Below are 1,153,433 nucleotides of genomic sequence, written 5' to 3' on the forward strand. Positions count from 1 at the left end.
TGTTCTAAATGATTATTTATATGTCTATATCCAAATAACATTTCTTTTTTTTTTTTAATTTTTTTTTTCTAGTGGGTTTTGTCATACATTGATATGAATCAGCCATGGATTTACATGTATTCCCAATCCCGATCCCCCCTCCCACCTCCCTCTCCACCCGATTCCTCTGGGTCTTCCCAGTGCACCAGGCCGGAGCACTTGTCTCATGCATCCCACCTGGGCTGGTGATCTGTTTCACCATAGATAGTATACATGCTGTTCTTTTGAAATATCCCACCCTCACATTCTCCCACAAAGTTCAAAAGTCTGTTCTGTATTTCTGTGTCTCTTTTTCTGTTTTGCATATAGGGTTATCGTTATCACCTTTCTAAATTCCATATATATGTGTTAGTATGCTGTAATGTTCTTTATCTTTCTGGCTTACTTCACTCTGTATAATGGGCTCCAGCTTCATCCATCTCATTAGGACTGGTTCAAATGAATTCTTTTTAATGGCTGAGTAATATTCCATGGTGTATATGTACCACAGCTTCCTTATCCATTCACCTGCTGATGGGCATCTAGGTTGCTTCCATGTCCTGGCTATTATAAACAGTGCTGCGATGAACATTGGGGTGCACGTGTCTCTTTCAGATCTGGTTTCCTCAGTGTGTATGCCCAGAAGTGGGATTGCTGGGTCATATGGCAGTTCTATTTCCAGTTTTTTAAGAAATCTCCACACTGTTCTCCATAGTGGCTGTACTAGTTTGCATTCCCACCAACAGTGTAAGAGGGTTCCCTTTTCTCCAAATAACATTTCTTAATCAGTGTGTTAGCACTTGCAAAATGCTAAGAGAAGATCTGATTACTACTGTGAGTCATCAATTCATTCAACAAATACTCACTGAATAATTGAGCTATTTGTTGGGTGTCTATTGCATTCCGGCTGTTATTTTAAGGCAGCTGAGCTTCTCCTGGAACATTTACTCTGCTCAAGCAATCTGTACCTTTCCCCAAGCTCCGCCTCTCACCACCTCACCACCTTCCCTTGTCTACCCTGTTTCAAACCCATGCTCTATGTATGGCAAACAACACAAGTATGTATATTCATATGATTCTATTGTTTGAAAAACAGTAATTTTCTTTTGAACTACTGTGTCCTACTTCTTCATGCTTTAAATCATGATTCTCTTCTCTTTCTTTCCTCCTGTTAGTTTTTATTCAGTGAACTTGGGGACCCTTGAAAACAGACTGAAACATGCAAAGAATAATATCCAACTAACCACTTGAGGATTAAAGTTTGAGAATGGGGTCAATTTTGGTTTTTGTCTTTCCAGAGAAAGCAAAGTCCTTGTATCTCTAATGTGTTAGAAACCATTTTTCCTCTAGGGGGAAGAGAGTCATTAAACTTTCATCATCATTTTATAAAATTGGGAACATTTGCTTGAGTTATAAGAGGGATTCTTCCAGCAACAGGGAAATCTGCACTTAAATGATCTCATGCCCATAAATGAATGGGACTTAACAATAAACCATTTTTCTGAATCAACCGTAAAAGACTCTTAGAATCAAAAGTCACCATGATGAAAATGTAGACAAAATAGGCAGACTGTTTTAATGATCTTTAGGGACAGACTTAATTTCCTCCTGAGGTATTATAACATTATTAAAAAGTTAATGGGATATCAGCCATCCTTAGAAACCTTTAATCCCAAAGATTTGTATTACCCAATTAATGTCCTCATTAAAGAATTTAACATTATCCATAGACATTTAAATTGATATAGAAGTTATACTTTCCTTCTTTGGCTTTCATGTAGTTTCTTTTTAAATCTGAATAAGGATCGGAATGGAAAATTCATTATTTCTAAGTACACATTTAAAACCACTTCACAAACATGTTTTGTTTCATAAAATATTTCAGACAGTGGTCCACTTAGACCCTTAATGTGTTCCAACATAATTTTTGGAAATGCTATATATTATCTCCTTCCTAAACAGATATTTCTTATCACCCTAAATAGGATCTAAGATGACATAGTTGGGTGACCATGTTTGCCTGGGACAGTATTGGACAATTTAGTCCTGTCCTTTTCTTCATAGCAGCTCTAAAAAGCACTTGCAGGAGGTAGGTGTAGTAGAAGGAAATGACACATTTAAGCAGGATGCAGCATGCATCCTATCTTTTTCGGTTTGAAGACATTGTTAAATCGTAACTATGGAATATCTGGTCCTTCATGATCCAGTGAGTGGCAGAACAAGGCTTATCACACAGGTTTCCCTAAATCTTAATAAACACACTGAGTGGATGACAGCTATAGCATCAGGTTTCACATGCCTTAACCACCTCCACTCACTTCCTCCCACTGCTTACAACTTATTCTCCCCTTAAATATTGCTTGTCAATGCAACAACAACAAAATATGCACTGCTCAATAGCCAGTGGTGGAGTTACACTCGTAGAAGATTTGTGGTCACTCAGATTTCATTTCAGTTCACCTACTTAGCCTTGGCCAAGTTGGGGGAAGAAAACATTAAATCAGGATAATGCAACTGCTCTAGTCTAGTACTTTTTTGTCTGTGGCAGTAGATGTCCCAGGATGTACAGTTGGTCTGAGAAATTGACACAACAGAAGATTCTTTTCTAGAGACAAGAACACATGACCAGAGTATGCTCAAAGTAACCTGCCTATTTCACTTGAACCAGTGTTTTTTTTTTTTTTTAAGTGGGGTGAAAAAAGAAAGTCTAGACTTTTATCATGACCATAGTCAGAAAACCTCACAGAATGCAATAAATTCACATGATACTAAAAAAAAAACACCAATTCATCAAATATTTTAAGTTTTTTCATTTACTGACTTTTCTGATTTACTTTTAACAGCAAACTCAAGTCCAGAATGAATTATTATACTATTCAAGCAAAAACCATACATTACATTGAAATAGACAAACAATTATTACCAATAAGGAAATAAACTACTGTCACAAATAATTGCTTATTACTACCAAGTTATTCAGGGTTCTTTGGAAATCATTTTTTTGGAGACTATCTGGGCCCCAAAAGACAAAAAAAAAAAAAAAAAGTTCCCATATTATCCTTAAATATTTATATATACTAGGATTTCCCTGGTGGCTAAGTGGTAAAGAATCTGCCTGCCAATGCAGGGGACAGGAGTTCGATTCCTAGTCTGGGTTCTTTGGGAGAAGGACATGGTGACCCACTCCAGTGTTCTTGCCTAGAGAATCCCGTGGACAGAGGAGCCTGGTGGGCTGCTGCCCATGGAGTCACACAGAGTCAGCCACAACTGAAGCGACTTAGCATGCATGCAGGCATTGGAGAAGGAAATGGCAACCCACTCCAGTGTTCTTGCCTGGAGAATCCCAGGGACAGAGGAGCCTGGTGGGCTGCCGTCTATGGGGTCACACAGAATCAGTCATGACTAAAGCAACTTAGCAGCAGCAGCAGCATGTCCTTCTTTATATACTGCAAGCAATCAAGAAGAGGTACAATAAATATGTTAATCAATAGTAATCATGTTTCAGATAAATGAAAAAAACAATATTCCACAAAGACATGCTTTGAGCATAGTAAACATTTGTTGACTCTTTCTAATAAAGACTATGCCAATATTTCCTACAGCTAGTATTATCAAGTTACTTCCTAATTCTTTAGTTTGATAAAATTCAATAAAAACTAAACAACATCTTTCCCAAGTAAAATTATTTAATTGCACTTCAAGTATTTAATACATGAGAACCAAAAATATATTCTGAATCACTTTTTCTAAACTTCTGATTTTCCCTTTACAATAGCTAAAACCTTGTAGCTGAATAATTGAATCGTATCCTTCCCCCACCAAATTCATGTTTACCTAGACTCTCAGAATATGATCTTATTTGGTCATTTGCAAATAGTCTTTGCAGATGTAAATAGATAAGATGAAGTCATACCATATTAATAGATTAGATTTGTCCCAATAAGAAGGAGGCAGAGAGAATACAGGGAAAACAGCATGTCATGACAGAGGTAGATTGTGTACCGATGCATCTATAGGCTAAGGAAGGCCGAGGATTGCCAGAGGGAGAAGCCAGGAGGGAAGAACAGAACAGATTCTCCCTCAGACCCTAAAGAGGGAACCAACCTTGCAGACACCTTGATTTCCAACTTTTAGCCTCCAAAACTGTGAGAGAATAAATTTCTGTTGTTTTAAGCCACTCAGTTTGTGATAATTGGTCATGACAGCCCGAAGTTACTAATGCAGACACTGCTGCTACTGCTGCTGCTGCCAAGTCGCTTCAGTCGTGTCCGACTCTGTGCGACCCCACAGACGGCAGCCCACCCGGCTCCCCCGTCCCTGGGATTCTCCAGGCAAGAGCACTGGAGTGGGCTGCCATTTCCTTCTCCAAGGCATGAAAGTGAAAAGTGAACGTGAAGTCGCTCAGTTGTGTCTGATTCTTCGCGACCCCATGGACTGCAACCTAGAGGCTCCTCCGTCCATGGGATTTTCCAGGCGAGAGTACTGGAGTGGGGTGCCATTGCCTTCTCCATGTAGACCCTACATTACATTTTAGTATTTGCTCATGATTGGATAGAAATTTGTTGTTGCCTCAATTGTTGAGACATGAGCAAGAAAAACTTTCATAAATGTCACTATTTTTATTTCTGTTGTAAACATACATGGTCTTTATTTATCTAAAATGATCACTTTTCAAAGTGAAAGTGATGTTGTAAACATACATGGTCTTTATGTAAAATGATCACTTTTCAAAGCAGTATTTAAATATCTTATTTAAGTTTGTGAATAAGTTTAATTTCTACCAGTTAATTACTTGTTGCTATGCAGTGATTTGATCAAATACTATATTTTCACTATTAATACTAACAATAGATTGCTTCATTCCTGCCTAACAGAAAAAGTTTTGGGCTTCTCATACTGTACAATTCATTCAATAGAACCTACAGTTGAAAGCCAGTCAGACCTACCCGAGTTTTCAAAATGATGACCTTTCCTTCCTGTTTTTTATAAAGGTAATACAAGAGCTTTTGAAATAATTTCAAAAGCTACATTTAATCCATTTATTCATTAAATGTTAAATTGTTAAATAATAAATTTGCTGATTATTTTACTGAATTGACCAAAAAATTGCTCAAGTCAGTTCTAACTATATGAAGCCTTTGGTAATTATACAAAACTATTTGTTTTATTTACTCACACAAGCCTCAGAAATATTTTCAGCTTGAAATAAGGAAAAGAAAAAGTATTGATATTTAGGTTTTGCTTCTGATACCACTCTGCAACTGCATTAAATTCTGAAAATATAAGTTAAATATTCTTAAAAATAATGATAATGCTAATTGCAACCTAGAACTATAGATTTTTTTCTTATTTTAGCAATTTCTTGGCTTTCTAAGAAATACCACTTAAGAGGCTGACTACATTTCCAAGCAACAGAAGAAATACATGATTTTTCAATTGGTAGAAAAGTAATATTTACAGTTGGAATTTTTTTCAAATTTTTCATTTGAGATTTATATGCTTGAATCACTAGAAAACCTTACTTGCTGCTGGCATCACCTATAGATTTAAAGACATACAGGTACTGTATTCCTGGGGAAATAACACAGAGAAATTCACGAGCGAAGAGTGTGAGATGAAAGCATGACTAGTTCTTTATTGTAAATATAAACTACAGTTCATTAATTTTTCATTTGTAAAGTAAAGTGAAAGTGAAAGTTGCTCAGTCATGTCTGACTCTTTGCAACCCCATGGACTATCCATGGAATTCTCCAGACCAGAATACTGGAGTGGGAAGCCTTTCCCTTCTCCTGGGGATCTTCCCAACCCAAGGATCAAACCCAGGACTCCTGCATTGCAGATGGATTCTTTACCAACAGAGCTGTCAAGGAAGCATGTAAAGTAAAGGAAGTATTAAAGTGGTAGTATAATAACTGAATGATTTGCCCTTAAATTGTGAGGTGGTGACATCCTGATGCTGAAGCTGAAACTCCAATCCTTTGGCCCCCTCATGCGAAGAGCTGACTCATTGGAAAAGACCCTGATGCTGGGAGGGATTGGGGGCAGGAGGAGAAGGGAACGACGAGGATGAGATGGCTGGATGGCATCACCAACTCGATGGGCATGAGTTTGAGTAAACTCTGGGAGTTGGTGATGGACAGGAAGGCCTGGCGTGCTGCGATTCATGGGGTCGCAAAGAGTCGGACACGACTGAGCGACTGAACTGAACTAAACCGAACTGACATCCCTATTTGTCATCAAATTGTGAGCTGGTGACAATCCTAAAGGAAATCAGACCTGAATATTAATTGGAAGGACTGATGCTGAAGTTGAAGCTCCAATACTTTGTCTACCTGGTGCAAAGAACTGACTCATTGGAAAAGACCCTTATACTGGGAAAGATTGAAGGCAGGAGAAGGAAATGACAGAGGATGAGAAGGTTGGATGGCATCACCGACTCAGTGGACATGAGTTTGAGCAAGCTCTGGGAGTTGGTGAAGGACAGGGAAGACTGGTGTGTTGCAGGCCAAGGGGTAGCAAAGAGTTGGACACGACTGAGAGACTGAACTAAACTGACATCCCTATGTGCAAAAGTTTTGCTTTCTGAAAATTTTTTCTCAAAATATTAATTTCTTCCCTCTCCACACCTTTATTTCCAAATATCTGGACAAAGGCATGAATGAATAAATTTTAAAAGTGAGCAATACAAAAACAAAACTAAATGAAGAACAATTATCTAAATCAATATGGATGACAGTTAGGTGTATAACACTGAACCAAAAAAGCATCTCAAAAAACTAGGATGTGCAACCATGCTAATAAACCTCAAAATAAGTAGAACCAAACAATAACCATTTACAGATTGGTAATTCACAACAATATGATTTTTTAAAAGGCAAAATAGTGATACATGTTCAAAAAAACTGTGGACTGGAGAATATACAAAAGTAAATGCAGTCCCTCTTAATTCATCAATTCTATATATGAATGGGGCTGCTAAAAAACCTCTTCAGAAGAATTCCACGAACAGAGGAGCCTGGCAGTTTACAGTCCATATGGTTGCAAAGAGTCGGACATGACTGAAGCAACTTAAGCATGCACGCAAAAAAGACTGTATGCTCAGAGCAGACTCTCAGATATACACAAAATTAATGCTACACTGTGACGCTTTATCATATATATTTACTAATGTCTATGGCCGTCTTAAATGGCCATTGAGAATTCTATATTAAATAAGGAAACTCTCTAGAACATAGACATTATATAAAAATTTGTAGAAAAATTAGTACTGATCTCTGACCATAGGATGTTTGTTTCCCTTAACTACATAAAAACAAGAAATTATGACTTTAAGAATCCTTTCAGAAATCACTTCCTGGATTAGTTAAAATTTTGTCTTATTTGTTACTCTTATGACATCACATTAAAAAAAAATAATAATAAAAAGGCCAAGAAAGCAGACCAGTAGTCAGTGGCCAGATGATCCTCCACACTGAAAGCTGGCTCACAGAATCTTGGTTCTACCAGGCTACCAGGTAAGGAGAATAGGAGGAAGGGTGGAGAGGTGTCGGGAGCCCCACCCGTGACAAGGTCTGGGTTCAAGGAGCTGGCACAAGGCGTCCGGACCTCCGGGGGTTTCTCGGGACCGCCCCACCATCCACTCCCAGGCTTTCTTCCTTTCATCTTCTGATGCTTGGCGTTCTTCTATGTTCCCTAAAAACTAGTCTGACTCTTACCTAAAATCCCTCCTTGAAACCTTTGCATGGCAGCAACACAGTCCCTGGGGGCACATGGGTCCCAATAAACAGGCCTATCTATCCCATAAGCAAAAGTAGATAGAGTCCATTATGAGATTGAGAAGATTCCTGAGGGTGTGATCAGGAGGGAATTCATGAGACCTCTGACCCTTAGGATTACATACCAGAGCTAAATCTGCCCGGGGCTGAGCTTCCCAAGGTAAGGTTTGTAGATGGCTTTTCACAGTTGACTAGCTGCTGCCATTGAATTGGTTAAAAGTTATGTGTAGGTATTGACTGTTCTGGAAAGTTATTTATGATGTAACCCATGATTATGCACCTGGTACAATCTTATCATTCCCCCCTCTTTAAACCTCTTTAAAGGATTATTGGTTTTAGGGTATATAAGCACTGATGTAAAAGAATAAAGTAGTCTTGATCCTGCATTCAACCAAGACTCCACTTGCTTTCATTTCTTCGCCGACGCCATTCATCCGAAGGGAACCCCTGGACTCCACCGGGGCTGGACCGCGGCAGAGAGGAAGGAGCCCACAGCCAAGCTTGCCTATGAAGAGGAAGCATGGGTTAATTCAGGAGCTGAGAACAATTCAAGAGCTGAGAATGGGAAATGTCAAAAGGATTAAAACCCATATATGCCCCCACTGTGGTACGTGCATATGCACAGGTATTTATTAGTTCAGATGTCTGTCCTCAAAACCAGGAATATTTAAAGATGTGAAGCAGAAAGAGTAAAAAGCAGAAGGAAAGAATTGGAATCATGGTCTCTGTTCCACTAGCTTTGGCATTGCCAGTGTGTCTTCCTACAGGTCTGAGATAATGGAAGCCAAGACACTATGATGAAGCAGAATAGAAAAGGCTCCCAAGGGTTGTTAAAACCCACTCCAAAGCAGGGATGCAGGACAAAATTATTAACCCACTTAAGAAATCAGGTTCAGCAATCTATTGGGATAAAAGTACGACTCCTAGACTTTGCAAAGGGTCAGAATCTTTGAACTTTAATGTCAGTTTTCTAAAAAAATTCTACTCACAGCTAAAGGCAAACAAGGAGAGTAGGCTTTAGGCAAACCGGTCAGCCCTCTCTTTCTCCTTCTCCAGCCTTGAGGCACCAGCATTCTCTGGCTCTTCACCCAGCAGCATCTCAGCTCCAGATCACCAATATTCAGTGACACACATATGGTTACCTGAAATTTAGGAGGTGGATAGTCCACTCATCCAGACAGAACCCTGTGCTAAGCCACTCATGCCTCATTGAGGACATGAAGCCTTCAAGTCCTCCTGTTCAGTTAAGGACATTTCAAATATTAGTAATTTAGTTAGCAAAAAAAAAAAAAAAAAAAGAAGAAGAAAATAAGAAGGAAAAAGAACAAATGAAGAGTACCTGATATAGTTCATTCAAGCTCCAGAAAGCCTGTGAGATTTGGACACAGATGCCTCTGTCATGGACTGTCCTGTGGTGTAACCGACTGACCAAATACAGAAATCAGGCGTGTACATTCATGTTAAATTCAAGTGCATTTTCTTTCTATTTAGTTTTGGCTGGGCTGGGTCTTTGCTGCTACCCACAGGCTTTTCACTAGTTATGGAGATCAGGGATTCCTCTTTCTTCTGGTGCATGGGGCTTCTCATTGAAGTGGCTTCGCTTGTTGCAAAGAACCAGGTCTGGGCACAAAGGCTTCAGTAGTTGCCAGGTGTGGGCTCAATAGCTGTGGCACAAGAGCCTAGTTACCTGGAGGCATGTGGGATCCTCCCTAACCAGGGATTGAACAGGTGTCCCCCGCACTGGCAGGCAGACCGCCCCCAACCACTGGGCCATCAGGGAAGCCCTTCAAAAGGAGAAGCTTTCCAAATAAGGAGCCAAGATGATATCATTTTGCAGTCCTTTCCTGCCTGTTCCCTGGCAGATACAATTCATCATCTTCAGGGTCCACACTGAAGTTTCTTCCCTTTCTAAAATGTAGGCTATAAAATGCTAATTTTCCTCCCAATTCAGTTACATTCTCATTAAGCATGGTTTGTGGTTTTTCCAGCAGTCATGTATGGATGTAAGAGTTGGACTATAAAGAAAGATGATCACCGAAGAATTGATGCTTTTGAACTGTGGTGTTGGAGAAGGCTCTTGAGAGTCTCTTGGACTGCAAGGAGATCCAACCAGTCCATCCTGAAGGAGATGTGTCCTGGGTGTTCACTGGAAGGACTGATATTGAAGCTGAAACTCCAATACTTTGGCCACCTGATGTGAAGAGCTGATTCATTGGAAAAGACCCTGATGCTGGGAAAGATTGAGGGCAGAAGGAGAGGGGGCGACAGAGGATGAGATGGTTGTATAGCATCACCGACTCGATGGACATGAGTCTGGGTAAACTCCGGGAGTTGCTGATGGACAGGGAGGCCTGGCGTGCTGCGGTTCGGCACGACTGAGTGACTGAACTGGACTGAACAGTGCTCTTTAGCCACCTTAGTAATTTTGTGGCACTTCAAATAACCTATTTCTCCAGCTGCTGGAAGAAGTGGTGGGAAGGATGTGGTCATGTTTGACCCGGAAGGTGGACCGGAAATGGGTGGCTCCTCACCCTTTCAGGGTCCTCGGAGTGTACCTTCTACACATCGTTCCCACAGGAGAAGCTGGTTTCCAGGAGGCGGCTTTGAGAAAGCAATGTGGTGTTGAGACCATCTAGACTGAAAACATGACTGAACCCTGTTAAGGCCTCTGTATAAACCATTAAGTTTCTGGCAGGCGGGTACGGAGATATACTTGTCGTGTAGTCAGGGAAGACAAGCCTCCTATGTAACTTTCCTGGCTCATCAAAGCTGCCACCTGTCAATCTGGAGTGGTCTACATCTTTCTTGCGTCGCTCCCTGCCCTTCTGTGTACAGGGGCTAGTTTCAGATTTTACCATGCAGGTCGGGGGTGATTCCCAGAATTGTGAACCAACACCTGCTTTTCTCTCAAGATTAGCAATATGTTTGATAACTTTTGCAATCTAAACACTAACCTGGAGATTTCAATGTATTGTGTGTAAAGAACCCATACCCTAATTTAGTTGCGAAATTTTTATCACGATGGTGGATGTTTTCCGCCTTGTCTTGGAGAAATTTCTGGTCTTGACTTGAACATACATTAGGTTGAACAGCACATGTTAGTACATTAGGTTCTGTTGCCCAAGGTGTGGCTTAAGAGCAGGGCTGGTTGGCTGAGACAACCACCATCTACTCCCTCCACCCTGGCAGCCTGTGCCCAAAATAACAGAAGTGAGAAGCTGAACAAGTAGATGTATTGCCTTGTGATTTATTTCTTAGTATTCACTTACATTTTGCGTGATTTATATTTCTATACATATAGCATATTTTTCCATGTCTCTGAAGCTTTAGGAAGTGCCCTAGTGAACATGTGAATAAACTCTGCTTAGCCGGCCATGTCCCCAGATGCTCTGGGATGCCTTGGAAGTGACTGAATGTTGAGGAATTCAACTCAAACTGTTTGTGTGGCCATGCCCTTCCATTGAGACTGCTTGCACACCTTTTCTTTTACCTAGGATAATCATCTCATCTTTCCTCATATACTGTCGGTTTTCCATAAGGCAAATTCATAAAAGTGATTTATTGTTCATTTTAAAGTAAGGATGTGGATGGGACAGATCAACCTGGATCACCATTCAATTCTCTTTGGCCAGAACAATTGCTTTATTTATTCTTCTTCTTCCAGACCGAGTATCTCAAATTACTGAAGATGAAAGGATTCATACTGGTTTTTTAGATCCTTGGATGGTTCATATATTGAAAGCTTTGATAAGACTTAGCTACCACATTACATCATTCAAGAAAAAAGGTGATAAATTCAGGTATAGTCTTCTGGCCTCTAAACTCAGAAATAGTTTAGGGCTTCCATGTCCTGTCTCTGTCTTAGTGAGTCTTACAGGTAGAGGGAGAGAAACTTAGGCCTTGGGTTCCTCAGATGAGGACTCAGTGATCCCAACCACAGCATGACATTTTCTGTGATCATTCCCATTTTATGAGTGGGAAGTGGAAGCACACAGAAATCAAGAACCTTGTCCCAACTCCAGAAAGCTTGAGAGTGGTGCATGCTACGGTCAAATTCCCATCTGTCTTCTTGCTGCATGGCATTTACAAGCTTTAAGTACCTGGTTATATTCTCCCCAAGTGTTTTAACTATGATTCTCTCACCATGATAGCAAGATACTGAGTCATGACCAACACTGTCATGAAATATTGATAAAGTTAAGTAGAAGAGACATGGGCTTCACAAGTGGTGCTAGTGGTAAAGAACCTGTCTACCAATGCAGGAGATGCCAGAGACATGGGTTTGATCCTTGGGTTGGGAAGATCCCCTGGAGGAGGATATGGCAACCCACTCCAGTATTCTTGCCTGAAGAATCCCTTGGACAGAGAAGCCTGGCAGGCTGTGGTCCATAGGGTCAGAAAGAATCAGACACGACTGAAGCAACTTAGCATTAGGAGAGACATGAGCTGTTTCTTGAAACTTTTGTTTCATTTATCTAATATAAGCACACATATTCATGCACACTGTTCTGTGATATAAACTGTGTTTATTTCTTCCTGCGATCCTACTCAGAAATGAAACTAATTAAACTGCCAAACTCCTCTCCTTTTGGGATTTTTTGTTATTCTATAAAAATCCCAGTTTATGGGTTTGAGAAACATTGTTTTGAGGCAAAGCAATTGCATTGTAAGTGTTTTTCTCCACGAGCAAGAGATTAATCGAGCTATTCACTTGTGCAATGCCCCACCGTAATATTCTAAAATTCCTCAGTGTGAATCTGCAAAAGATAGCTAAGTCTTACTATTACAATATTTATAATTCACTTTAAAATACTTCTGCATAGACTATATGGTGAGCTTATGTATATGGATATATGCTGGTAGTACCCTAACTATGAATGTACATCTCAGAAATGGTAGATCCGCCCTTGAAAGAATCTAATCAGTGACTTCCGATCCTGCCTATACGTTAGACTCTGAGACTTTTATAAAGAATTTAATGGGTATAATATTTTGTTTTTACAATTATCATACAATAAGGTTGACATTTTCCTTTGCTGCTATTGGACAGTTTTATGTGTTATACATGTACAGATTCATATAAAGCTCTCACAATCAGAACACAGGAGATTTTCACCACCCAAAACACTCCCTTGTATGTATTACACCCCTTAGGAGTTGCACCTCCCTGCCAATCTTGGTTTGGTGAGAGATTTTTGAAAAGTACCAATGCCTAGGCTCTGCCCTCTGAGTTTCTGATTAAATTAGACGGGTAGTTATTGGAAATTTTATTTTTTTTAAGTTTCTTTGGTGGCTCAAATGTGCTTCCAGGCTGAAAAGCTGGTGCTCTCACCTGGGCCCAAGTCCAGAGGCTGCTGTTACAAGATCTTCTACTCGCTTCAGCTCAATGTGTTTAGTTAGATAGGACCATGGATATTAAAGACTTTCCTTTTTCATTGTAGAAATGAATGATGCTCAAAACGTGTGTGAGCTGGAGGCAGTCTTGCACAGGCACCTTCTCTGCCTGCAAAATAGTCTGGGCACTGGGGGAGCCCAGCATCCATTGCAGAAGGCCATGGGCTGCTTAAGGGAAGATTGTCAGGCAGGATCTGACCAGACATTTAGCCGAATTCTGTCTGTAGAGTATTACAGGATTATGAGCAAATCCTTTAAGCCTCATGCCTGTCTAGAGTGCCTAAAAGGATAGATATCTGAGACTTCCTACAAGTTTGTAGTCTGTTTCTGCTTACCTGAAAATGTTTGTTTTGCAAATTCAGTCTGAGACTTGCTTTCATTGTAATTTACCATCTAATAGAGGGTAGCTCAGATGGTAGAGAATCCACTTACATTGCTGGAAACCCCAGTTCAATCCCTGGATTGGGAAGATCTCCTGGAGAAGGGAATGGCTATCCACTCCAGTAGTCTTGGATTTTCCTGGTGGCTCAGACAATAAAGAATCCACCTGCAATGTAGGATACCTGGGTTCCATCCCTGGGTTGGGAAGATATACTTTGGGCTTCCCAGATAGCGTTAGTGGTAAAGAAGCTGCCTGCCAGTGCAGGATACATAAGAGACATGGGTTTGATCCCTGGGTGAGGAGGATTTCCTGGAGAAGGGAATGGCAACCCACTTCAGTATTCTTGCCTGGAGAATCCCATGGACAGAGGAACCTGACAAGCTATAGTCCACAGTGTCACAAAGGGTCGGACATGACTAAAGTGACTTAGCAGGCATGTACAGAGAGATATTGGGGGAAAACATAACTCTTTCCAGCTTCTAACTTATAAAGCAGTAGTTCTCAGTCTTAGCTATACGTTAGAAATATCTGGGGAAAATTTTAAATCCTGATGCCCAGACTATAACCTGGTACAAGTAATTCAGAGTCTCTGGGAGTGGGACCCAGGTTATCACTACTTTTGAAATTCCTCAGATGTGTAGTCGAGGCTGAGAACCACTGTAAAGAGGCTACTGATATCTGGCACAAATAATCTAATAATTTTGGACAAATAAATTGGCTTAAATTTTTCAGCTAATTAAGCTGAACTTCATTTTCCCTCACCTGCACATCTGGCCCTGGCAACTGGCTGGATGCTGCTACACCGTGCTGCTACCCATCACCTCCACCACTGGCCTCTCCACTTAGAGCCATAAGCACTCTTGGAAGATGTATTAGTTATCTTCAGTTGTGTAACCAGTTACTCTAAAACCTAAACAATAAACATTTATTATCTCATAGTTCGTGTGGGCTAGGCATCTAGGAATGACTTATATAGGCAGTTCTGGGTCAGGGTTTCTAATGAAGGTTACAGTCAAGTTGTAGTCTGAAGGCTCAATGGGGCCAAATGGTCCACTCTAAACTCACTCATGTGTCTGTTGGCGGGAGGCCTCAGTTCCTCACTGGTTGTTGCCCAGAAGCCTCAATTTCTTGCCACAAAGATGTAGGTCTCAACATAAGGCTGTTTGAATACCATCATGACATGGTAGCTGGCTTCCAAGAGACAGCACAAGAGGAAGAAGCTACATTGTCTTTTTGACCTAATTTCTGAGTCACACCATCACCCCTTTTAATTTTGTTAGAAGCCAGTAACTAAGTCCAGCTCACACTCAAAGGAAGGGAAATTAGACTCCACCTCTTGAAGGAAGATTATCAAAGATAATCTTTGGTGGCCAAATCTTAAAACCACCGCAGAAGATAATTGGATAGGGCCATTTTTGTTCAGTTGCCCAGTCATGTACTATTCTATGCAACCCCATAGACCACAGCATGCCAGGCCTCCCTGTCCCTCACCATCTCCCGAAGTTTGCCCAAGTTCACTTCCATTGCATTGGTGACACCATCCAGCCATCACACCCTCTGATGCCTTCCTCTCCTCTGCCCTCAGTCTTTCCCAGCATCAGGGACTCAGTCACCTGTTCACATCAGATGACCAAAGTGCTGGAACTGCAGCTTCAGCATCAGTTGTTCCAAGTATCAGGGTTGATTTCTCTTAAGATTGACTGGTGTGATCTCCTTGCTTTCCAAGGGACTTTCAGGAGTCTCCTCCAGCACCACAGTTTGAAGGCATCGATTCTTTGATGTTCTGCATTCTTTACGGTCCAGCTCTCACAACTGTACATGACCCCTAGGAAGACCATGCCCTTGACTATACTGACCTTTGTTGGCAATGTCTCTGCTTTTCAACACACTGTATAGGTTTAAGGAAACATAAAAGGTGCTTGCATTACTTTTATGGAAGAAAATGTCTATTTCCATTAGGATTCATCAGCTTAACAGCAATCAGACACCTATAGCACTTAAAAAACTCTGAGCTGAGATCACAAATTGTGTGATTTTTAATACTTTAATGGGCAGCCATGGAAACTGGTTTCCCTACCTTCAGTCTTTAAAAGGAGAAAGAAAACACCAGACCAAAGAAGTCATCTCTTCATATTCAAACCCCTGTTTTCCAATGTCTTTAAAAGACATGTACTTTCTGGGGAAAGCTGTGTATGTGTTAACAGATAAACAGAAATGACGTTTAATTTCAAGCTCCATTAGTAACATACAGGGAATAGTGAGAACAAGGTCAGCCGAGACGGCAAAGGACAAAAGTATTTCATTTCTAGTTACTTAAACAGTGTACTAATGCAGCAGCTAGGATAATGTTGAGTGCTTGCCAACTCCAAATAGAAGAAAGGATTGTAGGAAAGAACTGGAAAGCCTTGATACCTGAAGATCTTAAAATGCTCTATTTTCTGTTGAAACAATTATTTTTACAGCAAACATTTGGATCATTTAAATGAGATAGCTATCGTCTGTGGGCTGAATCTGCCTTGCTGTCTGTTTATGTAAATAAAGTTTTATTGGAACACAGCCATGTTCATTCCTTTACATATTGCCCCTGGCTGTTTTCACAGCACAGTGGCAGAGTTAAGTAATTTCAAAAGAGGTTCTATGGCCCACAGGGTCAAAAGATTTACTATTTGGCCCTTTACAGATAAAGTTTGCCAGTCCTTGATAGAGACTAAAGAAGAGAATATATAAGTATTCTTAACTTCATTACAATAATCCCAAAGTTTTTGTGATGAATTCTCTGGGCTTAAAGACAGACCCAAGAGAAAAACATGATGATCAAGAGACTGGCAAAAAGCATGGCCATTATTTATTAAAAATACTAAGGAACCACTATTCAAGCTCTGAGCTCCCTATTTTCAAGACATAAACTTCTACATGGCTAAAGTTACTTATTTCAGTTGCCGGAAGTCAAGTGCATGTCTTAACAGATACAGTAGTCATTACCATCATCCCATATGGGAATTGAAGCTGGCAGTTTGCTCCAAATCCCACAGCTAAGCAAGGGAAAGAAGCAGCTTTCAAACTTGAATTTGTGTGCTTCCAAATGTCACAATTCTCCCATCCCTTTGGTAAGAGCCTGTTCACTCTAATTCACGAGATGGCACAAGCAATACAGTAGAGAGGGTTTTTTTAAATTAAAAAAAAAAAAAAACTTGCTACATTTAGGGCAATGTGACTAAAAGTGAATGGGAGTATTTCCTCTAGTTACATAAAAAAATATATATATATAATGTGGAAGTCAGTCAACATTCTCCAGTATATAACTGATAGAAAAGAATCTTAAACTATTTCAATGGGACAAAAGGGAGAGAAAACTTGGAAAATAAAATTAAAGTCAGAACCTGGGAATCTGAGCACCGTTCTCTTTGTTTGTGACTCTCTCTCTCCCTTTTTCACCTTCCCTCTTCTCCTCCACTTCTGCCCTAATCCTCTCCCCCTTTCTGTTTTGACTTCATTTCTTCTGCTTCAGCTGGGTTTTCTCCATCTCATAAAGGAGCGTGACTTCTGGAAGCTCCAAATGAATGATTTCTGTCATCACTAGAGCAGCCAAGAGAACATTTCTCCTATCTTGCCTCAATATAGAAAGCAGAAGTAGAGAATCAGTATAGAGACAGAAGATGAAGTCCAATGATTGGTTTGGAACCTACTCTAGCAGTTACAGGGTTAAGCCTTTCTGCAGATGAAGAACAAAAGAAATGGTGTGAAGACAAAAGGGCAACCAGTGGGTAGATAGAAAGCCTACTCTACCATACCAGTTGGGCCTCCTACAATAGTTAGTGACAAGACCCAAGGAAATTCGAAGAGGATATTGCATCTGTTTTATGGCTTAGGCATGGCTGTTATAGATTGAAATTATTTAATATATTCTGATTTCAAAATGACTCTAGGTTTCACAACTTCATTCACTCGTTTCTCAAGACATTCTTTATTCTTCATGTTACAATTGATGCTTCATAGAAGACAGACATACAGTGTTACATCTTCCTTTGACCGTTATCTTTCTCAGGTCAAGTAATTGCAGTTTTTTGGTTCTTCCTCAAGACTCTATGGCTGAGACTTCTTGCTTTTTACTCCTGTTGCATTTGTTTTTGCAAAATTTAAAACAAACCTTCATAATATATGAAACTCAGAATGAGACACTGGATAAAGATCCATACAACCCTGGCTGTATGTGGAATTAACATTGCAGTCAGATTCACCTGGAAAGCCTTCCTAGCTCTGCCATTTACTTGTATGATCTTGAAATAATCAATATTCTCATTTTACAGGTAAGGATTTTGAGATTTCATTTAGTAAATATATATTGAAGTTCTTAGTGCTTGGGTTGCAACGGTGAACAAGGGAAATAAGGTCTCCACCTTCACAGAACATTTATGTCAAGGAATGCACAGACTTATTGATAGTCTATTTCCATGTTCTGTGGGAGGTATGGTGATATGAAACACAGGATGCTATAGGGGGACAGAGAAAATACATTCAACCTAGACAGGGGTGGGATGAGAGGTAGACACTTCTCAGAATTGGTATTAAGATGAGACTTAAGCAATGAGCCAGGTAAGGGAGAGGAAAGCAAACTGAATGAACAGTGTTTGGGGGGAGCAAATTTATCATGCTACAAGACAGCACAATGATTTAAAGGAACTGAGCGTTAGTTAAGTATTAGTCAGGAATCTTCAGGTGGCAAGTGACAGAAATCCATTTCCAACTAGCTCAACTGAAAAAGTATAATTTATTGGCTCATTAATCAATCTGTGGGTGGACCTGCCCAGTATCAAGGATGGCAGGATACAGGGACTAAAAAATTGTCACAGCTCTTTTCTTCCCTCCCTCTGCCTTTTGCTTGTCTTTGCAGGTTAGGTTTGTTCTCTACCTCTGTAGGCTATTTTCTCCACACAAGTGAGAAAACAGACATCAGCTGATGTGAATTTACAAATGGTAGCTTTGTTATTGGAAGGAAAGAGAGATGCTTTTTTCCATTTGCTCCAGCCTGCAAAATGTCAGTAATTGTGCAGAGTCTGAGATTCATCTTACGAGCTAACGAGTTAGCCTGCCACAGTTCCACGGATGCTGGTAGAAGACTCTAGTCTGCTCACTTAAAAACAAATATTTCTCATGGCACAGGAGGCAACATGAGCTTCCCGTTCACATCCCAGTTCACAAACCCAGTTCCTCCTTGGTCCCTGAGTGTCGTGAGGTTGATGTGGAACATCCCAGGTCAGAGGATGCAGCCACAGTGCTTGTGTTGCTCCTAAGGATCCCTGATCTTAAGAAATTCTCCATCTTATAGAAGGACTGCTAGTAAATCTGCCCATATTTCACCCTGTGGGGAGACATTCTCTTTTTTATTCCAGCCAGGAACAAACATGCCCTCTGACCCAGCGGGAGATACTGTCTCTAGCAGCTGGCTATTTGATAGGCAAATACCCTTGAAAAGATTGTTTAGGGTAAAAACTCACAAGATGTATAAAAACACTGTAGAGAATTGCCCTCCAACAAAAAAATCCCAGGGAAGGAACTGAATTGGTGTGTCATGAATCATGTGCCCATTTTGGATCAAGCACTTTGTTCCAAAATGTGGGGTAGTATTATCAGCTCTTGTCAAATCAACTTCCCACCCAAAGGCAGGAGTCAAAGTTGGTTACTAAGACATTAGTGCTTGACAAAGATGAGTCATTCTTATTATGATTCGAAATTAGAGTATAAATTACAAGGCTGAAGTGGTTAAGATGGGTTATGAACTATGTCAGTCATGTTAAGGAGTTTGGAACTTTTTCTATGTGCAATAGCAATTTATTAAATAATTTTATAATGGCATAGTGTGTTATCTTTGGAAAGATCACAATGACACAGACTTTAGGGACAGGAGAGGGTAAACAAGGAGAAAAGTTAGGGGACTATTACAGTGGTCCACGTAAAAGATAACAAGGGCCTGAACCAGGACAGTATGGATGAAAAGAAATCGGCAAATGATATATTGGTAACATCCATAGGGAGAGAAGACAGAATCAAGGACAAACATTGCTTCTGCTTTGGGAAACTTAATGAATTGAGATTCAGAGCCTAGGAAGAGAAGTAGGTTTTAGGAAGGCAAGAAGACAAAGTCAGCCTTGAAAATCATAAGGTAGGGTGGGTCACAGAAAGCCATAAAGGAGGAGATAAATTTAGAGACATGTTCAAGACATGAGAGAGAAATGGACTGGATAGAGAAGAGTCCAGGACAAAAGCTTAAGAATACTGATATGCTAGGGGCAGACAGAATAAGAGAAATCTGAGAGGGGGAAAAAAACAGGTTGGGAAAGAGTAGCCAGGATGGTTAGAAGCAAACTAGGAACAGACAGTACAAGGGAAGCCAAAAGAAAGTTCAAGAGCAGAAATTGACTTTTTTTTTTTTTTTAAATGCTATGCCACCTGCCACAGGACAATGTACCAAAGTGATGTAATGAGAACTAAAAGCAAAATAAAGAACTCAAAGCAGTTTAAACAATCTCACATGATTCAGGAAACCAAAATCCTTCAGTTGTAAGAAGGGAATTCCAGGAGCCTTAAAAGAGCACTGTGGGGATACGGGGAACCCTGTTCTCCCATTCCTCACACTAAGTAGACAGTCTGTCCATCGTTTTCCTTTATCACAGTGACTCACTGTGACCTCCCTGTCACTCTTATTCCTAGATCTAACTCAATCACTCTTAAATATCCAGTTATTCCATTTGTATTAATATTAATATAGCTTTTTTTGTGCTCCATTGTACTTGTCCTTTAAAAACGTGCCTTTCCCCCCGCTTCTTATTATGTCACTGGTACAAAATCCTTTGACAAATGGGTTGTACCAAGTCACAGATTAATTGGCAAGGTAAATATAAGTGACATTTTATTTCTGCTCATCTCATTAATGTAGATCAGCTCTGGCTGATCAGTTCTCTTCCAAACATTGGCTATAACAGCTCTGTAACTTGGTGCTATAAGAGTGGAATGGTTTGTGATTTAAAAGTTTTGTTTGCTTTTCCAGGGAAGATATAATAGTTTTTTGTTTCTTTTGTGTGTGTGCACATGACACCGACTTACATTCTTTTTTTCTCCCCTCCGGGACTAGCTCAAATAAAATAAACATTCTTAGCTCTTTCTTTAGAAAAAAGGGGAGAAAAACTCATGTGCTAATCCAAGCAGAGAAAGAGATAGCAAAATAGGAAGATTGGGAAAAGCACTTTATAATTCATTACTATACACTGTAACTCTTAAAATTTTCCCTTTTATGAAAAAGAACTGAAAAATGTTGTAAGATCAGAAACTAATAAAAAAATCACATACTTTTAGAAGGTCTACCGCTTGCTCCTTTTCATTTTATTGACTATTACCAAGTTTCAATGTGTTTCAAATAATTAAATACTGCAACTGGGACATTAAAAATACAAACTAATTTACCAAAATAATTGTATTCTGAATATTATGTACAATATCATACATTTTACATTACATAAAGGGTTTTTATACATAAAGGTAAGCTTTGATTCATGATTACTGAAAATCCAAAATATATTTGAATAAAGCATTCCTGTGCATACAAACATAACCACTCATCTGGGATAATCAAAAACCATACATGAGTGTGGTTATTAAAAATAAAATTACATTCATACAATAATAGTACAAATTGAAATCAGTTTTAATTTGAAAGTACTATTATAAAACCACACACATATGAATGAATGATATAACCTAATTCTATTTAGTTAAAAATTTTTATACTTGAGACTGAAATATGTCTCTATCCCAAGGGAAATTTCTGATTTTTAATTTTAAGGGATTTGTATAATTCATCATCATTAAACTTGTATCCACGGGTATAACGCAGACCTAATCCCAGCAAACAGAAAAGTCATGAGAGTCAATCATAACACCTTATGTACTTCACCATAGAGTTTTTGAACAATATCCTGATCAGTTGTACAGTTTGGTACTTCTTCATATTCATGCTTGCCATCAGTGATTAAGTGTTGAGGCACAGAGTTTACAGGGAAATATGTATTACTGTCAAGAATTAGATACTAAAACAAGGCTATCACTGGGTGACCACTGAAAAAAAGAAGGGGTGCTCATGTGGAAAATGCCACCCATACACACCAAATTCATTATTAAACAAAGTGTCAGTCCTTTCAAAAGGTTAATATGCTGACGTGTCATACCTTGTTTGAATCCTGAAATAGCTAAGTCCAGAATACTGCCACGTTAAGTTTTAATACTATCTCACTTTTACATTTAATTCAAGAGGAAGACCTGCGATCTTAAGTAAAATAAAACATTTCTCTAACTGATCCAACAATCCTGAAAAACAGTGTCTTTATAACAAAAATGTCTTTCTAACTATATGTCACTGTCTATGAATCTTATCCCAGAGATACATAGACAGGTGAAAATTCTATGAGAACTATACATAAGAACCTTGGAAAGGCACCAATTAGTAAATTGGCCATTCTCCTTAAAATGTGTACAGCATTTTTCAGTATTCCCTATCTTGAAATTCTGCATTTCATCAAAGGCAGACAGCAGAACACTTGGAAACTGGAAGACAGAGACGTGACAAGTTGAAACATATACAAAATCAAGGTCTTTTCCAGTATCACATAATCTGCGAAAAAATGAGATTCAGAGCCTAACATCTGCTATATCATTTTTCTTCTCATTCAGGTCTTGCTTGAATATAAAAAGAAGCTCTAACCTAGGTTATCAAAATATATTCATATAAATGTATGAGCATTTCTAATACAAAAGTTAAAAAAAGTCTAAATTTTTAATTTTTGTAATTAAATATCCTAGAGTTCAGTAGGCAGATTTATTTTTGAGCAGCTTGAAAAGAATCCGACAGCTGAGCTCTGCCTGTGAAATCGGGCATGGCTACATTTCAGCTCTTCGCCGTGACTTCTCAGCGGCAGCAGCCCCATCCTCCTCCTCCTCCTCCTCTTCCTCATAGTGCTCCTCTCGGCCTTTGGGGTGGTTGTCATCTCGAACTTCTTGCTCTTCTCCTTCATTATTTTTCTCATCGGCCTTAAAGTTAAAAGAAAAAAGAGGAAAACTAAGAAACAGGACACAGAGTTAGTGGTATAAATAATTTCCTCTTTGAAAAAAAGAACAAAACAGAAAGAAAACAAGTGAAGAAAATATTCCAATAGGCAAGAGTGCTACTGTCTTTCCTAATCTTCACACTGTCACACAATTTCCTAATTCCTAATGTTACACTCCATGGCACCTTAGATGTACCCACTGCGATCTTTCCAACTATACATAGGTGTCTCCTACTCATGTGCACAAAGGCACACATGTGCAATAGAAATATGCATATCCTACACATACATTTTCATCATTTTCACCATAGGTCTCTTCAGCATTATGCTCCAGTTCCCTTTTTTTCTCCTCAGTCAAATCTTCCTGAACCTAAAACAAACCAGAGACATCAAGTGGACACTTGGATCATTTCAAGACTTGAAGCAACATATTCTGATTTCCAAAAAGTTCATTCAAATCAGTAAAGACAAAATTAAACTAAAAATAAATCTGAAAAGACAAAGATCTGACTTGTCTATTAGCCGTGAATAAATGTGTAACAACTTACTAAAAAAATTAGTGTTATTCAGGATCTGGGACTTTAGTGTGTTGAGTTTCTGATTTGTTTGAATAAGGTTAACACTCCCAAGTATAACACCTGAAGATATTCACCTCATAAAGTTAAAAAACTCCTCTTTCCCAAAAGAGAGAACTGTGAAAGTCTGAAAGTTCTGACAGAATGTTAAGTTCTTGCAAAGACAGGAACCATGTCTTACTCAACTAACTGCCTTCAATACCTAGATGCATGCTTGGCATGCTGCAACTGCTTAATAAATATTGTTGAATAAATGAATCAATGAATGAATCAATGCAAAAAATATCTGCTCTTACAGATATTTACAAGTCACAGAAATCAAGCACCACCACCTACCTAAAGTGTAACAGTGAACAGAGGAAAACCTGTATATATACATTTCTATAATTAAGAATAAACTTTTTTGGCTAAAATATCTAGAACACAGAACATAATCATTTCAGTTTCTTCACAGAATAGTTATTAAGCTACCTCAAATCCCTGCATCTCTTTGTATTCTAACACATTTCTGTTTTAAGTAGTTCTCTTTCATGTATGCTATTACTATTATGTGTCATTGATTCTGATTATCTCAAAATGCAAATCAGAGAAAGAATCCAAATATTTTTGATCATTAAATCTCTAATTAATGACCACATCCATGAAAATAGAGGGTAATATATTTTATAACTTAACTATGACAATGGCATAAGTCTTCTTGAGTAACACAAAATTACCTAATTTGGGAGGAGGGGCAGTATATATGTGTTAAATATCCCAGAAATGGGCAAGAAAAGGAAAGTATACTGGTGTTATAATTAAGGAACAACAAATTAAGGGCTGCATCAAGATGTCTACAGCCCAGGTTCAGCAGAGTGAACTGCAACCCCCCAGACTCACTCTGGAGGGACCCTGGCCTGTGAGGAGTCTACAAAGATGAACCTTCAAAGATGCCAGCCTAAGATGCTGGCCTTCACGAGTCTTGTCTAACCAGCCCATTGTTGGCTGGACTCACAGCCCCTACACCACACTGGCCCCAAAGAAATACATTGTGGGGACAGATATGGAGTATATTTTGTATTTACGTGTCTTGGTAGAGCGAGCTATAAAGAAGACACTTCTGCCTCACCTGTAGGCTGTAGCACTGGCCAATGACATCTCTTCGGCCCTTAGCCACAGAATAACAACACTCTCCAGGACATTATAGTGAAAACAGTGAAGCACTTATTTCAGACTGTACTAAGGTCTCACTAATTGAAAATTGCTAAAGTGTCCCGGTTGATTTCAGTGAAAAGACATGTCTTCTATAGCCTTTATAATGAAAATATATTAGTGAACAGTAAATTCTGTAGTCGGGTTTGGGAGGGAACTGCCTTGAGACTGTGGTACAGTGAAAAGAATAAATCAGGGTTAGCAAATGTTTGCTATAAAGGGCCAGACAGTAAATATCCAGGCTTTCTTGCCCATCAAGTCTCTGTAGCAATTACCCAACTCTAGCGCAGCAGTGGCCTTAGACAACATGTACACAAAAAGGCAAGGCTTTTGTTCCAGTAAGGCTTCACTTATAAAATATACCCAGGCCTGTAGCCTGCCAACCCCCTAACACAGACCATGGAGTCAGACAGAGCTAGATTAAATCCTTGGCTCTGCAATTCTCCAAGCTGTATAAACAATAAGGTCATTTGTTTTTACTATGAAAAATTTCAAGCACACACAAAGACAATAATTCAATAAACTCCTTGATAGCCATCACCAAGGCTCAAAGGTTATCTCAATGTTGCCATGCCTGCATCACCTATCACTTTATTTTCTGATGAATTGTTCTTAAATATTCTAGATATCATGTAATTTCAGCCTTACCCATCTCTAAACACACTGCACTTTTCTTATATAATCATAATGCCATTATCACATCTAATAAATAATTCCATGACATCATCTAATGTCTAGTCCTTCCTTACATTTTCCCAATTGTCTTAAATATGTCTATTTACAGCTGGTTTGCTCTAATCTAAACAAAAGTCACATCCAACACCATTCCACTTCCTTCTTTTTTCTTTAATGCTATATTAAATTATTGTCCAGTAAAATGACCCAGATTCTGAATTTATTTGCTTCTTTGAGGTGTCACTTATTTCTTTAGCCTCCACATTTCTTACAAAAGGAAGTTAGCTTAAAGGCTTGAATGAATTCAGATTCAATTTGTAAAGTAAAGATTTTTCAGAGATGATGCCGCAGACTTCATATCTGGAGGCATATATGTCTATCACATCAGGAGGCACATACTGTCTGCTCTTCTTTTAGTGAAGCTAAGGTTGGTCAGTAAGCACAGACAGCTACAGCCTGAACCCTCCATGGTAAAATCCCCTGACCTCCATTAATCTGGTGATGCCATCCATTGATGACTGCTCCTAAATCAACTGTTTTAATTAGGGGTTACAAAAATGGTGACTTTCCAATTCCATCATTCCTTCCATATTTACTAATTTCTAAAAAGAAAAACTTGCCTGTATCAACTATTTAGTTACTATGCTTTAATGTAATGTGCATGTGTGTGCATGCTCAGTTATGTCCTACTCTTTGTGACCCCACCGACTGGAGCCCATCAGGCTCCACTGTCCATGGAATTTTCCAGGCAACAATACTGGAGTGGGTTGCCATTTCCTTCTACAGATCTTCCCAACCCAGGAATCAAACGCATGTCTCTTGCGTCTCCTGCACTGGCGGGCAGATTCTTTACCATCGAGCTACCTGGGAAGCCCAGTTACTATGCTTGGTATACTTAATTATGATAACTTTTAAAAGCAGACCTGGGTAGGATCTAAGCATGGTTCTAACAATAACAAGCTGTGTGACCTTTGAAAACTTATGTAACCTCTCTGAAGCTCAAATTTCTTATCTGTCAAAGAAAGGGTTAGATAAAAATCAGTGATTTTTAATTTTCTTTGTGTGTGTGTGGTATGGTGGGGGTCAAGGACCGCTTTAAGACTTTGATGAGGAAAAAAAAAAAGACTTTGATGAGAAAGTCTTTAGTAAGCAGGCACATAGATGTACATCATTTTGCATAGAAGTCTTAAGAGGTTCAGACTTCTGTAAACAGTGGATTCCTGAAACATCAGCATTAGATGCGAGCTTGTGGAAAAACTCCAATTCCTAGGTCCCACACAGATAGGAACCGAAACTCCAAAGGTAAGGTCTGATCCACGGATCTGTATGTTTTACATACTTTCCAAGGGGATTCTCACCCACAGCAAAGCCTGAGAACCACTTGAGTGACAAATGTCTCTGGCTAGAGAGAGAAATACTGTTTCATGAGTTCTTTCCTCTCTTGGAACCTACTGTAGAAAATTTAGGTTGTGGATCAACTGACAATATAAACTGAGGTAGAAACCATTGATTTAAATTACTTTTTAATTTAGGTATCATACAAATGAAAATTTTGTAATTTTTCAAATTTATGAATATACCTTTTCTAATATTCTAGTAATATATTCTTTACATTCGGGGGCAAGAGTAATTCAAACTCATCTTAAAGGCATTACTGAAATGGGACAAAATGATACGGAGTTCGTCATTTTAAAATATGCTTAGACTAATAACTGCCAAATGTTACTTTTTTACAATGTGGACACGCCAGTTATGTCTTCTACACTTGATCCTCTTTATTATCCTGCTAAACCAGATGGAAACATTTTGTTAAATATCTCCCTGCACCATTCCTTATTACTCATCCAGTTTAGTTCAGTTCAGTTGATCAGTTGTGTCCGACTCTTTGCGACCCCATGAACCGCAGCACGCCAGGCCTCCCTGTCCATCACCAACTCCCAGAGTCCACCCAAACCCATGTCCATTGAGACGGCGATGCCATCCAACCATCTCATCCTCTGTCGTCCCCTTCTCTTCCTGCCCTCAATCTTTCCCAGCATCAGGGTCTTTTCCAATGAGTCGGCGCTTCACATCAGGTGGCCAAAGTATTGGAGTTTCAACTCCAACATCAAGTCCTTCCAATGAACACCCAGGACTAATCTCCTTTAGGATGGACTGGTTGGATCTCCTTGCATTCCAAAAGACTCTCAAGGGTCTTTTCCAACACCACAGTTCAAAAGCATCAATTCTTCGGTGCTCAGCTTTCTTTATAGTCCAACTCTCACATCCATATATGACCACTGGAAAAACCATAGCCTTGACTAGACGGACCTTTGTTGACAAAGTAACTCAAATTACTCATTACTAAAATCAAATGATTTAGGCATTTTAGAAGAAGTCCCTATGTGATGTGGCAAAGTTTAATAAATAGCCAAAACAAAACAAAACAAAACAGATCTCCTGAATCTGAATGGACTTGGCTAGCTACCCCGTCTCCATATGTATTCATGCCTTTCTCTGATGCATCAAAGATCTTAGGGGGTGAGCCAGGAACTGGAAGAATGCCCTTAAATAACCAAGAAGCCTAAAATCCAAAGAGATGGATGGGACATGATCATGGAAAGACCTTCAATCTGTGATGGACACCCCTGCTTGCCGGCTAATGTTTAATAGCAGAGTTTCTGCCATCTGGACAGCTTCTTGATGTGGTGATTCCCAGGCCGACATGCCACTAAAGGCAGCCAGGAAACCCTGTACCTGTTCTTACGTGAGTGTTCAGATCAATCTGGTTTTAGTCAGATTGGGGAAACAGAGCACTTGGGTTTTTCACAGTAGTCATTTAAGCTCTCCATATTTTTAAACATTTAAATCATTTTAAAGTACACAGAGCACTTTTTGGCAATTCACAGTTTGTCTCATTTGCTCATAAGGAGATTAAAAAAATCTGTAAAGTATGCAACACGCGGATGGCTTTTCATAGGACTGTCTTATCATAGGAATGTCTTTCTAAGGATCCCAAAGCAAAAACAATCAATGCTTGTTAACAGATGTTTTTAGATCCTAGAAGGAAAACACTGTTGCACTAAGATAAGAAAAGGCAGGAAAGCGCAGATTTCCTAACATCACACTTGTTTCGGGTTCTCTACTCTCAAGGTTCAAGTCACAAGTCTGATGGGCTGTGCCTCCAAACACGTACAACCCTGGCAAGATGCGATTCCTCCCTAGAGGTAAATGTGCAGAAGGCAGGCTGATGGTGGGCTGGAAGGGAGGGGAGCCAACGGCGGCAGTGGGCCTTACATCTCAGGGGTCAGCTGGAAGACTCTGAGGCTTAAGGAAGAGAAGAGCGATGCACATTACTCTGCATTTTACAGTTTTGAGTGATCACATACACGGCACTCATAGACAACAGGCTATGTATTCTCACATACAGCATCCCTCTTTGTTTTTCTCATTTTGCTGCACTCTGCTGAGAACTTCGTCTCTACTACTAGGCCTTGACTGGTATACGGAAATTCTCCCTCCTCAAGGGAAGAACTGAGAACAATGGAAAGAAGTGGGAAAATCCAATAACTAAGCACCTAAGAACTGCCAAAAAAATAAAATGCAGCCTGAACAAGGGACGCTTAGCGGGCAGAGGGGAAAGGTACCCAGGGAAGAAGAGAGGCTAGCTGGGCTTCTGCTGAGACCTCACGTGGTAGCCACCCTAAAGGAGAAGGTGTGATGACCTGAGTCTGTCAGGGTCAGAGAATGGGGACAGAGGTGCAGAGCTGGGAGTTCTGGGCTGGGCCCTGGGGGGCCTCTGCCTGTCACCATCCTCCTTCCCTCCCACCTCTCTGCCTTTCTTTTTTATCTTTGATCCCTCTTGGATCCCACATTAACTGATAGAATACAGAAGTAAAAAAAAAAAAAAATTAATCAGTAAATACTGATTAAAATTTTATGTTCACCCTTCTGAATTTTTAAAAAGAAGCCAAGGTGAGCCTCTTCTCTTTTAATCCCTCAAAGATCCCTGGCAGCAGACATAATGAAACAAGTAATATTAGTCTAGACATCCTGTTACAAGAGAGGTCCAGAGGAATATCTTTCTCCCGCCAGATGTCTTCATGAAAGGCTGCTGGGTTCTCTAACACTCTCTTCTGATGACACGGCTCAGGGGTTTGATCAGGATGAACAGCAGGATGAGAAAAAGGGGAGAGACTAAGAGGATCAAGGCAGGTAGACTGCATGTAAAACTACAAGTATCCGTTGCCAATGGCTGCAAAGAACAACGTTCTTCTCTGTTTTCCTGGTATAAACACAAACTTCAGCATCAGCTCTGAAAAGGTGACAAATGCAGCCAGGCGAGGCAGCAGCCCCAGCGGAGGGAGCCCTGCCCGGGAGGCAGCAGCACCGGCCTCTCAGCAGGCTCTCACGTAGGTTCAGGCAGCCCCTTGTCCATCCGCTCCTGCTGCTCCCCGTAGGGCCAGACTCACACATTTGCTAAGGCCTGGTTGAGAAGCACTTCTGAACCAGGGCTTTAATTTGCTGGACCAGGTTCTGGTCTAGAGAGACACCGAGCCCGGGGCCTGGGCCTCATCCGTATCATATTCCGGTGTTCTGAGCTCCAGTGGTCCATACAGTACCAACAGCATTAATCAGTCAGCTACACAACTGTGGCACTACACACTACACGCAACTACACACTACACGCAACTACACACTACACGCAACTACACGCGGGAGATGTTCCATGAAGCTAGTTAACAGTAATGTGTTAGAGGTTTGCAATAAAAAGCAGACTAAAACGAAATGCTAAGAAATTCTACCCAAATGCATTTTAGTCAACTGAGCTCCTTACCTATTTTTCCTTTTCTTCCTTGTTAAAAGTTAAGATACTAAATTCTTAGAAGGGAAGAGGCTAAAAGTGAAAATGTTTTACATGTCTGGAGGGTGTTAAGTGTGTTCTGCCGGATACCATGGGGTGTCGCTATGAGGCAGGGGCAGTGGCCATGTCTACAGAGAAAGTCTCTGGGGTTTGTCTCAAGGGGCAGAGCTTTGTTCTTCTTTCTTGTGAGCGAAAGTGACAGGAGAAAATATTTTTACAAAGATCACATAAACCTAAGTATGCCATTCCTGGAAGGTCAAGGGTCTTCTTAATTCAAAATTTCTAGGGAAAACCAGAGAAGAGAATTCTATCACCCTGTTTTTGTTATCTTCCAAACAAATGTCTCCATGGCTATGGTCCATTTCTCCTCGAAACCATCCTTCCTTACCCAGCCTACGGCTCTCTGAACCTTTCTATGAAAGCCCATTCGGAGAGGTTTTTTCAGGTGAGTGAGACCCCACGCAGTCTGGCCTCCTGCCCTCCCCCTTCCTACCTCCTCTTCCCCTTCCTCCTGGTACTGCTCATCCACATTGTCCTCCTGCTGGTCTGGATTTCCTGCCATCTGTTGAAACAAAAGGAGAGGTTCAGGTTACTGAACACTGGAGATGCATTTTCCAGTCCTTTGGGCCAAAGAACAGGCAGGCCACCATGAACAGTGCATTTCAATGCCTCAGTGGGCAGGAAATGATGACTAGTCACTCCCAACAAGCCCAGGATGTCCATGACCCACTCCTTCTGAGTGCAAGCATTGCATATGAGGTAAACTTCCTGTCCATACAGGTCATGACTAAAACCTTTTGCATAAAACCCGGCATTTGCAGGGCTTCCCTGGTGGCTCAGATGGCCTACAATGCAGGAGACTCAGGTTTGATCCCTGGGTTGAGAAGGTCCCCTGGAGAAGGGATTGGCTACCCACTCCAGAATTCTTGCCTGGAGAATCCCATGGACAGAGGAGCCTGGTGGGCTATGGTCCATGGGGTCGCAAAGGTTCAGACATGACTGAGAGACTAACACTTTCACTTTAGTGAAATCCCCAGGTTAATACAACCCAGCAATCCCACTGCTGGGCATACACACCGAGGAAACCAAAACTGAAAGAGACACATGTACCCCAAATGTTCACTGCAGCACTGTTTGCAATAGCTAGCACATGGAAGCAGCAACCTAGATGTCCACTGGCACACGAATGGAAAAGGAAGTTGTGCTACATATACACAATGGAATATTACTCAGCTATTAAAAAGAACACATTTGAGTCCGTTCTAATGAGGTGGATGAAACTGGAGCCTATTATACAGAGTGAAGTCAGAAAGAAAAATACCAATAAAGTGTATTAATGCATATGTATGGAATTTAGAAAGATGGTAACAACGACCCTATATGTAAAGACAGCAAAAGAGACACAGATGTGTAAAGAACAGACTTTTGGACTCTGTGGGAAAAGGCAAGGGTGGGATGATTTGAGGAAATAGCATTGACACATGTATATTACCATATGTAAAACAGATGATCAGTGCAAGTTTGATGCATGAAGCAGGGCACTCAAAGCCAGTGCTCTGGGACAACCCAGAGGGATGGGGTGGGGAGGGACATGGGCAGGGGGGTTCAGGGTGGGGGGGACACATGTATACCCATGGCTGGTTCGTGTTGATGTTTGGCAAAAACCACCACAATATTGTAAAATAATTAGCCTCCAATTAAAATAAATTAATAATAATAATAAAATCCCCAGGTTAAAACCACCGTCCATCATGGCACCCACTTACCACCAAATGTTCCTCCATTTCTGCATTCTGTTGCTTTTGGTGACTTTGTTTTTGCTCTTCATTTTCATCTGGCAAGTTTTCTTCCCTCACTTGCCCGGCTTCTTCAAATTCATCCTCGCCTTGATTATTAGGGTCATCTGCTGGGTTTATATCCTCTACAGCTGCCCTCTGTAAAATTTTAATGAAAAGCAAGCACCACTTCAAAATCCAGGATCAAGTTTAATTTCATTTGAAAGGCCACAGGCTGATAGAAAATTAAATTGTCCTTTACCAGACTGCTCAGGTCTATCCTTGCCAAGACTCACAGGTACCCATCCTGCTGTCAAAAGATAAAACCTCTGCTTTGTCAGAGACGGATGCATCAGAAAGAAGTTCAAAGAGCACTTCTTTCCTGCAAGTGATTCCAAAACAGTTCTCAAAGCTCCAATGCCATAAGTCATATGAGCATAACTAGATGACAAGAAAAACAGTTGATGAAAGCCAAAGGACCACGCAGGAGAAATAATTAAAATGAGAGATTTAGATAGGCAAATGGTAACTGCTTTCACCAGTACATTGATTTTTATAGTTATTCTTTGCAAACCAGCTGATGTAAGTGAGTGAAAAGCAACTGAAGAGAGAGGAAGACCACACCAGCAGGGACCCAAGAAGAGGGCCTGTGAGGAGACAAGAGGAGGCTAATTCAAGAGCAGGCCATCACATGCTAGTGTGGATCACATTTCTTTATAAGGAACACCAATGTGAAACCGAGAGATGCTGCACTGTTAAGAGACAAAATAAGAGGGACTGGGCTTAACCCAACTTCTAGTGATATAAATATTTTGAAAATACCTCCCCCAACCCATCCTACCTCTCAAGTAGTTCTCGGTTACTGTGTTCAACGAATGCCCTTCACATTATCAACGTTAGAGTTATCTGGATGTCCCACTCATGATTGCAAAGCACCTTTCAAAATAATACACACCCTCATAAAGATTCAGATTTTTAGAGTGTGAGCTGGGCAGAAATGGTGATGCTTGGAGGAGCTTCCCTGATCACACTGGGGGCATCAACAGGACACTTCACTGAAGCAGCAAATGCTTCCCAGAGACAGGGAAATCTGAGTGAGATTTAGTCTCCAGACCACAAAATTCTACTTCAATTCACTTCAGAGCCTTGAACACGTTCAAGAATTCACTGCAGTCTCAGCTGATGTATTATCTCCACCTCCCTGGCTATACACTTCATTCAAGAACAAAATGACACTTTTCTTGGGGATATAGAGAGTGACAAATCATAACCTTCACACTAAACTCCAGTTACTCCACAATCTTGTCATATGGATTTCCTTTTGTGTGTTATCAATAAACTGTGTAGAAACAAAGGGGAAATGTAACGCGTTTTCTTCAGGGAAAGAAGTACTGAATGTCCTCTGCAAAAGTTTATAAAAATATACAGATTAGCTCTAACTCTAACCAAGTAATAAAAAAGGTTTAATAGGCACAGAAGTTAGATATTAAAAAAAAAAGGAAGATTCATTAAACCTCAGTGAAGCTGGACAAAAATATTTCCAATTTAAAAAGAAATAAAATAGGTGAGACAGAGAGACAAGCAGGCTAATAATTTCTAATTAAGGGAAGGCATGGTAGAAAGGCCAACATTTCCCTATGTGTTATCTAGAGCAAATCAACTGACAAAAGGAGAGTGAAGGATTATGCAGTCAGGTAACCACCGAGACAGACAGCATTTCCCAAACGTCAGGAACTGGAATACCCACCCTTGCCCTGTGCCGTCCATTGCTCTCAGGCTCTTGCATACTCGCTTTCCTGCTCTCTCATGGACACTCTCCTACTCCTACACACCCTCTGGCTTTCTCATATTCTCCTATTATCTACAGCTCTTGTTCTTTCCTGACAATATTTCAGGCTAGGGTTCCCTGGAGCATCCTTTGAGAACTGCTGATTGAGGAGCTGGTGGGTAGATATATCCTGCCACCTCTCCATGCAAGTTACAGGGGAAAGCTGTTTCCATCGAGGTTGCTTCAAGCAGCTGAGGAAGACTTTGGCAGCGTTTATCAAGGAAGAATATTAATCCTCCTCCTCTCAGTCCACTGGACCAACATAAACAGGGCCCAGAGGACAGCAGACTGCATTCTATAAATGTGGTGGTTGATTTGCTAGCAAAAGATGACAGGAGAGCTACAGTAAGTTGTCAAAATCATCTATGCATAAGTGCAAGGACACACTTAAAGGCAAGGCCAGGTCCCAGACCCTCTAACTGAACTGGGAGTCTTGGTCCTTTCTTGGGTAAATAAAAAGAACAGTTTTGGTTATTATATCTCTACCTGTTAATACTCTAATTTTTCTATGGCATTATGGCATCTGGGAAATGTTTTTCATCTCTCAAACCTCACACTCTTAGCTGTGTGTTTACCAAGACAGTCACTGGACTGCTGAGAGATGACACGGTCTCAGGACACACGTTCTCACCCGAGCAGACTGCTCAACGTGCTCCGTGGCGGTTGACCTCCTTTCTCTGGTTCTCTAACCGCCACATTTGCTTTGTTGTGTTTTCTTTTCCATTTTTCAGAATTACTACATACTGCTGTGCCTCTTTTTCGCTCTTCTATTTTAATTTTACTAAAGTCCCCAGAGGGCGACTCCCTGGATGTTTTCCCTGAGCAACCTTTAACCCATTCTCATCACACAAACACCCCATGGTTGACAGTCACCAGTTACCATATAATTATGGAAGCCACCTGGAGCTGGAGCCACAGTGTCAGGTAAACCTTTATGTTTCCTTCCTGTCTTGTGAGTTCCCAAGAGGCACGACCGGACGAGAGGCCACTTACATCTCCCTCGGACTCTGGGTCAGCCTCGTGGGGCGCTTGTTCTTGCAGCTCGTGTCCATTCTCTGGGTCTTCTTCCGCCTCGTCTTGGTGCTGGTTGTCTCTCTCATAGGCTAGCAAATCAAAGGAACCCATATCAGCTCCGATGAACCAGACAGGATTCTTCCCTTTCAAAGCAAAGCCAAGCCACTGGTGGGCTTTCCTACAGACCACATCACTCACTCTCCCCTCCCTCTAGGTTAGCTCAACATAAGGTACATGTCTCAGCTTTTCTGGAAGTTATATCTTTTTCCCAGTCCTTGTATCTACAGAGACAATGTGGATAACTGATATATTCTAACTCTCTAAAACAAATGTTTACAACAGAAGCTGCATTTTTCCCTATTATGCCAAAAAACAACGATAGAAACTTTCTCCATAAAATAAACCCCAATCAATTGAAAATCACTAAAATTACTGACAAAATTTCGGTAATGTCAGAGAAAACAGCAAGGTACCAAAAAAAGAAATGGATGCTACTTCAGGAAATGAAAGAAATGGTAACCCCACTTGTGAAGCTCAAAAACAAATTCAGCCGTCCTGTGTTCTCTGAGGTGGTAGTGATGATGATACCACAAACACCACATATTTATACTCACACAGTTACTTGTTACTTTTCATAAAAAATATTTCAATATACAGAATTTAGACAAGAACACACACACAGATATCAGAGGAAAGGTTAAATATATGGAGAGTATTTAGCCTGCAGAAAATAAAGATACAGGTAACTTAACATCCTGTTTCAAGTGCACCAAGGGATCCATTAAATAAAAGGGAGAACAAATGGTTCTCTAGTCTTCCTGATAATGGAACAGAAAAGCTTCAAGTGTTGCATGGGGGCACATAAGGAAAATAATTTCTTGACTATCAGAGCTATAAAATACCAGAATAGGCTATAGCGGGAGTTCAGTAATCACCTTCCATGAGATTCTTTAGGAAAGGATACACAGCTAAGTGCTAGCGTTGCCAGAGAGATGGTTATTCTCTAGTTCTGTTATCACAGTAAGTAGTATTTGTTCAGTGACATGGAGATGTGTACCACAAATGAAAGCTACTAATGACTTAATTTGAAAAACTTTCAAGGCAATAATCTATATGTCTCCAAGGTAAGAAGAAAATGTAGAGGTTTCCCAAAGCCTAATATTCCTATGACAACGTATAAGTATTAACATACAAGAAGTTTAGGGGCTTCCCAGGTGACGCAGGTAAACAATCTGCTCGCCAATGCAGGAGACACAGAAGATGCGAGTTTGATCCCTGTGTTGGGAAGATCCCCTGGAGCAGGAAATGACAACCCACTCCAGTAGTCTTGCCTGGAGAATCCCATGGACAGAGGAGCCTGGCAGGCTACACTTCATGGAGTTGCAAAGAGTCAGACACGACTGAGCATGCAAGCACGCCTTCCGTATAAGAAGAGTAAACCACTATTTCCTCTCTACTTTAGAATGTTAGAAAGCAAACAGATGAGCTTGGGTGATTTCGGCCATCAACGTGAACTTTTGGGGAGGATAAAGGAAAACCTATCAATGAGAACAAAAGACACACGGTGCACAGATCTCTGTACGTATAGGGACCCTCCACTTTCTGAAAGCTTGTTTTAGGCCACTTCGCTTTTATGAAAGATCTACATTAGTACCTGTTTTGGCTAACTGAAAGAAATTGGAAGAGGATTTTCAATTTTATGAAAACAGGTGAAAGCGAAAATAGCCATTTAGTGTTTCATTTGTAGAGAGGGAAAGCAGGTATGGAGGCGGCACCCACCTGAGCAGAGAAGCAAGAATGGCACCACCCCCCTCCTTTCCCGGGACCTACATTCAGCATCTCAACATCACACTACAGGGCTCTGAATGTGCCGGTGAGCATCTGTGCTTTGTCTCAATTCATTTTGTGTATCTATTGGCCATGTTATTTTGTGCTTTATCTCAATTTATTTTGTGTTTCCTATGGTAATTGTTTCTTCAATCTATACCATTTCAGCTTACAAATGGTTTCAAAGGAGCACTCTTCTTTCAGAGGTCAGGAGGAACCTGTACACAGGTATGCATATGTCTCTGAGTTGACATTATATATTACCAAGCAGTTTTATTAAAACATTCATCATCTAAGAAGCTCACCACCTCCTTCCTCTTCCTGGATGCCCTGGTCCTCTGCTCCCTGAACGATATCATTATCCACAGCATCGTAAGGAGCTTGCTGCCTGCAAGGAAACAAACAGTCATCAACTCTGGGACACAACTTAAGTAGCACAGTTTGACCTAAGTCATTTATCTTTAAAGAGAGCTATCAATGAATTTTTCAACATTCTTTTAAAAGCCATAAATATATTTCTTAAACTTATCCAATTAGGTTTAATAAAGATTCCAGGTACACTTTCAAAAGATACTGTATAAAAGATAAAATGCTTTTCAAAAACTACAATGAAGTCAACACAAAACCTGATAGGTTACTTTGAGATTAAACTGTTACTTTTAGGCAGAAAAAAAAATATTGATTATTTTGGAAGTTAAATATTTGGAATTTGATTTTCAGTTCTGCCTTAGCTCCCATGAGCAACAGGAGCCCCTCAAGTTCACAGGGAAGGGATGTGTGGAGCTGTCTTTAATCTGCCTGTGGACACTGGAAGCCGAGCCGCCCAGGTCGGTCAGAAGGCTACCGTGGCTGCTCGGGGCGCTGCAGCCGGCCCTCCTGGGGCCCAGCCTGCCGCTGTCGGGCCGTCTCCCTGGCGAGGAGCTGCTGCTGGTGCTGCCGCAGCAGGTGTCCCTGCAGCCGCTGCTGGTGCACGGCCGCCTGCTCCTCCCTCAGCCGCTGGGCCTCCTCCGCCCGCTGCGCCGCCAGCCTCTGCTGTTCCAGCTGCTCCTCGTATGGCGACTGGAGTCTGGTAACCGGCTTGGCTGAAGGATGCACCTGGGGAACAGTGAGCAAGAGCAGTCGGGTCCCCTGGGTCTGCCCTTCACCCGTTTCTCGGGCAGAAGGCAGGGCCGGTTTATTAATACCTCTCTGTCAGGTCAACTGTCTTGTACGTTAGGTCCAACACCACCCGCTGCCGGACTCCACTGCTATCTCCCTACTCTCTCTGAATCACCCTTGGCTTCTTTTAGCAAGAAGAAGCGTGGCTTCTTTTGACCATCCCCCGTTGTTGGCATTAATGCACATTTTTAATGTGCTTCCTCTCAAATGGAAAAGGACACAACAGAAGAAATGTTTCAGCTTTAATTAAATGTATGCTCAAAAGACTCTGGTATAAGTGGGCACTTAATAACCTCAGACTAATTGGGGCAATGTGTGAGCTGAAGTTGAGGCTAAGGCTTTTCCATGAAGAGCTGAAGACTTTGGGAAGCTAATTAACTCTAGCAATGCATACACCAATCTCAGGCTAAGCAGAGCCAAAAAAGGTAAAATTTCAGGTTAGGGTGGAGAGGCAGAATCAGTTTTCTTCAAAGAAATAAAAAATGGATGAGAAGAGAGGATTTTCACATTAAAGGAAAATCTGATCCAGGAATTCTTAAACTCTGCTTCCATTAAGCAATCTACCACTCTCTCCTCCATCCCCCAACTAACACAAGCACATACAATTCTCACCAAAGGAAAGAGGGTGCATGGTTGAGGAAATTAAACCTAGTGGGGAATTATCTTGGAGGAAAGCTTATGGACGCAAGACTGGAAGAGGCTTCTTCACCATAAGTGTGCAACAGTCTAAGAGTAAACCTACAGGCTCAGCCAAGGCTCACACCTGCTCAGCCAAGCCTCTAGCAGCTTGAAGTCTTGAAAAAAGTTTGAGAGCAAATGGAGCTTCAGAGCTGTAAATAAAAGATGACCAGCATCCATGTAGGAGCCAGGGAGCCTGTTGTCGGGTATTACTTGAGAGGCTGTGTAAGAAAAATACCTGGTTGCTTCAGTGCTGCTCTCAGTTCTCTTAAAGTATCATTTATAATAATAATGGGTGTTTTCATGAGTCTTACTCATCTGAGAGCGGTGTGCTCAGAGGAGTGAGAGGGGTGTGGAGTGAGGGGGTGTGGTGTGAGAGGGCCATGCTCATATGAAGAGGGGAATGCTCAGCTTGAGCAGACACTGGTTAAGCACACTCACCCAGTGGCACATCCTTAAGTAATAAGGTCAGCTTTTGATGACTTACTAACCACCCTGAATTTGAATGTATGAAAGCCAAGATAGGATTTAACAGTAAGCGAACAGGGAGACAAGTACCCTTGATCACAGAAAATGAGTCACTCTTGGCATCACGATGCCCACAGGCCTTGAGCACAGGCTGAGAAAGCGCAGGATGAGGTGACCATCTAGTTTCCTTGTCTGTTAAAGGGATGTGCCCAAGTCTCCCTTACTGTGCACTCTTTTCTGTTCCCTTCTTTAAAATTTTTAATTGGTGGAAAACTGCTTTACGATGTTTGGATTTCTGCTGCACAACAACATGAATCAGTTATAAGTATACACACATCCCCCCTGCTGAGCCTCCCTCCTACCCCGCCCTACTGTGCACTCTTGACAAATAAACACCTACAGCACCTTCTCTTTTCCCCAGTCATCTTTCTGGGGTAAGGGACCTATGCTACTAACGTCACAACAGAACATTTAAACAAGTACATGGAAGATTTAGTGAAATCACCCCCATTTTATTTTAGAGATTGTTACACATGGGCTTTTTCCTTGATACAGTTGACCCTTGAACAGTGCAGGGGTTAGGGGCATGGCCCCTCAGCACAGTGAGAATCTTCACGTAACTTTTAGTCAGCCCTCTGTATGTGGGGATCCTCCACAGCCTCCCTTGTGGGGGCCCTTCTGTCTCAGTTTCCCACGTGCAGATTCAACCAATCACGGATTTTCCAGTGTTTACTAGAAAAATCCTTACAGAAGTGGTCCTGCGAGGTTCATGCATCAACGCTATGTAGAGACAAAGCCACAGCCCCTGCCCCAGCCGACCGGTTGGGTAACCTCATACCTCAGCGTGAACCTCCCCTGCCGCAAGTCTGGCTTCCTTTCGTTCGCGCTGCTCCGTCCACTCCCGATCCTGCTCCTCGGGTGAGGGGTCGTGCTCCTCCTCGAGGTGCTCAGGCCGCCCGACCTGCTCCATGGCCTCCTCCTCCAGGGCCCGCCTGTGCTCCTCCTCCGCCTGTCGCTCCTCCGGCTCCCTGGGTCCCGCTTCCTGCTGCGTCAGCTCCACAGGAGCCTGAAATTCTGCCTCCTTCTGGGTGGAAGGGTAAGGCTTTGTTTCCTCTGTTCTTCCAGGGGCTGCTTCATGCTTCTGCCACACTTCACTATTTCGAGACACCTAGGTCAAGCACATCACTGGAAATGACACTCTTCTAGTTTGAAAGTAGTGACAGAATTTCTTTATTACCACGTCTACAGGGTTACAATATAAGCAAAATCCTGGAGTCTAGAAATATAGAGTCCTGCCTGAAAAGTATGGCTGCAATGGAGTCACTTAACTCTTCTCACTGTGTAATCTCACCTACAAAATAGAGATAACATAAGCAAAATTTCATCATGGGAAGCATACCGTAAGTAACCTAAAAGTAAAGCCTGTACATGATCACATCTGAACAGACTCTGCCCTCAAAAGCAGTCTAACTCCTGTTCTCTCAGAATAAAAAGGGAAAACCCTCATACTTCAAGTGACTGAATACTTATGTAATTTTCTTCTATGTAAATTTTGTCTTCAATAACTATTTGAAAAGAAAAGGATAAGATCAAATTGAGGATGAGTTAGGTTTGTTTTTTGTTACCTACTATAAAAAAGAATGCCATTACTAATGGACATCCATGTTAGCTAAAATAGTATCCATTAAGTCGGGTACAATAAAACATTTTTAATGTATTAAAAGTAATACTTCTTTGTACACCAGAGAACTTCTGTGAATATTTTATATTATTAATACAGAAAACTCTGAAGAAAAAAAAATAGATGTCTTTTTTACAGAGAACTCCTCTTCTTAAATTGGTGTACTTAAATCAGTTTTCTCTGGAAGTGTCAGAGATTTCTATATGGTCTTCATTACTTAGAAAAAAGGGGCAAAAGAAAGTAAATACAATATCAATAGGAAAATGTGTCACTGCTCTTTCTCCTGCCAGCCTTCTTTATCAGAAAAAATACTTTGTTTGGTCAGACTGTCCCATACTTGAAATGTGAAGCTTTCATCTTAGATTAGCAGAAACATAACTGAGAAACTGGACTGTATAAATAAATAAACCAAGGGAAAATGTATTTTCTCAGACACTTGAGGACAGCTTTTGGAGGTACACATTTTACCAAGTCCTCGCATAGCTGGCAAGTGTGAACTGATACTGCCCTGGCTTTATAGTCAGGCTAGCAAAGTAATGCTCAAAACTCTCCAAGCCAGGCTTCAACAGTACATGAACTGTGAACTTCCAGATGTTCAAGCTGGTTTTAGAAAAGGCAGAAGAACCAGAGATCAAACTGCCAACATCCGTTGGATCATCGAAAAAGCAAGTGAGTTCCAGAAAAACATCTACTTCTGTTTTATTGACTATGCCAAAGCCTTTGACTGTGTGGATCACAACAAACTGTGGAAAATTCTTAAAGAGATGGGTATACCAGACCACCTGACCTGCCTCCTGAGAAATCTGTATGCAGGTCAAGAAGCAACAGTTAGAACTGGACAAGAAACAACAGACTGGTTCCAAATCGGGAAAGGACTACGCCAAGGCTGTATACTGTCACCCTGCTTATTTAATTTATATGCAGAGTACATCATGAGAAATGCTGGATTGGATGAAGCACAAGCTGGAATCAAGACTGCTGGGAGAAATATCAATAACCTCAGATGTGCAGATGACACTACACTTATGGCAGAAAGCGAAGAACTACAGAGCCTCTTGATGAAAGTGAAAGAGGACAGTGAAAAAGTTGGCTTAAAACTCAACATTCAGAAAACCAAGACCATGGGATCCGGTCCCATCACTTCATGGCAAACAGACGGGGAAACAATGGGAACAGTGACAGAGGTGATTTTTGGGGGGTTTCAAAAATCATTGCAGATGGTGACTGAAGCCATGAAATTAAAAGACGCTTGCTCCTTGGAAGAAAAGTTATGACCAACCTAGACAGCATATTAAAAAGCAGAGACATTACTTTGCCAATAAAGGTCCATCTAGTCAAAGCTATGATTTTTCCAGTAGTCATGTATGGATGTGAGAGTTGGACTATAAAGAAAGCTGAGTGCCAAAGAATTGATGCTTTTGAACTATGGTGTTGGAGAAGACTCTTAAGAGTCCCTTGGACAGCAAGGAGATCCAACCAGTCCATCCTAAAGGAAATCAGTCCTTAATATTCATTGGAAGGATGATGCTGAAGTTGAAACTCCAATATTTTGGCCACCTGATGTGAAGAACTAACTCACTGGAAAAGACCCTGATGCTGGAAAAGACTGAAGGTGGGAGAAGAAGGGGACAACAGAGGATGAGATGGTTGGATGGCATCACCAGCTCAATGGACAAGAGTTTGAGTAAGCTCTGGTAGTTGGTGATGGACAGGGAAGACTGGCATGCTGCAGTCCATGGGGTCGCAAAGGGTTGGACACGACTGAGCGACTGAACTGAACTGGCTTTATAGTGGTAAAGAACCTGCCTGCCAATGCAGGAGAATCAAGAGATACAGGTTCGATCCCTGGGTTGGGAAGATCTCCCGGGGAAGGAAATGGCAACCCACTCCAGTATTCTTGCCTGGAGAATCCCATGGGCAGAGGAGCCTGGCAAGGTACAGTCCATGGGGTTGCAAAGGGTCAGACATGACTGAGGCAACTTAGGAAGCACGCTGGCTGGCTTTATAGGAAATATTTCTCTGAAGGACTCTAAGTACTTTGAAACACCTGTCATTTACCTCCACAACATCCCTGTGAGAAAGGTTAGGGCAAATAATTATTACCTCTGTTTCACAGATAGAAAAACTAAAATGTCAGAGTCATTAAAAGATTAATCCAGTTGAACTTGGACAGAGAGTAGAACCAGTTCCCACACCAGGGCGCTGACTGTGTTTTCTGAAGTTCAGAGCAACATAAGACCCAGACAAAGAACAAGTATCCAGGACACAGAACCTGTCTGTGAAGGAATGCTTTGCTCAGATTGAAGATTCAAGTGAAGTTCACTTATACCAACTTAATTATTCCCATAAGATGGTAAGAAGATGAGTTGGAGAAAGTCTTCTCAAACATTCATTGTTTAAAGTGTCTTTGTCAGGGGAAAGATCTGATTACAAAAACAACTTGGTAAGAATTAATCATATGGGTGACATCATTTGGGATGCTCCACTTGGGAGATATTCTTAAACAACAAGACTTAATTTTATAAAGAACGGGAATACAAAAGAGTGGATTCTGTGACTAGCACTTACTCTCTTGCAGTTTCATGAAGGTCTTAAAATGCAAACTTTGACGTATGCTGTATGGCCTAGTACAGTATCAAGTTCAAATATATTATCAGCTTTAGTACTTGAGTGGGCTGATTATCATATAGTATCCTCACAATCATTTAACCTTCTTACTCTACACTAACCCCCCCAAAAGAAACCTTAAAATACTCAGACATGATAGCTCTTTTCAACCAAATAGACCCATATGAAGAAAGATAAAACTAGTTTAGAGTTTGTCGGAAAACAAGACAGCAGTTCTCAAAGTGTACCTCACCAGACCAGCTGAAACTGAAATGCAGATCCTCAGGCTTCATCCCAAGTTAGCTGAACTGTAACCTGTAGGCTTGTTGTTGCTCAGTCAGGTCTGACTCTGTGACCCCATGGACTGTAGCCCACAGGCTCCTCTGTCCATGGGATTCTCCAGGCCAGAATACTGTAGTGGGTTGCCATTTCCTCTTCCAGGAGATCTTCTCAACCCAGGGATTGGACCCGAGTCTCCTGCTTTGGCAGGTGGATTCTTTACCGCTGAGCCACCTGGGAAGCCCAACCGGTGGGCTGAAAACAGCTCTTCCTGTTTTAACAGCCCTAATGGGGAACTCTTGATAAGTGCTAAAATTTGAGAATCAGTGTTCTGCAGGAAGAGCTGACCCTATTTAGAGCAGGTCACCCGAGAACAGCTTGACAGGGAAAATGACTCGACCACAGACCAGTTCCCAACTCTTACCTCCCGAGGCTCTCCAGGTGACTTGCCCCTTGCTGTGAGGTCACCCTGTGGAGGACGTGCCGCCTGGGTCATATTTTGCTGTTCTGTTTGTTCTGGTTTTCGAAAGCTTGGAATCCTATTGAGTGTATCTTTCAGTTGTTTATATTCGGCAACTTGAGTCTGCATTGCAAATTGCACAATTGGATGCAAATTGCACAATTTGAGGAGGGAAAGGGATATCATTCATAGATGGTTCAGTGGAGGACTAGACAAAAATATACCTAAATGCGAGAGAGGAAAAATATGCAGACTGTTTCCATGCATTAGCTATACTTACTTGGACATGCTCAACCATTTTTAATCACATGCAAATTAGAATTAGAGTTAAAGGGAACAGAGAAAAAAATATCTAAGACAGATGTTAGTTTCCCATGCTACATTAAACTAAGTCAGAATTTTTATAAATAACTCTCTAGTATAAATATCATTATTAAAAGACAGCTATGCAATCAGTTTTATGACATTAAAATCTATTTTAAAATTCCACATTTAAATAAATTAAGTGCAGATATCTTTTACTAGTATGGTCTGAGTAACACCTTTCAGCAGAAAGAACCATATGCTTCAAATAAGTAACTGATCATATATGTAAAATCACTCAGGCCACCCTCTTTCCCAGTCAATCTGTGGTCACATAAGGTCCCTTCCTCTCCAAAAAGCTCCCTGTATTGTGCTCTGCAGTTTTGGAAAACAGTAGCATAGGCATGAAAGGAGGCTGAGTTTTTATTCTTATTCTTCGATTCTGAATATTCTTTTCTTCTAAAATGACAAAGGCACTATTGCAGGTATAGGACGAGAATATAGTCATTTGTGTGTTATCTGTGTGTATATGTGGTAGGGTGTGTGTGTGTGTGATACTTTAAATACCAGAAGCTATAAAGATGGAAAAAATAAATATGTTAAGAAAACCACTAGACTGCTTACACTTAGCTTATCATATGCACCAGCACTGTTATCCTAAAACAGAAGTGCTATATGTGTAAACACACATTTACATAAGCACATACAAAGAACCCAGAAATCTCTTCCGAACTAGCTTCCCAGGCAGGGCGCCCCCCTCACTGTGCCCAGCAGAGCAGAGAGAGGAGGCTGGTGCGTCTTGCTCCCTTGGCCCCAGTTGTGCACCTGCATAATATTCTCCCACCCGCTTCCTGTCTTTTTCTAATTCACACAGAGAAGTCTGCCTGCTGAATCTGTCTCAGGGGCGTGCTTCTTTATCATTTGTACAAACGTGTGCCATATGGCTAACAGTGGCCCTTACCCAGAAACCTATCGAAACATTTGCAAACCAGCTTTGGAGGTTAAAGGGAAAAAAAATGACATCTACACAGTGATGCTTTTAATAAGACAAATATTCTACCCTTTCTTCTTTCTCCTCCTCCTACATATATAACCTTCGAAGGAAGAAATACTATGGTCCTCAAATATGAGCATGCATGAATAATCATGTTAAATTATGGAATGACCATGTTAAAAATGCAGGCTCCTGGATGCCCACCCTAGAAATCAGTATTCAGTAGGTGTGGGGCAAGGCCCACGTAACTGTAATAGGGGGAATCTCCACAAATCCCAGCTTCAAGGTGGTTCTGGGCACTGATATTGGGCCAGCTTCTCTACTCCTTTTGACCTTATTTTATTTAGTTACAAAAAATATACAGTTATTATATAACTCAGTAGGTTGTGAATATTAAATAAAATTCTGTATATAAAGTTATTATGATAATCCCTGACAAATTCTAAGCTCTCAAATTCCACTCAGTTCCTGCTGTCTCCCCCCTTAATTACATTTAAAAATCAGATTGGCAAGACAGAATCTCATAAGATGATTTACATGAAAAACATATACGCCTGAAATAGCAGTTGTTTTCTAAGCAGATCTGGGGAAAGTTTCAACTGGGGAGTAAAAGAACAGGAGAAACTTGACGACCTCATCCAAAAGAACCAAAAAGATATTCAAAGAAATAAAAAAATACATGTATATTAAATTTAAAAATTTGTTTTCTATTACAAAATCTTGCAAGTAATATTCCCCAGTGAGCTTACAACAGAATTTGGTTTTGGTCATTAAGTGAAGTACTTTACTCACATTTTTCTGAATTTTCAAGTCACGGCTTAATTTAATATTTATGGTTATTATAGTACCTAGAGTATTCAAATTGGTCTGTCATATTTTTTAGTTTGAAAAGTAGCCTCATGTAACAAAGCTTGGCAGAAATTTTATAAAGAAGATTTTGAATGTAATAATACCCTCTAAAGCCAATTTAATTGATAAACATGTAAAAAATTACCATACAGCTACAGTTTTGTAGGGGGATAATCAATGACTGCCTTGAAAAGGGGTCCCACAGACCCAGATGTTACAGTCTCTGAAACAGATCAGGGCCTGGCATATAATTCTTTTAAAAATTTTATAAAGACAAAAAATAATGCACAGTCTCCTGGTAAGAACAAATAGTTGGTTTTCCTTTGCTCTTTTCTTTTAATTCTTCTAAGAGAAGAGAAGTGAAGACGTGATTCAGAATATACAGTGACTAAACTAGCCACTCCTATCTGCTTCAGTGATAAAGCTGTAAAACAGTCAGTGTGACATTACTTCACTAAGCTCTCTAACACCTGCATTTGTTCATTTAATACATTATCTATGGAGGGCCTGCTTTGTGCCAGGACTGTTGTAGGCTTTGAACAAATGAAACTTACAACTCTGTTTTCCTTCTCTATTTACCTGAGATTTCTTATTTCCTGTAATTTGACCTAACAACACATAAGCCTAGGCCCAAAAGGAGTGTACGCAGGCATAAAGCTGGGAGCAACGGAAGGAGGAGTAAAATATAGTTCATAATAATTTATTTAGGTAATTAGCATATAAAATCCTTTAGATAGTATAGCAAGTCTACATAGATCTATATCGTGGCAAAAAAACCATAAATGTGGGATGAATTCTCTGACTTAGACAAGTATTGGACTGCTGCATGTAGGAGTTGGTGGAGGGTAGAAAAAGTTCTATGAACCACACTCCCACTGCAGGGGGAAAAAAAGAAAAGATCAAAGCTTTACTTAATATTCTCTTGATCGAGCTTTGAAAGCATGCATGATCTTCAGGATCAGGAAAGCTCTGTCCTAAGGAGCTCAGTGAAGACTGGCCTTTAAGAGACTGCATGCACAGAGGAATCAGAAATGTTAGGCAGACTTAGGAACCCAGAGCGGCTGCTACCCTCCTAACCTGTGCGGCAGCTAGTGCACTCTTGTGGTCTTCCAGAGTCACTACAAGTTGCTCATGCTCGGAGAGTAAATTCTTATGCTGTTGCTACACAAAAAAGAAGTTTACAGGTTGAGTTTTGACATTCTGGGACAAACTCCTCTTGGGCAGATAGTGGTATGGCCACCCAAACGTTGCTCACTTGCTGGCTTGTTGTTGTAGCATTTGATAAGTTCAAAAATCTTTGCAGAGGGAAGACCATGGTTAAGGTGGTAATCCACAGTCTAAAATGTGCTACCCAAAAATCGTCAGCACTTACAAGGAAATCAAAACAGGAAGAAAGATACCTTTAGTTATTAATAAACCTTTACAAATAAAAAGCTTAAGATTCAACCACGTAGCAAAAGAATCATTCCAGTGCTAATGCAAATGCTGAGATTTCCAGATCATTCTTTAGCTTACAATGCACAAGAAGTAATGGGCAGGTTCACTTTCTGCAAAAAGCCCAAAATAACAGTGTGGATTGTAAAGCGGGTCAAATAGTGAATGACTTTTAAAGTCGCTACAAAGTAAAGCAGGCAAACACAAAACAATCAAATGCTGGGTTTTTAGGTTGTTGTTGCTTTTTTTTTTTACCTTGACATCTTGCAGCTGTGTGTGCATGTCCTGATGCGCTCTCCTCAGCTGCCTGTTCTCTTCTCTCAGATTGTACACGGTTTCTATTTGAGAAAAAGGAAAATCATGCATAAAGCCCTGGGCCTTTCAGGCTCTTGATTCTCTTATTTTCCTACCTAAAGCCTCATGTAACTTTTTCAAAGATCGTTTTGAACTTTGACAGTACAATACTCCAAATCAACAAAACTTAGCACCATTTTGGGATGTGGCACAGATTCAGTTGGACAATCCAACACAATATGACTCAGTGGTTTAAATACGGTTAAACAAGCTATCTGGCATAGAAGTTAAGGGCTTTTAATTACTCCCGAGCTAAAAATGAAATATTTCTGTTAATAAGCAAACCCTTAGGAATGAAATGTAATAGGTAGGGGTCATCTGAGATTTTAGTCTCACCAGAAATTAAAAACAAAGCTATCAAAAAGCACAAACGGCATCTCTCATAGCCATGAGTAATTTCCACAGTTCTCAACTCAAGAAACAAATAAGAGACAGACACCCCATCTGCTCAAAAATTCTAAATGTATTTTCTGTCTCCCACAATTGGGTTCTTGACTGGTCTAAATTCTTCCTCCAATAGCTACTGGACAATTCTTTCCACAGTTACAATGTGAGACTGCAGTGATCATAGTGAAGTCTTAAAACCTCCCCAGCCACAAGCCCTACAATTCAGGGAACAGCCTCTTGGTAATTTCCCCACATTTTCTGTATCTGGGCATTATTTGTTATGAACTGGTAGCCCCTGGGCCGACACACAGACTTTTTTTTTTGGCCCCTGCAAGTGTTAGCCGACAGTCAGTGTCTTCCACATTCGAAGAGTTGTCACCAAGTAAAAATCAAGAAGCTGGGTCTCATAAGATTCTGGCAACATCAGGCCAATTCTCAGGAGAAGTTGAATGGCAGCTGGGTGATCATATGATTCATTTTCCAATGGGAGATATGGTCGACAGTGAAAGGGGTGCTGCTTTAGAATGACGCTGGGACAGCAGCAGATGTGGACCTGCATGGTGCTGGGCAAACTGTCCCCAGAGCGGCAGCCACTCCCTGCAGGCAGAACTGTCCTGGCTCCAGGGTGGCCCTCAGCACTGCAGGAAGCTGCCGGTCACCACGCCGCCGCATATTCTCTGCCCGCTTTCACTCTGTTAAGAGTCCCTGCTTGATCCCTGGGCCCTGGCTTTATGACTACGTTTGGGAAGAGATCAAGAAGCGGGTGAGAATGTTGTTAGTGGTTAGGCTGTCCACCTATCTGTATCAGCAGATTTTCTCAAACGTCAAAACGGGACACCAGCGGCAATCCAAGAGCCCCAAGTGTGTCCCAGGCTGGACAGGCCTTCAGTCTACACACGCACACATGCAGCTGAAATACAGGGCTGCCTTCTAAAGGAATTCAGTTCATAACCTTAAGGACAGTGTCTCCTGTGCCTCTGTGGTGTGACCCTAAGTTACTTAACTTTTGCAGGCCTCAATTTCTTCATTTGTTGAACTGGGTTAAATGTAATGCCTACCTGCCAGGTTGTTATGAGGCTTAAATAAGATACCTGCAGGAAGAGTTTCACCCAGTACTGACACATGGTAAACGCTTGCTGAGTGTCAGCTCTTATTATAACCATGATGATGAGAGGAATCATCTAAGCTTACATGGTGTCCACTCATCGTTATCCATATTCTAAATTCTAAACTCCCTCCTCGTGTCATATTCATCTACCAAGGATCACTCTGACTACACACGTCATGGTTTGCCATGACAGACCCTCGTCTATCACAATTTACTGTCAGGGACCACGATCAAACAAAACTGCTGATGTGAAAAAATCACTTATCAAGTGTCATCAAAGGCACTGTCATATTAAGTTGCTTAAAATTTCTATAAGAGATGTCTTCCAAATATTAACTGGTACCAAAAATACTGCTCACTCTCACTCTCCGTGTTTCTGTCTCTGTCTCTCTCTCACCCTCCAAGATACTGGGAGATTCTCTCTTCTGATGACAAGAGCCCCAGAACTGACTGTACTTCTCCTTTTGTTCTGGATCCCAGGATGCTCACACCAGCCATCAGGCTTGAATTGTCCAAGTGTGCAGAACTCACATACAAGTGTCCTCCTATTTTCCACGGTTCTGATTTCTTGATAAAATTTTACTACACATGGACTGAGTTTCAAAGAAAGGTGTAAATATAGAGTAGACATAAGAAAACATGCCTTTTAAGCCTCTCACTAAAATTAAATGAACTAAGTTATGTGAAGTATGCCAAGGTCAGGCACCTAGAAAATACTTACAATGAATTCCTATTATTTTGGAATACTGAGAGACAAAGCATAGCAAAAGAAAAGCGCAGAAAGTCCAAAGGACCTATATCACACAGCAGATTTCTATGACGACGTTTTACATAAAACCAGGAAATTGTTTGGCACAGTACAATTAACTAGATTATAGAAGACCTTACTGTGATTTCATTTTTATGTGAGCACCATGTACCTTTTTAAACCAAATCTCATACTTCAAACTTGTTCAGGACCTGAATAGGTGATTGTAGGATATGCTGTTGCCCTTTTTCAGAACTCATATGTACTCAGAAGTGATGTATTTCATTTCATATTACTATGAAAATACTTGATGCTGATATTTATGGTGGTTAGCATATATTGAAGGTTTACCATGTACCAGTAACTGTATTAGGTGCTTTGCATAATTTAATCCTCATACCAACTCTATAAAGTTACCACTTTTTATGAATATCCCACTTTTACAGATGAGGACAATTAAGTCTGTGGTGATTTCTACAACTTGCCAATGGTCATAAAACTAGTCATTGATTCACCAGGGCAGTCAGACTTCAGAGCCTGAGCTTTTTGAAGTGACTATTAGTGATCAGCAGAGTCTTTGTGCCCCAGTGGAGATCTGGAAACCTATCCCTGTGACTGGGGAGCACTAGGGGCATTCTGTGGGTGGGGTCAGAGATACTAAATGTCTGACAATGCACAAAAAGAACTGTCTTGCCCAACAAGGCCAGTATGTCCCATTGAGAAACACTAAGTATTCTTTACTGTTTCCCTAAACACACCCGGAGATCAGTGTGAAATATCATAAAGAAGTAGCTGATAAAATACCACATGTAATATAAATCAATCACCAAGCAAACAAAAGTCTATTGTTCCATTCAAACATTAAAGTGAGCATTCATTTCCATGCACACTGGCTCATTAGGTTTCCAAATACCTTTTAGCTTAGAAAGCTCTTGTTCTTTCTCCTGCTGCAGCTGCAGGTATCTCTGCTTGTGGTCATTAAATGTCCTACTGAAGTCTTCTCCTTGTCGGCGGTGTTCTTCTTCCAAGTCGCTGTGTTGCTTCTTTAGCTCCTCGTGTTGACTCTGCAAAGATGAAAACTTGAGCAGGGATATACATTTGTACCTGAGCAGGACCCTATGGGGCTTTCCTGGGACAGGCCTACCCTGTATCCTTTGATTTAGCTCCTCTCTGAAGTACCTAGATACAGTATTTGATGCCCATTTCCTGAGGTGTTTTGTAGATGTGAAACCATCCCCCCCCCACCCCCACCCAGCCCCCGCCTTCCCAATGGAAGATGTTAACTGCTTGATGGCCATGAGCATACAGCCTCAGGCCTCCTGGAGCCTAAGGACTGATAATGCTAACTCCCGTGACACTACCCTGCTACCTCACCGTCAACCAATCAGACTTGTGCACAAGCTGATCACAGACCCCGCAACTCACCTCCCTCACTTGGCTTTTAAAAATGCTTTGCCAAACCCTTGGGGGAGCTTGGAGGCTTTTTTGGGCATGAACTACCAATCTCTTGCATGGCTCTGCAATAAACCTTGCTCTGGTCCAAACTCTGATGGTTTGGTTTGTTTGGCCTCACTGTGCATTGGGCACAGAGAATTTGCACTAACACATTCTCTAAATCAGTCTCTCTCTCGATTGCAAAGCCTTTCTCTTGTGAGAAAGTAAGCACAGACGAAGTAGGCTTTGTTTTCCTGACTGCTTTAAATTTGTGCAGCTCTCTTCCTTTTCCTTTACATTTCAAATGAATAGTTTGGGATCGTGGCCAAAAATAATTTTCTCCTTAATTTTTAACATTAATGTGAACAACAAGAAGTTGGAAGTTTGTAAGAGTGATGGAAAAGGAAGGGATCTGGGGAAATTCCCAGGGACTCAAGTTACTGCGGAAACGAGGTAAAGCTAATGGAAAAATTACCCCTCCATGGAGCCTCTAGACTGCCTTTCAATCTGATGTTTCCCCAGCAACATTTTTTATTTCCCTTCTTTGATTATCAGCCTTTCTGGTAACCCAGTTTAAAGAAGAGGGCAAAAAAAGACTTTTTTCCTTTTGGGGGAAGTAAAAAAAAAATCGATTATTTCTAGAAATGATTATTACTTACACTATTCTAGATTACAATACTGTAATCACAATCTAGATAAATTCTATAGTCTCCAAATGCTTAACGTGAATGAGTGGTCTGCTTTAACTCACGTATTGCTTTCCTGATAATAGTAAAGATTCCGGTTTCAATAAAAGGCAAATACCCTACTGATACAGGAGGAAAGACAACACCAAACAAAGAGCTGGGCACTGGGTGTTGGAGACAACGGCACGGATTTCCTGCTGTGTGGTTGGCATTATAGCCGCTGCTCATCTCTTCTGGCCTGACACAAACAGTGCACCTCTCTCTTTTCTTCAGTCTTCCTGACACACAACAGTGAGTTTTTTCCAAGAACCAAGGGAAGAATATCTTTAAATATAAATTGTGTTCCTGTGGTAGGTGGGCCACTTATGACACATTAGTAACAGGAAGACAGCATTCTAATACTTCTACTGACTCCACTGTGTCTGAGATTAAAAAAAAAAAAATTCAAGAAAAACCACTCTGAGAAATTAGATAAAAAACAAACGAAAATCCTTAAAGGATAAAGAACAAACTCAAAAATTAAGTGACCAGAGGCCCTGATTTACAAGAAAATGAATAATGAATTAAATATGTCCTTTGTAATCAGGTGATAAACATAATGGAGCATTACAATTATATATCACCTTTAGCCAAAAATGACCTTATTATACCATATCACGGTACAAATCAATTTTCTGTAAACTTTCCTTAATCACATAAGTTACTTAGTTAACCCCTTCATTCATTCATGAAGAACACCTCTAAATTACTCACCTTCAGCATCTGATGTTGGACATTCAATGCGCTGTACCTGCTATTAGAATCTTGCTGTAAATTGAAAAGCAAATAATTAACAAAAAGATAACACATTTGGCTCTTTTGTTAAACAGAACTTAAAGCTCTTAATGAAAGGTTTTCACTTGTTCACCTAAGTAAAAATGAATTCTAAGCTGGATCCGGGATGCTTCTGAGGTCCTGTCTTTACTTCATAGCAGAAATGAAGTTTTACATTCCTCCAAGTTTGCTAGACTTTAATGATGAAAAAGCAGGGCATGGAATTATAAAACAGCAGTTTGAAAGGGCCCTTGAAGGTGATTTACTTCCACTCTCACATTCAGAAGAAGAACTGAGGCCAGACGCACAGAAAGCTTGTCCTGAGACACAGCATCGCATACGGCTGGTACCTGGTGCTCCAAGGAGAACAGGAGAGAGACCAGCAGAGACCAGCCTCACAAGCTTAGAATGGGTTCCAGAAAGGGAGAGAAAAGGCACTTTTCTTCCTTGAGTTTCCACCGGTAAGAACTTCTACACACATTGTGTGTGTGTGTGTGTGTGTGTGTATCCTCAGTCATGTCTGACTCTGATCCCAGTGACTACAGCCCTCCAGCCTCCTCGGTCCGTGGAATTTTTCGGGCAACAGCACTGGAGTGGGTTGCCATTTCTTCCTCCAGGAGATCCTCCCGACCCAGGGATTGAATCCAGGTCTCTTGCATCTCCCGTATTGCAGGCGGATTCTCTACTACAGCGCCAGCTCACAGAGAGAAGGAGAAAGGCTAAGGAACAGGCCTAGCGCAAATGTCTCCTTTAGGGGCAGAGCCAGCACAGGACCCTGAGCCGTAGCGTCCAGCTGAACTCTGTGCCCCAGCAGGGTGCTCTCACGTGCCGGTGGAGCATCTTCACCTTCGGAGCTCACACCGGTCCAGTCCGGGGCCGCCCCAGCGGGGTCAGTGTACAAAGCGCACTGCCAGTTTCCTCTCCCCAGGCTGCCGTGTTTCTCTCTTACGCGCCTGCCTCTTAATTTCCACCATCGGCAGGAGAGGCATAGCTTCATCTATTTCTTTCTTTCATGTTCTTGCAACTTCTAAAATGGACCGCATTTTTGCTTTAACACTTCATTTTTATCACTTTACCACTTTATTTTAATTTGTAATATATTACATAACAAAATGCACAACAGAACACACACAATCTTGACTAGGTCTTAAAAATGCAAGTAAGAGTGAAAAGCCAGTAACCTCTTAGCTATTCAAGGAACCGACTCATCTCAGTTTTAATACCCCACAACACCAATGCTTTCTTCAACCAATACTTACACATTTTTCTTACAGTAAGAGAAAAAAGTGTTTTTCCCTAGTTAATTTGGACTTAAAAACTTTTTTAAAATGTCAATATCATTTATTTATCCATTCATTTTACAGATGTTTTTGAACATTTGAACATGTGAACTCTAGGCCAGGTATTGTGTTAGACATCACACAGTAATGTCTCTGCAAGTGACAGTAACATGGTACAAAGGAAAATCAAACTAAATATCACATTCTATAGAAAAGAGAGACTACGTATGAATAAACAAATGAATCTCTTTATTGTGGAATATTAAGGATATTTTCAATTTATCACTATCGCCAATAATGTGATAAGCAAAGGAAGGTAGGTTTTAAAGGAACAATTTTTAAGGTCTTCCTCTCAGAATTTTTTTGGGAAGGAAGGAAGGAAAGGATGGAGGGAGATGTATTTCAGTCCTAATGATCAACAGAGTAAAATGTTTGGAGACTTTATTTCCCCCTCGATCAAGTTTTGTGAAATAAATTAAGGGAGAAAAAAAAACAACTTACCCTTCCCTTATTCAGTGTCTCTTGTGCTTCTAATTTATAAACTAGAAAATCTAGAAAATATAAAATGAAGAATATAATTACATTAATTAACTCTATTAGTATAAGTTAATTCATTGTGGCACTTTTAGACATCTAAAAACACAAAGGCACATTTTACTCAGACTTAAAAAATCTATTTGATGACATACTTTATTTTGTCTTTTAATGCTTTAAAAGTTTTCCTCCATACCTTAAAGCTGTGAATCTTGTATCAACAAAATACACACTATAGCCAACTGACTAAAAGTGCATTTAGAGTGTGGACTTGGTGATGAACTCTCCTTGAAGTGAAGGAGGAAAAAAACAGAACCATGCAGTGCACCTGAGGACAGAGATGATTTACTGCCAGCCACTAGATGGCACAGTAAAGTCATGCAGGACCTCAAGCCAAGGAAACCATCTTTAATGCGCTTAAGGCTTTATTATCCACTAGGTGGCTCTACAAAATCACTCTGCGTCTGAAGACCAGGAAAATCCCAATCCCATCAAAGCATTTTAATAATCTTAACACTTCTCAGTAAAACTTTCCAGCTCACACTGTCCTCCTCTGTTCTCCCTCCTTCTACCCCGTACCAAAGTAATAACAAAACACCGCTTCAATCTAATGTTTAACCAAAAAGATCAATAAGTGAAAATAAGAATGCAAGTAACTCCAAACCACAAGCTATACCAAGTCCATGCTTTATAGAAAAATTCTGATAAAAACCAACAGCACTGACTTTTATTTAACACCTGTGCTAAATGTTAATTTTTCAGAACAAGCCAATCGGCTATGCCAATAAAGTCTTTAGCACAAGAGGAAAAATAGGTCTATAACTTAAAAGATGTCATGCAATGAGATTGAAATTGATTATGCTATAAATGCATATATACATATATATATGTATACATAAAGCTTGTCATATTCTGGACTGCATGGTATTACTTTCCCAGATGTCTGTTGACAGATGTTAATAACATATACAATATTCAAATGAAAAACTGTGTGCTATTTCTGAAGTAATACATAGAACTAATATACGAATGACCTCAAAGAGGCACAAACTAAATGAAAAATTCTAAATCCAATCTTGAGCAGGAATTATTTTGTTGCACAATGTACAGCAGATTGCTTGACTGACTTCGGGTGATTTGAAAAATTTCTAAGCCAAAAAACAGTAAAGTACATGATACTTCAAAGAAGAGCATAAGAAATGTCAAACACAAATTACATTATTTATTTACCTTCCTTTGCTTTCTTATGTTCAAGTCTTTCCTTTTGCAAGGATTTCTCCAATCTTGATCTGTGTTCATACACAACTGGGAAAAAAAAAAGTTAAAACCTATCTTCAATAAATTAGAAATTCTAAAGTAAAATCAACATCAATTTTCAAAACAGGAAGAAGATAGTTTAGAGTCCTTTCACAATCAAAATTAAAATGCATGCCTCTAACCTGGGTAAAAGATGGAAACAATAATAGACGTAATACTCAGCTGACTCCTGTATGGTCTGCCCCTCTGTAGAAACAACACTGTGGAAGAGGCTTCCACCCTCTTGGCCAGTTCCTTGTTCTCCTGCTTCTGGAATGTGGGTCTCTGTGGGGTTCCCTGTCTCCTGCTGGACTAGCATGTCCACTCTCTACACTTCAGCCACCATCTGCACGGCATTCACCCCCAGGCGGGTCCAGCTCCCACCTCACTCTCAGGCACTAGGAGAATATTTACACCCAGAGATCCCGTAAGTGCTGCCAAGTCAGCATGAGCTGACAGTGAATTAGAGCTGCCTGACACGGGTTCCATCCCTGGGTTGGGAAAATCCCCTGGAGGAGGAAATGGCACCCGCTCCAGGATTCTTGTCTGGAAAATTCCAGGGGCGGAGGAGCCTGGTGGGCCACAGACCACTGCGTCACTGCATTGGACAGGACTTAGCACAGCCCAGCGGCTGAGTGAGCTGAGCAGAGGGTGGGTGTGGGAACCTCAGCGGCATTAAGGTTTGCTGAAAAGGAGCTGTATTCCCCATGTCAGAGAAAATACAGGCGAGAGAGCCACAGAGACGGAGGAGACAGACTGTCCCCACTGGAGAGCCTGTGACCTGCGCCATGCCTGCATGATCAGCTGTGTCTGACTCTTTGCGACTCCGTGGACTGGAGTCTGCCAGGCTCTTCTGTCAGCGGAATTTTCCAGGCAAGAAAACTGGAGTGGGTTGCCATTTGCTATTCCAGGGGATCGTCCCGACCCGGGCTTGGAAGTGCATCTCTGGTTGGGCAAGTGGACTCTTTACCACTGAGGCACCCGGGAAGCCACAGGATTGACATCTGCCATGGCGGGAAGCCCAAGGCAAGCTGATGTCGGGACCTTCCTGCACTTGACCAAGCCCACCTCCCCCGTCTATTCTGAAGAAGTGGGAGGTGCCTGGTGACGGGAGCGGGGAGTGCCGATGCCTTAGAGGGAAAACAGGGAGAAGCCCCTGGGTACTCCCTCCCTCACTACAGGGTTCACATCGCCAGGAAAAAGGAGCTGCAAGAGCGAGAGAAGCTTTACCTTTAATGAAAAAAAAAAAAAAGTATTATTACACTGGACTAGACCATATATTACTAAACCAAGACTGTATTTATGGATAAAAGTCATTGAGAAAAAAAAATATTTTTAATCTGAGAGAAGCTGAGAAGTAGTGAAGTCTGTCTTAGATTTCATGCAGGGACAGAAGACTCAAGCCCACAGAATAGTAGTGGGAACAGGGGAGAGGAGGAGAGGATAAAGCTAGTTTCTGATGTGCCCTTCAATCCTGTTTGCTCAGCATTATGGTCACAGATGACCTCACTCCCTGGCAAGCTCAGCCAAGCTTGCCACTGGGTTCTTTTTACCACCTCCAGCTCCTCACAGCTACCTAAGACACAATTCAATCGTCAATCACTGACTGACCCTTCAGGGTGTCAGTTCAGTTCAGTCACTCAGTCATGTCCGACTCTTTGTGACCCCAGGAACCACAGCACACCAGGCTTCCCTGTCCATCGCCAAATCCCGGAGTTTACTCAAACTCATGTCCATTGAGTCGGTGATGCCATCCAACCATCTCATCCTCTGTCGTCCCCTTCTCCCGCCTTCAATCTTTCCCAGTATCAGGGTCTTTTCCAATGAGTCAGTTCTTCGCATCATGTGGCCAAAGTATTGGAGCTTCAGCTTCAGCATCAGTCCTTTCATTGAATATTCAGGACTGATTTCTTTAGGACTGACTGGTCGTAAAGAGTCCAAGGGACTCTCAAGAGTCTTCTCCAACACCACAGTCCAAAAGCATCAATTCTTTGGTGCTCAGTTTTCTTTATAGTCCAACTCTCACATCCATACATGACTACGGGAAAAACCACAGCTTTGACTAGATGGACCTTTGTTGGCAAAGTATGTACAACTGCCCCAAACTGCTGGCTACCCAAAGTTGCCACGGTCACAGCAATCCCTCCCTGACCCTCCTCCCCACCTTTCCCCACTGCCTGCCCCCACCCCCTGCCAGGCACCAGCTATGGCTGTCCTTCTTCCAATATGGGCATCATCTCCAAGGTCCATCCCCTTCTCTCAACACTGCACCTCTCATCTTGCCTCCCATGTAAAGCTGCCATTGCCAGGGCTCCATCTACGACTCCCACAGCCCCTGCTCCTCTGCTTACACCTCAGTCCACGACTGCTAAGATGCCTGCCACCACCCAGACTGGCCTAGCATTGTCTCCTTTGGCCTGCCCCAAACTCATCTTCCGTCTCGTCTCAGCCTCCCAACAGTCATCCAAACAACGAGCTGCCCTGTTCCCTTTCTCCACTTGGGTCCCTATTCTCTTCACCAGATGATCCTTCCCCCTCCTCCAGTGCTGTGATTATAAAGGGATCTCATCCAACTCCACTTTACTCAGCACCGTAATATGAGTAGAAACGCAAAGTGAATAGATATGGGCCTTGGCCTCAAGAAGCTCTAGTCTAACACAGGAGAATAGATTCAGTAATTTTAAATAATCAGAGCTAACTGCATTTGGCATAATAAAACTATATTTAAGCCCAGTGAAAGAGAGGGGTGAGCTCTGGAAGGAAGAGGAATGAGGGAAGACTCTTGGCTGGCTTTGAGAGCGAAGAACAATTTGGTAGGTGGGAGCACAGGAGAAAGGCACTCCTGGAGGACATCACAGGGGCAAAGGTGCAGAGGTGATGAAACTGGACCAAAGGTAGTTGTTTTCCAAAAAGCTGGTTCCAAGTCCACTGCTGAGAAATTACATTGTTTTTCAAACATATACGTGTATAGTACATATGTGTCTTGGCCAATTTCTAAAAGTCTATTAAAACCAAGAGTTTCCTTGGATTGGTACTAATGCTACCGTCTTGAATGACATTTGGAACAAGGCAGGGAAAACAAAGATTAGTGCTGCGGAACCTCACCAAGCCAAGCCCAGAACTCTGTGCTCACAGTCTGAAATTTTCAGTCAGGTGGGGGAAGCCTACAGGGAAACATAAATTACAATGTTGTCATGATATACACAGGTGAGAACAGGATGCCATGAGAACATCTAAGCTCCCAACTGGTAGGAAAAGCACTCCCTTATCTCCAATCCACTGGCCAAAGTCCCCATGGTCTGGGTGGTGGCTCACAGGAACACAAACATGCCAGGTAACAGGGCTTAAATACACCTTTATTATGCTAAATGGGTGCACTAACTGGACATATCATGGACAATTTCAGCAAGCATGTGCATCACTTTCAAAGAAGGGTGAACAGACAATGTAGCCAAGATCTTGCTCTAAAGGAAGTGAAGTGGCAGCAGGGGTCCTGAGTCTAGGGGCTCCTGAATGGAGGTCAGGACCTCTAGGGGGAGACAATCCAGGCTAGCAACACCCAAGATAGAAACAAAAAACCCAGCAGCAGCAGCAGAGTCAAGAAAACATATGTGAGGGAACTGTTAATCACCATCCCCAGACACCTCAGACTCTAAATATTAACTACTACCATGGGAAGGTAAGGATGGGGCGAAACGCTGCATTTACAAATTGTAATCCTGTGAAATTCTTCTTGGCAATAAAATACAGCAGCAATCACTCAACAGGATGTGGTACTGAGTCATCATGTAATGCTTTTCTTTGGTTTAAGAAGCAGAAAACACACCTGCATCTGCAGAAACGCATCTTCATTGGGGTAGAGGGTCCACTAGGTCACACCTAGTGGAGAGGGAGTTGGTGGATGGGGTGAGGAGAGCTGGGAGATGGGGAAGAGATGGTTCTGCGCTTTACTCTCCTCCCTCCAATTCAGTCAGAAGGATAACATGCAAACAGCTGGTACAAAGTATCCATCGACCAAACTTAATCACACAGCTGTCGGACAATTATGTGCAGAATGGGAATTTACACATTTGACATATTAATAGCAGCTTGTCTCAACAGCTAGAAGATTCTAGGATACATGAAAGTTAGAAACTTTGATAAATAACCTGAAGAGATGCTATACAATGTCCACAAAGAGGTGAATATATCTGTGGATTACAGTCCACAATCAAAGGTCTTGGGAAATCTGAGGTATGATCATGAACGCATAAAATGGCATCGTTCATAGCACAACCTAAGGCAAGAAAAATGTGTTTTTGCAAATTGCAGCAGAAAAAAAGATGTGGTAAACAGGAATAGAGGGTATGTGTAGAAACCATGATGTAATTGTACTATTAATATTAACTTACTCAGAACTGGTCAAGCCATTATTAAAGTGCCAGCTTCTAGTCCTGATATATAACCTAAGAATTCAGAAAACGGTTTGAGGGTTACAGAATATCACTGAGGAGGAAGATGAGAGAATGGAACAGCAGTGACTGACAGAAGGTTGGAGAAGTGCTCAGAAAAAGGAAAACAAACTGAAAAGGAGCATTACAGGCTGAGAAAACCATGTCAGGTAAAGGAAAGTGAGAGTAAAAATTAACCCTTAAAATCGGAAAATCTAGTAGAGAGAAAAGAGGCAGGTGGTAACGTAATGATCAAAAGCACACACTCTGGTGTCTGGGTTCAAGTTCATGATCCAGTCCTTACAGGGCAAGATGCTGAACTGCTCCGCATTTCCGTTTCCTTATATGGCACACGGGAACAATAACTGTGCCCATCCCTTTGGGTGGATGTCAGGGCTAAACGAGTTAATTTACATCAACCGCTTCAAGCAAGTGCTAGAAAACACTAAAATATTTTTTCATCTGTCTGTGATGGCTTAAAAGTGCCAGAAAATGAGTCAGGTGAATCCCTGAGCTCTTTCAACCCTACAATTAAAGTCTAATAATAACAAAGCAATTATACATACACACACATACACATATGTATTGAGAGAGAGACTTGAAACAGCAATAAATTAGTGGTCTCAGTTTCTTGTTACTTAAAAAAAAAATTCCCTTAAAAAGGGGGAGAGGGTTGTGAATAAACTTTGTAATAGTTTAGTAAAACCTATAAGCCTATTTTTAATAAAACTTGAAGGACAGCAAAACAGACCAGATGGAATCTTTGTGTTCTTACAGTTCTTCTAGAAAATGTCCCTATCAATTAAACACATACATATGCCACACTACCTTTAATTCTTTAACACACATTCTTAAGGCTTTTGGAGCTGCTGATTTATCTAGGTAGATACTGTTTTGCTTAGAAGGAGGATTGCTAATCAATCCTTGTCACTTATCTCTATTTTTCTATTTACACTCTGAAGTCAAAGGCATCAGTCAAGATGAAATCATACTGTTATAACTTCTGCAGCAAAAAACATGTATACAATGAATATGCTCAAAGCACCAAACAGGTTCCAGGAAAAATAAGTTTAAAAATAATGGTTCAATCTTGGCATTCAGGATCGTTAATGCAGACCAACACTGCAAATGGGACAGGATGTGAATCATAAGAACTCCTAAGAAAAAGATGAAAACCCACAATACTCATCATCTCCCCTGCTTACTGACAAGGAGTTTAATATTTTCCATGCAGTCAAGAATGGAAAGAGTTTTTCTACCTCTCTCAACACACTCAAGAGTTTTAAAACATGCCAGCTTCCTACAGCAATTTTCCATTTTAACTGACTTCCATTTGAAAGGCAGAGAAATTAGCTGTCCTCTGTCTATGGGATTTCCCAGGCAAGAATACTGGAGTGGGTTGCCATTTCCTTCTCCAGGGGATTTTCCTGACCCCAGGATCGAACCCACATCTCCTGTGTCTCCTACATTGGAGGTGGATTCGTTACCTCTGAGCCACCTGGGAAGCCCTTGTGTATCCACTTAAGGGTAAAACATAACATCTATAACATTTCAGGGTAAACTGCTTCCATTCAGAATTAGAAAGCAACACTTCAAAATTAAACAGAAAACACTGCTAAGCGTTTTAATACCTTAAGACAAGAAAGGGCAATGTTTCTTTGGAATTTCTGTGAAATCTTGTTCAGTCCTGATGATAACACAAAATTTTATCTTTATTTAAAAAAAAAAAAAACAAACACAAACAACTGAGTCTTGGGAGGACAGGCACACCGTTCAACTTGTGAAAACACTGATTTGTGAGCGTCTTTATCATTTTACAGGTGATAAAAGTTAAAATGAACAAGTCTGTGCTTTGATAATTGTGGCTGAAGATCTTTAGAATAGCAAGACAAATGACATAAAAGGAAAATCAACTGAAATCATCATAGTTCTCAGAACACAATACTTTTGAGGTTTTATTTTATTTTGGATTTTTAGGCCTAAAATCATTGTTATATATCTTTAAAAACAGTTTTGATTGTGGTTCTAATTAGTCAGAAGTGGGGTAGAATCCCCCAACTTGCCCACTCACCTCCTCTGCTGAACAAGTTAGTAACTAACACAAAGTAAACATCATCTTTTTTCCTTCTTTCCTTCCCTCTTTCATAATTTCATTTCATACGAAGTCTGAGAAAGAATACCAAATATCTCCCTAGAAAACCACCCACATAAAGCAAGTAAAAAGACAAAAGAAGGGGGACAGTTATCACCGTTTTGAGGATCACGTGAGATATCCCCTCCAGCACCCGTAAGGCTCTTCTTCAGCGTCTCCGCCCCGATCTTTCCTCAAGGATCCTCAAGCTCTGCCCCCTCCTCATGACTCCACTGGGACCTCTAACCCCTCAACAGTTAAGTCCAGCTTTGGCTTCCCACCCCTGGTCTTACTTCTGGTCTTACTTCTTCCAATACAAGTCCACATTTCTAGTCTGCTCGAAAGTGCATGTGTGAACTGAATTATTAAAGAACCCTGTCCTACGGTTAGCTCCCTTTGCCAAATGACATCTTTGTGTTGCAGGCCTGGGGGCAGCACGTTCCAGTGGCTTCCGGTCATGCCTTGAATGAAGCCCAAAGCCTCACGAGGCTTCACCCCATCGTCCATCCTCTGCTCCAGCCACAGCGGCCTCCTCATTATTCCCTGAACACACCAGCGAGCTTTCACCTCCGCATCTCACACCGCCTCTTTCTGGTGCCCCCACTGCTCCTTCTCTGCGTGACTATCTCCCTCACCTCCCTCTGATCTTCACTGAAAAGATAGCTTCTCATCAACAACGTTCCTGGACAACCTATCTAAGTGTGCAACTTGCTTCTCACCCTCAAGGCTTCCAGGCTCCTCCCCCACTTCATTTTTCTCCTTACTCTTTAACTCTTTCTACGTTATTTTTTGCTTTATTTATTGCCTTGCCATCTCACCAGAATACAAGTTCAGACAGGACAAAAATGCCTGGTTTGATTTATCCCTGTTACAGTGAATTACAGGCACTGAATAGGTAATGAATGAACAAATGAATGACTAAATGAATGAACTATATATGTCATAAAGGCTGGGATTGGCTGATTCCCTTTCCTTCTCTTCTATATCCCCAACCCTTACTACCATTTCAGTTCCAAGCCCCCATCTCCTAATATCTAGCAGGATTCAATAATACTTGTGAAATGATTGAATGCATTTAGAAGATAGGTCATTCTCTTCCTCATTTGCCTGCTATCCTTTAAGTCCCAGTATTTTTAACTGAATTTCCGTATTTTTAGGCTCACTGGTACTCACACATCCCAGAGAACAGACAGATAACAGAATAGATTAAATATACATTTATCTGTTGATGTATAGGCTCATAAGATTAGCATTAGTTAAATCACAGCCCTGAAATACAGATGCTTTCAGAAAGCCAAGAGGAAAAAAGGACAGTCTGATTAGGTATTTTTCTACTGCATGGCAATTGCTGTACTTTTTTTTTAACTGCACAATAAACTTCCTATAATAGTCCACAAAAGTGTCTATTTTTAAGTTTGCTAATGCATACAGTTTGTGAGGTTGTTTAAATGGAAATTTTAACCATGATTTGAATTGGTGTTTTACTGTCTTTCCTATTTTGGATAAAACTACACCCAGGCTTTCCCTCATGACACTATCTAATTGAGATTTGCCTTTTTTCAAACATGTATTGTATTAGCTGATTTAAGATACATGTCTTCACACAAGTCTTCTCCATGGCATTCTTTCAAGTGGTGAGCTACTAATAATCATTCTTATTATTAGAGGAAACCTACTCACTCCTCCTGAAATAATAATTCTCTTAGATGCTCAGAGCTATCATAGCCCAGAAGTACTCCTTGGGAGACACTAAAGTATAAGATTTACTCTTATAAAAAGCCTCTAATCAATAAATTTGGATTAGGAGAGGAGGTTAAGACAGGTAAAACAGTAAGAAGACAATTAGAGACAACCAAAGGCTAGACGTCCCTTGTGGCTCAGACAGTAAGGAGCCTGACCGCAATGCCGGATACCCGGGTTCAGTCCCTGTGTTGGAAAGATCCCCTGGAGAAGGAAATGGTAACCCACTCCAGTATTCTTGCCTGGAAAATTCCATGGATGGAGAAGCCTGGCAGGCTACAGTCTATGGGATCACAAAGAGTCAGACACAACTGAGAGGCTTCACTTTCTTTCTAAAGGCTAGGTGAGCCAGCATGACAGAATAACCTGCTGAGCCAGCAGATTTTACACCTAATCTCTTTGTAAGCTAAAAGAAAAATTATCCTCCTGTCCCATGAAAAATTTAAAAGTTACATTCTTGAAGGCCTAAATAAGTACATATGAGTATATATTGGCTTCTCTAGTGGCTCAGAAAGTAAAGAATCCACCGGCAATGCAGGAGACCCAGGTTTGATCCCTGGGTCTGGAATATCCCCTGGAGAAGGAAATGGCAACCCACTCCAGTGTTCTTGCCTGGAGAATTCCATGGACAGAGGAACCTGGTGGGCTACATGGGATTGCAAAACAGTCGGATATGACTGAGCAAATAACACTTCACATGCATATATATTAAAAACTTATGAACTCAGAGTAACAAGTTATTCTAAAATCAGATGAATAAAAATAGACCCTCTAAAGAAATATTCGTATCTAGAAATCGGATTTCAGATGGACTGCATCACAACACTTCAGGAAATAATGCATGACAGAGATGATTAGGTTTCTGGTATCCCAAAATTGATGTAAAGGCATATAAGAATGCTCTTTGGATGGGCTAAAATATGCAAAAGCACACTGGTTTTATAATGAACCTAAGAATTTATGCATAAACTTTCAAAATCTATGTGCTTGGACCAAACATGAAAGACATTATTTGATTTTCTTAAGTTATCTAGCTTCTTCATGGAAACCTGCCGCTATGGACACTTCAAGTAATGCCAACAGAGAGAAAATCCAGTACTCAAGTATCAACCCCCTTGTATAAACCTGTATCTAGTAGCACACCCACAACTCGGAAAGGGTGAGCTGGGCTGCAACTGGCTTCTTCAGATTAATGCAGCAGTACATAAGCACCCCCCAAATCATCCAAACTCCCAGTGTCAAGTCTTCACTTCAAAATGTGAAAGTCTGCAACATTTCTTGGAAAAGTCTTCATGAAAATCTGGCTTATTAAGAGATACTATGTAAAACTTCTTATCTATTGCATCCTGACTATTTCATTCAACAAATCAAACAAATATTCACTTGAGCATTTACTACTTTGGGAATATATCCTGAGCACAGTGGTAGAAAATATTGTATTTTCTACCATTTTTTTCCTACCATTCTCTCTGCTCATATTCTGCAGAGATAAAAATGATGACATAGTCAATGGTACATAAGAAGTTAGTGAATGCCACGGGAAGAAATAGAAAGGGTAAAAGAGGCTGGAGATGTGGGAAGAATAGATCAAGGTTCATTTTTTTTTTTTTTTCCTCCAAGTTTCACTTTCAAATAGGGTGGTCAAGATAGGCTTTATAGAGAAGAAACCAAGACTTGAAAAAAAGTGGATTTGGTACTCTAGACTCCTCAGGGCAAGTGTTTCAGATATAAGGAACTGGAAGTGCAAAAGTCCTACAAAGAAAGCGTAGCTAAGAAAATTAGGGAGGCTAGAATAGCTGAGACAGAGTGAGCCTAGAAGGTTAAAGGGTGAAGGTGGGGGAGGGGGCACATGGCAATGGGTCTTACAGAACCTTGTCAAGACTTGGCTTTTACTCTGAGAGAAATGGGGAGCCAGTGGAGAATTTTGGGCAGTAACGTGTGATGTTTACTTAGTTTTTAAAATAATGATCACTCTGACCACATGCATGCAAGATGCAAGTGGGAAAGCTAGTTAGTAGCAGGCTTCTGCAGTCATCCAGGCCCAAGTGTAATGGTAGAACAGGATGATGCAGAAGCCTCAGACAAGTCTGCATTTAAACTGAAGGTAACACCAGTGCCTGTAATCAGCTGAGATGGGGAAGGTCACCATGGACTAGGGTTATGAGGAAGACCAGGAGTAAGACTTTATTGACTACAGAGTGATGTACTTGGCCTGCAGGGGTCAATCTAGATTCCCAGAGGCAACATTTGTGTGGATGTTTCCTTCCAAGGAGGAAGGATGTTTCTTTTCTAAAGGAGAGCAGCAGAGAGAGACAGAAGACAGAGAACATGTGAAAGCACTGGGGCAAACACAGAAACAATCTGTTTGTAGTATTCCTCAGACTTCCCTGAAAGTAAGAAGAACCTGTAGTGCTTGTTCATCACACAGATTCCTGGGGCCCAACTAAAGTCTACTGAGTCAGAATTTCCTGGGAAGAGTCTTGATAATCCCAGGTGGCTTGGAAGATAAACAACGTGCCTGCCAATACAGGAGTTGCAGGAGACGTAGGTTCCATCACTGGGTCAGGAAGATCCCCTGGGAAAGGAAATGGCAGCCCACTCCAATATTCTTGCCTGGAGAATTCCATGGACAGAGGAGCCTTGTGGGCTACCGTCCACAGGCTCGCAAAGAGTCGGACATGACTAAAGCAACTGAGCATGCATGTGCAGTCTATGGTGAGAGAAGGCAGGACCAGTTCTCCCTTGCTTGTGGCAGCAGGAGATGAGCAGGTGGTTCCTGGAAGAGGGCAAGAGAGCACATTTTTGGGTGCTGGTAACATTCTGATTCCTGGTCTGATTCCACACTGTCTGCTTTGGGAAAATTCACTGAGCTATATATTTATAATTCATGTACTTTTCTGAATGTATACTTATCTAAGATCATGGACTTATTATTTCAATTGTTGTTGTTTAGTCGCTCAGTTGTGTCCAACTCTTTTGCAACCCCATGTACTGTAGCCCATCAGACTCCTGTATCCATGGGATTCTCCAGGCAAGAGTACTGGAGTGGGTTGTTATTTCCTTCTCCAGGGGATCTTCCTGACTCAGGGATCAAATCCGTGGTTCTTATGTCTCCTGCATTGGCAGGCGGGTTCTTTACCACTGAGCCACCAGGGAAGTCCTATTTTGAGTTACATGTTATAAGTTAAATTAATAGTGAAATAGAAAACAGACAGACAGACCACTTTTCCCGCTCTATCTGTGTCACCCCAGCAGTGTGATTCAAATTCTTCACAGGCATGTCTGGCATCTGTGTCTGCATTACCCCAGGTCAGCATTTCAGTCCTCTGACAGTTTTCTAGAGCATACTCATCTTCACTAGAAGTACAGCATTTGTGAAATTTTCCATCTGATGCTGTCACCAGAAAAGTCCTAAGTCACAGATATCTGGTAAAAATTAGGATAGCTGACATCTCCATTTGTCTTGTAGGTGCAGATTTATGCTTCCAGTAGCCCTAGTTCCCTGAACATGTTAGGGGTGAGGGTTTTCTGTTTTGTTTTCGCTGGTTGGGGGTAGTAAAAAGGCTTACGTATAAAGACATTTTACATTTATAATTGTGAGATCACATTCCTGGGAATAAATACCCACACTATCTTTAATGCTGCCACATCCTTAAAAAAAAAAAGATTTTGTCAGGCGCCCTCCGAAAATATCTGGCCGCATTAAACAAGGTCATTTTGGGCCAATGCATCTTCCTCACACAGTGCTCTGCTGTTTAAAATAAAGCAATTGGGAAAGCACCCAAAATTAGCAGAGGCTTTGTACTCACACCAGTACAACAAGATCCCCTCTTTTCTGAGGAGTAATCTTGCAGTGTAAAGGGAATTTCACTTTATAATATTCAAGCACATGCAGTAATCACTGACAGGGAATGAATGCACAGAAGCAAAATATATTTAAGAAATAAATGCAAAATGCCTGAGTGACTGACTCAAAGTGCATTATAAGAGTGGATCCAAGAATGATGCAAAGATGTCTGCCTTATGCTCCTGTGCAAAAGGAGGGTCCAAGACCAAGGAAGACAGCAGGGGTTGTAGGAGGCGGACAGGGTATCATGCATCTCATGGTGGACATGTTTAATGCCTGATGTGGACACCAGAATAGTACCAAGAAGTTTTAATAACCAAGGAAACACTCAAGTGGCTGATAGCCAGAAGGTCAATGGTGGGAACACTTACATCACTATCACAAGTCTAAGAAGACACAGCAAAAGGACCCCTAGAAGGGAAACCCCCAACCAACCCTCCACAGTCACCTCTTACTTTTCCTGACAGTTTTTGTTCCACAACAAGCTGCTCATCCCAATTACCACTGAGGGAACTTAAGAAGATAAGACACTGTGGGGACAAGATCAACACTAGATGTCTAAAACCTGCTTCACCAGTTTTACTGGAATTCTTAGTGATAACCTGCATTCTTTTTCCATTTTTTGACATTTTAAGCTGTCCTCTGAGATACGAATATAATTAGATATAATTTCTTTTCTTTTCTTATATTTGCTATAGAGCAATGAATATTTTCCTGATGGTTTGCTAGGAAGATCATATGCAACTCTAAATAAGAATATCTACTGTACTGAGGGCAACCCACTCCAATATTCTTGTCTGGAGGACCCCATGGACAGAGGAGCCTGGCGGGGCTGCAAAGGGTTGGACACGACTGAGCGACTAACATACACACACAAACACAGTGCTAAGATCCTGGGCACTGTCTGATGTGCCGTGAGGGTAAGAGTTTAATCTCTGCTCACTGCACAGCACATAAAAGCCCTTCAGTAGAAGGATAAGTTCACTGGTTGAGACCCCCACAGGTCAAATAAAAACATCCTCTTTTCGGCCTTTAAGAAAGGGTATAGGACATATCAGGACATCTGGATTTCAGCGTGATAGCAGGAGACTTTTGATCGTGATGTAACATGAGGAGGATACAGAGGGGTTTGTGAAATTCTGGTGAGCAGGCCTTGAAATACTTCTATTATACCAGACTCCATCACGTAAAGGTAGTCACCTTCATGACACCTGACATGTGAGATCACTGTCCACCTTCACCGTGGTCCCCAGAGGCTTCTGCAGGCCATCTGGATGCCCCATGCCTATCCTCCCACAGGGGCCTAAGCAAATCTCTATCCATGGGCTTATTGTAATACTTTATGTATGGATTTGTCATTCCTACTACTTTGTAGAATTACTCATGAGAGAATCAAATCTGTGCACTGTTAACCTAGCCTTGAGTCTGGGTACCTGCTGATGGTTTATGAAATGACTGAATAAAGAGAATTAGCAGGTGATGCTTACAATGCACCCTTCATATCAATTATTTCATAAAATTTACTTACAACACATGTAACTGGTTACATACTAAGATAGATTTCTGAGAGTCCAGCTAAACTTGATACAGTTGACTTATACCAATATAAACACAGAAATTCATCAGCAACCTCTAAAATTTTTCTGTGAGAGGTAGAGACAATATATCTAATATCTATATTGTTTAAATTAACAAAGTACAAGGGGATTTTTGAAAGCACAGTAAAATCAACTGACAGTCCAGATCTGTCAGTAGAAAAAGTGGATGCTAAAAGAAAAAAACTTTGATGATACCAACATTCTAATTAAAGTGAGACTTCCAGTTTCTCTTTTCAACCCATTTCAGTTAGTAGGCATATTAAATCCACTGAAAATTACTTAAGTAGGCCTGATATGAATTAACCTGGAAGAATTTAAAAAGAGAAAGAAGGAAAAAAAGGGACAAATGGACAGAGGAAGAGAAACAGGTGGAGCCAAGAGACAATTTAATGAGAAATATTTCAAGTAATTTAGGGAAAATAACACTGGCCTGAGCCAAGATTCCTGAGCCCCATGCTACCATACACTAATCAGTTCTGTTGTCACATTTAAGAATCTTCACATTTTGAATTCTGTTTCCTGAGCAATAAAATGAAGTAGTTGGACATTTGAGTCACCAAGGTCCTTCCAATGCTAAAATTCTCAATACACATATTTAAAGCAAAGGGGGCATCAACAGTACATTAATCGTTTCAAATTGAACTTGAATATTTTTGGTAAAATAAATGTGAATATGAGAGGAAAGATTCAATTTAGCAGAATGCTGGGAATGGCTCTGATTTTTCAGGGAATGGTTTTTGACAAAAATAACACTATTTTGGATTTATCTGTCACTTACGATTTTCATTGAGTTGGAAACTATATGTATAAACGAAGACCCTGTGTCACACTTAAAGTGTCCTATAGGTATGACTCTAAAAAACCATAAGCACATTATCCTTCTCTGATACTGAATGAATTTTGATACTGAAAGAATAATAAAAGCAGTAAAGTGCATACACTTTACAAGTTACAACTTCCACTGTAAACAGGTCTAAGGAGCATGCTTGCCTCTTTTTTTCTCTGCCTGATAAATGTTTCAGTTTGCCGTCTTCATGACTTTTCCCCATACCAGGGACTAATACCCAAGCATAGTTGGTGAAAATCCTGGACACAGAGGTGGGAAAATGCAAATGTCAAGTTTTTTCAGAGTAGGCAGACGTCTGCGTCTGTCTACTTGAGCATATCCGCACGCAACATTCCATAGTGGAGCAGGTCAAAGGCTACAAGTCCAGAGATTTGGGTTTAATTTTTAATCTGAAAAGTATTTATCTAATGTCATACATTTCATCACTGGTAAAATAAACCTGGCTTAGAAACTGATTTCTCAGGCTTCCTCCAGCTCTAAAATTCTCTGCTTCTCTGATGTGACTTAACAGGCAAGGACACAGAATCAGTACCGTGGGATGACCTGAATAAATGTTTAAGATCTTACAGCAGAAAAGTGATGCTTAGAAAGAATGCCGGCCTGACTAGAATAGGGGGGCCCAAAGGGGCTATAAAAGACGAGAGGAGGGGCAACATCTTTTTTGGCTGAAGGGCTTAAGTCCCTTTTCTTCTGCAAAGTATCTGAAAATGATTAAAATTATTTTGACAGCTGCAAGTAATTGGGAGGTGGGTGAAAACAGGAAGTTCGGGCAAAGAATAACCTCAATAGTTCCAGGTTCTAACAATTCAATATTTATAGTAATTTGGACATGAGTAGTTGACATTTATTATTATACTACAGCTTGATTTTCAAATGTAGAATAAAACTAATTATAACCATAGCTTAAAACAAGATTCGTTAGCATACTAGACACCTCACCTCTGATGTGATGCTATTTCCCTATTGACAAAGTGTAAATCAGAATTTCTCTGAAAGAGTAAAGAGTTATTCCACTAAAGATCCCAGTTCTATTCTTTATTACCTTGTAGATAAAACTGCCACTAAGAGGTTAAATACATTTGCAGATGAGTATTCATCTATTCAAGGGAAAAAGTGTCCTTTATTTATTTATTTATTTTTACTTCTGTTTATTTATTTATTTTTTTCATTTATTTTTATTAGTTGGAAGCTAATTACTTTACAATATTGTAGAGGTTTCTGCCATACATTGACATGAATCAGCCATCGATTTACATGTGTTCCCCATCCCGATCTCCCCTCCCACCTCCCTCCCCATCCTTTAAAACCCACTTTGGTAGCAATCATCATAGACTATGCTTTTATATCCCTTTATAATTTATATACAAAGAGGTTTTTACTCCCAATTCACAAGTAATTTGTGGTGGAACAAGGTGCTAATTAGAAACTACTCCTATTTATTCATTAGAGGATCCAGTGACCTTTCTTGAGCCATTAGCTCATCTTACACGTATAGTACTGAAAAGGTATTTACTTAAGAAGCTTTAAACTTTTTAGTCAATTAGTGTGGTCTATGTTCCACTACTCTAAATTTCTGTAGAGATACTTCATAAGAAAAAAAATTCATTTATTATGGTAACTTTGTGGTTGTCAATCAAGAGACTGTGAGAAAGGAAATTATTGTCTTTAAATTTACCTTTAAGTTGTTGATACAACATACCTGCCACCCTGCCATAAAGCTGTATGAATCTAAATATGTAGATAAAAGAAATGGTTTTATTAATTATTGCTGAATATGAATTATCACAGGAGAACTGAGACAAATTTTAGTTAATATTCATGCTTGGTTCTTTCATCTTTGCTTTAGAATCCTGGGAACTCAGTAAGTAAATTTTTAACATTTTAAGGAACTCACTTTTGAGTTCTACTTTTAACGAAGATAATTTTGTGCTACTTTGTTACTTACTCCATGATAAAATAAAAACTACAGTACTTATAAGTATCCCATCCCTTCAACACTACAAATTTATGAATTAGGAACTGCAGTCTGATTCAAAACAATAAACTTAGAAATATACATTAGATGGTTACTTAAATAAATAGCAGTATATGTAAGAAAATAAAAAACAGCACTAGTTATTATAGTTTTTCTTCTGAGGTTGACACACACATGCACACACACACGACATAAAAAGAACCAAAAAAAAAAAAAAAAAAGCCTGAAAAACAAACAAATAAAACCCTCTGATCTAAACATAGCTGCCAATGTAATGTCAACTTAGTAAACCATCCTTGTACTAAATGCATGAGAGAAAACAACACAGGCATTGAGGGGGAAAAAAAAGGCCAGGACTCATTTTAAAACATTCTTATAAAGCAGAAAGGAAAATTCTACACTATCAATTTACAAAACATACATGATATCTATTCTGAGGTGTACAAAGGAAGCATTACCTTGTCTTTCGGAATTTCACGAATTTGAAAAGAACACAGATGAAATCTAACCAGAATATATTAATATTTTCTGGTCTGGTGTTTCACTAGGAATATACAGAAGTAATTTTATAATTTCTTAACTTCATAGCTAAGGAATAAAAGTTGTTATAAGCTTAATTTATCATTCTGAGTTACAACCTAGAGGAGTGGGGTGGGGAGGGAAGTGGGAGAGGTTCAAAAGGAAGGGGATATATGTATACTTGTGGCTGATTCATGTTGAGGTTTGACAGAAAACAACAAAATTCTGTAAAGCAATTATCCTTCAGTTAAAAAAGAGAGAGAGAAAAAAGAAATTAACCTATGTAAGATAAAGCAAATACTGATAATTCATGAATGCATTTATCAGTTAGGCTTACATTCCTTATTGCAGTGGAAAATCCTGAAAGCAAATCAACAAAAATTACTGTGATTAAAATTTTTCTTTCAATACTCCAAGTCAGAAAATAAAGTGAAAATAAAAATCTCTTTCAATTTGACATCTGAATGGTTCTATTTTTCAGAGAAACTTTTCCCCTAAATTCTGAAAGCAGGTACATGATTCACTACTTTGTATATTTATATATCAGTTTCTTGCAAGATTAAAAAAACTTTTAAAAATAATCTGTTATTTTTTTCTGTTTCCCCAATAAGATACTGCAATGTTGATTAAGTGAATGGCAGATTTTTTTAAGCCATAAGGGAAGCTTCATTTCTATTCTTCTCATCCATTTTAAAATGATTTCTCTAAAACTTAAAATGGAAATACAAATAAAGTAAAACATCAACTTAAACAGGTCTAAAACAACTTAAATTAGTCAAAAAAAAAAAAAAAACCTATACATGCACTTGCCTTTAATTCTATAAAAAGACTAGATGCTAAAATTTTAGAGCTAGCCCTGGTTGTTATTATGAGCGACTTTTTGTCTCTTGGAATTTTTCTGCACTTTTCAAATTTCTACACGAACATAAACTACTCTTAAATTTATATCATAATAATTATGTTGATGCTTATTTTACCATAAATGGAGTTTGTTTTTTTTTTTTTTTACTTATCTTCTAAAATAAAGGGAGAGATCAAAATCTATTGACAAGTTCATTGCCATGCCCAACGGACAGTATACAGTTAGCCGAATCTTCTGCATATCTAATCTACATTTCTAGTACTAGAGGAGACTATTGTTTCTAATGATGACCATTCTTAGCACTTAAGTAAAGCAATTAGTACAGTTTGGAATGTCTTTCAATAATATAACAGGAAACCAAAAGTAATTTACCTGATTTCTTTTACCAGAAAAACACTTGGCATACAGTTTTCATTATCATCTCAAATTCAACAGAATGGTTTAAATATACAGACCAGAAAACATATGGGTGGAGAAAGTGATACTTTTCCTATTTAACACTGACAACTAAGTGTATCAGAATATGCCATTTCCTGACTATTTCACTTAACTGAGTTTTACTGCTTTAATGTTTACAATCGCTGAGTAAAATGAATTAACGATTGAAGCAGGAGCCTTTCAAAGATCATTCCAAAATATGCTTTGTGAGAGAAATAAAAATGCCTGTTAAAAAAAAATCATGTCTTTTAATACGCTAAACTTACTCTCCCTAACGGAGATTTTAAAAGGGTGTCATTAGAGCTTTATATCCTATTTTTATTTTCTAAGTTGGTGTTATATAAAAACTTTGATGTAATGTAGCTAGTTTTCAAATATGAAGCCTTTGTATAGAAAGATGAAGTTACTTCAGTTCAGTTCAGTCGCTCAGTCGTGTCTGACTCTTTGTGACCCCATGAACCGCAGCATGCCAGGCCTCCCTGTCCATCACCAACTCCCAGAGTCCACCCAAACTCATGTCCACTGAGTCGGTGATGCCATCCAACGAGCTCATCCCCTGTCGTCCCCTTCTTCTCCTGCCCTCAATCTTTAGCTGAATCAAACGAGTCAGCTCTTCGCATCAGGTGGCCAAAGTATTGGAGTTTCAGCTTCAACATCAGTCCTCCCAATGAACACCCAGGACTGATCTCCTTTAGGATGGACTGGTTGGATCTCCTTGCAGTCCAAGGGACTCTCAAGAGTCTTCTCCAACACCACAGTTCAAAAGCATCAATTCTTCGGCTCTCAGCTTTATGGTCCAATTCTCATATCCATACATGACTATTGGAAAAACCATAGCTACTAACTCACCATTAATAAGGCAAATATTTTAATTTGTTTTTCTTTGTGTGTATTTTGTGTATGTGCTCAGTCATCTCCAACTCTTTGAGACCCCATGGACTATAGGTTGCCAGGCTCCTTTGTTAGCCTTCAAAGGAATATTCCAGACAAGAATACTGGAGCGGGTTGCCATGCCCTCCTCCAGGGGATCTTCTAGGCCCAGGGATTGAACTCATGTCTTTTGCACCTTGCACTGCTGGTAGATTCTTTACCACTGCACCATCTGGGAATTTGTTTTTCTAGAAGTTGTAAATGCTCAACTAATTAAAACGGAGGTAGAGTTGACTATCTTTTTCAAAATGTCTACTATGTATTAGACATAGAACTGATGTTTTCATTAGACTCATTAACTTCAGAGAGCAAGTATAATCTCTACTTGAATAGGCAATGAAACAGGCTGAGTGGCTAGGTAACCATTCAAAGCTTATCCAAGTGTTTAATTATGGAGTTCAAATTTGAACCCCAGGCTACAATCACTTCAAATTTGGGAAAAGTGAATAGTTTCCTCATCTTCTTAAGTTTGCTGTTCACACTGTATCTCTGACCTAATCATCTATCTCATTAAATACAGATTCACAGAATCTCTAAAGACTGTTATAAAAGCCAAAAAGAATTTTTTGGGGGGCACTCTGCAAGGCTTGTAAGATGCAGGATCTTAGTTACCTGACCAGGGATTGAACTTGTGCCTCCTACAGTGGAAGCGAGGCATCCTGATCATTGGACTGCCAGGAAATCCTCCCAAATGAATTATTTTTAATACTCTCATCATCCAATGATATAATTAATCAAACAATGGCCTAATTTTCAACTCATGGAAACCACCTTCATTTTCATTAGGGTTATTAAAGAAGTAATTTTAAAAGAAAAACAATTTCTATGGCCTGCCTAGACAGAGTCATACAGCTTTATAACTTAAAAGGGAAAGCCTATTTACTCAATGTAACATCTTTCTGATGAAAGAGTAAAATATTCTGAAAAAAACAGAAGTTAGGGAGTTCCCCTGACTTCTTTGCTTTTAATAAGTTCGCTCCTCTTAATGAGTGGAGGTTTCTTTCCCTAAATTATTAAATCTACTTTTAAGACCAGTCCTTTAAAATAAAAGAGTCAACAGTGAAATAACAGCATTTTCTCCATCGTATAGGCCAGGAGCTGGCAGTACGGACTCCAGGTGGACCCAGAGATTGGTACCCGGGGTACATCTGCCACACACTGCTTCCAGCAGCCTCCTGCATCAGCAGAAGGATGATGCCCAGTGGCACAGACTTAAGCATGACCTAATGAAGCCTTCTAGTTCATGTCATCAGAGGTTCCCAACACCCTGGCACACCTAGAGGAGATGGGAGTTGTGCTAAAGTGGAAAGAAAACTGAATTTAAAGTGGGCAGATCTTCATTCAGATTCCTTCTCTCATATACTATTTTTGTCATTCTGAACACAAAACCTTTCTGAACCTTATCCTTTTATTCCATAAAGTAAGTAATACAGCCTATTTCCATGTAGGGCACAAAATCGATACTCAATGAATTTTAGTTGAATTTAAAACAAGGGCAGAATCTTGGCATGACTCTCAAGGCATGAATGATGAATAAACACAAAAAGTGCAACAGTCCGAAGAGAGCAACAGGAGTGAAGAAGCCGGCATGGTGAGAAGTTCCCAAGGGGTCAGTGGGAATCACCCATGAGGAAAACAAGGAACTACAGCAGCAGGAAGAGACCTAAACTGAAATGAGATTCTCCAGGGGGACATCAGACAATCCAGCAGGCATGGAGATGACCCGTTTTGCTTGATGACTAGAAGGGAATGCTGATTTCATTGATTTTGCTACTGAATGAGTCACAAGGGTGGGTAACCCAAGAAAATATGTGAGGGAGTGGAAAATATGTAAGTAATTACATGGATGTTGTAAAACTTAAATTAAAAAATTCCTCGCTCTGAATGTTTTGTTAACTCTGAGTATGCACAGGGATTGATACATCTCCCCCAAGAAACCCCCACGGCCTTCTTCTTCTCAAGGGCTAAGCTGCCCCTGAATTCCACTGTTATAAATCCCAGGCAAGGAGTGAAATACCATGTAGCAGTTAATACCTGCTTCAGAGGATCAAATCTCTAAAGGATACCTAGAAAGTAAGTTTAATATTACAGTCAATCTTGGACTGTGCATTTTCCATCGGGCCAAGTTACTGGTATCAGTCTGCCATGAAACTCAATCTTGGATTGCTCCCCAACTGTGCTGACAATCTTAGGAAGGAAAGGAATCTGCAGGATTGGTCTTCCAAGTCCAGCCTGACACCACTGGGGATAAACTAGGATATCCTTGTCCAAGTGTCACACATATGGATGCTGCTCACTGAAGCATCTGTCTCCAGGCACAGGTGATACAGTGTGAAGCCCAGTCCACCTGGTGAGGATAACTGGGGAAGGAAGAAAGGGCAGAAGGAAATTCATGCCAGGTAACATTCTAGGTCTTCACCATATTTACTCTTTACATCAATACTGTCAGATGTATTTTTAAATACGGCTCAGAAAGATTCAACAACTTGTTTAAGGATATAAAACTAAAATTTGGCAGACTCATGAGTCAGTCTGACTTCAAAGCCAACTATGATACATTGATCACAAACACAAAGTTCAACAGCAGACCTAAGTAAAACAACATCTAGTAAATAGGAGAAGTTGTTAAAACACAGGTGAGTATGAGGAAGATGAAAATCATGAGCCAGAGAGAGCTAAATTAAAAATAAATCCTCCCTTAAAACGTAATTACTCAAAAAAAAAATGTAATTACTCGAAAACTCTTTTTGGAGTCTCATTTATTCTTATTATACATAATTCTGGGGCTTCCCTGGTAGCTCAGCTGGTAAAGAATCCACCTGCAATGCAGGAGATCCCAGTTCGATTCCTGGACTGGGAAGATCCAGTGGAGAAAAGACAGGCTACCCACTCCAGTACTCTTGGGCTTCCTTGGCAGCTCAGCTGGTACATAATCTATCTGGAAAGCAGGAGACCCTGGTTCAATAACTGGGTCGGGAAGATCCCCTGGAGAAGGGAACGGCTACCCACTTCAGTATTCTGGCCTGGAGAATTCCATGAACTGTACAGTCCATGGGGTCTCAGAGTCGGACATGACTGAGCAACTTTCACTTTCACATACACAATTCTATCTAGTGCGGTAATTGGGCATTCAAGCCACAGCAAAATTAGATGAAGCAACTTTAAGGAGACGGAGCCAGAAGGACTACCCTAATAAACTGGTAACACTGAAGAATACTATGAACATAATTTTTACTCAGAGAACTAATTCCCAAGGTACACTGATTAAAGGCTGAAGTACGGGCAACTGTCTATATGTGATGACAACCATATATTATGAAATAAAATTCCTGTATTTTTAGTCAGTTCAGCAAGGTGATCTTTAACAATATGCTTCCTCTTGAGTCAACTGCAGCCCAGCCAACTCTCTGGGTCCAGCAATTCGTGACCCTCAGGAAAAGTGTGGAACAGTTAATGGTTACATGTGTTTCTTACTTGAAAGTGGTAAGTTTGGGGATAATTTGTTATGGAGCAATACACAGTTAACACAGCTGCCTTTGTAGGAGTTGGCATCAAAGCTGAGGCCTGAATTAAAAAAGCCAGTCAATGATGAAGAGATTCTCAGGGAAGAAGCAACCAGATAGAGGGAATAGCAGGTTTAAAGACTCTGAGAAGGCTGTGAGCTTGGAGGGTCACTGCAACAGCTAAAAGGCCCATGTGGTCAGAAACTTGTTGGCGCAACTAAGTGGTAACAGAAAAGTTCCTCTACTGTGGGAGGTAAGGGTGGAAGCAAGAAAACCAGGTAGAAGCCTACTGCAATCAGCCCAATCAAGAGAGGACAGTGAATCAGACTAGGATTGTTAGAAATAGAAACTAGTACCGATTAGTAAGAGACAGGATGTGTATTTTGAAAGTAGGGTCAACACAACGGAAAAAAAATAATCCATGTAGTCTACACCATGCCAGTAGGTTTTTTGAGTGACCTGGATAATGCCAGAACAGACCTAGAAAGAGGGAAAATTAGATATAATCGAATGAGACACAATTCAAAGTTCAAGACATAATTCTGGGTATGATAGTTAAAAACTGTAATTTCTTGCAGTTAAAATGTGATGGGGCCTGGTAAGACTCTTCTCTTTACAAAATGATTACTCAGAAATGTTCTTTTTGGTGTCTGTTCCAACTGATGCCAATCAGATTTTTTTTTCAGTACTTAAGCAATCAATTAGCAGAGCTAAAAAAAAATAAATACAAAAAGAGATGAAGGAAAACTAAAGCCAGATTTTCTTTCCACATCAACATATTTCCAAAGGAACAAAGTTAATAACAAGAAGTATTTCTTTAAGTAAGTTAAAGAATAAATACAAGGTAACTGGCCAATTATTCACTGGTTTCATAGAGTATTAGTTTCACTAACTGGTGCTTAACAAGAATCTACATGTTCCTACTCTGAAAACTTTCTGAGCAGGCATTGTTCACCAAAAGTACAGAAATAAACTTGTTGGAAAAAAACCCTGCCTCTTCTTACTGCTTCTTCTAGTGTAAGCACAAAAAGCATGTCAGGACGACTCACAGGAAATTAACTATTTCCAAATTAAGGCCATTACTGTGTACTGAGGGACCAGCCTTCAACTTCCCTTTTTTAGCAAAACATTCTGATATTCTCAAGCTGAAACATGAGGAATCAAGCTTTAAAGAGTAAAAATATAAATAAATTGCTACTAGGATTATGTAACTAAAGACCAGTATCATTCTTAAGTGATTAGACATACACACACACATACATACAATCATACACAATCTCACATTAAATGGAAGGAATTAGTAAATATGGAGGGCTTCCCTGGTGGTCCAGTGGTTAAGAGTCCGCCTGGCAGAGCAGAGGACATTAGTTCAATCCCTGGTCTGCAGATCCCACATGCTGTGGAGCAACTAAGCCCATGCGCTACAACTGCAGGGCCCGCGCTCCAGAGCCCCAAAGCCACAACTACTGCGCCCATGTGCCTCAACTGCCGCAACAAGAGGAGCCGGGGCAGTGAGAAGTCCACATGCTGGGACTGGAGGAGTCCCGACTCCCTGGAGAGAAGCCTGCACAGCAAGGAAGACCCGGCCCAGCCAAAAATAACTAACTCAATAGAAGATCATTTAAAAATTAAAAAGAAATAGGCAACTTGAAAAAGGAGGGTATTTTGAAGAAATGCTTAAAATTACATACATCTATTAAAATATAGAAAGAAAAACAGAAAGACTGACAAAAAGGCCATCTATTTCTCTCCATTTTCCATAGTTTTCCCCCAAAGCCTTGGGTATAAAAAGATATAGTTGCCACAGTAGGTGCTAGAACCTTCAAATAAATACTAGTGGCATAATTTTTCATTTAATTTTTTTAAAGAAAAGAATCCCCGCGAATATGCAATGAATTTTTTTTAAAGCCAAGCATTTGAATATCTACAAGAAGTCTACAAAAAATTTTAAATGTCCAAACTTATCCATGGGTCCATGTTCTAAATTGTTCTGGCTTTTTAAAAAATCCTTTTTAACTAGTATGTAAGATTGAATCCTATATCTTATCACATCTGCTTCTGCTGCTAAAATCACCATATTAAAAGTTGAAATATTCAGCAGAGAAGTTCTACTAATTCTATGCCACTGAAAAAGCAGTCATAAAAACCTAACAGGTAAACCTTCAGATTTAAAGGATACTTCATTTACATCCTATCTCTTAATGGCAGCACCTATAAAAGTATATCCTCTGAGAAAGCCTGTGGACAGCAGGTGCTTCAGAAAAGTTTGTTAACTGAAGAAAAAAGGAACATATTTACCTATTGCCTTTTGTTTATAATTTCTGCTACATGTCTTTTCATTATGAACTCATACCTTTTGCCTAGAAAACCAAATATGATTAAAACTATGTTTTTTGTTGTTGTTTGGCTGCTATGTCTGACTTTTTATGTTAATCAATGTTAATTTTTGAAAAAGTCTATGTCAAATCACCATAAAATGTTTCTTCAAATGAAAGAAGCTTTCTTCTTTTATCTCACACTGTACCAATTTTGAAATTGACTTTGATAGATGGGGTCATCACTCCAAATTTTTTAACCTTCATTACTGTAATTATATACCCACACCCTGCCAACCACATAGTAGTACTTACTGTTGTGGGCAGAGTGTCCTCCCGCCCCACAATCCATCCGTGTTGGGACTGACCATGCGTCTTGCTTGACCAATGAGGTGACAAAAAGACAGTGAGCCAATTCCAAGTTTGTCTACCCCTTAGGTCCAGATAAATCAGGCCAGGTCAAGTCCAGGCCACAATGTTGAAATCACAGACAAGCAGTAAGCATGAATATGTCTGTTCTTTTAAGTAACAGACTTTTAAACTGTTACAAAACAAAAAATACTAATGTTCAGTATATTTATATGGCTACTCATGTAACATTAGTTGCATCAAATCACACCTCTTTGGATTACCTATCCTAAATTAATAACAGTAATTTTCCTTGACTATCTTCTGTTTCAGAAAACAGAATCAGAAATCCTTTTAATTAAAAAAAAAAATGAAAGAATATGTCATGGAAAGACATTTGTTCTATGTAGTCTAATTTTTAGAAATAAACTATAATATATTGAATGGGCTATATTTTAAGAAACCCAAGTTATAATTTTTTAACCTCAGATGTCTCTACTAAGCAATTCTCTAAGTGAACTGAAAGTATCTCCCTAAGCACCTGATAAGATTCCAGAACTAACCATATGGTTTTTTGAGCAGTTACTGAATAGCTTCCGTTTGAAACTTCACAGGTGTGAACTAAGTAGTGTTGGGGACGGGAGACAGTATAAATCACTAAAAATCTGGAATTAAAGAAGAGTTTAGTACATACAAGCTTATTACTTTTGAATACTAATACTTCTAGGGCCTGCCTGAATCACAAGATAGGAAATATCTGTTAATTCTGTGGCTAGGAGGATATACTCCACAGTGATTTAGAAATCTATTCTTTTAAAAAACTAGGGTAGATTTTGGTTAGCATAAATATCTTATTAATTTTTTTCTATCATAATTTGCACAAAGACAAACTAGAGCACAGCACATGTTCTATTAAAGACAAATTATAAAAGTAACATTAATGAAAGTTCATGAATCAATTCCAAGAATATCATTGCCTTTTTAGCCATTTATATATAATAAAGCAAACTCTAGTGTGAAAACTGTGTGCTAATAAATTGCTGAGTATGTCACTACAAGTAATTCTTATTTTCATTTTTGTTCACTTAAGCTAGCATCTCAGCATTTAAAAATGACATTATTCTAGTTTAGAAATATTCTTAAGGCTAGTTCAACCACCCATCAGATATCTGAGTTAACTCTGTAACACTCCTCTCAAATGCTTAGCTATCCTCTGGACACTTCAGTGAGAGGCAATGTTCCCAAATCAGGCGATTTTGAACGTGTTTCAGGACATTAGCAAAAAGGAGGAATCGGGCCTGATGTAATTTTAAGTTTTTAAATAAATTAATTACTTTAAAATGACCCTTTTACATAGTACAAATTATCAGAAGAGCACAAATGATGGTGAACAGAGAAAAAATAAGCCAGCTCACATCTGGACAGATCCCTAGGCAGCTTAACTTTGTCCCTGGTGGAACAATGACACCAACACTTGCATTTTGAATGTTGTTTTAGTTGCTTTTATTTTTGGTCATATTTTTTAATTTGTAGTGGTAATAGTCCAGTGCATACAGACAGGATGCATAAGGATATTAAATTAGCACTAGTAGAGGGGAAATAATAAAATAACAACTTGGCAAATGCACTCAAAATAGACCTTAAGCTATAGTCACTGAGGACATCAAGCAGTTGCTAGCTCTTAAAAAAAAAAGTCAAAAGGAACTAAAGCATACAGAGCAGCAGACCTATTACTCAAATGCTTATCAATCATAGAATGGATAAAAGATGATACTTATAAGATGGCATACTAAAAGAAGTGGACAATCTATAACTACATGTATTAGCTTAGAGGAATCTCACAATGTTAAGAAAAAGAACTGTTTGATTCATTTGTTTGATTTCATTGATGTACAGTATAAAAACAGGCAAAATCAATTCATAGCAATTATCCTTAGGGAGTGAGGAACAGTTCATGACTGCAAGGGGCTCAAGGAAACTTCTGGGATCTGATGTTTTTTGATCAAGTTGCTGGTTATACAATGAGATACAACATGCAACTAATTTTAGACTAATATACATTTGTGACAAAATCAAATACAGTGTTATTTTGAAGTGTTAAAATTATTTTCTTAAATAATTCAGAGACAACTAATGGTCAGTATCACTTAAAATTAGAAAATAATTTTAGCCTTTATATATTATGAACATTAACTGTATAATCTTTAAAATTACCTTTATTATATGACCACTATAACACACAAAGCTAAATTTTTATTTGCATAAAGTCACCTCTGTATCATGTGCCATGCAAGAATGAGGAAAAATAAACTCCTAGAGGAGCTTGTGAGATTGTCTGGTACAATGAAAAGGTTTTGAGACTTAGAAGAAAATTTGGGCAACACTTTATAAAGTATTGATAATAAAGAAAATATATGGTTATAACTGGGGATATCAGCAGACATATTCCAGATTTTCCACCAACAAGCTGTGTGACCTCTGTCAGGTCAACACCATCCAACAGAAATACACCATGAACCACATTTGCAATTTTTAGATTTCTGCAGCCACATTTTAAAAAGTACAAAGTATATGTGCATTGCAATAATATCTAATAATTATTAATATCTAATAACCCAATAATATCTAACATGACCCAAGAGTTAACTGAAATATGGTACCACCAAAATGACAAAGCTGTGCTTAACTGAAAAATATTTCACAGTGCTTCAAATTTTAAGTTTAAATAAATTAAAATATGAAATTCCACTCAGTCACACACTAGCTGCACTTTCAGTGCTTTTTCCACACAGCACCAGTGGCTACCACACAGGATGGCACAGTTGTCAAGTCATTTGATCTCTCTGAGGCTTGCCTTTTCCATTGATAAACTAAATAAGTTATGCGAGAGGAAGAATTTCAGTCGAAATTTTTGCCAACCAAAGCCCGCGTGCCCCACTCAAAGCGCAAGCCACACAAGAATGCAGCCCAGGGTCAAGAGATCCTAGGAATTTTCAAACAGCCTGAAATTTAGATGTTTACATAAAGGATCTCTCTTTTTCCACGCAGACAACTACCTTGAAATTTTTCCGGGCACTGTGTGGGCCAAACCAAAACATATCCATATGTTTCTCTTTGCAACCTAGTTTCTACAAACATTTTTTCCTGCTTTTCCAATCTGTGACTTATTTAGGAGTGATTTGGCTTCTACATCTGGAAGCTAAAAAACACAGCTGGAGAACCAGTTGAGCGGAGAACTTCAAAGCCCCCCTGTGAAGTCAAGGTGAAGGTACAGAGCCTGTGATGAAAGTTCCAATAGCAGGATCTGGATGTGGGCTTACCCGTCTATACCTCAGGTTGCGGAGGAGTCTGAGAAAGAACCATCCAAAGGTAAGGGACTACTCAAGCCCCTAATTTTGGACCAAGGACAATGTGCCAGAGAGAGACGAGAAGTGTGGTGCAGCCCAGTTCACCGCGGGGACTATCACTCTTATTACCCTGGGATCCAATCCTGTGGAGCCTGCCTCCATCCTCCAGGGCACTTGTGATGCAAAAAGGAGCAAGGGAAACATGCCCCTGACGGTGAGTGGAAAGCTGCAGAGTGGAGCAGGACGCGGGGGCATGAGCAGCCAGCAGTACCTTCCGTGGACCCAGAGATGGGAAGTGATGGCGGATGGCAGGTGGGCCCCAAGGAGACAAGTTCTCAAGCCGAGCTGAGTCACCATCTGGGGATATTCTTAATTCTTAGGAGGAAAGTCAGAAACTCTCTTCTGTGAATAGATACTGTCAAACCTCCTTCTATCAAGAGTTCTGGGGTGATGTAGCTTCGGAAATTGAGGATTAGGAAAAGCCCTGAATTAGGATTCAAGTAATTTTAGCATTACTCCCAAGTGTGTCACTGTCTTGCTGTGCGGTTTCTGTTTCCCCAAATTTGAAATGAAAATAATTGTTGCATATTGCTTTAAATATCATGAATATAAAGCCATCTGAAAAGCCTAAATTTCTCACGTGATAACAAGACATTCTTTTGTTATTTACTAAGCAATTACTAACAGGTTTTGCAGGTGGCTCAGTGGTAAAGAATCTTCCTGCCAATTCAGAAGATGCAGGTTCGATCCCTGAGTCAGGAAGATCCCCTGGAGAAGGAAATGGCAACCCACTCCAATATTCTTGCTTGGGAAATCCCATGGACAGAGGAGCCTGATAGGCTACAGTTCCTGGGGTCATGAAAAGAGTTGGACACAACATAAAGACCTAACAGCAACAAGCAATTACTAGCAGATTCTAGGAATGCAATTTATGAAATGTCATTTAAATCTCTAATCAGGATTCTTACACTTAAGGGGGATGGTGGAGATTTGGGCTTTAGAGGAACAGCATTGAGCACTGACAACCCCATTACAAACAGGGCCACTTTCCAGAGGCCACTTTTCATAAGGTAGAACCAGAGGAGGTCAAATTCCAAGATGGACTTAAAAAAACCTCAGAAGGAGGAATTTGCCCTAAAGCAGTGGTTCTTAACCTTTTTCAGGTCACTGATGCTCTGAGGATCTGATAAAAGTTATGACTTCTGTCTTGGAAAAAGGCACATATACAAAATTGACATAAATTTTCAGAAAGTTCATGGACCTCTCACTGATCCCAAATTGAAAATGCCATCCTTGAGGAAGAGAGGGTCACAGACAAGACACACAGCATGGTCTTAGAACTGAGTTGTCGCCTGGTAGGAGGCAGTTTTGAGATCAGCTGGAGGCCTACCATAAAAACAAAGCAGTCTTTAAAAGCTCAGCCTCTGCTCAAAGTATTGCTACTGTGGGACCCTCATATGAAGACTTCTTAGAAGCTAAAACAGGGTCTCACATGTATTCATAAATACCATCATTCTAGCTAACTGAGTTAGTAGCTACTGCTTCCTTGGGTGGTATCAACAGAAAAGAGCATCCTCTGGCTTAGTTCATATGGACCCTACCCAACCTGACTAGCAAAAGGTAAATAAGAAAAACACAACATGCAGACCATAAGTCTCCCTAAGAACTACACTGTACCCTATAGAACACATAGGGAATTTTCTACGTGTTCAGACAGAGAATGGAGACCATATGCCTCAAGGGACTTCAATCTATGAGGGTATCACTAAGACATGAGGCCCACAGCAACCTAGCCTAACAGTGAGGATCATGGCAGCAATCTGGCACCCAGATAGACAGCAGTGGGGGCAGAAAGATGATCACTGATCACTAGATATTCAACAGCAACTTCTCACTTACAAGAATGGAAACTCCCCTTGATTTTTAAGTGAAGTTTGGCTTCAAACATGTGGACAAAGTATTCTCTATCCACTTCCTGATGATCCCACCTCTTAAAGAAATCTGTTTAGGAAAGTACAATGGAAGTAAAATGGAAAACAGAAATATGCAACTCAAGTACCTCTAATTACTAAAGTATGTTTGGAAGAGTGAGGCCAGAGTATGAATTTGAAATTGCAATTGTTCAGAACATTTAATGATGTTTTCATAATATGCCTATATGCTCTATTTTTTAATTTTATCAATAGCACAAAAGAATATCTCATGTATTACAATATTTAAAACTTGACTTCCAAAATAGGAATGAATGAACAAGCTGAAATTACTATTCATGCAACTAAAGCTCTTTCTTTAAATCAAAGATACCTATCTTTCTAAAACCAGCTGAACTCCATTAAAAATATGTATCTTCCGACTATCAAATAATAAGGTCTTCACAAGGGCTGCAGGCTATATAAAGTCAGAAGGAACATTCAGAAGCAAGTGAAAATACTATGTGGACAAACACATTCTACTGCATTCCTAGCTACTAACCAATGAAATACAATCATTCGCAGGAATGTGAAATTTTCACAAATTGTCAGTGGATTTTGAAACTCCCCCTTGTACTACAAGAAGATCCAACCAGTCCATCCTAAAGGAGATCAGTCCAGTGTTCACTGGAAGGACTGATGCTGAAGCTGAAACTCCAATACTTTGGCCACCTCATGCGAAGAGTTGACTCACTGGAAAAGACCCTGATGCTGGGAGGGATTGGGGGCAGGAGGAGGAGGGAATGACAAAGGATGAGATGGCTGGATGGCATCACTGACTCGAGGGACATGAGTTTGAGTAATCTCTGGGAGTTGGTGATGGACAGGGAGGCCTGGCGTGCTGCAATTCATGGGGTCACAGAGTTGAACACGACTGAGTGACTGAACTGAACTGAACTGAAGGACAGGATGGCTTCAACTTTGGGATTTCCCCTAACAGCCTCCTAGTTAGGTTTACACTTCAGAGAGTTACCTGGAAATCTCTTTTAATTTGAATTCTTCCTGGTCAGATAGTTTAAAGACCAGATAATTTCCCTCTGAGATGCCATGATTTCAAATGTCATTTTTTACTATGTCAAATTAAATGGTAAATCACATTTTAATATACAGTAAAACATTTTTTTACAAAATTACAATTACACTGGATAATCCAAGAATATAATTTAGAACAGTACCTGGTATATAGCAAGTACTCAAAAATGACTTAGGTAAGGATATTTCTAACAATGACAATGACATTCTTAACTAAGACGGCCCCAGACGATTCTTGCATTCTGTTATTCTTACCCTTGAGCACAGGCTAAACTTGGTGATTCAACAGTAATAAATAGAATAGGGCAGTAAGTCGTGAGTTATACCTTCAAGATTAGGTTATTAAAATACTTTCATGTTCATCTTGGGTTCATACAAACTCTCTCCCTGGCTGTTGCTCTTCAATCTCTTGCCCTGAGGGAAGCCAGCTATTCTGCTCAAAGTTCCAGGTTGGAACTATGGAAATTCCTATGGAAAGCCCTGGAAGAGTGAGACTAAAATTGGATGTTCTGAGGCCTGCCAGTAATGACATTAGTGAATTCTGAGGCAGATTCTCCAGTCCTGGTCAAATTTTGAGATAACTACAACCCTGATTCTCTGGTGGCTCAGACGGTAAAGAATCCACCTGCAATGCGCAAGACGTGGGTTTGATCCCAGGGTGGGGAAGATCCCCTGGATGAGGGCATGGCAAACCACTGCAGTATGCTTGTCTGGAAAATTCCATGGACAGAGAAGCCTGGTGAGCTACGGTCCAAGCGATGGTAAAGAGGCGGACGTGACTGAGTGTCTAAGCACAGCACAGTACACGCAACCCTGATCAGAAGTTTGACTCCAACATCCTGAGGGAGCTTGAATCACTCAGCTAAGTCAATTCCTTTCCAGCAAAAACTGTGAGAGTATTTGTTGTTCAAAATCAATTCAGTCCGGGGGTAATTTGCTATTCAGCAGGATAACTAATCCAGACTTTGGAAGCAGAGTGCTGCCATGAGAAAAATCTAAACGGTGGTAGTGGCTATGGAGCTGTGTAGTGGGCCTACGGAGAGCATGAGTAAGGTGTAAAAACTATCTTGAACACATTGTTTACAGAACTTTGGACTTTGAAGACATTTCTAATAAGGGCATGAATGAAAGTGAAGAAAATCTTATCGGAAACTAGAAATTACGTTGTGGCAGAAGGTTTAACAATACTGACACTGAACATGTAGTTACGTGACCTGCAGAGTTGTACAGTTAGATGAGATGTTTAAAAAGTGCCAAATGAACTGTGTGATTTAGCTGAGGAGATTTCCCAGCAAAGTACTGAAGAGGCTACCTGGTTTCTTCTTGCTGTTTAGGGAAACCTGTGAGAAGATAAATTGGGGGAGGGATCACTAAACAAAAAAGACAAGACTTGAAGGTTTTTAAAGATTCTCAGTAACGCTAAAATCAAGAAATAGTTTCCAACCAAAGATCATTTCTAGGGAGCTGTCTGAAAAAAAAGTGTGAAGTGAGATCAAGGTTGTAGCTTCTGAAATCCTTCTGGTAAGCCCTGGGAAATGTGGCATGTCAGAGTATTATTCAATCAGGCTATAAGTTCTCCTACAACTTTTAAGGGTGTGACTCACAGGTCCTCTTAAATGTGAATTTCCTTAATCAAGTTCACCTAACACAAGTTCTCCCAACAGCGTTTTGCTAAGTTAAAAGGCATTGTCTCTCCCTTATTTCTGCAGAAACCCAAGGAAGAGAAGGGTCATCTCTAAGATGGGTGTGCTTTTTGACTAACAAGAGTAAACCTCAATAAGCTTCACAGGAGACCAACAAAAGTTTTGAGAGGATTTTATCAGGAGAAACATTGCCAGTTTTGGCTGGAAGGAATGGAGAAACACCATAAATCCCCAACTTTCTACAGACAAGAAATAGGCTGAGGAAACTCAGCTGTAAACACATACCACCCTTCATGAAAATAGTCCATAGGGTAGAATCAAGAACCATGAAGGATTATTCCCAGGCCTGAACCTAGCTGAGGAACATTTGCCTAACTTGGACTTCAGAATTTTCATGGACCAGCAACTCCTACATACCTTGTACTTTGTGTTTTTTGAATAAGAATATGTTGGTATCTTAGGCCTGATCCACTGTTGTATGTTGCTTGAGTTGAGGTTTAGTTTCACAGATCCATCAATGAAGAGGAATTGAACTTGAGAAGTTATACTTGAGGAACTACTTCCAAGGAGTCGTACCCACACCCAGATAAAACTTAGATGACTTCTGGATTTTGAGCTGACACCTATAAGGAGGATTTTTTTTTTTCATTTTCTAATAAAAGTGATGTTTGACATCAGTACAATTTGTTTTTCAGAAACAAATCTTTATAAAGGGTATAAAATCCTTTTTAAATTCCCTCTAAATATTTGTTATTAGGTTGAGAGGTCAAAGCAGTAGGAAGTATAGATTTATAATACTAAATCTCACTAATGTAAAGCTTAATAAACTGTTCTACACTAATCAAACTAAATAACCAATTTATCAACTTCCCATTTTTAATCTATATTTAGAATATTTTATAGTATCATAGCTATTGTCTAGAGCATATAAGCAATGTCAAAGTTCTCTTACATAGCTTGAATTGTAGATTCTTTTTGTTTTTTGAAAAATTCCATTTAAAAAGAGGCTTTAAATGTGATGTGAAATAGGAAATGAAATGTTTGACTCTCCTAAAATGATATTTTTCTTAAATTCACTTATTCTCAAAGGAAAGGAAATGGTGTCATTCAAATGTTCTAAAATGCCTCATCCTTCAGAGTGACAGCACATCTCTCTATTTATTACCTATCATATTATGACATTTTATATATGAGAAATAGCTAAAGCAGTATTTTTTAAAATGTCACACTGTTATAACGAGCAGTTTATTTCATGCCTGCATCCCTCCAGGCTCTGAGCCTATTTAGTGAGGCTTATTAGCGTAGGGCAATGGCTGGCATGTCCTCTGGAAAAGCACCCATAAGCCAATAAAAACAAAGAACACAAGTGTGCCATTCAGAACTACAGAGCATTGTTTAAAAATAGCAACACCCATTTCAGCTCAAACTGCAGTGAGGGTGCTGCTGGTCTCCAGGGGCTGCTGGGTGCAGTGAGGAATGCTATGTGGTTCTGGAAGTCAGTGGATGTGGACTCTGGGCTCAGCTTGAGACACATACTTAGTGACTCATCCTCTTCCAAACTGTTTTCTTAACTGTAAAATTCAGTGTCGGTATCACGGAGTGATTTGATCTGTTCCTAAACTTTGGAGATGCAGGTACTCCTGAGTTCTTTTTTCATGCATGCAAAACCTGTACACCTACTATGAGATGCCAAATGTTCACTTTTCCCCCTATAATAAACTTCTAAAAGGGAAACTTTACATTACTACCTTGTAAATGAAAAATCTGACTTACATGGCATCAATGGGCGGTAATTGTAAAATTTAAATGCAATAAAACAACAAAACAATTATTAAAGTCTAGCTATCAGGCTGTTGGTTGCCTGAAGTCTGCTCTCTTTAAGAAAAACAAATGAGCAGTTATATTCACAAGAGAGATTCTAGAATCAAACTGAGAGTTCCTCCTTGACTTGTCAAGAAAACACTGAAAGGGAATTAAAAAAAAACAGCCGTTTCTCATGTGATTCTATGTTATTTCAAGCAGCATGTGCAGACCACCTAAAATCAACTCAAGAATCAACTAAAATCATGTTCTGTAACTGCACCAAATGCCCTATACTCTGGAAATGCTGCATCACATAATTAGACTTGTTACTTCTGATTCTAAATTTTATCTTAAATCCTCACATGACCCACCTAACCCACTTTCTCCAAACCATTAATATTATCATGAGACACTAAAATAATTTTGAGGGCAATGTAGTACTGTGGAAAGAACCCAGGCTACAAAGTCACATTAGGGTTCCAAATTCAGATTCATTAGATTCGACCTTGGCACTGGAAAGTTAATTAACCCCTCTGAGCCTCAGATTGCTCCTTCACACCACAGTGCTGGGTTCAGTGTTCAAGTGAGAAAATGCAAGTATCGTGCTTAGCGCAGCCCCTGAATGTAGGAGACAAGAAATGGTATGTACTTCACATAATTTAATTCTTTCGAGGAAATTTCCAAATTTCTGTCAAAATAAATTCACTTTAGTGGCTTGAAAACCAAATACAGTTGGCCATTTTTATTTTAAAGTACAGTTATATTATGCGTAACTTTCACTTCCAAACAAAGCTACAAAACCCACAAACCACTGACGGGCAAGAGTAGCAAAAACATTTTGTCCTCAGTGATAAAATAAGAACACTTAGTTGTCAAAATGAAAAACAGCAACACTTAGTTGCTACCATGTACAGCATGCTCAGGTCCTTTCTTACCAAAAAAGGGTCAATACAGTAGAAAAGACAGAGTGAGAGCCTCTTAAATCAAATAAAAGTTTCAGCCAAGTCGAGCATATGGCTCCAAAAAGAGCCACATTTAGACCACAGCTAATAACTGCTACCTTCTAGATGCAATACGGTGGGCAAATGAAATGAAAAGCAGCCAATGCTAACACTACCACAGCAAGTCCTGGTTTCCTAGTAAATGTCACAGTGACACACTCTGGGATTCGTGCCAGTCACATTCAATGTATTATTTCTAGTCCATGCAAGTGTGCAAAGCAGACATTGCTATCCTCAGGGCACTATGAAGGAACCAAAGTTCACAGAGGTTACCTGTGTGCTCAAGGTCACTCCACTGGTAAACACCGGAGTTGTATTCAAACAATATCTGATGCCAAACCCACACCCCCTTCACGAGTCCCTATTTTTTTCTTTTTAGGACACGGAGGTTTGGGCAGGAATCTTCTCCAATGTTCTGAAATGTCATAAACTGATGTGAGTCCCCCTCCCTCTCTTTCTCTCTTCCATCTTCTGGTTCCTCTCAAATCCTCTGCACTTTGGTACTCTCAGCTTCAGTCTTCATTCTCAAACTCCAATTCACTCATTCCTTAAAGTCTCTAAAACCTAGTCATATGTCCTCGCTCTTGGTGAGGCAAGAGGGAATTTTAAAAGCTCAAGGTAAGGTTTCCAATCTACGTGGATGTAGTCAACTGTACAAGGTACTTGAGACTTAAAAGACTCACTCACCCCTTATACATGGAATCTAAAAAGAAACGATACAAATGAACTTACTTATAAAACAGAAAGAGACTCACAGAGAACAAACTTAACTGCTGCCGGTGGTGCATGGGGTTGCAGGGGGAAGGAATGGGGGGAAGAGATAGATAGGGAGTTTCCAAAGGTCATGTACGCAGTGCTGTGTTTAAAATGGATAATTAGCAAGGACCTACGGTAGAGCACATGGAACTCTGCTCAATGTTACCTGGACGCCTGGACAGGAGGGGAATTAAGGGGAGAACGATACATGTGTGTGTGTGGCTGAGGCCCTTTGTTGTTCACCGGAAGCTGTAACACTGTTAATCGGATGCTTTGCTGGTGTTGTTCAGTCGCTCAGTCCTGTCTGACTCTGCCACCCCACGGACTGCAGCACGCTAGGCATTAGCTTTACCCCAATATAAAATAAAAAGTTATGGCAAAACAAAAGGCTCACAGATAATGGGCGATTCTCTTCCCTGGTCAACCAATATCGGCGAGTTCCATTACCGGGATGACTAAGGCAGGTATAATATGCATAACCAAACATATTTGTGCATGTCACACATATTTAACAGAGGTCTTAACTGAGTCATATTTTCCAAAGTTTTATCTTTTATTCAGGGAATGAATTTTAAAGCAGGATTTTATATACAAATAAAACTGAACTTAAAAAGTTGTCATTTCTGTTCCATTTTTTAAATAGAACAGAATTAAACAAAAACAGGCTGATAAATTTCACCTTTTAACTGCAAGATGTATGTACTTCAGTGAAAAAGTCCATTTCATAGACAATATCTGTTTGTTGTTTAGTCGCCAAGTTGTGTCTGACTCTCTTGCGACCCCATAGACTGTAGCCCACCAGGCTCCTCTGTCCATGGGATTTCCCAGGCAAGAATACTGGAGTGGGTTGCCATTTCCTACTCCAGGGGATCTTCCTGACTGAGGGATGGAACCCACGTCTCCTGCATCAGCAGGCAGATTCTTTACCACTGCACCGCCACCTGGGAAGGGGAATCCAAGATCACCAGCTGCTTTAAAAAAGAAAAATATAGCAAGACATCAAATCCAAGCACTCTGACTCCTCAGCCCACATCCACTACACTCCACTGCCCACCTTACATAACCATATTCATCAGCAGAGAGCCATTATCACATAGGCATAGACCTACTATTTACTGAGTACCTATCATGCCAAGCACCTGGCATTGGAGATTAAAGAACCACCACCATAACAAAAAAATCTGGCCCTCAGCTGAAGGACACTTTTTATTCTTTAAAGCAGATTCAGGGGAGGTCGGAAAAAAGTACCCAGAAACAGTATGCTTTCATGCTCAGGTAAATGGGTCATCCCACGTCTCAGGGGAACACCATGCAAAGGAGAACTAACTTAAATAACCATGTCAGCCTTAAGCACCAAGCCTGTTTATTTTAAATAACTGTCATACACTGATCTGGAATAGGAGCATAGAAGACAACATATGAACCTTTTCTTGATGGTTTCTGGTCATCACTGGGAAGACCAAGAGCACTGCAATAATGTAACAGTGTTTTAAGAACTAGGGACTGTTACTTAAAAATTTTTTTTTTTAGTTACATCCCTCTCCCAGATCTTACTGCACAAGGTTACTCCTATCTCTGGCTAGCACGCCCTCTCCTAATCTGACATAATATACAGTTATTTGGCTTCTGTTTGCCGGTCTCTTCAGTGTCTAATTTCCGCCCTGACACAGACGGGTGGAGGTGGTCTCTTGTTTAAGTTCTCTTGTTCAGTCTCGCTCCTTTCGAAGACGCTGGGCTGCTTTTCTGGGCACCTGATGTCTTCTGCTAGCGGTCAGAAGTTGTTTTGTGAAGTTTGCTCAGCGTTCAAATGTTCTTTCGATGAATTTGTATTGGAGAAAGTGGTCTCCCCGCCCTATTCCTCCGCCATCTTAGCTCCTCCCCGCCCCATAATATACAGTTAATTAGTAACCAGAAGTTACTACTTGAAGTCTAACTTTAAATTGTCAGGGAGGGTCCCTTCTCCAGAGTAAAGTACTTGGATTTACTATTTTCTTTGATGTGCATTTAGGTACAACAAAAAAGGAGCTAATTATAAAAACAAATTCTGTGAATTTCAAAATTTTACCCATGGCAACCGTGGAAAGAAAAAGAGGTCAAATCTCTCAAACAGAAACCGTAATGATAACAAAAGCTAATCGTGAATGAGCGGTACCTACTATGTGCTAGGAGCTTCATACTGTTGTTTAGTCACTAAGTCGTGTCTGACTCTTTTGTAACTCTATGGACTGTAGCCCACCAGGCTCCTCGGTCCATGGAATTTCCCAGGCAAGGATACTGGAGTGGGTTGCCATTTGTTCCTCCAAGGGATCTTCCCGACCCAGGGATCTAAACTGCATTGGCAGGTGGATTCTTTACCGCTGAGCCACCAGGAAAGCCCAGAAGCTTCATAGGTATTAATTATTTTATCCTCATAGTATTTTATGAAATAGGCCATTCTAATCTCCATGATATAAATAAGAAAAATGAGGCCCAAGATCACACAAAAAGTTGCAGGGCTAGAATTTGAATCACATGCTTGGGTTAAAAGAAAAAAAAAAGTCAAATGTCTTTTCAGCCAAGCCAGTGAAGTCAATGTGTGGATCAGCTCAGTCTTCAGACTACAGAGGTGTGGTTTTCAACCTTGGCTGCACACTGCAATCACCTGGGGAGATTGCCAGAAGGGTTCCATCCCCACAGATTGTGACTTAATAGGCCTGGGAGCTGCCGGGTGATTTTAATGGGCAGTCAAAGTTAAGACACTCTTTATAGACACAGAAAATGGTGGGTGGCCCGAAAGTGTTTTTTCCTTAATTTTTAAGCTAGCCTAACACTGAGCTAATCAAAGGTTGTTACTACTGCCTCTGCCACCAGAGGTAACCTCTGCCCTACTCCTCAATATAATTAAGGAATATTATGGGTGGAAGACAGTGAGGCTAGGCTGGCAGACACAGACATTTGTTTTTAGTGGAGGGGGCATTGCAAGTCTTGAACTTTCACCATATCATCCCCACCATTTTCTATTTATGAGACTGTTTTTACTCCAAAATGCACTTGGAGTTAGGTTTAATCTACTTTTAGAATAATGTCTAGTGTACAACCCATTATTAAACTGAAGATGACCCAAATATGTTCATTTAGCAAATGACACCTTCAGATTACATGACCAATCTAAAAGTTTTTCAACCAGCATTTTTTTTTTTTTTTTGGCCACTCATAATTAACTGATTTTAATCCAAGCCAGGTCAAGAGATCTCACATAGCTAAACAAGTCTGAAGATCTTACATAGCTAAACAAGTCTAATGTCCTAAAAACAAATCTCTGCTGGTCGTACATAGCACTGCCGAGTAAAATGTCATTTGTCATTGGAAAAGGGAAGAAAAGCTGCCTGACATCAGGAAATCTTCATTAAATGGCCTGCAGATGTGAAATTCAAAATAAAATGCCACAGAAGTGTGGAAAAAAAAAAAAAACTTTAAAGAAACTAATCTGAGTGGGAAATAATTCTTCACACACAATCATATTGCAATGGCTGCAGCACCACAATTCAAAAGGAAAAAGCAAAAGAGTAAATTAAGAAATGGACTGTAAGGTCACTCATTCAAACTGGCTACAACATTTTTTTTTCTTCTCCTGCAGCAAAGCAAATGCTATGCACTATAATGGTCTTGGATACCAAGTACTACCCCTCTCCCCCACTACCACCACCAAAAGAAGGCAAATAAAAGGAGAAAAGACACTGAGCCTGATCTTCTAAATAGAATACTGCAAATAAAGGCCACGACTCAGAAATCAGGACCTCCTCAGTCAATGAGTTCCAGTGCTGGGAATTGAGGCATATGTGGCGCTTGGGTTAAATATTTCACTGTTGTTATGTGGGCTGTTTCAAAAAAGCGGACAGGGAAATGAAATCTGAGAAAGCAAACAAAAGTGCTTGGAACTAGTTTTCTTACCACAGTTAATTTTTGTTTGTTGAGTGAATAAATGAATACACTGACCCTCCCTGAGGGTCAGGTATCATGCACTGCTGAGGGTGTTTTGGTGAACATGATAGCACCTGCTCGCTTGAGTCTCCTGAACTAGAAGAACAAGGCACCAACCTTGTACCACCCACCATATACACCCTTCCTATCATGAATGTGAAAACGCAGTCCTGCCATTGTACTCCTAAATGGCAAATATTGCCCTGGATCTAACTGCACTGAACTTCACCAGGAAACACTAGTGTCTTCTAAGGAAATAAATAAATACCCATGCTTTGCAAACCAACAGTAATTCATGGGTAAATTTCAACACATTTTACAGAAAAAAAACTTTTTAACCTAAGGCTGAATCAAAACAGATTTTCCTTTTGAAACAAACCCAGCTCACATATTTTCATTGCCTGTGGTGACATAGCTTTAGTAAGCTAAAAATACTTCCTTTACTTCTAAACTGGGAAAAACAAATAAGACCAAGAAGAAGCTGTGGATCTTTTTTTATTATTATTTTTTTTTCACTAGAGAGAACATTCAAAATAGCTAAGTCTTGAAAAGGCATCTGTTTTACATTTGTATAAATACACACTGACAGAAACCAGCCATACAGCCTGTATCTTCCTCGTAATGTGAAATAAGCTCTATTTGCATTATCAGCAAAGACTGTCAACATTTCACTACTCACAGCCTTTACCATTATTACTTGTTCTGGTTAGGGAGAGGGCTGCATGAGTGTTGAAAACTAACCGGGAGTACAAGAAAAAGCCTTCGAAAAATATTTACAGGATGACGCTGCTCTTAACAAGGCCACCTGGTTCTGAATTTGCAGTCACGCATCATTTATGTGCCTGAAATTTACATTAAATGGGATTCTAAAATAGAAGAATAGGAGCTTAAGTCATTATGCAGGTCTTGCTCACATTGGGCGTGCTGTGTATTTGGCAAAGTGAAAAACCAGGTTTCTCCTCTTGCGCTTCTCAAGGCTAACTGTAACATTGAGACACACACACCTGCACCCACCCACCCCACTCTGGGACAAACTAAAAGTTAATTAGGAAAACAATTCAACCTTTTTAAAATTTTTTTCCAAAAACATACCTGCAGGATGGCGAACAGTAGTGTGGACTTCCCCCAACACATTGAACATCTCTAAAGTCACACTACCGAGTTAGCAAAAATAAGATACTAAGCAAGTATCTTTCAAATAGGGCATTAGTTCGGACCACTGACTCAGGCTTAATTTCCTTGGGGGAAAAACAGCGGAGTTTGAGAAGCCTCGGCCAATCTGCCCATTTCTTAGGCTACTGACAAAGTCATCTGAAAAGCAAATACCTAGAAACCAGAAAACCAAGCTCCTCCGGATGCGCTGGCAGAGCGGAGGCAGGGATCCTGGTTTGTCTGCCTAGGTGGCAGCTGGGCCTTCTGACAATTGACAAGTGCTCGGGTCATAGACTCAGAGTGCACCCGCCCATCCCATCGCCCAGTGGGACCCGGGTTGTGCTGCCAATTTCAAATGTAACCGCCGGAGGAGGCCGGAGGATGGGGAGGTGTCATCTCCTCTGACACTCCGGGGTCCGCAGGGACTCGCTTCTGCTGTCCCTGAAGGTCAGAGGTGGCGGCGCCCGCAGGGCCAACGGCTCGCCAAAGCCACTTTTCCAGCCAGGGCTGGAGGCGCGGGTCAAACTTGGCCACTGGCCGCGCGCATCCCGTTAACCGTACCTTGTAACTGGGCGGAAAGGGACTCCTGGTGCTGCTGGTACTTGAGCGCCACCGCCTCGGCTTTCCGCAGCTGCGTCTGCAGCTCGTAGTAGAGCATCGCGCCATAGAGAAAGCCGAACACCACGGTTAGCAGCAGCAGCGTCTGGAAGATCCGCTTCTGCTTTCGGGAGCACATCCCGTTTCCCATAGTCCCGCCGGGGCCCCGCGCCGCGGCCGTCCGCGCCGCCGCCGTGCCTTCCTCCTCTCGGCCCGAGCAAGCGCCTCAACAGCGGCCGCCGAAGGAGGTGGCCGGACGCAGCATGAGGAGGAGACGCGAGACACAAAAGCCGGGCCGGAGGGGAAGTGGCGCCCGCTCAGCCCCCGCGCGCCGCGGGGCGCGCAGCCATCGACGCCGCCGAGGCAGCCGCCGCCGCCGCCAAACTTTTGCTAGGCTGACTCTCCGCGAGTGCCCGGGCCCGGGAGGGGGCCCTCCGCATACTTTCCGGCGGGCTGTCCTCGCGCCGGTCCCCAGACGCCGCCTGCCTCTCTCCTTCCTCCCCACTTTGTGGCCCGGCTGCCCCCGGCGGCGCTCGGAGTCCCGCCCCGGCCGCTCCCCGCCCCCTCGCGGTGGCTCCCACTGCGCGACTTTGTGGCCACCAAAAGGAGGGGGTGCGCGCCCAACAAAGGGAGCCGGACTCCAGGCAGCCTCTCGGCGCGCGGCCCGCGGGGGTGAGTAGCTGGGTGGGCGACCGGCTGCCCCGGCCGAGTTTGGGGGGACCGTGGGCCGGTGTCACTGACGGGGCTGCCGAACCTCGGCGGCCGCCGCCTCCCACCCAACTTACGTGTCACCCACGGCCCCGCTATTTTGGCCAACGGGATTCCGGGAGGAAGTCCCACTCGGGCTCCCCGCTCATTGGGCCGGTCGGAGCCGCCGCTCCCTCCCTTCGGGGAGGCAGTCCCGGGCTCGATTGGACGCCCGCTTTGTCCGTCCGACCCCTGAGCCGCGCCCTCCCTCGAGCTCCTGGTTGAGCCGAAGGGCTCCTCGGGCAGCCTGGCCGCCTGGCGCCGGGTTACGCCCACGTGGAGTGGGGGTGATGGGAAGAGGCCGTGGATCCAGCCGCAGGGAGGTTGGGGTGCGCGAGAGGCGAGTCCCGGCTGGCGCCTGGGAGAGAGACGGGGTGTGTGTGTGAGTGTGTGTGCGCGCGCGCGTGGAAGCGTATCTGTGATCCTATGCTTGGAAAGCACGTGGGGGAGGAATACGGTGTATGAAGTGGGCGAGAGTGAATGGGAACAACCGTGTACTCTGCCCAGAGCACCTTTCCTTCTTTCCCTGTCCAGTGGGCAGATACGGCAGACACACGCCGCTAAATGACCACAGTTTTCTTGTGAACCAGAGATGCCTTGCCTACTGAGTCTTGCCCCATCCCGTGTCCTAGCGCGTCCCCACAGGTCACTGGTCTGGTCACTGGTCCCCACTGGTCACTGGTCCCCACAGATCACTGGTCTGGAGACTTATGAGCACGCTACGGTGGTAGACTTACCGCTCCACAGCTTGTCTTTGGCAGAAGGGAAAGAAATGATCTCATGTTTTTCTTCTGGCTGCGAACAGAATAATTTAAAAACAAATCTTAGAGGCTGAAATGAGTATGCATTCATGTTGTCATATGTATTGGTTTTATTAGTGGCAAAAAATACATCAGTTACACTGCTAAGTTGCATTTTAAAGACCAGTAAGATTCCCTATGTAACAAAACAAGTAAAACAAACATAATAACTACAAACCTCTTCAGAGAAAATCCATAGCACATTTGTTCTAAGTTCTTGAAGGGAAAGAAAATTGAGTTTATGCATAACTGATAATTTTGGTTTTGCTCTTGACCTAAATTCTAAAAAAGTAAATTATTTCTCAAATGCCTTAGTAGTGTAATTTATCACATACTGCATAATTTTTGAGATACTTTAACCAGATTTTAGTCACCACGGTCAATAATAGCCAGTGAGTCCTCAAAATGAGAGTACATCTGTTTAGCCACAACTACTGCTTAAGGACAGCCTCCGTGCAGAAATTTTTTAGGTGGGCTCTGATGTTAAAAGCCATAAAATAAACCGAATTTACAATCTAGCTAGTCTGAGGGCTTCCCTGGTGGCTCAGATGGTAAATAATCTGCCTGCAATGCAGGAGAACCGGCTTTGATCCCTGGGTCAGAAAGATCCCCTGCAGGAGGGCATGGCAACCCACTCCAGGACTCTTACCTGGAGAATCCCATAGACAGAGGAGCCTGGTGGGCTGCAGTCCATAGGGTCGCACAGAGTCAGACACCACTGAAGCGGCTAAGCAGCAGCAGCCTGTGATGTTAATACTATGGTAAAACTCATTGTGCCTGACTTGTGCTTTTCCCTAATAAATGATAACTTATATTATTTCTTTAAATGCTTTTAGTTATAAATATACTATCTTACCTATGACAGCCAGGTTAAATATTTGCTTCACATATTGGTAAATAAAGCAAAGCTTATCAAAGTACTATGACAGCTCTAGAACCTTCTAGAAAGCTAGGAGCACAACAGGATCATAATCCAGGTCAGAACCCTGTCCTTTCCATCTCTTTCTCCTATAGAAGCCATGTTCTCATTCTTTTTAAACAAGTTATATTAGCAGATTATATCTGGTCCATTAGAGTGAGAACCTAATTTAAAGAGAAAAAGATCTAAAGTTTCAGTGTTTTGTCCTGTCATGCAAATATTAAGTAGGCTTACTTGTTTTTGAATCTACCATGTTTAAATCTACAGTGTTTAAATTTCATTCTTTCAGTGTGACTCTTGAGACTGAAAACTGAGACTGGATAATTGCTGCGACCTTGTCAGAATTCCTCATAACTAAAAATATCTTACCATTGTCAGTGTGCAATTTGTTAAACAAACTCTTCCTCCAAAAAACTACCTAAACTGCTCTGGAAGAAATTAAGTTTTATAGCAACAATCCTGACCCATACATGAATAGATAATTATCCTAGCCACAAAAGAAAAAGAAACTGTATAGACAGTTGAAAAATTATTGCTCATATATTACACAGTATGCAATATTTGGTTGGTTTTCAAAATCTTTGGAAAATTCCTCTGCTTCCAGAATATATGATTACTCATTTTAAACCTCTGATTTCTTCCCAGAGTCTTATTTCTGACTGCAAAGGTATTCTTTGCCTAAAGCTGCTGGCTGACTCTACAGAATATAATAAATGTAAGTCATAAAACACAACTCAATATTTTAGTCATAAAATTTGAAAGAGAACAAAAATTATTACCTGAACTTATCCATTATTTCAAATTCAAGAAGGTTATGTAGAAGTACATAAAATCACTAATGGCAGTGTCTTTATAGTATTACTTTTCCAAGGTGAAGTGTGCTGCTAGTTTCTAGAAAATATCAGCGTAGAGCTTTTCAAAGGCCAATATTGGGGAAGCTATTCAAGGCCTATAAATTGAATTTACATAACTCTGCCTTTAGGTAGAGCTATTCATATTGGTCTTGCTAGATGTGTTGTAAGTTCTATTTTGTTTCTGTTTCTTTAGCATTTAAAAATGGTATTATATAATTATATTTCTATATGCCGTTATATTTAACATTTTGAATAATTTCAAAATTGTAAATCTAGGGGAATTTCACCAAGTTAATGTCTTATTCCTAAAAGTGGAAAAAATTCAAGAGATTCAAGATCTTATATTTGAGAAGGTCTAAGGCAACATTCGGGCTTCCCTGGTAGCTCAGCTGGTAAAGAATCCACCTGCAATGTGGGAGACCTGGGTTCGATCCCTGGGTTGGGAAGACCCCCTGGAGGAGGGCATGGCAGCCCACTCCAGTTTTCTTGCCTGGAGAATCCCCACTGACATGGGAGCCTGGCAGACTACAGTCCATAGGGTCACAAAGAGTTGGATGTGACTTGGGACAGACAGATGGAAGCAACATTTGGGAACCTTAGTATTCTCTCCAGTAAATTTATCATTTTTATAAAGTTTGTTACTTTTCAAAATAGGGAAAGGTAAGAAAATTATAGTTGAAGCATATAGCTAATTTATAAAAATTGTTGTTGTTTAGTTGCTAGACAAAACAAGACTGTTTTGCAACCCCATGGACTGTAGCCTGCCAGGTTCCTCTGTACATGGGATTTCCCAGACAAGAATACTGGAGTTGGTTGCTATGTCCTCCTCCAGGAGATCTTCCCCATCCAGGGATTGAATCTGCATCTCCTGCATTGGCAGGCAAATTCTATACCACTGAGCCGCTAGGGAAGCCCAAGTTTTAAAAGTTGCTGACTTTAAATTAATAATGGTCAGGATCCTAGAGTAAATTTTTTATTTAAACCTCTTTACAAATTGAGAAATCCTCACCTCAATCTCAATAAAGTGGCTATAGACACAAATTCCCAAAGAAAGGCAATGCCAAAGAATGCTCAAACTACTGCACAATTGCACTCATCTCACACGCTAGTAAAGTGATGCTTAAAATTCTCCAAGCCAGGCTTCAGCAATACATGAACTGTGAACTTCCAGATGTTCAAGCTGGTTTTAGAAAAGGCAGAGGAATGAGAGATCAAATTGCTAACATCCACTGGATCATCAAAAAAGCAAGAGAGTTCCAGTAAAACATGTATTTCTGCTTTATTGATTATGCCAAAGCCTTTGACTGTGTGGATCACAATAAACTGTGGGAAATTCTGAAAGAGATGGGACTACCAGACCACCTGATCTGCCTCTTGAGAAATCTGTATGCAGGTCAAGAAGCAACAGTTAGAACTGGACATGGAACAACAGACTGGTTCCAAATAGGAAAAGGAGTACGTCAAGGTTGTATATTGTCACCCTGCTTATTTAAGTTTTATGCAGAAGTACATCATGAGAAACACTGGGCTGGAGGAACCTGGAATCAAGATTGCTGGGAGAAATACCAATAACCTCAGATGTGCAGATGACACCACCCTATGGCAGAAAGTGAAGAAGAGCTAAAGAGCCTCTTGATGAAAGTGAAAGAGGAGAGTGAAAAGGTTGGCTTAAAGCTCAACATTCAGAAAACTAAGATCATGGCATTTGGTCCCATCACTTCATGGCAAATAGATGGGGAAACAGTGGAAACTGTGGCTGACTTTATTTTTCCAGGCTCCAAAATCACTGCAGATGGTGATTGCAGCCATGAAATTAAAAGACACTTACTCCTTGGAAGGAAAGTTATGACCAACCTAGACAGCATATTAAAAAGCAGAGACATTACTTTGCCAACAAAGGTCCATCTAGTCAAGGCTATGGTTTTTCCAGTGGTCATGTATGAATGTGAGAGTTGGACTATAAAGAAAGCTGAGCGCCAAAGAATTGATGCTTTTGAACTGTGGTGTTGGAGAAGACTCTTGAGAGTCCCTTGGACTGCAAGGAGATCCAACCAGTCCATCCTAAAGGGGATCAGTCCTGGGTGTTCATTGGAAGGACTGATGTTGAACCTGAAACTCCAATACTTTGGCCACCTGATGTGAAGAGCTGACTCATTGGAAAAGACCCTGATGCTGGGAAAGATTGAGGGCAGGAGGAGAAGGGGATGACAGAGGATAAGATGGCTGGATGGCATCACCGACTTAATGGACTTGGGTTTGGGTGGACTCCGGGAGTTGGTGATGGACAGGGAGGCCTGGCATGCTGCGGTTCATGGGGTCACAAAGAGTTGGACACAACTGAATGACTGGACTGAACTGAACTGAACTGAATAAAGTTCACATACGACATGTCCATAGTTAACATCATACTGACAAGTGAAAAGCTTTCAGCTCTAAAACCAGAAATAAGAAAAGGGTGCCTACTCTTGCCACTTTTACTCAGCACAATATTGGAAGTCCTAGTCATAGTCATCAGGTAGAAAAAGGAAATAAAAGGCATTTATATTGGAAAGGAAGATGTAAAACTGACACTATTTGCAGATGATACTGTTTTCTATGTAGAAAACTCTGAAGATTACACCAAAAAAAAAAAAAAGATAGCTTTTAGAAATAATAAACAAATCCAGCTAAGTTATGGGATACAAAATCAGAATACAAATATTGGTTATATGTATATACTAGAATGAGTGATCAGAGAGGGAAGTTAAGAAAACAATATCATTTGCAATTGCATTGAATACCTACAAATAAATTTAACCAAAAAGATAAAAGGCCTGTAAGTGAAATCTATAAGACTTGGATGAAAGAAATTGAATGCGACACTTAAATTGAAAGATATCCTGTACTCATGGATTTGGAAAAGATTAACATGTTAAAATATCCATATTACTCAAAGCAATCTACAGATTCATTGCAATCCCTATCAAAACTCCATGGCATTTTCACAGATATAGAACAATTCTAAAATCTGTGTAGACTATAAAAGCTCCAAGATATCCAAAGCAATTTTGAGAAAGAACAAAGCTGGAAACATCATACTCCCTCCTTTCAAACTTTATTACAAAGCCATAGGAATCAAAACAGTATGGTATTGGCATAGAAACAGATACATAGATCAATGAACAGAATAGACACCTCAGACATAAACCCGTGCATATATGATCAGTTAATTTGTGACAAAGGAGCAAAGAATATACAATGGGAAAAGAACATGCTCTTAAATAAATGGTGCTGGGAAAACTGGACAACCACATGCAAAAGTATGAAGCTAGATCACTGTCTTACACCACATACAAAAATTAGGTCAAAATGGGTTAAATATTTGAATGTAAGACCTGAAACCATAAGACCGGGATTTAGAAAAGGCAGAGGAACCAGGGGTCAAATTGCCAACATCCACTGGATCATAGAAAAATCAAGGAAATTCAAGGAAAACATCTACTTCTGCTTAATTGACTCAGCCAAAGCCTTGGCTGCATGGATCACAACACACTGTGGAAAATTCTTAAAGACATGGGAATACCAGACCACCTTACCTCCTGAGAAACCTGTATGCAGGTCAAGAAGCAACAGTTACAGATGGACATGGAACAATGAACTTGTTCAAAACTGAGAAAGGAGTATGTCACGGCTGTATATTGTCACCCTGCTTATTTAACATGATGCAGATTAGATAATGCAAAATGCCAGACTGGATGAAGCGCAAGCTGGAATCAAGATTGCCAGGAGAAATATAAATAACCTCAGACATGCAGATTACACCACCCTTATGGCAGAAAGCGAAGAAGAACTAAAAAGCCTCTTGATGAAGGTGAAAAAGGAGAGTGAAAAAGCTGGCTTAAAACTCAACATTCAAAAAACTAAGATCATGGCATCCGGTCCCATCACTTCATGGCAAACAGATGGGAAAAAATGGAAACAGTGACAGACTTTATTTTCGTGGGCTCCAAAATCACTGCAGATGGTAACTGCAGCCATGAAATGAAAAGACGCTTGCTCTTGGAAGAAAAGCTGTGACAAACCTAGACACCGTATTAAAAAGCAGAGACATCACTTTGCTGACAAAGGTCCGTCTAGTCACAGCTATGGTTTTTCCAGTAGTCATGTACGTATGTGATAGTTGGACTGTAAAGAAGGCTGAGCGCCAAAGAATTAATACTTTCAAACTGTGGTGTTGGAGAAGACTCTTGAGAGTCCCTTGGACAGCAAGGAGCTCTAACCCTGTCAATCCTAAAGGAGATCAACCCTGAATATTCACTGAAAGGACTGATACTGAAGCTGCAATACTTTGGCCACTTGATGCAAAGAACCAGCTCATTGGAAAAGACCCCGATGCTGGGAGATACTGAGGGCAGGAGGAGAAGAGGGTGACAGAGGATGAGATGGTTAGATGGCACCATTGAGTCAATGGACATGAGTTTGAGCAAACTCCTGAGACAGTGAAGAATAGGAGAGTCTGGCGTGCTGTAGTCCAAGGGGTCGCAGAGAGTTGGACATGAGTGAATGACTGAACAACAGCAATGAGAAGCAAGGAGAGCATAAGCAAAACAAATAAGTGGAACTACATCCAACTAAGTTTCCTCCCAGTAAAAGAGACCATCAACAAAATGAAAAGGCAGCCTATGGAATGGGAGAAGATGTTTGCCAGTCATATATATGATTAAAGGTTAACACTGAAAATATATAAGGAACTCATACAGACCAATAGCAAAATAAAATCCAATTAAAAGTGGACAAAAGACCAGAATAGACACTTTTCCAAAGACATACGGATGGCCAACAGGCACATGAAAAGATGCTCAACATCACTAATCATCAGGGAGATGCACATCAAAACCACAATAAGATACTACCTCATACTTGTTAGAATGGCTTTATCAAAAAGACAAAAAATAACAAACACTGGTGAGGATGTGGAGGAAAGGGACCCTTGTGCACTTTTGGTGGGAATGTAAATTGGTGTAGCCAGTATGCAAAACAGTATGGAGGTTTCTCAAAAAATTAAAAATAGAACTACGATGTAATCTAGCAATTCTATTCATGGGTATTTGTCCTAAGGAAATAAAAACATTAACTCAAAAAGATATCTGCAACCTCCCTGTCATTACAGTATTATTTATAATAATCTAAGTTTCTGCTGATAGATGAATGGATAAAGATGTGGTATCATATATAATGAGGCTTCCCTTGTGGTTCAGATGGTAAAGAATCTGTTGCAATGCAGGAGAACTAGGTTTGATCCCTGGGTCAAGGAGATAGTATATATAATGGGTCATATATAATGGAATACTACTCAGCTAAAAAAAAAGAAAGAAACCTTGCCATTTGTGACAACATTGATGGACCTTAAGGATATTATGCTACATAAACCAAAGTATCGATCATTTCACTTACATGTGGACTCTAAAAAATATAACAAATGAACAAACAAAATAAAAGAAAACCAACCTCATAGAGAATAGATTGGTAGTTGCTAGAGAGGAAGTCGGTGGTGGGTGGGAGAAATGAGTGAAGAGGGTAAAGAGGTACAAATGACCAGTTATAAAGTAAGTCATGAAGATGTAGTGTCGAGCATAATGACTGTATTCAATATTGTAATATTTATTTGAAAGTTGCTAAGGATATAACCTAATTGGGCTTCCCTAGTGGCTCAGACGGTAAAGCGTCTGCCTACAATGCGGGAGACCCAGGTTCGATCCCTGGGTCAGGAAGATCCCCTGGAGAAGGAAATGGCAACCCATTCCAGTACTCTTGCCTAGAAAAATCCCATGGACGGAGGAGCCTGGTAGGCTACAGTCCATGGGGTCGCAAAGAGTCGGACACGACTGAGCAACTTTACTTTCACTTAAGGATCTAATCTTAAACATTCTCATCACAAGAAAAGAAACTAATTTTGTATGGTGATGGGTGATAACTAAACTTATTGCAGTGAGCATTTCACAGTCCACATAAATATAAAATCGTAATGTTGTACTCTTTAACCTAATATATTATATGTCAGTTAAACCTCAATTTTTACATGAAAATTAGCATCTTTATTAATTAAAAAATCAATAAAATTAAAAGTCAAACAAAAATGAAGTAGCACTAATAATAACTGCTGAAAAAAAGTTTCATTAACAACTCTTTCATTTAGCACAACTATTTCCATTTTTGTGTATTACCATCTATTTCTTTCTCATCTACAGTTATATTTAATTAAAACTATAAAATAGCATATTATTTTGTATAATGCTTTTTAATTACCACTACCTTTATAATATCTTATTTTTTTATATTGTCTTAAATCATATTTTCAAATGTCTTCCTTTTCACTGAGGTGACTCTAGTGGTAAACACTTGCCTGCCAGTGCAGGAGACATAAGAAACACAGATTCAATCTCTGGGTGAGGAAGATCCCCTGGAGGAAGGCATGGCACCTACTCCAGTATTTTTGCCTGGAGAATTCCATGGACAGAGGAGCCTTGTGAGCTACAGTCCACAAGGTCTCAAAGAGTCAGACACAACTGAAGCGACTTAGCACACACGCACACAATACCTACTTAGCCGGTCTCCTATATTTGGCCATTTGTATGGTTTTTAAATAATTAATAGTGAATATTTTTATTTGGTTTTTGTTTGTTTTCATATCTACCAAATTATATTTTTTAAGGATACATTCCCAGGAATGCCATTTCTGAAACTGTGCACGCAGCTTCGTGGGTCTGAGTAGTTCTACCAGTTTGGATTTGCACTAGCAGAAGCTTTCATTCAACATCGCATAACTTGAGAAAATATGCTGGTTAAGTTTCTGTTTGTGTGATTTATTTGTTATTGTAGTGCAAATGGTAAGTAAATTTAGACTTACAAGATAAGGAAGAGTTGGATTAAAGGAATGCCATAAAAAATCAGTATTTGCCTGGAAATTTTATTATGATGATGAGAATTCCCTGTTGAAGGCATAAGAGAAACATTCATGGACTAAGGACAGAATGATAGTCACAAACAAGTATAGCTAAAATGTGAATAGCAAAAAGACCAAAACAAAACAATAAAGCCAGTTTCAATTAATATCAGTTTTCATTTTGGTAAACACAGTGTCAATCTTAGATGGAGAATGATGCCTGGAAGCCAAAGATGACTCCTTCTTCAGCAAGAGTATTATGGTTTCAAAAGGAAAGGTTTTTTCCCACAGACAAGGAAACTCAATTTTTTAAAATGCAAAAAAAGGTAACAAATTCTTTCTCAACATGCCTGTTACTTTCCTTTCCTTTTCCTCGGGTAATTACTTAAAGGAAAGCAAATTGGATATATTTATTAATAGAAAGATGTTAAAGAATGAATATTAACTCATCCAGTTCAGTTCAGTTCAGTTACTCAGTCATGTCCGACTCTTCGCGACCCCATGTACTGCAGCACGCCAGGCTTCCCCGTCCATTACCAACTCCTGGAGCTTACTCAAACTCATGTCCATGGAGTTGGTGATGCCATCCAACCATCTCATCCTCTGTCATCCTCTTCTCTTGCCTTCAGTCTTTCCCAGCTTCAGGGTCTTTTCCAATCTGTCAGTTCTTCACATCAGCTGGCCAAAGTATTGGAGTTTCGGTTTCAGCATCAGTTCTTCCAATGAATATTCAGGATTGATGTCCTTTAAGATGGACTGGTTTGATCTCCTTGCAGTCCAAGGGACTCTCAAGAGTCTTCTCCAACACCACAGTTCAAAAGCGTCAATTCTTCTGCACTCAGCTTTCTTTATGGTACAACTCTCACATCCATACATGACTACTTTAAAAACCATAGCTTTGACTAGATGGACCTTTGTTGGCAAAGTAATATCTCTGCTTTTTAATATGCTGTCTAGGTTGGTCATAGCTTTTCTTCCAAGGAGTAAGTGTCTTTTAATTTCATGGCCACAGTCACCATCCACAATGATTTTGGAGCCCCCCCAAAATATTAACTCATTATTCCTCCCAAAGATTTTGTGGGGAAATGTGTTAAAATGCTGAACTCTGAAGGCATAGTTCTCACCAGCCTAATGAAAAGAGGAGTGGTCTTTGTGGATTGAAGAGTCTGACTTTTCACTCTTCAGTTTCTGATTTTCCTGCCCAATTGGAAAGGAGTGTTGGAACTTTTAAAAGTGACTCAGAATACCTAGTGCTTGGTACAATATATCTGTAAGTCACAAATTATCTATAAGGTCAAGGGTGAGTCTGTAGCCATTCATTCTCTCATTTGTCAAATGGAAGAAGTTATCATATCTGTCCTGCCTATCTCAGAAGAAATTGCTTCTGAGAGATGAAACCCCCAGGATTCAAGAGACTAGCAAAACTTCAGACTTAATTTAGATAAAATTGAAAGCTACAGTGGTCCTTGTCATTATTCACCCAAATTTGTGTACATTTCTGGAAAACTACAGTTGATTTTTAAAAATTAGCTTTAAGCTCTTCCATGATGGCTTAGTCAGTAAAGAATCAGCATTCAGGCAGGAGACTGCCTGCAATGCAGGAGATGTGGGTTCGATCCCTGAGTCAGGAAGATCCCCTGGAGTAGGAAATGGCAACCAACTCCGTTATTCTTGCCCAGAAAATCCCGTGGACAGAGGAGCCTGGTGGACTACAGTCCACGAAGTTGCAAAAGATGCGGGCATGATTTAGCAACTGAACCACCACCCAACTAAAACTGATAATTTTACAGTTATAATTATCAATTGAGCTGCTTTTGATTGCTGGGAAGGGGCAAATTATGACCTCAAAGCAGAGGAATTTTCTTGTAATACACTACTATCAACCAGATTTCTAATTCTTGGGTTGTAATTTGTGGACTAATATTTTCATTATGCTTTAAATCACAACATATTTTGAAGTAGTTACTGCATATAAGGTACAATGCAGTGAGGGCAGCAGAAAGTGGAGATTTGATGATGAATGAACCTTGGACCCTCTGTGAAGAACTTACCAGTGTGGCGCTTATTTGTTTAAAGTCTAAACTGAAGCTCTGGTTAGAAATTTAATTTTCTCAGGGAGACAGCAGAGCAAGGAAAGAAGAGGTCTCGTAATGTAGTCAAGATCCTTCTGATGAATGCTTCTTAGACAATGCGGTTGGAACAGGTTAATCAGTCAGTTCTAACTGGGAAAAATAAGTGATACATAAACATCTTAAAACATAAATATACTTTCCTTTAATCATCTCTGAATGTGGGACCAAGGTCTTTGCTTTGTGTGTGGATCTGTTGGTTGGAGCTCAGCTTTGTCATTTAAGCCATAGAGCATCATTCAGATTCCAGTTTTATCTTTATTGAGTGGTGTAAGAACTTAAAGACACCTACATGATAAGGTCACTAGATGTAAAACATATCTAGATTTAAAAAGATATTTTTCTTGGCCTTGTTTTCCACTTGACCATAATTTTTCTTTAAGCTACCAACCATTATGAAGCTTTTCCAAACCACTCATATTAATTTTCATAGAAAAAACTCTTTTTTTACTCTCATATCTTGTTAGTTTACATAACATTTGATTAAATTACATAATAAAAATAACAAATGCAATTGCATAAACAGTTTTTAGAACAAACAATTTGCCTCTACTGAGGGTAGAGGTTGTTAGGTATACACAGATGACTTGGAAATTATTTTTCTTGTGCCAAAAGCTTTCAGCCCTGATGTGTGGTGGGGAAGGAACCCATTTACAGAGAGGGGAAGAGCCTTCCCTGATCCTGTGAATTCCTTATCTGGAGTTGAGGGTTTCTACTGTACAATCAAATGCTCCTGCGATAAATGGAGGAATCGGTGATTAAGAACAAGGTTTGTGAGAGAAAAAACAATGGAAACAAAGGTGTTGGGGAAGAGAGTGCTTTGAAGAGAGATGGAAGTGTTACAGAGAGGACAAGTTAAGATAAAGCCTAAGTAAGACCATAAAGTTAACTGATTAGGGGTAGGGTGGAAGATTGCAGGATTTAGGAAATAAGCTGGTTGCTGTTATTCCGTTGTTAGGGCATGGTCCGACTCTTTGATACCCTCATGGACTGTGGAATGCAGGCTTCCCTGTCCTTCACAATCTCCCGGAATTTGCTCAAACTCATGTCCAGTGAATTAGGGATGCCATCCAACTGTCTCATTCTCTGTCCTCCCCTTCTCCTCCTGCCTTCAATTCTTCCCAGCATCAGGTTCTTTTCCAGTGAATTGGCTCTACACATCACATGGCCAAATTATTGGAGCTTCAGCTTCAGCATCAGTCCTTCCAATGAATAGATTGGTAATAGATAATTAAGGGAAGAGGTTTGGTAAGAGTGAACCCTGCTTTTGTTTATGTTAGGCTGAGAAAGAAGATTGGGTGGAGTTTGAGGTCTGAGAAACTAGGTTGAGAAAAAGTTTGGTTTTAGAGTTTGGGATTTTGTTTTAGATTAGCATACACTTAAACAGTTTTGGAAAGGAGCTAGTAGAGAGGGGTAAGTTAAGGATGTAAAGTGCTGCATTTAAGTATATTGGAATATATGGAACATTATTTCATAAGGAAGTGCCCTATTATTGATTATATTCCATTTAGAGACTCAATAAATTATTGAAAGAATGGTCTTAAGAGTTATGAAAGAAGAAAATTTAAAACATTGTCTGGCTAATAGAAAAAGAAATTTGCTTGAGGACCTAAGATAATGTGTGCTTGTGTTAATTCACTTGGATTCAATGTGTATACCCTAAAAAACGGGCATGACTATCTGATAATATCTCAAGTAGAGAAAGTGTTAGAAATATCTATTTAAGAAAAGAAACTAACTCTACTTTGAAAAGAGTAATTGGTCCACTTAAAACCACTTATGTATCACGATTAGATACAGTGTTTACTAAGAAGCTTATGACATATGCAGATATCTCATAATGTTAAATGGAAAAGGTAAAAGCTAAAATCACATAAACAGTATGATTGAAACCATGTTAAAATACTTATAGAAAAGATAATTTATTATATCTTGCTACTTTTAAGTGATTAAATGAAGTTAGGGGTGATGGGAGGGAAGGCATATATTTTTACTTACTCCTGAGAACCTGTTTATTCTCTTCAGGATAATGATGCTTTCTACTCATTTGTAGTCTTTAATGTTATGAAGCACATCCCCTGACCATCAGGTCTGCTTTTCTATAAGGAGTAAGTTGATATCACAACATGCAAAAAGAGGACAAACCCCCAGCATTAGGCTGCCAGTCCACTCGTTTCCCCTCCTCCCGACACTGACAGTCAGTGAAATGCACTTTCTCACTGAGGGACTTCCAATGGGACTTGAGTATCCATCTCAACATTTGCCTCTGCAATCATGTCTAGCACTCTGCCTGGGACATAGTAAACACTGCATACATTTTTATCGAGTGAGTGAATCAACTTGGCATATGAGGTGGAATCTATTTTCAATCTCTGCCATATGTCAAAGTAAATAACAGAGGGAGTCACAAGATAAATGTTAAAGAGAGACATTGGAAAGAGAAAAAATTGGAGAAAAAAGTAAGAGAAATTTATCTGATTTTAAATGTAGGACAACTTTCTAAGTAGGAAAACATTAGAAGAAATCACAAAGGAAAACAAATAGATTGCATTACTTGAAAATCAAATTGCATTTTAAACAATATTAAAAAACTTAAAGTCAAGCACAGAATATTTGCATTAGATTAATTATTCAATAGATTAAATTATTAGATTAACTAGATTGCATTAGTAACACAGATTTAATAGTTTTAAGTTGTATAATTGTATGTATGTTGTTTGAAAAATTTTAGGATAATTTAAAATTTCAAAATTTATAAGCAGAAGATAAACAGCCAGTAAATATGTAAGAAAATTTTTAATCTCATCAAAGAAAATAATTGTAATCTCATAACAAATAAGATAAGCAAGTTTTAAAAAATATTTACAGTAAGATCGGCTTAATGTGGTAAAAGTATTTTTAACAGCAATGCAGATCAAGCACTGTAAAATGTGTCTTCATGTCTTTTGATTTAGTAATTTCCTTTCTCGGAATCTATCTGTAGAAAGCAGTTTAGAACTCATGAGAACATTTTTGAATGCAAAGATAATCATTGCAAAGCTAATTATGGTAGAGACAAATAGAAACAACATAAACACTGCACTATTGGGAAATGGTTAAATTATGGTATCAGTTCAGTCGCTCAGTCGTGTCCAACTCTTTGCGACCCCATGAATTGCAGCACACCAGGCCTCCTTGTCCATCACCAACTCCTGGAGTTTACTCAAACTCATGCCCATCGAGTCGGTGATGCCATACAACCATCTCATCCTCTGTCGTCCCCTTCTCCTCCTGCCCTCAATCCCTCCCAGCATCAGGGTCTTTTCCAATGAGTCAGCTCTTCACATGAGGTGGCCAAAGTATTGGAGTTTCAGCTTCAGCATCAGTCCTTCCAATGAACACCCAGGACTGATCCCCTTTAGGATGGACTGGTTGGATCTCCTTGCAGTCCAAGGGACTCTCAAGAGTCTTCTCCAACACCACAGTTCAAAAGCATCAATTCTTTGGCGCTCAGCTTTCTTTGTAGTCCAACTCTCATATTCATACATGACCACTGGAAAAACCACAGCCTTGACTAGATGGACCTTTGTTGGCAAAGTAATGTCTCTCCTTTTTAATATGCTGTCTAGGTTGGTCATAACTTTCTTTCCAAGGAGTAAGCGTCTTTTAATTTCATGGCTGCAATCACCATCTGCAGTGATTTTGGAGCCTGGAAAAATAAAGTCTGACACTATTTCCACTGTTTCCCCATCTATTTGCCATGAAGTGATGGGACCAGATGCCATGATCTTAGTTTTCTGAATGTTGAGCTTTAAGCCAGCCTTTTCACTCTCCTCTTTCACTTTCATCAAGAGGCTTTTTAGTTCTTCTTCACTTTCTGCCATAGGGTGGTGTCATCTGCATATCTGAGGTTATTGGTATTTCTCCCAGCAATCTTGATTCCAGCTTGTGCTTCTTCCAGCCCAGCATTTCAAATTATGGTATAAATGCTATATAAAAATATTAACCAGCCACTAAAACTGGTTGTCTAACTTGGAATCCTCAGAAAGGAACCTTGAAAAAAGGATTTGTGTGAAAACATTGTTTAGAAGAATTCCTGTGAAAAATCAGTATAATTGCAGGAATGATGTCTAACCTGTAGCCCCATAGGAAGTTACTTTGGCTTGATCTGCTTTATTCAGACTACCAAATGTTAATCTCATCCAGAAACATCCTCACTGACACACCCAGAAATAGTATTTAATTGAATATCTGTGAATCCTGTGGTCCAATTGTGTTGACACATAAAATTAATCATCACATGGAGTATGAAGAAGAAAAGAATCAAAGACAATTATCTGTGTTCTACCTTAGATCTTTGTGTGGACAATGGGTCCATGATTTCTGAAGCGAGTAAGGAAAGAACAGACTCGAGGTACCCAAGGGAAGTTCAGTATTGGACATGTTTTTGGAGCGTTTGTGGGGCATGTGTGTGTGTGATCAGTCGTGTTTGACTCTTGTGAACTTGTGGACTGTAGCCTGCCAGGCTTCTCTGTCCTTGGAATTCTCCAGGGAAGAATACTGGAGTGGGTTGCCATTTCCTCCTCCAGGGGATCTTCCCGACCCTGGGAGCAAACCCACATCTTCTACATGGCAGGTGGATTCTTTACCTGCTGAGCCATCAGGGAAGTCCCAATCTGTGGGGCATTCGATTGTAAATATACCACTTTGGGTTTAGATTGGAGATATTGAATTGACAGCTGTCTGTATATAAGTTTTAGAAGGAGAGAATGAAATTCCCCAGAGAAAGTGTGTTGAGGATGAAGGATGGAATCCTGAAGGACTATAGACATACAGGGACAGGAGAAGTCAAAGACACAGAGGTGAGATAACAGAATGAGATCAGGAACCCAAGGCAGGAGTTTCAAGAATAATGAAGAGGGAAACTATTATCTGCTGCCAAGAAGTCAAATGTGGAAAATACTGAAAAAATGACCAGCAGAAATAATAGATTTGTGTTAGCTCCAGAGAGAAAAACTTGAAGAGGTGGGATGGATTGAGAAGTGCGAATGCAAAGGAGACAAGAGACGTAAAACACACTTAATGCTGCCAGCAGCTTAGATTGATGGAAAGTGAAGAGATGACCCAGAATGGAAGTAGGTTAAAGAATGTTTTTCTAAAATTCTGAAGAGAAGGTCAGGGATGGGAAGAGGAAAGACAGGAAACATGGTCTCTGAAGAAAAATGAGATCCAGAAAGAAATAAGATCCAAAATATATGAAATGTTAGATATTAAAAAAAGTTTGATATTAGAGATTCTGGTATTTCTGGTCCAAATAAACACCTGGAAGTTTGTCATTATAATATTACATTGCATTCTATCATAGGTTATGAATAAACATTTCTGTATTTTAGATGTTACCTTTCTATATAAGCTTAAGACTGCTTAATTTCATGATTTCAGAAAGCATCTATACTCAAAGGGAGTAATATATTTGACATTACTCTGTAAACTCTAAAGAACTGTGTAACTTCCAGCAGTGAAGTCATTGGGAGCAATTTAAAAGAAATATAATTTCTGTCCTTTATTCTCCACCTAAATAATAACAATATGTCCCAGGGCATATGTTTCCTTTGTAAAAGATTCGCAAAAATCCCACTTTCTTGCCTTTCTTTCTTGTTACCAGTTTTGTTTTGTTTTGTTTTTTCCTTTCAAAATACCTCCCAAATACCTCCATTACTTTCTATCCTATGGTCCAGTTTTTTTCTGAACTGTTCTAATGATCTTTTCATAGTTCTCTCTTTTGCTAGTTTCTGCCCCCTTGAATCGATCCTTGACCCGTAGCCTAAGTTTAATTTTCCTCAAACACTGGTTGCAACTTCACTATTCTAGTCAAAATCATTCAGTGGCTTCTGAACCTGCTTCCCTGAATTAATCACAGAATAAAGTCTGTATCCCTTAGCCTCAAGCACTCCATAGTCTGCTCTCCACTTTTCTCTTCAACCTTCTAATTTCTTCCTAGTACCTACGTACCTTCTACCCCTTTCAAACTGATGTGCTTTGTTTCTTGAAGTCATCTAGATGGACCATATATCTTTATAAGGATCATGTATTTCCCAGCTTTTGGAAGCACCGTTCACACTGCAACGTGATTGGTGCCCACTAGCGTTAAAGCACGTATAGCTTACAATGTGCATAAATGGAATTGATGGCCTCTATTTCACAGGAGAAATATTAACCCAACTTCTGAACTTCAGTTATATCATGACCTGCCACTGGATTTCCCTCTTTCTTCTTCTTCAAACCTACATGGAGAGAAATTACAACTGATCAAATTCAAATTTTCTATCAGTTAACTTCTCTGTAACCATCTTACTTTATCCTCAAAATGAACTCTCCATTATAAATGGGCTGCTGTCTATGATCAGGTCTCTACAAATAAAATGCCCACCTCTGAGCGATTTCATTCTCTTTCCTTCCACCCTCATTCTTCCCACCATCTTCCAACAATTCAAACACAATCTACCTTTCATTAAACAAAACAACTTGCACCATCTCTGTAAACCTTCAATGATTATTCTACTCCGCAATCCTTTCTTTTCTGAGTTAGTGCTAAGATTATAACACGTGCTGCAGTATTTAACACTTGGTTAATATCACAGCTTATTTTCATTTGTCATGCATCAAATTTTGTCAGTCACCAACTAGACTATGATTCTTTAGTGGTCTTAATTTTGGCTTTTGTAGCATTTATATGCCTTGAGCATAGAATACAATCATGTAATATTTCTTGATTTGATATTTTCACTAAAATTTAAAAATTATAAAGCTAACCCTTATGTTAGTCTGTAAAATTCTTAAAACGTTAATCTATAATATGTAGTGTGATTTTGTAGGTATTTTTTATTGTCCAATACATTTCTTTTGTCCTTGAGTTCCATTAGGAAATTAGGCTTTTATTTCTCTATCTGCTGTGACTTTATGAAACCCAAGAAGAGTCAATGGTTTTCTTTTCTGGAGTTTGTGACACAAGGCTGCTGGTGCCTTTCTTTACCTCCATGGGGAAAATATATCCTTAAATAATGAAGACAAAGAAATATAAAAGAGTGAAGAGATTCATAGAGGGAACTATAACGATATTCTTTGAGACAATAAATCCCTTTATAGTTGAAGTCAACTGAATCCCTGGGTTGGCCATTTATGTGAATCAATAAATTCCTCTTTTAGGAACTAAGCCTTTTTAAATTGAGTGGGTTTCTGGTGTTTTGTAAGTGAGAGACATGACTCATATATTTGTAATATCATTCTATCATCTTGGATTTTGTATATGAATGGCACTCTGTTAGGTATTGTGAGTGATAATCATTTGGGCAGAGAACTCATATTCTGCCCTTAAGTAACTTTACAATCTAGTAAGAAAAGTAAGATGTATACAGCTAATAATACAGCACAATACATGATGGATGACACATGGGAAGCACAAAAGACTACAGAATCAGATAAAGGACTAAAACCTTTTGTTAGAAAGAATCGCAGAAGATTCATGGAGCGGGTAGCTTTAGGAATAGTCCAAAAATGGTACAAGGCTTTCTCAAAGAATTATAAAATGTCTAATAATATGGGTGGATAGACTTTGAACAGTGAGGATTAGAAACTGAATTGGAAAGACAAATTGAGGCCAAAGAGTGGATAAACTTAATAATGCTAAAATATGGGCTCCATTAGGAAAAAGGGAACTATGCCAAGATTTTGAAGAGGATCAAAGTATTGCAAAATACAGCTACTATTAAATCAAAGAAAATATAAGCTAGTATATAATGCAGAAACTTGGGAAAGGAAGTGTATGAATTATATTTGATCCATAACATTTATAAATCTCTTTTTTTTAAATAATGTTTTCTTTAAAATGTTTATCAACATCTGTCAACAAAACTTATTTCTAGCAAACTATATCCAAGTAGGTGAAGGGGTTTGAATTGGTATCTTTCTTATAGATATTTAAATCATTTAGACTATCTGTATTCTTCAGACATTTTCCCTTTGCCCAAATCGTAGAAAAATCATCACTATGACTGAATTTGAATTATTTTTTGGTATTTGATAGCATGTTTATAACCTTTAGTTATCCATTTAATTCAAGGATGGTGATGATTATGTTTATCTGAACTAGCCATAGACTTGAGGGTAGAGTGCATTCTTTGGGTTGTATTACACAAGGTGTTTTTAGAATGGATGATCTTATTCCTTTGTCCTTTATTCACTTATACTTGGCACTCAGAAGACTAGTTTCTGCATTGCATGCAAATGCTCAAAGAGGAGCTTAGAGAAGTTCTCTTTTCACCAAATTGTGGGCAGAAAATGACATACTGTGCAGTACAAGCCAAGTAAGGAAGCAAATTTCCCACAGAATCACGAGACAGCCCCATCTGTAACTCTGGTTGTAGCTGTGGTCTCATGCCAAGTCTTTGCTCTGGAGGAGTTAAATAGGACTCTTTCCCAGAACTTCTGAGAATAGTCATGTCAGTTGAAGGCTTTGGTGCCAAGGATATGATAACCACTGGCCTGGACTCACAGAAGTCCTTCCTACCTTGCCCAGTTCACTTAGGAGAGGCCATGTTGCTCTTTGACAAGTGTATCAGTCACTTAGTCATGTCCGACTCTTTGCGACCCCATGAGCTGTAGCCCACCAGGCTCCTCTGTCCACAGAATTTTCCAGGCAAGAGTACTGGAGTGGGTTGCCATTACCTTCTCCGGGGGATCTTCCCGACCCAGGGATCGAACCCGGCCTCCTACATTGCAGACAGACTCTTTACCATCTGAGCCACCAGGGAAGCCCTACTCTTTGACAAAGCAGTGTCTTAATCTGGAAGGAAGACCAGGACCCACTTGGATAACCCTGAGATTATAGCAACAAATTAAAATATGTCGTATTTACTCTACTGGTAGAATCATGAAGGCTTCTTATGCATTTTAGAAAGATTTCCACTTAAAATATGCTGAAATAGGAAAATTTTGTATAGAAATGATGGTTGTGTGTTATCTGAGAAAAAACAGCTGGACTTATTTTCTCCTCTTGGTGACTGACCAGATACAAATCACCAGATAGGCATTTCTATACTGAATTTGTCTTGTAAACTGAAAAGCTAAACCAATTTCAATATAATCTGTCAGGGAGCAATTATGTCATTTTAAGGTGAGGCAATAAATAATCAATTTTACATACTTCTGATTCTGATATTCTGTTGTTACTGACCAGAGACTGGTTTATTTGTTGTTGTTTAGTTGCTAAATCAAGTCTGACTTCTTGCAACACCATAGACTCTAGCCCTCAGGCTCAACTGCCCATGGGATTCTCCAGGCAAGGATACTGGAGTGGGTTGCCATTTCCTTCTCCAGGGTATATTCTCTACTTAGGGATGGAACCCACATCTCCTGCATTGGCAGATGGGTTCTTTCTCACCCAGCCACCTGGAACATCCATTGGCCAGTTTACCTAGGAATAAATTGGGGTACTGAGATGAAGCAGTAGAAAGTGTGACATTTTAGAGACAAGGACCTGAGAGAGAATGCTATTTCTCAGGGTGGCCCTTAAGGGAATGGTGCTTTATTGTTGCAAGCTTGCCTAAAGGGCTTCTTCTTTTTGTTTATTTCTTTTAGCTCCCATGAAATCATCTGTATTAGTGTTAATAAATTACTCTTTGCTTAACCACTTCATGTAAGAGCCTATTTTCCCCATAGCCTGGAACAATGCCACCACTACCACAAGATTAAACAGGCATGAAAGATTGAGGAGTGCCTTGGTGAAGCAACATTCTGCTTTATTTTCTTTGCTCTTCAGATAATGACTCTGGGGAAGGAAGAGAAACTCCAGAACTACTTTGTTCTCTTCAAAGCCTGAGCCTCAGGAGAAAAAGTAAAAAGACAAGACACGTTTCAGGCTGAGGGGCCTCAAAACAGGTCGGCTCTGGGCCTTTATTTATTATATTGATGATACTGAGTTCAAAAATTACTTACTTTTTCAAAAACAGATATGGGTAGTGGATAGAAAAAAAAAAGTCAGTGGTAGCAGGTAAATCAAACTTTAGTTTGTTCATATATATTTTCTGTTGTATTTACCCTTGAGGAGTGCAGAATTTTAGTGCAGATGAGGAAAAAAAAAAGCAGATGAAAATCCTCTAGATCCTTATCATGTAATCAAGTGAATAAAGAGCATATCTTTATAATTATTGGACATACACAGATGAGTAAAGAATTGCTGAGATTTACTTTTAGTTGATGTGCTAATTTTCAGTTAAAAAACAAACATGAGGACTTCCCTGGTGGTGGAGTGGTTAAGAGTCTGTGATTCCACTGCAGAGGGCATGGATTTAATCCCTGGTCGGGGAACTAAGATCCCAGCAAAAACAAACAGAAACCCTTGGGCTGTCAGTAAGTACACTGTGGAGAGGAGCCTAACCATGGGCTCTTCAGGTTTTGGCTTGCCCACCTCCAACCATCTGCACTTTCTGTGACCTTGAATAACCAATTTCACCTTTCCTGCTCTTGGATACATACCTGCTATTATGAACTAAAAATTTGCATCCCCTTAAATTCACATGTCACGGCCCTGACCAACCTAATGACTGTATCTGGAGACAGGGGCCGTGAGGACGCTCGCTGAGGTCATCAGGCTGAGGTCCTGATCCAATAGTGTTGGTGCCCTTATAAGAGGGGAAGGCACACCAGAGTCTTCTCTCTCTGCCCTGCAAGGACAGAGTGACAAGGCAGCCTCTTTTAACCAGATGTGGGCTTTCACCAGAACTGAACTGCCAGTACCTTGGTCTTGGACTTCCCAGTTTCCAGGACCATGAGAAATGTTTGTTGTTTAAGCCACTAGTTTATGGTAGTTTGTTACAGCAGCCTGAAATGACTAAGACAACTGTAACATAAGAAAAATGAGGTAGATATACATTTTCAATGCCAACATTATATAACTGAAGTTAGGAGTTTGAAATAATAATGCGAGGTCATATTTTGCTTCTAGTTGAATACACACACACATACGTATATATATATGAATATATATATACACAAATGGGCTTCCCTGATGGCTCAGACTGTAAAAGAATATGCCTGCAATGGAGGAGACTTGGGTTCGATCCCTGGGTTGAGAAGACCCCCTGGGGAAGGGAATGGCTACCCATGCCAGTATTCTTGCCTGGAGAATTCCATGGACAGAGGAGCCCGGCGGGCTCCAGTCCACGAGGTCGAAGAGTCAGACACAACTGAGCACACACACAGAGGGAAGCGGAGGGTTGTTTAAACACATGTAGGCAGTCTTCACTTTGTACAGTAGCACAGGGCCATAAAAATGACTAATATACGTATACCTATAGGGGGCTTCCCTGATGGTTCAGCAGGTTAAGAATCCACCTGCAATGCAAGAGACACAGGAGACTTGAGTTCAATCCCTGGGTTGGGAAGATCCCCTGCAGAAGGAAATGGCAACCCACTCCAGTATTCTTGCCTGCAAAATCCCATGGACAGAGGAATTTAGTGGGCTACAGTCCAGCTAAGCATGCATGCATATATATGAACTGAAAAAAAGTGTTAGTTGCTCAGCCGTGTGTGACTCTTGTGGACCTGTGCACTATAGCCTGCCAGGTTTCTGAGTCCCTGGAATTCTCCAGGCAAGAATACTGGCATGGGTAGCCATTCCCTTCTCCAGGGGATCTTCCCTGCCCATGGATCGAACCCAGGTCTTCTGCATTGCAGGCAGATTCTTTACCCTCTGAGCCACCAGGGAAGCCCCTGGGCAATTAATAAATACTGAGATAGTTTCAGATAAATATAACTGAAATGGTATTCATACTGCTGTATTTTCCTCATAATTTTTTGATACTCATTAGACATACGAGCCTTGTTAGCTAGAATTCCCTTAGAGTCCTTGAAACAACTTTCCTCTTGCTGATTAGGTAGTTTGTTTGGACTTACTGCTGGCAAGGCTTGGAGCTATGGTCACTTTTCTTTGAATCTTGAATGGATGAAAGAAATCCAATATGCACTTTTTAAAGGAAATTTATACCATGAGTTAACATGAAAAACTGTTTGTTGTAATATTAAAAACCTTTCTATCTGATATTAAATACTTAATACTCTTAATGAAACCTATAATGTATTATAGAACTTAATCTGACTTAATCAAAGCCTTGTAATAGCAGAATTAACTCTTTTATCATCAAAAATATTTTTAAAAAGCAGCTCCAAACCCATCTTGAAATAGGTAGGAATATAAGTTTTGTGTATTTACTGAAACATATTATTGGTATTTCAGCATTTGTTCTTGTGTCATTTTTTTTTAACTTTGTAGAGGGAAAAGTGATGGGTGAATTATTGATCTTTGAACCGGAAAGCCCAAGAGTTGGGCCAGATTGAGCTGGTCAGTGTATATATCCAGACCCTCGGCTCTGTGACTCTTTCTGCGTGCCAATATCATCTTTATAGAGAGGATGAACCTTTGTGTTGGGAATTTTAATATAGAGTAGCTCCATGACTGGTTTCTGAAATATGACTCTATGTCACTTCATAAAGTTTTAATAAGACAGTACTTGTGTTTGGATGGAAAACTCTTGGCTGCTCTCTTTATGACAGTGCGAGAGTCAAGTGTTCTGGATGCCAAGGGAGGGCTCTTTCCAGTAGCTGGCTGGTTCCGACAGAAATCAGACGATGATCCCTGACAGGTTTACTGAGGAGACACTTTGCACCTTCATCATGCAGGTACCAGTGACTTGAACTTTCAAATATTCACCGGCATGTCTTCAGAAATGGTTGATGTAAGACAGTTTATCTTCTTCTGTTCTACCTTTTCCCAACATAACACCAATAACTACTTTACCTTCCTGTCATTGATATACTAATGTTATTTCCCATATGTATACCACCTAATGAGGAACCTCAAACACCCGTTTTATCTCATTTTTTGGAAGAAAAGGGAACAATTATCAACATTTCACTTAATTACAATACGCGATAGGTGGGCTTTAGCTGAATTCCATGAGGAGCATGACTAGGTCTGTTTTGTTGAATGACTGATGAGTGAATTCACACATTTCTCATATTCTTCGACTCCCCCTTATGATCTCCAGCAGTTTCTCCCACCAGTCCTCTGAAAGCCCACCAACACATTTTTTTTTCCTTTTCCTAATATTTACCAGCTTGACTGGAGGAACCAGCTTGACCAGAGATACCCATTCCATTCTCCTTAATCCATTTGATTCTATTTGTAATAATACCTTTGTTTATATTTAAAGTATAGATTATAAAGCACAATCACATACTTCTCACCGAATCCTCATAACCACCTCCAAGATTAGTTTATGTGGTCAGACTATGCCCTCCCTTGGCACCTGCCTTATCTTTGCAGGATTCAGTAATTTGCTATTTAATATCTATCTGTGTGCCTTGCACAGTGCTTAGCAGTCTCTGTTCCATCAATACTTGCCAAAGGAAGGGATGACTTGAATGAATGAAAATTTCTGTCCTTATTTTATTGTTGAGAAAACCGAGAATCCTAACAGCTGAGTAACTTGCCTAAATTCAGAGTTCACAATGGGCTGAGACAGGGCTCAAACTCTTCTGGACTTCAAGCCCTTCCCTTTCCCAACCCAGCTGCTAGACTGTGGAGAAAACACCAAGACAAATTTTTCATACAAATAGAATCAATAGAAGCCAAATAGGAAGTATGATTGTGTATTAGTCTCCTAGGGCTGAGGAAACAAAGGACCGCAAACTGGGTGGCTTGAAAAACAATATAAATTTATTTTTTCACAGAGCTCGAGGCCATAAGTCAAAATCAATGTGTCAGCAGGTTTGGGTTTTTTTGGGGCCCAGGGAAGATCTTTTCTCAGGCTCTCTCCTCACTTCTAGTGGTCCCTTGGTTTGCACCTCTATCCCTCCTGTCGCTGCTTCTGTCTTTATGTGGCTTTATCTGCATCTAGTATCCTATGTTCTTCTTATAAGGATGGGTTTTGAGCCCACTGTAATCCAGTATGAACTCATCTTAACTTATATCTTAAGTTAAGAGATAGTCTCATCTGCAGAGACCCCATTTCCAATTTAGCTCACATATCCAGGTACCAGACTTCACTGGTGTCTCAGATGGTAAGGAATCCATCTGCAATGCAGGAGACCAGGGTTAGATCCCTGGATCAGGAAGATCCCTTGGAGAATGGAGTGGCAACCCATTCCAGTATTCTTGCCTGGAGAATCCCATGGACAGAGGACCCTGGCACCCTACAGTCCATAGAGTTGCAAAGAGTAGGACACGACTGAGCAACTAAACTTGCATGCACCTAGGTACGAGGGCTTAGGACTTCAGCCTGTCTTACGCGAGAACACAATTCAAACCACAAATGATAATTTTTTTTAAAAGGGAGTAATATGTGAATAATTTAAATAGGGTTGAATTATTTCCACAAGTAAACTTACCATAAGACTAAGGTTATAACTTTATTATATCCCTTGGCACAACATTTCCTCGGGTGTGTTTTCTAACACTAGTCTGCAGAATATTAGGAAGTACTGCTTAGGGGAAAAGGGGGCTTTTATTATTGAATAGTTTTAAGAAACTGTAGGTCAAATAAAGTTAAATCACCTTACAGGCTATTTGCAGGACTCCTCGGAAACTTTAATATGCCAGAGTGTATCATAAAGACGTAGTATATGCTTCTTAAACTCATATAATGACAGACCATTTTTTAACTTGAGTGCTGTCCTAGGGAACACCCTTTCTGAGACCTTGATTTCATATATAACATTATGTTGTAACTATCTGTTTACAAATTTTTCTCAGTAGGTTATAAGCTTCTGAAAGGCAGAATCCATATTTCACTAATCTTTGAATCCTCAGAACATGCTTAGCATCTGACAGCTATAGGGCCATGTGGTTGTACAGGATACAAATAAACGATGCTTCTCAGACTGATATGACCCAACCACACCAGACGTGTAAAGTGGTGTTCATCAGTTAGGATTTCTTTCAGCCATGTCACAAGTCCTGGCCATTCTTCCCTGACAATTAAAAAGGTTACTTTTTTTCTCAGATAATAGGAAATTTGGGAGGAGGCAGTTGAGAATTGATGCACAGCTCTGCTCAAAAGAAATCATCAAGGACACAGATCTGCCTTGTTTCAATCTTCAGTAACAGGAGGTCTTTTCTCAAGGTTACAGAATGGCTGCTTCATAGCCAGCCTCCACTTCTGGGCTTCAGGCAGGAAGAGAAAGTCCATTCTCTCTCACTCTTTATCTCTCTCTCTCTCTTTCCTTCCTTCCTTCCTTCCTTTTGTATCATTCTTGTTCCTTCTCCCTCCTTCCCTCCCACACCCCTTTCTTTCCCTTTTTTTCCCCTTTAACATTTAAGAAAACAGTAGCTTTCCCAGAAACCACACCAAGAATTTCAGCCTATATTTTATTGTCCAGAAGCCTGCCACACAGTCTCCGCCTAGATTCAAGGGAGTCTAAGTAGGTGTACTGATAGGTTCATTATCAAGGCCCACCTGGCTCCCCAAAATGGGATCCCATTGGCAAAGAAGAATGAGAAAAAGGCTTTTCAGCAGCAGGCTCTCGAATCCCATGCCATATAGGTTTGTTTGTCACTGTTGTTGTTAACAGTACTGGAGTTGTGATTGGTGCTGACCTATTTATAGAAAAAAATGTTTTTAAAAAATTTAAATATTTTTGTATTTTAAATTCCATGAAGAAGAAATGTGTTTCAGTAATCACTGAAACTGCTAGGTTATGTAACCTCCTAGTAATAAACTGTCTTGATGGGGGAGAAAAATGTGTTGGAGAGTGTCCCAGGAATTCTGGACCCAGAATAGTAGGCTAATTGAGTGCTTATGCAATCACTGGATAAATTCACAATACAAGTGAACAAGAAATTAAATATATAACCTCAAAATATTTCATTGATTCATTGCCTTGGGAAACCAGTGTTAACTTACTTCATCTTATTGATCCAGCATGATAAATAGAGCATTTTAATGGGGACTTGGATTCCATAATGATTTAGTTTCCAACATCTGTAGAAATTTTAGATCAGCCAGCCAAACAACTACCAATCTTTTTTAAATTTTTAAAGTTTTTAATTGGTAGATAATTGCTTTACTGTGTCGTGTTGGTTTCTGCAGTACCTCAGCATGAATCAGCTGTAAGGATATATGTATTCCCGCCCTCGTGAGCCTCCCTCCCAATCTTGAGCCATGGTGGTATGAAGTTTGCTTTACAAAATTGGTGTCCTTTCCCTCTTAGATACAGCCATACTCAATTAAAATCATGCAATGTTAGCTAAGTAACAGGGCAGCAACCAAGACTGAAATTGTGGAGAAAAATTCTGAAGCGTGTCTGAATAATAGGAAGCAGGAACTCAGAAATAGAAACTGCTTTCTGCTGTGATCACACCAGTGCAGCTGTTAGAGATTCTCCAATTGATCTGGGGAGTGCAGGAGACACAAATTAAAAATAAATAACTGTAGCAGCATTGCCGTGACTTTTTCTGTCACATTTAATTAATTGGAAGTTTGGGACAACTTAGGACTTTGCTATAGCTGCATTATTTGTCTTTCTATTCTTGGGCTTCCTGTTCCTATTTAGAAGGTAGCTCTCCTTCAGGTTTTTACAATTTTAACATCAACACAATTAATCGAGGAACCACTCATGATTAAACAAGTTGCTCTAGTACCTCTGACTTCTAAAACATGAGTCAAGTGGGACTGACCTAACTCTCCCTCAGATGACAGCTCATAAAATCCTATTTTTAGGGAGAGAATGCAGAAGCTTTTAGACCATATCTCCCAAAGATTATGGGATTGCAAAAATATTACCCGCCCCTCCCCCAAATCATTAAGACCAGATTTGGAGACTTAGTCAAACCTCAGCCCCAAACTCTGTGGCCAAATTTCCTGATAGGCACGTGGTACATTTTCACTGCATTTCACTTCCTTCAGGTTCTAAATGAAGCCTTATGTATCGGGCGGAGGACATGCTGGGCCTTGGGCTCCCAGATAGCGTCTCCGGGTCCTTTTCTTCATTTCTTTTTGTCTGAGGGCCTTTGCACAGGCTGTTCTTTTTATTCCATCTTGTTCTTTTTTTTTTTAATTGGAAAGTATAATCGCTTTACAATGTTGCTTTCTGCTTACAACAGGGTGAATCAACTACAAGTATACGCGTGTCCTCTCCCTCTTCAATCTCCCTCCCTCACGCTGCCTCTGCCATCCCACCCTAAGTCATCACGGAGCACTGAATTTAGCTCCCTGGGCTATAAAGCAGCTTCCCACTAGCTATCTATTTTACATATGGTAATGTATTTGCCTAGAATATTATTCTCTTTTCCCAGAGTTCCTTTTGTCCTACATTCCTTTCAGGTCTTCTTCTAAATTTCATTGGCATACTAAGTGAGTTTTCCTCAGTTATGAGCTCCTCAGTACATTTCTACCTTACATATCACATGTAAATTATTAATAATTATGTTATCACATATTATTAATTGTGCTATGTTATTAATAATAATTATTAAAAATTTACCTGGCTACCACCTTGTTTTATTTCTTGTGAAGTGAAGAACTAAAAGTGAAGAAGAACTAAAGAGCCTCTTGATGAAAGTGAAAGAGAAGAGTGAAAAATTTGGCTTAAAGCTCACACTCATAAAACTAAGATCATGGCATCCAGTCCCATCACTTCATGGCAAATAGATGGGGAAACAGTGGAAACAGTGTCAGACTTCATTTTTTTGGGCTCCAAAATCACTGCAAATGGTGACTGCAGCCATGAAATTAGAAGACACTTATTCCTTGGAAGAAAAGTTATGACCAACCTAGACAGCATATTAAAAAGCAGACACATTACTTTGCCAACAAAAGTCCATCTAGTCAAGGTTATGGTTTTTTCAGTAGCCATGTATGGATGTGAGAGTTGGACTATAAAGAAAGCTGAGCGCCGAAGAATTGATGCTTTTGAACTGCAGTGTTGGAGAAGACTTGAGAGTCCCTTGGACTGCAAGGAGATCCAACCAGTCCATCCAAAAGGAAATCAGTCCTGAATATTCTTTGGAAAGACTGATGTTGAAGCTGAACTCCAATCCTTTGGCCATCTGATGCGAAGAACTGACTCATTTGAAAAGACCCTGATGCTGGGAAAGATGGAAGGCCGGAGGAGGAGGGGGCGACAGAGGATGAGATGGTTGGATGGCATCACCGACTCAATGGACATGAGTTTGAGTAAACTCTGGGAGTTGGTGATGGACAGAGAGGGCTGGCATACTGCAGTCCATGGGGTCGCAAAGAGTTGGACATGTCTGAGCGACTGAACTGAACTGTTTTATTCCCTGAGTGCAATGTAATAGAAGCAGGTCTGAGAGATATAGGAGAGAAATAGAGAACTATGGATCTGACGCAGCATTGGTTTCCCATTTCTATTACTATTTTAACCCTTATAACAGTGTATTATAATAACCTCTGTACCTGATGTTTGGTTTTTTTCCCTATTGGATTGTTTGTGCCCCAGTCCAGAATGCTTGCTCTCCCAGGCAGACGTTTACTGGCGTTGGCTATTCCCATACCCCAGGAGCGGACAATCTGGGGTCTAGTCAGCTACTCATGGGAAGTAATTAAATTTTCAAGCCGTCATAAGCCAAATACCAAACAAATCAGCAGACACAATAGACCTGTATTGTCCATTCTGGTGGCTTCTAGCCACAAATGAGATGGATGGAGGAGCAATTTATTTTGATAATCATTTTAGTTCCTGGAAAGGGTACCACATTAGAATAATGACATAGCATAAAGTTTGTAAGTAGAAATTTAAATGCTGCATAGTTTATAAAGCATGTCATAATGAAATTCTGCATACTGGCTAAAGCAATGCCTCAAAAATGCTAAAGATACAGATGCAGAATTAAAACTAGTGGGCTAAAATTTTATAACAGGATGTGGAAGAAAAGTAAGACATGGTATTAGTGAAAGGTTACTATTTTTAGGACTTGCTTGGGGCATAGTCACGTCTCAACAATACTTAGAAGTTTGTAAAATATTATTAACTTCTAAATCTTGTACTATGTAAATTAATTGCTTGTTCAAAAATAAAACTAAGACTAGGGAAGAAAAGAAAAATGGTAATATTAATATGTTTTATTTTTAACTTTTTTTTTTTTTTAACTTTTGATTTACTAATACATCTTTTTAAGTTGTTATGTAAACATTATATATTCTTAGAAAATGATTTTTGAGATTATAAACATACTTTTTAAAATATATATTGTGAAGGTTGGCTTTAGGAAGCAATGATAGAAATAAGTAGCATATATGATGATGGAGATTACTACACATTTGTAATTGTGAAGATTTTGCTGAGAGAACAGTTATAGAACCACTTTCCAGGTAACTGCTTTCTTGAAGTCCTTCCATGATTATGCAGCAATTCTGATTTTTGTCATCATTGTTCCATAATTAAGACATTGTGGTTTTTCAAGAGTTTTTCCCTGATACATCCGATGTGCAGAATGTTTTTATTATTCTTTACCCTCAAAACAACTTCCGACCCAAGTATTTTTCATTATTGTGCTCGCTTCGGCAGCACATATACTAAAATTCAAACGATACAGAGAAGATTAGCATGGCCCCTGCACAAGGATGACACGCAAATTCGTGAAGTGTTCCATATTTTTGCTGTGAAAACCCAACTCCAACCCTCATAACCCCCAGTGGTCCACCATGGGGATGGCAGCAATAAAATATTTTGCCACAAAAAAAATGTATTTTTCATTATAAAAGAATTTAACATTTTAGAAATCTCTCCATGACTGAAATGCCTGTTTTTTTAATGAACTATGCCTGTTTTTTTTAATGAACATAATGGATGTGCAGGTTCCAGTCAATATTTCACTTTAAAGTTTGGTGAATTTTTAATGCATTCAATGAATGCTACTGATTGCATTAATGCAGTCCATTTACAAAATAGCTGCATTTTATAGTCAATATATCAATATTAGTTACCAGACAAGTCCTCCAAATCCTCCAAATGAGAAAGTTGAGATTTCTTTTGTAATATTGCAAGAACACATTTCACTCAAGAATCATAACTTCAAATAATTTTTAAAATATACCTTTTTTTTGTTTCCAGTTTATACAGAAAAATTGGTTGATTTCTTACAAATTGTAAGTTGAATGGGAAGTTTCCTTTACTAAGGCTGAGAATTGATTTATGGGAAAGTATTAAATCTCTTATATTTGCATCTGTGTACTTGAAACTTGGCTCTTCACTTATTTGGCTCTTGATGTGACATGGGATTTTATGAAGGAATATATTTGTCATGCCAAATCCCCCTTTTCTAATGACAACATGCATGGGGCAAGAAATCATATGCAAATTGCTTTTGTATCACTCTGGAGTGTGCAGGTTTGTGAGCACTAAAATAATTATTTCTTAATAATATATTTCAAACGAAAACTCAAAAGAGTGGATACATCTTCCAAAATATTATGTGTTGCAGTAAATTATGGTTTATTTGCCATTCTATCAACCTGGCATTTCTCTTAATAAAGACATTTGTGTTTTGGCAATAGCAGGTTAAGTTGCGCTAATTTGTGTTTATTATTGTGACCCTGAAAATGTGTAAGATTTTTAAATACCCTCTGACTTATCAAAGAAAGATTAAACTATATTTCCAAGTCACTCCAGTTTCCAGAAAATTGTAATTCTTTGAATATATTTATTCTCTATATAATAATAGGCAAACCTCTATTTATCAGAATACTTTACCCCTAGTATATATTATTAAAAGAAACCCTTGAATTAGCTGTCATTTTCCATATCAAGTACTTCTTTACAGCATGTTGCATTTCTTGACATACTAATTATTATAAAATATGACTAACTTATTTTCCTTTTATCCATATATTCTGTGGAAAACAAAGTTAAAGTGAAAAGATTTAAATAGTTTTCTATTTAGGAGAACTCCAAGTGATGAGGTGTTGTCAAGTTATTAGATCCCCTTAACAGTATCATTATTAGTACCTTTCTTCTAACCCAGGAGCTTATAATTGCATAAGAGATCATTGGACTTTTCTAAGTATGAGAAATAAACTCTGAAAACCTTAACTAAGGCTACGTTTTTTTTCAGTGTAGTTAAAACCAAAAGGAACATGTTAGTTTCAGCATTAAAAGTGGGTAATATAATCAGCAAATGGATATAAATCAGGATATTTAAAGGACCTTGTCCCATAGTAAGATAGAAATTAAACTACTTGGCCAGGTTCTCTATTCTGTTGAACTTAAAAATCAGTAAATAGGCAGAACTTTAGGTTAACACTAAATTCTTGAGATTTTTTTTTTCATTTATTTTTATTAGTTGGAGGTTAATTACTTTACAATATTGTAGTGGGTTTTGTCATACATTGACATGAATCAGCCATGGAGTTACATGTCTAAATTCTTGAGAGTTTTAAACCAACCGTCCTTCAGTATCAAGACCCTGCATTCACCTTCCCGACTGGGTTGGCCTCCTTCACTTAACAAGCACTCAGAGGCCTAGTGGAATTTACACTGATCAAACAATGCTGGCAACCAGACAGCTCAGTTTCAGTACAAGGAGAAGCCAGGAGCAGAACCCAAGTTACTGGTGAGTCTCGTACTTTGCACCACTCAGCAGGGCAGACAGTCTTCTCCAGTTACACCTTGAAGCAAAAGAAAGGACGGTGCTTACCCTCTTGCACCTGTCTGTAATCCAGGGAAAATGTAAATTGAGCTGATAGGACTGGTAACAAGCCTGAATAACTTGTTTGGGACCCAGGATTTACTCTTTCAGTAAAACTACTAAAGGATCTTTGCCTTCCTAGAGGATTCTTTGTATCTTTGCCACAATTTCAGCTATTTTACGTATTAATTCCTACTTCACGTTGTCCTGGCTTGTAATTTATTGTTGTTGTTGTTGTTTAGTTGCTAGATCGTGTCTAACTCTTTTGCATGCGACTCCACGGACTGTAGCCTACCAGGCCTCTCTGTCCGTGGGATCTCCCAGGCAAGAATATGGAGTGGGTTGCCACTTCCTTCTCCATGGGATTCTCCTGGACCAGGGATCGAACCTGTGTATCCTGCTTAGCCAGGTGGATTCTTTACCACTGAGCCATCAGGGCAGCCCTGTGATTTACTGTAAGACCTTAAACTGGATTTAAATTTAAGAAGCTCAGATCTGAAGATTATTTCAAAGTTTGTTTCAGGAGGAAGACTGGCTAGAGTTGTAGAGCGTCCACTAGCAGTAGATTCCCATTCCAGCTCTGCCAAATGTAGGTCTGGCAGGATTAACCCTCTTAACCCAAGTCCCTCATCGCTAAAATGAGGCTCATAACACCTTCCACGGAGAATGTTACTGGATGTTTAAAACTCAGATATACCTGAAGCCCTTGGCACATAGGAAGGACTCAGTAATTGATTGTTCTGAACCTCTTTCTTCCTTTTCTCATTTCCCTTTTAAGATGACACAAGCCTACTAGTAATGTCAGATTTTCTGCTTTTCTGTAGCTCTTTATTTTTGTCCCTCTGATTCTTCTTTTCCTCCTTCTCTAAGACTGAGCCCTATGCTTTTTATTAAATTATATTTTAGCATTAGGAAATGAGCTTTGCATCTTATTATTAACAGAAAAAATATGTGTGTGTGTGTAAGCATGTGTGCTGATATTTATGCTGTACAGTGTCAGTTCATATATTCTGGCCAGAATTTCTTTATATCATGGATCTTAATCCCTGCATTTTATCTTTTCTGAAATGGTAAAATGTTGCAGTGGGGCAGTAATGGAGTAAAAGGGCAGGGAATGATACTGGAAAATGACAAGTTAAATTTTCTTCTCTCTTCTGGTCCTGTCTTGGTGTGTTGATGTATTTACTTTCTCAATGGAAGGAAAGGAGAATATTTTCCCTCTACCATTTTCAAGATAAAATCAAGGCTCCTGAGCCTGTAAACTGATCACTGCTGAAACAAGCAAACTGACAAGGAGTGAAACTGTAGAGTTCACATATGTTGTGTTTACTATGTGGGAAACACCATGATATGGATGGCATGAATTATCTCATTAATTTCACAAAAACTCTCTCATTATCTCTCTGTTACAGATGAGGAAGTTGAAGTCTAAATGGGTTAAGATAACTCCTCTCATGGAAGTGTCTGGGCCAGGATCTGAACCCAGACAGTCTGGTACTGAGAAGAACCTAATCTGCCTTCTAACGTATGATGTGGACTCACCACCGAGGGCTACAATCAGTGTCCATGTCCTAAAATTGTGCTACTCACCAGATCTGCCAACATGACCTGGGAGCTTATGAAAAATCTTAACTTCACCTCAGACCTACCAAATTTTAATTTGCATTTTAAGAAGATCCCCAGGTAAGTAGCATACATATTAAAGTTTTGGCTACACACGACTAATGCATTATTTCTAGGATCATGTAAATATTTTTTGTGTGATGCAAGAAGAAAAAAATCAGGATTTTAGATCTCAAAGGGATTAAGATTTAGAGACAATGTAGTTCAACCTCTTGGTTTCATAAACATTGAAAATGTTACATGGTGGTTAAATATGTGTTTAAAAATAAATAAATGTTTAAGAATTCAATAAAAATTTATTGAGGGTCTGTCACCTGCCAGACTATATGCCAAGTGGGATGGAGATACAAAGACACATAAATTACATACCCCAGGAGACCAGTGGAAGGCACAAAGAGCATGGAATTTATAGGTGCTATGATATACAGTGTGTGTAATGAAGCACTGAGGAACAAAGAGGTTGAGATAGGGATCAAGATAGACATTTTTTTTAAAGCTCTGACATTCAATATATTTAATTTTATAAATTTAATTAGTTTTTGGCTGCACTGGGTCTTTGTTGCAGTGCATGGGCTTTCTCTAGTTGTGGTGCATGGGTTCTCATTGCAGTGGCTTCTCTTGTTGCACAATACAGGCTCTAGAGCATGGGCTTAGCAGTTGTAGTATATGGGTTTAGTTGCCCCATGGCATGTGGGATCTTCCCAAACCAGGGATCAAATCCATGTCCCCTGCATTGGCAGGGGGATTCTTAACCACTGGACCACCAAGTAAGTCCAAGAAAGACATTATTGCAGACGTAGTGTTGGAGCTGAGTCTTGAAAGATCAATGGGTATTCACCAAAGGCATTGGAATTTGAGCCTTTTAATTTGCACCTGGGCCAATGAACATCATAGTCAGAGAATGGAGATATTCAGAGGAGTGGATGTCAAACTTGGCTTCATATAGAATCAGCTGGAGAACTTCCAGAATGCCTATTCTTGGGTCTACCTCCAAAGTTACTGATTTAGTTAGTCTGGGAGAAGATCTGGACATTTGTTTGTTTATGTTCTTCATGTGAATTTCCACACAAGACGATTATAATTCTTTTGTGCCTGGTTTCCATCTTTGTTTACTATCTGGATCTTCTGACCATTTCACCTGGTTCCTGACCCAGCTCTCTGCCCTGCGCTTGAGAACCACTCTAGTCATGAATTATGACTTGTTACCTCTTGGGTCCTGAACTAAGTATGACAGTAAATGCCATATTTGTGTAACCCTCGTGAACATGGAGTGCTCCTTCTGTGAATCCCTACATGTTGAGGCTAAAGCCAGCTCACACTCAGAGAAGTTAGCATTAGAGCTGCCCAAGAACAGCCCCACCTGATCTCTAGCCAGTCTGTAGCCCTATGCACAGTATAGAAGTTCATAATTCTCTCCCCTGAAGCAAACAAAGCTTCAAAAGTTTTTCTTTTACAGTTCTTAAAATTGAGGTAGCATTGGTTTAAGTGTTATATAACTTTCAAATGTACAATATGGTAATTAGACTTCTGTATACACTACAGTGTGCTCACCACCAAAAGCTTAGTTTCTATCCCAATATAGTTGATTCTCTTTACCCTTTTCACTCTACCTCATCATACCCCGGAGAAGGCAATGGCACCCCACTCCAGTACTCTTGCCTGGAAAATCCCATGGATGGAGGAGCCTGGTAGGCTGCAGTCCATGCGGTCTCGAAGCGTTGGACACGACTGAGTGACTTCACTTTCACTTTTCACTTTCATGCATTGGAGAAGGAAATGGCAACCCACTCCAGTGTTCTTGCCTGGAGAATCCCAGGGACTGGGGAGCCTGGTGGGCTGCCGTCTATGGGGTCACACAGCGTCAGACACGACTGAAGCGGCTTAGCAGCAGCAGCAGCATCATACCCCTTCCTCTCTGGTAACCACTATATTTTCTCTGTGTCTGTGTACTTATTTTTGTTTTATTTGTTCATTTATTTATTTTTATATTCCACATATAAGTGAATTATACTGTGTTTGTCTTTCTCCATCTGACTTTATCACAATACCCTCAAGGTTCATCCACATTGCTAGAAAAGGCAGGATTTTATCTTTTTTATGCCTAAGTAGCAAGGAGATCAAACAAGTCAATCCTAAAGGAAATCAGTCCTGAATATTCATTGGAATATGCTGACGCTTCAGCTTTGGCCACCTGATGCAAAGAAATGACTCATTGGAAAAGACCCTGATGCTGGGAAAGATTGAAGGCAGGAGGAGAAAGGAACGGCAGAGGGTGAGATGGTTGGATGGCATCGGCAACTCGATGGACATGAGTTTGAGCAAGCTCCAGGAGTTGGTGATGGACAGGGAAGCCTGGCATGCTGCAGTCTATAGGGTCGCAATGAGTCAGAAATGACTGGGCAACTGAACTGAGCATTCCATTTGTGTGTATGTGTGTGTGTACATCTGTCTGTCTATAACATCTTCTTTATCCATTCAACTGATCGACACTTAGGTTGTTTCCATATTTTGTTTATTGTAAACAACACTGCAATGAACATGGGAATGCATATATCTTTTCAAGTTAGTGTTTTCTTATTATTTGAATGCATCCCCAAAGGTGGACTACCTGGGTCATATGGTAATTGTGGTCTTAATTTTTTGAGAAATCTCCATAGTGTTTTCCATAGTGGCTTCACCAATTTACATTCCCACCAACAGTGTATTCAGGCATGCTTCTTTCCAGATCTTTGCTGACACTTGTTATTTCTTGATTTTTTTCATAATAGCTATTCTAATGGGTGTGAGGATTTTGATTTTTATTTCCCTAATAATTAGTGATGATGAACATCTTTCCATGTGCCTGTTGTCTTGTTTGGAAAAATGGCTAATCAGATCCTCTGTACATTTTTTGTTGTTTGCTACTGAGTTGAGTTCTTTGTATATTTTGGATATCAACACCTTATCAGATATGTGATTTGCAAAAATCTTCCATTTGGTAGGTTGTCTTTTTGTTTTGTTGATGTCTTCCTTTGCTGTGCAGAAGCTTTTTATTTTAATGGAGTTCCTTTTGTTTATTTTTTATTTTATTTCCCTTGCCTGAGGAGACATATCCAGGAAGATATTGCTAAAACCAGTGTGAGCATATGCTATGTTTTACTCTAGGAATTTTGTGGTTTCATGTTTTACTTTGAAGTTTTTAATCCATGTTGAGTTAATTTTTGTGTATTACATGATTGGGGTCTTTTTTTGTTCTTTTGCATGTGGATGTCCAGTTTTTCCAACACTATTTATTGAAGAGACTGTCCTTTTGCTCCATGAAATATTCTCTGTAAATCTATTAAGTTCATCTGGTATACTGAGAATATATCTCATTTAAAGCCACTGTTTCCTTGTTGACTTTCTGTCTGGATGATCTATCCATTGGTAGAACTGGGGTGTTAAATCCCTCTTGATTATTGTGTTGCTCTCAATTTCTCCCTTTTGGTCTATTAATAATTGCTTTATATATTTTGGTGCTCTCGTGTTTGTCTGCAGAGCTGAGATGAGTCTCCTAGAGGCAGCATATTGGTAAATTCAATCAATTTATATTTAGAGTGATTGTCGGTAAATGAGAACTTAGTTCTGTCATTTTGGCCTTTGTTTTCTGGGTGCTCTATAACTCCGTTTTTTCTTGTTCCTTGTGTTTCTGAATGCTTTTTCTAGTTTGGTGGTTTTCTCTGATATTTTTCTCAGTTTCCTCTTTTCACATTTGTATCTCTGCTCTAGACTCACGTTTTATGGTTACCATGAGTTTTGTACAAAACATCTCACAGATAAAATAGTCCTTTTCCTGAAGATAGCATCACATCTTCATTTGGTAGCTGACTTCTGTTTTTCTAACTCTTCCCCACTTAAGTTTCTGTTGTCTCAAATTATCCTTTTTTTTACTATCGTGAGTTCATTACCAAATTAAAGTAGTTATTTTTACTGCCTCTGTTCCTTTATCTTTTATACTGTAATTATGTGTTAACAATTTATTCTGATACAGAGTTGCAATTTCCTTATTCTGTATAGTTAACACCTTACTCATAGTTTTGTGTACTTTTACCTTTTCATTTCAGGTACAAGAGCTCCTTTCAACATTTCTTGTAAAGCAGGTTTAGTGTTGAAATTACCTAGGTTTTGTTTGTCTGAGAGAGCATTTATTTCTCCTTCGTATCTGAAGGTTAACTGCTGGATAGAGTATTCTTAGCTGACAGTTTTTATCTTTCAATATTTAGATATGTCATTGCACTCTCTCCTGGCAGGTAGAGTCTCTGCTGAGAAATCTGCTAATGGCTTAATGGGATTCCTTTATAGGTTCCTTCTCTTTTCTGCATCTCCTGCCCCATAGCTGAAAGGTCTGTATTGATGACTTCTAATAGCATTAATAGAGTATGTCTTGGAGGAGGTTTTGTTTTGCATTCGGAAAATTAGATAGTCTCTTAGCTTCATGGACTTTGATATCTAATTCCTTTCCCAGATTTGGGGAGTCTTTAAATATAATTTTTTAAATAAACTCTGCTCCCTTCTCCCTCTTTTCTCCTTCTGGGATTCCCAATTATCCTTCTCTTGCCTTTCATAATGGAGTGGGAAAGTTCTCATAGAATTTCTTCAGTTTTGAGACTCAGTTTTCTCTCCTCTTCTACCTGAATCATTTCTATATTTATATCTTTGAGCTCACCAATTGTCTTCTCTATGGTTTATTCTATTCCCAATGCTTTCTAATGCATTATTCATCTCATACATTGGGTTCTTCAGCTCTAGAAACTCTGTTTTTTTCATTTTTAGAGTTCACTCTGGTAAAGTGTTCCTTCTCTTCATTAACTTTATTCCTGAGCTCACTGAGCTGAACTGCCTTTCTTAGTTTCTTGTGACTCACTGAGTTTCTTCATTATTGTTATTTTGAATTTTCTTCCAGTCAGATTGTAGTATTCCATGATTTTAAGTTTGACTTCTGAAGAACTGTCAGTTTCCTTTTGTGATACCTAGTTACCATGGTTTTTCATAGGGCTTGATTCGTTTTCCCAGTGCTACATTTGAAGCAGCGAGCACCTTTCTTATTTAGATAAAGCTTTTTACATTTTGATTTTAACAACTCAACTCGTTGGTAATTAAAGCCTTTCTTTGGTTTTTCAGCAGGTGGCATTATAGCACAAGGTTTTGGTTTCTCTCTTATCAGGGCAGCCTCTGGCTACATTAGAGAATGGACACTTTGCCACCCTCCACTGCCTCTTTCAGAGGTGTCACTGGGGCCCTCCTTGCCACTGCCTGTGCCTCTGAAGGGGGCTCACTGGTGCCTCGATGCTGCCAATGTGGAGTTGCCCTTCAGTACACCAGGAGGGCAGACGCTCCCGCTGCACCCAGGGTCATCTAGATGGCGGGCACTGATGCCATGGCAAGGGGAAGGGCGGGGTGGGCGAAGAGCCAGGGTTACTAGCACCTCTACCACACCTTGGAGTTGTGGGGTTTGAGGGTACCGCCAGTGGTGGCAGGGATGGGGGGCTGGAGTCAAGAGTGCTGCCACAGCTGGAGGAACCGGGGCCATGGGTCCTGCTGCTTCCATGCCCAGCTCCCTGTGCTCACAGATTCTGATGTGACCCAGAGGCCTGGTTAGTGGGTACTGCGTCCCCTGCTGCCCTGGGGCTCTCTGCGGCTGTAGGCTCAGCCACTGCAGCGAGAGTCCAGGACTGTGGACTGGCTTTGCCTGCACTGCCCCCCAGTTCTGCCTCCTCTGTGCGTTCCAGTCCACCCACCTTCAGACACACAGATGTGCGGCTCTCTCTGCTGTCCTGGTGGATGGGGCAAGGAACCTCTGGTGAATTGCAGATCTTTTAGGGTTGTAGATTGAAAAGGAGAGACAGAAAGAGCTGTTCATGCCCCCATGATGCTGACTGCCATCAGTCTCTGGATGGATTGGATCAGTCTGATATCCAGACTAATGACACCTGGATTCAGTGACTACGTTGTGTGTTAGTTACTCAGTTGTGTCTGACTCTTTGAGACCCCCATGGACTGTACCCCACCACTCTCCTCTGTCCATGGGATTCTCTGGGCAATAATACTGGAGTGGATAGGCATTCCTTTCTCCAGGGGATCTTTCCAACCGAGGGACTGAACCCACATTTCCTGTGTCTCCTGAATTGTAGGCAGATTCTCTACCCAATGAGCCTTTGGGGAAGCTCAGATTCAGTGAGGGAGGGAGGATTCAAAAATATTTGTAGATGAGACAAAAGTTGGACACATTTTAATGATACACTATGAACCAAGTACAAAACAGAGTGCATTTTCCCAAAGCATGACCCAAATGGGCCACCAATATCACAAGTACTTGGGGAAGCTAAGCACGATTCGGTTCTGGCTCCTTCCCTAATCCTATTGGATAAGAAACTCTGGAGATAGGTCCCAGAAGGCAAATGTTTAACACTCACCAGATGTAATTCTGATGTGCATCAGCTGAGAGAATGACTGAATAAGTCTGTTATTTGATATGAAATCATTTTAGTAATCTGGAAAGTTTATGTTTTTCATTATCTTCACTGACTTTTCTTTCAATTGTATCCAAAAAAAATGTGTCATAAGCAGTCAACAGAACACTATAAATAATCATAGAATAGGAAGTACATTTCAAATATTTGAACAGACAAATATGTTGCTTATTTTTGTATTGGGACAATTTAAAGAGGCATGGTATGGTGAAGCTGCTGAAGAGTTAAGGAGTATTCATCTTTTTAATGTCTGGAGCACATATTTGTTGATGTGATTTCATTTTATTTATTTATTTTTTAGTAGCGATTCCTATTTTTACTTTAAAAATAAAAACAAAAAACTAAGTACACATTGGGAATTGAACTACTACATTTTTTTCTTTCACCCATGTTTTCCGGCCAGTAATGTCCTATCCAACACTATAATAAGACAATGTACTGAATCTAAGCAGATGACCAGTAAAGCTGTTTGCTATCTCCTACTCGCGCTAAGCTAGACCATGGAACACTATCTTGGTAGGGTTATTTTGACAGCCAAGAAGGAAGTGCAGAGCCCCTACCCCAAACCTAAGGAGCTGATTTACACAGAAAGGGTTTTAAGCAAACCTGCACAAACGTGAACATGCTCTAAGAAAAGGATATATTTTAGGCTACTTCCAGCATACATTCACTGGCACCCAGTAAAATGGACCAAGGTAGAAAGCATTTTAGCTCCCATAGCACTAACAGCTAAATAATACACACAGCATATAATACTTTGATCTTGAAGTGGGTAATCATGGAAGTTCCAAGATTGTATCCACTAGGTTAGCCTGAGTATTCATCTATAAAAATATTTTTTCAAAAACGCATAAACGAGGGTTATGAAAACAATGGGACTACATCTGGACCTGTAGAAGACAGTGATAAAAAGACTGCACATGTAAGACTAGGAATTGATTTTCACATGTAGCTTTTAGGTAAAGGAAATCTCTAAGTTGATTCCTACTAGCTGTGATGGTAGGATTTTCAGAAATCTTGAGATGGGCAGCTAGCTGCAGTTAACTCCTAGATAAATACTCCCAGTCAAAACCCCCACTGAGGCTGTAGGACTCAAACTGTGATCAGCTGTGGGTGCATGAAAAGCCTCCTGGGACATGTAAGGCCTGCTGGGCCAAGAGAGTTGATGATGGTAAATTTTCCCAACACGGACACCCTGACATGAATGCTGGGGACAGGCATCCCAGGTAGAATGCTGGACTCGGGTTTGCTGCAGGAGCCAGACTCCAAAGCCTGAGAGAGGGGTCTACTCGGGGAGGAGTACTAGGGTTACCAAAACCAAGAATGTCTCGTCCCAGAAAGGTCAGGTAATTGTCTTCTGACCCATCAATACTTAACATTAATGAAGAACTGCAGAAAAGTCAGTCTCCCCAAGATGTATTCTTCTGACATCATTAGCCAAAGCCTCTCCCAGTCTATTGAGCTGGTGACGTCCAGGAAGAGCCCGGAGCCTGAAGGTGAGACCTAGGGCCGCAGATTGTTCTGGGAGGCTGGCACAGAAGATGATTTGCACAGTGACGTCACCACTAAACCACTGCTCAAGTCCAGTCCCCGGCCTTCTTTTTCTGCTCGGTAGTCCAGAAACATTTCTTTAAAAGCCAGAAAATCCGTAAATGTGAGTAGCATGTCAAAAATGTCACCGGCCACTTCATCTTTATGGTGCTGTAAAGTTGTAGTGAAAGCCGCCATGTTAAATCCAGGAATCCGCTCCAACAGCTGTTCTTCTATATACTTTTCTACCAAAGAAATATATTCATTAAAAATAGGTGTGTAGGTAAGCTTATTCTCTTCCGTGTCTTCAAACTCCTGGTAGTACTTGTCCATGAAATTCCTCTGTAATAACTGGAACTCATCATCCATGATAATGTCCTCTAAATATCCAACCACAGCATCAAATTCTGCATCAGAGGCAGAAGAGAAGGACAGCGCGAAGCTCTCTTCCTCTAGGGCGTCCATCGCCGCCGCCGCCGCATCCACCGCGCGTCAGAGAGCGGACCCGTTGGCCTTCTACCCTTGCCTGCGGCCCGGGCGCAGCCTCTGCTCTGCACCGCAGAGCTCCAACCGGCATCCGGGAGGCCTCGCCGCCGAGGCCGCGGCCGGCTCATGGCCCAGGCGGGAGGCGCCTGCGTGCGACGCCCCGGCCTCAGGCTCCCCGGCTGCGGCCACACGCCGTCCGAGCCTCCCAGCCCTGCCAGGCCTAGCTCGTGATTTCATTTTAAAGCAGTGATTTTGCTAAGAGTGCCCAATGGAATTGGCAATAGGGAGAGAAAGTGGCACAGTGCCCAGGAATCATTAATGTTAAAGGCTCCAAAGGTGCTGCTAATGGACAGTACTGGTGAGAAGTTCTGCTTTAAATGCAGAGATATGTAGAGTGTGTTAAAAAATGTCCTCCCCTGCACTCTTGTAAGGTTGGGGAGCAGTTCGTGAAATTAGACAACTTGGTTGGAGTCAAGTGAATTGAGGAAAAGTTCTCCTGCTACCAATAGTTTTTCTCTTGCTTGGTTTCTGCCATTCTCTCTTCATTTTTTGCTGTTTAAACTTGGACTCTGTTATACCTACTCTGGTGGGCTTCCGTGATGGCTCAGCAGGTAAAGAATCGGCCTGTAATGCAGGAGACACAGGAGACAGTGTTCGATCCCTGGGTCAGGAAGATCCCCTGAAGTAGGAAAATGGCAACCCACTCCAGTATTCTTGCCTGGAAAATCCCATGGACAGAGGAGCCTGGTGGGCTACACTCCATGGGGTCTCAAAGAGTAAAGCATGCCTGACTGACTCAGCACAACCACACAGCTCAATACCTACTCTGGATTATTGCCAAAACCTTCTAACTGATCTCTTGGTATTCATTCTCTTTCTTCTCTTTGCTGCCAGAATCCTCTTCCTCAATTAGATCTGTTTCACTTTTGAGCTTAAAATCTTGCAATGAGTTAGTTTCTCACTGCCTACAGAGTCAAGTCCAAAGTCCCACCCACCCCAGCTAAGACACCCTGGCTCCTGCCAACCATTCCCCTCCTTGACCTGAGTCACTCTTTTTATGCCATTTACAACCATACTTTCCCACATTGATTGTAGTTCACAGAGCCATTTGTGGACTTTCCTCTCTATTTCTTCCTCATAAGCAAGAGATAAAGCAGTGTAACAAATCAAACCTCTTGAAAATACACATTTCTGGCCAAGGCCTTATAGGCCAGAAATGTAATATTTTCACTTCCAACACCCCAAATTACATGACTACTCTTGGGGGAAAGAACACATTATCTCAATCCCAAGGATTTTCACCTCCGTCCATGCAGTTTCTCCTGGGAAATCCTCTTATCTTTATATGAGCTGCTGGCATCTTAATGACAGGCCTTTTGGCGACAGGGAATTTTCTGGGACACCCTGGCACTCAGATCCCTTTCCCATTATCCAGGATGTTCTATGTCCCACATATCAGCTGAGGGAAAGATGAAGCTCTTGAGACAAAGGAAAAGGGCTCTTACATGGTGTGAGTTATAAAAAGGAACCTAGAAGAGTGGAATATAACCTTATTCAGTCTTGCAGCAGTTCTTACCCCAGGCTCCTGATTCTGCCTAGATTGGGAGTTTAGCATACTTGGAATAGTCAATTAGAAGACAGAGGAACTATACCATTCTCAGTCCTGTTTGCTAAAGATATACCTGGTTTAAATATTAATGAGACACAAGACTAATAATTCTGCTCAATTCCTTTTCTTCAAAAAAATCCCCAGATGTCTGCAAATGCTTAGATGCTTGCTTTCCAAAAAGACTCTTAGATGCTTCAGGGCAAATATTCTTTCTATGTTTCAAATAAAAATTCTCTCATAAGGTTCCTTAACTTAAAAAATTATATGGTAAGCTTTAGGAGTTTGGTGTGTTTCTAAGACACAGAGAGACAGGCCAAGAGCAGAATATGATTTGAAAACAATTGTAAAATAGTGCTTCCAAGAACAGCCTGTCTTTTCTTCCTCAGTCCTTCCCTTCCTCTTTTCCCTTCCTTTCTTTTTTCTCTCATTTACTTCCTTTTTCTCCTGCACTTCTCCCTTTTCATTTTTTTCCCTTTCTCTTTCTCTCTCTTTTGTTTTTCCTTCCATTCATTTATTGGACAGTACAATAGGCCAGATTGTATGAGAGATAGAGATATTAAAAAAAAAAAACCCACTACTGCCTTTATTGACCACACAACCTAGTGTTGGGAGAAACATATAGGTATGCAATTAACAAGGATGTTTGGGGTTGCTGACTTCTTTTAAAGGAAGGAAGGCTTTTTCTCCAATTGAATGACATACTTATTCATTCATAGTACTAGATTATTTTCGTGGTACTTAGAACTGTAATTTCTTGTTGCTATAGCACAAGGACCGAGTTGAAGAGTGGTCATAAATAGGTCTGAAAGGGAAGCAAGAGCAGATAATAGTATTATAGTTCATAATAAAGGATTTGGCATTCGTCCTGAAGTCTGTGAGAGGTCGCTACTAAAGGACTTCAAGCAAAGAAATGAGATAATCATAGCATTTAGGGAAAAAAAGTTATCTGGTGATAGTGAGGAGAATAGCTAATAGTATACTAATAGTAGTGTGGAGAGGGTAGGGCATTAGGTGGAGGTAAGGAGATCTTTAAGGAGGGTGTTGCTGTCATCTAGACAGTGATAAAGTCATTACCAAGTTGAGCCTTTAAAGAAGATATGAGGTTTTAACTCACAGAAGAAATGTGGGTGAGTGGCAGAAAGAGAGGAGTTCTGGAAGTCACCCAGGTCTTAAACACAGTGTCATTAACACAGGTTCAAGTCACAGGAGGAAAAGACCTAATGCTGGGGTTGAGGGAGCATGATTTGGGGTTCAATTTTGAACATGTTGAATTTGAAGCATCTAACTGGATATATGACATATATTTAGGGGGTAAATGGCTTGGAAACTCAGAAGAGAGGTGGATAAAAAATGTAACTTTGGAAGTTGGTGGTCAACAGGTGGTGGTTGAGACCATGGGGTGGGTACAATCATTCAAGAATTGGGCAGTGTAGGGGAGAGAATAGGGAAGAGGGAAAAGTCCAGAACCTTGGGAACACCAATGCTTAAGGAAATAAGAGATGGATGTTGGGGAGATTGAGATTAAATGACCTGGGAAGTAGAAAGAGAAATTTAGTAAGTGATCTCAACAGGAGCCAAGGAAGAAAACTTTCAAGAAAAGATGATGCTAGCATTGAATATTGTAGAGAATTCAAGAATAAAGGGCCCAGAGAACATTCACTGAATTAAGCAACAGGTTTTCATCGGGGACCTCAGTGTGAAAGGTTTCCGTAGATTAGGGTAAGGGGTGGAACACGAAGTTTGTGGAGGAGAGAAGGGGTGGGGACCTTGGAAAGCTGGGCCAAAGCTAATGAGGGCAACAGCCTGGTGACACTGGAAAACCTAAGCTGAGGGCAGAAAGACTGAACCAGGGTCCTTGATGGGATGAGGGCAGCCTTCAGTGGAGTCCCAGGAACTGAAGGGAGCACAGCTCTGTCACTGCTGAGCCCCAGGAACAGACAGAAGGGGCTGGCTGTGCGCTCAGGTGGGCTGCAGTCTGGGAGCACAGGCTCTGGAGACTGACCTCATGGTCTCTTCTTCTGCGACCCAACTCCAACACTGGAGAAAGAGGAGAAGCAGGAAAATACAACCTGGTCCTCTCTTTCTGTTCATGTCACTGTACTCCTCACATCGAACCCCCTGTCCTCCCCTCAACCACCCGCCTAGCCAATCCCACTAACAATACTCAAAGAAGAAAGCTCACTTGTGGAGGAGGATTCATATTGAATTCTCCTCTGGGGTGCCTTTTTATTAGTTTGTGTTACTGGGTTAAAAATTTTTTTTAATGTCTTATTTTATTATTTTTGGAGGGGTTGGAAAGATTGAGCCTGTCTATCTACAAAAAAAGAAAAAAGCCCAAAGAGAGAAGATGAAGATTCTGGAGAGAAACAAGCTCTGGAGAGGTGAGAGGTGTTGGACACAGATCACTAGTGAAGACAGGGAGAGCCCTTTCTGCCAAGTAGGAGGTCAGGCAAGAGAGACGCCGAGAGGCAAAGTCAGGCATTTGACTTCCTGTCTACTGGCCTCGGGTTATCCCATTACCCAGACTCATCTGGGGCCTGGGTTCATGGCTGAGCTGAAGCACGATGGCTAAATTCAGGAAGCAGATTCTGGAGCAGTCAGTTATGTGAGTCAGTTTTCAGAAGAGATTTTTTGTTTGGTGAAATGTTGAAGAAGAAACTTTATTAGCCTTAAGAGGCTGAGGTCCTGAGAGGACAGATGAAAGCCAGGGTTAGCTTTTTAAAAATTTTTATTGGGGAAAATCCCATGGACAGAGGAGCCTGGTGGATTACAGTCCATGGAGCCGCAGAGATTGGATATGACTGAACGACTAACACGTACATACACATAGTTGATTTACAGTGTTGTGTAGGTCTAGGTGTACAGCAAAGTGAATCAGTTATACATATACATATATCCACTCTTTTTTAGATTCTCTTCCCTCATAGGCCATTATAGAACATTGAGTCGAGTGGGTTCTTATTAGTTATCTATTTTATGTATGTGTGTGCATGCTTAGTCGCTATAGTCATATCCAACTCTGTATGACCCAGTGGACTGTAGTCCTCCAGGCTCCTCTGTCCATGGGATTCTTTAGGCGAGAATACTGGAGTGGGTTGCCATGCCCTCCTCCAGGGGATCTTCCCAACCCAGAGATCAAGCACCCGTCTTCTGCACTGCAGACTGATTTTATACTGCTGAGCCACCGGGGAAGCCCATTTTATTTATAGTAGTGTGTTTATCTCAGTCCCAATCTCCTGATTTATCCCCCCCCCTTTTATCTCCAAGTAAACATGTTTATTTTCTATATCCATAACTCTATTTCTGTTTGGCAAATAAGTTCATTAAGCAAGGGTTATTTTAATGCAGGTTACTGTTTTCATGAAGAAAGAGGCTAGGCCATCCCCAGGGAGAAGTGAGGTGTGGGCCTTGAGGAAAGGAAGGAAGTTAATGGGGAAGAAGGCACAGCTATGTCTAGGGCTATTGAAAGACTGCTGAAAAGTGTGGAGGACCTGGCTGGGGATAGCGAGAAGAGTTCTTAGGGCTGTTGTTTATCTGATTTTCTTCAATGTTTAGTAGCTTAATGGGGCTGGTGTCTCAGACGGTAAAGAATCTGCCTGCAATGCAAGAGACCCAGGTTCAATCACTGGGTAGGGAAGATCCCCTGGAGAAGGGAATGGCTACCCACTCCTGTATTCTTGCCTGGAGAATTCCATGGACAGGGAAGCCTGGCAGACTACAGTCCATGGGATCCCGAAGAGTTGGATATGACTGAGCGACTAATGCTTTCACTTTTCACTTAGTAGCTTAAACAGGAGAATGTAAAAAGCAGACAGCCAGTTTAATCCAGGGTTAAAATAATGTCCAAAAAGAAAGGAAAGGTACAAGTTTAAAGATTCCCAGAAAGATTGGTAGAGGAAGGGCATCTAGAATTCCCACAGGCTGAACAGGAGAACTCAGGTGGTTGGAGAAGCAGAAAGCCCCTGTTCTGTTAAAGGTTATTGAGGCTGGTGTGGCCTGGGGGAAATCTTTGTTACACATTTGTAAGGCAGCCTACAATCATATTAGCATTTTTGGCAACCACATCATACCTTGGGCTTATGTTGAACTCACTGTCGACCAAAATCCCTAAATCTTTCACACGTGCTGCTCTTAAATCCTGTTTCCGCCATGTTGTACTTGTGAAATTAATTACTGTTTGGGGCCTAAATGTAGGGCTTTACATTTATGGTTATTAAATTTCATCTTGTTAGGTTTAGGCCATTGTGCCAACTCTCAGAGAGTATTGGATATCTTGACTCAAGTTTTCACACATTTCCCCCATAACTTGCAATGAGACAGAATCCAGAGGAATTCCTTATGCACATTCAAAAGTGACAGATTTACCCTATGTCTTGTTTTTTAGTTCACTTCTTTGTTTTGTCTAAAAGGAACTTGGTCATATTTCTTTCTAACATCATAATTCGCCAAAGTGTGCCGGTTAGGGTGTTTGTGCCTGCAAGGGTGGAACTCTGAATTAGCCTGGAATAAACAATAAGGACATTTATTTGTGCACAGAGGTAGGGAGGGCTCCAGGCATGACACAACCAGAGCTCAGACTGTTCTGCTGTTTGGAGTTTACCTTCTCTGTGTCTTGTCCCCAGGCCAATTTCCTTTGTGGATATAAGCTGGCTGCCAACAGCAGTGGGGATAGCATGCTTCCTTGTTTGTGTCCAAGAAGGAGGGTGGGAAGGGGAGAAAGTGTGAATAGAAGACTATTCTTTCAGTTTGACTAGGACAACCTCCTATATCACCTTTACAGTGACCAGCAATCCTGATGTGCTTGTAAGTGAGGGGATTCCAGGATGTGGACTTTCAGTGCTAAAACCAGGAAAGTCCTGAGCAAGCGGGGACCACTGGTCACCCGGGCACCTACACCTAGACCAGTGACCTCTACCAGGATGAAACCTGACTTTGACTGGCTTAACCCAGTCAAAGCCCTTAGCAAAGGGCTTTCCTCATGGCTCACTTGGTAAAGAATTCACCTACAATGCTGGAGACCCGAGTTCAATCCCTGGGTAGGGAAGATCCCCTAGAGAAGGAAATGGCAACCCACTCCAGTATTCTTGCCTGGAGAATCCCATGGATAGTGGAACCCAGTGAGCTACAGTCCACGGGGTTGCCAGCAGTCAGATGCCACTTAGTGGCCAAACCACCACTGGAATTGGCAAAGGGATGGGAACACATGGTTGGTTTGCACACATGTTTCTGAAGTGTGACTCTGGTCTATCGGATTCCACTTGGTGCAGATTCCCTGGCACCAAACTCACTGATTCAGAATCTCTCAGCATGGAAATGGGAAATTGATTTTTATCAAGCACTGCAGACAATGCCCTACACAGCAGTGCTTAGAGAAGCACTGGTTTAGACTTGATAGTACTCACCCCTGAAGCTTGGGTCAACACCCAAAATGGCAAGGCTGCTATACAATGGCCAGGGCTGGGGAGGATGTTGGGGAGTCACAGCCCCCCATGCACCTACTCTAGCTCCCTGGTTTTTTGGTCAAGTAATCCTGTCTTCTAGAAGCGAAGGAAGATGCTTTGGAATTCCTTGTTCTTAATGAAATCATGCTTCTTCCTGGTAATACCCAAGGGCATTAATAAGACTCCCTTCAGTAAGTGTTCACAAACCATGCTTGAGAAGCACTCTTGCTTTTTTCTTGGAATGAGTATAAAACTCTCAAGTAGCCAGCTTGCAGAATCCATGACTTAAAAAAAAATTTTTTTTTGATAGAATAGTGTTTCCTTGTATTTAGTTCCTATGGAAGTGGCATACATTTGAAGTTAAGCAGCATACATAAGAGATTGAGCTCTGGTCAGGAAAAGAAGCAGAGAATCTAAGCCTTTCATTTGCATATATTGATTTTGCATATATTTCTTAACTTCCTGAAGCTTATTATCTGCAAAATAAAATAAGTATAGAACTTACCTCACTGGGCTGTTAAATTAAATGAGATAATGTTTATAAAGTTTGAGGACAGTGCTTGTCTCAAGTAGTCAGTAAATTTTGATAATTAATATCCTGCCTCCTCATTCTTTCATTATTTGAGATATTCTGAGGACTAAGTAAGGCCAGGCACAGAACTTGTCACTAAAGATCACAAAAATGAGGATCAGTTTCTGCTAGCAGGGAATTCACAGTATTGGCATTATAATATAATGACACTGTAGTAGATTTACATACTGGATATCAGGAGAAAACAGAGGAAGGAATGCTCAGTTTAGAGGATGACCTGGGTCTTGAAGAATGATCAAGAGTTCTGGATGAATATGGGAAAAGGAGGAGAGAGGAATTCCAGATAAAGGATATAGCATGAGCATTAATAACAGCAGAAAACATGAAAGAGTAGAGCCCCTTTGTGAATGTAAGTGATTTTGAAAGTTGAAATGCAGCATTCATGCTGAAATGCTGTGCTGAAATGCACACTCGCAAAGCAGGAGGCCCGGGTTCAATCCCTGGTCAAGGAACTAGATCCCACATGCCACAGCTAAACATCTTGAATGCTGCAACTAAGACCCTGTGCAGCCAAATAAATAAGAAGAAATGCAGCATTCTGGTCACAAGCAGTGGTAGATGATATATAAGAGGAAAGGGCTGATTCAGGGCTTTGGGCTTCTTTTCTACACATGGAACAGTGTTTTAAACAAAGGAGTTAATCGCATGATTACCCTTGTGTTTTAGAAAAATCAATCTAGGGACAGTGGATGAGGAATTGGAGGATGGTGAGACAGGGAAATTTCAGAGCTTGCAACATTACGCCTAGTGAGAATTGATAAATGTTAAAACAAGAGAAAGATATTAGGAATGGAGTGGAAGGATGCAAACAAGAAAGTTAGGGTAGATACAAATGACAGGACTGAGTGATTGATTAGGCATCAGGTGGGGAAAAGGAAGATTTGAGGGAAATTCCTGTTTCTGTCTTGCTGAATGGTGATGTCATTGTCCAGACAGGACTACAGGGGGCGCTGCTGGTGGTGGTAGAGTCAAGCTTTGAACCTATTGAATTTTAGTTCCACGGAAGACCTCCGGCTGGAGATGCGCTAGATTGTCCGTGTCTGGGGAGTACATTCTGGGCTGGAGAGATGGCTGGGGAGTCAGCAGGGAATGGCCTTCAGGCACTGGTATCTGTGGGTGACAAAAATTGCCTGGGATAATGTCTCAGCAAAGTGTGTGGATTATTAGAAAGAGGGCGAGGACCCTCAGAGACTAGCAGATTCCACAAAGCTCGTAGATGATTCGGCGATATAACCTGTATGTTCTACCAGGGTCCAAGCTAGAAGATTTAAACATGTTTAAGCTCTATATTTTTCACTCTCCTCTTTCCAACATTTCTTGCTGATCTGTCTCAGTTCAGTTCAGTTCAGTTCAGTCGCTCAGTCGTGTCCGATTCTTTGCATGAACCGCAGCACGCCAGGCCTCCCTATCCATCACCAACTCCCAGAGTCCACCCAAACCCAGCTGATGGGTCTAGTCCTTCATTTATTCCCCTTCAAGTAACTGAGATTTTTCTGTCATTTCCACCCCCCCCCCCCCCAGACGGTAAAAATATGATTATGTTCTAAATTTTTAAATTGCATTTTGTTTTCTAGTTAAGACTGTCTAGTTTCTTTGGAATATCGTAAGCTGTTTTCTTATGTTCCTGTCCAAAATTCAAACAATTCTAAATAGAAAACTTAAGAAAAACTAAGTTAAAATATAATGTTACTTCTGATGAAGAAATGGGGATGAGGAGACTAAAAGTGACACAGCTCTGAGAAATATATGCAGAAGAGAGAAAAATACTATAAAATCTAAGTCCAAGAACATTTTTAAGAAAGTGAAATGGATGTGTTTACTGCAGCTGCCCTTGTATTTAAATGAGCTTAAGGTAAATTCTTCAGTCTTTTCCCTCAGCAGTTAGAGAAGCAGTCTGGGAAAAATTAGAGAGGAAACCCTAGTCATTTTGCATGAGAAGAAAATGTATAGGAGTCTAGTGAAGTGAAAGACCTCTGCCAGCTGCAAACTAGAAACCTTTCCTGTAGCAATCCAGGAAGTAAAGAATGCCAGCTGATGGACGCCACCTAGTGGGAGACAAGAATTTGGAGAAAATGAACTACCAGAGGATTTCAGAACTTGAAGGTGATTTAAAGTGACCAATATAAGATTTATTCACCCTTTCAATAAAAATTCATTGAGGATCTGCTCTGTACCAGGCACATAAATAAGTTCTAGGCATTATATAGTAATGATTTGCAGTTGCATCCACAAACCCAGAGGTCCAAGAGTTCCAACTTTATTTTTCTGTAACATAATTACTATCTATATTAAACCTCCACTTCATCGGTGATGAAAACTTCAGCCTCAGTCACTTTAGTATCCCAACACCTTCTGCCCTGGTTGGGTCTGAGCTCTGAGGTCTAGTTGCAGTGGGGCCTCTGCAATGCTGTCTATCCAGTCTTCTTCTGAGATGGTTTTACTTCTGTGTGTTGTTTGGACATTGACCCTTATAAGTAAGTCACTGCTGAAATATCTGCTCTTGTTTCTGTGTGTAGGCTTTAGACCAGTTAGGGGGAACTGATAGTTAACAAAATTGGTATCTCCTCATTTACTTAGGGATTCTTTAATTTCTACTAGCAATGTTTTGTAATTTTCAGCGTGTATGTTTTGCACATTATTAGTAAATTTATTTAAGCATTTTATATTTTTGATGTGATTGAAACTTTTTAAAATTTCAATGTCAAATTTTTCTTGTTAGTATATAGATTATAATTGATTTATTTATTGACCTTGTGTCCTATAACCTTGTCAAACATGTATTCTAGCAGTTTTTTCTAGATGGCTTAAGAGTTGCTACATAGACAATCACGGTGCCCATGAATAATGACAGTTTTACTTCTTCCTTTCCACTTTATAGGCCATCTAGTTCTTTTTCTTACTTTATAATACAGCCTCAGACTTTTGAGTATAATGTTGAATGTAAGGGTAGAGTGAATATCCTTGCCTTGTTCCCTATCTTAGGGGAAAAAATATTCAATCTTTCACCATTGAATATTATGTTAGATTAAGAAAGTTCCCTTTGGTTCTTAGTTTGGTGAGAATTTTAAATCAGAAATAGGCTTATACTTTATAAATGCTTTTCCTGTTTCTATTACAATGATCATAAGATTTTTATTTTTGGTTTCTTGATATTGTACACCCCTGGGAAAGATGCCAGATGTCAAGCTATTTTTTTCTATTTATATATATGGGCTTCCCATGTGGCTCAGACAGTAAAGAATCCATTCAGACAGAGGAACTGGTGGGCTACAGTCTATGGGGTTGCAAAGAGTTGGACGTGACTGAAAGACTGACACTTTCATGTCTTCATAAATTGCTAAATTCCATTTGTTAATATTTTGGTGCAGATTTTTGCATCTTCATGAAGGATATGGGTGTATAATGTTTTTAATTGTATGTTTATTAAGTTTTAAGATTGGGATAATGCAGACCTTATGAAATGAGTTGAGAAGTGTTTCCACCTCTTTTGTTTTCTGAGAGTTTGTGTAGAACTGGTATTATCTATTTCTTAAATATTAGGTAGAATTCATCTGTGAAGGAATCTGAGACTGGAGGGTTTGTTGTGGGGTGAGATAGGGGTAGGGAGAAGGATAGGAGAAGGAAGACAGACTTTTAAATTATTACTTTAATATTCATTATCTATTGTGTAGAAACTGTTGATTAACATCATCAGGCCCATTAAATTTTTTCAGATTGAGTTCCTTAACAGTAGTATAGTAATTTCAGATTTTAAGTAATTTACTTTGGTCCACTTTTTTTTTCCTAATGTCTCATATTTATAGCCTTCCAAATGCTACCACACTCAGTTTTGCCTTCAGATGAGTTCATTTTTCCTGTAATTGAGAAACCATTAAGGTCTAAGAAGAAGTTTCCCTTGCCAGTTGACTTTTCTTTCCATGATGGTATTGATAGTTAGAATTCATCACTTTTCATTTTACCCAATGGGCATTTGAAGTATCTTATTGCAGCAGCATGATAAGAGCGTATGAGACTTATCAGTTACGGAAAATTAATTTAATTTCTTGGTAAGTTGAATGCTGCACCTTTTCTGCTCACTCTTCTTTCACTGTTGACCCCTTGCTAATTTTGACCCCGTCTTTCACCGTTTTGCGTTTTCTGCCCTTTTTAAGTAAAACTTGGAATCTAGGCTGTTTCAAGATTTAGTCGCCTTGGATAAGAAGCTACTTAAAGAATAAATGCCTTTGAATCACTGAGACTTCTGTTTTCCACCGTAATCTTGAGACTGGCTTTTTAAGTATACTTTTTCATTACCATCTCCTTCTCACCTTCCCCGCTCATATTTGTAAATACCTAAACAAAGGTCCGTCTAGTCAAGGCTATGGTTTTTCCAATAGTCATGTATGGATGCGAGAGTTGGACTATAAAGAAAGCTGAGCACCAAAGACTTGATGCTTTTAAACTGTGGTGTTGGAGAAGACTCTTGAGACCCTTGGACTGCAAGGAGGTCCAACCAGTCCATCCTGAAGGAGTGTTCATTGGAAGGACTGATGTTGAACCTGAAACTCCAATACTTAGGCAACCTGATGCGAAGAGCTGACTCATTTGAAAAGACCCTGATGCTGGGAAAGATTGAGGGCAGAGGAGATGGGCATGACAAGGATGAGATGGCTGGATGGCATCACTGACTTGATGGACATGAGTTTGGGTAAACCCTGGGAGTTGGTGATGGACAGGGAAGCCTAGTGTGCTGTGGTCCATGAGGTCACAAAGAGTCGGACATGACTGAGCAACTGAACTGAACTGAAACAACTCCAGGTAAAGTTGGAAATGATGGACCTAATGCCAAAGACAGAAAATTAAAGTAAGCCATGATCATTTGTTTAGAAGTGAAATTAAACATAATGAAAAAAAATTAAGACCTTAACATTTTCGGAAGTTCATATCAGAATCCTTACATTAAAATATCCACCCACCAAGTCATACTTCTTTAATTAATTCTATCTTCTTCAGCTCAGCATTCAAGACTCATAAAAGCAATATATTATTAAGATATATCATTCTGGTTTTGTTTTATTACAAGTGTTGCAACATTTCTCTCCTCCAGCTTGAATCATAAATCTGCAGTCTCTGCACTTTATTATGGACTAAATAAGTACTGTAGGCTGACTTAGGAAATTAACCTCTAATGTAGCAATTTTTTCCATGAGAAATTACATTTGAAATAATAATCTGTCTTCATGCAACGGGCTTCCTTGGTGGCTCTGTAGTAAAGAACCCACCTGCCAGTGCAGGAGATGCAGGTCGATCCCTGGGTCAGGAAGATGCCCTGGAGAAGGACACGGCAACCACAAGGAGTCAGACATGACTTAGTGACTGAAGAGAACAACCAGTATTCTTGCCTGGGGAATTCTACAGACAGAAGAGCCTGATGAGCTGCAGCCCATTGGGTTTCAAAAGAGTAAGACACAACTCCCGACTAAGCAACAACAACAGCAACTTCATTCAAAATCAGATTTCTTAAGAATCTAGGATACATTTTTTAACACTCAGTTCAGTTCAGTTGCTCAGTCGTGTCCGACTCTTTGCGACCCCACGGACTGCAGCATGCCAGGCTTCCCTGTCCATCACCAACAACCAGAGCTTACTCAAACTCATGTCCATTGATGATAGACATGAGTGACACCATCCAACCATCTCATCCTCTGTTGTCCCCTTCTCCTCCTGCCTTCAATCTTTCCCTGCATCAGGGTCTTTTCCAACGTCAGTTATTCTCATCAGGTGGCCAAAGAGCTGGAGTTTCAGCTTCAGCATCAGTCCTTCCAATGAACACTTAGGACTGATTTCCTTGAGGATGGACTGGTTGGATCTTTTTGCAGTCCAGGGGACTCTTAAGAGTCTTCTCCAACACCATAGTTCAAAACCATCAATTTTTTGGCCACCTCATGTGAAGAGTTAACTCACTGGAAAAGACCCTGGTGCTGGGAGGGATTGGGGGCAGGAGGAGAAGGGGATGACAGAGGATGAGATGGCTGGATGGCATCACCGACTCGATGGGCGTGAGTTTGAGTAAACTCCGGGAGTTGGTGATGGACAGGGAGGCCTGGCGTGCTGCGATTCATGGGGTCACAAAGAGTCAGACACGACTGAGCGACTGAACTGAAGGTCAATAGTATGATGTGTCTATCAGAAAAACTAAACATGACCTATAGCTACATGAGTAAAGTGTTTAGAATAAGAGAGGTGACAGTCTTGTCCTACTCTGTGCTAATCACACCATGCCTTAAGCCTTGTGTTCAGTTCTCCATATAAGATTTTAGAGGGGCTGGGGTCTAGGTTTGGGATTAAAGTCTATTTTTAAAAATATATTTCCTTGAAGAAACAGACAAAGGATTAATCTCAAAAATATACAAGCAACTCCTGCAGCTCAATTCCAGAAAAATAAATGACCCAATCAAAAAATGGGCCAGAGAACTAAACAGACATTTCTCCAAAGAAGACATACAGATGGCTAACAAACACATGAAAAGATGCTCAACATCACTCATTATTAGAGAAGTGCAAATCAAAACCACAATGAGGTACCATTACACACCAGTCAGGATGGCTGCTATCCAAAAGTCTACAAGCAATAAATGCTGGAGAGGCTGTGGAGAAAAGGGAACCCTCTTACACTGTTGGTGGGAATGCAAACTAGTACAGCCACTATGGAGAACAGTGTGGAGATTCCTTAAAAAACTGGAAATAGAACTGCCATATGACCCAGCAATACCACTTCTGGGCATACACACTGAGGAAACCAGATTTGAAAGAGACACGTGCACCCCAATGTTCATCGCAGCACTGTTTATAATAGCCAGGACATGGAAGCAACCTAGATGCCCATCAGCAGATGAATGGATAAGGAAGCTGTGGTACATATACACCATGGAATTTTACTCAGCCGTCAAAAAGAATTCATTTGAACCAGTCCTAATGAGATGGATGAAACTGGAGCCCCTTATACAGAGTGAAGTAAGCCAGAAAGATAAAGAACATTACAGCATACTAACACATAAATATGGAATTTAGAAAGATGGTAACGATAACCCTATATGCAAAACAGAAAAAGAGACACAGAAATACAGAACAGACTTTTGAACTCTGTGGGAGAAGGTGAGGGTGGGATGTTTCAAAAGAACAGCATGTATACTATCTATGGTGAAACAGATCACCAGCCCAGGTGGGATGCATGAGACAAGTGGTTGGGCCCGGTGCACTGGGAAGACCCAGGGGAATCGGGTGGAGAGGGAGATGGGAGGGGGGATCGGGATGGGGAATAAGTGTAAATCTATGGCTGATTCATATCAATGTATGACAAAACCCAGTGCAATGTTGTGAAGTAATTAGCCTCCAACTAATAAAAAAATTAAAAAAAAAATATATTTCTTTAAACTGTTGAGACTTTTCTACCCCAGTAAAATAATTTTAAAGTCAGGGTAAATTAAGAATATTTTATGTGGGGAAGGGAAGTTTAGTGAGGTGAAAGTTGCTCAGTCGTGTCCGACTCTTTGTGACCCCATGGACTATACAGTCCATGGAATTCTCTAGGCCAGTGTACCAGGGTGGGTAGCCTTTCCCTTCTCCAGGGGATCTTCCCAACCCAGGGATCAAACCCAGGTTCCTTGCACTGCAGACAGATTCTTTGCCAGCTGAGCCACAAGGGAAGCCCAAGAATACTGGAGTGGATAGCCCATCCCTTCTCCAGCGGATCTTCCTGACCCTGGCATCCAACCAGGGTCTCCTGTATTGCAGGTGGATTGTTTACCAACTGAGCTATCAGGGAAGCCCAGAGAAGTTTAGAGGGATGTGCTAAATAGCCCCTTAAGTATTTGAATATGTACCATCTGGACAAGTTGTTCATTTGGATACAGGTAATAGACATTAGGAGAGGATAGAGGATTTCACAAGATCTAAGGAAGATCTGAACAACAGGCTTCTATGAGGTGGGCATCAGGGAAGCTTTGGTGTTTAAGCTTGAGGCTCCTTTCTCTGGGTGCCACCACTGATGTGTCTCAGCGCCAGCATTCCAGTCTCTGCTAAATTCTCTAGAGAGAGAATCTGACCATCCAATTGTATCAGGTCCACTCTTGGAACAACAATGTTTGGTCAGTTAGTAAAATGGGCTTTAGATTTAGGTTCCTAGAAATCAGAATGAAGTATCATATTCACAGCTAGAACTGCCTCCTTTACTTTCTCTTTTTGCTTTCTCTGAAGTCCAAGTAGATAGAAACATTTTTAAAGAAGGTTTATTGACATTCCGGTTTTTTCTTTCAGTATAATGCCCTAAATCCATTATCTGACAGTTGCTGTTAATCTGTCCTTAAGACTGAGAAGGAGGAAGTGTACTTTATTGAGAGATTGTCTTTCCTCTGAAATTAATGATTAATGTGATGCACCTTAAAAGTTAGAAGACTGTATTTTAAAATCCTGTGTAAGGGATAACTGTTAGGAAGTGGATTTATTTTAGGTCTGGGCCTATAGGGGCTTTCCTAATGGCTCAGCAGTAAGGAATCTGCCTGCCAATGCAGGGGACATGGGTTCAATCCCTGAGTCGAAAAGATCCCTTGTAGAAGGAAGTGGCAACCCATTCCAGTGTTCTTGCCTGGAGAATCCCATGGACAGAGGAACCTGGTGGGCTACAGTCCATGGGGTCACAAAGAGTCAGATACAACTTTGCGACTAAACAACAACTGGGCCTGTAGAGGCAGTCCCGTTTTAGACTAATACTTTAGGAAGATATTGAATATATAGTGTTTTATTTGTACAAGAGATGAGCTTGGGGTAACTGAGACTTACAGTGTAATATAACTGTTAATCCACTGGTATGGAAAAAAAATAAATATACATTTCATGGCAAAAATATCAATTTGTATAAGCATTTTAATCGATACCAGTAGCTTTTAATAACCTAAAGCAGTTGCTTTTTTAAAAAAATTCACTGAGCCAGGGAATTTTTTTTAAATCTCTTAGATACTGTAATATTGTGACTCAGGGGTTGGCGAAATTTTTCTTAAAGATCAGACAGCATTTTCGTCTTTGCAGGCCACACTGTCTCTGTTGCAACGACTCGGTCCTGCTATTGTAACCCACAGACAGCTATAGACAATAGAGACACCAGTCAGCACAGCTGTGCTCCAGTGAAACTTTATTTACAAAACCAAGTGGCAGATGGGATTTGGCGGAAGGACTACAGTTTGCCACCCCTGTTGCAACTAATTATACAGTCGTATTTGTTTTGGCTGTTAGGAAGCTCAGACCCAACTTCGCAGTCTGCTTCCAGCATGGACCACACTGCCTGCAGGCTGTACATCAACCCATTCATGTCATCTTTCCTTTATGCCAGTGCCCTTGGCCACCTTTTAAATATTCTGTTTATTGTTTACATCTCAAACCACCACATGAATTCATTTTTGAAATAAGATTCATCTAATTGAGCTAGATTTACCATAGCATTTAATTGGAAATTGATTTTGTATTACTGTAGATATAATTCTCAATTCATAAGGTGTAAGTTTGTCAAGCAAATACCAAAGTGGAAGTTTGGTAGATTCAGACATCTGTATCTACCATGTGCTACCGTAGCTGACTTTTATTATATCTCTTTTTAGGTAATATTCAAAGTTCTTAAGTTGTACTGATGTTTTCTGATTCATCTTCATCTTGAATATTGGGGAAATGATATCTTTTTCTCTTTATTGTCTTTTGTGCTATATTCATAGGACTTAGAATTAAAAACACACAAAGATAAAAATCACAATCCAGACTCCCCCCAAAATTTAGTTGTTCTGACAGGTCTTTACCCCAGAGTCTTGGAATGTCATTTCACATGCCAACGTTTAGATGTGCTTCAATTTGAAAAAGATGTCTTCTATTTAAATTGAAATAAATGTCTCACAAACCAATCATTCATACTCAACTTTCATAATTTTTGTCATGTTTTATAAAACTTTTTTCACTTAACCTAATAAATGTAAAACGAAATTCTGTATTACCAAGATAAAAGGAAAGTCATTATCTTTGGTCATAGATAGGGTAGTTAAAATTATTAATGTATCATATTTTATGTGATCTAATTTTATGTTTCATATCAGCAGTAAGTGCTATATTTTTGGAAACACTAGTTTTAAATAATTTTGCCTCCTGCTCCTCTGCTGATCCTAGCCTAATCCAGCAATCAATCAGTTTATCAATCAGAAACTTGGAATTCACTCCCCACAGTTTATCTCCTACCCCTGCCCAGTCACTAGCCTTGTTAATTTCTTGGGGCCCAGGATCTAATAAAAACTGGCTCCCCTTAAAAATCTGTACTTGTTAAAGCTATGGGGTACAAATCTGTCCTGCACGTCCTACATCCTTCTTGTCAGCATCCACCCAAAGACTGTAGAAAACCCAAAGCCACAGACTGCACATGACAAACCCATGGGTTTCCTTCTTAAAGAGAGAAATGACAGTTTTAGACCTGATTATCTTTTCTTTGGTACAGTGATTTCTAGAAATCAGACTTTTCCCCCCTTAACTCACTTTATGCAATTTCTGGAAAGGATGTTGGACTTTTAGCTTTAATGTATTCAGAACTAATCCGAAAATAGAATTTGGAGTAAAAGATGGTCCTGCTCTTCATTTCCACATTAAAAAGGACACACTGCATTTTTCACAAAAATATGTTATATAAGATTATATCATAGTTGACACTTAGTATCATGTCTTTCTTTATGATGTGAAATGAATTTTAAATAGACCAAAATATTGTTTGTACTATGGATGCATTGATTTAATGCTCTATTACATTTAGCATTTGTGATAATTACTAAAAATGTTTGAAAAAGTTAAATCTCAATTTCATCAAACCAACAAGTGCCCCCAGCTCTTCACCTTCTGCTTGGCAGGGAGGACTTTATGGAAAAGCACAAAAATTTGACCTCCTTAGTCTGACACAGAAGTTGTCCTTCTAAATTTGAGAGCTGTCCAGTTGGCAGTGTGACATTGACAGGCTTAATCCCTCCAACTAGCTGCCATTTCTACAACTAAGAAAGATTGCAGCGGGTCACACTGTCCATCTGTCATCCTTTCCAATGAGTAAAATTATTTTAGATTTAATTTAAAAACCCATCACTGTTCCCCTAAACTAGTGGTAAGCTTGCTTCGTGTACTTTTGTAAGGTACATTTCTGTCCTTTTACTGAAGACCTACTAAAGCCTTTGAGGAACTGCCTTATCTGGGTATGATGTTTCACCTATACCCAGCAGGGAGCAGAAATGCAGTCAGAGAGCAAATGTCTGTCCTAAAATTAGTAGTTTAAATTGTTTGTCAATGTCAGCCTCATTATTGTAATAATTCATACCTACTGCTTTTCATCTGTGTCAGATATCACACAATTATGTATCATTCTAACAACAGTCTAGCACATTGAGTAATTATACTCATGTTTCTGATGGAAAAACTGAGGCTAACAAGTATCAAAGCAAAGCTGTGCTTCACGTTGAGTTCCAATTGGCATCATCCCTAACATTTCTATTTTACCCCATAATCTTCCCTTTTTATTCTGCATGCTTTCTAAGTCTGGAGTCTACATGATTACCAACTTTAGAATGCCTGAAATTTAATCTTTATTTAGGTTTTGAATCAAGAACGCTAAAGCTACTAATCAGAGGTACTGATTGGCATGAGATGATCAGGTCAACAACTTTGAAATCATATAATGTGATTAAAAACAACTTTAAAAAAACTTTGTTTAACCTATCCATTCTGATTGAGGGGATTCATTGGCCTTGAGCTGTATCCCCCCCATCTCTACCCACAAATCCATACACAAAGCTGTTGCAAATAAAGTTTCTGCATTCTCTACTTTCCAGGGCTTTCTAGAACATGGGACTTGGCTTGCCTATATAAACCATGATTCTAACAAGCTCTCTCTCTACTAAATTCTGTGTCCTTGACTGTTCTTAACTGGATTTGTGAATAGATGGCGACTTAGCTTAATTCCTTGCCCTTCAGGACATCTTTTCCAGGCTCCTTCCTCTTAATCAGTGTCCAGTCCTGGTCGCTCCTGTCACTCTTTGCATCAGGGCAGAGGCGATTAACTAGTGGCAAGCAGACCACACTTCCCCTCACATGTGTTTGGTTTATCTCATCCAGTGTTGTTGGTCATTGTTTTTTGGTATTGCAACCACATTTAAAATGCAGTGATTTCAGGAGCCAGACACAAAAGATCACATGCTGTATGCTTTCATTTATATGAAATATCCAGCATAGATAAACCCATAGAAATTGAAAGCAAATTGGTGGTTTTTAGTGGCTGGAAGGAGGAGAGTGGGGCGTGATTGCCTAATGGGTATGATGTTTTATTTCAGAATGAAGAAAGTGTTTCAGAACTAGATAGAGGTAGTGGCTGCATAACACTAGGAAAGTACTAAAAGTATTAACATAAGTTACTTTTCTACTATGTGAATTTCACATATATGAGTGAGTGGAGTGATTTCAGATTTTCTACCTTTGTTGGGAACCTGTCCTCCCATTCTCACTATGTAGCTGTCAGTGCTGAGCAAACTCTAGTCCTTTAGGTGAGAAGAGGTGCTTTGGGGATCACATTGCCAGACCCTGAATTGTTGACTTGAGTCTGAGACTAAAGAATCAGGACCAAAATTCTACATGCCCTAGCTGTTGACTATACTGTAGCAGACAGCTGTTTCTCTGCACACTCCATCAAAAGCCAGATAATGAAATATTTGCTGAGAGATCTGCACCATTCAAGAATAAAGGAGGGGTTAGTGGCAAAGTGAGGAAATAGATTTCCTTTGTGGAAAAGGATATTCTTTTGTATATCAATACTGAACCAAGGTCAAATGGGAACTTCACTCCTTTAGTCACTTCTGTGGGCATTGGTACAGGTGATTACTGCCTCTGAGGGACCAGTTCAGTAATCAAAGCACAGCAGTGGAGGTGGAGCAGGAGAGAAAAGGAATCAAATGAAATAGAGACCTATAATGACAAAGAGGAAAAGCATAAAACAAACAGAATCCATTCTCCCCTAGTACCCCTGATACCCTGATGGTGGCAATAAGACAGTTACTGGTTCTCTCCTTTAAGGAACATCATGAAATAATGTCTGAAATTAATTGAAAATAATCAGTTTGGATACTTTTACTCCTCTAAAGTTTTTTTTTTTTTTTCCCCCACTAGGAAGCCTGTGTAGTAAATAATTTAACCTTGCTCAAAAAGAGTTCTAGTCTTTGACCTTAGCTTCTGGGAGGTAATCACTAAGCCTTTGGAACTACAGGGCTGAAAAAAGTGTCTTTATTTCTACCAGATAGTCTAACACTATGATACATAACGGGGATTGGCTAAACCCAGATAGGCTTAGGATGGGACTGGCCGCACTAGAAAACCCAGCAATGTTATCTAGGATTATTTTGGGTCAGACAAGCACATGAGCAGTGAAGCCATCAATCGCGCCTATGCAATGGATCCCCAGTAAAATCTCTGGACGCTGAGGCCTGGCTGAATTTCGCTTGTTGGCATCATTCCATGTGTTTTTGTCAGATATCAATGCTGGGAAAGCACTGTGTCCTGACTCTGTGGGGAGAGGACAGTGAGAGCCCCATGTTTGGTATTATCCTGGACTACACCCCATGTGCTTCTTCTGTTGACTGATTTTCATCTGTTTTCTTTCCCTGTAAAAACTATAACTGTGAGTATAACAGTTTCCAGTGAGTTCTGAGAATCCATCTAGACATTGTCAAAATTGAGAGTGGCTCTGGGATCCCTACAAACGTTAGTGTCAGAAATGTTAGTGTCGTATATTCTGAGTGCCTTCTAATTTTACAGTTGTCTAAGCTCTTCCCAGTTCTACTCTTGATTCTAATACACAGGCGTATCATACCTTGATTACTTAAATAGTAGAATTCATGGGGACAGGGACAGGTTTTATCTACTTCTGTAGTGTTTTAAATTTTCATAAGTATGCATTATTTACAATAAAAAAACATTAAAAACGTTTAACAGTCTCATCATTTCAGCATTACTCCTTTATCAAGCAGCAAATATGGTGGAGAAGGAAAATGGTTTATAAAGATAACAGAAATAGTGAAGCTGGAAATCAATCACAGAAATACGTAATTAAGGTGAAATTATGCACTATACATTATAATTTATTTTAATCCTTGGCAATATTTTAAAGCAGTATGTTGAATTGGGCATATAATGTGTCTGATTCTGAATAGCAATTAGGTCATTTAAACTATAATTAGAATTTTAAAAGAAATCATCATAATTTCTCTAAATATGCACACTGAGTCATAATATTGCTTTATGGAAACCACATCAGAAAACCATTTAAATAAAGCTTGGAAAGTTTTATGAGTATGTCTGTGTATATATTGGACAAAATAGAGATTTTCAGTCTGAAAAAAAAAAACTCCTCTCTAAATGCCAAAGTTGGGACTAAAATAAAATAAGTATTTAGAAATAGGATTGGGAGATAGTAGAGTTTAAGAAGCACAGAACATATTAAAATAAAATAAAATGCAGTAAACTAAGCATCTGGTGATTTATCTCTCCCCGCTGCCCCTTCATCTTGGGAGGTGGAGTAAAATAGGGCCCTGCACTTAGGCTCAAGTTAGAACTGTTTCATAAGGTCAAAGACAAAACTGTGTCAGAGACAAGATGTGCAAAGGCTGTTGACTCATAAACTGGGCAAGGGAATCCATCTGTCATCACTGTCAGCAGGAGTTATAAGGTGGTAGAGAGGAGAATACATTTCTAGAGTAAAGAGAGGAAACACAGTCTCTGATTGGCAAGCATCCTCTTATGGTGGGATTTTTGGAAGTGAGGGGCACTTGCTGCTTGGATTCCAGGCATACTCATAATCCTTTTGTTGGCTTCAGAGGGCAAGTGAGCCATCCAGGGACATTTCTAAAGAGGAAGATGTGCTTAGTGTTAGAGGTCGAAGGGGGATCTGTAGCTGACTGTTTCCTGGAAGAAGTGAGGCTCCACGGGATCCTCTTTTTGAAGTCAAACTACCATAAGGCTAGATATCATGGGGAAAGTTTCTCGATGAAGACAGGGTTGGGCAGCTGTGCACTATTATTCCAGGGAGAATCATGCATTCTTTCTTCCTTTCTTCCGTTTTTTCTTCTGTGCCACCTTCCTCATCCACTGTGCATCCATTATTTGACTTCCTTCTGATTCTTAAACATAAGACACTGATTTCTGTGCTGGAGCCTTTGGTCTCTTTTCTCTGCCTGGAATGTTCTCCTGGTCACCTGGCTCAATCTTTCTGCTACTCAGACCTTACCTAATTACCCCTTTTAAGTCAACCATTTAAAGGAAGGGAAGAGAAAGAATCTATATGTAGATGTGCCTATGCATGTATAGTGATATTATAGAAGCTATATGAGGATCCAACAGTGGTTCTGAGAAGGAGCAGTGAGAACATTTAAGAATATGAAGGAGGAGATTGGAAGGGGAGATTCACCATGTACCTTTTTATATATTCTGATTTTTAACTATTTTGTAAAGCTGAAACTCTGTCCACTAAATATGAACTCCCCATTCCCACCTCCCCCCAGTCCCTGGCAACCACCATTCCCTTTCAGTCTCTATGAATTTGTACATGAGGTATATAGAATATATATTTTATTATAATTATATATAATTTATATTACATATAAATATAAAAATATATATTATTCTATATATTCTATCTATATTCTACAAGTATTTTATACCTTGTGTTTTTATAGCACTTTTCAGCCTTTTCCTAGTTATTATTTGTTTATTGTTTATTGTCACCTCTATCGTGTTTTAGGTTCCATGAAAGAAGGGTCGTTACTTCTCTAATTCATCCCTGTGTCCTCAAAGTTGAGAGCAATGCCTAGAACACAGTAGCAGGTGAGTTGATCAATGTAAGTGGTCCATCAATGGGAAGTCTTCCTGGGGGAGGGATTCTCTATACCACTTTGCTGGAAGAGGTTTGAACCTGGCAAACATTTACCATGTCATCAGCTGCCTTGGGTATGGGGTGGGCTTGGATTTGCTCTGTAATGAATGAATTTCTGACTTTTGTGCTGTGATGATGAAGTTACCAAAACAAGTCCCCATTTTGTATAATTAGGAAAAATGACCACTATAAGACAGTTCGGGGAAAACTCTTATGCTGCAGAGTCAAGTGGAATTTCTTAGCTGGCAAAGAACTGGTCCTCTTTATCTTCTCTCTTGTCTTGGAGCAAATTGTTCTATAGCCATCAGATAAGTACCAGCTTACCCTCTGCTTAGTAGAATCTTGGCTGTGATCTTGTTAGAGTGCCAGTCTTCCTTTCTTTCTGGGGTAGATTAGGCCAGACAGGACGATCAGCAACATTTTCTTAAAGAACCAGATACTAAATATTTTAGACTTTGTGTCCATATGACTTCTGTCCTAACTACTCAACACAGCTGTTACAGTGCAGAATCACCCAAGACAATAGATAATATGTAAAGGAATGAGCATGACTGTGTTCCAATAACACTTTTTTACGGATTGCTGCAATTTTAATTTTCATGTGCCATGAAACATTATTCGCTTTAGATTTTTTCTAGCCATTTAATCAAAATCATTCTTAGCTTGTCAGTTCAGTTCAGTCATTCAGTCATGTCCGGCTCTTTGTGACCCCATGGACTACAGCACTGCAGGCTCCCCTGCCCATCACCAACAACTGGAGCTTACTCAAACTCATGTCTGTTGAGTCGGTGATGCCATTCAACATCTCATCGTCTATTGTCCCCTTCTTCTGCCTTCAATGTTTCCCAGCATCAGGGTCATTTCCAATGATTCAGTTCTTCACATCAGGTGGTCAAAGTATTGGAGTTTCAGCATCATCCTCAGGCCTTCCAATCAATATTCAGGGCTGATTTCCTTTAGGATTGACTGGTTGGATCCCCTTGCAGTCCAAGGGACTCTCAAGAGTCTTCTCCAGCACCACAGCTCAAAAGCATCAATTCTTCGGTGCTCAGCTTTCTTTATAGTTCAACTCTCATATCCATACATGACTACTGGAAAAACCAATCTTTGACTAGATGGACCTTTGTTGGCAAAGTAAGGTCTCTGCTTTTTAACATGCTGTCTAGGTTTGTCATAGCTTTTCTTCCAAGGAGGAAGTGTCTTTTAATTTCATGGCTGCAGTCACCATCTGCAGTCATTTTGGAGCCCAAAAGTATAAAGTCTCTCACTGTTTCCACTGTTTCTCCATCTATTTGCCATGAAGTGATGGAACTGAATGCCATGATCTTAGTTTTCTGAATGTTGAATTTTAAGCCAACCTTTTCCTTCTCCTCTTTCACTTTCATTAAGAGGCTCTTTTGTTCTTCTTTGCTTTCTGTCATAAGGGTGGTGTCATCTGCGTATGTGAGGTTATTGATATTTCTCCCAGCAATCTTGATTCCAGCTTGTGCTTCATTCAGCCCAGCATTTCGCATGATGTATTCTGCATATAAGTTAAATAAACAGGGTGACAATATGCAGCCTTAAAGTACTCCTTTCCCGATTTGGAACCAGTCTGTTGTTCCATTTCCAGTTGTTACTGTTGCTTCTTGATCTGCATACAGATTTCTCAGGAGGCAGGTCAGGTGGTCTGGTATTCCCATCTCTTGAAGAATTTTCCACAGTTTGTTGTGATCCACACAGTCAAAGGCTTTGGCATAGTCAATAAAGCAGAGGTAGATGTTTTTCCGAAACTCTCTTGCTTTTTCAATGATCCAGTGGATATTGGAAGTTTGATCTCTGGTTCCTCTGCCTTTTCTAAATCCAGCTTGAATATCTGGAAGTTCACGGTTCATGTACTGCTGAAGCCTGGCTTGGAGAATTTTGAGCATTACTTTGCTAGCCTGTGAGATGAGTGCAATTGTGTGGTAGTTTGAAGATTCTTTGGCATTGTCTTTCTTTGACATTGGAATGAAAACTGACCTTTTCCAGTCCTGTGGCCACTGCTGAGTTTTCCAAATTTGCTGGCATATTGAGTGCAACACTTTCTCAGCATCATCATTTAGGATTTGAAATAGCTCGGCTGGAATTCCATCACCTCCACTAGCTTTGTTCATAGTGATGCTTCCTAAGGCCCACTTGACTTTTCATTCCAGGATGTCTGGCTTAGGTGACTGATCACACCACTGTGGTTATCTGGTTCATGAAGATCTTTTTTGTACAGTTGTTCTGTGTATTCTCGCCACCTCTTCTTAATATCTTCTGCTTCTGTTAGGTCCATGCCATTTCTGTCCTTTATTGTGCCCATCTTTACCTGAAATGTTCCCTTGGTATCTCTAATTTTCTTGAAGAGATCTCTAGTCTTTCCCATTCTATTGTTTTCCTCTATTTCTTTGCATTGATCACTGAGAAAGGCTTTCTTATCTCTCCTTGCTATTCTTTGGAACTCTGCTTTCAGATGCTTATATCTTTCATTTTCTCCTTTGCCTTTAGCTTCTCTTCTTTTCTCAACTATTTGTAACGGCTCCTGAGACAATTGTTTTGCCTTCTTGCATTTCTTATTCTTGGGGATGGTCTTGATCCCTGCCTCCTATACAATGTCACAAACTCCGGTCCATAGTTTTTCAGGCAGTCTTTGTCAGATCTAATCCCTTGAATCTATTTGTCACTTCCAATGTATAAACGTAAGGGATTTGATTTAGGTCATAACTGAATGGTCTAGTGGTTTTTGCTCCTTTCTCCAATTTAAATCTGAATTTGGCAATAAGGAGTTCATGATCTGAGCCACAGTCAGCTCCTGGTCTTGTTTTTGCTGACTGTATAGTGCTTCTCCATCTTTGCCTGCAAAGCATATAATCCATTTGATTTTGGTATTGACCATCTGGTGATGTCCATGTGTAGAGTCTTCTCTTGTGTTGTTGGAAGAGGATGTCTGCTATGGCCAGTGTGTTCTCTTGCCAAAACTCTGTTAGCCTTTGACCTGCTTCATTTTGTACTGCAAGGCCAAATTTGCCTGTTATTCCAGGTATCTATTGATTTCCTGCTTTTGCATTCCAGTCTCCTATAATGAAAAGGACATTTTTGGGGGGTGTTATTTCTAGAAGATCTTGTAGTTCTTCATAGAACCATCCAATTTCAACTTTTCAGCATTACTGATTGGGGCATAGACTTGGATTACTGTGATATTGAATGGTTTGCTTTGGAAATGAACAGAGATCATTATGTCATTTTTAGATTGCATCCAAGTACTGCATTTCAGACTCTTGATGACTCTGAGGGCTACTCCATTTCTTCTAAGGGATCTTGCCCACAGTAGTAGATATAATGGTCATCTGAGTTAAATTCACCATTTCAGTCCATTTTAGTTCACTGATTCCTAAAATATCAATGTCCACTCTTGCCATCTTCTGTTTGACCACTTCCAATTTGCCTTGATTCATGGACCTAACATTCCAGGCTCCTATGTAATATTGCTGTTTATAGCATCAAACTTTGCTTCCCTCACCAGTTACCTCCACAAGTGGGTGTTGTTTTTGCTTTGGCTCCCTCTCTTCATTCTTTCTGGAATTATTTCTCCACTGATCTCCAGTAGCATATTGGGCACCCACCAACCTGGGGAGTTTATCTTTCAGTGTCCTATCTTTTTGCCTTTTCATACTGTTCTTAGCTTGTAAGCTATATAAAAATAGGCAGTGAGCTCAATTTGTCTCATGGGCAGGAACTTACCCACCTTTTTGAGGGAAGGATTACCTGTGAAATATAAAACGTAATTCTCAGATAGTCCAGGGTGCACAGAATACAATGTATAGATGCTCACATTTCTTTCAGACCAGATATTCTTGAAACCAACAGGAAGAAAACAATTTTGTTAACTCACAGCAATGACCACTATGTATATAAACACACAGGTACACTATAATATCCCGAGAGGAGGAAATGGCAACCCACTCCAGTGTTCCTGCCTGGAAAATTCCATGGACTGAGGAGGCTGGTGGGCTACAGTCCATGGGGTCGCAGAGAGTTGGACCCAATTGAGTTACTGAGCAAGCAGCACTGAAACAGGCTACTGCAAGGTGATGTCTTTAACTTCATCCCTGAAAGAAATTATTCTAGCTTTAGTATTAGATACTAACTATGAAGCCTATCTCGGGCAAAGTTGAATAAGCTATTGCACCTTTGTGCACAAAGAGTTTGTGCACATATATAAATTCTCATTGTTGCCCTTTTTGTTCTTTATATTTAACCACCCAGCTTAAGGAGTAAATCTACAAATTCTATGAGAGTTTCTATGTATATGCCACAAGAGTGTAAAGATGGGAGAGCCAAGGCACAGGTTGGTTAAGAAAGTTTCATAAAGTCACACAGCCACCACATGCAGAACCTGAGTCAGACCCTGGCAGGTGACCCTAGACCTTGCTCATTTCACCACTTTGCTATTTTTTAAATCATTACACCTTTAAATTTTCATGCTAATAATAGTCTTTCTCTCCAGGGGAATTGTTCCCTCTACAAAAAAAGAGTGAGAGTTTAAAAATATTTCACCTCCTTCAGTAAACAAACTGTGATACATAAACTTTCAGGTTTTAAGTAGTCTATAATATTCTCATCAGCCTGAGAAAATGAGTCCTAACAAAGATCTATGCAGAGTAACCACCTGGGTTCTACACACAGACCCAAGATAGCATTTTTAGATGGAGGGTTAGGATTTTTTTTTAAATGTAGGATAAAAATTCATTCTTCCATAGAACTACTCACTTTGCCAGTTTCCATTATATTATAGAACATATATAAAATTTCAAATTAGTGCTAGTAAAATATCTCTGATGGAAATGTTTGAATCTAAATATAAAAAGCAAATGTCCATGTTATTTTTAAGTACTAATTGTAGAATATAATGCAGGAGCTGTTATCTCATGAAGAAGGATGGTGGTCAAAGACCTATTCCAGAATGCTGATAGAGGGGCTGGCAGGTAAGCTCCTTTGGTAATTTTAGTGATTTTCTCTCCATCAAACATAACTGGGCAACTATATCCTAAAGAAATGAGACCCTGTGGTTTCTTCTTTTCCAGTGGTTATTATAATCTCATCGTTTATCACTGCCATTGATAAGTTTTTAAGAAGGTGTTGTAGATTAGCCTTGAGTAGTAAGGATAAAATTAGAAAATGCATCTTTTTGATGAGGCAGCTATTGAGTGTGCTCTCTTCTTATATTTAAAATTACATCCTATATCCTCAGTTGCTTCTATGCCAAATAATAAATATCTTGAACTTATACTGTATTATGTAATTTATGAAGCATTTTTACATATTTGAACTAAGTTTATACAGAAAACACTGATGCATGTTTTTGCTCCTTTGTATGGATAAGGGATTTGAGAAAGATTAGGTGAGCTTGCTAGGATAATTTTATTCCTATTCTCTCATTTTTAAGAAATGGATCATTTTATTACCCACAGTCTTATAAGAGGACATTGTAGAGAAATGAAACTATTATGAGTATTCCATAATTCTTCCTGGTAAATGGGTAAAGATATTTAACTCTGGGAGGGATAGCAGAAAGAAATATTGATGTTTGTCCTCTGGCTTCTCTCTCTTAATAATATTAGCCTATTGAGTTCTTACTCTAGGGTAGGCTTTCTAAAAAAACGTTTAATTAGCACACTTAATCATCACAATACCCTCAGTGGTGGGTATATAATACAGATGTGGAAACTGAAGGGTAGAGGTATTAATTTATCCCAGATGCTGCGTCTAGTACAGTAAGTCCCCTACATACAAACGAGTTCTGTTCTGAGAGGGCATTTATAAATCCAATTTGTTTTTACGTCCAACAAAGTTAGCCTAGATACCAAACTAAGACCAGTGCTATATAGTATTGTCCTATAATAGTTTTATAATACTTTCACACAAATAATATGTGAAAAACAAACATACACACACACACAAAAATTTTTTTTAATGTTATAGATCCCCTGGAGAAGGGAATGGCTACCCATTCCAGTATTCTTGCCTGGGAAATTCCATGGGCAGAAGACCCTGGAGGGCTACAGTCCAAGGAGTTGCAAAGAGCTGGACACGAACTAAGAGTTTCACTTCCACCTTGAGAAGTACAGTAGTACAGTACAAGAGCTGGAATACACGGGCTGGCATTACGTGGACGGGCAAGAAGAGATAGCGGCTAGAGGAGGGAAGAGGAGGAGGGAGATGGTAAGGCTGAAAGATCGTCAGCAATAAAGACAGAGGGCAATGCTGCAATTTCAGGCATGCCTGATGGTGATGAGAACTCACACGCTCATCTCTAAAGTTTGCAACTTTAAGGTTCATATGTAGGGGACTAATTGTAACTTGTTAAACGGGATTCCATGAGGCTATCTGATCCTAAAACTTGAGCTTTTTTATATTCTCCACTAATTCTTTAGAATACTAATGCTATATTCTGTATTTTCCTTAACTATACCTTTTTATGGCCCTTGTAGGGAGCCAAGTTTCCTATATCTTATATAAAAACTGAATAATTTGAAAAAATCTTAGTTTGACTTTTCGCTATTTCAAAAAAAATTTTTTTAATAATATTGTATGTTGTGGAGGTTAGAAAGCTAAAGCTATGAAAAGGCAACTATCAGAGGTGTCTGCTTTCTAGCATTTATTTTGGAATGTAGGAGGGAACTTCAGAGACACACTAGAGAAAAGCTTAGGTAGCTATGAGAGATAATCTTGAAAAAGTGGGTGGGTTCTCATCAATAAAATCCTAGTGGAAGTTTTCATAAATAAAGGGCAGGCTTAGGACTTCTCTGCTGGTCCAGTGGCTAAGACTCTGTGCTCCGAATGCAGGGGACTTGGGTTCGATGCCTGGTCAGGGAACTAGATCCTGCATACATGCATGCATGAATGCTGAGTCGCTTCAGTCATGTCCAACTCTTTACATCCCTATGGATTGTAGCCCACCAGGCTCCTCTGTTCATGGGATTCTCCAGGCAAGATACTGGAATGGGTTGCCATAACTTCCTCCAGGGGATCTTCTCAACTCAGGGATCAAACCTGTATCTCTTATGTCTCCTGCATTGACAGGTGGGTTCTTTACCACTAGCACCACCTGGGAAGCCCAGATCCCACGTGCCACAATGAAGATCAAAGATCTCACATGCTGCAACCAAGACCCAGTGCAGCCAAATTCAAAAAAGAGAGAGAGAGAGTCAGGTTTAAGATAAGGTTAGCCTACTACCATGGTATCTTAACATTATGGGGCCACATGTTCCCTTAAGATTTTAACTGCAGCCCCACACCTTAAAAAACATGACTCCTGAGTGAGGCTTCCAACAACAGGGAGAGTTCTGGTCAACTTTACCCAATTTGAAATATAGCAGAGGTAGGTCTCAAGCCCAAGTCCTTTAAACATACATTTGAAAGCAAAACATTATTGGCACTTTCATGGAGAAAGGACCAACTCCAGGCAAATCACAAGAGGCACACTTACAGATTGTCACCTCTTGGCAGCCTCACTTCCCTGGACCCCAAGCACTCATTACCTGCAAACTTCCTTGGTGAGTAAGGGGCTTTTATTCCTACCCCTTCCTGAGCAAGGCAGTGTCCCCAGCCACACCTCCATCCTCTGCCCTTCAAAGAACTTCCCCTTCATCTAGTTCAGCAAGTGGCACACGACCATTGACGACTCATGCATGGAAGTTATGAAGGACGGACAGCTGGTGTCTCTGGCCCAACAGTGTTTTCATGCAAAGGAAGAATTCTGGTGTTTCATTAGTGATAACCTTCCCACAGGAAAGACTTCTGGATGGTGGAATTTCAGCAGTGATATATGGCTGAGAGTGAGAAACGGAGTAGAGAGGAGGGAGAAATTATTTTCAGGAGGAAGTCCAGCCTAGAGTTGTCAGAACTGAGTTTGAGTCCAAGCTGCATGGTGTCCGTAGACTGTGTTTTTATTCTTGTTCAATTGCTTAGTCGTGTTGGATTCTTTTGCGTCCCCGTGGACTATAGCCTGCCAGGCTCCTCTGTCCATGGGGTTTCCCAGGCAAGAGCATTGGAGTGGGTTTGCCATTTCCTCTTCCAGGTAATCTACCTGACCCAAGGGTTGAAGCCACCTCTCCTGCATTGGCAGGTGGATTCTTTACCATTGAACCACGAGGGAAGTTCTTTAGACTGTGTGCATGTGTGCGTGTTAAGTCACTTTAGTAGTGTCTGACTCTTTGCAACCCTGTAGATTGCAGCCCGTGAGGCTTCCTCTGTCCATGGAATTCTCCAGGCAAGAATGCTGGAGTGGGTGGCCATGCCCTCCTCCAGGGGATCTTTCTCATCCAGGGACAGAACCTATACCTCATGTCTCCTGAACTGACAGGCAGGTTCTTTACCACTGTGCCACCTGGGAAGTCCTTAGACTGTGTGATTGTGTTCAGATTATTTAACTTCTCTAATTCCTAGCTTCTTTAATCAGTAAAATGGAGCTAATAATGAAATTGTGGTTATGGAAACCATGTAATTTCTTGTGTGTAGAGCACCGTGTTGGTTATATGAGAATTGCTCTATAGATAATGATTATGTTTTGGGATTTGGAGCTAGAACTGGGGCTGGTTCAAGTGCATAAGTAAACAGAGGCAAATATAAACAGACAGATAGCTTGCAATGGTTAGTTAGCAAATGGTGTCTAACCAAAAATAGGCATATCCAATTCCTCACATCTACCTGCAGATGATTTTGTTCATAAGCTTTCCTGGTGCTGTCTTATGTGGCACAGTGATCCTCGTGTGTGTGGGGGGAGGGGGGTTGCCACGTAACGACAATCATGTAATGATGATAAGTAACTGTTCCATGTCTTTCTGGCATGTGTATTTCAAACGTTGATTTTAACATAAGAGTTATCACCAACACTGATTTTTACCATCGATCAGGCTATGGTTTGAGATGAGAGATTCTAGTCAATAAGTGTTCTACATAATCTCTATGCCAGAGATTCTCAAAATTTACTGTGGCTTAGAATAACTAGAAAGGTTCAGGTTAAGAATTCTGTTTCACGGGCCTCTCCCCCAGAGGACCGGATGCAGAACATTGAGGATGGAGCTTCGGCAGCTGTACCTTTAATAAGCACTCCCAGGTGACCTGGTGCAAGTGGTAAGAGAGGCCTGTTTCAAGAAGTTGTTTTCTATTACTTTTTTTCAAGTCTGGAGAGAAACAACTGTTTATCTGGCCCTGAGTTTCCCATTGTTCCCCAGCCTCATTCTCCTTTCACTCTCAGTTTATGAATTTGATGGCCCAGCTTAGATTTGCATGAGATTTTGATTTGAAAGAACAGCCTACTTGCCAGGAATCTCCTGAGACTACTGTCCAAACTTTAAAATACTTAGAGAACCTGCATTTGAATCTCAACAGAGACACTTTTCTCCCCATTCTGAAGCTTAAAGTATCCTTACACATACATAATTCTAAATCACTCTTCTCTCAGTAAGACATTTTGTAACTGTTATTTTCAAAAATTTGGACTTCATTTTCCTTTCTTTTTTTTCTCTGAAATCCTTCGTAATTCTTGTTCTTGACTTAAGACAAAATGAAAGATGGGCCATGTATGCTAAAGTACATAATTAGATGATGCTAATTAAGTATCGATACTTTAAAATGATTACAGGGAAGCACCTTATGCATGCTTCCAGCCTCGGCCAAGAGTATAGCTTCAGGCTAACTTTGGGAGTGATGGAGTTGTCTTCCCTGACCCAAAGTGCTTTTTTTGACATCAATCCTCCGAATCTTGCATTCCAGATTTCATTTCTTCCCTCAAGCTAGTATAAGAACAAAGCATCTTCCTATCCCTTAATCAAAAGCCATAATGCTGTGAGTCTTCCCTGGGCCTCCCCAGAGTGCTTTAAAGACACCAATGGAGGCCTTGGTTCAGGGATCCATTGTGAATTGAATCATAAGTTAAAAACAACGATGATGTTTTTAACTCACATTTAAGTTACTCTGGGACTAGGAACAAGTCACTTCACCTTTTTGAGCTTTGATCCCAGGAGTCCTTGTGAGGCTTGATGAGGTAATATTTAAAACATAGGCAAAATGTTTAGCACTTGCTAGACAATCAATGCATGCCAGCTATTATTATTACCTACCCCTGTAGATGCCAAACCCAGCTGGTCAGCCAGCACAACTACTGTGGTAGGTAAAAGATCTGGGTTTTAAAACAGCGAGTGAGATCTGAAAATGTAACCAGTCTAGTATTTGTTCTTTAAGGCCTCATATGATTTAATCCTTGAAGTATGTTTGTCCTGTGGAAAAAGCAAAAAAGGAAGAAGGAAGGTGGTTTGGAGAGCTGGCAATGTGCTGCTCGGCTGAGCTAGACTGGTAGCAAAAGCCAGCATTAGAGAGAATTCTTGGAGAGGCAGCCTGTAATTAACTGTGAGGGCAATGGATGCTCTGAAATAGCCTCCAGTCATAGAGCTGTCCTTGTTTTCCACATTTCCTTGCTTTTCTCTTTTTGGGTTCCTATGTGCACACACTGAATTACTTGGGAAATGTAACCAAAGAGGGTAAGCCCTTCTTTTATTGACAAGTCAGGAGCATCCTTACCCAGAGGAAATGTGGGGTTATGGAATTTACCCAGATAATGCTTCAGAATCCTTTGTTACTTTGTCTGGGTTTGAGCTGTATAGATGGAGCATCTGGGATAAAGTGACAGCTTTCTAAAGACTCCCTTTGAAATAATGTTTTAGGGCCCAGAGAACTAATTATTTAGCTATCAATCAAATGTGTCTTTCTCACTTGTATACTTTGTATTTCCAAAGGGTGGGAGTTGGCAAACTTACTGACTCATGTGAGTCTAGATACAGTAAATGTTTCTAGAACACATTCTTGCCTGCGTTTAGGCATGGATGATTGGGGATGATTGCTGAGTCGCTCAGCCCTGTCTGACTCTTTGCGAACCCATGGACTGTAACCCTCCAGGCTCCTCTTGTCCATGGGATTTTCCAAGTAAGAACACTGGAGTGGGCAGCCATTCTCTTCTCCAAGGGCTCCTCCCAACCCAGAGATAGAAGCAGGCTCTCCTACATCGCAGGAGGATTCTTTTACCGCTTAGCCGTCAGGTAAGCCCTTTAGGCATGGAAATGACACACGGTCACTCAGTTGTGTTCTATTCTTTGTGACCCTATGGACTCGCCAGCCTCCTCTGTCCATGGAATTCTCCAGGCAAGAATCCTGGAGTGAGTAGCCATTCCCTTTTCCAGGGGATCGTCCCAATCCAGGGACATAACTGGGGTCTCCTTCATTGCAGGTTCTTTACCAGCTAAGCTGCCAGGGAAGCCCTTTAGGGATGGATGCCGACCTTCAATATATTTGTACTAATCTACTTGGACACTTGATTCAGTAAATATTTTCTGAGGATCTACTTTGTATACTGCCAAATGCTAAGTATAGCCACTGTATTTCTCTGGGAGCAGGTGGGCATTTCATACAACAAAGTCAAGTGTACAAGAAGGCAAGTAAACTTTCTCTACTACAGAGATATAGCAGATAGGTCAAATTTTGAGAATTTTCCCCCGCTCTTGCCCTGAGTCTTTTCGCTGTATCATCCAGAAAGGCAGGGAGTATGTGCTGCTTCATCTCTTCCTGGGAGAATTATGACACATTCCAAAGAAGTCACAGCAAACCTTCCTGGATTTTGTTTCTAAATGCTTAAGCCAAGGTTAAACGAGTCCAAACACTTAGATGGGTCTGAAAAATAAATCGATGGGAGGTGTGAGCTGGACGGGTCTGAGATGAGCTAGAGGGCATGTGGTTTGGATAAAGTGGCTACTGCACAGCCCCAGCTTTTGTTCTGTGGGATGTGAGCCCAGAGAAGCCAGACGTCCAATTTTTTAAAGGAAATCCAGCTTTTGATATGAAGGACTTCTGGCCATAGCCTCCTTGGGAGGAGAGAATTAGATGAAGAGATAAGTTCTCCAAGACTAAAAAGGGATTTTCCTGTCTTCAGAAAAGAAGGTAATTTTGTGGGCTCCAAAGAAATAGAGATCTTTGCCCATGGCCTTATGGTAGCGCCTGTGTGGGTTGATGGGTGAAAGGTGACTTCCTGGTGCCCTAGGGAAGTGGGATCCCAGACCCTGAGATTTCCAGGGACGCTCCCCCACCACCAGATTTCAGTCAGCCAATAAAATGAGCTTCAGTGTAGAATCCTGTTTTAAGCAAAGTCAAGAAACTATGGATATAAAAATATAGAATGTTTAATTGCTTGCATAAGATAGTACAATATCGAGGCACTTCCAGCAGAGTGCTTGACCGTAATCTGGTTTCAGTTACTGAATTCACACCATGAATCTCAAATTTACTTGCTGTGCATCGTGAGGAAACACGTAAACTCTCAGTGCGTCAGTTTCTTCATTTTTTAAAATGGGAATGATACTTAATAATACTAAGCCTGCTTTCTTTTTCTTTTATCAAGTCATTAATTCAGGCTGTGTTGGTCCCAGGATATAAAATGGTGAGAATTAAAGTAAATAATATATGTGTATCTGGTCTGATAAGCAACCAGGACTCATGAAATACACTTAGAAATCATTTTTATTTGAACTTCCCATTGGCCTTTTAAAATTTATTCAGATGGGAAGTCCATTTGCTGCTGCTGGTTGAAAACACCACCTGTTGGATGAATTTTTTACTTTGTTTTAGACATTAAGACATTTTTCAGATTTCAGAGTTGCAAACATGACCTTCATTCTGAAAATGGTTCAGTTCCACACACCAGTAACTCTAAATTTGAGTTAAAGTTCAATCTTCTCTCTTTCACCTGAAAGATGGGAAGGGAAGGCTGGAAAGCCCTCGTGTATTTGGTGGGCTGTAAGATGGCATTGTGCACATGGGGCCCGTCAGTTACATATGGATGACTCCTTGGCCGCTGTATATGTCCTTCGGGGCCTCCACTGAGAACCTACCAACACAACAGTGCCTTGTCCTCTAGCTGGCCACTTCCTTCCTCACTCCCTCAGCCCCCATTTTCTTTGTCTTTCTTCCTCTGAAGGTCCACAGAACAGCCTCTATTGCCTTCTGTGGTATTTCCCCAGACCATCCTCTGGGGAATAATAGCTTTTATTTTTTTTTTTTTTTTGGGATAGCTTTTAAAACAGGCTCCATCCTGGCACATGGTAAGTGTTTTTAAAAATGTCTTTATTGTCACTACAGTTGGAAATAACAGGTTTGAGAGGATTGTATAAAAAGGCCGATTTACCTAGTTCAGATGAGGCACCTTGTACTGCAGATACATTTTATGTTTTTCTCTAAATGAAAATTTAGCAATTGGATGCTTCCCCCATACCTTTTGTAAGTATCATACATGAGTTTACAAAGTCTGAGTGGGCCAACATTGGGTTCATTAACTAAATCTACGAGGATTTTTCTGAAAGGAGCATGGAAGGCTTCCTGAAGGAAGTGGCATTTGAATAAGGCCTTGGAAGGTGAGGAGGGTTTCGCCGTGATAGGCCCAGATGGCAGGGAGGAGGAGTGGGAAAGCAGAGGCAAAAGAAATTGTCTGGAGGTTGATTATGGGTGAAGATCAAAGCTGCTGTCAGCTGAGGATTTCCTCAGTGCTTCATTTGGACTGCTTCACTTATTCTTCTCAAGTCTGTGAGCAGATGCTGGGAGTATCCCCCTCTAATGCTTAAGGAGGTTAAACCTTAGAGAGGTGAAGGTAGTGGCCTGAGGTCTCCTAGCTGGGGAGGGCAGGAGATGGGATTGGTTCTGCTCTCTGACCTGGGCAGGGCTGCCCCTCACTGCTGCATTAAGCAGGACCCTTAGTTGTTAGGGGTTTGGGGTGGCATTCACAATACACACTGGATCATACAGAAGTTTCAGGATGGTCTGCTTAAGAAAAACATTAATTTTATATATAAATCTTTGATAAACTTAAAGCTTTTCACTGTATAATAACTTTTAAATAATTTCCTGACATTCCTTTTTTCTTGTTCCCTTCCTCCCTCCCTCTCTTCTTTTTTTCTTCTTTTTTTTTTAAATTAAGTTATTCATCCAAGGACTGTGTTGGCCCCAGGATATATAAAGGTGAACCAAAATATGTGCAGTCTCTGCCCTCATGGGAGTTATATTCTTTGTTGCGGGGAGGCAGGGAGCTAGATGTTCAAATAGTTTCTAGATAAAAATTGCAAGTGTGACTTTTACTTTTGCTGTTGTTGTTTGGTCATTAAGTTGTGTCCAACTCCTTGTGACCCCATGGACTGTAGCCCACCAGTCTCTTCTGTCCATGGATTCTCCAGGCAAGAATATTGGAGTGGTTAGTCATTTCCTTCTCCAGGGGATCTTCCCGACCCAGGGATAGAACTTGTGTCTTTTGAATTGCAGGCAGATTTTGTATTGTCTGAGTCACCAATGAATGGAAATTAGAGAGCCGTTAGAGCTTAAGGTGGGGGCTTTGGTTTGAAAGGCCAGGAGAGAATTAGTAACTTTGAATGGAGTTCTGAAAGATAAATGAGAGTTAACTAGAGGAATCAGGAAGAGAGACGTGCCCAAGCAGCAGGAGCAGCATATACAGAAGTCCTGTAGTAGCAAGAAAAATGGGCCGAAAAGAAGATCTGAGTGGCCAGAGCTGAGCACAGTGAAGAGGGAGATTGGGAAGGTGGGGGCCTAGTCATGCAGAGTCGCTGTGCCTGCTAGAGCCTGATCTTTATCCCAAAGGCAAGGGCTTCTGGCTTTGAAAATGAAGCATTTTAAGCAGAGGATGCACCATGATCAGATTTCATTTTAAAAATACAGGAATATTACTCAGTCATTAAAAAGAATACATTTGAATCAGTTCTAATGAGGTGGATGAAACTGGAGCCCATTATACAGAGTGAAGTAAGCCAGAAAGAAAAACACCAATACAGTATACTAACACATATATATGGAATTAGAAAGATGGTAATGATAACCCTATATGCAAGACAGCAAAAGAGACACAGATGTCTAGAACAGTCTTTTGCACTCTGTGGGAGAAGGAGAGGGTGGGATGATTTGAGAGAATAGCATTGAAATGTGTATATTACCATATGTGAAAGAGATCGCCAGCCCAGGTTCAATGCATGGGACAAGTGCTCAGGGCTGGTGCACTGGGATGACCCAGAGGGATGGGGTGGGGAGGGAGGTTTGGGGGGGGCTCAGGATAGGGAACACATGCACACCCATGGCTTATTCACGTCAATGAAAACCACTACAATATTGTAAAGTAATTAGCCTCCAATTAAAATAAATACATTTGAAAAAAAGTCTACGAAAAGAAAAAAATAAAATAAAAATACAGCCCCAACTGCCCTGTAGAGGGTGGGTCAGAAATGAGAGAAGTGGAAGGAGGTAGAAGTAGATGTAGTTGAAAGTAGTGGAGCCAACCAGGCTTAAACCAGAGATGGAGGGAAGTGGGTGGATTTGAGAGATGTTCAAGGCATGAAGTCAACAGGACTTTTGAACTGTCTGCATATGAGGGGTGAGAAACAGGGACAGCATCAAGGAAACTGTGTTTCTGACTTGGAAAATGGATAGTTTGCCATTATTGAAAAAGGAAGACGAGGAATAATTTTGTTTTGCTTTGTTAAGGATTGGGTTGAAAGTGGCAGAGAAGATCAGGAATTTTAAGTTAAAGCACCTTTAGGATCGTGAAGATTTTTGGTAATGGAGTTTTAGCTTTGACTTGCAACTTATCCTGCCAGCACCCTATTTCTAAATCCTGGCTCAGTTCCCTTCCTGTGGGAAAAAAGGGTTCATCACAGACTGACAGTCAAGGGCTGCTGCCCGGCCTGCACTGCACATGCCCTGAAAGTGAAAGTGTTCGTCCTTTGGTTGTGTCCGACTCTTTGTGAGCCCACAAACTGTAACCTGCCAGCCTCCTCTGTCCATGGAATTCTTCAAGCAAGAATACTGCAACAGGTAGCCATGCCCTCCCCCAGGGGGTCTTCCCGACCCAGGGACTGAATCTGGGTCTCCCTCATTATAGGCATATTCTTTACTCTCTGAACCACTAGGGATATGCCCTACAGCCCCTCAGATTCAACCTCTCCCTCCTGCGATCCCAGAGCCAGCCCAGCTGCCAAGAGTAGACCTCAGATGGCTCAGGTGCTCCAGGCTTGAGACCTCAACTCCGGCCACAATGTGCGACCCTTCCCGATGCTGATTAGGGTTGTCCAGGCGCTCCAACCTCGCTTCAGCTCTTGCTGGTTTGGGTTCATCATCACTGGCTCCCCTCTGCTTCCACACAGACTGCCGCCTCCTCACCACCTCCTTGCCAGCAGTTCTCAGCATGTCCTATGGAGAACTCCATAGTATATCACTAGTAGGGATTAATTCCCCACTTCTTCTGCTCCTTCCTTCTGTCATTCCTCAGAAATTTACCAGGTTCTTAACAGAGGCTGCCAACCTGAAAAGTATCCACCAGATGGCACCAGAACACTGTATTCCAAGAGTTCAGGCCTCGCTGCACCTTCGAGAAAACCCAGAGGTTTTCTGTGAGATGAGAAGGTACAGTCTCAGGAGCCAGTTCAACAGAGGTTAATATTCACTCTCCAACTTCCCAGAGTATTTAATTTGGGGCTCTATCAGAGAGAGAGAGAGAGAAATAGAATCTTTCTCACATTCTTTATTTTTATTTTCCCCTCTTTAGACTCCGGAGTAAAGGCTATGACGGACATTACAAAATGAGGTTCATGAATATTTTCAGGGACCCTGTCATTTTCACTTGGGTTTGCTTCACTGTCCTTTTCTCAATGTTAAAAGCTCTGCTTGTTACAGAACCGCATGTCAATATTAGAAATACAATCATTCCCTCTTATGTAAGTAATAATTAGGATTAATTGAAGACAAATGTATGCATCCATCATCCTAATTAAACAGATGATTAAAAATAACCATTTTCTCTAATTTTAGTGTAATTTTTCTTCAGTTTCAAAATTTAATTATCATTGATGACAGAAAAAACAGTATGAGTGACCATTTAAATTATTAAAACAGTTAATGAAATTAATATGCTGATAAATCTTGGTATGATCTTCTAACTGTGGGATAGTTTTATCTTTAATCAACATAATAGTTACATTGCAGATGACACAGCTTAGGAAACTTTGAGGATTCTTTCTTAGTTTTAGTAATATTTCAATGGCTTTAAAAATGCCATGCCTTTATAAATTAGTATTTTGTATTGTGTGATCAATTGTCTATTGTGCAAAATTTAGTCAAATGTTCATGTGAGGAAAGTTCTGTAAGGATTTGTTCTTTCAAATTTGGAGATCTGGGTACTAAGTGATTAATGACTTTGCCAGGGTGATGGGAAATAGATAAAGGAACAAAGATATTAACATCCACTATTTTGACTCTTCTTTGGAGGAGGAAGAAATGATCTGTGTGTAAATGCACAGCATGAAATGGATTTTAAAAACGAAAGCAGGTTAAAAAGTAATTTGATGTTAGCTCAGTTTTGTGCATGGAGAAGGAAATGGCAACCCACTCCAGTATTCTTGCCTGGAAAATCTCAGGGACGGGGGAGCCTGGTGGGCTACCGTCTATGGGGTCACACAGAGTCGGACACGACTGAAGTGACTTAGCAGCAGCAGCAGTTTTGTGCATATATGTTTATACTATTTTGCATGTATACTCTTTTGTAAAATTTGGCCAGCAACATGCACATACACACACCTAGAGTACATCCGTGTTCCTTGTTTCTCAAAGGCGTGCATGCATGGGGGTGGTGCTGTTTTTTTACACTGCACAGGACAGAATGTGTCTTGCTCTAGAGCTTGGATGAATGTTTGGCCACTTCCCTACCCTAGGGAGTCATCTGAACTTCCACAGTTCCCAAAGTGCTTTGGGATCACTTAGGCTAAAAGATGCAATTTATTGTGAAGCTATCTTATTTTATTCCCAAGGGAATTTCATCATTTTTGTATTTGTGAAAACTGTCGATGCATCTTTCTCAAAATGCAATTATCTAAAAGAAGCAAACCAACACAGGGTAGACCCCTTGTCTTCAAAGTCATTTTATTAAGAGTAAATTAGACGGGAAAAATGATAGTCTGAAATGCATTTTCAATGGACTGCTGTCAGCCTTGCTACCTGTCAAACAGAGAGGCCTGAAGTTTCACAGTGACATATGGATTAGCCCAGTCTTCCCCGCAGCGCGAAAACAAAAGACAATTGGTGATGCATGGGGCAAGCTCATCTTAAAACAGAGATATCAACAAAGGAATATGACAGCAGGAAAAGACAGAGTGTAGTCTGCTGTCCACATTTGCAAAGAGATTCTGTCTGAATCTATAACTTCAATACACTATGAGACAGAAAAAAGAAAATACGCATTAAGGGTAATTGTTCATCGGGTTCTTTGCTTTAGCAAATGCTGAATTTCATTCTCAGAAGGGAGGAAGAAGTGGGAACAATGGAAAAAATAGCTGCAGTTGTAGAGTCATTAAGAAGAACCATATGGAATTAGAATTATTTGATTTTTTAAAATCATCCATCTTAGAGACTTTAAATGAATGTTCAAAATCCTCATCCACTAATCAATTGAAAAAAGAAAGGCTGAAGTCACAAAAGATCCTCAAGAGCAAAAAACTCTTTTCCTAGTTAGAGCTTTAAACTAGCCTAGTGAGGTCATTTAGTTCAGGGTTTGTTTGGGAAAGAAGTGCATATCAAAGTTAAAGAAAACCATACAGATCTGTTTAGGTCTGGGAAAATACAGTATGGATTTTTTTTTTCAAACGCTTCATGTGCACAACTACACAGAACACTTGTCTGACCAGTAACTTTCAATTAAATAAAAATAAAAGTTCCTCTCATGACCATTTTAATCCATACATCCTAAGGGACTCAACAAACAAGTGTAATAACACGATGCAAAAGTCAGTGAAGGAAAATGATGTATTGAATTATAGAAACTGCTGATTTTCTAAGTTTGGGATTAGATGCTAAAAAAACAAAGATAGTTTTATAGTCACATAGTGCCCACCAGAGACCAGTGTAGAGCTCAGAAGGAAAAGTTCAGGAAAGGGCAATGCTGGGATATCCTGAAGTAGTTTGCCTATGGGTGGGGGATCAGTGATGAGTGATATTTTGTCAAAATCATCACTTGTGTGGAACAGGGCTGGCTCTGCAAATAGTAACAGGAAGCTGCCCGCAGAGGGTCACTCAAGATGGGGCCTGAAAGGCTCGTCAGGATGCCCTGAAACACCTGTGATTAGTCATGTGTTAAGTGTTCGTGGATATTTTACACAAATAGAGGATGGAGTAGTATTTTCTAATTAATATATTAGAGAGCTTTAGAATATCCATGTCCTTCCCAGAAAAATGCAGGGTCCTGAAGGTTTGAAAAATGGAGCAGATGAGTTTTGGGTATTGTCCTGGGCTGAGCCAGAGGACACATATACAAAATGTTACAAGAGGGAGGGACATATGTGTATCTATGGCTGATTCATGTTGATACATGGCAGACATCAACATGTCTGAGGTTATTAGGAATCAGTAGAGAAGTGGGAAAGAAATTAGGGACATCAATGGAAGCATTTCCAAAATTCATAGTCTTGCTTTTAAGTGGAGTTCTTCCCAGGGAACTTAGCTTACTGATATTTGCTTTAGTACTATAAGGTTAAACCTGTGTAGGAAAATTACATAGGGAGAAAAAAGGCTCCAATACTTTGGCCACCTGAAGCGAAGAGCTCTCATTGGAAAAGACCCTGATGCTGGGAAAGATTGAAGACAGGAGGAGAATGGGACAACAGAGGATAAGATGGTAGGATGGCATCACCAACTCAATGGGCATGAGTTTGAGCAAGCTCTGGGAGTTGATGATGGACAGGGAAGCCTGGTGTGCTGCAGTTCATGGGGTTGCAGAGAGTTGGACATGACTTAGCGACTGAACAACAAAAATAGACATATTTGTTGTACATTTTGCAATATTTTTAAACATGTGTCTTCATGTAATGTCCCTTTGTTTTCTCTATTGATTCTATCTCTTGTCAATAAATGTCTCTTTTTTTCCACAAACCCACAGGGATCAGCTTTGATTTCTCATTTTTGAAGTCTAAACTCACACCCCTGAAGTCACAGTGTGTCCTCTTTTTCATAATTGCTGTTGATTTTGTTGCTATTAGAGTTGTTCTTGTTGTTGTACCAGTGTGGCTACACTATTATCTCAGCATTAACACACTGTGTCAGATAAAATAATTTTCAACTACATAAAATGGATCATAATCAATTATCCGAGTAAGGGTTTGTTTTTCTCTCATAGAAAATAGAGAAGGATCAGCCATCTAGGACTGTCACAGTGGCTCTTGTTGACATCAGAGTCTAGATGCTTTCTCTCTCTCTGCTCCTCCACTTTTGGCTGATGACTTTGAGCCACGAGGGTCACCTCATGAATCCCAGATATTTGATCTCTAGCCTTCTCTGAGCAGTACAAGTGGAAGGAGAATAAAGCCACATGGAGAAACGGTGATGTCTTTATCAGGAAAGCAAAATTCTTCCAGGTATTCCCAGGCATCTGCTTATATTTTGTTCACCTGCACTTTGCCTGATGACCATCCCTATCTTGAGAATGCTTGGAAATACAGCTTTTAAAGCTGGGTAGGAAACCAGTCAGAGAAGGCAATGGCAACCCACTCCAGTACTCTTGCCTGGACAATCCCATGGGCAGAGGAGCCTGGTGGGCTGCAGTCCATGGGGTCACGATGAGTCGGACACGACTGAGCGACTTCACTTTCACTTTTCACTTTCATGCATTGGAGAAGGAAATGGCAACCCACTCCAGTGTTCTTGCCTGGAGAATCCCAGGGACGGCAGAGCTTGGTGGGCTGCCGTCTATATGGGGTCGCACAGAGTCGAACATGACTGAAGCGACTTAGCAGCAGCAGCAGGAAACCAGTGCTCTATTTGTATGGAAGAAGGAAAGACTAGATATTGGGCTGTGATCAGCAGACTCTACTGTATATTGACTTCTCCACAGAATTTGTAGTATGTGTAGAGTGGAATAGGAAAATGCATTTCTAAAAAGATCCTATACTTAACCACTTAAAGTATAAAGAAAGCAACTTGGAGGGAAATATAGAGCAGTGGATTGATACTTGAAAATTCTAACTAGGAATGTTGAAGAGGTTGATGTTTGGCCCAGGTGCACCAAGAAAGCTATTTTTTATTTTAAAAGGGTTTGAGGTTGACTTGTGCAGAATACGGGAAGAGGAGCAGGAAAGAACACTAGCAGGAAGGAAAAGAAAAACGTAACCATGACTTGTTCCTTCATAATGTTTGAAAACCAAAGATAGGCAGGTGAATTTCACCTGTCTGCATCTCACACGGGGCTGTAATGACAAATAAAGGCAGGCAGAACAGACCAGTTCTGGCTTCCTGACTCTTTGCTGTTTGGGTGACTCAGTTACTTAGCCTCTAATCCCGAATGTCTGTGCAACTGAGACATTGACTATTCCTATCCCACTGATGTGCAAGATTACTTGTTATAATGTTCAACCCGTAACAATCCATCAAAATATGTTAAATATAGTCATCATTCATCTTATGATGATAGACCTGGAAATTATTTCACTAATTCTGGTTCAGTCTTCACATAGCTGTTCTGTGTGATCTTGGACAAATCATTTAACTCTGGGCCCAGGTTTTTATATTTCAGTAAAATGAATGTAGTAATATCAACCTCATGCACTGGTTGTTTCAAGCAAATAACAGACTTATCTAAAAATTCTTTAAATAGAGAATCTTTATATCCAAATGTGAAATATTATTAGTGTTAATATATTGTCTGTACCTTTTCCCCCTTTCCTATTTGTTAGGCTTTCCTCTTGGCTCAGTGGTAAAGAAATTGCCTGCAATGCAGGGGGACTTCCCAGGTGGTGCTAGTGATAAAGAACCTGCCTGCCAATGAAGGAGACACAAGAGACTCAGGGTTCAATCCCTGGGTTGGGAAGATCCCCTGGAGGAGGGCATGGCAACCTACTCCAGTATTCTTGCCTGGAGAATCCCATGGACAGAGGAGCCTTGTGGGCTTCAGTCCATGGGGTCTTCGCAAAGAGTCAGACATGATTTAAGGACTAAACAACAACAGCAACAACTTACTTTCTTAGATGAAATTGATACAGGGTAGAGCAGATAATATATATTTGAGCTATTTCTAAAAATTAGAGTTGACAAATATGTCCACTCCATCAATCTATAGCCACAAGTGCTCAAATACTTATCTATAAGAAACTGAACCGTGGTCTAAAATATTCCTTGTGATTTTTAGCTCAGATGGAAAGACTGTTTTCAAGCTGTGTGTGCCAGAGACTAATGTACTACTCTGACTTGTTACAAGTTCTAACTGCTTCCTTTCCTCATTGAAAAGTATTAAAAGTGCCTACTGTTACGATAAACAATTCCCATCTAAAATGGTCTTGGCTTGGCAAGTCCCCAGAGATGATGGCTGCAGATGATCTGCCTCTGGTGGCGGGAATTGTCACTGACATCCTCAATCCCCTGCCTCAGCCCTGGGGGCAATTCCATATGCACTTGGCCTTAACAGCACCACGGCTCCCACAGACGTTGTCAGCTTTAGTCGCTTTAAGTGGTCTTGGTAAATAGTAAAGAAATGGTTTCAGTGGGATATTCCTAATTTTAGAGCTTAGGTAGATTCCAACACACGCTTTTTATGCCTCCTACATAATTTTCTATTTGTGCAATATATTGAATTTCTATTCCAATTTTCCATAATTTTACTTAAGGGACACTTAGTACTTGATAGCAGGTTTTTCCAAATTCATGCATCAGAACTTTTGTTTTTCACCATTAATTCTGAAACTTTAAAAGAGAGGGTGAGTAATGGCTGGCATTTTTCTTTTTTTATGTGTTAGAAAGAAAGGTTCTTTACATCTGGCTTTAGCTCTCTTTTAGTTTATCCCTGTTTTCAGATCTTTTTTCTTATTCTACATATAGACAAGATCAGTGTCCTTCAAGATGCCAGCCAGCAATTAGGAAAAGCATGTGGGTGCTATTGTCTTATGTGGAGCCTATGGTTTGACCTTTGCATTCTTTTATTTTTTGAATGCACCTAGCAGCACGTGGGATCTTAGTTCCCAGATCAGGGATCAAACCTTCACCCCCTGCATTGGAAGTATGGAGTCTTGTGACTATGGTTTGGATCTCATTCTCAAGGACACAGGACTAGGGGACTCAATTGATAGGATGCTGAGGAAGGGGTTTACAATCAAGAAACCAACCAGGGATTTTTTTTCTTTTTACAAATAAGAAATCCAATACACTCATTTATAATATAAAATACTTCTTACCACCAGAATATTTATGACTAACCATCACTGGTATTAGCAGGTTCACCCCTAACTCATAGGGCCTGAGGAAAGAGTATAAATCATGACTCATACCATCTAAATATTTACAAATTACGTTAACATATGATTAATTAAAATGTGTATTGTCTTCCTACCTTGACGAATAAACCTTCATTATAATCTAGAAGGCCAGGTTAGGATTAGAATTCTCCACTTTCCTTGTGGGGAGGAGATAGCGTCATGGCTCCCAGCCTCCGTACCTGTGCCCTTTAGCTCATCTCAGCTTCACCTGTGCTTCTCACTCATCTCTTTTCAGCCCTAGTTCTTTGCATGTCCTGCCAAGCATCTCACATCCATGTTGTGAGTACCTCAGTCTATACAAGCACAAGTTCAATCCATCCCACAAGCAGCCAGTCACCCACTGGCCATTCACCTGCCTGCCTTTGGAAGGAGAAAGCCAGGATAGACTCTTGAGGCAAACCTGGAGCCAGTTGGGCAGAACCCCTACAGTCCTGGGCACTCAGAACATGATGCGACGGCCAGCCTAGCTGCCCTGAGTAGACTTAAGCCGTCTCAGGTGGTCTAGGCTGGTGACCTCGACCCAGACCACAACGTGGGGTCCCTCCTGACGCTGATTAGTGATGTTCATCTGCTCTGTTTTTGCTTCCGTTCCTGCTAGCTTGGTTTCATCACCACTCACTTCTCCAATACCCCCACCGTCTTGACGACTGCTTTCCTCCACCTCCTTATCAGTAAATCCCACACTCTCCTTGCCCCCTCCCCACCCCCAGAAAGCTTTAGATACACTGTCAGATCCTTGTTTCCAGAAAGGGCAAACACTGATTACATTTAATCAAGTAAATTTCAGCTCTACAATATCTTTTTTTATAATTTTATTTATTTTTTGGCTGTGCTGAGTCTTCGCTGCTGCTCACACTTTTTTCTAGCTGCAGAAGAGCAGGGGCTACTCTCTAATTACTGTGCTTGAGCTTTTCATTATGGTGGCTTCTCTTGTTGTGGACCACAAACTCCAGAGTGTGCAGTCTTCAGTGGTAGCGTGGGCTCAGTAGTTGTGGCTCCGAGGCTCCAGAGCACAGGCTTAATAATTGTGGTGAATGGACTTAGTTGCTTCGCAGCATGTGGGATCTTCCCAGATCAGAGATCAAACCCGTATCTCCTGCTTTGGCAGGCAGATTCTTTACCACTGAGCCACCAAGGAAGTCCAGGGCTGCAATCTTGATGTTCCCTTGAGTTACTTTGCCTGCATTTGGGATGGATCTCTTAACTCAGTCATCCATTCTTAGGCATTTCCTGGGTTTATATACCTATCATGGATCTCGTCTATTGGATGAACTTCCTTAAGCGTTATGAAAAATCATCAAGAAATATTTCACTGTATATAAAGATGCTCTTAATATAAATTTCATTCCCACATTCTTTTTTTTATGAAGTTCCTTTCTTTTTTAAAAAATTAATTTAATTGGAGGCTAATTACTTTACAACATTGTGATGGTTTTTGCCATATATTGACGTGATCAGCCACAGGTGTACATGTGTGCCCCTGTCCCAAACCCTGCTCCCACTTCCCTCACCATCCCATCCCTCTCGGTTGTCCCAGTGCACCAGTTTTGAGTGCCCTGTTCATGCATCAAATTTGGACTTGTCATCTATTTCACATATGGTAATATACATGTTTCAATGCTATTCTCTCAAATCATTCCACCCTCATCTTCTCCCACAGAATCAAAAAGTCTATTCTTTACATCTGTGTCTCTTTTGCTGTCTTGTATATAGGGTCATTGTTACCATCTTTCTAAATTCCATATATATGCATTAATATACTGTATTGGTATTTTTCTTTCTGACCTACTTCATTCTGTATAATAGGCTCCAGTTTCATCCACCTCCTTAGAAGTGACTCAAATGTGTTCTTTTTAAGAGCTGAATAAAATTCCATTGTGTATATGTACCACAACTTTCTTATCCATTCGTCTGCTGATGGACATCTAGGTTGTTTCCATGTCCTAACTATTGCAAACAGCTCTGCAATGAACACTGGGGTACATGTGTCTCTTTCAGTTCTGGTTTCCTCAGTGTGTATGCCTAGCAGCATCCCCACATTCTTTAAAAAAAATTTTTTTAATAAAGTATAGTTGGTTTGCAATGTTGTGTTAGTTGGTGGTGAATAGCAAAGTGATGCAATTATACTTGTATATATTATTTTTTGTAGTCTCTCCCATTATGATATATTGCAGGATATTGAAAATAGTTCCCTGTGCTATACAGTAGGAACCTGCTGTTTATCTAATTTATACATCATAGCTTGTATCTGCTAATCCTAAACTCCTAATTTATGCCCCCCAAATTATTAAGACTTAGTATAAATTCCTCCACATTATTATTAAATAACCACTTCAAATTCCTCACAAGAATCAGTGGTTCTCAAACCCAAGGAAATATGAGTCATCTGGAGGGCTTGTGAACCCCACATTGTAGGCTAGGGAAGTATGTATATACGTATGAGAATTTGCATTTGTAACAAGTTTCCAGGTGGTGCTGCTGCTACTGGTCCAGGGGATACACGTTGGAAACCACTGCTTTCCATGCGTGCTGCTCATTTCCTCTCCTCTCATTCACTCTTCAGTACAGCACAATCCATCTTCCAACCTGGCCATCTAATGAAGTTGCTCTGACCAGTGTTCTCCTAGGGCTAAATCCAATGGCTAATGGTAAAGTCTAACAGACATTTTTCTTTCTTTCTTTCTTCCTTTCTCTCTTTCTCTCTTTCTTTTTGGTCAAGTGCCATATAGAATCTCAGTTCCATGACCAGAGTTTGAAGCCACATGCCCTGTATGGAAAGCTTGGAGTCTTAACCAGTGTACCACCAGGGAAGTCCCTAAAGGACACTCCTCATGTCCAGTAGGTTCTCAGGAAATTTCTGATGCATCCAATGTGATTTACCCCTACTTCCACATTCCTTCTTTTGAGTTTTATTTCATACAACTTTCTGGTCCTTTTACATGTCTGAAGGCTGTGTTTTCTTGTTTTGCTCTCCACCTGGAAGGCCTCTACATACTATTCTTTCTAGACTGGGGCCCAGTGACACTTCCTCAAAGAAGTGGTTCCTTTTCTTGTTCCAGAAACATGGATAACCCTTCCTTTTTCTTTCTCATTCCACTCTGTGTGCTGTGTGCTAAGTCGCTTCAGTTTGCAGTCCCATGGACCATAAACCTCATGGCCCCTCTATCCGTGGTATTCTCTAGGCAAGAATACTAGAGTGGGTTACCACACCCTCCTCCAAGGCATCTTCCCAACCTAGGGATCAAACCCGTGTCTCTTAGGTCTCCTGCATTGGCAGGCAGGTTCTTCATCACTAGCGCCACCTGGGAAGCCCTTCCCCTTCCATTCTCCTTATGTTTGTATCATTCTTTTTGTGACGCCTGTAATGGTATGTATTTATTAATCTCCTGGAAAAATTTTGACCAAGTTTTGTATTAAGTACTGCTATACAGTAGATGTAAAGACTTGCTCTGATTCCTGGTAATCCTGTAGGTACCAGAGCTCATTTGCATTCTTGGGGATGGAGCAAAGGTATGAGAAGCACGTAGGAAGGGTGAAAGCTAAGTCTCTGGATTGGGACAGTGTCAACTGCTGTGTTTTCCCTTGACAAAGGTTTGGCTGCCCAGGAAGGGAAATCCTTCCCAGATGCGGTGGCCAGTGGCAGGAACTGCCAGCATTATCTTGGGAGCATGCAGTGTTTTGCAGGCCTGGGAGTCTGAGGATGAAAATTCAGTCCCCATTCATCTCCCCAATGCCTGAACAGTGCCACACTTGCCCTTTGCTGAAAATAGATTTCAGTTTGCCTGGCTTTAGTGGATTTGGCCCTCTCTCTCCCCTTCCTCATTAAACTCCCTGCCCTCATACTCTCCCCTTTCATCTCTCCTCCCTGAAAGAGAAGGAGAATCTTTATCTTTTAAGCAAATGTTTTATCCATTATAAGAGCTCACTGTGTCCTCAAGGCTTAAGTCTTGGGAAGCAAAGTCAGAAAGAAGGAAGACTTTTTTTCCCCCGTCTTTGCTTTTTTCACCCAATTATGTCACTCTCCTGGGTAATATGCCCAGCACAGAGCGGGTGCTTCTCTGTAGGATGATGTGAGGGTGAGAAGTACTCTATTGCAAAAAGAAAATATGCTGGTTATAATGTCAAACCATAGCCTATAATTCAGTTCATAGGGCTGCCAGAAACTTGACTATAGCCATCCTGTGGCCAGGAACTCTGTGCTATTCATCTTTGTAGCTACCTTGCCTATTACACCTGTGATGCCTGTTGTGTTTACTAGGCAATCGGGGAGTATCATCATTTTACACAAAATGATAGCCTGTTGCTACCATCTTTAGAGGAATGTCAAAGAATGAACAGTTAACCCCTAATATCCATGCACCCTTGGAGCATTAGGTCCGCAGCTCTGAAAAGAACCTCTTGAGTGATCATCCCCTCCTTCATCCAAGACTGTGTTTCTCCATCTAATCCAGGGTCAGTCACAGCAATAAGAAAGCCAGCAGCAGCCACATATGTGCAAGTCAAGCTTCTCTCCATCTGTTTCCTCCTTAGGGAAAATCTAATGCTAAAATGACTTTCTAAGGGGCGGAAGCACAGCTGTTGTCACCACTATCTCTACAGAGTCACGGGATAAAAAAACCCGCTTCCTCTCCCCCAAAGCTCTGGTGTCTTTTGGACCCGCTTTGAATGGCAGAGATGATTCACTTCGCTGCTGGGACACTGGTGCCAACAACACCTCCCTCACTGCTCTGGCCTCCACCCCATTTATCTCTGGCCCTGAGAGCCAGGCAGGCTGGGCTATTTCTATCTCAGGCATCTGTGTTTCTGATCAGCTCGTGCGTTCGGCCAATCTAAGCGAGAGGAGAAACTGAAACTACTTCCCATTTGTCTGAAGTAGTCCTTTCGTTTGGGCGTGGGACAGAAAAGCGGGTGCTGATGCTGGAGATATGTGAGTCAGAGGTCAGAGATTCGGGTGGGGAAACCGTTGCTTCTGTGAGAGTCCCGGTGGAATCCAGAAAACGTAGGTTATGGAGGAAAACTTTGGACTAATCTGGCAAAGTCTTCATATTTCTTTTGCTAAACGTGAAGCTATGTCTAGATGAAATCACTTTTTATTTCTCCAGCCCTGAAAATAAGATTATCGCCTGGCCAAGAGACCTCAGGTTTTTTACTCTAGTTTACTCATCTATGTGGAGGTCCTGATTTTCCAGAGAAGCTCTAACTTTAAAATTTTATATGAACAACTCCTAGATACTTTTATTTCTTTCATATAATATCATTTTTTCAAGAAGGAGCACTTAATTCTAATTTAGGTAGTTTGAAGGACCTGACATTAGTATGATTTCAGTGCTCCCTACATGATTCTGTTGTATAGCCAAGGCTGAGAATCACTGATGGGGAATCCATGAGAGAGTCTCACTGTAAAATGTAATTTGATGAGTCAAAGATTTACTAATAAGTTACTGATATAATCTGAGTGTTTTCTTGCTCCAGATTATAATAGTATAGAGTTGGCATTTTTAAATTCGATAATTTGTTTTCTGTAGAGAAATATATTGGAACTGGAATATAGGGCTAAGTGGATTGTTTTCTTTGTGACTTAACAGTAACACTGTGAGCGCTTACATTTTATAGTCCTTTACATCTTATCAAGAGTTTTATATTGATACAACCTCATTTTATTTTGGAAACAGTTTCACTAGGTCAGTGTTTTGGCATTCATAATGAGATGAGAGATATTTCGGGAATGCTTCAGGAGGAATATTATCAGAAAAGGAGCTTTTCTCTTTGCCCCCAGTCCATACTATGGTCCCAGCAAAAGGTCAAAGTCGGGAATGTGAAATAGAAAAGCACTTGACAAGCCAGAAGATACGTAAAGCCTGCCTTTTTCAGCCCATGTTGGAAAGGGAAGAGGGAAAGGACAAGAAATGAGGGGAAGCGATTGGTCAGACTGGGTTGAAATGTCTTCCTTTCTCTGGATTGAAAACCCAGCGGGGCATCTGGGAGTGTGGCCTCCATTTCAAGAGGAAATCTGAAAGCAGAGCTGCACTCTGTTCTCCCCCTGAAACTCAGGGGTAGAGAGAAATTAGAAGCAGGTATGTTGTTCCGAGCGCCACATGACATGCAAAGGTACAGATGTTCTCTTGGCCCGTACAGGAAAGTGGAAAGTTGAGAGCCACTGACTTGCTCTGATACCAAGAGGTGGAGAGTGTAGACAAGACTCGGGGCGCTCTGAATCAGTGATGATGAGAGCAGGCCAAGTCCTCAGGGGAGGCAACTCCATAGCTACTCTAGTTCTCCCTTAAATTCATGGACATTGCTCCAGACTCGGTTATCTGGGGCTTCCCAGGTGGCACTAGGAGTAAAGAACCCACCTGCCAATGCAGGAGATGTAAGAAGTGTGGGTTTTGTCCCTAGGTGGGAAGATTCCCTGGAGGAGGGCGTGGAAATCCACTCCAGTATCCTTGTCTGGAGAATCCCATGAGCAGAGGAGCCTGGGGGGCTACTGTGTATAGGGTCACAAAGAGTCGGACATGACTGAGCGACTTAGCACGCATCTGTCTGGGTTATCTAACTGCTTCTAATTTGTCAACGTTACCTGCCAGTGTCTCTTCTGTATGGGCACTGGTCTAGAGTAAGTGGTAGCTAAATGATTTAAGTGGATGATTCACATCGAGAGGGGTGGATTAGAAAGACCATGTGGTCAGATAAACCTCATTCAGTTCCAACACTTTCTAGTTTCTTCTTCTTAAACAAGCCACTTACCACTTCTCAGCTGAGACTTCTTCTCTCACCGTCAGACATATCTAGCTCTTACAGTGATATGAAAATTAACTACATAACTCTACTCATTAATTTTGACCTCTTTGGGTCATTGTAGAACATGGCCTGGTCTATAGTGAGCACAAAAAAGCAACTGTCTAATGAATTGAATGAATGGCTCAGTTCAGTTCAGTTCAGTCGCTCAGTCGTGTCCTACTCTTGCAACCCCATGAACTGCAGCACGCAGGCCTCCCTGTCCATCACCAAATCCCAGAGTTTACTCAAACTCACATCCATCGAGTTGGTGATGCCATCCAACCATCCCATCTTCTGTCGTCCCCTTCTCCTCCTGCCCACAATCTTTCCCAGCATCAGGGTCTTTTCCAGTGAGTCAGCTCTTCACATCATGTGGCCAAAGTATTGGAGTTTCAGCTTCAGCATCAGTCCTTCCAATGAACACCCAGGACTGAACTCCTTTAGGATGGTCTGGTTGGATCTGCTTGCAGTCCAAGGGACTCTCAAGAGTCTTTTCCAACACCATAGTTCAAAAGCGTCATTTCTTTGGCGCTCAGCTTTCCTTATAGTCCAACTCTCACATCCATACATGGCTACTGGAAAAACCATAGCCTTGACTAGATGGACCTTTGTTGACAAAGTAATGTCTTGCTTTTTAATATGCTATCTAGGTTGGTCATAACTTTTCTTCCAAGGAGTAAGGGTCTTTTAATTTCACGGCTGCAGTCACCATCTAAAGTGATTTTGGAGCCCTAAAATATAAAGTCTGCCCCTGTTTCCACTGTTTCCCCATCTATTTGCCATGAAGTGATGGGACCAGATGCCATGATCTTAGTTTTCTGAATGTTGAGCTTTAAGCCAACTTTTTCACTCTCCTCTTTCACTTTCATCAAGAGGCTCTTTAGTTCTTCTTCACTTTCTGCCATAAGGGTGGTGTCATCTGCATATCTGAGGTTGTTGATATTTCTCCTGGCAATCTTGATTCCAGCTTGTGCTTTCCAGCCCAGCATTTCTCATGATGTACTCTGCATATAAGTTAAATAAGCAGGGTGACAATATACAGCCTTGATGTACTCCTTTTCCTATTTGGAACCAGTCTGTTGTTCCATATCCAGTTCTAACTGTTGCTTCCTGACCTGCATACAGGTTTCTCAAGAGGCAGGTCAGGTGGTCTGGTATTCCCATCTCTTTCAGAATTTTCCACAGTTTATTGTGATCCACACAGTCAAAGGCTTTGGCATAGTCAATAAAGCAGAAATGGATGTTTTTCTGGAACTCTCTTGCTTTTTCAATGATCCAGCAGATGTTGGCAATTTGGTCTCTGGCTCAGCTAGGAGACTTTTAGCTACAAGTGGTAGAAAACCCAACTCAAATGCTCTTCAAAATGAATAAACATATAGAATAACATAACTGAGAAACTTGGCAATGATTAGTTAATGGTTGAATTGATAGCCCTCGGTTTTTTAATCAAAAAAAATTTTTTTGTATAAGTCTCTGAGTTCCTGCCACGCTGACTTCTTTATAACTGTACTAAGATGGCTACAAGAGTCCTAGGCAAAGAAATTTAAGAGAAAATGAGGACATTTTTGGTACTGACTTTGGAGTGAGGAAATGTCTTTCCCAGAACTCCCATCAAAATTCTCTTCTTGTCTCATTTGACCAAATTGTAACACATGCTTATTTTTGAGCCAAATTCTCAATTAGTGAGATACACCAACTATTCACAGTCTAGGTTCCTATGCCCTTCACTTCAGGAGCAAAGGGATTATCCTTAGAATAATCAGCCTCTGAAGCTAGCAGAGGGGCACCTGGATTATGCTTGGGAAGGGTGGGTACTTGAACCCAAATTAAGGTACTTTTTGGAAGGAGAAAATGGATGCTCATAAGACAATCAACCACTAATATTAACCACAATATGTAAGCACCAGCCACCATATTTGACATGTTGTGGGCTCTCAATTAAGGCTGCTTCCATTCCTCTTATATGCAGGACTTAAAGAAAGTACAAGGACCCAAAGAACATGAACAAGTATTTAGTGGTGGACAGTAAGTAGGGATTGCAAGAGGATGTAGGGTATATCTATTAGAATTCCAGAAACAAATACATAATACACTCAGATGAGGCAACTGGAGAGAATTTTATAAAAGGGCTACTTACAAAAAAGCAAAGGGAACCCACCAGGGATAGAAAGGCACTGCAGTGTAACAAGGAGGGGTGTGTAAGTACCCCTAGGACTGCAGGGGCAGTGGAGGAAACAGTTACTAAACCAGAACAGAGTAGCCGTCAGTTGGTCTCAATAGAAGGGGTCAGAGTGGGAGATGGGAGGGGATTTTTCCCATTGGGGGACATTTGGCAATGTCTGGAAACATTTTAGATAGTCTTAACTTGTGAGATGTTATTGACATCTAGCAGGTAAAGGCCAGGGATGCTGTTAAACAGGTCCATGCAATGAAGTATTATCCTGCCCAAAATGTCAATAGTGTCAAGACTGAGAAACCCTATACCAGAGAAAGCGCTGTGAAAACAGAGGGCTGCTGCAAGTCTGGCCTTTGCATGTAACTCCAAGCAACCAGAGACAGGGAGCAAGACGGGGCAAGAGATACCCTCCCTGCCTCCCGCTGGCCCATATTCCAGGGGCTCCCACTGAGTTGTTATTCAGTTGCTGAGTCATATCCGACTCTTTGTGACCCCATGGACCCCGCTTAGCAGTCTCATTTTTGTAGTTCAGTGATTGTTTAACTAGTTTTGGTGGCCTTTGAAAGTCCATCCAATGATAAAGACAGAATGTGGAGGAGGAGCCAAGATGGCGGAGGAGTAGGACGGGGAGACCACTTTCTCTCCTACAAATTCATCAAAAGAATAGCTGAATGCAGAGCAAACCTCACAAAACAACTTCTGATCGCTAGCTGAGGTCATCAGGCGCCCAGAAAAGCAGACCATTGTCTTCGAAAGGAGGTAGGACAAAATATAAAAGATAAAAAGTGAGACAAAAGAGCTAAGGACGGAGACCCGTCCCGGGAAGGGAGTCTTAGGCGGCCTTGCTTGGGCTAGGGTCCGGGCCTGAGGGCCCTGAGGACAATCGGAGGGAACTTCTGTGAGGTGCCAACTTGAACTGTGGGAGACCAAAAGAGAGAAAATTAACCGGCCCGAACACACTGCCGGCCGTTCGCAGAACAAAGGGACGGAGAAAGTCCCAAGAAGAGGTCGCAGGCTGCGGACCCGCCCAGCCCCGCCGGAGGCAGGAGGCAGGGGGGAGGGGAAGGTCGCAGCGAGACATAGGGCGCAGGCACCCGACCGGCGCGGGCGGGGACTGGGGCTGGGGACGCAGAGGGCGGAAGGCGCGCGCACCCGACTGGCGTCAGCGGAAACTGAGACTGGGTCCGCGGAAGGGAGTGAGTGCGCCACACCTGGGGATAGTGCGCCCATCAAGCCCCTCGCTGCCTGGACCGCTCTGACGGGGAAGGCACAGAGAGCAGGCGCAGCTTTTCCTTCCGCGCTTTTGTGTAACACCCGAGGGCTGGAACCTAGCGCAGCGCGGAGCGCGCTCCATATAGAACAGCCGGGAGCCTGAGCAGCGCAGACGGAGAAAGCAGCGTCAGCCCCTCCCGGCAGCGCCAGCCCGCCCCCGCAGGGCCAGCCCCTCCCCGCAGCGTCAGCCCCGCCCCGCAGCGCCAGCCCCTCCCCGCAGCGTCAGCCCCTCCCAGCAGCGCAACGGAACTAGCTAACTGAATAAGAGTCCACCTCCGCCCGCCTGTGTCAGGGCGGAAATGAGGCTCTGAAGAGACCGGCAAACAGAAGCCAAATAAACAAAGGGAACCGCTTCAGAAGGGACTGGTGCAACAGATTAAAATCCCTGTAGAAAACACCGACCTCACCGGAAGGGCCCTGTAGATATCGAGAAGTGTAAGCTGGAACGAGGAGCTATCTGAAACTGAGCCGAACCCACACTGACTGCAGCAGCTCCAGAGAAACTCCTAGATATATTTTTACTTTTTTTTTTCTAAGTAAGGAAAAAAAAAAAAAATTTTTTTTTCTTTTTATATTTTTTCTTTTTTATTTTTTCTCTTTTATTTTCCTTTAAAATTCCCTATTACTCCCCCATTACTCCTTAACTTTTATTTACATAGATTTTTACGATTTTTTTAATTAGGGGAAAAAAAAAATTTTTTTTTTTCTTTCTTTTTTTTTTTTGGTTTTTTTTTCTTTTTCTTTTTTTTTTCTTTTTTCTTCCTTTTTTTCCTTTCCGTTTTCTCTTTACTTTCTATTTTTCTTCTTCTCTTATTTCTTTTAAAGTCCTCTAGTACTCCTCTACTACTCTTCATTTTCATTTTCACTACACTATAAACTTACCAAAAAAAAAAAAAAAAGAAGCCCTATCTTTAAACCGAAGATTATTCTCTCCCAATCTTGACTCTCTGTTTTCTACCTCAGAACACCTCTATTTCCTCCTTTCCCCTTCTCTTCCCAATCCAATTCTGTGAATCCTTGTAGGTGTCTGAGATACGGAGAACACTCTGGGAACAGACAGCTGCGTAGATCTGTCTCTCTCCTCTTGAGTCCCCCTTTTTCTCCTCCTGCTCATCTCTATCTCCCTCCTCCCTTTTCTCCTGTTCATGTAACTCTGTGAACCTCTCTGGGTGTCCCTAACAGGGGAGAATCTTTTCGCCATTAACCTAGAAGTTTTATTATCAGTGCTGTATAGTTGGAGAAGTCCTGAGACTACAGGAAGAATAAAACTGAAATCCAGAGGCAGGAGACTTAAGCCCAAAACCTGAGAACACCAGAAAACTCCTAACTACATGGAACTTTAGGTAATAAGTGACCGTCCAAAAGCCTCCATACCTACACTGAAACCAACCACCACCCAAGAGCCAGTAAGTTTTAGAGCAAGACATACCACGCAAATTCTCCAGCAACACAGGAACATAGCCCCGAATGTCAACATACAGGCTGCCCAAGGTGACACCTAACACATAGACCCATCTCAAAACTCATTACTGGGCACTCCATTGCTCTCCAAAAAGAAGAAATCAAGTTCCACGCACCAGTACACTGACGCAAGCTTCCCTAACCAGGAAACCTTGACAAGCCAATCGTCTAACCCCACCCACTGGGTAAATCCTCCACAATAAAAAGGAACCACAGACCTCCAGAATACAGAAAGTCCACTCCAGACACAGCAATCTAAACAAGATGAAAAGGCAAAGAAATACCCAACAGGTAAAGGAGCATGAAAAATGCCCACCAAGTCAAACAAAAGAGGAGGAGATAGGGAATCTACCTGAAAAAGAATTTAGAATAATGATAATAAAAATGATCCAAAATCTTGAAAACAAAATGGAGTTACAGATAAATAGCCTGGAGACAAAGATTGAAAAGATACAAGAATTGTTTAATAAAGACCTAGAAGAAATAAAAAAGAGTCAATTAAAAATGAACAATGCAATGAATGAGATCAAAAACACTTTGGAGGGAACCAAGAGTAGAATAACAGAGGCAGAAGATAGGATAAGTGAGGTAGAAGATAAAATGGTGGAAATAAATGAAGCAGAGAGGAAAAAAGAAAAAAGGATCAAAAGAAATGAGGACAACCTCAGGGACCTCTGGGACACTGTGAAACGCCCCAACATTCGAATCATAGGAGTCCCAGAAGAAGAAGACAAAAAGAAAGGCCATGAGAAAATACTCGAGGAGATAATAGCTGAAAACTTCCCTAAAATGGGGAAGGAAATAGCCACTCAAGTCCAAGAAACCCAGAGAGTCCCAAACAGGATAAACCCAAGGCGAGACACCCCAAGACACATATTAATCAAACTAACAAAGATCAAACACAAAGAACAAATATTAAAAGCAGCAAGGGAAAAACAACAAATAACACACAAAGGGATTCCCATAAGGATAACAGCTGACCTATCAATAGAAACCCTCCAGGCCAGAAGGGAATGGCAGGACGTCCTGAAAGTAATGAAAGAGAATAACCTACAACCTAGATTACTGTATCCAGCAAGGATCTCATTCAGATATGAAGGAGAACTCAAAAGCTTTACAGATAAGCAAAAGCTGAGAGAATTCAGCACCACCAAACCAGCTCTTCAACAAATGCTAAAGGATCTTCTCTAGACAGGAAATGCAGAAAGGTTGTATAAACGTGAACCCAAAACAACAAAGTAAATGGCAACGGGACCACACCTATCAATAATTACCTTAAATGTAAATGGGTTGAATGCCCCAACCAAAAGACAAAGATTGGCTGAATGGATACAAAAACAAGACCCCCATATATGCTGTCTACAAGAGACCCACCTCAAAACAAGAGACACATACAGACTAAAAGTGAAGGGCTGGAAAAAAATATTTCATGCAAATGGAGACCAAAAGAAAGCAGGAGTCGCAATACTCATATCAGATAAAATAGACTTTCAAATAAAAGCTGTGAAAAGAGACAAAGAAGGACACTACATAATGATCAAAGGATCGATCCAAGAAGAAGATATAACAATTATAAATATATATGCACCCAACATAGGAGCACCGCAATATGTACGGCAAACACTAACGAGTATGAAAGAGGAAATTAATAGTAACACAATAATAGTGGGAGACTTTAATACCCCACTCACAACTATGGATAGATCAACTAAACAGAAAATTAACAAGGAAACACAAACTTTAAATGACACAATGGACCAGCTAGACCTAATTGATATCTATAGGACATTTCACCCCAAAACAAGCAACTTCACCTTTTTCTCAAGTGCACACGGAACCTTCTCCAGAATAGATCACATCCTGGGCCATAAATCTAGTCTTGGAAAATTAAAAAAAATTGAAATCATTCCAGTCATCTTTTCTGACCACAGTGCAGTAAGATTAGATCTCAATTACAGGAAAAAAAATGTTAAAAATTCAAACACATGGAGGCTAAATAACACGCTTCTGAATAACCAACAAATCATAGAAGAAATCAAAAAAGAAATCAAAATATGTATAGAAATGAATGAAAATGAAAACACAACAACCCAAAACCTATGGGACACTGTAAAAGCAGTGCTAAGGGGAAGGTTCATAGCATTACAGGCTTACATCAAGAAACAAGAAAAAAGCCAAATAAATAACCTAACTCTACACCTAAAGCAATTAGAGAAGGAAGAAATGAAGAACCCCAGGGTTAGCAGAAGGAAAGAAATCTTAAAAATTAAGGCAGAAATAAATGCAATAGAAACTAAAGAGACCATAGCAAAAATCAACAAAGCTAAAAGCTGGTTTTTTGAAAAAATAAACAAAATTGACAAACCATTAGCAAGACTCATTAAGAAACAAAGAGAGAAGAACCAAATTAACAAAATTAGAAATGAAAATGGAGAGATCACAACAGACAACACTGAAATACAAAGGATCATAAGAGACTACTACCAGCAGCTCTATGCCAATAAAATGGACAACTTGGATGAAATGGACAAATTCTTAGAAAAGTATAACTTTCCAAAACTGAACCAGGAAGAAATAGAAGATCTTAACAGACCCATCACAGGCAAGGAAATCGAAACTGTAATCAAAAATCTTCCAGCAAACAAAAGCCCAGGACCAGATGGCTTCACAGCTGAATTCTACCAAAAATTTAGAGAAGAGCTAACACCTACCTTACTCAAACTCTTCCAGAAAATTGCAGAAGAAGGTAAACTTCCAAACTCATTCTATGAGGCCACCATCACCCTAATTCCAAAACCTGACAAAGATGCCACAAAAAAAGAAAACTACAGGCCAATATCACTGATGAACATAGATGCAAAAATCCTTAACAAAATTCTAGCAAACAGAATCCAACAACATATTAAAAAAATCATACACCACGACCAAGTGGGCTTTATCCCAGGAATGCAAGGATTCTTCAATATCCGCAAATCAATCAATGTAATACACCACATTAACAAATTGAAAGATAAAAACCATATGATTATCTCAATAGATGCAGAGAAAGCCTTTGACAAAATTCAACACTCATTTATGATTAAAACTCTCCAAAAAGCAGGAATAGAAGGAACATACCTCAACATAATAAAAGCTATATATGACAAACCCACAGCAAGCATCACCCTCAATGGTGAAAAATTGAAAGCATTTCCCCTGAAATCAGGAACAAGACAAGGGTGCCCACTCTCACCACTACTGTTCAACATAGTGTTGGAAGTTTTGGCCACAGCAATCAGAGCAGAAAAAGAAGTAAAAGGAATCCAGATAGGAAAAGAAGAAGTGAAACTCTCACTGTTTGCAGATGACATGATCCTCTATATAGAAAACCCTAAAGACTCTACCAGAAAATTACTAGAGCTAATCAATGAATATAGTAAAGTTGCAGGATATAAAATTAACACAGAGAAATCCCTTGCATTCCTATATACTAACAATGAAAAAACAGAAAGAGAAATTAAGGAAACAATACCATTCACCATTGCAACAAAAAGAATAAAATACTTAGGAGTATATCTACCTAAAGAAACAAAAGACCTATACATAGAAAACTATAAAACACTGGTGAAAGAAATCAAAGAGGACACAAACAGATGGAGAAACATACCATGCTCATGGATTGGAAGAATCAATATTGTCAAAATGGCTATTCTACCCAAAGCAATCTATAGATTCAATGCAATCCCTATCAAGCTACCAACGGTATTTTTCACAGAACTAGAACAAATAATTTCACAATTTGTATGGAAATACAGAAAACCTCGAATAGCCAAAGTAATCTTGAAAAAGAAGAATGGAACTGGAGGAATCAACCTGCCTGACTTCAGACTCTACTACAAAGCCACAGTCATCAAGACAGTGTGGTACTGGCACAAAGACAGAAATATAGACCAATGGAACAGAATAGAAAGCCCAGAGATAAATCCACGAACCTATGGACACCTTATCTTTGACAAAGGAGGCAAGGATATACAATGGAAAAAAGACAACCTCTTTAACAAGTGGTGCTGGGAAAACTGGTCAACCACTTGCAAAAGAATGAAACTAGAACACTTTCTAACACCATACACAAAAATAAACTCAAAATGGATTAAAGATCTAAATGTAAGACCAGAAACTATAAAACTCCTAGAGGAGAACATAGGCAAAACACTCTCCGACATAAATCACAGCAAGATCCTCTATGACCCACCTCCCAGAATATTGGAAATAAAAGCAAAACTAAACAAATGGGATCTAATGAAACTTAAAAGCTTTTGCACTACAAAAGAAACTATAAGTAAGGTGAAAAGACAGCCGTCAGATTGGGAGAAAATAATAGCAAATGAAGCAACAGACAAAGGATTAATCTCAAAAGTATACAAGCAACTCCTGCAGCTCAATTCCAGAAAAATAAATGACCCAATCAAAAAATGGGCCAGAGAACTAAACAGACATTTCTCCAAAGAAGACATACAGATGGCTAACAAACACATGAAAAGGTGCTCAACATCACTCATTATTAGAGAAATGCAAATCAAAACCACAATGAGGTACCATTACACACCAGTCAGGATGGCTGCTATCCAAAAGTCTACAAGCAATAAATGCTGGAGAGGCTGTGGAGAAAAGGGAACCCTCTTACACTGTTGGTGGGAATGCAAACTAGTACAGCCACTATGGAGAACAGTGTGGAGATTCCTTAAAAAACTGGAAATAGAACTGCCATATGACCCAGCAATACCACTTCTGGGCATACACACTGAGGAAACCAGATCTGAAAGAGACACATGCACCCCAATGTTCATCGCAGCACTGTTTATAATAGCCAGGACATGGAAGCAACCTAGATGCCCATCAGCAGATGAATGGATAAGGAAGCTGTGGTACATATACACCATGGAATTTTACTCAGCCGTCAAAAAGAATTCATTTGAACCAGTCCTAATGAGATGGATGAAACTGGAACCCCTTATACAGAGTGAAGTAAGCCAGAAAGATAAAGAACATTACAGCATACTAACACATAAATATGGAATTTAGAAAGATGGTAACGATAACCCTATATGCAAAACAGAAAAAGAGACACAGAAATACAGAACAGTCTTTTGAACTCTGTGGGAGAATGTGAGGGTGGGATGTTTCAAAAGAACAGCATGTATACTATCTATGGTGAAACAGATCCCCAGCCCAGGTGGGATGCATGAGACAAGTGCTCCGGCCTGGTGCACTGGGAAGACCCAGAGGAATCGGGTGGAGAGGGAGATGGGAGGGGGGATCGGGATGGGGAATAAGTGTAAATCTATGTAAATCTATCAATGAAAAATAAAAAAAAAAAAATTAAAAAAAAAAAAAAAGACAGAATGTAGTATATCATCATCATCATATGACTTTTCTTTAGTTTTATATAGGGATTAATGATTTACTTTCATTTCATTAAGAAAACAGTCATTTGAGACTGTCCTATGTAAATAAATGAAAGATTTACCCTTCACTGATTTTTGCCACTTTGGCCTCTGATCGGTATGTTTGAGAATTAGATGTGGGTGTTTTTTTTCTTATTATACAGGCTTTTTTCCCTTTAAGTAAATATGGAGCAAATTTTGTGTAGTTTATTGTAGTTATTACCTGAGCTTGTTATTTATCAATAATTAGTTAGAAAAAGTAAAAATGGAAAATATGGATGTTCACTCCTTTCTTACTTCTGGCATTTTTGAAGGTGTTTGCTCTGTTTTCTGGGGCTTCCCAGGTGACTCAGTGGTAAAGAATCTGCTGCGATGCAGGAGATTCAGGTTTGATCCCTGGGTGAGAAAGAAAGATCCCTTGGAGAAGGAAATGGCAACTCATTCCAGTATTCTTGCCTGGGATATCCCATGGACAGAGAAACCTGGCAGGCTACAGTCCACGGAGTCGCAAAGAGTCAGGCATGACAGCGATTAAACAATGATAACCACAGACTGTACTGTCTGAGACATTCCACTGCAGGGTGTTTCAGTTGGAGGATAACTTAAAAGCAGGTGCTCTGAAATTTAAAGTAACTCAAGACTTTGTGGCCCTTGCCTAAATAGAATGATCATCAGGACTGCGGCCATGGAGACATTCAAGGTTCTTTTAAGGGAGATTCAAAATAAAAGCAAACTTATGAGTGAAGTAAGAAGCCTAATTTGTGCTTCTGAACATTAGCTTCTTGTTTGCTTCTTTCTAGAATTTTTGCTATTAGATATATTTATTTACAGCTAAATGAATGAAGTCATGTAGCATATTGTAAACAAATATGGACATATTTATCAAATTGTATCTGTGAAATGTCTTGGAGATTTGTAATTATTTTATCTTAAAATTCAAACCCAGACAACTGCTCAGTTCACACAGTTCTAATAAGCTGGTAGCAGCAATGAACAGAAGGTACAGTCTGGGAGACCCTGATAACTCAGTTAGGAGGCCCCCCCCATACCTACAGTGATAGAAATGACACATGCAGCCAGCCCCGTGGAAGTAAAAAAAAAAAATACACTGACAGATGCATCCTGGACCTAGAAATACGTGTGTAGAAATACAAATCTGGAAGATTTGTAGCAAATTGTTTTTTTTTGTGCTCCACCTGAATTTCTGTGTGAAGCTATGGTAGTTTTGAGGATTTTTTAAAAACTAAATGAATAACAAGGTATTAACTATAGATCATGAAAACATCAAGGAAGTATGCAGAGAAGTTCTTTTAGCCTGCTGTTTATCCCTCAGCTGAAAGAGCATGGTCTCTGTTTTGTTTTTCACATGCCAATGAATTGAAATTAAGATCTGAATATCAAAAAGAAATTAGAATTTCAGGACATAAACCAGAACTACTAAAATCCTGAGAGAGAAAAAAGTGTTCTTTTAAAAGTTTATTACTGTCCCTCTGTTTTCAACCTCCCCGTGGTCTGGCAGCAGAATCCTTCAGAAAGTATCGATAGTTGCATGTAAGCATCAAACATAATGAGCCACAATTTTTTCCTAAAGAGAATATATTCAAAATGTTTTCAAAACTTCTTTAAGAAGGGAGGTAGATAGTGAACACCTTGAAGGCCTTAAAGTGAGAATCCAGAGAGGGAAAACCTCCTGCAGGAAGGCCACGTGAGTCACCAGAGAGATCTGGTAAGAGGATATTTCATTGTGGACGTAGACACCCAAAATTTACCCCCACTCCCTCATGCTTTTGCAATGGAAACATTCCTTTGAACCGCCAGGAAATAACCTTGACTTTATCTTCAGTGCTTTCCAATGAAGTAACATACCAATGACACCCACGGATACCCCCTCACTCCCCTGCCACACCAGGCCAACACCTCTTGTCACACTCCACATAACATTCCCATGTCTTCTATATATGCCTATGTCTAGGCATATATAGAAGATATATATACAAGTAATGCACTATACACAATATTTGTTGAGTGGGGATATTACTCTATATTCCAAGTTGTCTGAGGCTATTCCCTGTGGTGAATGTGCTGGTAACTTTCTGCTATTATACATCTGTTTGTCCAGTCACCTCTTAGCACGTCTTCTAGCTCCCAAGGCACACACAATCACAGCTTATCTCTTAATCACACATTGTAGCTCAACACAATTTTATCTCTGGGACTACATACTGTAGCAGATGTATCTTCCATTATGCCTTTGCCCTTTTTACTCATCTTCCTGGACTGGGAATCCTAAAAGTGGCAGTCTTGGTAAGCATGGTAACGAATCACAGGGTCCTAAAACACAGCTGCTGTCCTTCCAGACCATATAAAAGTGCTTGCTATAAACGTGATGGACTGCCTAAGTTTTTGGTTCATCTCCTGTGGCACAGTCCACCCTGTGTTCAGAGTCTATCTGATTCTCTGTGCGGCTCTGTGGAATTGGGAGCTTAGGGAACCAGCACATACATACTGATATGTCTGCTATTGCTTTTGCTGTGAGTAATAACAGTCTTTGACGAAGAGTCTTGCGTCCAGCAACAACAGGACTGCAGAATGCTACCTAGCGACTCGTTTAGTTACTTCATTCAGTGTCCAACTGCTTTCAGCCTCCCTCCACTCTGTCAAACTTATTTAAGTGGTGTAAAATCTCCAGAGTTGTGAGCCCATACATCTACCCAAATATATAGGCATTCTCTTCCGCCCTTTCCTCCCCCCGGCTTCCTACCAGTTATATCTATCTATCAATATCCATCCCTACCTAATTATCTGTTATATACCATTTTTTTCATTTATTCCACAAATATTTACCGAGTGCCTCCTTTGTTTCAGGCACTGTTGCACCTTCTGTAAATTCAGCCGCAAATACAACAAGCTACAGTCTCTCATCATTGAATCTTTATCTTCATCTTTATTTGAAAAAAATATTAAAAATAGATTTCAAGGAATACATACAAATAGCACAATCCTTAATAGATACAGGTAAAAAAGAGATGAAAATGAAAGAGAAAGAGGGTAAAGACTAAAACAGTGCTGAGGGGTGAGATTAATACAAAAGACTAAACATACTTGTTTTTGCTCTAAATTTGGCTGTGAGGTTTATGCTGAAATTTTCTAAGTTCTCTGGCTATGGGAACGTTTCCAGGAACAGTTACATCTTTCAGGAAGGCCCAATGGTCAGGCACATAGTTATCTTCCCTCTGAGATGGCCTCAGAGTTGAAAAATGTTCTGCTATTCTGTGGGACCATCTAATCACGGGGACCATGGGTAGAAATCACACAGTAAGAGCTCATCTGAGCCACGCTCATTTCCTGGACTTAGGCCCTTCATTCATGTGCTGTGTTCTGCTTAGTTGCTCAGTCCTGTCCGACTCTTTGCAACCCCATGGACTATAGCCCACCAGGCTCCTCTGTCCAAGGGATTCTCCAGGGAAGAATACTGGAGTGGGTTGCCATGCCCTCCTCCAGGGGATCTTCCCAACCCAGGAATTGAACTGCGGTCTCCTGCATTGCAGGTGGATTCTTAAATTGATCTATTGTACTCTATAGCTTGTGTGTCTTCACTATTGTGCTGTTATATATGTTATAATATACAAATGCAGAGACATATGAAGGTGAAAAGTGATTATGACCCTGAGAGATAAAAAATGGGGCTTTGGATAGGTTCCTGTATGTGTAAAATTTCATAATAATTCCTTCACTTGTCCTTCATGGTACCCAAATTCTAGCATTTCAGTTCCTTAAGATGTTTACTTGTTCTTTAAGACATCCTTCATATATTAGACTCTTGCATTAAGGATTGCTCAGCATGTTACTTGTTAATAAAGGACATCTACTTTTGTTTTAATGCTTATTTAAAAAGAAATTGGGATTTAGTGCTTGTCGGCACTAATGGAATCAATGGTACTTTAATATGTGTTAATGGTACTTCAGTTCCCTTAACAGCAGAAAACAGTGAGGTTATTAACCAAACACACTGTTGTTCCAAATGAAAGAGAAAGTGTATAGAATCTAGAAAAGGCAAAGATGGCACAAGATTAAGCTAGTATGAGGCCATTTGAACCTAAATGAAATCTATACAGCTTTCTTCTTTGATGTGTTTTAGTCCAAAGAATAGACAAAATTGTAATGGCAGGTGTTGGCGAGGCTCTCATGCATTTTATTAAATTCGAAGGTAAAAGAACTTGCTTAATGCTTCTCCTTATGAAATTTCAGTGAGATGCTAACTGTCAACTGCTAGCTTTAGGAAAGAGTTTTTCCTCCCTATTGATGTAAATATCTTTAAAAGAACGTGTGAATAACAGGGCAATAAGGAAAAATGTATTCTAAAAGAGCAGAGAAGTGCGCTGCACTGGATTAGACTTTAGCTCTTCATATTAAACTCAACAAAATAAGAAGGCAGATTAATGGTTGAGGCCTTATCTTGTATACCTTGCTTTTAAACCTTCAAGGCTCCCTTTACCTTGCACCTGTATCAAGATACCTCTTTTAGTGTTCATTTCTGGATGCATATATTACATCTGATGGCAGATTTTATAATTTAGACACTACATGTTGTTAAGTCAAAGGCTAAAAATATTGTTTTAAGAAAGGACATGATTACCTTCCAAAAGAAAGAGCTACTTTCTCAATTGCTATCTACATCAAATGATCCTGAATATTTCCTGACATGGCTAATCCTTAGCTTTTTTTAAAAGTCTGGTGGAAATTTCTTGCTGTTAAAAGATTAGTCAAGCATTTTGAATTAGTAGAGAATATTGAAATATTTTGCGTAGTTATTGGAAAATATCTATTCTGTTCATCTTTCCTTAACATTTGTAGTATTCTTCTTTGGGATAGACTATAATAGACTTAAATCCCTGGCTCAAAGAAAAAGTCACTTGAATTCTCATACAATTGATTTTTAAACTTTTACTTAATAGTTTATGGACTCTAAAAGGATCATCTTGGAAATAAAACCTTTCTCTAGTCTTGTATAGACTGGATAATTTTTGGCATTTTTGGAAACTGAAAGGATGTCTAATGATTAAATGTTTGAAATACAAAATTAGAAATCAGGAAACATAAGGTATTATCTCAGTTCTACACACTGTGGTGTCAGATACTGTGCATTGCTGAGTTGTTACAAAACCCAATAAGACAATTTTAAGAAAGTGCTTTGTGCTTTTTGGAAGAAAGGTTTTATATCAATATAAAGCATTAATACAAGTCACTTGAAGTGCCGTTGCCTGAAATCTGGGTGTCAATACAGTATTCTCTCTATTGCTAGTGTCTAGTTATATAAAACACTCTAGGATTACACTGTCAATTTAATATCCATGCAGCGTTTTTGTTAATGCACACTCTAAAAGGGGATGCTAAACAATGAGATCAATGAACTATTAGAAATCACTCTGCATGTGGGCAACATTTCTTCCTGTATCATCCTTCCTGGTTTTCTAAAGAAGTATTTTCCTACCTTGAATTTCAACAGGTTATATTTACATTCATATCACAGAGACAATTGTAGTGTTTAATACTTTTTTCTCTTTTTAAGAACAATGGAAAACAAAAATCAGTGGCTTTGAATATTTCACAAAAGGTGCCAATTATTTATTCCCTTGTGAAGCTGTACCAGACTGCTGGACACAAGTCAAATGAATTAAGTCAATAATGCCACAGCCTCATATCCAGAAAGATTGGACTTCTTAGAAGGCAGGTTTATATATTAACATGATTTCTGCCAAAAGACTGGAGCTATTTTCAAGTTTTAAGAAAATGTGTTTCAGGTAGCATTCCTAGCATTTTAACATGGGGCCATTTTCTTCTGTGTTTTCCTCAGGGTGATTAGTTATCATCCTACAAAATGAGAATTCAGGGCACATGTCAAACTTTCAAGGAGGGACACTGGGAGGTGATAATGCCCACAGATAAATTGGAAAGATACCATAGGTATTAGCCTGTGTAAATGCTGCTTTCAATTTGTGTAGCAGCCACTGTAGCACTTTCAGAATAAGATAATGAATTAAATGTAATTCTTGGCTGTCCCCTGAAGTCCTAACAAGGACCAAATAGCTGGATCCAAACTGATTTGAAACCTATCCTGGAACCATTCCATAGACGCCTGACTTTCATTCTATAATTGGGCCAAGACAAGCTTTAATATAGCTTAATTTCTACCCTTGAAAGCACTGACAAGAATGGCTCTTGAATTATAGCAAAATCTCTTGTGTTTTCTTGTTCTGTGAAGGACTCAACAAATGCCAAGACTTGTCCTTGGTTCTCATTTCTTAAGTGGGACTGTGTTTATATTTTAACCTAAAGAGGCACTGCTATTAGCTGACTGTTCCCCCTTTTTTTTTAATCTGTTAACCAACATAATAACGACAGTAGAAATCAGCTCATTTGTTAAATAGTTCTCTAGGTTGGCCTTAAGAAAATGTTGGTTTTAACTAAAACATTTCAGTCATTCAACATGACCTCACCTGATACGGTCTGGTATTTTGAAAGGTATGAATAAGACATTTCTCCTCTTAAGGAGCTCAAAATAAACTTAGATGGAGGAAGTGGACAGTAAAACTGAAACACTTGGATATTAATATTAAAAAAAACTCAGATTTTATCATATGAAACTCATTTTAAGTGGACAGAAAATGCTGCAGCTTTTTTTTCTTTTCTGTGTGACCTTCCAATATTAGCTATTGCTCAGAATATATTGGAAAGGGGTTTGCAAGGAGGAAAAATTCTGAGGTTAAGAAGGGCTTAGCTTCTTTGGACTATGCAAGCTGATATTTTCTAAATTCAATTTGTATTTTAATTCATGCTTTGCAGGGCTTTTCCAAAATTGGTTCAACCAACCAGTAAATCAAAAAAGATTCATTAAAGCTTTTCACTGCAAGGCACTGTTTATAAAGAAGTAAGTAGATAGCATCATTTAGGTCTGAATGCCCTGCGGAGAGAGCCAGCCCACCCAAGGTTTTCTAGAAGAAGAGGCAGAGGGACTCAGAGCTTCCTCTTCTACAACCAAGAGGTCAGAGCAACTCCACTTCCTTGAGGACACTCAGGTGACTGCTTTACTGTTTTTGAAGCTCTCGCTGACCAAGAGACCACAATCTTAAATTTCTGTATCTGATGTCTTGCCTCCAGTTTGCAATTCACCCTCTTGACTGTCTCTATAACCAGACTCCAGGTTCTACCCAACTCTGTTTTGTCAACCTGTTTTCAGGGTTATTCCCAGGCTTTTGTGGGATTTCCAGTTTTTAGTCTGTGAGGGAGTTTCCCTCACATTGTACTCCAGACGTGTTTGCTTCAAACCCTCCATGTTTGACACTCTTCCTAGTACCAGGTGGACTTTTTTAAATTATTTTTTATTGAAGGATAATTAATTGCTTTATAGAATTTTGCTGTTTTCTGTTAAACCTCAACATGAATCAGCCACAGGTATACATATGTCCCCTGCCTTTTGAACCTCCCTCCCATCTCCCTCCCCATCCCACCCCATAGGTTGATACAGAGGCCCCTGTTTGAGTTTCCAGAGCCTTACAGCAAATTCCCTTTGGCTATCTATTTTACGTATGGCAATGTAAGTTTCTTTGTTACTCTGACTTTTGAGACTTGCAGACATCAGACCCAGAAGCATGGTTGCTAATTAAGAGGTGAATCTCTCTTTTGAGCACTGATGCGGAGAGGTTGGGCGTCCCCCGTGGCTCACCAGTAAAAGAATCTGTCTGCAGTGCAGGAGACCCAAGAGATGCGGGCTCTGTCCCTGGGAGGGGAAGATCTCCTGGAGGAGGAAATGCAACCCACTCCAGTGTTCTTGCCTGGAAAATCCCAAGGACAGAGGAGCCTGGTGGGCTATAGTCCATAGTGTCTTAAAGAGTCAGGTACAACTGAGTGTACACACACATGCACACACACACACGCACACACACACGCACACGCACACACATGCACACATATTGAGGGGTTGGCTGAGCTGCCACCAACCACTGTATAGAGGTCAGGGTCCTGGATCCTTTTGGAAGGGAAGGGAAGTTGTGGCTCCTCCTCATTTGCCAGAGGGCCTGGCATGTTCTTATTTGTGTGGCTTCTGCAGAATTACTATAAATCAGATGGCATTCTTTCTGCTAAGGCTCTTACAACCAAATACTTAAGACAGTATAAAACCAGAGCTTTTCTGGATTTAAAGAAATGGGGTCATTTTAAGAAGAAGGAAAATTCTTGCCTCTGGAAAAACAAAGTGAAAAAAAAAGCAATGAGATCTGGACAGTAGTAAGTTATTTTATTCAACGAGAGAGAAGACAAAAAATTCTTATGTACTTAATAACTTCCTATAAGTGGAATTTTATTTATTTATTTTTGCACTTAGTCTCTGCTTGTGGTTTGGAACCTTTCATTACAAAATATTAAATAAAATGTTTCCTATTAAAAAAAGAATGTCTTTGCATTAACAAAAGGTTTGCTGTGGAAAATAACTTGACAAGAGATGGAGTCCGGCCAACAGCAGAGTTGGTTGGGAAAACCTGGGGTCAAGCATCCGACTGGCATATAGTCCTGAGAGCAGGACAATAAATAGGAATTCACACAAGGAAGCACCAACAGTCCCAGAGGGAGATTCGGGATACTAAAGTCGAGGGCTTCAGCCGAATTAATAATCAAGTGGGAATTCAGGTGTCATGAAAAAGAACAGGGCTTTCAGGCAAGGTGGCTCTTAACAGATTTCTCATTATTAGCCAGCTTTCACTGGTCCAATCTAGTTTGTAAACAGATAAACCAGTGGTGTCTTCAGGGTAGCTGAGGCTTCGGACACAATCTCTGTGACAAAATTTCATTATGCGAGGATACGAAGAGAAATATGCACATAAAAACTAGTCAAATAAGTCCATACATCTAAAAGACATTCTGTGTTGGTAATCTATGCTTCACATGTTTGAGAAAGCCTCCCTTCAACAAGAAAAAAAAAATTGTTTAAAACTGGATATTCATTCCAAAGGATGACGATCCTATATCTTTTGTGCTTCCCTCTTACATTACCGGAGAAGGCAATGGCACCCCACTCCAGTACTCTTGCCTGGAAAATCCCATGGACAGAGGAGCCTGGTGGGCTGCAGTACATGGGGGGTCCCTAAGAGTCGGACATGACTTCACTTTCACTTTTCACTTTCATGCATTGGAGAAAGAAATGGCAACCCACTCCAGTGTTCTTGCCTGGAGAATCCCAGGGACAGGGGAGCCTGGTGGGCTGCCGTCTATGCTGTCGCAAAGAGTCGGACACGACTGAAGCGACTTAGCAGCAGCAGCAGCAGCTTACATTACCTATCAAACAGCAGATAAGGTCATGTGCAAAGGTTTGGGGAGAGTCCCCAGTGAGGGATACTGTGAAGACAAATGGTTAATGTCTGCTCTCCCAGCTGCTCAGTTAATTACTGTAATAGAAAACATCTTGAGGGAAAACACTGCATACAGTTATTAGCAATTAACCCACAACTCTAAAAATCACAATTCTTACTAATAATAGAACATTGCCCAGCCAGCCTAATTAGAATCTCTACACAAGAGTCTTGTATCTTCAGAAAATATAAAATCTTGTAGGTTACTACTATTTAAAATGCAAATAGGAAATTGGGGTGATGAAGATGACATTGAGAAATGCAGAATGGAGTAGAATAGATAGAAATGGAGGGTGCATGATTTATGTGGTGACAAGCTAATTTCAAGACAGGCAAATGACTCAGATATATTAGCCAAAAGAACTCCCCTCTGAGTATTTACTACAGTTACAGGGCCTGGTGGTAATAATGGTTGATGGTGGTGGTCGTTGTTCCATCCCTCAGTTGTGTCTGACTCTTTGTGACCCCATGAACAGTAGCATGTCAGGTTTCCCTGTCCTTCATTATCTCCTCGAGTTTGCTCACACTCATGTCCATTGAGTCAGTGATGCCATCCAACCATCGCATCCTCTGTCGTCCCCTTCTCCTCCTGTCCTCAATCTTTTCCAGCATCAGGGTCAAAGTCCTCAGTCATGTCTGACTCTTTGAGACTCCATGGACTGTAGCCTACCAGGCTCCTCTCCACAGGATTCTTCAGGCAAGAATATTGGAGTGGATTGCTGTGTCCTCCTCCAGGGGTAAAGAAGGTAAGATAAAATAATGCAGGGCAGGAGAAGTCCATGAACAAAAGTAGATAGATGTGGCATTGCTTTGTTTTTCTTTGAATCATGAATGTTTCTTAGACATAGCAGGTCATGAAGCTCCAATGCTTTTTCTCCCATTTGGATATGTTTCATCTATTATTCCCCCTTATTATTGACCTTGCTCAATGCTTACCACTCTTCTTGCCTTTCTAGAACACACTACATTTATTCTTGTCTCAAAATCTTAAAACCTGCTATCACTTCTGTCTGGAATATTGGTCCCTCGGATTTGATATGACTATCTCCTTCTAAGAATTCACATATATACTTAGAAAAGGTCTGATCAATAGCCTGTTTCTTCTTTCTCTTTTTGTTCTGTAACATTCTCCTATTTTTCCTAACACACATCTCAATCTGATAGAGTAGCCAATAATTTCTTTTTTTTAAGATTTATTTATTTATTTATTTTTTGCTGTGGTAAGTCTTTGTTGCTGCACGTGGGCTTTTGCTTGGGCTTTTCATTGTGGTGGCTTCTCTTGTTGCAGAGCACAGGCTGTAGGTGTGAGGGTTTCCCAGCATGCGGGCCCAGTATTTGTGGGTCCCAGGCTCTGGAAGCCTCAATAGTTGTGGCTAACAAGCTTAGTTGCTCCGAGAAATGTGGGCTCTTCCTGGACCAGGGATTGAACTGGTGTCCCTTGCATTGCAAGGCAATTCTTAACCACTGGACCACCAGAGAAGCCCCTATTATTTCATAATTTATCACATTAGGCTGTATTTATTGACTTCCTTCCTGTTTTGGATCTGTTATACCCGATTCCCCCAAAGCTTCCTTTCCACTATGACTTCTGTAGCTGTTTCACAAATCTGCGTCAGTATTTGCATTATTTTACATATGGCATATTGCTTGCAACGACACCAAATTACAAAGGTCCATATAGTCAAAGCTATGGTTTTTCCAGTAGTCATGTATGGATGTGAGAGCTGGACAACAAAAAGAGCTGAGCGCTGAAGAATTGATGCCTTCAAACTGCAGTGTTGGAGAAGACTCTTGAGAGTCCCTTGGACTGCAAGGAGATCAAACTGGTTAATCCTAAAAGAAATCAACCCTGAATACTCATTGGAAGGACTGCTGCTAAAGCTGAAGTTCCAATACTTTGGACATCTAATGCGAAGAGCCAACTCATTGGAAAAGACCCTGATGCTGGGAAAGATTGAAGGCAGGAGGAGAAGGGGACAACAGAGGATGAGATGGCTGGATGGCATGACCAACTCAATGGACATGAGTTTGAGGAAAGTCCAGGGGATGGTGAAGGACAGGGAAGCCTGGTGCTGCAGTCCATGGAGTTAGTTCAAAGAGTTGGACATGACTGAGCAACTAAACAACAAGACACCAAATTATGTCTTAAGTTATTTACTTTCCTCAATAAACTTTTTTTTTCCATTTAATAATTTTTCTCATGTTTTTTTCTCACTTATCAGTAGATCTTTTTTTTCCTCAAGGGCTCTAATGCCTAGAAATAATTTCTATAACTCCCAAACACATTAAATGACCTTCTTTTCATCTCCCACAGATTTTTTCCTAGACTCTCTACTTCCAGACTATAGGATGTTTCTTAATTCTGGTTCACAGTTTGAGTTGTAAAACTTCCCTTTGTCACTTTCATGGAAATACTCTTTACCATACTTTCTGGTTTCTATATTTTTCTCTCTCAGTTCATGTCATTTTCCTGGACTGTATACTCCACTAGCTTCCTATGAAAGTATATGTGAGTGGTTAGTTTTTTTGATATTTTGTGTGTCTGAAAGTTCTTTCTCTTAAACTTGATTGACAGTTTAGTTGAGTATAGAATTCTACATTGAAAACTTTCCCTCAAAACTTTGAAGTTGGGCTTCTCTGGTGGTTCAGTGGTTAAGAACCCACCTGCCAAAGCAGGGGACCCGGGTTCAATCCCTACTCAGGGAAGATCCCACATGCCACAAAGCAAGGAAGCCTGTGTGTCACAACTATTGAGCCTGTGCTCTGGAGCCCATGTGCCACAACTACTGAAGCCCACACATCTAGAGCCTCTTTGTGACTTCTATCTACCAATGTGGTTAATAACCGTGCATCAGGCTTCTGTCTTCCAAACTCTACTTGAAAGAGTTGATCATTTGTCTCCTCTCTCATTCATATTGGAGGATAACATCTTACAACATTCTTGACTCTTCATTTAGTAAAGTGTGGGGAAGAAAAAGGTATAAAACAGCGTGATCAATTTACTGTATTAAACGGAAATGCTTTTTTTCAGGACACAGCATCTCTTTTTTAAACTGGTTGCTATATTTATCTAAAACATGGGTTCTCAAACTTTACTGTGCATCAGAGTCATTTGAAGGGCTTGTTAAATTGCTGTGCCTGACGTCCAGACTGGTTGTTTCAGTTGTTAGGGGATAGTCTGAGAATTGTTTTCGACAGAGTCCCAAACAATGCTGATGCTGCTGACTTGGGAACCACACTTTGACAAATACCAATTTACATGCATGGACTTTCACTTTAATTAACTCTGGTTCTAGTCTTTCCTATGCAGAGGTATGTGCATGCCGAACTCCTATTCATCCTTTATCACCTACTCCATATACACCCTCTGGAAGGTTTTTCAGACCACATAGAAAACATACCAGAGAAGGCAGTGGCACCCCACTCCAGTACTCTTGCCTGGAAAATCCCATGGACGGAGGAGCCTGGTAGGCTGCGGTCCATGGGGTCGCTAAGAGTCGGACACGACTGAGCGACTTCCCTTTCACTTTTCACTTTCATACATTGGAGAAGGAAATGGCAACCCACTCCAGTGTTCTTGCCTGGAGAATCCCAGGGATGTGGGAGCCTGGTGGGCTGCCGTCTATGGGGTTGCACAGAGTCGGACACGACTGAAGAGACTTAGCAGCAGCAGCAGAGGACATACCCTGCCTTCATCCTCTATATTTTATTTCTACATGTTATACTAATCACATTGGACAAGTCATATGTCTGACTTCCATAGAAAAGAGTAAAGTCTTTGTGCATGTAGCTCCTGTCTTATTATTTATTTACATTCTTCTTCCTCCTCCTCCACTTTCTCCTCTCACCTACTTCCCAGCCTCATCCTCTTACTCTTTCCCCTGCTCCTCCTTCTTCTTCATTTTTATTCCTGGACTTATTGCCTCACATATAGAGACATGATGAACTGGAGTTATGTTACCATATGTAGTCAATACATAGGACATAAGTTCAAAATAATTGGTCTCAGAAATTGGGAATGTCTTAATTCATTCATCAGCGTGTCATGTAACTGATGGCAGGCACGCTCTTGAAGTCAGACATGTAGATTACAGCAGATCAGCTACTTTACTCAAAGTAGCTGATCTATGAACTCTTCATTACCTGGTCCTAAGGATGATAAGGAGCTTACCTCAGAAGGAAATCAATGGACTGGTTACTTCATTGGTAAAGTCTTGCCATTAAAAAATGTCAGCTGAACTAAGTGGTGTGCTCCGTGATGTCGTCTGCTTTCATTCTGGAAAAAACTTCTCGTCTAGTCAGCGACCAGTATGAAACACGCTGCAGCTTGGCACTGGTCAGCAAACTACATTGGAAAAATCTGGGATATAATTCACATGTCATAAAATTTGTACTTTTAATAAGTGTACAACTCAGTGCTTTTTTGTATTTTCACAAAGTTACGCAACCATCACCACGACCTCATTTCAGAGTGTTTTAATTATCTCACAAAGAAACCCTATACCCCTCAACTCCCCATTTCCCACTTTCCCCCAGCTCCTCTTAACCACTAATTTACTTTCTGTTTCTATGGATTTGTTTGTTCTGTACTTTTGTGGAATCTTCTATGATTCCATAGAAATGGAATCATAAATAAATATGTGGGCTTTTGTATCTGTTTTCTTTCACTTAGCATAAGGTTTTTAAAGTTCATCCATATTTTAGCATGTATCAATACTTCATTCCTTTTTATGACTGAGTAATATTACAATGTACTGACATGGCACATTTTGTTTATCTGTTCATCAATTAATGGTCATTTGGATTCTTTCCCTTTTGGGGCTTTTTATAAATAACACCATTACAAATATTCTTGTACAAGTTTTTGTGTGGACATGTGTTTTTCATCCTTGTGCAGTGTCATTGCTGGGTCCAACTCTTTGCGACCCCATGGACTATAGCCCACCAGGCTCCTCTGTCCATGGAATTCTCCAGGCAAGATTACTGGAGTGGGTTGTCAGGCCCTCCCCCATGGGATCTTCCTGACCCAGGGATCAAACTTGCATCTCCTGTGTTTCCTGCATTGGCAGGCGAGTTCTTTACCATTAGTGTCAGCTAGGAAGCCAGGGTCATGTGGTTACTCTATGTTGAATGTTTGGAGGAACTATCAAACTATTTCCAAAGTGGCTTCATGATTTTACATTCCTACCAATAACGGGGTTTTAGTTTGTGGTGTGGGTTTTAGTTTCTTCACATCATTGTCAACCCTTCTTTGATTGTAACCATCTTAATAGGAGTGATGTTGTACCTCATTGTGGTTTTGAATTGCATTTCCCTAGTGGCTCATGATGCCGAGCATCTTTTTCACTGTGCTTAGTAGATATTTATGTATCTTCTTTGACAAATGTCTGTACAAATCATTTTTCCATTTTTATTGTTGAGTGGTATTACTTATAAATATTGGACACTAGTCCCTTATCAGACATGTGATTTGCAAATATTTTTTTCTCATTCTGTGAGTTGTCTTTTCACTTCATTGATAGTGTGCTGACTGCACTTTGGATATCATCGTGACATCACTGAATCTGCCTGACTCTTAAGCTACAAAAAACACATAGTCAAGGGACTTCCCTGATGCTTTAGTGCCTAAACTCTGCGCTCCCAATGCAGGGAGCCTCAGTTCGATCCCTAATCAGGGGTCTAGATCACAAGTGCTGCAAAAAAAAGATCATACAACCAAAAACAAACAAACACAAGACACACACACACACTGAAAGCTACAGAAAAGATTCCACATGCAAGTGTGTACTGTGTTTGTATGAAAATGGAGGATAACGAACTTTTAAATACACTAGCTTGGGGCTGGTGATTTGGACTCTCAGCTACAAGTAGGGCTTATTCTTCCAAACAGCTGATGCTTTATATCTTCTTCAGGTGGGTTTTAAATGGATAGGACTAAGACCATATTTGGAGAAGGCAATGGCATCCCACTTTAGTACTCTTGCCTGGAAAATCCCATGGACGGAGGAGCCTGGTAGGCTGTGGTCCATGGGGTCGCTAAGAGTTGGACACGACTGAGAGACTTCACTTTCACTTTGCACTTTCATGCATTGGAGAAAGAAATGGCAACCCACTCCAGTGTTCCTTCCTGGAGAATCCCGGGGACGGGGGAGCCTGGTGGGCTGATGTCTATGGGGTTGCACAGAGTCGGACACGACTGAAACCACTTAGCAGCAGAAGCAGCAGCAGCAAGACCATATTAGGTATGATAATTTTTCCTTAAGTGGATATTTTTCCTTATTTACACTGAGGTTCATTAGTTATTACTTTGCTCACTTATTCACTCTTGTGAAATCCCCCTCTTTTATCCATATTGAGTTGGAAAGGGATGGTAAATTCTATACTATCAATACTTGATTTTGATCTTTCCTGAGTAAGAATGCTTCATTTATAAAAGGTAAGCTAGTGGCACAGTATGAGTAGCTTATTGCAGTTGGAGCCAAAATAATTGGGTCCACTATGAAGCACACATCAGGCTGTGTTGCTCCATCTGTGCATCTTTAGGATCAGATATGTTCAACATTCTTAGCACTAGCTGTGCTTACAACTAACTGTTGAAGAAGCATTGATAGTGGCTTTGTTAGGATTTGATCAGTTGCCCAAGACATTCAGACATAAAAAATAAGAATTCAGAATAAAATTTACCAGGGAAGGAATTTTGGTGTCCACTTTTTCTTCTTTAGAGAAAAACAAAAAAGTGGAAAAGTGGGCCTTATGCAAATAATAGCAAGGAACCTCTCTATGTACAAAAATTGCTTTAATTCACCCCCAAATAGTCAAAGCCATCTTTAAAAAGAATAAAGATGGAGGCTTCACATTTCCTGATTTTAAAACATATTGCATAGCAACAGTGATGAAGATGATATGGTTCTGGCAAAAAACAAACAAACAAACAAACAAAAAAAAACAGATACACAAACAAATAGAATAAGATAGAGAGAACCTAGATATAAACTTTTGCATAAGTAGCCAAGCAATTTTGACAAGGATGTCACAGCTGCATAATGGGGAAAGGGCAGTCTCTTCAACAAATGCTGCTGGGAAAACTGAACATCCATATGCAAAAGACTGAAGCTGAACATTTAACCTTACATCATATACAAAAATTCATTCAAAATGGATTAAAGATCTAAACATAAGACCTAAAACTATAAAAGTCCATGAAGAAAACAAAGGAGAAAAGCTTTAGGACATTAGATTTGGCAGTGATTTCTTGGGCATGATACCAACAGCACAGGCAACAAAAGTAGAAATAGATAAATGGGACTACATCAAGATTAAGAACATCTGTGCATCAAAGGAAACAATCTACAGAGTGAAAGGCAACCTGTGGGATGAGAGGACATCTTTGCAAGTCATGTAACTAAGAAGAGGTAACTAGCTGAAATAAATAAGGAACTTCTACAATTCAACAGCAAAAGCCAAATTGCTAGATCAAAAAATGGACAAAGGAGTTAATAGACAATTCCTTAAAGAAGGTATACAAATGGCCAACAAACACATGAAAAAATGCTGAGCATCATTAATTGTAAGAGAAATGGAATAAAACTTCTAATGAGGTGTCATCTCACACCCATTAGCGTAGTGACTATCAAAAGAATAGAAAATAACAAGTATTTAGAAGGATGTAGAGAAATTGGAACTCTTGTGCACTGTTGGTGAAAGTATAAAATGTATAGAAATTATGTATAACAGTATAGTTTCCCTCAAAATAAAAAAATTATCATATAATTCAGCAATCCCACTTCTGAGTATGTAGCTGGAAAGATTTAAAGCAGGTGCTTGTAGAGATATTTATACAACTATGTTCATGGCAACATTATTTATAATAACCAAGAGGTAGAAGCAACCCAAACGTCCATCAACATATAAACAAAATGTTGTATATACATACAATGGAATATTATGCAGCCTTATAAAGAAGGAAATTTGTCACATGCTACAGCATGGATGAACCCTGAAGACATTATACTAAATGAAATAAGCCAGTCATAAAAGATATGATTCTACTCATGAAGTGTCTACAGTAGTCAACATCATAGAGACAAGTATAAAGTTGTTTGGCAACTTCTAAGCAGAGAGAGGAAGGGGGAAATAATGTTTAATGGGAATAGAGTTTCAGTTTTGCAAGATGAAAAAGTTTTAGTGATATTGCATAAAAATGTGAATATACTTAACACTACTGAACTTTATATTTAAAAATGATTGACAGTAAATTTAATGTTACATGCTTTAAAAAACACACACACTCATGAATTAGCTGTGCAAAGCATGGTTTCCAAAAAAGTACAACTTAAATGTGTCTTCTAATTGTGTCCTATCTCATAAATATACATAATTCTGGAGTTGGTAATTCTATTCTAACTTACATCAAACTGGTCAAATCTTAATGGCCAATGCGTAGCACAGTACTAAGAAATTATGTATTAATCACTAGACAGAGATCTTAGGATTTTTATGCTAAATTTATCACTTTCCTAAAAAAGGGAGCTATTGGTATGTAGCGACAAAATTAGTGGCAGATGAAACCAAAGCAAGAATGATCATTTACATCTTGGTGTGACAATCCCAGTTGGTTCCTGGGTGAGTTTCATTCTATTTTGCCTGACGTCAACGTTTCATTGTACATGGCTCATTAGTGCTTGTAGGCATTTCTGTAATGGCAATTTATTACACTTTTAGGTGACAGAATCTGTCCTTCGAAGAATTGCTTTCTGACTTCCTCTTCTTTCAGCCCACAACACCTGCCAGATGAAGTGGCCTGCTCTCTTTTCCTGTCCCCATACAGACACTGGAAGTTTCTGTGTGCAGGAGAGCAGGGCTGAAGAGCTTTGGCAGGAAGGTTTTTTGCATCAGCCTGCCTGTCGAATTGCATGGATCAACAATTTCTCAATTAGAAGAAGATAGACGAGAAGATAAAGTATGCAGTGACTGTAAGGCTTCAAGCAGCAGCTGAGGAAGATTTTGGAACATCTGGTTGGAATCTATTTCTTTTTAGGTAAGCATTCCTTTTTACAACCAGCATACATAAAGCATGAAATTGGCTTACTCCGCCTCCTCCTAACAAGGGAGAAGCTAGTTATATTTATTACTCCTTTGATGCAGCTCTGGGGAGAGTGGGGTAGCATGTGGCATTCCCACTGGAGGTCCCCTCAAATCCTTTGGACTCTTCTCAGAGAACATTTGTCTGCTTGATAAATCCATTTTTTAAGAACCTATTCAGGTTGACAATGTTAAAGACCATTCACAAAAATAAAACCCAGTTCATGATGTTTCTGTTTTTTCCTCCATGAACTTTATGTCTGAATAAGGGGTGACATCAACACAAAACTTCTCTCTCTTAATTAAAAAAAAATGATGCTGTGTGTGTGCCTCATTCTCTTGCTTTGTTTATTTTAAAATTTCTTTCACTTGGACAATAAATGCTGAATGAATTGTTTGTATCTGGCTTCATTTTGTTTATTCATGGCATCCCAAACCACCAATCTGCTTTGCTCTTTTACTATGTATGACTGTAACAACAGGTTTCATAATTCACCCTCTTTTTACAGAATAAAATAACCAACTAATCAAACCGAATCACGAATTATTTTTAACTTGTATGAATAGACTGCAAAAGGAGAGCTGGGTTCAATTTAGGGCTTCCTAGTTCATGGAAAGTTTTAAATCCTTTTGCTGGAAGAGTATATTTCATTTAATGATAATTGCTTACATGGCAACATGCTATATTGTTATCCATGCTAAAATAATTTGAAATCAATTTCACTTTATGAAATATGCACTAATCACATTTAGCATCCCATCCAAAGTGCTTTAAATGTTCATCTATAATAAACATGGCTTTAAATTAAGGTGCATAAAAGGAAACTTTCGTAATTTGGGATTTTCAATTTACTGATTCACTTCCCCCTTACCCAAACTAAACATGACCTTTACTAAACATCCACACAATCAGATAATTTACATATATCTCTGTATTTCCCCATTATTCTTTAGCTCTTAAAATAGTTCTGGGTTTCAGCTGTGGCTTACATAAAATTTAGCCTTGTAATAAAAGAGGTCTGTTATTTATGCAAGGCCTTCTGTAACATAAAGAAAGAAAATGATTAGAAACTTTTTTCACTCCAGGAGGGAATGAGATTAGTTGAAGATAGAGCCCTGCAGTGTAAAAACTTGTCCAGAAGCAAAGAAAGGCTTTGCAAATCACAGACATTTCAGGGCACAGTTAATCTATACTGTCATCTGTAGTTGTGCTATCCATTTTCATTAAAACAATTAAGATCACACTGTATTGAAATAACTTGAACTCTTTGGGTTTCATCTAAAGACAAACTAGAAATTGAATCGATTGAAAGAATTAATCTTTTCACCTCCACTTACATCGAGAAGGGAAGAAGACAGTCTCACCTTCTGTAGTTAGTACACACAGTTCAGGAGTCACCATTACTGTGAATTGCGTTTCCTTTTCTTTCTTTCTGCTCTCACCCTGACCTGCTCGCCTTGGGTCATTTCACTGATCATTAGCACCTCACTAGAAGAGGGACAGGAAGAAGAAGAGGTGAAATTACACATTCAGCTTTGTTAGTTGGTAACAAAGATGACAAAGAGGTTTAGGAGAAGATAAGACTTAGAGTTAAAAACAGATGTTAAAATTACCAGTGTGTTTCAGCGACCCATGCTGGGCAGCCATTATCAGAACTAATTAAGAGTTAGCCAAGTGACGATGCATTTGTACAACAGATGTCAGCACTTTCCCTAAGTCTGCTCTGTGATTGGAAAAGGTTTGATTCATACATAACTAGTATTTAGGAACAAAAAAGAAAGCACGAATCCCTGTTTTATAAAGTAAAGGGATTCCAATAAAGACTTCTATTGTGCAAATTGTCCCAAAATTCTGTTTGTTAAAGGCACCTGTCAAAGATACAGAAATCATCTAGTTGCATATTTATGATTTTTCACTTTAAGTTAAAATTCAATAAAAGAAGTAAAAAAAAAAAATGAATATATCTAAGAGAAACAGAAAAGTCTGCAGGATAGTGTTAATTCCAATGCCACAAGTCAAGGAGGGCAAAGTCATAGAATGTGAAATAACTCAGGAGTAGAATGGTTCTATCCCACCCTCATTTTTTTTCTTTCTTTTCATAGAAACCCCAGAAGCTTGCTCCTCGGTCTCTCCTGTGTATGCCCAATTGCTTCTTTAGTTGCGGAAAAAGCAGAAGGAAAGAAGGGAGAACAAAGGCTCAGAAAACTGAATTGAAGAGCCAGATGGTTAACTCAACTATGAAGGGCAAAGGGAAGCCCCAAACACCATTTGTGGGAGGATCTTTTTCGGACTCACAGGACCGAGGAAATCAGGTGGTACCACTTTAAATGTTTGACTATGAATGAGTCATCGGAGAGCCACTTTTGGTTAAGTTTAGGGATCAGAGAAATAAGTTCTCTCGCTGCAGATTGATCCGATTCCTGCAGTGCTAACTGCAGATTGTGGCTTCGGAGCCGGGCTGCCCTTGTTGGAGGGCACATTGCACCATAGATTTTTATTTTCTAGAAACAGACTCCAGAGGTTTGTGGCCTTCCAGACAGCAGCTGGCGCCGGGCAGAGGCATCGCTTCGGGCCGGAGCTACTGGCGACCGCGCGGCGCTTGGCTGTGCGTCCCAGGCAGGCGGGCCAGCACCGCAGCCGGGGCCTCCGGTTCCGAGCAGACGCTGTGCCCTTCTGGAAGGGCTCTGGGGGCTCGCAATGGACTGCTCCTCAGCAAATCTGGGGGAAGAGGAGCTGGTTTGAGGGAAAGGTGGGAGTAGGTTTGGAAAAGGGTTGGCTTCTCCTTATAACTCTGGTGCCTGAAGGGGTGAGATAGATGGGGACCAAATAAAAGGAAGGGAGATGATCCCATTTGGAGTGACGAGGATTTTTGGATGAGCCGACGGTGTCCTGCAACTGTCAATTTGGCAGGAGATTTGACTCAATCAACTGCTGTTCGGTTCCCACTTCAAACACATCTCCTCCCTCCCCCCCCAACCCCCACCCCTAGCCTGTGTTCTGACAGACTCCAGAGACTCGGGTTCCGAGCGGAGCGAGAAAGAATCAAAAGTCAGCTTTCCTTTAGTCTCTGCTGGTGGCAGATTACATCTGGCTTGGTTCTGAGCAGGTTGGTTTGGGAGGGGTTCGAACCGCTTCGCGTCTTTGGCGAGGTTTGGGTGTGTGTCTTGGGTGTGTAGGTAGGAAGAGGTAGGGAGCGGGGTTAGGCGAGATGATTAAGCAGACCCCCCCTAAATCTCGTTTTAACTGCGCCCCCAGCGTCCTGCCGCGCTCCGCGCCTCCTCCGGGCGGCACGGGGTGGAGAGGAGGAGGAGGGCGCGGGGCGCAGGGCCGCCCAGCAGCTAGTCTAGCCAAGGTGGCAGCGGGACTGTCTCTTTAAGCGCTCCGGAGGGGCCGGGCCCCGAGAGCAGCGAGCGCGTTTCCATGGCACCGAGGCAGCGGGGGCTGCGGGGCCGCTGGGCTCGCAGGTTTCCAGTCGCTCCCGTCCGAGCAAGGGCGCCTATCTCTGCGGCCCGAGCGCCACCCAGGCGTTCCGCCCGCGCGCTCCTCGTCGTCGGCGATGCCTAGTGGGGCCGAGCTGCTGCCGCGCCCTCCGCAGGGAGACGCATCTCGCCGGCCCCGCGAGCCCCGCACACCAACTTCTGCCCCGCGAGCTCAACTTCTGCACGGGGCTTGGACTTGCGGAGCCGGAGTGGCGCGCGGCGCGCAGCCGGGGTGGCGGCTGGAGCCGCTCCGCCCCGCGGAGATGACCTGGCGACTGTGGCTCTGGTGCTTCTGCGCTTGGGTGGCCGCCGGCTGGCCGCCAGGCAGCGCCCTTCAGCTCCGGCCAGGCATGTAAGTGTAGCCCGCGCGCTCCGGGATGTGTGGGGAGAGTCGGCCCCGCGTGCCTCCGCCCACTCCTAACCTGCTGCGGCCGCAGTGGCTAGAGCAGTTCCCTCCGGTTAGGGGTGGAGGGCGCGAGTGGCGGGCAGGCGCCGGCCGAGGTCCGAGAGCTGTCCCAGGCCGAGCGCGGCGGGAACGCTGTCCCCTGCGCGTCCTCGGGGCAGAGACCCGGCCCCGGGCGCTTCCCACCTGACTTACTTTCTCAGCGCCAGACAGGATTTCTCCCTAGGGGTGTGTGTGTTTGTGTGTGAAAGAGAATTTCCTTTTTGGAAGAATAATTGGCTAATAACAAGTTCCACTTTTTGAATGGGTTTTGAACGAAATCCTGTTGAACAGCGAGTTACTTGACATGTCCTTCCTAGAGACCAGAGTTTATGTAATAGCTAGTCTTTTTTTTTTTTTTTTCTAAGAAGTATCTCCGAGTCCGAAGGAGTGGATTATTCCACAGGTTTGTTGAGAGGCGAACCCTTTGATGGCGAATGACTTTCGCCAAAATGAGGAGCTGGGGAGGCCAGTGTGTTAAGGGCTGAGTGAGCAGCCAACTTAGATGCTTGCGGGGTTAGGAGAGAACGAAAGAGTAGGAACGTGATTATAACGCATCCTCCTCTGCGGGTGGGGCATGGTTTCATTTCCAGAACAAAAGTGAAGGAGGCAGGAGATGCTCATTCTTGGTCACTGTGGCAAGTGTTGCCGGAAGCTCAGCGCAGGTGTGAATCTTAACCAATTGCCCTATCGCCCAGACTGGCTGGAGAAGTTTGCCTCGGAATTCTGTCTTCTCAGGGGGGTGGATCATCATCAACTGTCTGAGAGAGAAGCCAAATCTAACTCTGCTTTTCCTTTCTACTCTTAAGCGGTTATGAATACACCTTTAATGTCTTTGCTACTTCTTTGCTTCATCTTTGATTTTCTGAAATGTGAATGCTTTATAGTGGAAAAATGATGAGTACACAAGGCCATCTGTACCTTCCTGGGTCTTGACTTTTTCTTGTCAGAAAGGTACTATTTTTGGATTCACTTTACATTTCCATATTTCATCCTTCTCCTGTGAGATTCGATTTGCTACCTGGTTACTGCGAATGTCACTAACTATAAATCTTGAGACATGACCAGTGTGCAGTGGCGTCGAAGAACAACTCCTTGTCTACATAGTTTGTAAATACATTTTGGCAGAAATGCAAGAAATTTCTGGGTAGGTGATTTCTCTTACATTGAGAAGATGGGTCTTGTTTATTTGAATAGGCATTTCCTCTCCAGTTTATTTCAGAAAACACATCTTACTTTGGGTAGCTTGTGCATACATAAGCCTCCACTTTTTTGATACTGATTTTTTAGCTAGCTGGCTGGCTAGCCGTTCTCTTACTTTTAGAAGTGCTGTTATTAAAGTGGACCCTGGCTGACTTATTAGGTAGCTACTGGTGCACATGAGGCAGAATAACCCCTTTTGGGGGGCACTGAAAAACAGAGATACCACATCACTTTTTATATTGCTTAGATATTTTACCTCATGTTTCAGTATTGGTACTTTTGTTGAAAAGGCTGGAAGGATGACATTGCATTTTTTTTTAAAGGACACTGCTACTGCAGCTCATTCATTTATCAGGTGAGATGAGATCAGATATTAAAACCAATATAAATTCTTGGGTGTTTAATAGAGATGCTCTGTCTGGGAGTTATTGAGATCACTCTGATGACTCTTAGTACTTTCTGAAATCTGGATGGGAAAAATCCAATCAAGTTTGTATTTAGTCCTCCCTGGTATTAGAGTTAATGGTTTCTTCAGCAGGAACCATGTTGGGATTTAGTGCTAGTTTTCTGCAGATGCCTTTGCAATTGTTGTAGGCATGTGGAATACAGCCACGCAAAGCACTTGGCTTCCACACACCTGTCCATCTATTAAATTAAAGAGAATTCTTCCTGAGATTTTTATTGACCTCTGAGGTCCATTTTCAGTGAGAGCAGGCTTCTAATGAGATGAGGGCCACTAATGAGAAGGCATCATCCTACCGACTGGCACTTATAGGTCATTAACACAGGTAAAAGTTTTGTGTAGCTGATCTTGTCCTTGAGCAGATTTTGGAGCTGGAATGACAACTGAAAAGAAGAAATGACTGTGCAGCTAAATAATGGTCAGCCTAAGTGTAATGAATCGTATTTATGGTATATTCTTCCAGGGGTAAGCTCATTTTCAAAGGAAATTCTATCAATGAAACAAAAGATGCCATATGGGTCCTCCAACTCTAATGATAATCGATCTTGCTGATGACCTTGTCATCACTTTTAGGAAACCTTTGGTTTCCTAAGGTTAGACAGATTTATAAAATCATTATTCCACAAAGAGTGGCTGTATACCTACTATGTGACCTGACTTTGGAAATCACAGGTAATGAATACTGAATCTTTTTTGAATTCTTAGTTAGATGTCAGGCAAATTTCTAACTACGTATATTATTTCATTTTAGCCTGGAAATAGCCCTACAAGTAAGGCAGTGTTATCGTCTCCATTTATGATGAAGAAAGAGACATAGTAAGGTTAAATTCACACTCCAAGAATTCATGAGATTTGGATACAGGTAGTTTGAATTCCAGTGCTGGAGTTCTTAACAAATATGATCCCTTTTAGAACACCCAAGCCCAGCCTGTGTTTCTAAGAAGTTCTTTGTAATCACTGCCTGGGGTTCTCAATGGGAATGCAGCTGGTATTTTCTGCCTAGTGGGAACCTGTGGGGCTTTTTTGACTGTTGTAAAAGCTGTAGGGTTCTATTGGCATTTGGGCTTGGTATGGAGGTGGGTTGGTGTGCTTTATCCCGCAGTGGGTAAGATTGTTCCTCACAAGGAAGATCTGATCTCTCTCTTCCTCACCGAGACTCTTCATAAGAAATTCTCCTGCTCTGTTACAGCTGTAGACACTCAAGTATTAAAACAATGGGCTCGGCTTAAACTGGGAATTGTGGAATAGGGAAAGCTAGCCTTGGCAAGTACATTATGAATTGGAGAGTTGTAACTGATGATGGCATTTTGATAAAGGGATATTGAAGCGTTTACTTATGTTAATGGTACTCTGCAAATGTTTTCTCAAGGATTAAATAGACGGAAATAAACTCTACTCCAGATCTTAGAGACATCAAAGGAAAATGACTGGCTGTAATACACTCTATTAAAATTTATCCTTTGTAATACTGTCTTGTAAACACTTGCATAACTATTGTATACAACATGACGGAAGTAGTGAACATGGGTGTGTTGCAGATAGATACCATTCAGGCAGAGTGTGTATAAAGCCAGATCTGCCTATAAAGGCAGATCTGTCTATAAAGGCAGATCCAGTAGCTGAAGCTCCAGGGACTTGAGGTACTGGGCATTCTCTGACACGTAGTGGGGATTTTAGAAAGGTATGGCCACTTTGTGACTCAGTAGTTTCCTAAACTATTTCATCATGCGATCCCATGGACTGTAGCCTGCCAGGTTCCTCTGTCCATGGAGTTTTCCAGGTGGAAATACTGGAGTGGATAGCCAGTCCCTCCTCCAGAGGATCAGGACAGCTCACATTCATTCCCTAATGTAGGTCTCCAATGCAGGTTGATGTAGAAATCCGAAATGTGCCTGATAACAATACAGCTTACCCACCCAAATGCCACCCCCAACACATATGTGTAGAACTGTTTCCCCTCAGCCTGCTGTAGATGATATAGAAACTTGTGGTCATCGTGGCAGAGATTTAGCTTTTTGAACAATCAATACATTTAGAAGTAGAAAAAGGGAAGAAGATATAATAATCCAGAATTGTGAAGGGGAATTGACAGAGGTGTCTTGTGAAACACACACCATGTTGGTATTTGTATTATTTGCTCTAGTTCTGTTTTTGTTTTTGTTTTTTTTTCCACTTCTGATAAAGCCTGAAATTGAGCCAATTAGAGATGTCTGAGGCTATGAACAGAGCAGGCCACTTTTAAATTCACAAATAATTTAAGCACGGCCTGTGGTCTGTCATTTACTCAGTGTAAATTAATTAAAAAATACTTTTCTTTTTTGTTGAGATCAGTCACACTAAGTGAGCATACCATAAAGTGGAGAAGACTACGTGCACCCTCCGTGGGCAAGGCATTATTTCTAGCAGTTTGTGTTTATTGTTTTAAGAATAATCCTCTGAGGTTGGGAATACTGTCATCTCTATTTTTCAGATGAGGACACTGAGACAGAGGGAGAGATTAAGTAACTTGCTGTGGTTTCATAGCTGAGAAGTGGTGGGATGGGCTTTGAACCCATTCTAACTCCAGAGCCTTCTTCCTGTTCACTGTTACCTATGATGGTCCGTCTCCCCTTGACCTTTGCTTCCTAGGCTTCCTTGGCTTTCAAATTACTATCCTCCCAGGCCCTCCTGCTTATTTTCAGCAGTAGCTTACTCTTTCTCCTATTGCCCAAGTGGACCTGAACCTCACCTCTGCCGGGTAATTTTAGGAGCCAACTTCAACCCATACTTTGTTGATGACATTGACATTGCATTATTTAATATGTAATGTTTTGACAGACTCTCTGTCCTCATCAGGGAATCCTCAACTTCTTGTCCTCAGTATTTTTTCTGTTTCTTTACTTCTTTCTTGGGTATCTTGTAGGAATAACTTTCCAGCTTTTTCAAGGTAATTCCTTCCCTACATGTTCCACATCCTACCATGAACAGTGGTAGGTATTAGTCATCTCTTTTCTTTCTTTTATTGCCAACTCTTTCCTTTCTGCTATTTTCGCCTCTCCTCCCCTATGTGTTCATGTCTTCCTGCCTACATCTCCCCCTGTTCTGTGTTTCTGATATGTGTCTAATGTGGATCTGTTTTGACCTTGCTGCTTCTCTCCTTCACCTTTAATTTCTCAAGAACAGTTCCTTGATGCATATCAATGATTTTATCATTGATCATTTAACCAACCCACTGCAATCTGGCCTCCTCTGCTAAAATTCCTTCTCAAGATGCTGCCTTCTTTCCAGAACTCACCCTACTCCCATTTTTCTACTGGCTACTCCTGTTTCCCACTTCACTTCTTCACTTGTGCATTTCCTTTGTACACTGAGTTTCATCTGGAGTTCTCCCGCACTAGCTGCTGCTTTCTCTCCCCTTCTATCTTTAATCCCCTTTCCACTCTATATATTTCCCCTGCTTTATCTATTTCTTTCCTTGGCTTCTAGCATGTGTTCTATTCTGGTGAAACTTAGATCTGTACATTTAGCCCCATTCTCTTCAGAGCTACAGGGTTGCATTTCAAATAATAGATTTATTATCACTGTGGGGTCAAGACTCAAAATGTCCTTAGATCGTCTCTAGTTATCTTTGTGTCCCTAACATTTTCTCCCTCCAAAGTACTTGCCTCATCTTTTTTCCCTTCATATTTGAACTCAGATCTGTCCCTTTTCTCCTAGTTTATCTTGTAGTTACATTATGAGCTTTAGGTAAGATGATCATGAACAAACCTTTGTATATGATGATTGGATAACTAGAAATGAATATTTATATTCCTCTCAGGTGTCAAATTTTAGAAACATGAGCAATGAAATCTCTTGAATTAGTTCTCTTTCCCATTGCCAACACTCAAGCCCAGCCATGCTATTTTTACTCCTAGATTGTTATGGTAGTCTCTTGGTTGGTCTTCCGCTTCATATTCTCTGGATCCTCTTTATTTTTATTATATATTCAATTTCATCAAAGTTTGTTTTTATTATATATACAATTTCATCAAACAAAGACCTATTAACATCATTTCCTTTTGTTAAAAACTAAGATTGTCCATGGAGTAAGGTTCAAGCATCAGAATATTATTCTTAAATAGCACTTATTAAATGCCATGAACAGTATAAGTACTTTCCATATTTTAACTCATTTCATCCTCACAAAAACCCTATCAGAATATTAGTATCCACATTTTACAATGAGGCAATTGAGATCTAGAGAAGTTATGATTTTCTGAGAAATTGCATATAAGGCTATGGAGCTCAGGAGAATTTATGTAGTTAACAATTTTGAAAGCTAGGCTATGAACCCGGACTGTTTGACTGTAGAATCTGTGCTTTTAACTATTGCACTCTATTCAAGATTTTATCTTTCTGGTATTATTCAATTTCTTAAACTTTTATAGGACAATTTAAAAAATTTCCTTTAGTTCTTTTCTCCTCATCAAGAACTCTGATGAGGTGTTCTTGTGTCAGATTTTACTCTGCCTGCAGGGTAACAGGTTAGTCTGCCAGAGTTGACAGATGCTGACAGAAGACATGAGACTCCTGGATGAGAGACAAAGGACTTTACTGATCAGTCAGGCCACAGCAGGTAATGCCAGCTTCAAGTTTGCATCAGTCGCCCCCCACCAGTTCCTTGAGGCAACGAGGAGTGGCCCAAATGGATACTGTGTACACAGTGGTTTTATATCACAGATGAGGAACCCAGGCCTTATAAAAATCTCCCATACTGTAAGGGGGATGTTAGCAGCCTTGCTCAACATTTGGCCTCAGAGGGAGATACCATCTTTTTTATCCTGCTCAGGAAACAACTCTGCCCTCAGCCCTGGCAGGACATATCCTCTAAATCTTCCAAGGCTGTTGCTACACAAAAATCCTTCTAGGACAAAAGCCCTGAAAGCTTCTTCACAAGGTATGTAGAAATAAGTCTCAACACCTCTAACATTTTCTTTCCCCATTTCACCAGCATGGGCTTTGCTAAAGCTTAAATCTAGTTTTGTTCTCTTGTTAAATCCAGCACTTGTGTTTCCATTTCTTTTTCAATGGGTGGGAAGACTCTGGAACTAGATGAACACAGAGGTTTAATGAACGGACTCAAGGGGCTATGTTCAAATCCCAAGTATCTGTCTTCTCTCCACTGAAGCTGAAATTAAATCACTAACACAGAAACAGATCACCAGCCCAGGTTGGATGCATGAGACAAGTGCTCGGGCCTGGTGCACTGGGAAGACCCAGAGGGATCAGGTGGAGAGGGAGGTGGGAGGGGGGATCGGGATGGGGAATATATGTAAATCCATGGCTGATTCATGTCAATGTATGACAAAAACCACTACAATATTGTAAAGTAATTAGCCTCCAACTAATAAAAATAAATGGAAAAAAAAATCACTAACCCAGCTGCTTAATATGTAGCTGATATCTTGTTATTTCCATTTAACAAATGTTTATTCATTGTCCAGTGTTTTGCTCGGCTTTGGGGATACAAAGAGGATAAGTTGATTCTCTGTCATTGAGCAGCTCATAGACCTGGAGGGAGATCAATGAACAGATCAGAACCTATCAAAAAAAAGAAGTTGTCAGAGATGGAACATATAACCTAGCTGGAGGGAAGAAAGAATCCAGGGCTTTAGTTGTGGGTTTTCAAGAGTGTATTTTTCTTAAGCTAATTCACTGAGTAAAGGTTAGATGGATGATAAAAGTGGAGGTGGGGTTCTAGTTGATGAGAAGAGCATGTGCAAGAAGAAGGAGGTCTTTTCTCATTTAGGAAAAACCATAAATCATTTTCTTAATGGTATGTCTGGAGGGGAGAATATGAAAGGAGCCACAGTAGAAGAGGAGTTCAGGGCGATTAAGAGGTACTGACCCAGTGTGGGTCTTACAATCTGGAGGTGAGAGCTTTGAACTTCACGACACCCGTGAGGAACCCAGAAGAGAGTGACTGAAAGCAGAGGAGGAACCTAGTCAGATTTGTGTTTATTGAATGAAGAATGGGCTGCAGAGGGAAGAGGCCAGAGGTGGGGAGCCCAAGGAGGAGATTCCTTCAGTAGTAGGAGAAGTGGAGTGAGTCTTAAAAACAACGAACGTAGTGGTGGCGATGAAAGGAAGGGTAGGCTTCAAAGGAGTTGGTGCATATGTGGTGGAGAGGGAGTGAGAGAGAGAGAAGGAGACAGCTGGGTAATAGAGAAAATCAGAAACACAGGGAAGGGGGGGAAGAGGGGGAGCTCCGCTGGGACCCTGTCGGCGCTTAACGCATCTCTGGGCTCTCAGATGGGGACCTTCTGGGGAAGCTCCACAGGAGTGTCTGAGGCCAGGAGATTGGTCTGGGCTAGATCTATATTGGGGTATTGAAGTGAGTGTCTGAGGCCAGGAGATTGGTCTGGGCTAGATCTATATTGGGGTATTGAAGTGTCAGGAGACAAGTATGTATAAAAAGTGAGAAAAGATTACTGAAGAAGGAAACCTGGGGTACTTTAGTATATGAGAGGAGGGCTTCCCAGGTGGCATTGGTGATAAAGAACTTGCCTGCCAATGCAGGTAGATGTAAGAGACCCGGGTTCAATCCTGGGGTTGGGAAGATCCCCTGGAGGAGGGCATGGCAACCCACTCCAGTATTCTTGCCTGGAGAATCCCATCGATGGAGGAGCCTGGCGGGCTGCAGTCCTTAGGGTCACACAGAGTTGGACACGACTGAAGCGACTTAGCAGGTACACACACGAGGAGGACAGATGAAAAGGACCCAAGGAAGAGATTAAGAATCTGCCTGAGAAGAAGAAAAGAGGGAGGGAGTGTAAATGCCATGAAAGGCATCAGGGACTTTAAATAAAAGAGGAGTATGGAAAGTGGAGGGTGTTGCTACTGAAAAGTAATTGACTTAGAGTTACCCCAACAAACGCAATGGAAGAACCTTGTTTTAGTTGAGAAAACTCTGGTAGCCATCACTCTTGGTCGTGGTGACGAGAAGTGTAGACTCCTGGAGAGCAGCTGGAGGTGTCTGAGTTCCTATCGGACTCAGTTTATCATCACTGCCCCCGCCCCCCATGCCCTTGCAGGGTCCCCACTTGCTCTCTACACTTGACTCTCCGTGAACTTCCTGCCTCCTTGTCTCTGCCAGGTCAATCTCTTAAGACCCAGCACAAAAGTCATCTGTTTCACAGAGAAGTTCTGGGTCCCTCACACAGGATTAGTTGACTGTCTGTCCCAGCAATCTGAACTGACATTTGAATTTTCATAGGTATGCAAAGATCTCTAGTTTTTTTTAATTTTTATTTTAAAGAAATCTATTTGAAAACCATGTGATAATGATGAGAACATGTTTGGAATTAGTAAAGGCTTTCCCAGCCAACTGTTTGTAAAGTCAGCTCCTGGTATATAAATTATGTGGCTTGTCAACTGGTGATGAGGGAAATGTTTTTTGTCACTCTTCAGTAGACAGTTTTCAGTGGTGGTAAGTGTTCTCCTCACTGATATGGTTAATTAAGAATTGACAGTAATTCTGAGCTTTAGCGACTTTGACTCTCTGAGAGAAGAGGCAGTCCCAGGAGACTTGAGGTTTGGTTTCTCTGAATTATTAAGAAAACCATTTTTCTGGTTTAGCATAGTAGATTCTGATCAGTATCAGGAGAAAGGCAATCTAATTTTGATTTTTTTTTTCCTGGAGCTCAAGGCACTAATCTTCATTTGCAATACTTCCAAATTTTTGTTACACTGTAAAGGGTTTGATTTATAGACAAGTGTGTGATAATAGAATAACAGTCACATTGTATTACTTTTTTATTTATTGTGGAGTTTAAACAAATTTTGTCTATCCCAGCTTACAAAGTCCCAAAGATAAGAAAACTCTTCTCAGCGTGAATAAACTGGGAATGTATCTTGACATCAAAAATTTATTTTCTAATGCCTTTCACGGTTTGTTCATGCTGAGAACCACTTCTTATCTTTTGAACTTTTGAACTCTTTCTGTATTGGGATGAGCAAAAATGAGCACGGGTTTCCTTTCAATGTACTAAAATACCACATGTAAAATAAAACAAGTAGAAACTCAAGACACAGTGATACACACTGGCCAATTATGTGATAACAGAATAGCATTTGTACTGAGCTTTAGGCATGTTATATGCAATATGAAATGAATTTTGAAACAGGAAACACAACAGGCAGCAGCTATTAAAAGGTATGCCTTACATCTCTTGTTAAGCACATCTTGCTTAAATTCAACTGACAGTAACAAGTTAGGGCCAGGAAACGACTCAGTCAGCATTCCCTTTCATAAATCTATTTACAGTAGAAACCCCAGTAACATTTTAATTGTTTCACAGCTAAACTTGCTCAAAGTGCCACTTTTAAAAGGGCTCAGTTTCATTAAAATTTAAGGGACCAGAGAGTTCATAGTTTACTCTAATGACCTAGCAATGGTTGTAAAAGTTCTAAATATATTTTTTGGCTCACTGTACAACTGAGGGATTCTTTGTAGTGGTCACATATGCTCTCAGTAAGTTGTTGTATCTCCCCATTTCAATCCCACCAGAAAACTCTCTCTGCTTCTCCCCCATCTGAATCCCAGGGTCTCTCTCCTAAAGTCCCGTTGAGCACCTTCTGTCCATTTTTATAGTTGCTCATGTTAATTCTGTAGCTAGATTTTAACTGCGTTGTGGGCAAAGTGTGAGCCCAATAATTGTTTGTTGAATTTAAACTAGTCACAGATAATCAACCTTCAACCCATGTTTCTGTGTCCCCTCTATTGCTCCCTTGATAAAAATGTACCCCAAACTTATATTATTTGTAAGCATTGGGAGTTCTTGTCCTGGCTGTGCTACAGATTAGCTCAGTGAGACTGGTAACCTCTCTGGTCTCTAGTTTCTCATGTATCTGTGACAACAAATGTTCCAAGAGATACACGTTCTTCAAGGATTAATCAGCCTTAAAATATATCCCTAATCTGATTTGTTATATACAATTATTTAACATTGGTCACTTAAATGTAGGGAAATGTCTGCTTAAGACATTATTTTTGCTCTTTGGCTTTGTTCTGTGTTAAGCCCTCCTTGACAAGATGTGTTGGTAGATTGTGTTGTTGTTATTTAGTTACTCAGTCGTGTCCCACTCCTTGTGACCCCATGGACTGTAACCCTCCAGGCTCTTCTGGAATTGTCCAGGTAAGAATACTGGAGTGGGTAGCCATTTCCTTCTCCACTTGGTAGTTTAAAAGATCCTTTTTCTCTAAAGACTGTTTCTGGCTATAATAATGAAACACGCTCATTTCTTACAGAGATAAAATAATTTTATTTTCTAAGGGAAAACTGAGATGGAGAGATATAAAGTCTTATATCAAAATGATCCAGCAGCTTTATACCATCAAAGTGCATTAAAAACGAGGAAGATCCAAGATCATCTCACTATAAATTATTATTTGGGGTGCTCAGGATCTGTTCTTAATCCTGGGATTTGGCAGTGATATTAGGGTACAGATTATACAAAAGCAGCAGTGAGAGGGAGCATGGTTCTTGTATTCTTTTTACCGTGTAATTTTTGTGTGTTTATAGACCTATGTTTGTGTGATTGTCAGTTTCTGGATGTGTCTCCTGCGGGCTTTGCCCACACTGTTTGTTCAGTTTCCAAGCACTCTTTTTTGCCTTCGAAAAATAGTTTCAGACTCATTGCCAGAAGATTGGGGTTAGTGGTAGTAAATAATGACCAGAGTAGATTTTAAGAAATCTTATGTCAATGTGGTGCTTTTGCAGGCCTGATCTGCACTAGTAACTCTTGAAATTCTTTTGCTTTGGAAGGTACATGCTTCAGAGTCACCAATTCTTTTGCGTCTTATAGTTTTCATAAAAAGCATTTCTATTTCAAGTAGCATTTTGTCTCCATGATATCAGCACATAAGCTGCCCTTTTTATTTCTTAAATTACCCATCTTAAATTTACACACTGGACTGATCTGACTGTGTGTGTTCAAATCAAAAATAGTTTTATAATCCCTTATTCTTAATTTTGAAATCCCAAAAGCTGTAAAATACTGGCAGGTACTTTTCATTGTTGCTATTTGTCACAAATTAATTTGGTGGGAAAATCTACACTGAGCTGATGTGAGTCTAATTATAGACTTTATTTTATTCAATATGAAAATCCTTCAGTTTCTTTAAGTAAATGTTAATGGATTTGGTTAGGGTGTGACTCTAGATACTTCTGGGCACATATGTGCCATGTTGTCTTTCTAAAATCTGAAAAATTCTGAACTCCAAAGCAGTTGGGCCCCAAAGAATTCTAACCTGTATGGGTAAATAAGATATTTAAAGAACATGTTGATTTTCACAGAGTAATTTAAATTTTTAGACATTTGTTTTTTAAAATTTTTAGACCATTCTTTTATAAAATGAGGAATTGCCTTTTAGCAAAGAAATACCCACCTATTTTTGTTTGTTTAAATTCTGGATGTTGGTTTGTGTAAAGAAGGAAATTTCAGCTTCTTGTGTCCATCAAAATAAAATAAGACCATTATCAATATTAATGGATGTTTTTATATAAAATCCCAACATTTTATAATATACCTTGTCAAAAGTAAAAAAAAAAATAGCAGATTTTATCATTTAAAAATGTTCTCATTTTAATAATCACCCACTCCAGTATTCTTGCCTCGAGAATCCCATGGACAGAGGAGCCTGGTGGACTGCTGTCCATGGGGTCGCACAGAGTTGGACATGACTGAAGCGACTTAGCTTTCATGCATCCATTGGAGAGGAAAATGGCAACCCACTCCGGAGTTCTTGCCTGGAGAATCCCAGGGACAGAGGAGCCTGGTGGGCTGGCGTCCATGGGGTCGCATAGAGTCAGACACTACTGAGTGACTTAGCAGCAGCATTTTAATAATCGGGAAATAGAGATTAGATAGTCCCTTAAGGGTAATGGGTGAAAATGAGTTCTGTTGTCCTTCTCTTAAGCCCATTGCTTCTGTATGAAAGGAGCAGAATCAGTGCTCTTCATTGAGCAGGATCTTCATGCCAGGCAACGTGGTAAGGGTTTCCTTTATTGTTTCATTTTATTTCATCTGATCAACAAACACTGTGCAGTTACACTAGGCCTCTAATGTTGAAAAATCATTATTTAGGGATTGCGATAAGGCCAAAAACCCTCTCATTTCTAAAATTTAGATATTTTATTCATTTCAATTTCATTCTCTGTGCAGAAAGGATAAAACTTCTTTGGTCCTACTCTTGGTTACTTTTTCTAATGTCTAATTCCAGAGGGTAAACTGGTCTTTTGAAGGGTAAGGCAGTCTGGTTAGGTTCAGTCTGAGGGACCCCCTACTACCAGATTAATATTAATAGAAGTGGACTTTCAAGTCTTTTGCTCCCCCCTGCTTCACAAACTTTCCTGTCTCACTGTTTTCATATATTTTATTTTGTTTTGTGAAGTCCTTATTTTGACTCCAACAAGCCGTTACAGTTTTCAGATTGCATCTGTGATAGCTCCATATCTGTTTAGAGTCTGGTAAGCTATTAGTTTCCAAAAAGAATCAGTCAAAATTCCTAACTCACCTTGCTGTAGTCCTTGCATTTCATGTTAAACATGCTTATGATATTCTCTTTCGTATGTGGAATCCTCATGACCACATGTTGCATTATTAATGGCCTCCCCAAGGCTTAGCTTCTTGCTGTGACTACTTCAATTATCTCAGGGTTTAAGTTCTTCATCAGGTAGCATAGGTGGGGCATTTATGTTTCTGACATGACTCTCTAGCATAGCAGGAAAGAGTCCTGTTCTGAAGAAAGTAAGAATTCTCTTAAGGTGGGGTGGAGTCCCTTGGTACGGCATTCTGGTCCCCATGGAGACAGACACTTCAAGAGAGCCGAATGACCCAGAATCAAAAGTTAATTTTAACGGACCTTAGAAGCCCAAGCAAGGCACTTTGATATCTGACAGCCTGGGCAAGAATTGAACATGAAGAAGTAAATTGTCTCACAAAGGAGGAGGGTTACACATGGGTAGGACTGCAGGTGATGCTTCCTGTCTCTGTTCAGTGTGGCAACAAGAGATAGTATGGCTTTTGACCTACAGACAAATTAAATGCCACCTGTCAAAAAAGTGAGCTTTATGGCTGAGGCTTTGCAGTTTTGAGAGATGGAAAACATTTGTGAGGAAGCAGCTACTAAGGGAAAGTCTGAATTAAAATGAATTATTGCTTGAAGGAAAGATAAATGCCTATTCTGATCGAACCTGAGGCTAGCAGTGAATCTATTACATGAACATATCATCACTGTCTGTTTCATTGGGTACTTCATTTGCCCATGAAATAAAACTTATTTTCTCTTGAAAACCATCTTTAAAATTTCTGTGTGTTTGCAAAAAAATTGGAAATGGCCTCAATGTCCAACAGTGAGGAAACAGTACGTAAATTATGGTATATCCTTACGATGGAACATTTATGCCGCTATTAAAAATGATGTTTACAAAGAATTTTAATGCTCTGTAAAATGCTTATATTATAATAAGTTGAAAAGGAAGCAGGATACAAATGTCTGTAACAGCATGGTTTTATATAGAAATGAATAAATATAAAGGCAATAAGCACAAAAGGAGGGAAATGCATCAAAATGTTTTAATAGTGTTTATCTCTTGGTGGTGAATTATGGATAATTGTTAATCCCCTCAACTATAGTTCTCAGTTTTTGCCAACTTTTCTATAATGAACATCTATTACTTTTTTATTTGGATAGATGCTTTAAAAAAATTCAACTTGCTTTGGAAATAGTTTTCTGATCTGGCATATATCACTGGCCAGAGCCACTTGAAGACAACTTCGTAAGACTATTGTACCATTGAATTATTTCTGATAAGAACTTTTATGGTTCATTTGTATTTTTCATTAAAAACATGGCATTGTGTGCTCTCTATTTGGGTTGCTATGATTTATTCCAGTGATGGTCCAAAAAAAGACTAAAAAAGATACAGGCAAATGTCCTCTGCTTAAGAGCAGGGGGGAATAGGTAGCTTTACCACATGGGCTCCAATCTTGTAATCTGGTTTATAGTTAACAGACATAAGCATATTTAGAAACAAGTAGGCCATAAACATGGCTTCTTCAGATCTAGAGTTAGTGACTCAGAGTTAGAGTCTTACATTTAATTTACTGACTCTAAATTGCTAAATTACGGTAACAAATGTATGACCTTTGCTCCTACTCCAAAGGGTGAGATTAACCTGCCTTGGCTTTTAGGTGACTCTTATCTCTGTAACCAGTTGATACAGGTAGAAATATTTTGCTTACCTAGAACTCAATTTTCTGTCAGCCTTTCTACCTGTAAAATCACTGAGAATCAGAGGTAAATAATAATAGCAACATGAATGACAATGTTAAGTGTTAGTCGCTCAGTCGTGTCTGACTCTTGTGGTCCCGTGGACTGTAGCCCGCCAGGCTTCTCTGTCCATGGGATGTCCCAGGCAAGAACACTGGAGTGGGCAGCCATTCCCTTCTCCAGGGGATCTTCCCAACCCAGGGATCGAAGTGGGGTCTCCAGCATTGCAGGCAGATTCTTTACAGTCTGAACCACCAGGAACCCAATATAGATTAGCTATTAATAATATTAATAATAATAGCTAATCTATATTGTATAATTAATAATAATAATATTAATAATAATAGCTAATCTATATTGTATACTTGCTATGTCTTAAACATGTGGGTTCTTTACCTCATCATCTCATTTAATCTTTACAAAAATGGTGCAACTGTATGGCTCTCCCAAGTTACAGTATAGAAAACTGAGGCTCAAAAAAGTTGAGTAGCTCATCCGAGGTCACATAGCTAGTTGTTCTGGAGCTGGAAGCTGAACTATATTCCAAAGCCCAACATACACTTAACTGTTATAGTATATAGAAAGTGCAAATGGATGTCACAGAATCTCTATTAAGAAAATGCTGGATTTTAAAACTTCAAGTTCCCAAGAAATGAGCACTCTATTTTTCAACATATTTGAAAAGAAAGAAAAGGGGACTTCTAGAAGTCAGAATCTATAGCAAGAAAAGAACATACAGTTTTAGACTGATAGGAGGACCTGAAAAAACTATATTCTCAAAATCTCTGAAAGCATTATATTCTGGATTGGTCAGATAAGGCGTCATGCTTACTTTATTGTGTACTGCTAAGTCACTTCATTCGTGTATGACTCTGTGCGACCCCATCCCTGGGATTCTCCAGGCAAGAACACTGGAGTGGGTTGCCATTTCCTTCTCCAATGCATAAAAGTGAAAAGTGAAAGTGAAGTCGCTCAGTCATGTCTGACTCTTCGAGACCCCAGGGACTGCAGCCTACCAGGCTCCTCCGTCCATGGGATTTTCCAGGCAAGAATACTGGAGTGGGGTGCCATTGCCTTCTCCGACTTTATTGTGTAGCATTGAGTAAATATGGAACTTGATCATGATAGATTTATTTTGTCAATAGCATGTTAAGTTCAATATAGTCCTAATTTTATTTACAAATCTCTAGTTTTATTATATAATATATACATTTTATTGTGGAAAGATTAGAATATCCAGATGTGGTAACAAAATAAACGCACAACCAGAGACTTCCATTGTTAACATTTTGAAAGAGTTACACAATATAAATACAAATATAAATACTGATGTAAATATGTATGTTTATGTTTTAACAAAATACTTTTTAATATTGCCTTCACTTATTATCTTGTGAGCATTTTTTAAAATGTTCTTTGATTATGAAAGTAGAGAGGTGTCTAATACATTTGAGAATGATTTTCTTCCAGAAAGAATTTAAAAATAAACCCACAAAACATGTATTTAATGCTTTAAGGAAAAATGAATATTAATCCAGAAAACTATTTCATGTGAATCAGTTCATTTCTTAATTATGCTATATCAATGAAGCACTGATGTACTTGAGTTATCTTCAGGCTACAGAGCCCTCATTGTTCTCCTCTATTTAGATTAAACCTTTTAAAGTAATCTTTTTTTCAGTAGAGAAAAAAGGATCAATAATGAGAGTGATAATTTAAGAGTGTTTTGAAAGGAAGAGTATATATTCCCTGGCTGGAGCTGATGTGATTTAAAGCCATCTGCTTCTTTCACTTGAAATGCATTCAGCTTTGTATTCATCAACCTACTTAATTCAGGGGGAGGGGCAGGGCCAACTTTCAAAAGCTGTGTTTTCATTTGCTATTTCCTTTGACAAAGATTTATTGAGCATCTGCTTTGTTTGGGTCCTATGTTAGATGCTTATTTAATGCAAAGAGGTATAGGATATGTCCTCTGTACTCAGAGAAGCCCAATCTGATGATGAAAAAACCCCCAAAAGATTATTAGTGTTTCGTATAATAGGTGCAGAGAGAGAAGTGAGCTTAGAGGGCTGTAGTAAGACATGGGCAAGGTCCTTTGGCCATAGAGATGCCTGCAGAGAGAAGTGGTTTGAGAGTAAGAAGATAGGTGAGTGGTGAGGGGAAGGAGTGTGATGAAGTATGTTTCAGATAGAGGGGCTGCCATGTATAAAAGGTTTTGGGGATTAGAGAACAAACAGGCTGTGTTTAGGGTCATGGAGATTAGACTCTAAGGTGGAACAAAGCTTGAGACATGATCATTATCTATCAAAGAGGCATTGTATGCTGTGCTGAGCAGTTGGAATTTTATCCTGAAGGAAAGAGTCTTTGAAGATATTGTCAGTGGAGCCTTGAGAAGAACAGCTGTGGTTCTGAGAAATCACTCCGGCAGTTGTATGAAGAAGCTCTCCGTGGTGGTGATAGGAAATGATCAGAATCTGAACTAAGGTGGAAAAGTAGTTGAACTGATGAACTTACTGATTGTTGGAGGCGGGAGGCAAGGGAGTGGGTGGGAAATAGGATGATGTCATCGTTTCCAGGCTAAGTCATTGGGTACACTTCTGCAAGGGAAGAGTGAGCAGAATGAAGCAGATTGAGAGGACAGGTTGAAGGTGATGAGTCTGTTTAGAATGTGCTCAGCGGGCAGCTGGATGTGTACCGTCTTGAGATGAGAGGAAGCTGTGGACTAGAACGCTGGGAATACCAGCATGAAACCAGGGAACAGAGCAGAATCACTCAGGAAGTATGTGTGGATTCAGAGGGGTCGTTGAGGACCACCATCATTGAAAGAATCAGCAGAGAATAAGGGTGTATTCTCTGCTGTCTGGGTCCCAATCCTAGTTCTGCCAGTTACCAGGGAAAGTTACCTAATCTATGTCCTTTAGTTTCCTCATCCATAATGTGGAGATGACACATATTTCGGTTATGGGTAGTTGTGAATCATAAAGTGAGTTTATATATTAAAGTACATGTAGTAGGACTGGCTTGTAGTTTAAGAAAATGATAGATGTAGCTTTACTCTATAATGCTTAAGAGAAATTTGGTCAAAAAAAAAAAAAAAGAATGAGTGAAGAATACAGAATAGGTACTGTCGAAAGGGTAAAGAAGGACATCCATGGGTGGGGGAATCATAAAAATGAAGGTGAGCCAGAAAGAAGATGAGGTGAGAAGGAAGATGAGCTTCCCAGGTGGCGCTGGTGGTAAAGAACTGCCTACAAATGCAGGAGACATAAGAGATGTGTTGGGAAGATATCTGGGTTGGGAAGACTCCTTGGAGGAGGGCACAGCAACCCACTCCAGTATTTTTGCCTGGAGGAGCCTGGAGGGCTACAGCCCATGGGATCACAAACTGAATGCGGACACGACTGAAGTGACTTAGCATGCACGCAGAAGGAAGATGAGTTGTATTAATGTTGCAGGAAAGACAAGTCACATAAGAGCTAGAAAGTGTTCTTTGTGTTTTGTTCCAAGAGTTTATTGGTGGCTTTGGTGGGTTGGGGCCCAGATCCTGATCCTGAACAGAGGGTAAGAGTGGAGTGAGCAAGTGGAGACCATTTTTCTAAGAGGCTTGATTGAAGCCAAAGAGTTAGAATGGTGATCGAGGGGAGATGGAGAGTTGAGTGAATATTTGTGGTTGCTTTAAAGTATGGGTGAAAATGGTAGTTGCTCAGTAATGTCCAACTCTTTGCAACCCAATAGACTCTATGTAGCCCAACAGGCTCTTCTATCCATGGAATTCTCCAGGTAAGAATACTGGATTGGATAGCCATTCCCTTCTGCAGGGGATCTTCCCAACCCAGGGATGGAACCAGGGTCTCCTGCATTGCAAGCAGATTCTTTGCCATCTGAACCACTAGGGAAGCATGGGTGAATCTGAAGCATTTTAATATTTGTTAAGAAAGAACTAGGACAGGGGAGAGGATGGAGGGTTGGATTAAAGTAACCCCTCATTAATTCATCAGATTTCCCTCAGCATTTTCTGTGTCTGGCATGGGCCATAAGCTGAGTATTCTCTCAAGGAGGTATGGTCTGAAGCTGTGGATGAGGAGAGAGGCCAGGACTCTAACATCCTGTGTTCGGGCTGATGATGAAGTACGGCATTGAGAGGGACTCTGCTTCTGCATGGCTGAGGCCCTCTCCTGAGAGTATTTGTCTGGGTTAGAGGTGCTGGAATCACTGGGTGAATGGTAAGGGATGGTGTTGGCTTGAAGTATATGAGATCATCTCAGTAGTTTCTTCAGCAGGTCAGACCACCAGGCAGGAGCATCCTGAGATGGGGGAAATCGCCTCCAAGCTTGGCTACTTTGCACTACACCGTTCACTGGAATACTTCCTTTTTCAAAGGCACAGCAGGGTATTGGAAAGAACATGAATCTAGGTAACAGAGAAGGTATTAGTTTCATTCATTCATTCAAAACTCTATCGAGCACCTCCTGTGTGTCAGATGATAATTGATGGGCTAGAATTACAATGCGGTCAGGAGAGCTGGAGTGCTTGCCCCACAAAAGCTTTCATTCCAGTGAAGGAGACCAGCAATGAAACAAGTGATCAGGCTCCTCCAGGGAGAGCAGAGGCCCATAGTTCTCTGCAGAGAGGTCAGGGCATCTTCCCGAGGAAGTGCTGGCTGGACTGAGCTGGAAGATAGGTTGGGATTAGCCAGGTGAAGGGCACAAGGGGAGAGCTTTCTAAGTAGAGGAACCAGCATGCATGGAGATGATGGATTTATGAAAGAGTCTGGTACTTTCTAAAATGGGAGAGAAGTTTGCTTAGGCTAGAATATGCTCTCCCTCCAATAAGTTAAGTGATATTGGCAACAATGACACCGATCTTCTATCTCCTGCATTCTAAAGGCATAAATGGGAGAAGGATGCTCCAGGAGGCTGCTGTTCTCAGAAAGTACTGAGATTCCCTAGTGGCTCAGATGGTAAAGAATCTGCTTGCAATGTGGGAGACGTGGGTCTGGAAGTTTCCCTGGAGGAGGGCATGACAACCCACTCCAATATTCTTGGAAAATTCCATGGACAGAGGAGTCTGTTGGGCTATAGTCCATGGGGTTGCCAAGAGGGGACAGGACTGAGAGACTAACACTTTCACTTTCAGAGATAAAACAAGATTTGTGGGAAAGGTCCCAGAGGACCATGTGTAGGATGGACTAGAGCCCAGGGAAGGCAGGGGGGAAACCAGAATTAGGGTGGTCTGTTGGGAAGGTACCTGTTGATGAGACTACTGGGCTGGATATGTAAGTGGAGAAAGGAGTGGACTGGAAGAAGAAATCAGTTTGCTAAAGAACAGGAGGTGCTGGGATGAGCAATTCCTTGGAAATTTCTGGAGGGCGGCTCATTTGAGAAGGATCATGGTGTTGCAGTGGAAATGAACTGCATTTTCAAAGGAATAAATTTTAGAGAATCGAGCAGAGGACGGAATCTGGGAAATCAGTGAAGAGACACAAAAGGGTACAGCATTGGAATGAACTCAGTTTGTGTCAAGGAATTTTAGAAGGGAGTGTTTTAAAATAATTAGATTGAATTTCAACATTCCTTTGATGAATGCTCTTTTAAACCTGGTGAATTGGAGGAAATTTTAAGCTTAACAATAAAGAACTCCCAAGTGGTGTTTGCAGCCGGCAAAAGCAAACGGGACAGACAAGTCCTAGACGCTGCTCTAGCAACTTTAGACCTGGGTTTTTTTTGGGTTTTTTTTAGACCTGGGTTTGTCTGTTTCATTTTTATTGCCAGTTGGTGACTACTAGTTAAAATTTTCAATAGTCTGTTTAGGGAGTAACATAGCAGGAGATACTCACATTCCTTAGTAGAGTTGTTTCGGAGCAAATCCAGAGACACTGGAATTTTGTATGAAGGTTTTCTAGCAATTATTTGCAGTGAAGTGTGTGGAAATAGAGCTGTGTTGATGTGCGTTTGCATTCTGAAAGAGATGAAGGATACTGTGAAAATGCACTGCGCTGCGTTTGTTAGGAAATAGGATTGCCAGGAGCAGCATGGGCAAGTCTGGTCCAAGTTCACCGGGGATCCAGCGGGCGCTGACAGGAGGCGGGCGCACGCGGGTCGATAGGCAATCACCGAGCCGCGGGGAGGCTCCCTGGCGGTCAGCCAGGCGGCACCGCTCCGCGACGCGCGCTCCTTGGAATTCACAGATCTGCTTAGCGTGCGGATAGACGTCTGCCTGCTTTAGCATTAACACTGAAGAGGGAAGAAACGTGAGACCTTTAAAACAATGCCATCTTGGGTTGCTATGATTTGGCTCTGGTTTCATTTTTCTCACTGGTCAAAGAATGTTGTTTCCAGCCAGGAAAGCCTTCCTGTGTGTCCTTCAGAAGACTGATTTATGGTTTCTGTAGGAACTGGATAATCAGAATTTGAAAATTAATATATTTTAGCTCCCTGGACACTGCAACACTGTGTGTGTGTGTGTGTGTATGTGTGTGTGTATGCATGTGTGTGTATGCGTGTGTGTGTGTGCGCGTGCGTGTCCCCACGCGCAAGCAAGCGCAGGCCTCTTCCATTTGGAGAAGGAAGGAATAGAATCTTTTGCATCTGTTATTATTAAGTGATGTGCACCTTTGTTGATGTGAATTGTGAAGTGTGTCGTGTAACATTTCATTCACTCATTCATTCACAGTTACTGTATGTCTCCACTATATCATTCCCATAGGGACAAAGAAACTAAAATGCAGAGTCAGGAGGAAATTACTTTGATGTGATTATAACTCTATTCAGAGTTTACTTTTTCACCTCTTTCAGTGAAAAATGAAATATATATATGCATATGTACATAACATACAACATTTTATGGGGACTTTTGATAATTTGATTAGATCTGATTTTACTTTCCTCCCCTCTGGAATATTATATGCTGGTATATGATATTTGAGGGTTGGGGGGAATACCAACTTCCCTGAGGTTCTCTTAAAAGCAGTTCAAGACCCCCTTTGCTTCCAGAATTCAATCAGTGGTCACCTTTCCTAGGATGAGGACATTTTGCATTTCTTTACTGCTCTTCCTGCCCTTTCTACCAAGGGACATTGTGTCCAGCAGCCTCAGGGAACTCTGGCTCCCATTTCTTTGATTGGGAGTATTCCTCCTTCCAGTTGTCCCTTCATTCCACATCGCTTCTTCTGTCACCCTTGATCTTGGTTTTCACTTGAGCAGGAGTATCTTCTTACATCCTCTCCTAGGGATGTGAGGTCACCAAACTCTACTGAACACACACTCCCATTTTACAGTATTTTTTATGCTTTTAGACTGTGGGACTGTCATAGGGTTATTTCTTTGTAGTGATTACTGTGTTTTGCCTTAGGTCTTGGCCAGTAGTCATCCTTGATTCTTCAGAAGTTGGCTCCTACAGTTTAATTTTTAGAACCTTGAATAACTCATGCTTCATTAAATTATTTGTCTTTCAGAGTATTTAGACATTAGTTTTTGACTCCTGTCTTGCACCCCATATCCAAACCCATGAATTTTACCTTCCAAATAGACCTCCTGTTTTTTGGATGACAAAGCTCAACTTCAGTATGGTAACATAGATTTCCCAAGGCCGTACAATCTGAAGGTTAGAAGTAAGACTAGTTCTGTCTAGTCTTTTTCTTTTTCTCCTAAAACCATCTTCTTTTAGTGTTTTAAAACTCTCCAAGCTGTTTCTATGCTGTTCCCCAGAGAGTGAGTTCTGACGTCGGTCTGCTCAGAGAACGTTATGGGGTGAGATGGAAGTGTCACTTTATAGCGTTGCAGAAGCATCTCAATATGGAACTTGCCTGTTCTGGTCTGTTCATTTTTCTCCTGGTGTATAATTACAGACAGTTCAAAAACGAAACCGAACTACAGAGCATAGGGATATATAATAAGCTGGTAAAACTAGAAAGATATACAAGGAAGTAATTAGCATAAAGTCAGGAAAACTGTTACTCTAGAGAGAGGGGAAGGGCTTATGAAATGGAATGAGGGGTGGGGGGTGGTTCTAGGGTGATATCAGTGACCTGGGTGGTGAGTACACACGCTTGGTTTAGAATGGTTCATTAGGCTCTGTAGGTACTTTGCCCTCACTTGTCTCTCTGTGCATAATTGTTTATCACAAAATAACATATCACTGTGTATTTTATCCCTTTGCCTTTGAGAAGAAATGAAATGAGGGAGGGATGTAGGTGTGAGGTTTGATTGTGTGAGAAAAGGTGCTGCTTAAAAATCTGAGGTCAAAATTTAAAACCTGTGAAGAGAGAGAAAGGGAGAAAAAAGTGGCTGTGTTTAGTCTGAAAGCCCAAGCTACAGCTGTCACTTTGCCTCCTTTGGTGGAGGAGTGTTTGATATTGCTGTTTAGTCACTAACTTGTGTTGGGCTCTTTGTGACCCCATGGGGCCGCCTGTCCATGGGATTCTCCAGGCAAGAATACTGGAGTGGGTTGCCATTTCCTCCTCCAGGGGATCTTCCTGACCCAGGGATCAAACCCATGTCCCCTGCATTGCAGGAGGACTCATCACTGAGCCACCAGCGGTGCCCAGAGGAGTGTTTAACTTTATACAAATGTCTGTTGTGTCTTTTCTGGTAGTGCCAGGGCAGGTGGCAATGTGTGTTTTTAGGAGACTTAAGCACGAAGACCTTTCGCGTTTATGGGGTAGAGATTGTTTATATTCCCCTAATTATTTCTAATCATTAAATATTCTGAAATAGTGTGACAAGGCCTTTATGAATGGGAACATTAAAGACTCATTCTTTAAGGGTTTTCTTTGTGCAGCCTCTGAGACCTCTAGGTGAAGTTCAAGTGTTTTGTTCTCCAGGCACCTGTAGTACTTGCTTGCATACTTATTCATTATCAGATTTGGGGGTAAATATACTTTTATGTAGATATCTCCTCCATCAGATGGGAAAATGTCCTGAAGGTGGAGTTTTTATCTTATCTCTCTGTGCCTGGTGCTTTTGAAATGTTTAAGGAAAACAAATCCATAGAAAGAATCCACAGTTCAACCTATAAATCCTTATAAAGCATCCACCATGGGCTGAAACTGGTGTTTCTTAATCTCTGTCTAATAAAGCAGGAGTTGGGGACAAAAGAAAATTGTGTTATGTTTGTGAACCATCCACACTGGGCTGGACAGTGACAAGATGTAGGAACAATTGATTTCTAAAGTGGAAATGCTGTTGACATTAGGAGAAAATCAAAGAAACAAGGTTCATAATTAGAATAAATAAATGCGTTGCTTTATAATTGACCGAATGCTTTCACAAATGTTATTTGTTATCACAAAATTCAGTGAGATAGAGAGATATAATCCTGTTTTACAGACAAGGAATCTTCAAAGAGTTAGATAACTGTGAGCTTGACCAAGTCTACAGATAAATTATGGAGTCCACACAGAAACTCCCGATTCCAAATCCTGGACATCTTCCACCATACCATGTTCTTTCCAGAACAGGAGATTTTTGTGTCAGTAAGTATGTAGGACTCTGACTTAAGTACTCCATTCATGATATTGCAAAAGGAGTTATATATTGTTTTTTCATATTTTCTTCTTCCAAAATGCTTTCATATATGGTTTAATAAGACTCGAATGCATGTTAAATCACATTTTATATTTTATCCTTCTTTCATCTGTTAAATGGAATTATACCTCTCCATCTCACTGAGTAACTTGAAGTGCTTTAAAGTAGATAATCTTAGGCAAAATCCAGATGGGCATACAGTTTTATAAATTCAGAAATTGATTTTATGTTCCTTAAAAGGATTTCTCTTGCATGTCATGAACTTTCAAAGGTTTGTGGTTAAGCCCAGAGTAACACACTACCAATGTTATTTGCCTGAGAAGCTGTTAGTATGAGATTTATATATGTGACAGGAGGTAGATGTAATCCTTGCGTTTAACTACTAGTAATATGAAGGAGCAGATGTTAATATGAGAGTGACAGCTTCCTTAAAAATACCAAGTGAACTTTTGACTTAAAGTTAATCCAGCAGGGACCACACAGAATAGATGGGAGGTCGTGTTTCACACCCGCATACTTAAACATCCAAGTTTGATTTCTCCAGCATTACCAATTACACTGATTATAGTTTTTATTTTTCTTTGCACTTCAATTTGAGTTTCCAGACAATCCAAAGTATTCAGATGATCGATCTGTGTATATGTGCTGATTAATTGCATTTATTACAAACCACAATGGAAAAAGTTGCCATAAAGACCTCAATTAAATAATATACAAGCTGCCATGGACAAACATCTCATAGTTGAATTTTGGCAGAATACTCTGAACTGCAGTTTTTTACTTTATATTGATTGGGTAGCCTTGTGATTTTGCAGATAGGGGCTGTAAATAGCTCTCTAGAGAAACTCAACCCATACTGTGTATGTACAAGTATGTTTATCTGTGAAGCTAGGGTGAGAATGCTGGGAAAGTTCATGAATTAACTATTGATCTGGAATCTGGAATTCACTCAAGAGAGTTTTGAGGAACATAGGAGCCTCTGTAAGGATAGCAAAATGACGTAAGTTGAAGCTGGTTATAAATCATAATAATTGGCAATATTAGTGTAATCAGACCCTCTAGTAAGAGCAGAACAAGGTTTCTACTTCTTTTTCTTGTTAAAGAACAATGTTTATACCCTTTGTTGAATTAGTGCTCTTTACAGAGAGTCTCTTTTCATCTTGACGGTCCATCACTTCATGACAAATGGGTGGGGAAACAATGGAAACAGTGATAGACTTTATTTTCTTGGGCTCCAAAATCACTGCAGGTGGTGACTGCAGTCATGAAATTAAAAGACGCTTGTTCCTTGGAAGAAAAGCTATGACAAACCTAGACAGCATATTAAAAAGCAGAGACATTACTTTGCTGACAAAGGTCCATCTAGTCAAAGCTATGGTTTTTCCAGTAGTCATGTATGGATGTGAGAGTTGGACCATAAAGAAGGTTGAGTGCCGAAGAATTGATGCTTTTGAACTGTGGTGTTGGAGAAGACTTTTGCAAGTCCCCTGGATTGTGAGGACATCAAACCAGTCAATCCTAAAGGAAATCAACTCTGACTATTCATTGGAAGGACTGATACTGAAGCTGAAACTCCAATATTTGGGCCACCTGATGCCAAGAGCTGACTCTTTGGAAAAGACCCTGATGCTGGGAAAGATTGAAGGCAGGATGAGAAGAGGATGACAGAGGATGAGATGGTTGAATGATATCACCAACTCAATGGGCATGAATTTGAGCAAGCTCTGGGAGATGGTGAAGGACACGGAAGCCTGGCATGCTGCAGTCTGTGGGGTTGCAGAGAGTCAGACATGACTGAGTGACTGAACAACAATTTCTTTTCTAAATGAGTAACCCAAACTATGGGGAAACTGTGTCAGCATGAAGATAGTCTAACTACTTTGTTTATATTAATAGAAAGGAGAAGCTGAAAGAAGCCTATAGGACATGATGCATCCACTTGACAGAATTTGGGAGGCACTGAAAGTTATGTTTATGAGGTCTTAGCAACATGGAGACTGCCCTCATATAATGCTAGGTGAAAATTTATTTTACACACATTGTAGATAATAACTATTGTATATTTTTACACAGACACACACACATATGAAAATAGACTTCTAGAAAATAGTAGTCACTTGATGATTCTTATTATCAGTACTTTGCAGATTAGTCCTGCTAAGTAACTTGTCAGGGTCACACGGTGAGAGAGGCTGGACCTGAACCCAGCGTTGCCTGCCTCCCAAGACCACGCTTTAACATTATAGTCAGCTTGTAACACTGCTTCTTTGACATGTAAAATATACATACCAGTTTTAAGGAAAATTAATGAGAAATCCAGAATGGTCCCATACACATGTTTTTCTTTGACTTAACTTGTTCAACTTTAATTTTATTTCTACCTTTGTTTTTTCCCCTGTACTCATTCATTTTTATCTTTTGTTTCCTATTCTTTTCTCCTTCTCCATGTTTTTGTAGAAGAGGAAAAGGTCTCCCTTGACTCTCTTAGGTTCCTTGACTGGGTCTGAAGATAAGATGAACAATGGTTAATAGGACTAAAGCATACACATTTATTTAATATCAGTTTTCCATGATATAGGAGCCTTCATAGGGAAATAAAGAACCTCCAAAATGGTAAACCCAGGTGTTTTTATGGAAAGTTTGATGAAGAGTGGATAGTTGTAGAAAGGTATAAGTCAGAAGAGGATATAAGTGTGAAAAAAATGTGGAAACTTAGGTTGCTTCCTTCAGGTTCTTCTCAAGGTCTCTCCAACTTGGCATGTTGGTATCTTAGATGTTCCTTTTCCCTCCAGATATAGGGAGGATACTCTCACAGGAGAGTCTTAAGACTTGCTTTAGGGAAGAAGGGCAAATGGGAGGCTAAGGTCAGAGAACGTTCTTGCTTCTACTGTTTTCTCACACTTCAGTTTAAAATATTCAATATGCCAAGATGCTATATTTTGGGACAATGTGTCCTGAACTTTCACTTCTCAACCAGCAAGAGCCATATTTCTGGTAAGACCATGGTTTGGTGAATAACTGAATCTCTGCCTCACCCAATCTCCCTTCCCCTCTTCCTCTGTTCCTGACTCGTCTTCTCCATATGTTGGCCATTTCCTCTTGGATGCCTCCCACCTATCTTAGTTTATTCCTTCTCTTCCATTGGAAGTAGCCAAGTAAATTTCCACACCCTCTTTTTGGGGGTAGAGGGTGACACTCATTTAGCATCGTATATTTTAAATCTGAGCAACTAGAAATTTCTATTCCTGCTCTTTAATTCTCATTTTAGGAGCTCCCTTTCTTGGAGGTAATTATTTTGTGGAGCAAATGTTAACTGCTTCTAGAGAATTCATACTATTGATAATTTGGCCCTTTAAATGTTTTAAACAGGAAGACTATTTTCCCTGGCCTCCCAAGGGTAGTGGGTAGAGGTGGAAGATGCTGGTGGTTATCTCGTGTTTTTAATTAACATGTTTGTTTTTCGGGTGTCTTTTCTTCTCTGACATTTCTCCCTCTGGACTCAGCAAGTTTTTGAATCGTTGGTTCTCCTGCCATGAGAACATCCTCTGAGAGAGGCCCTAGAGAAGTTAAGAGACCCTGGAGATCTCAAGAGATGTTAATTAGTAGGAGTAAATAAGTGGCTTGTTTATTTGTATGCGCATTTTAATGCTGTCCTTTCCTTTTTTAAATTAAGAAGTGGAAAATGTGCTTGTGCTTAAATGTAGTGTAAAGTTTCCCATATTCCTTTGGGTGTTGGTGTATTTTCCCTGGTTGCAGAAAATATTTTCAGGAAGAGTTTTATCTCTTGAGAATGGCCTTCCCCCATTTTATTGCCTTTTATTATCACCCCTACCCTTGCATAAAAATATCATATGAGTTGTAGCAATATTAATATTTTATCATCTGCTACAAAACTAGACGGCATATTAAAAAACAGAGACATAACTTTGCTGACAAAGGTCCATATAGTCAAAGTTATGGTTTTTTCAGTAGTCATGTATGAATAGGGTTTCCCTGGTGGCTCAGATGGTAAAGAATCTGCCTGCAATGCAGAAGACCTGGGCTATGCCTGGGTCAGGAAGATTCCCTGGAGAAGGAAATGGCAACCCACTCCAGTATTCTTGCCTAGAAAATCCCATGAACAGAGGAGTCTGTTGGGCTACAGTCCCTGGGGCTGCAGAATTGGACATGACTGAATGATTGACATACTGTCCCATACATGAGTGTGAGAGTTGGACCATAAAGAATGCTGAGCACTGAAGAATCGGTACTTTTGAATTGTCTGAAAAAGACTGAAAAGTCTGAAAAAGACTCTTGAGAGCCCCTTGGACAGCAAGGACATCAAACCAATTAATCATAAAGGAAATAAACCCTGAGTGTTCCTTGAAAGGAATTTGCTAAAGTTGAAGCTCCAATACTTTGGCCATTGATGCAAAGAGCTGACTCATTGGAAAGTGCCTGATGCTGGGAAAGATTGAAGACAAGAGGAGAAGAAGGCAGCAGAGGATGAGATGGTTAGATACTATAACTGACTCAATGGACATGGATTTGAGCAAACTGAGAGAGAGCGAAGGGCAGGGAAACTTGGCGTGCTGCAGTCCAAGGGGTTGCAAAGAGTCAGACACGACTAAGCAACGGAACAGCAACTGTAACCACGTGTGTGTGCATGCGTGGTCAGTTGCTCAGTAGTGTCTGATTGTTTGTGACCCCATGGACTGCCCATTGAATTTTCCAAGCAAGAATACTGAAGTGGGTTGCCATTTCTTCCTCCATGGGATCTTCCTAACTCAGGGATCAAATCTGAATCCCTTAAATTTCTGCATTGACCAGCAGATTCTTTCCACTACACCATCTGGGAAGCCCTATATTAACCATACTTACTTATTTTAAAAAATTACACAAGACTAGAGCTGAAGAAACAGAAGCTTGGAAATTGCCCATGCTTTGCATAAAACTCTTTTCATCCAAAAGTTAAAAAAAAAAAGTTGCAATGACTGAGTAAGAAGGAACCTTTAGAATGTCTTCCCCATTCTTATCTTTAGGCAACCTCACCCTTAAGACAGCTCAAGAAAATGAAGTGCTGTCCTGTTTTGGAAGCTATTAAAATTATTTTCAGAACTTCTTCCTGGTATCCTCTTCTAAAATATAATAAGTCAAGCTATTGGAACTTTCTTATTAATACTTTACTTAATCTCTTACAGCAGAAATCAGATTTGTTATTTTATATCCTATTCAAGAGATGCAACATGAAATAGTGGTCAAGAGCATGAATTCTAGAATTAGACCACCTGGGTTCAAATCGTGGCTTGGCCACTTAGAGCTGTGTGACGTTGGGTAATACAGTTTATTTCACTTAAAACTGGGTATGACAATTTCGTGAAGTATTATATACAAGATACTTAGAACAGTGCCTGGTACACAATAAGCACTAAATGGTCGTTATTAGATTAGGCTTACCTTTAAAAGAGGACAGTGGTCTTCAAACTAGAAAGGGTAGAACAATAGTTGAAAGGGAATTGAGTCTCAAGATGTCAGGAGATAGTAAGAAAGTCCTAGTTTGAGGTTTTTAATCCTAGACTAATTATACTCGAGATTCTTAAGATAATGTGTGTAGGTTATAATAGGACCATTTTTGGTAATTATCTTGGAAGCTTGGAGATATATTTGAAGACAGATAGGAAATAAATTATATTTTCAAAAGCCATCCAACAAAACCTAATGATAATGTTGTGGCCATGATGGACTTGATTATAATCTGTTAGTTGAATTTGCAGATTTGTACTCATATAATTACAGTGTTAATGAATGGCTCATGAACATTTTTTATCCCTTCAAGAATTTGAAGGAGTTTATGATTAAAATACAAATAACGGAAGAAGTAAAATGTAAATAAAAGTAGAAAATTGACGCAATGGCACAGCAGAGCCCAAGCGTGGGACCTGAGATCTAACTTTGTATGTTACCCCTGAAGTTCACACTCAGCTTTGAGGTTCTTGGCAGCCAAGATGACAAGGAGACATGATCAGTTGTTTCACTGTCATTATCCCAAACTAGAAAGTAAGTAGGTTCCTCCGGGGAGTTTTTCCTAGTAGTGATTTTTAGAAGAGATTTATCACATAAATAATGAGCATAAATAATAAGCACTGATTTAATAGGCAATTCCCTCAATAATATTTTTTGAAGCAACTGGGCTTTTTAAAGCAACTTTAGGAAAAAAGTCTAAAAGTTGTTATTAAGTGTCATTTCAACAAAGGCAGTATTTTGAAAGGCTAAACTAATTTTGTTGACATATGTGAACGTCACATGGTCTGAGATGATCCAAAGTTTGGTTTCAAGTTTGACTGTAAATCCTTGACAGTGTTTCTCAGGGCTCTTCTCTCAGCCAAACTTTGAGAGGAGCTGGATAATAGGTTCTAATTCAGAAAGGAACAGGGATAGGAATATTTTCAGTTGGGAGTTTTAGCAAGATCAGTATGCTTTAGAAATAAGCTAGGAAGCTGGTAAAATAAGTCTCCTAGAAGGAAAACCATAATTTATTTCTCCACCAACATGAATCTCTGAGCTCATTATAGAGCTGCTGGGGCACTGGGTTGGATGAGGGAGTGAAGGAAGAGAAAGACTTGAGAGGAAAGATGAAACAATACAGCTTTACTTATTTTTTTACATTGTTTAAAATGCTTCCCTGGTGGCTCAGCTGGTAAAGAATCCACCTGCAGTGCAGGAGACCTGGGTTTGATCCCTGGGTTGGGAAGATCCCCTGGAGAAGGGCAAGGCTACCCACTCCAGTATACTGGCCTGGAGAACTCCATGGACTCTATAGCCCATGGGATCACAAAGAGTCGGACATGACTGAGCAACTTTCAATTCACTTCACTTCATACACTGTTTATGTATAAAAATATTTTTTACATTGTGTCTGCAAAAGACTATGTGACAAATCATAAAAGAAATGATTTTGTTTAAAAATTTGGAAAGCTACTATCATATCGCATGGCCATAGTGGTATTGGTCTATCAGTGCTCAGCCACTCGATTGTGTTTGACTTTTTGTGACCCCAACTGCCAGGTTCCTCTGTCCATGGAATTTTCCAGGCAAGAATTCTGGAGTGAGTTGCCATTTCCTACTGTAGGGGATCTGCCCAATCCAGGGATTTAACCCATGTCTCTCGAGTCTCCTGCATCAGCAGGTAGGTTCTTTACCACTAGCACTGCAAGTTGGCAGTAAAAAAATCCAAAATAAATTCCCTTGGATTTGTTTAAGAAGAACTTTTCTGAAGATCTAGCCAAATGACTAGTTGCATAGAGTACCTCCTGGAAGGAGTGGAGAAAGGGGGAACAAACAAATAAATTCCAATAGCCTTTTGAATATATTTTTCTGCAGATACTGATTTTAGTCAGAATGATTAATAATAATCTATGATCTATTAATTTTAACTTTGGCTAGAAGACAGAACAAAGTATATATTTCTAGACCAACCTAGGATTCTAGATTCCTAGATAAAGGATAATGAAAATAAAACCATGTATCAATATACAGGATCATAATTATTTTTCTAATTTCTATGGAAATAGAGACTGTATGCAACGTACCTGATTATTTACAACAGTGTGTGTCTGATGGTGAAAGCAAAGTGTGATACTGTAAAGAACAGTATTGTGTGGGAACCTGAAATGTTAGGTCCATGAATCAACATAAATTGGCAGTGGTTTACAGGAGATGGCAAGAGTGAACATTGATGTTTTAAAAATCAGTGAGCTAAAATGGATGGGAATGGGCTAATTTAATTCAGATGACCAATATGCCTGCTACTTAGGCAAGAATCCCTTAGAAGAAACGAAGTTGCCCTCATAGTCAACAAAAGAGTCTGAAATGCAGCACTCGGGTGCAACAGGATGATCTGGGTTCGTTTCCAAGGCAAACCATTCAGTATCACAGTAATCCAAGTCTATGCCCCAACCACTAATGCTGAAGAAGCTGAAGTTGAATGGTTCTATGAAGATTTACAAGAACTTCTAGAGCTAAGATAAAAAAGAGATGTCCATTTCATCATAGGGGACTGGAACACTAAAGTAGCAAGTCAAGAGATACCTGGAGTAACAGGCAAATTTGGCATTGGAGTACAAAATGAAGCAGGGCAAAGGCTAACAGAGTTTTGCCAAGAGAACACACTGGTCATAGCAAACATGCTCTTTCGACAATGTAAGAGACGACTCTACACAAGGATATCACCAGATAGTCAATACCAAAGTCAGATTGATTATATTTCTCACAGCCAAAGATGGAGAAGTTCTATACAGTCAGCAGAAACAAACCAGGAGCTGAACATGGCTAAGATCATGAGCTGCTTTTTGCAAAGTTCGGACTTAAATTGAAGAAAGTAGGGAAAACCACTAGATGATTCAGGTATGATCTAAATCAAATCTCTCACAATTATACAGTGAAAGTTATAATTATGCAGTGGAAGTAACATATAGATTCAAGGGATTAGATTCAAGAGGTTAGACAGAGTGCCTGAAGAACAGAGTGCCTATGGACAGAGGTTCATAACACTGTACAGGAAGTGGTAATCAAAACCATTCCCAAGGGGAAGAAAATGCAAACAGGCAAAATGGTTGTCTAAGGAGGCCTTCCAAATAGCCGAGAAAAGAAGAGGTGCGAAAGGCAAAGGAGAAAAGGAAAGCTAAACATATCTGAATGCAGAGTTCTGAAGAATAGCAAGGAGAGATAAGAAAGACTTCCTCAGTGATCAGTGCAAAGAAATAGAGGAAAACAATAGAATGGGAAAGACTAAAGATCTCTTCAAGAAAATTAGAGATACCAAGAGAACATTTCTTGCAAAGACGGGCACAATAAAGACAGAAATTATATGGACCTAACAGAAGCAGATGATATTAAGAAGAGGTGGTAAGAATACATAGAACAACTATACAAAAAAGATCTGCATGACCTGTATAACCACAGTGGTGGATCCCTCACCTAGAGCCGGACATCCTGGAGTGTAAAGTCAAGTAGGCCTCAGGAAACATCACCAGAAACAAAGCTAGTGGAGATGATGGAATTCTGGCTGAGTTATTTCAAATCCTAAAAGATGATGCTATGAAAGTGCTGCATTCAATATGCCAGCAAATTTGGAAAACTTAGCAGTGGCCACAGGACTGGAAAAGGTCAGTTTTCATCCAATCCCAAAGAAAGGCAGTGCCAGAGAATGATCAAACTACCCCAAAATTGCACTCATTTCACATTCTAGCAAATTAATACTCAAAATCCTTCAAGCTAGGCTTTGACAGATGTACAAGCTGGGTTTAGAAAAGGCAGAGTCACCAGAGATTAAATTGCCGACTTCTTTTGGATCATAGATAAAGCAAAAGAACTCCAGAAAACACCTACTTCTGCTTCATTGAATACACTAAAGCCTTTGACTATGTGGATCACAACAAACTGTGGAAAGTCCTTAAAGAGATGGGAATACCAGACCACCTTACCTGCCTCCTCAGAAATCTGTATGCAGGTCCAGAAGTAGCAGTTAGAACCGGACATGAAACAATGGACTGGTTCAAAATTGGGAAAGGAGTGTGTGAAGGCTGTATATTGTCACCCTGCTTATTTAACTTATATGCAGAATACATCATGTGAAATGCTGGGCTAGATGAATCACAAACTGGAATCAAGGTTGCTGGAGAAATATCAATAACCTCAGATATGCAGATGTTACCACTGTAATGGCAGAAGGTGAAGAGAAAATAAAGAGTCTCTTGATGAAGGCAAAAGAGGAGAGCGAAAAAGCTGGCTTAAAACTCAACATTCTAAAGGCAAAGATCATGGCATTCGGTCCCATCACTTCATGGCAAATAGATGGGGAAAATAATGGAAACAGTGACAGACTTCATTCCCTTGGGCTCCAAAATCACTGCTGATGGTGACTGCAGCCCTCAAATTAAAAGATGCTTGCTCCTTGGAAGAAATACAATGACAAACCTAGACAGTGTATTAAAAAGCAGAGCCATTAGTTTGCCTACAATGGTCCATGTAGTCAAAGCTATGGTTTTTTTCCATTAGTCATGTATGAATGTGAGAATTGGACCATAAAGAAGGCTGAGTGCCAAAGAACTGATGCCCTTAAACTGTAGTGTTGGAGAAGACTCTTGAGAGTCCCTTGGACTGCAAGGAGATCAAAGCAGTCAATCCTAAAGGAAATCAATGCTGAATATTCATGGAAGGACTGATGTAGAAACTGAAACTCCAGTACTTTGACCCCCTGATGTGAAGAGCCAACTCATTGGAAAAGACCCTGATTCTGGGAAGGATTGAAGGCAGGAGGAGAAGGGGATGACAGAGGATGAGATGGTTGGATGATATCACCGACTCAATGGACATGAGTTTCAGCAAGCTCCGGGAGATGGTGAAGGACAGGGAAGCCCGGCATGCTGCAGTCCATGGGGTTGGAAAGGGTCAGACACAACTGAGCTACTGAACAACAACCCAAAATTTACCACAAACTTAAGACACTAAAACACATCACCAGTGCTCCACACACCAATAGAGATTATTCATTCTACTTTGGAAACTCTTATTCTTGAATGTAAAAAGATGCAGGTTTTGACTGAGTGTCAATAACTGGGTGTCCTTACTGATGTCATTCAGCTTACAGGACAGTTCAAGGTGAATAAAGGCTATGAGATAGACAGATGTAGATAAACAGAGATGAGTCCTCTCTCTCCCACCCTCTCCTCTGTACTTGGCGTAGAGCTTTAGCACATCTTTAGACAGAAGAGTCGTTGTATATATTAGATTTTTTTACCCCTCCTCAAACCTTTATATCCCTAATCCTGCAAATTCTGTTAAGATAGGGTCATCATTAATATATGATGTAAACCAGAACCCCTTTGAATATGGAAGTGTTAATGACAAGCAAAAACGGAAGGACCTTTTCTGAACAAGTTCCATATATAGTGTCCCAAAGTCTAGGTATAAATAGGTGTCAGAATCCTAGTGCGTGAAGGCTTAAGAAGGTATAGAAATATGTTTGATTAAAATGAACAAAACATTCACTACTTACTAGAGGGAATATATAAAAACATAAATAAATCACCTGTAAACATACTCCACAGAGATTGCAAGTGTTAATATTTAAGTGAATGACTTTCTACCTAGAATCTTCATACAGAGTGAAAAACACATATCTTTGTTTCTTTTTTAAAAAATCAGGATCCTATTTAATCAGTGCTTTGTATCTGTTACTTTACCTTAACTTCAACCACCAGCATTTCCCCAAGTCAAATATTATTTAAAATATATGTTTTAGGGTTGCTAGCTATTTTATCTTGTAGTTGTACCTATAGCATGTTAATCTCTCCCTATCATTGGGTATTTTGAGATATTTCTGATTTTTTTACGATTATAAAATATGATGAATATCTTTATACTTCATCATTTGAGTGGAAGTCTCATAATTTCATGAGAATATATTTCTGAAAGTGGAATTCTTGAGTCAAATTTTTTGGAACTCTTGATATATGTGTATATATAAATTAACTTATCTTTTAGTCAGTCTATCTGTCTAGTTCATATTGTTGTCCTGCAAACCTTAAAATGCTAGCAGTAATATATTCAGTTCAGTTCAGTTCAGTTCAGTCACTCAGTCGTGTCCGACTCTTTGTGACCCCAGTAATATATTAGGTTGCCCCAAATGGTTGACTTTTTTCTTATAAAACATCTGTAAAACCAGTGCTTAAAATGGAAAAAAAAATTATCAGTAACTAAAATGGAAAAAAAAAATGTGTGTGTCTGTATGTTTCCCTAGACATCTCATAAATTGCTATGCAGCGAGTAAGTAGGAAATAATTACTTCATTGAGACGCCCTTTGCTTTATTAGCTTTGGAGAAATCATGAGATCCTTTATTTTTATCTCTTAATGTTTTTATGACATGACAAGCAGTTTGTCTGCAGTTGGTTATGAAAATATAAAAATGTGTAGACATTTCTTACATGTCTGAGTAGCTTGAAAAATGAAGGGGGATTAGGCTGCTAAATAAGTGTTCAGTTGATACTTTAGCCTCTGAGTGATGTGGTGCAGTAAGTGAGTGGTGGTGTGGCCATCAGGGCTTCTAACTTGAATGGACATTCCCGATGAGCTAGTGGACATTTTGGTGCATGTGAGCAACATTAACCTGGAGTGTGCCCTCTTTGCTTAGTTGCAGAAGCTAGGTTATTTTTTCAGAAGCTTAAGTCTATCAGACTGGCCTTGTTCTTTACTGGGAAGATGGATAAACAATGACAGGGCTCGTCCTTGACTGCTATTGTGATCTAGGCACATACCTGAATAGAACATGTAGTCCGTTCTAACAGACCTCAGGAGCTGGACGCCGATCTTGACTGCCTGTGAGAGTTTTTATTGGTTTGTTTGTTTTCTAAGTTTATGGGTGTCATTAGCAAAGTCTCTTCTTACTCCATTCCAAATGATCTATTGGGAACAATTCCAGCTCTGGCTAACTTTTCCTTGTTTCTCAATTTGAGGGAAGAGAGTTGAATGAGCCACTGTTCCAAAAGGATCTTTATGTAACCATGTCATGTTCGAGGGAATAAGATGAGAAACCTTCTAAACCTGGTTGTAGGTCTTCCATGGTGCTCTTTAGAAACTTCTCAGGGTGCATCCTCTGACTTTCTCCCCATCTTATGAGGACACTTCATGAGGCTGATACAGTGTCAAGGTTGTCTGGGACAGAATCTTAGGTGAGTGAGACTTAGTAGAGTGTGGTTGGTATATCTCATGAGAACACAGTGTTAATCTTTAAATGTGCTACTAATACATGTAAATCCTCTTAGCTAATAAACTCTTTAGGATTTTTCCATTTCTTCATTAAGATCACATATATCCTAAGGAGAGTTGGCTATGTTGTGTGCCTTGTTGTGTGGTGGTTGGATTAGTGACCACAATCCACCAAGTTTAAATCTTTCATAGACTTTTGAAATAAGAGCCATCACCTTAGATAGGGTAACTGTGCAGATCAGGATTAAAGAGGACAAAATATGACATATTCACTCCTTCTAACAAATAAATGATATAAAAGACAATATTGTCCAGGAGAAAACCAAAATAATATCAAAATATTTCTTGGGACATACTTTGAGCTCCCCCTCTGCCTATTATACAGAGGATTACTGCATTTTGTGCCTACCAAGATTAGAAAAGGAAGAGAAAGTGTCTTTAAACTGCAGAATACGGTGTAAGAGATTTAGATTGGATGCAAGGGATGATATTCTAGTAGGATAGTTAAACATTGGAAAGAGTTACACACGAGACATTGAAGGCCTAACAGTGGGGCAGAGGAGTTGCTGGCACACCTGACCCCTGAATGCATCATGGTAAAGAGTGTTTGAGAGCAGTCAGCAAAGTTATGTGAAAGAAGTACATATGTTACGGTTACAAAGAATTTTTGGAACTTGTTAGAAAGTAAGAGGAAGAGCAAAGAATCACTCCTAGGCTAAAAGAGCATCATCTCAGGGGCGGTGAATAGTGAGGGTGCTCTTGCACATCAGAATATAAAAGAGGCACAGAAGGAAGTGTCTAGACAAGCAAAACACACTGTAGAAAAAGGATCAAGAAAAAGGGAGAGGAATTAAAAAGCTAGCTTGCTGTATTTACAGGAAACCGTTATGTGCTTGTAGAAATGTTTTGGTTTGGTGTCTAGAAAATATGTATAAAATGTAAATATCTCTTTATTTGTTTGACTTACTTTCTTTGAAGAATATTAATTAGTGATAGATTCTGAATGGACTGGGATATTTATGTGTCTTCAAAGAGAAGGATAAAATTAACGGTCTCCTAGAATCAATTTTTAAATTATGATTTCTTCATCATTATTATGATTTTTGGTGCTGAGTGTGCTATGAGGTTACAAGTGCTTGTGGCTATCATTAAACAAATATTTACTAAGCAAACTACTGAGGAGAACAGCATGGGATACAAAAATGTGGTGCATCTTTCAAAAGGAGCTTGCAAGATCCTCAGGTAGATTTGACCACAGCAGATGCCATAAGGGCCCCCAGGAGGTGCAAGGCATTTTCATAAGAGCCAAGAGCCAGCAGCAGTGAGTTTAGGCTCCAGGAGAACATACAAGGCTCTTCTGGGGGGGTGGCACTGGGGCTGAGCCTTTGAGACGAGATGGAGTTTTTGACTGATGGAGACGTGTGGGCAGAGGGAGGCAGGCATTCTAGGAGCAGAGAGCAGTGGGCAGTAGTACAGAGAAGTTGTATGCCTAATGTGTTGTGTTTTCTGGAAGCCAACAAGGCTTTTGAGGAGGAAAGAGTACCATAACCTTGAAGGAGAGATAAGACAAGAAGGCCAGTTAGCCAACTACTGAGTTAGTTTAGGCAAAGGAATAATTGCTTGCGCTAGGTAAGGAAATGAAAATGAGAATCCTGTGGGAGAATCTGTGAGAAAGACCTAAGGAGTGCAAAGAGAACCAAAGGTGGGAGGAGGCTTGGTGGGATATTGAGGCCACTGATAACTGGAGAGAAGGAAAGGATATTGACAAGCAAGTCCTTGAAATCAAAACTTGCTTCTCTTCTGGTTGCTTTCTTTTCTTCCTTTCCATCCTTCATTCCATACCTTTGCATGAAGCTTCTGCTTTGTGTCTGGCCCTGCTCACTGTAATGAAGGGAGATAAAAAGATGCTAAATACATCCCTTTGCCTTTTCATTGCTTGCCGTCTAGTTTGGGGAATAGGATCTATGCATACTTAGGAAATAATGAGCACCCAGTTAAAGATAATATAACTACTGTGTGAGTGCAAAAGAGGAAAATGGTGGGTTGAGGTCTCTGTTCTGGAGAAGCTAAGCTTAGACACAAATATGCAAAGTATGCTCTATTTCAGTTGCTCATCAGGTAATAAATGGGGTCAAGCTCATCGGTTCCAGTTCCAGTTTACTGTGAACAGGTTTCTCTTTCAGGTACCCTTGAAGATGCTTGTATGTCTCCATGTGTTGTCACCTTTATATTCAGAGATCAGAGGAATATTAAATAAGTTTATGACAAGCTATTCCTACCCTCTTGTTATTTATGGAGATTTCTCTCCCCCAGGAATTACTTTGCAGATGCTTCATTTTGAAAGCTTTTCTGTATTTCAAAAATATTTGTTGACTGAATGAACAGAATGACTTTTTAAATTAATTTAACCCCAACTTTCAAATAATAGCACTCCTAGATGAAGTAAAGCCTTCAAATCATTTCAGGGTTGGATTTATCATGCTCAAATCTTCACGTAGGATTCCAGCTTTGGATTTCACATCTGAAAGCTGTGAACTAGAATTCTTAAATACCACACATCCATCCCCTATCTTTAAAGGACCTGTGACTTCACTAGAAACTCTGAGAATTAATTTTATCCCCAAATTTTAAAAGAATTCAAAATGGTCTAGTTATTTTGCACTTCCCTCTTAATAGCACCCAGGGATAAATACCGGTGTCTTTTGTTGCCATCTGTTTTCTAGTTTCTCAGTCTATTTTTGTGTCCCTTGTCTATTCTGTTAAAAATTCTTTTCTATTTATAAAAAAGTACATGTAGTTGGCAATATGAGATTTCTTTTGCATCTTTGTGTATTTGATGAGACAAACTACTAGATCATTTTGGAAGACATAGTGATTTGTGAAATTTGAATGTGAAAAACCAGTAGCAAAGAGAAGAAAAGCAGTGGGGGTATTTGCCAGATGGGAGATGCCTCACTGCTCTTTCGAAGGCCAGGAGAGCCACTTGTTAGGAAAAGGCTCCCTGAATCTAAGCTTTGATATTCACTTGGGGAAACTGCAGACTTCAGAACAGGTACTGTCTCTAGGAGGAGCAGATAGTGATCCCTGTGGGGCACTGGAAGGCCTTTTTCCCCCACTCTTTTCTCCTCTTTCGGGTCTCTGTTCTCTAATTAAAATTGGTGTTTTGGAAAAAGAGAACATGAATTCTGAATACAGTAATAAATTATATCCTTGCCTCGGATGGAATTAAAATGACTGCAGACTTGAAATTTCCCTGCCTCTGAAAACTTAATTTGATATTTTCTGTTACACACCAAGTAGTGATTTGCAGAGGCACAGACTGTAAGATTAATTGAGGCAGCCATCTCTTCTGGCGCATCTAATCTTACATCTAATTATCTGATCATCTGAATCGCAAATACAGTAGTTAAAGGGTGTCTGCTTAAAGGGCAGCCACAAAATGTAAATATTAAAAAGGAGAGCTGTCTGGTTTTCAGGAAGCAGACATGGAGATTTATAATAGCCATTATGTTATTCGCGGCATTAGGTCAGCGGGTCACATAAAAATGTGGTTACGTTGTTCTCTCACTAAAATGTGAAGACTATTCTGACGTCTGTGCCCAGTTTGTTTTGACAATTAACCTCCATTAGTATTCTAGACCACATAAGAGCAAAACTCTTAAAAGGCTCTCTTTTTCATGAATGTACTGTCAAATTGACTTCATCATTTAAATAGGACTCTAGTCACAGTAAATGATGAGTTGATATTTATACAAAGCGTAACCTTAATTAAAATATTATGAGCAATTAAACCCAGTGTTCACGGAATTATTGTACATTTATGTGTAATAGAGTAAAAACATTGCAAGGGACTGTTAAGCTTTTTGTGTGAATCTAATTAACTTTGACAGGCTCTGGGCTTTTCTCCCCCTTATTTTTAGAAGTGTTGGAGAATAAATGGTCTTGCATCTGGAAAACTTCAAACAGTTTTGATCAGCAATTCAGATCTGATTTAAAATGTACGTATCGAGACGCTGTTTTAAATACAGACTTGATAGACGTGCAGGGCTCCACTTCTTGTGGCAGGAAGGCAGATGTGGAAGGCAGAACAGCTGCGGACTGGTGCCGCCAGCGGGTATTGTTTTTGTCACAATTTAATGTCAGGCCAGTAAGGCTGTGAGTAGGTCTTTGTATATTAGGCTCTGGTTAATGAAAAGGTGAACTCGAAGGGCTGATTCCCTGGAGGGCGATTAGGAGGGAGATGGTTCTCCTCGCTTTTATGCTTCTGTAGCCCTGAGGGAACAGAGGAACCAGGAGCAAATCCAAGTTCCCAGGGAGCCAAGGGACTTCCTATTTTGTAAGTGAGGGAAAGACGCCTTCCTGCAAACAGTGAATTAGAACATTGAGGATAATGCAGTTTTTGTTCTCCTGTTGATTCTCTAAAATCCCACTAAGGATCCCACTAAAAAACTAGGAATTTCCATGTGGTTCAAGGTAATCACAGTAACCATGGTCATATTTTATTCAGCACCAGTTGTGTAGCAACTGATTGGCAAACATTATTTTTATTTTTAAAATTTTATTGAAGTATGGTTGATTTACACTTTGCACAGCAAAGTGATTCAGTTATACATATATATGCATATTCTTTCATATTTGTTTCCATTATGGTTTATCATGGGATATTGAATATAGTTCCCTGTGCTGTATAGTAGGACCTTATTATTTATCCATCCTATGTCTAATAGTTTACATCTACTCATCCCAAACTTCCAATTCTTCCTTCCCCCACCCCTCTCCCCCTTGACAGTCACAAGTCTTACAAACATTAGGTGATTTAACCTTTACCCATTTCTTTGAAGATACTCTTTCCAATTTCCTGATGCAGAAACTGAGACCCAGGGCATGTGTCATCCTTGTAAAGGCACATAACTGCAAAGTGTTAGTGCTATTAAAAGGCAAGATTAAAGTATACATACCTGGTCACTGAATATTGAAATAGATAAGAGTTATGTGAAAAATGTAACACAGCAATTATATTTAATATGAACCTATTTAGGAGCCTCCCTGGTGGCTCAGTGGTAAAAAAATCTGCCTGCCAATGCAGGAGACATGGGTTCGATCCCCGATCCAGAAAGATCCCACATGCGGCAGAGCAGCTAAGCCCGTGCACCATGACTATTGAAACTGTGCTCTAGAGCCTGGGAACCACAACTACTGAAGCGGGTGCACCCTAGAGCCGGTGCTCAGCAACAAGAGAAGCAGCCTCAGTGAGAAGCCCGTACTCTGCAATTACAGAGTAGCTCCCACTCTCTGCCACTAGAGAAAAGCCTGAGCAGCAGTGAAACTCTAGCATAGCCAAAAATAAATTTAAAAAATTATTTAAAAAATATGGACCTCTTTATGTAAAAAATACAGAAGAAACTATGTGTAGATGTATGCACACGCACACAGAGATGTGTATATTAATGCAGATAAGAAGTATCACAATTGAACACACTAGATGGCTGACAGTGGTTATTTGAAGTGGCTGAGAAGGGGGAGGAACAAATAGAACAATTTTTTTTTCAAGTTTTTTCATTAGTTTCTTGCATTGTTATAATCTTTAATTCATATATCACTTGGGTAATTCAAACTTAAAGATCTAGAAAGGATTTCTGCTGCCAAAGTGAACATTTGAAAATGAGAATGTTAAGAAAATGGTCACAGGTCTGATTTCAACCAGGGCTATCTAACCCCAACATTTGTGTTTCTTCTAAACTAACATGACTTTTACAAATTGACTAATGTTGGGGGTGGGGTGGGAATCCCATGAAAGGGTATAGTGGGTCTCCTGACCTCCCTTTGGTCCTCAGAAAGCCCTGCTTATCCACACCTGATTTAAGGATACATCAGAATTCCATCCTTAATCTATTTTAGCCAAGGAATATATATTGAGTCCCTCTGATGCATCAGTTGCACCGTAAAACCCAGAGGAGGCTACAGAGATGAGTAAGTCACTGACTCTGCCCTTAAGGTGTTTGAAGCATCATGAACTGACACACTCATATCCAAAAGCTTTGTGTCACATGGTGTGGTGACAGTGAGAGAAACAATGTGTCTCGGGGCATTTAGGAGGGGACAATTATAAGGCTAAGTCTCATGTGATAATTTATTAGGTACCTGGGTGGATGTCATTGGAAAAGACCCTGAAGCTGGGAAAGACTGAAGGCAAAAGGAGAAGGGGGTGATCGAGAATGAGATAGTTAGATAGAATCATCTACTCAGTGGACATGAATTTGAATAAACTCCAGGAAATACTGAAGATCAGGGAAGCCTGGCATGCTATACAGTCCAGGAGGTCACAAAGAGTTGGGCACAACTTAGTGATTGAATAACAACAAAGCATCTTGGAGCTGGGTGTGATGGAAGATGCTAATAGATGGCCTCTGTCCTCAAAGACTATGTAATGTTGTAGGAAAGAATATTTTAACATGAGAAAATAATCAGTTCAGTTGCTCAGTTGTGTTCAACTCTTTGCGACCCCATGGACCGCAGTACACCAGGCTTCCCTGTCCATCACCAACTCCTGGAGGTTACTGAAACTCATGTCCATAAAGTTGGTGATGCCATCCAACCATCTCATCTTGTGTCATCCGCTTCTTCTCCTGCCTTTAATCTTTCCCAGCATTAGGGTCTTTTCCAGTGAGTCAGTTCTTTGCATCAGGTAGTCAAAGTATTGGAGTTTCAGCTTCAGCAACAGTCCTTCCAATGAATATTCAGGACTGATTTCCTTTAGGATGAGCTGGTTGGATCTCCTTGCAGTCCAAGGCGCTCTCAAAAGTCTTCTTCAACACCACAGTTCAAAAGCATCATTTCTTTGGCACTCAGCTTTCTTCATAGTCCAACTCTCACATTCATACATGACTACTGGAAAAACCATAGCCTTGACTAGACAGACCATTGTTTGAAAACTAATGTATCTGGTTTTTAATATGCTGTCTAGGTTGGTCATAACCTCTTTTTCCAAGGAGCAAGCCTCTTTTAATTTCATGGGTGCAGTCACCATCTGCAGTGATTTTGGAGCCCCCCAAAATAAAGTCTGTCACTGTTTCCACTGTTTCCCCATCTATTTGCCATGAAGTGATGGGACCGGATGTCATGATCTTAGTTTTCTGAATGTTGAGTTTTAAGCCAACTTTTTCACTCTGCTCTTTAACTTTCATCAAGAGACTCTTTAAGAAAAGCCAGGAATAGTATGTAATTGACTACTTTGTAATGTAAGTTAGGCCTAAATGAAGTAAGAATTCAGGAAAGCAGGTGATCACTCTAAGTAACAACTGTAGAAGAGGGTTTTATAAGGAAATAAAGTATAGCACTAGTATTTTTTTCTGCAAGTACCAGTATTTAGCAATTGCTTGATGAAAGAGTAATAGCCAGGGATACTAGTCTGCATGCTGAAATTGGCCTTTGAGTGGAGTCTCTCTTCATTCTCTAACTCTTGTTTAAAAAAAGACTGCATAACAATTCAATCCATTCACAGCCCATGAATTTAATTTATTTATATATATATATATATATATATACACATACATATACATACATATATATATATATACATGCACACATGCTGGGGTAGGAAATGACAACCTGCTTCATATTTGTGCCTGGAGAATCCCTATGTATAGAGGAGCCTGGTGGGTACTGTCCATGGGATCGCAAAGAGTTTGGACATGAGTGAGCGACTGAGCACACGCATACCCACATACATGCCTGCATTTATGTGCTGTTTCATATAAATCAGGATCACAGTTGTTTCCCTTTCTCTCTTCTCCCTCCTTCCCTCATTCCTTTGCTCTCTCCACCCTTCTTCCTTCTCCTTCCCTCCCTTTTTTCCTTTTTCTTCTGCTGGTATTTCTAACATATTCGGCATAGAATCAGGCACACTTGGTTAAAAAAAAGGGAGAGAGAGAGATATCTGCCCTAGAAAACAGGAGACTGGAAGTGCAGAGGAGCTGGTTGTTTAGGGAGCTTCAACAGACATTAAACCTTTGTTCTGGATCCTTCCGGTAGCACTGTGATCATGTCTATAAAGTTCCTAGCACAGCGCTAGCACATTCTAGATGCTTAGTAAGCCTTAGCTCTCTTCTCAGCCCACTTCTCCCACCTTTCTACAAGCCTTCCTCCCCAAATTCAGTCTGGGGAGAAGAGAGAAAAACCCAGGTGGGAGGGGCTGTAAAAAATAAGACCGAGAGTTGCATATTAGGAAGGGTTTTGATGTCAATAGTCAGTTCCTGCCATTGTCTCAATATTAGAGTGATTGGGTCAATTATTACTGAGCAGCTCTGGACTTCTTAGGGGCTTCCCTGGTAGCTCAGCAGCAAAGAATTTGCCTGCCAAAGCAGGAGATGCAGGTTCAATCCCTGGGTCAGGAAGGATCCCCTAGAGGAGGAAATGGCAACCTACTTCATTATTCTTGCCTAGAAAATCCCACGGACAGAGGGCCTGTGGGGTCACAAAGAGACATGACTGGGTGGCTGAGCACACACGTCCGGACTTCTTAGAGTGAAGATAACAATGTAAGTGTGTTAAAAATGCATATGCATCTAGAGCAAGCCACAGATGCTGTTAAGTAATTGGGTTGGTTATTTTTGAAAGATATTTCTATCATATTAACTTTTTTCTATTTTTTTGTTTTTAATCTTTCTGAAACAGATAAAAATCTTTCACAGTCAGTATGATTCATACTTCTTTAATTAAAGATTGAACTTAAGACTCAACCAATCCAAGCATTTTTTTAAATGATAGTTTTTCAAATTATATAAGTATGCACTCTCCCCAAAGAGAATCTGTAAAATAAATAAAGTATAAAAAACAAACAAACAAAAAGACATATTCCTACAAGCTGGAGAAAACTATTATTGGTTCCAAGTTCTTCTAGTCTTTTTGATGCTTATTTATAATATAGGTAAGGCTTACCTCGTGGCTCATGATAAAGAATCTGCCCGCCAAGCAGGAGACGCAGCTTCAGAACCCTGAGTTGGGAACATCCCATGGAGAAGGCAATGACAACCCACTCCAGTGTTCTTGCCTGGGAAATCCCATGGACAGAAGAAGCTGGCAGGCTACAGTCTGTGGGTCTCAAAAGAGGTAGACATGATTTAGCAACTAGGCAACAACAACAAATAAAACAACAAATAATAATATAGGTATTGCATGTATTTGGTTGCTATTATACTTTTAAAATTTGGCTGCAGAATTTTTTAGTGTGATTCAGTTTAAGATCATTTCTCATTTTCACAATAGTCCTGAGCAGGTCATAGAGAAGAGGCCTGTCATTGAAACTGATTGGGCTCCATGCCAAGCCTACTCTTTGCTCTAATGTCACGCCTTAGAGTGTGGACGGCTAGGGAGTGGCCTCGGAGGGCCTTCTGCTCTGTGCCTGGGGAGGGTAGGCAGACTGTGAGGGCAGTTGCTCAGTCTGGGGATGGAACGTGGCACCTGGGACGCACACAGGTACTTGGAGGGCTGACTGGACAAGGTCAGAAACAGGAAACACGAGCTGATTAGCACATGTCCTGGGATTGGTGTTCAAGTAGAATGACAAGTTAGGAGCTATAGGACCTGAAGTTGGTGAATTTGTGTGGTTGGCACAGAGATGGAAGCAGAGGAGACATTCTAAGAGCATCATCTTTGGACAGACAGAAGACTTCTATATTCAGCAGTCTTTTCTGGGTCCTCTCTGAGTATTAAAGTGACTGAGTACATTGATGCCACACAATGGTGGCTCAAAACTCAGGGGTATGAATAGTTAGGGTGTCAACATGTTTGAAAAAGAGACAAGGTATTTACCCAGATCTTTCACTTATATATATGTTTATTTAGGAGAGTTTTGAAGCATCTTGTGGACATTGTGGGGGAAGGGAATGTTAATCTCCCTTCCTCAAATACCACTTAGTACCCTTACTGATTATTTCTTTGGAGCTCAAGAACTACCTTTAGCTCAGGAGAACTCTTGAATCCTTGTTTGAAAAAGATGTTTTTCATCTGAACAGACTAGGGATTTCTTGCAAAGTCCCTAGGTCCATGGTGGTCTAGAAAATCATATCCATCTATGTTGGGGGACTGATAGCAGATATTCCTAGATTTAATAAATATTTATTAAGCAACAACAATATATCAGAAGCTATTCAGAACACTGTGGATATAAGAGCTAATAGAAGTGGTCCTTATACCCAGGAGACAATATACAGAGAGGTAGATTTGTAAGGAGATTGATATAAGCCTTGGACTTACTTAGAGGTGGGTGTATGCTTTTTGTCCAGTCATGGGAGTTCAGTAGTGAATCCTAATGAATGATTATTGAATGGTTACATATTGTGTTTGTTGTTGCTGTCCAGTTGCTAACTTGTGTCTGACTCCACGACTCCATGAACTGCAGCGTACCAGGCTTCCCTGTCCTTCACTCTCGCTCTGAGTTTGCTCAAACTTATGTCCATTGAGTCAGTGATGCCATCCAAATATGCAATAAAAGCTGGCTTAAAACTCAACATTCAAAAAATGAAGATCATGGCATCCGGCCTCATTTCTTCATGGCAAATAGATGGGGAAAAAGTGGAAACTGTTGGATTTCATTTACTTGGGTTCCAAAATCACTGCAAACAGTGACTACAGCCATGAAATTAAAAGACGCTTGCTTTTTGGGAGAAAGGCTACGACAAACCTAGACAGTGTGTTAAAAAGCAGAGACATCACTTTGCCAGCAAAGGTCTACATAATAAAAGCTATGTTTTTTCCAGTAGTCATGTACAGATGTGAGAGCTGGACCATAAAGAAGACTTGAGCGCTGAAAATTGATGCCTTCAAACTGTGTTGTTGGAGAAGATTCTTGAGAGTCCTTTGGACATCAAGGAGATCAAACCAATCCTAAAGGGAATCAACCCTGAATATTCACTGGAAGAACTGATGCTGAAGCTCCAATACTTTGGCCACCTGGTGTGAAGAACTGACTCATTGGAAAAGACCCTGATGCTGGGAAAGACTGAAGGCAGAAGGAGAAGGGGGGAACAGAGGATGAGATGGTTGGATGGCATTGCATATACATATGGCATTTACCTACTGACTGTCACCTTTCATCAGAAGCAGAGCTTTGCACATAACTTCAGTTATGCAGAGCTTCTCATGCTATTACTTGTGTTTTGAAACCTGAGCAAATGCATGACTGTCATTTTTTCCCCTACTGTTTCTACAGTGTGATTTCTTTGGCCTGGTCCTCTTCATATACTGCTTTCTCCTCAATTCTACATTTTATTTCATTTATAAACAGTAAACCAGGAACGTGGGATGTTGTCAGTTTTATTATTTCTCTAACGATCTTTAGAGGCAGGTTTCAGTATTACAGTGGCAATTCCAGAGACTCTGAGGTGGGATAGATTCTCTGAGCCATGATTTTCCACTTTTGGTATTTGTCAGACTCCTGAGATGGTCAGATCTGTGTCACAGCTAGAGAATCTTTGGGTATGTGGAGCTACAACTGAGATTGTTGCTGAGTGTGTGTCAATAAAACATATATTTCATGACTGCAAATTGCATGACACTGTGAATCAGTCACTCTAGACAATTGGATCTGGCTTTTGACCTTTTTAGAGTAAAATAAAAATGTTTAGTTGATGGAAGTTAGCTAGTTTTCTTATGACCATAGGGAAAGTATGTGTGCTACTGATGGGGTTGATCTTTGGTAGGTCTGTAGGGTTGCAATTCTTAAGCTGTAGCGTCATACAAATCACATGGAGGGCTGGTTAAGACATAGAGTGCAGGGCTCCACCTTTCTAACTCATTATGTGGAGAAGAGGGCCATGGATGCAGAGTACATCATGCAAAATGCCAGGCTGGATGAAGCACAAGCTGGAATCAAGATTGCTGGGAGAAATATCAATAACCTCAGATATGCAGATGACACCACCCTTATGGCAGAAAGTGGAGAAGAACTAAAGAGCCTCTTGATGAAAGTGAAAGAAGATAGTGAAAAGTTGGCTTAAAACTCAACATTCAGAAAACTAAGATCATGGCATCCGGTCCCATCACTTCATGGCAAATAGATGGGGAAACAGTGGAAACAGTGACAGACTTTATTTTGGGGGGCTCCAAAATCACTGCAGATGGTGACTGCAGCCATGAAATTAACAAAATGCTTGCTCCTTGGAAGGAAAGCTATGACCAACCTAGACAGCATATTAAAAAGCAGAGACATTACTTTGCCAACAAAGGTCCATCTAGTCAAAGCTATGGTTTTTCCAGTTAGTCATGTATGGATGTGATAGTTGGACTATGAAGAAAGCTGAGTGCCGAAGAGTTGATGCTTTTGAACTGCGGTGTTGGAGAAGCCTTTTGAGATTCCCTTGGACTGCAGGGAGATCAAACCAGCCAATCTTTAAGGAAATCAGTTCTAAATACTCATTGGAAGGACTGATGCTGAAGCTCCAATACTTTGGCCACCGTATGCAAAGAGCTGATTCATTGGAAAAGACCTAATGCTGGGAAAATTGAAGGCAGGACAAGAAAGGGATGACAGAAGATAGGATGGTTGGATGGCATCACTGACTCGATGGACATGAGTTTGCACAAGCTCCGGGAGTTGGTGATGGACAGTGAAGCCTGACGTGCTGCAGTCCATGGGGTCACAAAAAATTGGACTTAACTGAGCAACTGAACTGAACAGAACTGAACTGCGCAAGTCCCAGGTATTGCTGCTGCTGGTCCAGAGACCACGTGTTGAGAACCTCTAATCTAGGAGATTCCCTTACTGTGTGAAGCTATGATTACTTTTTAAAAATATAAATGGGGGGAAAAAAAAACTATAGCAGATCAGGTTCTTTTTTGGAACAGTCGTGATTCTGTGGAAGATCAGAAAATCTGCTGTGTTCAAGCCTTTTTGGGAAGGGAGGCAATATCTTCCCTCATAACTTATTGAAATAGTGTTTTAGTGGAAAAAATCTATTATAAAACCTTTACCTGAAACTTTGCTCATCTTTGTCTTAGACTTTTTGACCTTAGAAAGGTGACATCATTTATAATTAAAGGTCATTACCAGTCTTTTCTTTTTCCTCCCCTCCCACATCTTCAGTCTAAGCAATATATTGCTCTAGTACCCTAATACTGACCTTAATTTAATTGTTATAAACAAAAGGATGTTGAATAGTAAGACCAATTATCTTTGATTGGAGAAGGCTGAACTCTTTCAACCTGTTCAAGAAAGATTGTACGGAAGACATCCAAGTTCCTGAAAGGAAGTTTATCTGACCCAGACATGACAGGCAGAAGTGATTTCAATTTAGCTTGCCTCTTTCAAGTAAGGCTTTATAGCAGAGATTTATTTGGATGCACTTCAGTGCTATTTGTGTTTTCTAGTTAGCGAATGAATATCCAATGTAACACCTAGCCTGTGAAATAGTTGTGTAACTTTTCCTTGGATATCAGGGGTACATTTCAATTTTTATGTAGCCTGAGACTTATAAAATCCAGGAGGCCTTCTTAAAGAGTACACATATATCTTATATTTTCAAATTTTACAAAAACTTACACCAAAATGAAAATACTGGTTTAACTTCTTCCAGAGCTGGTAGCGTTTCAGGCTAATGAAGGACCCTGAAGTTTAAATTTCATTAGTTTCAAGGACAGTTCACTTCAGACTGTATTACAGGGCCCTGACACAATTGATAATACATTGTGGATGCTTAAGGAAATTTTGTGGAGTGAATTCATGAATTCTTCATCACAGTATCTTCAAAGCAGTGTGATTGCCATTATTTTTGAGGTATTGATGTCACTATCTATGACTTGATGTTGAAGATATATTAGCACTTTGTTGTTGTTTAGTCACTGTGTCCAACTCTTTTGGACCCCATGGACTGTAGGCTTCTCTTGTCCAGGCAAGAATACTGGAGTGGGTTGCTGTTTGCACTAGATTTTTTTTTTTTTTTTTAAGAGATAAAGAAAACAGAGAATCTAAATCAATCAGTGTTTTTCTATGTAGAATCAATAGCATATTCATAAGGGACGTCCCATCTTAAGCTGAAGAGATTAGCAGTGAAGACAAAACAGTCGTGATGAATGGCTTAGGCCAGGGAGGATGTCGGCTGGATAGACCTGATAAATAGAACTTAAGGCTGGTCAGCTTGGAATTCTCAAGATGCTATTGCTTTGTCTTCTGATTTTTAGAGGAGACAGAGTGAAGTTTTAAATGGTGGAGAGTTTGCTGTGGTGAAGTCCATAATTTCTGGTTGATTTTAGTGGAGATTTGGCTACTGCAGTGGGCTTGGCAGGCCAGGTGCAGGTGAGGCTGGACTGGCAGGAGGACAAGTGGTCCTGGAGTGTGGCCAGGACTGCTTGTCTTCTTTGCTCTCGAGGATGTCTCATCAGGTGAAGATTTATAAGTGTTTCTGCTTTGAGATGGAAGTAAAAAAATAAGTGGAGTGTATAGTTGCAGCTTTCTCTTCATTAAGGTCAATAGGGTGGCTTAGGTCTTTGCAGAGGTTTTGAAAGGAAATATAGTAAAAGTAGAAGATTAAGGAATTAGCAAAACAATTTAAAGATAGTCGCACCCATTGACAAGGTTTTCCTTAATGACTGGATTTGGAGTTGTAAGGAGATCATTTAAAAGGAAGGAGGATGGAATTACTGGTCCATTATATTCCTGATCGATATTGACCACCCATTCCTTTTAAATAGTTTATGCATAATAGCTCATAGATTGCCCAGGGAAAGCAAAGTATTGTTTATAATTGCTATTTGAATATTTTATGTAAAAGTTAATCTTCTGAAGACTCGAAGAAATCATTGTAGATTAAAATAAGAAATAAAGATTTGCATTTATAAGAAATTAATGATAGTTCTGAAATTGAAGAACCATTTAGTGCTGGGGGAAATAAATACAAATTGTAACATCTATCTGATGGAGTTTTGTTTAGATTGCTTCTGGTGATAAACCATCTATAATAATATAAATCAAGGACTGGTGTTTGCCATAAATTTGCAATGTTTAGCATAATTTTCTTTTGCATTTCATACTAAAGTGACACCAAGAAATATGAGATTAATAGTTATTAAGTGAAAATGACTTTCATGTCTGTAGTCATTTTTAGAAACAGTTACATGTAATTCATTTAGGGAGCAGAGAAAATTAATTTGTGGCTGTGGTGGGATATAGCACATTAAAACAAAGAGGAAAGTGCCATATAGTAATACACTTTTGGAACATAAGGGTAGATTCATTTTTAACTCCTCCTCTTGATTTCTCAGTAACTTCTTAATACCTTATGATGCCCTTCAGGTCACCACACTTTTGTTTGGTGAGACCAGAACATTGTATGAATAGCTTAAGGAACAGGAAAGTTGATACAAGTTCTCAAATTATGTCATAATATTGGAGAGCACAGGCTTAACCATACCCAGAGGGAATAGAGGGTCAGAAGGCAGCAGTAGCAGCATGGTGCCTTTTATTAATTTTAATTAGTGTTTTCATTAGAAAGTGTTATATTAGATTCTGATTTTTTTAAAAATTACACATTATCTACTTTCATTTGTTTCACAGAACTACATATTGACAATGCCGTTGAAGATCAAGTCTATAAGTTTTTTTTTTTTCCTAAATCTAGCCTCAGATTTTATGAGCTTAAAAATTACATATGTACTGTGCTAAGTGGCTTCAGTCCTGTCCAACTTTTGAGACCCTTTGGACTGTAGCCAGCTAGGCACCTATGCCCATGAGATTCTCCAGGTGAGAATACTGGAGTGGGTTGCCATGCCCTCCTCCAGGGGATCTTCCTGACCTTAGGATTGAACCTGCATCTTTAATGTCTCCTACATTGGCAGGCAGGTTCTTTACTGCTAACACCACCTGAGAAACCACATATAAATGCATTATATGAATATAAATAGATTATGGAGAAGAGAGAATATAGAAAGCATTTTCCATCCAAAAAACTTGAGTGAGTGAAAGAGAAAAAGAGTAAATACAAAAATGTAAGAATATGAAAGAGTAAAGACAGTTGTTTAAAATGCTTTATATGTGTTCACTCATTTATATTATCTTGAGTACTGGAACCCTTTTTAGGCAATGCGATGCATTTACTCTTTCAGGTTCTACTTACTAAATTCTGTGTCTGTGTCCATCTTGGAACTAGATTGGAAGCATAATATTTTAGTGGAATGTGGAGAATAGAGATCATATTTAATTTTATAAAAAATAGGTCAAATCTGATTGATATGATGTTGTAAGTTCATATTTTGAGCACCCTCTGCTTAAAGTATATACCAAAGCTAGATAAAATATTTTAAAAACATAATAATAAAAAATGTAATGTGAAAATTTAATATTTGATCTCTAGGTGGACCAGAGAGGGGACAGAAATGCCAAGCAGTGGTGAATTGAAGTCCATTGTGGGCTTTCTAATATCTAGGGCTAAAAGCAGGTAGAGAGAGCTTAGGGACTGGAGGGATTGAAGGAAAGTAAAGTGAAAGTGAAAGTCGCTCAGTCATGTCCGACTTCTTTGCAACCCCATCGACTATATGGTCCATGGAATTCTCCAGGCCAGAATACTGGAGTGGGTAGCCTTTTCCTTCTCCAGGGGATCTTCCCAACACAGGGATTGAACTCAGGTCTCCCGCGTTGCAGACAGATTATTTGCCAGCTGAGCCACAAGGGAAGGAGAGTAAGAGAGCTACAAGGCCAGAATCAGAAAGCAACATGAAATTAGGAGCCATCCCTTCCTGACTGTCCCCTCCTCCCAACTGCTGCTGGGGACACTGACTTCCTGGAGGCTGTGTGTCTAGCCCTCGGAGGACAAAATCAGCCCGTGACCAGGATTTGAGCCAGGCCACCTGCTGCCTTGGTTTATGGCTCTCTAGAAGGCCCAACCATATCATGGGGCAGTCACTCTGAACTAACAGGATAAGACACCTGACTGGACTGAGTGCCCAGGACGACAGGTGGGGGGAGCTACAGTCCAACCAGGGCTACTGGTGTTGAAGACATATCAGTGTGCTGGGCAGAGAAGACAAGGGCACCCCACTCCAGTACTCTTGCCTGGAAAATCCCATGGACGGAGGAGCCTGGTAGGCTGCAGTCCATGGGGTCACTAAGAGTCGGACACGACTGAAGTGACTTAGCAGTAGCAGCAGTGTGCTGGGGTATATGGGGTATATGGGACTGTTTTTATTTTTTTCCAATTATTACTTTCAATTATGTTGTTTCCTCCTTTCCCATCCTTACAAGTAACTAGCAGACTCCAAAGTTTTCCAGTTACTTTCATGTATTACTATTAATTTAATCCAGCTCAGTGTAAAACTCAAATCTTCAAAATCTGCCTTCCTCTTTCTGCCATTACAAACTAGAACTGTAGCTCTGGGAACTTGAAGTAATCAAGAGCAGAGGCTGTTTGTGGTCTGGCTCCAAGGCATGCTGGTTTTTCCCTTCCCCCAACAGCTCCGTCTCCTGGTTTGGGAAGGCTAGGGAGAAAGAGTCAAGGGGGCTGATTTCCTGCTAGTCATGAAGGTGATGCCTGGTGTTACACTTGGATTTAGTGTGGTTCTGTCTGAAGTTGGAGCGCTCTATTTTAGGTGCCCTGTATTCTTGGAGAAAGTAATCATCTTCAACCCAGACTGTTCAAGAATCATTGCAGAGAGGGGCTACCTAATTTCCCTTTGGGTCCTCCCAATGGTCCACATGTCCAACAGCTTCTTTGCTGGGTGTGTGATCGCTTGACTCAGTAGCCACATGAAGCCTGATGACTTCTTTCCCCCCTCTCATCTCAGTCTCTTTGCATGAAATCAAAGTGACCTTCCAGCTTTGTGAAGGATTGTGATGGGGTGGGATATCTGCAGCTTGGTACTTGCAAGCCCTACTTTTTGAAATACTTTGCAGAGTCTCCCAGCTTTGGATCTCGCATCTATGGACCAGAGTCAGGCTGTTATTTACATAAGACTCCTTAGCACCAATTACTTCCAAAAATGCACTTACCAATGTAAAGAAAACTATTAAAATAGTAGAAAATATAATTTAGAACTAGGTCACATAGATTGTGGAGAACAGAGAATACAGAAAATATTTTCCATCCAACAACCATAAAGCAAGAGAGAAAAAGAGTAAATACAAATTGCTGGTATATAGAAGTCACAGAATGAAATAGTAAAAAATAAGTACCTTTGTAATAAAAATATATTAACTATATTTACCGTACCTATTAAAAGACAGAAACTAACAAATTGTTTTTTTAAAGGCAGCTAAAGTTGTAAAAGAATGCACAGCATGTTTTAAAATAAAGTAACAGAATAAGTTATGCCTAAAAAATGCAAACCAAATGAAATTTAGTATGCAAATGTTAACATCAGGCAATCAGATTTTAAGGTAAAACAAAACAATGAAAAACACATTATCATGGGTTAGAAGTCACAATGCTTAGTCGCTCAGTTGTGTCTGACTCTGCAACCCCATGGACTATAGCCCACCAGGCTTCTCTGTCCATGGGCATTCTCCAGGCAAGAATACTGGAGTGGGTTGCCATGCCCTTCTCCAGGGGATCTTCCCCACCCAGGGATTAAACCCAGGTCTCCTTCATTGTAAGCAGATTCTTTACCATCTAAGTCCCCAGGGAAGCCACAGTGTATAATGAAAAGGAATAATACACTGAGTATATCCAATACAGTTGACACCCAAACAACACAGATTTGAACTGCACAGGTCCATTTATTTGTAGATTTTTTTCAAGAATAACTACTGTGGTGTTGCAGAATATACGGTTGGTTGAATCCAGGGATGCAGAGGAACTGGCTATACTGAGTTGAGGGCTGTTTGGATTTTTGACTGCATGTAGGGTTGTTGCTCCTAACATGCATATTGTTCAGGGTCAATTGTCATCATCAACTTATGAACCCTTAACAACATAGCCTCAAAATATTTTAAGAACCAAACTGTCAAAATTACAAAGAATAATGTTCAAGGTAACTAATGAAAGATTTCAATATGCATCTTTCATGGTCCAAAACCAGGCAAAGTATTTACTAAGTATAGAGATTTCATCAATAAAATGCACAAGCTTGAATGTGTGTAGTATGTGTACATATGTACATATCTATGTCCTTATTAACAAAGAATGCATATTATTGAGTATACATGTAATACATGTTCAGAAAACTTTTAAACACAACTACAGAAGAATGGTAGATATTTTCATATTCATAGATTTTGAAGGATCACCATCAGCTGGATGATAATCTTTGACATCTGTATGATTTAATTAGATATCAACAGTAGTCAGTTCTTCCATGTATCAGGTGGGAAAAAATCTATTCTCTATCAACTTAGGTTTGGAGGTTTGGGGACCTGCAAATTAATTGACAACAGACAGATTAACAGGAGAAGAGTTCATTATTCATGCATGCAGTAGTCCTCTGTAGGGAGTAGAGCACAGAACAGCTAGGGGTAAAGGTTTATATACCAAGTTAATAAGTGGGGAGGAGGGGCTTAAGGCTTCAAAGATGTAAGGCTCTGATGACATTTGTTTACACAAGTTTTTTTGGAATGTCCTGATGCCCAAGGTTAGTTGCATTCCTGATCACTCAGGAGTAAAGGCTGTGGGGTTTGTGGCAGATGTCTCTTTAAATCTTTGCTTTAGACAGATAGGGAAAGCTCATATAAGATTACTTTTTGCATCTGTAGCTCAGATGCATTCACTTTGAAGTAATCTTTGTTATCATCATTTTAGTGGGTTGTTGATTGCTTCATTTCTCCCTTGTGAAATTTCTTGGAGAGAAGCTGGGTTGATGGCTGAGGAGAGAAGACTCAGGTTAGAAGTTATGAAGTAAGAGATCTGTTGTTGTTGTTCAGTCACTAAGTCGCGTCCAGCTCTTTGTGACCCCATGGGCTGCAGCACACTAGGCTTCCCTGTCCTTCACTATCTGAGTTTGCTCAAACTCATATCCATTGAGTCAGTGATGCCATCCAACCAACTCATCCTCTGTCACCCCTTTCTCCTCTTGCCTTCAATACTTCCCAGCGTCAGGGGCTTTTCCAAAGAGCTGGCTTTTCATATCAGGTGGACAAAGTATTGGAGCTTCAGTTTCGGCATCAGTCCTTCCCAATGAATATTCAGGGTTGATTTCTTTTAGGATTTACTGGTTTGTAGAAGGAGAGAAATGCATAGATTACAATGAGAAAATGAAAGAAAATCAAAGATGATATCTAAAACAAACTATAAATCCAGTTTCTGAGTCTATGAGGCAGCTAGTCAATAAGATTATAAATATTAGGTTTGAAGTACTTTTAGGTAGTGGAGGGAGGATGTCAATGGCAATCCGACGGATTTCCTGGCTTGAAGCTTGAATGTCTTTGGTGATGGCATAGGTGGCAGTGTGACAGTCATTGTTATTTCTTGAAGCAGAGCATGAGAGAATGAAAGTGTTTTGGTGAACTTCCTAAGCAGTCCCTACAGCAGAGCTCCAGCCACAAAGGTTGCCCATACATGATCTGTTGTAGTGATGGGTCCTTTGAAGTTATGTCACGTCATTCAGCTTCGGCTTACAGGGATTCTTTGGATCCTGTGGGAAGAGCACAGCTGTCTAGAATTGTCTGGGTTAGTCAGGCTTTGGTGGTGGTTGGTGGTGTAGTCACTAAATCAAGTCCAATTCTTTTGTGACCCCATGAACTGTAGCCTGCCAGGCTCCTCTGTCCATGGGATTACCCAGGCAAGAATAGTGAAGTGGGTTTCCATTTCCTTCTCCAGGGGATCTTCCCAACCCAGGGATCAAACCTGGGTCTCCTGCATTGCAGACAATCTCCTGTATTCCAGGCAGTCTCCTATATCGCAGGTGGTCTCCTGCATTGCAGGCGGATTCTTTACCGGCAAAGCCACTAGGGGAGGTCCTTATTTCTCAGTTTCCAGTCAGGAGGATGGGAGAAAAACTGGAAACGTTAACTAGGAGAGGTATAGCTAGATATTAAAGGGAACTAGAAGAATCCAGAATTTGGAAAGGATCGAAAGAATGTCCAAGTTAGCAGGATCCAGTCCAATTGACCGATAGTAAAACTTCAAAGACAACGAACAGGACTATAATATCATACAACTATAATATAACACACAAGGGTGGGTTATAGCTTTCCATTGAAACATAAAATTTTTCTCTGTAATAATCTCAGTCAGAAATGATAAAAGTAAGATTAGTCTTGGTTACAAAATGAGTCTGATCTTATTACATTTGGCCAGATTAATTACATAAGTGCTCCAAGAATGGTAATTGACCACATAGGCCTTTTTAGAATTTACTTTGCTGGAACTTTTATAAGGAATCTCACATTGGGCTTTAAAAGTCTCTCAAGGCTAGGAAACCAAGACAGAAATTTGTCACTAGACTTGATTTGCATTATATACGTGAGTAAATTCATCTGTTCTCAAGGTCCCCGTAATTCCAAGGCCTGTGAGGAAGTGAACTTCCTGATTTACCTATATGGCTGGGAATACTCTAAGCCAGGTGACAGGCCAGTTTTTCCAACAGGGCTTTCGAACTGTGGTTCCATAAAGTCAGACTTATTAATACAGACTGTCTGGACATATGTGACTCTATGAATCTTTTTAAAATGTGAAACTCTAGTCAAAGCCTTGATTTTATAACCTGTGTTTCCAATTATGCTTTGTTACAAGGAGGACAGATTCTTATCAAATTTGTGCAAGTAACTATATTGCCATGAAACTAAGAATACCTAATGACAGTTTCTACAGTCTGGAAGGATCAGACAGAGAGAAAAAGATAAATGTTTCATTTTTGTTTACAAAAGTATAATTTAAAAATTTGTAAGGTATAGCTGGCTTAAGAGAAAAGAGAAGGATGTTCTTTAAATCCAGAAGAAATATTCCAAACAAAAGCTATAATCATCCTTTCTGAGTTCATTTCAGTTCAGTTCAGTTCAGTCACTCAGTTGTGTCCGACTCTTTGCAACCCCATGAACTGCAGCACACCAGGCCTCCCTGTCCATCACCAACTCCAAGAGTCCACCCATTGCGTCAGTGATGCCATCCAACCATCTCATCTTCTGTCGTCCCCTTCTCCTCCTGCCCTCAGTCTTTCCCAGCATCAGGGTCTTTACCAATGAGTCAGCTCTTTGCATCAAGTGGCCAAAGTATTGGAGTTTCAGCTTCAACATCAGTGTGATGTTGATCAGTGAACACCCAGGACTGATCTCCTTTAGGATGGACTGGTTGGATCTCCTTGCAGTCCAAGGGACTCTTAAGAGTCTTCTCCAACACCACAGTTCAAAAGCATCAATTCCTCGGCACTCAGCTTTCTTTATAGTCCAACTCTCACATCCATACACGACCACTGGAAAAACCATAGCCTTGACTAGATGGACCTTTGTTGGCAAAGTAATGCTCTGCTTTTTAATATGCTGTCTAGGTTGGTCATAACTTTCCTTCCAAGAAGTAAGTGTCTTTTAATTTCATGGCTGCAATCACCATCTGCAGTGATTTTGGAGCCCAGAAAAATAAAGTCAGCCACTGTTTCCACTGTTTCGCCATCTATTTGCCATGAAGTAATGGGACCAGATACCATGATCTTTGTTTTCTGAATGTTGAGCTTTAAGCCAACTTTTTCACTCTCCTCTTTCACTTTCATCGAGAGGTTCTTTAGTTCTTCCTCACTTTCTGCCATAAGGGTGGTGTCATCTGCATATCTGAGGTTATTGATATTTCTCCCAGCAATCTTGATTCCAGCTTGTGCTTCCTCCAGCCCAGCGTTTCTCATGATGTACTCTGCATATAAGTTAAATAAGCAGGGTGACAGTATACAGCCTTAACGTACTCCTTTTCCTATTTGGAACCAGTCTGTTGTTCCATATCCAGTTCTAACTGTTGCTTCCTGACCTGCATACAGGTTTCTCAAGAGGCAGGTCAGGTGGTCTGGTATTCCCATCTCTTGAAAACTTTTCCACAGTTTATTGTGATCCACACAGTCAAAGGTTTTGGCATAGTCAATAAAGCAGAAATAGATGTTTTTCTGGAACTCTTTTGCTTTTTTGATGATCCAGCAGATGTTGGCAATTTGATCTCTGGTTCCTCTGCCTTTTTTAAAACCAGCTTGAATATCTGGAAGTTCACTGTTCACATATTGCTGAGTTCATTTAGTCCTATGTAATTCTTGTGCTTGATCTTGGATTAACAGTTTTATGAACTTATCAACTTTTCCACTAGAGTTCTAGAAATTGTGACTTAGTTCAGTGATATGATCTCATAGTTATTTAAGCAAAACTATTAAAGCCTGAATCCCAGGATACCTGGCATAGTCCTTTTCATGAGTCTTTAAGAAAATTCCTTTTGTTAAACACTCTAGCCTATAGCTGATTGCAAGAGCTTTCAGGAAAGCATCAAAGTAAAACAATAACTATGTCTGAAAACGATTTAAAATAACTGAGGTTAAAAAGATCTGTTGAGAATTTATTGTAAAATTAATGCAGTTGGCAGAGAAACTTGGTTGTTTCCTCGACATACAATATTTTAAAATAAAAACTGGAAATTGATAACATTTACTGTTGTTTTCTAATATCTGGCTAAATATTACTAGGACATATCATGGGCAGTGAGGGCACTGATAAATCTCTAGGAAATTCATACAGTTTCTGAATACTTATATTAATACTATTTGCTTATACAAATATAACCTAAGGAAGGTTAAGTGTCTCTTATTTGACAATACTTTTCATGCAATTCAACATACCTAATTAATTTTTAACATCTCTTGTTTTACAAGGTGGAAGAGCAAACCCTTTGATATTATCTGGGTCCCTCTGGGACATTTCAAAGTCAGTTCAAGATCAAGATTTTATTTAGGAGTTGATTTTAAGAAAGTAAAATATCCAAATTAAAAAATGTCAAAAGGTTTGAACACTTGATTAATAATAGGATCATAGGGCACTGTTTAGCAATACTTAACCTATTCAACAAAGTGACAAAGAAAGATTGTAAAAATAATGATAGGAAGTTACATGATTATAAGATAGAGCTTAGCCCTTTCAATAGTGAAAAGACTTGGTTCTTTTAAGCAGTCAGGAATACAATGAAGACAACATAGGAAATTATTCTGAAAAGACACAGAATCTTTGTTTTCTAGGCGAAAAAGGGTACTTAAATAATCAAGAAAAACTTTGTACAATTCCTTATTAAGAGCAGACCAGTAGCCCAATGCAAAAACTAGAGTCTGGCTTTATTAGAGAGAAAAAAACCAAGCTCTTGTTTTGCATTCAGGTACTGTTAATAATAAATCTCATATTAGAAATGTATAAGTAAACCCGTTCAACTGTAGGCAGATTTGACCATTCAACATAAAATTCCTTTTCTACAAACCTTGTACAACTTCCTGTACCGTTCAGATTTTGTCCTATTCTTTTCTTCTTTATGGTTGTGGAACAACTGATCATCTTACTTTTAGGACAATATTACTCTCCTTTTTCTTTTAACAATAATGTGTCTTACATTCCTTGCATACTTTTCATAGAAAGTTGTTTTCTGTTTCTCTATTATTTCTATTGATATTTTTATTAAACTTTATTTTCATTATTAGCAACTGTTGTAGATTGAATTAGTAACTGTTACGCACCTTCCCTCCCTCAGATTCACATGTTGAAGTTCTAACTCCCAACGTGAGTGTATCTGAAGATAGGATTTTTAGAGAAGTTACGAAGGTTAAATGAGGTTATAAGTGTAGTGTGTTAGTTGCTCAGTCGTGTCTGACTTTTTGTGACCCCATGGCCTGTGGCCGGCCAGGCTCCTTTGTCCATGGAATTCTCTAGACAAGAATGCTGGAGTAGATTGCCATTCCCTTCTCCAGGGGATCTTCTCGATCCAGGGGTTTCCCACATTGCAGGCAGGTTCTTTACCATCTGAGCCACGAGGGAAGCCCCTAGGATATAAGAGTGGGGCCCTAATCTGATAGAACTAGTGTCCTTAGAAGAAGAGGAAGAGACACCAAAGTCTTCTCTCTGTGTATACAGGGTAAAGTCTGTGTAAGGACATTGGAATAAGGCAGCTGTCTAAGCAAGGATGAGGGTTTTTATGAGAAACTAACCTTGCTGGGACCTTGATCTTGGATTTCTAGCCTCCAAAACTGCAACAAAATAGATGTCTGCCTTTTAAGATACCCACTTTGTGGACTTTTGTTATGACAGCCTGAACTAACTAATATAGAAGACTTTGTTTTATGAAGACATCTAGGAAGTAGACAGTTGTGAATTGTCTGTCATATACCAGCATTTTGTAGCAGATTAGTAAAATTTATGAATATACCATCTCACAATTTTAAATCTGTCTGCTTCTTTATAGTGTAATTTCTCAGTATGGTAAAAGATTATGCTTATAGATTCATATCTTAGGCTTCTTTAAGAGGCCTGTGAAAATAAAAAGGCAAAATTACATAGAATTTATCTGATGCTAATAATGGATGTGTCAGCATTTTATCTTATTTAGAATTGATTTGTCTATTTAATAAATATCTGTTACTTATAACTTTAAGGCTATAAAGCAAAAATATTTTAGACATTATTTTTAGGTATACATGTTATACATCATTATTATAATAAAATTTCAAAATCTTGACTCAATTTGATTAAAATGAAATTCATTATACTTATAATTTTAAATATCTAGTAGATACTTAAAGCTAAAGTCACTTCAGTCATGTCCAACTCTTTGAGACCCTATGGACCATAGCCAACTGGTCTTCTTTGTCCATGGGATTCTCCAGGCAAGAATACTGGAGTGGGTTGCCATGCCTTCCTCTGGGGGATCTTCCGGATGTTTCTTACATCTCCTGCATTGACAGGCAGGTTCTTTACCAGTAGTGCCACCTGGGAAGCCTCTCCTAGTAGGTATAATATTAGCTTACTTGACTAGTAAATGTGGTAAGATAAAATTCATGCTTATATTATAGTTAATGCTGATAACTCAGAAGACAAACTCATTTTTATTAAACTGATAATAATATTATACCAATCTTATTTACCAAAGATTTATCCAAATCACATGAATTTGACAAATATTTGGGATAATCTTTATACTTCTGGGAGTTTTAGAAATATTTTACTTATAAGAGAGCTTATTTTTCTCTAAGTCAGTTATAATAGAACTCTTTTAAGGGATTTTACAGATTGATAATATCATCCAGAGGTAGGATATCACCTGTACATAACATAAAACAAGCATAACTATAGAAACAGATGCAAATCGAGATCTTATGGTTTTCATTCTAAAATTTTAGCTGTGAGTCAGGCATGGTACAGTCATGCAAAATGCACTAATTTAGACAAGAGTTGGGTTCTTGTCTTTGACCTACTTTATGTTTTATTCTAATTACATTTCTGGCAGATGGGACCAATTGTTAACTGCTCAATATGAGAGCAGAATCTTTCTACTGATATTTTTTTTTGTTTTTTTTTTTTTGCCTTGATCGATCTACAATATAATCTCATGGAGGTTGTAAACTAGAATTTGGACAAAGGATTGAGGAGATATCAAGAAGCTGTGTGGGTGTTTCCAGATTCTTCTAACTGGATAAAATAACCAGTCTGTTTCCAGTTGGCCCCCTTTCCTCCCACTTTCAGCTTCAGACTGTTGCTTTTGAGATTCCTTGAGTTCCTTAAGAATCCCTGTGCGGGGGAAGTAAATAAAGTAAAGTAAAGTAAAGTCACTCAGTTGTGTCTGACACTTTGGGACCCCATGGACTGTAGCCTACAAGGCTCCTCTGTCCATGGGATTTTCCAGGCAAGAGTACTGGAGTGGGTTGCCATTTCCTTCTCCAGGGGATCTTCCCGACCCAGGGATCGAACCTGGGTCTCCAGCATTGCAGACAGGCACTTTACCATCTGAGCCACCAGGGAAGATGGGGGGAGAAGGGGCCAAAATTAGTTTGAATGACTTCTGCCCTTTAATTTTGTTTAGCAGGTATTTTAGACTAGCTCTGATGCTTTTTGTGTTCTTTCCATTTCATCTTCTATAGGTAGTAATAGGACATTTGCTTAGAAAGAAAACCCTCCAAAAATTTTTTTAAATATAAAAGGTTTTCAGAAAAAGTCCATCATCTGGCTATTGACAATTAAGATCCACATAGGTATACCTATCCCAAATGTGACCCCAAGCAAGAAGCTCTTTTGTGGCTTAGGCACATTCATATGTGAACACAACAGGTGTCTTTGAAGAGGGCACAAGAGATGCATCCTCTATAATTCAAGATAACTCTCAACCAGAGGAAATGAAGGAAACCAAGTTGCCACTGGTGCTAAGAATGTTTAGTCCCAGTCCTCCCACAAAAGTGAGGCACATCTAATCACAGACCTTCAACTCTGTGATGCTAGATGGTGATACAGAGATGGGAAGTCTCAGTGCTATGAAGGCATTGGGAAGGAGGTGACAAGGGTCCTTATGAGTTAAGACCCTTAAGGATTTAGGCTTAGAAAACCTCCCTGAGAGTCAGCAGTGATTGGCAGGAAGTTTTGCTAGTGTACCTCATGTCTCAGTTCTCTCTTTGGTTCCAAGTCAACCTCTTAGGACACAAAATTGAGATAGAAGGAAAGACTTACCTGGTTTTATTGGGTGACTCACAGCAAATTTGTCCAAGCAGATACTGCTCCAGTGAGAGCTGCAAACTCACCAGTCTATGAGGTTGGCTCAAACAGGCTTATGGAACCTTTATCTGTGTTCTTTGCTGTGACTGTCCTTCTTAGGACAAGCAACACTTTGAGATGTGCACGTGTCCGTGCTAAATCACTTCAGTTGTGTCCGACTCTTTGTGATGCTATGGACTGTAGCCTGCCAGGCTCCTCTGTCCATGGGATTTTCCAGGCAAGAATACTGGAGTGGATTGCCATGTCCTTCTCCAGGGGATCTTCCCAACCCAGGGATCGAACCAGCTTCTCTTATGTCTCCTGCATTGGCAGGCAGATTCTTTACCACTAGCGTCACCTGAGAAGTCCCACACTTTAAGACAACAACACAAAAGGCAGTGACAAAAGACCCTTGGAAGATCCAAACCAAGAGTCACAATACCCAGAGAACAAATCTGTGTGTGTGTCTGTGTGCATGCGCCCATGTGCATGCACTCTCGGTTGTGTCTAACTCTGTTGTGACCCCATGGACTGTGGCCCTCTAGGCTTCTCTGTCCATGGGATTTCCCAGGCAAAAATACTGGAGTGGGTTTCCAGTATTCCATTTCCTTCTCCAGGGGATCTTCCCAACCCAGGGGTTGTACCTGCATCTTTTGCATCTTCTGCATTGCAGGTGGATTCTTTACTAGCTGAGCCACCAGGGAAGCAAAAGAACAAGAGTAATCCTAACCAAAACATTTTCTCTTGTGAATCTAAATTTGGAAAATTCCTTTCTAAAAAGATGAGAAACTCTTGTCACTTTTGCTCCCAAGAGTTCAACTGCAGAATCCAAAGTGACCAAGGATTTCTAATCATTCAATCCTTGTTGCAAAACTGTTGGGAGGAAAATCTTTTCCTTTATCATCTGGGCTTTGAACATTAATATCCTAGAAGATTAGCAGGAGAAAAATTCATTATTCCTGTATGCAAGAGTACACTATAGGGAGTAGCTCCTTGAACAACTTGGGATGCATACTAGTAAGGATTTACTTAGTAGCTTATTAAGGCGGTTTAGGGCTTCAGATGGAGAAGGGAATGGGAGCCCACTCCAGTGTTCTTGCCTGGAGAATCCCAGGGACAGAGGAGCCTGGTGGGCTGCTGTCTATGGGGTTGCACAGAGTCGGACACGACTGAAGCGCCTTAGCAGCAGCAGCAGGGCTTCAAAGGATGGAAGGTTCTGATGAAGTTTGTTTATACAGATTGGCTTTGAAATGTCCCACTGCCCAAGATCAGTTGACCTCCTGATTGGAGACTTCCCTGGAGTGGTGGTGAGGAGGTTGGGAGGGGTACTTGGGGCAGGCGATTCTGGTATATCTCAACTTTAGTCAGTTAGAAGTTCAGGAAAGATTTCTTTCTGGACCTGTAGGTCAGGTATTTTTACTTTGATGTAATCTTTATGCCATTCTGACAGGTTGTTGGTCCTTTCACAGGGAATCCCAGAGAGGTTCGGCATTAAGCATTTAGAGTGGAGGTAAGCAGTGCACAGGGGACGATGTGTGGGGATGGAGGCAGAGAGTTGTTTGAAAGACTGAATGTAAATTCAGTCTGGTGGACCTGATGGAATTCCCAGGTTCCTTTCTCCAAACTGTAGAGCTGTATAAATACCATGCTCTACTCCCACTCACGAGGGAAAGAGAGAGAAAGGGAGAGACTGGAATCTCTCCAGTGAAGAAGACAAAGCAGAGAAGCTTCACTAGGGGTGCAGACTCGTACTGCCTAAGGGTGGAGATGGGGTAAGAACAGCAGGAATCCCTTCTGCTTTCTGGTCCTGAAGCAGAGCCATAGGCTGTCTGCTTCCATGGCAGGAAATTGGAGCTACTTTTCTGAAAAATGGAATGGCCCTAGAAAATCAGATTTCCATATAGGGACATCCATTAGGTTCACCCCTAATCATCTAACAGTGAGCTCACCAATTGTAAGCCCTTTCTATCACACAGAACTCCCAATCAGCTTCTAGTTCTTCATGCTTAAAATGTAGTCAAGCACTGATAACTGCTATTTGAAGAAGAGAGGTGGACTATAAGGAAAACTGAGCGCCAAAGAATTGATGCTTTTGAACTATGGTGTTGGAGAAGACTCTTGAGAGTCCCTTGGACTGCAAGGAGATCCAACTAGTCAATCTTAAAGGAAATCAGTCCTGAATATTCATTGGAAGGACTGATGCTGAAACTGAAACTCCAGTACTTTGGCCATCTGATACAAAGAATTGACTCATTGGAAAAAACCCTAATGCTGGGAAAGATTGATGTTGGGAGGAAAAGGGGATGATAGAGGATGAGATGGTTGTATGGCATCACCGATGCAATGAACATGAGTTTGAGTAAGCTCTAGGAGTTGGCGATGGACAGGGAAGCCTGGTGTTCTGCAGTCCATGGGGTTGCAAAGAGTCGGACATAACTGAGTGACTGAACTGAACTGAAAACACAGGAGAGACTAAAAAAATCCTGAACTGAAACAACTCAGGGAAAAACAAATATTTCATAGGGAGATATAAGAAAAAGATTAATCTTTAATTCAGTTGTTTCTATAGGGCAACTGACATCAGAGTTGTTTATAGTCACAAACTATTAGAAACAACTGTATATCTATTAATAGGATGTTGGCTGAATTATTTCTCCTATATTATTCTAAGTTCATACTCTACAAAAAAAGGATTAAAGTAATGCTACAAATTTCAAAAAGGAAAAATATTCATACCATGTTATTTGCTAAGTTAAAACTATTTTTTACATAATTAAAAAAATAGTAAATTATGATTCCATTTATACGAAAATATGTTTGTATGCTCCCAGAAAGAATTGGATATGAATCTGTCATTTTACTAGCAGTGGTTACATCTGGTAGCATGTTCAGGGACAAACTTAACTTTCTGTATTTGTTCATTGTTCAGGCTTGTATACAGTTAGCGTTTATGACTTTTGTCCTTAAGAAAGGAGCATAATTTTTTCAAATTGAAATATACTCAGAACACCTGCAGGATAACCAAGTGACTGATTTTTTTTAGAAAAATTATTTGTTTATTTATTTTGTTGCACTAGGAGGTCTTTGTTGCTGTGAGGACTTTCTCTAATTGCAGCAAGTGAGGGCACTTTATCACTGCTGTGCAAGGGCTTCTCGTGGAGGTGGCTTCTTTTGCTGCAGACCACAGGCTCTATACTCTTGGGCTTCAGTAGTTGCAGCACACAGGCTTAGAAGTTGTGACTTTTGGGCTTAGTTGCTCCATGACATGTGGAATCTTCCTAGACCAGGGATCGAACCCGTGTCCCCTTGCACTGGCAGGAGAATTTTTATCCACTGCTCCACCAGGAAAGTCCCAAGTGACTGATTTTATTTAATCACATCTTTAGGGGCATCAGGAAATGATGTTGCTTTACCAAACATTCTCTACTATGAGTTAACCTAAAATAAAATTTCATCTCAACCAAAGGTATGTTGCTCTCTAGCTGTGACATGTGAAACTATATATAACATGAAGTTCTGAAGTCACACTGATGTTTCTTATGATGTTAGAGAGGTTATTTGGTGACGACCTGAATTACATATAATTTTCTAGAGACTTTAGACTAATACATTTTCTTTGTGATGCATAAAGTTTGTGCTATGCCTTTTCTTGTTCACTGGTGCTGCTAGGTTTGGGTCTTCTGAAGGTACAGAGTTTCCTTGGGGGCTTCTTTGTAGGAATCAGGAAAACCTCAAGGAAGGTTTGGTAGATTACTGGGACTTGTGGGTCATTTGCTGGATTGGGCTGACTTGTTACTTGTAGTGCCCAAGAGCAGATATAACCTAAGTCATTATCAAAGAGGGGACCTGGGTGTCAGAGAGAATCACAGATCCATCTCCAGATCCTGTCTGTAGTAAAAAAGAGACCAAAAATCAAAATTCTAAAACTCTCTGTGGCTTCCAGTGCCCTGAGAATAAAATCAGAACCCCTCAGCCTGAAAGGTCCCATTTGCGCTACCGAACATCTCATCAATTGAGTCAATTTGGCCTCCTTTCAGATCTCTGGAGGCCAAGTGTTTCCCCCTTTTAGAGTCACAGTTCATTCTCCTTCTTTCTGCCTGAATGGCATCCCCTGGTTGTCCTGGTGTCTCTTCACCCTTTCAGGCCACAATGTCACCTCTTCAGTGAGACCTTTCCTAATCAATGAGTCTTAGTAAGAATTCCCTTCTCTTTTTCAGTCCCCTGATTGTTTCCATCTTAGCAGTCCACCGTTTGTATTTTTTAAGGGTTTTTATTTACTCTCCTTTCTACTTAGATGGTCAGTGCAGAGGGACCGTGGACTTTCTTTCATTCGTACCGCCTGCAGCTGAAAGTGTCCGCGCAGCACCCTTGTCCCTCTCCTTTATCACTGCATACCTGCCATGCCTCCAATGCCAGTATTTGCATTTCTTTGTCTGAAGACTTGGCTTCTGGAAGCAGACTCTGCCTACCTGGGCTTCTGCCTGAAATGCTGGAGAAGATGTAGCTCTCAACCAAGCGCTGATAGGAATTTAGTGTATGAATACCCAGGCTCCTTCCTGCCTTGGGGAGCTCAGCAGCTAGTGTTGCCTGGCTTGACAATATATCTTTCTTTCTTGGCTAACTCTCCTTCCTTGTCTCATTTCATCACTTCCTCACTGGTGTTTTCTTCACTTTCCAAAGAAACTACTTATACTGAAATCCTTGGTGGTGGGCGGTGGGGGTTGGGTGGTGGAAGGGGGGAGGTTGGGGTAGGGCAATGCTTCTGTAGGGCACATGTAGGCTGCAGCATTTGTTGAATGGATGAGTGACTAGCTGGGTCGGGGGCTGGATGAATGGAATAATAGATTTAAAAAATAGGTTATAAAATAGAGTTCAAGACTGTATGAGGTGTAAAATTTCAAATTATGGACAGATTAAGTAAATGTTTGGTGAACTCATTCTAACGGGGCTAGTCTGCTCCCCTCAAACACATAAGTCCACATAAAGGTGAAGATATAGGACAATCTAATATGACATTCAAAATGATTTCTTTATTTACTTATTTCTGATTGTTCTGGGTATTCCTTGGTGTGCAGGCTTTTTTTCTGTAGGTGTGGCGAGCGAGGACTGCACTTTAGTTGTGGTGGGTGGACTTATTGCGGTGACTCCTCTTGTTTTGGAGCATGTGCTCTAAGGCACTTGGGCTTCAGCAATTGCAGCACATGGCCTCAATAGTTGTAGTTCCCAGGCTTGAGCGTGGGCTCAATAGTTGTGGTGCTTGGGCTTAGTTGCTCCACGGTATATGGGATCTTCCTGGAAAGGGATCGGATGTGTGTCTATTGCATTGGCAGACAGATTCTTTACCACTGAGCCACCAGGGAAGGCCTAACATGGCATTTTTAAAAGCTAAGGTTTTCTTTAGTCCCACTGCCCAATTCTTGAGGATTTTATGGATGCTTCATTTATGTGTAGTTTTTACATTTATAAAATGTTTTATTACAGTATTTACCTAAAGCACTAAGATGTGCTATACAAACTCATAAATAACATTCAACACAAATTTTATTTCATTTAGGTAATGTTAACAGTCCCCAAAATCACCTTTCAAAAGTATATCTGGAAGTGAGAATTGGACTGTAAGTGAAACCAGAAGGTGAGATTTAGTCAGAGCCCCGGAATGAAGTGATTACAAAAAGGGGCTGCAGCTGTGGAGGGTGAGGTAACTGATTTTAGTGCAGGCAGTATATTAGGTATTGTTATCAGCGTTATCACTAGACAGGTTCACAGAGCTGTTTAGAGACGCAGACTGGAGTCCTGAATCGGGAACCATTTCTATTTTCAGCAGATTATGAGTATGTAGAGTTGGCTAGACTATGAGTTTCATGACTCATAAAAAAGAACATCAAAGCCTGACCCTCAGGAGGTTCATGTATGGTGTACTGGTGATTTGAGTGCAGGAGAAGTATGAGTGTTTGGTCAGATGGCTGTTATAATTAGTATTGTTTTCAAAAGCCAAGCAATTGTTATGCACTAGTAAATCATTCATCACTAAGTGAAGCATGCCTCAAATTACAAAAGAATTTAATTCTGGCCCTCTAGGTGATGAGTGTTATCTATGTGCTGTGCTCAGTCACCTCTGTCATGTCGGACTCCTTGTGACCCCATGGACTGCTGTCCTCCAGGCTCCTCTGTCCATGGGATTCTCCAGGCAAGAATACTGGAGTGGGTTGCCATGCCCTCCTCCAGGGGATCTTCCTGACTCAGGGATTGAACCCGCGTCTCTTATGTCTCCTGCATTGGCAGGCGGGTTCTTTACCACTAGTGCCACTTAGGAAGCCCTGAGTTTTATCTATCCCCAGACATTTAAAAATTAAAGATAATATGTCTGAAATCTTATATGTTTGTATAAGCTTTCTATAAGGAAATGTTGATATAATTGTGCTGGTTGAAAAGTATTTGCTTTAAAGAAGTATTGGGTTCCCCAAAAGTGTCGCTTGGGTTTTTCCCATACTATCTTATAGTAAAACCTGACTTTTTGGCCAACCCAATGTTATGGGTGAAACTTAATTAACTAAGCATGCCGATGGAAAATAGTGCTCAAGAATAATTTCCAGGAAAAATTTAACTCCTTTTGTTGAATCAGCCTGTTTTTTTCTTCATGGATATTGAGAATCCTGGACTTGTGTTTCTTTATACATTTTGGCTACCAAAGAGCTTAGAACTTAATTTTCAGCTCAGTTTTCTCAAGTACATGGGAACTTAGGACTTTCACATTTGTCTTCTAAATTTCTCCTTGTTTTTTAAAATCTATTCTGATTTTTCTTTTTCTTGAGTCTGTTTTTTTTTTTTTTTTTCTACTTCGCCTGTATTTTTCTTTCTCACTTTATGTAAGTCACCACAAGCTTTTTGTGGAAAATGAAGGAACAAATGATTCATGAATAAAACATAAAGATGTAATCTATTTTTATTGCATTACTATTCTTTTTTTTTTCTCAAGGCCAAATGTTTGCGAAGAAGAGCAGCTGACTGTGGTGGGACTACGACAGCCGTGTGTCCAAGCATTCACGCACACCATCAAGATCTGGAAACAGCGTTGCACCAGCCCACAGTGGTGTGTGGGTTATGAAAGAAGGTAAAGGTGTTCCGCTATTTTGTCTTTGTTTCTAAAAGTCAAAGCCAAAGCCTCAACTGCATCTAAAGATTGCATCCAATAAATTTTAGAAAATAATTATATAAATAAACCAGCATAAGATATGCCCATGAGGAACTTTAAGGTTATATATTTTCCTTCAGAAACAGAATATATTATTACTTTAGTTCAAGCCTCATTTATGTGTGAGGTATTTAGGTTAGATGCCATTAATTTTACTTTTTGACAGGATAGACACTGAAAGCCGTGGACCAGAAGGCTGAGAGAAACAAGAAATATTGTGTTAGTTTGCTAAATTCAGTGTAACTTGGATCCAAGGCAGGTACGATTTTGAACTACCATCTGACCTGCCCCTGGTTCTCTTGTAACACTTTGAAACCTAGAACTTCTTTAACTTCATTATGGTCTTTGAATTAGGATTAACTCGGCTGCCTGGGAGAGGAGAGGAAAAGCCGGTATGTGTTTTTTCTATGCGTGAAGACTTCATAGGGACTTTTTAAAGTAGATTTATAAAATATCTAAGCATTTCTTAGGTAGTTGCTAAGGGGTTCAAGTTTTACGTAAATGAATCAATTTTGTCTGAATTCAGGAAACAAAGTTAAAAAATATAACTTTAGATTAATGAATTTATTATTACTAATATCACTAGTGTTGCTTAAAGAAAATTGATGGCATGTGTAAATAAGGGCATTTGCCACTGTACATAAATGGCAGAACACTGGTAGCATAAGACTAGATTTAATAAGACTAAATCATTTATAATTGTGGATATTTACATATACATTGTGTGTGAATAGTGGTTTTTATTTTTTTGGTCTATACTCAGGACCTTTAAATTAATTTAAATCAGAAAAAGCTTCTGGCTTTTACTAGCTGTATGACACTGAAAAAGTTTCTACTTTTTCTGTTCTGTAGTCTGTAAAGTTAGAAAAATAATACTGTACATGGATATTACAAGGGTTAACTAAAAACGTATTTAACACATGTGTCACGATGCTTGGTACACAGTAGATATTTGAGTACCCGCTTTTGAAAATGGCTTTTCGGTTAGATATGTGGCATCCCTTCCATGAAGTTATCTTCCCTGGGGGCTCAGACGGTAAAGAATCTGCCTGCAATGCAAGAGACCTGGGTTTGATCCCTGGGGTGGGAAGATCCTCTGAAGAAGGGAATGGCTACCAACGCCAATATTCTTGCCTATAGTATTCCATGGACAGAGGAGCCTGGCAGGCTACAGTTCATCAGGTCAAAAGGAGTCAGACAGGGCTGAGTGACTAAAACTTTCACTTTTTTTTCACTTCCATGAGGTTTAACTCTTGTTGATATTAGTCCAAACCGAAGAAAATCTGCTACCACATAGACATTCAGATTTGGGAAAGCAAACATGAATAAATAAAACATGTTTTATGTTTATTTTCAAGAGCTTAATAGTTTTATGCATTCCTTTATTCAGCAAGTATTTATGAAACTGAGTTTGGAGTTGTGGCATGCCAAACTAACATCCCTTTTGTTTGTATGTAAGTAAACAAATGTATACTTATATCCCTATAAGAGAGATGCACCTCCAAAAATATTAGGGGACACTTTAAGATGGTGAATAATCAAGTGTCATAAAAAGAAAGAAAGAAAGAAAGTAAAGTAAAGTGTCTGCCTGCAGTGCAGGAGACCTGGGTTCGATCCCTGGGTCGGGAAGTTCCCCTGAAGAAGGGAATGACAACCCACTCTAGTATTCTTGCCTGGAAAATCCCATGGTCAGAGGAGCCTGATAGGTTACAGTCCATGGGGTCACAAAGAGTCGGATACGACTAAGTGACTTTACTTTCTTTCTTTCTATTCTTTCTTCAAGATGGTGAATAGTCAAGTATTATAAAAATGATGACATTAAATCCTATTTTCAAGAGAGGAGAAGGAACACTGTACATTGACATGATGCAAAAAGAGAAATTGGAGGAAGTGAAACTTGAAATTGGCTTTGAATATGAAGGGGATTGGGCTTCCTTAGTGGCTCAGTGGCAAAGAATCCATCTAAAATGCAGGAGACATGGGTTCGATCCTTGGGTTGGGAAGATCCCCTTAAGGAGAGTGTGGCAACCCACTCTAGTATTCTTGCCAGGAAAATCCCATGGACAGAGGAGCCTGGCGGGCTACAGCCCATGGGGCTGCAAAGAGTCAGACGTGAGTGAAGCAAATGAGCACACAGGTGCATGAAGGTGATTTGGGCTGGGGATATGAGGATAGGTAAGTGAGAGGAAGACAAGATAATACTTTGGGGATAAAGAATAAATAAGACATCAATTTGATAGGAAGGAAGTTATCTGGGTTAGTGATATTATGGTTCAGTTAGTTCAGTTCAGTGGCCCAATCATGATCGACTCTTTGCGACCCCAAGGACTGTAGCATGCCAGGCCTCCCTGTCCATCACCAATTGTGGTATAATGGTCTATTAAGAGGTCAGCAGAAATAGTGTAGTGTTTTGTTCATTATTTTGTTCATTGTTCAATCTTTTGTTCATTATTGCCCTCCCCCCCACCAGGAGACTTTGTAAACTTTTTCTTTTTATTTTAGTAATTGTCCCCCTTCCCAGTGAAGGTTCAATATCACAGATATGCTTGTTTCTGTTCTATGCTCACGTGGAGGACCACAGACCATTGTATTACTAAGATTTTTCTCACCCCTCCTACCCAAGAACCAATTGTCCCCTGCTTGTGGGTGATGTCACCACTGGTCAGAATGCACACTATCATGGGACCCATGATGTGGGGACTTCACTGTCAAATTGAAAGCATGTGACTTATTATCCTTCTGGATTTCATTATTCTCTTCATAGTCGTGGGTTCCATTTTTGATAGCTTCAGTAACCCTTAGGGTAGTTTATACCACAGGACTTGTAGCCCCTCTTAGTTTTCAATAACCTGTATCTACATTGAATCTTGGGTATGTATTTAGTGAGGTGTGTGTGTGTGCATGTATAATGCATACAAATTATGTGTGTGTGTGTGTGTGTGTGTGTGTGTGTATGTATAAATGTCAGGATTTGGATTGCAGGGAGAATTTGGTAGTGGGTTTAAGGTGACAGCTCTGGCCTTAAGACGAAGCATTACCTTAAGAGGAAAATAGGATCAGTCTCGTTCTTATTCCTTAGGACCCGATACTACACCATCTACAGACAGGCATACAGCCTGGAGCAGCAAACCGTCTACAAGTGCTGCCCTGGTTGCAGCCGGTGGGACAAGGAGCCTGGCTGCCTATGCTGTAAGTTATAATTCTTCCTGTCTAACTCTCTGTCGCTAGAAGTAATGGTCTCACTCTGTTTTGGGCTTCAATCATATCATGCCTGTCAAGCTTTAGGCATCTTTAGACTCACCACAGATTCAGAGCATCTCTTTGGACTGAAGATGCAGACATGGCATGTACAGAAATGTGCAGAAAGCCTTTCTGTTAAGCGTTGCTAACGATAGGTCAGAACTCAGGACCCACAGAACTGCTGCTTTATATTCTGTCTCTTTATGTAAAAGGCAGTTTATTTAAAGCCAGACAGGTTACACCTAGTAAGCTTCCATCTCCCTTTGCTGTTTGCCCCTTTCCCATATCATCAAATTTGTAATCCATGGCTGATTCAAAAGTCCAGAGGGAAATCTAAATGGGATTTCTTGACTTGTACTTGTCATGATTAATTGCAGAACTAGGGAGGCAGTTTACTTTTTAAGATGAGGTATGCAGTCCTTTCACAAACCTCTGGTGAGAGTATTCCAGGACCTTTGGTATCTATCTGACAGCCCTTGAGCAGTGAAACTAGTAGCGTTATATAGTTCATTCACACTAGAGAAATGAATCTGTTTAGTAACTCCGTTACCTATGTGTTTATGGTTATTGCCAAGTCACTTAAAATGCTTCAGTGTGTTGCAATCAATGCAGACCACAGCACAACCATTCATCTCTTCTGTTATCCTGCACTTTTGGGAGTTTGTCGGCATCCTGCTCCCTTCCCCAGCATGCTTTCTGCTCTTGAACGATTTTGGTGAAGTTGCCTCAGGCTTCCCATATTAAGCAGGCTTAGGGTTGAGGGGTCCACTGGGGGTCATTGTATTTGCATGCAGTGCTAGGACACTGAAGATGAGTAGCTTAAGCTCAGTAAATATATCTGCCCACATGTCATCTCAACTATATTAGAGACTCCTGGAAATTAATGACTGTGAGATGAATTCTTTATCTTGTGTGGCACCTAGCACAGTCCTTTGCCTCTGGTAAGTATTTGTATTTCTTGCTTGTGTTTTAGATTTGCTTGGGTTACACAGCCATCTTCATGGAGTTCCTTTAGACTAGTGCTACTCTTTTTTTTTTCCTTTAGTTTTTATTGGAGTGGAGTTGATTTATAATGCTGTGTTAGTTTTAGGTATACAGCAAACTGAATTAGTTATACATATACATATATCCACTCTTTAAAAAATTTGTTTCCCATAAAGGCCATTACTACTCAAACTTGAATCTGAATACAAATAAGCTAGTACCTTGTTAAGGTATGGATTCTGTTTCAGTAGGTCTGGGGTGGGGCATTTCTAGGAGCTTCAAAGTGATACAGATGTTACCATGTATAGACTTCTACAAGGCTTCAGAAGGCAATGGCCTTAATTGGTAATGAAAAAACTGTTTTCGATGGAGAGGCTATGGAGGGGCTGGTAGAAATATCTAGATGGTGTCTATATTAGCAACTTGATGCTTACACTGAAGATTTTCTTTCCTTCCCTATACTCTGTTCTCTCCGGCCTTCTTGTCTACCTTTCTTTTAGCTGTCCCTGAAGTGGGGACTTGTGTCCATGGGAAGAGATGCTCAGAGGGTGAAGTCCAGCGGTGCCAGTGTTTGGAGGGTTTTCAGGGACCCCACTGTCAATATGGTGAGTTGCCAACAAGACCATTTTATTATGATTTGGAGCTGTCTGCCTTGCTTTTAGGGGCCAGCCAATTTTGTCTATTCAAACTAATGGCAGGGTTATCCCTCTGGGGATTGGTGAGCATTTGAAATCAGCCACTAAGCAAAAACCTACAACCTACAGTGTACTCAGCATTGAAAATTATGCTCTGCAGTTTAGTTTTAATTATTCACTATAAGAGTTCAAAGGGTAGCACTAAGTACAAAATAGTCTATTTTGTAAAGGAAATGGCAGCTTAATAAGAAAACCTCTTTCTGACTTCAGATGTTAAATCTTTAATGGAGTCATGGTTTGAAAGTACTGGTACAGTATTCTGTGAGATTTATGTGATTTGTGAATGAAAAAAGTGAGGATTAAGACAAATTCAGCATGATGTGATATTTACTATTTTTAAATCCTTTGTTTTGTTAAAAAAAAAAAAAAAGCACAAAAAACCTGACACTTGCATGATTCTCAATGTGTCAAAACTTGGTAACCTAGTTTTCAAGGTTGGAGCATAATCAACTGTCAATTTTGGACATGTGTGTTTAAGATGTTTCTTGGGCAGGAAATTCTCAAAATGGCCAATGATGTGTCTTTTACTGCATCTGCTATGAGATTGGATGCTTTCAGAAGGATTTGTTTTGACTTGATCATCTGATTCTAGTCTCTGGAGGATGTGAATGCATCTGCATTTATCTTTTCAAGGCAGGGAAAACAAAACCAAACCTATCATATAGAAGTTAAAGAAATAGGTATAAAAAGTGAACAAAAATGTTGTCTTCATTATCTTCTGCTGATACGTTTGCCTTCTCTTATCCATTACTTGAATCTTTGTCATTGAAGTTGGAAGGTTGCTGAGAGCTTGTCACTCATATTCATTTGTCTCCTCTGCCCTTGGCATAAGGTTCCGGCTCACATTTTTTCCTGGGCACCTCAAAGCTATTCTGCTTGTAAATTAATCTTGATATTCTTCTCTAGGTTGTTTCCTTATTCTTTAAAATTGCAAATTAAAATAAAGCTGATTTTCTATCCCAATTGATTCTTTGACTATGGAACACTGATTTCAAATCAGAGGTCTGAGCTCTGGAGAGTGTCTTCAGTAATTTCCATTAATTTCAAGATGGTAACAGAAACTATACATTGTTCCATGAGACCAAATTATTTGCCTGTAAACACTTTGCTTGAACTGTCTGTGCCACACTGGTTTCCTCATCTTGATCATTATCTGTGATGGGCAATTACACATGTCATTGATTCATTAAAAAATTTAAAAATCAATTATTACTTTATTAATTCATGTGTTTTGGTAGACTAAATTTTGCAAAACATCAAGTCCCTGAGGAGAAAGGTAATCAAAGGGACATATGGCAATGATAATAGCCTCAAAATTACACCTGGATTAATTTATTCTTTATTTTTCTACATTAGTACTTGAATATTTTGATTATTCCAATTTCTTAACAACTTTTATTTACCAAAGTAATTATAATGCCTTTTGAAATTCAGATATCTAGATTTTGTATTCTTTTGTTTGGAGTTGGTGATAGTACTGGATAATTTTAAACACATGCAGAATAAGTATATATTTTCACAAGTTTGTTTTTATACAGAAAGTTTCGGAAGTCATGAGGAAAGGTGGACCACACAAAATACCATTTAGGATTCTGCATTGCTCTTTTAAGTACTGTTGTCCAAGTGTGTTTACCTATAGATTTTGACAGTGTTTCATCTCTCACTGTAGAACTCCTGTTGAATGTAAAAAGAAAAATTGATGAACCCCAAGGGATATATATCCTGAAGTAGAAGTTCAGGAATCTCCTACATGATTTCACATTTCATCCAGCAAAATGAGATATCATAAAGTATAGAAATTTAGGAGTTTGATGGAGGAATTTTGAAGACTTTCTAGGAAATCAAATATTTGGTGAGACAAGTGGAGAATACAATTAAGAATACAGTTAGTACATTAGATGAATCTTGAGAGTAGATTAAAAATGAAAATTAGAAAAGATTGTTTTAAGAAGAGTGTAATTGATAAGATATATATATATATATTCTCTCAATCAGGTGGATTTTAGTTTGGAAGTATTGCTTGAAGCCAATCTCTTGTCCAGTGGCTGGATTTGAGTTCTGAATTATGAGTATATAAACCTTGGTCTGATAGGCATTACTCTCTCTCCCTCTAGATATATTATATATATCAAAATGAAAATTAATTTGATGTTTTTCAAATTATATAAATAGTGATTCAAATGATAAAAATAATTCAAATTTAAAATGTTTTAATTATTAAAAATTAGAAGTTTATACAATATAAGAAAGTAAAAATGTATAGTCCTGTTGCCCTCAGAAAATCATGTGGTTATCCTTTTATGTGTATTTAATCATATTCATATAACATATGGAATTTTACATAGATGAGATTGTCTCTCATATAATGGTTTTATCACAAATGCCCCCCTTTTTTTCTTAATTACTTTTTCTTCTTTGCTCTTCTCATCCAGTATTCTCTCTCCTCCCTAGTAACAATCTTCTCAATACTCTTTTCTATATTTCTCTGCACATATGGAAACATATACAAACAGTTGCATAACATTCCATGGTATTGATATGCCGTAAAATTTCAACCACCCATGTATATTGATGGGCGTTCATTTTGTTTCCAGCTTTTTGACACAACATCAGTGCTGCAATAGTATGATGCTTTTAATTCTGTGAAACAGATTCCCAGCAGTGGGATTGTTGGATTCAATGAATATGTGTTTTTTTTAAATTATAATGTACTTAAGGATCAAAATATTCATTTAAATTATTTGTGAAATGTTTTGTGGGCCATGGCAATGACTTTATAAGCTTATTTGGTTGGGATGGATTAAAACCTAGATGAGTGCTAATTATTTACTTATTTTTTGATATGGTAACAAATGGAGAATCACTTGCATCTTCATCTAAAACAAGATGTCTGATAAAATATCTAGGATCAGAGTTATTGTAAACATGAATTGCTCTCAGTATAGGATAAAGTAAAGTTGACTTTACTTGATATGTATGGGAAAAATAAGTCAATAAAATGAGCCAGATGGGCCTTTTAAAAATGGAGAAAAGAATCTAGTCCAGAGAGAGAAGGGACATGCTAATAACTGAGAGAAATGCTTGAAGTTGATAATGATTCTAAAATTGCTGATCTACTTAACTCATTTGAAAAATCTGCCTTTAATAAGGAAAAATGAAGAAAATGAATTTGGACAATTAGGAAGTAATGAAGAGCTTTCTAAAATAGCTATTGATTAAAGGAATCAAAGGGAATACTTTGAAGATTTGAACACATGCAAATCAAGCTAGATAGCTAGTGGTTAAATTTTCTCTTTTTTAATTCTATGGATCCAGGCAAAACAACTTGGAGCTTCATTAACTGATTAATATCACACACAGAGTCACTCCTTTTATTCCTCATCACTTATCCCATCTTCCCTTTCCCTGGTTAGAGGTCAAGTTAAATTATAATGTGCCTAATAGTGAGATGCTCAGAGATCTTCTTATTTCTTTCATTTATATATTCATTCATTCATTCTTCTAGCCAGTCTTTCAGTTAGTAGTTATTAATGTCTCACGCCTAGTCTGTGTGCTAAGTGCTGCAGATTCCAAAACAAATGTGGTATCCTTAGTGTGATGGGAAGTAGAGACCAGGAAATCAGTGATTCTAATATAGCTTGTGAATGCTATGACAGAGGATAGTTCTGTCCTAAAGAAAACAAGAGAGGGTTGCTCAAGGTGATGCTCAGAAATAGAGGAAGTTTTATGAAAAGATTTGAAAACACAAAGTACAACTTATTCTTAAAGAGGGACAGAACAATAATATGAAATTTGGCATAGGAGATAGAATATTTCCCAGATATATTAAAAACAGAGCAAGCTCAAGGGATAATAATAATAATACAAGTATTTCTCTTGGCTTCAAGAAGAGCAGCACATGGGACATGGCAAAAACAGCTTTTCTTATGTCCAGGGCAGCAGTTCCTTAGCTTTTCTCTGTCCAGTCAAACTAGCTTTTCCAGAACCTCATACAGAGGTGGTTACTGATTCTTCAAGGACTTTGCCTTCCCGAAAACCAATCCCTGAGCAGGCAGTCCTTTAGGCAGAGTTTCTTGAACATACAACTCTACTGTTGGTACTTTATTCCTATACCAGAGTCCCCAGGCCTCTCATTTTCTTCGAAGTGTGATGTTTAGGCACTTTAAAAATAGAATGTTGCTGGAATGCTGTCTGTTGACATGGAAAACCGAGGAGTTCTGGGCTGAAGGTTGGGTCTCACCAGTGACCATTTGCAATATCTCGGAGAAGACATTTTATAGCCCTACAGCTCATTGTCATCATTTGTAAAATAATGAGCTCTGATTTTCCTGTGCACCTTCCGTGTGCCAAGCACAGTTCTAAACAATTTGTATGGATCAAATTATTAATCCTTATAACAAGTCTATGAACACTCTTGTTTGTCCATATTTGTACCCAACTGAAGCATACAAACCTGTCCGAGGTCAGACAGCTGGGAAGGAGGGCACCTGGAATCCATGTTCTAGTCCTGTTACCTTTAAGTCATGGTCCCTTTGTGATACTTGGCATAATCATGTCTCTGCCAGGTTGTTATTTGTGGTTCACATGAGATAATGCGTGTGATCTGTAAGTTGGCAGGCATTATCCAGGCAATGCTTCTTATTTTATTGGAATATAATTGCTTTACAATGTTGTCTTAGTTTTTGGTGTATAGTGAAGTGACTCAGCCATATGCATATGTATATCCCCTCCTTCTTGGTCCTCCCTCCCACCCACCCCCCCATCCCCCCATCCCTATCCCTCTAGGTCATCACAGAGCACCAAGCTGAGCTTCCTGTGGTTTATAGCAGGTTTCCAAAGGGCTATCTGTTTTATAGACGGTAATGTATATATGTTTATCATAATCTCCCAATTTGTCCTGTTCTTTCCTTCCCCCGCTGCATCCACATGTCTTCTCCCTATGTCTGCATCTCTGTTCCTGTCTTGTTAATAGGTTCATCTGTATTATTTTTCTAGATTCCACATATATGTGTTAATATATGGTAATTAATGCATTACTTTTTTATATTGATTGTAGATTCCCTGAAAATCTGTAGGGGAAATGCACTAAGTGAAGGGGAAAAAGCACCTGTGGTTGCTTTCCTTCCCATTCTGTGGGAAATCTGAGCAAACTTTGGGTGTTGGGTCACAGGTATGATTTTCAGCCAACCAGTGGGTTCCAATCATGGAGCCCAGTGAACTCTGTGCTGGATATATCTCTTCTATGCAGATAGGAGCTCAGAACAAAGAATCTCCTTAAAGTGGCTTGTCCCCACGAGCATTTTTAATTTGAGAAGTGGTGCCGGTTGAATTGTGTCACCCTAAATTTGTATGTTGAAATTCTCATCCCCAGTAGCTCATAATGTGACCTTATTTAAAAATATGATTGTTATAGGTTTAATTAGTTAAGATGTGATTGTATGAAAGTAAGGTGGACCCCTAATCCAATATATACTGATTAAAAGGGGAAATTTGGACATACAGGTATGCACACAGAGAGAATACCATGGGAAGATGAGGGCAGAAATCAGGGTGAGGCATTAATAATCCAAAGAATGCCAAGGATTGCTAGCCAACCACAAGAAGCTAGAAGAGAGTCATGGAAAGGATTTTTCCACCCAGCACTCAAATAGAAGCAACCCTGCTGACACTTTGATCTCAGGCTTCCAGCCTCTAGAACTGAGAGACAATACATTTCTGTTGTTTAAACTGCTCAGTTTGTGGTACTTTGTTACAGCAGCCCTGGTGATCTAATCTAGAAAGTTTAGAAAACATTTTCCATCTCCACAGCTTCATTTCAGCGGTAGGCCTACTGAAACAATGAAAATGGGGAAAAAGTGGCAGGGGGTTTATAAAGAGCAAATCATGCTAAGAAAACTTGATGGCTTATTTTAATTGAATTATAAAATTAGTGGGGGAAGAAGATTTAATTGGGAAAAAATGCAAAATCATTAATTGAACATGCCTATTAATCTGCAGTCCTAAATGAGCATTATTAGGAGATAGTCTGAGATGAAACACAGGTTATATTATGGAGATAAATTAATAGGCATTCTTAACATGAGCTGACAGTGTAAAATTCAGTATTATTTTGTTCACCACATAAAGATGCACTGAGTTAGAGCCTTAAACCCTCGGCAGGGTTCTAGCAAGTCCCTGTCAAGGCGATTGCATTCTGCTTTACATAGCTTGACAGAAGGATATGGCAGTATTGACAAGGATTGAGGCAAGTATAGGAAAGGGACAGCTAGACCGTTTATGAGGAAAGTAAAGCAATAACTGTTTGACAACTTCCTGTGAGCATAATAAAGGGACATCTTATTAGGAATCCACACAGAAGGTTTACTACCCTGACATTGATTTAAAAATAGAAGCTTTGACAGTGCTTTTGCTAAAATAGCCTTCCAGGTATGCTTTGCATGGCCGAGTGTTAGCAACCAGAAGGTAGATGCATTTAAAAAAAAGACTCCATGAGAATTGCCTAATATTGCAAGAATGGCAGCCTTAGAAGGGGATGACCTAGCACTATCCAGGGTTATTTGATTCTATAGGATATCCTTAGTGATGGGCTAGAAAAATTTGAAGATGGATAGTAATGACTATAAGAGCTAACACAGAAATCATGCTTTCTACATGGTAGGTGCTGTCCTCAATGCTTTATGCATGTCAGCTCATTAATTACTCACAACAATTTTCTAAGGTAGTTCCCGTTTTGCAATAGCACACTGAAAGTGAGGAGAAATTAACTTACTTGAGGTCATGTGTGTAATAAATGCTAGAGCTAGGGTGTGAACTCAAGCAGTCTGGCTCCTGAGTCTGTTTTGAGTCACTATGTGATGTTGTTTCTTTAAAATATAATAGATCTCTTGTTTATGAGAAATAATATTTATATCATTTCCCTGAAAGGGACATAAAGGATTTATACTTTATTTTTAGTGTTTAAACCTGTTCAGTATGCTGAGAAAACAATATTCCTGCAAGAAGTTTGAGCTAAATGACTTTTTTTCACTTAAAGTTTTGCTTGCTGTACATGTATTGAGGGATTTTTAGAACCTGTGTAAGAAATACATAGCTTTGCTATTGAAAAGGCTGCATTCTCGTTACAGAGATAGGAAGACAAATCATTATAATGTGATGAAGGGTGTTCTCAGAAATACACTAAAAGAAATCCAGGGACTAAGTCATAGTGGGGAGCAGGACTTGGGGGGTTATGGCAAGTAAGATGTGTATTAACTCCATGTCACTCATTCTTGCGCAGTGAATAGTTTGGGTTTCAACTCCTTGGATATGTAATGCCATTGAAGATTTTAAGATGGGCATTTTATGTGTAGATGTGTGTTTCAAAGATATAGCCATAATACAATGGAAAGAGGCTGAAAATCCAAATGAAAAGAAATGTTATGTCATTCAAATGGCCAAATCTTGCATGCACTCATTTGTCATTCTTTTTTGTTGCTTGCTGGGGCTTTCCTCATAGCTCAGTTGGTAAAGAATCCACCTGCAGTGCAGGAAACCCTGGTTTGATTCCTGTTTCTGGAAGATCCCCTGGAGAAGGGATAAGCTACCTCCTCCAGTGTTCTTGGGCTTCCCTTGTGGCTCAGCTAGTAAAGAATCCGCCTGCAATGCGGGAGGCCTGGGTATGATCCCTGGGTTGGGAAGATCCCCTGGAGAAGGTAAAGGCTACCCACTCCAGTATTCTGGCCTGGAGAATTCCATGGGCTATACATACAGTCCATGGGGTTGCAAACAGTTGGACACAACTGAGCGACTTTCACTTTCACTCACTTTCATTGCTTGCTGCCAAAAGGTTTTGTTGCTGTTATTGTTTTTAAAATACCAGACTTCTCTTATTTTATCAGGTACATAATTTAAAATGTCCCTTTTAGTTTTTTGTTTATATAAAGTCCCATTTTTCTCTTAAGAATTTTGATAAGAGTAATTTGAAAGAGGAAATCCTGGATTAAAAAATACATGACAAAAAACAATACCGTTCGGTATTTCTTGAAATAGTATAACTGGAATTTTTGCTTGCTATTTGAATTTTAAGTATATGCCTGTGTGTGTGAAGGGTAAAATTTTACTCAAAGTTATTTATATCTGGGCAAAGTGAGCTGGGCATACACCAGTGGCATCACCACCAGTGATGGCCATTGGGACAGGTCAGTTGGTCTAGACAGTGCAGCTTCATTTCTTAGTCATTTTTGAAACCATAAGTTCCTTAATCTACTGTAAAATGAATGGAATGGAATGGAACTTTTCACACTTCTCTTTTAGAATTTAGGATGGTCAGTGTTAGAAACTACCAGTATGATAGTCAAGCACAAAAATACCCTAGAGTGATTAGGGTGTTTTATGTTGAGAAAAGAAAAAATGAAATTTCTTTACAAGATTCTCTGCTCTCAGGCTAGTCCAGTAACACTGCCTGGATAGTAGGAGTGAGAGATGGAAGGAAGCATCTGGTGGGTCTGTTACCTCAGTGATGTTCACCAGACAGAATGGTCCTGGGGACCCAGTTAACCTGGTTGTGGGCGTTTTCGGGACTTATTTAAAGATACATTTCCTGAAAGAGGCAAAGTAGAAGACCGGAGGAAATATAGTCAGAAGTCAAATTCTATGTAAGATAAAAGGTAAAGAGTAGTGATAATCAAGAGAATTGAGAGACTAGATGACCCTGAAGCTACAAATTTGGCTGCACAGATTTGGCTGTTTTCTCAACCTGGAGCACCTCGTGCAGGTTCCTCTACTTCCTGGCCAAGCTAGTATAAAGCTGGGTGTGCGGGATGTAATGCCTTATGTTTTTCAAAATCTGCTTGCCAGTGCGGGAGACACAGGAGGCTTGAGTTCGATCCCTGGTGGGGGGCGGGAAGATCCTTTGGAGTAGGAAATGGCAACCTACTCTAGTAGTCTTGCTTGAAAAATTCTGTGGACAGAGGAGCCTGATGGGCTACAGTCCATGGGGTCACAAAGAATCAGACATGACTGAGTGACCAAGCACACACGCACATGTATTTTTTAAACCTGAATAATATGAATTTCTTAAATGAATATTTCTTAAAATTTATTCTCTGGATCACTATTTCCACTGGATTTTAAGAAGTGTTGTAGGAAATGAAGTTTTTATGTTTAATAAGTTTAGGAAATTCTATGTCAAATAACCTCATATTGTGTTCATTCTTGTAGGATTTTTAGAGCGTGTGTGTGTGTGTGTGTGTGTGCGTGCACGTACGCATGCGCTCAGTTGTGTTCGACTCTTTGTGACCCCATAAACTGTAGCCCACCAGGCTTTTCTGTCCATGGAATTTTTCAGGCAAGAATACCGGAGTGGGTTGCCGTTTCCTCTTTCAGGGGATCTTCCCGATCCAGGGATGAAACACACATCTCCTGTGTCTCCTGCATTGGCAAGTGAATTCTTTACCACTGCATCACCTGCCCTGTGCTGCGCTTGGTCACTTAGTCATGTCTGACTCTGCAACCCCAGGGCATCAGGATTTTAATGAACTGCCATCTTTTTATCCTGAAAAAGCAACTGGAACAACTATTTAAAATTTGGAGTCATCCTATGTCTTATTTTAATAGAAGAATTTATATATACATTTATATAGATGGGCTTCCCCCCTGACTTAGCAGTAAAGAATCTGCCTGCAATACAGGACACAGGAAATGCAGGATGGATCACAGCACAGGTGATGGAGTGGTAAAGAATTCATTTGCCAATGCAGGAGACATAGGAGACGTGGGTTCCATACCTGGGTCGGGAAGATCCCCTGGAAGAGGGTATGGCAACCCACTCCAGTATCCTTGCCTAGAAAATTCCGTGGACAAAGGAGCATGGCTGGCTACAGTCCCTGAGGTCGCAAAGAGTGGGACATGATGGTAGCTACTGAGCATGCATGCACTCACACATTATCAAAAATTGGAAATAAAAAGTTAAAAGCTATGTTTTCCAATCTACTCAACTGATAATAACGTATTTATATAATAGTTAAGAAAATGTACATTTAACACAAGCTTTCCCATATGTTATCTCGTTTAAGCCTCAAACTACTCTTTGAGGGAGTTCATATTATTCCCAAATTAGAATTGAGGTAACAGGAACTCAGGAGGCTTTGTTGAGGTGCCCTAATCACAGAGTGTTAGTAGCTGAGCCAGGTTTTTACCCAGATCTTTAACTCCAGTGTTTATGGTATTCTATATAGTTGCCTGAGGATAAGCAAGTAAGCAAGACTTGCCATGAGTCTTTTTTTGTTTTTTGAACCATACTATGAGCTCTGCTGAATTAACAAATAGAGGAGGCAAAGTGGGGTTGGGAATTCTTTCTCATCTTTTTCCATCAGGCCCTCATGGAGTTTTCATGATTTATATATTAATATTTCTCTTTTTTTCCCTTCATCTGTCAGAATTTAGTTCCATTGTTTCTCCTAAAAACAACTTCAGACTCCTGTCTAACATGCAATCAGCCCTCCATATCTGTGGGTTTTGCATCCACAGGTACAGAGGGCCAATTGGACCAAGTCATTTTATAAGTAACTTAAGTACCCATGGATTTTGGTAACTTTGGTGGAGTCCTGGAACCAATGCCCAGTAGAGATATGACTAGAGTACCTTAACATAAGTGGTAACAGAATTCTGGAAGTCAGAAGGTAAGGTGATCTTGTTAGTTAGGGGAGCTTTGAAGAATACATCTATATGTATTGTGTAGGCTACTGTTCATGCTCTTTTCATTCTGAGGTGCAGAACTAACTTAGATCTTGGTGGCAATCTACTCCTTCAATATTGCCATCAAGTGAAAGAACTCCTGCAATGTTTGTTCTAAGCCATAATGCCAAGGCCTGGGTTTTTGACAAGCATCTAAAGGTCAGTTTTCATTTCAATCCAAAAGAAAGGCAATGCCAAAGAATACTCAGACTAACACAAAATCGCTCTCATCTCACACACTAGTAAAGTAATGCTTAAAATTCTCCAAGCCAGGCTTCAGCAATACATGAACTGTTATGAACTTCCAGATGTTCAAGCTGATTTTAGAAAAGGCAGAGGAACCAGAGATCAAATTGCCAATATCCACTGGGTCATTGAAAAAGCAAGAGAGTTCCAGAAAAACATCTACTTCTCCTTTATTAACTATGCCAAAGCCTTTGACTGTGTGGATCACAATAAACTGTGGAAAATTCTAAAAGAGATGGGCATATCAGACCACCTGACCTGCCTCTTGAGAAACCTGTATGCAGGTCAGGAAGCAACAGTTAGAACTGGACTTGGAACAACAGACTGGTTCCAAATAGGAAAAGGAGTACGTCAAGGCTGTATACCGTCACCCTGCTTATTTAACTTATATGCAGAGTATATCATGAGCAACGCTGGGCTGGAGGAAGCACAAGCTGGAATCAAGATTGCTGGGAGAAATATCAATAACCTCAGATATACAGATGACACCACCCTTATGGCAGAAAGTAAAGAAGAACTAAAGAGCCTCTTGATGAAAGTGAAAGAGGAGAGTGAAAAGTTGGCTTAAAGCTCAACATTCAGAAAACAAAGATCATGGCATCCGGTTCCATCACTTCATGGCAAATAGATAGGGAAACAGTGGAAACAGTGGCTGACTATTTTTCTGGGCTCCAAAATCACTGCAGATGGTGATTGCAGCCATGAAATTAAAGGACGCTTACTTATTGGAAAGAAAATTATGACCAATCTAGACAGCATATTAAAATGCAGAGACATTACTTTGCCAACAGAGGTCTGTCTAGTCAAGGCTATGGTTTTTCCAGTAGTTATGTATGGATATGAGAGTTGGACACTAAAGAAAGCTGAGCACTGTATAATTGATGCTTTTGAACTGTGGTGTTGGAGAAGACTCTTGAGAGTCCCTTGGACCGTAAGGAGATCCAACCAGTCCATCCTAAAGGAGATCAGTCCTAGGTGTTCATTGGAAGGACTGATGCTGAAGTTGAAACTCCAATACTTTGGCCACTTCATGCGAAGAGTTGATGCACTGGAAAAGACCCTGATGTGGGGAGGGATTGGGGGCAGGAGGAGAAGGGGATGACAGAGGATGAGATGGCTGGATGGCATCACTGACTCGATGGACATGGGTTTGAGTAAACTCTGGGAGTTGGTGATGGGCAGGGAAGCCTGGCATGCTGCAGTCCATGGGATGGCAAAGAGTCGGACACGACTGAGCAACTGAACTGAACTGACTGAACTGAATCTCTGTTGTATTACATACATCTATCTTGAACCTCAGAAAGCCCAAGGGCATAGTTATAATGAGTATATTTACCATTGAAATAAATGACCCAAATCAAAGGCTTATGAGAGAAGATGAGTAGTAAATGGTTTAACCTTATGCAGAAAGACTTCTGCCCTTTGACCTTAGCTTCTGAAAGGTCATCTCTAACCTCTTGTAATATCATTTTCTTATAGGAGCATTTCATTTCCCTGGGTGCCTTAGGTCACTGGGTTGTCTGACAATAGAACTATCCCTGAATATCACTGGAGGGCTGGACACATGTAGATAGTCTTAGGTTGCCACTGGAGAAAGACCACCCACATGATCTAGGGTAAGGGCTCTGGGTCACTTTTAGAGAGGCTGGAGACTGAAATCTAACAAGTGGGCAATTAGTAAGTAATTCAACAGGCCTATATGATGGACTCTTAATAAAAACTCTGGACATAGAGCTCAACTGGGCTTCCCTGACTGGCAGCCGTCCATGGGTATTGTTACCCACTGATGTTAGGAAGTTAATGCCTTCTAACTCTCTGTGGAGGGGATGATGGAAGGTCTACTTTTGATACTTCCTGCCTTCACCCTATGTACTTCTTTCCTTGGCTGATTTTAATACAGTAGCTTTTAGTGATTTCTGTGAGTCCTTCTAACAAATAACTGAATGTTGAGAGTGATTTCGTGAACCCTCTGAACTTGAAGTTGATGTCAGGAATGGGGATGATTCTTGTGGGGATTGCTCCCTCTAACTTCTCAGTTGGACTAAACTTTCTCAGAAGTGGAGTCTCTTCTCCCTTTTCTTCTCCTTCAAGAATGAAATGCGTTGAGTCTCTCCTCTTCCTAGCGTGTGAGGTGCACAGGGAAGATTATATAGCACTTGGTGGCTGCTCACTTGTGCAGCATGATATTGGATGAGGGTTTTCCTCATCACTGATGGAGAACAATAGTGTCTGGACTGCTTATGTGGGTTGGAAGTAATGGTTTAATCCATCCATTTATTGAATCAGATGGTAAACCACAGAAGGCAAGTGCAAAAATAACATTTTTATAATCTGTTAGTTCTGAACAACGCAGGAGACTGAGGGATGCGGAGGAGTAGGAGAATACAGTAGAAGAGACCTGAAGTTTTAAGAACCTGCCAGCATTTTTAATGAACATTTGTTTAAGTCATTGTAATGGTTTAAAATGGCTTTAAAACTATCTGCTGAAGAATATTTAACAACTGGAGTTTAGTTATGTAACTTAAAAAAGAACTATTTTTTTTTCATTCTGGCAGGAGATGATATGTTTTGTTCTGTTGTGAGTTCCAGTGACCCCTGCTTAGCTTTCATTTATCACAAATAATCTTCTCCAGGATACTGCAATTGCTACATTGTTGAGTTGCTTATATTACAGCTAACCTTGGTGAAGGGTCAAAATAAATCTGTGAATTAAGTAAGAATACATTATAGCTGGCTGAAGAGCGTGTCAGGAATACCTGAAGAGAAAACAGAAACTATTTTTTCCCTACAGGCTGTGTACGACTTGATGTGACTCTTTTTCTGTCTGCTCAGAGTTTAATAGAGAAATCCTCTTCCTCATTTCAGCCCTAATGTGAGTAAGTGTCCATCACGGACAGAGCACTGTCCTAGAATAGGGAAAGCGCGTGGTTGCTGGGCTTGGCTTACTCACGTATATGGAGGAGGCGATTCTCAGAGCATCCTCACTAACCCAGAAATAAAAATACACAATGAGAAGCTCAAATGCCTTGACTACATAAATGTATAGTTGGCAGTGAGTTGGAGGAGGTCTGAATATCAGATAACCTCAATGGTAACCTCATTGTTCACTTAGAGCATTATCGATAAATACTGATGGCAGCTATAGAGGAAGCCATGTTATAGAAGAATACTGGAAGAGTGAGCAAGATGGAAATTAGACTTGAAAAGAAGCAAATCAAGGGACTTATATAGGAGGATATGGGAATTGACTAATATACTAATGTACTAATATATATTAGCATTAGTATAATATATACTATTATACTAATATATACTAATTTAGGGAATATATAATTGATGAGATGGTCAATACCAAATTAAGATTGATTATATTCTTTGCAGCCAAAGATGGAGAAGCTCTATACAGTCAGCAAAAACAAGACTGGGAGCTGACTGTGATTCAGATCATGAACTCCTTATTGCCAAATTCAGAGTTAAGTTGAAGAAAGTAGGGAAAACCACTAGACCATTCAGGTATGACCTAAATCAAATCCCTCATGATTATACAGTAGAAGTGACAAATAGATTCAAGGGTTTAGATTTGATAGACAGAGTGCCTGATGAACTATGGACAGACGTTTGTGACATTGTACAGGAGGCAGGAATCAAGACCATCCCCAAGAAAAAGAAATGCAAAAAGGCCAAATGGTTGTCTGAGGAGGCCTTATAAATAGCTGTGAAAAGAAGTGAAAGGCAAAGGAGAAAAGGAAAGAGATACCCAACTGAATGCAGAGTTCCAAAGAATAGCAAGGAGAGATAAGAGAGCTTTCCTCAGTGGTTGATACAAAGAAATAGAGGAAAATAATAGAATGGGAAAGATTAGAGATCTCTTCAAGAAAATTAGAGATACTAAGGGAATATTTCATGCAAGATGGGCACAATAAAGGACAGAAACTATATGGACCTAACAGAAACAGACAGTGTTAAGAAGAGGTGGCAAAAATACACAGAAGAACTACAAAAAAATATCTTCATGACCCAGATAACCACGATGGTGTAATCACTCCAGAATTCCTGGAATGCAAAGTCAAGTGGGCCTTAAGAAGCATCACTATAATTTCCAGTTGAGCTATTTCAAATCCTAAAAGATGATTCTGTGAAAGTGCTGCAGTCAATATGTCAGCAAATTTGGAAAACCCAGCAGTGGCCACAGGACTGGAAAAGGTCAGTTTTCATTCCCATTGCTAAGAAAGGCAATGCCAAAGAATGCTCAAACTACTGCACAATTGCACTTATCTCACATGCTAACAAAGTAATGCTCAAAATTATCCAAGCCAGCCTTCAGCAGTATGTGAACCATGCACTTCCAGATGTTCAAGCTGGATTTAGAAAAGGCAGAGGAACCAGAGATCAAATTGCCAACATCTGCTGGATCATTGAAAAAGCAAGACAGTTCCAGAAAAACATCTACTTCTGCTTTTATGACTGTGCCAAAACCTTTGACTGTGTGTATCACAACAAACTGTGGAAAATTCTGATAGAGATGGGAATATCAGATCACCTGACCTGCCTCCTGAGAAATCTGTATGCAGATCAGGAAGCAATAGTTAGTAGTGAACATGGAACAACAGACTGGTTCCAAATCGGGGAAGGAGTACGTCAAGGGTGTGTATTGTCACCCTTCTTATTTAACTTATATGCAGAGTACATCATGAGAAACATTGGACTGGATGGAACAAAAGCTGGGTTCAAGATTGCCGGGATAAATATCAATAATCTCAGATATAAAGATGACACCACACTTATGCCAAAAAGCAAAGAACTAAAGAGCCTCTTGATGAAAGAGGAGAGTGAAAAAGTTGGCTTAAAACTCAACATTCACAAAACAAAGATCATGGCATCCAGTTCTGTCACTTCATGGCAAATAGATGGGGAAACAATGGAAACAGTGGCTGACTTTATTTTTTTGAGCTCCAAAATCACTGCAGATGGTGACTGCAGCCATGAAATTAAAAGGTGCATACTCCTTGGAAGAAAAGTTATGACCAATCTAGACTGTGTATTAAAAAACAGACATTACTTTGCCAGCAAAGGTCCATCTAGTCAAAGCTATGGTTTTTCCAGTAGTCATGTATGGATGTGAGAGCTGGACTATAAAGAAAGCTGAAGGCCAAAGAATTGATGCTTTTGAACTGTGGTGTTGGAGAAGACTCTTGAGAGTCCCTTGGACTGCAAGGAGATCCAACCAGTCCATCCTAAAGGAAATCAGTCCTAAATATTCATTGGAAGGATTGATGCTGAAGCTGAAACTCTAATACTTTGGCCACGTGATGTGAAGAACTGACTCATTGGAAAAGACCCTGATGCTGGGAAAGATTGGATGCGGGAGGAAAAGGGGTTGACAGAGGATAAGATGGTTGGATGGCATCACCAATTCAATGTACATGAGTCTGAGTAGGCTCCGAGATTTGCTGATGGACAGGGAAGCCTGGCATGGTGCAGTCCATGGGTCGCAAAGTTCGGACATGACTGAGCGACTGAACTGAACTGAAGGAATATAAAAGTTAATATACTAAGCATATCTTGAAAAATGTGTTCAAAGTTTCTTCTTTTTCAAGTTTTTTTCCTCATTTAGATAGCCCTACATTATGGCAATGGCACAATTAAAGAGGGAGAAAATGTGTTTTCTATGAGTGTCCGTTGAAAACTATTTTTTCAAGACAGGCAGTGATTAAAAATGTATAATTACAGCAGGGCAAATACTGTCCTTGAGAGGTTTTTTCATAACCAACTTACAAGTAGGAAAAGTTAGGTAATAAGAAAATTAAAGCTGATCAAATATAATAGTTTAATAAACAGGAAGTGATAGCTGATATTTTGCATGATTCAAAGTCATTTTTTGTACTGAAAAGGAATGAAGAAGTCTCATGAATCACTGACATAGTACCTAACAGGTGTTCTGCTACTGTGTTGAATATTTACATATTTATTCATTCAGCAAATCATTATGCTAGATATGTAGCTAAATCTTTTGTCCACAAGAGTTAAATACTCTTAGAGTTGAGAAATTTTCTTAGTGGTTAAGAGAAATGGTTCATTGCCTTTGGAAACTTTAAGCATAAACTAGTAGTCAATATTATCTTGCCTTCTTAAACATTTTGAAATCCCTCTGAAATGTATGTAACCTTGTGCTCTGTGCTCAGATGCTCAGTCATGTCTGGCTCTTTGTGAATCCCTGGACTGTAGCCTGCCAAGTCTTCTCTGTCCCTGGGATTCTCCTGGCAAGTATGGTGGAGTGGGTTACCGTTTCTTCCTCCAGGGGAATCTTCCCAACCCAAGAAGCAAACTATAATCATATATGACCTTAAGGTAATAATATTTGTCAGAGAATAAGAACAGTCTTCAACTATTCTGGATCAATTGTATTTTACTGTGATAAAATGGTAAAGATTATATTCAAGAAAAATAATGTCACAGTAGCAACTTGAGTTTCCCAGGTGGCGCTAGCATTAAGAACCCTTCTGCAAGTTCAGGAGACATAAGAGATATGGGTTTGATCCCTGGGTCAGAAAGATCCTCTGGAGGAGGGCATGGCAACCCACTTTAGTATTCTTGCCTGGAGAATCCCATGGACATAGGAGCCTGGTGGGCTACAGTCCATAGCGTGGCAAAGAGTTGGACATGACTGAAGTGACTTAGCTCACATGCACAACAACCAAACAGCCTTTCAAAAATCAGGAAAGTTGGTCCGCATCATACCCAAAGGTATACTGTGACTATGCTCAAAAATTTCCCCCTTTGTTTAAAAAGGTATTGTCTGATTTCCTTACTCTGTTGTGTAAAAATATAGTACATACTGTTCTATGGACAGAGGAGCCTGGCAGACTAGAGTCCATGCGGTTGCAAAGAGTAGGATACAGCAGAACGAATAACACTGCACTTTCATCCTGGCCCTGAGTCCTGGAAGAAGTAATCACAGTAGACAGAAAATAGACTTTCAGGAGATTTCTTTGTAACTTTAAGCTATGTTATGATCCTTCTGGCTTCAATTTATCTCTGTTGTGAAATGTTGCCCGTGAGAACCAGCTTGGGATCAGTAGGTGAGATTAAATATTGTGATTCTAAACAGCTTTTTATGTTAAAGACAGTTTTTTTAATGTGGTTATTGAGAGAACGTGTGTGTACTATTTATTGAAGTACACAACATTTTTGCTAAGCAAAAAGAAAATGCGTGAAATCCAATTGCAGAGGCTTAATTGAAGTGGCTACTTCAGTTTATTTATTTTTGGGCATGTCATTGAGTCCTACTTAATTTTTTTAGTAAAATGGAAGAACTTTCTTCCTAGGGAGGTAGTAAGTTTCCTCTCGTTGAAGCTGTACACCTAGATTATGAATGATCATGTGGTATGACTGGCATAGAGAAGACTGCAAAGTTAGAGGAAAAAAATGACCTTTCAGTTCACTTCAAAGTCCAAGATTCTATGATCTTTACATGGTGATTTTGACACCAGGATTGAGTCTTCGCCACTTTATGTCTGGTCCCCAGCAAGGAGCCTGAAACGAACTGAGCTTTAAATGTGCTTTTTGAATGATTGAATTAATAGATTAGTAAGAATTTTATTTAGCTTGTTGTGTAGCTGTAACTTTGAGGCTGCAAAGTGAGGCTTAGAGATGGTTTCTTTTCCTTTGAGTCACTATGTCAGCCTTTGGGTCCTTGTCTCAGGATGAACAGTGCTACCAGGCTGTGGCTGTCTCATCAGCCCCACTGGGCTTGTCTTAGCTTAGTCTCACTTTCATGACCCAATCAATAACGTTATCATTTGAGAAATAAACATTTTATTCAAATAAAACATTCCTATCCACCAATCACTAACACTGACGTATGTTTTTAAAGATGTAAAAACTCTGGAACAAAACTGAGGTAAATATAAATATTTAGCTTGAAATTAAATGCTGTTATTTAATTTTAGAAGCAACTAAACACTACCTAATCTCACTCCTCTGTCCTCCCAGGGATTAAGTAGCCAATTCATTCCACAATTACTTTGGAGTTAACAATCTTCCCAGCTGCATTCATGGCTCCACAGCGCTTTGGGGCTACAGAGCAACTTGGGCATCAAAGCTTTTATTTCAGTCTTTGATCCTTTTCTTCAGGTTAGACCTTTTTCTGCCTGCTTGCAATTTCTCAAAGAGAAGGCATTAATAATTTGCCATCGGAAGACTTCCAATTTCATTCTCTTGTTTCTTTGTCTACTCTGCAACTTTTTTTTTTTCTCCTCATAAGGAGAAACAGTCTTTTTTGACACTATGTGCTTGGCTTACCTAACATGGAGGAGGATTACAGAGGCATTCCTATGATTCTCTGTATTAGCATTCTCAGTCCATTTGACCAGTTTCTCTTGCCTTATTCCTAATCCTGTAGCCAGCAGTTGTGAAGTTACTATGCATTGAATTAATATTCCATTTTAACAACTCTTGCAGGATTACTGTAGTTGCCATGGATAATTTTAAGCTCAAGTCTTAAAAAAAAATCAGGTCTTCCTTTTATCTGTAAACATTTAAGTAGAATAAGACTAACTTTTAATATGTAGATTGAGTGGATTACTAAACGAAAATTCTGGATGATTCCTCTCCCTCTGTAGAAACTCAGTATATATTTGTTATTGAATCAGTGAGAGTGAGAATCTTAGGTACTTTCAGTATTTCTCTTTACTGATTTTAGTGTGAGACTGTTGGGTTAAAGGAAGAGAATATGCATTTACGGTTTATGTTTCTTTTTATATTTCTCTAGAGGTGATCTTGGTACTTAGATGAAATTGTAATGGACATTTGAAAATGAAATCTTTTTCCAAATTGGCTTATTTCAAACTGAAACTAGTTGGATGCAAATCTGCCTATCTAATCTTCTTAGTATAAATTTGCCTTTGATGTTGTGGTTTCATAGTCTAGATCTGCCTCTTTCTCATTATGTCTTCTGGCACGCTGGTATTTGGGGAGACATTTTCATTTCTTGTGCTAGCTTGATTAGGGGTGAGTGGAGGGAGGGGGAGAAGGGACTGGTCTACCAGATGCCCCTGCCTGATTGTTGTTCACAAATGCCTGCATGCATTGAATGTGCATGCCTATATCCGTAGGCATAAGCCTTTGGAAAGCATCTCTGCCCATGCCACCCTAGTGGCATTCTTTATCTTCAGTTCTGCCCCTTTAGGGGCTTCTCTTCAAAGAGGCATAAGTACAATACATTCACTAGTTACTGCTGGCAATTTAAATTCATCCCACATTGCTGTAATTATTTTTCAAAATTTCTATTTATTGTTATATTTGCTGACAGTTTTCAGGTTAAAATGTGAATGTTGAAGACAGATGATAATTATTTAGATTCTGCTAAGACACCAGTTTAAAATAGCAGAAAACTTCAAGCCTTGCTACATGCTTTATCATAAAATGTGACTTTTCCAATATTGCAAATATACTTTTCTATTTCAGAATAAGAAAGAAACAGGCATATTTTGAAGGCAAAACATTTGAAATGAAAAGAATGAAACTGAGAGAGATTTAGTTGAAAAAGTCAGAGATGTGAGGGGGGAAGATTCTGCCAGTTTTATTTGTAGGTCTTCAAAGGTGTTTCTTCAGGCTGGTTGCAGTTGCAAGAGGATTGATTAATCACGCTGAGTGGCTTTATATTTTCTGTATTGAAATGGATGGGTTGAGGCATAAGCACATGATCAGATATAAAAAGGCCAGTCCACTACTGGAGTTCATTTTATTTATTTTTTAATTGGAAAATAGTTACTGTGTAGTATTGTGATGATTTTTGCCATACATCAACATGAATCAGCCATAGGTGTACATGCGTTTCTTGAAGAGAACCCCTCTCCCACCGTCCTTTTCATCCCATCCCTCTAGGTTGTCACGGAGCACCAGCTTTGGGTTCACTGTGTCATACATCAAACTCCCACTGTCTATCTGTTTTATGAAATGTTAATGTATATGTTTCAATGCTATTCTCTCAAATCATCCCTCCCTTTCTTCCCCCACTGTGTCCAAAAGTCTGTTCTTTGTCTCCTTTGTTGCCCTACATGTAGGATCATTGATACTATCTTTCTAGATTCCATATATATGCATTAATATACAGTATTTGCCTTTCTCTTTCTGACTTCACTCTGTATAATAGGCTCTAGGTTCATCCATGTCATTAGAAATATCTCAAATGTGTTTCTTTTTATAGCTGAGTCGTATCCCACTGTGTATATGCACCACAACTTCCTTATCCATTCATGTCAATGGACATCTAAGTTGCTTCCATGTCTTAGCTTAGAGTTCATTTTAATCTGAAACTCTAGGTGACCTCCAATTTCACAAATAAAAATTAAAATATACTTGGTGTTTACTGTGTGCCATACAATAGTATAAGTATTTTAGAATAGAGTAGTTTGCATTTTTCTCCTAATCAAAAGGGAAGAAGAGACAGGCTACTTACTCCCCATAGCGGCTCTATGCAAGAAACATTTTATTATCTATTTCAGAGCTGAGTTTCTATTTCAGAGCTGAGAAGATGGAGGCAAAGAGAAATGAAATAAATTGCTTGAGATCAGTGTATGTGTAGGTGATGGGGCTCAAACAAAGAGCCCATGATCTTAACATTATTCTGCTTCTTACTCTTAGACTGAATGCTCCTGTGAATTCATGTTTGTGGTTGATACCCTCCTGTTTCTGGTCTCACAAAGCTCTTGTCATCTATCCTGTTAGAGATCCCATAGTTTAAGTGGGCAATGCAAATTCTCTTGCCTCTGGCTTTTAACATGACTCCTGGGCAAAAGGAATATCTTCTATAGATTTGAAAAGATGTTCGAGGGTTTTTATCACATTATAAATCCTAGTTAGTGCCATTTATCAGAAGTCATTTTATTACTCAAGAGTGCACTTGTCACAGATTTACATGTTTTATGGAGCCTATTTAAAATTGAGGATCTTCTGTCCCTTTTCACTATTTCTTAAAAGAAGACAGCAAAATGGTGATTGAAAAATCATCAGCTGGCTAAGTTCCGGTTGTAATAGTCCGTCTTGAAGATGCACTCACAAGTTTCTGAAACTTGTGCAGCTGTTCATTCAAAGATGCAGGGAGATAGACAGTGTACGAAATAGCAAACAAAGGCCCTGCAGCCTGCCGGAGAATTGGGATTTCATTGTGTGTGTCAAAAGTAAATGAATTCAAGAATAACCACTTGAAAAGGAATTCTCCCTTAATGTCTTTGGTGCAAAAATGTGCTCAGATTGTACTGGCTCTGAAGAGTGAGACTCAAAGAGGTAAATTACTTTCTAGCTACTAGCTTTCAATTGCTACTGGCTCAAAGTGCTAGCTAACCTTGTAAAAGTGGAGCAGAGAAGAGAGTAGTTTGCATTTTTCTCCTAATCAAAATGGAAGAGACAGGCTGAGTGAGATCCCATAGTGGCACCAAGATTTCTGATGGCAGAAGTTTATAAATAGGCATAAACATCCCATTGCAAGCCTCAACAAGAACCACTTAAATGTCCTGTATACATTTTTCAAGCAATTTTTCTTTGGAATAAAAGGTCTAGGAAATGGTTTTGAGGTGTGAAAACTGATGTTTATAGAGAGTAAACTGTTTCCTTTGAAGGCTTTTCAAGTATGTATTCAGCAACTGTGTAATTATGTAAATTTTCCTGGGACAGTTACAGCAGTTAGAAACCAGTACTAATGAAATGATGGGTCATGGGTTTAACTGTGGTCTGGGCCAGTATGCATCAAGTGGAGAAAGCCTTTAGTACAGCCCAGAAAGCATCTCTGAGGCTGCCCTGCGATCTCTTGGAACTGAGGACTTATTAAAATCAAACTCCTTTTCCAGGAAACCTATCCCACCCTTCACCCCCAAACTGCATGATAGTTGCATCCTTTGTATCCTAATGGGTAGAACTGAATAAAATATATGTTCAGGAAGAGAGGAAGCTGTGCTTAGAAGCTGAACACAGTGGAATGCACCTGGCATAAACAATGCTGGACATCTTTATAATGTGGTTTCGTTTGAATTAGTTTAGGAAATCTGCTCACAAAATCACTCCCAAGTATTGCACACTTCTTGAATTGCTTCTGCCTTGTCCTCAGCTGTAAAATAGAGCTACTAATACCTAGTTTCAGGGTTGTTGAAGGATTAAATAAGATAATATGTGACAGCACCCACTTCAGTGGCAGGTAGTAAGTACCCAATAAATGGTGCCTATTATTAGTTTCAGAAATCTCCAACAAATGTCAGTGTTAACTAGATACCACAAACACCACTTTGAAGCATTGATATGGATTAATGAAAACAAGAATCGCTATTTATTTACAGAACATCAATACCTGGATTTTATGGGTCTCAGGAATTTAACATGTCCTTCCTTAGTGGTTCAGTGGTAAAGAACACGCGTGGCAATGCAGGAGATGGGAATTCGGCCCCAGGATTGGGAAGATCCTCTGGAGAAGGAAATGGCAACCCACTCTAGTATTCTTGCCTGAGAAATTCCGTTGACAGAGAATCCTGGCAGATTACAGGCCACGAGGTCACAAAAAAGTTGGACACAACTTATGACCAAATAGCAACAGCAACAATTTGTATGGTAGCAGGTAACAAGGCTTTAGTAAAGAATTCTTTGACTCTTAGTATAATCTGTTTCATTCTGAATGTTGCGGAGCAAAGAAGTAGGCACATAAAACATGGAACACTTATATGAAAATATGTTAGTAAGTTAGAAAACATTCAGAGATAAACACCAGTAAATATTCAAGTGCATTGCAGGAGCTCTTGGGCAGATTGAGTGAAGGAGAGGGCAACCAGTGCAGGTTGGATAGACCAGAAAGGTGATACATTTTCTTTATCACTTGGTTTTGTTTGTGCTTGGAGAGGTGATGGGTGATTAGAGCAGTCCAAAAGAGCATATGTTTAGAACTAAGCCTTAGCTCCATTTCTGTTATAAAATCTTTGTGTTTTCCTTGAGAAAGTGACTCGATTTCCTGGGCATGATTTATCCTCCTTCGTACAAAGAAGAAATTAAGCTTGACTTCTGAGGTTTCTTTCTGTTCTCACGTTCTGTGGAGTCTACGGATCTGAGAGAGGCAGGCAGTAGTACTGGCAATTTGCTGTGTCCGAATCAGCAACCTTCATGCCCTTCTCGTGTTGTTGAGACTCTACCTGAGTAAGCCTAAATGGTGGTGTCATTGTGGTGATGATCATGATAAGCGGTTGAGTTTCCAAATTGCAAAACCAGGGCTGAGAAACTAGGTGCTTAACAGTACTGAGAAAATCTGGAGCTTCAGTTGGATAAGATATGGTGTTTAGTTGGTTCCCTAAGGGGAAAAAAGGTAGCTTTGTTGACTTGCTGGAAAGCACTAGGAATGACAGAAACTGAGGAGAGAGGAGGAAGCGATGGAAGGAGACTGGTGGATAGTGGCCCCAAAAGAGGAGTAGGAGTAGGGAGCCAAGTGTGTGGAGGAAGCAGAGCTGGTCGGGAAAGGGCAGAGCTGGGCTCTCTTCACTTCCTCCTTCTTCTCCCAATGTGTTAGTCTCTCAAGTCGTGTCCGACTCTTTGCAAATCCATGGGCTGTAGCCTGCCAGGCTTCTCCATGCATGGGATTTTCCAGGCAAGAACACTGGAGTGGTTGCCATTCCCTTCTCCAGGGGATCTTCCTGACCCAGAGATCAAATCCAGGTCTCCCGCATTGCAGTCAGACTCTTTGAGGCACCAGGAAAGCCCCTTCCTCTCCCAATAGCAGATGTTATTACCACTTACAGGATTCTTTCCCACTGAGTCCACATTTGGCTTCAGGATCATTCTGAACACACAGTTCCACAAAGTCACTGTCAACAGGATGAGCACATTACAAAGAAATTGCCTTTTGGGATCAGGGAATGAGTTCAAGTTTATAAGTTGTCAGTTTTTTTAGGCATTAGTCCAGTTTTTCTATGACATTCACTCCAGTTTCACCAACTCATGGTTATTTTTCTGTTCTCTCAAATCCTATAGCACTTCCTGTCTGCCTGTTATTTGGCACTTACTGCCTTCTGTGGTCTGTAATCTATTTGTGGTCTGAGTCTTGTCCTTCCAACTGGATATAAACTCTTTAAGCCTGAGATCATGTCTTCCACGTCTTTTCTCTCCTCACAGTATATACTTGACACTTGAAAGTTCATGGTTTATTTGTGACTGTATCTTTGCTGAAAGTGATGTAACTAATTTTGGTAAAGTCTGTGTAAATAGTTGAAGTAAAAGTTTTAGCACCAAAATGAAATGATCTACAATGTGTATTTCATTGACTGTTCTGAACAACAGACACATCACTACAGAATGCTAAGAACAGGCTAATCAACAAAGACACATGCTAATTTGTGAAATGTTCAGTCATTTACTAGTTTTCAGAAGGAGTACATTTGAGTGCTGGCAGTTAGTGACAGATGAGACTTGATCTCAGATTGTTGAAATCCCAAATAAAGATGTGCTCTGATTTCCTTCTCTGATGCTGAAATTTTCCAGTTGCTGAATTTGATGGAGAAAACTGTCCCCACAATATCATGGCATTTTAAAAACTCATTTTTAAATGACAGAGTGTTTTCCTTATTAGTGCAGAAGAGACATTAATAACTCATTCACTGGACACATAATATTTTCCAGCCATTGTTTAAAATATTTTGCATATAAACTGTGTATTTAGTCTTTGCAATGTCTATAGAAAGTAAATACTCTATCAGTTCTTAAGCCTGAAACACAGAGTGGTTATGTAACTTATTAATAGTTGAAGTAAAAGTCAGCGATTAGTAAGGTCACACGGCTAGTAAATAGAAAAAAGCCTGGATTCAAAGGCAGCCTGTCCCCAGAGTCCAGGCTCCTCAATGACATAGTCTCTCCAGGTGAGTACAAGCCTCTGAGGGCTTGTCTTTGATTGGTTTCATTAGCTAATCGACATCAGCTAATGTTCTCTGCGCCTCTCAGTGTGGTGAACAGAAGATAACAGTGAATAAGTGAATTACTATCTGGAAGGTGAACATCCATATAAAGACTGCTTCATCTTTTAATTTGGGGCCTAGAGTGAAGTGGTTAGAACGGTGTCCTTTAAATTAGACGGTATGAATTTTTAGTGTGTTCTGAGATTTTCTTTTAGTGACTTGGGAAGAGTTATTTATACTCTTGACCTTAATTTCTTCATCTATAAAATGGAAAAAGAGTTCATACCTGATAAGATTATTGAATAATTAAATGAAAGGATCTATATAAATTGCTTGATATAGTTCCTGACTATAGCAAGCACCCAGTAAATGCTACTGTCATCATCGTTATTATCATCATCTCATTGCCATCATCACTGATTTGGCAGAAAGGTAACTGGACTGCAGCATCTGGCAGCCAGCCACATTCTTTGTTTGCCTTTATGTGAAAGGGACCAGTCTGTCTTAGAGTCCGTATAAATAAAGCAGCTGTTGTTGCACTTATGCTTTAAACATATTCCTTAGTACAGAAAAATTTTACTTCCTCACTAATAATGTCAAATACTAATTAAAAGGATTATATTAAGTGCATTTGGGGTACTCTTATGGTGCCATCACAAATTAAAAATCAGATGAATTTGAAATATCTGAACTGTGGCAGATTATTAAGTCAGTTGAAACCTCTTTCTTTTGCATGGTTCGTTCAGATGATGTGAAAGCACTTCGATATCATTTTAGTGGGTACGTTTCAGTGTTTGACAAGTTGACTTTTTGCGTTGTGAACTGTCTTGTTTACATATTCCAGAGTTGATTTTTCATGAGTGGTAAATGGTTGGTTAACATGAGAGCTTGCAAGTGAAATCTGAAACTACACCTATGGATTGAACGTAATGTGTGTTAGATCAAATGGTTAGACACAAGTAAGTAATGTATTAGCACCAGTTCTGTATCTTCATGATCCATCTGCATTCCTTTGCATGAGTAGTGTTCATAGTAGTTTTAATTCATAGTATTCTTTAGCTCTGAGTTTTGTTTAATCTGAGAAGGCTAGTGAAGTTAATTATGTTGTCTAGAAATGGAAAAAGAAACCCACCAACAACCACTAAGATTGCTGCTAATGTTGATATGATTGAATTCATAGTAGAGGCAGCTGGATTTAATTATCAGCTTGCAGTGTTGTGGTTTCAGCAGCAATTGCTGAGGAATGGATAATGCAAGTAGCCTTCAAAGCCACTTACATTAGAGATAAAAACCTTGTCATTCAGGCAGACAGCTGACTGAACAAGTATTAAAATGAACAAAGATTTCCCAAGGGAGGTTGCAGACTAAGGTTTGGTTTTGTCTCCTTGGCTTCGATTCAAATATGTCAGAGACACAGGATCTTATTCTTTCTAACTTAAAATGTTAGCCATTCTTTAGCACGAGAGGTGAATTGGGGGAGAGGTAGAGGGTGGGGGCACTGTGGCAATTACCAAAATTCTTAGTTAGGTAATGATTCCATCTCTTATTCGGCTCATTTATGGGAGAAAGGTAGAAAAGAATCCTTAGGTTCTAATTATCTTAGTAGCACTGTCTAAGTACCAACTTAAATTCTGTCACAAATGTGACAGAGCTGGCTAAGAGCAACGGTGGCTAGTGGCAGCAGAAATCCAATATTTTCCCTCTAAATCAGGGTTTTTCAATGGCAGCACTATTGACATTTTGGGGCCAGATAATTCTTTGTTGTGGGAGACTGTCCTGTGCCTTGCAGATGTTTAGCAGCATCCCTGGTTCCTATGCAAAGAATGCCATCAGCTGCCTCCCCCAATTGTCGAGACCAAAATGTCTGCAAATATTGCCAAAAGTGCCCTGGAGAGCAAAACCACCCCCATTATGAATCACTACCATACATCTATGAGAGGGATATGGGTAAATTACTTTTGGACGGTATTACAAGTTTTTACACACACAAACATACCCACATCCCAGATCTATACATTAGCTCTGTTTGCTTTTATAAGTAATATCCTTACAATACTCTCGACAGAGCTTTCAGAAGCATAATGTCTATCAACATAAATTCTATAGCTGGTGTTGCTTCTCTGCACAGCAGTCCTTCATTCTCTCAGAAGCAGCCCTTTAGCTACATAAGATATGAAACAGCAGGATGCAATAAGGAACAAATGAATCTTTAATGAATAGTTTTTAATAGAAGTCACATTGTTTTAATAATAGGGATGATAACATGTTATTAGTGCTGGCAATTAATTAAGGAATCCTTGCCAAGATAATTGGTAATCATTTTCTTAATTTCTTTCTGTGATTCAATAAATACATTTTTTTTTAAGTGTGATAACATTAGCTGACTGAATCACAGTTCCCTTTGCATTGTAGCTTAGTTACCAGATTGAGGTTCAAAAATATTGAGGGAGTTTGTCCTGCATTGTGTGGATGAATAAATCAAAAGAATGATTGCAATAAAATGATTGCTTGTTTTTTAAAAGTATGATTTAAAGGAAAGGCCCTCTTAAGCCCCACATGGATGTTTTTTGTTTGCTTTTGGTCAGATGTGTAATCCCTATTTATTTCAAAGTCCTTACCTAAGGAACATAGGTCCGGGGCAGTTTGAATGCAGGAGAAAGAACCCAGAAATCTGAGCAGTGATCTTGCTTTTCTTACCTGTCTGATCTTTAGCATTCTGGGGTTTGCTCTTCCTGTTTTCCTCGGTCTAAAGGAAGATAACTCCTCTTGCCTCAGCCAGCTGGTCCATAAATCTTGTTAGAATTAATTAGAAAATTCATATGAAGTGTTTTGAAAGCCTGGAAGAAAGGTACTCTCTCTAACACCAGATATTGCTTGGGTTTTTTCTTCCTCTTCCACTCTCTTCCAGGCGGCTCTGCTTCCCTGTCTATTTTCATCCATCCTTTTTGCTGCTGGGGGTTGATGAAACTGTTACTCACACTCTTTCCCAACTTGCGTTCAAGGAACAGTATTAGATTCATTTTGTTGAGAGATTTAAACCCTACCTTGTCTGACAGACTTTGAATTCACCTCTTAAATGCATTCCTACAGGCCCCAGTCAGAGGATCAACAAAGTTGAAAATACCAACTTTATTTTTTAGTCACCTTGAATAAAAATGATGCCATTTATTCTTTAACAAGTTTGAAATATTCTCTTACAAACACTATCAGTTCCGATGTACTTCAGTGATGGGAATAGTATCTGTGTTATTTTTTGTGTGGAAAACTTATTTCTAACAGTTTCCTTTTTTTGTTTTTTTTTTTTTGTAAATCTAATTGCTTTTGGTTCACCAGGAATTCATGGGCAATTGCTTTTCTCACTATTACAGATATATTGCAAGTGGAGCTTTTATATTCAGGGTTGCTGACCTGAATCTCTTTTCCTTCTCAGTAATCTTGTGCTGTTTCCAAGTTTAGGAAAACTGACAGAGTTTGAAAAGACAATATGCATCAGTCAGACTAGGGGCGCTACTGTTGCATCCTTTACACATAATTGTCAAAAAATCCTATTAATACCCAAGTGTGGGCCAATGCATGAAAATCTGATTGAAACATTGCAGAGATGATTCAGAGACAAACAGGAACCTTCATTTCCGACCCCAATTTACTGCTGTCCCACACAGATTTCATGTTCTCCATTTCTGAAGAAATTATCTATATCAGACATGTAGACTCATGATCCAGAGGTTATAGGAAACGTCACTTTATATTAAAAAAGGGCCCACCTCATACCTGGCTTTGTGCTTTACTCCTTGCATTAATAATGATGTCTTTCCAGCTTTAATTCTGCTTCTCAGTCCTGGGGGACACATATTTTAATTTTTTATTGGTTGTGGTACATTTTCAGCAGATTCATAGGAAGGCCTTCCCATATGCTTCCTGACCCATTCAAGCTGCGGAAAGATGTAAATGCTTCCGTGTATGTGTGTGTGTTTGTGTGCTTGTGTATGTGTTTGATGAGAAAGAAGGAAGTGGTAAAACTTGATTTCACCTGCAGGAGCACCTTTGTGTCCCTATTTAAAATGGATACGAATCAGAATTTTTTATGCGCTTAGTCATTTTTTTCCTCCTAGTGGACCTCAGCCTTTAAAATTTGATAGCAAATAGATTAGGAAGATGAAAATAATAAAGAAGTCAGCTTATCCATGATTCAATCAATATGGTAATCCACTGAAGTTCTAAAATTTATAAGGTCAAACTTTAGTAAAAATTTATGGTTCCTTATGTAGTCAGCTGGTTTCCACCATTTATCTGATGGCCTGGACTGATAGCATTTGAAAGGTAGGCTACTGTGCATGCATAGGCATAGAGTCTTAGTTTTTAACTCCCTAAAATCTTTATGTGCAACAATTTTTACATTTAAGTGCTTAAGACTAAAAATATATCTAGAGTTTTGAAAAAAAAAAAACCTCTAAAAACATAGACATTTGGAAAAAGTAGAACATAACATATGTGTAACAACTTGCCCTTTGAAATGACTGGGCTTTTCAAATAAGTAATTGTAAGGCCTGACTCTTTAGGTGAAAACTGCTTTGTTGATTAACAGCCCGACAGACTGAGATCCTCCAAGGAGGCCATCTTGAATTCAGGTGTAAATTACTTGGTAGAGCAGAACTCAAGCCCAGAATATGTGGTACAAGTATTTACATCTGAATTCTAGTATTTATTCCTCTCCCAGGCTACAATGTGTTCTGGAAAAGGGTATCTGTGCTTGCTTCTTTGCCTCAAGGTATCACATTACTGGATGATAACATGTTAGAATTGTCCAAAAGGGTTTTTGTGAGCAGATTTGAGTCATATTTTCTACTGCAGTGTTAACGATCTTTTTTTAAAAAATCTAAGTGTTACTTTTCATGTCTATAACTGGAGGAGTTAACTAAAAATGTTTGTATCATTGAAGTTAGTGGTATCTTCCCTTCTCAGACATCCTAAAACTTATCTGTGCCATGTGTTTTGATATTCAATGCAGGACTTTATTTATTGAGCACTGGCCCTTAATTTTATTCTTAAGTCATTTTAACTGAAGTTTGCTTCCTCTTAATAGCGTGGGAATGATAGTATGCCTGTAATAATTTCTTTAAAGATAGGGAACGTATGGTATTTAGAATATTCTTGGGCATCAAAATTTTCAAAACTGCAATAGTCTTCATTGACCATTTCCCCTACACTTGGTTTTATAGAAAGGGCTGGTCATGACCCAAAGTAAGCTCCCCATCTTCCTCCTGAATTTGACTACTCCCAGGGGCTTCCTCTTTTCCTTGATGGTGACAACTTTCAGTGGCTCTGGCCAAACATATGGATGCCTACCTTGACTTATCTCTTTCACATCTCCTGCCCGATCTTTGAAAAATATCCTTTTGATTCTATGTTCAACTTATGTCCAGAACCCATCACTTTTCTCCACCTGCACTGCTACTACCCTCCTCTAAACTGCAGTCATCTTGTGCTTTGATTACTGTAGTGGCTTCCTCCCTGGCTCCCTGCTTCCACCTTTGCTCTCCTTTCTCTTCTTACAAAGAAACTGGACTGTTCCTGGTGAAAGCATAGCCAGAGCCTTCGACTCCTTTGATCAAACTCTGCACTGCCGACCCCCATCCCCCCGCCACTGCTCTGCTACATGTGAGGCTCTCCGTGATCTGCCCCCACCACCCTATTCTCTCTCTGAACTCTCCTCTCCTCTGACTTCCCTTCCCTCGCCCCTTTCCGACCACACTGGCCTCATTGCTGTGCTTCGCAGAAGCCAGGCATGTTCCTGCCTCAGGCTGAGCAGTGGTTCTTGCTTCCACCTCCATGGCTCCTACATTCTTAGATGCTGCATGACGGGCTCCCCCATTTAATGTCTCCTTGCCGTTAGGTTATCTTGACAATCTTAAAAATCACACCTGCTTCTTGGCACTCTCTGTCCTCCTTATTCGGCTCAATTGTTTTCTCTCTGTCACTTGCCACTGACTAGCAGACTATATATATACAGTTTGCTGATTTTAGAGTTTCTGTCATCACTTAGCTAGAATGCTGACTAGATGAAGGCAGGGGTTTTTGTTGGCTTTTTTCAATGTCATGGGGGCTTCCCTGGTGTCTCAGATGGTAAAGAATTGTCTGCAATGCAGGAGACCCAAGTTCGATCCCTAGGTTAGGAAGATCCCCTGGAGAAGTGAATGGCAACCCCCTCCAGTATTCTTGCCTGGAGAATCCTTTGGATGATGGCGCCTAGAGGGCTATAGTCCATGGTGTCACAAAGAGTCACACTCTCAGCCTGAATAGTACTTGGCACATAGCATGTAATCATAGTATGCATTGCATATAAAAATAATCATCACTCTATTTACTCACTGCTCACTGTGGATAAGTTTTCATTTTCATCCTTTAACTTAAGTCTGCTCTGTGTACCTAGGACCATTTGAACAAGAAGAGTTCGATCTTGACTTGCTTTGAACAGATAGAGTAAAAGAGGAGACATTCGGACAGTAGGAAGAGAGTTTGCAAGACAAGAAGCGAGAGAGCGGAGTGTGAAGATTTGGGCACGAAGGACTGTTACAATGTAGGGCAGCAATGGGAGGGTGACAGCAGACAGATTGTAAAGCACATGTATGTTGGGCCAACATACCTAAGTTTATCCCAGAGGCAGCAGTGACTCATTAAAAGATTACACAGGGATTGACTTGCTCAGGTTAGCATTTTGGGAAAGAAAAATCACTGCAGTATACATTCCTTTGAAAACCTGCTAAATCTTCAAATGTATAGATGAAAACAGAGAACAATTTTCCTCACAACATAATTATCATGAAACAGTACCCTGGGAAGGTTTATAACTTAAATAAATTTGGATCAAAGTCACAGACACAACTACATTTGCACATCTGAGCATGAACAAGGGCTTGTGTGACCTATGTGAAATGAACGCCTTTGGACCTTATCACAGTTTTAGGAATTTTAAGAACTGATGTGATGTGCCTGTGTTACCATCACAACAGGCTGGTTATTACTGCACTTCATTATCGTTGAACATGCTTTGATATTATTTGCAGCTAAAGGGCAAACGATAACTTTCTTTTTAATTAGCAGTGTTTTCAATTACTTTTCATTCTACATCTGTAAAGAAAAACTGGCTAAAAGTTTTCAGTATGAAATCCTCTTGCTTTGTGAAAACAAAGACTTTTCTTAGTGGCAGAAAAATAGCCCCTGGAGGAAGAAATTTTATTTTTGGAGGAAGTGTTGGAGGATGGTATTTTAGAGATAATATGTTGGTTGCCAACCATGATTGCATTTTTTTCCAGGTAAAGAGAGCCTCTACCCGGTGGACAGTCTCTGGAAACGGCCACATGTTCAATTAAAATGTTTTAACAAATTTAGTGAGAGTCGAGTAGTTTTTCATCTTTATCTCAACTTCCAGCACATCAAAAGAATTTAGCTTTAATTGCCTCTTATAGGAATTAATCTGTATGGCAGCCTATCTCTAAATAGCCAGAAAGGCCATGCCCAAATGTGAAGCCAATCTTCTCTCCACACTCGCAAGTGCCCCAAAGAGATTTGCTCACATGTAAACAGACCCCCGTTGGGTTCCTATTAGTAGTGCTAATAGTAACTTATTTCAAGTTGAGAATTTTAGAAATTCTAATAACTTTTTGTCAGTTAGGATTCTTGGTTCCAAGCAAGAGAAACTGGCTGGTATTTTAAACCCCAAAGGATTTCCCTGGATGGCTGGTCTGAGAGGAGAAGGCACACAAATTGATGCGGGAGGAGCAGAGTCTCAGAGGGAAAATTTGCAGAAGCCAAGGAGTTCCGGGGAAAGCAGGAAATACAGTCAGTGAGTGGAAGGTCTGTTTTGTGCATGATTCAACTGCTAGAAGCAAGTGCCTGATAGGCTACCAGGGAATGGGCGATGGAAAACTCTACCTTCTTAGAGAAAGGCCACAGTACAAAGTAGGTTCTACTGCTGAGACTATGACAAATGGGTTGTTCTTGTTGCTTGGTTGCTGAGTGGTGTCCAACTCTTTGTGACCCCTTGGACTGTAGTCCACCAGGCTCCTCTGTCCCTGGGATTTCCCAAACAAGAATACTGCAGTGGGTTGCCATTTCCTTCTCCAGCAGATATTCCTGACCGAGAGAACAAACCTGCATTTCCTGCACTGGCAGGTGGATTCTTTCCCACTGAGCTACCAAGGAAGCCCATGACAAATGGATAGTTTATGTTAAAAAGAGACCACAGTGTCCATCAGATATTGGGGACTGGGATGAAGAGGTTGAAATCTATCAAAATGACCTATATGTGCTACTTTTGGCTTTTTATTGTTTGTTGCTTTTTATTTATGTATTTATTTATTTTTGCTTTTTTTTTGCCTTTTTTTTTTTTTTTAAGTGATTGATACGGTGAGGGGTGAGGAGGGCATGGCAACCTACTCCAATATTACTGCATAGAGAATCCCCATGGACAGAGGTGCCTGGTGGGCTACAGTCCATGGGGTCACAAAGAGTTGGAAACCACTGAACATCTAAGCACAGCACAGCACATGTGAGGGGTAAGGGTTCTTCCCTTTGTCAGTTGGTTTAAAATATCCATATACCTGTCCATATAGCATTTAGTTGTTTTTTTTTTTTCTTGTGGAAAAAGAGTTGTGGGTTAGAATGAAAAATGAAGATACAGACTAAATTAACTGTCTGCCTATAGTAACTCAGGATTATCTGTAGCACTACACACAAAATTGTTGTTTTGAATTATTCCTGAATGGCTCTACTTTTTCTTTGCCCACTGCTCCTAAATTACTAATGAAAAGGAAACTGGGAACACAAAAAAGTCTTTGTTTTTCTTAGTCAAATCAGATTGGGATCAAAGGGAAACATTGATTAAAATATAGGCAGGTGTATACATATGTATACAAATATATGTAGATATTTATATATTTTGTTTAACTTCTTTAATGAGATACAGGCCTGATGTCTTTAAACACTGAGTGTGTATTAATTAAGAACAAATAAATTATTTTATATAACCAAGAATGATTATCAAAATCAGGAAATTAACATGGATATGGTATTACAATCTGTAGATCTCATTCATTTTTCCAATGGCTAGATGTCCAACTGGCCAGATGTCCTTTATAGCATAAGGGAGTCTCTGATTCTATGTTCTGTTATCATATCTCTTTGGTCTTTGTAATATGGAATGCTCCTTCATTAATTTGAAAAGAAAATGTTTCTTTATATTTTAAGATTGATATTTTTGAACAATATAGGCCATCACATTGTAGAATACCCCTCATTTTGGCTTTCTCTTGTAGATTTCTTTATTAGTGAATTTAGGTTACTTTGGGCAGGAGATTTGCAAAGTGATCTGTTCTCAGTACATCATCTCAGAAGGTTCATGAGGTCACTGCCCATTTCCGAATGTTAACTTTGACCAGTTGCTTCAGGTGGTGTCTGTCAAGTGTCACCACTATAAAGTCACTATATTGTTCCTTTGTGATTAGTAAGTATTTGGTTTGGAAGTATTTTGAAGCAATGGAAATAATCCATTGCTTCTCAAACTTTTGTCTACTGTTTTTAGCTTCTATGGATAATTCTTGCCAAATACTGATTTTTTTAATTTGATTGTTCCTTATTGGGCTTCCCTGGTAGCTAAGATGGTACGGCATCTGCCTACAATGTGGGAGACCCGGGTTCGATCCCTGGGTCGGGAAGATCCCCTGGAGAAGGAAATAGCAACCCTCTCCAGTATTCATGCCTCGAAAATCCCATGGACCGAGGAGCCTGGTGGGCTACAGTCCATGAGGTCGCAAAGAGTGGGACATGACTGAGTGAATTCTCTTCTTCTACATTTATTAGTTTTACTTTTATTGTAAGGAAGAACTTTTTTGGGGGGTTTGCATAAGTAAGGTGGACTAACTGATATTTATTGTGTTATATAATCCTTTACTCTCATTTATTTATTTTGATGCTCAAAATCTCCCAGAGTAAAGAATCCACCTGCAATGCAGGAAACGTGGGTTCGATTCCTGGGTTGGGAAGATCCTCTGGAGAAGGAAATGGCAACATACTCCAGTACTCTTGCCTGGAGAATCCCTTGGACAGAGGAGCCTGGTGGGCTACAGTCCATGGAGTCGCAGAGTCGGATACAACTGAGCGACTGACACACACACTCTCACAGCTCTTTTTTTTTTTTTTTTCATTTATTTTTATTAGTTGGAGGCTAATTATTTTACACTATTGTAGTGGTTTTTGCCATACATTGACGTGAATCAGTCATGGATTTACATGTATTCCCCATCGCGATCCCCCCTCCCACCTCCCTCTCCACCCGACCCCTCTGGGTCTTCCCAGTGCACCAGGTCCGAGCACTTGTCTCATGCCTCCAACCTGGGCTGGTGATCTGTTTCACCCTTGATAATATACATGTTTCGATGCTGTTCTCTCGAAACATCCCACCCTCGCCTTCTCCCACAGAGTCCAAAAGTCTGTTCTGTACATCCGTGTCTCTTTTTCTGTTTTGCATATAGGGTTATCGTTACCATCTTTCCAAATTCCATATATATGCATTAGTGTACTGTATTGGACTTTATCTTTCTGGCTTACTTCACTCTGTATAATGGGCTCCAGTTTCATCCATCTCATTAGAACTGATTCAAATGAATTCTTTTTAATGGCTGAATAATATTCCATGGTGTATATGTACCACAGCTTCCTTATCCATTTGTCTGCTGATGGACATTTAGGTTGCTTCCATGTCCTGGCTATTATAAACAGTGCTGCGATGAACATTGGGGTGCACGTGTCTCTTTCAGATCTGGTTTCCTCAGTGTGTATGCCCAAGAGTGGGATTGCTGGGTCATATGGCAGTTCTATTTCCAGTTTTTTAAGAAATCTCCACACTTCTCTCCATAGCAGCTGTACTAGTTTGCATTCCCACCAACAGTGTAAGAGGGTTCCCTTTTCTCCACACCCTCTCCAGCATTTATTGCTTGTAGACTTTTGGATAGCAGCCATCCTGACTGGTGTGTAATGGTACCTCCTTGTGGTTTTGATTTGCATTTCTCTGATAATGAGTGATGTTGAGCATCTTTTCATGTGTTTGTTAGCCATCTGTATGTCTTCTTTGGAGAAATGTCTGTTTAGTTCTTTGGCCCATTTTTTGATTGGGTCACTTATTTTTCTGGAATTGAGCTGCAGGAGTTGCTTGTATATTTTTGAGATTGATCCTTTGTCTGTTGCTTCATTTGCTATTATTTTCTCCCAATCTGAGGGCTGTCTTTTCACCTTGCTTATCGTTTCCTTGTTGTGCAAAAGCTTTTAAGTTTAATTAGGTCCCATTTGTTTATTTTTGCTTTTATTTCCAATATCCTGGGAGGTGGGTCATAGAGGATCTTGCTGTGATTTATGTCAGAGAGTGTTTTGCCTATGTTGTCCTCTAGGAGTTTTATAGTTTCTGGTCTTACATTTAGATCTTTAATTCATTTTGAGTTTATTTTTGTGTATGGTGTTAGAAAGTGTTCTAATTTCATTCTTTTACAAGTGGTTGACCAGTTTTCCCAGCACCACTTGTTAAAGAGGTTGTCTTTTTTCCGTTGTATATCCTTGCCTCCTTTGTCGAAGATAAGGTGTCCATAGGTTCGTGGATTTATCTCTGGGCTTTCTATTCTGTTCCATTGATCTATATTTCTGTCTTTGTGCCAGTACCATATTGTCTTGATGACTGTGGCTTTGTAGTAGAGCCTGAAGTCAGGCAGGTTGATTCCTCCAGTTCCATTCTTCTTTCTCAAGATTACTTTGGCTATTCGAGGTTTTTTGTATTTCCATACAAATTGTGAAATTCTTCTAGTTCTGTGAAAAATACTGTTGGTAGCTTGATAGGGATTGCATTGAATCTATAGATTGCTTTGGGTAGTATAGTCATTTTGACAATATTGATTCTTCCAATCCATGAACACAGTATATTTCTCCATCTGTTTGTGTTCTCTTGAATTCTTTCATCAGTGTTTTATAGTTTTCTATGTATAGGTCTTTTGTTTCTTTAGGTAGATATACTCCTAAGTATTTTATTCTTTTTGTTGCAATGGTGAATGGTATTGTTTCCTTAATTTCTCTTTCTGTTTTCTCATTGTTAGTGTATAGGAATGCAAGGGATTTCTCTGTGTTAATTTTATATCCTGCAACTTTACTATATTCGTTGATTAGCTCTAGTAATTTTCTGGTAGAGTCTTTAGGGTTTTCTATGTAGAGGATCATGTCATCTGCAAACAGTGAGAGTTTCACTTCTTCTTTTCCTATCTGGATTCCTTTTACTTCTTTTTCTGCTCTGATTGCTGTGGCCAACACTTCCAACACTATGTTGAATAGTAGTGGTGAGAGTGGGCACCCTTGTCTTGTTCCTGATTTTAGGGGAAATGCTTTCAATTTTTCACCATTGAGGGTAATGCTTGCTGTGGGTTTGTCATATATAGCTTTTATTATGTTGAGGTATGTTCCTTCTGTTCCTGCTTTCTGAAGAGTTTTAATCATAAATGGGTGTTGAATTTTGTCAAAGGCTTTTTCTGCATCTATTGAGATAATCATATGGTTTTTATCTTTCAATTTGTTAATGTGATCACACAGCTCTTTTAAAATGACTCTGATGGGTGTCTATCTTTGCCTCTTTCAGGTAGGAAGACATTGTGTTTGAATTTCACAGTACTTTGTACAATGTAGATGCTTTATAACAATTATATTGAATTTGCCAATAATTCATGCATTGTTTCCTCTAAAATTCTCAGTCTTAACATTTGGTAAAATTACCCTTTTGTAAAATAAACTTTCTAGGAAACCAACTCAGGAGAATATATAAAACTGTGTTGTTATTATTCTCACCCTGAGTATATTGTGGCTTGAATGACATTTGTATTGTTTTAATTTTATCTACATTATATTTGATTTTCTTGTTAATAGTGTATTTACATATATTCTTCATTTTACATAATGTAAGATCATTTGCAAAGTTTAGAGTAAGTATGCAAGTGGATCCCTTGTCTAAAATGACTTTCAGACAAAGTGATTTGTGTGTTATTTTTCCATTTGCCATCCTAAGGGATAATGGGAAATTTGGGGATGGATAATGACAACAAACATTTTCCTCCGTGATTAACTTCTGCCCTGCCAGACATTCCTTTGAAAATGGTTTAAAACCTAATTTCCCATATTCATTTCATAGCCTAAAGTTTTCAAAATTAGTCATCGTTGACCTCTTATTTCCTTTATAAAAAATAAGAAGTTGTAAAAGGGACAAAATACCAAATACAAAAAGTATTTTCAAGGGAGTCTTCAGCTTCATCCAGACTTAGTGAAATCTCTTGATAAAGCAATTTTAACTCATCTGGCATTAATAGAGTGCTCATTATGTGCAGGCATTGTGCCCAGATCTTAATAAGTTACTGTCCATCTTCAAAAAGCTCATAGTAAAGAGAGATACATAAGCAAAAAATCTGAAAATGAGGCAATAAGGGCGATATCTACAATGTTCTGAGATTAAGAGAGAGGTGTTCACTTTGCCCAGAGAGAACTGGTTACCTTGATACTTTTAAAAATAAGTGCAAATCAATGTGTCCAAGAAAGGAGAGATTTTTCTCCATACCTTTTTGAGTGGTTGAAGATTTGATAATTTATGTTAAAAGAGGCTATAGTTTATTTGAACAAATGTTCTGATATTTTAAATCATAACAGAGACTGTTATATAACCAGTGCTCTGAGTATGTGAACTTGTTCAGTCTGAAATATTTGTTCTTGTATAATAAGGTGACATAACAGTCATGTAAGTGAATGGAAGTAGTAAAGGAAAGCTATCCAAAAGATTATAAAGACCTTTGAATACTTTTATATGCCATAATTGGAAGATTATGAATTTTTCATATTGAAGACTTGAAAAATACTGAGCCTGGTGGCTATGGCTCCCTTCAGATGGGCTAGGATAAACTTCATGAGTGTATGAAATCCTTTAAATTATAAGCCGCTTTTTTTGTGAATTCACATTTATGTATATTTTTCTCTCATAGGGTCTATAGCTTTTATTAGATTCTCAGTGACTTCCTTGAATCCCTCTAAATTAAGAAGCATTTGTGAAGTGGTGTGTTGAATGTAGAATTAGACCACAATTATAGCCCTAGATTAGCTGTTCTCCATGCAATCTTAGACCAATAATTTAATGTTTCTAATCTTCAGTTTCTTCTTTTCTAAAATAAGAGTTTTAATTAATGTCAAGCCTCCTCAATAGACATATCTCAATCAACAAGGTTCTTAAAAAATTTTGCAATCTAGGTAGATGCAGGTGAGGGTTTTTAGCCATTGCAGTATTGGCCCTCACAGTATATAATATAGGTTGATGCAAAGGTAATTGTGGTTTCAGACCATGAATTTTAAATCATTATAACTGGGTTCCAACACATTTTTATTGATCAAAATAGGAACCATTACAATCAGCATATTTTTGCCAACAAGAAATACGTTTTGTTCATTTCTGTAGCATCAAAATCCATACTTCAGGATTCAACAAACTCTTGGAAAGCATTTTCTGCCTCCTACTGGTTGTGGAAGCATTTTCCCTGCAAAAAGTTGTCAAGATGCTTGAAGAAGTGCTAATCGGTTGGCGAGAGGTCAAGTGAATAATAGCAGATGAGGCAAAACTCCATAGCCCAATTCATTCAACTTCTGAAGCATTGGTTATGTAACATGCAGTCAGGCATTGTCATGGAACAAATTGGGCTCTTTCTGTTGCTTGTTGCAGACATTGGAGTTTTCAGTGCATCTCATCGATTTGCTGAGCATTACTTCTCAAATGTAATGGTTTTGCTGGGATTCAGAAAGCTGTAGTGGATTAGATGGGCAGCAGACCACCAAACATTGACCATGACCTTTTTTTGGGTGCAAGTTTGACTTTGGGAAGTGCTTTGGAGCTTCTTCTTGGTCCAACCACTGAGCTAGTCATTGCCGGTTGTTTTATACAGTCCACTTTTCATCGCATATCACAATCTGATTGAGAAATGGTTCGTTGTTGTGTAGAATAAGAGAAGATGACACTTCAAAATGATGATTTTTTTGATTTTTGGTCAGTTCAAGAGGCACCCACTTATCAAGCTTTTTCACCTTTCCAATTTGCTTCAAATGCTGAATGACCATAGTATGGTCAATGTTGAGTTCTTCAGCAACTTCTCATGTAGCTGTGAGAGAATCAATTTCAATGATCCTTTCAACTGGTCATTGTCAATTTACGGTGGCGCTAGCAACTACACTCCTCATCTTCAAGGCTCTTGTCTGCTTTGCAAAACTCCTTTCACCACCACTGCACTGTTCGTTCATTAGGAGCTCCTGGGCCAAATGCATTGTTGATGTTGCAAGTTGTCTTCACTGCTTTATGACCCATTTTGAACTCAAATAAGAAAATCACTTAAATTTGTTTTTTGTCTAACATCATTTCCCTAGTCTAAAATAAATGTAAAATAAACAGCAAGTAATAAGTTATTAGCAAAAAACATAAAGCAAGAAGTGCACATTAAAATGATGTATAACATAAATGCATTTGGGCTTACCAGGTGGTACTAGTTGTAAAGAACCTGTCTGCCAGTTCAGGAGACACAGGAGGCACAAGTTTGATCCCTTGGTTGGGAAGATCCCCTGGAGAAGGGCATGGCAACCCACTCCAATATTCTTGCCTGGAGAACCTCACGGACAGAAGAGCTTTGCAGGCTATAGTCAATAGGGTCACAAAGAGTAGGATACAACTGAAGTGACTTAGCATGCATAACCACATTTATAGAGTTCAACAATGCAAAATCACAATTAGTACTACTTTTGCACCAACCTAGTATTTAGAAATTTGAATCTTGATTTTCAGGTTCCCTTGAAAAATTCAAAGATCTGTTGGATTAACGCTCACACTGTGGCCCAGCAGTTAGTTGGAGATCAGTGCTAACATATTTGGACAGATGCATGAACTCAGGTCTGCCACGGTATTCATCCTGCTCTGCAGTCTCACACCAGCCTGCTCCACTCATTTATATTGATTTCCTGCCCTTGGAAGCATTTTATATGGTGTCCTCACAATATACTCTTTAGCTGGTGAAGGAGAACAGATTATAGAGAGGTGGCCAGTGTCAGGCCAGCATACCTCCTTGTGCCTTTACTGAGAGAATTCTGAAGTTCTCTGTGTTCCAAGGTATGTCCTGATTATGGAGGAAGACTTACTACTTTTTAACCTGCTTGGGGAAGATGCTAGAGACTGCTCATGAACTTTACTGCTCATATTGTATGACACTGTCAAGCATTTGCCATCCACCAGCATTTGAAGATGGGCTTCCCAGGTGATGCTAGTCATAAAAAATCCACCTGCCAATGCAGAAGACACAACAGATGCAGGCTCAATCCCTGGGTCAGGAAGATCCCTTGAAGAAGGGAATGGCAACCCTCTCCAGTATTCTTGCCTGGAGAATTCCATAGACAGAGGAGCCGGCGGGCTACAGTCCACGGGGCTGCAAAGAGTTGGACATGACTGAGCACACACACACAAACATTTTAAGATATTATTCTTGGTCAGTTTTAATAGATCCCAGATTAGGCCAGAGAGAGAGTCTGAAAAAGTTGGAAAGGATATGATAAATTTACTTATGCCCTGATTGTTCCCACATAAGATGAAACCTGAAGTAATTGTGCATTTTAAATAACTTCATTTGGGAAGGTCATGTACACATTGCTTTATTCAAAATGGATAACCAACAAGGACCTATTTTATAGCATATGGAACTCTATTCAATGTTATGTGGCAGCCTGGATGGGAGGGAGGTTTGGGGGAGAATGGATACATGTGTATGTATGACTGAGTCCCTTTTACCTGTTAATCAGCTATGTGTGTGTGCATGCAAAATCACTTCAGTCATGTCCGACTCTTTGTGACCGTATGGACTGTAGATTGCCAGGCTCTTCTGTCCATGGGATTTTCCAGGCAAGAACACCGAAGTGGGTTGCCATTTCCTTCTCCAGGGGATCTTCCCAACTCAGGGATTGAACCTGTGTCTCTTATATCTCCTGCATTGCAGGCAGATTCTTTACCACTGAGCCACGGGAAGCTGCAATCAGATATATCTCAATACAAAATGGAAAGTTTAAATTTTGAAAAAAAACAAGCCTCATTGACCAGATCAGGGACCCACACACTTCTGTAAAGGGCCAGAGAGTAAACACTTCTGGATTTGTAGGCCATACAGTCTCTGTTGTAAGCACATAAACCACTTTAGATAATACATACATATATAAATGAATGATCATGGCTGTGTTCTAATAAAACTTTATTTACAGAAATAGGCAGATTTGGCCCAGTTGTAGTTTGCCAGCCCCTGGCCTAGGTGCTTATTAGGATATGGAGTCTAGTCTTCAGAGGGGTTTAAAAATCTTGGAAAGTAATCACAAAGATTAAGACAGAATGCTAATACAGGGTGTATTAGAAAAGAAGACCCACAGGAAAAGTGATCTGGGATTGCTTAACTTCACCGAGAGGAGGCAGCTGGATGACATAATTTATGTTTGACAAAAGTAAATGAGAGTGGTTACATTTGAGAGTGAATTATTAAGGCAGTTTGTGGACTCTCCCTGAAAGGTTGTGAAAATAGTGTACATTTTCATCTTTCTGAGATGGCTTTCTATAGAAATATGGACAAGGATAATCTGTAGTCATTGGGAGATGAACAACTTGGAATGTAGAACTCTCTTTGCAAATAAAGTTGAAACAGGATTGGACAGAAGCAGACCAACAATTCAGAATTCTGTTATATATATCAGTACTTGATGCATTTGTATTCTTAGGCGAGGAATTAGAAAAACATAAGTTTCCGGGGAACACGGTTGATTAACATCTATAAAACTATTACCAGTGTGTCTAATGATTGTAAAGTGCTACATAAGTTTTAAATATCAGATATAATATCTATGTAACAGATTTATTCTTAAATTCTTTTGAAATCTCTAGAGTACATTTACCTATTCTATTAAGTTACCTGTGCAGAAACTTGTGATTTTGTGAAGGGGGAAATCAAAGATATGCACCTATATTTCATTTCTTATTTGGTCACATTATGTGTCACTAACTTAAGACAGTAATTGCAATAAATTTAATTGGTTTCAGGTTACTATCTCACTTATGTCAAATAGATTCATAGGAAAATATGATGACAGTGTTGGCACGGACTTTGGAGGATGTCTAGTTCAAACTGTTCATATTTAAAACAGGGAAACTATAAGCCTGTCTTGGGTTTCTCTGCACCTGAGAGAGAACTAAAATTTCAAATATATTGCTTATTCCTAAAAGCTAATTCAATTTGGCATTTTTTGGGGCCAAAATGTTTTTTAATCATAAGACAGTAATGTCAAGTTTCACAGATCTACTTAGCAAAAGAAATATATCATTGTATACAACCTGTTTAAGTTTAAATGCCCAGTTCTCTAACAGGACTGTGCTGTGGTCATTCTGGCAAGTTCTTCTTTTATTTTTTTAATGGATGTTTTGCATTATGAGAATCTATGCTATCCATCCCAATAATAGAATAAAATAAGGTCTGATAGGAGAAACTACTATCCCATGTGATGTGTTAAAGATTCATTCTATCCTGCTACAGTCTTATTGAGGAGGAGGAATAATCCTTGGCAGATGTGATCAATGTGTTATACATAGTAGGTGGTAAATAAAATTTAGTAGAGAAGACTGCTTCCTTGTCAGTAGGGATTAAATTGAGCATAATTGCAAATTGAAATTTTCTTTGAGAATCTGTGTCTTTCAGATATTATATAATGAAAAAAGATGTGAGGTATTTCTTTTTTTAGTAGAGTACATCACAAAATAGGTATAATTAACTTATCATGGCAGTTATGTGCTATCATTGCTTCTGTGTGTGATTAAAGTTGCCCCCTTTAAAGCAGTGCATCAGAGAGGTTTTGACACTTACATTCAGTATTCCACATTTAGTCAAAAAGTTTTGAGAATGCTTTAATTGAATTTACTATATCAGTTGGTTACAACTGTTTATGTTTTTGTGAGAGAAATCATCAGTGTGTGAGAAAAATCATCCTCATTATATTAGTCAGTATCCCAGTGTGACAAACAGAAGTTTTCTTCTCTAGTTTAATCACTTGGAGTGAACCGATTTGACCCTGAATGATGCTGGCTGTTTCTGAAAGTTAATTCCACTTTTATGAAGTTTGTGGCCATTGATGTCAAAGAAATGTGTTGTAGTCACTGAATACAATTCCAAAAGAGGAGTTCCCGAAACTCTGTTCTGCAATAACATCCGAGTGGGAGGGGACTCATCTCCTTAAGATGAATTTTGTCTGGTAAATATTTACTTTTCAAAACTTGAGATGTAATTTGCACACAGTAAAATGCACAGATAGTAAATATGAAGTTGAATGAGTTTTAAAAATGGCACGCCCCTGTGTAATCCACACCCCTCTCAAAGTGTGGAACAGTCCCATCACCAGAGGTCTTTCCTGCACCTTTCCTTCAGTCTCTGAATTGAACCTCACCACAACACAGGCAATGACTGTTTTGATATCTTTTATCATAGTCTTGTTATGCTGTCCCAGAACTTCACCTAGATGGCATCATTAAATCCTCCCTCTAAGGCTCCTGGTTCTTTCCCTCACTTTCAAGGTTCATCCATGATGCTGCATGTCTTGGCAGTTTGTTCCTCTTAATTGCTGATTAAGAATGCTTTTGTTATGACTGCTTGTTTTATCATATAAGTTAAAACTATATGGGAAGACTAGACTATCTTCTTAGAATTTAGAGAACAAGGTGGTCACATTTAAGTATTTTCTTCTTCATGTAGACCAGTTCTAGTATAGTATATCTGTTATACAAAGTATTTCTCTCTAAATAGTTGAATAATGAAGGAATAATTTAGTAATGAATAATGAATTTAATAATGAATAGTGATTTAATAGTTTAATAATGTCAATCACAAGGACAACTAATAGGTCACATGTTTTGCTATAAATATTTTTGGAAAAATTGTACCGGAGCCTTAGTGTTTTTATTAATTAATTAATTAATTTTAATTGGAGGCTAATTACTTTACAATATTGTGGTGGTTTTTGCCATACATTGATATGAATCAGCCATGGGTGTACATGTGGCCCCTGGTCCCGAACCTCTCTCCCACCTCCCCCCGCATCCCATCCCTCAGGGTAATCCCAGTACACCGGCTTTGAGTCCCCTGTTTCATGCATCAAACTTGGACTGGTCATCTATTTCATATATGGTAATATACATGTTTCAATGCTATTCTCTCAAATCATCCCACCCTTACCTTCTCGCACAGAGTCCAAAAGTCTGTTCTTTATAGCTGTGTCTCTTTTGCTGTCTTGTATATAGCCTTAGTGTTTTTAAGTGATACCTATCTAATACTTACTAATTTAATTAAATGAATTCCTGTCAGGACCACACTGTGTGCCAGACATAATACTATATGAATTTTCTCACGTGTTTTGAAATTGTATGTAAAACCGCTAGAAGAAATGAAGCATCAGTAAGTGATCTAAGCCTATATACTTGTTTATAATCGATGATCATCAACTTTAGTACAAGTCTGTTACTTTGTTAGCTGATGAAAATGAAAAAAGAAATTGCTTGAGAAGATCCAAGATTTATTAGAAAGGTATGTTGTTGTTTAGTGGCTAAGTTGTGTCTGACTCTTTTGCAACTCTGTGGACTGACTCTTCTGTCCATGGGAGTGCCCAGGCAAGAATACTAGAGTGGGTTGCCATTTCCTTCTTTAGGGGATCTTCCCCATCCAGGGATTGAACTTGTGTCTTCTGCGTTGGCCCATGGATTTTTTAACACTGAGCCACCTAGAAAGGTATAGGTACTAAGAAAAGTGAGTACCTATACACCATTTTCAAAAAAATCATTTGTCCTGATGGCTTTCTTTGTTGCTTGCTATTGAAAAATGGACTCCATGGGGTTGAAGCATCATGGAAAATTTAATTAAGTTTTAATTAAATGTTTTCCATGGTTTTGCATAACGGAGATAATATCAAATCTAATTCCTGTAAACTCTAACATGAATCTGGGTAATCAACACAGGAAACTCTAAGGATCCACGTTGTTTTGTATTATATCTATTAAGAGTATTTTAAAAGGATGGTCTTACAATGTCTCTAAATGTGTTTATTAGAATCACTGAACTCAGAACTCTCCAGGGGAGAAATTTTTTAATTATTACTTCAAATTTCATTGGTTTACTGTAATGGCAATTTAATGATTTTAATGTCTCTGAAATTAGTGTGTTTTGGTGTTTCCTAATTAAAAAAATCTTACATAAGTGCTTTTTCTGATTTTTGAAAGTTAAAGGGGTATAGAATCTAAAATGTTGCATCACTTTCAAATGCGTGAACAGGATGTGTGCATGCATGCTCTGTCGCTTCAGTCTTATTTGACTCTGCAACCCTGGGGACTGTAGCCTGCCAGACTCCTCTGTCCATGGGATTCTCCAGGCGAGAATACTGGAGTGGGTTGCCATGCCTGGGGATCTTTCTCACCTAGGGCTCCAACCCATGTCTCCTCTGGCTTCTGCATTGCAGGCGGATTCTATACCACTGAGCCACTGGGAAGCCGTGAACAGGATCAGTTCAGTTCAGTTCAGTTGCTCAGTCATGTCTGACTCTTTGCGACCCCATGGACTGCAGCACGCCAGGCCTCCCTGTCCATCACCAACTCCCGGAGTTTACTCAAACCCATGTCCATTGAGTCGGTGATGTCATCCAACCATCTCATCTTCTGTTGTCCCCTTCTTCTCCCACCTTCAGTCTTTCACAGCGTCAGGGTCTTTTCAAATGAGTCAGTTCTTCACATCAGGTGGCCAAAGTATTGGAGTTTCAGCTTCAGCATCAGTCCTTCCAATGAATATTCAGGACTGATTTCCTTTAGGATAGATTGGTTGGATCTCCTTGCAGTCCAAGGGACTCTCAAGAGTCTTCTCCAACACCACAGTTCAAAAGCATCAATTCTTTGGCCCTCAGCTTTCTTTATAGTCCAGCTCTCACATCCATGCATGACTACTGGAGAAAACCATAGCTTTGACTAGATGGACTTCTTTTGGCATAGTAATGTCTCTGCTTTTTAATATGCTGTCTAGTTTGGTCATAGCTTTTCTATGAACAGGCTAGAAGTTGCCTAAATTCTTTTTTGCTCTGTAATTGAAGGTCATGATGTATCAAGACAATAGGGGTGTTGTAAGGCTTATTTGAGATATTACCTCAGTATTTCATTGTCATACACACTAGAACTCATACTTTTTAGGCCTTATGTCCAAATAAAGTTATAGGGATAATTACTAAAATGAATTAATAGAGCTGAACATTTAAAATATGGCACAGTTTTGTTACTTTTCCATCTTTCATATATTATAAGCTTTAAACAAATGAAAGTACCTCATGCCTCTTGACATTTGGGAAACTCTAGTTTAAAAAATCTATAACATGTAATATAATCCAATTGACCAAACATATATTGAGTTTTCACTTGTTCCCGAGGGCTGTATTAAGTACTAAGAATACAAAGATGGATGATTCAAGATTCCTCACTTCCTTTTCTCTATTCAGTTTTTTTTTTTCCTGTGCTTCCTTTAGCTTTTCATTCAATCTGTATTTTTATCCCTAATGTAAAGGCCTACATTTTAACTGTAAATGAATAGGGTCAGACTAGGTGGTTTCTAAAATCTCTTCCATTTCTTTATTTCTATGTCTTTTAAATCTACTCTCTGAATACCAACATGGATCTTCACAAATATTGAAGCAAACTTTGTTGAGAAGTGCAGAAAACTTGAAATTATTTTATATCCAAACTAAAGAAACTAGGCTTTGGAGTCAGACAGGCCTAGATAAAAATCTTTACCACTTGAGTAAGCTACTGAATCTCCTTGAATTTATCTCTGTGGTGTAATCCCTAAAATAGGGATACAAATGCTATTTACCCTATAATGTGTTATAAAGATAAAATGAGATAATGCATGTAAGGCACTGAAACAGATGTGTTCAGAGTTTAATATGCTCAAATAAATATTCATCTTTATTATTCAGGCCATATAAATATAGATAATTTACTTATTTGGAAAAATATTTGTAAATAGTCCCAAATTAAATAAAATGTACTTGTCTTTGTTTTACAAGAACTTGGTGATGATGACAAACTAAATTTATTTTCTGTCTGTTTCAGCCGAGCTTTGAGATTCTTTGTTGGCTCTGTTGACAGAGGAAAATGGTTCAGTAGAAATATCTCATAATCTGGCTTGCTCATTGCTCAGCACAGTACTGAACTCAGCAGCTCTGCCATGTGTTTGCTGAATGAAGGAATGAATAATTGGCTAGAGGAGTGAATGAAAAGTATTCCATAAGATCAGCTGTCCTTTATACACTGGGGAAAAAAAAACAACAAATATCTTATTTGTGACAACATCAGTGAATAGTTGAGTAGGAACTAGAATCCAAATTTGCCCACTTGTTGACATCTTCCGTAATTCCTTAAGCTTCTGTTTCTCACAGTGACCCAAATTCATGGACATGTTGCATTATGGTGACTTCATAAATCATGAGATAAAAATCACATTTTTGACTTATCTACAGCAAGAATCTAAAGTGCTGAGTGGGGCAGTTAGCATCAGTTTTTCTGTTTTATTTTCAGAAAATGTGAGACTAGGAAAAAAATAGATGACCTGGGATTACAAACCAATTTTTAGTATCCAGAAAATGTGACTCTGTTCCAGAGGAGCTGACTCTCACCCAGAGTTTTAATGTTATTTCATCTATTGAAAGTCAGTGACGGACTGGTGACTTTGAGTTGGACTCTTCAACGGTGCCCTGTGGCTCTTTGGCATTCCCCTGGGCCTGTTATGATTATGGAACCCCATTAAGAAGATTCCCTTTGAGATCTTGAGATAAAGACCCTGAATGTGTATCATTAAGAGTGTAATATTAGGCCAGAGTCATGCTTCCTTTTATCTATCTTTGATCTTAATGATCTGAGTTTGGGCCAGAATGGAGTTATGCTCTTAGAACAGCTGCTGGAGTATGAAAGAGCATTTTTGAGAGAGATAGAGATTGAGGAATATGAATTGAAATCAGGACTAGTAAAGTCATTCAGCAGCCTCGTATAAAGGAGCATTTTGAAATCTAGTGTGGCAATGCACCAGTACTTGTGGGCCAGGTGTTTTTAATTAAACATATCTTAAGGTATTAAAAATTTGAAATTCATGCATCCTTCACACTTTTCCCTGCATATTTTATGTGTGGAGTTAGATAGAAGGCAAAAATATAAGAAGGAACTAAAGAAACTGCCAGTAGGAAAATCAGTTGAAATAATTCAGAGGCTTCTACCATTTTTAAAGAACAAATTTGGTTTGCTCATAAAGCCCCAAGTAGGATGAGAAATGTTTAATAACTCTTGGAATTTGGTAGTAGAAGAAAAGTGATGAATTTACAGACCTTAAGCTCGGTTGCTTGGATTGTCACATTTTGCTATCTAAAAGAGGAAAAGATTTCTTCCAGCTGCAAAATTGTGGGTTAAAAGAAATGTCACACTAAGGTTTTTTTTTTTTTTCTTATTTAAATGAATATCCATATGCTCTGAATGTTATCAGATTTTCAGGCTTTAGAAACTGAAGGCTTTTTATTCATAGGACAGGCTTTGCAGGAACTACTATAGTGCAAATTCATCCCCAAAACTCTCCTAATGCACATAAATTTCTCTTTGGAAATATCAGCTCTTGGGTAGCAAGAATAATTTCATTATGGCCTTCCTCGCTTTTGGCTTTTATCTGAAAGATCCAGAAAGTGCAGAGGTTATAATGTATCACTTCAGTGACAGGAACACTTGTCCCTTAGGATTGACATTTCAGGAGCTTCTTCATGTGTTACAGAGCCACCTGCAGAGAGTGTTTGAAAGTCACTGGATAGCTGACTTCACCCACAGGGAAAGTGACAGGGACCTGGAGTAGATAGAGGCTTTTCAGTGGAAACCTTTAGGCATAATTAGATTATTCTAGCAGGTAGTGGATTCATGTCAATCTAGCCATCTCCAGAGGATGGTGGGGGCTACCAGCACCACATGACAGCTTTTACTGGCCGGTTGCACTGAAGTGAGTCACCTTCAGGGACCTTTGAACTGAGCTTAGGGGATGGGGTAGGAATGCAGCAGGCTCAAGAGACTTTTTAAAGATTCACTCTTCATCTGAGTTGACCCTAAGGATTCAGAGAGAACCTGGGATAGTGGAGATAATTCTAGGGTCCCCTGAAATGAGAGCCATCTATAAAAAACTGATATGACATATAGTAAGATGTTTCTATGATACTGTTATATATTATTCATAAAATAAGCCTAAAATATGGGCTGATATGTAGTAAAATACACATAAAATATTGGCATTGAAACATGGTTGATAGTGTTTCTCATGGTTAATTTTATGTGTCAGTTTGGACTTACGGATGTTCCAGATAGTTGGTGAAACGTTACTTCTAAGTGTGTTATTGATATTGGGTTTGAAAGAGATTAGCATTTGAATCAACTAACTGAGTAGAGAATATCTCCCTCACCTGTGTAGGCAGGCATCATCCGATGCATTGAGGGCCTGCCTGAATAGGAAAAAAAAAAAAAACTGAGGACCAGTGAATTTTCTCTTTTTGCTTGAGCTGGTACATCCATCTTTTCCTGCCTTCAGAGGACATGGACATTCCTGATTCTTGGGCCTTTGAATTTGGAATGGGATTTACGCCACTGGATCATCTGGTTCTTGGGTTCGTTGTTGTTGGACTGAATTAGACTTGAAAGACACGAAAATGGCTCTTTTTCTATTTAGTAAAGAGAGTGTGGATAGTCCATGATGTGAACTGCTCACAGAGATAGATAAAATATCTACATTGGTTACTCCTAACCAACCACTTATAAGAAGAGACAAGTGATTTTTATATTGATACTTTTGAACATTATTGAAAAACTTAGAAATATCATGAAATTGTTGATTGCTTCTAATGTCTCTGGACAAAGTGGTGAAAGAAAAGAATGAGCTCAGAAATTCAAATTCCCAGCTCAAGCACTAGTGGCATAGATGTGACCTAAGAGCTTCTAGGTGTGCCTTGAAGGGAGAACCTTATCTCCTATAGCTGTAGGGCTGAACCTTATCCTGTGGATGACTAAATGATAACACAAGTTGAACTTTCAGCCTCAAAAGGTGTCACTGTTAAAGTGAGGGTATTGATTGGAAAAAATGGTATTCTGTAGGTTGAGAAGAGTATGTATGGGAAGATCCTGATTAAGCTGGCTCAGACTGTAAAGAATCTGCTACAGTGTGGGAGACCTGGGTTTGATCCCTGAGTTGGGAAGATCCTCTGGAGGAGGGCATGGCAACCCACTCTAGTATTCTTGCCTGGAGAAGCTTCATGGACAAAGGGGGCTGGTGGGCTATAATCCATGGTGTCTCAAAGAATCGGACATGATTGAGTGACTAATACACACACACACGCACACACACACACACACACACACACACACACATATACATTGACCCCTTAAATTCTGATGAGTCTTTTTTGTTTTAGAAGTTGCCTCTTTCATCCACTGTGCTGCTTTCCTACTCCCAGGAGAAGAGATCTCTTTGCTGAGATCTGAATGAAGGGATTAGTCCTGCCTAGTCTAAGGACACTGTACTCACCTCCTCTAAAGCAGTTGCCTTGTAAAACAATGCTAATTTTACTCAGGATCCACTCTTCCATGCTTCTAGACCTATATTTAGACTTGAAAAGTAAGGAACAAAGGGTGACCTATAAAAAAGTGTGCCACACTCTCCAAAAGAACCACGTGTTTTCTAATTTATACAATCAGAAATCCAAGGCAGGTATGTGGGAGTGAATGCTAAAGATGTAGCTTATGGGAGGAAGGTACATGAATTTGTATCGGGCTCCCTGAGCAGTTTCAGGAAAGGCTTTAACAGTTTGGTTGGTTGGACCAAAAAATGGCCCACTGGGAACAAGTAAAAACATGTTCAAATTTGAGAGGAGTGCCCCAGCATCCTTGAAGAACCCTGTGTTTACTCTTCTCTGTAGGTTAGACCTTACAGTGAGAACTACAGCCACTCAATTCGAAAGCAAAATGCAATGAGAGTTAATTGGATCCCAAGGAGATGGAGGCCAAGTGGCAGCAAGGTAGATGCTGGTTACCATAATGGACAGCAGATACATTGATAAATGCCTAACAAACAGAGAATATATTTGAGGTATTTAAGTGTCTATTTAAAGCCAATCCTATATTTTGAGGAAGACTTGACATGAAGTCTTAATGAATTTGAAATACCTCAGTAGACTATGGAAGAATTCATTTAAGAATGTCAAATTTTATATCTAATAAGCCATGTCCTAATGTCTAAAAAAATTCAGCCTGGTGTGTCAAAGTGAATTTCACATTCAGAGATGTACAAGTGACTGTTTCATTATTTCAGCAGAACCTGGTGTGGGTGAGACGTTGCAAAATACCAACGGTGAGGAAATCTGGTTCTTTCAAGTCCGTGATTTTGGCTGAGGCTCCAGAGTTTCCCAGTGGTGTCTGTTATAAAGCAACATACAGGAGTTGGCAGCAAGTTAGAGATAACGACTTCCATCCCAAAGACTGTCCAAGCTGCATGTTAAATTTTCCCCATCTGTCACCAGTCTCTGCTGTCCCATGTCAGAGTCAGCTTTGGAACTGGTGACATTGGAGGTACTTGTTATGCCTGTCAAAACAAGACCCAGGGGTCTTATTGTTATGACAGTTTGGATAAACTGGAACAGTAATTACCATTCGTATGGCCTTCCTGTGGTGTTCTCCTGTTTCATGCTCCCATCTCCCCTTACATGGGTCCCAGTGTACATGGCACTGATTAGTAGAATCAGCAAGAGATGGTACCACAGATGCTTTTTTAGGATATTATGTTATGTGAAAGCCAAAGAATGCTAGTACCTAACATTTGATTGGACTATATTTGTTGCTTATTAACCAAGTTAGGTAAGGATAAGTAATATAGGGCTATAACTATATTTCCAGATAAACTATGGTTTGAAACATTTAACTTTTATGAGTATATAATTGACAATGTCATATTAAAACATATCCATTTACATACAACAATATGGATAAAGATCAGAAACATTGTTGGATAAAAGAACCATATAAATGTAAGTAGTTGCAGTATGATTCCATTTACAGAAAGTTCATGTACAGGCAAAACTATTGTATGATCTAAGAAATCAGGTTAGTGGTGACTCTGAAAGTAGGGCAGAATGGGTCTTTGGAGATGCCAGTGATGTTCCCTTTTCTTGATCTCAGTTATAGTTACATGTTTCATTAGAATTTATCAAGTTATATATTAACAGTACTTTATATACTTTTATGTTTGAATATCATTCTTCAATTTGAAAAGTGAAAAAGGAATTACCTTCTAAAGTAATATAAGTTATTATTTTTAAAAAGTTCACAAAACCATATAGCAAGAGAATTATTTTTCAACATCATTTCACTTTATTGTCAGTGATGATAAAAGTCACTTATGGAGTATATCTCCTATGCTAGAATAGCTCTAAGTGTTTGAAGTAGGTTGCTTATTTAATGACTTCACCAGCTTTTGAGGTGCTTATTATCCCAGTTATTTGGTGTGCTAAGGAGGAATTGAGACTTGGAGAAATCAAGCAGCTTGCTCAAGGTCTTATAGCAGGTTGGTCATGTGTGAATTTGAATTCCGCTCTGTCAAAGGGGGAGGAGCTTCCAACTCACCATCACACTTCGGCACGGAAACAAGTTGTTGATTTCAAACTCTGGACTTAATTTTCATGTTGGGGACAGGTAGTTTTCTTTATGGATTTAACTTTCATTTCCCATGGTAATGAATGGTTGTCATTACTAGCATATTTTGCACTCAATCTGTACTTGGAATTTATAGAACTCAGACAGCATCAAATAAAAGCAGCAAATTGCTTTAACCCAAAAGTTTAGAAAAGCTAAAGAGTTAGTACTATTTCGCAGGCAAATCGAACAGGTAAACTTGGACATATTTATTTTTTATTTTAGGAACTTGCTTCTTAGTGTTGGCCTTTGTGCTTCTAAGCTTATGGTTGAGAGAAAGAAAAAGTGAGAGATGGTCAGATAAAAAGCTCTGAATTTAAGAACAGTGGTTTTTTATTTACTAGGGCAATATTGGATGATGGGATTTTGGAAAACTGGGTAGTCTAAGGAATCATGTTTATTTCTCATTAGAAAGTTGATTTCATCCCTTGGGCCACACATGGTACTGGTGTAGGGAAAGAGTGAGGGGAAAACGGGTATTAGGAAGGTAGACCAATGCCTTGAGAGAGGAAGGCATTAACTTTCCTACAAGTCAGAATTAGGTAGATGTTTTAGTTCTAAGCTGCTGTAACAGAAATGTCATTGACTTAAATAACAAGCATTTATTGTCCAGTTCTGTAGGCTGGGAAGTCTAAAATCAAGGTTCTGGCACACACATAGAAGTAGAACATTAATATTATATAGTTATAAAAGCACTATCACATCTAATTTTACCCTCATGATTCTGAGAGATTGGAATCATTTGTATGTCAGTATTATGGTTACAAATGTGAGGCTCAAGGAACCTAAGTGCCACAAACACATATCAGGGGTAAGCAACAGAGTGAGAAAATGGAGGAGGAGGAGCACTTAATCATGACTAGATAAATTCAGTCCATATCAGTTCAGTTGCTCAGTTGTGTCCAACTCTTTGCAACCCCATGGACTGCAGCATCCCAGTCTTTCCTGTCCATCACCAACTCCTAGAGTGTGCTCATACTCATGTCCATCGAGTTGGTGATGGCATTTGCCATCCAAACATCTCATCTGCCGTCCCCTTCTCCTCCTACCTTTAATCTTTCCCAGCATCAGGGTCTTTTCAAAGGAGTCAGTTCTTCTCATCAGGTGGCCACAGTATTGGAGTTTCAGCTTTATCATCAGTCCTTCCAATGAATATTCAGTACTGATTTCATTTAGGATTGACTAGGTTGATCTTACAGGCCAAGGGACTCTCAAGAGTCTTCTCCAACACTGCAGTTCAAAAGTATCAATTATTCAGTGCTTAGCTTTCTTTATAGTCCAACTCTCACATCCATACATGATTACTGGAAAAACCATAGCTTTGACTAGACAGACTTTTGTCAGCAAAGTAATGTCTCTGCTTTTTAATACACTGTCTAGGCAAGAAAATAAAGTCTGTCACTGTTTCCATTGTTTCCCCATCTATTTGCCATGAAGTGATGGAACCGGATACCATGATCTTCGTTTTTTGAATGTTGAGTTTTAAGCCAGCTTTTTCACTCTCCTCTGTCACTTTCATCGAGGCTCTTTAGTTCTTCTTCACTTTCTGCCATAAGGATGGTGTCATCTGCATATCTGAGGTTATTTATTTTTCTCCCGGCAATCTTGATTCCAGCTTGTGCTTCATCCCGTCCAGCATTTCACATGATGTACTCTGCATATAAGTTAAATAAACAGGGTGACAATATACAGCCTTGACATACTCCTTCCCCAGTCTGGAACCAATCTGTTGGTCCATGTCCAGTTCTAACTGTTGCTTCCTGACCTGCATACAGATTTCTCAAGAGGCAGGTCAGGTGGTCTGGTATTCCCATCTCTTTAAGAATTTTAAGAATCTAGATAAATTGGGAAGGCTTTCATGAAGGAAATGTATGAATTAGCATTTGAGGAGTAAAGTGAGGTTTAAGCCCAAGATAGTAAGGGGAGGACATTGTTGGTTTGATGAGCTGTGGAAACCAGAATCTCAAATGTATAGAAACAAGGCTCTTTTGGTCTTGTGGTCTGCCATCCCCAGTGGGTGGAGATTGGATTGTAGAGTCATTTTAGTTTAGCCACCTTTAAAATTATTTTGTAGAGAAAACTTCGAGTGCATCCCCAGAGAGTTTAGTAAAATCAAGAATTACTTAAAGTAGTATTCAGGACGCTACTGGAGTCATTGAGTTTATTAAGATATATGCGATTGCCGGGAGAAATATCAATAACCTCAGGTATGCAGATGATACCACCCTTATGGCAGAAAGTGAAGAAGAACTAAAGAGACTCTTAATGAAATTGAAAGAGGAGAATGAAAAAGTTGGCTTAAAGCTCAACATTCAGAAAACCAAGATCATGGCATCCGGTCCCATCACTTCACGGCAAATAGATAGGGAAACAGTGGAAACAGTGGCTGATTTTATTTTTCTGGGCTCCAAAATCACTGTGGATGGTGATTGCAGCCATGAAATTAAAAGACACTTGCTCCTTGAAAGGAAAGTTACGACCAACCTAGACAGCATATTGAAAAGAAGAGACATTACATTGTCAACAAAGGTCTGTCTAGTCAAGGCTATGGTTTTTCCAGTGGTCATGTATGGATGTGAGTGTTGGTCTATAAAGAAAGCTGAGTGCCGAGGAATTGATGCTTTTGAACTGTGGTGGTGGAGAAGACTCTTGAGAGTCCCTTGGACTGCAAGAAGATCCCACCATCCTAAAGGTAATCAGTCTTGAATATTCATTGGAAGGACTGATGTTGAAGCTGAAACTCCAATACTTGGGCTACCCGATGTGAAGAGCTGACTCATTTGAAATGACCCTGATGCTGGGAAAGATTGAGGGCAGGAGGAGAAGGGGACGACAGAAGATGAGATGGTTGGTTGGCATCACCGACTCAATGGACATGGGTTTGGGTGAACTCTGGGAGTTGGTGATGGGCAGGGAGGCCTGGCATGCTGCGGTTCATCGGGCCGCAAAGAGCCAACATGATTGAGCGACTGAACTGAACTGATGCATATTTGTTTTGCTTTGGAGAGTTTTTGCCTGGCACTTTTACATCAAAATTTATTATAGCAAAGTTTACCCATGACCCTTTTTTGTAACGAAGTTTGAAAGCTTCCTGTAGTCACTTTACTGAATTCAGGGACCTACAAGGTAGCAGATGTAATTGATAAGTCCTCTCCTACTTATTAGTAGGGCAGATGGTTCCCCAGGACTACTGAGAGATGTTCTTAGTAATAATAATTACAATTAAACATTTCTGCTTTATTAAGATGCGCTTCTAAGGGAAAGTCTTTCATTTGAAAAGATAAAGAACTTCTAGCATATCCTGTTCACCAGAATCTGAAGTTCTTTTATGATCATGTCATCAGGTCCTGGCTCTGTAGGTTTAGGCGAAGGAATGACCCTCGTTTGTGTTTGGAAGCACTGGTATTATGGCTGGGTACCAGAAGTGAAGAGGAGGAAGATAAGAGACCAGATAATGAATTATTATACTAGTTCAAAGGGGTCTTGTGCTAGGATGAAATAGAATCAGCAAATAGGGGGACTGGAGAGGATTCCAACTGTGACTGTTTCCCATCGAGGCCCAGATTCTCCTTGCTTTACCTCACTTTTTCTTTGGCTTCCATCACAACGGCTTCTTAGGGATCTTGTCAGAGAATAATCATCATAGCTCTGTTTACTCGTTGTTTTGAGAAACTATAGTTCTTTATAAATTTATGAAGATTATAGAAAAAGTAAATGTGGCACTTTGCATTTTATTAAATTATTTTTATCTTAATAGATAAATTACGAAACAGAATAATTCAAAGCCTTGTCTTTATAACTATCTGAGGTAAATACATACTCCTATGACTTTATGTCTTCATAACTTGCATACCTAGCACATTTGACACTAGAGTACACTGGTATTTTTTAACACTCTCTTTGATATATAACAAGATTATTTTCAGTAAGAATTATGGGTTAATCAGTAATATAGTTATTTTCCTATTTGTACTTTAAACAATTAAATTATAATATATTTTAACTTTAATGCAGACATTATCAAGTAGTTCACAAATGAAAATATTAAACCTTATTGTTTATACTGTTTCCCTGTTTTAAGCACAAAAATTCCAAGTCATTGCCTAGAAGGACAGAATTAAAGTTTTTCTTTTTTTCTAATTGCAGAGACTGATATTTTGATTACCAATTAAATATAGAGATATATAATACCACATATACTGGAGAAATGAATTGCATCTGAAGGAGGCTCAAATGATTCTGAACTTTTATAAAATCACTTGACTGTGTGTAGCTTGGGCTTCCCACATGGCGCTAATGGTAAAGATTCCACCTGCCAATGCAGGAGACATGAGACGTGGGTTCGATCCCTGGGTTGAGAAGATCCCCTGGAGAAGGAAATGGCAACCCACTCCAGTACTCTTGCCTGAAGAACCCCATGGACAGAGGAGCCTAGCAGGCTACAGTCCTTAGGATCTCGGAGTCTGACACGACTGAAGTGACTTAGCATGCACACATAGATATATAGTTTAGCCCTTATCTATTAGGGCTTAGTTGTATGCTTGTAAGTTTTCCAAATTTCTGTGTGGAATCCAATGTTTATGAAAGAATCCATAACAAAAGTATGTGACTTTGAAACTTGCATATATCATTCAAAATCAACCATAAACATGCATTGTTTAGAAATTAGACTAATGAAATAATTTTTTCAGTGTATTTTTGTCACTGAGAGTTTTTAAATTGTAGATGCATGGGGATAACAAGAAAAAAAAACTGAACTTGTTAAAATTTTTACAGTAACTACAGTTAGTGTACCCCCTAATTATCTGTGCCCAGGGTAAGCTGCTTCCCATCCCTCACCCTGTATGCTGCTGCTTTGACTGGTATTTTTCTCCTTCGGAAATGACTGCTTTCCCGCTCATCCTGCCTCCTGCCATACACCTCATTGCCCTTCCCATCTCAGTCAGACACCACCTCCATTAACTGATTCCCGCAAGTGAATGCTATTAATATATCTCCTTCCTTTGAACTCACAGTATACTATTATCATTATTCTGTAGACCACCTTGTAATGTTAATTTTGTGAATATTGTCATGGAAAGTAGAGCCTTACTTCACTTATTATTTGTTATTACCTAGCATTAAACACTTTTTCATTTAGTCAACCAGTCCTCAGACACATCTTATTGATTAAATACAAAGGAAATTATTACAGTAACCAGACCACATTTTGTTTTATTTTATGATTTTTACATATACTACTTCTTTTTATTTCCATAAGTATTTTGAACATACTTGTTTACAAATCATTTTCAGATATTAGTTTTGTGTTTGGCATTCTTCCAAAATGAATTATTTCAAGATGTCTAGAATGTCAGCTGTCTTTTGTGGCATTTGCCTCATATGGTATGAAATTTTTGTTTGCTGGCTCATTTGGAGTAGAAATTTTATTGATGTTGCTGTTGGTTTATTTTTAATGCCCTTCTCTCTGGGCTTATATACCTTCCCTCCTGGTTTTTGCCATTACCTGTTTCTAGCTCCCTGGAGCTCTCTGTCCATAACTAGGTCACATATTGGCATGTCTGGTCTCCAGTTCTGCAGAGTTATTGGTGTTACAAGTCTTGTTTCTGAGTCTGAGAAGGCTTGAACCCGGGTCGAAGTGGGAAGGAGTCTTGGCTCCCACTCATTTTCCTGAATAGAGTCTCAGCTCCTGGCCATGTTCACCGTTTTGTTGAAACTCCTTTCTCACAGGTCAGGGAAATTAAACCCAACTTCAGGTTTCGTAGCCAGAGTCTGGCCCTGGTCTGCTGACAGAAGAGGAGTGCTTTGGGCTCCTGTTAGTACCCCTCCCCATTTTGCAATATCTTAATTTTACCCAGAAACCTATTAGGTTACTTTTACTCTTTGTGTTTCTATTCCAAGATGTTTACCTTGTTCCTCACTCCAGTTTTGTGTTTCTCAATACTAAATATATAGTATATAACATAAAATTATCAACTTGTGTGTGTTTCTTTAATTACTATGGGTTCAAAGCAGAGGTAGTGAGTGTTTATACCTGAACTCACTATTTTGTCTTAATAAAAAGTCAGAGACTTTAATTTAAATGAGATTAAACTTCTGACTCATCATATGGTGATCCTTCTTTTATTACAAATTACAAAGATTTCATTTTGATTTAGTTCCTTCCCAGTGGTTTTCATTTGATTTTTAAAAAGATTCTCTGATAAAGAAGAAGGTTTTGTTTTTTTTTTTGGTGTGGGGCAGGGCAATTTATTGACTCCAAAAGGCCATCTGAGCAGCCGAGTCAGAATCATTAAATGTACCTTCCACTCAGCCTTCTCCTTTATTACAGGTGATGAGTGTGGGTTAACTAAGCTTTTCAGTCTGCCCATATTTGTTTTTCTTTTTACCCTTCATTCAATAGTAGAATTAATGATAACTTAAGTAAAAAAATAAATGAAAAGGCATGTGAACATCTAGAGTAAAATCACTTAATAAAATGTCAGTAGCAGCCAAGTGAAGAGGTTATGCTATTGTACATTCATTTTCTGTGTTACTGTGAGTGAGATGAAAATCAGACTCTTTCATTCAGCTTTGGTGAGCCTTCAGGTGCCAGATCTCTGAAGCTGATAGAATATAAAGTGCAATATTTTTCCATTCATGGAGATGGAACAATGTTTTACTTTTAAGATTAGGTTTTCTTTCATCCTTCTTTTGCTAAGTATTTGCAATCACACATAAGAATATTTTTATAGGGAATCAAAACATTGAAAACAATTTCAGGGATAATTTTCCACATTATTATAGAAGCCTTTCCTTTATTAAAATACTTAAAATTAAGCTTCCCCAGTGCATTTACTTGTTTTTAAATAATTCCTTCTTTAAACAAAAAAAATATTTTACTTTACAGAAGATAATCATTTTGGTAGAATTGTTCTAAAATGCATGATGTAAATGTTACCTTCTGTACTGGGCACAGAAGTGCCAGTGTTCTTTCCAAAACTCATGTTCTGCTAGAACCTGTGAATGAGACTTTATTTGGAAATGGATCTTTGTAGATGTAATTAAGTTAAGGTGAGTTCATATTGTATTATGGTGGGCTACGATAATGGGAGAATATGATGTCCTTATGAGAAGAGAGAAATCTGGGCACCCACACCCAGAAAGAAGAACAACATGTAAAGACAGACAGAAGTTGGAGTGATGTATCTATAAGCTTAGAAATGCCAAGAATTGCCAGCAGTCACTGGAAGCTAGGAGAGGAGAGGTATGGAATAGATTTTCCCTCACACCTCTAGAAGGAATTAACCCTCCTAATATCTTGATTTTGAACTTCTGTCTTCAAAAATGTGGGAGTGTAAACTATTGTTTTAAGCCACCCAGTTTGTGGCACTTTTGTTCTAGAAACCCTAGGAAACTAATACATCTTTTTACATAGCATATTTTACTGAGCATAATGCAACTTTTATCTATGGGATAAACAGTGTGAGTTTGTTTTAATGCCATGAGTGTTCCAAGGGACCTTTGAAGTGTCCTGGATTTACCTTGCCCCTCAAAGAATGTAGATAGGCAATTTTGATATTCTTGCTGGTCTTTGTGACTTGTGGTCGTTGGCTATTATATTTATATATATAACTTGCCTTTTCCTCTTCCTCTCTGTGTCTATATAACTGTCATACTTTAAGAAGGATTTAAGATTTCCAGGAGAAAATCCAACCCATCTGTACATACGATTCTAAGTTTATCAGCTCAATTCTAAGAGTTCATAATTTCCCAAATTATATTTGGTCATAAATACACTCTGGAGAAACCCTGGTGGTTCGTGGTAAAGAGTCTGCATGCAATGCAGGAGATGCAGGAGGACCTGCATTGGATCCCTGGGTTGGGAAGATCCTCTGGCAACCCACTTCAGTATTCTTACCAGGAAAATCCCAGGGACAGAAAAGCATGGTGGAATCAGTCCGTAGGGTTGCAAAGAGTTGGATACAACTGAAGCGACTGAGCACAGACGATCTCAAGTTTCTGCAGAAATCACTTTGAGGAACACTGTCTTAAAGGGAAAAATTTCTGTTCCTTCATAAAAAGTTTCACTTAAGCCTAGAGCTGACGTGTTCTTTGTGGGCCTTCAGCTCTGTGACCTTATTTTGAATATTTGAGGTTACTGAAAACTGGAATGTCAAGAGACATGAGGAGTTGTTCTAATTTTTTCTTAGCAATAATCAATCTTCCTAAAGTACCAGTTATTTAGATAGGAGTTGATTTTCTGTTTGTTTGGTTTGGCGGGGGGCATTTATTTTCCTGTCATAATCTAGGTGCTAAGAAAGATTAAGTGAATCTCTATTTGGAAAATTCTGCATAAAGTTGAAATTGAAGACAGGCAAACAACACTGCAGTTGAACTAGTTTTTTTTTTTTTTTTTTTTTTTTCCCATGTCTGTATATTCAGTCTCTCACATCTTCCATGTTGTTCTAACTTTGAGGCTGCCTTTGAGTTAGTGGTGGTTTATTCGCTAAGTCGTATCTGACTCTTGCGACCCCATGGACTGTACCCTGCCAGGCTCCTCTGTCCATGGGATTCTCCAGGCAAGAATACTGGAATGGGTTGCCATTTCCTTCTCCAGGGGATCTTCCCAAACCAGGGATCGAACCCAGGTCAACTGCATTGCCGGCAGATTCTTTACCAGCTGAGCTACTGGGGAAAACCTATGTGGCATCCTATCTATATCTAATTATTTAAATTCAGTAACTTAACAGGGTTGCTGAAGGAATGTTGTTGCCAGCCTTGTGAGGAATCAATAACATGCCATATATGTGTTCAGTCAATCAGTCTAATGAAATATCCTCATGTGCCAGGTATTGTTCTAGATGATAGTGGTCCAGGATCCTAAAGAAGCACACATCCTATTGAAGAGAGACCAACAATGAACTGTACGTGGGTAATATTTCCAGTCGGTTAGTTGGCAATAAGTGTGATGGAGAAAACTCAAATAAGCCAGAGGGTAGGATTATGGGTTAGGGCAGGTGAAAGTGTGCATTTGGGATGATGGTGGTCAGAAACGGTATCACAGAGAGGGTGGAATTTGATACAAACATCCAAGAAGGTCAGGAGAGCATTCTAGGCTAAAGAAATAACCAAAGCAGGGCCCAGAGCCAGGAAGATGTCTGAGGTCAGCACCAGCGGGGGCCAGTGTGTGAGAGCAGAGGGGACAGGACATAAGTAGGAGGGTGTGAGATCGGAGAAGGGTGGTGGTAGGCATTGCATGGAGGTCTTCTAGATCATTATAAAATATTCAGCTTCTCTGTTGAGTGGGATGGGAAGTCATTGGAGAAATTTGAGCAGAGAAATAACATGATCTAGCTTACATTTTTTTTAGGTTATATAAGAGTTTATTTTTATTTTGTATACAATTTTAAATGTTACATTCTGTTTATGGACTATATTCCTGATGTTTTACAATACATCCTTGAGCCTATCTTAAACCCAATAGTTTGTACTTCTCACTTGCCCACTCCTAGATTGCATCTCCCCTACCATTGCTAACAACTAGTTTGTTCTCTATATCTGAACTTGCTTATTTTTTTTGTTATATTCTCTAGATTATTGTATTTTCAGATTCCACATATAAGTAATAGCATACAGTATTTATCTTTCTCTGTCTGGTTTATTTCACTTAGCATAATGCCGTCCAAACTTATCCATGTTGCTTCAAATGGCAAAATTTCATTCTTTTATATGGCTTAGTAATATTCTATTGTGTACACACACACACACACACACACACACACACAGACACCACATCTTCTTTATCCATTAATCTGTTGATGGAACTTAGATTGCCTCCCTACCTTGGCAAGCCTAAATAATATTACTATGAACATTGGAGTGCACACCTGTCAGAATGACTATCATTAAAAAAGCACAAATAAGATATGTTGGCAAGAATGTAGAGAAAAGGGAACCCTCATACTGTTGTTGGGAATGTGAACTGGTGCAGCCATTGTGTAAAAGAGTGTGGAGATTTCTGAAAAAACTAAAAATCAAATTTCTGTATAACCTAGCAGTTCTACTACTAGGTATAAGAACAAAAACAACTGATAGATGCATTCTGATCTAGCTTATATTTTACATCATGCTTTTAGGAGCATGGTGACTGTAGGGCTGTTGGCACCCAGGCCCATATATCAGCTCTCATAAAGACATTTTGAAATAGACTGAGGTAGTTTCTTACAGAGGGGAACTCATACTTTGAGTATGTCATAGAATGGATGTTGATCCACCTCCTCTATGACATAGGAGGCAGATGTCATAGAACTATAGGAATAAATTAAAATGTTTCATTTTCTTAGAGATATCAAAGTAGTCACACTAGTAGGAAAATGTTTTTAGAAAATCTGACTTGAAAGTTTGTATATTTTCTTTAGCTCTCCGGCAAGGACTGATCAGGCTAATATGTGTTTTTATGAGTTCTGAATTCATCATTTGTTTTGTTGCATTTAATACCACAAGAATAAAGAAAATCTTGTCATAAAAAGCCTTCAGTTATGGAGATTCTAGGTGAAGTTAAAACTCAAGATATAAGCTTCTCAACCTTCAGTGTGTTTGAGTATGCCATTGTTAAATAGAATTTTGAAAACTGGTTAGCATATAGTATTTGTCTTTTTCTCTGACTTCACTTACTGTGATAATCTCTAGGTCCATTCATGTTGCTGCAAATGGCATTATTTCATTCTTCTTTATGGCTGAGTAGTATTCCATTGTATATGTGCACCGTATCTCCTTTATCTATTCCTCTGTCGGTGGACATTTAGGTTGCTTCTACTTCTTGGCTATTGGATATAGTGCTACACTGAACACTGGGGAGGGAGCATGTGTATTTTTGAATTATGATTTTCTCTGAATATATGCTCAAGAGTGGGTTTGCTGGGTTATATGGTAGTTCTGTATTTAGTTTTTTAAAGAACATCCATACTATTCTCCATCGTGGTTATACTAATTTACATTCACATGATGTCATTTAAGTGGAATCTAAAAAAATGATCTAAATGAGCTTATTTACAAAACAGACTCACAGACATAGAAAACAAACTTATGGCTTCCAGAGGGGAAAAGTGGGATGGGAGGGATAAATAGGATTTTCAGATTAACGTATACACACTACTATATATAAAGTAGATAATCAGCAAGGACCTACTATTTAACACAGGGAACTCTACTCAATATTCTGTAATAACCTATTCAGAAAAATAATCTGAAAATTGATGGATATTTGTATATGTACAACCGAATCACTTTGCTATACACCTGAAACTAGTACAATGTTGGAAATAAATTATACTCAAATTAAATTGAATTAAATTTAAATATAAAGCAGTAAAACATAAAGAAAACTGATTAGTAAACCAGTTATATCTTTGGATAACCAAATGGTTGACAAGAATGATGATCTTGATATAGAACTATGTCAGTTAATAAAGAAGAACAAGAGTCAAAATATGAACCATCCATTGATGAGCCAACCCCTCATAAAATGTACTCCCACTCAGATATCCCTTCCTGCAGATGTCTTCTTCTTCCATACCATTCTATCACCCTCTTTTCTAGTCAGTATATCTCATATTGGTAGATGTGGCTGTACTGAGCTGTAAAAGGTAAATCATTTCTAGGTGAAAATAGTCATCATTCAAAAAGATATGAGATTTCATGAAGTCCACAAAAACAGTTCTGCAGAACTCCTTAAACCACCCTCAAAATTATTAACAAACAGGGGTCTGGCAGAGTTATACTGGTTATCATTTGAAGGAGGAAAAAATCACTGTGGATGATCATAGGTGGTGCTCTTAAAGTCAAAGTGTTGAAATGACAAAAATTAATAAAAATAATAATACTTATCCACTATTAATGTATACTATATACTGAGGGCTATTCCAAGTGCTTAACATATAGTCTTAGTTAGGCTATTAGTTTGGATAAGTGTGGCACAGGGTCACACTAACCCTTTTTTAGATAAGCTAGAAATTTTTCTTAGCCTGAACTGGTATAGTGGTTCTGCTCAGCAAAATTCTGGAGACCTGGTTCCTTCCATGCCATTTCTCTATTTCCTTAGAGTTTTTAATGCCATGGGTGTAATCCTAGAAATCTCACTCTGTACATTTCTCCTAGTCACAGTTTTCTTCCCTTTCCCTTGTGGCTCAGCTGGTAAAGAATCCACCTGCAGTGTGGGAGACCTGGGTTCGACCCCTGGGTTGGGAAGATCCCATGGAGAAGGGAAAGGCTACCCAGTCCAGTATTCTGGCCTGGGGAATTCCATGGACTCTATAGTCCATGGAGTCGCAAAGAGTCCCACACAACTGAGTGACTGTCACTTTCACTTTCAAGTGTCCACACTAGAAGTTCATGTATCACCTTTGCTTTTATACACTGTTGAGTACTTAATCCCTTGGCCACCTCTGGATACAAGGATGGAGGCAAAGTGTAATATTTATGTTTGCTGGCCAGATGCCCAGGTGACCACTGGAAGGCTCTGCCCCTCTGGGGTTATTTTATTCCATCCTTGCAATAATTCTATGAAGTAGGTGCAATGGACAGAGGAGTCTGGCAGCCCATGGGGTCTCAAAGAGTCAGACTAGACCGAGTGAGCGCACACACACACAGGTGCCATTACCATTACTGTATTATAGATGAGGTTACTTTGGCATGGAAAGGCTTGACAGTTTCTCAAGTCAGGGAATTAAGTGTTTTTGAAAATATGACCCTTGTTATGATTTTGCTGTGAACATCAAAAGAAATGTTAGTGGTTCTCAAAGAACCACCTTTTTCTTTTTCTTTAAATAACACTTTTGTAAAATGCAAGAAAAATACCACCAATCACTGTAAAAGATTCTGAATTTCTACTCTCAATCCTGTATATATCTTGCTGTAGACCAGGAAAAGTAAGAGGTGATGAATTGGCACCAGTCCTCAATTTGTGTAGCCTTAAATTAGGTTCTATAGTTTAACAATCAATGTAACTGGAGAAAGTAACAGTGTTCGCTCACCCTTGACACATTTGATCTGGTCATTATTTGCTTTAAATAATAGTGCACAGTTGCAATTCCATATATGTATATATCTATGTATATGTATGTATGTATGTAAATACATATATATTTATGTTTCTTACTGTAAAGAAGTATAAAGCTTTAGAAACTCATTTTATTTGTAATTATCCTGAGACCTTTTCATGTGCATTCACAAATTGACTCATAAGCTTTGTCAGTCATGAGAGTTAAGGAAGTTAATTTTGAAAAAGAATTTGGTTATACTTACAATGAAAGACATATGTCAATAAACCTATCAAATAAACGCAGGAAAAATTTAAGAAATCACATGCAGGAGGAGTAGCAAATATAGTTATCATCTAGGCTAGTTGAAGACTTTTCACATCATGTATAAATTCTGCTCAATTGGTCAAGTACACCCAGAAAAAATATTGAGAAAGATTTTCAGCCCAAGTGGGTTCAGCTGTGAAAGCCTGTCATGGTTGATTAATGATGTCTGGAAGAGGAGCAGGTGGGATGGCAGGCATGCCATGTATTTTCCTCCATCAACTCATACTGGTTCTGAGTTTCCAGCAGCAACGGAAAAGCATTCTACATAGTGGGTTATATTCATTATTTAATGAAAAAGAAATGTTCATATTCGTTAAGAGAAAGGACCTTTTCCTTGTTCTTACTTCTAAAATAATTTTGTTTTTCTAGATGGAAAGGCTATTGAAAAGTATGAAAGGTATCCTAAACAATGATGTAATGATTTTTTTTTCCAGTAGGTGTACAGGTATATGCCTTTTACAAATATATCAACTCTTGATAATCCAAGAGCATATCAGAAAAAAGAAGCTTGTCTTATTTTTTATGAGAATATCTGCAAATATTGTACTGTACTTATAAAAAGCAGCAAGGAAGGCTACGATCATTTTCTGAAAGGTTAAACGATCAATCTGTTGGACCCTGTCTTCTCTCTATATAAAGTTATAGGTTTATATCTCTAAAAAAAAAGCTTTTCCCTTTTCCTCTGTGGCCAACAAATGACATGCCATTGCACTGAAGAGGAAGGAGTTCAGTAATGAGGAATGGATTGGACACGTCTGGGAGATGAGACAGCCCTGTTACGAACTTCCAGCTGTATCCGATGTCCTAACATTGGTTTTGACAACCTGTGACAATGGCAGAAGCAGCATGGAGATGATTTTTAACAATGCACAGAGGCAGTAGATATAATTGTATACCCTGAGTGTCTTTCTGCTTTCTTCTCTAGGCACCTTTCCCACTTCTCTCCCCTTCTTTCCTTCTTCCACTTACCCATTTCTGTTACTTTGTTCCAAGTCCAGTGTTTTCTACTCAGTTCTTCCATTCCTGGCCTTCCCAAAGGATTAAATTATTGAATTTAATAGGAGACATTAAAGATCATCTCTAACCTAGTTATTAAGTTGACAGGACTGACTTTAAGTTGATAATTGTTTAAGGTATTACCTCTTACTAATAAAACCTAATATTGATTCTCTTTAGAGTTTTCTCTAATATTGCAATGCCTCAAGCTCCAACTAACATCTTATTTGATTTTCTTTAATCAAAATTAAAAACCCATCAGTGCTGTCCACACAGTAAGTAATACAATATTATAAATAACTCTCCTAATGGGTAAGTGACTTTTAAAGTACTTAAAAATGTTAATTGGAGAGACTTCCACTTCTGGTTAAGATAGAGTGGCGGTAACAAATGAGATCTCTGAGAACAATGAAGTTTAATGTAAAATCAGTAACAGAAAGATATTGGAGAAATCCACCCCCCCAAACACTTGAAAAGCAATTGTAACACATTTTTAGGTAATCTAAAGGTTAAAGGAGAAATCAAAAGGGGAAATAAGAAGTAATTTGAACTGAATGTAAATAAGGATACAACACGGGCTTCGCAGGTGGCGCTGGTGGTAAAACAGCCACATGCCAGTGTGGGGTACAGAAGAGATGCTAGTTTGATCCCTGTGTTGGGAAGATCCCTTGGAGGAGGGCATGGCAACCCACTCCTGTATTTTTGCCTGGAGAATCCCATGGACGGAGGAGCCTGACAGGCTACAATCCATGGGGTCGCAAAGAGTCAGACAGGACTGAAACGACTTAGCAGCGCACACACATGAGTATACAACATGAGTAGAATTTGAGGGATGCTGTTATGGCAGTACTTAGGGGTAGAGGGTTAGCCCTCAGTGCCTACATTGACATGAAAAAAGGTCTCCAATCAATGACCTTAGCATCCAACTTAAGAAGCTAAAAAAAAAAAAAAAAATCACAAATTAAACTCCAAGTGAGCAGGGGAAAAGAAACACTAATGGTCAGAGAAGGAATCAATGAAATAGAAAAACAATAAGGGAAGTCAGTGAAACCAAAAAGGAAAAAAGAGTGAAGATGTAATTACCAATAGCAAAAATGAGAGAGGTAACATAACCACAAAAGTTACACATATTAAAAAAACAGGAATGGCATATTCTGAATAATTTTATGTTAGTATATTCAACAACTTAAATATAATGGGCATGTTACATTTGATCTTCATTGAAAGACCAAAGCTCAATCAAGAAGAAACAAATAAGCTACAGAGCTCTTTATGTATAAAGAAATTGTATTTGTAGTTCATAGCTTCCAGCAAAGAAAACTCTAGCCCCATAGAGCTTCTCTGGTAAATTCTGCCAAAGATTTAAAGAGGAAGTGATGCCAATTCTTCACAAATCATTTCATAAAACTTGAAAGACTACTTCCTGGCTCATTCTTTGTGGCTGGCATTGCCCAAATATCAAAACCAGACAAGGACATTCAAAGAAAAAAATACTTGAAAGAGTAATATCTTCATAAACATTGATACAAAAATTCTAAATAAAAATTTTAGAAAATCTAGATGCTTGCTCCTTAGAAGGAAAGTTATGACTAAACTAGACAGCATATTAAAAAGCAGAGACATTACTTTGCCAACAAAGGTCCATCTGGTCAAGGCTATGGTTTTTCCAGTGGTCATGTTTGGATGTGAGAGTTGGACTATAAAGAAAGCTGAGCACAGAAGAATTGATGCTTTTGAACTGTGGTGTTGGAGAAGACTCTTGAGAGTCTCTTGGACTGCAGGGAGATCCAACCAGTCCATCCTAAAGGAGATCAGGTCTGGGTGTTCATTGGAAGGACTGATGCTGAAGCTGAAACTCCAATACTTTGGCCACCTCATGCGAAGAGTTGACTCATTGGAAAAGACCCTGATGCTGGGAGGGATTTGGGGCAGGAGGAGAAGGGGATGACAGAGGATGAGATGGTTGGATGGCATCACCGGCACAATGGACATGAGTTTGGGTGGACTCTGGGAGTTGGTGATGGACAGGGAGGCCTGGTGTGCTGCTGTTCATGAGGTCACAAAGAGTTGGACACGACTAAGTAGCTGAACTGAACTGAACTGAATCTAACAGTAAATTAAAAAGGTAATCTAAAATGCCAAATAGGATTGTAATATAATGCAGCTCACCACATGGATAAGTTTTTTAAAAGTCATCATTTATAAAGATATACTGAAAGCATTCAACAAATCCAAGATTCCTTTTAATAAAACTCTGAGCAAAGTAAGAATAGAAAAAAAAAATACCTTAACTTTGTAAATGACATCTACAAAAAGCCTCCTACAGCTAATGTTATAATTAATGGTAAAAAACAAAAACAAAACCAAAAACTGAATGTTTTCCTGGAAAGTGAGTAACAAGAGAGGACTGTTCACCTCACCACTTTTGTTCAATATTATAGAGGTTGTAGCTAGCAAAATCAGGCAAGAAAAAGTATCTTGATTGGAAAAGAAGTAAAACTTTATTTGCAGATGGTTTTATTATATAAGTAGAACATTTGATAAAAATCAGTGGAAAACAATACTAAAAGTAAAATATGAGCTTCATAAGCTTGCAGGAAATTAACCCTGAATATTCATTGGCAGGACTGATGCTGAAGCTGAGGTTCCAATACTTTGGCCACCTGATGTGAAGAGCCAAATCATTGGAAAAGACCCTGATGCTGGGAAAGATTGAAGGCAGGAGGAGAAAGGGGTGACAGAGGATGACATAGTTAGATAGCATCACCGTCTCAATGGACATGAGTTTGAACAAACTCTGGGAGATAGAGAAGCACATGGAAGCCTGGTGTGCTGCAGTCCATGGGGTCACAGATCATCAAATATGACTTAGGAATGGAACAACAACAATGAAGTGCTATGCTTTTTCTACCTCAGTGTCTTGAAACCTTTGCTTATCTGATTATCTATAATAATAGAGACAGGATTGTGTTAGCACAAAGATTGCCTAATACATCAATGAAACAGAAGAAAGAACTCAAAAATGGCCTACACAAAGACAAAGCTGCAAAACCAATCCAGTGGATAAGGGATAAATCTTTTCCTTCTCCCAAAAAGGTGCTGGAAGTATTGGATATGCATAGGCAGTCCAAAAAGAACAGAAAGGAAAAGTAATTAATTGAAAAAGGATTATAGACCTCTATGTAAGGCAAAACCTATAACACTTCTTGAAAGAATCATAGGAGAAAATCTTTGTGATCTTGGGTTAGGCGGAGATTTCCAGATATGATACCAAAAGCACAATTGTTAAAAAGAATTGATAAATTAGACTTCACCACAATGAGAAACTTTAGCTATTGGAAAGACACTATGAAGATAAGAAAAGTCACAAAATGGGAGAATATTTTTACAAAGCATATACCGAATTAAAGGCTATGTATCCTGGAATCTGTTCATGGGGTTTTCATGGCAGGAATGCTGGAATGGTTTGCCATCCCTCCCTCCCTTGGACCATGTGTTGTCAGAGCTGTCCCCTATGACCCTTCTGTCTTGGGTGTCCCTACTCATAGGTTCATTGAGTTACTCAAGCCCCTTTGGCCTGACAAAATTGTGATTCATGAAGGGATCAAGAAGACTCTTGAGAGCCTATTGGACAGCAGCGAGATCAAAACAGTCCATCCTAAAGGAAACCAACCCTCAATATTCACTGGAAGGATTGATACTGAAGCTGAAACTCCATACATTGGCCACCTGATGTGAAGAGCCTACTCATTGGAAAAGACCCTGATACTGGGAAAGATTGAAGGCAGAAGGAGAAGGTGGCAACAGAGTATGAGGTGGTTTAGATAGCATCACTGACTCCATGGACATGAATTTGAGCAAACTCCAGGAGATAGTGAAGGACAGGGAAGCCTAGCATGCTGCAGTTCATGGGGTTGCAGAGTTGAACATGACTTAGTGATTGAACAATAAAGTCCTGAGCACGTAAAGGACTCTCAAACAACAATAAGAAAACCTAATTTTAAAATTTGGCAAAAGATTTAAATAGAGACATCATGAAAGATGATATACAGATGGCAAATAAGCACATGAAAAGATGTCCAACATTATAAGTCATTCAAGAATTTCAAATTAAAACCACAAGGAAATATCACTACACACCTACTAGAATGTCTACAATTAAAAAAGCTGACAATGTTGGCAAGAGTGTGGAGGAACTGGAACTTTCATATGCTGTGAATGGAAATGTAAAATCATATAACCATTTTGCAAAGAATTTGGCAGTTTCTTAAAAATTTAAGCACACATCTGTTCTGTCACCCAGCCATTCTCCTGGACAGTTACCCAAGAGAAACGAAAGCATATGTTCATACAAAGATTTACACATTAATGTTAATGGCAGCTTTATTTATATTAGGCACAACTGGAGAAAACCTTTAAGCTTATCAATAGATGAGTGGACAAACTGGAATATATTCATACAATGCAACAGGACTCAGAAGTATAAAGGAATGAACTATTGATACACAACACAGATGAATCACAAAATAATTATGCTGAATGAAAGAAGCCAGGAAAAAAGAGAACATACTGCATGATTTCATTATGTAGAATGCAAATTGATATTTAATCACAGGAAGTAGATCAGTTTTTGCCTGGTAGGGCTAATAGGGTGGGAGAGCAAAGCTAAATGGATAAATTACAAAGAAGCAGTATGAAACTGTTGAGGGTAATGACTGTGTTCATTTTGCTGATATTGATGGAGATTTCAGAGGCATATACATATGTCAAAACTTATCAAATTGCATACTTTACATGCAGTTTGTTGCATATCTGTTATACGTCAGTAACACTGGTTAAAATGCTAATTGTAAGGGCTTTCCGCTATCTTTTGCCAGCTCTCTTAGGGAATATCTTTCCAAGCAGACAGTTTTAGCTTTGAATAAAATGAATAAAGATGCATAATTGGTGTTGCTTAGTACCAAGCAGCCCTACTCTGTTGAATTATTTTTCATTTTTAGATGTGACTCTGTAATACAGTTTTTGTAATAAAAACTCTGCAAATTTCAGTTTCTAATCCCCATGCACGAGACCTTAATGTCCTCACCAACCACTTTGCTAGGTGCTTTGTCATTCCAGCTATGCTTGAACAGGGAACTCACTCCTTAACAAGAGTATATAATAGCTTTGGACAGTTCTTGCTCTTAGAAACTTCTTGGGTATTTTGACAAGTTTCTACTTATATTTTGATTGATTGGGAGGAAAATACAAATTGTCAAAGAAAATCTTTGATATTTGAAAGCCCAAATCTGAGAATGAGATAAATCTTCTTAAAACCATCAGTGCAATATGCTGCAATGATCGGCTAATGGTGTCCCTCTTTAACTGACAACAAATAGAGAGGTTTGGTGTGGAGAGTGTCAGGGGAATGGCCCAGCCAGTCTGGTGACGGGTTCCCGACTCTCACACTTGCTTAATTCAAAGCAGACTTGTTTTGATCTGTTTTAATACCCTGCTTTTGTGCAAGTTTTTTTTTTTTTTTCTCTTTTTAAATAACTGGAGTGGTGAAAAGACCTTGTTCTTTGAGCAGAGAAAAATGAATTTATGTCTTTCTCACACATTACCTGGATATTTTACACATTAGTCATGTCAGTAAGCCAGGTTAGGTGAAATAATCAGCTGTTAGAATTGAGAGTTATTACATCAACATTGTTTCTATATTAGTTTACTTTGGCTTGAAACATCTATTTCTGCTTTATTGACTATGCCAAAGCCTTTAACTGTGTGGATCACAATAAACTGTGGAAAATTCTGAAAAAGATGGGAATACCAGACCACCTGACCTGCCTCTTGAGAAACTTGTATGCAGGTCAGGAAGCAACAGTTAGAACTGGACATGGAACAACAGACTGGTTCCAAATAGGAAAAGGAGTATGTCAAGGCTGTATATTGTCACCCTGCTTATTTAACTTATATGCAGAGTACATCATGAGAAACGCTGGGCTGGAGGAAGCACAAGCTGGAATCAAGATTGCCGGGAGAAATATCAATAACCTCAGATATGCAGATGATACCACTCTTATGGCAGAAAGTGATGAAGAACTAAAGAGCCTCTTGATGAAAGAGGAGAGTGAAAAAGCTGGTTTAAAACTCAACATTCAGAAAACTAAGATCATGGCATCTGGTCCCATCACTTCATGGCAACTAGATGGGGAAACAGTGGAAACGGTGGCTGACTAATTATCTGGGCTCCAAAATCACTGCAGAAGGTGATTGCAGCCATGAAATTAAAAGACACTTACTCCTTGGAAGGAAAGTTATGACCAACCAGGATAGCATATTAAAAAGCAGAGACAAAAAAAAAAAAAAAAAAGAGCAGAGACATTACTTTGCCAACAAAGGTCCATCTAGTCAAGGCTATGGTTTTTCCAGTGGTCATGTATGGATGTGAGAGTTGGACTATAAAGAAAGCTGAGTGCTGAAGAATAAATGCTTTTGAACTGTGGTGTTGGAGAAGACTCTTGAGAGTCCTTTGGACTGCAGGGAGATCCAACCAGTCCATCCTAAAGGAGATCAGTCCTGGGTGTTCATTGGAAGGACTGATGTTGAGGCTGAAACTCCAATACTTTGGCCACTTGTGAAGAGCTGACTCATTGGAAAAGACCCTGATGCTGGGAGGGATTTGGGGCAGGAGGAGAAGGGGACAACAGAGGATGAGATGGTTGGATGGCATCACCGATACAATGGACATGGGTTTGGGTGGACTCTGGGAGTTGGTGATGGACAGGAAGGCCTGGTGTGCTGCAGTTCATGGGACTACAAAGAGTTGGACACGACTGAGTGACTGAACTGAGCTTACTTTGGCCGCCATGACAAAACACCACCATTGGATGGCTTCAACAACAGAAAATTATTGACTCCTATTTCTGGATGTGAGAAATTGAAGATCGGGTGTCAACAAGTTTGGTTTCTTCTGAAATTTCTCTCCTTGGCTTGCAGATGGCCATCCTTTCATGTATCTGCATGTAGTTATTCCACAGTTTGCATATTGTCTGTGTCCTAATTTCCTCTTCTTGTAAGGACACTGGCCATACTGACTTAAGGACCACCATGTATCCTTGTTTTACCTTAATTATCCCTTTATAGTTCCTATCTTCAAATATAGTCACATTTTAAGGTATTGGGAATTAAGACTTCAACATATAAATTTGGGGAGGCAACACAATTTATTCCATAGCAATTTAATTTCTTATAAAATGAAGACTTGCTTTTCAAGATTCTTTTCAACAATGATAAGCTAATCCATATAAAGCAATAGTAAAGCATTGGGCACATTTTAGCTACTTAGTAGATGATGGTGATGATTGTAATTGTGAAATAAATGTATAAATTTGGGCTTATATAGAGAAAATATTACTTAGACCATTGATATCCTGATCGTAAAATGTACTGAGAGGTAAAAGGAATCTATAAAGACATCATGGAAAATGTTATTCAGGTTACAGTGCATGTTTATTGTTATTTTTAGCAGGCTGAATTCAATGACAATGGCACGACTCAACTTTTAACACAGCTCTTTGCTCAGCTGAAGAGGAACAATAGCACACAGTGCTCTAGAGCACTCCAATTAAGATGCCCAGTGAGGGGCACGGGGTGTGCAGAATGCGTAGAGAGGATGGGTGGTAACTGGCACAGCCTTCAGTTTCATTCATGTTTACCTCCATTCCAGAGGAGAAATGAGAATCTGCTCAACTGCATTTTAAGCTGGGGTCATAGGAACAGTTATTTTTGTTTCTTTCCCTAGTGAGAAATTTAAGAAGTTGGAAATTCAAATACATTTGTGAAATGCAAATAGTTTTATTTATTAATGGCCACTAATGGTCTGTAATCATCACAGCTGACTATGTAAATAAATCATTTATGAGAAGAGTTTGCATAGTTGAATTCACAAATTTTCTAAGTGTTTTCCCTTCATATAGGTTTAGCCATATCTGATCTTGAATTGAGTTAAGGGACCAAGCTTCAAAAGAATACAATTTGAGGAAGCAGAGGAGTATCTTGTAATTACAAAACATCATGATACTCTTTAAAATTCTATATGTTACTCATAATTTCTAAGCTCAATGGTCTGTGCTGTTATATTAATTAACTCTCAAAATTCTAATAGCTGAGCAGATCACTTGATTTTGCTTGCCTACACTACTTTATGTTAATTAATGAAAACCATAAATTCAGAGCCTTTGCAAATTGTGCTGCTTCATTGCATTTAGTGCTCTTGTAATTCCTACTCTTAATTAAATAATGAGCCTCCAGAGCACATTCCTAGCTGTGAGTTACACTATGTTGTGGATATAGCTGGAATTCCCACTAGCCAGTCAGGCTAGTATGTCTTTTCTAACAGGTAGAAGAGTTTATTTTTCAGCTTCAGTGCCTGATGTGGGGAGAGACATATTATGGCAAAATCCACCTTTGTTTTGAACAGGTTGCCAGGATTGGGTTTTCATTTGCTCTTTCCTGTTGAGGCCACCCATACTGGACAGAGCAATTAGGGTATGTGTGCTCTCTTCTTTCTTTGAAGACACCACTTTTGTAATTCATTCAGGAGTCAACAAATATGAATTGTGCAAACAAGTAGTGCCCCTGGGGGGTGGGTGGATACAGCAGTGAATTAGGCTGTTCCTTTGAGAAAACAGTTACATCTCCATTTACATCAGTTCCAAATTCTGAACCTTTTCAATGGGAAAAGGTGTACAGTATTTTGAGAGTCTCTGCATACAAAGAAATTTGAAAAACACCATATTCATAAGAAGTTGTCATAGTAAAAATACATAATAGGGGAAGAATAATTTAAACTGTAAGATCTTACAACTAATGACAGGCTTGGGTTTTGTCTATGTTTATGGCATTACTTCCCTCATTTCCTAAATACATTTCCTGACTAGTTTGTCATATTTTACTTTTTTACTTGCAGGATCTTTCATTTTTTATGTGGTTTAGCACAGAGTGAGATAAGGCATATTTTGTTCTTTTTATGGCATAAGTTATTCAGCTTTACTGTTAGGAACTAAACATCAATTACAGTTTATTTTTAATGAGTGACCGAATCATTTTTCATATGTAAGTTTTACTGCAGAATAGAAGCTAGTGATCCATCCACCAGTGATAAGATAACTCAAGGACCAAAATAACCAAAAATAGCAGGAGTTACTAAATGACTGCACTTGCAAGTCAGAAATACTTAATTTAACTGACACAGCTAATTCTTGATTGTTCATGAACCATGTTTCAAATTGGTGGATTATCCAATACTCTTTCTTTCTTTTTGACCCCTGCCCTCAGCCATTTAATTCATTTGTGGCAAAGAAAGTGAAATAGTTGATTATACTACTTGTCCCAATTTAAGAAAATCCGTTGATAATCTTGATTAAAAATTGTGTGTTATAAAATACTGATTACAAAGGATTCAAAATTATGTGCAATAAACTTTAGTTATGTCAATATTTCATTGACTCCTAACACAGTGCTACTTAAAAATGTGGTTCACACACTGTTAAACATGCATTAGAAGAATTTGAGAGAAGCATTTAGAAGTGTTAATAGCAATTTTCCTTTTTCAAATACTCACATGCATGTTGTTGTTCAGTCGCTCAGTTGTGTCCAAATCTTGGCGACCCCATGGACTGCAGCACCAGGCTCCCCTGTCCTTCACCACCTCCTGGACTTTGCTCAAACTCATGTCCATTGAGTCAGTGATGCCATCCAACCATTTCTTCCTCTGTTGCCTTCTTCTCCTGCCCTCCTTGTTTCCCAACATCAGGGTCTTTTCCAGTGAGTCAGTTATTCACATTAGGTGGCCAAAGTATCAGAGCTTCAGCTTCAGCATCAGTCCCTCCAGTGAATAGTCAGGGTTGATTTTCTTTAGGATTGACTCGGGTTTGATCTCTTTTTTGTCCAAGGGACTCTTAAGGGTCTTCTCCAGCACCACAGTTCAAAAGCAAGTGGACTCATATTGAACAGCTTAGAGCTATATAAGGATTGTGCGTGCCTGCTCAGTCCTGTCTGACTCTTAACGACCCTATGGACTGTAGCCTGCCAGGTTCCTCTGTGCATGGGATTCTCCAGGCAAGAAAACTGGAGTGGATTGCCATTTCCTCCTCCAGGTAGTTTGCCAAGTACTGATGTAAGTTGACCTTGATTGATAAATGCTCCACCAATTTTAAGATGTATGTCAACTTTAGAGATGTTAAAATGTGAGGAAACTGGTATCTTGGAATTGTTGATGTGGTAGCTTTCCATTATTAATTTATGCCTTTATTTCTCCATAGGGAATTTCCTTTTGGGGGTATAGCCTAATGGTGATTATTTCATATTTTTTGCAGTAATTCAGTGGTTTTATGATGTAGTAGAAAGTGAGTTCCCTTTGACTGCATTTCTTTAATTTATGACCCTGGACAAGGTTCACATTCCTTACTGATTAAGAGGAATAAGAAATACATCTCAAGGTTGTTCAGATTGTTTTATCTCAACTTGACTCATGGAAGAGGGTGGTCAAACATATTTTCTTTCATTTATAATTTTAAAAATATGTGTACACATAAATAATTTTGAATATAAATTAATAGTTTCAAAATGTAGCTATATTTTAAATATTTATTATACAAAAAATTAGACTATATGAATACTGTGGTCAAGTTTTAAAAATGAAGTCAAGAATTATCTCTCTCAGTTTTGATTCTTTTGACTCCCATTATAAGTGATAGCTCACTGAATAAATATTGTAAATAAATTGTTTGATTATTCTCTTAATCTTAGCTAATTTTAAATTTATTCATGAGTTGAACCAAAAAGCTTGAAATACATCTTCTACATAAATAATATTTTGTAACTCTATATTTTACATTTTTAAAAATAATTGTATGATCCCAATTTCTTATTTATTTTTTAGAGTCTTATTTTAAAAATTTCAATGCTAACTGTTAGCTAATGAAGATTTCTTAGGAGTGTGCAGTATTTTCTCCAAAAGAATATAACACTAACAAATTTTCCATAAGAAAATAAAGCTATCTAAATAATCTTTACCATCACACTTTATAAGCATCCCATGTTTAGATAGCTGTTATTTTGAACTCTCTGATTTTATCATCAGAATTGTATGCTAACATCTGAGTTAGTTAAATGACTAGAGTCATATTATATTTACCTTATGCTAGATAGGTATTAATGGTTTACTGTCTCAAATTGAAATATTGGAATAATGGAACTGATTCCTTCTAGATTGTTAAGAAACTTGAACTTATATTTGGAAATGAAACAAACTGCAGAAAGTAGACTTTCTTATTTACCTTAATCTTTATTCAAGTTTTTAACTAGCATATATTTTGGTAGCATATTCTGATGTACAAAGTATTCTCCATATATTTTAAATACTTTTCCAGTTATAGAAAAATGTATTTATTTTGGAAAAGTATAAAACAAAATTATTATTATTATTTTATGTTGAATGTGACATTTATGTATTTTCCCAGTTTTATTAAAAAATGATTATGTAATAACTATTAGTGTCCACTGATAGCTACTGTTAACATTATGGTGTGTTTTCTTTTGGGATTAAGAAAAAAATTTTTTTACCTTAAAAGATAATATTTTATCCTTTAAAAATAATATTATATATTTCTTCAGTGTGATGAAAGTCTCTTAATAAATATCATCCATCATCCAAATATTTTAACATTTAGAAAACCATACACCTTTTATTGAATATTTAGGTTCGTTTCAATTTTTAAGCACTATAAATAATGTTCTGCTCACATCTTTAGGTATGCGTCATGTGGCCTCTTTTGATCATCACAACAACTCTGTGGGGTAGGCAAGGACTGGTCTATAATTTTTTTTACCATTGCTGCCAGGGAATTGAGAGGTCAAAATTCAGACTCACTGAATATCTCACAAATAGAAACTTTAGGTGCAAGTTGATAAACCCAGATGTTTAATGTTTAAATAATTGCTTGTTCTCTTAAAATGCCTTCTCTTTGAAAGGGTTTAAAATAGAGGTGGTGCCCATAAAATATCTATAACAGCTGTGTAGCTGCTGCTTCTGCATAGGATTGGTGGCCATGTCATGAATTATGTGGCATTGTTTAGATGAGGTCTCAGTGTTGATGGAGATTGTGACCTGTTGAAGGATGAGATGTCATGTATCATAAAATTAATAAATATATAGAATAGAATCTTTGACAGAATAATGATGTCTCTGTACCACCAGGGAAAATAAAAGGGGGTTCTGTTTAATCCACCCAGGTCAGATGAAATCTGGTAATTAAGAAGTGAACAGATGTGTGGGCAAAGCTAACCTCATACATGATTAACCAGAAGCATAGAAAATATATGACTCAAGAATTGATAAGTGTACAGATTTAACAGTTTATATTCCACATAAGCATTTCACATTAAGCTACAAAATTATAACTCAGAGCATATATCTTTTAGAAAAATCAAACATATTTTACCCCTTGTTAGGCTAGCATTGTTATTTTCCCTAATGCTCAGTAAAAGGTATACTGGTGCTATTTCCCCATAATGGTATGGATTTCATCCTGTCATCTGGTGCTCTTTAATTTTTACTGGTGCTCTTTAATTGAATCATGGGAGTTATTTGTGTTTCACACAAAGAAAGTTGGCACATGTCATGGGCTATGGACAAGCAGGTAGGGCTATAAAGAGTGTACATTTAGCCCTGAGCAAAAAGGTAACTGGCTCATTGGGACCTTTCACTTCTCAAAATGCTGAGGGCAGCTGAGAAGATAACCATACAGAGAAGAATGATTTACAGTATTTATTGATGAGAAGTGCTGGTGTGCAGTTGGGTCCTACCTTGACTCTCACATGAAGAAGCTACATCAGAATACAGGTTCACATAAGCATCTCCTTGAGCCCATCCTTGCTTGGCCCCTGCTGTGAGGTGAGCGCTCTTTGCTTTTTTTGCTCTCTAAAATAAGAATTCTGACTTGATTTTTCATATCTCCAATTCTCCATAATAATGTTGTTCTTCAAAGGTATTTCAAGGCAGATTTCACACTTAACTATCTGGCCAAGTCACAGACATAGTGATTTGAAGCAATGTACATTTTTTTTGTACTTTTATGAGTTGTTAATACACTTAAAATTTTCTGAGCCTCAATTTCCTTTCTGCACAATGGGAAAACTAAATCTATTTAGAAGAGTTGTGAAAATCAACTATGATCATATGGCTAAAGTATAGTGAATACTCAGTATTCTTAGCTCTTGTTATTTATACCAAAGTAATCAAAATAATAACAGAAAGAATATAGGTTTTCGTATTAGTTAAATTCGTTTGGAAGTTTTATTTTTGCCTTACTAGCTATATGACCTTGGGCAAATACTTAGTCACTATGCTCAAATATTATATTACTTGAGGTTTCACTTGAGTTCTTTAGATAACAGAGAAATTGGGCACACATATTTTGGAGAATGCTTACAGTTTCAGAACGCTAATGAAATTATTTAGGAGCAAATTGAGAATAATTTTATAGTAGCTATTGGTTTGGGGGAAATACATGGTTGAATTTGGTTGTCAATATTTTGTGATGAAGGAATGTATCATGAATGGTTGACATTCACTGTTGCAATAATAATTTAAGCCCATATAATGAATCAGTTCAAATCACTGAGCATATTTACGAAGCTGTACACATAATTGACATTTTAATTCCCCCGAATATCTTATCTCATTATCCACACTGCTTAGGAAAATATATTAAAATAGGCTCTGGCAACCTGGAAACTTAAGCTCTTTTAGACCTTAAAAGGACATTGCCTTTCTACTAGTGACCAAGTGGGTTTTCGTTAACTTTTGAAATGAAATTAGAGAAAGCTGCACATGTTTTTATGATTACACTCACTAACCAGAGCTTTGAAATAATGGGGGTTGGAATTTGGACTGAGTGGGTAAGATTTGGAAGTGGGCAGTTTTGTTAAGAAATGTCAATTTGTTCTAGTAGAAATTAAACATTTTCCAGGGCAATAAACTGGTAATTTTACCAATGTCTTTCCCTCCCATGTTCATCCCATTCATAAATCTACTTCTGCTCCTATTTTTCATAGTTGAAGTGCCTTCAGATTCTGAGGTTTTATTTCCTTTGCTTGGTATTTCTTATTTTCTATGTTACTTCTTTTTCTGAAGATTATTTTCAAAAGAAAAAACTGAATGTTCAGCAACGTGATCAATTGTCAAATACGAAGAAAATATTCAAGTTATGAGGAAAATGTGAGCAGTTCCTGAATTTCCATTAAAATTCCCATTAGGACATAGTGGGGAAAAAAAGCCAATTTGGAACAGTGAAAGCCAAGATTTATAGTCAGTCTATTGCCAGAATATGGGAACAATTTGTGATAATTACTAAAGTGAAAAAATAAACAGATTTCACTTGGATAGGGCTCTTTGCAATTCACAAAATTGTTGAGATATGTAAATCTAGCTATTCACTAGTAAAAATTTTGGAAAGATAAATAGAAATTACTGTTTTGAAAAATTTAATCACTTTAAATGCCAGTTGAAATGACCTAAAATCAAGATGTTAAAAATGAGGAAATCTTTTCTTTTTTTTTAGGACTTAAATTTGAGTTAGGGTTTCATTAAAAGCTTAATTCTAAAAAAAAAAGATTTTTAAAATGATAACAAAGTTCAGTGGAAAAGCTGAAGTATTTTAGAAGTGCTGTGGACAATGTAAACATAACAATTTAATTGAAACTAGATTAAACCAAGAGATTATATTAACTAAGACCTGAATGGAGAGAGTAGAGGATTAAAGAGAGGTAAACATGTCTTCAATTCCTTATCTTGTGTGGTGAAGTGTGTAAAACTACACGTCTTTAGATTACTGGAAATTTGGGATCTATCAGTTCAGTTCAGTTCAGTCGGTCAGTTGTGTCCGACTCTTTGCAACCCCAGGGACTGCAGCACACCAGGCCTCCCTGTCCATCACCAACTCCCAGAGTTTGCTCAAACTCAGGTTCATTGAATTGGTGATGCCATTCAACCATCTCATCCTCTGTCATCCCCTTCTCCTCCTGCCTTCAGTCTTTCTCAGCATCAGGATCTTTTCCAGTGAGTCAGCTCTTCACATCAGGTGGCCAAAGTATTGGAGTTTCAGCTTCAGCATCAGTCCTTCCAGTGAATATTCAGGACTGATTTCCTTTAGGATGGACTGGTTGGATCTCCTTGCAGTCGAAGGGACTCCCAAGAGTCTTCTCCAACACCACAGTTCAAAAGCATCAATTCTTCATTGTTTAAGTATAAACACTATAGTATAAGTATAAATAAAGATAATCATCAGTGGAGTTACATAAATATTTAGTCCAATTCACAGGTTACTGGAGAATATAAAATGTATTACGAGTTGTAAATAAAAGTAAGCATTTAGAAACAGCATATGACTATAAAATGGAAGTTTAAATACAATAGTTAAAATATGAGACTTGCCCATTTGGTTAAAAACTAAACTGTGATGCTTTCCTACTTGTCCAAGGAAAGAGAATTTTAAAGAGAAACAATAGTTAGGGTAATATCCTAATAAATACAAACAGAAAGAGAATGGAGGTGGTTAAATTAATTTCTAACAAATTTATTTTCCAAGAAGACTTTATTTCTTTTTGGTTTAGAGAAAAATTACAATCTCTGTGAAGCTATGTTTACTAGTGTTTTATTTTTTAGTTTTTACATGTAAGTTTTATCATGGTGTTTGTATTCTTCTGTCTGACTTATTTCACTTAGTGTAATACCTTCCGGGTCCATTAATTTTGCTGCAAATGGCAGAATTTCATTCTTTTTTATGATTAATATTCTATGTATATTGTGTGTGTGTTTAGATATATGTATATTGTGTGTGTGTGTGTAGATATATACATATATTGATCTATAGATCTATATGGATTTCTATATAGATCTATATATCTGTCCATATCTACCTGTCTATATATCTCACATCTTCTTTAGCCATTGATGGACATTTAGATTGCTTCTGTATCTTCACAATTGTAAATAATGCTGCTATGGACATTGGGGTGCATGTATCTTTTCAAATTAGTGTTTTTGTGTCTTCTCAGGAGTGGAATTACTGGGTCATATGGTAGTTCTATTTTTAGGTTTTTGAGAAAATTCCATACTCTTTTCCACAGTAGCTACACCAGTTTACATTCCTACCAATAGTATTCCCTTTTCTTTACATCATTGCCAGCATTTGTTATTTGTGTTTTTTGGATGATAGCCATTCTGATAGGTGTGAGATAATACCTCATTGTGATCTTGATTTGCATTTCCCTGATGATTAGCAGTGTTGTACATCTTTTCATGTGCCTTTTGGCCATTTGCATGTCATCTTTGCAAAAGATGTCTCTTTAGATCTTCTGCCTAATGGGTTGTTTCTTTCTTTTGATGTTTTTTTGAGAAAACAGCAATTCTTCAATACTAGAAAGCTATATCCTAGGTAAGGAAAATGGGAACTAGAAGTATTTTAATTTAAACTATGTAGCCAAAACTGAATGTAAGGGAACTATCTTAGCTTTAGATCTTTTAATTATTAAATAGGAATTAATAATATAATTAATTAAGGATTAAAATCACAAATTTAGAAACAGTAAAACAAAGTAAGCCGAAAGAAATTAAGTACAAAATAATGAAACTCAAGGCAGATATCAACGAATTATTGAAAAGGAAAGTAAAACATTCAAAAACTTGTTCTTTAGAAAATAACAATACATTCAGAAACTTATTCTATTAAAAATCAGGAAGTAGCATACCTATTTCTATTAGCGGGAGCATACATATATTGTAAATGTAAAATTTTTTCAGTAATAACATATTAAACTCCAAGCTTAATACTTGAAAACATAAATGAAGCATTTCTGAAAACTTACCAATTATCAAAGTTTACTCTAGCAGAAGTCAAAGATTAAATGGACCAATAATCTTAACAAATTGTACAAATAACAGGTTATTCCTCCACAAAAGTTTCTAGAATCAGATGATTTTACCTTAGTTCTGGCAACATCCTTGTGCGTATCACTGCAGAACATGGAACATTTAGAATACTGAACATTGCATTTTAGGAAATCAGCATTAATTTTGATTATTGAAAATGATAAATTCAGTACAAAAAAAGTACGGATGTGACTCAGAAAAATTGAACAGGGAGAGTGGCAGACATATTATTAATTTTATGTTGAACCATCTTCATTCCATCTCTTTCCTTGCGAATAGAATCCTTATTTTCAGTGTGCTGTGATTTTTCCAACCCAAGGTGATTAATTATGATTGGTCTAACTCTAAACTAAAGATGACAATTATGTTCCTCTTTGCCAGCAGTTCACTTTCCCAGCCCTCCTTAGAGCATGAGTATGGCTGACTGATTCAGTTCTAGCTAATGGAACTTAAGAGGACTTTTGCTGGTGAGCATCTGGAATAGCTAGATTAATGTCCTAATAGTAGGATCAAATGGAAGGGGAAGGCTTGTTAGTGTTGTCTGGAATGGCAGCAGACATTTTGCAAACATGAGGTGTCTAGTGTGAAAAACAAATACCTTTGACTGTTGTTAAAGATGGTAGAGGAGAGAAGGATATAAAACTTAGATCACTGATGACATAATTGACCTACTGAAGTGGCTTCAAGTCACCTCTGTTTTTCCTATTAACTGAGTTAGCATATATATACACAGGCACATGCTCACACACACACACAGACACACACCACATGCCACTTGTCACTGTGGTAAGTATTTTTGTTCTTACAGCTGCAAGTGTTCATCTGAAATAAAGGCCAAAATCCAAGCTAAAATACTGACAAAGAAAATTAAAACAATAATTCTTGCAAAGAATCATTCATTATACTTTAATAAAATGATTGAAAACTGAAAAGTTATTTTAAGACACAATTATGGTCCAATATTAGGAACTCTATTAAGGTTATAGCACATCACTAAATCTGATGATGCTACAGAAACTAACACCCATTACCAATTTTTAAAAATGTAAATAAATTTGAAATAAATGTGATAAGTTTCAAGAGTAAGATTCTACATCCATTAGATATAATTGGGGCAAGTTCAGGGTGCTCAGTATCATTATTATAATTTAAATACTGTTCTGTAGTTTCTAGTCAATGGTATGTGCTGAAATAGAAATACAATTATAAATTTTGAAAAGGAAAATAGTACTGTTATCTGAAACATGATCATGTTTCAAATGACCATGTTATTTGAACATGATCATGTTCCTATAAATCCAAAGAAAATGCACTGAATTGATAAGGATGCTCATGGAAGTGTCCCAGGAGAAATAGATATTGTCTCATCTGAGGGGATTAATAGAGTATACACAGATCCCATAGAACATAGTGATGATAACACTGAAACATCTAACATTGAAGTTAATCCAGAGACAAAAGCTGTAATGAGCATCTATTTCTCTCTGGGGGAGTGATTCAGTCACTATGAAGGTCTGTTGAGCTATGTTGTAAGGCTATTTTATCATCTTCCATCAAGAGTCAGATGAAATATCCTTAAGAACATTTATCATCCTTCATCCTGATTTCATTTGCACCTATGCAACATTCTGATGAATTATTTGACTTCTCATATATCTTGGTCCTGGAAAGGTATGAACGTGTGTGTCCTGTGAATAAAGTCTTTGAGTATTTTCATTACTGATAAAGGTTTAGTTCCGAAAATACACTAAAAAATTGGAATTCTAGTTAACCCCAATAGAACAGGAAAGATATAATTTGTTCAATAAATGGCATCTTGAAAATTGGTTCTCTGGAGAAAAGTCAAGATAGTCTATTCACCTTTGTATGTATACATGTCAACATGAATTCTATATGAATTAAGTGGAAAATTTTAAGAGAAATAGATAAATAAAAAGAATTTTTTTTTAATCTAGAAAGAGTATATACATGAAGGCTTAACTTATATCCCAGGTTAAGGAAGAATCTTCCAATTGGGAAATGATGTCAAGTGTGATGAGACCTTTCCTAGATTAGTATTCAATAGATAATATTCACCAGAAATATATTTGAAATTGAAATACCCTAAAGTAGTCCAGTAGGCCCACTTATTTGAGGGAGGAATGTCTCCTCTTGTGAAGCCAAAAAAAATGATAAAATTCCCAGGATGGTTTCTGCACTGCCTGGCCCTCTTGGAGCCAGGAAATCTGGAGGATTTCTGAGATCTTCCAAGGACTTATAAGAACTTTTTACAAGCAGTGGGATTCTTTGGCTGCTGCTTTTAAGTTCTGTAATCAATTTTTTTTTTTATCTAGGATTTAAGTTAGACAAACATCCCCTTTTCCTGTCCATGACTGTCCCCTCGTCTCTTCACAGTCAGAAAAGAATAACAGGAGGAGAGGGGATAAGAAAGTTGAATCTCCTGGGTGTGACTGGTGATCCTGCCCGAGTAAGCTAGCTGGAAGACCCACAAAGAGGCTTTGTGAAAGACCACTGCCCTGTCATCTAAGCTTAGCCTGAGAGACAGGTCTGAATGAAATTCTGTCCATATTTAATGTCACAAAAGCAAGCCTTCCCTGTCCTCTTCTGGCATTCCAGATGCCATGTTGGGTACCTAGAATTGGTATTCCAGATCTATTGAATGGTTCAGAAGCATCCTTCAGCACTTAATGTGTAAAATGCATCTTCAGGTATAGGAAAGGCATTTTAACGGTACATGCCTGCATGCTAAATTGTTTCATTCTCATCCGACTCTTTGAGATCCTATGGACCATAGCCCACCAGGCGTCTCTGTTTATGGGATTCTGCAGGGAAGAATACTAGAGTGGATTGCCATGCCCTCCTCCAGGGGAGCATCCTGACCTAGGGATCGAACCCTTGTTCCAGGTATCTCCTGAAATGGCAGGCGGCTTCTTTACCACTACCACAACCTGGGAAGTCCATTTTAACGGTATCAGCATGTAATTATGAAAGTGTAGGGTGTCTGAAAATTGTCCATATCTTTATCCACTTTAGACTAAAAATCAGCAAACATGATTGAAAGTGTTATGGTATTTCAATTATATTTGCTGCTTTTTAGTTTTTAGAATCAATCTATAGGCAAAACACTAAATATAGAGGATAATATAATGCAAATATTATAAAACTTGACAATATAGTAATAATAATAATGTAGTAAATTTTATAAAATGAAGGATGAAAGGGGAAAGTAATGAAGATAAATCATATTTTTAGATTATAATAAATTATATATATGTATAAAATAAATCAAGAGACCTAGAAGAATGGAAAATAATAAGAGTTTACAAAGATTGGCAGGAAGTTTGGGTGTTTTGAACCTCTCATTTTTCATATGGGTGGTGATAAATACTGTCTAAAATTAAGGGTTTGAGGGCATTAAGATTTTAATAGTAGTCGCCTAAAAACTATAAATACTGATAATAGTGATTATCTCTAGTAAGTAGGACTTGGAAAAAAAAAAGAAAATAGAGAAAAAAAAATCTTTCATTTTTTTCCTTCTATACTATTTGGGTTTTTTAACCGTATGTAAGTGTATGTATGTGCTGCGCTGTGTCCAGTCATGTCCAACTCTTTGTGACCCCATGGACTGTAGCCCACCAGGCTCCTCTGTCCATGGCGTGCTCCAGGCAAGAATACTGGAGTGGATTGCATGTCCTTCTGCAGGGAATCTTCCTGACCCAGGAATCAAACCCACATCTCTTATGTCTCCTGCATCGGCAGGTGGGGGTCTTTACCATTAGTGCCACCTGGGAAGCCTCAAGTATATGTATGTATGTGTGTGTGTATATATATGTATATATATATATTTTTTTTTTAAAGAAAAAGATGGATGTCGTGCCTCTTGGATTTTTGTTATCTATGACTCTTACTTATTACTCTTTTTATCCATTTCTTTGCTCTTCATTCTTTGACATGTTCTTACTTAACTTTTATCCTATAGACTAATCCCTTATTTTAAGTTGTTTTTTTTGTATTCTATAATTATACCAACTGTTTTAAAACCCTGATCACAACACACCAATAAATCACAAGTCTTTCTGACAAAATAAATAGAATTATCATACATGAAACAATGGCTGGATGTAACATATACATACATATAAACAATGTGTCATAATGGTAAATGTATTTATTGGTCAAGAAAGCTTTAAAACCACTGATTTAGCGTGCAATTAATTAGTTGTGCTAAAGAATTTTCAAATCTTACCTTGTTTGCCCTTGAATAGCTTCCTAATCATGCAAAATTCTTCTTTTTTTTCTTTTTTTTAGTTCTACCAGGTTATTGCTACCAACCCATCTCCCTCCACCCTTGTGCACACATGCTCAGTCATGTAACCCCATGGACTGCAGCCCGCCAGGCTCCTCTGTCCATGGACTTTTCCAGGCAAGAATACTGGAGTGGGTTGCCCAAAATTCTTCTTAAACTATGGATGTATATAATATCCTCTTGTATCTCTCTGAAGACACTAATATTTTTTAAGAAGTATTTTCTCTCCAATTTGATTCAGTTTTATCCCAGATTTACTAGTTTATTTCTTTGTTTTGCTTCCTTATTTCCATGCTTTTAATATTCCTCTAATATTTGATGACCCTTGTTTGACTGTTTGGATTTCGGAATAAAGAACTAATTTAATTAGTAGAGTTAGCTTGCATGGGATTATTATGCAGTTTTATAGGTCTTTGTTCCCAACAGCCCTCGAGTGTGAGATTCTCATTTAAAACTCTCAAAGCGCAGTCTGGGTGATACCCTTGTGGTCCAGTGGTTAGGACTCAATGCTTTCACTGCCAGGGCCCCAGGTTCAGCCCCTGTTCAGGAAACTAAGGTCCTGCAAGCCATGTGGCGTGCCAAAATAATAAAATAATATAAAAATGAAAGCGCTGTCTGACAGGAGCTACCATGCAAGTGTTGTTGGGCAGCGTGTACTGTCCTGTGACATTCTCCATTGTCAAGAGAGTTACTTTGGGAGAAGCAGTCTTAGCGAATCTTATTTCTGAGTCAGTATATTCTTTCTTGCTGTATGTTATAGAGCTCTGACATGACCTTAAGCCATGTTCTTTCTCTCAGATGTTGACACCCACATGCAGAACCATCCTCTGGGAGATGACCCATTTTCTTCGGAGAAAGGTTCTCTGGGTGTAGTCCTGAGGGAAAGGACACTAGCCTCTGTCTGCAAAGGAACAGAAAGGGCTTTCTGGTTCCTTCTCTTAAATAAATACAAGAAATGCTTTAATTAGTCTACTCCTATCATGCATCCTAGCTCCTTTCTGTTTTTGTACTCACTGACTTTGAACTCGACAGAGCTCCCTTGAGGAGAATCCTGCTAACAGTAGTGTTTTATGCTGTGGTTTTCTCTTCTCTGTACATCCTATAATCAGATTGTACCTGATTTTTATGTTTCAGGAATTTCTCAAATATATGGAGTAAATTGACACCCCTTTCTTCCATTTTCAAAAACAACCTATTGAATGAAGAAGCAGGTATAAGAAAACAACTGTCTTCTATTAAGTCAGAACAGTCAAGATATTTACAAAATATCAATATAAACATGATATTATTCTTACATTTTTGGACAATATATTTGTTTTTTTTTTTTTTACATGTGTCATAATATGTAATGGGCTTATTATTTTTATATTTAAATAAAGACTAAATAGTGTTTTTTAAACCTCAAGTTAAATTTCTAGAATGGTGAATATTGGACTTCCCAGGTGGCAGAGTGTTAATGAATCCGCCTGACGGTGCAAGAGATGCAGGAGACGTGGGTTCAATTCCTGGATCGGAACGATCCCCTGGAGTAGAAGCTGGTGACTTGCTCCAGTATTCTTGCCTGGAAAATTCCATGAACAGAGGAACCTGGCGGGCTACGGTTCATGGGGTCTCAAAGAGTCAGTCTCAGCAACTGAGCACACATATATCCATAGAATGAAACTCTTTGGGTTCTTTAATATTTAAAATGTAAAGAAGTATTCAATATATCCACAGCTTCTTTTGACTTGTAACATTGTATAATATTATGTGACTTTCCCAAAACAGCATGCTACTAAAGGGCAGAGACAGGCCTTGAACTAATATCTGATTGCTCCAAAGTTCTTCTTCTTAAACATTTCTGCATTCAGTTTGAGAACTAATGGTTCTTTTTTCAGATGTCTGTCAATATCTCATCCTGAATAATTGCTTGCTTGATTGTCACTTTCATCAGTCTGGCATCCAGCAGGTTCTGGGAAGTGATGGAATGTGTTTATGAATAGAACTTTTGAAGAATCTTGTATACATTTCTGAAATATCCTTGACATCCCCAGCAGTTGTCAACCATTTTTTCTTTGGATAGGGCTGACTTTCGGTTATCACACCTGTGCCTATTCAAGCTTTCAGACTCTCTACAAACTTTTCTTTTTTTTTCATTTCTTTGTCTCTTCCAGGTTTGAATGCTCTGAGTTCTTAGCATATTGTTATCACAGTTGTTGTTAATGACTGCTATTGTAGGTTACAAGTAAAACAGATATTGTTAAGTGGCTTCTATAATTTGCTTCCAATCACTGTTATAATATATCTCATGCAATATTAACAATTGGGATTGAAATTTCAATATTCCTATACAGCATTCATTTGACAGTTCAGTCTCCAGTGTAATAGCTCTCCCTTACGCATAGTTTCAGTTTTCATTTAAGAATATGCCAAATTATAGTACCCACCAATATGGCCTCCTTCCCAAGCCATGAATTATTCAGCTCTGCAGCTACTGCTGGCTCTCCTGGGAATTTATTGTCTGTAGCTTCTCCATCCCAGGTGGATCGCTTGCTTTCTTCCTGCCAAACCCTTCTCTCTGCCTAGACTCTGACTCAGTTCTCTCTTTGTGGCCCCCAGAACTCTGCCAGCTTTTTAGAGCATTTGTAATAATAAGAAAATGGCACCCCTTCCTCCAGGCACATATGATCCTGAAACGGAGACCCATGAACCCCTCATGCCATCTGCCAGGTCACTGTGGCAACCACACTCCTTGAGTCTGAACCCCTCTGGGAGGTCATACTGGGAAATCGGTGAAGTTTAATGACACTGACACTGATTTTTGAACATCATCATTTCAAAAGCCTTATGGGTGGTCTCCCACTTTCTATGCAAGAACACAAACTGTACTTTAATTTTCCAAAGAAAATGTATATCTGGTCTCTGTAGAAAAAGATGTGATACTTCAGTACAGAATAACTGTGTATTTTAAGCATTCAATCCCTTTGACTTTAGTCTCAAATTGCCTGCTTTCCAGAATGTTACAAAACAGTCTAGATATCATTTTGTCAGTTTATAGATACTGTGGAGCTTAAATGGAATGAATGTCCTCGGGGGTTAACCATCACTTGTGTCCTCTCTGTCCTGTTTTTCTGCTGATGCATTGCTTGTTTCTCAGCATCAGCCGTTGCTTGCTCAGACCCTTCCCAATTGGTTATGCCGATCCTGACAGTTTCTTCTATCCTTCTGGCCTCCTGATCTTGGATTTCTCCACCTGGCAAATTTATGTGGAGATTTCTGTTGGCAACCTTACCCTCATGCAGAAGGTCTGATGTCTTTCCCTCAGAAATACTTCCTGGTAGGCAGCCTGCTATCAGGATAGCGCCTATATGTGAATGTAGAGGTGCCAAATCTCTATTCTTCTGGATTCTCAAGCCTGGGTAAAGTCAGACTTCCAAGTAGCCATATATTTGGACCTCATGTAAATGGTTTTACTCTGCTTTAACATAATGCTTTTGACTTCACTGAGAGTTAGATTAAGATATGTTCACATGAAGAAGATTCTTAGAGCTTTTATTGATATCATGCGGGGTCTTCCCTATAGCTCAAATGGTAAAGAATCTGCCTGCAACACAGTTTGATACCTGGGTCGGGAAGATCCTCTGGAGAAGAGAATGGCAATCCACTCCAGTATTCTTGCCTGGAGAATTCCATGAGCCTGGTGGGCTACATTCCATGGGATCGCAAAGAGTCGGACACGACTGAGTGACTACCACTCCCACTACTGTGAGAACACCTGACCCATTGTAATTATTATTATTTTTTTGGTCATCTTTCTATAAACATCCATATGATAAGTTAATCTTAACATATTTTGCTGGGTGAGGTATGTCTTCCATAATGAAATGGTACTTGCAAATTATTATGTAATTAATGGCAACTAATCTGTCATATACCATGTTTTGCATTGTCTTCTAAGAAGCATAGAGCTGTATGTTAGTATCATTTTTCTGTACGTGTATTTAGCTTAGGTTTATTGATACTCACCTTTATGTTTTATGTTTATGAGATTCCTTAATTCAAGCTGATGACTTACTCTTACAATTTTATGCTTTGCCTCATTCCTAAAGTCACCTAAAAGCACAGAAATATTAAAAAAAAATCAGAACAGGAGCTATGCAACAAAAAGAGAATATAGTTATAGAGACCCTACAGGGTTCAGAGAAATTAAAGGAAATTAGAGATACTAAAATAAGCTAATTTTATCTGGGCCAGTAATAATCAGTATGACTGCAGATCATCTTGTCGGCGACACATGAAGTGTTTCCACCAGCCTGACTTCCCCCTCAGTGTCACTACAGGCCTCTTGTCTGGACTCTTGAGGAGTACGCTAAGATGGTGGCTTTCCCTTGAAGTCTTTTCCTTCTGCCCTAACCTGCTTGGCCATTAGAGGGAATGTCACAGAAGGAAGTGGTAGGAAACAGCTCTTGCAAAGTCACAGGCCTAGTGGAGATTGCTGAGGCATCAGAGTGTATCAGTTCAGTTCAGTCGCTCAGTCGTGTCTGACTCTTAGCGACCCCATGGACTGCACACGCCAGGCCTCCCTGTCCATTGTAAACTCCCGGAGTGTATAAAGATGTATATACAGTCACCAGCATCCGTATGAGGATATTCTCATTCATTATTTAAATCTCTTTCTAAAAGTATCTCAAAAAAAGCTGTATATGATGGTTCGTGGAAGGGATTAGATCTTGTCAGTACTAACTGTCTTATTGCGTAGGGAGTTTATAGACTGCACTTATTTTCTCTCTGCCGTATTTTAATTCACCTGTATGAATCACTTTACAGTTGTAGAAGAAACTACTCCTTTTTCTCTTTTCCTCTTCCACCACATCTTATAAAGGCCCAGGGACTTTATCTGAGGCCACAGCTCTTAGGTAATTTGTCCTGTGATCTTTATGCCACAGCTTATATGATTTTTTTAGAAGTTGATTGTTATTTTCTGTGAAGTAAAATGGGGGAAATTTTTTTTTTTTTTCGAACATTAAACTTTTCCTTTTGTACTGGGGTATAGCAGATTAACAAGATTGAGGTAGTTTCAGGTTAGCAGCAAAGGGCCTCAGCCATACATACACATGTATCCATTCTGGGGGAAATTTATTTATAAAATATAAAAACCAGGGTGCATAAGAGTTAAGTGTGTATCAGAGCTTCCTAGCAAGGAGAGCAGAGTGAGAAGTCACAGCTGTGAGCGATGAGCCTGCCGCTTACCTCTGGGGACAAGTGGTACAGGCTTCTGGCCTGTTTCTTGATGTTTCTGTGGACTGATTTGTAACCTTGGTAGTCACAGTGTGGGAGGGGGAGGGAAGAGGCGAGCTAAGTAAAGAACCATCTAATACATACTCCCTTTCTCTTCCTAGAGGACATTTTATGATCTTTAATGTATTTCTACAAAGGGAAATAAAATTTTTAGCAATTCACATAGAAGTTCAGAGAATCACCATATGCAATGTTAGCTTTTAAATCTCATATATATGCATGTATATGGAGAGATGTACGTTTTTCTTTTTCTCCATCCTCACATCCTTCCTGACGAAACTCAGGTTTGTATTTTTAAGTATTCTCTGCTTGGTTGTGGCTGCTGCCATTTTCAGAAAACTTTTCACTAAATACTTTTTTCAAAATTTGTCACTTGGAAAAGTGTTCCCCCTGGCCCCCACCAGGGTTATGTAAGGTGGAGGTCTACACAATTATTATCTGCTCTCAGCAAAACTGAATAGCTGGGAGGGAATAATTCTACACTCCCTGGTGCCAAAAGCCACTTCTGAACATATTGCAATATATACTGGATTCATTTTAAAGTGGTTGTACCTAAACAAATCACAACCTTTGGGGGATAGGGTAATAGTATATTAAGACTGTGTATAGTCTATGACTAGTCAGTATATTAAAATCTGTCAGAAAAGGTCATCATTGACTATGGGTTAATATCTGCAGCCAGCCAGTACCTTGAATAGTGCCAATATGTGTTGGCCCTTATCTTTCCCAGGGTTCAAGTCAGGAAATGAGATCTGAAACTTTAGCTGAAGGGGTGTGAGCCAGATTGCCAAACTTCTTAGTGGAGAGAAGTTTCTGGGTTTTTTTGTTTGCTTGTTTTTTGTTGTTGTTTAATGATTCTGAGTATTTTAGAGTTGAAGAGTTGAGGTATATGTAGGATTTTAGTCTTTGGCCTTTTGGATCCAGGGAGAGAAAGGATATACCCTTTTCCTCTCACCCTACCCCCAACCAATTACCTTTGGAGAGGTATCAGCTGTGTTTTGCTAATGAGCATTGCCGGAGGATGTTCTGGAAGCTCACTGAACACAGAGACTTGTGAGCCTCCTCACAGTGGAATTAGGCAACCTGTCAGTCTGTTTATACATGTGCTGGTGTTTTCTTTGCAAGGCATACAAACCAATTAGAGTGTGGCTCTCTTACAACATTTCTGAGGAGGTGGATACTTCTTTTCATGTTTGGCGTGGGCATCTGTTGTATTGGGGAGAGTGAGATCAAGAACTGTACGATCAATTTCAGGAGGAAAATTAGGATGAAGGGGAGAACCAAGTTTGTTTTAGTAGATTTAGTAGAGGATTTAGTAGAGAAAATGATCTGAGTTCCATATATCTGTACAGTTTGAAAGTTCAAAAGAGTGAGGACAGACATGTTTCCTTGACCGCCTTTCATTAAGTGCCTGTTGTTTTGATAATTAGTTCATTATAGAGGAGAGATGTGAATGGTGACCTCTGTCCAGTCTGGCTCATGAAAAACAAATGGACTGATTTCCTCTGGGCAGTGTGATCAATTACCAGTAATGAAGCTGAAATGAATGATCCTGATATGCCTTTGTGCATTTTATTTTGCAAGGAAATCAGTATCTTATGCAGCTTGGGAGATGGCTCCGACTTTATATTAGCAATGTAGTGTTCAGCCTTCCTACCCTCTCCTCCCCAAATCAAGACTTACTGTCAGATAAATTCAACTAGTGCCTTAAGGAGAAATCAAGTGAATATGGGGCAAAGATGCAGAGTTACATTTCGACGGTTTCCCACTATGTGAATAGCAGTCATCTATAGAATAGGTAACCATCAGCAATTTTATTTTAATTCTTTGCTATATGGAACCTCAGGGAGGAAATGTTCTTGTGTAGAGGTGAAAAGTTCTTTTTTTTTCTAAATGGTAAAATGATTGAAAATTGTGGCTATCATTACTTGTAGTTTTACTATTTGCACTTATAATAAAGTGATGGCGATGCTATTTAGAAGTTGATGCTGAGGATCTATAAATGTCTATTATAAAAGCTAATATTTAGCATCCACATTCTAGAATTACTGCCAGTGAATCCCACTGAAAAACTGTTAAGGATCTCTAACAATGGATGGTGTCTGGGTATTGTCATCTCATTCTTTTTCTCTCCTGGCTGTAAATATTGGAGCTAGTAATTGTAACTCTATAAGAGATGTGGGACTAATGAGATGAATTTTAATCTCCCTCTTGTTTTGTGTGTCCTGTTTGCTGCTTGGACCAAAGTCTAATTTTAAAATATACATATGTTCTTTGTTATAGCAGTGATGCAAAAATAAGAGGTCTATAAAGACTTAAACTCATTATTTGCTTCTAATAGTTGGAGAAAGAAAATTTGGGGGTCTTTCAGTTCCTGGTCCATATTACTGCAGGATGAGGAAGTAATACATGCATTGATTTAAATCCTTATTTATAAGAAAAGCTTATTAAAATTGTGAGTTTCCATGTAGCAGCCCTTAGTGTTTTAAAGGAGAAAGAACTGATTAACTGTCATCAGTAGACCTAGTCTGAGTCTTTGTGGTCCTGTCACTTATTAGCTATGTGATCATGAGAGAGTTGTCTAACTTGTGGAATAGAGTCTCCTGATGTATTCCATAACATTTTTGTGTTAAATAATCTTTACTATCACTTCTAATTCTAATATTCTATGCTTTAGTGACCATTAAATGTAATCATTTGTTAATATGTTCAGTAGACAATATTTAGAGTCACCTGGGTATGAGAACTTTACTACGTAGTACTATCTGTGGTGGTGTTTAGTCACTAAGTCGTGTCCGACTCTTGTGACCCCATGGACTGTAGCCCGCCAGGCTCCTGTCCATGGGATTTCCCAGGCAAGAATACTGTCGTGGGTTGCCATTTTCTTCTCCAGGGGATCTTCCTGACCCGTGGATCGAACTTGGGTCTCCCGCATTGCAGGAGGATTCTTTGCTGACTGAGCCACTAGGGAAGTCCGTAGTACTATCTACTAGTACTGATTAAGAAGGTTATAAATAAATAGCAATATACTCTCCCTTTCAGAAGCTTATAGCCTAGAGGAGAAGACAGACAAGCAGTGTGTGGCAGATACTGGTAAGACCTATCTGCTTGTCTACTTCTGAGATAAGTATTTAAGGAGGTTTCTTAGCCTGTGGACCTCACACATCTTTGGGGAAGACAGATGAAAAGACTTAGGGTCTGACCCTCTGGCTGTAGGATTCTTCTTGATAGGAGTTTTCAAAAAAAGGCAAGGAGCTCATCCTGGGATAAAATAGATGCCTGCTCTTTATCTTAAAAAGCATGTCAATTTTTAGAATTGGCAGATATTTTGGTGTGTGACTCTGGATGCTGCCCCTCAAAATGTCCTCTAACCTAGCTCTGAAGAGATAAGCTCAGTTTATCAAAAGAGAGAGAGAGAGAACTGGGAAAAAAAAAAAAAGCATCAGCAGTGGAAGAGCTGCTGCACTGGTGGAAAGGGAGAGTTTCCTTTTCTGTGAGGGCAGCATTAATGAATACAGAAGTGGCATGATGGGATTACTAGCTATGAAGACAACACCCCACAAATGAGATCAAGGCCAGTGAAGCTTCTGTGGGAGCCCTCGGGTACTATACCAGCTGAGATAAAACAAAAAATTTAAATTTAATGATCTTAAAGTTTTTAATGTGTGTCACAGCCCATTTAAGAGGGCCAAAACATCCTTTGCTCCGTCCTTCCCAAGGATTCAACTTGCCTACCATGTATAAAATTTACCACTACTGCCTATTTTTTAATCAGAAATAAATGTCATTAAATGTAGGATATGTCATTATTTTAGGTATCACCAAAAAAGCAAAATATGCCAAGTAAACTAAGGTTTAGTTATCACTTTATTTTCTATGTACTGAAAGAGCTCTTTAGAAGGCATGTGCCAGGTAAGTTTTCTGATTCAGCTTTACTGAACTGAAAGAAGAGTCTCTGGCTTCCCCAATGGTTTAGCAGGTAAAGAATCTGCCTGCAATGCAGTAGACACTGGGTTTTGATACTTGGGTCAGGAAGATCCCCTGGAGAAGGAAATGGCAATCCACTCCTGGACAAAAGAGCCTGGTGGGTTCAGTCCAGGGGGTCCCAAAGACTCTAACACTACAAGCGTTCACACACATTAGCTGGCAGATTCAAAACCCAGCAATGGTGTGGAGAAATCTACCCATTCCTGCAGTGTGTTTGCTTGGCATACAACTCCCAAGTTTATAGTCCAGCGGTTCAGAAAGGGAAGGATAGAAAAAGGAACAGCTCTAATCTCACAGGGGAAAATAGGAGGAAAGTAGTATTAGAGCAATTTGCAGTTGTCCCCAAAGGCTACCTTGATTTCAGAGATATTAAAATGTTTAGAAAACTGCATTTTTGAATAGAGAAAATAGGATATATGTGTGTGTGGTGTAGTAAGTTGGAGCTATGCAATGTCACCAAGTAGAAGTCTAAAAGGCAGCTAGACCCCAGAGAAAAGTGAAAATTGATAGAATGGCTCATTCCTCTCTGTAAATGAAAGAGGGAAGAGAAAAGGACACCAAAGATAAGGACTGATTATTTTCTCCACTGAGGACAAGCTTCCTGGACTGATGTTCAAACATTTATGGAGCCTAATAGTGGGTCTTCCTGGTGGCTCAAATGTTAAGAATCTACCTGCAGTGCAGAACACCCAGGTTTGAACCCTGGGTCAGGAAGATACCCTGGAGAAGGAAATGGCAACTCACTCCATTATTTCTGCCTGGTGAATTCCATGGACAGAAGAACCTGGTAGGCTGTAGCCCATGGGGTCGCAGAGTCAGACATGAGTGAGCAACTAACAGCTTACAAAGAGAAAAGAGTAGTGGTCAAGGATCTGACTTTGAAAATCATTTGGTGGTTTAAAAGACCACTGCTGTGCCTAAGAGCCACCTGCAGCTATTGAGAAAAGAGACATAGGATCTGAGTGGTGTGGCAGATGAAGGACCTAAGTTAAAGGAATTATTATTATTTGTGCTTTTGTTGGAATTCGTGTACTTTATAGCTTTATCTCAGATTTTCCTGGGCTTTAGAATCATGGATGATATGATAGAAAAAGATGATAATGTATATTCCTCTCATGCCCTCCATTCCCCTTTGAATAAACCTTTTGTGTGCTTTTAAACTAGGTGGGCAATTGGGAAAAAAGCTATTAACAAACATTTTTTTTGCATAGAAATATATTTCTTGCTAGACATTTTTAGATTTCACATTGTAGAGGCAAGCTCAGTACCTCAAAATACTTCTCATTATTCACTGCATCCAGGCACTGCTGGGCTGCCCAATTGCAAACATCATTCCAATATGCAATGCTCCTTAGCTTTGAAGGCTACCAAAGCACATTCAGTCTTTTCTGAAAAAATAACAGAAGATACATTCATGTGTTAAATTTGCTTGGTAATACATTCAGAAGGAAGAAAACATACAATGACATTGTTAATTGGGTGATACAAATGTTTGTGATAATGAGCACATTGTGCAGAGTATCTAAGGTGGATGGTTGTGTGGTGTGGATGAAAGCATGTCAGCTGGCTTCCAGCCTACTGGTGAAAGGTTTGGACCCATTTGTGTTGGGTAATTTTATGGTGGATTTAAGAGAATTTGTTTTTCTTCAAGAAGGAAATGGTGCATGCAGTATTCCATATGTAATTCCTTGAGTAAGAGATAATTGCATTGCATATTAACCAACTATTTGCATTTAATTAGCAACAGTTTCTGCTACTGTAATTTTTCTTTTAAGTAAATGTTTGGAAATGTGTTTGTCTTATTTAGTAACTTTTAAAATATGTTGCCATACCTCAGTGCTTGTCAAAGTTTATCTAAATGTTCTACTGAAGGAAAGCATTTTTCAATTACTCAGCATCGTAGGCTTCAGTTTCCTCATCTGCCCTGGGTAATGTGTAGTGGTCTTACCAGCAAAGTCATGCAATTGCAGTTATGTATGTGGTGTCATGGGGCTTCCCTGGTGGCTCAGACGGTAAAGAATCTGCCTGCAATGCAGGAGACCCGGGTTCAATCCCTGGGTCAGGAAGATCTCCTGGAGAAGGGAATGGCAACCCCCTCCAGAATTCTTGCCTAGAGAATCCCATGGCCAGAGGAGCCTGGCAGGCTACAATCCATGGGGTCAAGAGTCAGACATGACTGAGTGACTGGTACTTTCACTTTCACAGATGGTGTTGTAGAACATGTCTTAGAGTTGCAATCGGTGACAAGTTTGTTTTCCTTTTAGGAGTAATGTGTGGGAATAGGTTCTAAAGCAGGACCTCTCAAAGCCAGGTGCTTAGACTACTTGCCTCAGACTCACCTAGGATGCTGGCTGAAAATGCAGATTTCCTTGGTGTTATGGACCAAATTGTGTTCCTGTGCTCCTACCCCATTCATACATTAAAGCTCTTCTCCTCATTGTGACTGTATTTGACAGTAGGGCCTTTAGAAGATAATGTTACGTGAAGCCATAGGGTGCAGTCCAAATCTGGTAGAATTGGTGGCCTTATATGAAGAGAAAGAGAGAGATCTCTTGTTCCACATGCACCAAGGAAAGGCCAAGTAAGGACTAGCCAAAAGGGGGCCATCTGGAAGTCAGAAAGAGAACTCTCACCAGAAACCAAATCAGTGGGCATCTTGATTTTGCACTTGCTACCTCCAGAACTGTAAGACAATAAACTTCTGTTGTTTAAGCCATCCAGTCTATGGTATTTTGTTATAGCAGCCTGAGCTGACTATGACACTTGGTTCTACCCCACTTTTACTGGATTCAAAACACAAGGAATGAGAAGCCCCCACACTGGACACATGGGGACAGCAATACATGGTGAGCATATAGAAGAGGACAGATGGTGTTATAGCAATGGGATGGCAGGGGTTGGAGAGTAGGAACCGTGGAAGTATTTGGTCTCCAGATTTAAATGTCTAAGTGTCCAAGACCTCAGGCACAGTCAGGGACCTGAAGGTCAGCTATGGTCTCTGTTTAGACAGCCAGTCAAGTGTTTAGATGGCATATGGAAGATGCTAATGACCTCTAGAAGAAGCCAGCCACACCCTGAGCCAACCTTACTTTCTAGGAAGTAAGAGATGAGATATGACACCACAGAATCTGATGGATCTCAGAACTTTGACTTCTCCCCTGCAGAGCCATAGGATCTGTGAGAGCCATCTGAACTTGCTAAGGGGTAAGAGACTGGATTTCATATTGCAGTTGTCTCCGAAGGTGATATTTTATCCTCTCTCTAGGTTCTTGGCATGTTTTATACTTTATTTCTTTACTTTTTTGGTCTCACCACAGGGCATGTGGGATCTTAGTTCCCTGACCTGGGATCTAATCCACACCCCTTGCATTTGAAGTGCAGAGTCTTAACCACTGGACCACCAGGAAAGTCTCCCATAGAACTTTTATGTTGTCCCTGATGCAGTCCTCTCAGACAGTGTTTCATTTTCCAGGCTTTGTTTCCATTACTATCTATGTTATCATCCTCTTTCACAGAACTCTGGGCTTGTGCCTGTGTGCACACACTCACACTTGTAGTGAACTTGTCTTGGCCCAGCCCTGAGTTAGGGAATTGATAAAGTCATCCTTGCAAATACATTAATGGATTTGCATATCATGACTTTTCAGGTAACTTATTTATATTTTGATAGAGAGCCTTTAGAAGGCAAAGCCTCAAAACAACATGTCTCAAAACACCAACTACTGACAAAAATTTCAGGCCCTTTCCTTCTCACATTATCATGTAGGGAGCTGTCTTGTTGACTTAAATCCAGAAACAAGCAATCTGAAGTTATAAATGAAACAGAACCAAACTAATTCTGGTCAAAGTCATAAAAAGTAATGAAAGAGACCCACTACCCCCTGGTCCAACACACTTGCACCTGGATAATGTTCCTTCCTGTTCCTATTTATTCAAGGATCATGCTTTACCAAAATTCAGCCTTTGTCTCTCTCTCTATCCCCTTAGTCCGCTTTCTTTGCCTATTTCCACTTAAACTTATTCCTATCTTTCCCCACATAAGACCTAAGACCCTTCCCTCTCCTCTGTGCTTTTGAGCAAATTGTTAAGAAAAATGAGGCTATACGATCACTGTGCCTATGTTTTCTCACTCATTTGTTAATCTGCCCTCTGCTTACACTGTCACCCTTTACACAGCTCCAACTGAGGTCATTAAACGTGTCTTTTTCTTTTAACTTAACGCGTCCTAATGTTTAGACCTTGAGCAATATTGCCCGCTGCTAAACCTTCCCACCTTATCTAAAACACCACCACCCACACAAACACCCACAGCAATTGTGTGTCCACCACATCCAAAAGAGAGAAATTCCAAATTATCACTGTAACAACTCTTAAGAATATGTTTTTGATCCCCAATCCCTTATTCCCCTGAGCCCAAATATGAGGATCGGAAACTACTGATACGAGTGGTAGGGAAATGAATCTCAGATAGAAGGAAGAATCTTAATCCCCTCCCCATTCATTGCCTTTGCATATTTCCAGGTCTCAAACTCCAACAAGAAAACAGCAGTTTTCTTAAGGTAGAATTTCTCAACTTCAACATTATTGAAATTTTAGGACAGAGAATTCTTTATTGTGGGGGCTAACCTGTGCATTGATCCCATAACATCAGGACTGGCATCTACTCAGTTGATGCTAGTAGTACCCACATTACCCAGTTGTGACAGCTGAAAATGTCTCCAGACAGTGCCAAATATTCCCTGAGGGCAGAATACCCTTCCCCTTTCATACTTATCTCCTAGCTGAGAACTGCTACCAGGGGAAATGAAATTTGGAGAATCAATGACTGCACTATAGATTACCGAAGTGAACTCTCCTGGTAACTAAAGAAGACAGGAAAAGTTATAGGATCTGCCAAAACTTCACACGGTGGTAGGGAAGCAAAGTTTGAAAAGATCCGTGCAAAAAAGAGTTTTTGTAAGGACTGTCCCCCTCCTCTTGTCATCTTTTGCATAAAATTGTTATACTTATTTCCTTATATAAAGAGTAAATATATGAATATATATTCTAATCTGCCCCAGATAGTTTTGTCCTAGCTTAATTATTAACAGAACCTCCTTTCATTCTCACAAGTGTCCCATTTTGGATGAAAATGACATGGTCATATATTATTTTCTCAGCTACACTAAAGGCATCAAGAGGGAAGCTAATTCTTTGTTGTATGCTGATGGATCCCTATGGTACTGTCATTGTGGCTAATTTTATGTGTCAACTTGACTGAGTCAAGGGATGCCCAGATTAAACTTTGGAGTGTGTCTGTGAGGACATTTCTGGGTAAAATTAGCATTTGAATCTGTTTACTCAAAGTAGTTTCATTTCCCTGGTGTGGGTGGGGGATCATCTGATCCATTGTCAAACCTACAGTGAAAATAAAGCTCAATTATGTTATGTACTCCATCAGCAGGATTGGCCTGGTCCTTAAGAAACTGCATCACTGGTGGCTCAGACAGTAAAGAATCTGCCTGCAATGCGGGAGCTGTGGGTTTCATTCCTGTGGGAATATCACCTGGAGAAGGGAATGGCTACCCACTCCAGTATTCTTGCCTGGAGAATCCCATCAACAGGGGAGCCTGATGGGCTATAGTCCGTGGGGTCGCAGAGTCAGACACGACTGAGTGACTAATGCTAAGAAAATGAGGCAAGCATGTGTACAAGGAGTTTCATGCTCTAAGTGATAGTGCAGTTTAGAAGTCCTTTCTAGAGGATACTGGGGTTTTCTAGCTACGTTTCAGCCAGATCACCTTGCCCATGTTCAGTGAAGAGAGTAAACTGGTTATACCCACAACTAAATGCATTTCACTGCCATTGCTTTACAAGCCTAATTATATTTTGAAAAGATAATCACTATTCATACTTTTTTTCATTATAGGTAGGTCAGTCCATGTGATTTTTTTCCCTAAGGGAAATCAATGAGTCTAGAATTTAGATTGTGAAGGATATTTCTTATCTAATAGTACAGCGCCAAAGAGATTTGCCTTAAATAATTTTTCTAGATTAATAAACTTGTGCCCTCATCTTTACTCTGTCATTCATCGTTGCTTGGCATGTACTGGCTCACTCATCCATAACACTTTCAAATCTTTTACACTTTACTTTCTCATTTTCAAGCTCCTATTTTGGAGTTACTTGCTGAAGAAATTGAAGAGCTCTTCATTTAAGAACAAATCAGGAATGATATGTAATATGACTGGTAAAATCTTCAACATGGCCTTTAATAAGAACTAGATGCCATAATTGGGATGCCCTTATCATCTCTTTGAGGAAAAGTTTAACATCCTAAGATTATAGCAAATACATGTCTGTAATAATACCCTGAAAAATGCCTTAACACCTCTTGAATTATTGATATGTTTCCTTCCAAAATAATGGTGAACTTCTGGAATCATTTATGATTCAAGTAGATTGAAAATGAAATAATATTACTTTTCTGCTCTATATGGAAGCTTTTGATTGTATTCTTTTCAATCATATTATAATATCTGTGAGTCGGGTATTAGTAGCCTCATTGTATGTTTGAGTAAACTGTGATTCTTGAGAATTTAGGATTTATATACAGGTCTCCTTGACTCTGAGCCTTTGCATCTTTCAGCATTTCATTGGGAATCTTTCAGCCAACATTAGAAAGTAAAAGAACAAATAATGTAACATATTTATTGCATTTAATGTGGAGAAATCCTTGTGGAAATTCTCAGACATATTGCTTCACCAAGCCTCTATATCTTTCATTTTTTTTAATCTGCAGATTGAAGATAGCAAGAGTAACTACCTTATAGGATTGTTAAGAGAGTGTGTATTTGTAGTAAATGAATTTACAGATCTTAACAATGTCTGCACACAGCAAGTGTTCAGCCTTTTTTTTAAGAGCAGAGCAAGAATGCATTTGATACACCTATGAATTATTTTTAATATATATAGGAAATCATTTAGGGACATTAGTCATTCTTCTAAAATTATGTCATGGTTAAGGATTTAACAACAATCCATTACTTTTGCAGCGATATGCTAGCTATCACAGAGAATGTACGGGAGCATCCTGTCTGCCTGTGAGCCTCTTAAGTCCTGGTTATGAAGATAAAATATACACACAAGATAGAGAACATGGAGTTGTGAGATTCCACCTGGAAGAACATCAGGAGTTTGGTGGAGAGAGAAACTGTAGACCCTAAACTGAGATGGGGTTGATGTGGTTAGTTGGTTCCTTAAGAAGTGTAGACTATGGAGAAGGAGAGAGAGTTGGGGGTGGGATGGTGGGGTGGGGGGCGGTTAGGGAGATGGGAAGAGCAAGGCCCTTTGGGGAGGAGCAGCCAGACTGAGCCAATGACTTCGCCTTATTGGAAGAAAAGAGGAAAGAAGGAAAAAAAAAAGAGGAAAGAAGGTTCCCACCCTCCCCAAGTGGCTATTCTGTTGAGTGTTTTGTCATTTTCCTTACAGAAATCTTGAGAACTAAATTTGTAAACTAGGCCTAACTGGAAATATCTGTTTTTCTGCCTTCCATTCGGCAAGCCTTACTGCAGTGAAGGAAATGGGGAGCCTGTGGGAGCCTAAACAATGAATAGACTCCTACTGTGGATTTTCTCCACAGAAATTAACACATACAAAAATGCAAAGACTGTGCTATTCTGAAACATTTTATATTTACATGTGAAATAAATTGTTTGAAAATGTTACTCGATTATTTATATGCATTTCTAAGTAGCCCACCTACCCTTTGACCTTTGCTTTCACCAAACAGGTGGGGAATTAAATTGATTTGACCCCTTTGTTGCTTGACTCCAATACTTACCTATCACTCATATTACCTATCACTTGTGTCTTATAATGCCTATTGCAATGGATGGAAGATTACTTTTCTTTATATAAACTTCTGGAGAGATTTTTAATAACTTTTAAGCCTTTGTGCTTACATTCATCTTATCTATGGTTTCAACTGTCCTTTCATATTATCTTTTAACAGCATTATTGAGATATAATTCATATACCATCCAATTCACTCATTTAAAGTGAACAATTCAGTGAGTTTTAGTATCATCATAGAATTGTGAAACCATTATCACAATCAATTTTAGAATATTTTCATCATGTTGGAAAGAAACCCTGCACTTTTCAGCTATCATTCCCCCAGCCCTGGGCTATGAAGAAACTGCTTTCTATAGGCTTGCACATTCTGGGCATGTCATAGAACTGGAATCATGTAGTAAGTAGCTGGCTTCTTTCACTTGGCATGATGGTTTTAAGTTCATCCAGAGTTATAACCTGTATCATTACTTCATATCTTTACTATTTCATTGTTTTGAAACACCACATTTTACTTATCCTTTTGTCAGTTCAGTTGAGTTGGTTCAACTTCTTGGCTGTTGTGAATAATGCTGCTATGAACATTGATGTGCAATTTTGTGTGTGTGTGAGGCTATGTTTTTATGTTTCTTGAATATATTTCTAGGAATGGGAATGGCTGAATCTTATGGTAACTCTGTGATCAGCCCTTTCGTGCCTTTTTGAGTCAAGATGGCCTCACAACATACCTGTATCCAGGCATGCTAGACACAAGTACCTGCCCTCAGATGCTCTTGTTTTGCTTGACTTCATGGTAGGCTCTGCTCTTCTTGCATTCATGTTCTCCTTTATGTCTCCTCACAAATCCAGTGCTTAAAATACCACCCAGTTTTTCATCTCTAACCCAGACTGCTTCTCTGAACTCTGAATCTCCATATCCATACGTTCAATACCAGACCTTTCTGAATATTCTATAGGGACTTCTAATCAATCTTTTGTTATCCTCCCTTCCAGGATGCTCTTCCTCATGTATATTCTAAGTAGGGAATGACATATCCTAATAAGAAGTCCAGTAGTCATGCTAGCCTCAGTCTTTCCCTTACACTATCCATCACCAAGCCCTATTAATTCAGTCTTCTAAACATTGTGAGTCTATCCTCTCTTACCCTCTCTGTCTTTGCTTTGGTTTAAGCTCTCAAGTCTTATCCATGAAGCAGCCTCTTAACATATCACTCTGTGGTTCATCCCCTTCCTCCTCTCTTTGTTCTTCCTGAGGCTTCCAGAGCAGTTGCTCTGAAACCAAATCTAATCATATCACTCCTCTGCTAACATCTCTCAATGTTCCCCCATAGTCTACAGAATAAAATACAAGCTATGGGGCCCGGTGCACCAAACCTTCCATGAAGTGATAGTCACTCAGTCGTGTCTGATTGTTTGTGACCCCATGGAGTGTAGCCCACCAGGCTCCTCTTTCCATGGAATTCTCCAGGCAAGAATAATGGAGTGGGTTGCCATTGCCTTCTCCAGGGGATCTTCCCAGCTCAGGGATTGAACCTGGGTATCCCCACATTACAGGCAGACTCTTCACCATCTAAGCCACAGGGAAGCCAAACCTTTCATAACCTGGTCCTAATAATCTCTTCAGCTTCTTTGATTAGGCCCAGGCTGTGTCCAGACACAGCAAAATCTCTCCGGGACCACACATGATCTGCACGTATTTTCACCTTTATGTCTTCATATCGGTTTCCTCTACCTAGACTGTCCTGGCCATAAGCCTCTTTATGGTCTGACAAAATTCCACGACAGTGTTTTGTAGAGGAAGCAGGTAATCATGTATCATAAAGATAATAGTGTTTTTTTGTGCCTTAGGACATCTTGAGCCTTTAACAAGAAATTTCCATAATCTCAGTTTGCTTTGGTTTGGTTCTCAGAGCATCTTGTACCTTCTTTCATCATAGGTATTATTGGGCTGTATTATAAATATATCCCTTCACTAAGCTGACTTTCTTAATTCACTGATAGTTCTTTGAGATATAAAGCCACATGTGTGTTATCTTTGTCATCTCAATACTCAGTACAATAATAGGTACTGAATAATATGTTGAATGAATTCATGAATTCTATGTGGTCCAAATATTCCAAGAACCCCCAGATCTTATATGTTTCAAATTCCCTGCCTGTGTTTCATTTGACCCAACTGCTTCCATGCCTAGAGCAGTGACAGTATTAAGTACCGCTGGGCAGTACCGGTGGTCCTCGATGGCCTTTTCTTATGCCTGCTTTTCTGCCATTGGCTTAACTTGCTTTTCTTTCTGGTTTTCATAGTTATTCTTGCTCTTTCACCTCCTTTTAGCAAGGATGGCTGCTTAGACTGATCTCCAAAGGCCGTGGGACTTGAACTCACTCTCTGACTGGTACGGGCTCTGTGTGTGCCTAGTCTTCATGTTGTGATCTTATTATTCTGTGTCACCCTTCAGGTGATGCTCTTTGCAAATGAACATAAAGAAAAACCAAACATTTACCTGTGCAATGACTCTTGCTTGACAGCCAAAGAAAAGCCCAGACAGTTTTATAAGCTTTCTGTAAATTTCTTTTGATTCTTCCTTTAAACAGCTGAATTTATTAGTTAGACTTTTAAAAAAGAAGGGGAGTGAAATGATGCAGAAATTTAAGCTCTGTGTACTTCTTACCCCCACACATAGTTGTAGAATTACTTCTTTTTTTTTTTTTTTTTTTAATTTTTTTTATTAGTTGGAGGCTAATTGCTTCACAACATTTCAGTGGGTTTTGTCATACATTGATATGAATCAGCCATAGATTTACACTTATTCCCCATCCCGATCCCCCCTCCCATCTCCCTCTCCACCCGATTCCTCTGGGTCTTCCCAGTGCACCAGGCCGGAGCACTTGTCTCATGCATCCCACCTGGGCTGGTGATCTGTTTCACCATAGATAGTATACATGCTGTTCTTTTGAAACATCCCACCCTCACCTTCTCCCACAGAGTTCAAAAGTCTGTTCTGTATTTCTGTGTCTCTTTTTCTGTTTTGCATATAGGGTTATCGTTACCATCTTTCTAAATTCCATATATATGTGTTAGTATGCTGTAATGTTCTTTATCTTTCTGGCTTACTTCACTCTGTATAAGGGGTTCCAGTTTCATCCATCTCATTAGGACTGGTTCAAATGAATTCTTTTTGACGGCTGAGTAAAATTCCATGGTGTATATGTACCACAGCTTCCTTATCCATTCATCTGCTGATGGGCATCTAGGTTGCTTCCATGTCCTGGCTATTATAAACAGTGCTGCGATGAACATTGGGGTGCATGTGTCTCTTTCAGATCTGGTTTCCTCAGTGTGTATGCCCAGAAGTGGTATTGCTGGGTCATATGGCAGTTCTATTTCCAGTTTTTTAAGGAATCTCCACACTGTTTTCCATAGTGGCTGTACTAGTTTGCATTCCCACCAACAGTGTAAGAGGGTTCCCTTTTCTCCACAGCCTCTCCAGCATTTATTGCTTGTAGACTTTTGGATAGCAGCCATCCTGACTGGTGTGTAATGGTACCTCAGTATTTCACATTTTATGTATATACAGCAAGAGCCTCTTCTGCCTTTCACTCTTCCATTCCACATTCAAAAGGATGGCCCTATTAATTCTTCTTCCAACCTGCAAATACATTCATTTTAATGAGAGGAATGGTAAATCCAATGGGAGGTACTGAAATAAAAGCTATTTTTCTTCTTAGAATTACTTCTTTAAATATTTGCTTCACTGAAGAAAAATAGCTTTTATTTCAGAACCTCCCATTGGATTTACCATTCCTCTCATTAAAATGAATGTATTTGCAGGTTGGAAGAAGAATTAATAGGGCCATCCTTTTGAATGTGGAATGGAAGAGTGAAAGGCAGAAGAGGCTCTTGCTGTATATACATAAAATGTGAAATACTGTATAAAAATAGAGCAAACATTTAGTTTAAAAAATGTATTACTAGGCTCTTAATCTAACAAACCTATCTCAATGGTTTTTTGGTCATTTGAGTTTTGATCGGTAGCTTTACAGTTTCTTATATTTGGATATTGATTAGCATGAAGTATTAGAATAAAACAAGAAATATTTTAGCTTTTTTATATTTCACACAGTGTTCCAAATGGAAAAAATAAGCAATTACATTGATGCCTGTGTAATTCAGTGTTTATCATCAAAAAGCTTTATCTCTATGCTTTTTACCTCTGAAAAGTTTATGGTTTAAAGACATTTGTAAAGATTTCATACAACAAATAGAAAATCTATTTCATAAAGCAAAGAGAGATAACTGTGGTATTGTAAGGATTGGAAGTAGTTACTCCACAGAATTGTTTTCAGTTTTAAATACAGTATTTTTGAAGAAAGATGAATAGGTTTTCAAGCCTACCAATTCTCCAAGACATTGCCAATAATGTCCAGTCTGGTAGGCATGAAAGCAAAAGACAAAGTAGTAACTTTCATAATGAGACTTTGTTCATTCAGGAGATAGATGGGATTCACAAATGGATACAGAAGACATCTGCATTAAGTGCAATATGCTGAATGACTAGTTTGTAATTTCCTTCAGATGTTTCTTTTCTGAACCTTCGAGGTAATTCTCAACTCTGAAAATTCCCACAGGCTGTTTCAGAATTGTCTCCCTCATGTCTTGTAAATATGTTTATTGAGATTATCACCCAGATCGTCTTAAATTTACAAAAATCAAACAGAATCAGTTTTTTAAAATCTGTTGGAAAAAATCCAACATTCCTCTAAGTTCTGTTTATGTACATCCTCATCCTGAAAAAAGCGACATCTGGTAGAAGATACAGTTCAGAAGCCCGGGTTTATTGTTGAGACCTGTGACCCATTCTTTATTGGTTACCACGACGTGGAAACAACAGCAACAAGCATTCCCCAAACCGGCAGGATTGAGGAAGGGTGAGGGGCAAAGAAGCATCTTCTGCTGTTACTTTTGTTGATGACTGTCAAGTCAAAATCTGTAAATACAACTCGGGGTGTAGAAAGAGTCAACACAGACTTGTCTTTTATAGTGTAACATATGAATACAGAACGCACTGGGAAGGATGTTTTATGAGGAAGGAGCTTTTTGATGGAAGGCATCCCTTAAACTTTATGCTTCACTGTGTAGAAAGAGATAAACTGAAAGACCAAGTCATTTTCCAAGTTAAGAGCAGAGATTTATTGAAATGACACATTTTTTTTTTCCTTTGCACTGGAGTTCACACCATAAGACAAGGCTTTTGGAGTGTTGGGTTAGAACTTTTCAAGTATACTGACAATAGAGATGTTTTGTTTAGCTTCTGAGTAGATTTTCTTTCTTTTTATGTGTTAGTGTTAAGTAGTATTTCCTATCCATTTTATCAAAAAGTAAGGCTGTCAGTAACTCAGTTCCTACTACCAGTGGCGTAAGCCTGATGTTGGAATATTGACTTAGATGAAACAACAACATCAATTCTGACTCTTACTGTTGAAAATGATGATAAAGGTGCATATTGGGCCTTGTAAGCAGTATACCATGAAATTTAAAGGAAATTGAAAGTTACCTCACTCCCTTCTTACATGGCCAATATTTCACAGCAGTCTGAATCTTGATATTCCCAATATGTGTATACTTACTTATTTGTTTGCTTATTTATTTAACAAACATTTATATGCTCTTACTGTTATCTAGTCTTAAGAGAACCCGATGGGATAGATACTCTTATTATTCTTAATTTGCAGATGAGAAAATGGAGACAAAGTAGGGAAACATTTTTCTTCCAAGACCACACACTGTAAGTATCCAGATTCAGGAAGTCTGACTCCAGAACCTGTACCTCCAGTTTCTAAGCTTCAGTTTCTCTAAGCTGAGTGTTTGTGTGTGTTTTTGCTCAGTCGCTCACTAGTGTCCAACTCTTTGCAGCCCCTTGGATTGTAGCCCAGCAGGCTCCTATGTCCATCAAATTTTCCTGGCAAGAATACTGGAGTAGATTGCCATTTCCTACTCCAGGGGATTTTCCCAACTCAGGGATCGAACTTGCGTCTCTGGCATCACCTGCGTTGACAGGTGGATTCTTTACCACTGTGCCACCTTGGAAACCAAACTAAGTGTTTATACATGTGATTTTTAATGATGAAAATGCCATAGTGAAGAGGGAGAATATATTGATAACCATAAACATACAACTCTGAACGATGCAGAAGTCTTGTAGAGAGCTGACTGGCTTTCCTAGAGGGGAATTGAGACCTAGACATTTATTAGAGGGAGGAAGGAAGCAGGGAAGAAGGGGAAGAAAGGTTTAAAACCCCAGGGTGGGAGTGGAGTGTGCAGACTTCAGAAAGTTTCTAGGACACTCTAGGAAAGAGAATTGTGGAAAGTAAGATGGGTGCCCACATGGGCTGCTGAACAGATGTGAACCAGGTCCAACCACTCTAATCAACCTGTTGTTTTTTCCTACTTTGTTTCCTTCTGATTATTTTTGTTGTTCTTCTCTCCCTCATCCTCTCCTTTTCTCTTCTCCTCCTCCCTCTCCTCTCGTGGCCTTCCCCATCCTTCTACACTAATTAACACTGGGACCATACATTCTATTAGCCTGTACGATTTTTTTGTTCACAGAACCCAAAGGACTTGTGCACTTGTATGAGTGTGCTCAGTATGATCTGTGGCCAGTAGGTAAATTCTGACCTGCATTGGTGTGTGGATCCCTGTTCATTGACATCATATTATATTTGTGTTTTTAATTGAGTTAGTGGCTTTATCAGTCAGGAGAAGCTATTTATGGCAAACACAGGAGCACACATGTGCTCACACACATACACACACATCTCAGCAGTTTAAAATAACAATTTTCTCTCTCACTCATGTGACATGTATATCATGACAATTGTACTGAATTATCTTCACTCTGGACCTACTTTGATGAAGGAGTCATTATCTGAAATACTAATAGTTGCCAGAGTAGGAAGAAAAGAGCTTTGGAAGGTCTTACATCCACAATTAAAATCTGGTTTACAAGTAACCAAACAGAACTACTTACATGGTGCCATCCAGGAGAAGCTACGCAGTCCAGTTCTACTGTGTGCTTAGAATCTCATGACTCCTACAGTTATGGACATTTAGAATTCAGAGGGTTCACATAATGATTGGAAATTTTAAGAATCAGAATTTGACAACATAGCTCCCCAGTCCCTGCTAGGAAGTAGCTGGTCAGAGCTGAAGTAGCAGATATTCCCTTGGTATGTTTTATGGCAAATCTCCCGTTTACCAAATCACTGTAACCTTCCTGATCAGGTGCCTGTTTGTGCGTGCATGTGTGTGTTAATCGCTAAATCGTGTGCAACTCTTGTGACACCATGGACTGTAGCCCGCCGGGCTCCTCTGTCCCTGGGATTTCGCAGGCAAGAAACTGGAGTGGGTTGCCATTCCTTGCTCTAGAGGATCTTCCTGACACAGGGATCAATCTTGTGTCTCTTATGTCTCCTGCATTGCAGGCAAATTCTTTACCCACTGACCCATCTAGGACATTATTCACTATATATGTCTTTTGCAGATATGAAGTAACAGCATTCATCTTTGAAAAGAACAATAGCTCAGGTGGAATCCAAAATAAAGTATGTGTGTGAGGTCATGTTTTTTCCCTCCTATTGTCTTAAATGTTTTAGAAGAGCTTATTTTCTTTATAAAAGTTCTCCAGGGAAGTTAATTTACATTCATATACATTTTCAGCTTTATGGTAATAGGGAAAGAGTTGAAGTTAGTTGATGTTTACTTGCTAGATAAAACAGTTATTAATGTACACAGGCAGAATGTGAAATTTTGTTAAAAACATTGGTCAACCTAATGTGTTTGAAGTTTAGCTGAATCATTTTTGGGATTTTTGAATGCATAGTTGAAAGTAAGGTTAAGAGATTTTCCAAGGGGCACTGAAGTCAAACCATAAACTTTGTTTACCATTTCATAAACTTTGTTTACCATTTCATATCAGAAGGTGATAATTCTAAATGATCTGCATTTTAGGAACTGGTTCCAAGAGACTAAAACATTGGTATGTCACTTACCACTAGAAGTGAGAGGACCTCTACATATTGCAGAGAAAAACTGCTTTTTTTTAAATTTTTCACTATTAAATTGGGATGAAATATGCTATTTTACTCTGTATATGAAGTATCACACTTTAAAACATATTAAAATTTCGTTGACTCAATACATATTGCCAAATCATATGAATGGCTATGGGCAGCTCAATGAATAATTTTGAGGAATGACAACTCAATGTGTTATTCTTTTCAAATGAAAGCTGTAAAAACTCACTCTGCCTGGTCTACTTTTAGAAGTTAATATAAGTTCAATCTATTTTCGTATTTCAATTGTACCTGAATTTAAAATGCCAGGTTTCATCCATCTCTTATGGTAACTCTTATGTCTAACCATTTCCCAAAATATTTTCTAAAGTACATATGAAAGCCTACTGGAAAAAAATATTATGGTATATGGGCTCTTGTTCAGGTTAATCAAAGTATGGGTAGTTAAAATGACTCTCTTTAAAAGAAGGTTATTAACATTTTGAGTGAAGCTACATCTCATAGTAAAGTGTGGTAGGGTTCATTTTGCTTTTTCTAAAGGGTAGCGTTGAAGTTACAGCATATTCAGGGAAAAACAGGGATCCACAGTTTCTGGAAGAAAGGGAACTTTGAAATTTTTCTCCTGTGGTTTCCCTGGTGGCTCAGATGATAAAGAATCTGCCTGCAATGTGGGAGATCTGGGTTCAATCCCTGGGTTGGGAAGATCCCTGGAGGAGGGCATGGCAACCCACCCCAGTATTCTTGCCTGGAGAATCCTCATGGACTGAGGAGTGTGGCGGGCTACAGTCCATGGGGTCACAAAGAGTCAGACACAGCTGAGGGACTAAGTACAGCACAAGGCAAAAGAAATAAAAACTAAAATAAAGAAATAGGAACTATTTTACACAGCAAAGGAAACCATTAACAAAATGAAAAGACAACCTGTGGAATGGGAGAATATATTTGCAGATGATAAGACTGACAAGGAGTTAATATCCAGAATATATAAACAGCTCATACAACTCAGTATTAAAAAGAACACACAACCCCAACAAAAAAATGGGCAGAAGATCCGAATAGACCTTTTTCTAATGACATACAGATGGCCAACAGGCTCGTGAAAGGATGCAAGAGATATCACATCGCATGTGTCAGAATGGCTATTATCAAAAATTATACAAATAATAAGTGTTGACAAGGATATAAAGAAAACAGAATCCCTTTATACTGTTGGTGGTAATGTAAACTAGGGCAGCCACTATAGAAAACAGTGTGGAGGTTCCTCAAAATCTAAAAAAAGAACACACACACACACACACACACACACACACACACACAATGGAATATTACTCAGTACATAAAAAAGAATGAAATTCAAATAGATGAATCTAGAAAATATTATGCTTAGTGAAATAAATCAAAGACAAATACTGTGCCTTATCACTTATATGTTGGATCTGAAAAATAACACAAGCTAATGTGTATAGAAAAACTGAAACAGACTAGGGACATAGAAAACAAACTAGTGGTTACCAGAGGGAAAAGGGAGGAAGAAGGACAAGATAGGGGTATTGGATTCATAGATACAAATTACTGTGTATAAAATAGAACATATTACATAGCATAAGGAATTAGAGCCATTATCTTATAATAACTTTTAATGAAGTACAATCTGTACAAAAAATGAATCACTATGCTTTATTAGTGATTTATGCTTTTTAGTTTTACCTGAAACTAATATACTATTGTAAATCAACTATACTTCAATTAAAAAAATAATGAAGTATGGCATAAAGGCAAAAAGAAAGTGGGTTATTATGAATAAAAAAGAGCAATTGCTCACCTGTATTATTCTGGAAAGAGGAGCCTGGCAGGCTACAGTCCATGGGGTTGCAAAGAGTCGGACATGACTGAGCGACTAAGCACATCAGTCAAGAAATTATTATACAAGGAATTTATGAACTCTGTACCAGGAACTGGGGATAAAGACCAAATACATACTTTTCATTTCATCACAACACCACAGTTTTTAATACTTACCATCTTTGCATATTAAGGATAGTTTTATCACAATATGGAGAAATCCCTAAGCAACTGTTTGTTTCCCGTTGTTTTCCCCACATGTTTATTATGATCCATTATACGTTATCTTAATTTTTTTTTTGCCAGGTACTTGTCTTCTTCTTCATTGAATTTTAATTTCAGGATTTCAATCTGTAGAATTTCTTGTTATGTATATTCTTACCAGTTTTGTGAAGTTCACATAATCACTTGGTAGGAGAGAGATTACTTACTTAAAACATGATCTGAAAAATATTGTATCTTTCCTTTTTTTCGCTTTTCTGTTACTTTTCCTATGAAATATTCCTCTGAATATTTTCCTGAATTTTGAAACTTTTGTAAATTTCCTAAGTGTTATACATGACTATTTTAATATCCTGTACAATGGTGTTCATTTTCTCCCAAATTATTATTTGGAAAGAATATTATTATTTAATAATAATATTCAATTATTTCCTCAATTCAACCACTGAGTCAAAATAGTGTAGTGAGAGGTACTTCTTATTGCTTTATCAACTCCCTGAGATATTGTCAGCTAGACAAGTAAAATGCTCTACTGTTAGCTGGATGAGAACATCAAGCTAGGTGGAAAGCTTTTTTTTTTACTTGGAGCCACATCTGAGTTCATCGCATCACTCATTAGGGAAGCACTGTGGACACGAATTCCAGGTTATCCAACTGCCTGTAACAGTGCCATGTCTGATACATCGTTGCTCAATAAATTCTTGTTGGATAGTGTAATGAATCACTGACTCAAGCCCAGTCTTCAGTGTATTGAGACCTCTTCTGTTTCTTTCCTTATCTTTACCCGCATGTTTTCTCCCTCAGGTATGTAGATTTCAGTGCCTATCTTCTGCATGTCATGCAATAGTCCATTTAGGATGCCACTTCTTGTTGAGTTGTGAGTTCTAGCCAGTGCATTAGGGCAATCAATGAGTTTGTTCACTAATGTCTTGCATCTTCAACTTAATTTATTGATTATTCATATTAGCTAAACTTTCATTTTCCATTTCTTTAGTTTTAAGGATTGTATTTGACCATCTTTCCAGTTATTTGTAACCGAGAATGGATGAGTTCCAAGGTATTCTTTTCAGACTGTGTGTGCTACCTTCATAACATCCAGTTGTATAGTTTATTTGAGCATTTTATTACTCCTCTGCCTCATTGCAGTGTAAGAGATTCTACGGAATGCCTACTTTATGATCTCATGTCTTTGAATTTTATGTAGCTTTTACAATAAGAAACACAGTAGAATTACCATAGGGGTTCACATATTTAAAAGATGCTTTCCAGCATGTAAAAGTGACAGTGTATGTTCATTGCACAAGAAGTTAAAACATGTGTGTTGCAGATTTGAGCAAAGACCTTTCACCTCAGACTCAGATTATCTGATTATTAAAACACACTCACTTCTCAAATCCTCAGTTCTCTTATAATGTCATGACCTTTAACTGGAAGAAGAGATGCAAATACCACTTGTTCTCAAAAATACTTAAGCCATTAAAGGAGCATTTTAGATTTCTGTAGGCTTTTCCACTTATTCTCAGAGGATTACCTGAATTGATGAGCATCTGATGGGTTTCATGCACTTGGGGAAGGAAGAGAACAAACCTCTCTATTAGTCAAATCTGTAATAATATGTGGTGCTGTCCCTGAATTAGCAGCCATTCACTAAATCATCACCCACAGTTCTTTTCATCCACTGGCACCTTAAAGTTTTGTGGCATACAGAATATTGGGGCTGAAACAAAAAGGTCAGTGGCCACCTTAGAAAAAGGCCTAAGTCTTATACCTGTAATGTAACTTTAGAACTCCAGGGATATAAAGTTGCGGCTTTCAACCTTGGCCATACATTTGTAGCTAAGTCTTGTCTGACTCTTTTGCAACCCCAGGGACTGCAGCCCACCAGGCTCCTCTGTCCTTGGGATTTCCCAGGCAAGAATAGTAGAAGGGGTTGCCATTTCCTTTTCCAGGGGATCCTTCCAAACAAGGATCAAGCCTGGGTCTCCTGCATTACAGGCAGATTCTTTACCCCTGAGCCACCAGGAAAGACCTAGACGTACATGGAGAGCTCTAAAAACATGCTGGTGCCTGGATCTATTTCCAGATATTCTCGAGTGAAAATTTGGGACATCCCTGGTGGCATGCTGCGATTCATGGGGTTGCAAAGAGTCGGACACGACTGAGCGACTGAACTGAACCGGTGGCTCAAGTTGGTGAAGAATCCACCTGCAATGAAGGAGACCCAGGTTAGATCTGGTGGCAACCCACTCCATTATTCTCGCCTGAGAAATCCCCTGGATAGAGGAGCCTGGTGGGCTACAGTCCATGGGCTCGTGAGAGTTGGATATGACTTGGTTGGTGGCGACAAAACCACCTGGGGATCTTGTTAAGCTTGCAGACTCCCTCTCAAGAGGTCTTTCCGTGGGAGCCTAAGAGTCTGCATTCCTAACAAGCTGACATAGGAAGTGGATGCTGCTAGTTCATGGACCATACTGTGAGTTTTAGGCCTTAAAATTTCTCTTTCTTTTCCTTCCGTGTAATATTTTCCCACCATTCAGAAGTTTGATGCCAGTTTAACCTTATACCACTTTCCTAGAATTTTTTTCTTCCCTACTTTGTGGGTTACTCATGAGTTTTTCTAAGAATGTGTTCTTTTCTAATAAACCAGGGCACTGAGAGGCATTTCTCAAACCTTGTGCTTTTTTCTTTTTTTTTTTTCTAGTAGGGAGGCCAACTTGCATTTATAGTGCACATAATTGGTGAATGCCTTAGGCAGGAAGATAAATATAACTCTGGTCACTGAAAGGTTTCCTTCAGTGGCCCTATCTCCCAGGTCTAGCATTGAAAAAAAAACTGCCTTTTATGGCTCCCCTGGGACTCCTTTTTGTTAACTTCTTGGAAAAACTGCATCCAAGTGAACCAGGCAACCTTCTTCCCCTGCAGCTAACCTCTCCTTAATTGCTTGTTGTTGATAATTAACGCTAATTTACCCCTACTCTCTTGAACTTGGAAAGCAATGTTCCAATATTCAATGTTCTGTTATAAAATTCATAGCCTTTTCTGTCTCTCTTGTTCCCTCTAAGTTAGATTGAATGGTGGTTCTCCAATTGTATTTTGGATAGGTATCACCATCCACCAAAAAATTTGTACTGCTGATTAATAATCATGATTTCTTGTTCCATTTTCAAAGATTCTTGTTTGGTAGATCTGAAGTAGGCCCAGGTATTTATGTCTTTATTAAGTGGCCACTAGGATGATTTTTGAGACCCAGCCTTTGAGAAATAGTATTCTTGACCTGATTTCTCAAGCTTTAATGTGTATTCAAATCACCTGGGGTTCTTGTTACAACCATACAATTCTGGTTTAGCAGTTTGGGGGTGGGATATTTTTAAAAAGACTTCAGGTCCTAGGAGTCACAATATTTTGACTAATAAGGTTTTAGATCATATAGTTCATACTATACTATTCACATATATACGTATACACCACCTTTAATGTAATATAATGTATGTTTAAAATCTTAGGTGTATGGTTGAAACATGAACTTCTTAAGGGAAAAAAATCTCAAATCATAGAATGCCAAACTTAGAAGAGAACTTGTAGAGAACTGAACTAGAGATCTTTTGCCCAATCCAGACATTCAGTTCAGTTCAGCTCAGTCATGTCTGACTCTGCAACCCCATGGACCACGGCACACCAGGCTTCTGTGTCCATCCCTAACTCCTGGAATTCACTCAGCCTCATGTCCACTGAGTCTGTGATGCCATCCAACCATCTCATCCTCTGTCATCCCCTTCTCCTCCTGCTTTCAATCTTTCCCAGCATCAGGTCTTTTCTAAGAAGTCTTCGCATCAGGTGGCCAAAGTATTGGAGCTTCAGCTTCAGCATCAGTCCTTCCAAAGAATATGCAGGACTGATTTCCTTTAGGATTGACTGGATTGATCTCCTTGCAAGTCCAAGGGACTCTCCAGACCTTCAGTTCCTTTTAGAGGGAACATAGTGGCCATACATGGAGAAGAAAATGGCAACCCACTCCAGTACTCTTGCCTGGAAAATCCCATGGATGGAGGAGCCTGGTAGGCTGCAGTCCATGGGGTCACAAAGAGTTGGACATGACTGAGCAACTTCACTTTCACTTTTCACTTCCATGCATGGAGGAGGAAATGGCAACCCACTCCAGTGTTCTTGCCTGGAGAATCCCAGGGACGGGGGAGCCTGGTGGGTGCCGTCTATGGGGTCACACAGAGTCGGACATGACTGAAGCGACTTGGCAGCAGTAGCAGCAGCAGTGGTCATACAATGCTGTTTATTGCTTAAATTAAATCTGCATCAGAGTGCTGATTTTGAAGTTTTTTGTTTTTTTTTTTTTTGGCTTCTATCTGTTATATAAAAAGGTCCTAGTTTTGCTTTGGCATTAAAACATCAAAATTAAAAAAAAAAATTGTCCTGGATTCATTGTTGATGGATATAAGGTTAGTCTTTGCCTTTTTCTTGCTTTAGTGGCTTTAACGTAAGACTAATCCATCTAAAGCATCAATAAAGTGGCATTTCTCATATTGAAAGGAAGCCTTGGCTTTTCAAAACATCCTTTGCAAGCAAGATAAAATTCTTTTCCATTATCTCCTGTGAAATTTATTAGAGTGAAGAAAAATAAAAGACTTTTATTTGATAGGAAAACTGAATATAAAAGCCTGGTATGAACTGAGCAGAAATTTTAGAGCTGAACATAGATGAATTTATGCCCTAGACAACTATATTTTAGCATCTCTGAACTGATTTTTCTTTTTTTATATATATATATATATTTTAATTAATTAATTTATTTTTTCAGTGGGTTTTGTCATACATTGACATGAATCAGCAATAGATTTTTCCATCTGTGAAATGGACATAATAATATCTATCCCATGGATGAAGGAGCCTGGTAAGCTGCAGTCCATGGGGTCGCTAAGAGTTGGACATGACTGAGCAACTTCACTTTCACTTTTCGCTTTGATGCATTGGAGAAGGAAATGGCAACCCACTCCAGTGTTCTTGCCTGGAAAATCCCAAGGATGGGGAGCCTGGTGGGTTGCCGTCTCTGGGGTCACACAGAGTCAGACACGACTGAAGCGACTTAGCAGCAGCAGTAGAACTATATAGAATTAGAAAAAGTAATAAAAATATCTGTAACATAATTCATAATAAAGAGCAATCATTATCTTTCTTCCTAGATTTGTTTTTATACATATTATTGCTACTATAAATTCTCATTATTTTCACATATTTTCTCTGAGTCAAACATATAATTTTAATCTATTTAGGCTACCTAAGTCCTAGAAATTTTACACAGATGACTTAAAAGACATAAATATAGGTGAAGGACTGTGGTAAAGGCATTCAAAATTACATATTATTATAGGACCTCTTAAATAAAAGCCAGGTCAGATATTCAGAATACAGTTTATGAGAGGAACAAGGTGATTAATTTGTACTGAATTTAAAAATTGAAGGTCATTAGCTTTTTAGAAGCTGATAATTTGCTAGGATAAATCGTCTCTCTGTAACATTTGCCATAAACTGTATACTGTCTTTCTTTTCGAGGACATTTTTCGGAAATGGAATACCACTTGTTTGTAGTGGAGAATTTTCTTATTTTTCTTGTGTCCTTGGAAACATAATTCCCTTATGTCCATTTTTTTTTTTTTAAGTCAGAAATTCTCAGCTAGGGAAGAGTTTGCTCCCCTGACTCCCAAAAGAGACATCTGGCAATGTCTGGAGACATTTTTTGCTGCTGTGACTGGTGGGGGCTGCTGTTGGCCTCTAATGGGCCGAGGCCTGAGATTCTTTCAACATTGTACAGTGTGCAGGGCAGGCTCCCCACAGTAAAGAATTATTGACTCAAAAGGACAGTAATGCTGCGATTGAAACCCTGTTTTAGTCTATGGATTGATTAAAGTAAATGATACAATGTTCAAAATCTGTGGGTCAAACCATGCTTTCTCAATGGGGGCCTCATGGTTTTCAAGGGACCAAAAACTGGTCCTTGGTGTGCAAAAAAAAATGTTTAGATATTACCATGGATTAGGCCCTCCAAAAGTCAATCCTACTCAATAAAATAAAAATATGTATACACACACACACACATATATATATATACATATATACAGTATATCTGTGATGTTAAAATTTCATAGGTATGTGGATGGTCTATGTCAGGAAAAAAAAAGTCTAAATAGGCTCCTTGTGCGTGGTTGCTAAGTCTCTTCATTTGTGTCCAACTCTTTGCAACCCCATGGACTCTAACCTGCCAGGATTCTCTGTCTATGGGATTTCCCAAGCAAGAATACTAGAGGGGATTGCCATGCCCTCCTCCAGTGGATCTCCCTGACCCAGGGATTGAACACACGTCTCTTATGTCTCCCGAATTGTCAGATAGGTTCTTTACCATCAGTGCCATTTGGGAAGCCCAGGCTCGTTAGAGGGTGGTATTGAAAAAAGGTTGACAAGAGTGCTCGAACAAATGACCCTGGACAGGTCATTTCAGTTCTTTGTGCCTTAGTTCCCCATGTGCACTTAGCTCATAGGGTTGTTTTGATGGTTAAAGCAACATTAAGCATCATTTATTTATTGAGTACCCATCATGTGTTAATTATTGCCAACATAAGGAGAGGGTCTCTGCTGCTGCTGCTAAGTCGCTTCAGTCGTGTCCGACTCTCTGTGACCCCATAGACGGCAGCCCACCAGGTTCCCCCGTCCCTGGGATTCTCCAGGCAAGAACACTGGAACGGGTTGCCATTTCCTTCTCCAATGCGTGAAAGTGAAAAGTGGAAGTGAAGTCGCTCAGTCGTGTCCAACTCTTCGCGACCGCATGGACTGCAGCCTACCAGGCTCCTCCATCCATGGGATTTTCCAGGCGAGAGTACTGGAGTGGGGTGCCATTGCCTTCTCTGAGAGAGTGTCATACTGAGTAAAGTAAGTCACACAGAGAAGGAGAAATATTGTATGACATCCCTTATATGTGGAATCTAAAAAGAAATGATAACAAATGAACTTCAAAACAGGAATAGACTCACAGACTTCGAAAATAAGCTTATGGTTGCTAGGGGGAAGGATTGGGGGAAGGAATAGTTGCGGAGTTTGGGATGGGCATGTGCACACTGCTGTATTTTAAATGCTGTATTTAAAAACCAACAAGCACCTATTGAATAGCACGTGGAACTCTGCTGAAGGTTATATGGCAGCCTGGATGGGAGGAGGGTTTGAAGGAGAATGGATACATGTATATGTGTATAGCCAAGTCCCTCCTCTGTTCTCCTGAAACTGCCACAACATTGTTAATTGACTATACCCCAATACAAAATAAAAAGTTCAAAACAAAAAAAAAAATCTATACCAAAAATATATAAGGAGAGTGTCTAGGCTGACACAACAAGAGAGAGAAATATTGCTATCTCTGTAGAGATGAAGAAACCGAGCCATATTGAAGGATCCAAACCAAGCAAATAGAGAGGACAACATATGATTTTGTATCTGACTTCGACGCCTCTCTCTTACTCACTCTATAGCAGGTGTAATTGCAATGTTGCAAGTAATAAAATAAGCATATGTCTCGGATTTTCTCTAGGGAAGTAAACATTATGGTTAATACTCGTGGCTTTTAAAAATTTTACCCAGCTTCAGGAAACATGTCCCTGCTTCTTTTTGAGGTTTACCTTCCATCTCACTTCTTGATTCAGCATTTCCCTTTTCCACTGGGACCTAGAACAACTACCAGCATTTTTTTTTCTTTCTCTGTCTGTTGCCTGCATTTTTCACTCTGTCACTTTACTGGCTCAATTTCTACTGCCTGTAACTTGCTCACGTCTTTTGAATCTTAAACCCTTCTTCAAACCCATAACCCACTGAGAATGCCACCTTGTTCTGCTCCCCCCTTTTCCAGGCATCCTCTTTACAAGGTCTGTTTTTACTTCCTTTGCCTCTCTTTGCTCTTCAACATCCCCAATTTACGCTTCCACTCCTAATCGCCAGATCTCGCTGGACTTGACCTGTTTCTGGGATTGACACTGTGGACACTCTCTTTTCCATGAAGCTCCCTGCTCTCTCAGTTCCTGGGACATGCTTCTCTCTTGGTATTTCTCCTACTTTTCTGACCATTCCTTGCCAGCCGTTTGTGTGTATACGGAAGGGATGGTGGTCCTTAGGACTTGGCCTTGACCATCTTCTCTCCTCACACTGCTCCATCTCTCACAGCTCGCCTTGTGTCCCATCTCTTAAAATCTCCAGCCAGGTAACACTGATGAGCTCCCAATCCATGTAGCAATATCCTGCTCCTCACTGACCATCTCCACAGGGGTCTCCAGGCTCCCCAGATGCATCTTCTCTGACGTTAGACTTCTCCTCCTCCTTTTGCACATTTATTTCTCTCCTGGTCATTCTTATCTTGGTGTTGACATCTCCACTGAAGCGGTTACCCGGGATAACACGTGTACCAGGTGTGTTCTACACATGGCAGTCACTAAATAAACTGTAGTTATTATGAATTTAATCCTCACACAGTGCTGTGACGTGACTACTATTGCCATTTTAGCTATGCGAAATTAAGGCACTTGGTGGCCTGCCTAGGATCACTTTTACTTTCTGCATTTTTCTAACAACAGCCAATTAGTCAGCAAGATCTTTTCATCCACTGCTTTTCCCCATTTCTGGCTGGCTGTGGTCAAGTTCATTTCATTTCTTACTTATAATAATAACCTGCAAGGACTATTTCTTTCCCCTTTGACCTTTCATTTTCTTCATCACACTTATTGCTTGACATACTAATTATTCTGCTTATTTTCAGCCTCTCTCACTCACTACAATATCAATGTCATGACTTTGTCAGGACTTTTTGTTTTTGCTGTATCTTCAGATTTAGAATAGTGCTCTTCCTACAGTAGGTTCTTAAATACATTACTTGAATGAATAAATGAGTAAATCAGTGGATGGTATTAATATTATTACTATTTATTGCAGGTTCACGAATGGTAGAGAATCAGATCCTTTTTGACTTCATACACCAAGTTCATTGGTTCGTAAACTGTGTTCCTTGACCACATTTAAGGGTTTCTACCAACATTCTTCTGGAATTTAGGTGTCCTGGCTTTAGAGTTACAGTAGCTCCAATTTTATTTGTTGTACAATTTAATCTGTGGTAGTGGTTTCACTGCTAAAAGGCTTTGAAACCCACAGGCCTACTGTGATTCTTAACACATTTCGAAAGTCAATCAGTAAATATTTGCTGGGTGAATAAATAAGCTAGAAATGAAACTGCCAGAAATGCTATCATCAACACATAGAATAATAGAGAGCTGACATGTTCTCCAATATCTTATGCATAATGAAATATCCCCAGTAGCATCAACCTATTTTATTCATCCTTACAAAGCTAATTTAGATTTAAAAATTTTTTAAATATATATTTTAAAACATTTTCCTAATACACCATAATGGCTTTTCTGCTTTTGTGGCACGACTTTTATTGTTTTCTTGATGTTATTAAGTAGTCAATGAATACCAGTGCTAGATATGTTAATGGCACTAGTTTAACTACCATTAGCTAGTAAGATTACCATTAAAAAGGTAACATAATTGCTTTACTATTAGCAAAGTAAAAGAAGATGATGACTCAGCGTTCCCCACATCTTACTGAAATATTTCTCACTAAAAATATTCTACATCTTCAAAATGTCTGATAATATTTGATTTGGATGGGATTAATTTTTTATTTGTACTTAATGACCCCTTTGAAAAAATTACCTATTAACACTTGACTGACATATATATCTAACGCAAATAATCTCATTTGGTTTGACAGAATTAATAATGGTCATAATGAAGTCAAATTTTCAATTTATTTTTCCTATTTAAGTTAGTTTAATATAACATCTAAATGGTAACATATAAATAGTATGGCCATAACAGGGTCAAAAGCAATTCCACATTTTAACACAGAGTGTACTCCTAGTATTTGTGACTAGAATAATTCCTATTCTTCAGGATCTTTCCACTACAATAATTTCCAAAAAGGTTTTGATTCTCCCAGGTGGCATCTTTTCCTTTTTCTGAGGAAGGAAGAAAGAAAAGGGCGTGGTGGTCATATCAGTGGGGATTTGAGAGAGATGTTGAGAATACGCAGATATCAGGACAATCTGATATGAGTATGTTATATAAAATATTGGAATGCACATATTTATTTGTTCTTGAAAGTGTTAGTCGCTCAGTAGTGCCCGACTCTTTGGGACCCCATGGAGTGTAGCCCACGAGGCTCCTGTCCATGGAATTCTCCAGGCAAGAATACTGGAGTGGGTAACCATTCCCTTCTGCAGGGGATCCTCCCAACCCAGGGATTGAATCTGGGTCTCCTGCGTTGCTGGCAGATTCTTTACTTTCTGAGCCACTAGGGAAGCCTCAGCCTGTTACAACAATTTACCATAAACTTGGTGGCCTAAAAAAACAAACAAACAAACAGAAATTTATTTTCTCATAGTTCTGGAGGTCTGAAGTCTGATATTAAGGTGTTAGTAGGGCCACGCTCCCTCTAGAGTCTCTGGAGAGAATCTCTCCTAGCCTCTTCCAGGTCTGGTGGTTCTCCTTTTCTTTGTAGCTGCCTCGCTCCAGTCTTTTGCCTACATTCACATGGCTTTTCCCTTTTTGTTCACGCTTTCTTCCCTTCTGTCTCTTGTAAGGACACTTGTCATTTGATTTAGGGCCTACTCTGGAACTCGAGGATGATCCCATCTCATCCTTTTTCCAAGTTAGGTCACATTGACAGATTCTGGATGGAGATGTCTTAGGGGAAGGATGAATTCGCTCACTACAACATACAAAGTCATGTTCGAGTATAAGCCACAATACAAACTGTGTTCTATAAATGAGAGGTGGTCTGAGGGCTATTTACATTGTCATAGGGTGAATAATAGAGAGTTGGTATGGAAATGAATAAACATAAAATGCTGATTATTTTGCAATTCATGTTTTGTCTCCAGGACGTTGATTCTCAAAATGAAATGTTCATGTGAAGTCACCCTGGGTCTCCTATTAAAAATAAAGACATTTTAGGCTTCATTTCCAGAGAATTGGGTTTAATAAATCTGGTGTGGGACTCAGGAATCTGCATTTGGATAGACAGAGAGGGGGAAAGATAATCTAAGTTTTGTAGGACCAGGGGAAAAAAAAATTCTAGATTTTGTAGGACTAGGACTTAATGCACATTTGAAAGGGCTCTTCTGAAAGAAAATAACACAAACTTATAAAATTAGACACAGTGTCGCAATAAATATTCCAGGAAGTTAAGCTTGACCAGCAGCTTTTTGGGAAATTTGCCCCAGCAGATACCACAAGAATCTAGTATATCATCTCTGGAGCACACTTTGTAGAATACTGTTTAAGAATACTCCTCCTACCTATTTTTTCTTGCTGTTAAACATCATCTCTTGTGGAAATACAGTGCTTTTACAAATGGAACTTCCCTTTGCAATCTTATCCTAAAGTTAATTATTTAGCAGAGGCCTTCATGTTATTAAGAATCTGCCTGCAATGCAGGGGATGCTGGTTTGATCCCTGGGTTGGGAAGATTCCCCTGGAGGAAGAGATGGCTACCCACTCCATGATTCTTGCCTGGAGAATCCCATGGACAGAGGAGTCTGGTGGGCTACAGTCTATGGGGTCACAACTAGCTAGATATGACTGAGCACAGTAGGATCAAATCTGCAGTAGCTTAATGTTATTAGAATTATGACTGTATCAGGAGATGAATTGATCCCTGGCATTAAATGTAAGACTTGTGAGCGTCAAAACTTCCTCTGACATAGTCTTCTTGCTACTATTAGTATTCCATACTTATAGCTTATTTTCTGGAAGCACCATTGGATAGAGAAAGGGGCATGTGTTAAAATCCAGGGTATTCTTTGAGACCCTTCATGCATGAAATGAGTATCTCACCAGATTGATCCAAGGATTAAGCAAAATCATATATGAGTGCCTGACACAGGGGCTGCACAGATTCTTGGTAAATATTTCCTTCCTCACTTTATGCTTTTTCTTTTCCCCCTCCTCTTGTCTCCCCACGTTCTCTAAAGTAGCTTTACCCCTCAGTTACTAAAGAACTTCTAAAGAAAGAAACTATAAAGTTTACTGTGGAACTTTGCATTTTAGTTATTATGCATTTCACTCATAAGCAGATCAATGACATTCTGTCACTTTTCCTGTATGATAGAAAAATTGGGTTCATAATAATAATTGTCATATTAAAGGTTTTTCTTTGGGGCTATCTCTACATAAGTCTTTGCCATCAGTACTCCATACTTGTTATTGTATTCAGTTCCCACAAAAAACCTATAACGTAAACACAACTGTCTCCCATTTTGATGATGGGAAAACTGAGGCTTACAAAACTTTATGTAATGTTTCCAAGAAGTTATACAATGAGGAAGTGACAAAACAAGGGAACTGCACTAGTCTGACCTGAAGGCCACCTCTTGGCTGTAATTCTATGATAGCATTTCATAGACCTGAATCAACTTATTTATAATAACTGATTTATTTTACTTAATGACAAACTTCTGTGTTTATTACCTGCTAGTGGTAATAGAATGATTCTTGCTTTATTTAAAATACTGGTACAGAGATATTGTAGTTGTGGGTACTTTAATCCAGGAAATTACTGAGAGTACAATTCTCAGTGATTGGGTAGAAATGCTTTTAATTTCCATCTTCTCTTGGCAGTTATACTTTTTAAAATAAAATTCTTTGCTGTACATTTCAGTTTTACTAATGTGATTATGTGGTCTAACATCAAAAGGGTTCACTGCTTAATGACCAGGAACCAAGCATGTCAGGATGCAGGAGTTGGAAATGGTTTTAAATAAATCAATTTCAAGTGAATTAATCTTTGAAAACAGTGCTTGAGCATTTTCCATATGAAAGTTATTTCCATTATGACTTCATAGAGCCATTCAAAGTGTCTTTTTGATGTTTATTGTCTTTACGGTACCGAGAGTAGCTACATTGCGTTATAATAACATGGTTTATTTCTGTCTCTAAATTATCTACGGATGAGACTGGATTTATATAGCTGTGTATATTTGCTCAGCGTCTCTTCAATATCATTCTAGAATCACTCATATATCGCCTTTGGTTGTATATGTATCTTTGTGAAAATGACAGCAAGCACTGAATCAGAGTGATATGCCATTTACAGTGTGGTGTTTTATGTATTGTCACTACAATGGCATGCTCTCAGGCAGCTTGTGTACTTAAGATTTACTAGTCATTTGTCTGCTTCCAAGTAGTCATCAGTGATGATACTGTATATTAAAGTTGCTAAACAAATTATGTTTTTGTTCCTAAAACTTCAGTGATTCAAGCTGTATCAGCATCTTCCTTTTCTTCCTTCCTCTCTTTTCTTCCTCCCTTCTTTCTTCCCTTTATTTCTTTCTTGCTTCCCCCCCGCCCTTTCCAGAAAGCAATGTATCTTTTATAATTTGTTGGGTAGCTTCATGGAGAAGTTGAAATTATTTTTCTTAGAAATCCCCTTTCTTCCAGTTTTTTGCCTTTGCATTCATATTATCTCTGTGGCCCAACTTAATATTTTAAGTCTCAAAGCAATTCACATGTTTCCAGCATTTTCTTCACTGGTATTATTAAACTTAGATTTTATCTTTCTCCATTCAATCACTAAATCAATAAGATCAAAATCTCAGTTATAGATGTGATATACCTTTAAGAATAAACTTTTAAACACTAAGTGTATATAAAAAAGAAAAAATGAAGCCAGGAAAAAATGTTGCTAAAAAAACCTAATACTCTCCACAAACTAATAAAAAATTATCTTAATTTCCATTAAAAAACCACATGGAATTCTCACACATATTTTAGATAAACATTAAAGCAACCACTTATTAAAATGATACTTAAACATTTTTTTTTAGTAGTCTTAGGTGATTTTAGGTAAGTTGCAACATTTTAGTTTTTCTATTTTTTTGTGTGTGTTTACTTAGAGAGTTTTTTCTCTGTCTTCCCAAATGAGAAATCTATTGCTTATTATTAAATTCAAAGTAAGAATTGAAAAAAAAAAGTAAGAATTGTGCCACTATGATAGTGCTTTATGTAGAACAATACAGGGAATGATAACCACAGGCAGAATTGGAGAAGCCTATACAATATTTGTAATTTGTGCTCATGACATATAACTTCTAATTCTGATAGTTCCAGGTAGGTAAATACAGAGAATGTAATTAATATCCTTGAATTTCTTCTTCTTTGTTTATTTCTGCTTCCTTCTTTCTTCCTATCCTAAATATAGTTTTGAGTTAGAAATGAAAATACATACAGATATCGAAAACAAACTATGCTTACATAATGGGGAACATGGAGGGAAGGGGTAAGTCAGGAACTTGGGATTAACAAACACACTATTATATATAAAGCAGATAACCAACAAGGACTTACTGTATAGTACATGGAATGTGACTCAATACTCTGTGATAACCTATATAGGAAACAAAATCTGAAAAAGAATGAATGTGTGTATAAGTTTAACTGAATCATTTTATTGTGCACCTGAAACTAACACAACATTGTAAATCACCTATTTTTGTTCAGTCAGTTGCTCAGTCGTGTCTGACTCTTTGCGACCCAATGGATTGCAGCATAACAGGCTTTCCTATCCTTTGCTATCTCCTGGAGTTTGCTCAAACCCATGTACATTGAGTCAGTAATGCCATCCAGTCATCTCATCTTCTGTCAACCCCTTCTCTTCGTGCCCTCAACCTTTCCCAGCATCAGGGTCTTTTCCAGTGAGTCAGCTCTTCACATCAGGTGGTCAAAGTATTGGAGCTTCAGCTTCAGCATCAGTCCTTCCAGTGAGTATTCAGGGTTGATCTCTTTAGGATTGACTGGTTTGATCTCCTACTCCAAGGGACTCTGAAGAGTCTTCTTCAGCCAATTATACTCCAATAAATTTTTTTTAAAAAATAAAAATTTTAAAAATAAAAAAGAAGAAATGAAAATACAGAAGTGATTGAGTACTCTAGGGTGCCTTTCAGATGTAAACTTCTGGTACCTGTGAAGAACTTTGTCATATAATTCAGTCTCATTTGAATTGTATAGGCCTTGAATCATCAAATTTGAAGGAATTTGGCAGTTACTCAGTCCTCCATCTGCCTCCAATAAAAGCTGCTATTATTAAGTCATCCCAGTGAGATGGGAATCTGTGCTTTCTTTTAGGCTTTGAGAGAAAATGATTCAGTAATCTCTTTTATAACTTATTTCAGTGTTTAATAACTGAAACTGTCAAAAAAGATTTTTTCATCATTAGCTTAAATTCTTTTTATTGTCATTTAAACCCAAGAATCAGATGAACAGCCTTCTAGAATTAATCTACAAGTATAACATCAAAGGACACCATAATCATAATCCAAGATGTTTTGCATCAGCCATGCCATCCTAATTCTAAAAGTCCAGAACTGGGACTCTTATTAATAGTGATTAAGTTTTAGGGTTTAATACTCCTAATACTTATAAGAACAAAATATGTTGGATGTGTCTCTGAATACCTGTTAACTCTGTTAAAGCCCTATTCAGAATGCTATTTATTAATGATGTACATATTGTTACCCTTTCTGTTTACTATGGGTGAAATTGTGAGTCCCCAGTCTAGATCTATTTCCTCTGATCAACTTTCTGAGCCCTTTGATACAGGTTCATTCTTGTCTCCTTTTATTCCATCCCAATTCTGCAACTCCAAGCCCATCAGTTATAGGCCTTGGTCCTCCAGCTTCTGTCTCACTTTTGCATATTGCTGTTGGTCTCTGCTGCCAGTCCTGGAGAACCTGTAGTTAATGACCTCAATCCTTGGCTACTTTCATTGCTGCTGCTACACTTAATGCCACCTGGTCAGTAGGTGCCAGAAACCTGAATAGCGCTGGACCTGATCCTGGGACAAGAAGCAGAACCAGAAATGAATACACTATCTAGATATTTTGCTTATATGTATTATCCAAAATAGATTCTATTGTTTTAAAGAAAAACTATCACATGTTAGAGTTTACTCGAGAAGGAAAAGGCTTTATGTGTTTGATTTTAAAGTTCATCCTATAGTATTACACATTGATTGGAATGGTTGAGTTTCCGTCAAGTGAGAAAAACCCAATTCAGAATCACTCAGGCAGAGGTGTAGATTGTATCAGCCTACGTAATCAAGTGATAGGATGGAGAACACACACACACCTGGCACTAGGAATATCAAGATCAGAGAAACCAAATGACGCCAGAATTTGCTCCATCTCCCTTTTTTTCTTTTTTTGCTGAGCAATCTCTTTCCTCCAGACACATTTCCTACAAGGGGCAGGTCTAGTGCTTCACAATTCATAGTTTTGCCACTCCTTGTGTCATCTTAGAAGTCTTTCCTTAGCTAGAGTGTAGAAAATTCTGATTTTTAGCAAGTGATATTTGGTGATGTTAAGCAGGAGTGTATCTTGATCTGTTTACATCTGAGAAGAATCACCTTGGCTGCTCTGTTGGATGGGTGGAGGAAAGAGGATGGGAAAAGAGGGAAGCCAGATAGGAAGTTTTATTACTGTAATTCTGGTGAGAAATAATGGTGACTTGAGATAAGATAGTTAGAAATGATGAGAGTGGTTCAACTGGGATGTATTTGGGAGGATAACTAAGAGGTCAGAATGATGGCTTAGTAGTAAGATATGAGGAATCAAAGAGTTACAGGGTAACACCTGTATGCTGGGCCTAAACAATTAGATAGATGATGATATCATTAATGAGAAAGAAAGCACTGTGAGGAGCATGAATGGGAACAACACTAGATGTATGCTTAATAAATATTCTGGTGGAGGTTCAAGTGATCAGTTGGTTATCCAGTTCTGGAGCTCAAATAAGAGACCAAGAATGGAGATACAATTATTGAAAAGGAGTTATGTGATTAACATCATATGAGGATAGCATAATTCTTTACCTATAAAATCTAACAGAATCATCATGAAAATTCACAGAAGTGGAATAAGGGAATTTAAGACTATGGTAAAACAAAAATAATTATATTTTAAAATATACTACTAATAATCAATAATCATGATAAAGTGTTTATTCTAAATTGTATGAAAAATCCAGTTACTGCCCTTATATGTAATATGTGGCATGTGTCTTTCAATAAATATTTGTAGATTTCTTTTTCATAGATTCAAACAAATGGAGAAATACTATGTCTTTATATCCAAAGACAGAATGCAATAATCATTCTATCCAATTTAAATTGATACTCAATTTTGCCTTTTAGCAGACTCAGAATGAGGCAGAACAGTTGGTGAGAACAACTTTATCAAATATAAGACCTCACTCCTCTCTGCACATAAATGATTGGACTTGTCATGGACCCATATAAAATCAATAATGTACTTACTGTCAAAGTGTTAGTCGTTCAGTCCTTTGCAACCCCATGGAATGTAGGCCACCAGGCTTTTTGTCCTTGGACTTCTCCAGGCAAGAATACTTGACAAGAAGCCATTCCCTTCTCTGGGATATCTTCCCGACCCAGGGATCGAACCTGGGTCTCCTGCATTGCAAGCAGATTCTTTACTACTTTTAGTGTGTGATTTTGACTAATATAGAAACTATTCCAGTTACATGGAAGGAGAAGAAAGTTGGTCTTAATATGGAGCTTGGGTTCATGCAAGAAGGCTAGAATCACTGGAAAACCAATCTGAGGGAAGAAGAGTCACAAGAAATCCAATAAATGGCTCTGAGGGGAAACTCAGGACAATTCAGCAGAAACAGAAATAAGGTGTGCTCCATGCTCTCAGGGGGTAAGAAGTTGCTTCAATGCCAAGTTCCCCTTTCAGACAGTGTTGTTGTTCAGTCACCCAGTGTGTCTGACTCTTTGTGACCCCATGGACTGCAGCACGCCAGGCCTTCCTGTCCCTCACCATCTCCCAGGGTTTGTCCAAGTTCATGCTCATTGCATTGGTGATCCGTCCAGCTGTCTCACTGTCAGACACCCTCTTCTCCTTCAGCCTTCAGTCTTTCCTAGCATCAGGGACTTTTCCAATGACTCGTCTGTTCACCTCAGATGACCAAAATACTGGAGCTTCAACTTCAACATCAGTCTTTTCAGTGAATATTCAGGGTTGATCTCCCTTAAGGTTGACTGGTTTGATCTCCTTGCTGTCCAAGGGACTTTCAGGCATCTTCTCCAGCACCACAGTTTGAAGGCATCAATTCTTTGGCGCTCTGCCTTCTTTATGGTCCAGCTCGTACAACTGTTCATGACCACAGGGAAGACCATAGTCTTGACTGTAGGGACCTTTGTTGGCAGAGTAATGTCTCTGCTTTTCAACATCCTGTCTAGGTTTGCATCGCTTTCCTTCCAAGAAGCAGTCTTCTTCTGATTTCATGTCTGCAGTCACCGTCTGCACTGATTTTGGAGCACAAGAGGAAATCTGTCACTACTTCTGCCTTTTCCCCTTCTATTTGCCATGCAGTACATGGGGGCCAGATGCCATGATCTTAGCTTTTTTTTTTAATATTTAGTCTTAACTGGCTCTTTTAACTCTCCTCCTTCACCCTCATCAAGAGGCTCTTTAGTCCCTTCTCCCTTTCTGCTATTAGAGTGTTATCATCCGCATATCTGAGGTTGTTGATATTTCTCCCGCGTATCTTGATTCTAGCTTGTCACTCATCCAGCATGACATTTCTCATGATGTGCTCAGTGTATAAGTTAAACAGACATCCTTGTCGTACTCCTTTCTTGATCTTGAGCCAATCATTTGTTCCATACAGGGTTCCAACTGTTGTTTTTTCATCCACACACAGGTTTCTCAGGAGACGGGTAAGATGGTTTGGTATTCTCATCTGTCGAAGAGCCTTCCACAGTTTGTCATGATCTACACAGTCAAAGGTTTTAGTAGTCGATGAAATGGAGATGGTTGTTTTTCTTAAATTCCCTTGCTTTTTCTATAATCCAGCCATTGTTGGCAGTCTGATCCCTAGTTCCTCTTCCTTTTCTAAACCCAGCTTGAACATCTGGCAAGTATATTGGGATGGTTTGCCATTCCCTCCTCCAGTGGACCACATTTTGTCAGAACTCTCTGCTATGACACATCCATCTTGGGTGGCCCTGCATGGCATGGCTAATAATTTCATTGAATTATGACAGCTCCTTTACCACAACAAGGCAGTTATCCTTGAAGGGGCAGACAGTGTTATAGACAGCCAAATTTCTGTTTCATCTCCTTGGATATCAATATTTCCTGTCCTGGATATAGACTTGGGATAATATCCCTCCTCTCTTTAGGCAGAATCAATAATTCTGATTCCGGTAAGAAAACTCACAGCTGCAGAAAAATATTCATATACAAAGATGTGCATAGCTCCATTATTTAATAGCAAATAAAAAAGAACTTAAATCCTCAATACATAGAAATGGTTAGTTTGTAGTATTCACACAGAGGAATATTATACAACCAGTAGAACAATGAGAGTTTAGTGATATATACAGATGCTCATATGTTATAAGCAAAAGCGGAATACAAAACTAGAAGTAGATATGTGACACATTTACATATGGCATCAGCCTCACCAGCCTAAAATGTGATTGTATATTATTTGTATATATCAACCAACTGGTCAGCAAGCAAGCCCTTACACTATCTCTGAGAGCTTCTTGTGATCAGATCTATTCATGCTCTTTAACAGGTCCTTCTCTGGCCTTTGTTCACATCTTTGTGGCTTGACCTTGCTGCTTAATGGATGTTGTGAGATCTCTTCAGGGGCTTGCTGCCATCTCATGACTACTGTGGCCAGCACCGGGGCTCCAGTCTTGAAGTGGGGCTCTTCTCTTCCTAACACCCCACAGGACAGTGCCTCCAGATGTAGGTGAAGGCATCAGACTCTCAAGAGTCTTCTCCAGCGCCACACCTATGAAGTGATGGAGGGCCAATCAGGAAGGCACATCCTACCTGCCAGAATTGACTCTCCCAATTTCTTTGTGACTGCATGTTTGCCTGAGAATACACTATGTCCTAAAGATAAATTTGATCATAGGGTAAACCTAATGTGGATTTAGGAGACAAGATATTTTCTAACTTTGCAAAGGTACAATCCTGCCAGTAGAACTAACTTTTAACTCTACCAAGAACCCTCATCCCCTCAATCTGATGTAGGTTTCCTAACGGCAATGGAAAGGCACCAACCAAATCCCTGATTAACTAAAAGGCTTGCAAAACAGACCCTTTCAAAATGAAAATTCCCTTAAGTTTTCCCTTACAGGAAATGTCTCTTTTCTACCATAGAATTCATGAATTGCCTACAATTTCTGATTTATTATTCAAAATAAAATAAGTTACAGTCTGGTCACTTGTGTACTGTGATTATATCTAGGAAGGAAAGTGATAACAAACCAGTGAAAGTAGAAAGTGTTAGTCTCTCAGTCATGTCTGACTCTTGTGACCCCATGGATTGTAACCCACCAGACTCCTCTGTCCATGGGGATTCTCCAGGCATGAATGCTGGAGTTGGTAGCCATTCCCATGTCCAGAGGATCTTCCCGGCTCAGGGATCAAACTCAGGTCTCCTGCATTGCAGGCAGATTCTTTACAGTCTGAGACACTAGACAGCATATTAGAAAGTGGAAACATCACTTTGCCAGTGAAGGTCTGTATAGTCAAAACTATGGTTTTTCCTGTAGTCATGTATGGATGTGAGAGTAGGACCGTAAAGAAGACTGAGTGCTGAGGAACTGATGCTTTTGCATTGTAGTGTTGGAGAAGACTCTTGAGAGTCTCTTGGACAGCAAGGAGATCAAATCAGTCCATCCTAAAGGAGATCAACCCTGAATATTCATTGGAAGGACTGATGCTGAAGCTGAAGCTCCTATACTTTGGCCACCTGATGCTAAGAACTCACTCATTGGAAAAGGGCCTGATGCTGGGAAAGATTGAAGGGAAAAGTAGAAGGGAGCAGCAGAGAATGAGTTGGTTAAATAGCATCACTGACTCAATGGACGTGAATTAGAAAAAATTTTGGAAGATAGTGAAGGAGAGGGGAGCCTGGTGTGCTGCTGTCTGTAGGGTCACAAAGAGTTGGACGTGACTTAGTGACTGAACAACAATGTGATTATACTTCTTAAAATGTCCTGTGTTGAACAAGTATTAGGAAAAAATAATTTTAAGAAGTCTATGTTGGAATGTACTTTTCACTGCTGTAAATATTTAATAGTTATTTGCCCGATTAACTTATTAATGACTTGAACACCAATAATTTGATAGTTTTAATTTTAATAAAAATTTCTAATTCTGAAGAAAACCGCATGCTTCTATTTGTAAAGTTATGATTATATCTGTAAGAATTATATCTGTCAGAATTTATAGCAGTTAAGAAAAGAGTTGAAAAATTCTAGAAAGTAGCAAGCATGATAAGATCTCTCCCCCTATTAGCTTAGAAGATGATTAACTCTCTGTTAATTTTGGTGTGTATATATGTTTTGATGATGGAGAAGAGCTTTATCCAAATGAAGTTAATTACTTGAACTGTCAAATGTACTATTTTAAAGTACAAACTCATGGATAATTCCAGAGAAGGCAATGGCACCCCACTCCAGTACTCTTGCCTGGAAAATCCCACGGATGGAGGAGCCTAGTAGGCTGCAGTCCATGGGGTCGCTAGGAGTTGGATATGACTGAGCGACTTCACTTCCACTTTTCACTTTCATGCATTGGAGAAGGAAATGGCAACCCACTCCAATGTTCTTGCCTGGAGAATCCCAGGGACGGGGAAGCCTGGTAGGATGCCGTCTATGGGGTCGCAGAGTTGGACACGACTGAAGCGATTTAGCAGCAGCAGCAGCATGGATAATTCTATGGCATGGGCTCTGAGGTCATCGCAAGTTTCCAGTATTAATGAGATTATTATATTATGTTATTGTTTGTGATACCATTTTATGTACTGAGTTTAAGTAACCATCTAAGCTCTAATTCTTCAGCCAATTAATTGTATACGCCAGCAGAATTCAAATTGAATTTATTTCAAACCCAGTTCCCTTTGATTGTGGTGAAAGGTGGCAAGAAACTTTAATTCAATTTTAAGTGCAAAAATACTTAAATTGAGCTTATTAATGGAATCTTGTGATTGAAAATGCCAGGAGGTCAGTTAAGTAGTTTTAGACGATTTATGTGAGTTAAAACATATCTCCAAGTAATGTAATAAATTTTCACTATCTAGGACTAAAAACATTGTTGAATTAACTGTCTATCCTTTAAATTAGTCTGAATTATATGATTTCTTAGATTTTATGAAAACCACTATACATTTTTGAAAGCACAATTTCTTAATATAGATTTGATGAAAAAATCTTTATCATCCCTTTTTCTGAACTCATAAAAAACTCTTTGGAGATACTTTATTTCAATTTTCATTTCTTTTACTAATGTGATGTTTCTTTGCTAAACGTTATGGAATGTATATAATCCACATAGTTTTGGATGTTGAGATTAAATTCAAATGGGTATCTTTTAGCTACAGTGAAATAGCTTTTTCATAAATGCTATAAATACAGTGGTTACAATCACATCTGGGACAGTGTGATCCTCCAATTCATTTGAGGTATTTTGAAACAATGTACGTAGCACTGTTGCTCTTGGATTCTTACCTCCTTCCATCAGTTGAAATGTCAGCTTTTTAATCATTTCTTAATTTCACTTTCTCACTTTCTTTTTCAGTATGTAACTTATTCATTCTTTTTACTGACCTTGATAAATGGTTCTCTTTGTAATAAGAACAAAGTAACTGTGCCCTGTAACTTGATAATTATCAGGAAAGGAGATCAAAGAAGGAATAGCTAATTTCATGTCTTCTTCTTTCTCTAAATCTTCTGTGCTCTTTGATGTCACTCCTTATGAGCCAGAAAAGAAAGACTACCTTAAGTGTGGGGGTACAGGTCAGTAAACATAGCTCCTGAACTCAGACAAAGGCCATCTTTTAGAATACGATTTGAGTTTTCCTTTAATTATACTTAAACAGGTTAACTGCATTTTTTTTTCTATCAAGCAAATAGCAAACAGGTCAAATTGAAATTGTTTCCATTGAAATTCACATAATCTTTGTACTTCAATATTGAATTTGCCTATGCTAATTAGCCAAGGACAACTCCACTTCTTACAGAATAAATAGATGAGTCCAAAAACTATAATCCTTGTCTGCAATTTATGATTATCTCTGCATAGAGAGTTAGCAAAAGGAGTAAGTTTGTTGTCTTGGATTTTTTTTTTCCCTAGGTACATTCTTATGTGTTAGGTAGCTATCATTTCTGCTGGATAGTTTCTGTTAATTAAAGTTTATAATCCCAGAAAATGAAGCCTGGTGCATTCATGGCTTGAGTCATTACTGCCTTCTCTAAGTTTTGCCTAATGAAGTTGACTGCCTCTGAAAGGCTTCATGACTTAGTGTTCAGAGAGACTGTCCATCTAAACAGCGTGAAGCATAGAGACACCTTTTCCACCTCCTGGTGAAAGACAACATTCTCTTCTTCTGCTTAGAAATGATATGTAGAAATGAAATTATATATCTAACATTTTATGACTCACCATTTCTCCTTCAGAGTTACTGTTTTTCCTGTTTCTAGTCTAATATCTCATGTTCAACAGTGAAGCGGGTAACCCTAGTGTTTGGCTCTAATGAGTGGTTTCTGAAAAGCCTCATCATTCATCAAATTTATTTTTAAATTATGGTTCCCAAGGCTATTCACAAGTATACGTTAAAACCATTTCTTATTGTAAAGATTAATTGTGGTAATTTCATTGTCTGGAGATTAGATAGAGACCTTCAAAAACTCCTTTTGATGAAATAAGTAATAAAATATAGAAACAGCTCTGTGGTTTAATATTTATGTGTCTGTGCTAAAGTTTTTACATGAATTTGAAAACTTTTAATAGATATTTTCAGAGTGAAAATATGCCAACACTTTCGGCACCCTTCTAAGTCCCTCTTGTCTTCAGTCTTACTGGCTGTGTCCAATAAAGTTCTATATCTCCTGAAGGACCGCTGTGATTTACTGGCTTAATGAAGCAAGTTGGAAGAAGTTTTGTGCAGCACCTTTGCTGTGCTGTGTGTGCTTTATAAAGTTGCAAAGTATATTCCAATTTTAAATAAATTTTCAATGATGGATTTATTTCTAGCATGGGTGAAACTGGACCTGAGGGAACAGTTGCATAAGTACCTTAAACACACACACACATCAGCTCCATCACCTCTGTTAGATCACGTTAACTGCTCCAAGGAGAGACTACTTCAAGCAGCGATGAACAAAGTATTAATTTCCTCTTTTGGAAATTTGCCAGAATCATCGTCAGCATATTTGTTTGGGGAATGGGTTAAGAGTTTCATGATTAGCGTTTTCTTATACAGAAGGTTTCTAAAAAACAGATCCATTCCCTATTATGCAGATTTTCTCAGTATGCAATTTTCACAGCTAGACCGTTGGTGTTGGATGCTGAAGAATTCTGATTTTCCTCACTAAGGTCAATGTCTAAAGGAAAAACTTAGAAATATACTTTTTGATTTGGAGAAAGGCAATAAGGAGAAAATAATATCCAAATCTGTTTGGTGTTATAGGAGAGGTAAAGCTGGCAAATGTCCCTCCAGCAAGCATGAGTAGCAGTAAATCTTTTCCTCTCATGTTTGTGATTTTGATTTTTAAAATACTGATTTCCAAGCTCTCTTTTGTAGCTTAAAGGATACATTTTAAAGATACTTTATTTCATTATTTTCTAAATTTATTTTCTTAATATATATTATCATATCCTGGTCCTGTTAAGAGCTAAGTGTCAGAAAATATGTCTCTGAAAAAGTGAGTAAGTCTCTAAGATAACCTGTTGTTGTTGCTTAGTTGCTAAGACATGTCTGACTCTTTTTTTGTGACTCCATGGACTGCAGCCCACCAGGCTTCCTTGTTCATGGGATGTCCCCGGCAGAAATACTAGAGTGGGTTGCCATTCCCTTCTCCAGGGAATCTTCCTGACTCAAGAATCTAACCCATGTCTCCTGCATTGCAGGTAGATTCTTTACCCCTGAGCCACTGAGGAAGCCTCAAGATAACCTCTTAAGTCATGGGAACAAGTTGACTAATGGAATAAAGTAACAATTGGATTATCACACAAAGTCTAAAATAAAAAAAAAAAAAAGATAATCTCTTAAGTTTATGAAGATACTTGAATGATCTGGCTAGAGAAAAACTCGAAGTGTATTGTTAAAGTATAACTTTTTAAAAAGATAAAATCACAGTTCTTATACAAAGATAAACTGAGCATATGTCAGAGATTTTATTTGACTCAGTGAGTAAACCAATAAGAAGCTACAACTAGATCAAAGGAGAATTTACAGAAACATATATCTGAGCAATAAAGAAAGCAAAAATGAATGTACAAGAAGATGCAAAAGTGCTCTGTCCATGAGGCAATAATGAATTGCATTTCACAGGTCTCATTTTTCATTTGCATTTCTACAGAGAGGAATGAACTGCAATATTTTCAGTAATTTACAGGGTTATCAAATATCTCCAGAACAATGAAAGGCAGAAGTTACCAAGAAAGATGCACCAAACAGGGCATTCAGCAGTCTTTTTGCCTTTTTAAAGCCTTTCCCAACTTTTCCTGAAAGTAATAAAGCTGTTGACATGTCATCTTCCCATGAGCTCGCTCATTAGGTGAAAGTCATGCATTTTTTTCCGTTAATTTTTATGAGAAAATATCTGGCAAAAGTAGTTCAAGTAGATTCAAACCAATAATTTTGGGGCAGCTATTAAGAACTATGATTCTTAAAATGAGTAGAGTACACTTGCTGCAACCAGAGGCCATTTAACCTACTGAGATCAGCAAGGTCTGACACGTTATGTACTCTGTGTAAATTATAAAGTGCGGGTGAATGTTGGTGGAAGTGTTAACTTGGGTGGATCAGAGAGGGTAGCCTTTAATGATATTAAACTTTTGACTTCACTGCACTCGAAAGGGATCTTCGGGTAACAAATGATCTTTTATCATCCATATCTGATTTTCCTCATGTGTAACTACTGCAATTGAGGAGAGACTTTTCCTTTGTGAAGGTAGTCGAGTGTGTTGTGTTGTACCTCAACTATACACACAAATTTAATGCAAAGAGTCTCCAAGTGGAGAATTTCTAGATCCAAGATACTATCCTTACTCTGAAGATGTAGGAAAAAAATGTAGTGAATGAAAAAAAAAATGTTTTAAAGGTCAAAAATGGAAAGCGGGAAACTCAGTTTGAAGAATATTGTGCCCAAACTGGGATCTTACAAGTATGGGCATGTCTGAAAACCAGTGGATGAGGCTGTCAGTGAACCTGATGAATATAATAGAGCAAGAATTGAGGGGAATTAAAAATCATAAGCCTTGTATCTTCTCACAAGAGAGGGAAATTTGAGTGCATCCTGAGAGAGTTTAGTAAAATTCAATAATTACATAAAGTAGTTTTTAGCATGCTACTGTAGTCATTGGGTTCATGAGGATATATGCATATTCATCTTGCTTTTGCTGGCACATTCATATCAAAATTTATTATAGCAAACTTTAACCATGCTCTTTTTTTGTAACAAAGTTTGAAAGCTTCCTATAGTCACTTTACTGAGCTCAGGGACTTACAAAATAGCAAATATAATAGTTGAGTCCTGTCCTGCTCATTAGTAGGACGGATGATTCCCCAGGACTACTGAGAGATGTTCTTAGTAATAATAATTACAATAAAAAATCACTGCTGTACTAAGATGTGCTTCTGAGGGAAAGTCTTTCATTTTAAAAGATAAAGAGCTTCTAACATGTCCTATTCACCAGAATCTAAATTATCTAATGCATGCTGCTAGAGTGTCCTAAACACAAATACTTGGGATCTCTTTCCCTAACTGGCATGCAATAAATTACCAAAATGAATAAAATAGAGGTAGTTAAGAAATAAATTTTGACTCCTTCTAAACTAATGACATCAATAAATTTTTATTTATGTAAAATAAAATTGTACATACTCATTATTATACTCTTCCTCTTTATAAAACTCTGCTGCTGTCATCCCTAAGTTGTTGGCTAAGTATTGCAGAGGCAGTTTGGTCCAGCATGGAGATTGATTTCTATTTCTCAGACTGTCATTTCCTAACTTTACAATGTTCTTCTTGACTGGACAGAATACAAGTTCTAGATAAAGGTTTTTGTTTTTGTTTTAAATAAACTTTGCATTTTCTAATACAAAAGAGAACACCAGATTAAAGATAAACATTTTTGCAAACAGATTTCCTGGAAATTTCAGTATGTTTGAGCACTGAAGATATGGCTATAGAATTAATAGACTGAGTTAAAAATTGTCACCTGTTAGGAGATCAGTCCTGGGTGTTCATTGGAAGGACTGATGCTGAAACTCCAATACTTTGGCCACCTCATGTGAACAGTTGACTCATTGGAAAAGACCCTGATGCTGGGAGGGATTCGGGGCAGGAGGAGAAGGGGACGACAGAGGATGAGATGGCTGGATGGCATCACTGACTCGATGGGCATGAGTTTGAGTAAACTCCAGGAGTTGGTGATGGACCTGGAGGCCTGGTGTGCTGCGATTCATGGGGTCGCAAAGAGTCAGACACGACTGAGTGACTGAACTGAACTGAAAAAGATAGTTAATAAGAATCGATTAAATATGTATGAGATTTGAATCTGCAGATGTATTGTAACCTAAAAAAGAGAACTTTGCACATATGTTGCTGATGGACTTTAAGGAATTATAGGAAATAGAGATATTTTCTACACCTCAGGAAAAAAGATGATGATATCCTCAGTTTTTAACTAAAATATCACCAATATAAGATTCTTCTTTCCTCTTGAGGTAATGTTAAAATAAGTGTTCTGGTTGATTGATAATATAGAAAATGAAATAATTTACTTTCAATTTGGGAAGAGAATCCTCTCTAGTGAATATATGTGGCAAATAGAAAAGTCTCTGTAGCATAAAAGTGATTTGATACTCGATTTGGAGTTGGTGGATGCGGTCTTGCTACTTGATAACCATTTATCCTTAGGAATATTGTGAAACGCTATCCTCCATCCTCATATTTGAAGTGAAGTCAGTGATACCACCATAGGATAGTTAGGGATAAATTAAATACAACCTGACTTCATTTCTAGCATATAAGAAGCATCCAGTAAGTATTTATTGGCATTACCTCTTTCTAAAATCTGGCTGGAATGACCCATGAAACAATTCAGTTTGTTTGCTCTGATACTGTGAGAGCCATCCTTGTCTGTTTCACCAGAGCATAGAGGTACCACTTCCTATCATATTACTAACAGAGGCATATGCTAGCATTCCTGGATGATGCTAATATATCTGGGTAAAATAGTGAAAGCTACAAAGATGTGTAATTTGAAAAAAGCCTCTCAATTGATTCTGCTATGATTCTTTCTAATTGGAGAGTTGGCATAATTACACATTTTTTTCTGAAGTACATCGATGACAAGAAGAGGGCCTGTGAATGAATTGCACAATTTGTCTGACTCCAGAAATATACAGAGTGTAATTGTCACATTATTATTGTGGATTATAAATTAATCGCTCATCATTTTCAGGTGAGCTAGTAAGATTCAAGCCAGTAGACTTGAGGATCAGAGCATCAAGGTGGTGTGGCCAGGGAACTGATTTTTTCTTTCACTTATTTTAATCTACTTTTTTGCCCAGAAATGGACTATACTTTTCCCTTGAAATCTGTGCTGTCCAATCGACCAGCCAACTCAAACCAGAGACAGTCTTAGTCATAGTTTTAAAAACAAGTGACATCCCATCAGTGGAGTGAGAAGTCCTTTTCTCAAAGACTACTTACTGGTTTTAACAAAAGGGGAAAAAGTTTAGTAATAGAGATTGGACTTCTAAGTATGTTGTTTTTCTTGGGCACATTGTATATGCTGAAAAGTTAATGCTGTTTTTAAAGTTAATTCATGATAATTGAACTGAAGTGCTGGGAAAGTGCTGTTAGAGAGTCTATTTATGAACCTCATGCCCTCTTTGTCAATTCAGTAAAAGCTCTGCTCCGGGAAAGAAAGGAGAGTGAGCTGACTGATGGTGTGCACTTAGTCATATGTGCCTCCTTCTCCCCGAAAGTATCTGTTTTTCTAAGTGCTGTTTTTCTTTTAATCCCTCCACCTCATTGAGTCAGCAGGCCTGCTAGCCCCATTATCACTCTACTTTGAAGTCCAGGAAGGGCTGCTAAAATGTATTTTGGTAGCGATTCACTGCAAATCACTTTTGTTGCTCTGAGGTGTAGATCAGAGTGGACAAGATAAATGAGGAGAGGGGGAATGTGTGGGGACCAGTGAATTAAATAAACTATTGTTTGGATGATCACATTGACAGGTATTTTAAGTAAATACAATTCGCAGTCTTTGTTGGGCTGTGGGATATTGTTTTCTCCTGAGTGCTGCTAGGGGGCGAAGCCTTCGTAGGAAGCGTTACACTTTTCCCCAGCGATTTCATTTTATAATGAATGGCTAAAACTTGGTAACAACTTTTATCTTCAACCATAGCAGGTTAATTGACCTATGGCTATATTCAAACACTGGGATACCAAGAGAGCATTAAAATGGTCATTGCGGGTAATATTTAATTACATGGAATACTATCCCTGATAAGTTACATGAAAACAAAGAGTAAAAGACCATACAATATTTTTTGATCCTTTAAAAAAATATTTATGTGAAAGAAAAGAGACAACTACAATATGCAGATAATAGTAACAGTAAGTTTTTGGTGATGAGATTTGACATTTCCTTCCTTGCTTTCCTCATTACCTTCAACAAGTATGAATTATAAGAAATTATAATAAAGTTATGAGAAAATTATAAACAAATAACTTTTAAAAAGGGTATGTATATGTCAAAGAAATCATGCTTGTAAGCAAGAAGAAATTAGAAAGCAGGAAAGGCTGATTACAGTATATTTCTAATTAATTACCCAGCTGTACTATTACACTTTTCCTAAGAATTGAGCCTTCCAGAAGCCCCTTTGCAAATAAAATGCTTTTAAAGGAGAAACATATATTGACCAAGAACATGTAATTGTGAAAGAAATGTAGAAACAGTATCAATGTCTAAAGTCAAAAATAATTGAATCCACAGTTGCTTCACATCCTGGAAACAAAATCAGGTGGCAGTTCTTTAGAGGTGATAAATTAGAGTACGTTATTGTGTGTAAAACTGTTTTAAAAGATTTGTAATACAAAATATTTATAATAAAAATTGTTTCATGAACCAACAATATCATGCAAGCAAAGACAACTTCAGCTTGCAGGGGAATTGGCTGAGGTGCTCACAGCACCGCAGTTTAAAAATGGGTAGTCTGGGAGTTGGGCTGGAGGTGATGGAAAGAACAAGGAGTCAGGATGGCTTTCTGTTCACTTCGTTGGATTGTGTGACTTCTTTGCACTTTGAGCTTCTAATCTGAAAATTGGAGAAAATAATAATAAATAACTATTAAAGTTGTTAAATAAAAAGCATTTTTAAGGTGCCTAGGGAAATGCTTGCCAGAAAGCAGTGATTCAATGAATATTAGCTCTATACTTGAATTTGGAGTCTCCCTTGGTGATTCAAATTTAATTATTGAAAAGGCTAATGGCTTCAAAAGTAGCCATTTTAGAGAGTGAATTCACAGCGGGGAGAAAAAACTCAAGCAGCTATTCTTTCACAGAACTCCAAGAACAGGTCTTGGGCTAATTTATTCAATTTAGTACCAAATGGCCATGGAACAGCAATTTTTTAAATTTCTATCATTTGTTTGGGTTCATATTTGACTTTGATAAGTTCACAAGTGCAGAGATACTTTCAGCTTGAGAACAAGTTGAATTTTCATCCTAGAAACCTCATATCCGGCAGGTTGATTGGCAGCCATTCTAAGGGAGAGATCAAAGCAGAATAACAAGTCGGTGACAATTAAAGACTGAACTGTTGAGTAAGGAAGTTAGATTGGAATTTCATCATTGTGAAATCTATTTGACTTCCATCATCCTTACAGCGTATTAAACCTAGACAGTGTGTTAAAAAGCAGAGACATCACTTTGCTAACCAAGGTCCATACAGTCAAAGCTATGGTTTTTCCAGTAGTTGTGTATGGATGTGAGTGTTGGACCATAAAGAAGACTGAACTTTGAAGAATTGATACTTTCAAATTGTGGTGCTGGAGAAGACTCTTTGAGAGTCCCTGTGGCCATCTGATGTGAAGAGCTGACTCATTGGAAAAGACCCTCATGCTGGGAAAGACTGAAGGCAAAAGGAAGAGTGGGCAGCAGAGGATGAGATGTTTAGATATACTCAGTGGACATGGATTTGAGCCAACTCCGGGAGATCGTGAAGGACAGGGAAGCCTGAAGTGCTGCAGTCCATGGGGTCGCAAAGTGTTGGACATGACTTACTGACTGAACAACGACAACAAAAATTCTTACGTCGAAAAAAGAAGTCATGTCTAACTTTTCAAAAGAATAATTTTTGTAGGGGAAAGGAAATGCTAAAACAACTTTATGAAATTACATCCTCTGAAGTGTTGTATAAAACAGTACTCTCTATGACATGTAATTTGCCTTTAAACAATTCAGAAGAGTCTGAATGGTTTGTTACCCGAGTCTTTATCTAAAAAATTCAGTGGTAGGGCAGTATCTGTACCTGGTGAAGTCTCTGGTGGAACATCTCTTCAGCTAAGACTTGGAGGTGAAAGCTTTTTCTGGGGTCACAGTGATACCACAGTTAAATTCAGCTTGTAAAAGCAGAGACTTACTGGTTTTCTATCTTACATCTTTGAGTCTGTTTTGTTTTAAAATCATTGCAGCCTAGATTTATTTTACCTGTTTTCAAGTCGCAATAATTCTGAAATAATCATTTCACCAATCACAACACAAAATATTCTCTAAGACTTTCACCCTACTCTATAAAACAAAGCAATTCTATGATCATAAAAAGCTTTAAACATCTGAACTGGGTCTGGGAAAGAGTACTGCATAATATCTTTTCAGACTTGTAAAGCACAGAGAAATGGATAGTATTTGACATATGGAGTTGTTCATTTTGCAGAACACTTGCTGTCAGATGTTCTTAAATAACAGGATGAGGAACACATGCTTAATTAGCTCAATTGTCTGTGGATAACCGTGGTGATGCTCAACTTTCTTTTCAGTTTCAAGTTTATGATGCTTTGGAAATTCTGTCTGAAATTTGCTCTAGCATATAATGCTTGTACATTGTGCTTTAATAAAATTATCCAGCCCTAATGAAGTCCTGCTGTAGTCCATCAAAATATTTCTACTCAGCAATAATATTATCACATAAAGCTACAACCATACCTTAAACTTACAATTTTATGGGCTATGTTTTGAAGATATAATATTCCACAAATTTTATTCAACTGTGAACACATTTTCCCATTACCTTTTATTTTTAAAAATTACAACCTTTGCCTTTAATATTAGATCTAATAATATTAATATCTCTTTTGGTCATCTAGTCATTGAATGGCTGTTTTAGGTGTCATGAAATCAAATGCTTATGATATCAACAGTAGGAAGAAGAAATAATTGTGGGGAATTGGTGTAGCGGCAGGGGTATCGTGTGTGCATAAGTATCAGTTCCCTATTGCTGCTGTAACAAATTGCCACAAACTTGGTGACTTGAACACGAATTTATTTTCTTACAGTTCTAGATATGAGAAATCTGAATTGGGTCTCACTGAGCTAAAGTCAAGGTGTTGGCAGTGATATGGAGGCTCTGGGGGAGAGTTTTTTCCTTGCCTTTTCTGTCTTATGTATGCTGCCTGCATTTCTTGGGTCCTGGCTGCCTTCCGTCCACAAAGTCACCAGTGGCCAGTCAAGCCGTTGTCACCCTGTACCACTCTGACCCTGATTCTTTTTCTTTTCTTTCCCAAATTTAAAGAACACTTATGCTTATGTTGGGTCCACCTGGATAATCCAAGATAATTTACTTTAACATCCGTTTATTAACAACCTTAATTCCATATTCCTTGATTCCTGCTTTCTATAGAATATATTCACAGGTACTGGAGATCAGGGCATTGATATTTGTGGGGTCGGGGCTTCCCTGGTGGCTAGTGGTGAAGAATCTGTCATTGCAGAAGACTGGGCTTGGAAGATCCCCTGGAGGAGATAATGGTAACCCATTCCAGTATTCTTGCCTGGAAAATCCCACAGACAGGGAAGCCTGGTGGGCTATAGTCCATGGGGTCACAAAAGAGTCAGACATTACTGAGTGACTAAACAATAGCAAATTGGTAAGGTGGCAATTATTCTGTCCAACATGGAATGTATTTCCATTTTAAAATAAGCTTCAAAGTGATGTTTCAAATCAAAGTGATCTGGATATTTAAATGTTTAAAACTAATTATAGCTTTTTAAAACTATACCATATATGGGATCTCCGTAGGACCATTTAAGTCTACAGGCTGTCTGTTTACAACCACTTGTCTATCGCATGTCTGACTCTATGCAAAGCATCATGCCTTTTTTACTTATGGTTTTTCAGTTAATTGAGGAAGAAGATGGTTCAGCAGCTAAAAAATCCACCTGCAATGCAGGGGACATGGGAGATGCAGGTTTGATCCCTGGGTCAGGAAGATCCCATGGAGAAGGAAATTTAAACCACTACAGCACTGTTGGCTGGAACATCCCATGAACAGAGGAATCTGGCAGGCTACAGTTCATGGGGTTGCAAGAGTCGAATACAACTTAGCAAGTAAGCACAAAAACATTTAAGCGTTCTGTACAACAGGATATGAACAACACGGCATGAGGAACATTATGTAGGGGGTGCTTAGGGGATGATCAGTGTAGGGTAAAATAAGCTAGTTCTTGGAAAAAAAAATAATGATCTGTATTGATGAAGGAAATTTCAAAGATGTTACGGTTAGACAGAGTTAGCCTCTAAGCAGCAGGCATAGGCAAGAACAGGGTGTGTATTGATAGACACATTTAGAATCTGATCTTGCTGGGGTAGGAGGGATCAGTTTGGGGCAGATCAAATGATGGGGTGACACAGGTAATACACAGCTTCAAGGCTTTCTTTGGAGTTTGGCTTTATTTTGATATACATTAAGTTGTTTTGGATTCTTGGGCCAAAGAAACAGGTAGATATAACACTGGCTAAGAGCATTATTTTAAGAGTTAAAATAACAGAAATGAAAGCATAAAGACCAAAAAGATGACTCTTTCAGTTATCCAGGTGTGCAATAATGAGAAATCTATACTGAGGTGCTTGATGTGGATTGAAAAACATCTAAAAGCCATTTCAGAGAAAGGATCAGCAGGGTTAGTGAATGACTGGCTTGGAGGAACTAATGAGATAAAGGTAATGATAAGATTTAAATTCCAGGACCAGGAGGATGATGGAATCATGGGCTGAGATACATAGATTTAGGTAATTAAAAACATTGGATTAGATGGCTTTTTTTTCCTCATGGGAAAAGAACATGGGGCCAAGGACCAGGCTTTAAGTCCTGCCTATATTAGAGCAGTAGAGAAAAGATGAGGGAATAGAGGAAGGAGGGAAAGCAGAACCATCATAATACAGTGCCTGGACAATCAGGGAGGGGGGAGTTTTAGGATAAGAAAAAAAAAAGTATTCTGTGATAACAAATACAGTTTTGCTGTGTTTTGTTTTGTTTTTCCAACTTGAGAACTGTTAGAGAAGGTGAGGGCAAGATAAAACTTGTTCAAGAGTTGGCAATGGAATTTGAGGTAGAGATGGATTGCTCATTAAGAGTGAAAAGAGATGTTCCTAGATTTGTTCATCTTGAAATGGTTACAAGATAGAAAAAGGTCATGGAAGAACAGAGAGTGATGTTCCTGACGAGGTAGGTGTGATAGACACCTTTGAAGTATGTGCCACTTGACAGCATCTTTCAGATGTGCTCTCCTGCCTTTAGGGTGAGCCTGGGACATCCTGTCTAGTCTGTGACCTCACCCTATTGGCTGAAATATATTTTCAGAGAGAAGGAATGGGCACCTGACTCAACCTAGGTCAATCATAATCTCTTTTTCTCAAAATTTCTCAGGGAGACTGAGAAACGTGTCATTTATTTCTATGGATGATCGGAAATGTGGACATGTAAACATAGGTTCTGAATGTATTATTTATTTAACTATGTACATGTACATCAAGCAGGCAGAATCAGTCCAGTGATGAGAGAGAGAGAAAGAGAGGGGGGAGCAGGCAGTCAGGGAGAAAAATGCTAACACTATGTTCCTGCTGGTTTTCTTTTCTCTACTTTGAAAATCTGAAGTTTTCCCCCTACCTCTGCATTTCTGTGTTTAATTGTTATCTTTCCCACACATTCTCTCCTTGGCTTAGAATCAGTTCAGTTCAGTTGCTCAGTCGTGTCCAACTCTTTGCCACCCCATGAACTGCAACACGCCAGGCCTCCCTGTCCATCACCAACTCCAGCGTTTACTCTAGCTCATGTCCATTGAGTCCGTGGTGCCATCCAACCATCTCATCCTCTGTCATCCTCTTCTCCTCCTGCCTTCAATCTTTCACAGAATCTGGGTCTCTTCTAATTAGTCAGTTCTTCGAATCAGGTGGCCAAAGTATTGGAGTTTCAGCTTCAGTATCAGTCTTCCAATGAATATTCAGGACTGATTTCCTTTGGGATAGATTGATTGGATCTCCTTGGAGTCCAAGGGACTCTCAAGAGTCTTCTCCAACACCACAGTTCAAAAGCATCAAATCTTCGGTGCTCAACTGTCTCTATAGTCCAACTCTCAAATCCACACACAACTACTGGAAAAACCATAGCTTTGACAAGGCGGACCTTTCTTGGCAAAGTAATGTCTCTGCTTTTTAATAGGCTGTCTAGGTTGGTCATAACTTTTCTTCTAAGGAGCAAACGTCTTTTAAATTCATGGCTGCAGTCACCATTTGTAGTGATTTTAGAGTCCCCCCAAAATAAAGTCTCTCACTGTTTCCCCAACTATTTGCCATGAAGTGATGGGACCAGATGCCATGATCTTAGTTTTCTGAATGTTGAGCTTTAAGCCAACTTTTATACTCTCCTGTTTCACTTTCATCAAGAGACTCTTTAGTTCTTCTTCACTTTGTGCCATAAGGGTGGTATCATCTGCATATCTGAGGTTATTGATATTTCTCCCAGCAATCTTGATTCCAGCTTGTGCTTCATCCAGCTCAGCATTTCTTATGATGTACTCTGCACATACATTAAATAAGCAGAGTGACAATATGCAGCCTTGACATACTCCTTTCCCTATTTGGAACCAGTCTGTTGTTCCAAGTCCAGTTCTAACTGTTGCCTACTGACCTGCATACAGATTTCTCAAGAGGTAGGTCAGGTGGTCTGGTATCCCCATCTCTTGAAGACTTTTCCACAGTTGATTGTGATCCACACAGTCAAAGGCTTTGGCATAGTCAATAAAGCAGAATAGGTGTTTTCCTTGTACTGTCTTGCTTTTTTGATGATCCAGCAGATGTTGGCAATTTGATCTCTGATTCCTCTGCCTTTTCTAAATCCAGCTTGAACATCTGGAAGTTCATGGTTCACATACTGTTGAAGCCTGGGTTGGAGAATTTTGAGCATTAGTTTACTAGTGTGTGAGATTAGTGCAATTGTGCGGTAGTTTGAGCCTTCTTTGGCATTGCCTTTCTTTGTGATTAGAATGAAAACTGACCTCTTCCAGTCCTGTGGCCACTGCTGAGTTTTTCAAATTTGCTGGCATATTGAGTGCAGCACTTTCATAGCATCATCTTTCAGGATTTGCCATAGCTCCACTGGAATTCCGTCACCTCCATGAGCTTTGTTCATAGTGATGCTTCCTAAGGCCCACTTGACTTCACATTCCAGAATGTCTGGCTCTAGGTGAGTGATCACACCGTCGTGATTATCTGGGTCATGAAGATCTTTTCTGTATAGTTCTTCTGTGTATTCTTGCCACCACTACTTAATATCTTCTGCTCCTGTTAGGTCCATACCTTTCTGTCCTTTATTGTGCCCATCTTTGCATGAAATGTTCCCTTGGTATCTCTAATTTTCTTGAAGAGCTCTCTAGTCTTTTTCATGCTATTGTTTTCCTCTATTTCTTTGCACTGGTCACTGAGGAAGGCTTTCTTATCTCTCCTTGCTATTTTTTGGAACTCTGCATTCAAATGGGTATATCTTTCCTTTTCTCCTTTATCTTTCACTTCTCTTCTTTTCTTAGCTCTTTGTAAGGCCTCCTCAGACAACCATTTTGCCTTTTTGCATTTCTTTTCCTTGGGGATGGTCTTGATCCTTGCCTCCTATACAATGTCATGAACCTCTATCCATAGTCTTCAGGCACTCTATCAGATTTAAGCCCTTGAATCTGTTTCTCATTTCCACTGTATACTCGTAAGGGATTTGATTTAGGTCACACCTGAATGGTCTAGTGGTTTTCCCTACTTTCTTCAATTTAAGTCTGAATTTGGCAATAAGGAGTTCATGATCTGAGCCACAGTCAGCTCCCGGTCTTGTTTTTGCTGACTGTATAGAGCTTCTCCATCTTTGGCCGCAAAGAATATAATCAATGTGATTTCGGTGTTGACCATCTGGTGATGTCCATGTGTAGAGTCTTCTCTTGTGTTGTTGGAAGAGGGTGTTTGCTATGACCAGTGCATTCTCTTGGCAAAACTCTATTAGCCTTTGCCCCGCTTCATTCCGTACTCCAAGGCCAAATCTGCCTGTGACTCCAGGTGTTTCTTGACCTCCTACTTTTGCCTCCCAGTCCCCTGTAATGAAAAGAACATCTTTTTTGGGTGTTAGCTCTGGAAGTTCTTGTAGGTCTTTATAGAACCATTCAACTTCAGCTTCTTCAGCATTACTATTTGGGGCATAAACTTGGATGCCCCAAGTCTTAGAATAGGTTTAGAATAGATGAGGGAATTCTGATACTTTTAACCAAAAGAGCCATGAATAAGACACTGGCTTAGATGGTGAAGAATAAGACACTAGGAAAGGTTAAATCTAGAACATTGACATTTTGAGAACAGTTCTTCCTCAAGTAATAGGGAAGTGGAGAGTTGGTACAATGAAAGATCTGGGAAACCAAAAAACCACAAAAGGTACTTTGGAAGCTTGCATTCTTTACCCTACAATTAGTTCAAGCCTGACTTTAAAAATACTTCCGAGAAGTCTTCTCTAAGTCACTATCCTAGTTAAGGTGCCCTTTCCATATATTATTGCCCACAAGAATGTCCCCATTACAGCATTTCTTATACTGTATTTAAGTTGCATCTGGTCCCATCCCTTCATGGCAAGTAGAAGGGGAAATGTGGAAGCAGTGACATTTTTCCTCTTCTTGGGCTCTTAAATCACTGTGGATGGTAATGACTGCAGCCATGAAATTAGAAGACAATTGCTTATTGGCAGGAAAGCTATGACAAACCTAGCCTGTGTGTTAAAAGGCAAAGATGCCACTTTGCTGACAAAGATCTGTATAGTTAAGGCAATGGTCTCTCCGGTAGTCATGTATGGATGTGCGAGCTGGACAATATAGCAAAGTGCCAAAGAATTGATGCTTTTGAACTGTGGTGCTGGAGAAGGTTCTTGAGAGTCCCTTGGACAGAAAAAAGATCAAAGTAGTCAGTCTTAAAGGAAATCAACCCTGAATACTCTTTGGAAGGACTGATGCTAAAGCTCCAATCCTTCAACCACCTGATGCAAAGAGCTGATTCATTGGAAAAGACCCAACTCATTGGAAAACAGACTGATGCTGGGAAAGTTTGAAGACAGAAGAAGAGGGTGACAGAGGATGAGATGGTTGAATGGCATCACCAATTCAATGGAGATTAACTTAGGCAAACTCTGGGAGATGGTGAGGGACAGGGAAGCCTGGTGTGCTGCAGTCCATGGGGTCATGAAGAGTTAGACACGACCTGGTCACTGAACAACAATAGTTGTGGGTGCACTTGTCTATACCAACCTCCAGACTTTAAGCTCCATGAAGTCAGGGGCCATGTACATTTGTTAAGAATATTTCATGCCATCCCAGTAGAGACCAATACTTTTCCATTTTGCACTATTGAAACAGCTCTTCCCTAAAATGTTTAGAATAGAAATTTAGAGTTGAATCATGCACTATCATGAGAACATGCTTGAAGATGGTAAACATGTTAATTTATTATTACAATTATGAAGTATTTAAGCTAATTTAATTAGAGTTTTTTTTAAAGTTGCTGATTTGTTTTGAAAGTAATGGTAATAAATAAATTTCAAGATGTTATTACTTGATGATTTTTAGGGGTCTAGATCTTCTAAATACTAATATAGAGGGAAAGGAAAAGACAGAAGGCTCCTGATGATTTGTTTTAGCAGAAAATCTGTTAAGGTATAGAATGTGTAGTAAGAGGGAATGTGAATAAAAACACAAATCAAAAAAGGTAATAACCAGCTATTTCATTTTAAATAGTTGGGCACTTCACTGGTCAGTACTAGTAGCATCCAGCTTTTGCAAGCTTTGGATCAAGAATCCCTCCTTTTCAAGCAGGTCTTCATGTTCATTGCTCACTCCTCAAATGATTTCAAAGTAGAAGAAATTGACATGTAGCTCTTTTTCACATTAAGGCCAGAGACCTTTAATATTAAGGAGAAAGTATAATAGTGGTGTGACTATGGACATAGTTTGAATCTTGCATGGATTATTTTGGCTTTTTAAGGTATAAACAAAGTGGTAAGCTTAACCGTTATTTTCAGGACTCGATCATTATAGACTCATGCCATAGGTCACAGACAAATTTACCATCCCCTAAGAACTAATTTTAGCAGAGTTGACTCGTGTGTTTGACAACAGTTTTGAAGATGCAGAGTCCTTGGTTCTAGAAATAAGAACCCATTTATTCATTCATCTCCACAGCCTGCCTTTACCCTGCACTAGAAAGCAGCTGATGTATAAGGCAGAAGCCTTCCTTGTCTCTGCTGCATGTCAGGGCTGGCAGGTATTAGATTGTCAGTCCATCTGGGTCTTCCTGTACACACTCGAACTATCTGAATCAATTTTTTTTCCCTCATTGAAACCCATTCCATCATCTTCTGAACATATTGATCTTCAGTCATGCACATACTCATCACACTCTTCGTGGTGTTTCTGCCTGCAGGCCTCTCCTTCTCATTATTTCTATATTGGTCACTCTGTCCTTACAGCTGATGCCAATCACACTTCTTACAAGTGCATTTCAAAGGCGTTGAACCTCTGGTGTTTCACTCACAGGAAAATAACACTGAATCTCTCCTTTGTACCTGCAGTGTCGATTCACTTAGCTGATTTCATTTGAGCACTAGTCCAAAATTTCAAGAACTTTTGTAAAAGTAAATGCACTTTCAACCGCTCCCCATGTTCCCTTTTCACCTGATATGCAAGTGAAAAGAGAAGGATTTCATTTTAAGGCACACAGAACAATTGTACCATGGGGGAAAGAAAGGATCAAAATTAATCATGACCTGCAGTCATAGTACCTTTGGCTGTGATCATCTCAGATCTCTTATCTGAGAGGGGCCCAGCTGGTTGCATCTTTTAAATAGAGGACCCTGTGGGAGAGCCATGCGGTGGTTCGAAGTACTTCTCATGGTTCTGTTTGTAACACTGCATTCGGGCACTCTTGCATCTCTGCCTTTCTCAAGAAGCTTATGTATGCTCGCTGAATTTCTAGTAGAAGTTTTCACAAGACTGTTATTCATCTGTTGTGGTCAGTGTGTATTGATCCTACATTACCAATTAGATAGTCTGTATTGATTCTGCATTACCTTTAAATGATTTGGTCCAATTAGATGCAATAAAAATAACAAAAATAGTATTAGTTAAACCTGATTGAGATGTTAAGAAATGCCAGCTGCTGTGCAGCCTGCTTCATCTCGTTAAATTCTCAGTAATTTAAATTACCTCCTAGCCACAGACTACAGGTGAGGAAGCTGTGAATTAGAAACATTAACATCCAATTTCATCAATTTTGAGATATGTTGTTTTAGTCCATTCATGTCGCTAGGCTTGTGTAAATGATAAATATTTATTTCTCATAGTTCTGGAGGCTGGAAGTCCATTGTGAGGGTCTAGCATGGTCAGGTCATGGTGAAGGCTCTCTTCTGCCCTGCAGACTGCTGACTTCTGTGTCCTCCTGTGGCAGAAGGGGTTATGGAGATCTGTCAGGCCCCCTTTTATAAGGACACTAACCCCATTTATGATGGCAGAGCCTCCCAAAAGTCCCACCTCCTTAAACCATCAGCAGGTGCATTAGGTTTTCGAGTATGAATTTTGATGGGACACAAACATTCAGACCACAGCATACATTTTCCCATCTCTCAAATTGGACTGTCTTACTATTAATATATTTTATGAAGGTAAGTGGCAGTTCTGTTTTGTTTTACTGAGTGGCACATAAACTACCTGTATATCTTACTTACATTCACTGGTGGTTTTAGTTTCACAAAATATGGCACCTTGTCCAAAGCCATCCAGTTAATACATTTTAAGGCAGACCGGAAACTCCATGCAATATTCTCAAATGTTACACTTCCAATAAAGGAAGACTTGGAATGAGGTGGAGGCATGCCAGCTGATTAGAAGTGGCCTGTTCTTAATGAAGTTGTGACATTTTTTTCCCATGGCAAGAGTTGACACTGATAAAGGATTTGTAAAGACTTTTATTATTCTGGCTCTGGTTTTTAGGGAAAGCAATTAGGCAGGTTAAAGGAAGCTATCTTAGTGTCACTGGATAGAGAAAATAACCTTGGAAACTTCTTTCAGTTTTCCAAATTCCAATTCTGATACTTGCTATGAGGATTCAGGGGAAGACCTTTGAGTCTCTTTGATTTTTTTTTGAGTCATATATTCTCTGAAGCTTTCCATCCTCTCTTCTGTGGTCCTGAATATACAGGTTATCCTCCCAGGATCCATAAGCCAATTAATCAAAGACAAGGGCAAACATCTCTTTGCTTAGGAACTGATAGTTTTCTGTTACACATTAGGAAATGTGTCTCAGAAGGCATGTATCTTTCTTTACTGCTGTTCACGTTGAGGAGTGAGAGAGTGAGAAAGGCAATAAATGGTCTCTCTTCCTTCTAAGTGTTTCAGCATTCTTTGTATGGCTCCTCATGTTCCCCTGCCTCCCGTTTTAGTAGCACTTCAGAATGTCTCCCAGTCTGTTTTAGAGACAGCTTATTGGCTGTGATACTGAGAAACATGTAACTTATGTTTCTTAACTTTTTTCCTACTGTATTTTCCTTTCCAAAATAAGACCACAAATGGCAACCATTTTAAAAGTGGGAACTTGTCAAGAGAATTTGAAAAAAAAATCATCCAATCCCCAACTTCTGTGATACAATGTTAATGAAATATTTTGGTGTGCTGAAACCTTAATTTAACACTGCCCTGGTAAGTGAGACTGTCTCGTAATGAGTATCTTCAAGTCACAGAAAGCCTTGAAACATTTCCAAAGATGATCGGAGTTCTATAATACAAAATTTTATCCTGTAATAAGTCATATAAAGACTTTCAAATATTTAAGACATTCTCTCATCAAAGATCAACCTCACTTTAGTGGTTATATCAAATTTCTTATTGACCTTTGATCATGGTAAATGCTTATCTTGGGGATCTTTATGTAACTGGGTCATTTGTGATAAGATGGGTGTTCTTAAAACCAGAAATTAGATGCCAAATTCCAACTCTAATAACAGCTTTTTAAATCACAAGATTCTTTTTTTTAATGACTTGTGGGTTATTTTACCTTCTAAAACCATTATTTCAGCCTGTTCACTTATTCTTTGCCTGGAGATCACTTCTTTTTATTCAGCCTGCAAAAAGTTAAAGTTCAAAATCCCACCTGAAATAAGTTGGGGAGTTTCCAAATAGAAGTTATTTCTCTTTCATCTTTCTCCCACCTGGCTTGTAATTTCTCATGTGTTGTCTGCCATCCAATTAATGCACATCAGTTTTGTTTGTCACCTCTGTTGAGAAATGTGGTTGAGTAATTAGTCCAATTTTATGTTACTATCTAACACATCACACATACGTAATTGAAACAAAATGCTGCAGATAGACTTGTCTGGTTCTGTGCTGCAGTAATTTCTCGCACAGTATTGCTATAAGCACCACTTCTTCAGAAACAAAAATAACTAGGTCTAGGTACATAATTTGTGGAGGTAAGTGCTCCCCCCCCCCAAAAAAAAAGGCACCTGGTCCCATCTGGAGGTGAGGAAGTCAGTCTTTTCCCCTCAGTCTAGTGGCCAGGTGACTTCCAAAGGATTGCACCCTCTAGCACTAGATACTGGATTAGGGGTGGATAAGAGGTGGGTCACGAGGTGGGTAAGAGGTTCTTGCCAAGTGGACCATTGAGTACATCCTGGAGCTGGCAGGCTACCTGAGTGCTGGGGTCAACCTGACCTGCCTCCCTGCACTACAACTCAGGCCCCCAATCGGGGGCCAACCTGATCAATTACCCCCTCACCCCAGAGAGAGAGAGAGAGCAATAGCAGCCCACAGTGGAGCAGAGACTGGTCTGGGAGAAAGAGACTGAGAACCCTTTCAGGGGATGCAGGACACTATGTGAATTAAAGTTCCAAACTCTAGTGCCGCTCCATTGGCCCATTGAATTTCACTTACGAAGCACAAACTCAAACGTAAAGTGAGTAAGAATTTTAAGATGAGGGAACTTCCCTGGTGGTCCAGTGGCTGAGACTCCACACTCTTAATGCGCAGGGCCAGGGTTCGATCCTTGGTCAGGGAACTGGATCCCACATGCTGCAATTAAGACCTGGCACGGCCAAATCAGTAAATGTTTTTAGAAGAAAGAATTTCAAGATGGTGACCACAGAGCACTTCAGCCATGTGCAAAACTATACTGGATGCAAACCCTTGAAACCTTCTCTGAAAGATAATTGCTTCTGCTGTGAACTACTTACTTCAATTACTGTATTGTTTGTTTAATGTTATAAATATTTATTCACAAGCATTTCTCCCCACTAGATTATTCACTGATGAGCAGTCTGGTGGAAGAAATGGTATCATTCTTGGAGTTCTCCTATTATATTTATAGCTGCCATATTGCATATAATAGGTTTATTAATTAGACAAGCAAAGCAAACAAAAAATACATGACCCAAATGCTACCTAAATCCTCCTATCTTCTAGATTATTTAATTCAGGAATAGGGTAATTAGGTATACAATTTGCTAATATCTGCTTGAGTATTATATCCCTTTTCAGGTTTGAGGGCCCAGAGAGACTAGAAAAAGGTTGCTTATTTTCCTTTGAGGGTTGTACCATGCTATTAGTCCGTAGCTTTCCATCCTGGCTGCAGATTACAATCACCTGGATATCATTTTATAAACACTGATGCATGGACCCTTCACTCTAAGATTCTTATTTAATTGACTAGGAGATGAGAGCTGTTCCTTAGAGCTTTTCAAAAGCTCGCAGAATGAAAGGAGAATGTGGGCAGGGTTAATCCTGGTTGTGGGTTGGGGCTGTCAACCAGAGCCTCTGTATCAGGCCCTCAGTAGGACTTGACCTTCTCCCAGCCTAGCATCTGGGTTCAGAGGAAGAGTCTCCCAGGAGCAAATGTTGGGAGACCCAGGTAGAAACTTTAAGGCTTTCTCTACTCCAGTCCCCAAAATCCCAAAGCATCACTTCTGTCACATGCTACTCATTAAACAAGTCACTAAGGCCAAGGCAGATACTAGAGGAGAGGGATTAGACTCTGCTTCTTACTGGTGGAGTGTCAGGATTACATTTGAGACAAGCATGTGGAATGAAGATTATCACTGCAGTTATCTTTGGGCTTCCCTGATAGTTCAGTTGGTAAAGAATCCGCCTGCAATGCAAGAGACCTCGATTCAATTCCTGGGTCGGGAACATCCACTGGAGGAGGGATAGGCTACACACTCCAGTATTCTGGCCTGGAGAATTCTATGGGCTGTATAGTCCATGGTGTCACAAAGAGTTGGATGTGACTGAGTGACTTTCACTTCACTATCTTTGGTCATACAATCTGCTGCAGAAGTCGTGCACCCTTAAAAGTCATTTTAGGCAGGACTGCAATATTAACAACATCAAGGAACTAGCCCCTTTGTTCTCCATTTCTTTTTCAGTTCACGAGCTAGGCCTTCCTTGAAGAGTTATCAGCCAGTGATTCCCAAGTTTGTAAAAATTCTATGTGTTTTAAAAGATATTTGTGATGGTGAAAGTACATTGTTGAATTTTTAAAAATTAAACCCATGATAGATAGCAAAATTCCTTTATACTACTACACTACTACATTTTTCTTCCCAGTTTTACTTCATAAATGGCAGTGTATAAAATCTAGGACTTGGACAATCAATCTGAATTTCCAATTTTATACCTGTGTATTCAAAAATCCAGAATACTGAAAAGCCAAAATTGTCAACCTTCACCTTGGCACTACCTCCGATACCTACCACTTTGATTAAGAGGCTTATTAATCCTTTGTCCAACTTGACTGACCCCAACCACCAAGCTTATGTGGTAACAGGTGTTCATCCATACCTGCCTTGCTCTAGGTCTTTCCTGAACATGGTCATGTTCTGGAACTTCATGGGAGAAGACATTTAAGTTCAGTTTGTAGAATCATGATGGTATTGTTTTAATGTTATGAATGTTCAACCAAAGTTAGAAAACAGTAACATAAAGTTTCCTCATTTGGCATATTTATAATATCTGTTGAGTCACCTAAACCCATTTAGGCAACCTAAACTCAGTGTACAGTACACATAATATAAAGATACTTTATGTGACTCTAAGGAGCATTCATCTTTGCTGAGAGCACACTCAGCCGCACTAAATGCAGGCTACAGAAACATCTGTGCATTTGTTTTTATCCTAGGTAAATTTATGCTTATGTCATATTTTCTTTCCAAGAACATTGAGCTATAATTAGTAGCAGCTTCCTTGGAATAGATCACTAGGCCAGTTTTAAAGTATAAATTGCTACATTCATTTTATGGGCCAAGATTTAACTGTAGCAGAGAATCATGAAATTGGACTGCAGGCAGTCAGAGTTACTGGTACCATTCAAAGACATCAGTCTGTTACTGTCATTTTAGGCTTTTTTTTTTTTTTTTTTTTTTAATTCTAATCGAAGGCCTCCTTGTATACTTCCACAAGGAAGAACTTGTTAGGAATGTAGAGTTGTCCCATTCATGGGCTTCCCTGGTGCCTCAGTCAGTCAAGAATCCACCTGCAATGCAGGAGACCAGGGTTCAATTCCTGGGTCAGGGAAGATCCTCTGGAGAAGGGAATGGCAATCCACTCCAGTATTCTTGCCTGGAGAAGTCCATGGACAGAAAGCCTGGTGGGCTGCAGTCCATGGGTTGCAATGAGTCGGACACAACTGAACTAACACTAAAGTCTGAGAAGCACCGATGTTGACAGTTCAGTCCAAATTCATAAGACAAGGCTCAACATAATAGTTACTACCTACATCTCCAGCTCCTTCTTCTGCATTTTTCCTCATGGTATACACTCCACTTGAATCATTTCCAGCTAGGAAGATGAGCCTTTTAAAGTTATGGATATTCTATCATTTTTGAGCTACAAAATAACAAATTCTTTTCATAGCATATTTAGGTTCAACCTATGTACAGTTCCTTGTATAAGGGTTGATACATCATGATTCCTCACCTTTGGGCATCTTGAACAACTGCTGCAAATACCCCTTTTCCCACTTGGTGAATCATCATTCATTCTTTTTTTTTTAATTTTTAATCTTTATTAGAGTATAATTGCTTTCCAATATTGTGTTATCTTCTGCTGTACAGTGAAATGAGTCAGTTGTATATATATATAGCCTCTTTTTTGGATTTCCTTCCCATTTAGGTCACCGCAGGGTACTGAGTACAGGTCCTTCTGCTTACAGTAGGTTCTCATTAGTTATGTTTTATACCTGGGTCTCCTGCATTATATGTGAATTCTTTACCCCTGTGCCACCATTTTATACATAGCAGTATATATGTGTCAATCCCAAACCCCTAATTCATCCCCTCTCTTCTCCCACTTCATATCCATGTTTGTTCTCTACATCTGTGTCTCTATTTCTGCTTTGCAAATAAGTTCATCTGTACCATTTTTCTAGACTCCACATATACTGTATGATATTTGTTTTTCTCTTTGTGACTTACTTCAGTCTGTATTACAGTCTCTAGATCCACCCATGTCTCGGAAAATGGCCCAATTTCATACCTTTCCATTGTGTATATGTACCACATCTTCTTTATTCATTCCTCTGTTGATAGACATTTAGATGGCTTCCGTGACCTGGCTATTGTAAATAGTGCTGCAGTGAACATGGGGTGTATGAACCTTTTTGAATATGCTCTTCTCCAGGTATATGCCCAGGAATTAGATTGCTGGGTCATATGGTAATTCCAATCCTTCTATAAAGTTTGACTTACATCTGCACATCCGAGGTGCTTGTAGGTTTTTTCTGCTTGTTGTCCACTGCAGTGCCTAGAATATATAGGGTAATATTAAATTAATATTTGTTAAATGAATGAGTGAATAAGTGAAAGAATATTTCACATGTCTTCAAGCTATCTTCACCATTACTACTGATAATGGAGGCTTTTATTATAATTTCCTTTGTAACATGCGTGCATGCTCAGTCTCTTGATCATGTCTGACTCTTTTGTGACTCCATAGACTGTAGCTTGCCAGGCTCCTCTGTCCATGGGATTTCCCAGCTAAGAATACTGGAATGGGTTGCCATTTCCTCTTCCAGGAGATCTTCCAAAACCAGGGGTCAAACTTGCGTCTCTTATGGCTCCTGAATGGGCAGGTGGCTTCCTTACCACCGAGCCACCTTTTCTTGTAAATCTAATATCAAAAGAAAACAGTAGAAGTATATTTTCCAACTCTAAATATGTGTTTTATAAGTGTTCTTTGCATCATATAAAGTATATGTCCCTAAATAGTTGTAACTAATTACAGTCTTAGTCAAACAAATTATGCCTTTAAGGGAAATGCTCATCTTTCTAAGATTTGAACCCTACAGAATATTCTTTTTATAAGTGTTGACTCTTAAGATGGTAATAGTCACCCCTAATTTACCAATTTTATAACTAGGTTTATTGCTACTGCTACTGATATGGGAGAGGATTGGCAGGGCACGTCTGATTTTATGCCAGAAGAAATAGGAAAATTAGAGAACATCTTTATATATCAAGTTTTTTGGATTTTTTCCCCCATGATATGACAAAGAACACAGCTTGGATTAGTTTCAGCTTGGCTAGAGAATACACACTACACATATGCTCTTTGACTTTGGCAGTGATATCTTGTGATTTAAGGATTTTCCTTTTGGTTGGCAGGTTTTTCTTCAGATGAATGTATCTTTGATGAAAATGAGATCTTAATGAAACCTTAATTCAGATACTGTAAAATCACACACATATTCTCTGTATTAAAAAAAAAAAGAAATCCTGAATAGAAATTTTCACTTTATACCACACACTAAGAGATACATTTCCCCAGATTGCCCAGTTCTGATTACCCATTTTGGTAAAAAAAAAAAACATTTCTTTATTATTTTCCTGCTTGCAAAAATGTCTATTATAAAAATATAAATTCTTTGGTGATACATTAGAAAGTTCAGATCTGTGGTAATAATCACTATTAAAATTTTAGCATATGATCTTCCAGATTTCTTTCTTTGTAGGTACTACTACATATGTTCTAATCCGAAGGAGCATGAACCACTGGATCTAAAATGTATTGCAAAGAACCTCTGTGTTTCTGGCCCACAGCCATGAAGTATTTTTGATCCAGTGGTTCATCCTATCTATGAGCCTTACTTAACTGGGGGCAAGGGATATACTTCTTCCCTTTTGTGTTTTGCGTGTATGTCAACGTTATAAATAGTTTTTTAACATATACTTTCAGCAGTAAAATGTTAGAAATTAATTTAGTGTTAAATGGGGTGATCACTTCAGATGTTCATTTAACTCTATATCTTTCCCTGGCGTGTGTGAAGTTTATTTCTTCTTTTTCATGAGCAATTGATTAGTTGGATTTTGTGAAAGTTAATTGTTAAATATTTCTTTTTCTTGGCAACTGGAAAGCATTACTAAACTGAGAGCACTAATTTTAGGTTTAATTCTAGAATTCTTTGAACTATATTGTTTCTAAAGGGAAAATTGGAAAAAAAAAAATAATGGTTTCTTACTAGTGAGTTTTGTTAGGTGAGAAATTATCAGCCCTTTGTGATTCTCATATTTTGAATTTCATTCTTTTTATTTGAAAATAGCTTATGTCTATTCAAATGTTAGTGTTTTCTAATTTTTTAAGAGTTTGAGTTTACTTGCTTAAATTGTCATCATTGTTTAGAAGTTACCACAAGTGAAATCACCAATTTCCATTTTATTTTCCACGATATGTGTGACTCACAGAAAATCTACTTAAACCATTTACACATGGGCACACACAGACATTTATTCACTTACAGATATTGGAAACATATTTCAAGTTCAGAGTCAAGGCCTAAAAATTTCAGTTGATTAAACTTAATGAGGATAAGGCATTTGAGATACTTAAATAGACAATGCTATTCATAGTTCCAGTGATTACATGATAATTATAAAAAAGTGGACCCAAAGACCTTTACTCTGTGAAATTCTCTAAAGAAGGAAAAAAAATCAAGTTATTATACTAATATGATATTTTTGTTCTTTAGGATGACTCCTAAAAGGGACTTTTCATAATAATTACCTTGGAAAACTTTTTAAATGTGATTCGCCAATAGCTGTGGGCTACGTTTAAGGCTTAGATCATGGTCAGGAATAAAGTCACTCTGCTCAGCAAGAATATTACCTTGGTAACTGAAATCTGAGAAGACATATACTAAGTATTTTTATTTCATTTCTCTGGTGAGGGAGAGATTCTTTGTGTTTTTTTTTTTCTCCTATCTTTTTAATAAGCTGAAATGGAAATATTTTCCCCTCTGCTTAGGATTGTATGGTCTAAATTCAGAAATGTAAAAGATAAAATTCACCTGTGCCTTGGGAGCTTGAGTTTTGGCAAAACTGGATTCCGGGTTTTTTTCTCTGTAGATGGTACTGTATATGTTCTAATCCAAAGAAGCATGAACCTCTGGATCTAAAATGTATTACAAAGAACTTATGTGTTTATGGCCCACAGCCATGAAGCATTTTGAAAAATGAAATATATTCTTTTTTTGTTGGGGGCACTTTCATATGTAACTTTTAGTCTTTAATTGTCTTAAATATTTGCACAACTTATGAAAATGGGAAGAAAATATCTTTATTAAGCTGACTACTTTGTAACAGTCTAGCCCACCTTTGTTATGTTCTATTGGGTTGGCCAAAAGTTTTGTCCAGGTTTATTCCATAAGATTTTTTCATTTCCCAAACCCAAATGAACTTTTTGGCCAACCCAGTACTTGTTTTTGAAATGTCACAGCTGTGATCACCCTCTTGCTCAAGAGTGTCAGTGGTCCCTTGGCATTCTCAAATTATCTGGAGATCAGAGATGAAAGCAACACACAGTGGTTTACTGATGTCTACCATGAAAAAAGGCATGGTTTGTGAATTCATGCATGCATGCTAAGTCGCTTCAGTCGTGTCCGACTTTGTGTGACCCCAAGGACAGCAGCATGGATATACCAGGCTCCTCTGTCCACGGGATTCTCACCACATATAGCAAGCACTGTATTAGAGGTGGTTCTTGCCCCTATGGGCAGAATTTCAAATTTGAGAATTAGGGTTTATGAGGGAAAATAATGACAGGGTGGAGCTAGAGGGAAATGGGGTATTTTACTAGAGGGAATGGGGAGTGGTTACAGGTGTTAATGAACTTTTTTTGTTTTTTGTTTTTTTGACTGTACTGGCTCTCCATCGTGGTGTGTGGGCTTCTCCAGTTGTGAAGGGCTTCTCACCTTGGCTTAGTTGCTACGTGGCATGTTATATCTTAGTTCCTCAATCAGAGATTGAACTCGCAGCCCTTGACTTGGAAGGCAGATTCTTAACCACTGGACCATCAGGAAAAGTCCTGGCTCTCTAGGGAAGTTCCTAGAGAAGAGCATTTTGAGTAGACGTTGCCATAGATTGGGGTCCTGGGAAGTAAACTCTTGAGATTTGAGGTCAAGAGGTTGATTTGAAGATGACACAATGAAGGATGAGGGGAGCAGAACCTCGGGCACAGGTTGAACTGTGATGCAGTTGCAGTGGAGGCTTAGATTCCAATGGAGGGCTCTGGAGCTGAGGAGGTTCTTCTGAGTTGTCCCTGCTTTGAAGCAAGGGGGGCTGGCTTGGCCTTTCTACCGTATCCACCACACCCAAATACCTTCCCAGGCATTGGGTATGGGGATGATCTCAAGAGAGATCATCTCGGGCAAGATTGCTCTTCTCAAATGAGATTAATGCCTGGTTAGAAACTCATTCACTCCCACCAACACAGGCAAACACCTCAGTTCTAAAGAGGAATCAAAGCAGCACACTAGAGCATCCACTATAATGTAAGTAATACCTGAAGAAGGAGAAAGCCAAAATAAAATGGAGGAGAAGTGCTTTCTAGACAGATAAAGCATCATGGGCAAAGACCTCCAATTGGGAAAAAGCTCCAGTTATTGAAGTAACTAAGAGTGTCAGTGGGACAACTGCTATTACTGTATGGAGAATGGGCTTTGTAGGAATATGAATGAAAGTCAAGGCATTGTTAATGGTTCAAGGAAAATAAAATGATGACTTAGATATGATGGTAATAGATATGAAGAAAGCATATATTTTCAAATTATATTTCAAAGTAGACTGAATAGAACTGGGTGATGGATTGGGTGGTGGTGGAGTGAGTGAGAGGAAGGAACAAGAATATTTTCCACATTTCCTGCTTGTGCTGCTAAGTGAATGGTGTTGTCATTTACTAAGATGGAGAATATTGGAAAAGGAACAGGTTTCAGAAGCCTATTATAAAAGAGTGACTTGATTAAGTTCATATAAATCAAAATACAAATAAATCACACTTCTTTTGGGACACTGCAACCCTATGGCTCTCCTCACCACTGAAACAGTTCCTAAAAAACAGTAGAGTCATTATTGGGAACTACCAGAGAAGCAGCGTGGCAAAGTCGAGTTTGTATCAATTCAGAAATGCCTGTATGCTGTTGTTACACGATGACAACAGCAAAATTCCAGCTGGTTCTGGATACACTATACGGATGTCTTGGCACAGAGCATGTCACTTTAGATAGCCGTTCTGCAAAACATTGCTATGCATCCAATCACTCATTCAATTGTATTTTGTTTTTTGTACTTATTATATGCCAGATACTCTCCTAATGTGCTGGAATATAGTTCTGAACATGGCAGAAAAGCTCCCTGCCTTCTCAGGAAGCTTACTATCTCAACAAGGGAAAAACGATAATAAACTACTGTATATTATCTAGGGTGAGACAGATCACCAGCCCAGGTTGGGTGCATGAGACAAGTGCTCGGGCCTGGTACACTGGGAAGACCCAGAGGGATCAGGTGGAGAGGGAGATGGAAAGGGGGATCGGGATGGGGAATACATGTAAATCCATGGCTGATTCATTTCAGTGTATGACAAAAACCACTACAATATTGTAAAGTAATTAGCCTCCAACTAATAAAAATAAATGAAAAAAAAAAAAAAAACTACTGGGCAACAAACTAAATAAAATCATTTCAGTTAGTGATTAATAGATAAAAATAAAAAGGGCAGTGTGATGGTGAGTGCTCAGTGTGATGGGGGTGTGCAGCATTTAAGAGGAGAGACACAGCTTTTTTCACAAGGTGACAGGAGAGTTGAAAACTGAACAGGAAGAAGGAGGCATTATGTGAGCATCTGGCAGAAATTTTAGGGTGAAGGGATGAGAAAATTCAGCTACCCCATGTAGTAACAAGCTGGGTGTGTTTGAGAAGCAGAAGGAGGACCAGTTTTTGCTCAAGCCCAGTAAATGACATGGTGACTAGTAGGACATGAAGTGAGAGAAATAACTTGGGGAGTGTTTGGGAAGCCATGGAAAGGATGTTGTCATTCAAAGAGCATTGGAAAGGCACTGAGAAGTTTAAGTAGCTCAGTGAGCTGATCTGATGGTTGTTTTCAAAAATCACAGGCTGGTGGAAGAATAGATTTTAAAGGGGAAATGGGTAGAGCAGCAAGAAGCTCTTTAGAAGGACTTGGCAGTTGGTGGAAGCAACATGAGTGTGACTCAGACTAAGGTGGTGGTAGTAGAGATGGAGAGAGGAACAATTTGAAACATACTTGGGAAGCAAATCCAGTGGATATGGCTCCTAGCTAGAATCTGGAGATAAGGGAAGAGGTCAGTCCTCAACTTTTAACTTGATCAGCGAGGAAGCTTGTAGAGTACAATAGGGAATGGGGGTCAGTGAAAAGAACCGTTTTGTGCAAAGAAGCCAGATGTTCTTATATAGTGATGTTGGAGATGCTATTGGGCTTTGTCTGGAGTTGAAGGAAAGAAGTTTGAGAAAAAGTTATAAATCTAGCAGCCTTCAATGGATGTTTCTGTTGTTCAGTCACTAAATCATGTCCAGTTCTTTGTGACCCCATGAACTGCAGCATGCCAAGCTTCCCGTCCTTCACTATCTTCCAGAATTTGCTCAGATTGATGTCCTTTAAGCTGGAGATGCTATCTAACCATCTTATCCTCTGTCACCTCCTCTCCTTTTGCCTCCAGTCTTTGCCAGCATCAAGGTCTTTTCCAATCAGCTGGCTCTTCAGTGGGTAAGTACTAACTAATACTGCAGGACTGACTGGCATCATCTCCAGAGAGAGAATAAAGGAAGAAGGAACATGGCTGAAGACCAAGGCTGGGCTGCCTGTCTTCCAGAGGTCTGGCAGAAGAAAAGAATCCTGGAAAGGCCCTTTGGTGTAGGTGTGTCAAAGAGTGACATTTCATTAAGTAATGAGCTCAGTGGAAAATGAGAAGAGTGCACTGTCACAGAAACCTATAAAAAAGAAAATTTCAATCAAGAGAAGATAGTCAAAGGTATTGGTATAGGCTCCTACCAAACGATATGGGCTGCTAAAAAACAACACTGGTCAGCTTGGTACAAGCAGTTCAGTGGAGGAGAGGGAATTGAAACCTGATTGCAGAAGAGTGAATGGGAGACAATGAAATGCAAATACCAGTAGACCACTGTTTTGATAAATTTTACTGAAAAAAATGGAACAGGGAAAGGTGGTGGTCAAGAAGGAAGGAATGAGGAGACCAGAAATGAGTTTGCTGAGAAAGAAACAGTGCAATTTGTGTGCTCATGGAATATTCCAATTGAAAGTGAATAAATGAAGATGCAGAAGAGAGGCAAATAATTGCTAGAATGATGTTCCCAAGAGGTGTGTCGGGTGGAGAAAGTGAAAGAAAGTGAAGTTGCTCAGTTGTGTCCGACTCTTTGCGACCCCATGGACTGGGGTCCTCCACCCATGGGATTTTCCAGGCAAGAGTACTGGAGTGGGTTGCCATTTCCTTTTCCAGAGGATCTTCCCCACCCAGGGATTGAACCTGGGTCTCCGGGATTGTAGGCAGACACTTTACTATCTAATCCACCAGGGAAGTTGGGTGGAGAACTAAGGCTCAAATGAAGAGAGCAGACCTCCATCTGAGCAGGGCCAGGATGTGTCTTCCAGAGAAGGAATGGAAAGAGTGCAGGTACAGATGCAGAGAGATCGCTGCGTTTAGTGATGAGAAGATGAATGTGTTGGTGGTCTGTTGCATCCATGCTTTCTCCCCGTGAACTATGAGGTTCTGAGAGTGGCAACAGTGACGGCAGAGGCTGGTGTGTTGTAAGTGGAGATCAGAGGAATACCCAGATGATAAATCTTGTGTGCCTTTTGGAAGAAAGATTGTCACCAATTAACCATGTAGTGAAGTGTTAGTCCCTCAGTTGTGCCCGACTATTTGCAACCCCATGGACTGCAGCCCATCAGGCTCCTCTATCCATGGGATTTTTCAGGCAAGAATGCTGGAGTGGGTAGCCATTTCCTTCTCCAGGGGACCTTCCTGACCCAAGGATCCACCCTGGCTCTCCTGCACTGCAGGCAGATTCTTTACCAACTGAGCTATGAGGGAAGCCCCAATTAACCATATTTTATAGAAAATGCAGAGTGACAACAATCTGTAAGACTGCTTAACACTAATTATAAAGAGTAAGCAACACTAACCATAGTAGTGACGTTCCCTCAAGTTTGACTGATGCATTTCCATTGCTCCTAAGGAGACGTACTTTTTCTAATTACTGAAAATTACAGACACATTCACTTAAGTTTTTTTTTTCTTTCCTGCCAGATGGCATGTGGAATCTTCCTTGAACAGGGTGGGATTAAACCCATGATCCCTGCATTGGCAGTGCAAAGTTTTAATCACTTGATCGCTAGGGAAGTCCACATTCACTTAAGTTTAGTAAGTTTCACCTTATTGAAACCAAGAGAATATTTTTTCTTTAGGGAAGAGGGTTTTCAATTTAATGTGCCTTCTACTTCTCCATGGGCTTCCCTGGTGACTCAGATGGTACAGAATCTGCCTGCCCATGCAGGAAATTCCAGTTTGATCCCAGGGTTGGGAAGATCCCCTGGAGAAGGAAACAGCAACCCATTGCAGTATTTTTGCTTGGGAAATCCCATGCACAGAGGAGCCTGGTAGTCTACAGTCCATGGAGTCTCGAAAGAGGCAGACCCAACTTAGTGACTAAGAACAACAACAGTTCAGTTCAGTTCAGTCACTCAGTCATGTCCAAAAAATAAAGTCTGACACAGTTTCCACTGTTTCCACGTCTATCTCGCATGAAGTGATGGGACCAGATACCATGATCTTAGTTTTCTGAATGCTGAGCTTTAAGCCAACTTTTTCACTCTTCTCTTTCACTTTCATCAAGAGGCTTTTTAGTTCCTCTTCACTTTCTGCCATAAGGGTGGTGTCATCTGCATATCTGAGGTTATTGATATTTCTCCCGGCCATCTTGATTCCAACTTGCGCTTCCTCCAGCCCAGCATTTCTCATGATGTACTCTGCATATAAGTTAAATAAGCAGGGTGACAATATACAGCCTTGACGTACTCCTTTTCCTATTTGGAACCAGTCTGCTGTTCCAAGTCCAGTTCTAACTGTTGCTCCCTGACCTGCATATAGGTTTCCCAAGAGGCAGGTCAGGCAGTCTGGTATTCCCATCTCTTTCAGAATTTTCCACAGTTGATTGTGATCCACACAGTCAAAGGCTTTGGCATAGTCAATAAAGCAGAAGTAGGTGTTTTTCTGGAATTCTCTTGCATTTTTGATGATCCAGTGAATGTTGGTTCCTCTGCCTTTTCCAAAACCAGCTTGAACATCTGGAAGTTCACGGTTCATGTATTGCTAAAGCCTGGCTTGGAGAATTTTGAGCATTACTTTACTAGCGTGAGATGAGTGCTCTTGTGTGGTAGTTTGAGCCTTCTTTGGCATTGCCTTTCTTTGGGATTGGAATGAAAACTGACCTTTTCTAGTCCTGTGGCCACTGCTGAGTTTTCCAAATTTGCTGGCATAATGAGTGCAGCACTTTCACAGCATCATTTTTCAGGATTTGAAATAGCTCAACTGGAATTCCATCACCTCCTCTAGCTTGTTCGTAGTGATGCTTTCTAAGGCCCACTTGACTTCACATTCCAGGATGTCTGGCTCTAGGTGAACAACATATTTCTCCATGAATAAGGAATGAGCACTCTTTTCAGAGCCTGTGAAAGATCACTATTAAAGTACATATTTTAGAGCAGTAAAGTTCACATAGTATGATCTTCCTTGCTTCCTCAAAGTCCTTTTTCTCTTTCAGCTTCATGTGAAGATCACAAGGGTGGGAGGGAGGGTGCAACTTGCCAGTAGAAATGCTTTATTATTGTTATTATTTTTTCATTTGTTTATTTGTTTGGCTCATCGGGTCTTAGTTGTGGCACATAGGATCTCTGTTGCATCATGCAGGATCTTTTGTTGTGGTGCATGTGCTCAGTAGTTGCCCCACAGCCTGGGGGATTTTAGTTCCCTGACAGATATCGAATCTGCATCTCCTGCACTGCATGGCAGATTCTTAACCACAAGACTACCAGGGAAGTCCCCATAGAAGTACTTTTGAGAGCAGATTTTATCATGTATGATATTCATTCCTATTGTAGAACCTAGTCTGTCATTGGAAAGACAGGTGATTCCAATGTTACGGTTATTTTGAGCTTAGTTGACGCACATTTCTGGATACCTCTGACAAGTAGGAAGGAAAGTCAGTTCTAGCTGAAGATATTCTTCTATTCTGTTTTTACTGATGCTGGTTGTTTATTTAATATTAATAGCTGATAGACAGGAAACAAAACCTGGGTTTTGAGATAAAGGGGGAAAAAAAACTTGCCAAAACTTTCTACCATCCACAAATCTGTATATGTATGTATATATGTTGTTTGCTTGTGTGTGTTTCCTGTGTTCCTTGACATTGGTGGTGGTTTTGTTTTTTTGTTTCTGGTTTTTTGGTTTGTTTTTTTTTGCATTTGTTAAATTACAGGAAAATAACTTGAAGAATTAATATATCATTTTATCCAATGCAAAGACGAAAATGGAGAATGGGGGTATCATTGAAATTAGATATTGTGGAAGTACAGATTTGGAATACCTCAGTACTTTTTATGTAAGTTCTAAACTATTTTTTGAAAGTTTGGTTATGATTTACCAGGTGGTAGTAATGGAAGTTTAAAGTCTAATTTTGCAAAACTCTGAAATGTAACCTCTGGAGAACAACAGAGGCAAACATCTGAAAAGTTGAAACAGTACCTGGGTACAGAGAGTAAAGCAAATATGACCATAAATTTTAAAGATTTGTAGGCCGGAGCCAATTTGTAAAACATTTCTGAGTCTTCAGTGATCTTATTAAAATGCAGAGTCACACACAGTGTGCTGTAATGATATGCATTTAGCACCAACTTTGTATGCCTCCAAGTTTGTTATTCTCAGCTGCAAAAGGATTTAAAATATAAAATTCTATTTAATAGTTATTTTGTGCCTGGGTATTAGAATGTTTGTTAACACTTGCTCATCATACTCTTTGTATGTATATACACATGTTTATATGTATGCACACTCTTTGGAGGCATGCTGCACTGTAAGTCTAGGAAATAAATATGTACCTATCATTAATGTATAGCTTCCAGTGTTTATTTATGATACATGATATTTTTCTTTGCTCTTTTAGAATGATTGATTTTTGTCTCTTTGTAGCTTTTGTGGTTCGATTGAGTGATGATTTTCTCTCTCAGAGGTATCAGTAGAAACACTTCTAACTGCCCGAGGCAGTCATATGCCACAGCTGGGACCATATTTAAGCTACGTCCCCACGTAAGTGCATAATTTTGTCACCTGGTGATAAACCGGGACGAGCTACAAAAGGAAAATTTGCAAAAATAGTCCTATTTTCACTGCGCTAATGCGGCAGCTCTGTCAGTTAGGCCTTTCAAGGTAGATGAAAACATTTGTTTGCAAATTGAACAGCCTAGCAAATTTCATCAAGACTCAGCAAAACTCAGAATGCTGCTTCCTACAGATGCAGCCACTTTCTATGGGGTATGGATGAACAGACACTATCTGTGATATTTAGTGGCTCCCAAGGTATTGAAAAGCTTTTAAGTCAAGGAAAACCAACACTCTTAACTAAGAGATGGTCAAAGAAGATAACACATGAAATGAAAATAATGAAAAATATGAAATAATTTTTCAGAAAGATATATACTGAGAAAAAAGGTGGGAGAGATGATTAGTTGGAATGGGTAGATCTTTTTTAAGTATTTTCTACTTTTTAATGTTAAATTATTTTTAGCTGTGCGGATCTTTGCCGCTTGTGGGCTCTCTCCAGTTGCATGGAGCGGGGTGCCCTTTCGTTGTGGTGCACAGGCTTCTCATTATGGTGCGTTCTCTTGTTGCACAGGCTTTAGGGCATGGGCTGGAGTAGTTGCAGCTCATGGACCCACAAGACTTACGGGATCTTCCAGGACCACAGATTGAACCAATGTCCTCTGTATTGGCAGGCGGATTCTCAACCACTGGACTACCGAGGAAGTCCAAAACTGATAAATCTTCTCATTTTAGTTTTCAAGGTTTAGCTGTGATTTCTTTGTTGCTAAACAAAAAAGCTTCTCAATGAAGTGACAGGGATATTTGTTGTCTGAATTACTATGTTGTCAATAGTTTAAACCCAGGATGATGATTTAGTAAAACAAAAGTTTGTTATTACTTAGTTGTGTCTGACTCTTTGTGACCCCGTGGGCTATAGCCCACCAGGCTCCTCTGTCCATGGAATTTTACAGGCAAGAATACTGGTGTGGGTAGCCATGCTTTTCTCCAGGGGATTTTCCCAACCCAGGGTTCAAACGTGGGTCTCCCACATTGCAGGCAGATTCTTTACCAACTGAGCCACCTGGGAAGCCCAAACAAATAAACAAAACTCCCCTAGCCATTTGCTTAAAGTGACATTTTGGGATTTACCTAAAGAAAATCTATTTTTAAAATTTTATGCTTTTGAAATTACTGCCTATTTCTTACAATCACCTCAAAATTCATATCTGTTCCAAAGAGAAGAAATAGGAAAATAGTCACAGTCATGCTGTACCAAACCACCATCGACTGTGATCTGCTCCCTGGCTTTCCCAACACCGTCTTCTCCCAGGGTACCTGAGTCCCGCTTCCAGACCTTTCCTGACCTTTGGCTCCCTATTCAACCTTTCCAATTTGGGATCCATTTCTTAAACTCTCTACTTTCTGCTTACTAATTTTTGCTTCTGTGGCAAAATGAAACCCTTCTCTGGTGAACATTTGTCTCCTTACAAAAAAAAAAGAAAAATGCAGTTCAAGGTATCAGTGGACTTGTTGATCCCTACAGGAGCTGGTGAAATGATTTGCTGGTCTTTCTCCCCTCTGTCCTCACCAAATTACACTGGGTTGAAATCTGCAACTTTTGCTTGTGCAACTTGACCCTACATCTCTCTGCAGAGAATTGAACTGTCAGACTTTGAAATAACAGCATAATTTAGGTGATGAGGTTTTTTTTATTTATTTTTTTCTTCTAAGAGGATCATACTGAAGAAAAGACTATATAGTGAAACAAACCCAAAATTCTAATAGATGAGTAAGAGTAGTGCTTCTTTCAAGACAGCATTTAGAAATAAAGTGAATAGTTCCTGTCATACATTTGAGGTAAAAGTTTCTCTCAAGAACACTAGTGGACAGCAAGATAATTAAGCTTTGGGGGGGAGCAGAAGATTAAGAGAGAGAGAGAGAGTTGCTTTGATTCTGGGTAAATAGTGAAAGTAATTTCTCAGAACATTTTTTAAACTATGGTTATTTTCATTAGATAACAAAATAAGACACTGGATTGGAGTTCAATGAATAGCATTACTTATAGGAAATGTTAATTTTTACTCAGAGTTCAGGAAAAAAGACCAGACATAATAGTCAGCTTGCTATAAATGTCTTCCAGATTTTCTCAGGGCCCCACTGGGGGTGTATAATGTACAACTATGAACTAGCAGGGTCAGTCTCAGCTGGTGGTTGAGGTAATTTGTGCAGCTGAGTCAGCTGTTTACCAGGCTAAAAATAGACCAGAGAAGTCAGTTTTAAGGGACAAAGGACTCAATGGTAGTTCATAGGCATTCAAGGTAAAGTCAGATCTTCAGTTATTCAGAAAGAGCCAATAAATAGTTCAAAGAATGCCAAGTTTGAACAGCAGATTCAACCCAGGCACAAGCTAAGCATTTGGGGCTCTCTGCTCAGTTACATCAAAGAGAAGTTGAGCAAAGTTTTCAGAATTTGGGTTTCTTGGAGCACAAAACTAATTCAATGATGGAAACCGTATTTAATAAAAATAATACAAAATTATGAATACAAAGGGCTTCCCAAGTGGCACAGTGGTAAAATTATCTACTTGCCAGTGAAGCAGATGCAAGAGACATGGTTTCAATTCATGGGTTGGGAAGATGCTCTTGGGTGGAAAACGGCAACCTGCTCCGGTATTCTTGACCGGGAAATTCCACGGACAGTGAAGCCTGGCAGGCTACATGGGATTGCAGAAGGTTGGACTGAGCAACCGAGCATAAATACAAAATTAGACCCAGGTCCTTAGAAGGGGTTAATGGAAATGAGGAAGCTTGAAGCTTAACTTTGAGAAACTGCATATTAAGTTTGTCTCTTGAGTGTAGAGATGGTGTCCCTCTCAGCTTTAAGAAAAGGCAAGTCATTCCAGAGAGAGAAGGGGCTGCTGTAGGAACAGGCAAGAAATTAAGTCATGTTCAATCAGCTGTTCTTAGCCAGGACTGAATGTTGGCATCCTCTGGGGGATTTTGAAATAAAACCTGCTTGGGCTCCAGATTTCCACCCAGAAAGTCTGGGTTGGTGCTCAGTCATTGGTATTATTTAGCCCCTCATCTCCATTTAGTTCTAAAATGCAGTCAAGATGGAAATCTACTGAGAATTCATAATGATGGTGGTAAAGATGATCTTGTTGCTATCACCAATGGAACATCTGCTTTGTGTGAGAAGGTACAGTATCAAACACCTGGCAGGCATTATCTTCTTAGTATCCATGATTCTCCAGAGTTATATGTGTTATCAGCATTCTAACATGGAAGATTCTAGACTGAAGGACGTGTCTTGGGTCATACAGTAAGGTGAGATCTAAATGCAGGAGCCAGGATCTAAACTCTAGTCTGGCCAGTTTTCTGGCTCTGTTTATTGCTCTGTATTTCTACCTTTTAGACAATAGCATCTTTGAAGGGGTCAGAGAAAGCTTAAGACCCCATAGACTGAGCCAAGGAGCCAACTGACTACCAGTTGGGATAATTATAAGGACTGCCCACCTATCAAAGAAGTTCTTGGAAGCCTAGAAATTCCCAGCACATTCATGCGATAGTTCAGTTCGGTTCAGTCGTTCAGTTACGTCTGACTCATTGCGATCCCATGAACTGCAGCATGCCAGGCCTCCCTGTCCATCACCAACTCCCAGAATTTACCCAAACTCATATCCATTGAGTCAATGATGCCATCCAACCATCTCATCCTCTGTCGCCCCCTTCTCCTTCTGCCCTCAATCTTTCCCAGCATCAGGGTCTTTTCAGATGAGTCAGTTCTTCATATTAGGTGGCCAAAGTATTGGAGTTGCAGCTTCAGCCTCAGTCCTTCCAGTGAACACCTAGTACTGATCTCCTTTAGGATGGACTGGTTGGATCTCCTTGCAGTCCAAGGGACTCTCAAGAGTCTTCTTCAATACCACAGTTCAAAAGCATCAATTCATGGGATAGAGGTGACTATTAATGTTTCTCTATCTCAAAGAAACAATACGGAGGCTGAAGTTATGTATTATTTTTATCCTTCTTAGTCTCCCAACTCCAACAATGAGGGTTAAATTCACCATCAGGAACACAGGAACAGCAGCACAACAAGCCTTTCTCACTCCTTTTCTCTTCATTCACTGTGTCCCTTTTGTTGCTCACAGAGGATTCCTTGCTTCCTGGCTAGGTTTCGTTGCTCCTGTCTCTGGATTCCTTTTTTATTTTTATTTTATTTGTTTGCCTTAATACTTTTCATGCCCCTCCTCTCCTCTCTCTGCATCAACTGTAGGCTAATACATTGTGTTTGTGTCAGTCACTCAATCATGTCTAACTCTTTGTGACACTTTGGACAGGCTCCGCTATCCATGGCATTTTTCAAGCTAGAATACTAGGGTGGGTTGCCATTTCCTCCTCCAGGGGATCTTCCCAACCCAGGGATTGAACCCGTGTCTCCTGCATTTCCTGCATTGCAGGCAGATTCTTTACCTGTTGAGCCACTGGGGAAGCATGAGTATACACCTAACTTCCATTCCAATTCCTGACTTAAACCTATGAACTCTTTTATTCAGCTACTCAAATGAAGGGCCTATGGCTGCTCTCAAATTCTTATAGCACTTAATTTTAGAATTACCTTCTCCTATTTTCATGATTCCTTTTCTCTTGATATGTGGACATTCCATATCCTAGGAACTGAATGAGTGCATAACGGACCAGAGGCAATTTGAAAAGCATCTTGCCTGTGCTCAAAATCACCTGTAGCTACTAACCACCAAGGTGTGTTCTGAGAGCAGGTGTATGCACTGTATTTTCCCCATCTAGCTGCTGGTGGCTCCACAATCAGCCAGGATCCCCACTGGCCAATAAAATTCATGATGTCCATCCAAGCTTCCTAACTTTTCCAGGCATGGGAGAATTTCCATAGCGGTGGTTACTTGGTGACTTACTCTGGGTCTTTTACTCCAAGTATATATAGGCAGGAGAAAGCAGAGGAGGGAGTGTGGGAGCTAGAGCAGAGACTCGGATTTAAGTGTGGCCCTTCTGCTTTCTAGTTATGGAGTCTTGGGCAGGTTAGCTGGTCTGTCATCTCCTGTATAAAATGGAACTAGAATGCCTATCAGATGTAATTGTTAACTGTGGTAATGTGAAAAAATTCTTTTGAAATATGATTGATACATGGGGCTATCTAATGTATTTTCAAATCTTATTTTAAAATAAAGCGCTTCCCTTTATCAAGAAAGATATCTGCTATTATACATTTTTCACAGAAATCCCCTTTCCTAGGATATAATTTTTAATAAGTTTAGTGACCCTGGTTATACTTCTCTTGTGTGATTCCAATAAGCTGTCAGAAAAAAGCAATGCCCATTTTTTGAGGGATGAGGTATAGAGTTAGAGATTCCAGATATTACTAAATTTTGTCATTCCTTGTCTGTTGATTTGAGGTCCGTAGTCAACTCTAATACGTAAATCAAGAGAAAGCATTAGAAATATTTCAGGCTCTCCTATCTTGTTAGTGTAGCTGTGTATCATGTCTTCAGTCAGTATTGATTTATGCATGGTACCGAATTTTCCTTTTCTGTACTGAAAATGTGCTCTTTTTTCTCTTTCAGGTAATTGACTAGATTAAATGATAAAATATTTTATGATGTATATGTAGCAGAAATTAAAATATAGAATACTTCATATCAGATATATATATTTTAGGAAAAGGCAAAAGGGAAAGTAATATATATATATATATATATATAATATTCATTCATTCATTAGATCAGTGAACTGTTACGAAGCTCCTACTGTGTGCCAGGAACTGTTCTAGGTGCTAGAGATATAACTAAGAACAAACCAAACAGAAACCCCTGCTATCATTTAACATAAATTCCACAAACAATTAAGAAATAGAGCATGGAGATTTGGATTTTTTTCCTTGTTTATACTGCATATTAGTATGACCAGTTAGCATGTATTTGTTCTTCTGTTTTATATCATGCATTCACTTCATAATTTAAATCTAATTAAATAGTCTTAGTAAGTTAGTGAAAGCATCCTTGTATTTAATCTGTTCTCTGTGTGAGAAAAGACCGGCTTGGCAGTAGCCTACGTTCTCACAACAAAGCTAGCATTAGAGTTGACCATGGATTTCACCTCCTGTGACTTACAGTGACTTCCACTTTCTGTTGCTTCTATAGTTCTTATTTTAATATTCTTTCTTCTCCTATGATTTAATAGTTATGCCGTTGCGAGAAAGAAAGAATAATAGAGATCTGTTTTCTTCTTGCTTTGCCACACTGCAAGTGCAAGAAGTGCAGTTATATCCATCCCAATTGATGGATGTAGGGAAATGTAAGCATTTTAGAAGGGGAATAAAACAAAATTAGTTGTATTAATCAAACAGTCTTACACATTTGGCAGTAGTTTACATTTGAGGTGGATTTATTTTTAATTTTGTTTCTGGCTTTTTTAGTGATCCAGAGACCACAAGAATGTTGTGTTAACTACACAGGCAATTTAAGTTAGGTTTCAACTTAGGTTTTTTTTTTTTTTTCTGCTCTTGTTAGATTTACTATTAGCATAATGTAGCTATTCCTTGTATGTAGTCTCAGTGGTCTCCTTTATTGTTAGTTAACATTCAATGGCTTGCCCAATGGCTCAGCCGGTAAAGAATCCACCTGTAATGTGGGAGACACAGGAGATGTGGGTTCAGCCCTTGAGTCGGGAAGATTCCCTAGAGGAGAAAATGGCAACACACTCCAGTATTCTTGCCTGGAAAATTCCATGGACAGAGGAACCTGGCGGGGCTACAGCCCGTGGGGTTGCAAAAAGTTGGACACCAGAAAAAATTAGGGTTAGGGTTAGGGTTAGGGCTAGGGCTAGACTAAGCACATGGCACTACCACTACTAACACTGAGTGAGTATCTACAGGTGGATGGATGCCTCCCCCAGAAAGTGACAGGGGTTATGATAATCTAGATTGTCTTTGGACCTGGCTTTGGGAACAAGAACCATCTGGTAAGCAATCTACATTAAAGCCTTTTTTGCCTAATAATCCTTAATCAGCTATTTTATAGATGCATTATTGTGGAGAATTTGTGGGTTGGAGGGAAGCACATTTTTATCTGTAGGGCAACAGTGTTTGGCTTCATTATTAGGAGCAATTGATGAGCCGCTAAAACATTCTTTTGCATTGATTGTGCATAACTAAATGCTGATAGTCTGATATTAATAGACTATATTAATATTCTTGTCTCCTCGCAACAGAGAAAATGGTCCATTTCTTCACTCTCTAAGAAATATTCTTTAAGAAGGAGAGCAAAAATATCAGTGTGAGGCATCCAGAAACAAAAATTCATAGTCAACAGCTGAAAAAAATGAGTTGAGTGTTAGCATACACACACACATTCGCTGCAGCCTTCTTCAGGTTACCCCATTTAGTGCCCTAAGAGCCAGTAGCCATTCTACAAAATGTATGGAATGGAGCCGAAAGGTCAAAGACATTCAGACCTTGGGGTTCTCTCCCTCTCTGAGCGTTGGCTTTCAACGTGAATGATGGAACCAGTCAAGTCACAGTGAAGTGAATGCACTGTCAGGAAGGGACATTATACAGGTTTGTTTTATTCATTTATCTTTTAAGTGTACAAATGGTACAAGAATATGATAATGAATTTTTAAAAAGAAAAATTTAAGACATAATTCTACCTTACTATTTTTTTTTACCTGATTTGTATCAATTGGTCTCACTGGCCATAAGCAAAATTTAGTGTAGAGATATTGTGATCACTCACCTAAAGCCAGACATCCTGAAATGTGAAGTCAAGTGGGCCTTAGGAAGTATCACTATAAACAAAGCTAGTGGAGGTGATGGAATTCCAGTTGAATTATTTCAAATCCTAAAATATGATGCTGTGAAAGTGCTACACTCAATATGTCAGCAAATTTGAAAAACTCAACAGTGGCCACAGGACTGGAAAAGGTCAGTTTTCATTCCAATCCCAAAGAAAGGCAATGCCAAAGAAGGCTCAAACTTCCGCACAATTGCACTCATCTCACACGCTAGTAAAGTAATACTCAAAATTCTCCAAGCCAGGCTTCAGCAATATGTGAACCATGAACTTCTAGATGTTCAAGCTGGTTTTAGAAAAGGCAGAGGAACCAGAGATCAAATTGCCAACATTCGCTGGATCATCAAAAAAGCAAGAGAGTTCCAGAAAATCATCTATTTCTGCTTTATTGACTATGCCAAAGCCTTTGACTGTGTGGATCACAATCAACTGTGGAAAATTCTGAAAGAGATGGGCATACCAGACCACCTGAGCTGCCTCTTGAGAAACCTGTATGCAGGTCAGGAAGCAACAGTTAGAACTGGACTTGGAACAGCAGGCTGGTTCCAAATAGGAAAAGGAGTACATCAAGGCTGTATATTGTCACCCTGCTTATTTAACTTATATGCAGAGTACATTATGAGAAATGCTGGGCTGGATGGAGCACAAGCTGGAATCAAGATTGGTGGGAGAAATATCAATAACCTCAGATATGCAGATGACACCACCCTTATGGCAGAAAGTGAAGAGGAACTAAAAAGCCTCTTGATGAAAGTGAAAGAGGAGAGTGAAAAAGTTGGCTTACAGCTCAACATTCAGAAAACTAAGATCATGGCATCTGATCTTAGTTTTGCCATCAACTTTTGGCAAATACATGGGAAAACAGTGAAAACAGTGTCAGACTTTATTTTTGGGGGCTCCAAAATCACTGCAGATGGTGATTGCAGCCATGAAACTAAAAGATGCTTACTCCTTAGAAGGAAAGTTATGACCAAACTAGATAGCATATTAAAAAGCAGAGACATTACTTTGTCAACAAAGGTCTGTCTATTCAAGACTATGGTTTTTCCAGTGGTCATGTATGGATATGAGAGTTGGACTGTAAAGAAAGCTGAGCACCGAACAATTGATGCTTTTGAACTGTGGTGTTGAAGAAGACTCTTGAGAGTCCCTTGGACTGCAAGGAGATCCAACCAGTCCATCCTAAAGGAGGTCAGTCCTGGGTGTTCATTGGAAGGACTGATGTTGAAGCTGAAACTCCAATATTTTGGCCACCTAATGCAAAGAGCTGACTCATTGAAAAGACCGTGATGTTGGGAAAGATTGAAGGCAGGAGGAGAAGCAACAGAGGATGAGGGGGTTGGATGGCATCACCGACTCAATGGACAGGAGTTTGGGTGAACTCCGGGGGTTGGTGATGGACAGGGAGGCCTGGCGTGCAGTGGTTCATGGGATTGCAAAGAGTCGGACACGACTGAGTGACTGACCTGAACTGAACTGTTCACCTTTGGAAACTTTTTATCCTGTTATTTAAATTATTTTTGTTGTCCAGTGAACGTGACTTGTTAAAATTTCAGAGTATTTATAAGGACATTAAAGTTGCATGATAGTTGCACCAGTTTAGCACCTCTCATTGCCTTCAGTGACTATCAAAGTACCGGGCACAGAGTGGGTGCTCATGCACGTTCGTTAAGTGACTGAAACCATAACCTGTTCAAACTTTCCTTTCCAAGATTCTCTCCCTACTTCCACCTCAGCCTTCCAAACTGTGCTTTTTCCCCTGCACTTAGATATAATTTACATACCATAAAATTCACCATTTTAAAGTATGCAATTCAGCAATTTTTAGTAAATTCAGAGTTGTGGAACCATCATCACTGTATAATTCAAGAATATTTTTTTTCTCCCCTAAAAGAAACCCCTACCCATTCATAGCCATTCCCCATTCTTCCCTCCCTCTAGCTCCTGTCAACCGTTAATCTAGTTTCTGTGTTTTTGGATTTGCCTATTGAGGACACTTCAGATAAATGGAATCATACAATATGTAGGTGTTTTCCCTCTGTCCCTGCCCCCGACTTCTTTCATTTAGGGTAGGGTTTTCAAGTTTTATCCATATTTTAGCTTTTATCAGTATTTCATGCCTTTTTATGGCTGAATAATTCCATTGTAAGTGTACACCACATTTTGTTTATTCATTTATCAGTTAATGGACATTTTATCCATTCATCAGTGATGGTCATTTGGGGTTTTCCACTTTTTGGCTATTATGAATAATGCTGCTATGAAAATATGTGTATAAATTTTCTTGAGAACATATGTTTTTATTTTTCTCAGGAAGATGCCTAGTTGTGGAATTGCTGGGTCATATGATAACTGCATTTAAGTTTCGAAGGAACTGATCTTCCATACCAGTTGCATCATTTTTCATTCCCGTCAGCAATGTATGAAGTGCTCATATCGCCACATTCACATCAAATGTTTTCTCCATTTAAAAAAAAATTATAACCGTCATAGTTGGTATGAGGTGATATCTTGTAGTTTTGATTTACATTTTCTACCAACTAATGATGTTGAGCATCTTTTCATATACTTATTGGCCATTTGTATTTCTTATTTGGAGAAGTGTCTGTTCAAATTATTTGTCTATCTTAAAAACTGAGTTGTTTGTCTTTTTGCTGTTGAGCTGTAAATGTTCTTTATATGTTCGAGATACTATACCCTCATTGGTTGTATGATTTGCAAATATTTTCTCCCATTCTGTAGGCTGTCTTTCCCACTTTCTTTCTGAGTGGATGCATGAAAGGTTTTACCCGTGATGAGTTCCAGTTTGTTTATTTATTTATTTGGTGGCTTATGCTTTTGGTGTCAGGTCCAAAGAACCACTACCTTGTCTGAGGTCATGAAGAGTTACACCTATGTTTTCCACCAAGAGTTTTATAGTTTTAGCTCTTATATTTAGTTCTTTAATTCATTTTGAATTAATTTTTACATATGGCATTCGGTAGGGGTCTGGGTTCATTTTTTTTGCATGTAGAAATGCAGTTGTTCTACTACTATGCTTTTCTAGTACCTTCAAGGCTTTTCTCTCTGTGTCTGCTAAAATCATTTCTCCAAGTGTGGTTCTTCATTATTTAAAACAGTAATGTGGATAATTAAGTTGTTTGATTGTAATGGTTACATAGTTATTTTAGGAAAAATAAATTTTCATTTTTATGCCCAACTTTATTGTAAAAACATAATTATTTGTGTGTATTGTAAAACATAATTATTTCAGTTTATTGTAAAAACATAATTGTTTCAGTAAAAGTAATATTGATTTAAGGAAAAATACTAAGAATACCATCATATGGAAGTTACTTAGGTTGACAAATATAATGACAGTAAGGTAGGGTTAAGAAAAGTATGGAAAATACTCTCTCATAGGTTGTAATGGACTAATCTTTAGATATTAAAAGTTAATGTATTGCAGGAGGGGAATGAGCTGTTAAATCTTTTTAATTACTAAGAGCCACAAGTTTGGCACTCAGTGAGTGCTCACAAAGAGTGATACAGGCACTTCTGCATATGTTATTGGGGTTTTCCTAGTGGCTCAGATAATAAAGAATAGACCTGCGATGCAGGAGACCGAGGTTTGATCCCTGGGTCAGGAAGACCACCTGGAGGAGTAAATGGCTACCCACGCCATATTCTTGCCTGGAGAATTCTATGGACAGAGGAGCCTGGTGAGGCTACAGTCCATGGGGTTTCAAAGAGTCAGACACAACTGAGAGACTTTCACTTTCACATATTATTACTGCTTTTAATTTGTACTCAGTTAACTCTCCTGACATCAAAATGGCCAGGAAAGAGCAAAGCCAGATTGTGAATCCAGGTCTCTCTCTTCCCTCTAAGCCTTTGCTGTGTCCTCTGTATCAGGCTTCCTTTCACTTGGGACACATGACTGATCACACTGCTTACGGTATTGAGGCCATGTGAGCACGTGAGGTCAGGCCGAGGAATGACTTGTGAGGTTCTCAGTCATCTCTTAGCACCCTTGAGATAGGTATTTGAGCAGGTTCTCCCCTTCCTCTTTCCCCATTTTCTCTTTTCTTTTCCTTTTCCTGTTTTCTCTTCTGAGAACCTTGGTAAATGAGAGGTAACCACATACATGAACGAATGTTCATGTATGTGGTTACCTCTCTTATACCAAGGTTCACATTTGAAATAGGGCTGCATCAATGAAAGATTATACATTCATTGTTTTCATGAGTTATTACAATACATAGGTAATCTCACGTTCTGACACTTCGTTTTAGTTTTGTAAAGTTAATTTTGAATCTGTTTATTCTTTTTATTCTTGCTTTCTTTTCCCTCATTTTCCTCCTTCCTTCCTTTCATCCTTCTATCAACAGCACTAAGAAATCTGAAATATACAGAAAAAGGCCAACTTCTTTGTTATTTCTCATTATCCTGAGAGACAGTGAGAAGATACATTGGCTTTTGAGTTTAAATCCTAGAATACTCCACTAATTGTTAAATCTTTCTGAACTTTTTCCTCATAAAATAGAAGCCATAACATCTACCTCATAGGATTATTCTGAAAATTAAATGAAATATATTTATAGTATCTAGTCATATAGGGAGTTACCCAATAAATGTAACCATTATTCATTTTTTTGCAAATTATGTTATCATTAATGTTCTTAACCGAAAAATTTTGGCAAAAATTAGAGTGCTTAAAAATCTATACATGATGGAAAACACTGGTGTTCTATTGATTGCTAAGTGGCTCCTTGTACAGATAGTTTGAGACTCTTGGATGTGATGGAAAGATGTGACTGGTATTCTGAATGTGCAGATATTAGAAGTGTGCTTATGACTCTCAAAAAAAAAGGCTATTTTGTCCTTTTATTATCAAACATGATATTAAGTATATTTGTTGGCAACACCAACATATTCTTAATAACCAGAGATATATGAGCTAAAATATAAGTGAAGAGTCATGATCCTTGGCTAATCCATTTCCAAAAATACCCTGCTGAATTGTACACACTGTCTTTATATTAAGTAATATACACTAGAGGATCTGTAATTTATGTTTCTGTAGAAGAATTCTACAACACTTTGCAAACCATGATACTCTGAGCAACATTGTAGGTATTATTTTGTCACTAGAACCTGACTTGCTGTGTCCTGTTAGGATGATGTAGGCTTTCCTAACAGCTCAGTTGGTAAAGAATCCACCTGCAATGCAGGAGGACCTGGTTTGATTCCTGGGCCGGGAAGATCCCCTGGAGAAGGGAGAGGCTACCCACTCCAGTATTCTTGAGCTTCCCTTGTGGCTCAGCTGGTAAAGAATCCACCTGCAATGCGGGAGACCTGGGTTCGATCTCTGGGATGGGAAGATCCTCTGGAGAAGGGAAAGGCTACCCATGCCAGTATTCCAGTATTCTGGCCTAGAGAATTGCATGGACTGTGTAGTCCATGGTGTCGTAAAGAGTCGGACACGGCTGAGCAACTTTCACTTTCATTAGGGTGATGTAAAATACACTGGTGTAATTTTCAAGCATTTTGGTCTAGTCTGGCACACAGTGAGTTACTACATTTTTTATTTTGCTAGCTAGCACATACGCATTCTTATCAACAACAACAAAAAAAGGTTCATCTTTACCATGTGCAATGTTCTGTGTTTTCTGATCTATTCTATTTAACTAATGTCACTAAATTGGCATCACAAGCCACTAAAATGTTGCTACCTGCAGTTTGATAAACATTTCATTTTAAGATGTAACCACTTCACTTTTGAATCCCTTCCAGAATCAAACCAAGGAATTGTTTGAAACACCTAGAAAAACCTTACAAATATTTATGAACTTTTAAAGTATTTTCCATTTTGTGCCTGATCACTCTCTTTGGTAACAGACCCCTCCTCCTTTCACATTGGTTAAAGGTACTTTATTTAAAATAAGAGAACAAAAGCACTCAAATGCACTGTAGAATTGGATTGTATTCCCTTTAAGTACAATAAAAGATAATTCCACTGAATCTATATTATGCTCTTTCATTTTTGCCTTCATGATTTCTATTAATTTTCCTGCACTTGATAAGGTTTGCATTTCATATGAAGTTCGTCTTAACAAAAGATTTGTATTGAATGTCATGTTTTAAATGTAAAAACAGAGTATATTATCACAATGAAAAGGAAGCATGTCGAATAAAAGAGCAGACGGACAGGGCCTGATTGATGTTCGGAAGTTATTTTTGCTGTGAACTCCCGTCAGCCCAGAAATCATAAAACAGAAAGGAGGCTTGGTTCAGCTCACACGCCCTTAGGGGATGTATGGAAAAGGATTTAAAATTCTGATAGAGTAACTTCAAAAATGTAGCAGCTGAAATAATTTATTTCACTACAGAACAACCAACTGAACTTTTACATTGAAATTATTCTTTTTGAACTTGCACGTGGTGGCAGGGAAGCTCAGTGGTCTCTGCATCTCTGTGTGAAGGGTACCTGCCTTCCTGTTCCCGAACCAAAGAGCAGCGCCTTCTCTGGGTTCTCCTGCCCTTTCCCCCTGATCATTCCCAGGCTAGAGGGCAAAAACAACCAAAAGTCCATGCTTTCAAATAAAGGTGGTGAGGGGAGGTAAAGAGGAGGAGGTTGAGGCTAATGGAAAAGTTTTTCTTTTCTTCCTTAGGAAAAATTTCCAAAGGTTGGTTTTGGGCATTGTGTGAAAGGAGTAGAGAAAAATATTGGGGCATTTTCCCCTGTAATGACTGCTACATCCAGTTGGCTGGAATTGTAGCATTTGATCTGGGTGGACCTCCAGATGATCTTAGACGAGGAAAGAGAAAAGTAATGTGCCAGGCAAGGGCCACTGCTACTTGTTGATACATGGCATTCCTTTTCATTCTCTGTGCTCTTTATCAAGCCACACCTGGGCAGCTCCATGCATCTCTTTGTTCTGAGAAACATTGAGATGATGACCACCAAGGAAAAAGCAACTCTGTCACTTCTAGAAAATGTTTCCCAACCTGACCCCATCTATGATGGTTGCATGTTTCATCTGGTGTACCAGAATATACAGAATAATGACAGTGATGACGCCAATAAACTGTAAATGAACTTCTATTGTATTAAAAGCACCAATACATTTGATAAAGAGTAGATTTCTATGTGTATGTATGAGGATATGTAACCTATCATGTATTCAATCTACAAAAAATTTCCCCGTAAGATTTGCCAAACTCTTTGTCATCATTCTACTTACCTACGTGGTCTGAAACTCACACGCTGAAAACCACTGCTGTAAAATTTTAAAGATCACAATCAATCAGGTGAGGCAAATGCAGCTCAAAGGAATCCCTGAATTAATCATTTAAATGGTCAGACACAAAACAATAAAATAAAAAGAGAATGAATAAAAAATGTATTTATAATTTGCCTTTATTGATATCCTTAGATACAAATAGGGAAAGCCCAAAAGGATAGAAAGTTGTATGCTTATTTTTAGATAAACATTTCCCTGGGATATACAGATTTTATTTTTTCAGATGAAATCTCTCTATCCTGCTGCTATGAATAGTGTTTGAAATTTTAATAATTTCCTATGCTGATTACCTAAATATGTGGTTTATTATTAAAAATTGCTGATGCAGATAACTGGGACCAAAATAAACTAAAAAAGACACAATGACAGTAACAATATCAATAAAACCAAGCTTTCACATACACTTCCAGCAAATATGAAAGAATTAAAATTATAGAGTACATTTTCAATTTATGTTATTGAATTTTTAATTTGAAGAAGAAATATTTTCATTCTAAAACAAACATTTTATGGTCAGATATAGAACTTGAAACCTGGAAAATTTTGCTTTGAGGTAGATGTTAATATTGAATCACTTCATGATTTATAGTTAATGAGCATTTTTCTAATGTTGAATAGAGATAGTTAACTGGAAAGCGATCTCTAGTTAATAAGCTTTTACAATTAAGACTAATTTTTGTCCCCCATCGAGGAATAGCTGGATTGCATTCTATGCTAATGAAACTGTTTTTCAGTGAAGCATACAGTGATTTTCATAATTCTAGTCCTGGCTAGGATGTTGGGAAAATAGTGCATAGCAAAAATAATTAAAATGGGATTTAAGGCCATATTTTGGAAAGTTTCTATTTTTCAAGATTGTTGTTTATGAGTGCTTTACTTCTGAAGTCTCAAAAATTTCAGACCTGAGAGTAAATTTGGTGTTGAGGAACGTGTGAACTTTGATTCAAATTCCAGCTTTGTTACTATTGGATCAGTGATCTTAATTGATTTGCCTAATAATGTGATGTATAACTTGCAGGGTTGTTAGGAAGTTGTATATCGTATCTAAAGTACTTGCCATGCTATATTCAATAAGTCTTAGTTGCTATTATTATAATCACTACTATTATTACCACTCTCATTCACAAAATGGTTATTATTCCTATGTTATTTAGCAGTTGAGCCTTTTGCCAAAAGTAAACTCCTTTCTAATGAAGGCATCAGGTTAAATATATCCAATACAAAATAAACAAATGGACTTTGAATACATTGTTGTGATCCATGGATGATTATGAAATGCTGAATCTAGTAAGCTGTCTCAATCTCTCTAATAAGACAGAAGGGACGAAGTTTCTAGAGGGACCCAGATTCTCACAGCGTGAGTTGTTTGGTTGCCTCTAGGACGTGCCCTCTTTAAAGTGAATATTGCTGCTCTCCTCATCGTATTTTTGTTGTTTAGTTGCTAGGTTGTGTCTGACTCTTTTGCCCCCCCAAGGACTGTAGCCTGCCAGGATCCTCTGTCCATGGGATTTCCCAGGCAAGAGTACTGGAGTGGGTGGCCATTTCCTCCTCCAGGAGATTTGCCTGCTGCAGGGATCGAACCCAAGTCTCCTGTATTGGCAGGCAGTTTCTCTACCACCGAGCCACCACGGAAGCCCCTTGGCAATTGCATACAGGGTTGTAAAATATCAGTACTTTCCTCTGAATGCCCCTGCATCCCAGCCAGGACTTCTCTCTGAATCTTGTCCAGACTACAGTATTGATTTATCCAAGCACATTTCAACCTACAATATCCTTTCTGCTCGAAAGGTAAAGTGTGTACTCTACTAAGGAAATAGCAGGGTGGATGAGAGCTTTGTTTGGAAAGAACAAGAAGGAGAGGTGCAGGGCACAGGTAACTTGGATGTGGTTGTTGTCGGTCTCTCCACAAGGTGGCACTCATTCTCCCTTCTTTATTTTATTTTATTTTTTTTTCAATTGACAAAAATAAATTTGTCACTTAATTTCCACTGTCACAGAACACATATTGTTGGTTTATGTATCATATGTAGCTGGTTTCAAGTGGTTTAAAAACATCCTATCATATTTCTTACTTAGTAGTAATAAGTATAATTTTACCTCCTCTAAGGCTCTCTCTGGGTTTCCCTGGTGGCTCAGTCAGTAAAGAATCTGCCTGCAGTGCGGGCAACCCAGGTCCCTGGGTTGGGAAGATCCCCTGGAGGAGGGCATGGCAACCCACTGCAGTGTTCTTGCCTGGAGAATCCCCATGGACCGAGGAGCCTGGTGGGTCCATGGGGTTGAGAAGAGTTGGACATGACTGAGTGGCTAAGCACAGCGCAGCCAGGCCCTATTTGGATGTGAATACACTCACTACTAACACTTAGAAAGACGTGCTTATCCCCAGTCCCACTTCCAGATGTAACAAAACTGATATTAACCTCCTAATTTTTTTTCCCTAAAATCTCTGTAGAGTATAAACTATGCAAAATACATCTGAAAAACCAAAAGGCACAAACTTCCAAGTTATAAGTACTAGAGTTGTAATGTACAATGTGATAAATATAATGAATACTAGTGAATGTTATATGTCAAAGTTGTTTAGAGAGTGAATCCTAAAAGTTTTCATCTCAAGGAAAATTTTTTTCCTGTTTATTTAGTTTTGTACCTATATAAGAAGATGGATGTTCACTGGACTAAACAATCACTAAGTGTAATAATCGTTTCATTTTATTTGACAACCATTTCATGATGTATGTAAGTCAAATCATTATGCTGTATATCTTAAGCTTATATAGTGCTGTATGTCAGTCATCTCTCAATAAAACTGGGATAAAAAAGTAAAACACAGTTGAAGACTAAAAAGAATCAGAATAACCTAACCCCCCCCTTTTGTTTTCATTATCATTTTATATTTTAAGTGGACACACCTTTCCATTTGAAAGAAAATCTCTGATACCTCTATCTGGACATGTGTCAGAAGCATATTTACCACTAAAGAGCCTTGGGTCTCCTTATTCTTTTTAGTGATGGGAAAAGTTACCACTATAAACTTGTCACTTCAAGTTAACTTCACTGGAGTCTGTGCAATCATTCAGTTTTCCTTAAAGCAGGAAAAACACTGATTCATTAGATAATTTTTAAGATCAAATACAAAGTAATACATGTTATTTCTTCAAGCATTAAAGTTATGCTATCAGTTTCCTTAAAAATAGATTTTAAATGATAGAGGCTAAGTAAATAAACAAAAGGGGATTTAATGGACGATTTCATGCCTCTGTCTTTAGCATTTGCATCAGATTTTCTTTCAGAAGATTTAGAAGGCATGGACTATATGTGGGCAAAATGATAGCTTACTTGATTTTTAACGTGGTGATAATGAGCCCCTACTGAGAAACCCTTATTCTTACCGAGTTCAGAGTGTCTAAATTTCTTTTGGAGGGTAGACTTTAGGGTTGTTTATGGTGACTGTAAGACAGATCGCTGAAGGTTAGAGTCAATTCTTTCCTGCCTTGATCATAACAACTATTATTATGGAGTCTTTGCTTCATCTTATAGGACACTAACCCTGTTGGGAAGCTGATATTGCAGAATGCTTGCCCTCACATAGCCAAAGTTACACTTTGAGAGGAGGCATAAACATCCTGAGACGGTTCTAAGAAGAAAAAAATATTCCAGAGAGGAAACTAAAGCATATCAGAATGTTTAACGGAAAACAAAGCTAAAGCTTCAGTAACTTTAGTAAAAAAAAACTCCTCTAACTTGTTACATGGGCTAAATATTAAACTAAGCCCTTCCTAGTTACTAGCTCATTCATGCTCCCAGTGTTCCTAGTATGACAAAAATCGTTATCCTGCTAATTAACAGAAAGGATGGCTGAGAATCAGAAAGGATTTGGATGTAAGATTTTTATTCCAAAGTCTGAGACTAATCAATATACATCCTTGGCTCACTGACATGTGTGTGTGTGTGCTCAGTCATGTCTGACTCTTTGTGACCCCTGCCAGGCTCCTCTGTCCATGAAATTTTCCTAGCAAAATTACTGGAATAGGATGCCATTTCCTCTTCCAAGGGATCTTCCTGACCTAGGGATCGAACCCACATCTCTTGTGTCTCCTGCATTGGCAGGCAAATTCTTTACCACTATGCCACCTGGGAAGCCACTGGCTTAGAGGAGCATAGAATGGTAGAATTTGATTACTGGCATTAAACCTAAGTAATATTTTTATTTAAGTGTAGTTCAGTTAGTTGTTCCACCCTTTCAAATTATAAGGGAAAATATGCTTCCCAGGTGGTGCTAGTGGGCCTTGTGGATCTGAATGAAAGATATTCAAGAAACAAAGGGTCATAACCACTTTCCTAGTTATGTGGGTCAATCTTCAGAACATAAGGAACTGCACAAGTATCTCCTTTGAGAGATTTTTATTATGAGTGTAAACACCTTTATGTGAAATACATTTCATATGTATTGAACTCAATCAGCATCATTCCTCATTCACTTCTCACCTCCGTCAGTATAAAGCCCTAAAACTTTCAGTAGTTGGCATGCCCCAATATGATCATTTTTCTCATTAATCACTTTTTAACATTCTCACCAAACTAGGCACATCATCTTCTTTCATTTGTTGTACCGGTGTGGAAGTCTCTTGCTTTCGTTTATCTAGCTATTCATATACTGTGGGAGAGGTAGGTTTTTCTCCATGCTTTTTGCTATTTTTGAGTGAGCATGTACTGTTTCTTTTGGCTGAAGTGGAGGGGGGAAGGAGAGTTTAAAGAGATACATGTAAATTTCTTTGAAATAAAGTGGAATTATTATTATTGTTGTTCAGTTGCTAAGTTGTACCCAAATCTTTGCGATCCCATGAATTGCAGCAGAATTCCCTGTCCTTCTCTATCTCTTGGAGTTTGCATAAACTCATGTCCATTGAGTTGGTGGTGGCCATCCAACCATCTCATCCTCTGTCCCACCCTTCTCCTCCTGCCCTCAATCTTTCCCAGCATCAGGGTCTTTTCCAATGAGTTGGCTCTTCATATCAGGTGGCCAAAGTATTGGAGCTTCAGCTTCAGCATCAGTCCTTCCAGTGAATATTCAGGTCTGATGTCCTTTAGCATTGACAGGTTTGATCTCCTTGCTGTCCATGGGACTCTCAAGTCTTCTCCAACACCACAGTTCATAAGTATCAATTCTTCAGCACTCTGTCTTCTTAGTATCAGTATAGAATTTCAAAAATTTATGGAGACTCTAGAAATCCAGGTTTTAGAGGAGATCTCACAACTTTTCAGCATTGACAAAACATTGGAAGTCTTTTTGAAAACTGTGAGGAAAAATACATTGCTGGTCTGATCCAGCCATAGACTGGTCTCGGTGACCCTGAAGTATACATTCAAATTTCCTAAAGACCCACGTTGAGAGTTGTTATTCACTTTGAGAGTTGTTGGTCAGTTGCTAAATCGTGTCTGACTCTGTGTGACCCACGGACTATAGCATGCCAGGCACCTCTGTCCTCCACTATCTCCTGGAGTTTGCTCAAATTCATGTTCATTGAGTTGGTGCTGCTACCTATTTCATCCTCTGTTGCTCCTTTCTCTTTTTGCCTTCATCTCCACTGAACGTTAGTATTTTTTAATTTTATTTGCCATCTCAGTAGTTATGCAAAAAATGTGCCTGCATACTCAGTTGTGTCTGACTCTTTGCAACATTGGACTGTAGCCCACCAGACTCCTCTGTCCATGAAATTTTTCTGTTTAGAATACTGGAGTGGGTTGCCGTTTCCTCCTCTAGGGACTTTTCCTGACCCAGGGATTGAATCCCCATCTCCTGCATTGGCAGGTGGATTCTTTGCCACTGAGCTACCTGGGAAGCAGAATTATGCAAAGATACCTTTTAGTTATTATTTTTACTTGTTTGTATGGCTGTGTTTTAACCCCCCTTATGATAGTTCTCTACCTCACTATTCTTGTGAACTTTTGTGTAGCCCCTTTATTTGTGAGGCACTGCCTGGGTACTGATTTGGTATTTATTGTTTGTTTTTGTTTTATTTTTGAGCACAATGTGACAAGTGGAATCTTAGTTCCCTGATAAGGGACCAAACCCGGGCCCTCTGCAGTGATAGCATGGAGTCCCAACCACTGGGAAGCCCCTGAGTACTGATTTGTATAACAGGTCAATTCTTTATACACACAGAAATGTGTGTGTGTGTGTGTGTGTGTGTGAGTGTGTGGGTGTGTATGAAAATATGTTTTAATCAGATATCAGTATATTTATTACATGACCTCATTATGTTGCTTTATTCTTTTATGTGTTGCAGATCAGATACTTTAGTTTTATATATCTGTGCTCATCTATCTTGCCTCTGATGAGATTCTAATAGATTCCATTTTTTCAGTGTTAAGAATTTATCTCTTCTTGATAGCTGAAGAGGAACTGTATTTGTTTTTTTTCCCCCTAGTTTTCAATAAAATGTTCAACTCTGACTCATCTGGAATTAATACACTGTGTAGTATGAGAAATGACGCTAAGATTTTTTTTTTCTATGCCGATATCACATTGGCCCAATACTATTTACTAAACAGTAATTTCTTTCTCTATTGTTGGAGATTATTATAATCATTTGAATTATATCAATCTTGAATTTTATCATCTTGGTTCTATTCCATCAGTCTGTTTTTTGAACTATTTTTTAATATATAATTATTGCTTTGTGATTTTAATCTCTAATAGAATAAAACATGCAGAGATATATTAAATTATTTTATTCTTTGGAAAAAAATGATCCATTCACATCTCCTGTTTCCTTCTTCCAAGAAAAAGAAAGAAGTTATATTAACTTCTAAAACTAACTAAAATGGTCAAGGAGAATTAAATGTTATGAGTTGGGAATGAATGACAGATTATTTAGGATAACACAGTATGCCAGTGAGTTTTATCAGCTAGCTGATGCAATGGTGTGATTGACAGTTTTCACTGAATCATTTTATGTATCTATGAAATTAGGAAATGAAATCTGTGGTCTCTGAGTTCTTTAGAATGCTAGAAATCCTATGACTTTTTTTTTCTAAAATACTGTGATCATTTCAACACCTCCAGTGTCTGACAACATATAGGCTTTGTGATGGGAAGACAAGCTGAGACATTGTCTCCTGTAGGAAACCATCCCTAACTGCTACCACAACCCCCATACCCAAGTCTCCTGCAGCCTCTCCCCCTCTACACCGCCTTGGTACCCTGCAGGTATTCCTGCACATACCCTGGAACAACACAGTAGAAGAAAAATAATTTCTTAAATGAATTCAGTCCATGCAAGGCCTGTGGAGTGACCTTCACTGTTATGATATTTTCCCCTATGGGTGGAAGCAAGACTAATTTTCCAGACCTGAAAAGTTGGAGGTTCAGGCATCACAGGAATCTGCCTGAGTTGCTTTCAGGAGGCAGCTTCATCCTGGCTCTGGCTCAGATGTTCAAGATCGGAGTGAAAGCTAAAATGAGACCTGAAGTACCTGATAACCACAGTGACAGGATGAACATATGTGGATGCTTTAATCTCTCTTCTTAGTCCAGGAGGAACAGCAGGACCTGTATATACATACAGAGTTAGAAACTTAGAATATTTTGGGTCTCTCTCCCAAAAAAGCTATAAAAATGCTCTAAAGTTTCGAACTTGAAGCTGTTGCATCTTTGCACTGTAATTTATTGTCCGCTGCCAGTGATAAACTGGTTATTCCTATTACAAGAGCATGTGGCACTGAGACTCTGTAAACTGTATTTATCTAGACAATGATAATATATAACGCTGCAAATAGAAAGGAAATTTTCCCATCTAGCATGTTTTCTGATTACATCTTAAAGAAGACCATTTTGGTCAATATATCTAAAGAGAAGGTGGGGATATTTTACAACTGTAAACTATCCTTGCATAGCAGAGATGTAGTCCATTAATTCTCAGAGCTCCAGGCAAGGCTGACAATTCATAAGTGGTAAATCCGGAGAGTTATGAAGATATTAAATCTCACATCTGGTGAGAAAATGTGTTATTTCACTGGGTTGATTGATGGACACTTTCCCGTTACAGTGCAATTTGGGAAATCGCACTGTTAATTGCTTGGGTTTTAGCAAAGCTCTGTAGTTCAATTCCAATTACTTTAGTTTTGAAAAACAGAACAGCTGGGTGGTGAAATTGCCTGGAGCTGTCACCAAGGGAGGGCACAAGCCAGCCACCCGACCTCTGCCATCCCTGCCTTGGATTTTCTACAGAACTGTTAGGTAGTGAAATCGCAGGCTCCTGGTATTGTGAGATCTCCTTGCCCTGAGCTTTCTTTGGGCTCAGAAGCAAGTCTGTTTGCTTACCGCTCAGGTGATCACTACCCCATCATCTGGAGCCCTCCTGTGATTACTTATTTGCCTCCCTCTTCACAGGAGAGAGATGAGAAAAGTTAAATTTCATCACTTCCTGGTCCCTTACTGCAGGGTGATCACTTCCTTGCCTTAGAGACAAGCGAGGCTTTAAAATTCCTCCTCAGAGTTTTCTTTTGCTGTTATGTTGACCTTTCAAGTCCCTGTCTATGGGGCAAATTACATGTCTCCACACACTATCTCTTTGTCTCTGGCTAAATATAGAATGAACAGCTCCAGTCGTGGTTTGGAAGTGACCTGGTACCCGCAGTTAACTGTAATCAAATTGGGTGATTCAGCCCCCACTCCCTGCATCTCCCAGGCTCACTGATGGAGCCAGATGTGTTTCAGATGCTTTCTTAGGTTAATATGGGCTCCAGGAGGCTCTGCCTGACTTGGTACAGCTATGAATATATAAGAAGCTTTCTTCAGTAGCTTCAGGATTTAAGAGCCATAATGAAATCAGGGCAAGGCAACTCTGACAAAATCTTGGTGAGGACAAAAGTTGGGGGTTTCCAGGGGAAATATTTGTGAAGAGAGAGGAAGCTTAGTTATGTAGATGGGAGATTTAGAGAAAATATCTTGCTTTCCAGAATCTCTTCTTACTTTTCAAAATCTATTTTGATATTGTAAATTCAACAAAAATTTTAATGCCCTGTTGACACTCTTGAGCTATGTGTTCAGTGTATTTTGACAAGTTAAGCTGAGGGGCAAGGGCTGCAGAGAAGGGATCTACCCCTCTGGAAGCTGTCCTGAGCAAGGGACTGCCCCCAAGCCTACATAATATTAATATTGGTGAATCAAGTACCTGCCCAAACTACTATTAATCTCGGGGGAATCCTTTTTGGGAGCTTTACTCCTCCTCCCTCCCTCGGAAGCATGCAACATGACTATATATCTCTGTGGTTTGTGCCTTGTTCTAACAAAGTTATTAGTATGCATGCTCAGTCACTCAGTTGTGTCCCACTCTTTGCAACCCCATGGACTGTAACCTACCAGGCTCCTCTGTCCATGGGATTTCCAAGGCAAGAATACTGGAGTGGGTTGCTATTTCCTACTCCAGGGGATCTTCCTGACTTGCATCTCTTGCATCTCCTGCATGGATAGGTGGCTTCTTTACCACTGTGCCACCTGGGTTAACAACCCCCTGTACTCTCAAAAGAGTCTAGAATAAGATAATAGATTATATAGTCACCACACTCATTATTGTATGTGTTTTGAACCACAAACACCTTTAACCTGAGCGTAAATCTTATAAGTGAAATTTTCCCAGTCTCCCTAGATTGTCCTGTCCTGCTCTGAACCTTTGTAGACAGATTCCCCAGGGAGTGGCCCATCCCTCAATCAAGCCCTGTATAAAATCCAAAGGGCATGAAAATTTATGTCTGGTGGAACCCTTAAATTAAAAAAAAAAAAACTCTCCTCTGCAAATTAAAGGGATTAAGTACTTTCAAAAACCAAGACTTAATGGTGTTCATCAACATTCATTGTTGTCAGTTGTCATTAATTTTTATTTTGTATTTTGCATCAATGGCAAATCTGTCACTTCTGGCATCTTGATATATTACCTTTCTAAGCTGTTGAATTACTGCCTCTGTTTTCTTTTACACTTAACAGGCCCATTCCTTTCACTCTTCTCTCGTAGGTCCTCTTCTCACCTTCTCATCTCCGGGTGTCTCACCTGTTGTCTTTCCATACTAGCTTCTGGATCATTTTTTTTCTGAAGACTGGGCAGGGCTTTTGATCGAAGTGTGTCTGGAGGTGAACAGAGGTAAGATTGTTTATGTGCACCTTTTCAAGAGAACCCAAGCCCTGCCAACCATTCTCTTCCTTTCCAAAACTGTGTCCTAATGTGCATTTTATCAGTGGAGACTTAACTCTTCAATATACCCCTCCAAAGCCATTTCTTGACAGTATGGATTTTATCACCTTCTTTAAATGTATGTACTGTATATTTTTCTTCATTGAGATTAATTTACAGTCAGCCTTCAATATCCATTGTTTATGGATCTGTGGGTTCAACCAACCATAAAAAAAAAAACAAAAAAACATATATTTCCAAAAAGCAAAACTTGAATTTGCTGCACTGGCAAATATTTACATTTGTATCAGGTATTATAAGTAATCTAGATGATTCAAAGTAGACCAAAGGATATACAGAGAATACATGCTGATACTATGCAATTTTTTCCAAACTTTAAACTTTTTATTTTGTATTGGGGATTAGTCAGTTAATAATGTTGTAGTAGTTTCATGGGAACAGTGAAGGGACTCAGCCATACATATATATATGAATCCGTTCTCCCCCAAACCCCTTCCTCTCCAGGCTGGCACATAACATTGAGCAGACTTCCATGTGTTTTATAGTAGGTCCTTGCTGATTATCCATTTTAAATATGGCAGTGTTTACATGACCTTACCAGAGTCCCTAACTGATTCTTCCCCTCAGCAACCATAAGTTTGTTTTCTAAGTCTGTGAGTCTCTCTCTGTTTTGTAAGTTCATTTCTCTAATTTCTTTTTTGATTCCACATATAAGAGATGTAATACAATATTTCTCCTTCTCTGACTTACTTCACTCAGTATGGCACTCTCTAGGTCCATCCATGTTGCTACAAATTCTCAGCCATTAATAAAAGTGAAAATATGCCATTTTATATAAGACACTTGACATCCACAGATTTTGGCATCTGTAGGGGAATTGAAACCAATTCCCCTACAGATACTGAGAGACAACTTGTGTAATACTCCTAATAACAGAAGTCATTTATTTAGGTTCCAGTTTGTACTGTCAACCAAATTAAGAATGTGGGAGGCTGCAAAAGAGAGAATAGTTTACTTGGGGTTTTAAGAAGTGAAGCTTGAGAGACCCAGATTTCACTAAGCTGAAAGTTTGTTCTGAAGAAAGCAAAGAGTCAGAGTCTTGTAAAGACAGAAAGCCACTAGGTTATTAAAAATTGCCTGGTGAGAATTTTTATTAACTCTGAAGCTAGTCAGAAAATATTTGTCCTTAAGGAGTCATGAGTTAGTTTAGGGCAAGGGTCAGATAAGTGTCTTGAATTTCTGACAGGTGTTCTGGATGATTTCATCAGGTCAGTAGGCTGAGAGAGTGCGTATGTCACACTTCCTTAATGGCCTCCTGGCTCCATTTAAGAGAGCGCTCTTAGCAATGGCAACTCCATTTTGATTTTCCTTTCACAGTACTCGATCTTCCAGAAAGTCCTCAATATTCCATTGTATTTCATTCTCTTCCTTTCCAAAACTGTTATTGCACAGAAAATTAGATATTTTTTATTTTTAGTAGTTCATTCAGTAGTAGTTTGTAATCATTTCCCATGTGTGATTTCTGTCTCCCTGGCCATATTTAAACCATACTGGGTAGTGGAAACCATGTCTTCATGCACTTTTCAGACCTCTCACGGAACTGAGGTGAATATCAAGTGCATGTAAAAAATTGCATTGTTTATTTAGCTTGACAGGTCCTTGACCAAAGATATCAGTACCATTTTTTGATAAAGGAACTGTTTCAGTCAGGGCTCTTTGATTGGAAGCATCAGAAACCACTTCTTAACTAAAAGCGAGAATGTTGCTGGGGGCTTCCTAGGTGGCTCAGTGATAAAGAATCTGCCCGCTAATCCAGGAAATGCAGGTTCAGTCCCTGGGTTGGGAAGATCCCCTGGAGTAGAAAATGGCAACTCACTTCAGTGTTGTGGCCTAGAAAATTCCATGTTGACGTGCTATAGTCCATGGGTCTGCAAAGAGTCAGACACGACTGAGTACACACATACACACACACACACACACACACACACACACACACACACACAGAGTGAAAGATTATGAGGGTTGCCCAGAAAATTGAAGGAACAACAGGAAACCCAATCTTAGAATCAGTTGGACCTACAGCAGCCCTGAGATTACACATAATTGTTATTAATAAGAAAATTCTTTGTTCTTTGTGTTGTTTGGTTCAAGATTTAAGTTCTAGAACTGAACTCAGGTCTTGTATTCACTTTTGAACAAGGGAAGGTGAGCATCTGGATCAGGGTTACCTTCATGACTGGGACCAGTGAGTGAATAGTCTTCAAGTAGCCCTACCTCTAAGCCCTCCTTTTTCCTCTATGCTGCTTCAGACTCCACACATCTAAAGGTACAGAGATAGTATCACCAATCCATGAGTGTTCTTGGATCCATGTCACTGTCTTTTGTTTTGCATTTCTTACCCAAGCAAACATGCGTATAGCTTGACTACTCTTTCATGCATTTACTTATAGATCATCCTATGGCTTTCTCCATTTAGAAGTTTCATTGTAAGATTTTATATCTCTGTGGCATCTACTGGATTTTTATGCAAGTTAAGGGAATAAATGACAAGGCAAAGTTGCTAGATTTGATAGAATTCTATTAACAAGGGGAATTTATGCATGATTTGGAAACTCTGAGTTATAACAATTTTATTATACACTCCCTTCAGTCATATGTTCAAAGTAATGTGCTGTCATATTAGACTTACCAGCTAAATTTTTTAAATGGAATGTCTTAAAATATGTGAAGTTGTTAAAAAATTATTTTTCTATGTTTTTCATATTACTTCTAGATAACATTAACCTCCTCATTCTTAAAAGTTAGAAATTTTCTACAGAGAGCTAATTTATAGAATATATATAGTCAAAGGTAGCCTCTTGGCAAACATTAAAGAGAAGGTGTCATAGACTCTGAAATTACTATGTCCTAAATAGTAACATTTTTTTTCTTTGCACAATCAAGATATTGCATTATATATAAAAAAATCACTTTTTAAAAGTTGTGTCATCATATTATGATGAATGCAATTAGTAGTTTATTAATTAACATTGAATATTTTATTGTAAAATTGTCAATTTATCATTAATAATTAAAATAAATTCTGTATTTTAAATCATGATTAAATTATAGCATGATGCCTCTTTTTTTCCTTTATGGTAGAACTTGTCTGATTTTTTAAAAAGAAAGTATATAGGAAAAAAAGCCTGATACTAGCTCTTGTTTGTAGTGTAATTACATTTTGAAGTACTTTTATATGCATTGCTTAATATTTTGGTCATATCTGTGATATGGGAATGACAAGTGATTTAGGGTGGGGGCTTTGAGTCACATGGTGTCAGTCAACATGGAGATGGAAGTCAACCACGTGAATAATCAATTAATTTTACTACATAATGGAGCCCAATAAAATCTCTGAACACTGAGACTTGGGTGAACTTCCTGTGTTGACAACACTATGCATATTGTCACCCACCACTGTCAGGAGAGGAACACAGAGAGAAAATAATGGGAGCCCCATGTTTGATCCTTGCCTGTACTCCACCCCATCTGCTTCCCGCCTCGGCTGGTGTTCCTCTGTTTCCTTCTCTGTCATAAGCTGTAACTATGAGGATAGCTTCTTTCAGGAAGTTCTGAGAGCCCTTTTGGAGGATTATTGAGCCTGTGGGTGGTTTTGTAATACCCCAAACGTGCAGTTAGTGTCAGAAGTGAGGGCACATTTGGAGACTGTGCCCTCTAATTTTGCATTTGCCTGAACTCCCAGGAAATTGGTCTGAACTCTCACAATAATGAACTGATCTGTTGGATTTTTTGAATCACTATAGTACTGAAATCCTAAAGATACTCATTTTCCTGTTCTATCCTATCATGCAGTTATTTTATAAAAGAAACTAATTATGGATTCAATTTGGCATATTTATGCCAGACTTCACTCCTAGATTAATTATTTTCCACATTTATTAAGATAAATGTATTTGTTTAAAGAAACTAGTCAACTGAGGCTATGATACTGAAAATTTTCTTTCTAAAAATTGTCTTATCAGAAGAACTTTTTAAAAAGCTAAAGAGAAAGAAGGAAAGGAAAGAACTAAAAAGAAAAGAAGTTCACACATAAGGTAAAAGCTCAGACAGTACAAAGATTTCAATCTATGGGAAATTAATCTCCTGCCTTCTTCATCTGATAGAATCTTTAAAATTTCTTCAAACAAGAATCGGTTCTCCCCCTTTTAGTTCTTACATTTATGTATTTATTGATGTTAAAGTATCCCTTTCAGATCATCTGAGGTCCTGAAGGTTTTATTGTGTGTGAAATTTCAAGCCACATTCTCACTCACAATTTCTCAGTATTCTTTCTGTCTCCTTATCAGTAATTAGCAGGCCCCACTTCATTTTGTTTCTAATCTCTATTTACATTGCTTCTTTGTCATCCTTCTTTTATGCCTGCTAGCTACCATTTCTTTAGCCTTTTTGATTTGGTTCCTCTTTTTAAAAATATTTGTTCTATTATTACCATATCAGTTCCGCTACTGGTTAGTTGTTGAATGCCTACTGTATGTGAGACACCACTTAATATTTTGAACCATATTTTGGAAAAATCCAAGTCTTAGGTAAGCCTTTTTATTGTGCTTTCCATTCTGGTGTTAGAGTTGGTGTATGTGTGTGTTGCCAGGCATCAGCAATGAATTGTGTGATCATATCAACAAATATTATCACATTTTAGCTAAAGGAACTGAGTAAATTAAATGACAGCTAGTTTAAGGCAAAGCAGGAATCAAATTATAGATCTCTGGACTTCAGTGTACAGCATTATAATTGTATTTCCTTTTCTTACTACATGTTTTTGGTTCAGAAAAATCCCAGACTCAAAATTTTCAAACTGGAGACATACAGGACAACTTCACATACATTACAAGTCTTACTGTAATTTCTTGTACCAAGGTATGTGTTCAAGAAACAAAGGGATACATTTCTCTCAATAGTTAGATTACCAAGCAGCTTCCTTAGGAATGGTTGAAACTTCTTTTCAATGTTGCTAATTCATCTCCAACTTGCTCTAAGCAAATTGCTAGTTGACAGAATTGAAAGCTTACCCTAAAACAAATAGGAAAGATTCATACCTGAACTTGTTTAAATCTGGATAACTAGGACTACAGTATGCATTCATGATGACAGTGAAATATGTGGTTTCTTGCAGAAGACATAGTGGGCAAACAAGCTCTCTTTGTTAACACAGTGTGTTATTTTAGTCATATTCTGTTCCTTTTTATTTTTAAATGATAAATCCAAACCTAAGAAGGCATATAACTTGTTTTCAATGCTGGACATGCTAGTTCTCCCCAGATTGCAGATTGCACTCCTTTTCAAAGATTTCCATGGAAGTCATCTTCATGGCAGAGGGAAGTGGCTTCTAGTTATTGGGTAGAGCACCTTTTCTGAGCAAAAGTGCTTTGAAGTAATAGCCTTTTCTTTGTTTTAATTTAAAAATTATGTTTACATCTCTTATTCTTTAGCAAAATAACAATCAAAATTGTCACACTAGAGGTGGGTACCATATTTATTTTGTAATTTAGGATATGAGTGTCACATGGTAGTCCAACTTTAACTCAGGTAAATTTATACTGCATTTTAAGAAGCACTGAGATGGAATATGTGAATTTTGGAGGCCATAGGTTTCTGGTTGTAGATGTTCCCAGCGTTTTTTGCATATTAATATAGATTGAGAGTCAGAAAGAAAGTATTTCTTTCTGAAGTACCTTTTTCTGTAAAATCTTTTTCACATACACACTTACTGGCATCTTATGGAATGAGTGTTCTAAGGAACACAGCTTGAGAAAGACTTGTGTTACCTCTCCATTTTATTATGTAAATGTAGTTTTTCTTAAAACAGTTTTTGTTATTTAAAAAGTTAGATACTAAAATACTAAGTCTATTATAACATCAAAAGTGATCTATTTTGTTATTTCTTTTAGAGCTTGTCTGCTATTTGAATAAAGGCTTTTTACAAAATCTTCTCAGTGTATGAAAATAATGCCATTAGGTCAGTAGCCTAGAAATCAGATTAACTTGTAGCCTAGATTATGACACTTATCTGCTCTGGGATTCCAACTTTTCTAGTCATATATAACCTCTTGTCACCTCAATTGCTTGTTTAAATTTTTAAAATTTAAAATTAAAAAAGGTGTTATACCTGTCCTATCACAGTACATTTTATAATGAATTAGTTAAATTTACTGTGTAAACTAGAAAGTATAACAATGTAGGACATATCAATATAACTACCATTTTTATATAGCTAATCACATTCTGCTTAACCTTTTGTAAATGTTGGATACAGTTAGTGGAGACATAGGAACATTGCTGAAAACCATGTGAAATACAGTGAAAAAAGTGAAAGTGTAAGTCACTCAGTCGTGTCCAACTCTTGGCAACCTCGTGAACAGTAGCCTGCCAGGCTCTTCTGTCCATGGAATTCTCCAGGCAAGAATACTGGAGTAGATTGCCATTTTCTTCTTCAAGGGAGCTTCCTGACCCAGGGTTCGTTCGATCTCGGGTTTCCTACATTGCAGGGGGATTCTTTACTGTCTGAGCCACCAGGAAAGCCAATGATTATCATCAAATGTGAGTTTCTTTTAGCAGTTTTTCCATCATCTTTTGCAGAGAATGTTCTATATGTTTACATGGGTTATATACCTGTAATTTGTTTCCTCTTATTTCCTCTCAGCTTTCACAGCTACCATTCCCATGGGAGGCTTCCTTTTTCTTGTAATTTATTTTTAAATGATATGGCAAAACTGTTTTAGTTTAATGCATTTTTTCCCTAAAGTTCCCTGTAAGTGGCATTTATGAGCAATTTCAGATTTATTTTGTTATAATGGCATTTAAAAAAGATTATCCTTAGGCCTTTATGATAGTTTTAGAATAAATCTAGCTAAAAAAATGATCTTTGTTGTGAAAAAGAAAGCTCCTAAATGTCTTTAAACATAGTCCGTCATTCAGGGACCTTCCGTCTGGAGACAAGTTTGTCTGAGTAAATTGAACAACAGTAATTCATGGCCTTTATTCAGTATTGTGTATTTTCAAAGCAATTTGCAATCATCAATTCATTTAACCACCCAGCAATGCCAGCATTGAGAAACAAATGTAGTCTGACAACCACCTGGGCTTGTGTTAGCATCCCAAATTGCCTCTGTGCTCACATTATCCAGCCTCAGTTCACTTTAGTCGCTCAGTTGTGTCCAACTCTCTGCGACCCCATGGACCGCAGCACGCCAGGCCTCCCTGTCCATCACAAACTCCCAGAGTTTACTCAAACTCATGTCCATCAAGTCGGTGATGCCATCCAACCATCCCATCCTCTGTCATCCTCTTCTCTTACCACCTTCAATCTTTACCAGCATCAGGGTCTTTTCAAATGAGTCAGCTCTTCGCATTAGATGGCCAAAGTATTGGAGTTTCAGCTTCAGCATCAGTCCTTCCAATGAACACACAGGACTGATTTCCTTTAGGATGGACTGATTGGATCTCCTTGCAGTCGAAGGGACTCTCAAGAGTCTTCTCCAACACCACAGTTCAAAAGCATCAGTTCTTCAGCGCTTAACTTTCTTTATAGTACAACTCTCACATCCATTGGAGAAGGCAGTGGCAACCCACTCGAGTACTCTTGCCTGGAAAATCCCATGGACGGAGGAGCCTGGTGGGCTGCAGTCCATGGGGTTGCAAAGAGTCGGACACAACTGAGCAACTTCACTTTCACTTTTCACTTTCATGCATTGGAGAAGGAGATGGCAACCCACTCCAGTGTTCTTGCCTGGAGAATCCCTGGGACAGCGGAGCCTGGTAGGCTGCCGTCTATGGGGTCGCACAGAGCCGGACACGACTGAAGTGACTTAGCAGCAGAAGCAGCTCACATCCATACATGACCACTGGAAAAACCATAGCCTGAACTAGATGGAAATTTGTTGGCAAAGTAATGTCTCTGCTTTTTAATATACTGTCTAGGTTGGTCATAACTTTTCTTCCAAGGAGTAAGCGTCTTTTAATTTCATGGCCAAAGTCACCATCTTCAGTGATTTTGGAGCCCCCCAAAACAAAATCTGCCACTGTTTCCACTGTTTCTCCATCTATTTCCCATGAAGTGGTGGGACCAGATGCCATGATCTTAGTTTTCTGAATGTTGAGCTTTAAGCCAACTTTTTCACTCTCCTCTTTCACTTTCATCAAGAGGCTCTTTAGTTCTTCTTCACTTTGTGCCATAAGGGTGGTGTCATCTGCATATCTGAGGTTATTGATATTGATATTTGTCCAGCATAGCTTTGATTAAAAATCACCCTTGGGACAAATAAAACACTAAATGTAAGCTACTCCCATCTACTTCTTTGTCCTTTATTGGCTTGTAAGTATAATAATCTATTGCCATTTCAGTGGGAGCCGTCTGCATATTGGGGAGTACTCCTTAGAGATGGTTTGCTTGTGTTAATATGATGACAGGCTGTTGTGGGAAGATCCTCTCAGGGAACATTTTTTACTCACCCTCTGAGGTCCACCTCAGATGTTATTTTATAATGGAAATGTTCCATGAAACTTCTCCTTCTGTTTTCCTGTGATTTAATTAGTGTCTCCCTCCTGTGTTCTCACAGAATTTTATACATATTTCTGTTACAGCTCTTGCCACAATTTTGGTGTAGCTTCAAGTCTAGACTGAGAATATTTCTATGGCCCGTACAATGTCTTAAATCCAGCCTTATTCCTTTGCACAGTGTCTGGAATATGTGGAAACCCAAGCATCTTTAAATCCCATTTTAGAACTCAGCTTCTCCGGGTGGCTTTCACCAAGTCATCTACCCTTTACTCTAGTTAATGTGAAGAATAGAAGCAGGGTATCCAGAGCAGTTGTGTCTAGTGCTGTCTCCCTGAAGGCATTATTGTTTTGGCCACTTTCTCATGATGAAGTATGATTTTTTTGAAGCTTATAGGAGGAAGCAAACAGGGTGTATAAAAGTGCCAGGGTCAGAAGCAGCATAGTAGCCTGGACTGTGAATCATCTTAATGACGTGCTCATCATATGTCATCATTCTCTTCATCATCATCACTGCCACTGCCATCATACAGTTACCATTTATTGAACACTTTCTGAGTTCATGGTCCAGTCTTAGGTGTCTTATAGACTTCTTTATCTCACATGATAATCATAATGGCCATGCAATGTAGGAATTATCATCATACTCAGGCCAAAAAAATTAATAAAAAAAAAACATCAGAAGCCAGATTCAGAGAGATTAAGAAACACTCCCAAGATTGTGTAGCTAGTAAGTGAGGTAGCCAGGATTTGAACCTCATGGCGTGAGGGTTGTATCTTTGTTGCTCACTATCATTTGGATATGTTCTCAGGCCTGCTTGCGTCTTGGAATACTTGCTGATTGTATTGCTTCTCTTTTCCCCTTTGTCCATGAACATGCAAGTGGTGAACAATCCAGAGACTATATTCAGTGATGCTTTTCAGTTCTATCATTCTGTTCAGAATTCACTGTTCAGAAAGGCCTCCTATAGAAGGACTTGCCATTCACTGCAAATGGAGCTCTGATCACAGGAGGAATGAGGACAGGAGCTGAGACCATTATTCTGTATTCTAAGATGTCAAAAGCCGACCAGAACAGCTTTCATGTTTTCATTCTTGCTTTGAGGCCTCCACCTTGAAGGCTGCCTTTTTTCTCAGGTCTCCCAAATGGGTTTTATTCTCAAAATTATAAAAGCCAATGCTATTAGTGCATGCTCTTGCTGTTTAAGGAAGCAAAAACTTTTCAAATCTTGAGTACAATTACTTACGGGGTGTTTAATTTAAAACAAGGCAGATTGAGCTCTATTGCTTGAGGTTAAAGATGTGACATGTTCCTTCTAGTGCTTTGGACCATGTAGAGGCTCATTGCAGAGTCAGCTGGAACTATTTGAGAGTTGCCTGACACAATACAGAGTCACTTGCAATTTACATCAATCAAAGAAATCAATGAAATTTGCAAAGCTTTGTGCCTCTCTGAAGGCTTAGGGGTTGCTTACAATTCCAGCAGAGAGCTGCTTACTGTATTGAAGGGTTCCATTCTGTCTCCCATCCCTAACACACTATGTCATAAAATTAATTCAAAGGACATTAAGTTAATATGAACAGGATAAGAAGTGTGTGATGTGAGGTTAGGTGGATAGGTGTGTAGAAGTGTCTATGTCTTTTGTGTGTGTGTGTGGAACATGTCTTTAGAGTTTTAGAAAACAAATGGTTGTTATCATCTCTTCCTTTTCCTTTTTCTTTCTTTTGTAATTTTATTCCCATAAGTTGCTTATAGTTCCTTGAGTAAATTTTTGTTCTTTGGCAAACAAGCATATTTATTTGTAAATTAATCTTATCTGATTCATCTTATGTATAGTTTGTTAAAAATTTACCATTAAAGGTTATATTCTTCATCTTGTCCTAAACATTTTTCTCAGATTTTAAAAATCTAGGTTTGAAGTCATTGGATAATGGCAAGGTATGAAATTTTGGAAGCATTAAAATTTGTGAGCATCCAGAATAGGAGGAAAATAATATAGAGCATTGAATTTGTAGCCTTGTCACATTAATGGATAGAGAACTAGTAATTGGTATTAAAATGTGCTTTGAAGTGTTAACGTGAACATTGTCATTATGATTAGGTTAACAAAGGCTACCCTAAATAAAACAAAAATACAGTGGCTTTCAAAAATATATATGGTCTAGATATGAAATTGCAGAAATAGTAACACAAGTTATAAAGGTCTTGCCTGGTAAGAGTGAAAGAGTTGAGTGTCTTTCAGGTAAAGGCAAGTGGAGGGAGAGAAATGTAACTTTCTCAATTGGAGTAAGAAAATAATTTTCTAATACATCAGGGAACATTTAATAGGACAGTTGGATTTCAGAAACAATTTTTAAAAGGCCATAATGATAAATTACAAAAAAACAGAAGATATGGGAGGTATATTTATCATAATGATTAGGTTTGTGAAAGTCTCTCAAGTAGCCAGCTTAGAGTTTGAGTTTGAGTTATTTGAGACCTAATGAGAAAAAATAGGATTGTGGGATAATGGTTAAGAGTAATCTACCAAATGCTTTTATATAAATATTTTATGTACATTAAGGTAGAGATATTATGGCAGCACACTAAATATGCATCATATCGATGCAATGTATAGGCCTTAAAATTAGTAAAGTTTTTTTTACTGTATTTCAGAATTTCCATCTACCATTTCCGTTCCCATGTGCTCAATTATTCAGTTGTGTCCAACCCCGTGCAACCCTGTGGACTGTAGCCCACCAGGCTCCTCTGTCCATGGGATTACCCAGGCAAGATACTGTAGTGGGTTGCCATTTTCTACTCCAGATGATCTTCCTGACCCAGGGACTGAACCCTCTTCTCTTGCATCTCCTGCGTTGGCAGGCAGATTCTTTACTACTGAGCCACCTATGAAGCCCTTCCTTTCCCATAGTAAATATTTTATTCTATTTTTTTATTATTTGTATATTTAGGGGATTTTCAAATTTTTTTCCATTATGAAGAGCATGACATTAAGTAATCTTTCATTGTTGTGTGACATAGTAAATATTTTAATATCTTATGTCTTAAGAAACTGCTTGTAAATATCCTATGCTTTTTCAGTTATGAGGTTATGGCTCCTCCAGGCACCCTTTCAACATTTAATGGGTTCTGATTGAATCACTGGGAGTTGCTGACTCTTTGTCCCAGAATCTATGGGTCTTCCCTTCCCTCCCTTCCCCTCCCTTCTCCTCTCCTCTCTTCTCCCTCTTTCTCTCCCTCTCTATCTCTATGTCTCTCCATCTCTGTCTCTTTCTCTCTGGGAAATATGTATATTTCTAAGACTTCATGGAGGTGGAGTCAGAGAAGAAAACCTCTTACTCTAATTTTCCTTATTTTCTTTTTTTTAAATGAGTGTCCATAGCTCTCATCCTAATCATCCTCACTTGTCAAGTCAGGGAATGTATGCATATTTGAACTATTTTTTCATAATTACTGACCAAATGTTTAAGAGTATATTCACAATACAGTACTTGAACTTAGAATAAAGAACTGGTTGACAACAGAGTTGTTAGGGAACTGTAAACCAAAACCTGATGTCAACCAGTTCTTTATTCTAAGTTCAAGTACTGTATTGTGAATATACTCTTAAACATTTGGTCAGTAATTATGAAATTTTAAAAATTTCCTGAGATTGTTCCCATTGTTAGAGTTCCCTAATTCTGATTCTCTTGCTTCCCTTCTTCTTACTGCATTCTCTATCCACACTCACTTGTTTTCATAAAGCAATATGGAATTTTGTGGCCAATTTGTGCGCACCAAATGCCATGACTCCTTTGAGAAGACATTCCTAAAAGAGTCCTAGAATTGGTGAAGCCCCTAGCTTCATCTAAAGCTGTGGTGTCCTGCATTCCAGAGGGGTCCAGTTCAATGCTTAGGTTTTTGGTTCATAGTTCTACAGAGCTCGCGGATGGTGAAGGTCTTTTCAAGCTTTTAAAGAGTTTATGTTCATAGGGGCACTGAATTTTATTCCCGCCCCCCCCCCCCCCCGCCCTGTCTTAGATTTTCAGCTGCAACTCAAACGAAAAGAGAGATTAACAAAAGAAAAGAGTTTATTAATGCAAGCAGCGCATATCACACAGGAGAAAAAAAATATTATACAGAGAAGCTCAAAGTGCTGATTTAAAACTCTGGTTCATATACCATTTTCAACAAAGGATAATACATCTATGAAGAAACAACAGAACAAAGGAAAGTGGCTTTAGGCTCTCAAGGGTGGTGAACTGTGGGAACATAAATATATAGGTGGCAACTTACCGAATTTGGGTTGTTTACTGATTCTTCTGCTGTCATCTCTAGATTGGATAGGAGTCTGTCGAGTAAAAGGAGAATTTATATCCTGCCTTTAGGCAGAGCTGGGGGAGGGTAGAGAGCTGTTCCTACTTTTGCTGCCTCTTAATTGCCTTCAGCTCAAAATAATTTTTATGTCAAAGAGGCATGTTTTGGGGTGGCATATTTTTGTTTCCTTCATGTGCATGAATGGAGCCCCTATTTCACAATGGTTTGGAATAATACACACCTGATCTCTTTGAAGCTATTAGGGATTAAGGCTCCAGGAACAGATGATATCAGCAGTAATTTAAATTTGGAGAAAAATGTTGACCCTTCCCTGAGTCTTCTCCACACTTGGACTTTTAACAGCGTTGATATTTGCACACTTTGTGTCACAGCATGCTGCCCAACCCCCCCACCCCAACCCCTGCCAACCCTGCCTGCAGATTTTCTTTTTGTTCATATTCAAGATTAGCAACACTGAGAGTCAGGCTTCTTGACTCTAGTCCCAGCAGAATGTTAATTAGCTTTGAGGTTTGTACAAAGGCACTTCAATTCTCCTGGCTTTTGTTCCCACAAATGTAAAATGACTTCTTCTTCATGACCTTTAAGAGAATTTACAGCTTAAAGGTCTTTAATTCCTTGTACATCTGGTCTTCAGGTATATCTTACAATCTCCATTAGGTCATGGCTCTATATCTGACATATCTAGAATCGTGCTGGTTATAATTTATGTATTCAAGAAATTGAATTCATTCAAAGTACATAAGATATTAAGGAATACATTCCTATTGTAAGTTAAGGACTATCATATTTCTTTGTTCTCAGTGATATGTTTTGTTGGTATATGGAATTGGGTTAACTCTGAAATTGTTTTTGTTGAGGCGAGCCTTCTTTAGACTTAGATCCACTAAGAGTAGTGGATCACCGTGAATTTGTACTATTTCCTATTCAGCAGCAGAGAAAATGTAAACCCCTCCTCCCATACACTCCCACCCAAAACCCTCCTAAACAAATTTAGTTATAACTCATAGATAATCTATGGAGGATGATCCATTGCTCGCCTGAGAAATGTAACTTATTTCACTAGATTAGGGATGATCTCAATGAAGCATCATTTTCTGGTGAAAATGGCAAATGGAAGTAGATTTCCAGTTAAGGGATTTTCATTGGCGGTAGTTTTTCTTTCTTTTACTTTTTAAAATTTTATGTTATTTTTGGCCACACCTCACATCTTGTAAGGGCTTCCCTGGTGGCTCAGCTGGTAAGGAATCTGCCTGCAATGTGGGAGACCTGGGTTCGATCCCTGGGTTGGGAAGATCCCCTGGAGAAGGGAATAGCTATCCACTCCAGTATTCTGGCCTGGAGAATTCTATGGACTATGTATAGTGGGGTTGCAGAGTCGGATAAGACTGAACAACTTGCACATTCACAGCATGTGGATGGAACTTCCTAAACCAGGGATTGAACTCATGCCCCCTGCAGAGGAAACACAGACCACCAGGGAACCACTGGACCACCAGGGAAGCCCCTTTTACTTATATTTTAACCAAGAGCTCCTGAACTTTGTTAGCTGGAAACACATATCCAACAGTTACAGTTAGATATGTAAGAATATTATTAAGAGTACATTTTCAGTAGAGGAAGTCTCCAGAAAGTGTTACTGCTAATCTTCTGAGCCATTAGTGGCATTCATATGATAAAATGTTAATGTTTCCTTCTAATTTAAGTGCATTTCTGAACATACCTCAAAGCCAAGCCATGCTGGGTTGAAATGAGGAATGTGATTGGATTTGATTTTAATAGAACATAACATTGATGGAATTGAGATTGACCTCATTATGATGCTCAATTCCATACTAGATCTTTGCTTTAGGCATTAAAGAGCATATGGTAATAACTTTTCTTTTTTTTTTTTTAAAGCTTTGCTGTTAAAGATTTAGTAGAAAGATTATCTGAAATACTTTTTATCAAATATCTTATTTAAATAAGAGGAATTCTTTAAAGCATTAGCATTAAAAATTCACAGAATGCATGAAATTAAATATAGAAAAATCTATTAGGTTATCTTCTCTCTCCCAGAAAAGGGTTACTTCAGAGGAAAATGAAAAATAATAACTGAAATAATTATAATATCAACATTATAGATGAGAGAGTAAAGGATGGATTGGATTGGTTAGGGAAATCAACTAAAATAAATATTTTATTCTTTAAGAAGTCTTTTACCCCATTTTTATATATTAAGTTTACATGTCTGAAACATTAACAGTTGAATCATCGATTCTTTTTGTTGTTTTTAAATCTGGTGGCTCAGAAGGCAAAGAATTCACCTGCAATGCAGGAGACCCTGGTTCAATAGAGAAGATCCCCTGGAGGAGAGCATGGCAACCCACTCCAGGATTCTTGCCTGGAGCATCCCCATGGGCAGAGGAGCCCGGTGGACTACAGTCCATAGGGTCTGGACGGTAAGTGTAGGACATGACTGAGTGACTTTCACTCACTCACTCACTCACAAGTGATTCTGAGGCATTTCATTACAAATAAGCAACCAAAATAAAAATTTAATTGAAAATCCTGCTTGCAGTTAATATGCTCTGCCTTTTTTGTTTCTGGATTCTCAGCACAGAATCCTGTTTAAACACCACATGATATATTTATTTTGTTATATAATATACACAAAGATTGAAATGACTTGAAGTATTAGAAATTATTAACAGACTTATAAATGGAACTGTTTCTAACTTTATTTTTAAAAACTAGTGAGCACTCATCCTACTGAAAATAAGATAGGTGGGTGCAGGGATGGAAATACTTGACTTTTTTTCCTCCATTCATCTTAGCTTCATTAGCTAGGCCCTGTACATTGAACTGACAAAAGACAGATTATCAAAAGAAACACAGAGTTTATTAATGTGTGCATCCTTTGTAGACACAGATCACAGTGGTGAGTAACTCAAAAGGGAAGTTAGAACCTGGGCTTATATAGCATCTTAATAAAAGAACAGCAAATTTGTAGAGAAGTGACAAGACAACAGAAAAGCTCTTTGAGTTTCCAGGGGTGGCAAGTTGTTAAAATGAAAATATATGGGGAAAGTAATTGTAGATAAGAGGCAGTTAGCAAGACTTATTTGTGTAGACTCTTAGTGCCATCTTTTCTGCAGGAATCAGGGTGTTATCTCTGATCCAGGAAGTAGGGGACCCAGACACGTTCACAAAAGGAGTTCACATATTTATGTTCTGCTTTCAGGCAGATGGATGGGTGGGCAGAGACCTTATCTTATGTCTGCTTTTTCTCAATTGCCTTCTGCTCAAAATAATCCTTTTGCCAGAGCAATATATTTGGGGGTGGTATACTCTGAACTCCTTCACAGTTATGCAGCAAACTTTACATTTAGAGCATTTACACTTAGAGCATCACTGATGCTTTCAATTTTGATGACCTCTTTTGAATGACTGAGTACCTTTTAAGAAGATGTTTAAATTTTTAGATACCCCCTACCCTGATCCTGCTTCTCTCCTACTGGGTATGCTTGTGGTGAGGGTATATCTAATTAGTAACAGTGTGGCTGGTCTGGTTTGCTCATGAGGCAGGCACCAATGGGATATGACTTGTCCCATCTGGACATTTGAGTGGAATGTTGACACCGTCGTTGGAATCTGTAGCCCAGCCAAGCGTCACTCACCATGATGTTCTATGTTCTGTAGCCTTTTCACAGTTCTTGTTTTCAAGTTTGATCCTACAGGTCTCGGTAGAATTGATGCTAAGGGCCAGGTAGTCTTGGCTCTGGAGAGAGAAAATATGATTGAGCTAAATGAAATATTAGATAGTTTTAGACTTACTTCATGCCGGTAAACTTACAGGTCCTAGTAAGTAGGCCAGGGACCTGGCCGTGTTTGCTCTACCCATCTCCTCAGACCTGCCCTCCTCTCTGTACTGCCTGCCAGCCGCTCTGGCCTCCTTTCTGTTACTCCAGCTTGTCAGACTCCTGAGACGCTGGTCTCTTACCCTCGAAAGCTCTCTGTTGGATAGTACCTTTCTATCCTTCCTTATCTCTGCACAGATGTTGCCTCCTCAGTGGTTTGTGTCTTTTATTTACAGTGTCCCTAGTGCCTAGAATATTGTCTGGTGTATGTCATAATTTATATGAAATGAATGAAAGTTGAATGGATAAAATAATATAATTTAGTCTTTATAATAGCTTGTTGAAGTATACATTGCTATTCTCAATTTATAATGGGAAAACTGAGGCTTATTAAGGTTCAGTGACTTGTCTGAATAGTAAATACCATAGTAGTAAATACCATACTAGTATGAGGCAGGGATAAAATTCTCATTCAGGTCTATATGGATGCAAAGCCCATCTTTGGACACTAAACTACACTGTCTGCTTCCATAGAGCAAATTTTGTCTCTTATTTCTCCTAGCTTGATCTGTATGCTAACAAGCTCATGTATTATTTTTTCTCTAGAAAGACATATACCCAGAATAAGCATATAATGCATATAATTTGAAGTAGATTTCTCTCCTTACATTTTTTGTGAGAGCATAACTGTATCTGCATATTCCTTTTCTTAAAGCCTCATACAAGGAGTGGTTGAATTGTGCTCTTCACAGTAAAGTCGAAAATGTCATATCTACCCAGGTAAGGAGATAATTTTCATAAATAATTCAAAGAGATGGAAACATTTTTAAGCAATAACAACTTCCTGCAACTCTTAAAAATGTGAAATTTCATATGATATTTGGCTTTTTTAAGCTCAAGTTCAATTGAAAATGTTGTCATGGTGTAATATTTCATTTTATTGAATGAAAATTTCAAGTTGAAAAATAGAGTTACGAAGAAATAACCAAAGGCTGTCCTGATAAATTAACAAATTAATGTGAGTTTATTTGGTTTGGGATAGAACTCCAAGTCCTCTTCCTGACCATGATTGTACACACTGCTTCTTGCTTTCTTGGCCACCAACACAGCAGATGATAGATAACTCCATTGAAAAGGATTTTTTTTTTCCCATTTTCCTTATAATGAAGGCATTTGTGCTTCTCCTTGATACAGATACTTTGGAGTACTTCTGGTTGAATACCTTTTATTTTATGGATGAGAGATGGAAAAATAAAAAGATTTTTTTTTCTATCAAATTTCCAACCTATACATGTTTTGCTTCAACGACTTGTACAATGGCCGGTAGAAAACCTGAGCAGTTGCCAGGTAGCATGTTTCTGTAGATCAATCCACAAAGGACAGGAAAGAGAGCATTCTGAGGGGTAGAGATTGGAAAATGAAGCCAAATCAGCGAAACAAAGCAAAACAAAAAGCCTGAGGCAAATTAATCATGACAAACCCTGTATAAAATCTGGAGAACAAATTGCTGTACCTTGAGCCTTCAATAAACAAAATCATTTGAATTTTACTAGAATGGAAGATTTAAATGCAAACTGATTCTAGTTGTAAAATAAAGTGTCTCAAATATAAGGAGAGATTCATTTTGAGAGAAATTGATAGTATTAATTGAATACTGTGTTATTTTTTAGTTTAAAAGAGAACATTTACTGAAACATTGTTACTGTAAAGACCAGAAAAGTGACAGAATTTTTTTCTTTCTTGGAAAACAACTTTGTTTTCCCTTATTTAAGTGACTATAATTCCACTAAAATAAAATACTCATGTTTGATAATATTGTATGATAATATTTTGGACCATTATGTAATTTTGGATTATTATATAATAATTATTATTTTATTTTTGATATAGAAACTTTGACAATTTTTAATGCAAAGCTGTTATGTTGATGAAGAGAAATTTTATCTATTAAAAGCAACCTAATTCTTACTTTTTACCATCATCTATTTCAATTTGTTAGAATGTTTTCTATTTAAGTGATCCAGATTTATTAGTTATCACTTACTCTGGTAACCATCTGAATTGACTACAAGGTAAAAAGCTTTAGATTTTTTTTTTATGTTGCTTTTATAACATAACATAATTATGTTGGTTAAAAACAGAATGCTAAATTCTTAGTGAAATGCTCAAGACTCAAAAACTTGTCCTTGTGACATTTTGTTTCTTTTTCTCACTGGTGGAAACAGATCACAATAATTTGAGATTCTCTGTTGAGTGAGAGACATAGATGCAGTGGTACATAGAACAAAACTGGTTCATGATAATGACATGCATGTCAAATAGGTCACATTAGGAGGCAGGATTTGCTGAATACGTATTTAAGTATTGCGGCTACTACCTCTTATAATAATATATGAAAACTGAAAGAAAACACTGTTCTTTTTAAAGGTATAGGCAGGAGACTGAAGATTTGGGGAGTGTGGCTTGCTCTTTGCTTGTTTTAGTAAATGGCATGGACAAAGGAAGAGAGAAGACAGGTTGGGAAATGAGTAGTTGGCTTTGAATTTCTGTGCCTGGGCTTAAGACACATGTGGCCTCTGAATAGGAATCCAAAGAATGACAGAGAGAATTCTTCTCTCATAATAACTGTGCACTAGTTTTCCTAACAATAGAATGGGACTGTACCAGAAGGTAGAATTCCTTATTTCCGGGCAATGTTGAAACCACTGAACAACTTTTTAGTCAGAGAACTGTAAAGAGGGTTCAAACATATGTAATAGAACTAGACAGTTATTAACTGTTCTTATAATCTGAGCTTTTATTATTTAGTTAATTCTTCTGTATTAAAACAAGGGTATAATAAAACACTTGACCAGTTAACCTAGGTCACAGGATATAAATAATAATTTCAATCTTTTGAAAAGAATACTCCAATACACAGAATTTAATATTTACAGAATTAAAAAAGAAACCTGTGTTTTATATAACTCATCATTTCAAACAGAAATTTTCAGAATACTATTTCGTGTTACGTGCACTAGGGGATTGTGATATTTTGAGTTAGCTCTATTAGGAGGACAAAAGTAAGGAGGAAAAATCTAGAACAATGGAGTAGAGTGAGAAGAGGACTCGATCTACCAGATGAGAGAAATGGCAAAGGAGGAAGGTGAATTTTCAGATGCTGGTAAAACTATATGCAGAAAAGTGAAGTAAGCTATGTTAGGTCAAAATTCCAGCTCTCTAGACCACATGTAAACTTACATGACAATTGTCATAACAGTTCAAGTTCAACACGTATTTTTCCAGTCTTTTAAGCCAATGTATTATGCATTTGCTTCCCCGGTAGCTCAGTAATAAAGAAAAAAAGAATCTGCTTATGTAGGAGACACAAGTTTGATCTCTGGGTCAGAAAGATCTTCTGGAAAAGGAAATGGCAACCCACTCTAGTATTCTTGCCTGAGAAATCCCACGGACAGACGAACCTGTTGGGCTACAGTCCATTGGGTCACAAAAGAGTCATACATGACTTAGCAACTAAACAACAGCATTTATGCATTTAACCGTGTGGGACAATACTCTTGATTTTATAATAAAAAATTAATAGAATATTTGAATTATAACCAAGTTTTCTGAGATATAGTCTATAAAATTGGAGGATCTTTGTTTCATGTTGCAGGATTTAATTGTCATTCCTTAATTCTAATTAACGAGTTACCTGAGTCAACATAGTCTAATTTAATTAAATACAATTAAATAAAATTCAAATAAAATAAAATATAAGCTGTCTACCATAATATATCATTTAATTTTCATTTTCAAATACTTTTGAGGAAAAGCAAGTTGTCAAATGGAATATGCTATAGTTTGAGAAACCCTCCTTATAATGGCTGAAATCAAAACCTTTGACACATGAGGTAAGGTTCTGAAATGACACATTTTCCATTGCCTTCAGAAAATAGTTCACATTGTCATGGGTCCTTAGAACTGTCCCCCTTTACTCTTCAGCTTTGGGTATGTCTCTATTCTTAATGAATTCTATAGGTCATGTGACATCTAAAAAAAAAAGAGAGAGAGAGAAAGTGATAGTCACTCAGTCATGTCTGACTCTTTGTGACCCCATGAACTGTAGCCTGCCAGGCTCCTCTGTCCATGGGTTTTTCCAGGCAGGAATACTGGAGTGGTTAACCATTTCTTTCTCCAGGGGATCTTCCTGACCCAGGGTTCAAACCTGGGTTGCCTGCACTGCAGGCAGATTCTTTACTGTCTGACACCAGGAAAGCTCCAATAATACTGGAGTGGGTAGCCATTCCATTCTCCAGGCGGTCATCCCTACCCAGGAATCCAGTCTGGGTGGGTCTCCCGCATTTCAGGAAGATTCTTTACCATTTAAGCCACCAGGGACGACATCTAAAGACCTTTCCAAACTCATGTGCTACTATTCTATTCTATGTTTCTTTTCTTGAGGATCTGCATCAATCTTTTTTTTTTAAATGTATTAGAATTTACTTTTTTCTATGTTAACAGTGATTTAGAAAATAGTTATCAAAAGGATGAGCTCTTATGTAAAATCTTTAACATTGGGCCAGTTTTTTGTTTGTTGGTTGTATATTTTGTTAAACATAACCAGCCACCTTGGAAATGTACATTATCAATTAGTTTTGCTGAACATAGCTGGGGTCCTTAGGGGAAAGAATGTGACTAGAACAGCATATCTATCATCATTCCAAGGGAATCCATTCTAAACACATCCCCTGGGGCCCAAGTGACTTCTGTAGGCAGAGGAAGCTCTCTCATTCAGTAAGATAAGAACCAGTAGTTGGTTGGGTTAACGATCGTATTGGTTAGAATGTGGAATTGAAAGTCAGTGATATATACAACCTATTGTATTTATTTTAATCTAAGACATAGAAAGTCTTGGCTATGGTTTTTCCAGTGATCATGTATGGATGTGAGAGTTGGACTATAAAGAAAGCTGAGCACCGAAGAATTGATGCTTTTGAACTGTGGTGTTGGAGAAGGCTCCTGAGAGTCCCTTGGACTGCAAGGAGATACAACCAGTCCATCCTAAAGGAGACTAGTCCTGGGTGTTCGTTGGAAGGACTGATGCTGAGGCTGAAACTCCAATACTTTGGCCACCTCATGCAAAGAGTTGACTCATTGGAAAAGACCCTGATGCTGGGAGGGATTGGGGGCAGGAGGAGAAGGGGACAGCAGAGGATGAGATGGCTAGATGGCATCACCGACTCGATGCACATGAGTTTGGGTGAACTCCGGGAGTTGGTGATGGACAGGGTGGCCTGGCATGCTGTGATTCGTGGGGTTGCAAAGAGTCGGACACGACTGAGTGACTGAACTGAACTGAAGACATAGAAATGTATTTTTAGTCATGAAAAACTAAGACTTTTCTTTGAATATGAGGTCTCTTTTGTTTCTTTTGTGTCATATATTTTACTATAAGCCACGTTCATTTTGTATCCTCTCTATATCCAATTTCATTTTCTTGAAAAAGGAGTAGGAATGTAAAGATATTTGTAAAAGTTATCTGTGAAAAATCCTTCTAGGTTTTTATGATTTTTTTTCATACCTAATTCAACAGTTTTTTCAACTTTAGCAAGTCCTCTCAAAACTTTCAGCTAGTTCCAATTTAACACTCAGATTTAATTGACTTTTATAGTATTTAATCAAATGTATGTAATTATAAATGTATTCTAAAAGAAGAACATAAAAGCTCCTTGTGAAGATGTCTCCGCCCCATTTTGCATACCAGAAAAGGGGTAACAGCCTTATCACTGGAGGCAAGATGGCACCAAGAAAGAATTTAAACAAACAAAGCTTACTAACCAGCCCTTATCCACCACTAGTTTCCCCATATATTTACTTTCCTTCAATTGGTCAGACTTCTCTAGTGGCTCAGTGGTAAGCAATCCGCCTGCCAATGCAGGAGATGAGGGTTCAATCCTTAGGTTGGGAAGATCCCCTAGAGAAGGAAATGGCAGCCCACTCTAGTATTCTTGCCTGGGAAATCCCACGGACAGAGGAGCCTGGTGGGCTACAGTCCATGTGTCCCAAAAGAGTCAGACACAACTTCGTAGCAAAACAACAACATATTGGCCACCTTTAAAGTCTAAATCCCTTTTTCTTTTTTTGTCACTTCCCTGTAAAAGTTTTGCTCTTTGTTTAGTTCTTTGGCCCATTTTTGAATTGGGTCATTTATTTTTCTGGAATTGAGCTTCAGGAGTTGCTTGTATATATTTGAGATTAATCCTTTGTCTGTTTCTTCATTTGCTATTATTTTCTCCCAATCTGAGGGCTGTCTTTTCACCTTACTTATAGTTTCCTTTGTAGTGCAAAAGCTTTTAAGTTTCATTAGGTCCCATTTGTTTAGTTTTGCTTTTATTTCCAATATTCTGGGAGGTGGGTCATAGAGGATCTTGCTGTGATTTATGTCGGAGAGTGTTTTGCCTATGTTCTCCTCTAGGAGTTTTAACAGACATTTCTCCAAAGAAGACATACAGATGGCTAACAAACACATGAAAAGATGCTCAACATCACTCATTATTAGAGAAATGCAAATCAAAACCACAATGAGGTACCATTACACGCCAGTCAGGATGGCTGCTATCCAAAAGTCTACAAGCAATAAATGCTGGAGAGGGTGTGGAGAAAAGGGAACCCTCTTACACTGTTGGTGGGAATGCAAGCTAGTACAGCCGCTATGGAAAACAGTGTGGAGATTTCTTAAAAAACTGGAAATAGAACTGCCATATGACCCAGCAATCCCACTTCTGGGCATACACACTGAGGAAACCAGATCTGAAAGAGACACATGCACCCCAATGTTCATCGCAGCACTGTTTATAATAGCCAGGACATGGAAGCAACCTAGATGCCCATCAGCAGATGAATGGATAAGGAAGCTGTGGTACATATACACCATGGAATATTACTCAGCCGTTAAAAAGAATTCATTTGAACCAGTCCTAATGAGATGGATGAAGCTGGAGCCCCTTATACAGAGTGAAGTAAGCCAGAAAGATAAAGAACATTACAGCATACTAATGCATATATATGGAATTTAGAAAGATGGTAACGATAACCCTATATGCAAAACAGAAAAAGAGACACAGAAATACAGAACAGACTATTGAACTCTGTGGGAGAATGTGAGGGTGGGATATTTCAAAAGAACAGCATGTATACTATCTATGGTGAAACAGATCCCCAGCCCAGGTGGGATGCATGAGACAAGTGCTTGGGCCTGGTGCACTGGGAAGACCCAGAGGAATCGGGTGGAGAGGGAGGTGGGAGGGGGAATCGGGATGGGGAATAAGTGTAAATCTATGGCTGATTCATATCAATGTATGACAAAACCCACTGAAATGTTGTGAAGTAATTAGCCTCCAACTAATAAAAAAATTAAAAAAAAAAAAAAAAAGTTTTGCTCTTTGTGAAGATGCCATATAAGCCCAAATTCTAATCGCCTCTTTGATTTACTCATCACTGAATTCTTCCATGTGTATGTGCAATGTACATATTAATAAATTCTGTGTGTTTTTCTCTTTTTTAGTCTGTCTTTTGTCAGATTATTTTACAGCCCCAACTACTTAATTAAGAAGTTAGAGGAGGTTTGTTCCTTCCTTCCATAGGCAAACAGTTCAAATGGTAGTTGAAGAAGCTAATGGTGAAAGAGTAGTTGCTAGCTTGAGTGTACAGCATGCCATGTAGATCAGTCATACGTCAAGGAGAAAACAGCTAGTGAGCGTTAGTCTGACAAGTCACACAAATGGAGCTCAGTTGAGAGAGCTTCTAGTGTTTTAGTTTCTTTGATTACAAACTGCTCAAATGAAGTGTCTGCATCTTATGCATCTTCCTATTTCCTGTTTATCCAGCCCAGTGACTGGCATATAATAAACATACACATTTGTTTCTTCATTTGAGTTCATATATTTTGACAACACACAATCATCCCAATGGAAAACTATTTCCTCCGCAGGTGTGAGTGGTGGTTGTATTTTGTTTTGTTCAAAGTGAGCTCACGCTCACTGAGCAATAAGGCAATATTAACATCCTGTTTGTGTTTCATTTTGATTGCCATTTGGTCAGCTTGAGCCTGAGAAAATTTATGCGCAGTTGTTTAAGAGGGTCAATTTGTGCTGAAAGCTTTGGAATTATCTTAGAGCCATCTTGAAGCCACTGCAAATTGCAATTGCAGTCATAGAAATATTAGAAAGCAAATGAATCAAGTGACATTTGGTATGCAATGTCAAAACATGTTTGGATTTCTCCCTGGAAAACAGTCATTGAAAAGAGCTGGTCATTAGTGGATTACAGGATTTTACTAGATGCTAGCTTTCTATAAAAATGTGTTTGTATTTTGTGAAAGTTGTACACATTCATAGTTTTAAAAGTCAAAGAGTAATGAAAGACCAATTTCTTTTTTATTTTTTTAGGCTACTACTAAACCATTACTCTCATTCCTCCATCTCTATGCCTAGACTGGGCCTAATTTCAGCGCTTTCATAACTATTTCTTCTCATATGTAATTCTGTATCTCTAAATAATATGACAATATTTCTATTTTCTGATATTTTATTCTAATTGTCTGTCTCCTTACTATAGAAAATGAGGCTTCAGCTTTCTTACTTCTCCACTTCTTGCTATATACATTTTTTTTTCTGTTTCATTATCCCAAAACTTACCTCATGTGTTTTCTTCAACCAATATTCTGTTATATAAATAGTTATATAAATATTGATCATAGATAAGCCATGTAGTGTACTATTTAGTGTATTATGATGACTACATTTTTTTTTCTGAGTTTTTTTGTGGAACCAGAGATTGCTTCATTTTTCTCATTTATTTATTTTTCTCTGTTAGTTCATTCACTCAGTTGTGTCTGACTCTTTGCAACCCCATGGACTGCAGCATGCCAGGCTTGCCCCTCTCCATCACCAACTCCTGGAGCTTGCTTAAACTCATGTCCATTGAGTCAGTGATGCCATCCAACTGTAGTCCTCTGTCATCCCCTTTGTCGTCCCCTTCTTTTCCTGCCTTCAATCTTTCCCAGCATCAGGGTCTTTTCCAGTGAGTCAGTTCTTCACATCAAATGGCCAAGCTGATGCTTCAGCTTCAGCATCAGTCCCTCCAATGAATATTTAGGGCTGATTTCCTTTAGGGTTGACTGGTTTGATCTCCTTGGTGTCCAAGGAACTCTCAGGAGTCTTCTCCAACACCACAGTTGCTTTTTTTCTGTGTTGTTTTCTCCAACACCACAGTTTTTCTCTGTAACTAACAGTAATTCAATGCAAACTTTCTAAGAAAACTTAAAAAGAAAGTGATGTTGCTCAGTCATGTCTGACTCTTTGTGACTGTACTGTGACAGACCCATGGACTGTACCTGCCCAGCTCCTCTGTCCATGGGATTTTCCAGGCAAGAATACTGGAGTGGGTTGCCATTTCCTTCTACAGGGGATCTTCCCAACTTAGGGATCAAACATAGGTCTCCTGCATTGCGGGATGATTCCTTACCACCTGAGCCATAGGCATCCTTCAATAATATGGTCAAACATAGAAAGAAATCTACCAGTCCTGTTTCATTTCTTCTTCTTCTTCTTTTTTTTTTTAAAGAAACAGATCTTTTACCCACCCAGTGGCTCCATTGGAGTTGATTTTCCATAAGGTTGTAGCTTAGGACAGTTTTTGCTTAGGACTTCTCTGTCATTTGGAGGAAAAAATAGCAACCCACTCCAGTATTCGTGCCTGGGAAATCCCATGAACAGTGGAACCTGGCAGGCTACAGTCCATGGGGTCTCAAGAGCTGAACAGGACTGATCGACTAACACTCTTACTTTCACTTTACTTGTCATTGCTCTGGGAATTTCCTCTGCCTTTCTCTTGTATTGGGTCCCTTGTTTTCTGAATCTGGTTAGCTAGTTATTTCTTATGGAGACTACTTTCCAGTACCTACTTGAGAAAAACTGATTGAAGGGTGAATTCCAGGAAATTTTCATTGTCTCAAAAAGTCTTTCCGTACCCCCCACAAGAAATTGATCATATCACCAGTTATAGGATTCTAGGTTTTAAAAAAAATTGCCCCTTAGAATTTTATAAAGTAATGCCCCATTCTATTCTCTATCTTCCAGTTTGATAAGCATTATAGCCTCTGTTGTATCTGATTGGTTATTTTTAAAAGCTTTTCCAACTTTTTTCTTTTTACCTGATGTTCTGAAATCTCACAATCTCTCACTTGATACAAGTCTTTTTCATTCCTTTGTGCTCTGCATTTGGCTGACTCTTTTAAACCAGAAATGTATGCTTTCTGTATGGGATAATTGCAGTCTTATTTTTAGGGGGGTCATTTCTGATCCTCTGTTTTCTCTTTCCGGAACCCTAAGTCATCAGATACTGATCTCCTGGATTGATTCTCTAATGAATATAAGTTTTGGATTCCATCCATTTGTTTTATTTTTACATTCCTGAGTGATTTCTTCAACTTTTTAATGGATTTTTTGGATAGTCATTTAATTTGTAAGCATTCTTTGTTGTTTTCTAAGTGCTCTTGTTTATAGTTTCCTAATCAAATATATAAGCACAGTATCTGCAACATCTTTTCTTCTTTTATGTCTGCTGCTGCTGCTGCTGCTAAGTCACTTCAGTCGTGTCCGATTCTGTGCCACCCTATAGATGGCAGCCCACCAGGCTCCCCCGTCCCTGGGATTCTCCAGGCAAGAACACTGGAGTTGGTTGCCATTTCCTTCTCCAATGCATGAAAGTGAAAAGTGAAAGTGAAGTCGCTCAGTTGTGTCTGACTCTTCACAACCCCATGGACTGCAGCCCACCAGGCTCCTCCGTCCATGGGATTTCCCAGGCAAGAGAACTGGAGTGGGATGCCATTGCCTTATGTCTAAAGATACACAAATACATTCACACTCACAAATACACATTTATTTAGTTTTTTCTTCTTGCAGTTTGTTTACAAGGTTTTTTGTTGTTTTGAATCCAAGCTTCAGTACCAGCAGTACAGAAAAGGCTGTTGAGAAATGTGTGTGTGTGTGTGTGTGTAAATGGAGCCTTCTTTGGGTAAATGGCCAAGAACCAGATTTTTTTTTTTTTTTTTTTTGAGGACCTTCAAATGTCACTTAGAATCTCAGGATCTTTTGATTGGACCACTTGGTTTCCCCAGGAAAAAAAAAATTCTTTGATTTCATTCAATATGGACAAGCATTTTTAACCTTTGTTTTCAGTATAATGGGCTTCCCTCGTGGCTCAGTAGGTAAAGATTCTGCAATGCAGGAGACCAGGGTGGATTTCCTGTGTGGAGAAGATCCTATTTCACCCCCACTCTCAGAATCTTGCCTGAAGTGCACTTCCTGTCTTCTGTGAGGATGTAGAAAGAGTAATTAACTAGTCTTCTGTGTAGGCCATGGGATCTGAGACTCTGCATATGCTTTTATGGACTTAAGCAAACAATCTTGCTTTCAGTCCTTCCCTGAACCCTGGACTTCCAAGTTCCTGATAACTAATTCCTAAACCTAGTAGGGATTGTTCATCTGAGCTTGGTTTCATTTTGTTGGTAAATTTACTTCCCCTTCCCAGGCAGTGAAGTCTGTTTGGCTTACTGGGTAACCTGACTTCCACTCACTTTCTTTATTCCAAAATTTGCTGCCATCTCTTATCTGATGATGTCCCATCTCCTGTTGTCTATGTGCTTCTGTATTTATACTTGATTCCTTTATTTTCATTTTAGTGAGATTTAGGGAAAGAATGGGATAAAGATTTTGAGAGTTTTTTTTCTCTCACTAGTAAGAAGAAACTGTTCAATATTTGCTTTTAAAATGCTAAATACATTATATATTGATAGTAACTGCTGTTAATTCATTTATCAGTTCTGACCACCGGTTAATAGTATTTTAACTCTGGCTATTAACTTTCCCAAATTATATACTCCTAAAACCATTTATCATTTATTTTTATAACTTTTTATAACTTGAAAAATAAGCAGTCTAAGAGCTGCCATAAAGTGAAAACAGTTAATTTGCACAGTGTTTCTTTTGAACGTTAGTTTAGATTATATTCTTAAGTTTATTTTATCTTATTCTATAATAAGATGTTTTAATGCATATATGATTTCCTATCATTCTCACAAGTATTTGCCTTTAATACTTTGTTTTCTTTATTTGATTTACCTTATGAAATATTCCCTTTGACAGAGATTATTACTTATTTTCTGAGTCAATGAGATTTCATACATGTAAATATTATAACTTAGTTATATGGTCTAAACACTTCTGCATACATGCTTGAATCATTTCTCTGCTAACATAATTTTCAATTGAAATATATTACTCTCTTTTGAAGATAAAATGTATTAAGGGGTGCTTTTTTAAAATAATGTCTGAATTATGAATCTGTGCTTATAAGTTTATGATGCCTTCAAATAGGCCACATTGTCAGTGGAAAAATTACGGTACAAGTTAGGTTTTATACTGTGAATAAAATGAAAATAGGTTAGGTAAGAATACATTAAAAATGATAGTTAAATAAGATGGCACTGAATTGTGTTTGTGTTCAAATTGAAACAAAAAACAGTATTTACCCAGCATTCCCTGAACCAACCATTCCAGATGAAGTTTTTATTGAACTTGGCGAACAAATGATGACAATCATATTCTTAAGTAGAATAAATTGCCAGAAAAAAGAACAGCTCCATCTCAATGACCAATTTTGCTATTCTTTTTAACTAGTCAGATTTTGGCTTTAGCTAAGTTTACTTGATGATTTAATTGTTGCTTGTGTTAAACAGGATATTTATTCTGTACTGTATAGGATGCATAAATTAAGGATTTTCATTGCTATACCTCCATTGAGCTAATTCAAGACAAAACTTACTTGAAGAATCCTGACTTCAGGACCAGACAGTACAAAATCAAAGGCAGTGTGATAAACTAAGTAATAGTCCCTAAATCTGCATCCTAATCCCTTGACCCTGTGCATATGTTACCTTTTATCATAGAAGGGACTTTGTAAATGTTATTAAATTAGAGGTCTGGAGATAGGAAATGTATTCTGGATTATCGAGATGAGCTCACTGGTGCAATCACAAATGTCCTTACAAAGTGGAGGCAGACAGGAAGATGAGACTACAGAAGAGGGAACGGTGTTGTTATGATGAAGATGAGACTACAGAAGAGGAAAAGGTGATGTGATGGTGAAAGCAAAGAGATGTGAAGATGCTATGCTGCTGGCTTTGAAGATGGAGGAAAGGGCCATGAGCTAAGGAAAGCAAGGAGTGCTACTCTTGAAGCTGGAGAGGGCCAGGCGAAGGATTCACTCCTCAAGTTCCAAAGCCTTAACTTTAGCTCCATGAAATTGATTTCAGACTGCTACCCTATAGAACTGCAGAAGAATAACTTTGTATTATTTAAGTGTAATCTGTTGCAGCAGTGATTGGGAGACTAATACAGCTCCTTACTCCCCAAATTACTGCAAAACAGTATAAAACCAAAAATAGAAAAAAAGCCGCAAGGTCACATTTCCCTTCAGTCAGAACCTAGATCTCTATTGAAGAAAGATTCCAATTGAAAAATTGCAAAATGGTCCACTACCACTGTTTTTGTAGAAAGGTTTCCGAGGTTTTCCATTAGGTGGAATATTTAGGGAAATGGTTTATTAAAGTTATCTGAGGTAGCCAATCTTGGACATATCCTTAGGTTCAGCAGCAGAACAATTTTGTTTTAATCCCTCCTGGAATTTTCCTTTTTATACCTGTTCTCTAGGGAGAAATGAAGTGAATTATATAATTTAGTAATTATAGAGGAACTTCAGGCTAATTTGTTGCCTAATTTTTTAAGAGATGACTATAGCAGGGCTTTTTTTCCCCCCTACAAGTAATGATGGAAGAAAATGAGAACCAAATGTATGATTTTATGGAAAGTAATGGAGAGAGATTGAATTGCAAAACACTTTATGAAGAATAAACTTTGAAAATGTTACTTATAAATTGCATACAGTATACATACATGAAAGCAAGCACAGTAATCAGTTCTTTTGAATATTACATAAATTTCCATATCAGTTATCTCTTGTAATGTAACAAATCACCCCAAAACTTACTAGCCCCAAACTGTAACTATTTCTTTGCTCATGATTCCGCAGTTTGGGTATAACTCAATTAGTAGGTGTTTTTTGCTGCTCCTGAGGAGAATCCTGCCTGTGTTCACCCTTGCAGCTGGAGAAACTTAACAACTCAGCTGAGGTGGAGGAGTCCAAAAGAATCTCATTTACAGGCCTGGCAGCTGATGCTGGCTATTGGCTGTGGCATGGGCTTCCCAAGTGGTATAGTAGTAAAGAATCTGTCTGCCAGTGCAGGAGACACAAGAGATGTGGTTTGATCCCTGGGTTGGGAAGATCCCCTGGAGAAGGAAATGGCAACCCACTCTAGTATTCTTGCCTGGGTAAATCCCATGGACAGGGGAACCTGGCGGACTACAGTCCATGGTTCGTAAAGAGTCACAAATGACTGAGCATGCACGCATGCACGCATTGGCTGTGGCCCCCTGGTTCTCCTCTACATGGCCTCTTATGAGCTGATGAGCTAGACTAGATTTCTTCATTGGAAACACTTCAAGAGGACAAAAACAGGAGCTGCAGTTCTCTTGAGCCTTAACCTGAGAAGTCACACAATGGTACCATCACATTCTCTTGGTAAAAACAAATCACGAAGGGTAGAAAAATAGTGTTCACTTCTGAATGGACAGAGGGTAAAGTGACTCTGCAAAGAATGTGGATATCATATAGTATGGTTCATTAGGAAATACTACTATAATCATTTACCGCACATCCTAAAACACATAATCACCACTTTTTATTTTTACCCAGACAAGGTGGGTCCTTATTTTTGTCTTTTCCCCTTTAATCAGTGATGAATAATGGTAAGAAATAGTAGGTATGGGAGAAAGGACTGTGGTAATTTGGTTGGGAAGAGCAAATTCATTGAATACTTGAGGGCATATCTAATGGGCATTTTTCCCTTGCTTTTTTTCACCACTTTTGTTCAGATATGTTCTTTGAATATAGAAATACTCTTCTATTAATATTTGTATACAAAAAATGTTGTGAGGTTTTTTAAATTAGTCTTTAGAAATTTATTGAAAATCAGTCCTCTGGTCGCTGGTTCTATGTGTTTGTGAAGGGAATGTGGTTAAATCTACAGTGTGGGGAGGTGGGCTGTGAAAATAGATGATAGGAATACCAGAAAATGCTGTAGGGCAGCAGTTCTCAACCCAGCTGCACCGTAGATCACCTGGGTAGCTTATAAAAACCTCGCTGCTCAAGTCCTATCCCAACTCAATTACATCAGAATTTCCAGGTATCCATATTCTGTGGAAGTTCCCTAGGAGAGTCTGACATGCAGCCAGGAGTTAGGACCACTCACTGCTATAAGGGTCAGAGATTTGGAAGAGTGGTTTGAAGCAATGAGGTTTGGGGATATAGGATAGAAAAGTTGGATTGGACAGGAGCCTACAGTCAGAGCTGATAAATTGACAGTGCCTCAAGGTGCAAAAATTATTAACCTTCCTGTTTCATTGTATAGGAGAGAAAGTGTCCTAATTTTCTGATGGGAAACCTGATTTTTTAATATATTTTTACAAGGCAAAATAACATCAATGACAGTACATTATTTTGGGTTAATGTAAGTAATTGAAATTTCATAGTGGAAGTGGCTAGAGATAAAATAATGGTCAAATAATCTTCATATACCTAATGCATTTTTATGTTCTCTGTTTAAAAGAACAGAATTCATAACTAGAGATTTGTAATTTGCACCTTCATTCCCCAATGACATTATTCTTCACTCACTTGTAACTAGAATCAAAAGTATATAATAGTTTAAAAGTCTGAGGCTTTTCAGAGGAGCAAGGGATAGCTTCTTTTAATAATTCTTAAATATATTACCCTCAGGAAATGGGGAAAAAAAGATCTGAAAATAGTATGCAAATCGTTTGTCCAGGTGTACTGTAATATATGGGAGAGAACTGTTAGCCAGTTGGGGAATTTATAAGGCTCTAGAGTAATCTAGTTTGAATAGAAATGTGCTCCTATATTGATGTCACTGCAGTTTTGCTTGTTACTAGCAAAGCTCCTTTCTCACTAACATTTTCCATAGTGAACACAGTGCTTGTTTCTGAGCTATTCACAATGAACTGAAATAATCGGACTATTCATTTGCCGACCTTTAAAAGTGGCTGATTAAAAACAGTGTCTGGATGGCTCAACCCTGTCATCCCAAATCAAGACTTGATTGTGAGTGGGGACTGTAATCTAATACTATACCTGAAGTGAAAGATTAATGTCTTAGACTGGGTGAAACCATCAAGTAGGTAATATTTTTTTTCCATAAAAAGTAATTACTGGTGGAGTAAAAAATACATTCAGGCATTCAAAGATTTAAGGTGACATGAAATCTTTGGAGTTAGAGTTATAAAAGTTGATTTATATCAAAGGATCCAGAAAAATGATTCAATGAAGCCATCTTTGTATATTGAGACTGTTTACTTCAACACAAGTCTTTAGGATAGAAAAATCAGCATGGAGATGAAAAATTCCATCTAAGGAAAACACTCGATGTTAAGGCTGAGGATTAAAAATAAAATACAATAAAATTACCCCTTTGATCCTGAAGCTAAATCTAAAGTAATCTGCAGCAAAAGACCTTTTGTGTTTAAGGATTCCCTGTTCTTTGAGGTGGGGTGTGTGCTGTGTTTAATAAAGATTATGTGACTGATTACTCTTCACATACTGACAGCCCCCTGTGGTGTCTTTTATGTGTGTCTAGGGGGGTTATATTAAAGCTCTGTTTTTCTGTATAGTGGCCACCTGTTCTTACAAAAGGTTGTATCAGACTTTCTTGGAAATAATATTGGACTCCAAAGCCTAATGCAGGCTGATGAGACTGGTCTGCATGTGAGCTATGCAGTATCGTGAATAGCAAAAAGTAGGGAGAATGGAGGCCCAGGTAAAGGAAGATACCTGCTCGGCTGTTATATTTATCAAGGATTATACTGAAACCCAATTCTGATTATGGACAGTGTGATTTCTTGAAGTAAAGATGATGAATAAACTAGAACAAGGAAGAACCTTCATTTTTCTGTAATGTGTATGCATAAATGAGCTTTACAAATTTACTTTATTTCTCTAATTGATTTCATGGAAAAATCTTATTGTGTAAATATGGGGAAAGCAATTTTTACAGCAAGCCCTAGCATAAAATAAATGATTACTAGAGGTGCTCAAAGTAATTATATAACATGAAAATCAATATAAAACTATATTACAGTATTTATTTTACTTATGAATCTATGTGTGTATGGTTGAGAATGATTGCAATCTTGCTATAAACTAAGCTTTCAAGATAACAAAAACATGAATATCTCCTATGGTGATGTCAACTGCAGTTAAAAACTGAGACTTAATAAAATAATATAAAAAATTTTATGTGTTAAAATACATCTAATAAGATAATAAAACTTCCTATGGCCTACACAAAAGTTGGCATATTCTTTCTCTCAGTTTTTTTTCCCTTTGTGTTTAGTTGCTCAGTCGTGTTGGACTCATTGAGACCCCATGGACTGTAGCCTGCCAGGATCCCTTGTCCATGGGGATTCTCCAGGCAAGAATATTGGTGTAGGTTGCCATGCCCTCTTCTAGGGGGCATGTTCTTCCTCTCAATTTTTTTTTCCTTTACTGTCTCCTTAAATTGAAAGTACCCATTTTTCTCTCCTCCAGTCATTACTTTGCCTCTGCATGTTGTCCTTGGGCTGTTCTGACCATTCTTTTGGTTTTCAAGTCTAGGATTCTCAAATTTTATTTCAAATTTATCATATTTAAAATCAAATTCTTTATCTACCCCCGTTAAATCTCATTATGTTTTCTTGCTTACTCTCAATAAATAGCATCGCAATCCACATGTTCAGGTAGACTGGAACTGCAGGTGTCATCATATATTCTGTCTTTACCCAGTCTTCAAGCTCTATTGATGCTCAATGTTCTTTTCCCGTTCTCTCCCACAAGTCTAAATTTAGGACCTCCTCATTTTTACCTGAACATTGTAACGACTCTCTTAGTAGTCTCTAGTATCCAACCAGTTACTGGTAAAACATCCAGATTCTCTAGCATTGCCTTCAGGGCCATTCATAGAATAGCCCTTGCAAGCCTAATCTTTCATTGATTTTGTACGATTCACTGCAAGCCTCTCTCTCTCTTATTTGTTCTCTGGTTTTAATGAATTTCTAGGAGCTCCTGAGTCATTCATGTCTCTTGCTTTGTACACCTTTCTTCCTCCTCTTGGAAGGCCCTTTCTATTTTAATCGTAGTCTTGGTAAACCCCTTTTCATTTTTTGTAGCATCACTTTTCTTCTTCATATCATGCATTAGTGGTAGTCCCATCAATTTATTATGTGACCTGTGCCCTTTGAGCAAGTGTTAGCTTGACATTAAACTTTCTGCAAAGAAGTTGATGTTGTTAAAATGCCACTTTCAAACTAAAGCATAGTACTTTGAGAAGTACAGTCCAGTGACCCTAGAAAGAACTAGAAACTGTTAGCAATGTGCTCTCTCTCTTGAGCCTGGTTTACTTGCGAGGCATGGTGTCTACGTCAGGGGCTGAGTTCATGTGGGTGTGTTGGGGGTTGTGGAGAGGTGATCACGGTGGAAGGGGAAGGGGAAGACCCAGACAGGATGGGTCCTTGCTTTTCTGGAAGCCAGAAAGGTAAAAGCCAAAGAGGTGGTATACGACAGAGTCTTTAGGGAGCACTAAAGGTCAAAGCTAAGACACAAAATGATGGCAGTCAGGCTTAAAGGTTGGTGCCAGGCTTGACACAATGAGACAAAGTTGAATGGGGAGTCAGGTAAAAATGGAACTGAGGGAGGATATAGAGCAAGGTGGTTTCTAAGCCACTGTCAGGATCAGGCATGGAATATTGTTTGACTGTCATTGTTTTTGGAGGGTACATGGAAGCACATACCTTGCTTCTTGGGTGCCTTGGACAGACACAGGCCACTGATTTGAGCAAACCACTCCTGCCCAGTTTCTAAATTCATAATGAAGGCTAACAGCTCCTGCTTTGTGGTCTCTAAATGATTGAACTTGGATTTGGACTAGAGATTTATTTCTCAGGTATTTTTCAGCTCTTTGTTGTTGTCATTCAGTCACCAAGTCATGTCCAACTCTCTGCCACCCCTTGAACTGCAGCATGCCAGGCCTCCCTGTCCCTCACCATCTCCCAGAGTTTGCCCAAGTTCATGTCCATTGAATTGGTGATGCCAGCCAACCATCTCATCCTCTATTGCTTCCTTCTCCTGCACTCAATCTTTCCCAGTATCAGGGTCTTTTCTGAGCTATAAATCTTGATTTATTTTTATTTGATTATCTTATGTGGACCATAATTGCATTTTGCTAATTTAGAGGTAAGTGTCATATCAGCCTGGTTTTTTTCTCTGTTACTTCATTTCTATTTTCCTTTTTATATTGAAAGATTATGATACGTTTGTAACATTCTAAATTAACAGAAATTACTCATCTTTAGAATTTCTTGAAGTTATATGCTCTACATCTTGTAAATCAAATTAGTTAGATGAAGTTCTAGATTTATGAAGAAAATTTAGTGGATTTATGTATTGGCAATATATCTTAGGTTTTTTTTTTATATCTTTTGCTTTTGGTACCTCATACAAATATACTTAACATTAGAAGAACTATATAGAAGCGCATACTTTGTAAACACAATGTGATGATTGAGAAAATTAGACATTTAAGTCTAGAATTGATTGGAGTAAAGTACAATGAATAAGACCATGCAGTTGAATTTCCCAAATGATAGAAAATAGGTAGTAAAGAAATATATACAAAATAAACTTCAAGGTTGTTGGATGTCTACCTGTCACTGCAAATGACAGTACAGATAATCTTAATGGAAAATTCCTCTGGGCCATTTTTAGCAGCTATTCTGTAAAATGTTATTTATCCAGTGATTTTTATGGTATCTTCTCTTGCTTTATTACTCTACCTCCTTCTGCTGACTCTTCTGACATCAGACCTCTGTAAGATCTGCCAGAGAAGCTCTCCTGGCCTAAGAAATCAAGCGTGGGTGAGACCTGGTGCAGAACAGGAAGGCGACCCATACTTGGTTTCAGAGGCTGTGAGAATACCTACAGTCTAGAGAGAAAGGCTTTTATGTTAATGCAAGTCTTTTAGAGAACAAAGACTTCCAAATTAATCTTGCCTTATTACAGATAGAAACAACTAAAACACAGATCTAATTCATAACCTTTCTATAATTCCATGCCAATGGAATTTCTCAGAACTTTCTAAAGGATAGGAACCAGGTTGACAGATAATGATTTGACACCAGTGCTAATGATTTTTGTATGTGTGAAGCAGATAAAGCCTTTATTAGAGGCAAACTGTGTGTGAAAGAACACAGGGGTGAATTCAGAGTGAGTTGCATGGAATGGAAGTGATTTAGGTCACTTATGTGGGGCAGTCATCTGCATTGTCTATGGCCAGTCATATTGCTCATGCCCATATTTGGTCTGACTCAGGGCACTCCTCGATATATATATGCATCTTGCAGCCAGGATGGATTCCACTGCAAGGGTTTCTGGGAAGTTAGCAGGACATATTATGGGCTGGTGACCCCTTCCTCCTTTGACTCATAAGGATCTTCTCTGCTCATGAGTGAGTGTGGTCATTCTTGACCACACGAATAAGAAAAACTGTACCTCACTTTGAGTTGCTTACGTTATTGTTTTTAAACATTATCTAAAGAAAATACAGGGCTTCCCTGGTGGCTCAGTGGTAAAGAATCCACCTGCCAATGCAGGAGACGCAGGTTCAATCCATGGGTTGGGAAGATCCCCTGGAGAAGGAAATGGCAAACCACTCTAGTATTCTTACCTAAGAAATCCCATGGACAGAGGAGCCCAAAGGACTGTAGTCCATGGGGGTCACAAAAGAGTTGGACACGAAGGAGTGACCTCCTCCAAGAGGGCTTATGCCATACCAAGGTCTGCTGCACTCAGAACCTCTGCCCCTGCGGCAGTCCATTGCTCACCCGTACCTCTGCAGGAGACACTCAGACACGGTTCTGTCTCAGTCTCTGTGGGGTCTCTGGGCCCTGGTGTACAGAAGGTTTGTCTGAACATCTCTGGCGGGTATGGGGTTTGATTCTAAACACAATTTCACCCCTCCTACCATCTTGCTGGGGCTTCTTCTTTGCCGTTGGACGTGGGATATCTCCTCAGAGTTGCTCCAGCGCCTACTGAAGGAGCAGCTAAACAACAACAACAAAACAATATAACCCTTAGAATCTGCACCTGAATGGTGTTCTCACATCAACTTTCCTCCCCTCCCCTTCATGTACTTCTCTGCCTTGGTCATGAAAGAGACATAATTTTGAGAAATTCTGCTAATGATTTTTAAAACATTGTGTGAATATGTAAGCTCCTTACTCCTTAAGTACATACCTCCTATTCCCTGACCCAGCTGTGGTTGTCAGTTGTCCATGGTTTTGTGGTAGCTCTTTAAGGGCTAGGAGAGATGGATGGAGATGCATGGACAGAGTAGGATTTTGCGGGGGTCCCATTTACACTTTGGCATCTACCCACCCTTTCTCTAACTGCATATTTTTCACACACCCAGCCCCACTCACAGCTGCTTGCCTATAGGGCCAAAAATCTTTAGTTAGTGATCTGCCAGAATTCTACTTTTCTATGTAGGAGATTGGAGTAATTTCAAATAACCCATCTGGTGGGATGAAGAGAAGTAAAGAAACTGAGGTAAATAAAATATGTATTGTTAAATTCTTGGTTGCATGCATTGTATCTTGACTGATAATTTATTTGTAGACTGTGTCTGTTGAGCTGGTATCTGTTAATTTTTATTTGTTTGTTTTATACTCTTTAATGTTGCTGAAAGGTTGGACTGGGCATGGTAGTATGGATATGCATTATCATCTCCTAGGCCAGAGGAACCAGTTCAAAATTGCTTTTTATTTTCTCAGTCAGAATTCTGAAGACCTGAATCCTTGGCATAAAAATTTAAACTGGAAAGGCAAGTTCTGCCAAGTATATATTACATACCTCCTGGCCATGGATTTTGGTAGGCTTCCTTAGAGAAATATGAAACTTGTTTTCAATAAAGACTTATTCTGTATTTCCTTAATTGAATTTCACATTTGTACATTTTTATTTATAAGCGGTATTACTCTATCCCATTTAGGATAGTTTAATTTATAAATATGCAAAATTAATAAAGGACGCATCGCCATTTTGTTGAGTTCTGATACTTAAAGCAAATTCTTTGCTTAGACTTTTCCTTTGTTCTGAAATGAATTAAGAGAAACTCAGTTTCTTTTAAACTGTTATTTCAGTTAAAGAACTTCTCTTGGATGATCTAGAGAAGTGTTGTCCAGTGGATTTTGCTGCGGTGATGGAAGTGACCTACCATATTAGAAGTTTAATATGATAACCAATAGCCCAAGGATACAGGAAATATGGCTAGTGCTATTGAAGAACTAAATTCTTTATATAGCTTCGTATGGCTAGTGGATCCTGTATTGGACAGCAGAGTTCTAGAGTACTTTAATCATTTAGACAATTTCTTCTAGGTTAAAAATTCACCAAATGCATAATTTATCAGTTATTTTATGAATTTCATAGGTTTTGATTAATAACTTAGCCTTATATGCTGTATCTTAGAATGGTTTTAATTCATTACCATGTCCTTATACAATAAACTGTCCATGAAATAGTGATATAAAGCAGTTTTCCAAGTTTTAAACTAATTCTGTTGATGCTACTTTATTTTTAATAAAAACACTCATTAGATTTCTACTGAAAACTAAAAGCTGGACAGTTACCAAACAGTGACCACACAGTAATTGAGTATTAGTCTTTGGCCAGTATTGCATAAAACCTCCATAAGTTTCAAAAAATGATTTGATGTGATTCCTCTCCTCAACGATCTTATAGTCTTGCTAAAAAGATAAAACTGGCAGGCATGAAATAATTAAAAGTCAATCAGTGCTAAACTTAATTATGTGAAATAGGAGTGAAGAAGAGGGTGAGATTGCTGTAAGCATAGCAGCCAGTCTCTGCACTTTAAAGTCTAAAGGATCCTTAGAAATCATGTATTCTCAATTGCAGACATGATGCAATTGTATTCCAGTGGGCTTACTTGTTTAAGATATCACAACCAGCTAAACACGTGCCCAGAACGTGGGTGAAGGCTCTCTTGTCCCTCAGTCTATTACTCTTTCCACATTGCCTTTAAGACTGCCTCCTAGAGGAGATTCTTTAAACACTTCATTAAAAAGAAATTGGAAGTCAAGCAATTATAAAACAAATTCCATTTCAAATACCCGGTTTCCTCAAGCAGAGTGTCTTCCAAACTCAATTGTTCTCTTAACACATTCATAAGTTTTGCCATATCCTTTTACCACCTGTACTATTATTTATAAATACTTCTTTTATTTTAATTTAAAATTTATTACAAGGAAAATGGAAAGCCAGTATCATTTATCATAAATAAATGGTAACTGGGAAATAAATACAGGAAAAATAAAAGCTGAGCTGTGGTATATAATTCCTAGGCAGACACTTCACCTAAGCCACAGGAAGGTTTTCTTATTAAGAATATTAGTAAGTGCTGGAAAACCTTAGAAGCAGTAATCTTCCATTACTATCAAAAGTAATCCTTTTCTTCCCTTTCAGTTTTAAAACTGGAATTTATAAGGTCTTACTGCTGAATCTAATGCCTCATGGCTCTTTAAAACTATGTTACAAAGGACTGAGCCATGGATCTTCAGTTCTCTATCACAAATACACATGTTGACATAAATTTGTGTAACTGTGTTGGTTGGTGATATGGGGTTAATTTTGCTTGCAGTTGCAAATTATATAATTGTGTAAGTTTCCTGATTATTTTCCTTATTGAAATGAAGATTGTTTGATCTATCGGATGATGTTTTTGTGTTGCTATTTTTTACAGGGAAAGTAATAATTGTATAATTAACTAATCTTTTAAAAATATTAAGTAATGGAATTTAGATAGGTTATCTCTCCATCTACAATCATACAATCCTATTTTTTATTAAGTGAAAACAACTTTTATGGTTGATGGTGGAGCTGTCAGGAGTCACAGGTAACTGTGATTTATGGAAATGGTTTATTAGGTAGAAAGATGACATGCATGATTTCTTTAAAAGGTGGAAAGGGCTTTCAAAACATAGTTTTAAAAATCTAAAAAACATGACCCTCATTCAGATATCAAGTAAGGATACCCCATGTATGTTTGTTCACAGTTTTGTCCAACTCTGTGCGACCCTATGGATTATAGCTCACCAGACACCTCTGTCCATGGGCTTCCCCAGGCAATAATACTGGAGTGGGTTGCCATGCCCTCCTCCAGTGGATCTTCCCAATCCAGGGATCAAACCTGTGTCTCTTGTGTCTCATGCATTGGCAGTTAGGTTCTTTACCACTAGTGCCACCTGGAAAGCCCCAAGAGTTCGCTATAGTTTGTTAAACTCATCCATGAGAGAATCCTTGGGATGGCTGAAGTGGTTTCAGGAACATTTCAAGAAGTGAGATTATATAGTTACTTGGGAAAGGTGATAAACTAAGTTTGCTAAATTAGAGAAAAGACCAACAGGGCAATAAAATCATAAACTTTGATTCTATCTTTTTTACCAGAGAGAAATTATTTGTATCTCTATCAGACAAAAACCAAACAGAAAGTCCACAAGTACTTTGGCTGACCTGGTACACTGTAATATATAGTGAATCAAATCAAGGTGCCTTTCTCAAGTGCAGTAGTTGTTGAGAATCGAGGTGATTTTGCTCCCAGGGGATATTTGGCAAAGTCTGGAGATGTTTTTGTTCTTGGCAATCTGGAGGGTGCTAGTGGCATCCCATGAGTGGAGTCCAGGGATGCTGCTAAATATCCTACAATACACAAAAAGTCTTCCCTGCCCCCTTTTATGCCCCCAGTGAAGGATCATCCAGTCTAGAGTCTCAGTGGTGTTCCAGTTGAGAAATTCTGCCCTAGGAAATTAAATAACCTTTGTTAGCCCTGTTATTGTTCCAATATGACATTGAAAGAACCCATAGTCATATCCTTTTGCCTTCTTTCCAAGTTTGGGGTAATTTTTCTCAAGTTTTGGATAACTTTCTCGTGCAAAGAGACTTTCCATGAGGTACAAGGGTTTTTAAAGGACACAATTTCTATTTTCTGAACACACCTAGAGAAAGCAGACATTGTGAGCTAAGCTCGAGGTCTCCTTTTTTTATATTGTCTTTCTCTTTCATTCTGTGGTTGCTTTTGTACATTTTAATTTTTTAATCTAAAAATAAGTGGTGAAGAAATGTTAAAACATAAATCATCTGTCACTATGACCATTTTAATGAAGGCTTCATTCCATTTTCTACAGGATATTTTTCTCAACTGACTGTATCTTTTCCTGATTGACACTTATGATTCTTGAAAAGGAAGTAAAAGCTGATGCACAATAATAGGAAAGAAGAGATATTAGTCAAGCAGAGATTTCCCATGTTTCTTCCGACTAAATTTCCTCTCTGGTTGGGAAGTTAAGGAAAGCTGACACATTCTCTATAAGGAAATATGGAGTTGATGCCATCATACCCTAGTCTTTTTAATAGGTTAGTGGATTGAACCAAGAGTCAGAAATCAAGGGTAGTCTTCTCTAACATCTAATTTACATCTAACATCTAAAATACATCTAATTTAGTGAAAAACTAAAAGCAGTGAGAACATTAATTCATAATCTATTATGATAATCCAGCAGCAACTGCTCTCATTTTTTGTGTATTAGTTCAAGCTTTTATCTGGTACAGCCTTATGATTTTTTTTCTTTTTAACCTTATGTGATTTAGCTCACCGTAAGCTTTTTGGACCAGGCACATGTGTAGAGAGATGAGGGGGAAGACTTGCTTCTGCACTAAAGAAATTCTGAGACTAGTACCTAAAGTTGTAGCGTGTGATTTTATAGACTAGTTTTTCACTTCATATTAGACTTTCAGCATTTTTTTTCATGTTACCATATTGTCTTCCTGATTATCATTTTAAAAGATTTTTTAATATGAATCATTTTTTAAAGTCTTTATTGAATTTGTTACAATATTGCTTCTGTATTATATTTTGTTTCTTTGGTTGTGAGACACGTGTGATCTTTGCTTCCTGACCAGTTATTGAACACAGATCCCCCTGCATTGGAAGGCAAAGTCTTAATCTTTGTTCCGTAATCAGGAACATCCCTCTTGATTATCATTTCGATATATAAAGGAGTAAGTTTATCCTCCAAGTCATCTAGCAAAGTATCTGCTAGTTGGTGGATGCTCAGAAAATGTTCCTTTATTTCTGCTCAAATACTCGAATTTCTGTACTGGACAGAAGTTTGGGTGTAGAAACATTTTTTTTTTAATGGGAAAAAACCCGAGACCTTGTTAATTTAACCAAAGCAAAATATCCAGCTCTGTACTTGAGCTTAAAAAATTGGATTCAACCCCTGTTGCTGCCCCTTATTGACTGTGTGGCATTAGATAAGTCACTTTACTTCTTAGGGGAATTTTTCTGTATATTTAGGGGAGGGAGTTGCACTAGATAATAGGAATGTTTAAGAGTTAACATTATTTTTGCTTCTATCCAGGATCTCACATTAACAGAATTGAGATAAAGATCTGCGGTTTCTTAAAGAAAATCCATCTAACAATGTTAATCTTAATTTATCAAATAAGCTCACTTTATGAAGAATGCCAGAGTGCTACAAAATTATACACAGAAACACAAAAACTAGCATTTTAGGAACACACCATGTATTAAGGATGTCTTTAAATATTTCATGTGGATTTTCACTATCTTCAATTATGCTCTCGGGTAGGTGTCATGCTTCTAAATGAAACTCAAGGAAATTAAGCATCTAGTATCCTTTCTAGTATATCATGCCAGTGTCAAGAATATGAATGTGTTCACTGAAAAGTAAGTAGCAGTATTTCTCCTTCTTTAACGTTCTAGAAGGACCTTTTGAGAATGGTTTTGTGGACCACAGCTGTTGAAAAAGCTCTTCAGGGAAGGAGGAAATAACTTCTTTCTGATCTCATGTGATTTGTTCCTGTAACAAGGAGACCATGAAAAGCATTGTCCTCATTCTTGAGGAAATGTCAAACCTTGAGGACAGATAGCTCCTTAAACTATGAGCCTAGTGCTGCAGTGGAAGGCACTCCAGAGTTGAGATCAATATTCTGTGATTTTGCTCTTGCTAATGACTTGGTGTGTGAGTTATCTAATTTGCAGGAGGCCATCTCTAAAAGTGAGGGATCTATACCTGATGATCTCCAAGATGTTCAACTTGTCTTCTACCTCTCCTTGGGCATCCGTTTTATTTATCTCTTTGCTGTTTTGTGTCTGAGAAGGGAGTATGGGATCTACACTTCTGTTGGCAAGCATTCAATGAATCATCTGTTTAGTAACTTCAATCATCCAGTCTTATCTGATTGCCTGCAAGTATACTAAGTCACTTCAGTTGTGTCCTACTCTTTGTGACCCTATGGACTCTAGCCCACCAGTCTCCTGGTCCATGGAATTTTCCAGACAAGAATACTGGAGTGGGTTGCCATGCCCTCCTTCAGGGGATCTTCCAGACCTAGTGATGGAACCCACATCTCTTATGTCTCCTGCATTGGCAGGTGGGTTCTTTACTACTAGCACCACCTGGAAAGCCCCCTTACATGATTCTACAAGTCCTAAATCTTTTTAGATTTTTGTCTGGCAGCTCACTCCTTTCAGTGACCACTTTTTGCTTCCACTTCTGTTTTTTCTTTGCTCAAAAGAATTTCCAGAATTGTAATGAGAGCTCTAATCAAGAGATGGCCCCTTCCTCATTCTCTTTGTGTGTGTGTGTGTTAAGTTTTATTATCATTATACCTTTTCAGTTATTGCAGTGTCATTTCTAGACAGAAAGGAAATTAGTATATGTAGGGATATACTATATTATAGCCTTGGGAAAGTAAGTAGAGAGTGGAGATTATTTATAAATTGGAGTGAAAGGCAAATGATGCTACTAGAATGTTCCAAAGGAAATTGAGGGACCAAAGTTGTTCGGTCACTAAGTTATTTCTTATTCTTGGCAACCCCATAGACTGCAGCATGCCAGGCTCCTCTGTCCTCTACTATCTCCTGGAATTTGCTGAAATTCACATCAATTGATTCATGTCCATTCACGTCCAGTGATGCTATTTAACCATCTCATCCTCTCCCACCTCCTTCTCCTATAGCCTTAAATCTTTCCCAGCATCAGAGTGTTTTCCAATGAGTCAGCTCTTCATATCAGGTGGCCAAGTATTGGAGCTTCAGCTTTAGTGTCAGTCCGTCCAATGAATATTTAGAGTTGATTTTGTTTAGGATTGACAGATTTAATTTCCTTTCCTTCCAAGGGACTCTCAGAAATCTTCTCCAGCACCACAAATTGAAAGCATCAATTCTTTCGTGCAAAGCCTTCTTTGTGGTCCAACTCTCACATCTGTACCTGACTACTGGAAAAACCATAGCTTTGACTATATGGACCTTTGTCGGCAAAGTGATATCACTGCTTTTCAATACTCTGTCTAGGTTTATTATAGCTTTCCTTCCAAGGAATAAGTGACCCATAGATGACTAGAAAGGCCTCAAGAGGGAAAGGGGGAGGTGTGATGAATCACAAGAAAATTATAGATTTTTTCTTGTGCTGGAAGAGCTTAATGAAAGGTAAAGTCATTTATTAACTCAGATATTTACTGATGACCTGTTATATGTAAACTCTTCCCTGGGTGCTAATTCCATGAGGACCAGTAGGTACAGCTTCTGTCTTCTATTTACTTGTGAAATTGAGGTAGAGCCAGAGGCTTAGATAAACAAAATAGAAATGCAACACAGTTAGTATTAATGAGAAGATATCACAATTTAGAAGTAACTAATTGCCCAAACTGAAAGGGAAAATTCCATAACACATATTCTGGTTAATATTTTATAGAGTGAAAGCTAATTACTTTTAAACTAATCAGGGGTTTGAACAATATTCATCAAAGAGTGGTTCCTATGATATGTATATAAACTAATCAGGGGGTTGAAAAATAGTTATTAGAGAGTGGTTTCTATGATACATCCAATCTATGATTAATATGTGACACATAATTCCGAGAGTCATGTTTTTAGTATCTAATCATAAGGCATATGAAATGTGGAGTGTTAGAAGGGAGAGTTAATTACAGTTGGGATTCATTCTTATTTTGGAAAATACAAAAGCAAAAGTCAATATTGCATCATTATGCACCAGGCATAACAGTTCAAGGCATGTACAGTGCTCTGTAGCGAGATATACCTTAATGCAAAGATAATGCCTTGCAGGGTTATGGGTGATTGGCTCAGGTTTCTTTTGGTATAGAGGAGACCGTGGTTCTCCAAAGTGGGTAGGTGCTCCTGAAGTGTTCCCAGAGATCATAACAACTTCTATCCAGGCTTTGAAATAATGAGGACTATAGAATTTAGGTGGGATCTCCTGAGAGGGAGAGATAACCAAATAAAGCAAACTGTTGTTACTAACCTTGGGATTTCTCTATGGCTTCCATTATCTACTCCAACAATTCCTCTTATCTTGTAGCAGGAGAGGGTCCCCAGAAGGCCAAATCCATGTCTCCTGCTCTCTGTAAACCCCTTCCAGTGATCAGGAGAATGAGGCTATGAAATGGGAAACATTTACTCCCAGGCACTGCCTTTATTCATTTTTAATAAAGAATTGTTACCAGCACAAGTCATGCTGTTATTAATTTCAAATTAAAACTCAGACTATATATGACCTCTTTAAATCTGCTATTTTCCAATTCATTTATTTGGCTGTAATTATGACTGATTGCTCAATTCTTACTGGAATAGCTAGGGTGCAGTTTAATTTTAGTTGAGGTCTTTACAATAATAACCAGGGAATCTTTCCCACATATCTGTATAAGATATTTAATTTTATGTATAGAATTAAAATAACAGACTTGGGCACCTGATGTATTATTTCTCTTTACTATATTGTGGAAAATAATTTGTCTGTTTATTCTGTGGCTGTACCTTAGCAGCTCCAGAAATTTGAATTTTGTTGTATTTAAAGAAAAAATAATGAAACCTATCAGGAATATGTTTATTCATGTCAGTGCTTAATTTATTAATATTATATGTGTATGTATGCACATACTCACATATACATACACACAGTAACATATATAAATATGTCCAGAGGTTGGAAGCAAAGTATTCCTTGATTTAAAAAAATAATAATTAAAAAAAAATTAAAAAAACATAAAAAAATTAAAAAGTAATTTTTTTTTAATGCCATATCAAGGTCTGGGATATTCCCAGTCTGAAAAATAAGTCCTTCCCCTTTTATTGCATATTGAAACTAGAAAAGAAACTTCATTGATTGCTTTTATTATGTTAAAAGCCTCACCCTTTCTGTCTGACATTGTGTTCTATTTAAGCTCATCCTTTATCAACTGACAAAAATCCATTTTAAATATTGTTTGGAAGCCAGATTTCTGATACTCTCCACTGCTACTAGACTTTATTTGTGTGTGTGTGATGTACTGCACAAAATTGTCTATTGATACGAAGCAGGCTGTGGAACGATTTTTCAGCTTTGATCACTAGAATGAATCGGTTTTTAACAAGCCCTCGGTATGGCAGCAGCGGCTGATGTCGCGTGTCTAACAGCTTCATTGAAGGTTCCATTTGATTTGCTGTTGCTAAGTACTCCCTTGCAGTGAACTTGTCTGTGAAGACTTCCTCAACCAACTGAAGCTCTTTTATTAGGTTAGAAACTGCTGTTACATGTTATTTACTGATTAAAAAATAATTATCGGCAGTCTACATTACATGGAATCATCAATTTGCCATTAGTGCTACTTGGTAGAAGCTTTGAAAATGGGAATGAAACTCAAAACTAGCTTCCTAGTTTTGAACATGCTAATTAAAAGAAAAAGGTATTTGTTTGTTCACTCTGAATATACAAGCTTATTGGCAGAATCTTGTGGTGTGACTTTCCCTTAGTGCTTACTATGCATTGTGATCAGCTTAAGTTCACTGTTGTCTTCACAGAAGAGCCATGGAGTTGGAATCCAGCATTCTAACATCACTGGAGACGTGACATCATAAACCGCTGGTTATTTATGTCCCAGTTGTGATATAACGTGGGCCAGTATGCTAAGTTGGACAATTAAAATGATCACTGGCGCCCTGGCAATATGGCTTTTCAGATATGTTCTCAGATTGTCAGTTCCTTTCCCTTTAGTCTTTATTTGATTTCTAATGGTCAGTTAATAAACCAAACTGGGTAAAATGTCAATAAAGACAGAAATGCTTCTTTTTAAAAGGAATTCTCATTAATGTTGCTGCAAGTTTTATTCACCAAAGTACATTACCCTACTTTTTCTTTTAAGTTCTATTAAGGAGTTGGGTGTTTTTTTTTTTTTTTAATCAGGAGTTTATGAGTAGGTGAAGTGGGTCCCCAGTGGCCCAGCAGTAAAGAAGCCATGTGCAATGCAGGAGGAGATGCAGATTTGATCCCTGGGTGGGGAAGATCCCCTGGATGAGACATGGTAACCCACTCCAGTATCCTCTCCTGGAGAATCCCACGGACAGAAGAGCCTGCTTGGCTACAGTCCATAGGGTCGCAAACAGTTGGACATGACTGAAGTGTCTGAGCATGCACATATATATGTGAAGTATGAACTCTCTAGAGTATAGAAAAGGTCGTTTCTCTAAGAAAGTTTTTAGCCTCATGTCAGGTATTTAGGCATTGTGCTTTTCTTGTTGGATTCCACTAAGAATATAATGTCCTTTAAATATATTGACAGCATGACCCAGAACACTCATCATTTCCTCTTTCCATTTAAAAATATAGTTTTGCTCTTTTCATTAATCTTCAGATTTTCATCTTGACCAAAGATTGACAATTTCAAGAGTATTTTTGACAGCTGTGACTGTTAGGAATACAACAGAATCCATGATTAAATGGATAAGTGCAGGAAAACCAACCTGACATGGCAAAGAGAAAAGTTATATTTCTTGTTTTAGAAATAAATATGTCAAGCTAAAATAATTTCATTTGTCCTTAGCCCACTTTCCTGAGAAGTTGTCAGCCACTTTAAAGCCATGAAAGAATTCAGATCAGAGAGGGAGCAGATATTTTGCAGTTTCACAGCATAATCATGTCACAGAGCAGCACAAAAATTCACTCTCCTATTAAAGTGGTTTAAGTTACAGAATCACAGTAAAACTGAGGTTTTTTTTTTTTTTTTTTTACAGGCAAACAAAATATGATGGGGAACCAGATAATGGCAACATTGCTTATAAATTCATATTGACCATTTTCCTTCTTGTCTTTGCCCTTACTTTTTGTTTTGTGGGTTAGATTGACCAGAATGGGCTCCAAATTGTCCTTCTTTTTTTTTTTTCCTGTTCAATGTGTGATGAAGCACCAAGGGTGTTAGGTATACAGAATGCCAGTTGTCAATATTTTTCTTGTCAGCTCTCATTTTGCTCGCTATTAATAAGATTGATCAAAAGAAACAATTCATTGCGCTTCTGTGTTTATTCTGTTTTCTTGTGTGGTCTCTGAGTATCTGAATTCTTTTAGGAACACATTCACATTTCATTCTTGAACATGTAAATATAGAGCACAGTTTAGGGGCAGAGGAGACATGGAGTGGACTGTTTGCTTTTATTTGTCTGTTTGTTCTTCAAGTTATCCAGGTATAAAGAGCCCTCCACTATTTGGCTCAAGCCTGCCTTTTGTGAATGAAACACCCCAGACCCAGAACCATAAATGTATAATAATTACCCGTGCAGTTAGTATACAAGACCTCTTGGTCCTCTCTTATTTATTCACCAAATCAGATACTTAATGATTTACTGCTTACCATTTTTGTCACACTTCAGAATAAAATCAGGCACTCCCTCTAAGTCTTTTCATTTTTTTTCGATCTTCTCTGGAAAAGGAAAAGCACTTTGTCTCTGTGGCCACATGTTTGAAGACCATCTTCTTTTGAAATGTTTTTTTCAGAAAATACCCAAAGTTTCCATCACTTTTCTAAAATGGCAATTCTATCTTCCTCTCTGAAAACATGTTAGAATAAAAGATTCCTGACAGCTGATTAGGAAAGTGACATATATTTTACTTCCTTTCAGATGAAGCCTTCTAAAAACTATTTACTTACCAGGGGCAGTGACAGCCTGTCTGGCAAAAATAATTGATATCCTTTCTGCTTATTGTAGGAAGGGAACAATGAAACAAGAAAGACCTTTCTCATACCTTCTGAGAGGAAGAAACTGGAAGAAATTGATTGTCATTAAATTAAGGTTTTCTTTTGGATACTCTGGCCACTGACACATTCTTGAAAAATTGTAGCAACTCTTTGCCTCGCTGGTGTTAATAATTAGGCTTGGTGTGCTGTTTTCAAATATTTCTTCTAGGGAAGCATGGATATTCTGTCTTTGATGAAGGGTAAAGATATTTTAAAATTACCAGGTTTATAGTTCACTATATATCCTTGAAATATCATCCCAGATAAATATAGTGCAACTTTAGTAATTCAGATTAACATATACAAAAATATTTTCTAAATTAAAGCTCATTTGCTTTTGAATGAAATTTGAAATTGGTTCTAGTAGTTATAAGCTAGGTAATCATAAGGAAGACTATTGTACTTTTTGAAATTTTGACTTTTGAGGCATATAAAATAGGCTGTAGTACACTTTATTGACTATGCCAAAGCCTTCAACTGTGTGGATCACAATAAACTGGAAAATTCTGAAAAAGATGGGAATACCAGTCCACCTGACCTGCCTCTTGAGAAACCTGTATGCAGGTCAGGAAGCAACAGTTAGAACTGGACATGGAACAACAGACCGGTTCCCAATAGGAAAAGGAGTATGTCAAGGCTGTATATTGTCACCCTGCTTATTTAACTTATATGCAGAGTACATCATATGAAACGCTGGGCTGGAAGAAGCACAAGCTGGAATCAAGATTGCTGGGAGAAATATTAGTAACCTCAGATATGCAGATGACACCACCCTTAGGGCAGAAAGTGAAGAGGAACTAAAAAGCCCTTTGATGAAAGTGAAAGAGGAGAGTGAAAAAGTTGGCTTAAAGCTTAACATTCAGAAAACTAAGACCATGGCATGTGGTCCCATCACCTCATGGGAAATAGATGGGGAGACAGTGGAAACAGTGTCAGACTTTATTTTGGGGGGCTCCAAAATCACTGCAGATGGTGATTGCAGCCATGAAATTAAAAGACGCTTACTCCTTGGAAGGAAAGTTATGACCAACCTAGACAGCATATTAAAAAGCAGAGACATTACTTTGCCAACAAAGGTCCGTCTGGTCAAGGCTATGGTTTTCCCAGTGGTCATGTATGGATGTGAGAGTTGGACTGTGAAGAAAGTTGAAAAATTGATGCTTTTGAACTGTGGTGTTGCAGAAGACTCTTGAGAGTCCCTTGGACTGCAAGGAGATCCAACCAGTCCATCCTAAAGGAGATCAGTCCTGGGTGTTCATTGGACGGACTGATGTTGAAGCTGAAACTCCAATCTTTTGGCCACCTCATGCGGAGTTGACTCTTTGGAAAAGACCCTGATGCTGGGAGGGGTTGGGGGCAGGAGGAGAAAGGTACGACAGAGGATGAGATGGTTGGATGGCATCACCGACTCGATGGTCATGGGTTTGAGTAAACTCCGGGAGTTGGTGATGGACAGGGAGGCCTGGTGTGCTGCGGTTCATGGGGTCTCAGAGTCGGACACGACTGAGTGACTTAACTGACTGACTGACATACTGACTCAGTTTACAGAGTTATTTGTTGTGAGGCTTATCCACAGTCATGTAAATATTTTTAATTATTATAAGATACCTTTAAAGAGATATGGTTTTGGCACTTCTCTGTACAAAGAGAAAAAACTTAATGCATGTGTGTGTGTGTATATATATATGTATATATATACATATATATATATTCTGAGAGAAGGTCTGTCTTGTCTGCCTTAAGAAACCAATAAAATCTGATTTTTTTCAAAGAGTCACAGCCAAGTCAAAAATGGTCCTTTAAGCACCACAAGCATTTTCACAGGTATATTTACAACATTAACTTCTTAAAAATTTTGTTGTAAATACCTTTTTCTTAACACTTCAACCTAGTCTAAATCAAACCATCACCTGCAGAGATATTCATATATATGTTTTCTTGTTTTTCAAAATGCAGTAATGGATCAATGGCGCTTGCTTTAAAGCTGGGCAGCAAGTGGTTTATTCACTATTCTAGAAACTTTGATAAATCTATGACAATTCTAGGGAGCAGACACTGAGCTACTCGGCCACATTTCATATTTTACAGGCACTGTGAAGTATCTTTGTTTCTGTATTAATGCCTTCTGTGTACATAAATCCTTCTATGGCAGATGCCATCTGGTCAGCATATGATTGTGGGGCAGCTGTAGAAGTCATGCTTTGTTGACCTAATAGAAGCTCTGTCTTCAGAGAAGTAGAAAATTGGTTGTTTCTGTGGGTTATAAAGTTCCAAACCATTGCTTGCCACCTGAGAGCATTAATTTCATTTTATTGCTTGTTTCCATAGTTAAGGAGTGGCTTGTCGGAGGGCTAACTGTCCCTGTCTCTTCTGCAAGCCATTAGGTAATAAATTGGATATCATATGTAATTTTTCAGGTTTTTTTTTTTAATATAATGAAAGATACTATGTTAGATTCTGTGCCCTCAAATGCTCTTTAACCTCATATAATCTTACCTTTTCCAACCTGTGAAAACTGCAAAAACTCTTCAGTTTTCAGGAAAAACTCACTAGGTTTGTTTTCTCCTTTTAAGAATGTTTGACTTTGGAGAATCCCATGTAGGGTTGTTGACTTGATTAGATGTACATTTTATTAAATCTGCCCTTGAGACCTTTAACTCCTAAATAGCTGTTCAAATTTTAATGAATTCTAAGAAATCAGGAATTTTGCTTAAACTTTATATTGCCAAGCTAATAACTTTTGATGGACATCCATTATAATCTTGAAGTTTAACATTGTAAACCATAAACACATTAATTGAAACATCAAATATGAATGTAAAATGTTTCTTAAGACATATGTTAAAACATGTTATATTTTCCAGCATGTTATGACCTGTAAACACATTCAGTTATATTATTTCACTTATTTTTTGATTATTATTTGTCTAAGTATGGAAATTGAACTATTTGTTTCATCTGTGGATTGAGCAGATTGAAGTGAGAAGATTGATTTGATCAATGAAAGGTCATATGACTAGTCATTGGCAAAAGAAAAACAACTAGACCATCAGTTCAGTTCAGTTCAGTCACTCAGTTGTGTCCGACTCTTTGCGACCCCATGAATTGCAGCACGCCAGGCCTCCCTGTCCATCACCAACTCCCAGAATTTACTCAAACTCATGTCCATCGAGTCGGTGATGCCATCCAGCCATCTCATCCTCTGTCGTCCCCTTCTCCTCCTGCCCCCAATCCCTCCCAGCATCAGGGTCTTTTCCAATGAGTCAACTTGTGACATGAAACTAGACCATAGATGTAGTTAAATAGCATCTCTGCTATAATATACTGAAAGTACTATATAATTCCTCTTATCAGAAAGGTATTTTATGTAACATGTCAAGTTTACTATCTCAATAATTATGGCTATTTACTGTTTTCTTATAACAGGAATGAATCATGATGCTGAAGAACTTTACATAATACTATCTGTCCAGTTTACCCACTGTCAAAATTTCAGATTTAGAATCTGCCCTATTGCAGATACAGGCATTCTGGATTACCTCATGAAAAAAGAAAATGTGAATGAGAAGTTTTTCTTAAACAACAGCAAAAATGACAGATTTCGACTGAAATGTTAAGATGACTGTATACAAAACAATGCTATTTTATGACAAATCAGAGCAAATTCCAAAGCATCCGCCATATTACCAGTTGCAATTCACTGCATTATTTTTTTTCTTCCTTAGAACAATGTAATTTCTGATTGCAGATTCTCAAATAACTGAAACAGCCACAGAGTTTTCAATCAAAATTTCACCAACTTTTTGTATCCCATTTGTTTTGGTTGAAACTCAAAGAAGAGAAACTGTGTTCCCAGTAGAAAAGCCACAAGGAAGGCTTTTTGTAGAAGCCAAAGTTAAAATGTTGCCAACAGGCAGATGGAACCCAAGTCTGAATGAGGAAATCCCAAGCCCGGCCTCTTGCTGTGGCTTTAATATAGCCTACTTGTGTCCTGATTTCCTGTCTTTATTACTGGGGTTCCAGTTATTTATGGATTGAATTCCCATATAGTTATCTTGCTGTTATTGTAAAATGCCACATGATATTTTGTGCTAAGTCAATAAATGACTTGTGCCACCACTGTATTTACTCTGGGTTTGTAATCTCTGTGCTTTTACCCTTTTTCTGATATTTTCCAAGCTTCTCCCTGCAAATCAGGGGCCATAGAGCAGCACTTCCTTTAAGCAATTGACAGTCTGCTGCTGCTGCAGGCCTAACCACCAATTCACACCGCAGGGGACTGTCCACCCCAGGAAGAGATTTGTTCTCAGTTGTCTGACACTTTGGTTACTTTAAAAATTACTCCCAGGATTTAGACTTCTTGCAGGTAATTCTTAGAGAAACATGAAAAAAATATTGGTTGCTTGACGCTTAAATGAAAAATAAGGAGAAGCAATAACGCAGAATCATTTGAATTGGAGAAATAGAGGTGATTCAAGAGGTCATGGGATAAAATTTCTAATTCAGAAGCTTTCAAACTCTTTTGAACAAGATCCACAAAGAAATACAATTTACAGTGTGACCTCTTATATTCATCTCTAGACTTGAAACCAAAAGTTTTACAAAATAGTACTTATCTTTATTTCATAGGATTGTCAAAGTGTAATATTTTTAAAGTTAAAGATATAATTTTCCTACAAAAAATAAAATGAAACCCTAACCCCTAATTTTATATATATATATATATATATATATATATATATATATATTTCATTCAGCTTATTACTTATTGAGGAAACCAATACGATGTTGAGATTGGTTAAAAGATTATTTGAGGAGCTGGGTATTTATAGACAATAAGATATTGAAATGGCTAAGTTAGATATAAAACTAGCCAATGTGCTATAGTATAATCAACTCTAACTTTAAGAGGTATCTTTTCTACTGGACAGAAATTATTAGTGTAGCTACTGTACAAAACCTACAAGTTAATGTATACTTTCACTGAATCTGGGACTTTACATTAGTAGCAGCGTCAAAGTTTATTCCTTTAGGTAATACTTGTTTGGACCTCTCAAACAATACCCTCATATAATGTTGAAAAGCATAGTGCCCAAATATTTTACTCATTTCTTCTAAATTTGACTAATGTTTCTTAATAGGATATACTCTGATATTTTTATTAAGTTCTATTTTATTTTTAAAAGGTGATATATCTCCCTAAATTATTTTTATCTGCCATAAGTAGTTCATGACTTGGTTTAAATACTACTGCACCAGTGTACAAATAGGATACCCCTAAGCACTTTCAGAAAGAGGCAAGTTTTTTACTTTGTCTTATAAATAAAAATCAAAAGGGAGGAGGAAGGAAGAGGAAGGAGCCTCAGCCAGCTGTCTTCAGGGACCTCAGCATTCTATAAAGTGGTATGATTGTTTATAAAAGTCATAATTCTTTTCTCTCACAAAGCACACATTTTGCTTAGGTTGCAACTTAGACTCTTTTCCTCCTGATTAGAGTAGAATTTTGCACGGTTCATATAGCTTTGGGAGAAGGTGAATTAGTTATCTGGAAAAAACTACCTCAATTCACAGAGACAGTTCAGAAAGCTGAGGTGACTGGCTGCATCACACAGAAGTTTCATGGGGAAGCCCAGCAGGTAGCCACAGAACAGAGGATAGTCCCTGGACTCAGAAGGGTGTGGGTGACAGTCACCACATAGAGGGTCTCAAGCAAAGCTCTGTTCTTCCTAATCTGAACTGCCTTATCTCTAGTGTAAGGAGAGAACTGTAATGAAATTACATGAGGGACTACATGTAAATTTATTTGTAAAACTAAGAAGCACTCTGAAAATGTAAAGTCCAGTCACTGTACCCAGTATACATTTTCCCATCCTTGTTTACCTTCTGACATATAAGATATAATTGTTGACCTACTTGCACATATTTCCCAGTAATCGAGGCACTTCCCAGGTGGCGCTAGTGGTAAAAGACCCACCTGCCAATGCAGGAGACATGAGACTCGAGTTTGATCCCTGGGTTGGGAAGAGACCCTGGAGGAAGGCATGGCAACCTACTCTGGTATTCTTGCCTGGAGAATCCCATGGACGGAGGAGCCTGGAGGGCTGCAGCCCATAGGGTCGCAAAGAGGCAGACGCGACTGAAGCGACTTAGCATGCTTGCACGCTCCAGTGATTGAGATAATGGGTACAATGTTCCCTAAGTCTAGTGAATTTTGTAAGTGCTTTCTCTCTTCTACACATAGTTCTATGTTAAAATATGTAAAGTTATGCTAGTTATTATTGCTAGTAGATCATCTCTGTAAAATGCTCTCAAAATTTCAAATTAAAGAGCACCACTCTGATTAAATAGGGTGTCCCAGGTGGTGCAGTGGTAAAGAACCTCTTGCTAATGCAGGAGACAAGGGTTCAATCCCTGGGTTGGGACATCAAGCCACTCTAATATCCTTGCCTGGGAAGTTCCATGGAAGGAGGGGCCTAGTGGCTATAGCCCATGATGTTACAAAGAGTTGGACACAACTGAGCACTCACATTCTGATAAAATGTACTGTAAGACTTTCCACCTATAGAGGCTTCTAATTATGCTTCCCATGCATTAAAAAAAATGCATCTAGAAAAACTGATAAATGGCGAACATCTACTTCCCTGCTGATTTTAACAAAATTTCTTTATAGTAGAACATTTAGCAGTTTAATTCTGAGCTCTCTCAGGAATAGTCTGTAAAATGTTTTGCTTAGGTCTCTTTTTAAGCACTGAATTCTCAGCTTAAATAAAAGGTACATTGAGCCTTTGCCATAAGCAAAGTTAAGTCATTAAATCACAAGAGGTGAGCTTGAAGATGACACGAAGACAGAAGAAATAAATGCAATCAAAACATGCTGAATGTGGTGTTCTCTCTCATTCTTAGACAATAATTGCTGAGATGGAAATGAGACAGCTTTACTGAAAAGGCTACTCTCTTGATTCCTAAGAGATGTGTCTTAAAATAGCCTATAAATATTAGGAAATGTATTTCAGATGTATTTATGTCTTTTGCAAAATACTTCAGACAGTTGAAGTAATGGGTCTCCTGAGTTTTTTCTTTTTCAGTGCTTTCTCCCCCCTTCACCTCCTCCCCTGATTCTTCTGATTACATGAGAGAAAAGAGAAGGTTTCACTTAGGCATGAATTTGTCTATTGTACTTGCTGCATCAACACTGGGAAGGTGCTATCCCCCTGTTGTACAATTGAAAAGGCAGGCTCCAGATGGATCATCTTGGGACCACTGCAAGCAACAGAGTGGTACCCAGACATGTGGAGAATGATTCTGAGAAACAGCACCAGTGGAGCCTAGGTTGGCAAAATGGGGGACATTTATTCATACCTTTGCAGCATGACTCCAACAGGTTTCTATGCCGTCATAATGGCAAGAAATTTCCTTTGGTTTCTCCATTATGTGACTTAAATCACCACTTTGCACACCATTTCCTGTTGCTAACTTTTAGGATCTAATATTCTTTTTTTACTAAGGATGCTGGAGGAATACTAGTTACTTCATTTATACCTGACAACACTTCCTTTTATTCCTACTAAGATATTCTGACCCTCTGTTATTGACCCCTTCTTAAGCATATACTTCTGTTCTTGTTTTACCCTACGCTTCATCCACAGTACACACCACATACTTTCTTGCCCATGCAAAGGGAAGACATTTAATGTAGAGAAGGTCATCAGCTTGGAATCAGTTTAATCTGTGCTTGAATCTGGGCACTTACCAGCCACACAGCCTTGTAGAGAAGGGAACATACTTTCTCTTACTTTCTGTTCTAGGTTTTTATGTTCAGTATCTGGGACAATGCAAATTAAACTGACAAAAGGCACATTAGTAGGATAAATGGTTTGTTACATAATACACATATGGCACCTTCACAGAAAAAGACTGAAGACCCAAAAGAAGTGGCTGGAATCTGGGGCTTATATACCATTATAACAAAGAACAATAAACTTGAGAAAAGTGACAAGAAAAAGGAAAAGAGGTTTAGGCTTTGGGGACAGCAAACTGTGGGAAAGTAAATATACAAGAACACTAATGGAAGAGAAGAATTTTCTGTAAGGTTTTTTATGATACCCTGGGTGCCCATCTCTGGGCTGATGAAAAGTCCAGTGTATGTGAATAAGGGGAGGGCAGAGTGGAGAGCTATGTTTAAGTCTGTTGCTTCTCAATTGCCTTCAACTCAAAATAATCCTTCCACTAAACTGGTGTATTTTAGGATGCTGTATTCTGATTCCCTTCAACCTTATCAAGGTTACTCACTCACTTCTTGGAACCTCAGCAGCATATACTCTGTAGAAGAGAGTGAAACCTCCTGTGATTGTTGGGGGATAAATGCCTCTTACTCAAAGCTTTCATAGGGCACTGCCCCCATTTTAAAGCTTCTGAGAAAATGCTTCTCTGCTCCTAATGTTCCTGGATTTTGCTGTTCAGTTTCCTTTGTCTTTTTTCTCTCTCCCTCTCTTTTCAATTAACTTATCATCGTACAGTTGGGCAATCTTACTTAGAGGTTGAAGGTAGCAGAGAGAAGCTGAATAGGGATAAAATCAAGTGGTAGGAGATGAAGAAATTTTAAATGTTTGTTGTTTTTGTCCTGCATAATAAACCCATAGAAACCACATAATATCCTTGACTATAATACCCCCATTTTACCCTGCATTTCCTATATCCACGAACAGTGAATTTCTCTCAAGTTTCTGAAGACCCAGTCTGTTGTTTCATGTCCAGTTCTAACCGTTGCTTCCTGACCTCCATACAGATTTCTCAGGAGGCAGGTCAGGTGGTCTGGTATTCCCATATCTTTAAGAATTTTCCACAGCTTGTTGTGATCCACATAGTCAAAGTCTTTGGCGTAGTCAATAAAGCAGAAGTAAATGTTTTCTGGAAGTCTATTGCTTTATCGATGATCCAACAGGTGTTGGCAATTTGATCTCTGGTTCCTCTGCCTTTTCTAAATCCGGCTGGGACATCTGGAAGTTCACAGTTCACATACTGTTGAAGCCTGGCTTGGAGAATTTTGAACATTACTTTGCTAGAGTGTGAGATGAGTGCAATTGTGCGGTAGTTTGAGCATTCTTTGGGGTTGGAATGAAAACTGACCTTTTCCAGTCCTGTGGCCACTGCTGACTTTTCTAAATTTGCTGGCATATTGAGTGCAGCACTTTCACAGCATCATCTTTTAGGATTTGAAATAGCTCAAGTAGAATTCCATCACCTCCACTAGCTTTGTTCATAGTGATGCTTCCTAAGGCCCACTTGACTTCACGTTCCAGGATGTCTGGCTCTAGGTGAGTGACCATAGCATTGTGATTATCTGGGTTGTGAAAATCTTTTTTGTATAGTTCTGTGTGTTCTTGCCACCTCTTCTTAATATCTTCTGCTTCTGTTAGGTCCCTACGATTTCTGTCCTTTATTGTGCCTATCTTTGCATGAAATGTTCCCTTGATATCTCTAATTTTCTTGAAGTGATCTCTAGTCTTTCCCATTCTATTGTTTTCATCTATTTATTTGCATTGATCACTGAGGAAGACTTTCTTATCTCTTTGCTATTCTTTGGAACTCTTCACTCAGATGGGTATATCTTTCATTTTCTCCTTTGCCTTTCACTTCTCTTCTTTTCACAGCTATTTGTAAGGCCTCCTCAGACAACCATTTGGCCTTTTTACATTTCTTTTTCTTGGCTATGGTCTTGATCCCTGCCTCCTGTACAATGTCATGAACCTCTGTCTATCAGATCTAATCCTTTGAATCTATTTCTCACTTCCACTGTATAATCGTGAGGGTTTTGATTTCGGTCGTACCTGAATGGTCTAGTGGTTTTCCCTACTTTCTTCAATTTAAGTCTGAATTTGCCAATAAGGATGTCATGATTTGAGCCACAGTCAGCTCCCAGTCTTGTTTTTGCTGACTGTATAGAGCTTCTGCACCTTTGGCTGCAAAGAATATAATCAATCTGATTTTGGTATTGACCATCTGGTGACGTCCATGTGTAGAGTCTTTCCTAGTGTTGTTGGAAGAGGGTGTTTGCTATGACCAGTGCATTAGCCTTTGCCCTGCTTCATTCTATATTCCCAGGCCAAATTTGCCTGTTACTCCAGGTATCTGTTTACTTCCTATTTTTGCATTCTAGTCCCCTATAATGAAAAGGAAATCTTTTTTTGGGTGTTAGTTCTAGAAGGTCTTGTAGGTCTTCATAGAAGCATTCAACTTCAGCTTCTTCAGCGTTACTGGTCATGGCATAGACTTGGATTACTGTGATACTGAATGGTTTGCCTTGGAAACGAAAAGAGTTCATTCTGTCTCTTTTGAGATTGCATCCAAGTACTGCATTTCAGACTCTTTGTTGACTATGATGTCTGCTCCATTTCTTCTTAAGTATTCTTGCCCACAGTAGTAGATATAATGGTCATCTGAGTTAAATTCACCCATTCCACTCCATTTCAGTTCACTAATTCCTAAAATGTTGATGTTCACTCTTGCCATCTCCTGTTGGACCACTTCCAATTTACTTGATTCAAGGACCTCACATTCCAGGTTCCTATGTGATATTGCTCTTTTCAACATAAGATTTTACTTCTGTTACCAGTCATATCCACAACTTGGCTTTACTTTTGCTTTGGCTCTGTCTCTTCATTCTTTCTGGAGTTATTTCTCCACCAATCTCCAGTAGCATATTGGGCACTTACTGACCTGGGGAGTCCATCTTTCAGTCCTATCTTTTTGCCTTTTCATACTGTTCATGGGGTTCTCAAGGAAAGAATACTTAAGTGGTTTGCCATTCCCATCTCCAGTGGACCACGTTTAATCAGAACTCTCCACCATGACCCGTCCATCTTGGGTGGCCCTACATGGCATGGCTCACAGTTTCATTGAGTTAGACAAGGCTGTGGTCCATGAGATCAGATTCCAAATAGGGAAAGGAGTACGTCAAGTCTGTATATTGTTACCCTGCTTATTTAACTTATATGCAGAGTACATCATGAGAAACCCTTGGCTGGATGAAGCACAAGCTGGAAGCAAGATTGCCAGGAGAAATATCAATAACCTCAGATATGCAGATGACACCACCCTATGGCAGAAAGTGAAGATGAACTAAAGAGCCTCTTGATGAAAATGAAAGAGGAGATTGAAAAAGCTGGCTTAAAACTCAGCATTCAAAAACTAAGATCTTGGCATCTAGTCCCATCACTTCATGGCAAATAGATGAGGAAACAGTGGAAACAGTGACAGACTTTATTTTTGGGGGCTCCAAAATTACTGCAGATGGTGACCACAGCCATGAAATTAAAAGGCGCTTGCTCCTTGGAAGAAAAGTTTTAACCAACCTAGAGAGCATATTAAAAAGCAGAGACTGCTTTGCCAACAAAGGTCCATCTAGTCAAAGCTATGGTTTTTCCAGTAATCATGTATGGATGGGATGTGAGAGTTGGACTATAAAGTTGAGCGCCGAAGAATTGATGCTTTTGAACTGTGGTGTTGGAGAAGACTTTGAGAGTCCCTTGGACAGCAAGAAGATCTAACCAGTCCATCCTACAGGAAATCAGTCCTGAATATTCATTGGAAGGACTGATGCTGAAGCTGAAACTCCAATACTTTGGCTCCCTGATGCAAAGAACTGATTCATTCGAAAAGACCCTGAAGCTGGGAAAGATGGAAGGTGGGAGGAGAAGGGGACAATAGAGGATGAGATGGTTGGATGGAATCACCAACTCAATGGACATGAGTTTGAGTAAATTCTGGGAGTCGGTGATGGACAGGGAGGCCTGGCATGCTGCAGTCCATGGAGTCACAAAGAGTCGGAAATGACTCAGCGACTGAACTGAGCTGAACTGAAGACACAACCTAGATTTTTCTCTCTGTTGCATTTACTGAAGCATGAGAGGTGGAAGTAATTTTTCTTACTCTAAACTTTCCTAGAGATTTCTTTTTAAATGTTATTCAGTTCAGTTCAGTCATTCGGTGATGTCCGACTCTTCGCGACCCCATGGACTGCAGACTGCCAAGCTTCCCTGTCCATCATCAATGCCTGGAGCTTGCGCAAATTCATGTCCATCAAGTCGGTGATGCCATCCAACTATCTCTTCCTCTGTCATCCCCTTCTCCTCCTAACTTCAATCTTTCCCAGAACCAGGGTCTTTTCCAATGACTCAGTTCTTAGCATCAGGTGGCTAAAGTATTAGAGCTTCAGCTTCAACATCAGTCCTTCCAATTAATATTCACTTCTGATTTCCTTTAGGATGGACTGATTGGATCTCCCTGCAGTCCAAGGGACTCTCAAGAGTCTTCTCCAACACCACAGTTCAAAAGCATCAGTTCTTCGACACTCAGCTTTCTTTATGGTCAAACTCTCACATCCATACATGACTACTGGAAAAACCATAGCTTTGACTAGATGGACCTTTGTCATTAAAATAATTTCTCTGCTTTTGAACATGCTGTCTTTTTTTTGTCATAGCTTTTCTTCCAAGAAGCTAGCATCTTTTAATCTCATGGCTGCAGTGACCATCTGCAGTGGTTTTGGAGCCCAAGAAAATAAAGTCTGTCACTGTTTCCATTGTTTTTAATTTTATTTTTTTGTTGTTGTTGTTAATTTTATTGCCTGATTACTTTCCATACTTTAGTATATAGGCATGTCTTAAGTTTCTGCTTAACTGACCCATAGAATGACCTCTCCCCCAATGTTTCACAACATGAGAATTAGATAAATGATTGCACTTGAATAGTTGAATTTAGGTCTAGATTTAGAAATGTTGGATTTAACCAAGCCTTATTGATGGGCATCATCCTGATACTATTACTGTCTTGCCATCACTGAGTGTTGTAGAAGGAAAAAAAAAAACTCTAAAAGGTTAATTCCTTCTTTGGGCCTATGTTTACTCTCTCCTTGCCACATGGGTTGTCCATTGTGCCAACAATTCAGCAGTGTGAAAAATAATCATTTTTCTTAGATTTTTTTCATGGATTCACTGCTTGGTAACAATTCTGATCACTGCTGATTTAGGCAGAATTCAAAACAGGAACCTTACAATGAAAGCTACTCTACCATTAGTAAATATGTGAGAGCCCTCATCTTCCAGTATGAAAGTTTCAAATAAACGTCTTTTTTATTCCCTTCGTATTTCACATACACTGTGTTTCAAGTGAGAGCAGACCACACCCAAATCTAACCTTTTCTTGAGTTTTAGAAATTGAGTAAGAAGACAGTAACTGATTTCATTTCAACTGAATTTCCCATAGGAGGGCCAAGGAGAGTCTTGGATCATGTTTCATGTCATTTGATGAGAATGAATCCATGATAATCTATGGTTTAAAGCAAGATAAATTTCCCCATTATGGCAACGAAGTCTTGTGTTAAAATATAATACTTTACTACAGGTCACTGCTTTATTTCTTTAAGACTTTTGGTGAATTGCCTTTTGTAAAACATTAAGAACACATTTGTACATTCTACTTGTTTAATGACCAAAAAGCACAGTGTGCCAGATATTCCAGGAAAAGAAAGTTATTCTTGGTGAGAAAATGACTATATATATACTTGAAATTAAACTATCATTCAGTTATCTAGAAGATTAGCCAATAAATCCCTCTATGTTCCTATAACTGGCTCCATTTGCAAATTGAAATTTTGCAAACAAAACTCATTTACTACTTTCTTGATACCACTGACTTTGTATAATTAAATTCATATGTATGCTTCAAGGGAAAAAAATGGAAAACATGTCTTTCTTTTACCATCTATCTGTGTTACCATAAATTTATATTCATTGTGATTTTTCTTTTATGGGAAGGTAAAGCATGAATGATTTTCCTTGTAACATAAAAAATTCTGATTTAATTGTTTTTAATAGTTGATTCTGGTTTCTGACTTCAATTGTGTTCTTCTTGACAAGCACCTATTTCCTGATCCCCCAGCCACCCCGCTTCCCATCCTGTAGCTTGACAGGAAGACATTAAAAGACTGATGTAAAACTGCCTTATGCCTCTGGTGCTCTGCATTTTGTCCTAAGAATTACTCAATAATTATTTTGTTGAATAAGAGCTCAATTTCCCCTTTTATGTAAGACTTGGTGTGTGGTGGATGGCAGTAGTTTGCAGGTGGTAGCCTATGCGTGGGGCTAGTGAAATAGTGCACTGAACATCTGTGAAGGGCAAGGCGCAGGGATAGAGGGATGGATGCCTTTCCATCTGTGCCTCTGATCTGGAAGCTTCCAGAACATTATCTAGCCATCCAGGATCACTAGATCTGTGGGATCCATGAGGTTAGATACTAACCTTTCCTTTGTTCTTGTCCTCATATAGCTCATGAATCTGACAGGATACCTGGCGTAGGGGCATAGAAAAATTCTATTAATAAGCTCACTGTTAATACAAGCAGAAGTAACATTCTGTAGATGCAAAGTGGAATTAAATGAATCTCTTTTTAATCTCTAAGATACCATAAGTTCTTTCAGAGTGTTTTGAAAGATGATTCTTTTTTGATAGAAGACATGTTCATAGAGGAAAAAAAAAGACATTAAGGCTATCTGAATGATTACAATAGAACCAAATAGCAACGTTGTCCATTTATATATTTTAAATCTGAAGTGGCATGACAGCAGCTAACGCTGTGCAGTAAATATTTGGCGATGCACATGCAGAACTTTTACAATTTCTGTTTGGGGAGCAAAAGAAGGATTTCTAATCAGCACAGCACCCTTTAAAATAATTCAATTGATGCCTGTGTGTTTAGGGAGAAAAGAAATGAGGAACATGAATAGATTTCCTGAGAGAGTTAGAGCGAGCAGTGATTAAGCTTAGAACATAAAATTACCATTTATGATTAGTTCAGTTCAATTAATTCCATCCATCTATCCATCCCTTAATTCATTTATTCAATCAACCGGCATTTATTGAAAAACCTATTTTGTGTCAGGCTCTGTGCAAAGCCCTGGGGATTGAGGACTCAAAGACACCATCCAAGAATTATTAGTCTGGTGGTGAAGTCAGAGATGTCATTGCAATACCTGAGGGTAGCATAGAATTTCTGCTAGGGAGTGACCGGAGTGGGGAGGCTTGGGGGCAGAGAGCACCTAGGGCAGGCAGGTGGTGAGCTGTAAGTCACAGATGAGGTGAGAACCACGTGGAAGGCAGGATGATTATCTACCTAACAGTGACCAGAACATAGTCCCCACCAAAACAGAAAGTATTTCCTGCCCTCAGAGAGCTTAAAATTCTTATTTCTCTTAATTTTTAATGCATATACTTATAGGCAGTCATCTTTGGAGATATTTTTAGCCCTGAATGGCTTCAGCAAAGTTTCTCATAAAAAAACACTGGGTATGTGATCCTAGGTTTCCACTTGCTTGTTTGTCCCAAGATTTCTGGGTTTACGTACCACCATTCCCCTCCACCAAAGAATTCCATCATGATTATGATATTTATTCACTGCTGTATTCGAAAGTCACCCAGGAATACAGCAAGAAAATCCAACCAATTAATGTTAAGTTCGGTGACTGGGGCGTATTCATACATTTTTGAAATGGTGTAATCCTGTTTGTCCTAAGAAAATTCTTGCATTCCTGTCTTAGTTAAATCTCTCAAACCAAGCAGTTTTCTGCAGGATATAATCCATTCATTCGGGTGTGAAAGGACGAAACCTATTTACATATTCACAACCCTGATAGCTATGTCTGGGATAAAATAAATTTATTTCTGAGTTGTCTGGGTTCTGCAGTTATTGCCATTATAATACTATCATATATTCAGGCTTTCTCCTAGAAGGCTCATTTAGGGCAGTTTTGAAAAATACTGGAAATTCAAAAATAGATTGTAAGCTCTTGGGGCAAATACCACACCATGTTTTGATTTCAGTTTTCTTTACTGCTCTGACAGTGCTGTGTATGTGTAAAGCTGCTTAGAAGTATGTAAATAGAAATAAAATGATTAGCTGAACTAGGATAAAGAATAGGAACTTTTATAAAAGGACATTTATTAGCAAAAATAACCAGATTGTAGAAAGTACAGCCATTGGGAGAAAATGTTCTGTATTGTATAGCTTTAGTTGTACTTTCTTGGCCTCATCACAATGGGGATAATATTTGGTTGAAGTTATACAAATGACTTTCCGTGGAAGAGGCTACAAGCACATCAGTAATTCAGTACACGGCAAGTAGAGTAATTACAGATCTGAGTTAGCTGTTCAGACACTTGTAGTGGGGGGTGGAGCTGATGACAGTTACTAAGGAAGGGGAGATACCAAGGATCACAGTTCAGAGAGGGATTAAAACAGTCATGGCTGAGGTTAGTGTGTTTGAGGGGACTCTCCGCTGGACACTGCCACTCAGAGGAAAAGTAGTGAAAACTAGTTCTGGGAATTTCTTTAAAAGTTAAAAAAAAAAAAAAAAAACACGTGACAATATTAAAGGCAAAGCATAGAGATACCCATGCTGATGAGAAGAAAGATAAGAAAACAGTAGGAGGTCGCCTGTAGAGCATTGGACTGTTTTTAAGATCTGAAATGCAAAAAGCAATTACCGGCTGGATAGAACAAGGGCAGATCAGCAAGGACAAGAGGAAGGAAACAGCAGAAGCCTGGGGGGTGGTCAGAGAGGCCGGGACACAAAATGAGTTCCAATTAGAGCAGGTCAGCGAGGAGGAGAAGGAACCTGCCTTTCATAACACATTTGAAACAAGGGCAAGGCCGAAGGAAGTACTGACTCCCCAGTTAATAAGGAGAGGAAACAACACATGAGAAGCCTTAGGTTTTATATATATTTATTTTTAGATTATGAGCAAGAAAATAAACATCTACACTAAGAGACTGAACATAGCCCAGAATTAGAGGCTCACAGGTAGGCATTACAGGATTGATCAAGCAATTGAAATTTTTCTCATTTTAGCTAAATACAGTAGATTATCTATGATAATCAGTGAGATGGATGACAGTATTCTTTCTGAAGAGTACATTTTTAACTGAGTCGTTTAAGCTCAGACAGAATTCTGCAAATCAGAGTTTTGAGAGACCTTTTGGGAAAACTCACCCATTATTATCAACGAGCTAGAGATAAAAACCATTGTAACTGACTTTAAATGTTGGAGATGCTGGGAATTATGTACCTTTTAACCAAATTTCTTTCCATTCTTAGAAAGAAACTGGACCATTTATTCCCAAGTCAAGTGTTCATGTCTTAATTAGTAATAAATTTAGGGTTTTCATTAGAAAATTAGATGAACTAACTAAATATCTTTTTAAAATATTACTGAGCATCTACTGAGCATTAAATAGGAAATGTGTCTGTATTTAACTTTATATTATTTTCAGTTAATACAATAGAAAGGATAAAGTAAATGACAATGTTTTATATCTAGAAATATGAGAATATGTAAAAATGATATGAGTAGATGGTCCCTAGTCCCTTCATAATTAACATTATTTTATTAAAAATTGATTAAGCCTATCCTATTGACATGTAATCAGTTTTTTGAACAGCTGATCTCAGTAGGACAGTAATATGAAATGTTTTTGTTTTTCCAGTCTTCTCCTTTAAACACCCATCTGTGTCTCCTTTTGTAACTTTTATTTTGTAGAGGTAGAAGACTGTGGTGATTAATAGGGAAGACCTGAACTGCCTGGTTCTGACATATGTTAGTTGTGTGACTACAGAAAAGTTGCTTAACTTTTAATGCATCTGTTTCCACATCTATAAAATGGGAGTAATAATAATTGTATTGGAAAATATTTCCCTCTTACCCTTTTATGTTCTGGCTGGTTTAAGAATTAAATTGACATGAGATTTATTAATAGGAGAAAATCAATATTTTAATTATACACATACAGGGGTCCCATAAGAAAAATGACACCCCAGGATAAGTCTGGCAATTGAGGCTTATAGGCTATCTGAAAGGAGAAGGGGTAGGGGTTTTAGACCTCAAAGGGGAAGAAAGCAATTTATAGGAAAATGGGAAAAAAACAAATGTTTGGTCAACAAATGTTTATTATGATGCAGAGATAATGGGATGCAGAGATGACTGATCAAGCAGGCCCTGCTGAGTACCTGTCTGACTCCTTATAGTTATGGTTGGCTCTGGAGATGGCTCCCTTCCTGCGATAAGTTGTTTCATCACTAAGTCATGTCTTACTCTTTATAACCTCACGGACTGCAGCAGCATGCCAGGCTCCCCGCCCTTCACTATCTCCCAGAGCCTGCTCAAACTCATGTCCATTGAGTCAGTGATGCTATCTAACCATCTCATCCTCTGTCATCCCCTTCTCCTCCTGCCTTCAATCTTTCCCAGCACCAGGGGCTTTTCCTGGGATAAGCCCCTATCTAAATCCTACAAAGCTATTCAGGGGAAGGTAGTAAAAGCTCTTACTGAGATTTTTCTTTTTCAAGAGCAACCAGCCTAAAATAATCCTCATGCGGAAGAGACATGTTTTGAGGTGGCAAATTTAGCTTCCTTACAATTAAAATAATGATTTAAGAGATTGTTGTGACGGTTCACTGGATTACCCTATTTAAATCACAGTGCCTAATATATTAAACTTTTGAAAAGTATTCAGTTCAGTTCAGTTGCTCAGTTGTGTCCGACTCTTTGTGACCTCATGGACTGCAGCACAACAGGCCTCCCTGTCCATCACCAGCGCCCGGAGTTTACTCAAACTCATTTCCATTGAGTCAGTGATACCATCCAACCATCTCATCCTCTGTCATCCCCTTCTCCTCCTGCCTTCAATCTTTCCCAGCTTCAGGGTCTTTTCAGATGAGTCAGTTCTTCGCATCAGGTGGCCAAAGTATTGGAGTTTCAGCTTCAGTATAAGTCCTTCCAATGAATATTCAGAAAGTATTAGCTATAGTATTATCTCAGTGAAAGCCGATCTTTTCTAGTCATGTTGGGTAATCGAAAGCTCATCTAAGATTTTTAAAAATTCTACAGGGAGGCCTGGCGTGCTGCGATTCCTGGGGTCGCAAAGAGTCAGACACAACTGAGCAACTGAACTGAACTGAACTGAATCCCATCTCTTCTCTTCTAGGTTTGACTCTAGATTTCAGGAAACTACTTTAAAGAACAAGGCAAGATCTCTTTCTTCTTTTAGGTTTTAACTCTTCTGGTAGTGAGACAGGTATTAGAGTTCTTGGGATGAAGGCAAGAAGAATTCCCATGAGAAAGCCAGACTTGGGGTTCCCACCACATACAGGGGATTGACATAGTAGGTAATGGTGGGAAAAGCAGGAACTGTATGGCAAGAGCCCTTCACCTGACTTTCTCAAGGGGCATGCAAGTATTCTTGGGGGAAGTTGCAATGGGAATTCCCCAAAGCCTGGTTCCTTGATGGAGATTATAGCTTCTGTTCACGTCTTTGACTCTGTATCACTCTTGCTTGCCCTATTTCCTCTTAACTGGTGAACTCTATTGCTGGGGTTCCCTCAGCAGGTAGCCCACAGACTTGGGAAGGCATTGATTATGCAGCCAGGGTGCTGTTTTTTTCGAGTTCTCTCGGCAATCATAACATTGCTGAGCCAAGTGGCAGGAAGACAGGCTACTCCATCCACCATCAGCCTTCTGCTTATAAAGGTTGAGAACAAATGGGTAGCAAAGAGAATGTGTGAACCTCTTAAGAAGCCCCAATTGTTGGTGGTTCTTCTCAGAACACAAGATGTTCAATAGATATTTGGTCTTAGTTTGGGGGCTAGTCACCAGTTCCAGGGAATCAGGAAAAAATCTGTCAACTTGTCACAGATTCAATAGTTAAAAGCCAAGTTTACTGATTATAGTCTTTTTAGCTTTAGAAATTCTCTTTATTTCATTCCCTTCTACTGTTGCCCAAGAACACCATTCCTTCTTTGGGTACCATATATCTGATTTATCACTTTTCACCTTTGAGTCTTGTATGAAACTAATTTTTAACGAGTTCTTGGGAATTCCCATTAAGAACATGTGATGCAGAATGACTTATGTGGATAATTTCAAGACTAGTCTATTACAGTTTTCCCAACCTACATGTATATGATTTAAGTCCATTAAATATGCTTTATTTTTTAAAAAAGATGTTTATTTATTAGATTTATATGCAGAAAGGATAAGATGGAGATGGTTCCATTCATTAATTCCCTATTCCTGCACTCTTGGCCCCAGGTCTCCTCTTACATATCTGAGTACATTGGATGAGTGTGGTTGATTATGATGCAAATAGATCCACTTATATCACTGGTTGGCTCTTTTCACCCATTTTTTGCATCTCTAAGAGAAAGATGGGACAAGCAGTAGGTAAGGAGCTATCATTATATTAATGGCAGAAATGTGTCATCAACTGCAGCTTCAGGACACAGACTCTGTGTAATTCTCATCCCAGGACTTCTTTGGTTCTGTATAAGTCAACTTTTTCCCTGGTCCCTCTCCCCTATTATTATTACCCTTGAAAAAGTTTGTTTTATCCTTCGTTTACTTCCTTTATCCCAAAATTCATGGGAGGAAGGGATAGCTGATACTGAGTCTTATTTGGCAAGTTACGTTTAATGATTCAGATCTTTAAAAATATAGCCTCAGCTCGTAACTTGATTTTTTTTAAACAAGAGGGGAAATACCCATGAAGAAAAGTTTCGAATACAGACTGAAACTTCTTCAACTTTTGTATTCTAACTATCAAGTTTCAGTAATAAAAGAAAAATTTAAGAAGTCTTTTCAACAAGACACTGCCATTTCTCTGGGTACTTCCTGTATTAATTCATTATAGCAACTTTTCCTTTGATATTGTATGGTAGTCCCTTCTCAATTTAAGGCTGGTTTAAGAAAATTGGGAAACAACCTTTTAATCCAGGAGGACCAATTTCATTAAAGATCTTATTACATGTTGGTGATCCAACCTTGCCCTCTTAAGTATAGCTCAGAGATGACATTGTGAAACTGCTCCTGTCATTAAAAGTCAGGCCTAATATAACTTTCAGAGGCACAAAAGTTCAGAGTCATGTCAGAAGACTCCAAATTAAGAATTGAAATTCTTGGTTTCTACCAGTTTAGAAAACCACTCAGTCTTCCTGGACCTCAGCCCCAAATGAAGTTGGGAGTAGTTTGAATAAACCAGAGAGATAAAGAAAGAACAGCTCTTTTCATTACTACTACTTCAGTTGAGGTCTCAACTCAAAATTAGTCTTGTATTTTGTCATTTGTGTTTCCAAATAATTTTTACAATGCTCTAATAATATTACTATTTACTAAGAATTTATTATGTGCTAGGCACTGTGTTAAGTACTTCATATGCATTAACTCAGTTAATCCTCACAACCTTCTGAGGTAAATCATATTCTGTAACTGAAAAAAAATTAGAGAAAATAGTCATCTTCCCCAAAGTCTGAAAGTTTATGATGTGAGAATCCAGATCTTTTTTGGCTTCAAGGTTCACATTTTTAAACAGACTACAAATGTTGCTATTAACATTATTTGGACTGTGTTCCTTATTTCTTTATCAATTAAATCACTTATTAGCGTGGGACATGCATGCATGCTAAGTCACTTCAATCATGTCTGACTCTCTGTGACCCTATGGATTGTAGCCCACCAGGCTCTTCTGTCCATGCGGATTCTCTAGGTAAGAATACTGGAGTGGGTTATCATGACCTTCTCCAGGAGATCTTCCTGACCCAGGGATCAAACTCTCATCTCTTATGACTCCTGCATTGCAAGCGGGTTCTTTACCACTAGCGCCACCTGAGAAGCCCCAGGATGGGACAGGATGAGGCTGAAAATTTTACTGACGGGGTTACAGATCTATGGTGCAAAGACTCAGATTCTCACATAGAACAAGTTATCCACCTCATGGATGATGTTGTTTAATTTATTCAGATTACATTGTTCCGTTCTGTTTTTACTCAGTTTTGTTGCTTCAATTCTGTTGGCATTTTCTCTTTTTCTGCTCTTAATGTTCTGTTTATGTTTATCCCTTGTAGTTTATTCAGTTGCCAAGTTTTGTGAAGTATCTGAGGCAGTGTTGTTAACAAGCAATTTTAAATTACTACCTGAAAAGGGTACTTATCTATTGTTCCTGGGGCAATAGACGATGAAAAGAAAATTCTTAGAAAAATGCCAATTTATCTTTTAGAGAAATTGTTTAGACTTTTTATTAACCAGGAATAAGTGTAGATGCTACTGTTGGTAATAAGTGGTACCATTCACAATGATCCTACCATGTGCCAAGTGGCTCACGTGAAATATTCTATCAAAGTTGCTGTTACCCTAGGGCTTCTCTTTTTCCTGGGTTGTGTGTGCTATGCTTAGTTGCTCAGTCATGTCTGACTCTTTGCAAACCCCTGGACTGTAGCCTTCCAGGGTCTTCTGTCCTTGGGATTCTCCAGTTCAGAATACTGGAGTGGGTTGCCGTTCCCTTCTCTAGTCGATCTTCCCTACCCAAGGGTTGTGTTCTTGTTTGTGAGACAGCAGCAGCTTCACTGCAGTAGATGAAGTGGGGAGTAGTTTCAATAAACCAGAGAGATAAAGAACAGGAAAAAAAGAATTCCTTTTGTGAACACACACTCAGCCAATTAGAGAAATCTTTTTCTAGCCCCCACCAAATACCTAAAGGAACCTGAAATCTTGAGGTCATACAGACTAAGTTTGGGCTAAGCCAGATCTGCTAATGCCTAGGTTTCTGAAGTGAGTGAGTGAGTGAAAGTTGCTCAGCCGTGTTCAGCTCTTTACGACCCCGTGGACTGTCCATGGAATTCTCCAGGCCAGCGTGCTGGAGTGGGTAGCCTTTTCCTTCTCCAGGGGATCTTCCTGACCCAGGAGTTGAACCGGAGTCTCCCACCTTGCAGGCGGGTTCTTTACCAGCTGAGCCAGAAGGAAGGCCCAGGTTTTTGAAAGCTGCCTTCAACGGGTCCTGCCATCATTTTCTCAAATAGATTCAGATTTGAGGGAGATTACTTTGTTTCATTTTTATTTTTAATTGAAGGATGATTGCTTTACAATATTGTGTTCATTTCTGCAGTATAACAAAGTCAGTCAGCTATAAGTATACATGTATCCACTTTTTCTTGAGCTTCCCTCCTGTCCCCGATCTCACACCTCTAGGTCATCACAGAGCAAGAAGTTGAGCTCTTAAGATTCTTGTGTGTCTGTTAGTCAACTGCATAGGCTGTGTGCACCATCTTTTCTTAAGACATGATTTTAGAGTATGTTTATAGATCAGAATGAGATCAGGTTCTATAAAAAGATAGGGATATTCAGTGAGAAGTGTATTTGAGAAATATGTGGTTTAACAAAGTTAAACAATTGTCTTTCTGATGGATATTACAGAACTTTGAATATGCTATTGTGTAAAGCAAATCTCTAAGAGAATAGTGAGATTGTACTTTCCTTATATTTGACCCTCAAACTTTCTTCAGGAAGCAGCAATGGAGAGGAATGTTTCTAGGAATGCTCTATGGAAAAGAAATAAAATTGTAGAAAATGATATTTGAAAGGTTCCCACCTGCTTGGGTACCAGATGTCATATTCCCTTTGCCAGCAGAAATTCTTAATAAATATCCCCCACCTATTTCTGATGGAGTGTCATTGTTACAACAATTTTAGAAAGAATTTGACAGTGCCTACTGAAAACCATTAAAGTGTTCATATCCTTGACCCAGTCATAAAACCCACATTGGAAAATATATCCAAAATTAGAAATCTAAAGCAGAGTACAACTTAAATACCTAAGATAAATAAAAAAAATTTTACTGGATTAAATGTGAATGATATAATCATGAAAACAATGATTATAAAACTACAACAATATGAAAATCCTTAGGTCAATATTAGTCAAAAATTGTTGTATACAGTGTTGCTCAGTCCTGTCTGACTCTTTGCAACCCCATGGACTATACAGTCCATGGAATTCTCTAGGACAGAATGCTGGAGTGGGTAGCCTCTCCCTGCTCCAGGGGATCTTCCCAACCCAGGGGTCGAACCCAGGTCTCCTGCACTGCAGGCAGATTCTTTACCAGCTGAGTTTTCAGGGAAGCCCCTTGCTTATAAGATCTCTCATTTTTCAAATGAAAATTAAGGTATGATTTATTAAGGTACTTTAAATGTACATTTTCACTTTGTTCACATGAAACTTGATTAAAGAGTTCATTTTTCAGTGACCTTGACTGTATTTTGTAAATCTGAAATCTCCTTGGGGAATGCTTCAAGGATAAAATAAGTTCAATGGAATCTACCTCTAGAGAAATCATTTGTAAGATACTCAGGTATGGTGTAGAATATGTTCAACTTTAAAGAACTGAGAGATGCTTATACAGTTAGCAGTTTGTCTCCCATTGCAAGTGGTTTAGGGGAAGGCACACAGCACTGGTAAAATGGTTTAAGAATGCCTCCAAGTACCCAGGCTCTTTTAACTTTCCCACTTCAGCATCTATAGAATGCTCACTTATATTTCATTTCATTCATGGTTTCAAGATGGCTTTTGCATCTCCAGGCATCTCATCTACATTCTAGTCCCAAAGATGGTGCATAAAGTGGGGTGGGTCAGTGCTTACATTAGGAAATGCAACTAGAAATCCTGTACAGACTTCTATTTACATCCCATAAGCTGCCACTGTGTCACATGGCCACCACCAAAATCATGAAAGCTTTTGGACATCTGTAGAAAACAAATCCCATGAAAAGAGGAGTCTTGGGCCTGCAAACGAGTTGGATATGATTTAGTGGACAGAAGACAAAAGCAACATGACAGGGGATAGATGTTGAATCATCTTGTCTCCAGAAATTAAATTGTCCACACATCTCTCTAGAAGATTCCTTAGAACTAAAAATTATCACAAACATTTTTTTCCCAAGCAATATTAGATGTTTCAAAGGTCAAGCACTAAAAGTTATGAACTTTGCTTCCATGCATCAATTATATTGCCGAGTTCTTACTGGAATCATTACCATGTGAGGAGGCAACCAGAATAAATGAACTGCAGCCAGCTCTAACAGGGTGCACTAATACTAAGTAAACCAGAAGTAAAGGATAAAGAAATATTCAGTTCAGTTCAGTCTTTCAGTCATGTCCGACTCTTTGCAACCCCATGGACTGCAGCACTCCAGGACTCCCTGTCCATCACCAACTCTCAGAATTAACTCAAACTCATGTCCATTGAGTTGGTGATGCCATTCAACCATCCCATTCTATGTCATTTCCTTCTCCCACCTTCAATCTTTACCAGCATCAGGGTCCTTTCAAATGAGTCAGTTCTCCACATCAGGTGGTCAAAGTATTGGAATTTCAGCTTCAACATCAGTCCTTCCAATGAATATTCAGGAGTGATTTCCTTTAGAATGGACTGGTTGGATCTCCTTGCAGTTCAAGGGACTCTCAAGAGTCTTTTCCAACACCAGAATTCAAAAGCATCAATTCTTTGGCTCTCCTATTTATTTGGCCCCTGTTATTTCTGCTTTATTGGCTATGCCAAAGCCTTAGACTGTGTGTATCACAGTAAACTGTGGAAAATTCTGAAAATGATGGGAATACCTGACCACCTGACCTGTCTCTTGAGAAACCTGTATGCGGGTCAAGAAGCAACAGTTAGAACTGGACTTGGAACAACAGACTGGTTCCAAATAGGAAAAGGAGTATGTCAAGGCTATATATTGTCACCCTGCTTATTTAACTTATATGCAGAATAAGTGCATCATGAGAAAAGCTGGGCTGGATGAAGCACAAGCTGGAATCAAGATTGCCAGGAGAAATATCAATAACCTCAGATATGCAGATGACACCACCCTTATGGCAGAAAGTGAAGAACTAACAAGCCTCTTGATGAAAGTGAAAGAGGAGAGTGAAAAAGCTGGCTTAAAGCTCAACATTCAGAAAACTAAGATCATGGCATCTGGTCCCATCACTTCATGGCAAATAGATGGGGAAACAGTGGAAGCAGTGTCAGACTATTTTTTGGGGCTCCAAAATCACTGCAGAAGGTGACTGCAGCCATGAAATTAAAAGATGCTTACTCCTTGGAAGTAAAGTTATGATCAACCTAGACAGCATATTAAAAAGCAGAGACATTACTTTGCCAACAAAGGTCCGTCTAGTCAAGGCTATGGTTTTTCCAGTGGTCATGTATGGATGTGACCATACATACAAAGCTGAGCACCGAAGAATTGATGCTTTTGAACTGTGGTGTTGGAGAAGAATCTTGAGAGTCCCTTGGACTGCAAGGAGATCCAGCCAGTCCATCCTAAAGGAGATCAGTCCTGGGTGTTCATTGGAAGGACTGATGCTGAAGCTGAAACTCCAGGACTTTGGCCACCTGATGTGAAGAGCTGACTCATTTGAAAAGACTCTGATGCTGGTAAAGACTGAAGGCGGGAGGAGAAGGGGATGACAAAGGATGAGATGGTTGAATGGCATCACCGACTGAATGGACATGAGTTTGGGTAGGCTCTGGGAGTTGGTGATGGACAGGGAGTCCTGGAGTGCTGCAGTCCATGGGGTTGCAAAGAGTCGAACACAGCTGAGTGACTGAACTGAACTGATTTACCTGGGGCCAAACTATGGTGGAGGTAATGAATTAATGGTGACCTCCTTCAAAAGATCCCATGCATGTACTGCTACACTCAGAGCCCCCAATCCTACAGCAGGCCCATGCCTCCGCTGGAGACTCCTGGACACTCCCGGGCAAGTCTGGGTCAATCTCTTGTGAAGTCACTGCTCCTAACTCCTGGGTCTGGTGTGCACAGGTTGTGTTTGTGCCCTTCAGGAGTCTATTGCCCAGTCCTGTCTAAGTTCTGGCAGCACTGTGGTGGGGTTAATGGTCACCGCTTCCAAGAGGGCTTATGCCACACCCAAGTCTGCTGCTTCCAGAGCCCTGCGCCTGTGGCAGTCCGCTGCTGATCTGTACCTGCACCGGGGACACTCACACACAGTTCTGTCTGGGTCTCCGGGGGGCCTCTGGGTCCTGGTGTGCACCAGGCTTGTTTGAGCCCTCTGAGCATCTCTGGCAGGAATGGAGTTTGATTCTAAATGTGAATTCGTCCCTCCTACTGTCTTGCTAAAATTCTATAGAAAATTCAAGTAATGAGGTAGTCTGGGTTCATTTAAGATAGACTTAATTTCCTTCTTGATATAGTAGAGAACAGTGAATAATGAGCATAAAGATGGCCTCTGAGTTCTCAAAAAGAGGGATATTATATTGAGTATGTTTTTCTGATAAAGAAGAGAGGCCAGAGAGATTTATCGTCTATGTGTTCACAGTTGAAAGTCTAATGTTAAGTAAAGAAGCAAACTCCGATAGTCTATCTAAAATACTTTGTTAACTAGTAAATGGTTTCTAAGAGTTAGATTTCGAGAGTCTCTACTTAAAAAAAAGAGAGAGAGAGAGAGAAAATTAACCTAGCAAAGGTATTAGGGGAAAAAAATCTATTTTAATGATTAACATCATTTCATCTAGAAGATCATTATAGTACTTCAGAAAGGATTAACACAGTCTAAGAATTAAGTCATATTTAAATTTAGAAAAAGTTAAACTTTATTTTTAAACAATCATGCTTTTAATTTTTTCCCTCATTTTGGTCCAAATGAGCATAAAACTTGGTTACAGACCAGCACCAGTCCACAGATGGTGTTTAGGGACTCCTGACACATTTTGAAGGATTTGACATCCTTGAGACTTGCTTGTTTTTGTGTCTTCTACGTGCAAATATGCAATTCACAATTTTTTGGTGGCTGTTGTGTTTTACTGGCTCACTGTCAGTCACATGCATGGTGTGAATTGTTGTGTGTGGCAAATTATTCTCCTTCCATTGTCTAAAGTAACTGTCTGGTTTTCAGGACAAGTCTGGAATGGCAAACACTGTCTGTGTGTCATCCCAGTTCCCAGCCTATGCCCATGATAAACCTACTCTTCAAGGTAATTTTTATTGCTGAGACCAGAAATGGTACCAGATCCTATCTCATCACAATATGTAGGAAGTCATATTCAACCCACTGGAGCTGACAGATAAAATTCTCTTGTCCTTCTTTAGTTAGGTATTATCTCAGAAGACCTTTGCTAAAATATGGCTGGTTATGTGAAAGGGGAGACGTACTGATACATCGGTTCAGTTTAACCTGCAGTTTACATGGCCGAAAGAGGAGTACTAAGGAAGTAAAAGTACAAATCAATTATGTTTTAAAGGCAGTGGGAAGAAACCTCAGAGAGGTGGGGAGGGCACTGTCCAGTGTGTTGGTTTGAGGTCACACAGGTCCCTTCCTCAAACACTTCCAGTGGGTTCTCATATGCTTTTTATTCAGTCTGGATTTCCAACAAATGCTCTAAACCATAAACTCTAGCAAACCTGTCAGTAATCCCAGAACAATGATCTATTTGCTGCTCTGGGCTTTGATGTGACTGTTCTTAAGGCTACCTGTTTAAGTAGCCCAGGTACTTATAGATAAGTAGAACTAATGATATATATTGTAGAAATTTGGAAATGCTAGCCATGTCTTAAACATTAACTCTTCCAAGTGTTCTTTCCAGAAATCTTCTTATTTTTTTTTCTACCTCCCCAAAAAGATAGGAGATTCATTTACTGAAGAAGTATAAAAAAATAGATTGTATAGTAACTTTTTCTATGCTTCTACAAGGAACATTCTCAGGATTAGGAGAAACCACTGTTAAATAGAACAACTGGGAAGTATTTAAACTGTTATAGGATAGTCTAAAGGCCTTCCCAGGTGGCATTAGTGGTTAAGAACCCACCTGCCAATGCAGGAGACATAAGAGACATGGGTTTGATCCATGGGCCAAGAGGATGTCCTGGAGGAGGGCATGGCACCCCATTCAAGTTCAAGTATTCTTGCCTTGGAGAATCCCATGGACAGAGAAGCCGGGTGAGCTATAGTCCATAGGGTCACAAAGAGTCAGACATGACTGAAGTGATTTAGCACACACACACAGGAAATCTAAAATATTATTTGTTGAATCATAATTTTGCTTTTAAAATTAATAATTAAAAATATAAAGTGATATAGGGACATGAAAAATAATCACCCATGATACCACAACATAATACATATCTTTGGCATTTTGGTATATTTTTTTCCAAATGTTTTTTTTAATTAAAGCATTATAGAGCAATTATTAAAACATAGACTGGTCATAACCTGGAAAATATTCATGGAATACTATTATATTTAGCATTGCTAAAATATATTTGCAATTCATTCATGAATTCTCAAGCCAAGTACACTGTGCTAGCCAACCATGGGAACAGTTATTTGTTTTCACTTAATGAGGTTTTATGTTTATATACTTGTATATATGTGGCTTCATCATTTGATATTCATTTCAACATGAATGTATTCAAATTTACACAATATTGTTAGCTAGTTATGTTATTTTTTCAATAAATGAAGGCATATGCATTTCTAATAGCATCTGATTAATATTAATGTATATCTTTACAGAAGCTTGGGTAACCATTGTACTAATACCTGGAAAAGCAAACACTCCTTTATTGTACCTCATCTTCTTTTTCAAATAGTCATATTTTGTAAGTTAAGACATAATGTTTCATCATTGTATTAATTTGCTTTGTTTGGTTTCTAGTGATGATTTTTTTTTTTATTGTTGGGAATTGCCAGCTTTTATGAGTTGCCTCTATAGAATTTTAAAAACATCTACTTAGTGATTTTCTTATCAACAATTATGTTCTTATTAGTCAGGATGGTAATCTGTTATTTTGTCCTGTTTTTAAACACTATTTTCTTTTATTCAATCTATGCTTTTATAGCGTGCAAAAGTTTAAAACACAATTTCTTGAGTAGAAAGTCATTGATTAATTTCCTCGTGATTTTTCTAGCTGCTGATTGTAAAACTCTTTCTCTCTTCAAAGATTCAATGAATATCCAATTCCAGTTTTTTAATAGTTTGTTTTAGAAAATATTTAACTCTAATCCACCCGAATCTATTTTGGTAAATGGTGTGAGGTGAGGCTATAAATGGATTTTCCCCAAGATTGCTTATCATTTATTCAAACACAAATGATTGAATAATTTACCATTCCCTGGTGATTTGTGATGCTTTATCTATGATTCACATTTTAGTGAGAATACAACTATCTCTGGTCTAAAGAATTATTTTAAGTTTAAAATTTTAAAGTCAAACACTTTTTAAAAAAAAATGCAAAATATTGTGATATTCATTTCTAATGCAAGATGCACATGGAAGACACTTTGAAATAGCTCTCTGATGAGAGAACACTGAAATCATTATTATAGTATCCAGTGCAGAGTGTGCTTGCAGTATTTCCTTTGCAGACAGAACTTTCAGAGCAGCATACAAATGACAAGTTAGTCTCAGTTGTGTCTGATTTTTCTCAGTAGCACTAAGCCGAGTCTTATCATAAGCATGAATAGGCAGAAATATTTAGCTAGGAGGATGTTAATAGGAGTATTCTAAATAGTGAAAACTAGAAATAGACTAAACTCCATTAATAGGAAACTTTCTGTGTAAATCATGAAACTGCCTTACAATTATTAAAACATTATAGAATGGTCATAACCTGGAAGATATTCATGGAAATTATTATACTAATAAAATAAAGTAGTTCATAAAAGAGAAAGTGCAATGTGATCACATATTGGTAAAACAACATGCATATAGTATTACAGCAATATATTATTTTCTTTGTTCTACAGAGAGAAAATAGTAGAAAGATATCCAACATGATGTTAGTGAAGATTACCTAGTTATCTCCACGTGGATATGTCATATATCTATATAAACACACAAGGATTAAGCAGCTGTCTGCACGGGTCCTTTCTTTGATTATCTCTGATTTTTACTATAACTAGACAATTGATTTTAGATGAAATTATTCTAAGGAGGTTGCCTCCACAGCATAAAAATAAAAATGGCACATTTCACTTTCTTAGGATACTAGGTTTTTTATCAGATAGGAAAATGAAACCCTGGAAACAAATGCTACTATCTTATCATTCTTTGGCTATACTATTATCAAAGTTCAGTAATAAATTTTCAAGGAAGCCCCCAGCATCCTTTCAAACACATCCCAAAACATCATGCCATTGATTTCTAAACTCAGCAGAAGAGAATGGAGAGGTTCCTCCCAATAAATAAAACCCCAGGGTAAATTGAAGGATCCATGCAAAATTCTTTCGTTGCTACTTTTACCTTCTTACATACATTATGGCCACTGTCTGAGGAGTTATATGAATGACTGGTGGTGACAAGACCAAACCACATAACATAATTGGTTTGTCATCCTTTGAAAATTCTATCCTCAGAAAAACTTATTCTGAGAATGATTTTGCTATTTTGGTCCTTAATTGGTTTGCTAACCAATAGGGACACTGATAGTATTCTTTTGTGCCAGACAAAATTCTGTGTAATGCTCGCAAAGCAAAATATTTTAAAAGAGTAGATTAACAGTGCAAGAAAAGACTAATTAGACTTTGGAGTTCTCTATAAACACTAAATTTTCCTAGGTAGTGACCCTTGTGAGCATGAGGAGGAGAATGCATATTTTATTTAGGCCATGTAAGAAATCTTCCTGCTCAGAAGACTGCTTTTACCTACTGGCTAATATAGGGCATGACTAAGAAGTAGTCAGGGAAATCCCACAAGCCACATGGGAAAATCAGTTTCATCACGTTATAGCCACATCTTGTATTTCCTTTATTCCATGCTGTGCCAGTCTCAGAAAGAGCCACTGGTGCTGGAAACAGTAATTGGAGCTTTGCAGTCAGTAATAAATAGTGAGATTAATATTCCCTTTGGTTAACATTATAGATACCGGTAGAAGGATGGGAAGGCATAGTTTTTTGTGAAGTGTATGGAAGGCTAGTATGAAAGGAAGGGTGGTTGCAGTGAAGAGGGAATGGGAAAACCAATACAATTCATTTTAAGTGTTGGATTTATGTAAAGATGGCAGGAAAAGTTATTTAGTAACCTGTATAACACAGGAAATTTACAAATTCAGAGCACATGCCAGAGCTACCAGGGTTCTCAAGGACCCCTGCTTTAATAATTTATTATCTGGACTGAGAGAAAGAAGTCTGAGAGGTCCCGGGGACTGGGGGGGCCGTCCAGTGGGTGGAGTCACTCAGTGATTTCACGACAGAGACTGTTTTCTAACTAGTGTGGAAATACATCAGTATTTGAACCATCAGTGTGCATATCAGTGATTGAATTCTTTCATGATGTTTTATTTGGGGAGTTTGTCCAGGATTTCAGATTGCAAAGCATTATTCTGAGCTTAAAAGTGTAACATTTTTGATTCTAAGAGATTTCTTCTAAGCATTTTCTGCTATCTCTTCCCTTTGAATCGCAGAATCCTGGTTTGTTTCTTTTTTTTTTTTTTTGGCCGACCTTGGTTGGTCATGCTTCTCAGCTCAAGTCCTAAGAGGGTCAATTACTACTGGTCTGGTAAAACCATCAGCAAGATCATTTCCTGTGCGGCTTTTGATGGAAACAGCTGTCAAGGCACTGACCTTGTTCTAGGATTGGAGGAGATGCCTTCCCCTGAATCCCTCCTCTGGGGCTGATCCCTTGTACCCGTGGTCATCTATCAGCGCTTCTCTTTCATTCAGTCAGCTGCACTGATAGCCATGCTGAGCCGCAGCATCTAGCCTGACTTGGAACAAACATGACTCATCATAGGCATCTTTCTAAATGATCGCTTGGAGGTGTCAAAACACACATTTGTCCAGTAGACAGAAAAAAAACCCACTGGCCCAGGGAAGATACATTTGTCATTCCTGAAACCCATTAATGGTTTGACTTTACATTTGTGTTTTAACATATCTCCTCTTCAGAATTTGGATTGCCATCTCAATTCTTTGTCACTTTTGGGAGAAGAGAAAATTTGCTTCTGAGCATCAGTTGTTTCCCATGGACTTTTGTCTAATTTAATCTTAAATAACTTGCTCTAAAAAATAAGTTTTCTCTTTGTCAAATTTAAATCTGAATCCCCCTATGTCATTTTAATGACTTTTTGTAGTTAAAAAAAGTATTTTGATTAAATGGAAAGATTCTTCTGTTTTTAAATCTTTTTTAGCGTGCTAATCTTATATTAAGTCCCTACAAGTTTTCTAGGAGAAAGAAGTAAGAGAAACAATCCCTGGCTGAGATAATTTATGAACTGATGATTTCACTAAAAGAAAATACAAATACAAAAGTGGAGACAGTGATAAATTCTCCTGAAATTAGTATAGGGAAATGCAAATTATCATAAGAAAAATCATAGGAGAAATGCTTCTGATACAAGTCTTTTAAATTCAGTTTTTAGTTCTCCTACAAGTACCTTCCTGAAATTTAAAACTCTTAAAATAAGCAAAGAATAGGAATCATTTTCTAAAACCTTTCATAAATGTGACATTGATTCATTTATATACAGCCCATTAGTGTAGGGTTTCATCTCTTCATCTATCATTTCACTTATCTCCTGATTTCTCCAGGGCATTTGATAAATGAAAGACCATTTACATTTGGTGCATTAATGACCTTGGTAAATTTTGAAAATGTACCTCCATATTATATGTACATATATTTTTCAAAGTGACCTATCAGTTCTTTGTGCGTACCAAAGGACAGAGTGGCATAGTGCATCTTCATTACTTGGAGATAACTTTAAAATGAAATTCTGAAAATATAGGGGTTTATGTTGTTATATAAGTACATAACAATAAGTAATTGTGTAGGGGTTAAAAGTTACCTATAGGCAAAAGAGGCAGAAGAGCATTGTTCAAGATAAATATGACCCTTTTGGGGTTTTCTTCCATATTAGAGTCCATTCTCCAAAACTTTGCACAGACATGGTTACAGAGCATATTTTTGTTTGTCTATTTTGGTGTTGATTTTTTTTTGTCATTATAATTTTCTTACTATGATGAATTGAAACAGAAATTTCTTTCTAAAATCTTTTGTTTGCTTATCCCAAAATGTACAACAACCCAAGGCAACACACACACACACTATATATATATATCCTTTATGTAAGAGTAAAGTGAAGTAAAAGTCACTCAGTCATGTCTGACTCTTTGTGACCCCATGGACTATACAGTCCATGGAATTCTCCAGGCCATAATACTGGAGTGGGTAGCCTTTCCCTTCTCCAGGGAATTTTCCCAACCCAGGGATCAAACCCAGGTCTCTTGCATTGCAGGTGGATTCTTTACCAGCCGAGCCACAAGGGAAGCTATCTATCTGTATCCATATTGACATCTACTATATATTTATTACCCTATTTTTACCTTATTTATAGTTGTTTCTTTCTTGGCAGAGGGGATACTGGGGTGATAGAAGAACATACCAGTGTACTTTGCTATTACTCTAGCACTGGAATGTACTTTAAAAAAAAAAATCATTGCTTTATAGACCTCAGTGGTTGAATTTTTAGAGGGTAAGGATATATTTTGTTTATCTGTATATCTTCTGGTTCCTAGTACAGTGCTTATCACATATGAGGCATTTAGTACTTTTTGACAAGTGAATGAATGAGTGAATGAAAGCTTTGTTTTCCTTGAGGTTACCAGAGCTATTTCCAAATCCCATAACAAATATCCAGCACATAGATAGTAAAGAAAAGGAGCCTCTGTCAGTGAGTCACATAAGAGACTAAAGGTCAAAGAGAAAATTGGACGTCTTGACTTTTATATGGAAAATTTCATCTCTGTGCAGTGACTCAGATCTACCCTCTCTTTTTGAGTAGCTCACCTGAGCACCAACCAAATGATTAAAATGAGACTTGGGTTCTTGTTTAGGAAGTTTCAGAAATTTCAAGTGGTCTATGAGGAGTTACCACCATATCCCCAACTGTCCTGTCTAGCTCCTGGCACTTAAGAAGCAAACCGAGGCCCACAGAGGAGAGGAGAATTGCTCAAAATCCCATGCTTTGTAAGGGCCAGAGGTGGGCTTTGAATCTAGTTCTTCTGACCCAGGTCCCAGCATTCTTTCTGCTGCACCTCTACTGGTTGGCTGAACGACTGACCTGACTACTTGGGATGGACAGCATCAATCTTGCATGTGAAGCTATAGAGAAGTGACGGCCATGGTCATGACCAAGATCATCCACAGTGGTGGGCCTGGCCCTGAGGAAGAGAAACCTGCAATTTAAGACCAAGGACTTCATCTGGACAAGAATACACTCATCTCATGATGACCAGTGCCACTTGGGAAAGTGACGTCTGGACCATCTTCCTAAGATCACTTGCTCTAGACTGGAGCAAGCATTTCCTACCAGATGTATCAGTTGAAATCTTGGTCCAAGGGGTCAGTCTTGCAGAAACTGAGATATAGATACCAGAAGAGAACCATAAACACCATATGTCAAAGTCCAGGAAAGTAAAGCCATGTCAAGCATTCAGAACCAAGCTTTTAAGCCCATTAGATGCAGGTGGTGGTAGTGGTGGCGGTGTTCAGTTGTGTCTGACTCTTTGTGACGCCATGGATAGCCCACCAGGCTCCTCTGTCCATGGGACTTTCCAGGCAAGAATACCAGGGTGGGTTGCCATTTCCTACTCCAGGGAGTTGGGATCATAGTAAAGTAGGTTGTTGGTGAGCAAGGAGGAGGGAAGGGGCTGAGTCCTGGATAGTTGCCTCTAATTCCAGCCTGTGATAGAGTCTCAATTTGATGAGCTTGCCGATGTGGTCTGTGCAATGATCAAGCAGAGGTGATAAAAGAATTCAAAGCTGTTCCTCTACTGATGTGCATCCTCAGCCCTTCAAAATGCACTTTGGACTTTCTCCCCTGTTTCTTTAACACTACGTCTCTAATATACCTAACATAACTTTCATATTTATGAAACATAACTTTCATATTTATTGTCAGAAAAAACAATACAGTGCTTGGGAATCAGCCAAAGAGATTACATGTGTCCATTCTCTCCCTGGAGTATTGGGCATGCCTAAGGGGCCCTATGGGTATTATCTATTTGTATAGGAATGTGCATATTTTCTTGTCTTTCTGTTGACTGGATAATTTTACAACTCTAAAGGTGTAGAAGTTGTAGAAAACTGATAGTCATGCAAATGATTTTTCTCCACAGTGAAGGTATTTTGTCCCATAAATAAACATTTGTTAACTGCCCTATGAAAAACATGACCCAAATGATGTTATTATCCTTTATAATAAATTAACCAGTTTGTCACTTACTAGTAAGTTAGTTGCCCATTGCCTATTGCCTGATTGTCCATTGCTATGTGTGTATATGTATATCACTGTTTTTTTTCATTAACAAGCAAGTTGAATATGATGAAATCTTTACCATATATATTCTATATGTGCAGGAGAGTCATACTTTTAAAATTAAAATGGAAAATTATTTTTTATTCACTAATATCCTTATTATTAATATCTCTACCATGCTGAGCACTTGGTATCATTGAACTTTCTTATTACCTGGCTCTCCCTTATAAAATCATTTGCTAAGTTAAATATACTTTACTTCAATTGACATTCTCACTATCAGTGAGCCACTTTAAGTCCCAACTATTTTGTGCTTAGGCTGATCCAAACTGACCATCCAAATTTGTCTCCTCCACTGTCACAATCTAAACACAAAAAAAGCCAAATCTTTTCATCTATCTCAGGTCTTTGGGACAGGCTCAGCTTACAAAGCTTGTTTGGCTTGCTGTTGACTATAAAATCATGTCCCCAAACTTCATCTCCTTGACAAGAGAGATCCAAGGTATCACCTTAGCCCTATATTCAGTGGCCCCTTATATCAGTCTGCTTGGGTTGCCATAACAAAGCAACAAAGATCGGATGACATGTTGTTTTTCCGTCACTCAGTCACGTCTGACTCTTTGTGACCCCATGGGCTGCAGCACACCAGGATTTCCTGTCCTTCACCATCTCCTGGAGCTTGCTCAAACTAATGTCCATTGAGTCACTGATGCCATCCAACCGTCTCATCCTCTGTCATCCCCCTTCTCCTCCTGCCTTCAAGCTTTCCCAGCATCAGGGTCTTTTCTAATGAGTCAGCTCTTTACATCAGAGGGGCAAAATCATGGAGCTTCAGCTTTAGCATCAGTCCTTCCAGTGAATATTCAGGATTGATTTCTTTTAGGATTGGCTGGTTTGATCTCCTTGCAGTTCAAGGGACCCTCAAGAGTCTCCACACCACAGTTCAAAAGCACAAATTCTTCAGTGCTCAGCCTTCTCTATGGCCCAACACTCACATCTATACATGACTACTGGAAAAACCATAACTTTTACTATATGGACCTTTGCCAGTAATGTCTGTCTCTGCTTTTTAATATACTGTCTAGGTCTATATCAATAACCTCAGATATGCAGATGACACCACCCTTATGGCAGAAAGTGAAGAACTAAAGAGCCTCTTGATGAAAGTGAAAGAGGAGAGTGAAAAAGCTGGCTTAAAACTCAGCATTCAAAAAATGAAGATCATGGCATACAGTTCCATCACTTCATGGCAAATAGATGGGGAAACAGTGGAAACAGTGAGAGACTTTATTTTCTTGGGCTTCAAAATCATTGGAGATGGTGATTGCAGTCATGAAATTAAACAGCACTTACTCCTTGGAAGGAAAGTTATGACCAACCTAGATAGCATATTAAAAAGCAGAGACATTACTTTGCCGACAAAGGTCCATTTAGTCAAAGCTTTGGTTTTTCCAGTAGCCATGTATGGATGTGAGAGTTGGACTATAAAGAAAGCTGAGCACCGAAGAACTGATGCTTTTGAACTGTGTTGTTGAAGAAGACTCTTGAGAGTCCCTCAACGCAAGTCCCTCCAATACAAGGAGATTCAACCAGTGAATCCTAAAGGAAATAAATCCTGAGTATTCATTGGAAGGACTGATGATGAAGGTGAAACTCCAATACTGTTGCCACCTGATGCAAAGAACTGACTCATTTGAAAAGACCCTGATGCTGGGACAGATTGAAGGTGGGAGGAGAAGGGGACAATAGAAGATGAGATGGCTGGATGGCAGATGGCATCACTGACTCACTGGACATGAGTTTAAGCAAGCTCCAGGAGTTGGTGATGAACAGGGAACACTGGCATGCTGCAGTCCATGGGGTCACAAAGAGTTGGACACAACTAAGCAACTGAACTGAACTGGACTGAATTTATCTAGTCATGATTAACTGCTCCTCCTCCTTCATTTTCTCACTCTGTTGCTTACTCCTGAAATGTATTTGTGCTGCTTAGGTTCCTTGAGCCTCACATTTGCAATCCATAATATTGACATGCCAATGATACCAGTTTCTCAGAATCATGAGCATAAAATGAGGTATGATAGTGCTGGGATGCCCTGATGCTAGGAAAGATTGAAGGCAGGAGGAGAAGGGAATGACAGAGGATGAGATGGTTGGATGGCATCAGTGACTCAATGGACATGGTTTGGGTAGACTCTGGGAGTTGGTGATGGACAGGGAGGCCTGAGCGTGCTGCAGTCCATGGAGTCACAAAGAGTTGGACACCACTGAGGAACTGAACTGAACTGAACTGAGGTCAGTCATAGCTTTCCTTCCAAGGAGCAAGCGTCTTTTAATTTCATGGCTGCAGTCTCCATCTACAGCAATTTTGGAGCCCAAGAAAATCAAATCTGTCACTGTTTCCATTGTGTCCCCATCTATTTGCCATGAAGTGATGGGACCAGATGCCATGATCTTAGATTTTTGAATGTTGAGTCTTAAGTCAACATTTTCACTGTCCTCTTTCATCTTCATCAAGAGGCTCTTTAGTTCCACCTGCTTTCTGCCATAAGGGTGGTGTCATCTGCATATCTGTGGTTACTGATATTTCTCTGGGAAATCTTGATTCCAGCTTGTGCTTCATCCAGTGCAGCACTTTGCATGATGTACTCTGCATATAAGTTAAATAAGCAGGGTGACAATATACAGCCTTGACACACTCCTTTCCCAATTTTGGCCCAGTCTGTTGTTCCATGTCCAGTTCTAACTTGCTTCTTGATCTGCATACAGGTTTCTCAGGAGGCAGGTAAGGTGGTCTGGTATTCCCATCTCTTTAAGAATTTTCCACAGTTTCTGGTGGTCCACACAGTCAAAGGCTTTAGCGTAGTCAATGATGGCTTAAACAATAGCCATTTTAATTCCTCAGAATTCTAGAGAAATTCTAAGATAAAACTGTTGGCAGGGCCTATTTCCTCTGAGAGCTTCTCTCCTTGGCTTGTAGGTGGCCATTTATCCCTGTGTCTTCACATGGTCTTTTCCCTGTGCATGTCTGTGTCCTAATCTTTTTTAAAGACACCTGTCATATTGAATTAGGACTCATCCATATGAACTTATTTGACCTTAATTACCTCCTTAACGACCCTGTTTCCAAACACAGGCACATTCTGAAGCATTAGGAGTTAAGACTTCAACATATGAATTCAGAAGGAACACAGTTCAGGCCATAGCACACCGGTAGGAGGGAGGAAAATGAATGTTTGTTGAATGCCTATCAAGAGTTAAGCACCATGATTTATGCATTCACATAAGTTAACAAATGGTTGACTTGGTGTTTTCCTGAACCTATCCCAACCCAATTTCTACTTGTAGTATATCACCTCATCTAAAATTTCTCTCACTAGAAGAATCCTGGTTTCCTTCTATCAAATATCATATCTCTTTACTTTGAAATCCCCATGGTGCTTAATTTTCCCCTTTTACAGTACTTTCAAATTCTACCTGGTTTTATGATCACTTTGTACTTGTGTTTTTAAAACATAGATTATTAATTTTTAAAGGCAAGGCTATCATTTACTCTTTTAGGACTCCCTTGAGGTATATGACCTTTTATCTAGAATATAGATATTTGCTAAATTAGGAAATCAAAGGAAAGAGAAGAAAGTTTATGAAAGAGAGAAAAGGCATAGTGGTTAATTTTTTTTTAAAGGGAAGAGATTATTGGAGGAGGATGAGGGAAGAGAAGAGAAAGAAGCCCTAGAGAGATGTTAGATAATAGCCAAAATTATAAGACTTTTACGTTAGAGGCCAGTAGTATACCACTTTTGGAACCTATAGTTTCTAATACTTTATATTTTAATTAATGTTTTCTTAGTAAATTATATTCTATTTAAGTAGTTTCATGCCTTTGAGTGATGGAGAACATTGTGTTTCGTGGATCACAGTGACTTTAATATTGATCCCCATTCCCACTGTATCACATTGGCTTGAAGATCTGATTTCAGCTAATTTGTCTTTCACAATCAGCTGGGGTGTGATTTGCGAGGACAACTTATTGTGTTGCAGCAAATACACTTTGCAATGCAGCCAATCTGGTCTGGTTTGTGAAGCATGAAAAGATTTTAGGTCTCAGCTAATGTGCATTACACATGTCACATTCCACAACTAGGCCTAAGACTTGTGAGGGTGTGATCCATAACTCCATCTACTGACACCAGACTGTGATATTTATTGCTGTGAAAATTCCCATGACAAATTTGTTTCTGTGGCACATTTACCATTATAAATTGACATGGAGCCGTGGATGTGATGGCTTCAGATGTAGCAACCCCAGCACTTTATTGTTTTTTTTTCAAGTCTTAGACTTGGGCTGCTGTGAAATTTTTAGAAGTTCCTGTTTCCCTGGGTTATTTTAAAAATAACCAGCAAATCATGCTTTTAATAGAGTATATTATTATTCAAAACTTTGCTAAAGTTTCATCTGATTTCTAAATTTAACAGTATGCTCTTATCTCTAAATTTTGTCACTATCCACTTAACATGTATTTTTTTCATTATTGAAATATTCCAGACACTTCCTTGTGAAAGAAATCAGGACTAAATGTAACAGTCTGTATAGGGACTTTTGTGAGGTGGGGTTCAGTTCAGTTCAGTTCAGCCGCTCAGTTGTGTCTGACTCCTTGTGACCCCATGGACTGCAGCACGCCAGGCCTCCCTGTCCATCACAGACTCCTGCAGGTTACTCAAATTCATGTCCATTGAGTCAGTGATACCATCCAACCATTTCATCCTCTGTCGTCCCCTTCTCCCGCCTTCAATCTTTCCCAGCATCCAGGTCTTTTCAAATGAGTCAATTCTTCTCATCAGGTGGCCAAAGTATTGGAGTTTCAGCTTCAGCATCAGTCCTTCCAATGAATATTCAGGACTGATTTCCTTTAGAATTCACTGGTTGGATCACCTTGCAGTTCAAGGGACACAAGAGTCTTCTCCAATGCCACAGTTCAAAAGCATCAGTTCTTTGGTGCTCAGCTTTCTTTATAGTCCAACTCTCACATCCATACATGACCACTGGAAAAGCCATAGTTTTGACCAGACAGACCTTTGTTGACAAAGTAATATCTCTGCTTTTTAATATGCTGTCTAGGTTGGTTATAACTTTTCTTCCAAGGAGCAAGCTTCTTTTAATTTCATGGCTGAGTCACCATCTGCAGTGATTTTGGAGCCCAGAAAAATAAAGTCAGTCACTGTTTCCATTGTGTCCCCATCTACTTCCTGTGAAGTGATGGGACCAGATGCCATGATCTTAGATTTTTGAATGTTGAGCTTTAAGCCAGCTTTTTCACTCTCCTCTTTCACTTTCATCAAGAGGCTCTTTAGTTCATCTTTGCTTTCTGCCATAAGGGTAGTGTCATCTGCATATCTGATGTTATTGATATTTCTCCCAGCAATCTTGATTCCAGCTTCTGCTTCATCCAGTCCAGCATTTCTCATGATGTACTCTGCATATGAGTTAAATAAGCAGGGTGACAATATACATCCTTGATGTACTACTTTCCCGATTTGGAATCAGTCTGTTGTTCCATGGAGGGGATAAATATGACTTCCCATTAAAGGGAACCTTCTAAGTTGAGAATTGTAGAGTTGGATTTGTGGCTGCAGTTTGTCTGGGGGCCCTCTACTGTTTCTGAGGGACCCAAGAATGAATGAGACGTTGAGCTGGCTTACAGGAAGTTGACAGTCACCTGAAGAAAGACACAAATAACCATAGAGAAGTCAGCAACCTTTTCTCAGGAGTGATTTTACCCTTCAGTGACGTATTGCCAATTTAAATGGGGATCTCCCTCAGGAGTTAGATGTATACATATAAATCAATCCTGAATATTCATTGGAAGGACTGATGCTAAAGCTGATACTCCAATACTTTGACCACCTGATGTGTAGAGCTGACTCATTGGAAAACACCCTGCTGCTGAGAAAGATTGAGAGCCAGAAGAGAAGAGGGGGACAGAGGAGGAGATGGTTGGATGGCATCATTGACTCAATGGACATGAGTTTGAGCAAACACCAGGAGATAGTGAAGGACAGGGAAACCTGGTGTGCTACAGTCCATGAGGTCACAAAGAGTCAGACATGTCAGCCACTGAACAACAGCAAGAACACTGGACTGGAAATATAGATGTGAGAGTCATAATGTGATAGTTGTTGAAATCAAAAGGCTGGTAAGATTACCCAGCAACAGTGTGTGGATGATCAGGATACTGGATAAGGGACGCCTGCATTTAAAAGGAGACACAGAAGGACTCACAAAGTCTACTGAGAAAAATATTAATATAGTATTTAGTGACTATGCCAAAGTCTTCGACTGTGTGGATCACAATAAACTGTGGAAAATCCTGAAAGAGATGGGAATACCAGACCACCTGACCTGCCTCTTGAGAAACCTGTATGCAGGACAGGAAGCAACAGTTAGAACTGGACATGTAACAACAGACTGGTTCCCAATAGGAAAAGGAGTACGTCAAGGCAGTATATTGTCACCCTGCTTATTTAACTTATATGCAGAGTACATCATGAGAAACGCTGGGCTGGAAGAAGCACAAGCTGGAATCAAGATTGCCGGGAGAAATATCAATAACCTCAGGTATGCAGATGACACCACCCTTATGGCAGAAAGTGAAGAAGAACTAAAAAGCCTCTTGATGAAAGTGAAGGAGAGTGAAAAAGTTGGCTTAAAGCTTAACATTCAGAAAACTAAGATCATGGCATCTGGTCCCATCACTTCATGGCAAATAGATGGGGAAACAGTGGAAGCAGTGTCAGACTTTATTTTTGGGGGCTCCAAAATCACTGCAGAAGGTGATTGCAGCCATAAAATTAAAAGACGCTTACTCCTTGGAAGGAAAGTTATGACCAACCTAGATAGCATATTAAAAAGCAGAGACATTACTTTGCCAACAAAGGTCCATCTAGCCAAGGCTATGGTTTTTCCAGTGGTCATGTATGGATGTGAGAGTTGGATTGTGAAGAAAGCTGAGCGCCGAAAAATTGATGCTTTTGAACTGTGGTGTTGGAGAAGACTCTTGAGAGTCCCTTGGACTGCAAGGAGATCCAACCAGTCCATCCTAAATGAGATCAGTCCTGGGTGTTCATTGGAAGGACTGATGCTGAAGCTGAAACTCTAGTACTTTGGCCACCTCATGCGAAGAGTTGACTCTTTGGAAAAGACCCTGATGCTGGGAGGGATAGGGGGCAGGAGGAGAAGGGGACGACAGAGGATGAGATGGTTGGATGGCATCACCGACTCAATGGGCATGAGTTTGAGTAAACTCTGGGAGCTGGTGATGGACAGGGAGGCCTGGTGTGCTGTGGTTCATGGGGTCGCAAAGAGTCGGACACGACTGAGCGACTGAACTGAACTGAACAGAACGTTAGTAAATATTTTTAAGGAGTCCATACTATGTGCAAAATGTTGTACTAAGCACTTTACTTATATTAGTCTGTAACTAACCTATTATTGCCAACTCTTTTGAACAGTGGTTGAAGGAGGCATCAACAATATCAAACTTTCAATACAATGAGGACTAAAGGTGTCCATAGACTAACAACTGGGAAGTCACTGGAAGTCTTCAGGATAGCAGCTTCTGTAGAGGGATGAATCTGGAAGCTAGAGTCCAGGGGATAGAGAAGCCAGAGGTTGGTATGGAAGTGTTGGTATGGAGATAAAGGAGTTTGCATTAAAAGGATAAGAAAGAAAGGACAATGTTTTAATAGAGACAAAAGGGAAGGTATTTTGTTTAGCATGGAAGAAGGTTAAGAGTTGCAGATATTGGTTATAGACCTTCAGGAGAGAGATGAAAATTCCTTACAGACAGGAAGAGAGCTGGCAAATTTTACAAGAAAAGACAGGGTAAGAGGCTTGAGAGGCATTGCCTGGGGCCAAGCTGAAATAGGATACCACTGTCGCCAATCCATCAGTCCCTTTGAGCCCCTTTTTGGAATTTCTTCCCTCTTACCCAGTTTGGGTTTACCTGAGCTATTCTTATAGGAGGACTTCCGAGTGTTTTATCTTCACTTACCAGGACACCATGCTACAAAACCATATCACATGAATAATATACGATTGTCTACCTTTCTGTACCTGCAAAGCTGGGAGATCAGGGCCAGGAGGAAAAACACTCACTTTGGGACTATTGCCTATCCTGAGAGATGAGGGATTCCCAAATGAATGTTGCATAATTTACTTATTTTTTGTGGTCATCTTACTTTATAGCATGTTAATGTATATTGGATATTTCTTTCCATTAATACAGTGCTAATATGGAATAGTTTTCCTTCCCTAAATATTTTCCCATTTCTGCATCACTGTCTGACCAAAAATGTGTTTTCTGTACTATTTCTAGTCTTTATCATTTATTTAACCACAGATTTTGAGTATCAGCAATGTACTAGGTCCTAGTTTGTAAGATACATATAATATGGTTAAGACACTTGAATAGCTCACAGTCTATAAGAAAAACAGATAAGTAAATAGCCATCTAGAAAAGAAAGAAATCAGTGCTTGAATAGATGTAATATATAAAATGATTATGCAAGCCGATGCAGTGAGTAACTATACCTCCTCCGTCATGAAAGAAGTCTTCTACTCAAATACTGAATTACTTACATTTTTTAAAAATGGGCTGTCAGGAATAGAAACAGCCCCCTCTCTTTGGTTGATGGATTCCTCCCCCCCACCCCCTTTCTTTCCCTCTTTTCTCTCCTTGGCTTTTACCCTGCCAATTCTCTGCACGGGCTCCTTTTATATTCTGAAATCCCACTTAAGGGACTTTCTCACTGATTATAATGACATAGGTCTGTTTTCACAGCTGCAATCTTAAAGTTTCTTAATAATGCCATGTTTTAAACATTATTCTGAAATGCTAGAAGGTTTGAAGGTACTCAAAAAGTAAACAGTCGGCTCATATGAAAGGAAGAGAACAGTTGTAATATAAAACTTTCAACAATTTGTATAAAATCATTGGCACTTCATTGAAAATCTCAAGCTCTTGAGACAACAAAATTTTCCCCCAAGGGGAACTAATTCACTAGACATGTGTGTACATTAGAACCAGATGAAGGTGACGCAGTAAATTTGGAAAGACAATTCCTGAACTTATTAGAAGCTGGAGACCAAGCATTTGTATTTCTATTGGCTTCTTTGGGCTTGCTAAGAATAATTTTCCCAGCAGAGCAGATTTTGGGAATTTGCATTTATGTTCATGGTCACCTTTGACATCTGAGACCCTGAGGACTTGACATCACATACTATTATTATTATAAGCAGAGGTCCCAAGCTGTTCAGCTCAAATTACTACTTCGGTGTTAACAAGAATGGTGCCACGTGGTGAGCATATGACGTTTGTGAAAGTAAATGAGGCTTTAACAATGTTTGACTCTCAAAAGAAATTCTACTAGCAGATATCTTATATTGAAACCCTGTGCATGTTCTTATTCAACTATCATGAACAATGGTTAAAGACTCAAGGTTGTTACTTGAGGATAAATCATTTGGGTGGATATATTCACCATAGAGCACAAGAGACATTTTTCCTATGTTTATCCTCTTAAAAATGTATGTATTTCACTTCAGGGCTCAATAGATCTTTCAGATGGTATCTTAATAGAGCTTCCTCAGCACAGAAGTGATTTATTTCTTTCAATGAAAGATTTACTTAAATCTACTTTTTGGGCATTTAGCATTATAACTGAGTGTAGAATTCCCTTACTTTGGACAGACTAAAAAAACTCCCAAGACTAATTAGGCCATTTGAATGGTGAGTAATGCTATTTCCCTATGCATTTGCTTTGTGAGTTAAGATGATGAAGATTTAATCTTCTTTTTTATGGTCTCTTTTGTCTGCGAAACTAAAGATCCACTTTTATAAAAGATTTTCCTTTGTTGTGTTTTAGAAAGGGATTTGACACCTGAATGGTAGTGGTAATGAAATTCTCTGTGGGTTAGGCTTCAAGAAAGAAATATTAACATGAAACTAATGAAGTATTAACAAATAAATTGAGTTCATAATGGTAGCCATTTCCCTATGTTATATGTGATAACAGTAGACGTAGGTACCAGTAGTTTGGAGCTTTGCATCTGATCAATGCCATCAATGCATTTCAAAAAAAAAAAAAAGGTGATTGGGGAAAACTATAAGAAATATTTTTTATCAGAATGAGATTATGAATACTTCAACTGTCACAACGTTTTTTTTTTCCCTTCAAGCAATTTATTTTCTTTTGTAAGGATTAAAGTTCTAATACATTATAACCTGAAACTTGACGTTAAATATAAATACAACTGAAATCAAATAAAGAATATTACGTCCCTTCTCATATCCTATATATTCTCATTCTTTACAGGGAATGACTGCAGCCTACAAGGTGTCAGGTTAATCTTGTTTAAATTGGGCCCTCAACTTCTGTCCACAAACTGATGGAGGATCATGTGAGGCAACGGAGCAGTATAGTTCTGATGTAGTGATAGAGGGTGAGTAATTGATAGTATCAGAGCAAGAGAATGATAATATGCAAATGCCTTTTAAGGGCAATTAGTTTGGAAACCAAGAGTAAAATGGAAATGACAGATTGCAAAGATGGAGACAAAGGGACAGTGTTTGTATCATAGGGAGAACCTGGCATCATGTCAGAATCCTTTTTACCTGGTCAGGCTCAAGGCAAATTACAGTGGAGGAGGCCGTTGGGCTCACAATCAGAAGGCTCTTGGTGACTTAAGAATGTATTTTTATAGAAAATTATAGAAACAGCTGTCAGCTTAAAAAGAATTTGATGAAGTTTCTGGAGATATAAAGAGATGTAATGAGTATAGAGAATGAAGGCTGAAAGAGGAAGTAGAAAAAAATGAAAAGCAACCAGAGAAAGAAGCAACGTTATTTCTAATTTTTTAAATCCATGAGCAATTTATTACAATACAAGAGTGATGCACAATGAACATGAGTGTGTCTATAGTGAAATTGGTGATGGTGGGGAGGAATTCATGTGGCAGAGGGTACAGATCCTAAAAAATCAATTCCTCACCCAAGTGGTCCCCAAACCTGGGGAACTGACTATTATATGTTTGGGCATATCTTGTATTGGAGGTCCCAGCACATGTTTCAATTTCCTGATGATAAATTTTGTGAATAAGTCTACTTTTCAAGGGACAGATGTTTCAAGAGAGCCCATAAAAGAGGTAAACTGGGAGATTCCTTGGTTTCTCTTTCTAAAAGCAGGAGGGAGACAGTTATTTATCAACAACAAACTAAAAGCATGAAGGGAAAATAGAAAGTTCATTAATATTTTCATGAGTCAAGTTTTATGGTTATCACTGTCCCCAGCTGGAAGGGGATTCATAGGATCGGAAGGGAGCAGAGTGGAGGGAGGAGATGGAAGGGAAGGATAGTTACAGTGTGTCTGAGAAAGTGAACTAATTTGCCTACCTATCAGGAGGTGATTTTTATACCAAGAGTTTCTCTGCAATTAAAATGCTTTAGATGCTTCATTTCAAAGACATACAGGTTGACCAGCAGTTGAAAGAATTGCAAGTTGTTGGATAATGATCTCAATCTAGCGCCCTCCCTTCACCCAAACAGAACTCTTCAACCACCAGCAGTAATTACTGGGATTTTAGCCCCAGACGGTATGTCATGATCAATAGCAGGTTTGTCATTTGGGAGATGGGGTTGTAGGGGAAAGGTGAGAGTCACTTCTTACTTCCCAGGCTCCAGAAAAAAGCAAGTCTCTTCTCCCATCCTTGGTCTGCTACACTAGTGGTGTGTGTGCCTGTTTGTAAGTGTTTATTCTAGGTCATTTGTTCCTTTTTATAAAAGTAATTTAAATTGGGATCTATGATGTGCCAAACTGTAGTTGATTCTGTTTTTGAGACACTCTGGTCCTTAAATAAAATGAACTAAACCCAGTGTCTATTTTTTTTTTTCCTTTTATCTAAGATCTTTTATTGAAATTCTTCTCTGTTTTAGATGTCAAAATAGAATTTAGCTCATAAACAGCTTAGAGAGTTTATTTTCCTGATCATTTCTACTTATGAAAAATGTAATAATTGAAAGACATGTAACCATCACAAATCAAAATTGATGCTTAAACACAAAAGATATGTTTGCCAAATTGCTGCTTCTCCCTGGTGCTCCTTTAGGGACATATGGTTATGGTAAATGGAAATTAGGTCTTACTATATGCATGCTTTTCTTCTTTGAAATTCACTGTTTTCTTTCAAATTTGAACATTCCAGATATTTTTTTTCTGGTCTTCAGGGCTAGGCTCTAACCTCTGATTGTCCTGACTCCAACCCCCTGACTTCTCGGCAGTCCTGTTACTGCGGCAGTTTAATGTTTTATTTTCCTCATTTGGAAGATTTGTTTTCATCGTTGTGGTTCCTATTGTCTTTGCCTCTGCACTGTTACTTTTGGCCAAAATACCCAGAAAATCTCTTAGCAGTTCACTGTAACCTTGGCTTGAAACAACAGGATCAGAGAAGTATTTTGCCTTACACTGAATGGGGGACAATTAACCAAGAATCACAGGGTCAGAGAAATCAGACAGATGTTGATAAAGATAAAAAAGAAGACCAATTTGGATAACATTGAAAGAATATATACTTACAGAGCACAAAAATCTGACTGCATTTAAAATGTCATTACACTGAGTGTTTGAAGACCTATTGGGCTTCCATCCTAACATCTCTGCTTACCAGCTAGGTGACCACAGGCACTTAACGTCAGTGGATTTCATTTTCCCTCTTGGAATATCTGGATCATAGCAGCCTGCCAGGATTACGATAATGCAAGTGTGAATCCTTATGCAAACAGTGCTTTGAATACCATTTATTCTTAAAGCCTTATTATGCTGGAACTGTGGAAGAGAACTAAAGCTAGCTAGAGAGGGGTCATAGGGAATCTGATTTTCTTTCTTTCTTTAGAGTTTGGCTTTGGCAGGGGTAGCTTTAGAATTTACCCTTAATTTGGCTTGAAATCTAGGTGCTATTTTTTAAGCTGAGTGACAGTTTCCACTTACTGCTTTTATTAGCTTGACCTTGCTTTTCAATCCAAGTACTCACTTATCCTTCACTCTCTAAATAGCAGATTCTTTCAGAAAGCAGGGTCTCATTTTCTCTTACCTTGGAAATGGCCATGGTGTTATTTTTGCCCTTGGTTGTCTTCTAAGCTGAGTACAGAAACTCTGTCCAATCCATTCTCCTGGTGACCTCATGTTCTTCCTGCTTGGGAGCATTCCTCCCCAGCAAGCTGTCCTCTTCAGCCCTCTCACACTGTCAAGGCGCTGAAACGATGGTTCATGAAAAGCTCTCGAATTACTGAGAAGCTGTTCTTCACATTTAATGGTTCTAAAGGTGGCGTAGAAGGTTTTGTGCCATTTCTCTTTTATCTGATGCCATATTCCTGTAGCTGAAGGTGAGAATGCTGGAAGGCATTATGAAAAAACAGAGCTTTCATTCTCACCCTCATATTTAAACATCCAGAGGATACCAGTAAAGTGGGTAATTGCAGATTATTAGAAAAGACTGTTACACATTTCAGTTGCCATCACAGCACAGCAATTTACGTCAGCTCTTAAATTGTAAAGCTTCTTTATCCCTGTGTTGATTTATCAGCCAACAAAAGCATGCATTTGCTATGACAGTTAAATTCTTCATAGAAGTTTGTGTTCCATTAAGCCCTTTATCTAGGGCCCATCCTGGTACCTATGATTTTAAGAAGTCAAAACAGGTGGCTTGAAGATTTTTCACTTTGGTGTAAGTGTTGTCAGAATTCATTCTTTTTTTTTTTTAACTGTAACTGATGTATGAAGAGTTCATTCATTCTTAATGTTATTTCTGGAACTTTATTGTTTCCTCCTCTGTGAATAGTACTTGTAGCTGGTTGTCTGATGAACCAGTTTTCTCTGAGTCCCTGAGCTGACCAGTGTCCTCCATAACCAGCAGCTTTTTCTTGGCACCTTCTCCTTGATAACTCTCCTCTCACCCCACTCTCTCTCTACCATATGCTGGTCCAGTGATCTCCAAGTGACTGACTTGGCTTACTTAGTTTCAATTGCCTCCCACTCCAACCAGGTTTCCCCAGGAGGCTGTTGGGAATAGGTTCTATTTTGCTTGGTTCAGTTTTGTCATCAAAGAGAAACTTTCCTACTGTTAAAGTTGCAGGATGATGGATTCTTGAATATCTTAAGCAGAATTACCATATCGGTGAATAAATTTGCATTGTATCAGATTGAGTCTAGAAAAATGATAATATATACATGTTAAAGAAACTACACAAAGTACTAATGTATAAGATGTGTGTGTGTCTGTGTAACCTTCTAATGACTCATATTATTTCTCTATTTTATTGTAGTTCAGTGGAGTATCGAGGGAAAGCACAGATACATTGTTGTAATAATAAATTATATAGTTTAATCCAACATCACCAGTGATAACTCAGATACCTTATACAAATGTATTTCAAGCACAGCTTTTTTCATGTTTGCTCCTAATTCCAGCAAAAACACCTAATTATAGCACACCATTAGTAAAAAAAAAAAAAAAAAAGATTTGCTTGGGGAAAAGGTTTTATAAGTAATCAGTGCAAAGCAGAAATCTCTTGCTGGGAATAATGTGGGCCAGCCAAGGTTTCTGTGAGGGTTTTAAAATTTTTTTTTTTTTTTTGCTTTTGGTTCGGTACTGCCTGGGTGACCTCTTTTCATCCATCACTTACTCAGGAAATCAGAAGATGGCAAGCTGCAAGACAGACCCTCATTCAAGATAAACCCTGTGACCTCTTAACAGGTTACTGAATCTTCTGTGGGAGTTCAGCTGGCCAAGGGACTTCTTATATTTTTTGGATTCATTCATGAACCAGCAGGCTTCCTGGTGGCTCAGACAGTAAAGAATCTGCCTGCAGTATAGGAGACTTGGGTTCGATTCCTGGATCAGGAAGATCCCCTGGAGGAGGAAATGGCAACCCACTCCAGTAATCTTGCCTGGACAAGAATCTTGTCCTCTTCTGTGGACAGTGGAGCTGGTGTGCTATAGACCATGGGGTCGCAAAGAGTCAGACACAACTGAGTGACTGACACCTTCACTTCATGAACCAGCAAAGCTTTGGCTGATGTCACAGAACCTGAGAGTGTAAGTTCTATTCCTGGCTTCATCTTTAGGCATGGATGCTATATTCTGTTTTCTTTAGAAACTCAAATGAGGTGCCATATCTTTAAATTCAAATATATCAGATAAAACAGAGCCTATTTTTTCTCTATGAGCATATGTGTATCTCCTATTAACCCTAATGAGCTAGAGACATTCTGTAAAGAACAGCCTCATAAGGCAATAGCACTGAGTGTTTACTGAAAAAGAAATAGGTTTTCTGTGGCAGAGGAGGTGGAAAAAGAACAAGAAAAAAGGACCTTCATGTATTAAATGGTTTAAAGATACAGTATATAAAAAAGAGATGCTTTTATTCCTTTTGTATTTCCAAGAACAGTTCTGCCTGCAAATCCGCAAAATGGTACAGATACTAAAACATCACATTTGCCTACTGTGATTAAATTTCACTAATTACACAACCACACTTGATATGTGGGCCTGATGCATCACCTCTTTTTTTTTCTTTTGTAATCATTGTTATATCCGTGCTCTATAATCAACGTTCATCACAGCTAATTAGAGTTTCTTTGTCTGTTGTTTCTGAGATCTGACATTCCTAGGGTTCAACTGCAAGATTCATTTTTAAACATTTCTGAGCTCTGTAGGAAAAAAATGAAAATTCTAGAGCAGTATTATTCACAAATGGCTTTTTGAAATTTTAATGTATTATGAGTTTTTTATTTTATTGGATTTAAATGATTACTCTTTGTTCAGGAGACCAAGTCCTGCATGATTTTGCATGACTATTCTATGGCTTACAAGTACATTCTTGTTGGTAAAGGCACTGGCAGTCTTCCTCATTACTCAAGATCTTGTAGATTTCTATATGATACCTGAGGACAGACATTTTTGCTGTATTTGTTTGACATTAATGTTGATTTCTCTTCTAAAATGAATAGAATGCTGCAGATTTATATCGCTTATAGGCTTATGTTCATTCTCAAATGTTTTCTTTCAGCAAATGTTTTTAATTATAGACACTTTAAATTACAGCGATAAGAAAGCTAGTTGAATTTTAGCTAGTCTATTACGACCAATTTCATCTAATTTCTAGATGTTGGAGCCCAAAGCTTTCAACTCACTCCTCTGTTTTCTCATCTGTAAATCGCACCATCTCCTAAAGCCCCTTATTAAGGCAATTGTAACCTTTAAAGCTTTGATGGGAGGGTAAACCCAAGTGGAAGTCAGACACTCATTACCTGTGTACATCCTACCTTCTTTATATTGTGTTACCCTACGTTGTTTTCACCATCTTTTAAAATCTACATTTTCATTGCGGCTGTTTGAGCCCATAATTTGGTCTAAGTCAATCCCTGATAAACAAACCTGTGTTTCTGAGCAACCATTTTGTTTCCTGCTCCCGAGAAGTTCAGCGTACACTGCAGGATCTTGGCCTGTGAACATAGAATTACAATACAATCTGAAAAAGTAGATTAGAAAAGAAGCAATTTGAAGTCATAGTAAGTTTGAAGAGAGAATGAAAAGTCACTGTGAATAGTAGGAAAGCTCCACAGAAGAAGTGATACTTAAATTGAAACCTGAAGATACTAATGATGATAAAATCTAAATTTTAAATTAAAAATAAAATATATGAAAATGACATCTTGCACTGTTGTGAGTGCCTAAACTAACTCCTTTAAACCTCAAGAATATTGTGAAGGGCCATATATTATACTTATTTTATAGATAAGGAAACTGAGGCACAGAAAAGTTAGCTAACTTTCCCAAGCTCACTGAGGCAGATTTTATTTTCCATAGATGCTATATTTTCCAAAGATGTTATTTCCCAGCAATGCCTCCTTTTCCACATGTTCTTGTTGAACTTTGCCATCTCCATATGAAAAGAGGAGGTCTAATTCCTCTGCTTGAATCTGCACGGGTTTGGGACTCTGATGAAACTAACAGAATGTGACAGAAGTGACAGTGAGTGACCTCCAAGGCTAGGTCCTGTAGATACAGCACCCACCTTGATCACTGGAACACTTGCAGTGGAGCTCTGAGCTGAAATGCTGCCAGTCTGGCTGTCCGAGACCAGCATGCTTTGAGGAAGTCCAAAGTAGCCTGAGTGAGAGGCCTCCTGGGCAATGTTGAGATTACAAAGAGAGAGTGAGGTGTGCCTGGCTAGTCCCAGCAGCTCCATTCCCCTCGTCCTTTCCCTCCAGCTGCTATCTGACTACAACTGCATGGGTGGAGCCAGAACGACCTCGCCAAGCCTGGCCCAAATCTGTGACCCACTGAAAATGAGACAATAAAATAACTGCTGTTTTTAAACTACCAGGTTTTGACGTTTTTTGTTATGCAGCAACGCTCTCGGGAACAGTCATACAGTGGACAAGTAATAGACCCGGGAACTGGACCCCCTCTGACTGCAGAGCCTCTCTTACTCCTTAGCCAGAAAGTAAAGTTCAAGAAGATCTATGCACATTCCTTCAGGATTAAGGGGATTCCCAGGTGGCACAGTGGTAAAGAATCTGCCTGCCAGAGCAGAAGATGCAAGAGACATGGGTTCAATCCCTGGGGTCAGGAAGATCCCCTGGAGGAGGGCATGGCAACTCACTCCAGTATTGCCTGGAAAATTCCATGGACTGAGGAACCGGGGGGGACACAGTCTGTGGGTTGCAGAGTCAGACATGACTGAGCATGCAACAGTCACACTCAGGTTTAAATAAAGCCTTCATGTTACATGTACTGCAAAAATTTCTCTTTACAAATCATTATTTCTGAGAGAACAGAAAATGTTTTTGCATAGTGAACTTTTCCTTTTATGACTGAAAATTAAATGACAGAAGAATATGAAATGTTTAATGGGATTATAAACATATCAACTGTCCTCATTGTAAAAGCTGACTGTCCAATGATTGGTAGATATATGTTGCATCATCTAAGTGATGATTTCTAACTATAGTAAAATGACATGGCAGTTTAGATAGAGGGGGAAACAGTGATTTTTTTTTTTTTTAATGAGGCAATAATTTCTGAATAGGCAGCTTGAAGTAGAAAAAACTGAAACTGCTTTGGAGCCAGAAAACTTAGATTTTAGTGAGCTTAAATTTCAATCTTGCCTTTAGTTTATTTAAAGCAACTTGTTGAATCACATCTGCCAGACTAGCCAGTAAGCTTACTTAGTATGGAAATGAGGCTTATCTTAAAAAAAAGAAAAAGAAAAATGAATGGGTTTGATCCTTGGATCCTCCAGGCCCAGCATGAAGAAGCCGTTGAGTAAATACTGAGTGAGGAAATGATTGTACAATAGAGTATTGTTAGCCTTCATCATCATGCTGTGTTAGATCTCCAAAAACCATTCATCTTATATGACTAAAACTTTTTACTTTGACCAGTATCGCCTCATTTCCCACTCCTCTCTTCTCCAGGTGACCACCTCTCTACTCTGCTTCCATGGTTTCATTATTTTCAATCTCATATTAAAGTGAGGTTATGTAGTGTTTGTCTTTCTGTCCCTGGCTAATTTCACTTAGCATGATGTTCTCCAGATTCATCCATGTGTTGCAAATGGCAGGGTTCCCTTATTTTTAAGGCTGAATAGTATTCCATTCTGCATATATACCATATTTTCTTTATCTATTAGACTGGTGTCCCCAACTCCTGGGCCATGGAAAAATTGTCTTCCAGGAAACCTGTCCCTGGTGCCAAAAAGCCTGGGGACCGTTGATGAACATTTATTTAGATGGCTTTCATGTCTTGGCTATTGTGAAAAACGCTGCAAAGAACTTAGAACTGCAGATATCTCAGGATTCATATTTCACAACCTTCAGATATACATCCAGAAGTAGGGTTACTGGATCATCTGATGATTCTATTTTTTTAATTTTTTGAAGAACCTCAGTGTTGTTTTTCATGATGGTTAGACCTATTTACACTCCCCCTAGTAGTGCATCAGGGTGACTTTCTTGCCACATCCTCACCAACACTTGTTACTTGTTTTGTTTTTGATATTTGCTGTTCTAACAAGTGTGAGGTGACATGTCATTGTGATTTTTGTTTTCATTTACCTGATGATTAGTGATGTTGAGTACATTTTCAACACTTGTTCGTTATTTCTATGCTTTCTTTTGAGAAATTTCTATTTAGTTCCTTTGCCCATTTTTTTAATTTATATATTTGGTTTTTTTTTGCCATTGAGTTGTATGAGTTCCTTATATAGTAATTCACACACACACACACACACAATGGCAATTATATAGAAGTAAAGAATATGTTTTTTTATGTTGACTGTGGTGATTGATCTTTGCACAATGTATGTATATACATCAAAACATCAAATTATATACATTAAATATGTACAATTTGTATTTGCAAAAGATAGCTCAATAAATTATTAGGAAAAAGGTGTAACTAAAACTCATAGACTATCAGTTGCCTTATTTCTAGAATATAAGTCAGCAGTTTTGTTTGCAATGCAGAAATTATCAGCATTTGTCATACCTTGGACTGGGAAATTTTCTAGGTCATAGAGGGACGTGTACTTCATAAATAAATAAATAGTTCCATTTAAAATTTGTCTTCTTGACACGCTGGAGGATGGATCAATGTTATAGAGAAACAAACATTATTAGCACTAATGTGACATCTGTTTCTCCTGTTGTCCTATAATGATGCATGAATGAAAGAGGATTTGAGAATCTGGCTAAAAGATAGATTTAGACTATCTCATTTTATTTTAGGTGACAGAGGCTCATGTGATTTCTTAATACTCTACTGGGATAGAAGTTTCTCAACGATGCCTACCTTAATTTAGGACGTTGTATAGTACTGTCATTAAAAATAAGGCCTACTCTACTTCCCTGGTTTGTGAAGTTTAGATGTAGCCCAGAATATGAGAATATGATGTAAATATACAAATGTTAGTTTTGTGAAACAATATATAATTGGCAATTATAATTATTAACTGTGACTAATTTGTGTTGTTGATAGAGTAAGGGAAATATAGACCAAAAGAGCAAATTCGTTTTAGTTCCTCATCTGATTTTTGTTAGCTGTGTTGTAGACTTGTCATAACTTTTTGTCTTCCTGGATAAGAGCTAACAGTTCAGGAAGACTGTGTTTTGTACAGACTTTCAGCTTTCCAACATATCACACTGTGAAGCTGTTTTTTTGCAGCCACTTGATAAAAGTTATACATAAATTACACAGGGAATTTGAATGAAAGGCAACTGCCCTTGGTGGTGGTGCTGGTTTAGTCACTGAGTCGTGTCCAACTCTTTTATGACCCCACGGGCCGTAGCCCACCAGACTCCTCTGTCCATGGGATGTTCCAGGCAAGAATACTGGAGTGGGTGGCCATTTCCTTCTCCGGGGATCTTCCCAACCAGGGATTGAACCTTGGTCTCCCACATTGTAGACAGACTCCTTACCTGTCTGAGCCTGCAGGGAAGCAATGTTATTGTTGTTTCAATAGAAAATTTTTAGTTAAAACTGCTTTGTAAATACACCCAAATATTTCAAACATACCTAATTATTAACAGACAGGACTATAATTGGGCTTCCCTGATGGCTTAGCAGGTAAAGAATCCACCTGTAATGCAGAAGACATAGGAGACCTGGGTTCAATCCCTGGGGATCCACTGGAGAAGAAAATGGCAACCTGCTCCAGTGTTCTTGCTTGGAAAATTCCAAGGACAGAGGAGTCTGGTGGGCTACAGTGCGTGGGGTTATCAAGAGTCGGACACGACTGAGCGACTAAGCACACACGAGGACTGCAATAAGAAGGTAGGAATTTTAGGATTGTTATTTAACATCAGCAGAACACTGATTTTAATATTTTTTCACATTTTGAACAATTCTTGAAAAATAAATATATCTCTAGAAATGTAAGATGTGCTATAATATAATGGCCTTTTTTCAATGTCTCTGGTTTCATTTATTTAAAGTAGCCATTGTTTAATGTAAGTTTTTCCTATAAAATCTAATTTTCCATTTGCAGCCTCATGGACGGACCTAGAGAATGTTAAGCTTAGTGAAATAAGTTAGGCAAAGAAAGACAAACACTATATGATATCACTTATAAGTGGAATCTGAAAAGTAATACAAACAAATTTATATACACAATAGAAACTGACTCACAGACAGAGAATACAAATTTATGGTGACCAAATGGGGAAGAGGAAGAGAGGGGGACAAATTAAAAGTTTGAGATTAGCAAATACAATCTACTATACATAGACTAGATAAGCAACAGAGATTTACTAGATAGCACCGAGGATTATGCCCAAAATCTTATAATAACCTATAATGGAATATACTTTGCAAAAAGAAAAATCACTATGTTGTACATCTGAAAATGGCATAATATTGTAAATCAAAAGGCTTCCCATGTGGCACTACCTGCCAATGCAGGAGATGCAAGAGATGTGGGTTTGATCCCCGGGTCAGGAAGCTCCCCTGGAGAAGAAATAGCAACCCACTGCAGTATTCTTGCCTGGGAAACCCCCTGGACAGAGGAGCCTGGCAGGCTATAGTCCATGGGGTTGCAAAGAGTCCTCAGAGCAGGCAACCCATTCCAGTTTTCTTGCCTGGGAAATCCTATGGACAGAGGAGCCTAGCAGGCTACAGTCCATGGAGTCAGATAGAGTTGGACAGGACTTAGCAACTAAATAACAACAAAATAAATAAACTATATTTCAATAGAAAAATCAAATTAATTTTTTCACAATTCCTCTTGCTATACAAATTTCTGATGAATCTTTTAAAAAAGTTTTTTAGTAGAAATATGAAAGAAAAACAAAGCAATTATATATAGTACATGAGTGCATTTATATTGGGCTTCAAAATTTGCAAAGCATTTTTGTAGATGTTATCATAGTTATATTTGTCAACATTTTTATGAATTGTCATCATATTCTTTTTCAAATGAATAAGAGACAGCTCACAAATGTGAAGTGAATTGCATGGTTTCTCACAGAAGAGTTAGAACCTGGATTCAAACTTAGAGCCTCAGAGGCTGAATGAAGTTCAGTGCATGTTGCCTTCTAGCTGTGATTGTTTCTTCCTTTTTGTCTAGGGGTCACGTAAGGAGTGAGGTCACTGGACTATAGGACTGATCCTCCTCTGTGGTAGTCTGACAAATTCCCACATTCCTCCTTTCTTTCCACTGCTAATAATGAATAGTAGAAGAAGGAGCTTCGCTGGGCCTTAGGAAACTCGTGAAGGTCAAGACTTTTGTTTGAGGTTCTCAGTTTGTTCCTTAGTGACTAAGAATAGAACAAGGTGCTGAAGTCTTGAACTTGAGCCACAGATGCACTATTTTAAGGAAAGTCCTAGAATTAAAATCGTACATACTAGTTATTCCATTGGCAATGTCAAAATTATTCAGAACACACATATTGTTAATATAATTCATTCATAATTCTGTAATCTCAAAATGAGATCGTAAAGACCCAGTACATTGTTTAAATGCATTTCCCAATTATATCTGGGCATGTATGAATTTTCCAGAAATGTTGATTACTGTCATATCTTAACCTATACAGAATTACATTAAGTCTGGGACCTAAAGAGAAATTGACTAATTTGCTGGAAAAGCTAATTGTAGTAAGGAGCTTAGGTCTTCACTCCAGCAGGTCTATTGATTTGAAAATGACTATGATATGTAAGATATGTCTGACTTTTTGGGTAATTTTCATAAAAGGGTCCTGTAAGAACAAAAATGTGCATGATAAATTGGACCAAATACATTTGGTTTAGAGAAAGATGTGAGTAAAAATTGAAACACTTCTGATTCTGCCTCTTTGTTCTGTGGCCGACTCTGTTCAGCACTTGCTAGTTCTTGAAAGCAATATAAGCAATCACTAAAACCCAATAACTATTGACTAAATAGATCACGTGGTTTTCAAAACAGAAGCATGTTTTAGGAGAATGGCCAAATATAAAAAAGCCAGATTCACAAATTTGTTTAAATATAGAAATTAATAGCTTATTTGTATATGTAATTTAACAGATCTTTTTGTGTGTTTGCAATTCTATTTTTTTCCTACAACCAGAAATGCAATACTGCTCTTGCAAACATCATATTTAATTCTTGAAGAGACTGCAGTATGTCATTACAGATGGATTGATAGCCTTGATGATATCATTGAACTTTTGTCATGCCTAACCTGGAAGACATGCTATATGTCAGAGAATTTTTGTCATTCATCTTGCTTTTGAAAGGCCAAATTTATTTGCAACCTTGAATGACATTGGACACATGAAACAGTCTGAAATCTATCATGCAGTGAGTATTTTATAAAACTGCAATTTTAAGTCCTTAAGTATTGACTTGGTTTTCAGAACCATCTTCAAATCCAATGACTTTCAAGTTTTTACTTATGAACACTGGTTTTTCAGTTGGTAAAAGTTTTATATTTTCATATATATTTTTTCTGAGTATTTGAGGTCACCAAATGTGCATCCTGCTTTCTTTTACTTTTTAAAGAAAGGTGAAAAAATAATACAGTTGGAAATGCGTGTTTATATTTTTTTATTTACTGATGTCAATATGTAACTGACCAGTGAACAGATACTAGTAATGAAGCTTATCTTTTGGTTGGATTATTTAGGCAATTAAAAAAAAAACAAAACCCTCAAATTTTGTATAAATACAACAGGATTTTATGAAAGTAGTGTTATAGGAAGAAGAGCAAAATTGTTTTTAAGATTTCTGTCTGTAGAGCAAGAAATATGATATATGTTACTATAAATTTATAATTCCATCCACATTAAGACTGAATTCATGTTCAATACAAATTAACCAAGAATAATCGAGTGCTTTCTGTAAATCACACTTAACTTTTCAAGTATAAATAAATAATAATAGCTAATGTTTAGTTAATAATAAAAGCTACTATTTAAAGAGCTTATTTTAAGCTAGAAACTGTGTTATTTTAAATGTTTCATATCAGTTGATCCTCAAAATAGTCTTATCTTAATAAAATACCTTTCCCGCTTACTGTACAGATAACAAAATTAAGAACTATGAATAGAAAGTGAAAGTGTTAATCGCTCAGTCATGTGTGATTCTTTGAACCCTATGGACTGTAGCCTTCTAGGGTCCTCTGTCCATGAAATTCTCCAGGCAAGAACACTGGAGTGGGTTGTCATTTCCTTCTCCAGGGGATCTTCCTCACCCAGGGATTGAACCCAAGTCTATCTTATTGCTGGCAGATTCTTTACCATCTGAGACATCAGAGCCCAAAAACTGTAAGGTTAGCCTCAAATATCTGATAAAGGAGTTTACTTTTGTGCTCACCTGTGCCCTGGCAGATCCAGACTTAAGCTTGATAATAAGAGCCATTGCTTTTTAAAGTGTGGCCTGCCCAGAGAACTCACCTGCTAGTTATATTTGCTTGTCCTTGAAGGGTTCCCAATAGGAAAAGGAGTACATCAAGGCTGTGTATTGTCACCCTGCTTATTTAACTTATATGAAGAATACATCATGAGAAACGCTGGGCTGGAGGAAGCACAAGCTGGAATTAAGATTGCTGGGAGAAATATCATTAATCTCAGATATGCAGATGACGCCACCCTTATGGCAGAAAGTGAAGAGGAACTAAAAAGCCTCTTGATGAAAGTGAAATGGGAGAGTGAAAAAGTTGGCTTAAAGCTTAACATTCAGAAAACTAAGATCATGGCATCTGGTCCCATCACTTCATGGGAAATAGATGGGAAGACAGTGGAAACAGTGTCAGACTTTTATTTTTTGGGCTCCTAAATCACTGCAGAAGGTGATTGCAGCCATAAAATTAAAAGACGCTTACTCCTTGGAAGGAAAGTGATGACCAACCTAGATAGCATATTAAAAAGCAGAGACATTACTTTGCCAACAAAGGTCCATCTCTAGTCAAGGCTATGGTTTTCCCAGTGGTTATGTATGGATGTGAGAGTTGGACTGTGAAGAAAGCTGAGCGCCGAAAAATTGATGCTTTTCACCTGTGGTGTTGGAGAAGACTCTTGAGAGTCCCTTAGACTGCAAGGAGATCCAACCAGTCCATCCTAAAAGAGATCAGTCCTGGGTGTTCATTGGAAGGACTGATGCTGAAGCTGAAACTCCAATACTTTGGCCACCTCATGTGAAGAGTTGACTCATTGGAAAAGGCCCTGATGCTGGGAGGGATTGGGGGCCGGAGGAGAAGGGGATGACAGAGGATGAGATGGTTGGATGGCATCACCGACTTGATGGACATGGGTTTGAGTAAACTCCGGGAGTTGATGATGGACAGGGAGGCCTGGTGTGCTGCGATCCATGGGGTTGCAAAGAGTCGGACACGACTGAGTGACTGAACTGAACTGAACTGAAAGGGTTTCTACTTTAGCCCTGGTAGGAGGTTCTTGGTATAAACAGTGTGACACCCTCTCCTTTTATCAACTCTTCAGTACCTAAACATGGGTCTACTTTTTAGGAGGATAGTGATCTCTTGTATAACTTCCACAGAGCATATTCTAAAACATTATCTTTATCATTTGAATGTGAAGATTACTCCAGAAATCAGAAGCATTCACATGCTTTGTTGCCTTCTCAAGTAGGGACCATCCAACTCATTGGTTGCTACAGCCTTGGCCACAGGAAATGGATTAAATAGAATGCCAACATTCTATATCATTGAGCACGTTGAGCTCTTTACAAAGCAGCTTAACAAGCAAAATTGTAAGGCTCATTCATCTTCTTTTTAATAGCACACTACATATTCTAAAATTCAAGTAAAAACACTAAAAATGATATAATTGTGCACCATAGCAGAGAGTATATAAAAAAGGAAAGGAAGGTGGTAGGAACCTTTCAGCCTTAACTTAAAAAATATATATATATATATATATATATATGTATATATATATATGTATATATATATAGCATTTATTGTGCTGTTTTTCTGAAAGTATGTTCATTGCAAAAAAGTTGGGAAACACTAAAGTATATAGCAATAAAACAAAGCAAAAACCATCTGCAATCACTTCAATCAAAGATAAGCACTTTAGCATACTTGAGTATGTCCTTGCATTTTAAAAAATGTATTGACAGATAAGTAGATATGTGGGATGGCCATTATATATGTATATGTAAATATACACACTCCTTGTGTGTCATAACATTTACAGAGATAGATATTCTCCTGGAACATGATTGTTGTATAGTGGTCCTTGATTCATATGTGTCATAATATACTTATTACTGTTCATATTTAATTTTTATTTTTCCTACTCTGGCATTGAAAAATAAGGAATCATTATAGGCGCTTTTGACTGTCTCCTTAAGATATATTCTGGAAAGAATTGCTGGGTGGAAAACTATATGCATGTATACAGATTTTTGTGGACCCTTGAATCTCAGAAACTATTTCTCAGTTTGTGCTCTTACTAGCAAAGAATGTATGGTGTATTCCTTTATCACACCCTTATAATTTTACACATTAGCATTTATTTTAATCTTTGTAAATCTAATAGAGAAGGAACAGTATTAATTTTATTTTAATTTTAATTTATTTGATTATTAATAGAGTTCAAAAACATTTGACATTTATTAGACATCTGTATTTCTGATTTTTTTCAGTTTATTTCATTGTACCATATTCCTGTTTGGAATAGTTCACCTTTTCCTTTTGATTTATACTAGCTTTTTAATATATTAATGATTTCTGCCCTTTTGCCTTTTATGTGTCAATGTTGTCTTCATTTCTTGTTTGTCTTTTAATTTTGGTCTCAGAATGATAGACTTTAAAGTTTATGTAGGGCTATCAGCTGCTTTCTTTTATTTTTTTTTAATACTGCTATTATTTTAGTTCCAAAAAATAAAACATATTTGTAAAATATCATTAGCTGTTTTTTGTGCTACTAAAATTCTTCCTGAGAAGAAGGTATTTTAAGCCCTTTTAATGTTATTTTTACATACTAATTATTTTTACCAACCAAATTTCTAATTGTCTTTTATTTCTTTAACTCTTGCTCATGTGTAAACTCTATCTTATCAATCTGATTATGAGTTTTCTGAATGGTAAATTCAGTTTGACATTTGTAAATAGACATATGTGGAAAGGGATTCTTCCATGATATTTATTATTTTAATATATCACAGTCAAGACTGGCTATCTTTACTGACAGTTTTCTCTCATATTATCTCCTAGAGATACATTTATTTATGTTCTTTAGGAGTAAAAAGCCTTGTCTTCAACTCTCCCATGATCAGATGTCACAGTCTAGGAAAAGAATTTTCAAATTTTTTAGTAGCCAAACAACCAATTTATTTAAACACATTTTAAGTTGAGAGCTACCCAATATAAAAGTAGTACAAGCAAGTCAATCCACTTAATGAATTAGAGAAGTTATGCTACAGCGTTCCTTCTCCTTGTCCTCCTGTCCATTCCTATCCAGGCCTTCCCTGACAGAGATCTGTGAATCTTTAAGGATTTGAAGCCATGTCTTCAGACCAGGAAGGGTCAAGTCAGATGCCTTTAGAGCCAGTTAAATAAAATAAGTGAATGAGATAAACAAGTGAGAAGGGATAGGTTGTGGGAAAGACTGTGATGAACTAGAAAACACACAGAAAATATAAATGTGGTCCAAAAGCATAGATTATTTTTCAAAGCCCTCTTTGGGGTATGCAAACCAGCACTACTTTTCTTTTAAAAATTCTAGATTTATTTCAGGTAAAAATCTGGCAGAGGCGATTTGGACCATATTGATTCAGCTTTCAATTGAAGTAATTTTGTCATAATATGCTATTCTAGGTTAGGTCTTGGGCTTCCCTGCTAACTCAGTTGGTAAAGAATCTGCCTGCAATGCAGGAGACCCTGACTCGATCCTTGGATCGGGAAGATCCCCTAGAGAAGGTAATGGCAACCCACTCCAGTATTTTTGCCTGAAGAACTCCATAGACAGAGGAGCCTGGTAGGCTACAGTCCATGGGGTTGCAAAGAGTTGGATGCAACTGAATGACTAACATTCACTCACAGGTTAGGCCTTATCTTTCAGTACAGGTCAATATTAGTCAAAATTGTTGTAGAAAATGTTGCTCAGTCATGTCTGACTCTTTGCAACCCCAGGGACTATACAGTCCATGGAATTCTCCAGGGCAGAATACTGGAGTGGGTAGTCTTTCCCTTCTCCAGGAGATCTTCCCAACCCAGGGATCAAACCCAGATCTCCTGCCATGCAGTTGGATTCTTTACCAGCTGAGCCACAAGGGAAGCCCAAAAATATTGGAGTGGGTACCCTATCCCTTCTCCAGGGAATCTTCCTGACCCAGGAATCAAATTGGGGTCTCCTTCACTGCAGGTGGATTCTTCACCAACCAAGCTATCAGGGAAGCTTGTTATGTCAAATTATTTAATTTTTAATCTTTCCAAGCTTTCCTCATAAGAATATATAGCTTTTATAGTTGTAACTAAAACACAGAAACAATTTGTAATCTATTTCAATATAATAGTTCTCCATGTTGATTTATTCCCATCACAATTATGATTTGTAATGACTGCACTGAAGTGATACATGTAATTTACTTATTTCCATACTGATGAACATTTCAGTTGTAATAAATGCTTTGTTAAATATATATATGACTTTCAGTTTTCTTTTTAATGACCATAGCTTTTTTGAATAAGCACAATTTTAATGATCTCATCAGTTCATTATGAGGTCTGTGTGATGTTAAGTATGGAAAGATGCTAACAGAACTGAATTCCATTGGAATATATTTTTGGACAAATTCTTAAATGTGAAATCACAGGACTCTTCATACTTGACCTATCCCAACATATCTCCTTTTATTTTTCCAGCAAACTAAGTTTAGAGAATAATACGTAAACTTGTACCCAGATATTTTTTAGGAAATCAGCTTTCACTGTTCTTTCTCTCTATGATATTTTGCAAGGCTCTGGACTTATTTTTAGAGTCTTGTATTCTTTGTTAATCATAAATTCCTGGCTTATTGACTGATTCATGTAAGAAAAATAAACAAGCACATAATGCCTCAGTTAATGGAGTTTTCTTTTGTTTGATGCAAGGAAAAGTAAGGGGGATCAAGAAATGGTGTAAACAGGTATTCTTTTACTGGCTACAGTGGTCTATATGGTAACAGGTCAATTCTCTAGCTGAGAACAAATAGAAAAGTGGTATGTAATATTAAAAAAAAATGACTCATCTGAAGACATTGGAGAATATCATGGCAGCCAGGAAGGCCAGTGAGATGAGGTTTCCCCTTGAGGGACTGATTAGTGACATAGTAGGACATTCCAAAAGATGAGAAGAAAATTGTTGCTAATAGGAAGAAAGGCAGAAAGAAGAGTCATCAGCCTCACTAGGTTGGGAAGATGTAAATTGGAATTCAGACCTATCATGGAATCCAAAGTTTGAGAGCTCAAAATTCTGGAGATAAGGTATCCCAGAGTTGAGTAAGACTGTGAATCTACAGCAAAGAAGTAATCAGGAAAAAAGAAAACATACTATACAACTTATGAATTGGAGATAAAGTATTGGGGATGGTTAAAAGAATGTTAAAAGATATAGGACTAGCAGATGTAGGGAAAAGTCACTATGTCCAGGAATGAAGGAGAATGCCCCAGAAAGGAGCAAACTTAGAAACAGTCTCCCAGTTTTCACATCAGGTTGAAATTTACATCTAATTTGAGAGGTTGTAGTTGTTGCCCAATGGGTGGTATGGAAGTTTGGTGAGATGCTGCTGACCAGGGATGGCAGGCAGAAACCTGCCCACTGGAATGGCAGTGAGACTCAATGGAAAGCTGATGGAGCACTGGTGAGACTTGCTGAAGGGTATGGACCACAGGAAAAATAGCTGCTTGCTGATGCATGAGTTTCCCAATGAGAGGGAAGTAGCCTTCTGGCAGCTGCAGTGTACATGCCTTTGAAACAGAAAACACTGGAGTCAAACTTGTGTCTCTCCCTCTTATGGCATTCCTACAGTACCCTTCACTAAGGCTTACCATTGTGCCACCTAGTAAAGTAAAAATATTTACAGGATCCAGCTTCAATATCATAAAGCAAGTCAAAAAAGAGTGGATTTGTAAAAATGAGCAAATTGTGGATGAAATGAAAAATTTCACCTAAGAAGTGGAATCTACAAAATAATCAACTATATAGTTTAGAAATGAAAAAGATAATAACTTTAATGGAGAATGCAGTAGGTGGAACTAAAGGTATATTATGAACAGTTGTTTATAGAGTTAATGACTAAATGACAGGTCAGTAGAACATATCTAGATGGAAGCAAATAAAGAAGAAACACAGTAGAACAAAACACAAAATATCATAAGAAAAGTGACATAAAAATCAAAAGTCTCACAGAGAAGTGTTATGCAGTGCTAAAAAGAAGAGAGAGAAAATGGGCAAAATTGTGAGAATAATTTCTGTAAAACTTAAAGACATCAAACTATAAAATTGTGATGTGCCTTAAATTCCAAGGAGGAAAGTTATAAAAAAATGAACCACCACACATTAAAGCGTATCATAGTAAAACATCAGAAACAGGACAAAAAGAAAATCTTAAAAGTAGGCAGAGAAAAATAGTCACACTACATGCAAAAGGAAATTTAAATGATAATGAAATGTCACTTTCAAAATGCTTAAAGACAATGACTGTCAATCTATGATTCTATTTCACTGAAGATACTTTTAAATTAAAATGTGATAAATGGGAGGAATAGGCAAATCTGCGCAGAAGAGTTTCAAATAACTTACAGATATACCTCACCCTGAAGGAGGAGGAAGGATAACTGCACTCCTTAAATGTTAGCTGTGCTTAATGACCTCATTCCAGCGAATACCGGTACAGAAAGGAAGAAGGATGAGAGGAAACTTACAGTGGAAAAATCTGACAAACACTGTCAGCCTGGGTATCAAGGTTGACATCAACAGGGCTACGTCAGGTGTTGATAATGTGTACTCTTGATACGATCATGAAAATGGCACTTCACCACTGTGGTCTTCCTCCTCAAAACACATCATCCCCGTCAAACAATAAGATAAACATCATAAAAACCCAAAATGAGAGACATTCTGTAAGCTACCTGGCAGTACTCCTCAGAACTGTCAAGGTCATCAAAGGCAAGGAAAATCTGAGAAACTGTTAAAACCAACAAGAACCTAAGGGAACATGACAATTACATGTAATATGTTACCCTGGAAGGGATCCTCGATTGAAAAAGGAAATTAGGTTAAAAACTAAGAAAGACTAAATGAAGTATGGATTTTATTTAATAATGTACCAATATTGGCTCATTAATTAAAACAAGTGAGCCATACTAATATAGATATGTATACTAATGGAATATGAAATAAATGGGGTATATGGGAACTATCTTTGCAATTTTCCTGTAAATCTGAAAATGTTCTAATTTTTTTAAGTTTATTTAAAAATTAAGTGAAAAAATGTCATTTCCTAACAAAATCTGAAAAAATAGCATTGCCAGCAAATACATATGAAGAGAAACACTGAAAGCAGTTTTCAGACAGAGGGAACATTATTCCAAAAAGAAGCATAGAAGTAAAAGAAGCAATGATAAATATCAGAAAAGGCAAATATGTGGATAAATCTAAATTACTATTGACTATGTAAAATAACAACAATAAATCCTTATGCCTTCTAAATATCTGAAATTCAAACACATAATAAAAATAATATAAAAAGATGGAAAAGCATAAAGATGTTAAAGTATAAGTTTCTAGGATTGTCAGGGAAGTGATTAAAATACTAATTTATATTAGACTTTAATAATAGATATTGTAATATCCACAGTAACCGCTAAAAGGATAATAAAGTAATATTTAACTGACAACCTAATAAAGAGTGCATGTAAAACACTAAAAATAATAAGTTTATTTTTTTGATAATAAGTTTCAAAGAATATAGAGAGTAAAAGTATTATACAATATATGGAAATTTAGAAAAATAAGAAAATAAATGGTAAATTTAATCCAAATATGTGAGTAATTACATTAAAGGTCAATGATATAGTTTAAAGATATTAGTTATTTAGAATAACACATGCAAAGATACATGAATATAATTTCTCAATTTAGCAAATATACAAAAATTTAAAAGTAAAATTTAGAAAATAAAATGTTTTTGGACAAGACCAAGTATCTGGGACCTTTTGGTGTGAATCAGATGTCTTATGGACAAGATGTCTAATGGAGTTTTTGTACAAGACCAAATATCAAGAATTTTTTGGCATGAACAAATTGTCTTAGGCATGTCTTAGACAAGACCATATTTTCTAATACCTCAATTTTAATAAAAAAATGTAGCTGGAGCTAAAGAGGAACATTTTATAATAGCAAAGCTTTAATCTGTTGGAAGATGTGGCAGTTCTAAACTTGTTTGCCACTCATAATAGGGCTTCAAAATAAATAAACCAAAAATTGCAGTCAGAAAAGGACAAAGGTAAAATCAGGGAGAATTCACTATGCCTCTCACTAACTGATATATTAACAAACATTAAAAATTCATAAGGCTACAAAGATATGAGATGCATGATTAATAAACTTGATCTGATTATACATTTTTCCTAAATATATAAGTATCATACTTATTTGAAATATCTGAATCTGCCTGCAGTGCGGGAGACCTGGATTTGATCCCTGGGTTTGGAAGACCCCCTGGAGAAGGGAGTGGCACCTCCCTCCAGTATTCTTGCCTGGAAAATTCCGTAAACAAAGGAGCCCAGTGAGGTATAGTCTATGGGGTCGCAAAGAGTCAGACATGACTGAGCAACTAACACACACACACGTAATTATATGTTCATATATACGTACAGAAAACATAGCACCTGGCAACTGTAGGATATACTTTATTTTCAAGTAAATATAGATTTTTTTTAAACCAAAATTGACCATATGCTAGAATATAAATCAAGACTTAACATCTTGAAGAACTGAAGTCATGAAGAACATATTCTCTGTACACAGGAGAATTAATCTATCATTTCATAATAACAAGATGATTGGAAGTTCCTCGAATGTTTGAAAATCCCCCAAATATACCTAAAATGACCCAAACAAAAATGTTGATTTAGATTAGGAAGTATTTTGAGTTGAATGATAATTAAGTCATAACACAGCAAAGCCTGTGGGATGCAGATAATCCTTATTTTTAGGAAAATATATAGCCTTAAATTAACATATCAAGGTGATACACTGTCTCCAAGAAGGCTACCATCAATTTCTTTTTTCGCTGGACACACCTACAAAGCCCATATTGTGAGAAGAAAGTCACCAGCCAAGGTGGGATGCATGAGACAAGTGCTCGGGCCTGATGCACTGGGAAGACCCAGAGGAATCGGGTGGAGAGGGAGGTGGGAGGGGGGATCGGGATGGGGAATACGTGTAAATCTATGGCTGATTCATATCAATGTATGACAAAACCCACTGAAATGTTGTGAAGTAATTAGCCTCCAACTAATAAAAAAGAAAAAAGAAAAAAAAATAGCAAAATATAAAAAAAAAAAAAAAGAAAGAAAGTCTTCCATCTCCTGGAATCTCAGCTCACCTGTGCGTACATTATCCAATAGATGTCTAAGAAGGGACGCTATGTGACTTTCAAAGCTAGGTCATTAGAAGCCTTACAGCCTCTGTTTGGATCTCTTAGAATTGTCTCTCTGGGTAATGATAACCACCATGTATTGGTAAAATGTCTCTATCCTGAGACCACCAGGCAATGAGAAGTTCAAAGTTAGGCATGTGGAAGTAAAGAGAGATGCCTGAGCAGTCTCTCATATGTTCCAATCGTGTGCATGCTCAGTTGCTTCAGATGTGTCCAACTCTTTGCGATTCTGTGGACTGTAGCCTGCCAGGCTCCTCTGTCCATGGGATTCTCCAGGAAAGAGTACTGGAATGGGTTGCCATGTTCTCCTCCAAGGGATCCTCCCAATCCAGGGATCAAACCAGCATCTCCTGCATTGCAGGGAGTTCTTTACCACTAGAGCCACTGGGAAGCCCATGTTCCCAGCCCTCTCCACCCAAATCCCAATATCTGCATGAATAAACCTGTGTGCAAATCTAACCCAAGCTGTCACCTACTGCTAGCGTATGTGAAAACCCAAATAAGGACCAGCCAGGTGACTCTTCAATCCCCAGAGGTATGAACGATAATAGTAAATTGCCTCTTTAAATCACTTAGTTTAAAGGTGGTTTGTTTTATACTTATAGGTTGTCAGAAATATTTTTAAAGAAGAAAAAGCCAAAACTCAGTTAACTTAATTTCATAATCAAGAACTTAGAAGCAAAGCACTGAAAGAAATCAATCCAGCCAAAAGTTTGTCCTTGGAAAATATGAAGATATTGGGTTGGCCAAATTATTCGTTCAGGCTTTTCCAACTAGATAGATAGATAGACAAAAATCTGATGAAGAGAGAAGACACACATTATTTATTTCAAGAATAGGAAAAGGACCTTGCTACAAACTGAACAGGTGTTAAAAAGATGGTATGAGAATGTTATGAATAAATTAACAGTAGTAAATTTGAACATTTATGTGAAATGGACAAATTCCTCCAAACATAATTTGTCTAACGTGTTTAAATGAAAATATTTTTATTCTTATTTATTTTAAAAGTGGAATCAATAATTAAAAGTCTACACACACATACACACATACAGAAACCCAATCCCAGGCCCAGACAGCATTATAACTGAATTCTTCCAAACATTTAAGTAAAAGAAAAACCTTAAAATTTTTCAGATAATAGAAAAAAGTGGAAAAATTGCCTATTTATGATACAAATACTCAGGAACTAGAATAGAAAGGAACTTTCCTAATCTGATAAAAGTAATCTATTAAAAAAAACACCCTACAGTACACAGTATTCCTTACAGTGAAATGTTAAAAGGTATCTTTATAATTTCAGAAGCCAGACAAGGATAAACACTGCTACAATTTCTCTTTATCATTCTATGTGATCTACTAGTTAAAGAATCAGTATTTTAAGAATTGAACAAGAGTTTATCCGAATGGCCAATAACATGAAAAAGGTGCTTAACCTAATTAATCATCTGGAAAATGCAAATTAAAATCACAATGTGATGCTATTGTATACTCTCCAGAAGAGCTAAAATGAGAAACAAAACAAAACAGAATATCACAAGCACTAGAAAGGATGAGTAGCATCTGGTCTCCAACACACCACTGATGGGAGTGTAAATTAGAATCACCTCTTTAGAAGACTATTTGGCTGTACTACTAAAGCAGGATCTAACACAGCTTTTCACCCAGCAATTCCAATCCTAGATATATTATCCAACAGAAATGTATATGTAGGTCTATCAAAGGCATGTGTGAGGATGTTCATAGAAACACTCTTTACAATAACCCAAAATAAGAAAATAGGTAAATTCCCATTAACTATGAAATGGGTAAATAAAAAATATGGTATATTCATATATGTGAATGATATACAGGAATAAAAATGAACAGACTACAAGTACAGTTTCATAATCTTAAGCAGAATACTGGACAAAAGAAGACAGACACAAAAATATGCACAGTATGATCAGTTATGTAGAACTCAGAAAGACAAAACTAACCTACAGTGTTAAAGATTAGGGTGGTTGTTACCTTCGGCTAGGCAGAACTCTCTGGGTGTTAGCAATGGTTTGTTTCTTGGGGTTGCATTGCTATATTTTATGTTTCAAGACTTATCAAACTGATGCAGGAAGGGGGACCCCTTCCAGGGCCCGAAAGTGGGCTCTTGTCTTAAACTCAGAAGTGAATTGTCTGAGGAGACACATGTGCTGACAAAGCAAAAGATTTTACTGGGAAGGGGCACCCGATGGAGAGCAGAAGGGTAGGGGAACCCAGGAGGACTGCTCTGCCACTGGCTTACAGGTTCTATGGTGATGGGATTAGTTTCCCGGCTGTCTTTAGCCAATCATTCTGACTCAGAATCCTTCCTGAGTGATGTGGTGCACACATCACTCAGCCAAGATGGATACCAGCAAGAAGGATTCTGGGAGGTGGTCGGACACGTGGTGTCTCCTTTTGACCTTTTCCCGAACTCTTCCAGTTGGTGGTGGCTTATTAGTTCCATGTTCCTTACCAGGATCTCCTGTTGTAAAACAACTCATGCAAATGGTTAGTAGGGACCTGGCCAGTGTGGGCGGTTTCAGTCAGTGTGCTTCCCCTAACAAAACTTAAGACATGTTTACTTTTGTATGTGTATGGCACACTTCAATGAAAATTTACCTAAAAACTAATAAAATGTATTTCTACAGCTGCAGAGCCAGGCCTCAGGCAAATCAGTTTTATCCAGTTAAGGTGCACCAAGCCCCACTCTGCATCATTTTTTTTTTTTTTAGTTATCAGTGCTCTGCAGTCTTGATTCTACCATTGTGGAGACTCATCTCCCTTTTGGCAGTGCTTCTACTTTGTCAGCTACTTTGGGTGGTCCTGACTTAACTCATTGCCCACCCCCGTCTCTCTCTTCCAGCCACAATTACCTCATAAAACAAATAACCATTGTCAGCAAGTCAGCGTAAAGAAGCGGCTACTTTGAGCAGAACAGGCCACTCACTATCAAACCTACAGATAATTTGGAATGCTTATCAACTGGAAGCTGGTTGGGGTGTACATAAAATCAAGCCCTATCTGTAAGGATGCTTCCTGACCACAAGTTAAGAAGTAAGCTGTGGACATACCCAGCACATGGACACAACTACATCACACTTCTGTTTAGTCCTCCACCCCAGCTGGATTTGAGCCATTGGAAATCATGAAATTACCCTTTTACCTTCCCCTACACTGTCTAGTGCATGCCAAAGATGTAGTGGTTCAGTTCATTTCAGTTCAGTTCAGTCGCTCAGTCGTGTCTGATTCTTTGCGACCCCATGAGCCAGAGCACGCCAGGTCTCCCTGTCCATCACCAACTCCTGGAGCCTACCCAAACTCATGTCCATTGAGTCAGTGATGCCATCCAACCATCTCTTCCTCCATCATCCCCTTCTTCTCCTGCCCTCAGTCTTTCCCATTATCAGGGTCTTTTCAAATATGTCAGCTCTTTGCATCAGGTGGCCAAAGTATTGGAGTTTCAGCTTCAGCATCAGTCCTTCCAATGAACACCCAGGTCTGATCTCCTTTAGGATGGACTGGTTGGATCTCCTTGCAATCCAAGGGACTCTCAAGAGTTTTCTCCAACACCACAGTTCAAAAGCATCAATTTTTTGGCACTCAACTTTCTTCACAGTCCAACTCTCATATCCATACATGACTACTGGAAAAACCATAGCCTTGACTAGACGGACATTTGTTGGCAAAGTAATGTCCCTGCTTTTTAATATGCTATCTAGGTTGGTCATCACTTTCCTTCCAAGGAGTAAGCGTTTTTTAATTTCATGGCTGCAACCATCTCCAGTGATTCTGGAGCCCAGAAAAATTAAGTCAGCCACTGTTTCCACTGTTTCCCCATCTATTTGCCATGAAGTGATGGGCCCAGATGTCATGATCTTAGTTTTCTGAATGTTGAGATTTAAGCCAAGTTTTTCACTCTCCTCTTTCACTTTCATCAAGAGGCTCCTTGGTTCTTCTTCACTTTCTGCCATATGGGTGGTGTCATCTGCATATCTGTGGTTATTGATATTTCTCCCAGCAATCTTGATTCCAGCTTGTGCTTCAATAATTATTCATCTGAGAAGACTGCAACCAAACATTTAGTGGATAAATAAGTGACCTTGTGTTCTAACTTGCTAGTTCCTCTTCTCAATCTCATCCTGAAATGATGACTCGAATGTGAAATTTCTTGATCTGCACCATAAGCCTCCAAACTCCCTAAACTTAGACAAGCCCTTAGGACACTGTTCAAAAGTACATCAAATACCAAAGATTATGACCTGTCTTTTTCTTTACACCAAAACTGGAGTGTGTTGGCTAAAACTGGAGTGTGTTAATTAAAATAAGGTATAATTTTATCTCATCTGAGGTCAAACAGTGATGTCATGCTGTGATGGTATATTTTTAGGAGAGCCACTGAAGTCTCTTTGTGTGTCTAGCTATAGGAAGCTAATTTCTGTTTGCATATTCAATTGCAGATATAAATGAATGTAGCGCTGACAATGGTGGCTGTCAGGACCAGTGCTGTAATACAATTGGCAGTTATTACTGCAAGTGTCAAGCTGGCCAGAAGCTGGAGGAAGATGGCAGAGGATGTAGAGGTAACAGTTGGGACTGTCTGCTTCCTGATAAGAGAGAACATCTATGTAATGCAAAAGAGGGGGATGTCTTTGATCCAGAGCCAGTTGAAATGCCTGTGCTGAATGTTGTCAAGAGCACAGATCTTCCTCTCATGTCTAGATTACAAAATTGTAACCCTAAGAACACTTCAAGTAGCTTATTATAAGAAACATATGATTATACGCTGGTTTGGTTGTGTCATGTTCTGATTATGGAATTTCAATCGTTCATTGAAATCCCTGGGTAAAGTACATATTTGTGAAAGCATTTTGTTTAATTCTAAAGTGAAAATGGTGCTTATCATAAAATACTCGTGTGTTGTTACAATGGAAATAAAGAGACGCAAAAGCAACCACAGGACCAGTATTTTTGATATAGAATTAGCTTTTTCCCCACAAACTTCCATTTTCTGACTCCTTTTAAAATTAATTCCCTCCTTCCTTTATTTATTAATTCATCATTTTGTTCATTTGACAGTCATTGAGTTGCTGCTCCGTATCAGGCATTATTCCATGCTCTAGGGATATAAAAATTAATGAGAAATAAATTCTGCCCTGAAGGAGCTCACTGATTAGAGGCAAAGATTGAAACATAAGCTGAAAACTTTACAGAATAGTGTTTTAAGACATTATAGAATGAGGTTAAGTGCATTGGATTCAAAGAGACCTGGATTTTAGTTTCAACTCTGTCACTTACAATTTCTGTAACCTTGGGCATGTTATTTAATCTTGCTAAGACTCTTTCCTCATCTGTAAAATTTAGGATAATGGTAGCTCCTAAAACCACAGAAGTTGCTGAGGGAATTAAATAAGATAATGCATCTAAAGCACTTAGCATAGTGAGTGGCTATAGTAGGTATTCAAACGATAACTATGAATTGTACCCTAATTTATGACCACATTGTTTCCCAGATTGGGAAAGTAATTGGGACCAGAGATCACGTCCATGTCTTCTTCTCAAAAAGAAGAGATACCCAAAATATAATAATCTCTTGTACCATGCTTTTTAACTGTCCTTTCTGACTTTTTCCCTATCTATTTTTACCATTTAAATGCTTGAGCATTTAATGTATTCAGCCTTTTTCTTTGGATCACATAGAAATGCATTTATTTGGTTTCCCCATTGACCTTACAAAATCAAACTCAATTTTTCCCCTGACAATGTCAGTTCCTAATGGGACGTGTATGAGTAAGTTAATGGGCGAAAACAAGAGAAGAGTCATCCCACTGAAGGTGTCTGGGACTGGGGCTGTGGGTTTGTTGGGACTGCCAAGACAAGTTAAGTTGTGGATGTGAGTAGGTTGGAGAATTTCTCAGATTCTCAGGAAGCAGTGCAGCTCACTCTCTTCTGGACCATCTCTGGCACATAGCGACAGGATGGGCTGCAAGTAGACAACCGTATGTTTGAGGGTGACTACATCTGGAACTTCCTGAGACAAGTTTCATTCCAGACATGGTCCTCTGCCTGTAAGGGTGTGCATTTATAAAGGCACGTCCTAAATTCAACCAGGTCCTCTTTCATTCAAGTGAGATCATCTTTATTTCTGATGAGGCTGATATGATGTTTTCAGTATGGATTCAATATCAGAGAACCAGAGGGGTCAAGCACCTCATGGTGTCCAAATGATAGGTAGGCTAATGCCCACTGAAGTTAGCATGATCTGCCTGATGAGAATATTATTTTCACAACCCTCTCCACTTCCTGACAAGCAGTGAACTCTTTGTTTCTTTTTGGCTGAGTATTATTATTATCAACATGATCATTATTATGATACATTTGAAATGCCAGTAGAGCAATTAGCTGTTACGTTTGACAATTATTGTTGTTATTTTTTTTTCTGTTTTTTTAATTGCTTTTTTTTTTAATTTAAAATTTTTTTTTTCCAGTGGGTTTTGTCATACATTGATATGAATCAGCCATGGATTTACATGTATTCCCAATCCCGATCCCCCCTCCCACCTCCCTCTCCACCCGATTCCTCTGGGTCTTCCCAGTGCACCAGGCCGGAGCACTTGTCTCATGCATCCCACCTGGGCTGGTGATCTGTTTCACCATAGATAGTATACATGCTGTTCTTTTGAAATATCCCACCCTCACATTCTCCCGCAAAGTTCAAAAGTCTGTTCTGTATTTCTGTGTCTCTTTTTCTGTTTTGCATATAGGGTTATCGTTATCACCTTTCTAAATTCCATATATATGTGTTAGTATGCTGTAATGTTCTTTATCTTTCTGGCTTACTTCACTCTGTATAATGGGTTCCAGTTTCATCCATCTCATTAGGACTGGTTCAAATGAATTCTTTTTAATGGCTGAGTAATATTCCACGGTGTATATGTACCACAGCTTCCTTATCCATTCATCTGCTGATGGGCATCTAGGTTGCTTCCATGTCCTGGCTATTATAAACAGTGCTGCGATGAACATTGGGGTGCACGTGTCTCTTTCAGATCTAGTTTCCTCAGTGTGTATGCCCAGAGGTGGGATTGCTGGGTCATATGGCAGTTCTATTTCCAGTTTTTTAAGAAATATCCACACTGTTTTCCATAGCGGCTGTACTAGTTTGCATTCCCACCAACAGTGTAAGAGGGTTCCCTTTTCTCCACACCCTCTCCAGCATTTATTGCTTGTAGACTTTTGGATAGCAGCCATCCTGACTGGCGTGTAATGGTACCTCATTGTGGTTTTGATTTGCATTTCTCTAATAATGAGTGATGTTGAGCATCTTTTCATGTGTTTGTTAGCCATCTGTATGTCTTCTTTGGAGAAATGTCTGTTTAGTTCTTTGGCCCATTTTTTGATTGGGTCATTTATTTTTCTGGAATTGAGCTGCAGGAGTTGCTTGTATATTTTTAGATTAATCCTTTGTCTGTTTCTTCATTTGCTATTATTTTCTCCCAATCTGAGGGCTGTCTTTTCACCTTACTTATAGTTTCCTTTGTAGTGCAAAAGCTTTTAAGTTTCCTTAGGTCCCATTTGTTTAGTTTTGCTTTTATTTCCAATATTCTGGGAGGTGGGTCATAGAGGATCTTGCTGTGATTTATGTCGGAGAGTGTTTTGCCTATGTTCTCCTCTAGGAGTTTTATAGTTTCTGGTCTTACATTTAGATCTTTAATCCATTTTGAGTTTATTTTTGTGTATGGTGTTAGAAAGTGTTCTAGTTTCATTCTTTTACAAGTGGTTGACCAGTTTTCCCAGCACCACTTGTTAAAGAGGTTGTCTTTTTTCCATTGTATATCCTTGCCTCCTTTGTCAAAGATAAGGTGTCCATAGGTTCGTGGATTTATCTCTGGGCTTTCTATTCTGTTCCATTGATCTATATTTCTGTCTTTGTGCCAGTACCATATTGTCTTGATGACTGTGGCTTTGTAGTAGAGTCTGAAGTCAGGCAGGTTGATTCCTCCAGTTCCATTCTTCTTTCTCAAGATTATTTTGGCTATTCGAGGTTTTTTGTATTTCCATACAAATTGTGAAATTCTTTGGTCTAGTTCTGTGAAAAATACCGTTGGTAGCTTGATAGGGATTGCATTGAATCTATAGACTGCTTTGGGTAGAATAGCCATTTTGACAATATTGATTCTTCCAATCCATGAACACGGTATGTTTCTCCATCTGTTTGTGTCCTCTTTGATTTCTTTCATCAGTGTTTTATAGTTTTCTATGTATAGGTCCTTTGTTTCTTTAGGTAGATATACTCCTAAGTATTTTATTCTTTTTGTTGCAATGGTGAATGGTATTGTTTCCTTAATTTCTCTTTCTGTTTTTTCATTGTTAGTATATAGGAATGCAAGGGATTTCTGTGTGTTAATTTTATATCCTGCAACTTTACTATATTCATTGATTAGCTCTAGTAATTTTCTGGTAGAGTCTTTAGGGTTTTCTATATAGAGGATCATGTCATCTGCAAACAGTGAGAGTTTTACTTCTTCTTTTCCTATCTGGATTCCTTTTACTTCTTTTTCTGCTCTGATTGCTGTGGCCAGAACTTCCAACACTATGTTGAATAGTAGTGGTGAGAGTGGGCACCCTTGTCTTGTTCCTGATTTCAGGGGAAATGCCTTCAATTTTTCACCATTGAGGGTGATGCTTGCTGTGGGTTTGTCATATATGGCTTTTATTATGTTGAGGTATGTTCCTTCTATTCCTGCTTTTTGGAGAGTTTTAATCATAAATGAGTGTTGAATTTTGTCAAAGGCTTTCTCTGCATCTATTGAGATAATCATATGGTTTTTATCTTTCAATTGGTTAATGTGGTGTATTACATTGATTGATTTGCGGATATTAAAGAATCCTTGTATTCCTGGGATAAAGCCCACTTGGTCATGGTGTATGATTTTTTTAATATGTTGTTGGATTCTGTTTGCTAGAATTTTGTTAAGGATTTTTGCATCTATGTTCATCAGTGATATTGGCCTGTAGTTTTCTTTTTTTGTGGCATCTTTGTCTGGTTTTGGAATTAGGGTGATGGTGGCCTCATAGAATGAGTTTGGAAGCTTACCTTCATCTGCAATTTTCTGGAAGAGTTTGAGTAAGATAGGTGTTAGCTCTTCTCTAAATTTTTGGTAGAATTCAGCTGTGAAGCCATCTGGTCCTGGGCTTTTGTTTGCTGGAAGATTTCTGATTACAGTTTCGATTTCCTTGCTTGTGATGGGTCTGTTAAGATCTTCTATTTCTTCCTGGTTCAGTTTTGGAAAGTTATACTTTTCTAAGAATTTGTCCATTTCATCCAAGTTGTCCATTTTATTGGCATAGAGCTGCTGGTAGTAGTCTCTTATGATCCTTTGTATTTCAGTGTTGTCTGTTGTGATCTCTCCATTTTCATTTCTAATTTTGTTAATTTGGTTTTTCTCTCTTTGTTTCTTAATGAGTCTTGCTAATGGTTTGTCAATTTTGTTTATTTTTTCAAAAAACCAGCTTTTAGCTTTGTTGATTTTTGCTATGGTCTCTTTAGTTTCTTTTGCATTTATTTCTGCCCTGATTTTTAAGATTTCTTTCCTTCTGCTAACTCTGGGGTTCTTCATTTCTTCCTTCTCTAATTGCTTTAGGTGTAGAGTTAGGTTATTTATTTGGTTTTTTTCTTGTTTCTTGATGTAAGCCTGTAATGCTATGAACCTTCCCCTTAGCACTGCTTTTGCAGTGTCCCATAGGTTTTGGGTTGTTGTGTTTTCATTTTCATTCATTTCTATACATATTTTGATTTCTTTTTTGATTTCTTCTATGATTTGTTGGTTATTCAGAAGCGTGTTATTTAGCCTCCATATGTTTGAAGTTTTAACAATTTTTTTCCTGTAATTGAGATCTAATCTTACTGCACTGTGGTCAGAAAAGATGACTGGAATGATTTCAATTTTTTTGAATTTTCCAAGACCAGATTTATGGCCCAGGATGTGATCTATTCTGGAGAATGTTCCGTGTGCACTTGAGAAAAAGGTGAAGTTGATTGTTTTGGGGTGAAATGTCCTATAGATATCAATTAGGTCTAGTTGGTCCATTGTGTCATTTAAGGTTTGTGTTTCCTTGTTAATTTTCTGTTTAGTTGATCTATCCATAGTTGTGAGTGGGATATTAAAGTCTCCCACTATTATTGTGTTACTATTAATTTCCTCTTTCATACTCGTTAGCGTTTGCCGTACATATTGCGGTGCTCGTATGTTGGGTGCATATATATTTATAATTGTTATATCTTCTTCTTTGATTGATCCTTTGATCATTATGTAGTGTCCTTCTTTGTCTCTTTTCACATCCTTTATTTGAAAGTCTATTTTATCTGATATGAGTATTGCGACTCCTGCTTTCTTTTGGTCTCCGTTTGCATGAAATATTTTTTTCCAGCCCTTCACTTTCAGTCTGTATGTGTCTCTTGTTTTGAGGTGGGTCTCTTGTAGACAGCATATATAGGGGTCTTGTTTTTGTATCCATTCAGCCAATCTTTGTCTTTTGGTTGGGGCATTCAACCCATTTACATTTAGGGTAATTATTGATAGGTGTGGTCCCGTTGCCATTTACTTTGTTGTTTTGGGTTCATGTTTATACAACCTTTCTACATTTCCTGTCTAGAGAAGATCCTTTAGCATTTGTTGAAGAGCTGGTTTGGTGGTGCTGAATTCGCTCAGCTTTTGCTTATCTGTAAAGCTTTTGAATTCTCCTTCATATCTGAATGAGATCCTTGCTGGATACAGTAATCTAGGTTGTAGGTTATTCTCTTTCATTACTTTCAGTACGTCCTGCCATTCCCTTCTGGCCTGGAGGGTTTCTATTGATAGATCAGCTGTTATCCTTATGGGAATCCCTTTGTGTGTTATTTGTTGTTTTTCCCTTGCTGCTTTTAATATTTGTTCTTTGTGTTTGATCTTTGTTAATTTGATTAATATGTGTCTTGGGGTGTTTCGCCTTGGGTTTATCCTGTTTGGGACTCTCTGGGTTTCTTGGGCTTGGGTGGCTATTTCCTTCCCCATTTTAGGGAAGTTTTCAGCTATTATCTCCTCGAGTATTTTCTCATGGCCTTTCTTTTTGTCTTCTTCTTCTGGAACTCCTATGATTCGAATGTTGGGGCGTTTCACAGTGTCCCAGAGGTCCCTGAGGTTGTCCTCATTTCTTTTGATCCTTTTTTCTTTTTTCCTCTCTGCTTCATTTATTTCCACCATTTTATCTTCTACCTCACTTATCCTATCTTCTGCCTCCGTTATTCTACTCTTGGTTCCCTCCAAAGTGTTTTTGATCTCATTCATTGCATTATTCATTTTTAATTGACTCTTTTTTATTTCTTCTAGGTCTTTATTAAACAGTTCTTGAATCTTTTCAATCTTTGTTTCCAGGCTATTTATCTGTAACTCCATTTTGTTTTCAAGATTTTGGATCATTTTTATTATCATTATTCTAAATTCTTTTTCAGGTAGATTCCCTATCTCCTCCTCTTTTGTTTGACTTGGTGGGCATTTTTCATGTTCCTTTACCTGTTGGGTATTTCTTTGCCTTTTCATCTTGTTTAGATTGCTGTATCTGGAGTGGGCTTTCTGTATTCTGGAGGTCTGTGGTTCCTTTTTATTGTGGAGGATTAACCCAGTGGGTGGGGTTAGACGATTGGCTTGTCAAGATTTCCTGGTTAGGGGAGCTTGCATCAGTGTTCTGGTGCATGGAACTTGATTTCTTCTCTTTGGAGAGCAATGGAGTGCCCAGTAATGAGTTTTGAGATGGGTCTATGTGTTAGGTGTGACCTTGGGCAGCCTGTATGTTGATGTTCAGGACTATGTTCCTGCGTTGCTGGAGAATTTGCGTGGTATGTCTTGCTCTAAAACTTATTGGCTCTTGGGTGGTGGTTGGTTTCAGTGTAGGTATGGAGGCTTTTGGACGGTCACTTATTACTTAAAGTTCCATGTAGTCAGGAGTTTTCTGGTGTTCTCAGGTTTTGGGCTTAAGTCTCCTGCCTCTGGATTTCAGTTTTATTCTTCCTGTAGTCTCAGGACTTCTCCAACTATACAGCCCTGATAAGAAAACTTCTAGGTTAATGGCTAAAAGATTCTCCCCCGTTAGGGACACCCAGAGAGGTTCAGAGAGTTACATGAAGAAGAGGAGAGGGAGGAGGGAGATAGAGATGAACAGGAGGAGAAAAAGGGGGACTCAAGAGGAGAGAGACAGATCTACGCAGCTGTCTGTTCCCAGAGTGTTCTCCGTAGCCCAGTCACCTACAAGGATTCACAGAATTGGATTGGGAAGAGAAGGGGAAAGGAGGAAATAGAGGTGTTCTGAGGTAGAAAACAGAGAGTCAAGATTGGGAGAGAATAATCTTCGGTTTAAAAATAGGGCTTCTCTTCTTTTTTTTTTTTTTTTGGTAAGGTTATAGTGTATTGAAAATGAAAATTAAGGAGTAGTAGAGGAGTACTAGAGGACTTTAAAAGAAATAAGAGAAAAAGAAAAATAGAAAATAGAAGAGAAAAAGTAAAGAAAAAAAAGAAAAAAAAAGAAAGAAAAAGAAGAAAAAAAAATTTTTTTTTCCCCCTAATTAAAAAATCGTAAAAGTCTGTGGAAATGAAAGTTAAGGAGTAATGGGGGAGTAATAGGGGATTTTAAAGGAAAATAAAAGAGAAGAAAGAAAAAAGAAAAAAAGAAAAAAAAGAAAAAAAAGAAAAAAGAGAAAAAAGTAAAATTATATCTAGGAGCTTCTCTGGAGCTGTTGCGGTCAGTGTGGGTTCGGCTCAGTTTCAGATAGCTCCTCGTTCCAGCTTACGCTTCTCGATATCTACAGGCCCCTCCGGTGTAGTCAGCGTTTCCTAGAGGGATTTTAATCTGTTGCACCAGTCCCTTCTGAAGCGGTTCCCTTTGTTTATTTGGCTTCTGTTTGCCGGTCTCTTCAGAGCCTCATTTCCGCCCTGACACAGGCGGGCGGAGGTGGACTCTTATTCAGGTAGCTAGTTCCGTCGCTCTGCGGGGCAGGGAGGGGCTTGCGCTGCAGGGAGAGGCTGGCGCTGTGGGGACAGGCTTGCGCCACGGGGACAGGCTGGCGCTGCCGGGAGGGGCTGATGCTGCTTTCTCCGTCTGCGCTGCTCAGGCTCCCGGCTGCTCTATATGGAGCGCGCCCCGCGCTGCGCGAGGTTCCAGCCCTCCGGTGTTCCACAAAAGCGCGGAAGGAAAAGCTGCGCCTGCTCTCTGTGCCTTCCCCGTCAGAGCGGTCCAGGCAGCCAGGGGCTTGGTGGGCGCACTCTACCCAGGTGTGGCGCGCCCACTCCCTTCCGCGGACCCAGTCTCAGTTTCCGCTGGCGCCAGTCGGGTGCGCGCGCCTTCCGCCCTCCGCGTCCCCAGCCCCAGTCCCCGCCCGCGCCGGTCGGGTGCCTGCGGCCTGTGTCTCGCCGCGACCTTCCCCTCCCCCCTGCCTCCTGCCTCCGGCGGGGCTGGGCCGGTCCGCAGCCTGCGAGCTCCTCTCTGGACCCTCTCGGTCTCTTTGTTCTGCGAACGGCTGGCAGTGTGTTCGGGCCGGTTAATTTACTCTCTCTCTTTTGGTCTCCCACAGTTCAAGTTGGCAACTCACAGAAGTTCCCTCCGATTGTCCTCAGGGCACTCAGGCCCGGACCCTACCCCAAGCAATGCCGCCTAAGAGCTCCCGGGACGGATCTCCGTCCTTAGCTCTTTTGTCTCACTTTTTATCTTTTATATTTTGTCCTACCTCCTTTCGAAGACAATGGGCTGCTTTTCTGGGCGCCTGATGACCTCAGCTAGTGATCCGAAGTTGTTTTGCGAAGTTTGCTCTGTGTTCAGTTATTCTTTTGATGAATTTGTAGGAGAGAAAGTGGTCTCCCCGTCCTACTCCTATTTTTATAGCAACTATTAGTCTGGTAAGGCATGTTAAACTTTATATTCACTAATTTATTTATATGCAATTATATCATGTTTTAATTGAAATTAGTCACTCTTCATATACATAACATTTAGAGAAGTGATTTCCATGCTTTCATATAACTGATGTTCATTTCTGCACAGTATATAAGAGTAACGTGGGTTATTTGTGAGAATTAAGAGTTTGACACTGAATTAACACTGACTTCCTATTTACTGAGATGTAGCACTGGGGTTGATGGTGTGGGATGGAGCAACTTGCCAATAAAGAACTGCCTCTCTCAGTCCCATACTTCCTAGCATCTTTTCTTATTCATGTCTTTGAATGACCATTTGATATATATAGTGATGTTAATGATTCATTATGGTGGATTTTTGAACATGCAATGATCTCAGATTTGTTTATATATGTAATTTAATAAAAATAATAGAGGTTGTTTTGAAATTAAATCTATCCTAAAACCATTGCAAATGGGCATTTCATTTATGTGAGGGCACTAATGAGTCATTCATATGTATTTACTTGATGTTAACAGTAAAGGTTGGTTGGTTTCAAAGGCTATTGTGTTGAATGCTGAAGATACAGAGTTAAACAATCATTTAAAGAGACTGTTTCTTTGCATTTATATAAATTGTATTTAACTATTTGAATTGCTTTTTAAAATACAGATCAGAATTTTAGCAGACATTTATTGTAGCATTAAAATACATCTAGAGTCTACCCTTTCAATGGAATTGAAGCATTTATAAATGGCTAATCTTATTCCTTAACCTTTTCTCTAAAGAGCTATAAACTTGTGAAGTCTTCTGATTAGCTCAGGTACATGAGTATCCCCTTCTTTCAAGCATAGCAGTGAACCTAAAACACAGTTTCTAACTCATCCTGCAGGTAGATTATTATAATGTGTAAATTAAATGTACAAATAACTGCATGCCACTGAACACTGTGAGAATATATATATATAATTTTTATATATATAAAGGACATAAATTTTTCTTCTTTAACTTGTTAATGTCGGGTAAGATATTTAAGGCTTTTCAAAAATGTGACCATCTTTGCATTTCAGGAAAAAATTGATTTTGTCATTTTATTTGCTATTAAATCCAATTTGCTATAATTTTATCATATTTGCATCTATAACCATGAGTGAAATAGGCCAGTAGTTTGTGTTTCTCATTTGCTTTTATGACAGTGGTTCTCAAATGGAGGAATTTTGTCCCCCAGAGACATTTGGCAATGTCTGAAGACATTGATTTTCACAACTGAGGGGAGGGAGTACTATTGGCATCTATTGGGTTGAGGCCAGGATACTGCTAAATGTCTTATTCTGTTACTCTGATTGTACATATGCTGGACCTTATTCTATCTCACATACTGCTTTCATATGTTCTATTTTCTTTTCTCTCTTTACGGCATATGCTCAGTCTTATTGAATTTCAAATATCAACAATTTAACTTTATATCTTTAGAAGTCTCATTTTTCTCAAATAAGTAAGTTCCTTTATGTTGTATGTTCAATTTTTATACCTGTATCCTTTTGATATTTTGCACACAGATATTCTATATTCTGTGTCTGATGCTAATTTCTATGGTCCTTGTGTGGGAATCTAAAACTATTGCTTCTTATTTCCAGGCTACAAGTTAGACTCTCTTTTCTTTCATGCTGCCTATGCTTCTCATATAAAACTTCTCACAGAGCACTGTATTTGTTTAAACATTTAGACTATCTAGAATTACTTACAAGATCAGGACTATCTCCTAGGTAAGAGCCATGTCTTATCACTTTTTCATAACTACATCACAGGTGTCTAGTGCCTACCAGAATTCCATAAATGCTTACTGAATAAATGAATAGATGAAAGAGTACATGTCGAACCAGTCGGAAATGCATACAGACATAGTCAGTACACCTCTTATTTGTTTCCTTATGTATAACTTTTAATCATGCTGGGTTTGTCATTTAGAGTCTGACTAGTTAAACCATTTGGTTATTAGTAGGTCTGTGTAAATATTTGCTGATAACAGATCCGTTTCATTTGAAAGGGCAAATCACATTTTTACTTTTAGAGGGCAAATCAAAATCTTAGCTTGAAAATCCTGGCATTTATCCATGTGAAATATCTAAATTATTGGCATGGCAACATAACTAGTGTGACTCAGCATGGTAGTACCATGGAGTCAAGGGCTTTTTCTAAATTAATGGTAACTAACATTGCTGTACATTGTAATCAGTGAACTGACAAAGATAATGAATACTGAGTGGACTGTTTGGATATAGCTTTCCATTTGGAAGAAATAAATGAACCTAAAGGTATATTGTTTAATGAATTGACAGTCAAAATATTTTAAAGTAATTTGATAATATTTTAGCCAACTTTTTTCTGAAAAACATTAGAAATAGTATGAATAAACAATGTATCTCAGCAAGCTGTTATTATATATGGAACTATAGAATTTTTGACTAAAACAAAAGTTTTTATAGGTGGAATCCCAAGGAAATTAAATGATTTGAACACTCTCAACATGCTAATTGATAGACGAAGTGATACTGGAAACCAAGCTTTCGTATTTCCCCTCTGTGAGATTGATAGACAGTATGAACTGCATACAGAGCAGATTAATCAGAACCATGGAGTCTAATTGCTACAGAGGCCCAGAAACCCTCAGCTCATAGAGGCTACAATCTACAGAGGAAAGAAATTAAAACCTGAAGAAACTGATTTCCTCCAATTCCCAGATGGTTTATTTACTGAGCTAAGACCAAAATCAAGCTCTCCTTTTTCCAATTGCCATTCTTCCAATTATGGTCAATAAGCACTTATTGGTTCAGCATCGTGTTGGGGGTAATCTTAAGAGTACTAAATTAATGCAAAATTTGGTTTCTTTCATCATAGTGTTTCAGTATCATTAAGCATCGAGATATGGCCCGTGCTGACTCAGTGGGTAAAGAATCTGCCTGCAATGCAAGAGACACTGGAAATGCAGGAGATGCAGGTTTGATCCCTGGGTTGGGAAGATCCCCTGAAGAAGGAAATGGCAACCCACTCCAGGATTCTTGCCTGGAGAAGAGCCTGGTGGGCTATAGTCCAAAGGGTCACAAAGAGTCGGACACGACTGAGGGACTAAGGACACACGCACGAGTAATTACGCTATATGCTCTGAGAGCTCACCCAGGTCTGCTCCTTATCTCCAACCAGCACCAAATCTAAACGATCTGCTTGTTTATCCTGATACTAGACATCTCTGATCAGGGAGGTTCTGCACATCCTTTTCACAGTTTTGATAAGCCTGTCTATCAAGAAAGCTTTTCTTATGTGTAATCTATATTCCTCCTGCTGAAGTTTAAGCCTAAATTTTATTTTCTTCTTAGCTCAGAAAGACTTAACAAATCAGAACCGTCCCCCCCGATATTAATTCTTCACACACTGACAGAGCATTTCTGTGCCCTCCTCAATTTACTAAAAGCATTGTACCAAATACTGGAAGCTGTTGGCACTTGAAGAAAAAATACTGCCTATCTATCTTTCCACCCCTGTATGTATCTGTCCATCTATCTACATATGTAATACACACATCTTAGTTTTTGAGTTCATAAAATTCACTAGAAGAAATAATTATTAAGGATTTATTTACTTTTCTGTGTTGCTTCTTTTAATAGTCATTTATAAAGGTCCTCTTGAACTTCTGCTGGTATTAGGGAGCATATACAGATACAAAGGTGGTAAAGAATCCACCTGCAATGAGGGAGACCTGGGTTCGACCCCTGGGTTGGGAAGATCCCCTGGAGGAGGGCATGGCAAGCCACTCCAGTATTCTAGCCTGGAGAATCGCCATGGACAGAGCCTGGTGGGCTACAGTCCATGGGTTTGCAAAAAGTCAGACATGACTGAGCGACTAAGCACAGCACAGCACAAAAATAGTAATACTAGCTGCCTGACCTCCTTGCGCTGACAAGTCTGGTGGCGGGGCGGGGGGGGCGGAGTGGGGGGGTGGGGAGAGATATAAATATAAAATGAAGAACAACTTGAGAAAATTCCCATACAGCGTATCCTCATATATTAAAAATTTGTCTGTTTTGAATTTATCAACACATTTATAATATGGAATTCATTATTTTGAAAAAAACTATGAATCACTTAAAATTCTTGGGATTTATCATATTTGAAACATAAAACTATACAAATATCTTTCCTTTCATCCATTCATCCATCTAACAAATTATGTGTCTGGCCCATATACTGTGGACCATGTTGAACAAAACACACACTTTGGGTTTGAATATTTAATCTGACATTCACTAACTATGAGATTTAGGGGAAGTTACTTAATATCCACAGGCTGTCCCTTCTTCATCTATCAAACCAGAATAACAATATTTAACCTGATGTGAACTGAGAGATTAAATGAGATGTTGTAGGCAAACAACTTGGTTGGTGATAAGGCTCCTTTCCCCTACTTCATGACCATAAGAAGAGGGATGTTATCACTTCTGAGATCACTCATTCCCTTCTTCCCAGGGAAGGAGTTACTTCCCTCTCCGGGGAGTTTGGAGAAAGGAATATAGAATTCAGTCTACCTTCCTGTCTCCTCTTTAGGATCTGCAAAAGACCTTCAGGAAATGGCCATGCTGGTCTTCTCTGATGCATGTTTAAGTAGGTCAGGACCCCCAGATCGGGAAGACATAAGTTTTCCAGTTACACTTGTAACCAGCTCTGAGCATTTGCCTAATTCTGCATACATCTTTAGGAAACTTCTAAATCCTTTTCTCCAGGTTCCACTTTAACAAAAATCAAGTTGCTATTTTGTCTACCTCTACCTATTTTGGATTAAATCGCAATTAATTCAAAAGTCAAGCAGGGAGTACCCATTTGTTAACGTATCTTTTTATATACTAACACCTTGCATTAGCCTAATACATAATAGGTGCTCAATTTTTTTTTCATTTTTCCCTCATTTTAAAAAAATTTCCTCCTATGCTATATGTTGCTGAATATAAAAATATGTATGAGGCGGTTATCTTTCTCTCACCAAGGAGCTTCCAGGTCAATAAAGGAGATGAGTATAAGATAGCAGGAGTAGCTATGTGCAGGCACAAGGAAAATGCTATGGGAATTAGCCAGGGAATGAGATAACCCACTGTTGAATCATAGCAGGAGTAACTATGTACCGGCACAAGGAAATGCTATGGGAATTAGCCAGAGAATGAGATAACCCACTGTTGAATCATAGCAGGAGTAACTATGTGCCGGCACAAGGAAATATTATGGGAATTAGCCAGAGAATGAGATAACCCACTGTTGAATCAAAATGCCACAGGGAACAGTGAAAGTGAAAGTCGCTCAGTCAGCTCCAACTCTTTGTGACCCCATGGACTTAGTCCATGGGATTCTCCAGGCCAGAATACTGGAGTGAATACCGTTTCCCTTCTCCAGGGGATCTTTCCAACCCTGGGATTGAACCCAGGTCTCCCACATTGCAGGCCTATTCTTTACCAGCTGAGTTACAAGGGAAGCCCAAGAATACTGGAATGGGTAGCCTCTCCCTTCTCCAGTGGATCAGGGAACAGGGACAGGCACGAATCATTCAGTCCTGGGACTGAACCACATTCCTTCCACTTCTTTAATTTCCTTAAAAAAAATTCCTATCGGAGTACTACTTCGTACTACTTGTCCTGCTGTCTCTCTTCCTTCTTGTTTGACACTGGGAGGCATCTGAGATTTGAACAGCAAAGCTGCCTCTGCCACAGCACAATCATTCTTTGTAGAAGCTCTGGATGTTTTCTTAAGTATCTGCGTCTCTTCATCTAGAGAGAAAGCACATATAATTCAAATCTGAAACTCTGCTATGAAAATGGAAATCCACTTTATCTCTTTTGAAGTTAATCTTTTAACTAAAGCCCATCATTTCTCCCTTAGTAATTCAGAGTAATCATTTCAACACCTCAGCTTTCAGCTAATACCTATTACAGTCAAAAGTGTATTTGGAAGTGAAACAAGCTAGAAGAAACCGTAACTGATATAGATTCTCCAAGATGAGCTGGCTCACTACCCAAATTTCATTAGAGGTGCAGATCTATGGCGTGGTTCTTATAATAGGTGGGGCTTCCCTGGTGGCTCAGATGGTAAAGAGTCTGCCTGCAATGTGGGATACCTGGGTTTGATCCCTGAGTCAGGAAGATCCCCTAGAGAAGGAAATGGCAACCCCTCTAAATATTCCTGCCTGGAAAATCACGTGGATGGAAGAGCCTGGTGAGCTACAGTCCATGGTGTCACAGAGGTGGACATGATTGAACAACTAACATTTTCTTTCCTATAGGTGATGCCAAAGGAGGGACACTGGAAGAAAAGAAGTCCCCAAAGTATGAGGCTGATAAGCAAGACATTGCTTACAGGGTCTTCTTGTTGGTAATATGCCAGGACAAAAAACCTATGGCAAACCTACTGTCTCAATAGCTCCTGACACTTGCAAAAATGATGAAACAGAACAGCCAATCAGGTCAAATGTCTGTATGGGAGTGTCTGGGAATGGTGGGCAGCAAGGGCCTTCCAGAATTTGGCTCATGTTCCTTAAATTTTACTGTTTATCAGGAAACATAATATAAATGTATTATTCTTAAGAATAAAAGCTTTTAGTTTCATTCACAATTATTTTGAGTTTCTCTATTTGATACTCTTTAAAATGAGCTGATCTTTCTGAAAAAAATATATTGTTACATTTTTCATTTTTTTTCTAAGAAAAAAATCCCCAACTGAAGCACCCTGCCTGAATTCAGATTTTTGTTTTCCCTCTCTCTAATATTTTTTGCAATATGGAATCACACCCTCCAAAAGATGAATAGGATCCTGTATTCTAAACAGTGGTCTTTTTAGACCTGTGAAATGTGGAGGTTTGGTTCCTACCTTTCAAGACCCATATTATTTTCTGTTACTGTCATAAATAGTAATGGATAACTAATTCTTAAGATTTTCTTGCTCAAAGAAATTCTTCATTGATTTCTAAAACATGGAAGCATCAATTTCTAAATAATGGAAGGAATCATTAAGGGGAACCCTGAATATATGTGTGTTTAATTTTTAATCAGGAAATAAGCCAGTTAAAATTGATAGCTAGTTTGCTATTGGCTTTCATGTGTCTATTTTCAGTGACCTTCTAAAGGTCAGAATTTCCTCACTATAGGACCTCATAGAGAGAATTGAAACCACTCATTTCTGAAAAAAAATGTATACTTTAATTCATAAATTCAAATTAAGCTTATTATTATTAATCTAGTTCTTCATTTATTCATAGACCTAGTATACACTTCCTTGAATACAGGTAATATCAATATAAAAAGACATCACTCATTTCATTTATTGTGGATACACTTGATGGTAATTCCACATGCATCACCAGTAAAAACCAAGCACGTGAAAGATGCATATTTATTTGCGCTTTTACTTTATATCTTCTATACAAGTGTTTCACTGGTAACAGTATATGCCTAAGAATAGGAAATACTGTAAACAGGCAGTGTGCCATACTATTACAAACATCAACATTCATGTATTTTACCATTCCCCACAGGTAGCAGATATATTTAAAAGATTCATATCTGAGAATTTTTCTAGTTCTCAGTATTACCTTTGTTAAAAGGGGTTTGGTGAACCTCTGGCATTATATATGAAAGCTTATGGTTCTGTGATTGTTCTTCTGAATACTCAGGATAATTGATCATCAATTGTTATTTGCAGTCTGTCTTGCGGACTGAGAAAGGCAGCTAGATTTTTCTAAAACCTATTGATAACTCTCCAATAGTAGACAATCTGACAATGCTGAGTGGTCCTGCTTGTGATAGGAGACCTTCATTCCCTAGCACACACCTGTGATGGGGAAAGGAATTAGCCTTGGTTGGTTCAAATTTGTCACTGGGTCCTGCTGCTGACCACCATTTCTGAGTTGGGGTGGAGAACCACAGAATCCAGCTTCCTATGACTCTCCTGTCTGTGTGGGTATAAAAGGTCAGGAGCAGGAAGGAGGAGAAATGAGAGTAATCCTTGAAAGGAGTGCATTTTATATGTATATTTATTCTGTAATTAGGGCTTCCCTGGTGGTCCAGCAGTGAAGCACCCACTTGCAATGCAGGAGATTGTATGAATACAGAGTCGACCCCAGGGTCAGGAAGATCTCCTGGAGATGGAAATGGCAACCCACTCCACTATTCCTGCCTGGGAAATCTCATGGACCGAAGAGTCTGGTGGGCTACAGTCCAAAAAGTCGCAGAGTCAGACATGACTGAGTGACTAAACATCCACCACCATCATGCTGTAATTAAGTACCTGCTTCTTAGTTATAAATTTCTCTAACAAGCTTACAGATATGGGGCACTTCAAGTCTTACAGTCTTCCCAGCAATAGCACAAACACTTCAGCAGAGTTCTAAAAAAAAAAAATCTTTTCTCTGCTTCATGTATATTTAATATATTTTGAGCATGACCAAAATGACCCTTGCTAATTAATCAAAAAATGTTGACAAACTAAGAAAAAAAGGTGATTATAAATTGCTTTTCACTCACGAGAAAATAAGCTGGTTTAAAAACAATTTGTTACGTATATTTGAACAAGGTAACTATCATCTTTTGCATTTAAATCAGTGATCATAAAAGATGGCATGACTGTAAAATTCAAGGGACCAAAAGACCTGAACAAGTCATCTATTTGTTTTTATATGATTTCTACTGTTTTAAATAATCATCACATTTTGGAGGCTTGACTGAGTACTGAAAACATTAAAACCACAGCTGAGAAAATTAGGTTAATTATAATTCATTAGACGTTGTCCTTATTAAAAGTGAGCTGATTTAATCCCTATTAAAAGCCTTAAGGCATGAGAAAGCAAAATAGCTATGTAAAAGTCTAGTGTTCTCAAGGATGAGAAGATACTACAGTTCAGTAAGACCTGAAATGCGTATAGGAATCACTCTGCGTGCTTAGTTGCTCAGTCGTGTCCAACTCTCCAACTTCATAGACTATGGCTCGCCAGGTTCCTCTGTTCATGGGATTCTCCAGGCAAGAATACTGGAGTGGGTAGCCATTCCCTTCTCCAGCAGATCTTTCTGACCCAGGGATTGAACCCAGGTCTCCTTCATTGCTGGCAAATTCTTTACCATCTGAGCCACCAGGAATCACTTTAGATCTTGCTAAAATGCAGATTCTCTTTCAGCAGGTGTGAGATCAGCCTAATAATCTGCATTTCTAACAGGGTCTCAGGGCAAGTGATTCTGTCATCATAGACCACCCTGAGAAGAAAGCCTTTTGTTAGCTTTTCTTTCAGTTCACTTGTTAAATAATTGTTGCTGCTGCTAACTGCTAAGTCACTTCAGTTGCTAATTAAAATAGGCCATAGGAAGGGTTACCAAATGGTGTGATACCTGCTCTTCTCAATATTTTAAAAACTTCTCTTTTTTCTTATTATTGCTAACAATGATGACATTTGTTTCACATAGAAAGATAAAAGGTGATAATAGTGATATATTTGTATAGCACTTTATACAGTATAATAAACTTTTCTTAAAAGCCAATTTTATTGAAATGTAATTCACATACCTTCTAATTAATCTTTTGGAAATGTACCATTCATAGTGTCTAATACATTGAAATATATATACAGTTATTACCACAGTTGATATTAGAACATTCCTATCACCTTAAAAAGAAAACCTGTAGCATTTAGTATCACGTTCCTATCTCTCCTTTATTCCCCTCTAAACCTAAGCACCCACAAACCTACTTTCTGTCTCTATAGATTTCTCAATTCTGGACTTTTATGTGAATCTAATCATATAATATGTGGCTTTTTGTGACTGGCTTCTTTCATACAAATTATGTGTCAGAATGTCCTTTTTGAGGCTAAATGATATTCTATTTTATGGAATAATATTCCATTCATTTTTACCACATTTTTAAAATCCATTTGTCATCTGATGGACATATGAGTTGTCTCCACCTTTGGGCTATTATGAATACTACTACTATCAATATTGATGTGCAAGCTTTTGCATGTACATATTTTCATTTCTCTTGGGTATATACATAGGAATGGGACTACAGGTTATATGGTAAGTCTGTGTATAATTTTTCTGAAGCTTTTAATGTATTTATTTTTCTTTTAGATAAGACTTAGAAATATATGTACTTTTATGGGTATGCATATGGATAGATAGACATCAAACAATTGTCTTCATGAAAAGAGGTCCATGGTCAAATAATTTTGAGGAACACTGATACCAATACTCCCTTAAGGAAAATCAGGCAAAGGAGGAATCATTTAACTTTGTTTAACCCAGGTTTCCCAAACATGTTGGGAAAACATGTTTGGAAGTCTTTAAAAGTAAAATACTTATATCTCAAGGATGTAGTATTTTATAGAATGCATTTTGAGAAATTGTTTAATTCCATGATATAGATTGGGTTTTCCTGGTGGCTCGGATGGTAAAGAATCTGCCTGCAATGCAGAAGACCTAGGATTGATACCTAGGTTGGGAAATGCCCTGAAGAAAGGAACGGCAACCCACTCCAGTGTTCTTGCCTGGAGAATCCCATGGACTGAAGAGTCCATGGGATCCATGGACTGAGGAGTCCTTGGGATTCAGTGCATGAGTGGCAAAGAGTGGGTCACGACTGAGTGACTAACACTTTCACTTTCATGATATAGATTAATTGTTCTTCCAGATATAGAACTGTTGGATGGGGCAGAGTATATTCAGGGAACTCAAGAATGACTCCTTCAGCTAAAGAGCAAATGGCTTCAGTTCAAGAACTATTCTATAGGTACGTGGGAAGAAGTATGTTTTTCAATGGGAGATATTTGAATAGAACAATAAGGGTATGAAACTGTGATTTCTGAAAGTTATTCTGGCCAAAATATATAGGATGAAATGGAAAGACAAGTGTACATGGAAATGGTAGGAAGATCACTGAAATCCGAGTACCAAACTCTTTGTAAATAAGGTGTTAAGTAATACAGAATAAATTATTGATAGCAGAAATGCCACTTGCAATATAATAGAAAAAATATTGAACAGAGATATCACATATAAACCAGATTTATTAGCATATCTGTATAAAAATGTATACTATAGTAAGAAATTTTCAGTCCTTTTCCCTCCCTCATATCTTATTTGAAAATCAGTGCTTGATTTCTGTGTATGACCTGCCATGTGTTTTGATATTGCCATCTGGCAGAGCCTGCTTATCATCTTCATTATGGACCTAGTATTTCTTTATGCTGATTCCTAATTTTCTTCATTAAATCCTAAGTTAAGCCAATTTCAAATTAATGAGAAATAAGATTAAAGATGAAAACTACCTCTGAATGTTATTATTAATTATGTTGTTGGGGCACACTATTTAGCACTGCTCAAATCTGGTTGTAAATAAGTGCTCTCTTTGAAGAGTTGACCTGCCTTTACTTTTGTTCCTTTTAGTTTAGTCACTGTTTTCCTTTGTCATTGGAGTTGGAATTGCCAGATGGTTTGCAAAGAGTGAGCAACAACATTTTTTTTAAAGACTCTTTATATACAAACAAGTTAGCAAACAAACAAAAAAGAATGTTAACTCAAATTAAAAAAAAGTTCTTAAGAAACAAAAACACAGGCATAATATGAGTGTAAATTGTATCATCTTATTTATAACAGGAAATGTATAACAAATATGGGTCATAGTTCTTAAATTAGCAGAAAAATGGATCTCTAGGATAGCTACACGTCGTGAGTGTAACATACACAGCATTGCAGACAGCCTTCCGGCCAGCATTTTTTTCTTTAGCTATAGCTATGTACGTTTCCATTCATTTTCACAAGTGGTGCTCTCCAGTATCAGTAGAGATTTTCCCTTGTTGCCCACATGAATAATTGAAGATCGCTGATGTGGACATTAGGAAACCACTTTGGTGACCACTTCATATCCCCCTACTCAGAATATATACCTTCCCTTCTATGGGCTTCCATTTCCTCATCTGTAAAACACTTTCACGTCACTTCAATCCCATTTGTTAGATTTCTGTGACACATTATAATATGGTTCCTATATCAGTCCAGGTCCAATTACAAGAGACAGAAAACAGAAATTTGAACATGAGGAGTTTAATACAAAGAATTGTTAACCATAACAGGAGATCAGCGTGAAGAGGACCTGGTCAGTAAGAAAGGGTCCAATTAGGAGAGAAAGACACCAAACAGTAATTTAACATGAGAAGGTTAATACAAAAAATTATTAACAGAAGGTTGGAGTACAAAGAATTTGGTCACTGAGAAATAATAGAGAACTTTAAAGGATAAAGGATTACAGCTACTACCCCAGAGCTAAAAAGTAGAATACCTGTGGAAGAAACTCCCCAAGACTGAGATCCAGACATTGTTGGAGAGGGTGTGTTCCTGGCTCCCTGGATGGCAGAGAGGCCACTGCTGTAGAACCTGCTGGAAATATGACCTTTGGAACTTGCCTGAAGAAAGGAAAAACTGCTAGAGGAAACTGTTCATGAAGAGGTGTCTCTTCTCTACACTGTCACCCAAAGTGTGTGTCAGGGGAAGTGCTGGGTGTTGGGGACTGCTGACCACCGGTCAGGGCAGGAGCTGGAGCCGAAGAAGCTGCCCGCATTGGCAGAGCTGTGGACGAATGCAGCGTCCTAGTGCTAGAGGAGCTGCCTGCGCTGCAGAAGTGTGATGCTGGGCAAACAGCCTTCAGTACAAAACCGAGCGATAGGAGAGCCTGCACCCTGCAAAAGCCAGATGCTGGTGAAGACTTAGAAATATATGTATTATATTAGGGTTAGGGTTAGGGTTAGGGTTAGGGTTAGCGTTAGGTGCTAAGGACGCCAGGCGGTGGAGAGGCTGCATCTCGAGAGGGAGCTGCCCCCAGGAAGGAGTAAACCCTTCTTTACAATCTCTCTCCAGTGCCCTCTACTGGCCAAGCTTAACATCCTGTCTGCTCAGGAAAGAAAACCATTTAAAAGGCCCAGATCCATTTTCACAGAGAGGACAAAAAGTACATTTGGAGCTGGGGAGTAATGAATCAACAACCAGCACAATTCCAACTATGCTCATCCTACACCATACAGGTGCTATAAATACATGTCACTCCCCTGAAGGCAAAGATGCTTCCCCTGCCCATTGACAGCTTGATCATGTGACTTGCTGGTGCCAATTGTGTTTGAGTGGAAATGATACAATGCTGGCTCTGAGCAAGGTTTTAATGTGACTGTGCAGTTCAGCAAGGCCTCTTGCATCATTGCCCTCTGCCCTATAGAAACTGAGTCCCCGCACAGAGGATACTCTTTTTTAAAAAATTAATTTTATTTCATATAGTTGCTTTACAATGTTGTGTTAGTTTCTACTGTATGGCAGAATGAGTCGGCCATACATATACATATATTCCCTCCCTCTTGGGCTTCCTTCCCAGGTCACTGGAGTGTTAAGCAGGGCTTCCTGAGCTATACAGTATGTTCTCATTCGTTGCCTATTTTGTTGTTACTGTTGTTCAGTCGCTAAGTTGTGTCTGACTCTTTGTGACCCCATGAATGGCAGCACACCAGGCTTTCCTGTCCTTCACTATCTCCTGGAGTTTGCTCAGACTCATCTCTATTGAGTCCATGATGTCATCGAACCATTTCATCCTCTGCCACCCGCTTCTCCTCTTGCGCTCCATCTTTCCAAGCCTCAGGGTCTTTTCCAATGAGTCAGCTCTTCCCATTTATTTTGTACATAGTATCCATAGTGTATATGTATCTATCCCAATCTCCCAATTCCTCCCAGCATGTAAATAGAATCTAGAAAACTGGTATTGATGATTTTTATTTACAAAGCAGAGGCTATTCTTTCATCTGGGTCCCAGGGTAAGGTCCCAGAGCTGAGTGGAACCACGGCCAACCTATAGACCACTAAAAGAAGAAAAGGTCTGGTTACATGCCTGAGATTTTGCTTGTTTTTTTATTACCCCCAAAAAGGTGACTAATACAGTCTCCTTGCTTGACAAACAACTCTGATTTTGGCTTGGCTAATTATTATCATGCTGCATAAAATATAGTTCAAATCATTATGTTATTTTCTGATTTTACATATTTACCTGCCTTAAGAAAATAGCATGAAGAGATAAGACCTGTCCTTGGATTGAAGGAAATCCATCCCAGCAGTGTCAACCTGAGAGAAGTCTCCAGAGGCTTGCTAGCTGGTATTTTCCAGATGACACTTTCTTGGGTGTAACTCCCTGGTGGAAGAGTAGAAGTGGAAAGGTTACAGTTAACTGTTGCGTTAATAAAAAAGGCTCCTCTGCACTGCTCTCACACTTGTCTTTTTGCCAGTGTTGATGATCAGCTGTCAAGATTTTCATTTACTTCATTTTGCCTTATCTTAATCAAATGTCTGCAAATCAATTGGGATACTGGCTTGTGGTTTATCTTTGGATAACTTGCCGTTCTTAACTAGACTTTATAGACTTCCATACAACTTTTTGTTAAGGAAGGGGTTTTTTGACAAACGATGTTGTAAAACTTATTCTTCAGTTCAGTTCAGTTCAGTCGCTCATTCGTGTCCGACTCTTTGCAACCCCATGGACTGCAGCAGGCTAGGCCTCCCTGTCCATCACCAACTCCCGGAATTTACTCAAACTCATGTCCATTGAGTCGGTGATGCCATCCAACCATCTCATCCTCTGTCATCCCCTTTTCCTCCCATCTTCAATCTTTCCCAGAATAAGGGTCTTTTCAAATGAGTCAGTTCTTCACATCAGGTGGCCAAAGCATTGGAGTTTCAGCTTTAAAATTGGCTTGAACATATTCTAAATCATAGTAGGGCATTAAGTTTCATTTTTCTCAGATGTCTTAAAGATAATGTGAAAACATTTTCTAGTATTTTTATTTTTGAGCAAGCTTGCCTATTAACTATCTATAAATGGATGTTGTATACATGCTCAGTCACTTCAGTCATGTCCAATTGTTTGTAACACTATGAACTGAAGCCCTCCAGGATCTTCTGTCCATGAGATTCTCCAGGCAAGAATGCTGGAGTGGGTTGCCATGCCCTCCTCCAGAGGATCTTCCTGACTCAGGGATTGAACCCCTGTCTCCTGCGTCTCCTGCATTTGCAGGTGGATTCTTTACCCACTGAGCCACCTGGGAAGTCCATAAATGGTCATCTCATTCTTAATCTTAAGCATGATGAAAGAGTATGTGTAATCCTTGGATATGCTTGCAAGAAATATTTGGAGGAATATCATATCTGCCAGGCTGGAGAGATTTGACTTTCTATGGAAATGTTTGGTAAGGTAAATCTTGCTTTGTCTTACATCGTCTGCTATGTGATTTAAATTCTTTGCCTACTAATCACAAATCTCCAGATCTGGGAAATAGAGTTCCCTAGAACAGGCTATATATTTTTTATTGCCATCTCGAATCAAACTGATGTCATTTATCATGAGAGGACTAATAAAAGTCACATTCTATATTGAAACATCCCTGTATTTTATGGACCCATCTGATAGACCCTTAATAAAGTTTTAAAACAATCCATAATAGATTTTGCAAAAAGCTCAAATCCACCAGCATTCTCATTAACAGCCCAATTTGAAGCTCTACTTTAGGCATGATTATCTGCCAAATGTTAGTGGGGTTGTTTAATATTAAAAGACTAGCTGAAGGGACAGAAGGCTCAATTATTTTTTAAAAATCCAGTTAAATTGCTATTTAGAGTAATTTAACAAACAAAATTGAATTTTGTTCTGATTTTCAAAGTAAAGATGTGTATTCATCTCCTCAAATATGTAGTTCATTGAAAATGCCAACTAAGTGATTCTGCATGAGAAGAAATAGTTGATTAAAAGAAAAAGATCCCATAGCTTGTTAAAACATAAATGTATTACAAATGACACCATGCTCACTCAATGTTTACCCAGTTAACTATATGTTATAAAATAAAAAGACCAGAGTTTTTGCCCCACGTAATATTCACAGAAAGGACCAACAATGAGCAAATTCAACACATGCAATTGTCTTTTTATTGACTACTCTATCTGGGGAGGCTATCCTTTGGGGCTCAGACCTGTTTACCAAATATTCACTTAGCAAGACTTTCCTACCTTAGTAAAAGATATTAGCAGATTAAAACATGAGATAATCATCAAAAAGAATAACAGTTATCTTTGTTGCAATGAAATGTGTGCAGAACACATTTCATTGTATTAATCCTTGTGTATATGTATGCAAGTGTATGTGTGTGTTTAGGTATTGGAAACATGTGAATTAATTTGCAGCAAATTATTAGGAATATGGCTTCATGATCTGAGAGAGGAGGCGAGGACAGTAGAAAAGGAAGAAGTTTTATTTTCAATTGTTTCTCCTCTATACTATTTATTATTTTTTACCTTGAGCTTATAATATTTTTAATGAAAATAAAGCCTTTTTCAAAATGGCACTATTAAGTTTCCTTAAATTTCACTGTTTTACATCCAGTAAAAATATTCAGAGAAAAACTGAGAAAATATACATTATTAAATTCAAAACACAGAAGCAAATTTTTATTATTATTATTAACTACAATGAAAGGAAATCCAAACCATAATTACTAGATGATTAGGACTCATAGAGGATTTAACAACAAAAATACAGAAAGAGACTTAATACACCTACTACCAGTTATCCTTCTCTGCTACACATATTAGTGGAACTTTAGCTAATATTCATTCTTTATTGTACAACTTAGACATTAGACACCATTTTTGTATACTTTTGGCATTAAGCTCAGCCACATATTCAGCTATTAGTATGTTGGTTGAGCCATTGAAGTCATTTTGGATCAGGTATTAAGATTTGGAATTATAGAATTAGAATAAACAATAATTTACTTTTTTTCATAAATCTTAGTTTTTAAATCACAAATGTCTAACTCTTGAATCTATTTATTTTAGAGTTCTGATCATTTATCCAAACTAATTTTAAATTCCCAAAGAATTATTAGGCCAGATGTAGGACAAAGTTACAAACATATCATATTTGAAATCATTTCTCTTCCAGCTTTCATTGGCTGTCCTCATTGTTTCATCCCTAATGACTACCTTATCCTGGATGAGACAAGAGGATGAAATGAGATAAATTAACATCCTGGGCTCTTGGGTACAATTCTGTCGATGGCAGTTTTACCTGCCCTGCAGAGACAATCTAGTTTCCTTGGAAGTATTACTTCTCTTACTTTAGAAAGTGCTACCCTGCCTTACTATGAAAGGCAACAATTACCTAACTTTTTTTTCACTTTGATGTATCTGTTTGCTTTTTTGGATATTGCGTCTGGGCTATTATTGTAACTTAAAATTCCAAACACTAGCTTAGACAATATCTCTATATGCCAAGCAGCACCTGGACTTTTCAAGTTAGACTGTATATGACTCACTCCCACTTATGTTCATGGCGTTCTCTATGACCAAATCTGCAATATCCCTTTTTAAAATTTTGTTGCTCAGTTAGTGCTAATTTTAATTTGCTATTTTCAATATGAAGGGAGTTAGAAACACTCTCTTTCAGGTTAATGACACCCTTTCAGGATGATTTGGGGATTTATTTTTATATCAAGATCATTACTCTTTTTCTAAAGCTAGAGGAAAATAATTTAGGATCATTTTGGAATATCCATCAGATGATTTGTAATTTGGAACTACTTCAAGCATTCTTTTTTTTTACACAAATGAAGACATTACCCAAATTTTCTATGAATATCCTGATTTAATGAGCTTATTCACTTTAATGAAAGCAATTTATTAAGGGCATTTGTTGTTCAGTTGCTAAGTTGTAACCAGCTCTTTGTGACCCCTGGACAGCAGCAGACCAGGCTTCCCTGTCCTTCACTATCTAAGTTTACTCAAACTCATGTCTGCTGAGTTGGTGATGTCATCCAACCATTTCATCCTCTGTCACCCCTTTCTCCTCCTGCCCTCAATCTTTCCCAGCATCAGGGTCTTTTCCAATGAATTAACTCTACGTATCAGGTGACCAAAGTACTGAAGCTTCAGCTTCAGCATCAAGGGCATTACTAAATGTTTATTTATTTGTAACATTTATTATTTAAATAAATTTTATATGAAAAATATATATTTTAGTTAAAGTGTACCAAATCTTGGTTCAGGAAATATAATCCATATTTTCCCTCTCTCTGGCAGACAGGCAATATGAAATATAATTATAATAAATTAATTTTGGACATTTAATGGCATTAAAAGCCTCTCTTTTTACTGTCTTTTAATGAGAGAATGGCAACCCATTCCAGGATTCTTGCCTGGAGAATTCCATGGACAGAGGAGCCTGGTGGGCTACAGTCCATGGGTTGAAAAGAGTCGGATATGACTGAGTGACTAACATACACACAGTTAGATGGTGGGTTAAGATTCCACAGGGAGCCACTGGAAGTTTCTTGAGGATCAAAATCTCTTCTCATCCTGGCTGAGTTTTGGTGCACTGGTTGGCAATTGTGTACTCCACTTAAATATCAATAGAGAGAATCCTATGGCTAATGACTGGATGGGACTTCAAGGACAGTTGCAATGATCCCAGGAGTGGCCCTGTAGGTAGCTGCCATAGACAGTGGGCCAGGTGAGAGTTGGAGTTATAGTAAGATAATCATTACATTTATTGCCAGAACTAGGAAAACTCGGAGAATAAAGGGAGGGATACCTACATAATTAAAATTCTATAAGTATTGAAACATAAAAAAATCATGACATGCCATAAGATAAATATATGTGATTTATAGCATATAATAAATTAAAGCACAAGAGTAGCAAGGACATTCATACTACTCTCTCTAAGCTCTGTGTGGCAAGAATTTTCAGCCTCCCATGAACGAGCCTATAATTTCCCAGGTTTTCCACTGACCCTGCCATCTGAGGGCTTGCTAGAGCAAAAAGACTATTGGAGTCAACCTTCTATAGATTTTAGAGAACAGTGTGACGTAGTTGATATGTGGGTTACACCTGTAACTCCTGGAATTGTTGGAAGTATTAAGTTGAATGGGATAATATGTGGGAAATGCCTATTGTCCTTCCAATCTGAGTGCCCCCAAAAATGTCAGCATCTTTTTCCTTCTTTTTAAACCACTCACCAAACACTCACACAACATTTACACAAATTCACTTCACCTTATCTTTATTATAGCTAGTGGTTCCCATGTTTGTCTTTCTAGACTCAAAGGTCCTTGAATACAGATCTTTTCTCACACATCCTTTTATCTACCCAGGGCCCAGCACGTTGTTGGATCACGGAAAATAAATGTTGGCTAATTGATGTTTCTGATGCTCCCCGAAGAAGAGCCTACTTTTCTAGCCATCCCACTTTAAAAAGGAGAAATAATATATAGTAGAGGATGGCAATTCACTGGGTTTTTGAGCTTGAGGGCACTAAGTGTTAAAGGCAGTTGACTGTCTTTGTTCAGATGGACACTGGCAGCTTCTCATCTATAATTTGGTTTCCTGAGTACATCTACTCTCCAGGCACCCAATTCACTGTGAAGAACAGGCTTGGTTTTTCAGCTGCTAGTATAGCCATTAATAGGAATTCATTTGAACCTCTGTGTCCTTGCTCTCCCAGCCCCTCCACGTGAACCAACACATTCAGACTCTGAGTGGACCGTGCTCAGGTCAGAACATGAAGCAGAAAGATCAGGGCCAGGCTTTCTGAGCCCAGCCTACTCACCCCAGTCTCCAGGATATTCCTACCAGGCACATGTACACCCTTTCCCAAGTGGAAATAACAGTGCTGTGGCATGCTTTTACTCTTCAAAAGGATCACTAGTCTATGCCAAGTTTCATTTTTGTTTTCAGATTTTTTTTTTTGCCCTAAATATCTATAGTAGTGTAGATAAACACATTGTTGAGTAACACTTTGTAATTCATATAATCTGCTATCTAGGTAGAAGGCATTATTATTGCCATTACCAGTTGGGAGGAAAATGGGGCTTAGAAAGATTAAAAGATTTGCCTGTGATCAGTAAATGGTAGAGTCAGTCTTTTTTGTTTCTCTAAATCTGCTTCTCTTTCCACAGTGCCACCTGCATCTCTGTACTTAATGTGCAAAGATATTTATAATCCCTCTAATGAAAAATGTAAGTTGAAAATGTGAAAGCTAATATCCAGCAAATGCTTCCTTTAATAAATATAATAAGAATTTAGTGAGAAGATGTTCCATTGCTTTACTTTATGCAATTATAGTCTATTTTTTATGAGTGTGACCTAGATCCCAGGTTTATGAGCGTTTTTAAATGCAGGTTCCAAACTAAGTTCAAGTCTATTTAAAATTTTCTAGGCTGCTTTGATTTGTTTCTGGGTCACGACTGCTGTTTACAGACATTCTGAATCTGGGATCATTGGAAGATTTTATTAATGAATCCTTCTCAAGCTGTTGATCAGTGAAATAGCACAAATGCATATGAATGTTTGTCTCTGGGTTGCAAAGCGTGTCATAATTCCTAGCGTCCCAGAAGACCTGAGAGGTTTGGTGCCACCCATGCCGTCTCTTAGGGAGCCTGATTTAATGTTGTATATTTCTTTCTCCAGACATGTGGGTGAAAGCTTGCCAGTGAGAGCAGGTAAGGGAACCAATGGACCTAGAATAGCAGATTAGAAAAATTTTACTGTTAGTTAAAGACAGACAGAAATAAGAATAGATTTTGATTATTGACTTTTTTCACCTTACCTGCTCCTTTGACTGTGTATAGAGAGGCCTCTTGACTTTTGCTCTGAAGAGGAATAGTACCTTTTTTTCTTTATTTCTTCAAGCTCCCTCTCATTTCTTTCCTTCCTAAAATTTACTTTTCCTTTGTGAAATAGTCTTAAATCTGTGGATAAGGATATACTTTGTTATATCTCTTTTTCTTAAAGTATCCTTCGCTATTATACAAAGGATATATGTTTCTCACAGAATACTTAGAAAATAGACATTTACAGAAAAGATTTTTTGGTGAATTTTCATATTAAATGTCATCTTCTAATAATTAATCTTCTAATTCTAATGTCAACGTCTAATACAGAGACTTAGTATTGATAAGTAGACAATATTTTTAAAAATTAAGAATAGACAAACTTAAAGAAAATAAGACAAACTTTTCCACATTAAAGACAAAAGACACCAATTCACACATGTGTAAATGGGTGTGGATGGAGTTGGCTAACTTCAGACTTTGCAAGTTCCAAGTCTGGAAACAGGCAAGATAATAGGAACTGGACTTAGAGACTGAATAAAACAAATAGTGATGTTATTAGTTTGTTAGGGATACCTTACAAAATTACCACCAGCTGAGTGGTTTAAACAACAAATTTATTGTGTTAAGTTCTGATGGTAGCACTTTGAAATTTAAAATGTCAGCAGAGCCATGCTGCAGGCATTAGAGGAGGCCTCTCTCCTAATTGTCATACCTTGTTGGCAATATACAGTGTATGTCAGCTTGTACAAAAGAAGCATCATACTCATCTCTGCCTTCATCATCACATGGCATTCCTTTTGGAAAGTTTGCAAGTATCGGGTTAGAGGCCAGTCCTTCTCCAGTATGATCTCATCTTAACTAATCACATCTGCAGCAACCCTATTGCCAAGTAAGATCACATTCTGGGGTACTGGGGCGTTAGGGAGAAATACAATTCAACCTACAAAATAGGATACCAAGGTCACTCTCCTGGCAGGAAACCAAGAGCCAGGAAAGGATTTCCCTACCTTTGGAAGGAGGCTGACTCTAGCTCCTTGTTCTAATTTGCATACCTCAGATGTGGAGTAATCAAAACTAGACCATCTGCTTGTTCAGAAACTGTCTATGGTAGCCCCATTCCAGGAATGTTATTGTTTAGTTGCTGAGTCATGCCTGACTCTTTGAGATCCCACAGACTTTAGTCCACCAGGCTCCTCTGTCCATAGGGTTTCCTAGGCAAGGATACTGGAGTGGGTTACTGTTTCCTTCTCCAGGGGATCTTCTTGACTCAGGGACTGAACCCAAGTCTCCTGCATCTCCTGCATCAGCAGGCCGGTTCTTTCACACTGAGCCCCACGATGCATGTGCGCTAACGTAACACCTGTTCTCGAGAGTCTAGGTGCTGCTGCTGCTGCTGCTAAGTCACTTCAGTCGTGTCCGATTCTGTGCGACCCCATGGACGGCAGCCCACCAGGCTCCCCCATCCCTGGGATTCTCCAGGCAAGAACACTGGAGTGGGTTGCCATTTCTTTCTCCACTCCATGAAAGAGAAGTCGCTCAGTCGTGTCCGACTCTTAGCGACCCCATGGACTGCAGCCCACCAGGCTCCTCTGTCCATGGGATTTTCCAGGCGAGAGTACTGGAGTGGGCTGCCATTGCCTTCTTCAGTCTAGGTGCAGGTAACCCCAAATCCGAGAGAAGAATCTCTACAATTTTTAGAATTTTAGTTTATGACCCCTTTTTCAGATTCACATCTGCCACTTTCCTTTCCTTCCAGCAAAGGAAGTAAAATGCTTTCACACAAATTAAAGTTATCAACCAAAATTCTAAATCCCATAGGGAAGACAAAAAACAAGGGAAAGAGCTAAGAAAGCTCAACAGTTAGTCAAGGAATTTAGTTTCTTTGGGCTTCCTTCATAGCTCAGTTGGTAAAGAATCTGCCTGCAATGCAGGAGACCTGGGTTCAATTCCTGGGTGAGGAAGAGCCCCTTTAATCAAGAAAAAATAACAAACCAATTATAAATGAGTTTTAAATAAGTATGTTCAAGATCATCAAACAGAAAGAAAAAGGAATACTTAAAAGGAACAGTGCAACAAAAAATGGCAGATGTGAATCTGAAAAAGGGTCATAAACTAAAATTCATAAAAATTGTGGATGTGCCTGTGTGTGTGGTATTTGTGTGTCTTAAGAATTGAATTAGTTCTGAAAATTTCATTTAGCATATAGTCAAATGATACAAAGAGATAAAAACATGAAAGAAGAGTTAAGATATATAGATTTATATTGAGGAGTTATAATATATGTATATTAGGGGTCTCATAAATAAGAAGTGAAGTGAAATGAAGTCACTCAGTCGTGTCCGACTCTTTGTGATCCCGTGGACTATAGCCTACCAGGTTCCTCCATCCATGGGATTTTTCCAGGCAAGAATACTGGAGTGGGTTGCCATTTCCTTCTCCAGGAGATCTTCCCAACCCAGGGATTGAACCTGGGGCCTCCTACATTGTAGGCAGACGCTTTACCGTCTGAGCCACCAGGGAAGTTCCATAAATAAGAAACAAGGGGAAAATGGCAGAGAAGTAATTTTTAAGGAGATAATGGTTGAAAGGTGTTTTTTTCCAGAACTAGGCATATACACATATATAGTTATCTCCAGTTTGGAGATGAACACTTAAGTATTGTGGAAGTAATTTAAATTCATACCTCTCTATGTTTTAGTGAAACTTCAAAACATCATGAATAAAGAGAAAATTCTAAAAAACAGCAAGATAGAAATGACAAATAGCCTAAAATGACAGATGATTTGTCACAGGAGAATCTAGAAAAAAATGGAGCAAGATCTTCAAAATAGTGGAGAGTATACAGTCAATCTTCATTATTTGTGAGTTCACCAACTAACTAAAATTTATTTGTAACACCCAAATCAATACTCCCAGTGCTTTCCCAGTCATTCAAGGACATACACAGAGGAGCTAAAAATTTGAGTCACCCAATGCATATGTTCCCACCTGAAGTCAAACAAAATAACTTTCTGCCTTCTTGCTTTAGCTTTCAACCTGTAAACTTGTAAAATGTGTGTGGTTTTTTTTTTTTACAGTCTGTTTAATGGCACATTTTTTTCTTGTATTGGTGCTTTTAGCTGATGGTTTTGGTGTTCAAAATAGTCCAAAAATACATATTAAATATGATGTCTTAAAACAGAAACACATATAAAAAACAGTTTTATGTATTGATTAGTTGGTGAAAATGTTGTGACCAGAGGCTTGCAGAAAGCTAACAATATTCCCCTTTGGAAATATAATTAAATCTCCCCCAGGAGTTAAAATCGAAAGAATCAAGTATATTCTTCATACACTTGAGCAGGGCATCACATTCTTAGCAAGAAACTAAAAAAATAGTCACTTTGCACATGGACATTCTATAAGTTTGGTTGTATCACCTAATGTTTAAATAATTTGGGATTTAGATTTATTTCCCACATTGTCATATATGTAGCAAAGAGCCCACCTATAAGAACATCTCCTTTTTACATTAACCTAGGGTAGGCATCACCTTTCTTGGGTTTAATTGCTGTTAAGAGAGTTTAATATACTTTAAATTTTAAAGAAATTACCTTAATAAAAAGCACTTCATGTATTCCTTTTGGACTGTATATGCCTCCGTTGGCATTTTTCAACTTCCAGCGGTGTTAAGATTTCTGCAAAACCCAGAGAGAGAGCCCTTGGTTAGTTGTTGACAAGAAGCAGCTGTTTTCCATGGGAGATCAATCATTATTTTTTGTATTTCTTATTTAATAACCTTATTTTCAATGTGTCATGTCCTGCTGAGGGGAAGTTCAGGGGACCTGTCATGTAACATAACTGGACACAGCTTGAGTTTTGAAGCCACAGACCTTCAACTGAAAAATGAAGTCCAACATTTTATTCTCTAATGATTTTGCTATAATAATAATAATAATAATGAATGTTACAGAGACAAACAGAATGTAGATTGAACTCTTTTGGATGGAAATTTGTGTTAAGTGGGAATAGAACAGACTTCAGGAAGTTTTCTAAGTTCCCTTTGTTACTTTAAGCTTTTTTTGTTTTTGTTGCTTCTGGTTTTCTGCAGGATAATACTTTCACCTTTAGCAACACCCGCTAGAGCCTCAGTGATCTCTACCTTATCAAAGACAGAGTAAGGAAAGGCAATGATTCCTCTGATTTAATTCCTAGTATTACTGGAAGTAAACTCTCCCAGAGAATTTTATTTAATTTTTATCAGTTTGTCTTTGGCTAAAGGGATTTCAGACATTCTGAAGTAGGAGAGAGAGAATTTGGGTAAATCCTCCTGAAACCCCTTAATAATAATGAAAATAATAATAGAAGCTAACACTTGTTGACTTCTCACTAGGTACCAGGCACCGTGCTATTGACAACTTTTATCCTCAAGACATACCCATGGGTTAGGCACTGTTACAAAGATCCATTTTTACAGACAATAAAAGCTTGTGTGAGTGCTCCGTCGTTTCTGACTCTTTGCAACCCCATGGACTGTGGCCCACCAGGCTCCTCTGTCCATGTGATTCTCCAGGCAAGAATACTGGAGTGGGTTGCCATTGTGTTCTCCACGGGATCTTTCCAACCCAGGGATCAAACCCCAGTCTCCCGCGTGGCAGGGAGATTTCTTTACTGACTGAGCCACCAGGGAAGCCTGATAAAAGCTTCGTGGCCTTGAATTACCAACAGCCTCAGCATCTCTTGGAAACTTGTTAGAAATGCATATTCTCAGGCCCCACCCAGACCTAAAAAAAACCAGAAACTGGGGAGTTAAAACAGCAACTATTTTAGCAATTCCTCTGGGCACATCAGATATCCTAAAGTTGGAGAACCACTGCCCTAAATGGTGCCTTTCCAGTGAAACTTCTCAGGAGGGTGTTTTTCGCTTGTGCTGACGTAGCAGAGGCTGTCTGTGCTGTGTTTGTATCTGTGTTCTAGTGCCTAAAAGTGTGCCTGAGTCATGAGAGGTGTTCAGTCAATACACACTTTATAGTTGCCGATCGATCTGTAATGATCCATCCTAGGTAGTTCTAAGTGGGGGACGAGATGATTCACTAATTCACAAGTCCACTTTATCCAGATGTATTTTCTCTTCTCACAGGTAGAAAAATCTGTAATTCCTTTCAAGCAAACATCAGGACTACCGAGACACCGGGGTCAGTGTGCGATGATGGGGTTTTCACGTGTGAATTGGGGCATTCTCCTTAAGACCTCAGGGCCTGAGCTGTGCGGTGCACGTAATTCACTGTGTTTGTGTTTGGACAGAGTGGGGATCAGGAGGGTAAGGGAGAGGCTTCTCCTGTACTCTAGCTATCCAAGGAGTCACAAATAAAAGCAGCCAGGCAGATGAGTTGTGAACACACAAATAATCATTAAAGCTTGAAATACTAATTTAGAGCAATAAGAGAAGCCATATTATAAAGCAGACCATAATTAATACAGTAATTTATGCAGATAGTCGTTGGAAATGTATACTCTGATATTGTGTCTAGAGCACTCAAGTATGAATCAGCAAACCAGGGAGGCTGTTTACCATGTGCTCACCACATGCTAATGGATGAGACATTCAAGCTCCCCACACCTCATTTCATCTGTAAAATGGCCTGTGTGCTAAGTCACTTCAGTCGTGTCTGACTCTTTGTGATCCCATGGACTGCAGCCCGCCAGGTTCCTCTGTCCATGGGATTCTCTAGGCAAGAATACTAGAGTGGGTTGCCATGCCCTTCTCCAGGGGATCTTCCCAATTCAGTGATTGAACCCACATCTCTTATAGGTCTTCTGCATGGGCAGGTGGTTCTTTACCACTAACACCAGCTGGAAAGCCCATAAAATGCCCTGTGTTAAGTCATTTCAGTCATGTCCAACTCTCTGCAACCCTATGGACTGTAGCCCATGAGGCTTCTCTGCCCATGGGATTCTCCAGGCAAGAATACTGGAGTGGGTGTAAAATGTCCTAGTTACCTCATAATTTTATTAAGAGAATCAAAAAGCATAGTGCCTAGGTCTTTCCACTGTAGCATATATTCCTAAAAGCATTCATAGCCATAAAAATAATTCAACTTTAAAAATAAGAAGGGCACAGTACTAAAAACAAATGCAACTTTATAACTTGAGCTCTGTCTAAAACAACCAAGCTCATAAAAATACTACTGTAGTTTTAAAGACCAATTAAATACCAAAAAACAAAATCCTGCAATAAGTATAGGAAGTTACCTTAAAAAACAGAAACAGTAGTTTGATGAAAAAGGAATGTGAAGGTGCTGGAGCCTTTGAATTATGAGAACAGATCAAAGTATACCACATGCATAGGTATGCGATTCCAAGAGTAAGTAGGTAGATAACCCTACATGGATTTAAGAGGAATTTAAGAGGAAGAATATAAAATGAATGGGCATTGCTTATTGCACCACAGTCTACCACCACACTTTCTATATTTCAGTTGTGTAGTATATATTGAGTTCCTGGAACTTGGGGGAACAAAGTGCTATAAAATATCTGAGCCAATCACATTAAATTGACCCAGTTCCCTTATATGCCAATATCTTATCAGCTAATTCTTCTTCCAAGAATACTTGTAACTAAACAGGCTGTATTTTAAAGTATTGTAAAGCACATAATACAAGGAGGCTATTTTTATTAGCATTATTATGTCTAGGTTTATGAGGGCCCAACATAACCAAAATCATCAGTGCAATCAATTCTTCTATGAATTTTTCATTGAATCTTAGACAACATGCAAATGGGAGTGTGCTGAATGACTTAAGGACTATTAGTCAAATGAACTATTTGTGATCTTTGAATTCTATTCTGAGTGATTGGGATATATCTTTAGATTAAAGAAATCAGCTGTTATACCACTGTTTATACAAATTCTACAGTGATACCAAGATAATCTTAATGTCTCCAAGAATTAGTCATTTTGAATAACCCAGCTTTCTAGAGGTATTTTTATGTTTATGCACAAAATCTTATTAATTTTATGGAAACTTTTCTAAACTAAAATTAGAGGAAGTGAAAATAATACACTGCAACAGTAATTTCAGGACTGCATTTCTTGTTCCCATGGCCCCAGAAGTCAAGAAAGTAATAAAGGACTTCTCCATCCATTCCTTTATCTTGTCTGCTTTCCCCCGGCTTCAGGGTGGGTCAGGTAGATACCCTGGTCCCAGAGTTTGGACACATTCACCTCATAAAGTGGTTCCCATGCTGTGCCTTTTGAAAGACTAGAAACCTGAAGGCAATGTTACTGGACTCTAGAATGTGGAGAGAATACAGGGCAATATAAAAAGGAAGAAGAGGCAGAGGCAGCCTGAAGAAGAGGGAAGAAATTGCTAAGCACTTGGGGCTTAGCACATTGGGGACATGGGCACGTTGGTGTCTCCCATGGGAGGCAGCATCATGCCCCACGGCTGCAGAGTGCCAGGCGCTTAACAGTGTCACCAGAAAGTGGCCTCTTAGTGTGGAGACTAAGCAAAAGGGCCCATCCTATTCCCATGCTTGGCACAGGGGTAACAGCGAAATGCTGCCTGCAGGGGCCTTTGAGAACCCCGTGTGGGAGTGATCATTCTGGACTAAAGAGCAGGACCATTTCCTGGCACTTGTGTAAATCTAAGGAAGAGGAGACTTTCCCCAACCAAAGGACCCAGAAAGAATTTCCTGTCTGATGGAGATTAGTACACATTATATTTGGTTTAGCAAAGAAAGTAAAACTGACATGCATTATCTTTTGTGGTGTGGATATATAGTGAATGGCTTCTCTGGTGGCTCAGAGGGTAAAGCGTCTGCCTGCAATGCGGGAGACCCGGGTTTGAGAAAATGATTATGAGACTGTTCAGTCAAAAAAAGCAAAATACAGATTTATGCAGAAGAATTTGAAATCTATTTTGGAAAGAAAATAGAGCAGATATAACTAGAACCTCAAGCAAGATTGAAATGAACTTGAGAAACTCTGATTAGCTAAAACCTTGGGTTTTGCCAGGTTGAAGTCCAGTTGATTGGCATGAGATGGGAGAACTTTGCTTAGAAGAAAAAGAGGGGGAAGGTGGTAGAGAGAAAATTTCCTGCCAGAATACCTTGAGGATGCAAAGAAATGGAAGCATGACTTGGGGTTCACCCTAAGATTCACTGTCTGATAGGTACATGTTCACAGAGGTTGAAAAATAATGCAGAAATTACAGTTGACACAGATGTAGCTGTTCTCAGTGAATTTGAGGTTCTTGCCTCATTGTGAAAAAATCTGGAAATGAAGTGATAGGTAAGAAGTGGATTTATTTAAAGAGAAACACACTCCACAGACAGAGCATGGGCCATGTCTGAATGTGAAAGAGCTCTGAAATATGGTGTGGTTAGTTCTTATGGGCTGGGTAATTTCACAGGCTAATGAGTAAGAGGATTACTCCAATTATTTTAGGGAAGGGGCAGAGATTTCTAGGAATAGGGCCACAGTGCACTTTTTGACCTTTTATGGTTGGCCTCAAATCTGTCAGGGCACTGCTGGGTGTGTCATTTAGCATGCTAATGTATTACAATGAGCTATAATAAGGCCATGAAGTTCTTTTAAATGTTGTGCCCTGCCCCCTCCCCTCCTGTTTTGTAGATAGATATATTGTTGTTGTTGTTTAGTCACTCAGTCATGTCCAACTCTTTGGGACCCCATGGACTACAGCACACCTTCCCATCTCCTGGAGCTGGCTCAAACTCATGCCCATTGAGTCGATGATGCCATCCAACCATCTCATCCTCTGTCATCCCCTTCTCCTCCCACCTTCAATCTTTCCCAGCATCAGGGTTTCTTCAAATGAGTCAGTTCTTCACATCAAATGGCCAAAGCATTGGAGTTTCAGCTTCAGCTTTAGTCCTTCCAATGAATATTTAGGACTGATTTCCTTTAGAATGGACTGATTTTATCTCCTTGCGGTCCAAGGAATTCTCAAGAGTCTTCTCCATCCCGACAGTTCAAAAGCATCAGTTCTTCAGTGTTCAGCCATTTTATGGTCCAACTCTCACATCCATACATGACTACTGGAAAAACCATAGCTATGACTATATGGACCTTTGTCAGCAAAGTAATATCTCTGCTTTTTAATATGCTGTTTAGGTTGGTCATAGCTTTTCTTCCAAGGAGCAAGTATCTTTTAATTTCATGGCTGTAGTCACCATCTGCAGTCATTTTGCAGCCCAAGAAAATAAAGTCTGTCACTGTTTCCATTGTGTCCCCATCTACTTTTTGTCGTGAAATGATGGGACCAGACGCCATGATCTTAGATTTTTGAAAGTTGAGTTTTAAGCCAGCTTTTTCACTCTCCTCTTTCACTTTCATCAAGAGGCTCTTTAGTTCCTCTTTGCTTTCTTCCATAAGGGTGGTGTCATCTGAATATCTGAGATTATTGTTATTTCTCCTGGAAATCTTGATTCTGGCTTGTGCTTCATCCAGCCTGGCATTTTGCATGATATACTCTGCATATAAGTTAAATAAGCAGGGTGACAATATATAGCCTTGATGTACTCCTTTTCCAGTTTTGAACCAGTCAGTTGTTCCATCTCTGATTCTAACTGTTGCTTCTTGACCTGCATACAGGTTTCTCAGGAGGTAGGTAAGGTACCTGTGATTGACTGTCTCCTGCAGATGCATGGGTCAGCAGTGGCCTGCCATGGGGACAGGAACTCTGGCTGCAGCAGACCTGGGAGGTGCAGCATGTGGCATAAGTTCTCTTGGAGGAAGTCACCATTAGCCCCACCATAGAGCTGCTTAGCAGATCCTCAGACTGGAGAACAATTATACCAAAGAAGTTCTCACACTGTTGCAGAACTTCTAGGACCCACAACAGATTTCCCAACCTGGTGACCTGGCAAAAGGACTGAGAACCCCCAGAGAGTTTGACTTTGAAGGCCAGTGGGATTTAATTACAGAACTTCCACAGGACTGGGGAAACAGACTCTTGGAGGGTACAAATAAAACCTTGTGTGCACCAGGTCCCAGGAGAAAGGAACAGTGACCCAACAAGAGACTGAGCCAGACTTGCCTGTGAGTGTCCAGGAGTCTCTGGTGCAGGCATGGGTTGACAGTCAGGAGCACTGAATCCAACAGTCCTGGGAGCCATGGCATGTTGCCAGAAGTCCTTCTGAAGGAGGTCACCGTTACCACCATTACCCCTACAGAGAAGGGACAGCCCTTCCCATCAGTAGAAAATTGAACTAAAGATTTACTGAGCATGGCCCTGCCCCTAGAGCAAGACCCAGATTCCCCCAAGCCAGTCCCTCCCATCAGGAAGTTTGCATAAGCCTCTTATCCTTATACATCAGAGAGCAGACAGAACCCCAATTACAGAAAACTAACCAAACTGATCACATGGATCACAGCCTTGCCTAACTCAATGTAACTATGAGCCATGCTGTGTAGGGCTATCCAAGACAGATGGGCCATGGTGGAGATTTCTGATGAAACATGGCCCACTGGAGAAGGGAATGGTAACTACTTCAGCATTCTTGCCTTGAGAACCCTATGAACATTATGAAAAAACAAAAAGATAGATATATGGGAGCTGACAAAGAAATTCATATAGATAGAAATATAGATACAAGTTAGATATGTGAGGCTAGAAATAAATACACTAACAAGTTAATATACACTATCCTTATAGTGGCTTTATGGGATATTTAATTTCCTTTTTGTCAGGGGAGTGTGTAAGTTCCTCAGTTCTGTCTCATTGCAGCAAAGATTTGATAAGGTGGACCAGTGTTACAGCTTTGTTACAGCTCAGTTTTATTTGGCAAAAAAAAAAAGGATAGTAAACCCTCAAGGCATGAGGACAGGCCAACCCCAAAGTAGAAGCCTCAACCTCAATCCTCTTGGCTTCCTCCTTTTATGCATTTGTCTCCTCCCCCACCTTGAGCCTGCTCTATGCAAACTGGCCTGGCCAAGAAGGAGGTGTGTTTGTTTCACCAAAAGTTCTCACTCGCGGGTCCATGGATTTTCTTTTGTTCCATTTTCATGGGCTTTTCTTTTTGTCTTTTAGCCACTGCCATTTTGGACTCCTTTTTCCTATTCTAACCGCCTAACATTTTCAAAAATTCTTTTCTGTAATACCCACCTTGTCAACAACGGTCATTGTTACTTTTAGAATCATAAACATATTTTTGGACTTCCCTGTAACTCAGACGGTAAAGAATCTGCCTGTAACACAGGGAGACCTGGGTTCAATCCCTGTGTCAGGATTATCCTCTGGAGAAAGGAATGGCAACCCACTCCAGTATTCTTGCCTGGAAAATCCCATGGACCGAGGACCTTGGCAGGTTACAGTCCATGCAATCACAAAGAGTTGGATACAACTGAGTGACTAACACTACTACTAGTAAACGTGTTTTTTAAAAATTTATGCATGAGATAAGTGTAGGGAGAGAAAAAATTCTTTCTTTACCTTTTTAGGTTCTTCTGGCTGGTCTAAGAATTAAAATGATGTGAGACAAAAAGAAAAAATCAAATTTAATTATGTACATACAAGGAGTTCCATAAGAATATGAGGCCCAAGGACAAATTAGGCAATTAAGGCTCTATGCCATCTGAGAAAGGGAAAAGGAGGTAGGGGTTGGAGACTTCAGAGAGGATGAAGGCAATAGACATGAAGATGGAAAAGCAAGTGTTTGCTAAAAAATGTTGGCTGGACCATGCAGAGACAATAGGATATAGAATGGACTTTGGTCTCCAGGCTCTGCTGACTTATCCCTACCACCCAAGCCCGTATGTTTTTGTAGGTATCTCTGGTGATGGCACTTTTCCTATAACAGGCCCTTTATTTAAATTCTTTTAGGATTTAAGTTGCTTAAGTCTTTTCTGACTCTTTGTGACCCTATGGACTGTAGTCCACCAGGCTCCTCTGTCCATGGGATTCTCCAGGCAAGAATACTGGAGTGGGTTGCCATGCCCTCCTCCAGGGGATCTTCCTGGACCAGGAGTTAAACCAAGGTCTCCTGCATTGCAGGTGGATTCTTTACCAACTGAGCTACCAGGGAAGCTCACAGCTGGCTAATACACAGTGACACATGTATTAGATGAATTTCAGGTTATACAACTTTTGTGCTGTACCAAAAGCCTACGTTATTCATATGTCTCCTTTTATTATCAAAATGCACATATGTATGGGGCTTCCCTGGTGGCCCAGGCAGTAAAGAAGCTGCCAGCAATCCAGGAGACCCAGGTTCTATCCCTGGATCAGGAGGATCCCCTGGAGAAGGGAATGGCAACCCACTCCAGTATTTTTGCCTGGAGTATGCTTTGGACAGAGGAGCCTGATTGGCTACAACCTATGGGGTCACAAAGAGTTGGACAGGACCCAGTGACTAACACTTTCACTTTTCATAGAGACCACTTAAAGGTACAAGATAGCAAATAACCTCTAGACAACTTCTCATGAGTAGTTTCTTTAGATTTCATCCTGGAATCCAGCCATTAATGTTGGTTTTCTTCACCTTATTCTCTCATTAATTGACATAGTTTTTGTCAGCTACAAATTGGCACTTGCCATTAACACTTGCCATCTACCTCTACAAAGGATTAAATTATGTGCTGCTGCAGCTGCTGACTTTTCAACATCCCCTGAAAGGATTTCAGGGTTGAGAGTAGAAATGAAGCACTTTGTGTTCTGGGAAAAACTGGCAAAACAGGTCTTCAGAAAGTTAGGTATCTTCAGGAGCCAGTTTTATGAGCCCAATTCTTGCATCTCCTTGTATCTAGAAAAGCACTAAAACCCTTCATGGTGACAACTGTTCCTTGTGACTAGTAGTAGCCTTCATGAGACGAGCAGAAACCTTCTGCAAAAAAAAAAAAAATATGTGCTTGATTGCATGTACTCATCTTTCACCAAAATTACATATATACTGACCTTCTCCCCTGCCTCTTTGGGGCAGTTTGTCAGAGCTATCTGAAATGCTGTCTTTTGGGCTAGAGTCCTCGTTTTGGTCCCAGTAAAAATTAACTCACAACTCTTGTTGTGCATTTTTTTAAGTTGTCAGTTTAAAAGGGTAAGTAAATTTTAGACTGAATACTACCAAAAACATCTGAAAGAGAACCATCCAATAATTTGTCAACTGGAGTTGTCTGTGTCTTTCATATTATGCGTGAGAGAATAGTAGAGGAGGAGGAAAGTGAATTAACTCCCTCTGCTGTTCCTTACCATTTCAGAAAATGAGTATAGAAAATGACTCATTATCTCCATCCCTTAGGGATGTTGTCAGGGTTTTTAATAAAGTATTCTAAGAGATTTGTATAAGATGCTAATGAGCATGCTAAAGTCTATTCACTGTATTGCAAACTAATTTGCTTCTCCCTTCCTGTGTTTAGAAATGTTTTTAAGACCAGTTGCTACCTTACTCCTGTATTTGCCCATGTTAATTAAAAAATAATTACGTTTAAGGTATTGAACATTGTAAGTTTGGTATGAAAGAGTAAACAATAGCTTTTTAATATTCAAGTTGCTTCTAATCAAAAGAAAAGCTTTCAAAAATTGATGATAGAAAGATTCAGCATATTACTTTTGAGATGACATTCTGATAATATGTGATTTAAATTAGAAAGATGTGCATTCACTTTCTGTGAAGATATTCATGAGAATATTAGACATACATTTTGATGTAAGAATATTTAAAAGTAATCTAAGGTATTTTTCTGGGCTCAAAATATATTACTGAATAATTAAATTTGTCAAGCCCTATTATTAGATTTTTAATAAAGGAAAGAAAATGACACTAAATATTAAAATTTACCTTCAAATAATATATTTTTAAAATAAATCTTTAATATCCTTGTTATATAATTTTTATACTTTTACCAAAGTTATTACTTTTATTTCAAGCATTTTTTGAGGGGATCTTGAATGTATCATGTTCAGAGTTGATTACAATTATAGTTAAACTTTTATAGTGGATGATTCACATAAAGCACTTAGATATTTTTTAGTAAGTCAAAATAATGGCAATTCCATTAAGGAAGAAAATGTAATCCTTTCTCCTTGGAATGTAATTAATAACTAAAAATGGAGGAAATATATCTTTCCCTTATATGGCTTTAAAATCAGTTTTTAAAATTATGTCTTTAGTTAAAAGTGAATTTACAGCTCATAATTTTTTTGGATTTATTCTTCAAAAAAGTTTTTTCTTAGGGAAGTTTTGATAAACTACTTTTTAAGTTTCTTGATAGTGAGGAATAAGTGTTTATATTTTGTGTCTTCCACAAAATTTCTTACAGTATGATTACTATCAATTATCTATTGATTCATTTAACCAGAAATTTATCTGCCATTATTATTTCCAAAAAGGTATTTCAAAGTAAAATCTACAGTTTGGAGTGTTTCTTAACACTGTGTATTAAAAATACTTTTTTTCTAGATAGTGTTTTGTGTATTTCTTTGTTGAAAATTTGTCCTTCTTTGGCTGTGTTTTATCATTTTCAGTTATAATACTGACAGTTGTCCAGGATCCTAAACACAGACTTCCACCAGTGATGACAATGACACTTATTTTCAAGTATCAATAATTTTATTTGCATTTAATAGCAATAAAATTGCACTTTTGTCTCTCTTTATTATAAACATATTTTGCTTTCACTTTGTGAGAGCCATACTCACAGAAGAAATTCAATAATTTTTCCCCAAAGATTCCTTCTTAAAAATTAATGATAAAATGTTACATGTTCAGAATTAGTATAAAAATGATTTCCAACATTCATATTTTACCATATTTTTGAAATGTTTCTTCTAGTGAATTGTTTTTTTTTCCAAATTTTATTTTTTGCCTGATTTTTAACTAAACTGTCACAAGATAGGTCCCCGGGAAGCAGACTCTGAGATGGACATTAATGTGCATGAATTTTATTAGAAGCTACCCTAAAGATCAATAAATGTGGAAATCATGGAATGGTAACAGGAAGGGGCAGAAAGAAGAAAATGGTATGTTATGTGATGCAGTCACACAAAAATTTTAGCGGAACTCATGGGAAGTTCTGAAACTAGGATGACCCTTCAGAATTGTGCTGACTTCAAGGCCTGGGTTTTCTACTCTGCAAGCACTAGTCATTGGATTTAGGCTGCTCCCACAAAGAGATGTACTCTTGGATAAACAGGCTGTCTTCATTAGAGGAAGTTCCTGAAGAGGGGTGGCAGCTGAAGGCTAGATATTTGCAGCACTCCTGGCCACTAATGTGTAAGTCCTTCACTCATAAAGAGTGATCTGAGTGGCATATCCTAGCATCCAATACACTAGTCACCAGCATGAGTGGAGCTGGACATGTTCACTGCATCTCCATCAGGCTGTTTTGAGCTGAGGCACTCTCACAACCCTGGCACAAGAAGTCAGACCACCTGACCTGCCTCTTAAGAAATCTGTATGCAGGTCAGGAAGCAACAGTTAGAACTGGACATGGAACAACAGACTGGTTCCAAATCAGGAAAGGACTACGTCAAGGCTGTACATAGTCACCCTGCTTATTTAACTTATATGCGGAGTACATCATGAAAAATGCTGGACTGGATGAAGCACAAGCTGGAATTAAGATTGCCTGGAGAAATATCAATAACCACAGATATGCAGATGACACCACTCTTATGGCAGAAAGCGAAGAACTAAAGAGCCTTTTGATGAACGTGAAGGAGGAGAATTAAAAAGTTGGCTTAAAGTTCAACATTCAGAAAACTAAGATCTTGGCATCCGGTCCCATCACTTCATGGCAAATAGATGGGGAAAGAGTGGAAACTGGAAACAGTGGCTGACTTTATTTTTCTGGGCTCCAAAATCACTGCAGATGGTGACTGCAGCCATGAAATTAAAAGACGCTTGCTCCTTGGAAGAAAAGTTATGACCAACCTAGACAGCATATGAAAAAGCAGAGATATTACTCTTCCAACAAAGGTCTGTCTAGTCAAAGCTATAGTTTTTCCAGTAGTCATGTATGGTTGTGAGAGTTGGACTATAAAGAAAGCTGAGTGCTGAAGAATTGATGTTTTTGAACTGTGGTGTTGGAGAAGACTCTTGAAAGTCCCTTGGACTGCAGGGAGATTCAACCAGTCCATTCTAAAGGAAATGAGTCCTGAATATTCATTGGGAGGACTGATGTTGAAGCTGAAATTCCAATACTTTGGTCACCTGATGCGAAGAACTGACTCATTTGAAAAGACCCTGATGCTAGGAGGGATTAGGGGCAGGAGGAGAAGGGAATGACAGAGGATGAGATGGTTGGATGGCATCACCAACTGAATGGACATGAGTTTAAGTAAACTCTGGAAGTTGGTAATGGACAGGGAGGCCTGGTGTGCTGCAGTCTATGGGGTTGCAAAGAGTCAGACACAACTGAGTGACTAAAGTGAACTCTCACAACCCTGGCACAAGAAATCACTGAGCAGATGCCGCTTTCTTTTCCTACCTCTTTGCTTCCCTGACATTTTAGCTTTCTTTGCATATTTAGAAGACCAACCAGTGATGTGCTTTGATTTCTCAGCTTTTGTGTATTAAAAATCAGCATGAAGACTGCAGATAGATTTAACTGACAATGAGTTTGTTTTATTGTTCCCTACATGTAGTTCCCCTCAACATATTCAGTAGATCTTAATATAGTGTCTCTTTTGACCTTGTTTAATTTGAATGGACACTTTTAATTAAAGCTGGCAAAATTTCTAAATGTGCCATATGGTTTGCATAAAAGATTAAGAATAGAAGGAAGGGTAATTATTATCTGTGGAATAGCTAAAAGAATGTTCCACACCAACTATCAAATGTGATTCAGATGTAAAAGACAAACTGAAAGAACAGTAATCGGTTTTGAATTACATGTAATGGTTCTTTTCTGGTCTTTATATTTTCTATAGAATTCATACAACAATAGCTAGACATCCGCTAAAATCGCATGTCCCTTATAGTGGTCAGCTGTGATTTATTTCTGTCATGCATTTGTAGCAGTTATGTGTGAAAGAAGAGCACCTTGAAAGAAGAGCATTTGTTCTAGAATTATATCAAAAGTTTGAAGAATCTTAAATATAGCATACATATTGATGCTCTTTCAGAAATTTTAAGTTCAGAAATTTTGAAATGTGTGATTTGGCTTGTTAAGTGAGCCATCTTAAGTTACCGAGGAAGTTTAAAGAAACCCTAGGCAAGGTTTAGTGGTAGTGATGATATAAAATATAGAATATGTAATGCATTCACTCTCTGATAAATAGAGATTAGTAGCCAGGTGCCATTGCTGATTTCTGTTATCAGTTTTGGAGACAAAATGCATGTAATTTTTAAAATATGGGAGTGATTCATTCTGATTATAACATGTATAAATAAAGAGAAAGTGCAGTTCTGTTTGGTAACTGTGCTTGCTTTTCTCTTTAGATGACACCACTTTATCACTGGAAACAGTGCTATGTGCATCCTTAGTGGTCTTCTAAGCATTGCAAAAACATACATATATATGCATCTGCATGAAAATATCTATGTATATTCATAGATTATAAACATTTGCATAAATGTATATGCATATGTAACACCTTCGTATCATGCCATATATATTGTTCAGGAACTTTATCTCTCTCCTCTTTCTCTTACTTAACTTTATGACATCAGCATATTTTCATGCCAGCCCACTTATTTATTGTTTTTTTTTATTTTTAATTGGAGGATAATTGCTTTACAATATTTTGTTGGTTTCTTCTGTACAACAGTGTGAATCAGCTGTAAGTATACATATATCTCCTCTCCTGAGCCTCTCTCCCGCCCTGCCCATCCCACCCCTCTAGGTCATCACAGAGCGCAGAGCTGAGCTCCTGGGGTTGTTCAGCAGCTTCCCACGAGCGATCTGCTTTACGCAGGGTGTTGATACATGTCAGTGATTCTCTCTGTTGGCCCCACCCACTCCTTACCCCTGCAGTGACCACAGATCTGTTCTCTGTGACTGTATCTCTATTCCCATTTAAATATAACTTTTGATTTTTAAAAAATTGTTGCATAGTATTCCATAGGGTTGCTTTAGCAGTTTTTTAACCAGTTTAAAGCATGGAGATAATCATTTGTTGAAGCTATTTTTATCTGTTTTATTACAGTGAGTTTATTTTATTAAATAGGTGGATAATTTTATTTCCTTCTAAGATCAGCGCAATATGCTTTTTTCCACTTTTGATGGTTAAATTTTGCAAAACTTTAAATATTGCATTGTTATTTAGATATTAATACTAATTATAAAATAGACCTATTTTATTTTAGAAATGCTTTTAAATCTTTCTTTTTCATATATTTCTTTTCTCTGAAGCAGCCTCTTCTGTACTTTTCTTTTTTTCTTTCTGAGACTGTAAGTTCCTCTCTGACATTGTGTAATGTGTAATAATAAATACCAGGTTCTTCAAAAACAGGTGCAATCTTAAAAATTAAAGCCTAGCTTTAAATAAAGTTTGTATTTGGGGTTAAACTTCCCAGTTTTGAGACATGCATTATAAAAACCTGACCTACTGGAGCACATTCTTCCAATTTCTAATCAATGTCCATTCAACCAGAGCAATAACTGCTTCATAAGCTAAATTAGAGTGCCTTCTTACCGCTGATAATTCCTGGTACAGCCTCTTGAGCATCAAGTGCGAATTTCAAGAGAATCCATCCCTAGACAAATTCAGCCTTATCAGCCTGAATCCAGACAGCTTTTGCTTCCCTTTGAATGTAACTAGCCTGTACTTTTCCATCTCTTTCATTTGTGCTGCCTTTGTGAATCCACAAAAATCATGTTCAGAACACTGGGGGAAGAAAGAGCATGGGGGCCAGAACGCATGTTTTCTTTACTAATGTACTTCAGCCCCTACAGGTTTCTCTTCCTGGTTCAATTCTCAGTGAGAATCTCATCTATGTCTTTTGCCCACAGTCAGAAAGTCTTAAATGATAAACCTGGAAATGTTTTTTCTTGTACTGTCACACCAGGTGCTAATAGAGTTCTCCCTTTTAAAATCAGATCCACTCTCTAAAATGAATGACTTAAATCAAAGTCCATACTGTGACATTTGTTGGAATATTCCTAACATTATCAACTGTATCATTGGCATTGGTGACTCTTTTGGATTGAAGACAATTTGATAAACAAGTTGTCTTATTAGATCTCTTTAATGTTAAACAAGGTATCTTTTTTTCAATGTGAGTACGTTTGTTTATATTCATGTATATTATCATTCACTTATTAATAAATCTCTCTCAGGCTATCTATTATGCCCAAGATATTATACTAAGGGCTAGGGGTCGTTTATTTCAGACCACATGAGAATAGTTGTAGGCAGCATAGTATGAAGGAGAAAGAGCACTGGATTCAGCATCAGAAACTGGGGGGTTTGAATCCTGGCTTTGATATTTAAATATCAGTGCTGTCAGATTTTGGCCAAAGTACTTAACCTACAATTTTTTTGATGTGATAGCAGAAGTACAGTTCTGCCAATGCATCTAATTTACATGGCTAAACTGAACATTTCATGTCTCAGTCAAAAGTATCTGCATTTGAATTACCTTATTGATTTTGAGATTCCTGAAGGACTTCTTAAATAAAAGAGTACAGACTCTGAAGAAATCTCTTTTAGGAAAAAAGCAGCATTAATCCCAATGGAGAATTACAGTTTCTACTCTGAAAAGCATGCATTACTTGTAGGTCAGAAAATGGAATATTCCAACTTCAGATGTGTTCAGATCTTTATTGGACATTCTGTTAACTTCCTTTTGGTGAGCAATAGGATGGAGAATAGAAAATACCCAGAACTGGGAAGAAGTCTTCAGGAAAGTGAGAGAGAAGCATTAAAGTGCCAGGACAACAAATCCAAGGGAGGAGTGAGAACCAAGCCTGGAGGTGGTCAGTACTATTGACATCTATAGAAAAGTCCAGAGTACTAGGTCCTTGTTTTCAGGCATACTGCAAGGCAGGTGATATCATTCTAATTCAGAATATTTGAATTCTGATTTACCCATATGCTCATTCTGAATTTAATCATTTCCCCACTGACAAATATCTTCTGGGTGTGGAAACCCAAATAGCCCTTTTGAGCTTGCAAAGCTGACACCCAGGCCTGGAGGGCTCCAAGGGGGTGCCTAGAGGTCCCATCCCAGGCACTAGCCATCTGACATAGGTTGTCACATCTATATGTTGCCCCAAGATATGCCTGGGACACTCTGAGGCTGCTTATTCTAGCATCAACACAGTGCTTTTCCTTGAAGGATTTCTTTCCTTTGACAAAGTTGATATTGACTAATATTAACATATAATGATAAATTGTTAACGCTGCTTGTTTGATGTATAGCCTCCTAGGTATCTTCATATTCCTTTTAAAAAAGCAAAAACAAAAATAGAGTTTTCTTTTATGTACAATTCTTGCTTTTTCATATACGATAGAAATCTTTCCATGTCAGAATATATAGCTCTACATCATGTTTTAAAATATACATAAAATACAAAAGAAAGGCAACAAATTACTAGGTCCATGGCTGTAAAGCCATCTCGGGTAACCTTTGATTAGGCAGTTTTAGCAATATGATGAGTGATAGCTAAACTGCCAGAGGATGTCAGTGAAGTAGAGACAGTAATTGGAGCCAACTTCAACTGGCTTTTAGAGTTGGAGAAGCAGCAGAATGGTTAAGAGAGAGGTTAGAAAATTGAAAACACAGGGGAAAACAACTGATGACAAGGGAGTGAGGAAGAGGTAAGCTCAACAGAACAGTTGATGTTATGAAGCCTAAAGGATGGAAATGGAATCCAGTTGAAGGCATCATGTAGAGAAACTGATTTTAGAACCCATAAAAAGAAGAGAAAGAGAAGTGGAAACAGGAGGCATTTTGTGACAGAAAGACAAAAGTCAAAGAGATTCCCATCAACTAGCTCAGGTTTCACAATAAGATCAAAAAGGTGCAGCTCTTGGAACCTGAGAAATGTGTGCAGGGCGACCTACATAAGTCCCAGGGTCCAGAGCAAAAATGAGAATGTGTAGTTTTTGTTCAAAAAGTAAGAAAAAAATATTATAGGTACTGAAATGTAAGGCTTTTATTTTTTTAAAAAATAATGTCTCATCCCATTAGGATGTTTTTTATTTACTGTTGTGCTTCTGGGCACGAGATACTTGGGGAAATGCAGATACTCACACAAGCCTATTGTCCTTCTGTGTAGCTCAGCATGTGTGCGCCTGGGAACTCACACAGTGGCCTGGCTGGGGGCCAGAAAGCCAACCTCTCCATCCTGCTTGCTTACAGCCCTACCCAATGTGGATGGGCAAACCTCGTGTCTGTGCTTGGACGTGCTCAGTATTGGATCAGAGCTGAGTGGGAGGCTCAACCCTGCAAAGTCACCCTACAGGTGTGCTCTGCGGCTGTCAGCCTGAACTGTGGCCAGCTGCTGCTAAAATGCACCAAAGGGTCATGGAAACTGTTCACCAAACCCTTAACCCTCTCCCAACCCATGGTCAGGCCTTTACTGAGTGGGGAGGGGAGCAGAGAGGAGCACTGGTCACTAGGTATGGGGGGGTGGGGTGGAGGCGGGAAGGGCAGCCTGGTAGAAGTATTCCAAAGAGAAAGTGAGTTCATAGAGATGAAAAGACATGAGCTGAGGTTCCAGGTCACTGGATTCTGCCTTATTGTCTCATATGCCTTCAGTTACAAAACACAAACACCAACATTAATAATATTAGATATTTCCAGATGGTGAACACGGAACATTAAACCCTAAATATTGGACCCTTCTGAGCCCAACGCCCTTTGCCATTACAGTTATCACACGCCCGTGTGTGTGCATGCACAAGTGCCTGTGTGTGGGTCATATTAAAAGCTTAGAATTCAATGAAGCATCAGCATAAGCCAAATTGTTTATGAGAGTTCCTTCATCAATGCTGTCCTTCGTTGTTGTCTTTGGACGAAAAGCAGAGTAAATAGATGATATAGCCTTATTATGATTTTTGTGGACCTAAGGCATTTTTCCCTTAATGGACCCTTTCAGTCTTAGAAAAATGTATATTTTATGATTACAATGATATAAATATTCTACCTTAAAATACTTTTTCAACCTAAAAGGTTACACTAGTAAAAAATTTATGTGGTCATCGGAAAGCATTATGGGTTCTAGGCACTGTGTCTAATGGATAAGTTGGTCCCTCCTGGATGGTGGTTGTCATTCAGAACTGGCATAGTAGGTGTGGGATAAGATCTGGGAAAGGATTCTGGAGAGCCAGTGGGGACAGTGTGAAATCCTGGCTGGGTGGAGAGGAGTATGGGAAGTCTCTAGAGAATGAGGAATTGCTGGATGAGGGCCTGGAGTCACAGAGAAATGAGAGGTAAAGAGTCACTAGGAATATATCAAAAAGTAAATGAAAGTTTGGAGTCAGAGTGGGAAATAATCTAGGTCCTAGGGTGTTGAAACATTCAAAAAGTATAAAGATTCAAAGCTTTGGTCTAGATAAAGACCAGTTGGGGCCACAGAATGTTTTATCTTTATATTTTCAGTTTCAGTTTAGTTATGCAATCCTGTTCGACTCTGTGACTCCATGGACTGCAAAACACAGGCTTCCTTTTCCATCACCAACTCCCAGAGGTTACTCAAACTCATGTCCATTGAGTCGGTGATGCCATCCAACCATCCCATCCTCTGTCGTCCCCTTCTCCTCCCATCTTCCATCTTCCCCAGCATCAGGGTCTTTTCCAATGAGTCAGTTCTTCACATTAGGTAGCCAAAGTACTGGAGTTTCAGCTTCAGCATCAGTCCTTCCAATAAATATTTAGGACTGATTTCCTTTAGAATGGACTGGTTGGATCTCCTTGCAGTCTAAGGGACTTGCAAGAGTCTTCTCCAACACCACAGTTCAAGGGCATCAATTCTTTGGTGCTCAGCTTTCTTCATAGTCCAACTCTCACAACCATACGTGAGTACCAGAAAAACCGTAGCCTTGACTAGACGGACCTTTGTTGGCAAAGTAATGTCTCTGCTTTATAATATGCTGTCTAGGTTGGTCATAACTTCCCTTCCAAGGAGCAAGCGCTATTTAATTTCATGGCCACAGTCACCATCTGCAGTGATTTTGGAGCCCCCCAAAATAAAGTCTGTCACTGTTTCCATTGTTTCCCCATCTATTTGCCATGAAGTGATGGGACCAGAGGCCATGATTTTAGTTTTCTGAATGTTGAGTTTATCTTTATGTTTAACTTTACTCATTTAAATTTGCTCACAATATATTAAGTCATCAGTAGGACTTCCCTGGTGGTTCAGTGGTTAAGAATCCACCTGCCAATGTAAGGGACACAAGGTTTGATCCCTGGTCCAGGAAGATTCCACATGCTGCTGGGCAGCTAATTCCATGCACCACCACTACTGAGTCTTCACTCCAGAGCCTGTGCTGCACAGCTAGAGAAGCCACCCCAATGAGAAACCCAGTCACTGTAACAAAGAGGAGCCCTGCTTGCTGCTAGAGAAAGCCTGCACAGAGCAAGGAAGACCCAGAACAACCAAAATAGATAAATATATATGTTTTAAGTTATCAGTAAGTATTCCCTAAGAAGTCAATTCTGCGGGAAAGAAATCTTTTCAGATGATTTTTAATTTTAAAAAGGAAAATCACTAAATTATGCTTTCCCAGTCCCAGTTTACTTGGCTTTGATTAAATAAAGAAATAAGGGAAGGGAATATTGTTTTTCTCCATTTGGCACTTTTAAATAACATCACCAATTTTTGTGACTAGGAACTTCAGGGTTTGAATCCAGCACATTTCTACTTAATTTACAAGCGCTAATGTTTCTGAGATAAATTTAAGCAATATAACATCAGATTATATATGAGCTATTTTATAATAATAGAAATCACTTTTAACTACAGGTTAAGTGACTACATTAAAAGGGAATACAATTATTTTAATGGATTTCTAATTAAATGCTTAAATCCTGGATAGTCTAGAGGTGCACTTTAAATTAAATTGATCTTTCTTGGAAGTTTGGTTGAAAGCTGTTGGCAAAGGAGAAAAACACTGAAAAAAAAAGATTATATTTTTAGTGTGTAATACCTTATGATAAATGGTACTTGTTTAGGTAAACATCAGAAAAGGAAAGGGACAGAGAAAGAACCAGACAATGTAATTTAATAATGGGTGTAAAACGTAAATGCATATTTTTCCAAAAGAATAATAACCTATAAGCAAATATAAAATGTTTACTCTCAATATAGTGCAAATTAAAGAAGGGGACCAATTTTACTAAAAGTAAAGTAGCAAAATGTCACATTATTTTATTTGTACAATTGTGTTTATAATTTTTTGTTTTAAAATAACTTTGATGAAAAACTACATAATTATTGATTTTTATCTTCCAAATATTTCGTATGTGGTAATATTACATAAGGGCTTCCTTGGTGGCTTAGATGGTAAAGAAACTGCCTGCCAGATGAATGGATAAGGAAGCTGTGGTACATATACACCATGGAATATTACTCAGCCGTTAAAAAGAATTCGTTTGAATCAGTTCTAATGAGATGGATGAAACTGGAACCCATTATACAGAGTGAAGTAAGCCAGAAAGATAAAGAACATTACAGCATACTAACACATATATATGGAATTTAGAAAGATGGTAACAATAACCCTATATGCAAAACAGAAAGAGAGACACAGAAGTACAGAACAGACTTTTGAACTCTGTGGGAGAAGGTGAGGGTGGGATGTTTCGAAAGAACAGCATGTATATTATCTATGGTGAAACAGATCACCAGCCCAGGTGGGATGCATGAGACAAGTGCTCAGGCCTGGTGCACTGGGAAGACCCAGAGGAATCGGGTGGAGAGGGAGGTGGGAGGGGGGATCGGGATGGGGAATACGTGTAATTCTATGGCTGATTCATGTCAATGTATGACAAAACCCACTGAAATGTTGTGAAGTAATTAGCCTCCAACTAATAAAAAAAAAAAAAAAGAAAGAAAGAAACTGCCTGCCATGCAGGAGACCTGGGTTCGATCCTTGGCTTGGGAAAACCCCCTGGGAAAGGGAATGGCAGCCTACTCCAGTTTCTGGCCTGGAGAATTCCTTAAACAAAGGAGCCTGGAGAGTTACAGTCCATGGGGTAGCAAAGAGTCAGACACTACTGAGCAAGAAACACACACAGACACACAAGGTTACATAAATACAAGAGGACCACAGGAAGGAGAAGAAAGAAAGAGTAGGAAGTAAGAAAAAGGATAAAACAGTGTGTTCTCTGCAACTGAAACTTTGTAATCGGCGTATGAATGGCCATTTGTTAAAAATGTTGAAGGGATTCCTATGGTGTAAGAGTTGGGACTTGTTTATCTTTTAAGGTTCTTTTTAATTCTACAATTAGGTAAATAAGTTATTTCTAGCATTTTAATTCAAAAATTTTCCTAGAAAAGAAATAAAGGTAACAGAAGTGGCACACAATTTACATTCATGAAAATATAATGCTAACTCGAGATTTTGTAATATAAAGAGAAACTCAAGCATCATACAGAAAAAGTAGTGCTTCTTTCCTCTGTTGCCTGTGCAAAACTCACTGGTGACTATTTCATCTGGGTCACATGCCCTTCCTTAATCTAACCATGCAGTTGCTCCTGCTGTTATTTAGTCCTTAAGTCACTTGTGACTCTTTGTGAACCCATGCGCTGTAGCCTGCCAGGCTCCTCTGTCCACGGGATTTCCCAGGCAAAAATACTGGAGTGGGCACCATTTCCATCTCTAGGGGATCTTCCCAACCTAGGGACAAAACCTGCATCTCCTGCTTGGGAGGAAGCTTCTTTACCACTGAGCCACTGGGAAGCCCAACCATGTGGCTCAGAAGGTGAAATTCTCAGGTTGTCCCAGCTGGGGTCCTGTTCCGGTCCTGTAGTTTGATGGTGGTCATGGGGACAGATGGGTACCAACAGCCTTCATGTTACCCCAGTCCACAAGAAAGAAGCTCTGTTTCAGGGGAAAGAAAAGAAAAATGTTGCATTGAGATAAAATCATGACTCAGTTCAGTTGCTCAGTAGTGTCCAACTCTTTGCGACCCCATGAACTTCAGCACACCAGGCCTCCCTGTCCATCACCAACTCCATGTCTATTAAGTCAGTGATGCCATCCAACCATCTCATCCTCTGTCGTCCCCTTCTCCTCCTGCCCTCAATCTTTCCCAGTATCAGGGTCTTTTCCAATGAGCCTGCTCTTCGCGTCAGGTGGCCAAAGTATTGGAGTTTCAGCTTCAGCATCAGTCCCTCTAATGAACATCCAGGATTGATCTCCTTTTGGATGGACTGGTTGGATCTCCTTGTAGTCCAAGGGACTCTCAAGAGTCTTCTCTAACACCACAGTTCAAAAGCATCAATTCTTCTGCCCTCAGCTTTCCTTATAGTCCAACTGTCATGTTTATACATGACTACTGGAAAAACCATAGCCTTGACTAGACAGACCTTTGTTGGCAAAGTAATGTCTCTGCATTTTAATATGCTGTCTAGGTTGGTCATAACTTTCCTTCCAAGGAGTAAGCGTCTTTTAATCTCATGGCTGCAATCACCATCCGCAGTGATTTTGGAGCTCAGAAAAATAAAGTCAGCCACTGTTTCCACTGTTTCCCCATCTATTTGCCATGAAGTGATGGGCCCGGATGCCATGATCTTACTTTTCTGAATGTTGAGCTTTAAGCCAACTTTTCACTCTCCTCTTTCACTTTCATCAAGAGGCTCTGTAGTTCTCCTTCACTTTCTGCCATAAGAGTGGTGTCATCTGCATATCTGAGGTTATTGATATTTCTCAGGGCAATCTTGATTCCAGCTTGTGCTCCATCCAACCCAGCATTTCTCATGATGTACTCTGCATATAAGTTAAATAAGCAGGGTGACAAGATACAGCCTTGAGGTACTCCTTTTCCTATTTGGAACCAGTCTGTTGTTCCATGTCCAGTTCTAACTGTTGCTTCTTGACCTGCATACAGGTTTCTCAAGAGGCAGGTCAGGTAGTCTGGTATTCCCATCTCTTTCAGAATTTTCCACAGTTTATTGTGATCCACACAGTCAAAGGGTTTGGCATAGTCAATAAAGCAGAAATAGATGATTTCCTGGAACTCTCTTGCTTTTTCGATGATCCAGCAGATGTTGGCAATTTGATCTCTGGTTCCTCTGCCTTTTCTAAAACCAGCTTGAACATCTGGAAGTTCATGGTTCAAGTATTGCTGAAGCTTGGCTTGGAGAATTTTGAGTATTATTTTACTAATGTGTGAGATGAGTGCAATTGTGCGGTAGTTTGAGCATTCTTTGACATTGCCTTTCTTCGGGATTGGAATGAAAACGGACCTTTTCCAGTCCTGTGGCCACTGCTGAGTTTTCCATATTTGCTGGCATATTGAGTGCAGCACTTTCACAGCATCATCTTTCAAGATATAAATAGCTCAATTGGAATTCCATCACATCCACTAGCTTTGTTTATAGTGATGCTTTCTAAGGCCCACTTGACTTCGTATTCCAGGATGTCTGGCTCTAGGTGAGTGATCACACCATCGTGATTATCTGGATCATGAAGATCTTTTTTGTATAGCTCTTCTGTGTATTCTTGCCACATCTTCTTAATATCTTCTGCTTCTGTTAGGTCCCTACTATTTCTGTCCTTTATTGAGCCCATCTTTGCATGAAATGTTCCCTTGATATCTCTAATTTTCTTGAAGAGATCTCTAGTCTTTCCCATTCTGTTGTTTTCCTCTATTTTTTTGCAATGATTGCTGGGGACGGCTTTCTTATCTCTCCTTGCTGCTCTTTGGAACTCTGCATTCTAATGGGTATATCTTTCCTTTTCCCCTTTGCTTTCACTTTCCTTCTTTTCACAGCTATTTGTAAGGCCTCCTCAGACAGCCATTTTTCTTTTTTTGCATTTCTTTTTCTTGGGGATGGTCTTGATTCCTGTCTCCTGTACAATGTCACCAACCTCCATCCATAGTTCATCAGGCACTCTGTCTGTCAGATCTAGTCCCTTAAATCTGTTTCTCACTTCCACTGTATAGTCATAATGGATTTGATTTAGGTCATACCTGAATGGTCTAGTGGTTTTCTCTACTTTCTTCAATTTCAGTCTGAATTTGGAAATAAGGAGTTCATGATCTGATCCACAGTCAGCTCCCAGTCTTGTTTTTGCTGACTATATAGAGCTTCTCCATCTTTGGCTGCAAAGAATATAATCAATCCAATTTCGGTGTCGACCATCTGGTGATGTCCATGTGTAGAGTCTTCTCTTGTGTTGTTGGAAGAGGGTGTTTGCTATGACCAGTGCATTCTCTTGGCAGAACTCTATTAGCCTTTGCCCTGCTTCATTCTGTACTCCAAGGCCAAATTTGCTTGTTACTCTAGGTGTTTCTTGACTTCCTACTTTTGTATTCCAGTCCCCTATAATGAAAAAGACATCTTTTTTGGGTGTTAGTTCTAGAAGGTCTTGAAGGTCTTCATAGAAATGTTCAACTTCAGCTTCTTCAGCGTTACTGGTTGGGGCATGGACTTGGATTACCGTGATATTGAATGGTTTGCCTTGGAAACGAACAGAGATCATTCTGTCATTTTTGAGATTGCATCCAAGTACTGCATTTCGGACTCTTTGTTGACTAAAATCACGACTAGAACCCTCCAAAGTCATAATGTCAGCTCAGCACAGTTTCTATCAGACTCCCATTCATGGATCGTGAGGTTTCTGTATATTAAAACATAGCCAGTTCCCCTTAGCTAGTTTGACCTTTGGGCTTGGGGTGTAGAAATGAAGTCGACTAAAAGGGGATAGGGTTTAATCAGAGATAATGGAAGGGAGAGAGGTGAGCTCTTTTCTGAGTCTTAATTCCCAGCTTCTGAATCCTCTTTCCAGTCTATCAGCTGCCCTGGGATCTAGAGCTATTTAAGGCCCCACGGCAGGCACTCTCCTAGTGTCTGTGCTGGCTGCCTCAACTTTTGCCTCCTTCACTCACTACCATTAAGAGATCTTACTCTTTCCTTGAGTCTAATATGTGAGGATAAATGTAATCAAAATCCACTCTAGGAGGAGAATCCAGCCTCACATTCACTTTCCCAGAAAAGTTTTCCCATTCACTCATATAGTTACTGGGAGAGAAAAGGTTCCCCATCTATCATTTCTCTGTGTATCTATCAGTTGATCAATCAATCAGTCAACACTCTATTAATGGAACCCCAGTGTGTATTCTGTCCTGTATCCCAACACTTAGGAAAAGATGCACCTCTCAAGCAGTGATTTCTACAGTATTCAGAGCCAGGTGCCCCCCACTCTCCATTTGTGACCCTTAGAGTTAGATATTCCAAGGTCTTTGAACAATTTCTAGACCAACCCAGTTATCTCAATCAAGCAGGCAGTCAACCAACCATTTTTCATTACCCACCTTTGATTTCCAAGCCCTGCATTAGCCCTCCTTTCTCCCACGGCCCCTGTTCTAACTCTCTAGATGTGTCTCCATTCACCATTCATTTAGGAAACTTAAATAGCATCTAAATGCTAGAGTTATGTTAGACCTCCAAGGAAAAAAGGAGAAGCAGAACCAGTCACTGACCAAAAGATGAAAATCTCTCAGAGGATCATACCTTTCATTATAGAGAGTGAATCTGGAGTTTGGCTAAATGTTTCTGTTTTTTCTAACTGAGTGCCCAGGATGAATGCCTTATCCATTTCTGGAAATAATATCCTTAGGTCTCAGCCTATAGTGAGTTTGGCTGTTTCTTGAAAACTGGAAGAGAATCAATGTATTTGGACTGTGGGTTGAAGTGTTATAGAGAAAGGTAACTAAGCAAAATGATCCATTGATAGATGAATTTTTGTTTAGCTCTGTTTTACTGGCTCACTCACCTTTCTTTGCCACTTGTGCTTGACATTATAAAGTACAGAAATGATTTTGCATATCATTAAGTGTATGTCAAGTTCATGTTTTCAGTAGGCTCTGTGTATGTGCTTTATTTTCGTTGTTTACAGCCCCTCACAGAGAAACTATGATAACAATATTGTATCACTATATACCAGAGGCTTGTCACACGTGGTCTTCAGGGATGATATTGGTTTTGTTATAGATGAAGCAGCAATATAATAGATCCCAGAAATCCTGGCCTTGAAAGCTCTGTTTTCAATAAGAAGAAAGAATAGATTATTCTGGACTCTGGAAAACCTTTTGTAAAAAATATCCATCCCCAAAGGCTAACTTGCTATCCACATTTTATTATGTGGCAGAAAGACTTTATAATTTACAAATATACCAGATTGTTTTCAGTCTTCATTTGATTTGATTTTCAGCAGCATTGATTTTGTTGTTCATTCCCTTTTAAAAAGACATTCCTCCTTGGGTACCAGGATTCCACACTGTCTGCTCCTTTCCACCTTCTTGATTCTCCTTTCTCAGTCTCTTTGCTGAGCCTTCTTCCTCTGCAGTTTTATCTACCCATTACTTATCTGTTCATTTACTCACTTTCATCTGTGGAATCTTCGTTTCCTGACCAGGGATTGAACCAGTGACCCCTGCAGAGGAAGCGTAGAATCTTAACCACTGGACCACAAGGGAAGTCCAGTTTTTTCCCTCCTTTTCAGCAAATATTTATTGTGCATACTATATGACAAACACTGCCTTAAATACTAGAAATATAGCAACAAGCATAACATATACCATTTCTGTCCTCAGGGAGCTAACAATATAGTAAAATTGTTGGTTCCCTGGATTAGGTATTTGTGCTCTCACTGCTCATTAAAATCTCATGAGGGCCCACACGCATGATATCTTTTCCTTCTTCCTTCCTGAGCTAACACAAAGGATCAGCTTATCAAATCAGGCCCAGGAAGATAAGGGATCTATCCTGTACTGTGCTTTACTAATCATTTCAAGACTACAAGCAATCATCAGGCATAAGAAGAAACAAGGAGAAAACAGTAACATCTCTGCTGCTGCTCAGATGGACTTGCTCACTGTAACCCAGAGTAACAGGTGATTGTGTGCGTGTGATTTCGTTTCTGTGTACTATTACGAAGTGTGCAGGGTCTCAGATTCTATAATACCCTACTATACACTAACCAGTTAGCCTGTAACTGTTTCATAGATGGTGGCACAAGACATGAGGCTCCAGGGTCAGAAACAAAGGGCTTTATTACTCCTGGCAGAGCCAGTAGCCAGAGCTTTATATGTCTGTGTCAATTCCCCGTGTCCCCCCAGATCCCAGAGCAGTGGCACAAAGGGCTCATTATGGATGCCTACACATCAGCTGGCTGCATTAAACAAGGGGAACACTGAGCTTGGGGAATCCACCACTTTTAGAGTTAGTGGAAACAAGCCGCTTTGTTTTCTCAGGGGAGATGTTAGCTTTTCTCTCTGTGCAAACAGAGCCCTGAAAAATGGCTTGGGTAAAGAATGATCTGACATAAAATATGTAAGGACGTTCAGTGCCCAGGGTGGATTGCTTCTCCCAGGATATACTTTCTCATAGACTGAACTAATATGATTTGAGATTCTCAATAATTTGAGAAATCCCTGTCATATCTTTAAGTCAACCCTCTCTATTAGTTCCTCCTCATCAATATTTAAATTACTGCAAATCTGGTCCACCTTAAAAGCTCTCTCCCTCTACTATGCTCTGCAGTCCAAATACAGCCTCCTTTTCTTAATAGTCAAAATTATTGCAATCTGTGTCTTAACTTTCTGTCTCCCTTTCTTTGTCTCCCACTTTTTCTTCAACCCAACACATTGCAACCTGGGATCAATCTGCTGCTGCTGCTGCTGCTAAGTCACTTCAGTCTTGTCCGACTCTGTGCAACCCCATAGACGGCAGCCCACCAGGCTTCCCCTTCCCTGGGATTCTCCAGGCAAGAACACTGGAGTGGTTTGCCGTTTCCTTCTCCAATGCATGAAAGTGAAAAGTGAAAGTGAAGTCGCTCAGTCATGTCTGACTCTTAGCAACCGCATGGACTGCAGCCCACCAGGCTGCTCCCTCCATGGGATTTTCCAGACAAGAGTACTGGAGTGGGGTGCCATTGCCTTCTCCAGGGATCAATCTAGTACTCTATTAAAACAGCCTTCTAGGTCTCAGCTTCCTCCTCTGTAGGTAGGAGTAATATTAGTATTTATTTCTTAGGGCTGTCTTAAGTATTAAATATATTAATGTGGGCAGTTTAGAGCAGTGCCTGGTACATTGTTCGTGTTCGGTAATTGTCAGGTGGATTATTTTTATAGGTATCCTCATCCTCATCACTTTGATCAGTGAAATTCTTGTTGTTAAATCCAGTGGACACTTTCCAGTTCCTATTTGAAATCCCTGTGTTGTCCACATTTTCCTTCTTGAAACCCCCCTCCCTCAGCCAGACTTTCTTTCCTCCTACTTCTCTGGATGGCCATCTTGGTCAGATTTGTGTGTTCTGTCCTAAATGTGGATACTTCTCAGAGTCCTCTATGAACCTTCTTTATCTTCTTTATCTACTTACTTTTGCTTATTGATATTATCCCTACTCTTGTGCTCTGAGTTACTATCTATATGGAGATGCTCAATACTCAGTACCTTTTCATTTACTTTTTTAACAGGTATTTTTATAACATCTTCTATAGTGCCAAACACTGGGATAAGTATTGTGAGGAAAACCGGCAGAATTTCACTCTCATGGAAATTAGTCTTGAACAGGGAACACAGATATAAAACAAATAATCACACATATGACTCAGCAGCTATATTCTTTTAGTATCAAATGTTCCTCCTTCTATGCTATTTTAATGAATGTGATGAATGCCACAAATATCCATCCAGTTGTTCACTTCACCTCAAGTCTTTGCTGTTCATCATGCATGCATGCTAAGTCGCTTCAGTTGTGTTTAACTCTTTGCAACACCATACACTGTAGCCTGCCAGGTTCCTCTGTCCACAGGATCCTCCAGGCAAGAATACTGGAGTGGGTTGCTACACTAATAAACAAATCATTTTGATTTTCTCTTCTCTTTTATATCTGCCCATGTTTCTCTATTTCCACTGCTACTAGCTTAGATCAAGTCCTCATCATCTTTTAGCTGGATTTTGGCAATTGTTGTTACTTGATCTCCCTGCCTTCACTCTCCCACTTGCCTATCCTTTGCCCTGCTGGTGCCCATGGTCTATAAAGTAGACCCCTGATTCCTTAGTATGGCTGAAAAGATCCTCAATAATCCGGCCCTAGCCACATCTTTAGCATAATCTCTCTCTCTCTCTCTTTTTTTTTTTTTTTTTTTGCATTAATCCTTATTCTCAACAGACCAAATCAGAAAAATCTCTCAGAACAATTGTGAGGAAACCATGCAAGATGGCATCTTCAACCTTGTAGACACTACCAGATATATCACAGCCTTGCACAGGCAGTTTGATAAACTCTTAATATTTGTAATAAAATTGAACCAAAATTGTGACAAATCCCCAAATTCATTAGAATCTTAACAGAGTATAATTGCTCCAGTAGTGTTAAGAGGAAGAACTACATCACTTTTTCCAATCTTTGATGAAACATAGATTAAAACGTTTTACTGATTGGAGGACAATAAATCTTTTTGGAAAGTGTGTGCTGAGTTTGGGCTGCATTTGGTGACTTCCTCCTGCAAACCCACTTTACGTATGCATGCATCAGTTAGGATGACTTATTTTACAAGCAATAGGATCATGTGATTTAAAATGCCTAAACAATAAAAGGGAGGGTATTGAATCACTTAACTGAGAACACCGGAGGTGGGAAGGCTTCAGGCATAGTTCAATTAGGACTCCAACTCCTATACTCCTATTAGTCCTTCAGTTCTGTCCTGTTTGTTGGCTTTACCTTTAATGTAGCTTCATTCATGGGAGTAAAATGGCTACTGTAAAATGGCTCATATATACACATTACAATTTCCAGAGCAACAGGGTCTCTATGTTTCAGGTTCCAGACCTATATGTTGAGCTTCATGGTGACTGGATCACATCTGAAGGAATTCATTCATTCCTGAGACAGTCATATGCTAATAAAGACATTACCTGGTCCAATCACTGTGACCTATGGAGGTAAATTTATGCCAAGGAAAATCCACCTCAAATTTGAGAGAGGAATGGTATTCATCAGTCCCATGTAATCTACATGGTTTCTGTAAAATGACAGGGATAAATTTCCCCAAAGGAAAACCTCATAGCTATTGAGTATTAGTGAAGAGGAAAAATGGATGAATCCTAAGCAGTCAAGCAGTGAATATTCACTATAGACACAGTTTAAGTTTGTTCATTAACAAACAAAAATTATTCTGTGCCTTGGATTTTTTTTTAAAGAAACTTGTGAAGGGTCAAAAACAAACCAATAGTCTATTACAGGGGTGAAGAGAAGGCAAGCGGAACACAGCCCATTCCTAAGAAAATCCATTAATGAATATGAGTGAATAAGAAGACTAAATGATGTGGAGGGCTCTCAAACCACACATTCATTCATTCACTTATCATTTATGGAGTATAAACTGTATGCCAGAATATGCTTAATATAACAGGATCCTTGACCTTAAGAAGTTCATTCCATCAGGAACTACAAAATTAAAATGCAGGTGAAAAGTCAGCAGTATTGCATATCAGAGCAAAAGTAGAATAGTAAAACATAGTGAAAATAAAACCACATGTAAAATCTAGTGGAGTCTTCAACACATCCTTTAATATTCCCTCCAAACCTAACACTTCTATAATGCAATCTTTAATATAAAGCAACCCAGGAACACTTATTTCCAATCAAAAGATTTCTGAGAACAGTACATTAAAAAGCAAATGGAAGAATAATTTCTCTTACTCTGGCTGCACACTCTAAAAAAACAATATGAAATAATCCTGAATTGTTTAGGAAAAAAAATGGATCATTGTTGTTTCAGGGAGCTTTTATGTGCAAAATACATTGGATAATGATGTGAATTATTTTAAGCTATTATATTCTGTGACCATCTGGGGAAATAATTTGGGGGATAAATACAGCAGAAGTATTAAGAGAAAGGACACTAAAAAGGAAAAACAGCAGACAGAGTTGATTCTTTCTGACATTTTTTACAGTATAAAAATCATCATCCTTGGTCCATATCTCAATGATAATGCTGAAAAAATTCTAATCATTTTATCATTATTCCCAGCAGTGTCCTGGAGCTCCATTTCTAAGGGCAGGGCTTTCTGTAAGCATCTAACATGAAGATATAACAGAGAAATTTTGGAGAAATGGTTTCTTCACATGGAGTATACTTGATAATAACATTTTAATGTAATATTGACATTTCTAGTTTTTAACTCTGTTGGGCAGAATCTTGATAGAAAAGAAAATCACTTGTGACAGCTTCAGCATGAGTGTCTAATATCTTGGCAATTTAACCCAGTTTTATCCTATATCAGAGGTACTTCATCAGAAAAGAACTAAAATATCCCTCGTGTTTTACAGAAGAAAGTCATTCCTCATAAGAGATAATGCTAAAGTTGTCTTAAAGCTATTAACTATTACTGAGAGAATATTGTGGGAAATATTAGTGGTTTATTTTCAGATGATTTTAGCATATAATTTAATGTATGTGTGTATGTATATAAGGCTTCCCTGGTGGCTCAGTGGTCAAGAATCTGTGGGCAATGCAGCAGATGCGAGAGACATGGGTTCAATCCCTGGGTCAGAAAGATCCCCTGGAGGAGGAAATGGCAACCTACTTTATATTCTTGCCTGGAGAATCCCATGGACAGAGGAGCCTGGTGGGCTACAGTTTATGGGGTCATAAAAAGTAAGACACAACTTAGCAACTAAACAACAACAGTGTATATATGTATACATTTGTGTGGGCTTCTCTGGTGGCTCAGAGGTTAAAGCGTCTGCCCTCAATGCGGGAGACCCGGGTTCGATCTCTGGGTCAGGGAGATCCCCTGGAGAAGGAAATGGTAACCCACTCCAGTATTCTTGCCAGGAGAATCCCATGGACGGAGGAGCCTGGTAGGCTACAGTCCACAGGGTCGCAAACAGTCGGACACGACTGAGCGACTTCGCTTATATACACACTATTTTGGTCGGAGTATTGATTTGTTTATTTGAACTGAATTGGTATGCTTTAGTCAAGCAGCTGAGAAGTTGAGTCAAATCATGACATCTATGATCCATATGACATTTACAGTTGAACAGAGGACTGTCTGCAGACTCATTACTCAGAGTATGGCCCCCAGACCAGCAGCTTCAGAATAGACTTGAATCTATTAGAAATGCAAAAATCCAGCCCCTTGGCTCTTTGCATTCTAACAAGATCACTAGGCAACTAAAGCAGAAACAACATCAGGGGATCTCAACTCTGGCTCTACATAAGAATCACTGAAGTTTGTTTTTTTTTTTTTAATGATAAGTAACTTTTATTAAACATTTGCTATAGGTTTTTTTTTATAATCTTCTATACTGAAGTTTACTTGATATACAATATTACATAAGTTACAGATATTCAATATTCATAATTTTTAAAGATAACACTCCATTTGTAATTATGAAATATAGGTTATATTCCCTGTGTTGTACAATATATCCTTATAGCTGATTTTATCCAAAATGTTTGACTCTCAAGTCTTACCCCAGACCAGTTAAGTTAGATTTTTTAAAGGCAAGACCAAGGCATGGATAGTTCTAAATGCTCACCAAATTATTCTAATGCACCCAGATTTGCAAACTGTAGGTCATGCAATGCCCAAGCAATTCGTAAATTCAGTGTATTGTGAAAGGACAAAAAGGAAGGAAGTCAAGCCAATTGCTCTGCATTTGGTACCACTTTATAAATGATTGATTTTTTTAACTTTTAATAAGTCTGCTTAGATTGGGAGAAAATAATAGCAAACGAAGAAACAGACAAAGGATTAATCTCAAAAATATACAAGCAACTCCTGCAGCTCAATTCCAGAAAAATAAATGACCCAATCAAAAAATGGGCCAAAGAACTAAACAGACATTTCTCCAAAGAAGACATACAGATGGCTAACAAACACATGAAAAGATGCTCAACATCACTCATTATTAGGGAAATGCAAATCAAAACCACAATGAGGTACCATTACACGCCAGTCAGGATGGCTGCTATCCAAAAGTCTACAAGCAATAAATGCTGGAGAGGGTGTGGAGAAAAGGGAACCCTCTTACACTGTTGGTGGGAATGCAAACTAGTACAGCCGCTATGGAAAACAGTGTGGAGATTTCTTAAAAAACTGGAAATAGAACTGCCATATGACCCAGCAATCCCACTTCTGGGCATACACACTGAGGAAACCAGATCTGAAAGAGACACGTGCACCCCAGTGTTCATCGCAGCACTGTTTATAATAGCCAGGACATGGAAGCAACCTAGATGCCCATCAGCAGATGAATGGATAAGGAAGCTGTGGTACATATACACCATGGAATATTACTCAGCCATTAAAAAGAATTCATTTGAACCAGTCCTAATGAGATGGATGAAGCTGGAGCCCATTATACAGAGTGAAGTAAGCCAGAAAGATAAAGAACATTACAGCATACTAACACATATATATGGAATTTAGAAAGGTGATAACGATGACCCTATATGCAAAACAGAAAAAGAGACACAGAAATACAGAACAGACTTTTGAACTTTGTGGGAGAATGTGAGGGTGGGATATTTCAAAAGAACAGCATGTATACTATCTATGGTGAAACAGATCACCAGCCCAGGTGGGATGCATGAGACAAGTGCTCCGGCCTGGTGCACTGGGAAGACCCAGAGGAATCGGGTGGAGAGGGAGGTGGGAGGGGGGATCGGGATTGGGAATACATGTAAATCCATGGCTGATTCAAATCAATGTATGACAAAACCCACTGGAAAAAAAAAAAAAATAAGTCTGCTTAGCTACTGTGTGAACACAGCCTATTATGTCTCCACCTGTCCACAAGTGTATTGTATTGCAAATCAAGAAAAGGAACATGTTGCTATCTCAATTAATTAAAAAAAGAGTCTAGATTTGTTTTTCAACTTTGCTTTCTTTTGCCAACCTTCTTCTCCAACCTGACAAGTCTGAATACTAAATCTCAGACCCTGAATGTTTAAACAACTGCACCTTTGGATCATGTGTGCATGCTCAATCTCTCAGTCATGTCCAACTCTTTGCAATTCCATGGACTGTCGCCTATGAGGCTCCTCTGTCCATGGAATTCTTCAGGTATTACTGATCCTTTTCTCCATGAACTCAATTCTCAGTTTATATCTCAACCATCCCCTTATCACTGCAACCCAAATGCATTTTCCCTTCCCTGAATCCCCATGTTGCTCAGGACCTCTATCATGTGCTCTGATTTTATGGATTTTTAAAAATATTTTATTTATTTATCTGTGCCAGTTAGTTGTGGCACAAGGGACCTTCAATCTTCATTGGCGCATGTGGGATCTTTAGTTGTGGCATGGGAACTCTTATTTGTGGCATGTGGGATCTAATTCTCTAGGCCCCTGCATTGAGAACAGAGTCTTAGCCACTGGACCATCAGGGAAGTCCTTCACTTTATGGTTTTGTCTTGTTGGTTCAAGTTAGTGGAATACAATTGACTGATTCCTACATGCAATCTCAAGTATGAGCAATCTATTCCAAAATCATATATATATGAATAAGAAAGAAAAACATAAACCATAGTGTCAGGGGAGAGTAATCTCTTCGGTCTGTCTTGTAATCTCTTCGGTCTGTCTTACCACAACAAAAATTTGAAGCGACGGACATTAAAGCCCTTGGTGCGTCACAGCTCTCAAACAGTCCGTGTTATAGTTCTCGGCTCTCAGACAGACCATGTTATAGCTCTCGGACATATCAGTTTTATTTAGAAAATAAAGGAAAATACATCCTTGAGGCGTGAAGGCATGTCGACCCAAAAGATGCGAAGAGGAGAGAGGGAGAGAGAATGAGCATGCACTTGGGAGAGAGAGAGAGAGAGACCCCTGGCTCTTTGGCTCCTCTTTTTATATGTTTTTTCCTCCCCACCCCCCCCACCCCCAGGCCTGCCCTATGTAAATTGGGCTAGCCAGGAATGCTCTTTGTTCTACCTGAGGTCCTCACTCCAGTCCTCAGACCTTCCTTTGTTCTGTTTTCGCAGGCCTTCCCCTTCCTTGTCTTTTAGCCACTGCCATTCTGGACTCCTTTTCCCTATTCAAACGTGTGGTAGTCGTTGTTCTTCCATCTTACAGATGAGAAACCTGAGTCTCAAAGAGGCAAGGTTGACAGGCTAATAAGCTTTGACACTAATATACTTTTCCCAAGGCTCTCTGACCCAATGTCCAGAGGAAGTTTGATTTGCTTTTCTTTGAATGTTATGTATATTCTAATATATTATGGAACTATGGAATTATAGTTCTGGGGGCAGATTCAGAATATGAACACACTAAAACATAGTGAAAGAGGAGTCATCTTTAAAATCAATGTCCACTCTAATCTTTGGGGTGAGCCCAGTGATTTTTTTTTTTTTTATTGTACACTTACTTGGTTCCTTTTGGCAGAAAATTACTGAAGCTTGAGCAGGAAGTGAGGTGGTCTTATTATGCTTCTTTCTTTAAAATTCCTTTTTAATATGCACGTAATACCTGAAAACCTTTCTTGTGAAAAAGAAAAAAACAGAACATTATAGATGTGGATAAACTTTCTTGTCCAACACGCTTATCCTGTACCTCACCCAATCTACATGCCTTCCTTCCCTCAGCAGTTATCATTTTATCTGTGCACACTTTTAAAGACATTTTAATTTATAATACTTATGTATGTGGAGAAGGAAATGGCAACCGGCTTCAGTTTTCTTGCCTGTAGAATCCCATGGACAGAGGAGCCTGGCAGGCTACAGCCCATGAGGTTGCAAACAGCTGGACACTACTGAGTACACATACACACATGCATATATAAATATATAGATATATATGATATATTATGAAAATTTTTGATGATTGCAAGTGCTGAAGTGTTGATCGTTACATTGGGAGGACATATGAATCTTGAGAATTAAGAGTTTTATTTGTATGTTTAAAATCAGAGGAAGGAGATCTAATTCAGCGGCTGACAGAACTAAGATTCAAAATTATATCTCAGCCTTGTGGAATAATACCCTAAAGCTAGAAAGAATAAAGATTTAGCTAGCATAAATATTAAAGCCCTGCACAAAGTATGAGTAACAAATGGAGAATTCTGATTTGATGTTGGTTTATATGGAAAAACAGTGTTTTGATGATCACAGACTCAAAATTTAATAAAAATTCTAATACTATGAAAATTCCAAGTTCTTATCTCTAAAATAAGATTCCTTTAAAAAAAATATCAGAAATTAACCCAGAATATCTAATTTTAGAAGGAAAATACACTAAACTAGTAATGTTTAAATGTGGGACTCATTTTGTGATTTATATTTTTCTTCTTTTTCATAAAAACATGCCAAGTAGAGGAAATTCTTTTTCTTCCCTCAGTACAAATGCCCTAATTTTTACCACAGTACAAAATATCCATTAGGATTTCAAGGTCCTATGATAAGACACTGCAATAGTGTTCCTCCCCAATATTGATGTCTTGAATAAAGGTCTCGCCCTGTGGAATTAAGTCTCACTCAATGTAAAGCTAATTATCTATTATGATTACATATTTTAGTGAAGAGTATTCATACTCCATTTTCTTGGCTGGAATGGAACTGGAGGCAGGGGACTCAGGGACATTATCTGCATGAGACACGCACATATTAAATCTTGACCACTGCCTGATTTTTGCTTTGACATGTCACAAAAAAGATTCTCCAAACAAGAAAATTCAGACGCTCTTATATCACTGATTATCTGAAAAACTTGACCTATGTTTGTGGTTGTCTTCTTGTGATTTTAGATATGTAAGTACTGACATAGGTTCTGAGAGAGAAATTGATGTTCCTTTCCAAAGGAAGACAAATACTATCTTCATTTATCATAAATTTGACTGATCCAAATACATTGGTGCCCATGAGTCTTGACCTCTTTGTATTTATTTTAAATTAATATCACTTCATGCATAATCATACTAAGTATTTCAAAAAATGAAACCTTGAGTGATAAGGAAGAAGCTGAGTCAATGGAGCAAATGTATTGATGTGGTTTTAAGAACTTACAAATCATGGCTTTATTTGAATTTATCTAGCTCTGCCCTAATGTCCACCGTAGCACATAAGAAGGAGAGTCAAGGTCTTAACTTTATTACTGACTTTTTTCAGCAGCATCAGACCAATAATATGTGTTTATCTACTCGCCTGTACTGCTCCAGATAGAGTAGCTCATTGTAATTCTCCCCTCCAGGTTTCCTTCCCTAAGGACATATCTATATCTCGGATCTGTCTAATTAATCAGGATGTGAAGAATAGAAAATTGTGAAACAGTCCCTATGCTCATCGTGGCTAGGCTTTAAAAAGCTCAATAAAGTTTCTGTCTACATTTTCTTGTTTATACTGTGGAGTAAAATGGATCAAACAGGCAAAGATTTGTGGCAACAGAGATGGTGCCTTTGCGCAATAAAACACATACTGTGTATCAAACAAATGTTGTACCACTTCTATGAAGCTGACATTGGAATGACATTGTAATCCTGGCCATCTGTCTTCCTCCTCTAGATGTCGATGAATGTGCGGTGTTGAATGGAGGCTGCCAGCAGCGCTGTATTAACACTCTGGGCACCTTCCACTGTGAATGTGATACGGGATACAGACTCCATGCTGATGAACGCACCTGCATAAGTGAGTAAATATTAGAACCAGCTTGAAGTCGTTTTCAGTGAAAATCGACCTGCTCTTGTAGGGGCAGGAAGAAAAGGTTTTTCTGTTGTAAAAATACCTATAGAAGCTGACAGTGTTCAAGTACAATTCTCTCTCTTAGAATAAAAAGAAGAGATATCTTGCTATTAAAAGACTAAAAAGATGGGGAAGGAAATAGAGAAATTAACATTCACAAGCAAAACTTGAATTTCCAAACATGTGGCTATTTCCATAGGGCATCTTTTCTGCCACATGTAGTAAAGTATGAATTTGTTAGTTGTTGCTTTTATACCAGTTCAGCACAGACTCTCAATGAAGAGAGGAGGCTATAACAGTCACTAGCTGCAATGTCCACTCATTTCAAACCAGATTCAGAATTGGACTTGTGGTTATAATAGCAAAAATTATAACAGATTGTGTACCAGGGAGCTTATGGTTGCTCAAGAATAGTTAAAACTACACACATTAAATCTGAGGTTACTGTATACTTATCATGTATCTGAATGTTCTTAGATATCAGTTTGGGGTGGTAGAATTATTATTTTAAGTCTTGGTATGTTTCTCAAATTTATAAATTTGCTAAAATGACTTTGTACACAGGAAAAAAAGTGGAATAACTTTTAAAACACCATGCTTCCTGTATGATTTATAAATTGTTTTTAACTGAAGTGTTTTTTTATTGAATGATGATCCTCAGATGGCATCAAGCACATTTTGATTTCATCTCCAGGTCCCTTTAAAAATATCTATTACATTGAAAGAGTAGCATGTTATACAACAGCATTTAATTGCTGGTTTAATTGGTATAGGGCTTGTTAGCTTGCCCATTTACTCAAAATTATTAGCATTTCATGAATATTATATAATTATGAAGTTTCAAAGAGAAAACAGCCAGTTTTGCTTAACTTCATAGTATATACTCTCTCTTTTTTGTAACATATTTTATATGAAATGAGAGAAAACCAGAGGAAACAGGTAAAGATATCCTAGTCATAGATCTGATTTTGATATGAGAGAATAGAGGTTTGGGGAGCAAAAAAGGACTTTTCCAAAGTTGAGTGGTCATTTGGTAGAAGCCATATCATAGAAGCCAGGGAACTCAGTATCGTGATAACTGTCTACAGCAAGCACCCTAGTGGGACAGCAGCTCACGTATATTTATTCAGTCCCTGAACTACCTTCTTCTTTGCAACTTGACTGCTGGTTGCAATAGGATCCCTTTCCCATCTCCATCTCCAGCCCCAACCTGTAAGGACATCAGCTGTTGCATCCTTAAACTGCTGCTCTAACTTCTCTCAGGCACAAAATGTTTCGGAACAGGATTGCCAATACATGCAGATGTGGCATTTATAGGTAAAGGTTGACTTGGTGAATTTTTGTGTCTGCTATAAAAATACTTTGCAAAGTAATACATTATGTAAATCTATGATATCTGATTTTTGCACTAAGGCAAAATAAACACTCTAGTACCCAACTAAAGTACCTTTTCGGGTGTAATTAATTTTCTAAACTCTAGCAGTTATTATCTATTTCTTAGTAAAATCATTAAGCTCTTTCCTTGTTCCTCACCATCATTGCTCTGGAAGTTTTCAATTTTTGTTTCAGTGAAATCAGGTCAAAAGTAGACTTGGATAAGAATATTATGGTTTATCTTTTCTGTTTCTGTTCCTTAAAAGTCAATTTCTATTGTACAAATACATGGATACTATGGCAAGAGGGTAGTCCTCATCTCTGGAGGAGGGCATGGCAACCCACTCCAGTATTCTTGCCTGGAAAATCCCATGGACAGAGGCGCTGGTGGGCTACAGTCCCTGGGGTCGCACAGAGTTGGACGTGATGGAAGTGACAGAGCAGTAGCAATAGGGTATTTGCAGCTCCACAGACTGATCCTTTTTTGTGCAGAATTTCAACACAGTGTACAAATTAAAAACTAAATTAATGAGAAATATGGGTTTCATGGTTTCATCATTTTAAAGCTTTTCACCCATTGGGTATCATTCTACAGAAGGACTGGATTGAGAGCCCAGAAAGTGACCTTTATGGAAATTTTCATGCCTCTCTCCTATGAATATATTGAAATTTTGGTTTCAAAGAATCGTCCTAAAAATCTCAGTTGACACAACTACAGCATTCTTGTTAAAATGAACTCAAGAAGAATTTAAGCACTTTGTAGTTAAATACTCATAACATGAGCCGGAGGATAAGAACTGTTTGTTTTCTTATTTGTTTTGAAAGAAAGAATGTTCTACAGAGAACTGAGTCTTACATTGGTTCCTATTTTGAGTAATATTGTAGGAAGGATCAGATATTTTAAAACACAAGGAAATCAAATTAGCTCACATCCCCTTTGGGATTTTTTTACCTGGCAGAAAACTGAGAATGGTAGCTGATACTTACCAGGATATTATTGTAGACAGAAATTCATCATGACCTGTGGCAGAGTCACAGAGGAGAAGGTGAGGTTATGGAATTTTATGGTTCCACTACTTAGAGTACCGGAAATTAGGTGTCTTCATTTCTCCCCTCCTCCCTACCTTCTTTCTCTTCCTTTACCCCGTTCTGCCCATCAGTCAGAGGCTTAGGTTAGTGTGAGCTTTTGAGCCTCTGGTGTTTTTTGCACTTTCTCTTAATCACAGCTACAGCAAATTTCTTGTACTCCAAACCCTTGCAGAGTTTAAGATGACTTCATTTCAAGAAAGCATGCTGTCTCTAAGGGCTGTGCACTTGTGGTGACATATGGCCAGCAGTTACTGGTCAGCCTCTGCCAGATAAAGTTATACAGAGTGTCGTTAAGAGAGGGGGTCCATAACATCCAGCTACAATGTACAGGCCACTTGCTCCCCATGTAGTACTGCCTGGACTGCTGATAAAATATGATCCCAATAAAACTGGAATCTTGGCCTCAGTGACCCTCAGTTTGAGTACCTGAATTTGTTTGCAAATTTTTGCAGTGCATGTCATTTTTCTGGTGGTAAGGGCTTATTATTTTCATCAGATTTTTAAAGATATCTATAATACTTCAGAATATCTCCCGTATACTTCTGCCTTAAGATGGTGCTTCTTTAAAAGGTGTATATGTAGGAAGATTCCATGATACTGTTGTATAATGATATAACATTGACAGTCACACAGCTCTGTCAATGTGAGGCAAAGCTTGTCAATGACCACTTCTCCTTATAACTTCCTTTATAATGGAATTCTGGCCCAGAAGTCTAGGTCCATGACCTTGGACAGCACAGTTACACCTGGTTGATGAAGGGTCCAGACCCAGCATGGGAAAGCAGTCAAAATAAAATTTTGGCTTTGCTATCAGTATTTGCAATCAGATTTGCTTTGCTATCAGTATTCTCCATTAACACAGATATTACCAAATAATTCATATACTTTTAAATTTCCCTTTACTTGGAAACCAACAGCTTAAAAAATAGAAACTAGATTTAGCAACCACCTGAAAAACAGAAATATTCATATTTGTCCACTATTGACTCTCATCTATGGACTAGAAACAGTGGCACAGTGGACTCCAAGTTGTCGTGTGTCCTTTAGCAAGTCACTTAATCGCTCTTCATCCTGTATTCCTCATGTGGTAAATGTAGAAATTGGACAAAATGACAAAGTTACTGCCTCTCTAAACTATTTTAATATTATGGAGTTCCCAAAACTACTAACTTATTACAAATCATCTGTTAACCTGTATTTGTTAAATTCCATTGGATTCTGTGGAATAATTATTTTATAGATATTTTATTTATATTTTATAAATATAAATATATTTATATTTAAAATATAAATATTTTATTTGAAAAGTATTTAAAGAACTTAGACTTTAGGAAGTCCCACATATGAACAGTGTGTGAGAATTTTATATCCAGTTTAATTAAAATATAAAATGAGAATTTTATATCCAGTTTAACTTAAATGTTCTTAATAAAAACAATAATTATATTCTGGTGTTTTTTTGAAAATACTATTTTCTACATCATAGAATCATATTTTGGAGGAATTCAAGGACTAATCCAGCCTAGTCTACTTTAGAGATAAAAGGTCAGCGATCCAAAGAAATGAAGTAAATTTTGCTCTGAAAATAAAGGAAATTAACTTTCAGGAAAATCTGGCTAACTTCACTTATTATTAAATGCTTTAAAATAATTTCTGATAAATATTTTAAAAGACTAAGAAAAAATATAAAAGTGCTATGAAATGAAATTCTTACATTCTGTTTTAGTGGAGCTCAGGGTTAAAATAATGTATTTTCGTGACAGCTATTGATGAAAGAAATCCACCTTATATTATCACCCTGTACGTACAAATTTATCACTTCTCTCTTATATTTCTATCATATACTGCAGTAAACCTGACTACGCTCAGTTCTGCAAGTAAGTTATGCCCTTTTCTGCTTCCACACCTTACCTTACTCAACTTAGACTCGAGCCCCCAAGTCGCCACCTGTCAGAACCCTACTTACCAAGCTCCATGTTCAGTGTCGATTGGCCTGTTAAGCCTTCTCAGGTGACCCCAGCCAAAAGCATTCCTTCTTTTTCTGCTAATACCATATAATTTAGCGTTGCCTTAATGACACATTATACCATATAGTTTTATATGTGTGCAGTTGGGCTTCAGACCAAATGAAAGACACTAATGACCTTCTAATTATCAGCTTTCACAGGAGTCTTTTCCATGCCTGTTTCAATGGCCTCTGACACTGTTAACCACTCACTTTTCTAAATCTTCCTCTTGACTCCTTGACAGCACAGTTTTCACCTTTGACTGCTGCTTCTCTGTACTTACATTCTCGTTACCTCGTCTGACTTTTGATTATCTTCTTTCATCAGTATGGGCTGAACTATGTTCCTCTAATGCACGTTTTAAAGCCCCAAGTTTCAGCGTGATGGTGTTTGGAGGTAGAGCCTTTGGAAAGAAATTAGGTTTAGATGAGCTCATGCACGTGGAAGATCTCATGATGGGACTGGTGCTTGAATAAGAAGAGACACCAGAGAGATTGGGCTCCCCACCGTACCAGGATCTGACTGAATAGCAGCCATCTGAAGCCAGGAAGAGAGCACTTACCAGAAACCAAACCGTACTAGAACCTTGACTTTGAACTTTCCAGCCTCCAAAACTGTGAGAAAATTAATTAGGCCACCCAGGTTTGGGTATTTGTTACAGAAGCCCAAGCAGACTAATGTACTTCTCTTTTCTCCTTTATTCCCCCTTCTCTAGTCTATCTCCATTTAATTCTACCTTTAGACAAAAGTCGATACTTATAAAATATCTGACAAGTATTAGTTAAATGTTAGCTATTATCAAGCTGCTGCTGCGAAGTCACTTCAGTCGTGTCTGACTCTGTGCGACCCCATAGATGGCAGCCCACCAGGCTCCTCAGTCCCTGGGATTCTCCAGGCAAGAATACTGGAGTGGGTTGCGTTTCAAACTTCTCCAGGCTATTATCATAATAGAATGTAAAAAAATATAAGGACTTTACTCAGATGGATTTGCTTGTTGGGGAAAAAATTCAAACTTGCAGTATTTCTAGCTTTTGGACCCTGGACAAAAAATACATTATATTTGATAGCTTTGCAGATTTTCTCATTGTTGACAGGCAGACTTTAGTAGATATGACTAAAAATATGTAAGGATAATGTAGACTAAACTCCTTTTACTGCCAGTGGATATTTTTTAGCAGTCAGGGGCTAGGTACCAAAATAATTTAGTTACCCAAATTTTCTGTATTTAGCTGTGTAATTTGCATTTAAAGTAACTTGTAAAATTTTGGCTATAATTTGTTGTACCTCACAAAGTCTTTGTCTTTCTATTTTTTGTAACAACCTTGTTAAAAATGCTCAGCTCAAATCTCCATTCATAATCATGTCCTTCTTCTGCTATATTTGTTGAAATTAGCCTTCTCAGAGGGGTGAAATAATTAAATGATTGAAAGTTTTAATGCTTGCATAGTTCTCTTACCTCTCTTTCATGCCTTCAGCACATGGGTTTATTAACATGTGTACTCACACATAAGCAAATGGAATCACTGGTGTCTGCACAGAGAAACCTCAGATAAACATTTTAATTATTTTAGTCTTTAACACAAAAATTCTTTATTTCCACTTGCTGGAAATGGTCAGGAACTGTTTTTGTTCAATGGTTCCTTTTTGTTCTCACAAAATGAGTTGGGGGAAAAGAAGAAGTAAGGTTACCTGGAGGCTGTAAACCAAAGGTATTTCTGTGTGTTGAAATGTGAAACATAGAATCAGAGGTCATATTTTAATTCTAAATAAACAGAAGTTAGATGTCACGAAGAGGGTAGATGTACAGCCTGGAAGCTTGATTAAACAGATATTCTTAGTAAAATTTTGAGCTTGAATGAATTTTCTTTCATCGGATTTTTATGTTTCACATTTTAAGATAATACTAACTTTAGTATTCTTGCCTAGAGAATCCCGTGGACAGAGGGGCCTGGTGGGCTACTGTCCATAGGGTCGCACAGAGTCGGACACGACTGAAGCGACTTAGCATCCATGCATGCGTTTGGAAAAGGAAATGGCAGCCCACTCCAGTGTTCTTGCCTGGACAATCCCATGGACAGAAGAGCCTGGTGGGCTGCCATCTATGGGGTCTCAGAGTCGGGCACGACTAAAGCGACTTAGCAGCAGCAGCAGCAACCACCTTAGAAAAGGATTGAAAACACAATTAGATGTGGTGGTCTTCACATAATAGATTCTTTTGTTTTTGATCTCAGTGTTCTGATCCATGATGTCTAGGTTGTATTTGATAAAAGGAGTGGAAGATTCTTTCTAGGGAATGCAAAGAGATTTCCCTCAAATTGGAGATGAAAGAAGTTAAAGACTTTCATTGAAACTACCTTTCAATTAATTGCATTATTTATGAAGACAAATTAGAAACAGAATTCATTTCGTATGACAGCTGATGTCTTGAACAGGGCTATGTCAGGTTAAAAAAAAAAATTGTTTAGTTTGTCAGGTGGATGGCATTTCTCAGTCATTATCAAATTCATCGCCCTCGCAATATTAATCACTTTTGTGTGCTAGGTGATAAATTTAATTCTCCAAAGTTGAATTTAGGGAACACGTCTCTTCTGCCCTCCTTGTCCCCATCTGTGGCCTTGAAAAAAAATCATGAACTTTCCAAGTGTTTATCCATTTTGTTGTTGATTAACCCAATTCAAAACCTTTTCCCAAATTCAGTGGATTTTAGGAATGCATTTAGAAATCTTTCCTTTTCTACAGTTTTTCTATAGTCTTCAGACTTGGGAAGGAAAGACTGGCAGTTTTAGGTAGAGACAGACTGAGGTCTGAATTCTACTTCATCATATAACACTTGCATGATCTGTGAGCTCTACTCCATATTGTCAAAAAGAGTCAGACATGACTGAGGCAGCTTAGCACGATCTTGGCCTGGTTTTTTAACCTCTCATCTTTAGAGTCCATATCATCTTTATCTCTTTCCTCATCTATCTATGTCTATACCTAATAAGACCAGTATAATAACTCACAAAAATCAACATTATACATTGTACAAGGGCATAAACCTTATAAAGAGGGATGTATTAAATACACTAGGATGGGGGATGGGGGAGACTAATAGTGTATTCTGGGGTTAAAAATGAAACAAGAGCGGCCCTTCCAAGGAATGAGGAGTGATAAGAATTTTCCTTGAACTGGGCAGTATGATAAAATCTACCTTCTGTATCCAAAATTAAAACAAGACAATGTGATAAAATGTTAGCACAGTGGTCTTCATGCTTTCCGGTTGCCTTTTCTTTTCTTCTTTCTCTCTATTTGGAAAGTATATTCACAGATCTTCCTTCTTAAGCATCAATAGGAATTTTTTATAGTTATGTTTGTAAAATACTTTTAACAGTAAGATTTTCATAACATATATTGTATCAAATAAAACAACAAAACCCTACTTTTAAGCACTAAATAGTCTTGTTTTCTTATGTTCCCTAAATAATTTCATAGTGCATTACAGGATACCCATACATACAAGGGTATGGGATGAATGAAAATATGAAGAGATTAAAACAGCACCTGGCACATAGTCAAAGTTCAGTAAACGATGGCTTGAATCAGCAGTTTATAATCATTATTTATCTATTTTTATTATTTTCCCACAATCAGAGCACCCATTCAAAACACAAAGATGCTAAAAATGGGAGATTCTGTGTTGTGTGCAACTAAAAGTACAGCAACTTCTCTCTAAATTGTTTATGAAAATAGAGAACAGAATTTAGGATTTTGAGAAAAATAATGCTAATCTGAAAACAGCATTTCATGGTGGGAAAGGTATCAATGTTTCAGGATAGCAATAGTAACTTTACCACCTAGTTATCCCATATAAGACATGTGTGACTTTGGACTTTCACTTAACTGTTCAGTTATTCCATTTCTCCACATGTAGGGATTGGTGAGGAAAAATTACAGCACAGGTAAAATCCTTAGTGCAGTGCCTGACACAGAGCAAATAATCAGTGAAAATTCTATCATGATATTGATATTAGTTCTATACTTGCAGTTGGCTGTGTGAAAGTCACTCAGTCATGTCCGACTTTTTGCAATCCCATGGACTATACAGCCCATGGAACTATCCAGGCCAGATACTGGAGTGGCTAGTTGTCCCCTTCTCCAGCGGATCTTTCTGACCCAGGGATCAAACTCAGGTCTCCCACATTGCAGGTGGATTCTTCACTGGGTGAGCCACCAGACTAAATAAAATTCTGAAGAGTCAGACACTATAGTTATCATTATAAGCTTACTTTGGTGATCAGATGGCTTCCTTTGGGCATCTTGGTTGCTAGCCTTTTAAAGCAAACATACATTGATTCTTTTTTCTTTTTGTTTTACTGGAATATGATTGCTTTACAATGTCGTGTTAGTGTCTGCTATACAATGAAGTAAGTCAACCATATGCATACACATATCCTCTACCTCTTGGACCACACTTCCACCCCACCCCTATTCCTTCAACAACTCCCTGTTTCACTTTTCTTTCTTTCTTTTTTGCATTTTGGAGTTTTAAAGCAATATTCAAAACTATATTTTCATTGTATGGTAAAATATTCTCATTTATCACTGGGTTGAAGATTTATATCTCCCTGTTTCCAAAAGCACTGGAGGCAGTAAGCTTTAGGCAGCTTATGCATTTTCACAGGGTCCAAAGTGCAAAATGATATGAAACAGAAAATAGGACTGCCTCCATCTAAAAGAAGCGGAAGGATTAAGTGCTTGCAAATACCAGATATGAGTGTAACACTTAAATCCAAATCTAGTAAACTAGTACAGCGTTCTAGTGACTGACAAGAGCCACATGGTTTAAACCAGGTGTGCATTTTTAACAACAATAATCATAGAGGCATTTTTTTAAAAATTCAGTAATTTCAAAATCTCTTAAGGTATGCATTCCTTTCATTTTGCAGAGAAAACAGAAATTTTCAGCTAAGAGCCCACCCAACTTTTACTCCCATCTAGAACTTTTGGTATTATTAGTAACTCTCAACACTGTCTGCTTTGCTCTTCAACTGAGAAGGAAAGCACTCTGATGTTATTTCAAGCTAACCCCATCCTGCCCCACCTTAGAACCTTGCTCAAAATTTTGAAGGTGAATGGGAGGAAAAGACTACTGTTGTTCAGTAACTAAGTTGTGTCCAACTCTTTGTGACCCCGTGAACAGCAGCACGCCAGGCTTCCCTCTCCTTCACTGTCTCTTGGAGTTTGCTCAAACTTGTCTATTGAGTCAGTGATGCCATCCAATCATCTCATCCTCTGTTGCCTCCTTCTCTTCCTACCCTCAATCTTTCCCATCATCAGTGTTCTTTCCAATGAGTCAGCTCTTCACATCAGGTGGCTAAAATATTGGAGCTTCATTTTTACTATCAGTCCCTCCAGTGACCATTCAGGGTTGATTTCCTTTCGGACTGACTGGTTTGATCTCCTTGTTGTCTAAGGGTCAGAGTCTTCTCCAGCACCACAGTTTGAGAGCATCAGTTCTTGGGCACTCGGCCTTCTTTATTTGAAAGAGTTTATGGAGTCATCACAGAAGTGGAAGGGAGCTGGGAGAGAGTTGTGTCTTGTAATCCACAGAGGAGAGAATGTCAGGAAGGAAGGAGAGGTTGTTACATTCAAGGTTTAAGTAAAACAACTGAAAAGTGTTCCTTGAAACTCTCAATGGATAACGTATGGATAACCCTGGCAAAACTAGCTTTAGAGGGAAGTTTTATTTTAAGATAGATAGAAAGATGTTGAAGATAGAAGAGAAAGAAGGGCATATTAAGATCAAGGTTCTTTATCCTAAAACAGATCTCCTCCCTAAAACTGCTTTTGCCAGGCTTGTTTATACATTGTCCACTGATAATTTCAAGAAATACTTTTCAAGCATTCTGTGTAACATCCTGAAAGTAATGACTGCTCCTTCTTTTCTTCCTGACTTTCTCTCCTCCTCTTATTGTAGGAAACAGCTTTCTCTTGGTTCTCTTCCATCTCTGTGATGACTCCCTAATCTTTCTCATACAATCTTTCCCCTCTGTTGAACTCCAAAATTTTTTTAGATCTTCAGAATTCTGGTTTTGGCCATTTCTTTACTCCCTCCTCTGCGATCATATCCACTGGCAAAACTTCACCAACTCTAATTAGCTATATATGGATGAGGTCCACATCAATATTACTCAGTCAGATCACTCTCCTTGTTCTCTGAACCCAGAGATCCGGCTACTGCTTGAAGCCCTTATTGAGGATCTGAGGCTCTCATTGAGGGAGTCTCAAGCATTGGAAACTTAGTGGACCTAAAATTAAATGTATCTTCTTTTACCCTCCACCTCCCAAATTTCTTCTTCTCTGAGTACTAAGGACAGCTCAGGTCACCCTTTTTCCAGGGCAGTCTAGTGTATCTGAAGTTACTCATGACTCCTCCTCTCTCTTCCTCCTCACATCAAGCTCTCCAGTAAAACCAATGGGCAGTTTCTCCTCAACACCCCCCAAAGAGCCGGCTTCACTGTGACTACTTTCATTCATGTCCTCATTATTTCTTACAGAAAGGTTTACTGTAATTGCTTCTTTCCTGATATCATTCTTCATAAATGACCCCTTCAATCAATTATCTAAACTAATGCCAGAGATATCTTTTGAAACTGTAACTTAAAAATTATTTTACCATCCTTAAAACCTTTGTTTCTCTATAGCTTTTAGAATTAACCCAAATTTTTTACTATGGTTTACAACGTGCTTCAGGGTCTGACTCTTTGTTACTTCTGTCTTACTTGCCATATTGTGACTCTGCGTTTCATACTCCAGGCTCAGAGACACTGAAAATTTGTAGTATGTAAAGCATGCCAGAAGTTTCCACATTCCTACATCTTGGTCTTAGTGTTCCATCTGTCAGACACTCCCTGTTTCTGCCCGTACTTTTTTCCAGGTTTGAGTGCAAGTCAACACTTTCCCCTTTCTCATTTGTTTTGTCTCTAACTCTCCTCACCTAACTTCTGTCTTTCAAGGCAAAGGTTAGAATCACCTTCTCTAAGGAGACTTTCCAGATCTGTTCTCATACTTAGAATCCACATTTGTCACCTGTTTTATAAGACTTATAGATACCTTCAATGGTGGGACACAATATAAAGACACTCAGACAAGAAGAACCTTTATTATTTACAGCTCCAAATAGAAACTCCCTGGTGGCGCACATGGTAAAGCATCTGCCTGCAATGCGGGAGTCCTGGGTTCGATCCCTGGATTAGGATGATCCCCTTGGGAAGGAAGTGGCAACTCACTCTAGTACTGTTGCCTGGAAAATTCCATGGATGGAGGTGCCTGGTAGGCTATAGTCAATGGGATTGCAAAGAGTCATACACGACTGAGCAACTTCACTTCATCATCATCTCCTGCATTGCCGGCAAATTCTTTACCATCTGAGCCACCAGGGAAGCCCTATATGTGGCAACTGGGGCAGGTGGTCAGGCTAAACTCACAGTCTTCCTGGGGTTTAGGTATTTTGAATAACTCCACTAGCCCCCAGGAAGTCTGTGAGTCTAGGGACCTCTAGCAGTTGACTGTGTGTATATCTTAGCTCTGGAATGTTTCATAAGGGAAATAGTTGGGGTGGGGGCTTAGTCTGTGAAGGGGAAGATGGTTTTGAGCCATGACTTCAAGACAGCATTTGTGAAATATTACATCATACACCTCATAGAGTCAAGGACAACTCTCTAATAGAGCCTCTCACAGTGGATTATAAAGGTTTATTGTCTATCTCTCCCACTAGCATGTGACTGAAGGGTTAATTGCAGAGACTTTTTAGCCTATATTCCTAATGTAGCTTTCTCTACCCCATTTCATAACATGGTTCTTAGTTTGCTGCAGTGGTTATTTTTTGTACCTTTCCCCTTCCTTTTAAACCATAGCTTTGGTGGTTCTATTATAGGTATGTTTAGACCATACACAGCCACAAATTATCTGTGGAAGTAAATTGAATATAAATGGACTAAAGCTAACTAAATCCAAGCCTAGATTTATCACCAGGCTTCTTGTAAAAGCATCATGGACAGAATTTTAAATCCCAGATTTAGTAAAGAGATGAACCTGCCATTCAGTGGGATGGTCTGCCTATTGGTTCTCTGAAATCCCAGGTCTTGCTGTCAATGACAGAGCATGTGAGGAGATCAAAGACTGGCCTTCACACAAGAGTGGGCAGAGTACCTAGGGCTTTGTAGACCTAGACCTTGATGCAGAGCAGCCAGTTCATAAAGACAGCATATGTGTATGATTATACATGGGAGTCAGGGGCATAGCTCTGGTAAGAATCCAGGGTGTCTTTTCCAATCATATCCTTTTCATAGGACAAGGAATAAGACACAAAACCTAAGGGAAAGGGCTGGGGCACTATTTGGAAGTCACACTGTGTATGGAATCTTCAGGAAATACATACATATTCTGAGAATTTGAGTTCTGAAGGCAAGTGGAGGTGTGCCTATAAGCTTAGGCACAGAGTATGGTTCAAGTTTGAGCCAAAGAAGGAGATAGACAGGAAAGGAATCGAACTCTGACACAGAAAACTTTTCAGAGATCATCTCTTTAGTAGTCATAAGACAAGAATATAACCATTGACCTAACTAACAATCAAAATCACATGACTTCTGCCCCTGCGGGCTTGCTGGTTGAGTAGATTAAGGCTACTGGGATGTGGGGCATCCTCAGGGAAAGGCAAGTCTCCTCAAGCTTAGTCCTCTGGGTTGACATTCATCCAGAGACTGAGCAAGCCTAGTTTTTCTTCAGACACATTAATTCATTGAGACATCAAATTATAATCTAAGTAATTACAATTTGGGAGTAATTTGGGCTGTGTCCATTAGTAATACTAATGACCATGATTTTTAAAATTTTATCTCTAAACCTCACAACAACCTTAAGAGGCAGATATTATTACTCTCATTTTAAAGATAATGAAACCCAGGTTCACAGAGGTTAACACAGCCTTGGAATCACAGCCTTTGGTTTACAGCCCTGTGGAGGACTGGTCTGAAATCATTAAGCCCCATGAGGAAGTAGGCTGCAGTATGCTTTATACTTTTTGAAGGGGAAAAGAAGTTGAGTACATCTGCCATGTAACCTTTGCTAAGCTTCTCTCTTCTGGGCTATGTGATATGGTAATTTAGTCCTATTTCATCCCAAGTTTGGGAATTTAAGAAGATTCTCTGTGTTCCCTCATGAAAATAAAAATTGGCTCCTTCTGTAGACTCCCACACTGGTTGGTCTGGGCTGTGGTGGGCTGGCCTTCTGTCTGGGCAAGAACACAAGTCAAACTCTTAAGAGTTCACAACAGAATGTCAACCTTGCCTCCCCAGGGTCTGGTGTCTAAATCTTTTTTTTTTTTTTTTAATTTTTTTATTAGTTGGAGGCTAATTACTTCACAACATTTCAGTGGGTTTTGTCATACATTGATATGAATCAGCCATAGATTTACACTTATTCCCCATCCCGATGGCTCTCACTTCAACTGAAAATGTAGGGATGCTGCTCTACAGGCCTGTGTTAGAGGATTTTGACTGTGAACTGAATGGGAGCCAACATTCATCCAAATCTCCCTTAAGACATCTGATATACAGAGTGCATAGTGGGAAGATCATAAGCCTTGGCACCAAACAGCTCTAAGTTAGAATCCCAGCTTTGCACCTAACAAGCTGTGTGAACGTGGGCCTGTTTTTACATGATAACAATGGCTAATATTCATAGAGTGTGTGTTATCTATTGGGGCACAGTGTTATGTTTATATTCACTGTTTCATTTACACTTTGTAAAACACTGTGGGCTGGGTACTCTTGTTATTACTCTTTTAGCAATGTAAAGAATGAGGTTTAGAATGTTTAAGCAACTTGAGGAAGGACACTTAGCTTGTAAGGGGTAGATATGGGACATGCCTTTTAGAAAGAGCTGATCAATTGAATCCAGTTCTGAAAACAAACATCTGTTCAAAAGGAAGGTGTTTGGATGATTGGACTTATTGTTAAAGCATTTTAAGGAAAGAAAAGACACCAATTAAAACTTAGAGGGTTCATAATGTAATGCTATGTGGAAAATGGGTTAGCCATATATAAATCAAGGAGAACAAGTCAAGCTTATTGCCTTATGGCTGGTGAGTGATCCTGGCCCTTTGGACTGTCACATTTAAGAAACTCAGAAGCTACAGGATTTTTACCTATGTATATTGAGCCATATGAATTTTTAAAAGAAATCTATCAAGACAAAAAATTATTCTGATGACTCTTTTTTAAAGACTTTTTAAAGCTTTTGTTTTTCCACTTTTATTTTATGTTGGAGTTTTTATTTGATGGGTTTCCTTACTGTATGGTGGCTCATACAGTAAAGAATCTGCCTACAATGCAGGAGACCTGGGTTCAATCCCTGGGCCAGGAAGATCCCCTGGAGGAGGAAATGGCAACCCACTCCAGTATTCTTGCCTGGAAAATCCCATGGACAGAGGACCCTGGTGGGCTGTAGTCCATGGAGTTGTGAGAATCAGACATGACTAAGCAACTAACACACACACACACACACACACACACACACAGTTGATTTACAATGTTGTATTAATTTCAGGTGTACTGCAAAGGGATTTAGTTATACATATACATATATCTATTCTTTCTCAGATTCTTTTCCCTGATAATATAGGTTAACACAGGGTATTAGCTATATGAATTTTATTTTACAAAAAAAGTCATATAAACCATATACAAATTTGTAGTTTGATTTTTCAGAGTTTTAAAATTAGTTTTATCAAAATCAGTTTAGCCATTTGTATATTCATTCTAAGAACATAAGATTTGCATCAAATTCTAAAGTGTTGATGTATTATTTAATAACAAACCTAATGACTTGTAAGAGTAAAAAGAAAGGGATTCCAAGGTTTGTTATTGTCTGACATTGTTTAAATTTTGATTTGAAGGTTTTGTATTGTATGGTTTCACATGTACTAGAAGCCTTTACTATGTTGATCCCTACCGAATGAAATTCACAGATTATGAACCAATAGCAATAAGAGTGCTTTTGCCTGTTACTTTGCCATAATCTCGGTGCTCACATTCATTTATTTGAGAAGTGAATATAGTATATGGCTCAAACTTTTAGTAATTGCAGTAGAATGGTTGGATTGATTTTTCTGCCTCTAATATTTTCTCTGTTGTATGTTGGAAAAATATTTACAATTTCAAGTTTCTCCTGAATTCAAGGGAAAAGAATGCAAATTTTATTACTTTATCAAACTGACTAATTAGTCCTCTTTGTCTAGAGGGAATGCTCTGATTCCTGCAACTCACATTTTTAAAATTTCTTAAGTTTGAAAACAGTTTAGTTTCAACCTGGCCTTATTTCCAAAAGAAAATAATTCAACAATATTATGCATTTCTCATTATAACTTTTAAGAGACCCTGTAGTATAAGAACTACACTATTTCATCTCTTAGTATTTCCATGAGGCTAGTGATAGTTTTACTAAGTGCCATATCACAAAAGTATCAGAACAATGGATTAAAACCAGAAAGAAAAAATTGTGTATTAGTCCTTGAAGCCGCACTCTGAGTGTCAAAATAGACTGTCTTGGTTTTTCAAACAGTTGATTAAACACAGTACAAGGAATTTAAATTTGTATGGAATCATCGAAATAGAAAATATAAGATGTGGAAGAATAGGCTTCCTTCATTCCAATGACTGGCATATTTGCTAACCCCTCTCCTTGTAGAAAGCATAAATTAATAAGTGCTGAATCTCAAATTCAGTAGGATACATCCTACCTTGGAAGCAAGAATTATGAGAACAAGAATAATTGATCTTCCACGTGACCCATTAAAACAGGTCTCATTTAATGCAATACTGTTTAAAACTGTCTCTTTCAAGTAGGCTAACCTGAATGTAGGCCCCCTTTTTTGCACTTTACAGCAACACTGAGCAATTCCCTCAACCATCCCGATCAGAGGACCTTGAACTGAGAGCACATGTTTAATGATGCCTGGACTAGCTATTGATTAAACACTGACAATGTTCAGAGGAATTGAGAATCAAAAAGCCTCCCCATGGCCAACTCTGCCATGCTCACTTCTTAATAGATGGCAAAGGAGGATTCTAAATGAGATCTGCTGCCCTGCACATCCTCAGAACTCCACAGGCAGTGGGATTAATTTCTGCTTCGCAGTCCTTTGGAACTACCATGTCTAAAATGTCCAAAATGAATACAGATATCCATCCTTTTTTATTTCCTTATTCCTCCTTTTTAAGAAAAATTTTTCTCTTATGAATTTAATGCATAGAGTGATACTGCTTTAAATGTGGAATGATGAAAGTTCCCCATTAATTAAAACATAAAGAATCAGACAAATCCTGGGACTGTAATTTAAGTTGAACAACTCCATAAATCAAGCAAGCAAACAAACAGAGAGGTTAAAAGAAAATAAAGAATAAGAGTAAGTAAAAAGGAGAAAAATGATCTGAAGCCAGAACTAATAGTCACACTGCCATTGCTCTGTTAAATTGGTTAGTATCCAGAGGCTTAGATTATTTTTAGGATATTCTTTTGTCTGGGTAGGAGATTGTGACCCAGAACTGTGAAGTGAGGCTGTTTCTACACTTTAAAAAATGTGATTTTCAATGATGGAACCACCCAACTGTTTTACCTTCAACAAACATTGATGGAACCCCTAAAGGGTGTCAGGCACATGGCTTGATGCATCCCTTTTAAAGTTATTTAATCCCCCCAATGATGCTGTGAAATACACATTATAATCATTTTAAAGATGTGAAAACTGAAGCTTGGAGGAATTAAATAAATCTCCTATTATCAAGCAATCAGTAAATAGACAAGACTTAAGTCACACTGCTAGAAACGGTTAGAGCAAGGATTTAAATACAGATATTTTGAATAATATTCTGTTGAGCTCAATACCATATAATACCATCTTTAGTTGAATAATATACATTTAATGAAAGATTCTGTGGGAACCTCAGATTGTTTTTATTGTTTTATTTTTCTTTTCTGACTTCCTAAGGATTACATACCTTGGGTCGGAGAAGGCAATGGCACCCCACTCCAGAACTCTTGCCTGGAAAATCCCATGGATGGAGGAGCCTGGTAGGCTGCAGTCCATGGGGTCTCTAGGAGTTGGATACGACTGAGCGATTTCACGTTCACTTTTCACTTTCACGCATTGGAGAAGGAAATGGCAACCCACTCCAGTGTTCTTGCCTGGAGAATCCCAGGGACGGGGGAGCCTGGTGGGCTGCCGTCTATGGGGTCGCTCAGAGTCGGACACGACTGAAGCGACTTAGCAGCAGCAGCAGCAGCACATACCTTGGGTAAAAAATTTTTGGAAGTAAAAAAATATGAATAGGGAGAGAATAAAGGGAATCAGAAACCCTCTCACTCGGAAACAGTTCTTGTTATTTGGACTTCTTTCATTTCAGTTTTTTCTCTTCTTTATTGAGACCATGTCACCTTTTGCTATCTACTCCTATAAGACCACACATACACACACATACACACATGCAACCTTAATGTATAATAAGCTGAAACTATTTGTAACTGACTTTGAGGCAAATACCTTTTGACATTTACAGAAATATATATATATCATGGAATTTTTTTCTTTTCTAAGTAATACTGACATTACAGTATATTTGCATATATTATCTGGATATTTTTAATTATTACTGTTTTCTAGGCAAGATTTAAAGCAGGAGGATTAAGGTAAAAGAAGTTAAAAGAAAGCATATTTTAAAACATTCTTGAAATCTCTTGTCAAAATGTTTTCAAAATTTTAATATGATTTCTTGATCCATTACCACTATGATAGTTCCTGTCTTATTCTTACTAGCATCACATTTTATTGTCCCTTTTAGTGTTCACTAATTTGATAAGTAAATCATGTGTGTTTTTTGCTTCCTTCATTTAGTTCAGATTCTAAAAGTATATGTGTAATTTGTGTCTTTTATCAGTTTTTTTTATGGTGCTTTTTCTAATTTTAATTTTTTGTGAATTTTTTCCTATATATATATACATATATATATATGTATATATAGCGCTTTATAGAGCAAATATAATCATTGTCTGTTATACTTGTTACAAATATGTTTTCATAATTTTTCTGAGCATAAAAGCAATATATGTGTATCACAACTTAGAATATGTATGTATAAGAAAAAAATGGAAAACAGTAAAAAGTCAATATCATTATTCAGAATTTACCATTGTCAACATTTTTGTTATACTGCTGGAAATTTGGGTATTGAGTCCTAGAAAGCTAATTGGAATAGACTAGAAACAAATCTAATGGAGATTCCATGTACTTCAGCAGTTTTGCTGTCTATCTATCTACCTATAATCTATCATCCCTATTGATCATCTATCTACTTCTCTAGTATCAATCAATTATCTAGGTAGTCTTAAGAGCTTTTGAACTAGTACTGCCTGTCCTCCTTTCTCAGCAGGTGAGATTCTCTTAATAAGTGTAACATAAGGGAAAGCCAGAACTCCGAGGGAATGATTCATCAGAGGGTTCCAGCTCTCTGCATTCCCTAATTCTAACAATACCATGCTTCATCGGCACTGACATATCTGCTACATGACTGTGAGAACCTTCTCAGGGCCTCAGAGCTAGTGCAGAAGAAATTCTTTGCAGAGGATATATGCCAAACACTGAGGTTTTCTAGCCGGTATAACCAAGCAACTGTTCGGAGAAAAACTTCTGACCTTTCATATGGTTTTATTCAGGAAGGGTCTGTGACCACATTAATTCAATATATATTTAAAGTTTGGGACATTAGTGGATAATCACCTCCATGATATTGTGCAAAAATGCACAATTTTAAGAGCCTAAAAGCATTGATCTTAAAGAGGAAATTTTGAAGAGAACAATTAGACAAGCATAATCATCAATCTTCAAAAGGAACTATTAAGATGATACAGAATTCCCAGTTTTTTACTATAGATTTGGAAACCAGTTTCTTAAGAGAGCCATGTAAGCCTTGAGGAGACAGTTCTCCTCAGTTTGCCAAATTCAACCTTTTTCTACAACACAGAAAAATGACCAAGTGGAAGATTCTTGAATGTGAGTTAACATACACTTCTTTTTCTTTCCCAACAGAAATGCAATCATACTTTATATAACTTTCAGCAACTCTTTTAAAATTTAATATGTACCCTCTTCCATATTATTATATATCTGATAAAATCTTTTTAATGACTGATACTCCTTTTTCTGTTAAATAATTTCTTTAATGATTTACCTGTTTGTAGACTTTTTTTGTGTTTTCTGTCTCTGCTGCTATAGTGAACACAGTAACTGCTAAGCACATTTATGCCAAATCTTTGAATGTCTCCAGAATTATTTCCTTAGTATGAATCAAGATACCAAAAATGATGACCTCAGAAATGATGTTTATTGTTGACTTGTCCTCCAGAAACCAAGTTAATTTTCTATCAGTCATATTTTAGGAAAACCTGCCCTTTTTCATTATGCCCAAATAAGACCTATACGATATATTTTATTTCATCATTTCCCAGGTGTGATTGGTGTCATTGCTTGGGTTCCCTAAAAACAGACTCCAAGATTTTTGTGCAAAAAATTTATTAGGAACAACACAAGTGAGGGGTAAGGTTAGCAAGATAGGACAGAGGGAGAAATTGAAGTACGATGCAACTTCAACAAGGGTTCTACTGACCTGTCAAGAGAATTTGAGAGCTGGGGTGTCCCTTCAAAATTGTCCAGTCTTGAGGCAAAGCAAATGGGACTCAGTAGCCTATAACAACCTGCAGCCTGACCTGGGAGGGGCATGACCTTAAATGAGGAGTTTCCCCTCAGCTGAGGGCTCCTCTTCTGGAGAAGAACTTGGTTGTGAGCTGTGTGCTGCCATGTCCAGCAGTTGAGGGATGATTGTGGTTGAAGTGAGTGACGTTGCCAGAGCTGCTACTGCACACCACGCCTTGTGCCACTCAGATCTACTAGCTTTGTATAATGACTAGTCCTCTCGGCTTATGGTTGCTGTCTTTTTCAGGAAAATTGGCAAGAGTAAAGTTAGTGAAATGAGCTATAGTCCCTGCCACTGAAGCTGGTCTTGAGGTTGAAATTGATGCTTAACATCCTTCTCATTGCAGGTCTAGATTTTTCTCACCCTCCTTCTTTTACCAAGTATCATAGGTAGAGAACTCTGGGAAACAAGACTTTGAGATGTGCATATAGGGCATTTATTGAAGAGAGCTCTTGGGGACAACGCATGTGAGAGATGAGGGAAGCAGAATTGTGTAAGTGGAGGAATGAATTGAGATGCAATTACAACCAGCCTCAGGCAATTTTCTGGAAATGTCAGAGCTAGAGTAGCTTTTCAGATTGGCCCCAGCTTTGCACAAGGCAGCAGGACTTTGTACTCTAACACTGGGCTAGTCATTTGGGGAAGGCGGCTAGAGCAGGACGTGTGACCTTGGGCAGGGTGTCTCTCTTCATCTATTGACCCTTCTCGAAAGGGATACAGATGAAATCTGTCTGTTGCCAATACCCCTAGGAGATGAAGTAATGAGAATTTCAGTCCCAAAATGGAATCTGGGCAACACACTATGGTATCCATTATAGTAATTTAAAATGGCATCCCATTATTATTGTAATTTATTAATATATTATTTTCTGTGTATTAATATACATTTTTAAAATGTCTTGCATATTTCTTTCTTCCATTTTTCTATGGAGGTAATATATCATTGATTTGGTTTTTTTGGTCACATATGTTGTAAATATTTTGTTTTTCAGTATAGTCATGGTTAAATTTTATATAGCACAAAATGTTTATGTTTTGTTTTTGCATTTGTTTCTTCCATTTAAGTTTTAAGAGTCTTCTATCTAGCTTACAAATAAATATAGATAATTTTATCTAGTGATTTTATAGTTTTATTTTGTTAGATTTGAATGTTTAATCCATTTGGAATTTACTTTGGTGTATGATGTAAAGCAAGGACTTAAGTTATATGTGTTTTCCAGATAATTCAATATTATCCCAGCATCATTTTTGAATGATCTTTCTCTTCTTTAATGATTTTTGGCTATCTTTGTGAAATATTAAGTACATTAAGTGCTTTTATGTACCAAGTTTTGTCTATCAGATATGATTTTGAATCAATCAACTTTTTTATACTAATATCAGAAACATATTGCCTAAATTATTAGTTTTTTAGTATGGCTTACTACTTAGTTGAACCAAACTACCAGAGGGAAAAAGTTATTGACACAAGAGTAGATGATTATGATTATCTTAAATGCTAAAATGTCTACTTTTTTCAGCTTCTATGAACATATCTGTATTTCTTCACTTCTGACCTTTGGTCTATGCATTTTGCCATTTGACAAATATTAAATGCATTAAGAAAATGTCACACTCTTGTGTTCTTCTATTTTTTCCCCTCTGCTTTTCCTTTACAGTTTTTGAAAATCTTAGCTGCATGTTTCTTTTCAAATTTCTTGCATTTTTCTGTTACACATGATACAACTTAAATATTCATCAAGTGTTGGATGATAAGATCATCATTTTCTTTCTGTGTCAACTCCTTGGCCCTCACGTCTAGAACACTTTACAATGTGGTAAGCAGATATTTTGGAACTTCCCTGGTGGCTCAGACTGTCAAGAATCTGCCTGCAATGCAGGAGACAAGGGTTTGATCCTTGGGTCGGGAAGATCCCCGGGAGAAAGGAATTGCAACCCACTCCAGTATCCTTGCCTGGAGAATTCCATGGACAGAGGAGCCTGGCAGGCTACAGTCCATGGGATTGCAGAGTCAGACATGACTGAGTGACTAACACTTTCACTTTACTTTCAGGCAGATATTTTTAACAGTGTTATGTTGAAATACACTGAAATAACATATAGATGTGTGCTATACTTTCCTTTTATTTTTCTAAAGGGATGCCATTCATGAAACTTTGAATTTTAAAGCTGGATTTACTTTCAGGGAAGTTCTAGAGACTAAATTTGAGGGCCTCCAAACTTAACTGAAAATTTTGGAACTCACAGGATGGAAAAGCTATGTAGTCATTGTTTTTGTTCATTTATTTTTATTAATTCCACACATGTACTGAGTTAAGGACTGCCTACATAATAGGCAAGGGTGAGTACAAAACTGAAAAGTGGGATACCTTGTTCAAAAAGTATTAAGAATTTCAAGATGATGATGGCAAAGCATTCAGCCAAGTATGAGACCCTTTTGAAGCCACCCAGGCTTTTAACACTCAACAGAGCTGGATATGACAGAACATAACCCATACGTTGTTCTGAGCAGTGGCATTAGTGTTGGGAAGAAACTGACATTGTGGTTACTGCCCTCATGGAACTCACAGATGCAGTGAAGTTGAAAGCAGAAGAATGTTAATTGATTTCCTTGAGTAGTTCTCTAGTATCTTCTTTAATTCATAATCAGTTTTAGAAAACTGATGACTTTACACTCCTTCCCAGTCCCCAACATAGTTTTTCAACTGCCAGGTCCTTGGATATAATTTTGCAGGGTCTGTTAAATGACCACTGTGTGCAAGACACCCTACTATGAGCTAGGTGAAGATAAAATAAAATTAGAAACTTATTTTCATCATTAAAAAAAGTCATTTCCAGTAAGGCAGTATAAAAGCCCTTTGTAGAGCATTTTTTCATATTTCCAGTGGACATGCTTGTACTATGAATTGTAGCAGCAGCTGGAAATTTTCTTCTCATTACTCTGACTCCCTGAAAAGATATTGTCCTCCAAATGCGAGAAACTCTGTCACTAAGGAAGAAATACATCTTATTAGAATGAAAATGTTGTAGATAATGATTGTATCGTTTCTCATGAGTTTGGGACTAATATATATGTGATGGTTTTCTTTGGGGGAGGGGGATCATATCAAAATGTATTAGCCAAAGAACCTCAGGAGTAGGTAGGAAATAGACAGAAATGGATTTTCTTTAGCAATTGATTCCTCAGTGTGCTAGTTATGCCCAGACAAGCAAAGGATATTTTGACATCTGTTTTACTTTGTTTCTTGCCTCTTCCAGCATTCAAGCTGTCAGCTCTTGCTCTGTTAACAATGGGGGCTATGAGCTGTGGTGTATTCAGATCACTGATGAACACTACTGGCCCTGGAGCCTTTCACACCACCAGCTGAAATGAGATGGCAGATACTATGAGAGGAAGTCACAGTGAATACATATTACCTGCTGCAAAGGAGCAACGTGTTGAGAGCAGTAAAACTTTTTCCAGCCTTCTGTACTATTTTGCAAGATTGTGTGTTTGAAACAATCATTTTCCCCCCTACAATCGACTTCACACGTTGCTTTCCATAAACAGCTGTTGCCTTTTTTGTCTCTGAAACCCTTTGTGTCCTTAGCTTCACATTCACTCACGTTTAAGGCAGGGCAGCCAGAGACAGCAATATGGTTCATGGTGATGAAATGTGACAGCATTCAAGAATTTAAAGTGATGTTAAGTATCCCACTGAGTTTAGAAGAATCACAAACAAAGATATCTAGAAAATGTGGAGATGTACAAACTAAGCAAGATGGGTGAGGGCTTTTATTCTCTGCTGCATATTTTGTTACTTATACATCAAGAAGAAATGGTCTGCAGACTCCATTGAAAAAGCTGTATGTATCCACAATAATGTTTTTGATAAAAAACACGTCTTGCTTTTATTAATATATTTATTTAATTAAAATTCCCTGAAGAGACTCTGGATGCTAGCTTCAATTTTTTTCAGTTCAGGAGGCAGGGAGGGTCAAGGGGAGGCGTTAGCCCTCCTCCCCAAATTTTTATCCATTTTCCAATTGTACCCAAAAATGATAAATATTTTTTAATATGAGCAATATATGTTTTCTCAATCCTAAGGGAAATGTAAATAAACCGTCTTTTCAACTTTTCATATTTTTATTAACCTCTAGCATAACATCTAAATATAAATGGCATGTTTCCGTTTATGAAAATGCAGCTTTAAGACTGCATACTCTTCCAAAAGTGAGAAGTGAAAGTTACTCTGTCCTGTCTGACTGTGACTCCATGGACTATACAGTCCATGGAATTCTCCAGGCCAGAATGCTGGAATGGGTAGCCTTTCCTTTCTCCAGGGGATCTTCCCAACCCAGGAATGAAATCCAGGTCTCCTGCATTGCAGGCAGATTCTTTACCAGCTGAACCACCAGGGAAGCCCTTATCTTCCAGACTGGGTGTTTTTTCCGAAGATCCTTCTGTCTTGAAGTTCTGGAATCACTGCTTATTCCCTAAATGGTTCTAGCTTTTTTTTTTTTTTCAAATTAGGTGTGTTTTTTTTTTTTTTTTTTTCTTAACTATCTCAATGTTTTCTCCCCTTCTGGTCTCCTAGATCAGGTTCTTGCCAGAACTGATATCTTTGGTGTGGGAGGATATGGGTAACCACCTAAACCCAATAAGTCAAAGAGGGACCTTTTTTTAACTTGCCACAAGTAGGACTGGTTTTGCAACAAGACTATTATTAGAGTCACCTATAACAAAAAATAAAGGTTACCTAAATAATCACAATAAACTGTGGAAAATTCTGAAAAACATAGGAATACCAGACCACCTGACCTGCCTATTGAGAAACCTGTATGCAGGTCAGGAAGCAACAGTTAGAACTGGACATGGAACAACAGATTGGTTCCAAATCAGGAAAGGAGTACATCAAGGCTGTATATTGTTACCCTACTTATTTAACTAATATGCAGAGTACATCATGAGAAATGCTGGGCTGGAAGAAGCACAAGCTGGAATCAAGATTGCCGGGAAAAATATCAGTAACCTCAGATATGCAGATGACACCACTCTTATGGTAGAAAGTGAAGGAGAACTAAAGAGCCTCTTGATGAAAGTGAAAGAGAAGAGTGAAAAAGTTGGCTTAAAGCTCAGCTTTCAGAAACTAAGATCATGGCATCAGGTCCCATCACTTCATGGCAAATAGATGGGGAGACAGTGGAAACAGTGTCAGACTTTATTTTTTTGGGCTCCAAAATCACTGCAGATGGTGATTGCAGCCATGAAATTAAAAGACACTTACTCCTTGGAAGGAAAGTTATGACCAACCTAGACAGCATATTAAAAAGCAGAGACATTACTTCGTCAGCAAATGTCCATCTAGTCAAGACTTTGGTTTTTCCAGTGGTCATTGTTATGGATGTGAGAGTTGGACTGTGAAGAAAGCTGAGTGCAGAAGAATTGATGCTTTTGAACTGTGGTATTAGAGAAGACTCTTGAGAGTCCCTTGGATTGCAAGGAGATCCAACCAGTCCATCTTAAAGGAGATCAGTCCTGAATGTTCATTGGAAGAACTGATGTTGAAGCTGAAACTCCAATACTTTGGCCACCTGATGCAAAGAGCTGACTCATTTGAAAAGACCCTAATGCTGGGAAAGATCGCGGGCAGGAGGAGAAGGGGACGACAGATGATAAGATGGTTGGATGGCATCACTGACTCAATGGACACGGGTTTGGGCGGACTCCGGGAGTTGGTGATAGACAGGGAGGCCTGGCGTGCTGCAGTTCATAGGGTCTCAAAGAGTTAGACACGCCTGAGCAGCTGAACTGACTGAGATAATGCCAAAACCAGTATTTGTCCTGGGTTTTTTCCTAAGATCTCTTTGAACCATGTTTTCTTTCTTTCTCCCTCTTGCTCACCATCCTGGGCTTCCACTCTAGTTCTTCTAGCAACATTTGTATGACTATATTGAACTTGTTTCCTTCTGATTATTCTCTTTGGATTTCTGTGTGACAACACACTTAACTTTCTCTTGACCCTTAGCTGAAATGTTTAGGTAGGTTCTGGTGATATCTTTTTTATAATTTCATGTCTCTTAAAAGGGTGATGGATTTGATACTTCATTGAAATGAGCTTTGAACTGTAGATAACTCTTACAGAAAATTTCACTTTACAGAATTAAAATATTTGTGCTCAGCTGCTTGAACTTTTTTTCTTTTTGTGTATTTAGTTCCTTGCAGTCTTATCACACGTATGAATTTGTGGGTGGGCTTCCCAGGTGGCTCAGTGGCAAAGAATCTGCCTGCCAAGCAGAGGACATGGGTTTGATCCCCGGGTTGGGAAAATCCCCTGGAGAAGGAAATGGCGACAGACTCCAGTATTCTTGCCATAGACAGAGGAGCCTGTCTGGCTGCAGTCCATGGGGTTGCAAAAAGAGTTGGATGTGACTGACAGACTGACTAAACGACAGTAAGTCTCCTAGTCAACATATCTCCAACCTGAAGACCAAGCTCTCCTTATTAACCTAACTGGGGATTTAGTGCTGTATCACTGCTTCTCTGTCACAGGCATCTTACTATCAAAGATATGAGCTCCCTTCAGTCTATATACTCTAGGGCTTCTTTAGAAATCTTTCTTAGACCACTTTAAATTATAGAAAAGAATGACAGCGTTTAATGAACTCTAGATTTTATTTTCTTAAGACTAGAGGGCAATTGGGATCAATTTTACAATACCACAAGGTGGGTCAGTTCAATTCAGTTCAGTTCAATCGCTCAGTCGTGTCTGACTCTTTGCGACCCCGTGAATCACAGCACGCCAGGCCTCCCTGTCCATCACTAACTCCCAGAGTTTACTCAAACTCATGTCCATCGAGTCGGTGACGCCATCCAGCCATCTCATCCTCTGTCGTCCCCTCCTCCTCCTGCCCCCAATCCCTCCCAGCATCAGGGTATTTTCCAGTGAGTCAACTCTTCACATGAGGTGGCCAAAGTACTGGAGTTTCAGCTTCAGCATCAGTCCTTCCAATGAACACCCAGGACTGATCTCCTTCAGGATGGACTGGTTGGATCTCTTTGCAGTCCAAGGGACTCTCAAGAGCCTTCTCCAACACCACAGTTCAAAAGCATCAATTTTTCGGTGCTCAGCTTTCTTTATAGTCCAACTCTCACATCCATACATGACCACTGGAAAAGCCATAGCCTTGACTAGACGGACCTTTGTTGGCAAAGTAATGTCTCTGCTTTGTAATATGCTGTCTAGGTTGGTTATAACTTTTCTTCCAAGGATTAAGTATCTTTTAATTTCATGGCTGCAATCACCATCTGCAGTGATTTTGGAGCCCCCAAAAATAAAGTCTGACACTGCTTCCACTGTTTCCCCATCTATTTCCCATGAAGTGATGGGACCAGATGCCATGATCTTAGTTTTCTGAATGTTGAGCTTTAAGCCAACTTTTTCGCTCTCTTCCTTCACTTTCAAGAGGCTTTTTAGTTCCTCTCCACTTTCTGCCATAAGGGTGATGTCATCTGCATATCTGAGGTTATTGATATTTTTCCCAGCAATCTTGATTCCAGGTTGTGCTTCTTCCAGCCCTGCGTTTCTCATGATGTACTCTGCATATAAGTTAAATAAGCAGGGTGACAATATACAGCCTTGACTTACTCCTTTTCCTATTTGGAACCAGTCTGTTGGTCCATGTCCAGTTTTAACTGTTGCTTCCTGACCTGCATAAAGTTTTCTCAAGAGGTCGGTCAGGTGGTCTGGCATTCCCATCTCTTTCAGAATTTTCCCACAAGGTGGTAGGGTAAGGCAAAGATACCCATTATACCTTGAAAGAAAAGACCCTACCAATTACATATATATATATTTAATTATTTATTTGGCTATGCCAGGTCTTAGTTGTGGGACGTGAGATCTTTGATCTTTGTTGTGGCAATGTGGGATCTTTATTTGTGGCATGTGAACTCTTAGGTGCAGTATGTGGGATCTAGTTCCCTGATTAGAGATGAAACCCAGGCCCCCTGCATTGGGAGCACAGAGTCTTAGCCACTGGACCACCAGCGAAGTTTTCTACCTTATTTTAACACCATTGACAAAAAGTGATCTTTGTAGTTGAAATTGCGCATGTTTTATTTCAGCAACTGTGCACATTTTAAGTTGTGAATTATTCTGCTGAGTAGTTCAGTGTAATCAAAGGAAAGCGGCAGAGGCCATTTTGCTGGGCACCAACAGAGATGGGTCTGAATTTACAAGTGCCAAGTTCATGGTCTTATGCTGCTAATGTTCAGCATCTATAAAATCAACAGTTTGCCAGCAATGAATAAGTAACAATTGGCGATTTTGGATAGAAGTGGGAAGAAGAAAATGAACATATTAAGGTTTCTTGCTTTTAAAATTATGTGGGTGAACTAAAACTTGATATATGTGTAGACAAACTTCCCAGGACAGTTGTTTTGTTATACTTGGGATAAAATCAGGATACAGAGTCATTTTCTTCTGACACACTTAGTAGGAAATTCCACTAGTCCTCTGAAAATACTGCCTTCCAGCAGCTGACATTAGCAATTACTGTGAATAATTAAGTTCTTTGTTGACATAAGCAGATTCTCTGCCTACAGTCATCTAATCCTAATCCAGCAAAAGATGGGAAGACTCTTCTTTATTTGTTCAACAAACATTTATGAATCTTTTCTTTTTTTGTTGTTTGGCAGTGAGCATGAGAGTGATATTTCTGTCCCTAGGAAGGTGACTATTAATTTGATTGAAAAGCTAGTTCAGCAGTAAACTGAAATTTGGTAGTAGGACCTCTTTTCCTTGAACTCATGGAATACCCAATAATAGGGGACAGGGAAGTGGGGCCTTTTTCCAAGCACTGACTTAGACTGTCTCAGCATAGTTTAATTACTTTATTTCAAGTTAATGTTTGGGACTTTGCTGTCACACATATTTTTTTTCCTACAAAAAACTATTGGGATTATTTAAACATTCTTCTGTTTCCAGTTACGAAGTAATGTGGTTGGAATTCTTGGATTTAATCACATTGTACCATTTTTAATAAAAGCTCAAAATCATGTGATTATGCCAAAGGAGTTGACTTTAGAAAATGTTAAAGCCTATGGGATGATTCACAGTTCAGCTAAATTTTTATCAAGAACCCACAAATAGTGATATGTCAGTCAGAAGGACATTTGCAGTGCTCAAGGACACAGGACTGTGATTTTGCTGATAACACGTCACTGTCCAAGGCAATAAAGAGAAAGCAACAAGAATGTAATATTATGTATGCGTGCATGCTAAGTCGCTTCATTCCTGTCCAACTCTTTGAGACCCTATGGATTATAGCCCACCAGATTCCTCTGTCCATGCATTCTTCAGGCAAGAATACTGGAGTGGGTTGCATGCCCTCCTCCAGGGGATCTTCCTGACCCAGTGACCAAAACCACATCTCCTATGGCTCTTGCAGGTGGATTCTTTACTGCTGAGCCACGAGGTGGGTATTATGTATATATACATATTCATATATGTATATATATATAATATATATGTGCATATGTATATGTGTGTATATATATGTATATATATATAATGAAATCTTATATGTTTAGTGATTTTACCAAACAATTTGGCATCATAAAAGGAGTACCAAAAAAAAAAAAAAATCAAAGTTAAAGAAGGTACATTAGGGAAACCAACACTGAAGGTATAGAAACACCATTTGAAATGATCAAAGGTCCTTCCAGTTTTGTGTCTTACCATGGGTGTGGATAGTCTCAGACCCTGAAATAACACCTAAAACTGAACTGAAAATGAAAATAACCCCAAAGAAAACATAAAGAGGTTAATGAATTTAATCAGGGCTTTACATATTTAACTCAAGGTGAGGCCAGTTTATTTCCAGATCATTAGAAACAATTATTTTCTACTTCAGTGATAGTGACCTTGAGGTTGAAATTGCACATTTTTTGTTTTCAGCAGACATTGACTTTTTGGTCCTACTGTCATCAACCTCGAATTCTGTTACTTTATATTAAATACACTAAGTCCCCTTCACACCTCTCCTCTCCCTGTGGTCTTTTTGGTGTCTTTAACATCTCTTGCCTCAGGATCTATTGACATACTGAAAGCAGCAACTTCTCCTGAAGTCCTCTTAACTGTAATGGATCAATATATGCCATGCAATTTATTTTATTTTTATTGCTTTACACTTTCTATTATAAAAGCAATACATGTTCATTGAAGGAAATCTGGAAAAAATGGATAATAAAACAACACAAAAGAAAAATAGTAGAAACCATCTATACCACCATACAAAAGTAACAGTTTTTATGTATTGGTATATATCTTTTCAAGCATTTTATTTGCATAAATAAATGACATAAGATTGTACAGTGTCTTCCTTTATATATTTTGCCTTATTAAAATATTTAATACATTATTTTATGTAACATATTTAATTACAAAAGTTTAAAGTTTAATTTTTACATATAATATTTAATGATTGCTTTATAATAATTACTTCGAATTACTTTTGAGTCAGACACCACTGCAAAGAACATTTATGTGGATTATCTCATTTAAACAACAACTGTATAAATTAGGCACTTTACAAAAAACAGAATGGAGCACAGTAGAGGTTGGGTATTTGGCCTGAGATTTCATAGCATGAAAGTGGCAGAAACAGGATTTGAACCTAGGAACTGGCACTCTGGAACCCAAGATTTTTCCAGCTGACTGTATTATGCATAGCATATCCTTGTTTTTATAATTGCACTCCAATAATCCTGATGTGGAATAAATAGATTTGCACTTTTTATTTTAAAGAAGATAAGCAAAAAATATTCTTAAAGATAAATCTTTGCTCCCAATATGATAATTTCCTTAAGATAAGTTCCACTGATTAAAATTGTAGGGTTCAGATGTTATTTGCACATTTCATGGCATCACATTTTCATGCAAACCTAAATCTTAAGGTAGCTCAGCCTGACACACATAGACTGAAAACTGGAAGCAATAAAGCACTAAATTCAAATCCTTTTTTTGATTTCTAGCAAATCACATCACCTCTGGGTATCTTGTTGGGAAACAAGCCTAATAATTCTGTTCTGATCGTAGAGTTATAAAATATGTTTACGTCTAAAAGGTAATTCATATGAATTCAAATCTGGCAAAATCTTTAAGACACAAGTACCATGCATATATTATAGGCTTTCAGTAAGGGCTTGATGATTGATTAGTCCAGATCTGGAAAGTGTCCTGTGCTTCCTATTTTTATGATATTTGCTCTAAAGAAATGTTTGCCTGAATCCTTTGAATTACAGAGATCATCTAGAAGCTGAATAAATGATTATTGGAGCATTGAGTTTAAACGGTCTTAGTTGACCTATTTTACGTTTTGCAAATACATCAAGGAATTATATCTACCATTGCTTTAATAGAATTTCCAAGTGTGCCTGTTTGCAATATTAGTATGTCTGGAAATGCCTTTATACATGGAAATTATTGATGGCAGATATTAAGTTACAGCAGCACTTTGGAAACGATTTGAACTTTTTGTATTTTAACATTTTCCAAACCAAAAATTAAATGAAAAGGCTGGCATCTGTATATATATTTGAACATTTGACTTTCCTTGAAAAATGTGTATCCCAAATTGTAAACCAGTATTCCCAAATCCTTCCTGCATCATTAAGAGGAAAATTCTTGTGAAATAATGTCTACATTTAGGAAAAGCAAATTAATGAAGATCTATTTTCATTGTCTTCTCACTTTTAAAATGATCCAATGTAATTGAATTCTCTTCAAATTACTCATATACATCTCATACCTCAACCACTCACCCAAAAGTGTCCCCACTTAAAAAGTTGCTCACAACTCTGGGGTTAAGTTCTTCCTAGCCAGCACTCCAACTGGGTCCTTGGGGGTGGGTGCTACACACATATTCGAGTTCAAATAACTGATCCCCAATTTCCACAGCTGTCTTTGCTCTCAACTTCCTGCCTTCCTATATTTATACACCATCATTGTGGATTAGGTTCTCAAACCTATTTTTTCTCTTCGATAACATCTGGAAAGAATCAGTGTGACCTAGTGGTTTAAAAGACTATGGGATCAGCTAGATCTGGCTGAAAATCCCAGGTCTCTCATTCATTGTGAAGATGAGCTGTTAATTTAAACTCATTAGTATTTCTTCATCTGTGATCTGGGCATAATAATCATATATATGTCATAACGTTATGAATAAAGGTTAAATAAGTAATGCGTGTAAGGCTTAGTAAGTTTCCTGGCTCACAGAAGTTATTGCTAGAGCCCTAACGCAGAGAGGAGTACATTTTCAGCTGCAGGGTGACATAACAGTTTCTTGATAGAGTCAAGACTGAAATTCAGTTTTTGATGACACCAAGTCTTGCTCTCAAACCTCATGTACTCTGTTCAGTGTAGTCTTCCCGGGTCTCACTTTTCCAGTTCCCAGTCCTTGCTTATTGAATTTTAAGAATCAATTTCTGTAGATTCTCAAAATTTTCTTTAATGCCATTTCTCCCATCTCCCAGGAACAAAAGTTCCATTCCCCCTGTGGCTGTTCTCTATATTTATCACTATTATCCATCTTTAAATCTGTCATCTCATCACTTATCTTCTGGGTACACCACCCTTTATGACCTTGTCTTTGTAAGCATCTCATCTGTATAGCTATCACAAGATACTCCAGACCTCTTCTCCTCCAGTATAGTGTAGGAGTTAAGAAACAAGTTTCTGAATCCAGCCTCCTGAGCTTGAAGCCCCCTTTTCCCCTTCAAATCCCACTTCTGTAACTTTTTAGCTTTGAGAACTTGAATACAATTTCTGCCTCAGTTTCTTTGTCTATAAAATGGGTATTTAAATTGTACTTACTTCTTTGAGTTCTTATGAAGATTAAAGGAATGAGTGCACATAAAGCACTTATCATAGTTCCTGGAATATATTAAGCATATATTAATTTTAACAATTATTAATCCACAATTATAGTAATTATTATTATTTGTTGAAGATTTCCAAATGTAGCATAGTTCAGAGTTATTATCCCTTCAGGTCACCTCCTTGTTTTCTGATACCATTCAGTAAAGACTTTTCCTTATCTGACTTTCAAGTTATTGTACTTACATTCATGCTGTATTGAATGAATACAAGTGAAGTGCCTAAAACAGTACTTAGTACAAGTGAAGCACTCATAACTTTCTTTTGACTGTTACCCTTCAGCAGCTGACCCAGCTTACACTTGACTTCCTTTTTGAAAGTCTCTTTCCTTAGATTTTGAGACCCTGTTCTTACCTGGTCTGGTTCTTTTGCTAATAATTGATCTTCTCTTTCTACATCCTTCCCCATTTGTACATACTTGTTCATCTCCCCACATAGTAGAAGTTCTTATTTATCTTTCTCTCCTAAGATCTTTTACTTACTAGGAATTTGGTAAATCATTCTTGATTTTATTACTTGTCGTGATTCCTTTAACTCCCTACATTAAGATTTTTTTTTTATTTCCTCTACTCCAGTCAGTGGTAGCTATTCACAAGCCTGAACACACTCTGGATTTCATATCACTCACAGTTGTTTTACTTCAAATATATCAAATTCCAAACTCTCTTTCTGATGGTAGCTTGTTATTCCTTTGTCCATTTCCTTCCTCTTCTTACTGTATTATCACTTATAATGCCTAACATTTGAGCATTACTCCAGATACTGTATTAGTTGTTTTACATACCTCATTTCACTTCCTATTTAGCAACAATATCATGAAATAGTCATTATTATGCTTGTTTTTACATATACAGGGCTTAAAGCTCCTAGAAGTCAAATGACTGTCCCAAGGTCACAGTACTAGTGGCCCTAGCAGAGTCAGGTTACAAATTCATGCCTCTTTGATCTTTTTCATATGCCATTTAGAAAGTTTAACTTGTTAAATGTCAACATGAATATTATAGACAATAATTATAGTAATTCTGTGGAGGAACAGAATTTTTAATAATATAATTAACTTTAAAAAGTGGTTGTTTCGTGCCCATTGGTTTTCTCATTGCATCCACCAGTGCTCCATAAAGTGATAGTCTCCAAAGTGCCTCAGAGAATGTGGCATTTGACTACCAGACCTCTTGTCAGAACAGGCTGCAATTGCGTTAGAAATTGGCTCTCCAGCTGGGCTGGACTGCAGTTAGGAAACACGGTCGTCAATGGTGAGCTGCCACTGCTGGGATGTGAAGAGACATGAATGTTAAGCAATAGTATCCACAATTTGCAACCCAGGAACTGCCAAATTGACAGCTAGACTAAACTATAGCAGCCTCGGATGATGTGACTAGTTTCTCTGGTCGGTCAATACAAAGTCTTATATTGCCCTTTGATGAATACAATATCCCTGTCCCATAAACCAGGATGCTGTCTATTATGAAGCTCAGTTAGAGTCTTAGCCAGCATTTCATGTCTGAGCGCCCTTGTAAGCCTCATAATGGCCTGAACTCTAGTTGGATGGGATTAGCCTTTCAAGTGAACATGCAGTTCATTAAGCATGTAGAAGCTCCAATAGCAGCTGCACTTCTCGCCATGAACTAAATAGATTTCTTGCATTTTATCTAGGACTAGATGAAAGGGATCTGTAATGCTGTGCTAGAAATAAATCTTGACTCTCTGAGCGACTTTAACAGATAGGGTGAGTGTAGGAATTGAATAATATTAGTAATGAACAAGACTTAAAAAGAAAATCTAAAGGTTTGGGGGGTTTTCTGTCTCTTTTTCAAGAGCATGGACCAAATGATTGTTTTATCTCATTTTTGCTTTGAGGATTTTTTTTTTTCTTTCAGGCTTGGGATAATAATGTGGTATTTCACCAGATAAAAAATCTGCTTATCTTCTTCGCCATTCTCTCACATGTTGCTATGCCGGGCGTTTCCTTCCTGGAAGGGACATTTCCAACTTCCCATTATAGACCAGGAACTGGAGTTGGAACTGAAGAGTTCTTTGATACAAAAGTCAAAGGTCCCTGCCCTCCAGAATATCATGGGAATATCATGGTCTGGTAGGGGAGGCAAATGCATGAAGAGTTCACAGCTGTGCAAAACATAGTCTAGGAGCCCCAGGAAACAGAAGTAAACCAGACCGAAGGGCTAAAAAAAACGTTTTTAAGAGAAAATGATATCTAACGTCAATTTGGAAAGAAGAGTAGGAATTACTCCAGAGAACAGTGTCAAGGTTACAGAAATCCTCCACATAGAATTACTTCACATATAGAGAATCACATATTTAAAACACCAACAGTTAGGGATGCTATTGGGATTATAGGGTGGAGATTTTATTAACATATATATCCAATTAATTTTCATTAGGAATATACTTCTTGGACCAGAACATACTCCCTGGTAAAATGCCAATACACCTGCATATATGAAAATGTGCATTATTTAACCACATGGGTACTTTGTTAAACACAGACATCTTCACCTTACAAATAGAATCTTTGCTTTTCAGGCATCTTTGAAAGTCAAGAAATGGGAATCTAGACAGAGGAAATCAAAAGACTCTGACTAGTGAATACCTTTAGCAAATGCTTTGTGGCTTATGGAGAGATTACTAACATGAACGTTACTAACATGTGCTTTTGAGAATGTCATTTAGAGAAAGTGTTACCTGAGAGTATTGAGAGGTCTTAAAAATAAGAACAAAAGTAGCCAGATCTTTTCCATGGCATCTTTACTTCTTCTGTCCTTAATTTTTAAAAAACTGGTGACTGAAAACTTGTGGAAGTGTAATAGAACATCTTTAAGAGAGAAAAAAATTTCTGGTATTGAGCTTGAAATCTGCGTCACTGATTATAATTTAGCTTCTTCAGTGTACATTTGTATATTTTCTGTAAGAAGCTTTTCTTAAAAAGTTTGAGGTGTAAATTGGCTCATGTATTTTGCAAGATAGGTATGAGTTTAATTTTTACAAATAAGTCAGGAATTTCTCTGTGGCTGTTTATCCCATACAGTCTTTGGAAAGTAGAGGTATATGACAAAGGTTCATTTGAAATCAATATTATAATCATAGCCGATTTTTAAATCATATTTTAATGTCATATTTGTTAAAAATCTACATAAGGTTTTAAACTGTACTGGAATACATAAAATAAGATAATTGCTTTTTTTTTTACTTAAGCATTTTCCAAAATTTTGACTAATAATCAAACCCTTAAAATGATTTCCAGCCAGAATTTGAGCTGTTCAAGATAAATTGCAATGTATTATTTTAAACTGCTCTTAAACTAACATATTTAGTGAAATCCATGCCAACTCATACATCCAAATTACCTTCTTATTTATGTTCTTCAAGTTACACAGAAAGTAAAAAGGAAACAGCAATTTCTTTGGAATTTGAAATGCCTTAACTGTGCATAAGAATGCAAGATACTGAGAGATTTTAAAATTGCAAAGTCAGTGAAAGATTTTATCCTATGTGGCTTCACGGCTACCATTTTGTAATGTATTTTCTTAATAAAATACACATATTTTAACCATCTCAATAAAGAGAAAATGATTATTAAAGCAAGATTCAGAAGACCTGGAAATTTTACTATTGACCCTGCCACTTATCCACTTAAACTCTTCAGTGCCTTCCTACTGACCTTAGTTAATTCCCGAATCTTTCCTGTGAACTGCATGTGCAGCCACAGGCTTCCTTATGGCAGCTGTGACAAACCTAGACAGTGTATTAAAAGCAGAGAAATAACTTTGCCAACCAAGGTCTGTATAGTCACAGCTTTGGTTTTCCAGTAGTCATGTATGAATGTGAGACTTGGACTATAAAAATGGCTGAGCACTGAAGAACTGGTGCTTCTGAATTGTGGTTCTGGAGAAGACTCTTGAAAGTCCCTTGAACTGCAAGGAGATCATCAAACCAGTCAGTCCTAAAGGAAATCCACCCTGAATATTCATTGGAAGGACTGATGCAGAAGCTGAAACTCCAATACTTTGGTCACCTGATGTGAAGAGCCAACTCATTGGAAAAGATCCTGATGCTGGGCAAGACTGAGATCAGGAGGAGAAGGGGGTGACAGAGAATGAAATGGTTGAATAGCATCACCTACTCATTGGACATGAGTTTGAGCCAACTCCAAGACATAGTGAAGGACAGGGAAGTCTGGCACACTGCAGTCCATGGGGTCACGAAGAGTTGAACACTACTTAAGGACGGAACAATGACAATAACATGCTATGCCTTCCCTACCTCAGTGTTTGAGACCTCTGCCCCAAATTCTCTTTTCGGGTCAAGGCTCTCCTCTTAAGCTACTGTCTCTCACAGCATCCTATTTATTTCCTTCACAGCACTCGCAATAATCTGTGATGATTTTTCTTACTGATTTACTCATACACTCTCTACCTCACCCAGCAGAATGAACAGTCCAGGAGGGCAAGAGCATGGTCCTATTTCCTTGAATGCATCTAGAGTCTACCATCGTGTATCTGTTGTGTCCTTCAATTTTCCAGCAACTGACAGACCTATACTTGAAACCAAATTTCTGATAACTGTATCCTCTTTCCAACAAACCACAGTTTATGCAATGCCTTCTATATAGATTCTCAATGTATGAGGATACCAAGGTATAAAGTCAAGTCCTTGCCTTCAAAGAATTGTTATATAATATATTCAAAGATATAGAATGTGTCCTGTAACTGGGTAATTGCAGATGTTTTGCCTTTTTAATTTCACTGTCCATGTGTTCATTAATAGCATATGTTAATGCAATTTATCATTATCTGCGTACCTTGTATGCTGCTACCTTGCTGAACTCACTGTTTAGTTCTGAGAGTTTGTAGATTCCTTAGTATTTTCACGCATGATTTTAAAATCATGTAATATGCAAATAGGAATAGTTTATTTCTTTCTATCTGATCTATGATCCTTTTATTTCCTCTTCTTGCCTGATTGCGTGAGCTATGGTAGCACTATGTTGCATCTGGCAATGAGAGTAAGCATTTCTGTGTTGTTCCTAATGTCTGGGGGGAATAATTCAGTATGATTAAGCATAATGTTAGTTATAGGTTTCTTGTATATGCTTATTGGTTTCTTGTATATGCTTTTTATTAGGTTGAGAAAGTTCTCACTGCTCCCATTTTCTTTTTGTCATGAATATTGTGTTCAGTTCAGTTCAGTTGCTCAGTCGTGTCTGACTCCTTGCGACTCCATGAATCGCAGCCTCCCTGTCCATCACCAAATCCCAGAGTCTACCCAAACCTGTGTCCATCGAGTGGGTGATGCCATCCAGCCATCTCATCCTCTGTCGTCCCCTTCTCCTCCTGTCTCCAATCCCTCCCAAATCAGAGTCTTTTCCAATGAGTCAACTCTTCGCATGAGATGGCCAAAGTACTGGAGTTTCAGCTTCAACATCAGTCCTTCCAATGAACACCCAGGGCTGATCTCATTTAGGATGGACTGGTTGGATCTCCTAGAAGTCCAAGGGACTCTCAAGAGCCTTCTCCAACACCTCAGTTCAAAAGCATCAATTCTTCGGTGCTCAGCTTTCTTCACAGTCCAACTCTCACATCCATACATGACCACTGGAAAAACCATAGCCTTGACTAGACGGACCTTTGTTGGCAAAGTAAGGTCTCTGCTTTTTAATATGCTGTCTAGGTTGGTCATCACTTTCCTTCCAAGGAGTAAGTGTCTTTTAATTTCATGGCTGCAATCACCATCTGCAGTGATTTTGAAGCCCAAATAAATAAAGTCTGACACTGCTTCCACTGTTTCCCCATCTATTTCCCATGAAGTGATGGGACCAGATGCCATGATCTTAGTTTTCTGAATGTTGAGCTTTAAGCCAACCTTTTCACTCTCCTCCTTCACTTTCATCAAGAGGCTTTTTAGTTCCTCTTCACTTTCTGCCATATGGGTGGTGTCATCTGCATATCTGAGGTTACTGATATTTCTCCCGGCAATCTTGATTCCAACTTGTGCTTCTTCCAGCCCAGCATTTCATATGATATACTCTGCATATAAGTTAAATAAGTAGGGTGACAATATACAGCCTTGAGGTACTCCTTTTCCTATTTGGAACCAGTCTGTTGTTCCATATCCATTTCTAACTGTTGCTTCCTGACCTGCATAAAGGTTTCTCAAGAGACAGGTCAGGTGGTCTGGTATTCCCATCTCTTTCAGAATTTTCCACAATTTACTGTATTCCATATAGTCAAAGGCTTTGACATAGTCAATAAAGCAGAAATAGATTTTTTTTTTCTGTAACTCTCTTGCTTTCTGGATGATCCAGTGGATGGAAACTACCACACAATTGCACTCATCCCACATGCTAGTAAAGTAATGCTTAAAATTCTCCAAGCCAGGCTTCAGCAATACGTGAACCGTGAACTTCCAGATGTTCAGCTGGTTTTAGAAAAGGCAGAGGAACCAGAGATCAAATTGCCAATATCCGCTGGATCATTGAAAAAGCAAGAGAATTCCAGAAAAAAAGCCTCTTGAAGAAAGTGAAAGAGGAGAGTGAAAAGGTTGGCTTAAAGCTCAACATTCAGAAAACTACGATCATGGCATCTGGTCCCATCACTTCATGGGAAATAGATGGGGAAACAGTGGAAATAGTGTCAGACTTTGTTTTTTGGGACTCCAAAATCACTGCATATGGTGATTGCAGCCATGAAATTAAAAGATGCTTACTCCTTGGAAGGAAAGTTATGACCAACCTAGATAGCATATTAAAAAGTAGAGACATTACTTTGCCAACAAAGGTCCGTCTAGCCAAGGCTATGGTTTTTGCAGTGGTCATGTATGGATGTGAGAGTTGAACTGTGAAGAAAACTGAGCACCGAACAATTGATGCTTTTGAACTGTGGTGTTGGAGAAGACTCTTGAGAGTCCCTTGGACTTCTAGGAGATCCAACCAGCCCATCCTAATGCTGAAGCTGAAACTCCAGTACTTTGGCCACCTCATGCAAAGAGTTGACTCATTGGAAAAGACCCTGATGCTGGGAGGGGCTGGGGGCAGGAGGAGAAGGGGATGACAGAGGATGAGAAGGCTGGATGGCATCACCGACTCAATGGACATGAGTTTGCAGTAAACCCCGGGAGTTGGTGATGGACAGGGAGGCCTGGTGTGCTGCGATTCATGAGGTCGAAAAGAGTCGGACAGGACTGAGAGACTGAACTGAACTGAGCGGATGATGGCAATTTGATCTCTAGTTCCTCTGCCTTTTCTAAAACCACCTTGAACATCTGGAAGTTCATGGTTCATGTATTGCCAGAGCCTGGCTTGGAGAATTATGAGCATTTCTTTACTAGCATGTGAGACAAGTGCAATTGTGTGGTAGTTTGAGCATTCTTTGGCATTGCCTTTCTTTGGAATTGGAATGAAAACTGACCTTTTCCAGTCCTGTGGCCACTGCTGAGTTTTCCATATTTGCTGGCATATTGAGAGCAGCACTTTCACAGCATCATCTTTCAGGATTTTAAATAGCTCAACTGGAATTCCATCACCTCCACTAGCTTTGTTCGTAGTGATGCTTTCTAAGGCCCACTTGACTTCCCATCCCAGGATGTCTGGATCTAGGTGAGTGACCACACCATCGTGATTATCTGGGTCGTGAAGATCTTTTTTGTACAGTTCTTCTATGTATTTTTGCCACCTCTTCTTAATATCTTCTGCTTCTGTTAGGTCCATACCATTTCTGTCCTTTATAGAGCCCAACTTTGCATGAAATGTTCCCTTGGTGTCTCTAATTTTCTTGAAGAGATCTCTAGTCTGTCCCATTCTGTTGTTTTCCTCTATTTCTTTGCATTGATCACCGAGGAAGCCTTTTTTTAAATCTCTCCTTTCTACTCTTTGGAACTCTGCCTTCAGATGGGAATATCTTTCCTTTCCCCCTTTGCCTTTCGCTTCTCTTCTTTTCACAGCTATTTGTAAGGCCTCTTCAGACAGTCATTTTGCTTTTTTGCATTTCTTTTCCATGGGGATGGTCTTAATCCCTATATCCTGTACAGTGTCACGAACCTCCATCCATAGTTCATCAGGCACTCTGTCTATCAGATCTAGTCCCTTAAACCTATTTCTCACTTCCACTGTATAAGGGATTTGATTTAGTCATACCTGAATGGTCTAGTGGTTTTCCCTATTGAATTATGTCAAATTTTTTACATTAATTAATATGATCATGTGAATTTCTTTATTCTGTAAATATGAAGAATTACATTGATTTTAAATATTTGCACCAGCTGTTTATGCTGCAATAAACCCTCCTTGGTCTGTGTAATTTGTGTGTATATATTGCTGGATTCTATTTGCTAAAATTTTGTGAAGGATTTTTTGCATCTGTATTGATGAGTGATATTGGTCTATAGTATTTTCTTTTTCTTTTTTAGAAATAGAAAGTCTTTGCTGGGCTTTGGTGTCAGAATAATACTAGCTTCATAAAATAGATAAGTTAAAAAGTATTTCTTCTATTTTCTAGAAGAAATTTTAGAATTGATGTTAGTTCTTCCTTAAAAGTTTGGTAGGATTATTCAGTGAAATTATCTAGGCTGGAAAATTTCTCTTTGGGGAATGTTTAAATTATGAATTAATTTTTTTCAGATTTATAGAGCTTTATACATTCTCTGTTTCATGTGATTGAATTGTGATTGTTTGCATTTCTTTTAAGGAATTAGCCCATTTCATCCAAGTTGTCAAATTCAGCAGAGTTGTTTGTAGTAGTGTCTTACTATACTTTTGATGTCATCAGGGTTTATAGTAATATCCTGTTTCATTCCGAACAGTGGTAATTTGTATTTTTACTTTCTTTGTCAGTCACCATCGTCAACTTTGTTGATCTAAGAACCAACTCTTTGTTTCAATAATATTATCTATTTTTTTGTTTTTAATTTTTTTGCTTTCTGACCTCATTTTTACAGTTTCTTCATTCTACTTGATTTGGATTTATTTTGCTCTTCTTATTCTGAGTTCTTGAAGTGGAAGCTTAGATTATTGATTTGAGATCATTTCCAGTGGATTTAGTACCACAAATCTCTCCCTCTCTCTCCCTCTCAGCATTGTTTTAACTGTGTCCTCAAATTTTTGGTATTGAATTTTTATTTTTATTCAACTTGACGATTTTTATTTTCCATTGAGATTTTTTACAGCCTATGGATCACAAATAAAATATCTTTTGTCTAGTGTTCTGGAGGCACTTGACAAGAATGTATATCCTGCTGTTGTTGAATGTAGTGTTTTGTAAGTGTCAACTGGGTCTTATGGGTTGGTAGTGGCTTTTCTTGATGATTTTCTTTCTGGTTGTTCTGTTCTTAATAGGTGAAAGGGTAGAGATAAAGACTACAACCAAAATTGTGAATTTGTTAATTTCTCCTTCATTTCTATCAGCTTTTGCTCTCCACATTTTGCAGTATTATTGTTTGGTGCATATGTGTGCCTATACATGCATGTACAGTCATGTCTAACATTTTGGGACCCCGTGGACTGTAGCCAACCAGGCCCCCCTGTCCATGGAACCTTTGAGGGAAGAATACTGGAATGGTTTGGCATTTCTTCCTCCAGGGGATCTTCCCAATTCAGGGATCGAACCTTTGTCTCTTGCATCTCCTGCATTGGCAGGCAGATTCTTTACCACTCTGCCACCCAGGAATCCCTACATTTAGGATTGTTATGTCTTCTTGGTGAATTGGCCCTTTTTAGTATTTTTTTATTATTATATAATGTGTCTGTCTCTGGTAATTTTCTTTGCACTGAAATCTACTTTACCTGATATTAATGGTGCCATTCCTGCTTTCTTTTGATCAGTGTTTGTATGATATGCATTTTTCCATCCTTTTACTTTTTACCAGCCTATATCATTATTTTCAGAGTGAGTTTCATGTAGACAGCATATAGTTAGGTCATGTTTTCTAAGTCATTCTTCAAAACTGGGCCTTTTAATTGGTGTAGTAAGTCGTTTACATGAATGTAGTCATGTAATGACACAACTTGTTTGACATTTTTTTTTCTGTTTATTATTTCTGTTTTATTAAATTTTTCCGAGTATTTTCATGTCTTCCTATACACTACTATAACACTTTTTTAGAATTCCATTTCCCTTTATTCATAAGTTTTTTTTTCTCTTCAGCTTTTATTTTTATTTTCTTGTTGTTGTTGGTCAACTAATATTTTATTTTATTTTATTATTTTTTTTCCAGTGGGTTTTGTCATACATTGATATGAATCAGCCATAGATTTACACGTATTCCCCTGAATGTATATCTTTACCTAGTTTTTTCCTGGTTGTCAGGTATTATATTGTGTATAACTATTTACCAGTAGTATCATTTTTACCAGTTCAAGTGAAGTATGACACCTTAACTACTTTCTCTCTGCTCTTTTCCATTCCTATATAATTGTTTAACTATTCTATGTACATTTAGAACCATGTTAGACAATGTTATGTTTTATTCAGTTATTAAGTATAATTTAGGAGATTCATGAGGGAAAGTAAAGTTTATTGTATTTATATATGTTTCTGTATATATCATATATATAATGCATATATAATATTTTGTATATATATGTATATATCCATATTTTTCCTAGTCTTACTCTTTCTTTCTTATGCTGTTGTTCTTTCTTTTTTTCTTGGTGCTCCACTATTCCTTTCTTTAAAAAGCATTTCCTTTCTATTTAGAAAAAAAATGACATAATTTTAGAATAGTCTGCTAGAGATAAATTCTCTTAGTTTTCCATCATGTGGGAATGTCTTGGTTTCTCCTTCATTCCTGCAGGGTAATTTTGCTCTGTATAGGATTCTGAGTTGTTTTCATCAGTTGAAAAGTGTTGTCCCAAAATATATAAGAGGAGAGAATAATCCCAAGCTCATTCCATGAAGCCAGTATTACTCTGATACCAAAATCACAAATTTCACAAAAAAAGACCAGACTAAAATCTTGTTTGCTTGTAGATGTAAAAATCCTCAGCAAAATACTAGTAAACCAAATCCAACAACACATAAAAGGAACTATACACTATGATCAAATCAGATTTATCTCAGGAAATCAAGATGGGTTCAACATCTAAAAATTATGTATTTTAAAATATACCATATTAAAACCAACCTTATCATCTCAATAGATGCAGGTTGAAAAAAAAAAAAAAAACTTGACAAAATTTAATTCCCTTTCATGATAAAAGAATTCACCAAACTAGAAATAGAAGAGAACTTCCTCAACCAATAAATGGACTCTATGAGAAACACACAGCTAATATTTACTTAATAGTGAAATGCTGAAAGCTTCCCCCCTCTAATCAGGAATGAGGCAAGGATATCTGTTCATACCACTTCTATTCAGCATTGTACTGGACATTATAGCCAAAGCAAAAAAGCATGAAAATAGAAGGCATCCAGATTAGGAAAGAAGTAAAATATCTTTCTTTGCAATGACAGGATCTTGAAACAGAAATTTTTAAGGAACACACCTTAAAAAATAAAAGCTATTAGAATAATAAGGAAATCCAGCTAAGTTACATGGTAAAAGATCAAAATGTAAAATATCAATTGGATTTCTATACACTTGCAACTAAAATATCTGGAAGTAAAATTAACAAATGATTCTAGTTACCATAGCATTGAATACGATAAAATACATAGGAACATATTTAACAAAAGAAGTGCAAAAATTATGTAATGAAAACTATAAAACATTGGTAAAATAAGTTAGATCCTAAAATAAATGGAAAAACATCTCGTGTTCATGGATCAGATAACCCAATATTGTTCAAATGACAATATTCCCCCAAATTGATCTACAGATTTAATTCAGTCTCCCCCTACATAAAAGCAAGAAGCAGAACAATGTGTGTTGTATCTGTGATAGATAGATGGAAGATGTTTGTATCACTTATATTTTCATAAAATCTGAAATGGTTTGCAAGAAAGTAATGAAAGCATGTAAGCATTTATGTATGATAGTGGTTGCATGAAACTGGGTAAATGTGGGGACAAGGTAGCTTTATTCATTGTTTTTTTTTTAATATTCTGTGCATTATTTTAAAAAAGGAAAGGGGAGCATGCAAGAGTAGAAATTCCCACCCCAGCAGCTTATAATGTAGACAAGGCTGTTTCTCATATTTAGACCAGGATCACTTAACTCGTGAATTCAACAAATAAGCTCTGTGTGGAGGTAATCTGGATAGGATGTGTGGCTTTACATTACTTTGGACTTCCAAAGAATATGACTGAGACTAAGAAAAGAGCAAGTAAGAGGAGGAGGTCAGAAGGAGGTCACTGACTAATTTCACTGGGATGTGAACGTCTTTATTCCATCTCCATGGTAGCTGTAGCTAAGACTCTTCCATTTTACTCCAGTTGGCCTTTTCTTCACACCGTGGTTGCTTATTCCAAGGCAGAGGAAATCGAGAGGAGGTGAAAGGTTTATATGAGGATAACTGCTGTGCAAATGAATAAAATAAGTGGGGAGAGAAGGAGAAAAAAATGCAAAGGTGTGTGGAGGATTTCCTGCTCACTCTACTTAACTTTGGGAACAAGAGCACAGAGGATAAACTTTTAAAAAGAGTAAAATTAGCCAGTTCCTTGACCTTGATTCACGTTTAGATTTGTTCAGATTTTGGAGTTCAGATCAGAAAATGGGGAACGTTTTGTTGGATGAGTGTCATCTGAAAGTGGGAAAGACTTTCCAAAGGGCTTATCACCCTAACGTGAGAAGCCCTCTGGTCCAGTTCTCTTGTATCTTTCTCTACACTTCTGCTCTGCACATTTTTCTACAGTTAATGAATTGCAAACTATCACTGCTTAATTGCTTCTAGAGATGGACCCCTGCACGGGTGGGAATGGATGTGCCCACATCTGTCAGAGCGAGAATGGCATGGCCAGGTGTGCCTGTCACCCAGGGTACCAACTGTCTGAAGACAAAAAGGCCTGTGCAGGTAAGAAGTTGAAGCTGATGGATTAATTGGGTAATTGTTTGCAATTTTGTGGTAATTCAGTTTTGAATAGTCAGAACAGCTAGGAGAAAGGTGTTTTCATTTATGCTTAAAAAGAAACATATTCTTATTTGATCATTCTGAAAGGTATTTTTTGTGATACTATTCAATACAAAAGCTCAGTGCAATTTTTAGTTACAAAAAATAATCTGGTGTACTTTCAGAATTAATTCTTTTTGTTTTCTGTTTTTCATTCTGAAGTGAATTTCAAAATTAATATTTCAAAACCTTCCATAATTGCACAGGGAGTTTTTTATTATAGGCTACAGAAGGTGGGGCTAACCTTTGAAAATCAAGTATGTGCAAATGAGTGTTCTCAGAAGTTTGGAATAATTAAAACCAAAGAGAAAGAAACTCTAGAAATACAAGGTTACATATTTCCATTTCCTAGACATAGCAAAACAGACATACTTCAATTCAAAGATGAAAGTGATAAATTACTTCATGACCAGAACTGATAAATGAAGTCATTCCTGTGGGACTGTCTTTGTTTTAAGAACTTCTGAGAAATCACAGAATCCTTCATTTTTTATCACGACATTTCCATGAAATGAAAAACAGTTTATTGGGGTTAATTAAGAAAATACAAAATGTTTTCCTGACTAATGTGACTGATAAATGCTTTGAGAAATTGAAAAAAAATTATACATAACGATTAGTGTTGTTAGTTTTTTTTTTTTTTTCCTTGAAGCCAAAAATAAGATAAAACTTTCTGTGGATTGTTAAACATACTTTTCTGACAGAGAACATTTCTGCCTTGGTCCTCTGTTTACGTAGAACCTACCTTGCTCTGTATGTGGCACGAACTAGGATCTTATTAAATACCTGTGGAAAATTGAGAAATATATATAGCCATAATTTATAGAATATCTTTTTCAAATTTTTATTTTGATATCTGGTGCGTTATTCCTAAAAAGACTGTCCCCAAAGTTACTGCTTACTTAGAGTTTTGTAATACCTTAGAAAGATGAGCATTTCTCTTAAATTAAGAGTTCTGATAGGAGTGACATGCAGGACAATATAAGGGGGAAGTTCTATTTGGGAAAATGATGATGAAACCTATCCATTTAAGGCAGGGGTGGAGTAAGGGGAGCATAAACTACCTGGGCCACAAAATGATGTTATACTGAATAGACTTGTTTATTGGTATCGAGAAAGAGAGGGCACCAGGTTTTAAATGGCACTGTGACAATCATATGTGGAACATGTACTATGGATTGCTAGTTAAGAAGACTCCAAATCTGCATTGTGTGGGGCCACTTGTACTGTCTTAAGAGATACCAATTTTGGTTAAGAATGTGATATATATTCACAATGACAAATTAAAGTGTTCTATCTGTATTGTTAGAGGATAGAAAAGGTCTATTTTTGTTTGTTTTCTCTTTCTTCAAATTAATAGATAGCAATGGTTTCTCATGGGGCTTCCCAGGTGGCTCAGCGGTACAGAATATCCACGTGCCAATGCAGGCCATGTGGGTTCAGTCCCTGGTTGAGAAGATCCCTTAGAGAAGGAAATGGCAACCTACTCCAGTATTCTTGCCTGGCAAATCCCATGGACAGAGGAGCCTGGCAGACTATAGTCCATGAGATCACAAAGAGTTGGACACAACTGAGCGACTAAACAACAATAAGAAGTAGGTTCTAATAGAAAAAAGTGTTTAAGAACATGAGTGAGACCTGCCGCAGAGTTCTTGTCATTTTACGTTGGTTTATTTGCAAATATGGAGCCTGTGTGATATTTTACTGTTATGTTTGTTGGCATTGTTGTTAGGGGTTGAAGGGGAGGGGATGCTTTCGTTCATGTTTATAGTTTGTAAATAAGTCTTAATTCCACCTTCAAAGACACAGCTCCTGTGCATCTCTTTCTGCAGACATAAACGAGTGTGCTGAAAGGCTTGCTCCCTGCAGCCATCGTTGTGTGAACACAGTGGGATCCTTCACTTGTGCCTGCCACCCTGGTTTTGAGCTGGGAGCTGATGGAAAACAGTGTTACAGTAAGTGACAGTGATCACAGCCCAGGAATGTGTGGCATTTTACAAGTATTAAGCAAGAGTAATAAAAGGATTGTGCTGAATAACTTGCCAAAGTAAGAGCTCCTTAGAATGTTTTCCACTGGAATAGGGTGGGAGTGGGAGCTTAGAAGGCCAACCCCCTCATTTCAATTCGATGAAATAGGAGCCCAGAGTCCACAGAATGTGGTCAGCATCATGATCCTCTTTGTAGACCACAAGGACTAAGTCTCAGGTCTTCTGGATTGGGGCTCTCTTGGACCCATGGGTCTCCTTTGTGAGGAGTCTGTCATCCATCACCACCTCTGTCCTGCAATATTTATTGGACACTAATAACTCCAGTGCAAAACTCAGGGAAAAGGAGCCAGAAAGAACAAAAGAACCAGCAGGGTGAGGGGCAGCCCTAGATGGTAGTACCACGTGTGGTTTCTGATCTCAGCTCCAACGGTGCCCTTCCCAGTTCTCTCCTATCAGGGCCAAAGCCCAAAGTTCAATGATACAAAATTAGTCAGTGACTGAACTAGGACTTGAACTAGTGTCTCTAAGCTCCAAATATATTATCCTTTTAACTTTGTTATGTGTTTGTATACATCATACATCTCTTGATCAGCTTTGATCATGAAGAAGAATAAAGATAGTGACAAACAGAATAAATCAGCTAGTGTTCTTATCTAAGCTCTCTCATGAAGAGACAGTCTTAAGGTCACTAACTTCTTCATTCTCCTCCACTGCATAAAGCTCTACATTTATTTAATGCCTGGGTTGCCAATATGGCCATAAGCTCTGTTGGTTTGTTTCTACTGCTTAAAGACAGGGCAGTTTTGCTGCAGTGATATTTATCTTTTAAAGAGCAAACTAAATAAAATGGAAGGGAAGAATTAACTAGTTAGGATATAACTTTTTCCAAAGTGAGTCTTTCTCTTGGTGCCCCAAGGAGTTCTTTCAGGCAGAGAGAAATGTCGAGGGGTTTTTCTATACTATTAATATTTTGGCTTTTTAATGTGGTCAGAGGTTTAGGAGATAAGGACATTTTACAGATGCCTGAAATAAAAACTCCTGCAATCAGACTGGTGCATTCTCAGTTATCATGAAAGAAGGGGCCATTATTGCTAATGAATCGTGAGGTTCAAGCTTTCGTAGAATTTACTTGGGAAAGCAATTTGCCCTAGAGTTGAATTCATTTGGTTGAATGTATATTTACATTTATTTCCCTTATGTGAATATTTGGCTAAGTTCTTTGTGTGGCTCTCACCAGACCTCAATATTTACTAACTGACATACTAAACTTTCTTGGTGAAAATGAATGTTTCAAAACTTGTAGGTGGAGTAAGTGTTTTCAGAACGTGGTCATATTTAACAATAAATTATGTGTTCTTCATATAGCAGCCTATTTTAGGCAAATATTGTTTTAAATTTTTCCTAAGACAATGATATTTTGTACCTATGTCATTTCTTTTCAGAAGTTCTCAAAATACTGAATAGCACAAATGTTGAATCCTCAATGTGCTCTGTGAATGAACTATCACTATCTTGTGGTTAGAAATTTAAAACTTCCAGATCCAGCATGGTTAAATAAAACTTTCTACAACTACCAGGAAATATATAATGAAAACTTAAATTCCATATACATTTAATGCATATTTAATATATTGAGCAAATAATGATTGTTTGCTATGAGAAACCACAAGGATCAGTTTTTAAACTTTTTAAAGCATATTTTTAAGAACTATAGTTTAACTGTATCATCCATATCAAAAACATTTACTCCTGGTGGTAAGTTATAGGTGAGTATGAACTTGTTTTAGCCTCATATAGGTTTTGTGAGGTTATAATAATGCCATTTATATTTAAAGTAAATTATCTCCAGCAATCTTAGAGCCGCATTGATCACAGGAGAAAAACAAGAATCAGAGCCAAAATTTGAAATATGTCTCCCTAAAGAGTATATGTTAACATATTGTGAAAAATATCAGTTCCCTTAATTATTTCAATCTTTCCTTTAGCTTTCTCATTTAGCTCAGCCCTAAACTAGCTGTTTCTAAACCCAAAGGCATTCTTATTTTCAACAATAAATTGATTAGCATAATCCTTCTTTTGTTTATTCAGTCATTCAAAACCTATTTTTGAACATCTGTTATGAGCTGGGTGATACAAGATGATGAAGGCACAGAGCGATGAGCACAAAGGCAGGGATATGTCCTGGCTGCTCTGGGATATGTAAGGCTGCTGCCTACCCTAGACAGGATGCTGGGATCCGGGAGTATGATTTCTGTACTGTAACCATACAAGAAAAATAGCAGATACCTCAGCAGTGTGAATGGTAATATAGGTTCTCAAAGAATGCCACAATCCTGAGTGCCTTTGTTCTGTTCTTGCCCATCTTTCTCCTTTCAAAGGATTCAGGAGGTAAAAATGAAAGGAAATGAACCAAGGTAGTCACTCTCATTAGTGGTGTGTCCAAGCAACACAAGTGAAGAACAATAGAGACCAATGGTGAAAATAGCAGAGTATCTAATTCTGTATTTTTCACAATGATTCAAAGCATGCTTTTATTTTTCACTTTCTCACTTAGAAAATGATTGATTATAATACCTGTGTGCTCAGGAAAGTTGGCATCTGTATATTGAGGTGGATGTCCCCTCTAATGCCCCAAATTAGTGGCATGTACCACAATCAGCAAATTGGTGTTTGCATTAATAGGATGTTTATATACAAAATGACTCTTATATACATCATAGCTATAAACATGATGCGAGTTACATATAATCAGCTAACTCACAGGTTTTGTGTTCATACTTTTGTCCCATTATTTTGTTCCATACAGTTTTAACAGTGCTCACAGCCTAGGAAAGGGGCACATATTAACATACCATTAGTTTGAGAACAGATATGTCAACTGGCAAACTATTTGCTTTCTGATCATTGATTCAGTACACACACACACACACACACACACACACACATATATATTTACACTCTGAAAATACCAAAAATTGCCATAGGGAAGTATCCTTTAAGATGTGTTTTAATAACCACTGGTGGACTCATTACCTTTCTGTATTACCTTGTCATTTTAATATTATTTATAGGTTTATTATTATTTTGATATGATATAAATATGTACAGGGCTTCCCTGGTGGCTTAGATGGTAAATAATCCACCTGCAATGCAGGAGACCAGGTTCAACCCCTGGGTTGGGAAGATCCCCTGAAGAAGGGAATGGCTACCCAGTATTCTTGCCTGGAGAATTCCGTGGACAGCAGAGCCTTAGAGGGCTCAGTCCATGGGGTCACGAAGAGTTGAACATGATTGAACAACTCACACTTCACTTCAGTGTCAGATATGTACAATGCTTAATAGTTCTCAAACTTTTATATGCTCAGAGTGTTTACAAATTTCCAATAAAGTTTGTCCTCTTCCCAACAGAGAGAGAGTGTACCCATTATTGCCATGTATTCATATTTCTCTGTTGTTATGCTAATAATCCTCCCTTTGCTTGTTTTGGAAAGGGGTTGAATTGGAAATTGTCAATAGCTGTGAAAAGAACAATGGTGGTTGTTCCCATCACTGTGAACATGCAGTTGGTGGGCCCCGATGCTCCTGTAACCATGGATACCGGCTCGATTCAGATGAGAAAACATGCATAGGTAATGTATGGTGGATGCTATCTTCCTTCAGAGGTTGCCCTGGATTCATCTAGCCCTTTCTTCTCTAATACTTGGTGCTGTAATGTAGCCACAAATCTCAAACTACAAGTAAATTGAACAGTGTCTTTGGCTACTGGATAATGTAAAAGAAATATTTATTTACTAAGATATCATAGTGTTTCAAGAAACTTACTTTGAAGTTAAAGGAGATTTAAAACTTATTAGTGATATATGTGACTTAACAGTTTTATTTCTGGAAAATATTCCAAGGCTTATCTAACCATCTAATGTAATTTGTAATTCAAAAACCAAATGCTGCCATCCTAATTCTTTCCACCTCAAGCAGAAGCTAATCATGTTCATTGGTTCTCAACTTGGTGTTAATTTGGGTACATGTTCAACTTTGACATGGCAGGTAGCTACATTCCAAAAGCAAACTTTAGAAGATATTATTCTTTGGAAAACCCAGCTCAAAGCCATCGGAAAGGACAACTTTTTCAACATATTATTAAATCATATCACAGGAGACAATGAGAAGAATAAATTCCACCCCAGCTTGCTTCATAGTGAAATGTTTAATCTAGAACTTCTGAGAAAAAGGAATATCTACCAAAAATTGGGAGAGTGAGCATCTTTAGTGTTCCTACTCCTGCAAGAAATTTCCCCAACATCACTCTATCCCTCTTTCTCAGCCTCCCTATTGTTAGAAGCAGCTATTATGCCTCAGACTTTCCTGGAATACTGTTGCATTTTTTAAAAAGCTCTTGAATGAAAGAGCATGTTTTCCTTTATTTACATAACAGACTTCCCAAGGTGAAGTTTCCTACAAATCTTACAGACCTCAGCCCGGCCAGGTATCCGCACATAGTAGTCACTCAGCAATACGTTGGGGCTTCCCAGGTCATACAGTGGTAAAGAATCCTCTTGCCAATGCCGGAGGCGCAGGAGACTCGGGTTTGATCCCTGAGTTAGGAAGATGCCCTGGAAAAGGAAATGTCAACTCACTTTGCTATTCTTGCCTAGAAAATTCCATGGATAGAGGAGCCTGACGGGCTACAGTCCATGGGGTCGCAAAGAGTCAGACAGAACTGAACTACTGAACATGAACATCAAACTAAACTACTATGTGCCCTGGGTCTGAGAGCACCTACAAGCCTTTAAAACAACTTGTCATCATTTGAGAATTAGGATACCCTATTTGCATGTTTTCTTTTGTGATATTTTATATCACCTTTCTTAAAAATTATGATATGAGTACCCAAACAAACAAACAAACAAACAAACTTTGACCATCTCATGCTGCTCAGTGTGGTTCAAAATAAATTGAAGTACCATAAGTGAAGAGGTGAATTTCAAAAACCTAAGTTGTTTGGATTTTTTTAGTTTGGCACTAATGTGACAGTGAACTTTAAGGGATTTTAAAGTATTTGGGTTTCATAAATTTTTAAACCAAAACAATATCTTTGCTTGTTATTTCTTAATCCAACATTACCTTCTGCATTTTTCTCAGAATCTACAGTGGTTAGCTTAATGAAGCCAGTTGCTTGCCTTGCACCTTCTTATGTAATGAAAAATATGCTTACAGATTTCTACCTTGCTAACATTTGGATGTCTGGAAAAAATTAAGAATTTCTTTTCTTTTTTCCCTCCTCCCTTCTTCCCTCCCTCCCTTCCTTCTTATCCTTTCCTTTTGACTATTTGGTAAGGGAAACTGGAATTTTGTTAAGTCTTTTGTTTGCAGCTTATAATTTGATATCTTTCCTGATTCTTTGAAAAGTACAGTTTGGTAAAGTTCATATTTACAGCCAGAAAAAATTGCATCTGCCAGGGTCAAAATATAGAAAATTGCATATTTATGAGATTTCAGCAGTCAACATGACGACGTTGTTTAGTTGATGGCTCAAGTTTATTTCATTTTCAATAAATAACACTCATTCCTAAAAACCAAATATTCTCTAGAGTAAAGGCAATGATTTGTTTGGAGTGTGCATATACATAGTCTGCCTACTTGCCTGAGAACAGATTATGGCCATGAATGCTTTGTAAAAACACTCATGCATGAGAGAAATAATTTTCTTTTTAGCTTATTTTAGAATCAACTTCTTCTTACATGAGAACATATAAATAAATGTGAAGATAAGTCATCTAGTCTGCAAATGGTCAGTCTTGCCCAAATGCAAGCATTTATTAAGGATAAAACCTAGTGATGTGTTAACACAGTTTGAAAGACAGCTACACAAAAAACACAAGTGTCTCACCAACAATAAGTTCACTAAATTTAACAATTGGTAGTTATCAGAAAAAAAATTATTCTACTCTTTGGTGCTTTATCCAGTGACTATGTGTGGAAGACAGATACAGAAGATCAGGTTCTTTCAAGGTTTACTTTTGATGCTTTTCTGAAGTCATAGTTGAAATGTTTAATTGTTTTACTTGCTATGATTGATTCTGTATTTTTGATCAGGGGTAAATTTAAAATTTTTAAATTTACAGGTGAATTTCTCTGCAGTGTTGTAATATTTGGTATATTGGCCAATGTAGGAAAAATATGATCATCAGAGAGGCAGAGGAATTAAAAATAAGATCTTACCAAAAAAAGATCTGAGAAGGAATCAAGAAATTTAGGAAAACAGTGATACAGGTTTGAAGGGACAGGGCATTTTAAGAAAGGATGCATGGGATTTCTAATGAGTTCTATACATGAGACAAAAAATAGCCCCAGAGGAATGGTAAAAGAAGAAGAATCCAAAATGGATCATAAAATGATAGATTGAAGAACTCATTTTTCCAATTAATGTGATGTGATTGTGCTTCTTACTAGATAGAATAAGGAATTATGAGATGTATGTATTTAGAGGCTCTGGTGGTATATAAGAAGACTTTTTAAAAAAATCTTGAAATAAGAAACCACTCCTCCCCACAAAACTTAAAAAGTAATATTTTAACCCCAGTGTTCATTGCAGCAACTATTTACAATAGCTAGGACCTGGAAGCAACCTAGATGTCCATCAACAGATGAATGGATAAGGAAGTTGTGGTACATATCACACAATGGAATATTACTCAGCTATAAAAACGGAGTGTATTTGAGTCAGTTCTAATGAGGTGGATGAACTAGAGCCTATTACACAGAGTGAAGTAAGTTAGAAAGAGAAAGATAAATATTGTATATTAATGCATATATATGGAATCTAGAAAGGTGGTATGATGTTCCTACATGCAGCACAGCAAAGGAGACACAGAGATAAAGAATAGACTTTTGAACACAGTCGGGGAAGGAGAGGGTGGGAATATTTGAGAGAATAGCATTGAAACATATACATTAATACATTACCATATGTAAAATAGATAGCCAGTGGAAATTCAGTTTATGAAACAGGGAATGCAAAGCCCATGGTCTGTGATAAACTAGAGGGATAGGGTGGGGAGGGAGGTGGGAGAGGGGTTCAAGAAGGAGGGGACATATGTGTACCTAATGTGAATTCAGGTTGATGTATGGCAAAAACCATCCAATATTGTAAAGTAATTATCCTCTAATTAAAAAAAATAGATAAAAAAGATTTTAAAAGCAATGTTTTAGATAAAAAAACTGAAGTTTTAAATTTTTTGCCTTCTATATCCATGCTATGTAATCCAAAAGACAATGGAAGTTTTAATGTAAGGGAAAAAAATATAATCTAGAACTTTGTGAGTAGCACTGCTTGTGACATTTTGTAGGAGAAAGAATGTTTTGTGTCCAAATGACCTCCATTTAGATATTTTATGGTGACCCCTAACCATGGTTAATTGATTGCATTTTCTTTCCTTTCTCTTGTCTGCCTTTTCTTACATTGATACCCTTTCCAAGGTTAATTGAGACACTGATCTTTTATATATGTTCGCGTAGTTATGGAGCAAAGGGATTTTTGTAAACTCAGCACTGACAGGCCACCCAACTTAACAGCTCAACAAAGCAGGTAGAATTGAAGGCCTATAGCCACAAACCCTGACCACACAATTTCCAGATGTCTAGCAGTGGGCGATGAGTCTGTTCTACCCCTTAGCCAAATATATTACAAATGATTATCTCAAAACTTAGGATAAATAGATTATCCTTTGCTGAAAGGTTTCAGTTTGACCTATTCTGATTAATTTTTATTTTCTCTAGGGCAAATAAAGGAAGATACATGGCAGATTGTAGAATTCTAGAAGGACAGTGCCGAAGGAGACTTAAAGATCATAATTTAGAAAACTGTCTATCTGATAGGACACTCCAGGGTAATAGTGTCACCGATTATAGTAAAAACTCATCCCCATCAATGTATCATCGAAAAGTTCAAGCAAATGCCCTGAAATATTCTGTAATTTAACACATAATGTTTAAGATGCTTGTCTGTGCTCTCTTTGAATTGCCTTTAACCACTTGTCTTCCCAGTCCTGTGAATTCTTTTCCTTGGGAGCATTCTTTCATCCAAAGCTCTTAGAAGAACACACGCATAGGGGCCTAAGACTGCCTCCTTTTTGTAGCCATTATTCACTCAATGGAATATTTTAGCTCTGCTTCTCAAGCTGTTTTTTTTTTTTTAATTGTTGTTCTTCAGGTTCTGTGTGTATTCAGCCAGATTGCTGTTTAAACAGGAAAAATAGCAGAGAGCTCTTTCCCTGTGCTTTTAAATGCATTTGGAGATTATTTACATGCTTTTCAAATAAATGCTAGGCATAGGAGAAGCATGTCAGAAACATTGATCCAAATGCAAGCCTCATTCTTTTTGTGTTATCATTTATTCAGTGTCTGTAGCCTGAGAAATAGAAAATAATTAGTAAAATGGTTTTAATTTAGAAGTGGAGCTTATCAGCATCTCTATAGGTGAATTAAATTCCTATCTCTTAAATAACAAAAATATCCTTTCGCCCCTTTAGACCTTGATGAGTGTGACACTGGAGAAGCCTGCTGTGCCCAGTTCTGTATCAACTATTCAGGAGGCTATGAATGCAGTTGTCGGGAAGGCTTTCAGATCAGTTCTGATGGTTGTGGATGTGATGGTAAATTCCTGAGCTCTAACATGAAATCCGTGATGTGATGGGGCAATCAATGGAGGAATATCTGAGGCAGAGGGTTAGGGTGAGAAAGGCTTTCACCTTAAAGAAACTTGGATCTCTGTGGTCCAGCCACATACTATTGTATGAACTTTGGTGACACTAAGTGCTCTGAGCCTCAAATCCTCATCAGTAAAGTGAAGACAGTTATGGGGTTACTGGATAAATTAAGAAGCCTAATCAATGTAAAGGGCCTGCTACTGTGATTGACATCAAGAAATCACTCAGCTAAAAGTAGCTATTATTATTATTATTATATTCATTGGTTCATAATCCCTTTTACCTAACTTAATACACATAGGCAAGTGAAAGATTCCAGCAAGCCATAGCATAATGCTATAGGAGTTGCTTTTGGTAATCTTGACTGGAAACTGAGTTGATTATTGAAAGTCATTTTAATTAGACAAGAGCAGCAAAAGGATTGCCAGTTTGAGCCATAGTATCAGATTCCTTTATATATCTGATGTTAATCTAGCTAATGCACGCTTCAAGATGAGTTATTCTATAATTTTCTAACTGATTTGTTGCTTACCTTTTAGAGGATTTCTAGCTGACAGATAAATTTTTATAATATCATGAAAGTGAAAGTGAAGTGAAAGTGTTAGTCACTCAGTGGTATCTGACTCTTTGCAACCCCATGTATGTAGCCCACCAGGCTCCTCTGTCCATGGAATTCTCCAGGCAGGAATACTGGGGTAGGTTGCCACTCCCTTCTCCAGGGAATCTTCGTGACCCTGGCATTGAACCCAAGTCTCCAGCATTGCAGGCAAATTTTTTAGCATCCGAGCCATCAGGAAGGCCCCTATCATAGAGGAGTTTGAACTTAGTAAATTCACATTTTTGTGAAGGGCTCATATAAGTCATTGCTAAAAATTACTTTACCAAGTTTACCCTAAATATATAATCTTTAAATTTTTATTTGTGGTCATTATTACCATTATTTTGAACCATATTTTTCTTGAAATCAAAGATGAGAATATTGTTATCTATTTCAATAACAGTCAAATTCCATAAGAAGACTTTAATGCCCCAGAGAAAATAGTGTTTCTTGGATTAAAGAAGCAAATTCTTAAATTCTGTTGAGGATGCTAGGTATGTTTCTTCACGTAGATGCCAAACTCCCCAGCCCTGCAGTGTCGATAACAACAAAGAACATACAACTATGATATCTATATATTCTAAACACAGTAGAACATATTACTACTTACGCCTCCCATCCAATTAACAGGGCCAAAAAAAAATTGAATTTCATGTACCATCTGCTGTTAAACAGAGTGAGCCAAGAGATGATTATATGGCGAGAATATACATACTTGGGTACACACATCCAAATGGAAAAGGTGTCTACAATCTGAGGCCAGCCTAGAAACTCAGTTTCCTAAATGACCTTTTAGAATCATGAACACATTGACCAAAGCCTGGGCTTGGAGGTGAATTTAACACCAGTAAGTTGTATGAGATCTAAACCTAGGATTCTTCCATCTCTAAAATTCTCCACAAATCATGTACAAAATTATGCATTGAGTAAATGCTTTGCCATAGATGTTGAATAATTCAAGAGTGAATGAACATTCTGCTAAATGATACACAGCCTGAGACTATGTAAGTTTGAAATTCTTCATCAAAATCTTATGAATGAGATCTCAGAAAGACATTGTCTATGCATATGGATAAACGATGGTAAACTTGGAAATGAATAAAAGGAAAATAATTGGCAGGATATTCTTGAGGAAGAATTTGGGGTCAGGGAGATCCCCTGGAGTAGGAAATGGCAACCCACTCCAGTATTCTTGCCTGGGAAATCCCACGGACAGAGGAGCCTGGAGGGCTACAGTCTGTGGGGTCGCAAAGAGTCAGACACGTCTGAGCACACCGCACGCAGACACACACATGTTCTGCGTAGCAGTACTTTGTCATTGGTTAATAGAGGTGACAAATATGCCCATGAGTTCATAATGTCTATTTTATCTCCACACCGAAGAGCAGACATTGTTTGAATTTTCCTAGATGTGGATGAGTGTCTGGATGTCAGTATCATCTGTGACCAACTGTGCATCAATTCTGTTGGAACCTATGAGTGTTCTTGTGAGGAAGGCTACCAAATTGGAAGCGATGGGAAAACTTGCATCTGTAAGTCTCTGTGAAGAATTCTTTCAAATCTCTTCTAAATGACTTCAGCCCTTGTCTTATTCTTCAGGAGCACGGAGACCATATATTCTTGAAATCAACCTGTCCTCCCCTTTCTCTCTTCACAGACTAAGATCTTTTCTTTTCCCCTTTTATTCTCCCTGTGGCCGTTTCCACTCTGTGCTTGCTGTGTCTCACCTTCATTTACAATAGACTGTTTGAAATGGTCTTCTCAAAGACTTTTACCTTTCAGCTGCCCCCTGCCTTGGCTATCTAGTTCAAACTCTTCTCATTTCTCTCGTCAACCCTTGCTCAGTTCTCCCTTCTTTTAACCAGCATGTGGAATCCAAGCATTTCTCTGTGTGGTCTTAGCTTTAGATGATGAACTAGAGGAAGAAGAAGAATTAGACATTGTGAGGTTTCCGGGTCTTCTATTCAAGAGCCCACCTCAACTGCTTCCTTATGTGGCCACCTCTCTGCCTCTCTCCCATGAAGATGAAGACAATGAGGAGGAGAGACAAGATATTCCAGGAGAACTGACTGATTTGCACAGTGTTGGTGGGTAAATGAACATGTTTCATTATAATCACCTCTTCCCTCTATTTTTAGATAATTCACAGAATTTCTTTTATAGACAATTTTGTTATCAATATTTAATGCCAAATAAAAGTGTTTTAATGTGATATTGACAAGATACATGGGACCAAAATTACTTCTTCACAGCTCCCTATCAAATCCATCATCTGTTATCTTTCTTCCTTTTGCCAATAAAGGGTTGCTATGTATATATGAATGGACAAGGTGGTGCGGGGTGATGGAAATTTGATACAGTGAAATGGAGTTGAAAAATATATTTGAATTAGCATTGTGGAGACAAGAATTGGGGCCTTTTAATTCTAACAGTTTAAACTCAACTAGAAGTCATTTTTGTATAGTTAAAATTTACTTCAAATAGCCTGAAAATCTAGATCCTTTTTAAATTTTAAAATGCAGAGAACCAATGGTTCAATATGCTCAAATGGACCAAGAAAAAATATCTTTACAAATGTGCACAGTTTTTCTTATATATCCACTCAACAGAACTCAAGCATCAAATCACTTCTGATCAAAATAAATTAGCATAACTTCTTTCAAAAGTAACAGTTTGCAGCCAGCCTGCTGCTGCTTTTTCTTTTCTTTGTAAGACAGAACTGCTCTTTTTGTTCTTCCTGTATTCCTCGTATTTTAAGAGCATCAAAGCTTAATGATTGCCTTAGAATGCTTCCAGTAAAATGAAGATTTGTTTATATGTGATGGTCAAACATAACATCAGTAATTGCATCTACATAAAGATAGAAGTGCTTTAATGTTTCTTAATCAAGCTTCTGATACTTGGGCTACTCTGTATCTGAACTGAAATAGTTCAGGGCTACCAGGGCAGTTAGGACTTGAGGGCCAAGGTCTAGAGAGAAGAGACATTCAGACAAGTGAGATGGACAGTCTGTGCTACATTTCGCCTTGAGCCATTTGCTAACGCATGGGCAGTGCAGACAGAGAAGCCAGGAAATCTACAGATAGCTGCTAAGAGGGTGAGGAGCTAACCACAGTTACCAGCAGTTTTGTGGTGCTAGGAGGCAGACTGAAATTCAGAATCTGCCAAGGTAGAGAAACCTCGCTAAACGTGACAGGCTTTCAACTGGGACATCTGAAAGACCCCATTGTGAAATGGGCAAAACTTAAAAACTAGTGAACCCACAATATGACCGAGTTTCATAAACATTATATTGAATGAAAGAATCTTGATATCAAAGAGTGCATACTTACGATTCTATTCATACAAAGTTCAAAAATAAGGGGAAATATTCCATGGCAGTATAAATCACAATGGTGCTTAATTTGTAAGGCTAATGATTAAGAGTCATCAAATCACCTTTGATTTTTTTGTGATGCTGGTGATAATCTTTATCTTCATCTGGGAGGCTTTTACATGGGGTTGTTGACAATGTGGGGGAAAAGTCTGAAGGGTACATTTGAGTTTTGTGCATTTCTTTACCTGTATATTAAATCTCAGTAAAAAGGCTTACTTGGAAAAAAAAGAAAAAAAATTGTATAAAAAAGCCTAGAAGAAAACACACACACACACACACACACACACACACACACACACACACACACTAAAGTGCCGGGAACATTATTTCTGTGTTCAGAAATCAATGGTAATTTCTTTTCTTTCTTTCTTTTTTTTTTTTTTTATACTTTCTTAAAGATCCTAAGTATTTTTTAGGGATTACATTCCAAGGTCTGTTTTAAAAGGTATCTCTTTGCTTTATTATTTTTTTCTGTACTCTTTAGAAAATGTGCTCAAGGAGCATGTTTATTTGTTGGGGTAAATAAAGGGTTTCATCTCCATTTTCAGTGATGTAGATAGTACATGTAGGGTTCACTAAAACGGCGTCTCATTCCAGTTTGTTTAGATCACACCTTTGGACAGGACTGCAGTTTGAGCTGTGAGGACTGCATGAATGGAGGCCGATGCCAGGAAGGAAAGAGTGGGTGTTCCTGTCCCAATGGCTGGGGAGGCATTCTTTGTAATGAAAGTAAGTAATACTTTGGAGCATTGGTGGAGGGTGATGAATTCTCCTTTTACTGCTGGTGAAATACTGGTGATGAGTTCTTTACATGTGTTCTCCCCAAAATGTTTTAACAAGATTAATGGTTGATATGGATGGGAAACCAATTTATTCGTTGTGCACAAAGAATGTCTATGAAGCACTGAGGTTTCAAACTGAACATGTGATTAAAATGGGAAATTTTGTGTTCCCTGGGAAACTTGATGTGCTATCTCTTGTTTATCCGTTGAACATGAAAGTTAATAAAGGATCCTAATATCCTCAGCCTGTAAAAATCCCTCCATTTAAATAAATCATTAGGCCCTGGCAAGCTACTCCCTGTGAAGAAAAAAAAGAGTAAAATGATTTGTGTTATGAAGTATAGTTAATGGAGCTGCTTGGCTGTTGCCTCTTTTTGTTTGTGTTTTCTTATCTTTTTCTTTAAAACTTACGTAAGTATAGGCAATGACAATTTTAAGATTTTTATATAAGCCTCTCATGAGTTAATGTCAGTGATTTGTACAATAATACCTCCAATAAATGTTTTCCTTTATATTTTAAAGGGAGGTATATTTGCAGGTGCTATAACTGCCACGTAATAAAACTCAAATTTATTGACTACCTTTATTTCCTTTTTCTCTTTTTAAATTTCTCTTATAAATTTTTAATAAAAGAGTTTTCTTTGTGAATGGCTTGGAAGATGGTATGAGCAGATTTTTCTTTTGAAGCCCCTGAATATGGGAAGAAAGAGCACAAATATTGTTTCTACTATGAAATATAAAAGAAGCAAAACCTGGATTATAACATAGTGAAGTGGTTTCCCCAGAATTACTAGTTAGACTGCTGAGGACTTTCCTCAAGCATCACTCTGATCTTGTCTCCCTGCTGCCCAAACAGCTTCAGAAGTGTCCCATTTCCTGATACATAAAGCTTACGCTTCTAATCTAGTCACTGACAACCATCTATTCTCAGGCCCTCATAAATCCTTCTCTCTTTTTATCCACAGATCTGACCAGCTTATTATTTCCAGCAAACTAAACTACTCACTACTTAATGCTTTCTACTTTTCAGCTTTGTGCCTTTTGCTAAACTGCCATCTTTGTCCATTGCCATTTATGGCATGAAGCTTTATTTGATGACCCTAGTCTAACAGCCATTTATATTTCTAGTGGGTTTAAAGCCTCTCTCTCTCCTCTTTGTCTATTTGTCTGTCTGTCTGTGTCCATCAGATTCAAGTTAGCTATGCTCCTCTTCTATTTCCCTTGCTAGCTTGGGAGCTTATTTACATGTTTCCAAATTGGAGGCTCCAGTGCATGAATGAATGAAGCTTTGTATTGAGACTCCAGCCATACTGATCGGCCACTTGGTATAGTCAACTATATAAAATGGATCAAATAAATTTGGGACTTCCCAGGTGGCTCAGTGGTGAAGAATCTGCCTGCCACTGCAGGAGACACAGACTTGATTCCTGAGTTGGGAAGATCCCCTGGAGAAAAGAATGGCAACCCACTCCAATTTTCTTGCCTGGGAAATCCCACGGACAGAGACTGGCAGGCTACATACAGTTTATAAGATTGAAAAGAGTCGATACCACTGAGCGACTAAGCACACACACACAAATCAATCTTGTTGCATGACTATTAGGAAGTAAATGTTAATACCCCTTATTGTAAATTTTGTTGGTAAATATGTGTCTTCCACACCCTTGATCCATAACATGTTAGCATGAGAAATAAAAGTAGAAATCTATTGCAAATCCATGAGAATAAAATATGTCTGACACAAAATTAATATACAAATGTTGAAAATGAACTTCCTGATAAAATGAAAATAACACAACCCCTTCTTTGGTTTTGGAAAAACTTGAGATTCTTTAAGTGTTCACATGGTCCTATAAAGGGTAGTCTGGCCCTGAAAGCAGAAATTTATATCTTCTTTCATTTTTTTTCTATAAAAATTAAAACAGAGCAATCCAAATTGGAAAGAAAAAAAATCATGATCACTAAATCTTTAACAAAAAGGGAAAGTGAGGATATTTTCTTAAAAATCCCTGTAAACTATAAAAATGGAAATGACCAATCATTCATCACTAATATTTCTAAGAGTACCAGCTCTTCTTATGTAGCAAGAGACATACAAAAAATTCTTCAGGGATCTGGAAAGTTAGTTTTCCCATTGGTTAGATCTTCTAACCCAGTATCTTTAGTGGTCTATAATGAAAATGTCTACTCGGATGTTTTAGGAATTTCTCCAAGTAGTTACAAAGGAAACAACTGAAAAATTACTACATATTAATTTTAACAGCACACTTTAGGACTCCATTTCTTTTAAAGAGATTTCACATTGACAATCTTCTTTGTTATTGTGAGGGATCTCTCCAGTAGAAAGAGAAGACTAAAGTATTTTCATATAACAAATGAATGGACTATGTATTACATGGAAGGGAAGATTCATGACTTTTTCCAAATCATCCAGCTATGGTTTGGGACATGTTTGGTTTCAAGTTTTCTTCTCTAGATAAATGCTCTCTTTGATGTTAATGAAATATTTAGCAAATCCATGATCCCCTGGATTAAGAAAGGGCAACCCACTCCAGTATTCTTGCCTGAAAAATTCCTTGGAGAGAGGAGCCTAGCCCTGGGGTTGCAAAGAGTCAGACATGACTGAACACTCACATGCATGCACACACTCTGTGATACCATATTCTTTTTGTGGGAGAGAAGACCCTGATGCTGGGAGGGATTGGGGGCAGGAGGAGAAGGGGACGACAGAGGATGAGATGGCTGGATGGCATCACCGACTCGATGGACATGTGTTTGAGTAAAATCCGGGAGTTTGTGATGGACAGGGAGGCCTGGTGTGCTGCAATTCATGGGGTCGCAGAGTCGGACACGACTGAGTGACTGAACTGAACTGAACTGAAGCAAGTGATGGTGTTGGTGTGCTGATGAAGATGCCTTGCTGTAACCCAGATACTGTGCAAGCTACTTAAACTTCCTTAGCTTCATTTTCCAGATGTATATATATTTAAAATGTGTAGTCTTTAGTTGCTATAAAAATTCAAAGACTTACTACATGTAAATTAGTAATGCAGGTCTCAACCATGTCTGTTGCCAGTTTATTTCTTTATTACTCCTTTTTTTCCCCTTTCCTGTTCCTTTCCTTGTCATAGTAACCACAGGCTTGGAAGCAAAGAAAAAAGTGAGTTAGAAATCAAGTTTCCATATTAGCATCTGGAATGGTGTAGGGGGGGTGGATAGAGGAGGTAATAAAAATGTAGTTTTATAGTATTTAGCCAATGATGATAAAATGTCAATTTAAATGGCTACTGAAATGATCTCAACAGCTGTACTTACTCAAGCTTAAAATCATAGGCATTTTCCACACCGTGTTTATTTTTAATGGAATACTAAGCACTTCCCCCCAAAACAGCAAACCAAAGAAAACAATTGCTTGTCTTCGTCAGTCTTGGATGGTGCAGAATACCTTGGAATCCTCAAGATAGTCTTAGTTACATTCATTTCTGGTTAAAAACACATGGCTCTTCTTTCCTACATTTTCTTCCTATTTTTCAAAATGGAAGATGCAATTTGTTTCTCATTAGGGTTAGTGACATCTATACAACAAAAATGTTTATGTAGTTCTGAAAAATGTGAGGGTAAGAGTTTAAGGAGCAAGGTAAATTTTGCATGTAAACCTTGTTAGCAGTTCTCTGGTCAGCATCATTTTAACTACCTGTACCAGTAATTCCCCCAGGAATGATGAACAGGCCAGAGATGACTCCTGCGTCTGCAAGTTACAGAGATTTTAATTACCGAGAATCAATTCTAATAGACAATCTTTTTCCCCTCTCTATTTGTGTCACAATGACAGTATTACACTGCATATTCACCTTCATGTTTTCTTCATAGCTCATTCCCCAGAGACCAGTGTGAGAGAGTATGATGACATCTGTGATTGTCAGAATGGAGGCACCTGTTACCCTCTGACTGGGCGATGCAAGTGCCCCCCAGGGGTTCATGGGAAAACCTGTGGAGACGGTAGGAATGTCTGGTCCTGTGAGACAACTCTTTAAGTTCTTGAGGTTTCTAATAAGAAATAGAATAAAAGCTGAGTCTGTATTTTTCAAGGTGGGCTTTTCTGAAGACATAAAGGGCTGTGTGTGTGTGTGTGTGTGTGTGTGTGTGTGTACACAAGAGCACACAATTGCTTTGACTGATAAATGCATAACAGAACAAAATAAGTGGTACTTAAATCTCCAGCTGTGATCCAAGCAGGATGAATCCTGATACAGATAAAGCCTTGTCTCATCCACTGAGCAAAACGTTGAGTTTGTGTGTGCAGGTTTGCACACAGGGGCTGGGGTGAATTGATTTGCTCTGCATACTAAAAGAAAGAAGAAAATGAAGCTCTTTGGACAAATCAGGGAGGATGTGAGATAAAAACCAGAAAAAGAAAGGAGAGGAGAGAGAGAGGAGAAATGATGCACGAAAAACTTACGAAATACCCATCCAATGAGTGCTGTGTGTGGATTTTTCATAGAAACCAATCAAGAAACCACATTTTCTACATGGGCTGATAAAACACACAAAAAGAAACTGCTTGTACAGTCCCAGGAGCTGAAAGCAGAGAGTCATGAAGATGTCAGTCTTCAGGGATTGCCAGAAATCATGGAGAGTTTATTAGATTTCACAGATTGTAGAACTGGGGAGATAGAAAAACCAAGTTTGCTCTCTGAGAGGTGCAGGAAGGCTCATGCTCACACCCTAGTTATTTATCCACCAATTTTTATTCATTTATTCAAATATATGTATTAAGTGTTGCAAGACACTGTGCCAGGCTTTATGATATGTTAAGAAAACAAAAATGAAACAGACCCTGGCCCTTCCTCATGGAACTTATAGTCTTGTTCAAAGCAGATATAGGTTACACATGTTGGTAGGTATTTCAGGTTAAATCTTGCCGTGTGCTTGGAGGTTGAACCATGAGGGCCATGCAGACTGTGTGAGCAGGAACGACTTGTAGAGAAGTGACCCTTAAGCAGAAGCGTTCAAAATGAGGAAACATCGAGCCAGGCAAGAGAGAAGGAAGAGCGCTGCAGACTCAGGGGGCCACGTGTGACCCGACTCACAAGGGAGAAAGAATGGGGTGATTTAGGGGTGCCTGAGAGGGATCTGCTGATGGAGCCGAAGTCAGGGAGATACTAGTGCAACATAAGGTCAGCCAGCGCAGGGGCTCATTTCTTCTTACATTTGGAGTTACATTACTGACAGCAATGGCAAGTCATTGTAGAATTTGGGGCAAATGATATAAAATCATAGGGGTAGTTTTTAAAAGATCTCTTTAGTCTCTTGATTAATCAGATTAGAAACATCTTACCTTTTGCAGTCTCCTTATCTTACGTAACAATAGCTCTAGTGAGGTTTGCATGTGGGCAAATATTCACTTTGTTTGTCTTTCTACCCTCCAGGATGCCCAAAAGGATTCTTTGGGAAGAATTGCAAGAGGAAATGTAACTGTGCCAACAATGGCCATTGCCACAGGGTATATGGAGCCTGTGTGTGCGAGCCAGGGCGCTATGGGAGGTTTTGTCATTTGAGTAAGTCTGAGGCACTAAATTTTCTCTGTGTGTGAAGCAAGAAAACTCAGAAAATTACTGAAAATATTTAATGTCAACTTAAAGAAACATCCAGCATCAGAGTTGTGAACTTAAGTTTTAATCAAGGTCTTGCTGAAGACTAGAGCCCAGGAGACAGCCACTCAGTTCCCAGGAAACTGCTCCAAGGAAGTAAGGGAGAAGCCAATTTATTTACATATATTTGTATCCTCCCTTGAGCTTGCCAGGTGGCTCAGTGGGTAAAGAATCTACCTGCAATGCAGGAGATGCAGGAGACACGAGTTCCATCCCCGAGTTGGGGAGATTCCCTGGAGGAGGGCATGGCAATCCACTCCAGTATTCTTGCCTGGAGAATCCCATGGACAAAGGAACCTGGTGGACTATAGTCCATTGGGTCACAAAGAATCAGACATGACAAGTGCTGAGTGCACATGTGCACACTAGCTGCCCATACTCATCTCATTTAATTTTAGGGTTGACTTAATTGGTACCACACCTGTTGTGTGATATTATACATTATTATTTATTTATGTAAAGTAAAATGCCTTATATATTATTAAGGAGGAAGTGCAATAATATGAAATACCCTGTATATTTTTAGTGTTATCACCAAGTTATATAAATCCATCTTCTGTAAATATTTTAAGGTAATTAAAAAAAAAATAAGACTCTACTAAAAAAATGTATGTTGTTGCTCAGTTGCTAAGTCATGTCTGACTGTGTGTGTGTATATATATATATGTATATATAAACATGTTGATAAAAGAATCTGGCTTTTTGAAATTCTTCCTAAGATATGCATCTAACCATCTAAGGGCATGTTTTTCCAAAGCACAGAGTGCCTCATCGTGTTTTTCATCCTGAATTTCTCAGAGTTTACTGTTCATAAGCAGCTTCAATGGGTTAGGACTTAACTCTTGTGGAACAAAATGGTGAGCAGCACATCTTTGTTCTGTATTTACATCAGACAAAGGAAGAAAGTAAAAAGCATAGTGTATTTTATACAGTCATATTATATACATATCACAATTTTTGTTTTAGTCTTTATTTAGCCTCCTTACATTATAGAATCTATATTTTGATGAGTGAAAAAAAAATATTCTGAAGTCTTTTTCCTAGTTAGTGTTTACCTTACTTATTGAGAGGAAGATGTTAATAGTTCATTTAAGTGGACATTCCACACTTTACGGAAATTAAACATCAAAAATCCAATACACTGAGTTCTAGTGCAAAAGAAAATTCCCTAAAATGTCTAAATCATGCTGTTCAGTTTTTATTTGTGACCAGCAATCACATACTGCCAAAGATGCAAGAAAACACAATCACCAGGAAGTGTTTCAGCTCATCAGTAACTTCTAAGCTCTCTCCTACTGGGACAGCTCTGGGTGCCCACCTTAACATCCCACCTTGAAACTGTGCAAGTCCTTGTGAACCTGAAACCCGTCTGCACCTCACTCTCCCACCTATTCCATAGTCACACCTTTGAAAATCCTTCCTGAGTGAACCTCAGTAATACCATGACCTGTGTAAAATATCAGAGACCTTTTAGAGTCCTACATTGTATTTTTAGTTGAATGTCCATGGACCTTATCTATTTTAGAAAAGGCATACCCCTTAAAAACAGAACAAGTAGTGAATTCTCCAATAAGAGAGCCAGTGAAGGCTTCATTGAAAAACAAGTCTAGGTCCAAAGCTCCAAAATTTTGACCACCCAATGGGAAGAGCTGACTCATTGGAAAAGACCCTAATGCTGGGAAAGATTGAGGGCAGGAGGAGAAGAGGGCAGCAGAGGATGAGATGGTTAAATAGCATCACTGACTCAATGGATATGAATTTGAGCAAACTCCAGGAGATAGTGGAGGACAGAGGAGCCTGGTATGCTACAGTCCATGAGGTCACAAAGAGTCAGATATGATAGCAGTGAACAGCAACAGCATGAGAAAAGGTATGCACAAGGAACAGAGAACCAAAGAGGAGAAGACATGGGCAAATGAGAACAATGCAGGTGCTGACGGTGTATCCCAAAGCATTGGATACCTCCTAGAACAAACCTAGAAACAAAGATAGCATAATTTCTGTTATTGTTCCAAGGTAAGAGGATTCACCACATTTTAAAGTAATAATTCTTTAATTTTTCATAAGCTAATATCAGATATTTTGGTGAAAAACATTAAAATCATAACTCATCTGCTCAAAAATTTAAAAAGCAGATGGTGGTGGTGGCAATGGTGGTTAGCATTTGGAATGTGATCCTCTTTAGAAAACACATACACATTCCAGGTCTTCAGGACTCTTACTGCTCAGACTTGAGGCTTCATTTATTAATGCCATTTGCCTGGCCCTAAGAGGCTTGAATTTGCAATCCTACGTTAGTTTTCTAGTCCTGTCACAGTGAAGTACCACGAATTGAGTGTTTTAAACGACAGAAATGTATTGCCTCCTAGTTCTGGAGGCTGGAAGTCTGGGATCAAGGTGCTGGCGGGCCACATACATTCCTCTGCAGGCACCAGGGGAGGAACCGCACCAGGCCTCTCTCCCCTAGCTTCCTGTCCCGAACTCCAGTATTCTCATGGCATTCTCCCTCTGTGAGTGCCCCCTGTCCAAATTTCTCCTATTGATAAGGACAGGAGTCATATCAGACTATAAGTCCAGCCCACTTCAGTATGACCTCATCTTAATGAATTATGTCAGCAGCAGCACAATTTCAAATATGACCTCACCTTAACTAATTATATCAGCAAAGACATAATTTCCAAATGTGGTCACATTCTGAGGTACTAGAAGGAAGTACTTAAACATGTGCATTTTTGGAGGACATGTTTCAATGCATGGCAAACCCTGAGAAAATGCTAGATTGCCAACAAAAAATTTCTTCTTCCACTTTTTCCTTTTTTTCATTCCCCAGTACTATGTTCTTAATATACTCAATTGTCACATTTAAGTATTCCATGGTATGAGTTGTCCACTGAACCCCTGTTCTGCAAGCTGAACCAGAAAGAGTAGGGCCTGGAAACCAATCTAGGAAAATGAGCACTGGAGAGTGGCAAGAAGTCCACATCAAGGAAGACAATAGCTCTGAAAGCTGCTAGGGGTTGGGGAGTCTAGGAAAAAACTCAACACTTAGAAGATGCAGGAAGGATGAGGAAGTATCATCCAAATAGGATACTATTAACAGTGAAAAGGGGCCCTGTTGATAATTCTGTTCTGCTTTAGGGGGTAACTCTGTCCCTGGTAACTGAGACAAAGACCACCCTCCATAGTGGATTGTAACCACCACTTCAGATTACCTCTGCTAATAATAGCACAAATTAGCAGATGCTCATAATTTCCATCTATCAAGAAAGTCAAGTGGTTTTTTTTGTTCTTACCAAGCAATTTTCCACAGCAAAGCCTATACAGGTATATAATATAATTTGAGCCTGGAGGGCACTTGAAAGATCTTTTATTTGAGTCCCTTAGACTCCTCTAATGTGGGAGAAAAAAATTGTCAGTTATATTTTGGAAAGGAAATTGAAGCACTATAACTCCTCAAAAAGATAACTAAGATAATTTTACGTTTTCCTGAATGCAAAGGTGGGACTTTCTCAAATTAGAATTCCTGTGCTGACTAGCATAACTAAAACTCAACAGCACGGGGAAAATGATGAAGGAAAGGGAGGCACCATTTGCCAAAGATGTGGCCAAGATAATGGTGCTGTCAGGATGAAGGTTTTGGGTCATCTACATGATGTAGAATTATTGCAGATTACCATATAATGAAAGGGAATGAAAACAGTGGCGAGCCTTCCCGTCAATGCTTGTCTATCTATCATTGCCAAGCTGTGAAAGGATGGATATGGGGCCTGGCAGGCGTCAGCAGCCTTTGGAGAATATAAACTACAGGCACCAATGGAGCACATTGAGAAGCAATTTCTCTCCCAGAAACACCAAAGCCTTTTAAGTAGTTCAGGCTTCACTGTTCACATCCAGTTGCCAAAAAGCACATGAATTGCTTGATTTGAAAGACATTTGTTTCCCTATTTTTTTGGCAGCCAGGATGATCCCCTTGTTTTTCCCATAATCAGGCCCCACAGAACTACATGCCTGTGCACTCACAATGTAAAAGGAACAAAGCATGGATTTCAGGTGACCGCTTTGCCTCAATCTGCTTGCAGACTGTCCCAAGGGGGTCTACAGAGCTGGCTGCTCTTCAGAATGTCAGTGCGTGGAGGAGAACACCCTGGAATGCAGTGCCAGAAATGGCAGTTGCACCTGCAAATCTGGTTACCAAGGCAACAGATGCCAGAGAGGTACAATCGGATGATAAATTTTCTTTCTTCTCTAATAACAATGCTCAGCTTTGGTTTAGCACCCTCCGATCATTAATTAGTTACTCCACCCTACCCAGGTCCTTGGGAAATCAGTAAACTTTATCAATCCCCTATTTGCAGGTGAGGAAACTGAGACAGGGGGGCAATAAAGCCATTTAACCTTGTCTTCTTAGCCTGTGATGTTAGCTGTCCCCTTGCTGGCTTGAGCAAGGGACGAAAGATCACATTGCAGAGAATCTTATCCTAAGAAGATGAGAGCTGGCCAATCACTTCTTTGAGCTGAGTTAATCAAGTAAGGGCTGCTAACTTTCAGAGTGAAAGAATCATCTTCTTTACATCTAAAGCTGGACAGCTCAAACAAATGCAGTGGAAACCATAGAAGCATTTTGAAAATTTTAAACATGATTATTAGTGTGCTCCTTTCTGAAATCTCTGTGAATAATTTCTTTGTAAATCTATAAATACGAAAGTTTGTATGCAGCATAATTCCAATGATAAGTAACATGTATAGATACATGCATGTGTAGGTGCATGTAAAATTTGGAAAAAGGTATTCCAAGATGTTAGTAACAGCTCTCTCTGGATTGTGGACTCAGGGAATGCTTCTCCTAAGGCATCTGCGTGGCTGTCTCATTTTCTCAAAATGGATTGTGTTACTTTTTTAGTGAATCTTGTCAGTACCATGCCACTCAAAATTGCAACCTGCAAGTCTCCTTGAACTTTTGTATTTTTCCAAAGTGCTTACCATCATCTAACATACCATATTTTCTAATTATTATTATGTCTAATGTTTATTGCCTGCACACTTCCTACTGGAAGCTGAGTCCCAACAAGGGAAGGGTAGCTATTTATTTATTTTTTACCAAAGTATCTCCAGACGACTAAAACAATCAGGGCATATAGAGGTTGCTCAATAATTACTATATTTTCTTAAATAAATATATAAACATGATTCAATAATTTTTATTCTTTTTCTCTTTATTCTCTTTATTCTTTTTCTCATATTATACATTATGAATTAAGCAGTTCTTACTATTTTATTTAAGGGAAATTATCACAGTGTTTATTTCCTTTTAGCACATATTAGGTCTGAACATATAAGTACGGTTATCACAACTAATGGCAAGTGTACTTTTTGCCTGTGAAGTGACCCAAAACAACCTTGTTTAAAATCAGGAGGCAATGATAGATTTGAATGGAAACCGTCATACTATTGGGTTCACTTACAGAGGCTGGGCCTGGGGTGGAAGGTTGTCCTTGACTCTTGTATATTACACGTTGCTGTTACATTATCATCTTCACAGGGTCTGCAGGGTTTGTCCAAGCTGACTGAAAGGGAATAAGGGTCTTCCGGGTTGACCTGTGGCTGTGGACCTGGTTGTGGAACTAGAGTACGTAAACAAGATTTTGTAGAGATTAGGGCTTTTTATGCAGCTGGAGGGACTTTCTAGGTAATGAGGAAGAGAACCCGAGGGAACAGAAGGCTGACATTATACAAATGCATTGAACATGGTATAAGAGTGGGTCCCATTCCAATACCTAAACCTCCTTCTGCTTCAACTGATTTTATGAGTCAGCCCCTCATTCATTTCCCTACTAAAGAAGTTGTACCCTAGAAGTCAACACATGGGAGACAATATCATATATACACACCTGGGTAAATTTAATTTATTCTGATAACATTTTCTCAAAGCAACTGCTGAATATACTATATTGGAAAATGCTTTTGAGATTCCCACTGTGAAGGAAAATGAGTTGAAAGTATATGTAAATCAGCAAAATAGAGAGGTCACCATAGTCTCAGGAAAACATATTATTTTTTAATCAGATAACTTTGTCCAATTCTGATATTTTTGTCTAACCACAAAATGAAATTATGACTCAGACTGGAGCGGGTGAACAGGATCACCATGATTGGCAGCTAAAATGAAGGCAAGAAAAGCTCTCCAAATGTTGTTCATGATGAAAATCAGGCCTGTTGTTCTTCTTTCTCTTTTTTCAAAGAGTGAAGTAGCCCAAGTGCTCCTAGAGCCAGGCGTATCTTTAAAAATCTTGACTCCAGACCTGTGTCTAGATTGCAGATGAATGGTTAATTAAAGACTAAAATTGTTTCAATGGCACTAATGAACAGTGCTCTCCATAATCAGCACCGGGCCTTATTTAGCCCATCACTGATGACTTTTAAGAGCAGTAGAGCTGGTTTCTACACTAATCTGTGAAATAGCGAAAAAGAGAGAGAGGAAAAAAAAATCAGCGTCTTTGCCTTGCTTTGATTAGTTTGTAGCCTGGGGTATTTTGGACCCCAGGTGCAAACAGACTTGACTATGGAGGACTCTGGCCCAGCAAGTCTCTTGTGTCTCTCTAAGGAGGCCTGTTAAGCCTTTGTGTCACCATTAAAAGGACCGATTTTTCTTAGACTAGTTCCATATTGATGAAATTTTGAACTCTGATGGAACCCTAAGAGCTGGTTAATTGACATGAAAAGTGCTGAGTACTAGTAGTATCATCACAGAAGTTGGGTGTAGTGACTGAGAGCACCAATTTCAAAAGCCAGTTCTGATTCCAATACTGACATTGCTACTTATTAACCGTGACCCAGAATAAGTCACTTAACCTCTCCAAGTCTTAGTTTCTTATGTAAGTGGAGATAAAGTTGCTATGTCATATAGGGATTTTTATGAAAATGTCAGCTAATTTATGTAAAATGCTTGGCACAGAAGAAGTGATCAATAGAAGCCAAGAATGGTATGAACATCCTAAAATAATTAATAATTCTGTTATTCAGAAGCTCTGCCCAAGACTTGAAGATACTTGATAGCCAAATTTGGTTTTATGTAACTTTCTATAATTATCACATGTTTAAGAAAGTCTCACTGTTTTCCCTGTGTTAAAAGCATGCTTTCCACCAGGTTTCAAATTCCAGTGGTTTCAATGGAGACTGAAACCTCTAACTGAGCCCTCAGTGGTCCCTGCAGTATCAGCCATCCTTTTCTAGTTCAAGAACATTCAACAAAGCAGCACAAGTCTCTCTGTCTCCCCCTTATACATTGCACAGTCTTATAAAATACAGAAATTACAAACCTCTGGAATGATTATTCTGGCTTAGAAAATAAGCAAAGACTGGGAAAAGAGGGTTCAGGTGGAACAAATCCCAAGCACTCCACCTTCCAAGCTCCCTTTATAAATTATATCTCATTTCAGATCATGTTCTGTGCAACTGCCTCCAAAAATATACATCAAAATTGCTTCCATTGTTACAGTCTGAGAAACCACGTTTTCAGCAAAAAGCCAGCCTCTGTATGTGTGTTTCCAAAGTGACAAGATATGGCCTCAAGTTGATTTCTTCATGGAATATTTTGGAAGTGTGATAAATCCTTAGGAGCTACTCTGAATGCTTCTTTCTTTGCAGCTCAGTCACACACACACACACACATACACACACACACACACACACACACACACACACACACATTTTCCTACTCATTTAGGCAACAGCAGAAATCTGGGACCACCTTGAGATTTATTACAAGGTGGTAATAAATAGCTCCTTTCTTTCTTTCTTGTTTTATTTTACAAGCCTGCCCTGATGGCCTCTGGGGACCAGCATGCCAGTTCTTCTGTGGACCCTGTGAGAATGGAGGTCAGTGCAACAAAGAAACTGGAAACTGTGACTGTCTTCCTGGTTACATGGGAAAAGCCTGTACCCTATGTAAGTTATTAACCTAGACTAGATGACCAGCAAAGTTATTAAAGTTGCTAGCTTTATAAATGCTTTTTCAAAACTGCTCTGTGAGCTACAGTGTAAGAGTGTATGTTCTAATTATCTATTATATTGAAAAACCTCAATATTTGGTACCAAATCCTGCCAACAACAACTTTGATTGTTTGGACTGATAAGATGATTCTCCCTCTTGTCTCACCTGCAGTCACTAGTGGCTGCTTCTAGCTAGTAGATCAGCTGGGAGCAGGGATATCCAGCCTTTCCTGTACATAGCATTTACACAAGGTTACCTTTGTCGTTGTTCAGTTGCTAAATCATGTCTGACTCTTTGCGAGCCCGTGGACTACAGCCTGCCAGGCCTTCTTCTCCCTCACTATCTCTTGGAGTTTGCCCAAGTTCATATCCATTGAGTCAGTGATGCCATTCAACTATCCCATCCTCTGTCGCCCCCTTCTCCTGCCCTCAATCTTTCCTAGCATTAGGGTCTTTTCCAATAAGTCACCTCTTCGCATCAGGTGGCCCAAGTATTGGAGCTTCAGCTTCAGCATAAGTCCTTCCATTGAGGATTCAGGGTTGATTCCCTTTAAGATTGACTGGTTTGATCTCCTTGCTGTCTAAGTGACTCTCAAGAGTCTTCTCCAACAGCACAGTTCAAAGGCATCAATTCTTTAGCCCTCAGTCTTCTTTGTGGTCCAACTTTCACATCTGTACATGACGGCTGGAGATTAGCTTGGGCTTCCTCAAAGCATCACAGCCTTAAGACAGCAATCTAAGAAAGAGCATCTAAAAGTGGAAAAGCGGAAACTACAATGTCTTCAAAAGCCTACCCTTGGAAGCCACACATAGTTACTTCTGTCACTTTCTGTTAGTTAAAGTAAGTCATAAGGACAGCCAGATTCAAGGGGAGGAGAAAGAGATTCTGCCTCCTGATGAGAGGAGTAGCAAAATCTCATTGCAAAAGACCTGCAAGCTAGGAGATATTTGGAACCCATCTATCATAACATACTATTTAAAGTTATACTGAAAGGCACTTTAAAAATCTGCTAGACTGTATTTCTCATTCTTGTCAGAGTGGGAACAGATTAGAGACTGATAAAAAGTGATTAGTCAAACTGAATCTGCTTCAAAGAGTGTGTAGAACTACTACTTTGCTATCTCCTTTTCTGCTTGTAATTCTTACATAACCTCTGTTAACCCTGCCTGTATTGCCTTTTCTACTTCATCCACCATGAAACAGTTACTTGAAAACTTGAGAAAGGCTGTGGGCTGGATGGTAACGACGGTATTTTTATGTTACTATTTCAAATGTTTCTGATCAAGGTTAACAAAAGTCTAGTGTTTGGATTGTCTATGATGTTATGAGATGTGAACATTGATCTGAATTAGCTGCTAGTGCTTAGAATTTTCTATAAACAAACAAGCAAATAAAACCGGAAACTTAAATGTAAATATAAAGTGTAACATTAGGGTAGTATTTAGCACTTAGCTAATCATCTGATCATTTGGGAAAATGCATGACTGCCCCCAAGGATAACCCTCAAGCAAGAGTGATAGAACAAGGTTGTTGCCTGATGATTTTTCTAGATATAACTAGATCATTTGTACTTTAGGACTGTCATTCTGGCACTGTTGACAGCCTTTCAAAAGGTATAAATTTTGCTAGTGCAGCAGTTGGCTATCCCTAACCTACTTGTTTCCTTTAAAAAAGCTTAAAGGTAATAATTTACATATTCAAAAGGTAGTAGCTTGCTATTTCCAAAGTGAAGTGACATTTTCTCTTGTCTAACTCAATTTTAATGAAATAATTATTAAACAGATAGTGATATATCTGTTTCAATTGTTAGGTGATATAAATAGACTACTTAGAAACAAGGAGAGAGAAAGATAAACTGTTCATTCTTTAAAATATTAATTTTAATTGTTATGTTGCAACTATCTTCCAGTCAAAGATTTCAAAACCAAGGAGAATATATTATGAAAGTCCCAAGAGATTTTTAGGTGACAATTCTAACTTTATTGGCAATCTGATATATGAGATAATAAATTGATTTGGATAGGCAAAAATGTTCCCCAACTTCTAGACCAGTTCAATTTTAATGTTATATGCTATTATCTGATTTTACAGGCACAGATAGAAACACAAATTATATAATAATCCTAATAGGATATTTAGGAAAATGAATGGAAACAAAGCATAAGACTCATTAAAAATGCTTCATGTACTCCACAAGAAATGTGTGTGGCATTTTAAAAAGGGGTTTATGTTTGAAAAAACACATATATATTTTTATATATACTCTGAAAATGGTGCTTACGGAATTTTAAAACTTAGTTATTCTGCATAATGAACTGTAAAAATACTTGTAGGCTATACAAGGTAATATGTTTTAAAGGTAGGAGAGACAAAAAGCATTTCTAAAGATATTGACTTTATATAAATTCCAATTATTAGAAGTTATAAATACAAATACTTGGGCAAAATAATTCCATTTTAAAAGAGTTGCTTTCACTGTGTGAGAAAACTATCTGAATTATGGTAGACAATACATTTTCTTTCTTCTTGCTAGCCAGTATCAGGGTTAGTGACAGTTATGGTTGAATAGACACTCACACCCTCTTGATGAGAGCGTACCATCTCTGTGAAGGTTTAGTCTCATATATCAGGCCTGTTACCAAATAATCTCAGAAGTGATCCCAGCTTTTTCTTTATCCCAGTATTATTTCTACTAGCTAAAGTACAAAATAAAAGTAACCTAAGTAGCCACGCAGAGCAAGAATGAGTAAACAAATCCTATAACACATCAGTGGACTATTCTGAGGCCATTAAGAGTCATGCTTTGGATGAATGTGTAACGTTGGAAGAATTGACATTAAATATACATTAAAAGTTGTATATAGAGAATGCTCCAAATTTGTAAAAAACCTGTACACATGTATGTGTGTGGGAAATTGTAGTAGAAAGGACAGCAGATGTTAGTAATGGCCATCTCTAAGGACTATTAGTGAATATTTTTCTCCTTTTTACATTTCTGTCTTTCCCATATGTACTTCTTAACTATTTTTCTCCTTTACAAGGGAGAAAATGTATCATCTTCAGACCAGTCACACACTAAACACGTAAGATAGTTGTCTATTCTTAAAGTATCATCTGGTGGTCTTGCTCCTGCTGCTGCTGCTAAGTCACTTCAGTCGTGTCCGACTCTGTGCGACCCCATAGATGGCAGCCCACAAGGCTCCCCCATCCCTGGGATTCTCCAGGCAAGGACACTGGAGTGGGTTGCCATTTCCTGTCCCCATATAGTGAAGATGTGTGTTCTTCAGTCCAATTGATCTTGTTGCTCTTTAAGATTGTTTTCTCCTGTTTCAGATGAGGTGGGTATTGAGCATAACTTGACAATACCACTAAAATGCTTTTAAAAAATTAGTAAATGTTTCCTCTGGACACTTCACTTCCCTTTTTTCAGAAATCCCATTTTCTTTCCCTCGGTCATTGTTATTACTTCTCTAAATTCTGCCATGATTTCTTATGAGTGTTTACAAAACAGACCCCTTCACTATGAAGAAGAGAAAATTAGAAGAGGATAAGGGAGAAGATACTGAAAGGAAGATGTGTATGTGTGTGTGTGTGTGCGCCGTCCTGGTTGTGTCCAACTCTTTGCAGCTCCATGGACTGTAGCCCGCCAACTCCTCTGTCCGTGGAATTTTTTAGGCAAGAATACTTTTGTGGGTTGCCATTTCCTACTCCAAGGGATCTTCCCAAACCAGGGATCGATCTGCATCTCTTTCATCTCCTGCATTGGCATCACTGTGCCACCTGGAAAGCCCCAGGTAGGGAGATACCAATTCCAAATACAACTTTTAAATGTTATATGATCAAACAAGTTTTATCAAATATGATCAAATATCATGAAATGATGATTCATCATGAGATGATGATGGTCAAAATCATTAAGTGCCATGAAAACCCTAATAAAGACAGGTGTGAACCTTCTGTAAACAAATTGATAAATGTTTAACTACTGATTCTCTAAAATATAAAAACCCTGTTTTGGTTCATTTGACAATTTCCTGTGTAATATTCCCACCAAGGTGATTTTAAGCAACCAATGTGATGTCAACTGTCTCAGAAAATTCCCCAAAATTTAACAGGTTGCATATTAACCATTGGCTTTCCAAGCTGGTATTAACAGCTCCAGTGTACCAGTGGCTGGCAAATAATTGTAGTCTGAAAATTCTTAGAAGTCTGAAAATGAAAGTGAAAGTTGCTCAGTCATGTCCGACTCTTTGCGACCCCATGGACTTTATAGTCCATGGAGTTCTCCAGGCAAGAATACTGGGGGGGTAGGTAGCCTTTTCCTTCTCCAGGGGATCTTCCTAACCCAGGGATCGAACCCAGGTCTCCTGCATTGCATGCAGATTCTTTACCAGCTGAACCACAAGGGAAGCCCAAGAATACTGGAGTGGGTAGCCTCTCCCTTCTCCAGTGAATCTTCCCGACCCAGGAATCGAGCCGCAGTCTCCTGCATTGCAGGCGGATTCTTTACCAACTGAGCTATCAGGAAAACCCTAGAAATCTGAATGATTTCTTAATCTTTACTTTCTGTTTTAATATTAAGAATTCGTAACTTTTCAGGTGTTGATTTTTCCTGTTTCTAAGCAGGTGACTAAGTTGACATTTGGGTTGAATTAAATTAACCAGCAAATAGCTTCAACCAACAAAAATTTTGCTATCAAGCTAGTCTATTTTATTTTTGGAACAAATATTATTTAGCTTAATAGATTTGAGATTCAAAAAATAGACCAAAAATCATTGCATTGCTTTATGTGTAGATTCATACCCCTTATCCTTTTTCTCTCAGTTCATGTAACTGGAGTATTAACTCAGATCATGAGGAAACAAGTGGCCCCTCCAACAACCTCTAAGCTGTTTCCAACTTCCTGTAACATACCTACCCTAAACTAGGGCTAGCATCTCCTTTTTGACATACTGTTATATAAGAAAAAGATGATTATCTAAGGTAGAAAAAAGAACACTTGTAAAGTAAAATAAGATAAAACAAACAAAAAACTATTAGAACAGTTTTGAGTGTTAAGCATCACCAGGCCCAAAGAGGTGAGGTGCGATAATATACTTCCAACCTCTCCAAAGCAATCCTCAATTTGATTTTTAAAGTTGCTATAAAATAAATTGTATTTAAATAATACATCTCCCATCCTTCCCAGCAGTGAGATGCATATCCTTTACCAAGCTGCTTCTCGGCAGGCGGTCCAGCCTGATGAAGTATCAGCAAAATGTCAGCTCCCACAGAGAGGTGGGACCAGAGGCGACACTAAAGCAGTGACAGGCCTTTCAAAAAGCTATTGTGCAAATTCAGTTTTAAAATAGGGATGTGGCTGAGGGCTGATGGGCATGTCATTACCAATGCGCTCATCTCCGCATCGTCTATGGGAACGGAAGAGAGTCACAGTGCAGTGAGAGAAGAGCTTTACAGTGAAGAGTGGCAGGTCCCAGGGCTGCTCTTTCCCCTGCTTTCATCAACTTCCATAATGTCTCAGATCTTTTTAAAAACATTCGACCTCTTGTAACTTTATAACCCTAAACAAATTACTGTTGCCTTACAAAATTCCATAAAGAGTTTTAAGCCCATCATAATGTGGCTGTTCTCACCTGTATCCCACATACCCTTATCATTCCCCCAAGCACCTGTGCTTTTAAACATGGTGCTGTTACTCATTGTTCTTCCCCCAAATAATTTTTTTTCTTCCTTCATTTTTGTTGCCTGATAAAGTATTTCAGGGATTTTTATTTTTCAGTGTATGTAAACAAACAAACAAAACCACTAAATCCCTTCATTGCCCTATGTAGCATTGCCCATCACAGTGTATTATAATTGTCTGTTTATACATGATTACAATGATCATTCATTTTTTGTATTCCCCAGCTCTTGGTTTACAAGGGATGCTCATTAAAAATTTTCTAGACTCAATTAAAGAACATTCTTGAAACTTAGTAGAACAGTTTGGAATTAAAGTTTCATAGAAATAATCCATCGAGTCAAAAAAAGACGTGAGAAACAAAGTTTATGGAACTGAAAAAAATATTCACTAGCCTAAATAAACCAGATTGAATTGTTAGAACTTTAAAGATAACAGCAGGGGTGCAAGGAGAAGGAAAGCTTTTGCCCAGCACCATAGCTTTGTTGGTGCCCCATTTCTGAAAGAACTTTTCAGAAGAAGATTTTTGCAAAGATTTTAATGAATAACAACACCAGACACCGATGAAGTTTTTTGTGGTTCTTTGCTTCTTCTCAAGATGCTAGATTTATGCTTTTCTGTACTCACCTCCAATGTATGCAATCATTTCTTCTGAATATAACAGAGCCACATTAGAATAGTGAATAAATGTCTGTGGCATTTAGTTTTTATAAACAAAAGGGGTTTAACTAGATAATATACAATATATGATATCCATGTAATAATATATAATGCAATATGTAGTAAGTAACACTATACAATAGCTATAGGTATATGCTGTATAATAAATTGATAAATAAATAAGTGATAATAAATAAATAAGTGATAATAAATTGCTAAAAGCTCATGCTAGTCAAGTGCTATTTGTGTGTTCACTGTATACGTCTTTTTCGTCAATGTGTGTGTGTGTGTGTGTGTGTGTGTGTGTATGTGTATGCTCAGACATGTCTGACTCCCTGTGACCCATGGACTGTAGCCTGCGAGGCTCCTCTGGCTATGAAATTTTCCAGGCAAGAGTACTGGAGCCAGTTGCCATTTCCTACTCCAGGGAATCTTCCCAACCCAGGGATCAAACTTGCATTTCCTGTGTCTTCTACATTAGCAGGGAGATTCTTTACCACTGATCTACCTGGGAAGCAATAGCCCCATTTTATGAATGAGGAAGCTAACTCTAGGAAGAATTAAGTAACTTGTCAGGAGTTATGTAATTAGTAACTGAGAACTAGATAAACAATAAAGTTCATGCAAATGCTAGATATAAGCTGAGACTATAGTTATTGATGTTAAATAGTGTAGCTGCCTGCTTGTAAAAATTTAAAGAAAATAGAGGAAAATGATGAAAAACTTAAGAAGTCAGGAAGTTTCATTAAGGTTGTCCTTTATTTTTTCTTTTTGACCTCATATATGTAGGTTGACAGACATAGCCAAGAGCATTGTTGAAATGTCAAGTGCCATAGGAGCCTATGCTCAATTTAACAATGGAGGGAGGATGTTTTTTGTTTGTCTGTATGCAGCTTGTCCAACTTATTTCCACAACCTAAGCTGCCTGCTCTACCACATCAGTAATGATAGTTCTCAGCAGGACCTTGATACCAGCCGGTGTATCTGCCTGTCCAACTGGACTGAGCCTGCCGACAGAAGCTGTAAATCAGAAGCAGATTATAAGTCCTATTCATCATCTAACATAAATAATGACCCAAAGAATTTTCTTTGCATTTTGCACTTGCTGAGTGGTCTCAGTGTTTTGTGTTTTTGTAGATCTAAACTCTAAACAGTGTTTAAAATTCTCTTTGTGTGTTGGTAAATATAGCTGACTAGTTGCCTACTGTAATCCATGATTACTCTTGCTGCTTGCTTCCAGAGCCCTAAATTGAATATCTGGCAGAGCACAAAATAAATTCTTATTTCTACACAGTGAGTCATCAAAAAGTTCTACTTTCCAGTACACACACCTTTCATATATATAGATACACAGACCCTTTGTGTGTTATTAGTTTTGTTTATGGTCCACTGTGTTTTGGAATTTTTTATCTACTATGACTGAATATTTAGTTTTACTTGTTGAACGTGTATTCACTCTAGTGCTATAATTTTTTAGTGTTTAAATATAAGGGCCAGTATGACATGAAGAATACTTTATGTTCTAATTTGTTTTGAAGTATGACTGTGTCCAGATGCAATTATTTCCTTCATAAGCAAACATCTTGTAAGTCCTGACCTTTTATCTTCTCCACTTGCAATAGATATGTACTTATTTTGCCTTAGTTTTCCCATCCATAAAGTGGGACTAATAAAAGACCCAACTCACTAGATTCTTATGAGGATTAAATAGGTTAATACATATCATACCTTGGGAAGGCCATTTAGCACATAGCTACACTTGGTAAATTATAAGCTAAAACCCTCTCTCCTTATAGGAAATTTCTACCAACCTTTAAAAATTAATCTGTAGCACTTGTTATATACCTTCAAAGTGACCAAACAAGTACAAATCACAAAACTAGATTCACACTTCTTTAAGAAGACCTGAATAAGTTGTCTAGCACACAGACAGAAAATCGCATGGACAGAGCAATCTGGCTGGTCCACAGGGTCACAAAGAGTCGGACACAACTGAACTGACTTAGCATGAACTTACAGTGACTTGAGATCTCTCCTGCAAATCTGAGAAAACAGTAAAAAATGTCCACTTTGTAGCCTGCTGTCTTGTCAATATTTTTTTAATCCTCATGATAATGTTGTGAGGTAGGGACTATTTACTAACCCCTTTTCTAGGTAAGTGAAGCACAGAGAAAGTCATTTGGCTAAGGCCACAGGATTAGTTAGTGAGGGTGTTAAGACTGGAACTCAAGTAGCAAGTTTTAGTGAATTGATATGGAAAATGAAGATTTGAAGTTTGAAAATTATTTGGTGTATATAGTTTGAGATATGCTGAACGAGACATTCGTGAACAGTTACTTGTTGGAAAGTCAGATCTTAAAAACTCAAAGGAGAAATCAGAGCTAGCAGGTAGAGGTGAGAACCATCAACATAGATGATTTAGGTGAGATAACTAAGGAGAAGACGCTAAAGGAGAAAGCCAAGAAGACTATGAGAGAAACTTGCTAAATCCCCTACATTCAGGGGATCTAGAGAAAGGGAAACCGACAAGTGAGATAAAGAACTACTTAGAGCAGATGTTGCGAACTGGCAGCCTTAGAGCTGAATTTGACTTGCAGATGTGTTTTGAATGGCAGGCAAATTCCATTTTAAAATATGTGATTCAATATTTTAAAAAATCAGATGTAGGAACTCTGGACACATCTTCCTGTATGGGAACAAACAGTTACATTTGATCAGTTCACACCGCTTTATTGGAGGGCAAGCTCTCTCCTGTTGGTCCTGGGCCTACAACTCTGTGGGCGTTAACCCACAGGGATTCTACCCACTTTTTTCTGGGGAAAGGGCCTGTGTTTGTGACTCTGGCTTTAAAAAGATGGAAAAGAAATAGAATGACCTAGATATAATTCCAGAGAAAGATGACTTTCAAGAAGAAAAGGATAATCACTAACATATACGTTTGAAAAGGAAAAGGAAAAAAAAATAGAAGGCAACCTCAGGATTTGTGATTTAGGATTTGGTAATTTTTGAAAAAAAAAAAAAAAACATGAAATATCAATTTAATTTAGGATTAAAATTGAATGGTAAACGAGTAAATTAAAATAGCATCCCAGGAAGCTTGACAATGATGGAAACAAAATGTTTGGCCCATTTTGTTCTCTGTCAACAAAATGTTTAACATTGTCTTACCTCTTCAAGGATACATAATCCCTTCTGACCATCAGCATACATCATTTTCTGTTGATGGCTCTTATTCATTCTTGGTCCCTCTCACTCCTGAAGGTCAAAAGTCAGGTCCAGTGTAGTCATGATGAAAAGATTCAGAATCCCTGAGAATTATTAATGTTGAAATGAAATCAAATACCCAGAAATTTGCTCTCATGTGAAGCATGCAAAGAGTATATTAAAATGATTGTGCTGATATATATTTGGAAAAATATGTAACTTTTAAAACTCATTGAATTTTTCTATTGTCAAGTTTTAACTTCTCCCTCTACCTTCCTTACACACACGCACACACACACACAATATTTATATATACTGAGACACAATTTTTTCACATTTTAACATCTCTAAAATTAGGGAGTATCTTATAAACTGATAGCACAACAATATATAATTATATTGTAACTTTCTAACATAGTCTATTGTCTAGGTACACGTTGAAGGCAAGTGTCTGTTACTATATTATGAATAATTTCCATCTTCTGGGCCCAAAAGGAGATAGAACATAGAGGGAAAAATCAAATGAAATCTGTGTATTAATGTTCACAGTTTGAAGTGACTCAATTGTAAATGCTTGATGGATCATAATAGCTCTTTCCAAGTTGGAATAAAAAACTGCCTTTTGGCTTCAGAAACAATAGTGATGCACAGGCTGGGAGATGTCTGATTTTTTTTTTTTTTTCTGTATTAAAAATGATAGGCCCAAGAAACTAGGGAAAAGAAATTGTCCTATTTTAAGATACTGTTGATCTCACTGGATTCTTGTGCCATCATTAATCAGTGATCTGAGTGTAGAGAAGAAAGGGAAGGAAGCTTGCAGACCATGGAATGTGTCTCACTTCAGCACAGCAGCAAGGAGCTCAGATTTCCTGGGCAAGTCTACCTTCCTCAGAGGCTCCACATAACTCCTGTTTTGCAAGCTCAGTCTGAACCTTTGTAGTTCTTGAAGAGGAAGTTCTGTAGTATCACTGAAATTGCCTTTGTATTCCCACAAGGATAAAGTGTGTTGGCTATTACTAGCAAATTATGTTTCCTTATATTATAGAATTGTGAAATATCTCCATTTCAACTCTGTGTTGCTAAATTTACATTTAAACTTAAGAGAATGCAAAGGGATAGTGCTAGCCATACCCATATATAGTGTACATAGAAGTGTGCATTTTTGCAGAGAATGTCTATAATTTAAACTATGTGGTCCAGCAGTCTGATGTATTTTAATAATCATATCATCATAAAAGTTGTTTAGCACTTTATGCTTTACAAAAGATTTTCATCTCTATCATCTTGTTCAAAATTGGAAAATTATCTAAGGAGAAACAATGGTGTCTACCTTAATACTACAGTTCTGTTGAAATGGTGAAGATGCGAATTCTAGTTATATTTAGCATCTTAAATTATTATTGCTATCAATCTTGAAATATGTGTTCTTTGTGGTATCTAATATGAAGTCTTAAGATTCAACTGTCTTAAATCTTATGTTCTCTTTTCTCTCCTATTTTAGCTTTTTGAAAATGAAAAATAAGACTATTCTGGTTGAAAATATATGAAAAGACTAGAGGACAAATAGTTTTAAGAGTGCAAATGTTTGCAAAGGCCAGCCTGTGTAAAGTAGCACATTCCACATACTTAGTATTCAAATACATTATCCACCTGACAAGATAGTAAAATATCCTACTCATCTGTTCAGGACTAATTTTTTAAATTTTAATAATTTTATTAGTCTCTAGCAAGGCCTTTTAAAACTTTGCAAAGAATATTAATAACTCATTAAAGATTAACTATGTGTCAGCTTTGAGGTCAAAGAGTTGGAGTGGTTTTTAGTTATCTGAATTAAAATGCATCTGCTCTGAAAAGGACACATAGTGTAAGATTCTCTGCTTTCTTCATCAATCTAAAGTTCTTATTTGTTAAAACATGTACACACAGTTGTTAAACAAGGGTCTTTTACAATTAAAAAGCAGAGACATTACTTTGCCAACAAAGGTCCATCTAGTCAAGGCTATGGTTTTTCCAGTGGTCATGTATGGATATGAGAGTTGGACTGTGAGGAAAGCTGAGCGCCGAAAAATTGATGCTTTTGAACTGTGGTGTTGGAGGAGACTCTTGAGAGTCCCTCGGACTGCAAGGAGATCCAACCAGTCCATCCTAAAGGAGATCAGTCCTGGGTGTTCATTGGAAGGACTGATGTTGAAGCTGAAACTCCAATACTTTGTCCACCTCATGCGAAGAGTTGACTCTTTGGAAAAGACCCTGATGCTGGGAGGGATTGGGGACAGGAGGAGAATGGGACGACAGAGGATGAGATGGCTGGATGTCATCACCGACTCGATGGGCATGAGTTTGAGTAGACTCCGGGAGTTGGTGATGGACAGAGAGGCCTGGCGTGCTGCAATTCATGGGGTCACAAGGAGTCAGAGACGACTGAGCGACTGAACTGAACTGAACTGAAATGACAAAATGATGGCCATATGCATACTAGTCTAGAAGTTTGGTACAGAGGGGTGTCTTCAAAGACCAGTTACCTCAGGAAGCTTGTGTGACTTAGAATGCTAACTGGAGGACCAGTCACAGATATGCTAGTTATGATGACGGCTTCCTCACGATCTAAAATCTGCATCTTATTTTCATGGAGTGGAACCATAGAATTTAATAGAGCAAGAGTTTGAGAATAAGATGATCAATGAAAAATAGATATCTAAATGGAGAATAGAGGAATTCTGAGACATGAATAGAAAAGGGAGATGGAGAAGAGAAGAAAGTTCTTAGAGGATTCTGTGTTGTTACAACTTTGATGTCTTCATAGAGTCAGCAAAAAATGAAAGAAGCGAAAGACAGCAAAAAAAAAAAGCATTAAAATTGTTCTAATCAAAAATATTTATTTAAATCATTCATATATTTAGAATATGACTCCTGATGAATCAGTTTTTTTTTTCATTTCCCCTATTTTTCAAATTGGAATAACAATAATACCTTTGATGTGAGATGCTGAGTGGACCAAGGTTATTATAAAAAATCAGCTACACAGCCTTCACATTTAGATCTTCAATACTTAGTAACTCGTATCATGATAGTTAATTTTTGAAGTATCCAGATATTGCTTTCCAAGAACTTTAAATTTTTTTAAAAAAAGATAATCTGATGAACTGTGCTATGTTATTTAGCATGATTGTATATATTTCTATAGTCATTTTCACCACCAATTTGGAGGAAATGATAGCTTCTCCGACTTTCAAAGATTGCATTTCTCTCATTGTGTATGCCTGTAAGTCCATCCCCAAAGCTTCCTGGTTTCCTTTCTTCATAAAAAAAATACTTTGGGAAAATTATATTCCTTCTTGGACTTCTATAACTTAAATGAGAGACTCTGCCAGTCAGCACCACCAGTTTTCCCTTATTCTTGGCATACAGACATGAACTGGTTTCCAAGGCAAAGCATTCAATAATCTGTATGCAAAGTAGTATTTTTACATAGCTCTGAATGTCATATCCAAATGTAAAACTGCCTGTTGCCTCAAGTGTGAAATTCACTCTCATTTAAATTTTGTGTTTCTTTGCAGCTAGTGATGCTGGTATTTGCAGACTGGGCCATGAAACACATGTGATGGTGGTTAAAAGTAGTAATAACTGTGACCTGTCCCCTGTTGCTTCTGTCTTCATGAGGAGGGTTTTATGTGGCAGCTATCCTGGGCCAAAGTAGGAAATCTGCAAGAGTCAAGGGAATAGCAATGTTTATTTTATTTTATTTTTTTTTGCCTTGATGTTATTTTACAATCTCTTCCAAGTTGTAGATCTTTCAATATGTTGTGATCACCAGTGTTTTTAGAGAGCCCATGTTTAAATTTTTATGGTTTCTTTTATCATTTGAATTTAAAATATGTAATAGATTGGATACTGGGTTTAGTTTCAGATGTCTTTGCCTGGGAACAGTCTGCTCAGTAATTAGAGTTTGGTTTTTAGGAAGAAAGAATATTAGGATGTTTGTCTCTGTTCACTTACAGAGGAGCACCCTGGGGCCAACATCCCACTTGGTACCTGTTCGCGATGATTTAAAGACACTAGTCATTTTCTGAATTCATTTCATCCGAGCTTTTGAGGTTGATTTCAGTTCAAAGTGCCAACTGAGGATGAAAAGGTTGCTAGAGAGTTTGCCTATTCATGATACAACTCTCTTTTCATCTGGGTCCCCAGTTACCCCATTCCAGGATCACTTTTAATCTTCCCACTGCTTTTCACTACTGGCTGCAGCTCCTCTGAACTACCATTTCTAATGCAAAGGGTCAATGACAAGAGAATAGTGTCTCTCTGGTTAGAGCCAGACCTCCCATTTAGGTAAAGCACTTTACCACAAATCGGGGTTTTTTAAGCCATTAATTGTAGTAATTCTATGAGTTACTTTGACCTGTACCTCACATGAGATAGCGAACATGATAATAGTGGGTATAATCTAGGATCAAAAAAGGGATGCAAGAAACAGTTTTTCTTTAGAGAGGGAATTTCTTCATGATAATGCTAGGCAAGATTATGTACTTACTGCTGTATGATACATTGCCTTATAATTCAATGACAGAAAACAGTAACTATTCATTATTTCGTTAGAGTCCAAGGATAGACTGGGCAGTCATGCTCTCAGACAACGCCAGACTCAGCTGGACTCTCTTATGAGTCAGTGGGTAGCTGGCAGGGCGGCCGTTTCTGGCTGGTGCAAGCTGGCCTCTTAGGTCTAATCTCACAATTGGCACACCATCACTTCTGCTGTAGTCCACTGGCCAAAGCAAATAACAAGGCCAGCCAAGGTCCAAGAGATGGGGAAGAAAACTTTACCTCTTGAAGGGAGAAACTGAAAGTCACATTGCCAAGGGCAGGGGTTCAGGGATGGGAGGAGAATTGGGGATGATTTTTCTGATCGGTCGGCCACCATTCCTTTTGCAGATTATGAGGGGCAGTGTTGAGAACCCCTCATATACTGCATCTCACCCACTCTTTTATGCATGATAATCTCCATCAGTCAAAAGTGAGATGTGAGGTGTTGAATTCTCTCTAGCCTTCAGTGAAGTTAGTATTTGAGAAAAATAACTAGGTAGCTCCATATTGCTGTTTCTCACTGGTTAATACATTTCTGTTCTGTTTGGTTTAATACAGATATAACTTCTGTAATGGAATTTTGATTTTGTTCTGAAAGTGTTTCATCTTCTTTCTTTCATGTATGTATATATGTGTGTGTTTACATATATATGTGTGTGTGTGTGCATTAATGGCCTTATATATATGTATATTTGTACATATATGTGTTTTTATATATATCTGTAAGTACACACACACACACACACACACTTTTGCTATTCCACTTCTGCCAGCTTGCTAGCATCCTTGCTAGTCTTTGGCCCTTTGAAATACTACCTTGACTACTGATTTCCCTAAAGTTCACTGCCCAGAAGGGGAGGTGTTACCTGCTTCAACAGGGCAAATAGTTACTCTGTATAGAGGGAAGATGTTAATAATCCTGTTTATATATCCCTTCATATGATAGTTCTAATCAAAAATCCATAAGGCTCAGAAATGGGGGCTTGAAATCTGGCCCATAATTTTGCACCTAGGGTAGCTGCATTTATAATCTTTCAGCTGTAGTATCATCATCCCCATTAAGAATTTAATGAGCACCAACAGGCCTAGCTAATGTACAAAGCACAGAGGTAGCCATATCCCCCTCCCAGTAAGCTGTTGCTTGATTACAGAGTTACTGGTGTGCATGAGGACCCGGGACCTCCCTGTTTTCACTTATTTCGTAAATCTAGACACAGACCTCACTTTGGGGCTCATATTATTAAGAGGAGACTACAGAGGAAAAATAAACCCCGTTTGGTAAAGTAAATGGTATGCCTGCTTCTGTAGCTACCCGTCGTTTATTACTGCTGTCTGTTATTTCCAGCAGTACTTATAACAGTGATCATAAGGGACCTTTAAAGACTTGCTGATGCCTCTTGGGCAGTTTCACAATAATACAGTTTATAAATAATTCTGCCTACATATCTTATATATTCAGGATACTTCTTGCCTTGCTTTGTTTGTTATATTTGCATAAAAACAGGTTATTTGGATATCTGTCCTCTGAGAGCTGTTGTTTTTTCTTCCCTCCAAGTCAGAATCACATGTTCTCTCAGCTGCAGTCACATCCACAACCAAGTGGAGATTTGTGAACTGTAGTGAGGGACGCAAACTAGGAAGAGAGAAGCTTCTAAGAAACCCTGTGATCTTGCTAGAAATTGCTTTGTTTGCTTTATAAACATTTTTGTAGGCGTTTTTATCCGAGGATTCAGTTGTCACTTGGGCTACAGTTTAAGTGTGTATATGAGAGGTGGTGTTCATATGAGAGTGACATTTTATTGTACATCACATATGTGTATTTTATACATGTCATCCCTGTGCAAAAGAAGTTATATGTTAGAATCAGCAAAGCATATGTGATTCTTTTTAGTTCATATCATCTTTATTCTCCAAAGGGATTTAAAATACAAGCTTTTACATTCAAGCTTTAATTTTGTCTACCTTCATTTTGAGAGAAGTTAGAAAAAAGTATCAAATACTGTGTGTGTGGTTAAAACCAACCATGGTTTCTATTTGGAATTTAGAAATGTATGTACCAAGGTTTGCAAAAACACCTGTACAGTTTTATTTTGGATTTTACAAAGTGTTTCACTGGAACATCTGTTAAAAATACAAATTAATGGCTCTTTCTTAGTCCTGCTGAATCAGACTCTCTGGGAATAGAGACAAAGTATCTCCATTTCTAAGTCAATCCCTTAGATATTTCTTATGAATATTAAAGTTTGAGAAACACTGCTAACTTTATCCCAGAATTAAATTTAATTATTAGAAAACTATATACTGGGAACCTTATTAATTCAATTCCCTAGAGAATTTTCTTCATGTTGCAATGATTCACTATTTTGTGCTTGATTTTTTATCAAGAATCAGTATAAGAAATGACAACACGTAAAGTGATTCTGTACTTTTAAGAAACTAGCATCAGACAGTTGTTCAGTGTGTTCTTCAAAGACCCTCATCCAGAAATTTACATGATACATCCTCCTTTAACCCAACTAACCTGTGTAATTATAACATACATATAGAAAAGTGAATGAATCATAAGCTTTCAGGGTGGTACATTTTTCAAAATGAATACATCCATGTCACCAATATTCAGATTATGAAATATAATATTGTCAAAATTCATAGAAGCCCCCTTATGCCTCATAGAAGAATAAGTATACTGACTTCTATTACTATAGATTCACTTTGCCAGCTGGCTTTTGATCTTTATGCAAATTAAATAATGATGTATATACTCTTTTGAGTATCTGGTTTCTATTATAAACATATTTGTGAGATTCATCTGTAATGTTGGATATAGCTGTAGTTTGCTCATTCTTATTGCTATTCAGTGTTTCATTTGATAAGTGATCCATAATTTTTGGTTTTATTATTGATGATGGATATATTAGTTATCTATTTCTGCATATAAATTATTCCTAATTGGCAACAAACTTGCACCTTAAAAGAGCAAACATTATCTTACACTGCTTCTGAGAATCAGGAGCCTGGGAGTGATGCCACTGGGGGATTTTGACTCAGAGTCTCTTAGGAGATTTTGTTTAAGCTGTCAGCCAAGTTCAGTCTTTGAAGAATTGACTAAGGCAAACTGCTCCCAAGTTCACTTATGTGTCCACTGGCAAAAGGCTTCAGTTCCTCATCATATAGATTTCTTCATAGCATTTCTTCTGATACGGTGGCTGGCTTTCCCAAGAGAGTGATAGGGGAGGAGGAGGGGACAGGAAAATCCAGGAGAGAAGCTGCGGTCTTTGGTAACTGAATCTCAGAAGTGACAAACCATCACTTCTGCCAAACGCTATGGTTACACAGATGGTTTCCGTGTGAGAGTGGACTACAAAAGAATGTGGACCCCAGGAGGCAGGAACACTGCAGAACATCTCAGAGGCCAGCTACTGCAGTGGTTATCAGAATAGTTTTCCATTTTTGGCTAAAAGGAATAGTATTGCTTTGAACATTCCTTTCATATATTTTATCAGTCTATACCGAGTATAAATACCTAGTAGTGGAATTCCTACATCAGACAGATACCAAGAAAAAGTTTTCCAAAGTGCTTGCCAAACTATTCTTTTATAAGCAATACCCTACTTGCTCCACCCTTGATAACTCTTGATATTGTGTGTATTTTTCATTTTAGCAATTCTAGGGGTGTGTTTAATGGTATCTCATTAAGATTTTAATTTAAACCCCCCTGATAATTAATGATATTTATTCTTTTTTCATATACATATTGTGATTTGGAGTTTTTCTTTTGTGAATCCCTATTCTCTGTTATTGGATAAGGAAATGGCAACCCACTCCAGTGTTCTTGCCTGGAGAATCCCAGGGACTGGTGGGTTGCCGTCTATGGGGTCGTACAGAGTCGGACACGACTGAAGCGACTTAGCAGCAGCAGCAGCATTCTCTGTTATGGCTGGTTTTTAAGTTGGGTACCTACATTTATTATTGGTCTGTAGAAGTGCTTTCTATTCTGTACAGTCCTTCATAATCACATATATTACAAATATCTTCTCCTACTTTGTGGTTGCATACAGTTTCACTCTGTTAATACTTGTTTACTTCAATGAGCAGAGGTTCTTAATTTTAACATGGTTGAAATTTTCATCACTTTTTTCTTTTTTCTTTGTGTTTAACTTTTGGAGACTTGTTTAATAATACTTTGCCTACTCAAGCTCTTGCATATATTTGCTTATATTTCTCCTAAAAGCTTTGCTGTCTTATCTTTCAAATTTAAATCTACAGTCCATCTAGCAATATATAAAAAATAATATTTCTTGCTCAAGAGGGTTTGTAAAAAGTATTCAAAGGTAGTTTTACAATTGATAATCATCTCTATAGTGCACCATTGTATTAGGGAAAAATAGGACACAATTGTATATGTTAATAGATGCAGAAAAGCATGTAAAAATTCATCACTCATTATAATGTAACATATACACATATTCATACATATATTCACAGACACAGTCTTAGAAAATGAGAAAAAGAACTTCTTAAGACTGATTTTTTAAAAAAATCTATAAAAATGAATACAGCAAGCATACTTTGTGGTAAAAGGCTAAAACTATCCTAAGATTAGAAATACAAGACAAAGATGCTGCTGTCCCCTCTTCTTTACAGTATTGCACTTGAGGTCTCATCCATTGTAATAAGGCAAGAAAAAGATGTACTGGAAAGAAAGACTTAAAACTGCCATTGTTCCTGCATGATATGATTATGTGCTTAGGACACCTCATCAAAGAAACTGCATACTGTTGGAACTAATAAGTAACTTTATGAAGGTCACCTGGATATTTTATCAATGAAGAGACTAATTGTATTTCTGTATCCAAAAAACAAACAAATAGAAAATGAATATTTTAAAAGAATCAGTTTCTAATTGCATTAGAGAATATCAAATGTGAAAAATAAAGTATGTGCAAGCTATATAATGCCTCTAACTTAAAACTACAAAATATCATTGAAATAAATTTTAAAAGAACTAAATAATGGATGCATATACTCTGGCCATGGACTGGAAGATTCAACCCAAAGTGATTGATAGTGTTAACTCAATCAGAATCAAAATCCCTCCAGTTATTTTTGGAATTGAGAAGCTGGATCTAAAATTTATTTGGGAAAGTAAAGATCTAAGAAGAACCAAGACAATCTTGAAGAATAGAAATAGAATTAGAGAACTTTCATTACTAGTTATAGGTACAGTAATTAAGATAAAATAGTATTGGTTTAGATATAGATGAATAGACCAATGAATGAAGCACAAGCTGGAATCAAGATTGCCAGGAGAAATATCAATAGCCTCAGATATGTAGATGATACCACCCCTATGGCAGAAAGCAAAGAACTAAAGAGCTTCTTGATGAAAGTGAAATAGAAGAGTGAAAAAGTTGGCTTAAAACTCAACATTCAGACAACTAAGATCATGGTATCCAGTCCCATCACTTCATGGCAAATAGATGGGGAAACAGTGGAAACAGTGCCAGACTTTATTTTTCTGGGCTCCAAAGTCACTGCAGATGGTGACTGCAGCCATGAAATTAAAAGATGCTTGCTCCTTGGAAGAAAAGTTATAACCAATCTAGACAGCATATTAAAAAGCAGAGACATTACTTTGCCAACAAAGATCCATCTAGTCAAGGCTATGGTTTTTCCAGTAGTCATGTATGGATGTGAGAGTAGGACTCTAAAGAAAACTGAGCGCCAAAGAATTGATTCTTCTGAACTGTGGTATTATCTTGAGAGTCCCTTGGACTGCAAGGAGATCCAACCAGTCCATCCTAAAGGAAATCAGTCCTGAATATTCATTGAAAGGACTGATGCTGAAGCTGAAACTCCAATATTTTGGCCACCTGCTGTGAAGAACTGACTCATTGGAAAAGACCCTGATGCTGGGAAAGATTGAAGGCAGGAGGAGAAGGGGACAACAGATGAGATGTTTGGATGGCATCACCATCTCAATGGACATGAGTTTGAGTAAACTCTAGGAGTTGGTGATGGACAGAGAAGCCTGGCATGCTGCAGTCCATGGGGTTGCAAAGAGTTGGACACGACTGAGCAACTGAACTGAACTGAACTGGTAGACCAATGGAACATAATAAGTCCAGAAAAATAACCCTGCCATACAGAATTAATTGATGATGATAAAAATCACCCCACAGTGCAGTTGGCATGTACTGGCCTTTTCAGTAAATAGCATTGGGTCCCTTGAATATTTGTACTGGAGTAGGTAACCATTCCCTTCTCCAGGGGATCTTTCTGACCCAGGGATCGAACCTGAGTCTCCTGTATTGCAGGCAGATTCTTTGTTGTCTGAGCCACCAGAGAAACCCTTTGAATATTCCTATAGGAAGTTTTTAAAAAAAGACTCTTCACTCCTACCTCACACCAAACACACAAGCCAAAACATAATTTTAAAATTAAAAAGATATCTTTTATTTTAAAAATAGTATTTTTTAATCAGAGAACTATATTTTTATTTGCTTATTTGTTTTTACTATCTAAAAACTCATGGATAAAGTATGTCTGATTACAATAATTTTCTGTAAAAATTTTGTCCTTTTTATTGCATGGTCCTTTTTCTTTCATCCTTGCTTCAGTGATTCTATTTTATGGGTCTTTCCTTTTTGTGCAAGTTATTTTAAATCCTTTTTTTGAAATAGGGTATAAATAATGAATAAGTCAATCAATGAGGCAAGTTAAACTTCTTTTGAAATTTTGAAGCCTGATTGAATTGTCAAAAAGAATGATAGCTCATATAGTACTCCTAATAATTTCACTTTGATAAAATTATAACTGTCCAACATCATATTGCCAATATGTATTATGCATATAAATATTACATGGAATGTTCTTTAAATGTTAACATATGTGTCAGAATTAAAAATATGTAGCATTCACATGGAGAAAGAGTTTGCTTTTTATAAACCACCTATAATAAATGCTTGTACCAAAAAATAGATAATTTGTTCCTCTTTAACCATCACAGTGGAGGAGTGAAGTGGGGAGAAGAAATAGCTGTTTTGAAAGTAGGAAGTGTAACGACTGATAAATCTTTCCACCTCTGTTAATGATTAAGAACACAGACTTCAGAGTTACTGAACCAGCCTGAATAAGAATCCCAGCACTGCCAGTTAGTAACTGTGTAATCCATAGACAAGTTACTTTTCTTAAGCTTCAATTTCTATCCAGAGTGGGGATAATAATACCTACCACATACAAGCTTGGCTCTGTATGGCTGAATGTATGCATGAGGCCGATTGTTTTGCAGAGTGTAATTTTTCAAATCTTAATATCTATCCTACTTTAAGTGGATGATCTTGATTTGAGATTCTGGAAGAGAATAAATTGGACACCAATGCAAGACAAGCTAGCTGAATATGGAATAGCTCAACCAGGAGAGCAGGTTAAAAACCCAGATGACATGGGGCAAATAAGAAATTCTGAACACTGCAGACCATCAATTGCAGTGAGGCCCTGGGGAGTTGTAACCTCTGAAACTGTGGATGCTGTTGCTATACTGTGAAGCACAACAGCCCTGGTGGGCTCTCTGAGCTCCCATTCCACCTGACACATGTGGCAATAAAGTGCGGCACGTGGTACCCACATCAGAGCAATAGCTCCATCCTCAAAATAATATTTTAATGACTTCTGTCTGCATTTGGGGAGATGATTTTAGACCTTGGGTTTCCTCTTTTTGTAGGTTAATACACCTTCCCCTTCAGATCCTTGCATCTGGGGAAATCTCTTCCACAGTGTATTTCCCAGAGTATTTTATCTAATTTGGAATGCCCTGAGGGAACCTTTGATCCACACTGTAAGGGCAGCATCCAAAACCAGAATCAGGGTGTCCATGGTTGGTTGGGAAAGTCTGCATGTGTTCAGGAGGATGGATAAGGACAGTTCGTGAAAAGGTATTGTTCCCTTCTTTCTCATTTCTGTCTGGTTGCTACTGTTTTTTAAGTCCTATCATCTTTGGCAAAGACAGACCTCTGTCATCAAACTAGAACTGAACCCTGTGTGCTTGGGAAGTTTGTAGGGTCTTTTTTCCCATCTGCTGACACGCATATCTACTGATATTTGCAATGGTCTTATTTAAATATTTTAATTGCTCAGCTGACCTGAGCACTGTATCAAGATGCAAATAAAGGAACATTTTTATATTTAATATTAAATCAGCCTTTCCTCTTCTCACCTCCCCGTACCAGAGACCTACCATTTCTACTGACAGTACAGAATATTTTGCGACAGGACAGAAATTGAAACAATGGAACTTAGGTTGTAGATTATAAAGTACAGATTACTACCCAACCAGCCAAATTAAAATGCACCAAAGACTTAATGCCATCTTAACATATCACCATAGAAAGCAAAGCTCTGAGTAGATGCTTTAGTAAACAAATCTAGAAAAAGTTCCATTTTACTTGCTTGGAAGAAGTTTATAGGCATGCAAATATCTAAAATTAAGCAATGCTAGAGAAAAAATAAATTCACTTTTCAAAAATGATTAAAGTCTAGAAACGAATTTGCTATCACACAGTAATTTGCTAAGCTGAAGCAGGAGTTATTTTGGATTGAATTTGTTACATAGCTCATGCATGAAATGATCTGTTGCTTGTTCTTGTGAAGCTGTTGCCACACTGAAACAGCAGAGGGGGAAAAAGCTGTATTCTGTCTGAGGCATTGTAAAAATATTGAAAGCTCTGACTGAGGGTTTTTGTCGAGGTATCCGACTACAACTTGTCACTTACACTTTATGGGCCAATAGCTGTTAAGCCAAAATCGCAGATGCTTAGCTTTCAGAATTATTTATTAATGTAGGCTTGGGTTCAAAAACCCAATTCAGGCACCTTGAGACAGTCACTCATGTGATTACACTGCCATCGTGTGGTTTCAACGATTCCTTTCAATTTTAAAAAACATCCAAAGAAATGGTCTCTTACTTGCAAAAGAGAAATTATAATAATCCAAGTACAGTCTCTTGTTTGTTTGTTCTGTCATAATACCATATAGTCCATAGATGACCATGGGTAGTAGAAAATAGGGGGATAATAACATAGAGATGGCAGAATGGGTATGATTCTAATAACTCTTCAAAATTTGCCAAGGATTCAGCTTCTCCCTAGTGAATGCCATCAAGACGTTTGTTAAGATATGCCCCAAAATGCTGTTTATTGACCTTTTCTGCACAAATCTGGCATTTACAGCATCCAGAAACCATCTGAAAAATTTCTCTGTAGATATCTGTAGGCAAATGCATCTCAGACTGAGGTCCCCGAAACAGTAGCATCAGCGTCCCTGGAGAACTTGGTGGAAATTCAGATTCTTCAGTGCCATCCTATACCAAATCAGAAACTCCAGAGGTGGAGCCCAGAACTCTGCGTTTTTGACAACCTCTCCAGGTGATTCTTAAGCTTGCTAAGGTTTGAGAACCACTGCCATAGAGAATGGTACCTGTCCTGCAGTAGATTAACACGTTTCCCTAGATAGAGCTAACTTTAGGACAGCCTGCCCCTGGTCCTCTGAAAAATTCTGAAGGAAAATGGAAGAGAAGGGCCCCAGGACTTCCTATGAATGTGTTTGCCCAGCACCCCAAGGCTCCCCTGGAAAGGAAGATGCAGAGCATCTCTGTGAGGTCCTCATTCTCATCAGCTGGTATGTCAATTCTTTACCCGACGAAGATGCTGTACGGCTGGTGTATCAACTCTTTATCTGATGAAGATGCTGTAGTCAATCAGGCACAAATCCTTCAGTCTTTGGGGATTATTGGAGATACTGGAGCAGCAGTCTGAGTGAATATTGTAAATATCCACTTTTTCAGACATTAAAAATACAGTTTTAAGATGAGTTATTAAAAACATGAAAGTACCCCAGGCTCTAAGAAATACTACGGGATATTAGGATGGCATGAAGATTCCCTGAGCTGTCAGAGCAGCTTCTCAACTCCACTGGCTGTGGCCATTTGGAAGGTTGGCCCTGGGCTGCCAGGATTTCTGACAGTTTCAAGAAGGACCAAAAGTCATAATTTTTATGTGAAATATTCCATTTTTTTAAGTGTGTTCCACTTTGAGTGCATGTCTAGTTTAAAAAGTGGAACCATATTTAGCTTTTTTATTCAGTCTACTGACCTTTCAGATTGTGACCTCTGAAATGCACAGGTAAGGAAAACTGTGGATGTCAATTTCAACACACATTTGAGACCACCCTCATATCTTGTACTTAAGTGATCTGTGTCCATGTCTTTTCATCTTTATAAGTGTAAATGCATACATACGAAGCCTGGAAATCCAGTGTCTCAACACATGAGGGAAATATTCTATGCAGCAAGGAAGTAGCTTCAAAGTGAAAAAAGATGATTAATCTGAAAGATGCCTAAATTTAAAAATTACACGCTTTGGAAGAAAATATAAATAAATGATATTTCTACTAATTTGAAGTATGCTTTTACAACATTTTAAAATGTTATAAATTTCACAGCATACATAGAATAAAAATAATGAAGATATACAAATTATTTGGAGGGTGACTTATTCTTAGAAATATATAAAGTGCTTCAAATATATAAAGCTCATCAATAAATTTAGGTACTCATTTGGAGAAAAAAAATCAGGTCTTAAGGTTCAGCAGTAAAGAGTCTGCCTGCAATGCAGGAGAGCAGGCTTTACCTTGGGTCAGGAAGATCCTCTGGAGAAGGAAATGGCAACCCACACCAGTATTCTTGCATGGAGAATCCCATGGACAGAGGAGCCTGGTGCGTTTCAGTCCATGGAGTCACAAGAGACTCGGACATGACTAAGCTACTAAACCACCAACTACCATCATATACACGTGTGTACACACATATGTTATTCCTAGCGCTGAAAGAAATCCTTTATGAATAGCTGCTGAATTAATAGAAGTTTAGACATTGGTTCCGGTATTATCAAGTGAATTTGCTTTACCAGGAATGCTCTCTTCTGGCCTGATCCTCACTGTGGTCACTAGATCCAAGATTCAGAGAATGCTGCCTTATTTATTTCACTACTGTTGTAGGTTCCAACTTTAGATAGACTCTGTTTTTCTCTCTAGTTTCTTTCCAAAAATAGTAAAATTCCAGTGACTCCATCACTGACAGTATCTTTTAGATTGTCTGATAGGAGAGATCATTCTGGAGTAGGTTGGTTACAATATTCACTCTGAGCTGAAGATCATTCTTGTTGCTGGAGGCCAATGCCTGGATATATCCCTACCGTTCTGTGTAAAAATAGACTCTCTTGGGGAGCTAGTTCTTCAGGTGTACTGGTGAATTTAATGATTTCCTCACTGAAGCCTCTGGCCCAGTACTGTACCATCATGCCTAGGATTCTGGCATGGACTCCTTTGCTTCTTTAAAGGAATTTTGGGTTTCAAGGGTACCTCACTAAAATGCACATCTTGGGAGGGAGGAAAACATGATGTTTGGGAATATTTCACTGGAACTGGAGGGAAACATGAGTATGTTAGAGGTTCTACATGGTTCCTGACCAGGAGAGGCACATAGATCAGAAAGCAAAACAATCACATCTCACAATATGTGTTAAAAAAAATGCTCGGGACTCACTGAGAAAACAAACAAACAAACAACTCTGTCCCAAAGGATCTAGAATGGTTGCACAAGTAGTTAATATTTACACTGGGTTTCACAAGATGAATAGGCACATACCTAGTGAAGGAGGAAGAGATACAATGTGAAGAAATGCTGGTCATTTCTTGTGACTGGAGTGTTTGTCAGCCATCAGATCTTTGAAATACAGCACAGGGTCCCTATAATGAATCCAACAGTTTATTTTTTCATGCAGGAATAAATGAGTGGAAGAATGGTTATTATGTTTGTAGGACAGTGTGAGTAATGGAGAAATAAGGTAGGACTAGAAAGATTGGTTAGAGACAGAGACCATGAAGGAATCACTGAGGAAGCTAAATTTTACTCTGTAGGTTTTTAGTATCATTTTTTTTTCTGTCAAGATCCATTTGCATCATGATACGTTGAAGTACTTTTTATAATAATGCAGATTCCTGGCTCTTAGATCAACTGAATCAGATCTCTTGGAGATTGAGGCAAGAAATCTTTTGCACTCTCTGAAAGCTACTGCTAGAAACAAGGTACAATTCTTAAAACATTATTTTTCAACTATTTTGGTTGTTCATCATCCTAAGACAGTCTGTCAAAAGCTATAGAAACTCTTCTCTGAAAAAATATATATGCACATTCATTTTTACTAATAATTTTATAGAGATTATGAAACCCCTGAGATTAACTCATGGGTTCAAGTTAATAACCCCTGAAACCAGGCTGGCTAACAGCTAATTTAGAGAAAGTCAGATAAGAAGCACTATTACTAATGAGAAAAGGTTTTTAGATGCAGTTGAAGAATACAGACAAATCACTTCTTCTCAAAAATTTTGTCTAAGACTAACCTGATTTCTTTCTGACCATGTTGACTATAAAAGAGACATATTCACATTTATTTTTTTTCCAATTATTTTTTATTAGTTGGAGGCTAATTACTTTACAATATTGTAGTGGTTTTTGCCATACACTGACATGTATCAGCTATGGATTTACATGTGTTCCCCATCCTGAACCCCCCTCCCACCTGCCTCCCCATCCCATCCCTCTGGGTCATGCCAGTGCACCAGCCCTGAGCACCCTGTCTCATGTATCGAACCTGGACTGGTGATCTGTTTCACGCTTGATAATATACATGTTTCGATGCTGTTCTCTCAGATCATCCCACCCTCGCCTTCTCCCATAGAGTCCAAAAGTCTGTTCTATACATCTATGTCTTAAAAGAGACATATTCACATTTAAAAGGAGAAGAATTTATGCTGGGAGCCAGGAAGTTTCTTGGTCATTTTCATCCCAAGTAAAGCATTTGATGAAAAATTGGAATGTTTCAAAAGAAAGAAAAAGCATTTATTGGGCATTTAAAAGCTGACATGTTGTTTTGCCCTGTTTCAAATAGCAAATGAAGTTGTTGGCATTCTAGAAAGTACATGAGCTAACTGTTTATATATTTAAAGCCTCACATATTCAGATTGTATCTAAAAATCTTGGTCTCTTTGTGATAATCTAGCATTTGGGAACCGTAGTGCGTTTCTATTTCCTCCAAAATTGAGAGAGATATCTGCAGATAGCCGCAATAGACCAACTAAAATGGTCTATTGCTGGAGATATGTCACATGGAACAAGATAAAGTCTATGAAAGCAGCCTTTTAGAAAAGTCATGGCTGAACTCTAATGACCTAGATTATTTAATGCAAACATTGTGTGCAATTTTGGGGATTTAGGGCAGCCCTCCCTCTAGTCAACTAAAACAATCCGACTTATGTAAAACCAACCCCAAAACAGTTCAGAGCCACAACTTGCTATTCTATGTACCTGGAGCAGAATCACTGAACTTCATCCAAACTTGGAGCAGAGTCAAAGACAGGTGAGGGAGAGAGTGTGGTAGGATATGCAGAAAGGATTTATAAAAGGGGAGCCTTCTACAGAGTTAAGGAGTTAATAATGCATTCAGTTAACAAAATGTAATATTATTCTGCAAGTTTCTAATGTCTTGATTAACAAAGACCATCATCGGGGGGGGGGGGGGGGGGGTGGTTTCTCCCCCTGCAACTTGTTTTGCCACTGAACACTCTTTTGGAAGTTAGTTTGTATTTGTTGTATGTTGACTGAGTCCATTTCTTTTAAGTACTGAAAAGGCTACTGGTGGGTGAACATGCTACAGTTGCATTCTTCATTTTCCTAAAGAGGACAAAGACATTGTTTCTGATTGTTTGCCATTACCATCAGTGCTTCAAGAACACCTCAGTGTGTGTCTCCTTGTGACATACATTGATGTTTCTTTAGGGTTTGTACTAAGTGTGGATTTGTTGGGTCACAGGATATTCTATATGCAACTTTGTTTAATAATGTCAAACTGCTCTCCACTGTAGGGGTACTAGTTATGTGAGAGCTGCAGCTGTGTTTCTTTAATGTCTAACTTGTGTCAGACTTTTAAAGGAGATATTATTTTTATTTGCATTTCTCTGATTACTGGTGAGGTTTGGCATTTTTTGATACATTGCCTCTCAAGAGTCTTGTGAATTGTCCATAATGTCCTATGTCCGTGTTTCTATGGGCCAAGCACTGATCTAGCCTCCTGAGATATACCCGTGAACAAAAATAAAAAGAGCATTGCCCCCTTAGACCTTACATCCTAGCAGGAAGAAATAGACAATAAACAATAAACAAATGCACTTATTTTAAGGGCATTTTGTTGCAGGATAAGGTGAAAGTACTACTGGAAAAAGACAAAATAAAACAAGTAAAGCAGATTAGGAGTGCTGGGTAAGCAAGACAGTTCAGAGTGGTAAAGAGCGGTCAAGAGAGACCTCAGGGGGAAGGCAAGATTTGAGTTCGTTGAGAGAGTTAAAAAACAGTAAGAAACTAGTGTATCAAGAATGGAGAGGCAAATGGGAAAAAAAAAACAAAACAAAACTATAGAGATGAAATCAGAAAAGTAGAAGGAAGGGATTGCTCTATCAGACCTGTGGACCATTGAAAGACTTTGGCTTTTAGTTGAATAAAATGAGGGATCCACTGAAAGGCTTTGCTCAGACGAGTGACGTGACCTGGCTTGTTATAAAAGCAGCACTCACATTAAATTTTCAAATGCTTACATGCACCAGTTTCTACATAATGAGGAACTTGGCTAAATCTTTCTTCCTATGGGAACAATTCGATTAAAGATCAACTAAGACTGGGAAAGGTTGAAATGGATTACTTCTTGCGCTTGGATGAACAACTAAGGTTTAGGACTTGGATAAGCAGCAGCTGAGTTCTAACTGTGGCTTTACACTTTTCCTTCTGGCAGCTCTGGGCTGTTGCGTTTGACCTGGATGCTTTATAGCTTATGCATTGGTCACTCAGGGGTAAAGTTGCTTATTGCTGTTGTTAACAACCCTATGCCAGACCCTGGGACGGCTGTTGTTAAGCATTATCTCTGATACCTGGCAGGACAACGTATTGTCATCCTCACTGTCATCTCTGCAGAGCTAGACTAGAGGTCAGATCTATTCAATCCCAAGTCCCTTATTTTTTTGTAGCCCTATGGTGTGTGGCAGGGAAGTTATAGGATCTCTGTTAGCTAGATGGCAATGTGTATTGAAACAAAATGGCATTGAATAATACATAAGGCGACAGTAAGGCTTTTTAAAGAAATAATCATTTTAACATATATGACTTCTGAAGTATTCAGCTTCTATCTTCTTTGAAGCTGGTATATTTAAAAAAAGGGGGGGCTAGTTTTCTCTTTTCCTGTTTGTTTCGATATGCAAAATGAAATGAATTTATGGGATGAATTTTAGATCTCCGGGAAGGTTTATCCTAGTGCTTCAGGAAAGTAGATGTTTCAATCTAATATGCTAATATATTATCAAAACTCAGCATAAGTGACTAGTTCAAAGTGTCCAAATCGATTTAAATTTTTGAAAGAAAAATAGTCTCTGCCCCAGTGGATTGTGAACAACAAACAATGTCTTATTTTCTTCTACCTGAGTAAGAATACTCCCTAGACTGGCAAGTCTGCTCTGCTTTTTCTGTATTTCTGTATATATTCTGTATATTCTGTATTTCTGTAAGTCTGTATTTCTGAGTTTGTGTGCTTCATGTGATGGAACACCCATAGTCCCAGCCCCCCAAAGGGTGGCATCCATTTCAAATGAAGGCAGCCATTTATGTCTGCAATTCAGGATTGTTCAAAGGCAGCCTTAGTCAAGGATGCTTATGTTATTTTTTCCATAACCATGCAAAGGCCAAGTATGAGTACTCTTTTTTTGAACCTAGAAATCTATGGTAATACATATTGCCTTTAGGTTTGTTTTATTTTTAAACAAACTTCAGAAGAGACAGGTCAGAATAAATAATTTTGAAGTTAGATGGTAATAAATTGCTAGGCATATCCTCTTTTCCTGCAAATAAATGCTCATGTCTGAAATAGGGAACATTGGATAGATGTGAAGTCAACTAGCCAGTCATTAAATAGTGACATGAAACGGTACTGCTCACTGCCAGGTTTACCTTCCAGCTTTGTCTGGAAGCGTTCTTTCAAGTTCACCTCAGTTGGGTGGACTTGGAATCTGAAGATTGAGATGGTATGCATGTGTGTGACTGTGTCCAGTTGGAATAACATTTTCTTCTTGCAGCTCATTTTTTATAATAATAAAAAAAGACCACACAAAACAAAGTTCGTTTAAAATTGCATCAGATTATCTATGTTGGAAAATCTACCCCTTTAAATTCATATAGTAAAAAAAAAAAAAAAAAAAAGAAGTTAGAAGTTCAAAATAATATCCCAGTGTATTTCCCCTCAGGATAGTCACAGCTTAAGAAAGAAAAACAATTAGCAACCTTCATTACTTGTGGAGAAAAATATGTCTCTTCAGGAAAGTTGGGTCTATTTGCTAGGCTGTCCTAACCAAATTTCCCTTTTTCACATGGGAAATTTAACTGGAAATATCAGTGGCCTGTTCTTGCTTGATAACATTTCTGCATAAGCATTTCATTTAAAAGGCAAGGTTCCTATGCAAAGTAGTCTGATAAAGACTTTCTTTGCAAGGGCAAAAACACTAGTTTACTTGTTCAAAATGATAGAATTAAGACCAGAGTTCATACCATGAACTTATCCCCTGACACTCCCTCCCCCTTTGGCTTGATGAAAGCGTGCTCATGTGAACTGAGTTCTGAAACCAAATCCGCCGCTGAACACACTCAGCATTTGGTGCCCGATTTGTACTGTGACATTCAAGCTTCGGCCATGGCTGTTGCAATGTAAATAGGAAATTCTAAATGTGATTTGAATTGCCCTTTGGGGAGTTTTACACTGAGAGACGGTACCTTTCCAAGGTAGCCAGTACTTAATATGGAGCAAGCCCAGTGGTGGGGTTGGAGAGACTGTTCCGCTTCAGAGCACAAGTTGACAGGAAGCTATGCATGCCTTCAACTGGACCGAAGGAATTTGGCGGTTGACGTAGCCATACAGAGTTTGAAATACTTTCTCTTGTTAGAAATGTTTTAGATTAGTCCGTGAAAATAAGCACCTTCATCATTCACATACAGTGATTCAGTTTTGAGGGAACAGCTACCCACATAGATCCTGGTTCAGAGACTGGCATAAGCAATGACTGGTTTTTAATTAGCAATAAAGCTCTTTGTAATTATTAGAAGTCAACCTTTTTCTGTAATTGAAACATCTATGCTAGCAAATATGCTTTCACAATAAACAGAAGTGCTCAGACCTTTCCCATGAAATGCAACTGTGTGGATACTGCTGTGCCACACATTGAAAATGCATCATCAATTCAAACTTTATTAGGATGCTTCTAAGACTTTTAAAGCAAGCATTACATTCAAGTCCACTGAATTTTATATATATTTTTTGATATTACCTGATATAAAATTCTGGTTGAGTCTACCCATAAATAAATTCGCGTGTTGCCTTTTCTTCAGAATGTGGAATTAAGTGAACAGAAGTTCTTAGCTAAAATTCTCCACTAGAGGGCCATAGCTCCCTCCTTCCTTGTGCATCTGGGATGGGGCTCAAAAAACCAAAAGTAAATGTTTTTATATTATTATTTTCTCCTCAAGCTCATTTTTTTAATATATGTATATATATTATACATTACATATATGTTATATGCACATAAAGCAATAAGCTTTATGTGTATTATATACATACATATATAAAACAATAAGCTTGAGGGAAAAATAATGAGCTTGAGGGGAAAATAATAACATAAGAATATATTTAAATATATGACAAGTAAAAATATTTTTAAAAAATAATGGCACAGAAGTATGTACAGTGAAAGCTCCCTGTCAATTTAAAATTCTCCCCTCCCAACCCACTGTGCAATTTTTTTAAACATAAATGATATTGCACCAAATATTAATTTTATTCTTGCTTGTCTGTTTTATTTGCTAAACTATGTATTGTATGCATCTTTTCCGGTCAGCTCACACGGATATACCTTTTCTTCAGCATGATTTCAGAATACTCTATTATATGCCCCCGAAATGATTTGTTTAACAAATCCTCTGTAGAAGGATATTTAGATTGTTTTCAGGATTTTGGTATTTAAAAATGCTGCAGTGAACATTCTTTCATTTATTTCTTTGCATGGATGTGAGAGTTTCTCTGTGAGTTAAATTTCCTAGCTATATAATAGCAAGGCTTATTTATTTATTTATTTATTTTACATTTATTTTTATTAGTTGGAGGCTAATTACTTTACAATATTGTATTTATTTAAAACTTGAATAATTATTGCAAAGTATGTCAATCTCCAGGCTTCTCAGATGATAGAGAACCTGCCTGCGAATGCAGGAGACATAAGAAACGTAAGTTCGATCCCTGAGTAGGGAAGATCCCCTGGAGGAGGGCATGGAAACCCACTCCAGTATTCTTGCCTGGAGAATCCCATGATCAGAGGAGCCTGGTGGACTACAGTCCATGGAGTCTCAAAGAGTCGCAGATGACTGAAGCAACTTAGCACAAGTACATGTCAAGCTCCGAAAAAAAAAACAACAACAAGGTGTTCTTCAGTGATTTAAACTCATACTATGTGTGAAAGTACCTTTTAGCCCTAACCCTAGCAAACACTGGGTATGTCAAACTTTATAATCTTTGCCAATTTATTAAAGGAAAAATGACACCTTGGTCTAGGTCCATGATAACTAACGTCAATAAATAAATTAAATTTAAAATAGAAAAGATTAGAAGATGGAAGTAGGATGACCAGTTGTTAATGGTTCCAGAAAAAAAAAAAAGATCATTGGACAAACCGACCTGACTTCCATAAACCAGTGGTACTAAAACCAGTGCTAGGTCTAAATAAATATTTAAAATTTTCCACATACTTTATATAACTTAAAATTATAATTTTTTCAAATGATAAAAAAGAAAGTGGGTGGATATTATTATTTTTAACATTCAAATGAGAATGAAACTTTAACAGTGTTCTTTTTGCTTCATCACTATTATGATTTCCAGCATAAAGAACTTTAATAATGAATCTTGAATCTTAAAGTGAATCTTACTTCACCTGCTAAGCCTGTTTCTCCCTTTCTCCTTATAGACCGCCTATCACAATTTACCCATTCTTTTCTCTCCATTCTAAATTATAGCACCCACCCTTTCCTCTTGGTTTTTAGCAAAGAACAAAATGCCAAGAATTGAAATGCCAAATACTTTTTCCCTAACAAATATTTTTGTTACTAGGTTAAATATACACCCAAGTAGTAGGTTAAAAATAATTACAACAGAAGTTGGCTAGTTTGTTGTACCAGTTTTGTTCATTTTGCTCTGACAGAAGCCAGTTCCTTTCATGGTAGCTATATATGTCCTAACTGACCCAAAAAATATCTCATGTAGAGACAAGCCCACCTTGGAAAATTGCAAAGCAGGCAAGGCTTGTTCACTTCCCTCCTCCTCCTTCAAACCCGCCATATTGCCCCTACATTGTACCTCCTTCCACCCTCCGCCTAGCTGTGTTTAGCTTTATCTGAGTAATCTACACTGGAAGGGAGATATCTGAACTTCGGTATTAGTTGACTATGTCTTCTAGGGTGTGGAGAGTATATATAAATGAAGAACAGTCAGAGACTCAAAGGAGAACTTTTCTTAAGAGGATAGTTTGGAATAGAGAGCAGGAGATGTGTTTTCAAGCATAGAGAATGTCCTATGTGGTTTCTATGCCAGCTTCTATGGAGCTTCTCTAGGTCTGTGTAAACGTGAAATTCCAGATGTAAAAAAAATATAATGGCAAAGAACCAATAGATATACCGGGGCATCATTATTTCTTTCACTCTTTTCTATATGTACGTGTGTGTGTGTGTGTTCAGTTTGGTTTTGGGTACCCATATCCTCAGCCTTTATAATAGAAGGCTTTAAACCACATTCCAGCCTTCCTGGGTATGGGAATTTTGCTGGACTCTAGTCAGTGCTAATTGAGAAAATAAACCCTCTCCTTCCTGCCCCCTGCTCTAACCAGATAGGAATCTGTGTGACTTATCTCAATAATTTCTCATTTTGAGGTCTCTGGATTTTTAGGCTGTTCTATGTAAGTTCCATTTTTAGGAATTAATATATTTTAAATAAGGAAGATGAAATGAGGAGGAATTGTAATTATTGGCTGCCAATTTATGAGCTTGGAAAATATGGCTTTGCTAGAAAAGAAAAATACATATGAATAAGGAAAAATGAGTTCGCTACATACATAGATATGGTTTTTGTTTGTGAGAAATGAGTTATGTATATGGAGTGAATTCCTGAGTATGAATGTTATTGTAAAAAATAATAATTTAATAAAAATTCATTTATACAAACCAGAAAAGAAAGAGATTTGTGTAGATAAACTTGAATTTATTTTTGCCTTGTGCTGTAACTTTCTATGTTGAAAATGTGATTTGAGATTATAAAGCTCCAGCTAAGCAGTAATTTCTTATCAACTGTGTAAAATAACCTTTGGACTGAATATTTTTAAATTGTTGTTATATTCGCTATAACAGATAATGTGCATAAAATTCTCCATGCTCTGTGTTAGACAAGTAATGAATAATTTGACAGAGGGTCAAATGCTTTTCAGTATGATTGGGGAATCTATTTTAAAAATATTAAAAAGTTTTCCAGTAGTTGAAAAGTTTTTGTCCAGACGCCTAAAAACATAGTTGCTTCATTTGACCAGCACTGGAATAGTGCACGAAAACCAGACCTATATTTTTAAAAAGAAAGGAAGGGAAGTAAAGAAGGAAGAAAAGAAGAAGGGAAGGAAAAAAAAAAAAAGAAGAAGGAGGGAAGGGAGAAAAGGTTGATTTGTATCTTTCCATTTCCAACGTGTCCAGATGGACTTTTGGGGGTTGAATTGTCCCCAGCTGTGTGATACTATCAGTCCATCTCTGGGATATCCTCCTCTCTGCCTGGCTGGTTTGGAGCCAAAGGCCACAATGGACGTGGACTGAACAGTTCTATCCCACACCTTACACTTGGGGCCAGTGTGCGTGCACCATTTTTTGTCCAACAGATTCCCGTAGTTTAAAATAATTCAAATTCTGGTTAATGAGCATATACCCAAATGTGGCCATTTCTTACACTCCATTCTAGTGTTGATTTGTAACTACGTTAAAAACATTATCCTTAAGTTGCTATTAATATTTTGGGAAAGACACTGTATTATTTCCAATCAATGATGACATAAGCTCAACTCCATTGTATGAACACAGGTCATCAGCTCAATTAATTCAAAAAGGAGAAAAAAAAAAGACCAGTGAGTGTAGGCAAAATAACCAGAATAATTTAACTCTTCTTCAACTAGCAATTTGGACAGTAGGTTGATGAGGTCACACAGAAAGAGGTACATGAAGGCATTAGTATCCTTAGGTGTGCATGTGTCTTGCTGGTATCCTTAGGTGCACATGGGTGTCTCTTTCTATTAAGTTGCATTCTCCAGAGACCAAAAAAAACAAAAAAAAGCAAAGATGATCATATGTTTCTAAGTAACTGGCTTGTGCCGATGTTTAAAATCTTCAGCTGTCACAAGAGCTTACACACTGGCAGACTATCAAAATGAGAAATATCTCTTGTGTTTCTGGGATAGATCACCTTTTGTTGGAAATGCTAAATTTACAGAGCATTTTGGGATGAACTGCTGAAGCTTATTTGCTGTTTGTGTGGCAAAGTGCAGTTTTTCTAGAGCAATTTTCAAAAAGATTTTGTTTGGAAAAAAATCAGTACTTTTATGGAGATATCAAGACTAATAATACTGATTGTCTCACATTTCTGGACAGGTAGAGTTCTGTCTCCTCCCAGATCTGAAGCAGAAAGTAAATAAGAACTATGAATGAGTGAGTGTTAGTCACTCAGTTGTGTCCAACTCTTTGTGACCCCGTCGGCCGTAGCCCACCAGACTCCTCTGTCCATGGAATTCTCCAGGCAAGAATACTGGACTGGGTAGCCTTTCCCTTCTCTAGGGGATCTTCCCAACCCAGGAATCAAACTCAGGTCTCCTGCACTGCATGCAGATTCTTTACTGTCTGAGCTACCAGGGAAGACAAATAAGAGCTCTAACTTTCTAAAATATTAGGATCAATATTATCTCTTGCCAATATTTTGTATTTTCCAACATTTAATTTTCATTTATCTTGGTTTCAAGCTAACCTTGAAGGTTGAATTTTATAAGTATTTTTTAAAATCATAGACACAGTTTAGTTTTTACTTAGTTAAAACTCCCTGGAAAAAGTAGAACTGGAGTCATATACCAAAAACAATAATGATTTGTTATTATTTAAACTTCCAAGTCTTTCTTTTCCTCAATTGTGGATCCATTGCCTCAATTCAGTTCAACCAACATTGTATAAAATTGCAGTTTAACTCATGACATGATGAGATTTAACATGCTCGTAAAATTCTTCCTTGATGATCATGTTTGGCCTGGCCTTAGCTCTCCCATAACCTCACTACACCTCTCTCACTTACCAAAATTTGTCTTCTCTGGAACAAATATATTTTCCCCTGTCTCCTCATAACAGCCTTTTCATTCTCTCTCCTCTACCCATATCTAAAAATCCTGCAAGTATGCTGATTAAGAATATAATTTGATTTGGTTGTAGCAAAAAAAAAATAATAATAATAATGATAATAATAGTGAAGGCATTATACACATCTCTGGATAGTTTGTCTTTTTTCTCACTCCAACTCTTAGAAAAACTTCAGTCCCAAGAACTGTGCAGTTAGCAAGCTCTCAGCATGACCCTACTTATTCATCAAACTATTTGAAATCATGGCAAAGTTTGTTCCTCCATATTTTATTAAACTCAATTAAGTAATGGGATCTTTTGTCATCAACTTCATCTTCCATGGAAAACCCACTGCACTTTACAGTTCATGAGATGCCAGCCATTCATTTCTTTGTGGTGTTGAAGGTAATTTGATTTATGTCTTGCTCTAGTTAAGATGCCCATGTCTTCCAGCATTTTTGACTTGGAGTTAGAGGCTGAGGTCAAGTTAACAATGGTAATCTGTCTCTCTGTAAGCAAACAATGAATCACCATTTGGGTTTTAAGACTATGGTAAGATTTGACTTGGCAGCTTGGTTCAAAGGTTGTCAGCAAAATGTATGAAAGTGGCCTGCATCTGGAACCTCTGATCATTGATGTCAAGGATTTCCTAACAAGGCCACCAATATAGTTGTGAATAATTGGTAAGAAGTAGGAGTGGTTAAAGAAGCATTAGTTCTATGCCCTATTTGGACTGGATTGATTTGATCTAGACTTAATAATATTAAAAGCTCTTCTAGCCATTCCCAGGGCACAAATGAAAATGCTTTCAAATTATTAAGAAAGAATGTGACTTATTCAGGACAACATGTAAGGCAAAACTACATGAAGTAGTTCATTTCAGTCCCTTACTTTGGGCCAAGTAAACTGCCTTTAGAAAGGGAAAGAGCTTCATAAGAGTTGCAGTATTTTATTACTAACTGAATTGGAGTTTGTTTTAGAAAGTTGGCAGGTAAAGCAGCTGAAGTTGAGAGGAATAATTTGTAAAAGTTAGGGGCCAATTTCTTTCAAGTATCTTGTTCTTAAGGAATTTGCACAAGGTGATGACTTTGCTATGAAGAAAACTCTGAGATCTAGTCAATTTTGAGTTTTTTGTAAATAAATTCAATGCCTGCTACATAGTAAGCATTGAATTAATATTTGCCAGTGAAATGAATGTAGCTTTAGTGCTTATTTATGAGCGAATATTTATATGGCTTTAAAATATCAGCATTAAGAAAAGGCATTTGTTTTCAAAAGCCATGGCCTAAAAGCAATGATTTTTATGATTTGAACTGACAAGAATCTACTTAACGCTGCTACAGTTATTTGATCTTATTGCATTGTGCAAAATAACACTAACAGGTTCTTTTGTGTTTCTGTCTTTGATGCTTTATTTCTCTGTACTGATAAAGGGGGGATAATATTCAAGATAGACATCTGTTTGCCAGGTGAGAATTTGAGCTGATCTCTAATACAGAAGTTTCATTAGTATATGTGGATATCACTTGTTGACTTTCATTGACCTTAATACTGATATGAAGAAAATTTTCATTAAGGATTCATTTTGCATGAATACCAAAAATTAACACTCTAGGATAATAGTCAAAAAACAATTGCCTTCTTCTGGTAGCAAATCTGCAAAAAGAAAATAATTACTATTAACTATGCTGTTCCTGGGTTCTATAAACTTATCGTGAGTATGTACTGAAAGGAGTATTAACACACTGGAGTAGAAGCAGAAACACTTGGCTTTTGGGGATTTTAGGGTTCCTTGCCAAGTATGTAAGCATCTCCTATACCTGGTCTGCCCCCTTTGTCTAACCTCCATACTGCACATGATCCAATCTGTGAATTCTAAGCAGATAATACTGAATGTTTCCCTCTTCAAGGTAGAATTCTTGCATCTAGTATGATTGTTGCTACCCACTAAAACAGAAGATTGGACCTGGGTGTCCTTCTTTCTAGATTCTACTCCTATCCCTTAAGTTTTATGGATCTTGGGGAAAGCAGTCATTGGTTTCATAGCCTCTCAAGCTTAATATGTAATTATTTCATAGCCAAGCAGAAAATTATGGAATCTAATCTTATTTATCAGTTTCTATGGTTGTGAATATAGCATAGCTAACTTATTGTACACTCATACTAAAGTAGAATGTATCAGATTTCCATCACTGTAGATGTTTTTCTGAACATTTTCATAATAAAAGTTTTCTGAAAAATAAAACTAAATAGAATTATGGAAATGACAAAAAAACAACATGATCCTCAGAGAGGTGACTTTCCCAGGGTAACATGGGTAAGAATTGATAACTCACAAATCTCCATCCAGGTCTCCTCTCTCTATATTACCCTGGTTCTGTGAAATGAGGTGAGAACATGGATCTCAAGTCCTTTCTTGAAAAGTGAAAGTGAAATTTGCTCAGTCGTGTCCAATTCTTTGTGACACTATGGACTATACAGTTCATGGAATTCTCCAGGCCGGAATACTGGAGTGGGTAGCCTTTTGCTTCCCAGGGGAGAAGTTTGCTTCCCAACCCAGGGATCATACCCAGGACTCCCGCATTGCAGGCAGATTCTTTACCAGCTGAGCTGCAAGGGAAGCCCTCCAGTCCTTTCTTAAGGGCCCATAAACCAATAGGGTACTGTTCCTACCCCCACCCCCCACCCCCCGCCATTAGTGCAATAACTCCTGGGAAGAAGTATAAAGTCATGCCTAAGAAAGTGATACTGAGTCACCAATGCTAACTCAGACTGTGCATACTTTGAGCAAACAACTTTACATTAGTTTCCTTAGTTTTGCTGTAAAATAAAAATAATAACCATTCCCTTGCAGAGTTGTTCAGGTTATAAAATGAAATAATACAGGGAGAGAGTTTAGAACAGATCTGATGCACTGTAGGTACTCAGAGAATGTCAGCTCTTTAGTCAGGAGCCTTTCTTCAGTTCTCCAGTTCATTAATTGCCTATAACCTACTCTCTGGTCGTTCTTACCTTCTTTTATTTCTATAAACTGTTCCCTTCTCTCTGCTTGAATTCTTATATTCTGAACATCTGCTGGGGGTAAAAGTCTCCTAACCGCAATTTTAACCATGCTACTTAATTCACCTTTTAGTAGCTGAATAAAACATAAGATTGAAAAATAGGCTTGCATAAATTAACCCTTGGTTTTCAGAATGGATATATTTCTCCTGGGCCTTCTCAGATAGTGCTGGTCCTAAAGAACCACCTGCCAATGCAAGAGATGTAAGAGACTTGGTTCCATCCCTGAGTCGGGAGGATCCTCTAGAGAAGGATGTGGCAACCCACTCCAGTATTCTTGTCTAGACAATCCCATGGACAGAGGAGCCTGATGGGCTACAATCCAGAGGGTTGCAAAGACGTGACTGAAGTGACTTAGCACACACATACAGATGTCTATTTCTCCTGTGGGTATTAATATGATCCATCTACATTAAATTGAAATGGCAAAGTTCTCGAAATTTATGTATTGTTTGACTTTTATCTGGAGCACTGACAAGGAGGAAATATTATTAACAGACATTTATTAGTACTGTCCACACATGTGGAGGATGGCAATCACCAGGTTCCACAAAAAGGCGACAACCGTCATGAAGGCCCCAGTGAGATACCATGCTGACCATGGCATAGAAGGTTCCATTGCAAAAAGGAACATTGTCACTTTGACTTCAACACTAAAACACTGAACATTTCCTTAATGATTATGTCATGTATGAGCATATACTCAGAAAACAAGTCTTAAAATGCCAGGTGGAACTTGCTTTCATCACCTATGTGAGCCCCAGGTCTTAGCCTCATTTCCCTTTTCTGTTCCACATGCTATTTTCCAGTTCTGAGCCACTGGATTATCCACACTCTGTAGCTCTTACAATGACCTTGCCCTCTCAGCCTTTCCGCTCCAACTAGTGCGTTAATTGCCAAGGTAAACTGAAAAGGCCTGTTATCGGAAAATGTAAGGATGGCTGCTTGCTGATTCAGATTTGCTTATTTGCTATGAACTTCTGCAATCAATATCTTAAAATTTTCTAGCCTGTTTGCAACTCAAATATAAGTGTATTGAGCCATTTTGGAAGAGAGATGCCATATGGCAAAGACAAGCAAACATATAACAACAAACAATGAGAGAACTACTTAGGAACCAAGAGCATTTCCTCTGATCTCTTATACAATTTGTCATCTGCTCCTATTTATTCCACCTCAAAGAAAGTCTCTTGGAACAACCCCTTATCTCCATCCTTATCCAGATCTCCAGTTCAGGTTTTTATCTAAGAGCCTACAGTGGCCACCACAATGGGCTCGCATCCTCCAATCCAATATGCACACTGTCCTCAGTCTGACCATGATGTTTCTATGGCAACTTGCAAGCACCAGATCAAGGCTTCAGTGTGATATTAAAAATGCCTCACTTCTAAGGACCAGCACAACTCTTCAACATCATTCTTGCTCCTAAACCCTGCCCTGTAACCATGAAGTAATGTGTCTATCACTTTCAATAAAAGACTTTACTCATTCATTCTCTTCCTTCTGACAGATGAATTTCTACTCTTCTAGACCCAGTTCTAACGCTGTCTTTCTGAGGACACCTTGATTCCCACCTGATAGGATTAACTATTCATTTCTTTTAGATTCCTTAGCCTTTCTTACATGTCTGTATGTAGCACTTGTCAGAATGTTCTATGTCAATTTTTCACATGTCTTCTTGAATCAGTTCTCTTGGATTCTCCAAAACAGATACTAGGCTTATTCAATTTTATATCATCAGTGCCAAGCACAGGACCTTGTGAGTAATGTAAATGTTGAATAAATATTTAATAAGGAAATGAATGTATACACATACCAGCTAGGGAGCCAGAGTTCTGTTTTTGTGTAGGATCAGCCTTGCACACAGTCATGCATATAGGACTAGAGAAGTATCCCTTCCTTCTTTTTTGTTTCCTTCAACAAATATTTATTGAGCAACTTCTGTGTTCTAGGTTATATGAGAGGCATCAGGCATATTAAAAATAATAAAACATTGCCTCTTCCCTGGAGATGCTTTCAATTTTAATATGAAGGAAAAGCAATAAATTAGTAATATGATTTGGGTACCAATTTCTTAACAGTCACCCCTTGTATGTTTACTACTGAACCACGAACATGTCTTCTTCTCTCTGAGGGCCAGCATTTGAGATAAGCCTTTAGTTGCACATGGTCACCTCCATCTTATGCCCTGACACCTTAGGATGTGCAGAAGGTCTCGGGAGAAACTTCTTGAAGTGTCTCAGTAGCTCAGAGAATGGTATCTGATGCAGAGAATGACAAGGTCATTGATCCAAGGGTCAGGACCCCTGGGTTCAAGTTTTAGCTCTGCCGTTAATTGGCTATGACCTTGGGCAAATGACTCACTCTATTTGGATGTCTTGTCTGTAAATTGAACGTGTTGTTTTATACTCTAGATCAATAGCTCTCAACCCGGAGTTCATCATGGGATTTTAAAAATATATCTCTTCAGTCCATACCAAAGAATCATGAGTTAGAATTAAATCTCCCAAGGCCAGGCTGTGTATATTTAGCAATTTAAAAAAAAAAAAACAAACTTGCGGGTAATTTGGAGAGTCTCTGACTGAGCTATATCTGCTCTCGATAATATCTTGATATCTGAGGTCCCTGGGCCTCTGTCTGGTGGGTCCCCACCCTGACTGAGACATGGAGACTCTAGGCCACTCCGGTCTTTCTCCCTTAATAGGCTGTGAGAACCAGGAACATTGTTTCAAGAAACAATCAGATCAGTAGCTGACATCATAGGTCTTCCTGAAAGAGAGGAAAGAGATGCAGAACATAGATAAGACAAAAAAAAAAAAAAATCCCCAGATACTTGTGGGATGCTAGTAATCACAACTGGCACCGTGGGTCTCTCTGCAGCTTCTTGAACTTTAAGATGGACTCAGCCATTCTGATGCCCTCATCCCCATATATTTATCCTCTGACTGAGGCACAAAGATCTGAGTGAGCTAATGCATCAAGCCATGAAAAATGAACAATTAAAACAATGAAGTTGTCAGTTCTTTTACCAGATTGCAAATAAATAACCTGCCTGTCAGCCTGGCTGTTCTGCTGGACCATTAGTTTAATACAAAGACATTCTGAGAAACGGGTGGGTGACAGCTGATCTATCACCAGGCCTTTGATAAGGACTTGAGCAAAATATGCTGTCATAAACCACTTAAGGTCAATCCCAAATTGTAAGAAGCGAAGTATAAGATGAAATTTGCATATACCTCTCTGACCATCATGAAAGCTATACACTTCTTTTTTTTTTTTTTTTCTTAACCAGTGAGAGGGTAGGTACTTGTTTTGATAGTCTAAAGCATCTTTCTGCTTATGCTTATTTAGCTTGTCAGGAACTCTGTGCTGGTGTAGATGGCCTTGGAGTTTGTAACTGTCACAGTGATCTTGGGACTACACAATGTATCTCCTTGCTAGGCTGGACAGGGTCTTCCCATGAGAAATTACTTTGTGCCGTGACAAATGCTAAGACAGTCATAAATTTCCAGACAAAAAGTCAATTCAGTGCATTTTCTTCTGTGTATGGTTTGAATTCTGTGTGCCATCTCAGAAAACATTTGCCAGCCAGATATATCACTCATGGAAAATAATTGTGAATATATAAGGCAGTAGACAAGAAAATTAAATAAAGACAAATTCATTACATTCTCTAGTTAAGATCTCATTCATCTTTAAATTTTAGTGGAAAAAGTAAAGATATGAATGACCTCTCAGGAGTCACTTTGAAGAAGATAACCCTTATTTCCTAGAAGCAAAAAGCACTATTAGAAAGTTTACCCATCGTAAAATTAGGTGAGAAGCAGTGTTCATGAGGTTTTCAGGGTTAATCAACTTGTCTAATTGACTTTGTTTCAACTTGAATTTAGCAAAATGACTCCTCAGTTTTTACTAAAAGTCATTCAAATGCCTGAGAATGCAATAAATCAAAAATGCAATATTACCCCTTTCAAAATCTTCACTGGGTATTTATCTCTATTCAAGTCATATATCCATGATAAAAGTGATATAAATTCTACATAAATCAAAAGATAGTAACTGTCAATTCAGTCTTATTTTGGAGTACATTCACTGATTAATTCGAAAGGTGAAATCTCGCTTTAATTGTGTGGTTCAGTCACTAAGTTGTGTCCGCCTCTTTGCGACCCATGGACTGCAGCACTCCAGGCTTCCCTGTCCTTCACTATCACCCGGAGTTTGCTCAAACTCACGTCCATTGAGTCAGTAATGCCATCCAACCATCTCATCCTCTGTCGCCCCCTTCTCCTTTTCCCTTCAATCTTTCCCAGCACCAGGGTCTTTTCCAATGAGTTGGCCCTTTGCAACAGGTGGACAAATTTTTGGAACTTCAGCTTTAATATAGAAAAACAACTTAAATCTAGAGAAGCCACCCACAGAGGTTTTGTGGTTCAGAAAGATTTAAACTAGAAAGCAGCATGGATTATACTACTTCAAACTGGTCTGACCAGTTCTTCCAGGGGCCTGAATGGCTAACTAGTAAACAAGGTGAATAAGAAATTGTCAATATAAAACTCTCCAGGCTGATTTCCATACCTACTAAGTTAAAGCACAACTTGGTCTATTTTCCAACTTTGTAATCTCTTCAATGTTATATAAAATTAGCACCCTTCTCACTTCCTAAGAAAAATCCCTGAGAGAATGGAAAAAAAGCTCAGAGCTCATCCTAAGGCCATCTTAGTTTTGTTCCGATTTTTTCACTTAGTAACCTTACCATTTGTGCAAGTGGTTTAATGTCTGCTTATCTTACGAGGTGTACAGTAGCACCTGCTTAAAGGAAATCTTACACATATTAATAAAAGCAAACACTGTTCTACAGATACGAGAACCCCTAAAGTTATTTTCTTAAAACAGAAAAACAATATTATACATGAAGCCCTAAGAACACAAGCATTTCATGATGTGGAGACATCCACTGTGACGTGCATTTAGTCTTTCACTTCTCTCAGTTTTAGCCCTTGAGAAGTCTCTTCTTGAGTCTTACTGTAGGTGTATCTGGGCCCTCAAGCTGCTTCCCAGGTTCTTGCTGGGCTGACCTTCTCTCAAGAATCCCAAGTCATTCTCAAGGTGACATTCATTACAACATGTCCTTTGGTTCCAGTAAGTAAAAATTTTTTTAAATAACTGATGATAGTTTTTCCATATTTTTATATTACATAGTTCTTTTTTTTGGGGGGGGGGGATGTTATGCAGTCATTTAATTTTTTTTTTTTTCTGATCTGCTTTTTATTTTTTATTTTTTTTTATTTTTTTTATTAGTTGGAGGCTAATTACTTCACAACATTTCAGTGGGTTAGGGCTACATAGTTCTTTAAAAATTTGTATTATGTTGATTTCTATAACGACTTGTGCATCAAGCTATTATTAGTAACATAACTATTTAATAACATGATCCCTAAGGATAAATCAGAAGCTACTTAAAATACTTGGGAATATAGAGATTGTGATAGGCTTATGATAGGCTCTCAAAGATGTCCTAGTTTCTGCAATCTGTTAACATGTTATCTTACATGGCAAATGGGACTTTGCAGAAGTGATTAAGTTAAGGATTGGAGATGGAGAGATTTTTCTGGATTACCTGATAGACCTAATATAATCAAAAAGGTTCTTATAAGAGGGAAACAGGACTTCCCTGAGGGTGTAGCAGCTAATTCTCTGTGCTCCCAATGCAGGGGACTGCGTTCGATCCCTGGTCGGGGAACTACATCCCACATGCTGCAACTAAAGATCTGGCATGCTGCAACTAAGACCCAGCAGAGCCAAATAAATACATACATATATATATATGTATATATATATATATTTTTTTTTTTTTTTTTAAAGAGGGGAAACAATAAAAATAAGCAGCTAAGCTGCTGACTTAGAAGATTTGAGAAAGTGGCCACAAGCCAAGGAATATAGGTGGGTTCTAGGAACTAGAAGAGGCAAAGAAATAGATCCTATCTTTAAGTGTTCAGAAAAAATGCAGCCCTGCCAACATCCTGATTTAGACTTCTAATGTGCAGAACTGTGAGAGAATAAGTTTGTTTTTAAAAGCCACTAAATTTGTGACAGTTTGTTACAACAGGCATAGGAAACCAATAGAGAAACATTTATAACAATATAAGCCTTACCATTGTCTAACATACACACACAGGTACCATTGCCCACACACTATTTGGGAATTATATCAGTAACTCATGGGCTTCCTTTGTGGCTCAGCTGGTAAAGAATCTGCCTGTAATACAGGAGACCTGGGTTCGATCCCTGTGTTGGGAAGATCCCCTGGAGAAGGGAAAGGCTACCCACTGCAGTATTCTGGCTGGGAGATTTAATGGACTGTATAGTACGTGGGGTCGCAAAGAGTTGGACACAACTGATTGGCATTCACACATCAGTAACTCATACATACTTGGATCTTTCCCTTTGGAAATTTTTTCTCCTCCCTGTTCTTCTTTTCCCTCACCTTTCCCTTCCCACTACATATACTCTTTCTAGTGTTTCAGATCTGTGAAATGGTAATCTCCTCACAGAGAACATTTGAAACAAAACACATCCCATCCCCTCTCTGCCAGTCTAAATTAGGGTCCCTGATGTCATTCTTTCTCATAACACCCTACCCCCTTACAACATTTTAAAATTAGACATTTATTCGAGTGATTATTTTATTGTTTTCCTCTTTCTTCTATTGCAAGTTTGAAGGTACAAGTACCATGTTTGATTTTGCTCACTGTTGTGAACCTAGCACAACTTGGATACCTACTGGTATCCAGGAAATATCTCTTGGCTGAATGAGAATGTTCCAGAATTCTGTGAGTTCAGTTTCGTAAGATGGAGTGAAAGCATGCCTCATAATGCATTCTATCAGGGATCATGAGGCAACAAACTAATACACCACCTTCTCCTTCAGAGGACAAGGAGCAGGTTTTGCTTTAACTTTGATTTCCTCAGAAGTCCTCGTCAAAGTCATTCAGCCAGATGACAATTGATAGATGTTTTTCATGATGCATATATAATCTAAGAAATACTATAGTACTTCTCAAAAGTTCTCTTTAATAACATTCAAAATGTTTTTGCTGCTTTTATTTCGATTTGCACTTTATTGGTTTTCAATATGGGGTTTCCCAGGTGGTGCTAGTGGTAAAGAACCTGCCTGCCAATGCAGGAGATGTCAGAGATGTGAGTTTGATCCCAAAATGTAAATTCCTTCAAAGACACTTAAACATCCATTTAAGAACTGACTTTGAGAACTTCAAGAGATCAATTTTCCCTGAGTAATTATTTATATCTTCTGCAATTTTGATTCCACTGGAGTTCAAGAATCAAAGCTAAGGATTTGCTTGAACTCTTCTTGGGATGGAGAAGTGATTAACATTTGTGAACATTTTTGTCAAGCTTCAAAATGCAGAACAATTAAGGAGGATGTGGATAAATTTTATTTATATGTATTTCAGAGACTTCATGCCATGTGATTTCAATGTTCTTTAGAAAAATATCAATCTTTCTTTTTAATTTTTTAATTGGAAGAACATTGCTTTACAATATTGTGTTGGTTTCTGCCATACAACAATACAAACCAGTCCTGATTATAGTGGTTTATGAGAACCAGTATCACCTCCTGGGGATATATATCACCTCCTTCTTGAGCCTCCCTCCCCTCCCTTCCTCCCACCCCTCTAGGTCATTATCGCAGAGCGTCAGGCTGGGCTCCCTGCATTACACGGTAACTTCTTACCAGCTGCCTGTTTCACCTGTGGTAGTGTATATATGTAGGTGCTACTTCCTTCATTCATCCCACTCTCTCCTTCTCCAACTGTATCCACAAGTCTGTTTTCTATATCTGCATCTCCATTCCATCCCTGAAAATAGGTTCACCAATACCATATATATGCATTAATATAGAACATTTGTTTAGAAAAACATTGGTCTTTAAATATTAGATACTTTTCCCATATTATTCTGAATGTGTCTATGGGTTTTGCCCATATATAGCATCTCTGTTAAATAGTTGATTCTGATTTTAAGTATAAGGGTTTCAATGGAAAGGAAACAGATTTTATGAAATACAAAGAGATTCCCCTATGTTACTATGTCTACTCAGTTATTCCTCATGACAATCTGTGAGATTGCTCTCATTTATCCCACTGTACTGAAGAGGAAATTGAGGGTCCTATTGACTATGCCAAAGCCTTTGACTATGTGGATCACAACAAAGTGTGGAAAATTCTTCAAGAGATGGGAATACCAGACCATATTACCTGCCTCCTGAGAAATCTGTATGCAGGTCAAGAAGCAACAGTTAGAACTGGACATGGAACAACAGACTGGTTCCAAATCGGGAAAGGAGGATGTCAAGGCTGCATATTATCACTCTGCTTATTTAACTTATATGCAGAGTACATTATGTGAAATGCCAGGCTGGATGAAGCACAAACTGGAATCAAGATTGCCAGGAGAATTATCAATAACCTCAGATATGCAGATGACACCACCCTTATGGCAGAAAGTGAAGAAAAACTAAAGAGCCTCTTGATGAAAGTGAAAGAGGAGAGTGAAAAACTTGGCTTAAAACTCAACATTCAAAATATGAAGACCATGGCATTGGGTCCCATCACTCCATGGCAAATAGATGAGGAAACAATGGAAACAGTGAGAGATTTTGTTTTTGGGGGCTCCACAATCACTACAGATAGTGACTGCTGTCATGAATTTAAAAGACACTTGCTCCTTGGAAGAAAAGCTATGACCAACCTAGACAGCAAACTAAAAAGCAGAGTCATTATTTTGCCAACAAAGGTTCATCTAGTCAAAGCTATGGTTTTTCCAGTAGTCATTTATGGATGTGAGAATTGGACTACGAAGAAAGCTAAGCACCGAAGAATTAATGCTTTTGAACTGTGGTGTTGGAGAAGACTCTTGAGAGCCCCTTGGACTGCAAGGAGATCCAACCAGTCCATCCTAAAGGAAATGAATATTTCCTGAATATTCATTGGAAGAACTGATGCTGAAACTGAAACTCCAATAACTTGGCCACCTGATGCAAAGAACTGACTCATTGGAAAAGACCCAGATGCTGGGAAAGATGGAAGGCAGGAGGAGAAGGGGACGACAAAGGATGAGATGTTTGGATGGCATCACTGACTCAAAGGACATGAGTTTGAGTAAGCTCCAGGCATTGGTGATGGACAGGGAAGCCTGGAGTGCTAAGGTCCATGGGGTTGCAGAGTCGGACACAACTGAGCAACTGAACTGAAGTGAACTGTGGTCTTAAACAATTGTTTAAAGCCAGAGGTAACGTCCATAGTGGTGCTGAGCCTCCCTGACCCAAAGTTCATGCCACTTCCTCTAGACCACACAACCTTCAATGGATCTTGCAGACCAGCACAGTAATCATAAGGCCCCTCTCTATCAAAGCAAATCATTCAGAATATTGCTTCTCTCAAAGCCCCAAGCCAGTGGGCCCCATACCTCAAGACAGGAAATGGCTAAATAGATGGGGAAATTGGAACTTATTACACAAACACTTCTGTGTTCAGCATGGCCACTTTGACTCCTTAATGTTGTTATTCTCTTCAGAGCACAGAATTTTGTGGCCACATTTGCTGTGGCCCTGTCAAGCTTTATGCTTAGCAATGCCATGGCAAAAACAGGTCTTCCCAGTGATGGGAAGAATTTGTAGAACCGCAGCTCATGGTTTCTGAATTTATCAGAAGGCTTTAAAGACACACATTTGATTTTTCTGATTGTGAGCATTTCATTAGGGAGTATCTTTCATCACATTACAGTGAAATGGGGCTGATGCTTTTATGTATTTACTGACAGCGATGTAAAGAAAGTAAGAATATCACAAAGATCCACTTCCAGCCACCTCTGAAATGCCATGACCAGTTCTTGCTTCACCACTCATTAAGAAGTAAAGTTAATCAACTTCTCAACCAGCAAAACCAGATGTGCTCTTTGGCATACCTAGCAAGTTCAGGATAAGTGCCTTACTGATACATATATATGACTAATCAGTGATTCTTAGAGAAAAAGGATGTTTAGATCAATAGCAGACTATATAAACAGTTGTTCACATGCTGAGTCAGAGTCCACCTAATTCTCTTACTTGTACATATCCCAGTCAAGAAGAGAGGAAAAAATTCTCTTTTTTCAATTAATCACCCATATTTCATTAGTCTATGTTTTTAATACTAAGCAAGCAACCAAGGGCCCTTAAAGTTAGAGTATCTAGTTTGTCTACCATTGCTGTCATTTCTACTTAAAAAGAAAACTGGAAAATGAAATGATCTTAAGGATCGTGGATGCAGAGAAAACAAATAACTCCACAGGCGCACAGAGCAGCCAGTGAAACAGAGGGATACCATGAACAAGGCAGCTAATAACTTCTCCAGTGCTAGGGTTTTCTAAAAGGTTTGTTCTTTCATGATGCCCCACCCCTGAGGTGATAAAAGGTTGATCCAGAAATTGTTATGCAACTTTAGGTGCACCAACCTAAATTATATGATTTTTGTTTTTCACTGAATTTGTTTGAATTGTCATCAGATACAACCATGAAGTTCAAAATGTCTGCTTGACTCCAACTTGTAAGCTGAGAAATTGAGAAATATCTAGAAAACCTTTCTCTTTTCCTAAAAAAAATGGCATGATATTATTTAGAAGTTGGGAAGGAAATCTTTTACTGCTTGGGCTGTAAAAAAAGAAAAAAACTCAAAACCAGCAGAGTAGCTGACAAGTGACACAAATACAGTACATACTAATGCACAGAGAGAAACAACCTTGAGAATTTAAACTGGCTGCACCAAAAAAACAAAAAAAATCTTTATCCAGATATGTGGTCCCTCATGAATTATACTATTATTTTAGTTGATTTTACCTGACATCACCCTATGAGTTTCTTTAGTGACAAGAAAATTGCAGCCGGCCCTTGACAGTCGGTCACAAATTGACTGAACAAAACAAAATCAAACACTGAAGTAATCCCCAAGTAAATTTAATGAAACCTAAATCCCAATGGGTAGCACACTTCTGTAGGCAATGGTCTTATTTAATAAATTTTTCCCTGCTTTCACTTTTAGAGCTATATATACACAGACAAATTTAATTCATTGGGTTTACATTTCCTCTTTCCCTTAGTTTGTCCACCAGGCACATACGGGAAGGACTGTAAACAGGTATGTCAGTGTTCAGCTGAGAATGAGGAGTGTCACCCAGTCACAGGGAGATGTACCTGTCTGCCTGGCTACCATGGAAACCGCTGTCATCTCCGTAAGTGTGTTCTGTGCGTTAGTTGTAATTTATTGAAGAGACACTACTGGTGTGGGTCATCACTCGGAATGCTAAAGGGCAAATGTTAATTCAAGGTTCTAATTCATTGTAAATCCTCTGGGAGTTTTTATTAGAATGGTTGAAAACATACTTTCCTGTGTAACTCATTCTCCCATTTGTCTTTCCTATTCAAAATATCCCCAAGAAAAAGATAAGAATTAAAGAGAAAGAAAGAAGAAAATATGAACCAATTATTATAAATCGAGAAATAGCAAATGGCAACATATTTGGAGTGATTCAGAAAGTTAGTTCCACAATCTGCTTTTAGGAACGATCAAGTTAAATAAATTGTTATTCTGGAATGAACACAATGACTTGCTTAAATGACAAAATGCCAGTTGGCTCATTGTTGTATAATAAAAAAGAATAGTCCCTTGACCAAACACCTTATATTCATTTGTTAGGACATTTTAACATAGAAATGGTTATAGGAGAACACATGATAAAAACTCCCAAGGAACATGTTAAAATGTTCAGTCAGCTACTTAATTTTTAAGCTCGTAATTATTTATAATGTACTTTTTATAGGTTTAAGGATAAAATGATTTGGCTTTGGTTTCATTTTTCCCCCAACTTGGCCCTTGCTACTCTCTTTTCTCCCCAGTCATTCCTATAACAGGTTTTTTTTTTTCCCCTACTTTCCTTTCCTAATTCTGCAAGTATATGGATGAGTTTTGGATCTGCCCCAAAAAACACCAGTCATAAAACATAGACTCATGGTCAAGCTATTGGTTCCCATTTTCCACAAGCCATAGAATATATATTTTGAATATCAATTCTCACATTTGTCCTAATTTTAAACATTACCAACTAAAAACACAATTACGCATGTACATATGGTTTAATACACCCATAGAACCCATAACCATTGCATTATTCAAACTTACAATGAAAAACTAAAGCATTAAATTAATAAAATTTTAATTATTTTTTCGGTCATGGCAAATCTCAAGCAATGGAAGAAAGGAGTTATTTTCTCACATCTGATACTGTCACATTTCTCAGGAAGAATTTCTTCTTGATATCAAGGATATTTCATCCGAATAAATCAAAATTAAGTTACATAAAGCTGGTCGTACTTCCATTTCAGAAAGCCAGCTACCTTGGGTTGAAAGAAGAGAGCTCTGCCTTGAAAAAGCCAGGTTGAGGCCAGAAGTCACTCCCTGACTGGTCCGATGGGCTCAGTTCCAGGCAACACGTGGTTGGAAGTTGCTGCAAAGATTCCTTGGCAATATGCACTGTAATTACAGGACGACAAAAGAGAGGTTCAAGAAAATATCCGAAAAAGGTGTAGCTGGCTCAAAAGCAAACATTCCAGCAGCCAAAAACAACCGGGCTTTCATCTTCCCAGGTTTGGAGTGGAAAATCAACATTTTCTCTCAGTAGAGGTCAGAGGAAACAGACAAACTTGGAGTAGGAATCTCACCTCTTTTCCTTAATTTATACTGGGTGGTTTAGTCCCAGTCTATGGATAGCAAGCAAGGAGGAAAACAAACAAACTTCTTGATAGATGTAAACTCATCTTCCTCTGTATTTTATGACCAACATGAAATTGTTAAATGATTACAGATCCTGGAAATCTTTTGTTTCTCCAACCTGCAGTATGATTTATTAGAAGTCTCTCTGAGCGAACTGAAGGCATTGGAATCCTCTAGAACCATAGACCACTCTGTTGACAGTATCCATAAGAAGACCCATAACACTTGGTTTAGGATGCTTTGAGAAACATGGGCCACAGGATAGCTCACCTGTGCCAAGAGGAAGATGTCAAGACATGAGTGGAAGCTCGGCTTGAATGGTCTTGCTCATAGCAATGACTATTCAGAGGCCAAATCTTAGTATCTGTTTTTAAGAATAAAAGAAAACTGTGTAAAAATGACTGGTGCATATGTGAATACACTGGTCAAATACTACTAGGAAAACAGACTGACAAACAGATTCATGCTTTTCATTTGCTTTGGAGCTAAGTGTCTCAAGATACAGTCACAAACTTGCTTGTTCTAACTTCCTAATTAAACTTCCCAAATGTCACTCACTTCATCATGGTATACAGTAACCTTTAATATTTAAGCAAATCAGAACAGTGAATTCATTTCCAAGCTTCTTCTTAGTTAATCTCCTTCATGTAGAGGGGGTGGTGCAAGGATAGGGGAAAATATTAATAATCATCTTCTAATGGAAAATAATGGCTTACAGGTGGCATAGTGGTAAAGAAATCTCCTGCCAGGGCAGGAGATGCAAGAGATGCGGGTTTGACCCCTGGGTTGGGAAGACCCCCTGGAAGAAGAAATGGCAATTCACTACAATGTTCTTGCCTGCTGAATCCCATGGACATAGGAGCCTGGTAGACTGCAGTCCATGTGGTCTCAGAAAGTCAGACACGCCTGAGTACATGTGCACACACACACACACACACACACACACACACACAATGGAAAATAACCAAATATCCCTTGTTCAAGAAACAAAATTTCCTGGGAAAAATAATTGGGAAGAATAGAACAAAGGCCAAGAAATGATCAAAGTGGAATTTTAGGAAATGAGAGAGGGGAGACCAAACACCCCAACAAGCCAAATGAAATCATTATCTCCTGGGCGCATGTTTCCTTGTTAAATTTAGTGAACATCTGAGCAAGAGATGTGTGCATGATTCTAGAAGTTAGACTTTCACATAGACACAGAATTATGTGAGAAAGTAGAGCTGTCGGTAAAATAACTTATTCTTGGGGAAAAAAAGTCATGGGTACTTTTGTGAACACATATCATACTCTTAATATAAATTTAATGAGTTGCAGGATTAAGAGGTTAGTGCATATACTGTCTTTCAACAGATGTTATGCTCATTAGAAGGTTAATTTCATCATATTCAGTGTCCCGATTTTGAAAGGATAATTAAGTTGAAGGCTTATTTTCTTTCTGTATACCAAGAAGAAACAGCAAGAGATGATGTTTTCAAATGCAAAACCACCATTCAGACAGTTTGTAATGAGTATATGTCAGAGAGAAATTGTTTTCCAAGTCACTTCAATTCAAATGAAAGTGATCTTAAAATATAGATCTTTACATATATCAGTTATATAAATTCATCAGATAATAGCATCTAACTCTTCTTTCCTTTTAACTGATGCTCATTCTTTTATACCCATTATTATATATACAGTTGAACGTTTTCTACATTAATTAATATGTAAATTTCACTTTATGGGGTGTTTTCTTTTCCCTATTTGAACAAAAACCCATGTCACTTTTCACTTCCTACTCATGGGATTGCAGAATTTTTTTATATTAGTCAATTCTTAATTTAACCTACTTTTTAGAAGCATCATGCCAGCAGTACCCACCACACTTCATTGTTTCCAACTATACCTTTATCTTTCTTTGTGTTTTTTCTCCACTATCAAGCAACCAAACATTTGTTTTAAGCATCATATAATAATGATAAAAGCTATTAAAAATTACATTCTGTAAGACTGACCCAGATAGACATGAAAGCATTTTATATTTTGGTGAATAAGAGGAGATGGAGACTCTTTACACCACTAGTTCTGTTTTTAGATACACTCTATTGAATTTTAGTAAGGGAGAAAAATAACTTCTTAGGAGGACTAAAGAATGCTGTATACCAAAGAAGTATCCATTAACTATGAGAACTGGCATCCCTTGGAAGGAAGAAACAATAGAAGAGACTGTGAAGTGCCTTCGTCATTTTTCATAGAAAGGAAAAAAGTAACACAACAGCTGCAACAGAGAAGTAACCTTTAATAAGAATGATCTTAGCTGTTTGCCGTTCATTCTCCATCTTGAAGGATTTTATTAATGTTTTAAAACTGAAAGAGAAGGGGAGAAGGGAACTGAAAGAGGGAGGGAGAAGCCGGGGCTCAAGATGAGACAGTGGATTCTAGGACAGGATATAGATAGGGATTATAAACAATCTGAGTCTCAATAAAAACCATTCTTTGGTGTCTAAAACCTGCTACATGTGCAACACTCAAAAGTGTTCTTTACCGCCGATTCTTACATAGAAATACAGGATAAAATGGAAGGAAGCCAGTGTCATTCAGTCTCTAGTTTAGTCATTTTTAGAACTGTGCTTCCAAGTGAAAACGTTGTGCAAGAGGAAGGACCTCTGGCAAATATGAAACCTTTGCACTCAGGTTAAGCAGATAGGGAAAGGGTTTTGCCATAGGCCCACCAATGATCTTGCCACTGTGAAAGAAAATAATGGCTACCATTAACTTGGGAGCTGTCTGAGATTGGTGATATGCTAGGTGCCCTACTTGTTCACACAACAAGCCTGTGATTCTGTTATCATCCTCGTTGGGAGCAACGAACTAGGAGCTCAAAGGAAGGACTTCTCAATAACATTAGCAAGTGGAAGATACAGGGTTCAAATCTCAGTCTTTTCAAAATGTTCTACATCTTTTTATTTTAGAAATATGACAGGAAAAAGGAAACTTGTCTTTACCAGGTAACATAATTTTGTGCAATAACATTTTTAAGTAACTATACTCTACTTCCTGATCTTCAAATAATTATTTAGCCAGATGGACCTGAGGTCTCTTGAAACTAAAACTTCTGTGATTTTAAGGCTTTAAAGTACCAGACGTTTCATAGAGCAGGACAGCCACATATTTGGGAGTGCTTCAAAGTCAGTTAAGTGCTTGAATTCCTGCTACATTTTCTCTACTAGTTACTTATCCTATTTCTACTTAAACTCCTACAGAGATGGGTAACTCACTGCCTCATGGTAAAAGCTTATTCCAATCCTGGACAGCTCTTTCAAAGAGTATTTCCTTATTGAGATAATATCTCCCTTCTTCCTTTTCCATAAGACTTCCTTTTCACATGTGAAGATAGTTATACTCTGAGGTCTATTTTCTCCTGGCTAAATACCCCCAATCTTTCAATCATTGCAGAGATAATATGGTTTTCAGGTCACTCTTTGCCCTGTTCAGTCTCCTTTTGTCTTGAAATCTGGCCATTTATCTACCTCTTACACAAGTATCATCATGGTCAGCCAAGATCCATGGATATGAGTAGAAAACTGAGACACTAATAGCAAATGAAGATGCTTCCTCCATGCTTTCTGCCATTTTGAATTCTTATGTGTATTAAACCCAGATCATTCCAGATCAGACAAACTATACTTAGACATTAACTGAAAGAATGACTTTTTCTAGGCAGGAATAAAACAACCTTCTTTGGTGAACTGTCTTTTTTTCTGAGCATACTCTAAAAGTGGGTAGATTTTCCAGGAAGTTCAAGGTTAAGTTTCTTATATCTTATTAATGAACAGCCTCAGGAACTCTATGTCCCCATCTGTACTTCTAAGGCATCTATCCATATCCATTTGTATCCTCAGATAAGTCCATCCCTTGAATCAGTATCTTGAAGGTGATAAGAATACCAAAGAACAGTAATTGGAATGTTGAGTTAACCACATGACTATGGGCATGAAGTTGAGCACTGATAGCTTCAAGTTACAATACCACATATGGTTTTGTTCTCTTTCATCAGGATGTCCAAAAGGCACTTATGGTCCTTATTGTCGAAGGAAGTGTAAGTGCCTGAACGGTGGCAGCTGTGACACCATGATTGGCACCTGTGGCTGCCTTCCTGGCTTCATCGGGGCTGACTGCAGTCAAAGTAAGTCACTCTATCTACTATGAATTTGATATGCTAAAGCAGAGTTTTAAAGAACTGCACAGAGTACATATTTTTGCATTTATTTTACATAATGATTTACTGCAGTAACAGGAGTAAATTCTAGGTTGAAGAGTACTTCTGGCAGGAATTTGATTGAGAGCTGAAGGCAGTGAAGGCAGCCAGGAAGCCTTCTGGTCACAACCTCTCTTGCCCCAGCAACGCTGGACTCAAGTCTGGATAAGAAAATGTGTTTGGCAAGATCAGAGCAGACTGGAGATTCCTATGTACACAATGTCAGATTCATTGTCCAAATTTCCACAATTTCATTTATCCTCAGCAATTTTCTAGCTCAAAATTAAGTAGTTTCCCCTTACCTAAAAGTAATCATTTCCTGAAAATCCAAAGATCTTAAATAACTACCTATCATACAAACTCTGGGAGATGGTGAAGGACAGGGAAGCCTGGCATGCTGCAGTCTGTAAGGCTGCCAAGAGTCGGACATGATTGAGCAATGAACAGCAACATCATACAAGTAACTACTGACATAAAATTTAAGGGACCAGATATGAATTAAAGATGCCATACAGAGCACTGGCTTAGACATTGTGGGAATATCCTTAGCAAACACATTTTGCTTTTATCAAATCTGTTAGTTTCCAACTATTTAGACAGTTCACAAGATGATGATGGTCTTTAGGGAGGATGGAGGAGGCAATGAGTTGGAGGGGGCATGGTGGGGAGGTGATCCTGGCAATGTCCTGGTATTCCTTAACCTAGTTCTGTTGAGGAGGATGTTTGCTTGGTGATCTTTTATTGATCTGTCCACTATTATTATATTTTTTTGTGCACTATTCTGTATCTTCCCTGGTGGATGTCCCAAGTGGCTCAGTGGTAAAGAATCTGCCTGCAATGCAGGAGACCTGGGTTTGATCCCTGGGTCAGGAAGATCCTCTAGAGGAGGGAATGGCAACCCAATCCAGTTCTTTCCTGGAGAATCCCATGGACAGAAAAGCCTGGTAGCCTACGGGCTACAGTCCATAGGGTCACAAAGAGTCAGATATGACTGAAACAACTTCACATGCATTCTTTATCTTTTGCTTAACAAAAGAGTAAAGACTTTTTTTTTCAACTTTTCATTGTATATTGGAGGATCGCCTATTAACAGTGTTGTGATAATTTCAGCTGGACAGCAAAGGGATTCAGCCATACATATACAGGCATCTATTCTCCCCCAAACTCCCTCCTATCCAGGCTGCCACATAAGAATAAAGATCTTAAAGATTGAAGGACTGTAATTGTGAACTTGAGATTCTTTTATTTGGAAGAATGATAATGAAGTTTGTGATCAGGCAGAGTTATGGTTGTATGGTAAAGACATCCAGAATGCTTATCTTCCTCCAGCAGGTAGTTGCGCTGTTTTCTTCGTATAAGGGTAACCGTAATTACTCTGCTTCAGTATCCTGCTGTTCTGAGAATAAAAGATGAATAAGTCAAATTCCTGGCTCCAAGTGGCAGAAAATTGAAACCTAATGGATACTGCCTCTGAGGCCTCAATGGCCAAGTTATCTTTGAGTGAAAGCCAGCCCATAAACATCTCCCAATGAAGGTTCTAACTGGCTCCTTTGTGTTTGTTCTTCAAAGAAAATTGTTGGAGAAATTTCCTTAGGCCAGAGAATCTTCAAAAGTCATGGTTTCCTTGAATGTTGGGAGGAGTTTTGTCTGCAGAAAGCCACGATCTTGTACTTGAGCAATTTTCCTTCTCTGCTTTGACAGCTATCGAGGTCAGAGCCAAGTTTTCTGTCACCTCTTACAAGTTCAAAGAATTATGATATTTGTTTATGTATACACACTTCCCTGGTGACTAAGTAAAGAATCCACCTGCAATGTGAGAGACCTGGGTCTGATCCCTGGGTTGGAAAGATCCCCTGGAGGAGGGCATGGCAACCTACTTGCAGTTTACTTGCCTGTAGAATCCCCATGGACAGAGGAGCCTGGCAGGATACAGTCCATGGGGTCTCAAAGAGTCGGTCATGACTGGGCAACTCAGTCATGTGCAACTCAGCACACAATGTATACACTATCATAGTATTTTCCCTTTGATTGAACCTCACAGATATTTATTTTATCTTTGTTTTATCTCTATTTTGGTAAGCATCTCACTGAACTGGTAGAATGAGATTGCAGCAAAACAAAGAAGCAAGAAAATTAATAAATGTGTTAATTTATGAATGGATTAATTTTAAATTTTATTAATGCAATTAATTTAATAGATATAATCTATTGAAGGTAATTTAACATATTTGTTTTGATAAATGCACAATAAATTTAGAAATTAATCAATACATAAATAAATATTTGGGGATGTGAGCATAAGGCACAGAAGTGTAAGCTAAATTTTCCGAGTGCACTTTAAGAGGAAGCATCCCTCATAGCTCAGTTGGTAAAGAATCACCAGCAATGCAGGAGACCCCAGTTCAATTTCTGGGTCGGGAAGATCTGCTGGAGAAGGGATAGGCTACCCACTCCGGTATTCTTGGGCTTCCCTTGTGACTCAGCTGGTAAAGAATCTGCCTTCTATGCAGGAGACCTGGGTTCAACCCCTGGGTTGGAACGATCTACCCACTCCAGTATTCTGGTCTGGAGAATTCCATGGACTGTATAGTCCATGGGGTTGCAAAGAGTTGGAAATAACTGAGTGAACTTCACTTTCACTTTTGTACTCAAGATGAGTACATACACACACAGCCTAAGACAGCCACGCAGCGAAGCAAGACTGAGCCTGTTAAGTGTCATTCATATCACATACATACATAAATGTCTGACAGTAGATATTTGGATGGAATTCCTGATATCAACTAAAATTGCACTGCTACTGCTAAGTCACTTCAGTCGTGTCGAACTCTGTGCGACCCCGTCCCTGGGATTCTCCAGGCAAGAACACTGGAGTGGGTTGCCATTTCCTTCTCCAATTCGTGAAAATGGAAAGTGAAAGTGAAGTCGCAAAGTCGTATCCGACTCTTTGCGACCCCATGGACTGCAGCCGACCAGGCTCCTCCGTCCATGGGATTTTCTAGGCAAGAGTACTGGAGTGGGGTGCCACTGCCTTCTCCGAAATTGCACTAAGTAAGCAACAATTTGAACAAGTCTTTTTTTTTCCCCCCATAGTAACCTTTTAAATTGAAAACCGAGGGCAAGTCGGGGAAACCTATTTGATTAAAAGAAAAGGTTACGTATCTACACGTTCTTACAAATCTTGACTGGCGAAATGCTTTATTAAGGAAAATCTGGTTTCCTTTTGCACTGCTTTGTTTTTCTCCTTTCTACAGCTTGTCCCGAAGGTTACTATGGGCAGGACTGTGTCCAGCGGTGTTCCTGTGTCTCAGGACAGTGTGACCCAGTGACTGGAAGGTGCCAGTGTCCACCTGGCCAGATGGGAGCCAGGTGTCAGCAAGGTAACAATGCCTGCAGGGTCACCTTGTTCATCCAGGAACTAATTAAGCTAAATTCTAAAGGCAGATGCAGTGCCAGGGCTTAGAATTAAGTGGGAATTGTTTACGATGCTTTAAAATGTGGCTTTAATCATGTGGAAGTACACACTCCTGTAGGGTTATAAAGGAAATAGTTTACTGGGGGAGTAAACAAAAAAATGAACACAAACACAGAATAATTTATGCATATTCTTAACGAGGAGCAAATTTTTAAATAACTAGTTTTTGTAAAACTACCTCGAATTGTGTGTTGGAGGTGTCCAATGACAACAACTGAAGAGTTTTATGTCATCAGTTTTCAAGAGGGCCACTGAAAGCTGTAAGAAAAATGAGAGAAGGAAAAAAGACATGATCTTGGTTTAAAACTGTCAAACTTTCTTTGTCCTAGATAAGATTATCATAATAACAGAAGTGTTCAATGAAAATACATACATAGAGGATGCCGGCCCCTACGGCTCTCAGTTGCAGCCAACAGAAGAGCTGCTTCTCAATGACAGACACAGAGGAGCAAATCTAAAGATCCTTTGTTGAAACACAAAAGTTGGGTGTGTGGGCAGGCTGCAGGAGCTTTCTTGAACCCAAGTGGATGTCACAAAGGTGCAGGAAGATTGAATAAAATGAGGAAGTGCACAGATATATTATCATTTCAAGTCTTCACTAGAGAAGAGGGAACTGTAAGCAATCTTGCAGCTAAAGGGAGGCTAAACTCACCGCACAAATACATGACCCACATCCCATGACTTTGTGTCATATTCTGGGCTAAGGAGGCATCCTAATAACCAAAATCATTTTTCTAGCCTCTAATCCAAACCGCATGCATGCTAAGTTGCTTTGGTCGTATTCGACTCTGCCACTCCATGGACTGTAGCCCACCAGGCTCCTCTGTCCATGGGATTCTCCAGGCAAGAATACTGGAGTGGCTTGCCATTTCATTCTCCAGGGGATTTTCTCAACTCAGGGAAACAACCCACATCTCCTGAAATTTGAAGTGGCTTCTTTTCCACTAGTGCCACCTGGGAAGCCCCAGTCCATACTATGCCCATCCCCCCATAAAAATTGCAGGTGCACAAAAGCTAATCTGATTTTTTTAAAAAACTGGTGAACATGAAAACCTTTCCTCATCTTAGAACCAAAATATGAAACCATTCAAAGATTTTTTTAGTGAAATTTCTGTAAGAAGGAGAAAAGGAATCGGAAAACAAAAAGCAGATGAACATGGAGCAGAAGAGTTTTGTTATGGAGCCCATGAAAATATTAACTGAATTTATTCCAAGCATCCGAAGGACATAATGAAAAAGTGTTCCCTATAAATTGTGAGTGCAATGCAGAGATACGTGGGTTCATGGAATAAATGAAAAGACAACAAAGGGAAATGAAAAAATAAGCTGGCAGAGCTCAGAAAGAAGTAGAAGTGAAAATTAAACCTCACATCATATAAATGTAGACCACATTGAACTCAGGTAATGAGAGAATGAAATCTGCTGATGCGATAGCCATGTACATGGAGAAAATACCTGAGGAAAGTGAAAACAATGAAATAGAAGAAAATAGATATATAAATAGAAAAGAAAATATTCAAATATAATCAAGATTTTCTTCCCCCTCTGAAATGAAAGAAGATCTGTTGCTACAGATTGAATGAATACATTCTATCCCTAGAAATACTAGAATCTTTGTTGATTCTAGGCTTGATCATATGTGAGAGGAAATTCTATTGAGGATATAAGAAAAAATATGAGATCTAATATGAAGAGATAGGGAAAAAAAGTCGGCCTGATACCTCACAGCAATATTTATGGCTAGTTTATGGCTATCAAAACCTACAAAGTTCTAGGGAAAATATGTGATTCAAGTATTTTATACACAAACTTTTATCCAAGAATAACATGATGGGAAATAAACTATAATTTTTAATCATCAAAAATTGCTGGCAATATAGTAACCATAAAATATTTTGAAGAAACTACTAGAAGATAAATTTAAGCAACCAAGTAATACATAGAAAATCTCTGGTAAAAAGGACGTTTGCCGCTGCTGCTAAGTCACGTCAGTCATGTCCGACTCTGTGCGACACCATAGATGGCAGCCCACCAGGCTCCTGTCCCTGGGATTCTCCAGGGAAGAACACTGGAGTGGGTTGCCATTTCATTCTCCAATGCATGAAAGTGAAAAGTGAAAATGAAGTCGCTCGGTCATGTCCGACTCTTCGTGACCCCATGGACTGTAGCCTACCAGGTTCCTCCATCCATGGGATTTCCCAAGGAAGAGTACTGGAGTGGGTTGCCATTGCCTTCTCCAAAAAAGACGTTTAGTGGGTGTTAAATCCATTTTAATTAAGGCTAAGTTTAAAACAAATGTGGCAATTATGGTGACATGGAATATGATAAATATGTAGATATTTTACATGATAAAAAATGCCGAGATTGTAACATAAAGAGCATAAGCTCTATCCTTTAAGCTCCACTGGGGTATATAAGGCACCCCTCAACTGCACCAGGATGGGGTGAGAGAAGTCCTGGGGGGCAGATGCTTTGCCACCTTGGCAGTGACAGTGGAAACCGTGTGGAAAGCGGAAGCTTGCACCCACCAGGCGATGAGGAAACCACGCCCTTCCAAGCTAAGATGGAGTCAGAGGGGGTCTAGTGGGCAGTCAGGACTTTCACAAACACCAAGCAGCAATGAGGCCACTCCAGGCAAGTCAGTGAAGAGTGAGTAGGAAGCCATAAAGAGACACTTCTACCCATAAAGCCATTAAGAGTCTCTCAGGTAGGATGTCAGCCTAGTGGAGGCCTCAACTCTTGCCATGGCCCAGCAGGCATGAGGCACATTTACCCTTGCTCCCCTTGGTGGCTGTGTGGGGAACTTGGGCTTCAGCCTCTTAACAGATGAACCTCTTTCCTTGTCAGTGGAGTATCATAGGAGACTTGCTCAAACAGAAGATTTAAAGGAGATCCAGAGTCTCAAAATGTCAGGTTCATTAAAAAATTATTCATTATACCAACAACCAGGAAAATTTCAACTTGAATAAGAAAAAATAATCGAAAGGCACCAACTCTTGAATGACACTGACATCAAAATTATTTGATACGAATTTTAAAGAAGCCATCATAAAAATGATTCACTGACCAACAAAAAAAAAAAAAGTTTTTTTTTTTTCTGATAGAAACGTTCAACAAAGAATAAGAGACATAAAGAAGAACCAAGTGGAAATTTTAGAACTGGAAAATACAAAAACCAAAACTGTAAAAATCTCAGTTTGGAAAGGACAGAGGAACACATTAGTGAACTCAGAGATAGATCATAGAAATGACCCAATTTCGACAGCAGATAAGGAAATGACAACAACCAAATAATAAGAACAGAGCCTTGGGGAATCTGTAGGAGGGAAAAAACAAATAAATAAATAAATAAAACTCAGCCTTTCATGTCATCAGAGTCCCAGAGGAGAGGAGAAAGTAAGCAGGACTGAAGGAGTCAAAAGAACCATGACTGAAGATGTCCGAAACATGACAAAAAGTTTAAACCTACAGAATAAAAAAATCTGTGTGAATGCCAAACAGGATAAACCAAAAGAAATCCACAAAAGACATAACAACGTCAAACTTCTGAAAACTGAAAAAAAAACAAATTTTGAAAATAGCAAGAGAAAAATAACACCTACCTTACCTTCAAAAAAAAAAAAAAGACTAGAATAAAATCAAGGTAAATAAATAGGTACAGACAGCAAGTACTTTTGAGCAAAAGTAAAGCGGTAGTTATGATGTAACTGAGCAGGACCCCAAGGGGCCTTCCCAGGGAAGGCCTTCCCCCATATTCTCTGCTTTAGCTCCTCTCTGAAATACCTAGATAACAGTATTTGGTGCCCATTTCCTGAGTTGTTTTGCAGATGTTAAAAAAAAAAAAAAGAAAAACTCCCCCTCTCCAACAAATGGAGACAACAAACTACCTACTGACCTTGAGCACTCAGCTCCAGGCCTGCTGGAGTCTAAGAACTGATAATGTTAATCCCTTTGACAACACCCTCCTCCCTCACAATCAGCCAGTCATAGAGTTGTGCACCAGCTGATCACAGACCCTGGAACCCCTCTCCTCACCTGGCTTTTAAAAACCCTTTGCTGCAACCCTGTGAGGAGCTGGGGCTTTTTAGAGCATGGGCCACCTTGCGGGCCCTGCAATAATCCTTTCTTTGGTCCAAACTCTGATGCTTCAGTTTGTTTGACCTTCCTGTGTGTTGGTCACATGAACTTGCATTAACAATGACATCAATATCACTGTTAACTTTTATAGTTAATAAGTGATTTTTATGTATGTTAACAGGGAGTAAGATCTATGATAAGAGAAAAAAGAACATGATGTACGGCTTAAGAGTTTTGTTTACTCACTAGGTAGTATCTGACTGGCTCTTTTGCAACCCCATGAACTGTATAGCCCACCAGGCTCCTCTGTCCATGAGATTCTGCAGGCAAGAACACTGGAGTGAGTTGCCATTCCCTTCTCCAGGGGATCTTCCCAAGCCTGGGATCATTGCAGGCAGATTCTTTACCACTGAGCCACCAGAGAAGCCCCTTGAAAGTATTAGGTGGATTGAAATTTTGAATCAAGTGGTCAGGGTAAGTCTCTTTGAAGTGAAGCCTATACGGGAAAAAGCAAGTACCAGTAATGTTTTTTAGAAGGGAGACTGAAAGATAGAGCTGAGGGATGGAACACTTTTCTCCATAATATACCTTGATATACTGCTTGAAATATTCATTGTGTAATTACAATAACTTTTCTAAAGTTATTCACACAATTCTGTGTGAATATTGTTTAGGACTTAGAACAATGGAAAGAAACATTTCTAAGCACTCCTCACTTTTCTGATTGTTTTTTTTTGTCCAAAGTCCTATCTTAAAGTCCCATCTTTTAACTGATTCACCAGTTTCAGGAGTACATTTCAGCATTCAGATTGGAAGATGAATAGGCCTCCTGGGTGATGAAATTGTTTTGGAAGGGTGAAAGGGACACAAATAAAGTTAATCTTAGTAGTATAAGACATGGTGTCTTGATTCTGCTTAATTGCCTTAAAGGCAAAAACCAAAAATACATACGATGATGTTTCAAACATTAATTGTACAACCATATCTGTTTTTTTTTTTTTTTAATAAAATTAAAATGCTTCTCTCGTTTGATACTGCGGAGAAGGCAATGGCAACCCATCCAGTACTCTTGCCTGGTAAATCCCATGGACGGAGGAGCCTGGTTGGCTGCAGTCCATGGGGTCTCGAAGAGTCGGACACGACTGAGCGACTTCACTTTCACTTTTCACTTTCATGCATTGGAGAAGGAAATGGCAACCTACTCCAGTGTTCTTGCCTGGAGAATCCCAGGGATGGTGGAGCCTGGTGGGCTGCCGTCTATGGGGTCGCACAGAGTCGGACATGACTGAAGCGACTTAGCAGCAGCAGCAGCATTTGATACTGAAGTTAAGTGCACCTATTCATTTAAATAAAGGCGAGAGAGAGAATGTCATACAAATCAAAGTATGCGCTCTGTTGTTTATTAGCCAAACACAAGAGCAAGTTGGTTTTCCCAGGTGGCACAGTGGTTAAAAAAAATCTGCCTGCCAATGCAGGAGACACAGAGACATGGCTTTGATCCCTGGGTCAGGTCAGTCCCCTGGAATAAGAAATGGCAACCTGCTCCAGTATTCTTGCCTGGAAAATTCCATGGACAGATGAGCCTGGCAGGCTACCATCCATGGGTCACAAAAAGTCAGACACGACTGAGCACGCATGCAGTTAGAGCAAGTTAAAACTTTTTTAGCCCTCTAACATCTCTTCTGCTAGCTAAAATAGCAAGAGAGTCAGAAGTTCTAGATTTGAATCTTGGGTCTTATCTTTTGGCTGCTTAAGCGTGAGCAAGACTTTAAGTTTCTCAGCTGCAGTTTTCTCAAGTGTAAAATAAGAATACTGTTACCCACATCAGAGAAATATGTTAAAGCATTAAATGAGATAATTCATGTGGAAAATATCATTATGTAAAGCTACTATAAACTAGAGGGTATAAATGGTAGGCCTTTGGCCAAATCTAGCCACAAATGTGTTTGAATTGGCTGACATAGTTTTGGCTTCCACAGTGCTATAAAACAATTTTAATTAGTTGCCAACTTTCAAATATTAGATGATTTCATATAAAATATGGATTTTGAGTTTTCCTGAAAAAAAAAAAGCATATTCATTGGCTATGTTGGGCCCATGTTCTTCATGGCAAAGCGAAATAAATGTGAGTAATGGTTACTCTCCCACTGGTGGCACTTCCCATCATTCAATTATTTTCCCTCTGACAATGAAGGCTCAATTTCCCTTACGTCTGGTTAGCTTCACTCATGTGTATCTTAACTCCTCTTGCCAGTACATTTTTTTTGTGTCACCTACCACTTTGTATTGAAGTGCTTTTCACATTTCAGCACAGAGACATTAAGCAGCAAATGACTAATGCATCTTTATCAACTATGGGATTAAATACATAAAATCTCCCATCACTAATCTAAGATTGATCTCTGTTTTTCATAGAACATCTCCAGTTCCTAAAGTATACCAGGCATATAGTTATGAGCTCAATAAATATTTATGGAGTGAATGAAAATTTGAATGAATGACATTGATGTGCTTACTACCTGAAGGATATATCTGAGCAGTTGTTTGTTTTAATTTGAGTATTTTCAAAAATGATTTTGCTATATGGATTTGATTAGTCTACCTGAAGCAGAGAAAAATATTTACTTGCATGACATTTTTACTTAGTTTGATTTTTTGAATTTTTACTGCAGTATGTCCTCCAACAAAATATGGCCCAAATTGTGAACTAAAATGCACCTGTAAAAATGGTGGCCTTTGCAATCCTGTAGATGGAAGCTGTACCTGTCCCCTTGGATGGACAGGAGATTATTGTGAAAAAGGTAAGTTGATTACTACCTTCTTTTATTCAATAAAATCTACAGCATACTGCCATTCATTGATAAAATATGGTAGAAACCTGTGAAGGGGCTATTTTCCAATACATTTATGCAAGTTGCTTATAGTTTATGATTGCATTTCTAATAAAAATAGTGTTATGTTAATACCAATTGATTTTGTTACCTTGTTACCGGAATAAGTAATTGAAATAGTATTAATGTGAAAGAGCTCCTGTGAGACCTAAATCCCACTCCCCCTCCAGCCAATTTCTGAGGTGGGCAGGGCACAGGATGCGGGGCCCTGGGCAGACCCAGCTCACATCAGGAGTGGGCCCAGCTTCAGAGCGTGAAGAGGAGTACTCTGGGACCAGAGGTCTTGAAGCTGCACATCATCAGGAGAAATTTAATCATGTGCCACCATAAATGTACTTTTATTTAGAAGTGATAATCATGTGCTGCTCCACATTAGAAAAATTGATAATGAGTGGATAGAAATAAATACCGATAGATGTTCTAATGTTTGCTTTTCAAACCACAGTGGATTATTTTGTACAGCACTGGAAAGCATGCACTTAATTAGAGCACACTCTTTTGAGAAGATAGTGTTGTGTTTTTCAGAGCATTGAGAAAGGGTAGTGAGACACAGCATGGACGAGAACACTGTTCTTGGGGCCTAACACTGGGGCTCCCTGAGTGAAAAATAATCCACAGAGAATTTATACTGAGTTGATTCCAACTATGGGATCCCCGGCTCCTTAGACCTGGGACCCTGACGTACTCTCATAATGGGTGTAATTACCCACCACCTTTCACCACTCATTTGCCTGTCATGAAACTCGGCATCACAGCACAAGTGAAAGTATCTTGCAGTGGGATTGCATGGGCCCTAATGCTAATTCCTGCTCTGCTGATACCTTGCTCTGGGCCATAAGGACATTCACAGCATCTCCCCAATAGTTTCCCATCTGAAAGTGAGGATGATGACCCTGAAATGACAGCCCATTTAAAACCAACATTCAAGGGAGACCAATTTTCATGGAATTTTTAAAACCATGGATCTCCTCCCTTAATTCAAGGGAGATAGCTCCTATCAACATTGTGATACTCAGGACTCCAAAAGCAGAATAATAACATTTTGTGTAGAATAGACGTGCTCTTGATTTTATTTTTGATTTTAAGTTAGATAACTCTCAAGCATTTGGGGATGTGAGATATTTTAAGTTCTGATTCTATCATTTAAACCTTTTATTATGGAACATTTCAAACATATACAAGAGTTACTGAGTCATGGGATAATTACAAATGTAACTTTGCAACATATGGACAAATTATCTTTCATGTGAGATTATAACCACATTTCTTCCTCATAAACAATATATGGTTATCAAAGGAGTATATTATGCAATTTGGTGAGAACTATTATATTAGTGGCGTTTTCATTTTCATTTTTATTATTATGAATAATGTTTAGCATCCTCTCTAATGGCTAAGGAATTTTGCATTTCTTTTTCTATAAATTGTCTACTTATGTTGTAAATAGTTGTCATTTCAATGTGCCCAGGGGAGGAAGTGAGCTCAGAGTCTATGTGTTTCACAGTCTTGGCCACTCTCATCACTGCAAGGCTTTTTCTCCAACAAGATTATTGGGCTTCTTACATAACAGCTGACATTTTAAAGCAGAAGTTGTCAGGTCTTCCTAAGACATAGAAATGATCTATCATCATTTTTACCACATTCTCATGGGTACAGTCAGTTATGGATTCAGCCCACATTCCACAAGAGGATTGACGATGCAAGAGTATGAATCCCAGGTGATGTGCTTTATTAAGAGCATCTTTGAATGATAGATTCTGCATTATTCAAGAGGATTTTGTTTTCTTTTTTTGTTATAAAATTATCTTTTCTCTATTTTGTAAAATGTTGAATCTTAATTAGGGATGGACTCCCCATTCTCAGGTTTTAGAAGAATTCAGCCATGTTTTCTTTTAGGACTTGTATGACACCATTTTTGACATTCAATTCTCTGATCAATTAAAAATATTTTTCTTAGTGTATCATCTGAGGAGTAGATTCATTTCCCCCTTATGTGGCTGTTCAGTTATCACACAAGTCTATCTCTCCCACTGATTTGAGATGTAGGCTTCATTGACAACTAAACATTAATATGCAGTTAGATATAGTTCTTGATGTTCCATTCTGTTGATCTGTTTATGTGAAAATGCAATAGTGTTTTTATTAGGAAATCTTTATTATATGTATTTGATATTGACAGAGCTAGCCATCCTTCATTACTTTCCTTTTTTGGGGATTTCCTGGTGCTTTTCTTGTTAATTTGTCCTTCCAAATGAAATTTATAACCAAATCATCCAGATGCAGGAAAAAAAAAATCAGTTTTTTTTCCACTGTTTTATTGTCCTCTGGGAGAATTATTGTTTTAGGGAGAATTAGCATATTTCTGATATTAACTCATCTTATCCAAGAACAAACATGGTCTATCTTTCCATTTGTGTAAGCTTTTTGTTCCCCAATAAAGTAAAACACTGGATTTTAATATTCATATTATGACATAGCTATTAATTTTTTAATTTAGTCATCATTTTACTGAATTTTAAATGACTTTATAATTCAAACATTTCTTCTGCATTTGTTAAATTAGTAATATGATTTTTTTCTTTAGGCTGATAAGTATGATGGATTTATCAAATAATTTTTAATATTGCATAACTATATTCTTAGAATAAACATTAGTTGTGATATATTACTTTATAATATGCTATTGGCTTCTGTGTACTTTTTATGAATTTGGCATCAAAATCATAAGTAAAATTGAAGTATAGTTTTTTATGCATTTTTGGGGGGGTTTTGGAAGTGATGTTATACTCACATAATAAAATCTATTTGGAATTTTCCTTCCTTTTCAATACTATAGAATATATATAAGTAATAAGGTGATGATCTGAACTGTAAAGGTTTATAGGATTTACCTGTGAAGCTCAGGAGTGGTGATTTTTTTTGTTTGTTTTAATTGGAGCTGTTTTCTATTTTCTCTATTGTTTTTCTGTTATAACTAGCCTAAGGTTTTCTGCTTCAAATTAGGAAAATGTTGGTAAGTTGTCTTCTGTAACTTTTCTGTTTCATTTAGGTTTGTGTATTTATTTGTCTTATACTTTTTATATCGATTCCTTTTGATGATCATTGCACATTTTTTTTAAAAAGTGTGTGTATTTGTACTTTTCCTCTTTTATTTTGATCACATTGGCTAATGATTTGTCTTTTTCATTAATTGTACTGTTTATTTCTGTCTTCAAATTCATTACAGGTTCAATTGTCTTAACTAGAGTCATTTCTTTGGTGGTTTCTTTTTCAGAATGTTTTCCTGGTTACTATGGTCCAGGCTGCCGTTTTAATTGCACGTGTCAGAACAATGGAGTTTGCAGTAGGTTTTCTGGAAGATGTGAATGCCTCCCTGGTTACTACGGAAGAGACTGTGAACATGGTAAGCAGAGAAAATGAGTGGGCATGTTATGATGCTGATAAGTTTTAAAAAATATTTTTAAATCATAAAATAATACATTCACATTATATCAAACTAGATAAACTGTTAATATTTTAATGTTTATTCTTGCAATATATTTCATAGCTCTAATTTAAGTTCTAGGTGTTGAGAACTATCATGATGATGAAGTAATTGAACTTCTTTATTCGTTTTAGAATAGCTGTTTAAAAAAATGTCTGTGGTTCTATGATTATCTACAGTAGACACAGGCAGACACATGCAGTGGGGTCAGCTGTTGGTCTTTTTGAATATACTGATATTTCTTTATATCATTTCTTCATTTGGACTCTATATTTTTTTTTTAATTTTTTTATTAGTTGGAGGCTAATTACTTCACAACATTTCAGTGGGTTTTGTCATACATTGATATGAATCAGCCATAGATTTACACTTATTCCCCATCCCGATCCCCCCTCCCATCTCCCTCTCCACCCGATTCCTCTGGGTCTTCCCAGTGCACCAGGCCGGAGCACTTGTCTCATGCATCCCACCTGGGCTGGTGATCTGTTTCACCATAGATAGTATACATGCTGTTCTTTTGAAACATCCCACCCTCACCTTCTCCCACAGAGTTCAAAAGTCTGTTCTGTATTTCTGTGTCTCTTTTTCTGTTTTGCATATAGGGTTATCGTTACCATCTTTCTAAATTCCATATTTATGTGTTAGTATGCTGTAATGTTCTTTATCTTTCTGGCTTACTTCACTCTGTATAAGGGGCTCCAGTTTCATCCATCTCATTAGGACTGGTTCAAATGAATTCTTTTTGACGGCTGAGTAAAATTCCATGGTGTATATGTACCACAGCTTCCTTATCCATTCATCTGCTGATGGGCATCTAGGTTGCTTCCATGTCCTGGCTATTATAAACAGTGCTGCGATGAACATTGGGGTGCACGTGTCTCTTTCAAATCTGGTTTCCTCAGTGTGTATGCCCAGAAGTGGTATTGCTGGGTCATATGGCAGTTCTATTTCCAGTTTTTTAAGGAATCTCCACACTGTTTTCCATAGTGGCTGTACTAGTTTGCATTCCCACCAACAGTGTAAGAGGGTTCCCTTTTCTCCACAGCCTCTCCAGCATTTATTGCTTGTAGACTTTTGGATAGCAGCCATCCTGACTGGTGTGTAATGGTACCTCATTGTGGTTTTGATTTGCATTTCTCTAATAATGAGTGATGTTGAGCACCTTTTCATGTGTTTGTTAGCCATCTGTATGTCTTCTTTGGAGAAATGTCTGTTTAGTTCTCTGGCCCATTTTTTGATTGGGTCATTTATTTTTCTGGAATTGAGCTGCAGGAGTTGCTTGTATATTTTTGAGATTAATCCTTTGTCTGTTTCTTCATTTGCTATTATTTTCTCCCAATCTGACGGCTGTCTTTTCACCTTACTTATAGTTTCTTTTGTAGTGCAAAAGCTTTTAAGTTTCATTAGATCCCATTTGTTTAGTTTTGCTTTTATTTCCAATATTCTGGGAGGTGGGTCATAGAGGATCTTGCTGTGATTTATGTCGGAGAGTGTTTTGCCTATGTTCTCCTCTAGGAGTTTTATAGTTTCTGGTCTTACATTTAGATCTTTAATCCATTTTGAGTTTATTTTTGTGTATGGTGTTAGAAAGTGTTCTAGTTTCATTCTTTTGCAAGTGGTTGACCAGTTTTCCCAGCACCACTTGTTAAAGAGGCTGTCTTTTTTCCATTGTATATCCTTGCCTCCTTTGTCAAAGATAAGGTGTCCATAGGTTCGTGGATTTATCTCTGGGCTTTCTATTCTGTTCCATTGGTCTATATTTCTGTCTTTGTGCCAGTACCACACTGTCTTGATGACTGTGGCTTTGTAGTAGAGTCTGAAGTCAGGCAGGTTGATTCCTCCAGTTCCATTCTTCTTTTTCAAGATTACTTTGGCTATTCGAGGTTTTTTGTATTTCCATACAAATTGTGAAATTCTTTGGTCTAGTTCTGTGAAAAATACCGTTGGTAGCTTGATAGGGATTGCATTGAATCTATAGATTGCTTTGGGTAGAATAGCCATTTTGACAATATTGATTCTTCCAATCCATGAACACGGTATGTTTCTCCATCTGTTTGTGTCCTCTTTGATTTCTTTCATCAGTGTTTTATAGTTTTCTATGTATAGGTCTTTTGTTTCTTTAGGTAGATATACTCCTAAGTATTTTATTCTTTTTGTTGCAATGGTGAATGGTATTGTTTCCTTAATTTCTCTTTCTGTTTTTTCATTGTTAGTATATAGGAATGCAAGGGATTTCTGTGTGTTAATTTTATATCCTGCAACTTTACTATATTCATTGATTAGTTCTAGTAATTTTCTGGTAGAGTCTTTAGGGTTTTCTATATAGAGGATCATGTCATCTGCAAACAGTGAGAGTTTCACTTCTTCTTTTCCTATCTGGATTCCTTTTACTTCTTTTTCTGCTCTGATTGCTGTGGCCAAAACTTCCAACACTATGTTGAACAGTAGTGGTGAGAGTGGGCACCCTTGTCTTGTTCCTGATTTCAGGGGAAATGCTTTCAATTTTTCACCATTGAGGGTGATGCTTGCTGTGGGTTTGTCATATATAGCTTTTATTATGTTGAGGTATGTTCCTTCTATTCCTGCTTTTTGGAGAGTTTTAATCATAAATGAGTGTTGAATTTTGTCAAAGGCTTTCTCTGCATCTATTGAGATAATCATATGGTTTTTGTCTTTCAATTTGTTAATGTGGTGTATTACATTGATTGATTTGCGGATATTGAAGAATCCTTGCATTCCTGGGATAAAGCCCACTTGGTCGTGGTGTATGATTTTTTTAATATGTTGTTGGATTCTGTTTGCTAGAATTTTGTTAAGGATTTTTGCATCTATGTTCATCAGTGATATTGGCCTGTAGTTTTCTTTTTTTGTGGCATCTTTGTCAGGTTTTGGAATTAGGGTGATGGTGGCCTCATAGAATGAGTTTGGAAGTTTACCTTCTTCTGCAATTTTCTGGAAGAGTTTGAGTAAGGTAGGTGTTAGCTCTTCTCTAAATTTTTGGTAGAATTCAGCTGTGAAGCCATCTGGTCCTGGGCTTTTGTTTGCTGGAAGATTTTTGATTACAGTTTCGATTTCCTTGCCTGTGATGGGTCTGTTAAGATCTTCTATTTCTTCCTGGTTCAGTTTTGGAAAGTTATACTTTTCTAAGAATTTGTCCATTTCATCCAAGTTGTCCATTTTATTGGCATAGAGCTGCTGGTAGTAGTCTCTTATGATCCTTTGTATTTCAGTGTTGTCTGTTGTGATCTCTCCATTTTCATTTCTAATTTTGTTAATTTGGTTCTTCTCTGTTTCTTAATGAGTCTTGCTAATGGTTTGTCAATTTTGTTTATTTTTTCAAAAAACCAGCTTTTAGCTTTGTTGATTTTTGCTATGGTTTCTTTAGTTTCTATTGCATTTATTTCTGCCTTAATTTTTAAGATTTCTTTCCTTCTGCTAACCCTGGGGTTCTTCATTTCTTCCTTCTCTAATTGCTTTAGGTGTAGAGTTAGGTTATTTATTTGGCTTTTTTCTTGTTTCTTGATGTAAGCCTGTAATGCTATGAACCTTCCCCTTAGCACTGCTTTTACAGTGTCCCATAGGTTTTGGGTTGTTGTGTTTTCATTTTCATTCATTTCTATACATATTTTGATTTCTTTTTTGATTTCTTCTATGATTTGTTGGTTATTCAGAAGCGTGTTATTTAGCCTCCAGGTGTTTGAATTTTTAACAATTTTTTTCCTGTAATTGAGATCTAATCTTACTGCACTGTGGTCAGAAAAGATGACTGGAATGATTTCAATTTTTTTGAATTTTCCAAGACTAGATTTATGGCCCAGGATGTGATCTATTCTGGAGAATGTTCCGTGTGCACTTGAGAAAAAGGTGAAGTTGCTTGTTTTGGGGTGAAATGTCCTATAGATATCAATTAGGTCTAGCTGGTCCATTGTGTCATTTAAAGTTTGTGTTTCCTTGTTAATTTTCTGTTTAGTTGATCTATCCATAGTTGTGAGTGGGGCATTAAAGTCTCCCACTATTATTGTGTTACTATTAATTTCCTCTTTCATACTCGTTAGTGTTTGCCGTACATATTGCGGTGCTCCTATGTTGGGTGCATATATATTTATAATTGTTATATCTTCTTCTTGGATTGATCCTTTGATCATTATGTAGTGTCCTTCTTTGTCTCTTTTCACAGCTTTTATTTGAAAGTCTATTTTATCTGATATGAGTATTGCGACTCCTGCTTTCTTTTGGTCTCCATTTGCATGAAATATTTTTTTCCAGCCCTTCACTTTTAGTCTGTATGTGTCTCTTGTTTTGAGGTGGGTCTCTTGTAGACAGCATATATGGGGGTCTTGTTTTTGTATCCATTCAGCCAATCTTTGTCTTTTGGTTGGGGCATTCAACCCATTTACATTTAAGGTAATTATTGATAGGTGTGGTCCCGTTGCCATTTACTTTGTTGTTTTGGGTTCACGTTTATACAACCTTTCTGCATTTCCTGTCTAGAGAAGATCCTTTAGCATTTGTTGAAGAGCTGGTTTGGTGGTGCTGAATTCTCTCAGCTTTTGCTTATCTGTAAAGCTTTTGAGTTCTCCTTCATATCTGAATGAGATCCTTGCTGGATACAGTAATCTAGGTTGTAGGTTATTCTCTTTCATTACTTTCAGTACGTCCTGCCATTCCCTTCTGGCCTGGAGGGTTTCTATTGATAGGTCAGCTGTTATCCTTATGGGAATCCCTTTGTGTGTTATTTGTTGTTTTTCCCTTGCTGCTTTTAATATTTGTTCTTTGTGTTTGATCTTTGTTAGTTTGATTAATATGTGTCTTGGGGTGTTTCGCCTTGGGTTTATCCTGTTTGGGACTCTCTGGGTTTCTTGGACTTGAGTGGCTATTTCCTTCCCCATTTTAGGGAAGTTTTCAGCTATTATCTCCTCGAGTATTTTCTCATGGCCTTTCTTTTTGTCTTCTTCTTCTGGAACTCCTATGATTCGAATGTTGGGGCGTTTCACAGTGTCCCAGAGGTCCCTGAGGTTGTCCTCATTTCTTTTGATCCTTTTTTCTTTTTTCCTCTCTGCTTCATTTATTTCCACCATTTTATCTTCTACCTCACTTATCCTATCTTCTGCCTCCGTTATTCTACTCTTGGTTCCCTCCAAAGTGTTTTTGATCTCATTCATTGCATTGTTCATTTTTAATTGACTCTTTTTTATTTCTTCTAGGTCTTTATTAAACAATTCTTGTATCTTTTCAATCTTTGTCTCCAGGCTATTTATCTGTAACTCCATTTTGTTTTCAAGATTTTGGATCATTTTTATTATCATTATTCTAAATTCTTTTTCAGGTAGATTCCCTATCTCCTCCTCTTTTGTTTGACTTGGTGGGCATTTTTCATGTTCCTTTACCTGTTGGGTATTTCTTTGCCTTTTCATCTTGTTTAGATTGCTGTGTCTGGAGTGGACTTTCTGTATTCTGGAGGTCTGTGGTTCCTTTTTATTGTGGAGGATTTACCCAGTGGGTGGGGTTAGACGATTGGCTTGTCAAGGTTTCCCGGTTAGGGAAGCTTGCGTCAGTGTACTGGTGCGTGGAACTTGATTTCTTCTTTTTGGAGAGCAATGGAGCGCCCAGTAATGAGTTTTGAGATGGGTCTATGTGTTAGGTGTCACCTTGGGCAGCCTGTATGTTGACATTCGGGGCTATGTTCCTGTGTTGCTGGAGAATTTGCGTGGTATGTCTTGCTCTAAAACTTACTGGCTCTTGGGTGGTGGTTGGTTTCAGTGCAGGTGTGGAGGCTTTTGGACGGTCACTTATTGCTTAAAGTTCCATGTAGTCAGGAGTTTTCTGGTGTTCTCAGGTTTGGGCTTAAGTTTCCTGCCTCTGGATTTCAGTTTTATTCTTCCTGTAGTCTCAGGACTTCTCCAACTATACAGCACTGATAATAAAACTTCTAGGTTAATGGCGAAAAGAGTCTCCCCTGTTAGGGACACCCAGAGAGGTTCACAGAGTTACATGAACAGGAGAAAAGGGAGGAGGGAGATAGAGATGAGCAGGAGGAGAAAAAGGGGGACTCAAGAGGAGAGAGACAGATCTACGCAGCTGTCTGTTCCCAGAGTGTTCTCCGTATCTCAGACACCTACAAGGATTCACAGAATTGGATTGGGAAGAGAAGGGGAAAGGAGGAAATAGAGGTGTTCTGAGGTAGAAAACAGAGAGTCAAGATTGGGAGAGAATAATCTTTGGTTTAAAGATAGGGCTTCTCTTTTTTTTTTTTTTTTGGTAAGGTTATAGTGTAGTGAAAATGAAAATGAAGAGTAGTAGAGGAGTACTAGAGGACTTTAAAAGAAATAAGAGAAAAAGAAAAATAGAAAATAAAAGAGAAAATGGAAAGGAAAAAAAAGAAGAAAAAAGAAAAAAAAGAAAAAGAAAAAAAGAAAAAAAAACAAAAAAAAAAAAAAAGAAAGAAAGAAAAAAAAAAATTTTTTTCCCCCTAATTAAAAAAATCGTAAAAATCTATGTAAATGAAAGTTAAGGAGTAATGGGGGAGTAATAGGGAATTTTAAAGGAAAATAAAAGAGAAAAAATAAAAAAGAAAAAATATAAAAAGAAAAAAAAATTTTTTTTTTTTTTTCCTTACTTAGAAAAAAAAAAGTAAAAATATATCTAGGAGTTTCTCTGGAGCTGCTGCGGTCAGTGTGGGTTCGGCTCAGTTTCAGATAGCTCCTCGTTCCAGCTTACACTTCTCGATATCTACAGGGCCCTTCCGGTGAAGTCGGTGTTTTCTACAGGGATTTTAATCTGTTGCACCAGTCCCTTCTGAAGCGGTTCCCTTTGTTTATTTGGCTTCTGTTTGCCGGTCTCTTCAGAGCCTCATTTCTGCCCTGACACAGGCGGGCAGAGGTGGGCTCTTATTCAGTTAGCTAGTTCCGTTGCGCTGCTGGGAGGGGCTGACGCTGCGGGGATGGGCTGGCGCTGCGGGGCGGGGCTGACGCTGCGGGGAGGGGCTGGCCCTGCGGGGGCGGGCTGGCGCTGCCGGGAGGGGCTGACGCTGCTTTCTCCGTCTGCGCTGCTCAGGCTCCCGGCTGTTCTATATGGAGCGCGCCCCGCGCTGCGCTAGGTTCCAGCCCTCGGGTGTTACTCAAAAGCGCGGAAGGAAAAGCTGCGCCTGCTCTCTGTGCCTTCCCCGTCAGAGCGGTCCAGGCAGCGAGGGGCTTGATGGGCGCACTATCCCCAGGTGTGGCACACTCACTCCCTTCCGCGGACCCAGTCTCAGTTTCCGCTGACGCCAGTCGGGTGCGCGCGCCTTCCGCCCTCTGTGTCCCCAGCCCCAGTCCCCGCCCGCGCCGGTCGGGTGCCTGCGCCCTGTGTCTCGCCGCGACCTTCCCCTCCCCCTTGCCTCCTGCCTCTGGCGGGGCTGGGCGGGTCCGCAGCCTGCGACCTCTTCTTGGGACTTTCTCCGTCCCTTTTTTCTGCGAACGGCCGGCAGTGTGTTCCGGCCGGTTAATTTTCTCTCTTTTGGTCTCCCACAGTTCAAGTTGGCACCTCACAGAAGCTCCCTCCGATTGTCCTCAGGGCACTCAGGCCCGGACCCTAGCCCAAGCAAGGCCGCCTAAGACTCCCTTCCCAGGACGGGTCTCCGTCCTTAGCTCTTTTGTCTCACTTTTTATCTTTTATATTTTGTCCTACCTCCTTTCGAAGACAATGGTCTGCTTTTCTGGGCGCCTGATGACCTCAGCTAGCGATCAGAAGTTGTTTTGTGAGGTTTGCTCTGCATTCAGTTATTCTTTTGATGAATTTGTAGGAGAGAAAGTGGTCTCCCCGTCCTACTCCTCCGCCATCTTGGCTCCTCCTCCCGGACTCTATATTTTCAACTAAACTAGGAAAAGGGAGAATTCTGCCATAATTTGTCTTTGACATCAGAGAACCCTGATGGACAATACAGCTAAGAGATTAAGATGTGAGAGCTTAGTCTCTAGAATAGTTGTATATGGCCTGCCTCTGCCATATAAAATATGTATAAACAAAATTTTTATAAGTTTCAGTTTTTATCATATGTAAAATGAAGATAATAATAAACTCACCTTAAAAGGTCATCATTAGGATTAAATAAGAAGATACTTGGAAGCATTTAGCACTGAGGCATGTTGTAAAAGGCTTCACAGGTGGCACTAGTGGGCAATTACCCACCTGCCAATGCAGGAGACATAAGAGATGTAGGTTTGATTCCTGGGTCGGGATGATCCCATGGAGGAGGGCATGGCAACCCACTTCAGTATTCTTTCCTGGAGAATCCCACGGACAGAGGAGACTAGTGGGTTACAGTCCATAGGGTTGCAAAGAGTTGGACATGCTGAAGCTACTTAGCATGCACGTATGCATGCATGTTGTAAAAGCTGATGAACATTAATTACTTACAAATCAAGTCTTTTTTAAAGCCTCTGTAGTTGGTGGCTCAGATGGTAAAGAATCCACCTTCAATGCAGGAGACCTGGATTGGATCCCTGGCTTGGGAAGATTCCCTGGAGAAGGAAATGGCAGCCCATTCCAATATTCTTGCCTGGAGAATCCCCATAGACAGAGGAGCCTGGCAGACTACAGTCTGTGGGGTCACAAAGACTCAGACACAGCTGAGCGACTAAACACAGCACAGTGATATTAACAATATTTAAAATTGTTTCCACTTGTTTCAACCTGTCTTTAGGCTCTAGAAAACATATTTCACAGAAACAAATTCTAGTAAGCCTTTCTAGGTTTAGAATTATTGCCAGCACTCTGATATTTCTTGGGTTAGGGTGTATGAAAGTAAACAACATGTAGTTTTTGTTTGTTTTGTTTTCAATATTGGAATAAGGGATACAGAAGAGGGGAAAAAAGTTTCTATTCAAAGCCCACAAATTTCATCCTGCTTACAGTAGGGTACCAAGGAAGATTTTGAGCAGACAGGGGACATCCCTCTGGTGAAAGAAATCTATAAAATGGATACATTATTAACTATTAGGAAAAGTAGCCATTGACTGTGTCCACACAGGAAGCTATCGTGATGATCTAGGATTTCAAAAATCTATTCTGGGATCAAAATGTAAATCGATGAACAGAAAAGTATGTTGGAAGAACAATTGACTGCTTTTTGGCAATTGACTTGGACATACAGATGAGGAAGATGTAGGAATCAAAGATAACTCTAAAGTTCTAAGCCAAAGGACATGAAAGAATGATAATATTATTTAGACAAAAGGAAAAGTTGAGCAAACCAACATTTATGAGCTCAGTTTTTTTATATAATTAAAATAGGGGAGATAAAGGAGGCTTCCCTGGTAGCTCAGCTAGTAAAAAAAAAAAATCTGCCTGCAATGCAGGAAACTCCAGTTTGATTCCTGGGTCAGGAATATCCTTTGGAGAGGAGATAGGCTACCCATTCCAGTATTCCTGGGCGTCTCTGGTGGCTTAATCGGTAAAGAATTAAAGAATCTGCCTGCAATGCAGGAGACCTGGGGGATCTCTGGGTTGGGAGGATCCCCTGGAGGAGGGTATGGCAACCCATTCCAGTATTCTCGCCTGGAGAATACCCATGGACAGAGGAGATTTGATTTTTTTATGTATTGTCAACAACAATTATATAAGATCAAATAGAAGAAAACTTGTACTATATCTTCCTTTATTATTCATTTTTTAAGAGTTAAAATGAGATTAGAAGATGGAAGACTGTATATCATACAAAATAATTCATTCCTCATCTCTTTGGTTTTACCTTCTTTTTCTGCTCTCTGATGTGAGTTTTTTCCTAATGTTGAATATGTCCTGAGTAACTCCATTTATGCTGAAGTGTCACACACTTGAAGACTAGGCAAATCCAACTCTAGGTGCCTGGGAAGGGGGGTTGGGAGACACAAAGAGAGGAAGAAAGTGTGAAGAGCAAGAGTGAGAGGGAGAGAGAGAGGGGATAATTGAAGGGAAAGGAAATTGCATACCCCTTCTGTTCCCACTGGTGAGTAATGAGTATAGCCATAGACAAAACTCAAGTAATAAATGAGAATCCTTTGCTTGCTGTCAAAATTAGCTCTCACATACCTCCTTCAGGGTGAGCATCTCCCTGGGCAGAGGACAATTTTAGCATTCCAAGGAATGCATTTGTTTGGACACATGGTATCTAAACCAATTACTTCTGATGTTCAGCCACAAAAATACCTCCAACCATGGAGGAAAAACAGATTATATTGGACTTGCTAAGAAACAGTTCTACATTGTACTTCTATGGGCTAGCTAAAGAAATTTTTTAAAGATTAAGTTTCACTGACTTTAAAACATGATTTCTTCATAAGATGTTAACTTAACTCCATACATATACATCATATTCTCTTTTATTTACTTTCTTCCTCTTTTTCCTCCCCTGTTTTCTTTCTATCCCTTTCCATTATCTATCCCCAGGACTTCAAATACCAAGAGCTATATGAATCACCTTCCACAGATAGTCTCTTATTTATTTAAAAAATTTTAAATTCTCGCTAAAGTTAGCCTGGATCTGAAGTTAGAAAACATTGTTATTTTAGGTGTTTAGGTTATTAGAGGGTTTTGATGAAGTCTTTGTCAGACTATAACGCATTACAGCAAATCAACTTTATCTACTTGAAGATATCTTACATTTTCTTGTGGACTTTTCTAGACTAGTGGTTGAGAATGGCACTGATATATTCACAAATCTGCATGACGAACATACTGTCACTTTGCTTCTCCATGTAATTTTTCCTTGCTTTCCAGTTCTGGGCCTCTTGTCTCTTTCTTTGGTCCCGGGAAAGAGATTACCTAGAGTATATCCTTTAATTTTTACCTTATTTATTCTTAAAGCCAAAACAGTGTTTTGACATTTCCATTTTCTAGCATGCCTTCCTGGATTTTATGGTTTGGATTGTGCTCACATCTGTGACTGCAAAAATGGAGCCAATTGTGATGTAGCCAGTGGACAGTGCCTTTGCCCCGCAGGTTTCCATGGCAACCAGTGTGAAAAAGGTATAGCCAGGGTGTTTCTAAGCATTGATGTGGGAATTCTGAGTGACTGTGAGATCTTTCCATCTGGTGGGAAACATGTAAACCTGAATCTCAAACATGGAATAATCACCTGAGCTTCTGATGTGGACACTAAAGTGACAAGAATTCACTCTTACAAGCAGTAAAATAAGTCCTGATCTTATTGCTGATTGGTCCAAATTTTTACTCTCCCCTAAATGAAACTATTTAGGATCTCAAAACACCACTAAAGCAGTTAGTCTTCAATGGAAAAGGATTCTGCTTTGAATGAGAAATATTTCATTAAATACTTTGAAAAGGATGACATGCATTGGGTTCAGTGGTACTGAAACAGATTCAAGGGCTTTATGAAAATATTAAAGATGTGAACTAGGCATTCATCAGCAGAATAACAGCCATGAATGCGGATGAAGATATATAGGTGAGAAAGTGGGCTACTCAGTTTGAAATAAAATATTCTTAAGCCCTGGTCCAAATTAAGCCATGGTCAAATATAATTAAGCCCTGGTCAATTCAAAACAATACAGAACCACATAGTTTTCAATAAATAATCCCAAGTTTCATTTTAGTTTATGTTATGTTTGCTCTTGTGCATATAGTTACAGCAACCCCAATAATTATAAAGATAATATAATGATAGTGGTCATTTGACTTTATCTGAATCAAAGTTCTTGCCTTAAAAAAGGAACTATATATTAGTTCCATATCCTATTCTCATAGGTCACTAGAACTGTACATATAGTATCTCTTGTCCATCCTTTATTCACTTATTCATTTATTATGTAACAATTTGAAAAAATGTACACATATTATGTGCTTGCTATTTAAAGACTGGGAATATAGTGAAGCTTACCATCTTCTGGAGAAATAGTAAATAAATAAATAGCATTATAAGGAATACTAAAAGAATGGTTCCCTGGTGGCTCAGTGGTAAAGAATCTGCCTGCCAATGCAAAGAAATGCAAAAAAAAAAAAAAAAGGAGGTTTGAGGCTATGTATTTCTAACATCATTTCCAGCACTAATCTGTGATTCTGTAATCTAGAATTTCAATCATGATGTAAAAGCCTCAGTAACCTTCCAGGTCAGGCTTCTCTGGTGGCTCAGTGGTAAAGAATTTGTCTGCTAATGTAGGAGACACAGGTTTAATCCCTGGGTTGGGAAGATCCCCGAATGAGGAAATGGCAACCTACTCTAGGGTTCTTGCCTGGAAAACCCCGTTGACAGAGGAGACTGGTGGGCTATATAGTTCAGGGGGTCGGAGAGTCAGACACGACTTAGTGACTGAACACATAATAAATACAACAACCTTCTACGCTACAGGAGAGTGCTAGTCACCTAACATCCATCTCCCCCACCCCACCTTGCTGCTGAGAAATAGCAATAAAAACGACTTGCTTTGAATGCCATGCCCTGCCCTAAACTTTGCTTATATTTATTTCATCTGCATCACAACCCCGTGAAATCATTGATGTTCTTATTCCCATTTGACAGATGAGGAAGCGGAGGCACAGAAAGTACAAAGTGGCAGAGCCAAGATCTGAACCCGGGTACTCTGGCTTCAGGCCTTGGGTGATGCTATTGGAAGATGATACTGTATATGTAAACATCTGTATCTAGTCCAGAATAAGGAATCTCCAGTGGCTCATTAAGAGTCTTGTATTCCTTCCAACCCCTCCTTCTTCCCTTCTGTGCAGAATTACAAAGGCCAAGAGGTTTTGAGTATTCACTAGGAATCCTTTGGATCTTCAAACTCAGGAGCTTACTGATATTGACATTTCTTCCCTGAAAATCTGCTTCATTTGTATCTTTAATCCTTGTGTTTCACTGCATTACAAGTTTCTTGAGAGTCGAATCCATGTTTACTTATCTTTTATCAAAAACATTTAGAATTAGGTCTAGCACATGATAGCCTCAGCAAAATTTTTTTTAATTCATTCTCGCTTCCTTTCTCCATTTTCTGAATGGAGTCATGATAGACAGAAGCACCTGAACTTGGTCACATCTAAACTAAATTCATCAGAATAAACACCTACATGACATCATGATGAAGCCACAGGACAGAGTCTCCAATGAAATGCTCACAAAAGGCAGTGCTCTTAGCATTTGTGGTTTCATCTAAATCCTCAAGAAAATCATTAATGTATATTGAATGCATATTATCAGCCAGGCATTTTCATTTATACTAGATGCCTTTACTATTATCACCATGCCCGTTTTCTAGGTGAGGAAGCTGGGATCTGAAGGTTAAGTAAGTTGCCCAAGGTTAATAGGTGGTAAATGGGAGCTTAGGGATTTGAAACAAGCAGTCTGGATCTAGAGTTAGACTTTTAACATCCCCACTAGATACTGCCTCTCAAGGAAAAGAAAGGGATAGGAACTGCTTTCAGTTGTCTATCTGCCTTGTCCACTAACCAGAGTGATTGCTGTTTAATTTAATTTAATTTAAAATTCACCTCCACAGTCATATGTGACATTTTAAGTGCTCAGTGGCCATATGACTAGTGGCTACAGTATCGAATAACTTGGTATAGAACATTTTCATCATTTCAGAAAGTTCTATCCAACAACATTTAGCAATGACTTAAAACTAGCCACTAAACCGGGAGAGCTGATGGACAAGCTGCAAATTAAAACCTTACTGTATGGAGTTTCTATAGACTGAATTTGCTGTCACATAGTCTCTTTCATCCACAAGTAAATTGCCACGTGACAGTGGATGCTTTGTATTAACTTGTTAATTCTAGGTGGGCACCTCAAGGCCTCTCTCGTTGTGAGCTCTTTGGGGTACCTATGGCCTACACAGACGTACTGTGGGCTCTTTTATTTGCATTTTTATTTTCAATTAGGCACAGTTCATCTGCGATATTAACTGTGAACAGCTGTGTCTATGCAGGCACTATAAAGATAAAAGACCTCATTTTAATTTGAACTCTGGTAAAGAACCTATTAAACAGCCATAATATTAATTCGTAAAAGAATGTAGCAGCTTTTTATTGGATTACTTCCCCACCCCCTTGGTAAATTAACATTTGCAGACATTCAAACAGATGTCTTAAATACACATCGTTATTAACATGAAAATGTGGTATTTTTGTAAATTAAAATCAGATTCTGAACAGCTCAGGAGAGATCCTGACTCATAACTCTTTTTCAAACTAAGAAAACTAGGTCTTAAGACCAAACTAAGTAATCCTTCCACACACTAGGCAGCGGTGGGTGTGTTAGGTTAAATTCAAAATGACACAGCTTTGTTTGTTCATAAAGTTTGATCATTAAAAAAAAAAAAAGATTCATTTCAGAGTATTATTTGCATCACCTCCCGAGTTCCTTCTGCCTACCTGTTGTTCCTTGATTTAGGAAGAGATTGAATTTGTTTGCTCATGTTGAAACTCTGTCAAAAGATTAATTGTAAAATTGACATATGTTTTCCTTTATCTCGTATTTTAAATGCAACTAGTTAATTAAGATGAGAGCTATGCCTCTCATGCCTAAATCTATCTCCATTATCCAAGAAAGAAAATTAAAATAAACATGCACTGCTTGTGGAATATTAAGGGTGAATCTCTAACCCAGCAAAAAGAATTTTGAGACCCGAAAGACATGTTTAACAAAATTTTGCTCACAGACTCAGAATCTACTCTAGGTGTCTGTATCTTTATATTTATATTGCTATCTCTAATTTTTTCTACCTTCCAGCTTTCCACTTTCTGATTTGGGCTTTCTTTTCCATGTGCTTAATACCTGGTGTCTTTCTACATGGTAGTGCAGAATAAAGAATGAGCACTTGAGAATTTAGAAATTCACCTCTGTCGTTTTCCAGGGGTCTAACATTTGAGAAGTTCCCTTAAGACATTCAAACCTTTGTTCATCTCTTTCCAGAATGAGAGAGCTTACCTCACTACCTTTCCTACCTCACAGGTGTTTGTTAGAGCCAATTAAGATATATTAGGAACCCATTTTGAAAAATGGCATAGAGCTAGATGAATGTTATTATTGCAAAGTTAAGTTTCTCTGGTCCTTAAACGTTGGTAAATTGAGTTATTTCCCAGTCTTGCCTGACTGCCTAAGAAATGTGAAACCATTTTCTGTTTCCATGGGTTGGGCTTGGCTTTCTTCCCAAGCTCACAATCCTTCAGAAACAGAACCTGTTAATTCTCTGCTAAGTCTCTGCTGGATATCAGACTAAGACAAAATACACAGGTTGGGGTGTGATTTTGGAAGGGGGATTTTTTTTTAGTCCATGTGTTGTTATTTTGATAAAGCTAACACCTTTTAATTCCTTTTCTTCATTTCTCTCCTGATTGTGATCACAATGCAATTCAAGTTAAAGATAGTTATAACCCTTTAGTACATAGAGCAGGATCCTCCGTGAGATCTATAATCCTTTCAACATATGTTAAGAGACGAAAGAGTTGAATTTAAAGTCATTTCATTTTCAGCAACATAAGCACAAGTAATTGTGTTTTCAACCTAAAGGCAAATTTCATATATTGTGTTCTCTGGGTAAGTGTTGCCTTTTTCTGACCTCAAGACAACGAATCCATTTTCCTCCTGTCCCTCACAAAGCGCTACTATAAGCTGTATCGAATAATCTAATTTTGAGAAGGCATTTTGAAAATATCAGTTGCTGTCCCGTCTTCTCATCTGTTTGATTTTGTCACTGACTTTCTTAGCACTCTTCAGCCTCCTCCTGTTTCCCATTAAAGTCCTTACTTTCTTATATAACATTCTTAGCATGGGAAAAAGATATCAATGGTTAACCAGAATTCTTTACAAGCCTATCATTATCTTATTGAATTCCAAGAAATAGTAGTAAAAAGACTGATTGAAACGCATATTTGAATTGGTTTTATTTTTGTTTTTTCCCCTCACAGAATGCAGGTCAGGCCAGTATGGACCCAACTGCTCTCTGAAGTGCCAGTGTGTCCACACAGCTCACTGTGACCCTCTTAATGGGCGCTGCAATTGCCCGCCAAAGAGAATGGGTCCAACCTGTGAGGAAAATGGTTTGGATGATCCTCAGTAACCAAATGCTAACAGCTTTTCAGTGGATGAATAGAATTTTGCTGAGGTTCACCCATGGTTCATCATCTTAACTTTGGCAGAGAAATGTACTTACTCAACCATCTTCGGCCCAGCCTCGCCTGTTGTGAGGTGAAAGACAGGACGTCTCAACTTTATGGCCTCCAAGCACAAGTTCCATTCTCTAGCCTACCCTTCCCAACTTCCTTTCGCTGAAGAACATGCCCAAGAAAAAGAGAATGTTTTTTCAAGGTCCCAAATCATAGTAACATTTTGGACTAATAAATGAAACTCTTTTTTTATATGCACAGGAGGTATTTAAATTTGGAAGTAAGAACTGCTTTTCAGTTCAGGTTGGACTGCACTGAAATATTCACACCTATTCACTGAAGACCTCAGTGACCATTAAGTAGCTGGATCCTCTTTAGAAATGTCTAAAATTTCATCTATTTATTCTCGGTATCCTGCTTCACAGCTAAGTCAGCTTCAGATTGTTAATGTATTGTATTTCAAACATGACTTTTGGTGTGGGAGGCTATTAAGACTTTAGCCACATAAAGATCAGGGTAAAAGTATGACGTGCAGACTTAACAATGAATCATCAAAATGTTTAGTGGTGTTCTCCTCATCACTGGTCAGCAGACAGGAAGGAAAAGTGAATACAACTGATCAAGGCAAGTGCTTAGCCTGCTCCACAGATTTCCCATATGGAGCAGGACCTGATTGGAAGTAAGCTTTTAATCCACACTGTAGTCTTGACCCAAGCTGTTCATCATTTAGGTTGGTTCTATAACATGTGTAAGCATGAGCCATGTGATGAGCCCCAGAGAGACACATCAATAAATATGATTATATTCTTGCTCTCAGCTGGTGTATAAGTGTTTAAAATTTCAGATGACTGCTTAATTCACTTTAAATAACAATAATTTTCTTGATTAGAAATGTTGTCACTCATGTTATCTAATAGGATAAACAGAGAATACTGAAATTACTTGACTATATATTAGACTTAAAACAATATGTACACAAAATAGTATTTAAAGCTCTTAAATAAAATTTTAAATAAAATATTTAAAACTTTTAAATAAAATCTTGAGAAAGATTTGACAGGGATTTATGAAAAATGCTTGGTGTTATCAATTCACTAGTTTCTGATCTTTACTTAACATTTATCTTCCTATATCTCAGCACAGTTGACAGAAATATATCATGTCTACAATAGACAGCCATGTCAAATTTACTGTTATTAAATAATATGAAAGTATGATTAGATAACATCCTCAAGGATTGCTTCTAAATTTGCTTTGGTCTTAAAAGAGCTACAAGCAACTTATCCTTTTTTAGTTTCCATCTATAGTATTTGAAATTAAAGTTTTATGTTTACGATTAAAGTCATTTTAACTATTTTTATCCAGTCAATTGAAAACGATGCCTTATTCTGAATATTTGGCCATTTTCCTTACCTTTTATTTTTAAAATTCCTCTCAGCTATCCTCATCTTACCTGCAAAGAGTATAAGCAGCCTTCTTTCTCACACTGCCATCTACCACTGAACTCCCTTCATTTCAAGACTTAAAAAAACAGTGACTGCAAATAGGGGAGAAAAGCAAGATACCAGGTTTCTCTTTTTTATTAGAGATTTTATCACTTAGTAAGACAGAAAACAATTTGGCAGGAAAAAAGAAAAATAAGAGATTTCTTTAGGTTGAGTTTTTTCTTATGTATTACTTGAAAGATAAAGTGAAAGTCTCTCAGTCTGACCCTTTGTGACCCCATGGACTATACAGTCCATGGAATTCTCCAGGCCAGAATACTGGAATGGGTAGCCTTTCCCTTCTCCAGGGGATCTTCCCAACCCAGGGACTGAACTCAGGTCTCCCGCATTGCAGACAGATTCTTTACCAGCTGAGTCACAAGGGAAGCCCTCTGTATTGCTTAAGTCTTTATAAATGAGAAGCCATATATAAAATGTCAAGCACAATTCTTGGCAAATGGCAGATAGTCCATATATGATCTCTTTTCATCTCCTTTTCCACCCCAAGCTCTAAAGCTAATTAGAAGAGTAGGAAAGCAGAGTCATTGCATGAATCACTAGTCACACAGTCATGTGACCCTTTAGACAAACTGAGTCTGACTTTCATAGCTCTACCATTCAACAGGAATCAATGCAAGTTACCATAGCCCCTTTTCTTTACAAAATTTTTATAGATTTCCCTTTCATATCAAAAAAGAAAATAGAAAAATATTTAAAATCCAGAAGGTTTCCATTTTACTTTTAGTCACCTTGAAAAATCTTAAGTAGGACCCTACAAAAGTTAATAGTCATGTGGTAAGTCATCTGTTCTAAAAATATTCCAGTTTTTTCTCTTTGAGGACACTAACAGATGTCTAAAAATCATTTAGGCAATGACATTTCATTCATGGACCAGCATATAATAAACGTTAATCTTAATTTAACAGATGGAAAAGTATAAGATAGAATTTCCTTGTAAAATCATGTAACAGAATTTAAAAACTCATTTTTAAATCACTGGCATGTTAAAATGCTTTAAATCAAGAAGATAGTATACAATGACCCACATTTCTGAATACATATAGCATACTTTTTACTTCTGTAAGGGTTTACCTGAGCTTTCTACTTGTCAACAGCTACTGAAGTATAGTGAAGTATAATTTGGCTACCAAGAAATAATTTGCACAAAAGTTTTAAATTCAACTATTGTTTAAAGTGAAGCATGATTTAATAGACATGTCTTTTTTAAACTAAAGTTCAATGTCAAATTAGAATCATTGTCATTGGGTAGAAATACTTTTTATTATTCCTTCTACTTTTCCTCCCTATATAATCTGCTCTTTGAATGTGGAAATGCTGACCCCAAAAGAAATTCATCCACCCATAATACCCCTTTTCAAAGGTGCCTATGTTGTTATGTTTCAGTCTCTCATTTGAAATACAAGAGCAGAGTGGGGATTACTATGCTTTTCTGCAATAATATAGCTCAAGTTTAAAGAAAAGTGAGCAGATGTATGGAAGTGTGCTGGCTAATTTGGAGTTTTAATCTAAAAAGCCTGGGATATACCATTTCAGTTTAACACCTAACTTTCCCCTTGCTCTTTCTAACTTCTACATTCATTTATTGAGTTTTCCAGATGAGACAGCTATTTGACACAGGTTAAATTATTTTTAGAGAACTTGGAAATCATTCCAAGAGTTAGTGGCAAGAATGGCATTTCCTTTGTTAGAAATAGCAAAGAGGGTTTGGCTTCTCCTGGGCCTCTTTCACCTTGCTTTCTCCAAGACCTGGTAATACAGATGTAGCAAGAATTTAAAAAAGCATTTTGATGAAGTGAACAAATAATAGCAACTGTCTACACTCTAGGAGTTATGTACTCAATTCAGTTGAAATAACTTTTCATGGTTCTATAACAGAAAAAAAATCAAAGTAGCTGAGTTTTTAAAATAGATTTCAAAGTGACTCCAAAATTTTGACTCTTTTGCTAATCATGAGGGAACTATGTCCTACTTTCTCTGCTTCTGTTTTAGTTTTCCTAAATTAAAAACACAAAAAACAATAATTAAGGTCTAGGAAATCTGTTTAAAAGCAGTAGATATATCTTTTCTATACTTTTACAAATACTGACACACTCTTTCATCTCTAAAAGTTTTGTCAGAATTATAGAAAACACTATTTAATAATTCTTATTTTGATATTTATGTGCAAATAGCTTAAATTTTGATGAAAATTAATTCAAATGTCAAATATTAACATTTTGATTTATATTCTTCCACTGGATATCTTAAAAATATGTAAAGTTTCATAATGCCTCTACTTGAAAAGACTAAGACTGTCTATGAAATATAACTTTATTGCTCAGACCTCATGAGAAAAGTTCAACAGTGGTCCAGAAGATAAAAAGATTGATGTGAAGAAGTGGATGGTAAGTGCTTAAGTGTTGACAATATTGGTCTCTTGAAATGGAGAACTTTGGTTTGTAAATAAAATTCCATACATAAGACTTGGATGAATTTGGTAGCTAAGTTTAGCATACATTTGATGAATAATGGAACCTGTAACTGATTAGATATATAAGCCATTGGTAAAATTTGAAATCATTTATTGACTGAAAAATGGCCTTTATTAGTGTTGCTTTTTAACTATTACCTAAAAAGCAATTTTCTGTATTTTTAACTTTTGTCTGAATTTATTAATACACTGAGAGATATTAATATTTATTGTTTACAACACTGGAAAGCATGAAAGCATGAAAAAATAGTGGTGAACAAGATGGATGTGTTCCCTGCTGTCGTAAACTTACAGTCTAGTATAAGATATTAGCTAAGGAGAGTAATGTTTTTAAACATTCTTAGCTTTGCAGTGAGTTTTAGAGTTCATTAATCCTTTCCTAAGTCTATTTCTCAAAAATTTGTTAATGCTCCTATATTAACACACACTTTGATAAATCAAATGTATCCTACCTAACTTTAAAAAATCCACACACAAGATTTACTCTTAATGCCACTACTAGAAATGAAATATTTTTTAAAAACTTGTGAAATACGATATTACATTTATAGAAAAACCTATTATTTTTTTCTAATGTAAAAAGGAAGTCCACTTTCAAATCTATTCTTGTAGCTCTAATGGCATGGAGATTTAGGTAGTGGAAGTAGAGAGAAAAAAGAAAATAGTTCTCTTATTCTGAAACCAACATGTTCTTTCACCATCCACTATTGCCTTCTCTCTTGGTCAAGATAAGTGTTTCCCAGTGAGAGAGGAGAATTTTCAGACATTTTTAAGAATCTGATTTTATAATAAGGTGTAATTCTCTCAAGTATTAAAAAAAAATCTTGCTATTTTAATGATGTCTGAAAATTAGATTATTTCTTTTTTCAGTTGTCGTAAAAGACATATAACGTAAAATTTACCATCTTACCAATTTTTAAGTATCTAGTTCAGTGGTATTAAGAACATTCACATTGTTATGCTACAATCACCAAGGATTATTTCTTTTTTAATAGGAAGAACTTCTTGATTCCAGTTGAATAATATGTAGAGTCCTCAGTATAAATTGTCTACTTGAATGTTTAATCATATATTGCCTGCACTTGTGAAGTTTTTCATATGTTTGTGAATGCTTTGATTCTTTGAAAATATGCTTTCTATAATAGTTTCTTCCTATTTGCTAGATGTTTCTGAAAACAAAGCCATTTTTCTCGTTTAAGCAATTATGCTTTTCTTAAAGATCATGCAATAAGAAAAGCGGTCATTGTTTGCTAGGTGTATCACAGTTGTGGCTTATCCATTTTTTCATGTTTCTAAGCGTACTGAAGAAAAATCCAAAAATAAGCACACTCATTGCTCTATGAACTATTGATCCAACTTGTAATTCTGTTTACAAAAACCCTCATGGATTTCCTGTTTGTACTCTTTTCTTCCATATCTCCACCCAGGACTCCACTCTGGCCTTGAGTCAGTCACAGTATCAAGGCCATAGTACGGAGGCTCTCAAAGCCTTGTTGTCTCAAGCAGGAAGTATTCCATGAAATTAGAAAAGAATAGTGTTTAATTAGAAGAGGGGAGAAGGAGAGGAGAATTATGGGAGTATTATAGTCAGAACACTAACGACTTGAAAACTCTGGGTTAAACATGGATTAAATAATACACTTCACTGAAATACTTGTTTGGGACGCTAATATGGATTTGTGAATTTCAAATAGGAAGACACAGTATGCAAAGAATTCCAAATTATTTAACTAGGTAGGTTTTTTTTTAGGAGAATTTTGAAAAACAAGTGTCCCAAGAAACATTTTTTTGTGAAAAATGGGAGTAAACGTATACTTGAGTCCTCAAAAACATACTTGGACTGGATATCCTGATCACACCTTTTTACGGTGCTTCTAGTAATTGCCTGAGAGGATTCTAAGCAAGACCTATATTAATTTATAGTTTCCCACAAATTTGCCCTGAGTCAGTAAGTTTTTCTCAAAATGGAACTTTGAAAGGCAAAGTAAAATGTTGAAACTCTCAAGAGATCTGCTTTTCTTTTTGTCTAATATGAGAAATTGAGTAAATATTTTTTTAAACATTAAGGAAAATTAGGAAGTTGTGAAATAGATTATATTCTTGTTGTTTTCTTTAATTTTTTTTTTTTACTGAAGGATAATTGCTTTACAAAATTTTCTGTTTTCTGTCAAACCTCAACATGAATCAGCCATAGGTATACAAATATATTCTTTTTAAATGAAATATTATAAAAGGCATACAGAAATGTGTGTTAGAAAAATGAAAGACTAAAGTTTTGCTAACATCTGGGCATTTTATAGTAGTTTTATATACCATATTTTGAACAACCCATGGGGATTATTTAAATGCATTAAAAATTCCAAAGCAAGAATGTTTAATAGCACACTGGAATGAATATAATTTCTTTTTGAGAATTGCTAAATGGTTGCAAAGTTGTTGTCACATAATTGAAGTATGTGGAATCTGGTGATACTAGATTTATTATGATCTACTATTTACTAATGATTGTTATATCACTTATTAAATGTTTAACATAAATTATCCCTAGTTCTACACACACACACACACACGCCTATTTATGTTGATAGTGGTTCAAATTTGTGGAGAATTTCCTTTTGGATTATATATTTTAGACATTTTCTGTTAAAACTCCATTAAAAATTCCAAATTATTAAAAATAAATGTATAAGCTGTAGTATTCAGAAATATCATCTTCCTTACTTTTAAACACTTCCAATTCTGTGTGACATATATAAATTAATAATTAATAAATTGCAATCCCCTATGAGTAATGATTCATATCGTATCAGGCTAAACTACATTCTCCATTGGTTATTTGAGATACAGTAACCTAGCTATATTGTGTGTTAGGTAGCCAAACAAAACAAGTGAGGGACACTTACAGAACAGAGAATTCTATACACTTGGAATCATAGAAGCACAGAATTGGAAAAGACCTTAAAGGGGCTCCTCTAGTCTTTTTTATTTTTTTTCAGGAATGAAACCAAGAATCACAGAATGCAGACTTTTTCATCTCTTATCTCGTGTCTTATGTCTTTCATCTTTTGCCTTTTGATTCTGCCTTTTCCAAGACATATGAAAAATTCTTCTGGCTTAGGAGGGTCACTGACCTTTGCTTTACAGAAATCCCTTTGAATTCTGGCTTTCGTGTCATAGACCTTCCAAACTTTCAGTGGCACCACTTAGTAGTTATGCTTACTCTATCTGGGAAGAGTACTTTTATAGAGCTATAAAGAACTGAAGCCTAAGAGAAGTTTTGGGTCCTATAGTGATTTCATTGCCTTCTGAATCTTAAACATCTTTATATCTTCTTTGGCATATATTATTCAAATATTCTGTGTGTTATAAAACAGTTTCAGTTCAGTTCAGTTCACTTCAGTTGCTCAGTCAAGTCTGACTCTTTGATACTCCATGGACTGCAGCAAGCCAGGCTTCCCTGTCCATCACCAACTCCCAGAGCTTGCTCAAACTCATGTCCACTGAGTCGATGAGGCCATCCAACCATCTCATCCTCTGTTGTCCCCTTCTCCTCCTGCCTTCAATCTTTCACAGCATCAGGGTCTTTTCCAATGAGTCAGTTCTTCGCATCAGGTGGCCAACCTATTGGAGTTTCAGCTTCAGCATCAATCCTTCCAATGAACACCCAGGACTGATCTCCTTTAGGATGGACTGGTTGGATCTCCTTGCAGTACAAGGGACTCTCAAGAGTCTTCTCCAACACCACAGTTCAAAAGCATCAATTTTTTGGCACTCAGCTTTCTTCACAGTCCAACTCTCACATCCATACATGATTACTGGAAAAACCATAGCAAAAAGATAGGACACTGAAAGGCAAAAAGATAGGACACTGAAAGATGCACTCCCCAGGATGGTAGGTGCCCAATATGCTACTGGAGAAGAGTGGAGAAATAACTCCAGAAAGAATGAAGAGACAAAGCCAAAGAGAAAACAACGCCCAGTTGTGGATGTGACTGGTGATGGAAGTGAAGTCTGACGCTGTAAAGAGCAGTACTAGGAGTGTTAGGTCCATGAATCAAGGTAAATTGGAAGTGGTCAAACAGGAGATGATGGCAAGAGTGAACATTGACATTTTAGGAATCACTGAACTAAAATGGACTGGAATGGGTGGATTTAAATCAGATGACCATTATATCTACTACTGTGGGCAAGAATCCCTTAGAAGAAATGGAGTATTCCTCATAGTCAGCAAAAGAGTCCAAAATGCAGTACTTGGGTGCAGTCTCAAAAATGATAGAATGATCTCTGTTTGTTTCCAAGGCAAACCATTCAGTTATGACAGTAATCCAAGCCTATGCTCCAACCACTAATGCCAAGGAAGCTGAAGTTGAACAGTTCTATGAAGACCTACAAGACCTTCTAGAACTAACACCCCAAAAAGATATCCTTGTCATCATAGAGGACTGGAATGCAAAAATAGGAAGTCAAGAGATACCTGGAGTTACAGGCAAGTTTGGCCTTGGAGTATAAAATGAAGCAGGGCCAAAACTAACAGAGTTTTGCCAAGAGAATGCACTAGTCATAGCAAACACCCTCTTCCAACAACACAAGAGATAACTCTACACATGGACATCACCAGATGGTCAATACTGATATCAGATCGGTTATATTCTTTGTGGCTGAAGATGAAGAAGCTCTACACAGTCAGCAAAAACAAGACCGGGAGCTGACTGTGGCTCAGATCATGAACTCCTTGTTGCCAAATTCAGGCATAAATTGAAAATGTAGGGAAAATCAGTAGACCATTTGGGTATGACCTAAGTCAAATCCCTTTTGATTATACAGTGGAAGTGACAAATAGAACCAAGGGCTTAGATCTGAAAGAGTGCTGAAGAACTATGGATGGAGGTTTGTGACATTGTACAGGAGGCAGGGATCAAGACCATCCCCAAGAAAAAGAAATGCAAAAAGGCAAAATGGTTGTCTGTGGAGTCCTTACAAATAGCTGAGAAAAGAAGAGAAGCAAAAGGCAAAGGAGAGAAGGGAAGATATACCCATTTGAATGCAGAGTTCCAAAGAATAGCAAGGAGAGAAATGAAAGCCTTCCTCAGTGATCAATGGAAAGAAATAGGGGAAAACAACAGAATGGGAGAGACTAGAGATCTCTTCAAAAAAAGTTAGAGATACCAAGGGAATATTTCATGCAAAAAACAGTTTAGCCTACAAATAACAAGTATAATTTCCCATAGCTATCAATTTATTAAATGAAAAGCCCAATTCCTATATTCAAATCACACAGACATTTAAGTTTAAATATGTAATTCTTTTAAGTTTATGTAAGTACCAAAGAAAACTCTGAGAACCACTATTAGTAATACCTCCATTTGTAGCCATAAGGAAAAGTATCTTCTTTCCATTAGTGTGAGAGCACTTGAAATGGAAACCCTGGTGATAACAATGGATCTACTCTACATATTTTTAACTAGCCAATTGTACCACCTATATTATACCTACTCAACAAAGATATATTCAAGTAAATTTAGAGTAATTAAATTAAAATGAATATGTATATACTTCTAAAGCAATTGTCATCAAATTTGATCAGGAAACATGTGAATATCATGATGATCATGACAGAATATAAATTATTAAGATATTTGATCATATTACATGGCTTGGAATCAGTATTTCTTGGAGAAATCATAACTTTATTATAGATATGTGTGTGCTAAGTTGCTTCAGTCATATCCAACTCTTTGCGATCCTACAGACTGTAGCCCTCCAATTTCCTCTGTTCATGGGATTCTCCAGGCAAGAAAACTGGAGTGAGTTGTCTTGCCCTCCTCCAGGGTATCTTCCCAACCCAGGGAATCAAACCTGCGTCTCTTACATCTCCTGCATTGACAGGCAAGTTCTTTACCACTAGCACCATCTGGGAAGTGTGATACAAAAATCACAGACATGAATATATATGACCATATTTATTAACCATACAATAAGTCACAGTCACCTTTCTATGGACTTCTATTAATACATATTTTATGATAATTCCCATGTCAGAATCAGTTATCAGTTTTTTAAAGGAAAACTTTTATTGGTGAATATAATAAAAAATCTAAGTTAAAAAATTTAATCAAATGTGAACTGGAAGAAAGATTGACTATATTCAATTAACCAGTGGAACTGTTTTTCAAATTTTCAGCCCACCATTGTATAATTTGAGCGCCATTGTTCCAAAGTCTGTCTTACGGTTTGTTGATCAATAATTTAAATAATAGATAAAGATGGTGACTGTATTTCAACCTATAAATATATGATTTTTAAAAATAGAGAACATAAAACTTTCCTCAGTAATGTGCTTTTTAAAAACAAACTTATGTATTATGAAAATGGTGCTTATTTTAAATGAATGTTTTTATGATATATTTTCTCTGCAATAATGTATGTGTTAAGAGTCATAAACATAAATGAAATATTAATTTTGGAAAGAGTCATTTAAACTTGAGAAATCAATAACTAGCAATAAAAAAAGTTAAATAAGTCTGACATTTGTTAGATCCCTATCAATCGATTTCACAATGTCAATCCATTGACTGACACTGTGTTTTCTCCACTCTGATTGTCTGAAAGTGTTTGTTATGACAAATTAATCATTTTAAGAGGCTTTTCTTCCCCCTTAATCTCTTTGTTTTGTTGTGACTTTTATAGATTTTTTTTTCTCTTGGATATTATATCCTGATTTCTTTTTTTTTTCTCTTCTTTGTAAACAATAAGAATATTTTATCTTTTCCAACTCACAGAGTTAGTGCCAAATTATTTGTTCATGAGGGAATATTCTTAAACACTGAAGTATTATATGTATGTTATTATTAACCTTTTACTTATTATTTAATCAAGAAAAATGCAGTGAATCAACTGGCTCAGTGTATAGATAAAATGGTTTCTACAGATGTTTCTTCTCAAACTGATTGTGGGTGTTTTTCTTTGGATAATAATAATAATTATATAATTGGTTAATGACATTTATCAAGTTCTTAATATACACCAGACACCACAGTAAGCATTTTCAAACATTTTACTTAATCTTCACAATAGTTATTTGGTAGATATGAGTTTGCATCTGATTTCTCTTTTAATTAATAACAGTTCAGAAAGTTGAGAACTAAAGGAATCTAACCACTTGTTGAGGTCATAGGGCTCATAAGTAGAAGAGCTCAGGCTTGCCTGATTCTGGGGGCCAAACTCTTGTCTATATTATGCATGTGATTCTAAAGCACTACCATATAGGATGAAATCTATAGCTGAAAATGTTGATAAAGTAATAAAATCTGTGAGAGTAGGTTCATACTCCAGATTCCAATCAAGACACATGATTTAGTCACATTTTCAACCACTGTCATTTTTGGCATGTAAAAATATGTGTGTGTATGATTTTTTTTTGACATGTGTATAGGCAATGATTAAGCAAATGGTATCTCTGAGTGACCTTAACTTTCAACAAAGAACAATCACACTAATTTAACTGTACCTTGTTCTCTCCCAATTCTCAACCAGATTCTTAAAAATAGAAGGAGAAAAAAAAATCCCTAGGGTGATTTAACTTAGGCACTGCATATTTTGTTTCTTCTTGTTGTTTAGTTGCTAAGTTGTGTCTGACTCATTGTGACCCCATAAACTGTAGCCCTCCAGGCTCTTCTGTCCATGGGGTCTGCCAGGGAAGAATACTGGAGTGGGTTGCCATTTCCTTCTCCAGGAGGTCTTCCCAAATCAGGGATCAAACCCAAGTCTCCCGCCTTAGCAGGAAGATTCTTTACCACTGAGCCACCAGGGAAGCTCATTTTGGCTCTTAAGTGACAACTGTATTTCCTAATATCTCTTGGCCCTGTTTATCTGTCCACTTAACTTCAGACCTTACAGGCATTCTTTGCTGGAAAGAGGAATCAGGTTTTCTTTTCACAATTGTGGGAATGTAATCCTCCATTTCTTAAGATTGATAGGGATAGAACTTAACATTTCTTATTTTCAAACTTTTGATGATGGCTTTTTGCACCAAGAAATCCATCACCTCTACCATCCCCTTCCAACTTATGTATCTGTATCCTAGCTCTCCCCTTGAACTCATCACACCTTATGCCTTTCTCTCTGCTTGAAATACTCTTTATTCTCTGCATGGTGAAGTTATTCCTCAAAGTCTCATTCAAAGACTCTAACTTAGTCCTAATCTACCCCCCACCCACCCAATAGTATAAAGAAGTTTTCTTTTCAGGCTTCTACAGCACAGAAGCTGGCATGTACTAGGAGGGAAACAATGATTTATGGAATTGTCAACTGCATTAAAAATGAATTAGAGACTGATCTACCTGTCAGGGGGCCTCTTCTCTCTTACAAAATTTAGAGCTCCTTGTTTAAATTTCAAACACTCATTCCCCTTGTGGCTATAATTGGCTTGGACAAGCAATAGCCAAATGAACATATGTGGACAGTAGATGCCAAATAATGCAATTTTATTGAAATATTCATGTGGCTTTTTTGTTGGCGGGAGAGAATACTGCTATCTCACCATAAAGACTTAGTTCGAAAAATGCAACATAAGGAAAAAACCAGACCCCATCTGCCAGGCAAAATAGCTATAAAGTGGAGAAATCAGGTTTTTAATGAATCCTTTGAGAGTAACTTGAGTTATTTTTTAATGTAAGAGCAAATAAACTCTTGAGCAGAGCTGCATAACCATGTAGTATTCTTTTAATTTATAGCTAGGCCAAATCCAAATCCTGGTTTTAGCTAAATTAGAATTTTCCCAGAAGAGAGAATGATTAGACAATACAAGTGGGCTTATGTTGGCTTTCTAAAATCTGGCTCACTGTCTAAGGGGACTAGAATTCCATCCTCAATTCAAGGCAAGTAAACATTTCTCCACATATTCACGAAACTCACTGTGCAACTTGGCTGGAGTTCTTTGTTTTCTTTAGCACATATCCACAAAAACAAGAGTGTTGGTCTTCCATATTCCACTCTGAATGAGTGTGGGATAAGATAAAACACCTGTTCTTTCTTCTTTCTTGGCCAACATTGTCTGTCTCCATTTTCAGACTTCTGTTTTGATGAATGCTTTTTTCCTACTAATAGACCCATTTGAAATATAACTCATTCCATGGATTTTAATGATTAACAAAGAAAAAATCTTTAACAATAAGGTACTACTGTATAGCAACAGAAAGCTATATTCACTCTCCTGTGATAAACCATAATGGAAAAGAATATGAAAAACGATGTGTATACATACACATGTGGTTTCCCCAGTAACTCAGCAGTAAAGAATCTGCCTGCAATGCAAGAGACTTGCAGGAGACATGGGTTTGATTCCTGGGTCGGGAAGATACCCTGGAGGAGGAACTGGCAACCCGGTCCAGTATTCTTGCCTAAAAATCCCAAGGACAGAGGAGCCTGGCAGGATACAGTCCCTGAGTTCGCAGAGTCAGACAAGACGGGGTGACTAAACAAAAACAAAAACAGACAAACATCCATATGTGTATGCACAACTGAATCACTTTGCTGTGCTGTTGAAATTAATACAACATTGTAAATCAGCTATACTTCAATGAAATCAATTTTAAAAAGTAAAGATTGATTGAATTGATAAAAATTCTTTGTAATGTACATTATGTAAAGCAAGACATTGTAAATGATCAGGAGTTTTTAGTGTTTGTCACTCTCAAGAATGCACTCTTGAGGGGGATTCTTCTCCTTAATATTTCATGCATGGAGAACTCTGCAGAAACTTCACTTTGAATCTTAGGAATCAAGTGGAGGTAAAAGTCAAAATCGCCCAGAATTGTAAATATACATGTATATATGTTCTATTATGTTTACTGGAAGATAGATGGTTACTGGTTTAGAATTTCTAATACCATTTGACTAGTTCCTAAATAAATAGTGTTACTGGGAGATATTGGTTACTGGTTTGGAATTTCTAATACTATTTGGCTCTTTCTTAAATGAATAGTGTTGCAAGGGTATTTGTATTTGCTTCCTATTTGAGGCCGACAATAAGTGAAGATATCACACTCAGTGGGGATCACACAATGGGCATCCTGGGAGCTAAGGGACTGGGATGTCTGGGAAGTTTGACAAGAGAATGTCTTGTGCCATTTTTGAGTAACACGGTGTGGAAGTTGATGACATAGAGAAAGGGATGGATAAAATGGGTCATGTCCGAATGTGTGATCAGATGAGTGATAGAAATCTGAGCCCAATCTTATTCTTTCTGATCTGTCTTAAGTCCCTGTAAACCCCAAGCCAAGGGACCCTGCCCTAACATTATGGTGCAAAACACATTACAGTGAATTAGACAAGTCACTATATACTGCCACTTCTATTTTTAAAATGGAGACTTTATAACAAGGAATTTACTGCTCTCTTATCATTGTTCTCAAGGGCAATATGCCCCTGTGACTCCTAGCACAAGTCAGCATTTTCTGTCAATATGGGAGGGAAGTGGGAATAGGGTGGGGAAAAGTGAGGGAAAGAAAAATCAAGATCTGAGGTCTAGAGTATTGGGCAAACATGTTAGCAATGTTTAAAATAATAGAATCCAAGAGTTGAAAATATCTTAAAAACCCCACAGTCTGAGTTCTCACTCGGCAAAGCAATAATTTTTATAATCATGTCTGATATCCACCCTATCTCTTCTTAAATGCCTTCAGTAATTCTTGAATATCAATCTGTTCCCTGGTTATTAGAAATGTCTTTCTTAAATTAAGACAGGCGATAAACTCCATAGAACTTCTAGTCTTTGGAAAATGTCTTGTTACTCCTCTGCTTGACAGTTTTTCAAAGAGTTGAAGCCACCTTTAATGTTACTTTATTCTTTTTTTTTTTCTCCAAGGGAAAAAGCATCAGTGCTTTAACTGCTCCTGATATCCTTTACTAACCTCTTCTGAATGTGTCCCAGATTAACAGTGAGTCATTTCTATAATTGCCAAAGCTGTAGCTGATGTTTAAAATAGATTATAGATTACTATACAAAACATAACAGTTTATTTCTGTTTAATTAATAATGTTGATTGTGTCAAATCACCTATAATCTCACCCCTAAGATAATCACTGTTTACATTATCATATGCTTCTTTTCATCTTGATATATTTTATATCATTTCTGTAGAATGCATTATAGACATAACTTTGAGCCCTTCTTTATTTCTAATGTTATGTTTGAACAACTTCCTACCTTCTTAACAATCTTTGTGAAGATGCCTGCAGTAATTCCTCTTAAATCTAGTATTCTAAATTCTACCCTGATAATATCTTCTTCTTGACCCCTTCACCCTAAGTATCTGCAGAAATTCTTTTTGAAGCACTTAGTCAACATCAAGACTATGGCTATAAAGACTTGAAGCACTTGGCAGGTAATCATTGACAACAAAACACTTCAGGTATAATAGAAAACCAGTGCTTTTTTTTTTTTAATTTAGAAAGTTGGTTTGAACTGAGAACACTTCTCTCTCTTTTGTTGACCAAGTCTTCCTTATTGAAAAGATACTTCTGAAGCTGATAAAGAAATTTACACTCCCTATTCACAAGGTTTAATCTCTGTATTCTCATGATGACACACCGGGGGCCATTAGCCGAGGAGACTCTCTCCTGATGACAGAGGTGGATTCCCAGTGAAAGGCACCAAGTGAAGGTAAGCAGCGCAAGGCTTTGTAACCATAGTTACTTTCAGTCTAAGATTATAAACGTATTGTTTCCATCATGAAAGATGCATTAACATTCCTTTTTGTCCAGTCTTAGAAACCTTGTTATCATGGCCAACTTGTTTACTTACTTATCTCTTAAAGGATGGCTAGGCTTAATTAACACTTAAACATTAACCTTGAAGATATGTCCTGGGAGGGCCAGAGACGGGGCATAGAACTCGTTGAAAATGCGATGGAGTAATCTCAAAGAAATGCTGAAGTTCGGAGAGAAGCAAAAGCTTTATCTTATGAGCCCCTTCCAGAATTTGCTCCTGCCAACCAGGAAAATTCTGGAAGTCACTACTGATGTCATTAGGCATGCACCTAAATTAAACGAAAGGTAGATGGGGGCACTTTGGAAAGAAATCTTTAAAAAACAAAATTGCTATATACTTAGCAGCTAATCATCTTGTTGTAGCAGATGTTTTCTTATAAATGGTACATATATATATTTCCAGTAAACCATTGGAATGAGTCACATATTCATAACAATGAAGTAAAATGCTCTTTAATGACTAGGCTGTCACCACATTTAGGAAAATTGCTTCTTCAGTTATTTTATTTTCCCCTTTTGTAGCACACATCTTGAAAACCACACAGTTCTATCATTTGCATGAGAAATTGGCTATTATAAACCACTATATTGATTATGGAAGTATTGAAGCATTGCTATTTCCATGAGGGTTTTCAAAGAATTACCAATCTGAGTCATCTCTAATTATTTATGGTAAATTTCCAGGGTTAGGAGTTTTCAACTGGCTTCTCAGAAATATTATAAACACTAGTGTAGCCTTCTTTGAGATCTCCAAAATTTCTGTCTTATAAAGCAAGGAGAAACTTAACTTTCAATCAAAACAGGACTGTATTAGTTAATATGATAATCCTCCCCAACATGACTTTCCATGTTTACCTAAATTGCATGCATTGTGCAGAATTTAACCTTAACATGGTTTTCTCAAAGAAACCTTCTGTTTCACTGCACTGAATTCATCAATCCACCACCCCATTCCCTGATCACAATTTGCACCCTCATAGTACCCTAAATTTCTTCATGTAACTTCAGTTCAGTCGTTCAGTTGTGTCCGACTTTTTGCGACCCCTTGAATCACAGCACGCCAGGTCTCCCTGTCCATCACCAACTCCCAGAGTTTACTCAAACCCATGTCCATCAAGTCGGTGATGCCACCCAGCCATCTCATCCTCTGTCGTCCCCTTCTCCTCCTGCCCTCAATCCCTCCCAGCATCAGGGTCTTTTCCAATGAGTCAGCTCTTCACATGAGGTGGCCAAAGTACTAGAGTTTCAGCTTCAGCATCAGTCCTTCCAATGAACACCCAGGACTGATCTCCTTTAGGATGAACTGGTTGGATCTCCTTGCAGTCCAAGGGACTCTCAAGAGTCTTCTCCAACACCACAGTTCAAAAGCATCAATTTTTTGGCACTCAGCTTTCTTCACAGTCCAACTCTCACATCCATACATGACCACTGGAAAAGCCATAGCCTTAACCAGATGGACCTTTGTTGGCAAAGCAATGTCTCTGCTTTTTAATATGCTGTCTAGGTTGGCCATAACTTTCCTTCCAAGGAGTAAGCATCTTTTAATGTTATGGCTACAATCACCATCTGCAGTGATTTTGCATGTAACTTAGTACATTTTTAATCCTTACTCAGTACCTGTTTTCTCCACCAAGTTTAAAACTACACCAAAACAGAAACCTTATCTATGCTTTCTCAGTGTTGGTTTCTTAGAACCGAACATAACTGCCTTGTACATGGCTGGTCCTTCATCAATATTTGTTGAATTAACAAAATTAAGGCACTAAATATGCTCAGAGTTTTGTTTTTTTTTTTTTTTAACTTTTTTTTTTTCATTTATTTGTATTAGTTGGAGGCTAATTACAATATTGTAGTGGTTTTGTAAGAGTTTTTTTTTAATTTATTTTTTAATTGGAGGAAAATTGGTTTACCATGTTGTATTGGTTTCTGTGTTGGTACAACAATGCAAATCAGTCATAATTACACATGTATCACCCTGCTCTTGAGCTTCCCTCCCCTCCCTCTGTCCCACTGCTGTAGGTCATCACAGGGCACCTAGCTGGGCTCCCTGTGTTATATAGCAGCTTCTCACCAGCTATCTATTCTAAATATGGTAATGTATATGTTTCATTGCTACTCTCTCAGTTGCCCCACCCTCTCATTCCCCCATTGTCTCCACGAGTCTGTTCTCTATGAGTCTTTTTTGCTGCACTGCAAATAGATTCACCAGTACACATTTCTAGCATCCATATATATGTGTTAACGTATGATATTTGTTTTTCATTTTCTGACTTACTTCACTCTACTCAGAATTTTTGAAGCAAGAGCTTTTCCATAATACCACATTACTAATTCAGATGTCTAGTACATCTGAATTGAGGCATGCCCATGGTTAGTGACAGAGTTTGCCATTTTGGAGGAAGTATCTTTTTTCCCCTTCTCACTCTATTCCCTATTCTACTTTAAGAGGAGGATAAACCAATGAAAGGGCCGTGTTGGGTCATGAGCAAAGATGTGAAACCCTCGATGTGGTGATAAAAGAGGCAAAGGCATCTTGTATTCTACTATTAATAGTAAATTTTCTTTGTAATTGAGAATGAACTTTCAAACTCTTGATAATTGAGAATACATGCTCTAGTGGAGAGAAATTGAGACTGTATGATCAAAGGAAACCTTTAAAAAGTGTGTATTATTTCTAATTATCTGGATCAGAATTTTTGCTTTATTATACATCAAATACTAACACTGTTTTGTTTTCTTTGTTTTAAAGGGAAGTTATATTGTATAGTAAAAATTTTTAATTATCCTCTTTGTAGAGTCTCTTGATTTTCAGGGTATTGAAATAGTATTACAGTTAACTACAATCCAGTCTGAGAAGAAGAGGCAAATCTCTTGTGCAGAAGAGTTTAGAAAAAATTATGTAGATACTCTACCCCAAAGGAAGTGGGGTATAACTTGCCGTTGGTTAAGTATAGGCTTTTCATAGTGACTTCTTCCCAAAGAATATAATGCAAAAGGCCGGGGGCAGGAGTTAAATTAACAATGGAGAAATCTGACCAATATTCCCTCAGGGTGAACATCAGGGATATGTCACATTGGTAGTCTGTACCCTTGTTATGTGATGAAAATGACACCTTACTTCTGTGGTCTTCCTCCCTAAAAGGCAACATCACAGCCTAACCAGGAGAAAAATATCAGTCAGTGTACACAAAATAGCTAACCAGTAATACTCAAATGATTAAAGTCATAAAAAACAAGGAAAGTCAGAAATTGTCACAACCAAGAGGAACACAAGGAAATATGATAACAAAATGTCACATGGTATCCTGGATGGGAAAAGACACTTGGTAAGAACTAGGAAATCTGAGTAAAGTGTGTGCTTTAGTTAATAATAGTGTATGTATATCAGTTCATTACTTGTGACAAAGGAAGGAAAGTTAAAGTAACTCAGTTATGTCTGACTCTTTGTGACCCCATGGACTATACAATCCGTGGAATTCTCCAGGCCAGAATACTGGAGTGGGTAGCCGTTCCCTTCTCCAGGGGATTTTCCCAACCCAGGGATCGAACCCAGGTCTCCTGCATTGCAGGCAGATTCTTTATCAGCTGAGCCACAAGGGAAGCCCTGACCAGGAATCAAATCCATGCCCCCTTCCTTGGAAGTGGGAGTCTTTTTTTTTTTTTTTTTGGAAGTGGGAGTCTTAACCACTGGACCACCAAGGGAGTCCCCTAGAAAGTTTTTTTTTTTTTTTAATGGTGACTTTTCAAACCTTAAAAATTTTACTAGATTAAAATTTATGTGGTCACAAGTTGAACTCTATTTATAAAAGTTGTTCTAAAAAGAATAGGGACCACATTAGTTTTCTAGGGCTGCTATAAGAAAGTACTACAAACTATGTGGCTTAAACAATAAAATTGTTTCATACTTCTTCCCTGGTGGCTCAGACAGTAAAGCATCTACCCACAATGCAGGAGACCTGGGTTCAATCCCAAGTTCAGGAAGATCCCCTGGAGAAGGAAATGACAACCCACTCCAGTACTCTTGCCTGGAAAATCCCATTGATGGAGGAGCCTGGTAGGCTACAGTCCATGGGGTTGCAAAGAGTCAGACATGACTGAGCGACTTCATTTCTGGTAGATAGAAATCTGAGATCAAGATGTCAGCAGGTTTGGTTCTTTCTGAGGACTGTGAAGAAGAACCCGTTCCACACCTCCTGTTTGGCTTCTGATGATTTACTGACCATCTTCAGCATCCTTACCTTGTAGACGCATCTCCTAGATCTCTGTTATCATATCCACATAGTATTCTCCTTGTGCATGTCTGCTCCTGTCCAAATTTTTGGTTTATAAGTACACTAGTCATATTGGATTGGCTTCCCAGGTGGTGCCAGTGGTAAAGAACCCAATGCAGGAGACATAAAAGACACGAGTTAGATCCCTGATTCAAGAAGATCCCCTGGAATAGGGCATGACAGTCACTCCAGTATTCTTGCCTGGAGAATCCCCATGGACAGAGGAGCTTGGTGGGCTACAATTCATAGTGTGCAAAGAGCCAGATCCAACTGAAGCAATGTAGCACTTATTGGATTAGGGTCCACCCTAATGACTTCATCTTAACTTAATCATCTCCAAAGACCGTATTCTCAAATTAAAGTGAAGTCACTAAGTCATGTCTGACTCTAAGACCCCATGGACTGTAGCCTGCCAGGCTGCTTCATCCATGGAGTTTTCCAGGCAAGGATACTGGAGTGGGTTGCTATTTCCTTCTCCAGGGGATCTTCCTGACCCAGGGGTCTAACCTGGGTCTACCGCACTACAAGCAGACTCTTTACCATCTACATTCTGGTTAATAGATGTCTGTACAGGGTCCATTCTCAAATTAGGTCACTTTCACAGGTACCTCCAGTAATACATTGGAATACAGTTCCAGGAATATAGTTCAACCCATAACAAACACAATCTTTGAACTCTAAGTGTCTGTTCATCCAGGAAGTCACCTTATTCACTGGATGACCATGAGAGTGGTAGGGTAACAATGATACTAAAGTTTTCTTGTAAGCCTGTACCTGCTACTTACTGAAAGTGATTCTGGAATTATCTATCTACTGCCTCTTTTATAGGGCCAATCATATTCAGAGTTTCCTACATTTGCGTTGACACAATCATAGCTAAATCTAGAGATGTAACTTTTAGCTACTTCTTAAATTGATAAGCATTTTTAAGCTCAAATGAGTGTGAAAACATTGGACTTGGAGTGCATATTTCTCTCTTCTTGTCCCCATGCCGTCTTCCATCTTCCCAACTTTCAATCATGTTCAATAGTTGAAGTGTTCGAATATGATTACAAAGCACAGAAACTGATCAATGAAAGATTTTTTCAAAACATAGTTTCAAGAAATCTGCTCAGCCCAGTCAAACCTTTTGAAGATAATATGTAGGTAGTCAGGAGTACTGTCAATGGAGTTAATTATATATAGACTCCTCAACCAACCAGACTTATAAACCCACTTACGTGGGCATTTATCCCATTCTTCTTCTGACCTGTTACAGTGGATATACTCCTCTTACTTCTTTTAAGACTAGTTTCTCCACTTAAGCCTCAAGTCACATCACTTCAAAGAGCCACAAAATAAATAATATAAACAAGGAAAGTATGTATTTTAGGTAGCATGTTGGGTAGTAATAATTGTTAAGGAGAAAAACAGCATGGAAAGGCAATATGAAATGTTAAACTTTGAAATTCCTAGATAAGGTGTCCAGGGATTGTCTTTTTTTTACTTTTTAAAAATAATTTTTTTTAATATTGAAATGATGAAGACAGAGTTAAGAACTAAAAGAAATGAGAAATTTAGACATGTTGCTACCTGCAGGGAGACAACCAATAATGTTCCAGGAAGAAGGAATCGCTAATGTGAAAACACTAAGCAGGCAGTTTGCCTGGCATGTTCGAGGACAAGGTAGCTGGAACAGAGAGAATGAAGGGCAGAATACGAAGAGATGAAATCACAGAGTTATCAAGGAACCAGATCATTTAGGAGTCTGTTCAACATAGTATTTTTGTTTTTACTCTGAGTGATGTGGAAATCCATTGAACTGCTTTTGAAAAGAGGACTAATAGGAAAATAATTATGTTTTCCTGGGTAGATATAATTTATGGAGAACTAGGAGTAGAAGAGAAGAGAGACTAGTGAGGAGCTATTACCTTAATCCAGGCAAGAGAAGATGGTGTCCAGGATGTCAAGAGGAGAGGGCATGCTAAATTGTTTCAGTCGTGTCTGACTCTTTGTGACCCTACGGACTGTGGCCTGACAGGCTCCTCTCTCCATGAGATTCTCCAGGCAAGAATACTGGAATGAGTCGCCATTCTCCTCCAGGATCTTCCCAACTCAAGGACCAAACTCATGTCTCTTAAAGTCTCCTTCATTGGCAGGAGGTTCTTTACCACTAGTACCACCTGGGAAGCCAAGAGTAGAGCTGGTAGGTGCTAATTTTTGATATAATTTCATGCAGAACAAAGAAAATTTTCTGATTCAATGGTTGTGGAGAAAGAGAATGGGTGATGCAATGGATGTGGAGAATGGATGTGTAAGAAAGAGAAGAGAAAAAAAAATTTATGAAAGAATCAAATTACTCTTTGAGATGAGAAGGACAACAGAAAGAGCTAGAATTTTATTGGGGAGGGGCAAGCATCAGGGGTCAGTTAAGTTTGAGATAGCTATTAGATTTTTAGGGGGAAATGTCATGTAGGGTTTTCCAGACTTGAGTCCAAAATTCGTGGGGAAGGTTAGGTTGGGGACATAGTGTTTTGAGCCATCAAGATATAGATGGTATTTCAAGCCATGAGAATGGATGAGATGACCTAGGCAATGAGTGAGGGAAGAAAAGAGAAGTGGTCCAAGGACTCAGCCCTGGATGTGCCAGCATCTCTTAATTTTCATTCTTCCTCTGATGTTCCTCTTGTATATTTTCTGCAGACTAATCTCTTTTGTAAGTAACCATTAGTGGTTGGTATTGCTCTACTGAGTGTCAAACTTAAAAATTTACAGTAATTAAGAGATCATGATATTGGCTTATAAAGGTATAATGAACAGAATCAAGATTCCCATCAACAGACAGATGTGTATATGGACATGTGATTTATAACTACATTGGTACTATAAGAGTTGAGATGTATGGTGTTTTCAATAAACGATACTGGGAAAACTGACTATGCATAGAAAAATTTTAAAAAACTTGACCTTATTTCATATTATACACAAGCATCAAGTCCATATGTATTATTGGCTTAAATATTAAAGGTAAAACAATAAAGCATCTAAAAGACAATTTGTGTAATATATTCATAATCTTGTTTTAGGTAAAAACTTAAATGAGAAACAAAAGCACTAACCATTAAGAAAGGATAGATAAATGAGGCTATATATTAAAACTGAATATTTCTGTTCATCAAAATATACAAGATCGTTAAAAACAAATCACCAAGAGAAGAAATATGCTTTCAACACGTATTACTGATATAAAACTTTTTTTCCAGATTATATAAAGTACTCCTACCTAGGAGTAAGAGACAAGCAGACAACCCAATAGAAAAAAAAAGACCAAGAGAGCTAAAAAGGCAGTATACACAAACACACTGTGTTAGCAAATATCTAGTAAACATATGGAGTATCTGAAAAGATAGTCAGAGTCATATAGAAACCATGAAAATGCACATTAAGAGAACCTAAAGAATGTCCAAATTTTAAAATGTTGATAATGATAAATATTAGGGAGCAATGGGAATTCTCACACACTAGTACTTTGTGATAAAGTACTACAACTACTTTGGAAAAATGCATCTTCTAAAGCTGGTCATATTTTGAAAGTGAAAGTGTTAGCGGCTCAGTTGTGTCTGAACTCTTTGTGACCCCATGGACTGTAGCTTACCAGGCTCCACTATCCATGGAATTCTTCAGGCAAGAATACTGGAGTGAATTGCCATTCCCTTCTACAGGGGATCTTCCCGACCCAGGGATTCAACCCAGGTTTCCCACAAAGCAGGAAGATTCTTTATTGTCTGAACCACCAGGCCAACCATATTTCATGACCCCATAATGTTACTCTTTAATATACACTCAAGATAATACCAAATATGCACAAAATTATTCATAATAGCATCATTTAAAATAGACAAATCTGGAAAAATGTCCTTTGACAAATAAATATTAATGCACATAGTATATATATATATGTATATATATATATATAAAACTCAATTTAAATAAACTTTAAAAACAGGAAAACCTGAAGTGCTTAACAATACAGACTTTGATGGTATTAAGAAAAGCAAGGAAATCATTAGACTAGAATTCAAAGCATTGGTAATTTTGAGGGGGAGGGAGATAGTGGGCACAAAGAGGCCTCCTGGGAACTGACAATATTTTATTTTGTGGTCATGATGATAATTACATGGCTATTTGCTTTGTGATGATAACTGAACACTCAGAAGGAAAAATAGGATGGAATTCAGTTCAGTTGCTCACTTGTGTCCCACTCTTTGCAACCCCATGGACTGCAGCGCACCAAGCTTCCCTGTCCACCACCAACTCCTGGAGCTTACTCAAACTCATATCCATTGAGTCAGTGATGCCATCCAACCATCTCATCCTCTGTCGTCCTCTTCTCTTCCTGCATTCAATCTTTGCCAGCATCAGGGTCTTTTCCAATGAGTCAGTTCTTCGCATCAGATGGCCAAGCTATTGGAGTTTCAGCTTCAGCATCAGTCCTTCCAATGAATAATCAGGACTGATTTCATTTAGGATGGACTGATTGGATCTCCTTGCAGTCCAAGGGACTCTCAATAGTCTTTTCCAACACCACAGTTCAAAAGCATCAATTCTGTGGTGCTCAATTTTCTTTATAGTCCAACTCTCACATCCATAAATGACTAGTGGAAAAACCATAGCTTTGACTAGATGGACCTTTGTTGGCAAAGTAATGTGTCTGCTTTTTAATATGCTGTCTAGGTTGGTCATAACTTTTCTTCCAAGGACCAAGCATCTTTTAATTCATGGCTGCAGTCACCATCTGCAGTGATTTTGGAGCCCCCCAAAATAAAGTCTGTCACTGTTTCCATTGTTTCCCCATCTATTTGCCATGAAGTGATGGGACCAGATGCCATGATCTTAGTTTTCTGAATGTTGAGTTTTAAGCCACCTTTTTCACCCTCCTCTTTCGCTTTCATCAAGAGGCTCTTTAGTTCTTCACTTTCTGCCGTAAGTGTGGTGTCATCTGTATATCTGAGGTTATTGATATTTCTCCCGGCAATCTTGATTCCAGCTTGTGCTTCTTCCAGCCCAGCATTTCTCATGATGTACTCTGCATATAAGTTAAATAAGCAGGGTGACAGTATGCAGCCTTGAAGTACTCCTTTCCCGATTTGGACCCAGTCTGTTGTTCCATGTCTGGTTCTAACTGTTTCTTCTATACCTGCATACAGATTTCTCAGGAGGCAGGACAGGTGGTCTGGTATTCTCATCTCTTTAAGGATTTTCCAGTTTTTTTGTGATCCACACAGTCAAGGAGTTTGGCATAGTCAATAAAGCAGAAATAGATGTTTTTCTGGAACTCTCTTGCTTTTTGATGATCCAATGGATGTTGGCAATTTGATCTCTGTTTCCTCTGCCTTTTCTAAATCCAGCTTGAACATCTGGAAGTTCATGGTACCAGACTGAATTAGGAAACTAAAAGATCAATTACAAATTGTTGTTATAGCTCTTTTGTTAAAAAAAAAAAAGTCCTGCCTACTGTAGTACTATGTTGTTTGCTTCTTTTAATTTTGTGCTTGCTTGTGTCAGCTCTAGCAATTGGTAGGGCACTGTAAAAGAAAACAAAAGAGGGACACAGAGCAGCATGATCATATCAGACCAAGAAGAAGAGTTTGTGATCAGGGAGAGCAAAACTTTTCTCACTTGACAATCTGATTGATGGATACTCTGACTGATCTTAGAACACTCATAAGCCAAATAATAAAGTTTTGTAATCAATTATTAATATCCACCCTCTTAGTCCATACAGGCTGCTATAACAAAACACTGGTGGCTAATAACAACAGAAATTCATTTTTCAGAGTTTTGGAAATTTGAAAGTCAAAATCAAGGAATCAGCGTGATCGCCTTCTGATGAGAACACGCTTCCTGGTTCATAACCATCGCCTTCTCTCTAGGTCCTCATATGCTGAAAGGAGCTAGAGAGCTCTGTGGGGCTCTACTTCCGTTCTTGGGGGCTCCACACTCATGACCTATTTACCTTCCAAATGCCCCACCTCCTAAAACCATTACTTTGAACTTTTGGATTTTAACGTTGGCTAAATTTTTGGACTGTACCATCTACTATGGTAGATTTTTGCCATATTTTCCTAAATTATACAATTCTAAAGAAACAAATTAGCTCCAAATCCTACTAAAAGATAAATTTGAGGAGCTAAAGATCCAGTTAAAGCTGAGATTAAATAGAAGTTCCAAATACTGTGATATAAATTTAGCCTGCATTTTACCATCTAAATAAAAAGAGATTGTATGTATTTTCAGTTTGTGTGTGTGTTTGTACACATAAAGAATGGAGTTGGGTGGGATGTGAGGTGGAGAATAACTTCTAACAGGAAATCATGAAATATCTTCTCAGCAGAGAAGAGTTTATATAAAATTAGCTTGAAGCACAAAGATTTCTCTTAGTATAATCTTTTATATTTGTATTTTTTAAATTAATTAATTTATTTATTTCCATTTATTTTTATTATATTTGTATTTTTAAAGTGCTATTGACTTAAAATAAATATTTGAAAATACTTGGGAAAAATACTGGAAGTAGTACCAACTTGAAACCAGCGCCTTGGTTTCTAATTTCAGTGATTTCACTAGTTAATTGTGTGAAGAAATTAATTTCCTTCTCTGGACCTCTGCTTCTTTAACCCTGTCAAGTGAGCAGTTAATACAACATGGTCTCTGCTTCCAGCTCTAATAGTCTATAGTTCTATGATGTAGACCACTTGATTAAGTGCTAAAACCGTGAGCATTAATCTCAGGGCTTTGTGACACAAAGTATCTTGCTTAGCCTTTCTGAGCCTCATTTTCTCATCTGTAAAATGGGGGTGATTGTATCTACATCATTTGATTGTGAAAGTTAAAAACAGATGAAATTGTTAGTTACTCAACCTGATGCCTAGACCTTAATGAGCTTCCCAAAAGAGTAAATTGTAATTAGGGCTAAAATCATCTGCATAAAACCATCTCACCTACTTCAGACTCCAGGAATTCCCCCTTCTTCTGAACTCAGAACATTAGTGTCTAGGTCAACCATTTGGTAACTCATCCATCATGTGACATCTCTTCCAGTTAGGTTTTAAATATTACCTAAATATTATATTACAATGCTAGTAATGATAATAGTGGTCATTACCTGTCACTGACAATGTGCTGGGCATTGTGCTTGGTAATTGCGTATAAACCTCACAGCAGCAACGTGAAGTAGGCATTTCCTTGCTTGAGAGTTAGAACTAGGTCATATTTCATTAAATACAACACCCCATAACACCAAGCGCAGCACCTTGAACATGGGAGATTCTCATTACATATATTTTTGATTGACTGAAATGTGGCAGTGGGTCCTCTGCATCTCCCTCTAATGTATGTAGTTATTTGATTTATAAGAAATTCCTTTCCCTGGCTGTGGTCAGCTCTTGAATTTATGTTTGACGAGAAAACCATAGAGTTTGGCAACTCTGCAGTGATAGGTGATGTGTGATTCATTTGGGGAAGAATAGACATTTTCTACTCAGACTTTGAATTCCTGGGTCTGATGGTTAGTTAATCATGTTTATAGGAATGCATGACTGAGCAGACAGATTCAAAGGAAGGAGACTTTAATCTAAATGACTCCATTGTGTGTTCCCAGATATCATCTTGTCGCCCATTGGTAATATTTTCTATACCCACTGCTCGAATGTATGAGATGAATACAGTCTGGTGTTTGTTCATCTGAAGAGAAATTCTGTAATACAGGAAGCAGGGCCCAAGCTGGAAGTGATGGGTACCTAAAATCAAGAACATCATCACACTCCCAGGCAGCCAGGAAATTTCCCCAGTAAGTCACCTCTGTCTGTATCCCGAGGAAGCTGCCTGGGTTGGCACAGAATGGGAGACATGGAAAGACGCCCTTCTCAAAAGAAGCTCTAAGGAAGGAATTAGATATGGTCCTGGAAGCTTCTCAACAACAGAGGTAGCAGGGTGGGAGCTGGTGGAAGTCACAGAGAGTCATCATTCCAGCTGCTGCTCACAACCCTTGCTCCCAGGAGGCCGGCACAGCAGTTCCTCCTCAATAATTACTCTTGGCTTCCTTAAAATACCCCCAGGTTCTCAGGGGATGTTTTTCTTCACCATCCCCATGAAGTCACTAGAGTCTGGGCAGTAGTGGGGGCAGGGAGGAGCACGGTAGGTGCTGAACAATCCCAGTTTCACTGGTGGGAGAGATGGCCCTGTAAATCCTTTCAAAGAGGGCCCACCACGTCCTTCAGAAAGAAGAGGCAGCCCGGGGCATGAATGTGATTATTGTAAAGCAGCAAAATGTGTGACTCGTGAGGATTCTGTTAAATCCAGCAAAAGTGAATGCTACAGTTAACCCATATCTCTGGGGAGTGCTAACCCTGAAGCAGACTTGTTAATTAAGGCTTCTGAGGGGCACAGCAAAGGCAGGGGTGGGGGGAACTTTTTCAGTTTCAGAGACAGAGCTCCATTCTAATCTGCTTCTCTTCATTGGGGCAACTCTTGTATCTTTTTCTCTTTTTTTTTGTAAACCAAACAGTTTGAATTGATTGCTCACCAGATCCCTGTCATGCCGAGTATTTTCAATTCAGAGAGAAAAAAAAGTTTTTAAAATGAATCAGTAGGTGGAGCTCTTTCTTTCTATTTATTTCTCAATCCAAGTTCCCATTTTTAGCAAGGGACACAGAACTTTTGAATAAAACAAATAGGCATTTTAAAAATGAAAACACATATACGATGTGCTTTCCTAATTGAAAGGGTATATTGTGAAATCATTACTGTCACAGAACATTTGCGTTGCATGCGAATGCTTAAGCAAAGAAAATATATAAACCTAAAATGACTTTAGCAATTTGAAAGTGATAGTGGACATCTGTGTTCAATAACCTTTTGCTGGTAACTGGTGTTTAATATTTCATGTCAAATCAAGAAGAGTGATAGAAGGTTTGCGAACACAGAGATGGCTGGCATTTTTGCAGCACAGCCTGCCCTTTGTCATATTCACCATAAAGAAACCTGCTGTAGTGAGGGTTGAAACTGCACCAGAGTGACTCCTTTTTTGGAACTTATATAAACGTCCAAAATACATGGGGCTCTATTTTCCTTTAGAATGATGTCTATAAGAAAAAAAGGTTAAAGGACTTCCAAAGTTTATTATTTATTTAAGAGAAATAGGGGTGTGTGTGTTGGGGATGGGGGGGTTCTTGGAAGAAATTACAGAAGAATAAATCATCTAGAACAAATCTTACCTTTGTGTTTTCATCAGTCCCGATTCTTTCCTAGTTGGTGTGCAGTGATGTTTAGGAGCTTGGTTGCCAATAGAAACATACATTCCTAAGGCTCACAGTGAAGTATGTCTAGATAGTATTTTAATGTTTATGTAGTTGGGCAGGATGGGGGTGAGAAGTGGAGAGTAGGGAGCAAGAACTTTTAACTTTATAGCTTCCTCTTCCACATCATCTTAGGCATGCAATCTTGATTCTAAATGTGCATTTGTCTTAGCAACAAATATAATAAAGGAAGGAGCAATGGGATAGCATTATTCTTTGAACAGACTACAGTATTAGCACTTAGTCCTGAAAATGGTCACATTGACCTGGTAGTCATGTCAAGTCAAGCTGACCTCAACATCTTCTATTCAATTCTCAGGAGGCTGGACCCTGGAAACTGCTTTAAGTAGTGCATAATAAAAAGTCAAATAAGAAGGCTCATAGAGTTTGAGGTAATCTAGATATCTAGGAAGTTTATAGTTTATATTCATGTTGAAATAACAGAACTATATATCTAAGCAAGGACATGTTCCCCTTCCTTCCCCTAAAAATAATGTGGCTTTAGAATGACCAGATCCTTGGCACATATATGCTCTTCTTCATTCTCAAAAAACTAATTCCAGGAGCATAAGAACAAGATGTGGTAAGAATCTGAAAAACTGGAGTAACTGACCTGTGTGCTTAAATTCATCTAACTATGGTGCAAGAATAGAAATAGGATTAAGCAAGTTAATTAATTTTTATGGAAAAATGACCACCAAAATCTGTTAGAACTAATAAATGAATTTGTAATGTTGCAAAATACAAAATCAATATATAAAAAAAAGTTGTGATTCTATACCTTAAAAATGAACTATCAGAAATCAAAATCAAGAAAATGATCCATTTATAATTACATCAAAGAAAATAAAACACCTTAGAGTAAATTCAACTAAGAGTATAAAATGATATGTACAGTGAAGACTACAAGACATTGATAGAATAAATGGAAGAAGACACAAATAAAATATATTCTGTGCTCACAGACTAGAAGAATTAATATTGTTCAAATGTTCATTCTACCCAAAATAATCCAGAGTCAGTTAAATCTCTATTGAAATTCCAGTGGCACTCAAAGATAGAGAACAAACAATTCTAAAATGTGTATGGAAGCACAAAAAATAATGAATTGTCAAAACAATCTAGAGAAAGAAAAACAAAGCTGGAAGTACCACACTTCCTGATTTCAAGTGTATTACAAAGCTATAATGATTAAACAATATGGTATTGGCATAGAATTAGACATATATATCAATGGAACAGAATAGTGAGCCCAGAAATAATCCTACATATTTATGGTCAATAACAAAGCAGCTAAGAATATACAAAAAGGAAACAATCGACTCTCCGTTAAATGGTGTTGGGAACACTAGACAGACATGCAGAAGAATGAAATTGGACCCCTATCTTACCCCCACAGACAGAAATCAACTCAAAGTGGATTAGAGACCTGAAACCATAAGATTTCTAGAAGAGAAAGATGTTTTTTTGTATTTGGCACCAAAAGCAAAGGCAACAAAACCAAAATTAAAGATGTTGGACTACATCAAACTAAAAAGCTCTTGCGTATCAAAAGAAACCATCAATAGAATTAAAAGGGAACCTATGGATGGGAGAAAATATTTGAAAATAATTTAACCAATGAGGGATTAATATATCTTAAAAAAATTTTTTTATGGGCATATATTTGATTTACAATGTTGAGTTAGTATCAATTGTGCAACAAAGGAATCAGCTACTCCCCTATAGGCCATTGCAGAGTATTGAATAGAGTTCCCTGTGTGCTACAGTAGGTTCTTTTCTTATAATTATATCTTATTAAAGAATGAGGCAGGTCTAAGGATATTTTTGGAAAATTTCAACAACACAGGAGAAAACAGAGTAGATATTACAAAAGTGTAGGATCATGCTCAGTGATAGATAGAGTCTAATGACAAACTAAGCTAGTTGTACACTCAGAAATATATTTCTGCAGGCAAAAAGTAAGTAACTGGACATAATAAATCTCATGGAGAAGATAAAGTAAATATCTTTGTTTCGAAGTGGTATTAGCCAATAATATGATATTTTGCATTTCACTTTGTTTTGCAAAATTGCAATCAACCTCTCACTTGATCGTGATGAATCTCATGAAGATTAAGGAACTACAAGCATCTTCCTTGTTGGAGACACAGGGAAAAGGGTGGCTGAACAAAAAATTGTGCCCAAGATTGCAGGGAACCTTGGTGAATTTATTTGTTCAAAAAGCTAAGCATATGGATAGGGCTGGTGGCAGGGCCTCAAAGGCTGCGGCCTAATAGCCTCTTTTGTCTCTTAAGGCCGGAAGCCACAGTTGTTCACCAAACTTGGGCATGCAGTGTGCAGCGTGCAAGGGACCACGCTGATCTCACTGGCAGATGTTAAAATGATAGAAAAATGCAGATAACATACATGGGAAAGTAAAGCCTTCTCTTTCTACAGCTGCCAGGGTGATCTGCCTTGGGGCTTAGTCTGTTTCCCATATATTCCTTAAGTAAAATCCCAGCCATCATGGCTTGTTAAAAGGGTGAAAGAAGAAAGATGTCATCACTCAACTCTTTCCCATGTAGGGTATGTTTATTAGTCATCAGTCTTATATATCACCATTCAATGGAAAGGTCCACATTTACAGTAACCATGTGCCCCTTCATTTTCTCCAAGCTGCAACGAAGTCTGGATAATTTAAATGCCTCTATAAGCATCCGTTTGTGAGCTATTGTAGCCTCTTGCCAAGTTACTGTGGCATTGAAGTCAGGGGAATGAACAGAGCTTTACAGAACAGCTAGAGAAAATGATCTTTCCAGCAACATATCAAAATGCCCCCATTTGCCTTTTCATCATAAATGAAGATCCAAGGCTCAGTCACAGAATACCATCATTCAGAAAACTAATTCTCATTTTATCGATATTAGGAGCCTGCTTTTGGTACCTAGGGCTTCCCTAGGTATTCAGTTGGTAAAGAATCCGCCTGCAACGCAGGAGACCTGGGCTTGATCCCTGGGTTGGGAAGATCCCCTGGAGAAGGGAATGGCTACCCACCCCAGTATTCTGGCCTGGAGAAATCCATGGACTGTATAATCCATGGGGTTGCAAAGAAACGGACATGACTGAGCAACTTTCACTTTGGTATCTAATTACAAATGAGCATCATTGACTGAATGTAAAAGAGCTGTGCTTCTCAATGGCTAATTCCTAGTACCTATTTTATTAATAATCACTTGTATTCTCTTCAATTTTAGGCATTAACTGTCCTTTAAATCGAAATGAAATGTATCCTTGGCAACTTCTGACTCAAGCATTTGGTTCCCCATAAATCCTGGAAATGACACAGTATGCACTTTGCCTCTGGTGCACCTCTTCAAAAACCAGAGTTATGCAAGGAGGGACACTTGAGAACCAGGGAGCCCTATTCCACAGAACCTCCCCAAGTTCTGGAAAGCAGTGGCATGTTGAAAATGACAGGGACAAAGCTGCTTAATCACATGGAATCAAGTGTGTGTGTGTGTGTGTGTGTGTGTGTGTGTGTGTTGTGTGTGTGTTGTGTGTGTTTAAAGGCCAAAAAAGGAACTAAGCAGAGTTTCACTTCTTAGCAGTCTTAAGCAATAATTTCCTGGAGTCCAATATTCTCCTTCTTTGTTTACTGTTTCATGATAATCCATGATTTTCAATTCTGATTTTATTAGAAGCATGTTTCCCACCTTATTGACCCCACCCAATTTTCAACCAATTATGGAACTATAAACTTTTCTTCTCCGAAACGTTTCTTCTCACCCAATTGAAAAGCAAGTTTATTCTAGATTTTCTCTTTTTCCTGACTCTCCCTCTTCATCCTACCACAAACACATACTTGATCAGCCCATTGCAATGAAATCAGAATGAAATGTGTACCTGGCTACTTCTGACTCAAGCATTTGGTTCCTCAGAGTTGCAATTGCCAGAGTTCCTTCATGTTGGATCCTTTTAATGATCCCATCAAATAGACAAGGAAGGGATTATTCCTCAATTTAGAGAGAAGGAAACAGGCAGAAATGTTAAGAATTGGCCCTTGCTGGAGTATTCCATGGGCATTAGAAGTCAATAGTCCTCATTCCTAGTCAGTCCATAATAATAATCAAAGTTACTGTATATTGAACAAAGTACCAGGAATTGCGGTCAGTGCTTTACATTCTTTCTCTCTCTGAATCCTAACAAGACACTGTAATGAAGATGTTAGAACTCTCATTTGAAGCATGAAGGAGCAGATTTCAGATCAGAGGGTAAACCTAAGTCTGCCTAATTCACAAAATGCTGGAGTGGGCACTATGACCTGGAGTCCCCCCACACTTCTGGTCTGCTAGCTAATGCATGGACTGTAACATCAGAAGTAACATTGCTGACTTTCTCTGATGAATAGTATTTTTTATTTCCCTGAATTCTTATAAACATGATGGGAAAAATAAGAGCTGATAGTGCATTTTACTAACAAAGACAAGAGTCTGGCAATGCCACCCACATATTGAGAAGAGATAAATAAGGACACAAGACCCAGTTTGGAGGATGAGTCAATTGGCATATGATTCCTCAGTAAGTAGAGATTTTTGTTCTGTATTCTGTTCCCCTTGCTTCTATCACCAGTCACATCCACAACTGGGTATTGTTTTTGGCTTGGCTCCATCCCTTCATTCTTCCTGGAGTTATTTCTCCACTGATCTCTAGTAGCATATTGGGCACCTACTGACCTGGGGAGTGCCTCTTTCAGTATCCTATCATTTTGCCTTTTCATACTGTTCATGGGGTTCTCAAGGCAAGAATACTGAAGTGGTTTGCCATTCCCTTCTCCAGTGGACCACATTCTGTCAGATGTCAATATTGCATAGGAACCTGGAATGTTAGGTCCATGAATCAAGGCAAATTGGAAGTGGTCAAACAGGAGATGACAAGAGTGAATGTCGACTTTCTAGGAATCAGCGAACTAAAATGGACTGGAATGGGTGAATTCAACTCAGGTGACCATTATATCTACTACTGTGGGCAGGAATCACTTAGAAGAAATGGAGTAGCCATCATAGTCAAAAAAAGAGTCCAAAGTGCAGTACTTGGATGCAATCTCAAAAATGACAGAATGATCTCATGTTCGTTTCCAAGGCAAACCATTCAATATCATGGTAATCCAAGTCTATGCCCCAACCAGTAACACTGAAGAAGCTGAAGTTGAATGGTTTTATGAAGACCTACAAGACCTTTTAGAACTAACACCCAAAAAAGATGTCCTTTTCATTATAGGGGACTGCAATGCAAAAGTAGGAAGTCAAGAAACACCTGGAATAACAGGCAAATTTGGCCTTGGAGTACAGAATGAAGCAGGGCAAAGGCTAGTAGAGTTTTGCCAAGAAAATGCACTGGTCATAGCAAACACCCTCTTCAACAACACAAGAGAAAACTCTACACATGGACATCACCAGATGATCAACACCAAAATCAGATTGATTATATTCTTTGCAGCCAAAGATGGAGAACCTCTATACAGTCAGCAAAAACAAGACCAGGAGCTGACTGTGGCTCAGGTCATGAACTTCTTATTGCCACATTAAGACTGAAGTTGAAGAAAGTAGGGAAAACCATTAGACCATTCAGGTATGACCTAAATCAAATTCCTTATGACTATACAGTGGAAGTGAGAAATAGATTTAAGTGACTAGATCTGACAGACAGAGTGCCTGATGAACTATGGATGGAGGTTCGTGACATTGTACAGGAGACAGTGATCAAGACCATCCCCAAGGAAAAGAAATGCAAAAAGGCAAAATGGTTGTCTGAGGAGGCCTTACAAATAGCTGTGAAAAGAAGAGAAGCAAAAAACAAAGGAGAAACGGAAAGATATTCCCATTTGAATGCAGAGTTCCAAAGAACAGCAAGGAGAGATAAGAAAGCCTTCCTCAGCAATCAGTGCAAAGAAATAGAGGAAAACAACAAAATGGGAAAGACTAGAGATCTCTTCAAGATAATTAGAGATACCAAGGGAATATTTCATGCAAAGATAGGTTTGATAAAGGACAGAAATGGTATGGACCTAACAGAAGCAGAAGATATTAAGAAGAGGTGGCAAGAATACACAGAAGAACTGTACAAAAAAGATCTTCACAACCCAGATAATCATGATGGTGTGATCACTCACCTAGAGCCAGACATCCTGGAATGTGAAGTCAGGTGGGGCTTAGAAAGCATCACTATGAACAAAGCTAGTGGAGGTTTCACTATAGATAATTCACCAGCCCAGGTTGGATGCATGAGACAAGTGCTCGGGCCTGGTGCACTGGGAAGACCCAGAGGGATCGGGTGGAGAGGGAGGTGGGAGGGGGGATTGGGATGGGGAATATATGTAAATCCATGGCTGATTCATGTCAATGTATGACAAAACCCACTACAATATTGTAAAGTAATTAGCCTCCAACTAATAAAAATAAATGAAAAAAAAAAAAAAGCTAGTGGAGGTGATGGAATTCCAGTTGAGCTATTTCAAATCCTGAAAGATGATGCTGTGAAAGTGCTGCACTCAATATGCCAGCAAATATGGAAAACTCAGCAATGGCCACGGGACTGGAAAAGGTCAGTTTTCATTCAAAGCCCTAAGAAAGGCAATCCTAAAGAATGCTCAAACTACTGCAAAATTGCACTCACCTCACACGCTAGTAAAGTAATGCTCAAAATTCTCCAAGTCAGGCTTTAGCAATACGTGAACCGTGAACTTCCAGATGTTCAAGCTGGTTTTAGAAAAGGCAGAGGAACCAGAGATCAAATTGCCAACACCCTCTGGATCATCAAAAAAGCAAGAGAGTTCCAGAAAAACATCTATTTCTGCTTTATTGACTATGCCAAAGCCTTTGACTGTGTGGATCACAATAAACTGTGGAAAATTCTTCAAGAGATGGGAATACCAGACCACTTGACCTGCCTCTTGAGCAACCTATATGCAGGTCAGGAAGCAACAGTTAGAACTGGACATGGAACAACAGACTGATTCCAAATTGGGACAGGAGTAAGTCAAGGCTGTATATTGTCACCCTGCTTATTTAACTTATATGCAGAGTACATCATGAGAAATGCCGGGCTGGAAGAAGCACAAGCTAGAATCAAGATTGCTGGGAGAAATATCAATAACCTCAGATATGCAGATGACACCACCCATATGGCAGAAAGTGAAGAGGAACTAAAAAGCCTCTTGATGAAAGTGAAAGAGGAGAGTGAAAAAGTTGGCTTAAAGCTCAACATTCAGAAAACTAAGATCATGGCATCTGGTCCCATCACTTCATGAGAAATAGATGGGGAAACAGTGGGAACAGTGGCTGACTTTATTTTGGGGGGCTCCAAAATCACTGCAGATGGTAACTGCAGCCATTAAATTAAAGACGAATACTCCTTGGATGGAAAGTTATGACCAACCTAGACAGTATATTAAAAAGCAGAGACATTACTTTGCCAACAAAGGTCCTTCTCTTCAAGGCAATGATTTTTCCAGTGGTCATGTATGGATGTGAGAGTTGGACTATAAAGAAAGCTGAGTGCTGAAGAATTGATGCTTTTGAACTGTGGTATTGGAAAAGACTCTTGAGAGTCCCTTGGACTGCAAGGAGATCCAACCAGTCCATCCTAAAGGAGATCAGTCTTGGGTGTTCATTGGAAGGACTGATGTTGAAGCTGAAATTGGAAGGACTATGTTGAAGCTGAAATTCCAATACTTTGGTCACCTGATATGAAGCGCTGACTCATTGGAAAAGACCCTGATGCTGTGAAAGATTGAAGGCAGGAGGAAAAGGGGACGACAGAGGATGAGGTGGTTGGATAGCATCACTGACTCGATGTACATGAGTTTTGGTAAACTCTGGCAGTTGGTGATGGACAGGGAGGCCTGTCTTGTTGTGGTCCATGGGGTCGCAATGATTCGGACACCACTGAGTGACTGAACTGAACTGAACTGAACCACAGGCAATTGTTGAAAGGTTTGCTTCACAGAGAACACCGCTGCCCCTACTTGAGTGGAAGAAGAGCATCATCTCATTTTCTCTACCAATGCAAAGAGCACAGCTTCAGAGAAAGCAGGATGTCTTCCATAATGTGCTTTGCCATTCCTTTTGTTACTTAAACATAAAATGATTTAAAAATTTTGATTAATTCAGAGGTGAAAATTTTGATCAGAAGGCAAGGCACCTTTAAAGTAAAGATGACTGTATTTTTAACAGGGCAATATGTCTGAGAAAGTAGGAAAAGATCCTAGTGTGTATGTGCATGCATGTGTGTGTATGTATAACCATTTCATCGAAGTATAGTTGAGATGCAAAAGTTGAACATGTTTAAGGCACATCACTTAATGAGTATAAGAATAAGGATAAATCATCATCACCGTCTAGGCCATAGGCATATTCATCACTCCTGAAGTTTCATCTTGGCCCTGAATTATTATTATTTTGTATGGTGTGCTAAAAACTCAACATAAAATCCATCTTCTTGGACAATTTTAAATAAGGCTATGGTCTGAATGTTTGTGCCTCTCCAAAATTCATGTTAAAATCTGAATGCTCAATGAGATAGTATTAGGAGGTTGGGCCTTTGGAAGATAGTTAGGTCTTGAGGGTAAAGCCTTCATTAATAAGATTAGTGCTCTTATAAAAGAGCTCCTTAGCCACTTCTACTATGTGAGGACATAGCAAAAGTCACTGTTTATAAACCAGGAAGAGGGTCCTCAAAAGAATGCCACCAGGCTGAAGACTCGATGTTGGACAAAGCATCCAAACAGAGAAGTGTACGTTTTTATTTGTTACTGAATCTGTAGTATTTTGTTATAACAGTACAAACAGACTAAGATCAGTATTTGCAGTAGCTTTAGGCACTGTATAATCGATCATCAGAACTTGTTTATCTTATATAGCTGAAACTTTGTACCCTTTGACAATTCTTTCCTCATATCCCTTCCCACAGCCCCTGGTGACAAAATTCAACTCTCTGCTTCTGTGTTCTTGACTATTTTACATTCTATACAGAAATGGAATTATACAGTATTTGCTTTTCTGTGTCTGCCTTACCGCACTTAGCATAATATCCTCCAGGTTCATCCATGCTTTTGAAAATGGCAGAATTTCCTACTTTTTCAAGACTGAATAGTATTCTATTCTATGTATATGACACATTTTTTAATCCAGTCATCAATCAATGGACATTTGTTTTTATAACTTGGCTATTATGAATATTGCTGAAATGAATTTTTAAATTTTTATTGAGGTATACTTGATTTACAATGTTGTGTTAGTTTTAGGTGTTTTCTACGTCTGTGACTCTACTTTGGTTTTGTAAATAAGTTTGTTTGTACTCTTTTTTTTAGATTCCACATATAAGTGATATCATATATTTATTTGTCTCTCTGTGTCTGACTTCACTCAGTATGACAATTGCCAAGGCCATCCATGTTGCTGTAAATGGCATTATTTTGTTCTTTTTATGGTTCAGTAATACTCCATCGTATGAGAAATATTTTATAGTTTTTAAAATACAGACTATGTTTTACCCACATGTTATTGTTTACTACTAAGAACTTAATATCTTAGATGCTATTGTAAATATTATTTAATTTCAGTTTTTATTTGTTTCTTAGAATGTATATAGAAATATAATTTAATTTTTGTTTGGTACGCATATTAAAAAGCAGAGACATTACTTTACCAACAAAGGTCTGTCTAGTCAAAGCTATGGTTTTTCTAGTAGTCATGTATGGATGTGAGAGTTGGACTATAAAGAAAGCCAGGTGCTGAAGAAGTGATGCTTTTGAATTGTGGTGTTGAAGACTCTTGAGAATCCATTGGACTGCAAGGAGATCCAACCAGTCCATCCTAAAGGAGATCAGTCCTGAATATTCATTAGAAGGACTGATGCTGAAGCTGTAACTCTAATACTTTAGCCACCTGATGCAAAGAACTGACTCTTTGGAAAAGACCCTGATGCTGGGAAAGATTGAGGGCAGGAGGAGAAGGGGATGACAGAGGATGAGATGGTTGGGTGGCATCACTGACGCAATGGACATGAGTTTGAGTAGGCTCTGGCAGTTGGTGATGGACAGGGAGGCCTGGCGTGCTGCAGTCCATCGGATCACAAAGAGTCAGACGTGACTGAGGGACTGAACTGAACTTATATCCTATGTAAGCATTGCTAAACTTTCTTACTAGCTCAAGTAGCAATTTTGTGGATTCCTTATGCATTTCTAGGTTTATGAATATGCCAAAAAGCATTTTGGATTTTTCTTTCAAATTTTTTGTCTTTCTCTCTTTCTCTTTTTTGCCTAACTTAACTGCCTGGAACTTTTAGTACAATGTTACATTGAGATTGTTCTGAATCTTAGGTGAAAATAGGTTGAAACCTTCCTTCAAGATGTATGATGTTGATGTAGATTTTTCTTAGATTTCTTTATCAGGTTGATAAATTTTTATCTATTCCTAATTTGGGTAATTTTAATCACGAATGGCTGTGGGATTTTTATCAAATGCTTTTTTCTGCACCTATTTTGTCGATCATATGATTTTTCTCTTTTTTTCTGTTGATATAATGAATTGCACTGATAGCTGTTCAAATGGTAAACCAAACTTGCATTACTGCAATAAACCTTATCATGATATATTGGCAATTTTAAAATTATTAAACTTTATTTCCTAAAACTTTGTTAAACATCTTTGTGTTGGTGTTTATAAAGGTTATTGGTGAGAAATTTTATTGAAAAGTCTTATTTTGGGCATAAATTTACTAGTGAAGCTATCTGGGTGTGGAATTTTTTTTTTTTTTGAGCATATATGTTTTTAATAACAAATTCTATTTCTTTCATCGGAGAAGGCAATGGCACCCCCACTCCAGTACTCTCGCCTGGAAAATCCCATGGACGGAGGAGCCTGGTGGGCTGCAGTCCATGGGGTCACTAAGAGTGGGACATGACTGAGCAACTTCACTTTCACTTTTCATTTTCATGCATTGGAGAAGGAAATAGCAACCCACTCCAGTGTTCTTGCCTGGAGAATCCCAGGGACGGGGGAGCCTGGTGGGCTGCCGTCTATGGGGTCACACAGAGTCAGACACGACTGAAGCGACTTAGCAGCAGCATTTCTTTCATAGATATGGAACTATCCATATATTTCATTTCTTTTTGAATCAGTTTTGGCAATTTGTGTTTTAAAAGGATTTGTCCATTTCATTGAAGTTGTCAAATTCATGACCCCAAAGTTGTTCATAATATTCATTACCCATTTATCCTTTTTTATTCTGTTAATGATGTCACCAGTTTCAATTATGTTAGTAATTGGGGTATCCTTTTCCTTTTCCCTTGATCATTCTAATTTTATCAGTTCTATAAAATATTTATCAAGTTTTCAAAAAATTCAGACTTTGATCTAACTGCTATTGTATTTTGTTTTCTATTTCATTTATTTTTATTCTTACCTATAATGATAATTTATTCTGTTGAATTTAATTTACTTATTATATTTTCAAAGTAGGCACTTGAACAATTGATTTTGAAGTTTTTTATTCTCTTTATAGCAGATTTTAAACTATAGTTTTCCCTCTAATGTTAGGTTTAGCTGAATTCTACAAATTTTGATTTGTTTTTTCATTTTTACTTAGTTCAAAATGCTTTCCAGTTTCACTTATGATTTATTTTTGACTCATGTGATGTGTAGAAGTGGTTTTTTTAAAATAAATATTTGTACTTTATCCATATATTTTTTCTGTTAGTTATTTCTAGTTTAATATCTTGGTGGACACTGAACCATTCATCTAAATAAATCTATAAGAGTATAGCCAGATTGTGGCTAATTGGTAATAATATTTTAAAATACAGTCAGATACTTGAGACAACAAAAACTCTTTTTCAAAAGCATTCAATGAGTATTAGTTCCTGCACTAGACAAAGTTCTCCAGCGAAACAGAACCAATAAGATATGTAGATATAGACATACAAAAAATTTATTTTAAGAAATTGATTCACATCATTATGGAGGCTAGCAACTGCAAAATCTGTATGATGCGCCAGCAGGTTGGAGATGCAGAAAGGAAGCAATACTACAGATTAAGTACAAAGTCCATCAGGCTGGAGACCTAGAAAGAAGCCAATGTTGTAGTTAAGTTCTAGGGCCAACTGTCACAGTCTCCCTGGCTACCATCCTAGTACAAACCACCATCATCTCTTGCCTGGAATTCAAATGTGACTTCCAAACAGATCTTTCTGAATACTCTTTCCCCTCAAATGCATTCTTCATGGCGTATAAGTGATCTTTCAAAAGCACGACAGTTCACACAACTCCCCTCCTTAAACGTCTTCAATGATCTCCCATTGCTCTTAGGATAAAACTCAAAATTCTTGAAATGGCCCACAATGCTTTGCGTGATCCAACTCCTTTCTATCTTCATGTCTTGTCCTCATCTTGCTAATTCACTCTCTCTTATCTTTGACCTTCTCTTTACCACTTTCTTTCCCATCTCAGAGTTTTTTGCACACTTACAAATATACTGGGTATTTTCCATATCCTTTCTTTACTCACCTAGAGTCTTCTCTTTTTCTCTCTCCTCTTACCTGCCCACATCACTAACCTTTCAGGTAAAATTTTGCTTTATCCCATGGTCTTCTATTTCCATCTCATGTGACACAGCTCCTTCCAACATAGTGCGCAGATCACTTTAATTATGCAGCTATAGTTATCACTTATACACTTATCTTATTACATGTGTCATGTTTCTCTCCATGACCAGAATGTAAGCTCCATGAAGTTAGATACTGTGTTTGATTTTCATTTTTATATCTTCATGTCCCTACGCAATACCTGACTATAAGATGAATGCAAAACAAGTCAGAATGTGAAAAATACTACAAGGGAGATACAAAAGATTTTGAGGAATCAAGTGATATAATCTGCTTTATTAGAAATGATGGCATCACTTTAAGCCCATCTCCTGCTATTCTTGGAACTAAGGATTACAAGAAAGATCTTATGTTTTCTATTACCTGTGAAAAGGAATACGTGCAGGCAGTGTTTGCTATTACCTGGCTTTTCCCACTCTTTTCCTGTTTCCTTAGCATTCTTCTTTCACTCAGGTTGCTCCCATTTTTCCTGTTATATAGGAAAATGGCCTCATGAAAGTACATTTCCACTCCCTGAATATTTGCATTAAAAAAAAAATCCTAGAAGAATTTCTACAGTGTGATGGAATTCTGACATTATCAGCAAGAGCAGGTAAACATTTTGATACCCCTCCAGCTCATGCTTCATGTGCACACAAATAATGCAGATTCTAGAATGTTGATAGTAAGCTCTCTACTTCTCATTCTTGGAATCTTTTTGAATTAGTCATGATAGGCTGAGAAATCCAAATTTTAGTGACTTAGGATTAATAAAAGTTTATTCTCGGGCTTACAATAACCTAACGTAGTGTTTTGGGTTGAGTGACTCTTCTGGCTGTCCTTTTTCCAAGGAGAAACTCCTTTTCTCATAACTTTGCCCTTCTCTGGGTGCTTAGGGTCCTTCAGATTCAGCCTACAGAAGGCAAGGAACAGATGCAAAGAGAATACTGGCTCCTTTGTCAGATTAAATAGGCCAATTCTGAAAATGGCTGGGAGGGTGCAAGGGTGGCTGGGAACTGTAGTCTTGCTGTGCCCAGAGAAGAAAGATAAATAGTTGGATAAACAAATAGTAATCTCTGTACATCTTTCACTCCAAGGTAAAAGATTAGTCCAAATATTAATCCACCAACTAGACAGTCCCAATTCAGTTCAGTTCAGTCGCTCAGTCATGTCCAACTCTTTGTGATCCCATGAACTGCAGCATGCGAGGCCTCCCTGTCCATCACCAAGTGCCAGACTCCACCCAAACCCATGTCCATCAAGTCGGTGATGCATCCAACCATCTCATCCCCTGTCAGCCCCTTCTCCTCCTGCCCTCAATCTTTCCCAGCATCAGGTCTTTTCCAATGAGTCAGTTCTTCGCATCAGCTGGCCAAAGTATTGGAGTTTCAGCTTCAACATCAGTCCTTCCAATGAACACCCAGGACTGATCTCCTTTAGGATGGACTGGTTGGATCTCCTTGCAGTCCAAGGGACTCTCAAGAGTCTTCTTCAACACCACAGTTCAAAAGCATCAGTTCTTCGGTGCTCAGCCTTCTTTATAGTCCAACTCTCACATCCATACATGACTATTGGAAAAACCATAGCCTTGACTAGATGAACCTTTGTTGACAAAGTAGTCTCTGCTTTTTATTATGCTGTCTAGGTTGGTTGTAACTTTCCTTCTGAGGAGTAAGTGTCTTTTAATTTCATGGCTGCAGTTACCATCTGCAGTGATATTGGAGCCCAGAAAATTAAAGTCTGACACTGTTTCCACTGTTTTCCCATCTATTTCCCATGAAGTGATGGGACTGGATGCCATGATCTTAGTTTTCTGAATGTTGTGCTTTAAGCCAACTTTTTCACTCTCCTCTTTCACTTTTATCAAGAGGCTCTTTAGTTCTTCACTTTCTGCCATAAGGGTGGTGTCATCTGCATATCTGAGGTTATTGATATTTCTCCCAGCAATCTTGATTCCAGCTTGTGTTTCCTCTAGCCCAGCATTTCTCATGATGTACTCTGCATACAGGCTTCCCTTGTGGCTCAGATGGTAAAGTGTCTGCCTGCAATGTGGGAGACCCGGGTTCAATCCCTGGGTTGGGAAGATCCCCTGGAAAGGAAATGGCAACCCACTCCAGTACTCTTGCCTGGAAAATTCCATGGACTGAGGAGCCTGGTAGGCTATAGTCTATGGGGTCGCAAAGAGTCGGACACAACTGAGTCACTTCACTTTCACTTTTCACTCTGCATATAAGTTAAAAAAGCAGGGTGACAATATACAGCCTTGACATACTCCTTTTCTTATTTGGAATTAGTCTGTTGTTCCATGTCCAGTTCTAACTGTTGCTTCCTGACGTACATACAGGTTTCTGAAGAGGCAAGTCAGGTGGCCTGATATTTCCATCTCCTTCAGAATTTTCCACAGTTTATTGTGATCCACACAGTCAAAGGCTTTGGCATAGTCAATAAAGCAGAAATAGATGTTTTTTCTGGAACTCTCTTTCCTTTTCAATGATCCAACAGATGTTGGCAATTTGATCTCTGGTTCCTTTGCCTTTTCTAAACCCAGCTTGAACATCTGGAAGTTCACGGCTCATGTATTGCTAAAGCCTGGCTTGGAGAATTTTGAGCATTACTTTACTAGCGTGTGAGGTGAGTGCAATTGTGCAGTAGTTTGAGCATTCTTTGGCATTGCCTTTCTTTAGGATGGAAATGAAAACTGACCTTTTCCAGTCCTGTGGCCACTGCTGAGTTTTCCAAATTTGCTGACATATTGAGTGCAGCACTTTCACAGCATCATCTTTCAGGATTTGAAATAGCTCAACTGGAATTCCATCACCTCCACTAGCTTTGTCTGTAATGATGCTTCCTAAGGCCCACTTGACTTCACATTCCAAGATGTCTGGTTCTAGGTGAACTGTACAAAAAAGATCTTCACGACCCAGATAATTATGATGGTGTTATCACTCACACTCACATAGAAAGTCCCAAAATTCACATCTATATTCTTATATTTCCCTCACTCCAGGCTCAGGAATCTGTAATGTTTACACTTCTTCCTGATTAGCTATGAGCATTTTAATTAAAATTTACATTAAATGTTTTGTTATTGTTATTGCTGTTTTGTTATGAGGAAAGGTGTTCCTTGCATTAAACGAAAATTATTTGGAGCACCGTTGGAACTGTATTTTACTATTCCCATTTATCATTTATCCCATTTGTCATATCATTTATTATTTATCCCACTTATCTCATCTATCCCATTAAAATAAAACTATATTGTATTATTCTCAGTCCCGAGATTCTAACTATGCTGGAGTTTTCAAATAACATTTGAAGAAAATTGAACAGAAAGCATTCTATTTTTAGAGTTATTTTTCCTGATGTACCTTGCTTTGGTAAGATTTACATAGCTATCAATTCCATAGATGATAAGTACTTCACTTAGAGAAAAATAAAACTTCTATAAAAGGTTTAGCTTTCTGTGACTTCCTAAAATCCCCCATTTTTAGTGGAGTATAATAAATAAGAAGAAAGTATAGGAAGATTCAGTGAAGACAGAAATAAAAAGGTAAAAATATTTTATAGCCATTGTATATATCATCAATCTTGCCATTTCTTCCCAATTTAAAAACTTTTTGTGCTATTATGTCAATCTTTTCTGATAATTCAAAAAATAACATAGTTTATATATGAATACACCCAAAGCAAATCCAGTGTAGCAAAAAGTTCTGCCTCATATGCAGAAATAATTATCATTTGGCTACCCACTGCAGTATTCTTACCTGGAGAATTTCATGGACAGAGGAACCTGGTGGGCTACATTCCATGGGGTCACAAATAGTCAGACACAATTGATAGACTAATACTTTCTTCTTTTTTTTTTTCACTGACAAATATCCACAAGAATATCCCCAAATATCCACAAATATCCTTTGGGGTTAGGTTATTCAGTTTTCTCAGTAATTTTTGTACTACTGGGCTCATCCAATTATTATTTAATCAGCCAATCATTATCATTTTAAGGATGAATTCGAAAAATTTCAAGTATAAAATATTCTAGAGAATTTTAATTCCTGAAAAATACAATCGTAGCTAAACTAGACTTAGTGCTTAATACTTTACATTTTTTTGTTTGTTTTTTTAATTTTCCATCCACAAAAAATTCCTTCCCTTGGCCTGCAACATTGTTGATTTATCACTTTTTTTAAAAAGTAGGCGAACTGAAATCATAGATAAGTTTAAAATTACACTGGTTGCATTGGATATAAATATTGAATGTACCAAGAAATGTCAATTTTCCAGATATCCTTTGTTTCTCTCCTCAGATCATAAGCATAAAGATTATTTCTCAAATCTCTTGCAAAAATGGATTTCTATGACATGGTTTCAACAGTTTCATCTTGATATTTTTTAACAGAACATTTTATAGTAACTGCTTTTTAAAGCAGAGAAAAACAGTTAGAAAAAAGCAGTGTGGAATCTAAGAAGATTTGCTTCTCCTGATCTAAGAATTATTTTAGAATCCTGGTACTAAAGTATTCTAAATACTATGCTCTATTTCTGTTATATGGATCTTCCTAGTATCACATTGGATTATACTCATCCATAATTCCCAATTAACTGTTAGTAAGTTCAGAGCAGGGAGAGAAGGTTAATTGTTGCATCCCCAGAATCTTGGACAGCGGCCTAACACACAGCAGACAATTGATCAACGTGTGCTGCTGTGCTGTGCCTAGTCGCTTAGCCGTGTCTGACTCTTTGCTAAAACATAGACTGCTAGGCTCCTCTGTCCATGGGGATTCTTCAGGCAAGAATACTGGAGTGGGCTGCTACGACCTCCTCCAGGGGATCTTCCCAACCCAGGAATCGAACCCAAGTCTCCCTCGCTGCAGGCGGATTCTTTATGTCTGAGTCACCAGGGGAGCATGAGTGGCAGTGACAAATGTGTAGTGAATAAAAAATTGATTGATTTCTATTCTATAAAACAAAGTGGTATGATTCAAAATCTGGTAAATTGTGTCAAATATCTCACATTCTTATTTCTGGGCTACCTCCACCCCCTAAATGTCCAGTTCTCAAATTCCACTGCAAAATGTCATGACATGGCCCCTGGTATAGCACATGTGTGATGCATGGTAAATGTTCAGTAATAACAGTTTACTGAATGACTGAATGAGCAAATGATAATGCTGAGTTTTTTTTTAAAATGTAAGAAATTATGAAAATTTGTGAATAGAATTTAAATATTGAACTGAAAAACGCAGGATGAATGTCATATGAATGGAATTCTACATAGTGATGAAACTAATAAAAAAAGATACTGGATATTGGTAAAAGTATTTTTAACCAATTTCATGATGCACTGAGTTCTACTTTTGAAAATCACAAATCAAATATTTTGACATCATTAAGAAAAATGTAATGCCTTTAACAATGTAACTATTTCATTATATAGCATAGTGTTCACTTATTATTTATTTATGATAAATAATCACTCTAAAATTATGGAACATTATTATTCATAATATTACTCCCATCATTTATTAAGTGTTTACTACATTCCATACATTTCATATGCAATATCATTAAAACAGCCTCTTATTGCATGTCAATTTCTTCTGAGAATTTGTCTCAGATATTTTTATAAAACTTTTCAAAATTCTATATTTCCAAGACTGTAAATTTTAAGAGGACAGGAAATAAATACATTCTGTCTATTACTGCACACCCAACATTTAGTACAGAACAGTCACATATTAGCTCAAACATGAATTTATCCAATAAATAAATGAACAAATAAATAAATTAGTGTTTCATGGTGGATATTACTACATTTGTCTTACTTATAGAAATAATTTTGACTTACAGGCTATAAGGAGCTTGCTCAAGGTCAAGTAATTGTGAGCCAGAACTTGAGGCCATGTTTCTAAGAATTCAAATCAATGGTACTACATATTACGTTTTCTAGTTCATAGTGTTCATACTTCTTGTCTTATTCTGTTCAGGATGCTTAACAAACTACCATAGACTGGGTGGTTTAAACAGAAGCATTTATTTTGCAGAGTGGAAGGTGGCAAGTCCAGGGTCAGTGTGCTAGCAGATTTAGTGCCAGTGAGGGCCCACTCCCTAACTGATAGATAAGTATCTTCTCACTATGCCTCACATGGCAGAAGAGGGCAGGAGAGCTCTCTGGGGCCTTTTTTAAAAGGCCTTAATCCCATTCATGAGGGCCCAACTTTTCTGAACTAAGTACCTCCAAAGGCCCCACATCTTATTTCCATCACTTTGGGGCATAAGATATTAACATATAAACATAAGGGGGTACACAAACATACATTCCATATTACTCCAAAACAAATGATAATATAATGTGTGTTATTGGTCTATAGTGGAGTCTTAGACTAATAATGTCCCTAAAGAAGCAACACAGACCATTTGATACATTCTTTAAGACATTTCTGGTTGAAAAGTAGGAATTAATACATTGTTCAGCTTTAGATTTTAAGTTAAATATGATATATAAGGGTTGCAAGGTCCAATGTAGTGCAGAAAAACAGAAACACAATAAAAAAATAAAAACAATCACAGAAATTTCAACCTCAATCAATTTTTAAAAGCCTTTAAGAAAGGAAAAAAGGATAAAAATCTGAATATAAAAATTTTATCAGCCAATGTCAATAATCATAATTTTGATTTGTCAGGAAGAAGATTCTTTACATTGGACTAAGGAAATAAAGCTATATGTAGATTATAAGAGATAATCTTAATGCACAAAGATAGAAAAGGTGATAGCAAAAGATTTGAAATTATATACCAGGCAAATGCTAGCTAAGAGAATGCTGCCAAGTAATGTGATATCAGTAAAAATAGACTTTAAAACAAAAAGTTGTACTAGATTACATGGTGCAACATGGATAAACCTTGAAAAAATTAAGCTAACTAAAATAAGCCAGCCAAAAAGAGCAAATATTGTATAATTCTACTTGTGGGAAAATATCATCACAGAATAGACTTTATATATTTAGAGTCCCTTGGACTGCAAGGAGATCCAACCAGTCAATCCTAAAGGAAATCAACCTTGAATATTCATTGGAAGGACTGATGCTGAAGCTGAAGCTCCAATACTTCGGCCACCTGATGCAAAGAACTGACTCCTTGGAAAAGACCCTGATGCTGGGAAAGATTGAAGGCAGGAGGAGAAGGGGATGACAGAGGCTGAGATGGTTGGATGGCATCACCAACTCAATGGATGTGAGTTTGAGCAAGCTCTGGGAGTTAGTGATGGATAGGGAAGCCTGGTGTGCTGCAATCCATGGGGTCACAAAGAGTCGGCCACAACTGAGTGACTGCACTGAACTGATAGAAGAGACACATTCATAGAAACAAAAAGTAGAATAGAGGTTACCAGGGGTTGGGCATATTAAGGGATTCGTTGTTCAGTTGCTCAGTTGCGTCTGACTCTGTGACTCCATGGACTGCAGCACCCCAGGCTTCTCTGTCCTTCACTATCTCCCAGAGCTTGCTCAAACTCATGTCCATTGAGTTGATGTCATTCAACCATCTCATCCTCTGTTGCCCCCATCTCCTCCTTCCTTCAGTCTTTCCCAGCATCAGGGTCTTTTCCAGTGAGTCAGCTCTTCGCATCAGGTGGCCAAAGTAATGGAGCTTAAGCTTCAGCATCAGTCCTTCCAATGAATATTTAGGGTTGAACTCCTTTAGGATTGACTTGTTTGATCTTCTTGCTGTCCAAGGGACTCTCAAGAGTCTTCTCCAGCACCACATTTTGAAAGCATCAATTTTTCAGCCCTCAGCCTTCTTTATGATACAACTTTCACATCCATACATGACTACTGGAAAAACCATAGCTTTGAGTAGACAGACCTTTGTCGACAAAGTAATGTCTCTGCTTTTTAATATGCTTTTAATAGGTTGGTCATAACTTTTCTTCCAAAGAGCAAGCATCTTTTAATTTCGTGACTGCAGTCACCATCTGCAGTGATTTTGGAGCCCCCAAAGAAAACAAAGTCTCTCACTGTTTCCATTGTTTCCGCATCATTTTGCCATGAAGTGATAGGACTTGATGCCATGATCTTAGTTTTTTGAATGTTGAGTTTTAAGCCAGTTTCTTCACTCTTCTCCTTCACCTCCATCAAGAAGCTCTTTAGTTCCTCTTCACTTTCTGCCATTAGGGTGGTGGCATCTATATCTGAGGTTATTGCTATTTCTCCCCATAATCTTGATTCCAGCTTGTGCTTCATCCAGCCTGGCATTTGGCCTCATGTACTCTGTATAGAGGGCTTCCCTGATGGCTCAGAGGGTAAAGAATCTGCCTGCAATGCAGAAGACCCAGGTTCGATCCCTGGGTTGGGAAGATCCCCTGGAGAAGGGAATGGCGATGCACTCTGGGATAAGAATACCTGAAGTATCCCATGGACAGAGAAGCCTTTCAGGATACAGTTCATGAGGTCCGGTCACACTGAGCGACCACACACACACACACACACACACACACACACACACACACACACATACACACTGCATAGAAGTTAAATAAGCAGGGTGACAATATATAGCCTTGACATGCTCCTTTCCCAATTTTGAATCAGTCCATTGTTCCTCCTCTGGTTCTAACTGTTGCTTCTTGACCTGCATAAGGTTTCTCAGGAGGCAGGTAAGGTGGCCTGAATTTCCCATCTCTTTAAGAATTTCCCACAGCTTGTTGTGATACACACAGTCAAAGGCTTTAGTGTAGTCAACGAAACAGAAGTAGATGTTTTTCTGGATGAGGGGTTGGGAGTTACTATTTGGTGGGTACACAGCTTGCTTGGATTGATTAAAAAAAATTCTGGAAATGGATAGTTGTGATGGTAGCAAAACATTGTGAATGTCTAATGTCATTGAATTGGACATTTAAAAGTGATTTAAATGGTTTTTCCAAGTAAATGTAATAAAAGATTTTTAATAGCTCTACCAGTTATAGAGAGGATCATTAGCTAATACTAGTTATTCAGCTCATATTAGAAAGATACTGATTGAATGAACCTAATAAAATGACTTCAAAATACATAGAAAAAAAATGAGTAGGCTTCCAAGTAAAATGATAAATCTATTTCAATAATGGGAATTTTAATATATCTTTAATTATTGATTGGTCAAAGCTGAAAAGAATTAATATAGACACAAAGGAGTTTTAGAAAGTTTGATGTAGTAGAAATATTTATTACAATAGTTCCTAAATTATAACATATACATTCTTCTTAAGCACACTTAAAATAGTTACAAAATTGATTGCATTTATATTAGACTCTTAGGCAATCCTCAACCATCCTAATTTGTCCTCAGTAAGAAAATTAAAAAAAATTAAAGACATCAAAAAGGAATAACACCAAAAGGATCTGAGTTGTTGAGGATAATATGAGCATATAGTGCAAGTTAGAATACTAAATTAAAATGCAATAATCACTTGCATCATTATGAAACAGTAACACAGATCAGAAAATAAATATTTCCATGGATATCATTTGTAATAGCAATAAAATATATAATCTATCAGAGGAAATCAAACAAAAGGTGTGCAGGACTTAATAATATTTTAATACTTTATCCAAATAATTTTACCGAGACCTAAATCAATGAAGAGATATTTTCTATGTAAATATAGTCATTTTTATAGAGATATCAAATGTCTCCAAATTAATCTGTAGCTTTAATGCCATTCTAATTAAAATTCTAGCAGAGTTTTATATTTATTTTAAAATCAGATTCTAATATTTACAGAAGAGAAAAGAACCAAGATTTATTAAGACATTCATGGAGGAGAAAAATAAAGAGGGATGATTTTTTCTACCAGATATTAAGAATTAAGATAAAGTCAGAGTAAATAAGAAAGTGTGGGATTGGCACACAGATAGATATGTTGACCCATAGGACAGAATGCTGGTTCAGGCACAGAATCCAGGCTAAGGCACAGAGTACTGTTGCTCAGTCGTGTCCAACTATTTGTGACCCCATGTGGCATGCCAGGCTCCTCTGTCCATGAGATTTTCCAGGCAGGAATACTGGAATGGATTGTCATTTCCTCCTGCAGGGGATATTTCCAACCCGGGGATCAAACCCACATTTCTTGCATCTCCTGCATTGACAGGTGGATTCTTTACCACTGAGTTACCTGCGAAGCCCCATGCACAGAATAGACCTTGATAAATACAGGGATGGCATCTCAGATAGCTGGGGAGCTGAAAGACTATTCAATAATTGTGGTTTTATAAAGAAAAGTCATATTTAAAAAATTAAATTTGCCCCTTCTTCTCACCATATTAAAAATAATTGCTAAAGGAATTAAAGATGTCTATATGAAGGTAAAATTAAAGGAAATGTGAGATTAACATGTACATACTGCTATATTTAAAATGGATATCTAACAAGATCCTATGTACAGCATAGGAACTCTTCATACTATGTGGCAGCCTGGATGGGAGGGGATTTTAGGGGAGAATGATTGCCTTGTATAAATATGGCTGAGTCCTTCTGCTGTTCACTTGCAACTACTACATTGTTAACTAGGGATCCTTCAATATAAAGTAAAAAGTGAAAAAAAAAAAGAAACTGTAAGAGAGGTCCCTCCAAAATTAGAATAAAGAAAACTTCCCTAAATGATGCAAAAAAAAGCATTAACCACAGAAGTTTAATGACTATGATTACATTAAATTAACAACTTTTGGATCTTAAAGGAAAGTGAAAATAAAGCCACAAGTTCTGGGAAGATATTTGCAATATACACACAACCACCAAAAGACTATTGTAGCAAATATTTTTTAAAAACTCATAAGTCAATCATATTTACAATTATTCTACATAAAACTGAGCAAAAGATATGAAAGCGAGTTTCACAAAAGAGGAAACATTTCGTCAAGCAAAATTATGGAAAAAGTCCAATCTTATTTATACTAAGGGGAATAAAAATTAAGATGCAATGAGATAGATACCATTTTACTCACTCAGTTGGCAGAAACCTAGAATTTGACAGCACAAAAATTGGAGAAGATATGGGAACTCCTAGTCATTGCTGGTCCAGGATTAGTTCTTTTCACTTAAACCATTGTATCTCATCTGTTTCCTGCCAGGACTGTCTAATATACACATTCTTATGTTCTAGTTTTTAGGCTCATGGTTATTGGGTACATGTGTTGTTAGGTCTCATAACATATTTGCTATTACATTGTATAATGCATATATTTTGCTATTTTTTTACACTTATTAAAAGGAAAAATGTAAATTTAAAAATAATTTATTATCAACACAGTAAGTCAATAAAAAATTTGTAAATTGCATTTGTGATTTACTTCTAGTTCAAAGACATCTAATTGAACAGAGGTTTTTATTTATACTAATCACACTTAAAAATGAAATTTTAGAAGTGCTTGAATTCCTGCATTTATATGAAAGAGGTTTCTGAAATTTCCCTATTTTTGAAATTTAGCTGAGGTTTTAGTCCTCCGAAATAGTGACTATCATCAAGAAGAACACATTTCATAAATTTCAAAATTATTTATTCTTCTTTACAGTTCAAAAAATTGCTTTTAAATACATTTGACTCTTACAGAAAGCTTGGGTGTCAGATGGATAAGGCACTTATTAGAAGGACTATTTAAATAAGGAGAAACTAAGTCTTTAAGATGGTAAATTACCTACACATGTCCACACATTGGCTAGTTGCATAGATTATACTTGACTCTTCACTTTTGTCTATTCTCTCCCTTACACCATTTTACCTGAAAAGATAATAATAAGCTTGTAAGTCTGTGAAATGTTTCACCACTTTGAAAATGCCTTCCACATCACGTCATCTGTTTTGATTCTCACATTCACCCTTGAGTTTCTTTAGCATATTTCTTCCTTCTCATAAAATACATAGAGCATAATTGAAACCAAACATAGTATTAGCCATGAAAATATAATATCTTTCTGTTAAAAAATTTATTAGATAATCAAATCAAAGTAACAGTAAAATAATCTTGCTTTTGTTTCATAAACCACAGCTATATTTACTGATTTGTTTGAGAAATAGCTAAGATTAATTAGTTTGGAATTTCTTGGTTTTTGTTTTAAAGTAAGTGCATGAACGAAAGAATGAATGAATGGTCATATCATCCAAACAGCTTCTGCTTTTCTGGACTTTGTGAAGAGAGCCAGAAATGTGCTCCTCCCTCTAGAAATGTACTTATTTTACATTTAACAAAGTACAAAGGAACTCTTTCAGGAAGTATATCTTTAAATATTAATTTAAATACATTGAGTATTGTGCAAATGAATAATGTAGGATTATTAAGCAGGATTATTTATTTTCAATCTTATTGATAAGCATCCTACTTAAATTCTTTTGCTCTTTCCTTAATGCCCATGTGGTCCTGCCAGCGAATGGCAGTCTGGTTACAGGCAAACTACATTTCACATCCCATCAACCCCACCTGCTCACACTTGGCAGGGTTTGACTTGAGTTGCTGCTCATTAGAGGCTCTGGCAGAGAGAAAGAGTGGGTAGAAGCAGCAATGAAACCCGTGCCTGAAAAGTGAAGCTGAGGTTTAGGTTTTATGTGGGATTTTATTTGGTGAGTGGTTACACTGCTTTTCATTATACCAGATAACAGGTTGCTGGCAGCATATTTAAGAGATATGGAACTTTTAAGGGGCTGAACATGAAATTAAAGCTTGATGAAATGAAGTCTAATCGGTGCCCCATAGTCATGCGTGTGCCAGGAAACGTACACGCTGGTGCTTTAATTGTAATCAGCCATTCCTTTAAAACAGCTACAATCTCCACTTTGCTGCACATGGAGAATCTAGGAAACAATGCCATTAAGAGTTTATATGCCATCTTATGCTCCACTTTCTTCGTAACATTACATCAGTTTTACAGGCATTTTCTGCTCCATTTACCAAACTGGCTCTAGTCAATGAAGTTTTGCATTATAAGCCCCCAGGGAAGAAAATAATGCAAGAGTTTTACTGTCCATATTAATGCTATTTAATATATTACTCAAACAAGTACTTAAGACCAACAGTTCTGATTACACAACTTTGGTTTAAAGTGGCTTCCAAACTGACTTCTTAACTGGCAACTTCTCAACTGCTCTTGTCTTCCCAAACTTCTCTTTGGCCAATAAGAGGGTCCAGGGAGTACAGCCTGAGATGCCACAGACTGGATGGTTTTCAATGTTATAATCTTCATTGTGTAAAAAGAAAGAGAAAAATGATGTCCAGCCTGTTTGTTTTGCTTTGTTTTTCCAAAAGTTGTGTGTTTGAATGTTGCTTCAACTGGAACTAATCCTCACCTACCTCTTGGGAGGATAATGTCTCTGAAAAATGGTTTAACATTCTAAAAATGATGTGAGTCCAAAAGTTAAAGTTTGAAGTAGGAGTGAACAGTGAGGTAGAACAGCATTCTGTCTCTTTTTTGGAGGATTTGGAGTTCACTCTCCTCCTTTTGAGTAGGAGAAAACAGATCTGTCTTTTCTCTGTTTGGATAAGGAAGGGAGAGGGCTTAAAGAAGAGAAACACGTTCAGTACCAGCTGTTTCCTAACTCAAGTCTTGCATAAATTCTTTCTTGGGCTAGACATACTAGAACAAAACCTTAAAGAGAATGGAAAATGGAGAGTGAATCAGTGAAACCAATTTTATTATTCTAAATGCAAAATTTTTAGAGAAAAAAAAGAAAAACGAAGGGATAAGTTAATCACAGGTCAATCCAGAACATGTGATAAGTATGTAGGTTTCTAATAATAGCTCTGAGCTCTACTACAGTGGGAGAAACTCCAAGGCATCTCTGCGTGATAAACAGTAGTTACTAATTCTTTTCATAAGGGTATTTATCATATTTAAGCAATTATTACCAGATAGGTGAACCAAGTAATGTGGTTGTTGTTTTCAGTCGCCAAGTTGTGTCCAATTCTTTGCGACCCCACGGACTGCAGCACACTTGGTTCCTCTGTCCTCTACAGTCTCCCAGAGTTTGCTCAAATTCATGTATCAAATAACACCTTCTCAAAATTGAGAAACTTTTATTTTTGGAGAATTGTGTCTTTAACATATAGCCTTAATATAGTCTTATTAATAATAATATCAGGGTGTTCATATCAAAACAATATCTAGACTTAATATTTAGAGATTTTTTGCCAAGTTTAAGATCTCATTAGGAAGATTTAACTCATAAACATATGGCTAAATAAATTCACAGAGCATGTTTGGGATGTGTGTGTTTAAGCTCAGCAAAAATTTAATTATTTCAGTATAAAAATTTGAGTAAAACATAAAGAATAATGTGTCAAATGGAAATTAAAAGTAATGCTTCAGTATGGTTGCATACTTTATTCATTTTCACCATTGACATGTCTACGTAAAGCTGATATGTGGGACCTCCAGGTAAGCTAGAATTCTATCTTCCCTTGACCTACCCATTGTTTTGTGAGAAAATATTTACTACATAAGCTTTTTTCCACCCTGTCTTATCCAGATGCTCTCTTCACAGAAATTTTTCATTTCTTTCACTAGCATCATTTTTTTGATTTGCTCAAACAAAACACCATTTCCCTATATTCTACTGCAGGTTCTGTACTGTTGCCTGGATTTTTCATCCTTCCAAACTACCCTCAACTCTGCCATATGAAAAGTCATGGACCTTGGTATTCAGCAGACCTGGGCCCAAGCACCATTTCTATCTCTTGCTAGTGTGTATCCTTTTAAACTTAATATTATGAGCATCATTTTCCTCCTCTAGACAATGAAACAGTTTTGTAGGTTAGTATAAGAACTAGAGGAACTGTGCAATGACAATGTTGAACTTTTGAAAACTCTTTAAAAATTTTTTTTTATTGACACATAGTTGATTTACAATGCTGTGTCAGTTTCAGGTGTACAACAAAGTGAATCAGTTATACATTTACATGTATCTACTATTTTTTTAGATTCTTTTCTCCTATAGGTCATTACAAAGTAGTGAGTAGAGGTAAAATAAGGAAATAAAGGAAGCTAGAATATAAATGAATGAAAAGCCATCCCTGTCCCTTCCAAATAGAGCTGGTGTGTGCTCAGCCTAGGACTGTGGGGATCCGCCAGTGGTCCATGAGAGCAGTGAGTCTTCTTGCAGAAAGGAGTACTTGGCCGGGGTTTCTCTTTCCCAGTGACTAAGTCATCTGGGCAAGGGAAGCGAAGCCTGAAATGTTCGGGATTGCTGTGAGGGGAAGTCAGCCCGACAGGCTGAGTTGCCTTTCTTGTCCTTGGCATTGTAACAGTGCACGGTCTTCTGTTGTTCCTGGAACCACTCGAGCATATAATGAATGGAGTACCAGTGATTGGAAACGGTCGGCCCTCGATGATATTTCCGCAAGTTGTTTTCTTTCTACAACTTGGTAATGGATTTTTCTAACTTTAACAGGATGGTTGAAGTGTCTCATGATTTTATGTGCTGTTGCCCCCTCTGGAGCCAACTCTGTCCAGTTATCATGTCATTTTTTTTTTAACACTGAAAATCAACCCCTCTCCAAAACTGTAAATGTTTTCCTTGGAAGGTTACATGATCCTAAGCAAACAAACAAAATGAAGAGCCATTCTGGTTCTTCTGGAGACATTGGAACTCTGTTTTTAATGAGTTAAGTTTTTGAATCTACAGATTAGGTTCACTGAATTCTGCAGAGGTCAGGGGAGACTAAGGAACGTTTGACAGTCTGGGCAGGAGGGAAATGGAGCTCTGTGGGGCTGGCCCTTTGCTGTGAACTGAGGCCTGGTGGGCCAGTTAAATGAAAGGTAAGACAGATGGCTAAGTTGTGAGTACTAAGTAATGAAGACAGACTAGTCAGATATACCTGGGTTAAAATCCCAGCTCCACTACTGACTAGATAGATGACCTTAGACAAAATTCTTAAAATTCATTAGCTTCAATTTTTTTTTCATTAGCTTCAAATTTTATATCCTTTGTGGAACTGTGAGTATTAATACATATTGAGTACTTATTATATGCTGGGCACTGTTCTAAGCATTTTGTTTGTAGCATTCTATTTAATAATTTTTATAATAATCCTATAAGGTATAAAGCAAATATTACTATTTGAATTGTAAGGATAAGAAAACTAAGAGAAAGCACTCTTAGCTGAAGCTAACAAAGTTGGTAATGACAAAGTTAGAATTTTAATCTATGCAATTGGACGCCAAAGCCTATATTTTTAACCACTATGGTATAACTAAGTCACTTGACATATTTCCTGGCATATAATTAACATTTAATAAATGGGAGAATCCAACATATACTTATAGATTATGTTTATATTTCAATATGTGTTGTGTTTTAGTTGCTCAGTCGTGTCCAACTCTTTGCAACCCCATGGACTGTATCCCAACAGGTTCCTCTGTCCCTGGGATTCCCTAGGCAAAAACACTGGAATAGGTTGCCATTCCCTTCTCCAGATATTTCAATATATGTCATATGTATTCAAGATTTGCTTTTGGAACTTTTAATGAGAATTAGTAAACTGTGCTTAAGATTTTTAAAATAAGTGTTGAGAATTGCTACTGGAGCTTTAGAGTTGGCAGCTACACTGGTTACTGATTTAGGAAGTTCTAGGACCTCCTCACCACTGAGGGTAAACTCAGGGGTGATTAGAGATTCTCTAGAGTCAGTTTCAACTTTGGAGAGGAACCTCTTTCTCCTTCATTGTTAATTTATTTATAAATTAATAAATTTATTAATATATTATTTCCTTAGAAAGAGAAAATTAAATGAAGCCATTTTTTCATTTTTATTTTATCATTTTTAGCTTTCTATTAATTGATATGATCTTATGATTCTTTTCCCTAATTTTTTTTTAATTCTTATTTTCTTAGCTAATCCACTGATTGTCATTTCATCAGTTGAATTTCTCTGCTGTAGACACCATCTCATTGGAAAAGACACTGATGCTGGGAAAGATAGGGGATGGGAGAGGAGAAAGGAGCGACAGAAGATGAGTTGGTTGGATGACATCACTGAATCAATGGATATGAGTTTGAGCAAACTCCAAGAGATTGTGAAAGACAGGGAAGCCTGGCATGCTGCAGTCCACAGGACTGCAAAGAGTCAGACGCGACTTAGCAACTGAAGAGCAAAAGATGCCATGAAGACAACATTCTAACTCAATGGCCACACACGGGAAGGCAGAGTTCCTTCTTCCATTACTGTTAACACACTGTGCCTTAACGCTTTATGGAAAGCCCCAGCTCTAGTTCATCTTGAATATAAAACCACAGAATTAACCACAAGGCCTACTTCATAGCTTCCAGAAGCCCCATCCAGATTATTCTTCATACCTCCAAGCATGCAAAAACAAGGAAAGCCCAAAAATCCAAACTAAAAACCTTTAAATTTATAGAATTTAAAGTATTGAATCAACCAGCCTAATCTTCGTATTTCCATTCAAGTTAAAGTAATTTTTTTTTTCTTTTGAGCTCCTTAAAGTGTTCTTGATTTCCCACATTATCTCCTACCATGGACACTTTTCTCTAGCTCCACTGATGTCCTTCTTTCCAGTTTTTACCTTATTTTCCCAGCCACGTGGATTCTGTTTCCACAGTCACGCATCTTGTATGTGTCCTCCCCACTGATGGTCCTTCATCAGTCTACCAGCAAATTTATGTTATACACAAATATTTTTGCTGACAAACTTTACCCTGTGATAATTCTTTGTATTCTAAGTGTGAAACAAATTTTCAGTAAATTATTGATTATATACAGATAGAGGGCTTATGAATTCTTTGCTAAGCATGTATGTAGATACACACCATATACCACATGAGTTAAGACATCTGTCTGGTGACAGGTCCCATCCTTGTTACTCAGCTTGTATCACAATCTTACATGGGTTGAAAAGCCGCTTTACAAGTATACTCTACACATTTTGTATGTGCCTGTTTAGCATCTTATACTACATTGTTTTGAGGAAGAAAACTTGATTTTTTTAAATTTTCCTACTTAATTCTGTCATTTAGTCTCCTGTGGAGTTCCTACTCAACTGTTTTCTGAGATAATCAAAGCATGTCAATTGTTCTTTTCTCCTAATTCAGTCAAATTTCTTAACACCCCTCATGATTGCTTAAATTTTTAAAATTCTGATTTATTCTTCTATATTTCTTCACTAATGTCTGTGTATGTGACCCATTTCAGGATTCTTAATTTTTAAAATAACTTTGCTTTACTCTAAATGCTTAATAAACCAACCAACCAACAAATAAGTAAATAAAAATAAATAGACCAGATCAACAAATTAAAAAGGGCCTTCAGGTAGGGAAAGTCCAATACCACTTTGATATTCTTGAATGAATTCACATGAGAAATCTAGATCCATGTGCTACATAAACTGAGCTTAGCAACCAAGTCTGACATACCGGCCATTTCACCAGACTCTTAAAAGCTGTTATTTTTGACTGAAGAAAGAAATTTGCATTGATTACCTAAACAGACTGACATTCATCTGAGAGAACATGATCAATCTACAGCAAGCGCACTAGCCAACTAGCACATTCATTGGAAAATAGCTTCAGCTTAGAGTAAAATTAATATGTTCTTTCCTTTTATTCTGCGTGGGCAATAGCAACTTTTTGGTTTTGCTTAAGTATTATCTATTCCAGCTTATACATTGTTTACTTTTCCTAATGTAATAATAACACCATGGCACAAATGCATTCTTTCCATGTGAGATAATTATATGAATTAAGTTAGTCCAATACTTACACCTAGCTTGAGTTCAAAACAGTTTTTTTTTTTTTTAATGTTTTGATTATAAGCAAGTAAATGAGCATATGTCCAATTACATTTTGGGTGCAATAGCTTTAGCCACCACATTTTGGCATTTTATTTTATTAGCGAAAAGTTCACATATGGTTTCCATGTCTCCAAGCTGTCTTTAAGGATACAAGAGTTGTATAACCTAACATTGTTTTCTTTCCTTTTTGCTCCCAGCCCCCTCTGCATTTTTCACATATGCTCCCTTATAGAGGTACCTCTCATAGTTTTAAAGATTATATGTGCAAATTGTGAAAATCTGAAAAGTTTCCTGGTGCTTTGAAGAGACGATGAAAGGAATGCTTCTAGCCCTAAGATTTTTACCTAAAAAAGGAAAAAAAAACAACATTTAATGAATACCAAAATGTTTACTATAGAAACAGCAGTATTAGTATGCAAATATAGCAAGTTTACAATGATTTTTTAGTTGCTTCCTTCTCATGGCCTGGTGCCATGCTAGAGTCCTCAGAGTCCCTTTCCTCTTTAGAACCCTCCCCGGCAGCTTTGGAATCAAGGAAGGGGGGAAGTTAAGTGAACATCTTAAAGACTGAAATGTATAAGACCCAGCCGTTCTGGTGAAGGACACAGGATAAGGGAGCACAAAGAAACATATTCAGCTCTTTTTACTTTCAGCGTTCTGCCCTATATCTGTGTTACTGACACAGTTAATGGTTTGGAAAACTGCAAAACTTGCATAGTTTGGTCAAGAGTTAAAGACAACCTTTCTAAACAACTAAAACTTGGTTATTTTTTAGGTTTGTTACTCTAGAATTTTAAGAGCCTTGGGGTAAATCCAATCTATTTCAGTAACCTTGCTTATATATTGAAAATGTCATATCCAAATTATAAAGAAAGTGGGAATTTTGAATATATTGTTGATTTACAAAGACTTCTGAAACTTCATACAGACATAGTGTTAATATTAGACACTCTTCACATTGTATATATGTTTGATTAAAAAATAAAAACACTAAGACTTTGAAATAGTCCACGTTGTTAAATTTGTGCTAAGCATGCTATAATAGTAGAAAGGAACTCTGCTTTCAAAGATTTACTTAAAAAGCTGTTTGTAGGCAATCCTTGAGAACTAGGATGTGGAATATTTTGTCTCTTTTCTCTTGAGGAAGAAATCTGATGGGTGTCCCATGTAGCTGATATGATGAAAAGTGTTTGAGCTTCACAGACCAGCCAACATCTACCTGTCCAGCTGATTTTATTCTCTTACCCCTCTGGGCAAAATATGTCTTTTTAGGTGATAGAAAATCTTTGTTTCTTTGTGAGAAGTGTTAATAGATCACGGAAGAAAGCCAACTGCTTTCCAAATGGCTTTAGTCTTTTATCTATAAAAAAATCATTAACCATCCAAAGGAGACATGTAGAGATATTTTTTTTCCAGTTATAATATATTGCACTTGAGCTGTGGAACATATACCAATAGTGTTATTTAGAATTTGGACATATTATGAATGTTGAAGTGCAAATACCTTCTTATGCCTTTAAGTTCACTTTTCAAATATGTCTCTCACTTATATTAACTACCTCCTTTCTATATTTTGACTCATTTGGACTTTGGGGGGAAGTCAGTTTTAGCAACCAATAGCCAAAGAAAGTAGTTGTTATTTGTTGTTTAGTCTCTAAGTCATGTCCAGCTCTTTTGCTACCCCTTGGACCGTAGCCCACCAGGCTCCTCTGTCCATGGTGTTTCCTAGGAAAGAATATTGGTGTGGGTTGCCATTTCTTCCTTGAGGGGTTCTTCCTGATGTTGGGATCAAACCCACATCTCCAGCATTGGCAGCCAGGTTCTTTACCACTGAACTACCAGGGAAGATCTTAAAGTGAGTGTTACAAATTTATAGTTGAGTCAGAAGTTTCAATTTCCTTTAAATTTGGCAGAAATGTATTCAAGACTGATTGTTCACTTACAGTGTACAGACCTAACGTTAATAGGATTTAACCTAGAGAATACATATCTGTTTTACAGAATCAAGTTTAGTGCTTTAAGTGCTCATATCACATGATATGAAGCTTGTAGAAATTAGGATGCTTTCAGACTGTGGTGTAAGACCTAATATACACTATTGTTTTCTGTTAGAGATCACCTGTCACTGTATTATTTCTAAACAGGCTAATCTTTATATTATTATCCATTTTAATGCTATTTAGAGAGAATGTACAGAGTCTTATACGAATGTTCTCGGGAATAGTAATTATTTTAATGGTAATAGAAATAGTAGGTGCCATTGATGAAACATCTCCTCTGTGCCTGGTACTAAGTTAAATGCACTACATATATTATATAGTTTAATGCTCCAATAATAATCTTATCCCCATGTTGTACACCAGAAAAAAAGAAGCTTAAACAAATTACAAGTAATTTTCTCTAAGTTTTACTACCTGGAAGTGACAAAACTGAAACTTATCCCAAATCTTTCCCTGTGAAAGGGTTAAAAAAATTTTTTAATGGTACAAATGTATGGTAGAAATTACCCTTTTAAAACTAGAGCATTTGATTAAGAATATTATGTAAATTGGGAAAGTTTAAGAGTTTCACTAAAAAGCATTTTGAAGAGAAAAATAATTTTTATTTAATATTTTTGTAATAAACAATATAGGCATGAGGTGTAAAATGCCAGCTAGAAAAGACTATACAGTAAAAAAACATATCTTTACTCTGATTTATAATCCTGTTTCCCTCCTAAGAGGAAACTAAAGCCACCTGTTTCTTATTCTTCCTCATAGAGATACCCATCACATATATAAGCATGGGCATGTAGGCAAGCATGTGCATGCACACACACACACGCGCACACACATGCACACACACACACACACACACACACATACACATTCTTCCTTACCCAACCCCTAATCCTTCCTTCCTTATAATGGAAGCTCATTCTGTTCTGGGGGAAAATGTGCCTTGCTAACATACCATATTTCCAAGATACCTTACCATTTGAACAGTTATTCAATATGGTTCTGGCCAAAGAGAGGAAAACAGAAATCGATAGTTGGGGCTTGGAGAAATTTTCTTTGGAAGGCTGCAGAACGTACAGTTTCACTTCTCTCTGCCTGAAATATCAGTAAGATGTTGGAAAGGGAACAACCATCTTGTAATAAGTAGGTGGTAAGCCACACGAGGAGAATTAGTGAGAGAAAGAAAGAAGCAGCCTGGATCTTTGTTGGTACAATGGTGTCGTTGTGGTAGCACCAGACTGCTTTTCTTCGTTAGAAAATTGAATTTCTAATTTATGCTTCATTCTTTTAGCAACAGTATAATATTCTACTTTGTGGATGTAATGTGATTTCTCATCTGCTATTAAATTCCAATTAGGTTGTTCTCATGTTCCTGTTAAAGACAATTTTGTAATGAATATCCAAATACATGCCATTCTGTGCATGAGCGCACATATCTGTGCAGTAAATTTCTAGAAGCAGAGTTGCTTGGTCAAAAATGTGCATGTTTAGGAAGTTTAGGTGCTGTCAAATTGCTTGTCATAGAAATCATTGCAGTTAATTGACATTAGTTTATGAAAAAGCAGGTTTCCCCACATTCTTATTAATGTAATATAAAATTTTAGATTTTGTGTTCCAAATTGAAAAGTAAAAAAAAAGATCCATATGTAGTTTTAATTTAAATTTCTATTGTTATAAATAAGGGTGAAAAACTTCATATATTTTCATTTATTTCCCTTTTCCACAGACTTTGTGATTCCTCATTCCAATTTGTTTGCGTTCATTTTTACTGAACTATTCAAAGGAAATTTTAAATACTAGAAAAATTATTTCTTTATTCTTATATAATTAATACATTCCTAGCTCTCAATTTGTATTTAATGTTTTATGTTTTTTATCCATGCAGATTCTTTTACACCTCATTGAATTTATTAAGGCAATTGAATTTAATTTACATAACTGAAAAGGCCTTCTTCACTTAGATTATAGAAACATCCTTCTATGAATTTCACAATTTGATCCAGTTTATAATTCATTTTGATTTAGCTTATGAAGTAGAGTTCAACATCAGTTTCTTCCAGATGTTTACTCAGTTGTTCTATTACTCAGTTGTAACTATTGAATAAACCCTTTCTCCTTACTAATTGGTAGTGCCACTTTTATCATGTACTAGATGCCTATCCATATCTGAGTCTATTTATGGCCATTTTGATCTATTCCATTAATCAATCTGTCTAGTCCTATGTCAGTATCAGTTCAGTTCAGTTCAGTTGGTCAGTCGTGTCTGACTCTTTGTGATCCCATGAATTGCAACACGCCAGGCCTACGTGTCCAAAACAAACTCCCGGAGTTTGCTCAAACTCATGCCCATTGAGTTGGTGATGCCATCCAGCCATCTCATCCTCTGTCGTCCCCTTCTCCTCCTGCCCCCAATCCCTCCAGCATTAGGGTCTTTTCCAATGAGTCAACTCTTTGCATGAGGTGGCCAAAGTATTGGAGCTTCAGCTTCAGCATCAGTCCTTCCAATGAACACCCAGGACTGATCTCCTTTAGGATGGACTGGTTGGATCTCCTTGCAGTCCAAGGGACTCTCAAGAGTCTTCTCCAACACCACAGTTCAAAAGCACCAATTTTCGGTGCTCAGCTTTCTTCACAGTCCAACTCTCACATCCATACATGATCACTGGAAAAACCATAGCCTTGACCAGATGGACCTCTGTTGGCAAAGTAATGTCTCTGCTTTTTAATATGCTATCTAGGCTGGTCATAACTTTCCTTCCAAGGAGTAAGCGTCTTTTAATTTCATGGCTGCAATCACCATCTGCAGTGATTTTGGAGCCTTAAAAAAGAAAGTCTGACACTGCTTCCACTGTTTCCCCATCTATTTCCCATGAAGTGATAGGACCAGATGCCATGATCTTAGTTTTCTGAATGTTGAGCTTTAAGCCAACTTTTTCACTCTCCTCTTTCACTTTCATCAAGAGGCTTTTTAGTTCCTCTTCACTTTCTGCCATATGGGTGGTGTCATCTGCATATCTGAGGTTATTGATATTTCTCCCAGCAATCTTGATTCCAGCTTGTGCTTCTTCCAGCCCAGCGTTTCTCATGATGTACTCTGCATATAAGTTAAAAGAGCAGGGTGACAATATACAGCCTTGACGTACTCCTTTTCCTATTTGGAACCAGTCTGTTGGTCCATGTCCAGTTCTAACTGTTGCTTCCTGACCTGCATACAGGTTTCTCAAGAGGTGGGTCAGGTGGTCTGGTATTCCCATCTCTTGAAGAATTTTCTACAGTTTATTGTGATCCACACAATCAAAGGCTCTGGCATAGTCAATAAAGCAGAAATACTTTTTCTGGAACTCTCTTGCTTTTTTGATGATCCAGTGGATATTGGCAATTTGATCTCTGGTTCCTCTGCCTTTTCTAAACCCGGCTTGAACATCTGGAAGTTCACAGTTCACGTATTGCTAAAGCCTGGCTTGGAGAATTTTGAGCATTACTTTACTAGTGTGTGAGATGAGTGCAATTGTGCGGTACTTTGAGCATTCTTTGGGATTGCCTTTCTTTGAGATTAGAATGAAAACTGACCTTTTCCAGTCCCAAATTTCCAGTTTTCCAAATTTTCTGGCATATTGAGTGCAGCACTTTCACAGCATCATCTTTCAGGACTTGAAATAGCTCAACTGGAATTCCATCACCACCACTAGCTTTGTTTGCAGTGATGCTTTCTAAGTCCCACCTGACTTCACATTCCAGGATGTCTGGCTCTAGGTGAGTGATCACACCATCGTGATAATCTGGGTCGTGACGATCTTTTTTGTACAGTTCTTCTGTGTATTCTTGCCGCCTCTTCTTAATATCTTCTGCTTCTGTTAGGTCCATACCATTTCTGTCCTTTATTGAGCCCATTTTTGCATGAAATGTTCCCTTGATATCTCTAATTTTCTTGAAGAGATCTCTAGTCTTTCCCATTCTGTTGTTTTCCTCTATTTCTTTGCATTGATAGCTGAGGAAGGCTTTCTTATCTCTCCTGGCTATTCTTTGGAACTCTGCATTCAAATGGGAATATCTTTCCGTTTCTCCTTTGCTTTTCACTTCTCTTCATTTCACAGCTATTTGTAAGGCCTCCTCAGACAACCATTTTGCCTTTTTGCATTTCTTTTCCATGGGGGATGGGTCAGTATGACACAGCTTTAATTACTATACCTTTTTAATATGGTTCTACATGGGGCTTAGCTCCTCATTATTTTCATGTTTCAATATTGTTCTTTCTCTTCTTGCTTGTCTATTTTTCCACACAAACTTTAAAAACAATATGTCTGCTTCTGAAAAAGATTCTCTTCTTATGAATTGAACGTTAAATATATAGATTAATTAAGCAAAAATCTCTGAGATGTTGCATCTTGCTATCCAAAAATGTTATGCACATTTTCATTTATTTTAATCTTATTTTCTCAGTAACATCTTATGATTTTCTTCTTATAGATCATATGCATTTTCTGTTCATTTATTCTTCTGTTTTTCACTTTTCATTGTTATTATTGCTGTCAAAGTGGTGTCCATTTTAATTCTTAGTTTGCCATTGTTTTATACTTGATTTCAGAAGCTTAACATTTCCCTTAAAAACCTATCAAGTGCATTTCTTGCTTGTGAAGTTTTTAATTCATTTCCTTGAATTTTCTAGGTAAATAGTGGTGATTTTTTTTCCTTTCCAATTTTTAAGCTTATTATTGCTTCCTTTTGTCCAATTGCAAATACTAAATATAAGTTCAAATTCAAATTAGAGCTCTATTTTAACTACAAAAAAATTAATATACTCTCCCAACTTGGCTCCCTACCCCATCCACAATGCTATTAAATTTACTCTGTTATAGCCTTCTCTTGGAATACCTTAACAATCCATAGAAAATGTATGTTAGCTACAACTACGTTTTGGTAGAAAATAAGGCTGTAGAGAAATGTAAAAATGTTGATTTAGTTAAAAATTATATTGAAAGCCAATGGAATTTCTAAATAATGAAAATATTTACAAGCCTTAGCTAACAATTCCATCTTAAATAATAATTGCACCAATAAAATTCAATATAAAGAACAACGGTCCCCTGGATTTTAATGCAAAAAAAAATCTATTTGAAAAATTCCTCACCTTAATCAAAATGTTGTTGTTGTTCAGTTGCTGAGTTGGGTCCAACTCTTTGTGACCCCATGGATTGCAGCACACCAGGTTTCCCTGTCCTTCATTTTCTCCTGGAGTTTGCTCAAGCTCATATCCATTGAGTCGGTGATGCTATCTTAACCATCTCATCCTCTGCCACCCCCTTCTCCTTTTGCCTTCAATCTTTTCCAGCATCACACTCTTTTCACTGAGTCAACTCTTCACATCAAGTGGCCAGAGTATTGGAGCTTCAGCATCAGTCCTTCCAATGAATATTTAGGGTTGAATTTAGGGTTGATTTCCTTTTGTATTGACTGATGTCATCTCCTTGCTGTTGAAGGGACTCTCTAGAGTCTTCTCTAGGACTACAATTTGAAAGCTTCAATTCTTCAGCACTCAACCTTAATTATGGTCCAATTCTCACATCCATATATGACTACTGGAAAAATCGTAGCTTTGACTATATGAACATTTGTCAGCAAAGTGATATTTCTACTTTTTAAAAAATCTGGCTAGGTTTTTGTCATAACTTTCCTTCCAAGCAGCAAACAACTTTTAATTTCATTGCTGCAGTCACCATCTGCAGTGATTTCTGAGCCCAAGAAAATAAAATCTGTACTGCTTCCACATTTTCCCCTTCTATTTGGCATGAAATGATAGAACCAGATGCCATGATCTTAGTTTTTCGAGATCACTCAACTTAAAATGTTGAGTTTTAACCCAGTTTTTTCACTATCCTCTTTCACCCTCATCAAGAGGCTCTTTAGTTCCTCTTCACATTCTACCATTAGAGTGGTCTCATCTGCATATCTGAGGTTGTTGATATTTCTCCTGACAATCTTGATTCCAGCTTGTGATTCATCCAGCCCAGCATTTCACATGATGTACTCTGCATATAAGTTAAATAAGCAGGCTGACAATATACAGCCTTGAAGTACTCCTTTCCCAATTTGGAACCAGTCTGTTGTTCCATATCTAGTTCTAACTGTTAATTCTTGACATCATACAGGTTTCACAGGAGAGAGATAAGATGGTATGGTATTCTCATCTCTTTAAGAATTTTCCACAGTTTGCTGTTATCCACAGTCAAAGACTTTTGCATAGTCAATGAAGCAGAAGTAGATATTTTTCTGGAATTCCCTTGCTTTCTCTATGATCCAACAAATGTTGGCAATTTGATCTCCGGTTCCTCTGCCTTTTCTAAATCCATCTTGCACATCTGGAAGTTCTTGGAGCCTGACTTGAAGGATTTTGAGACTTACCCTGCTAGCACGCGAGATGAGTGCAATTGTATGGTAGTCAGAACATTCTTTGGCATTGCCCTTCTTTGAGTTTGGAGTGAAAACTCAAATTTCCCAGTTCCATGGCCATTGCTGAGTTTTCCAAATTTGCTGATATGTTGAGTGCAGCACTTTAACGTCATCATCTTTTAGGATTTGAAATAGCTCAGCTGGAATCCCATCACTGCAACTAGCTTTGTTGGTAGTAATTCTTCCTAAAGCCCACTTGACTCCACACTCCAGGATATCTGGAAAAACGGATGTGTTCATATATATGATAGAGCTTTATAAATGTATTCAGTATTATTTTATTGGAATCAAATTGCAATTATTTCATGTGGAATGCTTTACATCTAAGTAACTGAAAACTTTAAGATGACTCAATTAACTCTTTAAAATTAGTGAACTTTGGATAGAATTATCATATATTTAAGCTTTCTTCATTATGTGTTATATTTCACATTTGATTTTCAAGATAAACAAACAAGTAGCTAAAAGGAACCGGTCATGTAAGAAAAACAAAATATGTAAAATAATGAATTCAATAAAATCAGATGATAAAGTCGGTTTACTAAGATGAATAGTTTACCTATTGCAAATTTTGATCACAAAACTAATTTCACAGCAAATTCTTTCCTTAAAAAAATAAAAGAAAGCAACATGTCATGGCCAATAACTGCTGAAAAACTGTGGAGACTGGCACTTCCAAATGCTTGGCAGATTATTAAGCCAATTTTTATTGAGTCCACTCTAGCTGTTGGAGGGTCTGTGATTCCCAACTGTTTCACATCAGAGAATGAAAACAAGTAGGGCCCAGCCAAGACCACATTGGTGACTGCCAGCCCCTTTATATGCCAAACATGAAAGCAGCAAGTCCAGATGCTTTGATCCTTGCATTTTTGGATTCAGCCCAAAATTATAGGAAAAAAAAAAGCACAACTCATGTTAGGACAACATACATTATAACTAGAAATCAATCAATAGCACTGTGACCTTCAAACTCAGTAAATGTTTGGAGTAGGTTTCAGAGCATGTAATCTAAATTGGGGATTGGAAGTTGGAACTGGTCCTAAACTAACAGAAAAAAAAATGTATATTTTTAAAATATAGAGATTAAAGGAAGCAACAGATGAAGTTTTAATTTATACGTGTGTGTGTGTGCATATGTATATATTCATGAAGAATGTATTCTAATTTAAAAGACTCGTGATGGTAAGAAAAGAAAGCCATGACCACAATGAAAACCTCTTTCTCTGCATATAATTAAAAGAGAAACCAAACTGTGGCAGGAAAATATATTGGAAGGAAATTATGAGCTTTCTCCCAATTTAGGGTAAAAGAATAAAGAGATAATTTAAGAGGTGAGTCACTTGGTTGCTAGGACACTGTCCTGACTCGCAGCAGTACTTGGGTCTGCCAACTTGGGAAACAATTGGCTCTGGTCTTGGCAGAGTGGTGGCCCTGAATTCCCCAACACAGGTATACTGAAAAACTGGCAGTGCAGAGCTGAGCTAAAGACTTGATGGCCAATCTGAATTTGGGCACAAGTGAAACTGCAGCTTCAATCCTAGTATTTTAATCACTGCCTATGGCCAGGGTAGTTACTTGAAAAAAAAAAAATCTGGGACAGAAGAAATAACAGTTAAAAGTAGCTTAGTTTGAGGGGGAAGGGTCTGGCACCAAGAAGTAATTAAAAGTAATCTTGCATCCTTTATATTATTTTGTTTTTTAAATTCACAACAATGATTTGACTGTTTTGTCACAATTTCTGTCTAGACTACATTGTGTTAAACCCCACCGTTTTGTATTATAAAGCTTTTGAATCATGCCTGGCTCCAAATAGGCTATTCTAACACAAAAGCTGATATATAGTAACACTGATAACGTTCAAAAACCTATCATTACAATTTCTCTCTCTCTTTTTTTTTAAAGTACATTTTCTTTTCTCAGTCAGAAAAGTAAATTAGTGGTGGTGATAATACTTTGCAGTCTCTACCGACATGTCAGAAAGGCAATGTACAGATAGTCTAACATTTTCAAAACCTTCCAGGAACTGGAGAAGCCAGTTCCTGGAAGATCTGGTCTCAGTCTGCAAAAACAACTTTTTTTTCCCCCTGCAATATGAATTTAGTCAAAATTCCTCACAGCCTCTCCAAGAGAGCTGGGTCAGGAAAGACGATGAGGCTATCAGTTTGACTATGTTATCCACATATTTTCTGAATGTCTACATGTATGCTCAGGCATAAGGCAGGGCTGTTAGTGGAAGGTATAAGATAAGAGTAAGTTGAAGCACAAGATCAGAAGGTGGCATGTTTTTAAATGAACTCATTTACCCAAGTCTAGGAACAGCTTGATTTATAACAGAAATAGTGATATAATGCCATGGAACCCATCTTTTGCATTGAGATTTTTAGTTGTTGTTGGTCATCTCTTACATAGATTAATACTCATATCTTTACACATGTTTTCTATTCTATTAGTAGAATTCTTTTCCTTGAAGCAAATATTAGCTAGATCTATGCCTAACAGAAGCAGAAGAAATTAAAAAGAGGTGGCAAGAATACACAGAAGAACTATACAAAAAAGATCGTCACGACCCAGATTATCACAATGGTGTGATCACTCACCTAGAGCCAGACATCCTGGAATGTGAAGTCAGGTGGGGCTTAGAAAGCATCACTGCGAACAAAGCTAGTGGTGGTGATGGAATTCCAGTTGAGCTATTTCAAATCCTGAAAGATGATGCTGTGAAAGTGCTGCACTCAATATGCCAGAAAATTTGGAAAACTCAGCGGTGGCCACAGGACTGGAAAAGGTCAGTTTTCATTCCAATCCCAAAGAAAGGCAATGCCAAAGAATGCTCCAACTACCTACCGCACAATTGCACTCATCTCACAAGCTAGTAAAGTAATGCTCAAAATTCTCCAAGTCAGGCTTTAGCAATACGTGAACCATGAACTTCCAGATGTTCAAGCTGGGTTTAGAAAAGGCAGAGGAACCAGAGATCAAATTGCCAATATCCACTGGATCATTAAAAAAGCAAGAGAGTTCCAGAAAAATATCTATTTCTGCTTTATTGACTATGCCAGAGCCTTTGACTGTGTGGATCACAATAAACTGTAGAAAATTCTTCAAGAGATGGGAATACCAGACCACCTGACCCACCTCTTGAGAAACCTGTATGCAGGTCAGGAAGCAACAGTTAGAACTGGACATGGACCAACAGACTGGTTCCAAATAGGAAAAGGAGTACGTCAAGGCTGTATATTGTCACCCTGCTCTTTTAACTTATATGCAGAGTACATCATGAGAAACGCTGGGCTGGAAGAAGCACAAGCTGGAATCAAGATTGCTGGGAGAAATATCAATAACCTCAGATATGCAGATGACACCACCCATATGGCAGAAAGTGAAGAGGAACTAAAAAGCCTCTTGATGAAAGCGAAAGAGGAGAGTGAAAAAGTTGGCTTAAAGCTCAACATTCAGAAAACTAAGATCATGGCATCTGGTCCTATCACTTCATGGGAAATAGATGGGGAAACAGTGGAAGCAGTGTCAGACTTTCTTTTTTAAGGCTCCAAAATCACTGCAGATGGTGATTGCAGCCATGAAATTAAAAGACGCTTACTCCTTGGAAGGAAAGTTATGACCAACCTAGACAGCATATTAAAAAGCAGAGACACTACTTTGCCAACAGAGGTCCATCTGGTCAAGGCTATGGTTTTTCCAGTGATCATGTATGGATGTGAGAGTTGGACTGTGATGAAAGCTGAGTGCCGAAAAATTGGTGCTTTTGAACTGTGGTGTTGGAGAAGACTCTTGAGAGTCCCTTGGACTGCAAGGAGATCCAACCAGTCCATCCTAAAGGAGATCAGTCCTGGTTATTCATTGGAAGGACTGATGCTGAAGCTGAAGCTCCAATACTTTGGCCACCTCATGTGAAGAGTTGACTCATTGGAAAAGACCCTGATGCTGGGAGGGATTGGGGACAGGAGGAGAAGTGGACAGCAGAGGATGAGATGGCTGGGTGGCATCACCAACTTGATGGACATGAGTCTGAGTAAACTCTGGGAGTTGGTGATGGACAGGGAGGCCTGGCGTGCTTGGATTCATGGGGTCGCAAAGAGTCAGACACGACTGAGCGACTGAACTAACTATGCCTAAATAGCTATATAAATACTAAGTTGAAAAAAGTATATGACTATTCATTTATCCATTCATTCTTTGTTGAGCCTTTGTTCTTGTGAAAGGCTTTGTTGGAGGCCGAAAGGAATTTTTAAAGTGGAAAACAGTATGCTACAGTAGAAGAGCCACCAATTTGGAGTAGCAATGTTTAATTCTATCCTGGCTTCTTCATTTAGCAAGGACAGGACCTTGAAGAAATCACTTATTCTCTTTGTATTTCAGTTTCATCATTTTAAAAATTGAAATAAGGCCACTACTTGGCTCTACTCTGGCATTTAAAGATTAAGGAAGAAAATATTAGAAGGATGACAATCTTTAATAAACTGTAAATGTGAGGCCAATGTCAGTATTATAATGATAGGAATTTTTCCTGTTCCAAAGACACTTTCCACCCATTTCTGGAGGCAAGCTATCTTTACAACAAATGGTTTTGGTAGCTATAAAAGAAGTATTTGATTAATCACAATGAGTGGTTAAAAAAATTACTGCTTTAATTATTAAACCCACAAAAGACATCAAGAGGACTAGGATGGTGAGTAGAGTCTTCAAGATTTGAGACGACCTCAATAGATGGGTACAATTGCACTTGGCCAATTAAAAGCGAAAACAGATGTAGTTGGGGAATTCAGAAAACCACAATATGAAATTACAAATATACAACAAATATCCACTTAGTTGATCATTTATCCACTCAAAAGTATTTGTTTATAGGAAAAGAAAGATTTGGCTGAAATTCTTTTTGGAGAAGATGGGAGACAAAATGTAAAGTTTTCACTTCATTCTGATATGTTATGAATAATTGCAAAAGCTGGGGTTAACGGTGTCATATTAGAGATAGAAAAAGTAAAAGATGTATATCCCAAAGGAGAAAATATAGGGGAGGCTAACAAGGAATCTCTGTTCCAATTTCTCTAGCCCACGCTTGCCAAGTGGGGAAGTGACACTCAGGCCAAAATTTAGTGATGTATTTTTGGAACAAGTCTTGGCTTAGTCTAGGGTTTGGAATAATGATGGAGGGGTATTTTGGATGGTGTATCTGGTCTACTTTGTGCTGGCACCTCTGATTTTGTTCCGAAGCTAGGTGAGCCACTCTGTCTTGTCAGAATGCAGGCAACTCTGGATGTCAGGCAGATGGCCAGGAACACCAAGAAAGGCCTGAAAGAGGGTCAGAGGTGGAGGAGGGAATAAAGGAGAGCTCAGTCAGTCCCATTCCCAGCTGGAGTACATACAAGAAGTGCTGGCAGAATATGCCTTAGATCTGTAGTCCAACAAAGAGTTTGAATAAAGGACAGTGGGTTGCATCCAGAGACTGGTTTGGCCATGAACTTCCCAGACAGGTTGATTGAGGCAACAAGAGGTGACAGACAGGAGAAAGAAACATGATGCAAAAAATCAGAAACACAGAAAAGGAGTCACAGAATGAAACCTATCTGGAGATCCATGATAATCTGTTTTCCCAACTCTGCCTTGGTATCTCCTCATTTTTTTTTACCCCCTTTCTTTCTTTGCCTGCAATTTCTCTGGCAAAACACTTTTTCTTCTCCCCCAACCTTTTGCTTTCTTTTCTGATTTCTGTTTTTAGCAGCCAATTCTGTGAACACAATGTCAAGTTCAGGGTTATATATCAGGATTTCTTATGAACTACATTTAGAGAATTTTTTCAACTAAGCCAATGGTATATGTTTAAGAGTTAATATCAGGCAGTTTCATCTTCTGATAATGGTGAACTAGCTTCTTGCAGATAAACTGTCCCACCAAAAATAAGAAGAAATGGACAATGCACAGACACATATATAGACATAATCATCTCTATCTCTCTTTCTCTTTGGATAGATAGATAGATAATTTTTGTGCTTAGAAATTGGGAACTATTAAGGCAATAAGAATAACAAAAGTCAAAATTTCCAAAATAAAAGATGTTCAGAGAGGTAGAAAGTTGAGCCTGATGTCCTGGACCATTTTTTCCTACTATATAGTGATGCACAAGCAAAGGCTAAAAGGCCGAGAGGGTGAACAAATCTTTTGAAAGAACTGGGTAGCAAAAAAATGAAGTTTTGACCTCACCAACAAGGAGTCCGACCAAAGACCCCAAGCTTTCAGTGGAGAAACCCCAAAGAGTCACACTCTAAGTATAGGGGCAAAACTGAAATTAGACTGAATTTAGCAAAAGCTAAAGTTACCTTGAGCTTCCCAGGTGGTGCTTGTGGTAAAGAACCCACCTGTGAATGCAGGAGACAAAAAGAGATGCAGGTTCAATCCATGGACTGGGAAGATCCCCTGGAGGAGGGCATGGCAACCCACTCCAGCATTCTTGACTGGAGAATCCCGTAGACAGAGGAGCCTGGTGGGCTACATCCATAGGATTACAAGGAGTTGGACGCAACGGAAGCAAATTATCATGGCATGAAGTTCATCTGATAGTTTAAAATTAGATATCCCTATCTTAACTACCTACAAGATTATATGACCCCAGGGAATTCTTGGGAGGTCCAACGGCTAAGACTTCAGACTTTCACTGCTGAGGGCATGGGTTCAGTCCCTGGTTAGGGAACTAAGATCCTGCAAGCCATCCAGCACAGCCAGAAAAGAAAAAGAAAAAAAAAAGTTATACGACCCCAAAGCAAAACAAAACAAAACAAAACTCGACAGAAAAACAAGGAAAAAAACTTCAGAGAAATCCAGATGTAGTAGTTAATAGACACAGGCTTATAAAATAACCATAATTAATATATTTAAGAAAAAAGAGAATAAGATTTTAACATAGCATTGAAAGTAAAAAATAATAAAATGTAAATTATAGAAATAAAATATAATAACTGAATTAGAAACATAACAGATGTGGTTAGTATCAACCTAGATATAGCTAAGGAGGAGATGATGAACTGGAAGACACATCAGAAAAAAAAAATTATATCTACACTGAAGCTTGAAGAGAAAAAAAGACACACACACACACACAAAATTGCAAAAATACACAACCCAAAAATAACATATAAAATATCAGATCAGGGGTGTTGAGTAAGTGCTAGTGGAAGCAGACCATAGTTGAAAGAAAAAAAGAGAGAGAATTATAAAAATCTGAGGAAAATGTCATTAAGCAGAGTCAAAAGTATTGTGAACTCCAAATGGAATACATATAGAGAAAACACCACTTAGGCCATTCCAGTGAAACTTCAAACCAAAATAAAGAGAATATCTTAAAATGATCCAAAGAAAATAGACATAGTTCCTCAAATTAGCAACAATAAGAATGATATCCAATGATGAAGGTCAGAAACCAAAGGAATGATCTTTTAAAAGTGATAAAAACAATCTCACCACTGAGAATTTTATAAGCTGTGAATATATTTTTTTAAAAATGTAAAATAATGACATTTTATGATAACCAAAACCTAAGATAATGTATCCTCAACAGATTCACACTTATGGGAATATTAGAGGAAGTTACTTCAGCAAAGGGAAAATGATCCTAGAGGAAAGCTTGGAAATGTGGGAAGGAGTAAGGAATAAGCCTTGGAAATGTAAATCTGAGACTCAATCTAAATAAATATCCAGTGGTTAAAACAATAAGGATTATGCCCTATCAAACTGAACACATATGTAGAATTAAAATATTTGACAACATTAACAACACACAAAAGTCATGATAGTGATAAATGAAGTAAAAGCATTCGCATGTCCTTGCATTGCTTGAGAAATGTGAAAATATAAATTAAATTATAAAAATCAAGAACAATTTTTAATGTCTAGGGTAACCAACAAAAGAATAGAAAAATCCATAATTAACAAGCTAATAAAACAGGAATTAATGCCAGAAAAAAAGAGGAAAAGGAAAGTAAAAATGTAGGAGCAAATAGAAAACAGTACTCAGATGGTAGATTTAAAATCAATATATAAGAAATAACATTAAAGTTCAGTGGATAAATATTATAGTAAAATATAGATACTATCAAGTTGGATTTTTAAGAAAAGCAACAACAAAATCATATGCTATTTATGAGGCACACTTTAAATATAAAATACTTGAAAAATTAAATTATGGGAAAGTTGCATCTTGCAAACCATAAACTGAAGAAATCTGTTATAGCTATACTAGTATCAGACAAAGTAGACTTTAATACAGAAATTATTACTAGATCTAAAATAAGATTTTCTTAGTGTTCAAAATTCTAAATTTCTACTTAGCAAAAGCAAAATTGGTAGAAATAGAAGGAACTATTTTAAAAGTACACAATTACTTTAATATACTTCACTTGAAAGCTGATAAAAACAAACAGAAATCAGTGAGGATACAAAAAAACTGACTTGATTAACAAACTTAACTTAAATGCTATCATAAAATGCCACACTTAACATCAGCAGAATGTATATTCTTTACAAAAGCCCTTGAAACATTGGACATATGCTGAAACATAAAGCAAATATTAGTCAATGTGAAGACTGAAATTATTAAAAATATGTTATCTGACCACCTTAGGCTGAAGCTACAAACCAATCATTCAAAATATTTTCAAGTACCCAAATGTTTGAAAATTAGTAATATACTTCTACATAATCTGTGAGTCAAAGAAATCACAATGAAAATTAGAAAATATATCAACTGAATGTTAATAAACACATAATATCAATACTTATGAAACACATCAGCTAAAGTTATGCCTAGAAATATATAATCTTGAGTGTATGTATTAGGAAAAAAAAGAAAGATTAAAAATAAACTGTCTAAATATCATCTCTAAATGATTGTAGCAAAATATGAAACCCAAAGAAGGTAGAAGAAAAGAAGTCATAATGTGACGGCAGAATTAATGAAACAGAAAGCAAACATGCAAGGAAAAATTCAATAAAAAAGCAGTTTAATTATTTTCAAAAACTGATAGGATTAACAATTAAGATTAACAATTGATTAATAATTAATTAATAATTAATAATAAAGAAACACTGAGAGAGCAAAAGGAAACATTAATTACCAATATCAGCTACCAATTAAAATGGTAAAGCCCACAGCAATTTTTTTTAAAAAAGGTATTATCAACAATTCTATGCCAATAAATGGGCACATGTCTAGAAATGATTTTGCATGATAGTATGCTAAACTAATTAGCTTGGTATTAAACTACCCTGAAGAATATGTTTTAGATTAATATCTGTGTGGGTCTAAAATAATCTCTCTTAGGACTATTCCATTTTAGTCATTTTCTGCCCCTCATTTTGACCATCACAGAGCATTAGGGCATTCTTTAAGACCTGTGTATGCTAAGTTGATTCAGTCATGTCCAACTCTTTGCAACCCTGTGGGCTGTAGCCCATCAGACTCCTCTCTGTCCGTGGGATTTTCCAGGCAAGAATACTGGAGTAGGTTTCCATGCCCTCTTCAGGAGGATCTTCCCCACCCAAGGATCAAATCTGTGTCTCTTATGATTCCTGCATTGCAGTTGGATTCTTTACCACTGAGCCACCGGGGAAGCCCAGATTCTATTTAGAAGCTGTAGTACAGAATTACCTCTTGTGGTTTTAATTATAAAATTACATCTGGGGATGTTTTAGAGGGTGAAAACACAGAGTCATAGAATACATGAACTTTGGGTTGGATGAATGGTGAAGGAGAGATAAAGGTAGGGAATTGAGAGTCCTACATTACCCCCACCCTTCAAAGAAGTGCTTGGGATACATGTCAAGTCTTTGCTGAGGTCCACAAGTGCCACAAATTTACTGTGAATGTGTTTTCAAAGAATGAACATTTGATGCAAAAGATACACTTCCCATCTCCTTGCAATCTTTTCCTGAATCTTTTCCAGTTTCTCTATTTCTTCCCCCTCCATGTATGAAAGACTTTTCTAAGTTCCATCCTCAGTCTGGCCTTATATTAAGCACAAATGCCAGTTAACTCTTCTTTATGTATCACTTCCTGACACTGCTACGTGTGGCTTCTCCATTGAATTAAAGACACAGATCAAATCACGACACTCCCTATTGTTGAAGGTCCTCGATCCATGATTCAAACTACTCTGCCACTCCTTTCCAAATGACTATCTCAGCTTTTACTGTTACTATGCCTTCTTTCTCCAGCTGATAACCAAAGAGCCCCACTTTCTTGTCACCTGAATGAGTCTACAAGCATTCTTCGCCTGCTTCTATTTACCCTCATTCTTGCTCGTCTCCCAGAAAGGCCCTGTCCTCCTGCATCCATCTCTCACATTCTTCCTCATCTTTTAGGGACTAGCTCAAAATCCATTTGATCTGGAAAATTTTCTGTATCAGTTTTTCTGTTCAGAGTCTACCTGCCAAGCAAGAGACACATGTTCTATCCCTGGGTAGGGATGATCCCCTGGAGAAGGAAATGGAAATACTGGCAACCTACTCCAGCATTCTTGCCTGGAAAATCCCATGAACAGAGGAGCCCAGCGGGCTACAGTCCATGAGTTTGGAAAGAGTCAGACACAACTTAATGACTAAACCACCACCACCACTCGCGTCTCTGTAGCCCCACAATAATCTTCACATTTCCTAGATGACGACTCACTCATCCTGTTTACATTTTTAATAATTGAGTCATTTAAGTTATTTTTTCTGCTAGATGTCAATAGTGGAGACTACCTTGCTTTCTGTCAGTTCTTCATCCTTGATTTACACAGTGTAATTAATAAAATTAATTATTAATTATTAAAAAGAGAATCAATTGCAAATTAAAAATAGAATTAATGCTTTTGACTTTTGAATTTTCTCTGAATGTTCATTTTGCTCATGTGGATCCCTATGCCTAAAACCTATTCCTTTTCCCCTTGAAAAAAATCTACTTATTCTCTGATACTGTGTCATTTCCTTAATGAATTCTCCCCCATCATGATACACAGCCATGTTCATAAATTTTGTATGTATAATATACTCTTTTATTAGAATGTCTAAAAAGCATTTCTCACAAAGAAATGCTTTGTTTGGTACTAAGCTTGCGATGTGGAAGTTGAATTGTGTGTATATGCTTATTATCAGGTCTTCCCAGGTGGCGCTAATGGTAAAGATTCCACCTGCCAATGCAGGTAGACATAAGAGACATGGGTTCAATTCCTGGGTTGAGAAGATCCCCTGGAGGAGGGCATGGCAACCCATTCCAGTATTCTTATCTGGAGAATCCCATGGATCGAGAGGCCTGGCAGGCTATGGTCCATGGGATCGAAAAGAGTTGGACACGACTGAAACAATTTAGCATACACATACCTTCTTGAAACAGTTTATTTTATTTCTTTGTGCGTTAGGAAATGTTTGCTGTGGTAATGTTGAAACATGTCTTAAAGCACCATTAACTGCCTATGTTTCTTTTGCTTATTTAATTAATTTGACTGTGTGTTGCCACCGTATTACATGAGAAAGAATATATTCCCACTAATATGCATCTTCTAGAACAAAGGGTTTGAGGGCAAAGGCAGTTGCCCCAAAATTGCAAAGTCAGTTTTAATCCAAACATACAAACAACAGTTGAAGAAGGAAACAGCAACCACTCCAATATTCTTCCCTGGGAGATCTCATGGACAGAGGAGCCTGGCAGGCTACAGTCCACGGGGTCACAAAGAGTTGGACACAACTGAGCAACTGAGTATGCATGCACATACAAAAGTTGGATGTGTATAAACAGCTATGCAGTGTATGTTCTGTGGGATGTACCGCTAGTATGATCTAGAATTTGTGCCATTATACTATGATTTAATCTTATGCTGAGTCACATTTCTAGATAGACAACAGTTTGACATATTTGACTAATAGTTTTTTTAAAAAGTCATTATTTTCATTAGAAATACATTTTAAAAGATGAGTTCACTTGCTATGTCTCATCCTTCATTAGTTTTCTTCAAAAATTCTTAAGCCTTGTTCAAAACACTGGGACAGGGTGGATGAGAAGACAAAGAAAAATGCCAGCTTTCACTGTAAGAAAAGCTTCAGTTGAATTGGGAAGACAGAAAATATGCATGAAACTATAAATAACGATAGGAAATACCAAAAGCTAAATATGTAGTTTATGAATTTTTCTCTAACATCAGAAGAGATTTAGCAGATTGCTAGGATGGAAAGGAAGAGGTTATCGTTCTCCGGGGGAATAGCACATATTCTTAGTCTATCAGCAGCAACAATCACTGTTAGACCAAGTGTAAGTCAGAGAAAGAATGCAATGTTCTTCCTTTAATTTTCTTAGATAATAGACTCACGAAACTTACCAGTTCCAGTGTCAGCTTACATACTATATATTTATGGTGCATGTATGTAATTTGGGTTCTCATCTTTTCTGACAGCTCTCCCATAAGTTATTGTCTTAACTGGTTGAGTTAACTTCTGCCAAAGTGATTCCATAGGCAGATTTTAATAACAGAATTTGTATAAATTACCCAACAGTTTTAGATTCTGAGTCTTAATCTGGTGATAATTCTACATTAATAAGCGAAGTTGAATTTCAGTGGGGAAACATGAAATATATTTCTTCACATTTGTAGAAATAATTGTAGTAAAAAAACATATGACCCAATCTTGGTAGGTAATGAAGTATGAATCATTTCAACAGAAGTTTGAGAATGTTGCTTTAAAATTGAAAGGTTTTTTTTTCTTTCTTATTTTCCTACAGTAGCTCTTCAAAGTTAGATGCATACCACACTACTCATCCAACATTAGTGTTTTTGACTGAAGAAATATCTTTAACAGAAATAGGGTGTGCCAAGAATATTTTGGTTGTGTCTTTCTTAAGCTTATGGTTAATTTTTTCCATAGCTAACAACTTGGGATAAATTTGAAATATTCATTTAACAGTTTTGAACCGCATTCTCTGTGGATAGTTTCATTCATTCATAACCAAATAAATCATCTGGTGTTTATTGAATGCATGCTGGGTGCTCAGTTCATGTCTCTGTTTTTATGTGAGATTTGAAAAGTAAAAAGTGCATCCTTGGCCATGAAGAGATGATAATCCAATTGGGAAGACAGACAGCACACAGAAATGATAGCAACCTTGACCAGACCAAATAGAAGCAAAATTTTAAGAGTGTGGAAAAGACTGTGAAGCACGGGTGCTCTTGCTCATACATGTCTGACTGTTTCGACTCCATGGACTATAGCCCGCCAGGCTCCTCTGTCCATGGGGGTTCTCCAGGTTAGAGTACTGGAGTGGATTGCCATTTCCTCCTCCAGGGGATCTTCTCAACTCAGGGACTGAACCTGCATCTCCTGTGTCTCCTGCATTGGAGGTGGATTCTTTGTCTACTGAGCCATTGGGGAAGCCCAACAAATGTGGAATGAACTATAAATTACATATTTGCCTATGTGATATCGATAAACCAGGTGAAGTAGCATACAGGTCTTTGAGCAGAGAAAAGGTCTGCTTGCAGATTACATACAAGAAAGAAAACAACACAGTCTAAGGTGTTAGTAAAAAGGATTTGATCTCAACTGTGAAGTCACAAGTGCAGGACCAGGCTATTGGCAGTGCTTCAGGGGATAGAATAAAACCACCTGATTTGGTAGATATAGGGCACAAAATAGGTAGATAATGATTTAAGTATGTTTCTAATTTTTAAGTTCCAAAAAAGTTTGGAAATGTCTTGTGTGCCATGCTAGATGCCACAATTAAGCACTGATTTGCAAGTGAAAGGGGATCACTGGAAAGAGGATGGCTAAACTCTAATGCTAATCTGGATTCCTAGCTGCATGATGTTGAACAAGTAACTTGACATCTCTGATCCTAAAGTTACACAACCATGCAATGAGGGTAGTAATGTTGAGCTCTTTTGACTGCCTTGAAGAGGTAAAGAAAGCACACAAAAGTGCCTACTGTAGTGTCTGGGCACATATTAGTCAATTGGTTAAAGGGAATTATCAGTGAATGTTTTCTGAATTTATAAACAAATACATTAGGGTGGAGGCAGAAGGGAAAGAGCCAAGAAAGGACAGAAAGAGTGAGCAGGCCATTGGAAGAGAGTGAGAATAATTCAGAGTCAAGAGGATCTATGGAAGATTTCAATGTCCTCTAATTCTTTTGAATGATGGCAGAAGACCACGTCAAAAAGGTAAGCCGTTATGAAAAATGAGTTAGAACCAACAGAGTTCCTTGTTTTGATTATACAAAGAATACCACAAAATGAATCAGACACATCTTTAGTATGAATAATTCTTGCTTCATTAGGTATAAATAGTTGGTATAAGGTGTAAATAGTGTACAACTAAGATAATTGATTATAATTACCATTTATGGTCGCATGGCTTTTCTGAGCACTTTGTAGAATTAGTTATGGAAAAAATGATGAACCAGACTGAGGTCTTAGGCTATGTAGCCATCTGAATAACAAGAGCATGGGATAAAGAATAGCCACTGACATGACTTGTCATTCACTTAAAGAACAGGTATTTCTTAAAGAACAGATGTGTGGTTGCCCAGGGAGAGAGCAGGTAGAGGAGGGATGGGTTGGGAATTGGGGATTAGCAGATGCAAACTATTACACAGGGGATGGATAAACAACAAGGTCCCACTGTTTAGCACAAGGAACTATATCCACTATGCCAGTGATAAACCATAATGGGAAGGAATGTTAAAAGAATGTATATAACTGAATCTCTTTACTATACAGAAGAAATTAGCAAAACATTGTAAATAAACAATGAAAGAAAATGCAAAAGTGTTAATCTCTCAGTCATGTCTGATTCTTTGCAAACCCATGGACTGTAGCCCGCCAGGGTCCTCTGTCCATGGGATTTTCCAGGCAAGAATACTGAAGTGGGTTGCCATTTTCTCCTCTAGGGGATCATCCTAACCCAGAGATGGAACCCAAGTCTCCTGCATTACTGGCAGATTCTTTACTGTCTGAGCCACCAGGGAAACTCAAAACTATACTTGAAGAAAATAAATTTAAAAAAAATTTTAAAGTACATGTCTCTTGCTTCTGTACCTTCCCCCTCTTTTTTTCCTAAAACTCCTTAATCTTAAAGGAATGAAGGGCAAAGATTTTGAGGCAAGAAAACTTTTAGATTTTCTCAGGACATAAAAGACAATTTTGGTCAAAGAAAATGCAAGTTAAATATATCTGCACCATGTAACTATACCCTAGAATACCTATTGACTGAGTATCTGTAATGTATGTTGGGGCTTCCCAGGTAGCTTAGTGGCAAAGAATCGCCTGCAAATGCAGGAGACAGGAGAGATGTGGGTTTGATCCCTGATATGGGAAGAGGAGGGATGGGAAGAGGAAGAGGATGGGAAGATGGAGGAGGACAAGGCAACCCACTCCAGTATTCTTGCTTGGAGAATCCTATGGACAGAGAAGCCCAGTGGGCTACCATCCATAGGGTCACAAAGATCACATACAACTGAAGCGACTTAGCGTGCACACATGTATTGTATGCTACATTCCTCAGACCTAAACGGTTTAGACTGAGAAGGACTAATGCATGACATTCCAGTCAGCCTCTACCCTTATACATGCCTGATTCTTATTCCTGATCCTGAGCAAATCAGACCCTATTGTACTCATCAGACTTAGTACTCCTTACTGTTGGACCTCAGAATCCACCTTAACACATTGCTCTAGCCAATCAACTACAAATGGACTGGAATTAGCTTCTAAGTTAAAACTCATTTGTTATCCTTGGTTCAGATACTTACCTGCCTTAAGGCAGGTGTCTGGAACACATGCTCTCTAAAATTCATGTCTAGTTCTGAACCTACAAAATTCTCAGTTCCAATCATCTAATTGGCAGAACAAGATTATGATTATATAAGAAGGGAAGTCTTGAAACCTCAAGGTAAATTAAGTTCCTTAATTTATGTCTAGGATTGCATGCCTGTGTGTGTGTGTCCAGTGGTTCAGTTGTGGCTGACCCTTTACAACCCCACGGACTGTAGCCTGCCAGGCTCCTCTGTCCATGGAATTTGCCAGGCAAGAATACTGGAGTGGGTTGCCATTTACTTCTCCAGGGGATCTTCCCGGCCCATGGGTGACTGTAACTTTATTTGGGTATCTTTGGGTCCTTCCAGTTGTGCATGCATGCATGTGTGTTTATAGAATTACTTCACATTTAATTTTATCCATGTTCATAATTTTACCCTATATTTATTCTCACAATCACTTTTTTATATTTTTCATTCTAATCATCAAGTGTTTCTGAACTGACTTGTAATTCAGTTTGAAGTCTTCTAATCATTCTTCTTGTCATTATTAATCAGTCTGGAATATGGTGATATGAACACACTTTTTAACCCCCTGCCACTTTGAATGATAATGCTCAGATGGCCTTTAGAGAGAGCATACCTGGCTGTTCTCTCTTCAACACATTGGACATAGTGCCAACAATTTGAGAAGAAATGTTTAAACATCAACTATTCCAGACTTCAAAACTAGTTTATGATCTTTCTACATCTTTATTTACTTTGAAAGATCCTTTTCTTCTTTTTTATAATTTCCCTCCTTTTCTCAGTGACATCTTGTAATTATTTCTGGCTCTCTCTCCACACAAAAGACCTCAAAGTTGTAGGTGTGTCTCTGTACTTACCTTCTTTTTTTGTTACTCTTTACTTTTTGTCCTCCAAAAACCATCATAGGTTATTCTCTTTATATTTCTTTCCCATTGGGTGCAGTATTTTTCTCAAAGTTAAGTTGAAGCAAAGAAGCTATACTATGTAAGTATTTACCATTTCTCCTATGGCACCAAAATAAATAGAGTAGAAGGTCTAACTTTGATAGCCTTTTGATACTGTAGAAGACATATGGGTGGCCCCAACATTTTAGCACTAGCTGAACAAAAGAGCTTTTAGTAATTAACTAAACGCACCCAAATCACGGGGCAAAATTAAATTGTATTTCAAACAACTTACTCTTTTTGTCATTTTTTCATTGCAAACATTTATCAAATGGTGTTAAAGAATGGTCTGAACAAATATTCAGTGGCTAGAGTGAACACGTAACATTTTGGGGGTTAATAAGCAGATTAGTTTGGCTGGAACAGAGTGCTTAAAGCATTTTAAGGAAAAGTAATTTAGGTAAAGCCTAAAATCGACCAATCACCATAAGGTATTACAACTTAAAAAAGGTGGGCACCCATATCTGTTACTTGGGTGTCTTTACAACATGTTAACTTTCATGGGTGGGGGGACTGGGGTTCTTGCTAAGGTTGCTCCAATTCATCTTAAAATTAAACACTCTGGAGACCATTCTTTAACAACTCTTTTGGGTCATTCCAAAACACCTCTGTTATGGAGATTAATACTCTTTGATTCTGAGCCAAAAGCATGGTTTTCAGATGTTACAATTACCTGTTCAGCTTCTTGGGGGCAATTATTTGAAAGGAGTAAATGCTCTGGCTCCAATTGCCTCTGTGGGAGTCACAGTAATTGCCATTCATCAGGGCAGCAACCTGCTGAGGGCATCAATTCATAAACTCTGAGCCATCAATAAACTGGAACCTGGGCCCCTGGTGCCAACATTCTTTACACAATGAAATATTATTACTGGCAATTAGGTAAACAATGAGCCAACCCGGAAATGGAAGAGAGGTTGCCAAGGACTGCCTTAGCGCGTCATCCACAGATGTCTTAAATCTTTTCCTGCAAGAGAAACACCTTGGGATAACTCTTTCTACACCACCAGGATCCAAACTATCACAAAAACATTCACAGATCAAAGAAAGAGGGAAATGGTAAAAAGTGAGTTTTTGTTTTAAACAGGAAATGTGGTGTGGGGGCAGTAGACAAGAGCCTTCCTATCATAGCTGTCCATGGATATCAGCTACCTTTGTGGAGGCTGGTTTAGGGTAGGGTAGGGAGAACAAGGCTGTGTAACTGAACTCAAGGCCACTAGCCCTAAGCCACCGTACTGAGGCAAACTCAGTGAGGCACATGAGGTGGACATTATCTTATCTGTTATTGCTGCTGTTTTTAAAGAGAGGAGAGGATTGAGGTCAGAGGCCCTAAGTTGCCACTCAGATTACTGAAGTCACTCACAGATCAGTGCTGTTGTCTGCTTTTGTCAGATTCCCCCAATTAAGGTGCTCTGACCAGTCTAGAAGCACATTCCCAATTCACCCCAAACCTACCACTTAGCCCTTGGGCCCCAACTTTTCCCCCTCAGAGCATTCTTCTTCCAGGGCTCTGACTTTAGGGCACAGGGTGTCATGGCAGCCAGGGAGAGCAGGAGGAACTGCCAATGAAGCCGGCTTCTCAGGCTGAAGCCAGAAGACCAAGGGGTAGAATCCAAGGCACCATCAGCAGCTTCAGACAAACACAGACAGGGCTGTAAAAGTTATTCGAACTGACAAACACAATGGTCAGGTTGAAATGCAATCAGGAAGTTGACGTGTGATGAATGTTGGGGATGTTTTATGAAGTGAAAAAGAAAGTAACTCCAGAACCAGATAATTCTAGTCATTTTTCTGTCTGAGTTGTAATTGATGAGTCCCTCATCGACGCTCCTGTTGTTTTTACCCAAATAAATAATGCCACTGAAAGCTATTTGATGGAATGGAGTACTGCTAAAACAGGGCAAATCTGTGAGAACACAGGTGGTGGGAGGTCAGGAATTTTTAAAAGGCACCGTTAGAGAAACGCTGTGGTTTGGGGCATGTTCCTAAGGTAAGGCAGTGCACCCTTAGCCAGGAAATTCTTTTGACTGATAAATCATAATTTATTTTTATACGACTTTTAAGTTTATTAAACTCATTTTACGTATCAAACAAGGTTAGGATGGATGAAATACATTTCTGAAAACTAAGCAGGGAGCGGCAGTCTAGCAGTTACAGCACAGGATGGAGACTCAGGAATTCTTTATTTTATTTTCACCTCCTCCACCACAAACGCATGACTTAATGTGATCTGGGCAGAAGAGTAAATGGTTTTTCTTCTCTTTCTCTCATCAGAAAAACAAAGTAAAGCAAAAACAGGCTTTTTCATCCTCTTCAAAGCACTTACTGTATCTGTGCTTGCTCACCTCTCTTATTTTCCTTTTTTTCCATTTCTTTGGTTTGTAAGCCAACTCAAATGTCTGGGGGGACTGTGACAGGGTATAACAAGGATAGATACTCTTTGCAGCTCTTTTAAGACCACTTCACATTTAAAAGAAAATTCAAAGACAGGGCAAACCCTAATTAAAAGCTCAAATTATATTTGACCTTCACTTAGAATTGGACTTCCCTGGTGGCTCAGATGGTAAAATGTCTTCCTACAATGCCGGAGACCCAGGTTCAATCCCTGGGTTGGGAAGATCTCTTGGAGAAGGAAATGGCACCCCACTCCAGTATTCTTGCCTGGAAAATCCCATGGACGGAGGAGCCTGGTAGGCTATAGTCCATGGGGTTGCAAGGAGTCGGATATGACTGAGCAACTTCACTGTCACTTAGAATAGAAACAGGGTTAAGTGAATAGGATCTTGAGAGTCAAGTATATGTAAAAGTTTCTGAAGAATTTCCTATAGAATCTCAATAGAAAATGTTCTAAGGTTGTCCTAACTCCTGGGTGTGGGATTCTTAGACTCAAGAGAGGAAATAAATATTAGAAAATAACTATCTAGTAAAATGAGGAGAAGGGGACGACAGAGGATGAGATGGTTGGATGGCATCACTGACTCAATGGACATGAGTTTGAGTAAACTCCGGGAGTTGGTGATGGACGGGGAGGCCTGGCGTGCTGCAGTCCATGGGGTCACAGAGTCAGACACGACTGAGCGACTGAACTGACTGACTGATCTAGTAAAATACTTCCCAGGTTCAAGAATATCCTGGAATAGCCCATGTCTAAAATTAAGCAAGTAAAATATATCTCAGAAGAATTACCTTAGATTTTTAAAACCTCATTGGAATTAGTAAACATTTTTGTAAGAAGATGTGATTTACTTTTCTATTAATACTACTTTTCTGTGAATTTAAATACCTCATTATTTTCTCCCTCACTAGATTACAAACTTTTGAAAACAAAGATTATATGTTTTATTTATCATTGATTTCCCATAACTTCTGACACTGTTGATTGACAGTCTGAAGTATTTGACTTTAAGCTAAAGGATTTTTCCCTCCTGGAAGTATGAAATTTCCCTATTTTTCTTTAAAAAAATGACATCACAGACATAAACTGATATGAGAACAAAATTATCAGGAATCTAGAAATAAACTATTTATTTATTTCATGTTTATATTTTATAGTATTTATTTTATAAAGTTCACAGTCCTTTTATTCGGTGAGTGTCTTTAGATTGAGTTGACAGAATCTCTCCCTTGAATTTTTAGATTTTAATCTAATCTTTGCTATTTTATATTAACTCTGGTTAAACATACAACTCTCAAAGTCCTTTCTTCTGTTTATGAACCTACATGCTAATGCCAAATACACATAACTAGTTATTTCCATTTAGAGCCTTCATCAAAACTGCTAGATTGGCGGGAGTTTCAGAGACAAGAAGACTCTACCTTATACTGAGCCTAATGGTTTGTTTGAACATATCCTGTACACTGAAATCTCCAGCACAGAATTTGGGATTAACTACTAACAGTTTTAAATTATCTATTGCTCATGGATGGATATTTTTTTCTAAAATAGATGATGAGATCCCTGAATGTCTACCTTACATTATTGATAGCATTTAACCCAACTCTAAAAGTTGAAGGCAATCTCATTTACGCAAGATTTCACAAACCAGAGTACAGCAGATTAATAAAAAAACAATGTTTTAGCCTCATACTAATAAGATTGTGTGGTGTATGTGTGTGCAACTAATAAAATATAAGTGACATGCTGAAGAGCTCTAGGTACAGGAAAATAAGACTTTTCGTTGTGTTTTTAAATATATCTGTTAGTCACTTATTTTAATTGTTAGTTGAGCATTCCATTACATGAAAAGAAATGCTTTCAAAATATGTTTCTGACTCAATAAGAAAATATTCAACTCTTACCTTCTGATTTATCGTTAGGAACAGTGTGGTCATCATGTATGCGTCACAAGGATGGTAAGCAAAATCAACCTTGAAGAACAAAGTGTTTACAATGCTGACGGAACAAACACAATTCTCTACAACAAACTGAACAACTCAATTTGTCTCAATAATGTCTCAATAATTCAAGCCACTCGTTAAAATGTAAGTTTTAAAGTAAACTTGAGTATCATAGGAAAACTGCTTTTTTCACTCAAAATAGGCTGAAACTCTTTTATGATTACTATAAAAGGATTAACTATAGATATGTACATTTTTTTCTCTAAGATTATCTCTCCCCACCCCCCAACAAAAGTCTAATACTTAATCCAGTGCTTCAGATTTTCTAAAATCTTGTGTCAGCAGGTTTTTCATTAAATTTTTTAATTAGGTAGCTTTGCAATTTATGGTTCATGAATTTAACTGTGGTTGTATTCATTGTTGAATCAAAGACTTCATGGCCTGTAGTAATTTATTTTTGTGTAATATGCTCTTTCCATCTCTCAAGATATTCTCACAGGTAGCCAGACTTTTACCCATTTTCCATGAATAAGGATGGCATTTGCTCCTGGCAGCCATCCTGTGACCAAGAGAAGAATCAGTCTGAAAAGCTAATACTATGGCACCAGAGCAAAAAGATGATTGTCCTACCTCTAAACTGCCTTAAACATAAGTTATTGTTGTTTAGTTGCTAAGTCATATCTGACTCTTTTACAACTCTGTGAACTGTAGCCCGCCGGTCCACTCCAATAGTCTTGCCACTTGCTTCTCCAGGGGATCTTCCCTACCCAGGGATCGAACCTGTGTTTCCTGCATTGGCAGGCAGATCCTTTACCACTGAGCCATCAGGGAAGCCCTTTAACACAAGTAAAATAATTTTATTAATATTTCAGCTTAAGTTTATATTTCAGTGACTTAGAGACAAGTGTTAACTAGGACAGTACTCAGAGAAAAAGAGAGAAAAAGGGTAACACAGAGAAACTAGTCAAATTATAATTTTTCCATGGTTATCAGCTAGATTTAACCCAAGTTATTCCAACATAAGAGTTAACACAAAAACAATAATCATAGACCAAAGAGACAAGCAATAAAAATAACTCCAGGGTCCTCTCTGGTGGCTCAATGGGAGCCACCTATCAATCCACCTATCAATGCAGGAGACATGAGTCTGATCCCTGGTCCAGGAAGATCCCACATGCTGCAGAGCAACTAAGCCTATAAGCCACAACTATTGAGCCCACGTGCTGCAACTACTGAAGCCCGCACACCCTAGAGCTGGTGCCCCCAAACAAGAGAAGCCATCACAACAAGCCTGCACCCCACTGCAGCTAGAGAGTAATCCCCACTTGCCTCAACTAGAGATAGGCTCGAGTAGCAACAAAGACTCAACACAGCCAAAAATAAATAAATAAATAAAAATAACTTCAGAGGTAGTTGCAAGCAAGAGTCGTAGGTTGCTTTATTGGTGGTCCTGCACTTACCAGCTGCCACTGCTATTATTCTTGCTATTTTTAAAACCTTCAATTTCCTCTTCAATAGATGAGGGATAGCTTTATTGTATGAATCAAGTAATTGTTGTCTAATGAATTCAGAATGTGGTTCCTTTGCTTCACTAAGAGTTCAAGCAATCTGTTACTGATTTTTCTTTAATTTCTACATGGCTACCTAAGAACAAAGAAAGAATCACTTCTCAGCCTTCATATATTACTAACAATCACTCAGATGATTGCCTTAGTGCACCATTGAAGATTTTACTTTCATCATCATTTGACTCATCTAACTAATGGGTAAAACCCTTGTGCTTTGAAAATTTCTAAGCTAAGTATATATTTTCTCTTTCCTTCATATGTGGCCAATGGCTGTTGACTATTACAATGTACAACAGTAATTTTTCTTTTTTGTCTTCTGTTCTTTACTAAAGTATTATTTCTGTATCTTTTTTTAAGGCAACAGATAGAGCAGGCTGGAATCAAATTGCCTGGGTTCGAAACCTGGTTCTTAATTACAAGCTCTTGGGCAGGTAACAATCTCTCCGTGCATTAATTTCGTCAATTAATAAAATAAGGAATAAGTGCAACCTATCTTATCAGATATCATGAGTATATATATGTAAAGTAATTAGAATAATACCTCACACACCATAAATCATTAGCTATTCATTCATTCAACAACTCATTGACATCCTAATATGGGTAAGGTATTGTCCTGGGGGACTTCCCAAGTGACTCAGTGGTAAAGAATCCACCTGCTAAGATAGGAGATGCAGGTGTGATCCCTGGGTCAGGAAGATCCCTTGGAGAAGGCAATGGAAACCTACTTCAGTATTCTTGCCTGGGAAATCCCCCAGGTGGAGGAGGTTGGTGGGCTACTTTCCATGGGGTCGCAAAAGAGTCGGACATGACTCAGTACCTCAACAACAACAAGTGTCCTGGGACTTGTGAAACTGCAAAGGTAAAAATGCAGGATTTTTCGTGCCTTCAAGTAGTTAACTGTCTAGTATTGGAGATAAGGCACAAATGAAAAAAGCAACAATGTAGATAGTATTTAAAAAATACTTAATTATATTATCTAAGAACAGGAGAGAAAACAATGCCAGTATTGTTTTTCTCTTGTATTCATGTAATTTATGTAGTGTGTTGATTTAGCATTTTTCCATTGCTATGTAGATTCTTTGGGCAAAGCTTGCTTGTTTCTTATTGCCTGTTTTCCTATTTATCTACATCGCAAAAGTGGCACAGCGTATTATAGTGGCAAGCAAGGATGCTAAAGAAAATATTAGAACATGTAAAACATATTGTGGCCTTCTCCCTGGTCACTAATTGAGTAAAACTCATAGTACTCTCCTTTGTGACTTATTGTACCTTATAAACACTAAATCTGAAAGATCGTATTCTGTTGAGTTTTGAATCCTCAGGCTCTAATAAAATGTCCCTGATTTAAGAGACCCAGTCAATTAGAACATCACTTTCTCCTGGTCAGTGATTGATTCAGAAAAAGGGAAAATTACCCAAATAAGATTCAGAAATTTTCTGCCAGAACAATTGTTGAAAGATTCGTTCTGTCTACTCATTTTGCCAAGCTGTTGGAATATGAGATCGACTTGCCAACAACCATCTTGCTGCCACCTGGAGAAAGTCTGAGACGGTAGCAGAGCAGAGGCAAGAGAGCTGGAGACAGAAAGAGAGACTGAGAACATTGAAATGCAAAATTTGGCTATACTTGGCCCACTTGGCCTTCCCAAGTAAAAAGCAAATACACTCTCTCTTTGTTTAAAATCCATTTGGATAAGAATTCTGTTTGTGCCTGTATAAGACCCACATATGTTGTTATTATTATTCACATGATTTTTTCTGTAAGTAAATATTTCTAAAACATAGTCTTTAGTCTTTGCATAGTTATGGAAATGAAACAGTCAGCAATATTTCCATCACCCCATCCAAACCACCATTCTCAACATTGTTATTTGCATAGGGCTTTACAGTTTACAAAGAATTTCTTCTGTCACATTGGATCCTAATTGCAATCCAATTATAAAGTAGGGAAGCATTAACACTTTATGTGCAAGAAAACTAAGGCTTCGATCAAGTTAAGTAATTTTCTTAGCTGAGTTCATTTTAGTAGATGAATACCTCTTTTCAAAAGCTTAATTTTCCATCATAAAAATATATATTGACTTAGTCTTGTATACAAGATGAAGCAACAGACCTAGATTTACCCTCTTGTGTTAGACAACTAGAAAACCAGGATGTTGGGAGGACTATACACAGTTGATGCTTGAACAGCCTAAGAGTCACTGGTCTCAACTCCATGCCCAGTCAAAAATCCACATGTAAATTTATAGCCTTCCATATCCATAGAGTCGGATACAACTTAGCAACTAAAACAACACCACTACTCCATATCCATGACTGTATCTGCAGATTCAACTGTCAGTGGTTGTATAGCACAGTAGTATTTATTGGAAAAAAAAAATTCATGTGTAAGGGGCTTTATAGTGGTAAAGAATCTGCCTGACAATGCAGGAGAAGCAAGAGATGAGGGTTTGATCCCTGGGTCGGGAAGATCCCCTGGAGTAGGAAATGGAAACCCACTCCAGTGTTCTTGCCTGGAAAATCCGATGCACAGAGGAGCCTGGTGGGCTACAGTCCCTGGAGTCACAGAGTTGGACATAACCGAGCTACGGCGCGCGCACACACACGTAAGTAGACACTTGCAGTTCAAACCCATGTTGTTCAAGAGTCAACTATACATATATAAAGTTTCAACACTTTTCAGTCAGCACAACCACAGGACTATTATCTCTGGGAGAAGAAAAACAAATAAGGTGAAGCATACAGTCGTTCCAACCAAATGTCCAGTGGCAGTTTTCAGGTTGCAAATCAGGGGAAAAAATTTAAAAATGACTTACAGTCTCTCTAAGTTCAGAAAACAATTCAGGGAGACCACTGAAACTAAGTGCAAGTGTCAGTCACTCAGTCGTGTCTGATTCCTTGTGACCCCATGGACTGTAGCCCGCCAGGCTCCTCTGCCCATGGAATTCTCCAGGCAAGAACACTGGAGTGGGTAGCCATTCCCTTCTCCAGGGGATCTTTCCAACCTAGGGATCAAACCCGCAGCTCCTGCATCTTCCTGCATTGCAGGCAGATTCTTCACGATCTGAGCCTCTGGGAAAGCCACAATTTAAAAGTAGAGTACCAGAAAGGAGGGCATTTCAGGGAAAGACTCCTCACTGCACAGAAAAAAAAATCCAAAGATCTGCAGAGGAAAGCTTCCATTTTTGGCTGAGTACTAATTTGTGCCAGCTGAGAGAAAATGGTCCAAGTTCAGAGAAACAGCCACCAGAAAGGAGCAGGTAGAACAATTCCTGGTGCTCACATCAGTCTGAGAGTAGTTTTGAGCTCCTATCAGCCAGAGTGGAGCAAACATTAGATTAGAGTAAAAGGTTAGAATCCTCGGCAGGGTCATGCACAGGTGATGGACTGAATCAGCCCTATACCAAAGGATCCTCTAGTTCCCTGACCAGAGATGGAGCCCAGGCCCCTGCCTAGGGTCTTAGCCACTAGACCACCAGCGAAGTCCTGGCTTCCATTCTAGAAAAGCTTAGTCTCAGCATGACCTAATAAATTTTAAGTAACCTAACTGTACGCCAAAACAAAATTTAACTCTATTTAAAGGAATACAATATGGCCCAACTACCAACAAGGGAGAATTTACAACATCCAGCATACATTGAAAAAAAAAAAAAAAAAGACCAGACATGCAAGTAAGCAGGAAAATAGAATTTCTCACCAGAAGAAAATCAATCAGCAAAAACAGTGCTAGAAATGAAAGAGATAAGGGAATTACCAGAAAAGCAAACTGAAATAGGGCTTTCACTATTCAACATAGGAAAAAACATCAGTGACCTATGAGACAATATCAAGCAGTCTAGTACATGTGTAATTAGATTTTAGGAGATATGAGAGAAAGGAATAGAAAAAAAGTATTTGAAGGAATAATGTTATTTCAAAAAATTTGATCCAAATAATCTGCCTACCAATATAAGTATAAAGAATCTCAAGGAAAATAAACATCTGTGATATATACATATACAATGAAATATTACTCAGCCATAAAAAAAGTGAAATCTTATGATTTAGTACCACATGGATGCACCTAAAGGGTATTATTCTGAGTGAAATAAGTCAAAGAAAGACAATCTATATGATTTCACTTAAATGGGGACCTAAAAATCAAAACCAATGAACCAACATAACAAAAGAGAAAACAGAATAATAGATACAAAGAACAAACATAATTATCAGAGGGGAAGGGGTTTGGAGGAGGGAGATTAAGAGGTACAAACTTACAGTTGCAAAATAAATAAGTCATGGGTATGAAATGTACAGTGTTCAAAATATAGTCGATAATTAAGTAATATCTTCGTATGGTGACATATTGTAACTAAACATATTGTGGTGATCATTTTGAAATGTAGAGAGATTATCTGATCACTATATTGTATAATAGAAACTAACAGTGCTGTAGGTCAATTATACTTCAAAAACAAACTCACAAAGAAATTAAATTTATGGTTAGTAGAGATAGAGTTTGGGTGGGATGAATTGAGTGGAGGCAGTCAAAGGGTACAAACTTCCAGTTGTAAGATAAGTAAGAATGTAATGTGCAACATGACAAATACAATTAAGACTTGTTTGTTATATATGAAAGTTGTTCAGAGAATAAACCATTAAGAGTTCTCATTACAAGAAAATTATTTTCCCCATTTCTTTATTTTTCTATCTATATGAGATGATGGATGTTCACTAAACTTGTGATAATCACTTCATGATGTAGGTAAATCAAACCATTTTGCTGTATACCTTAAATTTATACAGTGCTATATGTCAATTATATCTCAATACAACTGGGAGGAAAATGAGCACTAATTTATGTAAAGTTTGTTGAGTTTAAGGCACAAGCCCTAAGATTGGGACTATATTTCTTCCTGATAAAGTGTATTGTCATTGTTGGAAATGTTTGTACTCTCTTCCTCTGCTTGAAGGTTTTATTAGGTTCAAAGAGTGTTTAATGACAACCAGGGTGTATGTTAAGGAGTGGTGAGGTGGGAATAGTCAAGGTTAGTCATCTATCTGCTTATAGTACAAAATATCTTCTCTAATACCATTAAAAGGTTTCAGTCAGTTATATGGTTTCCCTATATATGGTTTGTCATAGTTACCGCCTTTAATACTTAAACCTATGGGTATAAGATACATATTACTCTCTTCTGTCTGGATCAACACTCATTAAAATAGTCTTTACCTCTGATCACAATAATAATACATTTCTAATATTTAAAAAGTTCATAGAGATATATGCACAGGACTACATAATTTCTTCCAGAGAAATGAATGAAATTAGGTAAGGCTATAGGGTAATTTCATTTAATTGTTATATTTTGTTCTGTTTATTGTATAGAATATATTAAAATATATGAATAAAAAGGAAATTTAAAATGTGAAAATATGGTAAAGTAGAAAAAATAAATTCTACATATTGCTGTTAATATTTTATGTATTTTCTTCTAGCAACTCTTCTATTTTTCTAAATGTGTAACTATATATATATATATATATAAAATTTTAGTTATAGTATTTCAATTCACTTTCTCATGGCTATATCAAATTCCTTCCCTGATCATAATTTATTTAACCATACTTCTATTCTTAATATTTAATGGCAGCATAAGCAACTTTACGAAGAACAAAAATGAGTATAAATCTTTTTTAATATATCAAATTGTTTTCTCAGAGTACATTCCTACAAGTGAACTTGCAGGCTCAAATGTGTGAATATTTTTAAGGTTTTGTTATAGCGTATCCATGTGCTCAGTTATTCAGTTGTGTGTGGTTGTTTATGACCCCAGGAACTGTAGCACGCCAGACTCCTCTTGTCCATGGAATTTTTCAGGCAAGAATACTAGAGTAGGTCGCCATTTCCTTCTCCAGGGGATCTTCCTGATCTGGGTTTCGAACCTAGGTCTCCTGCATTGCAACAGGATTCTTTTATCACGAGCACCACCTGGGAAGACCCTATATTGCTCCCTAAAAAGCTGTTATCTGACATTAGTAAAAGTAATTTGTAACTATCCTTGTTTTCCACCACTTTTGCTTTCCTTGTGGCTCAGCTGGTAAAGAATCTGCCTACAAGGTGGGAGACCTGGGTTTGATCCCTGGGTTGGGAAGACCCCTGGAGAAGGGAAGGGCTACCCACTCCAGTATTCTAGACTGGAGAATTCCATGGACTGACTGTATAGTCCATGGGGTCGCAGAGTCAGACACAACTGAGTGACTTTCACTTCACTTGCCAATACTGAATATGAGCATTTTTTTTCACCTTTGCCAGTGTTACATCTGAAAAATTATTTATTATTTTAATATGCATTTCTTTGATTTTTGTGATGTAGACATTTCCTTATAATGTTCATAACTTGTGTGGTGAACAACCAGTTATTTTCTTTGATCAATTCTTTAAATAAATGTCTTCATAAATAAGAACAGTTCTTTATTTTTAATTATTTTAAATTTTTACTACTTTACCATGTATTTATGATATTTTATGAACACATTTTTAAATTTTTATGTACTTGAATACATTAACATTTATATTTTTATTACTTACTTTGCATATCTACCAAGAATCAGATTTTTAAAAAATTTTATTTATTATTACTTATTTTTGCCTGCTCTGTGTCTTAGTTGCTGCCTGTGGGCCTTCTCTAGTTGCAGCAAGCAGGGGCTACTCTCTAGTTGCAGTGTTTGGGCTTCTCATTGCAGCGGCTTCTCTTGTTGCAGAGCACAGGCTCTAGAGCCTGCAGGCTCAGAAGCTGCGTTGCACTCGCTTAGTTGCCCAGAGGCATGAGAAATCTTCCCAGGCTAAGGGTCAAACCCGTGTCCCCTGAATTGGCAGGAGAATTCTTAACCACTAGACCACCAGGGAAGTCCCAAAATCATATTTATTTTCATCTATACATGATTATTTTATAACTTTAAAGCTCTTTATATACTCTTTAACATTTTAATCTGTCTGCAGTTTTTAAAAAATTGTGAGGTAAAATTTTCCAGTTAATCAACAAAGTATGCCATCCTTTTTCCCATTAAGCCATTCTTTCTCACTAATTAAAATCAATTCTTTATGACAGTAGTCACATGGGATTTTGTTAGGTTTTGTTATCCAGGCCTATTTATTTATTCCTCTTACTTGACTTATATAGTCAAAGTAATGCATTTGTGTTCAAATATGGCATGAATTTCAAATTTTCATCACATGATATTCTCTAAGTACCAACAACTTAGTTGAGTAAAGTGATGAATGTGTCTTGAGTCACTTTCTCAGTTTTCTATTCCCTTCCATTAATTTATCTGTCCTTAGACTATACCACACTAACTATTATTATACCTTTGATAACATGATATCTAATTCTGAAAGCTCTCCTCATTAGTTATTCTTTCATTTTTTTTTGTTTGCTTATTTTCACTTCTTTATTCTTCCGTAGGTACTTTAGAATCTATTTTATTGGAATTGCTTTAAATTAGTACATTTATTTGGAGAAACTTACATTTTTATAATACTTGCATCCAAAAACATGACATGTCTCAATATGATCAAACCTAATACACTCAGATACTGTCAATATAATTGAATTTATTATTATGCATAATTTTATGTCCTTTTTTCAAGGCATTTTATCATTTTATGATTCTAAATTATTCATTTTACTATTCTAGTATTGGTAATGACCGCAATAAGGCAATATTTGAAACCTCAAGATAGGTAAAAAATCTTGTCATATAAGCAGGTTCACTAACCCATTTTTATCAGAAGAGATGACTACCATAAAGGGCATAGAAAGCAGAAAACACAATGTGATGAACTTGGGGTGTTGTTCAGTCTGGAGGGGATGGACGTTCATGAACTTCAACAAATGTTATTATTCAGAACTCTGTCTTGGGTTCTGATTTCACAAGAGAAGACAGAAATTTGGTTTTATGTAAAATAAGTTCAGAATTTCTAAGGACATATGAAAAATGATAAAAGCACACGTGAGGAAAGCTAAACATAAAAGAGTAAAATTCTAGTAAAAAATGAGAAGTTGTGTATTTACTTACTCCAAAAAGGTTTATTTGAACACCTATTATGTGGAATGGGCTTCCCAGGTAGCTCCAGGGTAGAAAAACACCTGTCAATGCGGGAGACCGAGAGTTCAATCCTCGGATCAGGAAGGTCCTCTAGAGAAGGAAATGGCAATCCGCTCCAGTACTCTTGCCTGGGATATCCCATGGGCAGATGAGCCTGGCAGGCTACAGTCAATGAGGTCAAAGAAGAGTCAGCTTAATAACTAAACAACAACAACATTATCATTATTATCATTATCATTAGTGTCATCTTTTGTGGAGAAAAATGATAAGTATATTAGTCAGCTTGAGTTGATATAACAATACCACACACTAGATGGTTATACACTGGATAAGCATATATTTCTCACAGTTATGGAGTCAGGAAAGTCCAAAATAAGACACCAGCAGCCTTGGAATCTAGTGAGCTCCCCTGGCTGACAATACTCCACATGTTATCAAGCCACTGTGTATTGTCAAACATCAATGCCTGGGAAGTAACACATTCATGACACCATAAGAAGAAGACAATGGAAGTTCCACGTTTGGTACTTTTCCTGGACTCTACCTCATGCTTTCCTTCCCTTGGTTGGTTTAAATTTGTATCCTTTTCTGGTAATAAACTGTAAGCATGAATACAATCACTTTTAAGTGCATTTTGAGGACCTTTTTGCAAATTATCAAATTTGAGGGTAGTCTCTTTTGGAGACTGTTTCCTTTAAATTTTGCAGCTGGCTTAAACTTTCACACAGGTCATTTGGGTTAAAGTTCCAAATAACTTGACCCTTTACCCCTTCACACACACACACACACACACACACACACAGAAGTATCAAATAGAGTTTTCCAGTTTTCAGGGATATTGAGAGAAAAGCAATCAGGAAAATATTGATCTCTACTTGAAGCAATGTTTATAAAGGACATAGAGAAAGCAATTCTCTGAAGGTAGAAATTTTTCCAAGCTGAAAAATATAGGACAAGAATTGAATTGATTATGGTTAGATCGAAATGACAATCATGATCATAAAAATATATAGTATTCTACATTTCCTAAATAAGTCCAGTTCATTGTATTAAAATCACTTATGACTGAAATGACAGAACCACGTGGTAATCTTGAAAAATTATAGAAAGATGCAAATATCTAGTTTCAAAAATGGGTAAGAGAAACAATTTTATAATTCTGCATATATATATATATGGTAAAGTAAAAAGAGACCAGATTTAGTTTTGATCGATAGTAAACAAATTTTCCTGATTCTTGGGAAGAACTAGGCTATAGTTTAGGTTTACTTTATGGTTTAACCACCAAGTCATGTCTGACTCTTTTGTGACCCAATTGCCTGTAGCCTGTCAGGCTCCTCTTCTATGGGATTTCCCAGGCAAGAATACTGGAGTGGGTTGCCATTGCCTTCTCCAGGGGATCTTTCCAACCCAGAGATAAAACTCCAGTCTCCTACACTGGCAGACGAATTCTTTACCACTGAGCCACCAGGGAAGGCTTTCAGTTCACTGACAATAATCTAATTCAGAATACAAACATCTCTCTGTTTGAAGTCTAGGGCTACTCTAAAAGAAATCTGATTCTATTCCAAATGACTCAGATAACACCTCTGCACAATAATTCAAGGAGAAAAATTGGGTAATACTGAAAAGTTGACTAAGGAAGATGAAGTAAAATGGGTAGCCATCTTTAACATGGATGAAAAATATTTAGGGACAAGACGTGCATGCCTGCTATGCCGCATCAGTTGTATCTGACTCTTTGGGACCCTATGGACTGTAGCCTGTCAGGCTCCTCTGTCCATGGAGTATCCCAGGCAAGAGTACTGGAGTGGGTTGCCGTTTCCTTCTCTAGGGAACTTCCCAACCCAGGGGTCAAAAACTGAGTCTCTCTCTTTCATCTCCTGCATTGGCAAGCGGGTTCTTTACCACTAGTGCCACTAGGAAGCCCAGGGACAAGACAGTATCTTTCAAATATTTGAATGGTCATTACTCAGAAATACACATTCTTCCACCTACATGGCAATGATGGGTGGAACTAATTCCAGTGTGCACTTCAATGTGACTAGAACTTTTTAATGACCATAGTTGGCCAAGGGTGAGTGAGTGAAAGTCGCTCAGTCATGTCTGATTCTTTGTGACCCCATGGACTATACAGTCCATGGAATTCTCCAGGCCAGAATACTGGAGTGGGTAACTATTCCTTTCTCCAGGGGATCTTCCTGACCAACGTATTGAACTCATGTCTCCCATATCACAGGAGGATTCTTAACCAGCTGAGACACCAGGGAAGCCCAAGAATGCTGGAGTGGGTAGCCTATCCCTTCTCCAGTGGATCTTCCTGACCCAGGAATTGAACCAGGGTCTCCTGCATTGCAGGCAGATTGTTTACCAGCTGAGCTACCAGGGAAGCCTAAGGGAGGAATAAACATATACCCTTCCTTTAGTGGAGGGTGGATAAGCATTTGTCTAAGCATATGATGGGACCTTTGGCGAGAGACTTAATTTGGTCAAGCAGTTTTTAATTGAGTAAGCTTTCAAATAATCTTTAAAGTTATTTTTAAAACTGGGTCACCTTTAATTACTATCAAAACTTGAGCAATCATATTTCCAGATTCTTTTTACTAGTCTAGGACAATTTAGAAGTAGTAAATTGAGAGGAAGTGGTTATCAGAAGTGACTTAACATTTATCAAGCTCCTAATTTGTGTTTTACATGTATTATCTAATTTATTCTTTAGAAAAAAATCTACCACTAAGCCAATTTTGTCATAAGAGAGATAAGGTCAGGCATTGACATAATCTACCCAAAGTCAAACAGTTAGTAAACAAGCATACACATCCTGACTAACCCAGATCTCTCTCCTTTTAACAGCCATTTCTCAAATCATTTCTTTCTAGTGTCAGGAGACGAGAGTCAGCATTGTCAGTGAAGGAATGACAGAGATTTCTTGTAAATCAGACACAATATCTTACAAACCACAGCTTTCTCAGGCCATTAATGTGGGTACCAACAGCTTCTCCTATTTCAGAAAGCTCTTCAGTGTCTTACTGAATTATGAGAGTGCAACAATTTAAATTTATTTTCGTATACAAGCTCCGTATCATCAAGAAAATATGAGGGTGTGTTCCGTATGCTATGTTTACGAAGATCAATGCCATTGCCACTTTTAAGGAAACATTTTCTGTAAAATGTTCCTTGGCTTCATAAAACTGCATTGACTGAGGTTTCCATAAAAATCACCTGATCTATTCTACATCAAGTTCAGAAGTTTGCCTGAATCAGCTGAAGACAACACAAATATGTGATGGCATGATCAGGATTGTTTGGTTTCAAGTGCCAGAAATTCAAATGGAACCAGGTTACACAATAAGGAAACTTTATTGGTAGGCTAATTTTCTCACCTGAGGAAGAACAGAGGTACAACTGTGCTTCAGAGATAAGTGAACAAAGCAATCAGTCTTCCCCAGGATCCCCTCTTTGCCTCATTTGTCTTTCTATTCACTTTGGCCTCCCCAGTGTCATCCTCTTACTCCATGTTGTGGACAATGGCTTCTGGTAGTACTTCAGCATTACTTCCTGGAGCTCCCATCACTTAAATTCCAGGGAATATAACTTAGTTTCATTTGAAAATCATGGATAAACACCCTCTTACTCTGTTTAGGTCAGGTATCTAACAATGAGTCAATCAGTTCTGTCCATGAGAACGAGTTGAAGTAAATAAAAATGGTCCTTGTGGGACTAACCTCAATATTAGGGTCATTAGCCCTGAAAGTGAAAGTGAAAGGCACTCAGTCCTGTCTGATTCTTTAAGACCCTGTGAACCGGAATTCTCCAGACCAGAATACTGGAGTGGGTAGTCGTTCCCTCCTCCAGGATATCTTCCCAACCCAGGGATCAAACCCAGGTCTCCTACACTGGAGGTTGATTCTCTATCAGCTGAGCCACTAGGGAGTGGGTAGCCTATCCCTTCTTCAGTGGATCTTCCTGACCCAAGAATTGAACTGGGGTCTCCTGCATTGCAGGTGGATTCTTTACCAGCTGAGTTACCAGAGAAGTGGTCCTATAGGCAAAGAAATCATAAGCCAGGGAGACACCATAATTAGCATCTATTATATTTGACCTTCAGGTTAATTAAATACTTCTAAGGAAAACTCTACTAAATCATGAACAAATTTTAAACATAAAACGCTGGGTTCTTAATGAAATGGGGCTTCCCTGGTGGCTCAGTGGTAAAGAATCCACTTGCCAATGCAGGAGACACAAGTTCCATCTCTGGGTCAGGAAGAACCCTTGGAGAAAATGGTAACCCACTTCAGGATTCTTGCCAGGAAAAATCCCATGGAGTGAGGAGCCTGGCAGGCTACAGTCCATCAGATCACAAAATAGCCCTAGCAAACAAGTTTAATGGAATAAACTTCAATTATCTAGAAAATGTAGTTACTTGGGGCATTTCATTGTTTAATGATATAGAACAAAACATATTTTATTCAAAGCCTTTTGACAATAATGTCTTAGCAATAACAGTATTGTTGCTAAACCAATCATGTGGCCTAGAAAACAAAATCCTTTCAGATGTGATTGAGGTCCTAGGGAAAAACAGAGTCCTTGTTAAAATGACAATTTTGTAAAAATATTCCAAGGATTGTTTCCTCTTCTAGCTCAATTGTTCTGAAGCATTAGTTTATAAGTTGAGGTGAATGTGGATATTATTCTCTTATACTAAGATCGAAGTCAAAACTTGGTGAGAGCAACACATAGAAATGTATGTTAATCATTAGAAGAGGTTTAAAAGTGTATGTTCCAATGACATGGCTATATAGATACAGTTCTCAACTGGAAAACCGTTAATGTGAAAATTCAAGGAGCTGCCACGAAGAAAGAGTTTATGCCGAAGGCAAATTGTCAAATCTGAAATGTAAGGGCTAAGAGCTGGTCTTGGACAGATTAAAAAAACACACAGCAAATAGACTGCATTGTTGTAGGCTGAAGCTCATTTTCAGAAATACATTGCTCAGCACTAAAGTGGACAGTCTAATCAGTTCCTCTGCAGAAACAGCTAAACCTTTGCAAATGAAAGAAAATCAACAGAGATGAAGCTGTGACTGGAAAATTTGATCCACATGGTTGTATTTTTAGATATGTCAAAGACTGACCTCCGTTGGCAGTTTTTCTAGCGATAGTTTAATGTAAAATTAGCCTATATGTAGCATTTCTATGTCTCATGGAGTTATGCTATATATTTTACCTTATCTATTATTTCTAGAAAGGTAAATATTTCCTTTATTCATTTCAAATACTCCTTCTTTTTAAGCTATGCAAATGGTAATTAGCCTACTCTGCAAACATTTGGTGTAAGATTCTGGTTAATTAACCTAAAATCCTTATCTGTGATAAGAAAATTTGATGGAAATTTACTGAGGATGGAATGTACTGTTTTGTTACCTTCAAAATATCTAAAGGGTAAAGAGATGGTGAACATATGGGGAAATTCTCACCACTGGAATCTAAGCAGGAAGATTTCTTACTTTTTCATCAGTATGCGGGAAATTTTTGAGGGTGGAAAAATAGTGACATCTCCATATTTAAAGCAGACACAACCTGGTTGTTTTCACAGGCATATTATTATTTCACAGATAAGTGCATCAACACATATATACATGTGCATAGGTAACTAATATGGGACCAGGGAATAAAGCTCTAGAGTAAAACCATTACCCTATTTTAAACTAAGGCAATTCAGTTGACAATCATATTGCTGTGTGATATTCAAATGTCAAATGCATATCTCATTTTCAACTAAGACCATTACATCATTCCTTGTCAAATGCCCTGAAATATGGATAGGTCTAGCTCTGATTAGATAAGGGACCTCTTGCTGGTGTTAGCAAATCCAACCCCAGGGATTGGTTCCCAAGCTGAGGGAAATGGCAAAGTTATTATTGATGATGGTGCCAAAGCTAACAGGTTTCACATGTCCTTCATGAACATATGGCAACAGCCCCAATAGTGACACTGTTAAGAGCCATTTGTTCAAGTGTCCTAAAATTCTGACTGAAAAAAAGTGAAAAACCCATACATTTTATTAAATACCCACCAATATGGAAGTTTGTTCAACTCATTGCAGTTTATCTGGTTCACTGCGCTCACTGGAATCATATGAAAAATAATCTTTTATGTATGTGCAGGAATTTGTCTCCCTAAAGGGACTATATAACATGTACATTAGAATCCAAGTCTGGGGCGGGTTGAGTCTGGGCTCTCTGGGCAATTCTAGCTATTTGATTTTGGCAATGGTCTTAATTTTTCTAAACATCAATTCTTCTACATGGTTGTGATTATTGTAAAAATTAAATGAACTCATGTATGACCAATAAAAGGTAACTCTTCCTGTTATGCTATTTAACTTTACTCAATTTCATGAAATGTGTAGGGTACACATCATAGTCTTGTTCTAGTTCAAGAAACAGACCCCCCAAAGAAGAGTGGCTTGTCCAAGGTTACAGGGCTAAGAAGAATGAAAGGGAATCAAGTTCAGGTCTCCTTATTTGAAATTCAGTATTCTTAAAGTGTCTGTGGAGGAACAGAAACTCTGTAAATTAGACTGTAATTAAGGTACCACTATACTTACAGAGGCAAAGTGAAATAGTGAATTGGTCCAATTACCTCAATAATTCAAGCTCAAAAGTACCCAAATAATTTTATGTAGTATGTCTGAATATTTCAGGCCAAATATCTAAATAATTGCCCAATTATTCATATCATTTTGAATATATGTATAAATCTGGTCTTTTGGGTGGGGGAGGGGAGGCGAGTAGTCTCTGAATCATGTCTCTGATCTCTCCAATATAAATAAAAAGTATTACTTTTCATTTTCCCCTTCTAATTTGTTTCAAAATCCAGTGGCTTTTTTTTTTTTTATTAAATTAAAGTTTGTGGATAAATGGGAAAATCTTTACTGAAATATGGTACTTCCAACTGTAATTTTGGTTTGAAATAGGCTGCTTACAAGCACAACTTCATACAAGAATGACAAGCCATGGCCTTTGTGGGTGTGTATTGGGGGTGGGGCAGAGTTCAAAATCCTTTCGGCTTTTATTCTAAGTACTGAATCAAATTCTGATCCTGGAGAAAATGTTTCAACTCTATTAAAAGGAGCTATATCCAAATTAGTCCAAGACAATCCTGATATCAGGAGTGGGCCAAAATTACAGTTATTTGAAACCAAAAGAAACCCACTCCCTCTTCTTTTTTCTGACATTTACTAACCATGTACCCATTTCAAGGTAGAACTAAATTCTCTGATTTTATTTCCTTAGCTACAGCCCTGAAGTGAACATAATATCAGCATTAAAATAGAAATTGATGTAGTTTAGAATACAACAACAACAACAAAAAAGTTTTTTTTTAACCTATAGAAACATACAATTAAAATAGACTAGACATGGTTAAAATCTAGTATCTGTCTGTACTGGGAAAAAAAAAAAAAAGGTTAGCCTACCATCTTTTTGATTTTGTAATAACTATAGTGCTGAGCAGAATGTGGGAATAACGTTACCATGGATTGACAAGTCTATTATACTTTAAACAGGTACCATGAGAAACTGTCTATTCACCATTAAGTCTGCATTGTACAACGATCCCTAGAGAAGAGGAAGGAAAAGGCTCAGACACAATTAGAGCTCGTTTGAAAGGCTACACACAGTATAATGGTGTAGTTGTAAATCCCTCTGTAGTACAGTGCCCACCCTCACTTACTGCCAATAAGGTCTCTGCCTCTCCTGTCAGCTTCTAGGTCTCTGTTCTAAAACCTGTCCAAACTGAAAGGCAACAAAAATCCCCTCAAGCTAGACAATCCGAGTGTGCCCAAAGCAGCTAAGACTGCTACTCTCATTGCTTTCATTAGTACTACCTTTGAAATTTTCAACCTGGTTTTAAACATCTCTGAACTCTGTTATTCCACACATTCATTTCCTTGGGTGTGAAATAAAAGAGGAGGAGCAGTGCCTTTAGACAACAGATTGATGAAAGGTGAGCCCCACATATAGTAGAACCTCAATAATCCTTTATTGACCAGACATGAAAGAAAGCCTAAAAAGAAGAAAAGAATATGGCAGCCGAAAAGAGAAAAGGGAGTGGTTATAAGTTACCTTTTTTAAGGGGGAAAAATACCCACTTCTAACCTTCCCTTGCACCAGGCATAATCTGAGACCACTATTTTTCTTCACCTTAATCTGAAAAGGCCCATTATGAATCAAATAACTTAGAAGAAAAAGAAACAAAATGAAGCCTTTTGCCAAATTGAAATTGTTAAGATAAAAAAAGAATTTTATCTAAATAGCTGTCTTTTCTATATACTTTGGCCCCCAAACTTTACCTCTAAGATTTTTTCCTACAGAAATAATCACAAATGTGCCCAGAAAAGAATTTCAAGAAAAACAGAAATACGGGACTAGTTAGAAATATCACAATATATGCATATATACAATGGAAAGGCTAATAAAGAAGGCTGAGCACCAAAGAATTGATGCTTTTGAATTGTGGTATTGGAGAAGACTCTTGAGAGTCACTTGGACTGCAAGGAGATTAAACCAGTCAATTCTAAAGGAAGTCAATCCTGAATATTCATTGGAGGGATTGATGCTTAAGCTGAATCTCCAGTACTTTGGCCATCTGACGCAAAGAGCCAACTCATTGGAAAAGACCCTCAAGCTGGGAAAGATTGAAGACGGGAAGAGAAGGAGATGACAGAGGATGAACTGGTTGGATAGCATCACCAACTCAATGGCCATGAGTTTGAACAAGCTCCAGGAGATGGTGAAGAACAGGGAAGCCTCCATGCATTCCACGGAGTCGCAAAGAGTCAGATATGACTGTGACAGAGCAACAACATACAATGGAAAAACTACAATCATTAAAACAGAGTCCTTGAAATTTTTAACTTAAGTACATACTTGTTTAGTTCTTACTGTTGACAGATCACTAGATGCCAGATCCTGGTATCTGGCATCCAGGGGTATCTGCTTTCAAAGACCTCATACTCTTAACAGTAAGACAGAAATGAAAATAATTATTAATTTATATTTGAGATAATTGTGGTTATTCTATATTCATTCAATGAATATACTTTAATGAAAATATAAAAGACATTATGCTTTTAACTTTATTAAATATATGTATATATGTGTACATATGGGCTTCCCTGGTGGCTCAGATGGTAAAGAATCTACCTGCAATGTGGGAGGCCTGGGTTTGATTCCTGGGTCAGGAAGGTCCCCCAGAGAAAGGAATGGCAACCCACTCCAGTATTCTTTGCTTGGAGAATTCCATGGACAGAGGAGCCTGCAAGGTACAGTCCATGGGGTAGCAAAGAGTCAGACACAACTGAGCGACTAACACTCTTATGTATCATATACATACACATACACGTATGTACTCACATACACATATATATGCACATTGCATCTCTTAGCTATTGCTGAATAACAAATCACCCAAACAACCGTCAGTTATTATCACTCATGCATTTGAACATCACAATTTGAGTGTGGATTGACTGGAACAGCTCTGCTCCGTGTTTTTCATCCTCCTTTGAACAATGTACTAGTCTGAGCATGCTCTCTTTGTGGTATGACAGAGGTAAAGGGAGAAAACAGAAGCAAAGGAAGCCTCTTTAAGTCAAGGCTTGAGAATATGCAATGAAAAATGTAGAAAAATCACAAAATGTCTTGGCAACAACATTAGCTACCAGAAAGAAAGGATTATGTGATTTTTAATTTCTTCTGTTTTATTTTTTCTAATGTTTCAACAACAAAATGTACTCTTTATAATTAAATCCTAACAAAAACTTATTTTAAACATTTTACCAAACTGAATTTTCATAGATTTCCTACTTCTTATGGTCCTTTTTATAGTTACCCTTATATAGATGGGAGGCCAATTGGAGAAAGAAGACTTAATATTTTGTAATGTCTATCCACATGTCATGATATCAACAGGCTTCAACAGTATGTGAACCGTGAACTTCCAGATGTTCAAGCTGGATTTAGAAAAGGCAGAGGAACCAGAGATCAAATTGCCAACATCTGCTGAATCATCGAAGAAGCAAGAGAGTTCCAGAAAAACATCTACTTCTGCTTTATTGACTATGCCAAAGACTTTGACTGTGTGGATCACAACAAACTGTGGAAAATTCTGAAAGAGATGGGAATACCAGACCACCTGACCTGCCTCCTGAGAAATCTGTATGCAGGTCAAGAAGCAACAGTTAGAACCAGACATGGAACAGACTGGTTCCAAATTGGGAAAGGAGTACTTCAAGGCTGTATATTGTTACCCAGCTTATTTAACTTCTATGCAGAGTACATCATGAGAAGTGCTGGGCTGGATGAAGCACAAGCTGGAATCAAGATTGCTGGGGGAAATATCAATAACCTCAGATATGCAGATGACATCACCCTTATGGCAGAAAGTGAAGAAGAACTAAAGAGCCTCTTGATGAAAGTGAAAGAGGAGAGTGAAAAAGCTGGCTTAAAGCTCAACATTCAAAAAACTAAGATCATGGCATCCAGTCCCTGAAATCACTTCATGGCAAACTGATGGGGAAACAATGGAAACAGTGAGAGACTTTATTTTAGGCGGCTCCAAAATCACTGCAGATGGTGACAGCAGCCATGAAATTAAAACACACTTGCTCCTTGAAAGAAAAGTTATGATCAGCCTAGACAGCATATTAAAAAGCAGAGATATTACTTTGCCAACAAAGGTCCATCTAGTCAAAGCTATGGTTTTCCCAGTAGTCATGTATGGATGTGAGAGTTGAACTATAAAGAAAGCTGAGCACTGAAGACTTGATGCTTTTGAACTGTGGTGTTGGAGAAGACTCTTGAGAGTCTCTTGGACTGCAAGAAGATCCAGCCAATCCATCCTAAAGGAAATCAGTCCTGAATATTCATTGGAAGGACAGATGCTGAAGCTGAAATTCGAATACTTTGGCCACCTGATACAAAGAACTGACTTATTTGGAAAGACCCTGATTCTGGGAAGGATTAAAGGCAGGAGGAGAAGGGAATGACAGAGGATGAGGTGGTTGGATGGCATCACTGACTCAATGGACATGAGTTTGAGCAAGCTCTGGGAGTTGGTGATGGACGGGGAAGCCTGTTGTGCTGCAGTCCATGGGATCACAAAGAGTCAGACATGACTGAGCAACTGAACTGACTTAACTGATCTATATAACAGTGGATGATAATTACCTAATGTGTTGCCTGGCCTTCCTATTAATATAAACTCTACAACTGATCAACTTAAAGTGATAGAGAAATTGTGACACTAATATCACCTTTGTTTATTTACTTTATTTAAGAAAAAACACACACAAAGAATTTCAGTTGCTTCACAAAGGTTACATCTCCTTAAACTTACTTTTATGTGCATCGGCACAACTAGGTGGTTTGTAATGGTCAGAAACTAGGTAATAACTCGAGATGCTGTTACTGCTTTTCAAAGGATGTATGATCCTTCATCTCAAACACATTCCTGTTAATGGCACACAAAACCAATGTTTTATGTCCCATTCCTATTTTTCATGTTTTCTTGGGTAAGTGGGTATTGTTTTTTTTTTCCCCCTTGTCCTATTGACTAGTATAAGAAACCTTCTTTCCCTCTATTTTGGGTACAATGATTAGATTGAATGGTTGATGTTTCTAGTGAATCATTCCACCAATTAGGCCAAAATATTAAAAGACAAGTAACTTGAGAAGGAAACTCACATTTCTATAGCACTTTGCAGCAGATGTATCCTATTTACTGCTTTATTTTATTGCTTAATGACTGGATCTGAAGTAATTGCACCTTTGACAGATATTTATTTGTAAAATGTGATTCATTCAGTCAGACACTTTAAGAGTGATTTTCATGCCAAGTGTTAAAATTCTGCAGTCTTGAGTAGCTCTTTCAAAAGATGCAAACATGCATGTAAATTCCATGCATCAAGCACATCTACTTTCGGCTCTTTTTTATTATAGAAATATTTCAGTTGACAAAGAGTGCTAGTGAATAGACGGCAGGGACTTCTGGACTTTAATCAACCGCAATCACTGGCAGGTTCAGAATTAATTTCCTAACCATGAATCACCTGCAGACAATGAATCACATTCTAGAGAATTTTGCCAAGCAAAACAAGCCATCATGCCCTGCACAACTTTTTGAGGACGGGGCCGTGGAAACTCACTTGACTAGCATAGTTAAAATAGTGAAAAGAAAAGAATACTAGAGAATAGTGGGACAGGCTATCAGTGTCTGGTGACTTTTAGCTTCGCAAAGACAAGGGAATCAAGAATTCAACATGCAAACACTCTTTCTGAAATGGTCTATTCACTGATGGGATTCTGTTCCTTAAATTTTAGCTAATGAGAATCAAGGTAAAGGATATTAATATTTTCTGACTGTGAAAGGTTCTACACATTATAGCACAGATATCAGAACATTTCCACCCATTTAAAAAATATTTATTTATTTATTGGCTGTGTCAGCTCTTCATTGAGCACATGGACTTTGATGCCCCATGGCATGTGGGATCTTAGTTCCCCAACCAGGGATCAAACTTGCATCTCCTGAATTAGAAGGCAGATTCTTAATCACTGGACCACCAGGGAACTCCCTCACTCATTCTTTAACCAAAGTATTAGAAACTTCTTTGGTTTCTGATTTAGACACTGTCCCTCTGTGGTAAGAGAGGAATGAGGAAATGGCATCATCAACTCAGTAGACATGAGCTTGAGCAAACTCTGGGAGATAGCAAAGGACAGGGAAGCTTGACTTGCTGCAGTCCATGGCATTGCAAAGAGTCAGACACGTTAAGCGACTGAACAACAACAAACAAATATCCAGATAACACAGAAGAAGAAACACTTTTGAAAGAAATAGCCAAGTCATTTATATACTTAAGTTATTGGCATGATTATCTCAGTTTTCCACGTTCTCTTTCAAGTGTGCAAATGAAAAAACCTATGACCTTTGTTTCTAGACATCATAAAAGAGCTGAGATAAGTTTCAGTTGCAAGACGTGCAACCAAATATTTAGCACTATAAACAATGCCATCACATTAAAACTGATCATTGAAATATCTGAATTGTCAAATCTGGATAAAGTTAACTTCAAATTCTATCAACCAGTGAACAATACACAATAGTAAGAAATGAAAGACTGGCTGACTCAGGATATCTGACATTATAGCTCCAAATTATGCATGCCATTACAAAGAAAATAAAAAACAAGTAGAAAATTATGTAGAAAGAATAGTGAATAATAAGAATTTGTGAGTACATTATTTGACAAATATTAGAAACTCAAAGACTAGACAATATATATTTTCAGAAACTGGCTTGAATTTTTTTTGATTGATTGATCATTACTGTCAAATAAACTTACCATTATAGATTCATCCAATTTTGGCATGCAAAAAAAAAAAAAAAAGAAGGAAGATTCAAGTCATATGGCACAGAATGAAATAATTTTCCAGACAAGCAATCAATATTTCATTTTAGACCATGAAAACAAGTAAATCGGGCTATAAAGTACCCATTGTCAGCCCCTTTAGCCAGGTGAATGGAACACATTAACCATTATTAGCACTGAGTGACGCTAGCTGGAATTTTTGTCTTTGACTTGTATACCATCCTCTGTCCTTCACGATGTGCTGTCTTCAGATCTAATCATTCCCTTTCACTTACTGATTACCTTGGCACCTGGGTTTACAATTCTCCTCCCTTCCACAGGCTCTGTTATCATTCTGAGTGCCTGGAAAGACATGTATTCAACTCAAATAAACCCTTAGCTCTCAGGATGTTGACCTCTTTCCAGTGACTTTCCTACACAGTGGCCATCAGGCATCCACCACCCAGTTGTAAAACTGGCACCTTAATCTTTACCTGAAACTGGTCTAGCTCTTAAATTGCAAATTCAGACTCTACAGGGATTTGAGTCAAAACTTATCCTTTGCTGCTTAATTATCTCCAATACTTCTATCTTTCATCTCAATTTTATGCCACTTAACAAATAGTATTGAGAGCCCTCTTGATATCTTATGTTATTCTAGACACTGGAAGTCCTAGAGTGAACCAGGAAGTCAGAGATACCTGCTTCCATGGACCTCCTTTCAAAACCATTGATCTTGCTTTAGTCTCTCAATCAACTCTACCACACCTTCCTTCTTTACACAGCTTAGGTCTCATGGTCCATCATTTCAGCAACTCTGTTTTTAATATCCTTACCACTTGGTTCATTATTTTTCCATCTTCTACTGGCAGAAGTCCAAACCTAGAGAACTCCAACCACCTCCCTTCTCATCATATTTATCTCAGTGGCTGAATATCATTTGGAGGAAATCATGTAACTGTGCAGACTAATACCACAATAAATTTATAGTCTCCACAACAGCAACGGGGCCCTCACCCCTCCTGAGAAATCCTTTCTTCTATGTTTTCTTAACTGTATTTCTAGATCCCTAGGTACTTATTTCAAATAAACAACAAGCTTAATAATGCTACAATCCAGGGCAAACGGTTCCAAGTGGACCGACAAATCAATTCTATCATTCATGTTGTGATAATAGATGTGGTGATTATTATCAAAGTAGAACATCTGGAAGCATCCTTCCTTAACTAATTAGGCTCAGAGACTGAGGCAAATAGGAAAGGTTCTGGGCCTTGCTTGGGGTGGAGCAACAGATTTGCTTTGCCTTGATGTTAAATATTTTGTTGGGTCTCACCATAACTTTCAGCTTATATTCAGCAAAAATAAAGTAGGAAGTTTCCACATTATGCATATAGAAAAAACAAGTATATGTAACCTCCCTAAGCTACCTGACCAGGTACTATAGCACAAGGTGATTAAGGGTAGCTCAAAATTTAGTTATTTGGAATCTTTGTTTTCCAAACAAAATCTCGGTTTTCCATAAAATGCACATAGTAGAACCCTATTAAGGGTTGTTGTTAGGACTGAATGAGAAAACGTATATAAAGTGTTTGAAACATGACCTGGCCCCTCATGAGTACTCAGAAAATTAATTGCTGATCCTATTTGCATCCATAATTCTGATTTCATCTCTCTTCTTTCTGCTACACCAAATTTCTTTAAAATGCAATCTGTGTAAACTCCATTTTCTTACCTCTCTGGATCTCTTCACACCACCACTCCTCCACACCTGTTCTTATGGAGCCATCAATGGCCTCCATGACACTTAATTCCCTATCCTTTTCCCCCTGGTTCTTATTTTGTTGATATATTAGTATCATTTGGCACTAGTGACCATTCTCTTCTTGAAACAATCTTCCCCAAACTTATATGAAGAAACACATCCCTTGATTTCCTCCTATATTTCAGATTACACCTTCTCGTTTCCTTTTTCAAGATTCTTGTCTGCCTACTTTTTCAATGTTGCCATTCTGTAACGTTACTGTTCAGTTGCTCATTCGTGTCCGACTCTTTGCGACTCCATATACTGCAGCACACCAGGCTTCCCTGTCATTCACTAAGTCCTGGAGTTTGCTCAAATTTATATCCACTGAGTCAGTGATGCTATCTAGCCATTTCATCCTCTGCCACCCCCTTCTCCTTTTGCTGTCAATCTTTCCAGCATCAGGGTCTTTTACAGTGAATTGGCTCTTCACATCAGGTGGCCAAAATACTGGAGCTTCAGCTTCAGCATCAATCCTTCCAATGAATATTCAGGGTTGATTTAAGGTCCAATCATTTTGCTCTTATTCCATGTACTTTCCCCCAGTATATCTAATATATTCTAGGTATATCTAATATATGCCAGCTCTATTGTTTAGGGTGGAGACTAAGGTACTATGAAAAGAGTGGCCTAAAGAATGAGGTTTATGTCTTTCTCGCCTAAGAACCAAAGTGCACATGATCCAAGATGGAAGCAGCCTTGCTCCATGCTGTCGGTCAGCAACTCAGCTTCTTTTGTCTTGATGTTCTGCACCCCTTTATCATCTGCATCATTACTGTCTGCTGTTTGAAGCTGGTTTTCTGTTAAGTTCAGGGACCTGAGGGAGGTGGAAGGAGATGAAGTTCAGGGGTAGGGACTACTCTTCAAACCAACAACATGGAGATTACACACATCACATCTACTCATACTGCACTGGTGAGAGTGTGGTCAGATGACCACATGTTCACAGGGAGAGCTGGGAAACGTGGACTTTGGTTGGGCACATCCTCAGAGAGAAGGGGAAGGTGGATTTTAGTGAACACCTAGCAGTCTCTGCCACACCATGGAAAAGCCAGAAGCTAGAAAGTCTGTATCTTCAGCCCCAATCCCTTTCCTTAGCTTCTGACTCAAACATCTGCTTACTGGACAGTTCCACTTTGATCTCCCACTGACAACTTAAATTCAATGTGTCCCAAATAAAATCTATATAATATTGTAATCTTTAACATTCCATGATCCCCCATTCTTCATTTTACCAAAAAATGACTCCTCTTCCTTTGTTTTCTATCATAGCAGTAGAAATACCACACAATTTCCCCAGTTTCATATAATTCTCCACTCTCTGCCTCCATCCTGCTTGAACTCCTTTCTATAGCGAATCTATCACAGTGGTCTATTGATGGTCTATTCTAAACATCTCTTAAATCCTCAGGTCACAGTCAATTTTTCACTTTGATTAAGTCTCCATTCTCTATTTTAGCTCAGTTAAATTTACAAATATTCTTCATTTCCTTCATCTATTTGATTCCTCAGTTTGGATTGCAAGAATTTGGAAAGAGAAGGACATTAAGTCCTAACTCTACTTGGCATAGTGATTAACAAAATTTGGAGGCTGAGGGATTTATGTAAAAATTAGTGTGAGTCTTCTCACTCCTGAACTGAAACACAGTAAGCTGCATTAAAGATTATGTGGGTAGCAAGGGATTCCTGTATCCTCTACATTAATATCCAAGTGCTCTTTCTAAACTGCAAATCTAATCTTACCATATATGCAACTTTTCAATGCTTCCGTTCACTTTTGAAGTCCAAATTCTTAATATGGCTTAGAGAGCTTACATTTTCTAATTTCTGCCTATTCTTGCCCCTTCTCATCCTTAACCCCAGATGTAGGTAATTGCTTCCTTACATGCACCGTCTCTCCCTTGTCTTGAAGCCTTTGCACATGCCATTCCATTTGACTGGAACTCACTTCCTTAAACTTGATCCTTTTGCCTGACTAAGTCCTAGTCACTCCTGAAACAGCAACTGAGTTCTCATGCCTTCCAGGAAGTCAGGGGACTCTCTCTTGCAGGTGGGATTATGTACCTTTTGGTATTTGCCCCTGGTGCTTGTCCTCTATAGCACTTATAAACCTTTGTTATAATTGTGTTTGATTGATTACCTATCTCCCCAATAAGAATGTAAAAACTCTGTGATAACAAAAGTTATTCGGCTCATTGTTGTATCTGCAGATTAGAGTTTAGAATGTAATAAATGCTCAATCAGTATTTATTAAATATTCACTTAATATTTGGATTTATGAATAGTTTGGGATGAGAATAAAAGTACCACAAAAATTATTAGTGGAAAGTAAAAGTTCTTAACACAATTACACTTAGAATGAACAGATTAATGTTATCTACTGAAACACATTTTTGTTTAGAAAAATGATCTAGTAGCATGTTGAAAGTAGAATGAATGATGTCAGGACAGATATGGAAATGTGAAGGTCTGCCTGACTTTGGTCTCCTTCCCTTGTCTGACTTCTTGTACAGTCCACATGCTCAGAGCTCTAGCCTTAGCCCCTCAATCCAGTTCTTTGAGGCTTTCTAGATGAGCGGTATGAGGAAGATGTAAGCACAGAGACACGAAACCATTAGCTGGTCTGGCTCTTTATTCTTTTTTTCAAAATTCTTTATTTATTTAATTTTTGACTGTGCTGAGTTTTTTTTTTTTTTTTTTTGTGCTGAGTTTTAATTAAGTGCTGCACGGGCTTTCTCTAGTTGCGGCAAGAGGGGGCTACTCTCTAGTTGTGGTGAGTGGGCTTCTCATTTTGGCGCTTCTCTTGTTACTGATCATGGACTCTAGGGTACTTCAGTTTCAGTGGTTGAGGTTTATAGGCTCTAGAGCTTGGGCTCTGTAGTTGCCACTTGTGGGCTTAGTTGCTCTGTGGCATGTAGACTCTTCCAAGACCAGGGATCAAACCCACACCCCATGCTTTGACAGGCAATTTCTTAACCACTGGACCACCAGGGAAGTCTGGACTCTCTTCGGGGCACTTGTCTTAGGAAACAAGATTACCATGGCGACAATCAATTATGAAGTGTGTCACTGGTGATTACTAATATCAAAATACCAAAGCTTACAAGTTGTCTTCTTTTTAAGTTGAAGCAAATTCACTGTCATCTCTATTATAACATCATTCTTACTGCTTTCTTACCATTTTGCATTCTGATATTTTCAGGAGTGACAAAGAAATGACACTGACTATGTAAAACTGTTCATGGGGTTCTCAAGGCAAGAATTCTGAAGTGGTTTGCCATTCCCTTCTCCAACCCACATTCTGGCAGACCTCTCCACCATGACCCGTCCGTCTTGGGTGGCCCACATGGCATGGCTTAGTTTCATTGAGTTAGACAAGACTGTGGTCCATGTGATCAAATTGGCTAGTTTTCTGTGATTATGGTTTCAGTCTGTCTGCCCTCTGATGTCCTCTCGCAACACCTACCATCTTACTTGGGTTTCTCTTACATTGGACTGGCGTATCTCTTCACAGCTGCTCCAGCAAAGCACAGCCGCTGCTCCTTACCTCTTGCTAGGATACTAAAAGAGGAACTCCCCAGGTCGGTAGGTGCGCAATATGCTACTGGAGATCAGTGGAGAAATAACTCCGGAAAAAATGAAGGGATGGAGCCAAAGCAAAAACAATACCCAGTTGTGGATGTGACTGGTGATAGAAGCAAGGTCCGATGCTGTAAAGAGCAATATTGCATAGGAACCTAGAATGTTAGGTCCATGAATCAAGGCAAATTGGAAGTGGTCAAACAGGAGATGACAAGAGTGAATGTCGACTTTCTAGGAATCAGCGAACTAAAATGGACTGGAATGGGTGAATTTAACTCAGATGAGCATTATATCTACTACTGTGGGCAGGAATCCCTTAGAAGAAATGGAGTAGCCATCATGGTCAACAAAAGAGTCCAAAATGCAGTACTTGGATGCAATCTCAAAAATGACAGAATAATATCTGTTTGTTTCCAAGGCAAACCGTTCAGTATCATGGTAATCCAAGCCTATGCCCCAACCAGTAATGCTGAAGAAGCTGAAGTTGAACGATTCTATGAAGACCTACAAGACCTTTTAGAACCCAAAAAAGACGTCCTTTTCATTATAGGGGACTGGAATGCAAAAGTATGAAGTCAAGAAACACCTGGAGTAACAGGCAAATTTGGCCTTGGAGTACAGAATGAAGCAGGGAAAAGGCTAATAGAGTTTTGCCAAGAGAACGCACTGGTCATAGCAAACACCCTCTTCCAACAACACAAGAGAAGACTCTACACATGGACATCACCAGAGGGTCAACACCGAAATCAGATTGATTATATTTTTTGAGTCAAAGATGGAGAAGCTCTATACAGCCAGCAAAAACAAGACCAGAAGCTGACTGTAGCTCAGATCATGAAGTCCTTATTGCCAAATTCAGACTTAAATTGAAGAAAGTAGGGAAAACCACTAGACCATTCAGATATGACCTAAATCAAATCCCTTATGACTATACAGTGGAAGTGAGAAATAGATTTAAGGGACTAGATATGATAGACAGAGTGCCTGATGAACTATGGATGGAGGTTCGTGACATTGTACAGGAGACAGGGATCAAGACCATCCCCACGGGAAAGAAATGCAAAAAGGCAAAATGGTTGTCTGAGGAGGCCTTACAAATAGCTGTGAAAAGAAGAGAAGTGAAAAACAAAGGAGAAACGGAAAGATATTCCCATTTGAATGCAGAGTTACAAAGAATAGCCAGGACAGATAAGAAAGCCTTCCTCGGTGATCAATGCAAAGAAATAGAGGAAAACAACAAAATGGGAAAGACTAGAGATCTCTTCAAGAAAATAAGAGATACCAAGGGAAAATTTCATGCAAAGATGGGCTCAATAAAGGACAGAAATGGTATGGACCTAACAGAAGCAGAAGGTATTAAGCAGAGGTGGCAAGAATACACAGAAGAACTGTACAAAAAAGATCTTCACAACCCAGATTATCACGATGCTGTGATCACTCACCTAGAGCCAGACATCCTGGAATGTGAGGTCAGGTGGGACTTAGAAAGCATCAGTAGGAACAAAGCTAGTGGTGGTGATGGAATTCCAGGTGAACTATTTCAAATCCTGAAAGATGATGCTGTGAAAGTGCTGCGCTCAATATGCCAGCAAATTTGGAAAAGTCAGCAGTGGCCACAGGACTGGAAAAGCTCAGTTTTCATTCCAATCCCAAAGAAAGGCAATACCAAAGAATGCTCAAAGTACCGCACAATTGCACTCATCTCACATGCTAGTAAAGTAATGCTCAAAATTCTCCAAGTCAGGCTTCAGCAATACGTGAACTGTGAATTTCCAGATGTTCAAGCTGGTTTTAGAAAAGGCAGAGGAACCAGAGATCAAATTGCCAATATCCACTGGGTCATCAAAAAGCAAGAGAGTTCCAGAAAAACATCTATTTCTGCTTTATTGACTATGCCAAAGCTTTTGACTGTGTGGATCACAATAAACTGTGGAAAATTCTGAAAGAGATGGGAATACCAGACCACCTGACCCATCTCTTGAGAAACCTGAATGCAGGTCAGGAAACAACAGTTAGAACTGGACATGGACCAACAGACTGGTTCCAAATAGGAAAAGGAGTACGTCAAGGCTGTATATTGTCACCCTGCTTTTTTAACTTATATGCAGAGTACATCATGAGGAAACTCTGGGCTGGAAGAAGCACAAGCTGGAATCAAGATTGCTGGGAGAAATATCAATAACCTCAGATATGCAGATGACACCACCCATATGGCAGAAAGTGAAGAGGAACTAAAAAGCCTCTTGATGAAAGTGAAAGAGGAGAGTGAAAAAGTTGGCTTAAAGCTCAACATTCAGAAAACTAAGACCATGGCATCTGGTCCTATCACTTCATGGGAAATAGATGGAGAAACAGTGGAAGCAGTGTCAGACTTTCTTTTTTGGGGCTCCAAAATCACTGCAGATGGTGACTGCAGCCATGAAATTAAAAGACACTTACTCCTCGCAAGGAAAGTTATGACCAACCTAGATAGCATAATAAAAAGCAGAGATATTACTTTGCCAATGAAGGTCTGTCGTCAAGGCTATGGTTTTTCCAGTGGTCATGTATGGATGTGAGAGTTGGACTGTGAAGAAAGCTGAGTCAGACACAACTGAGTGACTGAACTGAACTGAACTGAACTGAACTGAGGTAAAACTGACCATGGCAATGGGATAAGCATACGGTACATCACTTAGTTGTCTGGCTTTAAAAATTGAAGTGTGGCTTTCTCTTTTACATAAATTCATGCAAATTTTATACAGAGTATACAGAATCATCAGGTATGAGTCAAACAGTAGCAAGCTAATTTAAATACTGCCACACTAGGAGAGGGCAGAAGGAAAATTCTGTAGGCTAAGAAAAGGCAGAGTGTTGTTGCTAAAAGAGGAGCATGGGGCTGTCTTCTGAAAGCCTGTGGGTTTGAAGGATCTGCATTTAACTCCTGCAGCTAGGAAGAAGTAGCAGTTTCGCCAGTGGGTTTAAACAGATAAAAGTTCCACGTGAAAGTAACGTGTTAGTCCTTCAGTTGTCTCTGACTCTTTGTGACCCCATGGGCTATAGCCCACCAGGCTCCTCTCTCCACAGAGTTCTCCAGGCAAGAATACTGAAGTGGGTACCCATTCCCTTCTCTAAGGGATCTTCCCTATCCAGGGATCGAACCTGGGTCTCCTGCATTGCAGGCAGATTCTTTACTGTCAGAGCCACCAGAATCTGGACCAGTAAGCATCTGTTACTTACTTACAAGAAGGGCAGATGCTGTCATCTTGGAGCTAACAAGGTGCAATTATGAATTTTTTGCAAGAACATTTAGGGCCCTGACTGCCTATAGACTAGTAAGATACTAATCTTTTAAAATGTTATTTCTAAAACTGATCACATTGTTCTATTTCAAATATAACTTTAGTCCTACATTCACCTGGTGCTATATTGCAGCATCCTGCTATTAATTTCAGACTTCCAGGTTTAAATTAATTTAGTGGACAATCTATGTCCAAATTGCCAATTGGAATTTTCATGGAGTAAGACACCAAGCTCCAAAAAGTGACTCTCTCAAGGGCCCTTGCTAACACAGCATATGCATATCTAAGAGAAAGAAAAAAGTGACTGCCATCTTCTAAGTTACTTCTGTCAACAACTGCATAGAAAACCCACATTTTACCTCAACTGTCCTACTGCCGGATCCTACTAAGCATCCCCGTGGTTTTGCACTTGGAGATAATGGAGCAAGGTCAGAGAAAGCTGAGTATGTTCTAGAATGAAGAGACCATGAAATGATGACTACTCCGGAGATGTGATGAAGAAAATCCTGGATAGTTTTATAAATTTCACATTAACACTCGCAGGTCATGCAAATCCTAACACAGAAAGGCAGTCTTTCTTCACTGCATTATTCTTCTCTTTGGTTCATTTGCTGTGTTCACTGTTTTTGCTGTGCTTGTGCATTTGTTTTGTTCATTGGAAAAGTCAATACTTTAAAAAAGTAATATTTTTTAAAACCTGAAGAAGAAGTCTCAGAGGACGTTGTGTAACGTCTGAAAGAACCAAGAGTCTCATTCTTTCTAAAAATTTAAACATTCTCAGACTTGCCCCTGAGGAAGAATCTATAGTTCGTGCAGATATCAATCAGCTGTCTTTCATCTTCCACCACCTCTTGCTCAAATTATGAGTGAAACTATAGCATTGTAGAACTGGCTACTCCCCAGTGAATCTGAAGCTGTCCTAAAGATCATTTTCTACCACCCTGAAGGTTTAACTACAACTACACTTAATTGGCACTGGTGGGCAATTCATCAGGGGCGTTGCAGTGTGACTATTCAGGAAATGTCTGCCTGCCCAAGTGCTGGCAAGCCTATTCCTCTCAAATCTCTCAAGATCACTTGTCCAAATGTTTGGCACTGCAGTGTTGATGATATGCCCAGTTCAATCAATCAATCAACAAATATTTATGTGAAATGCCTGTTCTATCACTACCGCTTATGTGAAACTCCCCCTCTGTTGCCAACATGCTCATGTAAATCATGGTCAGGGGCAAAGGTCAGGGTGATCCTTATCTGACCTCACTAGATGTATGCTGCAGTTTCTAGCCCTTCTCAAATGGAGGGGGGAAAAATCAATTAATCCACCAAAAAAAGTCATTGAACATCTACTATGTGGCCACATTTTTAATAGAATTTTATATCTTCTTGTCTAATGAAACTCTCAGACCAGGTCATTCACTCCTTCTCTCCTTCCTTCCCTTTTTTCCAACAACAGCTTATTAGCTCCTAACGTTTGTATAGAATAGTGTAGTTAACAAAGTATTTTGATTCTTAATCCTACCAGAAATATTGAGAGGAGACTGTTTTTCTCCTCTTTTGCAGCAGAAGAACCAGGAAATTTGGATTTGTCCAAAGTCACAGCCAGTAGAGAGCAGGGTAAACACTCATGTCCTCTAACTTCAGAGTGAATTTCCCCAGAATCCTATCGCTTCCCCACTCCCTGTAAAGCACTGGAAATAATGTGAATTTGGGAATAGGACTGCTAATCAGATGAATAAAATAGTTTTTAAACTTGGAGATTTAATATCAGAGTCAACCCAACGATTTTGCCTCACTCAAAAACAGAACTTAAGAGCTTGATGCATTTCAGAATCCCTTCCTGATATCCAACTGGAGATGATCCAAATCTTTGGACTCTTCCATAGTTGCCTGACCTCAAAAAGTCCAATTGCATGACACTATCTTTAGATGATTAACACTAGATTTCTCAGCACCATGATTCTGGATGGCTGCTCTTCTAGCTATGTCTAAATGCAGCATTCACTTCTTCCTCTCCCCAGGACCTCTCACTCTACAATTCACCTGAGTGTGGCTGTTGGCCTGGCCCTGTCCTTCCATTCAAAGTCTGTGATAAGATCATGACGGACCTTCTCTGTCACTCCAGTCAAACACATTTTTCTCTCTCTTTAAGAGGCAGAACAATGGCAGTGATGAACAAAACATAGAATCTACAGTCAGACTGCCTTGTTTTGAACCCTAACACCTTTATTTACCCGTTGTGTCACCTCAAGGCAAGTTACTTAACCTTGACCTCTCCATGGTTCTCTTTCTTCACTCACAAAACAAGGATGATGATAGTATCTGCATCATAGTACAGGTAGGAGGATTCAAGGAATTAATATATGCAAAGCCCTGAGAAAATGTCTGACACATAGTAAATGCTTCAACTGTCAGCTGTTACTCCTACCTAAGCTGCTCAGCGTGGTAATCATTTTTATCGTCTTTAATCCCAATCTTCCACTGACCTCTGTGGTACCATGTTCTCACGTACTCTACAATAATTTTTTTCACTCTCCTTTGCAGACTCTTTCCCTCTCACTCTCCCCCTCTCTCTCCCTCTTTTGTTTAAATTCTCCTATTTTTTTTTTACAAGGTAGATTATTTGTATCATTTTTCTAGCCCTCAGAAATTCGTATAAGTCACACATTAGAATACCAAGTTCATGCAAATATAGTGTTTCATGACAGACTCTTCCCTTGAATTCTTATCAGACATATCAATCTTTCCTTTTAATATCTTCATTTATATATCTCACATACAACTTAAACCCAATCCTTCTCCCCCAAACTTGTCACTTTCTGGTATTCCTCTTAGTAAATACAACCAGCAGTCAATGTGTTATGGAAGCTAGAAATCAAGGAATAATCCAGAATACTTTTGTCACCTTCAATTCCAGTATCCAATGTATTTACTAAGCCCTGAAAAGTATGTCTCCCATATCCTTTCACTACTGTTATCTTTTACCTGGAGTAGTGCAATAGCTCTCAAAGTGCCCTCTTCTCATCACTCTGACCCCACACATCAAGAAGAATGATCTTTTCAGACACAAGGAGATCTTATCCTTATCTGCTTCAAGAACCCTTACGTCTTTCTTATACTTTTATAATAAAGATAAACCGACTCCCTGACCGAGCCTGCAAAACCACGTCTCCACAGCTTTAAATCTTCTCACAGTTCCTCTTGCTCTATTATTACCAACTCACTGACCACTGTTTCATTTCATTGTTCCTTTTCACAGTAGGATCTTTGCACGCTGGTCCCTCTAGTCTTTCTCTCCTCTTTGCCTCATCAGCTCCTGTGCATCTTGACATCTTGGCAGTAATATTGCATCATCAGAAAAGCCTCATCCAACATTCCCGGCCAGATAAACTTCTCATATTCCTTTTCTTCCTAGTATTTATCATGGTTGTAGCTCCACATTCCTTCAGGGCTTATGTCTATCTCAAAGATTAGACTGTAAACTCCCTGAAACCATGCCTTGGGTAATGGTGGTTACTGTTGTACCCCCAGGACTGCATAGAGATGATGTCCCAATATAGATCTTATAAAGTAACTTAACCCTGGACAATCTGAGCTCAATTCTGTCTCTACACTTTAATGCCTGGAATGCATTGACCTCATTTTATGGAAGAATTAGCTCCATGAACGGAAAAAAAAAACCCAACCCATATATATGCTAATTAAAGGACTTCCCTGTAGCTCAGACAGCAAAGAATCTGCCTGTCATCAAGGAGACCCCGGTTTGATCCCTGGGTAGGGAAGATCCTCTGGAGAAGGGAATGGCAATCCACTCCAGTATTCTTGCCTGAAGAATCCATGGACCTAGGAGCCTGGTAGGTTATAGTCCATGGGGTCACAAAGAATTGGACATGACTGAGCAACTAACATTTTCACTTCACATTTTGAATAGCTGTGTTTATAGGAATTGAAGTCAAACGAATAAGAGATTTGTTAGACAACATTATAATTTGCATGACTGACACAGGCTTGGGAGAATAAAGCACTTCAATCTATTCTAACTTCTAAGACTGCTGAGACCTCAGTTCCTAGGTCCCATCTCCTCATGGGCAGTTTAACATGACACAAATGTACCAGAATGATTTTATTTCTAAGTTTTATCTTTTTTGTGCTATAGTGCATAGGCAGTATTTGAATTGGTTTTCCCGAAAAAGAAACTGTTTTATATTATGATGACTAATCTTAGACCCTACTGATATTCCCAAAATCCCAATAAGGGAACAAGCTGGGAACTGCATTATTTTACCATCAGAATGGCCAGCACTATTTCAAACTTCAGCCTTTTGATGACTTCATAGATGAATAACAATGTGGTTGGTTTTACTAAAAACACCAGAAGAAACAGGCTTTTTCCAATTCAACCCCATTGCTGTAAGTACCTCATAAAAAAATTAAAAAATTATTTTGTTAGCCTTGATGTTCAAACGTCAGAGACACTAAATTTTCTACACAAACTAAATGTGATGACTCTGGTTGAAAAAAGTTTTCCTGTTAATATTATAAGATCTGTTTTTCAAAAAAGGCATCTGGACAGTTCATTTGAATGGCCACAAGAGAGCAGTAAGAAATTAAAGCTTACGAAGATGACTCACGGTCACACTTTCTGTGTATTCGCTCTGCTATTAGGAAGAATCGAAAGACAGACCTATTTCTATTTGTTCTTAAGCTTAGAAATGCAGTTTAGAATTTCTTAATTTTTTAAAACCCTTTAGGAAGGACAATATAAATAGCATTTGCTGAAATTTACTGAAAAGAACCTTGAGCTAGGGCTTTTCTGAACCTCAAGTTCAAGTGTGGAAATAGAAGACAATAATCACTCTGGGCAAAGGGACCTCTTGAGCAGTCATCCAGCCCATCCCTTCGGATTATTCAAGCCTGACAGAAAGGTACGTAACTCATTTACAAAGTCCCTCAGAAGGAGATCCCAGCATCCTGTTCTAGAACATGGCCATCCCTTTAAAACATTAGCTATGAGGAACTGTATTTTTATGTGTAATCCTGTTTCCTCATGTTGTAATTTAGTTACTATTTTAAATAATATCTAGGGAGACGGTGAATGTTTGCACAAAGTCTGTCTCTTTTTCTGTATGTGCCCTGTCCTTTTCTGCACATACAAACTTTGCCACTTTTTACTTGGAATTTTGAATACTGTGAATTCACAAAATAAATTTAAAAATTAAGAATTTGCAAAATGACCAACAATAGCCCCAATATACAAGACACTGTTAAGAATCAGTCTCGGAAAAAGATTAAGAGCCAGTAGAAGAATAGACAAAGGACAGGAATGGGCAATTCACAAAAAGCAGACTCTCGGCTAGTCAGTAAACAATGATCCATGCTTAACAGTAAACAAAGGAATGTAAATTAAAATGGAGTACCTTTTTATTATTAGATAAGCATAGGTTTAAAAGAATTGTAATGTCCAGTGTTAGCAAGAGAGAACAACTGCTAATAAACACTGGAGTATTTGTTGGAACAACTTTCCTGAGGGCAGTTTGGAAATATATATCAAAAACTAAAAAGGAAAAAAAAAAAATTGCGTTTTCTCTAACCTAGAAATTCGGCTGAAAGGAATTGAGTCTATAGAAACATTCAAGCAAATACAAGCATAGGGTGTAATAGTAAAAAGAATTGGGAAAATAAAAACTTAAATTGTCTCAGAAGGAGAATTGATTAAATAAATTAAGGTATAGCCATACAAAGAGACTATTATGAAAATCATTAAAAATATTGCAAATATATATTTATTGATATTGAAAACCATTGGTATACTTTAAATTAAAATAAGATTGAAAACAGCAGGGTATGATTTCACATAAGAAGTAATCGTGAATGACTACATAGAAGAATGTCTGGATGATATACACCAAATAACAATTATCTGAGAGTAATGGGCTCAAATTTCTGTCTTTTTTCTATAGACATTCTTATAGAGTCTGCATTTGTGTTTGTTTTTAATCAATTATATGTTACTTATGAAATTTGTAAACACGCAATCTTCCTTACCCCTTTCACCCATGAACATGTCAGTGACCTGACATGCAACCTATTTCATTTTTTTCTGGATATTCTAAATGATCACGTTCTCATTGATTTTGAAGCCCATATTCAACCTACAATTAAGATACTGGAATATCTTTTGAAAGGGATTTTACTGAATTTGGCTTCTCTGTAGCTGAAGATCTCTGATAAGAGGATAACTTTCCACTTACTGCAGATTTGGAAAGGAATACTAGGTTTCCTACTATAAACCACTGGCAATACTTCGTTTTCCTCCCAGTTCAAATTATCTTTTGATTTCTAAAATTATCAACTACTGACTATCTGTTATGAACCTAGTACTAGATCAGACCTCATGACAAGCTGCAAGACAAGTATTAGCCTCAATTTAAGACGGCACACAGGCTCGAAGAGGCTCAGTAAATCGCCTGTGAGGCTGAATGGTGTAGTGGAAGAAGGAGAATCACCCCTACACTCTTTAGGAACCACAACTTTGGTTTTTTTTTTTTTAACATGAAGGAGGCCTTTTTTCCTAATTGCTCACTTTTTTCTTCAACACGTTTCCTCAACCATTTGAAGCTCATTTTCCTTCTGCCCCTGCCCTGAACTCTTCCAGATTAAAAAAAAAAAAAAAAGAAACACAAGAAAGTCTGAGATGCCTTTCAAAGTTTTATAATTTTCTCCCTGCCTTTACTTGCAGAAATTGAGAGTTGGGCTGTGAGGGTGGGTACAAGGCAAAGCCCAGTGGGCCCGGTCAGAGTCCCCATCCTCAACTTACCACCAGTGGTCTGAGTCACCCTGAGATAACTGCCCACTTGTTGTACTTTATGGTTTCCGTTTACAAAATCACAACAGGTTTTGTTGTCACCCTCGTTGGTCAGTGACAACTCCACCCCTCTTAAAAATGTATTTTCTCCTTCTTACAAAAATCTAAAGAATGTATCATGGCGATGTAAAATCAGAAAAGAAAGTAAGTGCCTCTGTTTTATCCATCACATCTGAAAATGTCTCTAGCTGCCAATCAAACTGTGTCAATAGCCAGTGCTTTTAAATACCCTCCACTTTGTGGTTCATGGGATGACTTAACAGCAGGACATTGAAGTTTGGGCTACACAATGCAGACAGCTTTGCCATCAATGATGAGTAAATGCACTAGTCATTTCCAGTCTCCCTTCTGGCTACCTTTGAAAAGGAATTACTTCACCATGCCCTGACCATTACCACTACCCTCTTTGGTAAAGAGGTTTTTTGAACTTCAGAGGATCTGCTGATTCTTACCAGTCTCTTCCTATCCCTTTTCTTTCCTATTTCCTGAACACTGTTCTCTTTCCATGCCCAGGCTTTTTGTTTATGCATGCTTTTAAACAATATGTTAAAAACAAGAAAATAAGTTTGAACTTTAAAACAAATCTGAAGGGAACCAAACAGAGCAAAGGCATTCAAACAGGGAATGGGCAGCAAGGCAGAGACATAGGAGATGGGAAGGGCTGTGGGTGGGGTTGGGGATTAGAAACATGGGTACTTCCTTTCCTATCAGCTCACCAAGTGAGGGTGAGTCACCTAACATTAATCTTTTCTGGAAAAGGGGATGTAAGGCTACTTCCTTAAAGAAATTCTATGTGAGCAGTCACAGTAATATAGCAATACAAAACCTCTTTGAAAAATGTTCCCATAAAAACTCCAACTAGTCTTTTTATCTCTCAGCTTGCTTAGCCTTTACTTGTTGGAGATCATGACAAGGTACTTCACTGACATTAAAACAGGGGGAATGTTATCACTCAGTTTTTTGAAACTTGGCTTTTTTAGTAGAGTTAATATGTTATACAGCAAGTATGAGGTTGCTCAACTTAATTAAAATAAAATATCAGATTCCAATTGCACTAACATTCATGAAGTACCTAGCCTGTGTTGGATTCTCTCTCTAGGTACTAATAGAAACTAAATGAATGTAGGGCTCTGGCAAGAATTACGGTAACTGTAGAATCTAGGGAATGAAAATTAATGGGCCCTCACGTAGCTGTAGTAGATTAAGACCAGTCCTGCACTTTTTCTGGCTAGTGGGCTTAACTATTAATAAAGTCAATGATTTGGTCATTCAACCATCCACCCAACAAAAAAGAACATCCAGTGACTATTCCAGACCAGGCAATGACCCACCAAAAATAAGATAAAGTCCCCCTTTTCAGGAAGCACATATTACTGTATAGGGAGACAAAAAATAAACACAAGCCAACGATATAACTAGAAAATACTAGAGAATAATGAGTATTCTGAAAGAAATAAGGTAGTTAAAGGAGAAACCCTAGGAGGATTCTTTTTTTAGTTTTTTTTTTTTTAGTTAATTTTTTTTTTTTTAATTGGAGGATGATTGTGTTACCATGTTGTGTTGGTTTCTAGTGTACAACAGTTGTAAGTGCATATATATGTCTGTCCCCACCCTCCCTCCCCCCACACACACCCCAACCCCATATCCCACCCCTGTAGGTCACCCCAGGATGCCAATCTGGGCTCCCTGTGTTATTCAGCAGCTTCCCACTTACTATCCATTTTACACATGGTAGTTTCTACATATGTCAATGCTACTCTCTCAATTCGTCCCTTCCTCTCCCCTTGTTGGGTCCACAAGCCCATTCTCTACATATACCTCTGTATTCTTGCTCTGAAAATAGGTTCATTAGTGCCATTTTTCTAGATTTCATACAAATGCATTAATTTATGGTATTTCCTCTTCTTTTTCTGACTCACTTTATTCTGTAGAACAGGCTCTAGGTTCATCCGTCTCATTAAAACTGACTCACATTCGTTCTTTTTTATGGCTGAATAGTATTCCATTGTATAAATGTACCACAGCTTCTTTATCCATTCATCTCTCAATAGACATCTAGGTTGCTTCCATATTCTAGCTACTGTAAATAGTGCTGCAATGAACATTGGGATATATGTGTCTCTTTGAATGATGGTTTTCTCAGGGTATATGCCCAATAATGGGATTGCTAGTTTAATTTTTAGTTTTTAAAGGAATCTGCAAACTGTTCTCCATCGTAGCTGTTCTTTAGATAAGGTGGCTCTGAGAAGAGTTGTTTGCGTTGGTGACATGATGAGTAAGTTGAGATCCAAAGGATGGCTGAGAAATCAGTACTGTGATGAGACGGAAAAAGAGTATTTCAAAAAGAGGGAACAACCAACTGAAAGCCTTCAAGTTAGAACCAGGAAGTCACTGTGAATAAAATACAGTGCACAAAGAGAAAGTGGTAGTAACCGAAGTCAGGAACATGATACAGCCTAGATTATGGCGACGTTTTGATGTCACAAAAAGGAGTTTGGATGTTGATCAACATGTAGCAAAAAGTCATTGGAGGGTTTTAACAAGAGAAAGAAAAGATCTTATCTGTATTCATTTTTTAAAGAAAATTCAGACTCCTCTGTGAGGAAAGGATTATAGGAGAGTACAAATGAAAAGAAGGAGACAAGTTAGGAAGCTTTATCAGTGAGCTTTCAGGTTAATATAGGCATATAAAGAAGCTTACATTGATTTACATAAGAAGCTGTATAATTCATCTTTATAATAAAAAGATGGTGCCATGGACCAGATTCACCATGTAATATTAGGTAGGACTAGGACTTTTTAATGGTACACCTAGAAGTCTTTGACAATGTTCCTTTGAAATATAATAATAATGGTCTCACCAAATGAACTTGGTGGTGACAGAATTAAAGCAGATGAAACCAGAGCTCTGTACTAGAAAATCAGTTTCTCTTTGTGTTTGATTCATTTTGATTTTCTCTTCAAACTTAAAAGAGCATTTTTATCAGAACTGATAATATGAATAATACTCACTCTGCGTTCACCTCCCTAAAGATGACCCCTTGGATTTCTGATCTCCCCAACCATTGCAAGCAAAGAAGAGGAAGGAAGGGTCAATAAGCTGCTGGTGTTAACATGGAAAATGAGAAGTAGAGCTGCTCGCGGAGCATAGGTACTATGTCTGGACTTCAATAAGGCTGTAATCAGAACCACATTGCTTTGTAACAGGAAATCTGGGCTTCTAAGAACTGCAAAGTGGAGATTTACCAACTGACCTAATCATGCAAAGAAAACGTCAAACTGCAACAACAGATTTTTGTACTCCTGTCTGCTTAAAGAGCAGAGGTTGGGGCCCCTGCCCAGCACAGATCATGAGGCACACAATTATACAGGCTCCATGTTTCAGTACAGAGTTTTGCTTAAATGTGCCAGATATTGTTAAAAATACAAAGAACCCTGTTCATAAACACCAGACTTTCTACCGATCCAAAAATACATGTTTATTTGTGTGGTCAGTGGCCTGCATATTTTAAGAATCATGTAAATAGTAAAGTCAAACTACTTTAGTTGGTAAGAGTGAAATTGATTGCCCAATAATCAGACACATTTGTGGGCTGTTGTATCTATACATATGCTATTGATGAGAAATAATGGCCATAGACTTGTGAGATTTTATAAAAATACACTTCAAAATTTACATCTTCCCTAGTGGGAAACAATAGCCTTTATTTTTTTTTGCTTCAGAACACAAGTGGAAAACAGATATAATAATTTTTAAAACTTATAATGACTATTCATTAGCTACACCTTAAGAAAAAAGAAATACAACAGTTTAAGGCTAATCAGACCTGGTATGGAAAGCTATCTAACCATTAAATATAATCAGAATATTTGAATTATTTCTTCCTTACCTTAGGGAAGAACAGTAAGTCTATTTCTGAGACCAAGACAATCGATTGTTGCCCCATTTGAATCCTAACTAGAAAAAAAATAAAGTCAAGAAAGTCTTCAATATCACAGAATAAAGTGGCCAATCCTAATTAGCTTTAAAATAGTTAGATGCGTCCTTGATATGCTTTCACATTTGTTTTAGACCAATAGATGTCCTTTTTGAAACCTAAGTTTTGATGGAGTAACCATTTTTATAGTATGCCACCCTACCCTCACTCTTCTGTCTATAGACACCTGTAGCCTCAAAACATGCTCACTGCAGAACTGAGTCCAGGCTAAGGTCATCACCAAGTTGACAACTTTTTTTTTTTAAGTGCTAATAGAAAAATTAACATTCATTTAAAAAATTTATATATGTATTTTTACAAATTTTTTTTCCTCAGAACAAGGCAGAGATTAAGTTGAAGTTAACATATAAATAACTCAAAATCACTTTCTGATTTTTGGCAATGCGTGGCTGGGTCATTTGTGATCTTTGCAGCTTTATCTGGATGGTGGACTTTTTACTTTTGCAAAACCAAGAGTTGACATCTCCTTTTTGATCACAGCATACTTTCTCTCTGAGCCTGCCCAAGGCCTCACCACGGAGGGCCCTGGACAGTGGCCGCAGAGACCTGAAAGCTCCTTAAGGGGAAGAAACCTCCTTGATCTTCCTGACCTCTGTGCAAGTGGAAGTGAGTTTTCTCACGGAGTAAACATATGAGAACCAGCGTCTCTAGAGCCCACTCAGCTCACATTTTCTTAATAAACTGCCAGAGAGAGAGCTGAGAGAAAATTGCTAGGACTTCAGACAATCTGGACCTGTTTTTTTTTTTTTTAAAAAAGGAAGAGATAGATGGAAAGGTAGTGCATTTGTGTTACCCTCATTTTATCCAAATAGGCTAACGGATGCAGTCAATAACAAGATGGGCAAAATGGAAAAGCAAAGCGCTCAATGAAATCAGGATCAAGTTCCATATCCCCCAGTTCACCACGTTCCGACTGCCAAGCCACGTGGTATATGATGGCTTTAATGTGGACTACAACTTGCATGGGGCAGAGGGGGTTGGCATTGTTTTATTTTATTTTATTTTTTTCTGTTACTGTTTGTTTTTTGTTTTTTTTTTCATTTATTTTTATTAGTTGAAGGCTAATTACTTTACAATATTGCAGTGGTTTTTGCTACTGTTATGGGACAGCTGATTAAGGGAAGTCACAGAGCAGATCAGATGTTCAGCTTTTGACTTGAATGCACTGCACAGAGGTTCCTTTTGGGTATCAGAACTAATAAGAAGAAAAAGCAGGAAACAACACCTTTAGTAATTAAAAGGAAAAGAAAGAAAACTGCAGCTTTAGGTGTGCATTTAAAGAGTTATTTCTGACTCAAATTCTGCGTGACCACAGAGCCAGAACAAAATAAAGCCAATATTTGATTGTTAATTAATGATGTGAGTTAAGGAATCTAAATCTTGCTTAGCGATAACTAGTATTTATAAAGGTTTCATTTAGCATTTTATAATATAAATTATTTTAGACGGTTGAGTATCCTTAAAAACACTCAAAATATACTGTTTAAAGCCTCAGGCTTAACAAGGTTAAACATAGACTCTAGTAGGAAGAAAAATTGACTTACAAATTTGGAAATTTTCACTGAGTTATATGAAATAAGAAGCCAGTTATTTCCTGAATACTAAAGGTGACCAATATGCTTTTTCCCAAATAATTACAGGGTCAACATCACCATTACTCGAGGAAAATATTTAGGATAAGTAACTTAAAAATATTAATATAAAAGTTAATTTTCAGAATATATGGTTATGATATTATTGAGTTATTTCCTAAATAATGAATAATATAGTTCATTATTTTATTTGAGACATCAGGGTAATTTAGATTCATCTAATATCCAAATCCCATAAATATATTAGTTAGCATTATCTTTATGTCAGCCCAGGGAGCTACAACAATAGTTCTTACGATGAAAAGGGAGCTGGAGTAAAAATCAATTTAAATGAATTGAAGAGGAATGTTCCCATTTAAATAATTATCAGTTACCACTTTTCCAAATGAGATTTTGAAGAATATCCTATTTTACTTGTATATTTATTCTCAAACAATTTGGATTACTTTCCTTTTTCTGTTACTGCATTCACATTTCTAATCTAGAGGTTAGGAAAAATAAATAATTTGCTTCTATGCTATTGTTCAGTTTTAGAATGATAAATGACCTACCTGGATAATGAGTGATTATTCATTTATCAAGTATCTCCACTGAACTTAATCCTAAATCTATGTAAGTAGTGAGGGGCATTTGTGAAATAAACAAAGGGAAATAACCGAAAACAATAACTTGTCTTAATCTTGCACTATTTTATGAATGAGGGACTCTCCAGCTTAAGGCTCACAGTTTGGATTTATTTTTAAAAGTATCGAATCATGCTTTCATGTAGATTCTACAAGTAAAACGGTGTTTCTTACTGCTGAGTCATACTGTCTGCAAGAACTAGAAAGGATTCTTTATATTTGCTGTTTGTGTGTTTTAAGACTTCTAAATTTTCTTTCCCAAACCAATGGAAGCATACAAACATTGCATTGTAAATGCACACAATGGTGTGAGCTAACCTGAAATAATATGACTGTTGTTGACTGTGATTCTTAAAAAAAAAATTTCCCCCAGCAGCTGCTCCTGATTTCAGTTTTGAAACATTATTTCCATGCTTATCCATGAATTATTTAGTTTCTTACTTTGCAACTCTCTTTTTCTACTGATTTTAACTCTGGTTTTGAACTGTTGTCCTTAGAAAGATGAAGAATCTGTAAGACTGAGTTCCACATGAGCTCCCCATTTATGTAAAAAGGTTCTCCATAAGTGCTTTTACTTTTCAGATTGACTTTGTTGTTTAACAAAATGAACGCATCATTCATTAGAGTTTTACTATAAACCAATGTAAAATGGTGGCTCAAATGGTAAAGCGTCTGCTTACAATGCGGGAGACCTGGGTTCAGTCCCTGGGTTGGGAAGATCTCCTGGAGAAGGAAATGGCACCCCACTCCAGTATTCTTGCCTGGAAAATCCCATGGATGGAGAAGCCTGGTAGGATTACAGTCCATGGGGTCACAAAGAGTCGGACATGACTGAGCGACTTCAATGTAAAATGAGAGTTTATGTAGGTACAGAAACTACAAACATAATGGAAAACAATAAAGAATAATTTTTCACTACGACAATTGTATCTGGAAACAGAAAAGTCTCTAGTGTTTATCAAATTATGAGTCACCAAGAATGATTGAGCTCTCAAAAGCTTTCCTATCCATTTTTTTCAAATTAAAAACATTTTATTCTAATATCTTTTAAAAAATATCCAAGCACCTAGTTCAGAGAAGTATTCTTTTTGATATATGGCAGTCAATTTTTTTAGCAAAGAAAAAGGATTAAACACTTGCTATCTAAAGGAAAAAATTTTAAATTAATCAACTAACTATCAGATTATTGCAATGAGGGTGATCATGTACAGGGTACCTTGCCTTACAAAGACCAGCCATCCTTGTATTTGTAGGAACTGCAACATCATTTGGTTGGAAGCACTAAGAGGTCTGTAATGGAATCTGTCTTCAAATCAAACCAAGCTTTCTTTGTTTTCTCCTTTTACTTTTGCCTTTTCCCTTCTTCCTTCTCTCTTCCTTATGTTCCACTGAAGCTTTGGCATCTCACTGCTCAACTCAAATAGAACATCTAGGACCGAGTAGGTTCTATTTGATTTGCATTTTCATCCAGATCATTTGCATCCTATAGAAACAACACCACTTTTCAAAATAAGATCTGGCATCTGCAGTTGAACTCTGCAGTTCAACTCTGCAAGTTCAAAAATGCAAGGTGCTATGATGGCTTTTTATAGTGTCTAGTGGAAAAACTCATAAGTGGAATTCTTTCTCCATCAACTTTCTTACATTAAAAGGATCAATTTTTTAAAATAAACTCAGGTTTATGGAAGAATCATCAAACGCAAATGCTTGGTTCCTTAGGGCAAAGCGTCTCTAAAGACACATTTTTATAATTTGCCTCTATTCCAAACGTTTGATCATTTTACTATGTTTGAGGGAGTGAAAACTTTCTCTTCTGGTGCTTCTTGTATTCCCCAATAAATGTTGTTTATAAAAATGGTAAACAAATCTGATTGAATACATAAAATGGCCATTTAAGAATATAGCCTAAAATAATCATTTTCAAAAGAATTTTAAGGTAGCAATATTGCAGATTTTTAGTAGAAAACAGGTTTTGGAAGTTTGTCTTGATAGTCAAACTATGAAAAAGATATTCCAGTAATATATTTAAATTTTTAATATTCCAGTAATATTTTAATAATACACCATATTTAATAATTCCTGACAAATTAATACAATATAATACTATTAAATATCTCAAGACTTATTAAAATAATATATGTAGATTCCTTTTTAAAATTACTGATAAATTTTAATTTGCATTGCACTTTATTTATTTTATTTTATTTTTTTTGCATTACACTTTAAAGTCAACAAATTTTAAGGAATTCCTTGACACTTTAAAAATGAGTGTGGATATGAATATGAATTTTTTAAAGCATACAGACTCCTCCAATGGTTTTGAAAATCATCTTAAGTATAGTTTTAACTTTTCTGTTCTGTCAATAGTGTTAAAATAATTTAAACTGAAACTTGTTAAAGTAAAAAATCAGCAGTGTTACATATTTCAGTAAGTTATCAATTCAAAAATATTTATTTGTAAAAGAAATGTTTATTTATTAGTTCCTTCTATTACAGAATAAAATAATGTAATATTCTTAGGGAAATAATACTGACCTTTTTTTCTCAATAATGTAGATTTGTGTTCCCTCATTCCATGGTATAAGCACAAACAGGAAGCAAGAAATATATTTTTCTAAACTAGTTTAAAATCTTTTTTCAAGAACTGGAGCATACTTTGGATGTATGTTTCTCAGCTGTTTGTTTTTTAGACAGGATATAGCAGTAACTTCCTACAATTTTAACCCCTTTGACAAACACACTTGTTCAAAAAGTCTTAATGGCAAAAGATAAAAACAAGAATCACTGACACATTTATAGCAGGAAATTTGACAACTTAAGTTTTGTGTTTTCTTTGCAAGGAAATTTTTATTTTTTTTTTCCCAAATGCCTTTGCAAATAACATAGAGCTCATGATAAACAAGATGTGTCTTGCAGAAAAGATCACATGTTAAGTAGTTAACCCAAGGTGCAACATTCCCCGCTTTTTTCTAAATTATTAGGAAACACTTTCCAGTGCCAAGGAATAGCTTATTTATTTATATTTATACAATGTTTAAGAAATGATAATACACTTTTAGTCAAGAAATTACTTAAGTGAAATTATATGACTTGTGACTAACACTGCATGCTTTTGTTTTTAAAAGGGAAAATAGAGTTAAGTACATTGTTGGGATGTATTTATAGCACATTTTTATTGTTAGGTTATGCTTTCAGAGCTTTAGGAACATTTGAGAACAATAATCAGTGGTGTGTAATGGTATTGTTAGTAGAGTCCTTTCTATTGAATTTTCAAGATGTTGTAAAATGAGATTATGTGAGTAGCACCTCTGGACACTTTTTCCCATCATTGTGTTGGTATCAATCGCTGACTTCCACCATTTCTCCGGGTATTAAATAGAGACACTGTTTCCCACTGCCTTGATTGGAGGGTTTATAATACATGACAGAACTGATAACCCTACTGAGATTAAGCATTGTAACCTTATGAAAGCTAAATGAAACCTTCAGCTACAGAGAGTGTCTCCAAGACAGATCTGAGAAGGTATAAGAAGTTTTACTTTCATCGCTTATTCTGACAAAGCACTTCTCCACATGAGCATATCTGACCCAGAAAGATAGTGAGAAACCCTGCCTTCTTTAGCTTCAGGCACAGACTGGTAGCCCTACTATTGCTGTGGACACTCTAATACCTCGTTGCAGAAAGTGTGACATGCTTGCATGTCCCTGAGTGCACACGGACAGATGGCCAGCACACAGCAGATCAGTTTGCAATTGGGAGGGCTCAGCATGGCTGGAAATTGAAGTACGTATGAAAAACGGTGTCTATTCCTGGCTTTGCCCATGGAGTCATCTGTAACTATGGAAAAAGCCTTCTCACAAAACTTGCCTGTTTCCCCCCCACACACACACACATACAAAGAAAATGAATTTTAACAATCAGTCATTGACTCTCCTCCATAAGGATCTGTGGACTCAGATATTAGCCTGTCACCTAATCTGATACATTGAGGGTCGTATACCAGTTTGTGATGCCTGGCTATAGAGACCAATATAGGTCCATCCAGTCACTGGCACTGTAAACAGCTTTGTTACATTTATCATTCTCACTGGTTATGGGCAATCCTCCATGACCGAAGTGCAGAAACCGCATACCCTTTACTCACTTGTCTCCAGACTTTTAAAAAAGCAGCTATCTCAAGAAAGCCTTGGAGAGTGCCTTGTTAGCAGAGGACTGCTACCTAGAACTGAAATGCTTATAAATCTTTCCACCTCTCATTTGTTGTCCTTACTTAGGTTGATCCCTCTTTCATATCCACCCAATCCACCTAGTGTTCTCATTGACTTAGAAGCTTAGTCCCCACCCAACTTCCATGAAGTGCTGCCTGGATTCTGGCTCAGAACTCCCCTTTTCTCTCTCAAACTGTGTTTTACAGTTCATTTCAATAGGGAGCTATCAACTGACCCATTGGAAAGAATATAAGCTAAGGTTTGAGTAGCTGGTGACAATTTAATGTTGTAGATAGCTTTTTCAGGTGATCACTTGACAGTGCCTTAATCCAAAGGAATTGGGGTTTTTTTGGTAGTTTTTCTAGATGTTTATTTATGTTTAAAAAATCTCAAACACAGACATTTTCTGAAAGGAGCTTTTAGTTAACTGCAAAGTTACAGTGGATTGTGATAGTCTAATGCTACTCTGAGCTTGTCAAATAAATGATACACAAAGCATTTCATTTAATTCTGGGCTCCTTATTCTAAAATGATTGACAGATCATAAGGTATTCAGATAAGCATGACAGGATAGTTCAGTTCAGTTCAGTCGCTCAGTCGTGTCTGACTCTTTGCAACCCGTGAACTGCAGCATGCCAGGCCTCCCTGTCCGTCACCAACTCCCGGAGTTTATTCAAACTCATGTCCATTGAGTCGGTGATGCCATCCAACCACCTCATCCTCTGTCGTCCCCTTCGTCTCCCGCCTTCAATCTTTCCCAGCATCAGGGTCTTTTCAAATAAGTCAGCTCTTCGCATCAGGTGGCCAAAGGATTGGAGTTTCAGCTTCAACATCAGTCCTTCCAATGAACACACAGGACTGATCTCCTTTAGGATGGACTGGTTGGATCTCCTTGCAGTCCAAGGGACTCTCAAGAGTCTTCTTCAACACCACAGTTCAAAAGCATCAATTCTTCGGCACTCAGCTTTCTTTATAGTCCAACTCTCATATCCACATATGACTATTGGAAAAACCATAGCCTTGACTAGATGGATGTTTGTTGACAAAGTAATGTCTCTGTTATTTAACATGCTGTCTAGGTTGGTCATAACTTTCCTTCCAAGGAGTAAGCGTCTTTTTATTTCATGGCTTCAGTCACCATCTGGAGTGATTTTGGAGCCCAAAAAGTAAAGTCTGACACTGTTTCCACTGTTTCCCCATCTATTTCCCAGAAAGTGATGGGACCGGATGCCATGATCTTCATTTTCTGAATGTTGAGCTTTAAGCCAACTTTTTCACTCTTCTCTTTCACATTCATCAAGAGGCTCTTAGTTGTTCTTCACTTTCTGCCATAAGGGTGGTATCATCTGCATATCTGAGGTTATTGATATTTTTCCCAGCAATCTTGATTCCAGCTTGTGCTTTATCCAGCCCAGCATTTCTCATGATGTACTCTGCATATAAGTTAAATAAGCAGAATAGGAGAGAGGTCTGAAAATCGAATCATGTTAAGAACAATGAAAGTAACTATGGATGTTTTATGTCGAGAAATCTTTCAGATGAGGCACCCTCATGATCTTCAATGGACAGGGGTATAGCAGGAGGAATTAGACTTATTCAGCTTGGTTCCCAAGAACTCCATGTTACAGGAAGAAAGATGAAGCTCTATGTATAGAAGAAAACTGTATCCAATGGTTCTGTTAAAAATGAGACTCTTCTTTATGAAAATATCTGAGACAAGTATCAAATGACTGCAATTTAAAAATCTTGTTCTCAGTCGCTCAATCGTGTTTGACTCTTTTCAACCTTGTGGACTGTAACCCACAAGGCTTCCCTGTCCATGGGATTTTTCAGGCAAGAATGCCAGAGTGGGTTTGCCATTTCCTCCTCCAGGGCATCTTCCTGACCCAGAGATCAAACCTGCATTTCCTGTGTCTCATGTATTGGCGGGCAGATTCTTTACTACAGAGCCACTTGGGAAACTTCTAACAAAACATTACCCTGGAATAGTTTTTAAATACATTTTTGAGAGGAAAAAAAAAAAAGGAATAAGGATACACTTACAGAATGCAACCACAGGCAGTGAGGTCAAGCTTCCTAGAAACCAAGACAGTGTCAGTTCTCCTCTCCCTGACTCTTTCTCTTGGGAATCACACAGACTCATCTTTCTCTTTTTTCTCTTAAATCTGCTATATTCTTCTCTCTGCAGAATGAATTGATCCTCAGAAATTCCTGGTTTCTCTGCCTCACAGTTTCAACTTGCATGTGGCTCTGATTTGGCATAGCAACGACTCTATTATCATCACCATAGTTCCTTAGCATTCTAGAACCCAACAGCATCTTTCTGCCATTTCTGGGTTTTGTGGTTCAAATTCTTCCAACAGGGTTTTGTTGGTTCCTCGAGTCCAGTTTCCCTCACATGATTCAGTGCTGGGACAAGGGGCATATTCTTTTAGAAGAGTATAAGGGAGAGACAGTCACTAGAACTGTTCTAGTCATCTAGAACATGATAGTGAGTTCTCTCCTTCTGGAAGGGGAGCAGAAACTAAACAATCATCCTTGGCATTAAAATCACCTTGAAAGTGAATGTGTTAGTTGCTCAGTGTTGTCCGACTCTTTGGGACCCCATGGACTGTACTGTAAACTGCCAGGCTCCTCTGTCAATGGGATTTCCCAAGTAAGAATACTGGAGTGGGTTGCCATTGCCTTCTCCAGGGTATCTTCCTGACCCAAGGATCAAACTTGGGTCTCCTGCACTGCAGGCAGATTCTTTACCTTAGTCCACTATTATGTCCATTATTAACATCACCTCAGTCAAAGTCACCATTGTCTCTCGTTTGAAATATTTCAAATGTCCAATTTGCATTCCAAGATGATTCTAAACTCATTTCCACACTGCAGCTAGAGCAACTTTTCCAACCAGTTCTAACCATGTCATCATGTTTAAAATAAGACTTATCAGACTCTAAGTTCAAAATCAAATATCCTTTAAGAATCCACATAATCAGGGTCTTGCCAACCTCTCTGGCCTCATCATATACTTTGCTCCTTGCTCTCAGTGCTCAGACCATACATTTCACTTTCAAAAATGAAAATTTACCAAGTTTCCTATCACCTCAATACTTTTGAACTTGAGACATCCTGTGCCAGGAACATTTGGTTCTATCATCTTTAGGTTAGCTAACTTCAACTGAGCCTTTTCATCTCAAATTAAGTATCATGTCTTCAGAGAGGTCACCCCCATAAATGTTTGCTCCCATGGCACACAGTTATCTTTCTTATAAATTTCAACCCAGTTGAATTCTTTAGTTCAATGTGTGTCTTTCTCACCAGAGTATAAAATCAATGGGGACACCTCCTAATGTCCAATGAGGTCCATGCTTTACATAAAATATAACTCAATAAATATTGTGGAGAAAATGAATCATTAGAGAGATCTAGGTCTAATACCAGGTATTCTGAAGATGTGAAATTATTATATCCTTACATTTCCAGAGATGATGAAAATTTGACACATCTTAAAAACCTATAAACATAACTAGAAAAAGCAAGACACTTTGTGAAAACTTATGAAATCAAAAGTATACTTTAAAAAGTGCTGTTATTTCTCCATGCAGAAGGAAAGCAATAAAAATTTCATGTGGGTTATGTTTGGTGTAAATAAACATTGGAATAAAGAAATTTCAGACAAGCAGGAAAAACACCAGATTTTAATTCTTTCAAGAAATTCTTATTTCAAGTACCTAACATATGCTAGGAACTATTCCAGATATTTTAGAAGCAGGGTGAAAAAAATAGAAAGTAATCCATGCCCTTAGGGAGTTTATATTCTAGTAGAATAGCATTGTTAATAAGATACACAAAAATAGAAAAAAAAAAGTTAAAATAATGAGGTGTTCACCCAGACTTGGTCGATATTTTAAAACTCAAATATTTCTGAAGTTGACCTATAAAACATTAGTGTTTTCTCTCCTGTCCATTAATCTCCTAGGGAATCCTCTAGATATTGCATAGAAATATAAGAAAAAGACTTAAAATAAATATTGAAACACAGGTAGATGTAGCTTCTCTGGTAGATTTGCCATTTCGGAGATTTATGTCTAAATAAATTATGCAAATATTATTTGAACTTGGATAACTTAAAAATTTCAAAGTAACAAAAGGTTAAGATTCTTATGCATTACATACTAAAAATTCTATCCAAAAGATTTACGAAGAATAAGTTAATTTTAGTGACCTTGCCCCTCTTTGCTTCTTCTAACACCCAGCAAGATAGCAGAGAGATTATGGAGAGAACAAGATTCCTAATAGTCCCCGGATCAGATTGGTCATGGGGATACGTGAGAATCTAGATGCCAAGAGTAGAAAAGAAACCTTGGAAAAAGAATTGATATGGTATCTCTTTTAATCCCTTTTGTTTTAATTCCAAGGGATTCTATGTTGGTGCAAGGCAAACAATAGGCTCTGTAAGAACAAAGTTCACAGCACAATAGAGGCTCCAAAATGGATGTCAACGCAAAAGGAAATTGGGCCACTTGGAAAACAGAATGTTGCCTTTCATCTTAAAAATCCAAGCCAAATTTAACTCAGAGAAGACAATTCTGAACTTAATAGAGGTCTGTGGCTTCTGTCATTGGTTCACTCAGAACTCACATATATGTCCAACAGAGATCATCAATGCAATATCTGATAACACTAAGAAGTCATTCATTCATTTGTTAAATATGTATTCATGCCTACTGTATATCAGGTACAATTTTAGGCACTAAAGATAAAGAATAAAATAAAACAAACTCTGCCCTTACACAGAGTACAATCTAGTATAGAAGATAAACATATAGAAAATAAATAGATACAGGTCTAATGTCAGATAGTGATAGTGCTATAAAAGGAAATGTAACAGCATAAGGTGATAGAGAATACTTGGAAGTGGTCTTTAGGATAAGATGGACACATATGACTTGTCTGTTAAGGTGACATTTATGCTACAGAGGAGTGAACCAGGAGAGGCAGATCCAAAGAGGACTGTAGAGAGGGAGCTGGGCCAGATAAAGGGCACTATGGACCATAATAGGATATAGTGGTGGCTTGGAGACGAGTAATAGGAGGTGGTAAAAATAGTCAAATTCAGGAGAAAGAGAGAGAGAGGAGATATTATCTACCTACTCAGGCTCACAAATAGATTTTTGGTGCTAGATCACCAGTAAACATTGAAGATTCCATCAAAGATGATGAAGAGAGCACCAGTGACACTCAACTTGTAGTACTGGTGCAGTTATTAAAATGCTCTCTGGTGTGACCATGGACCTGTGCTTCCTGATAACAACATGGGTAAAGGAGCCAAAATAATAATAGAAGCGAGGTAAGAACAGTTATTATAGTAAGTACCAATGTTGGTGAGGCAGGTAAGAGAGTATCTAATATTTATTGAAATACTTGCTTTAGACCTTTTGCAAGTGAATGGGGGAAGCTCAGGTCTGGAAACGGCAAAGCATGGATCCTGGAGGTTAATAATGGACTATTGAAATCTCAACCAAGTACTAGCCCCTCTTGTAGCTGCTGTGCTTGGTATGGTAACTTTATTAGAGCAGGTTAATAAAGACTCAGGTGACTGAATATGACCACTGATTGGGTTAAGTGCATTCTTTTCTAAGGAACAGTTCACAATCACTTGAGACAGACAATGGCATATATGTCTTATCTTGTCCTGGGGGTTCTTTCCCTCCCTGTCAAAGGATCATCCAAAAACCTACACCACATAGATATTCTGCAGAAAATCAGGCTGGTCCAATATCTTGATGATGTCATGTTAGTTAGAGAGAATGATCCAGAAGTGGCAAGTATATTGGAGATCTTGGTGAGACACATGCATTCCAGGTTAGAAATAAACCCAAAGGAGATTCAGAGATGAGCCAGTCACTAAAGATCTTTGATATGCAGTGATCTTGGACATGTCAGTGCTTCCTATCAGGTACATTCTTGGATGGATTAACTCAAACTTTATGCAGGCCAAAAATGAGTGACAGCCACACTACTGCTTACTCATGGGTAGTACTGAAAAAAAATCAGTGATAGGAAATTTTCCTAACAAGAAGAGCTTTTGGCTTTAAATTCAGTTATTCTGTTCCCCAGGCCACCCACATTGTATAAAATGATTAGTTCAGTTTAGAATGTATACAGCCTTGTAATTAATTGGATTGGCTATTCTGAATCCTGATAGAGAAAAGATTGGCAGGTGAGGGGTAGCGAAGTTTAGGAAAAAGGAATGTGTGTGTGCTCCGTTGCTCAGCCATTGTGACCCCATGCACTGTAACCCACCAGGCTCCTCTGTCCATAGGATTATCCTGGCAAGAATACTGGAGTGGATTGCCATTTCCTTCTCTAGGGGATCTTCCTGATCCATATGGATGGATTAATATGAGTGGTCATGAAATATGAAGATCTTTGTATCACATAATGTCTCTCACATGACAGCAGTTGCCAGAGAAGAGGCCTTAAATAACAAAATAGAAAAAATGACTCAATAGTTGACATCACCCTTCCTGTCATTGGAAGCCCCCATTCTTGCACAATACATGCAGGAATAGAATAACCTCATGGGAGGAATGGAAACTCTGCACTGGACCTAAAGCACAAGCTAGGTCTCCTTCACTGAAGCTGATCTAGCTCCCACCACTGCCAAATGCCCAAAACAGTCATCACTGAAGAATAACACTGAGTCCTCTATATGGTACTTCTTCAAGGAGAACAATTTTGGAGAAGCTGATGATAATATTGGACCACTTCTACCTATATTCCACATGTATTCTTAGTATAGATTTGCCTTTTTTTGCTTGAGGGCTTCAGCTAGCACCATTAGCGGAGGGTGTGCAGACCTTCACTTCTAACACAGGAATACTAACAATACAACACTGCATAAGACTAAGGAATCTCTCCAGCAAAGGAATTATGGTGCTGGGCACAGGACCATTGAATCCGTTGGGCGTATCTCATGCTGCACCACTTAACTGGCCTGACAGAATAATGGAAGAGTGTAGTGAAGGGGCCAGCTAAGAAATTACACATTCAATCCACAGAGTACCTGAGTCCAGGACCCAAGAAGTAGAAATGAGTGGTGCTACTACCATAATTCCCATTGACTTGAGGAATGTGTACTTTCCATAATTGCCTGTTTAGAGATGCTGATTCCCAGAAGGAAATGCTTTCGGTGGGGAACATTATATTAAACTTTAAGCCATGGCTGCTTTCTGGTCACTTTGTTAAGAAACCTACAGCAAGGAAAGAGATGACTATTCTAGCAGGGATGGTTAGCCTTGATTATCAAGGAAGGGAGATTTGCCATTACACAAAGGAGGCGAGGAAGAGTGTGTTTGGTACTCATGTGATTTACCTCAGTGATTCTTGATACTTCCCCACCAATACTGATGGTAAATGGAGGAGTGAAACTGCACAGACTGAGAAAGGCATGGTGACCCTGAGATCACACCTCTGAGAGATGAGAGTCTGGGTTATCCCCAGAAGGTCAGTCACCTCGACCAGCGTATGAACTAACCAAGGGAAATTTAAAATCTGTGATAGAGATGGGAGACAATGAATATCTGTTGCAGCCTCAATAGCAGCTACAGCAGTAGCAGCTATGGTTAACTGCTATCTTGTTAGCTGTCTTGCTAACACTTTTCTTTTAAGTTTCTCCAGGTAAATATGCCCATCAGAATCAACGAAGGAACTTCTCCTAGAAAGTGGATCTGAAATATGCCAAGAGTGGAGCTAAGCCATCCTATCTCAATGGATGCTGTGGTATGCTTTCCTGCTTCGATATTAATCATTCAGTCTGTCAGCTACTGGAAATTGCCCTCAGATGAAAGGAGTCACCTTATCCAAGACCATGTTCCCTTCCCAGGATAAGCCCTCCTCCAATGACTAGTTGATGCTCAATAGAGAGGACCAGCACCTTGACATAATTTGGGATAACTCTAAAGGCCATCTCAGCTTCAAAGAATTCCACAAAGTGGGTTGAGATCTTCACTGTAACTGCATCATAGTGCCACCTCTCTCTCCCCTCTCCAGTCATACCTCCTTCACTACCAAAGGTATTGTTTCCACTAACACTCCCTAATAAATTTCCTACAAACAAATCTCCAGTTTAAAGTCTTTCTTAAAGATCCCAATCTACACCACAGGATGAGGTATTACTTATTATTGTTAGGTGCTTAGTATACTTTAATCTTATTCCTGCCCCCCCCCCCAAACCTGCAAAGTTTATATTAAACTTTAAGTTTATATTAAACCCAGGGGACGTGGGTTCGATCCCTGGCCCAGGAAGGCTCCACATACTGCAAGTCAGCTAAGCCAATGAGCCTCAACTACAATCCACGTGCCCTAGAGCCCATGCTCTTCTACTAGAGAAGCCACTGCACTGCAGTGAGAAGCCTATGCCCCTCAACTAGAGAGTAGCACCTGCTCACAGCAACTAGAGAAAGCCCAAGTGCAGCAACGAAGACCCAGAGCAGCCAAAAATAAAATTAAATAGTTAATTAAAAAATAATAAAGTCAACCCATTACAGTTGAGGAAAGTGAGACTTAGAAAAGTTGAATGCCTTACCCAATATTGCACCATCTGTAACTGGTGGAGTCAAGGTCTGAACCTGAAAAGCAAACTTCTCAAGCCTGTGCAAAATATTATGAACGGTTGAGTATTCCTGTCAGGGGCAATCATGTGAACGAAGATAGAGATAAATAGATAGATGATAAATTAGATAAAGATGAAATATAGAGTATTCTATTAAGGGTATATTGAATGGTGGCCAGTGATTGGGGACATGAGGAGGAGTAGGAAGAAATAAGTTCGAAAAAGTAGAGCTCAAATTTGAATAAGCCAAGAATGCCAGAGCAGACATGGGCTTACCCAATAATTGAAACAGTTTTATAAAATTCTCAAATGAATACTCTTATCTCCCCAAAGGAAAAAACAAAACAGTTCAATTCAGTCACTCAGTTGTGTCCGACTCTTTGCAACCCCATGAACCACAGCACACCAGGCCTCCCTGTCCATTACCAACTCCCGGAGTCCACCCAAATCCATGTCCATTGAGTTGGTGATGCCATCCAACCATCTCATCCTCTGTTATCCCCTTCTCCTCCTGCCCTCAATCTTTCCCAGCATCAGGGTCTTTTCTGATGAGTCAGCTCTTTGCATCAGGTGGCCAAAGGATTGGAGTTTCAGCTTCAACATCAGTCCTACCAATGAACACCCAGGACTGATCTCCTTTAGGATGGATTGGTTGGATTTCCTTGCAGTCCAAGGGACTCTCAAGAGTCTTCTCCAACACCACAGTTCAAAAGCATCAATTCTTCAGCACTCAACTTTCTTTATAGTCCAACTTTCACATCCATACATGACCACTGGAAAAACCATAGCCTTGACTAGACAGACTTTTGTTGACAAAGTAATGTCTCTGCTTTTTAATATACTGTCTAGGTTGGTCATAACAAAAAAAAACAATATGGCTTCTTGACAAGGTGAAAGTTAATGGAAAACTTACATTCACCCACTTAATTCTGTTCTATCTTTGCCCCATATGAGAAAAACCAGGGGTGGAGGGAGAAGTGGATGGCAATAGCATAAAAAGAAATCCCAGACGCCCCTCTTCAGGGCTTCTGGGGTGAAGGTGCCAGTCGTGGAATGCTACACTCCCGCCCTCCTGTGTTTATTCAGCCCTGGGGCTGAGGTTTGCCTTGGAGTTGTAACCTTTAAAGGGGGTTTGCTTAATGACAGAATTATTCAGCTGCATACCTCACCCCAATTAGAAAAAGGCTGTTTGGATTCTAATTGGCCTTGACACAAGTCTGCTTAAAGAGATTCCCCAAGAATTATAGAGCTACTTTCAGAGTTTGACTTGGCTGGGAGTATGAAATGTAACACGGTTTTTTGAATTTTCTGCACTTACCATGAAACGACCAAGCCACAGGTATCAAACATGCTTTGTTTTTGTGTTATAATCACATTACAAATTGAACATTTCCACATGTGCAAGTTGGCAAATCTGAAATGAATGATTATGAAGATTGTAATTACATATATCAGGTATATATGGCCTACATATTTTCACTCACACAAAAGTGTATTTTCTCGAGTCCCTAGACATCCAGATACAGTGTGTTTATAGGATGTAAAACCATCATCCTATACATAAACCAAAAATGTATATTTTTAAACAGTTATCACCAGGTCAGGTGATAAGTCGACATAATATTTGGAAGGTGCAAATACCAGGAAGGGATAGAGATTCCTAAGTTAACCATGAGGAAATGACTCACAATAATAGGTTGAAATCAAGAAGAATATAATTTGGACTAAATATCAAGAGGAAGAAAAAAAGTCAGCTTCCTGGCTACAATAACTGTAAGGCTATGAAATAATTCCTAAGGGAAGTGGAGACCTCTTCCTTAAAGCTGGACTTTGTAAATGAGGCATGCATTCTTGGAGTCCCTTATAACAAGCCATTTTGCTTTGGGGAGAGGAAGGAGATCCTTTCCGTTTCCATTTTCTGTGACCTGATATTAAGAAAAAAAAATCTCAGAAATAATCATATAATAACCCATTAAATGTTCACCAAACCACCTCTGAGGTAGATCCTGCCTTTACCTCATAGTGAACATTATGTCTCTGGCTCCTTCACAGCCAAGAAAAATCCCACAGTCATGCAATTTGTATTATAGCAACCTGGATTTTTTTTTTTTTTTCCAAACTTAGCTTGGTCTTGACGGCCACTTGGTAGTCTTCCATTCCTCTCTGTGCCCCTCTCACTGCTACTGCAGGGAGATTTTCTTTTTTCCCTAGGAAAAGCAACCATATTCATCAGGGTTCCTCTTCCCATCTCAACCTCAACCACTTTCTTTCCACGGAGATGGGTTCCCAGTTGGCCAAGAAAATGAAAACATAAAGCATGAGTGCATTCAAACTCCCTCTCCCTCTACAAATTACCCTGGATCCATAATTTTCCTCTCTTCCCGTGGAGGCTGGAGCCCTCTTTGTCCTTGCCCTTGCCCTTCCTGACCCCTCTCATCTCCTATAAGGACTTGACTGTCAGTCACTCACTCTTTTCAGGCTCTCAACTACTCCCCCAAGGTTATTTTCTTCCCCTTGGCATGTAAATATGCCTTTGCTCACCCATTCTTTGGGGAAGTGCTTCTCTGGTCAGCTCTCTAGAAGGCAGACCACCCTGTTGCTGGGCACAATCCTAGGGCCAAGGGATAGATATAAGGGGAAGGCTGGCAAGGAAAGAAGTGTGGGTGGAATTTGGACTTGTGGGCTGGGTGGCCATACACATGTTATGGGTGCAGGGTTCCTCACTGTATGGAGGTTATGGGGTGGGAGCAAAAAAGGGCTCCTGTAGGCTGGCATTGACCTCTCCCAAACTACCACAATCCAGAGCAGAGCTCTGGAGAATCAGAGAGCTCAACATTCGAGCCTGGCCTTCCAGGTGGTTATACAGGTACATTTGTCAAGTTAGAATGGGTAGAACATCTCAGCAGTTCGTGCTATTGGTTCGCAGCTTTTAGATACTAGACATACAGTATATTTGCCGCCATTGATACTCTCCCCTGGACCCTGTTACTATAAAAAGTGTCCTGTCTTGAGCTACTATAACCTGGCTTCCTATATTTACCATTCTCTAGCAACATGTAGGGCTTCCCTGGTGGCTCAGATTGTAAGGAATCCAGCTGTAATGCAGGAGGCCCAGGTTCAGTCCCTGGGTCAGGAAGATCCCCTGGAGAAAGGAATGGCAACCCACGCTAGTATTCTCGCCTGGAGAACTCTGTGGTGTGGGGAAATTAACCACATGGTACCAGTCAGGCTCTCTCACCCCACGCCCTCATGCCCTCTAGCCCCATGTTCTGTAAACAATGACTTTGCACGGTTATGTAACAGCTGAGCTCGCTTATGGCAGCGCACATGCACGTCACGAGGTACTCGCTTGGCCACAGGCTGCTTTTGTTCTTTAAGTTTATATAAGCTTCTCCTGGAAAAGCCCTGGGGACTGTGCGCAGTTATGTTGTGTTATGTTGTGTCTGCTGCTGTGGCTGCTGCACCAGCCAGGAGAGAATAAATGTGTTTGCAGTTCCTACAGTTCCTCAAGTTTTCTTCCAACCTCTTAGCTTGTGCCTTGCCTACCACGGGTTCAGTGAACAGTGTGAACAGCAAGACAATGGGCATCACGAACAGGATCATCAACACACCTGGACTACAGTACGCTGGTTCACAGAGAGTTGGACACAACTAAGCGACTAACACTTTCACTTCTTCAACAACAGTTATTGTTAAAGTTTTCAATGATCCTTTTCCCCTTCTCTTCATGTGACACTATTGACCGATCCTTCTCCAGACTGTCCTCCTTCAGCCTCCAGAGCCGACTCCCAGTTCTCCTCCTTCCTCTCTGTCCTTTATTATTTGTCCATCATCAACCATCCAAATGGTAATATTTCCCAGAATTCTGTCCTTGAGCTTATTTCCTTCTCATTCTACATTTTCCCCTATAATTTATAGGTTTTTTTTTAACTTCCAAATCTGTAATTTACTTCAATGTATCTCAGCTGAGACCCATTTTCCTATATCCAGATAATTTTTTCCATTAATCGATACCATCTTAATGTTTCACATGCACCTAAGGTTCAAAATGGCCAAAATTAAACTAGTTACTGACTCTCCACTCCCTTTCACATGAGTCCTTCCTATTGCATTCTTCATTTCTACAAATGGCTCTACCTCTATCTAGTTCTGCAAACAAAAATCTTAAACTCATTTTTTCTTTTGGGGTGGTACCACATGGCTTGCAGGATGTTAGTTCCCTGACCATGGATTGAAAGCAGGCTAGGCAATTAAATCACTGAGTCCTAACCACTGGACTGCCAGGGAATTCCCTGGAACTTGTTCTTGAGTATGATTTCCTTTCTGTCTCATATCTAATCCTTCACCAACTGCTATTGACACATCTTCTTAAATCTCAATTGACTGCCAGTCTCTCCTCTTCATTCTTCCAGATAGTTCTTAAGACATGTTTAGTTTTTAATACACATCCTCCATTTCTTCCATAAATTATAATACTCCCTAGATTCAGTCTTTATCATGTTATAGGATGAGGTCCATTAGTGGGTATGAAATACTTGTGATGGAACATGACCAACATTTTTTGTTAAAAAACGAAATAGAATAGAAAATATTGGAGTTAAAAACAAGTACTATTTATTGAAACTTTTGATTCATTTATATTTATGCATATACACATTAATATGTATCGGTATATGGATTGTCTGTATTACCTAGTATGGATTCTGACAGCAATTCCAAGGTATGTGTTTGGGGGTGGGGGGAGGTTTCCCTACAATTCAAGCAGCCAACACCAATCCAAACCAGCTGGGTGTCCTACAGTTCAACTTAATTCTGACCTGGAGTTAGCGTCACGTTTCAGTTTAAAAACAGCCTCACAAGGGTGCTCCCCACCCTCACTTCAGATGCCAATTGCAAGTTCAGGTTGTTTACTTAGGTTTCACACCAACTGATTATAGGTTTGAGATTCCAATCACTACCTGGTTAGGTTTCATCAATTTGCTAGAACCACTCTCAGGACTTTGAGAAGCATCTTACTTGCTAGATCATTGGTTTATTATGAAAGGAAAGAAGACAGGAAGAGTCAGATGGGACAGATGCATAGGACAAAGTATGATGAGTTCCTATGCCCTCTTCCAGCTAGCCATTCTTCCCAAATCCCCACGTGTTGTATTCACCAACTTGGAAGTTTCCAAACCATGTCCTTACAGAGTTTTATGGAAACTACATTCCTTAGGCATGAATGATTAAATCATTGGCCAGTATTGATTGCTTAAATGTCCAGCCCTTCTCCCATCCTCAAGACAGAGGTGGGGCTAAAATTTCCAACCTTTAATCATGTGGTGACTCCACTGGTAACCAGCCTACATCCTCAGGTGCAGTCCAAACTTAGGTTCCTCATGAACATAACAACACACACTTATTGGCTCTCATCACTTGGGGAAACTCCAAGAGTTTTGAAAGTTTTGTGCCAGAATTAGAGATGAAGATCAAATATATATTCCTTATTATAAATCACAATACCACACTTAGATTGCAAATTAAAAATGATTTTACTAGGATAGCAGTTGCCACAGTTTGAGAACAATTGAACCAATTATTCTCTCATTTTCTAGTCTTGCCCATTGCAATATTTTCTCCTAGGGTGAGCTTTCTATGTTCTAAATTTGTTCATATTATGGCTGAACTCTTCCATGGCTCCTCATGGTCACCTGTAGTGTAAATTCAAAATCATAACATAATTTCAGGGGTTGAGTCATCTGGCTCCTCCAGTCTCATCTGCTACTCCCTCCCCATATGCATCCCAATCCAGACAGTCCTCTACAGTTCCTTGAAATCCAGCATTCTTTCTCATGACTCTGGGCTTTTACACTGCTGTTTCTTTTATTCAAAATGTGTTTCCCTCTGTTGTCTGCCTCACTAAACTATGCACTATTTATGCTTCATGCTCTTGGAGTCCATGGAGTATCCTGAGACTTCCTTGGGTAGAATTCTGTGTTCATGTCCATGGATGGCTTCATTGTAGTCAACAAAATTTTGTATTTTTTCCTCAATTCAGGGCAGGGAGATCCACAGATCCTACCATGCCTGCCATACAAATTAACATTTTGATGTATTTTCTTTCAGTATATATGCTTTTATAAAATTTTTATTACATCATACACTGATCTGGTTTAGGCATTTTCCTTTATCATGCTATCATAAGAATTTTTCCATGTTATCTCACTGCTTTTTTAGCTTGGCATTATAAATATCTTTAAAAGATATTATCAGGCTCATGATTTGAAAAGTAAAGTTGCTGATGATATGAAGGGCTGACAGGAATATGAACAGACTAGAACCAGAAAATCAGGCAGAAGTCTACTTGATCAGCCAGGCCAGAGACAAGAGATGACGTGAGCTAAAATACAATGGAATATTGTGTGTTTGTGTTCAATTGCTCCAGTCAAGTCTGGCTCTTTTGCGACCCTATGGGCTGTAGTCCCCCGGGCTCTTCTGTCCATGAAATTCTCCAGGCAAGAAAATTGGAGTGGATTGCCATGCCCTCCTCCAGGGGATGTTCCCAACCCAGGAATCAACCCACGTCTCTTACATCTCCTGCATTGACAGGCAGGTTCTTTACCACTAGCACCACCTGGGAAGCCCCAGTGGAATATTACTCGGCCACAAAAAGGAACAAAAATAGGTCATTTGTAGAGATGTACACGGACCTAGAGTTTGTCATACAGAGTGAAATAGGTCAGAAAGAGAAAAACAAATATTGCATGTTAATACATGTATGTGGAATCTAGAAAAATGGTACAGAAGAACCTATTTCCAGGGCAGGAATAGAGACACAGATGTAGAGAATAGACATGTGGACACAGTGGGGAAAGGGGAAAGTCGGATGAATTGGGAGATTAGGATTGACAAATATACACTACCATGTGTAAAATAGATAGCTAGTGGGAACCTGCTATAATACCCTGGAAGCTCAGGGTCAGTGCTCTTTGATGAAACAGATAGATGGGATGGAGGGGTAGTAGGAGTGAGGTCCAAGAGGGAAGGAGTATATGCATACACATGGCTGATTGACTTTGTTATACAGTAGAAACTAACACAACATTGTAAAGCAATTATACTCCAATGAAAATAAAACAAAACAAAATATAATAATTACAGCCAATGAGAAAAAAAGAGCAAGAAGGATTGAAACAGATATAAGAGAACTTAGTGAGGAAGAACTGACAGACCTTGGTGAAAGAACCCATGTTACCAGTCAGGTGGTAGCAGGTGTTTCTGTTAGGTGATGCTGTGAACCAGAACACAGAGGAAACATCTTGGAGGGAAGTTCTGCAGAGGATAGTAATGAGTTGCCACAAATAGAACCATATGAGGAGTCTTCAGCATACAGACAATAGTTGAAGGAGTCAGAGTTTAATAAATTACAGAAAACAAGTTAGAGAAAATGTTTAAGATGAATATATTAAATTAGAAATGTCAATGGCAAGAACACTCAGAACAGATTTCAAAAGTTTAGATATAATTTAGAGATTTTAGTTCTTCTCTCCTTTTTTGGGAGAGTGAGAGGGAGAAAACGCCGTCTGAGTGGTTTTGTTTAAAAAAAAATAATAATAATAATTTAGAGATTTTAGGGCAAGTCTCACCTCCAGGAAAATAAGAGTTAATACAAAATAAAATGTAATGCATGGGTCAGCTATGAATGATATTTATATAATCAATGCAAAATATATTCATTAGCATAATTTGTAAACACAATTTTGGGCTATTTATATAACTATGCTGGGAAGATAAGAGGAAGGAGTATGGAGAGATGGGGGTTCCCTGGTGGCTCAGAGGTTAAAAAGCCTCTGCCTGCAATGCGGGAGACCCGGGCTCGATCCCTAGTTCAGGAAGATCCCCTGGAGAAGGGAATGGCAACCCACTCCAGTATTCCTGCCTGAAGAATCCCAGGGACGGAGGAGCCTGGTGGGCTACAGTCCATGGGGTCTCAAAGAGTTGGACACGACTAAGCGACTTCACTTTCTTTTTTCACTTTATGGAGAGATTATGTAAGATAGTTAAATTCTTATTAACCATAGCAGGAATCTGAGGGTAGTATCTAAAACTGAAATCAATGGATAAATAAAATTTATTGCATACAAATATAGTAAATTATAAATATAAGCATTTTATATATAAGCACAGAATCCAATCAATTCTTACAGCAGTATAAAAATGTTATTTATAGATGAATATTTAAATACCTAAAACGCTTGAAATTACATGCCTGTGAAAGCAGGAAATAGGAATCAGACAGTAGGCCAGAGGACTTTAAAAAATATTTATTATGAGGTATTTAATAATTTGATTTTAAAAGTTTGATGATAAATAATAAGCTGACTAAGGTAAAACCATACATCTGCATGTAGATGCATGTAGATATAAGTATGTGTGTGTGTATATATATACTCACACATATATATGTGTGAGTATTTTAATGCACAATTAGAAAGGGGCAAAGATTGTAAGTATTACCTGAATGAATTATCATAAAATGAACACTCCCATGAAACCATCATCCAGGTTAAGAGCCAGGATATATTAGCATCCAGAAGCTCCTTTTTATACTTACCACATCATTAACTCATCCTGACTACTTAATTCACAGAATAGTACTACCTAGGTTTTTTTGACTTTAATATAAATGAAGTAACACAGTATGTATTCTTTTGCCTTTAACTTCTTTTACTTGAAATTGTGTTTAGCAAAATTCATCCATGTTGCTTCATGTAGCTGCAGTCTTTCCTTTTTAATGCTAGCATCAACTCAATGGACATGAGTTGAGCTAACTCTAGGAGATAGTGAAGGAAAGGGAAGCCTGGGGCGCTGCAGTCCATAGGTCACAAGGAGTCGGACATGACTTAGTGACTGAACAACAACAAGTATTTTCCTGTATACAAATACCAGAGTCATTGGTATATTTATTTATGCTACTGCTGATGAATACTTGAATAATTTACAGTTTGGGGGCTATTACAAATGATGTTGCTGTGAACACATTTGTACATGAATTATGGTGCAGATGTGTACATATTTCTGTTGAGTAGCTGGTTCTTTGGCATAGCGTATATTCAGTTTTCATATGTAATGTTTAAACAATTTTCCAAAGTGGTTTTACCCATTTATGCTCCCACCAGCAATGTGTGAGAATTACTGTTGCTCTATCTTACCAACACTTGGTATTGTCAGTCTTTTAAATTTAATAAGTCTACAGTGTTGGAAGGAGTGTCTCATGAAGGCTTTTTTAATTGGCGTTCCCTGCTTTTTAATGAAGCTGAATATGTAGATAACACCTTTTGTGAACTCTCAGATTTCTAGCCTATTTTTCTACTGAGATTAATGACCATTTTCTTATTGATTAGGAGGAGTTCATTATGTGTTGATTAGTATGAATTCATTACATATTCAGAAGACAAAATGTTTTAACCAATTATCCTCTTGGTTAGAATTTTTGCATCCCATTTAAGAAAGAAATTTTACATCAAATTCACAAAGATATCCTTACTGTATGTTATGTCAATTTTTTCTTGTTTAGCTTTACTTTTAGATACACAATTCAGCAGACATCCCTGCTGGCTCAGTTGGTAAAGAATCTGCCTGTAACCTAGGAGACCCAGGTTTGATCCCTGAGTTAGGAAGATTCCCTGGAGAAGGGAATGACTACCCACTCCAGTATTCTTGCCTGGGAAATCTCATAGAGAGAGGATCCTGAAGGGCTACAATCCATGGTGTCACAAAGAGTCGGACACAACTGAGCACACACAATTTAGCTGGAATTAATTTTTTTGTTTGGTATGGTGTGAAAGTGAAAGTGAAACCCACTCTGTCGTGTCTGACTCTTTGTGACCCCATGGAATTCTCCAGGCCAGAATACTGGAGTGGTTAGCCATCCCCTTCTCCAGGAGATCTTCCCAACCCAGGGATAGAACCCAGGTCTCCCGCATTGCAGGCAGATTCTTTACTGGCTGAGCCATGAGTAAATGTTAATTCTCCCTAAATTAATTTGTGAACTCAATGGGTCCCAGTTGAAAAGAAAAAACAAGTCAATAGGACTTTTTAAAGCTAAAATTAATTTTAATTCTAAAATTCCTTTAAAAGTTAACTAGTAATGGACAGAAAATTCTGAAAAAGTTAAACCATTGAATGACACTTACCCATTACTGTGTAGGCTGTATACTGAAAAATTCTGACATGGTGGGGGGGAGGAGTGTAGGCATAATTATATTTATAGTTTATGAAAAAATGGTCCTGAAAAGAAGTTGCAACCTACATGATTATACAGAACAGCTTGACCCTACCATAAAACCTTCTGAAAAGTTATATTGATTAAAAGAGTGTGTTATTAGCTTCTCAATAGGTAGGGTGATTAGAGGAAAAAGTGAAATCTCCTCAAATAAAATCAAATTCATATAGAAATCTAGTATATGAAAAGGTGACATTTCAAATCTGTTATGAAACAATCTATTATCATTAAATGATGTTTCAGTTCAGTTCAGATCAGTTCTGTCACTCATGCATGTCCCTTTGTGACCCAGTGGACTGCAGCACGCCAGGCTTCCCTGTCCATCACCAACTTGCAGAGCTTACTCAAACTCATGTCCATCGAGTCAGTGATCCCATCCAACCATGTCATCCTCTGTCGTCCCCTTCTCTTCCCTCATTCAATCATTCCTAGCATCAGGATCTTTTCCAGTCAGTCAGTTCTTTGCATCAGGTGGCCATTGGAGTTTCAACTTCAACATCAGTCCTTCCAAGGAATATTCAGGACTGATTTCCTTTAGGATGGACTGATTGGATCTCCTTGCAGTCCAAGGGAGTCTCAAGAGTCTTTCTCAACACCACAGTTCAAAAGCATCAATTTTTTGGCACTCAGCCTTTTTTAAAGTCCAGTTCTCACATCCATACATGACTACTGGAAAAACCATAGATCTGACCTTTATTATATGGACTTTTATTGGCAAAGTAATGTCTCTGCTTTTTAATATGCTGTCTAGGTTGGTCATAGCTTTTCTTCCAAGGAGCAAGCGTCTTTTAATTTCATGCCTGCAATCACCATCTGCAGTGATTTTGGAGCCCCCCAAAATAAAGTCTGTCACTATTTCCATTGTTTCCCCATCTATTTGCCATGAAGTGATGGGACCAGATGCCATGATCTTAGTTTTATGATTGCTGAGTTTTAAGCCAGCTGTTTCACTCTCTTTGACTTTCATCAAGAGGCTCTTTAGTTCTTCTTCACTTTCTGCCATAAGGGTGGTGTCATCTGCATATCTGAGGTTATTGATATTTCTCCCAACAATCTTGATTCCAGCTTGTGCTTCATCCAGCCTGGCATTTCTCATGGTGTACTCTGCATATAAGTTAAATAAGCAGGACGACAATATACAGCCTTGACATACTATCCCAATTTGAAACCAGTCTGTTGTTACATGTCCAGTTCTAACTGTTGTTTCTTATCCTGCATACAGATTTCTCAGGAGTCATGTAAGGTGGTCTGGTATGCCCATCTCTTGAAGAATTTCCCACAGTTTGTTGTGATCCATACAGTCAAAAGCTTTGACATAGTCAATAAAGCAGAAATAGATGTTTTTCTGGAACTCTCCTGCTTTTTGATGATTCAGCTGATGTTGGCAGTCTGATCTCTGGTTCCTCTGCCTTTTCTAAACCCAGCTTGAAAATCTGGAAGTTCACAGTTCATGTACTATTGAAGCCTGGCTGTCTAGGTTGGTCATACCTTTTTTTCCAAAGGATTAAGCGTCTTTTAATTTCATGGCTGCAGTCACCATCTTCAGTGATTTTGGAGCCCATGAAAATAAAGTGTGTCCCTGTTTCCATTATTTCCCCATCTATTTGCCATGCGTGATGGGACTGGAAGCCATGATCTTAGTTTTCTGAATCTTGAGTTTTAAGCCAGCTTTTAAATGATGTTTAGGAAACTAAGTATAATCCCTACCTCATATAATACAACAAAACAAACTTTAGCTGAAACAAAATAAAGTTTAAAGATAATCAAAGTGAGGAATTTCTCTCTACATAACAGTAAACCAAAAAAGAAAAGATTGATGAATTTCGCTGCAAAACCAATCTCTGCAAAAGTCAAAAATTATAATTAGATATCACAAATGAAAGGCTGTTTACTTAAGAGCTCCTTGAAGTACAAAACCAATAAATCTAGAGAAATGCAGGCAGAGGATAAGAACAGATAACTAAACAAACATCTTACATATGAAATAAAAAAAACTAATGGTCTTTAAACATATGGAAAAATTCACACAACTTCACTCATAGTGAAAGAAATACACTATGTTTTAATTATTTTAGATGGGCAAAAATCAAGATATTGGATTATTTGTTACTTTGATATGCAGAAATAAACACAACAGTGATGATGAGAATATTAATTGGTTACAAATTTTTAGGGATTAATCTAATGCCCATATTTTTTGAAATTGCAATTCTATGATTATTTACCAGGATATTCATTAAAGTGTTGTTTCCAGTAATGAAATACTGGCAATGTTCCTAAATGTTCATTGGTAGGGGAATGGGCAGTCAAATTATGGTACAGTGGAATATTTCGTACTTGTAAAGGGAGAAGAGGAGGCAAGAGGGGAGAAGGAGAAAAATAAGAAGACAATTTTATTTGAATTTAGATGCAATTATTTCTAAGAAAAATAAAGTAAAAACATACATATATCATTCTACCATCTGTGGTAGAAATAAAGGAATAATATGTATGTCTTCTGGAAAGATATTTAAGAATCATATGACAGGATCTGCATTGGTGAAGGGGAACCAGGTTGCTGGGATACAAGGAAGAAAGAAAATTTATTTTTACTGTGTCTCCTTTTACAATTTTTAAAATTTTACCAAGAGCAGATATTACTTTCCAAAAAATGAATGAAATAACTTAATAAAAATAAAAAAAAAACCAGGAAGGATTATAATAACACATGAATTATACACCAAAAGCTTCATTTGCAACAGTATTTGCAACCTTCTTCCCCACTATATGGTAGTTTTATCTGTTCCTCCATGGTTCTGCATTAGTTAATAGCAAAGCTGCAATATTTATCTGGGTGTATCTGGTTCAACCCATGAACTTTTTGCACTGTGGTTTCTCTTGCTACAACATATTTTATTGAGATTCTCTTTAGAGCCAACTTGATGGTGCCACATCCCACTGGTCAATTTTTAATCCATCCATCTTCAACTTTTAATCCATCCATCTTTTCACTTGCCCCTCTGCATTCCCCTTCCACCCCCTCACACTCACAGGAACCCATGTACATACAGAAATGACTGTTTGGAAAGCAACCACCTACCGTGAAGTGACCCAGAACCTTGCACTGTTCCGTGGATAATTGTAGGAAACCAACGAATAGTTTTCATGCTCAAGACATATGTGAGTAATTGGTCAAAGTTAAGTGGCATCCACCCTACTCTGCATAGCTGGACTGTTCATGCAACCCTTAACAGTAGCATTCCCCTGCAAACTGTTCTGTTTACACAGGCAAAATTCTAAGCACATAGGTATACCTCAGGTTGTCTTCATGATCAGATTCCAAATATTCAAAAGACAAGAAGCAGGATATAGCGGTTGTAGAAAAGTGTAATTGTTGATTAATCAGTGGGAAGGTAAATAGCATCTTTGCCACCAGGACAAAACAGTGATTGAGTTCATAGCCTTTTGGGACAGATACAGCTGCGTTTGTTCCCAGTTCTTGGATTAACCTGCTTTGCAATCTTGGATAAGTTTCTTGATTTCTTTAGCTTCAGTTTTCCAGATGATAAAATAGGAATCGTGTTAACTCATGCGTAGAGTTGTTAATTAAAAGAAATAAAAGCATCATCCTCAGTGCTGGATGCATACTAAGGATTCAATAAATAATAATTATTGTTTGGATACTATTTGAATACCCTACAGGCCAAACCATCAGTAAGTCCTTATTGGCTCTCCCTCTACAACCTGACCCAAATGAAGCATTCATTCACCTCTTCTGCTGCTGCTGGTTCACTGAGTTAGCTGATCTCCCTTGACTCCACTTTTTTCCAAAAGTCAGCTCTCCATGGGGATGTCTTAAGTTCAAATAGGCTTGCCCTAACCAAGTACCATTTTGTTTCATATATCCTCCAAAGCCAAGAACAGTTTAATGGAATATTGCCCTTCAAAATACCCTGTGCTAATTGCATAATATTGTACAGCTTTAAAATAAGACCTACTAAAATCGATGCTTTTGAACTGTGGTGTTGGAGAAGACTCTTGAGAGTCCATTGGACTGCAAGGAGATCCAACCAGTCCATCCTGAAGGAGCTAAGTCCTGGGTGTTCATTGGAAGGACTGATGCTGAAGCTGAAACTCCATTACTTTGGCCACCTCATGCGAAGAGTTGACTCATTGGAAAAGACCCTGATGCTGGGAGGGATTGCGGGCAGGAGGAGAAGGGGACGACAGAGGATGAGATGGCTGGATGGTATCACCGACTTGATGGGCATGGGTTTGAGTCAACTCTGGGAGTTTGTGATGGACAGGGAGGCCTGGCGTGCTGCGATTCATGGGGTTGCAAAGAGTCAGACAAGACTGAGTGACTGAACTGAACTGATGATGTTTTGATTGTATGCCAAGCAACTGCCATCTTCACATGTTTTTCTTTCATCATTATAGAGCTAATTATTTTCTATCATTTTCTTGATAGAGGAACAAAGGATCAAAGAGTTTTCATATTTTTCCCAGTTATTTTAAAACATTATTTTCTTTTGATTCTCAACTTTTTCATCATAATCAAGAAGAAAGTCTCAAATTCATGATAAATTTATCTAACACCATTCTAACACTTCCAAATATTCCCCTTTTCTCATAAAGCACAAATAGGCAAAGAGACCACAGTCTTAAGTGGGCAATTAGTGTTGTGTTAACCAGAATAGGTCAGCTTTTGCTGCAAGTGAAAACACACTCAAAGTTTCAGTGCCTGAACTGAACAAAAGTGTATTTCTTATTCATAGTTCATATCCCAGTGGGTTAGTGTTTGGGACAGAAGCAAACCTAGGCCATCACCACTTGGAGACAAGGGCTGTGGCTTGACCATCTTATAAGGGCATCGTCTGGGACCTGAAGCTTTCTTCCTTGTCACATCAAAGGAAGGAAATGAAGAGAACTGCATAGTGACAAATTATCAGAGTGCTATGTCACTTCTCCTTCCAGTCTCTTAGACAAAACTAATCATGTGGACCTCCATGACCAGAATATCTGCTTTTTGACACACCCAGAGAGATGAAACGTTGACCACAAGCATCTCCCTAAAATCTAATATCGCTGTAGTTTTTCATTATATTTATTTTTATGACTAAGTGATACTTATGGAAAGTGAGTTTCTGTGTAAGCACTCTTTTCAGATAAAATTATCAGTGTGTAAAAAATAAATCAAGAAAAAGAAATGTTAAGCAACCAATGATTCAGGTGATATAGTGAAAGATATAGTGAAAATTCTGGTGATATCTAAATTGTTAAAATTGAGAGTAGCTGTTTTTGCATGAGGTCACACAACTAATTTTTGATAAAAATGATAAAATTCCAGGTCTCTGACTCCATCCTCATGCCCTCCCCATATTGTTGTTGCTTTTCCAAGTACTGTGGTAGCCAACCAAGCTTACGTGATAATCTTAAAAGTATACTAGTCACTCAATCTGACTCTTTTCAACCCCACAGACTATAGCCTGCCAGGCCCTCTATCCATGGAATTCTCCAGGCAAGAATACTAGAGTGGATAGCCATTCCTTTCTCCAGGAGATCTTCCAAATCTGTTTCAAATGTGAACATATTAAAGAGAGAAACTCCACTTTCTTTAATTATTTTGTTGTTTTTGTTTCTTTTTATAAGTGAAATGGATGGCAACTACTTTTTTGACAATTTACAAATTTTTTGGACTTAATGGAAGAATGTGGAGAGGAAATTAATGATTTTTAAGTACATGAGAGAACAGTAAAGAAAATATCATCCATTTGCTAGTTTAAATAACAATAGACACTAAATTAGTAGAACTAAAATGGGTATGCTTCTCTGTAAAGACCATACTGAAGAAATTCAGGGCTTAACAATTTAAATCTTTCTCTTTTAGACCATGTATTTTGTTCAAAAGAGGTTTACAAAGCCACAGAGCTAATTGAATTTTCCAGTTTACACTGTCACAGAGATTTGCTTATCAAAAATTCTTCACTTAGATTTCCAACTTCTCCTTTTATTATTTTTTACACCTGAAGACCTTTATCTTTACTTTTGCTGGCAAATGGATTTTGATGAAAGAAGTGGTCCTCTACATAAACAAAGCAAAGCAAATCAAAACAAACCAGCAGACAAAATTTGCACTTATTTCTCCATCTTACAACACTTTTTCTTGTCCCAGGTCAACAGAGCCAGATCCAGATTGTGGCTACCATCTCCTGCTTTATAAGCCCAAGTTTTATTCATTTCAGTAGTTTAGTCACTCAGTCATGTCCGACTCTTTGTGACCCCATGGACTGCAGCATGCCAGACTTCCCTGTCCTTCACAATCTCCTAGAGTTCGTTCAAACTCATGGCCATTGAGTCAATGATGCCATCCAGCCATCTCATCCTCTGTCACTCCCTTTCCTCCTGCCCTCAATCTTTCCCAGCATCAGGGTCTTTTCCAATGAGTTGGTCCTTCACATCAGTTGGCCAAGGTATTGGGGCTTCAGCAACAGTCCTTCCAATGAATTTTCAATGTTGATTTCCTTTAGGATTGACTACTTTGATCTCCTTGCTGTCCAAGGGACTCTAAAAGTCTTCTCTAGCACCACAATTTGAAAGCATTGATTCTTTGGCACTCATCCTTCTTTATGGTTCAACTCTCATATCACTCATTCAGAGAGTACTTCAAATCTGTCCCCTTACTGAACATGTCATCCTACTCTGACCTCTTCAAAAAATACGGCCTCCCCTTGTGGCCACAGAGGAAAAGATCAGATTCACAAATTCAAAGTAATGCTGACTGAAACCATATAATATGTCACTCCTCTTAGAATAATGCATTATTATTTTAAGTGAAGAGAATGTGACTGTAACAGACAGGGATGACTTCAATGCTGGTGGTGAGGAGTTACTTTTTGACAAAATTACTACACTAACTGGCCTCCTACTAGACTTGTTAACTCTGCTTCTTTGGGGGGAATCTCTGATTCTTTGTTCTCCTGATTTATTTATCCAGTTTTAGAGATGCTGCTGTCTATGGAGATGATTGGAAGAAGCCACAATTTTATCCTGAAGAAATAATGCAGTTATTATTTCTGCAAAGAAAGGAAGGAAAAAAGACAGTTTTTCCTTCTGAGATGGTTTACACAAAATACCTTTCATCACGTCTTGCTTATATGAGCTCAATACCATTCAGCTAGTTATTAAAGGAGCCCCATTTCTGATGAGCAGTTAGAACTCCAAATTGAAGTAAAATCAACATGAATCTACATGAGGGAAATGGCTACCATAACTATTCTTATAATATGTGCAATAAGTGTGTTGCCTTAAAGACATGTTTCCTTTTCTTTGTGTTGAACATAAAAATAAGTTCAAATATGGTCTAACACTTACGGCATTGGTGTTGATTTAGGGACATTCAGAGGTACTCTAACCCGTGAACTCACTATAGAAACCCTTGACCCCAGCTCCCTTAGGGGACACTAGAACTGGACTCCGCCCTCACCTCACATTCCAGGACTTTCCACATGGCTCAGTGGTAAAGAATCTGCCTGCCAATGCAGGAGACGTGAGAGACGTGGGTTTGATCTTTGGGTTGGGAAGATCTCCTGGAGGAGGAAATGGCAACCCACTTTGGTGTTCTTGTGGGGAAAAATCACATGGAGAGAGAAGGTGGGCTACAGTCTACAGGGTCACAAAGAGTTGGGCACGATTGAACACACACCCACAAACTCTACCCACTCCTCATCCTGAGAATGGTTCATAAGAAAGTGGCCAGAAAGCAGAAAATTGAGTTTCAACACCACATCATCTCTGTGACCTTGGGCCTTGGACAAAAACCATCATAGTTCTTTGTTACTCTTGTCACTTACATAGTGAACAGTTCAGTCTTATCCAACTCTCACAGTTGATGCTATGAAAGAACATACATCACTCCCTTAGACAAAATGTCTTCTTTTTTTCTCTTTGCTGTGTTAGTCACTCAGTCGTGTCTGACTCTTTGCAACCCTATGGACTGTATCCCGCCAAGCCCCTGTGTCCTTGGAATTCTCCAGGCGAGAACACTGGAGTGGGTTGCCATTCCCTTCTCCATGGAAATTTACTGACCCAGGGATCAAACCCAGGTCTCTTGCATTGCAAGCAGATTCTTTATGATCTGAGTCACCTTTGTCCTGTTTAATAATTTGGGAGAAGCTTTTTGTTTGTTTTTATAACATTTTTCTCATTTAAAAAGTAATGCATGTCTATTTTTAGATAATGTAAAAATGTAGATAAGCACAAAGAAGAAAACAAATTCACCCATAACCCTACTAACCAGTAAAATGTTACAGTGTATAACCTCCAGTCATTTGTAACAAGACTTTTCACTTAATAATATGTTGGCATTATCTGTCCATGTATTTAATCATGGTCATGCAGACATAGCACAGTTTACTTCACTGGCTCTCTTTTGTTTGACTTCAATATTGATAAAATTTTCTGTAATTAATGTTTAGTGAATGTCTATGGAGGCAAATATAAGTGTGTAATGTTAATTAATATCTTATGATGAATTCTTAGAATTGGGAGTCTCTTGCTCAGGAGGTATGCTCATAAAAAGAAATACATGTGTTTTTTTCTTTTTTTTAACACAAGAGTAATTCATTCTCACTGAAAGCAATAAAATAAAAGTGTACATTGTAAAAAGTTACTTTCTCCACTCCTTTCTTGGAGGTAACCACTTAGAATGGTTTGGAGTCTATCCATTGGTTTAATAAAACTTACAGGAAAACCACAGTGTGCCATACTCTGTACTAGTCACTGGGAACAAAACACTCATCAAGACAGACATAGTTAGGGCACTCATGGAGCCTAAGAATTTAGGAACAGGGATCTTAAATTATCTACAAATATATATACAGTTGGACCTCCCAGGTGGCGCTAGGGGTAAAGAACCTGCTTGCCAATGAGGGAGACTTAAGAGACACAGGTTCAATCCCTGGGTTGGTAAGAACCTCTGGAGAAGGCAATGGCAACTCACTCCAGTATTCTTCCCTGGAAAATGCCATGGACAGGGGAGCCTGGTGGGCTACAGTCCACAGGGTCTCAAAGAGTCAGATACGACTGAAGCAAATTAGCCCACTGTTGTTCAATTACTAAGTTGTGTCTGGCTCTTTGGGACCCCATGAACAGCAGCATGACAGGCTTCCCTGTCCTTCACTATCTCCCTGAGTTTGCTCAGACTCATGTCCACTGAGTCAGTGATGCCAATCAACCATCTCATCCTCTGTCATCCCCTTTCCTCTTGCCCTCAATCTTTCTCAGCATCAGGGTCTTTTCTAATGAGTCAGTTCTTCGCATCAGGTGGCCAGAGTATTGGAACTTCAGATTCAGCATCAGTCCTTCCAATGAACACTCAGAGTTGATTTCCTCTCAGGCTTCTCTAGTTGCGTCTTGTGCGTTCTAGAGATCATGGGCTTAGATGACCCATAGCATGTGGGATCTTAGTTTCCTGACCAGGGGTTGGAACTGCATATTCCCTGCATTGGAAGGCATATTCTTAACCACTGGACCACCAGGGACCTCCCAACATATATATAATTACAAATTGTAATGGGCATACTGAACATGTAGTAAGTGATTTGATGAGAGACTACAGCATTCTACATACAACATACTACAACATTTACTGGTGAAGAAGAGTGAGGAGTTATCAGGCAAGTTTCTCTGAAGAAACAAGAGCTAAGTGAAAAACTGAAGAGTAAATTAATTTAGCCAGTCAAGAACATGGCAGCGGGGGGAAGTTGAGGGAGGGGGTTCTGCATTGAGAAGGCAAAAGGAATTCTTCAGTTCACAGAGCACAATGTGTGAAGTCCTTGGAAGTGGAGATGAATTTGGTGACTGAAAGGAGAGAATACATGTGAGACAGATAGGCAAGTGGAACAGACTAGAGTGGTAGGTAAAAACTTGGTTGTGGAGGGCCCTGGAGGCCATGATGATGTCTTGATATGCATTCTAAAAATAGTGGGAAATATTGGAGGATTTTCCCACTTAAACTAGTACGTGTAGTTTGGCCTTATGCCTGACACGGTCTGTTGATACTCAGCACCTTTCCCAGTATTTATCTGTATCACTGGGAAAGGGTGCTTGAAAACTTCACTCCCCAGACTCTCTTCCCAAGCTGGTTTCCAGATATATGAATGGAAGGCACTGGTGGGAGATGAGAAGACAGCAGAAACAGTGATCCTACCTGCAGAGCCCTGGTTTCACAGCTCCATAGTGAGGGTCACCAGCCACTTCCTGGTCTCTGGTTTACATCCTTCCCTTCAGCCCCTCCAGTGCTTTTGTATGAAATCCTTTGCCTTCGGTCCCTCTCTGCTTTAAATATTTAGAGTGGTTTCAGCTTTCCTTTCTGGACATTGGCTTTCTGAATGCTTTTGATTCAGACAAATGCTTTAGTTGCTTACTCACCATGATTATTGCATGTGCCCTAAAGAAGTAAGCAAAAATACTTTTAGGAATAATTCAATTTTATTCTGGGTAACACGTGACTACTTGGGCTACAGTTTTATTGCCAGTTTTGGCACTACAGTCATCAGTAGAAGTCACAGTTGAAGCACTTAAAAAAATATTACAACAATCCTTACTTCAAGAATTCACTGAAGCAGTTATTCCTTTGAGGATTGTAAGCCCTCTGTTTTTGGGAACCGTTCTAGTTTTGCATGTACTATCATGTTACACCTCTGATTACCCTTGACATTTCCAAACTCTGTCCTACACTGAAAATATTAGCCTTTACATGTTTGTTAGTTCTCCTGTCATTCAGATGGTGTGGATACTTGTTGTTTTCGACATCCATAATTGATTCTCACTTGTTTGGGAGGGTTCTCTTCTGGCTATATGGGGACTAGCCTTTTCTGTCCCATACTTTTGGATGAGTTTAATGGTGATCTTAATCAAGTAGGATTTTAAGTAGAGCCATTTTCATGCTCTCTCTCTAGAATTTTAATCTAGACCCAAAGTGGTCAAAAAAAGAAAAAGTTGAACATAATGGTAGTTGATAATTCATCTTGATGATAGCAGCCTAAGAGGCTGCCTATGGCTTGCAGCTTGGCTACCCACTAGTTCTGGGTTATGTTCTAGGCCTGGGTCCCCAGCTTTCCCTTCAATTGTTATGAGCTCTCTAATATGCACCTGGTAATTCATTTCTGTTTGAGTTGAATAGAATTAGGTTCTTTCACCTTAAGGAACCATATAGAGAGGTATTGCATTATTTCTTTTTTCTTTTACTTTCAGTTCAGTTCAGTTGAGTCACTCAGTCATGCCCGGTTCTTTGCGACCCCATGAACCGCAGCGTGCCAGGCCTCCCTGTCCATCACCAACTCCCGGAGTCTACCTAAACCCATGTCCATTGAGTCAGTGATGCCATCCAACCATCTCATCCTCTGTTGTCCCCTTCTCCTCCTGCCCTCAGTCTTTCCTGGCATCAGGGTCTTTTCAAATGAGTCAGCTCTTTGCATCAGGTGGCCAAAGTATTTGAGTTTCAGCTTCAACATCACTCCTTCCAATGATCACCCAGGACTGATCTCCTTTAGGATGGACTGGTTGAATCTCCTTGCAGTCCAAGGGACTCTCAAGAGTCTTCTCCAACACCACAGTTCAAAAGCATCAATTCTTCAGTGCTCAGGTTTCTTTAGGTAAAAACATATATAACACAAAATTTATCATCTTAATCATATTAAGTGTACAATTCAGTAGTGGTGAGCGCATTCACACTGTTGTGCAACAAATGTCCAGGACCTTCCCCGCTTTTTTCCTCTCTTTTTAGGCCATGTGGCAGGTGGCTAGTATCTTAGTTTCCTGATCAGGGATCAAACCTGCACCCCCTGAACTGGAAATACAGAGTCTTAACCACTGGACCGCAGGGAAGTCCCCTCCAGAACTCTTTTCATCTTGCAAAATTGAAATTCTATACTCATTAAACAAGCAATCCCCATTCCTCAGAGCTCCCAGTCACTGGCAACTACTATTCTAGTTTTAGCTCTATGAATTTGACTAATTCCAGGTACCTCATACAAGTGGAATCACAGTATTAATCTTCTTGTTACTAGCTTAGTTCACTTAATATAATGTCCTCAAAGTTTAACCATGTTGGAGCATGTATCAGAATTTTCTTTCTGCATTTTAAGGCTAATATTCCATTGTTTGTGCATGCATGGTCAGTTGCTCAGTCCAGTCCAACTCGTTGCATCCCCATGGACTGTAGTTTGCTAAGCTCCTCTGTCCATGGGACTTTCCAGACAAGAATACTGGAATGGGTTGCCATTTCCTCCACATCCATGGTTTGTATACTACATGTTTTGTTTGTCTAACTCATTCATCAATGGACACCTGAGTTTCTTCTACTTCTTGGCTATTGTGAATAATGCTGCTATGAACATTAATGGACTGAATTTCTTTGAAATTCTGCTTTCCTTTTGGATGTATACCCAGGAATGGAATTGCTAGATCATATGGTAGTTCTCTTTTTAATATTTAAAAAAATTACCATGCCATTTTCCATAGTAGCTGTACCATTTCACATTCTCAACTGCTGCTGCTGCTAAGTCGCTTCAGTCGTGTACAACTCATGCGATTCCACAGACGGCAGCCCACCAGGCTCCCCTGTCCCTGGGATTCTCCAGGCAAGAACACTGGAGTGGGTTGCCATTTCCTTCTCCAATGCATGAAAGTGAAAAGTGAAAGTGAAGTCGCTCAGTCGTTTCCGACTCTTAGCGACCCCATGGACTGCAGCCAACCAGGCTCCTCCGCCCATGGGATTTTCCAGGCAAGAGTACTGGAGTGGGGTGCCATTGCCTTTTCTGACATTTCCAACAACAGTGCACAAAGTTTCCCGTTTCTCCACTCTTGCCAGCACTTTTTATTTTCTGGATTTTTTTATGGTTTCCATTCTACGTTCCTTTTTATAAATATTTTAATCATTTTCTAAATGTTGCACCAAGAAGAGTCTCTTGTACTCATAAATGAGTTATGCAGACTATAATGAACAATTAGATACTAACCAAAGTCTCTTGAGGGAAGAGCTGGTTGGCTCTCTAAACTCTGTTTGGGTCTTCTGGACCCAGACTATTAGTTTGTGTTTTTTTTTCAGTCATCCCACTTCTCCCTATAATCCTTCCATTAATAATTCTTTGAACCTGGAGAACATGAAATAAGTACACTATCAACTCTACTTACCTTCACTTTTGCTTTCTCTCACAATGAGTCTGCTAACTATTTTAGAAAGGGCTTAACTTGTGTCATGTTAATAATTTCAAATGTTAAGTTTGGAGTAAATTTTTGTTTGAAAAGGGATAAGGAAGACATTCAAGATACCTGTTAAAAATATGCAAACAAAATGACTCAGACCTTCCTCTTATTAAGGAAGCATTTAAGATCTTTTAAGAGGTCAAGTGTTATGGTTCTGACTTGAAATAACCTGAGTAGAAAAAGCCTGGGAACCACTGTTTGGCACTTACCTTTCAAACTCTTCACAGTCAAGACTCAGATGCCTAAATGTCTCTGGGGCATATTTGAATCTCCAAGAACCTTACTCTCTTGGTTTGGAGACATAGCCTTGTTAGACATGTGCCTCTCTTGGCACATAGCCTTGGTTTGGAACAGACCTTTTTGGACTTCTTCAGTTGCTCCTGAACCAGGAGGTCTGAGATGCTTGACTAAGTGCGGGCTAAAGAGCCTGGCACCTATGGATTCTCCGCCAGCCAGTTCCCAGCAGGGTGGCAGTGGAATAGGCTCTAAAACTCTCTAAGCTCCAGTTTCCTCGTCTGTGAACCAGGAATAATATTTCCTGCAGGCAGGACTACTGTGATGATTAATGGAGCTAATGGATGTACACATTCCTAGCATGACACTGGCGTAACAGTTTTAAAAATGAATAGCTCATTTTATTTATTCTGTATAAAAAAATAATGTTTGGTTGATGGTCATTATCTGAAAATAAAAGTATGTGCGTGCTTATTCTTTGAATGTGTTTTCTTAACTGTCCTTGAATTTTTGGAGAGCACACAGCAATTAGACTGGATGGCTCATGTTCTCAAAGGGCTGAGTTTTCTTTATTTTTCAAAGCTACATATTATTCAAGAAACATGATAAGGAGTTTGGGATTAACAGACACACACTACTATATATAAAGTAGCTAACCAACAAGGACCTACTGTATAGCACAGAAAAGTATACTCAATATTTTGTAATAACCTGAAAGGGAAAAAAATCTGGAAAGGAACATGTATATATATTTATATAAATATATATATATATATATATAGGCTTCCTATATATATATAATATAGCCTATATAGCCTATATATATATATATAGGCTTCCTTAGTGGTTCAGTGGTTAAAGAATATGCCTGCCAATGCAGGAGATATGGGTTCCATCCCTGAATCAGGAAGATGCCTTGGAGAAGGCAATGGCAACCCATTCCAGTATTTTTGCTGTGAAATCCCATGGACAGAGGAGTCTGGCAGGTTATACTCCATGGGGTCACAAGAGTTGGATGTGACTTAAAATGTAAACAATATTACACACACACACACACACACATACATACACACACACACACACACATATATATATATGTATAACTGAATCTCTTTGCTATACACTTGAAACTAACACAACATTGCAAATCAACTATATTTCAATACAGTTTTTCCAAAGAAGGTCCATATCCACTTTTGTATACTCTAGATTTCTGTTATATTCTAAAAACTTTTTCTTAGTATAGTGTTTGTGTATGTGTATAAACACACACACAGATGCACATTCTATTCTCTTAACTACCACCATAAAAATTATGAAGAGCCTGCATATATTCAACTTTTCCCAAATATTTCTAAAAATATATTTTGATTTTCAACATCCACAGAAACCCAGTACAGTAGCAGGAGAAGCAGGTATTATTACTCTGGTTTCACAGATGAGATTTTGAAAGCTATATGACTTGCCTAAGACCTCAAAGCCACTAAAGGAATGGAACCAGAACTCAAACTCAGGTCTTGACCTTCCAAATCCAACATTGTCTCCACCACATCTCATGGTCTCCCCACAGGGCCGTGTGGTGCAGGACTGCTGGCGAGATGAATGTAAAAGAAAGCAGAAATGTGAGGCTTGGAAACCTCTTTAGAATTTGGAGGGGCTAAACATTAGCAAACAACTGAAATGTCATGCTCAGAATCTAACAAGAATTCATTAGTGTTGAGAACATTCAAACAGCTTCAGAATTTATAGGTATTTTCTTTAAAACAAAGAGAAATGCGTAACACATTCCCAGTCTCCACTTTCTTGAATGTGTTGTTCTTATGTCTCAAACACTAGATTCTTCTTCTCTTTCTGTGTAGCCCAGATTTATAGTTTTAGTATATTTTCTGAATACTTCCCGTGCCCACTTTCTATTTAAAAAGCAATATTTATCCCCTCCCTGCCGTATTTAATTCTTATACTACTGACATTTAGAAAGGATGTAGGAAGTTTCTCCATATCTGGCAATTTGGCTAAGAATGAATAAATAAACAAACAGGGAAATTAGTCTGGATCTACTTCTATGTGTCATACTTGTTTAATCTGCAGACCTTGTTAAAACCTCTACAGTTGGCCTGGTTGAAAAGCCACATTCTCAAACAACTGGCGTTATATTTAAGGTTCAAAAAATATTCACAATGGCTCCTCCAATAGAGAATTTATAATATGGAACTACCACTCATCACGGTTCAAACCTGTGCATACATATATGAACACATAGAAACAATTACCCCCATGAAAATTAAAATACCATTGCTTACACTAGTGAAAAGCAGAAAACCTAAATTTTCAACAGAAGTGAAATGGTTAAAGAAATTGTAGGAGGTCAAACCAGTGGAAAATGGAGAAACTGCTAAGTGATTATTTTGAAGAATTTGTAGCAATATGCAGTGAATTTTTTGGTGGGAGTAAAGAAAGAAAACTCAAAATCATATATACCCTCTGATTCTAATTATGAAAAAAATGATATTTTGCATGTGAACGAAGACTTAAAATGATCATTGAAAATTTAAAGGGTCCCCATCCTCCTGTGAATCAGTTAACAATATTTGGGTAATTAAAAACAAAAATAAGCACAGAACGCCTTTTGGCATGTACTACGTAAAATAAAGAAGAAAAAACTAGGTTGCTCTGTCCTAACTAAAATGGGTGCTGCAGACGTGGGGTGATCCTAAGGACCCTGTACTATTGCACCTGAGCCCTGACTTTGCACCACGTGGGGAAAGTTTAGAGCAATGAGTGGAAGAGAGTCCAATTCCCCATGGGCCAAGGGCTATCTTTCATCTCAAATGTCTATACACACATGCTCTACATTCCATGTATCTGTTAGGGCATCAAAGTCCCAGACGGCGTATCTTTAAATCACTGGATCCCAAAGGGAAACGAAAATTGCATGAGAAGGGAAAATACAACACTGTGGGAAAAATAACCATTTTTGTAAGTCTTTATTTTTTAGTTGCTCCTCCCATAGTAATGCACTGAAAGGCATAACAGTTTATATTGTACAAAGCATTGGAAGAAAGTACCTCAACTCGCCGATTATTTCAAAATGAGATTACAAACAAAAAGAAAACAAATCTGGTTCCTCAATAAAGGGCAAAATAACTGAATACAGTCTGTTATTTACGTCTCTCTTTTAACATAAGGTCTGGAACACTTCAGTTTACAAATAGGATTAACATGAACATAACATCGCACAAGCTTGCAGACAACCAGCATAAAATATGGGGTACAGTTTTTAATCAGAAGAATCATGCTTTCATGAAAGAAATTATAATCGTTTATACAATTGAATCAATTTCAGTATTACAAAAACTAAGTTGCATCTATTCGTATTTAGCTCATTAAGAAGGAAAACAAAACAACAAAAAAAGGAATGTTAAGAAAAGCCAAACACCATTTGGCACTCCCACACACAGGTCGAGTCACCTTGGTCCTTGCAATTCAAAACGGGGTGTGCCTCGGACGTCAGAAAGTAGTGGCTGAATGGAACAGTGCTATTTTAATCAACAAACAATAGTTTGCCAACAAATAAATACATGATACACGCAACACACACAAAAAATTAAACATTGAAAAACAGTGACATGATTGTCTAAAATTAAGATGTTATTACAAGGATTTGGCAAACCTATTAGTGTAGTGGTACAGCGGTACTGGTGATGAACAGGTTACTTCACTGACTTAACCTCTCTGAGCATTTGAACATCCATAGTTTACAATATACACATACCCTTGTTCCCTAGTTTTAAACAATGTACTTAAAGAAGGCAAAAGTTAATGGGAAACTCCCTGTTATCGGTTTCTATAATAATCAAGTGTGCATTTCATTCAACTACTTCTGTCTTCAAAGGGTTAAATTACATAAAAACTTTAACAAAGCAAGAAAATTAAATCTGTAATTAAAAGCAACTGTTCCCAATCATGTGTCAGGTACAAAAAAAAAAAGAATTCAGTTTCTATGGAGTGTTCATGCCGCCATCTCAACTGCTCCTCTCACTCACCCACTCCCAAGGGCAAGGTAAATGGGAAGACGCCTTCTGCCCAGCAAGGTTTTCATTTTTACTGAATCACTTTAAGTCGCATTGATCCTCCAGAAGTCAGCAGCTGCCTTGGCTGTGCAAAACAAAATATCGAGAATAAATAGTTTCCTTTTCTTTCTTTCTTTCTCTTTCTTTTCTTTTTTAATCATTCCGTTTAAGGTCCCCAGACTTTACATGAGTGACCCTTCAGGTTTCTAAGGCATTCTGCTCAGCAGTCTTTTAAATAGTCCTACGTGAAAGAGCCATGCTACTGTTGGACTTGGTCCCACTCCGGTCAACCTTGAGAATGTCATACGTGGCTTATGGACTGGATGGCACTGGATTCTGCTGCAGCCCTGGCCATACTATGCCACACGTTGGAAGAACTGTGGGATGAAGAATGCAGGGACTCCTTGTCGGACAATGACAACATCATAGCGTATGCCTGGGGTAGAAAGGAGAGAATCCGTAAGTGGCATTTGAAAAACATTGCTTTTCATTTGAAGGCTATCTTGGGTGAACATTAGGAAGAGACGGGACCCTGAGAAGGAGTATCCCTCATGGGTGTGTTGGGGAAAGTGCGGGACATGTCTCGTGGGTTACAGTGGCATGGAGTTACTGCTGGCCTTCAGTGCCTCAGGGCCACAAAAGTGACACAGTCTGCAGAACAAAAAGTTAATGATCCTACCTAGAATGACAATCATGTCTCTATTAAGAAACAGGAGTCACCCCCTCCCCAGCCATAAATATAATAACCATCCTTCCACTGTTGATGTACGTGTTTGACTCACCCAAAATATTACTGAATGCTTACAACTGAAACAGAAAATACAAATAAGAGACAACTCTGCCTTGACAGCACTGTGGAAGCATCTAGAGGAAGCATGCCGCAGACTACTTCTCTGGATGACTGAGCCCTGAAGGTGAAAAGACTTGCCCAAAGTCACTTAACTAGACACTGAAGAAGGCATCAATAAAAGCTTATCTGCCCAAATCCAGTGTCCTCTCTCCACTTCCTCTCCAAGCTTGAAATATTCAATGCTGCCACTCAAAGACCTTGAAAATTGAGGTAGATCAAGTAGGTTCTACCAAAAACTCAAACAAATCACAAGACCCAACAAAGTTCTCACCCCTGGGCTCCAGGGTCTGCCAAACAGAAGATGTTACAGGGGTGCTCTGTGAGGAAGTGCTCTCTCTTACCTATTATCATGTCAAATTCTAAATAACTGTTCAGAGAATCTCCCCATTTGCTGCCAAGTAAAATATTCAAATGAAATGTTTGGTCTTGACTTGGGAGTGAACTTTTCACTGTTGATTTGCTATTGTTGGTCTCATCCATTGCTAACTTGCTTGTCAAAATGCTGCTGAAGTGGAATCATTAAAGTCCTGCCAAAGACATTCCACTGTCGGTAAACAAAGACAAAATGCCTCTGTTGTGAAGCAGAATTTCATCTCTGGGAGTCATGCTGAGACATGTGGCCGGTCTGTGGTTTCTTCCGTAATCATGGCATACAGTTAGAAAATCTGCCCTCTCAGGCTGATTTTGATTTGCTGGGTCACTGCTCTAAATGTACACATTTGACTTTTCTGCATGCAATTTGCCTTTTGGACCTCTACAAAATCTCAGCAGATGTTTAAAAAATATTTCTTAAGCATCTACTCTATGCCAGGCATTGTGCTAGGTCCTAGGGAGTTAAGGATAAATAATACAGAGTCCTTCTCCTTTGCAGGTTTAAAGTATGGGTGAAGTGAGCACTTAACTTTATTCCAATTATGTACTCACATTTACAGATCAAGATAAAAGATTAGTCTGACATGGTTTTAACAAAACTCATTCTGGTATTCAGAAAAAGAAAAGGGAGCAGAGAGAAAATTTTGAAATCCTGAGTGTTAATCCTGGCTTCTATCCTGCCTCTATTCAACTATCTGTGTGACCTTGGGCAAGATGCTTAATCTTTCAAGGTTACTTCCTTCATATAAAATGTGGATAATAACAACTTACTTCCAATGGCAATGGAGGAACCACAAGCACTAGCTTACATAAAGTGTTTAGCTTAGTGTGCCTGATACAAAAAATACCTGTTATCCTGAAACTACCCCTGAAGGAGGGCATGGCAACCCACTCCAGTGTTCTTGCCTGGATAATTCCATGGACAGAGGAGCCTGGCGGGCTACAGTCCACAAGGTCACACGGAGTTGGACACGACTGAAGAGACACAGCACACATGCACGCATCCTGAAACTACACGTATCAGAGGAGGCACTAGTGGTCAAGAACCCAGCTGCCATTGCAAGAGACATAAGAGACACGGGTTCGATCCCTGAGTCGGGAAGATCCCCTGAAGAAGGGAATGGCAATTCTCCAGTATTCTTGCCTGGAGAATCCCATAGACAGAAGAGCCTGGTGGGCTATTGTCCATAGGGTCGCAAAGAGTTGGACACAATTGAAGCAACTTGGTATGCATGCATACATGCCTCCTGAAACTACCTTTTGTAGGATAGGTTTTTCAGGGAAAATTCCATGCAGAGGGCAGCCACTGCTGTATTGGTCAACTATTTTGGATTCAATCACTATAAAAATCACAGAGTAAATGTATGAGTTTTGAGTAAAGCATCTGAATCTATTCAGATGCTAGAAAGTGGTAAATATGGAATATCTGTCTTTTGGTAATCAAAGGAAATAAACATTTTCATGCACAAGGATCAGTGCTGAGCATAAAACTGACAGTGACAATGGAATGAAAGAATAAAGTCTCATGAAACAAAGTCAGTTTGCAAAAAGGCCGGCCTGACCATTTTCAAACTGATATAAATATATATACATATATATATATGACATTATAAAGTAACAATAAAAATACAAGTTAAAATTGCAAAATTCTAATATTTCTCGTGAGGGTAATTGTTAGCCCAATTGGGCAGGGACTTTATATATCAAAATGCTGGTATTGAAATATATCACTTCCAATATCTCTAGGTTCCCAGGACCCTTTACTTCCTATCACTTGTGACAGTTTCGGGAATTTTCAGTATTGTGCCTTGTAATGTCTTTTAATTTGGGCTGGAATAATGAAAATAATTTTTTTTCAAAAAAAAGAAAGAAAGAAAAGTTGGCTCCCCAGTTTCTCTGATCAATAAGGAAGGAAAAATGGGAAACTAAGAGTTAAAAAAACCAAAAAGCACTAGCCACTTCTTATGACTGTCTCCAAGTGAAAATGAGATGTCTAAACTGGCTGGTTTACTTTTAATGCTAGAAATTGAAAAATTAATTTTTATCACCATTGAATGGAGCAGGAAGGGATCTTAGACATCTTCTCCACTCACCCCACTTTACAGTGAGGAAATGGTATCCATAGTTGTGAAGTGATGTTCTCAAATCCATGGAAGTGAGGCTAGTCAGAGATGAGGCTGGCTGCTTTCACTTCAATTCAGAAAGAACATTTGTTTTGTCTGTTACCATACATGACATCTTAAGATGTTTTATTGAATTTACTAATATTTTAAAATTGGTACTATCCCAGTGGGATAACGTTTTTCCCACTTTAGTTGAGATATGACCACATTTGCTATTAAGATGGCCCAAAACATCTCAGCCAAACAGAAAATTTCCAAATGTAGTAATGAATATAGTCACACGGTTTGGTATGTAGGGCCACCTCCAAAATGAACGCAGGATCAAACAATTAGACCAAAGTGACCAACAAATATGGTAACGGCAGAAAGTTTTTTGTTTTTTGTTTTTTCTTTTTTAAAAAAGGACCTGAATAAACAAACTGGTTGAGTGCAGATGTCAAGCAGAAAGGATTGATTCCTTTTTTTGTGGAAGAAGAACTGAGGCTCTTTTCAATGATATTTATAGATCCTTAGATGGATTTATTTTGATTACCATAGGGCTGATAGATTGCTGTAAACCCCATCAAACTTGGGTACCATTCATTCATTCATTCAAAATTGACAGGATTAATTTCCAGGTTTGCCATTAAGGTACTATTTTGGCAATAGACTTTTGGCAATTCATTTCAACTCTGACCCTCCTAAATTTAGTTTATTTCTAAATTCTTTCATTAGTTGACTTGTATATTAATTATGTATGGTGGTTTAGTCACTAAGTCATGTCCAACTCTTGCAAACCCATGGACTATAACCTTGCCAGGCTCCTCTGTCTATGGGCTTCTCCAGGCAAGAATACTGGAGTGGGTTGCCATTTCCTTCTCCAGGGGATCCTCCCAACCCAGGAATCAAACCCGGGTCTCCTGCGTTACAGGCAGATTCTTTACCAACTGAGCTACAAGGGAAGCTACTAACTATGTACAGTAAGAAACAAAAACAGGGGATAGAATTCACTTTCCAAAAATATCGAAATATAATTAGTTTGACAAAAATTATAGACATAAAGCAATTAGAAAATAATTCTGAAGTCATATACAAATGAAGTGAAAGTGTTAGTTGCTAGGTGTGTCCAACTGTTTGCAACTTCATGTACTGTCCATGGAATTCTCCAGGCAAGAATACTGGAGTGGGTTGCCATTTCCTACTCCAAATAGGTGCAATCAAATGTTTATGGACCATCTATACAAAAGTAAGGTGATTGCAAAGGAAAGGGTGGATTATTGGAGGTCAGGGTTTGTCACAGAAATTTCTATGCAGAATCCAGTCATATTACTTGCTGTAGTGGTTGACTATTTTGGATTCAGTCATAGGCAGAGATAGGAACCTTTTGAGTAAAGCATCTGAACCTGCTCAGATTCTTAAACATTGCAAAGAGTATCTGACTTTGGTGTCAAAGGCACAATGTCACCAGGATGCTATACCGCAGGAAAGTATGTACCTGTGACTTGGACTTTCTGTGTAACGGTTGTTTAAGTTCCTCTGGCACATGGGAAGCACTGAAAGAAGACACCTCAGCTTCTGTATATTGATTATCTTCCATTTTCCTCATTTTGAGGCTATCTGTGAAGTGCCTTATGTGATCTAGAGCAGAAAGTCCAGTTTTATATTCTTCCTCTTTATACCTAAAATGAACCAATGGGAAAGCACAGAGGGTTTTTTTTTTTTTCAGTTTGATATCCAACCAAATCACTTTTCATTTGATTCCATACACTTGTCAAACATCATATTATATTTGCAGTAGAAAGTAGCCTCCATCGATTCTTGGATTCTTCAAAAAACCTACAAATATTCTATCTTATACCTATATTTCTTATAAGACTTTTCATGGCTAAAGCAAGAAAATATTTGAGATAAAGAATTAAAGTCAATGACATGTGAAGTCAGCAATGCAGTGGAGACAGAATTCAAACATTTACAATCTCCATTTAAAATAAAGCCAGTTATGATGATATTCAGTTGGCACCAATTATCCATATGAAAATATAATATTCCTGTCAATTTAATTATTGGGCTAATGTTTTCCTTTTAAACATTTATCATCTATGTAGACTCCATATACAGCAAATAAGGTGATATTTCTCTGAATAATATTTGAATAACACATGATAAATTGAATAAATTAGATAATGCCAAAAGCTCTATTTTTCTTTGAGTTTTATAAGTAGAGTCTAAATAAGTGATTATGTACTTGTTTAACCTTTCATTTACCCTTCCTTCCTCAGGTTAATCAGAGTTCCACATCTATCGATGTATTTATTCACTGCAGATTATGTTCATGGCCACTTTGTTTCTGTCTTTTAAAATTAATCCACTGCATATGCCTTGCTAATTCAAACAGTTTTTACGATTCATTGCTCACAAATTGCTTATCCCCTGGAATAGCGTGCTTATGGAAGAAGAGAGCAGCAGGAATCGTAACCCTGTGTGGGTCCACCCTTGCTTCTCACCTCATTGGGGATGCTTTACAGCTCATTTCCAGGGTGCTGGCGTCTTCATAGTCATCCTCGGGGTTTCCTTCATGTAAATTACTCGTCCCTGGTTCCTTTCCCATTTTCCCAGTAATATCATTGTCTTCATCCTCCTCATCTAACAACACCTCATCTTCTACTTCTTCATCATCCAGTAAGTCTGAATTTTGATTGGTCACCAAAGCCTTTTCATCTTTAAAGTGACTGCCATTCATTCTTTCAAAAGCATAAAAAAGAAGCAGGTTCAATTACTGGTGTCATTTCAAAACATGCAGTTATTATGTCTTTCTAGCAATAATTTAGGTTTTCCACATTCTCAAGTAAATTTTTATCATTTATGCTCTATGGCAACCATGGGAAAATAATGTAACCTCACAAATAGAAAAATGAAAAAAATAATTGTGTGATTATTCAGATTATAAATAGAACCTCTGGCAGAACTGGGAAAACAATCTTAGTCTCCTATTTCTTATCAGGCCTTTGCTTGATAAATGATATTGTTATATATGATATAAAAAGCACACACAGGTTTTTCTCTACATAAAGTTACCTAATTACCATGTAAGTAGGCACCATTTAAGAGAACAGATTTCTGGAAAACTCATACCCATAAGCAACACAGCCAAAGCTTCAACATGCATGCTTCAAGAGAATCTAAGAGTTCAAAGAAAATGTTAGACTAGCTGCCAAGGACCAACCAGATTTGCTCTTTCTAGGTGACACTGGAGGTATACAGCACTTAAACACTCTCCTGAGACTTCGAAGTGATTGAGAACTCATTTATTTGTACTTTGTTCAAATCATCCTTGATAGTCTGAATGTAAAAACATTCCTTGTTTCCCAGCATAACACCGGGGTGGGAAATGATATAAAAGCGTCCTTGTACAAATATCTTTTGAAGCTTATATGTGTAATATAATGATGCGAAAGAAGCCTATTATATTTAAAACACCATTTGTAATATTTTAGTGGTGGCAAGGATTGCAATATATAATTCGAAAGTTTAATTATAAAAAATGTTTAATAACATAGAAGTCCCCATTTAATACATTTGAAAATGTTTATAAAATGAAGATAAGCTTTTTAGGCTTTAAAGGAAACATTAAAATATGTATAAGCTGAATTTCTTTCATTGCAAGATTAAGATGAAACTTAGAAAATAATTATAAATGTTTGGAATCTCTCCTAACTTCCTCCTTTCAAAGATATATGATCAGAGAGGTTAAGGCACTTGCCCAAGTACAGAAAACTTGTTAGAAATTAAACAATCATAGGTATCTAGGTGGGCTTCCCATGTGGCACCTAGAGGTAAAGAACTCGCCTGCCAACGCAGGAGACTTAACAGATGCGGGTTTGATCCCTGGACCAGGAAGATCCCCTGGAAAAGGAAATGGCAACCCCCTCTAGTATTCTTGCCTGGAGAATCCCATGCTGAGACACAGGAGCCTGACAGGCTACATACAGTCCATGGGGCTGCAAAGAGTCAGGCGTGACAGGCGAGTTAGCATACACACTGGCATCTTATAGTTCTACCTATTTACTAACTCGGAAAATTTGCTAAGACTGCTAAATTATTGTTACAGTCATGTACAATTTTCACAGTGTAACTATTTTTCAGGTTATGGAAAATCAGATACCAGCAATAGACCCCTATCAATTTCCCACATTAAAAAAAATGAGTATAATTTTATATTTAGATTTCCCAGGACACACACACAAAAAAACATAAATTAAACAATCCTGGGTGTGACATAGGCACATAGTAAAAATTCATTTGACCAGAAAAAGTCATATCATCATTAAGTTTTTTTAATACAATCCATCACTTAACCTCTTTTATCAAAGAATGATGAAAACATGTTTTGCACAGACATAAATTATTAGTTTCCAGTTACACTGCCAACTTGCTGGCCTGAATGGATTGAAATTGTTATTTTTAAATAAATGAAAGAAAAAGTAAAAGAACAAAAGAGTGCATGGATGAAAACCAAACGTAACAAAGCCAACGTGATTAAGAAAACCTATTTGTTAATTTTGCCTTCAAATGTGGCAATTTATAGAAGATAAATTATTCATCAAAAGTAGTCTGATAGGAGTTGAGGGGAGAAAAGTTAGATGACTCAGTCTTCTTACTTCTGTGCTGTTTAGACATGTTGAAGCCAGATGTTGCAGCTTTATGGTTCACAAATTTCCAACTAAGGGTTTGAAATCTGAATAGGTGTCTCAGAACACAAATGGTGCTTTTTGTTCGATATTTCTTATTTGTATCATGTAACTATCATTATTAAAATATAAGATCATGACTGTCTTTCTTACTTGTCCTTAGAACTTTGTACTTCTGAGTATCTGCCTCACCTCTGCCTTTCTATCTCTCCCTCCCTCTCTCTCTCTCTCTCTCTGTCTCACACACACACACACACACACACACGGACGGGCAAGCAGAGGGACAGATACAGCCAACAGCACAAAGTTTAGTTTTGTCAGGCTTCTCAGGAGCTGGAAGAGTCATGCAATAGCAGATATTCTCTCCTCCTTCCCTTAGAGACACTTTTATACAAGCTAAAGAACAGAAGTTATCATTTATTTTTATATAATCTTGGGAAATAATGCTTATTTAATACTGCCTTAATGGAAAACTACCTGAAACAATTAACTCTGACTTTTAATAGCATCAAACACGGAGGACAATAACAACACTTGTGTGATAAAAAGTAATGGAACTTTCATTAACTAATTTTGTGTTACATTAAAATTTCTAGTGCAGCATCCTAATTTAATAGGCCATTGGATAGTTATATTTATAATAACACAGTTCTCAACGCCAGATATTTATAACTTATAGGTAAGAAAAATTAAACCCAGTAGTTTGGGTAAAATAATGTTTCCTTAATATCACATAAAACATAAAATGCTAGATTGTTGTCTTGTTGCTTAGCTTGTCAGTAGTGTCTGACTCTTTGCGACCCATGGACTGTAGCCTTCCAAACTCCTCTGTCCACAGGATTTCCCAGGCAAAAATATAGGAGTGGGTAACCATTTTCTTCTCCAGGGGATCTTCCCGACCCAGGGATGGAATCCGCATTTCCTGCATTGCAGGCAGATTCTTTACCGCTGAGCCACCAGAAAAGCCCTATTTCTATATCAATTAAGTCATATATGCTTGATGTTGACAATGACAAGAGGAATCCAGCGCACCAGGTCACTAAAAACAAGTGTAATTATACCCACCAAAACAAACATGCTGGAATTAAATAAGGATGCCCTTGAAAGCATATAAAGAAGTGATAGAATATTAAGAAGTTGCAAATGGTTTCAAAAAAGATATTGGGATGACAATAAGTATTTTATGTATAAATATCTATAGATACATACAGCCATATAATGTTAACACATATAGATACATCTAGTCATATAATATATATAGTCATACATTGTATGTATGGGGCTTCCCTGGTGGCTCAGAGAGTAAAGAATCTGCCTGCAGTGCAGGAGATCCAGGTTCAATCCTGGGTTGGGAAGATCCCCTAGAGAAGGGAATGACAACCCACTCCAGTATTCTTGCCTGAAGAATTCCATCCATGGACATAGGAGCTTGGCAGGCTACAGTCCATGGGCATGGTTGCAAAGAGGTGGACACGACTGAACAACTAAAAACTGTCACTGTATGTATACATTATACATAATATGATACATAACAGTAACCAGCATTCGTTAGTGATTCAACTGAACCCCTGTGTGGCTTTCCCATCTAATTGCCAAGTTTTGATAAAATATTCTAATTAGCTATAAAGAGAGGCAGAATAGAATGGTGCTAAAATCGTGGGCTATAGAACCAGACAGCCTAGGTTAAATCTCGTTTATTACTTATGTGACATTTAGCAAGTTATTTAACCTTCAATGCCACCATTCCTTCAGTGATAAAATTACATAATTACAGTCCCTATCTCATAGGGTCATTAGGGTAATTAAGTTAATTGATACACATAAAGTGCTCAGAAGAACATTTGGTATTTAATCTGCACTAAATAAACACCAACCATTGGTGGAAGAAGAAAAGCAGTCACAAAAATGAGCACTGAAAGGTATTTCAGAACGCTCATTTCTGAAATCACTGACTTTGAAAAGGGAAAGACCAGCTTTACCTCTCTTCCGTGTTCCTGGGGGACTGGCTGCCGTGGTTGCTATTCCCGATGAAATTTCGAATTTCTGTGAAGTAAGCATCTTCCTTGTCATCGAGGATTGCACCTGTACTTTCCAGTTCAGAATGAGGCGATGATGTTGCCGTACCTGAGGGGAGAGAGAGCCTTTTGTGAAAAAGACTATTATTTAGAGGGCGACTTATTTGAAATCTCACACCTTCTTCATTTGATCAGTGTTGTTTCCTAAAACAGGCTTTTTCAAGTATTAATAATGAAAACTTTAGGAGGTCAAGGTCTTCCCAATTTTACCACAGTATCTGTACCAATGAATAATGGGGACTACTGTGAACCACTGAAATCATGAGGTACAATCTCCCAAAGACGTTCTTTCTCCCACCAGCTTCCTCCTACTCCCGCTGTGATATAGGAACATTTTTATTCGTAGAATGAGAGTACAGAGTGAGGCAGATTATAGAAAGGTCTTAAAAACATTCTGCCAGAAAAAACTGTATACCCAGTCCTGGTTGCAGTTAATATGTATTTATTGCCCCTGTGCTAATGTATGTTATCAAATAAAGCCTGAACACACGCTGGAAATATGGCATTCTGCTTTGCTGAGCTAAGCTGGGGGCAGACCCAGAACACACCAGTCTTGAGACAGTATTAAGAAGACAATATTGGGTCTGTGGATTACAGAATGTTTTTCAGCTTCCTTACCTATAAAATTAGACTCAAAATAGTTGTATCACAAGATTGCCTAAAATTTCCATACATTTACAAATTATAAACTCTATAATATGTGCTCAAAGTTTATACTAATATTTGCTTTATACTAATATTTGTTTGTTTATCCTGCCCACAAAATATCTGTGGCTTGATAGTTCATCACAATAGTCTAGATGCCAAACACAGGTGGTTAGAATACCAGCTTCATGAAGCTTTATAATCTGGGCCAACGAATAAGTATTCAATTTTGACACATTATACCTTTTTAATTATTTACTTAATTTCTGAAATAGTTTTGACTAGAAAAATTACAGTGATATACCGTAAGGTTGTACGCAGAAAGTGTTGTCACTTTTGAGTACTAGATTAGACTCTTGTCTCTAAAATCCAATATTTTTAAACCATGATCATTAGAGTTTTGGCTTTAAGGGAAACAAACAGTACATAGTTCATTCAAAAATCATAAGCAATGTGCCCTTACAGTAGAGGAAGGATTAATAATAAAATAATTTCCTTAAGGAAAGACTACTTTGTATGAATCCAACTTTTCTCTGTTCTTAAAATCTCTTTTCAGGGATTCCATGCATGCCCCCTCCCCTCACTGCCAAGTCATTCCCTTAATTCTCTAGAAACAATTACAGCTACTAGATTGGCATCACACACATATGCCAGCTGGCCAATATTATCTAAGTATTAGAAGCCAAGGGCTTCCCAGGTGGCAGAGTGGTAAGGAATCTGCCTGCCAATGCGGGAGATGCAACAGATGCAAGTTCAATATCTGAATCAGGAAGATCCCCTGGGGTAGGAAATGGCAACCCGCTCCAGTATTCTTGCCTGGAAAATTTCATGGACAGAGAAGACTTGTGGGCTACAGTCCATGGGGTCACAAAGAGCTGGACACAGCTGAGTCACTGAGTATACACACACACACGTTAGAAGTCAAAGGCAAGAAATCACCATGTTTTCTGTTAACTGTGCATTAGTAGGCCTGGGATAAAGGAAGGCTAGTGTTTTTTTGCCATTTTAAATTAATTTTGCATCAGAATTTGTGACCAAAATCACACACCACTATCATTTGCTACAGGCTACTCTGATCAGGTTGACAGTCTTTTATCTCTCATATCTAAAACAGGTCCCCTAGAGGAGTTTTCTGAACTGCAGGCCTTTTGCAAAAGCAGCTGTGGTTTCTAGGTTAACGCTGAGAGCGTGGGGCTTCACTCTGGTCATCCCAGCCAGGCCAGTGGCCACATTCTGAGCCAACAGGGTCAGAGATTGTTCCCTGCGATTTAGAAAATCATGATTCATCAGTCTCCTTTGAGTTCCAACTATGGTTCTATGTGCTCGAGATTGCCCATTGAGACACATCCAGAAAATAAAACAGTCCAAATAAAGCTCTGAGTTGTGTATTATTCAACAGTTCACTTCATTCAAAAATCGCAAGAGAAAAGTGCTACAAATTTTCACAATAGGATCTGATTCTTGTGTCAAAGGGGAATGAGAGATGAGCGATCACAACTGTCTTTTAAAATAAGAAGAATAAGCCAAGCATCTCCTCCTCAGAAGACAGTCAATGACCTACCAGACATGTTCCCATTCTCGTGCTTCTTGAGGTGTCTGTCTAAGTTGGTTTGTTGACCAAAACACCTATCACATAAGTGACACTTAAAGGGCTTCTCTTTATTGTGGATGTTGCGAACATGCCGCTGCAGGTTAGAAGATATGCTGAAGGACCTGTCACAGTACTTGCATCTGAAAAGCAAACACAGAGCAAATATTTGCAAGCAAATCAAAAGAAATTTCTCAAGACAAGCAAACCAGATCTCCAAAATTATCACCCATAAAACAACACCGCAGCAAAGATTACTATCCACATTGCCAAGATTTCAATTCTGGTATATGACTTTGATTGCATCAAAAATTTTTATGACTTTGTGAAAAATCATAATAAAATACTGATAATTTGATTGCTCACAAGTTTACCCAGGTAATCAGTTCTAGTATTTCAAGCAAAACTGACAAAATTAAAGACATTAAGAAATGGTAGCAGTTTTATCTTCCACTTAGAACAATTAAATTTTCTGTAAACAAACAGGAAACAGATTCAAGTATTCTTTAAGTAAAGTAAAAAGATCATTTTTTTAAATTCAAAACTTCAGAGCCTGATTAAATAATTTCTTAGTAAACTCACTTTCTCAATTGCTAATCCTAAAGGAAATTCTGTTATCTTCTGCAAAATAGCAATAAAGTTTCCAAACTTTTAAAACTGAGGAATTGTGAACAGTTTAGTCTGATAGCAAAGATACTGATTTTCATAATCTGTAGTGATTAGGAGCCCACAAAGCCTTTACTGTGTTAACCTTTATTTTTTTATTTTTTATTTTTTTGTGTGTTAACCTTTAAATCTTTACAAAAGAAAGGGTGCTAAATTCTCCTTTTTGAATAAAAGCACAAGGTCTTTGTTGACCCATCCCCCCACAATATTCTTAATATCTCCAAGTTTTCCATTTCTATTTTTCTAAACCATGCTTCAAGTTTTTCTCAAGAAAGCACATACTATCGACTGACTAATTGTTTCTGCCTTCCATGATATTTATGATCAAAAATCATAAAGTTCTCCTTTAGTCACAAAATAAAAAAGTAATTCATCATCCCACCCCACTTCCCACCAGCTCTTATGGTAAGGAAGAAAAGTGGTAATTGACAAAATTTTTCCCTCTGGCCTTTTAAAGGAAAGATTGTGCTAGCTGTTTAAATGATTTTTTTGTGTGTGTGTTGCCTAAAAGGAAAAATCACCTTTCTTTAGATGACTTTTAAGTGAAAATTTCTAACTTAGCAACCAAAAAATCCTTAACTCATTCGCCCATGTGTGAAGGGCACTTCTTCTCCCACTTCTGAAAGCAGATATACCAGTTCGAGGGCTCAACATGAGAAAGTACCCTGTTCCACTGAAAGTTTTCTACGGCTGTCTCCACATGATGCCAGAAATCTAGTTAGTCCAGTGGGGAACATAAATTTGTTAAACTAGTTACTTTGGCATAGTATCAGTAAACCATCTCAAGGGCTGATTTAATTTCCCCCTAAAAACTGTTCTGGCATCATGAGGTCCATCAAATTTAAATTAATAGTATTAATTTAAAAATGGATAAGATCCCACATTGATAATTAAGCCTCTGATTTTGAAAAAATATATATATGGGCCTTCTTTGAATTTCCAAGGTTCACTGCAATGAGAACCATGGTACAATGAGGCCAATTGTGTTGCCCTAAGCAGAATAATCTAAAAAACACTGATAGAAAAAACTTAAACTCTCATTAAACTTTTTAGAATAATTTTCACTTTATAATTTCTACAGAAATCAAGGAAGAAATTTTTTTTTTTTTTTTAGGAAGAAACATTTTGTCTTTGACATGCTTCAAACTGTTTGCATGCATAGAAGCTTTAAATCTAATACATAGCATCGACTTTAACATGAATAAACTCAGTCAATAAGGAAGTTCTAACCAAAAAGCATTTGTTATTTTCTATCTTTCCTCTGTCAACATCTTGACCAAAAGTTTGAGTGCTCCTAAATAATAATCATTCCATTCTACTTCAGTAAATTAGTAGGTATTTAGTGAAGTGAAAGTTGATCAGTCATGTCCCACCCTTTGCAACCCCATGGACTGTAGCCTCTGTCCATGGAATTCTCCAGGCCAGAATACTGGAGTAGGCAGCCATTCCCTTCTCCAGGGGAACTTCCCAACGCAGGGATTGAACCCAGGTATCCCGTATTGCAGGTGGATTCTTTACAGTCTGAGCCACCAGTGAGTGAGTGGTTAAGAAACCCTCAAATCAGATCCTAAGTTTCAGAAATTCTAAGAAGTATATAACACACTGATGAGCTGTACATGATTAAGCCATCCTGGTAAACACAGGGGGTGTGGGAGCCTTTGAGATCATGGTATGAGATAAAAACCCAGAGTTCTAGATTTGTGTTTTAATTTGGGGTCTATTAAATCAGATTTTATAGAATGCAAGAGACACAGGTTTGTTCCCTGGGTCAGGAAGATCCCCTGGAGAAGGAAATGGTAACCCACTCCAGTATTCTTGCCTGGGAAATCCCATGGACAGAAGAGCCTGGTGGGCAACAATCCATGCGTTCACAAAGAGTCAGACACAACTTAGCAACTAGGGGACAACAGTTACAGAAGGCAGATAGCATATGTGGATCTGAATTTTTTCACTCGTGAAATAGAGGAGCTGAACAAATAATTGTTTAAGATCCTCAGCTATGCAAAATTCTGGTTTGAGTTTTTAAAAATACATATACAATAATAGCACTATTTATGGGGCAGAATAAATCCACTGAATTCAGGTACAAAAAAAGAGAAAAATGAGCATGATATCATAGCTGCATACCAGACCCTTGGCCATAACAAAATATAAGTGTGGAAATCTTTCCTTCCATTTAAGCAGAATTCCTTGGATATGAGATTTTCTCAAAAAGGGAAATCATCTAACACTTCCCACATTTATATCTCTCTGAGACCTATTATAGCCAATGCAATCTATCACATACAAAGTGGAAATATTACTTATGATTTGTAATTTACAGAACATGTAGGAAAGCAAAGGATTTAAGAAAATACTTTATTATTATCTGAATTTAAGTCTCTTTAGTTTTCTCCTAAAGTTCCAACTATCTTCAAATGAACATTGGTCTTCCCACTTTCTTATCCTTGTATATAAACAAGTATTTGAAAGCTGATAAATTATTTATTTTAATGAAAAAAGTAAACATTCAGATAAAAATAATTTTACACATATGCAACCCATAAGAATTTCAAAGTAAAATAAAATTACAGTATTACTTAAAATAACTAACATTCATTCTTTGAAGAAATATTCATGAGTTATCTGATACTGTGTGCAAGGCATTGCACACTGAACAACACAGATGATATTTTAAAACTGGAAGGGAGATGGTGATTATGATCATTCATTTGTAAAGAATAATATTAAAACTAAACATAGTTCCCTGTGTCATATGGCTGATTTTGACACTTAAGAGAATAGGCTAAGAAGCACTTGAGAAATTATTGATGGAACTGCTCCCTTCTTATAATATGTTCTATTTTATCTGTTCTACTCCTTTTCTTCCTCCTCTCAAGGTAAAATTTATTCTTTAAACATCCTATCAAGACTTGTAGACATTGACTTAGCTGTATTAGGAAAACTAAGATATATCTGGGTTGTTAACTCTTAGCAGAGATTTAAGGCTTGGAAAAGGGAGACTACAAGGTTATGATTATTGTCAATTAAAATAGCATGAATCATTGAGGAGAGAGAACACTTAATTTTAAAAATGACTAACAGTTCTTAAAAGCTTCTTCTATTCTAGACACTGCTAGAACTTTTAAATTGAGACATAAGAAGACGATTCAAGAAATTAGTAGGACTCTTCTAAATTTTAATCCCAGCCATTAGTTAATTCTTCTTTGAACCAAAATTGAACAGACATATGCTCAGACATGAACAAAAGTAGCTCTTTTAAAATTGTGGCAATAAGTCCAATTTACTGCAACAGTTATCAAGATATTTAGTAAAAATCATTGTCAAACCTATAAGGCTGTTCTCCTGTGTGGGTTCTCAAGTGCCGTGTTAGGTTCGCAGATCTTGGAAAAATCTTACCACAGTATCTGTTATGAAAAGATATTTACAAGAGAAAAGTTAGCACAATTGCCTATATTTCACTCAAGCTGCTTAGAAGCCAGAAGCTTATTTCTGACTTAATTAATCTTGCATGTCTTTGTTATTTAAAATTTGCAACAAAGTCATTCTACAGATATAAATAACTCTATAAATAAAGGCTGCCTTATGAGACCCAGTCCGGTTGAATTTGCTCATGCGTAAGCAAGCAGTTTATGAAAATAGACTTGAGTTTTGATGACCCCCTCCATGTACCTCTTTTATTAACTCTGTATCTTAACATTTGAAAAACTAAACCAGACATGGAGATAAAAAAAATGACAGGAGTCTTTGGTTCTGGGTTGATATAAACAGATTCAAATGTTTTAACTCATTTTACATGTTAGCCATAGTGACAACTCTGTACATTGAGTGGTATCAGATCAGACAAGATTCTAAGACCTCATCCATCAAGGTATGTTCCTGTAAAAGCTTTTCTGGAAAGAAAGGAACACATTTTCCAAATAGCAGATAAATTGATATGCCTGAGTCAGATGCCACAAATTTCTGAGACAATTCAGAAATGATAAGCATGATTTATTTTTAAAAAAGAAAACAGAAACAAATAAAAGCTTTACTATACTACTGATGAGTAAGAAGGCACTTATTAACTAGTTTTCTCACTTATTGACCTTATTTGTCCTTCATTAAGAGCCTTATTCTTAAATACCATGACAATTAATAAATATATGCTTGAGGACAGTAGTATTATACCTTTGGATGAAAATAATTAACTGTGAAAGAAAATTCATAAATATCAAAGTGAAACAGATAGCATTTGGACCATTTCCAATCTCATTTATCACAACCAAAAGGCCTGTGTTAAAATTTTCATTTAATAATAATCTTTTAAACCACTATTTTTATATCTTACTAAATAAAGAGTACGTTAAAGTGCTTGAAATCTATCATGGTTGCTATTAATCATCCAATCAAGAATAATTTCCAAAACAAACAGCATGGCCTTTTGAAATCAGAGGGGAGATTTTTGGGAAGCCAATCATGATTAACTTTGCAGTTACCTGCAGGTATAGCGTTCCTTTCCTTTCCGCAGGAGGTTCTCTGGCAGGGCGTTGGGAGGAGCTCTGAAGTTGAACATGGAGGGAACCGACTGTAGAAGTTCACTGGCCTCTGGTTTCAGGGCACTGAAGCTCTCCAACTTCTCTGCCATGTTTTCAATAGCCGACATCTGAAAGGCAAAAGCATAAGACCATGAAGAACAGGGCAGAGATCTTTTCTGCTGCAATCATCTCTAGCAAACTAAGAAATCATTATTAATAAAAGGGAAGCATCAAATCTCCTGAATGCAGGGGCTGTAGAAAGAGATTATAGTGTCCCAATATTAAACAAATGAGAGAATTCATTGACTTTAAAGATAACAAAGGTAGAACCAAGCGTACACAATGTCACATGAACTTTTCCATAAAACCTTCATCAGATCACTTTGCAATAATTTGATATACAATAGAGCAATGAGATACGTGAGATAACAAAACCAAGTTACAGATTTTATTAAATTAAGAGACAGCATTAGTATCATGCTATTCACTAGGCCCACCTGTGAAAGACTGCAGGAAGGAAGAAATTAACACATCCTCTCCGGAGGCTGACCAGAACCAGGAGATGTTTGACTCTACCCCTCCCCTTTTAGAACAAAAGAAGTCTGAATTCTAAATCTGGCAAGATGGTTCTTTGGGACATGAGTCCACCATCTTCTTGGCCTGCAAGCTGACCAACTAAAATATACAGTAAAAAATAGTAAACTGGAAATTATAGGAAAAGATTCTGTATGCCTTGCCTAAGTAATAAAAACCATAGGAACTAGGAAGTCCCATGAGAAAAACTAAAAGCATGAAAAACAGCAGCTGTTCCAAAGTTGGCTGATGTAGCCAAATGTATGTAATGCAGAAAGAAAAAATTAAGTGTGTAAGATGTACTTTATGTTAAATTAATATCAATATACTAGATTTTTAAGTGGGATCACACACAAAGAATTTTGGTAAAATATTAGTTTGTCCTGAAAAAGGATTGAGTTGAAATGACACTTCATGATATATTATCGTAACTTCCTATTACATTGGCATGACCACACTCTAGGGGCAGTATTATCATAGAAAAAGTATCCTGCCTAGTTCTTCTCCTCAAATAACCTAATTTATTGTGCTTATAATCTCCAACTTTTTGTCTATCTGCACACATATTTGACAGAGTCATAATCAGAAGGTGGTATTTACTTTCAAAGTTAGCTTGATTCTTACTGTCTATAGTTAGATAGACTCTCCTTTCTTTCAAGCCTCCTAAAATGTTTCTTCCATGCTCACATTTTATTTGGAAGCTGCTTACTACTGAATTTGTAAGTAGAAAAAGCAAACTCCCAGGCCATCTTGTAAAATCAACTCATCCATTGTTTATTTGGTTCTCAGGGCACTCTGCCACTGGAGAACTCAGAGAGCCATTTAAAAGGTGTTTCTATTTTGTATGCACTCTGTATGTTTCTCCAAAGGCTAGGGCAGTAGACCAGAAGACTTCATGCAAGGATTAAAAATGGTAAAAACTGTACATTCAAGCAACTGATCAATTCAAGAAAATGATACTTCTGCTGATAAGATGGCAAGACAGAGTTGGAGGCCTAATTTATTTTGAGCTCAGGTTAAAAATAAAAGGCAACAATTTGTACTCAAAAGGATAATTAATAAAATTTATATTGCACGGACACATGGCTGGACAGAATACTACTGACTTCTAAAACTAGAGCAAAATCTTAAGTGAATGGCCTAAACATGATTCCCTTCTTACAAAGGGAATATTGTATGCTTAATTTTTCAAATGACTATTCATATTGTAGTTAGCTTTCTTTCTTTTCCCTTTATCCTGGAGTCTGCCCTCTCATTTCATGCCCGGACTCCTAATGCAAGCTACAAATTGCAACGTACAGGGTACCACTGCCAATTTGCCAAATGTCTTTCATCAAACACGGTGCAAAAAAATTCTCAGAGGAAAGTCAAGATACATTTACTTGTCAGACGACAAATGTGAATGCATTGGGAGGCGGTAGGGGCTGTAAGCTCAGAGGTTTGATTCATAATCACTCAGCTGCTAAAACATTCTCCACAGATGCAAGTGGACAGCACATTTGTCACTATGAAGGATTCTGACACATACTGATCACAGGGCAGAGATATGGAATGATGATGCTGCTCAGAGAGGTTGGCGGAAACTCTGTCCCTACAGAATATGGTCATTATTCCCCTCTAGCCAGAGCATTAGCATTTTCATATTACTTTGGATTTTATTTATTAAAAATCAATCTAGAAATATTTTATGATACTATTTTATTTGCATTTATTCCTTCTAATTGTTCTTCTCAGAAAATCATTTTGATAATCCACCCTCCATGGAATAAATTGTCTGAGTGAGAAATGACCTCTGGCCTTCAAGCTGATTAACAGTAACAAGCAAGGGTAAGGGTCATGATCGCATACATTTATGGGGAAGAATAGTAAGTGCGAGGGTGATGATTATAAATGTTTTATTTATGTACATTTAATATTTGAGTAAAGTTTCATTATCTAGTGGTTTTAAATCATTTGAGTGTCCGCCCTGCTGACACACAGATTCCTGTGGCAATACATCTTTCAGAAACACTTTCCTTTTATATGGAAAATAGCTTACTCATGACTGCTATTATTCTCGGCTTTTATCTCGAGCACATATAAACTGTAAGTCCTTCAAGTTATTTAACAGCAATTGGCTGTTGAGAAATGTGTCTTGCTTTAGGAGCTACTAATAGCTCCTTTTGAAGAAAGATCACTGTGATTACTTTACCTCAAACTGTTTCAACTTGGGAAAGCATCAAGAAATAAAAAAAAATATATTATGGACTTGACTAAGTAACAGTATTCTTAAGGATAACAAGAAAAAGAATAGTGGTTACTCAGGTGCCTCCTCTACAAGCCACCTCCACCTCTGGCTTCTGGTGTCAAATGAAAAGAAGATTAAATTGGAGTGGGGAAGAAGCAGAGGAGAAAGATGGGAAGTGAGCTGAGGGTAACTGTTAACACCACACATGAAGACACACACCCACCCACTTTCTTTCCAGTTAGTAACCACCAAAGCAACATAAAAGCCATCACTGAATCCTCTCTTTCATCTTCCTAACATTAGCTCTCATGTACTTAACATCAGCTGAAAAAAATAAATTTATCCATCAGGACATATAGAAGTAACTTGGACAAATACACACTACTATGTATAAAAGATATAAGTAATACAAACCTACTATATAGCACAAGGAACTCTACTCAATACTCTTTAATAACCTATATGGGAAAAGAATCTGAAAAAGAGTAGATACATGTATATGTATAACTGATTCACTTTGCTATACACCTGAAACTAACACAACATTGTAAGTCAACTATACTCCAATAAAATTAATTTAAAAAAGAATAAGTGACTTAGGCATCTGCTAGTTGGGGTAGTTTACCCATTCTGTGATCAACAATCAGTCCTACTCCATATCTTGGGATTAAGAAGAGCTTTATCTAGGGTATTGGTCAAAACCTCAACTTCCTCTAGCTATCTAGACTGACTTACATGATACTCCTCTTGGAAAAACATTCATTTTGTAGATGTAGTAAGTTTTGACATTCACTTTAAAGTCTGACTTGGTATTTTAAAAAATCAGGATGAATTGAGATAAATGAAACAATTTAGCTACAATTACTTCTCAATTATGAAAATAAAAATGAAGGGGACAACACGTACTACAATGAACAGGAAATTTGCTGAAAATAAGGGGAAAAAGGGAGGCAAAAATTGGATCATATTTTTAGAAAGATATTGCCCTATATCCTATCAATGTCATTGACTAATCTCCAATCAGTAAATGACAGGTTTTTTTCCCTATAGAACAGTGATTTTTATTTACATATATTATAGTTGTTGATGGTATCTGCAGCCAGATGTCTGGAAAAGGAAGTCATTTCCCCCCCTTTCAGTTCCCAAGAGGCTATTAACTTTAAACTGACGCAAACTAGTATTTAGACACAATTCCCTAGCTTCTACCAAAAATGTAACTATCTCCCTTGTCAAATAGTTCATTTTTGTAAAAACATTTCAGCAGGCAAGATAACATCAACTGGGTCCGAAGCACTTAGCTTAACATTTTTTTATCAGGCAGCCAATAATTGATGACATAAAGAAGTTTCTCATTAAAACTATTAAAGTGACAATCTGATTATACAAAATGATATGTCCAATGGCACCATGAATTATGTGACCTAATGTTTCACAAATTAGAGTACACATGCCTTTATCATAAAACAACTAACTTTTCATAAATAACTTATGATGGGAAAGTTTGTAGATTTGGTAGTTTTCTATATTTATTCACTTGATAATCTTGGGAAATCTTAAAATCATGGCCATTTGGGGGAGAAATAAGTATCCATATTTTATGGTTGTCTCATTCCATGTATCATATTCTGCAGTCATGATTATAAAATTATAGCTTTCAACCACTAAAAATTATAAAATTTAATATTTAATACTTCCCACTAATACCCATTTTATAATAAAAATATAAATTACTGCTCTGCAAAATCTGTGATTTAAAGAGTGGGAGTGTTTCCAAAGCATTGTCATGGCAGTTGCTATACCATTGCATTATCAGGAAAAGGCATTTAACTTAAAATCTGAACTGTCTTTGTAAGTTGTAGCAGCACGGGCCATTTGTACAGGAGACAACACCTTATTCTCGAAGCAGCTAGCAGCAAAGCTACCATCAAGTAAAAGTCAGCATTAGAAAGAACGAAGACAATGCAGCTCGATATTTAAGACAAACCCTTGCCAGGGAAGGAAGACCGAAAAACACTAGAAATAATAAGACAGGATAACCAAAGAACAATGCTGTCTACTACACAATTTTGCCTAACAAGGAAGCCTCTGTCTCTTTGCTCTTATACTGTGGAAATAAGTGAACTTAAACCTTAAAAGTTGATAGGATGAGAAAAATCCACAATTCTTCACATATTCCACAGAAGGAATAAATGGAAGAATTTCTGGTAAAGGAAAACTAACATCAGATAGAGGAAATAGGTAAGTGCCAAAGTGTTCTAATTTAAAATAATTTATATGTAATGTTATGGTGACTAAGGAAAAATTGAACTACTTTTCAAGATTTCATCCATACTTTAAAATCAGTATAATTCTGAGGGAAGAGGAGAATAAAAGAGTAAAAATATATACACTTAGAGGAAATTTTGTAATACATGCTATTTATATACATTTTCATTGTCTCAAGGTTTATTTAGGGGTGAAACATAAATAAATAGTAAAGCTGTCTCCTAGTGATGTCAACTTACTGTATCTGGAAATATTAATTGAAAGTTGAGGGGAAGGATAAATAGGGAAATTGGGATTGACATATACATACTACTATATAAAATAAATAATTAATAAGAACCTATTGTATAGCACAAGGAACTCTAAACACTCTATAAGGGCCTATATGAGAAAATAATCTAAAAACAAAGAGTGGATATATATGTATGTATATCTGATTCACTATGCTGGACGTCTGAAACTAACAAGACTATAAATCAACTGTACTCCAATAAAAATTTTTAACAATTTAAAAAGAAAGTTGAGGAAGCGGGTTGTTGGTATTGTTGAGTCACTAAGTCATGTCTGACTCTTTGAGACACCATGGACTATAGCCCACCAGGTTCCTCTGTCCATGGGATTTCCCAGGCAGGAATATTTTGGAGTGAGTTGCCACTTCCTTTTCCAGGGGATCGTCCAGACTCAGGGATCGAACCCACGTCTCCTGCACTGGCAGGCAGATTTTATACTGCTGAGCCACCAGGAAGCCTGAAGAAGTGGGCCCCAACGCTAAAAGATATATTCTTTAGATAGATAAAGATTTTTAAACATTTAGTATTGTGAATCCACACAGCCAGAACCAAGTTCTGCCCTGGGTTATATGGGATGTGAATTACAATGTCAACTAGGGTCTACATATAAGTTCAGGTTTTATCCTTTTTTAAGGCTTTATCATAAACATCTTTAACATGCTGGTACAGGCTCCCCCAAATAATTATTGTTTCCACTTAGTGATCCATCTTGAAATCCCTATTAACAGATGCTCCCAAGTACTCAGAAAGAGTTCTACATCAAGGTACAATTACTATGGAATGGGTTAGATTTAGAGAATAAACTTTCTGTAAACAATTTATAGACACTAAATGTCCAACTGAAACTGAAAGTATCTTGCAGCTTGACAAAGATGAAAATCTATCTGCTAAAGCTCTATCATTAAAGGAAAAGGGCTCAGAGATCTCTCTATGGCAATTTATAATATTAGTTGTTTTCCTTTTAATGCTACATTATTTTAGTCAAAAATATAAATAGAAAACTTACCCAAGTTCTCTGATCAGGCAGTTGGAACTGGGAGCAAAATTGAAACAAAAACAAAAAAATTACTTCTGTATAGGTATCTTTATTGCAATCTATCCTTTGAGAAATTAACATTTATACTAAGTAATTTTTGCTTATCATATAACTATACCTTGAGTAAAAGCCTTGGTAATGAATATTTTTATAACACTGAGTTTTCTTTATTTACCTCAATTAAATTTTAAGAATCAAGGTTATAAACCAGAATGTTCTTTTTCCCAAGAAAGCTAAATACTACTTACTACCAAATCTTAGCAAAATAGATGACTTCCTTTTCATTTGTTTCTACTGACTGCAAAACAAGATTCCTAAATTTTACTTTAATAACTAAAATTTAAGCAATTTCCTGCAAAAAAATCTAGTCTCTTATATTTTTATAGCATTAATGACAAAGAAAATAAATACTCACTCAAATGTGAATCTCTGAGTAACAGAAAGGTAGTGTACTTAGAAATAAACTGGTTTCTATTAACATGGGACCATCAGCAGTCTGAACTCCGAAGAATATTAATGAAAAGAACTACAAATGTTTAGATATTTGTGACAATTTATGACAAGACTCACGGGTGAAAATGTCAGTGAATTACTGGGTTGGCCAAAAAGTTTGATTAGGTTTTTCTGTAAGATCGTATGTAAAAATATGAATGAACTTTTTGGTTAACCCAATAGAAGCTCTACCAGGAAACACAAATGTTATAGCTTTAAAAACATCATGTTGCTTGTTTAAAGGGGATATACCATGCTTTCTTAGGTTACTTGTTTAAAGGGGATATATCTTGCTTTCTTAGGTTACAGTATCTTCAATAAGGAATATACACAGTTTTTAAGGATGAAAGGTTTACCACAGAAGAAATCTAACACAAGAAACACTTGTTGAAAGCAAAGGAAAGACGAAGGGCAAAAGACTTACGTGATTTTCACATCAATATACACATGAGAACTTGGGAAAAGACCTCGGTCTTTTTCCCAGTTCTTTGGAATACTGTAACAAGTAGACACTTTAAATGAAGAAAGTGAAGACACTTTAAAATGAAGAAAATAAAAAAAGAATGAATAAAGCACAGAAATGTAAGTAAAATAGGGTTTCCGTTGTGGATTAACACAAAGCCAAACATCTGAAATTGAAATATATAAGTAACTAAAAATAATATTTAAAGTATAGGAAAATCAAACAAAGGTATAATTTATCGCCAGTCTTATACTAGTATAATTGCCAAGTGATTTCTATGGCAATTCAAATGAGCTGTCAATGTGAATGCAAGGTACCCAAAATGCAAAGTACCCAATGAAATGGACATTCCAAAGATCACAGGGTAATATCATTTCCTCCATCTCACCTCCTGTGGCTGTCATCTTCTTTTCAAAATTATAATCTAAGACTCCAAAATGTAATTTTCAAGCACATAGTCAGAGAGAAACCCTATACTACTTATTTCAGCCTTATGTTAAACTAACTTATTTATAAGAGAAAAATAGAAAGTGAAATAGTGCTCTAGTGGCCTGACAGAGCAAACGTACTTCTCTAAGAATTGAACTGAGAGGAATTTAGACCCTGAGAATGATAAAGCCAGTATTTATCTTTTGATTCTGATGTATATGTTCCTATATGTTTTCTGTATTTTTGTCAAGGATTTTAAAAATACATATTTTCTTCTAAAAGGCAGTAAAATAGCCTAATAATTTATTTCCAATAAAATTTAATAAATATCCAATTTATTTGGATAAGTGAAAATCAAAGCGTTAGTTGCTCAGTCTTGTCCGACTCTTTGCGACCCCATGGACTGTAGCCTGCCAGGCTCCTCTGTGCTTAGGATTTTCCAGGCAAGAATACTGAAGTGGGTTGCCATTCCCTTCTCCTGGGGATCTTCCAACCCAGGGATCAAACGCTGGTCTTCTGCATTGGAGGCAGATTCTTTACCATCTGAGTGGAGTGCCAACTTTCATTGATTAGTAACTATGTACAGGGTAGGCAAGCGGGGGCCGGTGGGGGCAAGGCAGGACAGAATATAAAGACATACAGAAATAGTAAAATTTTTACAATCAGAGAATACCACTACAAAGCATTTACATATCTATCTTTTATAGGTTTTCCCTAAAGCATGGAAAACATGTGGTCTCCTTTTAATTATGATAACAACCCTAAGAAATAGATAGAGGTAGATAACCCTGAGATAAATACCATTATTCTTACTCTGAAGATGAGGATATAGAAGCCCCAGAGGGACGATGTGATTTGCTCCAAAATACTTTAAATGAAAAATGAAGTTGTGAATGGTCTTAACCGAGCACTTATCTACCTACAAAACGATGGCAAGCCCTGGGTGCAGAGGAGGCAAGTCCTTTCATTTTGGTGGCATGCTTTGGTGTCCAAGACAGCACCAAAAACACAGCAAACATCCTTCCAGGTATTTCTAGATACTTGATGTATCTCTACCAAAGAAACTGGGTTCAGGGGATGGCAGGAGGGTATTTTACGGGTACTCCTTCATAGTCAAAACAGAATACTTCTGCATCCAATGATAAAGAGAGCTTTTCCACCTCTAGATCCTTCCACATGCCAAGCACAGTGCTAAACATGTCATGTATGTGAGCACTGATCCTTTCAGCTGCCCCTAGTAAGGCTGGAAGGGGTAAACGCATTACACTGATACAGAAGGCTCAGAGAGATGAACTACATGGCTCACACTTGAAGCATTTCTGCTAATAAGTAGTAAAGCCTGTTCTAAAGCAGTTATTTCTGGCCCCAAATCCTAGGCAGTTTCCCTTTGTTTTCATTTGTTTGTTTATTTGTTTGTGGGAAGGTGGATCTTGAGGCTGTGATGGAATTGATAAAGTACTAGAAAGAACAAAAAAAAGTTCTGCTGAAACTTCCGAACATATGAGGCAGAGTTTCTGAAAGAACAGTCCTCGTGTGTGTGCTCAGTCACGTCTGACTCTGCAGCTCCACGGACTGTAGCCCACCAGGCTCCTCTGTCCATGGGATTTTCCAGGCAAGAATACTGGAGTGGGTTTCAATTTCCTACTCCAGGGGATGTTCCCAACCCAGGGATCGAACCTGAGTCTCCTTTGTCTCCTGCATTGCAGGTGGATCTGCTAAACCATCAGGGAAGCCTAAAGTCTGAAAGGACAGACTGCTCTGGAGGCTTGACGAAAATTCAGGGCCCTGAACATCTCTCAGGTGACACTCTTTATGCCCTAAAGTGACATACAGCCATTACACACAAAAACAGCCACAACGGTTAGTTATCAAAATAATGAAATATTTCTGTCGTCATTCATAAATAGCCTTTGCCCCAACTACCCTGATGTCCTCCTGCTGCCCCGGCCTCCTCCCAAAACACCCTTCAGACAGCCCGCCAGCCAGCAGCAAAGCACGAACAGTTGGCCAGCAAGGGCTTCCAGGACCCAGCTCCCCAACGGCAGGAGCCCATTCAGATTGATCAGTATTCATGACATATGATGTGTTAAATATTTTACTGATCACTATTGGGTACTGTTCTTCCAGCAACATGCAGCAATAGTTAGTCCTGTATAACAAGACATGACATTCTGGTGTGGGAATATAAATAGGTGTGGGAAGGACACCCTCTGCCACTGTGCTCACATAGGTATATTTTCAGTGATCTGAGCGGGTGATTGCTATACTCCCAAGCTCCATACACATGCCTCATCTTTTGCTATCCTTCATTAATTTTGTGAATATTAAAACATAGCAGATTTTCTTATATCATTTGATTAAAAATATGCATATACTACATTTACAACAGCTGCATGCACATGTAAAGATGTTAGACAAAACTCCCCATTTTCTGAACCAGTAAATTTGCCTTAGCTAGCTAGAAATCTTTGAATTTCAGAGAAGATAGGGACCTTACACCCACTCCTTCATCTAATAAGTAAGGAAACCAAAAGCCAGGTAGATTGAGTCACTCAAAGACACTGAATCCTGGCATTTTTTTTTCCCTCCTTTAAACTACATACCCAGAGCACTTGATTCTGAAATGATTAGTTACTAGATTTTAAAGATAATTAGAATATAAAATAGATTGATTTATTATAATTAAAACTGTAATTAAATTAAATTTAATTACAGTTATAAGGATAACTATAATATCTTTATAAGCATTTAATTAGAAAGTTATCAAGAGAGATACACTTTTTGTATATCTGACACAAAAATGCATTTTATGCTCAGGTTTATTAGCCCACGAGACCAACAAGTGCAATTCAGATCAATCTAAATGTGGAAAATAAGTACCTGATAAACATATACTGTTTTAGGACTTGCTTTTCCATAAACTAATTTAAGAAATTCCTTAATTTTCTACACAAAATGAATACTAACTGGAATATTTCTAACCCTTTTCATACTAAATCATATATTGTTTCAGGTTAAAACAGAATTTTTGAGCAATGACAGATCTCGCCACTCAACCCAGAATATGGTATTTCAGCTCTCCTACTTTATTGTCAAGAATTTGGGAAAGTACTTTTAAAAATGAAGAAAGAAGCAGGAGCAGAGAGGGTGAGGGTGAGGGGTGGGGGAAAGAGTCATATCCCAAGATGATTAAATTTGTTTCATAGCTTTCTGTAAGATAAGTTGCATAGAATTTTCCACCAATTTTATTAGAGAAGCATAAGTTTTGGTTTGAATATATTGGAACAGAACAAATCAGTTACCTCTGTTGTCAAACATTTTCATAAAAGTTTTGCTTACTATTTATAAGGAGCTTGTATCCTTAATAATGAGTAAATTTAAAAAAATTATTAAGAAACCAGATTCAAGATGTTTATATATTCCTTCTTTCAGTATAATTCTCCACACTTTAATTGATATGTAAACTAGTTTTTTTTTTAATGACCAAAAACGTGGGGACATAAAGATGAACCAATTAGATAGCACTGCTCTGTACTTTCTTTGCAGTGAGAAATTATACGTATTTTGATAAATGGACACAACTCCATCCAGCAAATAGCTCTGTGTATTGTGGTGAATTCTTGTGCAATTACAGAACTTTGCTGGAATGCCCAGTGGTCTCTAGATAAATTCCTTCACCCTCTATGGTAACAACTTGTCAGGTAGACTCATTTCCTGTTTTTATCTAAGCACTAAAAGAACACGAATGACCTTCATGAGTTTGGGACAAATTGCACAGTGATCCATTTCTTACAATTGCAAATTTTTTAAACACGAAAGACAACTTCAATATTTAATTTCTTAAATGAATTTTGCTCACTCCAAAATACACTTTAGCTCAGCAAGTACTTAATAGAGAATAACTTAACACTGAACCCATGTTATTTTTACATATATATATCGACTACTTTTTCTTTAAAAAGTTTGGATTTTAATTCTGCTAGAATTTCCTGTGTTCTTCCACACCAGCGTCATAGGAAATCCTAATGTTCTCAAGATTTCTTTCATTTCATTGCACCTGCTTTTCAGGATCAACAAGTTAGTTTACAAGCTTGAAGTCTCAAATTCAAAATACTTACTTGTGGGTGAAATAAGAATCCTGGAGAAGGCCTCAAGTATTTCTCTTTTAAAGCTTCAAGTGGGTCAGTTAGTTTTCTTTTCTCTACTCTGAAAGGTTAAAATTAGATTTTGGAGAAGAATCAGTCTCACAGATCAATCCCTGCATAATCGCTGACATTTAAAACAGCTAACAATAAAGCAAATGGTAGGTTGCCGGGAAGCACACTAATAAAAATATAAAGACATCTGTTTCAGTTCTTGAAGAATACTCGTGGCACTTCTGGGTGCTCAAAGAAAGAAGGTCCTTTTTAAAATGGAAAAATCCTATTGAATGAGTAGTAATACTAATAATAATGAGAAGGAAATGTTAAAAACGAAGTCATAAAATTGGAGGCATCACTCACAAGTTTGTACCTTTCCACTGCAAATGTAGACAAAAATGCGGGCTGATTTCAAAAGCCAGTGAAGAAGGTTCACTTTGAAAATTAAAGTCGTTTTCTATCAATAAGGCGCTCCCACAAATCATCATTCTATGTCTTTTACATTTATGAATGCCAGCAGGAGACTTTCTAAGCCTGCTACACACCCCGCTAGCCGATGCTGATAATAAACAGGGTAGGTGAAAGAGCGGTGGTAGGAAGAGGATAAAGAACTTTTTGAAGATAAGGAAAGACTTTATCAAACCTATCTATACAGTTCTTCTGCTTTAGAACGGTTTATCATTCTATTTTCTATCAAGCATATAAGAAATGACATTGTGGATTGAATTAATTTCTTTCACCAACTGTTGGTGATTTCGTTTTTAAAAATATTCAATAAGTATACTTTTAAAATAGTTTCAGAATGAATAGAAGCAGCTTCTGTGGTAAGTTGCTTCTGTTATGTCCAACTCTTTGCAACCCTATGGACTGTGGCCCGTCGGGCTCCTCTGTCCCTGGGATTCTCCGGACAAGAATAATGGAGTAGGTTGCTATGCCCTCCTTCAGGGGATCCTCCTGACAGGGATGAAACCTGGGTCACCTGCACCTCCTGCATTGGCAGGCAGGTTCTTTACCACTAGTGCCACCTGGGAAGCCTAGAAGGAGCTTCGACTTCTTGAAACTGCATATATGTTATGTTTTACATATACTCTTTCACTTATTGAAATCAGTGCCCTTATACCCATTTTATGGATGAAGAAGACTTTAAGACGTGAGAAAGCTGAAATTTCAACCCAGGTCTTACACTAAAACTGGGTTTAGGTCTTTTATGAGCTTGGTGAAATGAGATGCCTAAAGCTTCAGTTGAAACTGATGTACCAGAAAGAAGACTGAGATTAGAATAAGCAGGTGGAAGGCTGGGAGATGATGGAGAAGAGTGGAAGGGGTATGTAGATGAACTGGAAATTCATTGCCATTGGGAGGGTCTAAGAAAGAAAGCTTGAGAAATTATCTTCACAAAGGGCTGAGAAATATCACTGAGTTAGAAATACAACCTTACTGACCATGTGTAATATACAAGCTACACACAAAATATGGAAGATTTGGTTCCCCCCCCCCTTTTTTTTCTTTCTCTGTAAAAGAACTGCCACATAAAAGAAAATACAATCATTGGGTGGATGGTGGGGGGTTGGGGTGGGGAGTGCCCAAGCAAGGTAATGATGGCTTTGGGACATTTTTGTTTTGTCCTTTTCTATGCCCCTTGTCATGTTCAAGTAGGGGTAGTCCTTAATGAACTGGTAATGTTTCTTGGTTAACATACATAATAAAGGTAGAAAACGAGTTTGAAGTGAAACGAGTTTGCAGCTCTGGTACCTACCAAGTTATAGGTGCTCAAAAAAATATTGTGAATGAAGAAATTGAACAAAACTGTCTCCTGATTTTAAAAAAAAAAAACTAGGCAAAAATATCAAATACTGCCGGCTTAAATAAGTACAATAAAAAATTGCCTACATTTTCCATTAACTCTTAACGATGTTTATGATTTGAATGAGAAAGTAAACGTGAAAATGCTCAGTGATATTTAAAACATCGCAAGCACTGTTATTGTTGTTTGTACACTTTGAAAAAACCTAGTATTTAAAAACTGAATCATCCCGAATGGTCCAGTGTTAACTGAGAACTGGACCTAAGAGGCTTTTTATTAAGCATGTATTTCCCCACCCTAAAAAATTTTGGATGCAAAGGAAATTGAATAATGCAGGCATTAAACACAGATGTGTTTTTAAGCCGATCATTAACATCATTTACAAAGCATTTTTGTGATCAATATTTCATTTACATGGGGCTTCTAACAGATTTACTTAGAAACAGAATCGGACCAGCACTTATTAAGGTTTGTGTTGGTAGGTTAATAAAGAATAAACTCTAGCTCTGTCCCATTTCATTCCAAATAACCTGACCCATTTAAGTACCCACACATATTTGCATTAATCCTTCAGGAGCCTCATTCTTCCGCCACTTGACAACTTGCTTTAAATATGGCTTTCCCATATTTTCCACTTAAAAAAAATAATGTGTTTAAAAATAAATTTATTGTCAAGGGAAAGAACTCCATGGGTCTATTCCAAAACCCCAAGTTCGGAGACATCCAAAAATAAGTCCAAAGCTAATGAGTTGACTTTCTGAATAAAAAATGAATTCACCAGATCAAACAACTTTACTCGGTTTTATAACAATAATAAAAAATGGTTTGTTGAAAGTCGTAACTTTAGCGTATAAAAACTACCTTTTGTGTGTCCGTCCACACTTAGCGGTCTCCCAGCCTCCCTTACCTGTAAATGGGGTCCATAAAGAAAGGAGTGGGTCTAGCATGCTGTAGGGAACCATCGGATGCTGGTCTTGGTTCAATGTTGCCTCCTTTCTTCTCCCCAAACACGTGGTTTTTACGAGGCTCAGTCAGCTTGGTCCCACTGGCTCTGCTTCTACTGCCCATACTTAGATCCAGGGGCTGGTCTTGGCTTGCAGCCGGGGTCGCCGAAGGCTTGGCAGGTACTGGGGTTAAGGGCTTCTCGTCCTTGCGTTTAGTGGTGAGATCAAAGGGAGACTCAGAGCTTCCCTTCTGCAGTTTCTTTACTTCACTTGGTGATTGGGGCTCCATTTTCAAAGGTAACGATCTCAAGTCTCTATCAGGAAATGGGTACATTGATTGAGAGAATGCTGGAAAAAATGGGAGGGGAAACATGGAAGGGTAAGGTAAAGCTCCAACTTTTTTGTCTTGCAGCCCCACCAGTCCTGTTGAACCAAAGTATTTTTCAGCAATAGAAGCAATAGCCTTTATAGAATCATTCACAGCTCCTGACACCGCAGTCTGCTCCTCTAAAGATGGTGAGAAAATGGAATGATTGCTGTATTCTTTCTTATTATGTATTGAAGCCAGATTCTGAAGAGGGCTTACTTTGTCTTTGAACATTTTACCATTTTCTTTAAATTTCTCTTTATCACTTTCAATGTCACTTTCCAGATCAGAGCCCGAGGTTGTTTCCAGGTCACTGCCACTTGGCGTACTGACATCATCAAGGTCACTACTCTCTGACTGGTCACTGATTTTCTCAAGGGGCCTCTCTTCAGAGGACCTCTCGGGCTGGAGCTCCACTGGCTTATTGTCCCCTAGAGGTGGGTGTTTAGATAGTGCCTTCAAAATATCCTGTGTGGCTGGTAGTATCTGAGGATGTGTCATGAGGGGACTTTGACTTTTGTTTGTCTGTTCAGTACTTGACAGTCCTTTAACAGGAGAACTAGCAGGTATCAAAGGAGGCCTGTGGTACAAGCCGGAAGGAAATAGACCAGGGAAGCTAAAAGAAAATCCAGGAGCTGTTGGAAAGGTAAGACCAGCAGGATGCCTATTGGCGCCAAAATAGTCAGCAAGGCCCGGGTTGGCATGACTCATATTAACCATGGACGTTTTATCCATAGCTGGGGTTCCAGGAAGTGAAATGCCTTGGCCAAAAAATCCACCTGCCGCAAAATGGTTCTTGCCCTCACAAAACCTCCTGTGTTTATTTAAGGAAGACGTAGTGCTGAACATTTGTCCACAGTCTTTGCACTTGATTTGGGTTCTGCAATCAGCATGCATGCGCTTATGACGACAAAGGTTTGAAAACTGAGTATAGGATTTATGGCAGACCTCACCTGTGTGCAAACAACAAAAAAGAATCTCAGGCTTTATGGCAATTGCTTCTGAATTTAGCAAGTATCACAAGTGGTTTACCCCAAATTTCAATTAGGAAGCCAGGAAAAGACGTTGGAGGCACCAAAGTGGTGCTCCAAACACAGAAAACCCCATTTCACTAGATTCCAAAGCAAGGCATCCAACCTGACAAATGTCTTGAGACAGCACAAATATTTCATATAAATATATATAAATATTTGTCACCCCCACTACATCATATTTTGCATCATATTTGTGTATTCAAATATTTATTAAAAAGTCAAATTCCAGCATGCACTAATTTCCCAACCCAATGACGACACCATCAGAATCTTTACAACATAAATTCTTAAGATCTGCTAAACATGAAACAGAACAGGAATCCCTTTAAAATTTTAGACCATTTATAGATTTCTATATTGTAAGCACCAACACAAAAGAAACAGCCTTCCCCTCCCCCAGAAACTTCACCTTTATTCCCTCTTCCCTCGGGGAAAAAGCCTGTGACTGCTCTACCATTATTTAATTTGTATTATATCATATGCTCTCATCATTCACACATCAAAGCCACACAACAATGCACATTGTGTATTCTGAGGCATTTTTAACAATCATTTTCATGATTTGAGAAAGACTGACATAATTTACAATGGCGCTATTTTAAGCCTGCAAAGGAAACTAAATTGAATGTAGCCCATCCTGCATTGCTGGTTCCCATGAACTATGAGCACGTCCTCTGACTTCCCCTCACACCAGTGGTTGTGCTAACCTTCCTGCATTTATGAAACCCCGTCCTTGGGAAACATGTCCACTTGTTGTCATATCTTCTCGGGTTATCTTGGGGCTTGACTTGTATGCGGTACTGCCAGCTACGGCAAGCAGGGGAGAGTGCATGGAATGCTCGAATCCAGTCAGGGTACAGTAGTGGGTGCGGCTGGAAATAACCCTCTTCCCCCAGAATTTGCCAAAAAAGTAGAACATCTTCTTCCTCATATATGTCTGAACAGATCTAAGTATATTTTAAGACCAAACTCCTTGACCCTTAATAGCTCCTTTGCTATGTAGGAATCCCACTCATTCCACGTCTGGCAAGATTATAGTATCCATTTTCCAAGCATCACATTTTTACGTTACTTTACTAAAGATGAGTCCCCTTCACGTGTGAGCTTACTTTCATGCTTCTGTGCGTGTTAATCCATGCAGAAACATGATATGCCTTGTTAATAATTGTTGAAACAAATATAAGAAATCAAATTGAAGATAAAACGCAACATTTCTTTCTTTCATGTGATGACTGCCTTTAAACTCCTAAGTCAAAACAATAACAACTAAAAAAAAAAAATATTCAAAGAAGATTTTATGAACCTTCAGTCATGCAAAATTCATCCGGAACTTCGATTATCCCCCACACCACCAAACAGGAAGTACCAAGTGATTCCATATCTATTTCTTTTACTACTAACGATTAAAATGCATTGCTACACATATCAATTGTGCTTAGTAACATTACAGGAGCTTTCAGCTGTGGGATGATTCATGACACTGTAGAGTCTAAAACATGCATTTTAACGGGAAGAGAAAACGTGAGTTATTTCTTTTCAAGTCATTCTATTGGAATATTCAACAGAGTCTGCTTTAAAAAGATATACTAGTTAACCATATACAATAAATACACATACTATTGAAATTCTTTGATATAATAATTAAAACCATATGAACTAGAGGGTAGAAACATGAGACTTTCACTAGTTATACTAATTCAGCTATGAGAAATAACAAGAAATAGTAAATAAAATGTTGATGGAATTCTAAACGTGCACTCATTACAAAAGTGACACCCCTCCTCTGGGCCATTAAAAGTCATTGAGAAAATAGCCCGATGGGTGTTCAAACAAGGTGTAAGGTTTTGAAAGGTTTGTAATATTTTGGCAAAGAAATATTGCTCTCTACACTTCTTTCTAACAGCGGGAGAGGTTTCAGAAAATCAAGAGTTCCTCTATATGGGAGTAACAAAAGGTGTGTCTGACTTTCCTGGTTGGAGGCTCTCTCACACTGCCAAACAGTATTTGTATCAGGTCTCCAAAACTTAGAATGTGGGCTGTCTCCATCGGCAGAGGCTTTGTTTTTCTCACTTGAAGGCCCAACCTGGCCCACCACAAACCACCAAGCCTGCAGGTAAGGGGCTCAACTGATGCTGAAGTCTAGGCTGTACTGTAATTTTCTCAATAATAAGGAATTAGTCAGCAGTTAACATTGCATTTTTCTACTTATTAAACAAATTAAGAGGTATTTTGAATATATTCAGCCTATTAGAGCATGTGGTTTCTATTTGGGAAGGCTGGAGGTTTCTGTAAAGGCAGTGAGTAATTATCTTAGCGCTGGTGACTCTGGGCTCAAGCTTGGCGGCGCACTGTAATAAGAGACAGTTGCCATAAACACACCAGTGGGGGTAAAGCGTGGTGTGTGGCCTTCTGGTGAGAAACAGATATCAACTCTAGGTGAACCTCCTCCACTCCAAAGTCTCCACACCAACTCCTCTTTTGTTCTGAAATTACACGGCTATTATTCATAATTACCCCATGGTCCTCTGTCAGATTTTATATTTGAAGAATGCCATCTGCTATTTAAATTTACCAATAATTACTGAAAATACAGTCATGGGAAATAGGTCTGCACAATCTGATTGGGAAAGGATACCCTATCGTGTTTTAAAGTGAAACACTGGACTTCAACACAATTAAAATTCCAGATCCCAGAATCTTAGATGATAGGAATTTCTATTTTCTGACTTTTAAATAGTAGTGAAAGCATTAAATGGGTGATGATAATTTGTGTGATCAATTCCTCTCTATTTCCCACCAAAACATACATGTCTCAAAATGTATTTCTGAAAAATCAGAAATAAATGAATTATGTATGCCTGTAGTACTTGTAAGTACATTTTTAGGGCATTACGACCTAGAGTCAGGAATGTCTTTTTGAGACAAGAAGTCTAAAATTTCCAGTGTATATTTTATTTCCCATGACTTTCAACAGAGCTTCCTCAAGAGAGACTAGAGCACCCTTTTGTTTCTCTGCTAGTCCTTTTCAATCCACCCAGGGAACAGAAGAACATATGAGCAAAACGGGATGCTAGAGTAAGCTGGAAAGGGAAAGAAAAGCTCTCGTCGGGCTTGGAAACATAAAAGAGAGCCATGCAAAGGTAAAAAGGAGGCGTGTTAGTCTCTGGCATCTCCATGTTGGCACTGAAAACTAGGTTTTTTTCCATCAGGTCCTGTAGTAGTGTCTCATATACCTACTACAAACCATCAAGTAGCTGTCAGAAAAAAAAAAGTAGCTGTCAGAAAAACTGTTTTGCAAGGATTCCCAAGTCAGAGGATTTGCCAACTCCTGAGTATGCTTCATCCAATTCTGTGCTTATCTGGATCCAAAATCTGTCTCGAAGTTTGTGACAGAGCCCAGTGACTCACTGTGTTTATATGCCCCGCTGAGCCATGGAGAAGCCCAGAGTTCTTGCCCAGATGGACTGAGAACAACTGATTTTCCATATGAAACATTTCAGCACAATACAGAAAACAGGGGTGGGTGGACAAGAGAAGAAGCAAAAGAGGGCTGAGGTGGACCTGTCCTGAAGCCCTTGGTTACAGGGATATTCTAGGTAGGCGGTCAGATTGAACGTCCCCTGGAAATACACTGTAAATTTGCTTGAGTGCATGGGGTTAGAGACGCAGCGTGTCTGGCATCAAAGTAAAAGTGTTCTGCTTTTCAAGTAACGGAGACCTACTGATCTGCAACCTATGATCAGCCACAAAGGGTAGATTAAAGGGTCTTTTATTTGCCCCATCCCCTCCCCCACCACACACCCACAGTCCTAAACCTACTTGCCAGGTGAGGTTCTTCTAGCTCTTTCTGACCCAGAACAGGTTTTTCTCACTTCATTTTGTCTAGTGTACCTGTGATTTGCTGTTTTTACAAACCACTCACATTTCCAACATGACAAATCTCACAACCTGGGGGGCTTCCTTCACATTATTTAACGTGTCTTTTCTCTACCTGTTACTGATCCCATCTAAAAGAAAACACCCCAGGGATCATAGGCAAAATACCATAGATCTGGTTATAAAAGATTTTCTTGTCATAGAAAACAGCCTGACAGGATGAGACCGTGAATTGCTAATGCAGAGGCCCCCTCATTCGGGGCCACGTGTGGCTCACTCTCCTGGTTACAGAGCTTTTCGGATGAGAGACAGATGCAGGAAAGGGGGCTGGAGTGTTGAAAACTTACAGATAAAGGGCTTCACACTGCTGTGGATGTGCTTGTGTTGTTTGAGGCCCGACGAAGTGGCAAACGTTTTGCCACACTCGGGGCACGCGTGGGCCCGGGCACCAACGTGCTGAGAGCGGATGTGCCGCTGAAGGTTGCTAGGGTCCGTGAAAACCTGCTAGGAAATGAGTACTGATTAATCAAGAAACTTAATTCTAGGACACAAGAAAGAAGACCAGGAATGACTCAAGAAGGGATTGTGTGCATCTGTTTAGTTTTTGTTTGTTTTTCCCAAAGACCAAAAGAAGGTCATATTTCCAAAGCGTGAGCCTCTCGAGGGTCAGGACTGTAAATTATTTAGCTCTGTAGATTCAGCACAAGTATCCATTGGTATCAGTTGAACAAAATAATTAATGGCATTACTAAAGCATACTCAAGGTCTTCTTGATCCTATTTAGAGTGAATGGAATTGAATAATAAAATACAAGCCATGATATTATTTAAAATGGTGTACTATTTCCATCCTTTAAACAAAGATGTACAAAATTGGACGGATTTTTGCCCAAAGTGTCCCAAATCTACTCGAGGAGTTCCCTTAGGGGTTAAATTCTAACACTGTGCTTTATTAAGTAACCATTAAATTAAAATGGTTCCTTTGGACATTGTACTAAAAAACAAACAAAAAACAAACAAAAAAAGAAATAGGGAAAACAAAAAGCTACCCATACATCTGGAAGCAAAATACGTCTAAAGATAATGTCAAATGTTACAATTTCTGCATGAGAAAAGATATTCAAATATCATGAAAATTTTTTGAAAAGAGAAATAAATTTTCATGACACCAGGACATCTTTTAGTTAATTGAGGAATATGAAAATTTAATGATGTGAATTGCTGTTCCCATAGTTAAGAGTAACGGTCAAGGTGAAGTGCTTTCAATTCGCTCTTACATTGTTCAGCCCAGGTCACTAAGGCACTCCACTTTTAATTAGAACCAAGTCATAATTTATAGTGGGGACTTGGGTGGAAAAATCTGCAAGTGTAGGAGTCTCCCATTCTTTCTGCATAGGCATTCAGAAACTGTATGTAACTTCCGCACAAAATTGCTATTAAAAGGAATCAGTAATGTGCACCGGATAAAATTTTCATTCTCCATAAAGCTATAAAACAACCCCACTCTGGAAAGCCAGTAGCGGAACCAGGAATTTACCAAGGATGTCTGACACCTAGTTCTGGAACTCACCATTAAGCCTTACTTCCTCCCTTACAAAAATAAAAGGATACCCACTAAGTGTTTTTATACACTGTACTAATGCCTTCTAGCATACAACACTCAGTCTACTTTTCTCAAGATATTTATAGTTTCCCTTCTCACGGCTTGTTTTCATATATCGCAGCAAATGATGGATTAAGAGAGAGCAGGATGACAGAGAGAGGCCAAGCAGTCTACAAATTCACTGTACCTTGGCACAGTTCTCACATTCATAGTGCTTCCCATTGTCATGTGACATCTGGTGGCGAATTAAATTGGACTTCCAGTTAAATGCCTTGGGACACTGATCGCACTTGTATTCCCTCTCTTCAGTATGTGACAACATGTGTTTCTCCAAGCTGTTAAGAGAACAATGGATTTAATAGGACATGGTGACTTAAGAACACATTAATAAACAGAAAGTCATTTTCTTACAAATCCAACTGGCAATTAAAGAAAGAAGAGGGAAAGGAGTTGAGGCAGGAAAGAAACAGGCTTGCAAGGAAACAGGCTTGCAACAGGCAAAAGTACATCTTGTATTCCCTGGACTGTGCCTCTCAGCAATACAGAGAAGTGCCCCTGTTGTTAGAAAATAAATCTGATTCAGCTAGCAGGGATTAGGTGCCAATTTAGGGGCATGATAAACAACTAGCTGTTTGCCCAGTTCTGGATTCATTACACAATTCTAACTGCAACACGTACTGCTGTTACCCACTTAATTCAAACACAAACACTCAAACCGAAAACGTTAAGAGATTGCTTAAGAATATGCAGGAAGCTATTCTATCTAACATATGTAACTCTTACATTGACAAAGGCACTTTTATTCCTACCTATATTACCAATGGGAAAGTGAACTGTAAGTGAACTATTCAACAAGCCACTTCTTAATACAACCAATATGATAGATGGTCGCTTACGGACTGATGAATAAATATACAAGTGCATAGATACGGCTGGATGGCATCTTCAATGCAATGGACATGAACTTGGGCAAACTGTGGGAGATGGTGAAGGACAGGGAGGCCTGGCGTGCTGCAGCTCATGGGGTGGCAAAGAGTGGGACGCAACTGGGCGACTGAACAATAACAATATAGAAGCAGATATAGACATTGATGGAAACATTACCTAGAGAGAATATATATGCATATATCTTATAACCTAAGGTTATATATATATATATATACATACAGCCTATGAAATAGGGAGGAAAGAAAAGTATATCATACTGTAAGTCGATGCACTTGTAAAGTCCCTCCAAAGAAAAACAGGGTTAGAATTTTCTCACAAGTATAGCTTCTCTGTTTTAAAACTTAAAATATTTTACCTTCTCAAATGTTTCCCTGTCTCACTAAAATGTGAATACAAAATCTGCATGAATATAATGAAAATTAAATATTATAGATAATGGGTTACTGTGATATTCAGAAGATACTGGCAACATTTTTGTTAATTAAATACACACATGTAACACATTAGGATACTACTCCCAAATAAGGTAACCAGAACTCCTTAGAGAAATAGCCCTTTTCAAACTTGATGCATGAAATACACAAGATGGGCTTCAACATCTTGTTATGGCAAAAATCAAGAAAGTTACAGACCATGGCAAAAAAAAAATGGAAAACTAGGTTGCCAACCTGAAGAGACACCCACTGACTAAAGATGGGGAAATTTAAGCATCACTAAGAATAATGATCTCATCTTTTAATGATAATAATACTCAAAAACACAAAAATGAAACCTCACCAGTTACCCCGGGAAGATACTGAGAAGCCAAATCATTGCTCTGAAAACTAGGAAGTAAAGGGGAAAACTCATGCACATGTCTCGCCTTTCCTATCTGAACTGTACTTCAGGGGGAGCAAATAATCAAGGAGGGGGAGTTTCTCTGCATAGAATTAATCCAGATAGTAAATACTGAAACAACAGGGGAATTAGAACACACTCATTTTGCAGCACCTGAAGAATTAATTAATCTAGGCAATCCATTATATGCCTCCTAATGGAAATAAATGATAGTACCAATAAGGTATTTTTCCTAAAACACTGAGCCTAAATCTGATCACAGCTTGGGATGTAACCATGAGTATACAGGAAATAGGATGGATAAAGATGACAAAAAATACCAAGGGGATATAACCAGAGAATACAGCCAGGAGGAAATGCTGCAGGAAAAAACACTCGGTTTCTTCTATATATAAACTATAATGAGAAAGAGGGACTCACTGCCTTTGGGGAAACCCTTAAATTAAGAAATAAGAGGAACACAAACCAATTGCAGTGATGGATCTTATTTTGATCTTAATGTAAGCAAAACAAACTCTAAAACTAATGAAATAACTGGGGGAATTTGATCACTGAATATTTGATAGTAATAAGGAACCATTCTTTTTATTTTATTATTATTTTTTTTTGGAACCATTCTTTTTAAAGTGAACTTATGTTTTACATATTTTCCACAGACACACACTGAGCTATTTATAAATAAAATGACATAATGTCCAGGATTTGTTTCAATAATCCAAAATGGGTATAGCTGAGATAAGACTGTTCTTGTGTGACAATTATTGAACCTGAGTACACTACCATCCTCTCTAGTTTTGTGGGTATTTGAAAACTTCCATAATAAAAAAGCATTAAAAAAAACTTATCAAGCATGCAAGCACTGCTTCTTCCCCATGTTTTATTTTTCTGTGAGATGGGCACTCTAAGTTTGAGAAGCAAGTGTGCCTAGAATATGTTACCCAGTGGTTGTGTATACACCGTGTGCGTGGCCGTGTTTGTGAAAAAAATAAAATGCCCTTTCTCATATCTTGACACATTAGAAACACCTTTCCATATTTCCCTCTTTCTCAGTTTCCTCCTTCCAATTCTATTCATACTGGCACATGAACTTATTTTTCCTGCCTATGAGTCAGTCAACGTGGTCATGCTATCCTATCTGAGCACCAGCAGCGATATCTCTGCGAACAAAAAGTACCAAGAGGGTACAGGTGTGTGGAGTCACAAGAATGGCCCTATCTTTATCTACAATATGTAATCCTCTGTTTGTTACACAAGCTGAAATGTTAATCAGAGAGTTAACAGAAAGATATTAGCAATGGCAGTTAACATTGAATTGAGTCAGGGACATCTTCCAAAATCGTTGTGTGATTGCCGTTCTTACTATCGTCTTTAGCAAACTAACAGGGCCTGTCATTTCATGACATGTATTGTATTCCAATGTTCTTAAATCATAAACTCTGAAACCTAGTGGTAAAAGAATGTCCTGTACATTGAGATTTTTCCTGTCTCCTAACTCCAAGAGTATGACATTGTTTTAAGGTATAGTACCTGGTACACTCTGGAGGACATATCTTAAGTTAACCTTAAAAGTGTATTCCAATATACATTAGGTGCGGACAAATACTGTTTGTTATTATGTGAGATCAATTATGCGAAATACCAAGAATAGTCAAATTCATAGAGTCAAAAAGTACATTGGTAGGGGCCAAGGACCAGGTGGTGGGTGGGTGGGAGGAAGGGATGGGAAATTAGTATTAAATGGGGACAGAGTTTCAGTTTAAGAAGGTGAAAAATTCAAGAGATGGGATGATGGTGAGAGTTGCACAACAGTAGAAATGTATTTAGTGCCACTTAACTGTACAGTTAACTATGGTTAAAAAAGCATGTTTTATATTATGTGACTTTTACCACAATGCGTGCATGCTCAGTTGATTCTGACTCTTGGCAACCCTCTGGGCTGAGCCCACCAGGCTCCTTTGTCTATGGGATTTTTCAGGCAATAACACTGGAGTGGGTTGCCATTTCCTTCTCCAGAGGATCTTCCTGACCCAGGGATCAAATACGTCTCCTGCATTTCCTGCATTGGCAAGTAGATTCTTTACCACTGAACCACCTGGGAAGCACCTTTACCACAGTAGAAAAACATTAAAAATAAAAGGAAAATACAATAAAAATGCAAAAACAAAAAAGAAGTGTAGATAGTATACAACACAAAAGGGGGAAATGATAGCAAAGTAAGGCAAATTTTCTTCTCTTTCTTTCTTCTAATCTAGCATAAAATCCATATTGCTCCCTGATCATTATCAGCTATCAGCTAATCAGTGATAGAAAATAAAAAGGCAAGTGGTTCTTACAAAAACTGATTTTCACTCCTTTCATAAACGTAAAAGTAACCAGTCAGTCATTAATGAAACTTCACTTTTCAAAGAATTTTACCCCAATTTATAGAGCTTGGCTTAGCCTTCTGAGTTCTTTCCATCTTTTGCATGCATATCAACCTTTGTTTCTTGCCCCCATTTTTTGGAGGGTGGGCTGCCCAGGTGACACTAGTGGTAAACAAACCTCCTACTAATGCAGGAGACATAAGACATGTTGGTTTGAACGCTGGGCTAGGAAGATTCCCCAGCAGGAGGGCATGGCAACCCAATCCAGTATTCTTGCCTTTAGAATCTTGCCAGTATTCTTGCCATGGACATAGGATCCTGATGGGCTACAGTCCATAGCATTGCAAAGGGTTGGATACAACTGAAGCAACTTAGCATACATTCCTTTCTCAATATTTTACACAAAAGATACAGAACAGAATAATATACCATGTCAAGAAAGGAATTCTCATTTGCTTAACATAAAAAGCAACAATATCAGATTCAGTAAAGTGGAAAATATTCAGGGCATGTAGGTTCTGCACTGGCTAAATTATATAACCCAAATTATCACTTGGATGATCAGTATCAGGTTGCATAGCGACATGATATATCCATCTGGCTGAGCTACCGAGAAGTGAGTTTGGAGAGTTCACCCAATGCCAGATAATTAGGTTTCCTTATTGTTTGCTACTGAATGTTTGACTGAAAGAACTAAATTGATAGTTGGTTTTGGCATAAAGTAGCATTGACTCATGCTTAATCTTACACCCAGTCAGAGTAAGAAGGTTTCTCCATCTAAGAAGTATTGCTACACACAATATTTTAATGTTGAGGCTGTCAGTTTTTGTTTTATAATGTTGTCCAATACTTTTGATAACAAAATAGAAGGAAATATACTTACCCTCTGGCATCAGAGATATGGCTTTACAATATAAATACTTTTCTCACCTGTTGGCATTTAGTGATCTCATTTTGGCTTTTAATTTGGACACAATATATTTAGGAGATGTGCTGTGATTTTTTTTATTACAAATCCATGATTTGCCAAACATATATAACAGACTTATTCTCTATGTGGGTTTATATTAAGTACTGAAGATGAGTTTAAAAGGTATTGGGAAAGCCCTCTTAGTCACCTGAATGTTTTCTCTCTAACAGCTAGATTAAGCCTGAATTTTCAAAGCTAGAGATTCATTCTTTTGACTCAGTCTCCTCAAGGAATAGGTTTACACTTGATACCTTTTTGGTCATCAATAAATTAAAATGAATGACTATCATATGAAATCCTTTCCTATAAGAAGAGAGATGCAGGGCAATCAACGGAGGTGAAAGGAGAAGGAGGGAGGGGGGCACTAAGGAAAGAAAGGAAACAAAATACAGTGAAAGACGTGGAATGTCCAAAACAAACTGTGAGCAATTCACACCCCTGAGTAAAGCTAGCTGATGTATTCCCATACCCACTTAAATACTACGATGTCATTTCCATTTGAAATTCTGGTTACAGGTCCCAGATTTAAAAGCAAAGTAATGAATACAAGTATTAAAATTGCTTGTGGACCAAGGCAAAAACCACTAGGTAGGAACAAACATACAACTTACCCACTGGTTAAATATACTTCCCAGTAGCTCAAATGGTAGAGAATCTGTCCAAAATGCGAGGAACCTGGGTTTGATCCCTGGGTTGGGAAGATCCCCTGGAGAAGGGCATGGCAACCCACTCTAGTATTCTTGGACATGGACAGAAGAGCCTGGTGGACTACAGTCCATGGAGTCACAAAGAGTCAGACACAACTGAGCGACTAACACTAAACACCTCTCTGATCTGAAAGATCATGCTGCAGTGTAATTATCAATACGGTTTGCAAAATATGGGCTTCCCTGGTGGTTCAGTTAGTAAAGAATCTGCCTGCAATGCAGGAGACCTGGGTTCAGTCCTTGGGTTGGGGAAGAAGAAGGAAATGGCAACCCACTCCAGTATTCTTGCCTGGGAAATCCTTATAGCCAGAGGAGTCTGGCAGGCTACAGTCCATGGGGTCATAAAGAATTGGACATGACTTAGTGACTAAACAACAACGAGGGTTGTTGTTTTCTTTAATAGGAAAAAAACAATTGTTCCTGAATTAAATTCAAAGGGCTATAAAAAGTTAACATGTCATTGACATGTGATTTCTGTTTTGTTAAAAATATGTATCAAAGAATTATTTCATTTAGATCTTGTTTATTTTTTTTTCTTTAAGACAATTCAACATTTTCTTCACTGGGCATGTTTCTGTTATTCTTTTATATGTGCAATTTAGATAAATAGTTGAAATTAAATCCACAGATCACAATGATCTATCAAAAGACCATCTACCTTTCTTTAAGTATCAGAAGTTTCTTTTTTTATCATCTAAATGTTTCTAGAAAGTAGCTTTACTGTTCAGTATAATTAGATTAATCAGCATCACTGTTGCCTCCTCTACCCTTGACTCATCCAATAAGTTACATTTTACTCTAATGTTCAACTTTCAGCTGCCAATTATATTCCATAAATAATAATAATAATAAGCATATTATTTTCTCTCTGGCATCAAAATAACTAATTCCAACTTCACTGCAAACATTTTACAGGTGAGAATTTACAGGGGAAAATGATTTCCAAACCTGTGACTAATACATTTTTCCAGCTCATTGTTGTTCCAAATTTCCCATCTGCACCAATTCTGAAAATTCAGCACAAACAACGTTTTACTTCAGATTAAACAAACACGTTCTGGTAGTGGAGCATGCCATGTCTAACCTTTGCAAGTCGGGAAACGCTTGGTCACATTCCTTACACTCCTGAATCGCGTGTATCTCTCGGAGATCATTTTCACTCTCAAGCTTTTGTTGGAAGTCCTCTTCCACCATTGAGAAAGCCGAATGGGGAGTGCTGCATGGGAACTTCTGGTGATCTGCTAGCTCAGCCTTGGACTCAAAGAGCTGGTCACAGTCTTCACAGCGGTATTGCCGTTCTTCTGTGAAAATAATTCAGGTGTTATCAGAACTAGGGGATCAGGAAGCACTGCCACAAACCAGGAGTTCTCATCGAATTATGAAAGACACAATAGAAATTATTGGGTTGTCCTTTGCACCACTCCCATTTTAACATGGATTAGAAATAATAAATGTGGAGAAGCTAGCACAGAACCTAGAATTGTAACAGAAGTGATCACAGGGGAGCCCAGATAGTCTTCTTATCAGATAAAACTTTATGATGAAACCCTTCCAGGTTTTAATATTCTCAGGATATATAAAGTCATAATGACCATTTACCGAGCATCATTATGACCTCAAACCTGTTCATGGATTATTGATTTTCCTAAAACTTGGCTGTGAGGAATTACACATCAGATTTGTTTCCCAACTTTCTGATGAGAGTACTGAAGCTCAGGAAGTTCAGTAACAAATCAAGAATTATAGAACTGAGTAGTTATGTCAAACCTTGAACTGTTTCTGTCCCAAAGCCTTCTCACTGTGCCACGTTACGTGTAGGAGACATAGGAGAGTCCCTGTCTGAGCCTTACTCAAGCCTGGCTAATATCAGGAAATGCTTTAACGTTCTTCATTTCTTATAATGGGACACTGCATGATTTTAGCACTTTTCTAGGCTCATTTATGTTCCCCCAGGGTCAGTGCTAATTGGCATGGCTTTGCTATAGAGCCAACATATCATGAATTTACACTTGAAATCAGTAAGATAAATAAATGGTAATAGTGGGAGACTAGAGATAACAAGGTGATAGAGTATCAGGTAGTGACAACATTGTTTCTATTCCTTCCACTGGCAGAGCTTTTAGCCCACTCATGAGGCCATAAATGCTATGCCCTGATCACACCGACACAACCACAGAAGTCCTGCAACCGGCTCACAATGCGGAAAGACACAGAGGACAACGAACAACATGATACACAGTTGGTGTTGCAGACCTACAGCCAGGACCTATAGCCAGTTATTCATTGACTGAATGTCTTAGTCTGAATATTTTAGTCACCTACCAGATGTGAGGCATTTTTGCTAAGGAAGGGATACATAAGTAAGCCAAGGGGATACACATGAGACAAATAGTGTGATACATTTCATGACAGATCCATGCACGGGAACTAAGCGAGCCCAGAGGAATGTGCCAAATCCATCCATCCTGGGGGACAGAGGTTTAGAAAAGACTTTGTAATGAAAAATCAGCTGAGTGGACCAGGTTGAGGGCGGGAATAGCATGGACCAATGAAGAAGGCAAGAAAGAGCAAAAAAAATGTGGGCTCATAGAAAGGCAAAGCTGTAGTAAAGTGTGACAGGTTTATAGGACGCATGTAGGGGAGGAGTGGGAAATGAAGTCAGCGAGGGTAGTATAGGTTACTAGGGGCTTTTTAGGTCCATGCTAAGAAGGGTGCAGAAAGCCAGAGAAAGACGGAATACCCCACTGCAGCCTGAGAAGCCATGCAGAGAGATCAAATGGGTCATCATTGCTATAATCCACACACAATACTGGTTTAGATAAAACTAAACCAATAATACAGGGGCCAGAAAGGTAAAGAAATTAGTATGTAGATTCAGTGGGATTTGTCAGTTTTGGACTTGGTTAAAGAAGAGGGAGGTGTTCAAAAATAAATCACCTCAGCTGTAAGACGGGTTTCTCAATAACATCAACTAGGTAATGGAAATATTTCTTACAGTTTGTGACACTATTCACATGTTTAAGATCTAACTTTAGGATCTCATCCAGCAGTCTGAACACAAACAACATCCAGGCCACATAATACATGAAAAGGCATAGGATTTAGAGATGGCAAGACCTTGGTTTGAATGCTAACTCTACCACTTTCTAGCCAATTTATGTAGTCTTATGTGGCCTTGTTTCCCTATCTGTATAATGGAAATAAGATCTTTCTTAAAGGTTTGCTCTATGTTTAAAAGACTACAAAGAACACTAAATGAAGAGCCTATAACGTCGAGCATTCAGTATGTGTACAAAGCATGTATTTTATTTTCTCTTTCCTAAGAAACATTAACTCCTAGGAGTATGAAATACAAATCACCATTTAAACATTATAGACATTATATAATGTATCTGGTATATGTATGGATATGGATATGACACATTGAAAATAAAAAACAATGGATGTGTTCAAGAGCATTGTAAACACAGGTTTACTTTATGAAAAGTAGCCCTAAAAGAAAAACAGTCACCTCTGTTTATACTTTTTAGAATAGTACACTAAGTATTTATACTTCAAAAAATAATTATTTGAAAACCTTTTGAGAGCAAACATTCACTGATTAAAGATTCCTCATACCAGAGTAAGCCCAAATATACTCATTTTTATCATCTAAGCAGTCCTTGCTGTCAAAGAGCCCTTTTCCACTGGGTCAGGTTCCCCATTCAGGCTCAAACTCTACCAGGATAGCTGGCAAGTCTGGGTTTCTGACACCACTTACTTGTTACAGTTTTTAAGAGGAAAACAATTTCCAAAAGGCTCCCCGAAATACAACTGGTATAAATCTACAAAGAGGCAGAATGCAGCTTAGCCAAAGTAAAAAATGTTAAAGGAAGGAGTCAGCCAACAGTGGTAGCTTCCTCCACAGGAGATGCAGAAGCTGAAGCTAAGGTTCTCCTGTTGGCAATGCCAGCCAGATGGGAAATGCAGCCAGCCCCAAATCAACCTTTCAGGTAAGCTAGGATGGGTACCCCTTCCTACTGATCCTTCCAACTATGAAACACTCTAAAGACACCACTAGATTATGCTGAATGAAGCCCCATTGTATTAAGAGAGAGAAACAGGAAAGAAAAAAATATTAAGTGCTCATCCCAATAATACAAATCCATACAAATAAAATTCCCTTTTACTCTCACCTGAATATACATCACGAATCATCAAAATTCTTTTTTATGCCACCTTCTTTGATTTAGAATAGGTCCCTGACAAATACAAATTCCTCTGACTCTAAAATTTCCTCATCTGTACTTTTTTCCCACCCTACAGCTGCCTCCCATGTGATCATGCTGGCTAGGATTTTACTCAAGCAGAAATATTTTTTTTCCAGTAGTAGAATATTAAGTGGGAGGAACAACTGCGAGATTTTCAAAAGCCCCAAACCAAGCTCCCTGAAATGTCTTTGGTAGCGTGAAAGTACTCTCACCAGCGTCTAAGGCATTGACAAAAGGTTTACTTATGTGATATCTCAGTCCAGATATTCAAAATTCCTTTGACCTCCATTTCAGAAAAGACCTCTGCTTACTTTAGCTTCACTGTAATATTAGCCAGGTGTCACACTAAGAAAATAGGCACTCTAGGGGACAGAATTTGTAAAGCTGATAATGACTAGCCAGGGAAACTGACAGACACCAAGCGTGATGGATCCTTTGACAGGCTCCATCACAATCTCCAGGTGAGGGTGGGGCGGACGGCAGGGTGAGTGGTACTGACCGTGGATATCTGGCGCCATGGTTTCATGGGAATAGTCTTCACTCTTCATGAACAGCAGGAGCTCCTCTCCTGGTGCGATGTCTGCGACTACTCTATAAAATATCTTCAAAAGACAACGAACGTGGGAAAGAGAAAGAGACGTGAATGTTAAGAAAGGGCAAGATATACACGAAGATAACTGTTCATTTCCCCATATTTTAACAAAATACTCCTTTTCATTTTCATCGAAAGAACTACGACTTCCTGTTTTATACACTGAAAATTAGCCCTCTGATGACGAACGGAAAGCTGGGACTCTCATGCCAATTCACAAATCTTTTTCCAACTCCCACTTGACAAGTCAAATTTTCTAAATGCAAGGCTTGCTGTGTCACATTCACCTTGTGAAATGTTTAACCAAGAATTTAAACATTTATTTATGATGATGTTTAAGAGACATGAAGAGATCACCAGAGAAAAGATGATCCCTTCTCTGAATTCCTTACTCTGGTGAACCATGCACAGCTGATTGATGCCTGTGCCCTGTATTATCCAGCCATGGCTGGGCAAAGGCTGGCAGGGACAGAATTACCTCCCCTTCTTGACCATGTTCTCAAAAGTAGCACGTTCTCAACAAGGTGCTTTTAAGGCAACAGTCTGGAGGGACCCAACATAAAGAATCATGAAAAGATCTGAAAAAAAAACATAGTTTTAAAAGAGAGTGTTTCTTTTTTAAAACACTGCATCCCTCTTTTATCAATCAAAAGTGATACTCACAGATCCAGGACCTGCCTTCAAGACCCAGCTCCTGATCCCACTCTTTGAAAGCAAGCATTATGCTTTCAATTGATTCTTTTACCAGGGTTTGGGGGTGGTGCTTATTCCTCTTACTTTCACACAAAATGTTGATGAGAGGAAGGGTTGAATAAATCCATTAATGACTGACTAAAAGCAGTGTGGCAAGTATGGAAAAAATCCTGACCTATAATTTCCAAGAGCTGCCTACCTTTTCCCTGACCAGCTCAGTGACCTTAGGTAAGTCATTGCCCAATTTACTTGTCCAGGCTTCAGGGTTTCTTCATTTATAAAGGCATTTAGTTCTGATTTGCAACATATATAAACATCAAATCATTATGTTGCATACCTGAAACTAATATAATGGATATATCAATTATATCTCAATATAAAAATGACTTAATCATGAACATGTTTAAGGTGCTTTTTCATTTTAACACAAAAGGTTTTTAATTTTTAATTCTAAGATTATGTATTAAACAAAAATTCTTAAATGAGAATAATTACATTCACATACAAACACACACATACATACAAATTCCACCAAAAGTAACAATAACAACAACAAAATCAGAGATTCAATTCTGCTCAGTCTCAATGCAATAAGGTGAAAAATCACATAACACAAATTGGCATACCCTGCTAAGAAAAGGGAAGGATCTACTTTGAGAAAACTGCTCTAACTGTGGTTTCTTGCAGGATCACTTGATAGTTCAAACTGAGAAAGGTTGAGTAATTTAATGTCTTATGAGATAAAAAGAAATGTGCAGAACTTTAATTATATTTATTTGTTTATCTTTCGAAAAGCAGAGGACATTAAACAAAAGTACGTGCCTCTTCATTCCAGTAGGTGGCTCTAAACTCCAATTGTTTATTTTTCTTTAAAAAGACCAGAGTACAAAACTGTGTTAAATTCAAAAAATAACTCAATGAGGAGTATTTTCTGCTTAGTTTCTTTCCTGTCAAAATAGAATCATTTTTTTGTCACGCAACAGTAATTTAACCACATGAAGCTGGTTTACAGAAAATGATGCCAAACATAAAATGTTCCTCTAATATAATATGACCTAAAATGTTCCTCTAATAGGATATGACCTAAGATTCTTTATCTCTATCCATAGATAGAATCCAGACTATCTTAGGAAAATAACTCCTTGTTATGTGCTGATTCTATAAAAACCAGAGAATTTATAGTTCGTATCTTATTAACCGTAACATTCATATTTTCCTTTCTTTGGAAGTACATTGAGAGGAACAGACTGCTCAAAAAGTTACCAGGTTAAAAAAAAAAAAAAAGTGTTCATTTGCTTTTTTTCTGCCTAAACCTTCCAGTTAAACGCTTGTTAGTACCTTGTTTCATTCTAGAGTCCTAGTTCCCCTTAGAAAACAATGGACTTCTCTCAACAGTTTGAATCACCTCTTCTTTTGGCATCTCTCAAAGGTTTAACTTATTAGCTTCCTTTCCAACAACATGTTGACATTTGAATTGTGACATATTAGAACTTTTCGGTGGCTTCTCGGAAACAGTGAGGTTAAAGAGACAATATCCCGCAAGACCGTAAAATGGTACAATTGTCTGTGTTGGGGAATGCTGCAGAGACACACAAGTCAGATCACTGGAAGAAAGTATTATGATATCATTATTTCTTTGGCGTCCACTATTTATCATGTCTCTTTTAATTCCATTTTAGATTTACTCAATCCAGTGTGAACAGTCCAAGAAACAAAAGAAACTGATGGATACGTTGTAACTGTATATTAGAAAGACAATTCTCTTTGCCGGGACATAGATCACTACTGTAATTTCCCTTTAAGTGTCCAAATTGTCATGCGAAGAATACTGAGTGCATAAAAAATAAAAGACACGGAAGAGTGTTGATGTTGGCTTTATTTACTGGAGGTAAAAGGTGACATTCCAGGCCACGAAAGGCAAGGCTAGGCAGTGTGGGTTTTAACTTCAGGGTGTTCTTTTCGATTTTAAGTGAATTTTTATGGTGCTCATGAAACTGAGGTTTGAAAAGATCTGGCAAGAGCCCGACCTAATGAGGGCAGATTCTGGGCATGCTTCCTCATATCACATAAGAATGTGCTTGAAATCCCATCTACCACCCTTAGAAATCCAGCGCTTTTTTTCAAGGTGTTGCTACCACTTGCCATTTCATCATATCTCATGTCTTTAGATCTTAAAGAGACTTAAGTAAAATTATGTCTTTCCTCTTATAATTGCAGTGGCCCCAAAGTATAATCTGAATACTTGGATTCAGAGATGTCCACATATAAAGTTGGTTTACGTCCTAGCAATAATAATATACCAACAGGCATTTGGGAAGTGAGAGGAGTAGTTTAAATGAAAACATAATGATAATTTGTTGCCTCAAAACAATTATGTGGGGGGAAAATGGAATGTAATGCTGGTGGAATCAAGCCTTTCAGAAAATAAGATATCACATCTATGTTTTTATGTTATAAAATAGGTCTTTTAGGCAAATAAAAAATATAATTAAAAACCTAAGTGCTTTATGCAGTTTCTCCCGCAGGTTTGTCTATTAAGTATGCTCGACCATGCTTATAAAAATATAATTATAACATCTTTAAAATCAGTATATTCTCAAAACTTCAACTATATTGCAGCCCTATGAACTATAGGTCATCTGAGTTAGGTACCAGGAGCAGAGACACTATTAATATAACCTCTCTGTATTTTGTGTTTGAGAAAAATGGAAGGGAATCAATTCCTCTGTTAAATTCCATAAAAGAGTTAACAGGTCTCTTCCATCAGGGGGTTTTATGGAAAAAGCTATCTGGAACCAAAATAAAAATGTCCTGGATCTGGGATTCTGTGATGAATTCAACTCAAGTATTTAAAGAGGGACTCAAAAGTCTCAAACACTTAGAAAAAGTTGGAATGGATATAAAAAGGTTGTTGATTTATTATTTTGCTGGGTCTCTCTCAGAATGCTCTTTAAGAAGGGAAACAACTCCTCCCATTATAAGGTGAAAAATAGAGGAATAGGGCCTTACAGTCTAAAAAAAAGAGGATTATATGAGAATTCCATTTTTTAAAAGTCATGATAAACATTTTAAAACTATGTTAACTCCTTTAGACTTTTCTTTTTGGTAGCTAACATGTACAGAAATACAACATGTTATGAACATGACCTAACTCATAGAAACTTTTGAAAGTTAAGATGGTCTTTTCATTCACAGAAAAAATATAATTTTCCCAATATCTTGCTGGACTCTTTTTAATATTTCCAGAGAGCTTTTTATCTTTATCCTTGTAAGTATGGATTTTATATCTGGATCTCTGAACACTTTAATTTATAAGAATAAATATTATGGTAAATGTTTTAACAGATCTTTATGTATTCTTTTATTTTTAAAACTTGCTAAAAACAACACACTAGTGGAATTTCTATAAACGTTTTTTAAAAATTCTAAATAATTCAGATATTTGAAGATAAAACTCGAAATCTCCCAAATTGTTCACTTTTACTACTGGTGAAATTCACAATTTAAGGCATAAATATAACATTATACATGTATATAGAAATTGGTTATTTGTTTTAATTTGTTTTAATCAAACCTTGTAATGGTTCCAAATGTCAAAAGGATATCTGTTCAGTTAAGGCTAAGCTAAAGGTGAAAGGCAGTGGCGATGTGGATTTGATTTAGCAAATTTAGACAGCCAAAAGTTATATTTTCATATAATATTATATATAAGTACATATGTGCTTGGATATGTTATATATATTTTATATGTGATTTACAAATGTGATGAAGTATATGTTTGAGGGAACTTTTTAAAATCAGTGATTTATTGTATTAATATAAATTAATATTTAATGGCACATGATTAATTCTAATTATATACCATAAAAGTTATATATTTTATAAATTGCATATTATATGTAATATATGCTATATATAACAATTTATTATGTACAGTTGGAGCTGAAATTAATCATACTTTATTAAATATTCATTTTCTTTTGTTATTTAAGCCCAAGAGTACAGTCACTAAAGAAGGTATGGACACTATAAGCATTCTGATAGGAGAGGTAATAGGATATAGACGACTTTCAGATTAATTCTCTTTTATACTGTCAGAGCCTGTGTTCAACCAAGTCCTCCATCAAACTGATGATGGCTACCATTTGTATTTATAAATGGTAATAATGTGGGTTCTTGTTTATAATCTTATAAAATAGAAAAATCTAGAATCTGTCAGACCAGACTTGCTGTCTGGTTTGCTATGCCTGGATCGATTTAAAGTATTATGCTCGCACTACTGAGACAGAAGAAAAATTCAGTGCACAAGAGGGAAAACAAGAAAGAAAGAAAACACATCATTTACTTTTAAAAAGATGAACAAGGACTCATTGTTATGAATTCCCGTTTATTTTTCCTGGTCAAGCACTGGAAGTTTTATTTATGCTTAATAGACTACATTTGGCATGTCTGAAAATGGCAGAAGTGTGAATTATGAGTGACCTTCAACCTATTCAGGAAGTTGTAATAATTGAAAAAATAGAGAAATGTACTCCCTGCAAAATCTGTACTGAGACAACTTTTTCAGACTATTGCTGTCTTTTCTGTCTTTTCACTTTGAAGTAGATAGTTGATTCCTTCTCTCCCAACTACCACTATTCAGCCTGAATGCTTTATTTTCTACAGCTTCATACCAGTCTGAGACTAGGAAAAGGTGAATGGAGCTTTAACATTTAGAGGCTGGGTGGGAGGGGAGGTAAGTGACAGTTTGCACATCTGAACAAAGTCAATATTTGATATAAACACATCTGTCAATCTTGGTGCTGCAGAGGTAACACCTAGCCCACAGAGACAACGCGTGCACACGTGCTGGCTTTAGGAAGGGTGCTCTAGACCCCTGATCTATCCACAGCAATGTGGAGAACCCCAATTCTGGAGGGCAGGAGTGGTGTTAAGTTTTTTCACCTCTAAAAGAAGGACCCTATTACACATTCTAATCCTGATTAAAAAGAGATAACAAAAAGTGTATTCAGCAGACAGAGATTAATAATAGAATGCAAAGAAATTTGTCCGACAAAATGGAAACACTGTCATGGCCAAGCTTTGCTAAAGCAAACCATTCTTAGTTTCTCCAAAGACACAGTATTCTGAATTTGTCTTCAAGGTAACAGTATAAAGGCTAGAAAATATTAACAGAGAAATATCAGGTACAGGTCTTGCTGTATCTGCTTTCAAACCAGAAATATATATATATATATATATATACACTAGCTACTTTCAGAACAAAAATATTAATGGAGAAGAAGCCCCCCACCACACACACATTTTTATTTCTTCCATAATAACATGAAAAGAAAGCCAAGTGTAATTTATTGGATGAAATAAAACAGAGAGAATTGCCTGTTGATTCTAGTTTGCAAGAATAGGGCAAGTGACAAAGATCCACTTATTATTAGACCTGGAGCTTGTTGTGTAACCAGCCTGGAAGCTTTGCAAGCATCTTGTTAAATAACCTCTAAAGATCACGCTATAGACCCTGCAAGAAATATTCATTAGCCACCTGTCTTTAATATGGCCATTTTGTCTGACTCTGTGCAACTGATTATCCTCAACAGTTTCAGACTGCTCAAAAAGAGAGGAAACTAAAGATCTTCTTTGGGTTTTTAACTAGGCTGGAGACATTTCTTGTGTTCTTAACCAACACGTTTTCCTCTTTGATGGCTTGTGATCTATTCTGACACCTAACTTTTTGGTGCTATTCCAGAAATAGCTAGACTCTGGTATGGGTGTGATGCTTTGAGATCCTCCTGTATATAAAATGTTGTGTACATACAAACATGAATTACTTAAAATGCACAGATCATCTTTTTAGTGAACTCACATGCTTTATCAATCTTCATAAAAATTCCTACCTTCTGTAGTGCTATGACAGGTCTGTGTGCTGGGCACAATTACATGATGGAAGCCTTTTGGGGGGGAGGGGATTTATTTGTTTTATCATGTGAATAGCAAATGACAAACTATGTCTGAGACAGTTTCATCTTTGGGTGAAGGAAGCAACTTATCAGCCAGACGACACCCCCTCAAAGTCCGCTTAGGCACCGTTCACAAAGCCAGTCTCTGGGTAATGCCAGCTGGCATTCATCTTAAAACAGCAGAGCATAACTTTGGTATAAAAGTGGAACTTGACTTAAAAACAAAGCAAAGAAAATGGCCAAAGCCAATAATAATTTTAACATCAAAAGAGGTCATAGAAAATGCGGACAGAAATCCTTCTAAAGGAAGAGCAAATTAACGAATTACCTGACACTTGATGCAAACATGTTTAAAAAGTAGAAAGAGACTAAGATACTACATTCTGCTTTTATGTAGTTGATCTCCCCTGCTTTTTTGCACAAATTGCATTAATTGAATGATGCAGGCATGCTTTTTTTTTTCTAAAAGCCAAAGAAAATAACTTGATAATCGAGCCTATAATAAGCCTGCAATAATAATACTGTTGTAGTGTCCCAGGAGGCTGATAGCACCATTGACTTGGACCCAAGGAGAGGGAGGGAGGGTGTGCCACTCAGCCATGATGGTCCTGGAAGCAGTTAAAACTTTATAAGGTAAAGCACAAACGAGAACAATGCCTATTCCAGCTGAAAACACTGTAGGATCTTGCTGCTGTTCCTCAACCACAAGGGAGCTGGCAGCATCCCTTCAGGGAATTCTGACTATGCATTCTCTGAGGGGCACTCTTTCTTCTAGGTCTTACTTCTTCAAAATATACATTGGGCATTAGATAATCTCTTATCGACGCATTTCGCTTTCTTTAGAGTGAACGGCAGACTTCTCTTGGTCTACTTACTAAATACCAGCTGTCAAGGGCCTGTTTAAAAATGAAAGGACTTATCACCTTGTGTAAATGACAAGATTAATAATGTCTTGGGTTCCTGAGAACTTTATTCCACTTGTAGACCATGTTAGGGCAGGCCAGGAGCTTGAATAAAAGTGTGTTCCTTTCTGTGGTGCAAAATACACACATAGCTATAAAACATTAGCCCAAAGTACATGCCCAGATTGCTCTTGGAATCATGAGAGGAAAGGTAAGTCTTGTGTCAGTCGAAAAAGTTCACTTTCACGAATAGGGCCTTTGCGAACTGTCTGATTACAACCAAAATGATTTCACCACGAAGAAGTATTAGAGGAAAACTTGTGTCCAGAGAGCTATTTCATAAGTACACTAAGCTTATGAACATGTCCGAGATAAGAGCTGGCCTAATGGGAAGGTGCTAGGGGGCGGGCGTGGGTTGTGGATCTTCTTGCCTTTAATCTAGGTGATGGGTATGGCAACATGGAGGTCTGAGGAAACTTCTCCAAGAACGGAGGCAAAGGTGGGAGTGGGGTGAGACCAAACCTAACGCAACATGCTCTACCCATCCATCAGAATGGGTGTAAAAGTAAGGAATCGACAAGACGTCAAAAAAAAGGACATCAGAGAATCCAGATTTTAAAAAAACAAAACACTCAGTAAATCATCTAGGTGTTTGGTATACCTGACATTAGACATATGAGTGCTTTCATTTGTAATGAAACTTCTAAATAATTGATAAATGATTTTCATGCTTCCTCTGCACATTTGGTCCTCTTGAGGACCTCTTCTGGAAAGAACTTTCATCGTCCAACATTCTGCCTCTGCTCCTGCCCTGAGCTACTTCCCAGTGCCAGGCCCGTACCCACAACCAGGAACAATTCAGACCGTTAAAATACAAAAATACTGTACTGAAGCATTGTCTCTCTCAGTAAATATTTCCAGCTAAAAGCTGTGCCATAGCAGTGTAGCTATGTAACACTGTAAAGAAACTTTATGGAATAAGGGAAAAGATAATTAGGATTTCAAGGATAAAGAACCTTGGGTGTTTTTAGTGGATCTACTCTTTTATGACTAGAGTGTGACTTAATTTACTAGTGTCTTTGGTGCAGCCTTCATTCACAAAGGTAAATTACTATAGTTAATATACTATTTTCAGGGGGGAATAAGGATATTAGTCAGAAGCTGCAGCTACTTAGAAATTATGGTTTATCAAGGGTGCCAGTGTTTTCAGAATTTCTATCTCCAAAAAAAGTCACTGCAACAATTCTGAAAACATGCAATGAAAAAGATATCTAAAAACAACAAACTTGAGTCTTCTAGGGAGCACTGTCAAGAAAGCAAGCTGCCACAAAGCTCACTCTGGCCTGGAAAAAAAAAATCTGCAATAAAACAACTTGCAGAATTCTATTGGAAGATTTAAACTCAGGAAAATCCCCTCAAATAAAATGCTTGTAGAGAGGTATTAGGAAAATGTTCACTGAATAGCCTTTGTTTTCATGATACAAAACAGATTACATCCTTTATCAACTTTACCTGAAAATCAAAATCCAGGCTGTTTCTAAGTACTTCATCACCCCCAAACAAATCAAATATGAGTTTTACCCAGGATGCATGTTCTGACTGTACCACTATTACCAAACTGCATTATCATCTTCAGCAGACACATTCTTTCTGTTTTACAAAACTCCTTCACATCATTATAAAACTGATCCAAATTGACTAAACTTGATCTTTAATAATAGAATTTTAAAAAATGCATATCTTTGCAAAAGTAAAGATATGTAATTTATACCCTCTTTTTTATTTTAGGTCATCTTTCTTTGCTAGGTAACCTAATTATCACAGTGTCTAGCTTGTAGTTGAACGATTCCTCCAAAATTCTTCTTTTTTATAGTCCTGGACTTATTTAAAATTCATTTTATAAACTTGAGCTGTATCTAAGAATCAGAGCAAAGAGAAACACTTTTTACAGTTTCTGGTCGAGTGCTTCATTTGCTTTTGTGTTGGGCAGGTGAGTTGATGTTGTTCATGTTTCATAATTACTCCTGATCTAGGGTGTCTCTTTATACCTGGATATTAAATATCTCACACAATGGGAGTGTTCATTAAGTGATGAGTTATGCTTATTCACCATTTGGCAGCTCCTATTCCTCATGGAAAAGAGTGAAAAAATAGACCTAGAGAATCTCTTTAGTCAGCTCTTTTATCATTCACATTTCAAAGCTGACTGGAATTGCCAGTCTTAAATGACTTTTAGAAAAGATGCATATAGACTTAAAGATGAGTATGTTTATAATATATACATACACTATTTTGGTGTCTGCTCTCTTTTGTAAACTGGGTTAAGTATGATTGTATGCATATATGCCTATCACACAAATCTGACTTTTACTTCTGACTTTCTTCTCTTGTTTATGGGTGAACTTACTTGACCATATAATGTCAATTTCACAACTATGTTATTTGATATGCACTCTGTTACCATTTTAGATTTCTGCCAGCATAATACGTAAGTTTAAAATGAGAACTTACAGAAATAATAGTATATGTCTAATATTGGTCTTTTATGATTTTCCTAATTAGCTAGTTTCCTTGATTCTTCAGTTAAAATACATAAACATGTTATTCATTAAGATATGAGACCAGCATATTTTCTTTTGAAAGCAATGCATTTTACAATGTGAACCTCAAAAGTAACCACATGAAAATTATAAATGCCTACTCTAATAAGCAAACTAATTCATACTTATGAATAACAAAATAGTTTCCCTTTTTAATGTAATCACAACTCCCAAGGACAAAAGCATATTTATAAAAAAAATTTAGACATAAATATTAAATGAAAAAAAATACATTATCCACAAGTCTCATTCTTCAAACCATCTTTTCACCAGTCCTACAACAGTTTTGTCTGTTTAAGGAACTAGCTCTTATTGTCAGTAAATATGAATACCAAATAATTACTATGATATAATTATATTATTTCATCTTAAAACTGCCTTTTGAGGAGTTCAAGTTACTTTTTAAAGAAACATCACATGCACAATTCATCCATTTATAATACCTAGGTATTTCCCACATCGACAAAATAGTCAGTGCTCAAAAAATGTTTGTTGTTGATGGTGACAGTAACTCATATGATAGACTTGGGATATTTTCTGTTCATAAGCAATAGGTAATTTAATAATGACCTACTTTGTTCCAATAATGCCTCTTGTTTTCTTACGGCAAGGGAAAAAACAATTGGTTTATTACTTTTGATATACGTTGAAGATTTTTAAATGATTCCCATTTAAAGTGAATTTTATAATTTACTACCTCTTATACAGGTTAGTCAGTAAAAATTATCTGGTAGCTGGTAAAATGCCAAAGAATAATCTCATAACAATGATCGAAATAGAGTCATAGACCATATGATGCTACCATTACTTACCAGCTTTCAATTGGAAACATCTAATTTAAACTTTTCTTTTTCTTGGTGGTGATTTTTATAGTAGATTTGCCAAGCAACCAATTTAATATGATCTTTGAAACATACTTGATTTAGGTAACCATTGGTTTAAAAGAAATAAATGATGATAGTATAATTATAATCTAACCCAATGATGTTTATAAAACACAAATTAACAGGTTGAACTTCTTGTTGTTTTAGGTATTATCATACTAAGTTACAAGATTCATAACCTTACTTTATTGAGTGCAAAATATGTTTCATGATATTTTCATGATCTTGTTTCATAGTCATTGTTATTAAAGTTAACCTCATTGCATGAGCTTCCATAAAGCAATTTCCAGCAGTGATACTTTCAAACTATTCACATCAACAACAACAGAAAATGTATTTGATTAATCTAAAAGTGTTTCTTGTTTATAATTAAGCAAACCAAATGCATAATCAGATAAGCGCACACATAGATCATACATCTATATCTACGTACTATTTAAAATAAAATCTATGTATTTCAAGTGTATCACTTGCAATTTCTGCAAAAATTCAGTGTTCTTGATTAGTTCAGTACTTTGTATGAATGACTCCTTATTATGAAGGCAAAGAAAAACTGGTAAAGAATAACTATTAATAAGTAGTATTCAGTTTTTAAATCATTCAGTCATACACAGACGACTAGAGCATTTCTGAAGTTTTACTAGCACAAAGTAAAGAAACTACCCAAAAAAGAAGTACTGAAAGAAAGTAATACTGAAAATTACTTTATTCTGCATCTTATATTTGGGCATTACCTTTCACCATATCAAAAAACAGGCCACAAGGGTCTGCTGCAACTCACTGTTATTTTTATTCTTCAGGCTTCACTGATACTTTAGTGCTCTCCAAGAAAGACAAGAAAATCTTTACAACATACCTGATCATTTATCTGGCATGCAACGAGGTTGTGCTGATCATAACAGCCAGCGAACCTGATGTACTTGAGCCAGCTTCCTACATCTGGTTGACTAGCATCTATGCAGAACTTCACATTGCAAAACTCATCTAAGATCTAGAAAGAAGAAGATGAGAACAATCGATTTCTATATCAGTTCATTCATTAGAATAATTAATTGCTTGAAAATATTTTATTCAAATGTATGTTTCCTACTTCGAATCCTTATGAGAAAAGAAGTCAGACATCATGCACATTAATACAGAAGGAATAATAGTAAGTTATCTTAGAAGTGGCAGCGGTACTGCTTTTAAAGGAACAAAGCAATTGTAAATTACTACAGAAACTGATCAATTGGTTTCAAAAATGTCAGATTCCTTATTTTGCATAAAAGAGTGCTATTTTGTCCAACGTGATTTTTACAAAAAAAAATATTGAACACCATATATTAACATAATATTTCTAAACTGTAGAGGTCAATATTTTATGTTAAGATAGTCTTCCCTTGTAAGTATATACTTTCACATTTTTGTACTTTAATGCAATTTAAAACTTTAATCTAAATATTGTCAAATTCCTTTTTAGTTTGTATTGCACTACAATGAAACAAATCACACCCTTATCTGAAGAAGAGAGTAAGATCTGTCTCATTGATGCTACTGACCAAAGAAAAACAAATGAAAATAAATAATTGGTAAACACTTGTGCAAAATATGTCAACCTAAAGTTTTAGGTACCCTATGCCAATGCATATTTCAGTTTAATGTTTTGTAAGTTAAACACCAAAACTGGCTTGTGAACAAGTAAAAAATATATACAAATATTGTAATAAATTGCCATCATTATATATGGTTATGTATTGTTATTTTTCATGAGATTTTACATTTGACCTATGTTAAATATTAATCACTATTCAGGATACCTATTAAACTAAAACTGAAATGGGAAATGTCCATTTTTAAAGTTGTGTCTACTTAAAGGAGGCTATTCAGATTCACTAGCAGCAATGTTGTTAAACACCAATATTAAAAGCTGCAGAGTTGTTGACCTGATGGTGAATAACTAGAAAGTCTGGTAATGTTAATGTCAATCAGTTAACCCAAACCTGAGGACGTTTCCTATCAAAGACTAAACACTATAGTCCAGAACATTAATTGATGAATTAAATAACCCCCTCCCCCTCAGAACTCTGCTGTATCTATACCTGTAAAAGTTAAAACTAAACTCTGGTGTGTATAGACCAAAAGCAATTTTGCACAGAATTCAGGTAATCACTCAGTTACAGATTCAAGTGGTTAACTCACCACAAACTTCAAGAAGCCCAGTGCTCTGAGGGCCCTAGTCAAGAGGCATTATGAATATGCCTTTGGCCATGAGGCAATTAAAGGGCAGTAAGTAGTCCCATAATTTTAAAAAGAAAAATTGAAACATAAGATAGGAGTAATAATTGCTACACACACACACACACATATCCACACACATCAAGTCTTTTTCAAGGACACCTTTCACACTAAGAACAACACAAAATCTATATTAAATAGCCTCTCTAGTGAGAACAGATTTGAACAATTTCTCATTGATAAAATTACAAACTTTAAGCTGTTTTCTTCAACTCTCAATGCTGAGCAGCTTAAATGGCAACTTGAGATTCACCCTCTCCTCAGATGTCTGGAAGTATTATAAATAACAACAGCAATACACACTTTAAAATAGTAAAAGGTTGGGATAGTTGTTTTGCTTTTTGGTTTGTTTGATTTCTGGTTGATCTTTGTTGTTTATTTTCTTCACTAGCGGGAGGAAAAAAAAAAGCAGTTCTACTGACACACTAGAGAAATAGTTAATGAAGGAAATAGGGTGAAGTCAGTGAAATGCAACACCAGTTCCACTTCATATTTGCAGAAAGACGTGGAAAACTTGTTAATTTCAAAGTCAAAAATCATCTATCCCCCTAGCTCTCCAGTATTCCCTTTTTGCGAGGGCAGAGAGTTAAGTATTGCATATACTGCACATAAAAAGACTAGGTGTAATTTTACTCCGTGTTAACATTATTGCCATTGCCACTGTCAACAGTGAAATTAATTTAAAAACAGGTTCATTTCCAAAGAATGTCTTTTTACATATATGTAATATGATTATTCAAATATTTCACCAACATATTAACTTTCTTACTCCCTGTATTCTTGCCCCAAGACAAAAGCTTAACTTTCTCCAGAAACCTTTCCCCCCCCCACCCCGCCCCCGACCCCCGGGTGAATTATTCGCTTTTGATTTGCTAACAGAACTGCGTTTGTCTCCCAAATGTCTTAATCGTCTCGGAAATCTTGAATAAAATAAAGTAACAACACATCTTCCGTCATTTCATCTAACACACTCCTGTGTTTTTAAAAGCTGTCAAGTTCCAAAGATAGCTTAAAAAAAAAAAAAAAAGAATTCCCTTTAGGTGGACTTTAGAGAAAGGCCCTTTCAAAAAACCAACAGCGAAAGAAAAAAAAAAAAAAATCCCCACAACCTAGCCAAAGGGTCCGAATGTGACTTTCTCGCGAAGCACCACACGATGTTGGACAGCAAAGCTGTTACTTGGCAAGGTGGAACTCGGCCGAAAGCGGCTCCAAAGTCGCGTGGCCGGTGCCAGGAATTCAGATTTTGGCAACCCCACCTTCTGCGTCCCTGATACCGACGGACAGACACACGGAGGGAGGGGAAAGAGGAGAAGAGAGCGAGGAAAGGAGGGCCGACAGCCGGCAGAGAGACCCACCGAAGGCCGGACGACCCACCCCGGAGACGCGTCCAGACCGCACCGGTGCACAGAAGGAACAAGGAAATCGGCAGTCCCGGCAACGTAGATAAGCACAGGGCTCCGCGAGACAGCGGGCAAGTAGGAAAAGAAGCCTGGGGGGCGGGGGGCGCCCCGGAGAAGGGGTGCCAAGGCAGGAAACTGTCCCAAGTAACAAACTATGCACATCGCCAAGACTTTTTTTTTTTTTAAGTGAGTTCTCTTACCTTAAGATTTCTATGGCCTCAACTCAGCAATAAAAGGCAATCACAGAAGAATTAAAACAAACAAAATAATCGGCAGCCCCCAGCTTTCCTGCACGAAAATCCTTTCAAACGATCCCGAGCCACATTTCGAGATGTTAAAAAAAAAAAAAAAACCAGCCTCGAGTCTCGATTTCCGAATGGTCTTTGATAACTTTGTCCGTCTCTAGGATCTGCTCGCCAGGACCACGCGTTTCAGATTTATTGTCCGCCAACAGTGTATTTTTAAGACCAGAAATGAAGTCTCCGCTTGTCTGGGTGACCCGAGTTTGGTGTGTTTTGGCTTTTTTCCCCCTTCCTAAATGAGCTCCGAGCTATTCCTTCTGGTTCACATCACCTCCCTCTTTTCTCACTTTCTCTTGCTCTTATCAGCCCGATGTGTAATGAAAGTTATCTGAAACCCACTAAAACTTCTTCCACTTCTCTCTCCCGGTTCCAAAGGGGTGGGGGGGTGGGGAGAGATACAGGCAGGAGGAGGAGAGTTTGAAAAGGTGGGGGGCCTGGGGAGGCGAGGGGAGCTCTAGCCCCCTTTCTGATCCTCCGCTGCGCCTTTCCTGGTCGTAGACCCTCACGGGATCGTCCCCTTTCGCAACTCCTAGCTCAGCCGCCGGGTTTCTATTTCATGAACTGTCTCTTTAAAGAGGATCTGCTCGGCCATCCAGAAAGAACCCGGGGCGAGGGAGAAAGGGAGCTATCTCCCGCCGCCCCAGAGTGATCGGAAGCCAGACGGGCTCCTCTTTCAGTAAATTTTTAAAGTGACAGCAGCCTCCTCTGGCGGGAGAGGTCACAAAAAGGTCGCTAAGACTCAGTCCTATAGGGTTAGACTGATTACGGATGCACCATCCCCCTTAAACATGTAGATTTCTCCGGGTAAACAACCAATGGGGAGATCTCGCCCGGCAGGATTTCTTTCCCCAGGGAAATATCCTCTGTTTAGGTGTCCTGAAAGCACAAGTGTAAGAGAGTGTGTGTGTGTGTGTGTGTGTGTGTGTGTATGGGGGGATGGGAGTGATGGGGTGGAAAAATGTTTTCGGGGTGTGAGGGTGTGGGCTCCGAGAATGGGGGTGGGTTGCTGGAGGGGGTGAAGATGAGGTTTAAAGAAAGAGACTGTGGCTCATGCTAAATATCATTAGTTTAGAAATTCTCAGGAAACAGTAGCCTAAAAAGTTGGGAAAGACGTTTCCAGTTTTTTTGCTAAGTATTTATTATTATCATTGAAATTCGTACTCTATTCCCTCCATTATCACAGGTTAGCAGAAGAGCACGGTACTTTTTAAATCATATTTTTCTCAGAAGGACTTTAAAAATCCGAAACATTATTTGCATATAACCTCCCCAGATAGCTTATTCTGGGCCGAGAGAGGTTGACGATTGTTTCGTGAGTTTTTGTCATATTCTTTAATACATTAACTAAAACATCATGAACGCCCCAAAGTGGAATTAAGAAATTTTGATAACTCAGATTATTTTTTAACTTTTAACCCCATGAATGTTGTTTGAGGGGACAAGTAATACCCGGTGATTAATGATTTTCTAATATATATGTTCTGTTTTTATCAACACATTCCAGAAACAACACTGGAAGAAAGACTATAGGGAATGCATGGCAAATAAAAGTGTCTATGGATTTACTTTAGCCAAGCTTAGGCATTTTAGTGAAATCCACCGGTTAAATGAAAATAAACGCTTTTTTATCACAAACTCCATTCATAAAAACAAATGGGCAAAATCCAACTTAGCCCAACAATGGAAAGTTAAGCAAAGTAAGCGAGTCAAGGGATACTTGAGGGGGCGGGGTGAAGAGAGGATGGAAAGCGCATTTATGTTCCACTTCATCTGCACACGGAGAGACGGTACAAGTCCCTTTTTGTTTTCTCTAAGTGCAAATAGACGTGTAAATCTAGTCGATCTATATTTCCCCAAAATGCTGATTTAAAAACAAAAATAGTAACAAAAGGGAGGGATGTGGGGAGGGGGAGAAAATGACATGAGGTGGTGACTAATTCGTTTCGGTGGCCTGTTATCTGTGACATTGAACTGTTATTTCAGATAATGGCCATTGTTTGAGGGAAAATCGCACAGCAGTGGTAGGTAGGACAGGAAAAATCCTTTGTAAATAACCTAAAACCCGGTCAGATATTCCCATAGAGTTCGGCGCTTGAGAACCTTTAAGAGCTCCCGGTTTGCTGCCATTGATTTCCTGCCCTTCCTCAACTTGCCCATTGTAGGAGACTTTTTTTTTTTTTTTAATTTAGCCATAAATTGGACCGGCTCGAGCTATGAGCTGTTCTATTTTCTTCCTGTCAGGATGAGGGATTTGTTTTATGATGCATTGTGTATTAAATACAAGTAATCTGGGGAACCGATTGCTTCAGACAGTGCGGCCTGATCAGGGGGTCTGAGAGAGCTCAACGCCCCAGACCCCCGCCCTAGCCTCTGGCCCCCGCCCCCTTGCCCTTTACAAAGCTGCTCTGAAAAGGAGGAAATGGTGGTGGATAAACAAAAGTTCGTATGGAATCAGTGGCAGCTCCTGGCTAAATTAGGATTTCGTGGAAAGGGCCTCCGAGTTTTTCCCCTTATATTGGGTTCGGGTGGGGGAGGCGGGGCGACTTTCAAGGTCTGGGTACTTGCAGATGCGTCAGCCCGCCGGTAGATGGCGCTGTGACCCGGATTAAGTCGCGGCGTCTGCGGCCTCCAGCCACCCAGGTGAACCGGCTGCCGACCGCCGGGCGCGGGCAGCTGGGCTCTGCCCTCCGCCTCGCGCGCGATCCCAAGCCTTCCGGAGCCTCAAGCCCGTACCGATGCACCCTGCAGTCCAGACCGGCAGACACCAACTTGAGCTAAGGCTATTTCTGTGCATCAAATTCGCTTCCCCAGACAAAGCCAAAAGAGTTAACACTTTCTCTCTGAGTCCTTGAAAGATTGATCTAGAGAGTTAGGCGATTATTTAGCCTCATCATTATTATTTTATTAATATCATCATCAGTCTTGTTCTCCACTGAATAACTTGTGAGAAAGACTGAAAGGCCTGGGCAAACATCAAATCTCAATTTTACTTCTCTCTCTCCTTCCCCCACCCACTCCTCCCCTCTGATTATAATACCTTCACGGAAAGGCAATCACCTCGCTTTTTCCTGACGACACAACTTGAAGTTTAAAAATGGGGTCCTGAAATGCGAGAGTAACTAGAAGAGCCTTAATTCTCATGAAAGGAGCCTCTGGCTATTTCAGTAATAACCCTTTAGGAGAAGACCCCGTCCTGCCTTTCCCGATCAGAAGTGACCTGGAGAGAGAGGAGCCGGAGGGCCGGGAGGAAAAGGTTTTCTCAGGGGGGCTTGCTTTTCTCCCCGTTAACTCGCTCTCTATCAGGAGGTTTCTAAAACAATAAATAAATATAAGGAGACAAATACCACCACCAATTTCCTTGATTCCTTGGGATTTCTAGTGAAATCTGTTTACAGTAGTTCCCAGTTACAAATTAATCTGCAAAAGCTGCTGTCTGCTCAGCGGTAATCAGTAACATGCGGGTTCTGCAGTGTTTAGCGTTGCCCTTGAAATGGGCTATTAAAAATAATGGTTTTACTATAATCTCAAACCAGCTTTAATTTGCAAACATGTATCAGCACAGATGATCTAAATATTAAGGGGACAGAATAGAACATACAACAAATGTACAGCTTAAAAGCAGGGAGGGATTTGTCACACATAGAATGACTTGTCGGCAATGCTTTTAAAAAAGAATCATATTTTCAGAACATTTTCCCAAAACGACTGATTGATTTTTCTTCCCTGTTCTGTTAATTGTTATTTACCAGGGAAGAGGCATTGGAAGATACGAGGTTGGAGTGTGACTTGATAGATTTTCTGGGAGCTGCAAAGATCCACCTTTGGCTGATGGAAGGGTTGGCGTGGGAGAGGTTAGTGTGTTTTCTTCCTGGTCTGAAAAGGGCATAAACCCTCCTCAGGCCCCTTCCTTCCTCCCCCCATCTGCGTGGACTGCAGAATCTTGAAAAGATTCAAAGATTGCCAATAAGGCCACTGGCTCTGCCTTCATTGTGTAACTGTTTATTTAAAATAAGTCAATATATTAGTTAAAGCAGTAAGAAGTTAGTGCTCCAGTATTCAAGTGATTCCCACAAGACTGTAAGCTGATGCCTCTTTTAAGCCTTAAACTTCATGGTTGTCCCTGAAGTAAAAGTTCTGCTAATGGAGACCCTATGGGCATGGTACATTCCAGCACATCATTAAAGGAAAGAAAAGCAGTCCAGCCAAAGCCAGATGAAATGACTGCACTGTCCACTTTTAATAGGCTTCCTGTGGACAAACAGCCCTGTAACACTCTGCAGAGGACAATATTTAAAAACAAGACAACTTGCTGGCAGTTTTCAATACCATAAAGTTAATAAAGTATGTTCCCATTCACCCTGACATTATGTTTTTAGTTTATAGAGGAAGGCACTTTATAACCTCAGCCTAAGTAGAGTTCCCTTAATTCTGCAGTTTTGGCTTTCTTGAGGAGGCTAAATATACACTGAACTCCAAGCCTGACATTTTTGTTTTAACACTGTTTTTTTTTTCTTTTTTTAAGCTTTTCAAGAACATACAAGTGCATTTTTACATTGCTCAAGTGCAGTTTCATTCATGGAGATCCTGTTAAATCCTGCTGCATACAGTTCACGTCAAGAAGCATGAAATAATCTGAGAAATTGACATTTGGCTGAACAATAACTGCTTGCTAATTAAATTAGCTTCATGTCTGGATATTGATGTGTGTTTAAAAAGAAAATCAATGCTTTCTTTTCCATGTCAGAATAGGATTTTGTAAAATCTTACCTAACTTAACTGAGACAAAGATAAGAAAAAAAATACAAGTGCATCTTTAGGACTCAAGAGACTTCCCACTAATTTACATATAAATATTTCTCCCAATACAGAAGCTCCACTTTGCCTCTCTTCTTTCCTTGCCCCAAATTCTTGACCACCGACAATTTTTTCTCTCAAATCTTTTCATTTAATAGGTAAACCTTGTAATGAAACATCATGTTTAGACAAGACAAACTGGATTGGAAAGCCGTGGAATCAAAGAGAATATTTTGTTTAATTTTAATTTATACGTTTTAATCAGAGTAGTCCACAAGCTTGACTCCCTAAACCTGAAAGTGAATTCTGTGATGCTGGGTAGGTAGACCCAGCAAAAGAGTGGTACACAATAAGAATTTACAAACAAAAAGAGCTCTGAATGTCTGAATGTCGGATCACCAACATACATTATCACCACTGCTAGGGAGAGAGATTTCTGGTTCCTTTTGATGAACTTTGTCTGATTTTTTTCTTTTTAATCTATACGGGTGGGGGAACTGTTTAAAAAAAAAAAAGACAGAAAAGAAAAGAGGAAATTAAAGGTAAAAAAAATGTAAATAAAAAATTTCCCTTGGTCTGGAAATGGGCCCGACTGAAAGCATGTTAATCTCCACCTCAGTAATTTGGTTCTCCAGGAGAAGACAGAAGCCCTGCTGCTGTGCCCTGCACTTCATAAATCACATCTTTATGTGGACAAGGTCAGGGCACCTAACAGCTCAGACATGGGCCTTTGCAGTGGCTCAAGGATTCAGGCATGTTTACTCTCCCGCCCGGCTCTCTGAGGAGTAGTCCAGCACGCTTCTAATTACTTTTGATTATTTTCATTTGCTAGGGTCAGTCTGGCTTGCCAGGACTGCTGGAGGGTTGATTTCCTACAAATCTCTGTGTCTTTGTCGGACGCCCCTGTGTGCGTTCAGAATTAGCACCCCGTTATTGTCCTTCCAGCATGGGATCCCAGATACTGTGATAGAAAAGTTTTCAGAGTGAATCATTACCTACTTCCCTTTTCATTAATTAACTACACAAACATAATCGCCTATTTGATCTTTTAAAAACGCAGATGATGCTCTTAACCATTGAGTATCTCATAAATATAGCTGGGCCAGAATAAATGTGATCTTTTTTTTGGCTTCAACTTTAAATATATTTACTAATGACTAGCAACTCTTCAGAAACTAAGATGAAATACTTTGCTGAGACAACAGCTCTAGTGAATAAATTATTACACTCAGAGATTTATTTCTGAAACTCCAATTAAGGTTGCCATTTTAAAATATTTTTTGTTGCACTGTTTTGATGTATTTCTGTCCTAAGCTATTATGCTGAGTGGTTATTTTGTGGCAAAAGCACAACAACAACAAAAAATTTATACCAAGTTTAAATGAAAACACTGTGATAAAATAAAAACTTTGATAAAATATGTTGAAGTAAAATTTTGATAGAGAAGAAGAGACACAATATCGTTATTTTTCTCTTTCTTATTCCCCCAAAGCTGAGCTGTTTAATGCAATGATGCATATACATTAAAAGATACATTCAAGGAAAAAAATGATGAGTAAACATATTCATGAAACTGAGAAATAATATTCATAGTAAAACATAACACATCAATCTGGTTGTTCAGATAATAAGCATTTTTAGATCACTGAACAAAAATTACTATCTTGATTATAATTAGTCTCAAAAAGCCAAATCCCTCATACTTCCTAACTTTAGACCAAAGAATTAAGGTACTAAATTAAGGCTTTTGGAATTAACCTCAACCATTAGGCTTTCATATTTTATTATTTTATCAATTTAAATTAAGTCAATCTTTCAAGATAGCATTTAGCACATTATGTAATAAATCCAGGGTCAGCTTCTTTCCTGAGGCTCTAGAAGCACCATTCAGAGTGCTTTTAGACCAATAATATTGTGGGAAAAGTGAGTTGGAAGACCTTTCTCTACTCCCATTTCTTCTCCTAGCTGTGTGTCTTTGGGTAAGTCACTTAACCTTTGAGTTGGTTTCTATGAAAGTTTCATAATATCAGCCTACTAAGAGTGTTGGGAAAATAAATTGAGTAATATGAGTGCGAACTGCTCTGAGTTCATGGGAACAGGTCAAAACACTGAGTTTCACAGTTTTTGTGTTTGTGTAATGGGTTAGACTAGATTTACATCCACACACAATGAGGAAGATGGTCTGGCTTGTACTTTAAGGAACAGAAAACTATTTTTCTATCCTCTTACTTCCATTCCAATGTCAGTTGCCCTAATCCTTACCCTGACCTATGGAGAGAAGAATTTTAAGAAAAATGTTTTTTTTCTCTCAAGCTGTGCTACCCCCAAAGATGTCCGTCTCTGTCTGGCTTGCAGCTGGGTTTGCTCTGTCCCACCCACTGTGTTCTCTGCCAATCAGTAAGAGGGAGAATTCAGAGACAGAGGTGAAATATCATTGAGATCCAAGAGCTCTAAAAACTGGGGTAGAAGGCCAGGTATGCGCGCACACACACACACACACACACACACACACACACACACACACACACACACACACACACACACACACACACCCCCACACACCCCAAGACTATTTTTCAGTCAATATTTGTTATTGAGGCTGGGGAATGTATTCTCTACAGTGTCCGATGGGGAACTTTAAGTGCCAGGAGGGCAGGAATTGTGTTTCTCTTATTTGTCTCTGTTGCCCAGAGCCGAACATAATGCCTCTGCCTCTAACATAATACCATCAAGATTGCCAGGAGAAATATCAATAACCTCAGATATACAGATGACACCACCCTTATGGCAGAAAGCGAAAAAGAACTAAAGAGCCTCTTGATGAAAGTGAAAGAGAACAGTCAAAAAGCTGACTTAAAACTCAACATTCAGAAAACTAAGATCAGGGCATACAGTCCCATCACTTCATGGCAAATAGATGGGGAAACAATGGAAATAGTGACAGGCTTTATGGTTTTGGGCTCCAAAATCACTGCAGATGGTGACTGCAGCCATGAAATTTAAAGACGCTTACTCCTTGGAAGAAAAGTTATGACCAACCTAGACAGCATGATAAAAAGCAGAGACATTACTTTGCCAACAAAGGTCCATCTAGTCAAAGCTATGGTTTTTCCAGTAGTCATGTATGGATGTGAGAGTTGGACTATAAATAAAGCTGAGTGCTGAAGAATTGATGCTTTTGAACTGTGGTGTTGGAGAAGACTCTTGAGAGTCCCTTGGACTGCAAGGAGATCCAACCAGTCCATCCTAAAGGAGATCAGTCCTGAATATTCACTGGAAGGACTGATGCTGAAGCTGAAACTCCTATAGTTTGGCCACCTGATGCAAACAACCAATTCATGGGAAAAGACGCTGATGCTGGGAAAGATTGAGGGCAGGAGGAGTAGGGGACAACAGAGGATGAGATGGTTGGATGGCCTCACCGATGCGATGGACAACAGTTTGAGTAGGCTCCAGGAGTTGGTGATGGACAGGGAAGCCTGGCATGCTGCAATACATGGGGTCACAAAGAGTCAGACACGACTGAGCAACCGAACTGAACTGAACTGAATTAACATAATGCCAGACATGCAGTAGATATTCAGTAGGTGTTTGTTGACAAAATGTATCGGGTCCTTGGTTTTCATTCCTATGTAGTTTGTATGCTTAGCATGGATGCTTGTTACCGCCTAGTCTGAATTATCACAATGACTTCCCATTATGACCATCACACACCCATCCATCAGTTTATGCTCAACATTGTTAATTTTTCCAAGCATCAGCTATTACTCATTCCTCTGCTCAAAATTCTTCAGTGGGTTTCAGTTGCCTCACAATTCAGTATAAACTCATTCTATTTTTTGAAAATGAAATGAGGTAATATATGTAAATTACTTAAAGTCATGCATGGCACATAGCATATGATCAATAGAAATAGCTGTTATTATTACTGGTATTACTAGTGTAATTGTAATTATAATCATTAATGGTCCTTAGAATATAATTTATTTTACCTTCATTATCTTGGATGAAATCTTATCTATCCTTCAAAGTCACCTCTTTTTCTGTGCCCACCGATCCCTACCAACCAGGTTTGACCTTTTTATCTTTTATCCCTAATTATCTGTGCTTCTCAGGGCTTTCCAGGTGGTAGTAGTGGTAAAGAATCCACCTGTCAATTCAGGAGACCCAAGAGACTTGGGTTCAATCCCTGGGTTGGGAAGATCCCTTAAAGGAGGAACTGGCAACCCATTCCAGTATTCTTGCTTGGAAAATTCTATGGACATAGGAACCTGGTGGGCTACAGTCCATGAGGCCACACAGAGTAAGACATGACTGAGCGGCTGAACACCACACACACACATACACACACACACACACACACACACACACACACACACACATCCGTGCTTCTCTCCTGGTTGATAGGCAGTTCAACTTTACTTAACAGTTGTATCTGTAATGCTCTTTTGTATCCATTATTAAAATCATCAGTGATCCTCTGTAAAGGGTCATTGTAAGATACTTCAGTTCAATTCAGTCATTCAACCCTGTCCGACTCTTTGTGACCCCATGGACTGCAGCATTCCAGGCTTCCCTGTCCATCAACCCATCATGTCCTTCATGTCCATCAAATCAGTAATGCCATCCAACCATCTCGTCCTCTGTCATCCCCTTCTCCTCCTGCTTTCAATCTTTCCCACCATCAGGGTCTTTTCAAATGAGTCAGTTCTTCACATCATGTGGCCGAAGTTTTGGAGTTTCAGCTTCAGCATCAGTCCTTCCAGTGAATATTCAGGACTGATCTCCTTTAGGATGGACTGGTTGGATCTCCTTGCAGTCCAAGGGACTCTCAAGAGTCTTCTCCAACACCACAGTTCAAAAGCATCAATTCTTCAGCGCTCAGTCTTCTTTATAGTCCAACTCTCACATCCATACATGACTACTGGAAAAACCATAGCTTTGACTAGATGGACCTTTGTTGGCAAAGTAATGTCTCTGCTTTTTAATATGCTGTCTAGGTTGGTCATAGCTTTTCCTCCAAGGAGCAAGAGTCTCTCAATTTCATGGCTGCAATCACCATCTGCAGTGATTTTGGAGCCCAAGAAAATAGAGTCTGTCACTATTTCCATTGTTTCCCCATCTATTTGCCATGAAGAGATGGGACAGGATGCCAAGAATTAGTTTTTTGAATGCTGAGTTTTAAGCCAGGTTTTTCACTCTCTTTTACTTTCATCAAGAGTCTCTTTAGTTCCTCTTCACTTTCTAACATAAGGGTGGTTTCATCTGCATATCTGAGGTTATTGATATTTCTCCCAGCAATCTTGATTCCAGTTTGTGCTTCCTCCAGTCTAGCATTTCACATGATGTCCTATGCATATAAGCTGAATAAACAGGGTGACAATATACAGCCTTGACATACTCCTTTCCCAATTGGGAACCAGTCCATTGTTGCATGTCCAGTTATAACTGTTGCTTCTTGACCTGCATACAGATTTCTCAGGAGGCTGGTAAGGTGGTCTGGTATTCCCATCTCTTTCAGAATTTTCCACAGTTTGTTGTGATCCACACAGTCAAAGTCTTTGGCATAGTCAATAAAGCAGAAGTAGATGTTTTTCTGGAACTCTGTTGTTTTTTCTATAGCTCAGCAGGTAAAGAATCTTCCTGTAATGCGAGAGACTCAGGAGACACAGGTTTAATCTCTGAGTTGGGAAGATCCACTGGAGTAGAAAATGCCAACCCCCTCCAGTACTCTAGCCTGGAAAATCCTATGGACAGAGGAGCTGGGTGGGCTACAGTCTATAGGGTGGCAGAGAATTGGACACAACTGATCACAGCATAGTGAGATTCTTAAGGATGGAATCAAGTTTCATTCATATTCACATCTTGAGGACCATCTTTGCAGAATAGGCTAAACTACCTTTGAACTGTGCTGCAAGGACAACCAAGTGTATCAGGCATCGTTATATTTAATATCTATGTAAACTGGACTGTTTACCACTGTTCCCCCATGGGAATCAATTGATACACTGGTAATTCTCTTTTAGGGAAACTAGAGATAGATATTTCCATCACTGCTGCTTCCCAGGAGCAGCACTTTATTGCTCCCCTTACCCACCCATGTTGATGTTTCTGTACCAGTTATTCAAGTTGGCTATTTACATAGTTACCAAACCTGGACAATATCTGCCATGCCTTCCTTTTCCTTATCCCCAGTGAGCAGTTATTGACCATTAAATTGTTTCTCTAGGGCCCTCACCTTCTCACTGGGCACTGCCTTGATGGAGGACCTTATCTTTTTAGGCTTGAATTCTGTGGTATCTTTATACCAAATCTTAGTCTTCTTGAGTAACAGAGTTATGACAATGTTTTGCTTTACCTAAAAAAAAAAAAAAAAGGTAAAAAAAGAAAAACCACACTAATAAAAACTCTAAGTGTCCCTAATTTGCTAGAAAATAAAGTTCCTAATTCAAAATGCAATATTCTCTATAAGTGGATGCCAAGTTTATCTTTTCAGGCCCATTGTCTGATTCTTCCCTCTATTCAGATTTTGAACTCTGGTTAACAACCAGGGAGATGAACAGAAGCTCTTATAACTGTGTTCATTTATTTTACTTCATTTTACTTATCTCTGATACTCACAGATATTGAAATGAAACAATAGATCAAAGAGAAGTCAGAGTTCTATTTATTGAGCTCATACATAGCCCTCCAGGCTCCCTTTCTTGAAATCCTTACAGTATTCATTATGAAGATCATTCACTAGTCAGTCTTCATATTCAGAGTCATTTGGGATATTTCTGTCATCTGCTGATCTACTTACAAAGCTGTCTGATGGCATGAAACATGCTTCACACCAGCATTTTCTCATCATGACTTGTTACCAGTTATTCCCTGAAAATGTGTTCACTGGTCAACTAAGGCAAAGAGGCTTATTCTATGCAACAACAATGAACTCTAAGAGGCTCCCTCTTGGAGCCTCACAATGAATGTCAACATGGTAAGTGCTTTAAGAGTTTATTAGGTTGGTGCAAACATAATTGCGGCTTTGGACTGTGAATTTTAAATCATAATAACTAGGCTCAAACACATCTTTATTAACTAAAATAGGAACTATTAAAATCAACACATTTTTGCCAACGAGAAATAAGTTTGTTTATTCCTGTAGCATAAAAATTTGTGCTTCAGGATTCGAGGAACTCTTGGAAAGCATTTTTCTGTCTCATGCTGGTTGTGCAAGTGTTTTCCCTGCAAAAATTTGTCAAGATGCTTGACGAAGTGGTAGCCAGTTGGCAAGAGGTCAAGTGAATATGGCAGATGAGGCAAAAGTTCATAGCCCAATTCATTCAACTTTTGAAGCATTGCTTGTGGAACATACTGTTGGGTCTTTTCATGGAGATATGGGTCCATTCTGTTGACCAGTGCTGGCTGCAGGCATTGAATTTTTCAGTGTATCTCATCAATTTGCTGAGCATACTTCTCAGATGTAATGGTTTCACCAGGATTCAGAAAGTTGTGGTGGATCAGACCAAGAGCAGACCACCAAAACAGTGACCATCACCATTTTTTGGTGTAAGTTTGGCTTTGGGAAGCACTCTGGAGCTTCTCAGTCCAACCACTAAGCTGGTTGTTTCCAGTTGTCATATAAAATCCACTTTTCATCACAGGTCACAATCCAACTGAAGAAATGGTTTATTGTTGTTGCATAGACTAAGAGAAGACAATACTTGAAAACGACAATTTTTTTGATTTTCTGTCATGAGACACCCACTTATTGAGCTTTTTCACCTTTCCAATTTCCTTCAAATGCTGAACAGCTGTAGGATGGGCCACCTTGAGTTCTTTGGCAATTTCTTGTGTAGTTGTAAGAGGATCAACTTCTATAACTACTTTCAATTGATCATTGTCAACTTCCAATGGCCCACCACTGCACTCCTCATCTTTGAGACTCTCGTCTCTTTGCAAAACTTCTTGAACAACCACTGTACTGTACATTCATTAGCAGTTCCAGGGCCAAATGCATTATTGATGTTGTGAGTTGTCTCCACCGCTTTATGACCTATTTTGAACTAGAATAAGAAAATCGCTCGAATTTGCTTTTTGGCTATCATCATTTCCCTAGTCTAAAATAAATATAAAATAAATAGAAAGTAATGTCATTAACAAAAAAAAACAAAAACAAAGTGAGAAATGCACATTAAAAGAATGTATAGCACAACCATGTTTATTTAAGAATACATTCCAATATCAAATAGCAAAGTTCAACAATGCAAAATCACAATTAATTTTGCACCAACTTAGTCACATATGGATGTGAGAGTTGGACTATAAAGAAAGCTTAGCACCAAAGAATTGATGCTTTTGAACTATCATGTTAGAGAAGACTCTTGAGAGTCCCTAGGACTGCAAGGAGATCCAACCAGTCCATCCTAAAGGGAATCAGTTCTGAATATTCATTAGAAGGACTGATGCTGAAGTTGAAACTCTAATACTTTGGCCACCTGTTGCGAAGAACTGACTCATTTGAAAAGACCCTGATGCTGGGAGGGATTGGGGGCAGGAGGAGAAGGGGACGACAGAGGATGAGATGGCTGGATGGACTTGATGGACATGAGTTCGAGTGAGCCCCGGGAGTTGGTGATGGACAGGGAAGCCTGGCATGCTGCAGTTCATGGGGTCACAAAGAGTCAGACACGACTGAGTGACTGAACTGAACTGAAATAGATGTCTAAGAAGTCCTTTGGTAAAGAAACATATTTCGGCTTGTTTAATGGAGCATCAATAGAGACATTTAAACATGTATGAAAGCCCCTTTCCCCTTCCATGGAACACCTAAGGGGAACAGTTTTTGAAATAAATCTTTTTATTACATGCATTTCTTTCAGCAAAACTGAAACTAGTTAAAAACTGATAAGTATTCCTCTAAATATCTTTCCATCAGTTGACTCTTATCACTCTTGACCAAAACTGTTACTGAAAAATAGCCATGAATAAAGAGAGACAAAATCAAGCATCAACTTTTCATTCAACTTGAAAGCATTTGGAAGGTCTATCAGCCTCACAAAGAAAGGAGGTAATCAGTAAACTCTCATCAATTGATCCTTTGCCTGTGAACTGTTATAATTTTACTTGAGAACCTTCCAAGAATGGTATGAAAACCTTTGAAAGGAATGTGTGTAATTTCATTTCATTTTAGAATGAACCCACCCCTTTTTATCCTCTTCCATTAAAAGCCCTTAGAAAGCATTGATTTTACCATGGGCATATTTACATGCAATGTTTTATATTATTTAGGCTCTTCTTAATAAGACTTGGCATTATCTAGATATGTACTTCCCTGGGAGAAAGAAAAGCAGTCATTTAATCTCAGTCCACCAATGCCTGAATTAAAGGCTTAAGAATCAAACTGGCCTTTTCTCCAGTTTTTGATATTGGATTCCTATGCTGTGTCTGCTGATGGCCGTCTAACCGCTAAACTAAGTGGACATTAAATCAGATGGCGTACAAAATTACAGGAATTTGATCTTTAGATAAACCACAAACCTTGATGAACTAACGTTGTTCCAGATGAATTAACTCCTCATTCTGTAGAACAGAACATTTCATTGGGGAGACCACACAATCTTCTCTGTAAAGAGCACTAATGGTTGTGATACATTTGTGATCTATTGAGAGTGCTCACTCCTAACCCAAGAGGCCTGTGCTAAATGAGGGGCGGGGGATGGTGAGGCAGTTCTCCCCAGAATTACTGCCCTATTTCAATGTTCTTATGGTGGGAGCTAGTTATGATGTCCCAGTTGCAGAATTATTGAAAAACAATCAATATGCTAAGTTCTAACCAATGATGTAGTGAGACGTTTATCTTTTCCTTATGTTGGAAATCCTAAAATTCTCTTTTATTATGTCAATGACTATAATTAGACACTTTAAAAATGAAAATTAAAAACTCTGTAGAGCCAGAAAAGTGTGAGGCATATGATCCATTTAATGGGTGTCACATCTTTTTCTACATATCAAATAGTAAAATGTCAAAATATTCCAATAATGGTTAAAATACCCAATAAAATCACAGTATTATTATGAAGACATGGACATGATTTTAGGTGTGGCTTTAAAAATATCTTTTGTAAATTTTGTTGAGTCAATCCTTCAACTCCAAATAAAATCCTAATATAACCTATCTATAAACTCCAGAATTAAGTATTAGTCAACTTCCAAGATGCAGATTCTCAAAGGTATTTGTGTTTTGGTATGTAGTTCTTGGCTTAGAAAGCAAATCTAGGTTTGCCAATGTAGTGCCTACAACTTAGAAGGAAGAATGCCAGAAAAGACAGGAATACTTTAAAAGAAAAGAAAAAATACACTGTGATTCACACATAATTTCTCTTCCCATGTGATCTGGACTATCAATTTACAAATAAAACATGGATCCTGTCATAAGATGAAGATAATCAAAGTTATGAGCCTAGAAAGGCAAGGTTAAGATGACTACAGATTTTGTTTTAAATGTATTCTGTGTAATATTATATTATATCTAATACAGTTTTATATTCTTCCCACTTCTGCTCTTATAAGAGTTAGCAAAGCTCTTACATCCTCAAAAGAAAAGATGTTGGATGAATCAAATTTAAATGACTCACTAAGTTCTTTAGCTATGTAACATGTTCATTTGTATTAATTCTGCAGTTTTTGTTATCTCTAAAGAAATTATCATAATAAATGCTTATCACTTCCTATACATATCTCCTTTGAGAACCAATGCTGAAATATTTCAAGAAAGCCAATAAAAGCATTAAAATTTTGCTAAATTTTAATCTTGGGAAGTCTAGTGGTATTGTAACATAAACACATTCGAGTTACTAATGTTCAACTATTGTGAACAGGAAGAAGGAGAAAATGGAGATGGAGAAGAGGAACAGAGACAGAGAGAGAACGGGAATGAATGATCCTTTATCCAGAAAAGAGCATGAGAGGGAGACAAGAATCATCCATTCCCTCTGCAGGAATCAGTGTTTAAATGTCCTTTGTTCGGAGTATCTTGTTGCATTGAGTACAACTCTTAGGTTTACAGATATTTATTTTTCACACTGTGCAGCTCCGAAATGAAAATATACCACATTCTCTGATGCTCAACTAAAGCCAAGGTGATCTTGTATCAACACTGGATAGTTTAAGGACTGAGGAAGAGAAATTTTGATTACACTTGATTTTCAGTTACTTACTCACTGCAGAATCTAAGCCCTCCGTAAAATTCAAATTTGCTGAATTTGGTTTAGGTTTTGAAAACTATTCCATAGCCGTGACAAGATACAAAATTAAGATTAAGTATCCTCCAGTCAAAGAACTTATGGATGTAAAACCAACACTTCTCTAATTATTCTCTGTTCCCATATTGTTTAATATGGTTCAGGTGATGTCCTTCCTGTCTCATGGCCTCACATGGCCCAGCTGTCAAATCATTACACCTAGGATGTGGTGACAATGCTGTCATCTGTTTGTTTTATCATTTGTTTTCACAAATGCACCACCTCTGGTGGCCTTTAGAGGGGAAGGTGATGGGCTGAATGTGGTTAGCAGCCTATAATGAAGTAAGATCTTCTTCTCAGGGTTCAGCAGGCCACAGCTTTCCTCTCTGCAAGTATGAAATCACCTGGTCTCATGAGCAACCAGTTTCTCCCCAGTTTTCTGCTAAGTTGTAGCCCTCTGGTGTTGGAACCCTGGACAGAGTCTACTGCTAGTTATGTGATACTGAGACACTTGCTTAAACTTCTTGAATTTCTCTCTTAATATCTTTAAAAGTATGCTAATGGCACTTATTGGAGACAGAAATGGCAAACCACTCCAGTGTTCTTGCCTGGAAAATCCCATGGACAGAGGAGTCTGGTGGGCTATAGTCCATGGGGTTGCAAAGAGTCAGACATGACTTAGTGACTAAGTACAATGGCACCTATATCATAGGAGGTTATTATAATTAAATAATGGAGATATATATATATAGAGAGAGATAGAGATGTGTGTGTATATATATATATATCATTTATATATCATGCATATATATATATGTATGTATATATGTACATCACACCTGCATTTCCTGTGACTCCTGCATTGCAGGCAGAATCTTTACCAGTTGAGCACTGGGGAAGCCCACATATATATCACTTAGTATAATGCCTGATACATAGTAGACATGCACAAGGAAGGAAAATAGTGATTAAAAGCAGACACTAGAGGAGGATAGCCTGGATTGAAATCAGAGTTTTACCATGTGTTAGGTGAGTGACATATGCCAAATTTACTTATCACCACAGTTTCCTCATCTGTAAATGAGAATACTGATAGTATCTTACAGAGCTACTCAGAGGATTAAATAAGATAATCCATGCACAGCACTTAACTCAGTGACTAGACCATAAGCACCTAATAAACATTAACTATTATTAAATGGAGTTCCAACTCTATAAAATACTTGTTATTACCTTCTACATAAATGCCCTCTATGGTTCATTTTTTTTCATAGACATCTTTACATCAGAAAAGAAATGATACTTTTTTTAATCTTAACTTATTTTCTGTCATTCAGGCAGTGGTTTGTTTCTTTGAGAAACAAAATGGAAACATATAGAAGCAGAGAAAAATAACCAAAATAAGTGAAAGGAATCTTCTAGGGCCAATCAAATCTTTAGATGCCTATAGCTGCTATCCTAACTGCAACCTGGGAAGACCTTGGGCCAGAACCACCCACTTAGCTAAGCAGCTCCTGAAATCTAAACCACAGATTTTGAGGACAAGAAATGTTTACTACTGTTTTTCAGCCACTAAGTTTTGGGGTGATTTCTTATGCAATAGTAGATACCAAAAACACCAGTCAAAGATCTTGGTGAATATGGAGATTTTAGTCACCTGACCTCCTCTGATTTATCAGAGAATTCAGGCCCATGAAGGAACACCCTTCACCCCAACCTGCACTTAGCTTCCGCTTGGCCTTTCTCTCCTGTAGCTGAGAAGAGGTGGTTTCACACTCTCATCTAACAAACACTTGCTTCTGGTTCCTCTCATGAACTGTTGCTCAATAAACTCATTAGGATATCCCAAGAGCCATAAAGTTGAGAAGCATTAGTGGATAAGACTTGATAAGGCCAAATTATGGAAAGCTTCCCAAAGCCTGTTGGAATTTAGGCTATCTTGGATTGAAAACAGAAAAGCCAGTGATCATACGTTTCAGAGTGGTGATATTATGCCAAGATTTCAGAAAAATTTGTTTCCTATTTCCAGAGCCCTCATTTAGTGGGTCATGAGATTTCAATTGGTTTGGCAGCATGTAACAAATTAGAGTGAAGTCGCTTCACAGAGTCAGACCAATTTTTTTATTATTGTGTGTAAAATGACTAAGATGTTGATCTTTAAACATAAAAGTGCTCTCATAAACTGCTTACCAGGAATTCCCTCAACACTAGACCAAACCTAGGAAAAAAAAAAGGCAATACAACAGTATCAGTGCCAAAGGCAGCAATGAAAAATACAATAATATTCACAATCAATATTTCTCTCCCTTCTCATTACTATCCTGGACTAGGACCTTGCCCCTTTTCTGTGGTAGTAGGAACTCTCCTGGGAACTGCAACGATTTCTGATAAAGGGTCTGTTGGCTGCCATTTCCATAGGCTCCCAGAGAGACCGCCAGGTTTTCAAAACTAACAACCAAACCATATCAGATGTTACAGGGAACATGGTAGGGATAACACATTATCCTTTGCAAGGAGCTTTTACTTGAATTAATGAAGTCACAAATGATGCAAATCTATGAGATGGTATGAGTAAAATTATAACAATAAAACTGAGAAAAAAGATGCAGACATTAGAGAATTTGCCTAGGGTCCTAGTGCTGGTAAGTGGTAGACCTGTGTGGCTGGAAGATAGAACTTCTAAGCAAATGTTTTTCCTACTGTATCAGTGCTTCTCCATCTATCCAGGCAAAGAGGCTGAGTTTAAATGTAATTTTCTTTCCTCGTAAAGAACCTGGTAATTTTATTTATCACTCCACTTAACTTTGATATTTTCTTTGAAGTTTTCATTTTCTTTTAAGTCTTTCAAACTGTAAAAGCAATTCATATTGTTTTACCAACTAAACAATACAACACAAAGGTGTTTCACCAATCTGAAGTAATTGATATTCACTCCCTTGTGGCTTTTTTCCTATTGTATTCTTTGCTCACATAAGATTTTTTTAGAAGCACATACGTGTGTGTGTGTTTTTACCAAAATAAAACTATATATGTTATTCTATAATTTCTCTTTTTTGGCATGGGACAATGTATCACAAACATACTACAAGTTAGAAAATCTATATCTAATTTAAAATTATTTTTCTAGTTTGTTTTTGCATATATACAGCCTCATGTATGTACACACACACAGACAATTTTACAAGGACTCTTGGGTTTCAGACTAACTCTGCAAGATCTCCCCAACCCACCCCACTCTCTTCAGTTTCTTGGCTCCTGATTCACAGGTTGAAAATAACCTACTAAATATTTTGCTAGATAAGGCTTAGAAGCCAAAAGGGATGAAACATTAATATAAACCACTGTCCCTGCTCTTAAGACCCATGCAATCTACTTAGAGAGACAATACTAAGCTACCTGAAGAAGAACAAATAGTACAAGACTATAAGTCATTAAGTACTAAATTACGTGGCTTGAATGATAAGAGCTACAGAGATTTAGGCAGGAAAGACAGACTGGAATTTTTATGGAAGGGTGAGACTTTCACTCATTCAAAGACTAGGGAGAAGTAGAAAAGAATATTTCTGGGAAGATTTCCATGTGCTAGAGTTAGGTTAAAGATATTTTCAATGTTTGTTCAATTTTTTTTTTTTTATAAAACTCTATCCTACTGTTACTTATCAGCTCCCCATATATTTTTAAAATATAGACTGCAGTAGCTTAAGTGTGTGTGTGTGTGTGTGTGTGTTTTAAACAAAGAAATTAATTCCTGATGGATTCTAATACATCAGATGGATGTATAGTCTATATGGGTGAATCTGCCAATATAAATTAAAGAAACCATTAAATGTAATTGCTCTAGTAAAATCTAAAAGCAGTAAGTAAGCTCAAGAAATTTCTGGAGTAATTCTTTTTTTAATTTAAGAGTAACTGATAACATCCTGAAGGTACACATCTAGGTAATACTTGGTAGGTAAACTAGAAATATTTTTGTTTCAGATAATGGGTCTTCCTATTTTTTTTTAACAACCAAGGACCTGGTCAACTCATTTTCAGTAGCAATAACAATAAAAACAATAACAAAAATCACAAAACACTTTAAATCATAAGCACAATGAACAGGGAAGCCTAGCATGCTGCAGTCCATGGGGTCGCAAAGAGTTGGGCATGACTTAGGAAACAACAGTGAACTGAACAACTGAACAACACTGCTCTCTTCTGTGCTGTGATCAATTTTTGGTAAACTATTTGGTTTTGATTGCAAATGTAGGCAAAATATATCCATTAGAGTTTTTTTGAAGTGTGTATTTAAATAGTTTATTTCTAACATTAGTCAGTCCTGTTAATTTCACTCATTTATTCATTCATTGTGAAAAGAAACTGGATATGGTCCTTGCTAAATTTTCATCTTTAAAAATCATAACAGTAACAGTGTGGCAAACGTATTGAGGTAGAGCAAGTGGACACTGGTGATGAAATAGCAAGCTATCAAAGCAGTAGAAACAAGAGAGGATGGTAAGATCATAAAATATAAGTGTATACACTATGTCAAGTGCTTATTATGCATCATTTCCTTTAATAACTCACTAACTGCCATAAGTGATTTTCATCCTTGTTTTACAGGTGACAAAATTTATGAAAATGTGTGCACGTGTGTGCTAAGTTACTCAGTCTTTTCTGACTCTTTGCGACCCCATGGACTACAACCCACCAGGCTACTCTGTCCATTGGGATTCTTTAGGCAAGAATACTGGAGTGAGTTGCCATGCCGTCCTCCAGAGGATCTTCCCAAGTCAGTGATCGAACCCACATCTTTTGCATCTCCTGCATTGGCAGGCCGATTCTTACTGCTGAGCCATGGGAGAAGCCCACAAACTCAGTAAGATGGAGTAAATACCTCGCTCAAAGCCATACGACTGGTAAGTATTAAAGACGGGATTCAAATCCTGACTAATCTGACTATATATTCTGCTGTGAACTTTTCCCAAAGCTATACCACCTCAGACATAAAGACCTAAAAGATTGGCCTGCTAATTTGCCAAAGTTGTCATCTGCCTGGTATTGGGAGTTGGCAACGAGTGTCACTCTGAGCCAACCACTGATAGACTGGGACACTAAGGAAGACTAACCTCAGTTTAATAATAAATATCAGCTAAATAAAAGAAGTATTCACTACGGGTATTTTCAAGACGAGTGTAGAATCCTGGGACGAAAAGTGCATCTATTCAGCATGTTAGTAACAACATAGTCATTTTGCAGAAGTGAAAATGAAGCCCAGAGAAGCATGATTTTCCCAAACCTCAGTCATAATAGGAGTAAGAACAAGTGTATACCAATGTTTGGTTTGTGGCATTATACATTTTTTCAATTACCCTGTCACTTATAGTATTTTAATTATAGTCTCTTAGGAAAATACACCTGAAAGTATTTGAGGCAGAGAAGGGCACTTGGAAGTAAAATTCTAATCTGCTAAAGTTCTCAAAAAGTAACCCTAGAAAATGTGTCTTGTATCCTCATCCTACATTTTTCACTTATATTTGTGTAAAAACATAACAGTAAAAATAAAAGAAGACAAAATGATTTCTTATTTTTCTGTCCACAGCCATAAACATGTCATAATAGGGGTGCTAATAAAAACAATTAATTTGGTTTTTAACGTTATGTCATTCAACCATAATTATGTTTCATAGCCCAAAAAGGTCATTGGGGATATTAGTGGTGGTTTCCTCTCAAATCTAGCATGTCTGCCCTTGCTATCTGTTTCCTTATCTGATTATTTACGCTGTTTGAAACCACTTGTGTCCTGCATCCTGAGTGCAAGGCCCTGACCCCCAGTCATATTCTTTGTCTAAGTCATGTTCCAAGTAAAGGTTCCTGACAAAAGTTTTGTCAACATAATAGCTACCCTAAGTTTTGATAGGAAATAAATTGGTTCATAAAAGTAAGTCTTAAAGTGGAACTCAGTTCCTCTGTTTCAAGATATGTTTCAAAACTGCTTAAAGAGAGTTCTTGAACATTTTGCTGAAGGTACATCAAGATGCACAGAATTGGAAAGCTTCTAAGACTTCATCTCTTAAAACCATTACTTAATAGAAATAAAGTGTTTATTGCATCATTAGACAACACATTTCCACTGTGACTATGCTCAGTGAGTATTCATTGTAGTGACAATTAAAGAGAAAATGTATTAAGAAAACAAAGTTGCAAAACTGAATAATTTCAGCAACCCAAGGAGATAAGGTCTAATCAAAATGTTGCAATTGCATGGGGATGGTCAAGCCATCTACAGCATAAGAGAAGTTTGTATTGTTTTTCATCAGTAGGGGGATAAAAGTACCAGGTTTTAAATATCATGTTTAAAGCACCTAAAGAACCCAGAGTTGTCATGCTAAATACAAGAGATCTAAAGATCTGCCGTTACACATCCATTACATTTAGTGAACTGTCTTCCTGGCTTTTTTGAAGTGCTGTATACTTGATCTTCCAAGGCGAAACACTTTATGTACCATACGAAATTTGAGGCATAATGTTTAATGTTCACAAGATAAGTTAACAAAACTGTATGCTGGTGACTTTTTTATTTTCCAGTTTTATGTCCTTCAAGTACTTTAAGGAAAGATAAACAAGAAGGTAGGAGAATAAAATGTGCTTTTTCCTTCTACCTTTTTCACTCTTTCCTATATTAAATTATAACTGCTGATTTGCACCCAAGGAAGAAATCATGTTAAAATATGCTGGATTTTTTTTTTAATGTTTAGATAACAGCTTTCAAAACACAGCTAAGTAAAATGTGTTTTGAGATGGAAAACATTTGGTCTTTTTTTGCAGCTTTCAACAGCTTAAGTGAAGGGATTTTTAATGTTCCCAAACAGCTGGGCCATAAGATGTGCAGTATGAATTCCACGCTCACTGAAGGACCCCATCTCCCTCACTACACCAAGAGGTTCCTCTTTCTCTTCTTATTTTTCCTGCCTGTTCATCTTCACAGCTTTTCATTCTCATCACAGCTTTCTCATAGGTCATGCTTGCAGCAGTGACCGCTGAAAGAACTTTTCCTTGAATAATACCTAATTTTTTTTCTTTAGAAAAATGCTAATTTTTAATTTATTTTGTGGTGGCTGGAGAAGACAGCAGGTGAGTGTACACTGGCATAATAATAACACCTGAGTGATAGGGAGGGGGGACTGCATTCTAATTTTCAGGCTCTCCCGCAGCTTTCTCAAAAGTGCTAATGCATACTACAATTCACACTCTCTGAACTGTCTTCATTTTTACTGGTGGCTCACACAGCGAACAATCTGCCTGCCATGCAAGAGACCCAGGTTCGATGCCTGGGTTGGGAAGATCCCCTGGAGAAGGAAATGGCAACCCACTCCAGTATTCTTGCCTGGAAAGTTGTATGAACAGAAGAGCCTGGTGGGTTACTGTCTATAGGGTCGAAAAAGAGTTGGACACGGCCGAGCAACCAACATGTCACTTCATTTCTACCTCTCTCCCAACATCATTCCAAACATGCTCAAAGGGAGTTTATTCAGAACTAAATATTTTAGTTATCTTCAAACGCCTTCCAAGGTAAGGCATTGTACATAAATGCACTTATTTAAGTATCATAAGTAAGTACTGAAGAGGGTGTGGATGGCAATCACACATGGCAATTTAACATGAACACAAAAGTAATCATTGTTTAAAAAAAAAGTCAAACTGTGGAATTGTTAATAACATTTGGTGCAAATGTACTGAGTTAAACTACATCTCAACACTGAACAACAGGTGTACAGTTTTACAACCAAAAGTGTAAAAACAATGGTTCAAAAGTTTGCATACAATAAATATACAAACCATGTCAATAAACAGTGCTCATAAATGTACATAAATTATGTAAATTGCTTGGCAAGAAATAGCAAAAAATGTCATTGTCTCTTTTTATAATCTGTTATTTATATTTGTTTGCAAGAAATTGTGACTTTTTTCTTTGTCTCGAATTTAGGGGTTGAATTGAATGGAAATCTGTCTTTCCCTGTGCATCCTTCCTCAAACTGCCGCCTCCTGTCCTACTGCAAGCTGTGAGACTTTCTAACCCTTACGAAGGGCTGTTGAAAAGTGTTAAGGATGGACACAGAGTAAAGAAGACAATGTGAATCTATTAAATGACACATTTGTTGGCTGGGACTCAGAAGTCCCACACTGTAGAAGAAAAGATGCTGCGGTAGTTATGACCTACTGTCAAGTTCAAAATAATAAGCAATTCCAAATATGTAGAGAACGCACTGGTCATAGCAAACACCCTCTTCCAACAACACAAGAGAAGACTCTACATATGGACATCACCAGATGGTCGACACCGAAATCAGATTATATTCTTTGCAGCCGAAGATGGAGAAGCTCTATACAGTCAGCAAAAACAAGACCAGGAGCTGACTGTGGCTCGGATCATGAACTCCTTATTGCCAAATACAGACTGAAATTGAAGAAAGTAGGGAAAACTACTAGACTATTCAGGTATTACCTAAATCAAATCCCTTATGACTACACAGTGAAAGTAAGAAATTGATTTAAGGGACTAGATCTGATAGACAGAGTGCCTGATGAACTATGGATGGAGGTTCGTGACACTGTACAGGAGACAGGAATCAGGACCATCCCCAAGAAAAAGAAATGCAAAAAAGCAAAATGGCTGTCTGAGGAGGCCTTACAAATAGCTGTGAAAAGCAAAGGAGAAAAGGAAAGATATTCCCATTTGAATGCAGAGTTCCAAAGAATAGCAAAGAGAGACAAGAAAGCCTTCCTCAGTGATCAATGCAAAGAAATAGAGGAAAACAATAGAATGGGAAAGACTAGAGATCTCTTCAAGAAAATTAGAGATACCAAGGAACATTTCATTCAAAGATGGGCTCCATAAAGGACAGAAATTGTATGGACCTAACAGAAGCAGAAGATACTAAGAAGAGGTGGCAAGAATACACAGAAGAACTATACAAAAAAGATCTTCACAACCCAGATCATCACGATGGTGTGATCACTCACCTAGAGCCAGACATCCTAGAATGTGAAGTCAGGTGGGCCTTGGGAAGCAACACTATGAATAAAGCTAGTGGAGATGATGGATTCCAGTTGAGCTATTTCAAATCCTGAAAGATGATGCTGTGAAAGTGCTGCACTCAATAGGCCAGAAAATTTGGAAAACTCAGCAGTGGCCACAGGACTGGAAAAGCTCAGTTTTCATTCCAATCCCAAATAAAGGCAATTCCAAAGAATGCTCAAACAACTGCACAATTGCACTCATCTCACAAGCTAGTAAAGTAATGCTCAAAATTCTTCAAGCCAGGCTTCAGCAATACGTGAACCGTGAACTTCCAGATGTTCAAGCTGGCTTTAGAAAAGGCAGAGGAACCAGAGATCAAATTGCCAACATCCACTGGATCATTGAAAAAGCAAGAGAGTTCCAGAAAAACATCTACTTCTGCTTTGTTGACGATGCCCAAGCCTTTGACTGTGTGGATCACAATAAACTGTGGAAAATTCTGAAAGAGATGGGAATACCAGACCACATGACCTGCCTCTTGAGAAACCTGTATGCAGGTCAGGAAGCAATACTTAGAACTGGACATGTAACAACAGACTGGTTCCAAATAGGAAAAGGAGTACATCAAGGCTGTGTATTGTCACCCTGCTTATTTAACTTATATGCAGAGTACATCATGAGAAACACTGGGCTGAAAGAAGCACAAGCTGGAATCAAGATTGCTGGGAGAAATATCAATAACCTCAGATATGCAGATGACACCACCCTTAAGGCAGAAAGTGAAGAAGAACTAAAAGGCTTCTTAATGAAAGTGAAAGAGGAGAGTGAAAAAGTTGGCTTAAAGCTCAACATTCAGAAAACTAAGACCATGGCATCTGGTCCCATCACTTCATGGCAAGTAGATGGGGAAACAGTGGAAACCGTGGCTGACTTTATTTTTCTGAGCGCCAAAATCACTGCAGATGGTGATTGCAGCAATGAAATTAAAAGATGCTTACTCCTTGGAAGGAAAGTTATGACCAACCTAGACAGCATAATAAAAAGCAGAGACGTTACTTTGCCAACAAAGGTCCGTCTCGTCAAGGCTATGGTTTTTCCGCTGAACATGTATGGATGTGAGAGTTGGACTATAAAGAAAGCTGAGCACCGAAAAATTGATGCTTTTGAACTGTGGTGTTGGAGAAGGCTCTTGAGAGTCTCTTGGACTGCAAGGAGATCCAACCAGTCCATCCTAAAGGATATCAGTCCTAGCTGTTCATTGACAGGACTGATGCTGAAGCTGAGACTCCAATACTTTGGCCACCTGATGCGAAAAGCTGACTCATTTGAAAAGATCTGATGCTGGGAGAGATTGAGGGCAGGAGGAGAAGGGGATGACAGAGAATGAGATGGTTAGATGGCATCACCGACTCAATGAACATGGGTTTGGGTGGATTCCGGGAGTTGGTGATGGACAGGGAGGCCTGGCGTACTACAGTCCATGGGGTCGCAAAGATTCAGACACAACTGAGTGACTGAACTGAACAGTCATTTGAATTGCTTTTGTAAATCCTCTATGACTGCCTTTCACTGTGGCTGATGTACACTCCAATCTCTATTCCAAATAAATTCACTGGTTCTTGGATAACTGAAAATTTACTTTATACGTACATGATCTACACATTTATAAATAGACATGTAACCGTAACGTAAGAAAATGGATCTGTGTGTATCAGACACACACTCACATATACACCACAGCTTCAAAATTGTTTTAACATAAAAACATACCAGAATGTACACATTTAAATGGGTTTTGAGTACTTGTCCTTCCAGGTTCCATACTTCAATCAACAGAGTTATTATCCACCAGCTACTGACTCTGATCCCCTAAGGGAATATGACTTTAAAATATTCTCTGTAAAATGAAATAAAATCACTGAGAAATGAAGCAGAATAGCAGCTTCTCATGTGAAAACATTGGTAGTGAGAAAACATATTTTCAAAACAATTGCAATTCTATTTTGTTAAATAATTTGATCACTTTTAGATGAATTTTAAAAAATCAGTTTTAGACTTCTCATTTTGAGTTTTTTGTTGAAAATGCTTAAGATTCCAGAGCTAATGCTGGTAATTTCCCATCTTGGTGTATTATCTATTTTTGTTTTTTTTTTTTCCTTTCATGCTGCTTCAATTTAAACTACTCTGTCCTTTATTAAATTATGGTATTGTTTTATTTTGGTTTGACTGAGAGATATTAGGTTAAAGAATTGTGGCTGTGAAATTGGTAAATGTTGCCAGTTTCTAGATTAATATCCTGCTAGGTGGGATTTGTTAACATCAATTACATTGTAACTGGTTATGTGCAAAGCAAAAAGATTCTAACTTCATTTCCTGTTTTATGTTTGTGTGTAAGCTTAGTTGGTCCAACTCTTTGCCCACTCATCCCCACCTGATGAACTGTAGCCCACCAGGCTCCTCTGCCCCTAAGATTCTCCAGGCAAGAACACTGCAGTGGGTTGCCATGCCCTCCTTCAGGGAATCATCTGGACCCAGGGATTGAACCCACATTTCTTATGTCTCCAGAGGATTCTTGACTGCTAGCACCACCTGGCATTTCCTATATTGACTTACAGGTTCTATCTGACCCTCCATCTCATCTTTTTTCCCATATCACAACTGCTCTGGAGACCTGATTAGTCTACTTTGTGAGATCCTTGGTGCTTAAACCTTATACTCAGACTAGGCTAAAATTAACAAACTAGTCCATGGTTTTCACCAAGAGGGCAATCCTGACTAAAACCAGGCAATTGGCAGGTCACTTAAATGAATTGGAACACTAGGAAAAAATTCAAGTTTTTATACACAGTGTTAACTTCTTTAACAGATATAAAAATTCAAAGGATACAGTAAAAGCAAAATATTTATAATTTAGATTAGAGATAAAATTCATGTACATTGAATTTAGACATGTTATTAATAGAAAAAATTTCCATGTGAGGAAGACAAAGAAAATTATGTTTTCTCAGATTCTGGTTTCTAATCTTTAAAAGGTTATAGGTAATATTTTCCTTCTAACACAAGTTCACTTCATGAGCATAGACTAAATTAAACAATGTTCTTTAGCTGTGAACTACCAAGGATAATTTGTTTTCTGTTTTACTATTTAATATAGGGAAAAAGTACACATGGTCTTTAGCAGAAATATAATACTTAATATCTTATCTGAGTCAGAGGTGAACTCTTTCCCTAATTCAGAAATATTAAGTAGAAGAAACTATGATAAGAAGCTCATCTGGAGTTATCAAAATAAGTTAAATTAACCTCATTCATTTGGACTGGAATAATCAATATATTGTAAAAAATTATAAATCAATAGAAATGATGGTAATAATACTTCCAAGTGTGTTCTGCTATGTCCTTTGCAAACATTCCAAAACCCAAGTGGCATATTTTCCCTCATATTACTAAATGTTTGCTCTGACCTCAGAGTGTTAATACAAATAAAAATATTGACATTTTTCACACTTATTCAATACCCACTGAAAAGAAAACTAAAGTATCATTCAAACCTCAGTACACCTTGTGCTTTAAAAAAAAAAAACGAAACCTTTCAAATAGAATTCCAAACTGTAAAATAATATGTCTTAGATAGTGAGAGCAAGAAGTAGCCTTTAGTTTCCCTGAACTATTCCAACTTCCTGCTTAACCATCTTATCAGAAGTTTATCTTAATAAACAGAGAGGGGCAGCATGATACTCTGTTCTGTTCAGTTCTCTATGAGGGCAGTTCTACTTTTTTTTTTCATGGGAAAGAAGAAAATGTCAGCCAGCCAAAATACAAAGGCCAAGATGATATCTTACTACTGGCCCAATGAAGTAATATTTTAGGAAAATTATATTTAGCCATTTATGTAGTTTGTACTGGAAATCAAATCCCTAGACTGTCACAAAAGCTATTTCATATACATGCCTAATGCAAACCCTCTTCTGATTGAATCATTCTATTTTTACCTCTGTTGATTTAGCGATATCATTAAAATTAATCATTAAAATTGTCAGTTCCAACTCAGACCTTAAAGTCAACACCAAACCTCCCCATACTCTCAGAGGTAACCCTCAAATTATATTGTTTCCCATGGTACTTAATTATACCAGGTCAAATGAAGGCACAATTCAAAGGCATATACACTTTTGTGAGTGCCAAAAATGTGAACTTGGCCAATTTTTTTTTTTTTTTCATTCTGCACCAAGTGCCTAATGCTGTGGTGATTTCTCTACTCTGCATTATGAGCCAGTCTCCCTAATTCTGGAAACATTGCACAAAGCTCCAAAGGGAATTCCCCCAGCAATTTACCTAGGAATCAGAGAACTCAGTGTCCCCTTAAGAAAAAAGTAGAAGCTAGGGAGTCTTTTCCCTCTCCCTTTATTGAAGAAGTGTACACTGCTGACCCTGGCTTAACAGGAAAATCAAACAAACTGTATTAACCCATTTTAAATATACTTACTGGTACTTTTGAGATTCTACCCATAATGTTCTTTTCTATCAAAGAGTGGCCAACACTGTAGGTTCTTTGATTTTCCATTCTGAGACTACAAATTCTAGATCCAATGGGCAATGTTTTACATTTGTAAATTACACATGGTCTTCCATATACTTACAGTAAAACTTCAAATGGGATATTCTGTTTTCCATGTTGTTAAGTTAATAGGAAATTTTCAAAATGTGCTAATAGAATTTTTTTCATTTTATATCACTGTATACTTACAAAGGCCTTCCCTGGTGGTTCAGATGGTAAAGAATCTGCCTGTGATGCAGGAGACCCAGGTTCAATCCCTGGGTTGAGAAAATCCCATTGGAAGGGAATGTATACCCACTCCTGTATTCTTGCCTGAGAAATCCCACGGACAGAGGAGCCTGGCAGGCTACTCAATGGACATGAGTTTAAGCAAACTCTGGTAAGTGGTGAAGGACAGAGAAGCAAAAAGTTGGACATGACTGAGCAACTGAACAATGACAACATAATTACAAATTCCTTGCATTATTTCAATAATGTTTCTCTTCTCTAAGTATACACAGTATAATTTAATTTTAGACATGCCAGTTTTTTACCAGAAAATACTTTTAAAAAATTTATTTATCTATTTAGCAAGGGAGGTGCAGTGGTGAAGATCTGGAGGAAGAATATGGTGCAAGTAAAACACTATTGTATTTTTCTATTAGAAATATTTGCCTGTATTTTAAAAAAATTTTTTTTTAATTTATTTTAATTGGAGGCTAATTACTTTACAATATTGTGGTGGTTTTTGCCATACATTCACATGAATCAGCCATGGGTGTACATGTGTTCCCCATCCTGGACCCTCCTTCCCGCCTCCCTTCCCATCCCATCCCTCAGGGTCATCCCAGTGCACCAGCCCGGAGCACTCTGTCTTATGCACCAAATCTGGACTGACGATCTGTTTCACATATGATAATATACATGTTTCAATGCTATTCTCTCAAATCATCCCACCCTTGCCTTCTCCCACAGAATCCAAAAGTCTGTTTTTTACATATGTGTCTCTTTTGCTGTCATGCATATAGGGTCATCATTACCATCTGTCTAAATTCCATATATGCCTGTATTTTAGGGATAAATTAAATTACTTTGGTTTTCATGAAGAAATCTATTAATAACCAATAATAATTTAAGGTAGATTGTTAGATTTTCATTCATCCCGAATTCCCTGTTAGACTTCATTCTTCTTGGAGAAGTGGCCCTTGTAATTTTTATACCCCTTTTAATGCCTGGTCCCATGGTTCATATATTGTAGGTACCCCAATACATGTTTGAGGGGATACAAATTTGAAATATTGTGTTAAAACAGTTTTTAAGTTCTTTAACATTTATAGCATGGCCACTGTCATCCTTTGAAAAGAGAAGTGTAAAACTACTCTGTAAAATGTATTTAGAAATTGATTCAAAATAAAACAGAAATAATTATTATTTAAATAAATTATTATTAGAGTAAATAATTTCATACCCATTTGTCAAGCACTTTGTCCATGCTACTCAGATGCAGAGGAAGGAAATGATGAAAATGCATAATAACAGGGATAAGAAGTTATTTCTCAACTATTGTAAGATGGAGAAATCCATTAAGAGAAACAGGGAAACTTGCCTGGAAGAAGTACTAGAGAAAACTATCAAGATATAGATGTAGAGGTGGGGCAGGGAAGAACTATTGGCCTTAGATTTCTCAAGGGAAGCCAGAAAACTGATTCCAGCAAAATAGAAAGTTCCCAAGAGAAAAAACATTAATGTTAAAGGAACACCAGGTCACTTCAGAATGAGCAATAGGAAATTAAACCAACATTCAATGGGCTCCATCCAGAGTAGAGTGTAAGACAGGAAACTCATATGAAATCTAACAAGCAACACTGACAAAGAAAGAATTGAGGAATGAGAAACCAGAGGAATTCTCCTTGTGTCCATGATGTTATAAACTTTTACTAAGAGAAATATATACAAATAAAAACTTCTTTGATGTCTGCCCATGATTTGACCCGACACATAAATGCTACTTATGTTTAAGAACTAGGATGGCACATACCTTGTGCCAAGTAATGTAAATGTAAATGTTAAGGTAATCATGCCACTTCCTAAGACATGGATTTAATTTTCTGAGTTGTCTTATATAGACTACTACCTATTTTATTGAGCATCATGTTCTCCAATATTCTACAAAATCCTGACACATGTCAATTTCTTTTCTTTCTTTCCATTGTATTATGGAGATTTATTTATTCACTTCTACAGATACCCAGATATAACTAAAGGCCTAAGCATCTAGATATTATTCCCCAAGTAAACTTAATATTAAAAGAAATAAATTGTGACTATAATTTTTTTCTTGTGGATATGGAAAATGGAACAGAAACGAGATTATATTTTTAAAAAGGTGCAATTTTATGATGCTGAAGATTTTGAGTGCTCATGATTAGGAGGAAAGTAATAAACCTGAAGAATGGATTTGAAGATCTTGTGTTCATGGGCTAAAGGAATATAAACTATTCTTTGTCATGTTTTGATTCCTACCATGGTATCATGAAGGCCCAATGGGGCAGGAGGCCGAGGATATCACTCTGTAGTGTCCAAACTCTACAGCTCACTGGCAGCTAGCTGTGACAAGTCCCTTAATCTCACCATGCATCAGCTTCTATTATTGGAAAAAGGAGAGATAGCTGAGGTCTCAATGCCTGTCTTATTTGGATTCATGTGAAAATAAAATGCAAGAGAGTTGCAGAAAAACATCTACTTTTGCTTTATTGACTACACCAAAGTCTTTGACTGTATGGATCAAAACAAACTGTGGAAAATTCTTCAAGAAATGGGAATACCAGATCATTTGACCTGCCTCCTTAGAAATCTGTATGCAGGTCAGGAAGCAACAGCTAGAACTGGACATGGAACAACAGACTGGTTCCCAATTGGGAAAGGAGTACATCAAGGCTGTATATTGTCACCCTGATTATTTAACTTATATGAAGAGTACATCATGAGAAATGCTGGGCTGGGATGAAGCACAAGCTGGAATCAAGATTGCTGGGAGAAATATCAATAACCTCAGATACACAGATGACACCACTCTTATGGCAGAAAGCGAAGAACTGAAGAGCCTCAATGAAAGGGAAAGAGGAGAGTGAAAAAGTTGGCTTAAAACTCAACATTCAGAAAACTTAGATCATGGCATCCGATCCCATCACTTCATGGCAAATAGATGGAGAAACAGTGGAAACAGTGAGAGACTTTATTTTTGGGGGCTCCAAAATCACTGCAGATGGTGACTGCAGCCATGAAATTAAAAGCCGTTTGCTCCTTGGAAGAAAAGTTATGACCAACCTAGACAACATATTAAAAAGCAGAGACATTATGTTACCAACAAAGGTCCGTCTAGTCAAAGGTATGGTTTTCCCAGTGGTCATGTATGGGAGTTGAACTATATGAAAGTTGGACACTATGCTGCTGCTGCTAAGTTGCTTTAGTTGTGTCCGACTCTGTATGACCCCATAGATGGCAGCCCACTAGGTTCCCCCATCCCTGGGATTCTCCAGGCAAGAACACTGGAGTGGGTTCTCCAATGCATGAAAGTGAAGTTGCTCAGTCATGTCCAACTCTTAGGAGTGACCCCATGGACTGCAGCCTACCAGGCTCCAGACACCATGAGAGTTGGACTATAAAGAAAGCTGAGCGCTGAAGAATTGATGCTTTTGAACTGTGGTGTTGGAGAAGACTCTTGAGAGTTCCTTGGACTGCAAGGAGATCCAACCAGTCCATCCTAAAGGGGATCAGTCCTGGGTGTTCATTTGAAGGACTGACGCTGAAGCTGAAACTTCAATACTTTTGCCACCTGATGTGAAGAACTGACTCATTTGAAAAGACCCTGATTCTGGGAAAGATTGAAGGTGGGAGGAGAAGGGGATGACAGAGAATGAGATGGTTGGATGGCATCACCGATGCGATGGACAAGAGTTTGAGTAGGCTCCAGGAGTTGGAGATGGACAGGGAAGGCTGGAGTGCTGCAGTCCATGGGGTCACAACGACTAGGACACAACTGAGAGACTGAACTGAACTGAAAATGATATTGGATATCAGGGCGTTTTATAAAATCTATATAATTATTAAAGGATTGCTATTATAATTGTTTTATTGTAAATGTCATCTTGACTACCCTAAGGAGAGGACATATTTTTACATTTTGGCCCTATCTGTACCATACTTATTTTCATCATTAGCACATGCAAGAAAAAATTAGCATAGGAATAAACATAAAATACAGGTGAAAATGACAACATTTGACACTGATAGCCACTTCCTTCTTGAAGTGGTCTACTTCTTTGGCATTCATGACTCACTCTCTCCTGGCTCACTTTCTACTCCGGATTCTTTTTCAGGATCCTCCACTAGGGTCATTTTCTCTCCCTGTTGTGTAAATGCTTGGCTTCGCCCAGGTTTTTGTCTTCAGTCCCTTATCTTTTTAACATGTCCCCTAGTTTCTCTTCCAATCATTCTCAGAGTTTTCATCTTCCCTCCTTCTGCTGGTAAGTCACTGATGTCTCTAACCACAAGCTCCCCTCTGAACTCCAGACTGTATATTCAATTGTCCTGGAGGCATCTTAAATTCAGCATGGCCAGTTCTGAAAATATTTTATGTTCATATTCTTTCTTTGGCTTGCACTATCTTAGACTTCTCTCATGTCCCCAATCCAGCCAGTCTGAAGTCTCATCAGTTATTTTTCTTAAATATTTCTCATATCAGGTGTTTGTCTTCCCTCTCTTGAATGATCACACTCAACTCCTTGCATACTGGCTTGCCTACACTAGACTCATTTGACCAAATGCAGTCAGTGATTTAGCTTGCATACAAATCAAACGATATTAAGTCAATGCTTAAAATCCTTCAGTGACTATCATAAACGACAACCTGAAGACCGAGGGACTTAACATGACACACAGAACACTCCACGTGGCCCTCGTCAATTGTGTCAAACTTATGTCCTTTTACTCCCTACCTCTCACACTGTGCGATCTGTAAGTACAGACCAGGCTTAAGTCCTGACATGCAGGTTCTGAGCCTTTGCTGTGGCAATCTCCACTTTCTCAGGACACCCTTTCTACCCTGTATTTACCTGCTAACTCATATTCATCATTCTAAGGACTTCATCTCTAGAAATATATGGCAAATTCCCAAACTCCCCACACTGGGTATTGTGCTGCACTTCCACAGCCTCACAGCCATAAATCTGTTTTCTTAATAATTATTTATATATATTTACCAGTAAACTCTGGGTTTCCCAGGTGGCTTTAGTGGTAAAAAAAAAAAAAAAAAAACAAACAAAAAACTGGCCACCAATGCAGGAGACGTAAGAGACGCGAGTTCGATCCCTGGGTAGGGAAGATCCCCTGGAGGAGGGCATGGCAACCCACTCCAGTATTCTTGCCTGGAGAATCCCATGGACAGAGGAGCCTGGCAAGCTACAGTCCACAGGGCTGCAAAGAGTCAGACACGACAGAAGTGACTTAGCATGCACGCACACACCAGTAAACTAAGATTTCCAAGACCAGAAAAAATGTCTGATACCTTTTTCCCTGGCACATATTAGTTGCTCAATTAAAATGGGACTAAATTTTGAACAATTAATAATGGTCCTACCAGTAAACATTTTCTTCCAGCACTATTATACATTACTAATGTAACTGACAGGAATGGATGTATGGCATCAAAATTACAGAGGTTTCGTTTCTAATACTCTGGACTACTACAAAGGATGGGTAGAAAAAAATAATTGTAAAGGACATAATGCAAAAGAAATCTTGAATAAAAACATCCTTACATTAAGAAAAATCTACACTCAATAATTTTACATCCAAATTATCAGTCATGTCAACAATGTTTCAATTATGGATGATTTTTAAAAGACTTTTAATCCATCACACTTTTAATATCACACTAATGAAGAGTTTGTTTTTTTTTTTTTAAATGTATGACTCTTGTTCCTTCTAAGGAAAGGCACCAGATCTAAGATTCTATAGAGTGGTGGCCACCTGAAGGCATATTTGGAGAAAGCAATTTATCAGTACAAGACAAGGTCATTTCTTTCTTATCCTCCCTTCTCAACTTGACACATAGTATTTTTAAATTAAACAGAAGAATATGCTGCTTCTCAGGGATTTAAGCAACCATCGGGCATATTACTCACATGACCACCGCTGCCCATTACTCAGGAAATCAAGCACAACTTTATTCACAGAAACCGGGACTAAAGACAACTTTTCAAAGCTCAGGTTTTTAAAAGCAGAGCTTTTCTTTTGGTAACTATTGATTGACTTTTCTGTCAGCTTTATTCACTGGTGGATATTTACCTGCTCCAGCATAGACAGTAAATACCAGAGTCTGAAACTGGACAGACTTGTGTCACAGTCCTAGCTCTGTTGCCTTCTATTTCTAGCTTTATGATCTTCAAAAGTTACCCAGCCCCTCCAAGCCTTTCTCCTCATCTATAACACGGGAAAAACAATTACAGCCAGTGCTTAAAATGGGCCAGGCAGATTCTGATGGCTTTGAGAATATTATCTTATATAATTAACATTCTCCCAGTGATCCTAAGAAACAGATATTATTTACAATTTACAGTTAAGGAAGCAGGGACAGCCCAGTGGCAGATTTCAGTGGTCTGTCTCTAGGGTTCAGGGCTGTGGTTCTGTGTTCCTCCCTTTCACTATAGTCATTTCATAGTGCTTGCATAAAGATCAAATATATTAATAGTTGACCCTTGAAGAACATAGTGGGAGAAATAGGGGTACCCACCCTCTGCACAGGCAAAAATCCACATATAACTTTGCAGTCAGCCTTCCCTAACTACAGTTCCACATCTGCAATTCAACCATCTGTGGAACTGGATCATGTAATACTAAAGTACATATTTATTTTAAAAAATCCACATATATGTGGACCCATGCAGTTCAAACCTATGTTGTTTAAAGGTCAACTCTACTTTAACAGGAGTAAACTATTTGTGATGGAGAGGTACTCCACAAATGATTCCCTCTAGTTTTTTCAGACATTCTTCTCTATTTTGTATGCCAGTCCCTCAACCCAAACATGCATGCACGGCTTTATGCCACAGGTGCTGACTACCATCAAGTGAATAGGCATGACCAGTGAAGACTAAAGAGGAACCCAGAAGCCACACAGTCAAGTTGGCTTTTATAAAGTCTGGAAATCTAGTTTCTATTCATTTAATTCTGTTTTATTTCTTTAGCATATAGGAAAGGACTATATGCTTTCCTTATAAAGACTTTCAAAGTGTTTTTCTCTTGCACTGTTCAAAAACAGCTCTTGTAACTATTTGTTCTGTCTCTGGTCTCCTGACTAGCTTATAAACTTCAATAGTGGACACACTATGTCTATTAATCCTTTGACATAGCCCTTAAAAATCAGCATGATGCCCAGCACAGCCAGCGCTCAATAGATATTCACTGAATGAATGAATGGATGAATGAATGAATTAATATACATAGAAAATGTTTAAGAGACTATGGGCAGTTGACAGAAGTGAGAGAGGAATAATGGCTGAAGACTGGAGGAGAGGTGGTAGGCTAAGGAGTTTGCAGGAGTCAAAAGATGGAGGGTCTCATAACTGATGATATAAATTTTGAATTTTATCAGGAATGCAATAGAGGAGGGTTTTGACAGATGAGAGACATAAGCAGATTTAATATTAATTGTGAAATTAATGTTGTGCTTTAACCAGCAAATAGTCAAGACATCACCATCAACAAGGACCTTGGTTCCTCAAGAGTCAATCCTACCACATTTCAGTGAGTTCTACAGGCTAGATGCATGGTGGGGAAAACAGCATATGGCCAGGAAAGAAGGAAAAGATTCTGTCCATGTATTTAGTGGAATCAGGGAATGTTTGCCAGCTAAGATCAAATTCACTAAACATACACTATATTTAGAACAATAATGCCCATGTGCTAGGTTCTCCCATGTTTAATATTTCAAAATGAATTTTTAAAACATAAATTGTTCAGTTCTTTCTCTGTGTATTACTTAATTTCTAGGTAATGATAAATCCTACAATATGTTATGCTAACTATCCAATGCCAAAGTTTTATTGTTTTTCTTATAACTCCTGAGACCATAAAGCTCCTTGGAAACAATCACCAAACTGTCCCTTTTGTGAGGTGGATAACCTTTAGTAACACTGAACACCTCTTACTGCACAAAGCTTTCACGGGACATTCAGATTAAGCACCATTAATCACAAAATTACAGTGTGTTAAAACATCATGAAAAGTTCAGTTTGGGATACACTACACCTACATTATTTATTTAGCAGAATAATAAAACATAAACGTGTTCTAAAAATGAACAAAAACAAAAGGGTGATTAAAATCTCTTTGACATACACTTGAAAGGCAAAACAATTTTTTATGAGTAATGTACTTTCTAAAAAGTATCTAAACCTATTCATAGCCTTTCTCTTGACTATACATAGTCATTATGTTAGCCCTGCCTTTCTTTGCAATTTATGTTTTAACAAATTTTAGACACCACAAACAGGCCTTTGCTGTATGAAATAAACCATGAGATATTAATGCAAAAGCTATTGTGCTGAGAGCTCAGAAACCCTACACTTTCACTCTCGATGTCAGTGTGTTAAAAGAGATTTTAGTAATGGCAAAGCCAGTCAACAGGGAATAATTAAACTCAAGTTGTCTGAGATTTGCTGTGATGTGTGGAATGATAGTTTCCAACCCAGCTGCTGCAGAATGTTTGCCTAAGGAGTGTGGTTGACCAGAGGCTGCAGTTCAGACAAAATGCAATGAAAAAGCTCGTTGACCTCTGAAACAATAGGTGGGGCCTACTTGAATAATAAAATCAACACAAAGTCAACAGTTAAACCAGGCTGTACCCACAGGGCCATCTCCATAGCATGCCACTGAAAGTTTTAAAAGGAGAGAATTGCTTCAAAGGAAACTGAAAAATATCTATGCTGGGCACCTTTTACCAGTTCTTAAAGGTGTAGCCTGCCAACTAGGATCAGCAAAACCATTCAGAATGACCTCAGCTCCCGTTTCCTGGTTTCCTGAAAAAGTTCTTCAAATTCAACTTGTTAAAAGGACATATTCTATGTTCTTCAGTGGTACGGTTGGTCTGTCTCTTTTTGTAAAAATCACTTTATTTATTTTTGACTGCACTGGATCTTTGTTGCTATGTGGGCCTTTCTCTCGACCCCTGTGTTGAGCAGGGGTTACTCTTCTTTGCAGTTGCTGGGCTCAGGCTCTAAGTGGGCAGGCTTCAGTAGCTGCAGCTCTCCGGCTCTGGAGCACAGGCTCTGTAGTTGTAGTGAGCAGGCTTAGTTGCTCTGCGGCTTGTGGGATCTTCCTGGGTCAGAGATCGAACCCCTGTCTCCTGCATTGGCAGGTGGATTCTTTACCACTGAGCCATCAGCGAAGTACCTGTAAACTCTTAAAGCTGCCAGCCAAGCAGGCATGAGTTCTCACTGACAGCATGGTGTCTCCTGAGCCCCACCTCCATGTCATCTCTGGCCTAGGCCTGCAGCCCAGCCTAAGCTCTGCAGTCTGCGTGGTTGCCTATGAAACTGAGGTGGGGAATGTAGTCAACATCGCTCCCCAGTGCAGACGAAGCAGAAAGACAATTTGTGAGCCTGTGTGTTGTTTTACTTGAGGAATTCCTTTTTAATTTTACTAGTTTTTCCATTGTCTGGCATTTCTAATATGGTCACAAAATAAAAAGGCAATTATTTACCTCTCTTTCCTATCCCCAGCACTCTAAACCTCAGATCTAATAGGATTTCCATTTAGAAAATATTTGTATAGCCATTTACAAGGCCTTATAGAGTGAAGGCATGCCAAGGTAGTGCAAATGTTCAATTTATTGTGGCCAGACTTAGTTGGCACTAAAGCAAAAGGTTTTACTATCTAATTTTAATGTCAATATTAATATTTGTACACATATATATATATACATACTATATATGGTGCACAAGTGTCTTTAGGTATGTGTGGGTTTTTTGATGCACAAGATACTTATCTATCTAAGATACTAACTGGCTAGTAAAAATCTCGAAGACCAATTTATAGTATGCCTGATGAGAAATTATTTCCCGCTGCTTATCACATATCCTATTAAAAATACCCTTCCCTTGATCACCTCCTCACACATATCAAAGTTGATCCTTTTAAGATCATGGGTATGAGTCCCATGGGATAAGAGATGAGAGAACTTTTCTTTTAGTAATAATCAGAGCCTTTTTACTTCCCTTTTGTCTTACCCAACAAACGGATTTGTACTTTCTTATTGTGTATCTGGAAATGGGAAGGCATTTTCTAAGACTGTCTGCATCTGAAGTCCTAAATCTGAGAGATTTCAAAAAATTTAATTCAACACATATTTGTGAAGCAGTTCCTATGTTGTCAGCACTTCTAAGTAGACTTCGTATCATAAGAAAAGTGAGTAGCTTCAAATTATTTAGGAAGTTGAGCTAATAATACTAAGTAAACTCATAGCTACTAACATTGATGAGCACTTACTATGTGCTGGGCATCGTGCTTATCGTTACATAAAACTGCTCATGTAATTCTCACAACTAACCTGTGAGGTACATACTATGATTAACATCATTTTATATTCAAAGTAATGAAAAACACAGCTATCAAGTAATTTGCACAAAATCACACAGGCTAATGAGACAATTTGGCTTTAGATTTGAATCCTTAGCTACTGGGAATCATCATCTTCTTGTAGATCTATGTAGGCCTATGCTGTCCAGTGTAGTGACCATTAGCCACATGTGGCTATTTAAATTTAAGCATGATAAAAGTCAGTCACTCAGTCATGTCCAACTCTTTGCAGCCCATGGACTCCCACCAGTCTCCTCTGTCCATGGGATTCTCCAAGCAAGAATACTGGAGTGGGTAGCCATTCCCAGCCCAGGGATCAAATCCAGGTCTCCCACACTGCAGGCAGATTCTTTAATGTCTGAGCTATCAGGGAAGCCTAATTCAATTTAAAATTTTACACTTAGTCACACCAGCCATATAGTTCAATAGCCACATGTATCCGTGCCAAATGTACTGTTCAATCCAGATATAGAACATTGTGTTACAGGAACAGTCTTGATGACAGTAGTATTTAGTTCTGGACAGGATGTTTAAACTGAAACTACATCTGCACCTATCAGGAAAGAAGCCAACTAAGATGAAGCAACCGGAATACTGGGGAAAGGCTTATGGAGTCACGTGATTATGAAGTCAGGTGATATAGGTTTAGACTTGAGTCCCAACTCCCTGTTTCTGTGACCTGGAGCAAAATCTCAGCTTTCCCAGCTGTGTAATGGGACTGATAATGTCTTCTCTGCCAGATCTTATAAGAATTAAATGAGATACACATAGAACTTCTGCTCAGAGAAGACTCTTAGAAAATGACTTATATGTATTTGGAGATGAGAAATGCAAATCAAAGCTAAACAAAAAATAAAAAAGGGTAGGAAGAGGGATCACTTAAGCAGGTGCTAGAGCTGCTTGAATTGAGTCTAAACATTTACAGAACTGATATGCTTGCAATTAATTACTGCAGAGGGTCACCAGCTGAAAGGCATTTGGCAGCGTGTAATATAAAATAGGGCTGCCAAGGCTAACAGCTATTATTAAATGTCTGCATACTTTAATGACCATGCTTAGCACTTCAGGTCTCACTCGATTCAAAGGGCAATCACCAGTCTTGTTCTTTGTGACTGTGACTTCATGAAAATAAGCAGGTTCTCGAGCCTCACCCCCAAAGGTTCTAAATCAGTAGATCTGAGTTTGAGCCCAGAAATCTGCATTTTATAACAGTATCCTTACTTTTGATGCATGGGGTCCATGGAAGACACTGAAAAATTTCAGAGTTTCAACTTGTGTAAAACAGTGAAGCAAGTTGCAAGTCTGCATTTGCATGAACGCTAACAGTGTCAGCATTGGACATGAGACTTGGCAACATGTAGGAAAATTGCCCTTAATTTGGACAGCACAGAAGTTAAGCCCATGTGCCAAAGTTTATCCATTTTTCTTAAAAGAGAGTCATTGAGTGCCAATTTACTTTGCTTTAGGACAAGAATCCAATAGGATTGCCTATCTGGTTTCCTGGATTAAACGATTTCATAGAAGTTTTCATACTTTATGGTAACATTATAGAAGCCACTGAAGAAGGGCATGGCAACCCACTCCAGTATTCTTGCCCGGAGAATCCCAGGGACAGAGGAGCCTGGTGGGCTACAGTCCATGGGGTCGCAAAGAGTCAGACATGGCTGAAGCGACTTAGCTCAGCACAGACAGCATAGAAGCCACAGAACTCAAGGATGTGAGCTTCAGATATCCAGAGAACTTATTTCTCTGGAACTCTAACTTCCTTGATTTACATTTAAAAAGGAGATATTATCTGAACACCTGTGAGTTTCAGATATTTGATCCAAAAATATTTGGCTAAACAGAGCTTGTTGAGATTGAGCAATGAGTGGAATAGGGGTCAAGATCTGGAGGGAGACAGACTTGAGTTCCTACCCTGGGTCCACAACTTCCCAGCGAAGAGGCTTTGTTTGAACGAATTAAAATCTCTGAGCCCCACTGTCCTCATCTGTAAAGTGAAGGTAACAGAATGGCCATTATCAAAAACTCTACAAATAAGTGAGTGCTGAAGATGGAATGGAGAAAAAGGAACCCTCCTGCACTGTTGGTGGAGGTGTAAATTAGTTCCACCACTATAGAGAACAGTATGGAGGATCTAAACACTAAAATAGTGTTACATATGATCCTGCAATCCCACTTCTGAGTATATCCCGAGAAAATCAAAATCCAAAAAGATACATACACCATAATGTTCATTACAGCACTATTTACAATAGCCAAGATGTGGAAACTACCTAAATGTTCATTGGCAGATAAATGGATAAAGAAGATGTGGCACGCATGTGTGCGCGCGCACACACACACACACACACACAAAAATACTACTCAACCATAAAAAAGAATGAAATAATGCCATTTTCAGCAACATGGGTGGACACAGAGATTATCATACCAAGTGAAGTAAGCCAGACAGAGAAAGACAAAGATTATATGATATCATTTATATGTGGAATCTAAAAAATAATACAAATGAATTTATATATAAAAGAGAAACAGACCCACAGACATAGAAAACAACCTTATGGTTACCAAAGGGAAAGGGGGAAGGGATAAATGAGGAATTTAAAATAAACATATACATACTAGTAGTGTAGTGGAGTGTAGTGGATTGAAGTCGCTCAGTCGTATCTGACTCTTTGCGACCCCATGGACTGTAACCTACCAGGATCCTCTGTCCATGGGATTTTCCAGGCAAGAATACTGGAGTAGGTTGCCATTTCCTTCTCCAGGGGATCTTCCCGACCCAGGGATTGAACCCGGGCCTCCCACATTGTAGGCAGATGCTTTACCGTCTGAGTTACCAGGGAAGCCCAGTAGTGTAGTAGTAGTAGTGTTAGTTACTCAGTCTTGTCTGACTCTTTGCGATCCCATGGACAGTAGCATGCCAGGATCCTTTGTCCATGGGATGCTCCAGGCAAGAATACTGGAGTGGACTGCCATTCCCTTCTCCAGAGGATCTTCCTGACCCCGGGATTGAACCTGGGTCTCCTGCGTTGCAGGCAGATTCTTTACCATTTGAGTCACACTACTATATATAAAATAGATAATCATCAATGACCTACTGTATAGCATAGGAAACTACACTCAATATCTTGTAATAATCTATAAGGGAAAAGAATCTGGGGAAAAAGTACATATAACTGAATCACTTTGCTGAATACCTGAAACTCAAACAACATTGTAAATCAACTACAAAAGTGAATATGAAAGTCTCTCAGTCGTGTCCCACTCTTTGTGACCCCAGGGACTATACAGTCCACGGAATTCTCCAGGCCAGAATACTTGAGGGGGTAACCTTTCCCTTCTCAGGGGATCTTCCCAGCCCAGGGATCGGACCCAGGTCTCCTGCATCACAGGTGATTCTTTACCAGCTGAGCCACCAGGGAAACCCAAGAATACTGCAGTGGGTAGACTACTCCTTCTCCAGGGGATCTTCCCGACCCAAGAATCTAACCAGGGTCTTCTACATTGCAGGTGGATCTTTTACCAACTGAGCTATCAGGGAAGCCCATCAACTATACTTCAGTAAAAATAAGTAAATTTTTTAAAATAGGAAAAAATAAAAATGAAGGTCACAATAATATTTATCTTATTATCACTCAATATGTAATGTGAGTGATGAGCAGGGCACAGTGTTTGGAAAATAGTAACAAAGGCCCATTGTTGCTATTGCTATTGTCACCCCAGAGGTGTGATGGGGATGGTCAGACCAGGTAGAACAAAACAGTTCATGATGGAGTGAATGCACAGTGCGAGGGAATGGACCGCAGCACTCACCGCCATAGTTGGGATCACTAAGGAAAATGAATACACTTTGGTCTTCAGCATTCCTGCTCTGTGATTTATTCTCTCATCTCATCAATTCAGCAATGAATCTGTGGTAGATTTTAATCTAACTCATACTCTATTATTCTGAGAATCTCTGTGATAGCTCATCACCCTGACTCCAGACTTCCCCCTTCTTTTTTACCGGTTCTGCACTTATCTTTAAGATCAATCATCTTAAACACCTAAAATATATCACCCTTAATATTTCACTCTTTTGCCTAAAAATGTCCTCTGGCTTTGCCATTGTAGCGACAACAACAGGAGGAGGAGCAGCCAGAGTTCACTCTAGCTAAGCAGCATTTCCTGGAACACAGACTCGGGGCTGCAAGCTGGGCTACAAATATAAGTAGGACTCACTCTCTGCCATAGGGAAAGTGATCTGGAGGCGGAGGCAAGTGATGTGCTAAAGACTGTAGAAGAGATTTATGAAGAATACTTTTCTGCAGGTTCCTCTCTCAGGGAGAGCTGTGAGAGCAAGATTTGAGTTGAATCATCAGAAATTTGCCAGGTAGAGAAAATGAAGGGCAAACCTGGGGGATTTCCAAGCGGGGTGGGGATCAGCCTCAAAAAAGACATGCAGTGGGGGTGGAGCACAGAGCAATCATGAGAACTGTGAGTGAACAAAGATTAGTGGGAATGCCAAGGCAAGAGGAGAAGAGTTCAGAACAAAATCACCAAGGACTATGTCTATCAGACTACAGAGTTTGGTTTCCTAATTTGGGGAAGATTTTAGCTGCAGAACACTTTGTATTCCCAGGCAAAATCTTAGAGTAACCCCTTAATCAAATAAAAGACGATCTTAGTGATGTTGATCATCTTTTCATCTGTTTATTGGCCATATGCAAGTCTTCTTTGGAGAAGTTATAGTACAGAGAACTCTCCTCAGTGGTCGGTAGTGACCTAAATGGGAAGAAAAATCCAAAAGAGGGGCTATATGTATACATGTGGCTGATTCATCTTGCTCTACAGCACACACTAACACAACATTGTAAACAACTACACTCCAATTAAGAAAAAAAAGACTATCTTAGCTCTGATAGTTGATGTTTAGAAAGGATAATCTTGAATGAAAGGGACACCAGTCTTTGCAATAGATGGTAAAGCTCTGAATTAAGGGAAAGGTGGGTAGAATCGAGAAATATTTCTGGGGTGTAGAATATTAAATTTGGCAAATCATTGAACATGGTGGAAAGAAAATGAACTGCAAGAAGCCATGGCAGACTTCCAAGTTCTAGCTTAAAAAACAAGATAGATGATGAAACCATTAAATGCAACGGGAATAAGAAGAGGGAGGGTAGATTCACTTCATCTGAAGGGGGCAAGGCATTCAGATAAAGATCTTCAGCCAGATTTTGGAACTGCAGGTGTGGAGCCTAAGATAACAATTTGAGAGTCCTTAGTGGATAAATTGATGTCATCTTGGGTGCCTACCCTCCAGGAAAATCAAGGACTACAGGAAGAAAGAAGGACTAAGATATGGACCCTGGGGACCACTTGAGGTCTATGAAGGGGAAGACAAGGAGGACTCAGAGAAAAGAAACAGAATTAGAAGTGAACCCAGAAGTGAGTGGTGGTCAAGAAGCCAGGGGAGGAATAGGGTCCAAGAATGAAAGAATTGTCTGGAGAAAAAACATTACAGTTGACCAACAACTGATTTGGCTGTTGGGAGCACTACTGACCCTTTCAAGTACTATAGGCAAAATATGGGTTGCTATAAGATGAAGACCAAATGGAAATTGAGGAAATAAACATGGATGGTAAAGACTATTTGTTAGTGGAGAAGAGGAATATAAGAAGGTATCTATAGATATGCTACTTATCTTTCAAAATCTTCCTTGAAGCCTTTTTTGCTTACCATAGTCCACCATGACCACTTTTTCCTCTGAACAGCAAGGAAATTCATAATCTGGGCTTCCCTAGTGGCTCAGATGGTAAAGAATCCACCTGCAATGCAAGAGACCTGGGTTTGATCCCTGGGTTGGGAAGATACCCTGGAGGGCATGACAACTCACTCCAGTATTCTTGTCTGGAGAATCCCTAGGAACAGAGGAGCCTGGTGGACTACAATCCATGGGATCACAAAGAGTTTGACATGACTGAAGTGACAACACACACATCCTATTATCTGAACTTTCTCTTTAAAAGATGACTATGCTAGAAGTCTGGATGAGTTTACACTTACACCTATGTGATCTTGACCAAATGACAAAGCATTCCTCCAGTTCAGTTCCTCCACCTAGAAAAAAATGGCGACTGAGGATTAAATGAGAGGGGTAAGCAGCAAAAATGACTTATGAGCTGCTGTTGGCTTTACGTAAGTTAGTCATCGGATATTATTTGTAGATGGCCAGCTTTTAGGTCTGAGTTTCATTTACAGAATAGCTACCTTGATTTAAGAAAAGTCACTACTTGACACATTAGTCACTGCCAGAGCAGTTGCGATCAATATTCAGTGTATAGTTATGTGAACCATTTAATAAAAACTTAGAGATTTAAACTTATTTCCAAGCAATAGGAAGGTAATCTGTTTACTGTTAGGTATTAAAAGTCTGACTGTACAATGCCTTTCATGGGAACCCAGCACACATCATGATGCTTGTCATAGTCTTCAGTAGGGACTACTGCCTGGAAAATCAGGGTAGAAGTTTCCGATTCAAGAGGGTGCCTTCTCACCCTTCAAAGAAATTACAGATTTTCTGAGTCTCTTCCTGGCTATGATCAACCTCTCGCCTTCCTGACAGAGTTTCAATTTAACCAAACCCCACTGAAACAAATGACTGCTACACCATACTGTTTCTCATTCTT

At 38.4% G+C, this 1,153,433-nt stretch overlaps 4 protein-coding genes, 1 long non-coding RNA gene and 2 other non-coding genes across 22 annotated transcripts in view; 3 read left to right on the plus strand and 4 right to left on the minus strand.

Annotated features, from left to right (window-relative positions):
* Positions 1–20,925: 20,925 nt before the first annotated feature.
* On the minus strand, positions 20,926–99,509 carry GOLIM4 (golgi integral membrane protein 4). 5 transcript variants are annotated; one of them, XM_043873677.1, is made up of 16 exons: positions 98,652–99,508; positions 55,878–55,952; positions 54,615–54,664; positions 52,774–52,827; positions 50,814–50,964; positions 47,559–47,641; positions 46,947–47,030; positions 43,688–43,846; positions 39,535–39,864; positions 37,237–37,487; positions 36,701–36,780; positions 34,545–34,654; positions 31,715–31,882; positions 30,442–30,510; positions 22,954–23,034; positions 20,926–22,647 (listed from the first exon to the last, which is right to left on the minus strand). In XM_043873677.1, the coding sequence occupies exons 1-16, from the start codon at positions 98,836–98,838 to the stop codon at positions 22,498–22,500; spliced, it is 2,082 nt and encodes a 693-aa protein (XP_043729612.1). In that variant the 5' UTR covers positions 98,839–99,508; the 3' UTR covers positions 20,926–22,497. The 5 variants fall into 5 exon arrangements, with proteins under 5 accessions (XP_043729612.1, XP_043729611.1, XP_043729615.1 ...); XM_043873676.1 differs by having other exon boundaries at positions 36,698–36,780; XM_043873680.1 differs by lacking the exon at positions 46,947–47,030 and having other exon boundaries at positions 98,652–99,509.
* A 31,096-nt stretch (positions 99,510–130,605) lies between these two features.
* On the plus strand, positions 130,606–130,712 carry LOC122676180. The gene has a single exon (XR_006335465.1). It is a non-coding gene; the product is annotated as a U6 spliceosomal RNA (small nuclear RNA).
* A 10,762-nt stretch (positions 130,713–141,474) lies between these two features.
* Positions 141,475–143,087, minus strand: LOC122675630 (ADP-ribosylation factor-like protein 2-binding protein). Its single transcript, XM_043874601.1, has one exon. The coding sequence runs from the start codon at positions 142,844–142,846 to the stop codon at positions 142,355–142,357; it is 492 nt and encodes a 163-aa protein (XP_043730536.1). The 5' UTR covers positions 142,847–143,087; the 3' UTR covers positions 141,475–142,354.
* An 85,590-nt stretch (positions 143,088–228,677) lies between these two features.
* Positions 228,678–867,176, plus strand: LOC122675629 (EGF-like and EMI domain-containing protein 1). Its single transcript, XM_043874600.1, has 24 exons — positions 228,678–229,274; positions 301,169–301,303; positions 304,464–304,573; positions 306,109–306,213; positions 632,030–632,152; positions 703,777–703,899; positions 749,966–750,085; positions 752,014–752,136; positions 755,661–755,798; positions 760,698–760,820; positions 762,882–763,004; positions 763,374–763,559; positions 765,446–765,577; positions 769,501–769,629; positions 771,060–771,188; positions 775,361–775,495; positions 779,094–779,225; positions 830,206–830,337; positions 835,915–836,043; positions 839,370–839,495; positions 846,340–846,468; positions 849,833–849,961; positions 860,897–861,025; positions 865,919–867,176. The coding sequence occupies exons 1-24, from the start codon at positions 229,000–229,002 to the stop codon at positions 866,068–866,070; spliced, it is 3,267 nt and encodes a 1,088-aa protein (XP_043730535.1). The 5' UTR covers positions 228,678–228,999; the 3' UTR covers positions 866,071–867,176.
* Positions 664,651–664,723, minus strand: TRNAC-ACA. Its single transcript has one exon. It is a non-coding gene; the product is annotated as a tRNA-Cys (tRNA).
* Positions 867,177–1,040,740: 173,564 nt separating the features above from the next.
* MECOM (MDS1 and EVI1 complex locus) overlaps positions 1,040,741–1,153,433 on the minus strand; it is a 610,388-nt gene continuing 497,695 nt past the window's right edge. The window contains exons 1-16 of one of the 12 annotated variants that reach the window (XM_043875354.1): positions 1,106,462–1,106,595; positions 1,103,444–1,103,578; positions 1,091,462–1,091,564; positions 1,087,797–1,088,013; positions 1,081,075–1,081,222; positions 1,079,633–1,079,789; positions 1,073,972–1,075,328; positions 1,071,240–1,071,327; positions 1,065,708–1,065,734; positions 1,059,308–1,059,474; positions 1,058,159–1,058,236; positions 1,054,137–1,054,306; positions 1,051,835–1,051,979; positions 1,047,672–1,047,908; positions 1,046,663–1,046,846; positions 1,040,741–1,042,279 (exon numbers count right to left, since the gene is read on the minus strand). In XM_043875354.1, the coding sequence (XP_043731289.1) occupies positions 1,042,145–1,042,279; positions 1,046,663–1,046,846; positions 1,047,672–1,047,908; positions 1,051,835–1,051,979; positions 1,054,137–1,054,306; positions 1,058,159–1,058,236; positions 1,059,308–1,059,474; positions 1,065,708–1,065,734; positions 1,071,240–1,071,327; positions 1,073,972–1,075,328; positions 1,079,633–1,079,789; positions 1,081,075–1,081,222; positions 1,087,797–1,088,013; positions 1,091,462–1,091,510 (3,159 nt within the window). In that variant the 5' untranslated portion in view covers positions 1,091,511–1,091,564; positions 1,103,444–1,103,578; positions 1,106,462–1,106,595 and the 3' untranslated portion in view covers positions 1,040,741–1,042,144. Of the gene's footprint in view, positions 1,042,280–1,046,662; positions 1,046,847–1,047,671; positions 1,047,909–1,051,834; positions 1,051,980–1,054,136; positions 1,054,307–1,058,158; positions 1,058,237–1,059,307; positions 1,059,475–1,065,707; positions 1,065,735–1,071,239; positions 1,071,328–1,073,971; positions 1,075,329–1,079,632; positions 1,079,790–1,081,074; positions 1,081,223–1,087,796; positions 1,088,014–1,091,461; positions 1,091,565–1,103,443; positions 1,103,579–1,105,970; positions 1,106,147–1,106,216; positions 1,106,398–1,106,461; positions 1,106,596–1,153,433 lie in introns of those variants that run through there. The other 11 variants (XM_043875357.1, XM_043875350.1, XM_043875351.1 and 8 more) reach the window with 11 other exon arrangements.
* LOC122676053 lies at positions 1,106,679–1,111,407 on the plus strand. Its single transcript, XR_006335404.1, has 3 exons — positions 1,106,679–1,106,769; positions 1,110,313–1,110,414; positions 1,111,086–1,111,407. It is a non-coding gene; the product is annotated as an uncharacterized LOC122676053 (long non-coding RNA).

Source organism: Cervus elaphus, chromosome 19, assembly GCF_910594005.1.
Source record: "Cervus elaphus chromosome 19, mCerEla1.1, whole genome shotgun sequence".
Classification (NCBI taxonomy): Eukaryota; Metazoa; Chordata; class Mammalia; order Artiodactyla; family Cervidae; genus Cervus; species Cervus elaphus.

What these genes read in the sequence shown, in the direction of transcription:
- LOC122675630 (XM_043874601.1), bottom strand. Translation starts at nt 142,846, where the DNA reads ATGGACGCCCTAGAGGAAGAGAGCTTCGCGCTGTCCTTCTCTTCTGCC.
- GOLIM4 (XM_043873676.1), bottom strand. Translation starts at nt 98,838, where the DNA reads ATGGGAAACGGGATGTGCTCCCGAAAGCAGAAGCGGATCTTCCAGACG. An exon ending in AGACACTGAATAAGGGAAGG is followed by an intron (nt 52,828 to 54,614) that starts GTAAGTTGTTTT and finishes TTCAATTTACAG; the next exon opens with CAAGATTCTAATAGCAGGTA. An exon ending in CACAGCTGCAAGATGTCAAG is followed by an intron (nt 47,031 to 47,558) that starts GTAAAAAAAAAA and finishes TTTTTTGTGTAG; the next exon opens with CAACAGCATAAGAATTTACT.
- LOC122675629 (XM_043874600.1), top strand. Translation starts at nt 229,000, where the DNA reads ATGCCTAGTGGGGCCGAGCTGCTGCCGCGCCCTCCGCAGGGAGACGCA. An exon ending in TGATGAACGCACCTGCATAA is followed by an intron (nt 703,900 to 749,965) that starts GTGAGTAAATAT and finishes AATTGCTTCTAG; the next exon opens with AGATGGACCCCTGCACGGGT. An exon ending in TGGGAAAACCTGTGGAGACG is followed by an intron (nt 769,630 to 771,059) that starts GTAGGAATGTCT and finishes TCTACCCTCCAG; the next exon opens with GATGCCCAAAAGGATTCTTT.